Below are 1,110,450 nucleotides of genomic sequence, written 5' to 3'. Positions count from 1 at the left end.
GGATCACTGCTCCCAGGCGTGTAGCAAGGATCTTCCCCAGGACCTTCGTCTCATAGTTAAGGAGGTAGATAGGCCTGTATGAGCTGCATTCACCCTGTGGTTTCCCCGCTTTATGAATCACCACGATCGTGGCCAATCGCAGATCTCTCGGAAGTTGCCCCGTGTCTCGCGCCTCATGGAACATATTACACATATGCGGTGCGACGTGACTAGCCACACAACCGAATGCTTCTGCCGGAAACCCGTTGGGCCCGGGAGCCTTCCCTGTCTGCAGGTCCCCCATGGCGTCCTCCGCTTCCTTGACCGCAATGTCTGCCTCCAGCGGATCTCTATCCGTGGGCTCAAGCACCGGGAGCTGCAGGGGGGCCAGGAAGTCATGACATTCCTGGTCATCACGAGACGTATGCGATCTGTAGACCTCCTCATAATATCGCGCAAAGTCCTCCGCTATGGCCCTGCTCGTGGTACTCACCGACCTATCCGGGGGCTCTATGCTCGGCACCCAACTGCGGTCCCGATCTCTCCTCTCCAACCAGGCGATCATTTTGTTTGCCTTGTCACCCAGGTCATATACTCTGCGTTGAATGGCCAGCGCATGCGCCCGTGCTTGTTCCGTCTGGATATCCTGTATCTCTTTCCTGAGGAGGCGCGTCTTATGCAGTCTAACCCGGTCCTGTTCTGGGAGAAGCCCCGTCGCACTGTCTAGCGCCAGAAGTTCCACTTCCTGGCGCTCCACCTGTGCATGCTTCTCCTTACGCCTCCGCCCCACTTCAGCTTGTGCAAAATCCCTGGCCACAGTTTTATACGCCTCCCAGGGGAATCCACTGAGCCCACATTATCGCCAAAGTATTGACCAACTCTCTCTCCTTGAATCGCTTCTGAAAGTCCCTATCCTTAAAAAGAAAGGGGTCAAGTCGAGGGGGGACGCTCCAGTCCCGTGTGGGACCCAACAACTGGACCCCCACCGGCGCATGGTCCGAAATTCCTTTAGCCCTAATGTATCCACCTCGAAATAGATTCATGCAGTCTGTACGTGTAAGAATGTAGTTGATTCTCGAGGAGGAGCCATGGGCCGCTGAAAGGTGCGTGTACTGTCTGAGGTGTGGGTTGTGTGTCCTCCATAGATCAGGTAAACCCAGAGCCTGCGTAAAGTCCCTGAGGTGGTGTATCCCCTCCCCACCCAGTGGGGGCGACGACCTATCCAAGTCCCTGGCTATCACATCATTCATGTCCCCGCCCAAGACCAACGTCCCCGGAGGCAGTGCCAGTAACAACTTCCCCACATCTGGTAGGGTGGACGCGGGTAGCTTCGGAGGTATGTATAGTGAGCAGAAGTTCAGAGGGCGACCCTCCCACTGCGCAGACAGCGCCGTATAACGACCCAGGGGATCAGACCAGCTGCGCCCCAGAACCAGTGGCAATGAATTTTTAATAGGTATTCCCACACCCCTCGAGCCTGTCGTAAAGCCAGACTGTGCGCGCATTGTGTAGCCGAATCTATCTAGGGTCTTACAGTGATTCCCAAGCAGATGCGTCTCCTGTAGGAGGACGACATCTGGGGCATGTCTACGAAGGTATTGTAGAATGACCGTCAGCTTGATTTTATTTTGCAGGCCGTTCACATTCCAGGATAAGATGTCTATGTGTTGCGTCTTAGGTGAGTGTGTGTCTGCCATATCATCTGCCATAGCGTCATGAGGAAAAGCCGTCCCCTCCCTCCATCCCCCTCCCAGCCAACCCGTGATTGTGTCAATGGAATTAGAACCGTGATAGAATACAAAAACCAAAAACAGGCAACATAACCGAACCCCCCGTTCCCCCCCTTAACAGCCCCCCACCCTGCTACCCTGCCACTCCGGCTAACCGCGCCGGACATCCCCAATAAGCAGAGCGCCTGTAGCCCTAGTAACAATAACCTTAGGGGCGAGTGGTGCAACCAAGTCCACCCTCCGGGGTTTTCCCCTCCAACCCCCCCATAACATACAATAAATGGTGCAACGAACGTCATCGCCAGAGTCAATGGTCCAGAATGGGTGAGCAGCCCCACCGTAATATGGGCAATGTCCCCCGCAATGGCGAGAGCGAGCAGCCGTCCCAGGTGCACCAGTCCAGTCGTTATCGATCCGCACAGGACCCCTGCTCAGATCAATTCCTCCCCTCCCCAAATCAGTATATCAGTAAGAGGAACACCCATAATCTCAACAAACATTACAGTGGTTTCATACATTACATGCCCATAAGATCCTGCCAGTCCGAGTTGACATAGTCCGTCCCCTCACTCCAGGTCCGGTGATGCCGAGAGGCTGCGGGACCTTCTCTGAGCGCGTGGAGATGGATTCTCCCGGCGCTGCCGCGCTCCCCCCAACAATTCCACTGATGAGGCCAGAGATCGAGGGGCCGCGCTCCTCCAGCTACCCTCACCATCTGGGCCCCTCCGCCGCTGTCCGCGCTCTTCCAGCCAGGTATGCGCCTACTCCGGGGTGGTGAAGAAGAAGGATTTTCCCTCCGCCAAAACCTTGAGCCGTGCCGGGAAGAACATCATGTAGCGGAGGTCGCACTCCCGTAGTTTCCTCTTGACTGCGTCAAACGATCTGCGCTCCTGCTGGACCTTGAGCGTAAAGTCAGGGAAAAAACGTATTGTGGCATCCTCCACTCGCAAGTCTCCATGCCATCGTGCTGCCTGTAGGATTGCATCACGGTCACGGTACTGGAGTACTTGTGCGATGATGGTGCGCGGTGGGAGCCCCGGGCGCGGCGGGGGGACTGGCGCCCTGTGTGCTCGTTCAATAACGAAAAACTTAGATAGCCTTTTGGGTTTCAGAGTGTTCATGATGAGGTTCTCCAGGAATAGCTCCACGCTGGCACCTTCCATTTTTTCTGGCACGCCTACCACTCGGAAGTTGTTCCTTCGGGCCCTCCCTTCCTGATCCTCCAGCCGTGCCGCCATCTGCTTTTGCTGTTGCTTGAGCTGTTGAACCTGCTGTCGCAACGACTTAGTGGCCCCTTGTAAGTCCGTAATAGCAGCAGCGTTCTGAGTGGCCGTTTCTGATTTTTTATTCAAATCCGCCCGCTGGAGCGTCAACTCGATGGACATTTTGTCTATTTTAGACTCCAACGTTGTGCCCAGGGATTGAATGGCCTGCATAATGGAGGAAAGGGATGGCTCCCGGGGCTCCTCAGACGGACCAGGGTGGGGCAGATCATCACCTGCTGGGCCCGCCGTGTAGTTATCCATCGTGTTGGCTTGAGTCGCCGTGGTCTTTTTGTTCCGCATCCTCACAGAAGACGTAAGGCGGCCACTCCTAGGCCCTCCGCAAGGTCGTCATCCAAAGGTAGCCAAAGCAGTTCTCGTGCTCCAATCACCAATCACCAGTCTCTTAGGATTGAAAGGGCCTTCCCACTCGTGGAGCAGGCCCTGCCGCCGGCCAGTCAGAATATCAAAACGTGAGGATTATTGGAGGCTCTGGGCCTCAGTTAAGGAGTCTGGCTGTGGAACGGGTGGTCAGCCCGAGTCATAGGCCCCTGTAGCGGTCAACCCCCGCGTGGCCAACCTCACGTTCAGGGACTCTACCCCCAGATGTCCAGCGCCGTCTAGGCGAGTTGTGTCTGCCAGGCCAAACGGTGCCGATTAAGGCCAGTGTCTTTCTATACCTCCGTCCCACTCCCCACTAGTGCCAGGCCCACCGCGGGTGCAGTTACTCTCCACCTCCAGCCCACGTGCAGAGTTCTCCTTCTCCTGGGGCGAGACGATCCTAGGGCCTCTTTGCTGGTGCTTCCGCGGGAGTTCCTAGGTCTTCACACTCCTCCAATGGGGGTCGGGGGCTCCACCCTAAGGCACAGGCAGACCCCCGGCGCATTCAGGTCCCCAGGCAGTGCACCCAGATCCTATGCCGCGTTCACCGCTCCCCCATCGATGAGCCACGGAGCGGCTTCAAAAGGAGTGCAGTCCAGGTCCCCCGGGGGCTCCGCCGGGAGGCGGGGGCTGCAGAGTCCTCCAACCGGCCGCCGCAGGCGCTCACGGGGACGCAGGCAATCCAAACCGGCCGCCGGGGGCCCAGGCAGGTTCCTCGGCACACCACCTCTTGCCGTCCGGCAGCCGTCTTAATGCAGGGTCGGGAGGCGAGAGGCGAGGGGCACTTCGGGCCAAGTCCCAGATTCCCGCGGCACCATGCGCCGCCTCTAGAAGAAAGAGTGTAAGGAAGAGGAGAAAGAGTGCAAGACAAAATGTAGAATAATAGCAAGTACAGATGAGAATCGTGCAAGGTAGAGATGAGAAGGATGCAAGGTAGAGAGGAGATGGGTACAAGTGAAAGAGAAGAAAGGTACAAGGCAGAGGGGAGAAGAGTACATGGTAGAGGAGAGAAGGATAGAAGGTAAAAAGAATGGAAGGAAAACGTGGAGTAGGGTAGAAGAGAGAACGGTAGAAGGGGGAGGGGAAAAATGGTACCAGGGAGAAGGCAAGAAGGGTGGAAGGCAGAGAAGAGAAGGGTGCAAGTGTAATGGTGATAAAATGAAACATTTGGCACACTATGAAAACATTTCTGTAGATGGGCATGGTAATTATATTTACTTAACTTGTAGTTTTGTAATAATGCTTTGCAATGTAAGACATATTGATTTTCAAAGGTAGATATTTTCAAAAACATAAAAAAAATAAAGATTGCATGGTGTCATTATTGGATAGATGTTATATGGAAAGACAAAATCAGAAATATACACCTATATATGTACACACAGTCATGCATGGACAAATGCATTTTAAAAATGCATAGACAGAGATGCACTTATATAGATGCATATAAAATGACAGAAACACTAGAGCAAATTTTAAGTAAGGCATTTTAAAAAAATGTATAAGACACGTTTCATTTTGTATATATTTGATTGTTACTAATGGATATATATCACATTTTGATAATCTTTAAATATATTTTGTTTAGGGATGATACTTATTTATGTAGGTGCTGCAGTCTATATATTTTATTTTACTTGTTTAGTACGTAGCAATAGTGTATGTATTAGCATTTCGACAAGAAATCGGGTACAAATGGGTTAATCACTAACACTTTATGACCCTATGGAAGGAAACACAGTTCATGACACTGGAGGAAGGAAACTTTAAAACCCTGTTGCAAATATAAAGGTAACAAGTAATAATGGACCAGCAAAGTAGAAAAAACCCAGTAATTACACTTGTCGCAATGTAATACATTACAAGAAGAAAGAACATTAGAAAAAGAAACAAATAATAATGGAGGGGCTAAGTAACAGAATGGTAATCAAAGACATCCGGATCACAGAAGAGGTTAGAAAAGTAAAAGTGAAACTAATAGCATTATTATTTTCATAATGAATAAATAAAAGCCTTTTGCACAAGTTGTTTGTGATCATGATTGTGTATGTTTAGCATTTTATATTTAAATTTTCATTCCTATTGTGTGGAAAACAGCTTAAGGTAATGAATGTAGGTGATGCTAAGGAGATAAATAATATTACAGATGGTATGTCTGAGGTATAGCACAATTGCTGCATAATAGACCATTACCCTTAGACGTGGCATGTATGTGACATAGAAAAGATGTAACCAAGTATAGCATTCAATTTAGAGGTGACATATATGAAGCATAGTAAAGTTACTGCAGAATAGAAAATGACTAGCAGATATGGCATGTATGCTATTGCTGGAGGTAGTGCTAAGTACACTATTAATGTGAGAAATAGTTTGTATGGACTATTACACAAGTATTACTAAGTGTACAATTACCCTTAGAGGTAACATGTATAGTATATAGCAGGGATGGTGCAGTTAGAGCATTTGTTTTAGAGATGGGATGTATGAGGCATTGCAGAGCTGCTGCTAAGGAGAGCATTATATTTAGAGGACACATGTATGTGGCATAGCTAATGTACTGCCGAATACAACATGACCCTTAGAGATACCATGTATGGACCATAGCAGAGATATTAGCAAGTACACTATTACCCTCAGAGATGGCATGTATGAAAAAAAGCAGAGGTAGTGGCAATTAGACTATTACTATTACAGATGACAGATATGGGATATAGCAGAGGTAGTGTTCACAACATTCATCCTTAGAAATAGCATGTATGGCGCATAGCAGAGATGGTGGCGAGTAGACCATTATCCTTACAGGTGGCATGTGTGGAACATAGCCCAGTGAATTGTTGAGTTGCCTGTGAGTGTGTACATGTCTGCCTCTGTGTATGTTTGTTTGTCAAAGCCTGTGTCTCTGTCTTTGTGCCTGGTTGTTTGTACCTGCCCCTGTATATGTCAGTACATTTTTTAGCGACTATACGTCCTTCTTTAGACTAGGGCATATACTCAGAAGAACATGCAAATACAGACCTAATGTAGACATTAGAACGAATCTTATGAAAAGTAACCTCTGAATGCTTATATCGCACTCACATAGGCCCCCACAGCAACAATCTTTTCACACTGCAGTAATAACAAATGCAGAACACATAGTATTTCTCATAAAAAGTGCTCCCATGTCTCAGTGAGTCGCAGCACGCCCCATCCTGTAGCTAGAACGGGAAGACCCCAATGATAAAGCATGACATCAAATGAATACTTGGTGTGTGAGGGGTATCCAACAAACAATCTGTGTCTTTTTGAACATTGTACTTGTGTGCCGGCCTCTGGGTACATTTATATATATTTCAGAGTCTGTGTTGGTGCTTGTGTTCCTTGGTTTGTAGCTGAACATTGTATATGCAAGTACGCTGGGGGCTTCAGTATACCTTCCTGTTTGTGAGTGTGTCTTTGTACATACATTCGTGTCAGTGTCTGCATCACTGCGAGTTCATCTATTTCTTCCAGTATACATCACAGGGCAGTGAATAGTGCACCGATAGGAAGAGGGCATTTAAAATACTGAGCACAAGCACAGCTGAAGGTAACGACTGCAGGTAGTGCCAAGTAGACAATTCCACTTGCAAATAGCAGGTATGGAGCATAGCAGAGATGGTGGCGAGTAGACCATTACCCTTACAGGTGGCATGTGTGGAACATAGCCCAGTGAATTGTTGAGTTGCCTGTGAGTGTGTGCATGTCTGCCTATGTGTATGTTTGTTTGTCAAAGCCTGTGTCTCTGTCTTTGTGCCTGTGTTACTACTTCTAGCTTTGTGCTTCTCTGTATATGCATGTTTGCATACCTTCGTTTCACTATTTTACATTTTTTTTATCTTACTATATCTATATATGCATCTTTGTATGTCCATGTCTCGATGTTCTTCTGGGTATGCACATCTCTATTGCTTTGTTTCTTTCAATGCATCATTATCAATGCATCATTCTTCCTGCATGTCTATTACTGCTTCTAGCTTTCTGATTCTGTCTATGCAAGTTTGCATACCTTCGTTTCACACTTTATTTCGACTTCTAATGTCTATTATATTTGTATTACATTACTTAAATAATAATGGCGAGCAAATACAACGTGTAAATAACATTCCATTGCTGTTGCTTAAAGCATGCCTTTATTTAACTTTCAATTGTTCAGAAATGAAATCGATAGCAATTGGAGAAAAAAAAATGAACCCGTGATTGGTAAACGCGCGCATTCTTCCTGCATGTATATGTTACTGCTCCTACCTTTGTAGTTCTCTGTGCAGGCAGGCAACTAGAGCCGAATTTCGGGGGAGGAGGGAATTTTTTCGGGGGGGGGGGGGGGGGGGAGCTAATTCTAACAACCATAGACAGATGCCTGTGAGAAGGAGTGAAAACATAAGAAAAGCCTAATTTACAAGTAAATGGTGGTTTAAAGATCTGTTAAGTACTCCTGTACGGCTGCAAGTACGTAATTGGTAAACACGCACATTATTCCTGCATGTATGCCACTGCTCCTACCTTTGTAGTTCTCTGTGCAGAAAGACAACTAGAGCCAAATTTCGAGGGGGGGATGGCATTCCTTTACTGGTGCTTAAAGCACGCCATTCAGAAAAAAAAGCCTGTAATTGGTAAACGCGCGTGCGCGCCACAGCATGACGTGTCATTTCTATTACCATGCCCGTAGCTGTGTTGCTCCTCCCACAGCCTATTGGTGTGTGTTACGAGCTTCATGCGCATAATATACACCAATAGGCCATGGGAGGAGCAATGCTCCAGCCAAAAGCCAATAGTGTGCAGTCTTTTATTATCGAAAGAACACCAAGGCCAATGAGGTAACACTAAAGAAAAAAGCACACGCACGAGCGTCTGCGAGTTCAAGGTGACTGCTGAAACCCCGTTTTTCGATTACAAAATGCCTTACGCTGCGCGAAGCACTGCTATATAGTACAACGCTAGGCGCGAGACCTAAAAATTGATATTTTGAAGGTAAAAATATTTTTTTCTGAAATAAATTTTCTTCTGGAAAACTGGGTTTCTTTTCCCAAAATGGAAACTGGTATTTGATAGAAAAATATGTATATTTTCATGAACTGATATTCAGAGGGAGACAAACATTTACAATTCCAAAATAAACTTAAAGTTGATATTTGAATGATATTTCAAGGTGAATTGAGGAGACATATTGGTATGGTTAAGTCCTTTGTGTCTTAGGGCACCTGATGCTTTGGCTGTAATTCCATAAGACAGTTGGTGGATAAACTTTCCTGGCATTTTGACTAGTTAACCTTTCTTGAAAGGCTTAGGCGGGCATTATTGATAATTCTGCTTATAGTGGTCACAGTCAAATGTTAATATATGGAGTCACTATTTTACTGTAAATAAATTTGCTAGTAGCTTAGGAGGACGTTTCTTAAGCAGAAGCAACTCTCATCACAGAAAAGGTTGGAGGCCCTTCATGTAGATAGATTGTGTTGCAATTATCTCGCCCAGTATAAATCAATAGATGGAGAATCCGCACCTTATGTGGAAAAGCAATATTCATCACTGGAACATACATTAATTTACCATAGACTTAATCTGTTCCAAAAGTAAACCTTATTTCACAGACTTTTTACACATAAAACTGGTGCTGGTTAAGGGCCAATTGAAACAGGCGAAATGAACAGATTCCAAAAAGAGATTCAATCAATCAATCAATCAATCAATCAATCAATCAATCATTGCATTTATATAGCGCACTACTTACCCAGAGGGTCTCAAGGTGCTGGGGGGGGGGGGGGGGGGGGGGGGATCTGCTACTGCTTGAACAGCCAGGTCTTGAGTTGCTTCCTTCCTGAAGGCGAGGTGGTCCTGGGTCAGGCGGAGGTGGGTGGGGAGGGAGTTCCAAGTCTTGGCGGCGAGGTAGGAGAAGGACCGTCCCCCTGTGGTGGCTCTACGGATGCGGGGGACGGCGGCGAGGGCGTGGCTGGTCGATCGAAGCTGGCGTTTGGGAGCGTAGAAGTTGAGGCGGCTGTTGAGGTATCCTGGGCCTTGGCTGTGTAGGGCTTTATGTGCGTGGGTGAGGAGACGGAAGGTGATTCTCTTGTTGACCGGGAGCCAATGCAGATCTCTCAGGTGTCCGGAGATGTGGCTGCGACGGGGGATGTCCAGGATGAGTCGTGCTGAGGCGTTCTGGATCCGCTGGAGTCTCTTCTGGAGTTTGGCGGTGGTTCCGGCATAGAGGGTGTTGCTGTAGTCCAGACGGCTGGTGACGAGGGCCTGGGTGACCGTCTTCCTGGTCTTGGTGGGGATCCACCGGAAGATCTTACGTAGCATGCGCAGGATGTTGAAGCACGACGAGGAGGCGGCGTTGACTTGTCTGGTCATGGAGAGGGAGGAGTCCAGGATGAAGCCCAGGTTGCGTGCGTGGTCTGTTGGTTTGGGTGCGCTGCCTAGGGCGGGGGGCCACCAGGAGTCGTCCCAAGCGGCGGGTGAGGATCCCAGGATGAGGACTTCCGTCTTATCTGAGTTCAGTTTCAGGCGGCTGTTCTTCATCCATTCGGCTACCTCTTTCATCCCTTCAGGAAGGTTGGCTCTGGCGGTGGCGGGGTCGTTGGTAAGGGAGAGGATCAGCTGGATGTCGTCGGCGTAGGAGATGATGTTGAGGTTGTGCTGGCGTGCGATGTTTGCGAGGGGGCTCATGTAGATGTTGAAGAGGGTTGGACTGAGCGAGGAGCCTTGAGGGACGCCTCAGATGACTTCGGTGGCTTCAGATCTGAACGGAGAGAGGCGGACTCTCTGTGTCCTTCCGGCGAGGAAGGAGATGATCCACTCCAGTGCCTTCTCCTGGACTCCGACGTTGCTGAGGCGTTGTACTAGGGTACGATGGCAGACAGTGTCGAAGGCCGCGGAGAGGTCGAGGAGGATGAGGGCCGCTGTATCTCCGTTGTTGAGCAGCGCTCGGATGTCATCGGTGACTGCGATCAGGGCGGTCTCGGTGCTGTGGTTGGCCCGAAAGCCAGACTGCGAGGGGTCGAGGGATCCGTTCGTCCCGAGGATTGGCAGCAAAGGACAGAAGATCCAGGTTTATCCCCATTGACATTCAAATGATGGTACTGCATCTTTTTATTTGCCTGGGCCAAAGAGTTGGAAAATTGGATTGCCCTGACATCGGGCTTCTTTGAGATTACTAGTACAATTTGTGTCACCCACGTATATATACAGAGCCAGGCATAGGAGCAAATCAACTCAGCCAAAGGGCCCATGTATAGGTTAAATACAAGTGGGAATAATAATGATCCCTTGGGGACTCCGCAATATATTGGCAGAGCGGAAGAGAAAACTCTCCCATGTTTAGTGGAAAGGACTTCTAATGAAACATCCTAGCTCCAGGCCCCTATCAATCATTTGATACCAATAATCCTTATTTAGTCCAATAGAACCTGAGGATTTCATTACAAGACCTGAGGCTACCATTATGCATATTTCCTTTAAGGCAGTCCAAGCAGCCGCATACATCATAAAGTAAAAAGGTTTCAGAAAGAACTTTAAGAACATACAAAAGGCCTGAGCCGATAACAATCTGCCTCATTTAAATGCAGCTCCAAGCAGATAAGTTCAATTATTTTTTACTATTCTTCTTGTACTATTTATTTACTTCCTTACTTCAACTATCCTTTAAAGATTTACTATCGTTTTGGGACTACCCCCCTCCCTTCTCACCCTTTTGTCGACACCTGATCTCCAATTTACAGAGATCAGCTCCTCATTCTCGTTCTTCTGCTCATTTCAACTTTCTTTTCAGAGTATAACAATATTTGCAACAAGGTTCTCCCTGAGCTCTACAACAATATACATTTTACATGCATCTACTCAAGTAATTCAAGGATAATGTATAAGTGCAGAAGTAATCCTGATATTCTTTTCCTCTAATACAAAATCGCGAAGGTCATGAAAATAAATTGTCAATTGTAGAACACAAAATCCAAATATCCAGCTTGAGGAGTAAATCCAAAGTATTTTAATAGTTGTCCTCCAACCTACTTCTTTGGCAGCCAACACGTGTTTCGTCATATGCTATATACATGCATCAATGACTTCATCAGGGGCTGCAACCCAGAAAAATAAAATACACAGTATCAGCAGGTTTCTCATATAATTGTCTAAATATATCACCTCCACCACTAAAGTTAAACAAATTAGAGAGAGCTGAGAAAGGGTTCAGAGTCACCCTCAGTGTATTTTAGTCAAAGAAATCGGTAGAGTTAATGGATTTTTATTCATTCAACAGCGGAAAAGAAAGTATAAACTGTGTATCAGAAAGCCCAAAATGCCAATCAAAGAAAAAATATATACATCTTATGAGTTACCTCTAATGAAATTTTATCATATCCTTCAATAATAAATATAATCAATTCAAATCCGAGTCTGTAACAAAAGGATACCGGTTTGATCAACATTGCCACAGTTAGTTACTGTCAGTATGTAGCATCACACAAAAATATCTTCATCATTTCCAAAATAATTATTTATTACCATTATACCACAAGGAAACTGTTAAGCTGTTCCAACAGCCCCTGTCTCTGTTAATATACCCATTTCATAAATGTAATACAATAAGTACTTACATCATATAGTGTACTCTGTATTACATCACCATCCTCATTCAAAGAGGGAAGGGCTCAATATATATATATATATCTTGCACCTCGAAATATGTAGAGTTCAATGTCTGCAAAAGGTACACACCGGCTTGATCAACATTACCACAATTGGCTACTGTCTGTATGTAGCATTGCACAAAAATATCTTCCTCATTTCCAAAATAATTATTTATTACCATTGTACCACAGAAAAACTGTTAAACTGTTCCAACTGCCCCTGTCTCTGTTAATATACCCAATTCATAAATTTAATACACTAAGTACTCACACCATATAGTATACTCTGTATTACATCACCATCCTCATTCATAGAGGGAAGGGCTCAATATATATATCTTTCACCTCGAGGTATGTAGGGTTGAATGTCTGCAAAAGGTAAATCGTGACCTTGTTTAAATCAATGTAACCCCATTGTGACGTTAGCTTACCAAACGCTTAAAACTATTCAGTAAGATAAATCTCACCTCATGCGTTTCATGAAATCGGCTCGCCCCACTGGTCGAGTCCCCGGTATTTTCACTCATAAAAGTAAAGATTCTGCATAAATGGAGGCTGCTCAGTCACACCTTGCGATAACACGACTACGTGTATCTACAACAGAAACACAGCGCTAGAGTAATAGTCCACATCCATCTCATATAAGTAAATCTATTCTCGCAGTTACCGATCTCAAAACTCACTGACCTGTCTCAAAGCACGCCATATCCCGCGATCTCGAACTGGCGTTTCACGCTGGCGCCATTTTTTTATTTTGACAGCAATTTCCAGGTATAAACGAGCGCCATCTTGTAAGGTGTTCATAAGGCATTTTAAATGAGTTATTCTTAACTGTACCAACTAGAGATCGTTGTGAGACCCATAAACGATATCACTGATAATTGTTTCCGTGAGCTATACTTTCACCAGTTGTCTCTTTTAACGCGAAATAGATAATAAACTTAAACTCGCGTTTTTAATCAGGTATTCATTGCATAATATCAATATTACTGATATTAACAGTAATGTTAATATAATTCACGACAAATGAAATGTGTGTTACATAAACTCAACGCACAAAAAACAAATGAAATCAAAATTAGCTCTAGCGTAATTCTCTCTCATATCAGATTCGAATCGGCAACCTCAAAGTTCATAGGCAGACACGAAACCAATGTCCTACATCTAATTCCAACTCATTCATGCGATTTTTGGGTAGATAATCTCTATAATTAGGATAAAAGTAAACGTTGCTCCGATTGTGATCAAAACCAAAAATACATAAGTACTTATTGCAATCAATACCAGCATCCTAATGCCAGAGCTTGAATTCCACAATCAATTAATATAGCCCTATTCAGTAACTGGTAAGAGGGTGAGATCAAGATAAAGGGCATAGATAGGAAATAAGAAACATACAAAATTAGAAATACAGTACTGTACTGTTACCCACGAATAGAACATCGTAGGAAAATAAAATAAGGTACATCAGTAAACAGAAATGCATTATTGTACAATTATCACTATATCGGTTGAAATCCTAACAGCAACCAATGTCATGCATAAAGTAATGCCTTAAAAAATCAGTTTCAAAAAACAGTACTATATACAGAAAGATCAGTACTTAACGGTTGCCATTCAGGTATACAGATTCAGAAGAGGTTAACTATACATTAAAATTTCATGTAATCACATTTGTCAAAGAATGCATATATTGCCATTATTATTATGTGAAACCCCATTATTTCGAAAGGATGTCGATTAATACAACAGATTACCATCAATAACCCAAAAAATATTGAAGCTCTGAATCTAAATTCAAACCATCTTCCACTGCTTTTAGTTTCATGATCCATTTAGCCTCGGTAAGTCTTAACTTAAGTACCCTATTACTGCCCCTTCTATCCATCACAATAAGTTAGTATCAACTTTCTTTTCACCCTCCCCTCAACCGGAACACAACTGCGGTGTTTTACCCTTCCTTCGGTACATTCTGGTAGTTTCCAATAGCTCTTTCCCCTCCTTTTAGCGGGCGTGTGCTACACAGCCGGCACTCACCTCACAACCCACTATGCGAAGTCTGCTTCTGGTGTTCAACAGGGGAGAGCTCTGCCGTCTGTAGGTGCCTCTCCCCCGTACCAATCCCGTTTTCTATGGGTAAGCGTGCTCTTTCAACGCATGAGCTCTCTCTGCTCAATTGGCTTCTTCTCCGTCCCTGGAGCAAACAAAGCCATTAGAGGAAAGTACCCTGGCAATGCGGACGTCGCGTCCTCCCTTTACCAAGGTGCTTTCCTCATATCTCACACGCAACAAGGCTTGTCTTCTCTGCCTCTTAGCAACCGGCTACAGCTGATCAGGCTCGCGAGCAAACTGACAGTTGCTCTCCCTTCCCAATCAGCTGCCGGTGGATTTGTGAATACTCGTGAGTACATTTTAAGAATTTTTTATGCCCTTCTTGCCAAATTGCTCAATTTAGCATTGATTTCTTTCTGGCTGATAACAGGCTAAGACTGTCTCTTCTCAGAATAAGACACCTTTGAACCCTACTATTTTGCTTGTCCCCACTCCCATTTCAATAGCTTGCATAAAAAAAGGGTATCTAACCCCTAAAAAAAAAAGAGGGTTCCAACCAATTATTTCAGCCTTTACTATTTATACTTTTGTTTCCAAGCCACTTATCAATTAAATAGGTACAATGTCTGATATTTACTCAGATGACGCTAGTGCCCACAACCCTAGCATGGACAATGAAGCCTTTAAGAGAATAATTCATAAAGAGATGAGATCATGCATGCTAGAAACCTTAACTTAAGTCATGGCTTCAAAGAGGTCCCTCCCTACCGAGGAGAACGATATTACAGAGAACCAGTGCTCCCAAACCTCTGACGATCTCATCGAAATAAGGGGCAAAAGACTAAAAAATAATAAAAATATTGAGCAACTAGCCCTCAAGTAATTCTGGAGGTCACAGCACCTCTACTATTAATGGAGGTAACTGCACCTCAAATCCCTTGGGTGTCCTTAGCGGCACAACCTATACCGGTGTCCTCAGTGGCACAAAACATCTAGGTGTCCCTAGTAGCACAAAACATCTAAGTGCTCAGTATACTCAATACGAAATGGGAGATAATGACTTTCAAGAGGACGAGACTTCCGACATTTTTGACAAATATGTCTTAGATTTGGACAAGGATGACCAACAGTTTTACACCCAACCGTCTGAGGACAAACTCCCTTCCTCGTCAAAAGACAACATCGTCAATCCTCTAGGCGAGGAAATGTTCTCCCCTCTCAATTTAAAGCATCCGAGAAGCTCAGAATGGTGTCCTCAAGATCATGTTGCCAAATTCATTAAAAAATGGCTTAGAAACCTCCTGGTAAAAGATACACGCAACTTACTCAGAGCTGAATGCTCAAGATCCTCCATACAGGACAAGACCTGTGCAACCCCTAACCTTGAGCTAATCAAATACCTCTTTAAGCTCGGCAGAGACCCGAGAAAAGGGATGGAAAGATCCCTCAAGGGGTGCCAAGATCTCTGGCCAGGATCATTGATACTGCCGAAGAGAGCCACGTTAATGGCACACCCCTGGATACTGAACTCATTAGGGGATGAGCCAAAGAGCCTTAATTCTACCGGGCAACGGCAACGCCAGCCTCAACTCCAAAAGGAGAAGAGTTGTTCTGACCAAAATTAGTCCTAAGCTGAGTGACATGGCAGACAGAGAACCCTCTCTGAACCCAAAGGGTTACTCTTCGGCGAAGACCTAATTATATCATTAGGAAAATATGTCTCAATCTTCAAGGCCTTGGGTAAGGCCCAACAGAATATGAAGCGAGTATTCAACTCTAATCTTTTTGGCCCGGGCCGGAAGAAGGGGCCTCTCTTCTGGACGCTTCAACCATTGGCCCTACTTAAGATTCTGAGGCTACGGAAGGGGTTACCATTCTACAAATCCCCCTCCACTTCTACCCCCAAAGAGGGAGAGGCCCTCGCTCCAGAGGCTTCAGTTCACGAGGAACCTCCAGAAACAGCAACTCTCAAAGTGAGTACTCTAACTCTCCTTCCTTACCCTTCTTTTTCCCCAAAGGTGGGAGGCAGACTCAAATTCTTCTATCAGAATTGGAAATTAATTACTCAAGACCCATGGGTACTAAACACTGTAAAGGGGTCCATGATAGATTTTATAGAAATTCCTACTCAAACTTCTTTCCCGAGAGAGACATCTCGCTCACTCTAGATCAACAAAAAATAGTAGAGGAGGAAATATCCTCTATGCTTCAGAAAGTAGCAATAATACAGTCCCACTGGAAATGCTAAGATTTATAAGTACACTCTTCCTCATCGAGAAAAAGGACAAGGGCTGAAGGCCCGTTATAAACTTAAGGGAACTCAAAAAATATCTTTTTTACAGACACTTCAAGATAGAAGGCATCCATCTCCTGAGGGATTTGTTATTAGAGGAGGACCGGTTAGTCACATTGGGGTTCATTGTAAAAAAAAAAAAATCAATATTGTCTCCCTCCAGAATCCTCAAATTCTTGGGTTTCACCGTAGATACAATGAAATGTCTCCTTTTACTCCCATCAAAGAAAATAACCAAGATCAGGAAAGAGATAAGACACGTCCTGAAACAAGAGAACGTATCCCTGAGAAAATTACTAGCCAGGCTGTTAGGTCTTCTCTCCTCCTCCATTCAATCCACCTTCCTGGGTCCCCTAATTTATTGAGCTCTTCAAAGGGTAAAAGCGAGAGCTCTAAGGTCTGGCCTCTGGTACGGGGATCGCAATTCCTTAGATCCGGAGGCCACATTAGAACTGACCTGGTGGCTAGAGAACTTAGATGCATGGAATGGCAAAGCAATTTTTGGTTCAGCACCAGAATTTGTTTTAGAGTCAGTTGCAAGCCTTCATGGCTGGGGAGCCTACCTCCTCGATCAGAACACGGGCGGTGTCTTGTCGCAAGAGGAATCCTTTCACCACATAAACTACCTAGAACTGACTGCTGGTCTTTATGCATTAATGAGCTTTTGACACTCTCTCCAGGGCAGGTCAGCCATTCTAAAGATGGACAACATGTCAGCTGTAGCCTATATAAATCGTCTGTGGGGTACCAAATCTGTGGATCTCTCGAATTTAGCCAAAAAACTTTGAATGTTCTGTCTGAAACACAAGATCGCTCTCAGAGCGGAATACCTCCCAGGGAAAACAAACATATCTGTGGGTTGGAACTCGATGTTCCTTTTAGATCCCAGTGATTGGAAACTCAACGTTTCCGTTTTCAAGTCTCAACAAAATATGGGGTCCTCTGGAAATAGATCCCTTTGCGAGCAGACTAACCTTCCACTTGAAGAAATATTTCAACTGGATGCCCGACCCGGGTCCTCTGGCAGTGAACGCATTTCTCCAGTGTTGAAAAGGAGACAATGCATACGCATTTCCCCCCTTTGCCATGATCCAGAGAGTTCTTCAGAAAGTGAGACACGACCAATGCTCCATTGTTCTAGTAAAACCCTTCTAGCCATCCCACGCCTGGTTCCCCACTACGATGAAGCTAGCATGCAACATCCCCTTCCTAATTTCATCCCAAGTGGATCTTCTTAAAAACGCAGATGGAGGAGGTCACCTCCGAGTACAGGCAGGGAATTTGAACCTTCTTGCCTGGAGAGTGTCACGAAATCAAATGAACTCGCAGGACTTTCGTCAATTGCTGCAGTTCTCCTCAGAGAGTCTTGGGCCCCAGGCACTCACACAGGTATAACAAAATATGAAGATGCTGGGTACGTTGGTGCGTGGAGAGGAACCTGGATTCCGTGGAGACACCTACCTATCGTTGACATAGTAAACTTCCTTGTAGAACAATTTGAAAGGGGTCTCAGCTATAGATCTATCGATTGTTATAGATCAGCTATCTCTGCAGGATAGCTCTTGTCAACGGTAAAACGGTAAGGAAGAACATCATAGTTTGTAGAGTCCTCAAAAGTATTCGACTCAGGAGACCTCCTAAACCCAAATATCAGTCTCTCTTAGATGTTAAGTTAATTCTAGATCTTTTCACAAATTGTCATGATAACACTCACTTTAATAGAAAAAACCCTATCTATCGAGCTCACTACACTGTTATGCTTAGTCTCTTGCAGAAGGGTCTCTGATGTCAAAGCTCTTGAAATCACCAATAGATCCTATAACATGTTTGGAGTCAAATTTGAGTTATTTAGAAGAACCAAGACCATGTCTGATTCAATCTTCTATCTACGTTTTGATCTGTGCAAAAACATTGTGTGGTAGACTGTATGAGAGAGTACAACTGCAGAATGAATGGTCTTTGTGTTCAGGGTGTGAATCAGTTACTTATATCCTTTGTTAAACCTCACAAAGCTATAACTTCAGCCTCAATTGCCAGATGGGTTAAAATTGTTATGAATTTAGCATGTATTGATTTAAAGAAGTTCCAAGCTCATTCACTTAGAGTTGCTATGGCCAGTAAATCCTTCTGGTCTGGTGGTAAGTTGCATGACATTCTTAAAGCTGCCGACTGGTCTAATGTTTGAACTTTCGCACAGCATTACTGTAAACCAATCGATCACATGTCTGATGCAGTCTTACAAGGCTACCAACATGCATAATGGTAGCCTCTGGTCTTGTAATGAAATTGCAATTCTCCTATTACCATGACTAGAGATTTTGGATTTCATTAAAGACATGGAGGCTAACATTATCCCACCCACCCTTTCCCATTGAAAAGTAAAGCTTACAGTATATTTATTCTCATGCAGATGCCCTTTAATGGAATCGTATCATTTATTAACTTGAAGTATATTTAATAATTAGTTGATTCTATTACAACATACTATTGTTTAATTACATTGCTTGTCTTTATTTCCATTACTTGAAGTACTTATCTCTCTCTCTTTTTTTCAGGTAATCTCTCATAACTTCATGATTTTCACCTTTGGATCCTTCATCATTCTTCCTTTTCCTTTGTTTTGTGATGGTTTAAAGAAGTGTTTGGAAACTTACAATTTTTTGGACTCATTCTCTTCTACTTCCTTTTGCATGTTCCTAATGTTCTGTTCTGGAACCTTTTTACTTTATGATGTATGCAGCTGCTTGGTCTGCAATAAAATAAATATGCATAACGTTAGCCTCCGTGTCTTTAATGAAATGCAGTTTCACTAGTCATGGTAATAGGAGAATCACAATTCACTGTACTTAAAGCTGTGGAGCGCTCCAAAGGAATTAAGCCACAGGCATGTTATCATCTGCTCATCTTCACAAGCCACCCAAGACAGCCGCCAACACTGTCTATGTGCCACCACCTTATTTAAGACCTACCTGTAACAGTAGAAAAACTGATATTCTAGCAGTTTTGTAATAAAAGAAAATAGAGAGGTGGACCAAACGTTAGGTACACCCTCAAGGTCCAGTGATGGATTCTTTAATAAAAAGGTTTGACAAGTGCGCATTTGAAATCCTTTGGTACTATTCCTGTCTGCAGTGTAGTGTTTATAATATTCACAGGGATTAAAGAGTCCCTCAGTACTGCTTTCACAGCAGGGAATGTTTAGACGACCATGTCGTTTTTTTCAAAGTCACATTAACAAATTCAGATTCAGATAAAGGGTCAAACTGACAAGCTTGTAGTTTTAATTCCCCTTACCCTATATCATTGGATACCTTTACACATGGCTTTCATAGGTGTGAGGATTGTGGTGTATTATATGGTCTGGATGTGCAACCTTACCGTGTAATAGACTCACAAAACTGTCTTAGGTCTAGCCAGGCTTGTTTGCAATAACGTTTATCTTAACCCTGGGTAGCTGTGGCTTTGAGCAGAATGGCTTAAACCAAGGAACTAGTGTATAGCATTTAGAAGCACCAAACAACGAAATAAGAAAGTCACACAACACAAAAGAAACCTGATACATATTTAATAAAATAGATAATATTTTTATGAATTTATAGACACCAAGATTAGCAAAATCCACTGAAGGGTTCTGGAGATATAGGTTTTAAAGCAAATCGTAAATCTCAGCTTTTAATTCCAAAGCGCAAACAAGCATTCGTAACTGTAAAGTTTGGAAACTATTGAAAAGTTTAAAAGAGTTTTGTTCAACTACTCCAGCCCGACTGGGGTGACTAAATCTACCAGGGAGAAAGTCAGGAAGGCCACCAAGGAGTATTTGCACAGTAACCTGGTCACCGGGGGAGCGTGGCCAAGCAGCATGGCCGACAGGACGTGAGCTCCTTCGGCTCCCGGCAGGCCGCCACTTTAATCCTGAAAATAAGATCCTCACAGAACTCGTTGGCGAAAAAATAAGGTGTCCACGAGATCGGACTACCCTGGGCTATATCCTGACCCACTTGGAGGCTGATTACAGGCGGGACAGCGGAGGAAACTGCCCAGACTGTCCGGGGGCGGGGCAGCGAGTACTCAAGGCCGGGGACTGAGGCCTACACTGCAGGCACGAAGGTATCCTGAAGCAGGAAGACCCACTGCCATCGGGGCCCCCCGCAGGGAGTGGTGTGCTAGAGGCGGTTCGGGCCCGCTGATAACCGGGGCCCCGTGTTGGAGCTTGTGACCGAAGATTGCCGGGTCGGCGGAGGCGGAGCGGCCCGGCCGGTCTGGACGACGGGGCCGCCTCAAATCGAGGCTGGGGTCTGAGGCCTGCAACTGCGGGACTGGAGTGGCCAGGAGGCCCTCTGCCATTGGGGCCTCCCGCGGTGAGTGTGGCGGCAGCTGCGAAACAGGGCCCACTACGGATTGGAGCCAGCTGTGGAGAGAGCGGTCCACCCTGCCGAGTGACGGCGAGAGACTGTGGCCTGCATTTGTGAGGAGGAGCCGGCCGCGAGACGGAGGGCCTGCTGCCATCGGGGCCGTGAGTACTCTAGGCCGGGGACTGAGGCCTACACCTAGGGCGACAGAGTTATCCTGACGCGGGTGGACCCACTGCCATTGGGGCCTCCCGCAGTGAGTGGTGTGCCAGTGGCGGATCAGGCCCGCTGACAATCAGACCCTGAGTTGGTGCCTGTGACCGCGGATTGCCGGGTCGGTAGAGGTGGAGAAGCCCGGCTGGTCTGGAGATGGGGCCTCTGCCGCAAATCGAGGCCAGGGTCTGAGCTCTGCAGCTGCGGGACGGGAGCAGCCGGGAGGCCTCCCGTGGTGAGTGAAGCGGCAGCCGCGAAAGGGGGCTCATTGCTGATTGGGGCCAGCTGCTGAGAAAGCGGTCCGCCCTGCCAAGAGACGGTGAGAGACTGTGGCCTGCATCTGTGAGGGGGACACAGCCGCGAGACGGAGGGCCCGCTGCGATCTTGGCCCTCCGTGGAAAAGAGTGTAACTGCGGGGGACCTGGGCCCTGCAGGTTCGGGCCCTGTAGTTGAGGGATTGATTGGTGGATGCCCCTAAGAAGACGAAGGGGCCTGCTTTGAGCGACAGCACAGTCGTTTTGCGCGGTGCTGAGGCCGCTGGCTCCTGAGCGACGGAGATAGCTGGGCACGGGAGCCCATTGACATCGGAGCCCCCGGGAGCGGACGTGCAGAGAAGACCCAGGGCCGCTGTTGCCTGGGGTCCCCAGCCTGGTGGAAACCCCCTGAAGCTGCAAGGCTCCAGAGGAGGGAGCTGGGCCCCTTGTGAAGTGGAGGGGCCAGGGACAGGGACGGGAGCCACGTGGCCCTAAGGTGCCTGCATTCTAAACGGTGAGGCTGTAAACTGGTGGGCAGTGACGCCCCGTGGGGCCTGCCATACAGCTGCTGCTGGTGTGGATACGGCGGGGGAGTTCCTGAGAGCTGGCATATCGTAGGTAGAGGCCGGGTGGACTGCAGAGAGAGCGCAAGGGCCCCAGCGGATAACGTAGGGTTGCCAGGAGATTCGCTGGCCAGCTTGTTGATCGTCGCCTGAGTGGAGAGTGCCGGCCTGGACTGGGCATAGCCGTGGCCCCCCCCGTCACTGTGGACATCCCAAGATTGGCCTAGGTGACCGAGTTGTTGTGAGGGGCTTGTGGGACTTCCTGTCACCAAGGGAAACTTAGAGGGATTTTTCTTCCTGATGTCCACGATGCGTAAAGATAGAACTCTCCGGGCTACGCAGCCCAACACCATTACGCAGCATACTACGCAGCGGCTCCCCTAGCAGAGGATCACTCGCCAGTCGGGTCAGCATGAGGGGGACCCGGCCCCTGGGGAGCCCTCCCGGGCAGAACTGCTACAGGCAATACAGGGGTCCCATTCGGCCCTGGAGCGTCAAATTGTGACGGTGTCCATTGATGTGAATCTCTTACGGACAGACCTGCGCAAAGTGGCCGATAAGGTGACAGATTCGGAGGGGAATATCACACAATTGCAAGGGGAGGTGGCATCCCTCAAAAAACAATAGCGAAGCTTACGACCACGACGGAGGCCTTAGAGCAGAGAGCAGAGGGTGCGGAAGGGAGAGCGCGCCGCAGTAACATTCGAGTACTGGGTACTCCCAAACGAGCGAAGGCAGGCAACCCAGAACGTTTTCTGGAGCACTGGATTCGTACTGTACTGTGTCCTGCAGGACTGTCAAACGTATTCATGATTGAACGTGCCCATAGGGCGTTGGTGCCGCCGCCGAAGCCCGGATCCCCGCCAAGGGCCCTCATAGCCAAGATCCTTCATTATCGGGATAGAGACTGCATCCTTAGAGCGGCGAGGGAGGCTACGGATCTTACGTTTCAAAATGCCAAGGTCTCCATTTTCCCGGACTATACCTAATTGGTCCAAGAGCAGCGGAAGTCCTTCCTGGCGGTTAAACAAAAACTCCGGGAGTTGCACCTACAGTATATGTTGCTCTACCCGGATAAACTTAAGGTTATTTCCCAGGGGAAGGTGCACTCCTTCGAAGCCCCAGAGGAAGTCTGGGAGTGTCTTGAGATCAGGGGGGATGCCCTGCCGCCAGGAGAGCGAGGTGGGAACCACAGCACATGGGGGACAAGACCGCGGAAGAGACGTATCAACAGGCGAAGAAGATGCTCCCGTACAGATAAAGGAGAGGAGGGAAGGCGAGTCACGGTGGGGGAGGACGGAGCCCTCCGCCTGGATTTGATGGAGTTTGACCACCTGCCAACGGCATCAAAATCTCCTATTCTGGGAGGCGTACTCTTTCCGGATACGCTGCAGCCCACCATGGATGTTGTTTCACCTACTAGTACCACGATACCAGAGACGGCTGGCGTGCATGGGCCGCCTTCGGAAGTTCTATCGTGAGGAGCGGGACTGGTACTGTATGGCTTGTTTGACTTTGGGACTGATGGCTGGCTAATCGGGGGGGCTACTATTTAACGGGAGGCTATTGTTTGTCTACTGGTTCTGAGGCTGGGGCAGATGGTTCGAGTGTGGAGGGGTGGACGCACAGTGGAATTCATCACCGTAATGGCCCGAGTCCTGCCTTCCTGATCTGATGGTGGCCTTGCTGGGAGCTGAGTTGGGGGGGAGTTGTTTCTTTATTTGACGGGAGATTATGCCAGTTAGGCAGATGGGGTGACTGTGCACGTCCTTGCACCAGAATGGGAAAGGTAAATATCGGCTGATTCTGTTGTTGCTAGTATATTGCTCGTGGGCGGGGGAGGGGTTGGGCGGGGGTTGTTGAACGGGATTGTTGTAGGCATCGCATGTATGACACTTCGGGCACGGGACTGGAGGGACACTGAGAGTAGCAGTCTGTGGGGCAGCGGGACACTTAGTTGACAATGGGGTACAAATTTATGTGTTGGAACGTGAGAGGACTAGGCACATGCGCTAAAAGATACAGAGTCCTTTCGTTGCTTAGGCGGCACGGGGTCTCCATTGCATGTCTCCAAGAGACCCATCTTACTGACGCAGGGGCCCTGAAGTTGAGTAAAAAGTGGCAGGCCAGATATTCCACTCCTCTTATTCTACTTATGCTAGGGGGGGTGTTGGTTTGAGTGGCACCTGGGGTCCCATTCGCAGTTCAGTATGCAGAAGCAGACGTTCAAGGCAGATACCTGCTTCTCAGGGAAAAATTAGATGGTAGGACCATTGTCATTTTGAATACGTACGCACCTAACGTAGACTATCCGGGCTTTTTCAGGGCTCTCCAGGACGTCCTGATTTATGATTTGGAGGCTCCAATACTTTGGATGGGGGACTTTAACTGTGTTTTGGACTCTGTCCTGGATAGGTCCCCGCCACGAGAGGGCACAAAACCCCGAATGACAGCGCAGCTTCAGGAGGTCATGGAGAATTTAGGAGCCGTGGATGTTTGGCGTCAGGCAAACCCGACACTGCAAGTTTACACCTGTTTTCCCCCACGCATAATACATACAGTCACCTTGATAGGGTGTTAGTTGCTAACCCGGAGATTAACATGTCCATAGAGGTGACACATCAGGCGTGCTTTTTATCCAATCACTCCCCGGTGGCATGCTTGGTGCGGTGGGGAGATCCTGTTTCCCGCCCGCGCACTTGGAGGTTTCCGGTGGATATCCTCCGTGATCAGGTGGGCAAGGCACATGTGGAGACAGCCCTCGTGACTATGTAGATCTTAACTGGGAGGAAGGGGGCCTATCGCTGGCTACCAAATGGGAGGCTGTCACAACGTCATGCAGATTGACTAACCTTAAGCATCAGGTACAGCAGGAGCGATGTAGTTGCTAATTTCTCTCCTCCCTGGGAACGGCACCTCAAGTGAGTCTTATATATAAACACTCCCCTATGAGGACCTCACCCAGGGAAGGGGAAAAGTGGATAAATAAAACATAAAGGACTGGCAGCCATAAACCATCTACAGGGCTCGACAACTGGAGAGACACCATACATTGGATCTGTATTCTGGTTCCTGCATAGAGACACAAGGACACGAATAATTGCGCTCCTCCCTGGATTACAAAATCAAGTATACATGAATATGTAGAAACTCACTTACTTAATAAGGCTGCCACAATCATCCAATCAGAAAAGGGCAAAACAGGAAAAAATAAAGTAAATTGCAAACGAAACAGGGAACTGCCCAAGAACCCCAGTTCTGGAAAGATTAAGGTTCTTTATCAGTAATGAAGCTCAGTCATATGTGAAAAGCTACTTATCTTCTTCAATGTAGTCTCTGCCTGTTCAGCTGAGTGGAACACGAAAGGCAATGACTCTTGCTCCCGGTGTTCTCCAAGAAACAAATCCGAGCTTCTCAACAGCTCTGGGGAATCCAAAATGTTCAGCCGAATGCCAAGCCCCAAAAACAAGGATACATAAATAAACAAAAATAGAGGAGCAGAAGGTATGCTCTTTATGCTAGCACTCCGTTAGTCAAAGTCCGAATACGTCTGGAATATCGCGGCAAATGATCCAAGATCAGAGTCTATGTATCCACGATAATAAAGAGCCTCTGACTCAGCTCTCACAGCGCGGCTCCCCGAGGGGGTTAAAGGTCACCAAACACCGCGGAAACAGGAAACAAAGGAGCAACCAGTTGACAAAAATATCCAAAGAACAGAGTAACGCTGTACTCCGTAAACAAGGGTCCAGGTCAGATAAGCACAAGTGAAAGGCAACACCACAGGTGACAAGCACCGAGGGCTTACTGAGGGATAGAGATATAGAAAGCAGGAAGGGGAAAGTAAAAAGAAAGCAAGAACAGACTACATAGCAAGCATTTTGGGAGATGTAGTCTCTCTTGAAGCGCCTAAAACGCGACAGAGGCCCTGAAGGCGGTGGTGAGGGGAGCCTGCATGGGACTCACGTATGGGGTCCAGAAGCAGCTTCTACGGGAGCTACAGGCGGCGGAAGAAACACTATCATCTCTCCAAACCGCGGCATCTCCTGACGACCTGCAGAGGGAGGAAGAGCACACGGCCCTTGGTAAGGTCCATGATATTCTGGACCGCCTTGATAAGTATACTCTGGGCCAGTATAGGCAGCGTCTCCATAGGGAAGGGGACAAGTCGGGCGGCTCCTGGCCTGGATCCTTCGAAAAGAGCAGATCCCGGAACATATTGTGGATCTCCGGAGCTCTGGTGGGGTTGTGGTACATTTGGAGGGCTCCATCCTTGAGGCCCTCAGATTCCATCTCCAGCAGGTGTACACTGCGGACCTAGGCATCTCTGCTGCTTCCTATTTGCCTTACCTGCAGGACCTGGCCCTGCCATCCCTCTCCACAGAGGACCAGGAGGACCTGGATTTGGCACTGACGTTGAGTGAGGCGCAGGCAGCTTTGGTTCGCCTGCCGCACGCAAAGTCAACGGGGAGTGATGGATTCCCACAGGAGTTTTATCATGAATTCGGTGACACATTGTCACGGCTCCTTGTACAGGTCTTTGCGGAGGCCTTTGAGAACGGTTCTCTCCCACGGAGCATGTCCACTGGGGAGATTTGTATGATCCTTAAGCCGGGGGGGGGGACAAACTCGACCCTTCCGTGTATCGCCCGATCACCATGATCAATACGGATGTAAAAATCTTGACTAAATTATTGGCCACCCGTCTGGCACCTCATATGGCAGACTTGGTCCACCCGGACCAATGCAGCTTTATTTTGGGGCGTAACACCGCCATGAATCTACGTCGCTTAAATCACATCACACACGAGGTCCGGGGTTGGAAGAGCAGATGATACTCGTGTCCGTTGATCTTGCCAAGGCGTTTGATACAGTGGACTGGGGTTACCTGCAAGAGGTCCTCCAAGTGATGGGTCTGGGCCCCAATTTTGGCCGATGGATTCAAATCCTGTATCAGTCCCCCCCGGGCGAGGGTGCGACTGGGAACTGCACGTTCGGAGGAGTGGCAATTGGGACGGGGCATGCGACAGGGGTGTCCCCTCTCACCGCTGCTCTTCGCCCTGGAATAGAGCCTTTGTCCGTTCGGATCCGCTCGGAGATGAGGCAATGGGGCAAACGAGTGGGAGACACATGTAATATCATTTCCCTGTATGCAGATGATGCCTTGTTTTACCTAAGGGCCCCAAGAAAGGCGCTCCCAGTGTTGCTTCATCAGCTGGATAGGTTTGGCGATGCGTCGGGACTAAGACTCAATAGATATAAGTCCCTGATTTATCCGTTGTCGGGGCTGGATTCGGTGCCCCAGGAGGATTTGCCGGAGCTCGGGCTACGCTGGGAAAGAGATAGCTTTCGCTATTAGGGTATTTCATGTGGCCTCGACGGAGGCGCAATCCCTGGCCTGCAATATTGATAGGGTGTTTAGGGCCTGCAGTGCTCTGTGTCCTTCTGGAACACTTTGCCGTTATCACTCATGGGTCGGTTGGCCGTCGCTTAGATGGTGATGTTGCCTAGGACACTTTCCATACTTCAGAACAACCTGTGTCCTCTTCCCCCTAGAGTCTTCCGGACTCTGAATATGCTCCTTACATCTCTACTCTGGGCGGGAGACACAACTGTTGGTAGGTAGAGCAACGGTACTGGAGCTACGGGAGGCTTTGATGCGGGCAGAGGGGCAAGTGAGACTTTGCCCTACGTAGTGGGGCACACGGCGAGCATTTGGCACAGATTCGTAGGGAGGGTGTTGAAGACAGCACCCTTCCACAGGGACTTACCGATTTGGATCCTGGAGCCCATGGTGACAATGAAACAAGATATGTCCTTCCGGGCCTGGCGGGAGGGGGGGCTTTGAAACTTTGGCCGACCTGTACCCTACTGAGACCTTTCTGACCTACGAACAAGCGGAGGAGGCCTTCGGTCTTCGAAGAGGGCAGTATCTGCATTATCAGGGGCTACGCGATGTACTGCGGTCACTTTGGACTCAATATCCAGAGGCGCCCCCCTATGACTCACACCGTAAATATCCTGCTGTCATGTGGTAGGGGCCGTAGACTTATTTCCCTACTATATGATGCCATGCGCCGGGACTCATCCCCGCAGGTGCCACCGACGTGGGTGGCCTGGGAGGCGGACTTAGGTACTCCACTCGACCAGGGGCAAAGCAAGCGAATAGGTGCTCTCACTCATTTATCTTATAATGCATGCTTTAAATTAATACATTTTAATTTCATGCACCGCACCTACCTCACTCCAATCTTATTGAAGCGCTATTCCCCGGATAGAGATGATGCTTGTCCCAGATGTGGCAAGGGAAGGGCAGGGTTTCTGCACTTGGCTTGGAACTGCCCGGTAATTCAGAGTTTTTGGGCGAGCGTACTAGAACATATAGAGGCCACAACGGGATTACGTATCACACTGACTACTTTGCACTGCCTGTTGGCACTGGTCCCGAGGCCAAAGAAACGAAAGCTGTCCTATAGATTAATGCAATTGATGTTGGTCCTAGCTAGACGCAGGGTGGCTATCACCTGGATGGGTCAGAGGGCCCCGGAGATACACATGTGGCTCAGGGATGTGAGGGAATGGTCCCTAGCTGAGGAAACACACATGCAGAGCAGCAGGAGGGATGAAAAATTACAGGAGGACCTACTGACCTGGCGGGTTATGTGCGCTACAGGCTTGGGGGGCCGGGGACAAACTTCCCACAGCGATTCTGAAGGGGTGAGTGATGAGCTATTCTCGCGGGGATTGGGTTCTGAGGAGGAGGCCGAATGTATCCCCTAGAGGGAAACTAGGTTAATGCGTAGTGTGTGGACTAGTTATGTACTCACGGAAATGCAACTCTTGTATGTTATTCTGCTATGCCTTTGGAGAGATTGTGTGGTCCGGTGGAGCCTCTAGCCAACAAACGTGCCTTAGTGAGTTAGACGATGTGAATACGTGCTGTTTTGATGCCATGGGGGGGGTGGGGGTGGGGGGAAGTGTTGCATGTTTGTACAAAATAAAACTGAAAAATAAAGTTTTTTTTTTTTTAAAAACCTGGCCACCGATGTAGTCTCAAGTTCAGTTCCATACTTTTCATCAAAACTGCCATTTATTTTAATGGAGTGGTCCTGGTGCTGGGGGTGCAGGAAGCTGAGGATGCTCTGGGTGCTGTGCGGTCGATGGGTGTGTCCTTGTAGTTATTCCTCGGTCGACATATGAGGTGGGGTGACTTTAGTCACAGAGGTCGGAGTACCTCAAAGTCCTCTTTGACCCAGTAGATGACCAACTGCTGCTGTACTACCAGTCTCCCTATACAGCGGGTCTAGTGGTATCCTTTGGTGGAGGCATATGTCACTGGAGGGGGACCAACTCTGACTCAGATGACACTCCCAGGTCCAGCAGACTTGTGTGCAACTTTTGGCCATCAAGGATCAGTCTTTTGGGATGCCCAGCAGTAGTTTGCAACAATTCCAGGAATGTGGCTACCAACTAGCTAGATGGAGCTTCTTCAGCTTTGATGGCCCTGGTGCTGGTTGCTGGGGGTCAGCTGTCTGACCTTTGGAGTCACTTCTTTGGTTTTGGACTCAAGAGTGACTTTCTCTCAAGCCAGGAGTACAGGCACTGTCCTCTTTTCCCCAGCCCAAGATGTGGCAGGTGCAGCCTCTCTTGCCAGGTCCAGGGTTTATCAGAGCAGTCCTTCTTTGGTCCTTGCTATAGTTTTGGCATGATCTGAGGTTCAGGGTGCCATTTTTAAGCCCAGAAATTGCCCTGGGGGGATGATGCACTCACTAGCCAATGAGCTCTCAGGATCCCTCCCGCCGACTGCCAGCTATGTACGGCATCTTGCAATCCCAGAGTGCACTATTCTACCCACTCCCAAGATGTCTGAAACCTTCCTTGGATATTTTGAGTTTGGTAGCACACACTAGATGTGTGACTATCTGTGTGTTACACATCCACAGGAAAACCGGTTTTGACACTGGTTACTTTAACAAAGGGCCAATCCGCGAGAAGTGTAATTGCATTTGCCTGCCAAAGGCAGCTTCCCCTTTGCAGCTTGCCTTTTAGGCCAGCACCCTCAGTGCTTCCTGAAAAGGGGGTGGAACAACTCACTTTGTAGCAGGCTGCTATTGTTCCTGAACCTGAGAGTAATTCACACTACTCCCCAAGAGGGCAGAAGGCTATCTGGGCTACAGAGCGGCAATGTTCTAAAAGTTGCTCTTCCATAAAGTGACATTAAATTCGACTTGAGCATCAAGTCGGGCTTCATGCCATAATTAATTTCATACCTCGAAGTACTCTGTTTTAGTAGTCCCATTCAGGGATTAGCCGGGCTGAGTGGTCAGCTGGTAACTCAGAGTTAGCCAATGCACAGTTTCCACAGCAAAAATGACAATTTAAAGTTTTTGCTGTCAGGAAACATAAAAAAATATATGTCCTACTTAATAATATATAGCTGTCTGCCTCAGGGTTCCATAGGCCTTCATTAGGGTGGACTTACATATATTAGTAAGGGAAGTGGGGGCTCTGCCATTAGTTTTAATTGCAAAGTCGAACTAGCAGTTTAAAACTGCCCTTCCAAGCTGTAGTAGCAGGCTGGGAGCCATTTTGTACTTGGTCACACACAGGGTGGCATAAAGAGTGCTGAGCACTGGAGGGACACTCTGTCTTACATGCCCAGAGTACCCTTGGTTCTCTATATTAGGGACTTATAAGAATTTAAGCTTATGCCAATTGGGGTAGCCAATTCGAAATACACCTTTATAAGGAGTTAGAACTCTGGCACTGAGGTCTAATTAGCAGGCCTCAGTGCACTTTCAGAGTCAAATAACCAGCAGCACCAATACAAAACTTTGGGGTTGATCATGCAAATAGAGGCATTTCCTTACAATAGGGTGACACAATCTACTTAATACTAGGGATCTTCTTAACAAAATATTTAACTATTTAATTATGCTTCACCTATGAGACATCAAAAATTCACTGAAGGAGGACCTCTAAAATCCTTTATAGGGGGCGTGGCCAAGATGGCGACCAGAGCAGACGTGCGTCTGTGAGGCTCCCGACGCTAGCCCTAGTTACCGTCCCAAATAAGCACAAATCCCCTCCCCTGCAACGGCCTTTCGGGGCCCTGACTCCGGGGGCTGCGGCAATCGCCTTGATAACGCAGAGAGACTGGCAGCTACCTCCCGGCAGAGCATACCCCCCCCACGACGGCCATACTCCCGGCGGCGCCAACGGTCGCCGAGCACCACATCCTTGGAGGGGGAGCACCCGGCCCGGGGAGTGAATGAGTCAGGGGAAAGAGTGGCGGCGAGTTTCCGGAACCTCGGAGACAGCGGGAGGCTGCATCAGTGGCACAGCAGACGGAGGTGAGTGAGGGGAGCGCGCTGCCGATCAAGAGTGAAGCAGCTGGCCAAGCTGGCGACCACGATGGCTGCTTAGGCTCTCAGCTCCGCCATCTTCCCTGATTTGCGTACACATCCTGAAACTAATCCTGACCCCGAGCCGCATTTTCGTGAAGGGGAAGTGTTGCAGCTTTCGGTGACGTGCTCCCGAGACTTCCACCAGCGGTAGAACCGGAGAAATGTTCCCACTCTATATCCGGCCCTCAACAGCCGTGAAACCGGGGCTTTGTGTGCGAGGGCTGGCCAGCCCCTGATGCAACAACAACGGCCGCCTGCGACGGGGAGGAGTCGGCCGACCGGTGTGATTCACCCGCACTGCTTAACCTTTGATGCAATTCTCCTGCCCACCAAGCGGGTCGAGTGCCGGCGGAGCATCAAAGAACCGGGGGTTTACACTCTATTTGGGTTTTTCCGCCCGTGCACTGCTCGGATATTCCTTCCATCTCTCCCGACGTAAATGTGGGCTCCATTTTGTGCAACTCGGGATCTGTGCTTGGGCTCTGAGGGCTCTAGCGTGCGATAGAGATCCTGTCGCCTGCTGAGGCTGCCTCTGTAATATTTTCTGAGACGCCATGGAGTTCGCCACCCCTGCAACCGTGACTCGATTGTGCTCCGATGGGGGGCGAGAAGGCGCCCGATCGGATGCATGGGACAGCGACATCCTGACTAATGTGGCAAGGCCTGCTGAGGAGCCTTTGGTGAGGACGAGTGCCATGGATTGTGCTCATGGAACGAAGCCAGGGATCGGGGATGTTATGGCTGCTCTCGGTGCCCTTCGCGTTGCCCTGGACTGCGGTGCCCGCGACCTGGGTAGAAAACTAGATGCCATTATTCCCGCTGTGGGATACGCTCTACGGGACTGTTCGTGCGTCCAGGACACTGTGCCACACCCTACACTTGAGCAAAGTGTCATGATTCTCCCGGTGGGTATGGTGATGTTGGAGGGCCAGGATCCTATAACGACTACGGGACTGCTTTACTGCCGTTGGGGATTGGGGCCTAATGCTGCGCATGGAACTCTCTCACGGTGCCCTTGACTGCAAACTGTTGATTATGGCTGGCTTTGGTGGGCAGCCCACCGAATTCTCCTGGTCACCTTTGTCGCCCACGTCGATTAACATGGCGGGCCGGCTGTACTCCGTTGGTGCACTCGATCGCACAGGACAGGGCTGAGATTGCTTCCTTGATTACTTGTGTTTGATAACCTGGTGACTATGTGGGGCACGCACTGTATTGACTGAAACCGATTTTGCTTCTGTGTTGATTTGATGGTCCGGGGCTCGGGAGGTGGGTGGCTGGGAGCTGGTATACTGATTTCTCTCCTCCTCCGCTTTCTTTCTTTCTTGTCTTACTACATTTCGGGTTTCTCATTTAGGGCGACAGGCACACTGCTGGGGGGGGGAGGTGGGGGTGGGGGTAGGCCGTGGCCTTCTGCAAGGGTGCGGGGTGGGGGGTTGGGGGGGGGGGGATTTTTCTTTCTAGTTCCTTGCTTCCTCTTCGGTTCTATGGCCCTCTTTTCTTTTTCTTTTTCAGCATTACCGTTTCCTATGGTTCCTGTAGTATTTTCAGTTTTTGAGGAGTGGGGCGCTGGTTTATTATGAAACGTGACTGTGCTGGAGATCATCCTGATTCGTATACGTAGCCTTTCTCCCCTACTGCAATGTGTTGCTCGTTGACCTTTCACTTTATGCTGGCTAACTGCAGGACCTGGAATGATTGTTGGGTATTGATCCTGTGATTTACAGATTGAAAAACGAACCTTCATTAATCCTGACTGCCTACATACATATTTGCATATATGTTATGTCCTGACCTTGCTGGAACAACTGACCATGTGCTGCTATGTTTTCTTAATATTGATCTGCTATCTTCATGACTTGCTTAGTGGCCGGCCAGGGTGGTTGTAGGCCTCTGCCTGTACTTGCTTGTACGAATAATAAAGGTTCTCCCCCCAATTTTTTTTTAAAAAAGAGTGAAGCAGCTGCCGGGAGGGCCAAAATCGAGGCCCAGGCTTCGGGGCCTACCCCCTGAGCAGTGCGGCCGGAAAAGCAGCCGATCGGCGGGAACCCCCTGGGAGGCGGACGTGGGACCCTTAAAGCGAGCAGTGGTGTACGGAAGGCCTGAAGGACAGGCCAGGAGGTGGTGCAAGGAGCCGAAGATGAGCCAGTGACGGTTGGCCCTCACAAAAATCGAGGCCCGGCCCTGCGGCCCTCACCTGCTGAGGGTGCGATCAGAGCGGCGTGTTTGGTGTTCACGCATAGTCGAGAACGGCCTAGGGAGCCGGCATAGGGAACACGGTTCCAACCCCCGAGACACGGCCAGGGCCCACAGGACACACCACCCCGAGCCTGGGCCACACCGCGGAAGGGCCTCACAGCGCCCGTGCCTGAAAGCGCGGGAGGCCTGCTGCGACCTGGAAGACGGCCCGCTGCAGCATCAAGGCCTTAGCCCCTAGAGGAGAGACCCTGGGCTCTGGGGGTCAGCGGCGGTGGAGAGGATCGCAGAAGAGCAGCGGCGGCCTAGAGGTGACTGCATAGCCCTGAGGGCCCCCAGTCTGGAGGCGACGGTCCGGAGGGACCGGACACCTGCCCCCTCGGACATCGTGAATCCAGGGGTGCGGAAACATAGAGGAGCGAACAGCCGGGGAACTCCGGCAGAACGGAACACGACCCTCCGGCGGGACCCAACGCAGACCGGAGTGGTCCCGAGAGGGGGCAGGGGTCTGCGGCCTCTTGGTGCACCCAATGCTGAAGCTGGTGAGGAAACCTCATTCATTCCAAGGGACTGCCACACAACTGCATACCCAGACCCGCTATTTTGCACCTAGCCATGTCGGGATCCCAGAGGCGGGGTGGCCGCACCATCCCGGAGATGCTGGCAAAGGGGCCCGCCAAGGGGGAGAGGAGCCCGTCGGGAACAGCAGCAGCCAAGGGCCCCACAGAGCGCGAGGACGAAAGTACACCAGTCACCAAAGCCTTCATGGAGGCCCTCTTCAACTCGCTGCGAGAGGACATCCAGACTCTGAAGCAGGACATGGCGGGTGAACACCGAGAACTGCGGCGAGATGTGGACGGCCTGGGGGAAAGAGTAGCAGCGGTCGAGGAGGCAGGGCAATCGCGTAGTGAAGAGGTGGAACATTTGCAGCAGGAGGTGCTCCGACTCCAGGAACAACAACTGGACTTACAGGCCCATGCGGAAGAACTTGAAAACCGCGCCCGGCGCAATAACATAAGGGTCCGAGGAGTGCCGTCCAAAACGGAGGGGGAAGACATTACTGGATACCTACAAGGCCTCTTCAGGGATGTTTTGGGGGAAAGTGAGGACTTCGCCATTCGCATTGATAGAGCACACAGAGTGGGCCTTGCTCGCAGGGCACCTGACCCCCACCCCCCAGACATTTTGGCGTTTCTCCCCGACTTCCCGCTGAAGGAACGCATCATGAAGGAGGCGCGCCAGAAGCAGCCGCTCCGCTACCAAGGACAACCGGTGGCATTGTTTCAAGACCTCTTGGCGATCACCCTACAGAAAAGGAGAACCTTCAAGACCGTCACAGCTTTCTTACAGGACAAGGGGATTCCGTACTCTTGGGGCCATCCCTTTCGCCTTGTCTTCAAGTGGAATGGTGTTTTACAGCAGCTCCGATCCCTGAAAGACATGTGTGCTCTTCTAGGAATTGACCTGGAGGAGGACTCTGCAAGCAGTGCCGGCCTGAATGACCCATCGCAAGACAGATCCTCCCACTCCACAGGGGACAGATGACAACGTATACGACGCAGGCGATCGTCAAGAGCGGCCCCGAAGCGGGACCCAGCCACGGTAGCACAGGAGCAAGCGGCTGCCATTCAAGAAGTATCCAGAGACACTGCAGCTTCAGAGTGAGACTTATCAGCAAACTACATACAAGGGGAGGGGATTTCCCTTTTATAGCTCTACTTTTTCACCTGGTCTGCCAGGGGCTGGTTGGGGGCTGCGAGGGTTGCCGGTGCCATGTTTCCCACTACTGACTTCTCCCATGGGCCTGAACTAGGCTGTGACTGGCCCAGGACATTTTTGTTCATTGCAGGGTTTCAAGTTGGGGTTAGGGAGGGATCCGGGTGGGACAGTTGGGGAGGCGGAGGGGGCGAGGGGGGAGTTGCAGTTCGGGGGGGGGAGTTGTTCAGGGAGGGTTCCCTCTGTCCACACGGGGTTTTGTTTTGTTTTTCTTTCATTGCATGCCAGCCCTCACGAGCGCGCTTCAGAGCCTGGAAACACACCCTGTTGATCGATGACACACACTAAACTCACAGTACTTTCCTTAAATGTGCAGGGACTGAACAACCCCATCAAGCGCAGGGCAGTCCTGTCCCAGCTGGAACACTCCGCGGCTGACATCTGCCTTCTCAAAGAGACACACCTCCTACCCAGGGACCACCACAGGTTGAAATCTCGGGCCTTCCCTATACAGCTTTTCTCCTCTGCATCTATTCAGCGGGAGACGGAACTGAAGGGGCGACTGTTAGTGTACCGCTTCCTGATAGCAGGCATGACATTACTGATAGGCTCAGTCTACTCCCCCAATGAGAAACAAGGAACATTCCTTCGCACAGCACTAGCAGCAGAGACAGCCAACACAGACCGACACCTGCTGATTGGAGGTGACCTCAATTTAGTTTTCCACAATACAGCAGACCGCTCGACTCAACGCACGGGACACGTGGGAGCCCTTTCCGAGTCGGGACACGCATACCTGCGGGAACTCGGTTTCACTGATCTATGGTGGCACTTTCACCCACGGGACACGGCAGACACCTACCATTCCGGGGCCCATAGAACCTATGCTAGGCTGGAGTACTTTCTCGGCGCATCCCCCATGGTCGCGTTGGCGCAAGAGGTTGAGATACTCCCGGCCTCGCTATCCGATCATTCACCGGTGGTGGCCACCTTCCTCCTGCAGGCAACGCCGGCCCTACCTTGGCACTGGCGCCTCCGAGAGTCCCTTCTTCAAACTCCCGCGATGGTGGAATGGATCAAAAACGCCATCACGCAATTTTTGATCCACAATGATAATACAGATACCACACGAGCGACTCAGTGGTCGGCCCTGAAGGAGGTCCTACAAGGTGAGTTCATCTCTGTGGCCACAGCCAACAATAAGGAGAGGGAACAGAAACGAGCTGAGCTCACCCAGCGAGTGGCGGAACTGGAGCAACTGCACCAGCACACCGGGGCACGAAGAGCCTGGCGTCAGCTTTGCGCTGAACGGAAAATGCTGGCCGCTCTCGACCAAGATGTGGCGGAATATATAGCACTCCGCCTCTGGCACGCATATTACACCGGGGGATCGCGGTGGGCGGCTCCTAGCGTCCAAACTACGGGGGCAACGCGTGAGACAGGGAGTACAGGCTCTGCAATCAGAAAGGGGTGAGTTGGTCACTGAGGACGCCGACGTAGCGGAGACCTTCGGGGCATTTTATCAATCCCTTTATGCGGCAGACACCCTCGATCTCCAGATGGGTCAGGCATACCTGGGTGAAGCGCAGTTACCATCCCTAAACATAGCCCAAGCAGAGTTCCTAGATAGGCCTATCGCTCTGGAGGAGGTTATCTCGGCAATTTCCCGCCTGAAGTTGGGGAAATCCCCTGGCCCGGACGGGTACCCAGCCATTTTTTACGTTTTGCCAACAACTAGCCCCCCTCCTCCGGGACCTATTCAATTCCTTTGACCAACCAGGCGCGATCCCCGCGGATCTTCTGGAGGCGTCGATCTCGGTGATCCCCAAGCCGGGCAAAGATAGAACCCGCTGTGGCTCATACCGGCCGATTTCCTTATTGAATATTGACTTTAAGCTTTATACAGGTATCCTAGCCAGTCGGCTCGCGCCGTACATGCAGCAACTAGTGGAACCGGACCAGGCGGGGTTTATTCCTCAGCGACAGATTAGCGACAACACCAAATGCGTTCCACATCTCATCGAAGCGGTGGTCGCGGACGCGACCAGGCTGCATGCTGCTTACCATCGATGCGGAGAAAGCATTCGATAGAGTGCACTGGCCGTACCTAGAGCAGGTATTATAACACTTTGGCTTGGGAGCCACTCTTTGCACCCGCATCTTAAACTGCTATAAGCAACCCAATGCTACGGTGCGCGTTAATGGTCACACCTCCTCCCGCTTCCAGATCGGTAGAGGGACCAGGCAGGGATGCCCTCTCTCCCCAATCCTGTTCGCCCTCTACATGGAACCTCTGGTGCAGAGAATTAGACAGCAGGCTCTCATTAAAGGCATTAAATTTGGGGCCGATATTCATAAGATCAGCCTATACGCTGACGACATCCTGCTCTCTATTCCAGATCCGGTCCCCTCCCTATGTGCACTCTTCATAGAGCTCCATAGCTTTGCGCTTGCTTCAGGATTCAAAGTTAATACGGACAAATCAATCGCTCTCAACATCTGTTTGACGCCTGAGATCCTGTCGGAGATGTAAGAAGAACATGATATACAGTGGTCGGAGACCATGGTGCCGTGCCTAGGAGTCCTGCTGGGCCCCACGATCCCTGCTACGGCAGAGGGGAACTACAATAGACTCCGTACACAGCTACGTGAGGAGCTGAGAAGGTGGAAGCGTCACTCCCTCTCTTGGCTTGGGAGAATAGCAGCCACCAAGATGACGCTCCTGCCACAAATCCTTTACCTGTTTCAGACCCTTCCCCTGCGCCCACCTCAAGGTTGGATACAGCAGATGCAGTCTGACCTGACCCGCTACATTTGGCAGGGTCGCTGCCCGAGGTTCAAACATGACATCGCCATCCTCCCACCTGCTCACGGTGGAGTGGCGGTCCCAGACCTCCAGCTCTACTTTTATGTGGCGCAACTGCAGAGCCTAGTGGAGTGGTACCAACTGGAATCAAGCAAGAACTGGCTCTTCCAGGATCAGGCGGTAGCAGGGATGCCCCTACAGGGCGTTCCTTTCCTCCCGCGGCAACACAGGCCGCCTAACCTCTACGCATCCCAGATCACTGGCACAGTCATGGAGGTATGGGATAAAGTAGCTATCAAGCATGAATTAACGACCTTCCCTTCCCCCTTGATGCCCCTATTCGCCAATCCGGATTTTACTCCAGGTCTCGACCCGACAGCCTTTGCGAGTTGGCGATGTTCTCCCTGCAAAGCACTTGGCCATCTTTTTGACCTGGAAGGCATCCTTTCCTTCCGGCGGCTGAGAGAGGACTACGCCATCGCAGAGAAGGATAGGTTAGCGTATCTGCAAGTGCGACACTGGGCCCTTCACCCTGATGTGAAACCCGGAGCACAGCGCCTCCTCACCGCATATGAGAAGTGGCTGGTCACCCGCACATCAGAGAAAAAGCTAATTTCAGACCTGTATCAACATTTGCTTCTTACGAACATGCACACATACAATGCAGGTAGATGCCGATGGAAACGGGACCTGGGAAGGGCGCACACACACAAAGAGTGGAGGGGAATCTACCACAGGGCACGGCACTCCGCATACCACTCTGGGCTCACTGAAACACTGACCAAAGTAGCTACATACTGGTATTATACTCCTGAGCGACTACACCGAGCAGACCCCCACGTCAGTGACCGCTGTTGGAGGGGGTGTGGGGAACTAGGCACACTAGAACATCTACTCTGGAGTTGCAAACACATACGAGAATACTGGGACACAATTATAGATGAGGTAGACTCTCACTTGGATACACAACTGCCCTGGTTCCCTGCTTACATTCTTCTAGGCCTCCCCAACGCCCTAATGTACCCACTGAAGTCCCGAAGGGAACGTCTCATCGCTATAGCCCTAGGGGGGGCCACCCAAAATATCGTAGCACACTGGAGATCACCGCATAGCCCCCCCGCACCCCCACGTGGGTTGGTTGCACAGGTTGTGGATGGTGCTTGGAATGGAAAAGCTACTGCTGGTGCAGGCCGGGAGGGGGGAAGAATTCCCGGAGCTGTGGCGCCCCTTTTTGACACTACTCACTGGGGAATTCCACGAATTAAGTTGCCCTAGATATCTCCGCCTTTTACGGTTGGCTGATACACCGCTACCAGACCCACAGGCACCCAAGAGAGTGCGGACACACAAGCCCAAATGAATGTTTTCTTACCCCTTCCTATAGATTATGCTGGAGCTGACGGTTTTCCTGGTGGACAGAGGGGGAGGGAGGAGGGAGGGATTTTTTGTATTGTTTTAAGGCTTTTCAAGCGCTTTCTGAGGTTAAGCAGCCCTGACCGGCGCTCCTCAGATGTATCGATTGCACATTATCTTTGGGTATGCTACGGAGGTGGGATAAAGCAAAGCCTTCATGTTTTTATTTCGTGTGAAAATTCAATAAAAGATTTAAACCATAAAATCCTTGATTGAAAAAAACATTGGTCCTGACACATTGGGTGCCAATAAAATTAAATGAGAGCAGTACTTTACCTTGACTTTGTGAATTAACCATTTATAAACATAGTTCATTCTCTGCCAATTTATTTTACTGGCTGGGTCGCAAATATGCCATCAATTGTGCTCCTAGGAATGTATGATTTTGTTTAGGGTTCTTAGTTGTTTTGTAAACCAACTACAAGAAGTTCAAACTTGTTTGGTTCTGATAGCACTGCCTGGAGCTAAAGTATCTAACATTTTAGTAAATTGATCATAATATCTATTTACATTTACCTGTGAATTATCAACCAGCTTGTAGCTATTCTTGAGGAGCATACCAGTTCTCTCTTCCACTGAGATTGCTTTCCAGTTGCAATTCTTTATTTGCAGCATATGATGCATAATACTACATTTTGCAAAACCATCAAAGGAAAGGAATCAAAAATGGTCTGTCCAAGGCAAAGGGAATGGTTTATAGGAAATACCTAATGAACAATCAGTGCAATTTTTTTACCTTCTTTTTATTGCAATGTGCTCAGAACACAGTACATCAATGATTCAATGGTTTACGTATCTTAATCCACGCATTAAAGTTTACAGTCATCATTTCATCCATCACTGATCAAGTCATCAACACAGTGTGGTAACAGTCTCTGTGTATTCCTACTATTCCCTCCCTACAGTTCCCGTAAATCTGCCAGTTCCCCCAAATCTTTTCCCATTTCCTTGGACACCCTCTGCTCACCAGTCCAAATCCGTTTTCCAGTCCACCACTTTCGGTAGGCGGGGAGCCCCCCAGCTCTTTGCGATTTTACAGTTTACCACCACCATGGCTAAAGTCAGCCACAGTTTTGTATATTTAGACCCGGCCTCATCCCCTGGGATCAGCAACAAGAACCACTTCAGCTCAACTGGACTGTCGCCACCGCAACCACAATCCTCCCAATTTCGCACCAGTATGGCTGTGTCACTGGGCATTCTTACAGCAGATGGTAGTAGATTCCCTCTAGCCCACACCCACTATGACATACAGTCTTCTCCGCATGTCCCAGTCGATGAAAAAGTGAAAATGTAATCCAGAGCATGACCTTTAATATGTGATGGATGAAGAAGGTTCATACTTAATTTAGAAGAGTCCCACAGATCGATAAAAAAAATTGGGAAGGGGGTGTACAGCATTTTCAAAAAAAGCAATAAAAATCCCCTAACACAATTACTTTAGATTATTCAATCTCAATATTTTATGCAATGTATGACCCTTCCATATCTCATCTACCAAGAGCTTTCCTCATATTTTACACCAAGTATAGGAACATGATAATGAAAGGAGGATATTTGCTGTCTTTAACAACACACTTGGGTAAACATTGTGTAGAAATGAGGCCCACGCAGGTAGGGTGTAGTTTAAGTAGATTTATTGAAGTAGGTTACATGTAGAGGAGTTGTAGTGAAGCAGCCCCACCAGAAGCAGCCTGCCTGCTGTCACACTTCACCTCACAGGCACCCAACATTCCAATACGCATCATCACTCCAACATTCCATGCAGCACTCAGCACACTCACACTGGCTGAGCAGGAGGAGGGATAATGGCAGAACATTAACATGAACAGCATACTACAAATTGGCATTGGTATTCTTCCCACACTCCTTCCACTGATACAAAATTAGCACTCCTACTGTCCTTGCAATTAGTCCAAAATGACAGTTTGCCTTACATTTCAAGGAAAGGTTCTGTAAGGTGGGTTAACCCTTGAAATTTTCCACATGTGATGTGCTCCAGCATCGGTAACATTGAATATTCATCTTCTTCCTGCGCATTTATTTGTTCTGTTTACCAACACCCTCTTTTATTTCTCTCACTCTTATATTTTTTGTTTATAATATTAACGCCAGGGTTACTATCACCCTTAATTTCCTGCACAATATTTTCTGCCTATTCAACTCCCTCTGCAATATCAATTGTAGCATTTAGCCGAAGCTCTGAACCAACCCACAGTTGCTTTTCAGCCTGTTTACTCTTATGAGTATTTGGCCTCAAAGGACCTGGTCATAGTTTATTTGGTGAAATTGTAGTTTGCAGCTCAGGATCTAAATGCTGCCATATTGTCCATAGGTACTTTTATCATCACCTTGCTTTCTAGTATAAAATGTAAATCTTTCCATGACTGTATTAACTTCATTTTCATACCTTAATTTAATTTGCCTGACAGTATAAGTGAATACTATTACAGAGAACAACGGTCCTCAGGAAGTTCGATAATTCAGCAAATAAACGTATAGACCACAATCAGTACTATAGTCCAGTTTCCAGACCCAGCCGGGCGAAGAATGTTTAATTTTGGAATACAAAAGGGGAGGGGGGGGAAAGGGGTGTTTTTTATTGACCTAGAGAGGGTCAAAAACATTCAGGATAGGGCACAATCCTGTACCTAACCCAAGAGTAGGAAAAACCATAGAATAAGAGAAGTAGAAAAGTCAAGAGAAGAATTTTTACAGGCAAAGAAAATTGTGGAGCCAACTGTCGCTTGCAAATTAATAATCAATTACAGCAAGTATCGATATGCAGTGTCTACAGAATAATATAAATGAAATTCCTGTATCACTGTTTAAAGCGTCAACGTTTCGATCCCCTGGCTCCTAATGAACCGGGATCATCATCAGGACTGTATTAATCACTGCCTGTTTACATTACGAACGCCTTCCAAGTATGTGGAATGGTCTTGGTCAGGCGCTGTTGGGCGTCGGCGGTTCTATCAGGTACCCCGGATATGAGGGTGCCTTTGTTGCCTTGGATATAGACAAGGAAAAAGTAATAGAGCAGCGGATTCGCGCTGCCGGTGATGAGGAGAGAGACCACTGTGTCTCCACCATCCACCCAGCACTGAGCAAACCGCGCGGTAAGCACCCAGGTCGTTTTTATCGGAACGGATTCATAACCTAAGGAGCAATGCACTCCCAATCCCGGTCACAACCTTAAAGGAAGACCCGCTGGCGAGATTACTTTTTCCACGTCTATATCCAAGGCAACAAAGGCACCCCCATATCCGGGGTACCTGACAGAACAGCCGACGCCCAACAGCGCCTGACCAAGACCATTCCACATACTTGGAAGGCCTTCGTAATGTAAACAGGCAGTGATTAACCCCTTCCATGCTGATGACGAACCCCAGCCGTCATGCACTACGGTGCTCGTGTGCTGATGACGGCTGGGGTTCGTCACGGCCCGCCCCTGTTCGTGCTGTTTACAGCACACCAGGGGAATTGCGGCCGCATGGAAAGGGTTAATACAGTCCTGATGATGATCCCGGTTCATTAGGAGCCAGGGGATCGAAACGTTGACGCTTTAAACAGTGATGCAGGAATTTCATTTATATTATTCTGTAGACACTGCATGTCGATACTTGCTGTAATTGATTATTAATTTGCAAGCAACAGTTGGCTTCACAATTTTCTTTGCCTGTAAAAATTCTTCTCTTGACTTTTCTACTTCTCTTAATCTATGGTTTTTCCTACTCTTGGGTTAGGTGCAGGATTTTGCCCTATCTTGAATGTTTTTGACCCTCTCTAGGTCAATAAAAAACACCCCCTTCCCCCCCCCTCCCCTTTTGTATTCCAAAATTAAACATTCTTCGCCCGGCTGGGTCTGGAAACTGGACTATAGTACTGATTGTGGTCTATAAGTTTATTTGTTGAATTATCGAACTTTCTGAGGACCGTTGTTCTCTGTAATAGTTGATTACCCATGGTCCAAAGGTATTCATTGGGTTCCCTTGTTTACATGTAGTATAAGTGAATACAACAATATTGCCAGGTTTCACCAAGACAGGCAACATTTAGAATTCCTTAAGGCCATGACCGCCATAAGCAGTTTTTTAACAGTAATAATATAATTTGCGGAAAACATGTATTCTCTTCCTGCATTTCAACATAGGCTAGGAAAACATTATACCAAGTATCCCAATCCATAGGCGGATCAGCCTCCATGTGTAGAAGTTGGATGAGGGTGTACAATGCTTGACATGCTGCATAACAATGTAAGGACAATAACATTAAAGTTAGCCAAAAGAATCAACAGGACTTTAAAATAATAGTGAAGCCTCACTCACAAAATTTCCAAAAGTACGTATAATACAAATAACTAAAGTAATAGAGTTTGAAGTTTTGACAAAAAGGGGTCTGAGACTAATGATTATCGGCGAGATTAAGACCCTCTATACTTCCTTATTTGCCTGCATTGTTAGCAGAATATAGCACATTACAACACCTGCTTTTTCTATGCAGTATTTCACAATGTGGTTGTTACAACAACTGCGTTGTAACAACCAAGTCATTACATCGACTTGCAGTAGATGGCATCGTAACAGTAGAAATTTATAATTTACTATTCCACCTCCAGGCTACGTAACAGTAGGGAAGGTGTTGGATAGTAAACTATACTATTCCTTATGTTAGAGCGCCATTTACTGCAAGTCGATTTAATGACTTGCGTTGTAATGGCAAGGCGTGGTAACAACGCGGTTGATGGAACAACTGCGTTGTGATTGCATTGCGGTGTAAAATCTGCGATGTAAAGGTTGTTTCCCTTGTTAGCATGGGACAAATATCAAATAGTATTGCGCTTCAGCGGGGTACCTGGAAGGGTTGGCCCTTATCCCAGTTATTGTTTGTGCTATACTTACGCTTATTAAAACCATACCTCAATTGCACCCAGGGCTTTAAGTGGGCCGGGTCTCCAGGGGTCTGAGCACCGGCAGTTTTTTAAACGGGACCTCGAAACGAGTCTCTATCAGGCTCTGTTTTGAGCCCTGGCACAGGTGGTCCGTTTTTTTTCCGGACTGCAGTGACAGTAGTTTGCTGTCACTGTAGTCTGGAAAAAAGTGCCAGGGCGCAAAACAGCCAGATAGAGACCCGTTTCGAGACAGCAAGCACATCGATGTTGCCTGCTCTCACTCAGTGGTGTCACTACGGGGGTGCGGGGGGTGCGGACCGCACCGGGTGTCACCCCATCGGGGGTGACACCAATCTAGTAAGTTAGCTGCCTGCCTGGCCGCCACTACTGCTTTAATTAGTGCAAAGTGCAAGCGCACCGCGCACGCCACCCCGCACCAAACGCAACGCACGACGCACCGCACCAGAGATGTACTATGTGTGTGATGATCACTGGTCACTGGTGGTGCGATGCGATGCGGATGCGTGCAGGCCGGCGCGGCGTACGCCGCGTATCCAGCAGTTTGAGTCCCAGGGCCGTCAATCTAATGAGCACTGCCAATGATGACGGCCCTGGCCTGGGCCAGCCCCTGCGCCGCGCGCTGTGCGCAGTGCGAACCTGCTGCTGACGCGTCACGGCGGTCACACGCCCGCCAGAGGTTGGAGACGAGAGTACATGCACAGTGGTGCGTCGTCGTGAGAATAAACAATTAATACCGACGACGATATCACCAGAGACCACCATCATTCTGTTCTTCTGACTTTTGATGATATCGTGATTGGATTTGCGAGCGCCGTCGTGTTCTCTCCAGTCTCCCCTTCAAATTTGGGACGGTGAGGGAGAGAGAAATAATATTTATTTATTAGAATACTGCATGAACTTACTAAGTTAAAAATGTGGCAGTGCAGTGGCACACAAATGAACTGATCATAATTCCGTTAGCACATGCTTTTTTTACTGGCACAAACGAACGAAAACACGGCCCTCTTCCGGCGGGTGCACCACCAGGCTAAAGCTTTCTTCCTTCCTTAGTTGGGCAGTCACGATAGGCCTGGGCCCGGCCCCCCCCCACCACACCTCATGTCATGTGCCCCCTGCTAAGTGCAACTTGTGAACGCTGATTATTTGAAAACACGGTGTAGACAGTCACAAAACAAGCTCTCATCACCACCTAGTAACCAGCGCAGGGCTCTGAAAGAGATGATCCTTTTAAATCAGCACCCTCGATGTGGACATGAAATCTTAGACCGCCAAGATGCAGCCAGGCTGGCATGTGGGAGAACTGACAAAATAAGGACTTTCTTAGCATTCAGCTAGGCCTTCTGTGCTGCGCACTTCCTCCCAACAAATGCAGCCATGTCGAGACTGTTGTTCTAAAGGAAAAGGGTGCAACTCATGTATAGGAAGTGCTTTCCTGCTGTACTGTACCCTGCCAGCCGGTCAGAGGGAGCCTGTTTATACCAAACATCAGGAGCGGGGCCTGCGCACTGCATGCTAATTCTAAAGGTCTCCCCAGTCCCCACCCTTTCTTAAGTCGTTATAGGGGTGGGGGGTTCAGACATTTAGTATCACAGGCACCACCCTATGACACGCTAAAGTGGGGTACCTTACCATCCCAGCCCCCACAAGGTCTTGAGTCGGGGCCACTCGAAAAGCAGTAACCATTGAAGCCCACCTTTCAGCCACCATCAAGCGCCACTGCCGGACACCTGTCTGCTTCACGCTGCCCTGTAGGGCGGCAGACCCTGAAGCCGGAGAGCTGGGTTGCTGTCTCAGCAGGGAGGCCCAACACACGGAGCTTCTTTCGGGCCAAATCGCACATCTCCCTCCCTGTGCCTAAACATGAAGGAGCCCCCCTGTAATATCTAGGTGAAGAAACAACTCTCTCCCCCCATCTGTACTTGATCGATCCCTTCAATCGTTGTGAACACAATGTTGTGCAGATTCAATACAACCGGTATTCGCACATTCTATGGGTTTATAATGCTAAACGGAGGGTGTTGTTTCCGCAGTGTTCATCGTGTCTCTTTTGTAAAGCTGTACGGATGTCTAAGGTGGTTATTTAGACAGACCATGTTCTGTCTGGATGTACAGTGGGCGTTTTGTTTCACAAAAGGTGTAACCCATGCTCCTTCTAGCACAATAGGAATGCAGGCACTGAGGCACATCTCATGGTGTGCCCAATGGGGGTGATGCTCTACAGAAAGACTATCAGATTTTGTGCACCTGATCCTCTTCAGATTAACACAGTGGGTGTGTGGACAAATCTACCTTCATTCCCTCATCTCTTTCTCTATCACCACTGGCTCCCCTCACAAGCCCCTTCGCCCCAAGAATGTTTTCTCCCGTAGCTGGAATCGTGTTGACTTGGCCTCCCTCTCTCACTCCCTTGCTTCTTCTTCCCCAGACCTCACTGGTATTCCCCTTGACTCACAGGCCGCTGCAGTTGGTAACTGGCTCTCTTCTGCATGTGATTTAGTAGCCCCCCTCAAGCTAGTCAAATCCATCCGCCCTCACGAGGCTCACCGCTGGTTTAGCCCGGAGCTCAAGACTCTTAAACTGGAGCTTAGACGCTCAGAGCGCCTTTGGCGCCGTAGCTACTGCCCTGACCATAAGGCCAAATACAAAACCCTTCTTAAGGAGTACAAGCAGGCCATTTTGGCCACTAAGACCAAGTACTTCTCTGAACAAGTGGCGCTCTCGGCCAACAAAGCTAAAGAAATTTTCTCTTTGGTAAACAACTTGGCCACCTCTGATCGTGCTTGCCCTCACTTCACTCCCTCCCAGGCCCTCTGCTCTTCTCTTAACAACTTCTTTATCGAGAAGATTGTAAAAATTAAATCTAACATCTTGGTCACTCCTTTTACTCCTCCTCACTCTGTTCCCCCTGCGCCTAAATCCTCTTTCTCCTCTTTTCCCCCCCTCCCCTTGGACTCTTTCCTAGCTCTGCTCACCAAAATCAAGTCTGGTTCCCCCACTGACTGTGCCCCTGCCCGTATTCTTAAAACCCTTTTTTCTTCCTGTCCTGATACCCCTCTCTCCTTTCTTAATGCCTCTCTTTCCACTGGCTTGGTCCCTTCTTCATTCAAATCTGCTATTGTCTCCCCCATTCTTAAAAAGCCTGGTCTCGACTCTTCTCTTCCCTCTAACTTCAGACCTATCTCTCTTCTCCCTTATCTTGCTAAAATTCTTGAATCTTACGTTACTTCCTGTCTTTCTGTTTATGTTGAACAGAACCAGCTTCTGGCTTCTCACCAAGCTGGTTTCCGTTCGGGTCATTCGACCGAAACCGTGGTGTTAGCCGTCCTCGACGAGCTTAAGGCCAAGGCCGACGTCAACTCCCCCCAAGCTTTGATCCTCCTCGACTTGTCCGCTGCGTTTGACACGGTCGACCATAACATTCTTCTGGACCGTGTCAGCGCAGCGGGCATACGAGGTTCTGCCTTCTCCTGGATCACCTCCTTCCTGACAGGGCGTTCTCAAGCCGTTCACCTTCCCGGCTTCTCTGCTTCTCCCCTCCCGGTGCCCTGTGGGGTCCCCCAAGGTTCCTCTCTCTCCCCTTCTTTTCAATCTCTATATCCACCCTCTTATCTCTTCCCTTCTTGAGCTGGGGGTCTCTGTGTATAACTACGCTGACGACCTCCAGCTCGTCTTTGATCTTTCCTCTTCTTCTCACTCTCTATCCTTTTTTCACTCCACCATGGTCTTTATCTCTGGGTGGATGAGCGCCAATCACCTCAAGCTCAACCCAGATAAGACTGAGCTTGTCCTGATTGGCGGCTCATCCAGTCCCTGGTCCCCTGCTTTCTGGCCTCCCATCCTTGGCCCCCCTCCTACCCCTGTTCCCTCTGTTAAAACTTTGGGCATCAAGGTCAGACAGGACCTGTCCATGCATGGCCAGGTCAGTGCCGTGGTGTCCTCCTGTTTTCTTTCCCTCCGAATGATCCGGAAAATTTCTCGTTTCTTTTCTCTTGACTCCCTTAAAATCATTATTTCTGCCCTTATCACTTCCCGCCTTGATTATGGCAATAGCTTGTTCGCTGGCATCCCTGCCTATGAAACCCGCCGCTTACAAGCTATCCAGAATCAGGCCGCCCGTCTTATCTTTCACTTGCCCAAAACCCATCACATCACTCCCGTCCTCAAATCCCTTCACTGGTTGCCCATTTTGCAGAGATCTCTGTTTAAACTAGGGTGCCTTGTTTATCGGGCCCTTGATCACTCTGCACCGGCTTTTATCAATTCTTTGATTTCCCGTCACACCCCTGCCCGCACTCTCCGTTCATCATCTTCTGCCCTCCTCACTGTTCCCCGCTTTCACAAATCTCGCACTGGTGGAACCCGTTTTTCTGTTCTTGCTCCCCGGTTCTGGAACTCCCTTCCTCTTTCTATGCGTTCGATCCCTATTTTTTCTCATTTCCGTAAAGCGCTGAAAACCTTTCTGTTTGCCCTGGCCTACCCCTGCTAACCTCCTGGCCCTGTCTGTTCGGTTCTTCAGAGCTCCCAGCGCCAGGAAGCCGTTTTGGCCATCGTGCGCTCTACAAATACTTTTCATTCATTCATTCATTCATTCATTCATTCATTCATACCTGGGTGGGAATATAACGATACTCTCTCCAGTTGACAAAAAGGGCACCTTGGCAGATCTTTTGAGTGAGTGTTGCCGGGGACTGCGCTGTAATGGCATTTGGTTTGCTTTGATACTTGCACAAGTGCCACCATTGCCTACAAACGTAACGTTTGTTCTTGTGCTTGAGTGTCTACCATATATTGCAGTATTATACCTCTTCTAATTGTACTTTGTTTTCTCTCGAGCAGACTTCACTTTAAAATAGTTTATTGGGATTAGACTGTAGACAGCTGTAAGATAACTCTTTGGTAGTGAATACACTTGCTGGCGAGATCTGTGTGCAGTCTAGTTACAGGCCGGCCTGACTCATACAAAGTATAAAGAGACAGAGTTAATGTGATGTCATGATGTCCCAGCTGCAAAGTGAAGAATGCACCATGCAGGTCACAGATTTGTATTTTACGTAGAAAGCTCAGCGAGTTACTGCTTTCATTGCAGACATTCTTGAGTGAGATAGGTCTCAGGTTACCATCCTTGTAATATACCTGCTTAATGAATTATGAACCATCTTTAAGGAATTGCATGCTAACGGCAAGGTATACGTTTAGAAACCGTGCTTTTTGCTCAGTATTTCATTATTCAAACTTTTCACAAAAGTGTTCCTTTAGTAATAAAGGTGCATTAGTAATTACTTTTATACACTGTTATTAGTTTAATTACTTGTGTAAATAATGCATCTGGCATTGAAACAGTGGATGTGAAGCTCTTACATTCAGGGATTGGAAAATTCAAAACCTTCCTTCAGTCATAATTTATCTTTTAAGCACTTGTAACCTGCACACATGTCACTTTTTCCTCCTGTAATGCACCGTTTGCAACCTCATGTATTTTGTTTGCTCACAATTATCACTTTTGCCTCTTGTAACTTAACGTTTGCTTTTGTAATTTGTTCACTTGTAATTTTCTCCTCATGTTTCATTACTGTTCTTATTGTGAAGCGCTCTGACACCTTTGGGTAAAGTCCGCGCTATATAAAAACGCATAAATAAATAGAAGAGCCTGTCCGGCCACGCCCTTCCAGCCTCCTAGGCTAGTCCTGACCCGGGCGGTGCACTATGGCCTTTGTAAATATACGAACTTAATTCACAAGCGTTACTAATGATTCTGTATGGTCCCGTTATTTGCCGTCTGTGTCCACTGGCGGAGGAGGTCCATGCGGTAAGTCGTGAGGGGGTGACACCATGAGTTACCCGCACCGGGTGACACCAACCCTAGTGATGCCACTGCTCTCACTTCTCACTAGCGGAGAAGTTACGGCATGACGTCATGCCAGGTGAGCGTTTTGGGGAAGGGAAATCCTTTAAAGAGTCATTTTCTTTATGGATTTCCTGTCTCTTTTTGAAAGAGCAGCAACATTGTGGTAGGGTCAGCAGGGCTTTAATTGGAAGCTTTTTCAATATTATATGTAACAAGCCATAGTTGCAGCTTATTTATCTTACCTTACCTGGATGCAATGACAGAAACAGCAAAATACAAGTCGGGCGGCACACTATGCTAAACAGATTTTTTGCATAAGTGTTTTAAAGCCAGGCCCCTAATTACACTGGCCACGCCGCTTTGATCGACCCCCCAGTTTTTTCATCCCACTTAAAGCCCTGATTGCACCTGAATCAGTTTATCGGCAAGGTAATGGCTTATGCAGATGAAATTGCCATATTTTCGTTATCCCTAACAAAGCATAGTCAGTATTGAGGCTGCCGCTGCGGACTTTGGTTCAGTCTCTAGCTATAAATGTAACACTGGAAAACCCAAATAGTAACCAGTCCTGCTGTAGTAGTCCCTGCTGACCCCTGTAATGTTAAGGAAGCCACTTACTTAGGGGTCTGCATTTCGTCATGCATAGAGCGTGTGGTTGAGCGTGGGGCTATCCTAAGAATAAATGAAGCTCGTTCGGAAATGGGATACGCTTTGGTTAGGGCTCATCGGCCACTGCAACCCCATCAAAATGGCTATTCTGCCATGGTTTTTTATACCTTTTTCGGTCCATACCATTACATCTTCTCAAGAAATTCTTTAAAATGGTAGAGACTAATTGGCAGCCATTCATATTGGGGTACATGAAACCCCGCTGTGCTATATGGTATTTTCAGTTGGTCTTTGACTCGGGGCAGTCATGGGGAGTACAGATCTATTTCTAGAGTACCGGCCTTTTAACCATGCACCACCATTAACGTCGGGTTTGATTGATACAGTCTGTTTTAGATACACAAGGTTTAAGGCATAAGGTTTGGGATGCAATTAAGATATACGGTGGAGTTTCAGCCTTTAATCAGCTCACTTCCCTTGAGAGCAACCCCATCTTACCTGTATCCTTGCAAGAAGGTTACTCACAATGTTGGTATCAGATCGATATTAAGCAGACCCTCCAGCTTATCGCGATTTCGCGATTTGCAAAAAAATCGCGAAATCGGCAGATCCCTGCAAATGCCGCGATATTTACATAAACGGCCGCGAAATCCGCCGTTTCCCGCTTCTTAAATGCCCAATCACAACCAGCAGGTCAGCGGAGAGCAGGAAGGAGACCAGGCACGACGACTCTTCTCCAGCCCAGGAACACGGAAGCGGGAGCGGCAATACCTTTGCTTCGGGTATGTTGGTATTGTGAAAATTAGCATTGGGCAAAATCTCTAAATAAATCAACACGAAGGCACTGCCAGGGATAAGGGTCACAGGAAAGTAAACGAAATAAGGCATCACATCAGAGCCGACTCTGATTTCGCCATTGTGTGAAAGTTTCAGCCCGGACACATATTTGTTTATAGGAAGGAAGATTGCCTCGGCAGAGTCGCGCTGCAGGGGCTCTTAAAAGGGGCGAAGCCACAACAAAGCACAGGCAGAGTGGCGCTGCAGGGGCCACAATATGAATAATGGTCTTTGAATGACCTGTGAACTGCTTGGATGCGGCTGTGTGTGTGCCCCCGGAAAACGTGCCACAATTCAATTAGGCAGAGATAAACAGGGCATACTACGTGCAGTACTAACTACGCCAGATGTTTTTTTAATTAAGTAGCCCATGTGTGGATTCTATCCTGGAACTGTTCAGAGCAAAATTCTTTACAGCTATTCGATATTGCTTCTTTTCATACGGCTCTAAATTGTAACTATACTTGTGAATCCTTCCCTCTTAAACTGTGTCTCCTCTTATTAGGGCTCAGAATTAGTTTATTAAAGCCCTGTTTCTTAAAATTGGGGATACACACTATTAATGAGGCGACTGCATTGTGTGTGCTGGGTCAAGATGTACAGCAATTCTGCAGATTGGTGAAATATTGTGACCTTGCTATCAGAAAACTTGAAAGGTAAAGGATAGAACCCATGCTGAATTGTAAATAAACAGAATGTACATAGCTCCATGTTGGCAAATAACTCAAACAGTAAGATATCTGTGTTTGTTGGCGAAAAAAAACCCAAATAAAATGCCGCTAAATGCCGCTAAATTTTCATTTTTGTGCCGCTAAATTTTCATTTTTGTGCCGCTAAATTTGCCAATTCATGCCGCTATATCCTGGGGGGTCTGATTAAGCAACTTGGCCAACTGTTCACTAACTGCATTTTTCGCTCTTTTGAGGAGATCCAGGGTCAGTATGGAGCACATCAACAGGGCTTTTTTAGATACCTCCAACTCAGGGATTTAATTACTCACTAGCCCGCTAAGGATTTTTCTATGCACCATAATCAATTTCTGGAGCAGCTCTGTTGCTTGCCCAAACCTCGGTCCATTGGAACTCTGTACAATTCTTTAATCTCCTTTGGCTCCAATACACATCACTTACACAGTTGGCACATAAGTGGACTAAGAATTTAGGTTCGCTGGTGACCGAAGGGGACATCCGTTTTAGTGTTCAGCTGGCTCAAGGAATACTTAATGTGTCTTTATTGAAGGCCCATTTTTAAGACGTTATTTGATACGTATTATAAACCTTCTAGATTCTTCAAAATGGGCCTTCGGACATGTTCTGTTTTAGGTGTTCGAAGCCAGGGGCAGATGCCACCCATATCTTTGCAACTGGCCCTTCCCTGAGTTCATTTTGGGCCTGGGTATTTTATAGGCTAAATAACCTACTACGAGGGGGAGTTTATTATGATTACAGGCTTATTATGCTTTGCCATTTGTCCTCTAGTCTTTACAATCTGACGCTGATCTACTTCTGCATGATCACAGAGTCCCGATTCTGGGTTACGAGAGCATGTCTGCAGCACGAACCGCCTGATCTCAGGGCTTGCTGGAATGAGTTTTGTTTTCTTGTGGTTTGGAATTCACAATTGTCTTTTGTGTTAACTGTTTTTTACCTTTTTGATACTTTCCCAAAAGTAATTATTATTATTTTTAAACCAAAGAGATTTTACAAGCACAGCGCAAGCGTAGTGCAGGCGAATCCTAAAAATTGCACGTTTTGGACTGTCTTGAACTCCATTTATCATAATGTACTTGGGGACTGGAGCAGACCTGTGACCAGTATGCGACTCCACCTCTTAGCAATGCTTTTAAATTGACCTTTATAAAATTTCCTGTTATGCTATTAAGTGAATGGGTTTATTCAAAGTTTTGGAAGCGACTGTTCAATAGTGCAGTTGCTATATATTCTTGCCCACTTGATGGCACTATTGAGCTTCTTTTTATTCACTGGGAATGCCGTCACTTAGATTGTAAAAGGTCATTCAATGACTTTTCTAGCAAAACTTTGAGGGGGAGATTTACAAAATCTCCACGCGAGGCTTCGCTGTGTTGCGCGACAGGGAAGGAGCAGGAGAGTGCCATATTTTTTTTTAAGATATGGCTCTCTCCTCCCCTTTCCCTTGCGCCAGCGCTAATTTCAGTAACCATTATGCGCACACCTTAGTTCCGTAGCGCCAGGGTGTGTACATGAGTGTTGCATAGGTTTTGTACAGGAAGGGTACCCTTCTTGTACAAAATACTGTAACGTTGCTCAATGATGACTCGGAGGCAGTGGTTGCAGTGCTGTGTACGTTTATTATATATTTAAATAAACTCGTCCGAGGAGCGCCGGCCGGCGCTCTGCTCCGGTGAGTGCCAGGCGCGTTAATGATGCGCGCGCATACCCGGCGCCAACATGGCCGCCGTGCGTCACGTCAACGTGACGTGTAACAACTAGAACGCTACATATCTCCCCCTTTTACCAAACCCATGATCAGTCACTCACAGTTCGCAGTCTAGCTCAAAGTCTCGAAATCGGGCAGGCCTTACAATTTGTCTGCCTCTCCTGGTCACCTTGCCAATGTTCTCTCGGGCACCTTGCCCCTGCGTTTCTGTATCTTCTGCTCCTCCGCTCATTGCTCCCTCATCATTAGTATTATCACCCAACACGTCCATCTCTGCTCTCTGAGTCTCGCTTCCTTCCTCACCTTCTTGCTCTCCTCTTGCACTTGCTCCATCTTCTTGCTCATTTCCACTGGGCTCCTCTTCTCCGATCACGTCATCCATATCCGCACCTTCTGAGGACCGTCGTCCCCACCTCACTATCTTGTTGCACCTGGCCATGCGGTCCTGCGACCACACATTCCCATCGCTGAGCAGAGCCGCTCGATCATATACTTCCTTGACTTGCAAGGGTTTGCTATACTTGCTTTCTCCTTTTCTTTGTAAGGTGGCTAGCCTTACTCTTACCCATTCTCCTTTTTCCAATTGAGTGTCCTTTACATTTCTGCGTTTGTTGTAGTTGTTGGTGTATATGGCTTGTGCTCTTTCAAGATTGGCCCTCACTACGGCCGGAGACCACTCGCTGGTTACCACCTTCTCCTTCCAGACCCTGTTGTCATGCGTGAAGGGCTCACGTCCTCTCAATATTTGAAACGGGCTGTAGCCCGTACCTGTGGGGGTTATTCTGTAGGCCCATACCATATTCTCCAACGCTCTCTTCCAGTCTTTGTTGCTAGAAATAGCCGCTTGTATGGCTCCCATCACTACTCTGTTAAATCTTTCGACTAAACCATTTCCCGCTGGATGGTAGATGGCTGTGTGTTTTATGGAGATTCCATTCCTTTCCATGAATTGTTTCCATCTTTCCGACGTGAACTGAGGTCCATTGTCACTTAGGATGGACTTGGGAATTCCTTCTCGGGTGAACGTTTCGGACAGAAACTCTAGAATGTTCTCCGTGTCCATGGATTCACTCACTTTGATCTCTGGCCACTTGGAATAACGGTCTATGATGACGCATACATAGTTCTGTGTGCTCTGGTCATCCAGCACCGGTCCTAGGATGTCTATAGACAACTCTTCCCATGGATTTAAGGGATTGTCAAATTTTCCTAGAGCTGGACGTAGTGGTCTCAACGTTTTGTCGGCCCCTTGGCATTGGGAACACTCTCTGACATGCCTCTCTGCTCTTACGTCCATTTCTGGCCACCAGTAATTTTGCTTCGCTCGGGCCTTGAGCTTTCCTATTCCAAGATGGCCTTCGTGTAGTAAATCAAGCAATTTGTTGATGAGATTTCTTGGGGGAACTACCTTGTCTCCCCGGTAGATGAAGATGCCCTTGTCTCCTACTGACAATTCTTCTTTCACCTCATAAAATGGTTTGAGGTTTGTCCTCACTTTTCTCTTCTCTGGCCAACCTTGTATGATGTGCGCCCTTACATCTTTGATGTCGGTATCTTCCTCGTACGCCTCCATCCATTCTTGTATGCTAATTACCTTCTCTTGATCTTCTATGAGCGCCACCAATTCCCCTCCATCTGCTGGATCTTCCTCCCCAGGCTCCATGGCTGCTGCTCGGCTCAGGTAGTCTGCCACTCGATTCTTGTTCCCTGGGATGTACTCTACATCATATCTGAATTCCAGAAGTTTTAAGGACATTTTCGATATCCTGGGTGTGGCGCTGGCATGTCCACACGATGTTAGTACCTTCACTAACGGCTTGTGGTCTGTCTTAAGCAGGAATCGGGTGCCCCATAAGAATTGCCGGAACCTCGTCGTGGCCCACACTACCGCTAGCATCTCTTTTTCGATGACGCTGTATTTGCTTTCGGTCTCTGTCACCGCTCTGGAGGCGAAGCTGATTGTCTCCATGTCTCCTCTTCCTCGGTCTTGCATGAGGACTGCGCCTAGGCCCTTGTCGCTGGCGTCGGTGATGAGCACAGTGGTGCCTTGTGGATCATACCCCTTGAGCGGTATGGCTCCTGAGATCTCCTTTTTGATGACTTCAAACTCTGCTTGGGCTTCCGGTGTCCACTGGAACGCCGTGCTTTCTCGGGTCAGCAGTCTCATGTTGTACGTTTTGGAGGCGAAGTGTATCACAAATTTGCTATAGTACTCCGCCATTCCCAGGAACGACCTGACTTCCTCCTTGTTCTTGGGGGGCGGTGCCTCTGCAATGGCCTTCACGTTCTCCGCCTTAGGCGTGATCCCCTGTTGTCCTATTTCGTGGCCTAAGTATGTCACCGATTGTAGGCCCAACCGACACTTCGACCACTCTGCCGTGAGACCTTTGGCTTCCAAAGTTTGCAGTACCTTCTCTAGTTTTCGGTCATGATCTCTTCTGTCTCTTCCCATCACTAGGATATCATCCTGGAAGTACTGGACGTCTTCACAGCCTCTGAATAGGTGGTGCATCATTTTTTGAAAGACGGCTGCCGCCGAGGCCAGCCCAAACGGCATGCGACAAAATCTGTAGCATCCAAACGGGGTAATGAACGACGTTAGGCTTTTGCTGTCCGGGTGCAGTGCTACCTGGTGGTAGGCTGACGTAAGGTCGATGGTGGAGTACCACTGAACCCCTCTGGTTTTGGCCAACATCTCCTCTATCCTGGGAAGGGGAAATTTCTCCACTACTATGTTTTTATTGAGTTCTCTCAGGTCTACACAGAGCCTGACCTTCCCGTTGGGTTTCATTACAACTACCAAGGGCGCTAGCCATTCGGCGCAGGTAATTGGCTCTATGATGCCCTTCCTTTCTAGGTCTTGGAGTTCTGTCTGGACCGCTTCTCTCACTGCAATGGGCACATTCCTCGCCTTGTGTGCCACTGGAATGGCTCCTTCCTTAAGCACTATTCTATGTTGGAATTTCTCCATTCTTCCTACCGTGCCCCCGAACACCTTCGGGTAGTTCCTCTTCCATCTGTTCAAGTCTGGCCATTCCTCCTGTTCTGTGAGGAGAATTTGTTCCTTTCCTCCGGGGTCGAGTTTTATGCCGAGATCACCCTGGTCTAGCCATCCTAGGACGGAGGGTCCTTTCTCTGCAACATATAGCTTGCACCACGCCGATCGGCCTCTGAACTCGAATAGTAGATGTCGGAAGCCTAACATGGGAATGCGATCTCCATTGTAGGTGACTGGCCGTATGTCTAGTTTCTCCAGTTCTGGGCCTAACTTGGGTTGGAATTCTTCTTCCCACACTGCTCTCTGCACGATGGTGAACGGAGATCCCGTGTCTGCCACAACTGTGATGGTGATGCCGCCTATGGACAAGTCTAGGACTGGTTTGGTAGATCTCTTGCTGTCCACGCTCAACACTTGATCGTATATGCATAGGACGGTGACCACTTCTTCCTCCGTGACTTCCTCGGGGTCTTCTTCACTTTGGTCAACGTATCTCACCATTCCCTTCTGCTGTTTCTTTCGACATACCTTCTCGTAGTGACCCACGATGCCGCAGTGTAGGCATTTGGCCCGGAAAGCCGGACATTTTCTGTCATGGGCTTCATGGGACCAGCTTCCGCACCTGTAGCACGTTTTCTTGTTCTCACTGCTCGCCGGTTTCCCTTGCCATCTGCTGCTTCCTTTGGTTAGCGGTTGTTTGTTTCTTTGGTCTTTACGGTGATCTTCCTCCTGTATTCTGTTCACCATGGTGGGAGTAGCTACCTCTTTCTTGGTTGCGTTGGCGCATCTCTTTGCGAGTTCTGCTCTCTTCACTATCACCAACACATCTTTAAGCGTGGTATCACCGCTCGCCCACAATTTGTCCTGTACATTTGCACTCGTGGTATGCATGACCACCTGGTCTTTTATGAATTCATCTTCCCACAGTGCGTATTTACACGTGGCTGCCAGTTTTCTCAATGCTGCTACATACTCTTCGATAGTTTCTCCCGCCTTTTGTTTCCTTTGTTGGAAGTTATATCTATCTACTGACACACAGATGGTGGGGCGATACCTTTCGTCCAGGTCCTCCACCGCGTGTGCATATACATCGTTGTCTGTGTCTTCTCTCTTTTTCGGTACTAGACTCTTGTATATTCTCAGTCCTTCTGGTCCTAGATTCAATAATAGTATTCGTTTCTTTCTCTGGGGAGTGAATTTTTTTTCATTTTCATCTTCTAGGACCCCTATGAAGTTATCTATATACTCCTTCCAGTCCTCCCACTTCATTAGAGGCTCTCCAGGCTTCGGTAGGAATTGTACCGGTGCAATTGCGTATCCCGCCGGGGTACTCATCTTCACTTCCTTACCGCCTGTCCCGTCGGTGGTTTTTCCTGGGGGGCTGCCTGGGGTGCTGTTTTCGTCTCCTGTGTGCTTGTTCCTCTGGGGGCTCTTGTCGCTAGACCCCCCTTCCTCCTCTTTAGTAGCCAGTGCAGCGCTCCCTGTGCGTGGTTATGCCGGAAGGTGGCTAATGTGCTATGGCTGCTGTGTGGACTTGCTGTGACTCTGGCCTTTATGCCGCTTTAATGCTGTGCTGTGGCTCTGCCACGCTCCTCGGGTTCCTCACTGCCTCTGTGCGTTCACTGGGGTCGTTTGCGGAGTGTCTCCCCCCTTGCTGCTCCAGGTGTACCTTGCTGGTGCTTGGATGGCCTGGTGTCCCTGTGCCTCGTGGGAGCCACGTGGTTGGTGCTCCCTTATGTGCTCCCAGCGTCGGTCTGGTCGTCATCCCACCCTCGTCGCCACTGTAACGTTGCTCAATGATGACTCGGAGGCAGTGGTTGCAGTGCTGTGTACGTTTATTATATATTTAAATAAACTCGTCCGAGGAGCGCCGGCCGGCGCTCTGCTCCGGTGAGTGCCAGGCGCGTTAATGATGCGCGCGCATACCCGGCGCCAACATGGCCGCCGTGCGTCACGTCAACGTGACGTGTAACAACTAGAACGCTACAAATACTATGCTAGGCACAATGCAAAGCTTTTCCCACTTTGCATACGTGCTGCACAGAGCAGCAATCATGCAAAGTCGGAAAAGGAAGGAGAAATGAAAGCATTTCTCCTTCCTTGCACCTAGTTGAAAATGAAAAGGGCGCAGTTTTCTCACGCTAAACCCAATCTACTGTTTTTAGTAAAATGGGTTTAGCGTGAGAAACCTTAGGTGGTTGCATGGGAACGCCCATGCACCACCCTTGATACGCTTCCACGCAAAGTAAAGCAAAGCTTTCGCATTACTTTTACATTATTTCCAGTGCTAAACAAGTTTAGCGCTGGAAAGTTAATTAGGAAAAAATGATTTAGCACAGATTTGCGTCACTTTTGTGACGCAAACACAGCGCAAAATCTTAGTGAATCTCCCCTTCAGTTTTCCAACCGTGTGTATCGCTTGATAATTTTGATAAGCAACCAATTACGCATACTGTAGACATGCCATAGTATCAATTATTTGAGAGTTTAATAAAGTGCTGCTGTCACTGAGTTACTTCAGAGCAATCACATTAAAAGATCTCCATACATGACAGCATGAAAGCACGCAGAGTAAAAATATTGATTTAGTTTGGAAAAAAGATTTTTTAGCTTTCGCTCCCTTCAAACTAACTTAATCCAATGCCAGTTAAAAATCTCCTTGAGCGAATCAGACCTTAGCGTACATTTAGAGTTAGAAAATGTGCATAGGCTGAACAGATTGAAGAGTCCTTTCTACATTAGTAGGTAACTTATTGCCTTTTTGAAAAGTCCTATTTTTATGTGTTTCCAGAACTGAAGGTAACAAACGGGCATGGTGCTGGAGCTAAATTTGTTATATAGTTTCATGCCCTGGAATCACAGATATCTTCACCTAAGCTTTAGTCTCAGAAACTGAGCGGCTTGACCAGATGAGCTGATGAGGAATACAGATTTCAGGCTGGAACGTGGTAGCGTGAAAATTCTTGAAAGCAGAGTGAATATTTGCCCAAGTAAGACCTGGCACACATAGGGGCCGACCTACTCCGGCGGGAACAGGAGGCAATAGGGGCGCAGATGGACCACTGCTTACAGCACGCACAGAACATGCACGACTACTGGAACGGCTATGCCATGTCAATTATGCGGCCCACCCGACGCGCACACACCATCTCAGTGATAAGCCCAGAAAATGATTGGCTTGGCTTATCAAGCAGGAAGACCGCTCGGCGTATATATCTGCGATATGTACTGACGGAGGTGAGGTGGTATATACACAGGCTCAAATACACATGGCCTTCATGGGCCACTATCAGGCTTTATATCGCTCCCAACTCCGGGTTTCCGCCGCGGATATCGCGGACTATCTCTCGGCCATACAGCTACCGGAGCTGACCGCTGCGCAGCGGGATGACCTAGGGGCGCCACTTAAACCCGAGGAGCTCCGTACCGTTATCTTTGCCAAGTCGAATGGTAAATCCCCAGGCCCTGATGGGTTACCGGCTGAATACTACAAAGCCTATTCAGATACTCTAATCCCTGAACTGTTAAAAATGTAGTCAGCTGCAGCTGAGGACTATGCTCTTCCCCCCACGCTGAATGAGGCCACTCTCATCTCTCTCCTAAAACTCGGCAGCGATGGCACACAAATGGGCTCTTACAGGCCGCTGGCTCTATTGAATACCGATTACAAAATACTCGCCTCTGCCTTAGCCCAGCGCCTGGCCCCACTGGTTCCAACCCTTGTGCACTACGACCAGAACGGTTTTGTACCCACGCGTAGTACATCCCGCAACGACCTCGGGGACGACTACATCGACATGGTGAGACTGCTTTATCAAAGGCCGACCGTGCGTGTGCGCACAGGCAGGCTGTTGTCGGACGCAATCCGGGTGCGGAGAGGGACCAGACAAGGCTGCCCCCTGTCCCCGTTGCTATTCTCGATGGCCATGGAACCCCTTGCAGCACTGTTGAGGGCGCAGGGAGAGGAATGGGGGATCCCGCTGGCGGATGGCCTGCACATGGTCTAGCTCTACGCGGACGATTTACTCCTATACATCAGAGACCTGACCCTTATACCACAATCCCTATCGGATATCTTTCGGACCTTTGAGTCAATGTCGGGACTCAAAGTCAACTGGGCCAAATCAGGAGTGTTCTCCTTCAGCCCAGAAACACGGGAATGCGACATTAACATCAATGGCGAGAGACTCACCTGGTACCCTACAAAGTTCAGGTACCTCGGAATACACATTTACAGAGACCCGCTAGACATACTGGAAATGAACCTGGTCAGGGCTATCTCCTCCCTACAAGCGCAAATAAAGTTTTGGAAGACCCTCCCTCTGAACGTGCCTAGCCGCATTGCGCTCACAAAAATAATAGTCTTGCCAAGACTATTATATTATTATGCCAATATCCCAACATATGTTCCAACTCGGTTATTCCGGGAGCTAGAGAAACTACTCCGGAACCTCATCTGGAACACCGGCAGACCTTGACAAAGCTATATGCCCCCACGGAGGCCGGGGGCCTCGCGGTCCCCAACCTGGAACTGTATTACCTGGCAGCCCAGATGCAGTGGGTGACGGGATGGCTAAGCGGCAGGAACCTAGACGATACCGCTACGGACGCCACGGTCTGGACCCATGCGCAAGCGTGCGCGCTGTTTCACCCCCTGAACAGAGCCCCCTGCCCAACACAGCTACATGTGGCTGTAGCCCGCAGATGCTTCCTACGCACCTTAACATTAACACGCGAGGCGAAGCCCTATGCCCCGGCACTCCCGCTATTGGGCACCCCCAGAGACGGCAGAGAGGTGACAGAGGCAATGCTGGACAGATAGGTGCAGGCTGGGGTGGAGACACTGGGCGACTTATACGCGGACGGCGCATTGCTTCCCTTTGAGGCACTGGCGAGAGACACAGGCCTACCAGCTGTACAATTCCTCCTACATGCGTCCATAACACGCACACTTGCGCGCCCTTGGGGAGACATAACTGAAGAACCGCCGACACATCACTTCATACAATATCGCCATGTTATGGGCAATGGCACACACGTAGTCCACTGGCTGACACAAGCTCTTCTGATACACACACAACACCCTACCCAACAATTACGGGATAAATGGGCGGTGGATAGAGAGAGGGCATGGACAGACAAAGAATGGGCAGTGGTGCTGGCCAGCCCAATCAACATCCCACGCAACTCCCGATTCAAGACAATACAATTTTACATACAACACCATGCTTACCTGTCACCAGACAAGATTAACACATACTTCCCGGCCACTAATACCGAGTGCCCCAGATGCTTCCTGGTCGATGCAGACCTCCTACACATGCTCTGGGCCTGTCCCATCATATCAACATATTGGAACACAGTGACCACCCTGCTGAAGCAGAGCACCGGCGATGACTATACAAGAGGACCAGATTAAACAGGGTACCGTCCAGGTTCCGGGACCTGGGACTAATCACAGCCAAGCGCTTGCTCACCAAGCGGTGGAAAAAGAACGAACCCCCCATACGCCAAACATTGGTACGCTTCCTTTGATAACTGGGCGAGAGCAGAGGGTATCGTGCTGCGCAGGGAGGAGACGGCAGGACTGAGGAAATTCCCCATTGCACAGCTTTGGGACGAAACCCTGAAATCCTTTCAGCAGGCGAGCCTAGAACAGGGGATCACTTGAGTGGCACCCATCTCTAGGCAGGACCTGTACAATGGCAGAGACAGAATACATCATACCCCCTCTGACGCGCCACCGGCCCAACCTGGTGAAGTACACAACTCGCACCTGCATGACGAGACGGTGTTGCAGAGACTTGACATGACACCTGTCCAGGACCCCCACCACCATGATACTGACCCCCCGGTATCCATCGGACTCTACTGGACCGCTTACCCCCCCCCCCCCCCCACCCCCCCTTCGCCTTCATGGAAGGGACCTACCCCACAAGTGACCCTACCACCACGCGCCCTTGCCCCGGAACTGGAAGTTTACCTCTGCGGACACACATGGACATTCTTCTCGACACACCAACCCTTTACCCTCACATTTTTCTTTTTAAGCCATCTTTCTTTCCTTGTTCTCTCTCTTTTGGTTAAGTTCGGGTGTCAAAACAGTTCCCCCCTTTGACACGTTCGTTATGAAACTGTGAATATAATATTAGTTATAACTAACTGTCTAATCAGGATCACTTCACACTGCAACTTAACGCTGGGGGAGACACCACAAACTGGCTAGCAGATGAGATCAGGGGTATGCGCACAAACGAGAGAACACGCCGCCCCACATCATATCTCATCCCCATGTCTCAAACCACAATGCACAAGACACCATACGACGTCACGTTTGCGGATACTAATGGTCACCATCTTGTTCTATATTCTCCATCAATCCCGTCATAGCAATGTGATGTGTGTTCAACAATTACCAATGTATTGCATAGTCGTTATGATGATGTGCAGATTATGTCTATCATTTCCTCTTGTTCAATAACTAAGGGGCTGATTATGATGGAGGATTTTCCCCATCCGCCGGGCCCGCGGAAGCCACCGCCGGGCCGGAGGATGCAGAAAATCCTCTGTGGACCCACCAAAGACCCACCGCCACATTAGGATGGCTGGTGGGTCCTGGTTTCAGTCCGCCGCTTTTCCGCCGCGGTTGGTTTACAACCGCGGCGGAAAAGGCCTAATATGGTGGCGGTGTCTCTCAGACACCGCCAGACATATTAGGATGGCTGAGTAAACATGCTTTTCCGCGGCGGCTTCTCCGCCGAGGAAAAGCATGTGGATCTTCACCTCGGGTGCCCGTAGCGGCCCCCCTGGGTGAAGGGGGGTGCACATGGGGGGTACCTATGTTACAAATGGAGGATGTGACCCCCAGGGTGGCAGTCACATACTAATTGGACAGGAGGGAACTCCACATGCCCATGCGGAGGGACCCTCCGTCCGCGATCATAATGGGCCCCTAAGTGTGTAATGTCTTAAACCCTGGAAAACTAATAAAATATATTCAAACAAAAATTGAAATCCTCTAACAGTGGCCTTTATATTTTTATTATGGGTCTTATTTAGAGTTCAGCGGGTGGATTACGCTATCACACATGTGACAGATATGCTGCCCGCTGGATTACAAGTGCCATAGGATATAATGCAAGTGCAATTGCGACGGCGTAACCCGTACACCAAACTCTACATCAGGCCTTATTGTTTTTGGAAAACATGAGGTTGGAAAAAAAAAGCTAAATCTGTCAAGGCCAGATCTAAAATAGGATGTTAAAACCATTCTCTCACATGTCAGTCCCTGGCCAATGAACACTGACTCCATGACCTGATCATTGAGCAAAACTAAACAACCGAACCGTTAAATGGTGATAAAAACCTTTCATCTACCGCTTTGATAAGCCGGATTTCTTTCAATTCTCAAAAAAGCGACCTTTTGTGTGCAGACACTCTTCCTGATCGTACCCTCTTCAATATATGCTGGGCATTACATGGAGTGACTGAATATTTCTTTTGGATGTAATTACAAGTGGAATGCCACTGACAACAATATCAATTCAATGGGGGCATTGTGCCACAATTGTGGGCACTGAAGAACTCTTACATAGAAAAGTGTTTGAAGTGCCGCTGTTTATACACACCTTCAGCAATCCCGCATTCAAGTGTGGTACTCAAAATTCAGAGGCTCAAACATCTGATTCACCACAGAATAAAGCTCATATTGTTTGATACTACAGCTCTGAATATGTGTGCACGTACGGTAGGACGCTCAGGTAGCAGCCATGAAATTATGGAACAGTTTGCCACACTCCCTTAGACAAGAATGTGATCTCATCTTTAGGCAAACCTTATAAATCTGACTCTTCCAACAGTAGACGAGCTGTCTTGCTGCTAGGTCTCTCATATGCTCTGTCTTGGGGTCAAGACAGCGCCGGGACACTCCCTGGAGTAGCCGTGCGCTCTACAAATACCCCATAAAATAACATAACATGGAAATGCAAAACACATTTGGGCTGTTTTTTAAGGGAACCATACTGACAGGCTTGTGCCATATAAAAATAACTATGGCATACATTCCGAGTAGTATCACTAAATCTTCCTAGTGGATTTATTTTGCTAGTACGGATGGTACTGTGAAGAATGGGATGTGATTTACTCCCTGTTTGTGTAAGGACTAATCTCAGGTTGTTTCTTGAAGGCCCACATACCATTTCAGCACACATTAGTACGAAGTAAATGTACAGATTAGCAGCAAAGATTAATAGGATTCAGACAACACAGAAAGTTGCAGAAACAAATATATATTTACCCACTGGAGAACCTCCTTCCTGAACACAATCAACTTTGGGGATATTCCTTCACCATCCCATCCTAGAAAGGAGTTTACACCTCCTCTTGTCTGTCAAGAGTGAATTTCCAACCCCCCTGTCTGTAGATTCAGCCACACAAACATCTTTGTGAGTGTAAATCCATTTAGGGGTGCAAAACCAGCTTTTCCAAATTAGAAAACAGTTTGGCACTCATAAATAAGGCTATTTGCATTTGCAAGTGAGACTTACTTTTACATATGGCTTTAAGAAGCAGTCTGATTTAGTGTGTTGTGCACTGGGGTGCTTATAGGGTTTTGAGCTTAGTGCCTGCAGCAGACTATGCACAGATACACTCAAGGTTTACTTAGATTCACAAAACTAGGGGACAGGAAAAGATCACCTGCCTCACGTAGTCTGCCCACTTCCATACCGACTGAAGGACTCGCTGTGTCTTAACTATGCTGTTTGGTCATTATAGGCCCTTTACATGTTGTTTGCTGCCCAGCACTGTCAATAATTTCACATTCTTGCACTTAATGTATTGGATACCTGTTTTCTACTTCTCACACCATACCTGGAGACAGCTTCAGAACGTGGGCTTATTTACTTGGTCGATTAATCCTGTAAAAAGAAACAATATCCTGGAACTTCAATAAATAGGCTATGAGAGGCACTAAAAATAGTAACTTCCCAGTTGTTTCCATTTATCAATGACAATTGTTTACTTTTTATTTGTTTTGAAAGAAAGTATGGTTCCATTAAAAACAGCCAAAATGTGTTTTGCAATTCTATGGCATATTCAGAGCTGTAGTATCAAACAATATGAGCTTTATTCTATGGTGAATCGGGGGTGTGTACAGATGTTTCAGCCTCTGGATGTTGAGTGCCACCCTTGATTGCGGGATTGCTGAAGGTGTGTATAAACAGCGGCACTTCAAACACTTTTCTATTTGAGAGTTCTTCGGTGCCCACAAATGTGGCACAATGCCCCCATTCACTTGATATTGTTGTCAGTGGCATTCCACTTGTAAGTACATCCAAAAGAAATAGTCGGTTACTCCGTGTAATGCGTGGCATATACTGAAGAGGAAGATTGTCTGCACACAAAGGGTAGCTTTTTTTGTGAATTGAAAGAAATCAAATTTATCAAAGCTGTAGATAAAAGGTGTTATCACCATTTACGAGTTCAGTTGTCTAGTTTTGTTCCATGATGCTAACACTGTTCCTCTTCGTGGTTCTTGTTATCTTCTTGCGTCGGGTGACCTGGCGATTAACTTCGGCAGCGTCTCAATAACGTGTGAATGCCAGCATCATCTTTTTTTTAATTTGATAACTATGTACTTTATTAGCTCCACATTGTCCCATATTTTCTTTTTACCGTGTGTACGTAGAAGATACATTATTCCATTTTTATGCAGATTACCTTTTAAAACAAGTAATTATGAGTTTAAGAAGATGCTAAGCGTATCATTGTCTGGGGTGCTGTGCCATCTGTATCAAAACACGAGGCGAAAAGTTCTGAATACCAAAGAGCTTATTTGCAGTTTGAACAATAAGGAAAACTACCCTAGTGGAGACATTTGAAAATGTTTTCTTAGGTGGCAATTGCGCCAGTTAACTTTAGGTTTACAAGTAATTTTCAATAAAAAGGCTAATAATTTTGGACCTCAATCAATACCGTCATAACAATTGTTGGTGCCCAGGGCAAGAAGTATTTTGGGGGCCCCATGTACTGACCAACTTTGAATTTTTGACCCATTTCCCGCTAATTCAAGCAGTTGAGATGCCAAACAATACTGAATTATATGTTAAGTTTTCTGAAATAGGAGCACGACTGAAAGCTCAAACAGCCCAGCCTCCATTAGTTAAATAGTATAAGTGAAAGGTTGAAAAAGCACTGATAAAGCCATTTCTTTGCGCTTGGATTGAGATTTTTTGTCTTTCAACAAGAAGATTTTGTTTCTAACCAGCCTGTTTTCCTTTGCACAGTAAATTGGCAGATGTTTAGTATAATAGTGCATAATCTTGAAATATGACGCGCATACGGTGCTTTAAATTGTAGCTGTAATTCCTGGATACTCAAAATCACAAATTAATTCTCCTTCACAACTTGTAATCTCGCTACAACAGAGAAAATCAAAGCACTGCTCCAATGATTTTCATAATTCCATCAGGTGAAATCTGGTAATTTCTTCTTGAATTCCATTCACCTGCCTGTCTCCTCTCCTCTTTTCTCGTACATTCTTACGTTCTTCTCTGACTGGACAGTGATTGTACTCATCCCTTGGCTAGATAGTTCTCTGGTTGGACATTCTGCTGAGTTAGAGAAACAGGATCTTATGAGAGACAGAAGTAAGAGAAGTAAAGAGAACGGTCCTAGAGGCACAAGAGAGAAGTAGCAATAGAGTTGAGATGGATAGACAGGCGAAGTTTGGAGAAATGTTAGATAAACAGAGAAATGAGAGGTAGCGAGAAAGAAAGGGTAGAAAGAAACAGAAATGAGGTGCTGAGAAAAGAGGTTAAGTAGCAAGCTAGAAGTAAGGTTGAGAAGAGAGATGAGGTTGATACAGAGATGGAGAGAAAGTTATGAGTTGGGGTGACAGGTAGAGACAAAACGGCGAGGAAGAGAGATGTATACAGAGAAAGAAGGGTGCGGTAGAGACGGTGAGTTGAAATAGAGAAAGAGGAACAGAGAGCAATTAAATTGAGTGAGGAGTTAATGTTAGATATACAGATATAGAAAAAGAGAGGTAGCAAGGAAGGAGCTGACTAGTGAAAAGTGAGGTAGAGGGAACAGAGGTAGAAATAGTAAGACATTCTGGGGCAGATTTATGATAACTGGCGCATCCCCAGGGATGCGCCAGTTATTTTGCGCCGCTGCTCCGCCACCCATGGTGCGCCGCATTTACAATGCGGCGCACCATGGGGCAAAAACGGCACAGATGAGTCACGCATCTGTGCCGTAAAGGTGGCGCATTGCTGTAGTTGCGTCGCAAGCGCGACGCAGCTCCAGCAAGGCTCGGGGGTGCCCTATCTGTCCAATGCTTCGTCAAGCCTTACGCCTGCTTCAAGCAGGCGCAGGGTTTTGACGCAGCATTGGTCTGAAAGTGACTGAGTGAAATCTTATAGATTTCACTCAGCCACTTTTGCGAGGCGCACCTGCCCCGGAACGCCCACACGTGGCGCAGGGCTTTACAACGTGACGCATCTGCCTAGATGCGTCACATTGTAAATGGGTCGTAGGGATGCGCCACATTTACGCCGCAGTTGCGTGACGCAAACGTGGCGCATTACCAACATAAATCTGCCCCGAAGTGTAGAAGTAAACTTTATATCAAGTGGATCATTCCGGGCTTTGGGAGTACAACTACGATCGTTTCCTTAGTTGGGACCATACACATAGTTACTGTGGACCATCCCTTTCGTTCTTATGGCTCTTTTCTGTGTACATGTCATATATCTTTTGAGCCAGAATCCGTCTTATCCCAGGGGTTTCTCCTAAGATACATCAAATGTTGCCATCTTGAGCTCTTTGATAGTTATGGAGTCTATTCCAGTTGGACGGGTGCATTTTGTAAACAGCTCAGCTATTCTGTGTAGTTAACCAAGTCCCCATTTTGTATTTTAGTGAGTATTGCATACATTTGAAACTAATACTCCTCCACTCTAGCGTTGATCTGGTCCTGTGCACGAACAATCCTCCCATCTTTCTCTTGTGTACCTGTGATTGTGGATCTGTGTAACTCGTGCCTTGCCAGCAAGCCATGCAGTTTACTGGTCTTGTCTAACCCTTTGTATTGTGTTACTATGCAATCTCTGTAATCCTAGCTTCACAGCCTCTCCATAACTCACGTTTTCCTCACTGTTTGGAGTATTATTGCTTGTGCTGTTAGTTGTGTCAGGGCCTATCTCTTCAAGTCTTGTAGCCCTGTAGTCTGGTTGCCTCCTGCGTAAGCATCGATTAGATCCCATGTGATGTTTGAATGACGAACCCATGGGTGACTACTTTAATGGTCTCCCATTCAATGAGTATATTTCTCACCAACTCAGTATAATCGGTAAAAAAAGGCATACCTTTGCTGGTGATCCCTCTAAAAGCTGCATCTTCAAGTGCTGATGCTTGCAGTAGTGACAGGGGTTTGTTTGTGAGTAACTTCCCCATCCCAGTGGGTTGTGATCGGATAGTGTTTTGTCCAAGTTTCAGTAGTGTGTACTATATATGGCAACGGACCCTCTCTAGTCCCAATTGGAGATCATATACAGGTGCATAGAATGAGTATTCCCTTTTGTGGTGCTTGTTTTCTTACTATGTCTATGCCTGTCTTTGGTACTCCATCCATTTCCTGTGGCCTTTCACTTTCCGGTCATAGGCGGCTAAGGAGGAGGCAGTTCTGATCTATCTAAAGATGCGCAAACCATGCAATTTTCGATCTTCCTTAGAGGGGTCCTGCTGCTCCCAACCTCTCGATATTGTTCTACTCATCCCTCTTCAACCAGATAGGAAAATAAACAATTCAAAACAACAGTAGTTAAACATGCAGCTGTTTCCAGAGTCTATCAGTTTCCAGGAGGCAGTGGGAGCTGGCCTCACCTCAGATGATGCTGTAACCCTTGTCTGCGGGTACCAGAGTTGCATGGAGTTACTCCCATCACTATAGCTCATGCACCTGTAGAAGCAGAGGCACTGGCTCTTGGAACACTGTCCGGGTCAGGATATGTTCTCCACTTGGGTCACTCCCACACCCGCACGGTCTTCCATCATGCTGCCTCTGTCTGATAGCAGCATGTCTTCAGAGGAGTGAAATAACCTCCCCTTGGAATGTCTTGAAGAGTCCCATGTCCGCGATGCTGATGTCATTTCCGTTGGCAGTTACATTGCTCCAGTCACCGCTGCATCTCTCACTAGGTATAGTTCAAATGACATTTGAAATGTCCAGTCTGATTGGCAGCGTTTGGTTAACACTGCCTCTTGAATGCTTGGAGACTAGGAAACTCTTCCCCAGGTCATAAGGTCATCGCCCTTTTTCTGAGTCTTTGGGGGTGAAGCCAGCAAGGAGTGACTGAGAATGACTCCCAAGTGCAAGTTCCTGCCCTGCCAACTGTTGGACATGGAAAGAATCTCTGATCCATATGAGAAGTCTCCCTGCGGCTCAGGAGTGTATAATGACGTCATTATTTGTATGTTTTATAGCGCTGGGTTTCAGTTTTAATTTGAGGACTGCATGCGAGCCTGCCAGTGCGGTGCAGGCCCAGCCTCCATAATCCCAGCTAGCCACCGCCCACCACACTACAGAACCCAGCCGGCTTGCAGTGATCTTTTTGGCAAAAGCGCCTCTGCTGACCATCACAAAAGTAATGTCTGGCGAGCCATCAAAGAGGGGGTTTGTGTCTGTAAAAAAACAACAAATAATGTCCCTGATGCACAGTCTGTGTTTTTTATCCCTGAAAGTGTGTGTCAATACCAGGAAAGGGGTCACAGGCACGGTGCGTCCATTGGGGCGTAGGGGCGTAGCCCCACTAAGCCTGGACGCACCGTGGCAACTGGCAAGCTATAATTCATTCACATACATTATAAAATTCACAATAATGCGCCAGCGCCACAGCGCAGCGCTTCTATTAGTACCGGGACACGGGGACATGCAATGGTATGCGGTGCGGAGTGCACAGGGGGTGATGGCGGGGCTGCTGGTCTGCTGAAGCTTGAGTGACAGTCTGCAGCAGGCCAGCAGCACTGTGCGCATGAGAATGTTAGGGCTGTGACTTGCCCGAGCATGCGCAACAAACACCCAAAAAGTTTCGCAGTGAGAGAGGGTCCGAAGGGGTGCTGCTACAGCCGGGCCCCGGGGTTTACATAGGGCTTCAGGGTGAGTACTCAGTGTGACCCCCCAGCCAATCCTGGCGCTGCATGCAGTGCCAGGATTGGCTGGTCCACCGCGCAAAATCCACTATTGGATACCACGCATGGGTGGAGGCACACTGCTCAGCACTGCATAATCATGGCCAATCACTGTGTGACTTCAGCATGAAGCCATGCAGTGATTGGCCAAATTCAGGAGTACGCGTGTGCCGTGACGTCGTTCTTTGTAGTAGTAGTTTGTTCTGTGTCATCGTCGCCACGGCCCACGTGCAGAGCCAGCAGCAGCCCAGACAGCCCAGCAGATGTCCGACGGTCCACACCACAACAGTCATGTCACAGTGACAGACACAGTATTGAGGTGCGTGCTGCATATAATGTTTTCAATTCGGCTGCGGTCCGGATTTATTTCTGTTGCATGTCGCAGCCTGTAATATTAATAACTTAATACGGGCCAGCCATTTTACATTCAGACATGCTGCTGTATGGGTATTTTGCAAGGCGTGGGACTCGGGAGACAACACACACTTAAAAAATGTGTTACTTTACAATTCCCTAAATTGTGCTCATTTCGGTCCCACTCAAAGAAAGTACAATGAATTCATGATAACAGCAACTTTCCCAATAGCATTTTGATTTAAATCAGTACACGTTACAGGATAGCGCAGTGCCTCAAATTATCTCAGGATGAAAATTAAAACTTTTCAAATTAACTCAGATATTACTTTCAATGAACTTGTGTGATTTTCTGTGAAGGATTCAGGTAACAGAAAACCTGACACCTGTAAAAAGCATCGTTGCGACTGAAATGAAACCTAACTTTTAAGAGAACGCTGAGATCAAAAGCGATAATTAACAGACCCTGTCTCTGCCACAACGTGTGTTGTGCCACAGAATATGTGCCCGGGAGCCTAGAGTATGTCTCGCTTGTCACTGGTTACCAGATTGGGCACCCCATCATTGCCCGCGAAGCTCAAATACACCCTTGGCTATCCAGATAACACTTCCTGGAGCCATGCTTGTATTTGAGGGATGAACAGTAGATGCGTGGTCTCATATTGAAGTTGAGTGAATGTGTTTCATGTCATATTCTCTGGCTTGAATGTGTGATCTAGGTATTGAATGCACTGTGTGGTGCCCAACCCTCCCTCACATGCCCTGCAGTTGTAAACTCTCTCCACCACCAAGACCACCACCTCCCTCCCCTTCGAGAAAAACTAAAATGCTTCACAAACTCAAGGGGAAAAGGGGTCAATACTGGACATTCCACATTTACATCCAGGGGCATCATCAACTACCAATTTAGCAGCTTAAAGGGTGGGTGACACTGAGCAGTTCTGAGTAATATGAAACATGTAATTGTTTGTTTATAGCTGATCTTAGTTTGATCAAAGACCGCTAGTTTCCAAAATGATGCTTATAAATACCACTGTAGGAGAGCAGTATAAAGACTTTATGAAGCGATGGAACAAATGGCACAAGACAGCCTCAAAGGAAGAAAGATAAGTGGGGATGAGAGATGGGTAGATGGGAAAAGGGGTGGACTGGTGGATGGATGATTGGTTGGATGGGCAGAACAATAGACGATGGATGGAGAGAATAAGTGGATGGATGAAGAGAAGGATGCCTCAATAAAGAGACTAATAGTTGGAAGGATTTAAAAAAGGAAGTATGGGTGAAGATAGAGATGCACAGGCAACAGCATGAATGTATTGGTGAAGAAAGGAAGAATGACAGCTGCAGAGAAGGAAGGATGGGTGAACGAAGGGCAGCAAGAATAGGGAACTATTAGAAAAATTACAAAGGTTATCAAAGGAGGAGGGAAACCGATAGAAAAAGAAATATGTGTCGAAGGACTGAAAGGACTAAAAAGACTGAAAGGGTGCTGGGGCAGGAAATATGTTTTAGAACTCCCTCAGGGGGAGCTCTCCCTCTAAGCCTGTCTGGGGCATATTTTCTTTTTCTGGCTACTCCCTTGTTTACATCAAATATTTTTACTCTGTAATAATATCCCTGTACGTGCTTAATGTACTTAAAAAGGCAGCCTAGTGCATGACTGGTAACATTTTAGAATGCATCATGTGTGATGTTTCAGAGGATTTGCTATGCCTTTAGAGAGGCAAGCTGCCGCGCATAACTATTAGAAGATATCCATGAGCTGAATAATGGTGTTTAAATTACCATCAATGTCCATGAAGTCTTCCTACACACTCCTTTCACATTTCCGTTTTATATTTAAAATGCATTACCTTAAACAGTCCAGTTTTCGCCTTAGGCAAGACATCATGGCTCACATTAGAGGCTTTTACAAGTGTGAATGTATGAAGCTCTGTGGTTATACTGAATAAGCAGCTACCTATGTTATGCCATCTATTAATGTAATAACTGCACTTTCACAATTGCTTTATTAACCATCCTGCTTTCTTAAATTTGCTTGAAAATGCACGATTTTTCTTCTTTTTTTCAAAATTTTCTTGGGGGGGTAACCCCCCCAAACACCTCTTTTTGGGGTTCAGGCTCGCTCGCTGCGCTCGCTCGCTACGGTGCTGTATGCAAATCACTTTGCACCCCACCACTTTCAAATGTCACCCACCGCCCCTGAAAGGGGAGACCATTAGGATGGGAGTGGGAGCAGGAGTAGGGCATGCCTTCTGATGTTCCTTACCCAGTGAACCTGTGGTGAATGGGCCGCCAGTTATAGGCGTACATTTTGGGAGGAGCAGGAAAAGATGGAACAAGAAAGACAGAAATAAATATAGATCAAACAGAAGGATAAAGAGGTGCATTGGGATGTGGATGAGTAAGGAGTAAGGAGTTGAGAAAGAGAGAGAGGGAAAGACAAGATGTAGATGTGAAACAGAGAGGGGCGGAGAGTAAAGAGAGGACTAGGCTTGAGGGGATGAATGGGAGAAATAATGGTATGATGTAAAAGAGAAAAGGCAAGGATGTGGAGACGTAGGGGACAGGGAAATTGGGGAGAGATATGTGAGAAAAGTGATAAAGAGATGCAAAGAATGAATGGGGATTGAGAGAAGAGAGAATGAATGATATGGATGAGAGAAAGGAAAAACAGGAAGACTGATTATCTCATTTCCTATTTCATTTTAGCTTGCACCAACTGCTCATTGTAGCAGCAACCTGCTATAATTCCTGAAACCACTGTCCATACTACTTTAATTAATTAACTGGTTGAATGTATGTTTGCATTTCTGCTTCTGATTAATTCGGCTTAATGGTAGCATTGTTGGTTTTAAGAACAGAAGGTAATTAATAAGGGTTCTAATGGTTGAGTAAATGTTATTTTGGCCGTTTTTTAGTTGATGTAATGTTGTGATGTGTGTAGTGATGGTTTTATTAATACACATTTTAATGATTTTAGTAATTAATCAATAAACTTTTGCTTACTGATTATCTCAGAGATGCGTGGGTGTACCCAGAGCCCTTTGAACTCCAATACGCCTATCTTTTAATAAAGACTTATGGCAAAAGGGCCCTTTTTCCTGCACGCATTAGGGCACATGACCCCTTTGCTACACCACTGAGCTTGTTCATCATCAAGTCTTGTTTTTACTTTGCGTTTTGGCATGGGGCTGAAAATGCAATATTTTTCAATATTTAAAAATAATGTGTTCCCATGTCTGGGCTGTACTCCTGGTTTCTCTCTAGTGTGGTAAACTTCTTGCTCGTTCTGGTCTGAACCTGAGCCTTCCTCCCACAGATACTTTAAAATGGCCCTCTTCAATGGCACCATATTTGACTGGGAACCTCGACCCATCTTGTACCCTACCTTACATAACATTTTCATCCATGCCATGGCATCCAGGTGGGGAAGGCAGACACCTTCCACAATACCCCTCCTATCAATGCTGCTAATCCCAGGAATGCCAAATAACCTAATAGTGCTGCCACCAGCACCCCACATAGCAACAACCATGACTTTGGACTGCAAAAAGACTTATCATAACCCCACTAGGAGGAAGAGAGGAACACGCCAGACTGCAGAAGTGGCTTGCAGCTTGCCGTAGGGAGTAGCCCCTCTGGTCATTACTGTTTACTACTGCTGGCCACCATTTGCCCTCCCTATTCCTGCAGGCCCCTTTACGCTATGGTCAAAAAGACACCGCAGTTCTTGGTGGCTTACAATACCCTGGGGGGACCCTTCACTGATGCCTTGGGCGGTGGGGAATTGTACAATCCCAGATCTATACTACTGTGTCCCTCTTCCTTGATGTGCCCGACAAGGACTAAAGATAAACCCTCAGGCTCTATCACTAAACAGAACACAATGGATTTCTTAAGTGGCGCTGGTGCCGCAGGGGCTGATACAGGGGGTGCTCAAGGCAATTTACCTGACAATGCGGCGCTGCTGGCCGTCATCACCCAGTCCTGCAACATGTTAAATGAGAAGATCGGGCAGTTGGATCTGAAGTAATGCTGCTGAGTCAAGATCTTCGAAAAGCTGTGGAGCATATCATGGAGGTCTAGACTGGCGTCTCCAATGTTGAAGACACAGTGACCACGTTGTAGTACAAAATCAGTACCCTCATGACGGTACCAAAGAGCTTGCAGGATGAGTGGAGGATGCCGAAGGGTGGGCCTGCCGCAATAACTTCTGCTTTGTGGGCTTTCCAGAGAAGTACGAGGGTGAGGAAATGGGCAAGCCACGTGTCCATTGGATTACTCAGTGGGTCCCAGTGGATTCCCTCTCCTCGTGTTTTCATTATCGAGTGGGCCCACACAGCATTAGTAAAGAACCCCCCACCAGCTCTACACCACGGCCTCTCATTACCAGGATCCTTAATTTCCATGAGTGGAACACCATCCTTAAATTGGCTAGAACCAAAGACTCACTGCCATTTGACTCACATCGCATCATGATTTTTCCTGATTATAAAAAAATGGTCCAACATCAGCCTCAATCTTTCAAAGCGGCGAAACAGCACCTCTGTAATCTTAAAATCCAGTACATGCTCCTATATCCCACCCAGATGTGAGTGGTATATAATTCCTGATACTCCTAAGGAGGTGTTCACGTGGACAGATGAAGATGTCACGGTCAAACCTCATACCCCACTGTGCCTTGACTCTGACTCATCCTCCAGCTATCGATGACGGCCAGCATTCCAACCCTAAAGAGAAGCGCTGCAATAGATCCCGCTCTTCATGGGGCTCGAGGCTCCACAAGGAACTTGACGACTCTCACTGGACTTAGGAGATGATTGGCTGAGCCCAATAGGCCTCTATAGCAGTCGCCACCGGGGAAGGTAGCTACATTTGAAAACTTGCATTTGTAAGTGTGATGTTGGCATACTTCAAGCAGCTGCATCTCTAGCTGGGGTCATGTCTGGTCCCTCCAGAGAGACTACTTGTTGATGGGGTCCAGGGGGGTCTATTGGACGGGCCTAGCAGCCAGCTCTTGTTGAGGTTTGTCCAGGGCTCCTTCCGCAACAGGTGCTTCAATGTTATTGAGGTATTGGGAGGAGGGGGTTAAGTTGTAAAGTTGTGATTACCGTGTTTATGCTCAAGTCTGTTGCTCTCCTAACAAATGTCCTGTTCATAGATTATTCGCCTCCACTTACCTTGTACCCAAATGGCGGACGCAATCACTGCAGCATCCACTGGGAGGATTCATATTGTCATGTGTAATGTCCGCAGTACCATAGATAAGGTGAAGCAGGTGGCAGTGCTTCGGTAAGCTAAGTGACTACAGGTAGATATCCTCTTGATGCAGGAGACGCAGCTCATTGAGTCTAAGGTCCCCAGATTGGCTCGATTTGGGTTTACACAGACATTTCACTTGTGCTTTATAAGAGCCTCATAGGATGTGGCCATATTTATACACCTCAGAGTGCCCTTCCAGGTTCTGAAGACATGATTGAATACACAGGGGAGATTTGTCTTTTTCCCTGGAACTCTATATGGGGAGTCCATTCTTATAGGCTGTTTTTACGCCCCTCAACCACGCAGCCAAACTATTGTGGATCATATTGTGAGTTTCTGGGGATTCCTACCGGGAGGCTTGCCTGTTATTGGCGGTGATTAGAATCGTCTCGAGTAGCACTACATACCTACTTCCAATCCTCATATTGCAGAGGCATTGCAGCCGCATATATACCATCCTACCAATCGGCTTTGCACTTGCAGGTAAATAATAACTGGTGGTATTGTCCAGTCTATGCTCTGAAGCGATTGGTGAACCATCAATGATTAAGTTCCTATACAGTAATACATCTATGAGATGAAGGTTCCCCCTATTTCTTTGAGGTCCAAGAGGAGGGGAAATAGAAGCAAAAACTGTGAGACCTCTTGTCAGACCTATCTAGTTTGTCAAAAATGGCATTTACTCAATTAACAATTTACAAATATACAACACGGGTACAGAATTTCACATACAAGTTGAAATCTTATTCGTTTCTGTTTTATTGTTCAAAGTGCATATTTTTTCCTTTCTATTTTCTTCTGTCTTACTTATTTTTCTTTTTTTATTTTTTTATTTTTTGATATAAAGACAATTTAGAAAAGTTTTCTTAACACAATTATAAACAAAGAAGTCAAAGGCATCAGTCAAATATTTCTCACAATGTTATAAATTTTTCTTTCAGAAAACCCCCACAAAAAACTCAATTGAAAACCGACTCATACTGTCATTCTTCTTTCTCACAATTCATTCTGCGAGGTGAGTCTGAGGATGGTACATTCTTGCATACTGTATGGAGCTGTAGGGTTCTGACCCATTTTTGGAGAGGGATTGTGTCTTGTTTGGCTGAAGTTCTTGTGGGAAAGATTCTGCTGACCCTAAAACTACTCCTATTACATAGCTCTGAGGGGATAGGTGGTAGCAGATACAAGTGCCACTTATTATTTTTCTTGGTCTTACCCTTGCAAAACGGGATATCGCCTGACAGTGGAAAGCCACAGAACCGCCTTTGTTGAGTGTCTGGAAGAAGGGTATGGACCTCTATGTATGGGCCTCAAGTTCAAAGTGTTTCAGGCATGAGGTTGTCCACAGAAACATCCCGAAATATGGCAGCGCTGGGCAGACTATCATGGATTGATCCTTGAGCCTATAAGCTCTTCAGACTTACAACTAGAAGCTGAAATTTGACATTATGGTAGTGACAATAGCACAAACACTCATGCTTTATAAACCATGCATATGTCGGGATATGGGCTGTGGGTTGGGTGGGCAGGGGGATGCACCATAGGGTCAATATGCACATGTTTATGTTTCATTGCTGTATTTTCTTTTTTCTTATTGATTTGTGGTCTTCTCACCAGCAATAATGTTGTGCTATTTCCTAAGTAATTTAATGTATCCATATCTTGTCCTACGGACCTGTTTTCCTTGGCAAAAATTCAATAAAGTCTGTTTTGAAACAAAACCACACATAACTTAGGTACATCAGGAAATGCTGGGTACAACAGAATCCGAGGATTGCATTTCATGCATCATGAAACATGAAAAACCATCCCTTCTGGGGCAAATAATCTACCTGTCAAGTCCAGTACTCTGACGTCCGATTCCCAACGGCAAGAAATCAAACACAGTAAGGTGGAAAATTTTGCTGACATCTGCTTTGTCGAGAGATATTTATTGGACGGCCAAGACTTGAATAACTATAGGACTTTGTTAATGTCCCACAATTTAGAATATCTGGGTTCTGGGCAACCTAATAGCCTGGAGAAGTTTACAAATGAGAGGGTGTTTCCCCACAGGGTGCTCATCCATGATGACATGTCCAGTGGAGATAGCTGATCTAAATGTGTTTATTGACCAATTGGCTAAACCCCGTCTATCTCCACAGGGAAATTGAAAATACATACATCTGCCCCCATGGGATCAATCTGCAAATGCTGACACCAACGATTCCATCGTGACCAAGCCGATCTATATAGTCTGTGTTTGCTATCCACCAAGGCTCTGGCAAGTAGGGCGCAGCCGCTGGAGAAATTATCGGGACTTTCCAATGTTCCCTGTAATCCGCTATGCCATCATGAGGCGGAGAGTCTGCGAGAGCACCAGATGGTTTGGAGTCCCTTGAAGATCTTGGAGAAGTTCCTAAAATGGGGTAGAGGGATTGGACAATCCCAAGAAAGCTCCATCAGAATTAGAAGCCAAGCTTGAGACCTTCATATCGGGGTAAGCAACACTAGGTCTGCTTTCTGTTGTTGTACCTGAGTGGACAGCCACATAATCATCGCAAATGGAGGGAAGGCATAGAACCCTCTCCGTGCTCCAAAACTATAGAAAGGGATCAGTCACCATCGCCTCTGGATCTGGTCTCCAACTGCAGTACCTATCCAACCAGTGATCCAGAAATGAGGCGAAGAGGTCTATCGTGAATGGATCCCATTCGTGCTGTAGAACTCCAAACACCATTGGGTGAAGTTTCCAAAGACTGGTGTCCTGCCAGTGGTGAGAATACCAATCTGCTACCTGATTGGATCGACCCGGAGGGTTTTCAGCTGAAAGGGATGTGTGATTTTCCAGGCAGTAGGTCCACAAGGCTGGGTAGATTGTGAGGGGGTCAAGGATGACTTGTCCTTATTGATCACGAAACCCAGAGACTCTAAAAGATCTATCGACATCTGGAGTTGCTGTGAAAGATGAGTGGGGCACTAGTTGCATGATTAACATATTGTCTAGATAGGGTATTAGCCTGATCCTCTGGGCACACAGGTGCTCGATCACTTTGGTGAAACACCACAGAGCGGATGACAGGCGAAAAGGGAGGGATGTGAATTCTAATATCTGTGAGCCCCATTTAAACTGGAGAAACCGTCTGTGGGGAGGATAGATTGTAAGGTAGGCACCCTTGAGGTCCAAACAGACCATTCAATCTTGTACTTGTAAGAAATCCCGTAGATGATGGATACCCTCCATCTTGAAATGATAGTATATCAACCACTCGATGAACTACCTTTGGTTGATCACTGGACGTAATCCCCTGTCCTTCTTCTCGACTAGAAAGAGGTTGCTGAGAAAACCCTGGGGTGGGCGAGTGGTGCAGACAACGAACCCTTGGTCCAACAGGTGGAGGATTTCCGCATACACTAACGCTAACTGGTCTGGAGAAAAAGTCAATGATACAGGACAAACTGCTAGGCAAGGTGAACGGGAAAATTCTATCTGGAATCCCTGGACCATTTGGAGTAACCAGGCTTCTGAGGTCAGGCACCGCCAGTTGTGGAAGAAAGTCTCCAACCTGCTCCCCAAACGAATACCCCTGGATGCTTGTACACTAACCTTGTTGGGCACTGTGTGCCCTGTTGCCTCTTCCTCTCGCCCCCTGTGATGTGGATAGGTTATGGTTGTGCAGAAGAAACCAAATGTTGCCAGGTCCTGCCACTGTCCTCGGCGATAGTCACCACCTCTGGCGGAGGGCTGATGAGAAGCGTGCTGGTCAAGCACCCTCTTCCATGACCAGCTCTGGCAAAAACACACAGCATGAAGATACGCCAAACTGAGGTCTATGCTTTCTCCAAAGACATGAAAGTATCCACACATTTTCCTAATTCCTTTATGAAAGGATCCCCAGATAGTTTTCCTTCAGTAATAGCTCCTGCCGCTGACGTTGAAAGCTCCCCCAGCTTTGAATCGATTTTGATGAGTAGGGATCTATGTTGCTCTTTGGAGATTGCACAATTGGTGTTCCTCAACATAATAATGGCCTTTTGAGCCCAATTGGATAGCGCCTCCAGAGCAATGAGAGACTTGGATGCTTTTGCATCCTGGGCCATGTCAAGGATCTTGTACAGAGTGCCGAGCACATCAGAAGCTTGTCTTGGTAAGATCCCCAAGACCAGTGTATACCCTTCTTGGGCTCCCTTACAAATTTGGTTAAGAAGGTCACCATCTTAGGATCTATTTTTGGGGTGCAGGCTACCCTACCTTCCAAAGAGGGCCTGCGACATTCCACCTGGAGACAGTTAGGGACCTCTTTGTCTAACAGTTTATGTAACCGTCCCGCCAGGTACGAGGCCACTTTAGGGGCTGTGGACAACTCCCCGGAGTGCGGGTGCAATAGGTCCTCCGGGTCTAGCATATCTGAAATTTCCCACCAAGGCCTCTCCCAAATTGGCATCTGTCATGGGGGGAAGGCCACCAAACGGTCTCCAGGGCCAACCAGAGTCCCCGTCCGATGTATTGGGTGAATCCTCCCAGACCCCTGACTTAGGAGGCGTGGCAGCGGAAAAGTAATCCCCAAACATGTCCAGTTGGGTAGAGGAGGAGGGCTGGGACTCCATGAACGCCTTCTTGAAGCGAGTAAAAGTGTCCTTGTCAACGCCAGTATCCTCAGAGAACTTGCGCATGGTATCAGGATTCGCGTGAGCTGATATGGAGGTATGGGGGCCTGAGGCTGAGCACATTCTTCCCTTTGATCAAGGGGTTCTGGGGCACTGTGCCTGAAATTCTTGTATTCTCTTCTCCTGGGGCACCACAACCTTGGTTTCTGCTCAGAATATAGAAACATCCACGATTTTACAGAACTCGTCATCAATAGGAAAGTAGGACACCTCCTCTTCCTCAAAATAGTCCCCATAGTCCTCCATTATGCTGATGAGGGAGGGTGGGTGATCTTATGATGCAGGTTTACCCCTCAATGAAGCACTAAACACTTTTGGGGATAAAGTGAAGATTTACAACAGGAGAGCGCCGGGAAAAGCATCCGTTGCGCTCCGATTCCGGCACTCAGTGCGCCTCCAAAATGGCGGCCGCGCTCTACGTCATCACGCAGGTGCGTACTGACTAGAGTGGGACACTACATATCTCCCTTCTTTATATAAACAATAATATATCGAAAAGTCTCAATGTCTATAAGGCCGCAGTTACTTCACTTCTCCCAGTTCATAGACTCTGTATTTCGCTGGCCATACCACGGTGCTCCCTGCCCTCGTACGTCTTACCGGAGTGGAGGTGGGACTCTCCACGCTGTCTTCCGCCATGCTTGCCAGTCTCCTTCCAGTCCCCCTATGGCTCTCTCTCTCTGGAGTCTTGCTATTATTCTCCTGATGTTTTTCTGCAATCGGATTGTCTTCCCCTTCCTGCTCGACTCCTCTTCCTTCTGCTCCTAAGTTCTTCTCTCTTTCACTTGGTAAGACACCGTCCATGGGCGACTCTTGGTTCTTTTGTGTCCTTGATCCTTCCTCTCTGGCCCACTGCAATATCTTATTGCACTTGGACATGCGATCCTGAGACCAGACGTTTCCATCGCTAAGCAATGCCGCACTGCCATACACCTCTTTCACTTGCATGGGTACGCTGTATTTGCTGTCTCCTTTCCTTCTTAACTGGGCAAGTTTGAGTCTGACCCACTCTCCTCTTTCTAAAAATGTCTCTTTTACGTTGCGTCTCTTATTGTAGTGCTCCGTGTATATTCTCTGTGCTCTCTCCAGGTTATGGTCAACTACAGCTGGTGACCATTTACTCGTGACCGTCCTGTCCTTCCACGCCAAATTGTCCTTGATGAAAGGATCACGTCCTCAGTATTTGGAATGGGCTGTAGCCAGTGCCTGTGGGTGTAATTCGGTAGGCCCACAGCATACTCCTCACTTCCTTCTCCCAGTCTTTCCCTACTCCAATAGCTGATTGTATGGAACCCATTATGACTCGGTTAAACCTTTCGGCCTGACCATTTCCTGCCGGGTGGTAAACAGCTGTGTGTTTGACTTTGATGCCATTCGCTCCATATATTTGTTCCACTTTTCAGATGTGAATTGGGGTCCATTGTCGCTCAGGATGGAGCGGGGAATGCCTTACCTGAGGAAAGTGGCTGTAAGAAACTTGAGAACTGTCTCCGTGTCCATCTCCTCTTGTATGTCTATTTCAGGCCACTTTGAATACCGATCTATGAGAACTACTACATATTTCGGGATTCCCTGTGCGTCCAGTACAGGGCCAAGAATGTCTACTGACAATTCCTCCCATGGGTTGGCAGGGTTGTCGAACTGTCCCAATGACGGGTGTAGTAAGGTTTGCGATTTGTCCGCCCTTTGGCACTGGTTACATCCCCTAACATGTCTCTCGATCAGGTTGTCCATTGCCGGCCCCCAGTACATCTGCTTGGCTCTCATGTTTGTTTTTCACAATGCCCAAGTGCCCTTCATGCAACACGGCCAGCAAGTGTGGTATTAATGACATTGGGGGGACTACTTTATCCCCTCTACATATGAATCTCCCTTGGTCTCCTATGGACAACTCCTCACGCACTTCAAAGAATTTTCTGTGCTCCGCTTTCAGGTGTCTTTTCTCTGGCCATCCTTGTAGTATGAAGCTCTTGACTTCTTTGAGGTCTGGGTCTTCCTCGTAGGCTTGCTTCCACTCTTGTCCACTTATTACTTTCTCGTGATCTTCCGCAAATGCCACCCGGACATCGTCCTCGTCAGCATATGTCGGGGCCTCCTCCATGGCTGAAGCTCAGCTGAGATAATCCACAACTTTATTCTTAGATCCTGGGATGTACTCGACATCAGATCTGTAGTCTAGTAATTTCAGAGTTATTTTGGCGATGCGTGGGGTAGCGCTTGCATGACCACTGGACTTGAGAACCTTGACCAGTGGTTTGTGGTCTGTCTTAAGCTGGAACCTCGTGCCCCAAATGAATTGGTGGAATTTTCCCATGGCCCACACTGCAGCCAGCATCTCTTTTTCTATCACACTGAATTTCTGTTCTGTTGGTGATAGTGACCTGGACGCAAAGCTGATGGTCGCCATCTCACCATTCTTCCTCTCCTGCATAAGGACTGCTCCCAGTCCTTTTTCGCTTGCATCAGTGGTCAATATGGATTTTCCTTGCAGATCACACCCCTGTAGCAGAACTGCTTTGCTTATGTCCTCTTTGATCCTTTGAAACTCTCCTTGTGCCTCTTCTGTCCACCCAAAGGTTGTTTTGTCTCATATGAGTAGTCTCAGATGATGTGTCTTGCTGCACAAACTTACTATAATATTCGGCCATCCCTAAGAATGATCTTACTTCTTGCTTGCTCTTCGGTGCGGGTGCCTCGCATATCGCTTTGACGTTGGCGTGTTTGGGCGTGATGCCTTGATCACTGATCTCATGACCTAAGTAGGTTACTGATGCCATTCAGAATCAGTACTTTTCCCATTCCGCTGTCAGACCATTTCTTTCCAAGACTTGTAACACTATCGCCAGCTTTTTGTCATGGTCAGCTTGATCCTTGCCCATAACCAGGATGTCGTCCTGGAAGTATTGTACTCCCTCTACATCTTTGAACAGCCTGTGCATCAGTTTTTGGAATACTGCTGCTGCAGATGCCAGTCCGAATGCCATCCGGCGGAACTGGAAGCATCCGAAAGGCATTATGAAGGATGTCAGTTTGCGGCTCCTGTGATGCAGGGCTATCTCTGATGGTAGGCCGAGGCGAGATCGTTGGTGGAGAACCATTTTATCCCCTTCGATTTTGCTAGCATTTCATCTATCCTCGGTAGTGGGAATTTCTCCACTATTATGCACTTGTTCAGTTCCCGCAGGTCCACGCAAAACCGTACCTTCCCATTGGGTTTCATCGCCAAAACCAACGGGGCCAGCCATTCTGAACTGTTTATCGGTTCAATGATCCTGTTGTCTTCTAATCTCTGCGCATGCGCTAGAGATTAGTGCCTGTGGAGACGCCGGTGACTCTTCCCCGATCAACTCTGCCTCTGGACTGAGGCCACAATCCATCCTTTAGCAAATAAATACTCCGCGATCCGTGTGCTTGGACGCGACCATCGTTTGATCTTCCGGCAACCCGGCATTTCCCACTAAAGCCTGACAATAACGGGTCCTTTTTCCTGAAAGGTGATCTATTCTTTGGATTCTCTCCATAGTGAGCAACCTGGCCCTGAGGAGAATCCCCTTCTACCTGTAGGGATTCAAAACGCGTAGGCCCCTTCATGTCTTGTGTCTGCTCCTTAGTTTTTCCCTTAGTGTGACGACATAGTCACACTACTGGTTCATGATTGTTTTGTATATATATTGTTTGATCGTGTCATTTGACTCTGATAAATTATACTGACTCAAACTGAAATTTATGAATTCACTGTATAAATTTAATGTATATAATTGTATATAGTTGTAGCAGACCTATTACTCTACCCTTTTGTTTATTCGTATCCAAAGGGGTACAGTAATTGTATGCACTTGTATGTATTTTGTGTATGAATGGAAGGTATGAGTGAGATATGATTGAGTATGTAATGCTTGTTTAGATTTTAATGCTTCACTGTTTTTTTGTCCAAAAAATTGTTATTGTGGTTTCAAAAAAGTCTAATAGTATATGACTTAACAAATATACTTTCTGGAAAATATAGCTCTAAATAATAAAAAGCTATTTAATAGCATATCCCAGCTTTGATGGATGGTCTTTGTTCTGATTGTTTGAATACCCTCTAAATAATACGTTCAGTACTGGCATTTGTTCTTGTTTATCCTTGTCTTCTAATCTCAGCAGCTCTTGTTGGACTGCGTTTCTGACTGCTAGCGGTACGTTTCTCACGTTATGGGACACTGGTTTGGCGTCCTCCTTGAGGTCGATTCTATGTGTGAATTTCGTTAATTTTCCCACTCTTCCTCCAAACACTGTAGGGAATTCATCCTTCATCCTAGTGAAGTCTGGCTGATGTTCTGTGCTGGTCATCAGGACCTGTGTGTCCCCTCCTGGGTTCAGTTGTATGCCCAGGTTGCCTTGGTCCATCCATCCCAGAACAGAGGGACCCTTTTATGGCACATATAGTTTGCACTCCACGCTGCGATCCTTGAATTCGAACCTCAGGACACGATATCCAACCATTGGGATGGGTTCTCCCGTGAATGTGACCGGACGTATGTCTGGAGTTTCGAGGTGTGATCCTATGCTGGGTTTGAAGTTTTCGTTCCACACCGTCCGTTGTATGATGGTGTACGGAGATGTCTGCCACCATTTTGATCGGTACTCCTCCCACTACCATGTCGCATTGTGGTTTCCTGGAGCGTTTGCAGTCAATGCTGAGTACTTGTTCTTCGATGCACAGTACATTGTCTTCCTCATCTACTCCTCCTTCTTCTTCAGTTCCTATCTCCTGTGCTGCGTACTTGACTGTTGGTCTCTTCAGCTTGCGGCGGCACACTTTTTCAAAGTACCCTACGACTTCACAGTACATACATTTGGGCCGGAAGGCCGGGCAACGTTTGTCGTATGCCGCATGGGATGGGCTGCCGCACCTGTAGCACATGTTCGTGCCCTCCTTGTTTGGTTTCTTCACTTGTGCTGATCATGGAGTCCATTTGGTTTGCACTTTCCCTTCCGTCGCCGTCGTCTTGCCCCTCTCTGGCGGTTCCGCTTCGGTGACTCTGTTGACCATGGGCCTCGTGGTAGTTTCTCTTTTTGCTGCGTCTGCGCATCTTTTGGATAGTACTGCCTTTTTTACCATGGCTATGACTTCCTTCAGGGTGGCATCCCCGTTTACCCATAGTTTGCCTTGAATCGCTGTGTTTGTAGTAAGCATGACTATTTGATCTTTGAGAAATTCATCATGCAAGGCACCAAATTTACATGTGATCACTAATTTCTTTAACGCCGCAACATAGTCATCTATGGATGGACTCACCCACTGCTTGTTTCCTCTGTTGAAAGTTGTATCTGTCTATGGACGTGCACACCGCCGGTCTATAATGGTTGTTCAGGTCCTCAATTGCGTGTCGGAACGGGAAACAACCTTTAAACTTTTACAACACACTACCATTACAACGAAACTTTTACAACGCAACATCCATTACAACGCATGCATTTACAACGCAACCATTACAACGCATGACACTACAACGCACACCACTACAACGCATGCCATTACAACGCAGTCATTACAACGCATACCATTACAACGCATAGTATTACAACACATAGTACCCTTACACTATCCAACACTTACCCTACTGTTGCACCCCCTGGAGTTAGAATAGTAATTTTTACCCCTAGACTATCCAACACTTACCCTACTGTTGCACCCCCTGGAGTTAGAATAGTAATTTTAACCCCTACACTATCCAACACTTACCCTACTGTTGCACCCCCTGGAGTTAGAATAGTAATTTTAACCCCTACACTATCCAACACCTACCCTACTGTTGCACCCCCTGGGGTTAGAATAGTAATTTTAACCCCTACACTATCCAACACTTACCTTACATGCAATGTAATGTTATGCGTTGTATGGTATGCGTTGTAAAGGTAGTATGCGTTGTAGTGGAATGCGTTGTAAAGGTAGTTTCAAAGAATTTGTTGTAATGGCATGCGTTGTAAAGGTATGCGTTGTAATGGATGTTGCGGTGTAAAAATTGTGTTGCAAAGGTAGGTGTTGTTAAAGTATGCGTTGTAACGTCATACATCCGTCGGAACATGTCGTCATCAGCGGCCTGTCGTTGTATGGGGACCAAATTCTGGAAGACCCTGATTCCTTCCGGGCCTAAGTTGTGGAGTAATATTCTCTTCCTTTTCTTGCTGGGGAATGCTTCCCCACTTTCATCTTCTAGGGCTTCAAAGCTCATTTGTTTACTAAATCTTTTAATTAGTTCATTAGCAGTTTTGTTTCCTTTTAACTCAGCTTTGGCTTCCCTCGCCCAGATATCTGTTAGTTGCAGCGCCATGAAACCGCTGGTGAACGTGCGCTTTATAAATAATTTTAAATTCAAATTCAAATTCTAGGTAGTTCATGAAGTTTTCTCTCCAGTCCTCCCATTTCAACAAGGGATCACCCGGTTTGGGTAGGAATGGAATTGGTGTTGTAAGTGAAGACGCTCGTGCGCACATTATGGCTCGTCTTTCTGGTATTGCCTCTTCCCCTCTGGGACTGCCCTAGCACTTATGCTTGTGGAGGGTTGCTTCCCTTTTTGCGTGCTTTTGTAGTTCTTGGGTGTACCAGTTTGGCCCCTCCCGTTAAGCTCTGGCTCTGCCCTCAACGTGGGGTTTGTGTGTCCCCTTCTGCCTTTGTTCTAGGCAATTTATGCCCCACTAGTTATGGCTTCTGTTTTCTGGGGGTGCTTGCCTGCCGTGGTGCTGTCCACTATCACGCTCTCCTGCTGTGTAGTCTGCTCAAGGCCAGGCCAGTGTTCCTCGTGGCCTCCTTAGCAGTGAAGTCTGATGGGCCACGTGTTACTCCTTTTTTTTTTTTTTTGTCCCAGCCTCGTCGCCACTGTTATGATGCAGGTTTACCCCTCAATGAAGCACTAGACACTTTTGGGGATAAAGTGAAGCTTTATTCTTATAACAGGAGAGCGCCAGGAAAAGCATCCTTTGTGCTCCGATTCCGGCGCTTAGTGCGCCTCCAAAATGGCAGCAGTGCTCTACGTCATCACGCGGGTGTGTAATGACTAGAGAGCGGCACTACAGGTGACTGTAAGGGGTTAATAGGCTGGGTGACCCAGGTAAGTACAAAAAAGAATTGGACCCAGAGATAAGTAATTTGAAGACCACGGCCTGGGGACGGCACTCCCTTACAGATCTGAAGGGGAAAGTACAAATTTACTGCCTGGGCCAGTCCCTGTATGTAATACTTCTCCTACCCGCAAAGTGGGTGTCAGGCTCCAGGTGGCGGCTCTCTGAACAAAGCCCAGACTCTATGCAACATAAATCTTTCCCCCTTTATTGCTGCTGCAGCCGGAAGCGCTTTGCCACAATGCAGATAGGAACTGAGAGCAGAGAATTTGACGCACCACCTGCCGGGAATGGGCGATCGAATGAGAAACGTTACCTCCTACTGGTCGGGTGACCACACTGTGCAAAGAGTCTGTAGCCAGTGTGACCGTAAAGGGAGCGTAAATCGTTCCTGTGGTTGTCAAGTAAACTAGATCTGGGCTTGAGATGCCGGAAGACAAGCGGGACACAATAGCAAGCCATAAATTACAGAGCATGTAAAGAAAAACAAGTCATTCCCCAGCAGAAATATCGGAACAAGAGAGACACTTATTTGTGGCTGCTGGAGCAGCAGAAGAAAGATGAAGATAAAGCATTGACATGGACAGTTAAGGAGACAATGCTGCCCTGATTGGAGAACTTGTTTATTTTTTATTCCCATGGACTTGTGGGAAGTGTAGTTTGTTATGGTTATGTTCTTTGAAGGTTTCTTGAAAATAAAGCAAAGGAAGAAAAGCCTAATCCTTGCCTCCGTTCCTGGCATAGAATTCTAACTTGAGTTAGAGTTAGATGGGAAAAAAAATCTTGTGTGAAGTCTATGTAGCCAAACAAGGATCTAACCGCCCAGGTTGGTATGACGAAGGAGATTTGGACATGCTTCTCGATCCCAACCATCCTGATTGCACGATGTCCGAATCTAAATTGGTGTGCACGAATGCTATGGTTGAGAACCTATGGGTGAAGAAGTTCCCTGAAGTCTTTGCTGAGTGCCTTGGAAGGTTGGTCGGTTTTCAACACCAAGTGGTTTTGAAAACAGGGTCCTTGCCAGTTGTTCACAAGGCTCATAAAGTACCTCTGTCTTTGAGAGCTGATTTGCATAGAGTTGGACAAACTATGTGAGCTGGGGATGATTAAACAGATAGAAGGATCTGAATAGTAGGCTCCCATTGTTTTAGAAAGCAAAAAGGACAACTCCATTCATCTGTGAGTAGAGCTTTGTGATTTAATTCAAAATATTTGGGTTGACAGACAACTCCTACCCAATACAAATGAAATGTTATGTACACTTGACAATGCTTCTGTGTTCACCACACTTGACATGCCTGCTGCGTATCATCAGGTGGTGGTGGGCCCTGATTCTAGACATCTAACATCTTTTGTTACTCCTGATGGAGCTTTCCATTTCAAATGTATGCCTTTTGGATTAGCATTGATGTCTTCTGTTTTCCAGATACTCATGAATGAGATATCTAGAGATTGTGAGGGTGTGAGGCATTTTCAGGATGATGTACTCGTGTTTAGCAATTCTGTGACACAGCATAATGCAAGATTATACAAGGTACTTTACATTGCATGACACTAAGGGACGATAAGTGCACGTTTGAACATAATTGGGTTGATTATTTGGGTTATCATACATCCATGGCTGGAGTAACACCCAAAGTAAAAAAATGTAAAGCACTTGAAGCTGCCCCTGCACCACTCAACTAAGATCAATTGCGATCTTTCTTGGAGAAAGTGAAATTTTATTCCAAATGTGTTCCACATTTTGCCAGCAAAACCAATTTGTTGCATAGGTTATTGAGAAAAGGCACAAAGTATGTGGGGTTTGATGAGTGCTAAATAGCTTTTCATGGTATTCCTCAAGACATCACTTCCACTGATCCGTTAAAATTATATGCTACCAGGGACAATACCATCATAGTCACAGATGCCAGCAATTTTGGTTTGGGTGCTGGTCTCATGCAAAAGCAAAAAAATATTAAAGAGGGCATTTTAGCTTTTGCATCAAGAGCATTGAGAGGGGCGGAGTATACGTACTCCACCATAGAGAAGGAGGCTTTAGCTTTGTGGTGGGGTACCCAGTACTTCCTCACATGTGTTTAGGGAGTATCCTTTACCTTACGAACAAATCACAAACCCTTGGTCGACCTATTTAGTACAAAGGGAGCTGCCAGGGCCACTCCCAGAATTGCCAAGTGGAAGTATCAACTACATACAAGAATTTACTTACAGCATTGAATGCATGCCTGGCAAAATGAATGTAATCGCGGATTTCTTATCCAAACTGTTGTTACAAGAAGATGGAGAGTGATGTTGATGACAGAGCTAGCGTTTGCGTGACCAGCCAGGTGCATGAGGTGTTGAGTGGTGTTTTGTGTGAGGATGAATGGAGAACTGAGTGTGATGCAGATGTTATACTCAAGAATCTTGTGAAATGGGTGATGCAGGGTTGGCCCGAAGCCAAGCAGCTAGAACAACAGGTAAAACCTTACCAACAAGTAGCGAATGAACTCACATGCCACAATGGTTTGTTATCCAGAAATGGTTGTTTAGTTGTGCTGCTTTCTTTAACGAAAAAGGTTTTGGAGTTAGTGCATGAGGGCCACATTGGGATTAGGGCCATGAAGCACAGAGCGCAAGAGGATTTTTGGTGGCCTGGTGTGGATAAATAAATTGAATGTTTTGTGAGAGACTGTGACCCATATATTTTGAGTGATAAGACTCAAGTAACTCAGCCATCTCCCATCAGTCCTGTAGAATTTCCACCTATGCTCTGGTCCAAATTAGCTTTGGATGTGGCTTGACCCATAAGAGTCTTAGGGGAAAATTTTAAGTTTGCCGTTGAGTGATAGACTACATGTCAAAAGTGTCCCAAAGTCACTTTCGTGAATTGTGTGAACAAGGGCACAGTGATCCAATTCCTTGAAAGCTTGTTCATGCGGGAGGGGTACCCCTGATGAGATAGTGACAGACAATGATACTCAGCTAGTGTCAGATGATATTAAATCATTCTTTCGCTCCAATGGAATCAAGCATACCTGGACTTCCTTATACCATGCCAGGAGCAATGGTCGTTTTGAAGGCTTCAATCGCACCATAAAAGACCAGTTAAAACGTGCCATGACTAACAAGCAAATTAATACCTGGTGTTGGGGGAGGATGAAGAAAAATTGTCATGTACCATAAGGTGAATCCAGGTTTTCTGTACCTGTGCAAGTTGTGCAGGTTTTTGCCAAGTGTGGTACATACAGGTGATGGCAGGGTTTGGAATAAAGACCTAATTGCTGTTGCTCCCAGTGAAAAGGAGGAGTAAATGATGCTAGTGTGATTCAGAACTGCAATGATTATATGCCATATTATGCTTGTCCGCACAGGGTTAGACCTGTACCTGTGCATTACAGAGATTATATTCCACCCTCCCAGCGGCTCACCACCTGGGACCAGCTAACCACTCAAGACACCACCAGCATTATGAACCCTGCCCACTCTGGAGCACCCTTGGAGACTTGTCCCCACCACATCTTCAAACTCAGGAGCAAGATAATCAGCAATGAGTTCACTACCATCTTCAACGCATCAATCTCCACAGCCATCTTCCCCGAAGAATGGAAACACGCAGAAGTCAAGCCCCTTCTCAAGAAACCATCCGCTGAACCCAACGACCTCAATAACTACCGTCCCATTTCTCTGCTCTCCTTTCCAGCCAAGGTCCTCGAAAAGGCCATCAACCGCCAACTCACAGAACACCTGGAGAACAACAGTCTTCTGGAAACCTCCCAATCTGGATTCTGAACCAACCACAGCACCGAAACCGCCCTAATCACTGAAACTGACAACATCAGAACCCTCCTGGACTGGGAAGAAACAGCGGCCCTGATCCTCCTTGACCGCGAAGCTGCGTTCAACACAATATCCCACCATACCCTCATCAAGAGACTCCATCACATTGAAATCCATGGAAACACCCTCAAATGGATCACCTCCTTCCTCATTGAAAGAACGCAGAGAGTCTGCCTACCTCCTTTTACCTCAGAACCCAAGAACATCATCTTTGGCATCCCTCAAGGCCCATTCCTCAGCCTTACACTGTTCAACATCTACATGACTACATTGGCCAACATCGTTAAAACCCACGGACTAAAGTTCATATCCTATGCCGGTGACACCCAGCTCATCCTCACGCTAGCAGAAGACCCGTCCACCACCATGGCCAACTTCCGCAGATGCATGACAAGCTTTGCCAACTGGATGAAAGACAAGTGCCCAAAAATGCATCACAGAAAAAATAGAAGTGCTGATCTTCGGGAACAACACCTTGTCATTGATGAACTACTGATGGTCTTCCGAACTTGGACCCTCACCTACTCTAATTGACTATACCTGCAACCTAGGCATCATCCTGGACAGCAAGCTCACAATGAAAACCAGATCAACGCACTCTAATCCGCCTGCTTCCTCACCCTTCGTATGCGCCGTAAGAACTTCAAATGGATTCCCATCAAAATGAGAAGAACCGCCTCTCAAGACCTACTCTTCAGCTACTCATCCGCTACAGCAACGCCCTGTATGCAGGAATTACCATACACCTCCTGAAAAGACTGCAGACCATACAGAATTTAGCTGCTAGACTCATCCTCGACCTCATCACCCTGTCCTCAGGAAGCTTCACTGGCTGCCCATTCAGAAGAGATGCCAATTTAAGATGCTGATCCACACTTACAAAGCCCTGCTCAACCAAGGACCAGCAAACATCAACCACCGCTTGAACTTCCACCAACCCACCAGACACCTGCACTCCACCTCCCTCTTCCTCGCTCACACCCCAGCATTCGCTGAAGCAACACTGGAGGCCGCTCCTTCTCCTACCTCGCTGCCAAGTCCTGAAACACTGCCCCCTTCACCTCCGAACCTCATCTTCATGGCTGGGTTTCAAGAAAGGATTCAAGACCTGGCTGTTAAACTGAACCCCCTCCTCTGTGGAATTCACAGCACCTGGAGACCCTTACTAGCTGTGCTTTACAAATCCTGTTTAAATCGAATATGCACGCCAGTTCTTCAGTAGTATTTTAATATACGCCATTTTACCCTGTATTTTTTCCATTTTCTTATGGTACTCATGTTTGGCATTATTCTATTCCTCTGGTATTGCATTTCTTGCATTTGTGTAATGTTTTTTATGGTAGAATTTTCCTTGTTGGCGTTTTTGTATTCCTCTTATATTGCATCTCCTGCATATGTATAATGTATTTTATGGCAGATTTTTTTCCTTACTATTTGACTCTGCATTTCACGTTGCATATTTCATCCCTTGTATCCTTTTTATCACTTTCCCTTCAATCATTGACTTTTCCTTTCTTAAGTTTATTGTTTTGTTTTAAGGGGGAAGATGAGTTGGGTCCTGTCCTGATAAGGTGGATGTGGAATGGCAGGGTGGGGGCGTGTTGTAAATTCCGACACAGAGGCAGATAACATTTGTCAATTGCAGGTTTATTCTTTGAGAAGCTCAGAGGGAAAAACCCGACCAACAGCGCCGGGATTCAAATCGTATCTAACTGCCCAGTGTTAGAATCCCCAGCTCGTGACAGAGAACAAGTGACCACGAGCTCAGTGCGAGTACATAAGATAAACACAACAGTGCGCAGGTAGAATGGTGGGATGTGGAGGGCTCAGCAGAAGGTGGTTGGAGAGGGCAGGCAAAGGCGATGTGCTGTTGGTCTTTGTACCCATGTACTCTTTAAACATTAAATACCTTACCTACTTTGTGGTGTCTGAGCCTCTTAACAGAGACAACATTTAAAACAGGAAAGTGGAAGATTAATATATATATATATATATATATATATATATATATATATATATATATATATATATATATATATATATATATATATATATATATATATATATACATATATATATATATACATATATATATATATATCAGGTGGGAGACAGTTAAAATAAAGAAATTTTCAGCTTTAAAAATTGTGAGTCTAAATTTGTTTATAAAAAAAAATTGTGTGTCTGTATATTAATAGAATCAAAACTACCAATGCGTTAGCTGTGAATTTTTACATGCTCTTGACAGTTCTCTAAGCTAGCACACATTTTAATTTTTAACAGCTTGCTACAGACTAGTGACAAAGTGTCAGATGTACGGTGACCAGGTGACTCCATTTCACTAGAGCGCCACTTGTCCATTCCTGGACAAGTGGTAAATCTTCCACTTGCCTCCTCTGAAATGTTGCCATATTTGCCTCTGTTTCAATATTGAACCACAAAGAAACTGGAGTGAATGTATGGAATGGGCATGCAAAACTAACCCCAATAACTAACGGACAAACCGCCAACTTTGGCCTCTGGTGTAGTGTCCTACTTGCTGTAAAGCACTTCAATGCCTCGTCAGGGGTACATAGCTGCCAGGTGTTAGACTGCTTTTGCGTTGTATCTCCGTGTTTATATTGTGCTTATGTGTGAGATTTTATTGCTCACGTGTGACACCTTACCATATATGAGTATGAGTATACCAAAGCAGTTATCACCATGTTGTGAAATAAATTGACAATTTTAACCCTTTTTGTGCAATCCGAGGATCTAGAAATCAGTTGCAAGGCATGCAGATTATATTGTCTTGCAGTGCCCTGTAAGGAGTTAGCATCTGCCTTTTAACTATATCACATCATGGCAAGGACTTTCTTGGGGTGTGATAATCAGCTGACCCTGGACAAGTAAGGCCCATTTCCCATCGTGAAGAACGATACTTTTAACCGTTACTGGATTTTGTACATAATATCAGTTGCATTCTGAGATTTGTAGTTGCTTATAATATCAGTTGTTGGCTACAAAGCCAGAACTGCTGAAAATGTGTTGCAGGTCAGCAGCCTCATTGCCCCCAGGTCCTCGTCCCATTCCTAAACATAGTGGACTTCACTATCTCCACGACAGAAAAAAGAACAGGAGCATGCTGGGATACCTAACCCACTCCCTCCCGCTGGGAGTGCATAAGCGGTACCAACTCAGCATGCAGCCTGTTCTTTTTTTTCTGTCTTCCGACAGAATGGGACGTGTTTGCTGCTTACCTGTATCATTCCTCCATGGATGTCTCGTTGGGCTGCTGGGCTGTCCTCAAAATCCTGTTCCGCGTCTCCTGGCCTGCCAGGCTTGCTGGGAGTTGCGTTGATGGGCGCCCGGCCCTTTGCAGCTGGAGCGGCGCACCTCAGGATTCCTTCCAGGTTACAGCGCGTGTCTTCCTAAGGCTTGGCCGGACTGGAAGACCCGCAGATGAGGCTGTTTTGGGGGCCCAGGGGCTAGGCTGGGCGGTGCTCCTGGTCCCCCTACCTGGTTTGTTGGGGTGCTGATGGCCTTCTTTCCTCTCTGTCGCCCCTGCTGTTCATGGTGTCGGTGCAGGGGCGGGCCTTGCTGAGGATCGGTGTCAGACTGGTGGCTGCAGTCATCTTCCCTGCCCAGCGCTGGTGTCCTGGAGGGCGCCTGAGCTGGCTCTTGGGGGCAGGGCGGTTGTGGTGAGTCCTTTCTGCCCCCGTGGTGAGTACCGCATAGCGGTTCCGCTTTTTCTCCCCAGTTGCCTCTCACTTGCATATTCCTCTGGCTTGGTGTTCGGTGCTTTGCCTGGTTGGGTCTGGCTGTGCGCAGTATGGCTGCTTCGGCGGTGTTGACTGGGAGACCTGCTTGGCCACTTCAGTGGTTTTTCTCGCCTTGTTTCCTCGTGGGTTTGTTGGGTTGTTGCTGGTGCTCTGGGGCCTGGAGTTCTCTGGTCTCTCCATTTGATGGTTGGTTCCTGTTGGGACCTTTTTTCTGTGCTGGCTTGTGGCGCTCCCTGTCCCTGCGTACTGGGTTGGGGTTTTGCGTGGCTTTTTGCACTGTGTCTCTTCCTTGCTTCCCAGTGCTGCGAGGAGCTTCCTCCACAGGTTTTGGATTCCCAGGTCTCCATGTCGTTCCGCTTGTTGCTGGTTGGCGTCTGAACGAGGGGGTTGGGGGACGGTCTATGTCTGTGTTGGCCTGTCGCCCTAGTGCGTAGCGCGTTGCGGGTTTCTTCTTCCCTGTGCTGTGCTCTTCTGCTGTGCTGGCCTTCGGCCTTGGCTCCCTGTTTTCCTCTACTTGGTGTGTGCCGGGGCTGGCGGGTCCTGTGGGCTTTTGCCCGTTCCCCTGTGCCCGCGTCTACTGGTGGACTTTTCATTTTGGGCGGGGTTCAGCCTGGTTCGTTTCTCTGGCCTCTGGGCTTCCTGCTCTGCGTGCTTCTGTTCCCCCTGGGCGGGCTGGGTTGGTGCCCGGTGAGGTGTCCACCTTGGTTGCCTGTTTCCCGGCTTCATCGGCCTCCTACTTGTCCGCCCTGTTGGTTCCTGCCTGTTCTGATGGGTTTGGGCCTGGTGCGTACCTGTCTGGGTGCCTGCCTGTGGCTCCTAGTGCTGGGCGCTCCTTACGTCCTTCCAGGGGTGTTGGCTTGGCCCGTGCTCGGGGTGCCTTGTGTCTTCCTGTCCCCTGGTGCATGGCCGGTGCTCTGAGCTTCGCTGTGTGGGTTTTCCGGGCCTGTGGCCTTTTTCTCCCTGCTGGCGCCTGGTGGTGCTTGGGTGTGATGGCTGGGCCCGCCGGTGCCCGTGCGTTTGCTCCTCTCCTCTCCTGCAGCGTGCTCTCCTGCCCGGCTGGTGGGCTCCTTCCCCCAGCGGGTTCCCTGTGAGTGGGTTCGTGTTGGTTGCGGGTCTTGGAGGTGGGCGTGTGGCCACCGTTCCTCTGCGGGTGCGGCGCATCTGCTGTTGAGCTTGGCTCCTGCTGGGTCGCTTCTTGCGTCCTGCGTCAGGGTCCTTGGTGCTTCCGGACTCCCTCTTTCCTGGTGTGCCTTGGTTGGCTGTTGGTCCTGGCTGTCCTGCTGGAGACCCTGGTGGGCTCCATGGCTATGGTTGCGGCTTGCCGCTTGCTTGGTGCTGTGTTGTGTTGCACTTGGTTGGCTGGTGGGGTTTGGTTTCCTGTTGTGGTTTCCCTTTCCCCTCTTGTGGCTCTTTTTTATGGCTTGGTGCGCTTTGGGGTCCTTTACCTTTCGCTGCTGCTCTCTTTGCTGCCTGTGGTGGCCGGGTGTTGTGGGTCTTTCTTGGCTTCTGCCTGGTTGACTCCTTGGTTACTTGGGTGCGCTGCTTCTGTTCCCCTGCTGTCTTAGGGTTTGGGCTGCCCTGTGCCCTTCTTTCCTGCTTTGTGGGTGCCGTTCCCGGTGTCCTCATCCCCGTGCCTTCTCTTGGTCTTGGCTGGTGGGTTGGTTGGTGGGGTTGCCGGTTGTGGTCTGGTGTCGGACTCTCCTGGTGTGTGGGACGCGTTGCTGCTTCCCCTCCCCCCTTTTTTCAGCCATGCCAGGACCCTGATGCTGTGGCGTTCCCCTTGTGGGCCTGTCCTTGGGATTGTGCACAGACCCTACTGTGCGGACTGCTTTCGGCCTGTGGTGTCTCTGGCCGTTGCTCTTGCTGTCTCTACTGGGTTTGTTCTTCCCCTTTTAGGTCTGTTCCAGTGACCCCGGGGAGTTGTATGCCTTTTGGTCTCTCCTGACTCCTCTCCTTTGGTTTGGGGTTGCCTGGGGTGTTCGGGGGTACTATGGCGCCTCGGCTCTGCCTCTGTTGGGTTTGTTCCCTTGCGATCCCTCTTTTGGGCCTCCCTTTGCTGGATCCCTGCCTGGGTCCTTCTCTGGCCGCTCCTTTTCTGGTGCTTTTGGGCCGCTTTTGGGGCCTCTTGGTGGTCGGTGGTTCTGGCCCTGTTCGTCTGGGTATTGGGTTGGGCCTGTGTCCTTTCCTGTGCCGCTACTTTGCACCTGGCTGGTGCGCTGGGCCCTTTGTGTTGGTTGTTGGGTGTGGCTTGCCAGTCTCCCTCTCTGTCTTCCTGCTGCTTCTCCTATCTTAAAAAACCAAGGCAGCAGACCAGGTCAAGCACTCCAGATCCTATAGTTCTGAATTTAGGGTGGTGCAAACTACTTCCTACACCTGCTACCAATAGGTGTATAAATCAGAAATATGCAAACAAAAAATGGAAGGTGCACACAATTAGAGTCAAAAAGGCAGTAATGTATTAAATATCTTCTTCTTTATTTAGTAGTATTCATTAGACATAGGCACAGCCAACGCGTTTCGTTCCATTTGCCTTTAAGGAACTTCGTCAGGGCAAAAAAAAGTATAGTTCAGTGCTGTCACCAATATTGGACAAAGATATGAGGATCAAATAAGCAGCTACCAATTATGGGTCAAAGTCCTATGACTCCGGGACACCACAAAAAACAGGATTACGGGATACAAGCACCTTATCATAGGTGCTCGGTGGTTATTGCCACGAACACCGTACTACTTTACAGATTGGTGGCGGTAACGCCTCTACATTTGGCCCTTCCCGGAGAACAAAGTCAAGAGGAATATAGAAATATTCCCCACGGGAACCACTAGACCTCCCGTGGAGCTATAATTCAACTGTACACACCATCTGATCCTATACTCAACACCAGTCAGCCTTGGCGAACTTGGAAGACAACTTTAGGATTCCAACTGGACTTATCTCACCTAGTGAGGACACCGTCTCTACAGGTCATAGGACTTTGACCCATAATTGGTAGCTGCTTATTTGATCCTCATATCTTTGTCCAATATTGGTGACAGCACTGAACTATCCTTTTTTTTGCCCTGACGAAGTTCCTTAAAGGCAAATGGAACGAAACGCGTTGGCTGTGCCTATGTCTAATGAATACTACTAAATAAAGAAGAAGATATTTAATACATTACTGCCTTTTTGACTCTAATTGTGTGCACCTTCCATTTTTTGTTTGCTTCTCCTATCTTGATGGCTTGGCAGTGGCGGGCTTTGTTGCAGTTCCCTTGGCCCCTTCTTGTTTGGGGGTTTTTGGGGTTGGGTCGGTTGGCACTTTGCCTCTCCTTTCGGGTTCTCCCGGCTCCGTGTTGGGGTCCTCCTGGGTGGCTGGCCTCGGTTGTCCGGTTGGCTTCATGGGTCTTTCTGGGCTGCCTGCGTTGTTGGGCTCTTGGCCTCCTTGTTGGTCCTTCCTGTTTTTCCCTTCTTGGGGTGCGCCTTGGGTGGTTCTTTGGTGTCCTCCTGGCCTGTGGGTTGGCCCTTGGTTGCTGGTGGTTCCTCCTTCCCGTTTCTGGGGTTGGTTTCCCGGGTTACGTGTTTGGCCCTTGGTTTTTCTCTCTTGGCTGTGCCCTGGTCGGATGTGGATTCTGCTTTGGGTGGCGATTTTTGCTCTCCCTTGGGTGGATTGACTGAGTTAGTTTACCTGTGTCTCCGTGTCACGAAGCCGAGCTCCCTGACTTGGATGAGCTCCCTGACTCGGACGGACGAGATGTACCTGCTAATGTTTCTTCCTTTCCACCCCGTCCGCAGGATCCTTTGGACGTTTCCTGGGTTTCCCCGGCTCTGCCTTCAGTACATCCGTCACTGCATCCACCTTCTGTGACGCTGGGGGCGTGTTCTCCGGCATCTCCATCAGTCAACCAATCAGGTGACCGGACGTCATCTGCAACTATCCAATCGGACAAGCTGGGGGCGTTTAAGGAAGCCCCGTCTTGGATTGTCGGCGCGGAACCTCTGGGACGCCAGCTGACACACGAGGAGGACGCCAAGCACGAGGAGGATGCCAAGGACGAAGAAGGAGTAAGTACCGTGGAACCGCTTCTGGGACCCCTGGAGCAGAGACTCGACAAGCCAGGAGGCCAACGTTACCACGAGCCGCCCGCCACACTTCAAGGAGAGAAGTGTGGCTCCACAAGGTACGAGGGCGTTTTCAGGGATTGTTTAAATCACGGGGTGGGACGGGGTAGCCTGAGGGTGGTCACTGTCGCCGTACCCTGCCGTCCGTCTACACTTACAGACTGCTATAGATGGTGGTAGCACCCTGGTGATCCCTCACTACCCTACCCTCCTCTCATCTGTTGTACATATCGACCCCAGCCCCTAACGTGGCTGCTTTTCTTTTCCTTTTCCCGAGCTTATCTCCGGACCAGCGACCATCTCTGGTTAAGTCAAGACAGGAACCAAAGACCCCGGAAGTCCCCCAACGGAGAGATTCCAAGCTTGTGTTGTGTACCCTACTGGACATTGTGTTCTTGAACCCCCCCTTGAGACTACCCCGATATTGTCAAACCGAATAAAAACGGTTAAAGATAGACTCCAATTCGTAGCGACTCTCATTCTCCCGACCCCACTCCCCACAAGTGGTGCCGTGACTCGGATCAACCAGTGAAACACGCCATCCGATACAGAATGGAAAACATATTAACCTAAATGGAAGCAGACAGGACTGCGTTTTCCCAAGCCATCCAGACCCAGTCAGATAACATACTAAAATTGGCAGAGGGTCAAACACAACTAATGACTGTGTTAGGACAAGGAAGGGCTACAGCCCCACCCCCAGGCACTGTTGTTCCGCTACAGAAATTTAGTCCAGGAGAGGACCCCCTTGCTTTCTTTTTGAACTTTGAGAGAGCTGCAAGAGCCAGTTCCTGGCCTGGGGATAGGTGGCCTTTCTATTTGGCACCTTTGTTAGTTGGTGAGGCCCAGGCAGCGTATCAGACAGTGAACCGGGATGGAACCACTGCTTATGCGGTCGTGAAACAGTATATCCTCGATAGGATGGGGGTAGACGAGGAAACACATCGACTTCGGTTTCGTCAAGAAAAAGGGTCTCCCGGGGATTTACCCAAAACCTTGTTTTTCAAGTTAAAGGAGTCTGCGGACTTATGGCTAAAGCCCCATGAAGGAAACATCGATGCCATTATGAACAAAGTGTATCTTGAACAGTTCATCGAGGACCTTCCCTATAGCACTCAGAGGTGGCTTAAATAACATGCAGGTTTAACGTTGGAGCATGCCATAGAAATGGCGACTTGTTACGCCCGGGCTCAGGGTAAGCCTTACATGAGGGAACCTGAGAAACCCACTGAGATCTTGCCACCTGTCAAACCTGAAAAAAAGTTCCAAAAACCAATACCAGAACCACCAAAGGTGCGGTTCCAACGACCTGAACTTCCAAACTCAGGACCTCAATGTTATGACTGCGGAGAGTGGGGTCATATTGCTCGATTCTGTAGGAAAAAGAAAGAAAGAGAAGACAAACCCATGGACGTGAGCTATGCCCCGAGGTCCATCCTGTATGCTCAAGAAATGGGAACCACTTTCTATGTACGGGTCTCTCTGAACGGTACCAGTATTAAAGCATTGTTAGATTCCGGCTGTAAACACTCAGTTATAAGAGAAGAGCTGGTAGACCAAAGCTCTCTCATTGCGGGGAGACGGGTCAGCATCCGTTGTGTCCATGGGGACGTTAAGGAGTATCCTGTAGCCAAAGTCACGTTGTACACACCCTCAGAGAAATGCATGGATGTTGTCGTAGGGGTTATGGCTGGACTACCCGAACCCATAATCATAGGGACAGATAACCCTTCCTTTAACACTTTGTTGTTAGATACACTTCACCACTTATCCCTTCCCCGTGACACCTTGTTAGCCGCAGAACCCTGGGCCAGGGACACCCATTTCAGGACTGCCCAATTGAACGATGCAAGTCTCACAAACGCATGGCAGGTTGCACGAAACGGACAAGATCCATCCACCAGAAGTTATCCCACTTTTATTGAGAAGAATGGCCTACTTTATAGACTCGCCAAAGCTGACGCTGAACCTCAACTGCTGGTCCCGAATGATTTTCGTGATCAGATATTGTTTTTTGGTCATGCTCATCTGTTAGCTGGCCACTCTGGAGTGGAAAAAACGGGTCAGTCCATATTGCGACATTTCTTTTGGCCAGGTATTTATGCCCAAGTCCAAAAATATTGTCAGGAGTGTAGAATATGCCAGAAACGGAACCCCTACACTCCTCCTCCTGTCCCTTTGGTACCCATGCCTATTATAGGGGTCCCATTTGATCGTATAGGCATGGACTTAATCGGCCCTTTGCCGAAATCCTCACGAGGACACCAGTACGCTCTGGTCTTGGTTGATTACGCCACGAGATATCCAGAGGCTTTTCCTCTTAAAGCAGCTACTTCAGCAGCGATAGCCCAGAGGTTAGTTGAGGTATTCTCTTGTATGGGTTTTCCAAGGGAGATTGTTACCGATCAGGGCACCCCTTTTGTTTCCCGTTTGATGCAACAGGTATGCGTACAATTAAACATCAAACACATTAAGACATCTGTATATCACCCCCAAACAGACGGCTTGGTTGAGCGATACAACGGCTCCCTTAAGCTAACGTTAAAGAAATTGTTGTCTGGTGATGGGAAGAACTGGGACCAGTTACTGCCTCTGGCCCTCTTTGTACTCCGTAGTCAGAAACAGTCTAGTCTAGGGACCTCTCCATTTGAATTGTTGTTTGGGAGACCCCCTAGAACGCTTCTTGAAATCACTAAAGATAGTTGGGAGACTGAGGGAGCACAGGAAGCTGAGGCCCTATTGGATTACCCCAGGCAACTACAGAGCAGGTTACACAAACTTAGGACGCTTGCTCACGAGCATTTAGCAGTGGCTCAAACCAAACAGAAAACCCTTTATGATCGTGGTACGAAGTGGAGGGTATTGGATGTAGGCGATTGGGTTTTGATTCTATTACCCTCCTCTACACATAAAATGAGGAAGGAGTGGCAGGGACCCTTCAAAATTTTGAGGAAAATAGGACGCACTACCTACTTGGTACAGTTAGGAAGAGGCAAAACCCAAATGTATCATGTCAACATACTTAAAAAATGGTTAGGGAAACCCCCCCAGACAGTCAATGTAGCGTCTGCTGTACCCGATACAAACCATACAGTCAGTGCTGCTCCTATCAATCCTGATCTGTCTGCTACACAGCAACAAGAAGTTAAAGACCTACTTTTGTCTCATAAAGAAGTCTTCTCAGATCAACCGGGCCGTACACACTTGGCAGAACACAGTATTCCTACTCTCCCCAATACAGTTGTAAAACAAAAGCCCTACCGAATCCCAGAGGCAAGACGCTTAGCATTCCAGGCCGAGGTAGACAGTATGCTGAAATCCGGGATCATAGTTCCTTCCCACAGTAACTGGTGCTCACCGGTGGTCTTGGTACCGAAGCCTGATGGTAGTATCCGCTTTTGTATAGACTTCAGGGCCGTTAACCGGGTGTCTAAACAAGACGCATACCCCTTACCTAGGGTCGATGAACTACTGGAACGCCTTGGAGAGGCTCGGTACATCACCACCATAGACCTCACCAAGGGATATTGGCAGATACCCCTTGCACCTAAAGACATGGAAAAGACGGCCTTCTCAATCCCTTCTGGTGATTACCACTTCACGGTACTTCCCTTTGGGTTGCATGGGGCGCCAGCAACGTTTCAGAGGGTCATGGATACACTACTGGCACCTCACTTACACTATGCGTCGGCCTATCTAGACGACATTGTAGTATTTAGCAAGACATGGGATGACCATTTGAAACACCTTGGGAATATACTGACAAGTCTAAAGGATGCCAATCTACACATTAATACAAAAAAATCCTGATTTGCTTTCCAGCAGGTCAAGTATCTCGGGTACCTTTTAGTGGACGGTCAGATTAAACCCCAGACCGAGAAACTAGAAGCCATCAAAGCATTACCCTACCCCTCTACAAAAAAAGAACCCAGGGCCTTCTTGGGGTTGGTGGGTTACTACCGCCGATTCATTGCTCAGTTTGCTAGTCTGGCCGGTCCTCTCACTGACCTCCTCAGGAAGAACATTAAGTCTGCTTCACTTCCCACTCCCTCTGTTGTGCAGACTTCGGCCTTCAATGCTTTGAAGGACACTTTGACTTCTTCCTCTGTTCTCATTTCCCCTGATTTCCTCAAACCGTTCATCCTCCAGACGGACGCATCTGGGGTTGGTATTGGAGCGGTTCTTTCCCAGGAGGATGACAAAGGGGCTGAAAGACCTGTGCTCTTTATCAGTCGCAAGCTGTTTCCTAGGGAGCAGGCGTATTCTACGATTGAAAAGGAATGCCTGGCTGTCCGTTGGGGAGTGGAAAAGTTGAGATACTATTTCGAAGGGAAGCCGTTTGTGTTGTATACGGATCATGCTCCCTTGACCTGGCTCCAACGTAACAGAGGGAACAATGATCGCATCCCGCGTTGGTTCTTGGCCCTGCAGCCTTTCCAGATTGAGGTCCGTCACCGAAAGGGTTCTTTGCAGGGGAATGTTGACTTTCTGTCCCGTTATCCGATTCCCCCCGATCGGGTCAATCCTGGGGGTGGGATGTGTCACGAAGCCGAGCTCCCTGACTTGGATGAGCTCCCTGACTCGGACGGACGGGGTGTACCTGCTAACGTTTCTTCCTTTCCACCCCGTCCGCAGGATCCTTTGGACGTTTCCTGGGTTTCCCCGGCTCTGCTTCAGTACATCCGTCACTGCATCCACCTTCTGTGACGCTGGGGGCGTGTTCTCCGGCATCTCCAGCAGTCGACCAATCAGGTGACCGGACGTCATCTGCAACTATCCAATCGGACGAGCTGGGGGCGTTTAAGGAAGCCCCGTCTTGGATTGTCGGCGCGGAACCTCTGGGACGCCAGCCGACGCACGAGGAGGACGCCAAGCACGAGGAGGACGCCAAGGACGAAGAAGGAGGAAGTACCGTGGAACCGCTTCTGGAACCCCTGGAGCAGAGACTCGACAAGCCAGGAGGCCAACGTTACCACGAGCCGCCCGCCACACTTCCAGGGGAGAAGTGTGGCTCCAGAAGGTACGAGGGCGTTTTCAGGGATTGTTTAAATCATGGGGTGGGACGGGGTAGCCTGAGGGTGGTCACTGTCGCCGTACCCTGCCGTCCGTCTACACTTACAGACTGATATAGATGGTGGTCGCACCCTGGTGATCCCTCACTACCCTACCCTCCTCTCATCTGTTGTACATATCGACCCCAGCCCCTAACGTGGCTGCTTTTCTTTTCCTTTTCCCGAGCTTATCTCCGGACCAGCGACCATCTCTGGTTAAGTCAAGATAGGAACCGAAGACCCCAGAAGTCCCCCAACGGAGAGATTCCAAGCTTGTGTTGTGTACCCTACTGGACATTGTGTTCTTGAACCCCCCCTTGAGACTACCCCGATATTGTCAAACCGAATAAAAACGGTTAAAGATAGACTTCAATTCGTGGCGACTCTCATTCTCCCGACCCCACTCCCCACACTCCCGCTTTTGGTTGCCTCGGGCCTGGCCGCTGGCTGGTTCCTGTTTCCCGGGTTTTCTTCTCCCGGTGTGGTGGCCTTCGCTGCGGCCATCCTGTGTTTCTGCTGGGCTTGGCTGCTTGTCTTTCCTGCTTTTGGCCTGGGCCTTCTGTGGAATTTCTGTGCCTCCGGTTCCCTATTGCCACAGATGTCGGCTGTTAGGGGGGGAGCCTTGCCTGGGTTCCTTGGCCCCTTTCCTCCTGGTTGTTGCTCTGGGTCGGTGCCTGTTTTCTTGTCTGGTTCCTCCCTCTTCCATCTTGGTGGCTCTGCTAGTGGCTTCCCCTGGTGTGTTGGGGTTGGTCCTGTGGTTGATCACGTTCTTTGTTCTCTTACTTTCGCGTGCCTCTTCGGTGTCATCTTCCTCCCCTCGCCTTTTGGTGAGGTCATTTGTGGGTTGCTCCGGCTATGCTTCTCTGCTTTGGGGGGGATCACTCTCCGTCTTGCCCTTGCTGGATTCCTACTTAGGCCTGAGCGGTGTCCTCCTGTTCAGCTTGCTCTTGTGCTCTCACGGGCTCTTTGCCAGGTTGGCCTGCGTTGTTGTCTCTGTTGGGGTGACTGCTTGGCGGTGCCTGGGGCTGTGGATTTCTCCCTTGGTGGTTTTCTCCCTGGTCTTTTGCCCTTCCTGGCAGGTTCACTTCGTTGTGGCACATCCGCTTCTCTGGGGCTCCCTTGCCCTGGTTGTTCGAGGGGGTTCTTTCTGCCCAACTGGGTGTTTCCTTGGGGCTTGGCTCTGGGTGCTCGGCCTTCTTTGGGCTTGCCTTGGGGGTACTTGTACTTGTTTGCGGTCCTTTCTGGGTCGCCCCCCACTTGTTTTGGGGACTCGGCTCTGTAGGCTTGGTTGGGGGCGTGGCTGGTTGTGCTCCTGCCTGCGTGTTCTTGTGGGCTCCCTTCTGCTTTGGTTGGGTGCCGTTTTGTTTCTCGGTCTGATGGCCCTGGCATTGGTGGGTGTCCGGAAGGCCGGGTTGTTTGCTTTGGTATTCTCCACTATGTTTAGGAATGGGACGAGGACAGGAGGGACCTGGGAGTAATTCCTATTACTTACCGGTAATCTTCATTACTCCTGGTCTCGTTGTCCTCGTCCCATTCCTAACACCCCTTCCTCTCTCCCTGCCGGCCGGCCTTGCGGTTATTGGCTTGGTATTTTCAGGCTGCATGCTGGGTTGATACCGCCTATGTACTCCCAGCGGGAGGGAGCGGGTTAGGTATCCCAGCATGCTCTTGTTCTTTTTTTCTGTTGCGGAGATAGTGATCTCCACTATGTTTAGGAATGGGACGAGGACAACGGGATCAGGGGTAATGAAGATTACCGGTAAGTAATAGGACATTCATAGCTGCCAGGATTCCCAGGTCCATACCTGGCTAGTTAATTCAGCCTGTTTTTTCTAAGAATTCTGGGGCGTATAATCCTTTTTGTATACTGGATTGAATAACACCACAAGAATTCTAAGAAAGAACAGGACTTGACTAACTAGTCCTGCATGGACCTGGAAAACTTGGCAGCTTTGTGACAATTTAAGGATAGCTGAACAAAGCAGTTATGTCCATGTAATGAGATCAATTACACACAATGTTATGCGTTTGAAGGTGCTTTAAAATGCTTGCAACCTTTCTGCAGGGTGATTCGTTTATCCAAGTAGTTCTTTCCTCGGAGGAGCATTTCCTACACCTGCTTTCCCTATCCTCACTCATTTATGGTTCTGAGTGGATATTTGTAAGAGTGCTTTTTCACTTTTGTTAAGCAGTACTTTGTCTGTAAAGAACTCTAATGCCTTTAGGCCACCTTTATGCTATATACAGGACCACTGGAATTATGCATTATGGGAGGGCCGTGTTTTAATCCGCAAGTATTGATGTGCACCTACAGATAACACGGCCGGCCCCCGGTGTTGTAGGCCTTCTGCTGTATTTTTGTTTCTGAAGAGTGTACAATAAAGGTCTTTAAAAAATTAAAAATTAATTTAAAAAAAGCAAAATCGTTTGTGCAGAGATCCTACTGTGCCATCTGTGTAGAAAATATGATCTGTTTATCCTGCTCCCATGTGCCAAAATTCTTAACACAGGTAAACTTAAACCCTTCCATCTTCAGACGCCTGGCACACCCATTACCCTCTCTTTCGCTGCACCGATCAACACCACTTACTTATCTGTATAGAGCCCCATGGCGCACATTCTCCACTCTCTCTACATCTGAAAACCCCTTTCACGCACTTTTCTGCACTTCATTCATCTGCTCCCCATATGCCCTGCCTTCATCTCCAAAGACTAATTACAAACTCTCTGTTTTTGATCTAGGAATACTTTTATCATAAAGAGCACTTCCATGAAACACCATGGTCCGTTGGTTCAGGAAGTGAATACCTCCCTCTCTGCTAAGACCACCTCCTACACCAGCAACAACCTCTTTCACCCACAGCACTCCAAACTGTCCTTAGGGATGTGTGTAAGAAAGCAGCGAATCTTCTTGTTCCAGGAAAACGATGACTCTTCTGAGGGCTCAGTACAGGCCAGCAGCTCTTGTTATGGGTTCAGACAGAACAGATATGTCGAGGACCTGCTCTTCCGCATGTCTAATCTCTGGCTGCAGGATGACTGCTGCTCTTCTTAAGGCCCCATGTAGGGGTACAATGGATTATCCCAGGGATCGACACAAGAGATCAAGGGCTCTTCTGAGGGAGAGCTACAGGAAAACAGTGGCTCTTCTTTAGGGATCTCTTCTGCTGTAGCTCAGCTAATCTCACCTCATCCAGACAGTGGTGGGATCCATGCAGAACAGAAGCTCTTCTCAGGATCTCTCCACTGCAGGAACAGCATGTCTTCTTGGTGATACATGTAGAAGTAAAGTGACTCTTTTGAGGACTCCCGTACAGCACTTTTATATAGGCTTCATGCAAGGAGAAAACATGTTATCCCTAGAGCTCAGCGCAGCAAATACTGTGTTTGATGTGTATCTCTTTTTATTCGAAGGGGACTCTGTGCAATATTACACCCAAGTGCGATGTGTCATGTGTCCCGGTAAGGCCTAGTAGGAAACTTTGCCATTTCTACATGTATGCGGATCTTTCCTAGAGTTGCCTTCACTTTTTCACATCAACCTTTGACACACATTCGCATTTGTGACACTTGGGTTAGTTTCTTGGAAACACTGACCTTGCTTACATGAATAAACTTTGCGAAAACACTATCAAACTGCCTTGGTGTTGTGTACAATGCCACATCACAAAATAAAATGATGGACAGGGTGTTGAAACTTTTCAAATACTCACCCGCAGTCACAGATCTTGGTTTAATCCATTGTTATTTTGCTCGCCACGTCACTCCAGTTTGGACCCAGGCATATCAAAATCAGTCTTGACCCTGCTCCCCATAGGAACAGTCCAGCCCAAACTGCTCGGCCAGGTCCTTTCTGGGCCGGAAACAAGCATCCTAGGATCGGTTTCCGGGTATAGTGATTTTACCAGCCTTTTCTGACCTCTTTCCAGAATCAGTTAAACATTCATACACCAAGGAGTGGGCTCTAGCATTAGCTTCTGTGTTATACTGCAATCATGTGGGGTGGGATGACAGTTCCCCTTATCATGACATTCTTCTGAGCACCACCCCCACAACCTCAAAGACAATGCCCCCAAAAAAACAAAGCCAAACTATAAGTTAGCAAAATCCTAGAACAACTTGATCACAGACTGGGATTAATTGTAGCTGTCTACACACACATAACCCTAGAGTTAGCTAGGGGTGGAATTAGAGGCTATGGGATGTTCAGGGTGAGCTGGCCTCCAAGTTCAATATGTACACACAAAAGAAGCTACCCTGAATAAATCTCTGATTCTATATGTGAAGATAGGCACACTACACTTGATTAAGTGGGGTGCAGAGCATCTAAAAAAAAGTGAAGGAGTGTCTTCAAACACCACCAGGTGTCATGCTTCATCATTGGCAGTCCTCGATCTCTAGAAACTGTGTTTGGTAGAGAGCAGGCCTTCACCTGGAGAAAGGGAGGCACTTCTAAGAACTAAGTGGGGGCCCGTGATAAAGTGAGAGGTTAAAAATCAATGCAAACACCAAATACACTTTATTTGTTAGGTGTTTGCTTGATATCAAAAATAAAGCGTGCAGATCTGGGAGGTTAGTGCCCCATCTCCATCAGTGTTCTCAACATTTTTCTGCTACGTAGGCCCTGAGGGTCTGTGGTATTCATCAGGACGTGGTATTAGGGCTCCTATCTAATTTCCTCAGATGTATTTATTTATTTATTTGAAAAGTTTTATAAAGAGCGAACATGACCCTTGCGGGTATCAGAGCACTGTACACAGAGGCAGAAGCAAGCATGAACTCAGAACTATTGTGTTTTTATCTAGGAACCTAATTCGATATTCCAGATTCATGCCCTTGTGTGGTTATAATAAATAGTATCCTCATAAAGGCATCAGAATCAGATCCATATTTAGTAAATAGCCCTTGCAGTCCAAAGCACGGCAAAGCTACTTCCTTAGATTCCTAGAGAGCACAACGAGTTCTTTCGACACACCAAACCTAAAGCAACCTGGAAATTCCCCATTTCCTTTTGTTTTGATTTGTCATTGAACTCCTGCGAACACTAAAGGAACAGTCAGTTCTTAGTGACATCTTTTATTGACGTCTTATGTCCAACCTTATGTCAAACCCGACACCTTTGAGGTATAAATATACCCACGTTGTCTTAAGCAAACACACGGTGGTGGTTTTGGAGCCGAGCAGCTATCTACTTGCCCGAGAGCCCAGCTGATGCGAGAGCCCACGGACGCTGCCCCTCCCTGTTGACGCACTGAGAGAGACGCTGTCTTTTCTCCTGCCAAGAAATCCAGCTCCGGTGTTCTCAGCCACCTTCGCGGGCTGCTGGGATATCGAGTCCCGAAAGAGAGATACCAGACCTCCTGCATTCTATTACCCAGGTACGGAGCTGACTAAACCCTTAAAGAGAATTCTTGAGTCAGATTCTTGGCAAAACCAACTTAACTTAAACTGCTACTTACTTACTCCTTCCCACGTATTAGACGTAGGTCAGGTACACCGGGGTAGGCGTATTTAGAAGTACCAGTTGAGTTCGTTAGTCAATGTATATATGTATGTATATATTTGATCCATTTTAAAGTATCTTATGGCTAAGAAACCATATCAATGCTTTTACAGTATTATTTTATAATACTCTTTTTACTGTACGCACTTTACATTAAGTATTGCAATTATAGCAATTGATTTCTCTTGCATGAGAAAGAAGACTGCTCAATAAATACACCTTTTTATTGAAAACGCCTGTCTCTCTTTTCTCTGCACTCTGGTGAAACTAAGTACGCACAATTGACTGAGTGAAATAGCTGTCTATTGTTTTCACACGACTCTAGAGATACACTCTTATTCTGAGGGAGCAACGTTGTCATGTTATATGGTTGTCAGAAGCTAATCCCTTCTTGTCTATACAGGGAGGTTAAACTCCTCCTCGTTTATTCGAGAAAGTTTCTAGTGACCTCTGAGCTAGCTGGCAAACCTTAAGTCTAATATAGTCAGTAGAGACCTAGTCGACCTCCCTCCTACGTCTACACTGCTGAATATATTATTCCAATGAGCAGAGCCTATTGGGAATATAGGAACTACACTACATTGCGCCCAACGTTTGGTAAGGCGATAAATCTAACGCAAGACGTTAGAGTAACTCAGTCATGCGTTTTCACACAGACCCTTTTTCCCGTAAATACTCCAAAAGACGTCTGGAGTGGGTAAAAGGTTAAGATCCGCCGGAACGTAGTAGGAAGAGATTCCTATGTATAGTTTTTGGTTTAGTCAACGTTGAAGGATACAGTGTTCCAAAATATTGTGCACCTAATCTTTGTTTCCTTGGAAACCTGTTCTGCAAACTTTCATTAAAACAATGTCAACTAACGGCGACAGCAACGAAACTGGTGAAGCTGCAGTAGATGGCAATCAACGGGGTTTTGATGTTACAGGGTTTAATGAAAATGAACCGGGTGCAATTATCATCTTGGCAAATATAAGAAGAACTATAATTCTTAAACTTATGGAAAACGGACTGACATCACGAGGTGGTACAGTCATATTCGTGGTAGAGGCCCATGAATATCGGCAGACAGAGGTATTCTATTCATGGATAAACTTTCCAGCAGCAAACGCTGTAACACACGAATTCCACTATTACAAAATAGAGGAACCCCCGGATGAATACACTCCTTTCGAGGAGGTTGAAATCCCATTGAAATACCAAGAGCACCTGCTCTGGTTTAAAGGCGCCCTAAAACATAATAATCACATCACCAGGCTCGGTCAACTAGGTAGACCAGGAGCAACGTGGCCGTTTCTAGCCAGCTACACACCACATCCAGACATTGATAAAATGTCAAGCGAAGAACTCTTAGTTCAAATAAAAGAATTAACAAAGGCATATAGAGAGTTAGTTCAATTGGCAATGGAGGATATAACTTGCCTCCAGAAATTGAAAGAAACAGATATAGCAGACCAACCAATTGAACTTGCCAGAACCATAGAAAAATCCTATGAAGAACTAGGTAGAGATAGTTTGGGTGGGAAACCGGTAAAACCCCAACTAACTGAAAATCATGAAAAGATATTTATTAAAAATAATCTAAACACGCCAAAAAAGAGCTGGGATGGAAATAAACAATCCACTCCCAAAGAAAAAAGATTCCAGTCCAGAGGAAGGTCTCCTCGGCGGAGAGAAAGATCTCCGGACCAAGGACATAAGTCTCCCCAGAGGGAGCCCTCGGAGAAAAGATACAACCTTATAGGGATAATTTGAAAAAGCCTGATAGATATCAAGATATTGATACACGTCCCTCTCGATCTTTTCAGACTTCCTCGCAGAAATCGGAAAGAAGAGGACGGTCAGAACACAGGGAAGAGCACGTCAAGTCCAAAGACAAGGAACCTGCTCAAAGTAAAAAATTACAATTTCCGGGAAAGAAGGTAGCCAGTATTAAAATAATCAACCATCGCAAGGATACTGAGGACACAGCTGAAAAACGGAGAGTGGGCCCAGACAATGCTAGACAGCGCAGCAGAAGTGACAATAGCTCGCAAGATCCTGATGAATCATCTGGAGACAGTGGACACGAATGAATACATTCAGGTGGAAACTGCAGATACCAGAGTTAGCAAACCTCATAAAATATACGAAATAACATTGCGTATAGAGGGAGATAAGACTAGGAAAGTAAGGGGTCTGTTTTGGGACAACCTTTCAAAAGGCTATGACATCCTATTAGCTGAGAAAGACTGGCCCCAGAGTTTGTCAGGCAGTGCCCTCATGGCGAAGAAATGATTATGCCTGCCTTCTCAAATCATATTCCAATTCATAGAAAATACACATATGCAAGAAAATGGGCAGTAGCTCATGCTCCTGCATTATATAAAAATCATGTAGGATGGGATGAGGACTCCCCTCCTCACAAAATCCAGTTAAAATGTCAACCCACTGCACAAAGGCAGTACCCAATTAAGCAAGAAGCTAAAAAACAAGTCAGGGAGATCTTAGATCAACTTGCATACCAAGGGGTGATCAAAACATGCACCTCTCAAATGAACAATCCTTTGTTTCCTGTCTCCAAGCCAGACGATGCATATCGTCAGTCTTGGACTACAGACACCTTAACTCATGTTGCAAGACATTTTGTAGTATTCTCGGTTTAGTATTTATGTTCCTGTACTTCTCTGCATCTAGCTGCTCAGCCAGTGTGAGTGTTCCAGGTTAGAATGTGAGTGTGAATGACATGGATAGAATGCTTGGGTGACTGGTATGAGGGTTGGGAGTTGAGAATGGGCTGAGTAGCTAAGAGGCTGCTCCTGGTGGGGCTGCTTGTTCCAGAGTTATACTTCCTGTTATCCTACCTATGGCTGAATAAACCTTCTACATAACTCAACTACATCTGCCTCGGCTACATCATTATATGTATGTATGGACTTAGATACTACATATTTTATGGCGACGATCTGGAGGAGACTTTCCTGCGCATAACATGCCATTTAACAAGAGTTGGGAGTATCCTGTAATGAAAGTGGAACAAGCATCTTACAGCTAAGAAGAAGGAACCTCTACAAGCACGAAAAGTAGCCCCACCAGTGCCGAACACACCAGGCAGCCCTAGTCTAGTCGTGCTGTCAAGTCATCTCAAATCAAGGTTTCTGCGTCGAAAATCATCATTGAAGTTGCCTATGTGACGCAGAAGAAACGTCTATTTTAATGTCTAAAAGCAACAACCTACATCTACTGCCTTTGGAAGCAAGCAGTGTCAGCACAGAACTTATTTTGCTCGACTGGTGAGAGTTTACTTAATTAGTCATCTTATGTTGGTGTATGGCTTTTCTACGTGTACCAGATGGAAGTGAAATGGATTTGATTTACAAACTTCCTTTCCACATGAGGATGCCATCGGAGTGAGCAATGTTCCGTTTTTAATCTGTTTTTCGTGTCAGTGGTTTTCTCTACAGTAAAGCTGGTAAAAACTGCAGCTCTGCCTTTAAAACTTTAAAGGTTGCACGCGCTTTTCTTTTGTTCAGTATTAAAGGAGGAGGATGATGTCAGTGTTAGTGTTTACTGTCTCTTTCTTCCTTCTTTCTTGACTTTTGTCTGTTTTCCCTCTCGTGATGTGATCTCCTTCTCATCCCTGAGTTTACGGATTATTATTACGATTGTATATTTTAATTGTGTTTAGTTTTCTTCTTCGCTGACTGTTTCTCTTTTGTTTTCCATTTTGAGAGGGAGAGGATAGTGTAGTATTCTCGGTTTAGTATTTATGTTCCTGTACTTCTCTGCATCTAGCTGCTCAGCCAGTGTGAGTGTTCCAGGTTAGAATGTGAGTGTGATTGACATGGATGGAATGCTTGGGTGACTGGTATGAGGGTTGGCAGTTGAGAATGGGCTGAGTAGCTAAGAGGCTGCTCCTGGTGGGGCTGCTTGTTCCAGAGTTATACTTCCTGTTATCCTACCTATGGCTGAATAAACCTTCTACATAACTCAACTACATCTGCTTCGCTACATCATTATATGTATGTATGGACTTAGATACTACACATTTGCAGTACAAAACTCACACAGTGCAGCACTAATGAATAACATTGTTCGCAAAAAATGCAAAACAACATTAGACATCTCTAATGGATTCTTTTGTCAAAACATTGCACCTGAAAGCAGGTATTTAACCGCTTTCTCAATAATGGGGTCACAGAAAATTTCTGTCGACTCCCACAGGGATTCAAGAATAGCCCAGGATTATTCTCAGCAAGGGTAACAGAGTTACTACAAATATATGATGATGAGGCATTATCTTATGTCGATGACTTCTATCTCACAGATGATGACCTGGATACTCACTTGAAAAGAGTGAACACCATAATACTTGGGTTCGCAGCAGAGGGTTACAAATTCAACTTTAAAAAGTCACGAATTGCCCACCTAACTGTCCTGTTTTTAGGATATGAATTATCAAGTGAAGGCAAAAGCCTAGCAGACAACTTCTTAGAGACAGGGGCGTAGCTAGAGCTTGTGGCGCCCGGGGCTATCCCTCAGATTGCCGCCCCCTGTATGTGCGCTGGAGGTTGACATTGCCTAGGAGAGACTGCCTGACTTTCAGATGACCGGCCTGTCGCGGTGCGCACACCACACCACCATGCGTGCAATATGCGCATAGCTGCCAAGGTATCAGACTGGTTAGGTGTGACATTTTCTGAATTTCTCTGTAATTATGAGTGACATTCAATGACTATGAGTGACACTGCGAGAAAAATCAAGCAATGAAGATGAGAAAAAAATATAAATACCAGAAATTACACCCAGCTGTCAAGTTTTCAGATTGATAAATGTGACATTTCTATGGAATAATTGCTTTCATGAGTGACATTGGTAGTTCCAAATTTGTGACACCTTGAGTAACAGTTTCTCACAAATGTAACTGAGGAATAAAGTCCATGTGAAGAAATACATATCGGAAACTACCACTTCTGAGCCGTGAGAAGGCTTACAAAAGACTCATAGCTGCTAAGATTTCAGATAGCTATGAGTGACATTTTCATAATTTCAGTGTAAATATGAGTGACATTTCAATTACCATGAGTGACACTTTCTCCCGAACAAAATCAAGCATTAAAGACGAGGGAAACATATATAAGTATCAGAAATTACACCAATCTAAGCAACAAGAAACTCTAAGAAGAGTCACATCATAGGCCACAGGCTGTATTTAAAAAATAAATAGGGTCATCAATAAAAATGATTAGGTGACTGTGTGGTCCGCCCTGGTCTGCGGCGCCGCCTGCTCCCTCCCCAGCCCCACTTGCGGCACATTCACACCAGCTGCAGCCTGTCACACAGAGCTACATTACATACAGGCTCTGCCTTGGCCTAAAGCCTGATGCCCGATACTTGGGAGGGCTGTTAAATGAGGGGGAAGCATGCGCTCAATATTTTTCTCATTCTAAAAAAAACTCTTATTGCTATAGTAGTGCCTGCCACTGAAAGGGGGTGATTTCTGTGTTGAGGCATTCCTTGTGAAAGGGCAGAATTCTGTCCCTCATAGTGAAGTTAGCAGTAGCTGAAATGGGCTTACCCACTCACTACCCCAGGCTCGTAGCTGTCAATTTCTCAGTTGTATATGTGACATTTCTATGCTGGCAGTATGGTTATGTGTGACATTTGAATACTTCTAATGTAACACTATTCTGGGCTGACAGAAGCGGCCACGTTACCGTAATGTGATCAATTAAAGAAATTATTTCCACTTCTTGCACCATATTAGGGTCTATAGAAGACAGAACCAGTGGAAATGCGCCTGAAGTTCTTAAACACGGGTATACAACATAAGCATTCCTTTTACATGCTGGGACTTTTGAGCCTGTTATGTAATAAAATGGGAGAAGTCTGAGGTGGTTTAAAATTATAAACACAATTAGCGCTAGTAAAAGGCAAGGGTAGCCAAAGTTGTCAGACACATACAATCTGATGCAGGCTGCACAACCATGCGAGTAAACTAAATATTTCATAATACAACAGTAATGGTTAATTTTAAAAGCATGCAGGCAGCTTGATGTCCGAATTCGGCAGTTTTGTGTAGACGTTAAAATGTGTGAGCACTCAGTGTCTCTCCCCCACCAGCTCCTCTCGCGCCAGCTCCAGGCTTCTAGTCCCATTGAACAGAACAGGTCCTATTTTGCTTCTGTTTGCAGGCTCCACGGCAATAGTTAAGAGCAAACAAAGAAGTGTGAAAAAGCACCGCAGCGGCTGAGGAGTGTTTCAGTCTGACCAGCAGGCACCATTGCCAAGGGGTGTGTGTGCATGCTCCAAGGAAAGCTCGGAGCTCTCTGTCTCGGAAGTTAGTCCCTACTCCCTTGCACCTGGTGGAGGGGGCTTTGTCAGCTGGCAGATTCAATCTAACATTACGTCTTCTGGACAATCTAACCACCGGGTAGATCTGCGCATCTCCTTCTTATAAGAGGCACCAAGTGAAATAACTGACATACACTGTAATTAAACCGCGTTAACGGCCTTTCATGGTATGCGTGCACACTTTTAATCCTGCACAGATTACACACAAAGTTTTCTTTCAGTACAAACTTTAGCCAGAGCTGAAACTGCACATCAAATGTGATATTCGGGTGAGCCCTCTTACCTGATCTGTTGGTTGCCCTCGATCATCAGCAGAGACTAGTGCTGCTGCTGCTGCCATGATCATGCCCTCCAAATATTTAACTTGAACAGTCATACGTCCTCCATGGCCACTCTCTGCTGCTGGCAACTCTGACACCACCACCCGGTGTCTACGGGGTCTCACGCAACAATCATTTGTGCTGCTGCATGGACCAAGACAGACAATTCTTATTTTTTAAACTCCAAGGTAGCCGATGAAGTCCCACATCACGTGACTCCCAGAACGCTCCCGGGGCCACACTTAGCAAGTTATTTTTCCAGTGCGCAGAGGTCGATACAATGTATAACTCTTAGACTACGCGGCGCCAGCCAGCCTAACCCGGATCACAATAGCAACAACTGAGTGCCCCCAGCCCCAGCCAACATGCCAGCTAGGTGTTAATTGTCTCGGCAGGCAGAGCACAAAAGCAGGGAAATAAAGCACTGCTCACTGGCTGCTTTTATGAAACGAGACCCTCATTGCTCCCCTCAGTGAGGCCGGGGACACGGACTGGCAAAGTGTCAGACAACCCCAAATAAATCATGAAGGCTGCCACAACGGGCCACAAGTGCCGCTCTTGCCGCCTCCAAAACAGTGCCACCTGGGGCGGTCCGCCCCCCCGGCCCCCCCCTAGCTACGCGGCTGCTTAGAGAAGTGCGCTGTACTCCAAGCACCAAAAACGCTGAAGAACTTACAATAAATACTAGGTTTCCTGAATTTCGGAAGAACTTACATTCTAAATTACACAGAGAGGGTTAAACCTCTCTATGAATTAATAAAACCTGATTTTAAACCAATCAATTGGACTCAGAAACACACAGAAATTTTGAGATCATTGCATACAGACATGTTAGCTAAAACAAAATTACAAACTCGCGACAACACACGCAACCTTGTAAACCGAGTCATCCCAGGAAGATGCGGATTCACGTACCTGACCTCTAATGAGGGAGAAACGGTACCAATAGCTTACAAATCACATTTGTACACACAAGCTGAAAAAACATTCAGTCTTACAGAAAATATTGTAAATGCGGTTCAAATTGCTGTAGCAAAAGAAAGAGCCCAAGGCAAAAGAATAACTGTTTATACAGCAGAATCAGCCCTTGAGGCGTTATTAAGCCCAGTTAATCTAAAAACTGTGGCATTAGATCCAAAATGGATACAGTGGGAAAATTCTCTTGCTGCAGAAGACGTGAAATACTATTTTGACCCGAATATGAAAAAACGGAAAGATCTAAAATATGAAGAAGAATATCCTCTGCCAATCGAAATTCTGCCTCTCCAACAGTACTCTTGTGTAATCTATATGGACAGATTTGCACAACATTACGATGTGGATAATAAATCCTACAATGCTGCGTGCGCGATTGTTAAAGGTCGCTGGCGCTGTGGTAAATTCAGACATTCAAAAATAACAAAAACTGAATCACTGAGAAACTGTTTGGCTTAGCGAGCTGAAATCAGATCTTTAAAGATGGCGCTTGAAAATGCCGATCATGAATTCCCGACACTAATAGTAAGCGATTCACATTTCTGCGTCAAATCTTACAATAATGACTTGCAGAACTGGGTTCAAAACTATTACAAAGATGACACAGGTGCCACAATAAAGCATAAGAAGCTTTGGGAACAGGTAGTTCTTTTGCAGAAAGAACTACGAAAGACTCACGTGATACATGCACTGAGTCATCAACGTGATGGCGTTCACGTTGCAGGGAATTCATTGGCTAATACAGCCTATGCGGAAGCAGCTAAACCGGCTTCCGTAGCCACAAAAAAGCGTTCAGAAAAAATACATAGACGGGGAAACCATGCTGGCGGTAAAAACGTCTTCAAAAGGCGACTGTGCAGCACTACCCGTGAACTATCCACTCAATTATATATACATAATTGATGCAAACTCCGTTCCTTTTGCTCGAATCCCTGGAGTGGGGGGATAGAGTAATTCCAAACACGAACAGGAGAATCTTCTTAATAGCGGACGCACACATGGGATTGGGTCTAAGGCACCAAGAGATCAAAGAATCTCTGAAAGAATTACAATCAGAACACTAGTGGCCGGGGATGAGCCTGCAACATTACAAATTTGCAAAAAGCTGTCCAAACTGCAACAGAGATCGCAGTAGCGAACCAACCGGAGTATTGCCATGGCCCTTCTTGTAGTTAGCATAAGGCTATCTATATGTAAAATCCAGCGTCCCTTTTAATTTATTTTTAAGACTAGATTCACTTAAAAATACAGACACCAGCGCTCGGCTGACACCAGAACTGTTATAAAAGATTTGCGAGGCTTTATCGGCATATACGCAATTGGCATGCTACATTCTGACCAGGGTCCTGCTTTTAGCTCTCGAGCGTATAAGGAGGCCATGACCAGCATGGGCATTGCATTGCGGTACTCTTGTCCCTTCCATCCTGAGGGAAATGGGTGTCAAGGTCCGGCACACCTCTCCTCGGGGCTGCGTTGAAAGTCCCAAACACGCGATCACGCAACCCACCCGTGACCCAGTACTGATCACAGACCAACAGGAGGGTTCCGAAACCGCGGGAAAGGAAGGGGACAGCGGGGAGGGAGATCTGAAATGACAAAGAACAAGGGATTTTAGTTTCACTCCCCTCCCTAACTTTTCCACTACAAACAGGGCACTCTATGAGAGAAAAGTCTCCTATTCCCCCCACTAACCGTTAGCCTACCTGTAAAGGAAAATTCTAAGGCTTTATATGCAGGAGGGAGATGAAGGGTCCTAGCAGTGGTTATAATCTGGTAAAGAAAGAAACATAAATGTACATGTACATAACACAATCATACCATATACTCTAGATAGTTTCTTTCACCTCACATACCAATGCTTGATCATAAAGTATCTTGTTCCACTCTTTCTTACTAGGGACCCCCTTGTTTTCCTCTCCTGCAGTTCAAAAGAAAACACAAACAAGTTGTCGCAAACAAACATAAAAAGAAACTGATATTAAGTTAAAGGTTATTTGCACCTTTTCTTATCCAGGACTGTTTGTTTTGTTGTTTAGTACACACAAAATGTCACTATGTCAATGCCAGTAACATGCTAAACTTTCGGTTGTTACCACACAGTCTTGTGCCACACAGGGACACTTTACGAAACTCAGCTCAGTTCGTCACTTTTCTGATACTGAAGGTGTTCCTGTTATATCTCCAACACAAAAACATCTGAAAGAATAAACGCCGCCGCGTCTATCCACAGTTTGGAGGAATAACTCTTCTCCTCCGGAAAACAGTCTTACTGGAAGGGAAACGCTACGTACACAGCCGTGTCCGTCTCTCCCGAAATAATACCACAAGGATCAAAACAGCCGTTTTGAATCTTCCGCCTAGAATGCCTCCAGCCGGAAACACCCTAGCGAAAACTACTCACAGTTTCTCCAAGAAATACCACAGCTCAAGACAAACGCCAGCAAACCAGAATTATCGGCTCCGAGTGTCCAGTGCGTTTGCCTTATATTTCCGGGTTTGTGTCTTGACGTCTCGCGCTACGTCACCCATTGCACCATGGGGATTGTAGTCTGTAGCGTAGCAGTCTTCGGGACCCCACGCATTGCGCGGACAGCGTCCCGAACGGTCCGATCCTGACAGTACACCCCCCTTTTACAAGGGACGCTGGCCCGTGGCAGGCTTATCCGGGTGACTGCGATGAAAAGAAGACACCAACCTCGGAGCATGTACCGCCCTGGCAGGCTCCCAAGAATTTTCTTCAGGCCCGTAGCCCTTCCAGGACAACAAGTATTGAAGCCTCCCCCGCACCCACCTGGAGTCCAACACACGTGACACCTCATACTCAGAGTCATTCTGCACCCACACAGGCACAGGAGGGCGATGAACAGGACTACGAGAAGGCTTCAACAGGGACACATGAAACACAGGGTGAATGTGCAAATGGGCAGGCAATCGCAATCTCACCGCCACCGGATTCACCATTCTCACCACCTTATAAGGCCCGATGAACTTAGGGTTAAATACGCTAAATCTACGGAACTTGATGTGTCTAGTGGATAACCACACCCGATCTCCGCACTTGTATACCGGGCTCGGCCTACGATGCTTATCAGCCTGAGCCTTGTACCTCCCCTTGGCCTGGATCAGATTGTTACGTGTCGCCAAAAGAACACAGCGAATGCGCAACAAACGAGCCTTAACCTCCGGTAATCGAATGTTGGGTTTAGGGAGGATCAACGGAGTAACCCTAGGATGGTGACCATAATTGCTGAAGAAAGGGGAATGACCCGTAGAGGAGTGCATAGTGCTATTATAGGCCACTTCCGCCACCCACAACCAATCCACCCAAGAGTCTGTGTCTGCAAGAACATAACAACGAAGATACTGCTTAAGGGACTGGTTCAGTCTCTCCGTTTGACCATCTGACTGTGGATGGAAACTGGTAGATAAAGAGGAGGAAATCCCCAACTCCGCACACCACACTTTCCAAAATCCCGCAGTGAATTGGGCCCCCCTGTCAGACACTATTACTGTAGGAAGCCCATGCAACCTAACTATGTGGGTTAACAGGAGATGAGCTAGTTGACCTGCAGTGGGTACCTTATTGCAAGCGATGAAATGGCCCATCTTGGTAAGGAAGTCCACTACAACAATGATGGCTGTCTTTCCTTGATCTTTCGGCAAACCTACAATGAAATCCACAGAAATGCTTTCCCAGGGTGTTTCAGGGGTTGGCAAAGGCATTAAGAGACCTTGAGGTTGTTGTCTATCCGATTTCATTCGGGCACAAGTCACACATTGTTCACTCCATCGTTTCAAGTCCATCCGAATGGAGGGCCACCAGAATTGTCTCAACGCCTTTTCCAAGGTCTTTATATAACCCATGTGTCCTGCACTTGGAATGTCATGGCACCATTTAAACACCTGGAGTTGCAATGTCTTTGTGGGCACCAGCACCTGTTTCCCTTTCATCGCCCCACCTTGTCTCAACCTCCATTCGGGGTGATGTCTAAGCCAGGTCCTCCACGGACATGATTGGATCCCTGAACGTACGGACTGCACAAAATCACTGGACTGAGTCACACACACCACTTTGGATGGATCAAGAATGGATCTTTTCTGAGTCTGCAAGTGTAACGCCGGATGTTCTTGCCTGGTTAGAGCATCTGCCTTTTTATTCATGCTTCCGGGTCTAAAGGTGACAATGAAACGATATTCTTCAAAAAAGAGCATCCAGCGCAACTGTCGAGGTGTCAAGTGATGAGCCGACCTCATGAATTGCAGGTTGCGATGATCTGTGTAGACAGTCACCTGATGAACTGCCCCTAATAGCCAATGTCTCCATTCCACAAATGCGTCCTTTATTGCCAGTAGCTCTTTTTCGGCTATTGTATAGTTGGTTTCTGCAGGGTTGAGTTTCCTTGACATATAGGCAATTGGGTGTAACATGCCTGATTCTTCCTGCCTTTGTGACAGAATCGCTCCCTAAGCGACCTCAGATGCATCCGCTTCAACGATAAAGGGCAAGGAGGGATTGGCATGTCGTAGAACGGGAGCTCTGATGAAGGCCTCTTTCAACCCATCAAACGCTTGTTGTGCATCTGAATCCCACAGAAATGGTACCGTCTTCCTAGTCAAACGAGTCAATGGGGATACTAACGCAGAAAATCCACAGATAAACCTCCTATAGAAGTTCGCAAACCCCAATAGACATTGGATGTCCTTTACATTCCGCGGGCACGGCCATTCTTTGATCGCTTGAACCTTTCTTTCCGCCATGACCTGTCCGGAAGGAGTAAGCATCACTCCCAGAAACTCGACGGTAGTAACGTGGAATTCACATTTTGTAATCTTGCAATAGAGATGGTGTTTCATCAGGGCACACAGTACCTGTTTCACATGGGATTGGTGTTCACTCGTCCTGGTGGAATAGACGAGGATATCGTCAATATAGACGACCACGAAGAGATCCAGGTATTCTCTCAATACTTCGTTTAGAAAGTATTGAAACGCGGCAGGGGCGTTACACAAGCCGAAAGGCATCACGAGATACTCAAACAGCCCATACCGCGTCTTAAAGGCTGTCTTCCATTCGTCGCCTTTCCTTATGCGGACCAGATGGTAGGCTCCTCGCAGATCTAGCTTTGTATAGATGTTGGCTGTTCGGACCTGTTCAAGTAGGACAGGGATTAATGGTAGAGGGTACTGGTTCTTTACCGTGACGGTGTTTAATGCGCGATAGTCAATGCAACACCTCTTGTCCCCGTTGGCTTTTGGGACGAAGAATAAAGGCGATGATGCCGGTGATCGAGAGGGGCGTATATACCCCAAAGCCAGGTATTTGTCAAGGTACTTCCTCAAATATTCATTTTCTGGAATGGTAAGAGCGTAGAGCCTGCCGTTAGGAATCACCGCTCCAGGGACAAGGTCAATGCGGCAATCAAATGTTCTGTGAGGGGGAAGGGTCTCTGCTCGCTCTTCACTGAACACCTCAGCGTATTCAGCATAGCACGACGGAAGCTGCACCTCTTTCTCAGCGGCGGTGGCGATGTTAAAAACCCTTGCCAAGGTCTGAGAAGGACTAGCCGTGGAGATCAAACAGTGCTCCTTGCAATACTCAGAGCTGAAGTCGATGGTTTTCGAGGTCCAATGAATGGAGGGTTCATGAGTTTGAAGCCAGGGAAGGCCTAGTATTATCCCATACTGGGGTGCCTGGATGATATTAAAGGAGATGTCTTCCTGATGTAAATCATTGCTTATACACCGATATTCCGGAGTGTGAAATTTTATGGGTCCGGCAATTAACTCACTGCCATCCACAGCATATACTGGTTCCGGGTGTTTCTTCTCAATGAGCGGGATGCCCAGCCTATCTGCTTCAGCATAATCCATAAAACACCCCGTAGCGCCGGAATCCACCATCGCTTTTACTTCTTGTTCTCCATTGTCCATTACCAGGTGCATAGATAGATATACATGGTTTTCGTCTTGTTCACAACAGGCCGTGATTGAAGGGATGAGGATTCGGCTTGAAGATTCCCCTTCATGTATCCTCAAGCTTTGGAGTTTCCCGATTTCTCTTCCACTGTGCTTGCTGCGGTCTGGTTTGTCCTAAACCTTCCGGGTTTCGGCTTCACCGGACATTCCCTTAGGTAGTGCCCCTTTTTTCCGCAATATAAACACAAACCATTCTTCCTACGATATTCCTTTTCGCCGAAAGACAAAGCCGCTCTGACCGCTCCTATTTCCATTGCCTCTTGAGTGGATGGGGATTTTTCACCGCTCCCCCCTCCTCGCTCAGGTACCATCACCACCGGCTCTTTCTTCCGTAGTTCCCCTTTACGTTCTCGGATACGGTGATCCAAGCGAAGTGCGAGTTCAATGAGAGCCGTACAAGTACGGGGTTGGGGGTCAATGTGTGCCAGCACATCCTTCATTTCGTCATTCAATCCTTGATAAAATAGAGCGGATTGTTTAGCCTCGGGCCAATCGGTTTCTGCCACCAGGCGACGGAAGTTGTTCAAATATGTGACTAGATCAGATGTGCCTTGCTTCAATGCCAACAGTTCACGATCTGCGGAAAATGTTTCTGCCCTGCGGTCAAAGGTTTTCTCGAACTCCTGTCTGAATTCCTCCCAATCATGTAAGAGGGGATCATCCCTTCTGACTATGGGGACTGCCCACTGAGCTGCTTCCCCACCCAAATAGGAAATTAAAAAGGCCACTCGAGCTTGATTGGTGGTAAACATCTTTGGTTTGCACATAAAGTGTAGGCGTACTTGAGTCATAAACACCTGGACCTTTTTGTTATCCCCAAAAAACCTCTCGGGGGGAGCTAACGGAATCTGTGTGGGAATTTCTACTACCACGGACGAAGGACTAGAAGTACTAGCCCCTGCACTGAATGGGTTTGCCTGTAAGCTATCTAGCCGGGCTTTGATCTGGACGTTCTCAGCACGGGAAGCAGCGACCTCTCGATTGGAGGCAGCCAGTTCCGTTTGGACTAATGCAAGGGCAGCCAATACATCATCCATAGTGGCCATTATCTTTCAACACAGCCAAGAGGAGGACCGTTTCCTTGGGCCGATAATTCTGTCAAGGTCCGGCACACCTCTCCTCGGGGCTGCGTTGAAAGTCCCAAACACGCGATCACGCAACCCACCCGTGACCCAGTACTGATCACAGACCAACAGGAGGGTTCCGAAACCGCGGGAAAGGAAGGGGACAGCGGGGAGGGAGATCTGAAATGACAAAGAACAAGGGATTTTAGTTTCACTCCCCTCCCTAACTTTTCCACTACAAACAGGGCACTCTATGAGAGAAAAGTCTCCTATTCCCCCCACTAACCGTTAGCCTACCTGTAAAGGAAAATTCTAAGGCTTTATATGCAGGAGGGAGATGAAGGGTCCTAGCAGTGGTTATAATCTGGTAAAGAAAGAAACATAAATGTACATGTACATAACACAATCATACCATATACTCTAGATAGTTTCTTTCACCTCACATACCAATGCTTGATCATAAAGTATCTTGTTCCACTCTTTCTTACTAGGGACCCCCTTGTTTTCCTCTCCTGCAGTTCAAAAGAAAACACAAACAAGTTGTCGCAAACAAACATAAAAAGAAACTGATATTAAGTTAAAGGTTATTTGCACCTTTTCTTATCCAGGACTGTTTGTTTTGTTGTTTAGTACACACAAAATGTCACTATGTCAATGCCAGTAACATGCTAAACTTTCGGTTGTTACCACACAGTCTTGTGCCACACAGGGACACTTTACGAAACTCAGCTCAGTTCGTCACTTTTCTGATACTGAAGGTGTTCCTGTTATATCTCCAACACAAAAACATCTGAAAGAATAAACGCCGCCGCGTCTATCCACAGTTTGGAGGAATAACTCTTCTCCTCCGGAAAACAGTCTTACTGGAAGGGAAACGCTACGTACACAGCCGTGTCCGTCTCTCCCGAAATAATACCACAAGGATCAAAACAGCCGTTTTGAATCTTCCGCCTAGAATGCCTCCAGCCGGAAACACCCTAGCGAAAACTACTCACAGTTTCTCCAAGAAATACCACAGCTCAAGACAAACGCCAGCAAACCAGAATTATCGGCTCCGAGTGTCCAGTGCGTTTGCCTTATATTTCCGGGTTTGTGTCTTGACGTCTCGCGCTACGTCACCCATTGCACCATGGGGATTGTAGTCTGTAGCGTAGCAGTCTTCGGGACCCCACGCATTGCGCGGACAGCGTCCCGAACGGTCCGATCCTGACAATGGGATTGTGGAAAGAAAAAACCGGAACATAAAGCAATCTATAACGGCGAGGGTATTAGGTTTGGGTGATGGGTGGGTCCAACATTTAACAAGTGTCCAACGTAGTCTTAATAATCTGCCAAGAAATTCTCTAAAAGGTTTCAGTCCGTACGAACTATTGTTCGGTACTAGAATGCATATTCAGGACTTAGATAGTCAGACTTCAGTGGTAGAAAAAGAAAAATGCTTTGATATCAAAGATCGTTTGTCTGTTTTACAGGACTTAAATGAAACAAGAAAAGCCCTGAGCAACATAAAGTTAAAACAGCAGCCAACAGCCACTGAAGATAAACCACCTGTCCCAGCAAGGCCTGTCTGGATTCCAAAGATTGGGGATCTGGTCAGAGAGAAGATCGCGGTGAAGAAGGAATTTGGGCCTTCTTACAGAAAAGCAGTACCTGTCTTAGCTGTCAGCGGAACAAGATCAGTTGTACTACCGCCCTTTGCTGGTAAAAAGGAGAACCGAGTTGTATCCATCGACCTGGTAAAACCACAATCATGTGGCCAATAATAAGTAGTAGGCCCAGTGGACTCCCAAGAAATAGCAGAATACCAAAATTTGCTACAATCCAAGAGGTTCAAACTGAGAGACTAATCACATTTGATAAACCTGCAGTGAATAAAAAAGGACTATGCAACAATGCCATGGAACTTGCGCCTCTTGAAACCCAAATTGCAACAGTTCATCAAGAAACACCTGTCTACAACGATGTAGCCTCAGACTATGCTAATGAAAGAAAAAAATGCAAAAGTAAAGGAAAATTCGGAAGCAATTCCAACAATTGACAGAACTGCATCTGGCTACTTCATCAATTTCGATAACTTTTCTGAAGATCCAAGCGAACCTGAAGAAATGCTAACAACAAAAACTTTCAAAGACAAATTAACTAAACTCTTTCATCAACTCAAAGAAACCTATCTGATTTCTCCATGGATTGAATTTTGGATTGTGTTAGGTGTACTTTTCCTCCAGCTTTGGCTCATCATGGTACTTTGTTTGGGAAAATTCATTGAGGGAAAATACAGTACAATGGACACAGCAAGTCAGAACATCAACTTGGTCCTAAAGCCACACATGTCATCTCACATCGAGAAAAGAGAACTATCATCAGTGAATGTCACAGCCATTCCAATACCCGGTGGGGTAGCTTGGGACAAAACGCATTACGAAATCTATGGCCCGGTTGAACTCTTGAAATATCCACATCAGTTCAAGGTTTCATTAAGTGACTTTGTAAAACCAAGTACATTCTCTGATGATTGGGACTTTGAAAGCATAAATAATATGATGTCAGATTTAGTAATGTCAGCAAAATTTACAGAACATGATTACATACTGGGTTCATCGAATTATGAACAAATGTACAGTTACAATCACTTTGCACATCACTATTTACATAAATCTGCTCAACCTAGAAATGTTTTTAAATATAATCAATGGGAACATTGTGCAACTCCGCCGAAAAGCAGTTCGAAAACATTTTATGAGAAATTCCCATACTTCTCAGGGTTTAACACAAGTGATGCATAAACGTTTTTTTTAAAACTGTTAAATAAGACAGGGATAAAAACAATGTTGAAAAATACTAAATTGATTTATTCTGAAACATTTTATGAAAAAATGATTACATTTGGTTTTGAATTCTGGAAACACAATATTGAAACGAAAACCATCTGGGGTACAAAAAATTGGCAGGTCCAAGGTTTAGAAGCATTATTTAGAGCCTGCATGATCCCAGAAAAAATAATATTTTTGAATGACACCATTCAACAGACTACTTGTCTTGGCCTAGCTAAGATTAAAGACTTAAACAAACCGTCTATTCCAAAGCCAATACCTGATAGTAATACTGTGATGGTGGGTGTGCGGCAGGCCGGAAAAGCAGGCAAGGAGGCCGTATATAATGGGCTATGTTGTTCGTTTATTATACAAAAGAGGCAGGAAGGATTGTCACACGAGAAACAAAGGAAGGTTTCCAGGGGATGAAGTCTGCTTCTGGTCTTCGGTTCGGGTCCAGGTCTTCAGGAAGTCCGATGGCGGTTCCGATATAGGGGAGTATCCACGGAGGGCAGTAAGAGAAGAAAAAACAAAGGACCGTTAGTCCTATCCTGGTCTTCAGGTACAATATACCGATCACCGTCACCTGGGCAGTGAGGGGGGGGAGAAAAGAGACAGTGAGGAAAGTGAGGTATCGGGAGGGAGGAACACAGGCCGGTAGATAGAAGAGTGTCGAATCGGGACATGTGGGGGATCGTTGGTTACGCTGTGAGGGTGCTATACAGGTATGGCACAGTGCACGGAACGTGGTTCTACAGAGATGGGGGATATTTACAGGGCCTTTACAGCGAGCTCCTAGCGAGCACGGAAAAGGAATTCGTAAGGTACTCACGTGGTCCGCCGTAACTCTCCAGTGAGTCACGCCGCTCTTCAGCCACCTCCTGAGGACTCCACCACTCTTCGGTCCACACGTCTTCGTCGTACACCTGCTCTCCTTCTTCACCACCAGTCCGAGTGTCCTGCCACGATGCTCCGACGGCGTTGTGCTCCCGAGTCTCGGCTTTTCCCTGTTCTGGCACTGCCACTGTGGCGGGACTTCCGGGGCCAAAAGGATGTGCTTCCTCCGGACTCAGTGCTTTGGTTGGTACCTGCGGGAGAGAGAAGGGCAGGGATCCGGGGGTTATGGCTGCTGCTCTGTGTCGCGTTTCCGACACGGGGATATGTTTGCAGGGTTGCAGCCCCGGCGGAAAGGAAGGAGGTACGTGTGGGGGAGGGCGGCTTCCATGAGGGGGGCCCCGGGGCACCGTCTCACAAATACCACTACAGATGTTGAGATAGACGTATCCAATATTTTACACCAAAACAAAACACATCCTGATTGGAAAAAGTGATTGATCTGGCCAACAGACACAAATAACTGTCAAGATAGATTCCTGAACAAAATACAGGGGTTCAAAATGACCCAACCAGACCCTAGATACTCCCAGAGACAACATCCAGGGATAGTAACAACATACAGTGTAGGGAAACTATGCCTTGAGTGGCTACAGAAATCCACACTGGCTGAAATTAAGCAACACTTGACTTTACTTAAAGACGGTGCTGTCTTGCGTGATTTCATAATGGGACCACGCAAACAGCGTCAAAAACGTTTCATAGCGGCCAGTATATACGCTGCATGCAACGAAGCTTGGAAAGTAACTCAAATTGAGACAGCAGAAAAAATACGAGAAATTGATTGTATCAATTTGGAAAAATCACTTCCTGTTGTGGACAATGGGTTAATGACTCTGTCCTCCAGAATATATTCACTGGACAGTATTGTATCATCTGCTATCGATATAATAGATCAGGACTTACTAATGTTACAAAACGGTCAGTCCCAATTATGTTCTATTGTACAGCTCGGCTGGACGTTGCAAAATCTGCGTTCAGGCTACGTGCCATGGCGTTTGATAAACACAGCGTCATTATTCTCTATCTTTAACCTTACTGATAAACACATCAGTTTGGCCCAAAAAGGAGCAGACTATACGATTCTGAGCATTGAAAAACTGGAGAGATTACCATTGACAATGTCAGAAAGACCTGCATTGAATGGATAATACACTGAATAATTACAATTCCGATAACAACTTTCCAATTTAAATACTGTCAAGAGTATATACCAGCGGGCCAGTATGAAAGGTTGGGTAAAGGGTACATTAAGTCATCATGGAAATTGCCTTACACACACACATGTTATAGTGAAAAGAAACAGAATGTATTTCTTAGTGGTAACAATTGTAAACAATCACTAAGCGGTATACTTCTGTGCCAAGGTATTAATTTGCATGGGGCCTGTGAGGGGACTTCAAATAACCTTTCATATCACCAGCACGGCACACCTGCAACACAAATAGAGCCATTCTTTAGACGGCTTTCTAACGGGAGCTATATTCTAATAATGGACCACAGCTGTTGTGGCATGGTGCCAGGGAAAGCCTATCTCGTAAGCGTTAGTTCCATGGTCACTTGCTGTATGCAAGTATTGTATCCAAACAGCACTCCAGATACGGAGGCAACGATTTGGCCTTCGTTGAATATCTCTTCTATTCGAATTGATACTTTAAGCAGAATGAAGCCTGTTCTTTTACAGACAACCGTGCCTTTAACGTCATCAAAAGAAACGTATGATCTTCTGGTTGCAAGGACAACGGCAGAGATACATACCCTTTTATCAACAAATTGCCCTGTGCATTTCGTAGAAATGCTAAGCCAAACCCTAAATATGTCTGATACCAGTGGTATCCCACATATATTTAAGACAATTTTTTCGGGACTGTTAACACCCTTCGAAACAGTTCTGGGCATTTTTCCTACTTTTGTCCATTCTGTCTTTGGCGTCCTACCACTACTTTTGGGACTCGTAGCAGGAATTTTATTTTTGATCCTTCTGCTCTGATATGGCAAGCCAAGTCACAGACAAGACTTCAGCAACGATGGAAGAAACGATCCTAGCTAAACGCTATCGGGACCGCATAACTAAAGTCCTTGGATTAGCCCGGCTAAGAGATCTGAATATGACCTGGTTTCTTTCATTCAGACCAATCTGGCAAAATTGCATCCTACCTGTGCTTCGATGTATGCTATGCGGAGAAGAATGCGTGTTGGACGTCTGTCTTACACTACCATCAGCAGTACCATTGGATACAGATACTTTGCTAAGTCCTGTAACCGCTCATGCATCGTGTTGTCCCCAGCGGCTACCCATTCTGATGATGGATTTGGGCCCAGATCTTTTGACTGGGGGAGTGTGTGACATTGATCCACATTCAGTCCATCACTTGTTGTTTTTGCAATTGCCGCCCTAAGTGCGCTGGGGATGCCCAGACGTGGGTCCCAGGCACTCCACAACACTTGGAGTCAAGCTAGCCGGGCTGATGAGAGGTGTTACCTCGAAACCGGTCCGGTCCTCGGATGCTTGATTCCGTTCTGGGAAGGACATGGCTTTTGTAGTTCGGACTGGACTGTTCCCATGGGGCAACAGTGTCAGAGCTGATTTGCATATCGCCATTGTCTAACCCAGGGTGGTGTGGAGTGCAAAAAAACGATGGATTTGGGCCCAGATCTTTTGACTGGGGGAGTGTGTGACATTGATCCACATTCAGTCCATCACTTGTTGTTTTTGCAATTGCCGCCCTAAGTGCCCTGGGGATGCCCAGACGTGGGTCCCAGGGACTCCACACCACTTGGAGTCAAGCTAGCCGGGCTGATGAGAGGTGTTACCTCGAAACCGGTCCGGTCCTCGGATGCATGATTCCGTTCTGGGAAGGACATGGCTTTTGTAGTTCGGACTGGACTGTTCCCATGGGGCAACAGTGTCAGAGCTGATTTGCATATCGCCATTGTCTAACCCAGGGTGGTGTGGAGTGCAAAAAAACGATGGATTTGGGCCCAGATCTTTTGACTGGGGGAGTGTGTGACATTGATCCACATTCAGTCCATCACTTGTTGTTTTTGCAATTACCGCCCTAAGTGCGCTGGGGATGCCCAGACGTGGGTCCCAGGCACTCCACACCACTTGGAGTCAAGCTAGCCGGGCTGATGAGAGGTGTTACCTCGAAACCGGTCCGGTCCTCGGATGCTTGATTCCGTTCTGGGAAGGACATGGCTTTTGTAGTTCGGACTGGACTGTTCCCATGGGGCAACAGTGTCAGAGCTGATTTGCATATCGCCATTGTCTAACCCAGGGTGGTGTGGAGTGCAAAAAAACGATGGATTTGGGCCCAGATCTTTTGACTGGGGGAGTGTGTGACATTGATCCACATTCAGTCCATCACTTGTTGTTTTTGCAATTGCCGCCCTAAGTGCGCTGGGGATGCCCAGACGTGGGTCCCAGGCACTCCACACCACTTGGAGTCAAGCTAGCCGGGCTGATGAGAGGTGTTACCTCGAAACCGGTCTGGTCCTCGGATGCTTGATTCCGTTCTGGGAAGGACATGGCTTTTGTAGTTCGGACTGGACTGTTCCCATGGGGCAACAGTGTCAGAGCTGATTTGCATATCGCCATTGTCTAACCCAGGGTGGTGTGGAGTGCAAAAAAACGATGGATTTGGGCCCAGGTCTTTTGACTGGGGGAGTGTGTGACATTGATCCACATTCAGTCCATCACTTGTTGTTTTTGCAATTGCCGCCCTAAGTGCGCTGGGGATGCCCAGACGTGGGTCCCAGGCACTCCACACCACTTGGAGTCAAGCTAGCCGGGCTGATGAGAGGTGTTACCTCGAAACCGGTCCGGTCCTCGGATGCTTGATTCCGTTCTGGGAAGGACATGGCTTTTGTAGTTCGGACTGGACTGTTCCCATGGGGCAACAGTGTCAGAGCTGATTTGCATATCGCCATTGTCTAACCCAGGGTGGTGTGGAGTGCAAAAAAACGATGGATTTGGGCCCAGATCTTTTGACTGGGGGAGTGTGTGACATTGATCCACATTCAGTCCATCACTTGTTGTTTTTGCAATTGCCGCCCTAAGTGCGCTGGGGATGCCCAGACGTGGGTCCCAGGCACTCCACACCACTTGGAGTCAAGCTAGCCGGGCTGATGAGAGGTGTTACCTCGAAACCGGTCCGGTCCTCGGATGCTTGATTCCGTTCTGGGAAGGACATGGCTTTTGTAGTTCGGACTGGACTGTTCCCATGGGGCAACAGTGTCAGAGCTGATTTGCATATCGCCATTGTCTAACCCAGGGTGGTGTGGAGTGCAAAAAAACGATGGATTTGGGCCCAGATCTTTTGACTGGGGGAGTGTGTGACATTGATCCACATTCAGTCCATCACTTGTTGTTTTTGCAATTGCCGCCCTAAGTGCGCTGGGGATGCCCAGACGTGGGTCCCAGGCACTCCACACCACTTGGAGTCAAGCTAGCCGGGCTGATGAGAGGTGTTACCTCGAAACCGGTCCGGTCCTCGGATGCTTGATTCCGTTCTGGGAAGGACATGGCTTTTGTAGTTCGGACTGGACTGTTCCCATGGGGCAACAGTGTCAGAGCTGATTTGCATATCACCATTGTCTAACCCAGGGTGGTGTGGAGTGCAAAAAAACGATGGATTTGGGCCCAGATCTTTTGACTGGGGGAGTGTGTGACATTGATCCACATTCAGTCCATCACTTGTTGTTTTTGCAATTGCCGCCCTAAGTGCGCTGGGGATGCCCAGACGTGGGTCCCAGGCACTCCACACCACTTGGAGTCAAGCTAGCCGGGCTGATGAGAGGTGTTACCTCGAAACCGGTCTGGTCCTCGGATGCTTGATTCCGTTCTGGGAAGGACATGGCTTTTGTAGTTCGGACTGGACTGTTCCCATGGGGCAACAGTGTCAGAGCTGATTTGCATATCGCCATTGTCTAACCCAGGGTGGTGTGGAGTGCAAAAAAACGATGGATTTGGGCCCAGGTCTTTTGACTGGGGGAGTGTGTGACATTGATCCACATTCAGTCCATCACTTGTTGTTTTTGCAATTGCCGCCCTAAGTGCGCTGGGGATGCCCAGACGTGGGTCCCAGGCACTCCACACCACTTGGAGTCAAGCTAGCCGGGCTGATGAGAGGTGTTACCTCGAAACCGGTCCGGTCCTCGGATGCTTGATTCCGTTCTGGGAAGGACATGGCTTTTGAAATGAAATGAAATGAAATGAAATGAATGAAACTTATATAGCGCACGACTTACCCTGGGGCATCTCAGCGCTTGCTTAGGGAACCCGTCCTGGTATTCCCCTGTGAGATAACCCTGGCAGGGTATCCACAAGGTGAAAGCCAGGCATCCCACCGCGAGGGGCCGTTGTGGAGATTAAGCAAGCTATTGCCCAGAGTCGCAGAGTGTGAACCCGTGAGTTGAGAAGGCACCGGAGCGAGAATTAACGAGTCCGTGGAATTTTTTAGCCCAAGACCCGCCGAGGCGGGGAATTGAACCCTGGTCCCGGGCCGAACTCAAGCTCCAGGTCTGCCGCCTCTAACCCCTGAGCCACACTTCTCCACTGGGGCAACAGTGTCAGAGCTTTTGTAGTTCGGACTGGACTGTTCCCATGGGGCAACAGTGTCAGAGCTGATTTGCATATCGCCATTGTCTAACCCAGGGTGGTGTGGAGTGCAAAAAAACGATGGATTTGGGCCCAGATCTTTTGACTGGGGGAGTGTGTGACATTGATCCACATTCAGTCCATCACTTGTTGTTTTTGCAATTGCCGCCCTAAGTGCGCTGGGGATGCCCAGACGTGGGTCCCAGGCACTCCACACCACTTGGAGTCAAGCTAGCCGGGCTGATGAGAGGTGTTACCTCGAAACCGGTCCGGTCCTCGGATGCTTGATTCCGTTCTGGGAAGGACATGGCTTTTGTAGTTCGGACTGGACTGTTCCCATGGGGCAACAGTGTCAGAGCTGATTTGCATATCGCCATTGTCTAACCCAGGGTGGTGTGGAGTGCAAAAAAACGATGGATTTGGGCCCAGATCTTTTGACTGGGGGAGTGTGTGACATTGATCCACATTCAGTCCATCACTTGTTGTTTTTGCAATTGCCGCCCTAAGTGCGCTGGGGATGCCCAGACGTGGGTCCCAGGCACTCCACACCACTTGGAGTCAAGCTAGCCGGGCTGATGAGAGGTGTTACCTCGAAACCGGTCCGGTCCTCGGATGCTTGATTCCGTTCTGGGAAGGACATGGCTTTTGTAGTTCGGACTGGACTGTTCCCATGGGGCAACAGTGTTAGAGCTGATTTGCATATCGCCATTGTCTAACCCAGGGTGGTGTGGAGTGCAAAAAAACGATGGATTTGGGCCCAGATCTTTTGACTGGGGGAGTGTGTGACATTGATCCACATTCAGTCCATCACTTGTTGTTTTTGCAATTGCCGCCCTAAGTGCGCTGGGGATGCCCAGACGTGGGTCCCAGGCACTCCACACCACTTGGAGTCAAGCTAGCCGGGCTGATGAGAGGTGTTACCTCGAAACCGGTCCGGTCCTCGGATGCTTGATTCCGTTCTGGGAAGGACATGGCTTTTGTAGTTCGGACTGGACTGTTCCCATGGGGCAACAGTGTCAGAGCTGATTTGCATATCGCCATTGTCTAACCCAGGGTGGTGTGGAGTGCAAAAAAACGATGGATTTGGGCCCAGATCTTTTGACTGGGGGAGTGTGTGACATTGATCCACATTCAGTCCATCACTTGTTGTTTTTGCAATTGCCACCCATTCTGATGACGGCATTCGTTGAGACTTCACCACTACGATTAGGTGGCAGTGAAGTACGAGATGAGAGCAGCATCACCCAGGTACGACCTTCTGTGAGCATTGCTGATCCTGACATCGATGATAGCAATCATTCTCACGACTGCACTGTTGCGGCATTCTCAAACTTGGTCGAACTTTCACCTGATGTCGTAGACCAATTTTTTGCGAGTCTGTCTTAAATAAGGGGCCCGATTCACAGAAATAACTTAAGACAAAATCCTAAATTTACTACTTTTGGTATTCACAGAAGTTAGGATTTTGTCCTAAGTTTGTCTTAAGTCTGTCTTAAAACAAACTTAAGATAAAATCCTAACTTCTGTGAATACCAAAAGTAGTAAGTTTAGGATTTTGTCTTAAGTTTGTTCTGTGAATCGGGCCCGATGTTCTCCCCTGAACAGAAAGAATAACTTTTTAAGCAACGAGCACACAGCGTTCCCCTGAACTCTGAATTCCGCCTTCAGCTTTGATAAACAAAAGCTACTGAAAACATTTGGAACTATTTTTTCCCCTGAAAGCAAAATTATTTTTTTTCAAATTTCCAAAATATTTACCTTTTTCTGGCACATGTACTCTGCTTAAAGTAGAACTATTCTTAAAGAACAGAGCTTCTATTTTTAGGAACTCTAGAGACAATATATTACCTCAGCCTCTAGCACATTTACAGCAACTGTATTCATATGTAATGGAATGGTCTCGACTTTCTTTTCTGTATTAAGAGCCATTTCATGTGTAATTTTCGCAAATCGTTCAGCTAATATATATAAGCATGTTTAACTGAATGATTACACTGCTTGAAAAGCTTACAATTCCAATAATCATTTTCGTGTATTTCGCATACACCATTTCAAATGCAAAAAATGTATTTAGGGGTGGGTTGGAATACACGTGCACCTTTAAATGTTTACTATTGCTTAGTTTTACTAATGATGGACATTAGATCGTGGAGTGGGTATTGTGTTTTTATCTAGGAACCTAATTCGATATTCCCGATTCATGCCCTTGTGTGGTTATAATAAATAGTATCCTCATAAAGGCATCAGAATCAGATCCATATTTAGTAAATAGCCCTTGCAGTCCAAAGCACGGCAAAGCTACTTCCTTAGATTCCTAGAGAGCACAACGAGTTCTTTCGACACACCAAACCTCCAGCAACCTGGGAAATCCCCATTTGCTTTTGTTTTGATTTGTCATTGAACTCCTGCGAACACTAAAGGAACAGTCAGTTCTTAGTGACATCTTTTATTGACGTCTTATGTTCAACCTTACGTCAAACCTGGCACCTTTCAGGTATAAATATACCCACGTTGCCTTAAGCAAACACACGGTGGTGGTTTTGGAGCCGAGCAGCTATCTACTTTCCCGAGAGCCCAGCTGATGCGAGAGCCCACAGACGGTGCCCCTTCCTTTTGACGCACTGAGAGAGACGCTGTCTTTTCTCCTGCCGAGAAATCCAGCTCCGGTGTTCTCAGCCGCCTTCGCAGGCTTCTGGGATATCGAGTCCCGAAAGAGAGATACCAGACCTCCTGCATTCTATTACCCAGGTACGGAGCTGACTAAACCCTTAAAGAGAATTCTTGAGTCAGATTCTTGGCAAAACCAACTTAACTTAAACTGCTACTTACTTTCTCCTTCCCACGTATTAGGCTTAGGTCAGGTACACCGGGGTAGGCGTATTTAGAAGCACCAGTTGAGTACGTTAGTCAATGTATATATGTATGTATATATTTAATCCATTTTAAAGTATCTTATGGCTAAGAAACCATATCAATGTTTTTACAGTATTATTTCATTATACTCCTTTTACTGTACTCACTTTACTTTACATTAAGTATTGCAATTATGGCAATTAATTTCTCTTGCATGAGAAAGAAGACTGCTCAATAAATTACACCTTTTTATTGAAAACGCCCGTCTCTCTTTTCCCTGCACTCTGGTGAAACTAAGTACGCACAATTGCCTGAGTGAAATAGCTGTCTATTGTTTTCACACGACTCTAGAGATACACTCTTATTCTGAGGGAGCAAAGTTGTCATGTTATATGGTTGTCAGAAGCTAATCCCTTCTTGTCTATCCAGGGAGGTTAAACTCCTCCTCGTTTATTCGAGAAAGTTTCTAGTGACCTCTGAGCTAGCTGGCAAACCTTAAGTCAAATATAGTCAGTAGAGACCTAGTCGACCTCAGTCCTACGTCTACACTGCTGAATATATTATTCCAATGCGCAGAGCCTATTGGGACTATATAGGAACTACACTACAGAACAGTTGTGGTCAGCATTGTAAAACAACAAGGAGTAAACAATCAAAGTCTGACACCAGGTAGAAGGCCCTACTAGTTCAGTTCCTCATATAGTGCAATATATTTCCCGTAACATTCAGTAAAACAATCATAGAGTGGCTCTACACAGCATAGTAGGGTAAATGACAAATCTGTAATCGGCCCAAGAAGTATTCTTCTATTATAGTTCCATAAGGGCCCTAGAGTAAAACAACAGTTTAACATCCAATCAGAAATCCATAGCGAAAGATACGTTGGGATAAATGTCAAATCTGTCAACAAGGGGACTAGAGAAAGAGTACATGATGATGCAGTTCATGTCCACTCAGGAATAGCCATTTGACCTGTTTCTTGAAATAGACAGTGGAGGGATTGGTTCTCATCTCCGTAGGAAGAGCGTTCCAAATTCTAGGTGCAAGGCCGGAGAAAGCACGTTTGTACGTACTTTTCTTTTTGAATTTAGGAGGTTAGATGTATCCACCATATAGTATGATCTTTGTCAAGCTCTACCTAAAGATTGCTATTTTCTTGAAACCCCAAGTCAGGTGCTGGAATGCCCCATGAGAAGAGGGGCTGAGGGACCCCTGTAGTTACACTTGTCTCAAGGTGCTTCCCTCGATGATATTCTAACAACGTCCTCTCCTCTTCCCCTAGCTGCACATGAGGGTCTGGCTTTGGCACACGCTGGCGAGGCTGCTACAATTTTAATATTACAGCAACACTATTGGGGGCCTGGTCTTTACAAACAATGCAAAGACTTTGTCCTCATATGGGACATCTGCCAACAGATGAAGGGTTCAACTAAGGTCACGTCCACCACAGACACCTCTACTGATCTCAAATAAGCCATTGACTTGTATTTATTCGGACCATTGCGGGCCCCTATCATCAGACGGTGCTTATAAGTATATCTTGGTGGCAGTAGATTTGTGTTCTCAATTCCTTTGGTCCTGGCCACAGTGATCGCCTGACCCCCAAACTGTTATAAAGGATCTGTGAGTCGTCATCGTGACATAGGCAGTTGGCATATTACATTCCGACCGGGGTCCGGCGTTAAGCTCTCTAGCTTACAAAGAGGCCATGGGAAGTTTGGGTGTGCGTTTTTCTTCTCCTTACCATCCCGAGAAAAACGTGGTAGTGAAGAGAAAAAAACGTGACTTAAAGCAGTATTTAACAGCGAGGGTCTAGGCTCTGGTCGCGGTTAGGTCCATCACCTATATGGGGTTCAGAGGGCTTTAAACAATATGCCAAGAAAATCCTGGGTGGTTTTACTCCCTATGAGATCCTGTTTTGGGTTAAGAAATGGGTCCCAGACCGCAACAATGCCAGCAGAGTGGCAGAGGAAACACCATTTGACATCAATGAACATTTGGCTGTTTTACAGGAACTGAATGACTTCCGGGACAAACAAAGCAACATCCAAGAAAAACACACCGCCACTGGAGAACGGAAAGTAGTTCCAGCAAGGTCAGAGATAAGATTGTGGATAAAAAAGGAGTTTGGGCCATCATATAGTGCGTCTGTGCCTGTCCTGGATGTTGAAGGTACACAAACTATACTTCTTCCGCCCCTTGTCGGCTGTCGAGACAAATGGTTTGTCTCCATCGATCTGATCATACCACACTATATGTATCAAGCTAATTTTTAGTCGCAAGCGTTGAGAATTGCAAAAAACAGTGTTTGCGACAACAAATTAAAATAGCGATTCCTTGCATTGCGAGGCCCTGAATTCTGCGATTTCCCTAGCGATTACTTATTTGGCGATTACCTTAGTTAGTGAAAATCGCAAATGTGGTAATTGCAAAACAAGGAATCGCTATGGAATGTATGAAAAAATCGCAATTAGCGATTTCACGATATTCGCATTTTAGAGAAACGCAATTAACACCAAGTAGGAGCAGGAAACCAGGTGCAAACGATTTAAGGAGTCCCACAATGCAACAGAGTTTTTTCCACAATGGTTGGGCTTTACGTGATAGCCAGGAGGCTCCATCCCCACCTACATCCAGGTCCTGTGCTCACTCCACCACTTGGCATCTGGTAGTTTCCAGGGGGTGATTGCCTCTGTTGGAGGGGTGTCACAGAGTGCACTTTCGCGTTTTTTTCATGCATTCCTTGATGCCATGGTAATCAATCAATCAATCACGTCATTTGTATAGCACACTACTCACCCGGGAGGGTCTCAAGGCGCTGGGGGAGGGGAAAGTTACTGCTCGAACAGCCAGGTCTTGAGCTGCTTCCTGAAGGCGAGATGGTCTTGGGTTCGCCGGAGGTGGGTGGGGAGGGAGTTCCACGTCTTGGCTGCCATGTAGGAGAAGGTTCTTCCTCCGGCGGTGGCTCTGCGGATGCGTGGTACGGTGGCGAGTGCGTGGCCGGTCGATCGTAGCTGGCGGGTGGGCGTGTAGAAGGTCATGCGGTCGTTGAGGTACTTGGGGCCCAGGTCGTGGAGAGCCTTGTGTGTGTGGGTGAGGAGTCTGAACGTGATTCTCTTGCTGACGGGGAGCCAGTGCAGATCTCTCAGGTGTCCGGTGATGTGGCTGTGTCAGGGGATGTCGAGGATGAGTCGGGCGGAGGCGTTCTGGATGCGCTGGAGTCTTTTTTGAAGTTTCGCTGTGGTTCCAGCGTAGAGGGTGTTCCCGTAGTCAAGTCGGCTGGTGACAAGTGCCTGGGTGACGGTCTTCCTGGTTTCCGTGGGGTTCCATCTGAAGATCTTGCGGAGCATGCGCAGGGTGTTGAAGCACGAGGATGAGACGGCGTTGACTTGTCTGGTCATTGACAGTGAGGAGTCCAGGATGAAGCCCAGGTTGCGTGCGTGGTCCGTCGGTTTAGGAGCGGTGCCCAGGGCCGGGGGCCACCAGGAGTCGTCCCAGGCGGAGGGTGATGATCCCAGGATGAGGACTTCCGTCTTGTCCGAGTTTAGTTTAAGGCGGCTGTTCCTCATCCAGTCGGCGACGTTTTTCATCCCTCCGTGTAGGTTGGCTCTGGCGGTGGTGGGGTCGCTGGTGAGGGAGAGGATGAGCTGGGTGTCGTCAGCGTAGGAGATGATGTTGAGGTTGTGCTGGCGTGTGATGGCTGTGAGGGGGCTCATGTAGATGTTGAAGAGGGTTGGGCTGAGTGAGGATCCTTGTGGTACGCCGCAGATGACTTCGGTGGCCTCGGATCTGAACGGAGGGAGGCGGACTCTCTGGGTTCTTCCGGTGAGGAACGAGATGATCCATTCCAGCGCTTTTTCTCAAATTCCGATGTTGCTGAGGCGCTTCACTAGAGTTCGGTGGCAGACGGTGTTGAATGCCGTAAAGAGGTCCAGGAGGATGAGGGCCGCTGTTTCCCCGTTGTCATTCAGGGTTCTTATGTCGTCGGTGGCTGCCATCAAGGCGGTCTCGATGCTGTGATTGGCTCGAAACCCGGACTGCGAGGGGTCGAGGGATCCGTTCGTCTCGAGGAAGGCGGCCAGCTGTTTGTTGACGGTCTTCTCGATGACTTTGGCCGGAAAAGGAAGGAGCGAGATGGGACGGTAGTTCTTGAGGTCGGTGGGGTCCGCCGTTGGTTTCTTCAGGAGGGCGGTCAGCTCGGCGTGCTTCCAGCTCTCCGGGAAGATGGCGGTGTGGAAGGAGGAGTTGATGTTGTCTCGGAGATGGGGTGCGATGGTGGCGTCGGCTTTGTTGAAGACGTGGTGTGGGCACGGGTCGGTTGGTGATCCGGAGTGGATGGAGTTCATAGTGCGGGTGGTGTCTTCGGTGCTGATCGGGGTCCAGTTTCAGAGGGTGGTGGTGGCGGGCGTTGGTTCGGTGGTGGGGTGCGTGGTTTGTGCGTCGAAGCTGTTGTGTATGTCGGCGATCTTGCGGTGGAAGAACGAGGCGAGTGAGTTGCAGAGGTCTTGCGAGGGAGTGATGTCGTTGTTTCCAGCGCTGGGGTTGGAGAACTCTTTGGCGATGCTGAAGAGTTCCTTGCTGTCGTGGGTGTTGTTGTCCAGTCGTTCTTTGAGTGCCGTCTTCTTGGTGGCGCGGATCAGCTGATGGTGTTTGCGGGTGGTGGGCTTGAGGGCGGTCCTGTTGTCTGTGGTGTGGTCGAGCCGTCAGGCTTTCTCGAGGGTGCGGCAGTTCTTCTTGGATTCCTTGAGTTCATCAGTGAACCAGGGGGTTTTCTTGCTGCCGGGTCTGCTGGGAGGGTTCTTTAGTGGTGCTTGGTCATCGGCGCAGGCGGTCAGCCACTTGGTGAGGTTGCTGGTTGCTTCGTTGGGGTCCGTTGTGCTGGTGGGAGTGTTCTGGCTTAGGGAGGCGGTGAGCTGCTCGGCGGTGATCTTGCTCCAGCATCGGCGGGGGACCTGTTGCGGGTGGTGGTGGGTCGTAGTTTTTTTGAAGCTGAAGTGGACGCAGCTGTGGTCGGTCCAGTGTAGTCTGGTGGCGTGGCTGAAGGAGATGTGCTTGCTGGATGAGAAGATTGGGTCAAGCGTGTGGCCGGCGTAGTGGGTGGGGGTGTTCACCAGTTGCTTGAGTCCGAGGTTGGCGAGGTTGTCCAGCAGGGCGGTGGTGTTTCTGTCGTTGTTGTTCTCCAGGTGAAAGTTGAGGTCTCCTAGGAGGATGTAGTCGGCGGAGGGAAGGGCGTGCGAACTGATGAAGTATGCGATGTCTCCGCTGAATTGTGTGCGTGGTCCCGGTGATCTGTAGATGAGGGTGCCGCGGAGGGTGGTCTTGGGGTCAGTGTATATCTGGAAGTGCAGGTGTTCGGCGGCGGTGAAGGTTTCGTCGGAGTTAGTTGAGATGCGGATGGTGTTCTTGTGTACGATGGCGATGCCTCCTCCCGTCTGGTCGACGCGGTCCTTCCGGGTGATCTTGTATCTGTCCGGGATGGCTATGGTGATGTCGGGCTCTGAGGAGGCGTTCATCCAGGTTTCGGTGAGGAAGGCAACGTCCGGTGCTGTCGTGTCGAGCAGGTTCCAGAGTTCCACGGAGTGCCTGTGGATGGAGCGGGTGTTGAGCAGGATGCACTTCAGGTGGTTTCTGCTGGTGCAGGGTTTGGCGGGGGCCGTACAGGTCCGGTAGCAGGAGAAACGGCAGGCTTGGCAGGCGAAGGGTCCGTGGGTGCGTCTTGGGGTGGCTCGGTAGCAGGCAGGGTTCCGTCCGGTGTTGAGTGCGTTGAGTGTTGCGGCGTCGTAGGTCCGTCGGGGTGTCTTGCTTTGGCGGGGGCCAGGGGTCCTGGCACTGGGCGCGGTCCAGGCTCGGACGGGCGCAGACGGGCTTGCCTTTGGCGCGCCTTCGGCGCACAATCGGCGTGCCCGCTGCGCGTGACCGCTGCTCGTCCGTGTGGTCGCCATTTAAGGTTAAGTAGGGAGAGCGGATCAGCTGGGAGGCGGGAGCGGGGAGGGCACAGACCACCAGGGGGCGTGGCCGGCGGCGGGAAGCGGGGAGCGGGCGGGAGGGCACAGGGGGGGAAAAACAATCATGGGTACAGAAAGGTACAATAGTAACAAACACAGGCAATCCAAAATCACAGGCAATGACAAATCCTTTAAAGAAAAACCGGCGGAGCTGCAGGGGCAACGGGCAGCGCGGCAGGCACACGGAGCAGGGAGGCTGCGAGCAGCAGCGGGGGCACACACACAAAGCTGGTGGCCGTGCGGCGCGGGGGTGTCCTGGGACATGGTACAGAGGGTACATCACCACATTCACTTCCCAAGCACCCCACAGGCACTAGACCAGACCAAACAGGACTTCTATCAAATAGCCCAATTTTCCCACATCATCAGATGCATAGATGGGACACACGTTGCAATATCCCCCCTCCCAGAATGAGTACGTGTTCAGGAATCACAAATCCTACCATTCCCTGAACATACAGGTGGTATCACATCATCACGGAAATTTTTGCCACATACCCTGGCAGCACGCACGACTCTTTCATCTTCTGTCACAGTGGGATACACCGTAGACTCACAAGTGGGGAGTTTGGCGAGGGCTATCTACTAGGTAAATGCATTTGAACAGAGGCCACACTTGTTAAGGATAGCATGTGCAGGACAGTGTTTAACCATATTCCTCCCAACCCACAGGTGACAGTGCTTATGCAGTCCGTGACTTCATACTGACACCCTACCTGAATCCAGCCAACGCAGCGTAGCAGCGGTACAACAGCGCCCACATAGCAACTAGATGCACCATCGAGAGGACGTTTGGGATACTCAAGAGCAGATTCATATGCCTACATAAGAGTGGAGGGGTACTACAATACAGGCCACAGACCTGTTGCAAGATAGTGGTAGCATGTGCCATGCTGCACAACATCGCCACCAGGAAAGGCACACGGGTAGAGCTCAGTGAATCAGACTTATCAGATGTGGAGGGGCCAGCTCCAGGACGCATGCCAGCCGGTGTAGTTGGTGCAGCTGCTGGGCGCCAGAGGCGAGATGAGATTACACGCAACTATTTCTAGGTAAGAGAAAATTACACAATGCTAGATATCAATAATCAGACTGTGTTTTACTCCTTAACATCAGGATTATTAACGTCACACAGGCTGAGTGACACACAATGTCCTTCCAAATGTCCAGCACATGATCCTGCACAGTGCAAGTCTCCCATAAGGGGCAAGTGTCCATGTGAAGTGGGTAACTGCACCCATCCTGTGGTCCCATGTACTACTCCTCGCAAGCAGCGCTGTCGGGAGGAAGCCCCTGTTTGGGGATGCACAGTGCCCCCTTACTTGGGCCACTAGGCCTACTGTTACGGCCACTACCGTGCCTATCCATGGTGGGTGGAGGGGTGACGCTGCTCCTTCCTGATAGGGCGTCCTCATCAGTGGGAGTCAGGACTCCTAACCCAGTAGTGCGGAATGCCCGCAGCTCATCTACCGCCATACTAATTTGGAGCAGGGCCCTTGCCACGTCCTGGCTGTTGTGCACCACCTCGCGCTGCATGCAGATGCTGCGCCTTGATAAAACATTGGTGGCAGAGGACAGGCGGTTCAGCGCCCGTGTGTACAAGTCCAGGCGCTGCATCTCCCTGCGCCTAGCTGCACGGTCGGCCTTGAGTTCAGCACAGAGTGCCTCCATGGCACCTGTCATGCCCCTGAAGCCTGCCCTGACTTCCCTTTGTAGTGACTTTATATTTTTTGCTTGCAGGCGCTGTACCTGCAACATGTGCAGCTCAAGTCCGCCAAACACAGACCCATCCCCTGGATCTGCAGCACTGCTGGGAGTATGGGACCTCCGCCTGGTTGGGACTACTGGTAATGGATCTACACGTGGGTGGTGTTGTGGTTCTGGATGTGTAGTGTCAGTTTGGACATCGCCATCAGTGTCCTGGCCCTCATCCTCGAATGGGGGTAGTGGTAGCACAACATTCCTCCTCCGGCGCTTGAGAGGGTTCATTGGGCTAACTTCCTCCTCTGTTTCATCCTCCTGCCCTGCCGCTGGTCTGGTAGGAGAATCGCCCTGTCTCCCACTGCCTGTTGCCTGTATTGCAGTTGGTGCTGTGGACGTAAAAGCACACATTAATTTACTGTTCTGACTTGCACTTGACAATTAATAAATATCACTTGTTGGGATTACACGTATCTTGTTTTTTTTCTTTCCTGATGTGCACATGCATTTGGGGATTGGCTTGGTGTAAATGCACCACTGTAATGTGCATGCGACTACATCTCCCATAATGCATTGCTGTGTGTGCTTGTGTACCTACACTGGACTTCTAGTTTTGTCCTGCCCCTGGGTTGCTGCTGGGTGTGTGGGGCTACTTTGGGGGGGGGGGGGGGGGGGGAGGGGTGTGATGGCATGCTTCTTACCTTGTCCTTGTCCCGGGGGGTCGGAGCTGTCCAGGACGGCCACGCCCATGACGTTTTCAGGAAGTAGGGTTCCCTCCACCAGTTCCTTCAAAGGTGTTGAGTCAGTGGCAGTGGAGGTCCCTCCACCAGTCTTCCTGGCTTGCTCCAACCTGGCAGCCACCTTCTCCTTGGAGCGCTGGCGCATGTCATACCAGCGCTTCCTTAAGTCTTCCACGCTCCTGTGTGTTACCCCAACAGCATTCACCTTCTGCTGGATGTCTGCCCATATGTGCCACCGCTTCCGTGTCTCAGGCACCCTGAGTGATTTCTTTCCAAAAAGGTGCTCATGGCTTGTAACCATTTCTTGAATGAGCACCTCCAGCTCAGCTTCTGAAAACCTTTGCTTCCTCTTCCTCTGGTTTTCACCCTGCTGCTGCTGGGGGGTGTCCTGGCTGGGCATGTCTCCTGTGTCCTGCATTATTTTCTCCACTGCAGAGTTCCTTCTCCACCACTCCTTCTCTCTGTCTGTGATTCAGAAACTCAGGTGCAGCATGGGTAGTCACACTTCCTAGTTGTGATGTCATCAAGCTGCACCTGAGTTTCCGATTCTCAGATTTGCGGAATTCGCTAATTTGCTAATTTTTCCGTTAATGAATCGCTATTTCAGATATCGCAATGAAAATAGCGATTTTTTGGGGAATCGCTATTTTTTTACGATTTCTTACATGCATACCGTTTTGCGATTCTGATTGTGCGATTCGCGAAAAATCGCTAATTCACAATCGCAATACGGGACCTTGATACATATGGCCCTTAGTGTCTGATTCTCAACAGTAAGCCGTGTGGGCTTCTGGGTTGCGACCAGTCTCCTCTCGCTACCATACAGGAGGTTAAGATGGAAGCTTTAATTACAAATGAAGCCTGCTCCCATCAACATGGGACAACACTGAACAACAACAAAGTATGTCTTCTTCCTGTTGCCAAAACTACAACAACTGTACAGTCAACACATACAGAAACACACATTTCAATTTGAAATCCTGAAAAGAACAAGGTCTAAGTCAATGTACCACAGATTGAGTCTTCATCAAGTTAAACACAACCTGCCTGAGCTGCCAAGGATAGACTGGATGGCTTCTGGTTACTTCATCGACTTTGATGACTTCTTCTCCAACAAATCAGAGCAACTTCCGCCCCCCACCACCCCTCCATTTTGAGCTAAAGGTGCATGCCTTCTGTCTGTGGCTGAAAAGAACATACTTTGTTTCTCAATGGGTACACCTTTGGAATACAATTTAATTATGTAGGAAGCTGGCTCTGTATATACTATACCAAAGTAAGGTATAGTGTGCACAGAGTCTAATGGATCCCCAAAGGTATAGTAGAGGCTAAAGTAGATAATACCTTACTCTCTTTTGTGGTAGGTTGGTTGAGCAGTCAAGCTTATCAGAGTGTAGTGTTAAGCATTTGCTGTACACACTCAGGCAAGAAATAATTTCACACACTCAAAGGCTAAATCCAGACCAATTGTTTGTATAAACAGTTATTTTGTTGTTTTATTTCTAGGACCAATGTGTGCTTAGTAGCAGGTATGTTATACTTTTCATACAATGTTACATTTCCAAATACAGTGAGCACTGGTTTTGTAGGAACAGTCAGATTACTTTTGCAGTTGAGAAAACAGTTTGCAAGCTGTTCTAAAACACTTGAAATTACCTTCAGATTACTTTGTAGTTACTTTTCTAGTTTGGCATGAAACAAACTATTAACACAGTTTAAGCAACACAGGACATAAGTAAACAGGTTACCTATTTTAAATGCACTTTGTTACTTTTGTTTCAGTAAAAAACAGTTCAACACTTAGAAGATTTTTCTGAGAGAACCCACCGTACAATCCTATGCAGAAATACAAAGTGTTAGGTGTTCAGGTTAGTAAACGGTTTTGGATAAGGAGTTTTGGTGGTAGAACCAAGGTTCAGGTTGGCACTCAAGTGGCACCACAAGTGGCACTAGGGCAGTCGGTGCAGAGTGCCAATTTTAGCCAATGGGGCAAGCGGGCACCTCAGTTGGGACTGCTCATGAGCAGGCCACAAGCTTCTGGGTTTAAGGTAAGGGCAAAGGGAGTCCCAGGTTAGCACTAAGTCCACACCACCAGCAGCACAGGGGCGGACGGTTGCAGGGTGCTCAGGAGGTGCTGGAAGCCTAATCCTTTCCTATGGAGATTGTCGGTCGCTGATAAGGACTGCAGGCTGGAATCAGAAGACTGGATGAGAGTACCAGCGACTGAAGGATGAAATTGAAGAATTGCTGGACACCAGGACACCTGCGGTCGGGCACCTCAAGACTCATGGGCTTTGGGTGCTGGGGTATCTTTTCGTGTCGGGTTCTTCTCAGTGGTTCCGGTCGCTATTGGGGGGACACCTCAGAATGAGGCTGCAGGCGTCGAGGAGAAGGTCGGTGGAGGTTGTCCAATGCTGGAACAAAGGTCAGGATCACCGGGAGACTTTGCTGGGTTGTTGGGCCACTCGAACTCAGGAGTGGTGAGGACTCGCAGATCCAGCTGGATTTAGAGTCCTGACTTGGGTTGGTGTTGGACAAATCTGGAGTTCATGGCAGATCTGAGTTCTCTGAGAAGGCAGGGCAGGTCTCCGGGGTTCTTGGAGGCTGCTGGCTGCAGGACATGCCTGATTCGTCTTGCATGGGTTTCGGAGCAGGAGACAGGCCGGTAGGGCTGGGGCCAAAGCAGTTGTCGTTGTCCTCCTCTTCTGCAGCATATCTCTTCTGTCCTTCTTCTTCTTATCACGTTGAATCTGAAGAGGCAAGGTTCAGGGGTGCCCCAATTACTAGATTTAGGTACGTTACAGGGGTGTGCTGGTTGGGAACAATGGGTCCCTTCCCTGGGGTGTCTACACCTCCTAGTATGCCACCTTCCGGTGTGCCACCCTCCAGTGGAAGGGGGCATAGGCCTTTTCCTGTTTGGAGAGGTCCCCCCATCTTCAAGAATACGGGGACTGAGAGGTGGCCTTCACTTTGCCTCCCCCACCTGAGGAGTGGGGTTGGCATAGGTTTCCCCTCTGGTTTTCGCACCTCCAGTTGGAGTCAGAAACAGTGGGAGCCAGTTGTTGATAGCAGCAAAAGGCTGAGGCAGCTATCAAAGGCGGCAGGCCTTCGAAGCTCCCTCTTCGAGGACCCTGCCCATCCTAGGGGAGGATGCATAACAGCTCTGCCCAGGATGTGCTTTGTTTCCAGACCCAGAGAGCGAAGGGCTTTCTACCCAGGGGTCCAGAAATCTGTCTGTTGGTGGCAGATGGCTGGGAGACAGTCAGACACCACACCAGAGTTTGTCATTTTTCAGGGTGCATCTCTAAGATGCCCTCTGAGTGCATCCATTAAATCCCTCACTGGCATCAATATGGGTTTAATGTGCTGGGAAGTTTAATACAAACTTCCCAGACTTCAGTAAAGCCATCATGGAGCTGTGGAGTTTGTGTTCACAAACTCCCAGCCCATGCACTCAAAATGGCTCCACTGCACTTACAATATCTGTGAATGGCACAGACACTGTAGGGGCATTCTGCTCATGGAGCTATGCCTTCACTTGGGTATGGTGCACCCTGCCTTGAGGGATGTAAGGCCTGCTAGAGGGGTGACTTACCCATGCCACAGGCAGTGTTGGTGGGCATGGCACACAGGGATGTGTTGTTAGAGTGCAATCTTGCTCCAACCTTTGTTTTGTCGACATGCGCGTGGACTTGGGAAGACCATGGTTTCCGGGCTGCACATTATAAATTAAATAACAATGAAAAATAGTACATTGAAAATAAATTGGAAGTAACAGGTGTGCACTTGGCTACCCCAGTTAATTGAATTCAGGGATGTGTGCCATGATGACTCTTCAGTTTGGTCTGCATCAAAACGGGCAGCATGCATTGGCAGGGTGGGAGTGTTAAGGTGAGGGGTCTCTGAGGGTGGCACAATATATGCTACAGCCATCAGAGGCCCTCTCTGGTCACAAGACCCTTGGTACCAGGGGTAACTTTTACAAGAGTCTCAGATTTGGCCAAGATGTGTACCAAATGTGGATACAAAGGTACAGTTTTGGGAAAGAATACAGGTGCTGGGGCCTGGTTAGCAGGACCCTGGCACATTGAGACCATTACGGGTGAGTAGTCATGCTTTACAAGCCATTGATAGATTGATTGATTCCAGCACACACCCAGTCAAGATGGCATGAGGTATTGTAGTGTAGTTCCTATATTCCCAATAGGCTCTGCGCATTGGAAAAATATATTCAGCAGTGTAGACGTAGGACTGAGGTCGACTAGGTCTCTACTGACTATATTAGACTTAAAGTTTGCCAGCTAGCTCAGAGGTCACTAGAAACTTTCTCGAATAAAAGAGGAGGAGTTTAACCTCCCTGGATAGACAAGAAGGGATTAGCTTCTGACAGCCATATAACATGACAACTTTGCTCCCTCAGAATAAGAGTGTATCTCTAGAGTCGTGTGAAAACAATAGACAGCTATTTCACTCAGTCAATTGTGCGTACTTAGTTTCACCAGAGTGCAGAGAAAAGAGAGACGGGCGTTTTCAATAAAAGGTGTAATTTATTGAGCAGTCTTCTTTCTCATGCAAGAGAAATGAATTGCCATAATTGCAATACTTAATGTAAAGTAAAGTATATACAGTAAAAGGAGTATTATGAAATAATACTGTAAAAGCATTGATATGGTTTCTTAGCCATAAGATACTTTAAAATGGATAAAATATATACATACATATATACATTGACTAACGTACTCAACTGGTGCTTCTAAATACGCCTACCCCGGTGTACCTGACCTAAGCCTAATACGTGGGAAGGAGTAAGTAAGTAGCAGTTTAAGTTAAGTTGGTTTAGCCAAGAATCTGACTCAAGAATTCTCTTTAAGGGTTTAGTCAGCTCCGTATCTGGGTAATAGAATGCAGGAGGTCTGGTATCTCTCTTTCAGGACTCGATATCCCAGCAGCCCGCGAAGGCAGCTGAGAACACTAGAGCTGGATTTCTCGGCAGGAGAAAAGACAGCGTCTCTCTCAGTGCGTCAAAAGGGAAGGGCAGCGTCCGTGGGCTCTCGCATCAGCTGAGCTCTCGGGCAAGTAGAAAGATGTCACTAAGAACAGGCCGTTCTTACAGTGCTTCACAAGAGTTCTAGGACGAAATCAAAACAAAAGCAAATGGGGATTTCCCAGGTTGCTGGATGTTTGGTTTGTTTAGAGAACTCGTTGTGCTTTCTAGGAGTCCGGGGAAGTAGCCTTGCTTAATGTGACTGCATGGGCTACAACTAAATATGGATATGATTCCTATGCCATTATAGGGATATTATCGATTATAACCGTACAAGGGCATAAAATAGAAATATTGATTTAGGTTCCTAGATAAAAACACAATACCCACTCCACAATCTAATGTCCATCATTACTAAAACTAAGCAATAGTAAACATTTAAAGGTGCATGTGTATTCCAACCCACCCCAAAATACATTTTTTGCATTCGAAATGGTGTATGCGAAATACACAAAAATTATTATTGGTACTGTACGCTTTTCAAGCAGTGTAATCATTCAGTTAAACATGCTTATATATATTAGCTGAACGATTTGCGAAAATTACACATGAAATGGCTCTTAATACAGAAAAGAAGGTCGAGACCATTCCATCACATATGAATACAGTTGCTGTAAATGTGCTAGAGGCTGAGGTAATATATTGTCTCTAGAGTTCCTAAAAATAGAAGCTCTGTTCTTTAAGAATAGTTCTACTTTAAGCAGAGTACATGTGCCAGAAAAAGGTAAATATTTTGGAAGTTTGAAAAAAATAATTTTGCTTTCAGGGGAGAAAATAGTTCCAAATGTTTTCAGTAGCTTTTGTTTATCAAACCTGAAGGCCGAATTCAGGTTTCAGGGGACCGCTGTGTGCTCGTTGCTTAAAAAGTTATTCTTTCTGTTCAGGGGAGAACATAATTTCAGACAGACTCGCAAAATATTGGTCTACGACATCAGGTGAAAGTTCGACCAAGTTTGAGAATGCCGCAACAGTGCAGTTGTGAGAATGATTGCTATCATCGATGTCAGGATCAGCAATGCTCACAGAAGGTCGTACCTGGGTGATGCTGCTCTCATCTCGTACTTCACTGCCACCTAATCGTAGTGGTGAAGTCTCAACGAATGCAGTCATCAGAATGGGTAGCCGCTGGGGACAACACGATGCATGAGCCGTTACAGGACTTAGCAAAGTATCTGTATCCAATGGTACTGCTGATGGTAGTGCAAGACAGACGTCCAACACGCATTCTTCTCCGCATAGCATACATCGAAGCACAGGTAAAATGCAATTTTGCCAGATTGGTCTGAATGAAAGAAACCAGGTCATAATTAGATCTCTTAGCCCGGCTAATCCATGGACTTTAGTTATGCAGTCCCGATAGCGTATAGCTAGGATCGTTTCTTCCATCGTTGCTGGAGTCTTGTCTGCGACTTGGCTTGCCATATCGGAGCAGAAGGATCAAAAATAAAATTCCTGCTACGAGTCCCAAAAGTAGTGGTAGGCTGCCAAAGACAGAATGGACAAAATTGGGGAAAATGCCCAGAACTGTTTTGAAGGGTGTTAACAGTCCCGAAAAAAATTGTCTTAAATATATGTGGGATACCACTGGTATCAGACATATTTAGGATTTGGCTTAGCATTTCTACGAAATGCACGGGGCAATTTGTTGATAAGAGGGTATGTATCTCTGCCGTTGTCCTTGCAACCAGAAGATCATACGTTTCTTTTGATGACGTTAAAGGCACGGTTGTCTGTAAAAGAACAGACTTCATTCTGCTTAAAGTATCAATTCGAATAGAAGAGATATTCAAAGAAGGCAAAATCGTCGCCTCCGTATCTGGAGTGCTGTTTGGATACAATACTTGCATACAGCAAGTGACCATGGAACTAACGCTTACGAGATAGGCTTTCCCTGGCACCATGCCACACCAGCTGTGGTCTACTATTAGAATATAGCTCCCGTTAGAAAGCCGTCTAAAGAATGGCTCTATTTGTGTTGCAGGTGTGCCATGCTGGTGACATGAAAGGTTATTTGAAGTCCCCTCACAGGCCCCATGCAAATTAATACCTTTGCACAGATGTATACTGCTTAGTGATTGTTTACAATTGTTACCACTAAGAAATACATTCTGTTTCTTTTCACTATAACATGTGTGTGTGTAAGGCAATTTCCATGATGACTTAATGTACCCTTTACCCCACCTTTCATACTGGCCCGCTGGTATATGCTCTTGGCAGTATTTAAATTGGAAAGTTGATATTGGAATTGTAATTATTCTGTGTATTATCCATTCAATGACAGGGCTTTCTGACATTGTCAATGGTAATCTCTCAAGTTTTTCAATGCTCAGAATCGTATAGTCTGCTCCTTTTTGTGCCAAACTGATTTGTTTATCAGTAAGGTTAAAGATAGAGAATAATGACGTTGTGTTTATCAAACGCCATGGCACGTAGCCTGAACGCAGATTTTGCAACGCCCAGCCTAGCTGTACAATAGAACGTAATTGGGACTGACCGTGTTGTAACATTAGTAAGTCCTGATCTATTATATCGATAGCAGATGATACAATACTGTCTAGTGAATATATTCTGGAGGACAGAGTCATTAACCCATTGTCCACAACAGAAAGTGATTTTTCCAAATGAATACGATCAATTTCTCGTATTTTTTCTGCTGTCTCAATTTGAGTTACTTTCCAAGCTTCGTTGTATGCAGCGTATTTACCGGCCGCTATGAAACGTTTTTGACGCTGTTTGTGTGGTCCCATTATGAAATCACGCAAGTCAGCACCGTCTTTAAGTAAAGTCAAGTGTTGCTAAATTTCAGCCAGTATGGATTTGTGTAGCCACTCAAGGCATAGTTTCCCTACACTGTATGTTGTTACTATCCCTGGATGTTGTCTCTGGGAGTATCTAGGGTCTGGTCTGGTCATTTTGAACCCCTGTATTTTGTTCAGGAATCTATCTAGACAGTTATTTGTGTCTGTTGGCCAGATCACCACTTTTTCCAATCAGGATGTGTTCTGTTTTGGTGTAAAATATTGGATACGTCTATCTCAACATCTGTAGTGGTATTACTATCAGGTATTGGCTTTGGAATAGACGGTTTGTTTAAGTCTTTAATCTTAGCTAGGCCAAGACAAGTAGTCTGTTGAATGGTGTCATTCAAGAATATTATTTGTTCTGGGATCATGCAGGCTCTAAATAATGCTTCTAAACCTTGGACCTGCCAATTTTTTGCACCCCAGATGGTTTTCGTTTCAATGTTGTGTTTCCAGAATTCAAAACCAAATGTAATCATTTTCTCATAAAATGTTTCAGAATAAATCAATTTAGTATTTGTCAACATTGTTTTTATCCTGTCTTATTTAACAGTTTAAAATAAAACGTTTCTGCATCACTTGTGTTAAACCCTGAGAAGTATGGGAATTTCTCAAAAAATGTTTTCGAACTGCTTTTAGGCGGAGTTGCACAATGTTCCTATTGATTATATTTAAAAACATTTCTAGGTTGAGCAGATTTATGTAAATAGTGATGTGCAAAATGATTGCAACAGTACATTTGTTCATAATTCGACGAACCCTGTAAGTAATCATGTTCTGTAAATTTTAACTGACATTACTAAATCTGACATCATATTATTTATGCTTTCAAAGTCCCAATCATCAGAGAATGTACTTGGTTTTACAAAGTCACTTAATGAAACCTTGAACTGATGTGGATATTTCAAGAGTTCAACCGGGCTATAGATTTCGTAATCCGTTATGTCCCAAGCTACCCCACCGGGTATTGGAATGGCTGTGACATTCACTGATGATAGTTCTATTTTCTCGATGTGAGATGACTTGTGTGGCTTTAGGACCAAGTTGATGTTTTGACTTGCTGTGTCCATTGTACTGTATTTTCCCTCAATTAATTTTCCCAAACAAAGTACCGTGATGAGCCAAAGCAGAAGGAAAAGTACACCTAACACAATCCAAAATTCAATCCATGGAGAAATCAGATAGGTTTCTTTGAGTTGATGAAAGAGTTTAGTTAATTTGTCTTTGAAAGTTTTTGTTGTTGGCGTTTCTTCAGGTTCGCTTGGATCTTCAGAAAAGTTATCGAAATTGATGAAGTAGCCAGATGCAGTTCTGTCAATTGTTGGAATTGCTTCCGAATTTTCCTTTGCTTTTTCATTTTTTCTTTCATTAGCATAGTCTGAGGCTACATCGTTGTAGACAGGTGTTTCTTAACGAGCTGTTGCAATTTGGGTTTCAAGAGGCACAAGTTCCATGGCATTGTCACATAGTCCTTTTTTATTCACTGCAGGTTTATCAAATGTGATAAGTCTCTCAGTTTGAACCTCTTGGATTGTAGCAAATTTTGGTATTCTGCTATTTCTTGGGAGTCCACTGGGCCTACTACTTATTATTGGCCACATGATTGTGGTTTTACCAGGTCGATGGATACAACTCGGTTCTCCTTTTTACCAGCAAGGGGCGGTAGTACAACTGATCTTGTTCCGCTGACAGCTAAGACAGGTACTGCTTTTCTGTAAGAAGGCCCAAATTCCTTCTTCACCGCGATCTTCTCTCTGACCAGATCCCCAATCTTTGGAATCCAGACAGGCCTTGCTGGGACAGGTGGTTTATCTTCAGTGGCTGTTGGCTGCTGTTTTAACTTTATGTTGCTCAGGGCTTTTCTTGTTTCATTTAAGTCCTGTAAAACAGCCAAACGATCTTTGATATCAAAGCATTTTTTTTCTACCACTGAAGTCTGACTATCTAAGTCCTGAATATGCATTCTAGTACCAAACAATAGTTCGTACGGACTGAAAAGTTTTAGAGAATTTCTTGGCAGATTATTAAGACTACGTTGGACCCACCCATCACCCGAACCTAATACCCTCGCTGTTATAGATTGCTTTATGTCCCGGTTTTTTCTTTCCACAATCCCATTTCCCTCAGGATGGAAGGAACAAGAGTACCCAAATGCAATGCCCATGCTGGTCATGGCCTCCTTATAAGCTCGAGAGCTAAAAGCAGGACCCTGGTCAGAATGTAGCATGCCAATTGCGTATGTGCCGATAAAGACTCGCAAATCTTTTATAACAGTTCTGGCGTCAGCCGAGCGCTGGGGCCACATCCAAATGAATCTCGTGCAGGAATCCACTGCGACCATGATATATTTATAGTTACCATCCCTTTGTAAGGGACCACAGTGGTCCAGGTAAACACAAGCTAAAGGTCTATCTGAAATTAGAAGGGGCGTCTGTGCTGGTCGTTTCACTGTTGATACTTTCATTCTTTGGCATATTTCGCATTCTAGAACATATTTCTTAGTTTGTATTCTCATGCGTCGCCACCAATATCTCTGTTTTAATAATGGTATTGTGGCGGAAACACCAGCATGTGCAGAAGCGAGCCCTTCGTGTGCCGCTGTAATTAGTCCTAACCTGTGTTCCATGTTTGGAATTGCCCTATCCGCCACTCCAGGGATTCGAGCAAAAGGAACATTATTCGCATCAGTTATGTATGAGTACTTTACTGGAAAGCCTTTTGGGAGTGTTTTTCTGTCCTGTTTTACTGACGCACTGACAGCTTGCATTATATCGCTGTCTATTTTTGTTTTTGACTGGGGGATAGCAGCTACGGAAGCCGTTTGCACAGCTGCCTTCGCGGCTTCATCAGCCAATTAATTCCCCGCAACGTGAATGCCATCACGTTGATGACTCAGTGTATGTATCACGTGAGTCTTCTGTAGTTCTTTCTGTAAAATAACTACTTGTTCCCAAAGCGTTTTATGCTTGATTGTGCCACCTTTTGCATCTTTGAAACCGTTTTGAACCAAGTTCTGCAAGTATTCATTATAAGACTGAACGCAGTAATATGAATCGCACACTATTAGTGTGGGGAATTCGCGATCGGTATTTTCAAGCGCCATCTTAAATGCTAGTAGTTCAGCTCGCTGAGCTGTACAATCTCCTAGAGATTGCGTTTTAGTGACCAGTGGTCTAAATTTTCCTTTGTGCCAACAACCTTTAACAATCGCGCACGCAGCACTGTAAGCTTGTTTACCCCCAACTGCGGGTTGTGCTGATCCGTCTGTATACATTATACAGCCGTAGTGTTCTAGAGGCAGGATTTCAGTTGGCAGAGGACATTCATATTCATATTGTAGAAATTCTTGTGTTTTTAAATTAGGATCAAATTCATATACTACATCTGTTGCAGCAAGAGAATTAACCCATTGGATCCATCTCGGATGTAGTGCTTTAGCATTTGGAATGCTTGCTTTTGCTACCGCTTCTAGGGCTGGTACCGGTGTAACGATTATTATTCGTTTACCTTGTGCTAGGGCTCTTTCTTTTGCTATGGCAGTCTGAACCGCAGTTAGAATTTTTTCAGTTGAACTGAATTTCATTTCAGCTTTTGTGTACAAATGTGATTTGTAAGCTATTGGTACCGTTTCTCCCTCATTAGAGGTCAGGTACGTGAATCTGCATCTTCCTGGGATGACTCGGATTACAAGGTTGCGTGTGTTGTCGCGAGTTTGTAATTTTGTTTTAGCTAACATGTCTGTTTGCAATGATCTCAAAATTTCTGTGTGTTTCTGAGTCCAATTGATTGGTTTAAAATCAGGTTTTATTAATTCATAGAGAGGTTTAACCCTCTCTGCGTAATTTAGAATGTAAGTTCTTCCGAAATTCAGGAAACCTAATATTGATTGTAAGTTCTTCAGCGTTTTTGGTGCTTGAAGTACAGCGCACTTCTCTTACAAGTTGTCTGCTAGGCTTTTGCCTTCACTTGATAATTCATATCCTAAAAACAGGACAGTTAGGTGGGCAATTCGTAACTTTTTAAAGTTGAATTTGTAACCCTCTGCTGCGAACCCAAGTATTATGGTGTTCACTCTTTTCAAGTGAGTATCCAGGTCATCATCTGTGAGATAGATGTCATCGACATAAGATAATGCCTCCTCATCACATATTTGTAGTAACTCTGTTACCCTTGCTGAGAATAATCCTGGGCTGTTCTTGAATCCCTGTGGGAGTCGACTGAAATTTTTCTGTGACCCCATTATTGAGAAAGCGGTTAAATACCTGCTTTCAGGTGCAATGTTTTGACAAAAGAATCCATTAGAGATGTCTAATGTTGTTTTGTATGTTTTGTGAACGATGTTATTCATTAGTGCTGCACTGTGTGAGTTTGGTACTGCAAATGTCTTGCAACATGAGTTAAGGTGTCTGTAGTCCAAGACTAGACGATATGAATCGTCTGGCTTGGAGACCGGAAACAAAGGATTGTTCATTTGAGAGGTGCATGTTTCGATCACCCCTTGGTATTCAAGTTGATCTAAGATCTCCCTGACTTGATTTTTAGCTTCTTGCTTAATTGGGTACTGCCTTTGTGCAGTGGGTTGACATTTTAACTGGATTTTGTGAGGAGGGGAGTCCTCATCCCATCCTACATGATTTTTATATAATGCAGGAGCTTGAGCTACTGCCCATTTTCTTGCAAGTGTGTATTTTCTATGAATTGGAATATGATTTGAGAAGGCAGGCATAATCATTTCTTCGCCATGAGGGCACTCCCTGATAAACTCTGGTGGCCAGTCTTTCTCAGCTAATACGATGTCATAGCCTTTTGAAAGGTTATCCCAAAACAGACCCCTTACTCTCCTAGTCTTATCTCCCTATATAAGCAATGTTATTTCGTATATTTTATGAGGTTTGCTAACTCTGGTATCTGCAGTTTCCACCTGAATGTATTCATTCGTGTCCACTGTCTCCAGATGATTCATCAGGATCTTGCGAGTTATTGTCACTTCTGCTGCACTGTCTAGCATTGTCTGGGCCCACTCTCCGTTTTTCAGCTATGTCCTCAGTATCCTCGGCATGTTTGATTATTTTAATACTGGCTACCTTCTTTCTCGGAAATTGTAATGTTTTACTTGAGCAGGTTCCTTGTCTTTGGACTTGACGTGCTCTTCCCTGTGTTCTGACCGTCCTCTTCTTTCCGATTTCTGCGAGGAAGTCTGAAAAGATCGAGAGGGACGTGTATCAATATCTTGATAACTATCAGGCTTTTTCAAATTATCCCTATTTCTAAGGTTGTATCTTTTCTCAGAGGGCTTCCTCTGGGGATACTTATGTCCTTGGTCCGGAGATCTTTCTCTCTGCCGAGGAGACCTTCCTCTGGACTCGAATCTTTTTTCTATGGGAGTGGATTGTTTATTTCCATCCCAGCTCTTTTTTGGAGTGTTTAGATTATTTTTAACAAATATCTTTTCAGGATTTTCAGTTAGTTGGGGTTTTACCAGTTTCCCACCCAAACTATCTCTATCTAGTTCTTCATAGGATTTTTCTATGATTCTGGCAAGTTCAATTGGTTGGTCTGCTATATCTGTTTTTTTTCAATTTCTGGCGGATCGCCACAGATGCTGCTTCTCCTTTTATGTTTGCTAATAATATAGCCGAGACCTGCTAGAAGTCTTTCAGTAATTTCATACCCAGAGTTAAAGCAGGTTCTGGACCGTATTCATTTTGAATCTGTCTTAGTACATCTGGTATTACCGCCATGGACGGAACACCATGTGTTTTTGTGTAAATGGAAGCAAAGACTGTGCCCCAAGTGTCACAATCCTCCACATGTGGTGCGATCCCCATTGTGGTACTGAAAATTCTGGACCCTGCTATTGTGTGGTACCGAAGCTCTGCACTCGTGTCATAAATATCATCGTATCATGACGATTTTGATATTGGCAGACCGGTAATGATTGGGATACTATACATACGCATTTGCGTCACGATCGATTGACGCAATCACCCTGAAATCGTAGTTTTCGTCTTGAACCCTCGGGTTCCATTTTGTGAGCGCCAGCCATTTTATAATTGACCTTACATAGTCAAATGACTAAGGCCGAATTCGATCTGAAAGGACACGTACACCTCTGCTGACTCCCCTGTGACCTGGGCGAGCTGACTCCACTGCCTCAAGCCAAACCTGTTCGGGCAGTTCCTTTCCCAGTGGCCGAGCGAGATTAGTATCAAGGCACAACATGTCATAAACCGTACATCGCACACAAGCAATGCTTAATCACACACACACCTGTCCCTGTTTCTTCTTTATGACCTATTTTACAAGGAGGAGGTGCCCGATTTTATTAGGGGTCTGTCGATATCTGATGAAAGTTCTGGGCATTGCCGGGTAATCTATCATGAACTGGACAAACTGAAATGTGGGCTTGTCATCATGACTCTGCTTTTTCTTTGTAGTAGAAATATTTGTATGAACAACTGTAAAACAAGGAATTCTTGCCTGAAGCTTATTATTTAGTATAAAAAGAGAAGGCTGGTTCTGTAAAAACGAGCAGTCTCCTGAGAACATACATGCCGTTGTACTTCTAGGATATCTGTTACTGGTTGCAGCCAATAAATACGATCTTTGACTTCACCTAGAAGACTCTGTGTTTCTGTAGTCTGAAACAGGAAGGACTCGAGGTCTTTGGGTGTTCTCCCTGGCACCGCCGGGTCCATAAAAACCTGGTACCTCAGTTGGCGCCCAACGTGGGGCGGTATCAGCGGTACCAGTCCAAGCCAGAGGTTCGTGAGGAGCTTTGTGTGAAAATTCCGGAGGACGGCTAGCCACTTCAGCGACCCCTGTATGTCGACGTGGTTCCGAAGGTCTTTGCTGCGAGGTTCCCCGCATCCCGATGGCTACGAAGGACTGCTGCCCTGACTATCGCCCTGTTTTGGACCCTTGATGATTGGTAGAGCGAAACAATAGACGAGTCTTCTGGTGACGTCATCGATACTTCAGTTAAGTATAAGTGGATCGTCTCCCAGTCCTTAGTTTGGTTCTTAGTTTGGTATCCTTCGGGAACGCTTTGATTTGGAGCTTGCAAGTGCCAAAGCCGAAGGACTCGTGTATTAACGAGACTATCGTATTTGATAATCCTTTGAAGTTTGAAGGTAGACTAGAGAGCAAAGATGCCTGGTCTTAGCAGACTTGGGAATTTGTTTTGTCTTGGTTGTAATAGGGACTCCCAGTTGGAGGACTCGTGTCCGGTTCCTCCGATTGGAACTCCAACATATGAGCTCTATGTGAAGCATGGCGTAGGCCCTATCACATATAACGAAGTATGGGTCCGATACACCAGGAAGGATGGTGTTTTAAAATGGCCCCAATATGGTTAAACTTTTTAAGAAGAAAGCCCGGTCGGCGATGTTTGACTCTTTTCACCTATGGCGCAAAGAAGCTAAACAGAAAGAAATGAAATTAGCGAAGAGAAATAAACGAGAACGAGGTATGTCAATGGTACAAGTTGCTGTTGCATTTAGGGATAATGAAGAAGACCAAGAAAGCGAACAGATGAAACGAGTAAAGAAGTTAGCGGTAGATAGATGCTACCCAGCCTTGCCAACTAAAGAACAGGAAGCAAGGAACGATCTTGAGAAAGATCCGTTAATGTCACATCTCCTGAGTTCACAACCCCTTATGCACAGAATGCTACGGCACCACCGCCACCAGTTGTGGCTGTACAACCCCCGATTATCGTGCCTCCTGTGATTCCTCCACAACCAGCTCCTCTTCCGTTGGCTACTGTTCCTTTGGCGCAGCCTCCTCAGGGGCCGCCAACTTTGCCTTTGCCTGCTACTTCTACGTCTGTTCCTAATGCTCCTCTTGTTTCCACTCTGGATTCTTCTCCGTCTTCCTTTATTCTCTCCCCTTCTCCTTCTGCTAGACAGCGAATGACTGCTGCCGTTTCTGGTTTCTTTTCTCCTTGGTTGGGACAACTGAGTATGTCCCCTGCTACAGAGCGTAGACAGTCACGCAGTCAATTGCCTGACTCTAGAGAGAAAGAGATATTGGATCGTTTGGCACATAAATGGGTTACAGACCCGGTGCGATATGATTTAGATTCTATTCTGGATGTCTTCCATCAGTGGGAAGCATCGAAGCAGAGATACGTTTTTGAGAAAATGTGTGTCTTTCTTTGTGAGGAACTGGAGGAAGAAAATTCAGAACGCAATATGTCTGAGCTATATCGTGTGCGTTTCGAGTTTGCGAAGGGCACAATTGTGGGTTCTGATGTTGAAAAAGCAGTTGCAACATTGTTGTCGTTTAGGAGTGAGAGTGTTTCCCAGTTGTTGTTTGACTCTGAGGTTAAGAAAAAGGCAAGACAATATCCCATGAGAGAGGTCCCCCCAGTTTGGAGGGAAGGGGACGCTAATGCTGTTCCAGCCATTCTGCCACATTTTCAGCGTGTGTGGGTCCATGTCCCATGGAAGCGAGCTGAAGTTCTGGCTCTTAAGCAGACATTGCCCGATCCCCGTAAAAATCCTGCAGGATATTATAAAGAATTATCACAGACTGCAGGCTCCTGTATCATGAATTTAGCCGAAGACATGTTGTTTGGAAATGCTGTTCCACAGCCTTTATGGGGAAAGATTCGTCATACGGATCATGATCAAGAGTTAGGCGACACATGGGCAAATATTGCCGCTGCTGATGCTAGACAAGTTGGTGGTGCTAAACCTGAGCCCTTAGTAGCAGAACTTCCTGGTAGGATTATTACGTATATGAAGACTCTGATGCCCGAATTGCGTGTTAATTGGGACAAGCTGTCAGCATGCAAACAGTAGAAAGATGAGACTGTGTCTGACTTCTTCACGAGGTTCGAGGAGACTTTTGTAGATCATAGTGGTCAGGATATGACTATGGAGGGTGGCCAGAGATTGTTTGTTGACGAATTTGTACATAATTTGCTTCCCGAATTATGTAATAAGTTGAAGGATTCTGAGAGTGCTTGGGCTGTTTCCACGTCCGCGCAGATTTTAGCCACGGCCCAGTACTATGAGAATAGGCGTAAAGATGAGTTAGAGAAAGCGGATAAAAAGACTAAAGAATTGAAAACTAAAGTTCTTCTACAGCAAGCTTATCCACCTCGTAATAATAGTCAGCGCGACTATCAGCAACCTCAGCAATATTTGAGGAACTCGCAAAGAAATGAGTCTTCTCAGCAACGTTTACCGTATGGTCCCAATCAGTGTGCGTATTGTAGGGAAGAGGGTCATTTCAAGAATAGTTGTCCGGTTTTGTTACAGCGTACGAATGGTGCTTCTGGTGTGCGAGGTCGAGGCGTTCAACACGCTCCTAGAGGTAGGGGACGTGGAAATTTCCCCCAGAACGCTTGTTCCTTCCCGTCTCAGAATTCCATGAATAGTTTCGACCAGCAGAATAATGCGTTTGCTAGGACGGCTCAGTACTATGCTGATGACTACTATGCAGAAGATGGGTATATGGAAGGTGATGATTGCTAGGACAGCCATGGACAAAGAGAGGGAGTTGTTTCAGTTCCAGTAGACCAGAGTGGGCCTTATGTTGAGGTGATTACATCAGGTGTGTCAGAGCCTTTTCTGTTAGATACTGGTGCTACAAAGAGTTCTATTATGCACTCAAAACTCCCTGGCGCACCTTTGTCTGGCGAGATGAATGTTTCAGTAGGGTTTTCTGGCGCCCCGGTTAGGAACCCGATTTCTAGTCCTATGTCTCTTTCGGTTGGACCTTGTGAATTTGAAGTACCACTCTTTCTTACAACAGGTTGTGGTGAAAACTTGTTGGGATTAGATTTGTTGAAAAGACTATATTTGTACTGTTCTCCTTCGGGAGTACAACTTACACTGGGTAGGAAAGTGGTTTCTCCAATGTATTTGTCGAAGGATAAAGTTCCGACAGAATTGTCTTCTCTTCCGGATATTCTTTGGGCTACTGGATCTAATGATGTGGGTCTCTTGGAAATAGCGCCATATGTTGTAACGCTGAAAACCAATGTTAGAATGCCACGCATTCCCCAATACAAGACTTCTAGTGAAGGTGAAAAGGCGTTGTTAGCGATCATTTATGATTTGATTGAGAAAGATGTAATTGAAGAGACGAGAGGCAACATCTGTAATAGTCCTGTTCTGCCGGTTTTGAAGAGTACTGATCCTTCCCAGCCACTGGTGTACAGATTTGTGATTGATCTTAGGGAGGTCAATAAGATTGTTGTGCCACAGTTTCCCGTTGTCCCTGATATCACTGCCCTATTGACTATGATTCCAGCTTCAGCCAGTTGGTTCTCAGTGATTGACTTGAAGAATGGTTTCCTCAGCATCCCAATTGCTGAGGAGAGCAGGGATATTTTTGGCTTCAATTTAGGAGGCCGAAGTTTCCGCTTCAAACGCGCTCCTCAGGGCTACTGTGAAAGTCCATGAATATTCAGTCAGGCTCTAAAATCACAGCTCGTCACGATTGTTTTACCTGACGGCGCTACCCTTATTCAGTACGTCGATGATTTGCTGATAGCTGCAGATACTGAGGATATTTGTAAAGAAGCCAAATTGTCATTGTTGCGTCATTTGTGTGATTTGCGCCACAAAGTCTCTCTTTCAAAGTTACAATATTGTCGACAAGAAGTGACCTATTTAGGTCACCTCTTATCGAAGGAGGGAAAGAAACTGACCTCAGAAAGAATTCAGGCAATTGCAAAATTGAGTGTCCCAAGGACACAGAGAGAAGTGCGTGCTTTCTTGAGCATTACATCATATTGCAGACAATGGATACCGAATTTTTCCTTATTGGCCAAACCTTTGGTGGCACTAACTTGTAAAGATACACCGAAACCCATTCCGTGGTCTGAAGAGTGTCAGAAAAGTTTTTCCGAATTGCATGATGCATTGTGTTCGGCTCCTGTGTTGGGTACCCCCGATTACAGTAAGCCCTTTACATTGTATGTCCATGAGAAAGAAGGTTGCGCATTGTCAGTTCTGACACAGTCTTTTGGGGACAAACAGTGTCCATGCGCGTATTTTTCGGCGACTTTAGATCCGGTAGCTAAGGCGTTGCCAAGTTGTTTGAGAGCTACTGCGGCAGCAGCTGTCTCTATTCGACAGTCTGCTGGATTAGTAATGAATAATATGCTGATTGTAATGGTCCCGCATGCAGTGGACATTCTGTTGAATAAAACAAAGACACAGCACTTAACTAGTGCTCGATTGTCAGGGTATGAGCTGACACTATTGGCAAGCCATGTGCACATAAAGAGGTGTAATACACTAAACCCAGCCACATTGTTGCCGATTTTAGCTGAGACAGATGATGATAGTGAAGATCAGCATGACTGTTTTCTGAGAACAGAGGAAGAGACGAAAGGGAGGATAGACCTTAGAGACACTCCTCTTCCAGAGTGTGATGGTACTTTGTGGGTTGATGGTTCGTGTTTCAAGTTGCCGAATGGTGATACGACTGCAGCGTATGCTGTGACGACTTTGCATACTATTGTCGAAGCTGCACATATCCCCCATAATTCAGCGCAAGCAGCAGAGTTGATTGCACTTACAAGAGCATGTGTGTTGGCGAAAGGAAAACAAGTGAATGTGTACACGGACAGCCAATACGCATTTGGTGTGGCTCACAGTTTTGGACGATTGTGGAAAGAACGTGGGTTCCTGTCTTCGCATGGTGCTAAGATCCAGCATGGTCAGTTGGTAAATGAGCTTCTCGAGTCACTGACCTTGCCGTTACAGGTTGCAATTGTAAAATGCAGTGCGCATAAAAAGGTTACGGATGATGTTGGTCGTGGAAATGCGTTTGCGGATGAAGTTGCGAAAGAAACTGCTAGGAATGTAATGAGCCGAATGTATGTTGCAGGCCCTGCGAGATGGATTGGTGACATTGGTATGTGTGAAGATACGATTGAGAGCGTGAAGTCCGTTCAAGCTGAAGCCACGGAGAAAGAGATGAATGAATAGAGGGAAAGTAAGGGTAAATTGGATGTGAACGGTTGTTGGATTGAATTGTCAGAGCATCCGAGATAGTTGTTACCCGGTGCGTATGTGCTTGCAGTGGTGACAATGGCTCATGGAATGGCTCATATCAGCGTGAAAGGGATTTGTAAGTTGTTGGCTCCGGTATGGCAAAATGGTGGAATCCCTAAGTGTGCAGAGAATGTGGTCAAGAATTGTATGGTATGTCTGAAATACAATCCTGGTAGGGGAACTCCAACTCCAGCTGGTCATTTTGCGCCTCCAACGTATCCGTTTGAGGTTTTGCAGCTAGATTTCATCCACATGGAAAGGTGCAACAATTTAAAATATGTACTCGTTATTGTTTGGGCCTTCTCAAGATGGGTCGAAGCATACCCCCTCAAGGACAATACTGCTTTGTCCACAGCCAAAGCCCTTGTCAAAGAATTCTTCCCTAGATTCGGAATGCCTAGAATGGTTTGGAGTGATAATGGGAGTGAATTTGTGGGTCAAGTGATGAAGAGAGTGTGTGAAGGGCTAGGCATTCAGCAAAAGTTCCACTCTGCAAATCACCCCCAATCAGCTGGACTAGTAGAGTGCTATAATGGCACGTTAAAACTGAAACTGGCCAAGATTCAAGCAAGCACAGGTCTTAAATGGCCTGACGCTCTGCCCTTGGCACTCCTATTAACGAGAATGACTGTTCACTCTAGAGTGGGACTTAGTCCCTATGAAATTGTGTTCGGCCGCCCGGCCAACATATGGGGAGTGCCAAGGCCCACCAGGTTTAGCAAATAGAACACCCTGTACTGCTTGATTATCTGTATGAATTGACGGCTAAATTGAGTGTTTTACACCAACAGGTCCACAACACTCTACCACAGGCCTCTGAAGCTCCAGGGCATCCGATCGATCCTGGATCCTGGGTGCTGGTTAAGAATTTCCAGCGAACAAAGAATGACCAGCCCCGGTGGACCGGCCCTCATCTAGTTCTTCTCTCGACAAGATCTGCCGTTCGAGTAGAAGGAAAGAAACATTGGGTTCACGGCAATCATTGTAAGAGGGTCCCACTGCCTCTTCCGTATGACCGGTGGGTCCAGGAGGGAATCGCTGACTCTGAATCTGAGACCGTGCCTCGTTTCCTACCCTTTAGCGATGCACGTATAAAAGGAACAACTTCTAAAAAGGAGAGCGACAACATTTTGCAAGAAGCTGTGCCTTCGTCAATTCGATTGAACACTATAGAGCCTGAACTCTTATTTCAAGACCAGACAGCACCTGGCAGAAATCGTTATAATTTGAGGCTGAGACCTATGACTATGGACAAATAAATTTCTTTTTACTTTTTCTTGTGCAGCTCTCTCATCCAAGAAACTTGCTCATTTTTGTTTTTCGAACCGCCATCCGGTTCTGCTGCTAGGGTCGCGGTTGCCAAAGTCTTTGGAGTGCAGCTGGAGACGGTTATGTCGACAGTTCTGGCCGGTTAAAGGGAGTTACCCTGGACTGACAGAAGCACTCTTCAGCAGAAACAACCTACCACCGCGGGCAGCAAATTAGAGAGGATGGAGTTTTCTGAGATGGAGAGACCTGCCAAACGAATGAACTTTAAAGATTAAATGTGTATATTAATGTCAAAGAAGAGATCGTTAATATGTTGTATCTTTATGTTGCTTGGTGTCATGATGTTTTTAATAGGATATGTTTTATACACTTTTCAAGTTTCTTTTACGCCCACTACTCAGCCCATACCTCCTCTTACTGTTTCCTTGCATTCTTTTCACCCCCTGCCTGAACATGAGTCCTCAAGAAGATTAGAGTTTATTAATAACTCTTTCATTCAGCTCTTACACCAACACCAATTAGTAGTGAATACAACTAACTGTTGGGTGTGTGGTCTTATGCCGCATACGACAGGCAAGGGTATCCCGTACCTGGTCTTACCATTTAGCTATAATGGTTCGTTATGGGCGTTCCAAACAATGTTCATATTCGCCATCGAACCGTATTCCCCACATTCCATGAAGGGTAACTCAAGCAACAAAGCATTAGTAGTAGGAATTGCGAATATGAGCAGAACAATTGACTCGTATAGAACGATTCCTAAAGATGAGTTACAAGCTTATGTTAGATGGAATATGACGAAATATGGAATTGCTTTGAGTGAGAACCAGCGAGCGAAGAGATCCTCCTCTATTTGGATTGTACCCCATCAGGGTCACCTATGTCTGCAAGGTAATGGCAAGAATCCCAGAGCTCAGTTGGGGAATAGCGTTTGCACGGAAACATATGTGTTTGCATCTCGGAATTCCCCTTCGTTCTTAGCAGCTAAGGGTACTTATTTCATCTGCCATGATAGAGCCTATACATGGTTGCCCCCTGACTTCTCGGGCACATGTTTTGTCTTGTTCCTGTTGCCTCCCACCTACACGGCCGAGGCAGATTACCATTGGATAAGGATAGTTAGAGGTGTCATCAGTAAAGAAGACACTGCAGGACAAGAATTTGGAGATTTTGCAAAGGGTTTTCTGCCGTTTTGGGGTCCTACGGTGAACAGCAGTAACATAAGGCAATTGACAAGGGTGGTTGAATCCACTGTAGTTGAAACTGCCGGTGCCCTTAGTAATTTGACTGCTGAGCTCCAGTCGGATCCCCTTATGACTCTTCAAAACAGGGTCGCGTTAGAAGTCATACTTACAGACCGTGGTGGGGTATGTAAAGTGATCCAATCGAGTTGCTGCATTTTCATCCCCGATAACGCTCCGACAGTATACCAGACCATCTCCAAACTGCATAAGATCTCTGAGTCCATTCACGTGGATGAAGGAGACTGGTCCTTGATGGGGTGGTTCTGGGAACTGATATCTGCCTGGGGATGGAAGATTCTGATAGTCATTGGGATGATCCTAGCCATCCTTTTCCTGTTCTGTCTGTGTGTGCAGTGTGCTCCTGCAATTTGTGGCCTCTGTGCTACATCATGTGTGAGGAAACCTGCATCAAGAGATGAACTAAGTAATAGGATGATGTTACAGCAACATCTCAATGACTTTATGAATACAGACCTGGACTCAGATTAGCATGAGTATGTGTTATTGCCTATATAAGGGCAAAAGGAGGGCCTGTGGTACTGAAAATTCTGGACCCTGCTATTGTGTGGTACCGAAGCTCTGCACTCGTGTCATAAATATCATCGTATCATGACGATTTTGATATTGGCAGACTGGTAATGATTTGGATACTATACATAAGCATTTGCGTCACGATCGAGTGACGCAATCACCCTGAAATCGTAGTTTTTGTCTTGAACGCTCGGGTTCCATTTTGTGAGCGGCAGCCCTTTTGTGATTGCCCTTACATAGTCAAATGACTAAGGCCGAATTCGATCTGAAAGGACACGTACACCTCTGCTGACTCCCCTGTGACCCGGGCGAGCTGACTCCACTGCCTCAAGCCAAACCTGTTTGGGCAGTTCCATTCCCAGTGGCCGAGCGAGATTAGTATCAAGGCACAACATGTCATAAACCAAACATCGCACACAAGCTATGCTTAATCACACACACACCTGTCCCTGTTTCTTCTTTATGACCTGTTTTACAAGGAGGAGGTGCCCGATTTTATTAGGGGTCTGTCGATATCTGATGAAAGTTCTGGGCCTTGCCGGGTAATCTATCATGAACTGGACAAACTGAAATGTGGGCTTGTCATCATGACTCTGCTTTTTCTTTGTAGTAGAAATATTTGTTTGACCAACTGTAAAACAAGGAATTCTTGCCTGAAGCTTATTATTTAGTATAAAAAGAGAAGGCTGGTTCTGTAAAAACGAGCAGTCTCCTGAGAACATACATGCTGTTGTACTTCTAGGATATCTGTTACTGGTTGCAGCCAATAAATACGATCTTTGACTTAACCTAGAAGACTCTGTGTTTCTGAGTCTGAAACAGGAAGGACTCGAGGTCTTTGGGTGTTCTCCCTGGCACCGCCGGGTCCATAAAAACCCGGTACCTCACCATTGGAAGGCAGATAGTCAGAATTCTGTGTTTCTCACTAGGGGTAGTATCCGGAAATACTGCCTCTATTTGAGTTATCTTTTGTGCTAGCCCGAATGGAATTTGTTCCCGTTTTGCGGGTGTTTTACCAAGACATGATTGTATGTTCTGTGGTGTAATTTTGTTTGTGTTTCCCTGATGAGGGGTCAGCTGTGGAATGTTAATAGCTGGTTGGACTGTTGAAGTCCGCATTACATATTGGACTAATTATCTATGTATTTTAATTAGTACTTTTAGCTGGGCTAAAAGTTCCTGGTCTGACATTTTTTCGATGTCTGGATGTGGTGTGTAGCTGGCTAGAACCGGCCACGTTGCTCCTGGTCTACCTAGTGGACCGAGCCTGGTGATGTGATTATTATGTTTTAGGGCGACTTTAAACCAGAGCAGGTGCTCTTGGTAATTTAGTGGGATTTCAACGTCCTCGAAACGAGTGTATTCATCCGGAGCTTCCTCTATTTTGTAATAGTGGAATTCGTGTGTTACAGTGTTTGCTGCTGGAAAGTTTATCCATGAATAGAATACCTCTGTCTGCCGATATTCATGGGCCTCTACCACGAATATGACTGTACCACCTCGTGATGTCACTCCGTTTTCTATAAGTTTAAGAGTTATAGTTTTTCTTATGTTGACCGGAATGAGTATAGCATTCGGGTCATTCTGTAGGAGACTCGTGTCATCCTCTAGGAGTCGAGCTGCTATTCTAGCTGCCTCCCTCTCATCTTCACTTTCCCCCATTTTACTGGCAGAAAAGTTTTTGTTGCAGATCAAGTTTCAAGGAAACAAAGATTAGGTGCACAATATTTTGGAACACTGTATCCTTCAACATTGACTAAACCAAACAAGCATTGGAAATGCAATAGGTCTCGCATTAGAAAAGTGGGAGCTATTGGTATTGTCATTTTTTTTTTGTGTGTAGTTTTTCAAAATAGCTACATTGATAGATTAGTCATTTACAATGCCAATAGTTTTAATTTTTTTGAATGTGACACCTATAGCATTTGGAATGCCACATGATTTGTATTGACGTGACTTTGATGGCAGCTTATGTTGTTATGCCACATTTCTAGAGAGCAGGAGAGTGCAGCAGGGGATAGAAGCACAGCCCTGCAAGCTGAGCGTCCTCCCATTGCACACCCATCTGTGGCTTGAGTGGTGTGAGGGTGAGGGGTGTGAGAGTGAGGAATGTGAGTGTGAGGGGTGTGAGCATGAGTGTTGTGAGTGTGAGGGAGTGTGAGTGTGAGGGGGTGTGAGTGTGTGTGATGGTGAAATTGAGTGAGTGTTTGTGAGGGTGAGTGTATGTGACGGTGTGTGTTGGTGAGGGTGTGTGAGGGTGAGTGAGGGTGTTTGATGTTTAGTGAGGGTGTGTGACGGTGTGAGGCTGAGGGTGTGTGAGGGTGAGTTAGGGAGTGTGATTGTGTGTGAGTGGGTGAGTCTGAGAGTTAGGTGTTGTGATGTTGATTGAATGTGAATGAGGCTGAGGGGGTGATGGTAAGGGTGTGTGAGTGTGAGGCGTGTTTATTGTGACAAGTTGCAAGGCTGAGTGTGGGTGAGTGTGTGGGAGGGTGTTTGATGGTGAGTGTGCGAGGTGTAGTGAGTGTGAGAGTGTTGTGACGGGTGTCAGGGGAGGGTGTGTGTGTGAATGTCATGTGTTTGAGGGTGAGGGGGTGTGTGTGTGAGTGTGAGGGTGAGTGAGGGGGTGTGAGGCTTCGGGTGTGTGATGGTGCGTGAGTGTGTGTGAGGGTGAGTGAGGGTGTGAGAGGTGTTGTTACGCAGAGGGTGTGTGACGGTGTGTGAGGGTGAGGGTGTGTGAGGGTGAGTGTGAGTCATTGTGAGAGAGTGTGAGTGAGTGTGAGTGAGGGGGTGTGAGGGTGTTGTTGTGAGGGTGAGGGGAGTGAGCGTGTGTGAGTGTGATGGGGTGTGAGGGTGAGGGGGTGTGAGTGTGTGTGAGGGTGAGGATGAGTGAGGTTGTTTGCGGCTGAGAGTGTGTGAGGTGTAGTGAGTGTGAGAGTGTTGTGATGGGTTTTAGGGGAGCGTGTGTGTGTGTTAGTGTAAGGTGTTTGAGGGTGAGGGGGTGTGTGTGTGAGTGTGAGGGTGAGTGAGGGGTGTGAGGTTTCGGGTGTGTGACGGTGTGTGAGTGTGAGTGTGTGTGAGGGTGAGAGAGGTGTTGTTAGGCAGAGGGTGTGTGATGGTGTGTGAGCGTGAGGGTGTGTGAGGCTGAGTGTGAGTGATTGTGAGTGAGTGTGAGTGAGTGTGAGTGAGGGGGTGTGAGGGTTTTTGAGGGTGAGTGTGTGAGGTGTAGTGAGTGTGAGAGTGTTGTGAGGGGTGTGATGTTGTGATGGGAGTGAGGGTGTGTGAGGGTGATGGGGTGTGAGGGTGAGGGGGTGTGAGTGTGTGTGAGGGTGAGGGTGAGCGAGGGAGTGTGAGTGTGTGTGAGTTGTTGAGGGTGAGAGTTAGGGTGTGTGAGGGTGATGGTGTGAGGGTGATTGAGGGTGTGTGAGGGTGAGGGGATGAGGGTAAGGCTGTGTGAGGCTGAGGGGTGTTGATGGTGAGAGATTGTGAGGGGTGTGAGTGGGTGCAGCTGTCCGGTGTAGTGAGTGTGAGCTTGTTGTGAGGGGTGTTATTTTTTGAGGGGAGTGAGGGTGTGTGAGTGTGTGTGAGTGTGAGGGGGTGTGAGTGTGTGGGAGGGTGAGTGTGAGTGAGTGGGTGTGAGGCTGAAGGTGTGTGATGGTGTGTGAGGGTGATGTTGTGTCAGGGTGATTGAGGGTGTGTGAAGGAGTGTGAGAGTTTTGGTGTGTGAGGGTGATGTTTTGAGTGTGTGTATGTTAATATTAATTATTTAATATGTGTCGTGTAAAAAAAACGTGATAGATCTTCCCTTTGTAATTGTCCTGCCTTATGTGTATTTTTGTATGTAATAGAACTGTGTATGTTTTTTAATTACTGTGTGGTGTTATGTGTGTTTTAGGTGTCTGTGGAGTCCCGTATTAATTTTATTATTTTAAAAATGGCTGACGCAATGCGTCACCTTGACGTTCCCTACGTTAGCGTTCTAGTTTATTTTTGTGTTGTGAGTGTTTACGTTTCCTTGACGTTTATTTCTAGCCAATCGGAGCGCGACGTTTTTGATGTTGCGTTCCGATTTGCTTACGTCAACGGTGGAATTCCCCAGAAGATCGAGAATGTTGGTGCGCGGAAGGCGTGTTCTTGTTCCTGTGCTGTTGCTGCATCGTTTGACAGGTAAGAATGTATTCCAAAGTGGTTTTTTTATGTAATGTAATGTAGTATCTATACTATCTTTAAGTTAACGACTGAATAGGAGTGTGTTTTTATAACTGTTGACAAATTTTTTTTTCGATCGTAATATTTGTAAATGTTTGTAATGTAATGTAAATTAAAGTCTTGTTTTCAATTGTCGATATGTAATGAATATGTTTTCTAAAACTGTAATGTAATGTATTTTTTGCTGGTGTTTGTTATTTGACGTACAAGAGCTGTTATTTGAACTTTGAAGTGCTATTTAGTTTGTAATATATTTATGTATGTTGTGTTTGCATTGTTTTTTTCCTGTGATGCTGAAGTAGCCGGATTATATGTTATTGAGGTACTCGATGTATTAAAGGAAACTTTGTGTATTTGCTGAATTTATTTTCCCTAGCAATGTATTAAGAGGATGTACAGTGATGTAATGTGTGTATTTTATGCGTTTTGTGAAAGAATTGTTTTATTTTCCAATCCCTGTTTGCATATTTGTGTATTAATAGCTGCACCCTCCTTGCGTTGCTTTAAGTTTGCATTTTGGACTAGCTGCAAGTGTGTAATCCTCTTTTTAAGTATAATTCAAATAGTTGCTTAACGATATTTATGTGTACAGTTGGAGGCTGGAGTTGTATTTGGAGTGTAGAGTTGTAGAGTGGTATTGTAGTTATAGGGTGTAGTTGGAGGCTGGACTTTGACGGTGTGAGTGTGAGGGTGAGTGCATGTGAGCCTTTTGGAGTTTGCCACAGTATGTGTAAATTTGTAGTACTGTATGCAGTCTATTTTCTTGCCCAAACGTGTTTTGTGTTTTGTAGCTTAGTATGTGTTAGATCAGAATGTGTATGTGAACTATCTTTGATGTATGCAACAGTGAGAATAAGGGTGTTGCTTTTAATTTATGGGCATAAGGGTAGACGTCTTAGGATGTTTTTGTATTTTCTGTACTTCCCTAATTTTTTGTGAACAGCTGCGTGGGCAAGGGGCGTTGGCTGTTGTGTTGTTGAGTAGTGCTCTTTTGATGTTGTTTGATGCTGTTTTGGTGTACGGTGTTCCTGTGGTTGTGCACTTAGCACCACCAAAACACTTTGTGCAACAGCAGCATCAGTCAGAGCAACACCAGAGTCTTGTGCTTTTGTGATGACGCATTTTGTTTGTGTTTTTGATTATTTCTGGCATTGTTTACTTGTTTATTTTCCCTTACTTTAGTAAGTGCTTTCTGTTGTGATTTTTTTTCCTTTAGCTCACTTTGTCCACTTAAAAATTGTTGTATTTTTTGCTGTGTATTCATATGTTTGTCTATTTTGTGTGCATTTATGATCTTTGTGAAAGAACTGTTTTATTTTACAATCCCATTCTTTATTTTTGTGTATTAATTGCTGCACTGTCCTTGCGTTGCATTAAGTTTGAATGTTTTAATAGCTACAAGTGTGTAATCCGAATTTTACGTATTAAAATAAATGTTGCCTTACGTTATTTATGTGTGGATTTGGAGAGTAGAGTTGTAGTTGGAGTGTAGAGTTGTAGGGTGGTATTGTAGGTATAGGGTGTAGTTGGAGGGTGGACTTGGACTGTGTGAGTGTGAGTGGATGTGAGTCTTTGGGTGTTTGAGGGTGCGTGATGGTGTGTGAGAGTGATTGAGGGTGACTGTTTTAGTATGAGTGAGGGTGTGAGTGTTGTGAGTGTGTGTGTGAGGATGAGGGGGTGAGTGTAAATGTTGACTAACGTTATTTTTGTGTGGAGTTTGAGGGTGGAGTTGTAGTTGGAGTGTAGAGTTGTAGTGTGGTATTGTACTTTTATGGTGTAGTTGGAGTGTTGTCTTTGACGGTGTGAGTGTGAGGGTGAGTGGATGTGAGGGTCAGGGGGTGTGAGTGTGTGTGATGGTGTGTGAGGGTGAGTGAGGGTGACGATGTGAGTATGAGTGAGGGTTTGAGGGTTGTGAGGGTGGACTTGGACGGTGTGAGGGTGATTGGATGTGATTTTGAGGGGGTGTGAGGGTGTGTGATGTTGTGTGAGGGTGAGTGAGGGTGACGGTGTGAGTATGAGTGTGGGTGTGAGGGTGATGGTGTGAGGGTGTGTGAAGGTGAGGGTAATGGGATGTGATAGTGTGTGATGATAGGTGTGGGTGAGTGAAGGTGATAGTTTGAGCGTGAGTGAGGCTGAGTGTTGTAAATGTTTGTAATGTAATGTAAATTAAAGTCTTGTTTTCAATTGTCGATATGTAATGCATATGTTTTCTAAAACTGTAATGTAATGTATTTTTTGCTGGTGTTTGTTATTTGACGTACAAGAGCTGTTAATTGAACTTTGAAGTGCTATTTAGTTTATAATATGTTTATGTATGTTGTGTTTGCATTGTTTTTTTCCTGTGATGCTGAAGTAGCCGGATTATATGTTATTGAGGTACTCGATGTATTAAAGGAAACTTTGTGTATTTGCTGAATTTGTTTTCCCTAGCAATGTATTAAGAGGATGTACAGTGATGTAATGTGTGTATTTTATACTTTTTGTGAAAGAATTGTTTTATTTTCCAATCCCTGTTTGCATATTTGTGTATTAATAGCTGCACCCTCCTTGCGTTGCTTTAAGTTTGCATTTTGGACTAGCTGCAAGTGTGTAATCCTCTTTTTACGTATAATTCAAATAGTTGCTTAACGATATTTATGTGTACAGTTGGAGGCTGGAGTTGTATTTGGAGTGTAGAGTTGTAGACTTGTATTGTAGTTATAGGGTGTAGTTGGAGGCTGGACTTTGACGGTGTGAGTGTGAGGGTGAGTGCATGTGAGCCTTTTGGAGTTTGCCACAGTATGTGTAAATTTGTAGTACTGTATGCAGTCTATTTTCTTCCCCAAACGTGTTTTGTGTTTTTTAGCTTAGTATGTGTTAGATCAGAATGTGTATGTGAACTATCTTTGATGTATGCAACAGTGAGAATAAGGGTGTTGCTTTTAATTTATGGGCATAAGGGTAGACGTCTTAGGATGTTTTTGTATTTTCTGTACTTCCCTACTTTTTTGTGAACAGCTGCGTGGGCAAGGGGCGTTGGCTGTTGTGTTGTTGAGTAGTGCTCTTTTGATGTTGTTTGATGCTGATTTGGTGTACGGTGTTCCTGTGGTTGTGCACTTAGCACCACCAAAACACTTTGTGCAACAGCAGCATCAGTCAGAGCAACACCAGAGTCTTGTGCTTTTGTGATGACGCATTTTGTTTGTGTTTTTGATTATTTCTGGCATTGTTTACTTGTGTATTTTCCCTTACTTTAGTAAGTGCTTTCTGTTGTGAATTTTTTTCCTTTAGCTCACTTTGTCCACTTAAAAATTCTTGTATTTTTTGCTGTGTATTCATATGTTTGTCTATTTTGTGTGCATTTATGATCTTTGTGAAAGAACTGTTTTATTTTACAATCCCTTTCTTTATTTTTGTGTATTAATTGCTGCACTGTCCTTGCGTTGCATTAAGTTTGAATGTTTTAATAGCTACAAGTGTGTAATCCGAATTTTACGTATTAAAATAAATGTTGCCTTACGTTATTTATGTGTGGATTTGGAGAGTAGAGTTGTAGTTGGAGTGTAGAGTTGTAGGGTGGTATTGTAGGTATAGGGTGTAGTTGGAGGGTGGACTTGGACTGTGTGAGTGTGAGGGTGAGTGGATGTGAGTCTTTGGGTGTTTGAGGGTGCGTGATGGTGTGTGAGAGTGATTGAGGGTGACTGTTTTAGTATGAGTGAGGGTGTGAGTGTTGTGAGTGTGTGTGTGAGGATGAGGGGGTGAGTGTAATTGTTGACTAACGTTATTTTTGTGTGGAGTTTGAGGGTGGAGTTGTAGTTGGAGTGTAGCGTTGTAGTGTGGTATTGTACTTTTATGGTGTAGTTGGAGTGTTGTCTTTGACGGTGTGAGGGTGAGTGGATGTGAGGGTCAGGGAGTGTGAGTGTGTGTGATGGTGTGTGAGGGTGAGTGAGGGTGACGATGTGAGTATGAGTGAGGGTTTGAGGGTTGTGAGGGTGGACTTGGACGGTGTGAGGGTGATTGGATGTGATTTTTAGGGGGTGTGAGGGTGTGTGATGTTGTGTGAGGGTGAGTGAGGGTTACGGTGTGAGTATGAGTGTGAGGGTGATGGTGTGAGGGTGTGTGAAGGTGAGGGTAATGGGATGTGATAGTGTGTGATGATAGGTGTGGGTGAGTGAAGGTGATAGTTTGAGCGTGAGTGAAGCGGAGTGTTGTGAGGGTGTCAAGGTGAGTGAGGGTGTGCGAGTTTGAAGGTTGAGTGTGTGACTGTGGGTGAGGGTGAGTGTTTGTGAGGGTGAGGGGTGTGAGGGGTGGGAGGGTTTGGGGGTGTTGTTGAGTGATGGTGTGTGATGGTGAGTGGGTGAGGGTGATTGAGTGTGTGTGAGGGTGAGGCTGTTGAGGTTGTGTGTGAGGGTGTGTTGCTGAGTGATGGTGCGTGATAGAGGTTGTGGGAGTGTGATCGTATCACGCTGTAGAGGGATGTGGGGAAATAGTAGGCCAGCTGAATGGGGTGTTTTTTTATTTTTTTTTCGTTTTGACAAAAGTCTTTTGAAAGTAAAGCTAGCCATCCCTCCTGTGCCTCGAACTTGCTGTCATTTTTCTTTTTTGGGTGTGCGTGTAATTTAGTATGTGTTGTGTGTTGTGTGTGCGTCAAAATGCAACCCAAGGAGACGTAATAGAGTGTGTGTTTGAAAGTCCCCTTGATCCGTGAATGTGTGTATGAAAACTTTGTTGTGGTGTGGCGAAGTGGTGTGAACGGAGTGTGTGTTGTAAGAAAGGATCCGTTGTTAAACGAGCAACATTTGTAGCGAGTCTGGATGTATACTGATCAGCAGTAAAGTATTGCCTGTGAGTTGTGTTTTCCTGTGTGTATGTGTGCAAGATGCAGAGTGGTTGCAAGCTGCAGAGTGGGTGCAAGCTGCAGAGTGGGTGCAAGCTGCCGAGTGGGTGCAAGCTGCCGAGTGGGTGCAAGCTGCAGAGTGGGTGCAAGGTGCAGAGTGGGTGCAAGGTGCAGAGTGGGTTCAAGGTGCAGAGTGGGTGCAAGCTGCAGAGTGGGTGCAAGCTGCAGAGTGGGTGCAAGCTGCAGAGTGGGTGCAAGCTGAAGAGTGGGTGCAAGCTTCAGAGTGCGTGAAAGCTGCAGAGGTGATCGATGCAGAGTGGGTGATAGATGCCGAGTGGGTGAGGAGGTACGCCTGGTGTATAGGGATGTCTGTTACTATGCATATGAATCCGAGATTGTGTGCCCGATTTGTGTCCCAAGTGTAATTAGAAGCTGTGGCCACTGTCTAGCAGGTTGGTAGTGTTAAGTAAGCCTAAACTGTGTTAGCAATCCATAAGTTCTGCGTGTAATGTAGTATGTGTTGTTAGTTGTGGGTGCGTAAAAATGCAACTGAAGGAGACGTAATAGATGGTGTGTGTGAAAGTCCCCTCGATCCGTGAATGTGTGTATGTAAATTTTGTTGTGGTTTGGCGAAGTGGTCTGAACGTAGTGTGTGTAGTAAGAAAGGATCCGTTGCTAAAGGAGCAACATTTCTAGCGAGTCTGGATGTATACTGATCATCGGTAAAGTATTGTCTGTGAGTTGTGTTATCTGATCAGCAGTCAAGTATTGTCTGTGAGTTGTGTTTTCCTGTGTGTATGTGTGCAAGGTGCAGAGTGGTTGCAAGCTGCCGTGAAAGTGTTTTTTAAAAGTTATTTGTGGTGTGGCGAAGTGGTCTGAACGGAGTGTGTGTTGTACGAAAGGATCCGTTGCTAAACGAGCAACATTTCTAGCGAGTCTGATAATGAACAATAAATTACAATGCCAATAGCCTGCGTTCAAATGCTGGTGAGCCCACCCAAATAAAAAAAAAACAATGGCAGCCCTCTATGTCTTTCGTGTGGCTTGATGGGGTGGGTGGCTGAGGGTGCTTTTAATGCGGCTTCCCTTTGCAGGCTCAGTTTGAAGGCCTGGTCTTAAGTATGCAGGCTCGGCACTCGATACAAACTAAGTATCAGCAGAAAGGAACGGGCTGGAACTTGGGAATGTGTGTATGAAAACTTTGTTGTGGTGTGGCGAAGTGGTCTGAACGGAGTGTGTGTTGTAATAAAGGATCCGTTGGTAAACGAGCAACATTAGTAGCGAGTCTGGATGTATAGTGATCAGCAGTAAAGTATTGTCTGGGAGTTGTGTTTTCCTGTGTGTATGTGTGCAAGCTTCAGAGTGTTTGCAAGCTGCAGAGTGGGTGCAAACTGCACAGTGGTTGGAAGCTGCAGAGTGGGTGCAAGCTGAAGAGTGGGTGCAAGCTGAAGAGTGGGTGCAAGCTGAAGAGTGGGTGCAAGCTTCAGAGTGCGTGAAAGCTGCAGAGGTGATAGATGCAGAGTGGGTGATAGATGCCGAGTGGGTGAGGAGGTACGCCTGGTATATAGGGATGTCTGTTACTATGCATATGAATCAGAGATTGTGTGCCAGATTTGTGTCCCAAGTGTAATTAGAATCTGTGGCCACTGTCTAGCAGGTTGGTAGTGTTAAGTAAGCATAAGCTGTGTTAGCCATCCATAAGTTGTGCGTGTAATGTAGTATGTGTTGTGTGTTGTGTGTGCGTATAAATGTAACCCAAGGAGACGTAATAGAGGGTGTGTGTGAAAGTTCCCTTGATCCGGGTATGTGTGTATGAAAATTTTGTTGTGGTGTGGCGAAGTGGTGTGAACGGAGTGTGTGTTGTACGAAAGGATCCGTTGCTAAACGAGCACCATTTCTAGCGAGTCTGATAATGAACAATAAATTACAATGCCAATAGCCAGCGTTCAAATGCTGTTGAGCCCACCCAAATCAAAAACAATGGCAGCCCTCTATCTGTTTCGTGTGGGTTGATGGGGTGGGTGGCTGAGGGGGCTTTCAATGGGGCTTCCCTTTGCTGGCTCAGTTTGAAGCCCTGGTTTTAAGTATGAAGGCTCGGCACTCGATACAAAGTAAGTATCAGCAGAAAGGAACGGGCTGCAACTTGCAACCAGCATTTGAACGCTGCCGTTCACTCCCACACATGTACATGTTTTAATACTCAATGCGAAGCTGTGAAATGCGTGTTTAAAACGAGACACGTTCGTGATACTGCAGGGAGAGAGAGGGGAGGTGCTGGCGGATGGTGAGGGGGAGGAGAATTGCGAGCGTGGCTGTGTCCGGGGAGAGAGAGGGGGAGGGGGAGGAGAATTGCGAGCCTGGCTGTGTCCGGGGAGAGAGAGGGGAGGTTCTGGCGGCTGGGGAACAGATGTCGAAGGCTGGCGAATTTTGTTTTAAAAATAGTGTGTTTCAGTGTGTGAGTTGTGCATGGTTAAGGGAGACGAGATAGAGGAGCTGGTGGCTGGGGAGGGGGATGAGAAATGGCAGCTGTCTGTGGAGGAATGCGACCCTGTCTGTGTGCGGGGAGAGAGAGGGGAGGTGCTGGCGGCTGGGGGTGGGTGCGAGAGAGAGGGGAGGTGCTGGTGGATGGGGTTGGGGATTGCCGTGGGAGGGAGCCTTGAGGGGGAGGAGAATTGCGATCCTGGCTGTGTCCGGGGAGAGAGAGGGGAGGTTCTGGCGGCTGGGGGCTGGGGAACAGATGTCAAAGGCTGGCGAATTTTGTTTTAAAAATAGTGTGTTTCAGTGTGTGAGTTGTGCATGGTTAAGGGAGACGAGACAGAGGAGCTGGTGGCTGGGGAGGTGGATGAGAAATGGCAGCCTCTCTGTGGAGGAATGCGACCCTGTCTGTGTGCGGGGAGAGAGAGGGGAGGTGCTGGCGGCTGGGGGTGGGTGCGAGAGAGAGGGGAGGTGCTGGCGGATGGGGTTGGGGATTGCCGTGGGAGGGAGCCTTGTCGCTTTCATGTGCACGCGCTTTTAATGTCAATGCGCATGCGCATTGAGCTTGAATTTCACGGGCACTGCAAGGAATCGCCACGATTCCTTGCAAGTTGGTTAAAGTCTGTTTAAGCCCCCATAGTCTCGCAAGCTCAATGCGCATGCACATTGACAGGCGAGACCTAAAACTATACATAGGAATCTCTTCCTACTACGTTCCGGCGGATTTTAACCTCTTACCCACTCCAGACGTCTTTTGGAGTATTTACGGGAAAAAGGGTCTGTGTGAAAAAGCACGACTGAGTTACTCCAACGTCTTGCGTTAGATTTATCGCCTTACCAAACGTTGGGCGCCATGTAGTGTACTTCCTAAATTCCCAACAGGCTCTGCTCATTGGAATAATATATTCAGCAGTGTAGACGTAGGACTGAGGTCGACTAGGTCTCTACTGACTATATTAGACTTAAGGTTTGCCAGCTACCTCAGAGGTAACTAGAAACGTTCTCGAATAAACGAGGAGGAGTTTAACCTCCCTGGATAGACAAGAAGGGATTAACTACTGACAACCATATAACATGACAACTTTGCTCCCTCAGAATAAGAGTGTATTTTTAGAGTTGTGTGAAAACAATAGACAGCTATTTCACTCAGTCAATTGTGCGTACTTAGTTTCACCAGAGTGCAGAGAAAAGAGAGACGGGCGTTTTCAATAAAAGGTGTAATTTATTGAGCAGTCTTCTTTCTCATGCAAGAGAAATGAATTGCCATAATTGCAATACTTAATGTAAAGTAAAGTGCGTACAGTAAAAGGAGTATTATGAAATAATACTGTAAAAGCATTGATATGGTTTCTTAGCCATAAGATACTTTAAAATGGATAAAATATATACATACATATATACATTGACTAACGTGCTCAACTGGTGCTTCTAAATACGCCTACCCCGGTGTACCTGACCTAAGCCTAATACGTGGGAAGGAGTAAGTAAGTAGTAGTTTAAGTTAGGCTGGTTTTGCCAAGAATCTGACTCAAGAAATCTCTTTAAGGGTTTAGTCAGCTCCGTACCTGGGTAATAGAATGCAGGAGGTCTGGTATCTCTCTTTCAGGACTCGATATCCCAGCAGCCCGCTGAGGCGGCTGAGAACACCGGAGCTGGATTTCTCGGCAGGAGAAAAGACAGCATCTCTCTCAGTGCGTCAAAAGGGAGGGGCAGCATCCATGGGCTCTCGCATCAGCTGGGCTCTCGGGCAAGTAGATAGCTGCTCGGCTCCAAAACCACCACTGTGTGTTTGCTTAAGGCAACGTTGGTATATTTATACCGGGTCTGGGTTTGACGTAAGGTTTGGACATAAGACGTCAATAAAGATGTCACTAAGAACAGGCCGTTCTTACAGTGCTTCACAGGAGTTCTAGGACGAAATCAAAACAAAAGCAAATGGGGATTTCCCAGGTTGCTGGAGGTTTGGTTCGTTTAGAGAACTCGTTGTGCTTTCTAGGAGTCCGGGGAAGTAGCCTTGCTTAATGTGACTGCATGGGCTACAACTAAATACGGATATGATTCCTATGCCATTATAGGGATATTATTGATTATAACCGTACAAGGGCATAAAATAGAAATATCGATTTAGGTTCCTAGATAAAAACACAATAGTATCTGGCAAAAGGTTAGTGGGTAACCATGCAAAAAGGTGCACTTTCCTACACATTCCTTTTCCTGATCTTTTGAATTGGTTTTGCGACATGGTTCTTTCTACTTCTGAACTGACATTTTATTCCAGAACACTCTGCAGTACACAAGGGAAACTTGATTCTGAAACCACATGCATCATCACACCGTGAGCAAAGAGACTTGTCTCTCGTGAACATTTGAGCTGTTCCAGTTAGGGGTGGGAATGTACAGGGTAAGGTATCATTTGATGTGTATGATCCCACTGAAATTTTACAGGTTCCACATTTGTTTAAAATTTCCTTAAATTACATTATAACCCCTAGTACTATTTCTGATGATGGTGACATTGATACAGTGTATGAAATGTTAGAGGATCTAGAACATTCAACTGTGTTTTTCTTCTAATGAGTTATATGATGGTACAGCTAACTTTGATGAGATGTTTGGTTTTCAACATTACGGACATCATTTTCTACACAAAGCTTGAATTCCTTGGGAAGTTTTTAACTTTCACAATGGGAACATTACCTTACAGCTCCAAGGGGTAGTTCAAAAGTTTGAATATTTTTCTGGGTAGGACACACACATGGTCCGGCCTCTTTTTATTATAGACTTGCACTGCCACCTGCAAAGAAAAATATGTTAACAGACACAAAACTGATTTACTATGCTTCTTTACTTTCTCAGCTCTCTGAACAAGGTTTCGACTTTTGGAGGGTCACAATAGATGTGAAGTCTATCTAGGGGACAAAAGACTGGCAGATTAAGGGAACTGAGGCTTATTTTAGGGCCTGTTTAATACCACAACAAATGATGTTCCTGAACGAAACGGTGTAACAGACTTGTTTTTGCCTTGCCAAGATAATAGATTTGAACACACCATGGGTTCCCACTCTTACACTATTAAAGAACTGGCAGCAGTTGACACCATACACTGAGGATACCATAAAAAGCATAAGCATAACTCATCAGACCCCAACTGAAAAGAATGACTAGTCTGCCCAGTAGATCCAAACAAATGTTAGACTCGATTCATAGGTAAAAGCAAGGGATTTACAGCAAATTAGCCCAACATGCGAAATGTGCAGACTGAACGTTCAAGGGTAGTAACAACTTACAGTGTTGGGAAGTTGTGCCTTGATTTGCTAAAGACCTCAACACTGTCTTAGGTACAATAGCACTTGTCCCATTTATCTGATAACCTGGATCTCCGGGACTTTTAATTGGGTCCTCAAAAACCAAGTCAAAAACGCTTTCTTTATGCTGTCTTTAATGAGACACGGAAAATATCCCTCCAGGAGGCTGCTGAGAGACTGCATGAAATGGATAGGGCCAACTTAAAAAAGGCTCTTGCAGTAGTGGACACAGTATGACTACCTTATCCCCAGAATATATCCCTTGGGTAACATTTTATCATCCACAATAGACATCATACGGCAATACATGACTATAATACAACACGGACAATCCCACCTTAGGTCTATTGTATTATTGAGCTGGACTTACAGACAATATGTTTTGGTCATGTGCTGTGGCAACATATTAACATCACAAATCTGTTTTCACCTTACCACCTTACAGACCAACAGATAGCTATGGCACAAAAGGGTGCTAAATACACTATATTACATATTGAACGACTAGAGACATTACCGTTTACAGTTGCTGAGGTAGCATCCTCGGATTAGATAATCCTTTGGTGCATTACACTGCCAATACCGACTTTCCACTTTCAGTACTGTCTACAACACCATCAAGTGGGCTGATATGAAGCATAAGGTGAAGGGTTTATACATGAAAATTGGGAGCATCCTTTCCAATATTTCGGTTTTTCTCAGTTGTTCCGTATGTGAGAATACCTTGAGTGGGCCCATATTGTGCAAAGATGTTTCATTGCATGGATCATGTAATGCCTAAGTGGCGAACTTGTCTTGCTGCTTGAAAGGTTCTCTGGCCGCCATGATATGTCCGACTTTCAGATTACTCTCGAATGGGAGTTACCTGATGTTGAACAGTCAAGGTTGCTATGGGATGAAACCTGGAGTTGCCAATATGGCGACCGTGTCTTCCATTGTTACTTGTTGTACACAATTTGTTTTTCCACCTGCCAGTACAGTTAGGGAGGATACGCTATGGCTTTCAATTAATCCTACCAATGAGCATTTTGATGCCCTCAACAAACTGAAAGCCTTATTATTTCAAAAGATGTGGCCTTAACTTCGGCCAAGGAGGCGTTTGATCTTCAGGTGGCTCGTTCTTCTTCTGAGATACAGGCGCCACTTTGCATCAACTTCCCACAACATTTTTGGAAACATGTCTAGTACCACTGGACTAGTAGGGGTTTTCAGAAGCATAGGCTTGAGACCCTACGGGTAAGTAGTGCGCTCTATAAGTGTCTTTGATTGATTGATTGATTGATTGATAGGCTCCAAGCTGGTCACTACCTTCCAGATGGTGTTTGGAGTTATTTCATGTTTTACCCACTCTATCCTTAAAAGTATCTTTGGAGGTCTTCCCTTGGTCCTGCTCTTAATTGCAGGGATATTGCTTTTAATATTTTTGCTCCACAATAGATGTCCCATTTCGACATCAAATGGAGCTGGCACCGCCTCACTTCCTGTCCTGCCATCAATGCATGGTGTATTGCTTAGGCACACACTCGTTTCAAGAACTGGGTGAGCATTGGTTCCTGTCATTCCCGCATATATGGCATCACTGCGTGCAGCCCTTGTCCTGTTGTCTCCTTTGCACTTATGAATGTGTCCTAAACTTGTGCTAGGGGTCACAATTGATTGAACCTTCTGACATACATGTTCTGATGTACCAGCTCAAGGCCCATTTGTATAGCTGTCCCTTGAGGATTCCATTGCTCCTAGCTGTGTTCTATGAGCCTCCCTGGGTTTCCTCCGCGCCTTGTGGTTTGGATTTTGTCTCTGTCTGGATGGAAAACCAACTGGCTGTCTTCACTCCCACAGCGGCTGCTGTAGGGGGTGGATAGAAACATACTTGCTCTATCAACTTGCTCTGAGGTGTGTCCCTGGGATCATCGTCTGTGGATGCTGGCAACAGAAATGTTTCGTCTACCACTCGGAAACACATATACATCTGGCTTTTCCGTGAGGTGGGAACTTTTTATTCCGCCTGGTTTTAACTGTCAAATTTCTTTTAAATTGCCCTACATTTTATAGCTTTTATATTTTTAAGACATTTAGGTGTTCTGTATGCTTTGGGTTTCCAAATAGAATGAGTTCCTGTTTTTAGCGTTTTTTATAATTATTTTAACGTTATAGTTCTTGCAATTTCCTTTACATACGCTGTTGCATTTTTTAGTACTAGAACTCTTTAGCTTTAGATAGCTTCCTAGCCAACTTATGTCCTAGGAGTGGGTTTCATGTGTCCCAGTAAGGCCAAGTAAGCCTAGAGTCGCCTTCACTTTTTCACATCAACTTTTGACACACATCTGCATTCGTGACAATTGGGTTAACATCGACCTTGCTTACACGAATAAACTTTGCGAGAACAATATCATACTGTGGCACTGTGGCCTACATGTACGTTATGCAAATGTGTTTATTATTTACTTCCATATGGAAACCCAGTCATTTGTAGAATACTATCAATGGCTGTCTGATCACAATCTCTGCACAAGGCAAGAATGGCTTTTTTATATACAAACATTTGTTTCCGGGTATAGTCAGAGAAGTCACTTCTGCTGACTTCGAGAAGTCTCTACATGCTGAAGATTTCGCCCAGCAGCTGACTGACATGTTTGTGAGGGGTGTCCAGTTCGTGACCAAGACGTCCTATATTCTTACCAACCAGGTAATGGGGTTGGATCATCCAATAGGGGTTTTTGTGGCATAACAAACACATACACACGTAGGTTACGTTTTTGTATAGTAAGAGTACGCCACATTGTCATATTATTTCATATGCTTGCATATATACATTTGTTCAGCATAATGGTGGAAATTTTCATTCTGTTCACTGCCCTGACTCTTATTATGACTTTCATCTTCTGTTTATTGATCATTCCAGCACATATTTTTATACAAGAATCACTTTGGTTCATTAAACATTGAAACGGTCCCTTTGTGTATTCTTTGTGTATTTCTCTGAGCAAACGAGAGCACAAGTGTATGAGTGAAAGGCTCTAGGTCTGTCACCATGGTTCCTGAGGGATCAAGGTTGTCATGTTCAGTGGTTGCCAAAACGGTTTTCTCCCTGTCTAGGTTAGGGGGGCTTATGGTGGCATTGTGAGGTAGCTGGTCCAAGGGACAATATACTCTGCAGGGGTGCATGGAATAAGTCTGGCACATCTCAAAGTTTAGGGCTTTGTTTGCCCTAAGTTGGCAGGGTATGCCCAGACGTGGGTCCCTTTCTCACTTTGTCACTGGATTCAAGCTAGGCTGGCTGATGAGGGGTGTTACAACGTAAACGGTCCCAGGATGCTTGTTTCCAGTTCAGGGAAGACCTGGCTTGGCAGTTCGGGTTGGAATCTTCCCATGAGGCACAGGGTCAAGACTGATTTGCATATAGCTGGGTCTGAACTGAGGTGGCGAAGTGAGCTAAAGACACACACAGCAACCTGTGTTATGGGGCGCACTATCCACTCACTCACAATTACGTGATTTGATTTTTCTTATTTTTTATACATAATTTTAATCTAACTAAATCATGATAGATTTGTCAAACTTGTTGTTCATCACGATTCCAACTAGGATGCTCACAAAATATATACACAGTCTTAATATTCAGACTGAGAACATAAACAAACAAGCAAAGTAAATTCTCATCAGACGGTGATTATATTTTCTTCCTTCAAAGTTGTTTTTATTCTTCTTATGCATCAATCAATGTGATAGTTTGAGTTCTTCAAACAACTCTCCATCATTCAACAAATGAAGACATATCCCAATGCATTTCGGTGTGCACCTTCGTCAGGGGAATATTCTACAAATAACATAAAAGTCTATCACATATATATCAAAACAGGCTACAATATTTACAATTCCAAATCTGTAGATATCATTATTTAGTACATTACTCTTAAACAGCAACCAGAAGATCTCATAGTGTATTGTGCACATTACGTGTGAAATCGAAAGTCATGCTCATAAAAGTTCACCTACCACCGTATAAACCAAAACCGAAAAAAGGTGAACAACCCAACTAAACAAACTTCAACGTGAGTAACCAAGTAAATCACCAAATATTCTAGAATTCGAAAAGTGCCATTTCTCTGCACTCTTACCTTCACTAACAACAATACAGCCAGCAAAGATAAACAAGTCCGTGTTTCCCTTTTCTAAAAAACAATGATGGAATCCTTAATATGTTGCCTGCATAGTTTTAAGATGAGTTTATGCACTGCGGACAAAGCCGGTACTTACTCAGTCTTCCCGACCACCCTGTCGGATCTTAATGACGCTATTCTGGTTAAGAAGTATCTTCCGTCTGTAACACAATTAAAAGGAAGTCTCCTTAGGACTTAAAAGGTTCGTGTTGCAATCTAACATTCTTACGAATCTATGTTATATCGTCTTACCTCTATCTTCTAAATCATGCTCATCTAGTAACTCCGGGGTTCTCTCGCTCTGTGGCTTTCTCGCTAGATTGAACAGTGCTCACGACGCCAGTATATGTCGTCTGACGTCAAGCTTCTAAGGACACAGTTCCAATCATCCACCGGACGAACAAGCACAACATACACAAAGCAAAACAAACGAACAAGGAGGGGAAAAGGCAAAAAAACAAGATGCAGTAAGACGCAACCCAAAGAGGAATTGATCATGAACATCTCTGACACTGTACTAACTCCTACACAAATAGCAGTATTGAGTAAGGGCATGTCTTTTGTGCCGACGTACCAAAGCAATGATCTTGAGACTGAAGTCTCTTTTTTTAAATTTATGAGGAAGTTGAGACTCAGGTGGTTCTTTCATCAAATAGCCACTGAGAATCCTGAACCCATGGCAGACACTCCAGAAACGAGAATATTTAAACCGAAAAGCACTTTCATGCCACCAATGACGCATAAAGCTCTAAATCTTTTTGAAACGTTGATAAAAAAAGACTTTGCTGAATTAAAACATCATGGAAAAACAAAAAGAAATTTGACTAGACAGGAGACCATAGCATTAAATGAATTGGCCCCCAATGAGACACTGACTATAGTATCCGCAGACAAAGGCGGAGCACTAGTGGTGCTCAACTCCGCCTATTACCATCAGAAGGTAGATCAACATGTGCAGGACACCAACACCTATATACAGTTAGAAACAGACCCCACAATGGAGTTCCAGAGAATTTTATCCGAAATTCTAAAAAAAGCCATTGGCCTGGGTAGGATTGATCAACAAACAAGAAGGTACCTGATTACAGAACATCCCAATAGGCCACATATATATATGTTGCCTAAGATGCACAAAGACCCGGAAGACCCACCATTCCGACCCATTGTGGCGGGATGTGGGTCACTACACGAACCACTAGGGAGATATTTAGACCATTTTATGCAACCTTTGGTGCAGCAATGGTCAACTTTTGTACAAGATACCACAGATTGTTTACGCAAATTGCAGAAAGTACTTATTTCTGAGAATGAGGAACTGTGGTTGTGCACGGTTGACGTTTCAGCCCTGTACACCTCGATCCCACATATGGAAGGTCTGGAAGCAGCAGAATGGATGCTTTTGAGACACGATTATGATGAGAGTCACAACATTTTTCTTCTTGAATTACTGCAATTCTGTTTATACCATGGATACTTTCAGTGGCAGAACAGTTTGCAATTCTGTTTATACCATGGATACTTTCAGTGGCAGAACAGTTTTTTTCTCCAAAAGACGGGTACCTCTATGGGGTTTACCGGGGCACCCACATACGCCAATATGTTCATGTCCAAATTTGAAGATCAGCACATATTAAAGGAAGAAAAATGGCATAAACATCTAGCACTATACCTAAGGTATATCGATGATATACTGATAGTGTGGAAAGGACCAGTAGAAAAATTACGAGCACAACTGTCATGCCTTTATTAAATTTACACATACCATCAGTTCAGAACAATTAAGTTATCTTGACATCATGATCACAAGAAAAGGGAACACACTATTGACAAGTGTATTCAAGAAGGCAACAGATAGAAACAATGCCTTACATTATGATAGTTTTCATTCCGAATCTTTAAAAAGACACCTACCACTATCACAATTTATCAGGGCAAGAAGGATTTGTTCAGATGAGGATCAAGGATTTGAGACCATCACAAGAATGCGAATAGAATACAAAACAAGGGGGTACCCGGACACAGTTCTTGACCAAGCTGAGAATAGAGTGAGGACCATGCCTAGATCTACTATGTTGGAAACAAGTGAAAGAGTCAAAACCAGGAGGGAGGTCTATGTACTAAAATTTTCCACAGCGGCTATAAAAAGATGTATCAGGAAACGATGGGAAATCATTGAGCAAGAACCTTATTTTAGGCAGGTATTTTCAGACAAACCTTTGTTTGCACACTCCAGGTCAAGGAACATTAAAGAAATTTTGAAAGGTCACAAGCATGTAAGTGTGGATTTGGGTCAGAAAGGAATGATGAAATGTCAAAACTGTGGCCATTGTGGTAACGTACTGGTAGGCAACTCATTTGCTCACCCCCAAACAGGTAAAAGGATAACCTTGAGACACACATCTGATTGTAATTCTAGCGTTCTAATATACGCGATCAAATGTCCATGTGGACTGGTTTATGTTGGACGCACCACAAGGAAGGTGAAGGTTCGGATGACCGAACATAAAAGTATGATACGTACAAAAAATATGAAATCATGTTTGGCTGTACATTGGCATGAGAGGGGTCACACAATACCTCAACTAAAATTTACTGTGTTAGAAAGAATGGTGGAAAAACCACATGTTGACACAACTAGACTGTTGGCACAAAGAGAAACCTACTGGATAAAGTCCCTTAGGACTTTGATTCCCTATGGACTCAATGATAAGATTGAGATGATATGTTTTCTGTAAACTTGTGCTTTAATATACATGCTTGGTATCTGTGTTTGATATGCTTTTATTTATATCACATACAGAGTGTCATTGACATTCATGCTCAAAAAATCTCACATGTTTTTCAAACACGAAGCGGTAGTAAATGTCACATTTATTATTTATTTTTTTAGCGTAATACATGTAAGGTTTCGTTTTTTGGTCTCTTGGAATGGGATCAGGTAATTTTCAATTCGTATGTTACCGAGTACAAAGTAAACAATCGCCATTTTGGAAGAGGATAGTATAGGCGGGTAGTCCGTTTTCCATGTCCTTAGAAGCTTGACGTCAGACGCCATATACTGGCGTCGTGAGCACTGTTCAATCTAGCGAGAAAGCCACAGAGCGAGAGAACCCCGGAGTTACTAGATGAGCATGATTTAGAAGATAGAGGTAAGACGATATAACATAGATACGTAAGAATGTTAGATTGCAACACGAACCTTTTAAGTCCTAAAGAGACTTCCTTTTAATTGTGTTACAGACGAAAGATACTTCTTAAGCAGAATAGCGTCATTAAGATCCGACAGGGTGGTCGGAAAGACTGAGTAAGTACCGGCTTTGTCCGCAGTGCATAAACTCATCTTAAAACTATGCAGGGAACGTATTAAGGATTCCATCATTGTTTTTTAGAAAAGGGAAACACGGACTTGTTTATCTTTGCTGGCTGTATTGTTGTTAGTGAAGGTAAGAGTGCCGAGAAATGGCACTTTTCGAATTCTAGAATATTTGGTGATTTACTTGGTTACTCACGTTGAAGTTTGTTTACTTGGGTTGTTCACCTTTTTTCGGTTTTGGTTTATACGGTGGTAGGTGAACTTTTATGAGCATGACTTTCGATTTCACACGTAATGTGCACAATACACTATGAGATCTTCTGGTTGCTGTTTAAGAGTAATGTACTAAAAAATGATATCTACAGATTTGTAATTGTAAATATTGTAGCCTGTTTTGATATATATGTGATAGACTTTTATGTTATTTGTAGAATATTCCCCTGACGAAGGTGCACACCGAAATGCATTGGGATATGTCTTCATTTGTTGAATGATGGAGAGTTGTTTGAAGAACTCAAACTATCACATTGATTGATGCATAAGAAGAATAAAAACAACTTTGAAGGAAGAAAATATAATCACCGTCTGATGAGAATTTACTTTGCTTGTTTGTTTATGTTCTCAGTCTGATTATTAAGACTGTGTATATATTTTGTGAGCATCCTAGTTGGAATCGTGATGAACAACAAGTTTGACAAATCTATCATGATTTAGTTAGATTAAAATTATGTATGAAAAATAAGAAAAATCAAATCACGTAATTGTGAGTGAGTGGATAGTGCGCCCCATAACACAGGTTGCTGTGTGTGTTTTCAGTTGTAGTAACTTGACTAGGGGCTAGTCAAGATATGGGTCAGCACCAGATATAATTGATGAAATTGAAGTTAAATTGATAATAATTAGGAGTGCATATCGCATAACATTGTTTGAATATTGAAGTGAGCTAAAGAACAATGATGGATTCAACCCAGCTCTGTAACTGGGGGTGAGTGTCTGAAAGGTTTTAGCGCTCCGGCCATCATCTCCTTGTGTTTGCTTTGTTCGCCCTAAGTTGACAGGGGTATGCCCACAAGTGCGTCTGTCACTGAGGGACATGGTGCATTGCCTCGGTCTCTGGGAAATGTTGTTTGTACATTTTAAAGCTCCTGCTTAGTACTTAAAGTGGAAATGGGTTTATAAACATTTAATCCAAGTGGCCCTGTTGCACCTACCTTGAAAGAATACACATTTAAAATAGCAAAATAACAAGCGCAGAATGACAAGCGCAGTTGTCCAGAACCCTTCACACTGCTCCAATACTGGCAACTAGAGGCTAGCTTGCCCAACCCTCAACTGTCAGGGGAGCTGCTGACCCTACCTGCGCTATGGAAATGAATTGCAACTGATGGAACAAGGTATTCGCGAAATAAAACTGCTCGGACTCCTCAACGTGTAACTCATTAACCAAATGTCGTAAAAACTAACAGTGCAAGACTAAAAATGGAAAGATGAAAACTGCGCAAGCGCACACTGGGAGTGGTAGAGTAGGCTGCAAATGCATATTACTAATGTAGAAAAGAAGTCAAAAGTCAAGAGTTTATTTTCCACTAACAGTTAGAAAATAATAAGCAGCACGTAAGAAAAGAAAGAGCAAGTGAAAGCATTCAAAGAGCGTTTAATAGTGGAGTTTTATAAAATGATAAATAAAACTTGCATTTGTTTTCTCTAGAAGTGTACTTACTGCCCTGTAGAAAAGGCCTAAGAGTCTTTTTAGAATTAACATGGCATATTAGAAATGTAGAAGGGAGAGAAAGAAACTGTGATCTGTCCTTCACAAGTTCCTGATGATGGCCAAGGTTGTGCAGAGAGGAGAAAGATAACAAAATGGAACTTCCTTGCCGAGCTAAACAAGAGGACATTTGTACTACAAGTTGATACATGAGTGAGATGGAGAGACATACAAAACACAGAAGCCTGATACTAGAGTTTCCTCTGTTGGAAGTGATTACAGTATGCAAAATTATTATTATTATTATTATTATGTTTCTTATATAGCGCCTGAATCGACCCCCGAAGGGGTATCTCCGCGCTTGCTTTGGGAACCCGTCCTCGCTTTTCCCTGTGAGATAGCCCCTACAGGGCATCCCCAAGGTGAAAGCCAGGCATCCCGCCGCGGGGGGGCAGTTGTGGAGATTAAGCAAGCTTAATGCCCAGAGTTGCAGAGTGTGAACCCATGATCAGGCACCGAAGCGAGAATTATCGAGTCCATGGACATTTGAGCTCAAGACCCTGCGAACAATGGGACATTTGAAAGTTAGGCACATTGAGTGGTGAGATTGAACACCCCTTGTTTTGGACCAATCAAAATGCATGAATCCACGTCAGATGATATAATGCAGGAGTGTAGGAGACAGTACATTTCTAGGGGGGACAGGGATAACTTTTTATACTTTCCAGTGTGACCCTATACATTTTGCCTGTGGCGTGAGACCGTACGCACGTTAAACTAATACAATCACATAGTTTTGAAGTGAAATACTGTGAAAGACAGGCATGTAGTCACAGTTTGAAAGTATGCTTTATTTGTTTTTACATTCACAAAGTAATTAGACCAAATTTGAAAAATCATATAGATTTTTTTACAGCGCTACTCATAGTTCACTCACACTCAGTTCTGTGATCTGCATGGTACACTTTCCTTGTAGCTTCCTTGCAGCAAGCACATTAACTCTCCGCACTATTTTACAATGAGCTAAAACTTCCACTAGACACAACGCTAGACAAAACTCTCACTAGTAGTAACATTAATCACCAGAGTTATCTTGACATTTGTATTGTTGCCTGAAATCTGCCAGATGCACAAGGAAGTTCATGTGTGATCACTGTGAGTATAGGGTGAGCAGTGAAAGTAACAAGTGAGTGGAGTGTCATGTGCTTGAAGGGTGAGCGTGTGCAGGGTAGGAGGAGGGTGCATGGTGAGCAGTGTGATCACTGTGAGTGCAGGGTGAGCGTGAAAGTGAAGGGTGAATAATGAGAATGAGGATTGAGTTGTCTGAATTCAGGATGTATACCCAGAGTAACACAGAATTGTACTGACAGCTGGCATAGAGCTTCCGATATGTTAAACTATTGGTATTATGTCATCAATCAGGAAAGGAAGGTGGAGGAAATAAATAATGTGCTGCTCCTGCAACAAACTTTCACTATCCTGATTAGGGTTGCCAGCTGATCGGATTACTAATGTTACCACTGGTATTTTGATGTCCCAGTCAGTAAAAAATTAAGCTAAATCACCTAAAGCAGGCATTTTTAGGACTTATCTGTGCGTACTTCAAACAGCAAATACAAATAGAAAGCACTTTTAAATGTGTTCTCGGGCTGCATTAATGATCCATGACTAATAATTACAGTTTAGGTTTCATTAAACAAAAGGAAACAAAGACCGAAAAGTCATGTTACAAATGAACACATACCGTTTTATTTACAGGCCAGTATTTTTCTTTTGGAAAGGCAGTATCCCTACTCGTGAGATACCTTTTCACTAAATGCATTCTCCCACTGTGGCAGGAAATACATATGTGAGGAATAGGCAGAGTGTGGATCATAGGGGGTACTGGAACCAGTGAACGTAACAAACAAATCCTCCTTAACCAGTTCCAAAGGGATGTAAAAACCCTTTCAAAGACCTGAGAAAACCTTGGGTGTTGCAGAGATACGACTCCAGGCATGGCCCAGCTGAGATTCACAGTAGCTCAAGCTGCAGCAGCCCGGACTGAGACACACAAGGTGGGAGGGCGGAAAGGAGGTTGGGCTAAAGCCGATTTAGCCCTATGGGTGTTGTACCTCTGATCACAGGTACTTGGAGGCATGTCACAGGTCAAGTTCAGGGCCATTATATGTAGCATTTCCGCGCAAATGGCCCTGCAAATCACAGAACGGAGAGGTGAAATTATTTTGTCCCCTCGTCCCCCCACCCTTGTCCCCCGTGCCCCCCACTCCAATATCTGGGGGGGATATATCACCCCACACTTCCTATGCCCATGAATGACAGCAGTTACATTTTAAAAGCTCTTGTCAGTAGATTGTACATTACAGAACATACGTAATGAAATTGAAACGGGCTATTACAGACCATGTCCATTAGTTGCATGTTCACATTCCGTATATTTTGGGAGTTCCAGTGTTTCGGTCCCCAGATGCAGTACTGATCTTCTGTGACACGCATCCGGTTCGACCATGGCTGTCGCCCTCATGTGTATCTCTATTAACTTATTTAATGGGGCTCTTAAAACCTTGGTTGCAAAGCTGTTATTTTTCTCTGCTCCTTTGTTTTTCACTGTTAGACCTGGCACCTTGGCGTGAGTCTCCCTTCCACTTTTTGCTGATGTGCCTCCGATGTTTTGCTGGTTTTCCGATACTCAGGGCACTGCGCCATGGCTGATCCGTGCCGCAGTGCAAGTGCTCCCTACTGTAAATTGTACATACGATTGGTATCCATGATTGGTTCTTTGGATTTACTGTTAGTCCCTCGTAACGTGCACTAGAGAGTGCCGGGGCTTGTAGATGCCAATACTGCTGGTGGGCCTGCAGCGCTGGTTGCGCCACCCACCGAAGCAGCCGTAAAGATGTGTCTGGGAACTGCGACCGCAGAACCCGCGTGCGTTCTCGTACTGTCACGCTAGCTGGGCAAGTGCCCTCACTTGCCAGCACCGACCCTTCCCTTGACTACATATTAGTCCCCCCTATGGTAGGCCTGCGGGCAGGGTGCGTTGTAGGTGTAAGGTAGGACAAGCCCTGATGTGCGTGGCATGTCCTAGTAGTGACTTACAACCAAGACCGTATTTCACTATTGAAGGCTACCTGCTCCATTAGGCCAGACTGAGCTGCGAGGATTATTACACCCTATAATCCCCGCAGGCTCAAGGAGCATGGTAGCGAGTCATGTTTAGTATGCCTGAACTCAGGATGATAAAATATTTCTTGTAGTCAAGTTTATTTTAGTATCCTGGGTTTGCAAATGCTACTTTTAGAAAGTTAGCATTTGCTTGCTTAACCATTTCAGCCCGCCTCTGCTGGTATGTGTATCTGACTGTCTGGGATGTGTGAGTGACAGGGCTGGAGGGATGACAGGTGGTGAATGCGCAGATTACACCTTAGTGGGAGGTAGGAGTGCCTCTTGACTCGAACTGTAGCTGTGCTCGACCACCACAATGCTGGCTCCACCCTCCTGGGGAGCGGCGGATGACTCTGCCGACGCCTGGCCCAGGAAGGGCGAAGCCCCCATCAACAAGGTACTCTGGCCGCCCCTGTCCGCACAATGCTGGCTCCACCCCCTGTGGGGCGTCTGATGCGCCTGCCCCTCACACTGAAAGCAGAAGCCGGAGTACACCCGCCGGGGTACTCAAGGACTGAGAGTGGCTATGCAAAGGCCCCCCTGGCCTGCGAGAACAAAAGAATTGGCCTATAAAAGAAGGAGCTCTGCTCCTTGAGAATTAGATCCTGTTTGGGCCACAGAAGGACTCTGCCCTACGAGAAGGACCGTGAGAGACAAGGAAGGGTGCTGACTTTTGCCTGTGTCTGGTGCCTTGCTGCTGAAGGAGAGGAAGGAGAAAAGACTACGAAAAGACTTTTGCTTCACTTTGTGCCAAACTCTGCTAAAGAGATCTCCAAGGGCTTGCAACTGAACTTGCCCCCTGACCAGCGTCCCAGGACCAGTGGACGCTACCCCCTTGGAAGAAAGCGACTGCGGGTGCTGACCATCGCCGCAGCACCGACGGAGGAATCTCCTCCAAGGCAACAACATCCACCTGACCACCGTGACCGGGGCCCAACGCAACAGCGAGAGCAAAGTAAGGACCAGCCGCCGCTGGCCCGAACACCGTGACCGCAACTGCACCGGGAGCCCGAGAGCAAAGTGAAGGAGGACCCGTCCGGTCCGAGCTCTCGAGGTGACTGCATAACGAGCAGCCACTCACCTGCGAAGACGGACAGTTGCCCTGTGAGAATCCGCAAGGTCGGTAGCCTGCCCGACAGCCCAGCTGTGAGCCCACAGCTGCACCGGCACTTGGCTGGGTACGTCCTGCACTTGGGGACCGTACTGCCACTTGCCACCGCCGCACAGCCGCCGCCTCCAGGGTCGGAGCGGACGACGAGGAGAGGACTCTGCCGCCACAGACCACCGCTGCCCCGGATGACCAGTGACCTGCTCGGCTGAAGAGCTGCAACGATCAGCGACCCCGGGAAGGCAACGCGACGTGGGACAGATCCCCTGGAAGCCGCCGGCTCCACAAGAACTTTGGTTAACACCGGCCTACGGGCCTCAAGAGAACTGCATAAGAACTGTGGTAACCTGAACTGAGTAAACTTGCAACCGTTATCATAAAGTACGTTGACTGTATTCATAAGCCTGCTTAAAATCTATATAAAGATATATATTTTTACAGAATACAGTCTGGTCTCGTTGTGTGGTGGGTTGGTTGTAAAGGTGTACTATTGCAAGTGTTTAACCCTATGTGCCCCAAAGATTAGCCTACGACTGCTTAAGCCACACTACCTAGAGGGTAAGCAGAGGTTGTCTGGAAGGTAACCCTCAGCCCTGACGAGGAAGAGAGAGTCCCTGCTTGTCGCTAGTGTTGCACTGCGCCAACTAGAGCCTCCCCCTTCCTACATTGGACGCAGCGGTGAGGATTTCGAATTTACACTTGCGATATCTATACCTGAGCTTCTGACCACTACACAAGGATTACGGTCCAGTTACTTAGCCACAGACTTTGCTTTTTGAATTTTGCCGAAAGAAGATTCCGAGTGCAGAAGCCATGCCGGGCACAAAGAGCCTGGATGGAGCGGAGTCCACGACCTCCGAGGTGTTGGAGGTAGAGTGGGACGCCGCAAAGCTGGACAAATACTCAAAGACGGAGCTGAAGTTTTTCTGTAGGAAACTCAAGGTTCCGCACGCTGGCTGCAAAAACAAACCGGAGCTCTACAAGGCCCTGAAAGCCTGGGTGGAGTCCAGAAAAACCCCGGAGGAGCAAGATGTCCTCGCCGAGCAGAATGCGACGGAGGAGCAGAATGCACTTGGGGATCTGATCGATCTCGAGAGGCAAGACAGCGAGCACAGCTTTGGTAAAGGCCTGTCGCCAGAGGAGCTGGCGGACAGGAAGGAAACAAGGAATCACGAAAGAAAGTTGGCAGAATTGAAAATCCAGCTGGAGCTTGAAACAAAAAGAATGGCGCTGGAAGAGCGAAAGCACCAGATGGATTATGAAGTGAAAATGAGGGAGATAAGTCTCAAGGAGAGAGACTTGGATCGTCCTCCCTCTGGTGGCAGCACATCGCCAGTGCAGGTAGAGTCAAGAGTGCACATCCCGAAGGACGTAGTTAAAGAGTTCTTTAAGGGGGATGACATAGGACAGTGGTTTAGGGCATACGAGGTAGCCATGTCCTCCCACCGGGTCCCTGACAAGGATTGGGGAGCGGGGTTGTGGGGAAGGTTCCTTAGCGAAGGGAGAGATACCTTGCTAGATTTGCCCTTTGAAAATCAGAGATCCTATGCCCACATGAAAGAAGCTTTAATGAACAGGTACGGGCTTACCCCTGAAATGTATAGACAGAAGTTTAGGGGATGTACTAAGCGGCCTGGGAATACGTATGTGGAGTATGTGACTTACTTTTGCAGAGCACTGGATGGTTGGGTGAAAGGTAACAAAGTTAATGATTTTCAAGGTCTCTTTGATTTAATTGCATGGGAGCACTTGTCTGATCACTGTTTTCCTGAGTTACGCCAACACCTGATCGATAGCAAGCTGTCCAACCCGAGGAAGCTTGCTGAGGAGGCGGACCGCTGGCTCAGCACCAGGGTCCACAAGGGTCCCGTGGGAGACTCCGCCAAGAGTGGGCAGGGTCCCCAGCAGAAGAGTGGGGGGGACAAAGGGGGAAAACAGAAAGGGTTCCAAAAAGGCCCCCAAAGTAGTTCCCAAGGGAGCCCGCAGCCGGGTTCTCAGCCTCCCCCACCTCCGAAGCAGAATGGGGCCCCGACAGGTAAACCTGTTCCAAAGGGGCCCTTCAATTGTTTCAAATGTGGCGAGCCTGGGCACATATCCAGTGACCCCAAGTGTCGCCTGTTTAGAAAACCCGCACCCACTGGTGCTCCGCCCCGACAAGTGACTAGCGTTCACCTGGGAGAAGAAATGATGGTCCCGGGGGGTGGAGATCCCGTTCACATGACCCTAGTCTCGCTAGGAGACAGTGAGATGATCCCTACGAACTACCTGCCCTCTAACACTAAGAAATATGGGCAGGTGGTGATCATCAATGGTAAGGAAGCTGAGGCTCTTAGAGACACAGGAGCCAGTGTGACTGCAGTGAGGCAGCACCTGGTGTCTCAAGAGCAGGTTGTACCCCATGCCTACTGTAGGGTTATCAACGCTGATAATTCGGAGAGTCAGTGTCCGATGGCTCAAGTTCCCTTCGAGTGGGGGGGGTCTCTGGTACTCTGCAGGTCTGTGTAAGAAAAACCATGCCTGTTGACTGTTTGCTAGGGAATGACTTGGAGCACTCCCCTTGGGAAAAGGTGGAGAAGACGACTCACCTGCGGATGGTGGGTCTGCCTGACTGGGCGTGCGTGACCACCCAGTCAATGGCAGCCAGTAGGGGTGATCGAGAGGTCCTGGGGCCTGAAGGAGAGGCCCAGGAACCGGCCTTAGGGAGAAGGCGCAGGGGGCGCGGGAAACCGGCTCCTGAAGTTCCCACGGTCCAGGAGGAAGCAGACCTTGAGGGGGATGCCCTGGAGCCTACAGGGGAACAGATCGCCGAACTGGGGGACCTGCCTGAGCTGACCCATTGGCAGCAAGAAGGAGGACCCTCCAGGGAGGAATTCTGCAAGGAGCAGAAAGAATGCCCTTCTCTCATGGGGATGCGGCAGCAGGCTGCAGACCAGGCCAATGGTGTTCAGGCCAAAACACATTACGTGTACTGGGAGAACGACCTCCTGTATTCGGAGCCTAAGGCTGCTGAACCTGGGTCAGCCCGTGTGCTGGTGGTACCCCAGAAGTTCAGAGCCTTCCTACTGGGTCTGGCTCATGATGTGCCTTTAGCAGGACATTTGGGGATGGACAAGACCTATGACAGGCTTGTCACCCACTTTTACTGGCCCCAAATGCATAAGAGTTCAGATGCGTATTGCAGAACCTGTCCGACTTGCCAGGCAAGTGGGAAGGCGGGAGGGAAGAACAAGGCTCCCCTCCAACCCTTCCCTGTGGTCGGTACGCCATTCCAGCGAGTGGGTATTGACATCGTTGGGCCTCTGGACCCCAAGACAGCCATGGGCAACAGGTTCATCCTGGTCTTGGTGGACCATGCCACCCGGTACCCTGAAGCCATCCCTCTGAGGACAGTGACGGCTCCCGTGGTGGGGCGTGCACTGATGGGAATTTTCTCTCGAGTAGGATTCCCTCTAGAGGTGGTGAGCGACAGGGGGACCAATTTCATATCGAAGTATATGAAGTCCCTTTGGCAGGAGTGTGGCGTAACGTATAAGTTCACCACACCCTACCATCCCCAAGGTAACGGGTTGGTTGAAAGATTCAACCGAACCCTAAAAGGCATGATCATGGGCCTGGAAGGTCCGATGAGGCGTAAGTGGGACGTCCTCTTACCATGCCTGCTCTTTGCCTATCGCGAGGTGCCACAGAAGTCCCTAGGGTTCAGCCCCTTTGAACTGCTGTACGGTCACCCCGTGAGAGGACCACTGAGTTTGGTAAAGGAAGGCTGGGAGCAATCTCCCAGGAAACCTCCCCAGAATGTATATAGCTACATGCTGGCCTTCAGAAACCAGACCAGACGCTTCAGACAACTTGCCGAGGCAAATCTGGAAGCGAGCCAGGAGGAAATGAAGCGGTGGTACGATCAGAATGCCACTCTGGTCGAGCTTCAGCCTGGACAAGAGGTGTATGTCCTGGCCCCAGTGGAGCCCTGTGCCCTTCAAGATAAGTGGACGGGTCCATTTGAGGTTGTGGAGCGCAAGAGCCCCGTGACATACTTGGTGGACATGAAGACGCCCAGGAACCCTTTGCGGGTCCTACATGTCAACCGCCTCAAGCCCCACTTGCGAAGGTCCGAAGTGGGCATGTTGTTGGCAACCGATGACGGAATGAAGGAGGAGTCGGAACCTCTTCCTGACCTCTTGGTGGCCAGTGAGAAAGACGGGTCAGTGGATGGAGTTAACCTCTCACCCACCCTGACCGCCGAGCAACAGGAGGACTGCCGCCAGTTGCTGGGGCAGTTTCCAGACCTGTTTTCCCTGGTTCCGAGTGTCACAGATTGGTGCGTCCATGATGTGGACACTGGAGACAGCTTACCTGTGAAGCACAAGGCTTACAGGGTGACTGACAGGGTCCGGGCCTGCATCAAGGAGGAGGTCTCCAAGATGCTTGCCCTCGGGGTGGTTGAGTCTTCCAGCAGTCCTTGGTCCAGCCCCGTGGTCTTGGTTCCGAAGGCTGCTGCGCCGGGAGCCACACCCGAACTCCGGTTCTGTGTGGACTACAGAGGACTCAATTCAGTCACGAAGACTGACGCGCACCCCATCCCCAGAGCTGACGAGCTCATTGATCGGCTAGGGGCTGCCCGGTTCCTCAGCACGTTTGATTTAACGTCTGGGTACTGGCAGATCGCCTTGACCGATGGGGCAAAGGAGAGGTCGGAATTCTCTACACCAGATGGGCATTTCCAGTTCCGGGTTATGCCATTTGGAATGAAGAATGCCCCTGCCACCTTTCAGAGATTGGTCAACCAGGTGTTGGCTGGACTGGACGAGTTCAGTGCCGCCTACCTGGATGACATCGCGGTGTTCAGCGGCACCTGGCCCGAAACACCTGCGACACCTCTGGGAAGTGTTGATGGCCCTGCGCAGAGCAGGCCTCACAATCAAGGCAAGCAAGTGCCAGATTGGGCAGGGTTCAGTGGTGTACTTGGGACACCAAGTTGGGAGTGGCAAGGTAGCACCCTTGCAGCCCAAGATCGAAACCATCCTGGCTTGGGAACCCCCCAAGACCCAGACTGCAGTGAGAGCCTTCCTGGGGCTCACTGGGTATTACAGGAGGTTTGTCAAGGGCTATGGCACGATCGTGACCCCCTTGACAGAACTGACTTCGAAGAAGCAGCCCAGGAATGTGATTTGGACTGACACCTGTCAGAAGGCTTTTGACACCCTGAAGACTACCATGTGCACGGCGCCCGTGCTCCTGGCTCCTGATTTCTCCAAGGAATTCATAGTGCAAACAGACGCTTCAGAGCATGGTGTAGGGGCTGTTCTTTCACAGATGACTGAGGAGGGCTTTGACCAACCCGTAGCCTTCATAAGTAGGAGGTTACTTCCACAGGAAAGTAGGTGGAGTGCAATAGAGCGTGAAGCATTTGCTGTGGTCTGGGCGCTGAAGAAGCTAAGACCCTACTTGTTTGGGTCTCACTTCCGAGTTCAGACGGACCACAGGCCCCTCAGATGGTTGATGCAAATGAGGGGTGAGAACCCGAAACTGTTGAGGTGGTCCATTTCTCTACAGAGTATGGACTTTACGGTGGAACACCGCCCTGGCACCGATCACGCCAACGCTGACGGTCTGTCCAGATTTTTCTGCCTTAGTGATGTGGAACTCCCTGGGGAAGGGTAGTTCCCCCCACATTTCAGCTGGAGGGGACACATGTTAGACCTGGCACCTTGGCGTGAGTCTCCCTTCCACTTTTTGCTGATGTGCCTCCGATGTTTTGCTGGTTTTCCGATACTCAGGGCACTGCGCCACGGCTGATCCGTGCCGCAGTGCAAGTGCTCCCTACTGTAAATTGTACATACGATTGGTATCCATGATTGGTTCTTTGGATTTACTGTTAGTCCCTCGTAACGTGCACTAGAGAGTGCCGGGGCTTGTAGATGCCAATACTGCTGGTGGGCCTGCAGCGCTGGTTGCGCCACCCACCGAAGCAGCCGTAAAGATGTGTCTGGGAACTGCGACCGCAGAACCCGCGTGCGGTCTCGTACTGTCACGCTAGCTGGGCAAGTGCCCCCACTTGCCAGCACCGACCCTTCCCTTGACTACATATTAGTCACCCCTATGATAGGCCTGCGGGCAGGGTGCGTTGTAGGTGTAACGTAGGACAAGCCCTGATGTGCGTGGCATGTCCTAGTAGTGACTTACAACCAAGACCGTATTTCACTATTGAAGGCTACCTGCTCCATTAGGCCAGACTGAGCTGCGAGGATTATTACACCCTATAATCCCCGCAGGCTCAAGGAGCATGGTAGCGAGTCATGTTTAGTATGCCTGAACTCAGGATGATAAAATATTTCTTGTAGTCAAGTTTATTTTAGTATCCTGGGTTTGCAAATGCTACTTTTAGAAAGTTAGCATTTGCTTGCTTAACCATTTCAGCCCGCCTCTGCTGGTATGTGTATCTGACTGTCTGGGATGTGTGAGTGACAGGGCTGGAGGGATGACAGGTGGTGAATGCGCAGATTACACCTTAGTGGGAGGTAGGAGTGCCTCTTGACTCGAACTGTAGCTGTGCTCGACCACCACAATGCTGGCTCCACCCTCCTGGGGAGCGGCGGATGACTCTGCCGACGCCTGGCCCAGGAAGGGCGAAGCCCCCATCAACAAGGTACTCTGGCCGCCCCTGTCCGCACAATGCTGGCTCCACCCCCTGTGGGGCGTCTGATGCGCCTGCCCCTCACACTGAAAGCAGAAGCCGGAGTACACCCGCCGGGGTACTCAAGGACTGAGAGTGGCTATGCAAAGGCCCCCCTGGCCTGCGAGAACAAAAGAATTGGCCTATAAAAGAAGGAGCTCTGCTCCTTGAGAATTAGATCCTGTTTGGGCCACAGAAGGACTCTGCCCTACGAGAAGGACCGTGAGAGACAAGGAAGGGTGCTGACTCTTGCCTGTGTCTGGTGCCTTGCTGCTGAAGGAGAGGAAGGAGAAAAGACTACAAAAAGACTTTTGCTTCACTTTGTGCCAAACTCTGCTAAAGAGATCTCCAAGGGCTTGCAACTGAACTTGCCCCCTGACCAGCGTCCCAGGACCAGTGGACGCTACCCCCTTGGAAGAAAGCGACTGCGGGTGCTGACCATCGCCGCAGCACCGACGGAGGAATCTCCTCCAAGGCAACGACATCCACCTGACCACCGTGACCGGGGCCCAACGCAACAGCGAGAGCAAAGTAAGGACCAGCCGCCGCTGGCCCGAACACCGTGACCGCAACTGCACCGGGAGCCCGAGAGCAAAGTGAAGGAGGACCCGTCCGGTCCGAGCTCTCGAGGTGACTGCATAACGAGCAGCCACTCACCTGCGAAGACGGACAGTTGCCCTGTGAGAATCCGCAAGGTCGGTAGCCTGCCCGACAGCCCAGCTGTGAGCCCACAGCTGCACCGGCACTTGGCTGGGTACGTCCTGCACTTGGGGACCGTACTGCCACTTGCCACCGCCGCACAGCCGCCGCCTCCAGGGTCGGAGCGGACGACGAGGAGAGGACTCTGCCGCCACAGACCACCGCTGCCCTGGATGACCAGTGACCTGCTCGGCTGAAGAGCCGCAACGATCAGCGACCCCGGGAAGGCAACGCGACGTGGGACAGATCCCCTGGAAGCCGCCGGCTCCACAAGAACTTTGGTTAACACCGGCCTACGGGCCTCAAGAGAACTGCATAAGAACTGTGGTAACCTGAACTGAGTAAACTTGCAACCGTTATCATAAAGTACGTTGACTGTATTCATAAGCCTGCTTAAAATCTATATAAAGATATATATTTTTACAGAATACAGTCTGGTCTCGTTGTGTGGTGGGTTGGTTGTAAAGGTGTACTATTGCAAGTGTTTAACCCTATGTGCCCCAAAGATTAGCCTACGACTGCTTAAGCCACACTACCTAGAGGGTAAGCAGAGGTTGTCTGGAAGGTAACCCTCAGCCCTGACGAGGAAGAGAGAGTCCCTGCTTGTCGCTAGTGTTGCACTGCGCCAACTAGAGCCTCCCCCTTCCTACATTCACCAAGAGTGCACAGTTCGAGCCGGGACCAGGCTGGCCTGTAGGGAAGTCAGGGGCTGGTTTTTTAGGTCTCGCTGAGCCAACGCGCATGCCTTGCTCTGCGAGAGTTAAGTAGAGACTTTAAAAAATACTCCCAAAGTCTGATCGCGGATGGGGCAGGCGGATCGGGTACAGTGTATGTGCGCCGGGCGCGCGCACCATTTGTTCGCCTGCAGCCTTTGGGTGGACTTTTGCGGCCGCTTTGATGTTCTCAGTGAGCCGGGCGGCCACTGAGAACATCAAAGCGGCCGCGAAAGTGCTCACACACACCCTGTACTTCTTCCTTCCCAAGTGTTGCTTTCCACTACTTGTTACTCTCCCGTTTTCTCTCCGCTTGTTGTCTAGTCTCTTAATCAGCAAGTGCCCCTTTGCTCTCGATTTTTTTTATTCCTCGAGAACCCCGTCCTGCTGTTATTTTTAGATGCATTTTTTACTTTTCACCTTTTCATTGTGATATTAAATTCCGCGCTCTCTCGCCGCATTTTCCAAACCATAGACAAGTTCACAACCTTTCTATAATTCGTTCAACACACACCTCCATCCCCCCCCCCTGCAGCTCTTTGCTCCAAGCCCCAGTTAGGATCCTCCCCGTACTTCTCCCAACCTCTCTGTTCTTCCCCGTCACTTTTGATCCGTTACCATCCCTGTTTATTTACTTTGCCCCATGTTTCTCTTTCCTACATCCCTTCCTTTTATTTCCCGTTTTTCGCGCCTGCCTCGTCCGTCCTATTTCCCAAATTCCACTCACTCTGATAAGTTAATTCTTGCGCGGAAACATTTGTAAAAACGAAACATCAACTAGTTTAATTTTTACTGAAACGCAATACATTTTCCTGCTTTATACGTCAGTTTCATAAAACGTAGAACGCAACATATAATTTACAGTTCCCGAATTAATGGCTGAAAAACGGTATGTTTCGTAAATGTTATTACGGAATGTTTAATTTATCCTCAAAATGTTTTTTATGTCTGGTTGACGATGCCTGAAAAACAAAATATCCAATGAAATCGCAATTTTCTTGTCAAAATCGAACTATTATTCACACCCATGGGTTTACAACTTTAAAGGGACGGAGGGGGGTTAACTATTCGTGCAGAATTGCACATTTCGTGTAGCTCTTTCTACGTAATAATACCAGTTTAGATTAATATTTTTCACTACTGCAAGCTAATTCACAAGCCAACAAAGTGTAACAAAATCTACTTTCGTTGCACTTTGAAAACACGCTCTGGCTCAAAGTGTATACATTTCCACTGATTTCCATAGCTCAAAATACTTTGCTTTCCTCAACTGAAAGACTTTTGTTGCGTTCAATTTAAAATATGCACAATCAAATATGTATCGCCTTGGCGATATTGAAACTAGAATATTTAAAAATTTTAATTGAACACTAAACCCCCGTGAGCCCATCTGCGCTGCCTTTCAACTTTTCTTATTATTCATGTATATTATATATTTTGCTGAAAGGAATGTAACTATCATTGAAAGCGGGCACGATTCCAACTGTAACATTTTATTGGTCCGGTTTTACATACGCCTCGTCAGGGGTAGTAAGCACTATATAAGTATAATGTTATACGTCGATCTTCTTAATTCCTTAGTTTAACATGGGTCTTGTGCATGGATTGAGGAAAATAGAACAGAAGCGACGCAAGACGTGGCCAGATAGTGCAGAACACAACATGAGTTCACATCTTATGGAGGTGTCCATATCCCTCCTCCCAAAGTTTACTGTTTCTCCCTCCAGGGGCGAGCTGCAGCCTGCCTGCTAGGAGTACCCGGGCAGCCCATTGGCAGTCGTAAGCTCTGCGTGTTCCTGTCATGTCACGTCACTGGCCATGCTAGGACGTATACACCTGGTAGACATCATTTAGGGTCGCCACTTTCCTTGTTTTCAGTCATTTTTTTATTGTAGTACAATTATCTGTAATATGACCCTATCTGACAGCTGAGGTAAGAAAAAATGCTTTTAAAAATATGTTCTGCGCGTGCTTGCGGGTGAGTGTGTTTGTGTGAGAGAGACTGTGTGTTTGAGTGAATGTGTGTGTGTATGTATGAGTGCGAGTGAAAGTAACAGTCAGATGACATGTGATGTCACTTCCACTACCCCTGGCATTTCGGTGAGTTGACACACATGTTACTCTTGCTGTAATACTGGCAATATTTAAGCCTACAAGTACCATAGGGCAATGCGATCTAAGATTAAGGTTGTCAGATTCGAACTCCCATGGACTTCAATCCTAAATCAGACTCATGTCACTGACAACCAATAGGAAGCTTGCAAACAAGGATCACCCTGGAAGGCTCCGCCCTTCTCACGTGTTCAATAGTGTGCCAAAGCTGTCCCGGGGGAAAGCCTGAGTTTGGCCTGGATGTCTAATTACCAAATCTACCCATTTGTGGTACATGTAGTGTTTTTTAGCAATGGGACAGTAAAACTGGAAGGAACAGAGGTAAAGTGGTCGCGGTAAAACCCTGAAACCTGGCAGGGGAGGGGCACCTTAGATTTTTTATAAAACGCAGCAGAGTCTGGACATTGCCCAGCCCTGCCATATTTCCCAAGTCAGTGGCTGATATGCTGCTCGACTCCAGGGTTTTACTTTGAATTATGGGACTTGTTATTTAAACCGACCCTCTCCATTTACCTTTTAAACTTTTTTGCAAAACTTTTTCTCTCATTCTAGAGTCCCCTCCTCCTACCACTAAAGATACCCCTTGGACATTTTAAAACAACTGGTGAGCGCACTTTATGTTCATTTTTTTCTCGGCGTAATCTCTATTTTTTTTTTTTATAAACCGTTTTTATCGCAGAACCAAGTTATACAGTATACATTTATAAACACCTTGCACTACCAGCACTAATGAGTATTTCTTGTGCACATGGTTTTCATACACGGCCCATAAGCCCACAACCGGAGGTCGGGCGGCGTCAAGCGATGGATCTCTATTCACAGCAACCTCTGAACAGTAGTATTTCCCCATGCAAGGATATCTTCAGTCTGCTTTTACATTTTTCATCCCCCACCTCCCAAACCCCTCCTCCCCCCAACTTCCTAACTCCCTAAACCCCACCCCCACCCACCTCCGAGTGCCCCTACCTACGCCTAAACTTGCTGTTAGTGTATGTGTATGAGTGCTATCAGGAGTGATTAATGATCTACAAGGCGTAATCTCTATTTTCATTCATGCTTGTTTTTTTGGGTGCAAATTCTCTGTATGAGTAATTGCAGCCATCCGTTTGTGTGTCCAAAACCTAAACTAAACTTTAATGAAAATGACAACTCTTTAAAAACGTGTTGCTTCACTAGCACAGGGCAGCCATGCTTTGACTGTACGGGCTCTGATGTTTGACCTGGGCTCCCTAAGTGCGAATCGCAGTCTTTAAACAACCACACACACACACACACACACACACACAACCACACACACACAACCACAACCACAACCACACACATACACAACCACACACATGCACAACCACACACATACAAAGCCACACACATACCCACAACCACACACACAACCACACTCACAGCCACACACACACAACAACCACACACACACACACACACACACACAACCACACACCCAATCACAACCCCACACACACACACACACACACAACCACACACACACACACACAACTCCCACACAACCACACCATCAGTGCACACTTTCACCAGGCACAGACACCATCAGCCGTCAGTGCACGCTTTCACCGGGCACAAACACCACCAGCCGTCAGTGCACACTTTCACCGGGCACAAACACCACCAGCCGTCAGTGCACGCTTCCACCAGGAACACACCACCAGCCGTCGTGCATGCTTTCACCAAGCACACACACACCACCAGCCGTCAGTGCACGCTTTCACCAGGCACACACACCACCAGCCATCACTGCACGCTTTCACCAGGCACACACACTACCAGCCGTCCGTGCACGCTTTCATCAGGCACACACACACCACCAGCCATCAATGCACGCTTTCACCAGGCACACACACCACCAGCCATCAGTGCACGCTTTCACCAGGCACACACACCACCAGCCATCAGTGCATGCTTCCACCAGGCACACACACCACCAGCCGGCAGTGCACACTTCCACCAGGCACACACACCACCAGCCATCATTGTATAAATTTTTACAGGCACACACACCACCAGCCATCAGTGTACACATCAATTGTTAATGCATCCACAATTAACTATTGTAGCAATCGCAGTATGGCGTACTTTACTTTTACACATATTCATCTAAAGTGCAGCATGCCACCATTGCTACAAAAATAAATTCACATTTTTTTGGCCTGCAATTTATAGACTTTTGTTGCAATTGGTGTTGCAATATTTAGCAATGTCAATAGCTCAAACTTAATTAATGTAAGACCTATTGCATTGCACATGCTTGTTTCCGTTTGACACTGCTCTTTGACATCAGTCTGGACTTGCTGCCTATTATTTCATGAAGTGCACTTTTATATATAGCTTTAGCGCTCACTGTAAATCCATGTGCTTAAGGTCAGAGGTCAAGGGTCCATTACCTGTTGATGCACTGGGTTGAGTGGTACACTGCCAGTGGCGCTAGAGCTTCCGCTGACACTACGCACTACTTTTTAGGTCTGACACCATCAAGGCCTTTCTATCTGAAAACAATACATACAGAGAGGGTGTAACTCCACAAAAACGTATTGTAGTGCATTTAATGGGTGCCATTGTATGGAGTATTAAGATGGGATTTAGGGTTCACGGATGGGTGGTGCATAGGAGTAGTAAATTGGTTCAGCCTGGTTGGTTGGTTGGCATAACGGCTAAGGCGCTCGACCTCGGACCTGGGGATCTGGGTTTGAGTCTTGGAAACGACGCCAAACATCCTGTGATTCTGGGCAAATCACTTAATCTCCCCGTGCCTAACAAAAATGAATGTGTGTCCTTATGTAACGTAACTGGTGCTATGTAAAGCGCTCTGATACCTGATTCAGTTCGGGTCAAGTTCGCGCTATATAAAACTCTGCAAAAAAAAAGGGGGCAAGAATGGGTGGTATATGCAGGTAGTAACATGCTTTTAGGGTTCAGAGATGGAAAGTGCTGAGGCATAGTTGAAGTTTGTTTTGGGAAGTTTAATGTTTGGGTAATAAAGGGATTTTAGAATTTGGAGAAGTGCAACATTGAGTAGATTGAATTTATTTCTATATATGTACTTGTATGTAATATTTTGTGTTGTAATGTAATGTGTAGTCATGGTTTGCTTTACATTGTCAATTTTAATTGCGGCGCCATGTAGCAGAGTTAGCATTGAACCCACAATCCTTTGATAAAACAACATTACCTTTACAAGCTAAAAAGCATATAACCAGTTCACAAAAGTGAGCTTTAAAATATATATCAGGCAAGGAGAGAGGTGATGATTTTAGGGTCCCACCAAACCTAGTGGGAGGACCAAGCAGATGCCATGAATAGAAAGAGCATATCATGCGGAATGATTCGGTGGTGGTCCCATCCTAGGACCACCCCAAGCAAATTTATGGGCATAAAATAGAAAGGTAACCAAAGGCCCAGCAAAGCATTATTGGGTGAGATTCTAGAGTGCAGTGAATATTATAGTATTAGCTCTCAACTGAGCTGGGAGAGCTGCTGCCGCTTGAGGAATGTTTTGATATTGGATACTATAATATATTCACTGTATTCTAGAATCCGGTCCCATATTGCTTTGTAGGGCCTTTGGTTGGGATTATATTTTTGCCCATAACTGTGCTTGGGGTAGTACTGGGAGGATGGGACCAACACCGAATCATTTCAGCATGATGTGCTCTTTGTGTTCAAGGAATCTGCTTGGTTCTCTCCCTAGGTTAGGGAGTACCCCAAAATCATCACCTCTCTCATTGATTCCTATATTTTCTTTTTCCCTTTTGTGAGATGACTATATGCATTTTAGCATGTAAAGACAGAGTTACTTGTTGTTTTACCGTATTTTATTAATCGGAATGAGATTGTTCAAATCTACAGAATTTACTCCGCCAACCTTAGTTTGGTGATGATGTTTGTTGTAGTTACCTATATTCCAGAGAGAGGTCTGGGTGAGAATATTTCAGCCAATGCTTCATCTGGGACAGTAGCAAAAGGAACAACTGATGGATCTGGGTTTAATCCATTGTTCTTTTACTCACCACCCCAGTTTAGACCCAGCCATATGCACATCAGTCTTGATCCTGCTCCTCCTGGGAACAGTCCATCTGTTCTGCCAAGCCAGGTCCTCCCTGGACCGGAAACAAGCATCCTGGTACCGGTTTTAGTGCATCACCACTCATCAGCCAGGCTCGCTTGAATCCAGTGGGGCAGTGAGCACAGGACCCATGTCCGGACATACCTGGCGCACTTAGGGCGAGAAATCAAAATGAACAAATGATGGACCGAAGGCTGAACAATGGGGCAGTGCCAATCACATCATAGATTAACCCAGGTGTGTATTTCCCTTTGAGCATCATGCTATTGGCTATTGGATGTATTATTCTTCCTCATAGGAAGGTCTTGCATTGCAATGTTTCAGGAGCAGCAGCAGCTGGCAGTGATTGTTTGGTGAATGTAAAAGTCATGCTATAAAGAAATATTTTCCCTCCTAAAAGCAAAACCTTCCAGGCCATAAAAAGTATTTCTTAAAGAATAATCTAATAGGTATAAATGCACTTTAATATGTGTGATGTTTTCAAGAAAATAATTTTTAGTGGACGAAAGAAGGTGAAACAAAAAATAAAATGTATTATTAAAAAAATGACCGCATGGCAATTATCATGTGCATTTGCATGAAAGGCCATTGTTGTTATTAATGATGTTTGGGCCAAAGCATGCAAGTAATGCTGCACACCATCGGAGTCTCTCTCAACTCATAGCCTAGCCAGTACTTGCCTGGGGAATCAAAGCAGCCCTGGCAAAAGTGCTTGAGCCAGCCTCGCTTTCGTTGACCTCGGGGAGCAGGTGAAAGTGACAGAGGCACCAGAGCAACCCTAAGGGGTGATTACGATACGATCGGAGCCTTTAGGGCCGCATCGTGATGAGCTGGTCGATTTCCTTTAGGACTGCCTTGTTATGTTTGAGGCGGTCGAAAAGGAACCGGCCGGTCATTTGGCTGGCTTCTGATGGGCTCTGAGAGCCTGTCCACCAGTCGGAAGCTGGCAAGTAATCTCAAGGGGGGTATTTCCACCCTTGAAATTACGATCAAGGTTTCCGACATGGTTTCCATGCCGGTCTATCTGACATGGAAACCATGTCAGACAGTGTGTTTGGGGGCCCCCATCAGGGCCCCCTTTGGAGCATGGAGGCCAAGGGGGCACCTATGGTGCCTGCCTGTTGATCCCTGCACCTTTTGGTGGGCACCTTGCATTTCACTATGGGAGCATGTATTACAGCTGGTTTACAGCTGTAATGCTGCTCCCATAGAGAAATATAGGAATGCGAGGAAAACAGTGTTTAGTCGCATCCTAATGAGGTGATCAGGACCGCCGACTTGGTGTTGGTCAGCCCCATGACTGACTCAGTGTCGGGCAGAAGTGATTCCGCCAGACATCATGATGAGCTCCTTAGCTTTCAAAACCAGCCTCCAAGGGCTCCAGCCTGATGTGAAAATGCTCGGTGGAATAAAAGCCCTGTCTGTACCTGAGCCCAGCTAGGCAGGAGGGATGATTGCTAGGCCGCCCTCTTCCATAGAGGCATGCTATTAATTGGAGGACGTTTTGCACCCCTATTACTACTTTGATAGTCCCCCTCTCCCTGCCAGAACCTGACCTTGTACTCCACTGATCAGGTGCCTGCATTGGACTGTAGAGGTGTGTAAACCACTGAAGGCTTGAGGCAGGTGCCTGGCTCTACTCAAATTATTCTTGAACTCTTGCGCTCAAAAAGAGCTAGGCTTACAAATGGCTTCCTCTTGCCACCCAAGCACTAACCTCATGCGTCAAGAAAGTCAGAAAGTTTGATGTAAAATAGGAGATGAAAAAATATACCCTTCTAGTGGCTGAATTGCGCAAAGTGAAACCAGAACACCTGGGATCAATCCTGACTTCTCCACTTGACCAAACATTGTGTGATTTTAGGCATATATTTTGTTTTTCTGTGCCTCCTTTTTAGGACTCGTGCCTAGCGTTGCAGTGCGCAGCACTGCACGCGCAGCAAGAGACTTCTTGTAGGGGGTGGTGAAACGGACCTAGGAATCACACAAGCTTGTGTGTGTGCTTTTCCTTTTGGCCCAGGCTATTGGCCTTTGTGTGCGTCTTTTTATAAAAGACAGCACGCAATTGGCCAAAGGCGGGCGCATTGCTCCGCCCATGGTTTATTGGTGTCTGTTACGAGCACTGCTGCCATGCAGTTTCAATTATCGTGCCCAGACACGGGCGTGATAATTGAAAGCACATGTCTGTTTTGGATCAATTTCATTTTTTTACATTTCGGCGTCAAGCTGGAGGCCTCTGGTGCCTTCTACTTGGTGCATTGGTGTCCCGAAACCCTGCCATTTCTTACGAGAAATCCTGGTTCCATTGTGTTCTCAGTCCAGTGCCTTGTGTTTCGCACCCTGTCTTCTCACGTGCCCCCACGATCTTGCTCAGTGTGTGCCCCGTTCTGCTCCCTCTTCATCCTGTGACCTGTCTGCCCTCTGTTTAGTGTCCTCTTCTGCCCTGGTAATTACCTGCACAACCCGGGTGCATCCATTACCGTGCATCCTTTGTTCTGCTCTTACAAACACCATGCTGTACCCGAGATTTCCCTCTAAGGTATGTTCTAGCACGTACCCTGCCTTTGCATGATACACGTTACTGTCCATGTGAATGCTTATCCAGTTCTGTCCCTTTTACACCTTGCCCTTTACCGTATCCGTGTGTCTCTTTGTAACCTTGCTGCTCTACCTGGCTTATGCGTTATGCTTAGAACTGCTGCTTCACCTTTTTGACCCCTAAACCCCACTTGTCCCCTTCAGCACCCAATTATGTACAGTTCTGTTCCCAGAGATAGCTTTGCCACCCTCCAGTTCTGTGTCCCATTCTTTCTCGGATTCTGCTTGCCTCATTCTGCCAAGTCTTGTCGCCCACCCCGACAGCTCGTGCCCGGCACCCTGTCACCAGTCACAGTTTGTTTATTCGGCCTAGCCCCCGACCGTCGATTTGTCTCCTTCGACATTGCCTCCTCCTGTAGGTACGGGGCCTGTGGCTCCATTCATGCTTGCACTGCTGAAACCAATGTTTTTATCTGTTCTCTGAGTGTCGCGTCGCTAATGTCCCTTTTTGTGAGGGAAGCTTTCCCAGTTAATGTCCAGTGTCCGCTTGTTTTGTATGTATGGAAAGGAAGCTTGCACTACTGATCACCACGATGTTCTTGTTCTGTGAGTATGAGTGAATGTAAACCTACGAGAATGGCTAAGAATGGGCAAATGCAATTCGGTCAAGAAAGGGGAATGGCAAACGTCTTTGAGGCGGGGAGAATGTGATGCCTATCAAGATGGTGACTGTCAGTCTGTAATGTTGTAATAACTTTATGCTGTGGGCCACGATGGGAGCTACTACTGAACAATGGGGAGGAGTGGTGAAAACAAGCACATCTGGTTACTCACAGTTCAAGTTTGTGTGAATGATATTAAAAGATGCAGGTCCATACCCCTGCAGTTCGGGTGCCGCCCCCCTCCTTCTTATCGCAGGATAAATGGGAGCGTGAGTGTCGCGACACAAGACAGGATTATTTTGCACATGAATTCCGGCCTCATTTGTGTATAACAGATGGTCCCATTAAAACCTCTTCAAACCATGTGATGCGTTGTTTCTTGTTCAGTGAATCCATTCAGTGCACTCCCAGGTTTCCACCCTTTATGCAAATGAGACAAAGGTAAAAAACATCTGCTGCTCAGGATCACACAGAGTACTGAAGTGGGACTCTGAGAACTTGCATTGAGAGGTCTGCACGCGGCCACTACATCACCGCAGCTGACTCAGGGCCGCACAATCTTGAATTGTCACTACAGTGGTGAAATCAGACTGGACACGCAGAGTTTGGGAATATGTGTTATATTTTATTGTCTTGTTTACCACCTTCTCCTTAAAGGCAGACACTCTGGGACTGCTCACTTTTCAGGGCTCATTTTGAGTTTGTAGCACCTGCGCTTGTGTGATTTCTCATGATCATTAAAGACCCGCAGCATTTTGCTGAAAATTAGTGTATTGTATTGCAGCAATTATATAGCGCTTACTACATGTTTGTGGGGCACAAAAGCACTTGGCTACTTTGTCAGCAAGCCACACTGTGTAAGGTGTGTGGTTGTCATTGTTTTGTACTATGTGGGAGCGGAACAATATTGAGAGGGAGGTAAAGGGGGCTGCAATCAATGTTCCTTCTATAAAGTCCTATGGATTGTGAAAAATCCAAGCACCGCACAAAGAAAGAACATTACAATTCGCAATCACATACATCGTCCACTACAATACAAGCAACTATTTATATTTACATAAATTCACTTCACTGCAAACACAACCATAGAGCGGACAATATATTTACAATGTCAATAATTCAAACTCTAACAAATGCGAGACCTATTGCATTGCAAATGCTTGTTTAGCACTTTGTGGGCCTATATTATGGTTTTCTGGGCCGGTTTATACTGTTGATTTCCTTGAAATTAAAACAAACATTGCCTGCAGCAAGTGCAAATTTACGTATTCGTCCAAACCTTGCAAAACACTTATACAGCATGTCTTTAGGAGTTCAGAACTGCCTCAATTTGTAAATGTGAGTCACTAATTCACTAGTAGAGGCCACGTTTATTTTGGTATCTGGGACTATTTTCTGTCCCATTCCAACTCTGGACTGAAGCATCTGCAGGTTTATGGTGTAAAATATTACCGAGCTTAGGATGTGGAGGACCATAGGTCTACTGGATGTAAGGTCACCTGTGTGTGGGGTGAGCAGGAGTTTGAGCTCTGGGCATACAATACTTCTTGGCTGAGTGCATGTTGAAAGACACTCATTTATGTTGTTGTCCTGGAAGTTCCAACTTTATGGTGACAAGATGACTTATAGAGTGAGCATGGGTACAAAATGAGCCATTTCTGGTAGTGCACAACATACTGTTTCGTTGGGTATCTTTGTTATTCTCTATATATTAGATACCCTTGTTTGTCACCAGTGTTTGCAGGATATAATTTGAGTCAGAGTACGATGCTGTTCAGTATGTAATCCAGTGGATTACTCCAGTAGTTTGCTCCGAAGGGCTGGTACATGTTGCTAGTAGATGATTGGATATGCGCTAAATTGTCCAGGGTACTACCCTGTAGGTCACTTTTCATCATAGTGTTTTGTTTTGTCTAGTGTATTGATGGATAGTTTCCATTATGGGTGATGTACATGTCTGCAGGTTCCTTGGCGATTCTTAACTTATACATCTTTGAATGGGTGCTTGCTTTGCACAGGTATGGGCATATTTTAGGGTCTTTGGGCCAGATGCATCAAGCATCCATTTTGCGATTCCTTATTAGCGAAAAATAAGGAATCGCTAATAAGGAATAGCAAAATGGAATGCATCAAGCAATCTCACAAAAAATAGCGATTCCTTAATTGCGACTCGCAAATTGCGAGTCGCAATTAATGAATACCTCCCCATTCATTCCTATGGGCCTAGAGGCCCATAGGAATGAATGGGAAGACAATCTCAATTTGCGAATCGCAATTAGCGATTCGCAAATTGAGATTGCGAGTTCAAGGGTGCAGGGGTGTCCAAAGGACACCCTGTTACACCCCTGAATGTGATCTGTGCACATATGTTGTGCACACACATGCCCTTAGGGCATGTGTGTGCGCAACATGAAACTTTGAAAAATGCACGAAAGTGCATTTTTCAAAGTTTTTGCAAATTACCATGAAGTTGTACTTCATGGTAATTTGCGTGCCCTATTAGCGAATTCGCTATTTTTGATACTTTCATGCATTGCATTTAAGGAATCTCAATTAGAGATTCCTTAAATACAAACAATCGCATTTTAGCGAATTCTCTATTTGCGATTTTTGCATTTGGGATGATGCATCCCAAATGCAAAAATTGCACTCGCAAAGGGCCAGATTATGAGAATATGGCCCTTTTGCGAGCGCATTTCGCTTGATGCATCTGGCCCATTGTGATTAGAATTAGCATATTTTCCTTTGCAGAAATTGTGCGAAATGTCCAGAAAATCACTAAAATTATGCAAAATCCCAACTTTATCCTTTTGCATTCTTTTTTAGAACAAAATGTGTCTTTGGATTTGTTTTTGGCACGAGAACACATATCACACTAAAAAAAGCTAAATTGCTCCTGACACCAGCAACAGTAGCTCACATAGGTACATTCTCTCTCTTCCTGTCCTCCTGTCATAGGATTTTTACCCAAACAAAATGTCAGTTATGCTAGGTGGTGTAATCTCAGGCCTTTTCGTTTAACAATCGTAATGGAAAATGACAGAGATCACTTGAGAATATGCTAGTGTAAATGAAATTCCACCCTTGCCTAATTGAGATCCAATCGTGGTGCTATTCTAAATATTCTGATTTCTGTTATGTTTTTATGTTGTAGGTATATATGTTTTGTAGTTTACATAACACTTTGGTGGTCTTTCTGTTGTGTGGCACTGTAGTGTTTAGATTGTCAGATTACATTATTGCTCTTGTCTTTTAGTTTCTTTTTATGAATGGGCAGGTGGGGGTGTCTTGGATTATCATGCTGTTTGTGATGCAAGTGTCTATGACAGAATAAAAGTAATTGCCCACCTAAGTTTTATTAGTTCAGTTAGGACAGATTCAAATAGTGTGGCGGAAGGAATTTCTGGCTTTACGATTAATGTAAATAAACTACTTGGGAATTGTTCCTGGCTCTGGCATCTCACAAGTGAAACGTGCAGCCTGGTCAGTTCACTAGCCAACAATTAAGGCTTGGATGGCAACAGGGGCTAAACTGCACTGTAGAGTTATGACCCAGGGGGGTATGGAACCCAGTGAACAAAACAAACAAAGCATACTTAACCAGTTTCAAAGGGAAGTAAATGGTCTTTTAAAGACCTGTGAAAAAAATCCCCCAGCGGAGACCACAGCATCTCAAGCTGCAGCACCTCTGGCTGAGACACACTGGCTGAGTGTGGAATGGAAACGTCCCCTACCTCCCTTGGGCGATGGCTCAGCACGAACTCTCAGGTCTCCGAACCCGACCATACCGTGTCCCTGGCAACACGGACTCCTCCCCTTTCTCTTCCCTTGCAGGAACCTATCACGACAGACCGGAGACCGGAAGCACCCTGTTCTGACCCCGGAAGTCCCTCCCTCGACCCCGACCCGGAACCCGGAAAAGCCGGCAGAAGCGAGGAGAGAGCGTTCAAGGCGGCGGACTCGTGGCAGGAGACAGCGTGCGGAGAACCTGAGTTGGAGAACGGAGGTAGCGGGTGCGATGGAGAAGAGAAGACCGGAGGCGAGGACGAGGACGTTTGGACCGAGACTGGTGGAGTCGCCAGGAGGTGGCTGGAGAGCGGCCGCAACTCGCGGGAGAGTTGCGGCGGGGCATGCGAGTACCCTGTCTCCTGGCCCCCAGGTGGACTTGTATATAGGTGTAGATAGTGTCCCCTCACCTTGTTGAACACTATTTGCACTGTATATATATATTATAGACCACGTCACGAGCCCGGTAGTTTAGAGAACCCCTCACTTGAACCCTCACCACTTCCACATTCTTCCTTCCCGTTCTTCCGTATTCCTATCCCTAAACCCTACCGTCCTGTTCCTCACGCTCGCTTTCTCCTCCACACAACCCTGGTGTCGGTGACAGTACTCAGACAGTCCTGCATTCGAGGACTAATCGTCCTGTTCTCTCTCTATCCCATATACCTCCGAGGAACACCGGAACCGACGTGGAGAAGAAGGATCTACTCCAGAGACGTCCAAGCCTACCGAACCCTCCCCGGACCTTCCCTCTCCTGACGACTCTACATCCAGGAACATTTCCGCATCCTTACCCTCTGCTTCTTTACCTCCCACACCCCTGACTTTATGTACAACAATAAAACAAGCTACGAGATAGCTCACTATATCCGGCCTCCACGCCTGTTATTCCGGTCCGCCCGAACCCCTAGACCACACTGAGACACACGGGGCTCGGAATGAGGAGCTATGGGCGTAACGTTTCATGCATGATCACAGGTAACTGGAGGCAGGTCACAAGTGCAGGGCCATTATACACAGCGCTTTCGAAGTTAATGGCCCTGCGAATCACACAAGGGAGAGGGGACATTTCTTTTGTCCCCTCGTCTCCACACCCTTGTCCCCCATGTCCCCCCACTCCAAAATCTGGGGGGATATATCCCCCGCATCCCCCACACTTCCTACGCCCATGATACAATGAAGGTTGGACCTTTAGTGAATTTAGAGTATAACTAGTAGTGGTAAGAGGGTGGGGTTAGGAGCGTGTTTTTTCTTGCTTTGCGAGAGGAGATAGCTGTGTTGCTGTTTCCTAAATTCTATAAGCTGGCTGTTGTTCTGCTGATCCTGACTCTTTGACTTTGCTCCTCAACTCTTCTTGAGGTGCCTAGCTTACTCTCATGGTCAGAGGGTAGCTTTTCTGATTTCTAAAATCCTTGTAAGATTGGTTAGTATGATATTCTGAATTTGCATAAAATCTATATGCAAATGTCTTTATTCTTTTGTTTGCACACCTATCCACTCACTCATTGCGCTGACATTTGAGATGTACAATTTGTGTTTATTTGCTAATGTTTCTCTTGTGTGTTGACTTATGATTCGGGCTGTATCGTACTTGATGACCAATTCACATTTATTTAGATAAAGCATTTCTAACTCTCAAAAGGAGTTTGTCATTATTAATGTCATTGATTTAACTATATGAAGTGTCTATTTTATGGTGATTTTTTAGAAATGCTGATATTATTTTGCCACATCCCTGACTAACTAAATAGATTCAAAGCCTAGAAAAGGATTAACAGGATGCACACATTGGTCATTTTGGTTTAAACTCAACCATCGTGAAAGGGACTCTAGGGTATTGAATTGGGTCCAAATGATGACAGTTGCCAGTTCCTCAACGCTGGATCCCAACGAATCAGGGAACCCTTATCACCTCAGGGATTCGTTATCAAGAGGTACTGAAGCGAGTGGGAAATGCCTAAATCCAGTGCTTTAAATGGGCCGGTACTCAGCGGTACTGAGTACCAGCACTTTTTCCTAGAACTAATAGAGTACCGATACTCATGAGACCTGACTTCAGCCCATGCAGCGCTTCCTTTATCACCTCCACTACCTCTGCAGCTCCTTTAACAAGCACTGCAGGGAATTAATCACGGGAGTGCTGGTCACCTTTGGAAGTTTTGAAATCTTCAGAGTGGGGAGGGAGGGGGTCTGCAGAGTGCTTATCGGATCCATTGTTCTTTCGCAGTGGGGCCGAGAGGGGGCTGTAAAATCTAATGGGTGGCGGCGGGACGCACTGAACAGAACAGATTTAAAAGTGGGTTTATGGCTGTGAGAGTGATGTCCACTGAGTGTTAACTAACGGCGGACCATTAAGCGCACCTGGGGACAGGCGCCAGCTGGCCTGCCCCTGTCGGCCTCGGACCCCTTCCGACTACAGGTCTCACTGGCCTGCCCTGGGGGTAGGATGGGGGCACCGTTCTTCAGCACTTATTAACCACTTTGGCTGCCAATACAACTTGGTCCATATTTCATAAAACTCTATCTTGTTTTGAAACGTGTTTCTTTATAATGGATAAGTGCCAAGTGTTTGTGTACGTGGTTGAGAAAACAAGATGGAGGAAGGCACTGAACTCTGGCTGATGTTTCAGGATGAGTCACAGGAATGAACGCAGCTCATTCGGAAGAACACACTCTTCGATACCTTTCAATTTTACTAACATTTTTTTTTTAAACAAATGTTCATGAAATGCTTGATTTCACTGTTGCCCAAATAAAACACACACTCCACAAATAGACAAGCACCGTAGGCAAATGTACACAACACATTAACGGATACATGCACACAAACCATAATGCACAGACACGGATGAGTACATACTGCACAGATGTACATGCACCAAAGATACATGCCCAAGGCAGCTTGCACATGCAAACACTTGCGAAAACCACAAGCACGGACACACAGCACACACATTCCATCGGTAGACACACACACAACATGCACACATACAATCAAACACATACCAAACGCATCCGAACTCACAAAAGAAACTATGGAGCTTCTACTGGTCAGCTTACAGTATCTTGCTGCGCCTTTCTTCACAGTATACGTCACATTTCCTTTATGGTTATCTTGACAAATAACTACCACCTATAGTGTGTGCTGTACAAACTGAGCAAAATACACACAATTGATGGACGGAATGCAGAACAAATCTAAATATTACAGTTTTTGTTGCAAAGAGCCTTGCGTTACCTGCAGGTCCTTGTAAAATAGCTTAGTGAGTTATGACCCTGCGGCAAGGACCTGCCTGCAAACAAGAAGGCATATATTTAGAACCTCGCTGTTATTTCCTCAATCTTTTCTTATTTTAAGGATGCTAAAAAAGGCCTACTTTGGGTAGTAATAAACACTTAAAAGTAAGTGCTGTATATATAATTATTAGTAAGATGACTAATGGACAGATGGATCCGACATTCTAACAATGCATGAAGATTTTGTGCATTCAACCTTGGCAAAGTCAGAAAGCTAGCTCCGCCCCTTGTCCCACCTTAGCACTGCCCTTAACTCCGCCCACTGCTTCTTTTGGTGAGTACCTGCACTTATTTTTAGGTCGAGCGACCTATCTCAATGCGCATGCGCATTGAGCGGGAGCAAAGATATATAGGGGCTTAAATAAGCTTTACCTAGACTGGGCGATTTGGTGCTGTGCCCGTGGCTATTAGGTCAATGCGCAAGCGCATTGACCTAAAATGCGCGTGCACATCATCAAATCGCCGTCTGTTCCCTCAGCCGCACTCCTCCCACACCTTTGAAGTGAAGCTTAGCTTCACTTCAAAGGCCCCTGCTGCTTATCACCCTCTCCCCACTCCGCCCCCTCCCCTGCCCGCCGTGTCGCATTTCTCCTCCCCCTCATTCTCTGCCTTCAATCCGTCTTGTTTCTCATTGTAATTCCGCACGGCTTGCCCAACTCTGTTAACATCTCTTTTTATTTTTGGCAACTCTGGCGCCGCACTTAGGGTGCACCACTGCGCTCGCTTTTCCACTATTTGCTCCTCGTTGTCCTGCATTGTAACTTTAAGTATAAACTACATGGGCGCCGCGCTTAATATTTTAGCAGGCGCCTGGTTGTACATATTTTATTTGCTGCTTAACACCCTCTCCCCACTCCGCCCCCTCCCCTGCCCGTGTCGTGAAGTCTGCACCAATGGCTAGCACTAGGAGCCTCACCTACTCCTGCGCTCTTCCTGCTAGGGGTTTGCCAACCTAGGCGTCCGCAGGCTACAGCACCAATGCCCCGTTGGGCGCTTGGCCTGCCTTCTCAGCCTTCCATGGAGCGTGACGTCCAGGCCACCCCTGGAGCACGGTCCTCAATGGCCTCTAACTCACAGCAGGATGCTTGGTTTTTTTCGGGATGGCTTCCACCGTTGGTTGTGTAATGTACTCTTTGTTCTAAATTCCGGAAGAATTGAATCTGTCTTAGACACAAATACAGACACAAATTTAAATGTTATTGAAATAAGATCATCTTTTCTCTGTCACAAACACTTATGGAACCCACAGGACCACCACACCCACCACTACTACATCCACCACCACATCCACCACAACCACCACCCCATCCACCACCACCGCATCCACCATCACCACATCCACCGCATCCACCACCACCGCATCCACCGCATCCACCACCACATGCACCATCAACAACACATCCACCATCACATCCACCACCACCACCACCACCACCACATCCACCATCACCTCCACATCCACCATGACATCCACCGCCACATCCACCACCACATCCACCACCACCACATCCACCACCACCGTATCCACCACCACCACCACACCCACCATCACATCCACCACAACCACCACCCCATCCACCACCACCACCACCGCATCCACCATCACCACATCCACCGCATCCACCACCACATCCACCATCAACACCACATCCATCATCACATCCACCATCACATCCACCACCACATCCACCATCACATCCACCATCACCTCCACATCCACCATGACATCCACCATGACATCCACCGCCACAACCACATCCACCACCACCACATCCACCACCACCGCATCCACCACCACCACCACACCCACCACCACATCCACTACAACCACCATCCCATCCACCACTACTGCATCCACCACCACCACCACATCCACCGCATCCACCACCACCAGATCCACCGCATCCACCAACACATCCACCATCACCACCACATCCACCATCACATCCACCACCACATCCACCACCACATCCACCACCACATCCACCACCACTTCACCACCGCAACCACCACCACCACATCCACCATCACATCCACATCCACCATGACATCCACCGCCACATCCACCACCGCATCCACCACCACATCCACCACCACCACATCCACCACCGCCACATCCACCACCGCCACATCCACCACCGCCACATCCACCACCACATCCACCACCACCACATCCACCACCACCACATCCACCACCACCACCACATCCACCACAACATCCACCACCACATCCACCACTTCCACCGCATCCACCACCACCACATCCACCACCACCACATCCACCACCGCATCCACCACCACCACATCCACCACCACATCCACCACCTCATCCACCACCTCATCAACCACCACATCCACAACCACCACATCCACCACCACCACATCCACCACATCACCACCACATCCACCATCACCACCACATCCACCATCACATCCACCACCCCCACCACCACCACATCCACCATCACATCCACCATCACCTCCACATCCACCATGACATCCACCGCCACATCCACCACCACATCCACCACATCCACCACCACCACATCCACCACCACCGCATCCACCACCACCGCATGCACCACCACCACCACACCCACCACCACTACATCCACCACCACATCCACTACAACCACCACCACCACCGCATCCACCGCATCCACCACCACATCCACCACCACATCCACCACCACATCAACCATCACCACCACATCCACCATCACATCCACCATCACATCCACCACCACATCCACCGCATCCACCACCACATCCACCACCACATCCACCACTTCCACCGCATCCACCACCACCACATCCACCATCACCTCCACATCCACCATGTCATCCACCGCCACATCCACCACCACATCCACCACCACTACATCCACCACATCCATCACCATGGTATCCACCACCACACCCACCACCACTACATCCACCACCACATCCACTACAACCACCACCCCATCCACCACCACCACTAACCACCACATCCACCGCATCCACCATCACATCCACCATCACATCCACCATCACATCCACCACCACATCCACCACCACATCCACCATCACATCCACCATCACCTCCACATCCACCATGACATCCACCGCCACATCCACAACCACATCCACCACCACCACCGCATCCACCACCACCACCACACCCACCACCACATCCACTACAACCACCACCCCATCCACCACCACCGCATCCACCGCATTCACCACCACCACATCCACCGCATCGACCACCACATCCACCACCACATCCACCATCACCACCACATCCACCATCACATCCACCACCACATCCACCACCACATCCACCACCACATCCACCACCACCACATCCACCACCACCACATCCACCACCACTTCACCACCGCATCCACCACCACCACATCCACCATCACATCCACATCCACCATGACATCCACCGCCACATCCACCACCGCATCCACCACTACATCCACCACCACCACATCCACCACCGCCACATCCACCACCACCACATCCACCAACGCCACATCCACCACCACCACCACATCCACCGCATCCACCACCACCACATCCACCACCACATCCACCACCACATCCACCACCTCATCCACCACCTCATCCACCACCGCATCCACCACCACCACATCCACCACCACCGCATCCACCACCACCACCACACCCACCACCACATCCACTACAACCACCACCCCATCCACCACCACCGCATCCACCACCACCACCGCATCCACCACATCCACCGCATCCACCACCACCACATACACCACCACATCCACCATCACCACCACATCCACCATCACATCCACCACCACATCCACCATGACATCCACCGCCACATCCACCCCCGCATCCATCACCACCACATCCACCACTGCCACATCCACCACCACCACATCCACCACCGCCACATCCTCCACCACCACCACATCCACTGCATCCACCACCACCACCACATCCACCACTTCCACCGCATCCACCACCACCACATCCACCACCGCATCCACCACCACCACATCCACCACCTCATCCACCACCGCATCCACCACCACCTCATCCACCATCACATCCACCACCACCACATCCACCACACCCACCACCATCACTTCCACCACCAATTTCACCACATCCACAACCACCACATCCACCACCACCACATCCACCACATCACCACCCCATCCACCATCACCGCCACATCCACCATCACATCCACCACCCCCACCACATCCACCATCACATCCACCATCCCCTCCACATCCACCATGACATCCACAGCCACATCCACCACCACCACATCCACCACCACCGCATCCACCACCACCACATGCACCACCACCACCACTACATCCACCACCACATCCACTACAACCACCACCACCGCATCCACCATCACCACCGCATCCACCACCAAATCCTCCAAAACATCCACCACCACTTCACCACTGCATCCACCACCACCACATCCACCATCACATCCCCCATGACATCCACCGCCACATCCACCACCACATTCACCACCACCACATCCACCACTGCCACATCCACCACCACCACATCCACCACCGCATCCACCACCACCACATCCACCACCACCACCACATCTTCCACCGCATCCACCACCACCACATCCACCACCTCATCCACCACCGCATCCACCACCTCATCCACCACCGCATCCACCACCACCACATCCACCACACCCACCACCATCACTTCCACCACCACTTTCACCACATCCACAACCACCACATCCACCACATCACCACCACATCCACCATCACCACAACATCCACCATCACATCCACCACCCCCACCACATCCACCATCACATCCACCATCCCCTCCACATCCACCATGACATCCACAGCCACATCCACCACCACCACCACATCCACCACCACCGCATCCACCACCACCACATGCACCACCACCACCACTACATCCACCAACACATCCACTACAACCACCACCACCGCATCCACCACCACATCCACCACCACCATCACATCCACCACTTCCACCGCATCCACCACCACCGCATCCACCACCACCACATCCACCAGCACATCCACCACCTCATCCGCCACCTCATCCACCACCGCATCCACCACCACCACACCCACCACCATCACTTCCACCACCACATCCACCACCACTTTCACCACCACCACATCCACCACCACTTTCACCACCACCACATCCACCACCACCACATCCACCACATCCACCACCACCACCACATCCACCCCCACATCCACCACCATCACCACCATCACCACCACATCCACCATCACCACCACCACCACATCCACCAGCACCATATCCCCCAGATCCACCACCACCACATCTATATGTGTGTGGCTCTGTGTGTGTGTAGGTCAGAGGTCTTCAAACTTTTTGATGCCGGGACCCCCCTGTCAAAAAATGTTAGGCGTAAGGACCCCCTCCGACAAAAAATTATAGAACTTGGTACTCATCATCATCGACAACCAAAAGCGCCCCCAATTGCCATGGCAAATCATTTTACAGTGGAGAAATAGTATTAAACAGTGTTTAGGAAATCAAAGGTTTGTGGGCGACTGTGGTTCTTCACAGGGTGAGGGTCAGAAGAGAGGTTGTGAAAGGTAGCAAAACACACTTGTCTAGAGACGGAAGCCAAAAGACAACAGTTGTTTCTTTTTTGTGGGTGAAGTTCATTGTACCCAGAGTCCAGTAATCTAACAGACAGGTAAACTAGATCATTCAAGATCACACAGGCAGTCGGCGAGGAGCTGAATCGCCTCCAAATTAGCACACACAGAGAATCTGTCAGAGCATGGCCTTGAAATGAGACAGACAGCTGTTTACCGCACGCCATTGTCTCCTCCTTCTCCCTTCCCTGGTACCAGGGTGATTTATGACTATTTATTGCTGACAAACTTATAGGCCAGTCATGGAAAATGATGCCACGAGAGAATAGTTTTGGCACACATCGCTATTCAAAACCACAATGACAACAGTCACATGTACTTAGTTTTAGACACAAAATCTCATTGCAAACAAAATGGCGGATGTGTTCTATATGAACTGATGATCCACAAAGCATTCACTGCTGCAGTGTGTCAAAGATGTTGTATTGTATTGTAAGTGCATTTATATAGTGCTTATTACCACCGACGAAGTGTCGAAGCACTTTTTCAGGGAGTAGCACGCTTCACCAGAACCCTTAACGGATTAGTAGTGAATTAGTATAGCGAAAAAGGAAAGTAATTTGAGTGGTGGATATGGTATTATGTTATTTGGATTGAGAAGGGTAGTGGAGGGATGTTTTGGAACTCATAGCAGTAGTAGGAGGCTTGGGATAAGTAAAAGGGAGACGGAGAGGGAAGGGTTTAGAAAGGCTTGTTTTGGGGGGGGTCAGAATAGTAAAAGAGGTATGAACAAGTTAAGAATGAACTAAATGGATATTTCTAGAGTTAGTGCTTTGCCACGTTTGCTGACTAATGCTATGATTTTACTCATGAGAAGATACTTATGCATTGAAACTGTAGTTGTATCTACATGGTTGACTAAATTTTTTGACATATTTTTATGTTTTGCTGTATTACCGCAAATAGTACTTCCATTGCTTGTCATTTATAGACGCTTTCTTAATATATTTGAACTACACAGTTTAAAATACTCCATGTTTTTGAATCTTGTTTCTTTGCAAAACACATGAATAAAACGTAATTTTGTAATTGCAAATGTCGTCATTTTTCTAATGTGTATTGCACCAATATCTTTAAAATACATTTCTTTGCAGGACATAATTATCTGTTTCTAACCAGAGCTGAAATTCAGAAGGCCATTAAGGTTTCCATGAGCCCATACTCACCAATCTAGTGATTAGCGAAGTTATAAACACAACCAATGCCCTCCTTTAGGTGGAATCTATAAGTGGGTGGAACACCCTATGAATATTGAGACTGCCTCAGGTGTTAGATCGAAACCTAGACAGTTGGCCCAGTATATATAAGAACCTGCTGCTAATAGATGAGAACTGGGAAAGTACATATAATGTGGATCCAGTCTACATAGCCTTGACATCAGGGACATGAATTTGTGATCTCCTGTTTACATTTATGAAGATATACATGGATATTATAGATCAGTCATTGGCTGCAGGTTTCTGCAATTTGCATCACGCACTATTTTAAGAGTGTGATTACAAGCTTCATTCCAAATTGCAGAGTTAATTTCAAGGACTGCTTCCTTTTCCCGTGCCTTTAGAATTCTCTCTTTTCTCTGCAACATCTGCACTAATATTTCATTGCACCTCCTAGTGAATTTAATAAACGTTATTTTACCTATTTAAAAAATACTACTACATGTAATAAAAGACATGAGACGGTATTGAGGCCACCAGTCTTATATATTGCGAATATTTACTATTTAGAACTTTTTGACAATAAAAAAAAAAGGTTGTCCTCAGATGAACTCTCCCAGACAGTTTTTAAATGATTCCTCCACGTGATAACGTTTTTGGTACTTCAAAAACCACCACATCAAGAAAGTTGCAATCATGGATGCTTTACTCATAAACAAGTAATCATCGCTTTTTTTTGGAAAGTGTGGCAACTGTAGTTGGTCAAAGGCATCATATTAATCTGCTGCTACAAGAATAAAAACGGAAAGAACACGGAAAATAAACATTTCAACGTCAAACAAATGAATATGAAGCTGCTGTTACAAAAACAGAAAGTACACCGAAAATAAACACCATTCCACAGTCATGAAAATGAACCGGAGACTTTTTCCTGTCCCCCCACCCCCACCCCTACCCACATGGCTTAATCAATGAAACGGATCAGAATCTGTGTGTGTGTTTTTGCGTGCAAGATAGATTCAGTGCATGTCATCTGCAGCTGAAAAGCCAGGGCATCGGGGATGAGGAGGGGGCTTACTTAATTATTCCTGGAAGCTTTGGGTTACCTTGGAAACCAGCCCGGAGGCAGCAATGAGCCACGAAGAGGAGTTTTAAAAAAGAACACGAGGTGAAAGCTGCCAGGGTCAAGAAAGACAACTGGATCCAGTGACGGCGCAGAACTCAGTGGAAATACAGCCTGCATTGCGAAGGTGCTGGTTCATCTTTATGTACAAAGTTCGCGGGCATTTCCTGATGTGTATGCTGCAGTCTCTCTGATTGGAGGACAGGTATTGGTGACGTCTCCACATTTTGATTGGCTTATTTTTCCCTGTCCTGCAATCAGAGAGGCTCCAGAGATGTAATTCGTTCGAATCCAAAACGAAACGTAAACGTTTTGGATTCGAGGCAGCAGTGAGGCAGGTGGATGCGCGACCCCCTTCCAATGACCCCACGCCCCCCCTGGGGGTCGCGCCCCATAGATTGAAGACCTATGGTGTAGGTGCAAATGCAATGTTCTTGGATTTTCGTCACAATAAAATACACTGAACATAATCTTCACAAGTTATTTACAAACGTTTAAGCTATTGCCATTATAAATTACAATAACTTTTATTTAAGTATTAATTATTTACAAAATTAAAAGCCATTGTTATTTGTAATATCAAGACATCTAAGTCACGTAAATACAACACACATTGCATTACAAATGCTATAGGTGTCACATTTGCAAAAGTTAAAACTATTGACATTGTAACTGACAAAGCTATTAATTTTGCTACTTTCAAAACCAACACATAAATAAAGTGTCATTTACAATACCAATAGCTCAAACTTTCCTAATGCGAGACCTATTGCATTTCCAATGCTTGTTTTCCATGTAAAGCACTGCCTAAATCTGTGGACAACTGACTGATTGAGCGTGAACATGTGTGCTACACACATCACAGCTTGCCACCGGCTAGGGTCCCAGAACCAAGTCTTGAGCCTTTCAGTGTGATGAGTAGCTCTACTACTACACGAGGCTTCGGAGGCAGACAGCCAAAGAAGATGGCACCAATCAGAGTGCAGGGGGTGAAGTCAAGCCTCCAGCGATCCAATTAGAATCTCAGGCACGGACTCGGGAGGTGGGCCACGACGTGCCCAAAAATAACACTCCCCATTGGTTGCTGAGAAGTAGCAGGCGGAGCCACACCTGGCCCCAGTCTGTGGCACAAACTTTCATTCTGCAATCGGAACGGCGGATTAGAAATACATGCTATCAACTGAATTATATGATTTGCGTGAGCATTCTGGGACATTGTGTTAATGGTGGAAATAATCACAGAAAGTGTTATTCCAGCCCCTGATGCGTAACAAACACTTGGCAGGGCTGGGGTAGTAAGCGCTATGTACATTCAATCAATATTAACAATTCTTGCGATTCTTAGATTTCACTACACATGGGAACACATTTCCACTGGTGAATTATTTTCTTTTTAATATGGCGGTTTCGTTTTTTTGTGTATAAGAAATTGGACACAAGAGGTCGTCCACGTAGTCCTTCTTTCGTTTTGACGCCTGAAACGGTCATTGGAAAGGGCGGGAGGTTAGGCGGGGTTTAGGTGACGTCACATGCTAGGCCTCCTGCCGGAAGCGGCAGACAGCACACTTTGGTCTGCAGTGATGGCAGAAACGTACCTGGTGTGGAGTTTCGAGGAACTAACCCAGACAGCCTGTCGGCCCCGCGCAGCACATTGAGGAGCGGAGGCTGTAGCAATGGAGGGAGTGTTGCGCCTCCAGAGGCTTATACTGGGCTGCCTGCTGATACTGTTGTGGGTGAGTGCTGCTAATGATCCAGTGAGAGTGTCTTGGTTGCGTGGGGCAGTGATAGCTTGGTTCCCTGGGCTCAAGTGACTGTCCGGTAAAGTAGGTACTATGGACGCAATATGACTGAGAATTTTACTACTGTGTTCCTCTTTCCCAATATTTCTTTTTGTGTCCTGATGTATTAAGGCAGTCTTTTTGTATTGACCAGTTGACTGATACATTTTCTGCGCAGGCACTGACGACGACATCTACTACACGAGTGCCCGATTGTAAAATATTAATACATGCTTTCTTGATGATTGCTATTCAAATTTTCATTTTTACAATGCAGGCTATACAAACAAACCAAGATCTTAAATGACCGTATGTTCGTACTAGAGGCACTATTTGAAAGTAATCTAACTATACAAACGAAAGTTGAGACAGCATGGTGTGTTGTAAATGTTATCCGAAACTCTTATGTGAAATGATATTCCTTTTGTAAATGAAATTTGTGGCAGACCAATAATCACTGCCTACATTTAAATCTCTTGTGCCTCTGCATCACTTTTTGTTCACGGACTTGGGTGCTTTAACTTAAGAAGATGCTCCATTTTTTAAAATTGTATTTACAGTTTTGGGGTATGCCAGTTGAACACTCTCTCTTTCTTTCCTTTTCATTTTTTAATTTATTTCTATTTTGTAAATAAATGTGTGTCATTGCATAAGTAAAAATTTGATTTCGATGCACATGTATCCTGTTTTAGTTTTCTATATTTAATTGTCTCATGCAAAGAATTTTGAAAACTGATCCTGGGTGTCTGTCCTCAGTAGGTTTTCCTTTCGCATATCCATTTCTTACTATATTGTAGTGTCAGGACACTGCAATGGTTGCTGACCTAATTGAGTCGGTGCTGACCTTTCATGATGTTCCTGTTAACCAAATACAATGGGTTTTGTATTCTTTGTGTTCCTTCATTGAAATTAGTTTCCTTCATTGATTCTTGGTTTAGAATAAACAAGCATTTTAAAGCAACACTTGTACACGACTAACTCCAAAATTAAGATCTGTATTTGCTTACAGAAATCATTTTGGTAGTAAAGCTTGCCCAGCTGTCTGTACTTATAATTTTTATATGCAACCCTAAAATGACTAATTTTGCTACTCATAAGTTTGATTTGTCTAAAGACATTCGATTTTTAGACCTACAGGTTGAAATTAAAGTACAGATGGTCTGCAACTCAAAATACACTTCAATAGTGAATTTGTTCATGCTTCCGATTTCGTTATCTGCTGGTGCTGAACACCAGAACGTTCCGTTGCCTTCTGCTGGCCTGATGTAACTGAAAGCATGCCACATGGAAATGAGGTTTGTTGTTTAATCAACTAGCAGTGTAATCATTTATAACATTACCAGCCATTCTGAACAGTTTGTGTACGAGACATTCAAGGTGGAACCAGCATTATGATTACCTAATGCCTGGTGGTTTTTTGGGAGTAGGAAGGCATGAGGTGAACTCCATGAGACCTGTCTGATGCATCTCAATGACCTCTGGACAGGGTTCTTGGATGCTTACTTTCGTGGGAAGTTTTGTAGAAGGGTGTGGATTACAGTCAAACCACCCTTAAAGCAATGTGAGTGAATCATCCCGTCTGTGATCCTGTAGACTTTCAAATACAATAATTTTTTTAAAATGAGAGAAATTGAAAGTGTAGAAAAATGCTCTGCAAAAAATGTTCATAATATGGAAACATTGTCTGCACCTTAAATATGTTCCACTTCTAAAAATGGCTGTATTTTTCAGTAATATATGTGACACTGTCTCCCAGCCACTGCGAGCAAGATTCTTGCTGTGTGTAAATGCAACGCTTCGAAATGGGAGAAAATTGAACTGAAAAGTTAACTTTCTTTGTATGGATTCCATAAAACTCATCATTTACATTATCTCCCATACAAGTGTTGCATCTACAAATAGCAGGCATCTTGCACCCAGTGGCCGGTAGACAATGTGCCATATTTATAACAGAAAACACAGCCAATTGTTTAAATGTGAGGAATTTTTAAGTGAAGAAACATGCTTCAAAAAATGGTAAGATGTAAAATGGCTTAATTGACAGTTGAGAAAAAAAATGACTGGATGTCTATAGAAATATTTTCTTCACTTTACATTTCTCCCATTTTAAAAAAAAGACTAGTTGTATGACAGTGTCTCTGGCATTGGCAACAAGAGTTTGCTGTTTCTAAATGGGAAACTTTGAAATGGGAGTAAATTAAAATGAAGCGTTAACTTAGTCTTTGGGGTAACTCTTCATTTTAATTTTCTTCCCTTTAAAAGCACTCAGAAGCATCATTTTGTTCTCAACCAATATCGAGTTGACAAGGGCATTTATTTAAAAGTCAGTGTTTCAGTTTTTCACGTCTGTGCCCTGAGCCATAAATGTGACTTAAGCACTCTTCATTATTGGACCTGATGTCTTAAGCCTGAATATAATAATGTAAAGTAAACATAGCCTTCCCTTAACTTTAAAGGGAAAATATGACCCTCTGCTTATATATAATAAACTCGAGGCTGTGAGCTGCTCTGAGAGTGTCTGTGAGCGACTGGTCGGAGAAACCTGGTCTAGAATTAAAATGATTGAAATGTTGAGAATGGATGAATTCTACGGCCTTGAGATCCTCCAGAAATGCTAAGGATACTTCCTAGATAAACATGTTTGTAAAGGTGTAGGGCTGTTAGATGTGGCAGGCAACTGTTAACGTAATTCTGTCTCCTGTAGAAAACATTGTTGACCATTAAGACTGCAATGATGTAAAAGTTTCTGGTCCCAAAAGTGAGGACTGCTTCTAGGTGAAGCACCACTTTCAAAGACATCAGAGAAATGTAGGTCGGTCTTGAAAGAATGACATTTTCAAAGAGAGTTTGATATATGAGTAAGACCTATAAGCCAATCAAAATCCTTGTTGAAAGGAGGGGTTTTAATTGTTTCAGTTGGTGGAGCCAGTGGCATAACGCACAATGATAGTGCCCCTTGCAGAACGTGACCAGGGCCCTCTAAGTCTCCCATGTGTTAGAGCTATTCCTTGGGCTCAATTGCCCTCCCCCTTGAAGTGTTGTCCCCCCCCTTGCAATGCCTGTGAAACTGACTGCTGGAGATCTGGCAAGGGTATTTGGTAAGAGACTGTCCTGCTGATAGATCAGTCCAGATCTGTAAAAAGGGCTATGACAGATATGAAGTGATTTAAAATAATCTCCTTGGCTATTGGAAGCCAGTGGTGATAATTCAGATGAAGAATCAGGACCATCTTGATCCACGGTCAAGGTAAGATTGTTTGTCTGTAAATAGTGGTAAGGCTGTTTCTTTCCCATGAAGGGGACTATACCCAGATTGAACCAGGTCAAGAAGCTTATTGTTCTTCATAAAACGTATGTGCTGAACTTCATGTTACAAAATTATAGCAGGGTAAAGTAAGAAGGATATTGCTTAGGATAGAGATCAGCAATAGGATTTTTCAGAAGGGGGATAACTAAAGCACTTTTCCACTTTGCCATGCACACTGTGGAACTGAGCAATGAAATATGGAAATCCGTGAGGACCAGTGCAGTAGTGTCAAACATTTTAGGCAAAATGCATGCATACAGGACAAGGAGCAATAACAGAATATGAGAAAATAGTTACAGTTCGAGTATAGAGACCATATAAATAGAAAAAGTAATTAATCTGCCTTAAGTAAATTCCAAATTACTGATAGAGTAATGGGATGCTGCTGCCAGTGTATAAATAGCAGATGTTTTCTCAAACAAATAAAGTAGAGGAAAAATATATAGGTGGAGTGTGTGTTCTCGATGTAGGAGTTGCACAGGTACAGCATGTGCATGCTTGTGAAGGTTGGCATCTGACCTTATCTCGATCCCTAGAAGCTTCATGTAAGGATTGAGAATATGGAACCATGTACAGCACCAAATAACATTTTGTAACATTCTGAGTTTACCTATCAAAGTCTGACCACTTCTCTCTATTTTTAATGTTTTGAGAAGTAAGCAAACCACCTTGAACCTGAAAGGACATACATTTCTATGGCATGGGGCTTGGCTCCTCCTGGTACTGTATATCAAAAGCTGCTGAACGGCCAATAGCAATTACGAGGCTCTTGGATTAATGCCTCTGTACCTAGAGGGGCAGTATTAACTGCAGCACTGGTAGTTGTCAAGAGAAGAAAGAAGCAATAGATCATGCCTTTGGGATCTATTAGCGTTGACAGTGCCTTGTGGTAATGGTATACAACATTGAAAACAATGCTTTGAAGCATGGTAAAAATAACTAAAAAATAAAAGCGAAATAAAAGGCGTGGTGACGCTTTTGTGTTATTTTGTTGGCATTTGAATGCCTGATGATGGATGCACGCGCATCTGCCATCACGTAAAATAGTGCATGCGTCGCAATGACACAACACTTTATATATTCATACAGGGTGATGTTGTGATATGTGTGTGTATATATAGTTAGAGCCCACTACCCTGCACTCAGCACTTTGGGGACTCCATCCAGCAGCGCCAGGAGGCGCAGACGCCTTGTCTTGCTCCAGGAAACACATAAGAGCTGCTCCGGGCTCCTGCGGTGCCGGACGCGCTCTGACAAAGCCCGGGCGAAGGGTGTGCCCGTAGCAGGCCAGAGGAGAGTGGACTGGGCCCTTTGGATTTGCCTCCCGGACCATACTCTGCTATTGTTCAGGATAATTTTCTTTGCGCTTATATTTTACCAAGCAGCGCAACCATGCCTCTTGGGCCGAGCCTTCTACAATCCCCTAGAGGACGACATTAAGGTGACCTGTAAGTGCTATTTTTGCTGTTCTGACTGTGTATAAAAAGTCAGCATGTTATAGAAATACTTTTTAAGCCACTTTGAGTCCCGCTTGACTATCCAGCGTACTGTACCACTGCATGGTCGTGGTGGTATTTGAATGGACCGGGGTGTCTCTGCAACTTTCATAGCAAACTTTAACACCATCGATGCTGATGCTATTCTCCTCCGGTGCTGTAGAATTGGAAATCCCATTGTTCATGACGAGCTCAGCTCGTCATGAGCATCGATGGGGTTAAATAATGGGGTCTTACTTGATCGCCTGCAGACCTGGTTGGAGGAAGTCAAGGTTATGAGCCCCCTACAAGCTGGCTTAAGGCAAAAAACCTCCATTATTGACTAGATTTTTAGGCTCTAACTCCTCTATTGGATATCCGTGCATGTGGAAGGTGGTAGTCTTTACCTGGTCTTTGTGGATCTCAAAAGTGCCTGTGATTTGGTTCCTGAAGATACATTATGGGTGGTATTGAGTGATCTGGACGTCCCCCCACTGTCTTTTGAAGATGCTGAAAAGACTGCATGATGGCAGCTATGTCCAAATTACGTACGGGAGGAAGGTGGAACTTGCGTCACCCATTTTAATCAATAAGGGAGCCAGACAAGGCTGTGTGCTCGCCCCTACCCTGTTTTGTATTTACATCAACTTACTGGTAGGTGCTCTGAGTTGACTGAAGGAAATAGATGCCCCCAAGCTAGCACACAAGTCAATTCCATCAATGATGTTTGCAGATGACACCCTCGTGCTATCCAAATCTCCTATGGGCTTTCAGAGAACTCTTTTACAGGTTTTGCAAGTTTTGTAGACCCACGGGGCAGGAGATCAATATACAAAAAACAAAACACATGGTCTTCAACCCGGTTAGCTCAACTCGTCCCAACCCGCTTATGAATGGTATCCAATTGAAGCTGGTATCTGTTTTTGACTACTTAGGTCTTACTCTAACTGTAAAAATGTACTGGGGGGCCCTAAACCGATAAGTCAAACCTCAGGTTGGCTAAGACCACTGGAGGCCTGGCCAAGTTTTATAGGAACTCTATTCATGAGCCTGTAGGCCCAGTTATAGAGATTTACAAAACCCAACTAAGGAGTGCTGCTTTGTACGGGGCCGAACTTTGGGGACATTGTCTCCTAAAGTACATCATCAAAATCGAGAACCGCTTCTTTAGACAGCTGTTCGGTTTACCGTTGAGCGGCGCTTATGGGTGACCCCTGAACTGGCCGAAAATAGGTCTGAGCTACAAGAAATACTGAGTCTCCCGGGTATAGCCACACTGGCTGGGTTCGTACCTATCAGGGAAGGTTCTGTACTATAGGCAGAGACAATCTATGGAACGGGCCTCCGGAGGACTTATCATGCTCCAGACGGAATTTTCCCAGATGTTATCCAGAGAGCAGTTATACTAAGACTGGTTCTTAAATAAAATACAGATCCTACTTGTGCTTGGAGAAATACCACTTGTTACAATATCTTCAAAGCTTCATTAACGACCAAGGACATGAACTAAATTTTAAAGAGACCACTATATTGTGATTTTCACCTTGTGACTGGTGATATAAGTTAGCCTGTGACCGCCTCTCAAGCCAAGAAAACGCCCCGATTAGGAGTTAAGGCTATACATACATACAAACTTTAAGATACTACTTGACAACTGAGGCCTTATGCATACCGCTATATAGAACACTGGTCACATCCATCGTGAGGTCAACTTTAATTATAACAAGCCCTGAAGAAGTCCCCTGCGTGGGACGAAACGCGTTGGCTGTGTGGTACTCCATTTTTGCTGAATAAAGATTGAAAGATTGAAAGATTTTTTTCTTTACAGATTCAAGATGGAAATGAATTCAAATAAAGTAGTGTGAAAGCACTGTTTTTAGGGTAGGTAGGCTGGAGCAATTACAAAAAGAAAATTCAAAAAGGCCCGTTGTAGTGTTTGGGGAAAAAAGGAGCGGGTAGGAAAGCAAAACAAAGAAGGGAGAGAGCAATACAGATGGCAGAGGAGAATAATGCGAGGGGGTGAGCAAAATGGGCACGAGGGGAGAAGAACATGAGGGAGAGAACAACATAGCGCAGTGGTTGGCAGAAGCACATGAGAGACAGCAGTAGTGTGTGGGGGGAGAAGCGCACAATAGAGAAAACTGGAAACCTAGTTGTCTTGGAGTGCTTAACTAAAAAGAAAAAAATAGTTCCCTAAAAGTGAGCAGTGGAAGGCTACGGTTTAGCTAAATAGGATTGTTAAGATTCTTCGATGTGGGAGAGGGACAAACGCAAGAGGGAAGGCAAGCCATTAATTAAGAAGCAACAAATGAGTAGCAGTTAAGCCAGCCAATAGTAAGCAGTGGATGGGCTCTGAGCCCACTAAGTTCCCAATAGGTCTTTCATTCCAGCCAGCTTACACCCGTAGTTTTATTAGGGTACAAGCATTGGCAAATTCAATAGGTCTCACATTTAGAATGTAAGTTCCAAGCTGTTGGCTTTGCCAATGTTTATCTCTAAATATTTCCTTAAAAAAAGTAAAAGAATAAAAACATTTAAAAATACTTGAGGAAAAACAAGCACCTATCTTAAGGAATCTCAAAAATCTACAATGAATTCAATGTTTAGTCTTTATAAATAGCATGGTTTATTTTTCAAATTTCACTCTTGAAACTCTAAACAGAATTTAAAAAGAATGAGGAGGTGTCCGAATGTAAAGGGAACACTTGCCAAGACCAAATATACTTTTCAAAGGACTTCATCCGTTTAGTCCTCCATAGTAGTCCAGGGAGTAGTTTTATGGGCCTCAAGGAGAAGTGTCATGCTAAGTACACCCTCTGCTTCAGACATCAGCTGAGTGAGTGCATCAGAGGATCCTTCCCTCCGTGCCAAATTAGCCTTTGTCTGCCAAAGCTTGTGCTTTAATGTAATATGTGGAATGCTTTATAAAACAACACTTAAAGTCGGCTCTTCAGCCATACCCCAACAACAGTATCCCTGTTGATGTTCTTTTACAGATACGCTTGGAGTGGTGGGGCAGAGCAGCAATTCATGCGGAGGTGGGTATTTGAGGGGCAGAGTTAGAAAACACATGCACCCTCACGGAGTGCTGAATGCAAAGGAAGAAAGTAGTTCCCTAACTGTGAGTGGAGGAAGGTTACAAGTCAGCCAGTTAAAAAGATTTTAAAGTGCATTTGCTCTAGGGGAGGGACAAACACTAGGAGAGGAAGGCAAACTATTGAATAAGAAGCAATCACATGAAAGTGATAAAGCCAACCAATTGCAAGCAACGGACCGGCTGTAAACGCTAATTTCACAATAGGTCTTCTACAACCAGACAACTTGTGCTCTCTGATATGTAAGACCTAAAACTGGAGCATTTCGAATTGCAGCACAGTTCATGGCAGAGGGTATGTGGACCAGGTATAATTGCGGGACACTTGGACACGGTATGAGCATAGAGCACTGGTAACGCAGTACAGGTCACAATAAGGGTAAAAGTTTGCCAGGAGTAACCACTGGAGGGGTATCTGCGGATGAAATTGAGAATTTAGGGGGCTGGAAGGCAGGTAGTCACTAGCTACAGAGAATGGGGTACTGATAACCACAGCACAGGTCATGCTAACTCTCCTCCCTCTTTGACCCCAGTAAGCAGACTGTGAAAGAGGAGTAACGATCCCGAAGGGGCATCAAATGGGACACAATCTGTATGTCTTGGGTGCATTACACTAGATCTTGAGAGCAACTGGAGCTGAGAAGAATTGAAAGAAAATCCAAAGATGCAAATGGAAACTAAGCATTTCTCAGCAGTTTAGTAACTTCAACAGCCCTGATTCAATGCATATTCCCACCACACGCATAAACTTTACTCTGTAAGAACGGTAACTTACTGTTACAACGCAACTTTTACGTCGTAATGCTGTTACAACGCAGCTTTTACAACGCTGGTTCCATTACATCGGATGCTATTACAACGCAGGATTTTACATAGCAGATGCTATTACAACGCATACCATTACATCGTAAGTATTGGTAAGTATATAATTTTTTATTTTATTTTATTTAATATTATTTAATTAATTTAATTAATATTAATTATAAATTAATATATGTATTTGTTTTTTAATATTATAAATTAAATATATTAATTTAAGTAATTTTTAAAATAAGTATGAGTATAGGAGTATATGTTTTGGGGTACTGAGGTATATGTTTTTGGGTATAGGGGTATTTTTAGGTTTTAGGGCTGGGTTTGGGTTTTGGGGTACAGGGGTATTTTTAGGGCAGGGTTTGGGTTTTGGGGTACAGGGGTGTTAGGTTTTAGGGCAGGGTTTGGGTTTTGGGGTACAGGGGTGTTTTTAGGTTTCAGGGCAGGGTTTGGGTTTTGGGGTACAGGGGTGTTTTTAGGTTTTAGGGCAGGGTTTGGGTTTTGGGGTACAGGGGTGTTTTTAGGTTTCAGGGCAGGGTTTGGGGTACAGGGGTGTTTTTAGGTTTTAGGGCAGGGTTTGGGTTTTGGGGTACAGGGGTGTTTTTAGGTTTTAGGGCAGGGTTTGAGTTTTGGGGTACAGGGGTGTTTTTAGGTTTTAGGGCAGGGTTTGGGTTTTGGGGTACAGGGGTGTTTTTAGGTTTCAGGGCAGGGTTTGGGTTTTGGGGTACAGGGGTGTTTTTAGGTTTTAGGGCAGGGTTTGGGTTTTGGGGTACAGGGGTGTTTTTAGGTTTCAGGGCAGGGTTTGGGTTTTGGGATACAGGGGTGTTTTTAGGTTTCAGGGCAGGGTTTGGGTTTTGGGGTACAGGGGTGTTTTTAGGTTTTAGGGCAGGGTTTGGGTTTTGGGGTACAGGGGTGTTTTTAGGTTTCAGGGCAGGGTTTGAGTTTTGGGGTACAGGGGTGTTTTTAGGTTTCAGGGCAGGGTTTGGGTTTTGGGGTACAGTGGTGTTTTTAGGTTTTAGGGCTGGGTTTAGGTTTTGGGGTACAGGGGTGTGTCTAGGTTTTAGGGCTGGGTTTGGGTTTTGGGGTTCAGGTTTTTTTTTTAGGGTTTATTTTTTTTAAAGTACGACTTTAATTAAATTAATTAAATAAATTATAACTAATTAAATGTATTAAATCAAATTAATTACAATTTTAAGATTAATTCAATTATATTATTTAAATTAATTAAATTTAAATAATTACTATTATAAAATTTATTAAATTAAATTAATAAAATTATATTAATTTAATTAAATTACATTAATTCCTATTTAAAATTAAACTTATTTAAATTATATTAATTACATTTTTACAATTATTTTAATTATATTAGTAAAATAAAATTAATTAAATTAACCTAATTACATTTTTAAAAAAAAGTTATACTTACCTATACTTACGATGTAATGGTATGCGTTGTAATAGCATCTGCTATGTAATATCCTGCGTTGTAATGGCATCCGATGTAATGGAACCTGCGTTGTAAAAGTTGCGATGTTACAGCATGCGTTGTAAAATAACGCGTTGTAACATCATAGATCCGTAAGAACGTATCTGACAAGAAAAAGCTTTGCCCATCCACCATTGCACGCATAAACTAACACCTCCATCATTTGCATCATTGTCTGTATTGACTATTTGCCACCCAAGTGCTGCTTTATGTGCTGGATATCAGCTAATTCCACACCCTCTCTTCATCCCTCTCTTTCAACCATTTCTTAATAATGTGTTCCGCACTTTAGGTGTATGTTGGTTGTGCCCTTTATTTAAAACCTTCAGTGAAGTGAAGTTCCACCCTGCACCTGTAAAGTTCACCTTTTGGTTATGAACGTTTCTCCCTCCGGCTCTCACCTGCGGGCTTGAGGCCTGCTCGCTCCAATGCATCTGCTCTTTGGCAGCGCTTACCACTACTGTACCTACATGGCAAATGTTTAACAATTGATAAATTCACCTGTAGCCCAAAATACAAATAGAAAAATAACCTCGTGTCCCCAAAGCGTCTCGGCTGTGTGCCTTCTGAAGAGGTTCTACAGAAATGTGAACATGCAGTTATGCAGATATTTTGAGTCATTCCTGCAGTGCAAAGCAACAATTACCTAAATGCTCCCACATGTCGAGAGTTAGTCAGTTTTCTTTGTGACCGCAGTCGAAGTTCTTCAGCAGTTGAGTAAACCAGCCAGTGTGCTCTTAGGAATTCTGACTGTATTCCTCCGGTCACAAGTTAACTTGCGAAGTTTCTCTTCTGGCACTCGAATCTGTTCGTACAAAAATAGTATTGAATGTATGTGTACCCAATGTTATGTTTGTTTTATTATTGCACAGCGCAAAACGGTGCCGAACAAGTTCAACAGGCAAGCAATAGAGAGCAGCCATAAAACCAAAAACCTAAAAGTATCCTTTTGATCCACATGAGAACCCTGTGTAATTTATAAAGAAACATCTAGTATATATACAGACAACCCGCTGTCAATATACAGAAGAGTGCAAAATAAACATATGAAATCTGCAGTATATAAGACCCTTAAAAAAAAAAAACTGCCATCATAACCCAAGCAGGCAGTCACGTAACAATGTTAAATATTGCATTGCAACCAATTACTAAAGCCGGAGTGTTAATTATAAAGAAAAAAATCCGTAATTGGTGATTACCATGTTTACATTTAGTTACATCTAATGCTTCTGTCAGTTTCATGGAGGTCACCGATGGGCAGGATGGTGGTCATCTACCTGCAACACAGTCCACTTAAACAAGTTTGCTTTTCAAGACCGTGCATTGACTGTTCCCACGTGCCAACTGTATGTGCCAACTGTATGTACTACCTGACATTGAAATCTAGCCACCACCTTTTCTCTATGCCAAATCTCCCTTGTACATCTTTCTTTTTCCACTCATTCTACTCTGGGTCCTCTGTTCTGGAATTGTGCCCCAGGTCCCATCTGCTTCCATCCAGGTTCCGTCTGCCAATGAGTTTTCCCTAAAATTCTCTGTACGCATGTATCTGTACAATGATGCTCCACTTAACAGACAAGTCAGCTCTCCTATTTATTTATTTATTTATTTATTTATTTATTTATTCATTTAATTTATATAGCGGAAACATGACCCTATCGGATGTCCGAGCACTGTACATCAGGGAGGAAAATAAACAATGGTTTGCAAATGACCCTTTCAGGAATCGGAACGATGTACATCTGGAATGGTGAAGAGATAAGAGTATACAAGTGTAGGAGAATAACAAAGTTAGTATAAAGGCATAGGTTGACCATTGTAGAGACTGGGTTCGGAACAGTCATTAAATAATATGTGGAGAGTCATCCTAGAAAATAACCGAAGGAAGGTAAATGTCTGGGAATGATTGCACCTGTCTTGGGGAAGGAATATGTTCATTAATAGGTGTTTTACTCTTCGTTTGAAGATAGCAGATGAGGGGTTGGATCTGATCTCAGAAGGAAGTGAGTTCGAAAATTTGGGGGCAATTCGGCAGAAGGAACGCTTTTGTGTTCTTTTTTTTTTTTTTTAAATTTGTGGAGCTTTAGTAGAAGAGAGCTTGTGCTTCTCAAAGTTCTATTCTCGTCTGATAGGACTAGTTTCCTTGTCAGGTAGGTTGGAGTGGTGTAATCAAGAGTTTTAAGAGTCAAGCAAGTCATTTTTTGATGTATCTTTGGATAGGATAGCCAGTTCAGCGCTTCGAGGTCTGGGGTGATGCGATCAACACTTTTTTTTGAGCCTGCGATGAGTCTCGCTGCTTCGTTAAAGGTTAACTTCAGAGCTGCCTCTTTTGCTTTTGGTAGACCCACGAGGGTAGCACTACTGTAATCTAGTTTGGAGATCATGAGCGCTTGAACCGCTGTCTTCAGAGCCACAGATTGAATTAAGGGCAGAGAATGTAGCCTTCCGGCTAGAGCTGTCGCCTTCGAAGCTGGGGAACCGGGTTCGAGTCTCGGCAACGAAGCTCAACATCCTGTGATTCTGGGCAAATCACTTAATCTCCCCGTGCCCAACAAAAATGAATGAAATCCTTTTGTAACGAAACTGGTTCTGTGTAAAGTGCTCTGATATGTTATGTTATGTTAATTAAAATTTATAAAGCGCGCATACGCCCATGGGTTTCTAGGCGCTGGGAAAGAGATTAATAACACAACAAGGAAAATACCAATAACAATCACTACTCGAGGGATGCCTGTGTGAAAAGCAGGGTTTTGTAGGCCCGTCGGAAAGTAAGGAGGTCCCTACTCTGTCTAAGAGTCAGAGGCAAAGAATTCCACAAGGAGGCTGCCAAGAAGTGGAAACAACTGCCTCCCTGTCGCTTTCTCCTAAACCCGGGTACCTCCAGTAAATCTTTATGGGCTGATCGCAAACTACGCGAGGGGGGTGTTTCTCCCTATCAGCTGCCTTATAAACAGCGGGTCCTTGCCTTGTAAGGCCTTGAAAATAATGCACCCTGCTTTAAAAGCTGTCTCTGGGCCACAGGTAGCCAGTGTAGTTTCTCAAGTCCTGTTTTGATAGATTCCCATTTGGGTACCTTACAGATCAGCCTGGCAGCTTGATTCTGAAGATATTGCAATCTTCTAAGTTGACCTGCAGGCAAGCCCAGATATAGGCTGTTGGAAAAGTCAATATGGGAGAGGACTAGGGCAGTGATTACTTGGATCAAAGCTGAATGAGTAAGGAGGTGTGCGATTTTTTTTTTTTATTTTTCTTAATTGAAAAAAACCTGAGGAGACCACTGTTCCGATCTGTGATTTTAGGGAAAGATCCTCATTGATGGTCACTCCCAAACTCTTTACCGAGTGCGACTTTTTGGGAGGGAGGCCCATGTCTAAAGGCCAGAAATGAGGGCCCCAACTGATCTCGCTTTTCCCAGGCAAGATCAGCTCGGTCTTTCCTGGGTTCAGTTTAAGATGGTTTGAGGACATCCACCTCTGAATGTGGGACATAGTTGCCTGAAAATACTCAACAGCATTGGGCGAGTTTAATGTAAAGACTAACTGTAAGTCATCTGCATAGTTGTATGTGGTTACTTTGTAATTTCTCAGTGAAAACAATAAAGGCCTCATGTACAAATTAAAAAATAAAATAGACAAAGAGGAGCCCTGGGGGACCCCGCAGAAGGAATTGATTTTAGAAGCTGTGAATGACCCTAGCCGAACAGACTGAGTGCCTTCCGATATAAAAGAATGCGGCCAGGCCAAGGCAGAATCTCTGAGGCCGGCCTGTTCGACACGGTTGACCAGAATGGAGTAGTCAACCGTGTCGAACGCTGCAGACAGGTCAAGAAGCACTAAAGCCTGATGGAGGTTATTATCGGCGTTGGACCTCAGTGTTCTGAACGGCCAGTATCACTCCCTCTGTAGAGTGGCAGGGCCGAAAGCCTGCCTGATTAGGTTGCAAATATTCAGAATCCTCTATGAATTTCGATAGGCAGTTGGTGACATGAGCCTCCAGGATCTTTGAGAGGTAGGGCAGGAGAGAAATTGGCAGATAGTTTGTGAGGTCAAGGGGGTCTTTACCGGGTTTTTTTGTCAGAGGGATCAGTAGGGCCTGTTTAAAGCTGCGGGGGACCATTCCAGACAGGAGGGATTCGTTAAGCAATGGTAACATGCCATTGGGAATAGCATGTCCGATCTCCCTCATAATGTGCGGAGGGCACATGTCCTCAGGGGATCCTGACTTTACTCTGTTTAATAGAGCTGAGAAGGTTTTTAAGTCCATGAGAGGGAAGGAGTGAAGTGTTAATGGATTATAAAAACAATCATCCAAGGTGGTGCACACAGGAAGTTTGGATATATCTTGTTTGATAGTGAGTATCTTTTCACTGAAAAAATTATTTAAAGAGTCGCAGAGTGCTTGTGTAGGGACTACAGGAGGGGAGGTTCTATCGTCCTTGCATAAGTCGTTCACAATTCTGAAAATTTCCTTCGACTTGTTGGTAGATGTTAGTATTTTAGTCGAGAAATATTCAGTCTTGTGTTTAAGAAGGAGTTTTTGGTACCCTTTCCTAGCTAGACAGTAAGCTGCCCTAGCTTGTGGGCAATATTTTAATCGCCATGCTCTTTCTTGCTGACGGACTTCCAGCTTTAGTTTTTTTAGGTCAGGTGTAAACCTATGGGCATCCGCGTTTCTTGAACTGCCAAAGCTGATCAGGGGAGCATGATCATTAGTGGCTGTGTTTATCCATTCTCTGAGCCTAGAGTCCGCTTCCTCTACGTCAGTGCTCAATGAGGGGAGGGAAGTAGTTAGTGAGTTTAAAAATGCTGGCATGTCCACTGAATTCCATTTCCTAGTGGTCCTGCTGGCTTGTAGCCTAAATTGAGTGATTTTATCTATAAAAAAATGAGAACCCTATAGTGTAATGGTCAGACCAACTGCAAGGTTTTATATCGATGGAGTGAATTGATAAGTTTGAAGTCCAAATTTGGTCGAGGCTGTGGCCCTTCTGATGGGTCGAGGTGTTAATATATTGGGTCAAGTTAATATCATTTAAAAGATCTTTCATCTCTGCTGCTTGCGGATCTAATAATAGGTTGTCGAACCAATAGTTTAAATCTCCAATCAGGAGTAATTTGGAATGGTTCGTAACTAAGAGGGCCAGCTGCTCTGCTAGAATGGCAGAAAATGTGGTCATTGTTTGTGGCGGACGGTACAGGAGAACCACTACCAGTGTTCCGTTGATGGTATCTCGTTTGGCCACTATGTTGTCTGAATTGGGCAGAGGTAGAGATGGTAATTGCCTGAGTTGATATTTTTTATTAATGATAATGGCCACTCCTCCCCCAACCTTCCCTGAGGGACGGATTGCTGATATGATATAATAATCAGCTGGTAAAGCAGCTAAAATGTCCGGTAGAGAATCTGGGGTAAGCCATGTTTCTGTTAATAACAGCATATCCGGTTTCATGTCTGTTAATAACAAAAATATATCCGTCTGTCTAGTCATTGAGCGGGTGTTTAAATAAATGCAGCTGAAATTGCATGTTGCGCCCGATGTGGTCGCATGCACTGAGTACTTAGGTATAGACTCAGCTGCCAAGGTACCAGAGTTACTGATACCAAGACGAGATGTTCGTTTCATCGTGTTGGGCGGCACTGGGGGGCACATCATAGGGTTAGGTTTTAAAGCCAGTAGCTCTGCAGATGAATAGGTAAAAAGACGGGCAGAGTCCTTGGCCACTGGCCCCGGACGCTCGCGGACGAGCGCAGACTAGCTTAACTCTAGCGCAACTCCGGCGCGCCTCCGTCGTGCCCGCTGCGCTCGTCCGCTGCGCTCCCTCCAACACATCGCGTTTAATGTGAGTGAGCCTCGAGCAACTGGACCGCTGCCTCAGGGTCCCAGTGCTCTCTGGCTCCTCCCAATATGGCGCCCGTTCTCGCCACCAGACCGGCAATGAAAGCCGCGGTAGGCGAGCCGCCCTCCACTCGATCGGCAGAGGAGGACCGGGGCAGAGGGGCCGCTAGCTGCAGGTAAGAATAGCAGTGTAACTTGCGCTAAATACGTTTTAAGCAGGCGTGTTAGTCAACATGAAGCCGCCTAAATAAACAGGGTTTAAAGTGCTACAATCATGCACAAAAACACTCCAAAGGTGCAGCGTTTACAAGAGAATGCAATTATTAAAATAACCACTATTAGCTCAGTGATTCAGGTATCGCATTTAAAATAATACAAGCAGGTTGAGGTTAAAAAGATTCTCAATGGTCTGCCCTTGTGTAGGCTCTCTCTCCAATGGCGCCGGGAAGCTGCCACCTACTCGGAATCCACGAAGGAATGAGCGTCTCCCTGTCGTTTTATGTGAGTGAGCCTCGAGCAACTGGACCGCTGCCTCAGGTCCCAGTGCTCTCTGGCTCCTCCCAATATGGCGCCCGTTCTCGCCACCAGACCGGCAATGAAAGCCGCGGTAGGCGAGCAGCCCTCCACTCGATCGGCAGAGGAGCTGCGGTGGACCGGGGCAGAGGGGCCGCTAGCTGCAGGTAAGAATAGCAGTGTAACTTGCGCTAAATACGTTTTAAGCAGGCGTGTTAGTCAACATGAAGCCGCCTAAATAAACAGGGTTTAAAGTGCTACAATCGTGCACAAAAACACTCCAAAGGTGCAGCGTTTACAAGAGAATGCAATTATTAAAATAACCACTATTAGCTCAGTGATTCAGGTATCTCATTTAAAATAATACAAGCAGGTTGAGGTTAAAAAGATTCTCAATGGTCTGCCCTTGTGTAGGCTCTCTCTCCAATGGCGCCGGGAAGCTGCCACCTACCCGGAATCCACCCGGAGTTAATGGCCCGATGTCTTGGGTCTATTTCGCTCTAAATGAAACTCTAAAAAAAATTGGCAGTGCTGACGTGATCCTGCATAGAAAGGTGGACCAGAATTGTTACTAGTGAATTTGCTGAGGTTATGACGTGTGGGGTACAGTTCAATACTGTTGGATGTGGCAGCCATTCTTTGATGTTAGTAGTGTGGATTGGTGGAAAGATTAAGAGGACTTCAGTTTTGAGGGCATTAAGTTTGAGGTGGTTAAGAGTCAGCCAGATTGGAGATTTTGTCAGTGTTGTTGAGGAAGCTGATTAGTTCTGGAGAGGCAATTTCCAGATAGAGTTGAGTCCCTCTACAACAACTTCAACAAAGGAACCCTGGACTCCGAAACCCTCCCCCCCCCCCAACATGGCCCACCAACCCACCATCTCCACCTGGACCTCCACCACCACCGAAGACACTGAATCAACCATGAAAGCCATCCTGGCAGGAGCACCCACGGACCACTGCCCTCTGCATATCTTCCACAGCGCCGCTGCCGCCTTCGCACTGGAACTACGACGCACTATCAACACCACCTTTGAAACTGGCACCTTCCCCCTATGACTGGAAACGCTCAGAAGTCAAGCCCCTGCTCAAGAAGCCCTCTGCAAACCCTTCGGACCTCAAGAACTACCGACCCATCTCCCTCCTTCCCTTCGCAGCCAAAGTCCCTGATCCTACTCGACCTATCGACAGCCTTCAACACCGTCTCCCACCGCACACTCGCCACCAGATTCTACGATGCCGGCAAATGAGGAACCGCCCTCGAATGGCTCCGCTCCTTCCTCACCGACAGGACCCAAAGAATCATACTGCCACCCTTCCTCTCAGAACCCACAGAGATCAACTGTGGAGTGCCCCAAGGATCCTCGCTCAGCCCAATGCTCTTCAACATCTACATGGGCCCCCTCGCCGCCATCGTCGGACAGCATGGACTCAACATAGTCTCCTACGCCGACAACACCCAGCTCATCCTCTCCATCACCAAAGAACCCTTCACCACCAGACTGCTATCAGGAATGTATGAAGGATGTCACATCCTGGATGTGCAGCACCTGCCTGAAGCTCAACTCTGAGAAGATAGAGGTCCTCGTCCTCGGACCCTCCCCCACAGACTGGGACCGACCCTTGTGGCCCACTACCCTTGGCAGCCCGCACACCCCCGCCTGCTACGACCGGAACCTCTGCATCGTACTCTACTCCTCCCTCTCCATGACCTGACAGGTCAACGCCGTTGCCTCCACCTGCTTCAACACGCTCCGCATCCTTCACAAGACCTACAAATGGGTCCCCCCCCATCAAGAAAAACTGTCACCCACGCACTTGTAACCAGCAGACTAGACTACGGAAACGCCCTCTACGCCAGATTCAACAAGTCTCTACTCAGCAAACTACAGACCATAAAGAACACTGCAGCCAGACTCGTCAGCATCCCTCGACAAGAGCACATCATCCAACACCTGCGAGACCTCCACTGGCTCCCTGTCGAGGAGAATACACTTCAAGATACTTTCCCACGCCTACAAATGCCTCCACAGCACCGGACCCCAATACCTCCACAAGAGAATCTCTTTCCACGTACCCAAGAGAAACCTTTGATCTGCCGATTTCGCCAAAACCCCGCACATCAGCAGAGCCAGAACAGGTGGAAGGGCCTTCTCCTACATCGGGGTCAAGACCTGGAATGAGCTCCCTGTCGACATCAGACGTACCCCCTCCCATAACATCTTCATGAAGACACTCAAGACCTGGTTCTTCGACTGAAAGGAGCTGCTCCCCCTGCAGCACCTTGAGACCGCCACAGGTTAGTAGTGCGCTTACAATTCCCTGATTGATTGTGATTGCAAAGTTGCCTGTGCACACATTTTTCCAGGAGCTTGGCCAGAGTTGAGATGTTGGAGATAGGGGCGTAGTTGTTATGATGTGACTGGTTGGATTTAGTAATGTTCCTTAAGATGGGATGGGGTGGGGATTCCTATGTGGGTGAGTGATGATTGTCTGGATTTTCCCAATGAGCATAGGGTGCTTGATAGGTGCCAGGTAGTTACAGGATGCAAGAAGGGAGAGGATATAGTTATTAGGTAAGTGACTAACCAATCTATTGGGTCGGGAGGAGAGGTCTAGATTTAGTTTATAGCTCCATTTAGGTGTAAGAGTCCAGGTGTTGGCACAGCTATTGGTAATGAGGATGATTGTGCTGGGCACTGAAATGCTTTTTTTGATTCGTACTATTGTGTTCCTTTTTAGAGGTAATCTGTACTAGGTTCTGGATGTCTACCCACATCAGGTGTTTTTCTGTTTTTAGGTTGTAGCTTGTTGACCAGAGAGTATAACTACCATGGAACTGATTTGTAGGAGTTGTGTGAAGGGTTTTGGTGGAGAGTGGTGATATTAGCGATTGACCATGCAATTCTGCATGGTTTGGCGGTAAGGTGAAAGGAGGATTTAGGGATTGGAGGAGGTGTGGTGAATCCGACTAACACCCTGTTAGGGGAGAGTATCGTAGAGGACAGAGCTTGTATTGTCTAAAGGGGGTGGGGGGATTTCTGATTGTTGACACAGCTTCAGAGTGTCAGGTAATTGATCGTGCAAGAAGTTGTTGCTGTCACTCCAGGGCTCTGCTTTGATATTCTGTTCGCTTTTAGATTGAGGAGGGGAGTTGGTAAGGGGATGATGGTTTGCTGGTGGGACAGACCTCTCCGGTGAGGAGGTAGTATTTTGTACTGTAGTGATGAGGCAACTTGGTTAAGGGTCATCGTTCTTTGGGGTGGGGGGAAGGGGATAGGTAGTAGTGAAGCCGTGGTTGGGAGATAGGGTGTAAGGCAGAAAAAACAGGTGTGTAAAAAGGTGAAGGAAGGAGCGTATGGGATACAGGGATCACTCTTTAGGATGGTAGGGGGTAGCAAGGGCAAAAAGGTTGGGGGCCTACATAGTTGACTATCTTTAAGGTAGGGGAAGAAATCTTTGATGAGCTTTAGGTTGCCCTTGGAAGATTGAATGAATACAGTGCCTCTGTTGTAAATGGTAATGGTGTTTCAGCATTGTACACAGATGAGGATATGATAGGAAGTTTGAGGCCTTGTGGAATCTTCTTGGTGGAGGTGACCTTGAGTGCGGTGGAGTAGACTTTCTGTTCTCCATTGAGCAAGACTGTTGGTGAAAATTTTTAGATCATTCAATCTCGAGCCCCCAATGCAGTAGAAGTAGGAGTCTAGGAAGAGTGTTTCAATGTTCAATTTGAGCTCTTTGTTTTTGAGATTATTTTTGCGGCAGTTTTGGTTCAGTTTGGTGGATACTTGATTTTGAACAAATTGTGTCCGGCTGGGGATCATTGGGGAAGGGGTTGGTGCCTTGATGTGGGATGGATCCTTGATTGGCAGGGAGGAGCTAGTATGATGAGGAGAGTAGATGTAAGACACTAGTGGAACGAAGTTGTTCAAAGATGTCTGCCCCTTCCGAGATTACTGAGTGAGACCTGCTTCTGTGGTTATAATTGGATGGGTAGTTCTATGTCTCTTTCTATTTGTGCTGAAGGGAGAGTGCCTCATGGGCTCAACGTGCACAGGAAGAAATCCTCAGGGCGGAATATGGTGACTGTGTGCTTGTAGCACTTAAAGTAGTAGGGTCGGGTACATTTCCTAGGCTCTCTTTGTTAGCATGCGTGTACAGTCCTTCAAACTACAGTTGATTCTGCTGTAAGAAATGGGGTAAGCTCTCCCCTAATGTGTAGTGAGTAATTTGTTTAGGGAGGTGCAGCTCAGAGAAGTGTATTTGGGCTCTGTTGGTCTGGAGATAGTCCATTCCAATGTGACCACCAATCGGGTGGTGAGGGAGGAGCTTGGGTTCTGGTAGCCCTCTTTCTATTTCTGGTAACTTATCTACTTTGGCTGCCACTGTGCTCTTCTAGAACACCTTCCCTTACCAGCGTCCTATTTTGAGAACCACCCACCTTGTTTTATTGTTAATTTGCAGTGCAGGGCCCTCCTTTAATATCACTTTGCTTTCTAGCCCCACCGTCATGCACAACACTGGTTGCCTGGCCCGAGATCGCTGCGCCATATCCTCTCCCTAGCCATGTTGCAGGGTGCAGCACCATATGCGGCCAAAAGCGGTCCCAAAGGGCACCTAGTGATAGCCAGTGGTACTACGCCCTTGCAAGACTGCATGTTTTAACGTGGAATTGGATGGTAATGTTCACATTGACAGTAAAAGACACTCCATGGAGAATTTTATTTTAATAAGATGGGAGGGCATACCTATTGCACACGTAAACAAATGTGAGACCTATTGCATTTCCAATGCTTGTTTGTATGGTCTGCAAAAGACTTAATTTCACAAACTGCTAAAAGCTGTCTGGTACTCATAACAAATACTAAGTCGAGCGATCCTATAGTACTCTTTGGGCTATTGTAATTGTCAAATGTTTTGGGGGTGTATTTATTTTTTATATCCCCTTTCACTGTGACACTCTACTTGGTTAACTTGTGAAGGGGAGCGAATGTGAGGACTTCTTTACTCAGTTGCTGAATTGAATCCTGGTGCCCATTCTTTTTGGTTCAGACTGGATGCATAACACAGTTTCGTGCAGCTATGAGCAGATGTGAAATGTCTCCCTCAGCTGCACTGGAATTACAGAGACTAGCACCTCACTCGAATTGTTCAATCTCTATAGTTCAGAAATATGGATATGCATGTAGTTGAATTTTTTTTTTTTTATCCATCTCATTGCAGCTAAAAACATTCCTATAGTTTAACGGGCTGACCCTGTAATATGTGACCATGCCCCCACTGGCTTAGTATCCTCCCACAATGCCCTAAAACAATATTGCACCAGCCAACCTGATCAGACAATAGGAAAAAAAGCCCAAATATTGTTTTGTCTTTTTTTCCATTATTTATATATATTTTGAAGGGATTGAGCTGAACATCATTGAAATAGAAGAAATTTTAGACTATTTTTTATGGATTTACTTGAACAGAAAGGTCGTCGGGCACTTCCTGGTTTTGTTGGGAAAAAACCAAGCAGTCTTGGTGCTGTGTCACCACTAAGAGCGACCCTTGACCCTGCTTCAGGCAGGTCGCTCCCTGCTCTGCTGATGCTGTATTGTTCATATTTCTTTGCTTGTACTGTTTTTGCCTCTGTGTTACTGCATAACCTGTTTTGTTTTCTCTCCTCCTTCCTCTTTTATTATTCAGTTGTTCTGTTTCTCCTCCTCGCATTCTGTGCCCTCTTTTTCCGTCTGTTCCCTCGCCGTTCCCTGCTTTCCCGCCATTGCATCCCCTGCTCCCCCACCCCCCACTTGCCCATTCATCCGCTCCCTCCTCCCAGCTGCTCCTCCCTCCCACCTCCCCGCTGCTCCTCCCTCCCACCTCCCCTTCATATGACGGCCGCTGAGCGGTGAGGAGAGCAACCCTTGACCCTTCTTCAGGCAGGTCGTTCCCCATGCCGCAACAGCACCGCCTGTTGTGCCAGTGTTCCCTGTCACTGCTGCTGCCTCTGCCGCGAGTTTGAGGCAGTGGTTCATTATAGGTTTGCTCTGCTGATACTGTATTGCTCATATTGCTTTTCTCTCCTCTTCCTCTTTCATTATTCAGTTGGTCCGTTTCTCCTCCTTGCATCCTATGCCCTCTTTTTCCTTCTGTTCCCTCGCTGTTCCCCGCTTTCCCGCTCGCCCATTCGTCCGCTCCTTCCTCCCAGCTGCTCCTCCCTCCCACCTCTCCTTCTTGGTGCGACAATGGCGCCCCTAAGGCAAGCCTGTCTGCGCCCGTCCGAGCCTGGACCGCGCCCAGCGCCAGAACCACTGGCCCCGTAACCGCCACTGCGCCCGGCTCCGCTACAATGCCAGCACCCTCCACGCACTCAACGCCGGATTACCACACACCTGCAGCTTCACCAGCATCCGAATCGCCAACTCAACGACCAGGAGAGAACCCAACTTACTCAGATGCATTCTTCTCAACACTCTGACCGCACGCAAACACACAGTTGAATTCTGGGACCTACTCGACTCAACCTCCTCAGACGTCGCCTTCCTGATGGAGACCTAGCTGAACCCCTCCCCGGCACCCGACCTCGCCATAGCCATCCCCCGGAAGGCTACAAGATCACCTGCAGGGACCGCACCAACGGTGTAGGAGGGGGAATCGCCATCGTCCACAGGAACACTGAGTCTCAACCAACATAGACGACAAGCTCAACTCCGCCGAACACCTGCACTTCCAGATTTACACCGACCCCAACACCACCCTCCGAGGAACCCTCGTCTACACACCCCCCCGGACCCTGAACGCAGTTCAGCTACTCCATTGCTGACTTCGTCAGCACGCACGCTCTTTCCTCCACAGACTACATCCTCCTCGGAGACCTGAACTTCCACCTTGAGAACAACGACGACACCAACTCCACCACCCTGATCAACAACCTCACCAACCTTGGACGCGGACAACTCGACACAACGCCCACCCACTCCGCCAGCCACACGCTGGACCCTGTCTTCTCTGCTAGCTCCCACGTCTCCTTTAACCACATCACCGAACTCCACTGGACTGACCATCGCTGCATCCACTTCACCTTCCGGAAACCTACCACGCACCACCACACCTAACCGGTCCCTTGCCGCTACTTGAGCAAAGTCACCGGAGACCAGTTAACCACCACCCTTGCCCGGAGCCCACCCGCTGACCCCACCGACCCGAACACCGCCGCCCGCAGCCTCAGGCAGTGGATTGACGACTGAGCCAACACCTCGCCCCGTTCGAGACCCTCCAAAGGCAACACCAGCTGGTTCAATGAAGATCTCCAGGCCTCCAAGCAAATCTGCCGAAAGCTAGAGAAGAAATGGCACCGTGAACCCCACCGGACAGCTACGCCGCCCACAAGAACGCTACCCGCAGACACCATCACCTCATCAGATCCGCCAGAAGGGCCCCATTCAAAGACAGCCTAGACCACAACGCACACAACAGCAAAGAGCTCTTGAACATTGTGAAGGAACTCTCCAACCCCAGCTCCAACACCAACAACATCCCACCTTCACAAGACCTATGCGACTCCCTTGCCACCTTCTTCCATCGCAAGATCTAAGACATCCCAGACAGCTTCAACGCCACGACCACCCTGACAACCACTGAGACCTCCGCCCTCACGACCACCATCCGCACCGACCCGCTGCTCTCTTTGACCAACATAGACGACGACACCATCAAAATCATGAACACCATCCACTCCGGATCTCCATCAAACCCATGCCCACACCATCTTCAACAAAGCCAGTACCAGCATCGCACTCCATCTCCGGAAAGCCATCAACATCTCCTTTGAAACAGCAACATTCCCGGAGAGCTGGAAGCACGCAGAGATCAACTCCTTACTCAAGAAACCCAAGGCGGACCCCAAGGACCTCAAGAACTTCCGGCCCATCTCCCTGCTCCCATTCCTGGCGAAGGTCATCGAGAAGAACGTCCACGAACAACTGACCAACTACCTCGAGGAAAACCGCATCCTGGACCCGTCCCAGTCCGGGTTCTGCAGCAACCCCAGCACCAAAACTGCCCTCATCGCCGCCACTGATGACATCGGGGCCCTGATCGACAACGGAGAAACCACGGCCCTTATCCTCCTGGACCTGCCAGCCGCCTTCGGCACGATCTGCCACCGCATGCTACGCACACGCTTCCACGACGCCGGGATCCAAGAGAAGGCCCTGGACTGGACCACCTCCTTCCTCTCCGGAAGAACACAGAGCGTCCACCTCCCCCTTTCTGCTCCGAAGCCACCAAGCTCATCTGTGGCGTACCCCAAGACTCATCCCTCAGTCCAGCGCTGTTAACATCTACGTGGCACCGCTCGCCCATGTCGCCCGACTGCACGACCTCAACATCATCTCCTACGCCTATTTACTAAATGCCTTATGAACACACTAATACGTTATACAGTCGTGTTTATGTAACAACACAAGTATAAACCACCAAAGCAAACAGAAACGCAAGGAATTCTTCTGCACAGTATCTTTTGCAGTTCAAAATATTTAATTGTTCCAGAGCCGGCCAGCCGACACGTGTTTCGACGTGTATGGAAAAATGTTCCCGCGACTCCTCAGGGTTGTAGTTAAGGTTGCGTGAACAGAAAGGTCGCTCCACCGGTGATAATTCCGATCCGGCAGGGCCCGTGACCTACTATAAAAGTCGTTGACTGTACGGAGCATAAAGGAAGTGTGCTCCGGGTATTGTATATTCAATGACAAGCGAGGTCGTTGTGTTAATTCATATACCCTCTGGTATTCTCGTAAAATAAGAGAGGGTCAGGATGTCTCGTTATAAGCATTCTCCTCGAGGCGGTGTGCACGGGAAGTAGTTGGCGTGTTGCTAAGGAGCGGATGACTCCTAGTCAATGCGTATTTTAGTGGCAGTGGTAGGTTGCTGATTACTTTCCTCCCGGGTCGCCGTGTTCCAAGGTGTGGATGTCATCTCCTACGCCGATGACACCCAACTGATCCTCTCCCTCACCAAGGACCCCACACCGCCAAAACCAACCTCCACGAAAGAATGAAAGCCGTCGCCGAGTGGATGAAAAACAGCCGACTAAAGATAAACTCAGACAAGACTGAAGTCCTCATCCTCTGCCCCATCCCCTCGGCCTGGGAAGCCTCCTGGTGGCTGACCGCGCTGGGAATAGCTCCAACACCCACCGACCACGCACGCAACCTAGGGTTCATCCTCGAATTTACTCTCTCCATGACAAAACAGGTCAACGCCGTCTCGTCCTCCTGCTTAAACACCCTTTGCATGCTCTGCAAGAGGATCCCCACCGAAACGAGAAGAACGGTCATCGAGGCCCTCGTCAGCAGCAGGTTGGACTACGGAAAAGCCCTCTACGGAGGAGCCTCGGCCAAACTCCTGAAACGACTTCAGCGCATTCAGAATGCCTCTGCACGCCTTATCGTTGACAACACTCGCCTCAGCCTCATCACACCCCACCTCCAGAGTCCTATTCAAGCTCCCCGTCAACAAGAGGACAAACTTCAAGCTCCTCATCCACGCACACAAGGCACTCCACAACACCGGACCAGCGTACCTCAACAGACAACTGAGCTTCCACACCCCACACCCACCTGCTTCGCTCCGTCGACTTTGCCTTCGCCACGCCCCCCGCATCCAAAGAGCGACCTCCTGCAGCAGATCATTAGCCCACCTTGCCGCCAAGACCTGGAACTCACTCCCCACCCACCTACGGCAAACCCAAGACCCGCTAACCTTCAGAAGATTCCTCAAGACCTGTCTCTTAGAGCAGTAGCAGCACTCCCTCAGCGCCCCCACCCCCCTCAGCGCCTTCAGACCCTCACTGGTAAGTAGTGCGCTTCACAAATGTTTTGATTGATACGATAGATTAATGGCATTATAGGTTCATTGTTGCTTATGTTTAAGACATTGAATAAACTTAACTGTGGTGGTATGGCCTGGTTCTTTGTTGCTCGAGGGAAAATGGCTGCACCACAACTTTTTTTTGAGTCTGTGGTTTTATCTGGAGAAAAATACTTCTTTGCTGGTTAACACCTAAGTTAGCATGGACTTCTGTAAGGCCAGCATAAGGGTTCTTTTGGCTATCCATTATACTAATATCTCTCTGTACCGCCAAATCTTAAGAAGTGTGTTGGAACATTTCAGCTCTCCATATTCATAGACCACAACAGCATTATTTTGTGTACTGCTTGGAAAAAAAACTACTCGTTTCAAATTTAATAAGTGGTTGACTGTCCTTAAAAAAAAAAATGCTCTGCCATGTTGCTTGATCCTGTTTATATAACTTTCTGTCTTTCGTGGTTAAGCCCCGTTTTATGCTCTATAGACTAGCATTGACACCGGTTTCCAACATTGAAGGTACATAGATCAGGTTAGCAGGGATTTGCGTGAAAACAAGTTGTCATAATAACATTAAATATACAAATCATGTAATGCTGTGATATCCTTTTTAAGGACTACTGTAAGGAGAAATATTTCCTACATACTAATTTTGAAGAGGCTAGGAGGTTCATATAGGCCCACGATATGTTTGCCCTTTACCTTTTCCTGGTATTGATAGAATGTCAAATCCCCCTGTTGGACCTGGGGTCACCAGACCACATAGGGTAGCTTGGCACGAAGAGGGTAGGTCAATCCCAAAGGCAATAGATGTTAAGCTTGCGTAGTACCCTTATAGTAACACAGTGATCATCCACTCAAAAATGACAATACACCACTTTTTAGAAAAATACGTTTCACTTTTATAAAAGCTCTTTTGTGTTCTCTTATTCCATCAGTCTGCTTTGTTACTATTTACATCAAGTACTTCTCCAACTGTTTCTTTGCATTAATTAAAAGCCCAACGTTACCCTGCATATGGCACTTCAATTATTCTCCAGAAAGATAAAAACTCAGCAACAACTGCACAGTGTATATTTAAATAAGCGACGATAATGGTGCTTCCTTATGGAGTAAACAGAATGCACATTACATTTAATACCTCTTTGTCTCTTAAACTAGGGAATTCTATGGATTCAGCAGACAGTTCCACAGTGGTTACTCTTGGTTATAAGGATTCGTGCCGCTATAAAGTTTAAATTGAAACAAGCAGGTTAATCAATTACTGTAAGAAGCGTTTTGATTCACTCTACAACCCCATTGGTTTTGACAAGATACTCAATGGGTCCACTAGGCTCTGGATAATCTACACAACATCTCTCCCCTCAGGTAGCCAGTAAACCATTCATGAACCAGCTTTGTTACCCCGCCTTTCATTAGCTGGAAACTCCCCTCGCTAATTCTTGAAGACTCGTGGTCTGAAAGAGGGTGGTAGTCTGGTCTCACAGCAAGTCCGTTAATCAGAAGGTTCTGACTGGGGCGTAGTTCAACTACTTTGATCACCCCAAGCCTGCAGGGTTTACCCTTAGTCTGGCTGAACTCGCTGCCAATGGGGAGGAACTCTCTACTACCTTACCTCCCCTCCAATTCACTCCCCCAGCTTACTTCCTTCTGTTGACTTGCCAGGCCCTCCGGATTCGGACTCTCTCGTCTGGCCCCGCCCGCAGTTACTGCGGAGTTCTCTGGGAGGCAGACCCGCCCCGAAGCCGGTTCCCACCTGACTACCTGGCAAGGTCTATGTTACTTTCGCCTCAGTGATACCACAGCCGTCTTCCTCTTTCTGGCTCCAGAAGCTTACTTGGGCCCTTCCGTGTTCCTCCCACGATTCAGCTTCACTCGGGAAGGATCCCAAACAAGTCCAGCCTCCGCGACTTCGCTCCTCCTCTTCCGACGCCGCGATGCTCACTCCGGGCGGCGTCTCACTCCCTCTTCCTCCGGCGGCTCACCCAGCAGCCACCACTTCACCCCCTGCAAGCTCAGCAACAAGGTGCAGACAGCACCGCGAACACAGCGCCGCGTCCCTCTCCTCACGAGCAGCCACAGGTCCACCACATGGAGTCGCGCAAGCACGAGGAACCCAGGATCAGCTGTCAGCTATCCTAAACAAGTACGTTCCCGGCCCAGGGGAGAGTTCAATAAGCTCAGGCAGTTCACGAAGCTGCAGGTCGTGCCGGGGGATGGGATGACAGCTAGGATTTGCCTTCGCTGAGAGAGGGGGGAAGTTCAGGCCTCGAAAGCAGTTGTCAGTCACAGCTGCCCTCACCCGGCCTTCTTCAGTCTCTGTCCCAATTTGCTCCTAAGGGTTGACAATCCCTTTCCGAGATCGGGGTTAAGAGAAGTAGTTAGGCTCGCTGGGCCAGGTCCATAAGCGAGGGATAGCGTCAGCCAGTAGAAAGAGTAGCCCCGTGAGGCAATCAACTCTCCACTCTGCGCCAACCTCCTCCCCTCACAGCCTGTACTCCAACTAACTACACTCCTCTCCTTACTACACCAAATGGCTGCCCAACATTCCGCCTTATAAAGGCTGACCCCGGAATGTCCAGAGGAGTCCAGAAGGTTCTGGAAACCCTCATACTATCCTATGGACCTGAATCCTGAGGTAGCCAGATAGGTGGCAGTTGGAAGCCACCATTTTGTGGGGCCTGGAGTTTGTCAGAAAAGGCATCTAAGGCAGGGGAAAAAAAACTACGGGGCAAGGAGCACCTAACCCCCCTAGGTCAACACCTGAAAAATGCCAGTGGACATCAAAAATAAAAAGATTGAGGGGCAAAAAGGGGACAAAGATAAATAAATAAATAAATAGGAGGGACCACCCAAAGGGCTGACAGGTCTAACACGCGTCCCCCACAGCTGAAAGTGGGGAGAGCTACCCAACCCCTTGGGAGTCCTCATCACGAAGGCCGAAATACCTAGAGAGACCGTCTGCATTGGCGTGGTCCACTCCAGGCCGATGTTCCACCCGGAAGTCCATTCCCTGTAGGGAGATGGACCATCTCAACAACTTGGGATTCTCCCCCTTCATTTGCATCAGCCAACGAAGGGGTCGATGGTCGGTCTGAACCAGGAAGTGCGAGCCAAACAGGTATGGCCGCAACTTCTTCAGAGCCCATACCAACGCAAAGGCTTCCCTTCCCGCTCAATTGCACTCCACTTTTGTTCCCGGGGAAGCAGTCTCCTAGACAGGAAGACTACAGGCTGATCCAGACCCTCTTCATTGAGTTGCGATAACACATCCCCAATGCCATGCTCTGATGCGTCTGTCTGGACAATGAACTCCTTGGAAAAATCCGGGGCCCTCGGGACCGGTGCTGCACACATTGCTTGTTTCAGCTTCACAAAGGCTTGCTGACAAGCCTCCGTCCAGACTACCCGTCGAGGTTGTTTCTTGGATGTGAGCTCAGTGAGGGGCGCTACAATAGTGCCATACCCCTTCACACAGCGACGGTAGTAACCTGTGAGGCCCAGGAAAGCTCGGACCTCAGTTTGGTTCTTGGGGGGCTCCCAGGCCATGATTGCCTCAATCTTGCCTGGAGGGGCTGCACTGTTCCCCTACCCACCAAGTGGCCTAGGTACACAACCGACCCCTGCCCGATCTGACATTTACTGGCCTTGATTGTCAAGCCAGCCTGTTTCAGGGCCTGGAGAACAGCTTGCAAGTGACACAAATGGTCCTCCCAACTGCTGCTGAAGACCGCAATGTCATCCAGATAAGCAGCGGAGAAAGCCTCCATTCCAGAGAGGACCTGGTTCACCAGCCGCTGAAAAGTGGCAGGGGAGTTCTTGAGCCTAAAGGGCCTTACACAGAACTGGTAGTGGCCCTCCGGCTGACCTTTCCTTGGCCCCATCTGTAAGGGAGATCTGCCAGTACCCTGAAGTAAGGTCAAAGGTACTTGGGTATTGGGCAGCTCCCAGCCGGTCAATCAGTTCATCCGCCCTAGGGATCGGATGTGCATCAGTCTTGGTCACTGAGTTCAGTCCCCGGTAATCCACACAGAACCTTAGTTCTGGAGTGGTGCCCGGTGGGGCAGCTTTTGGTACCAGAACCACCGGACTGGACCAGGGGCTTCTAGAAGGTTCAATGACTCCTAGCTCCAGCATCTTGGTAACTTCACCGTGGATGCTGGCCTTCACCTTGTCTGACAGCCGGTAGGTCTTAGACTTCTTCTGGTGGGCTGTCTCCTGTGTCCACATCATGGGTACACAGGTGGGTCCTTCCCGGGACAAGGAGAACAACGAGGAGTACTGCTCCAATACCTGGCGGCAGTCCTCTCGCTGCTCAGGAGTTAGGGATGGGGAGAGAATCACTCCCTCCACCGACCCATCCTTTTCTTGAGACCAAAAGAGATCAGGAAAAGGCTTGCTTTCAGCTTTCTATGCACCATCAGTCACCATCATCAAGATGACCTCAGGCCTCTCATGGTGGGGTTTGAGGCGATTGGCATGCAGCACCCGTAGGGGCTGTCGAGGGGTCTTAAGATCCACCAGGTAGGTGGCCTTACCCTTCTTCTCCAACACCTCAACGGGGCCTGTCCAGCGATCCTGGAGGGCACTTAGCTCCCCAGGTTCCATCACCCATACTTTCTAGCCAGGCTCCAACTCCACCGGGTGAGCGTTGTGGTCATACCTCTCTTTCATCACTGCTTGGCTGGCTTCCAAGTTGTTAGAAGCTTGCTTCCACAACTTTGCCATTTGGCTCCGGAAGGCCAGCATGTAGCTCACCACATCCTGGGGAAGCTTCCTGGGAGACTTTTCCCATCCATCCTTCACTAGGCTGAGAGGTCCACGCACAGGGTGCCCATACAGAAGCTCGAAGGGGCTGAAGCCCACTCCTTTCTGTGGCACTTCCCTGTAGGAGAACAGGAAACAGGGTAGGAGGACGTCCCATTTCCTCTGCAGGCTCTCAGGCAGACTTCTTATCATGCCTTTCAAGGTCTTGTTGAACCTTTCCACCAGACCATTGGTCTGTGGGTGATAAGGAGTGGTAAACCGGTAGGTAACTCCACACTCCTTCCACATAGCCCGCATGTACGCTGACATGAAGTTGGTCCCGCTGTCGGACACAACCTCCTTGGGGAAACCCACTCTGGTAAAGATCCCCATCAGGGCCCTAGCCACTACAGGTGCAGTGACAGTCCTCAGAGGAATTGCCTCTGGGTACCGCGTGGCGTGATCCACCAGAACCAGGATAAACCTGTGACCAGCTGTAGTTGGTGGATCCAATGGCCCCACAATGTCGATGCCCACCCTTTCAAAAGGGGTGCTAACGACAGGAAGTGGTTCTAGGGGAGCTTTCAGCTTCACCTCTGTCTTCCCACTGGCTTGGCAGGATACACACGTCCGACAGTATTTGTCGGATGCCACTTTCATCTGAGGTCAGTAAAAGTGGGGGACAAGCCGGGCAAAGGTCTTGTCCTGTCCTAAGTGTCCTGCCAAGGGAATTTCATGAGCCAGTTCCAAAAGAAAGGCTCGGTGACGTTGAGGGACTACCAAGGCCCGTGATGAACCGGGCAAAGGTGCCTTAGGTTCATTGTGGAGGAGTCCGTCCTCCCAGTAAATATGGTAGTTCCCAGCAACGTTCCCTGCTGCCTGGGCTTCGGCCTGTCGCCTCAGTCCCTCAAGGGTAGGGCACTCTTTCTGGCCCTTACAAAACTCCTCCCTGGTAGGCCCTCCTTCCACATGCCACTCAGCAGGGATAGGTAAGTCCTCCAGGGAGACTATTTCCCCCTCCACGGACTCCTGGTCCACCACCGCAGGTGGCCGATCTGTCTCGGGGGGCGTGGAAGCCGAAGCAGGCTTCTCCTGTCCTCGGTTCTTTCCCTTTTTGGCCGCGGGCTGGGCCATTGTTTCAGGCTCCAGCCCAGGCGAACTCCCCCTCTGGGTAGTCACGGACCTTGTGCTAGCACAGGCCCAGTCAGGTGTACCCAGCATCTCCGAATGAGTCCGGTATTCCACCTCCTTCCAAGCATTGTGCTCCATGTCATTTCCCAACCAACAATCGACTGGCACGGCAGGGCTTGCGGCAACTCGAAGTGAACCTGCAACCCCTTCCCACTCAAAGGGCACCTCGGCCACAGGGTAGTGGCCCAATCTGCCGTCAGCCATCGCGGCGGGGTGGAGTACATGTGGAATCACCTGCTCTGGAGACACCAGTTGACTCCTTACCATAATCATACTGGCTCCTGTGTCTCTCAGAGCCTCCCCTCTTTGGCCATTGATGGTGACCCATTGCCCATACTTTGTAGTATTTGAGGGCACCTGGATCTTAGGAACCATCTCCCGATCTCCCAGGGTCACTAAGGTGACACCCGCCCACTCACCCCCCTTATCTAAGGGCAACTCCTCCCTGAGCACTACACTAGCTACTCCCGGGGCTTTTCCTCCAGTGGGAGGGGGTGGTCTCTTCGGGCACATGACATCTCCCTTATAATGTCCAACACCACCACACTCAAAGCAGTGGACAACCCTTGGCTGCTGACTTTGGCCAGGATGAGGGTTTCCAGGTGGGTTAGCCTTAGGGGTGAATCATGTTCCCTTTCCCTGGAAACTGTTTTGGGGGCCTTTGGAGAACTCCCTCTTTTTTTTATCTCCCCCCCCCTCTTTCTTCTGGGGGGGCGCCCTGTCTGGGCCTTTGAGAGTCCCCTTTGAGGACACCCGGGTACTTGCCCGGATGTCCGCCTCCTCTGCAAGCTTCCGGGGGTTGGTCAGCTTGCTGTCCACCAGGTGTTGACGCAGCTCGGGAAAACATTTCTCGAGTAGGTGCTCCTTGAGGATAAGGTCGTACAACCCCTCATAGTCCCCCACTTCGCTGCCTTGCACCCAACCCTCTAATGCCTTCTTTGCGTAGTCCAAGAAATCCACCCAATTCTGTGTGCCTAGTTTGTGACTACCCCTGAACTTCTGACGGTATTTTTCTGGAGTCAGTCCAAACTTTCTTATTAGCGCCACTTTCATGGTGGGGTGGTGGGTCTTCTCTCCCTGCTCTAGGGCCAAGAGTGTATCCCTCCCTGCAAGAGGCATGTACTTTTACAAGCCACCCCCCCAGTGTTTCTCCAGTATCCCATGGGCTCTTAAGGAGACCTCATAGGCAGCCAGCCACTTGGCGATGTCATCCCCTGTACTGTAGCTGGCGACTACGTCCTTTGGTAAATAGGGTCTGGGTTCCCTGGTCACATCCTTTGGTTCGCTTCCACCATTTTGAGAATTGGAAGTCCCTACTTGCAGGGCCATAAAGTCTAATTCTCTGAGGCTCAACTCGTGAGCTAGCCTACTCTATTCTCTTGCCTTCTCCAATTTTGCCAACTCCCATCTTAACTGTCTCTCCTCCCTCCTATCCGCTAGTTCGGCTTCAGTCAAGCTTCTCGCGGAGACACTGCTGCCCATTCCTGAGAGGGTTCCGGGACCTGTCGGTAAGTTCTGCCTCTCAGATTGGTACAAAACATCTACCCCAATGACAGTATACCTGTCTGCCTCCTCCCCCTCTTTCCCATCTGGGTGAGCTGCCACCCACGCCCTCAAGCTGGTTTGAAGTTCCCCCTTCTTAGCACCACGCTTGAAGAACACCCCCATATTTTGACAAAATTCTCGGAGTTGAGCCACAGTATAGGTTTCTAACTCCTCCAGTGCGAATTCCATTTTGCCAATGAGAGTTCGGGACAGCCACTTGGAAGGAATTAATTCAGAGGGTATTTAGAAGCTACCTCCACCCACCACCAGGAGTAAATTTGGAAAAACAAAAATGTAATTAGGGAGTCCGCAAGGAGAAAACTCCAGGTGTAGGCCTGTGGAGTACACTTTGTTACTATAGAGTGGACGCAAGCACAGTTCTCATCCCACCGCTAGACACCAATTATGTTGGACCCGGGGTCACCAGACCACATAGGGTAGCTTGGCGCGAAGAGGGTAGGTCAATCCCAAAGGCAATAGGTGTTAAGCTTGCGTAGTACCCTTATAGTAACACCGTGATCATCCACTCAAAAATGACAATACACCACTTTGTAGAAAAATACTGTTCACTTTTATAAAAGCTCTTTTGTGTTCTCTTATTCCATCAGTCTGCTTCGTTACTATTTACATCAAGTACTTCTCCAACTGTTTCTTTGCATTAAATAAAATCCCAACGTTACCCTGCATATGGCACTTCAATTATTCTCCAGAAAGATAAAAACTCCGCAACAACTGCACAGTGTATATTAAATAAGCGTCGATAACGGTGCTTTCTTATGGAGTAAACAGAATGCACATTACATTTAATACCGCTTTGTCTCTTAAACTAGGGAATTCTATGGATCCAGCAGACAGTTCCACAGTGGTTACTCTTGGTTATGAGGATTCGTGCCGCTGTAAAGTTTAAATTGAAACAAGCAGGTTAAGCAATTACTGTAAGAAGCATTTTGATTCACTCTACAACCCCATTGGTTTTGGCAAGATACTCAATGGGTACACTAGGCTCTGGATAATCTACACAACATCTCTCCCCTCAGGTAGTCAGTAAACTATTCATGAACCAGATTTGTTACCCCGCCTTTCATTAGCTGGAAACTCCCCTTGCTAATTCCTGAAGACTCGTGGTCTGAAAGAGGGTGGTAGTCTGGTCTCACAGCAAGTCCGTTAATCAGAAGGTTCTGACTGGGGCGTAGTTCAACTACTTTGATCACCCCAAGCCTGCAGGGTTTACCCTTAGCCTGGCTGAACTCGCTGTCAATGGGGAGGAACTCTCTACTACCTTCCCTCCAATTCACTCCCCCAGCTTACTTCCTTCTTTTGACTTGCCAGGCCCTCCGGATTCGGTCTCTCTCGTCTGGCCCCGCCCGCAGTTACTGCGGAGTTCTCTGGGAGGCAGACCCGCCCCGAAGCCGGTTCCCGCCTGACTACCTGGCAAGGTCTACGTTACTTTCGCCTCAGCGCTACCACAGCCGTCTTCCTCTTTCCGGCTCCAGAAGCTTACTTGGGCCCTTCCGTGTTCCTCCCACGATTCAGCTTCACTCGGGAAGGATCCCGAACAAGTCCAGCCTCCGCCGACTTCGCTCCTCCCCTTCCGACGCTGCGATGCTCACTCCGGGTGGCCTCTCACTCCCTCTCCCTCCGACGTCTCACCCAGCAGCCACCGCTTCACCCCCTGCAAGCTCCGCAACAAGGTGCAGACAGCACCGCGAACACAGCGCCGCGTCCCTCTCCTCAGGAGCAGCCACAGGTCCACCACATGGAGTCGCGCAAGCACGAGGAACCCAGGATCAGCGGTCAGCTATCCTAAACAAGTACGTTCCCGGCCCAGGGGAGAGTTCAATAAGCTCAGGCAGTTCACGAAGCTTCAGGTCGCGCCGGGGGATGGGATGACAGCTAGGATTTGCCTTCGCTGAGAGAGGGGGGAAGTTCAGGTCTCGAAAGCAGTTGTCAGTCACAGCTGCCCTCAGCTGGCCTTCTTCAGTCTCTGTCCCAATTTGCTCCTAAGGGTTGACACTCCCTTTCCGAGATCAGGGTTAAGAGAAGTAGTTAGGCTCGCTGGGTCAGGTCCATAAGCGAGGGATAGCGTCAGCCAGTAGAAAGAGTAGCCCAGTGAGGCAATCAACTCTCCACTCTGCGCCAACCTCCTCCCCTCACAGCCTGCACTCCAACTAACTGCACTCCTCTCCTTACTACACAAAATGGCTGCCCAACATTCCGCCTTATATAGGCTGACCCCGGAATGTCCAGAGGAATCCAGAAGGTTCTGGAAACCCTCATACTATCCTATGGACCTGAATCCTGAGGTAGCCAGATAGGTGGCAGTTGGAAGCCACCATTTTGTGGGGCCTGGAGTTGTCAGAAAAGGCATCTAAGGCAGGGGGGAAAAAACCTACAGGGGCAAGGAGCACCTAACGCCCCTAGGTCAACACCTGAAAAATGCCAGTGGACATCAAAAATAAAAAGATTGAGGGGCAAAAAGGGGACAAAAATAAATAAATAAATAGGAGGGACCACCCAAAGGGCTGACAGGTCTAACACCCCCCCAAAAAAAATTTCAGCTGTTTGTGTAAATCTTTTTTTGTAATCTATCTTGTTAGTTGATATTACTTCAGTTTACCTCTGCCTTATTTGTTTACGCCCTATATGTCCTTGGTATAAAATAATTTGGTTGGACTTCTTACTGCTTCCCCTAATTGAAATAATGAGAGCCTGTTTTATTAAATAGTTCTAGTTGTTCGAGCCGATCGCATACAAGTACTTGTTAGGAAGGTGTTTGTTCTAATTCTATTTTGCATCTGGTTCCCTGTACACAAATCACTTTTTTAGATTTATATCTTCTTGGTTGGTTGAACACACAGCCGCGCAAGGTAAGATTATGCAATTATTTATTCATTTTGACATTTTCTTGTGAAAACAATAGTCTATGGCACCTTTTTCAAATTATTTTAAATGCATGTATTAATCCAAAAGTCTCTGATATTATGATATTGCAAGCTAGTTTTATAGTGCAACTAAATACCCTTGTGGTTTTTTTAAAAAAATACTTTTCATTTGCATTTATGGAAATGGAACAATTTTAGCTTCAGTAAGGTGGTAAAAGCATTTTGTATTTGATTTATGGAACTTATCATCAAGCAGGGTTACTGAAGGCGGGGGCGTTGGTATGGAAGCTCCTTATATTGGGAATGCCAAAGTTTTCTCACCATGGACCTCAAATACTATTGTGTTGTACTTGGACAATTCAAAATATAAAATTTTGGCATAACAATCTGTGACCAACTGCTAAATTCCCCCTTGGCCATTCTTCTTTGTGTGAAACAGTTGTGGGTTTCCAGTATTGGCCGAGATTTTTTTTGGCTAGGGGGACACACAAGTTAATCTATATCCGTGTATCTGTGGGAAAATCTAGGTCTTTGACCAAACCCAGCAGAGCTTCTTAGGGGGCTTATTTTATTTTGCTAACCACCAGCGGTGACCAGTCTCTTCCTAATTTATTTAAGTCGTCACTGGGCATGCCCACACTGTATGGAGGAAATCACCTACAGTGTGGTAACATAACCAGCAGCTCCGATTAGGGAGAGTTCTTCCATGCATGTGTCATAGGCGTTTAGGTGCATGGTACAAATTATGTCGGGGAATTAAACTGGATCAGATGGAGCTTTGCTGAGCACGCCACTTTTCAGCATGTTGTATTGGTTTCGGTACATCCATTCTCAGCTAGGGGTCTGACATCCTGTTCCCATTTTACATTCAGTGGTACAAAGTGTGCTGGGACATTAATGATTCGAGCTCTGTCCACCTGTGATATTCCATTGGTTTTAAAGCTTTCTATCGTCTGTTTTGATCAAGTGGGCTAAAATCCGCGATTCTGCCTGTGTTTGGATCGTGTGACCTTAGTGCATGTCGAACTTGCAGGAATTTGTAGACTAGTTTTTGCATCTTAATTTGACCGCCTCAAAAGACAAGTTGAAATGATTGTTCTCTCAAATATCCTCCTCTCTGAAAATGCCTATTCAATCCTAGGAGCTGTAGGCCAGCAGGGTGGCCATTTGAACTCAGTCTTAAGGGTGGAAGGCCAGTTTGCCCTAGGGTCCATGATAATCCAATTCTGAGACGTCTAATTTTTTTAACTGCACCTATAATTGGTTTAGCTGCAGCTCCTGGAATACCAGGCGGTCAGTGTACTTACAAACACATTTATTTTGTTCCTAGTATTGGTAAACCAAATTTTGTACCGTTGAAATACAATATTTTCCCCTGTATGCTTATCTGCAGTCTTTGGGTTTATGTTCAGATTTGGCCTGGTTTGTAGTCCCTGGATGATTTTTCCTCAAGTAATGGCCCTCTACCTTATCTTACTGATCTCCCCAAATTGATGTGTAGGAAGGTTGGGGCGCCTGCCACTCATTTTAACTACTTAATTTAAATTTAGCGTGTAGAAACCCGTGGCCTTTGGTGATTTAATAGGATTGCTTAATTAATCTTCAACTGTTGGCAAACCGGTCCTGGTATAATAGATGGAATATTTGTACCTGGGTGTGTACAGCGTGGTTAAAAACCAGCATGTAGCCAGGCACAGGTTGTTCTCAACTTTCAGTAGAGTCCCGGACTGGTAGAACGTACAGTGACTCTGCTGCGAGACTTATGCATTTCTAATTAACCTTCCCTCCTAAGTAAGTACACTTCTGCACCTGTACTACCCAGACACCCCAGTGTGACTTTGGCTGATATACCATGTGAGGCACAGGCGTTATGAATGAATTGTTAAATGAAGGCATAATTCCACAGTTGAGGCTCAGAAGGGGCAAGTGATCTGCTTCATGTCAAGACCTACGGTGTGAACTTGAGCTCCACAAACCTCATCCTTTTATATCCTATTCTGGCATCTCCTGCCTTAAGGTGCTTTTCGAAAATAAATTCCTAATCCTGCTTCAAAGAATCTGGATTTATAAAATGTGCATGTGAATAGTGCAGCTGGGACATCGTAAATTCTACGACTATATGGTGTTTTCTGAACATTCAGAATTGTTTTGCCACAAAAAGTAGGTGAACATCTATAAAGTTATGGGCTTGTGGATATTAATGTGTCTTTTGCAGGAAGCTTCCCTCCCTAGAAATGAATGTATATTTACTCTTGTCAAGGGGAGGTGTTTGTGCATTTTTAGGGAAGCATATATTTAATGTGGTTGTACAGGAGGCGGTACCTCTAAGGGGCAAACTGTCTTACCCGAGGAGACACAAAAAAACTGTTAAATATGTATTTCCTTCACATGTATATTTGCATGTATATTGTCTTCCAGGTTAAAATCTGGAGTTCTGAATTTAACGCTTGAGAATAAATACCTGTCATATATTTTGAAACTGTTTAACTTTGTTCCGTTGTCGTTTGTGAATTAGTTGGATGCACAGACAATACATTGGTGACGTAGAACTTTATTCTGACCATTCCCTCTCTTGAATTAACCGTGTAGTGGCCATGTTAGTTATGTAGGAAGAGTTCTATGTGGACCGAAGATTTACTTTTACAAACCTACATAAAACAAATACATCATTGTTCACAGTAATCCATAGTTTAGTTTAACTCTATGAAATAGGTAAGTGCCAGTAAACCAATGCAAGGGAAAAGAAATCACTAACAAAACTTTTTTTTAAATCAGAGGAACATTCACTGGTGTTACATCAGAAGAATAGGATGCGCATGCAACGCTCCAAACCTCAGATGTTTGCCAAAAACCTTGTTACACCTTTGTCCTAGGAAAACACGTCCTTAGTGTTTGTTTATTTTTAATTCCAATTTTACACCTGAAATTTGTAAGTACTGGGCCTTTGAAAACTGTTACATTGTGTTACAAAAAAAAATACAGTATACGATGTGTGACGCGATCATATAGTAAAATATGTAGATAGCATGCTAATAAAGTATCCTCTTCATGGGCCATGCCTTCTTTCACTGTGAGAACACTGAATGCCAGATGAAGCCTCTGACTTGATAAGCCACAAGAGAGCATTTTCTCTTGCAGTTGTCATTACAGGATGTGGTGCTTTGTCACCTTGGTCAGAAAAGTAGTTAACGGCCATAACTAATCATGGGTAGCACACCCTCAGTCCCAGACTTGAGGGACGCCCGTGATTTAAATAAAGTGTTTGTTTAGAGTTTGGTTCTTTAACCCAGAGTCCTCAAACTGTCCTCTAACCCAAGTCAGTTCAAGGGCCCAAATTCAAAAAGAACCCGTGGCCCTCGGGCTGCCATAAGCATGAGCTCAAGGACTCAAATTAAAAAATAAATACCAATTAATGGAGGCCCTTTTTCTCCTTTCTACTTCAAGTCCATAGACCAGTCTAGCAACTGCCATTAAAGGACATTGGGCTCTGTCACAAAGTAGAAAATCAAAAAAATAATATATATGAGAGTAGGGGAAGCATCTTCTGATCCGAGGCTAATGTTGATAAGTTGGAGAGAGTGGTGTCCAAATGGAGCCACTCGGATTTAGAGTTTAAAATTAAAAAATATTGTGGGGTTTACACACTCTGACTGGATTCTCAAACTCGCAAATACTTTAGGGTCCACAAACCTGGCCGCAGGATCCACAAACCCCAAACCATAACTGTAAAATATGTCTGAGGCCCTTCATTTATGGAGAGCTGGGTATGGCCAAAGGGCAGATTCTGATAACGGCTACAGAAGTGCATGGCCAAAGTCTATGCAGCGGGGTAAGTTGTCTGTGGGCTTGGGCACAGAGCCAGCCCCTGAGACAAACCTGCCACTGCTGCTCACTGCATTACGTAGTGGTGGTTGGCTGCAGTGCTTGCCTTTGGCCTGGCCCGATGCCGATAGTGCCACGGGTAGGAAACTCCATTGCAGCTTCAACCAGTTGTGATCATTTATTTATCCAGCTGCTTCAACCAGACTATTTATTAAGCAAAAATATTGGTTCACCTTTTGGTCACACACATGCCACTGTGATGGATAGGAGCTTGACTGTTATGGTCACACGGATGTAAATGTAAAATGTAAATGTATTTGAGCTTATATAGCGCACAGCTACCCACAAAGGGTTTCCCGGCGCTTGCTTAGGGAACCCGTCCTGGTATTCCCCTGTGAGATAACCCCAGCAGGGTATCCACAAGGTGAAAGCCAGGCATCCCGCCGCGAGGGGCCGTTGTGGAGATTAAGCAAGCTATTGCCCAGAGTCGCAGAGTGTGAACCCGTGAGTTGAGAAGGCACCGGAGCGAGAATTATCGTGTCTGTGGAATTTTTGAGCCCAAGACCCGCCGAGGCGGGGAATTGAACCCTGGTCCAGGGCCGATCTCAGCTTCCGGGTCTGCCGCCTCTAACCCCTGAGCCACACTTCTCCACTGCACCGGATGCAACTATGATTTATATTAAACAACTTCTCCTTAATAAACAGATAATTATGGTGTTTGTTCTTCTCTGGTTACCATGTGTGAAAGCTTATACTCCGTGCAACAGAGCTTTGTTGGTTATGGTGGCAATCCAGAGACCAGGACTAGAAGGTAGGTCTGTTTATTATGACCTGTCTTATTTATTGTAAGAACATAATAAAGTCAAAAGGCATTTAAGGGTGTATTGTTTGCAAAGTGGATTGTTATTACTCTATTAAATCTTTCAGAGAGATATTTGTATTTTGTAACATGGAATCTCAGTTTACCGTAGTAGGAATGGGTCTTGGTTACCCCCTCTGACAAATCATGGGGATTGAAGATTTGCACTGTGATAATCCTTGTTGGGCCCTCCTAAGAGATCTAGTATTTTGCTGTATCCGCTGTAATGTTGCTTATATTTCTAATTTTGGGACTTTGTTGCCGTTTTGGAAAGCTTAGCTCAACACTGTAGACCTGAGTTGGTTATGGTGAAGGACCAGTAATAAAGGGCACAGGCCTGATTAGTTCACTGGGAAAAGGTATGTCAGAAGCCATAGGACTGAGCTCTTTATTATAAAACGTTATGACAGTAGGATTGCCTTATTTATTATGAAAAGCATTTATTAATTTCACTATTCCGTAAATGGTAGATTGTTATAACGCTGTGTTACAGACTGTAGACCAATATTTTGTTACAGTAAATCTCACAGATTACCATAGTAGGCTAGAGTTTTGGTGTTGTCATCTCCTATGGCAAACCGTGGGTGTACAAGATTTTTAGGTCTCGCCTGTCGATGCGCATGCGCATCGAGCAAGGCGAGAGTATTGGGACTTATCCACTCTTTATCCACACTGCAAGGAATCGTGGCGATTCCTTGCAGTGCCCGTGACTTTTAAGCTCAATGCGCATGCGCATTGAGCTTAAAAGCGCGTGCACGTCAGTCTTTGTTTACCCGCTCCGCCCCCTCCCCTTCCCGCCGTCTCGCATTTCCCCTGCCGCATCAAAGGCTTTCACGGCCAGTTGCTACCATCAGGTTTTAAAGGTTTTTCATTCACAGTATTTGTGTACTTTCTCACAGCCTAGCCCATTACTGTTTTTTCATTTATTTCTGTATCCTATTTCTATTTATTTACTCATTCACATCATTTATTTTTGTTCCCACTTGATTGCACGCTGTTAGTATTTTCCTTCTCTTCTCGTTCGTATATTTTCTCTTCCAGACCCGTCAGTCCTGTTTCTATGATCATGACTTTTTCTTTTTTACTGGGCGCCTTTGCGCATACTCGGCGTCTTCCGATTGAGATTTTCCTTATCCTCGTTAGCCCGGTGCTGTAATTGCCACGCTCCCCCTTAGCCCGGTGCTGGATCGCCCTTCTCTTATTTACTTCGCTGTTGGATTCACCACTCTTCGTCAGCTCAGTGCCGGGTTTTCGTTCGCCTAGTTAGCACGGTGCTAGTTCGCCCATGTTTCTCCGTCGGGCGCTGGATCGCCCCTTTTCTCTCTGTGCTGGATCTCCTCGCTTCGGTTTCGCTCGCCCTCCCTTCCCCCTTCCTGTGGCTGCTTTGTCTGCTCTCCAGCTCTGCGGGCTCGCTGCTCCCCCGGGCGTGGACTGGCTCCAGTCCCCGCAGAGAGCGGCTCTTCCCCCGCCCCTCCATCCCGCTCTTTCTGCTCTGCCTCCCCCTCTCTTCCAATCAGCCAGCGGGCTCCAGCCTGCGCCGACCCCACAGCAGAGCAGCGGAGCCAGGCGGACGGAGAGGGAGGGCTGTGCTGTTGCCTGCCACAGAGCAGGGGGCACTGCTGTCTGTGCCTGCTCCTCGCGATCTGGAGAGGAGACAAGCACAAAGGGTTTACTGTTCGGATCGGGCAGCCAAAGACGGCGAAATCTTTTGGGGTTCATCATCGCTACCTACCACACGCCTGGTGGCTTACTGCAGTCCAGTCTCCAGCTTGGGACGACATTGGCTGCCGTCATCGAAAAGCATTCTAAAGGCTGCCTACTCCTATTTTCTGTAGTCCGAGCCAACAGGCACACCTAAACTTTCTGGTGGTTGTCCTGGAATAGAGCGCCAGGCACAAGAAGTTTGTGAACATCGCTGATGTTATGTGATTTTTTAGAGCGTGGGATAGATTAGTTGATTGTAACACTTGCTGCTGGGGTGAGTAACCTGCAGGGCACAGGTTCAACCACGTCAGAATTCACGTTTCCGCGTAGCAGGTACAATGTGACCCTCACCCACCCTCAACCCCTCACCCTCACTCACCCTCAACCCCTCACCCTCACTCACCCTCAACCCCTCACCCTCACCCTCACTCACCCTCAACCCCTCTCCCTCACTCACCCTCAACCACTCACCCTCACCCACCCTCACCCACCCTCACCCACCCTCACCCACCCTCACCCACCCTCACCCACCCTCACCCACCCTCACTCACCCTCACTCACCCTCACTCACCCTCACTCACCCTCACTCACCCTCACTCACCCTCACTCACCCTCACTCACCCTCACTCACCCTCACTCACCCTCACTCACCCTCACTCACCCTCACTCACTCACCCTCACTCACCCTCACTCACCCTCACTCACCCTCAACCCCTCACCCTCACACAGTGCAATAGGTCTCGGAGCATTTGAGTTAGAGCTTTTAGAAATGTTTATGGCTTTTTTTTTTTTTTTTAATTCTTTAGCATTGGCTACAGGAAACAAAAATGCTAAAGATTTACAAAAAAAACCATAAACAATTCTAAAAGCACTAACTCTAATGCTGCGAGACCTATTGCATTTCCAATGCTTGTTATTGTGATTATCCTTGTTAGGCCCTTGGAGAGGGGTGAATGTTTTGCCAACTATTATTGTGTACACATTTGTATTTTTTAAAACTGTATGCATGTTGGTTGCTGGCATATGTGCAATTTACTAGACTTGTGTTGGTTATGGTTGGGGCACTGGAATCGAAAGATACTGCAGCTTTTGTCACTTCATTATAGATTTTCCCTATTTGCCTCTCAATTCATCATCTACAGCATCATCTGCTGAAATTAACAAAAAAAAATTGATTGTAGCTCAAATGGACCAACAATTTATAAAAACTCAGCAACACTTGTGCTGTGCAGCGTAAAACTGGTCAGCGTTCAGTAGCTTATTACTGTATTGGGATGTTAAACTACTAATAATGAGGTGAAACCATTGCCTTGACAGAATGAACGTACCGACTTTGCAGAATAATGACCTACCAGCGCAAAATGCGTCGCATAACTTGCTTTTTCTTGCTGCATTATTAAGTGAACCCTGCTGTATAATTTGTCTCTACCCTGCAGCGTAATTCCAGTGGGCCTGAGTATGGTGTCCAGTCAGGACCAAATTATGCAACCATTAAAGAACTTCAAAACAAGGGAACACCATGTTCAGTACCACTGCAAGATGACCACTTGCTACTACGTTTAATTTGTTATTGCAGGCATATGCATGCCATGTTTATGTGGCAGTATGTTTTCTTTTTCTACTTGTATTCTTATTTATCTTGTTTGTGTGTGTTTATTGTAGTTGTGTACGTAGATAAATACAAGAATGAGTCAGTGGGTTGATGAATGGATGCATGAGTGCTTAGATGGGTGACCTAGTGTATGTATGTATGTTTTCGAATGGCTAAACCCATCATTGTTTGGGGAGGAACTCCCATTTAACCCTTTAAGTGATGCCGTTGGCCAACGGTCGTCACAAGCACTACCTTGCCAGTGCTGCGCACGACCGTTGGCCGACGGGTCAGCATTCGTTATGCGAACGTTCAGCACGGGGCGCTGAACGTTCGACACTCGGAAGGTGTTAAAAGCCAGGCCTGTTGACATTGCCAATGCTTGCTTTGTGGACTAATAACATTGGCTTTATTTGATGACTATGGATGAAATGTAGCAGGTATTTAACATATCGGCTAAGTTTCTGTATGTCAACATTCATGCTGATCCATCCACAGAGGAATCATTTTAATTTGAGTTTTTTGTTTTAAATAAAGCTTTTCCTATTTAATGTCCGTTCTGAATTGTTGTTCTCCATTGAAGCAAAACCTGCTCAACAGATTTACTTTAAACATGGTATGAAATTAGAATTCTACTGTTATTAGAACCTTTTGTAGAATTTTGTTAATAATTTTACTATTTTGTTTATTTATTTTTGCTAGAAAAAAAGTATAAACAAGACTTTAAAGTTTTACATTACAGCGATATCTTGGTTGTTAACATACAGATTCCCAGCAGACCTCGACATGCATAGCATTCACAAGTCCATATTTGAAAAATAATCGAATGTAATTGGATGATGGGGCACTTGTCCATTCGTCCAGTTCAGGATCCACAGATTCCTTGAGCATTAGAAAATCCGGGCATCTAGTTTACTGGCAGCAGCTGCAAGGTTTTGCTTAGGTTGACTATAAATGATACCAGACAGCATAACCAGCATCCTACAAAGTATTGGGGTTGTAAGAGGGGCAGGAGGCTTCCCTTAGCACTGGGAAGCATGTGGACCCATCCCAGTGGGGAAGGTATTGCCCCTCCCAAAACAGCTAATTTTAATTATGAAATTTGGAGACCTGTGCTTGGACTCATAACCTCCTGTGCACAGCCAAAGGCTTTGTTCAGCTGGTTTTATGGGATTGGGCTGTCTGAGGGAGCACACTGTGGACTGCTAAAGGCCATACCCAACTGACAGTGGCAAAGTGGCAAGTGCATGTCCTGCCACCATCCTTCTTCCAGATGCTTGAAGGCTATATGCAGTACATTGTGTGAACATTGAAGCTAGAGGCAGTAGTTCATTAGAAAAACAAATGCAATAGGTCTCGCATTTGCAAGAGTTTAAGCTATTGGCATTGTAAATGACTATGCCTCTTATGTATCTGTTTTGATAATTAACGCATAAATAAAAGGCATTTTCATTTCATCATCAAATATCTTTATTTCAGTTAAAACAAAACCATAAAAGATGCACAAACATTTTTTAAAATCAGGGACCAAAATTCCAATGCCACGCCCATTTTTCCACAATTCATTGTTCCTAATTGAGAATCCATCAGCGGCAATTGCGGTATTAAAACAATAAATAAATTTTTTCGATTTTAAAGAAGGCATATACCATTCATTAAGGTTAATACAGTCAAATATCTTACAATTGGTATACATTTAAAACGTACTTAATATAAGTGGTATTACTTCCATTTCCTAGCGGAAGAGAGAGGAGCTAAATATGCAAATTGTAAACAATACTGACACCAACTCTTGATCCCCCAAACCCAGCTCCAGCAGCTATATTATATCCGGTCAACTAAAATGTATCCCTATATTATTAGAGTCTGAGATCCCGTCTCCTTCGTACTATCTCCACAGAGAAAAGGTATCTGCTTACACTAAAAACAATGGATTGAGTTGTTTCACTTCTGAGGACTATCAGCCTCACTGAGGTGTCTAAATCCCAGGAGGCGACAAATAGGTTTTATCCACTTCTTCCTTAAATGTGTATATGCAGGACAAAGAAATAACAAATGTGCCTCATCCTTTCTTGTGCCCACGGTACACAGTTAACCCTTTACCAGGGCTTCTTTCCCTGCGTTATCCTCATTGCGCACCCATTTCGCAGTATTAGCTTTAATTTGTAATATGCCATAGCGAAATTTTAAATGCAGTGATTTTGGTACAGTTGGTAAAATCTCGTCCATGAAGCATTCATATCTACTGACTGTTTTCATATTAAGAAACTTGAGGGTTAAAGCACCCAGCCAATAGCTGAAACTCTTGTAAATGTGAGACCTATTTCATTTTAAAGAAGCGGCCGGCATTGTCCCAGGCTGCTGTGAAAGCGCACGTTGAAAGTTGCAGGAAAGCATGTTGTGCCTGCAGTAGTAGAAACTCATTAAAGAAAATAGTGCTATAAGACATACGGTGTAAGAACAGATTAAAAGGGCCCGTCCTCATGAGGTTACAAATGAAGACCAGGTGGTACTAAGGAGGGACGAACAAGCCTATTAACGAATCAAAAGGCAGCATTTACAAAGGGCAATGACACATGCCATTGAAATATATGGGTGGAGAGTGGGCGGAGCTTCAAGTCCTTACTCTAATACTGGATGCCTTGCAGAGCATGCGCTGCCCAGTCTCGACCTAACAATAAATCACAGGAAAATGTTAATTATCTGTTATGATTACCTTTTTCTTATAAGCCGAACATTTTGTTTTTTAAACTGACTTTAGTTTGTAAGATTTTTCAGTTGAGGAAAAAACACTAATTTGCCAGCAATGGTTAGCAATGTACTTAACTTACTCCCAAAGCCCTGCCCATTACCTTGGGCATGATGGCACAGATAACATCACCAGCGACCTCTGACAGAAATGTTGACCTCTCATAGTTCATCATTCACAGAAATAATCATATTAAAATGGACAACTCAGTCAGTGAAAGTCATTACCTGCAAAAGAAAAATGTTTCTTTCAAAGCACAGCATCTCTAGACATGGCAATTTACATTTACCAGGCAGTACATCTAGGTGAAACTATTAGGAAACTCCGCCTTATTATTTGTGTATTGAATGGTCTAAGAATACAAAGTCAACCTTTGATCGTGCTGATCACCACAGTGAACATTATGCTTTTTTTGTCAATGAGAATAAGGCCTGACTTAAGGCCAGAAGCTGTCCCTCTCCCTTTTTGCTTCTCGCTAAAAGCTGAACTCGAGCATTCATACCTACAGTAGATCTGGGTGCAGAGACTGTGCAAAGGTCAGACCCTGCCCTCAACCCTACAATTGGTTGAATGCAGAGGATAGTGGGTTATGTTCATGTGTTGTCTTTAAAGAAAAAAGAAATAAAAAAAAAATATCTATCTAAATCTTTTTTTGGGGTGTGTGAATATCCCCCTCAAGGAATATTCAGAACCTTTTGTCAGGGTGAATACCAGTCACTTAATTAACCTGAGCTCACTCACTTGGTAGCTATGACACAAAGCAGACCGGCGTAATGCGTAATGTATTTATGCAGTGCCAAAACAGTAATGCAAACCAATAAAAACCCTAAACCACATTAGAAAAATCAAGTAAATTTAATAAACCTAATTACTCCAAACTTCATAAAAATCCAATAAGGAGAAACATAGTTAAGAATGGTTTAAGTAGAGATGGCACCAAAAGGCACAAAGTGCCAATGATAGTCCATAGTCGTGGTTTACCGGCACCAAGATGTAATTTGAGGCTTAGCATGGCTCTGATACACCAAGAAGGTTGTCCCAGGCAAGGATTTTACCTTCTGGCCCAATTTATATATTGCGAAGGTCAGTCAGCACTCTGCCAGAGCGCCGGAGTATTTTGCTCCATTGCCCTGGCAGAAATCCTGACAACCAATTTAGAAATTGCCAATATTTGTATGTTTTTGCTGCCCCTTACAGCCAGTGTTTCCTTGGCATTGATATGCAGAAAGAAATGGCTATATGACTGACCATATAAATTGGTCAGAAGGGCATTTAGCCAATTCTCCGATGGTTGGATCGTCTGATTAGTCTTCACTGTTGCCAAACTGTGATCACAGGGTGTCCGGCAGATGCCAAACGCAGAGTACAGTTCAGGTCCAGTAGAAACTGGTCAGCTGGTCTCTTCCAGATAAAACCTCTTGTACCTTGGTGTATTCCTGTGACTTGAGCAGGCTGTCAACCTTAATACCCTTGGAGTCTGCTTCTTCTTCCTAGATAGAAGAGGGGGAAAGGCCAGTCCTTTGGGTGACATATAGCAGGTCCAGTCCTCTTTTGATCTTTTGCTGGTCCAGAAAGGGTTCTGAAGTGGGTACCTGGAATTCCCAGATGTATGCTTTGCACAAGTTTGTGGGTTGGAATGACTCCTGGCAATGCCCTAACCAAGAAGGTAACCCTACCCACTTTGAGCATTTCAAAATGGTGACTAAACTTGGAGTTTGAGATCTAGGGGTGTGTGTAGGAAATGTTTTATGATGATCCTAATGTCCTCCCATATCGAACACTAAAATCCAGTTTGATGTAGGCACTGTAACCACAATAAACCCAAAGACCGACAGTCTGGTAGGACACAACAGAGTCCTTCAGTAACCAGACAGCACATCCTCAAGAATTGTCTTGGCATACTTTTCGGTTCCCATTCAAGTGTCCCCCATGGGTCATATGTAAACCTAGCAGACCTATCCAGCAGAATTTGAAACTGAAGCGGGATTGGTCACTGTGGTGTTAAAAAGGATGCCCACAGCCCCCACCCCACATAATCTGTGAGTTCACCATTCAGGTCAGCCTTTTTGCACCTGGGAGGCACTTCAAACCGATTGAAGGCTAGTCACTGCACTGGAAGCTGGCAGGTGCTCATGTTAAATTTTTTTAAACTTCAAGCACGTAAGGGTAATTGTCTAAAAGTTACTTTTCCCTTAATATTTATTAAAAATCTAACTTAACCATTTTTTAAATAGCTAATAAAAAGAGTGATTTAGTTATTTCTCTAGCTCATCTCATTCCTGAGATACAGTATTAGTATTTAAATCTGTACTCTGGTTTTCTATACCTTTGTGAACGTTTGTGTTCTAGTCACTGAAAAGACATGTGAACATTACATTTCTACATGCCATGCTTTTGAATACCATGCACCCTGCCTTGTGGGCTATAAGGCCTACATAGAGATGACTTGTTAATGTTTAAAAGCGAGATTTTTACCTGCCAATATGGCCTTTTTTGACAGGTCGATTTGCAGGTTTTACAACACTCAAGTCAGGCTACAACAGTAGGCCTGACACCTTGTTTGCACTACCACTGTAGTGAATGGCACAATAGGTTTTGGAGTCTACTAGTGGCATTTAACTTTCAGGCCCCGGGTACACTTTGTACTATATAACCATATACTAGGGACCTGTCAGCAAGTTACATTTGTCAGTTGGAGATATGACAATTCAACAATGTTTGAAGGGAGAGTATAGCCACTTTACTTCTGATTATGGGGTAAAGACCACAGAGTTCTAAAGCCAGAAAATATAAAGGGTCCAGCAAAAGGTGGAGAAAAGTACAGGGTGGCCACACAGAAAAGGTTGGTTTCCTACATTGTCTTGGCACCATGGCTGGCTGACGCCCTAACCCTTCGCATACACAGAACACCAAGGCAGTGCCATGAGTAGTGGGTTATGCAGGCACACATGATCGATGAGGAGATAGTTGATAATCAAAATAGCACATATCACAGCTTCAATGATGTCAGTGTGTGAGCTCATGAGCAGTGCATTGGGAGCGTGTTATGGTTCCATTGCTAACCATAACTGGCAAAACTCCGTGGATTTTGACTGAAAATGCTAAATTCAACTTATATTGAACTGTTGTTTTCTGCTAAATGTGTCTATACATATATACGTTTTCTGTAATACAGTGACATGTCCTGCAACTTTAGTTAGCAGTGCTTCAGAATGTCTTTGATACCCCAATTTATGTACCTCTGCAGCCAGTGACTTTTTTTGTGTGTACATGTGCCATTTTTATTGAATTTCCATGAACTCACCGAAAACAGCAGAAACCAATACAGCAACATAAATTAACTTTATTTAGAAACTGCTTTGGCCGGTGTTTTAAAGGTAACTTCTGAAGAGGTCTCCATTCATTGTCCGTCAGAGCAACTAAAAGCTATAAAATTAAAAGGGAGGGCAAGGTTAACTGACTTCCTTGATGGTGGCATGTTGATCAACTTCTGGATCTGGCTCGTGCCGAGGTGACCATAGCTGATGTTCTAACTGGTCTGCATGGGGCTGTCCTAGGAGTGGGGCAGTCATTTATCCGACAGTTGAGGTGAGCGTGGGCAATACCTAAGCAGAGACTTGGACTGAGGAGTATAGTATTCCTTTGCCCACAGCCGTTGGGCATGGTCAGTTATTAATCAACCACCAAAAGTCAAAACGTTCTTGTGGGTGGTAGGTCCACCCAAGCAAGTGTGTTAATGTCTTTATTAGGAGAGCTATGGGAAAGCTAGTTAGTAGGAAATGTTGTTGAGCCCCACAGATGCCATGAGTTTCCTCACAGAAATGTGATGAAATCCTTTATTTTAGCCAAAGTTTGATGTTTGCAGGGAATTCTGGCAGGAAACGCAAGTCCCCACCCTGGAATGCCATAAGTGTCTAAGATAAAGACCTGAAAAGAATAAACAATGGTTATCAAAAGAATATGGTCTACACTCATAAATTCTCACTTGGTGTATTCTTTTTACCTCCACACTCACAGGACTTCATCAAATCCACATATTTCCATGTATGATATTGGAACTATAAGTAAGGCCTTTATAATCCTGCATATACCTATAGATAGAGACATGGTAGCATGCTTTCACAACAATCAACTAGATACCATCCAGTACTCTCAAGAACATTCGTATATACACAAAAACATAATATTATGGGGAAAAAATCAAATAACTAGAACCAGGTTTTGTTAATAGAAAACTGCTTCTTGGCTCCTGAAGAATTGCCACATAGTACTTTCTTCAGAACACGAGTCTTTCCGAGGCTCGGCCATGATATATTTGTAACTCTGCATATAGTTTTGATTTTTATTTGTTTTAGTTTTATTCCAAATAAGAACGTATTTCTGAACATGAAGTTTGTACTAACACAAAAGAAACCAATCACAGAAGCAAAGAAGGTTCCATCCACACCTTCTTCGTGAAAACAAAGTGTTAGTTAATCTCGAGAGAAATCAAAATCTGAAAGAAAAAAATATAAGTGCGAAAAGATTTTCTAGCTATCGCAACAAGAATTTTAGATTCTAATAAGGACACAGAGGCGAGGATTATGCTTTCTCATTTCTTTACTGCAAAACACAGCAGCCAATGAAATTAAAACTATAGTATTGAAAAACTACAATACCCATGAGGCTTTGAACCACGCTGTAGTGTCCTCTTGTGAATGAAGAAGAGACAAGTTGAGGTTGTAACAGATAGCAGTTTAATGCAGGTTGTAATCAAAGGACCTCATCCTCCAGAGTCCAGCTAGCAAATGGCTGGTAACCAAGATACAGGATTCTGACCAACACCATTCTATGCTGGAACACAGGGTAAGAGGCAAGCAAGGAGGATAGTTGCAGTAGAGGATACCACAGCACCTCCCTCCTATTAACAAAGTTACTAAGACATATAAATATAGGATGGGCAGGGAGGAGAAGGAAGGAGGAGGGTATAAGGGATGAGACAAGCCACTCAAATCAGGAAGTTACAAATCCTTCTAAGCGTGAAGAGCTAAGTCTCTTCCTCGTGGACTTCCTCACAGCACCTCTGGAGGAGGGTAATGAGGGAGAAGGATTGGCTTCTTGAATGGGACCAACAGAGCGACAGACAACAACTCTGCCGAGATTCCATACTTTATGGTCTTGAGTTCTGATGGCATTACCTAAAACCTTTATTACTTTTATAGGTTTGCTAAATTTTGAGACCCCAAATTTCCTCTCGGGTAGTTTGATCCTCACTACATCCCCTACACACACAACAGTCTTCTTTACAGCTTTTCTCTCATCATACTGACACTTCCTTTTGATCATCTTGTCCAACTCTCTCTCTTTCCAAGAGATAGAATCAGATGCGTCACCAGCTTGACCAAGTTTACCTAAAACCCAAGAAGGTTTGAGAGGGGTGCAGGCAGGTCTACCTTTGAACAGGATGAATGGAGTTACACCAGTGGAAGAGTGAGCAGTGAATCTGTACTCGCTAACTTTCTTTTCTAAAGCTTCCTCCCAACAACTTTTAGAAACGAGAGCCAACTGCATCGCTTCCTTAAGAACTTTAATGAATCTTTCGACTACGCCGTTGCTTTCTGGATGATAAACGGCGGCGCGCTTGTGTACAATGCTCCTTTCACTTAAGAACTTTTCTACAAGAGCAGAGGTGAACTGTACCCCATTGTCAGTGAGAACTGAGCTTGGTAGACCTTCTTGAGCAAATAAGTTATCTAGAAATGAGATGACTGAGTTAGAGTCAACTCTAGAAACAATTTTTATGAAGGGCCATCTGGAAAACATGTCTACACACACAAGAACATACTTATCTTGACTATTCACTTTGACAGGACCTAGAATGTCTAAGGAGATATCAACCCACGGACCCTCAGATTGCTTCCTGACAGTCATGGGTTGTGTTCTGCATTTCAAAATCTTATCACTAGAAGAACACTGTACGCAATCACGAACTGATCTTTCAATTTCTGTGTCCATGGCCGGCCACCAATAAGTGTCTCTAACCCTCGCCTTGGTCTTGGCTATACCCATGTGACTAGAGTGAGCAGACTCAATTATCTTAGGTCTAAGTTTTACTGGGGGTACTAGTCTGGTACCTCTAACTAACAAGCCATTTAGCAAGGAAAGTTGGTCCTTTACACCCCAGAACCCTTTAATTTCATCACAACAGTCTTTCTTCTGGCACCAACCATTACTTAGAAACCCGACTACAAGTTGAAGAGTAGTATCTGATAGCATTTCAGACGTCCACTCACCCTCCGTAATCACACCTTCGGTGACAACACACACTTTGAGATTATCAAAAGCATCTTCACTACTCTCAGAGGCATTAACCAGGTGATCAGTCGCACACTCCCCAGTAAGTCTCGATAAGCAGTCAGCAAGAATATTATTGGCCCCAGGCAAATAATTGACAACAAAATCAAAATCTTGTAGGGCTACTACCCATTTCCTTATTCTGTGAGAGATGCAATCCAGTCCCTTTTTCCCAAAGACCTCTTTAAGGGGCTTATGATCAGAAATCACAGAGAAATGTTTACCCCAAACAAACTTCTTAAGTTTATGAACAGCCCAATACACAGCCAAGGCTTCTTTTTCTATGACCGAGTAGTTGCACTCGGCCCCTCTTAAAGGCCTCGAAATGAAAAGAATGGTGTTATCAGTTTTTTTACCTTTCTGCAGAAGGACTGCACCTATACCTTTGCAACTCGCATCGGTCATGATGAAGGACTCTTTAGAGGGTTCAAAGCTAGCCAAGTCTTGGGCATTGTTTAGACAGCTTTTGATGTGATCATATTCAGATGAACAATCATTGTCCCAGAGAAATTCCTGACCTTTCTTCAACAAGTTTCTCATTCTCTCTGTTTTTTGAGCAAACCCAGGAACAAACTTGTTATAAAATTCAGACATGCCTAGAAACTTTACTAATTCATCTTTGCAGCAGGGGTACTTAAGATTGGAAATGGCTTCTACTAATGAGGGTTTGGGTTTGATGCCTGAACCAGTAACTAAGTGTCCTAAATATTCGATGGTTTCCACACCTAGCTTGCACTTGTCAAGCCTAAGAGTGAGGCCGGCGATTTCTAGTTTCTCCAAGACCCTTGACACTCTCACATCATGTTCATCACGATCTATACCATGTACTAAAATGTCATCTTGGTAGACTTTAACACCTTCAATGCCATGTAGGATGCCCTCCATCACCCTTTGAAATACAGAGGCTGCTGATATCAAGCCGAAGGGCATCCTGAGAAATTTAAAGGTGCCAAAGGGAGTGATAAACGTGGTAAACTCCTGACAAGAAGGATGCAACTTAACCTGGTGGTAAGCGGAAGAGAGATCTAAGGTGGAGAAAAAGGTGGCCCCACCCAAGGAAGACATCATTTCAGTTATGTTGGGCAGAGGGTAGTGGTCAACTATGACTGCTTTGTTCAATTCTCTCATATCAATGCACAATCTTGCCTCGCCATTGGCCTTCTGAGCCATAACCACTGGCGAAACCCATTCAGTACCCTCTACTTCTTCAATCACACCATTGTTTATCAGTTTGTCTAATTCAGCTTTCATCTTGTCTCGTACCAAGAGCGGAACATTCCTGACCTTTGCAACAACAGGGACAGAGTCCTTTTTCAGCTTGATGAGGTGGAGATACTTTTTTAAGCATCCTAGTTTTTTACTGAACACGCCAGGAAACCTTTGGGCCCAATGACTGTTGTCAGAAACCACCTCTACCTTGGGAGAAATGTCTCTTAGACACACGGAGGGGTTTTGATTGGGGTCAAGATAGACTCCAAGATCTTTTTGATGAGCCCAACTAATGAGAGAATCACCCTTCATGGAAATGTAAATCTTCCCTGCAGTAACTCTCCCCTTAAAGTCAATGGTCCCCATAAAGTATCCTAAGAGGTTTATGATTTGACCCCCATAACCTTTAGGAATAATGTCAGGCTTAAGTAACTTCACCTTCCCAAGTAGATATTTCTCAAAGAATAGTTTTGGTATCAAGGTGATCTTTGCCCCGGAATCAAACAACATTTCTACTGGGCATTCATCAATTAATACCTTTTCCATAGGACCATCCAAATCTACTACGTTGATTTGTGAGACAACATATTCATCTTGAGTTTGATCAAAGCTATCAATTTCTCTTACTTTCTTTTGCCCCTTCCCCGACCTACAACACTTCGAAGAATGGCCTTTCCTCTTGCACAATGAACATATCATTTTTAACCCTGGACAATCTCTGGCATTGGCCAGATGGCCCATGTTGCCACAGCGATAACCTTTCACATTAGATAATTTTGAATTTGAACTACCCTTGTTATCCGTTGAATTTCCTGCATCGTGGGAGGATGACTTTTGTGAGTTAGAACTCGGGGAAGTCTTTATCTCTTTGACTTCAGAGGAACCCTTCTTTTCTTCCGAAGTGTTTTTCCGAATCACTTCAGAGCAGGTATTTGAATGTTCATGTAACTTAAGTGCCACGATCACCTCTTGAAGAGTGGGATCGTCTTTTTGCCACAAACTGTCTTTAGCTTTTTCCAGAGAAGAGCCAAGCATTAGTTGATCTCTGAGGCGTTCATCCAAAGTTCCAGCAAAAGAGCAGGTAGAGGCAAGTTTACGAAGAGCTGTGACATATTGCTCAACTGTCTCGTCTTGCCTCTGCATTCTTTTCCCAAAGTGAAAGCGTTCTAACACCATGCTCAATTTAGGAAGATAGTGTAAATCCATCTTCTTTATGCACACATCATACTCATTGAGAGAACTGGCATCAGTCAAGTCTGGCAAATTTTCGAAAACATCTTGTCCTTCTGAGCCTAGACAGTGCATGAAAAGGGAAGACTTCCTCTCAGCGCTGAGTGAGGTACCACACACCCTCGCATAATGAGTGAAGACTTTTTTCCACTTGAGCCAAGGAATGGGGGGATCACCCGGCTCTGCGAGGAAGAAAGGAGGAGCAGTGACATTTTGCATGGTGGTAAGCAGGTAGGTAAATAAATAAAGTGAAGAAGCTTCTATGGGTGTATAAAGTACCAATGTGGGATGTTAACAATATAACAAGTTAATTTTCCTGTAGGTTAAACACTTTATGTAAACTCTGTAAATATGAGAATTACACTTTATCTAAATACTTTAAATTCTATAAATATGACGATTTTTACTCCTTTTTTTAAGCGCTAGTAAGCAATGACAGAGCAACACTATCACGTTATGTGAATACTGTAAATATGAGACTTACACGTTATGTAAATATTGTAAATACTGTAAGTTTGAGGATTGTTGCTTCGTTTGTATGCGCTAGTAAGCAATAACTGAATAACACTGTGTCAAGGGTGTACAGTGCACCGTTATTGAAAGCAAATATGATCGGCTTGAGCTGTGCCGATCAGCGTGATAATTTGAAAGGCTGTGCCGACCAGCGAGGAGACAGTTAGTGAGTCGGCCTTGAAGAATGAGGACAATGAGAAGTTCACTTGCCTGGCAGTAGCAGCAGGGGAAAGTTCAGCAGGTGTCCTGTGCCGGCGCAAACAATAAAGTTCTTCACCTTTTTTTTTTAAAATATGGCCGACTGCACGATGACGTCCGTGCGCGACGCGGAGCGCGCGTTGCATAGGAAAGACGTCGCTCATCTGACGGAGCAAACAGCAGGTGAGACACGTTGCTAGGCGCGGTTTGAATGTCAACAGAGCGCGCTGGCTGTCTCGTTGAAGGATGACATTATTTTTTTTTAAATTGACAAAGTTATCCACTATTCAAATTTTTAGTCTAAATTACCCTCGGTTTTGAAAGGTGAGGGAGCCGTCACAAGTCTTCTGACAGAGTGGTAGACGGCAGTACACTAGTCACACAGTCAAATTGCCTCAACTATTGTGAGGGGAGCAGGAAGCCAATTTTAAAGTACTCACAGTGGTCGCTTTCCTCATTTGAGTATTAACATAAAGTTGTCGCTCCCTGCAGGGGGATGTAGATGTTAGACGTTGCTAGGGACTCCATGATGATAAAGTTGTAGGAATTAAATCTTGGAAGTGGTTGTAGAGCCGAGTTGAGTTGAGGTCCTTAGATGTGGGTAAGTCCAATCGTCGCCAAAATGTAGTGTCCTCTTGTGAATGAAGAAGAGACAAGTTGAGGTTGTAACAGATAGCAGTTTAATGCAGGTTGTAATCAAAGGACCTCATCCTCCAGAGTCCAGCTAGCAAATGGCTGGTAACCAAGATACAGGATTCTGACCAACACCATTCTATGCTGGAACACAGGGTAAGAGGCAAGCAAGGAGGATAGTTGCAGTAGAGGATACCACACACGCCTCTATCATAACAACCAATCACAGTGTACATTAAGCATACAAAGCAGGGAGACACTAATCTGGCCTCCTCTTTCTTTGCGCGAATCCGTCCAAGAATAAAGTCTTAAACTCTCAACGGTGAGATAAACCGTTCCAGAAGTAAGTTCTCCACGGAGAACAATCCCAAACCTGCGAAGGCGTCCTTTCCCGTTGTGAAGGCACAGCATCTCCATCCGGAGAAGATTTGTTGGAATCATTTCCTACAACAGAAAAATAAATTTGAGAAAGGGAGCCCACAACTGCATTTCTCATCGGGTGGGCATCAAAGTTGTTAAACAACATAACATCAAACAACTTCACAGTTGCACAACTGTCCCAACGGGTGGGTCCTCACATCCGTGTCCTTAATAGAATCTAAAATTCTTGTCACAATAGCTAGAAAATGCTGTATTCTATGGCAGGACCGGAGGCTTCTGATTATGCTGGTTCAAAGCTCATCAATCACAGCATCAGAAACCGGAGGAATAGGTTTGTAATAAAAAACTTTAAACATTGAATCTGAAGACCAGTCTGCTGCTCTAAGAATGTCTTCCAAACGGGACCCTAATAAGTAGGCTTTAGAAGCCATAGCTCCCCTAGTAGAGTGAGCTCCATACACTGAGAAATCCATGCCAGCTTCTGACATAATCCATCGAACCCATCTAGCTAAAGTAGCAGCAGCAACCGGCTTGAAAGGTTTTTGCACAGTAATCAACAATTGACCTAAAGGATCAGTCCTGTGTGAAACAGTACGTTCTTCATAAAATTGTAAACACTGCAAAACGTGTAATTTGTTATGTGGAAAGGCAGGATACTCTACTGACCGAGACATGGTCTCAGTCCGCCTAGGGATTACGAAAGAAACCCCCTGCGGAGAAAACATCCTTCCAGACAGGTCTAAAGCTCTAACATCAGAAACTCTACGACATGATATGAGACAGAGCAACATTGTAAGCGTAGCAGAAAGCTGCTTCAAGGAAAGATCATTGTTCTGGGGCCAGGATTCCTAAAGATTAAGAACCTTCGTAACATCCCATAAGGTGGAATACCTGGGCCGAGGGAGATTAACCACACAAACTCCTTTCAACAATTTGCAGACCAGGGGATGCATCCCCACAGGCTTACCATCGACGTGAACATGACCAGCAGAAATAGCAGACCTGAAATTATTTACCGACCTGTAGGCAAGGCCTGACTCTGCACATTCTGACAAGAAATTCAACACATCAGTTATAGCTAATCCCACGGGATCCATCTGTTTCGAAAGGCACCAACCCACCCATCTCTCCCAGGAAGCAGAATATTGGTTCCAGGTGGAAGGAGCCCACGCTTGGTGCATAAAGCTGGCAGCAGTTGTGAAAGTCCTGCAATGCTCATGTCTTCTGGGAGCATCCACACCATCAAGGTTAGCTGGTTCTGCAGGACCAGTGGGTGGCACGACCCCACTGGGTCCTGGAGAAGCGTCGGGAAAGTTGGAAGCAGAAAGGGGAGGTTGACAGACCACTCCAATAGAGTGGGAAACCATGACTGAGTTGACCAAAACGAGGTCACTAACACTAGTGAAGCCCTCTGGCACCGAACAAAGGCCGCCACCCTCGGGATCAATGCAAACGGAGGAAAAGCATAATTACTCTGCAAGCCCCAATGTTGTAGGAACGCATCCGTCCCCTTCGCCATCGGGTCTGGTCTCCAGTTGAAGAACAGGGGAAGCTGGGCATTGAGGCGAGAAGCGAACAGATCTATCTGACATGGGCCTCGCATAGTCATGATCTGAGCAAACGGCGAGGGATGAAGTCTCCAGTCGCTGAAGTCCCGAAGGAAGCGGGAGTTCTAATCCGCTACTGGATTGAACTTCCCCGGGAGATATTCTGCCACTACAGAGATCTTGAGATCAAGGCAGAAGTGCCAAAACTCCTTTACAATTAGAACTAACATGCAAAGTCCCCATAGCTTTAGAGTGGGACACACTGTTACATGAGCTATGGGTACTCTGAGGAGTCCTGATGTTTTTAAGAGATTGGGGGAGCTGCAGCGCCTGATGCCCCGTCCAAGCATCTTAGGGTCACCTCCTATTTACCTTTATGCTATAATTTCTATTTGTAGGCTGATTCTGCTGTACCTGCACACACATGCGGATTAGATTTTATATTGTGGATGAAGTGATCTTGAACATTTGTAACTGCTGTGGCCTGCCAGTTTATTAACTTGTACTTTACCAGTTTGTTACTGTTAGAAATATTTTTTGAACCGCTGACTCCTATATTGTCTGATGCTATTGCCAAAGATATATCTGGACCCTTTGGGAACTGGTAATGTGATGTAGTCTACGACTACCTACTGAAACAGGTGTACAATTGTCTGCACTAATTGAAAGCAATAAAAATTGTTCCAAAAAAAACAAAAAGGGGCGCTGTTAATTGCCAACTTGATGGTGTTAGAAGAACTGTCTTGGTCTCAAGTTTAAGAAGACTTGGAGTGGTAGTCACTGAATCTGTGAGTAGAGTATTCTTATGGATTGCATTTCTTCGGTAATAGTGACTTGCTCTCCAGTTGCCACTAATAAAGGAAAACTATAGCATCCCATCTTTGTCTTGTCTGCAACAGCACATGCGCGGCATGCTCTCTCGTTTAGGAGAAATATTGTATACTATAAGTGACTTGCAGCTCGCCCATTGCTTACCATTCCTTGGCTTCATTGTCACTCTAATTTACTGCCTTCCAACTGCCCGGCTCCACTTCCTCTTATTTTGGCTGGAGCATGGACTAAGTGCTTACTGATTGCTGTCCTTCCGCTGATCACGCTGTGACTGAGGTACTATTTGTATTTATTTTTATTCCTCACCTGTTGTCCTTGCCTCCCTCCCACCTTCTCGTTGCCTAAGTTGCTTTTTCCCTTCCAGTCCCTATCCTCCCGCTGTCTTCTGACTTTTTCCCTCTCATTCCCACACTCCCACTATCAGTGTTGGCGTAAATAAATCTAGGCACATTGGTCCCCGTTAATTAAGAACCATTGTTTATAGCACGCATTCATATCATAATGAAAGCTCTTATTTATGCGATCAGGAGTTATTTGGTTGTGCTAATTGTTTGAAATGGGTGTTTTTTTCGAATGGCCTAATGAGCGCTGCCTTTAGCTGCACTAACGGTACTTTCATTATTACATGAGTGCAAGCGGCGCATAGAAGCTGCAGTTGGATCAGCTCGTTTCCTGTCCTAGAGAACTACGAAGCGAAAGTAAATAACTTTTGCACTGGAAATAAGACCAGGGCTTTAAGTGGGCCGGGTCTTGCCGGTGTTCCGCCATGGCAGTTCCTAAAAACAGGTGCTGATATGGGCCCCTATCGGGCTCTCCATTTTTGCCCTCTTCCTCAGGGAAAAAAAAATCTCAACTCTGCAGCCGTACCACTGTCCAAAGCCTTTGATGTAACTTCAAAGAGACTCGTTTTAGTTCTTCAAAGTCTCATCTCAGAACTGAAACATTTTCAGTATGATATACAACAAAACCATAGCTGTTTCTTAATTATCTTATGCAACTAACAACCATTGATAAAGCCAATAGTCCCGGCTTGTTGTAGTTATAATGTTGCTTGCATCCTATAACTTGATGCAATAAACGAAACCGCAAAATGCCAGTCAGGTGGCACACTATGCTAAGCACGCAATTTTGGTATACGTGTTTTTAGGTTTCGCCTGGGGCACGGAGCTCCTAGCTCCGCCCCCAGGAGAAATCTTATGTCTCTACAGTGTACTGCTTAGTCCCGCCCTCTGTTCCATTGGCTAGCTCCATAAATGGAGGCTAGCCATTGGAACAGAGATCTGTCAGTCATGGCCGGACCAGATTTGTGGGCGTTCCTGCATTTTTTTCCCTCTCCACCCTTTTTGCATCGTCATTGGGCGGTGGGCGGAGTTTCGTTTTTTTTGTGTGTTTGTTTTCGTCATTATGCCGACCACGGCCGCCGGAAGAAGTCCAGGTGAGTGCGTTCCTTTCCCACCCCCCCTCCCGCTGTCCGTTCCTTTCCCGCCCCCCCTCCTCCCGCTGTCCATGCGCCCTTCCCGCCCCCCCCTCCCGCTGTTCGTGCGCCGTTCCCGCCCCCCCACCCCACTTTCCCGCTGTCCTCCCTCTGTCCGTGTGCTCGTGGTGCTTGTTGGCATTCCTGGAGGCTGAGCAGGACATCCGGGAAGGAGGAGAAGAAGGGGGACAGTTCAGGAAACGGGGGCAAGAGGAAGAAGTGGCGAAGCCGGGATAAGGGTCAGGAAGAGGAAAAGCAGGGTTAAAGGGGAGAGGACAAGCCAGGACTCGGAGACAGGAAGAAGGAAAACAACGAATGGGAAAGGGGCAGAAGAGGAACAGTTGAGTATTAGGGTAGAGGGGGGAATATGGTGGGATAGCCGAGGTGGGGGAGGGTGTCACAGGAAAGGACCAGGATTGACAGGTAAAGTCCAGGTAGGAGAGGAAAACCCTAGACGTGAAAGGGGCTAACTACTGCAGAGAGGGCAGCTGCTGCGTGGGGAGTGGGTACCCCAGAGGGTAGCTGGTGCAGGGGCCTGGCTAGCGTAGACTGGATTATCTGGTGCACAGAGGGGAGGGGGGCCATGCAGAGGTGCCCGCAGCCGTTCATTTAAGAGTGTAGTCGGTGCGTGCAGAAGTGGCGGCAGCTGGTGAAGGGGGTGCCTGTGAGTGTGGTGAGGCACTGGGGTCCCGGCACAATGACAGGCCCAGGCAAAATGCTCACCAGATAGAGGAAGCCTTGGCGCACGGGCTTCCTTTCTGTCCGAATCCCTGAAATTGAGGAAGTGCCGAAAATCAAGCCTCGGTTCGGAGAGGACCGGAAGAAATCCCCCTCAGCCCCCCTCAACCTCGGACCCGTGATGGACGACGACGCCCCTGAGGAAGACTTGTGCACCGTGGAGCTGGAGCTGACTAACTGTACTGAGGGGGCGGGTGTCCCACCTGGCCGAGGCACGAAGCACGGGACAAGATGCTTTTTTTGGGGGGGGGGGGGGGCAACTTAGTTGGTGGCGTCGGGAGAGTGATTCGTGCACCTAGTTATGAAATGGCTTCTTGTCATAGGGGTTACTTTAAGCCAGCTTGGATTCAGTTGCCAGCCCATGTGCATGCTGGGACTTGTAGGCTACAAGTACCAGCATGACAGGTGCAAATCAGTGAAAAACCGTGGATGGCTGAAGTCTTCTCTCCTGCCCCCCCCCTCCTCCCCCCTCGACAGCTGCGCCATTACAAGAGTTTTAACTCTAAAAAGCCCTCTGTGGTAAGCAGGCGGTGTAAATCACAGCTGACACTATTACTCAACTGTTCATTTTCATTTTATCCACCTCTTGAGTCAGCCAGTCACGATTTAATAGCGCGCAGGAGGGAGGCGTGTGCTGGTAACACACTTCCAGGCGCCCACACAGCACGTGGTGGGATGTCATTACAGCGACCCTACTCGGCAGAATCGCTCCAAATGTAAAGTTACCAGATACCCCATGTCACCAGGGCAGCATTTCGAGCCCTTAGATTAACCGGATGCATTTTAGGATGTGTAGTGTCTCTCGGTTCATGTAATGCTGAATCGAGAGAACATGCATGAAAACATGATATGCAAAATGAAATCCCAGGGCTAGAACATGTTGTCCCTGATGACAGTCTCTTGGTAACCTAAATTAAATTAAATCGCTGCCCTTTTCGCCACTCCGTCTCTATGCTACTTTGACAATATTTTACATGGGATTCATGGGATTCAATGTCTAGAACAGAAGATACATGTTTGCAAACCAACTCCGTCAGGGTGACAGAGTGCCAGAAAGAGAGGTACACAGCTCTGTGTCGGTCGTTCTCTGTAGTGGTGTGCCTGACTGCGCCTGCAAAGCCTGTCAGATGTCAGACCGTGAAGTACAGTTTCCAGGAAAGCTTTTCCAAAATTGCCTTTCCCCAGAAAGCCATCGCCCATACAAGAACACAGGGCCTTGCCAATGCGAAAGATATACTTTAGCGTGCCCATTGTAACCTGCTTTTATATAGCCCTTACCACCTCTGACCAGGTGTTGAAGCGCTTTGTGAAAAGTAGCACCCTACTTCGGAACCCAAGATTAGTGTTAAATAGTTAGTTGATCAGTAATAGGCGCTTACTTTTTTCCTTGTGGATTGGTTGTGGTAGGTTTGTGTCTCATGCGTTTAGTGGTGTTTTGAGTAGAGATTGAGGAAGGGAAGTGGATTAGAAAAGGAAAGTTGTGAATTGTTATTGGGAGTACGGGAGACGTGCATCTGCTAGCTGTGTGAATTGGATAAAATGGGGGTGGATGTTTGAGAAGGATGATTGGTACTTCAAAGTAATCCGAAAGGTTTGGTAGGAGTCGGAGACGGGAGGGATGGGACAAAGGTAGAAGGGATTTTATTTTTTTCTCAATAAAGATCTAAAATTAACATATACGAGAGACACGCCTACACATATAAATATGTAGTGGTATGCATGTACAGACATACATATTACATGACATCTAGTAAAGTTCTATTACCAGGTGTAAGTTCCTCTATATATTTACCTAGAAGCAACAATATTTACATGGTCTGGTATGTTCATGTACGTTTTTGTTAAATGTGCAATTCCTCATAGAATTTTATGAGATCATAAAGGGAAGCGTATTTCCATGTACCAGACACATGTATGACGACAACCTCTTCTCCATACTTTGACATCCATATTGTTTGATATATATCTCCATCTCCTACTGGCAGTCACCAGTAGGTAGTTGTAGTTAGCAGCTAGTTCTATAGGAAAAGTGTTTTTTTTGCGAAAAACACTGGTGCCTTTTGACGAATCTTAACTACATTTTTAAGACAGTTTGCCACTCACTTCAGCTGCTGTCTGTAATATTTTGGGGTAATTTATCAAGCTAGGCCTGAGAAAAAAGTTGGGGTCCCAAAACCTATTTCCCCATGGCATTTTAGACACAACTAATATTTAGGTGTACACTTGCACCGCCAGTTTGATACCAGTTTTGTGTTTGTTGCGTGCTCCTTGGGTGTGCACTCTGTCGTGCACTTAATTATATTATTGAAAAGCGTACCCCTGGATTGGGGAACGTACCCCGGTCACTGCTGAGTCCCCAGTTGGCGTTCTTTAGTTCAATCCTTAGTTTCTACTAGAAAAATTAAGATAGTCACCAGCTATTTCATTGCTTTAAATCAGTGGTTTTATTAACTTGTTTTCATAATTCGAGTTGACATTCACTCCAATTCTAAATTATTTCATTATCCAAATACATGTTGTTACTTGGTCCAATGCATTTCGGCTATTTAAAGCCTTCATCAGGGAACATGTGTTTAGAAAAGTTTTCTGTTTCAGGTCCCATTCACCATGTGCGTGAAGGAGAATACTCTATTTTAGACACAACTACAATACGGACCGCTTAATGGAATTACACCAAATTTGGCAGATAGGTAGATCTTGGTCCAGAAAGAGAGCTTTTTAGGTTTCGGCTACCGTCTCACTGCGTAAGCAGTGGGCGGAGCCGAAATCTTGTGTGTGTAGTATGGGGGCCTGAACACGCCCCTCTTCTCCATTGGCTGGCCTCGTAAATGCTGGCCAGCCATTGGAGGAGAGGAGCGTCACTCAGTTCAGGGCCCGCCTTGACGCGATTCGGGGGCGTTTCTGGGTCTTCTTTTAAGTCCCGCCCTCTCCTCTTCCCATTGGCTGGAATTTTACCTTCCAGCCAATTGGAAGGGGAGAGGGCGAAGAACACGCCCCGAATCTCAAATTGACCTTATTTCTTAATGTACCGCGCAAAAAATCTGTAAACCCAACGATTGTATTCTAAAAAAATCCTCGGATGTTTTAAATTATCACTCATGAAAAAGCCTATGTGTGCCTCAATTCGGTCAAAATTTGTTTGCGGAATTCTTTGTACCACTATAAAACATTTTTAGAAGTGGGTGTCATTTTTATAAACAGGTGCGCTATAACCATGGACGTGAGGAGCACACACTTAAGGAAAAGAGTTTCCCGCCAAGACGCAGGCTGAGGATCTGTACCCCTGCAACCAGCTACATGCATTGAAAGTGAAAAAGTACCAGTGTAGTAAGCGTCAGAGGCGCTAGGTGGCACTACTCTTCCGCACTTGCAGGCCGTGGGAATGAGTGCACCACTCCTCTTTTCCTGGCAGGGACAAAAGCATTGGAGCTGTTGCCGGGAGAACCTGGCCATGCGGTCGCCGGCTCGGTAGGGAGCAGCGGCAGGGAGCGGGCCCTTTGCAGGTAAGCGCTTCCCACGTTTCACGTGTGTCTGAATTATGTCCGTTTTGGGTAGGCGTCGTTGGTGACTTCTGTCCGCCGTGGCTCCCGAGTCTGATTCATCCAGCAGCATTTCCAAGTGCCCTATCAGCAGCCGGCCGCGGTTTTTGATTTTTCACATCATGTTTATGTAGGCGCAAGACGAAAATTGCTGCAGTTTTTCACGAAGCCTCAGACTATAGAAACACCTCGGTGCATGGGCTCTTGCCTGCGCACCCGGGAAGCCCGGCTCCCCTTTCTGTTTTCATCGCCCTGGCTCACAGCTATGCTGCTCATATGGGATTATGCACTGATGTAATCACGTTGGCGAAGCAAGTGTCCGCCATGGGGGATGCGCTTAAATTTGGAGTGGAAAAGTTGGGTCGTTTCAGGGAATAGGGCATGTGAAGAGTGTCCTGTGTATGTGTTGAGAAGTTTGGGTTCAGGGAAGTGAGCAGCGTGTGGTAACAGTTTCTATGCCTCTGCTGGTAAAAGCTCCAATTGACCAGTTACAAAGAGGCTCTTTGTGATCACGGTGGCATTTGCTGTTTGAGCGTGTAATTAACTGTTTGTTATTCAGTGCTCTGTGATCGTGGTGGCTCTGGGTGTGTGTGTGTGTGGCTCTGGGTGTGTGTGTGTGTGGCTCTGGGTGTGTGTGTGTGGCTCTGGGTGTGTGTGTGTGTGTGGCTCTGGGTGTGTGTGTGTGTGGCTCTGGGTGTGTGTGTGTGTGGCTCTGGGTGTGTGTATGTGTGTGTGGCTGGGTGTGTGTGTGTGTGGCTCTGGGTGTGTGTATGTGTGTGTGGCTGGGTCTGTGTGTGTGTGGCTCTGGGTGTGTGTGTGTGTGTGTGTGTGTGTGTGTGTGTGTGGCTGTGTGTGTGTGTGGCTCTGTGTGTGTGTGTGTGGCTCTGGGTGTGTGTGTGGGGGGCTCTGTTGGTGTGTGTGGGTCTGTGTATGTGTGTGGGTCTGTGTGTGTTTGTGTGGCATTTGCCAGAGATTAAACTATTGGCATTGTAAATGACAATGCCATTTATTTATCTGTTTTCAAAACCAACACATAAATACAAATGTTGTCATTTACAATGCCAATAGCTCAAACTTTTCAAAAGCGAAACCATTGCATTGTAGATGCTTGTTAAGCCATGTCGCCATGTCCTTAATTTCTGCAACCACGCCCCTTTGAGAGCCCCCCGCAGTTTTTTCCTTCCACTTAAATCCCCGCATAGCACCAAAGACTTGACTTTAAGAATGCGCCCAAGTGTATTAATTTACAGTCCAACGTATGGACGATTGTCTGTTTTCTTTGTGTATACATGGGAATTGTAAAGTAGTTTTCTGGCTCCTAAACGTTTAGTACTATTCTTCTGAACAGTTAAGAAATAAAATGATCATGGTGCAATGCTCATACAGTGCTCCGTATATGATGGTGCTTTAAATTAAACGCTTGCTGTTAAAATATGCAGTGATCCTTAAGTTACGAGTGAAAGTCTAGCAAGTTCTACTTGTTTTTCCATCTAGGTGATGTTTTTTGCAACGCACAGAGATAAAGAAGTTTCAAATTAAACTGTGCAAAAGCAAGTTATGTCTTAAGTATGAATTGCGTTTAAGATACATTACCGCAGAAGGCGTAAAAACAAGCCCAGTACAATTTCTTCCAAAACTCCTTAAAACCAAAAACTTTAAAGAAGTCAGCAGTACTGAAATATTTTCGAAGGGTAAGAATATGTATGACTCGACAATAGCTGACAAATTGGATTTGCCTGTGGCCTCGGATTGCGGGAATGAAACATTAAATGCAGAAAAACATTGAAACTCAACTATCTCAATCATTTAACTGAGGGGAACGGAAAAGGCTTCTGCGCATGGTCAAAATAAGAACCCTAAATGACGCATTTCTGTTTGTCGACCGCTCCCCCATGCCTTTTGACTGCATAGCTGGGTAAAGCGACGCCTCGACATTTTAGAGGTAGATAAAAGCACCAGCATATGCCATTCTCTAGCTTATAATGAGAAGATGAGGTAAGTTTTGAGAAGCAGAGTAACATGATGCACTTTTGTGTATGTTGCAGACAGATAGAAGAGAGAATCAGCCTTGTAAGAATACAACATTATTATATTGCACTTTCTTTTTTTGCTCACTGTGCTGTTTAGATTATTAACATCGCCTAAGGATTTATATCATTGCTTGGGCTCCCTGTGGAGACACTGTTGTATTTGTCATCCTAATATTCTAGCTCTGGGCCCAGCACAAGAACAATTGCATTAGGTTTGCGGCTTATACCATCCTAGGCCACCAGCCTATTGTCTTGACGAAAGGAAATGCCGTAACCACCGCGCTCATCACAGGCTTCAGAGGGATCTCGTGTAAGAGCCCACACCTGAGTTTAGGTGGAGCATCAGGAGACCTGCTCATGCACCCTAGTCTCAGCAGGGTCAGGGGTGGTCTATATGTTCCTTAACTGAGATATTGAGCAGCCCCATCTATTCCTTAGTAAAGACCTATCTTAAGTAAACTGTTTGAGGGTTTTTTTCCCTTTCTCTGTTCTCCTATTATGCATTATACGTTTGACCATCATGCCCTCTTGCATATATGACCAAGTGAGCGTTTTCTATAATTTTGTTGTGATGGTTGGTGCATGTGAGTTCATAGGGGCCTTTTGCGAAGTACGGTGGATTATTCAGAGATTAATGGTAGAAGGACTCACCAGGTACCTGTTAAACCATTTTAATGTGTATTGGGCCATTTCTAGCATCCCCTCTGTTACTAAAAACCTGCCCAAATCATCCGTATGGACCCTCGAAACCACTGAAGGGAATGACTTGTGCAGTAGGATCGCTGCCCCTCTGGAACTCTTGGTTACACCCTGCATGGTGCACTCTGGTATATCTGTCTCCTCAAGAAGCGCACTTGGAACACAAAAAAGTGTTTCTTACAACACAAGGCCCTCCAGGTATCCCTTTTTTAGGTTTAAAGTATTTTATTCATTCAGTGTGACACATCCAAACTTATATACAGCAATATAAGATCAGCAAATGAAAAGGAGCAAAAGTCCGGCATGTCACAACATTTTAGCCCAAACATTCCCCACCACCCCAACGTCCCAATGCCCCCCCCAACTCCCCCCCCCCCCCCCCCACTGTCCAGTGCGCTACTAACATGCAGCCTATCTCCCGAGGCTATAGGCAATTGGGGAGGAGTGTCTCATCCCTCTCACTGATCTGGCACTGGTGGGCTCGTAAGCCGTAGGAGGCGGAGGTAACTCGGGCAAGTGAGCTCCCTAAATTCGGTGAGCAGCAAAGAGTGAAATGGTTGCCACAGTTCATTCAATTGCGTTACATCCCCAGCCACCACCAAAGACAGTTTCTCCATCCCCAGCACATGCCAAAGTCTGTGGAGCCAGCCCGTTATCGTGGGTACTGTGTCTGTACGCCAATGTATCAAGATATTCTGAACAGCAGAGCCAAGTGCAATGGCGATCTGTCTGCCTCTTCTGGACTTGAGAGGATACATTAGAGCATTTGGGAGTCCTAGCAAGGTATATGCCGGGAAGCGCGGGAGCTCTATGTCGAAATGAGTCAATTTCATCCAGCACTTCCTTCCAGTAATCAGTTAAGAGAGGACAGGCCCAGAGAATGTGCGTGAGCGTGCCCCGATGTCCGCACCCCCGCCAGCACGTGTCCGTCTTACTATGGTCGAACTCATGAATCGACTCAGGCGTATAATACCAGTAAGTGGACACTTTGGTAAAAGTATCTGTGAGGCCCATATGATAGGCTGAGTGACGCGCTCTATAAGATATGTGGTCCCACTCCTTGAGGCTAAGTGTCCTCCCAAGCTCCCGTTCCCATCTAACCTTCCCTGGATTGTGGCAGTGTGTAGAGGGTAGTTGCAAAAACTTATACAGGTCCGAGATTAGTTTTGAGTCCGATGTACGGGACACCAGCCATCTCTCACACGGTGAGAGCATCCTATCCGCCACCTCCTGCACCTGTGGCTGAAGGGCCCAATGCCGAACCTGCATGTAACGGTGTCTTTCCGTTTAAGGGAGTGAGAATTCCTGCCGAAATTGTGTGAACGGGATGATCCCCTCAGGGCCATACAGATGACATAAAGCTAAACATCCTGCCTGCCGCCAATGTGTGAAAGCTCCTTTCTCTATCCCGGGGGTGAAGGCAGGATTATCCACTAGCGGCGAAAGGGGCGAAGGGAACGTGGTGAGGTCATACCTAAGGTAGGTCGCATCCCAAACCCGCAAAGGTACTCTAGTAATGAAGGATGCGTAAAGATTCTTAGGCCGATGAGTCCGGTGCAGGAACGGTATCTCCTGCAGAGGCCGCCCCGCCACCGCTTGGTCTTGGAAAAGCCAATGCTTATCCGACTCCCACCTGCACCATTCGACCAAGTACCTTAATTGCGTCGCCTGAAAGTATTTCCGGAAGTTCGGGAATGCCCAGGCCTCCAGCGTCAGGAGACAAAAGAGAAAGGGTCCTGCGTAGCCTAGGTTTTTTCCCCTGCCAAATGAAACGGGCTACATCCGACTGCAATTGCTGTAACCACCCCTTCGGCGGCAGCAGCGGCAGGGCCCTGAATAAGTAGAGCACTTGTGGCAAGATCGTCATCCTGACGGCAGCAATCCTACCCAACCAGGAAAGGATGCCGCGATTCCAGCGGCCTAGCTCGGCCTTGATCTTGGCACCCAAGGCCAAGTAGTTGGCTGAGACCATGGCTGGCAACGTAGGGGCAATCTGAATCCCTAAATACGGTATCGCCTCCGAGGACCAAAGTAACGGGAACCTGTTCTGCAAGTACGCCTTGGTATCGGGCGCCAGGGATATATCCAAAGCCACCGACTTCCCCATATTTACTTTAAAGCCCGAGACCGTGCCGAATGCCGCCAGTTCTTCCATACAGGCCTGAAGTGATGTCCGGGGTGTAGCCAATGTGAAGATGACATCATCAGCGTAGAGACTAACCGCATGGGTAAAACTACCCATCCGTATCCCCTCCACCGCCGGTCGAGTCCGCACCCGCTGAGCGAGCGGCTCCATGTAGAGAGCAAAGAGCAAGGGTGAGAGTGGACAGCCCTGCCTTGTGCCGCTCTCAATGGGGAAGGCTGCGGAGGTATGGCCGTTAACCCGGACCACCGCTGAGGGCTCCTTATAGCAGTTGAGGATCATAGAGCGAAACCGTTCTCCAATACCCGCCTTCACCAGCACTTGTTCAAAGAAGGGCCAGTGCACGAGGTCGAACGCTTTTTCTGCGTCGACCGTGAGCATCATCCTCTCACCCGGAATCCGGGATGCCTTCTCCAGCAGGTGGACCACCCGTTTTGTATTATCCACAGTCTGCCGTCCCGGAACAAAACCCGCCTGATCCGGATCAACAAGGCCGGGCAGATGAAGCGCCAGGCGGCTTGCCAAGATCCCAGTACAAAGTTTCAGGTCGACATTTAGAAGAGATATCGGCCTATAAGATCCACAGTGTTTGGGATCTTTCCCCGGTTTGGGGATGACCATGACGGAAGCCCTCAAGAGATCAGGCGGGATGCCTCCAGGTTCCGCGAAGGAATTGAAAAGGCGGGCGAGGATGGGGGCTAACGATCCACAGAACGTCTTATAGAAGAGGGCCGAGTAGCCATCCGGGCCTGATGCTTTGCCGTGCTTAAGTCTGGCAATGGCCCTCACTACTTCCTCTATGCTAATGTCCCTGTCTAGGTGGTCCGCCTGTAGTGGGTCCAAGGAGGGCAAAGTGATCGAATCTAGGTAGGAGGTCATAGCCGGCACATCCGGCGGGTCACCCGCATAGAGGTTGCCGTAGAACTCTCGGAACGTGGCCGAAATGCAGACGTCATCCGTCACTATGCCACCCATGGGGTCAGAGAGTTCTTTCACCAACTGGCTCTGCCTAGTGGCCCGGAGTCCATTGGCCAAAAGTTTGCCACAGCGATCCCCCCAGTATGAAAAGCATGGCGTAGTCGAAGGGCCGCATATTCCGCCCGGTCCACATCCAAGGCGGCACGAAGCTTCCTTGCTTCTTTAAGCTGCCGCCAAATCCTCGGGCCCCAGTTCTGCGGTGAATCAGCTCCAATTCCCGGACCCTGTCAGTGAGCTCATCCCTCTTTATCTTGCGTTCCCTATTTTCGGCCGCAGAGATCGATAAGAACTCTCCTCGGAGAACTGCCTTCAAAGCTGCCCACTGGGTGGCTCTGGTAGTATCGGTGTTGTCATTGTGCGCTAAATATTCACGAAGTACCTGCTCAATACGGTCCGTCACCGTTTTCCTGTGGAGCAGAGTATCCCGGAGGCGCCTGACCCTCGCTGGGGCGGCAGACGGTGGCAAGCAGAAGGATGCCTCAACAGGGGCGTGATCCGATAGGGAAATAACCCCCATGTCCACGGTAGACGCAAGGGCCTGCACCGGGGAGGTGACCAGGAGGTGATCAAGCCTCGCATAGGTCTTGTGCGCGTGGGAGTAGTACGAGTAATCCCTGTCCACGGGGTGCTTATGACGCCAGAGGTCCTGGAGGTCCACCTCCGCAAGTCGCGCCTTGCAACCAGCTGAGAATTCCCCGACTTGCGGGGAGCGCTGAGCCGACCTGTCAACTACCGAATCAAAGACCATGTTAAGGTCGCCCCCCGAGGATAACATGCCTATCCGGCGAGGCTGAAATCTCTTCCACCGCAGACTGCAAGAACCGCTCCTGTTTGTCATTAGGACTATAAAGAGAGCCTATCGTGAATATCAAGTCCCCCACCCGAAACCTATGTGCCAACATCCTCCCTTTAATTTCTGCGAATTTATGGATGCGCTCCCCCCTGAAGTGTCGAGCCACTAGAATCGCCACCCCGGCTGTCTTGGTAGTACCTGAAGAAAAGAACTGCGTCGGAAATTTACAAGAGCGTATTCTATGCGTGTCCTGTGGCAATAGGTGGGTTTCCTGAAGGAGGCAAATGTCCGCTTGGGTGTTCTCCAACAGGGAAAGCACCGCTCGCCGCTTACGGGATTGTTCAGGCCCCTGACATTCAGGGTCACGATTTTAAAGGAATGAGGAGGCATAGGAAGAAATGTGTGTAAAGGCGCAAGTGTCCTGCGTGGTGAATACCGTGGGTGAGCATACTCCCTCAAACAGCAAGTCGGTCACCAACCAACAGTATGCAACACCTCTCCCCCTTGCGCAGCGCGGCCCAGTACCAACCCCCAGCCCCAGTGCGACCAAATCACCCGCCACATACGCGCCAACCTCACAGACCCCCTTCCCATGTTCCAACCTATCGTCACAAAGCAAAGTGGAGAAACTCAGGCAAAGCAACATTTCCTAGCACAGCGCACTGGACAACTTCTTTCCCCACACCCAACTCCCACGAACCCTCCCGGTACCCCAACACCCCAAAACAAACCCCAAACACTGTCCCCGTCCCTCCAAAAAAAGAGTCGGGGAAACCATTGTCCAAGGCCGGCCCAAAAAGGCAAGTCTATGGGAAAGTCTCGAAAGCGGACGTCCAGCCACAACACCACCCCCGCTCCCCTCCCTCCTCCCCCAGGCCCCCAAACCTGCAGCTCAAAAAAAGAAGAAGCGATGTCGATCTCCCCCCGGAGAATTCTTAGGCGGTCAAAGCAACCTCCTCTGTCGCCGTTTCTCTAGCGACCTCCCGCACAGCATTATCCATCTCAGCCCAGATAGTAGGCGAGTCCGGTCTCACCGAGGAAGTCGAAGACCTGCGGCCAGGGATCGATTGCCAGCCATCCCTTGTGATCCGGCGACGACGTGGAGTGGGGCCATCTTAGTCAGTCGCCGTGATGCCCAATACAGTACAGGTGTCCTGAAGGGAGCGCAGCTGATGCAATATTCCGTTCCAGCGGAAGATAATACGGAAAGGGTGGCCCCAAGAATATTGAACGTCATGCTCCCGCAAGAAATCAGTCACAATCTTAAAAGACTTGCGTTTCTGTAGGGTGACCACTGAAAGATCTTGAAAGAGGGCCACCCTATGGCCTCTGAACTCCAAGGAGGGCTTAGTGCGAGCTACTCTCACATTAACTGTTACCCAGCTACCTGCTCCCCATAATCCCTAACCTGAAGCATCTTTGCCCTACCTTAAATAAACTCACGAACTGCATACGTGCAAGACACTGAAGGCCTCTATCCGGCCCAATCTTACTCTAACAGGTAAGCGCCCATTACACATGGTTATTGTGCCATCCTTTTCTTAATTAAACTCCGCCGTTCACCTCTTGGTTGAGCATTACTGATCTCTTTCTGCCCTGTCTGCGCTTAGCCTTTATTGCAACCTATTGTTATCTGTGTTTTTTGCACTTTTTCTTCTTCAGTTCTTGCGTCCCCTTCTCTCTAAGCTCTCTTCCCCCCCCCTCCCCCCCCCCCCACCCTCCATCGTTTCAGGCCTCTTCCAGCTGATGGTGGGGAATGCTCTTCCACGCATTCTCAAACCCGGTCTTGGTGCTTGAACACTAGACTTCCATCTTAAAAAGTGACCAGCAGATTAGCAGGGTACCACAGCATTCGTTTTATCTCCATTGAATGAAGCTTTTGTTTTCCTCTGCTTCAGCATTAATTTAGTATAGCTTGCAAACTTTAGGATCTTGTGGGACCCATGCTGCACCTCGCTCAAATTTCTTCTTCTACGGAGGATGAGGTCGTCCTGAGTGTCGGCGAGTTACATGTTTACCAGCTGGTCGTTGACCGGCTGGACGGTGTTCCATGCCCCAACAAATTTCAATGTTCCTTGGAAGGTTTACTATTATCATTCAGTTATTTCAGGACTTTTTCCTAGGCTGGTTGACTGATAAAATCCATAATACTTTTAAAAGGTTTTTCTTTGTGATTAGCAATCTTCACCTAATCTGAAACGTAAATAACTTGAACAAAGTGAAATTCAACTTTGTTCCCTATCGAGTGAAGTACAATTCGTTCTTTGTGGTTTGATATCAAAATGTCACCCGGTCACAATCTGAGCTTTTTTAAGAGCACACAGTAAGGCAGACTTCTTTTTTTAAAGTTATTTCAAGATGGCAAATTGCCTCTTCGAAGATGGCCGCATGGTGTAAATCCAAGGGAAATTTGAATTCTGATTACGTAAAAAAAAAAAAAAAGTCCAGTTATTTTGTTACTTGCTTTAACCACCAAGTATATGCTTAGAGGTGTGTACGGATGTTTATTTAGCATCAAATTTGGTTTTGTATGCAGTAAGTTGAGTCTGAAGTGGTGGTGTGGCAGTTTGCATGTGCCGAGTCCGTCCTAGCTTGGGTAGAGGGGAGTGGGGGGGGTTGTTGTGTTATACTTTCCCTATAAATGTATTTTGTAGTAAATAGTTGGGTACAGGTGCTTTCAGTCAGATCTGGTGAGGTGTCTGTTGGATTTCACCCTGGATTTTTACATGCACACACAGAGACAAACACACAACATAACATACCTATTATTATGAGGACCGGCCGCTGACCATAATGTAGTGTATATTTACTGTTCTAACCACGCGCGCTTTGATAGTAGGGTAGGTTATAAAGCGGAGCGATGCAAATTTAACTGCACTTTTTTGGTGCACATGCTCGAAAGTACCTAAACACACTATGGGGACTGGTCGTACTAACACAATGGTCCTCACAAATATAGTGTGTGTATGTATATATATGTGTATATATATGTATATGTATATGTATATGTATATATATATATATATATATATATAATATATATATATATATTGTATGTATGTATGTATATATATGTATGTGTATTTATATATGTATGTGTGTATATATATGTATGTGTGTGTATGTGTATATATATATATATATCTATATAGGTGTATGTATGTGTATTACTGACCAAGCTACGCCCCGCCAGGTTTTCTCCATGATGTTGTGTTTGGTGGCAGTATGCGATTTCGCAAAGTTATCTAGAGTTTCTGGCATTGCTCCTAAGCTCTTCCGTGTGGCAGCTGAGAGGGAGCTCCAGAGTTTCTGGCATCGGGCAGCTGAGAGGGAGCTCCAGAGTTTCTGGCATCGCTTCTAAGCTCTTCCGCGTGGCAGCTGAGAGGAAGTGGAGTGCAGAGTGAAGTTTTAACTTCAGGTACAGAGGAGAAAACTCGCTCTCCTAACTCACAATTACTTCTGCCCAGGAAAGCACCTTGCTTCAGTGGTAAAGTCTGTTTTTGGCCACGTGAGCTACCAACCTAGACATATTGGGACTTTGGGTAAATGCTTTTAGCTGCTAGCTACCAAGGCTCATTCTAAAGCGCTCCGCGGTACCAAATGTCACTGTTGAGTGATGAGACGTTAGTGGGGGGCATTTATTGTAGTGGGCAAAAGAAGGGAAACCTTATTAGTGACCTGCATGGAACACCGCATTGTTTAGCCTTTGCACGCTCTTCTTTTAAACTTTAATAATTTCAAGCAAAACAGGTTCAGAATTGGAAGACCTTTCTGAAAGATGTTGCAAGGGTTTCTTGCATCTAGTATGGACCTTGCCTTTGGCTTGAGAGTAGAGTTAATACCAACCAATATATTAAATTGCTTCGGTATTATGTCATACATAACATGGCAGTTATTTGGGATGATAATTCACATAAAAGAGGAGGGGTGAGGGTAACTGACTCACCTACTCCGGACCCCCAGACAATACTTTTATACACCTGAAGGAGTAGGGAGTGATAAAAGTGTCTCTAATTCTGTGGTGGCGCGTGCTGTGTGTCTTAATACTGCCCTCACTCACAAAGTTGTGTGACATGCTTCATCATAGGGCTGCTACAAAACACCCCTGAGCAGCCAACGCCTGGGATGGAGCAGTAGGGTAGGGGAAGACAAACCTAACACAAAAGAGGGTTCACCGAAAGTGATAGTGCAGTGTAAATTAAAGCTAGCTCGGAGGTGTTGCTGTGCCTATACTTTATTCCTGGACTCTCCGGGTAGGATTAAAAATGTGAAGGATGGTGGTGATTGGGAGATGTTATGTGCTCCTTACACCCCTGCTTGCTGTCAAACCATCGACCTGTTTCGGCCGTATGTTTGTGTCCCTCATTCAGGGTCACGCCGGCCTTCTTCAGGACTCTACTGGTCCCAGAATGTATGTGTATATCTCTCACCTAGTTTCTCAAAGAGGGGGTGTCAGAACCACTTGTTCTGGCCCGAGGTATCCCCTAGACCACGGGTACTCATAGTACGGCCCGCGGCCCAGCAAGCCTTTTGTGGCAGCCGGCGGACCATGAGACATCATCGTACCCGTGTTTAAAAAAACATTTTCAAAGAGTGTCTGCAAACACTGCCGGTTGCAGGGACACTCTGAGAAAATGTTCTGCTCTGTGGGGGCCGGGCGACTCATTCCAGCGAGGCCAGAGTGGAGCTGCAGGGGCGCTAAGCGGAGGTGAAATACAGCAAAGCCCCATTCACATGCAAATGGTCTTTTTAAAGACCTGTGAAGTGTTCAGGTGGGGCTGTGTCTGTGCGTGCTGGGGAAGCTGGCTGGGGAAGATGTCTCAGCCCGGGTGACACACAGGCAGGGTGAGATGACAGAGGGTGACAGAGGGAGGTAGAGGGACAGAGACAGAGGGAGAGAGGGAAAGGGAGACCGAGACATGGAGACAGAGAAAGGGAGACAGACCGAGGGAGGAGGGCGGCGGAGGGAGGAGGAGGAGGAGGGAGGAGGAGGGCGGCGGAGTGAGGTAAGGCGGAGTGAGGTAAGGCGGAGTGAGGTAAGGCGGAGTGAGGTAAGGCGGAGTGAGGTAAGGCGGAGTGAGGTAAGGCGGAGTGAGGTAAGGCGGAGTGAGGTAAGGCGACAGTCGGAGTGAGAGGGGGGGAGGCAGATATATATAGATCTCCAACACATTCGTTAGCGTCAACGAAAGTAGACTGCACTCGTGAGCTGTGGTTAAAAAGTGATTTTAATGGCAGACCCCCTGCCCCCAAGACAACAGGCGCGTTTCACCAGTAAGGCTTCTTCAGTGTCAACCCGTGAATTCGAAAAAACACCGTTCTATCCCCACCTCTATACGAACATAGACAGAGGACTGGAGCGCCAAGTTCATAGTGGCGGCCATCTTTCAATGTACAAACATTGCCAAAGGTAAACTTACAACTTCTTATACATGGGGAATGGTGTCAAAGTGCATGTGCAATTAAAAACATTTTTGTACAACCATGAATATACGGTATATTATATACAGAACGCATGTCAACCCATTGTTGATATAAAAAAGGTAGTTAAAAAGGTGATCGTTTTTTTAAAATCGTAACATTAGTGTCCACCTCAGTATATTCAATTCGTGAGCCGTGTATTTTACAAAGCGCAGTTAGCGTGATTGAAGTCATGATTGAAGACTATGACAATTTTATCACATTCTCACTCTTACTGCAAGAGCCCAATTAATCATTGTTCGACCTCCAAGTAGAGGCGCTACCTCTATTTTAAACAATGTCTTGATAGGTGGCATGCCGTCATTACTATGCACTGTATGCGCAATAATGGTAGTACAAATCATTATATGTAGCTATTGTTTTGTTAAACATTTTCATCACATCCCTTTTGTTTCTTTTGTTTATTCTTTTTGTTGTCTCGCCCTGTATGGGCAAGGATGTTACTATAACCTTATTATACGGTCCCACACTGCTGAGTAACGGAGAGGCTCATGGATGTTAATGATCTCTCTCTTTCTATATTTCAGTAATTATTTCTCCTAAATTGTTCTTGATGTTATAAGCTGTCACTAGAGGACCTTATTTTTTCAGTATTTGGACCATGTTGTTATTCGAGGTGTACCCACCGTTCTTCATCGTTATTTAATCCCCTCGGCTGCATGGTCTGGAGATCGATAATGTACTTGGACTCCAATGCCCTTAGGGATCTGATTTTGTCACCACCTCATTCCTTGTTCTCAAGTTGGTCAATGAGAAAAAAAGTTAATAGATCCCTATTACTTTTATGGTGGATTTCGAAGTGGCGTGCCACAGGATAATTTTTATCTTTATTTGTTATGGCACGCATGTGCTCCAGGATACGCTTTTTTGCTGGGTTGATGGTACTCCCTATGTATCTCTTGGAGCAGGGGCAGACCAGGCAATAAATTACAAATTCTGAATTGCAATTTAGAAATTTCCTGATCGCCCTAGTGGGCTGTGGGTCATTGGGCCTTCCCTCGTATTTGGTCCGCTTTTTGCTGTGTTTGCAAGCTTTACAGTGCATACACGGGGGAAAAAGCCAGGGATAGGTTTCATTTTAGATGTTCTCGGGGGTCCTCAAAGTGACTGCTGGTCAGATGGTCGCTGAGGGACTGGCAACGTCTATAGGTTACGGATGGTTTCGATGGTAACCTATTCTTTAAGACTGTATCTGTTTGGAGGATGTGCCAGTTTTTGTTTAGAATTTGGACCAGTTCGTTTGATCTCATGTTGTAAGTGGTGATCATTCTAGACACTGGTTCCGGATCTGTCGTCTTCGTTTTGTTTTTTAGGAGATCCCTCCTGTTTATGCGATCTACTCTACTCAAAGCATCTAACAGAGACGCTGTTGAGTACCCTCTAGATCGGAAACGTGCTATGGCAGCTTCTTTTGCTTCTGAAAAGTCAATTGTATCAGAGCAATTTCTCTTCAGGCGGAGCAATTCACCGAAAGGAATGTTAACTTTTATGCTACTAGGGTGGTGACTGGCCGCATGCAGAAGGGTATTACCCACTGTGGGTTTCCGGTAGAGTTTTGCGTTTAGGGATTGACCTAGCGTGAAGACCTCTAGATCCAGATAGTGCACGGACTTGTCACTGACGGTACTGGTGAATCTTAAATTGAGACTGTTGTCATTCAGTGTTGCAACGAATTCCTCAGCCGAGGTTCGATCGCCGCGCCAAATGACAAACAAGTCATCAATGTATCTAGTCCAGATCATTATATTGTCCAACCACTTTTCATTGGTCCCTCCCCAGGCCACGTGCTTCTCCCACCAGCCCACAAATAAATTCGCGTAACTGGGGGCGAAGCACGTTCCCATGGCAGTCCCTCTGATTTGGCGGTACATCATCCCTGCAAATAAAAAGATGTTATTGTATAGGCAGAATTCGGTCATGTGGATGAGCATGCGGTTATGCTGATGGTATTGCATATTTTTCTTCCCAAGGAACCATTTGACTGCAGACAGTCCTTGTTGATGTCCAATACAGGTGTATAGGTTGGCGACATCGAGGGTAATCAGCAGCATGTCTGGTTCCCATATGATGCCGTCTATTAACCTTAGGAAGTCTTGGGTATCCCTGATGTACGAGGGTAAGTCTCTCACAAAGGGGGACAGGTAGTTGTCGATCAACCTAGATGTCGCTTCCAGGAGGCTTCTTATTGAGGAGACAATGGGTCTCCCCGGTGTGTGTGTGTGTGTGTGTGTGTGTGTGCGTGTGTGTGTGTGTGTGTTAGCAGCTCAGTGGACGAAGGCATGGACCTGTGTTCAACCTAATGGTCAAAGTTTTTTTGTTGCTCTAGCCCTGACCCCGCTCCAACCGGTGCGGCCCTCGGACATAGACCACACTGTAAAGGTGGCCCCTGAGAAAGTTTGTGAGTACCAATGCCCTAGACAGTACTCTGTTGATGTACTAAATAGGAACAAGGGGACAAAAGAATAAAGGGCTCATTAAACATCGGTTCCCCTTAATGGTTCTATGTATTACAATGATATATTAAAAATCAAATCCACCACAGACTAGGGTCGATTACGCTAATTGTACTCCTATATCTACAAATCAAGCTATGTTGCTCATAAAAAACAAATTGATTATCCTGCCCAAAGAGTAGGTGTAGATAAAAGCGACGTATGCTCCATTGTACGCATTTATACATTCAAACATTAGGACTCATAGTGTCTGTTCACTTACAGAGTTTACTGGCGAGAGACAAGGAGAGAACCCCTGTAGTCACACTCTGGGGGAGAAAGTTAAAAGAAGACCACCAGCATTGTTGTAGTAAATGGTAATCCTATCAGTGTCAAGTTCAATGGTTGTATTCACCTATATAGTTATCAAAGGCGTAAGTGTAATTTAGGCTATAGTTATGACCACAGTGATCGATTCTGTGCGGTAAGCGTGGCCATGATAATGTGTGCTGAGCGTAATTGCACTGAGAGACAAATATTACAGCAAGGTAATTATTTGCGGCATGTGGGAGCTCAAAGTTTTCCTAAAATGCCCCCATGTACCAAACCAGGAGAGAACACGGCTCTCTGGCCCCTCGGAGGGAAATGTCCCCTTCACCGCTTAAGCGCCAGGGGCTAAGCCCGTAGCATGTGCTCAGCTACCCTCAACTCCTTACTACATCAAGGTGGGTGCTCCGCCTCCTGACTGCTTGTCTGCTCTCGCTGTGTAGATTTGTGGGAGAGCGGCGAGAGAGTCCTGATATACTCTGTGAATCCCGACCAGTCTGCTGCATTTCCGGTCACATGGACTTTGTGAAGACATGCACGTTGCCCGTGGCTCAGGTGGACGGCCCTGCACGTCCTGTTGCCAGGGAGACCCATCCTGGTCACATGTCTTGCTACGAATACCCTTTCAATGCTGGCGAGAGGGGGTGCATAGCGAGCAAATGAATCATCCAATGAAGTTCCAACAATGGTTTCCTTTTTAGGTCTCGCCTACGCAGCGCGCAAACGTTGCTTAGGAGTGACCTCTTGGAATCACTCCGGACTTTTTTGGAAACTCGTGCATGTACTGCACTGTTTCAAATGAGCATTTGTGCATATATGGCGTTTACCTTGCGGGAGTGAGCAGCGGCGCCATCTGTTTGCAATTATCGCGTCTGCGCTTTAGAAACAGATGGGGCCACTGCTCTCTCCCGCAAGGTAAATGCTGTACTGTTTACCGCCCGCCACCCCAAGCCAAAGAGACGGAAGATTTGCACTGTACCTCTGCCGGCTGCTTTCATCCTTCGTCGCCCACGCTCTGCCCATTCTTAAAAACAAAGAAAGGAGAAGTGATGAAGATTGAAAACAGACTGCTCAATCTAACCAGCCTGTCTTCACCGCCGACGTATGCGCGCACTTACACTAAAACGTTGGCTGTGGGGCTCTGCGCCGGTACCCCAGTGTAACACTCCATGGCTGCACCAGTGTGCATTCGGGGTGTTTTGTGTTCGTGCTGGTACAAAGGCCCAGGTCCCCCGCTACAGCACCAGTGATGCGTGCACAGGTCATGGTGGAAGGGGTACCGCTCACCGTCAAACCTTACCCAACGGGGCGCTGCTGCATCACCTGACTTACAATTCTATTGTCTCCAACAACTGCTCCCACCCTACCATAAAAATATAAAGTGGCATAAAATGGCGACAATGAGTTTTTGACCTAGATCATGATTCGAGCACCACAGATTAGTGGCAAAAGATGCCCATGTGCTCTTCGAGAAAACACACACACTTCTTGGGTCCCAAGTGACACCAAAGGGTGCCGTGCACTGCTCGAATCCGGCACTGAACCTCAGAACTGAACTTCTGAACTTAATGTGAAGAGCCATACCTCACACATGCACTTCTACTCATTTCCACAAACGCTGTACACTGGCACTGTAACCCAGCATGTACATTATGACACAACTAGCTGCGTTGTTATATAAAGCCATGACGAGAAGGGACGCGACGATGATAATTTATAATATTAACACCAGGCATCAATAGTTAATACAGAGGGGGGACTACTTCTCTAGTCAGGCACGCAACTACCGTTGGGCCAAGAGTGATTTAGCTCTTCCCCTACGCACCTCCCCCTCACCGCCAGGTTGTTGAGGCCAGACTGGCTGGGCGGGAAAGCTGGCCTGATCGTCAGCCACAAAAAAGTATTCAAACGAGGACAGTGCAGCCCTGACAGTCCTCTGTGTTCTGTAAAACAAATCTGAAATTTGCTGCAGTGAAAATGTAGGTGCATGCTTATTGTGTCGGTAAATCCCCAAATCCTCATGCCTCAGAATAATCATCATTTTAAATTCGTGGGGCACTTCACTGTATGACTTTCATTAATATTAATCGAATATTTGGGTGCATTCAGTGCTATTGAATGACCTCTACAACATGAATACACTTGCACAAATGTGCCAATGGGTGTGTTAAAATGGGCCCGCCCCCCCAACTCTCTTGGTGGGGGTGTCCGTGTAAAATTACTTTTACTCCTCTTCCATGCACCAGCATTCGCACTCCCTTCTTGCCCCCCACTAGCTTATTTGAGTGACTGCTGGTAGCGCCTTCCAGTGCCTTGCTGTCAGCCCCCTAGGAGGGGGTCAGAGGAGAATCTGTGGTTTACTCAGTTCAAGTTTTACTGGCAGGAGGAGGGTGCGGGGTAGTTCACACATGTTCTAGTGATTGGGCTGCACACATGGTCCAAGTTGTTTTAGGGCTGGGGGAGGGCGCAGGAGTTTACACGTGTTTGTGCCAGCACTGGACTGGACCACCTCCTTCCTCTACGGTAGAACCCAGAGCGTCCACCTCACCCCTTTTCGATCCGAAGCCACCAAGATCATCTGCGAAGTACTCCAAGGATCATCCCTCAGCCCGACATTGTTCAACATCTACATGGCACCACTCGCTCACGTCGCCCGACTGCACGACCTCAACATCCTCTCCTACGCCGACAACAGCCAGCTGATCCGCTCCCTCACTGCCAAAACCAACCTCCAAGAAGGAATGAAAGCCGTAGCCGAGTGGATAAAGAACAGCCGTCTGAAGCTGAACTTGGACAAGACGGAAGTCCTCATCCTCTGCTCCAGCCCCTCGACTTGGGACAACTTCTGGTGGCCGACCGCACTGGGAGCAGCACCAACACCCACCCACAGACCACGCACGCAACCTAGGTTTCATCCTCGACTCAACACTCTCCATGACAAAGCAAGTCAACGCCGTCTCGTCCTCCTGCTTCAACACCCTCCACATGCTCCGAAAGATCTATAGGTGGATCACCACTGAAATAAGAAAAACGGTCACCCATGCCTTTATCCGGTCACCCATGCCTTTATCCGCAGCAGGTTAGACTACGGAAACGCCCTCTACGCAGGAGCCTCAGACAAACTCCTGAAACGACGACAACACATACAGAACGCCTCTGCACGCTTGATCCTCTACATCCCGCATCTCACCCACATCACACCCCACCTAAGAGACCTGCACTGGCTTCCCGTCAACAAGAGGATCACCTTCAAGCTCCTCACCCAACACCGGACCGGCATACCTCAACAGACGACTCACCTTCTACACCCGAACCGCCAGCTCAGCTCCGCCGCCCTCGCCACCGTCCCCCGCATCCGAAGAGCAACCACTGGCGGCAGAACATTCTCCCGCCTCGCCGCCAAAACCTGGAACACCCTCCTCTCCTCCTACGGCAGACCCAGGACCTACTTACCTTCAGGAGGCTACTCAAGACTTGGCTATGCTAGCAGTAGCAGCACCCCTCCCCCAGCGCCTTGAGACCCCCACGGGTGAGTAGCCCGCTTTACAAATGTTATGATTGCTTGAATGCCAGCGATCACACCTGCTTGAAATTGAGACCGGGATGGGGGTGTTTGAGTTGACGCCAATAAATTGAGTAAAATTGAATAAATGGAAGTATCTCGCCCATGGTTACGTACCCTGCGATCTGTGCTTTTCCGTATGGTAATTCGTCTGTTGGCCGTTTGTAATGCTGTGCTCCGACATAACTAAACAAAAGCGTTTTCCGTAAGCATTTCTTACTGATGAAAAATCACGAGCAAGTTACAGCCGAGTAAAACCACTCCTAGGTATGAATCTCGGGCAGAATGAAAAAATATCTGAGCTGGCATCGATCTCTTTCCAGTGTAACCACATACCTCTCACTTAGACATCTGAATTTTTATTTATTTGCTTTTCAAGCTTAGTTGATGCATATTTATTTTGTTGGTTTTTATACAGCGCAACAAAGACATCTCTCAGCGACAAAGCGCTGTACACTGTGTATAGATACTTTAATAACAAGCATTTGCAATGCAATAGGTCTCGCATTTACGTTAGTTTAAACAGTTAGCATTGTAAATGACAATGCCTTTTATTTATGTTTCAAAAAAAGGAAACAAAAATAAAAGGCATTGCTATTAGTAATGTAAAAAATGCATGGCTAAACTTATAAGGTCCCAAATGCGAGACCTATTGGCTAAGCCAATGCTTATTGGTATTAGTTATCCTTTTGTCTTTATTACTGTAAGAGCACACCAGCCACATCAAATCGACGGGACGCTCAGAGTAAAATATGTTTGATTAAGAGGTTTCACTTTTAGGCTGGGTCCAAGTTTGGGTGACGTGCTGAGCAAAAAAACATTGGATTAAAACCGGAACTGTGACTTGATTTATTCAGCACTCTGTCCATCATTTGTCGCCCTAAGTGGGAAGGGTATGCCCAGACGTTGTTCCCGTTCTCACTCCGCTACTGGATTCAAGCTAGCCTGGCTCATGGTGGGGTATACCCCAAAACCAGTCTGAGGAAACTAGATTCCGGTCCAGGTAGGACATGGCCTGGCACTTTGGACTGGACTGTCCCTGTGTGGAGCAAGGTTTGCATAAGGGGTTGTGAGAGGAAGGGGGGGATGGAGAGGGGCGGAATGAGTCTTTTATTAGATAAACCGGAGAAGGATGAAGGGGGCCTGCAGTGCCGGAAGATGGGGATGAGACTAGAGATATGAGATCCATGATGGCTGGGTGAGCCGGAAACCTGTTCAATACATGCTGATTACGGTATTATTGGATGACAATAGAAGACAAAGTTTGTTTATAATAAAAAAAACTGATATGCATATGGTGGATTTCAAACTTGGGCGGCATGGTGAGCAAAAAAATGATGGATTAAACCTAGATCTGTGACTGGGGGTGAGTGATTTAGTCAGCATTCTGTCCATCATTTGATCTTTTTGCTCAATTCTCGGGTGACCACGTGTGATAAATCTGATATCGGGTTTGTGTGGGGTGCAGATATGCTGGAGGGAATAAAGGAGTTTGAAGGCTTTCCATCTTGGTGTTTGTTAGGTAAAAAAGAGCATATTCACCCATTTTATGGGAGAGCAGGCAGTAGTATTTTGTAATGACACTGTCCGACTTTGGAGTTACAAGTCCTATTTAGATTTTTTTTTTCTTTTTTTAGCTGCACACAGGGTTTTGCAGAGGGCTAGTGGGACTGCATGGGGATGCAGCTGGCACAGCTGCAAAGTAGATGCGATTCGAGGTCTACAATTGGAAGGCATGTTATAAAAGTGTATCCTTTACCAAGAAGGGCATGCGTAAAGGTAAACAGAAGGTCAGATTGGTTAAGGTTCAGGATGCGATGCAGAGTCTACTATAAAATAGTACTTAACAGAAAGTAGTAAGGCCTTGGTCACAGATACAGAGCCAGTACAAAGGCGGTCCGAACTGAGACATCCGATCAGGCAGCAATGTATCGTATTGAGGCTCTTGGCGTGATTGTGCACCAGTAAGATAAAAGCTTTTCATAAGGAATTTGGTGTTTGGATTATCATTAGGCCGCCCTTCCTTCTCGGGAACCAGGCTGAAAAGTGGCTAAAGCGAGTTCAGTGTTAATTTGTTTGATGCATTCTTTGTCTGAGCTTCTACCCCCTGCAATTTCTTGATATTTTGAAGCCACCTAGGGGCATATGTACCAAAATCAGTTTTTGCGATTCTCAAATAGCGATTTTTTTTTTTTGTGAATCGCTATTTGAGAATCGCAAAGCCGGATATATTTAAAAAAATCTCAAATTTGCGATTTCTTGGTATTCCTTAATTGCGATTAGCAAATTGCGAAATCGCAATTAAGGAATACCTTCCCATTCATTCCTATGGGCCAGGAGGCCCATAGGAATGAATGGGATGTCATTCTCAATTTGCGATTCGCAATTTGAGAATCGCAAATTGAGAATAATTTCAAGGGTGTCATAAGGACACCCTGATGCACCCCTGAAATGAGCATGTGTGCGGATATGGTGCACATACATGCCCTAAGGGCATGTATGTGCGCCACATGGCACCTTGAAAAATGCCAAAATGTGCATTTTTGAAAAATTGCAAATTACCACCAACGTGAAGTTGGTGATAATTTGCGATTTCTGAAGGAGAAATCGCGCAACTTGGGTGCTTGTTACATAGCATTTAAGGAATCGCAATTTGTGATTCCTTAAATGCTTAGGCATAATTTAGAATCGCAAAATCAGCGATTCCTTAAAAATGCGATGAGAAAATGTCTCATACATCGCATTTTGCGTTTTTTTTAGCTCACAAACGCTGTTTTTTTGCGAATCGAAGCATTTGCGAGTAAAAAATCGTTTCATATATATGCCCCCTAGTTTCCTCTCCTGTTCCTGTCCTTCTCTCTATGAAGTAAGTCGGGCTGCGCTACATTGCCTTCACTCTCTCCCCCTGCAACTCAGAACCTCAGGATGCCCATGTTGGGCTGGTTTGCTTTATACAAGCAAAACATATGTCCTCTTTTGGTCTGGTCACTGGAGCAAGAAATAACCCTGCTATCTGTATCGATTCACGGGGCATCCAAACTTTTTTTTTTTCTTTTTCTTGAATATTGATTAGCCACCCATGCCTTCTGTATTTGGATCCTTATTTACTAACAAGGCTTGAAGATGATATTATATAAGTTAGTGCAACCTTAGCTCACAGGAATTAACGGATCTTTGCGAATTCAGCATGAGAAACTGATGGATTCTTCTGATGCTGTGTCGTTCCTTTACTGAATTCATATTAAAGCATCACTTATAATTTAATTTCTTGGACGGGGTAGCCCCGTGAGTCCCTACACCTGTCGAACTGTTCAGGGGTGTCAGTCCTTTTCACTACGTACCTTTTTTGAAGCTACATCAGGCAGCTGGCTCACCACCGTTGTGTGTGAAACACTAACTTCTGAATCACTGACCGGTTTTCTCCTTTGGGTACATTATTTCTGAAGGCCAGCTTCCTCTCTGAATTCTACTAGTCAGCGCTACCCTCTATCTCGTATTCCGCCACACCACAACCCTCTTGTTGTTTTTTACCACCTTGGGTGCTAAGGGGTTTTCCCGCTGGGTGCTGCTATTTTCATTTTCCCATTGTTTGTGACAAGGTCAACTCGTCATAAGAGCAGGGCAGGTAAAACCCATGACGAGTTGACCTTGTCATTAGCATGGAAGGTGTTTATTCAGGTTTAGCGTGCTGTATTGGTGCTATGACTCTATTCATTATTCGTTTTACTTAGCTTGCTACATAAAGGGCACCACCACTGTCCTATCTGAAAGCAGTTCTCCATGCAGGGGAGGTGTGGACGCTACAATAACGGCAGTGGGTTCCACCACACAGAATGGCCACAGTAAATTGGCTGCATATGGAAACGAATTTGAGTTCTGCAGTACATGGTATGAACAGCACCATACTGTGTGCATCGATTTGCTTTGTTTTATATTGAAGTATTCAGCATCCTGCCCTCGGAAAGAATATCCTTCTCCTTTTAAGTAACGACTGACGAGTTTATTATCATGCCTCTCAATTCCCACGAGATTACTGGTGTTTGTCTGTGTGGTGGTGCAGGAGCTACTGTGCATTGCGGATATGTAACATTGACCTATTCTGACATGAAGAATGACTGACTTGTCTGGAAAAGGTTCCCAGAAGAAGCTGTGGAGACAGAAACACTAACTGAAAAACAGACATTTATGTAGTTTAATAGTTGATCTATGGAGTCAGCAGACCACAGTTCTAATACAAGGTTTCCTATTTGAAAAATTATGCAATCCTGAAAAATCCCTTTACCTCTTTGTGCCTTTATGCTCGAGTCCCTCATTTGCAAACATTGTGGTGCCTATTAAACGCGAATATCCCATGGGCTTCTCCATCACACAAGCTCACCCAGTTTCATCGTTGAGTAAAATGAGACTTTTCCATGTAAGAAAAGATTGAAGCCGACACTACAGACCACGGAGTAAGGTTGCTAATGTGAATCTGGTGACTCTTTAGGTTAGTGGAGCCTAGGACAGTCAGGCCGCTCAGTAGAAGGTCTTAAAATTGTTTCTTTAAGAGGTAATTTTTGCTTTTGGAAAAAGTCAGAAATTCTTTTTTGTCTTGCGGGAGAGAACCCAAGCCCGGTGTATTCCTGGGATACAGTGCACATTATGCTTTTCAAATCAATTTACCTTCTCGTTTATAAACGGGAGATTTTCCAGTGTGAATGCTTGCCAGGTGAGGCATTGGATTGGCTGGCCTTAAGTTGGTACAGTCCCAACTGTAGAAGACTGAGGAATCCGTGTCCTGTTTGGCACACACTCAGTGTCTAGTATAACCCCTGATTATATATAACCGCAGCTTTCATCACTTGGGTTTATCAACAATAAGGCCTCAGTGTAGACATCTGATGCATGTGGCTGGAAGTACGGGGCTGCACAGCATCAATGAAATATGAACACGTTATGAAGTAGCTGGTTTTACAGGTATACAACGGTGGGAGGGGAATAAATATTATTAGAGGGACGGCTAAACTGGAACTGGCCCAGTTAAGCTCTTATCTGAAATATAGAGAGAATCCAAACTAAATGGCCTTATTGTCATATGCCATATTCTCTTACACAACTGATCCTTAACTCCCTGATTGCACAGGAAACCTTATTTCATGAGCAGAAATGAAGGTCCGGGTTGGCGCGGGATTTGGTGTCCGCTGTGCATTTATTTCAGGCACTACTTTTAAATTTTTTTGTGTAAATGATCTACGAGAGTGCTTTCATTTGTCTCCTTGTATACTTCTCCTCACTTATTGTTTCTGCCTAGTTCCTCGCACCCACCAACTCGCCATTATGTGTCTGCTTGCCCCAGCCTCCCCCGCACAACCTCTGTGATCCATGAGCCACCTATCCGATTTCCTTGCCTCCCTCCCTCTCTCTGTATTGCCTTCCTCCATCCCTCCCTCCGTGTTACCTTTCTCTATCTCTCTCTGTGCTCCCTCCTTCCCTCTGTGCTCCCTCCCTCCTTCCCTCTGTGCTCCCTCCCTTCTTCCCTCTGTGCTCCCTCCCTTCTTCCCTCTGTGCTCCCTCCCTTCTTCCCTCTGTGCTCCCTCCCTCCTTCACTCTGTGCTCCCTCCCTTCTTCCCCCTGTGCTCCCTCCCTTCTTCCCTCTGTGCTCCCTCCCTTCTTCCCTCTGTGCTCCCTCCCTCCCTCCCTCTGTGCTCCCTCCCTCCCTCTGTGCTCCCTTCCTCCCTCCCTCTGTGCTCCCTCCCTCCCTCCCTCTGTGCTCCCTCCCTCCCTCCCTCTGTGCTCCCTCCCTCTGTGCTCCCTCCTTCCCTCTGTGCTCCCTCCCTTCTTCCCTCTGTGCTCCCTCCCTCCCTCCCTCCCTCTGTGCTCCCTCCCTCCCTCTGTGCTCCCTCCCTCCCTCCCTCCCTCCCTCTGTGCTCCCCCTCCCTCCCTCCCTCTGTGCTCCCCCCTCCCTCCCTCCCTCTGTGCTCCCCCTCCCTCTGTGCTCCCCCTCCCTCTGTGCTCCCCCCTCCCTCTGTGCTCCCCCCTCCCTCTGTGCCCCCCCCTCCCTCTGTGCTCCCCCCTCCCTCTGTGCTCCCTCTGTGCTCCCCCCTCCCTCTGTGCTCCCTCTGTGCTCCCCCCTCCCTCTGTGCTCCCCCTCCCTCTGTGCTCCCCCTCCCTCTGTGCTCCCTCTCCCTCTGTGCTCCCCCTCCCTCTGTGCTCCCCCTCCCTCTGTGCTCCCCCTCCCTCTGTGCTCCCCCCTCCCTCTGTGCTCCCCCCTCCCTCTGTGCTCCCCCCTCCCTCTGTGCTCCCCCTCCCTCTGTGCTCCCCCCTCCCTCTGTGCTCCCCCTCCCTCTCTGTTGCCTCTCTCCCTCCCTGTTGTTGCCTCCCTCCCTCTCTCTGTGTTGCCTCCCTCCCTCTCTCTGTGTTGCCTCCCTCCCTCTCTCTGTGTTGCCTCCCTCCCTCTCTCTGTGTTGCCTCCCTCCCTCTCTCTGTGTTGCCTCCCTCCCTACCTCTGTGTTGCCTCCCTCCCTCTGTGTTGCCTCCCTCCCTCCCTCTGTGTTGCCTCCCTCCCTCCCTCTGTGTTGCCTCCCTCCCTCCCTCTGTGTTGCCTCCCTCCCTCCCTCTGTGTTGCCTCCCTCCCTCCCTCCCTCCCTTGCCTGCCTCCCTCTGTTGGATCCCTCCCTTGCCCCCCTCCCTCCCTTGCCTCCCTCCCTCCCTTCCCTCCCTCCCTCCCTCGCCTCCCTCCCTCCCTTGCCTCCCTCCCTCCCTCCCTTGCCTCCCTCCCTCTGTTGCCTCCCTCCCTCTGTTGCCTCCCTCCCTTCTCTGTTGCCTCCTTCCCTTCTCTGTTGCCTCCTTCCCTTCTCTGTTGACTCCCTCCCTTCTCTGTTGACTCCCTCCCTTCTCTGTTGACTCCCTCCCTTCTCTGTTGACTCCCTCCCTTCTCTGTTGACTCCTTCCCTTCTCTGTTGACTCCCTCCCTTCTCTGTTGACTCCTTCCCTTCTCTGTTGACTCCTTCCCTTCTCTGTTGACTCCATCCCTTCTCTGTTGACTCCCTCCCTTCTCTGTTGACCCCCTCCCTTCTCTGTTGACCCCCTCCCTCCCTCTCTGATGCCTCCCTCCCTCCCTCTCTCCCCTCTGATGCCTCCCTCCCTCTCTCCCTCTCTGATGCCTCCCTCCCTCTCTCCCTCTCTGATGCCTCTCTTCCTCTCTCCCTAAGTGTGTTCCCTTCCTCTCTCCTCTGTGCTCCCTCCCTTCTTCCCTCTGTGCTCCCTCCCTTCTTCCTCTGTGCTCCCTCCCTCCCTCCCTCCCTCTGTGCTCCCCCTCCCTCTGTGCTCCCCCTCCCTCCCTCTCTCTGTTGCCTCCCTTCCTCTCTGTTGCCTCCCTTCCTCTCTCTGTTGCCTCCCTTCCTCTCTCTCTGTTGCCTCCCTTCCTCTCTCTCTGTTGCCTCCCTTCCTCTCTCTCTGTTGCCTCCCTTCCTCTCTCTCTGTTGCCTCCCTTCCTCTCTCTCTGTTGCCTCCCTTCCTTTTTCTGTTGCCTCCCTTCCTCTCTCTCTGTTGCCTCCCTTCCTTTTTCTGTTGCCTCCCTCCCTCCCTCTGTTGCCTCCCTCCCTCCCTCTGTTGCCTCCCTCCCTCCCTCTGTTGCCTCCCTCCCTCCCTCTGTGTTGCCTCCCTCCCTCCCTCTGTGTTGCCTCCCTCCCTCCCTCTGTGTTGCCTCCCTCCCTCCCTCTGTGTTGCCTCCCTCCCTCCCTCTGTGTTGCCTCCCTCCCTCTGTGTTGCCTGCCTCCCTCTGTTGCCTGCCTCCCTTGCCTCCCTCCCTCTGTTGCCTGCCTCCCTTGCCTCCCTCCCTCCCTCCCTTGCCTCCCTCCCTCCCTTGCCTCCCTCCCTCTGTTGCCTCCCTCTGTTGCCTCCCTCTGTTGCCTCCCTCCCTTGCCTCCCTCCCTTGCCTCCCTCCCTCCCTCTGTTGCCTCCCTGCCTCCCTCCCTTGCCTCCCTCCCTCCCTCTGTTGCCTCCCTCCCTCCCTCCCTCTGTTGCCTCCCTCCCTCCCTCCCTCTGTTGCCTCCCCCCCTCCCTCTGTTGCCTCCCCCCCCTCCCTCTGTTGCCTCCCTCCCTTCTCTGTTGCCTCCCTCCCTTCTCTGTTGACTCCCTTCCTTCTCTGTTGCCTCCCTCCCTCCCTCCCTCTCTGTTGCCTCCCTCCCTCCCTCTCTGTTGCCTCCCTCCCTCTCTCTGTTGCCTCCCTCCCTCCCTCTCTGTTGCCTCCCTCCCTCCCTCTGTTGCCTCCCTCCCTCCCTCTCTGTTGCCTCCCTCCCTCCCTCTCTGTTGCCTCCCTCCCTCCCTCTCTGTTGCCTCCCTCCCTCCCTCTCTGTTGCCTCCCTCCCTCCCTCTCTGTTGCCTCCCTCCCTCCCTCTCTGTTGCCTCCCTCCCTCCCTCTCTGTTGCCTCCCTCCCTCCCTCTCTGTTGCCTCCCTCCCTCTCTGATGCCTCCCTCCCTCTCTCCCTCTCTGATGCCTCCCTCCCTCCCTCGCCTCCCTCTCTGATGCCTCCCTCCCTCGCCTCCCTCTCTGATGCCTCCCTCCCTCCCTCGCCTCCCTCTCTGATGCCTCCCTCCCTCGCCTCCCTCTCTGTTGCCTCCCTCCCTCCCTTCTCTGTTGCCTCCCTCCCTCCCTCCCTCCCTCTCTGTTGCCTCCCTCCCTCCCTCTGTTGCCTCCCTCCCTCCCTCTGTGTTGCCTCCCTCCCTCCCTCTGTGTTGCCTCCCTCCCTCCCTCTGTGTTGCCCCCCTCCCTCTGTGTTGCCTGCCTCCCTCTGTTGCCTGCCTCCCTTGCCTCCCTCCCTCTGTTGCATCCCTCCCTTGCCACCCTCCCTTGCCTCCCTCCCTCCCTTGCCTCCCTCCCTCTGTTGCCTCCCTCCCTTGCCTCCCTCCCTCCCTCTGTTGCCTCCCTCCCTCCCTCCCTCTGTTGCCTCCCTCCCTCCCTCCCTCCCTCTGTTGCCTCCCTCCCTCCCTCTGTTGCCTCCCCCCCCTCCCTCTGTTGCCTCCCTCCCTTCTCTGTTGCCTCCCTCCCTTCTCTGTTGCCTCCCTCCCTTCTCTGTTGACTCCCTTCCTTCTCTGTTGACTCCCTTCCTTCTCTGTTGCCTCCCTCCCTTCTCTGTTGACTCCCTTCCTTCTCTGTTGCCTCCCTCCCTTCTCTGTTGCCTCCCTCCCTTCTCTGTTGCCTCCCTCCCTTCTCTGTTGCCTCCCTCCCTTCTCTGTTGACTCCCTTCCTTCTCTGTTGCCTCCCTCCCTCCCTCCCTCTCTGTTGCCTCCCTCCCTCCCTCCCTCTCTGTTGCCTCCCTCCCTCCCTCTCTGTTGCCTCCCTCCCTCCCTCTCTGTTGCCTCCCTCCCTCCCTCCCTCTCTGTTGCCTCCCTCCCTCCCTCCCTGTTGCCTCCCTCCCTCCCTCCCTGTTGCCTCCCTCCCTCTCTGTTGCCTCCCTCCCTCTCTGTTGCCTCCCTCCCTCTCTCTGTTGCCTCCCTCCCTCCCTCTCTGTTGCCTCCCTCCCTCCCTCTCTGTTGCCTCCCTCCCTCCCTCTCTGTTGCCTCCCTCCCTCCCTCTCTGTTGCCTCCCTCCCTCTCTGATGCCTCCCTCCCTCTCTCCCTCCCTCTCTGATGCCTCCCTCCCTCGCCTCCCTCTCTGATGCCTCCCTCCCTCGCCTCCCTCTCTGATGCCTCCCTCCCTCCCTCGCCTCCCTCTCTGATGCCTCCCTCCCTCGCCTCCCTCTCTGTTGCCTCCCTCCCTTCTCTGTTGCCTCCCTCCCTCCCTTCTCTGTTGCCTCCCTCCCTCCCTCTCTGTTGCCTCCCTCCCTCCCTCTCTGTTGCCTCCCTCCCTCCCTCTCTGTTGCCTCCCTCCCTCCCTCTCTGTTGCCTGCCTCCCTCCCTCCCTCTCTGTTGCCTCCCTCCCTCCCTCTCTCTCTGTTGCCTCCCTCCCTCTCTCTGTTGCCTCCCTCCCTCTCTCTGTTGCCTCCCTCCCTCTCTCTCTGTTGCCTCCCTCCCTCTCTCTCTGTTGCCTCCCTCCCTCTCTCTCTGTTGCCTCCCTCCCTCTCTCTCTGTTGCCTCCCTCCCTCTCTCTCTGTTGCCTCCCTCCCTCCCTCTCTGTTGCCACCCTCCCTCCCTCTCTGTTGCCTCCCTCCCTCCCTCTCTGTTGCCTCCCTCCCTCCCTCTCTGTTGCCTCCCTCTCTGTTGCCTCCCTCCCTCCCTCTCTGTTGCCTCCCTCCCTCTCTCTCTGATGCCTCCCTCCCTCCCTCGCCTCCCTCTCTGATGCCTCCCTCTCTGATGCCTCCCTCCCTCGCCTCCCTCTCTGATGCCTCCCTCCCTCCCTCGCCTCCCTCTCTGATGCCTCCCTCCCTCCCTCTGTTGCCTCCCTCCCTCCCTCTGTTGCCTCCCTCCCTCCTTCTGTTGCCTCCCTCCCTCCTTCTGTTGCCTCCCTCCCTCCCTCTGTTGCCTCCCTCCCTCCCTCTGTTGCCTCCCTCCCTTCTCTGTTGCCTCCCTTCCTTCTCTGTTGCCTCCCTCCCTCCCTCTGTTGCCTCCCTCCCTCCCTCTCTGTTGCCTCCCTCCCTCCCTCCCTCTCTGTTGCCTCCCTCCCTCTCTGTTGCCTCCCTCCCTCCCTCTGTTGCCTCCCTCCCTCCCTCTGTTGCCTCCCTCCCTTCTCTGTTGCCTCCCTTCCTTCTCTGTTGCCTCCCTCCCTCCCTCTGTTGCCTCCCTCCCTCCCTCTCTGTTGCCTCCCTCCCTCCCTCCCTCTCTGTTGCCTCCCTCCCTCTCTGTTGCCTCCCTCCCTCTCTCTGTTGCCTCCCTCCCTCTCTCTGTTGCCTCCCTCCCTCCCTCTCTGTTGCCTCCCTCCCTCCCTCCCTCTCTGTTGCCTCCCTCCCTCCCTCTCTGTTGCCTCCCTCCCTCCCTCTCTGTTGCCTCCCTCCCTCCCTCTCTGTTGCCTCCCTCCCTCCCTCCCTGTTGCCTCCCTCCCTCCCTCTCTGTTGCCTCCCTCCCTCCCTCCCTCTCTGTTGCCTCCCTCCCTCCCTCTCTGTTGCCTCCCTCCCTCCCTCTCTGTTGCCTCCCTCCCTCTCTCCCTCCCTCTCTGATGCCTCCCTCCCTCGCCTCCCTCTCTGATGCATCCCTCCCTCCCTCGCCTCCCTCTCTGATGCATCCCTCCCTCCCTCGCCTCCCTCTCTGATGCATCCCTCCCTCCCTCGCCTCCCTCTCTGATGCATCCCTCCCTCCCTCGCCTCCCTCTCTGATGCCTCCCTCCCTCGCCTCCCTCTCTGATGCCTCCCTCCCTCCCTCGCCTCCCTCTCTGATGCCTCCCTCCCTCCCTCGCCTCCCTCTCTGATGCCTCCCTCCCTCCCTCGCCTCCCTCTCTGATGCCTCCCTCCCTCCCTCGCCTCCCTCTCTGATGCCTCCCTCCCTCGCCTCCCTCTCTGATGCCTCCCTCCCTCCCTCGCCTCCCTCTCTGATGCCTCCCTCCCTCCCTCGCCTCCCTCTCTGATGCCTCCCTCCCTTCCTCGCCTCCCTCTCTGATGCCTCCCTCCCTCCCTCCCTCGCCTCCCTCTCTGATGCCTCCCTCCCTCCCTCCCTCGCCTCCCTCTCTGATGCCTCCCTCCCTCGCCTCCCTCCGTGTTGCCTCCCTCCCTCTGTTGCCTCCCTCCCTCGCCTCCCTCTCTGATGCCTCCCTCCCTCGCCTCCCTCCGTGTTGCCTCCCTCCCTCTGTTGCCTCTCTCTCTTCCTCTGTGTTGTCTATTTACACTCTATAGGAAAGAGGGTTTCTGCTTCTTATGGTAACCCCCACTTTTTACTAAATGTAATAACGTTTTTGACTAGTCTGACTGGGATCCTGCTAATTAGGCTTTCCCCTTCAACTGTTATGCTATGTTTTTAGGTACACTCCAAATTGGATTTGGGGGTACTCTTGTCTGTCCCTAGTATATGGTGCACATGTACCCAGGGCAAAGGTACTCCAGAGGCCTCTCGTCAGCTGAAGCATGTATTATGGCACCCATGAGAGGTCATGCACAATGGAACTACAGGCCTGCCATTGCAGCCTATGTAAGATGGTGCATGCACCACTTCCTGTAGATATAGGTTCACTATATCTAAAGGGTCACTGCACTTAAAACCTATAAGTCACCCCTATAGCAGGCCTTCCAAATTCTGAAGGCAGGTTGCTTGGTTCTAAGTGAGAGGGTGTCCCAGCACAAACACTGCAGCCTACAAAGTCTATTCTCCCAGGTGGTCAGTAATACAGCCATGTACAACATATAGAATGCATTATGTGACCGCGTACTGACTAACTCTAAAGTAGCTGAATCCAACCCTATTGTGTTTGGTATCAAACATGTTGGAATCATATCCCCACACCGGTGACCGGTGTGGGAGGTATGACTCTACCCCTCCGAAGCGAGCTTTGTGGGTTCCCTGATGTTCCTGATACCAGCCTTCAAGTCCCGGACAGCACAAAAGGGTTGCCGCCGACAAGCGACACATTTCCGCTATCCTGATGGTGAGCCAAGCTTGAGCAGGGGAAGGCAGAACGATTGGCATCTTAGTCACAGGGATGTGTGACCACCCCAGGCAGGATTTAGTGTATTAGGCCTAAGTTGTGGTGTGCTTGCCAGCGACTGAAAGTCTGCATGAGGGGCACATTTGGTGTCTGTGCATAGTCAAGTTCAAACTAGTCCTGGGAGCCGTTGGCTCCCACTCTGGCGCGAAACTGGGCAAAGGACATGGGAGTACCCTCCCTTGGGAGGGTCCCCTGGATCTGTCCAACCCTCTCCCGTGGGTACAAAAGGGCTTACCTTGCTGTAGGATCCTAGATTCAACGTGGACAATATTCTGAACCAGAAAACACTGACCGTCAACCGTCTGGATACTCTGGACTTTGCTGGACTTCGTTCGGGCCCACCTTCGTCTCCCTCCAGGTCCAAAGCATCGTCTGTGCACCATACAGGTTCCGTGTAGGACCTGTGGAGCATCAAGGACAACCGAAGATATCTCTCTTGGGGTGAAGGAGTCACTCCCCTGCATCCACGGGCACCAAATCACGACTGACCGATCTGCTGCTGCTGCTGCTCCTACGGACTCCGAAGGCTCCAACAACACAGGAGGTGGGTCACTACGTCCCTCGAAGTCCGAGCTGCCCTCTTACCAAGTTTGAGGTCAGAATCCCTCTTGTGGGCTGCAATACCCATACCCTGTGCATCGCGTTCATTTGCAAGTGCATATGCTTGTTGGTGTTTCCTGAGCAAGTGCATTGGGCTCCAAGTAGCCCCAACCTCTGGCACCATTTCCCACCAAGAACTCCGGCCTCCTTGCACCGAGTGCTGCTGTTTGGTGAAATCGTTCGAGATCCTCTAGCGACTCCTGTGCCTCCGGCTTGTGAGTCCACTTGAGGGTGAACTTGGCTTTTCTTTGACTCCCCTGGTTGCTCCAGGCTTGCCCTGACTCCCCTTGCTTTTGAGAGTCTCCTGGACCTTGCTGGTCCGAACTGTAACCATCTTTGACATTCTGCATGGGTTGCTGTTGTCAAGGCTTGTTGGTGCTCCCGCCAGGCACCGACCCTTCAGCACTCGATAGCCATCGTGGGATAGCTCGTATCCAGCTCCTGGTCGTCCTCGACGTCTCCTGGCCCCCGTGGTTGCAGAATCAAGAACCCCCTCAATGCACCTGAACATCCAACATCGGTGGGCATTCATCTACCGAGACCCTGGTCACTCCTGAGTGACCCAGACTCTATCCCCTCTGCTTTCAGGTACTCTTCGACCAGAATCCACCTTTGGATTCCAACGGACACTTTTCTTCTTTCCAGGAGTGGCTCATCTTCGAACTCCTCCATTGAGACCGACTGCCGTTTCTAACGCCACTTCAGGCCTACACACCCGGCTCCCCTGGGATAGGTAACTTGAGTACTACGGTATCCACGGGTGGGGTGGCTCTCCAACCTGCTAACTTCCACAGGGTTTCTTCGAAATCCACTGGGAAGGGTCCTTAAACTTTAAAACTTTAACCTCGTCTTTCCCATAGAATTGTAAGGAGCTCTCAGTGATGTTCCCACACTGCACCCGTCCTCCGTGGGGTCCCTACTTGCTCACCATGGGTGGTTCCTTGGGGTCCCAGGAATTCTATGTCCTCTACACACTGTTTTGACTCGCATCATGGTTCTTATACCAGTATTTTAGTATATGGTTTGCCCCTCCTACCCACCTGGGGCCATTGTGTATTTGTGCTATTTACTATTATTTCTGTGCTACAGTATTGTGTGCTTTGTGAGTATCTTCATGTAGATGATACTGTGTCGTAGTAGAGTGTTATTACATTAATAAATACATATTTTTATAGCTACTGTGTGGTTCTCCTTTCATTTAACAAATATCATTAGGTTGCATTCTGGTAAAACAAGCTGCTTAACATTCCTTCAAGACTAAGCCTGAAGGCTGCTCTCCACATCTACCACTTGGATAGTTTTCTAAGGATATCTTTGACCTCTTAAATCACCATAAGGGTTGTTTGGACTGGGTCATGGTGCCCCCTTTACTTACTGGACAGCATATACCATGCCAACTTCTCACACACTCTGTGTTACCTCAGAGGATCAGTCGTCATAGCGCTTTTAAAAAGAACATTGGTGTTAGCCCTGCTACCCAGCAGACGCTGCTGTACAAGATAAAAATAAATCATTGACCAACCCAATAGCTCTTGTAGGCAAGACCTGTTGGCTTTTTAAAAAACAAATACATGTCCGTGGAATAACGGTAAATAAACATTTGTATTTGATCACAGATGCTGCTGTCTCAAGTTTCATAACCTAACATTGTTGCATTCAACTCAAAATACATTTTGGACACTTTTTGGGATGCACAAGAAAGACCAGAAGATTGAGGACATTCCTTTGCATTCTGAGATGTTTGTTATAAAGTCTCTGTAGGTAAAATCGAAAACCATACCAAATGCCTTTTGGTTCAGGAGCAGCATAAACATTCTATAAATATGTTTACATTCACTATGTACAGTGAGGTAGTTACAAGGGTGGCATTACCATCTCTGGTCCAGGCAATTCTGTATCTAGCAAGAACCAGAGTCCTCCTCCCAATGAAAGATACTACAAGTCTTGGCACTGTTGTGTAGTAAAACTGGCATGTGTGGCACCAGGAAATGGAGAAGCTCAATCATTCTCTTGATTGATGGTGCACAACAGAGCCACCCAAAACTTGATATATTCTTATGCCAGGATAAAAAAAAGCAAAAACGACTGTCGATGGCCAGAATGCAGAACAATGTCATACATTCAACAAAATAGAAGGGGGTTCCCATAAGGGTTTTAGGATAAAGGCAGGTCAAAACGGGGTAAAGCGGCAAAAAAGAATCAACAACAACTCTGCCACAGATATATACTGAGGTCCTACCAGAGGACCCCTAAATATACAAGCGGGTGACACCAAGTAGTATCAGAGCCAGATACACATAAGGACTATTTTATAGTTTCTTTATCATTTATCAATTTATTGCAGATTTTTTTGCTTTTCAACATTATGCCCCTCACGCTGTGGTACTCCCTCACCCTGACGAAGGTGCCCCCCCCGGGCCTTACACCGAAACGTGCGTTGGCATAGTTCCTGCTGGTGGCAGAATCCCATCTGTTTTTGATGACCTTTTCCATCTTTGTTCTGCCTCACTCTGTCCCTTTGTCAGTGCAATAGTGTCCATCCTGATTGCACTGATGTACTTTTTGTAAATGTGATATATGAATGCGAGTAGATATTTTTAATGTGAAACAGTGGGAAGCGAATGTTGTTGTGAGTGGTGTGTGCGGGACGTCTTATCTTTTTGAAAGTGTATATATTTTAAACCTATGTAATGTTTTTTCACCCTAAATGCATAATGTTGAAATGCAAAGAAAATCTGCAATAAATTGATAAATGATAAATAAAGAAACTCTAAAATAGTCCTTATGTGTATCTGGCTCTGATCTGGCTCTGATACTACTTGGTGTCACCTGCTTGTATATTTAGGGATCCTCTGGTAGGAACTCAGTATGTATCTGTGGCAGGGTTTTTTCTGATTCTTTTTTGCCAATGTTATACATTCAACGCAGTACAGAGATGCAGAGAGCACCCTCAGCACAATACTCATGCCTGAGAGCTCCGGATTAAATCCGCAGCGGGGTCCCCTCCATGTACCTTGCAGGGAGGCCTCCTCAACTTTCGTTGCAACACTGCTATGCCACTGTTGATTTCACGCAAGGCTGGCCTTTAGCAGGGGCTAGCTGGGCCCAGGCCGCCAATATTGTGAGGGGCGCATGTAGCTGTGTGTATTAAGGTAATGCCAACAGCAGCAACCTTGTCATCTTGCTCCATCCTTGTCCATGCCCCTGCGTACTAGTTTTTGTCTTATTTGCCAGTTTAAAGTGGTTTTAATCATTCACTATCACATCGTGGGCACTGTTTTAAACAAACACGTTGCCCCCCCGCCCCACCCTCGGTTGTACTTCTTTACCGTCTCACCCCTGCTGATACCAACAAACCCACCATCCGCTGCAGGCAGCTAAGCTATCGGTGATTAACCCCTCCCATGCTCGTGACGGAACCGTTCCGTCATGAGCCTCGGGTGGGCTGTGCTGGTGACGGAACAGTTCCGTCACGGCCCACTCGCCGTGCCTGCGCGGCGCGAATTCTGCGCCTGCGCTGCGCGTTCTATTGAGCAGGCGGGGCCGTGACAGAACCGTTCTGTCACAAGCACAGCTCACCCGCGTGCCGTGACGGAGCGGTTCCGTCACGAGCACAGTTCCGCCGCGCGGCCCCCCCCCACCCCCTTAGCACTGCGGCGGAATAGCCACCGCAGTGAAGGGGTTAAGGTGCACTGGGGAGGTCCGGAGATGTTTGTGTTCAGGGTTCAGTCACAGCTCTGCCAGGGCCTGACCCGTGAGAGGGCCTCCTACTGCCTCACTTAATACGCGGTAAGGGTGCTATCCTAGCAAATGTCAGCTCTGCTTCCACAACAATGCTGTAGTTTGGGCTGACCGAGCGCTGGCGCATTCCCCCTTTCTAGTCCTCCTTCGCGTCTGTTTATCGCAGGAGCTGTGAAAGCCCTGTAGCTGGCATCGTTGTGCTAGCAGAGGACAGCTCTCTGACAGGCTACCGGTGTATGAGCAAGGCTGTGTGCACAAACTCGTTTGCCAAGATAAATCTGGCTTCTGCACGGGTCTGTCCTTTGTGCCCGACTGACCAAGAACATGACGTTTTTTTATGGTGATCACTCGCTTCTACATGTGATCTTTGTTGCAGCTTGTGTGGCACTCATGTCCCAACCCCTTTAACTTTACTACTCTTACCGGACCTGCCAAGGTAAAATACAGTTTCACCATGTGAAGCAGGGGTGTGGCCTGGAGAGGCATTGCTTTGTGCCGAAAACTACCCAAGAGGCCCTACTGCACCCTCCCCCTTACTTAACCTCCCCCCACCCCCCAAAAAAAAGCATGGTGAAGCTTGTGCTGCTGTCCTGGGTGTATTCACATCCTTAGCTGCTTACAGTCTCCAAGTCCATGTAGGAAATCCACTTGGCAGAGGTTTCATGCGCACTTTCACTGCCAGTGTGATATCTACTCCTACTGTGTGAAGGGAGCCGCGTGACACTCCGTGGCACTGTGTAAGTTGGCAGGACTGTCTTTTGCCTACACACTGCAGCCTCTTAAGGGGCTGCCAAGTGGGAATTACTAGACATCCTGGAGTGAGCAAATTGACTTATAGCAGGCCTCTTGCTACTGCTGGCAATGAGCACTCCCACCCCAGATCTAATTACTTCCTCAGGTGCATCTATTGTTAACATTTTATCTTTTTTTCTAATACCTCCATATTTGGTGAAAGAATGTTCAAAACAAATCTGTCACCCAGTTACTACATAAAATGTATTGTTTTCCTTGTACAGCAAGATACTACCTCTGAGTCTTCGTACTATCGTTGAACATATGAACTTTCGAAAAAAAATTAAAACCTGGCTTTTCTGCTAAATCTATTTTACGGCTCATCTCCTGCTCAGGACTGTCTGCATGCGCCATGAGACTCCTTTGGACGTGATATGTGCGCAATACAAATGTCTAGACTAGACTAGTAAGTAGACTATTTCATGTTTTCATCAATTACATTTCAATGTTTTTGATTTAGAATTTGTCCCTGTTAGACCACGCTGTTGCATCTTCCAGTAACTTTCGAGCACTTGTTTGTATCTGTGTGTAAGCCTAGCCTATCTAATGTTCATGCATAGTTATCAATACTGCAGCAGCTACAGTGGCACAGGGGTCGCTGAAGGTGTGGGAGCCACTGCATCCTAATTATGGCTGTGTTACTATGTATCCGCAGTACCATTGCCGTGCCGCTTTGTGGCATGGGGCGGGAACACATACTCTACAGTACATTCTGTAAAGTACAAAGGAAGCAAACCATTCCCTTAAGTATACACACACGCAGTATAGTACTTTCCGTACAATTTGCAGACTACCTCCTTTAAAGTACATATGTACCAAACAGTGCCCTTCAGTATGCAGTGTTCTATGATGGTGCACTATCTCCTTTAAAGCACACAGATGCACTCCGTGCGTTCGATATACGAATGCAGTACTCTATATATTTTTTTTTTTTAGGGAATCTTATACCGCGCAACTTAGCCCAAGGGCATCAAGGTGCCAAACAGGTCATCCAATCTGTAATTCTCCATGTGTGACATTACGATTTGCCTCCGTGAAAAAACAAGTTTTTAATGCTTTACGAAACCGCGCAAGGGAGGGTTGCCCTGCAAGTTCAGGGGGACGTGAGTTCCATAGCCTGGGTGCCAACGTGGAGAAAGCTCTACCTCCCCATGTCGCTTTTATAAATCTAGGAACCATGAGGAGATTTTATTGGGGGAGTAGGAGTGAATGAGGGACCTAATACCCTCTGAGCCAGTGCCGTAAAGAGCCCCATGAGCAAGACAAAGGATCTTAAAAGAGATCCTGGACTGGATGGGCAACCAATGCAGGTTTCTTCTGGCCAGCGAGGCCGAGGAGAGCCTGGGGAGATTAAGGTCCATCTTTGCCGCCGCATTCTGGACGATCTGCAAGCGATGGATAAGACTTTTATTAATACCCGCATAGAGGGCGTTGCAGTAGTCCAGTCTTGAGGAAACTAATGCCATAGTGGCTTGCTTCCGAGCATCGAGGGAAAGATAGAGAGCGATCTTTCTGAGGACCCTGATGATACCGCAGCAGGTAGAAACAGTCCTGCTGACCTGACGGTCAAAAGAAAGCGAGGTATCTATGAGCACCCCTAGGTTCCCTGGCAAATTGACAAGGAGGTCAACAGTCCCCAAGTGAGGCTGGCCACCAGTCATTTGACCAGATGTCCTGATTGCCCCCGAAGATCAAGGCCTCCGTCTTCTCCCCATTTAACTTCAGGAAGTTCTGGATCATCCATTGTGATAGCGCCTCCATACAGTTCATGAAGTTCAGGGCTGGATCCCTCACAGGCTGTGAGAGAGACAATAATTTGGGTGTCTTCAGCGTACGACAACACCTCGAGCCCAAAAGATCTGACTACCCTGGCAAGTGGGGCCACATAGATGTTAAACAATGTGGGGATTAGTGAGGAGCCCTGAGGGACCCCACACTGCACAGGTTTCGGGGGAGAAAGAAACTCGCCCAACTTCACCCTTTGTTCTCTTTGGTTGAGAAAGGAGGCCAAAAGGCTCAAAGCTGGACCTCCGACCCCTATTTCCCTGAGACGAGTAACCAGGATAGAGGGAGACAGGGTATCGAAGGCCGCCGTAAGGTCAAGCAGGACCAAGAGGGTAGTATAGCCCTTATCGACCTTAGAGCGGATGTTGTTAATGACCACGGTAAGGGCAGATTCGGTACTGTGAAATCTCCTAAAGCCATGTTGTGACGTGTCTAGGAGGATGGAATCATCAAGAAAGGTACTGAGGTGACGGTTAAGATGTGATTCCAATATTTTTGCAGGAGCAGGTAAAAGTGAAATCGGCCGGAAATTTTTCAAAACCCCTGGATCCAGAGTGGACTTCTTTAGGAGGGGTTTGACGACCGCAATCTTCCATGAGAGAGGTAAGATTCCCTCCGTGATTGCAGTATTCATAACCTCCATAAGGAGAGGAACAACCACTTCCCTACAGGCCTTCAAGACCGTAAGCGGACATGGGTCTAGAGGGGAGCCAGATTTAGTGTTCTCAAGAAGCTGATTGAACCGTTCCAGGGTGAGGAGAGGGAAATGCAGGAGGCTAGTAGGCGGTCCTTCCGACAGACACCCCACTGTAGGAAGGGCGGGGTGGAAGGAGATCCCAACTCAAGGTTAAGGGATTCAAGGGTGTCCTAGATATCCACAATTTTAGAATGGAAAAAGATCGAGGTTTTATCACACAACTCCTGGGTTTCCACTGTAGGGTTGACTGCCTGAGGGGAGGAGAGGGAATCTATAATCTTAAAAAGGTCTCTGGGGGAATTAAGGGAAGCAGTCAAGTTACCAAAATGGACCCTCTTTTCCTCCATAATAGCTCGTTTATATTCTTTTAGGAGAAGTTTGTGTTCCTTCTCCGAAGGATCGAGTCGAACACGCCAAAGCCTCTCCTTTTTTCGGCATCCCTGCCTCAGCAGCCTAAGTCTATCCGAAAACCAGGGGGCCGAAGGTCTTTTTCTAGCAAAATAATGCTGTTTAACGGGGGCCAGAATGTCCAAAGCCCGAGAAATGGTACTTGAAAATTCAAGAGCAGCAGAGTTATCCTGCATTTCAGTGGACCTTAGTTTATTCATAAATGGGGAAAGTGCTTAGTTATTAATCGCCTTAAGGTGCCTTCTAAGTTCCCTTTTCCTAGCATCCAAAAGGGGAGGGGCAGCCTGTTGATATTTTAACTCCAAAGGGACGGCCATATGATCCGACTAGGCAAGCAGAATTGGGGTACCTGCCTTCAATCTGGAATAATTATAGAAAACTCCGTCAAGGGTGTGGCCAGCCAGATGGGTGGGGCTAGTCACCAGCTGTGTCAAGCCGCAGGAATCCAGAGTTTCCACCAAAGAGACAGTATCTCTGGAGCTCATGTTTTCCAGGTGAAAATTAAAGTCACCCAGACGAGTGATGTTGGGCCTGTCAATAAATGGTTCTAATACCTTGATGACATCTTGGCTAAAGGCGGATCTGGGACCTGGCGGCCTATAAAACAGGAGGCCGGAAAAGGAAACGGAGGGAGTACAGTTAATGGAAAAATACATGGCCTGAAAGGAGTTTGAAGGGATAGAAAGACATTCAGTACGGCAGATAGGAGTTTTTATGTAGTATTCCTAGCCTTCCTCCTCTGCGACCAATTCTATCCATCCTTGTCAGGACATAGCCATTAGGGATTGCATCTACAAGTTCAGGTCCTGAGGTTTCCGAAGCCCAGGTTTCATTAATGAGCACCCAGGAAGGCTTTCTCAATGAGACAAAGTTCCCAAAGGTAATATTATTTTTGATTAGAGACCTTGCATTAATGAGAAAGCCCTCTTCTATTATAAAACATAATTGTAGCAGACTATGTTCCATAAACACTTGAAGCGTTAAGTACCTTAACATAGATGAAAGCAACATTCACCCTCCTCCAGTCATGTTACATTCTAATTCCTTCCATATTCACATCCTATACACGTCTTCCTTACATCCAGAAGAGCATGTGCGGGTCTACGATGCATCAATTCATTGCACTCCCGCCTTCTTTATAACCATTTAGCACATAGCCCCTTTCTGAACACATGCTTTTTTTATGCATTCAAACGAAACACAGCCACCTATTATACACATTTTATGCATACATGCTTTCATGCAAACATGCATGAAAGCAGCTCCTTCCATGTTTCAGAGCAACTTTTAGCACACATTCTTCTTCCATTACACATTTGCAACGTGCACTCCAATTCCATACACTTCTGCCTCCTACAGCCTCCAGCATGATCCCACATGGTGGACAAAACCTGCTTCATATACACAAGGAGCACGAAGTAACCTACCACATGAGAGCTTCTGTATGCCAAGGGCACGTTCAGTTGCAACTGGTCCGCTTCAGGTTAAAGGGGCTTCTAGCAATTGTTGTGTTTATCAGGAGATCAACCCACTGACCCTTGGAACCCACTTTTTTACTCTGGGTACACGTGGGAGCAGGTACATCCTTTCAGATTACCCCCACAGGTTTCAACAACAGGTGCAGACCTTCTGCCTTCCACAGGTCCAGTTGTGTTTTGAAGAGGGTGCCCAGGGGTCCCTCATTTATGGCCGACTCCTGATCCCTCCCTAACCAATAGGGAAAAGGTGCCCTGGGGTAACTCTCCCCTTTTGAAGCTGGTCTTGTGTGCCGTACTGCAGACAATCCCATAGCACCCCTCCCTAAATGAAAGCAAGAGGGCAAAATATTTCTTTCCCTGTGCAGAGCCCCTGTGCCCACCCCAGAGATGTGTCCAGGGAAATGAGCAACCCCTCCTCTATGCTCACTTCAAACCGTTTCTGCTCTCTTACAGGTATTGGTGCCTGTCTGATGGGAGAACAGTGTATTTAACAGTGTATTTAACACAGCACTGGAACCGCTTTTACTGTACACATGAACTACAATGATCCGTTCCTAATCAAATGCAGTACAGTTCTTCCTTTCATATACAACTATAGCGCTCATTCCTGTATTCTCACAAATGCAGCTCAGTATTTCTCCACTACCATCCCACATACAACCACAGTACCTTTTTATATCCATCTCCAGACCGCTGTCTCTTTTCAATTGCAGAGGAAGTGCAGCGTCTTATACACTCATATGTGGCACCACCCTATCCTGTGCACAAATGTAGCACAGTATTCTATCCGTGTTGTACACCTTCTCATAACACCTTAGTCTTCCACATGCAGGCAGCCATCTTGGAATGGATTTTGTCAAACGGTAATAAAAATTAATGCGAAATGGCAACCAGTGCAAACGCTTGCGTGATCAACACTGGGGGCATTTTACAGCTATCATTTTAGAAAGAGTTCTAAATGTGCGTCGGACATAATCACATGTAAGGATGTCCGTTTTGGAATTCTGTAATGTTGAGACAGAAAAGTCCTCTGCATGGTAATGGACGTGTACCCCAGCCCTGAGTTCCCAGCGGCTCTGTTGTCTGAAACCCGAATGTTGATTTTTGTTCTCGTAGGCAAAACTGGATCTTGTGTGTGACATGACCTAGGCCTGTTGCACAGATTGTGGTCTTATTGGACTGGGTGTGGGGAACCAAAAGCGCTACCCTCATGGTGGTGGAAGCCTCCTGCCTTCACCAGGAGCTAAGCAGCATGGTGGTGGCAGCATACCGTGTAGTGATCAGTGGGTGTGAACGTGTCCTTTTTAGGTCTCTCTAGCGAAGACCTATTGCTGCCGCTTTGGTGGTGGAAGGGAGACAGAAGGTGGCATGCGCGGACAGGAGATGTGCACTCTACTCGTGCACATCTCCTGTCCCCGGAGGCTAGCAGCGCGCGCATCGCACACTTTCACTTTCCCTCCCCCGTCGGCTCCACGGAGCCAGCTTGTTTTTTTTTTTAAACTTGGAAAGAAATGCTTGTTCTTTTTCTCTACCCAACGTTCCTCCATGCGAGCCCGCCACCCTCGTATTTTTTCTCTTGTACTATAAAGGCACCACAGCACTTAGTGGCGAAGTAGCAACACATTCTTCCTCATGCTACAGCACCACGTCAGAAAGGAAATGGGTGACCCACGGGAATGTGACGCAGCCCTGCACAATATTATGCTGCAGATCTTCAGATTTATGTGGATATTTAACAGAAGAATTATGTTGTTCCTTTCATGGCGCGAGTAGGAGGTGATATGTGTGCAGAGGTGTCCTGGACTAGATGGCACTCAGAGCGACAGCGCTGCCCGAGCCACTAGGGGGAAGCACAGGGACTAGAAAAGATACATTGGAGGGGAGAAGTGCAGCGAGGGGTGAAATTAGATTCTGCGACTACTTTTTTAATGTTGGACAGTGTGTGCTTCGTCAACCTCCTTAAATAAACATTTATACTTAGCAGTCCCTGTGTTTCAACCCAAACTTTCACAGGGCAGGTGCCTCTGTGTTTTGAACAATTTACTTCCTCCCAAAAATCGTTTGCACATACAGGGGAAGCAACCTAAAGCAGTCGCGCCTTTCAGTTGCGCTGCTTAAATGCTCTTTCCTAGGGCTTAATTTGAGATAAATGATGTACTGTGGCCCTTATAACACGCAACATTATTTATAGTATCAGTTTGTTATATGTGGAAGTTCAGGACCAAGGAAGCACGCCAGTAAACCTTCACATGAACTTCACATGCAGATAACGATTATTACTCCATGCATTTCTAAAACACCACAGCCCATCATCCTTTTATTGCTAGCTTTTATGACCTGTTCCTCTACTTAAGCACACACAAGCAAGCATTTGCAAACATTTGTTCCAATGTAGACCCTTCGGTAAATAGGAAAGCTGAAAGCCTTGCTATATTTAGTACGTAAATATACGGTACGGTACTTTTAATATTATAATTTAAGAACGCATTCTTGTTACAGTACTTGGCTGCAACCCTCCAAATAGAGGTGTCCTCCAGGCAGTTAAATACAGCATTGTTATTGTGCCCATTCAAATAGTGGCCTCTCAGCTGATGCTCCTATTCTGCGGGAGTCCAGCAGAACAGAATGTGTAAATTCGCCCCTAATGCATCTGGACTAGCTTGCATCCTCAGTCAGATGTACACCGTGTCTTAGCGCTATCATGAACCATTGACTTGCTTTAACATCTCTCACTCTTTCAAGATGGAACTTTTTGTACTTCGCATGAAAGCGCCTCAAGGTCATCGTGACTCGTGTGTGCTCTATAGCCCAGCTGGCCCTTCGTAAGGTCTGCCAGAGTGCATGATGGTGGTAGGAGGTAACTCGGCGGGTTTACACATCTGCTGGAGAAATGTCCACGCAGGCTGCAGAGTGTGAGTTTGTACCCTAGCAGGGCTGGCTGCGTGCTGTCCTCCCACCGTCAGGAAAATGACTATCATGGAGATGCAGGAATTGTTCCAGTACTTAGCCGCAACCCTCCAAATAGAGGTGTCCTCAAGGCAGTTAAATACAGCTTTGTTATTGTGCCCATTCAAATAGTGGCCTCTCAGCGGATGCTCCTATTCTGCGGGAGTCAAGCAGCAAGAAATGTGTAAATTCGCCTCTAATGCAATGTTAGAACATAGTGCTACATAAAACTATAATAAATAATGCACCACAGATGCTTTTAAAAAAAAAAAGATTAAAAAAAAGCCATTTACAATACCAACAACTTCAAACTTTGCTAATGTGAGACCAGTTGCATTGCAAATGCTTGTTAGCCTGTGTCACTGGAGTGAGGCCTACCGGCTCACTCACCGTTTTAAAGTTCTGCTGCTGTGAGCTTAGCTCAACCCTTGGCCTTCATTGGTTGGTTATGAAATGCTGTGCAGCGCAAGAGCAGGTATTGAGCTGCATGGCCCTGGGAAGCAGGCAGTACAGTGATGGAGCAGTGCTGTGCAGTGCAAGAATAGTGACTGTGCTGGATGTACGTGTGAGGTAGAGCAGTGCTGTACAGTATATGCATGCTTAGGGAGTGTGCTGGGTAGATGTATACTCGCGAAGTGTACATTCTATGAAAATGTTGTGCTGTGCAGTACATGAGAGCTGAAAGCATGTGCTGATGTAAGTGCGCTTGTGCAAAGTACACTGCATGAAGGGTGAAGTCTTGTGTAGTGCGTGCATGCTGAATGTGCATGCTGGCAATGTGTGTGTGTTTGCAAGTAGCACACCATGGCATGATACAGAAAGGCTACAGTACTGAGCAGTGTGGACAGAGTGAATGTGTGGGCTTAATGTATGTATGTCTGGTGTGGCACTATACAAGGAGGTAACCATACTGGACAGGATGTGTGCTATGTATATACACTGAGTGAAAATGTGCCTGCAATGGTACATTGTATGGAGGACCCTAGGTTCCATTTTGGGAAGATGAGGCCTGTTTGGTGCAAACATGAGGAGTAGAGGAATTCCCACAGACAGATTTGTGTATTGCTGCGTTCCTGTGAGCTAGGTGGGACACACTGGGGAAAGGGAGCGAGAGACTCCCTTTGTGTACTTAAAAGGTTGCTCTTTGATTCAGTGGAGATCACCAGGAAGGGGCCTGGACACTTTCCCTTATCAGCCCTATCTCCTTCCAGGTAATCATAAAGAGTGGGGCTTAGGGCCCCAGTATTAACCTTGTGATGCACATATCACTGTGGCTGACATTCAGGTGTGAACTCTAGTCACTTCCATTACCTATGTTGTGGAACTATAAGCTTCGGAGTCTCTCCTGCTGTTACACACAGCCTTTCAAGCGGAAGAGAGAGCAAGGAAGGGTACACTTCAAAATAAGCCGAACCCCAACGTAAAACTTCAAATACCCAGACCCTAAATCACAATCGATGTCTAGAAATAGACTATAAGAAGGGGAGGTTGAGACCCCAAAAATAGTCATCCTGTCACACAGTCAGATGAGCAGTCTGAGGCGAAGCTCTACAGTCTAGACTTCTGCCAGTGACCAGGACTGAGGGCCATGGCCCGCAAGTCTTCCTGCTGGGCGAGGGGACATCACCCAGGGAAACCAAGACCACCTGCTCTGGAGCACCAGCGCTAGCCTGCTTGCAAATACCAGTGTGCACTGTGAGGGACAGGCAGTGTGTTGGAGGGAGCGATGTCCAGTGGGGAAGCCCTGTAATGAGGATTCCCAGTGCGACGCATGAGGATACGGGTGCTGCACTGAACGGGTCGTTGCTTGTGTGCAGATTCAGGCTGGCGACCACCACGTGTCAGGAGAGGGTGTCCATGAAAATGGCTGTGAGCGAAGTGCTGTGTGGGGAGCATGAAGCTCATACCGGACGATTGCAGTGACCCTGTTTGCCATGCATGCAGGAAGGGCTGACGCCTTCTTTGTGGTACTACGGCAACCCTGTATGCCAGGAGGGGCTGCCAGTACTAATTAACTTTTGGAGTTCGGACCGCCACCTGTGAACTGAAGTGTGACCTGTGGGTCGATCAATCACTGACTAACTTGCCTCATGTGAGTGCATTGTATGCACTGGGACCAGATAGGGAGTGACAGGATGAAGACACTTCCCCCCTTGGGAAGTGCTGAACCTACCTTGGAGGAGGTATTGGTCGAGAGCCTCTAGGAGAGTCCACACCTGCCATGTGCTGCTGCGCCTTCCTCATGCAGTCCGACTCAACAGAGCTGGACGTGAGCAACACAAGTGAACATCTTTGGGGTACCCGCTGAGACGATGAACGCTTCTTCGCTGCTGGAATGGGTAAGACTTAATGTGGGGCTACAGGCCCCCGGGAAACTCGCTGCTGTAATTGCTGGGGCGCCACAGCTGCTTTTGACTACTTCCTAAGAGTCAAGGTGGACTCTTGAGTAAGGACTAGTAGTGAGCATTCACTTATATGGCCACCACAGAATGGGAAATAACCCAGAACAAGTTACAAAGATCGGGTGGGACAGGGAGAAGCCAGTGACACACCAGAGCCGTGACCTCAAAGGGATTGTGTTATTGCTTATGAATGTCATTTTACTACTTTAATAACCCATGCTCAACCTTGTGGGGACGTAGCACAAGCAGACAGGCTTATCTCAGAGGCAGTGTGTGAAGCATTTATGACAATACGCAGTAACACAGTAAAGAACACTACAAAGGGACACCACACAAGTAGGTATAAAAAAAATAAGTCTCTTTATATAGACTTATCACAAGACCCATAATGACAAAAAGCCACAATAAAATGGAAATACTCTTAGAATGCTGCAAAAGTAGTTCAAAGTGTGCAAAAAGAGTTCAGTTCAAAGCAGTGGTCTCTGTGACCCTTTCACGCACAAGGTACCTGGAATGGCAGTGCAAATAAGCAAATTGTCGCAATGAAGCTGTAGCGTCGATTCTTTGCATGCGAGGCCGGTGATGCGTCCATTCCTTGCCGTGAGGGAGGAGACGATGTGCCGATCTGCTGATGCCAGGGAAGGTGATGCGATGAACTTCTGCACGCGAGGCCGTTGATGCGATGAATCCTTGCCGCTCGGGAGTAGACGGTGCGACGGCCAGCTGATTCGTGCTGCAAGCAGGTTGCGATGCGAAGAAATGGCACTCCTCTCTGGAGCGACGATCCTGGTGCGATGCGATGAAAATGGCGTCCGCTCGCTGGGATGCGACGCTCTTGAGACGATGCGATGATCTTGATGTTGCGAGCACTCCGCGGCAGCAACGCGATGATTCTCGATGGCGCTCTCAGCGGCCCGCAAACGCGCGGTGTTATGATTTCAGGTTGCAAGCACTGGGCGGCAGAGGCGCGATTCCCAAAATGGCGCTTTCGGCTGCAGCGGCTCGCAAATGTGCGTTAGCAGTGATTTCAGCCCGCGTTCTCTGCAGTAGAACTACAGGCCCTGGAATTCTCAACAGGAGCCTCACCTGCAAATAAGTCCTCGCTGGGAGGATTCAGAAGGCTGATGGTGAAGTCTAATGTGCCTGAGACTTCAGCAGGAGGCAAGCTCAACTCAAGCCCTTTGGTGATCGCTCCAGCATGATCTTTGAAAGTTCTCTCCTAGTAATTTTCCCTCTTCTTCCAAGTCCATTAATAACCACTGCAGACCAACCCCAGAAACAGCACACTGGCACAGGGGCAGTCCAACTTCTGAAGATTCCTTGGTTACACGGACAGAGGCTCGTCTTGACATCCAGTAGTAATACCAATTGTAGGGGTTTCAGCACAGATAATTATACCCCAAAAGACTTTGTTCTAAACAGTCACAAGTCACTGAACCCAGTCACAACCGGTTCTGCTCCGGCCTGGAGCACTTTGTTTACAAGGCTGCATACTTCTTTTCAGAAAGAGGGGGTCTGCTATCAGATGCACAGTGGGATGTGGAGCCGGCATTCACCTTGCCAAGCACAGCCCTGCTCAGATCAAAAGGTCACACCTCCCCTACTCCAAATGCTGATGTCTCTATTCAATCAAAGTCTGACTCAGCTTGCCCTGTCCTTCCAAAACCAGACAGCCAATACACATAACAGCAGAGCACACTGGAAGGCTTAGGCAAGAAAAGACCTACTTTCTAAAAGTGGTATTTTCAAACACAGAATATAAAAATAAACTTCACTAAAAGATGTATTTCAATATTCTGAGCTCAGGCATACTAAATTCAAATTTCCTATCATGTTCCTTTGGTCAGTTAGGATTATAGGATGTAATAATCAAACTGCCCATCCTATCCTAGGGGAACAGATAGCCTTGCCATAGTGAAAAACGAAATGGGGTGTAATTCACTATCAGGACATGCTACACATACCAAGGCATGTCCTACCTTTCACATACAACACACTTTGCCATAGAGGTGACTTACATGATGCCAAGGGAAGGTTTAGGGCCTGGGAAGTGGGTTCCCTTAAGTCAACATGGCAGTCCTGGACTGCACGCAGACTCTGCACTGGCAAGTCTGAGACACACTTTACAAGCTGCTTCTGTGGGTGACGCAATCAGCGCTGCAGGCCCACCACCACCATTTGCTCTACCAGCCCTGGGCACGCACAGTGCACTGTACTAGGGACAAACTTGTACATCAAATGAGCCAATTATGGGAATACCAATTCATATAGTCAATTTACAGTAGGGAGCATTCGGGATGTGCCACTGGATGGCAGTGGCACAGCGCCCAGAACGTCGAATACCAGCAAAAACAGAGGCGTCAACAGCGAAAAATGGAAGGGAGACCCACACCAATGGTGCCAGGTCTTACAGACATTGATTCATTGTCACTACTGTGTGCTTTTTGAGTAACGATTTGTGTTCACCAACCTATATCCTCTGTTTTCCCTGACTGAGCCTTCGGCTGCTCTTCCAGAAAGTCAAATGCGGAAGGAGGAATTGGCCGTTGCTCAGGATCGATAGAGGGTCTGGCCCTGGGACATCATGAGTAAAGCCTCATCCGCCATGGTTGGGCTCACTAACCCCGCGTGCCCAGTTTCCCTCTGAAAGTGGTTCTAACATTTGGCTATACAGAATGCCAAATCAACCAAGCACTGGCAAAGGCAGTTAGGTCTGTGTCTGCATTCTAGAGCTGACACTGGCTTTGAGAATGCTTTTCATTCTCAGGTGGCATTTTAGAATTTGACTTTCTCCAGTATAGCTGTTGTGCATATTCTTCATGTCGATGGGGTGGTGTTTGAATTAAAAAAATAAATAAATAAATAAATAAATACTGCCTGTTGATTCTTGGTTCATGACACTTCTCCATTTATATAGTTGAGTGATCTGCCCATGATTTGAGGAGGACTGTCTTTTTCTGTTGACTGGACAGCTCTTCTACTTTTAAAATATTCAAACCTCCCATATAAGGGCATACCTAGATCCTTAGTTTGAATGGCTGGCTTATGGTCTCTCTGAAAGATCTTTTGGGACTACCTGCCAGATTTTAGAAAGTAATGGGCAGCAAGAAAAGCGTAACCTTTCCCAACAGCCCAACTTCTCTCTGTAGTCATAATGATTGGAATTACCCTTTGGACAAACCAAGCAGCCTTATTAAGGCGGTTCTGGTGTTTTTCAGACCATTTAATAACCTAGAAGCTTCACGTTTAGTAATTGCATTCAGTGTCCGTTTAGTATTGATTATTTATTTTCATGTTAGTCATTGCTGTCTACACTGGCTACTGAAGTCCTGCTCTGTTATGAGTGAGTGTCTTGAACTACATCTTTGTACCATTGACCACTCCCTGTATAGTATTGGCCTGGATTTGTAGTGATTGTGCCTGGTGAGGTCACTGTATTTTAGTTTTGTTTACCTAGCATGATAATAATTCTTGTTCAAATAATATCTGAAAGAAGCAGGTTGGTGTTAGATTCCTTACCTTAGAATATCCCCAGGCGTCAAGACTGTATCCAGAAAGTTTTGCTTAGCAGTACCCCTGCGCATCGGTAAGCGTCGTCTGTGGCTCTGTCGTTGGCGTGGTGCTCGCCGGGATGCCATCGTCGGAGCACTTAGACGCCGCCCTCGCGCGCTGACATCAGTTCTTCTTTTTTCCACACCAGCAAGCGCAGATCAGGGAAGAGCAGTTTTCTTAGTCATTTTTTGACTAACTTTTTGATCTATTTTGGATCACTTCTCGAGTCGATCTTCGACTCGCGGTGCCGGTACGGATGTCCGGGTTTAAACCTTGCGAGGATTCACTGCTTGATGTCGGTGACAGACCCCCATCGTCAGTGCCTTTACTGTCTTGGGCCGACCACGATAAGTCGTGCTGCGACTGGTGGGCCTTGACCTCGAAGGCTAGGTGGGAGCCGTCCCGTAAACGACTCGAGCTCCGGCAGTCGGCCCGCACTGGTCGAGGTCCAGAAGGAGGTCGAGGGACTGGTCGCGGGGCCACAGTCATCGCCGCTTGACGAGTCACCACCACTCGTCTGGCTGCAAGTCCTCGGGTAAATCGAGGCACTCAAAAAAGGAGTCGTAGAAGCGTCATCGCTCTTCCGACTCCCCCCGACGCGACTCGGGGACACCGCCCACGCAGCTCAGCCAGAGCCGCAAGCGCCGCGTCCAGCTCCATACCCGCCGGTCCCTGGGCTGCACGCGATGCAAGATAAGATTAGTGCTTTCCTCACAGCCATGAGGTCTCACTCCCTCCGTCGGAACCCGCCGAGGCGCCTTTGGGCCCCACAGGTTTGTCTGAGAGCCCTAGCGGGCCGGCGGCTCCGGCACAGTCAGGTGCCTCTGCCCCGGCGCCATCGACGACTCCAGTCCCGACGCCGCAGGCTCCTCAGGATCCAGGCCTGGATCCGTGACGTCGCCAGTTGACCTTACTACCCCAACGCTGTCGCCGTTACCAAGGGTGAGCCCTTCACCAACGACCCGGCTGCATCATTTTTCCCTGACTATCGGGAGATGGATGACTAGGAGAACGGGGAGGGGTCTGAGGACCATCTGACACTGCAGTGCCAGTTGAGCTAGGACTGGGCAGATGAGCTGGGGGAGGCCAGTGGTCTGGACACTTTGCCCAACACTGGATTTGTCTTCCCTCCCATCGTGGCTAAGGAGGAGGGGGCTGCTTACAGCGTGGTGTTGACTAGGGCAGCCAAGACCTTGGCTCTTGAGCTCCCTGTCGCGGCCGTGAGGACTAACCTCACTGAGGTGCTCAAATCTTCTGAGCCTCTCCTGCAGTTTAACGAAGCCCTCACTGATGTTCTGGTGGGCACCTGGTCCAAGCCCTCTACGGGCCTTCCCGTAGATCGGAACGTTGCCCGACGCCACAGCCCGGCTCCGGGCGACCCCAGCTTCCTGTCCGTTCACCCCACCCCGAGAGCCTGGTGATCCAGGCCTCTACATCCCAGACCGCATTCCCGACCGCTCCTCCGGATCGGGAATCCAAAAGGTATGATCAGTTTGTGAAGAAAATGTTCTCCTCCCTGAGTTTGGGGTTGCGGTCTGTTAACACCGCCTGCCTTTTGGGCTGTTACACCCACTCTCTGTGAGATACGTTTACGGAAGTGCTGCAGCAGTGCCCGGTGGAGGTCCAAGCAAAGCTTACCCAAGCCCTAGCTGAGGGACGGGATGCAGCACGCTATTCGATACGGTGTGGACTTGATACTACAGACTCGCTGGGTAGGGCGATTGCAACGACAGTGGCGGTTCGCCGCCACGCCTGACTGAGGTCCGCTGGAGTGTTTCAAGGACTCCAGGGCTACGGCCAAGTCCTTGGGCCTCGGCCAACGCCCTCAAACTTCCGCCTTTAGCCCCTTTTGTGGCCAAGGAAGGGGCACCCCCACACGTCCAGCTAGCCACAGGCCGCAGAACCAACCTCAACGCGGACGTGGTAACTGCCGTGGCGGTGCCGGGGTACAACGGCAAGGTCAGTCCACATCCACCCCCGCAGCATCTGCCTCAAAGCCCTCCTAGTCAGAGCTTTCAGGCCCATTCAACGCCAGTGGGGGGCAGGGTTCGCCATCACCTCCTCCACTGGCGTACCATCACATCGGACAGGTGGGTGCTGCAAATCGTCCGAAGGGGCTCCTCCCTCCCCTTCGAGGCGACTCCTCCCTCCCCTTCGAGGCGACTCCTCCAGCCATGCCACCGCAGTACCACCGCATGTCGAGGGATCACTTGCAACTTTTGCAGGAGGGAGTTACGGCCCTCTTGGCCAAGGGGGCCGTCTAGCGCATCCAAGGACCAGAAGTAGACGATTTCAGCTGTTTCCTGAAACGGAGATAGTTCGGTTCAAGACGAATAGTCGGGGAGCTGGTTCCAGAATTTTGCTGCATGAAGTGAAAAAAGTCGGCCAACCATCCGTGCCCGTTTAATCCTAGGGACTGTCAGAAGTTTTTTATTGTTAGATCTAATAGTCTGGGAGATCTGATATAATTGCAACATAGGCTGAATCAGAGGGGGTCCGTTGTCTGTAATGGACTTATGAACAGTGCACATGGCCTTAAACCAGATCCTTTGCTGCACTGGCAGCCAGTGCAACTGACAGAGTGCTGACTTAGCAGAATTCCGCTTTGGTACATCCATAAAAGTCGGGCGGCATAGTTCTGGACAATCTGCAAAGTCTTAATAGTTCCCTGAGGTGCGCCCAGGTAAACCGCATTGGCGTAATCTAGCCGTGATAAAATAAGGACTTGAACCAAAAGACGTCTAGCTTCAAAAGGTAGGAGAGGCAGAATCTTCTTTATCAATCTGATCAGACCATAACTGGTAGCAGCAACTTTACGCAATTGTGCTAAGCAGCTAAAATTAGGGTCCAACCATACGCCTAGACTCTTAATTTATTTCTTAGGTAAAGTGGGAGGGCCAAGACAGCTTGGCCACCAGGGATCTAAATTCATAGGAGCCGCGTGTCCTAGCTTCATCATTTCTGTCTTGGAGCCATTGAGTCTAAGAAAAGACAAATCCATCCACTCGGATACTTTGCTTAGACAAAAAGTAAGGTTCTTGTCACAAGTATCATGTCCGCTGAGGGACACCACCAGCTAGGTGTCATCAGCGTAGGTGACCAGCTGGACCCACCAGGGAAGCACAACGTCCGCAAGGGACCTCATGTATATATTGAACATGGTAGGGCTTAATGAAGATCCCTGGGGGACGCCATACTGCAGAGGAATCTGTTTCGAAAGAACATCCTCGTCAAACAACGCCAAAGATCTGTCAGAAAGGACTGCAACCACTTAAGGGCAGTCCCTGCTACACCCACCTCCCTCAGTCCTTGAATCATAATACAATGATTTATCGGGTCAAAGGCTGCGCTGAGATCTAACAAAATGGCAGTGCAGCCTCGAGTATCCACGATTTTCATGGCTTGTTCAACCACGGCAAGAATGGCAGTCTCTGTGCCTTGCTTGTTTCTAAAGCCAGTCTGGGTGGGGTGTAGGCCTTTGTCATTCTCCACAAACGCTGCTAGTATGGAATTAACATGTTTTTCAGCAAGTTTGCTCATACCTGGTAATAAAGAAATGGGGCGATAGTTAGCCCAGTCCTCAGGGTCTAAATAGTTTTTTTTCAGTAGAGCTTTAATTCTTGCTTATTTCCATAAAGACGGGACCAGTCCGGTTGCAAGGGAGGAATTAATTACAACCCCAATAACTGGAGAGACAATCTCCGAGACCAACTTCAGAATGGGGGGAGTCGCTGCGTCGGCCAAAGATCCCGACTTAGGATTCCCCAAGAGTCGCTGCAGATTGGATAGGGTAAGCGGAGCAAATTCCTCCAACCTAGCTTGTTGAGCGGGTGGAGAAAGCTGTACTTCAGAATCCGTTTGCTGGAACAGTGAGTAGATGTTAAAAACATTAGTGGCAAAGAAATTTCCTAGTTCATCACAGCGTTTTTGAGCATTCACCGGTTCAGTAAGAGGACCGGGAGGAGTAATCGGAGATTTGAAAATTTAAAAAATGTCCCTAGGGGAATTGGAAACGGACAATCTTCTCCTGATAGTAGCTGGCTTGGGCAACTTTTATTTCACTTTTATAGAGCCTAAGTGCAGTTCTGTAATTGCACTTACTGGCCTCAGAAAAATCCTTCCTCCATTTCCGTTCCGACTGCTTACATGATTGTTTAAGCAGTCTGAGTTTGAGTCAATAACATGCTTGTTCGAGGCATATGGGCTGCAGATGGTACATTATGAATAGATCGCCATCTGGTGTTGGGCTCGGATGATTGCACTTTGTTTTTCTCTTGGAGAGTCTTTTGTATCTTGGTGACTCCTCCCTTAGTTGGTATTGCGCATGGGCATCTGCTCCATCCTTAGATTGTTTTTTTCCGCCATCGGGTTCGGATGAGGATCGAGACGCTCCAGATCAACTTCAGAAAAAAGTGATTTATCGGCGCGTATTCCCTTTCCAATTCGACGGTATTGTTATCGAACGCGTTTCATTTCCATTCCGACGCGTTGTAAATTCAAAATCGAAGAGAAAAACTTGCATCTACGTCGAAGAACAGGAGGCCTTTCTCGACGCAGTCAAGCCCGGAGCCCATGGAAAGGACTCCATTCAAAAAATGTCCAACGTGTGGTGCTAAGTTCCCACACAAGGACCTACACGAGGTGTGCAACCTCTGTCTATCGCCTGAACACAAATCCAGGGACTGCGAAGCCTGTGCAGCATTCTCCTCCAAGCTAACGATTAGAAATCGTCGAGCTCGAAGACACGAGGTTTCCAGAATGCAGGCGGAAGCGATCCCGGAGCTGTTCGGAGACGAGCAAATCGAGGAAGAAGAGGACCAGTCGGGGTCGGAAGGGGACCAGTCGGAGGTTGAAGAACTCATCGAGCAACAAACCGTGAGTGACGACGTCCCCTTACCGAAAAACCGACCCCGTGCGGTAACGACCCCGCCCTCGGGCCCGGTCAAACCGCAGAAAAAAGTTTCCGACGCCCCGCCCTCGGGCCCGGCAACTAAACTGAAAGTGAAACCGAAACACTCGGACCCCCACCATGTCGGATCCGAGAAAAGGGCGACATCGACTTCGGCACCGAGGCTACATACAAGGGAAAGCTCGGTATCGAAACATTCCATGTCGAAACATAAATATGATTTATCGTCCAAGATACACTCGATACCCAGAAAGTCGGAATCGAGCAGACATTCGGTGTCTAAAACAACAAGATCTGACGATCGAAAACAAAAGCAACTCTCGGAACCAGGATCTTCGGTGCCGATTCAGGAGCAACAGACAGATCCCAAACAAAAGATCTTGTTTATTGATCCACAAACTGGGAAAGTGGTCACGAAGAAGAGAAAGAGTGAACAGTCAGAAGATAAACCTCTTCCTTCAAAAAAGAGAACAATGGAGACAAATATAACTCCTCCTGCTTCTCCTCGACATAAAGTCACACCCTCTTCTCCTATTCCTCACAATAGGCCAAATATTCCTACACCTTCCACACCAAGACCAGCTACACCTCAGTCAGATGTAGACAGTGATCTAGGGGAGGGAGAACCTCAAGGGGATGACGAAACTATCCCAGATGAGGAGGACCCATGGGAAAATTATGATGTAGGGTCAGATGAGGACAACGACCCAGAGCTATATCCCTCAAAGCCTTCACCACCTGATGATAACACAGGTTTTGTGCAGCTCATTAATAGGGCAGCAAAATATCACAAACTAGATATGCATACAGAACCTCAAATAGAGGATTTCTTGTTAGAGACTCTACCTAATGCACAGAGAACATCCGGTACTCTTCCTATGTTGAAGGGTCTTCTTAGTCACACAGAGGAAATATTCGAAAACCCAGTGAGAGCCAGGGTGTTAAACCCAAGAATTGATAAAAAATATAAAGCGGCTCCAAAGGACCCAATATTTATTAAAGGGCATGTACCTCTAGACTCGCTGGTGGTCTCAAACGCTCGTAAAAGAGCAAACTCATTATCTACAGGAGAGGCTCCTCCACCAGATAAAGAATCAAAGTTAATAGATGCATCCGGCAAAAGAGTAGCATCACAGGCAGCGAATAGCTGGCGTATAGCCAATACACAAGCACTACTCGCACGTTATGACAGGGCACATTATGATGAGTTAGAGAAACTTATCACACATCTCCCAAAGGAACATCAGAAAAAGGCAGATCAATTAATACAGGAAGGTAAAATAATAACCAATACTTCCATTAAGTGCGCATTAGACGCAGCAGACACTGCAGCAAGATCTATTAACACCAGTGTCATGCTAAGAAGGCATGCATGGCTTAGAATCTCAGGATTCAAACAAGAAGTACAAACAGCCCTACTGAACAAACCTTTTGATCAGAAGACACTGTTTGGTTCAAGCACAGACGAGACCTTAGAAAAAATGAAGAAAGATACAGAAACGGCTAAGTCAATGGGAGCATTGCAACAGCCAACACACAGAGGTTCCTTTCGTAGATCCACCTATAGAGGGGGCTCAAAATACAGGAACGAATCAGCAATCCACCTCTTTCACACCAACATCACCCAGAGGTAATTCAAGAGGCAGTTACAGAGGTAACAACAACAAGGGTAGAGGCGGCGGAAATAATAACAACCGCAACGCCTCAACACCAAAACAGTGACTTCATAGAACTCCCCCCAGACCACATAACAACGGTCGGGGGACGTCTATCACAGTTCCTACCTGTCTGGGAAAACATCACATCAGACAAGTGGGTGAGACAAATTATCCAACATGGTTATTGCCTAGAACTCACAGCTACCCCACCAAACATCCCCCCCAAACAGCGTCCAATGAGTCAAGATCATCTGACATTGTTAAGAGAAGAAGTTCTAGCACTTCTACAAAAGCATGCAATAGAGAAGGTCCCAAAAGATCAACAAGGAACAGGAGTATACTCTCTATACTTCCTGATCCCCAAAAAGGACGGGTCCCTAAGACCCATATTAGACCTCAGACCTCTCAATGCTTACATAAATTCGGAGCATTTCCACATGGTCACGCTCCAACAAGTACTCCCTTTACTGAAGAAAGGGGACTTTCTTTCTACACTGGATCTAAAAGACGCTTACTTTCATATCCCAATTCACAAAGCCCACAGAAAATACCTAAGGTTTGTGTTGGAAGGACAACACTATCAGTTCAAAGTCCTTCCGTTCGGTGTCACAACAGCACCAAGAGTTTTCACAAAATGTCTAGCGGTGGTGGCAGCACACCTAAGAAGACAACAAATACATGTCTTCCCATACTTGGACGATTGGCTAATAAAGGCCAAGTCAAAATAAGAATGTCTTGCCCGAGCGGTTATCCTGCCGAATTTTATAAAAAGTTCCATATCCAGCTGGGACCCCACTTTCGCAACGCCCTGGAGGCAGCGCGGACTAGAGGCGAGCTGCCACCTGACTGGCGCCATGCTGAGATTGTGGTCTTTTTGAAGCCAGGCAGGGCGCCGGACCGGCACGACTCTTACAGGCCGATCTCCCTCCTCAACATCGAGGCCAAGATTTTGGCGAAAGCCCTGGCGAACCGCCTTCTGCCCCACATCGCCGACCTGGTCCACCCTGACCAGGCCGGGTTCATGCCGCACAGGGCCACCCGGCATAATATCCGGCGGGCGCAGGCAGCGATCGATGCCATGGGTGCTAGGGATGAACAGGCCGCACTCCTCCTTGCGGACATGGACCGGGCCTTTGATTCAGTGAGCTGGGCGTACTTGTTCACCTTGTTGGCCCGCCTCAATCTGGGGCCTGTCTTCCTGTCCTATATCCGTCTCCTATACACCAATGTTACGGCGTCGGTCCGTGTAGCCGGGTCGGTCTCAGGGCGCTTCCAAATCGGACGTGGTACTCGGCAGGGTTGCCCACTGTCCCCCTATCTGTTTGCCCTGGCCATGGAGCCCCTGGCGTCGTGGATACGAATGGATGCCCATCTACGTGGCTTTATCTGGAACGACACCCTAACGGATAGGATTGCACTTTACGCAGACGACGTCCTCCTGTTCCTTACCGACCTGCGGCGCTCGGGCCCTCGAGTTTTGGTGATCATGCGGGGGTTTGGCGAAGTCTCAGGGCTCCACCTTAATCTGTCTAAATCGACCCTGTGGATTTTACATGGCGGAGTGGTTGCCGACCCTTGGGCCGCCGACCTGCGCGTGGCGACGGACGGCCTGAAATATCTGGGTGTCTTCCTCTCGACTTCGCGAGCCGTGGCCTGGACACGCAGTGTCTTGCCGGTGTGGGAACGGGTCCAGGCTGATGTCAAAACATGGTCCAGGATGCCCCTTACAATCTTTGGGAGGTCGGCCATCTTTAAGATGGTGGCGCTGCCGAGGCTGTTGTACCAACTCCAACACTTTCCGCACCCTATTGGCATGGAGTGGTTCCGCCAGGTGAACTCTGTGCTGAGCCGCTTCCTGTGGGATGGCGGTGCAGCCAGGGTGGCCCTGAGGACGTGCTTTCTATCCACATACTGTGGTGGTTTGGCCACGTCCGACCTCCTCTCCTACTACCAGGCGTCACATCTACTTGTCCTCAATGACTGGTGGTACGGGGATAGGAGTGACCCGGCCTATGCCCTGGAGAGACATCTCATGGGAGATCGTACGCTCCACACCATTCTTTATTCGGCCCGTATACGCCGTGGGTTGCCGTCGGTAACTAAAGTGGTCTTTGCAGTGTGGCGGCAGTCTCTGCGCCGCATGGGTTGGTGGGGCAAATTAACGGCTGAAACGCCGCTGTGGCACAACGGTTTGCTCCCGGAACTGGCGGCCCTGGCCGGGTTCGAGGGTTGGGAGGCTATTGGAATTACACAACTGGGCCAGGTCGTGTCGGGCGCCACCCTCAAGTCCTTTGAGGAACTCCGTGAGGAGTTCCAGATGCCTCAGTCCCAGTTCTTCCGTTACCTACAGCTGAGGCATGCCCTCGCCCGAGCATTGCCGGCCTCGACTCCCTGCCGGAGTTCAGTCCGATTGAGGCGAAAGTGTTTATGGGAGACTTGGGAGACAAGAAGGTCTCTAGGATCTATCAGTCACTTGTTACTCACTGCTCATCCACTCTCAGCTCCCTTCGGGAGGCGTGGGAGGTTGACGTGGGCGCCTTGGATGAGGACGATTGGAGGGAGGCGCTGGAGTCCCCGCGCGGCACCGCTATTGCGGTTCGGCTCCGCCTGATACAATTCAAATACCTGCATCGTGCCTATTATACACGTGAACGTCTGTGGAAGGCTGGTTTGATTGCGTCATCGGAGTGCCTGCGCTGTGGGGAAGTGCCTGGCTCCCTGCTGCATACGGTGTGGTCGTGTGGTCGCCTGGCTGGATTCTGGAGGGGCGTATGGAGCTGCCTGGCTGAGGTCCTGGGCTGGGATCTTCCTCGAACCCACCGGCTAGGCCTGCTGCACATTATGGAAGGGGTTGGGGGCAACATATATAAGCGTCATCTGTTGCTCCTGGGCCTGGTGGTTGCTAAGCATGACTTGGCTCGGGCCTGGAAATCTGTGAGGGCCCCCCCCCTGTCTGCGTGGAAGGCTGGGCTGGACTACTTTATGGGTCTTGAAAAACCGGTCTTTGAGGCGCGGGGCTGCCCACGCAAACACTTCAAGATATGGAAGCGGTGGGCCGACTACCGTGGCCTGTCCTTGGAACCCCCGGCGGAGCAGGAGGAGGACATTTGATCGCAGTGACTCTTCTGGCCCGAATGGCAAAACCCTGGTAGCATTATACCTGCTTCTTCTATGTGTATCGTCTTTGTGTTGCTTCTGTACATGTGTGGCGGGGGGGGGGGGGTGTTGGGTACGGGTGGGGGTGTAGTCGGGTTGGGATGGGTTGTTAGGGCATTTTAAAGCTGGGCTTTATTGACATTTGCTTCATGGACTACTATGTATGTCACCATTGCATTGATACTGTTGTGGGGATCTTGGTGTATGAAGATACCACATTCTTGATACTCTTTTGCTCAATAAAATTGGTTGTGAAAAAATAAGAATGTCTTCACAACACACAGAAGACAATTCAATTGCTGCACCACCTAGGGTTCACGGTGAACTACAAAAAATCGCACCTGCAACCAAACCAGATTCAGCAATACCTGGGGGCTACAGTAGACACAGAAAAGGCAATAGCATACCCCAACCCAGTCAGGATACAAACAATGGTCGGGTTAATACAAAGATTTCAACCACAACACTCACTACCAGCACGAGTGTTTATGCAATTATTAGGCATGATGTCCTCATGCATACTGCTAATACCACATGCCAGACTTCAAATGCGTCCACTACAGGAGTGTCTGGCGACACAGTGGAATCAGGCTCAAGGTCAGATTACAGATCTGGTGTTGGTAAACGACCGGACGTACCGCTCTCTGAAGTGGTGGAACACAGAAAACATTTCCAAGGGACGGTCGTTCCTAGAGCCAGTTCCACAAGTAATAATAACAGCGGACGCATCGCTCTCAGGATGGGGAGCGCATATGGACAAATACACAGTGCAGGGGAAGTGGAGTGTGCAGCAAAAGAAACTGCACATCAACTACCTGGAACTATTAGCAGTGTTTCTAGCACTAAAAGCTTTCCAAATGCAAATAACAGGCAAGGCAGTCCTGATCAGAACAGACAACATGACTGCAATGTATTATATTCAAAAACAGGGGGGGACACACTCTCTCCAACTATCCAAACTAGCACAGGACATTTGGAGATGGGCCATTCCTCAGAAGATCTATCTGTTAGCAGAACACCTACCAGGAGTTCAAAATCAGATAGCAGACATCCTAAGCAGACAGTCAGAGCAAGTAAACGAATGGGAGCTGCACGACCAAATACTGCAGCCATTCTTCCAAAAATGGGGGCAACCAGAGATAGATCTGTTTGCCAATCATCAAAACGCAAAATGCAAAAACTTCGCATCCAGGTACCCACACCAACGGTCCCAGGGCAATGCACTATGGATAAATTGGTTCAACAAATTTGCTTACGCGTTCCCTCCTCTACCACTAATTCCGTTACTGGTTCGGAAACTGCAGCAACACTCAATGACAATGATACTAGTGGCACCCACGTGGGCAAGACAGCCGTGGTTCACCACACTGCTACAACTCTCACAAGTACCACATCAAAAGCTAAGATTATTACCCATGCATCTTACACAGAACCATGGAGAAATAATGCACCCAGATCCCAAACAACTGAACCTAGCGATCTGGCTCCTGAGGTCATAGAGTTTGGATATTTAGATCTACCACCAGAATGTATGGAAATCATTAAACAAGCAAGACGTCCTACCACCAGAGCATGCTACGCAGCAAAATGGAAAAGGTTTGCTATACACTGTAACAGTAAGCAAATCAACCCTCTGGACGCATCCACTAAACAAATCATTTGCTATTTACTACACTTACAGCAATGTAACTTAGCATATACCTCTATAAGAGTTCACCTCGCAGCTATAGCAGCGTACCTACAAAACAGGCAACATCTTTCCCTGTTTAAAGTACCAGCAATTAAAGCTTTCATGGAAGGACTCAAAAGAGTCATTCCACCAAGAAGGCCACCTTCCCCAGTCTGGAATCTCAACATCGTACTTACCAGACTAATGGGGCCACCCTTTGAACCTATGCATAGGTGTGAAATACAATTCCTCACATGGAAGGTGGCCTTCCTCATAGCTATCACGTCACTTAGAAGAGTAAGTGAGCTGCAGGCTTTTACAATTCAAGAACCATTTATGCAGTTACACCAAAATAAAGTGGTTCTTAGAACAAACCCAAAATTCTTACCAAAAGTCATTTCAGCATTCCACATCAATCAGTCAGTGGAATTACCGGTTTTCTTTCCAAAACCACAAACAGTAGCAGAAAGAGCCTTACATACATTAGATGTTAGAAGGGCCATATTGTACTATATAGAAAGAACACAAACTTTCAGAAAGACAAAACAGCTATTTGTTGCGTTTTCTCCAACACACAAAGGCAATCCCATCTCTAAGGCGGGCATTGCAAGATGGATTGTAAAATGCATTCAAATATGCTACTTAAAAGCAAAGAGAACATTAACTGTTCCTCCTAGAGCTCACTCTACACGTAAACTAGGAGCATCTATGGCATTTTTGGGAAACATCCCACTAGATGACATATGCAAAGCAGCTACCTGGGTTACACCACACACCTTCACAAAACACTATTGTGTAGATGTGCACACAACACAACAAGCTAGAGTGGGACAAGCAGTATTAAAAACTTTATTTCAAACAGTTGCAACAGACACTGGCGACCACCGCTAGGGAGAGAACTGCTGTATAGTCTATTCATAATGTACCATCTGCAGCCCATATGCCTCGAACGGAATATGCTACTTACCAGTATGCATCGGTTCTTGGCATAGAGGGCTGCAGAGTGGTACATGCCCTCCCAGCCTCCCCGGAAACCTGTGTCTGTTCCAACATTATTCTTATTTAGATACACTTACATGGGCATTCTTGTCTGTATTCTACTACACTACTCCATCTAACCCTACTATGGCAAAACAATCTAAGGATGGAGCAGATGCCCATGCGCACTACCAACTAAGGGAGGAGTCACCAAGATACGAAAGACTCTCCAAGAGAAAAACAAAGTGCAATCATCCGAGCCCAACACCAGATGGCGATCTATTCATAATGTACCACTCTGCAGCCCTCTATGCCAAGAACAGATGCATACTGGTAAGTAGCATATTCCTTTTATAGAGCCAACTCAATGGCAGATTTCTTTCTTAGGGAGGGTGAGGTCCAAGGAGGACTCTAGCCAACTATTGAAATACTCATTCGCCCTAGTAGGATTAGAGCAGAATGCTTATAGAATGTTGTGACAAATCTCGGGGGGGGGGGGTCCAAACAAAGGATAACAAAATATGGTACGACAAGGGTACTATAGTCTCAGCCAAAATAATATTGTCAAGATTAGTAAAAAAAATGGTCGAGCAAATGGCCTAATTTGTGGGTAGGGCCAGTCACAATTTGCTTAATTTGAAAAGCTTCAAGGCCTGCCATGAGATCATATGAAGGAGAGGTGTCTGGTTCATCAAGGTGAATGTTAAAATCACGCAGAATAGAAAATTTGGGGGTGAGACTAGCACAATTTATGGCAATATCTGGAAGATAATTGCAGAAATTGACATGTGTTCCTGGTGGGCGATATAAAAGGATTCCTGAAAAAGTACAGGTAGGATAGAAGCCAATAGCAAAGGTAACGCTTTCACAGTCCGATATAAGACACCTAGTTGATCTACAACTATAAGTATTTTTGTATATAATGGTGATTCCCCCACCCCAATCTTGTCTGACAATAGTGTATGTAGTTAGGTGGGAGAGCCCAGACCACATCGGCATCCGAGGCTGTATTTGTCCATGTTTCCGTAAGAAAGAGTGACAGGGCTCCTCTCTTCTAAAAGCAGGCAGATTTCACTCGCATGCTTGGGGAGGGATAGACAATTAAGAAGTTCGAAATACAGGATTTTACTTTCCCTGCTTCTGAGGGAGGGGACTCAAAAGGCTTAAATTTAAAGTTGCAGGGAGGGCAATAGTTATGTTCCTTCTCCAAAGACATAATATGCACACATATATTTGTCCTCTCACCTCTAACCCTCAAAAGCTGCTCCATGTTGTAGCAGAAATTACCGGGGGGAATTTGACCAGGGCTTCCTCCCAAACAGCGGGTTTGGGATATTTAGGCTCTGATTCGGATGTTTCAGCCTTTATCCCGAGTCTCAGTCAGGTTGACGCTGTGGCTTCTGGGGCTAAAGGCCTCCTGCATCCTTCTGGTGCATCACACCAGGTGGCGGATGCAGGCTCTGCAGTGGGACCTGAAGTTTCAGTGGGCCCAGCATCAGGGCAACCTGTCCGACCACGTCCGGATCTCGGAGGGCACTGCGAGACAGTTGCAGTGGTGGCTCACGGACTGCGAGTGGGTCAGCGGCAGATCCCTCTCCCTACCCCAACCGGAGCACGTAGTTGTAGTTGTGATGCATGCGTCCCTCCAGGGCTGGGGGGGCCACATGGGAGAGGCGGAGATCAGAGGCCTCTGGTCTCCAGGGGAGTCCCGGCTCCACATCAACCTCCTGGAGCTGCGGGCGAACCGGCTTGCACTGAAAGCATTCCTTCCCTCTCTCCGGGGAAGTGTAGTGCAGGTGTTCACGGACAACACCACCGCCATGTGGTACTGCAACAAACAGGGCGGGGTGGGGTCGTGGACCCTTTGTCAGGAGGCTCTGCGTCTCTGCAATGGCTGGAACACCAGGGCATCACCCTGGTGGTTTAACACCTGGCAGGTTCCCTGAACGCCAGGGCGGAAGAACTCAGCCGCCGGTGTATGATGGATCAGGAATGGCGTCTGAACTCTGACGTGGCGCAAGGCCTCTTTCAGCAGTGGGGAGAGCCTTGGTTAGATCTATTCGCCACAGAAGAGAACGCGCAATGTCATCAGTTCTGCGCATTGGAATTTCCAAGGCGGCACTCGCTTGGAGGCGCTTTTCGTCACGAGTGGAACTGCGGTCTGTTGTACGCCTTTCCGCCTATGCTACTTCTGCCCAGAGTGCTGAAGATGATCCGGCGTGACCGGGCCCAAGTCATCCTTGTGGCTCCGGACTGGGCACGAAGATACTGGTATCCCGAGCTACTCAGCATGTCAGTCGATCCCCTGATTCGTCTGCCTCTTCAGGAGGACCTTCTGTCGCAGCAGCAGGGGTTGGTCCTCAACCCGAACCTGTCCAGCCTCCACCTCCATGCGTGGAGATTGAGCGGCGACAGTTGAGGCCATTTGACTTGCCTCCTGAAGTCTGTGATGTGATTCTGGCATCCAGGCGTCCCTCCACAAAATCGGTATACGCCTGCAGGTGGAACTAATTTGTGGCATGGTGCACAGCAAAGGCTGTGGATCCACTTTCTGCCCCCATTTCAGAGGTTCTCCTCTTTCTTCTTTCTCTTGCCAAGCAGGGCTCTGCTCTGGGCACTCTCAAAGACTACCACTCTGCCATTTCAGGCTTCTTGAGTCTTCCTGATCAGCCTTCTCTTTTCAAGTCCCCTGTTGTACATAGATTCTTGAAAGGCATCACACACATGTTTCCTCCTTTTCCTTTGGTGATGCCTCAGTGGGACTTGAACCTTGTTTTGCCCTATTTGATGTGCGCTCCTTTCGAGACACTTCACAATTGCCCTCTTCGTCTTCTGACTCTTAAGACTGCATCCTTGGTTGCCATCACCTTTGCCAGGAGAGTGAGTGAGCTCCAGGCTCTATCTTCTAAACCTCCTTTCCTCTCTGTCCATCCGGACAAAGTTGTCTTGAGAACTCGTCCTTCTTTCCTGCCCAAGGTGGTTGCAGCCTTTCATATCGGGCAGCCCATCACCTTGCCCACCTTCTTTCCGCCTCCGCATCCCTTGAAAGAGGAAGAGAGGCTCCACCGTCTGGACCCAAAATGTGCGCTCTCCTTTTATCTAGACCACACACGCCAGTTCTGGGTGGACGACCAGCTCTTTGTTGGTTACGTGGGCGCTAAGAAGGGACGCGTGGTGCACAAGCGGACCATCTCTCGGTGGGTCGTGTTGTGCATCAAGGTCTGTTACTCCTTGACGAAAAAGGAGCCTCCTGTTGGGCTGAGGGCCCATTCAACTCGGGCCACGGCGGTTACTACTGCTCTGGGTCGGGGAGTCCCCTTGCAGGACATCGGTCAGGCAGCTACGTGGGCTTCGCTGCACACGTTTGGTAGACACTACTGCCTGGACAGCCAAGTCCGGAGAGATGGCTTTTTCGGCCGTTCCGTTCTCCAGGTCTTTCTGGTGTGATCTTGGTTTGCAGACCCACCACCGGGGTTGGTATTGCTGGGGTATCTATTCTAAGGTAAGGAATCGAACACTAACCTGTTTCTTTCAGATGCTCAAGTTACTTACCTTCGGTAATGATATGTCTATAAGAAACAGGAGTTAGTGTTAGATTCCTTTAGCACCCCACCTATCCTCCCTGTTCTGCGAACCGATATCTAGGGTTAAGGTATCTCCCTTTGAGGGCCCTAGTTTCATGGCACCATTGTCGGACTCTGGCATGGCTCTGCGTTCCTGGTGCGGAAAGCTATGTACAAGAACTGACGTCGTCATCCCGGCGATGCTGACGACGGACGGGGAGCCGCAGACGACACCTACCGACGCGCAGGGGTACTGCTACGCAAAACTTTCCGGATCCAGTCTGACGCTTGGGGATATTCTAAGGTAAGGAATGTAACACAAACTACTGTTTCTTACAGATATATTGTTACCAAAGGTAAGTAACTTGTGCATCTATCCTTGTTTCAGACTGGAGTCAATAGCGTTTAAGAGTTGTTGGGAGACCACTAGATCTCCCTTAACTCTGCTCATAAGGCTCTGTTAACGAGAGCTGTGCATCTTCGGAAACTTTGCTTACAACACCATGGCTTACTTTGTGGGGTATGAAAATGGGTGTCACGAGCCATGTTTTCCCCATATGTCTTAATTCTGTCATTGCTGATGTTTCCCATCGACGCATCTTTTGCTGCCAGTACCACCCATGCTGACCTGTGATTAGTGGTGGTGGTGGTACCGGTGTGCAGTGTGCTTTGGGGCGTAATTTAGAGTCTTATAATTTAAGCATTGAGTCCCATGTGAGACACATGAATGTAAATGTTACAAAACCCAAACGTGTCATATATTTGGAGTGAAACCAGATGCACCTGCAAGAAACTCTTGTCAGTAGGATTTGCGCTTCTGCTCGGCTTACCCTCTCAAAAATTCATTTTAGAGTTTTAATGAACCTTGCCTTTGGCCCTTGCTTCTTCCCTAACAGCCGAATTGGCACTTTCGTAATATTATAATTGAAGCAGGAAAGTAAATGAGCAACTTAACCTGCTTTTAAAAATCTCAAAACAGAATACCACAGTGGCGTAAAATAAAAAGAAGTTTTCGACGTTAACGTATCAGTTGGCTGACTAGCCAAATTGGACTTGCCGTATCCAATACGTTCCCCTTATACATTTAAAAAAAACGGCATTGAAGGTAATAAAACTACATTTAAGTTACCTGGGGAGAGAGCTAAACGATCAGAATTCAATGTTGAGGAACTTGATTTGCTAGAGTGGTTAGTCGCCTGCCAAGGAACAACTTAAACTTATGTTTATGTTGGCCCATGTCCTAATGTATGATGTCATATAAACCATACTACTTAGAGCACCACATTCACTGCACTAAACACCCATCTCGCTGCTGTTTTGATTTAAAATTTCTTACATAAGTCTTTACAGCTAGACCAATGTCACCTGAGATTATATATCATTGCTAAGTTAAGTCAAGTTATAGTTTATTGCACGATTATTTAAAATGTTTGCACATACCCAGGTTCTGCAGTAGTACCTGCTCCAAAATACACAGAATGTCAGTTAATCACGGTATGTAGCTATGACGAAGCATATCGGCTCAGATTTAAAACATTACATGAAGTTAAAATCCATAAAAGGTAGCTGACACCATTTATTGTATTATCGTTCTCTCTCTTTCAAAGTTTAGAATTTAAAAAATATATATTTTACAAGCCTTTAAAGGACTAGTTGAGTTTCACTGTTGCATCTCAAGCTAATAGTTACTTGTCGGGTTCTTGTCCCATTTTGTTCAAGTAGAGGCCTGAGCCAAACTCTTAAGTGCAGTTTCAAGTGGCTTGCAGGTGCATACAATGTGTGTGAGATCTTCCCACTGGTTGCAACATAATTCACATGTAGCTACTTTTCCATTATGTTCCGATATGTGTTCCTTAAATTAATTGACTGTAAGTACTAAAGCACACGGACAAACTATCTTTACTGTTAATGCATAGTTCAAGTTGATGTCTAAATAACCTTGTTGCAGCCTAACACCATACTACATGGCTGCTTTTTCCCTGTGCAAATTCTGTGTAGACTTTTAATCGTGGGTGGATTAATAATGGATTCTTTAGACAATTTGTTAAATTGCATATGACTAGTATTAGCACCCCAGACCCCTTGAAACTCCAGGTGTACTGGTGCTGTTACTTAATATTTGGCCCACCAGTTTAGTGCAACAGAATTATCTTGCTGAATAGATCTCCAATTTTAGGTCCCTTCGAGACCCAACAGCCGCCCTCTGTAGGCATAAATTTGCAAGATTTTCAAAAGGCCAAATTCCAAACTTATTTGCAACATACTTGTTCTTTTGGGGAGAAGTTTTTATTTTAATCTATATTCCTCTGAGGTGTTTCTACTCAGTTATCAAATTTCCAATTGGCTGTATGTGAAATTGGGTATAAATTTACCTTCAATGGCTTCCAAAATGCGCTGTTTCTGGCTGCTGTGTGCTGGGGTTTCCTGTCTCGCTGCAAGAACTACTCTGGTGGGACCGTCGTCCCAGAGAAGGGGAAACCACTGCTGGTGCCTGCCCTCATCCCTGCGCATTTCACCTGCAGCAATACCCGTGGAAGGACCACAAGTCCCAGGGTGCATCAATTCATTTCCCTGCCACCGCTAACGAGAGGAGGCGTCACCAACCTCGCATAAAGTGCTGCCTCTCCGCCTGCAGCGTGGGACGCGCCCGGGCCAAGCCCAGGCCAAGGGTGGGTTTTCTTTGACCGCAAGAGGCTGGGCTGGGCCATACCACTAATTATTAAAGCCCTGTATCTTGGTTAGCAGCTTTGAGGTACAGTCTGTTTTCTTTTCTTGTTACTTTTTTTTTGTTTTTCTCCTTTTATTATGTGTTTGCCCCTGCTGACTTAGTTCCTTGCACCCTTCAACTTTGGCAAATTGCTGCTTTATTGGCAGTTATTTGCCTGGATATTTGCGCAGCTATCATTTTCTATTACACTACTGTTTTGTGCTCTATGGTGTTGTTCTGAGATGCTCTGGGTGTCCTCTATAATGTCTAAATGCAAGGGAGTGGTAGGCACGCTGGATGCCTTCATCGTTAGACGGAATCTATGCTCACCCATGAAATTGAAGTAACGGAGAGGTGCCTATCGATAGATCCCGCTTCTTTGCCAAGGCTGTCTATCTCTGGGCTCTTCCGTTATGGGTGATGCTGTTTTAATCCATTCGCCCCCTACGACCAATAATCAGACGCAGCCTCTGCTGGAATCTGGTATATCTGCCACGGATTTGCCATCAGGATCAACGATGGCAACCAGGTCACGGACCATTACTCTTATCAATAAGGATTCTGTGGCCATTGAGGATAAGCCGCAAGAACTTGCAGGGAAGCGAAAGAGAGGGGCGAGTATTCTAAAAACTAAACCACAGAAGCAGACTTGCCGAAATAACCCTGAAACGCCACAAACTCGTTCTATTAGTACACAAACTGACGTTGCCTATCCTGCATGTACCATCCCTGGGATGGTCCCGGCGGGGGTGGCTATTTTGGATCTTGCCTGCTCACAATTGAAAGATCTAATATATAATTGCCTTGCTTCTTTTAGGTGTTGCCTAGACCATCTGGACTCTACTTTAAGTAAATTGACTAGCTTAAATGGACCTTTACAGTCTGCTGGGGAAAGCATGGTCCCTGTAGCTCCTTATACACAAGCCATAGTCCCCTTAGAACAAGTACTAGTTAGGATTACAGCCATTGAAGACCTGCTAAACAGATATGGAGCATGTGCCACTGGCCCTTTGCCCACTTCCCTAAGTAACGAATGGCAGTACAGCCGTCTTAGTTCCCCAGATTAAGCCCCCTCACGTATTAGAAAAAGTGTCTATAAGACCTAACAGCTGTATTGGCTTAACTCATAATCCTGCCCCCGCTCATGCTGAGCGATGAACAACCGGTTTGACATCCACCTTGTCTATAGCTACTAGGGACAGGGACAGAGCGGAGGAGAGGCTAAGTTTGCCTCCTGAAGCCACCCCATTATCAACAATTTTTGGCTAACTTTCCGCTCCTTTCCCCTCTAGTAAACAAATCATTTGAGGCTTTCAGAGACTATGCCCTCTGTTGGCTCGGGACTAACAGAGACTTTGTTTAATTAGTTTAAAATGGTGAGAAGGGTAGGCTGGGTAGGGAGAAGGGAATAAATACTTCTTGGTGACTGTATTGTTCTTACTTTTAAATCTTCAACCTTGGTTCGCGAGATCTTACACAGACTAGGTAGCGAGCAGTTATTACAAAGAGGAATACAAGTTTTGCCTTTAGGTTTTTTTTATCCGCCCCCCCGGACCCTACCCCACCCGCCTTTACAGCAGAGGTCTGTTACTACTAATATCCAACAACAGTTCAGTCTACCCTTATACAACAGATATGATGCCCTCCCACCCCTGGATGATGTAGATTGACTCCCCTTTGACGAGGGTCCTGTGGCACAATGCAGGATAAGAGAAACCAATGAGCCTAGTTTAAAATGGGAATTTATGGATTCAAAACAGCCCAAAAATAGTGTTACAAGTGGCACTGAAGTTCTAGGGGAGACTTCTATTCTTCAACACTTGGTCACCTGGTGCGCAGACAGGGGTCGGTAATCAATTAGTAATTGGCCCCTGCATACAACCAAATTACTCCCTCCGCATTATGTCATGGAACGTGGCAGGGATTAAAAACAAAATTATTGACTAGGAATGGATAAAAACAATAGAGGGATGTGCTCTAATTTTAATACAGGAAACCTACTGATCCTTTATATATAAATGGTTATCAAATTGTATGTACTAATGCTAGTCCTTCCAGATGGGTAGGGCCAAAGAAGGATTAGTGGCCTTAATCGCTGCTCGCCGCTAATACTAAGGAAGGCTAACACTGTCACAGTTTTATCAACTTCTGTATTTCTCTACAGAGGGGAAACTGTCTATTATTGTAGTTAATTTTTACAAGAACATTTTTGATAGTACAAGAGGTAGGGTCATCAAGTCATTAGAAGAGGACCTGGATCACTTCTTGGAGGGTTTAGGGAGGGTATCATGTATTGTTTTGGGGAGGCGATTTTAATTGCAATAAATTTGATAGCGAAGCAGGAGAGCACTGTGGTTATTAAGACTATTTTGGTGACTGTATCCCCCACTTTGTTCATGATCCTTACGGAGAGCAATTAATTATACAGTTCGTAAATACAATTTAGTACTTCTGGATCCTACTACACCTGCTGGGGTAATACCCCCACATACGTATGAGGGGGCTAGGTCATCTTCAAATGATGATCATTTTAAAGTCTCGGCAAATTGTAGAGATCTAGTGGAAAAATGTTTAATCCGCGTGAGTCTTCTTAGTGATCATCACCTGTTAATTATGTCCTTGAGGCTTAGCTTGATACCCAAAGTAAGAGGGAAGGTAGCGGCTACAAACATTGGGACTCAGGGTAACAATGGAGTTTCCATACGGTGGTCAGGAGTCGACCCCACCTCTTTTATGGAACATCTTAGGGGGAAAACACAGAGAGAATTAGATATACAACAAATATAGTATGATGACCAGGTAACAGACAGGCGCTCTACAAAGTAATGGCAACAGTAATACTGAAAAGTACAAGTTCTGCTACAAAGCTTAGAAAGGAAGGTAACCAATCTTCCTTACACACACCAAGGAATCCCTGGCTAAATTGCTAATATATTTCTTAGCTGAGCAGAAAATAATCACTAAGTCAAGTCCAAGTTGTATCTCGTTACACAACAGGTAACAATAATGAATGTCCATTTATCAATTTCGCAACTTTGTATCCAAAGTGAAGTGCTCTTCTTATTAACAACACCAAGGTCTGTTGTCATAGGATCATATTCCTTTATATGAGGTGTCATCTCTCGTTTTTTAGGGTGTAACTCATGGCTATACCAGTGGAGGTTGAATTAAAAGAAAACATTGACTTTATTTTGGTAAAGTTACTTTTACTTTTTATTTCTTTCAACTTTGGGACTTTTGGGTCTCTTCTTGTATATCTAGACACCAGGGTGTGCACCTTTATTTCAGGTGAATCTTTTTTATTGTTATAATTTAAGTCACAAGGTATTTTCTGACAGTGTATTCACAACTGGTTTCTGTACTTTTATTGTTCTACCTTAGTGTGATGTTGCACTATATTCAGAATTCAATGGTCATAAAAGTAAAAAGGTATTATTGTTTTCTTGGCCTGCAGCCCTGAAGAAGTCGTATGGCTTATTGTTTTTTGCCCGACGAAACACGTGTTGGCTGTGCTTTGGTGTGATGATAACTAACGGAAATAAAGGAATATGATCCTATGACAACAGACCTTGGTGTTGTTAATAAGAAGAGCACTTCACTTTGGATACAAAGTTGCGAAATTGATAAATGGACATTCATTATTGTTACCTGTTGTGTAACGAGATACAACTTGGACTTGACTTATTGATTATTTTCTGCTCAGCTAAGAAATATATTGAGAATTAGATATATGTTCAGATAGTTCCTCTTCAAATTCAGCCGTTATTACAACTTTTTGTAATATAACTACTGAAATAGTAGTGATTTAACTACTAAAAAGAGAAAGAATGTTTCTGATTTCAACCCTAGATGGTTCAATCGGGTGTGCTCAAGGCGAAATTGGTACCTAAAAAAGGCTTTGAAAGTAAGACCTAGGGATAGCGGAAGGATTACCTCCTTGCGGAAATCCTATAAAAATGCTTTGAAAGAAAGGAAAATGGGGATCCGCGAGGTGGCCTGGAAGAAATGAACTCAGGCCGCTGAAACTCATAATGCAGTCCTCTTCTGGAAAACAATTAATTATCCATTTTTTATGAGCGTGCTGCAGGAAAAATTGATACTGTTATCCCTCCGGAGGACTGGATATCGCATTTTGAGAGTATTTTTAATCCTGATACTGTGAAAGTAAATTAGCATAATAATGGCAGTATTTTAGTGGAGCCTGTAGAATCGTCCCCAATAACCCCAGAGGAAATCACATCCGCCTTACAAAATAGCGCTAATGGAAAAGCTGCTGGCCTGGATGGGGTCCCAATTGATGTTTTTAAACATAGTGATTTTTGGATCCTAATTTTATTAAGTTTTTACTGCTACATTAGGGGTATTATTGCCTGCATCCTGGGTGGAAAGTGTTATTGTACCATTTAAAAAAAAAAAAAAAAGGAGATAGAGGAAAGGCCAATTGCTACCGCCCCATATCCCTTCTGGATTCCACTTCCAAACTAATGGGAAGAACAATGTTGGGGAGGTTGTGAAAATGGGCCAACGGAAATAACATCTTAACAGAGGACCAGTATGGATTCAGAAGGGTTATTGGGACAGTGGAACAATGTGTGAACCTGGAGCTATTGATGAGTAAATACACCTTAGCTAAGGAAGGGCTCTTGCATCTCTGTTTTGTCGATCTTACCAGCGCCTTCAATCTTGTTAATTATGCCAAATTATGGCAGGCTTTGAGGGTGCTAGGGGCTCCCCGATGACCTAATTGTTTACCTATCCTAGATGTATACCTTCTTAACCTCCAGAGTTCGATTTGGTCCATCTGGGAAATGCACCTCAGTTTTTAAAGTAATGCGCGGAATCAGACAAGGATGCGTATTAGCACCTCCTTTATTTTCATTATATATTAATAATTTAGATGCCTTTTTGCAAAGCCAAATTGGAGATGCAACAAAATTCGAGGCGCGTCTGATCCCTGTACCCTTATATGCATACTACGCTGTCCTGATATCAAGGACAGCGAATGGTCTGCAAAACCTAATTGACAACTTTGCACTGTATATGTCTGACTTAGAGATACATTTAAAAAAAACCTTTGTTATGACTTGCGGGAGCATTAGGTCTAAGAACTGACATCATGTGGAAGGGGTAGTTATAAACATAGTTGCAACTTTTTCTTACCTGGGTCTGCTATTTAATAGGAGTGGTACCTGGAACACCCATATAGAACTGTGTAACCTGAAATGTTTAAGAACTATTGAGGGGATTTTTAGATTTGCAAAAAAATAGGTAATAAACCTATACTGGAAATTCTAACTTTATAGCAAAGTAAGTGTGTTACAGGAGTTTGTTATGGGGCCGCAGTATGGGGGAGAGCTAACATCGCCTCCCTTTAAATACAAGAAAATAAATTCCCGAAAAGATTGTTGGCAGTGCCTAGTTCTACCACGAATTACATGGTACATAGAGCATTATCTGTACCTTTTCTTAGTGACCTAATAAATAGGCCAGCTCTCACCATCTGTCAAGGGATATGGAGCAAAGACAAGACCACATTTACTAAGGATTTAATTATGGACTGTCTGGATCTTGACTATAGTAAAAACATTCCCTGGTTGGAGCATATTTATACTGTTTTAAATTTTGTAAGATAGATATTGATAGAGCCCTGTAGCTATCCAGTATTTTAGCAAAGGAGACCTAACGTTAAGATACATGAACACTAAGGAATGTGTAAGGGAGGTTGAAGTTACAAATGCATAGTGTTATTTATTACTGTGAAACTACACCTGCAAGGGGTACACAAATGTATTTAATACAGGTCAGAAATATACAACACAGATTCTAACTGACACGACTTAGATTAGGCACTATTTAACCGCTTTTTCCAAAGTGGTGCCATAAACTCCCGAATTGCCCATGTGATGGTTAAACACCCCAATTTATGTTGCATTTTATTCTTTTTGTAGTTTTGTATGGACATACGAAAATTAATCTTAATACCTCTGTTCTTATCTAATCTGCTTTTCCATTACAAACATGCTTTTTACTTTATATGCAGCTTGGGCAATGAAAAAGTTATTAATACTTTTATCTTGTTTGTACAATTGGCAATAAGGAGAAGAACGGCTTATGCACTCCTGGATGCTCTGCTGTATATTTAAACCCTGATGATTAAATGTAGCTTGTTATATACTTTGCTCATTTATGTTCAATAGCTCTATGCACTTTATTTATTTGTATGAAACAGGTTTCGTTTTTATCCTGTCAGGATTCCACACTTTGCACTTTAACATTTATCTGATATATTAGTGTTTTGCATTTTCTGCATCCATTGGTCATTTTGTTTTGCATTATATAAAAGTGTGTGTTATATTGAATGTTCATGAAATATGTTTTTAACTTTTTATTGTTTAATCTTGATAAATAACTACAGTTTGTATCCCGTCCCCTCTGATTAGAATGCTTTTATGGTGATACATTCTCAACGAATAAAGTTGTTTTTGACTTTGGCTGCCAAAATAAGGGGAAACGGGAGATGTCAAATTTATTTGGAATTAAGCACAGATCAATATGGAGTTCTTTAACTTCAATGTTTCAGTCTTTGCTTTTGCCACGGGTAAGTGAATTATTAGTTGGGGTGAATAGTAGTCCACCACAAGTAACAAGTCACTAATCGTGTTGGGTCGAACTCAGGAAACCTTTCCATGACCTAACGGTAGATATGGAACAGAGCAAATAAGCAAAAAAAATGTGTAAAACATTTAGAAGTACCAGAATTGCCAAAAACACAACACAATAAAAATTCAACTCCAATAATGAAATAGAAAATATTTTAATGAAGAAAATTTTACTAAAGTGACAAAAATCCAATGAGGCAAATCAGAGATGTGAATTGTTTAGGTAATAAATAAAAATAATGCCAAAAGCTTAATCACCAACCTTGGACATCTGGTTGCGGTTGTCCAGTACTTAGACTCGATTTGAATCTGACCGCGATGGAGCGGGGGTTGGATACAGAAACCAGATTCTACCAGGTCGGAGATTTTCCCTTCTGATTTAGTCTCTGAATTGGAAGTCAAAAATCCTCAGCTTGGTAAGGTAGCAGGCTGTGTCCGAGAAGGGCTTCATGAGGCTTTATACCCATCGGACGAGGTGCTGGTGAAGACGTTGACATTTGGCAGGGAGAGTACAGTGCAGAAATTCAAAATTCTCTCCCAAGAAAGGTCCTTCACTTGCCAGATACTTTTGTTGCCTTCACCCGGTGAAGAGTTCTTTGTTTGGAATTAGTCACTTTTTTGAGTTTGTATTCTCCAGTGGGGCAAGGCTGCAAGATGTAGCCAGGCTGGATAAACTCTTTGCAGATTTCCACAGAAACAGTTACTTTCTGGAAAAGCTCTGAGCAGGAGCAACCTTAAACTTTGGACCACTGGCCACAAATCTTTATCTTATTGACTTGGCAGATTTGTCCCATTCCTCCAGAGGTCTTTGGAGCCAAAAGGTTTCTAGGTCCCAGGTTTTTGCAGAAAGTTCAGAGGAGTGCACTTTGACACAGCTACATGTATCAGGACCTTAGAAACAGCACTTGCAGGTTAACACTCTCCAGCAGAAGCCTCCAGCAGGCCCCAGGGCAGGTCCAGTTAGAACCCCTTTAACCTGAAGCTGATCAGTTCCATCAGCTCATTGTGTTGTAACAGGAGATCAGCCCACTGATCCTTGCACCCAGGGTAAAGAATTCGGTTCCAAGTGGGAGCAGGTCCATTCTTTCAGATCCCCCCCCCCAGGCTCAAAAGCAGGTGCAAACCTTATGACTTCCAGATGTCAAGTAGTGTTTTGAAGAGGATGCACAAGGTTGCCACGTTTATGCCTGGTGTCTGGACCCTACCTAACCAATAGGGAAGAGTTCCTAGGGGTGGATCTATCCGGCAGCAGGTCCTGTCTTACTACAGACAATCCCATAGTACCCCTTCCAAAAATTAAGAGGACAACACCTTTCTTTCCCTATGGTGAGCCCCTCTACCCACCCCAGAGGTGTGGCTGGGCAAATGAGCAACCCCTCTTCTGTGGTCACTTCAAACCAGTTCTGCGGGCAGCTCCTCTCTTATTGGTATTAGTGCCTGTCTGATTAGGTGGACAAAAGAGGGCCTTGCCCATGTGTCAGCTAACATTTGCCTGTGACTGGGAAGGCAGTGGCGGCTCCTCCAAAGGGGCGTTGGGGCGTCACCCAACTGCTTTCTCACAGTGCGAGAAGCAGAAACATGAAATGGTAAAAACTACAATTTTGTTTCTGCTTCGCGCACTGCGAGAAAGCAGAAGTGCCTGGTTGGGGGCGGGAGCGTGGGTGGTCGTGCTCGAGGGCGGGGGATAGTGGCTTACCCACTGTTGTGGGTACTGACTGTTAGGTCGGCCCCTGGAGCCGACCAAACAGTCAGTACCCACAACAGTGGGTAAGCCACTCCCTCCTGCCCTCAAGCACGACCGCCTACTTTACCCTTTTCTCTATCTAGGAGAAGATGGTGCGGCTGGGGCGCTCTCCCATGCGCTTAACCAATCACAAGGGTAGGGAGAATGCTGCCTTTCCAGATGACGAGGAGAGCTGCAGTAGTTGGCGCAGGACGGCGGGAGTCGGGAGTTGGACCATCCAGAAGCTGAGTAAGTTAAAATTTATATTTTTATTTAATTAAACCCCTCCCGCCACATTTCCAACCCCCCCCCCCCACACACACCCCACCCCCCCACCCCCCACCCCCACCCACCGTAATGCCGGCCGAAATGTCCCAACTTAAAAATCTTAATAGTGTGGGTGTGCGTGTGTGTGCGTGCATGATGCGTGCATGATTGCGTGTGTGTGTGTGCATGGCTGTGAGTATGTCTTTGTATTGCATGACTGTGTGCATGTGTGCATGAGCCTCCGCACAGATTTACACTCGGAGGAAACTTCTTTTTTTCAGCAGCAGTCTCTAAAGAAACATTCCTTTATACAGGGTCATGTCAAGTAAAGTAATGCCCTTCAATAAGCATTTCACCTGGTCTCGTCAAGACAGCCAAGCAGAATTATGCGCTTACAACAGAGTGTTGGTGGGAGAGGGGGAGATTAGAGAAAGGCACCCGCAGGTCACTTGTTATCCCACCAAGACCCTTCAGCTGGTAATATGTCATCTGCGGATGTCTTTGTAGACTCCGTTCAGACTCAAATTTCAAAAAAATATTTTAGCTGGTTAATGTGTTTGCTGTTGAAATCCGTGTATTCTCTAGTCGTTACAAGGGCAACTCCGTGTGTCCCCATACTTAAGGTGGGGCTTTAAATCCTCCCCAAGTCATCACTATTTTGTTCTGCATGTGTTGGCACTGCAAGACCTCGCCAAAGCACTGGGAAGCAGCAGGGAAATTATCAGACTCGACTGGTTGGATTGTGGGACATCTGAGCAGGGCTGCTTGTCACCGATCGCCGAGGGGGAGGGACTGTGACGTGAACAAAAGGAATACTTAGGCGCATTCAAATTAGGTTTTGAGGCTGTGGAGAGTGTTTCTGTCGGAGATATGGAGCTATTTTTAAATCGAGTGTGAAAGCAAATCACTCTAATTTTGAGACTTTTCTGCTCCTGGCCCAGCGCCTGGAAGATGCTTTACCAGAGCCCGGGGGTTGTTTCACCAATCGGACTATGGCAGCCTGGTAGAAGAGGCAGGCCTGTCGTCAGTGGAAGTAGGAAATCTTTGTTCCAATATATTCTTTCTCACTGATGATGCTGATTAAATGCTTTATGGAAAGGGCAATAAATGCCCAGCTGGCTGTCATGATGCTACGCCAGGAGCTGCGGGACAGATTAGAGCTGAGGATGCGGAGTTGAATTTCTTTCTACACATTAACAGATTTGCTGCCCAGTTCTGGGCCCGTTGTAGTCTGGACAGTCTTTTGGGTTAGCCCTAGGTATAATGCATTATTTCTGTCAGTCGAGGTAGAACAAGGGGCTGCACCACTGGGGTGTGAGTTTACTTAGGGAGAAGGTGGAGAACTTTCAAAAGCTGCCGCAGCTGCTCAGAATCATGCTCTCCGGGCTACACGAGGAGCATTTGAGAGCGGTGAGTGTTGAAGTCTCTTGAGTTTCTCACAGAGTTTGTCAGGGGATCAAAAAGGTGTTCAAAATACATGGCCATCCAATCATTGGCCTCTCCACAGAACGCACAGGACAGTGGTCAAGTATGTCAGTTGTAATTGTGATTCTAAGCAAAATGGGTGCAGTGGGGCCCCCATCATGGGGATACAGAGTTTTCAAAATTATGACAAGGCGAAAGTAAATGGAAATGCAGTGGTTGGCCGCTACTTAAAACTCATCCCCAACTTTTACGCCTCACCTCTTTAAAAAGTCACCAGCCACCACTGAGGGAAGGTCTCTTTGAAGTTACTAAGTTCCCTCGTACGGCCAGGATGGTCCTCCCATAGTAACAAAACACCTCCCTACATGTCTCTGCTCTGGGAGCACGTCCACGCCTCATTAAGGGGGCTATTCAGCTCCTGGATGACGGGAGAAAGCTCATGTAAATGGGCAGCTAGAGGCTATAGGTAGGGAAAAGGTAGCGTTCTAAAAGTACTTTTTTTTACCATCTGTTACAAATCCAACTTAACCAGTGAATTGGGCTATTAATAAATATTTTGAAAAGTCCAAGAATTAACTTTATAGTTGTTTGCGGGGAAAAGATACAATTCTTTAATTTAATATTGCATCCCAATGCTTACCTATGGAACAGGTAACCATGGTTCTGTGAGAAAAAAAAGCGCTTTTGGGGCTGTATCACTGTACGGTCATGATTAACATTAAACTTTGACATGTTCCACTTTTAAATACCATATTTAAAAGGATAGTTTAGGCCTATCAAAAGGGGTTATTTTGCCAGGTCCAATTTGCAGTTTTAAAAACTGCACAGACAGGCTACAGTGATAGGCCGGCAGTCAATTTTACCCTGTCACTGTAGTTGGTGGCACAATGGGTGCTGCAATCCGCAAGGGACATTTTAACAGACCCTGGGTAATGAAATAAAATAGGTTTGTAGAAGTGCACCTTTACCTGAAGGAGTCAAGGCACTGAGACCATACTCGACCTGGATCACAGTGACAAACTATTACCCTGGGCTCCCTTCCTAAATGCCAAAAATCTTATAAAGTGAAAAGTCAGGTTTTAAGTGCTTTCTTGAAGGTCATATGGTTTTTCAGGCTAGTAAGGTAATAGCTTGGCAGTAGCAAATTGAAAAATCTACCTCCCCATCTTGCTTTATGAAATTTGGGGATCACCACCAGGTTATGATTAGCTGAGCTGAGAGACCTGGTCGGCACATACCAGTGAAACATTGCCCTGATGGCTTTAGGCCTTGAGATACGTAAAGCCTTGAGCGCTATACACAAAGCCTTGAACATGATTCGCTTCCTAACTGGAATCCAGTGATTCTCAATCTGCTTCACTGAGATTTGACTGAAATTTGGGGATATCCAGTATCCGCCTTGCTGCTGCATTCTGGACAGTTTGCAGCTTGTTAAGACATAATTTATTGATGTTTAGGGCAAGCGTATTGAAGTAATCAAGTTGTGTTGAAATCGGGGCCAGAGGAACTGATTTTTCAAGCTGGCACCGGAATGTAAGAAAATACTTTCCGGAATATCCTGATATTAAAGCAAGTAGATACAGTTCGGTTAACTTGCAGTTCAAAAGCAAGATGCTGATCCACAAGGACACCCAGATTTTTTTGCTGAATTAGTAGGTAAAGGCATGGTTCCCGGTGCATCTAGCCACCAAATTGAAGGTTGACCTAAAAAAAATAATGGCCCCTGTCTTGTCTGCATTTAATTTCAGACAATTAACCTTCTTAAAATTGGCAACTGCCTTCATGCTGTTATTGAAATTGACAGCTATCGAATGTTGTCTTCCATGATGGACACAATTTTCTGTGTGTCATCCTCCTATGAAAGAGCCTGTAGGCCTAAGGACCCAATCAGCTCGGCCAGCGGGGATCCATATAGATTAAACCGAGTTGGGCTTAGGGAAGATGCCTAAGGTACCCAATATTGCAGAGCAAAAAAATTTGTTGTAAATTGACTGCAAGTTACTATTTGTGATTTCTTGGTAGGAAAAATTTCATAAGCTGCAGAGCTGAGTCTTTAATGCCTAAATGTGCTAAGCGTGCTATCGATAGTCTTGGAGCTCGTATCAAAGGCTGCGGACGGAACAAATAGGATCAGTGTCGCAGCTCTACTCTAATTAACCAGCATCCTGATACCATCCACTGCTGACGCCAAGGCGGTTTCTGTGCCATGGCAGCTCCTGAAGCCAAATTGGGAGGTAACCAATAGCTCATGTTCCTCAATAAAGGACATGAGCTTACCATTCAGGTGTTTTTTTTAGGAATTTCGCAGGAGACTGGAGGAAAGATATGGGACGATAATTTTTTTTAAGCGTTGCAGTCAAGATGTGCTTTTTTTTTTCTTTTTAGCATAGGCCATACTGCTGCTACTTTTCACTGTCGTGGGTACCAGCTTGTGGCGATAGCTCTATTCATGATTGAGGCCAGAGGGACAGCAATCATATTTGTTATTATAATAGCTTTAGGTGGACAGGGTTCAAAAGGGGACCCTGACTTGACATTAAGAAGATAGATTTCTGTTTGATCATCCAATATATGTGCGAAGGAGGTAAGTAATGATTCCTTCTCTGCAATTCCCTCTCTACCTTTTGTGTGGTCTGGATTGGTTAGTGAGTCCGGGTCTACAGGATTCTGTGTCACTTTACTTGTGGAGTCAAATTTTGAATAAATGGTTCATGTTTTTGATTGAAATAGTGAGCCTATATATCACAGAACTCCGGAGATCCATTCACGTTATTAACGTTTTTTGGGGAGGACATAAGATTTAGCACTTTGTTGGTACAAAAAATAGATTTTTCTTCTCCAATTGCTAATTTGCTAATTGCTCATTTGTACTCCCTAATCAAAGCTCAATATATTCTTTTTTCCTGGGAATCCTATTTTTTTGGTAATCAAAAAGAGAATGGACACTAGTTTCTGCAAAAAACCAAATAGTTTTTTATCGAGAACCCTCATAGACTTCCTGGAATTGTATCGTAGCGGTATATCTTTTTTCCGCCCCGTCAGGAGTCATGGCATAGTCATAGGGTCAACGATTAACGTGCAGGATGCCTGCCTCACCAGAGGCTACTTCTGGTATTTACAGAAGTGTCCAGAAATAAAAAGTGGGTTTGAAAAATTTAAAAATAATGACTAGGTCAAAAATATAAACTTTAATTTCAAAACAGGAGACTAATCACTATACTTAAAACCGTTGTGATATACAGGTAGTCGAGTTATTGAACTACCATATCGTTTAATCGTTGACCCTATGACTATGCCATGACTCCTGACGGGGCGGAAAAAAGATATACCGCTACGATACAATTCCAGGAAGTCTATGAGGGTTCTCGATAAAAAACGATTTGTTTTTTTGCAGAAACTAGTGTCCATTCTCTTTTTGATTACCAGTTACTCATACAGGGGAACCGAATGGACTCCGTATCCTCTTCCCTCCCTTTTGATATCTAATCCTATTTTTTTGCCAGACTCATTCTTGCCAAGGACATGCTAGTCTAAGTCCGTCAGTGAACTACAGGGCTGTTGGTAGCTCCCTCTGTCTACAAAGCTCCTTAAAAGCAAGCCAGGATGAGAACTATACTGCGGCCTGATTAACATCACCAGGGTCAGTCCTGTTACAAATTCTAAGAGCAGTGGAAAAGTAGTCCTCTGATAGACCCTTCCAATCTCATTTGACCACTCTATTAGCCTTGTGAGAGTCTTCCTATGAGGATTTCCAGGAGAGCATGAAACCATCTGCATAGTGGCACAACCAGCTACATCGAACTTCACTGTTTTGCAGCATTGGATCATTGGTGAACATTCCATCCAGTATGTGCCCCATGCTATGTGTAAGAGCAGTAACCAGCTGCAAGAGACCAAAACAAGACATGTCAATAAATTACACCTATTCTCTTCATGTGACATGCTCTAAATGAAAATTGAAATGCCCCGGTATGGTGAATTTTTTTTCTTTGTTCTTTTTATTAGCATTTAATAATAACCTATTACAAGCATAGATATTGATCAATGGTACATTTCAGTACAAGACATTTCCTATACCACCCTCCCTTCCCACCCACATTCCGGCCCATGATCTAAAGCTGATTGGGAGGTGCAAGTATTGCCACGGTATGCATTCCATTTCCCCAACACCTTGTCCCACTTCTTAGGGCCTCCTCTATTTGTGTAGACTGCATGTTCAGCCACCATTCACCAATCGCCGTCCCCATTCAACTATAGTTGGTAGCTCGGAAACCCCCATCTGCGAACGATATTACGCTTCGCTAGCATGAAGCCAGTGGCCGCCCATGTTTGGTCCATTTGATTGAGGTCTGTAGCGTCCCATATATTCAGCAGACCTATCTTGGGGGATAATTCTAGGGCTGTCCCACACACCTCCAACAACCTGTTGACTGCCCCCAAAATTACTGAATCCAGGGACATTCCCAAACTATATGATGGAACGTGCCTATCTCCCCACACCTTCACCTGCAGTCTGTGGAGCTACTTCGGCCCATCTTAACAAATACAGTGCATGTAATGTATTTGCTGTGCAAAATTTTAAATTGGACCAGCCGCAGTCGTGATGGTATGGCCTCCTCACGCGGGGAGGATAGCGCATCACGCCAATCTTCTTCCTCCATGTCCCCAACATCGTCCTGCCAGCGCATATATAGTGGTTGCAACGGGTCTGGTAAATTAATTTCTGGTAGGTGAGTGACATAGCTTTGCTATCCATGGGATCTGCTAGCAGTCTATCCTCATGCTGGCTGGCGTCCGGAATCTCGGCCGTGTCTCTGGTTGCATCCAGTAAGGTATGTCTGATTTGTGTGTAGCGGAATGTTTCCCCTATGGCCAATTTATATTCTTTTTGCAAGTCCGCATTTGTCACTATTTTACCCTTCTTAACCAAGTCTCCGGCTTGCGATATACCAATGATATCCCATTTGTCGAATCCGCTGTATTTATTTAAATTGCCCAGTACCGCAGCATGCCAAAGGAGTCCTTTCTGTGAATTTATTTCTCCAACCAAGTTTCGTGGTGGCAGTGTACCATATGGCAACCGTGAGAGTGGTGGGACTAGTAAGTTGTTGTCTACACAGTTTTGTGTGCAGTGCCTCTCTGTACCCTCCCCGACCCATCCTGCATCTGTCACGTCAGGTCCTGCTGCTCTCCATACACCCAATTATTATTAATTGAAAGGTGGGCAGCCCAGTAAAAGCCACGGATCTCTGACAGGGCAATGCCACCGTCATACCACCCACGGACTAATGTAGGTCCTGCATTCAGTATGGTGAAATTTGATTTCTCAAGAGGAGGTATAATCAATTGGCCAATTTCTAGGGTAAAAGCCAACCTCGGACCTCGAGGTTTGTAGGCCAGAATGCCCGTGAAGGATTTTGTTTGCTGGATTTTTGATGTGAAGAAGCGTAAAGCCTCGCAGGGAATTGTGCACAATATGGGTTTCATTGAACAATTAAACCTATCTTTATGAATAATTGCAAGACTGCCTTCTAGTCTATTTTCTGTTGTGCTGAAGTATCATGAACCCCGGGGGAATGGTGTCCACCAGATCGGAACCTGAAGAATCTCAGGCCCACGTCTCCGCAACTAACAATCTGGAGCGTGTGCCATGACAAATTCTGCAAAATCTATTTTGTTTTAATTAGGGACCTAGCATTAATCGGAAAACTCCCAAACCTCTCTTCTTTAGGACTGCTAGCCTTCTTCCACTCCCTACTCTCCAGTCCAGTATGAGGCTTATTAAGCAAGTCTGATAATGGGAGGACAGCTTAGTTGCAAACCCACCTGATATGCAGGTCAATCCCCCTTTTTGACAGATCCCGCTGATATTAAATGGAGATCAGCTAGATAACTTATTCTCTGGCTCTACTCTGGAGCCTGAGGAATTCTGGCAAGTAATCTGTGGAGCCTCTTCTGGTGCTAAAGGGCCAGGTGTTCTGAAGCATGGCAAAGATAGGCTTGCCTTTGGCGCACCAACTGCGCGGATGCACGTCTGCTACGCAAATGCGCTCCTGAGTAACCGTGTTCTGTGCGACAATCCCATCATCTTTTTTTATGACTTCTACTAATGCATTATATCTAGACACTGCAAGTGAGGAGATTAATCAAACATTGTTGGAGTGCAGAAAGTCTTGAAAGAACTCAGCAGGTAAAGCATGAAGGAGTGGTTAAAAACTATGCATGTGTAAATGCGATCCCATGTGTTGCAAGTACTACACATTCTAAAAGGCCCTTGTTGCTTAATAGCCCAGAAATGAAAACCTGCTTGTAACCATCCTTTCGCCCCATTCACTGGAAATTTCAAATATGAATATTCTACACCAGTGGTTTTTAAACTTTTGAGTTCTGTAGATCCCAACGAATCACGACTGGAAGCCAAGAACCCCCGAGGCATGTCTATAATTTGTACCTCAACAATAATACACAAAACATACTCAAATAAGTACACACTATTTGAACTCAGCACAACTGTTATGTTATGTTATGTTTTACGTTATTTCTATAGCGCATGGCTACTCAGAAGAGTGTCCCGGCGCTTTATTTAGGCCGCACAGTGTGACAACATAACACCATAAAAACAGAGACAAAAAGGGAAAAGAAAAACAACCTAACGGTTAAAAAGCCAGGTCTTAAGGCTCTTCCTGAACAGGAGCAAATTGGGGGTACGCCGCAAGGCCAGAGGCAAGGTGTTCCACAACTGAGGGGCCCTTAAACCAAAAGAGCGACCCCCAATGCGGGCCATCTTCACTCGAGGAACCACGGCCTTAAACAAAGATTCCGACCTCAAAGATCGCACCGGGCGATGAAAGACGAGCCTGCACTGTAGGTACCTTGCTCCCGCGCCAAAAAGCGCTTTGTGAGCTAGGGTCAATGCTTTAAACATAATCCGCTTCCGGATGGGCAGCCAATGAAGCGACTGCACCAACCCAGATACTCTAGCTCGCTTACGGAGGCCGAAAATGGCGCGGGCCGTAGAGTTCTGCACAACCTGCAGCCGCTGAACAAGATAGTCCGGGAGACCTAAATAAAGGACGTTGGCATAGTCCAATCTGGAGCCAATTAAGGCTTGCACAGTAATCTTTCTATGCTCCTCTGTGAGCAAAGGTAGGAACTTCCGGAGCATCTTCAGAATGCCAAAACAAGTGCCCGTCAGACCAAGAATATGTGCTCTCAACGTCAGTTTATTATCGAACTTAACTCCCAGATTTTTTGCCACCTAGGATGCCTGATCAGGAGGACACATATCCATTGGCCACCAGGCACGCCAGTCCGGGTCCGAGGCACAGCCAAAGAACAAAACCTCCGACTTGTTGGAGTTAGCTTTGAGGCTGTTCAGCTGAAACCAATTAAAGACCAACCCAAGACAGCCCCGAATGCTGTCTCCATCAAAAGCCTGATCTTTCCTACACGTGAAGAGCAATTGAGTGTCATCCACGTAGGACACGATCTGGGCCCCATAAGACTCCACCAGTGCCGCCAAGGGTGTCATAAAGATGTTAAAAAGAGTCGGGCTCAACACAGAACCCTGCGGAACTCCGACTCCCAAAGGCGGCATCTCAGCGGAGCTCGGGGAGGCCCAGACCGTTGGTCGGCGGCCCTCAAGAAAAGATGTAAACCAGTTGAGCACCGTCCCCCTCAGACCGATGTCAAAAAGCCTGGCGAGAAGCGCCTCATGGGGAACGGTGTCAAAGGCCGCCGACAGATCAAGCATGACAAGCATGGCCTTGCCTCCAGAATCCAGTGTCTCCCTAATAACCTCTGACACCTCCAGGAGTGCCGTCTCCGTGCTTAAATTAGGACGGAAACCGGATTGCGAGGAGTGCAGAAGGTCATTTGATTCGAGAAAACTAGAGAGAACGCCATGCACATGCTTTTCCGTGATTTTTGCCAGAGCCGGGAGAAGGGAGATCGGCCTGTAATTAGCCAGCACTTCTGCGTCTAACCCAGGCTTCTTGAGGAGGGGAATCACCATTGCCCTTTTCCAGGACCACGGGACCCTCCCCTCACGCAAAGATAGATTCAAGAGAGGGTTGACCAGTGGGTTCATCACCGCCGCTATCCTGGCCAAAAATCTAGCCGGGCAAGGGTCTAATGGCGAGCCCGATTTAAGATTGGCCAGGAGTGCGAGGGAAGCATCGATGGAGATGGAGGGAAAGTCCGCCAGAACAGCGTCCCGAATGGACAGTGGAACTGATCCAACCCCCGTGCAAGAAAGCACTTCAGCAGGCCTCTCTATGAAGGAGTCCTGGATCAATTTGATTTTGTCAGTAAAAAACTTGGCAATATCACAGACCCACGACTAGGGTGGCGCTATTTGAGGCAAATTGGACCTAGGGGCCGTAAACTCCCTCACCACGGTGAAGATCTCTTTACAAGAATTCGAGGCAGCCTCTATCCTCCTGGCAAGATAATCCTTTTTCTCACGGAGAATGTCGTGATGGTAGGCTTTGACCGCTGTCCTATAAGCAAGTTTTGCCTCCCCATCATACTGAAGGTGCCTATCAGGCGTGTTTAAATCGGAGAGTGACTATTTACCTGTATAATAATCTGCTGTGTTCACTTTGCAGAGGTGATGGTTCAGAATAAATAAATGGATTGACATTGACCTCAGAAGACACAGGGCATCAATCCAGCTCGGTTAAGACGAAGCTGGAGACCATGCAGGACCATTGTTGTAAAAGGTTACAAAGATTGTGATTGAACAAAGCCAGAAGAGCAGACGTGCACTATGCCGGAGTACGTTCTGCTTACTTAGGAGTGGTACTCTTCAATAGAGCTGAAATACTTTCACAGGCAAAGTGCATGGATGCCCCGGTCCAATCGAAGAAGTGTAGTTGCTTGGAGCCTATATCACACATCAGAATAAAGTCTATAGTTTACTTTCATAAGACATTGGTGTAGTGAAATTGTTGCACAGACTTGCATATACATCCACAAATGTGTAGCCATTTGTAATTCTCCCAGAAAATCCATGCAGTAGAATGGAAGCAAGATTTGTGACTTCTTTCAAAATAAAATGTAACCAGATATTTCCACATCGAAGCAAAGATAGTTAAAAAGGCCGTTTCCTTAAACCGTGGTGCATTCTTTAAGGGTGAATTTAAATAGCATTTCTCTAAAGGGTCAGTCAGTATACTTTATTCGGCTAGCATACCCATAAAAGATGACCACACAGTAAGAACGTGCAGTTAAAATGGGGGTAGTACAAACAGTGTGTCAATAAGATTAAACAAAGGCACAATAAAAACAGGTAAACCGCGGTGGCTCCTCCGTTGGGGAGTAGCGTTACCCCGTCTGCTGCCAGCGCAGTAGGCACACACACATTCATTAAATGGTAAAAAATACCATTTTATGATGGGTGGCAGGCTCGTGCTGCTACAGCGCGAGGTCAGGGCTGATTAGTGCAATTGCACTGTTATGTCTTCCCCCTGCCAGTGCGCATGAAACATTGTCTGACTGTCTACAGCTGACCAATCTGGCCTGTGCACTTCAGAGCCTGCAATTCCAAGGCTGGGAAACATCTGAGGAATTGCAGCCGCATGCCCCCACACACAAAATGAGCACTGGGTTAGCCTGTGCCAACCAGTCTTGAAGCTGCGCTGCAGCTCCAGGATTGGTTAGAATCGCATAGCTCAAGGGAGGAAGTCTCTCCTTTTCTGCCCAAGAGTGCCAGAAGAAGAGAGACGGCGACCGGACCCTGTGGCCAGCAGCATACGTTTGGTGAGATTTTTGCATCACACCTCATCAGATGTTAATGTTGCCGGCCGCTACTGCAGATAAAAACATATAATTCAAATACGAGCAGTGCGGCTATACATCAATGGTGCAAAAAAACAGGACGGCCCTGACCATTTATCAAGACCCTTAAGTCTCTTCTAATCCTAAGGGATATGTAACTAATTACAGCATGACAAATAAAGTCGGTGTTCAAACGCTGTAGAAATTTGAGGCTCAGACTAGCCGATCTGGATTTATTGATGTGTAAAAATTGAACTCTGAAGATAATGTAAAAACTATAAAAATATAAAATGGATTAGTGATTGGTGACTGGTGGTATCGCGAAGACAACCGGGAAAGGAAGAGAACCATTAAGGACAGTGGGGCAGGGAAGAGAACCAAGTGCCATGTTGAGGGGAAAGCGGCCAAAAAAGTAAACTGCCCTTAACCCTAAACGAGTTAAGTGAAATCTGTGCTCTTTATTGAGGATCCAGACTAAATATGATTCAAGACTTTTGGTGGATGTAATTTCTATATGGTGGCCTGCAGTGTGCATAATCTGGGACTTATTAGCCCATTTTAAATTCTAGTTGGTTAGAAAAAGGGAGCTTATGAGGGTCCTCGGGTTACCGTCCATTTCAAGAGGTGAGTGGAATAAATGTGGAACTGCAAAGGATTTTCTAATGTGAGATAGCCAGACAATCTTGTCTCTGTGATCTAATTTAATGCAGTCAGCGAGGACTTTGCGAGAACATTTTGTCAAAAAGGAACTCCAGATTTTTCCCCACAAGAAGAGTGGTGCCTTTACGGATCACATCCTCAGTGTAAGGAAAACCAACCTCAGTGTGGGTGATAATGTTGTCAATCTTTTGAGTGACTGACAACACTGTGGCGAGAGTTATTTTCAGTGGTTTTTAAATGGCCTCAGTCCACATATCCCCAGACTTCAGGCAAGTAAGTGTCCAGTGTTAACCATTTAGATTTATAGAGTGAAATCAGCTCTTTAATGAGTTTTTTTTTTCTTGTGTTTCTTAGACAATTTGAAAATGGCGTCCACTGCGTTTTCCATTTTAAGCCATCTCTGGGTCAGAACCTTATCCCATTAATGACAATCTAGCATGATCCCAAGATAACAAACCTGTGTAACTTTGGCAATGGGAATCTCATTGATAGTAAACCTGTGAGAGCGAGTATTTCTAGGGCCATAGGTCATAATTAATTACTTTTTCTGATTAACCCTTAGCTTCAAGTCCCCCATAAACTTGTTAAGAGAGTCCCGAAGAAGCTGCAGCCCGTTTGCAGAACATGACAATAAAAACAGCATGGTCAGCGTAAGGGAGTACAGGTACTGGCCTCTCCCCTATCCTAGGCAGGCCCCTCCCTTTGGTCAGTAGAACTTGGTCCAAAGCGTTAATGTAAAAGAGGAATAAAAAGGGAGCTAAAATGCACCCCAGTCTGTCCTCCTAATGGGCCTTTGAAATGGGATATTTATTGTTCTTTGGCACCACATCGATCCTGGGTCATTGTGTCCCAATATAGGTGCTTCAGGAGATCAATCCGGGAGGTATCAACCCCAGCACCAATCAGTAAGCCCCACAACCTGCCCCTTTCCACAAGGTTGAACGCACTGGAAAGGTCAATGAAAGTGAGATGTAATGAGCCTCCCTTAACCTACTACCCTGTGAGCAGGAGCAGATTAAGAGACTGCCCCATTGTGCCCAGGCCCGGTCAAAAACCGAACTGCACATCAGACCGGAAACCTCTGATATCTAAAGCACCATTTAATCAAACATTTTTAATTCATGCTAGCATTTTAAAACAAATAATATTGGTGAATCAGTGTGAAATCCTTCAGGGCATAATTATGGGCAACATATAAAAACATATAAACACGCATATAAAATAGGCATTGGGATTGCCAATTGGCTTAGCTTATAACTAGAAGTGCCTCTTCAGTCACTGAAGAGTCTAGGCACTCAAAGCATCATACTTACACGTTGTCACTAATCCTTGTGTTCATGCTTCCATTCATTCATACATTTTCATTCTTGTATTCTCCCACTTACTTCCACTGTGAAATAGGCACAGAAAGTCGACTAGTGTATGTAAGATGAACAACAAAGAATTAAAGTTTTTTAAAAAAATGCTGGCACCTAATTTAGTACACTAAAACAAAATTAAACATAGCAACGGATGGCATCTTGCAATGCTATTGTACATTGTTTGTCATTGTTTGGAAGTGTGAACATAGCTGCGGCATTTAGAAGCAATGTGCTGCCATGTTAGAGCAGTAAAAGCTATGGAACACTATGCACAGTACTATTCCAAGATTGCTGCCCACTTTAGAAATACTGGGTGGAGCACACTTCTGAAGAAACAATTGACTAGTGAGCCGCCGGTAACACCGCTCAAGGAGCTGTATGGCACTCATTTAATGAAAAAAAAAATCAGAACCTATAAAAGGAAAACACTGGAAAATAAACGACGAGTTCCCAAGCCAGACACTGACCTGGTCTCCTTTTCGGGCAGGTTTGCACGTGCAATAAGAACAAAAATGCCTTTTATCCTAAGGCATTAGAGCCAGGGAACAAATGGACCAAGTGATCGCTTAATACAGTATGCTGTGCAGGGGAGAAGCAGAATGTGAATGACATTACAACAGAATAGGACTCACCCACAGGCCTCTATGGACCTATGTGTGTGTCAAGAGATGTATTTATTTTTTACAATTTTATTTTAACTGGGCCTGGCAGGCAACTACACGTGCATAGCCCTCCTAAGAGGGTCTAGCAAAGATTATCACAGATGATCTAGAGGGAACAAATCAAATCCTATCTTACTATAGTAATCTGGGATTCCATGTAATACACCTATGTACAGATATTAATACACTGTAATATCAATCCACTCTTAAAAGCATGTAACGCATGAGTTTCACAAAAAAATAAGTTATGTCTACTGCCTTTGCAATATTTCATAATAAACAGATCAAACCTGTGGTATTTGGCATAATATTTCCTAATTAACCAATTAGGTCTACACCCTCTAACATTGTTTCATTACCATAACCAACCCAGGCTTCCAATATTACGTATAAGCTTTACCCTTAGGGCAACTATCAAGTTTACAGTCCACAATTTGAAATAAAAAATGAGTTTGCAAAACGATATACAAATCCTTTGAAGAACTTATAAACGGATTAGCACAGGGCAAAACTTCTACCCCAGGGGGTTACAGGAGAGGTAACCAATAGCTTAAAATAAAAACATCTTAAAAGCCTTTTGCCATTAATATATGCACAGTATTTATGTCTGGCCTACTGCTCTTACCTCAACTTTTCAAAATAAACCGTTCAAACCCATCAACCAATCAGGCCTGTAGCATTTATCAGTGTCTTGTCACCATCAAAATGATTCAGACCAACTCTTTGGAGCACACCCTTTGCCTCAAGGCAACCATCAACAAAGTCTCAAATTTAGAAATATGTATACAATTACATCAGACAGGAGAAAATATGGTTTCTCGTAAAATGGCATAATAAGTATTCTAAAGTGCAAAACTACTTGGAGGGGGGGGGGGGTTCACACCAAAGTCCAGGCCTATTAGGGTAATGTCTGAGATTCGATGTAACAAATACTGGTCTACAGTCTTGCAGTCTGTGCAATTCCCCCTTCAAGTACTATTGGCATTAATTAAATCAGGCCCACTTTTATTGTCCCAACTTGTCATTATAACCAGATCAGTCCAATGGCATTCGATATAGCTTTCCAAAATTAACCAATCATGCCTATAACCTTTATTGCTGGTTTGTCACAATCACCAACTCAGACTAATATATCAAAAGGCAGCTATCCAACAAATAGCAACATTTCAAACACATGTATTATAACTTTAGGGACACCAATATTCAACCACTCTTAATACTGTTTAAAAGGGATTTTCACAGGGCTGGTCTTTAGCCCTAAGGGTTTATTAAAGGGTTTAACCAAAACCATTACTAACTCGGCTTTTTTTACAACTTTTTACAGAGTTTTTTATATAGCGCGAACTTGACCCGAATCGGGTATCAGAGCGCTTTACATAGCACCAGTTGCATTACATGAGGACACATTCATTTTTATTAGGCAAGGGGAGATTAAGTGATTTGCCCAGAATCACAGGATGTTCAGCGTCATTGCTGAGACTCAAACCCAGTTCCCCAGATTCGAGGTCGACCGCCCTAGCCATTAGGCCAACTCCTTGCATATTAGGTGAATGCCTAATACAAAGTATAACAACAATCCACCCTTAGCTGCTTTAATAAATGCAATTCACAATAGGTAAGTCCTACCTTTTTCATAACTTTTCATAATAAACAGATTGGACCTATAAACTATTTCTGATAGAGACTTCTAACTGCAGATTTCTACCTTTTGAATGCTCCACCAGGCGTCCAACTGGATCTGAAAAATCTTCAGTATTACCCTTCTGCGTTGGCGGCCCCATGTCTACATCATTCCACGCTGGATGGGACGTGCGCAGCTCCGGCACCACCCATGCGTGTTCACATCAGTTCCTTTCTTTCTTTCCGTGCCAACAGATGCTGATCCGGAACTAGTCCTCGTCTAATTGAGACACTTCTATAAAAGTCTATTAAAAAACTGTGTGCAAGTGAAATATGTCGTCTACCAAATCTCCAGAGTTTGAACTCTGTGGGGAATGTTGCGAACAAATGTCAATGACTTACCCACATGTGGTTTGCCTGTGGTGCCTCAGGTCGGACCACAAACCCAACGCCTACAGTGACTGTCTTGAGGTGTCTCAAAGCCATTAAAGACCAGGAAGCAAAGCTCTTCATGGAGGAGCGTCGCAAGACCATGCACTGGAATCAGTCATGGTTTAAAGGTAGGCCCCAGTCTTGCTCCTGAGGTTGCTTCCTTGATAGTGCGTTTTCACAATCTAAGCCCTTCGGCAAATCCGAGGAGAATCACAAGAGGTCCAAGCACAACTCAACCCTGTTCCCTCTACTTTCAATCTATGGAGCACGTGGGTGTTATTGTGCCTTTTAAGTTGCACTCCAAAAGTCGCTTTACTTTGGAGTTGATTCTGACCCTTTCTCTTTGGCAACCAGAATTTTCAGGGATGTCTACAATGCTGCAGAAAATTGAGAACTTCCACAAAGCCATGCTGCAGCTTTTTTGCATGTTACCGGCACCATCTGGCATGCATGCCGGCCCCAGGAAGCACCGAGCCCCCTGACCTGGGCTTCACCTTCTTGTCTGCCTGTGCCACCAGTTGGGCCCTCTGAATGCTCTACGGGCTCCAGACAAACTTCTGAATCGGTTCCTCCCTGTGCCTTTAACACACATGACCCGCTGATGCCAGTGCAGGCGCCATGGACTCTGGACAATAGCTGCAAACTCATAGTGCTGACTGACAGAGATGGCAAAACCTCAACCGAGGCTGCAACCTCTTTACCACCCTTCTGATTTTAACACAGTGCCTCTGCCTTCTGGAAGGGCTCATATCCTTCATAAGTTATTCGGCACATACTCCGATAATGGGGACTATGATGCTGTGTATGAGATTGCCCAGCCTTACCTAGAGGACAATTAGTATGAGGACCTCCGAGTTGACATTGGACTAGTAGCCCCTCCATCTCCTCTTTCCAATATCCCCTGAACCCCACCCAGGGCCTATCACGGAAAACATTAACTCCTTAGCTATGGATGTGCAGAGGGCGACGGAGGTTCTTGATCTTTGATATCACACTCAGGAAGTTAAAACACATTTTCTCATGGGGTGTTACTGCCTAGTAGTCCAACTCTGAGCCTCTATTCCGATTCATTGAGGCTCTTACTAATATGCTCTTCGTTACCTGGGCCAAACACTGGTCGTGCCCACCTGTAAATTGCCAGACGCCAAAGCATGTTCTAGGCGTCCCAGCGGTCCTCACCTAACCGCCCACTCCATAGAGCCTTGTGATATAGGCTTCAGCCATTAGAGTAAACTCAGTCTGGTTTCCCACAACATCACCTGACCGGGGATCGTAGAGGAAGAGACTTTTGATGAACAGGGTTTTTCCTCTTCAGGTTTGGTGCTCACTCATTGAATGCTAACTGCCTCCTAATCGCACATTGTGGGACTTTATGGCTCCAGTATTGCCCATAGTTCTAGAAGATGCTGGACCATACTTTCCCAGATCATGCAAGATGGCTGTGATGCAGCCAAGTTCACCATCTGCTGCAGATACCACTGACTCCTTCGGCAGGGCTTTTGGCACCAGTGTGGCCATTCGTAGGCATGCTTGGATGCGGTCCACTGGCTTTTCTCGTGACCAGATTTCAGGCTGTGCAGCATTGGTCTTGTGATAAGGTAGGCTTGAATTAAATGGTTGGTGGTTTCTAAGTTCTACAGAGATTAGTTTTCGCACGTACATTAACTTCGTACTCTATTTTTGCACTATGAAAGTGTTTATGTACCCCTCAAGTCGTGAAGTTGCTGAAGGTACTGTGTGGTAAAGTTCATTGCAGGTCAAAGGTGGTAGTAAGACAAAGCAATGATCTAATTAATAGTGTAGCACCCACTGAACACGCGCCTGTGACAATCATCGTGCATTATCCTGAGGGGGGCGTTGATCCGAGCAGGGATAGCAGGAAGATGACTTATTATGGACTGATACTTAACTGCGGTCCCTTTATTAAAGACTTATGTTGAATCTTTCACGACAAGTAGAAAATACTGCGTCACATGCGCCGCACAAGGTCGAGCTATCGCGAAGGTGCTAGGGAAAGTTTCCAGAAAGAAATGCTGCTGACTTTGTAAAGCTTCAGGTGATGACCAGCGTCGTTTCGCTCGTCACTAGTGGTAACAGGGTCTGCGTGTTCTTTTCCTCGGGCTTTCCGCTTCTTGTCATGTTTTTCATTTGGTGATCATGAATATGTGCCCGACAGAATCAGAAAAACAAGGTGTTTAAAAATAGCAAATCCTGTTTGCTCGGGTCACGTCACTGCGTCAGCTCTGGCATTCTGGGAAAGATTATGCCGCTGCCCACCTGGAAACGTGTTTTGGTGAATGAGTTCAGGTCCAGACCCCTGTGTGCTGTGCTGGGTGGTGGCGCTTCACTCAAATGTTGGCATGCCATTTCCTGCCTGTTGGTGCGGTGTTTGCAGAGGAGTTGACTCCGGATTAGCTTCTTGGAAAAGGACGGGAATTAAAAGTCCATGATTAAAATTATGAATTTGGAATTAAATGTGAGTCAGGTTGTTAAATCCTGCTTCACGAAGTGTTTGTTTTCAGTACATTTCCTGTAGTGTGTTTATCCCCCAGTTTGCTCTACACATTGGGCAAAGGGTACCCTGGCATAGTATTTTGGCTCATGGCTGTGTTAATTTGTGTGCCATGTTCTGAGGGTCTTCTCCCCCCCCCCTCCTTTTGTTTGAATAGGGCCCGGTTTTCAAAAATGCATTGGGAATTGGAGGTTTGATAGGAGGGGTGGGGCGGAAGGTGGTTTGGTAGTTCTAAATCGGAGAAAAAGAAACTGCAAACCATTCAACTCAGCCGATTCTCATACCATGAAGCGGAAAGTAGGTGTGTGCCATGAAGTGTTATAGATCATCCTTTCTGAGATGACCAATTATCAGTATTCCCGATTCCTAACTTTGCTGCAGCATCCTAGACCAGATTTTTTTAGACGGACCATTTTATGCCTCCTCTGCTTTAAAGTCTCCTCTGTCCTAGACAGCCAACACTTCAAACAAATCTTGCAAGTCAACAAGAAGCAACAAGCTTTACAAACTTGGCTCAGTAGCATCAACTTGGATGGATTTGAAATCCAACTTTTATGCCAAGTCACCTGGATTTACACTAGACAGCCATCGCGCGCAAATTACCTAGAAAATCAAGACTGCTTGATAGTGAGGGAAGGCTATTCATGAATCTGCATTCCTAGTCATTCCTCAACAAAATCCGGATGTTTAATCTCCAAATGTATATACAAAGGCTAATGGGTTAACAGATTCTGGCCCTGCTCAGCTCAACTCACCATTATCAGTAACCCTCCTTATTTATTTACAAAACAAACCACACATTCTTTATATGTTGAAGTTCTCATGTAAAGAATGTGGTGTGCTGCTGTCTGCAAACTTACTGTCTTGTAAGTTGAATTCATCTGCTCTGTCTCCATTTTGGTTTTTTAAGCGTTTGGTAGCTAAATTTTAAATGTATTAGCCACAAACCATAAATGATTCTTGTAATATTGACTTGTCTTGTTTTTTATCCGAACTTCATTTGGGTCTTCTACTACCAGCACACTGTAATCAAGATTGCCATAAGCATCTTATGTACAAGTCCGGTTTTGTAAAGGCCACAGGGCCTATTGTATTCCATGTTTTTTCCTGCTTCCTGCTCTGTCTACCCACGGCTTCGTGAACTCTCTTGTAGGATCTTGTGCACAAAGGACTGTGAGTGATTACCAGCAGCTTTCCTTGTTGGGGAAAAAAAATCCAGTAACCAGTGGGGCCTGCAGCTGGGTTTCAACAGGCTAATCTCTGTTATCGGTCTCTGGTTGTGGACCAAAACTACAGGTTACTTGCTCTGAATAGTACTGTCATTTTTATCGGATTTTCTCTGTTGAGAGACTAAAATTGAAGTACATTAAAGCCTTCCTTTTAAATAAAAAATGTTCGTACTCCTTTAACCCCATCGTTCTTCTTTATTAAATTTTATTTTAGCCACATTGTGTGTCATGCTGTGTGGTGTTGACCCTTGAGATCACCCAAAGGGGATGTGGTTGATCCCAGGGTTGGGCGATGTACACCGCTTCCAAGAAATGCAGCACCTGATACAGAGCTTTTACAAAATGTTTTGGTAACTATCACTGGGATAAAAAAAACTAAAAACTCTAAAGAGCTCCAAGGGGCTTAAGAGATGGATTGCCATATGGACAATTTTTACGTATCCGACGTAATTGTAAGTGGAGGAAGGATTATTTCCACGAAGCCGACATTCTTGTGAACAAATTAATGCACAGAAGCTACCCCCGACGATTGGTCACCAGAGCTAAGAAGCGCGCCTGGTACAATCACCCGAGAAAATCTACTGATCCCTAACATCAAGAAGACGACGACTAGGATCCCGTTCGTCTCTACCTTCGGTCCAGATAGTAACAAAATAAGTGCAATCATCAAAAATAACTGGGGGGGTGCTACGCTCTGAGAAGCAATTCCAGGATCCTTCCCTGTTCTCCTACCAGCGTGGAAACAACATCGCCAATCACCTGGTACATGCCATTACATAGCCAGATACCGCGAAAGATAAACATACCATTACATCAGCTTGGGGCCTTGCACCTATTTTAGGACATTACAAATGCCAAAGCTGTAGTGCCTGCGAACTTACTTCTAACACCAAAGAATTTCTGTACAATGGAAAGAGTCACAAACTAAATTGTCACACCAACTGTAAATCATCCAATGTGATCTACGCCATTCGCTGCCCCTGCGATCTTCTTTACATCGGACAAACCACCCAAATGGTGAAACATCGCATTATCCCACATAAAAGTACGATAAATTGCCAGGTCCTTACAGCACCCCTTGTACCTCATTTCATTGAACACAGACATCGAGACATTGACCTGCGGTGGCAGGTGATTGAACATCTCAAACTCCCTATCAGAGGTGGCAGTATAACAATGCTACTAAACCGAGCTGAATGTAAATGGATTTCATTGGCAGACTCTGTAAACCGGGGTTTGAACACTCTGGATGAGTGGAACAGTACTGTTACCTCGTGAATGTCCGTCTCTGTACATTCACCCTTCTCTGACCACATTGAGCCTAATTATTGTATATATTAATGCATCATGTTGTATGAACCAAATGTTTTATTGGATCCTTAATCACAGCTCATGTACCAACGTCTGTGTTTCCTAAACCTAACAATGTTGCGATCGATATGCCATGCATTATTTCTTTATTGAACCTAGTCACGTTCAGCAATGCGCAGTCACCTCTTCGCCTTCCATGCCCCCTCTACATTCCCACACCCCCTCTCACACGTCATCCGCCCACTGCCTCCCTCACCAGTTACTTCCAGGCTAGCTCCAGCAGTTCCGGGTTTACGTCAACCTCCTTGCAGGTCGGAACCCGTATTCCTGATTCATTCACTCACAGCGCCAGATTGTTTCAGGTAATTCGTTTTCTGATACTCAGAGCAGCCCGCAAGTATATGTCCCGATGCTCTAATTACGCACGGATTTTCTGCGTCTTTGACACACTGTTTCCTCTTACAGACGCTGTCCCGGCATCAACTAGAGAAACCTTACCGATATATTCTCCAACCCAGACGGTCCCAGTCTCATACTTATGATGATCCTTCCGTAAGTCTTTCATCCCCCTTCCTTAGCGTTTCACCCGCCTTCACCAACTCCATATCCTGAACCTTGTCCTTCACTCCTTAGGATCGCCTGAATTCATTGCTCTTTGACGACTGGCAACTACTTAGAACCAGCGCTTACTTTAAACTCGGGTATACCGCTCGAATTGTCTGCGTCTGCTTAACCCTGTGTAAACCTTCCTCTTCAATCTTGGCCCCCCTTTCCTTAGCTCACGCGCTGTGTAATGCATGACTCCAATCACTACCATCACGATTACTACATAGGTTTTGTTCCTTACTAATTTGGCTTAAACAACTGTGCTTGATAGTTCTCTCACTCGGCTCACTTCCCCGTAGTAAGTCCTTTCAGTCTCGTCGCCCGATTCCTTAAATTGAAATTTTGTCCCCCTGCAGCACTACAACTATCTGTCAATCCTGTCCTGAAGAGGATCCCTAATAACTGTGGATCGAAACGCCGTCGACACTGCAGCGCAATTCTTTGGCGCACAACTTTTGGCTCATAACTGTGTCCTACTTGTAATTTGAAACGATTTCAATTTATTCTTGAGCCAACACTGTATATATTTTTGTCACTTTGCGCCGCCTTCGCTGTTCACCCCGTTCACTTGCGTAGTCACTTTCACTTGTACTTATCACCTTGTCACCAAGTGCCATTTGGGTTGTCACATGAATGCTTTCATGTACAGTGCTGCTTTATATCTGTATTTCCATGCGCATTTATCCCAAAAATCGGTGAATAACAAGCCATACACTAAAGAATTGAGCCTCCTTGTTTTCCTTCGTTTGTAATGCGTTCTGCATGCACAATTTAAATTGCCTTCTCTACTGGTACCTATTGGGACATTGTGTTCTATATATACAGCCTGTAATAATAGCACAGAAGATATCGTGCATGTCCTGTTCTTCTGCCCGGCGTACAGCAAAATACGGAAATGTTGGTTGGCTCCACTGTGTAGAAACTTGGGACTTAGACAATGTGTACAGGCTTGCAGAATTTTAACATCTAATACCTCCCCTCCTATTGTGTTTGCTGTTTCCCGCTTCCTACATGGTATGTGGCGTAGAAGGACCACATTTCTGATAAGGACCTAACTGGAGCAAACCCCCTCTATTATTCTTTTTTCCTTTTTACTCCCCTTTTGATAACTTTTGATAACTTGCTGTTTAATTACTTTTTAAGTGCTTGTATTTATGGATTTTATTACTCTGCTTGTATGTATTTTATCTGCACTTTTATGGTCAATGATCGAAAGAAAGTTATCAAATGAAATGATTGGAATGGAGCCGGTGGTGCTGGGATGTGTGTATGCCCCCCCCCCCCCCCCTCCTTTGCAATGGTTCCTGGTGGAGCGGTTGTTGGCGCTGTGGTCTGATATGCCGGAGATAGTTTCTGTAGTGGGAGGTGATTGGAATGATGTTATAGACCCCAGTAGGGATAGTTCCAGAACGGGAGGGGTCCGGGGGGGGCTCTCAACCATCAAAGTTACACGCACTGGTGTCTAGTCTGGATTGGGTGGACACGTGGCGACTTCACCATGGCACAAGGAGGGAGTATACATTTTTGTCGGCAGTGCATGCTTCCTTCTCAAGGATTGACTATGTGTTTGTTCCTAAGGGGGTGGTCTCGAGGGTGGTGTCAGCTGGTATTCACCACAGAGGGTTATCGGACCATTCCTCAGTGTGTATCGACTTGCAGCTGGGCGGGGCGTGGCCTCAGTTCCTATGGCGCCTCTCGCTGTGGCATTTACAAAATGCGGAATATGACACGCATGTGAGGGAGGCGATCGCGGATTATTTAACCGCGAACTTGGGCTTGGTCTCGGACGCGGCGACCTTATGGGAGGCGATGAAGCCTACCCTTCGAGGGGCGGACATCGCCAGGTGCGCGGCTGCGCGTAAACGGCGCAGAGAGGCTTTGGTTGAGGCAGAAGCGAAGGTGGAGAAACAGGAGCGTCAAAGTAGGGAGGACAGTTGGGGGCATGGGGGTGCGACGCCTGTTGCAGGCTCAGCAGTCGTATGCCTCTCTTCTGATGAGGCGAGACAGGCGTGGTTGCCAACGCGTAGCAGTCTGTCAATGGGGAGATAAATCTAGCAAACTGCTGCACAGGCTCTGTCAGGGGACCCTTCGCTCCCAGGCCCTTCCAGGAATACTGGACGGGAACGGTTCACCGCTGGTAGGCCCCCAGCCAATAGCTTATAGTTTCGCAGAGTACTATGCTGACCTCTATGCCCCGCGGGAGTGCCTGGCAGAGGAGTGGGTACAGAGATTCATTGGGGATTCCCCGCCGAAGGCTGTGTCTGAGACGCAGCGGCAATTGGACCTACCACTGTCTGATGAAGAACTGGCAGGGGCTCTAGCGGGGCTCAATTCTGGGAAGATGCCGGGCACTAACGGGTTTCCGAGCGATTTATTATTATTTTTTTTTTCAAGCGATACCATCTCCAGCTGGCCTCGCATTATCGTGCGGTAGTAGAGGAATCCAGGGAGGCCGGAAAGCTTCCCCTGGACTGGCGGCATGCGGAGTTGGTGGTGTTTCTGACCACCCCCCGGAGCAGCATGCCTCCTACCGTCCGATCTCGCTCCTAAATGTGGAGGTCAAGGTGTTGGACAAGGCGCTGGCTAACCGTCTCATGCCGCATATATCTGCCCTACTACACCCAGACCAGGCGGGCTTTATGCCTCAACAGACGACGTGCCACAACATCAGGAGGGCGCATGTGGTACTGGCGGCGATTCGGCCGTCCGGGACTCCGGCTGACCTTCTTTTAGCGGGCATACATAGAGCATTTGATTCCCTCAGCTGGGTCTACCTCTTCGCCCTTTTGAGCAGACTCAATTTTGGCCCACGTTTCTTGTCATATATTCGCCTCCTGTATACCGAGCTGCCAGCGTCAATGAAGGTATCCGGGGCAGTGTCCTCCCGCTTCTTGGTGCAGCGTGGCACGTGGCAGGGCTGCCCCTTGTCCCCGTATCTATTTGCCCTGGCAATGGAGCCGCTGGCGGCATGGGTTCGCATGGATGCGCAGTTGAAGGGAATTGAGTGGGCTCTGGGGGCCTCTGATAGAATTGCGTTGTACGTTGATGACGTCTCCTTCTTTCTAACGGACTTGAACAGATCGGGGTACGCGAATACTGGAAGTCATGAGAATCTTTGGCGAGTCCTCCGGACTGTACATGAACCCCCGGAAGTCCACGATATGGATACGTGGAAATCCCGAAGCGGTGGGGCCCTGGGCTGATGCGCTCCGATATTCTCTCCTATTATCAGGCCTCCCATATCCTGATCATGAATGAGAAGGTGGTATGGGGACAGAGGAGACCCGGCGTACGCACTGGAGTGGGTCCTGATGGAGCCACACACCCTGCACACGGTACTGAATTCGGCGCCGCTGCGGAGGGATCTGCCGCCGGCTACGAAGCTGGTCTTTTGTGTCTGGCGACACTCCTTGAAGCGCATGGGATGGTGGAACAAGTTGACAGATGAGACCCCACTGTGGCATAACGGGCGATTGCCGGAGCTCGCAACCTTACAGGGCTTTCGGGATTGGGATGCCATAGGGATCTCGACCCTGGGGGATGTGGTGCGGAATGGGACTCTTGAGTCCTTTACGGACCTGCAGAAAGAATTCCACATGCCTCACTCTCAATTCTTCCGCTACCTGCAGCTCCGCCATGCCCTTTACCCTAGCTTGGTGGGCATTGAGGCGCTCCCGGAGTTTAGCCCCCTGGAGGCAAAGGTCTTTATGGGAGATCTGGAGATTAAAAAGATTTCGAGCATCTACCAGTCCCTGGTCACTCATAGTGCCCAGACGACGGACAAATTGCGAGGAGTGTGGGAGGAGGACGTCGGCGCTCTTGAGGAAGAGGATTGGAGGGAGGCCATGGCGGCCCCTCGGGGGGCCGCGATAGCCATGCGTCTGCGGCTCATTAAATTTAAATTTCTGCAACGCGTCTATTTCACCCGGGCCCGGTTGTGGCGGGCGGGTCTGATCGCCTCCCCGGAGTGTCTTCGATGCGGCCGGGAGGAGGGCACCTTTTTCCATACGGTGTGGTCATGCACTGCACTGGACCGCTTTTGGTGAGAGGTTTTCGCATGCTTGTCAGAGGTGTTGGGGTGGATGTTCCCGTGCACCCCGCGGTTGGCTCTTCACGTGATGGATGGGATTGGTGGCAATGCTTATAAACTGCATCTGCTGCTCCTGGGGCTCACCCTGGCAAAACGGGACATCGCCAGCGGCTGGAAGAATGATCGGGGGGCCCCCGCTCTCTGCATGGAGGAATGGTCTGGATTTTAACATGGGCCTCGAACAACCCATCTTCGTTGCCCGTGGCTGTCCGCAGAAGCACTATAAAATATGGAAGAGGTGGGCGGATTATAGAGGATTGTGGCTGGATCCCCCGGGTGAGTCGGATGATCCCTCTGGTGATTGATGTGAGAGGGGCTGACTGGAGAGATAGGTCCTTTTTAGCAAGGGTGCTCCCGAGGGGTGCGGGGCCAGGGGGGGAACTCTGTTGCGGGTACCACTCTGTGTATGTGTAGCTTTCAACGGGTGATTCATTGGTAGTTTATGCTTTGAGCTCGGTGGCCGGTAGCGCAATCTGTGGTGGGGTGGCGGGGGGTAGGTTAATTGGCTCATTTGACTCAGTTCTCTGGTGGCGGGATCTGTTTCTCTGTTAATCTCAATGCCTGCCTGCGCTTCATATATTGCTGTGGCAGTGGTCTCTGGAGTACAGAGCCATGCGCCTTTGGATGGGCACTGTAAACAAGACACTTTATTGGCCAGGAATGTATTCCACTTATTTTGGTTCCTAAAGCAGATGCGCACTGAGAAATAATGTTGAATCTACTACATGCTGTGCATTTATATGTTGAATGAGCCAGGGGGGGGAGAGGGTGGGGGGTGGTTGCTGGGTCTTGTTCCCTTTTAGGTTTCTTAAAATGTAATTGGGAAGTGATGTATAGTCGGAGTACTATTGGACTGGATGTTTGATTTATGCATGACGTGTTGCCCTCAAAAGCGAGGTATGAAGATGTAATCCATGGCCAGGTCTCCTTGCAGATGTGCGTCCTATCTTGTCACAATCCGTCGTGGGTGATGCACTGTCTGATTATGTACTGTAATGCTTTTGTTCAATAAAATGTTTTATAAAATATATTAAAATATGCAAAGTTCGTTGTCTGTTTTATCACTTTAGACACTGTTACTAAAGAATAGTCAGAAGAAATATACGATTGCCCGTACAGGAAGATTGGACTTCTAAACGAGGCCAGAGAGCGGAATGGGGCGGTTGAGATATTTGGCATCTTTTAAGACGCAGTCTACAACATTTTTCTGCTTCTACACACACCCATTTACTTATTTTTTTCATCAGACGCTATTCTTTCTGTTTCACTTGGGAAGTGAAATGAATTGTTTTCACTCTAATGACTTTACCAGTATGTTTAAAATGTGTAGTATTTCAGATTGAGTGATTTGTTTTTTTTGTGGTATTTCTCACTGTATCTGCTCCATGCTTAACTTCTGTTTGATTCTCTGTTCAGTAAGGAGAACCTCCATTAAGTTGAGTAAAGGTCCAAAAGTTTGTAAATGTCATGTCCAGCTTGTTCATACAGCACTTACTGGCAAAACATTTTTAAGTGATTTTGGTGCATAAGGGAGCTCCGATGCAGTGAGTTAATGGTGACTTTTTTTAAAAACACTTTTAATCAGGAACCCTCCTACATTAACTCAAATGTTAACATAAGTAACAATGCAGCTGACTCCGCTCAAGAATTCCGTTAATATGAATCCGTGACGAGTCTGAAAACTGTATATTGCATTTATTTTCTCTGATAATTATTGTAGAATCACTACTAAAGTACACACCTGAAAACTTAAATTTCGTGCTCCGCCATAAGGTAGACATGTGTTATTAATACTATGACCTGATTGAAAGAATTCTCTGGCTCTGACCTTGTTCTTGCAGTCCCTAGGGGGCCTACATGATTCTTTATCATTCGCATTTATAAGACAGGTGGTGATTTTGCAATTCATAACCTCTTATTTCCATCGCTATGAACACTGATGATTTTGTAAATGGCATCCATTTCATTTCTCTCTTACCTTAATACTACTTACACTTGTTTTTTATTATATCGTCCTTCTCAACCAGTCTCTGATTGTAACCATTTGTTAGCTGAATTTCTCTTGTTTTTCTTCAGACAGCTAATTTAATTATATTAGGAGACTTTACCAATCATTTGGGCAGTCCTATTTTATCTACTGCCAAAGGACTGCTTGACCTTTGTGCCCCAATGGGCCTCTATCTGTCCCATATTAACCGTACTTATAATGTAGGGCATAATATTGATTTGATTTTCACATCCAATTTACTTGCCCCCCAACACGTTGGTCTGGCCATTGGTCGCTTTTATTTTCTTTTTAGTGTACCTTGCATAAGCATTTGCCTATATTCAAGGGTTTACGCTTGTAAACGTAGCCTTACTAAAGTTGCAGCTGCAACTTTGCTGCTTTCAAATATAAACATGATTTTGAACTCGGTTTGAGAAGTAGCTTCTAAGTATCTTAAAAGGTAGATCACCAATGGCCTGCAAAAAGTTTGTTTTCTATTGTAGTAAAGCTTCTGTCGCATGGTACTCGAGGCTCTTATCAGCTCCATTATTCTGGCCAAGCTAGTAATTATAAATATACTGTAGCCTTAAATATAAAAACGTAGCCAGGCTTGCACAGTCTGTGTTTTACTCTTAATGTTCGCACACAGACCGACTAAGGAGCTATTCAAGTTTGTTAATGACTTCTCCATAGCCACCACATATCAAACTACATTGCCTACTCTAGAGCTCTATAAATCATTAGCTTCTTTTTCATATACAAAATTCAAATAATATAATCCATTTTTACTTCCACTATTAACAAGTTGAATTCAAATGCTGGGACTTTTTTCATGAATTTATACCAGTATCATTTACCAGGCCATAATCTCCTTTCCACCCCATTCTTTGCATTCACAACTGTTGGGCCTCTAGTATCACTGACAGTGATAGTGAAACATATGTTATCCTTAAATGGAAAATCTGGCCACTCTCTCACATACCTTTCCTAATGTTTTAAGGTCTTAGAATCTATAATCGCCATCTGTAAGAAAGAAATTATCAACACCCCCCCAACCTTTCACTTGACGGTACAGGACGATCACGCTCACCGCAGGAACTAAAGCTTCCTTTCATTCAGCCAAGGTATGCAACTTTGAATTTCATAATGAGCCCACACTTGTGATCCACCCAGCATACAGCACTTCAGAAATCTGACTGGATCCGGTCTGTAAAATAAGATTGGGACACTGAATGTGTACTCCTTGTCAAGGGATATGTGGAAAAAAGTTTGTTGTACTTAATCTCTCTCCATTTTTAAATAAAACCAGATAGGTCCCCAATGATTGCCCCTAGAATGCATTGTTTTTGATTCACATATTTTCTACTTTTTTATGGATTAACACTACTCCAGGTATTATCCTAAGCTGAAAAACAAGATTCAGTGAAGCAGGTGGCTTCTTCTGAATGTGGTGTTTCTTTATAAACCTTTCTGAAGTTTGTCCGGCCCACTTGAATGAAAAAAAAATCGGCACCACAGGCAATGATATCAATTACATTTTGTTGTATTGCCCTTAACCACATTTAGATAAGGTAAGATAGAAAAGAAGGTTATTTAGACAATTCCCCATAAAACATTCTAAAAAGCACCGTTGACAATTAAAATCAATAAAAAGGTCCCGCCTCACTACCAGACAACTCTCACATTATAATTCATCATAAAATTCTGTTTGACTGACCCTAAAAAACGAACAATTCCAACTGCCATATCTAAATAGCGCATTTCTGATACCAACTCCCTAGCTTTATCCTTATCGAGAGTATCATAGTACCATATTTAAAAAACAGGTCTTAAAAGCTTAATTCGATTTGCAGAGTAAAAAACACAGTCCATTTATGTATGCAGCAAGGAACATTTTACATTCAAGGGGCAAAGGCAGAGGCAACTATTGTCCTGGACTATGGCCCGGTTTGGGCAGGATGAGTAAATTGGATTGCATCCCACCCTGACGTAATATTTAATTTTGCAGCCCTGGTTCAGGTAGCTGTAAGAAATAGGGAAAGACAGTGACCTGAGCTAGAGTAGAGAGTGAGAAGCTAATAGATTATTTCTTGCTCAAGTAAGATAAATCGTTGGATTCGGACACCAAGGCAACAGATTCTTTTTAATACCTGCTTGCCTAGAAAGGGATCCCAGGATGTAATTGTACCACTATCAGTAATGCCCAATATCTGCATTTATTATTCTTGAAATGTAAAGCTTATTTTTTTTAATAATCCTTTGAAAGGTTGGTGCACCATTTCAGAAAAGCATTGATTTCAAAGAAGGTGACCATTTTATTACTGATGTTATTGTAGTTAGTTCTGCAGAGTGCTTGTTTACCTAAAAGGCCACTTGGCCCTTGAGAGTTGCTTAGACAGTTAGCATTTGAAAAATCGGATTACATGTAGATTGAAGGGGATTTTGCAGTCGTTTTTTTATATTGCAAGTCATTTTACAACAATGGGGAACGATGTAAAAAAGGACTACTGTCTTGATGGATTTAGGAGGTTTTTTTTAAATCACACATCACATGATACTGATGCACAAATTAGATCAAATCCCGTCCTATCTGAGGGTCTTGGATATCTGCGCACATAAACAGTTTAACACTGTAAAAACCGTAGTATGGGGGACTAATTGCTGTACTCATTTTGGCTCTAGTTGATTAGAGTTTGTGTTCATTCTGCAGTCTATAAATGTTGTTGTGGCCATTCTGATTCCTTGATATCTTCTTTTATTGTTCTTCACTCAGTTTTTCTCGTCTTTCTGTTCTCTGTGAATGACCTTCACAATCATGCTTTTGCGCACCTGACCCCCCTGTGAACATCAAAAACAGCACAGGTGCACCAAGTTTGGCTCTTTCCTTTTAGCAGCTGGCTGTGCGCCACGCTGAGGGTTCACAGTACCTTGACTACTCCTGGGAAGCAAACATCTGCTGTGACGTGCAGTTGTAGTTTATTTGTCTATTCTCAAGAGAAACTAGAAATATGGGCCGCTGTAGCAGTAAGTGTGTCCTGATAGTCAGTCTGACAGAAAGTTTGAGCAAGCATTTGCAATGTAATAGGTCTCGCATTTGCGAAAGTTTAAGCTATTGGCGTTGTAAATGACAATGCCTTTTATTTATCTGTTTTGATAACTCCTAAATAAAAGGCATTGTCGTTTACAATGCCATTAGGTCAAACTTTTGTAAATGCAAGACCTAGTTCATTTCAAAGAAGCGGCCACCATTGTCCCGGCCTGCTTGGAAAGTGAAAGCGTGCATGGCGCGCTGAATGTTGCTGGAGAGCATGTCATGACTGCAGTAGGAGAAACTCATTAAAGAAAATAGTGCTTACAGACAAGACATACAGTGTAACAACAGAAGTAAAAGGGCCAGTCCTCATGGGAAGTTACAGATGAAGACCGGGACTAACAAGCCTATCCACTAATCCGAAGCCAGCATTTACAAAGGACAATGACACAAGCCAATGAAAAATATGGGCGGAGAGTGTGTGGAGCTTACAGTCCATATTCGAATAATGCATGTCTCGCAGAGCAGTGCATGTGCTGCCCAGACTCGACCTCAAAAATAAACATGTCGGTGCCAATAGACGTGCATCCTGAGCAGTGACGGGCAGTTATCTCCAGCCTGTTTATCTGATGCTTGCTGGAGCCTCTGCTTGGCTTGCACAATTTTAAGCAAGATGACATCAAACCGCACCAAGGGCCAGCATATTTTCTTCAGAGGCAGTGCGAGGTTGCATATTGGGTTTTCAACATACCTACATGTTGGTTATTGAGAAAGCAGTACCAACAAAGTGAATGTTGCTGCAAATGCTTGATGTGGCGTCTCTGGAGCTAGAGTGATAATTCTATTTTTAAAGTGCTTGCTGCAGTGTTTTCTGTGTCATGATGCTGTAAATAACCAGGGCAGCGATGTTGAGGGCATAGAGCACTGGTCAATCTGATGAATTTACACAGAAGAGCGGGTGGGATTACGTTCATTCTTGCTGTCACATATGCACTAACTGCTGTTGGTGTGTACTCCGTATTTACTCTTCCTTTCTACACACTCACTGTTGCAGAACATGGAACACATTTGAAAATACATAACTGCCCTGACCCGTGCCATCTTAGGCTCCGCTGTGATTAATTTCCTTTCAATTCTAATGTAGACTCCAGATGGAATATTTAATACCACTTTCTGCTAAATAGCCGTATAATATGCGTGTGCTGGCCTGAGTTTGGAATGGCTCTGAATTCGTCGTGCATGCAGTGTTCAGATTAACACCTCTGGACGCTCTGGGTGCGCCTCGGTAGTTGTAGCCTGGCGGCCCACGTGGCTCAGACATCGTCTGACACCCAGAACACGAGCGAATGCCGGAAACAAGTAATGTGTGGTAAATAAGGATTGTAGATCCAAGCAGATAGAGACTTGTTAAATACAAGTTTATTCGCAGTACAGAGTAATACAGCAGATCACCATCTGGCCAGACTGCAACTGACACAGCTGGAATTCTTAGGTGGAATCATAACATTAAGAACATGCTAAAGCTCCATGTAGGAAACAGTGAAAACAGACTAAACACAAAAGAGCTATTTACAACAGAATGCCTAACCCCGTATACATCGAACTGCTTACGTTTACGCCTGCAAATGTGTAAAAAGTCCACTTTCTCGTCATATAGTTGGGTAGTTCATTTTGAGCTACTGTTAATGACAACTGACCAGTAAGACTGTTATCTACGGCATGCATTGCTTTTAGACTGTAGCTCGCCTGGCTCTCAATTTTCAACCACGAGATGCTATTTTTTTGGCTGCTGCGATTTGATACAAATGTCAACATATCTCTTTAATTATGTGTTTATCAGGAGGCCAAAAAAATAAGTTTTGGAGAGAGATCATCCAAGCAACAGTTTTTAAAATGCACATCTCTGCCTCAATCATAACCTTTTCAGTTTACCACAGTTTGACCACCTCACCAATGGGCGATATTGATTTTCAGCATGCATACTTTAAAGATTATAGTCAAATTGTGCATTTTTTTGTAATTACACCTGCCTTCTTGTTGCGGCCATATGCACAGACAGACTCAAACACTGAACCTGATCCCTCTATGGTCTGCATGCTTGGGTCCCATGCAGAAGTCGGGGTGGAAATTGTCGCTGTGTTCTCCTGGCTACACCATATTGGAAAATATCTCTCCTAAAGAGTGGAGAAACATCGGCCCGCCCCTTGCTGCCTGAAGTATCCCAAGGTGTAGGACAGGATACAGCCAAGAGAATGAGTGTTTCTGGTCTGTAGTGTGCCAATGATTTCCACACTAAAAAAGCTTTACATTAAATTCATGTACATTCAGGCCCATTTTAAACTTACAGCCTTTTTCTTATAACGGGACAAGGGAAAAAGCTTACAAACTTGTCTCCAGTGCATAGTAACCGCAGGCTGAAACTCAAAGAGGAGTGGTTTCTCTATTCTCTCATTTTCCCGGCACTTTAAAAAAAAACATCAATGTATTATTATTTTGAAATGCAAACAGTAAAGACGATTAATTTACATGGGTCTCCGCACACCTTCTGGCATAACATGATGGTCGTGGGTTTTGGAGTCTTTTACCCTCCACACAGGGGGTTCCTCAAGGCTCCGCATTATTCAACAATTATATGGCACCACTGAGAAGGCTGTTGAACAATGGGTCTCCAACCTCATCCCGTATTCAGACAATACCTGTTATTATCATTTCAACAAATTGACAGCTCAGTTAAGAATGTCATGGCTGTTTGACTACAGTTGCTAACTGGATGAAATGCAGCTGATTGAAGTTCAATTCAGATAAATCTGAAAGGGTGATTTTTTTTTTTTGGGTGATACCTTCTTCCTAGTTAAAACCTTGTGGACGAAAGATTTTGGGGATCCTGCAATTCCCTAACTTGGAGCAAACAATATTGATGTACAATTTGACATCAATCTTCCCTTTAAGCCTCAAATAAGGGCAATCACAGACTCCAGTTTCGCATTGTAAAAAAATACTGACTTTTCCTTCCTTGGTGCATGCAACTGTCCCTGCTCGGTTGGACTATGCAAATGTGCCGTACTTGGGACTCCTGGTGAGGCTCCTGACTAAGCTACAGCTGGTTCAAAACACAGCTGCTCGCCAGATTTTGAACTGCCCCAAAAGACAAGCTTCCAAGGAGAGCCTTAAGCAGTTGCATTGGCTTCCAGTCAATCAATATATTGGATACAAGGCTGTGCTAATTTTCATTAAAGCATTGCACCAAAAAGTACTGTTGTACTTCGAGAAGATTCAGGGTGTATGCTCCAGTTAAGAAAGGCACTTCGCTCCTCAAATCAAGATTTGGTCTGCATCCCAAGGATTCATTAACTAAGGTCGAGTGGACAATGTTTCTCGTAGCAAAATAATGGAACTGTCTGCCAAACTGTTTGAGAGACCTTGATTCAGAGAAGGTTTTTAAATCTGGTCCGAAAACTCAGATGTTTAGGGAATTCTAGCAAATCTATATTCCACTAGCCTACTGGTTTGAACTCTGGGATGCTTCCTTCCGAAGCAGCTATGCGCTCTACAAATGGCTCTTCATTCATTCATAGGTGAGGATTATGCATTTCTCTCTTGGATTTATCTCTGTGTGACTTTTGAGGGTCTAATTTCCTTTTTGCTCTTAGGTGGATTGTCAATACCCTTTCAAGAGAGCCCAGTGCTGGGTGATTCACAACCACATTCCTATAGTGCAGCAGCATTTTTAGGTCGAGGCTAGCACAGCGCGCATGCACAGCTCCAGGAGATGACCTCTTGGAATCGGTCTGTACTTTTCTGGAACTTGTGCGTGTGGTGGCCTCCAGCTTGCGTGAGCGAGCAAGGGGGCCTCACTCCCATCTGTTCCTTATCATGTTTCCAAGGGTCGCTTTCACTTTCGCCGCCACACCCATCCCAAGTGCCTGCATTACAGCTAGGGAGATGCAAATCATAATGTATGCAGCCAAAATTGAATGTCCCTTTCTCATTGAGCATTTCCATATGTAATGCGATGTTTTCATCTACTTTTACAGCCAATTATGAAGGAACAAAAGCTATTCGGTTGGTTCACACATTTCCAACACAATGCATTAAAACTGTTCTGTTAGCATATTCCATTGAGGTCTGCGTTCGGTGTAAAAAATACTTTTCAACCCAATCACATTTATCAAAACATAAAGCCACTTTAAAACCCAGCTCTGCTTGTTCAGCTGTGCTTAGACAAATAATGGCTTATTCAGAACTAAATAAGTGGCTGGGGAAATAGCACAGCGCCCTGATCAATGGGAAGTGCCACACGACCAGCGCTGCTGTTCATGCAAATATTTGAGTGAGGAGGAGATGGTAACCAAAATAGAAAAGTCTTTTTTATGTTCCCGGGAAAACCTTTCACGATCACATGTGTTAGAAACTGAAATATTATTACTATCACATTATTGTCATCGATAGCAGTAGTATTGTCATTATTTTGTCATCATCCTCTTTAGCGGTTTGTAATGCACTTGTGACAACACATTAAAAAAAATGTTTTTGTTTTATATAGCAAAAACTTGACCCAAAGGTATCTGAGCGCTTTACATGAGCGTCAGTTACCAACAGAGGGGGGAAAGTATGCGAAAATGCATTAGGGGGCGGTGGCGTTTAATGTGTGGCTTGAGAAGTGGACACTTAATTATAACTTTTCAACATGATGCACAGCAGCCACACTGCTCTACAACATAACTTGAAGACATTGCATGTGTGGTAAAGGCATCTACGTGGAAAAGGCATGCTCTGGCTAAACACTTATAAAGTCCCAAAGGCGAGACTTATTGGCTATGCCAATTCTTATTATAATTTACTGTGCCGCTAGCGGGCAAAGTTCCTTATAGCACAGGAGTCTGTCCTCACTGGAGGTGCCTGCACTATGTCATTGTAGCAATACACACACTATTGCTAATGTGGTCCTTTAGAAAGACCTATTTCACCATAAAACACTTACTGTCAAGTTTTTACGTCCTCTTGACTGCCCCATAATTTGATGCCCTAAAGGGTTTGTATTTGAGAAACGTGGAGATTGTACCTGGAGACTTAAACCATGAAAGTTGTGTGGACATGAAGGGGCAGTTAATTCAATGTAACAAGGGTTATAGGGTCCTCGGGCACAAGGAGGAGGGTATGTTAATAAACTCCTATTTTCCATAGAAGGGTGTACTTTGTTTTCAGTGCTTTTAGATAAAGATCGCTAAACCACCAAGCAGGGCCTCAATCCCCTACGAAGAGGAGGTGGTGGAGGATTTTCATTCCTGGGTCACAAGATTGTCAAGTGCAGATTTCTCATTAAAGCGGTCTGATAGTGAAGCGTTGAAACCTTTCGGGAGGTAAATAAGTTTGCTGGCAGCTAACCAGCCTGAACCGCCCCACTGGGATAAAGAGGATGTGGTCATTGGAACCCTCTTCAGATGGTAAAGCGTGTGCACCTGCTAAAACCAAGCAAAAGAGACCAACCAGGTACTAAGGATGTTGTTGATGAAAATCAGTTTGGCCACATGAATGCCTTTGGCAGACTTGGGAAAGGCATTTCTGCTAAGGGCAAGATACCATGAACATCTTTTCTCTGAGGTGTGGTGCGGGGAATACATGGGAAGGTAGTAATGATGCCTGGAGGTTCTTGTTGTAACCCAGTTGCCCTACTAATGGTACTACATACTAGGAAGGTTCTGTTACAGTATGAGGGAATAGATGGTGGTAATTCCCTGCATGATTCAGTGACTGAATAGCTGCAGGACAGTTTTGGCTCCCATTACCAGTTCAAAAGAGCAACAGTTTGAAAAAAAACAAGGGCAGCAGAGGGGTCCCGACTTGAAATGTGCTGGACCCAGAAGGAAAGTATCACCCCTGTTCAGCAGAGTGGACCCAGAGAGAGAATGACATGTGTAGGGCAGATCCTGAAATACGCTTGATACAGAGGTACGACACTGCCTTAGAGTGGAGTATACCAGACTTGCACTTGAGGGCATGGTTTCTTGACCCCTAGAGTTGATCACTGATTGGCAACATTCCTGGTTAAGTTCTGAAAAGACCCAAAGAAAAGAATTGACCGGTCTGGGCAATCCTACCATAGCAAACATTTGGATATTTCAAGCCTATTACAGAGATCTTGTACATTACTTAGGAGGCAAAGTGGTTGAGCAGCCTGATGTCTCTGGATATTCTGCCTGGGTTGGTACAGCGAGCAAACTGGATGTGTATTTCAGATAGATTTATGGTTCACTTCAGTAGTGGAAGCAGCCAGACTCTTTTGGTCTTCAGGAAAGGACTCTTAAAGTCCAGGAGCTTTGATCTCTGAAGTGCAAGGGCCATAGTTCAGTCAGCCTTGCAACAGAGGGGGTTCTTAAGCAATTTGTTCCTAATGAAGGAAAAGACAAGGTCCACTGATTCAACATCAGATAATTTAGTGCGTATCGGATGTACCGCCACTTCAAGGAGAGGAATCTTCTCCACAGAGATCCTCTCACCAGGGTACTCGATGGTCCACCTAAACTTGAAGAATGCTTGCCTAACAAAGTTCATTTTCCCTCCATTCGACCAGTTTCTACAATTCATCTGGAGTGGGTAAGTCTTCAGATTTGTAACTCTGTCATCTAGCCTATCATTGGCTCTATGGTGCATTATAAAACCCCTCTGGTCAGCAATAAAGGACTTCAAGGCAGAGGAGTGAGGATGATAACTATACTTGGGATGTTTCAAATGTATTGGTCAATACTCCGATCACATTCTGAGCCTTCTGGAGATAGCAATCACTTGAAGACATCATGGACTTCATCATGAACTAGAAAAGTGGTATATGGTTCTAGAACAGAGGATGACCTCAGTTTTCCTAATAGTCACTGAAAACAATGATTAATCTCTCAAACCAAAGTGATAAACATTCAACAGGAACTGAGGAGGTCGCTGGCAAGGAACTAGATCTTCTTCTGGCAAGTTGTGGAACTGTTCGCATCATCTTTTAAGGCTATATGTCACATTATGCTTAATTATTATAAGGCCCTTCAGAGACTCAAACATCTTTCTCCAGTACTCAGTCACTGGAGTTGTCCACTGAATGGAGATTCGGAGATACAGTGGTGGATGGATCTTAAGAATATGTGGAATGAAAAAGTGATATTCAGGGTGATCCCAGTTCTAGTGATTGAGCCATAGTCCAGCAAACTGGGCTGTAGGGCAGGAGAACACGTACAGGGTTTCCTACACCCGTGGAAAGTGTTCCGATTTTATATAAAAAAGTGTTTGTTTAACAAAAAGATGATTTTCTTTTGTAAAAGCCCCCATGCTGCGGTTTCGCTTTAATATCTGTTTTTTTAAAAGAAAGGGGCCCGGCCCTCATGCTCGTGAAAGTGCAACAGAGGGGCTTTGGCAATAAAAAAAAGTATTTGCAATGCAATAGATCTCTCATTTGCGAGAGTTTGAGCTATTGGCATTTACAATGCCAATAGCTCAAACCCTGGTAAATGAGAGACCTATTGCATTGTAAATGCTTGTTAGAACTGGACTTTTGATCAGATGATGACTCCGAGTATGATTTTGTGTGGGCTGTCACTTTGGGCCATTCAGAGTGCATGGCTTCCAGTGCCCTCTGAACACGACTTCTTAGCTTAGCATCTTAGAGAGAAAATGTACACCTACAGGACTAAAAAACACATCTTTGTTCTCCAAGGGAAAGCGTGGGTTGATATTCATGGACAAAAAAAGATTCGATTTTCTAGCTTAGTAGCGCCACTTTATGAGGTGTGGACGTGGGATGGCCTACAAAAGATTCATCCCTCTGATAAAGATCTAACTGGAGCTCATAGTGCTAATGTGGATGGCCTCTGTTTGTACCATTGCTTCATCAGGACTCTGGAGCAGGGAAAAGGTTTCTAGTGATGAAACCACGCTCTCCACCCTTTCATCCTGCTCTTCAGTGACGCCCTGATAATGTAATGCTTTTTCTACCACAGGCCTCAGTCTTTGTCACTTGAATTCAGTGGCCCTAAACTTGTGTCTCTCTGAATCAATGACTCGGTGAAGCATCAAGTACTCCAGTGAGCAAACTCCAAGAATGATTCATCTGACAAGCCTCCATTGTAAGCTCCCCTCTTTTATCCCAAATAATTCCCATTATTAAACATAATTGAGCTTTAAGAAAAATAAATGGTAGGTGCATCTATAGAACTTTTTTTTTTAATTTATAATGATTTTTCCACTTTTTCTATGCTATCAGTCCGTCATGCATATGGCGGTTTGAGCCTCTCCTCCTGTGGAATGAGCTTTCTCTTCAAGGGTAGCGCGTATGTGGGTGCTGCACAGTGGATGCGATTTCAATACAAAGTATCTAACCTGTTTGGAATTGATCAGCAGAGCTGCTCTGCTTAGGAAGTACATGGCACTTAGTAAGTAGGATTAAATGATCTATATGTCTCTCAAACAGGGAAGTCTCCCGGTGGCTCTAATCACTGAAAGGTGCCCCAGCTGCAGGTAGTAGACCCATAGCCTGATAAAACGTATGGTGAATAAAAACTAGGCAGAGATCAAAGAGGCCCTTCCTCGGATCCTTCTCCCTAATGGGAATGAAAATTAAATCGCAGCAGGTGCTCTAATGGAGGATGGATAAAAAGCCATTAGACTGTTCCCTTTTACATGACCTGAAGTACCAAATGACGCATGCAGAAGCTCTTGTCATTATCTTTGGATTAGAGCTTTGTCCTTACTTATAAAAGGAAATAATTTGTTTCATCCTGCTTAAATTCGACACTTCTTTTTTTGCATTGGTTCAAAAGATAAATACGTGCAGAAGTACTGAAAGTTGATTCATATAATCTGCGATTTACGCTTAGTCATTGACATTCTTGTGTACTCTAGACTAATGCAAGATGTGCTGTTGCCTTTAGTTGTGCTTAAAAATAGATCTAGCATTGCTCCAAAAGAACATTAATCAGTAATCGTACAAAGGGAGAAGTGTGGCTCACTCGTTAGATGAGGCAGACCTGGAAGCAGAGGTCAGCCCGGGACCAGGGTTCAATTCCCGGCTCGGCGGGTCTTGAGTCCGAAAAAATGTCCACGGACTCGACAATTCTTGCTCCGGTGCCTACTCGATTCATGGGTTCATACTCTGCGACTCTGGGCAATAGCTTGCTTAATCTCCACAACGGTCCCTCGCGGTGGGATGCCTGGCTTTCACCTTGTGGATACCATGCCAGGGTATCTCACAGGGGAATACCAGGACGGGTTCCCTAAGCAAGCGCTTAGATACCGGGTCAGTGATTTGCGCTATATAAATACATGTACATTTACATTTACAGGGTTGTGTTGATGCTGTTGTAATTATATTGGCACAGAGGGTGGCATATCACTTGCTTGCCTTCGTAGGTGGTAATTTGTAATCGTATTATCAGGTGGTTGTCAGTCTGACAAAATGAAGAGACACTAATTTGACAACATACTCTTGCATCAAACATGAAGTGGTATTGAGGACAGCCTCCATGGAAAGAATTCGTTTGTTCAGATTGAATAGCGCAAGAAAACTTTTAAACAAAAAGAAGCCTCCATAGTTGATGCATGGTCTGCTTTTTTCATAGCTGCCCCTGTACTTTGGAATTACATGTTCCTACTCTGTCTAAAAGACTATCCAATTCTCCTGCTGCAGTCCCTTTAATCTAGGTTTTCCAATGTTGAAAACCGTTGCCCCTTCCAGTCCGTAGTCATATGGCTACACTTGGTTTGCTACTTGAGGCCATAGCCCAGAACCTGCCACTGTTTGCTCACTGTCAGAAGTTCCTAACTATTGGGATAAGCTAGTTTATTCCCTCTCCTTCATCAGATACTGCTTTAGTAATATCTGTCATTCCTTTGCTCATGGAGCACCATCGCTACAAAAGCCTTCTGAAGTCATTATTTTGTGTTCTTTACATTCTTTTTGGAGTAATCTGAGTTATATTGGGTACGTTGTTCCTTCCCATCGCAGCCTCTTTTGGAAAGATACTAATAACTTTACCGTGGGTGTTTTCCTCCATGAGTTCTCAGAGTTTATCTGCTGTTCTCGCTTGCTCAAGACAGTGGTTCTTTCATAGAGCCTAAGGTGCCCGGGACCCTTCTTAGCTTTACTCTTACAGAGGTGCAGCTACTTTCTGAACAGATATGATCGTAATGAGACGGATGCCTTCGCTTACCTGGGTAATTCCAGCGTCAGAGTGTACAGGTGGCAGATGAACTATTTCAAGTTACTCTGCTTCGTTCAGAGAAGACCTGCGCTTTAGTGACCAAATGAGCCACACCATTTTAACTATTTTTCAATTTTTTAATTGGAGAAAATGTCACAACAATCAACAGAAGAAAAAGAAACATTGCAAATTCGTTATGTCTATATGTTCAGTCCTCACAAAGTAAGTGCAATGTGAAGAAAACTCCCTCATTTTTCGTAACTTGTTATTGATTGTACGTGGTCTTTCCCCCATATAATTTTACATTTCTTGGTGTGTAATTTGTAGCCTGTGATTGGGTTTCGCTTGTGAAAGTCAATCGATCAACGCTGCGCTCATAATAGTACTATTGGTCCATGGGTTGGGTAAAGTATCTGTGTATCCTGTGTGCTAGTTCAAGGTAAAGTTTACAGATCACAAAATGTTAGGAAAGCCCTCACACGTCTACCCAGGTGTCATGCTTCATTATTGGGCTTCTCCATTCACCAAAAATGGTTCCAATGGCAAATACAACATTCAGAGGACACACTTTTCAGTAGATACAAGGTGGAGATCCCACTTTGATAAATGTGGTGCTGTGAGGGGGTGGGGGTGGGATGGGGGGGCTCTGGCACTGCTTTTATGCGGCATTCTATTCCCTGAGTTAGGTTTCGCCCATCAAAGCGAAAGCATTATTATTTAAGAAGTATTCTTTGATTGGGCTGTAGGATGCATGCATGAATTGATGCATAAATGTGCATGTAGGGATCCGGGTCCTATTAAATGCCACAGACCCATTTGGTGCCACTTGGCAGAACCGTGTTGACCACTGTAGTGCAGGAGCACTATTCCTCCTTGATATTCCTACACAATGCTCTTCAAAGTATTTTTCAAAGAGTACCTTATTTTCAGAGATATCTGAAGATTTTTAAATTGCACTTTTTAGTATCCAGGATTTTTTTCTATCCACAGGAGAGCCCTAAAGTGCTTTCTTTAACTGCCTAAAGTGCTTTCTTTAACTGAGGAAGCCTAATCTGATAGAGACGTCTAGCCGCAGATTCCTTAACTTAGAATATTCCCAGGCGTCAGACTGGTCCGGAAAATCTTGCGCAGCAGCACCTCTGCGTGCCGGGGGGCGGCGCCATACGGTTCTGCCCTGACGTCGTCCATGAACCTGACGTCAGCTGAGCCATATATGCCCAGCGCACCAACATCAGTTTTCTTCTTTTCCGCGTCACGACGCGTATCCTGGAAACCAGCAGTTCCTGGCCTTGTTTTGGGCCCTCTCGGCACCGTTGGTGTCGTACCGGAACAGTGTGCAATGCCCTCCGGGTTCAAAGCTTGTGAGGCCTGTGCACATCTGATGTCTGTCACTGACCCGCACCTTATTTGCATGTGGTGCCTTGGTGTGCACCACGATTCTGAACAATGCGGCGACTGTCAGCAGATAAAGCCGAAGTCCCTACGGGAACGCCGTATGAAGTTGCACGCAAGGCTGTCCGGCCCAGCTCTCCAGAGGGAGCTCGTTCCTGAGGCCTTTCCCTCGACTGGCGCCCTAAAAAAGGTAAGCCTAGCCATAAGCGTCCACTGAGGTCTACCTCTCGTAGGTGTGCCGCTGGTGCCCATTCCTCTTGTAAGGGGTCAGCTACCGGCGCCCGGAGTTCACCTCCTCCATACCCTCCTTTTCCAGGATTTGGAGCGAAGCGCGCCCAAATGGTGGCCTACTCTCGATCTTCAGGCCTACTTTGAGTCCCTTTCACTCACTCCCTGGTGCGCCTTCGGGCCCCACAGAGGCGGAGGGTACTCAGACCGGGCCCTAGGTGGATCCTTCCCTGACCAGGGTTGTGTGCTCCGACTCCGGAGCCGAGGCGACGACGTTGGGCCATGGCCCAGACTGTCCTGGTCGCTCTAGCACACTCCGCAAGTCAGCGCATAGCCCTGGGCGGCTTCTGCGCGGACGGCTGAAGTGGCGTCGGCAGGCTCGACGCCAGGCTCACATCGCCAGTCAACGCATAGCCCTGTGCGGCTTGCTGCGAGGACGGTGGAAGCGGCGTCTGCGACGCTGTGCTCGGAGCCGGGCACTACGTCGGTACTAATGACGGGCTCAACGCCCAAATCCACACCCAGCTCTAAGCCTGATCCCACATCTGGGGCAATGCATCATCCGACATCGAGGTGGCATCTCTTGTGGAGGCCGTCTGTGTCCAGTCGACTCCGACATGGCGTCTGTCGACGCCGCTGTCTAGGCATCCATCGCTGCAGGTGTCTGTCCGTTCATCGACACCGGCGTCCATGCCTTGGGTTGACATCCCTCCGGATTCCTCGTTTCTGTCTCCTCAGTGGGGTCGGGCGACTCCGGTATCCGCTACGGTCTATTCAGAGGCTGCTGCTGCTTCTCCTGGTCGGGAGCCATTGGTGCTGGTCCCTATTGTGACATGGCCTTCGGGTCGTTCCCTAGCCCCGCTTTTTAAGGCAACTGGGAGAATAAGACTCCAACAGTCTCCTACAGACGGCCTCTTGTCCCCTCCTAAGGTGACTACTGAGCTAGGGGCCGCCTATGCGCGGACTATCAACTGGGCAGCTGCTATCCTCTGCTTTCAGCCTCATCTGGTACCCCTCATCCCCGATCCCTTAATGGATCTCCTCCATCTCAAGCCCTTTACAGTGGAGCCCTTGCTACCCCTTGGTGATGCTTTATTAGAAGCTGTGCGTGGCGCATGGGCACGGCCCTCTTCCAGAGCCCCGGTTGATCGGGCCATTGCTGGTGGGCACCGTCCCGCCTCGGGGATCCACTTTGCCTGTCCCTCCACCCTACTGCTCAGGCACTGGTAATTCAGGTGGCTTTTGGGTTGCAACACTCTTCCACTTTGCCCTTGTTTCCTCCCACCCAGGAATCCAGGTGGCTGGATGCATGTGTAAGACCGCTGTTTGCTTCTTCTAGCGCAGCTATCCATGCCTTAAACACTACATGCGTGTTTGCACGTGCATCCTCTGTACTCTGGGACTCCGTGGCTAACCTTCTTCCTTCCCTTCCGGAGGAATTGCGCCCTGAGTTACTCAATCTTGTCCTTCACGGAAAGGAAGTCGCTCATTTTGCAATACGCTGCCCCCTGGGTACTACAGACTCTGTGGGCCGTGCTCTTGCACGGTCGGTGGCTTTGCGCCGTCATGCCTGGATGCGTAACAGTAACTACCCTGATAATATTCGGGAGAACCTCCAAGACATGCCGTTTAATGGAATAGACCTATTTGGGTCCCAGGCTGACTCGCCGATCTCCAGGCTTCTGTCAGGGCTACCGTAATTCTGCCATGCCACTGACTGATTGACTTTTCTTCTTAGTTGCGGTCTTCCTTTACTGACTCTGACAGTCTGTTTTACCAAGAGGAATCCTCCTTACCAGGGGTTGACCCTTGCCCTATGTGGGGTTTTGGCTTGTAGCAGGTGTTTGCCATTGCCTTCGTACGCTCCTATGGAGTTTTCACTATGGGTATCCCTCTGGGACTCGTATACCTCCTTTTACTGAATTCCGCAGGGTCTCATCGCTCTGTTGTCTGTAGTGCTTAGACTCTGGGTCTATGCTGTGTGGTATCTACCTCACATGGCTTGGCATCCTGTTATGTTATGTTATGTTATGTTATGTTATGTTATGTTATGTTATCTGCGCCGGGATGCTCCTTCGCTGGAGTCGCTGTGCGCATAATAAATTGTTATAACATAACATAACATAACATAACAAGGATTTCTACGTTCCAGACTCGTGGCGATTGTTCTCCTTGAACCCCGCTCTTCCTGGCATCTAGGACGTGTGAGTTGGTCCGAAGTACTCCCTTGTTTGGCTAGTCTTTACTTTTAAATTGTCCTGCGAGGGGACTGTTCTCTCTCTTTTCCGGACTGATGGCAAACGTTGCTTATTGCCTGGACTTGTTCCACTTTCTGTATAATTGCGGGTACTTTGAGTGCACCCTAGTGCCTGGGTTTGGCCGGGTTTCAGCATCTCTTGGGGCTGTTTCTTCTTCATGGCTTGGGCGGCCTGTTGCCTTTCTTGCTATTGGGCGCATCTCAGCTTTTTCTGCTGTCTTGCTTCCTGGTGTTCCTCTGGCCTCGTATGAGCGTCTTTCGGGCTGTGTATGGACATCCTTTCAATGCACTTCACATGTCTGACTGGCAAGGGTCTCGCGCAGTACTCTTCCTCGGTGGTACATGTGGGGAGCGGTACGCGTTCCCTCCCCCATACCCCTTAACCAGTCCTTTGGGTTGGCTTTGTCGACTTTTGCATCCTGCTGTTCTTTCACTTCGGTATGGATGGAATGATTCACCTTCCATTGCTGAAGTTGGATGACTGGGTAGTGCATGCTGCCCTGCTGGAATTATGGTCCCCTACTGTGTGATGCTGGGTCTATTAGTAGTAGCTTGTATCTTTTGAAAATGTTCCAGACAACCAGCATATCTCTGGTCTTCTTACCCTCCCTCCTCGAGAAATGGAAAACTACCAGTGCTTGACCCTACATCATACCCCTCACTGAACACACACTTGTTCTGTGTTAGTAGATCACACAGGTACTCCGAAACAATCATACTGCATGCCAGATTGCCACATTCAGACTTTCACCTGCCACAAATCAGACTTTCACGTGCCTTTCAGAATATAGTAGTGTCTCTTTAAGAGCAGGTTTTTCCCTTCCCACCTCAACCACAACCTCTCCGAAACATATTAACCTCCCATGAGGTGATGTGGACGAGTAACCAACCCACCTAACCACCACCGTTTCTTTTAACACTATCCCTCTCCTAACCAATAAACCATTTATACATGATCACAGATATATTTTATCACTTTTCTCGACTGCCACTACCCAGACAGTCTCACTCCTGGTGGAGGATGGTTAATCACCTGGAGAACCGAACCCTCAAGTGATGATAGCCCAATGATAATACTAGCCACCTTACCACACTAGTGGAGAAAAAATATATACCGCGTACTGTGAATGTCTGGTTGAGGGTCTCCGATACAATTTTCTCGAGACTCTGGCTTGTTGACACAAGTGATTCATTCTGCTTTGATTATAAGAATGTTACTTTGGAGGCTGAATACATCTGTTTCTAACTCCCTCTTATCTTTTTTAGCACTGAATTAATACATAATTTGCTCACTTCACCAAAAACTGAGTTAACTGGACAATCTGTTTTTTATGTGAAATTGCTTATTCTTTTTTTTTAAATTATTTATTTATTTATTTATTTATGGTATTTGTACATATACATACAATACAAAAGGCAGTTGTTATATGGGTTGCCAGCCTGTGAGAATAGAGGGTAAGTGGTACATGATAAGCAGTTCGGTTGGCAGCCCCTCCGTTCGTTATACAGTGGTGGTAGGAGAAGGATAGAGTATCAGAAGAGAAAGTGAGAATAAGTGTAGGAGAAAGGTAGTACAGAAGCAAGACCGATACTATCTGGCAAACATTACGGAGGTTGCGCATAGTTCAATGGTTCATAGTTCGTTCAGTCCTTATGGTTTTATTGTGGGTCATCTGGGGCCAGGGCCTTGTCCAGGGTTTCCCATAGGTTCCTGGAGGAGGCTTTCCAGGGAGAGTAGCTTAATGCCAGGGTGTCCGCCCCTCTTAGGTAGGTGATCCAACTGAGCCACCCTCTGTTTGACGTTTTAGTGGCATCCTTCCAGTTCGTAAGTACTAGCTTGACTGTAGCAGTTAGTAGTAGGCCCATTAGCTCTCTTACTCCCTCTGAGGGGAGGTCGGTTCAGATGAACGCCGTAGTGAGCGAGGCGAAATCTTATTATTTTACAGTTGAGTGATTTGTCTATAAAGTCAAATCCCTCCCCCCAAAACTTTTTGAGTATTGGGCACAGAAAGAAAAGGTGTTCTAGATCTCCCTTGCCTGTGTTGCAGTTCCAGCATGTAGGGCTGTCTGAGGCCCAGTTTGTGTAGTCTGTCTGGGGTCCAGAATGTTTTGTGTAGTAGCCAAAGTTTAGTCTGAGCCAGTACTGGGGTGATCTTATTGCGGGTGGCTGAGGCCCATATTGTGTTCCACTCCCGATCGCTTAACGGGGGGCTGTGTGCGGCTGTCCCAGTATTCTTTCGTTTTGTTGTTAATTTTTAATTTTTGTGGGCTGAGGGTTTTATATAGCAGTGAAGCTTGGTGTCCCAGTTTGTTTATACTGGTTACGTATTGGAAGATTGATGGGAGGGTGTTTGGTATTTTGGCCTTTGTTATGGCTGTTTTAATCTTTAGGAATCTGTAAAGACCAATGTCTTCCAGTTGGTGAACAGCTTTCAGTTCTGCTAACGTCAATGGTGAGGAGCCAGTTTCTAGCTGAGATGGGTGCGAGATGCCCTTTTCTATCCAGGTGTTGCAATTGAGACTTTTCCCCTTGTACTTTATGGTGCTATTGGCCAATAGAGATTCCGATTTGGATCCCTTGATGCTGACCTCCATTTTTTTGGTCTAGCTTTAGAAGGGCTATCTTGGTGTTTTTCAGTATTGTGGTGTTTGCGAGTGAGTGTGCATTGGCCGGGAGTAGGGCTATTTGGTCTAGGTTGTCCAGTATCGCCTTTTCTAGTTGTAGCCACACTGGTGAGTATCCTGGTGTTTGCTCGATCCATTGTGTGCCTTGTTTGGCCAGAAAAGCCAGTTGAGAGACTTTAAAGTCAGCTAAGTTCACCCCCCCCTTGAATTCTAGGTCTTCTAAGTTTCTTCAGGCTTATCCTTGCTTTTTTATCTTGCCAGAGGAATTTGGTGCACATTTTATCTAATTTCTGATGGAACTCGTCTGTTAAGAAGATTGGTAGCATGCTTGTAAGGTAGTTTACTAGGGGAGTGATCAACATTTTTATTGTTTCTATTCTTCCCCACCAGGTCATAAACTTAGGTTACCAGGCTCCCAGCTGTTTCCTGATTTTGTCTAGTAGGAGTTTCTTGTTGTGATCTAGTTGAGATCTAGTTTTGGTACATGCAAGGATTTAGTGCACTTTTCTATGGTGGCACAACAAGGACTTGTCTCTGGTTTGTATTTCCTAGAATCCATATCTCCTCTTGGATTGATCGTGCACCCAAATAACACATTTTCGCTCTGGGTCCAGCAGTTTCACGTTTCGATGGTCAGCACTGGTTACTGCTAAGACTACTGCTGGTACTTTTCTTTCATGGTGCATCGTTTAGGCACAGAGTTGCCTGATAGAACAGGGCCTACAACATGGCACATCTCTTTGTGACTTTACTAGTTTCAGCATGGAGACAGATGGTCATGTGACAAACCCCATAAGCTGACACAGTGTGTGGTGTTTGTGCGCTGTCATGAGGCCTGTCATTGGTTTGTCTGGCTTCCAGTAGAATGATCTTGAGATAAGTATTGATGCCTTCTTTACCATGCACAAATCCCCTGATTAAGTTACTGGGTTTGTCACATCTGATAGCTGCTTCTTGGGTGCTGGTTGCTCACAGCACCATCCCTGGGTTGCGTCCCCCACCCACCTATTCGCCCCTTCCCTTGGTTGCGTTCCTCTTACCCATCTGCCCCTTCCCTGGGTTGCGTCCCCCTGACCCATCAGCCCCTTCCCTGGGTTGCGTCCCCCTGACCCATCAGCTCTTCCCTGGGTTGCGTCCCCCTGACCCATCAGCTCTTCCCTGGGTTGCGTCCCCCTGACCCATCAGCTCTTCCCTGGGTTGCGTCCCCCTGACCCATCAGCTCTTCCCTGGGTTGCGTCCCCCTGACCCATCAGCCCCTTCCCTGGGTTGCGTCCCCCTGACCCATCCGCCCCTTCCCTGGGTTGCGTCCCCCTGACCCATCCGCCCCTTCCCTGGGTTGCGTCCCCCTGACCCATCCGCCCCTTCCCTGGGTTGCGTCCCCCTGACCCATCCGCCCCTTCCCTGGGTTGCGTCCCCCTGACCCATCCGCCCCTTCCCTGGGTTGCGTCCCCCTGACCCATCCGCCCCTTCCCTGGGTTTGCGTCCCCCTGACCCATCCGCCCCTTCCCTGGGTTTGCGTCCCCCTGACCCATCCGCCCCTTCCCTGGGTTTGCGTCCCCCTGACCCATCTGCCCCTTCCCTGGGTTTGCGTCCCCCTGACCCATCCGCCCCTTCCCTGGGTTTGCGTCCCCCTGACCCATCCGCCCCTTCCCTGGGTTTGCGTCCCCCTGACCCATCCGCCCCTTCCCTGGGTTTGCGTCCCCCTGACCCATCCGCCCCTTCCCTGGGTTTGCGTCCCCCTGACCCATCCGCCCCTTCCCTGGGTTTGCGTCCCCCTGACCCATCCGCCCCTTCCCTGGGTTGCCTCCCCCTGACCCATCCGCCCCTTCCCTGGGTTGCCTCCCCCTGACCCATCCGCCCCTTTCCTGGGTTGCCTCCCCCTGACCCATCCGCCCCTTCCCTGGGTTGCCTCCCCTTGACCCATCCGCCCCTTCCCTGGGTTGCCTCCCCCGGACCCATCCGCCCCTTCCCTGGGTTGCATCCCCCTCACCCATCCGCCCCTTCCCTGGGTTGCCTCCCTCTCACCCACCCGTCCTTTCCCTGGGTCGCTTCTTGACCCCCACCCCCCACTCACCCCTTCTGTGTTGCTTCTCTTGACTCCAGAAATCCACTGTATGCCACACATTTCACTCCACTGGACTTCACGTCACTGCATGCCTCACAATTCCATACCACTCCAAGATACACAATGCCATGCACACCATCCATGCCATTAACTGCTACTCCAACAAAGCCAATAAGTCTCATATACAGATAAGACCTATTGGTTTTCCCAATGCTTCTTTTTTATGCAGTTATGAATTTTCCTTACTTTCCACTTAATCTACCATCTACTGCTTAAAATAAAGTAAAAAAATGCACATAAGGTGGCTTCTTGCAAGGTGAGACGCTTTAAGAAAGATAACTAGTAATTCAGCTGTTGATTACTGATTTCAGTCAGACATGAAAGATGTGATCATTTTTTTACCAGTTGTGTTAATATTCCGAAAAAATTGACTAATGTATGGGCTTTTGTGTACAGAAGAAAACAAACACCTTTCATATTTAAATGTACTTCAAAGAGGACACAAGGAATGTCAACTTCCTTAACGAGAAATTCTTCCTCTCGCTATTCATGCAAATTCATGCTTCCGTAAGCTACAGTTCTGATAGCATCTATTTTTTCAGGGAGGACTTGGAGCCTCAAAAAATCCCAAATGTTTAACTAGGCAAAGGTCGGACTGCAAATTTCTCTGTTTTGCACAAGTAATTTTACTCTGGAACCTACAACGAACATAGCTAATAAAATGGCGTACCTTTGCAGCCATGAAAGAGAAAATCGTTGTTGGTAAACCTTTCAAAAAGGATCTGTTGTAAATGCATGGTTGCCTTTCTTACGAACCCTACATATGTTCTTTGATGTTTGGGTCACTTTTATATTAAAGTGTAGTAAAATGTAAAAGTAGCAAGATGTCCGTGACACAAAATGCGCTAGATAATTTATTTTCCATTTTCTGAAACATTTACCAGCCGTTTGGTGTATAATTTAATCTGCTCTGCTGCATAATTTGTGCATAATTTAAATTTTTTTGCCTTATAATTCCATTGGCTCCCATGATCCTGCACTGTGCTGTCGACCCTCCGGAGAATCATTGTAAATGCTGAATTGTGGTCGTTATTTTATAATTGCGAACCCCATGTCAAAGCTTCTTCCGTGGCCGCCGAGTAGGAGCCTCCGTAGGAGCTCCCTGTTTGGGGATTACCTTTAGGTAGTTATCTCTGTTTAAACCGCCCCACAGTGGCGCCACCTAGATCCCACTGCACAACGCTACTATGGCACACCTATGAATGATGCATTGGATCCTCTTCTCACCTGATGAGCTGATCTCCATGATTACCTAGGCACCCAGCTACCCTGCATGGACTGCCAGGAAAACGTCCTGTCCATCAATACGCACCTGGGACTCCTACATCCACTGATGTCGGAGCGTGCTGGGGACGTGATGCTGTGATCCAGTGCGGAAAGTGTAGGTGATCACCTGGGGGCATGGTGATACGGACTGTTTAGCGCCAGCAGCCCTGGTCAGCAAAAATGGTGGTCACTCGCCCGGGCAGTGCAATGGTAGCGGACCCGGCGGTCAATCCTTCACTCTCCTTGGACTACAAAGCTGCCATCCCCGAAGTCCATCCTCGGTGCAGGCTAGTACACCGCGCACACAGCAGGCTAGACTGGGAGGTCCGCTGCGCATCTCCCCGCATGTGCATCATATCCCAGCGGTGAGTCCGAAAATAACCGAAGCGGTTCGCGCCCACTGCCCGCCTACTCCCGAATTCCGACCACGGAAAAAAGAAGAGACCCAATATTAACACTCATTAGAAGAGGCGACAAAGAGCTCCTGAAGTCGGGTGCCTGACTTTAAAATGGTGCCCGGCGGTGACGAGGACTGCCTGAACCAGGAAGCTTCCCAACACGCCCCGGGCTCCGAATGCCACAAAGGCTGAAAAAAAGAGAAGATACTGAGCCACATCTGAAGTGCCCTGTCTCCGCAACCACTGGGTGAGTCATGAAGTGATTTGCTGCGCAGGACTGAAACCTGAGGGAGCTGTGCCTGCATTTCACATTCTTTCAAATGTCCACGATGTCCCACACACACATATATTGGGATCGACCAGAGAGTGAAGCCTCTACTGACTCTCTCAGCATATGGGAGCCTCCTATGAGGAGTATACATAATAGGTGGCCATTCTCCTTTGCCTCTCCCTGCCCTGCTCAACTGCATGCAAAAACAGAAAGAGGACTGATCGAAGAGCCTCAAAATAATAATAAAGAGGACTGACCGAACCCCAGCAGTGGCCATCTTGGCATGGGCATTCAACCAAATTTCCCTCCCATTCTGTTCTGCTGAAATAGATCCAATAACCCCCACTGCGCACTAGGATGGCACAATATCTACTGGAAATATTTTTCAATCTTCTATGGCCATACTGCTTAGCAATTCTAGAAAGGCAAGGCATCATCAGTTCTAATGACGCCAATCAACTCTTCACACCCCTAGGTACAACAACAACGGCGCTATAGTGCATGATAGTGCCCCCTCACACCACCCACAGCAGCAGTAATTAGGCCACCCTGCGAATAACTCCTAACTTTACCCTCATTTGAGTCTCTGTAGGCTGCTTCCGGGTGCTCCCCTTCCTGCCCACAGTCATCTGGCACTTCTCTTCATCATATCTAGTAGGAATCTCCAAGCCTGCTCCTTCCCTAATCGATCTCCACACGGCTCCCACCCCCCACCGGCACATACCTCTCCAGACAATGCAGAGCGCAACAAGGTACAGCTTACCATGACATACCGATCCCACTAGACCACCGCACCAACCCCCACCCCGACCTCTCTCCAACCTGAAACCCCACGGCCTCCACTCCTTCTCCATCATCTACCCTCCCAACATCACAGCTAACTCCTCCAAAATCTTCAAACATAATCTACTCAAGTGACACCCTGAAACACTCATAGCCAACCTCTACCACAACTCCTCCAAAGGCAAGACTAAAACAGACCTTATCTTCTACACCACCCACCAAGCCAAATGGAGAAATAACCTAGCTAACCACCTGCGAGTTACCAAAACCACCAACATCCCCCACGGCCAAAGACTTAAGTATCGCCAAATCTCCCCCATTCTCAATTAAAGTCACCATAACTCTATACAGAAATGGCAAAGTCATGGTCCAAGCCAACGACTTCAACCTACACCAGTTTGAACTCGCCTTTCCCAAGCTGCAGAAACATCCTGACCCCACCCAACCGCCCCACCCCTCCCAAACTCAACCCCCAGACCCCTACCCAAGAAAGATCGGACACAACCCCCCCCCCCACGCCCTCAACTACCTAACTCTGCAGACTCGCCCCCCGTCCTCCAGGCCAGATTGCCCTCTACCTCCACTCTCATCCCCCCCAACCACACCTCCCACCCTAAAAACCAGCACCTTGCCCCACCCCCCTAAGCCCTCTCAAAGCACCATCCCCAGTCCCCCTACCCACACTATCTCGAGCACCCGCCTAACCTACACCCAACCCTCAGACAAAACCACACCAGCTCTCTCGAGATACACCCTACACAACCCCCCCCACCACCACCTATCGGTAGACACATGCCTCTCCACTTCTCCCAACCCCAGACCCCCCTGTCTCAGCCTTACACGCTCAACCTAACCCGCCACCTAAACCCCTCCCCCCTACCACAACAACCCTCAAAGCCCCTGTGGCAACCAACAGCCCCAATCTGATATGCTTCCCAAACCCACTCCTCCCCATATCCTGGAGACAATGGAGGTAATAAATGAGCGCCTCACACGCATAGAAAAACAACTCAATTCCCTCTTACCTCTGACCCCCGACTCACCTCTCAACCATAACTGAAAACCTTTCCCTATTACACAGCCAATTCAACACCATCACCAAGGCCATCAACAAAATCCTTAACACCATTACGCCCTCCTTCCCCTCCAAACATTTAATACTCCCCTCCCTCTTAAACATCAGTGAGCCACCTCAACAGCCTAATCTCCAGACGTCCAGCTGGAGCTCCTTTCCTCGTAACACCCAATCCTTCAGACCAAAAAGAACGAGCCCCGATATGTCTCAGAGAGAGGCTACGACACTAGCTAAAACCTATGACCCCAGAGAAACCCAAACCCCCCCTTCCAACATCCAAGTAATCACCGGTATAGGTAGCGACAAAAACCAACCTAGGCCCACTAAACGTCCCTCCCAACGCACAACCTTCCCCCAAAATCCCCCCTCTTCCCAAACCCATTCCAACAGTGACATGGTAAACTGCATGCTTATAAACTGCAGATCCGCAGCTAAGCACGCAATAGAGCTGGCTGATGCCATACTGAGTAACAACACTGACATTGCGTTCCTTACCAAAACCTGGCTCAATGAAACATCTAACCCGCTCCTTGACCTCCTAGTCCCCCCTGGCTTCTCCATCATTAAAGACAGAATAGACCAACGCGGTGGCAGCATTGCCATCATCCATAAGAACAACATCAATATAGTTGAACTCAAAACACACTCCTTCTCAACCTTCGAATACCTAACCACCATCATAACACGCCCAAACAACAAAGTAACAATGTGCCAACTCATCTACCACCCCCTTGAAATTATCCGGCTTTCAGTGATCCAATATCGGACCTACTAACTCAGTGCTCTGTAGCAGACTCCGACAACATCATCCTGGGTGACTTCAACCTCCCTTGGAAAAATGAAAATGACAGTTATACAGTCCCTAAATTAACTCCTTCTCACGAATTAGCTCACTCAACACTGCAAGGGTCAAACCCACAACAAGGGCTCTACCTTAGATGCTATCATAACCAAAAGCGAAACTATAACCATAAATAAGATTCTCCCTATCGACTGGTCAGACCGCCACATCATCCTATTCAGTATCAACCAAACAGTAGCTCCACCAATCAAAACTCAAATCACCCACCAATGGACCAGAAATTTCAAAGATATCCCCCTCTCTGCCCTTCAAGAAACCATAACATCACTACTCCCAACTGGTGCAGACAACCTCAATACGGTTGAGCTCACTACACTGTACAACAGAACAATGACAACTGCACTGCCCTTGACCTTCTAGCCCCCCATAAACCTAAAAGAGTCAGAGACATTCCCTCCCGAGCCTGGTTCAATAATGACCTCAACTCCGAACAAAGAAAAGTAAGAGCCGCTGAAAGACTCTGGAGAGGGAACCCATCCACAATCAACCTCTCCCAACTCAGGAAAGAACGCAGTAACTCTCAAACACATAATCGGGGAGAAAGCCTCCTTCTTCTGGAACGCACTAGACCAAGCCAAAAACCGCCCAAAGAACTTTTCAACATCATCCAGAAAAAGACCTTCAAGCCCACCAAAGCTAACCCCCCTGCCTCCAAACTTCAGTGTAACAACCTGGCCAAATTCTTCGATTACAAAATCTCCAATATTGAGCTCTCCCTAGACCACCACCCTCAATCCCAACTCGGCAAATCCTCACCACCCCAGAAAAAGACCTTCAAGCCCACCAAAGCTAACCCCCCTGCCTCCAAACTTCAGTGTAACAACCTGGCCAAATTCTTCGATTACAAAATCTCCAATATTGAGCTCTCCCTAGACCACCACCCTCAATCCCAACTCGGCAAATCCTCACCACTTATGAAACCTCACCCATCCCCAGCTCACAACATGCTCACGGAAGCCGAGACCACTCCTCTTTCGACCCCCAAAATCACCCCTCACCTTAGTCCCCCATCCCTTCCCAAGCGGTGGAAAGACTTCAATCCTCTCTCGGAAGAGGACATTTCTAATGTGATTGCCTACTCCAAACCCTCCAACTATTACGCAGACCCTATACCCGCCTCCTTAGCTAAGAACCTCAACCTTACCCTAACCCCACTGTGGTCAAAGATTATCAACAGCTCACTAAACAACGGTCTGATGCCTGACTGCCTCAAACATGGCCAAGTCACCCCTTCTAAAAACAAAAAAACGGATTCTGACCAAAATGACCTCAAATTTTAGGCCCATCACCAACCTCGCTTTCCTAGCCAAAATCCTGAAGAAATGTGTTCTCTCCCAACTGAACCAACACCTGGAATCTAACAACCTCCTCGACTCACACCAATCCGGGTTCAGGAAGGGATGCAGCACAGAAACCGCTATACTGAGCATTACGGACGACATTTACAACTCCCTTGACTCCAACAGATGCTGCCTACTTGTCCTCCACGACACATCAGCTGCTTTTGACACGGTTGATCACAACCTACTCTCAGATGCCCTACATAAACGTGTTTGAGCTGATGGCAATGTCCTAAAGTGGTTCTCCTCTTTTCTACATAACCACTGCCAACTCATAAAAATCAAAAACTCAATGTCCGACACCTCCCCCTCAACTCGAGGTGTCCCTCAAGTCTCAGTCCTCTCCCCCACACTCTTTAACCCCTTCGCTGCGGCGGCTATTCCGCCGCAGCGCTAAAGGGGCGGGGCGGCCGCGCGGCGGCCGCATGCTGGTGACGGAGCCGCTCCGTCACCAGCCGCGGTTGAGCTATGCTGGTGACGGAGCGGTTCCGTCATGACCCGCCCCGCTCATTAGAACGCCCGCGCAGGCGCGAAATCAGCACCGCGCAGGCGCGGCGGCCGGGCCATGACGGAACCGCTCCGTCATCAGCACAGCTCAACTGTAGCTGATGACGGAGCGGTTCCGTCATCAGCATGGAAGGGGTTAACATTTACATGGAACCGCTCACTGCCATTCTAAAACAAGCAATCATCGCCTACCACCTCTATGCTGACAACACCCAGCTGTACCTAGAGATCTCCCTCAATGTCATCCTCCGCCTCAACGCCTCTTTCAAAAGTAGTAAATTGGCTAACTCTCAACCACCTCAAACTCAACCAAGAAAAAAACGAAATCCTTGTCTTCTCCAATCACGAGCAACCCCCTCAGATCCAAGAATGGTTAAACAACCTTGACTCCCTAAACCTCAAACTCACTCCAGCAAACTCGGTCAAACACTAGGGATCTCTCTAGACCCAAGCCTCAACATGAGCTCCCACATCAAATCCACAGCAAAAGGCGCCCTCTACAACCTAAAACTCCTCAACAAAATCAAACCTTTCATACCCCCCAACGGCCTAAAAACTGCAACCCAATCACTAGTTCGGTTCAGACTTGACTATGGCAATGCCACTCTAACGGAACAGCAAGAACACACACAGCCCCCATGAGAGCCACCCTAAACGCAGCAGCGAGAATGGTCTCTGGTACCAAGAAATACGACCACATCACCCCTGCATTACAGGCCCTAAAATGGCTACCCATCGAAGCACGCTGCACCATCTAAACGGCCTGTCTCACTTATAAAGCCTTTCACACAGGCAAACCGGAATACCTCGCTGCCAAACTCACAAGAGCTCGACAATCCAGAAACCTAAGAAGCTCCAACTCGCTCCTTTTAACCCCCCCCCAAAAGACATAAACAAAAAAGCCCTCTCCCGCTCCTTCTCTGGGAATGCCCCAAAAATCTGGAACTCTCTCCCTACCTACATCGGGACTAATCCCTCCTTCACGATCTTCAAGAGACAATTAAAAGAACTTCTCTTCAATCGCCATCTCTATGCATCTGGCCAATGACCTCGCTCTTTTGGCCTCCAATATCCCTGATGTTACTCATTGTACTAGATTGCTTATGTTTCTATTCATGTATGTTGTAAAGCGCTCTGATACCTCTGGGTCTTGTAAGCGCTATATAAAACTCCGAAATAAATAAATTATTTTAAGGGCCTTTAGGCTTTTAGTGGGCTGTTGGGAAAATGGTGCCTACCCCGTTGTGCCACTCAGGCCAGGCTGTTGTTCCCAGTGTGGCTAGTAATGATGATACACACCCAATGTGAACGGTAAGGTCCACTGAAATCTTTGGGGGAAACTGCAGGGGAAAATTGTTGGCAGAATCAGTCCTGAATTTACTGACCTTTTCTGTCATTCTTCGGTGAATTGTCTGGGTTCAACCTGGAATCCCCATTAATTAAGCATGCCAAGATTTAACCAGACCCCTTATATTAACTACAAGGATCCAGAATTAACACCCTCAATTAACACCCATTCATATGGGACCTTGCCTCCTTAGTGCACTTTTACTATGAGGGGAGAGAAGTTGAGAGAATTCTTTTTCAAAATGTTTCTTTAAATGGTGTAACGTATGGAATATCTGTAAAATCTAGAAATTACCTGTGTTGATTTGCTCTAAGGATTCTGGTTTTGACATCCATAGTCTGCAGTAATAAAATAATGCAGCAATGCTGGACCTTGATTACCCGCTACATGTTGGGTTTTCTTCATGGAACCTTCTGTGGTCATTGTAGAATTGGAATGTGGGCGTGGGAAGAATGTTACTTCTTGAATGTAGGCAGTTGCTGTGTTCCTGCTTTTGCTGCTGTTTGTGTACTTAAATCCTCAAATAAGCTTGGTCTGATTTCATCTTACCTGACCTACAGCATCTTTTCATTGGTGGTGAGACAACCGTTGGTGGCCTGGTGTGCATCATTGAATCACTGCAGTAATTTAGCCATTGATTGGAAAGACATAAAGGGTAGTTGAATTGCAGGGACTACATTGCGCTGTACTATAACAATAAAAGTGGCTGCAAATTGACTGTGGAAATTATTTGTGGCATTTTTCTGCACGTTTGCAGTTTTTCCTGCCCACCATTGGTATGCATTTGTGTGTCAAGGAGTGATGACACACACACACGCACACCTTTGTGACCTCAGTGTGTCAAGGAGTTGTGACACACATCTTGTGCTTTATATATCTATATACCTTATGTCACTGGTGTCAACTTTTGGTTTCCCGTATTAGGAATTTTGGATATTATTTATAGGCATCAATTTGTTTATAATTTTTTAGAAGTTGTAAGTAGGGCCACATCGAGTATCTATATATAGTGCAACATGCATCAAAGCATAGTACCTCAACCATCCCTTGCCCCAAGCTCTGGTCATCCCACTGTGATTAGGAACAGTGGAAACCAGGTTTTGAGGCGTATCTAGATGCTATAGATGGTGAAGCTTTTACTCACAAGAAAATGTCTGTGTTAAGACAATGTTGGGTTATGAAAGGAGGAACATTTTAAAACATCTACCTCAACAGTCTATCTTAAGTGAAGGTGATGTAGTGGATGAGTATGCGTCTGCATTAAAGATGTTGGCTATGAGGTTCAAGCCACACAAAATGTCATATTGGAAAGACATATATATATATATGTATATATATTTTATAGACCTCAACTCCCTAGAGAACCTATAGAAAGTTCTGTGAGTACATTAAAAACATTAGCTTTCATGTGTAAATATAAATAAGAATGAGTTGATAAAAGACCAAATTGTGCCAACAGTAAGAAGATTCAAGAGGTATCACTGACTACAACTAATCTTACATTGTTCAAAGCTGCAGGCATTAAAAATTACTGCTTCCTTTATGGCTCAAATGTCCATTGTTTGAGAATCCACACCAGCTAAAGAATTGATAGCTGATATGTGCACCAGTGATAAAAAGAAGAGTTGCATATAGTGTTAACACAAAAACGCTGTTTGCAAAAAGTAATCTAATCTAATGATGAAAGTGTTGTTTTGTGTGTTGCGGTTCCACAAGATTTACTGATTGGTAAAAATGAAGTAATGCAAGTGGGCTTTACTACTGTCAAAAGACCATACAGTCAGATATCTGCTGGCAATGTTGTATGATGGCGGATTCTGGATGTCCCTTCACTCTGGGGTGGATGATTGGAAAATGTTTTGTAATATCGAGTTGAGGAAATCAGTAATTAGAGCTGCAGTGTATGGAGGGAAACCTATTGAGGTGCTCGGGCAATTTAATATCATTGTGTTTTAATGGTAATTCTACGCCAGATGTTGTGGATGTTGTTAAGCATTGTTCATCATTGTTGGAATGGTTGGGACAATGGAATCTGGAGATTATCTTGTATCCGAATAATTCCAAACAGGTTTTGCTCGAGAAAGCATGCTTCAATGTATGGGTGATGTAACTTGTGGAGTTGGAGGTGAAATTTCCAAGAGTTTTTCCAGATAAGCTTGGGAAACTGAAAGGATTTAAGCACAAAATTCAACTAAAGTCTGGGACAGAACCTGTGGTCCAAAAAGTAAAAAGAACCACTGAAAGTGAGAGCAGAGTTACGGGAAGGCATTAGACAAATTACAACAAGACATAATTGAACCAATAAAGAGCTCTCAATGGTTGTCTCCAATTGTTTTGGCACCCAAACCTAATGGTGTTCTTAGGATGTGCCCTCAGGGATCCAAATTCTAGAATTTGGGTGGACCGTCACCCACTTCCTAATATAATAGAAATGTCTTTGATTAAAGGTGCCAAGTTGTTTTTCACACTCAATATGGCTTCTGCATATCACCAAATAAATAGTTCTGCTTGAAGATTCCCACCATTTGACTTCCTTTGACACCCTGGAAGGAGCTTTTAATTTTAAAATGAAATCCTTTGTATACGCTTCTGCATCTACTGTGTTTCAATAGTTCATAGATTTGTTGTTCAAGGATGTGGATGTGGATGTGGATGTGGATGGAGGGTGTCATTTGTTTTCAGGATGTTGTGTATGGGGATGACAAAACTAGCCATGACAGGAGATTAGCACTGTTGTAGGGATTCTGCACATATACAGAACTATGCACAGGAAAACAGGACCTCCATGAATAGGTAGTGTACCGACCTACCACATTCGTACCCAAACTTCCAAACCGACTAGCTATAGTGTCTCATTCGTTCTCCGTCTACAGCGGAGCTACCAATGATTAGACAACCCAGAAAGTCCACTCTATCTCGGGGAAATCGCAGGAGCCAGACACTCTTTTCCTTAGCTACTCATACTTGTCCACAATGTGAGTAATCAGAGACTCAGTATAGTTTAAAATGTTTATTTCAACTAACACGCTCTTTGGTGTAGTACACAAGCCAATACTAGGAGCAGAATGCATAAAAACAATATAGTCAGCATTGTTACAATACCATAGATAATGAACGGGGATGTCATGTCATAAAAAAACAGTGGGAAAGGACTAAACGACCGAACTACCCTCCCTGTGACCAGAGATAGTTTATTATTAAACAGAAGACCTCTGGGCTTTGTCAGCAGACCCCCATACCTCAAGGCCTAGATGCAATGTTCACATTGCAGGACACACCTAGGTCTTCTCTCTGGAAAGGTGTATCTCGGAGTGTGCAAAACAGGTTGCGGTTGCAATATTAAAGTACACGATTTCCAGAAGTGCAGCTGTGTGTAGCATGTTATGTCTAAGTGCGAGGGACTGATCAGAACAGAATAACAACGGGCATTGTTGTTTAACCGTGAACATAGTGTGCAGACTAAACCTCAGAGCACAGCAAAGAACTGGCAAGGGAGACAGTTCTCATGTGAAAGGAGCAAAAACAGAGTCTTGCTAAATATATGCATTCAGTGTTGTTTGCAAAAGCAGCTTCATAGCAGCGAAGCTCATGCTAACTTAGCAATTGTCGACAATGGACCTATAAGCCTTACTACAACACATGTATTAACTTTTGTAGAACAAAAAATGGGTTACCCGTAAGGTGGATAAACACATATTTGGAGTGACTACAGTGGAATATTTGGGTCATAGACTGTCTGCGTGTGGTGTAGAACCAAAGGAAAGTTTGGTCAAGCCATTGCTGAAGCTCCTCTTCAAGGGAAAGATCAGTTACGATCATTCATGGGATTGATGGAGTTTTACTCCTGTTTAATGCAAAGGTATGGTTAAAGAGCTCACTATGGTCCAGTTACGAAAGAAAAAATGATAAGTTTGTATGGAGTAATGCATGTGAAGAAGAGTTCGATAACATAAAAAAGTGTATAGCCAACGTGATTCCCCTAAAACCTTTTGATACTAGGGATCAGAATATTGTGATTGCGGATGCTAGTCAGTATGGCTTGGGTGCTTTGTTTTTGCAGAAGAGGAATGGGAGAGAAGAGGTGGTAGCATTTGCCAGCCGTATTCTAAAAGGAGTAGAGGCATCCAATACGGTTGCAGAACGTGAAGCTTTGAATTGCTGGTGTGATGTCAATCAGTTTCGGCATCTGACTGACACAGAGTTTGCAGTGAGAGTGAATCATAAGCCTCTGATTGACATGTTTATCACCAAAGGTGCTGGAAAAGGTATCCCTAGAAGAGCCAAGTGGCAAAATAGGATGCAGGAGTTTTGCTACCATATTGAGTATATTCCTGGTATAAATTAAGGCTGATTGCTTATTGAGGTTGCCTTTAGTTCCCAGTGAAGAATCATGTAGTCAGTATTAAGTAAGAGGAAGATATTGTAGTCAGCAAGTTGTCTAGTGTCACAATGCCATTTCGGAGTCAGAATGGTTAGTGGCTCTGAGTCAAGATCTTACTTTGGCAGAGGTAATGGAATATGGTAATAATGGTCGGCCGAAAGACAAGTTTAATGATTCTTTGGATGCTTTTCTGCATATTGAATCTGAATTGTCTGTTGATGGTTTGCTTTGGAGGTTTAATCTTTTGGTTCCTCCTCTCTCTTTGAGATCAAAAGTAGTGGAGTTTTCTCTGCATGGTTTGCATGACAATATGCCCTTTATGAGCAGAGTAAGATGTTGTGGTGGTCAACGATGGACCAAGATGTTGAACAGTTTTGCGACAGCGTAGGTTTTGTTGTGCAAATGACAAAACTTGGGTGGGTCACAGTGCCTAGTCCGGTGATAGCTTTTCCTGTTCCTGAGAAGGCGTGATTGAAGTTGGCCATGGACATTATTGTTCCTGTGGGTGGAACCAGTGGTATGGCGTTCTAGCTGTTTATTTTTCTAGGTGGATGGAAGTGGCATTGTGAATAATATCGCCATTGCCATGGTTCAATCAATCAGGGCTGGTGAGGCGCAGCTACTCACCCTCGAGGGTCTCAAGGTGCTAGGGGTCATCTGAAGAGCCAGTTTTTGAGATCCCTCCTGAACTGGAGCTGTGTAGGGATTTGGTGCAGGGGTAGGTCGTTCCAAGCCTTCGCTGCATGGTAGGAGAAGGGCTTTCCTCCCGTTCTGGTTTTATAGATACATGGGACAGTGGCGAGGGAGAGGTCAGCTGATCAGAGATGTCTCTTGGGTGCGTGAAAGGAGAGGCGGCTATTCAGGAATGCGGATCCGATGTTGTGGAGGGCCTTGTATGCGTGAGTGAGGAGCTTGAAGGTAATTCTTCTTTCAACGGGGAGCCAGTAGAGATCGCGTGGGTGTTGGCTGACAGGATGTCTAGGATCAGTCTGGCTGCAGCGTTCTGGATGGTCTGGAGTTGCAAAGCAGTTTCTTGTTGATTTCGGCATAGGGAGCATTTCTGTAGTCCAGTCTGCTACAGATGAGGGTGCGCGTGACTGTTTTTCTGGATTCGGAGGGATCCATCTGAACGTATGTTTGAGTATGCTTAGGGTGATTAAGCAGGCTGAGGATACGGTGTTGATCTGGTGGTTCATCGTGAGCTATGAGTCTAGGTTTCTTGCGTGGTCTGTCTGGATTGGGGGGTCTGAGGGCAGTGGGCCACAAGGTGTTGTCCCATGCGGAGGGGGTGGAGCCATTGAAGAGGACTTCAGTTTTCTCAGAGTTGAGTTTCAGGCAGCTCTTCTTCTTCCAGGTGGTGACTGCTTTCATCTCTTCTTGGAAGTTGTGTTTGGTGATGTTGGGCTCTTTGGCGAGGATGAGCTGTGTGCTGTCGGCGTACGAGACTATTTTGAGCCCGTGGTTTCTGATGATCGTTGATCGTTGATAAGGGCGCCATGTAGATGTTGAAGGGGGGGCTGAGGGAGGAAGGACGGGAGTCTGACTCGATTTGTTCTGCCTGCGAGAAATGAGCATATCTAGTCAAGGGCCTTTCCGCGGATTCCGTCGTCGTGAATTCTGGTGGCTAGTGTGCGGTGGGAGACGGTTTTGAAGGGCGCTTAGAGGTTCAGGAGGATGAGGGCTGCCGTCGGTCCCTGGTCGAGGAGGGAGCGGATATCGTTGGTGGCAGGGAGTAGTGCGGTCTCTGTGTTGTGGTTGCTGCAGAATCCGGATTGGGAGATGTCCAGGACATTATTGGCTTCGGTGAAGTTTGCTAGCTGGGTGTTGACGGCCTTTTCTATGAATTTGGCCACGAATGGAAGCAGGAAGATGGCCCTGAAGTTCTCGACTTCTGTTGGGTCTGTGGATGGTTAAGGATATTTTGGATACATTGTTTTCTAGAGAAGGGATTCTGTATGATATTGTTACTGATAATGGTAAACCATTTATATCCTAAGCATTTGAAGCTTTTATGGAAGATTTTGGTATTGAGCAAATCACCACTTCCCTGTAATATCCCAGGAGCAATGGTTTGGTAAAATGCTGTAATAGTGATTAAGGCAAACATACAATTGTCTCTAGTGAATGGATTATATTGAATGCAAGAAGTATAAAACTTAGTGTGGGCTCCTGAATCAAAAATTAACTGATTATGGATGAAGAGAAAAATGATTTATGATGTGTTGTTGGAGCGTGTGAGTGAGAAACCGAGAGAGGCTCACAGTCCATACACTACGGTTAAGAACAGCGTTCTGGATGTTAAGGAGAGCGATTGCATGAGAGTCAAAGTACCTTTGAGGGGAGGGAATCGTTCATCTTGTTTTTCTAAGCCGAAAGCAGTTGGTTGTTCATGTAAGCAAACGTACTGTAATTTTTGATGATGGAAAGTGCTGAAACAAAGAAATTGTGGAATTTAAGCGGAAGGCTACCATGGAGCATGGTGTTTGCTTGAGAAGGGCATGCAGAACACCACGTATTCCACTTAAGTTACAGGACTATGTGCTAAATTGATAATGGATGCTTCACCTGCATGTCAGAAATGCACATTTTTATTATTGATTAATGTTTTGGAATTAAGTTTGTTTCACGTCCTTTTTTAGGTCTCGCCCTGCAAGACAGGGTGAAAGCCCTGTCGCAGCGAGACCTATAGCTGTCAGCTCTGCTTACAAGGAGTTAAAAGGGAGACAAGAGATGGGCACGCGCAGCCTGCCGGAATCGGATCAGGTCGCGCGCGCGTTCACCATCTCCTGTCTCCTTTTTATTAGCTCCTTGTAAGCAGTCGCACACGAGCGCGCACACACACACACGAGCGCACATACACCCAAGCACACAGAGACACACACACCACCGCCGCGCACATACATACACACACACACACGAGCACAGAGACACCCCCCCCACAACTAAGCCCCACTCACCACTTCTGCAGCCTCCGCGGGGCTCTCCCTCAGGCATGGGAGCCCCGCGTCACCACTGCTTCTCTGGCCAGCCACTCTGTGGGCTTCTCGCAGAAGACGGAAGTCCCGCCCCACGACCGGTTTCGTTTTCAGCAGTGCACGCGCACGTCTTGTTTGTATAGCGGTGACGTTTACCTAAGGTGAATGCTGCTGCGCTGTCTAAGCGTTTCGGAGCACGCGAGTCTCACAGTACGGAGATAGGGAACGAGCTTTGTTCCCAGAATGTGCCAGGCATTTTCATACCAGATACAACGTAAGTGTTTTGCGATAAGACACAGTATGCAAATGTGGGCGACTACATTTATTCGGGGGTCGGGCATGGGTAGAGAGGTACCAACACATTGTATTGACTCTGCCACAGAACAAGAAGCACAACGAAACAAGTGCTAAAAAGAATTTCAGCCGTTAATTCACAAACCAAGACATTCTCAGCCATGTCATTAAACTTTAGAATCAAGCACAGTATATGACTGCCTGCACTTTTAATGATACTGGTCGTATATGCAGTGCCCGCCACAGCTGCATTGTTTGCATTTACTTATTAAAAACAGCTGTTGTTGCTCAACACTACTTTCTCTGTAGGCCACAGAATAACGACTTAAAGGTGGTTCTGTTAAGATTCCCAAACAATGAGCTGTAGGGTGTGCAGCACTCTCTGCAGTAATCATCCTACTCACCAAGTTATTACAAGAGTTAACAATGAACTTGCTCCAAGTTTTAAAAAATCTGGGGTCGTAACGTGGGACCCTGCAGCGCGTGGGAGGGGGCATTCAGCCCAAGTTCTAGTATCTGTCTGAGCAATATGCACAACTTGGGTCCCCTCCACATTCTGCAGGGCCCCCAATCATCTTGTGTTACGCCACTGTTTAGAATCGGTGGCACGTCACCCAGCTCCAAAATCTCGAATAGGAAATGTGCTTTGTAAATAGCTGATGCGAATTGGATGGAAAACAGGTTTTGACCAATTCGTGTTTCTCTTGTACCACGAGGGATGAGCAGTAGCTCTGCTGTAATTAAGATTGGCCCAAGGTAGGGCATGTGAACCCTTGGTAAGTAGGACTCAAAAGTAATGCTTTTAGCCCGAAGACATTTAAAATGTTTACCAGTGGATGACGGTACAATATCCTCTCTCTGTATAATAGGCACAGCGATGGGAGGGCCAGTTTCACAATGCTGAACTCTAACAGCCACAGCGTAACTACCGCACATCCCTGTTCCAGTTTCCTAGATGTCTTGGTGTCAAGAGGCGCAGACATATTTCCTTGAGTGCGGTGGCTGGGTGCCACCCCCCTCCCACTGTTTGCTAATCTGACAGTGTGCTCAGTGGTGACTTCTGTGCTGTCTGGTACCCAGGCCCCAGAAGTGTGCATGCAGCCCCAAGATTGCTTTCTTGCATGAAAATAAACGAGCCCCTTAGAGTCAAATATGTTTGCAAAGGACTGCTAATCTTCAGTTGACTTGTCTCCCATACAGACTCACCCCCACCCCCCACCCCTTGCCACCAGTCCTCCAGACACCGCACACCCAGGTCTGTTATGTTATGTAACGTCTCTTTTATAGCGCACGGCTACCCCGAGGGGTGTCCCGGCGCTTTGGCAAAGAGACCTGAGGCAGAAGAACACAACACAGCTACTCGCAGGGGTCAAAAAGAATCAAACGGAAAAGAGCCATGTCTTCAGCTCCTTTCTGAAAGAAAGGAGACTGTTGGCTTTCCTAAGGGCAACAGGGAGCTCATTCCAACAGCGTGCAGCCAGATAACGGAAGGATCGACCTCCGATTCGGGCAAATCTAATAGGAGGAACCTCAGCTCTGGCCAGCAAGGCCGATCGCAGGGTCCTCCTTGGCGCGTAAAAAGCCATGCGCTTCCTGATGTACATCGGGCCAATAGAGTGAAGGGCCTTAAACGCCAGGGTTAAGATCTTAAATGTGATTCTTTTAGAGATAGGCAACCAGTGCAATCTCTTGAGCAATTCAGAAGCTTTTGCTCTGCGTGGAAGGCCAAAGATGGCTCTTGCCGCTGAGTTCTGCACAATTTGCAGGCGAGCCAGCAAATATTTAGGTAGCCCTAAGTAAAGGGCATTGGCGTAATCCAGTCGTGATCCTATTAGCGCCTGAACGACAGTTTTTTTGTGTTGCATGAACAGCAGCGAAAGAAACTTTCGGAGCATCTTCAGAATGCCGAAACATTTCCCAGCCAGCCCGATAATCTGGGGTCTGAAAGAGAGGCCGTCATCACACAGTACCCCAAGATTTTTAGCTTGGGTAGAGACCGTATCAGGAGGAAACATGTCCTGAGGCCACCAAGTTTTCCAGCTAGGATCAGGTGGACATCCGAAAAAAAGCAGCTCCGACTTATCGGAGTTGCATTTCAGGCTATGCCGCTGGAACCAGGCGAAGACCGCACTAAGGCAGTCTTTGATCCTGTCACCATCAAGTCACCAAGTCTGTGATCGTGATAGCACCAGGGCATAACATTAAACAAGCATTTGCAATGGAATAAGTCTTGCATTTACTCGAGTTTGAGCTATTGGCATTGTAAATGACAATGCCTTTTATATATCTTTTAAAAACCAAAACATAAATAAAAGGCAATGTCATTTACAATGCTAATAGCTCAAACATGTGTAAATGCGAGACCTATTGCATTGCAAATGCTTGTTTTTAATTAGGCGTTGCAATTTGCTTGTTTTGGGTTTTGCAATTTTGTGTCAGTGTTTTATTTGGTAAGTTTTAGATGAGTGGTTTTTACAATTGTATTTTGTATAGCGGATGATGCGTTTGGTTTTCTTTATGGAACTTTTTTGTTCATTGTAGAATTAGAATGTGGGAGTGGGAAGAATGTTTCTGCTTGAATGTAGGCAGTTGCTGTGTTCCTGCTTTTGCTGCTGGTCGTCTACTTGGATCCTCCAAAAAACGTAGTCTGATTTAATCTGAACTGACCTCTGGCATCTTTTCACTGCAGTTTAGACGATGTTGGGGCCAAGTCAATCCAAAGTGTTAAACAAGAGCTCTCGGGACAAAAAGTTAATACTGGTTTTTTTCCCTCTAGTCCATTGATGTTAACTTTCTTTGACAGTTCAGGGACTTTGGCTGATAAGGAAACTTATCTAGTCTTCTGTTTATTTACTGCACTGCTGGACGTCAAGATAGGAGAGCAGAAGTTAGTGTATCAATATCTTAAAACACACAGCCAGCTTTACTAGTCACTCACCTTTAACTGCTAAACATACATTTTTTAATCCGTGATTGTGTTCTGAATTGTGGGTATTTTATTGTAAGAGTTTGAGGATTGCTTGTTTATCTATTTGTGCATATAATGTCTTTTGGAAAAGATGGAGTTTGACACAAGTATTGATTGAGAGCATAGAGCGAGGAGTGTGCATCATAAATGATACCCAATACTACGCTGTGCACAAGGTAAATCACATATCTCCGAGTTCCATTAATATATAACAGATGGTTGCTGTCTGCCTCTTTCCTTTGTCCTGTCTCGGAACTTCTTGGTGACTTGAGGTATCCTTATGACAGGTTGTTATTCCGCATGGCCTTTCACTGCTGGTGCCAATGTATAGTCCCATCAGTGGAGTAACGCAAAATGATGGGGTTCCCTGCAGTTTGTGGTGAAGGGTCCCTGGAAACGCCTTAATCTCACAGATATCCATAGGTTTCACACGGAAGTGTGGGCCCCCTAATGGGGTGCCCCCATCTCCAAGAGGTGGGGGCCGCTTCGAGTCATATCTGTCAAGTTGAGAGGTTTTAAGGCAAGTGCACGGGCCTACACCTTCCAACGTGAACTTTTTTTTTGTCTCGCCTCAGTCTATTTCGGTATGTCCGCCTCGCTCATTCTGTCTCGCTCTTTGCTGAGGGTCATTTGAAGGATTTTTGGGTTACAAGGCAAGACATATTTCCTATTTATCAACACTTATTGCTTTTCATTTTTGGGCACTACAAACATTAAACATTTTCATCCTTAAGCGGACAACGCACATTTCTAATCTTCTGTTTGGCATCATGTTCGCTTGAATTAGCAGAAAACTCTAAATTCTGATGTGCCCCCAAATTGCATCTTGTCTGGGGTCCCAAAAATTCTTAAAACTACTGTTGTCAAGTGGCACTATGCTGATATAAAACTACTTCTGTTTTTCCAGACAACAGCACGCCTCGACTTGAAGGCCTTTACTCCTAACGGGGAAGAATAACGAGAATTTCCTTCATGCCTGTACTATTAGTTCACAAGCCATGGCCATTTAAGTCACATGCCGCCATTTGCCAACAAAGCTCCAGAGGGATGGCTTTAAGGAGCCCGCATGGCAGAAATTGGGACGAAAAACAACATGAAGGGTGGGAGCAAACATCCGAGCCATGCCACACGCAGATATAAGACTTCCAACATTTGAAGCATAGTTTTGCATTTTACAGTAGGAATTTGAAGCTGTCTAACTACTATACTGACTGTCAACATTCTCACAGACTGCCTTCGAAATGAAGTAAAACAGTGTGTCCTCTTAAGTGTAAAGTGGACTCTGTCCCTCAAGGACTTCGCTTTTTTTGAGGCAGAGAAAATGTAATGAAAGGTACATTTTGCACAAAACTTGCTTCAAAGAACGTGTAATGGGCCCTAGGCTCTTCAACGGCAGGTCGGTGTTCATTCTGTAATATGGCTACACAGTAGTAACTATAGATTAGAGCAGTTTGATTTATTGTGTTCCTATTAACACTAGGATTCGGGGCTGCAGCTGGCAAAGGTTCTGCTGTGCGATAACTGCAGCTTCGCTTCCGTTTTGAAAAGCTCGTGGCAGGCTGACTGTTTCACTTGCGCAGGCTGTGGCTATTTATTATCGCCCTGAAACTGTCCTGAAACTCGCAGCAGAGCAGATGTTATGCATGCCAGGCTAATTGAGTGAGCAAGTCCTAAACACACACCTCTAGTTATTTTGTTGTGTTCTGGGGTTCTATTTTGTGGTTACTTTTGCTTTGTCAGACTACGTGGGGCAGTTCTATATAGAATGTGGAACTTCAGTGGGGCAGCTTTGAAGCTGTTGCACTGTGGGGTTCAGTCATATATAAGGTCCTGTTCTCATCTAATAAAACCTAAAAAAAAAAAACAATCTGGCTGCAGAGAAGCTTCTTCCTATTTCATTGCCCAGTGTACTTCACGTCTCTTTTAGTGCATGCGCGGTTTGACACTTCTGCCACAAAGTTGCTTTTTGAATCATGCAAGTTATGGGGCAACATTATAGCAGTAATCTACCTCGAAGTCTTTCAGGTTACAGCCCCTTAGGATGGTTTCAATACAAAAAAGCCTCTATACAACCTCAAATATTTACAAAGATGTCAATTTCAAACAACTGTTTTATTTTTCTCATATAATGCAGTGACCTGGGGTGTGACCAGGTAACATGGCGGAGTAGATGTGCTCCCGAGAGCTCCCGTTAACTCCAACTATCCGACAATATCCTGGGGCTGAAAAAATAGCACAAAATCAATGCCGGAGTAGTAAAGGAAGGGCCCTACCTCTGTTGAAGCGGCCAATAGTCTGGACACAGCCGCAATGCAATATTTTAAACTAGCGGGAGAAGGCAGACGTGCTCCGGTGGCCATTTTGCAGCAGAGACGGAAACCTGTGCGGGCCTGTGAAGGACGCGAGACCCCGGAGGCAGCTGCAGAGCTGACCGGGGGAGGCATCCATATGAGGGCCGGTAGACCGAGATAAGTATCTGCTCCTGGTCCTGGTAGGGACAACGCTGAAGAAATGAGGCCTGGTATGGGAGGGCCAGAGAACATGCATGCCAACATTTTAGGACCAGGACGTGGGAGATTTACAATAAAAAATCGGGCGAATGAAAATTCCCCATTGACTTCTATTGTAGAAAATTCTATTTCAGGCGGGAGACAGCTCACATAAAGCCATTTTTGGCTTGAAAAATCGGTAGTCTCCCGCCTCAATCGGGTCTATTTGCATTTATGCGAGAAGCGGTACCCTGGAATCCTGTGGTGTGGGAGAGATACGAGGGACCAAGCAGGGGGCCGCGATTACAAGCGGCAGCTGGACGCAGTCAGAGTGGGACCCTGTCTGCCACCGAGGTGTCCCTGTGTGGTTGAGACTCATTGTGTCGGAGGACTTGTGGGGCTGGCCGGAGATCAGTGCCAGTACAGGCGAGGAGCATCAGTAACAGAGACCAGCGGACGCTGAGCCTGGACCTTGGGAGATATCTGGTAGTGCTGGATGGGTCAGGACTGGTGCGGCATGGGCGCAGAGTGGTTGGGTTAGCAGATGCACAGGAGAAGAGGCCTGGAGGTGTGCGGCCAAACTTAAATGAAATCAGATAGTGGGCTGTGAGTGATGATGGGAGCAGAATAAGGCGGATTTGGGGCATTCTCTGCTCGCGAAGGATCCCTGGGGTTCTGAGGTCCATCCCGGGTCAGTGAAGCAGCGAGGTAGAACAGGGTCGCTGGGCCCCACGGGCCAGAGTGACAGTACAGCAAAGGGTCGGGGCAGCCCAAATTGCAGCTGCGGGTGCCCTGGCACTGGTAAGACATTAAGGAGGCCATCCCGGTGGACAAGCACATGGTCGTCTGGGCTGAATGTAGACCGACTGAAGGCTGCTGGCCCCCTGTGGACCCATAATTAGGACTGGGAATGTGCTGAGGATTTGCTTCAGAGCAGGGCACTAAAATAGTCAAGGGAAGGTAGCCTACTATACTGGAGGTATGCAGTAGCGCGAACGTGGGTGGCTCCAGCGCAGTGAATCGGACCTACCTGACTAAGTCCTGTTATTACATGTGCTGGTTAAGAGGTGGCTTGCTCAAGAGATGATGAAAGCCTGGGCATAGACCTACAGGGATTGGGAGCTGGGATCCACTGTGACAGACACTGAACGTCACAAAATATTTGCGCACTGTGCGGTGCTGACCTCAACCAGTATCTCGGACTTACTCCCCAGAGTAGAAAGTGGTAGAAGTTTCCGAAAGGTGGGCAGCCGGACTGTCAACAGGAGTGCTGGCCCGACCCAGAGGCTAGAACCTGAGCGAACATAAGAGGGATTTTTCCCCCTCGTGGAGCTGGAAAGGGACCATGGCCAAGCAAAATAACTGGGTAGAGGGAGGGCTCCCTGAAAGAGTAGACAGGAGAAGACACAAGAATGGTGAAGGAAAAGGGTGGCAAATCGGTGCAGGCCTATACAATTTCTAACTACACACACCAGCTCCCCCTGGACCAGGAGGCACGTACCACGGCTCTGACATCCAGAGAGGGTGAGATGGTGCACAGTGTCGATGGAGCTCCCTTTATTGCAGACTTGCTGGAAGCTATCCGTTCTACAAGGGATGAGATGATCCACAAAATAGACTTGGTTGCAATAGATGTGACCTTTTTCCGGTGCAATCTGAGGAAAGTGTTGGAGAGGGTAACCACCACTGAACAAATGGTGAGCACTATGCAGACAGAACTCCATTCCCAACGAGAGACGGTCATAGATCCCCAGAAGCAAGTAGTCTGCCTTAATGATCGTGCCGAGGATTTAGAGGAGAAGTCCCGCAGGAACAATCTCTGGTTTCTGGGGTCTCCGGAGAAAGCAGAAGGACCCTCGGCAGAGCTCTTTCTGGAGGACTAGCTGGTCTCTACTCTGACCCCAGAAAGCTCTCAAAGTTATTAACTATTTGAGAGAGCACCTAGAGCACTGGTCCCTTCTCCGAAGCCGTGAGCTCCACCCTGAGCCATCATCGGTTGGTTCCTTAATTTTGGGAAGCGGGAAACTATTCTGCAGCTAACCCGGACCAAGGGACCGATGACATATGAGGGAGACACCAGATCTCCATCTTACCAGGTTAAACGCAACGGGTACAGGGCCAGAGGCGCTCACTCTTGGCAGTAAAGAGGCGAATGCGGGACCTGAATATCAAATATAGCCTCCTCTTCCTTGTAAAATTGAGAGTTGAGAGCAAGGAAAAGGGGCTGTTTTTCTTCTCCGCAGCGGAGGCATGCGATTGGCTGGATGCCAGTGGCTCTCCGGGTGCCTTATTTTGCCCCCTCAACGCAGACGCCTCAGGGGGCGGGGTTGAGCAGGCTGCCCCGGAGAGACGCAGGCAACACTCTTCGGTGGGTAGGGACCGGAACCCGACCCCTGCCTGCATTACGGGTGGGCCAGATGGAACACTTCATGCCGCGTACGTGGTCCCAGACTCACAAACTTGTCGCCTGGCAGGTTCACGATCAGTAACCCCAGTGTGGACACAGATAATTAGACCAGGCAAACGGCTGAGCAACAGGGCATAACTTCCTAGACTGAACAATTGTAAAACTAAAGTGTCGGGCAAGTACTAAATATTGATTGAATGACAGCGAGTTCCAGAGGCTAAGGTCAGCAGATGGCCCTATATATGTACTGGAGGTAGTTAACAGGTGCAGGTACCCGGATGGGGAGCTGGAGGCTAGACCTTGCACCCTGCCAATGGGCCAGCCACTTCTGTTGGGAGGATGAGAGGGGGTTTATCCACAGAGGGTGGGATTTGTTTTTTTTAGAAGTTTGTGTTATGGGGTTTCACTTGAGGGAAATGGGGCGACATCTACATGCCTTCACCTTACTATGTTTCAAGGGGGAGGGAAATGTGATATTGCCCAAGGGGAGGGGGGGGAGTGGGAGTTATTAGGGAACAGTTTTATGGAACAATTCCACACGTGTAAGTTAACTCACTATGTTGTGGGGTGTGCAGGGTTGTGGTTACCTACATGGTCTATGGTGGCTGAGATATATGAGGGCACGAATATGGTTAAATTTACTCAATGGCGACTACTGATCTTAAGTTAATCACGTGTAATGTCTGTGGAATTGCGGCCATTTGAGAAGCGCAGGCGAGTGTTTGCATACCTGAAGAGGTATAAGGTAGCAGTAGCCTGTCTGCAGGAGACACACATCTGGGGGGGACACTATTCCGTGCCTGTGGAAGTGCTGAAGGGGGCGATTGTTCACCACATCTTACTCCAGGTTTTCCAGAAGGGCCCTTATCTGGGTGGCGCCGGAAGTCCCTTTTCAGCATTTACATCATTTGGTAGATCTGGAGCGGCGGTACATTATCCTACATGGGAGATTAGACGGTATGGAGATGTGCATGATGTGTATGCCCGAATGAGTACAGCGCGTCCTTCTTCCCCGCTCTCATGGCGTCGCCCTACCTGGGGGCACCGAAGATACTGGCCGGGGACATTAACTGTGTACTAGATGGCTTTCTCGACCATGAACCCCCTCATCCCCATACTAAACGTAGAATGTCCACCGAAATACAGGATATGCAGGAAGGCGTGCAACTTCAAGATATATGGTGCACGTGCAATCCTGTTGCCAGTCAGTTCTCTTGTTCTACCCCTGCTACGGAGACCTCCAGTAGGTTGGATTATTGGTTAGTCTCCACCAATCTGGGGTGGAATTTGGATGGGACAACTTATCTACCTAGGTATATATCGGATCACTACCCGGTCTTGATGGACTGTAGGAGAGAGACACCAGATTTGAAATCCCCCTATGGCGTTAATACTGATGCTCTGTTAGACCCCCCAATTTGTAGCAGTAATCTCGGAGGAGCTAAAGCGATACTTTGATCAGAACTGGGAGTCTGCCTCCTGTCGTGCATCCGAGTGGGAAGCTATGAAAGTGGTCATGAGGGGAATTTGCATAAAAACAACCTATGGGGTACGGAGGCAGCTGGAGCAAGATGTGGCTGTACACGAGGCAGACCTGGGCAGACTGGAGGCCAAGATTGCCATGGCCCCACAGACGTTGGGGGAGTGGGAAACGACCAGAGAGGTGCTGTTGACAGATCTTTGTAGACTGGAAAAACATGTGCATACGGTCTACAGTCAACAACTGTATAGAGAAGGGGATAGAATGGGAGCATTGTTGGCACGATTAGTGCAGCAGGAACCCCAATAATGCAGATCAGGGATGCTGTAAGAACATTAGTGTTCACACAACGAGCGATTGTTGAAACTCTGGTGACTCACCTACAAGCGGTGTACACGGTTCGACCTGCCCCAGGTTTGGAGGCGGTGCAGGCGTATCTGAATATGGTTGAACTTCCACAGCTTGGGTTTGAGGAGACTGAAGTACTAGACGCCCCCGATCACCAAGGAGGAATTGAGTCAGGCTATATTTCGGCTCGGACCTACCAAGTGTCCGGAGTCTGATGGACTCCCGGTGGAGTTTTAGAGACAATTTGCCCCAATACTGGTGGATAGACTGCTGGAAGTCTACAACAAAGCGCTGGAGCTGGAAATTCCGCTGCCCACCATGAGGTAGTCGTTGGTAGCCATGATCCTTTAAAGTGATAAAGACCCTAATCTACCCGGTTCCCACAGGCCAGTCTAGCTACTAAATATTGATGGTAAACTACTCGGTGGGATTCTGGCGGAACGTCTCCTCTCTGGGATACCCCGATTGGTGCATGTAGATCAGGTGGGGTTTATTCTGCGACAGAGTACCGCATTAAATCGGAGATGATTGGTGCATGTATGGCACGCCCCAGACCTGTCCGAAATGGACTGTGCAATCGCATTGTTGGATATCGAACAAGCGTTCGTTTCGGTTGAATGGCCATATATTAGGCAGGTCCTTCAGCGATTCGGGGTGGGTGCAGTTGATTTATGTGGCCCCTAGAGCCAGAGTTTGAGTGGGGAAGACGGTGTCCAGAGGGTTCACACGGAGTCGCGGTACCAGACAGGGATGCCCGGTATCCCCTCTCTTATTCGCGATGGTAATGGATCCCCAAGCGGCGCGTTTGAGGAATGTGATGGCCCTCTGGGGTATTACGCTTGGGGAGACTAATCATATAGTTTTGCTATATGCGGACGGTGTATTTGACACATCCAGAGCACTCTATCCCCGTGCTTCTCCAGCAACTACAGGACTTTAAGGGTATTTCTGGTATTCACATCAATCCCGGGAAGTCCAGGGTGGTCCCAATCAGCAGACTGGCCATCCTCCCTGAGGTGGAGCAACCAAACATTGAACTACCGTGGGTGAGGGAGGGAGCACAGTGTTTGGGCATCCGCCTGGCCATCACATCATGGCCTCAGACTATCTTGAGCAGAACATGGGTTGGATCATAACGCGGCTGCGGAGCTCGATTCGCTTCTGGACGGAACTACCATTGTCGCTTATGGGGCGTATCGCAATAATCAAGATGATTGTCCTGCCCCGCTGCTTGTATGCAATGCAACACTTACTCTATATCACCCACAGCATTATTTCCAGACATTGGAGACCCAGTTGGTGGATCTCCTATGGGGAAAGAAAGGCAGAGGGGTGCGCTTAGCAATGCTTCAGAGGATGTTGGAGGGAGGCAGGCTGGAGGTGCCTCGACTGGAGTTTATTATATGGCCTCGCAGTTGCAGCACACAGTCCACTGGCTGGATGGCGAAGACAACTGGGACAAGCGGTTGCTAGTGGGAACTTATGCTGCCAGTACACTGCCAGAACTATTGATGCTGGGTGGTGGGGTCGCGAAGGATTGCCCGTACAATGTTCGCCATGTAGCCATAGTGTGGAAAAAATGTAGTAAGGAGAGTGGTGCGAAGGGCTCAGTTTGCTCCAGATATGCCCCTCTGGGCATTGCACCAGTTTGCCATGTCGGAGGCGGGAGGGAGGCTCCCAGAAGCTTGGGGACCTTTACATCGATGGGAAATTCGTGACACCAGTGGAGTCACAGGAAACCTTTAATTTAGGGACGGGTCAATTTCTACAGTATGGGAAAATATCCAGTGTCATCCGGGAGCTCTCGCCGGGGTTCCCTGCGGTGCATCCCACAACTAAGATCCTGGAAGTAATGTTATACATGACGCGGGGTAGGCGCCTCGTTTCGCATCTCTACAGAGCATTGAGGGAGGATCTTCCAGGAGAGACTGAGCATCCAATCGAAATGGGACTCCTACATGATGAAGCCCCTGACAGAGCGCGATTGGCAGAAGGTGCACATGGGAGTGCAGAGGTAGTGCAAATCCGCGGTTTAAGCTCTTCCAATACAATTTATTACACCAGGTGTACCTCACACCGCATACGTTGCACGTAATCTATCCGGCCCTAAGCGATGAGTGTCCCTGATGCCATGGGAGGGGCCAGACTTTGCATATGGTCTCGTCCTGCCCACTTCTGCTTTCCTATTGGGAGAATATACTTACACGCCTACGAGAGGCTTCGGGTTGGACCATACCTAGGGAAATTTGGGCAAGTACTAATAGGTGTGCTTCCCACACCAAAGAATACAAAATTAAGCAGGCGTTTTGTCAACTTGGGGCTTATGCTGGCTAGGAGATGGATAGTCATAGCATGGATATCTCCCAGGATTCCCCGTGTTACGGATTGGCGTAGGGATGTGTGTGAGTGGGCGATAGCGGAGTCAGTACACAGGAAGTTTGTGCGAAGAATGAGAAAGTACAAGGTGATTTACAGGCATGGCGCTGATATTTTGGCGAACTATGATGATACATCTAAATCTCAAGGACTCTCTGGGGGAGGTGAGTCCCCATCAAGGGGGTAATAGTGGAACATCGTCCAGACCATGTTTATGATTATAGCTGGTGGAAATACTGTGGCAATGTGCAGTAACCAGAGCACCTGACACTGAAAGTTGTGAGGGGGAGGGAAGGAGGGTACCGGGTGGTGTTTGATACAGGAAGCAAAAGACAAACTTGTTTACATAAATTTGTTAAGACTGACTGCGTAAGGCAGTAACTATTGGTATGTGGTAATCCGAGATGAGGAATGCCTACGCATTCAGATGTAATGTCATGTGTTATAAATGCCAATAAAACTTTATTAATAAAAAAATAAGTAGTGCAGTGACCTTCAAGAAGCATGTTTTAATAACCACAAATCCGATATTTAGCCACTCAAAATCTAAAAATCGTGTCAGTTTTCCATTAATCCTCCACGTTGTACAAGTACTCTTTAGGCATGCCACTGCTGTTATGGCCACGTATTTCATGTCGGAAGCGACACTTCATGAATGCTAGACATTCTTAAGGTACTTGTCTAAACCATGCATTGTAAGGGGCCAAATTAGTTGTTTAAGATGTTTTTTATTTTTTACTTTGGAGGGTTTGTTCTAAAAACGAATTTCAGCCCCTCATACTGGAAAATTCCCCTCCTTGTGTAAATCTCTGGTAGGCCTAAACTCTTTTTAAAGTCCTACAATTTACTAAGTTGAACTCAAAGATATGAGTATATTAAAGTTTATAATATTCTACTTTCAGAACTATGGAAGCTGCAGCAGTGTTACCTTACCAGAGACTCTGCTTTTTGTTTCAACCCTTGATGGAAGCCTGCATGCGGTCAGCAAGAGGACGGGTTCTATCAAGTGGACATTGAATGAAGGTACAGTAGAGCATGTCTTCTTAAATGCCAGTATTACATTGTATTTTCTTGCTAAATGCACATCATTGTAATTGCCTTGCTACTTTAATTAGGAATATGCTTGTATACTTAATGTAAAGCTGCAATCACAAATGTGAGTAGAGAGATGGTGATTATAATGGCAATACGTGGCATTAGTTTTGTGTTAAAATAAATGTACAATGCTGTAAAAGATACCAACATTGGCAGAGCCAATAGGTCTCACCTTTGGAGCCTATCACATTTAGCAATGCTCATTGTCAATGCTGAGCAGCATAAGTAAAAGGAAAAGAGGGTGCGTTGATGTGCCCACTATTGGTTGTCGTGTCATTCTAGAAGCATGTGCATGGGTGTGCCGACAAAATTACCCAGGCGCTATTTAAAAAAATAAACAATTTATTGACCAATCTGAGATTAGGAAATAGAAAACAAATCTCAAACATTTTTGTCGCGGGCCTGCAGCAATTTGCTACATGTCCCGTCAAAATGATGTATAGTTAAAAAAAAAACTGCTTAGTTGGGGGCGCAACGGAGAAGCACATTTGGGGTAATCAATGGGTAGTGGGCAAGAGACATGAGGGACAGAGCAACACAGGTGAAGTGGTGGGGGAGGACACAGGAGAGCGAATAAAAGCCACGAGGAAAAGAGCAATTGGAGCATCAGGGACTGGAGCGGAATTTCGGGAGGGTGCAGAAGGAGAGAGATACAAAAGAGGGAGCTGTAAAACACATGCACTCTAATGGAGGGCTTACCCCAAAAAATAGTAGTTATCTAAAAGTTAGCTGTGGCTGGACACAAGTCACCCAGTCAAGATTAATTTCATTGTAAAATGTATTTATATAGTGCTTACTACCCCTGAAGAGGCATTGAAAGGCTTTTGTGGTGAGTAGCACACTACACCGCAACTTGAGTTTACTTCCTTCCTTTCTTCCTGTGATAGCCAGTAGATTGTTATAGTTAGAACCAACTTTTCCCATAGACAATGCTTTTTTTATATTGCCAATAACTTTGGCGCCATTTGACATATCTTAACGAACTTTTTCAAACAGTGTCTTATTTTGCCTAGTTCTGCATGGAAGTGGAGTGATCGGTCAAGCGGGGGCCGAGAAATGGGGGTGGAGACCCAAAACTCATTTTCTCCATGCAATGTCAATAGGAATTTTGCATTTTTTTTAATAAGAGTACAGGCTCAACCGTTGAACGGATTTACACCAAAGTTTGCAGAAAACTAGATCTTAGTCCAGAAAGATCTCTTTGTAATTTGGTGTAACTCTGTAAAGCAGTTTTGGAGTAATTACAGAACAAAATATAGATATCTGGGCAGAGCCTCCACACGAGTCTCATGGTGAGATCTAATTGGTTGCTTTTGTTTTACTGAAAACTTTGGTGGCGAATCTTCACAATTTTTTTAAAACTAGTATGTCAATCACTTCAGCTGTTGCCTGGAAAGTTTAGGGTGATTTGTCAAGCGGGGGCTAAGAAAGGGGGGGGGTCCTCAAAGTTTTTTCCCCATGTAATGTTTGTGAGGGTTTTGTAGGTTTTGAACAGGACTACAGCCCAAACTGCGGACCGGATTTACACCCAATATGGCTGCTGGGCTGGTTGTATTAACGTTTGGTAATTGGATATTATTATTTTATGATAATAGGCCATAGAAACTGTGAGTTATCGTCTCTTAACATAAGTATAACTATAACTGATGCATTTCTGTGGTTTTGTGTGGATAAACCATCAACCTAACTAGGACGTCCCTGTAAAAAGTTTTTTTTTTCCAGTGAGAAATCCATCTCTTTCCTCTCTCTCCTCTCTCCCTCTCCCTTTCGTTACTTTTCTCCCTCCATCCTGCCCTCATTCCATTCCGAAAATGGCACCATGCCCTTAATTTCCTCCCCACTTCAATGCGCAAACAAGGCCGTTGCTAAAGGCTGAGCACCTGTCCTTGTTCATGTGCAGGGAAAGACAAACTTGGAAGCATCAGACGCTTTATGTATGCTAAACATGCCTTCAGGGAATAACAGCACTCCTTAGTAGAGGGAGCAATTCATTGTCTTAAAATATATCATGGAAATGTTAAGTGTCAGCAGCCCTTTTGTCACATAGTCTATTTATTACTTTGATCCACTATGTGTTTAAGTCACAAAAAGTATCTGTAAATGAGAATTAGATTTTAACTATCTTGAGGACTTGTGATCATTAAAACGGCGAGCAAGACCATTTGTACACTTTGTGCAGGGGACATAACTTTTTTAATGTTTCTCTTTGCTTGGTGGATAGCCAACGCAGTGCTCTATGGCGCCTTTAATATGGTCATGTCTGTAAGCCACAATTGGCACGAACCCCACATTTTTGTGTTCTCTAAAGTGGACACAGTCTGGCAGTCCTAGGTGGACAATGCTACAGTAATCCAGTCTGGATAAGAAGCACCCTTCTACTGCCTGCAAGTGATATTGAATGGGACAGTCCTAAATTTGTAAACGAATGAGTGCCCGTGCTCCAGTCTCTGCTCCGGTGCTGCTATCAAAAATCAGTGTGCCGAATGATAAGGCTGCATAGTACTGAATTTATCTCAGGCCTCTTTAATGGACTACCAGCCTATGCTGCCCCTTTATTTCACTCTTGCCGGTCCCTACTTTCTCCCTTTGTGCCTTTTTTTTTTTTTAGTCTTTCTCATCCTTCTTCATTCACGTTTCTGTTTTTAGCTCTGTTGTTCACAGCCAATATCTGATGGGGAAAAAGAAGTGCAGTTCCCCAAAAATGAGTGTCAGTGGGCCCCACCAGCCCAAATTAAGTACTAAAATGTCCAGGTAAGACAGTGTCTTACTCAAAATTATCTAATAAAAAGCAAGCAGTTGCAACTTATGCTCATAAATGAGCATTCTCCCATATGCCTAGCAAATTCAAGTTGGCGGTGGAGGATGGAGCGTTACCTACAGATCTAGGCCAGTAACTGCTGCAATCACTCAATATTACTTCCAACCAGTTGGATGTAACTTTTATTTACATTTAGCTGAAGTAAGTCCTTCCAGCCCTAAATCCTTAAGATGCATGAATAGAATATTATCGTCCACGTTGTCAAAAGCTGCTGTCGGACCTAGCTATAGGAGGAGTGCGACCGAGTCACTGTTCCCCAATACGTTTTAATGTTTGCCAACAGCCCGCTCTAGGATTTTTAGCAGAGCAGTGACGAGCGTAATTGGTCTATAATTTTCTAGCATGTTAGGATTTATTTATGTTTAACAATGGCTTCGCAATGCTGCTTTTTCACTCTTTCAGGACAGTGCAATGTCCTGTGACAGACAAATAATCTTAAATAGAGATGCTAACAATGGCCTGGAACATACCTGCAGAAAGAATCCAGGGCAGACATCACCTCCTGAGCCTGATTTTAGGTGCTCAAGTTTTGCTACCATCGCTTCCTGACTAACGAGAGCAAATCAAGAAGAGTTCACCGCTTGACCCCTAATGGGTACCGGGTGATATTGTCATGGAAACCAGTGCATTTCAGATGCTCTAGTGTATTGTTTTTTTGATCTTATTAATGATTGGAAATATCATGCGTGGCCCGTTTAGAAGGGGAACACCAATGGGCAGAAAAAATCTCATTGTAGAAAAGGTTCTCTGATAGAATTTTTGTAATAAACAAGACGACTTAGTAGGAATAGTTCCATTTTACGTTTTCATGTATTTCCTTTTGCGTTCAAATAATCTTTGATTCCTTTTGATGACGCGTATGTAACCCAAAGGTGCTTTAAGTGAATGATTTCCATGACTACCAACCAAGGAAGAGGTCATAGTGGCCTTCACATCAAGAGGCATGCTGGGTCATTTTCTGAACCCAACATATGCAAACCCGACTTGAACCCACCCCAAAAGGGGTATTCCTGTCCAAGCACCTAGGCCGCGTCCCCCGCCATAGAGGAAGCAAGAACCCCTGTCGTGTTTCATCCATGTGAGACCATTCATTGAGGTGCACCTTCGGTGCTTTGGAACTGAGAGACACCTGATTACTCACTGAGAGGAGTATAAAGTGTGGAAAGGAATGCTTTAATTCATCTTCGCCAATGGTAGTTATGCTAGGCCCCACACACCGTCATTTTTGCTCAGTGTGTTACAGGCAAGGACCAAACACATACAGTCATTCTTGGGCTCAGCAGAAAAAGCAGATCTCAGCCTGATCAACTTTACCATAAGTAGAGCTAAGTGTACTCCAGTATCTCAGAGCAATGTCCTGTTGCCATCATAAACGACTTTTATCGCCTGCTGTACAACAGCCAACCGAGTCTCTGAAACATACTTAAACCTTATTTGCACAGTTGTGCACAAGAAGATACACAAACCGAGGATGCGGTTAGTGTGAAATTTTACCATCACGCACTTCACAGGCATTATTAGTAGTGTGTGTGCGTGTGGAGTGTTTCCAGGTATAGGGGTATCAAACTTGTGGGTGAAGTATTCCGACCATGTGTTTGGAATTCCGGGGTGAACTTGGATCCTAGGTTGAACATGGAGTCCATAGTGCTGATGTGCTTTGTTCTTATGTGCTCTGCCAAGAATGCCACCCTTGGTTAAACTTTGATACTCTACTAAAATTCCAAACACTGCCATCATTTACTCGAACAGCATTTCTGAATACCTCATTCACTTCCACAGGATCAGACCATTTGGATAACCCCTTATGCACATAAGTGCCCTTTTCAACCTCACTAAATCTCCAACCTGAACGGAAACATCACTTACACTTGTATTCTTCAACAAATCATTCTTCATTTTTATTTTGTATGCTTCAACTTTCCTACGAATTTCTTTAAAAACAATCTCAGCAAAATCAGCCCGTGTCTTGTCCTTTTTTTTTTTTTAACCACCACGGTACTAGTTCCGTGCTCTGCTTGCGCCCCTTAAGTAGCTCAAAAGGAGACAATTGTGTTACAGCATTAGGAGCTGTTCTGTAAGAGAGTAACATTGACTGAAGAGCCTTATCCCCACACAATCCACCTTTAACAGCTAGCTGAAGTGCTTCTTTAACAACCCTATTAAATCTCTCAATTTGGCCATCGGCCTCTGGATGAAACACTGCAATTCTTATGTGAGTTATACCACATCTTAAGTAATTCTCCATTTGTTTACTAATAAACTGCGGACCATTGTCTGTGACAATCTCTTAAGGAATCCCCTCTCTACAAAAGATTTCATCCAAAAATTGTATTATGATATCAGATGTTACTTCCTTGACCATCTTGATCTCTGGCCATTTCGAAAAGTAATCTATAAGTACAATGCCAAATGAATACTGCTGCGGCAATATACTAAACGGACCAATAATATCAATTCCAAGTTTGTTCCACTGTGAAACGGGTAAGCTCACCGGTTGTGGAGTAGCTGACAAGGCTTTGGCCGACTTATCACTATTGTTACACAATTTGCAAAGGCGCACTTGATGCTCCACATATGAATCAATTCCAGGCCACTAAAAACTATCTTTTAAACGTCTCCTAGGGACTGAAATGCCAAAATGTCCCTCATGGGCAAAATCCACAAACAATTTCCTAAGGCCAAAAGGTGGGACAAATTTGTCACCCCTTAAAATAATTCCATTCTCTATGGCTAACTCATCTTTAACCTAATGATAACTCCTCAAATTCTTTCGGAGTTCTTTCTCATCTGGCCATCCATGCAATATAAATTTCTTTATCATTTTGAGTTCCAGATTTTTATACATTTCATCATTCCATGTCTGCTCGTGCACCACAGATTTCTCTCCAAAAATCAAGTTCACATCACATACTACATGTGCATTTTCACACTCATCAGTGTCAATTTTGTCTGTCCTTACACTGTAGAGGGAGTCTTGACATACAATCAGCATGGACATTGGATTTCCCAGGGACATATTCTAATGTATATTGAAAGTCTGGTAATCTGGAGGACAGTGTACGTCCGCCACCAGGTGATAAGATGTGTACAAGAGGTTTATGATCCGATTGGATAGTGAATTTTGTACCCCATAAAAACTGTCTAAAATGCTCGACACCCCAAACACAAGCCAGAAGCTCTCCCTCAATCACAGAATAATGACCTACAGATTCTCTTAACGTTCTTAAGGCATAAGCCACAATCCATTCTTTACCCGATTCGTCTTGAATAAGTACCGCACCTAGCCCACAATTGCTCGCATCCACCATCACAATACAGCGTTTACTAATAACAAAAGGCTTAAGGCATGAAGCTTTGATTGTCATATCCTTGACAGTGGTAAAAGTTGTAGTCCTAGTGTCAGTCCAAACATATTTAGCATTCTTTTTCAAAAGCCCCCTTAACGGTTCAATCACAGTAGCATAGTTTGGAATAAATTTTGCATAGAATTCCACTAAGCCTAAAAAAGCCACCAATTGCTCTTTGTTTACAGGAATTGGAGCTTTGCTGATATTTTCCATATGTGATGCTTTAGGTTTGATACCATCTGCACTAATGCAATGTCCCAGGTATTCTACGTCCTTCCTTTTTGGGTCTCCGCTAGAAGCGCGCGAAACGCGTTCTCGCTAGAGAACCATAGTCGGCTCAGCCGACAAGACCGGACAACGAGTGGAGACGAGAGCTGGCCACGCACGCAGCATTGTCTATGGCAGAGGCGGATTCAGATGCACGCCTTGGGTCGCGCGCGCGTGAGCTTGTAACGTAGACAGCTCACGCGCGCGACCCAATTCCAAGGCACGCATCTGAATCTTCCTCTGGGGCTCGATTTTGTCGCGACACGCGTGGTGCTAGCGTTTCACTGCTTTCCCCTGCCCCACGCTGTCCCTGGGGAGGTTATCATGTGCAGGCATTGCCCCTTTCCACCGCGTGTGGAGGCCCGCATGGCGACCCCCCCACCTCTTTCATATGGAGCATGGCAGCGAGCGCCTCGAGCGAGCTGGGGCAACCCAGCGCTGGGACACTAGCTGCGGTATGGCCGTGCGTGCTACAATCGTGAATCAATTTTCAGCAGCTTGTGTGGGCGCTGAGAGGGCCGCCGTTGTTTGCCCCCAGGTCCCTGCCCAGGCTGGGAAGGAAGGCGGTTTTCGTAGTGTTTAATGCTTCATAGTTTGTTTAGCTCCGGACTCCTTCCCATCGGCCCGGGAGGCTTGCGTCCTCAACACAGAAGGCCAGACAGAGTTAGTTCTTTACACTTACAAACCCCTCTTACGACCTCTCTCGTGTGTAGCATAGGTGGAAGGGGTTGCGCGTTGTCAATAAAAATCCACAGACCACGGTATCGAAGTGGTTGGATCAAACAGCACTCGCACTGGGCTATTGCTGGGCTGACCGTTATTATTCACACAGCTCTGATGATGCACCTCAGGCAGGGGCTCACAGCTGTTATTATTCACACAGCTCTGATTATGCACCTCAGGCACGGGCTGATGCAGTTATTAATGACACAGCTCTGATGATGCACCTCGGACAGGGGTTGCCTGCTGCTATTATTCACACAGCTCTGATGATGCGCCTCAGGCACGGGCTCACATCTGTTATTATTCACACAGCTCTAATGATGCACCTCAGGCAGGGGCTCACAGCTGTTATTATTCACACAGCTCTGATGATGCACCTCCGGCACGGGGCTGACGCAGTTATTATTCACACAGCTCTGATGATGCACCTCAGGCACGGGCTCACAGCTGTTATTATTCACACAGCTCTGATGATGCACCTCCGGCAGGGGCTCACAGCTGTTATTATTCACACAGCTCTGATGCGCTCTCTATTACTCTTTACTAATAACTCTCTCTTACTCACTATCAACTTCTTACTCTACTACTTACTCTGTGTGTGGGTACTAATGCAATAGGTCTCGCATATGCAAACGATGAAGCTATTGGCAATGTAAATGACAATGCCATTTATTTATTATTTAAAAACAAAATCATGAGCAATGCCAATAGCTCTACCTTTAATGCTGCCGAGACCATTGCATTGTAAATGCTTGTTGAATTTGCATTTATCTGCACAAAAGTGTTAGACCTTTGTTTGATAATGCATTTAGCACTTCCATTAGATTGTTGTCATGTTCCATTTCATTTTTGCCAAAAACCAAAATGTCATCTTGGAATGCTATTGCTCCAGTAAGACCGGTCAAGGGTTCTCTTCATTAGCCTTTGAAATACAGCTGCGGCACTAGCCAAACCAAAAGGCATCCTACAGAACCTGTATAATCCCTCTGGAGTTATGAATGCAGTCAAGTCCCTTGATTCCTCATGGAGGACGACTTGGTGATAAGCACTTGCATGGTCCAAACACGAAAATACTTGTGCATCAGCTATAGTTGAGACCATCTCATGTAAATTTGGAAGAGGTTGAGAATCTACACAAATAGCGTTATTCAAACTGCGCAAGTCTATGCATAAACGAAGATCTCCCCCAGATTTAACTCCAATCACCACAGGAGAAACCCAAGGAGATGACTCTATAGATTCAATTATCTTTTTGTCACACATGTCATTGAGCATATCTTTCAGCTTGTTTCGATAGGAAAAGGTAACATTCCTGACTCTATGCCTGACAGGTAAAGCATTAGCATGTACTTTTATGCGATGCTCGAAACTCTTATACTGACCAAGTTTGTCACTAAACAACATAGGATATTTCCTTTTAATTTCACAAGCAAATGAAACATCAGCAGTTTTAGTAGAGACAGAGTTTGTAGAGTTTGCTGCAATAGAGAACACAGGAGGATCAGCATTAGGATCTAGTTTTATGCCAAGTTTCTCTTGATGAGGCCAACCTAATAACGCTTCTCCTACTTTAGTAACATATATTTTCCCTCGTGTGCTACGTTCATGAAAGATCATTTCTGCTATAAATGCCCATCCAGTTGTAACTTGTGTCCGGTGTATCCACTTGGTGAAATATCAGGTTGTGTAAGTTCAATATCTGGCCAATTAGCCTTGACCAAAGTATGCGGTAAAATGGTGTACCACGAACAAGAATCCACTAAAACCTTAGTAGAAATCCCATTAATTTCAATGTAGCAAGAAGGAAATTTCTTAGTATTGAAGTCCTTGTTTACACAAAGTATGGTATTAACATCATAGTCATGGTCATTTAGTTCTTCACGTTCTTGAATTACATTAACTCTCCTAGCAGCTGATCTACACACTGGGGAAATGTCCTTTCTTGTTGCATCTAGCACAAACTTTATCTAAAGCAGGGCATGATTTTGAGTTGCCCAAATGATAATTACTACCACATCTAAAACAATACATAGTGTTCAGTCTTGGATCATGCTTTTGCCATATATATCTGTTTTTAGGTCTGTAATAATTTTCATTTCTTTGGTTAGTGAACTTTTTCTGTTTATCAAAATCTTTTTGCTTAACATTCTCTTTATTAACAACATGCACATCAGACTTTTCGAAGACCTGATCTCCTCTACAAACTTTTCTGAATGTTCAATAGATTTCGCTATCTCTATAGCTGCATTGAGAGACATATCTGATGTAGTCCAAAGTCTGTTGTATCTTTTTATTATTTGTACGCATGAGAATCTGATCTCTTGGTCATAGTTAATGTGTTCAAAGTCACAAGTGGCTGCTAGAGCTCTCAAGGCAGATACATAGTCATCAATGGATTTGTCACTTTTTTGTTTCCTGGAATAAAATTTAAATCGTTCCATAACCATATTTATTTTCTTTCCATATCTAATAGAAAGTTGTTTTGAAGCAATTTGATACACATTTAAGTTTGAACTATCACTTAGAGGCGGTAAGTTTTTGTATTCGTTAAGAGCTATGCCTCCAAGACAGTGTTTAAGTAGTGCTAATTGCTTGTCTGGTTCACATTCTTCTCCCTCAAGCACTTCCACATATGCTAGAAACATTGCCTCCCAAATATTCCATTCAATCTGGGGTTCTCCTGGTAAAGTGAGGAATGAAGGTGGAGGTTGAGTGCCTGCCATGTTTGTACTAGATAATAAGATGTACTTTTATAAATTGTAGAATGTGTGCGTATCACAGATGATTTAAAATAATTAGAAAATAAAGTTGTGACATGCAAGATAAATGTGTGCGTATCACAGAAGCATACTCACAACTGACTCTGAATTAGTTAATTCCGCGCTGCCAAAATTAGATCGCGTAGGAACCAAGCAAACCCAGCCGATGCCAGTATTGTTCGTTGCTTTGTGAAAGCAAATGGCTCCAACAGCCAATCACGATAAAGCGCTATTTGAAAGGTAATCCAGGAGTGGTTGTTGATTACCCAATGATGTTAAGTGCTGCGCAGGAAGAGGTTTGCCGAAATAGTAAGCAGCCAATTATATATAGAGTGACATATTCTTTGTTAAACGAAGTATCCCCAAATAATTCCAAAATAATATCCTTCCTCCGTGAGGGTGCTTTCCTGATCGATGTTAACAACATCTTCTCTTGAGTAAATGCGTCGAATAAATCAGGAACAGCAGGTAACAGTAGAAACTTTTATTGCATCCAGTTATTAGCTCCGGTACCAACGAATCCCGACAACAGTTCCTCCCCTTCTATGTATATCTTCCACACACATTCAAACCCATACATACCTCGCGGCAGCCAGCTGTGTCATAGCTCACACATGCAACCACATTCAAACACACACATCACACACACAGCAGCCAGCATGTCGCTAGACCACACACGTGACCACATTCAAACGAAAACATACCACCGAATGTTATTCCAAGTTGACATGCGCGCGTGTGCGCCCATGCCAACTTCGAATAATAACATACCACAGGTATTCTTCCAACTTTTGTTTTTATTTTGTTAGTAATATGTCAATACAGTTAAAACATGGTGTGCTGACAAAGTCAGCTCTTTTCTGTATTCTTCCATTCCTAAGAATCTTTATCAAACCACGAGTGGTTACTTTTCATTTGCATCAACCTTGTTTAGCATTTTCGAATAGTTGCTGTGTTGTACTTGGACAATGTGCTTTTGAATGCGGTGCTAGACCTGGGGCCAGATATACAACTGCTTTTTTACATGCGCTAACAGGTTTGCAACCAGTTTGAGCATGCAAAAAACAAATGGCCCATTTACTGACCCTATATAGCAAGCAGCAAATTATTTGCGACTCGCAAAATAGTGTTTAGCAACTCTCTCACTATTAGGAAGGGGCGTTCCCTTCCTAATATCGACCCCAACAGCTATGTAAGAATGTTTAGCGACCGCAATTGAGGTCTCAAAACACTTGCAGTTTGCCACCCTTCTCAGAAGGGTGGTAAAGCGCTCGCTAACTGGGAGGGGTCCCCAGGGGACCCCTTCCTCTTTGTAAATGCATTAGAAAATATTTTGTTAGGGGCAGGCAGTGGTCCCAGGGACCACTAGCTGCCGTTAAAAAATGAAACAAAAAAGTTACATTTTTCTTTTCTTAAAAGCGTTCCGTATTCCTTTGAGGAAAACAGGGTGCTTAAAAAACAGCTTTATTTAAAAGCAGTCCCAGACATGGAGGTCTGCTGAGCCCAGCAGGCCAAGATACCTGGGAGGGCCAGCCATTGCCAATGGGGTCGCAAATTGCGAGTGCCTCGTTAATATTCATGAGGCATGCAATTTGCTAATCCGTTGGGAAACGCAAACAGTGTCTTAGACATTGTGATTTGCGACCCCAAAAATTGCGATTTGCAATTTGTCACAATTTGCGAGTTGCAAATCACAATGGTTGTACAGCTGGCCCTTAGTTCTTGCAAAGCGCACTGGATTCTAACTAACGATTGGGTAAAACTGAGAACAAGCCCTTTATTAGGTTTAAACATGCCTTGTCTAGTGAATTTTGTTAGCAAATCTGACTTCAGTAGATGTTGCCATTTTTTGTTCTAGTCCGTACAAGTGTGGCACTCAATTCTTCTTTTATGTTACTGACTTTTAATTGTTTATATTTTGTTATTTGACTGGCATTACATCCATTGAGCGCTTATCAATAACTGCAAAATTAGTCTTGTTTCAAGCCAGCACAAAAATTAACACTGCATGGTGAGTTCCTGTTGTAAATCCCGATTTTGTCCAGAACCAAGGGAGCACCAGCCAAGTTTGCGTCCCTTGTGACTTACCAAGATCATGCTGAGAGTTTGCTAGGGTTTAGCTAGGTAGAATAAGGGAATAAGTTGAGGAATGCGTTTGGAATAAGTTGAGAGCTCCGAGAGCAAAGTTTAGGGACTGGGTTGGTCGAGTTGCTTTAATTGTTTGGACCTGCCATACTTCTGCTCGCAGTGTTCGTCTGCAAATGTTTTAAATGTATTATTAAGTTAGACTTCCAGCTGTGGATTCCTTACCTTATGATTATTCCCTGGCGTCAGACTTGATCTGGAAACATTTCGATAGTATCTCTACATGCTGGCACCATTTGGTTCTGCACTGATGCTGCTCTGCTCTATATATACGCCACTTCCACTTGCTTGTAGCTCCACCAGACCCGTATCTGTAGCTTCTTGTCTCAGAGCCCCGTACCTCGACCTCTTTTCTCCACATTAATTGTTACGTTTGCAAGGGATTTCACCCCGTAAGAGGACCGGTTTCAAACTCTGGATGGACTGTTACAAGCAGATATCTGTGACCGATACCCACCAGGTATTCCTCTGGTGTCGAAGCATGACTCTAAGACCTACAGAAACTGTGCGATGATTACCCTTAAGGCCATAAAGCAACGCAAGTTGAAACTTTGTCCCACGCACAAGTCACAGCATTGGGAGTGCTCCAAGTCCCGCCCAAAGTTAAAAGCTTGATCCCATTCCCAGAGTTGACTGAACCTTTTGCAAGTACTGTTTTCTGCGCACTCCAAATCCTCCACAAAAAAACACAAGAAGTCAAAGTGTAGTTCCACTCCTTTGTGCCTTTCCCTCCCTCTTGACAAAGTGCGTGGGCGGCCCAACCATCTAGCTCCCTAGCTCAAAGTCAGCCGACTTTAGAACAGTTTCCACAGCTGGTTAGGGCACAACCAGAGATTCCAGGGCCTTCAGCCATGCTATGAAAGATCCAAGAGTTCTACTCTGCTATGCTCCATCTCTTTGGATCTTTACCGACACTCTCTGACGTGCCTTTCGTGGCCACACACGCTGAGAGGCCTTCCACCTGGACTACTGCCAGTGGGTTTGTCCTCTGCACATGCTGGACCCTCAGACGTTTCTGCCCTCCGCTCCTGTGCCCTCCGCTCCAGTCCCCCACCCAGGCACTCAAGCATGGCCTGACATGTCACCTTACCCCCTGCTCACCCCTCCCCCATTCGCCCACACCACCCTCCACACACCCATCCTGGTATTCTCCTTTTCCTTGTCCTCTCTGACGCTGGCCTGAATTCGACCAACACCTGTGTCCGAATCCATCCGAGGCGCCAGTGCCTGCAGTTGAACTTCCACAAGGCAGGCAACATTTATTGCATTCCCTCTTCGGCAATGACTCTGACAATGACTACGACCAGGGTAATGTGTTCTCTCAGCCCTATACCGAGGACAAATGTTGTGAAGACTTGCAGAAGGCTACTGGGCTAGATCCCTCCCCAGAGACTGCTCTATTCTCTCCTTCCAGTCCAGCCATGGAAGAATCTGCCTCTTACACTATCGTTATGTGTAGGGCAGCTGAAGCCTTTGATCTCTAGCTCCCCACTATAGAGGTCAAAACAAACCTGCTAACAGAGGTCCTACAACCGGGCCACACTATTTTGAGCCCATCCTCCAATTCAAAAAGGCACAGACAGATAACCTCTTGGGGGCTTTGGCCAAGGCTTGTACTTGCCCCGTAGTTAACAGGCAATTCACCAGATGCCATTTCTCTGCTCCAGGCAACCCGTCATTTCTGTTGCCTCAATTTAATCCGGAGAGCCTCGTGGTGCAAGGCCCGAACAGCTGGACCAACCCCAGCAATTTTCCTACCACTCGCCCCTGACAGGGAATCCAAGTGAGTGTACATTCGGCTAAGTTTGATCAGTGGCTCCTGTTTGTTGGTATGTTAAACACATGCCCTATGGGACTCATTGGCACATGTCCTCACTGGTGTACCGGAACACATTTGCTCTGGCCTTTCACATTCAATTCAGGATGGTGAGGTTCACAGTTCGTTGTGACTCCTCCACTGGTAGGCACCAGCTGGCTTCTTGGATGGTTTCAGTCCTCCTGGATGGATATGCAATTCGATGTGACTCACCTGTTCGGAGACAAGGCGGCTAAGCTCTTGAACATTTTAAGGAGTAGAGCTACCACCCACTCTCTGGGACTCTTTGCCCAGCCCCACCAGCTGCAATTGTACCACTGTTCCTTTCATTGTGAAGGCTGAGGTGTCATTTACCATCCGCCTGTACTGCTCCAGCTGGAAACCCAGCAGTTTTGCAGGAGAGGTGAAGTGCCCACCACCCCCACGCCTAGCTCCACATGCTGCTCAGTCTTCTGTCCCAGCACCACGTTTCCACCCGCCCTATAATTCCCCCCCCACCAGCAGTCCCACCTGATAAACCTTTTAAGTGTCTTTGCATGGCCACAGCCACCAGCTGGGAGTTGGAGTCCACCGATTCCATCTGGTTTGGCAAGAGCTCACGTCGAAAAGTTGGGTCCTGCAGATTATCTACCCTTCTTCTCGTCCCCTCTGCACTTTCCAACGTCCACCCAGCAACTTGCGGAGGACCATCTCTATATTTTACAGCAGCAAGTGCAAGCCCTTTTGGCCAAAGGGTCTATCGAGAGGGTGCCAGTGGCAGCTGTTGGACGTGGTTGTTAATCCTGCTATTTTCTGGTTCCAAAAAGGACACAAATCTTCAGTCTATTCCAAATCTGCACCCTCGCAATGCCTTCCTCCGGACTGAGAAATTAAAAATGCTCACCCACACACAGGTCTTGCCTGCCTCAGACCCTTGAGACTGGATGGTGGCGTTAGACCTGCAGCATGCCTATTTCCACAAACCTGCCCTGCCGGCCCAACAGTGCTACTAGCAGTTTGTAGTGGGTGAGGAGTATTTTCAGTTCTCTCTGCTCCCGTTTGGGCTCACCAGAGCCCCTTGGGTGGTCACGAAAGTGATGGCAGTGGTGGCAGCACACCTTCGGGCGTCAGGGGTTCCAGTCTTCCTACATTGACGACTGGCTGTTTACGGCCGGTTCACCCCAGTCAGTTGTTAACCACCTCGACACTGCAGCAAATCTCCCATCATCCTTGGAATTCACTGTCAATATTCTGAACTCTCACCTTCTTAGATGCTCCCCTTCATTGGAGCCGTTCTGGATACAGCTCGGTTTCGTACATTTCCCTGGGAATGAGGGCCCAAAGACATTCAGGCTATGATCCCGATCTTTGAGTCTCTGTCCTGTATTTCAGTGAGGTTGACTAACGCTGCTGGAACTGATAGCCTTCTGCATACTGCTGGTCGAGCGTGTCAGGCGGCATATGCAGGCTCTGTAGTGGGATCTGAAGTGCCAGTAGGCCCAACATCAAGGGGACCGGTCTGACCATGTTCAGATTTTGGAAGAGACTACGAAAGATCTGCAGTGGTAGTTACTGGACTGCGATTGGTTCCTGGGCAGACACCTTCCTTTTCCCTACCCAGAGCTGACATTAGTGACCAGTGTGTCACTTCTGGGTTGTGAAGGCCACCTGTGAGAGATGTAGATCAGTAGCTTCTGGTCTCGTTTAGAGTCCTGCCTCTATCAACCTTCTGGACAATTGCTTGGTGCTGAAAGCCTTCCAGACATCCATCAAGGGGACTCTGGTACAGGTGCTTACGGACAGTGCTTCCGGGCACCACCATTTCGATGTGGTACTGTAACAAACAGGGCGGGGTGGGATCACAGAGCCTGTGCCAAGAGGCATTGCACCTCAGAAATGGCTTGACCTCCAGGGAATCTTCCTGATGGTGACCACCTAGCAGGTTCATTGAACGCCAGTGGGTACTAACTCAGCTGTTGGCCCCTGGCGGATCACGAGTAACCATTACACCCGGAGGTAGTGCAATGCCTCTTCTGCTGTCACAGCAGAAAGGTCAGGTACTCCACCCCAGTCTTCACAATCTCCACCTTCAAAAATGGAGGTGGAGCAGCGCTAGCTCATTGCCTTTGAACTTGCCTCTGCCAGTAGCGGATGTCATCTTGGCAGCCAGGTGTCCCCCGACAGACTGTAAATGCTTGTCACAGGGACAATTTTGTACTTTGGTGCGGCGCACGCCAAATTAACCCCCCTCCACGCCCAATTGTCTGATGTCCTGTCTGTTCTCTCCCATGCCCAGTAAAGTCTTGCCTTGGACACTCTTAAAGCTATCTTTTGGCCTTCTTGCGACTGACTGATCAACCTTCCTTATTTAAATCACCTGTTGTGATGATGTTTTTGAGATGGCTAAAACGTATGCTTGCCTCTTTTCCTTTTGTTATTCCCAATGGGACTTCAACTCGTTCTTACTTATGTAATATGTAAATAGCTAAATATATCCTGAGCTCAAAAACAAGAGACAATAGAGTTCTTCAAATGAGTCTTGAGAAATAAGTAGTTTGTCTTCCTTTATTCAGATGTAAATCTTCTTAAACAAACAAGCCGCCAACACGTGTTTCGTCTTGGTAAAATAGACCATAGACTTCTTCAGGGCTAATAATAAGGTAAATTAATATTAATAAACTTATAACATCAAGAAGTGAACTGCGTCGAAGTAATTGTAGTCTGGAGACTCCGGAGATAATCAAATTTATAGTGGCAGTGTACATCCAAAGTAACAAGCGAGCCCCAGAGGTACCTACAGATACGAAGAAATCCGTCCAAAACATGCACAGGAAAGCGGCTACACGCCGCTTTCCTGTGCATGCTTTGAAACTACAAGTACTTCGACGCAGTTCACTTCTTGATGTTGTAATTTTAATAATATTAATTTACCTTATTATTAGCCCTGAAGAAGTCTATGGTCTATTTTACCAAGAGGAAACACGTGTTGGCGGCTGGTTTGTTTAAGAAGATTTACATCTGAATAAAGGAAGACATGAAGACTACTTATTTCTCAAGACTCATTTGAAGAACTCTATTGTCTCTTGTTTTTGAGCTCAGGATATATTTTGCTATGTGTAACTTATGTGGGTTTGGTTCTACATTTCCCATTATTGATTGTTGGTGGATGGCCATCATCTTATCCTTGGAGCTTAACAGATTGGGATTTTGATTTTATCGCAGCCCAGCGCAACTTCACTCAGCCATCCTTCTTTTCTTGTCTTATTTAATATATACTCCATTCGAGCCACTCTACAGCTATCTCCTCGTCTCTTCATCGTGAAACCCATCTTCCTACTGGCGATACCCTCAGCGAAGCAGTTGAGTAAGCTTTAAGCTCTGTATGTTCATCCACCATACCCTACCTTCTACCCCTATAAGCTAGTTCTGCGAACTAGGGCTTTGTTTCTACTAAAAGTTGTAATACCGTTCCACGTCACTGAAACCATCACCCTGCTGGTATTCTATGCTCCACCTCACTCTTCAAAGGAGAGACTCTTGGACCCCAAAAGAGCACTCAGCTTATACATCGATCTCACTAAAGACCACTGTGTGGAAGATCAGCTCTATGGGGTTTGCAAGGTCGAAAAAAAAAGGCAGGGCTGTGCAGAACCTTACCATCTCATGCTGGATTGTGTTCTACATTAAGATCTGCTACGCATTGTCAATGATATGTACAACAGGTGGTCAAACTGACCAATATTTTTCTCTAAGAGAACAAAACCTAGAAAAACACCCACAAATATTAAATTTAAACAATACCAAGGTTATCTTAGTTTTCAAGAAGTTTATAGTATGAATATATCCATGATTCGCAATATAAATGGTTGCTCCAATGTTTAAAAGTGGATACAGTGCTCCGGGTAGGTAAGGGATGGGAATGTGAAAGTTATGGTGAAAATAATTACAATATTTAAAATGATGAAATAGACTTGTCTAACTATGTATCAGTTGACTAACTAAACAACCCAAGTAGCGAGACGTTATGAATACGTATCTAGTTCTCCACTTCTGGGCATAAATAATAGGTGCAGGTCAAGTCAACGTTTCGACCCCAGAAGTTGACGGAAGGCAAAGGATTATACTTTAAGTTGTTCTTACAGACAACTTTGCTGCCTGATTGCAAAAGAGCTCTTGTGAAAACCAAAAAATTGCAATTGGCTTAGAGCCTGCCATTACTTACCATTAGTTGTTTTTCTTGTCACTCATTTGCACGCTTCTTATTCAGTGTCTCTCCTTTGTCTTCTTGTATTTGCCCCTGATCTGGAACATTATCATAGTATATTTATAATTTTTTTGGATGACTTGTATCCATCTACTGCTCACATTCAATTCAGCAAAGTACTTTCTTTTTTTGTTCTCAGCACTCCATGAGAGTGTATGTGTTTTTATTTTTTTTGCTTACTCCCTCGTGACCTGCTCCACCCACAATTCCTGACCTGCGCACACAGTGTAGCTCCTGCTTCCTCTGCTTCTTGTTCTCTCTTGTGTGCTGCTTAACTAATTAATACCCAACACCAACCCATGCGCTCTGTCCCTTCTTCCACCCCACCTTTTTAGGTCTCAGCTCTAGACTGCACATTCGCGTACTCGAAAGAACTTGTATATATTTTGTGGGCTTCAGCCCGCCTATAGGCTTCCCATTTTCTAGCCCCATCGTCGTTCTTCTAATCTTTCTCCCCATTTGTCTTTGGCATGCATGTGTCATGCCTCTTCCCGTGTTTAGCCCTCCTCAAGAGCACGGTCCAGTTCCTACTATCCATTCACTCCTCCCATTTATTGTTCATTTTGGGAACTTCTTTTTACTTTAAGAGACCACCACAGGAGTGGTCATGTTTTTACTCGCTCAGAGCACTGTGTCGTTTCTGTAAACAGGCCTGTAAATCTTGTGAACAAAATAAGTAATGATTTTACCACGTAATTTTGGTAGCACTTGTTAAAGGGAATTGCCACATTTCATATTGCGTTTTGCTCTCTAACAAATGGTTAATTTAATTTGGGGTGCCTTGTTCATTTATGCCCATGGTTACACAAAGGAGTAACGGCGCATCTGCTGCAGGCGCTAGGGTGCTGCATTTGCCTGGGTAACCCTTGCCATCTGGCCATGCATGCTGAAACACAATGACAAAGCCAATAGCTCCCAAATTGCCAAGACAGATTGATTGGCTTTGCCAATTTTTGTTTATATTTTTTGTCTATTTATTTAGCCCACCCACTTTTCTTTGCTTCCCCACCCCACTCATCCATTTCACCCCTACCCTCTCACAGTGTATACAACTTAAATGTTATGTTTTCGTTTTTTGTAGGGCCTGATAGCTACCATTTGCTGACTGGCTGTTACACTTTTAAAATTTTGCTTTTGTGCAGTAAAACTTCATTTTTTTAAAAATTTAGCGTTCCAAGTGTGTTTCGTCATTTTGGATCAGTAAATAAAAAAGAAATAAAAAGATGCTTGCATCATTCCGTATGGCTGTGCATGCGCGATGACTTACACATGTGCTTGAAAGCATCATCATGCATGCATGTGTTTAGGGAATGACACGGCTGTGCTCATGAGTGAGTTGTACCCTCAGTTTTTTGTTTGCATGCTGCACAACATGGGCAAAACGCGTTGACAAAGCGGCCTAATGGCTTTGCCACTGCATGTGTCTAATTGAAGGGCCAACAGTGGAAGCCTGCTTGCTAATTGCAGTTTTCTGGTCTGCCTATGCACTTTTTGTTTGTGGACTGAAATGGAGGCACACACTGGTGGACGACACAAAGGTGTTTTAAGTTGATGCTGTCCGAAACTGTGAAATTGGGAAGAGACATAAGAACCAGCACATCAAAAAGCATGCAGCAACATCTTCCTGCCCCATCCGCTAGTTCATTCTCCTTCTGTGCTAGAAAGCAAGCAACCCCAGGCTAGTTTCAACATTGATGGGACTCTACACGAGGTGTAGCTCGACTCCTATTTGAGCTATGAGATTCAAGTCTGGGCATACCTACTGCGCTTAGGCTTTTTGTTTGCACACTTATTTAATACAAGGGGATTCCTTAAGTAGGGAACACAGCAATCTCCTCACCCCAAAACAAAATTGGACAAAAGTGCACTAGGTATGTGGTCCTTGGGTTCATTTGGTGAATCTTACTGTTTTTGTTCATGTTTGTTCAGCATCTAGAGCTAAAATGCAGAAATGTAGCTGTACAGTATGCATGTGTGAGTTACCGATATATCAGTTATGCTACTTATGAAAATCCTGAATTATTTCAATAAGAGACAGGCTGAAAATGATTGGCTAACATGTATTTAAATAAATAAACAAAATGCCATAGTTGGTAGGAAGTCTGAGAAAAAAAGTTGTCAGCCATCTTGTATTTAATTTAAAAAAAAAGAAAATGTTGATAATTAAAGGAGAGAAGCAAAGAAGGGTATGTTTTCCAGTCAGTAAAAACATGGTACTCGTAAAAAAAATGGTCAGGGAGATGCTGTGGGAGACACCCCTAAATTCTTCCTCACTCAGTTCTCCCACAGTAAACTGGGTCTGAAACTGTGTTAATCCTCTGTTTCTTGGGGCAGTGTGTCTCCATGTTAAGGCACCTCCCGAACAACAAATTAGCAGGGTAATACAGCTCATTAAGTAATGTACCTCACTCAATAATTAAGTTCTACAACAATAAAAAGTAAAAACGTTTTATTTCAAACATTTCAAAATAAGTACAGAATAAAAATGGCCTGAAGGCTCCCAAGCACAAAGTTAAACAGAGTAATCAGAAAATAGTCCAATTCCCAATGGGCAGCAAAATCATCAAGGAAACGGAAATTCTATCTCAACCCAAAAATCAAGGGGTCTTACACACCGTTATTGCACAGAAAAGTAGCATTAATGCAATGTCATTGTGGTATGAGCAAATGTATAATTTCTTTAGCAAATTAGAGCACAAGCACAATAAATGTCTTTACATTAATATCAACCCATTTCTTGAAACATTTTTCTGCATCTTCTATGCAAATGTAATCCAGAAATGTTCGAACAAATATGAAACATTTAACAATAAGAGATTCTCCAAGTTAATAAACCCAGTGAATGACCAGAAAACATTAATAATGTTACACATTTACATCTGTACCATGGGATATTCGAAGTAAGCAAGATTAGAACAGCAGTGGAAATAAACTATTATGACACCAGTATGCTATGTGGAGCGAGGATGCGCGCAGGGGGGAAAGCATGAATGAGTGACAGAGGTTACTTCCATCTTGTTCAAAATGAAGTTTTACACAGAAATATTGCCGTACAAAAACAAATTATTAAACACACTGCTATTTGCCCAAGAACATTTATTTCAATTGTAATTATGTTAATTCAGTCGATATCAGTAGAATCATGTGTAAAATAGCTTACAAAATCATTCATATTGATGCACAGAAAATAAACCCCCAAAAAACTTTTCCACAATGTTAAAGTTAAAAAAGCGAAATTAAAACCCAGTAAAATTAGCCAGCTATTGTCATTTGCACTGCCTCCCTCATTGGCTATGTCAAACCCATGCCTTGTTTGGGTCTAGGTCATTATTGTGCATTAATGAGTTTTTGTCTCTGAATGTCTTTATTGAAATGCAGAGTTTCGTTCAGGAAACTTGCTGATTCCGTAAACAACCAAGAATTCATGAACAGAGTTCAAGTTGTGACGACCTTCCTCTGTTTTCGGTAGTTTTGACTTGGAGATGAAGGAATTTTCTTCCCCTTTGATTTGTATCCTCATTCCTTTTCGGCACACCTGCGATCAGGTTGCCACAACATGAGCGCTCCAGAAAGATTTTGCAGAGCAAGTTTCCTTGACTACAGGTTAAGGACACAAACCGAATAATGGAATAGAGGGGAAAAATCTCAATCCTTCTCATGTGGGTTCACAATCCAAAAGTGATCACAGCCAATCGATGTTTTAAATAATGTTTCTCAACTATATTGTTATGGATTGGTATGCAAATTTCTGTAATTGTCAAAAACCACTACCTAATTTAAAGCAAGCCACAACTAATATTAGGTTGTGCCCTGTGCAGGCCCTGGTAGCTAAAGTGTTTCACTTTGATAAAGCTGCTTCTCTTAGCGAGATATGGCTGTCACTAGACAACTACTTGTCCTCTCATAAGCCACCCTAAACACCCAGACCAGGCAACACTGCATAATCAAACAAGCATCCTACTCAACAACATAATGCGCCTATGTCTCTCTCTACTCCTACACCTCTCTTCTTTTGATCCTCTATCTCCTCACACCACCAGGGGGGCGGAAAGATAACCAGACAGGTTGCAAAGGGGCAAGGGGGCAAATGGAAACGTGCAAGCCGGGCGAGAAGAAGACGTAACAAACTGGAGAATGGACTATCAAGAGCCAAACTAATGCAAGCCAATCTGGACAATGCTTGATTACCCCCCGTGCTTCTTTCTTTACTTTTTCCCCATGTGATTCACCCTGTACCATGTGAATATGCTTTTTATTTTCAATAAAAATTACTGAAATATAAAGCTGCTTCTCTTATATCCAGAAGTAGGTGTGCCCCAAACAATGTGTCATCTTACCCTGATTTTCTAGGCACTTCTCGTTTTGCGGTGGGATTCCAATGTGTACTTCGTAATCACTTACTCCATATTTGCTGACCATCAGTGGCAGGACAAAAGAGCTTTGGAAGACCATGCAGGTGACGTTTCCTTAAGGAGCCTCTGTGCCTATTCTGATGTTTTGTCCCATGGTGGAAATGAACGGCTGGAACAAACACAGGCTTTTGCCTTTAACGCCCCCCAATCCACTTTTAAAGGCTGGCCATAAAATCTTATAGTTGATGGGTCGTATGGTGCCTAGAGGTCGAGCAGGATTAAGGTCCCGCTGGGCAGTGTCCAGAATAGAGAAGTGGTCTTGGCAGTGTCTCAGTTCATGCATCAGTTGCGACTTGTTAAAAGTGAAGTCCGGGATACTGTTCTGCTCTCTGAGAGGCTGATGCTCTTTAAACTTCTGAACTTTTGGTTGATTTTCTAAATGTCCTACTAAACTCTAGTAACTTGCACAGGACGATTTGTACCTTTTTGTTCCCTCAAATGCCATATGCTGTTTTGGGCTACTTTTAAGCTATACCAACACCCCACTAACAGGCATTGGCAAAGCCAATAGGTCTCGCCTATGCAGGAGCTACTAGCTGTACCAATATGCTTTAGCCATGTTGTACATTGGCGTGTCTGCTGTTGAGCATGGCTAAAAGTTAGTGGGGAAAAAGAGAGTGGAGTGAAGTGGCATAGAACAAGTTGCATACATCATAGAGGGGAGTAGAGCTTAATTGAGTAGAGGTCTAAGATTGGAGTATTGTAGAGTGGCCTTGATTAAAGTAGCATAAAGTACAGGGGTGCAGAGTAGATTGGTGTAGAGTTCATAGGTTTTGAGTAAAGTAGTGTAGAGGGAATTGGCATAGAGTGGAGTGGTGCAGGGTAGAGTGCTCGGGTGTAGAGTTGAATGGCATGGGATGCAGTGATGTACAGTACAGTGGTGTAGAATGCAGTGGCACAGAGTAGATTAGAGAGGTGTGTAGTAGCGCTGAGTGCATTGGGATAAAGTTGAGTAGTGTAGAGTAGATAGTTGTGGTGCGGAGTGGCACAGGGTAGAGTAGTGCAGAAAGCTGTGGTGTCTAGTCCAGTGGTGCAGAGTACAATGGAGTGGTGCATAGTGCAGTGGTGTAGAGTGGCATAGCATGCAGTGGCGTAAAGTTGCGATGAGTTCACTGACAGAGTGCAGTCTTGCAGAGTAGAGTGTTGTATAGTTCAGTGGCATAGAGTGGTGCAGAGAGCAGTGGCCTAGGGTAGTACAGAGTTCAAATGGTGCAGAGTAGAAAAGAGTGGCAGTCAAGTCAAGTTAAAGTAAAGTGCATCACAGCCGCTATGTATGGGGCAGGGGTGTGGCGCTTCGCTAATACCCTCCTGCTGCAGCAGGTAGAACATTCTTTCTTGCAGTACATTTTGTCTGCTCCTCCGAGCACACCCTCCTTTGTTTGTCACAAGGAGCTGGGTCTTCCTTTTATTGCTGACCTTATCAGTACTCCTGTTGCATAGGATTGGGACCAAGGAGCAGACAAAGTTAAATATAGACATTATGAAGGATAGTCTGCGTCTGGATGGGGCCTTAACGATCCTGTGTATCAATTTCATATCTAATTTCATTAAGGACCTAGGTCACCAGGGATACTTTACGAATCCCACCACTATGTTAGCCATGTTGAGAAAGGCTTTGAGAATGGAGGGTTTACAATTATTGGGCTCCTTGAGAATGGCAGGGGAAATGGTGAAACCTAGCGTTATGCATTATCAGTTAATGCTCTCTTGCATTCAAATGGAGCCCTACCTATTATTTGTACCAGGACCCTATGATAGGATGCTTTTGACAAGATTTAGATTGGGTAATGTCCACAGAATAACAACACCACCATCTATGAACGACTAGTCACGTAACCTGTCACTTTGCCTCTTTGACAGACATTCAGAGCAGTCCACGATTCATTTAATGTTCTTTTGTCAATTTTATGAATAGTTGAGGAAAGTGTGGACACTTCCACTTTTAAAACATCAAGGTGTAAGGCAATGCCATCCAGCTTTTATTTGGCTGCAGTTCTTGGAAGATGAACACAGTGCATGGAGAGTACCATTTTTAAAGAAGGCTATCCTGCAGCGAAAACACATGAGATTTGATGCCCAGTAAACCCTGGGCATTTCCCGTGCAGTAAATAGCAGGTTTGAAAAAAAACAGAAAACATTTGCACTCGTATGGTTTTATGATATATTAAACATATTGTATATTTTTAGATATTATCTTGGGTAATTTCTATTGCAATTTTATGTTTTTTTCTGATGTATTTGTGCTTTTATGATTGGTACAATAACAATCGAATAAAGCTTTCCTTGACTTGACTGCATTGGTTTTGAGTGCAGTGGCGTAGAGTGGCATGGAATAGTGTAGAGTGGAGGGACGTAGAGTGACCGAGTGCAATGGCGTTGAGGTGAAATAGCTTAGTGTGGTGCAAGGAAGAGGGCAATGGCATAGAGTAGTGGTGTAGTGTGCAGTGGCACAGAGTACAGTGTTGGAGAGTGGAGTGGTGCAGAGTAGAGTGCAGTGGAGTAGTGCAGAGTGGTGTGGTGTAAAGTGATACATGCATGGAATGGTAGCATACTGCCATTACAGACAACATATCTTCGATTGAAATGACTAACATTTGCACAGACGTACTGTTTTACTGATGAAAGTATACAGCACAAAAATGAAAATGTGTGGAAATGTCCTCACCTAGTGTATTGATTTTCTTTGATCGTAATAAAATATGATCCACCATACTTCAGAATTGCCAAAAAATGGGCTTCATTTGTACTTTTCTAAATCTGATACATTTTGAAGTATACGCACAGTTCATTTGCAGACATTTAAATTTTGTTGTCTGCTAGAAAAAAATATCCTACAGCCTTCCTCGAACACATCCCTTATAGACAGCATGAATGTCACATAAATCCTCTCACTTTGAAGTAATTGAAAGAAAAGTGAGCACCAAGTACCTTGGGAGACAGAGCCTGGCGTTTCACCTATGTCTTTGAATGCACCGCAGATGTGGCCAGATAAGAGCAAGATTTAAAGTCCTGTTAACAAAAATCCAGCACTGGTGCAAGAATACAGTAAAGGGGGTTTTTGTAGGGGAAGGAATGAACTCAAGCTGGACAGGCTAAACCAAATTGAGCCAGCAAATAGAAAGCAAGCAATTGTAAGTTACAAATCACAAAGTCAATGGTAAGCAGTGGGAGAAATGCATTCCCAGGGAAGCTTTCCAAGATGTCTTTAGCAGTCTGGTTGGCTTAAACCTGTAAACTAAGTGTTTTCAGGTCGCTGATTTAAAAAAAAAAAAAAAAAAAAACTACTGTGGACCAGGGTTGGATTTCAGGTTTGTTTCCTCTGTTTTTGCAAACGTGTTAGCCCCATCTTTGACAGTAGTTTGTGTGGTCCTCTTTTTTGTGCAAAGTACCCTCCCCTTCTAAAGAGACTGGCCCCTTTTAAGCCAAGGCCATCATCAGGAGACGACCATTAATAGGGCCAGACACAGGGGCCCGGAGTTACTGTTACAGACCGGTTCAATCACTCTGAGGACCAGATGAAACCGTGCCATTACCAGCCGACACGGACAGTCCAGGTGGAACTGGGGAATAACCGGGAACGGGGTTTACTGCAACCATTCGTCTGGAGATTGCGGCTCCTTTCAGCAGCAGGGTCCGAGGGCTCTGGCCTGTGCGTTTACTACATTGCTTGTAGTTCCATGGGCAAGGGAGCCGAGTTTGCGGGGGCATCCGAGATTACTTGCTCCTCGGAGTGCTGCCCTTGAAGTGTTTGCTTCAGAAATGGTTTCAGTGCCCTAAGAAGACTTCCTTCAGTCCCCACCCCGGGCTGCCTCTGAGCCGCTTCTGACCCAGGCTTTGCTTTATTTATCCGCAGTGTGAGGTGCAGCTCTGCCGAGCCAGTGTTTACCTGCTGCGAGATTTCCCCCCTCTTGCATCATGTAGAGTCTGTTGGAACTCGCGGCAGCTGTGGAAGACAAACGAGCAGCTTATGTCGAGACTTCTTTTTCTCCTTTCTTCCCCGCTGAATGAAGTGTTTATTTCAGCTGGAGGCATTTTTGAATTGTTACCGCTGCTAGGCTGTGTGTGCCCTTCCGTGTTGTCTCTTTGGGCTGCGTTAGTGCGCTTCTTGGCATGTAAGCAAGCAGTGGGCGCATTCTTCATGCTGTGCTGGCCATGGGCATTGCGGTTTTGTGACTGCAGTCACCTGTCCACCGCTGCACCTTGTATCCGTCCCCTTCTGTTGGAGTCCTTGCGTATGCTGCCATGTTACCGAATCGGCGTGTGCGTACTGACGCCGACAATGTTACTATTTCGTTTCATTTCATTGTATTTATTGAACACTTGAGTCTTAAACACTGCTTAGAGAACAGTGGCGAGCATTATCAAAACCGTAGTTAACATGGCCTGAGAACGGTGTGCAGAGGGTTCAAGAAACTAGTTAAAACAAGAGATTTCAGAGTTCCAGAACCTGTGTGTGAGGATTTGGATGTATTCTATGGTATTGCGAGACCTTACTGTGTAATACACTCGCTCATACTGTCTTGGGTCCAGTCAGGTTTTTTTAAAAAAAAAACCTTCGCTCAACCCTGTGGCTTCTCGCAGTAAGGCTTAATTAAGCAAAGGAACCAGGGTAAAGCACTAGAAGCACCAGAAACAAAATAAGAAAATCACACAGCACAAAAGAAACTGAAAACCAATTTTTAAAAATAGATAATATTTTTATGAATTTGTTGAGACCAAGATGCAGATATAGATCATTAAGGTAAACCTAAAATCTCAGTTCTTTTAGTTACAACTGCATACAAGCACTGGTAACAGTAAAGTTGGGAAACTTTTGAAAAGTTTGAAAGAATTGTGTTTGGCTACTCCAACCCGACTATGGCGACCAAATCCAGCACAGGGAAGGTCAGTGTGGGAGTGCACTACTGAGCATTTGGGTAGTTACCTGGTCGCCGAAGAGTTCTCCATTCCAGTTCTTAACTTTACACCACAAACACCATAGACTTTAACGGAGTAGTCATGATGTTGGGTGCAGGTGATGGAGGATGCTCTGGGTACTGTGAGGTCGATTGGGGTGTCCTGCTGGTTACTCCTCGGTCCATGGGTCGGGACAGGTGACTGTGGTTATGGAGGTCGGGGTCTCTCGAAGTCCTCTTTGAGTTGAGGACTTCGAGAGAAGGCCAGCTGCTGCTGGGCTACTGATTTTTCTCCGCAGCAGGTCCAGAAGTACTCATAGGTGTCCTTGGGCAACCAGTCTGGACTCAGATGACAAGCTCGGGTACAGTTTTTGACCACAGTTTTTGACCATCGAGGATCGATCTCTTGTGGTGCCCAGGGGCAATCAGCAATGATTCTCCAGAAGTGGCTGCTGACCTGTCCAGTTGGTTTACTTCAGCTTTGATGGCCCTGCTGCTGCTTCCAGGGGGTCAGCCGACTGACCATTGGAGTCACTTCTTTGGGGCTTCTTTTCTTTGAGCCAGAAGCCACAGGCACAGTCATCTCTTCTCTAGCCCAAGGTGTGGTAGGTGCAGTCCAGCAGATGGTGCTCTCTCTTGCCTGGTCTAGGAATCTTCTGGGCAGTCCTTCTTCGGTCTTTTCTACTGTACCAGCCTGATCTGAAGTTCAGGGTGCCATCGTTATATGCAGAAAGTGCCCTGGGGTGTGATCAGAGCCAGACTGGGACCCAAAACCAGCCCTGGCAAAGTGCTTGGCCGGTAACCGGGGGGAGGTAGGGGGTGCGACCAAGTTCTTTGCCAGGGCGGGTTTTCGGCCGATTTTGTTACAGGGCTGATTTTGCAGGTATGCTGCAATAACAGCCCTGTAACAACCAGCATTTGCAATGCAATAGGTCTCGCATTAAAGAATGGATACCTGACAAGCCAGCAATAACCTACAGAAAAGGACAAACACTAAGGAATAAGCTCAGTCCCACTGTTCCCCTGAACACTACTGCCCAAAACTGGTTGACCAAACGGAGCACAGGCTTCTATACATGTGGTTTCTGTTCGATGTGCAGATGGGGAAAACATGGAACTAGAACCTTTATAGGATTTGACAAAACTGTGTACAACATCAAACAGAACATCACATGTCTGACAAAGTTTGTTGTTTACATCATAGAATGCCCATGTGGCAAATATTATGTAGGCAGCACCATCAGGGCTCTTAAGGACAGACTGGCGGAACATATGAGAGCAATACAAAAAAAGACCCTAAATATCCAGTGGCTTTACACGTTGCAGAATGCCAACCCATGGAGGATGAAATCAAAGTGTGTTTCTATGGCATTGATGTGATTCCACTGAATGTTAGAGGTGGAAACCGTGAACTTACTCTGAGACGAAAGGAAGCCATGTGGATCATGCGCTTACAGTGCGTGGAACACGGGCTTAATTTCGACCCAGAATTACAATTCTTCTTGGGAGACTGAAAATGAACAGTCCATAACAGAGAGGGTCCATGAAATACCATATAGATTTTAAAAGAAGCAATGCAGCCAACATACTAAATCTAATATGTGTAATCTTCTGATCCATGGACAATACATGTAACTATACTGTTGTAATTTATGTCCTATTTTATTGTGTAAATTTGTACCTATCATATAACAACATCACGTTATATATTAGAAAATGTATCAAGTCACAAAATCCACTTGGGGGTGGGTTAATTTCGCTTCACAAAAGATCTTTTTCTGGATAGGCAACGAAAACGTCGACTCACTCGACCCTATACTGTCTGTAATATCCTTTAATAGACGAGACTCACACACACCATCAAGTCGATTTCGACATCTAAGTACTTCCGCTTATTTAACTCGTAGTTTGATAAGAAACAACTCTCAACACTTAATTACGATCGGAATATTGTGGACGTTAGACACACGTCTTCATTATGCGCACACAATCGCACATCACTTCTTCTATTTACAACAATATACGATGTCTCAAATAGAAAATCTTACGTTCCCTTTCAATTAAATTTCAAGTCATCTCGTCTTTGGATATGATGATGTCGAACTAAGATTCCCAACATGGCGGCAAACTTATCGAGGTATTCGGTCTAGTGTTTCTCAGGCGTACTCCTTAAAGTTGCTTCCTCCTTCCGGTCACGTGTCCGTTGTTGGAAAACGGCGACCGGGAACCAAAGGAGGAGGGATGCCACATAGTTGGTGAGTACGGCACTTAAAAACGCGAAAGGTTTTTCTAAAGGAAATAGAATCCTATACATATTATGATCTACTCGAGCCATAGGCAGCACTAACCGTGGCTGCTATTGCTTCCCTTTTTTCTGTCCGATAACTCCAAGATTCCTGCCACACATAAGTGGATCCCCTCCCGGTTACAGTCTTAATATGCACACGTATTAGGGTACATTTTGACTAAATTTATGAGAGGGCGATAGTCTCACTGCACTATACTTTTATTTGATTAATCACTTTAAACATTCCAAAACTCGTTTTTTTTCTTTTACTTTTAGCGTGAACAATCAGCATTCTTTGTTCCTATGTGCTCGCAAATGCCAGATACATATACTATTCTTTGCGAATACTCAACCACAAAAACGAACAACCAAACCGGTGTCAATATATCGAGGGTAAGTTGTGATCAAGGATAGGATAGGATAGGATGTGAATTTATAGAGCGCGAATTGCTGCCCGGAGGCGTCCAAGCGCTAGGAATACCGGGTCCAACCATGGGGAACACAGGGGGGAAGGTGAGGAAGTTTAGACTGGGTGAAATAGGAAGGTTTTTAATTGTTTACGGAAGGCCGTAAGGTTGGGGTTGGATCTTAAGTGCAATGGAAGGGCATTCCAAGCCCTAGCAGCATTGTGGGAGAACGACCTACCTCCAGATCTGGATCTTCTTACTCTCGGGGTAACTGCTAGGAAGGTCTGGTTAGATCTTAGGTTCCTGTTGGGCCTGTAATGATGGATTAGGTCCTGTGTGATCCTGGGGCCAGAGTTCCAGAAGGACTGGTGGGCTATGCACATGGCTTTGAACATAACTCTTTGGCGCACCGGTAGCCAGTGGAGAGTGACTAGCCCGGACCTTACTGACTGTTTGCGGGGGAGGTCGAGTAACATACGTGCGGCGCAGTTCTGCACAGTCTGCAGCCTTCAAAAGTATACAAGGATAATAGATATACTTGCCCAATAGTCATCAGTGATACACTCTGTTACACTGTTTGACACGAACATAGACGTCATGAAACGTCTAATAATACTCGCACTAATCTACATGAAATCTCAGGAACTTGCGGGTGTATTATCTCTTCTCTCTGCCGCAATGGCTTTTCGGCCAATAATTGCCCCCTTTTTATGTTTCTTTTCCCCGATCGCAGATTCCGATTCCCTGTGAATAATTTCAACCTGATCTACAAGACTGTAGATCGTGCCACAAGGTAGGCACTTTCGTTTTCTCAGGCACCTAATATTTCCTTTAGTAATTCACTCACCTGGGGCCTGCATGTAGTCACTCGAATAATGAACTCGTAGGACTAAACACTCTATCAATCACATTCTCACATGAGACCTTCTGAGCGATGGATTTGTTTGAACACAGCACAATAATATGACCTTGATGACAATTTAATTCCTTCTTTCCCACAACAATATGTTTGACTATCATGTCGCATAGGAGAAATAACATGTTTGAAATACACACTGTCACAATCGGTTTTCTTTTCTCCTGAACCACCATTTTGATCACATGAACCACATCATTTCACTTACGGTTCGTGGGAATAGGCGGTACACTAGTGGTCAATGAAGAAATCACCTTGAGTCACCAGTGCATGATATAGAGTAGACTACTTGTCTTTCTTAAATGCGCTGTATGTAAAGAAACTCTATACACATTCCCTTATGTTGTTTTTTTTTGCCAGCCCTGGAGAGTCATTGTGAATTGTTCCCACACGACGAAACACGTGTCGGCTGGTTGTGGACTCATTAAACTACCCATCCTTAAACTGAGTAATTATGTGACATCCTCAGTGCCACATAATTACACTCCACATAATTACACTGCCCTCAATGCAATATACACTCCAAATCCTACTCAGTGAAGTGTGGCTCAATGGTTAGAGCGGCAGACCCTGATGCAGAGGTCTAGCCCGGGACCAGGGTTCAATTCCCCGCCTCGGCGGGTCTTGGGCTCAAAATTCCACAGACCTGATAAATCTTGCCTCGGTGCCTATTCCAATCATGAAGTCCCACTCTGCAACTCTGGGCAATAGCTTGTGTGAGAAGTTGGCCTGATATGCAGTGCTCACTATTCTAGTGATCACTATGTATCAGTCCAAACAACCCTTATTGATGATTGGTTGTAAGTCAACCTTATAGACCAGCTATCCTAGTAGCGTGGATACGAGCAGTCTAAGGCTAAAGACTCGAGAGGGCGTGTTAAGCCAGCTGTTTACCACACATATATACCCCTTGAACACCAAGTGAAAGGACACCACACAAGTGTTATGAAAATAAACAAGATATTTATTAAGAATCACAACAGCCCTGTACTCTTTATGAGGACAGGGTACTAAGCACAAAACAAAACTCTTACGAAAATACTTAAGTTAGCACAGTATACACAAATGCCCGAGGGGCACGGAAAACCATATACTCTGAAAGTGGAATGCGAAATTACTAGCAGGTAAGTACAGTACTAATAGGTTTTGGAATCGCTAGGTCTTGACTATAGAACCTTCAGATTACTTACAGGAGGCCTAGGGGACTCGGGTGCAGAGTGTGCACTCTCACGCGTGATGCGGGACAAAGTCTATGGTAGCTAGAAATTGCAAAGTTAGTGTTCTCGGGCGAACCCGACCTGGTGGGAGGAAAACGAAAGTGGATTCTGACCCTTGGATAGTGAGGCTATGCTGGGGCACCGAAATGCCGAAGTTACCTAGCCCAGGGGCTGCAGCTGCATAGGTCTCAAAAGACGTCGGGAATCCTCGTAGACGGACCAGGAGCCTGGAAGAAAGAAGTTGCTGGCAGGCGACCAGTGGAGAAAGTTCGATGGATCCAAGCCTGGATCGAAGGAAGATGACACCTGAAAGCAGAGGGGACCAAGTTCGAGACTACTAGCCAGTAGTCAGGTGGCACCAGGAGGGCACCGGATGGTAGTCACCTCGACTAGGTGAGTGGGTGACGCTGTGCTCGCAGATCTCACGGACCAGGAGGCGTTGTCGGCGACCAGGATGGAGGAGCGAGCTGTCCCACGAAGATTGAAGCTGTCGGCGTCGCTGGACCCAGGATTGGGCAACAAAGCCTTGGCAAATTCAAGCCCACGTGGTGGACTCAAAATGGCGTCTGGAGTGGACCAGGAGGGTCCGGGGTGCCTCTCTTGAAGAAGGAAGCAAGGGCCAGTCTGGAGCAACCAGACCAGCAGCAGTGATGTCGTCGGGCGTCGTGTAGAAGGCCACAAGCCAGCCGGCTAGTAGCCACACAGCGCGGTGAGCACGCAAGAGCAGAAGGGCCCCACGCAGATCGTGGAGATGCTGGAGGGCTGATCTTCGGTGCTGGAGCTGCTCAGGGTTGGGGCTTCTCGGACCCCAAAGCACTCACCAGTGGAGCACACGGTGGGCTTGTTGCAAAGAAGTTGTGCAGTCTTGGCGATCGTCGGTCCCTCGAGGTCTCGTCGCACTCACAGTTCTCAGGTTTGCTGTAGAGGTGAGTAGAGGTCAGAGGTGCCAGGGAAGACGGGTCTCGTCGAGCTGGGTCGTCGGATTCGTGAAGAAGGACTTGCAGCAGACTGCAGTGTTCTTAGGATGGTGCCCGCTTGATGCAGGGTGACTACTCCTTAGCCACAAGGGAGAATCTTGAAGAAGAAATCTTTGTCCTTTCGCAGAAAGTCGTGTCTTGATTCCAAAGATGATCTAATTTTAACAGGGGGCCCGCTCCTATCTTTATACTAAAAAAGGGGGCTGACCCGGTGACTAGGCCCTGCCTATGGGTGGGACTAGGAGGGGGGTGGTTACACCCCTCTGCCATGCCGGACTTTCCCCAGGCCAGGGGCTGGTGTGCCCCTGGAACTGGTTCTGACCGGCCTATGCGTAGTGAGCACCGGGGTGCCACTCAGCAGTCACCTTCCTGTAAAGCCCTGCCTACCCAGGATAGACAAAACCATGTCTGGGATGGTGCTAGCACTGCCCCGGACAGGAAACCCTTTGTCCAGGCTCCCCTCGCTGGAAGGACTCCCAGCTGCAGGGGGTCAGACTCGTGTCTGTTGTGGCAGCAGTCATTTCGTGGAGCTGAGGCTTCGTTTAACTTTAACCGGGGTTCACAGTTACATACATGTCGTGTCCCTCTAGAAGGGTGGAATGCTAACCCCGTCGCCAGAATTGGCGAGGGGTTAGTATTCCAATTCGTATGACACCTTACTCGACATGTTTTGATAAAGCAATACCAAAGTTAGCATTTAACCGCAAGGATTATAATGCACTTAAGAGTATATGGTATGCGATATCATGGAACAGCTATTAGGACTTGGTTCCGCAAGCTGCAGACAGGCTCAGCTCATGCCAGAGCACCATCTCACACGATTCCAAGCACTCTGCCTTCAGGATTGTTAAGGCCTGCCATAGGAGTGACTGATAGGAATCTGTGTGTCCATTTTAGGGTTAGATATAGGTATACTATATCTACAGCAAAGGGTGATTACACGACTTTGCCCCAGCTGTCATGCAGCCAGTTGTGTCAAATTTAGGAGGCCAGCCAGGGTGGCATAATACATGCTGCAGCCCCTGGCAGCCCTGGGTACACCCATGCCCTGAGTTAAGGGTCTGATAGGGTGGCCCAGTACCAATTGGAAATGCACCTAGGGTACATGGAATCCATTTTACAGAGAGAGCAGTAGGCCTGGGGTCCTGATTGGCAGAGCCCCAGGTCCACTATGTCAAAAACCAGCTAAAACACAGGGCAAAAAGTTGGGGGCAACCATAGTCAGGAGGTACCTTCCTACAGCTTGCTTAATCTCCACAAACGCCCCCCACAAAGCTAATGATGCCTGGCCTCCACCTTGGGGGTGCCCAGGAGTTGACGCCTCACAGGAAAGCCAGGATGGGTTCCACAGCTGTATTCGTACAAGCGCCTTGAGACCCTTGCGGGTGTGTAGTGCGCTATACAAGTATCAATTTACATTTACATAATTACACTCCACATAATTACACAGCACTCAATGCAACATACACTCCGAATACCACACAGTGCCACATAATTACACGCCACATAATTACACAGCACTCAATGCAACATACACTCCAAATACCACACAGTGCCACATATTTACATGCCGCATGATTACACAGCACTCAATGCAACATATACTCCAAATACCACTCAGTGCCACATAATTACATGACACATAATTACACAGCACACAATGCAACATGCACCACTCAGTGCCACATAATTACACGACCACATAATTACACTGCACTCAATGCAACATACACGCCAAATCCCACTCAGTGCCACATAAGTTCATGCCACATAATTACACTGCACTCAATGCAACATACACTCCAAATCCCACTCAGTGCCACATAATTACACGCCACATAATTACACAGCACTCAATGCAACATACACTCCAAATAACACTCCGTGCCACACAATTACACTCCACATAATTACACAGCACTCAATGCAACATACACTACAAATCACACTCGGTGCCGCATAACACACCACATAATTACATTGAACTCAATGCAACATACCCTCCAAATACCACACAGTGCCACATAATTTCACGCCACATAATTACACTGTACTCAATGCAACATACACTCCAAATACCACACAGTGCCACATAGTTATATGCAACATAATTACATTGCACTCAATGCAACATACACTCCAAATACCACTCAGTGCCACATAATTACACACCACATAATTACTCTACTGAATGCAACACACACTCCACACAATACCACTCTATCTATCGCCCTCACTTTATCTATCTATCGCCCTCACTCTATCTATCTATCGCCCTCACTCTATCTATCTATCGCCCTCACTCTATCTATCTATCGCCCTCACTCTATCTATCTATCTATCGCCCTCACTCTTATCTATCGGCCTCACTCTTATCTATCCATCGGCCTCACTCTTATCTATCTATCTATCTATCTATGTATCGCACTCCCTCCATCTATCGCACTCACTCAGCACCGGGCACCACAACATCACTATGCGTTACTACATCACCACTCGTCGCCGCCACAGCATCACTCGTCGCCGCCACAGCATCACTCGTCGCCGCCACAGCATCACTCGTCGCCGCCACAGCATCACTCGTCGCCGCCACAGCATCACTCGTCGCCGCCACAGCATCACTCGTCGCCGCCACCGCATCACTCGTCGCCGCCACCGCATCACTCGTTGTTGCCGCCACCGCATCACTCGTTGTTGCCGCCACCGCATCACTCGTTGTTGCCGCCACCGCATCACTCGTTGTTGCCGCCACCGCATCACTCGTTGCCGCCACCGCATCACTCGTTGTTGCCGCCACCGCATCACTCGTTGTTGCCGCCACCGCATCACTCGTTGTTGCCGCCACCGCATCACTCGTTGTTGCCGCCACCGCATCACTCGTTGTTGCCGCCACCGCATCACTCGTTGTTGCCGCCACCGCATCACTCGTTGTTGCCGCCACCGCATCACTCGTTGTTGCCGCCACCGCATCACTCGTTGTTGCCGCCACCGCATCACTCGTTGTTGCCGCCACCGCATCACTCGTTGTTGCCGCCACCGCATCACTCGTTGTTGCCGCCACCGCATCACTCGTTGTTGCCGCCACCGCATCACTCGTTGTTGCCGCCACCGCATCACTCGTTGTTGCCGCCACCGCATCACTCGTTGTTGCCGCCACCGCATCACTCGTTGTTGCCGCCACCGCATCACTCGTTGTTGCCGCCACCGCATCACTCGTTGTTGCCGCCACCGCATCACTCGTTGTTGCCGCCACCGCAGCACTCGTTGTTGCCGCCACCGCAGCACTCGTTGTTGCCGCCACCGCAGCACTCGTTGTTGCCGCCACCGCAGCACTCGTTGTTGCCGCCACCGCAGCACTCGTTGTTGCCGCCACCGCAGCACTCGTTGTTGCCGCCACCGCAGCACTCGTTGTTGCCGCCACCGCAGCACTCGTTGTTGCCGCCACCGCAGCACTCGTTGTTGCCGCCACCGCAGCACTCGTTGTTGCCGCCACCGCAGCACTCGTTGTTGCCGCCACCGCAGCACTCGTTGTTGCCGCCACCGCAGCACTCGTTGTTGCCGCCACCGCATCACTCGTTGTTGCCGCCACAGCATCAATCTGTGCAATCATGCACCAACTGGTTCAAATATGTTCTCTCAATGTTTCAAGCTTTCTTAAAAATGTCATAAAATGTTAATATTTCACTTCTGTTCTTGGATTTTCGTCATAATAAAATACATTGAACATAATCTTCACAAAAGTTATTTACAAAATTTTTAGCTACTGCCATTATAAATTAAAATAACTTTTTAAAAGTATTAATTATATAAAAAATTACAAACCACTGTTAGTTGTAATATCAATACTTCTAAGTCATGTAAATACAACACGTGGAGTGGTGTGGCTCACTGGTTAGAGGCGGCAGACCCGGAAGCAGAGAACAGCCAGGGTTCGATTCCCGACGCGGCAGGGTCGTGGACCAGGGTCAACTGACTCGATAATTCTCGCCTCGGTGCCTACTCTAACCAGGGATCACACTCGGCAACTCTGGGCATTAAGCTTGCCTCATCTCTACAACGGCCCCCCACAGACGCCGGGGATGCCTGGTTTCACCTTGGAGATACCCAGAAGGGACCATCTCATAGGGAAAGCCAGGACGGGTTCCCCAGCGGTCTTCAGCGCCAGGACACCCCGAGATGGGGTAACAGTGCGCTTTACTAGTATCATCATTACATTACATTTACATTTACATTACATTACATTACATATTGCTTTACAAATGCTATAGGTGTCACATTTGCGAAAGTTAAAACTATTGGCATTGTAAATGACAAAGCTATTAATTTCGCTATTTTCAAAACCAACACAAATAAAAAATTGGTAATTTACAATGCCAATAGCTCAAACTTTCCTAATGCGAGACCTATTGCATTGCAAATGCTTGTTGTAATTGGTCACCCATAGGGTGGCGCAACCAGTGTTACCGCATGGGGTGGGGGCGGGGGGGGGAGAATTAAAGCACAGCCTTGCCTGCCCTGGGTACTTTTGGTATCCTATATTAGGGACTTATAAGTAATTCAGCTTGTAGCCTATTCAATATATACTTCATAAGTGGTTAGAACCGCGAGGTCTGGTTAGCAGTCCTCCGGCATCAGCAGGCTCTGAGTAAAAAAATACAGCAATATCAAGTCAACACTTTTGGGGGAGGAGGGGTGATCATGCAAAAAGAGCACATTTCCTTTCACTATGCAAGGAGGAACGTCCATAGAGGGAAGGATTTCACCAGCACAGGGGCCAAAACAGCAAAAGATTTGAATCTAGAGAGGGCACGTAGCAGGGAGACAGTAGAGACCAGCCCAAGCTGTGTGATAGAACATAGGAAGCAAGAAGAAATATAGTCTCAATCATGAGAAAAATGAGGTAAGGAGGGACCAGACCACAAATATGAAGATATTAAGGTGTTTGTTACGTCGTTCCATTAACCTGCTATGAAGTAGTGGTAGTCAGTAGGCTTTTACTCACCTATATACCATTTGAGGTCCCTTTTCCATCTGCACTAAACCCAAATGAGCAGATAGAAACTTAACTCGAAGGTGAGACATAATGTGACGATAAATCAGGTGCCAGCTGGTTCTGCTTGATGGTCCCCTTTGTCCCATTTCCAGACTTCTGTTCTCTTAAGTGTAGTCCTGCTGACACTTTGCCATCGACTCTGGCTATGCTTCCTTGGTGCTCTAGGACTGACTGCCTTAGCATGGGCGTGGCACTAGCTTGCGTACTGCTACTGGTAGTGTCCAAGAGCTGGCACTAAGCACTGCTCGGGCTCCCCTTTGACATGAAGGTGACTGGGAGATGCACTCTTCTAGTAAGGTAACCATCAGTTATCATTTTCATGCCCCTCTTCTCTTTCTCATAATTCCGTTTTGGCGTCCCTATATCCTAAATTCTTTTGCCCCTCTTCTTTTAGCTCTCCGAATGGCTACCTGTTGGCTATAAATACCCTTTAAATTGAAATGCACCAATAATATTCCCTCGGTAGCTTTCCCTGTGGCCACCCTCGCCTAAAACAAACTGGACCCCTGCACTGCATTCACCAACAAGACACAGACGTTTTCATGCCTTAATTCTTCATATGTCCTGAACGGCCTTCATGCACACGCCCCCTAGGCTTTGGTGGTCGAGCAGCCACCTAAGCAAACGCTAGTCTTTAGGAGAGAAATATTGCTGTGAAAATTACCTGATTGAACTAGAGGTGAAGTTCAGTCTGGACTGAGTTTGGGTATTGGACTGTAATCTGCAAATGAAGAATGACTGTAGGTCCTGTAGTGATGGCACAGTTACTATTTTATTCTTGAATCGCAGGGTTTTGAAGTGTTAATAGCGTGAATTTTTGCAATGATTGTGGTTCTGCATCCTTTTCAAAGAGATCATAATTTCATTTTGAGCATTGAAACAGAGTTGAGTGAATGTCTTTCACTTCTCAGTGATAGGACCCAGAAGTGTGATCATTGGTGTAAAATATGGGACCGTGTTCCACAGGAGCCATGCCCCTCATGTTGGTACACATCTCTGCAAATATATTGCAGTCCAGATTTGTAAAAATGCACAGAAAAATAAAGGAACCCGCTCCTTGCAAGCAATGCGGCGTCTTGAAATCCATGATGCTGTTGAGGAGACTTATCCTTGGTGCAAATTCAATGTTTCTGTCTAAGTCTCGTAGTCCTTAAGGTCCAATAGGCAAACACAAGGGATCTTGAGTTAAAGAGTGAAGAAGGCCTCACTATTTGGTTGGTAGCTGACTGGGCGAACTGCTACACACCTAAAGGCATCAGCAACGGTGACCATGCTCTGCTAAGGCGAGATCCTCCTATTCGCCTCAGGACGCAAGGTTTCAGACTTGCCCTTGTGTGTGGTGCAGGAGTGAAAAAGGCTTGAAGGCGTAATGAAGGCTTAACTATTTGGTAGGTAGCTTCTTGTGCGCCCACTACACTCCCGGAGGCTTCAGCAGGCCCCATTGCTGACACTACTCGGCTAATGACCAGATCCTCGTACCCTCCTCCTCACGACCCATTGGTACGTACCTTGTGTGTGGTGAACTGTTCCTTGATGTAACTGAGCCATTGGGGGTGAAAGTGAGAAAAGGTGTGTGTGCTTATCGGGTTGTTGCCCACGGGCTCACACGTGTTTACATTCTGCATTGTTTTCAGCACTTTTATTGTATGAATCAAAAAGGACGTTTTGATCTGGAGCACATTCAATGAATCTGCTCCAATACTTAGGGTTGATATCCTGAATTCCGACTGGAAAAGGAACACTGGTATAGAGACAATTTATCAGTGCGCCCAGGTCTTTAGTTTGCAATGAGCATTTCCTTCTAAATACAGTGTACTTCTCAAAAAGGTTTTCTCAGGAATGGCACCCAGGATCTGGAATGCACTCCCTCCTGAAACCAGGCTTATCTCCTCCACTGCATTTTTTAAGAAAGAGGTAAAAGCCATCCTTATGGCCAAGTTCACCTGAACTCTATTGTTGCTGGATCAGAGACTTTTGCACCGTTTTTGTATTATTGGTTACCTGATTGTCTATAGGTATTATATTTGTACATGACTGCTATCCTATTATGCTATTCACTTACTACCGACTACTATATTGTGCTCAATAGTTTGTTTAACCACCCTCTTGTTGCCCCTACCCCTTGTTCCGTAATTTTTAAGAAAGAGGTAAAAGCCATCCTTATGGCCTAAGTTCACCTGACCTCTATTGTTGCTGGATCAAAGACTTTGCACCGTTTTTGTATTATTAGTTACCTGATCGTTTATTGGTATTATATCTGTACATGATTGCTATCCTATTATGCTACTATATTGTACCCAATAGTTTGTTTATTCACCCTCCTGTTGACCCTACCCCTTGTTTCTGTAAAGCGCTCTGATATCTGCAAAGATCTTGTTCGCGCTATATAAAACTTTGAATAAATAAAATAAATAAATATTCCTGCACACTGCATGGTACTCTGCACCGAGAAGGTGTGTCAGTTAATTGTAAAGGTGTCTCAACTCTGGCCTTTGGCTTATTTGTGTAACTTTCTTTTCTCTCCCTGATTTTTTTCAGATCCAGTACTTCAAGTTCCTACTCATGTTGAAGAGTGAGTTTTTTTGTTTACCTGCCATAATCTTTTCTGTTGTTAATTGCTAATTTTAACTGTTGAAATTCTATTGAAAAGCTTACATCTATATAGCTCACGTGATTTTAATGTTATTTATGAATTTCATGTACACCGTAGGTTTCAAGGCACCGGTTAACACTCACAGGAAAATGCTCATAGAGGTGGTGGTTCTGAGATCATGCTTCTCCTCCATCTGACTATTGAATCCATTAATTGCAAGCAATTTAGACGGAGAAGAGTGCAAAACTCTCAAATGATGGTGAAGCATTAGTCGTGTCTTGGTGAACCCAGAGGTCCAAACAGTGCTGTGTGGTGATAAATTTAGCCTTATGTGCTTTTGCTTTTATATTAAAAATTCTCTAAGGCATTATCCCGTGCCTAGCCTGCAAGGTGATCTGCTGTTTCACTCTTGTACTGCTTTGTTACTCTATATATTCCTGTTCTATTTAAAACTTTCTGTTGCTTCTGGGCTTTTGTGCGCTATATAAAATTAGCCAATAAACAAACAAATGAGTACATAATAAACGAATGGTAATGCTTGCAGTAGTGCTGCTTTTTGCATACAGTGAACAGTAGGTTAAGGATAGGGGACAGCAATTTTTTAAGCTGTGTAAATGTCTTTTTGAGAATTGTTTGAAGGAAGGAGATAGCCCAGATTTAGTTGGAAGAGTTTCCACAGAGGAGGTCCAACTAGCTGAAAGGATTCGAACCTTGAGGGAGCGTATTTCTGGGTGTGTGTGGGGGTGTTGGTGGAGGGGTTACCTTTGCATTGTGAAGAGTTATTGCTTGAAGGAGATTAGCAGTGGTGATATGTGAACCCCAATTGAGTGAGTAGCAAGTTGGAACTGAGCTGTGGTTGGCAAACCTGCCTACTTTCAGTAAAGATCCAAAGTCACACCTGGAGGTTGAAGAATAAAAGCATCATTCCCATAGACCTCTTTGATCCTATTCGTACACCATGAACTCAGACGGCTCCATGATGAAGGGTAGAAACATGCTTGAAGTGTTTCTACTTGAACAGAATGCCCAAGAATGTCTACTCCGACACTGGAATTCTTATTTGATCCCTCAAAGGATAAAATTGTTCACCAGGGCAAATCAAGACCCTTCATGGATAAATCACTGAGTTTCAACCAAATGTTACTGATGAGATCTTGCTCTGGCTTTTAGTTGACACATGTGTGTTACTCTTTTCGGGCTTGGATACCTTTCCTCCCAAGCCCATGCCTATATCATCCAATGATAACCTTTTTGCTCATGCCAAGATCAAGTACTATAGAGGAAAGCCTAAACTTGCTGCACCAACTTCAGCACAGGCTTAGAGGCCAGGTCTTAGGAGGTGTCCACCAGGTAGTAAGAGAAAGTTAATCTCTCAAGTGCAGTCATTGGTCGTCGATCATCAGAGACTCAGTTGTTTCTTAAACATCTGCTATGCTTTACAACTTACAGCCGTCTAAGCTGGGATTAATTAGATTTTCAGTCATTTTCATATTCTCTGACTTGATCAGAATATTCAGGCTCCAAAAGCCACTGTGGAAACCAATCTTGAGGCTGCCTTCCCTCCGTGGAGGATCATCCCCAGAGTTGAAGATCCTTCCCACTAGAAGTTGCAAAGACTCTCTCTTTGAAAACACCATGCTGACGTCTCCGGTTTTGGATGTTTGGGTATTGAACTCAGAGCAGTCCCTCATACCAGGCTTCAACACCACTGAGCCCAAACTGTTGGAAGTCTGCTTCTTTCATCTTTTAAAGCTAAAGCACCACGTCCTAGTAATAGACTCTTGACTTTGTGGAACTAATCAGTCTTGCTTCTCTTTGTGAACATGTTGGCTTTAAAAACCTTTGTTCACGTGGAAGATAAAAGGTATGAGCCGTACACACAAGTATATGGAGACCGCCTGCAGCCCTTTATTTCATTGGGTTATCCTTTCTGGTGCCTCACATCATAGGTTGTGCCACTAACTTGTTATAGTTCTGGAGATCCCTTAACTTTCAATGAGTGTGAACTAAAAGAGATTTTGCAACTTCATCTTTGAGGTGTGGAGTTACCTAGAGATAGACGTTTACACAACCTATCGGAATGCATCCACTTAGCTTCAAGAATGATAAGGGCTCCTACTTAAAGGGAAAGAGTCACTCCATAGACTCTATTAGTTCTGACAGAAAATTAAAGGACCACAGCAACTGCTGTGCCATTTTCAAATTGATGTCCCATGCTGTGATTTTTGGAACTCCTGTATCTACAGCTTAAGAATGCTATTTACATCCCTCATAAAATGGCTCTTCTGTGCTTTTAGTTCATGAGGAGCTGACATTTGCTAGCCTAAGTCGTTCTCCATTACACTTGTGTATATATTTACTCATGTCTGCTACAGAGTCCTCTCGAGACCCTGGTTCAGGAGTAAGTGTTTGAGGTTTTGCCACTAGGCCTTAAACATAAACATGAATACCCCTCCCTTGCTGATGAGCACATTATTGCTGTTTGAGTTGCATTACTAAGCCACAGTTTGCAATTGACCTATTTCTAAGCCTCCATTTGGGATGTTTCCAGCTGTGGATTTGAATTTGGGTATCCGTTCCCATATATAAACCATTTGAGTCAACGGGTTCTAAATAGGGTGACCAGATGTACCTGATTTCTCAGAATTGTTTCTGATTCTCGAGGACTGTCCTGATATCGCAACATGTTTCTGTTGCTGAATGAGGTTCTGGTGAGCGCATACATGACGGTGTAGTGCATGCTCATGCTTTTACCAGACCTTTTCTCACACCAGAACAGATATTCTACGCTTGAATTATTAGTTTTCTGTCCTGCCTCATTCACACAACACAGTGGGTTTTAATGAGGTGTAAGTCCGCATCCTGTGGAACTGCTCCTGGGACTCATCGAAACATGGGGGAAATGATACCTTATTTGGCAGGGTTTGGCCAACTCCGAACGCCTCTGGGCTGCAAGCAATGGAAAGAGTCATCTTAGTCTGTCCATGGTCATCTAGGGTGAAGGGCTGATCTCTGTAGCTCCCCCTTTACAGAAACACAAAATTAAGCTTATCCAGACTTGTTTTTCTTTTCTTTTTAATTTGATTCATGGTACTTGTAGTCTTGTTTTCCTATGACAAATACAGGACCACACTTGTCATAATGCAAATGAAACTGGACTAATTGTGGACTAGTGCGAGAAAGTGGATTATTATTTGAAGTGTGTGGTAGTCCTATTCAAGTAATACTTGCACTGTTCCTTACTAGGTCCAGTTAGATCTCAATAACTTGAGCTGAGTACTTAATCGCTGTAGCAGAGAGGAGGCATGATTAACCTAGGAGAAATGTTTAAAGCATTTATCAGTAGCAAAACACTTAAGAGAAAACACAATAAAAATCCTGCTTCTGTTTATTAAAATGGAGAACATTTTAATGAACGAATATATACCAAAACGACAAATCTGATGTAGGGAAGCGGAGGTACATTTTGTGCCACTACCGGTATGTGGTCACCCAATACTATGTCAAAGTTCAAAAGTTGAGGCCGACTATGGTGGAGCACAGGTAGGATACATGGACCATGTTCAGTCCAATGGAAAGTTTACCTTCTGACTTCGTCTTTTTCTTGATGAAAAATCCTTTCATGTTAGTCAGTGGGTTGGGCTGAATGCTGGCTCCAAAGAATGGTTTATTGATGGTGAGCTGATGAAGTCCTAGTCCCCCGGCCTGAACTTTACGTTGGCTGGAAATCTGGGGTGGTTGTTGATGCAAAGAGCTCCATGCAGGCGAAGTCCAGAGTCTGTATCCAGGCAGGTCTTAGCGGCAGTCTGATGCAGTTTCTGGTTTGGCCTCAGTGAAGTTTGTTCATGAGAACTCTGTGGTTGTTTTTGTCGACATGGGGAACTCTGTCTGGGATGTCCAGCCAAATGAATACGACCAGTGACTCGTCAACGGCAGCTGAGGTTTCAGCTGTGTCCCGTTATGAGCCTCTTTTTCTTTTTAGAGAAAAGCTGGAACCAAGTTCACAGAGTCCAGTTCTTGCAACTTTGAAGTTGGGAGGAGTACACTTTAACACCAGCCAATGGTCCAGGACCGTTGGGCGCCACTTGAGAGTTGAAACCTTCTCTTGCAGAATCCACAATCAGGGAAAATCCATTTGGAGCTGGTCAACTGGGCTTTGCAGATTCTTGGGCTTCTTGCAGTTTTGTGTTCTGGAGGTGAACAGGAGGCCAGCTAACTAGCCTTTCGCGTCACTCCTCTGTCCTGGGTTCTAGTGGGAGCAGGCCCAGCCCTTTGGGTTCCTCTCCACAGGTACAGTTCTCCTTCCGAAGTAAGGACTCCACATGTACAGTCCCTCTATCTTCCTTAGGTCCAGCAGTGTTCTGAAGAAGGTATTGGAGAGTGCCAATTTTACACCTGGCACTGGCTTGTTGGAGGAAGGGTTTCCCTAACCAGTAGGTAAAATGTTTCCAGGGGCAACCCTACTCACGTTGACATGTTTTTCTGGGGTTTTGGCCTTAAACAATCCCAAAATGGCTCGGTCAGCCAAAATCCAAACATGGCAAGATTTATCATTCCTTGGTCGGAGCTCTGGGCAAGGAGTATAGTAAAATGAGCCCACCACTCCCCCAAACCTAGTACTGGTACAGGTTTTCTATGGGAGGGTAGCATTCCCACTTTGTAAAACTGCCAGGACATGTAAAACTTAAGTATTTATATCTTACGGATATATATCCTGCATTTTTAAATACCACGCAGGCTGTTCTAAGGGCATTTTGGCCCTACCTTAGGGGTGACGTATAAGTATAGTAAGGCTATTTGAAAGAGGCCACTCATTTTGGATTCCTTACCTTAGAATTACCCCCAGTCGTCAGACTGGATCCAGAGACTTTTTTTCTCAGCAGTACCCCTGCACGTCGGTAAGTGGCATCGGTTGACTCTGCGTTCGTCATTAAGATCGCCGGAATGACATCATGGGATCTACTTGGACGCCGCCCATGTGCACTGAGATCAGTTCTTTCTTTTTCCACGCCAGCCAGCACAGATCCGGAGAATGCGGTACCTCTAGTCACTTTGTGACTGTCATTTTTCGACTTTTGTCGACATCTTTATCAAGTCATTCGACTCCTGGTGCACACGGATGTCACATCAGCGGACAGGCTTCAAACCTTCTGGCTCTTGTCACAAGTTGATGCCAGTTGCGGATCCGCACCTTGTGTGCCTGGGGTGCTTGAGCGCGACCCGAAGCCGTGCTCCGATGGTTGGGCCATGAATCCCAAGTCTTTGCGGGAGTGGTCCCGAAAGCTTCTGGAGGCCCTGCAGTCTGCTCCGTGCCGCTTGAGGTTCCATTCGAGGGGGAGATCGCAGGACCAGTCGCGTAGTTACCACCATCAATCCTCGTCGAAGTCTTCGGGTAAGTTGCGGACGCATGATACTGAAGGTTGTCGTCCGGCTACACCTGCGGAGCCTGTTGGGTCGGCTTTGAGCTTCCCTCTCTTCCCGGGAGCCAGAGCGACCCCTGCCCAACTTCATCTTTTTTTACGAAGCCCTACACTCCATCTTTGGGCAGCCCATCTCTTTGGGCAGCCCATCTTTTCTGGCGTGTCTTCGGGCCCTGCAGACTCGGCTGGGGGCTCTAGGCTGTTGATACCGGCGATGTTGGTTGACCTTCCAACACCCTCTCTGACACAAAATCAATTGGCGACACGTCCGCCCCCTCCGACGCCACTTGGGTCGACCCCCAGCCTCCCCCTCGACATGGATACAATCCCAGACCAGCGTCGACCTGTACTTTTTTACCTCTGTTCTAACACTGGTGTTCCCTATCGGTCTGAGTGGCAACCAGAGGAGGGTGAGGAGGACTGGGAGGGGTCTGTGGACTCTCTGGCAGACCAGTTGGAACAACAGGACTGGAGAGAGGAGTTGGGTGAGGTCAGTGGTCTGGACACTTCTCCAGACCTTGGCATGCTTTTTCCCCCCCTACCTTGGCTATGGAGGAGGGAGCCTCTTACGCTGTGGTGTTGCGTAGGGTGGCCGCGGCCATTAACTTTGAGCTGCCTTGGGTGGCGGTCCGGACTAACCTCCAGACCTAGGTGCTTCAACCGACAGTGGCCTCTTCAGAGCCCCTGCTGCCGTTCACGTTCACTAAGCATTACTGACTGGACAGCCAAGTCTGGAGAGACCGCTTCTTTGGTCGTTCAGTTCTCCAAGACTTTCTGGTGAGAACTTAATTTGCAGACCCACCTCTGGGGTTGGTATTGCTGGGGTATCTATAACTGATGGTTTCTTTCAGATGAACAAGTTACTTACCTTTGGTAATGATATACCTGTAAGAGACATATATTAGTTATGGATTCCTTACCGCCCCACCCATTCTCCCCATTCTGCGAACTGACTTCTAGGGTAAGGGACTCCGTTTTAGGGCTCTAGTTTTATGCACCAGTGGTCAGTGCCTTGCATGGCTCTGCGCTTCTGGCGTAGAATGTTGTGTAAAGAACTGACGTCAGCATGCAGGGACGCCATCTAAGTAGATACCGCAACATCATTCCGCCGATCACGATGCCAATGACTAACGCTAAGTCGACCGATGCCACCTACCGACGCGCAGGGGTACTGCGGAGGAAAAAAATTCTCTGGATCCAGTCTGACGCCTGGGGTAATTGTACAGTAAGGAATCCATAAAGAATATATGTCTCTTACAGATATAACGTTACCAAAGGTAAGTAACTTGTTCATCTGAAAGAAACCATCAGTTATGGATTCCTGCATTTGAAGCTTTAAAACTGGCCATGAAGACATGCTTTGCCATCACTTTAGTGGTACAGCAATAGGTGCTGCAGTCCAATAGTGACATTTAGCTTGCAGGCCCTGGATACACAGAGAACCATATACTAGGGACTTTTAGGAAAGTTAAATATGTCAATCAGGGAATTACCCCATTCTCCATGATTTAGGGGGTCAGAGCACATACACCGGGTGCTGGATGACTGTGATCCAGTGTTTCAAAAATCCTTACACCAACATCAATCCAAAAATTAGTGAGCAAACAAAGAAATAACCTTTCCTTACAGCTAGTCTTAACTTTTCAAAATGGAACGAGGTGCACAACCTCTATAACACTTTTTTTTATATGTAGCCTTTAAAAAAAATATATATATATATTTTTTAAAGGCTACATATAAAAAAAAGTGTTATAGAGGTTGTGCACCTCGTTCCAATTTAAAAAAGTTAAGACAATGTGGGCCCATCCAGGGCATTATTGCAACGTATTGTAACATTGTGATGATTTCGCATAATGTTTACCAATCAGTAGGATGAACTATAATGTCTTGTTCCTCTGTAATAATGCAATGGCGGATAGCCGGCTGTAAATCATGTACATGACCATGCCAAGATGGCGCTCATACTTCCTGCAGTTTCGTCCTCTTATCTATGTTGAATACCACCACGTGTGTATGCAAAATAAAAATGGTTGCCTCAGACACGCACTTTACCATAGAAAAAGGCAAAACGCCAAAACGCGTCTGGTCGCTGTGGGTTTTTGAAATAAAACTGTGAACCCGCTCCTGAGAGTGCTTTCTCTTTTCTTTGAAATACGAGGATAGTCAGAGCTTCAATTTACTGCGGGAGGCACCGCCGGCGAGAGCACCCGTCCTTTGAGTGCGCCAAGTATGTGCAAACCGAGGTAGCTTTTTTATATATATATATATATATATATATATATATATATATATATATATATATATATATATATATATATATAAACAACTCCTGGAACAGAAAAAGCGAACTCCTCCACCAGGAACGGACCACCACACAGGTTTTCGAAAATTACAGTGCTTTTTATTCAGCCTCTCACAACATGACTCGTTTCAACCGGGTTGCCCCGGCCTTGATCACATGACGTGTCAGGAAAAACTCCACCCTTAAGTACTATGAATCAATGTAAAACCCTCCCATTCTTTTCATGAACAGGGTAAACAGACTATAAAAGTACATAGTGCTAATGTGCAAAAACATTTCTTGTTGCTGAAGTTCAACCATTTAGTTTTATATATTATTCGACATAATTTAAATGTCAAAAATTAATAAAGGTCAATGAACTTCAATAATTTAGAAAAATCCGGGGCAAGTGCCCGATACTATTCTATGAAATGTAATATTCATCTTGTACAAATCTGAAAACCATTGATCATAGTAAAACCCATTAGTGCAAATAAAACATGTGGTTGAACACAACCTTTCATGATTGATAAGTTAAAAATTAATTAGAGAATGAACGGATGCATTTTATCAAGCAATCATGCATACAACCACCCAGAGATACATTTCTTATTAAATATACTGATGGTATTATAACTTGAAACTAGAAAAGTTGATATATTCTATTAAAAAGGATCAATTCACAGCAAATAAATATATATATATATATATATAAATATGTATAAAATTGTATATAAAATTAGAAAATAGATTAGATATTTCCGTGGATTCTTAATAAAGTGCTAATCAACATTGACGAATTCATAATAGATTGATAACCCTCTCTTTAGAAAACCCTATAGTCAAACCAGAACATACTGGAAGACCAACTAGGTAATATACAATAAAAGGTTCCATTTAAAATCCATTATATCCTACAAATTCATAATATGTTTTACACATCTATATAAAATCTAAATTCATATATATACACATCTATAGCATATCTGTATCAGAGGAGCATAAACCAACATGAAGTAAACATATTCTTCTAAATTCATTAATCTGATATTGAGCCCAATATCAGATATACATATAAAGCTATTATTAGTCCCAACTAAATGTTATAAATTGTATTCATAGAAAATTAACCATATCCTCTCCTGTGTTCAAACCGTTAGGTATCTTGGTGTTTAGTCTTACAATGTATTTACTCTCTAACTGACGGAGTTTCTTCTCCCTATCTCCGCCACGTATTGATTTTGGAACAGAGTCGATTACATAGTATTTTAGGTCATCCAATTTATTTTGATGTACAAGTTTAAAATGCCGAGCTACCGGATAAGATGGATCCGAATTCACAATTGCTCGCAAATGTTGGAGGATCCTATTAAACACAGGGAGTTTAGTACTACAGATATAAGATAATTGGCATGTACATTCTAGGACATATACCGCACTATCGGTTTTACAGGTATAATAACCATTAATCTTATTAGGAGTTCCTGAAAAGGGGTCAGTAAAAAATTGTTTATTTACACCAAATTTGCAAGCCCGACAAGAGAAGCATTTAACAAAGCCTCTCTTGTCAGTCAGCCAGTTCTTCATTTCTGTTACCTCAGGACTGGTTTTAACTAGAGCATCTCGCATAGATGGAGCTCTTCTGAAAGTGACAGTAGGCTGGTTCAGTAATTCAGGCGACAAAATAATGTCAGTGTGGAGAATAGGCCAATGTCTATTGACAATTCTCCTAATATCATGTTCCTGACTACTATAGGTGGTGATTAGTCTTACTGGTATAGGAGCAGTTGTTATGACCTGACTATCATTAGACACCTCCCTGACCTCTATTGTGCTGGATGTATTTAATTTGTCTAGAGCCAACTGGAGATCTTTTAGACTATAGCCTCTCTTCAGGAATCTTTCCTTAGCTTCATGTAGACAAATGTCCAAATCTTCCTTTCTGTTACAGATCCTTTTTATACGTAAAAACTCACCATAGGGAATACTTTTTATGAGGTGCCTAGGGTGAGCACTGCTGGCATGAAGAATAGAATTACCAGCTGTAACTTTGCGGTGTAATTTAGTGCAAATGTTACCTTGGTCAATAAATACCTCAACATCTAAAAATTCTACCTTAGAATCACTGACCTGTGCCGTAAATTCCAGATTGAGGGAATTAGTATTGATCTGCCTGACAAAATCAATGGCTGATTCTTTTGTACTATATATATATATATATATATATATATATATATATATATATATATATATATATATATATATATATCCTACTGGCAATCGCCAGTAGGTAGTTATAGTTAGGATTTTTTTCAATGTTAAATCTCAAAATTCTATTTGGAATAACTTTGGCGCTGGTTGTCGAATCTGACTGAAAATTTCCTCAAAATGGCCTTGCGGCGTTCCGCCCCTTCCCTGAAAGTTTGGGGGGGATTCGTCAAGCGGGGGCCCGAGATAAAAGGGGGGTCCCAAAATGCGTTTTCCCCATGTTAATTTCCATAGGGCGGTCGATTTCACTTTTAGCCCGAACGGCTGAATGGATTTCGACCAAATTTGGCAAAATTGTAGGGACTGGTAGCCCGATGTGCCTTTGCTATGTCTCAAGATATGTGCTCCAGTGGATTTTGAGTAATTTAGGTTCAAAAAAATATATATATCTATGGCAGCGCCCCGGTACGTGCCCCGGGGAGCGCACCGGGCGTGCTTAGCGACTTGCGCATGGAAAGCTGATTGGCTCTCAAGTGTCTGTAAACATTCGAAAGTCCGGAGCGGCCGCCATCTTGTGTCTCGGTAAAATCGAGACACAAGAGGTGGCTAAAACAAAGGGGGAAATGACAATAAGGGGGCAGGGATAGACCCCCCCCCCCCCCTGACCCCCTAGGTTTGATGTTTGTGCCAAAAAAGGGCCCTGCGGGGCAAAAGATTATTTTTTTTTGTTGATTTGCGCGGGGGCAGCGCCCAGTACGCGCACCGGGGAGCGTACCGGGGAGCTTACCATGACAGTTTTTAAAAAGTAGCCTTTTATTAGAAATTGGAGGTAGTTCTAAAAACTGTCTTTTTCTTCTTTTTGTTGTTTTTATATTTTTTTATGTTTTATGAACATTTTGAACTTTTTTTGGCTTTTCAGAACACTTTTATAATTTTTTTGTATTTTTCATGGGGAGAAACGAAAAAATAGGGAATTGGAAATGGCTCAACTGGAGCGAAAAAAAAGAAAATAAATAATTAGGGTCGATTGGGGCATTTGTGGTTGTCCCCAGCAAGGACGATGAGCTTTACGCTCTGTTCTCCGTAGGAGATGGTCTTCCCACAATATTTGCATGTGATTCTGAAATCTGCAAATCGTGGCTGAACGCAACGCATCGTTTCATTTTCTTCTGGTGTTGAGGGAGTGGGTTGCTTTCTTTTTGAGCTGGTTCTTGTTGATGGGGAAGGATTACTGGCCAGTTCCTTCATCTCTGCAGCAGAATAGTTTATAGGATGCTTGCGCTGCATGTGGCGGATCATTGTGTGATTTCCAAAGGAATATTTTTTAAGAGGGTTCCCTCTGGAAAGTTCCATGCCACAGATTAGGCAAGCCACCTTGGCTGCATTTACCTTTTTCTTCCCCTGTGGAAGAGAAAAAAACTCCCAAATAATGTGTGGTCTAGGCTGGTATGGGGTATTGTGTTCTTGGAGAAATGTTCTCGTCCTTTCTTCCTCCTCTTCCTCCTCCTCCTCCTCCTCTTCCTCCTCTTCTTGACCATCAATGAACACTTGTGGTGGTCCTTTTGGTTGTTGTGGTGGTGGTGCAGATGCACCAGCTGCTGCTGCTACTGAAGCCATTATGAAGATGAAAATTGTACAGAGAGGTACAAGCAGGTCTTCCTCAGTCAAAGGACAAAGTCAGAAGAAAGGAAAAAGGTGGGGTCTTTCATCAGAAGGAAAAAAAAAAGTTAGATCCAATGAAAAGTGTTATTTTCAGGTCACATGACCAGGGGCTTCATCATTATGAAACCAAAACTGTTATGAACCAATGAAAAGTGTTATTTTCAGGTCACATGACCCGACGCGCTTACGCTATGTGCCCCGGGGCGTGCCCGGGGGAGCGCCCCGGGTCGCGTCGCGTAAGCGCGTCGGAAGTTTACATTGCGCGATCGTATTCGCACGAGTGCTTCCGGGTGCGCTTATGCCGTGCGTTTCACGCAGACGCGGCTACGCGATACGTCACTATCATGTTTAAGAAAACGATAATGGCACTTACGGGACGCTCCCCGGTGCGCTCCCCGGGGCGCTTCACATAATTACGCTTTCTGGGGCGCACCCCGGGGCGTGCTCCGGGAGCGCACCAAGGCAAAAAAAAATAATAATAATAATATATTTATATATATATTTTTTTTAAATATGCAAAATTGTAGGGACTGGTAGCCCGATGTGCCTTTGCTATGTCTCAAGATATATGCTCACGTCGTTTTTACGAAAATGAACTTTGAAAAATATATATTGGGCTACATTGGGCTATATATATATATTAGAGCCAAAATGTAGCCCAATGTAGCCCAAAGATGGCCACCAGAGACAAAAAACAAAAAAAAGTAGCTAAAAAAACAGCCAAAAAAAAGTCAAAATATAGCCCAATAACAGAATGTCCCAGAGAACAACTAGTGCGCTAACAGTCTTACTTATAAACTGAGATTTATAGTTAGGAATTAGCATTTAAAAAACCTTTGAAATTCACGGAAAAACCATAGGTTTCACACCAGTTATAGTTAGGAATTAGCATTTAAAAAACCTATGAAATTCACTGAAAAAACCATAGGTTTCACACCAGTTATAGTTAGGAATTTGCATTTAAAAAACCTATTAAATTCACATAAAAAACCATAGGTGTCACACCAGTTATAGTTAGCTGGAAATTTTACTGACATAAAACCATTGAAATTCCCACGTTATAGTTAGTTGGACTCACTATAACTTGCGCGTGCAATGCACTGCTGATGACGTCAGATATTACATCACTCATGACATGGTCAGTGACATCACTCATGACATCACTGATGACACCATCCAGTGAATGTGTGACTTTATGAAAAATAAATATGTTTTATATATGTATTTGGAAAGGTCGATGGAACAATACATTTTTAAAAAAGTGTCTTAAAGGATGTTTTTTAAAAAAAAATATGATTGGTTAACTGGCTTATTAAGTGTATTTTAGTGAATACATATATTAGGGAGTAATGTTTAAAAATTAAAAAATATGTATCAGTGTTTCACTTTGTGCATGAGTGGCTGCATGGGTTGGTGAGTAACTACATGTGTGTGTGTATGGGTTATTAGATTTTTTTTAGTATCAGTATGAGTGACTGTTTTGTTTAGTGTGGGAATTACTTACTACACTGACTCTTTTTTTGTATGATTTTAAAGACTGCATATGTGCAGGACTGCATGGTTGAATAGTGTGGATAAGTGTATGTTACTGAGTAAATGACTGTCTCACTAGTGTTTTTAACAGTAACTACATATGTTTTAATATAGAATATGTGAATATTGATGCATATCAGTGAGTATATGTGAGAGTAAGAGATTGTAAGAGTTCCTGTTTAAATAAGTATGTGTTTCGAAAAGTGATTGTTTAAGAGAATAAATATTTGTAATTTTCATTAGAAGTAAGGTGGTAGTGTGTGTATTGCTCTATATGCAAATAAATGGATGATCAATAGTTTATTTGCATGTGTGAGTATGTGTGTGAGTAACTTTTGGATGACTGTCGGTGTGTAACAGGATGTATAGGTGTATCACTTCATATGATGGGTGAGTATATGTATGAGTGACTACAGAGAACTGTTGGTGAATGAGTGGATGTGTATATAGATGGTGGAATTACTGAATTGGTTGTTGTAACTGAAATGGGTAAAATTACAGTGAAAGGAGATCTGTCACTAAGTCACAAAAATGGTATCATCAGTGATGTCATGAGTGAGGTCACTGACCATGTCATGAGTGATGTAATATGTGACGTCATCAGCAGTGCATTGCACGCGCAAGTTATAGTGAGTCCAACTAACTATAACGTGGGAATTTCAATGGTTTTATGTCAGTAAAATTTCCAGCTAACTATAACTGGTGTGAAACCTATGGTTTTTTATGTGAATATATATATATATATATATATATATATATATATATATATATATATATTCGGCTCCACGTACTTTGCAGTACCACGCACTCCGCACAGAAAATGAAGAGGTAACTCCGTCTGTGTAGTCAAATTCGTAGTTTATTATCAAACCATTAGCCTACAGAAAACCCTACGCGTTTCGGCGGGTAACCGCCTTGCTCACGGGTAAAGTGTTAGTCAACGGCCATAGATTATATGCAGTGCACGTGATCTCCAAACATAAACAAACAACATGAAAAACGGACTTTCACAATTTTTTTGGGTTCAGCCATCTTGCAATGGGTTTTGGGTCACAGTTGGTAATAATATTCTAGATCAAATTTGATTTTGTGACATTGGGAGACAAAATAAATCATTCACTAAATTTGGCTATCAGATGAAAACATATTGTAGACCAATTGAGTATCTCATGATACAATTCTTCACAATCTATAAACAACTCGAAAATTATAGTTTCGACCTGAGCATAATCGACAGTTAGCGAAGAGTGTAATGCTTATTATTGTTTTTTGTTTTTCTAAACATGCAAGTGCATAATTCTATATAAACAGTCCTTCAACTGAAAAATAAAATTGACATCATCGCTATATCCAAAGAAACATGTATATGTGACATGCCCGATGCAGTGTTATTGTAGATCACCCGACACCCAAATGCGTTAGTCAAGTAGTTCTAAGGTATAGCCACATTCACAAAGTTCATGATAAGCCTCCCTATTCTGAATTCAGGGGTGTAATACATGTGGAGGTTCAAGTTAATCAACAGAGAGGTAGAACCCTAATACTGAGTTCTTAATGCCAAGTGGCAGGGTTTTGAAGAACATTGAGGAATTATTTAATATACATTACATTGGGCAGCTTCGACCTGTCTAAACCATATTCACCTAAATAAGTACTGAGTCGTATGTGAACAAACCGTTCCATTACCAGTATCTAGAAGGACCATGGTATGTGGTGCACTTGCCTAGTGGCTTTTCCAACTAAAGAGAAGAAACCCAATCATAAACACAGAATTCATCATAAAGCTTAGTCTATATACACAATGCCCAAGTGGGTAAATAATGGTTCTTCACAAATTCTATGGTTCCTATGCATCACTCCGGTTAATTTTGTATACAGTCCATACAATTCATTCTTCCAATTCTAGTCCAATAAGGTCTGATCCCTTTTCTATGTCCAAGTCCTCTTGAGGTAAGTTGTCCCAATCTAAAAGGAAACACCCATAGCTTATTAATAACCAAACAGAAAATGAACCTCAACCCAAATTTAGATGTGACTCCATTTCTAGTTACATTAAAACAAGTGCATCAAGTGAACATTAAAAGCATTGCGGAAGATATTTAGACTCAGTATAATTCATAATCATCTCAAAATTGGAACAAAACAACCAAATCAGTAAAGGCTCAACGTCGTGAGTCCCCCACAGGGATAAAGATATTTGTCATAATAATGAACAAAATACCAGTTATCTAAGGAGGATTAGTCTGGAATTTCACTGGTGAACTATTATTCCCCCAAAAACCAAGCCATTTCTTCCTCAGAATTGAGCCCTTTTGGGATCTTGGAATCTAGATTGAGAATATATTGTGATTCCAATTGTCGTAGTTTGCGAATTCTATCACCCCCCTGTTTGGTGGTATTCTGTCAACAACAAAGAAACGTAACAAGTCACGATTACTGTGATGGAATTCTTCGAAGTGACGAGCAAGGGGTGACTGTTTATCCCTGTTTTGAATCGCTCTCATGTGTTCTAACACTCGTTTTTTGGCAGCAAACATCGTGCTGCCCACATATTTCTTGGGACACGGACATGTTAGAACATACACAAAATGGTCAGAAAGACAGGTCAAATGTTTATCAATCATCTTTTCCACATTTTCAATGGGATGAAAAACTTTCTTAACATTAGAGCTAAATCTGCAGGCTTTGCAGGTCATGCAAGTATAGAACCCCTTAATGTCTAATGCGGAATCTCTTTATCACAGTATCATTGCTACACAGCTTATCTTTGAGGGATTATATATACCTTTTTGAATAGATTATAAGGTTACACCTGTGTAGGCCTATCAAAGGTGTTGTCGTGATTGTTCCAACAGCCATGATAGTTGCCAATCTGGTTAACCTTGTTCTTGAGCACTCTGGCATTGTTCATGGATGACCGCTCTCTAGTTCATTAGTGAGCCTTAGTCCCTTGCGCCCGTGAACTGTAAATGCACTCTTTTTAATAAATGTGATCCAATATATCCATCCTCAACGTGCCAAGAGGACGTTGAGCAAATTTTTTCTCAGTGTGGATATTATGCCGCATATTGGTGTTTGTTTTCCCCTCCTTTACACTGATCTGACAAAACAATTTCATTACACCAGGTTGAACAGACACATGAAATATGCCTCAGAAGCAGGCATGTTGGATGTTTTTGCAGGGGCACGAGTCAAAAAGTTGTTGAGGTGGCTCACATAACGCAAACATTTTATTCCTAATTTCTAAAAAATATATTCGTTGGGGAAAGAAAAAACATGCCGCTGTCCGCATCTGGCACAAGCTAACGGTACAGCTGTGTTACTTCCATTTTCAGCCTTGGAAATAGTACCTACCCAGAACCTCCTTCTGATGGCCCTTCGAGGCCACAGTTGTGCAGGTAGAGTACCTCATGTTTTCAGATCTCCTGCATTTTCCGTGGTTCGTCTCCTTCCGCCAGTTATCTGTGGACACATTATCCACACCAATATGGTTTCTTTTTCCTCCTCCAGATGTAAACTCCTCCATTGTCTCTATTTTTTTTTTTTTTTTAAACCTTTATTAGTTGCGAACAGTACAGAAGTGACAAAAAACAAGAGAAAAAGAAACATGACGGCGGCAGCATCTGCTATACAGTAAAGCAAGTCACATGGTACATTCAATAGAGAGGTAACAGCTGCACACAGTTCATTGCAATACAGGCATTGTTTCATGTGTACATCAATGGGCTGCCAGAGCGCCAGCATCTTCCCTGCTAGGTATTGCAGCTATTCTCCAGTGAAGGGATATGCGGGGCGAATCACAGCGCTAGGCCGTGCCCAACGTCCCCCTGCTCCAGCACCGATTGCAGCTCTGGGTGTATGTGGCTATCTGTGTGTGCGTCCACCCCTCCTATCCCGGGATCAGGATGGGCGCGGGAGGTCCCTCCCTACCCCATTGTCTCAAGGTCTTCAGGTATCCCCAGTCCCTCACTATCAATGTTTAATCATCCGTCATGGCCACCCATTGCATGTTAGGCGGTGTGAGTACCCCCCATCATGTATGAAGTAATATGGTGAATGCAATGCACATTGTCTATATGCTCACAGGCCCGGGGTCAGCTCGTCATCTCCAGAGGATTCGCTCAGTGTCGCCTGGGACAGCCAGTATACCTGCAAGGGAGACCAGAAGTCGCTAGGCGTGCAGCGGGTCGGCAACAGTTCCGCATATACACCATGTTGGTCCTGGCAGTATGTGAGGTCGTCAAGCCAGTCCTTAAATTTTGGCGCTCTCCCCCTTCCCCACCTGCAAGCTATCCTCCGCTTAGCAAGGAGCAGCGCAATGTCGACAAATTTGCGATCCGGTTTGGGCACGTGTTTGGTGTAACCCAAAAGCATCACTAGTGGCTCCATGGGCAATGAGCTAGCAATCATTATCTGGAGTGCGGCATGTACCTGTTCCCAATACGCGTGTATGGCTCCACATTCCCAAGCCAAGTGGAGGAAATCCGCGCCGCTCGCTCGGCATCTCACACATCTATCATCTTCCGAGAGACGGAACCTGAGTTTCCTGACTGGAGTATAATAATAGCGTTGCACAAACTTGTAATGAATTATTTTCAGCCGGCAGCTGGAGGAGACTCTCGCAGTGCCCGAGCAGCAGTAGTTCCACTGCTCATCTGTGAGCGCAGAGGGCAGTTCGGAGTCCCAGTTAGCACGAGCCTTTGACGACATCGACGGGCGTTGCCCACGTATAGCGGCATACAGTTTGGACACTAAGTGCTTGCCATCCGATACGAGCATGGTATGCAATGGCAGCACCGTCCCAGGTTCTTCCGGGAAGTTGGGGAGTATGTCTCGCATGCCCTGCCTGAGTCTGATATAGTAAAACACCTCCATGGGCGTCGGGGGGGGGTAGCCTGGAACATCTGATCTTTTGTACGGAACGTCCCTTCTAGAAATAGGTCACCCCAAGTATTGAGGTGTATGCGTTTGCACATGGACCGAAATCCGGTTTCCGTTAGAAGTGAAAGTTTCGGATGGTACGCAAGGGGCAGTGCCGGGGAATAAAGTAAGGGGGCGTCCAGCAGTTCAGTTACTCTCCGCCAGGCATCAATAGTGCAGGTAACAGTAGTAGCAGGCGTCTCGACATCCCCAGTTAGTCCCATCAGCATGCCCTTAAGCGGGAGCGGATGAACGATCCAGTCCTCGGCAGCGATCTGTGGCATGAAGGGAGCGGGATTAACCCAATGATAGGAGTGTTGAGTCTGAGCGCTGAGATAGTATAATTCCATATCGGGCACATCGAATCCGCCCCTATCGTATGGCTGCGTCAGGACCCTCCAGCTAATGCGTGGTTGCCTTCCGCCCCAAAAGAGGCGCAGGAGCTCAGAACGAAGCCGTTTAAAAAAATAGGCCCCTGGGTAGTAGGGAATGTTTTGGAATAGATAGAGGAACCGGGGGAGGACGACCATCTTAATCAGGGAAGCTCTCCCTGCCATTGAGATTGGTAGGGCCCGCCAGCGGGATACATTGTCAGTCAGCTGCGAGATAGCCACCCCATAGTTTGACCGAATAGTGTCGTCCTTAACGAGCGACACCTCTATGCCCAGGTACCGCAATTCGGAATCACACCACTCCAGGGGGTAATCCAACGGGAACCGAGCTACTGAAGGTGTGAGGGGGAAGAATTGCGACTTCTTCCAGTTTATATGAACCCCTGATATGCCGCCAAACGCCACGAACTCCCTCAGCAGCGAGTTAAGGTGGTCTTGTGGGTTACGCACGTATAACGTGACATCATCCGCATAGAGCGAAATACTTATCTGCCGCTGATGGCAGTTAAAAGCACTAGCCTTGTGCAACTGTCGCACTCTACAAGCCAACGGTTCTATCGCCAAGGCGAAAAGCAGGGGCGATAGGGGGCAGCCCTGCCTAGTTCCTCTCGTGATTGGCATATGTGCCGAAAGCACCCCATTGACGACGACCCTGGCGACAGGTGAGGTGTAGAGCAGCTTCACCCAGGCTATAAAGATACGGGGGAACCCCATTCTGCCAAGTATAGCAAGCAGGTAACCCCATTCCACCGAGTCGAACGCCTTGGTGGCGTCCAGGAATATGGCCGCGATCGGCAAGTCGGGTGATATGGTGGGTATAAGGGAGAACAATGTGCGCAAGTTGTGGGACGTAGCTCTTCCCGGGACAAAGCCAGATTGATCAGGTAACACCAAGGTGTTCATAAGCAGGGACAGCCTCGTCGCCAGTACTTTTGCGAGGATCTTCGCGTCGCAGTTTAGCAGCGAAAGGGGGCGATAGGAATCCGTGTCTTTCGGATCCTTCCCCGGCTTCAACAGCGACGTTATCGCCACCTCTCTCATGGATCCCGGCAGTATCCCAACCTCGAGAGAGTCCTCGAAGACTTCCTTCAGTACCGGCGCCATGATGTCGATATAACATTTATAAAATTCGGCCGGTAGGCCGTCCAACCCCGCCGCCTTGCCATTGCTAAGGGACATAATCGCCTCCCTGATTTCGTCCAGTTCGAACGGGCACCCCAAGAACGCCCTATCGCTATCCCCAAGCCAACAGAGTGCGATATCGTCCAGGAAGTTCCCGAACTCCACCTCCCCCACCTGCTGCGTGGAGTATAAACGCTGGTAGTGCTGTAGGAAGGCGTTATGAATTCCCTGGGAATCTTGGTGAGTCCTACCCTCCCTATCAGAAATTTCCAGGATATGGGTGGCGAAGCGCTGGTGCCTCGTGAGAGCTGCCAGCACCTTACCCGGTCGGTCCCCTTCGCAGTAGCGCCTAGCCGTCCAATATTTGCCCCGGAACTTCGTTTCCCTGGCCGCTTCTTCCTCATAGGTCGACAGCAGTGCCCTGAATTGCCCGGCGAGGTCAGGACAGGGGTCCCTAACCATCTGTGCCTCCAGCGCTTTAAGCTCTGCTTCAATTTTAAGTAATGTGCGCACAATGTCCCTTAGTATCCCGCAACTTTTAGAGATCGTGATCCCCCTCACTGTCACCTTAAAGGCTTCCCAGATCGTTTCAACCTTATCGACCGACCCTTTGTTCCTCGGAAAGAAGGCTTCAATCTCCTCCCCTAGTTCATGTCTAAAAACAGGGTCCAGCAAGGCTGAGGGGAAGAGCCGCCACGGCGGGCGCACCCTAGCGTACCCCGGCATCTCCAGGACCGTCAGAACAGGGCAATGGTCCGAGTAGGTACGAGGCAGATGTTTCACCCGAACAACTCCTCCAGCGAGGCCTCGTGAGAGAAAGCAGTAATCGATCCGTGCCCATGAGCGCGCATGTGCCGTAAAATGTGTACCCTCCCTAACTGTCGGGTGTGTGTGTCTCCAGCCGTCCACTAGTCCAGCCTCTGTCAGTATGCCCTGAAGTGTATCCCTGGCGTTCGTGTTGTATTGTGTGCTGCCGTCCGATCTATCCGCCATAGGGCATAACGACAGGTTGAAGTCCCCCCCCCAGAGGATGTGAGTGGCTTCAATGTCCAGTACATGGCCCCACAGCGACAAAAAATAATCCAGGAGTGTCAACATTAGGGGCATAGCAATTCACAAGTATTATCACATCAGTGCCCAATCTTCCCCAAAGAATGACATATCTCCCCTCGTTATCCACCCGCACCCCCAGCTTTTGAAACGGTAATCGTTTGTTGACCAGGATAACAGTCCCCCTAGAGTAGGTGGAATAGGAGGAAAACTCTCGCACACTCGCCCATCTGCACGCAAACTTAGGGATACCATTCGGGTTAAGGTGGGTTTCCTGGAGCATTGCTATCTGCACATGGTGCCGATCTAAATAAGCAAGCACATTCCTGCATTTGCGGGGGTTGTTAAGGCCACGGACGTTCCAGGACATTATGGAAACAGTATTCGGCGTGTCATCACCTGTATTTGCCACCGTATCCCTGTAGGGAGCTTTCAGCCATCACTGCAGCTCTCGACCGAAATGCACCTGACGCAGATCTTTCCGCTGTCCAGAACATTCTCGCCATGCAAACATCCGAGCGTTCACACACACGGAATCCAGTACCTACGCTCTCGTCACTCATTCCATACGCAACAGTAATTCTACGTTCAACAACAACTCTCACCCCAACATCAAAGTCCCGCATCCCCCCCCACGCACAACAGTTCAGCCCCCAACCCCCAGCTCCCCCCTCCACCCACTGAAGCAACCCAATCTTGCCAGTATCGCATCCCATCCCCCCTCCCCGACCCCAACAATCGAGAGCATTTGAACAACCGTTTGGGGAATCCCCTTCTGAGGACACCAGAGGAACACACTCCAACACCCCAACACTCCTCCCTCGACCCGCATGCACCATACGGAGAAGATAGAGAAGGTGGGGTGATGCCTGGCATATGTTACCCCTGCAGGTTAGTACCCATATGACAAGACATTTTCACATATCCCCTCCCCTCATGCCTGAGAAAATACCAAAAGATTCAGGAGGTCTATCACAGGAGCAATCGCTACCCAGTTCAGTGTAAATTCCGCCTCCAGTGTGGACAACTCTAGAACAACTTCAGCAGAGGGGCGGGTATATACCAAAGCAGTCGTCGCTCACCAGTGACCCGCAGAACAGCAGGCCTACCAGAAGAGCCATCACTGGCAGTTCTTGATCCCCACACCGGCAGCAGGCATCTCCAATCTGAGTCCAATCTCTAATCCATAGTTCAGAGCCAGCAAACCATCGTCCAGAAGGACGCAGTTAAGGATCCACGTGGTCAGCCGGGTTAACGTCTGCCTCTTCGTCACCCTCGTTTCGCCTGTCCCTCCTGGCGGCGCGCAGCTTACGGACATAGTCCTCGGCCTGCTGTGGGTTTGTAAAAAAATGCTGTTTACCCTGGTGGGTCACCCTGAGCCGCGCCGGGTATAGTAGTGCATAGTCCACTTGCATGTCCCTCAGTTTTTTCTTCACGTCTAGGAATTTCCTCCTCTGGTCCTGCACCATCGGTGTAAAATCCGGATACAGGGAAAACTGCACTCCGTCACAAGCTAGATTCCGAGCCGTGCGGGCTGCCCGCAATGCCGTGTCGCGGTCCCGGTAGTTAAGTAACCGGGCAATGATGGGACGCGGCTGCATCCCCGGCTTCGGGACCGGGCCCAGGGAGCGATGCGCCCGCTCGACGATAAATTGGCTGGAAAAGGCCTCCTTTCCCACTGCCGTGAGGAGGATGTGCTCCACATAGTCCTCCATGCGTCCAGTGTTGGTGGATTCCGGAACCCCCGTGACGCGTATGTTGTTGCGTCTGCTCCTCGCCTCCAACTCCTCGTTCTTTGCTGCTATCACTCTTAGGATGTTATCCATTCTGGTGAGGCGCGTGTCGTGGGACGCGGCAGTGTCCTCAGAGGAAGAAATGCGTCTCTCCGCCTCCCCCAGGCGCTCCTCATGGACCTCCAGTTTCTGTGCAACCCCATCCATTCTGGAGGACAGGCGGTCGACCTTGTCGACTATCGTAGCGAAGCCCTGCCGCATTTCCTCCATCATCAGCTTAAGTTCTGGGGCCATGGGGGCAGTGGGGGGCTCAGCGTTCGACGGCCCTGGGGCTCCGCCGGTCCCCGTCGTGCTGCGCAGCGGTTTCTTGGCAGTCGCCGGCTCGAAAGATAGCTTGGGCTGCTTGTTGTCGTTCTTGCCCATAGTGCCGCGAAAGGAGGCACCCACCCGGGCACCACAACTGGCTGTTCAGCACGTGTCCGTAGCCCCCAGAGAGTGCGCGTCGATGGCCCCCTCGAGCGGCAGCCCCGTAAAGAGGGGTGTCCCTTCCTCGGTGCACCGATTGACCCAGGTAGCCCCTCGTCACAAGAATCTCCGCACTGGCGTATCCGCTATGGGAGGTGGGCGGCCGCGGCCGACACCGCGGTCCGGAGCCCAGGGAGAGTCAACAAGGGGTGGCGGCAGGCCGTTGGGGCTAGGAGGAGGTCAACGCGCTACATGCGCGGAGCAGGATTCGCAGTCCGGGCAGCCACTATGCCCTCTGAGTGTCCGCTGGTGCTTAGCAGGACCCCGCTCCCGGGAGGCGGCAGTGATCGGTGTCAGTAGCGGGGATGCGGGGAGATGGCCGTCCCTCACGGCGGCTGCAGGCGCGTCCCGCGATGGTCTCCCGGTCTCTGTGAAGGGCGCCGGAGCAGCACAGAGCCCCCACACGTATTGCAGCGGCTCCGCAGGGGGAGAGACTCACCTCCGCAATCCCTCGAGGGTCGCCAGCCTCGCCCTCCGTCCAGGATACAGGCCTCTCAGTCCCAAGGCCTAGCCGCCTCGTGGAGAGCCGCGGCCTTGCGTGGGCCGATGTCCGGGCGCCACCGCAGTGCACAGCAACAGCGCCCACCGGTCCGGACGCTCAACCCCGTATCTCAGGCTTCCGAGGGCGGATCGCTCCCAAAGTTGGACCGGAGCAGCAGCACAGGCTGGGCCACCAGTGCAGCGATTTCTGGGCGTCTATTCGCAGGGGAACAGGATAAATGCAGGATCTTTCTGGCCAGGCTGCCAGAGCCACGCTAGAGCACGCGGCCATTAGCTAGTGCGCCCTCTAGCGCCATTCCTCCATTGTCTCTATGGCTATCCCATACACATTCTGCCACCGCTGTGCTTCTGACGCTTCCCGTAGGAATTTGACCATGAAGTCATAAATAACTAGTTTGCTTAGCAGTTTCTGGCTGCCCAGTGGTGCCTTTTGGCCTCTTTTCTCCGAGCTTGATTTTTTTGCTCGGAAATCCACTCCTGGTGAATCGAATCGTGAGTGAACCAGGAAGTCACGGTAGAATAAACCTAACAGTATTCGTGTCTAACGTTCTCTCCTGTCTAAAACATTTCAGTCGATCCCTCTGTCGTTTAACAATAAATTTGCTTTATTTGTATTATACCAGTTCTAACGCAAAGTGTCATTTTGCTTTACAAAGCCTCTCAATAAATAAGTATGAAGGGGCTGGTGCGGTTCTCACTCACTCAAGGGAATGGGGTTTGGCTGCCTTAGGCTTACAGATGCAAGGGAGACTACTCTTGACTTAATCATCTGCTTGTCACCCTTTGCTCTTGCCACTTGGTGTGAAAGACATCCTTTGGGAATAGGATCTATACTGCCACTAGAGGAGTTACTTTAAAGGTACGCTTATCCTTTATTTTGCTTTCTGTTTTATTTTACGATTCAATTCTCTTTTATGAAAAACAAGGAGTGCCACCATTTTTTAGCTGCTATATTTTCAAAATCAAAAAAACCTGAAGGGAATCTGCAGCTATCATTCACTCTGGTCCTGAAACTTCGATTCAAATGAATCATAAAAGTTTGCAGAGAATCATACATTTGTTTTAAAATTCATAGCATTTAAAAAGCAGTACACCAAAATTAATTCCAGGTTAAGCAAATTCGATAAAATTGTTCACAATCCACAAAAGGTTCATTCATTCATTCATTTTAAAATGCATAGATACGCAAAAGTTAATTTCCAGGTTAAGCAGATTCAATGGAACTGTTCACGATTCATAGCGTTTCCTAATTTAAAAAACAGTTTTAATGAAACTAAGCACAGAGCTACATATAATAGCAGTTGATAGCGACCTCAAATAGTTAAAACCATCTTTATAAGAACAGGGACGAATACCCCTTCAAAATGGGCCTAATAAAACAAGCTCTTGGGTCTTTATAAAGTGTGCAAAAGAGCATAAGGTGCATTGTGCTTTGCTGGGCTACATTATTACATCATTTCCTTTGGTTTTTCTACATTATTACATGGACAGGGAGTTTGGCTCTCACACCATCCCCCCTGTTTCTGAAAAGCCAGAAGATAGTGCAGTATATTTAAACTGAATCTGGTCATTAAATAACGTGAGTAAACCTGGGTGGTAAAAGACAAATACAATTGTTGCTGATTTAGTAAGACACGATCCACTGTGTTACTGTCCTGATTAGACAAGCTTAAAACTTATAATACGCGTTTGTAATAACCATCTTCACATTAGGATGAATGGATTCCGGGTTTTTATAAGTCTTCAAGGCCTATCTTATAAAAAGTATCCTTGACATAGCAGAGCCAAGGGACCGCCATTGCATTGTCAAGATTCATAAAATCCCTTAGAACGCCTCTTGAGAATAGTAAGTCTTCTGAGGTCCAGATTTCCCCCCATAGAAGCAAAGGGGCAATGTGGATTCTGTCCGTTACATATTCTAGGCCCATTTCAGAATGAAGTAGAGGATCTACTGGGGATCATTAAGAGTTGTTTTAAAAATGTGTTCTCTAGTATTTAAATCTGTGTACTTTTGTGATATCCCCATACTCCCGCCCCATAAGTGGCCACTTACAGGCATTTAGATTTGTAGAGTGTTTTCAATTCAGCTACCGGCTTGTGTCCCAGTTTGCTAGCGAAGCGAAAAAGCCCCTCTATAGTTCTACTAGTTTGTTGGACCCTCGTTGTAATCAAGTGATCCCAGCTCAATTTATTGTTAAAAAGATTCCCCAAGTAGGTAAAGTTTGGCACTTTGTCAATAACTGTGTCATTTACTATATATTTGCGTCTTTAGTTTTAGTTGGGCCACAGGTCATAATAAGATTTACTAAAATTAACTTTAAGCTCCAACACTGTCATAAAATCTTTAAATGCATTAAGACATTTTTGTAAGCTGTTAGCCGTTAAGGTCATCAGGACTGTATCGTCTGCATAGGACAGTAAGAGTACCAGTTTACCTTCTATTCAGGGGAAATCCAATTGCTGTTGCAACAAGAAATGCTCTAGACCATTTGTATGTACTAAAAAAAAAGGGGGCCAACCTACAACCTTGGCCCACTCCCTCATTTGATGCGATTGAATTGGTCTTTTCTCCTCCTGGGCCGTACCGGATAGCTACAGCAGTGGATGTATGAAGCCTCTGCAATAGTTTAACAAGCGGTTCCTTAAATCCCATGTTATTCATTTGCGACCACAGTTTACCACGGCAGACGGTATCGAAGGCACTGGACAAATCCATGAAGGCCGAGTGAATCGAGGTGCCTCTGGCCTTCATGTACTCGCCCTTAATCATAGCCGGGTTAATACATTGCTCTGTCGTTCCCCTTCCCTTCCTGAAGCCAAATTGGGTATTCACTATAAGGCCGGAGGTATTGGCCCATGACTCCAGGCTTGCAAGGATTACCTGCCCCAGAAGCTTGCATGAGGCATCTATTAATGAAATCGGTCTGTAACATGTTGGGTTATTTCTATTTCCCTTCTTAAAAATTGGCGCCACCACTGCTTTTTTCCATGATGATGGAATACGTCCCATGATTACTGCTTTAAAAACGTTAAGTAAGAGTGGGGCCGTATTCGAGATCTGTGTCCATATCAGTCCAGACCAATATGAACACCGATATCTAATAATAAGACTTTGGAGTTATATACTGCAGCTGGTACCACACAGATTGATGCTATAACAAATAAGTATTGTATTTTCTTATCTAGTAATTTTGTTTACACTTTAAAGTGATGAATGCCATTTAATCAACAGGTCGCCCAAGGCAGAAATATGTTGACCTTACTTTAATAGGGAACATCCTTACCCCTATTCACTTTGCTTTTTTTAGTACTAATCATTGGGGACTACCAATTAAACTATTTTGTCACTCTTGAGTTAGTTTTAATTCGCTTTTTCACTTTATTTGCACTCTGCCCCGATCTCCAAACTTCCATTGGATGATTTATGAACAAAACACTGCACGCTCCTCTTCTTATAGAAAAGTTGTAACCCACACTGTGAACCTTGCGGTCACAGTGTGCATGAGGGAACCCAACGATGAAGCATGTCACTTTGGGTGAGTGAGGGTTCTAATTTTTAAAAGACTAATGCCCTACCCCTTCCTTGCATAGACACCTAGGCCAGTTATTGAAATAACAGAACCATCCCGATATTTTTTGTGAGTATAGTGTATATGGAGTGGTAGCGTGGATGTACATTACTCCGCAATTGAATCTTTTTGTGAGATTGAAGTAGTGTGGAACTGCCAGTTACTTGGGTACAGTCCTGGCCGGTATCCAGTTCCGAGAACACCCTACCCTGAGTAAATAGAACACTGTTTGATTAATTTATTGTGTCTATATTTAACTTTTAGGCCTGCCTTTCTTCCGGATCCAAATGATGGCAGTCTTTATACACTTGGTGGCAAAAAGAATGAAGGCTTGACAGTAAGTGCATCAGATTTAGAACTCTATCTTGGTAACGCCTTTGACTTGGTTAGTCTGTTCTTTCCTAGTCTTTTTCTGTTTATACATTTGACATTCTTTGCATTCTGCTCGATTACATTCCACTGTATTTTCCAGGTTTTATTTAACACCATCCCAGCCTTTCCTTATTTGCTCACTTTTCCAGATGAGTGCCTTCTAACAGCGTCATGTGCTTCTTTTCAGCTGTGGGTTTTTCTTTAAGTCATATGTGTAGGAATGTGCAGTTTGGGAGGGCACACACTGAGGTAAACCTTGAGGTTTTTGTATGCTATCACATGCTGAGCTTGGTTGCGAAGTGTGGATCTTTTATAGTACAGACTTTCACAAAGGTGAGAAACAAAAGTGCTGCAGTGCATGCTTACTGCCTCCTTACCAAGGTATTAATGAGCACCCTGCAGAAAGGGACAGTTGATTTAGTGATAGCTCAGGGCATAAAAGTAATTTGAGATTTCTGGTGATATACCCATGCAGATTTTTCTTATTGAAATTGTTTCCATTATTACAACTAAAGGCAATATTTTTCCTGCTACTACTACTAGATGCCACATAGCATTGACACCACTCCACTGGAGTAGTGTGGCTCACTGGTTAGAGGTGGCAGACCCAGAAGCAGAGGTCGGCCCGGGACCAGGGTTCAATTCCAGACGATGCAGGATGTTGGGCCAATGTCAGCGGGTTCGATAAATCTCGCCTTCGGTGCCACTCTAACCATGGGTTCCACTCAGCAACTCTGGGCAATAGCTTGCTTAATCTCCACAAAACGGCCCCATCAACGCCGGGGATGCCTGGCTTCACCTTGGGGGTGCCCAATAGGGACCATCTCACAGGGAAAGCCAGGACGGGTTCCCCAGTGTTATACAGCGCCAGGAAACCTACGGGTAGCAGTGCGCTTTACAAGCTCAAATACATTTACATTTAGCCAGTACAGAAAAACTCCGTACATTCCTTTCTCATGTATAGGCTTTCTATGCCTGGTGTGTGGCCTTTCCTCGTCCAGTAGAACTACTGATGGATTCTGTCTTGTTCTGTGCACTTAAGGCAGCTGCCAGAGTGTAAAACGTTTATGTATGGTGTAAGGTGGCTAACCAGCCAAATTCCTTTATAATTGGGACACGGTTAAAGATTGAGAGTTTGTGTTCTGTACGTTGGAAGTTGAAATGCTTAGTAAACGATAAGTTAAAATGGTTTCAGATCGCCAGATGTGGAGGCGAGTTAACTAAATGATACCATCAGTGTATCCACAGCCTTGATCCTTCTTCACCTTTGTAGTTATCGGTCAGGTAAGGAGGAAAGTGAACATTATTGGCTTCTATTGTCCGCCATGAACCCCCCAGCCTGATATATCCTTTTGAATAATAATTCTTCTCTAGTAGGACCATTTACCGACATTTGCATAAATAGGCTGGGCACATCTGCGAGGTGGTCTATGAGATGTTGGCTCATCTCTCTCGGTTCCTTCCCAGAGTAGAAGTTGCACAAAGGAATGAGGCCTTGAGCCTGCTTGCCTGTCAACCAGCTCAGAACCTAGCCGTTGACAGGCCTACCTACAGAGGCAGCTTTTTCATCATCAACTTAAAAGGAAGTCCAAGGACAACCTGAAGTAGAAATCATTCACAGGGAGTACTCATTTGGACTATCCTGGTTCCACTTATTATTCTCAACTTGCTTTAAGTTTCCTTTTCCGTCTACCGTTTGTTTTAAGCGTTGATGTATGTATATCTCTTACCTCTAAATGTGTAACAAATAGCAAGCCATTTAACTACGAATATTTTGACCTTTTGTATCAATCTGAGGCATATAACCTGTTCTGATGTTTGGAATGGGGCCCGCATTCGACTCCCTGAAGAGCACACATGCCATTTCCCAGTTAAATAATGCTTTAGTCAAGACTCATAATTGTACTGAAACGAATGCAAACATGATGGATTTAGGTAAGTAAAAATGCCATCATCCCAGCTATATTATTAGCATTGAATTACTTGTTTAAGAGTCTAGTCTTTTTTAAACATTACTTCCCTGCCCTCTGGTGATTTATTCACCATCATCTTTTTACCTCGGAACCAAGTCCATTCTCCATCGAAATTAATGTCTTGATCATTCTACACACACAGACCTATAGCATAGGTGAGCCACACAGTAACCTGTCCAGAGGCCCTCTCCCCAACCCCCTGAAAAAAACCTTTGCTCACTCACTAGAAAAAGACCAGGTACATCTCCAGCACATCTGAGAAGGTGTCTCAAAGATCTTTAAGATTTGTGGTTTTCCACTTAAGGAGGAGGTAGATCGGAGCAGAGATTCCCACCCTGTTTCCATGTGCGGGCACCCACCCTTATCTGCTGTCTTTACCACTTGTAGCTTTGGGCTGCAAATCCAGCCTCTGTACCATGGGCAGATTTGAGTCCTCCAATTGGTGAGCAGTTTGTGACCAGTCATTTCAGTTCCTCTATTCCTGTTCGGTTGGTGATGGCTGGTACATTTTTGGGCGACGGGCAAGGCCCGTAGCAGACATGTCTTGTGTGGTTGTGAGAGGATTATGCTAAAGTTGGCTGTCTACCTCTGAATGTTCTGGTATTAGTATTATTGTGGATAAATGAAGAACGATTCCCTTTCTGGTGTTAGTCACATGTTGCATAATCAGTTAATTGCTTAAATAAATATATATGTAAAATATATATATGTTATATGCATGTAGAGCATGACTATCCTTTTCACCTTGGAATACATTTTCAGGCGGCGGTGAGGTAAGAATGAAAGTTTAGAAATCACACCTATTACCAAGCTTTTCTTTATGCAGAGAGAAAGCAAGGATCCAATATACCGGTGTCGAGGCCACCCTCTCTGAGCAACCCCCAGAAGCATGTAAACACAAGATGACGCAAACTTCTTTTCTGCAGTAATTGGTTTAATTTTTCAATGAGCATTAGGTGCCCAGATCTGGATTGCTCTTCTGTTCAAACCTTCATTTACTCTGGCGACTTTGTTGCAACATCGAATCTGACACACTTTATGGATGTAGAGGTAGAGAGGTGTGGCACAGCAGCCAGAGCGGCGGACATCAGCGCACGAGGGCCATGGTTCGATCCCCGGTTACTGCAGCAGCTAAGCTTAGCATTATGTGACTGGGCAATGGCTCACTTAATCTTCCAGACTGCCTCCAGCACCTTGAGACCCTAGGAGATGATATGTTCACGCTTTAAAAGTATGGATTATTATGTAAGCTTTTTCTATTGTGTGATCAAAATAGTCTCTCCAGCTGGGCACAGAGGGGAGCAAGTCTCATGGCATATTTCGGAGAAATACCAAATCACACCACACTCCAGTGGCCCAGAAGGCGGCACTGGAGTGGCAAGCTAGCATGCTGTTTCTTTGGCACTCTTCAAACCAGTACCAGCCTCTTGAGGCCCTTCCTGCTCTAGAATTAGTCTTCAGGCGTTTGAGGTAGTTGAAGAGGACAGGGCCCCCTCTGCAACAGAAAGGGAGGAAGTTTGGGTCCCTCCGTGGGTGAAGTGGTGCCTCACAAATCACTAGTATGCAAGAGCTGGAGTAGGCACGCCCAACGCTGGAGCTAGGCGGCAGGCGGAGCAGTATTTAGATGGCAAACTGAGAGCGCGCAGCCTAGTGTGAGTGCTGCTAGCGCGAACGTTGTGTATTTTAAAATGTACCTGTCTGGAACTGTTGCATGTTTTTAAAAATCACGCTGCCTATATTGCATTGATTTTGGCACTAGGCACAGGCTTCAGGCTCGTGTGCTTCGACCCCGGTCCACCACAGCTGATGCTGTTTGAGTGGGGGGGCGGACACACACTGCCTGACATTCCCCCTGGCACGCCCGACGCTGGAGCGAGGCGGCAGGCGGAGCAGTATTTAGACGCCTTGAATCGACCGCGCCGCTCGCGCGCCAGAGGTGCGCCAGAGGTAAGCCAGTCTCCGCCCGACCGGACCCAGGGCACAGCACTATATCCTCTAACCCTCAGATCCCTTTAGTGTATTCTAGGGACCCTTGCTTCAAATAAGACAGCTTCCCCTGCCTCCCTGCGCCCACTCAATTACAATTGGGGACCCTCGCAGCTACTGCCTCCATTGTTCATATGCGCTATCTATTGATAAGCCATCTTACACTTCTGACATTATTATTAACATGGCCCTGTTAAATTGCAGGTCCCTGCCTAAACATGCTCTGGAAATCTCCATACTTCTAGAAGACCACCAGCTTGAGGTTCTGTTTTTAACGGAAACGTGGTTATCCCCAGACTCTGACCCTGATATCGCCCAGGCTTCCTCATCCAACATCTTGATCGATCTAAGGGAAAGGGAGGGGGGATAGCAATAATATATAAAGATCATCTTTTCTGCCGCCTTCGCGGCAGCCCCATATCAGACTGCGAAAATGCCCATTTTGTCATCCAAGTCTCCCCTTGTAATTCTCTCTCGGGGATCCTTATCTATCGCCCCCCAGGTTCTATTGGACAATTCTGTAATCCCCTTCTGGAAACGTCGCTTGCTTTGTCTAGTACACTCCCTAACTTTATGATCCTAGGAGACTTAAACATCCATTTTGATAATGCTGGAGACAATTTAGTAGCCGAACTGGCACTGGACTTAGCGGCCTATCAGCTCCACCTGGGAAATTGACAACCCACCCATACATTAGGGCATCTTTTAGATCCTATTTTTTCCAATCTTGCTGATCTCAAAGTGCTCGCACCCCTCCCTGTACCCTGGTCAGACCATTTCCTGATACCGTTCAGCTGGCGGATTCCTGCTATTCCTCGCCCTAGATCTGTCCCCAGCACGCTCGCACGCCCTTGGGCAAAACTGGAATCGGAAAAATGGAGACACATCTTGGAGCTCTCCCCTCCTACTTGTGACTCCGACCCTGTATCAGCAGACACCAAGTTTTCCATGTGGATTGAAAACTCACTGGACGTAGTTCTCCTGAAAAAACCTGCCCTTAAACCACGGGGAAAGACCACCTCCCCCTGGTTCACTAAGGAGGTACGTCTCCTAAAAAAACTCTGCAAAAAACCAGAAAGGGAATGGAGGAAAAATTTTGATCCCCAAAAAAAGCAGGATTACAAATTTACGATTTAAATGATAAAAAGGCCCTTAAATCTGCATAGGCTGCATTTTTTGAAGGAAAAATTAGATCCTCTTCAAACTCGTCAAGAGAAACCTTTCGTATAGTGAAAAAGCTCCTCAAAACCCCAGACCCCCCTGTCCCTTGGACTCTTCTAATCACCTCTGCAACGAGCTAGCCGAGTTTTTTGACCACAAGATTCAAAACATTTTGAAACCTCTCCCTTTGCATAAGCCTGACGACCTATTAGAACTGCTCCCTTCAGTATTACGATTTACAAAAGGGGGTGGTGATGAACAGAGTGTCTGAATTGAGCAGACCACTCTTACCCAGTCCAAAGATCAGGGCTTGATCCATCACCGTTATTTATCTCACTGCCCCATCCCAGCTCAGAACCTGGCTATATGCAAATCAGTCTGTCCCTGGCCCAGTGCATCATGGGAACAGGGCAGACTAAACTACAAAGCCAATTCTTTACCAGAAAGGAGACAAGCTACCGGGGACCGGTTTCTGGCATTTCAGCCTCTTCGGCCCGGCTTGCTTGAATCCTGATGGAGCAGTGAGAAAGGGACTCATGTCTGAGTATACCCTGCCACACCTATAGTGGCCAAAATCGATTTACAAAAGGGGGTGGTGATGAACAGAGTGTCTGAATTGAGCAGACCACTCTTACCCAGTCCAAAGATCAGGGCTTGATCCATCACCGTTATTTATCTCACTGCCCCATCCCAGCTCAGAACCTGGCTATATGCAAATCAGTCTGTCCCTGGCCCAGTGCATCATGGGAACAGGGCAGACTAAACTACAAAGCCAATTCTTTACCAGAAAGGAGATAAGCTACCGGGGACCGGTTTCTGGCATTTCAGCCTCTTCGGCCCGGCTTGCTTGAATCCTGATGGAGCAGTGAGAAAGGGACTCATGTCTGAGTATACCCTGCCACACCTATAGTGGCCAAAATCGATTTACAAAAGGGGGTGGTGATGAACAGAGTGTCTGAATTGAGCAGACCACTCTTACCCAGTCCAAAGATCAGGGCTTGATCCATCACCGTTATTTATCTCACTGCCCCATCCCAGCTCAGAACCTGGCTATATGCAAATCAGTCTGTCCCTGGCCCAGTGCATCATGGGAACAGGGCAGACTAAACTACAAAGCCAATTCTTTACCAGAAAGGAGACAAGCTACCGGGGACCGGTTTCTGGCATTTCAGCCTCTTCGGCCCGGCTTGCTTGAATCCTGATGGAGCAGTGAGAAAGGGACTCATGTCTGAGTATACCCTGCCACACCTATAGTGGCCAAAATCGATTTACAAAAGGGGGTGGTGATGAACAGAGTGTCTGAATTGAGCAGACCACTCTTACCCAGTCCAAAGATCAGGGCTTGATCCATCACCGTTATTTATCTCACTGCCCCATCCCAGCTCAGAACCTGGCTATATGCAAATCAGTCTGTCCCTGGCCCAGTGCATCATGGGAACAGGGCAGACTAAACTACAAAGCCAATTCTTTACCAGAAAGGAGACAAGCTACCGGGGACCGGTTTCTGGCATTTCAGCCTCTTCGGCCCGGCTTGCTTGAATCCTGATGGAGCAGTGAGAAAGGGACTCATGTCTGAGTATACCCTGCCACACCTATAGTGGCCAAAATCGATTTACAAAAGGGGGTGGTGATGAACAGAGTGTCTGAATTGAGCAGACCACTCTTACCCAGTCCAAAGATCAGGGCTTGATCCATCACCGTTATTTATCTCACTGCCCCATCCCAGCTCAGAACCTGGCTATATGCAAATCAGTCTGTCCCTGGCCCAGTGCATCATGGGAACAGGGCAGACTAAACTACAAAGCCAATTCTTTACCAGAAAGGAGACAAGCTACCGGGGACTCTGTCCCTCACCACCCCTTGTTGTAAATATTTTTGTCCACCCTAAGCGTGGAAGGGTATACTCAGATGTGAGTCCCTTGCTCATTGCACCATCAGGATTCAAGCAAGCCGGGCCGAAGAGGCTGAAATGCCAGAAACCGGTCCCCGGTAGCTTGTTTCCTTCCCAGTGTAAGAATTGGCTTTTGTAGTTTGGTTTGCCCTGTTCCCATCATGCACTGGGACAGGAACAGACTAATTTGCATACAGCCAGGTTCTGAAACTGGGATGGTGCAGTGAGATAAAAAACGGTGTTGGATCTAGCCCTGATCTCTTGACTGGGTGAGAGTATTCTGTTTAATTCAGAGACTCTGTCCCTCACCACCCCTTGTTGTAAATATTTTTGTCCACCCTAAGCGTGGAAGGGTATACTCAGATGTGAGTCCCTTGCTCATTGCACCATCAGGATTCAAGCAAGCCGGGCCGAAGAGGCTGAAATGCCAGAAACCGGTCCCCGGTAGCTTGTTTCCTTCCCAGTGTAAGAATTGGCTTTTGTAGTTTGGTTTGCCCTGTTCCCATCATGCACTGGGACAGGAACAGACTAATTTGCATACAGCCAGGTTCTGAAACTGGGATGGTGCAGTGAGCTAAAAAACGGTGTTGGATCTAGCCCTGATCTCTTGACTGGGTGAGAGTATTCTGTTTAATTCAGAGACTCTGTCCCTCACCACCCCTTGTTGTAAATATTTTTGTCCACCCTAAGCGTGGAAGGGTATACTCAGATGTGAGTCCCTTGCTCATTGCACCATCAGGATTCAAGCAAGCCGGGCCGAAGAGGCTGAAATGCCAGAAACCGGTCCCCGGTAGCTTGTTTCCTTCCCAGTGTAAGAATTGGCTTTTGTAGTTTGGTTTGCCCTGTTCCCATCATGTACTGGGACAGGAACAGACTAATTTGCATACAGCCAGGTTCTGAAACTGGGATGGTGCAGTGAGCTAAAAAACGGTGTTGGATCTAGCCCTGATCTCTTGACTGGGTGAGAGTATTCTGTTTAATTCAGAGACTCTGTCCCTCACCACCCCTTGTTGTAAATATTTTTGTCCACCCTAAGCGTGGAAGGGTATACTCAGATGTGAGTCCCTTGCTCATTGCACCATCAGGATTCAAGCAAGCCGGGCCGAAGAGGCTGAAATGCCAGAAACCGGTCCCCGGTAGCTTGTTTCCTTCCCAGTGTAAGAATTGGCTTTTGTAGTTTGGTTTGCCCTGTTCCCATCATGCACTGGGACAGGAACAGACTAATTTGCATACAGCCAGGTTCTGAAACTGGGATGGTGCAGTGAGATAAAAAACGGTGTTGGATCTAGCCCTGATCTCTTGACTGGGTGAGAGTATTCTGTTTAATTCAGAGACTCTGTCCCTCACCACCCCTTGTTGTAAATATTTTTGTCCACCCTAAGCGTGGAAGGGTATACTCAGATGTGAGTCCCTTGCTCATTGCACCATCAGGATTCAAGCAAGCCGGGCCGAAGAGGCTGAAATGCCAGAAACCGGTCCCCGGTAGCTTGTTTCCTTCCCAGTGTAAGAATTGGCTTTTGTAGTTTGGTTTGCCCTGTTCCCATCATGCACTGGGACAGGAACAGACTAATTTGCATACAGCCAGGTTCTGAAACTGGGATGGTGCAGTGAGCTAAAAAACGGTGTTGGATCTAGCCCTGATCTCTTGACTGGGTGAGAGTATTCTGTTTAATTCAGAGACTCTGTCCCTCACCACCCCTTGTTGTAAATATTTTTGTCCACCCTAAGCGTGGAAGGGTATACTCAGATGTGAGTCCCTTGCTCATTGCACCATCAGGATTCAAGCAAGCCGGGCCGAAGAGGCTGAAATGCCAGAAACCGGTCCCCGGTAGCTTGTTTCCTTCCCAGTGTAAGAATTGGCTTTTGTAGTTTGGTTTGCCCTGTTCCCATCATGCACTGGGACAGGAACAGACTAATTTGCATACAGCCAGGTTCTGAAACTGGGATGGTGCAGTGAGCTAAAAAACGGTGTTGGATCTAGCCCTGATCTCTTGACTGGGTGAGAGTATTCTGTTTAATTCAGAGACTCTGTCCCTCACCACCCCTTGTTGTAAATATTTTTGTCCACCCTAAGCGTGGAAGGGTATACTCAGATGTGAGTCCCTTGCTCATTGCACCATCAGGATTCAAGCAAGCCGGGCCGAAGAGGCTGAAATGCCAGAAACCGGTCCCCGGTAGCTTGTTTCCTTCCCAGTGTAAGAATTGGCTTTTGTAGTTTGGTTTGCCCTGTTCCCATCATGCACTGGGACAGGAACAGACTAATTTGCATACAGCCAGGTTCTGAAACTGGGATGGTGCAGTGAGCTAAAAAACGGTGTTGGATCTAGCCCTGATCTCTTGACTGGGTGAGAGTATTCTGTTTAATTCAGAGACTCTGTCCCTCACCACCCCTTGTTGTAAATACCCTTCAGTATTACAGCAAACTGATTTTAGGTTAGAAACATTCTCGCCCATCACAGAAGACCTACTCTCTCCCATTCTCCAATCAATTAAAAGCGGCTCCCCGCGAGATCCAGCCCCATTCAACATCTTAGTCAGTCGCACCTACCATCCTTGCGCCTATGACTAATTTGATCAACACCTCCCTCTCACAGGGCATTGTCCCTCCGAGCTGGAAGAGAGCCATAGTAAAAGCCCTGCTCAAAAAAACCAACCTTGATCCCTAGGAGCTGAGCAACTATCAGCCCATTTCCCTTCTGCCAGGTATTAGCAAGGTGGCAGAAAAATTCGTCAACCTCCAGCTATCCGACTACCTTGAATCAAGGGACTTACTCCAGCCCTCCCAGACAGGCTTTCGCCCGGGGCCAGGGTACGGAAACTGCTATGATTGCAGTGGTAGAAGAGGCTAGAAAGATCCTAGATTCAGGAGGATCAATGGCAGTGATCCTCCTGGATCTGAGTGCAGCCTTTGACATTGTGAATCATCTTACCCTGGTCCATCGGCTTAAGGGTTTGGGGGTCACTGGGCTTGCCCTGTCCTGGATGAAATCCTTTCTCCATAGCCGTTCTTTCCAGGTGGCGGAGGGCAATTCCATCTCCAACATAACCCCGGTACACTGTGGCGTTCCCCAGGGCTCATCTTTGAGCCCTACGCTTTTCAATGTGTACATGTCTCCCCTTGAGAAAATTGTTACCCCACATGGTGTCAAACTTTTGACCTACGCCGACGACACCCAACTCATTGCATCACTGAGCCAGCTCGATCGTCCCTCCACCGACCTTTACTCCTGTCTCAAAGACATAACTAGCTGGATGGATAGGTCCCATCTCAAGTTAAATAGTGACAAAACGGAGATTCTGGTTATAGGTAACCAATCTCATTTTAGTCCAGAGACTACGTGGCCTCCCTGCATGGGTCCGCCTCTGATCCCGAAGCCAGACATCAAAAGCTTGGGAATCTGGCTGGACCAAGGCCTCACGTTTAACACTCAAGCCAGGAAAACCGCTGGAACCTGTTACGGCCTCCTTCGCACTTCCCGTAAAAATCTACTTCTGCTCCCCCTCCAGTCTAGGAAGCTTCTGATCCAGGGCCTTATATTGTCCAGGTTGGACTATGGTAATGCTCTTTACCTCTGGGCCCCTAAGAAAGCCACTGCCAAACTGCAGGTCGTGCAAAACACAGCCGCCAGGCTCCTTACTGGCACTAATAATCGGTGCTCAGCGAAATCGGCCCTTAGCTCACTTCACTGGCTACCGATACTGGAAAGAGTTCATTTTAAAACTCTTTGTACCACCCATAAAATTCTCCATGGCAATGGCCCCCTGTTCTAAAAGATCTCATTGTCCCTTACTAAACTAACAGAACCCTTCGCTCCACTCACCTTCACCTGGCTTCTACGCCCAGGATCAAGAAGGCTAGATCTGGGGGACGCCTTTTTGCATTTAATGCCTCCAAACTGTGGAATTCACTTCCAATTGACATCCGTGCCCAACCCAATCTTCTTTCTTTTCGTAAACTACCGAAAACTTGGCTTTTCCCTTAATCTCTTTCCGTTTTTTGCACTAGCTCAATAACTAGCGCTGGGACGCTCACGGGCAGCCATGCGCTCTATAAATTTTATAAATAAAAATAGGAAAAGCTACTAGTACTGGTCACCAGCGGGGCTCACCATGCTGACTGTGTACTGCTCAGTCCTAATGTGCGCAGATACCCGTCTTTGACTCATTTTGGAAAAGCCTCTTTTTAAATCTCGCAGTTTAACATGAAGTTCAGGATCTGGTGTTTGGAAAAGACTAGTGTCATGGTGCAAGGGCACATGCTGAGGTGATAATAGACTTACTTATTTACAGGCATGTTTTGGTCTCTGTCCTAAGAGGACGGAATAAGATGGCATTTCTCTGTTGACACAGCCATTTAGACCACTACTGCTACAGATGGACTAAAGAGGATTCTTTAAACTCCCTTCAGTTAAATAGTATAGAATTAGTTGGTTTCAAGGTTTCCTTTTTATTACACCTCTTTAAAAGATGTGTACTTAAGCCTCTGAACATACTGCTAACTAGAAAACAGACTATTTGGCATATATTGTTTCTTTAAAATCGCTAACCTTTATGACCAGTTTGAATCCCGATAACTAAATTTAGGTTGCACTGGGGAAGAGCTCTGGAACATCCTTCAACACAAAGTGCAATAGAATTCTGAGGTGTGAAGACCGCTAGGAGGCGTGATGCAGGCAGCGCACTCACCTCATTGGCTTAGGTTTGGGTCCTTTAGAATGCAGTGAATGTGCTAACAGTGGGCACTGCCTGGGCCTTTCCAATCAGTCAGTGCCTTGTACTACTATGATAAAGTTACTGTGGGACTCACTCTTTGACGGGAGGTATTCAAGCATGTGAATCTGTGAAAGATACCAGCGCTGAATGGCCACATTTACAGGGTAATACCTCATTTGCTATTTATTGTGATGTGGAAAACGTGTCTGTTCCCCAATATGACAAAAACCCCACTGTATAAGGTGACTTGATGAATGCATTACTCTGTAAACCTCTTATTTGCTTTAGTGCTCATGTCATGGCAGAGATACAATACTGAGTTGAAATAGGCTGTTGAAAGAATTCCCCCGCATTGCTGCGCCAGGGAATCCCCAAACCCTTCAGGCATAGTCCAGTGTGTTGTTGTGCCATTTCAATTAATACTGCTAACTAGTGCCAGTTACTATCAGATGGGATGGTTCTGCATTGTAATTTAGTATTTTGTTGACCCTGTATCAATGTAAGACAATAGTTGCAATATTGGAACCTCATTTGCCAAAGTCTTTATTTCCCATTTTACTGCTTGATTTTAGTCCTGGAATCTGCCTTTTTATTTTGGGGACAACAGGCCTGGTTCATACTTTTGGGTGCTGGGTGCACAAATGTGATCCACAGATGTAAATTAGAAGGTTCTTATTCATTGAATGTGTACACTTATTCCTCCAGATGAGTAGAAGCGGCTGCTGCCAATCTGACTTTGAGGGGCAGCATGGGGAAATATAATACCCAAAAAATTGTTTACCCACTTGTCCTTCGCTGCCGACTGCCGCAGTCTTCTGCTCCCTCGCCATGCCGTGTTGCTCCTGGCACCACAATACCCATGAGCACAGGCTCCCAGACTCCCCACGCAATACCATTGCTTCTCTCATGCAGTTACTCCCAGCATGAGAGAAGCAATGGTTTTGGGTGGAGCAGACCAGCTTCACGCTCCAGCAGGGACTGGAGAGCCTGTGCCCCTGAGCGCTGCTGATATCTCAGAGGAACAGCCTGTTTGGCCGTTCGTGGATGGCGGGCCAAATCGAAATGCACACTTTCATTGCCTACCACCAATACCCCAACCCTTGCTGCTGATTCTGAGACCTGGCCGCCCCCTGACTCACGGACTGGAAGTGAAAAATAAAATGACAATAAAATAGTTTTACTGTCATTTTATTTTTCTTCTGTCTGATGGCATCTCACCAGTGGGGAGCAGCTCCTCTGCCATAGTGGAGGAGCCACCCCTGCAGATGAAGCTTGACACTGAAGGATGTCTGAAGTAATTCATTTGGGTAAGGGGCACTAATGAGACTAACCGTTTTGATGCATAAGAACGTCCACAAATTCATGTTTATGTGCAGTCGCAAACATTTTGGGGTTGTTTCCTACCACACAATTATATTGGAAGGTCTTCCCTACTCGATACGTGCAGTGCCTGAAACACTGTTTGCACCTCATCGAGACCTGGATATCCACCACCTACATGACGTTTAACCCCTACAAAACTGATTTGCTGCTATTCACCTAAACGATGTAACACTTAGCCCAAGCCTCCATTAACTGGATGAACCTGGATGGATTAGAAACCAAACTGTCTCTCTGTGCGAAGTCCTCGAATTGACCCTGAACACGTATATTGGTCTGGAGGAACATATTATCTGAAAGAAACAGGTTAGTATTAGATTCCTTACCTTAGAATATCCCCAGGCGTCAGATTGGATCCAGAAACTTTTGCGTAGCAGTACCCTTGCGCGTCGGTATGCGTCGTCTGCGGCTCCGCCTCCGTCGTCGGCGTCGTTAGCGCCGGGATGACGTCGCCGGAGTACTTTGACACCGCCCTCGCGTGCTGACGTCCGTTCTTTTTTTCTGTGCCAGCAAGCGCAGATCCAGAAAAAGTTGTACCCTTAGTCCATTTTTGACTAACTTTTTCGATCGTTTTTGATCATCTTTAGAAGTTGCTCAACTCAGACGGTGCCGGTAGGGATGCCCGGGTTCAAACCATGCGTCAACTGCAACCGACTGATGTCGGTTACCGACCCCCATCGCCGGTGCCTTTACTGTCTGGGCCCCGACCACGACGACAAGTCCTGCTCCGACTGCAGGGCCCTGACGTCCAAAGCTAGACTGGAGCGGTCCGGCAAGCGACTCAAGCTCCGGCAGTCGGCCCGCGCCGCTCGATGTCCCGATCCGCGTGGAGGTCAAGGGATCGGTCACGGGGTCGGAGTCATCATAGCTCCGGGAGTCGTCACCAGTCTTCGGGCTCGAAGTCCTCTGGTAAGAGGCACAAGAGGTCGAAGAGGCGTCATCGCTCTTCTGACTCCCCCCGACGCTCGCGCGACGCGGCCGGGGATTCGGGCGACACCGCCCCCGCGGCTCCGCTGGAGCCACAGGAGTCGCGGCCTGCTCCATACCTGCCGGTCCCTGGGCAGAACGCGACGCTGGAGGAGATCGACGCCTTCCTCATGGCCATGAGGCCGTTCGCTCCTCCGTCTGGTTCTGCGGCACCTTCGGGCCAAGCGGCCCCGACTGGGTCCCCAAGTGGGCCGGGTGCTTCGGCCCCGGCGTCGTCGGGTGCTTCGGCCCCGGCGCTGTCGGCAACTATGGTCCCGACGCGGCAGGGCCCTGCTGGATCCGGTTCCGGATAGTCACCGGTCGACCTTACAACCTCGCCGGCGCCGGCCCCCAGGGTGTTGCCTCCGGCGCCGTCCCAGGACGTTCCCTGGTCCTACCCTCGATTCGGGTCCGGTGTCGGAGCGGCGCCGCTTTCGACGCCGATGGGAGATTTCTATTTCTATTACCCGGCCCCATCCTTTGACCCTGAGTATGAGGAGATGGGTGGCGAGGGGGATTGGGAGGGGTCCGAGGACCCTCTGGCACGTGAGTGCCAGTCTTCTCAGGACTGGACAGGTGAGCTTGGGGAGGCCAGTGGTCTGGACACTTCGCCCAACACTGGTTTTGTCTCCTCCTACCGTGGCTACGGAGGAGGGGGCTGCCTATAGTGTGGTGCTGACGCGGGCTGCCAAGGCCTTGGGCCTTGAGCTCCCTGTCGCGGCCGTGAGGACTAACCTCCTCACTGAGGTCCTTAAATTGCAGGCATTCTCGGCCGACCCTCTGCTGCCTTTTAATGAGGCCTTGTCAGACGTTCTTTTGGGCACTTGGTCCAAACCCGCTACAGGTCCGCCTGTAGATTGGAACGTGGCCGGGAGCCACCGCCACCCCAGAGAGCCTGGTCATCCAGGCCTTTAACTCCCAGACCACATTCCCGACTGCTCCCCCCCATCGGGAATCCAAGAGGTACGAGCAATACGGGAAAAAGGTATTCTCCTCCCTGAGTTTGGGGTTGCGGTCAGTCAACACCGCGTGCCTCTTGGGGCGCTACACTCACTCTGTGCGACATGGTCGTGCTGCCACAATGTCTGGAGGAGGTCTGGACTAAACTCACCCAAGCCCTTGCGGAGGGTCGAGATGCGGCATGGTATTCCATCCGTTGTGGGCTAGATACCCCGGACTCACTGGGCAGAGCGATGGCAACGATGGTGGCGATTCGTCGCCACGCCTGGTTGAGGTCCGCCAACTTTTCAACTGATGTCCAAAACACCCTTATGGACATGCCCTTTGATGGGCGTCGCCTCTTTGATGACAATGCAGACCAGGCGCTTGAGCGCTTTAAGGACTCCAGGGCTACGGCCAAGTCCTTGGGCCTCTCGGCCCCGTTCCAGCAAACGGCTGCCTTTCGTGGCCAAGGAAGGGGCGCCCCCACACGTCCTGCCAGCCACGGCCCGCAGACTACCATCCAGAGCGGTGGCGGATGTGGAAACTGCTGTTGCGGCGGTCGGGGACAACAGAGAGGCCAGTCCACACTTGCACCTGAAGCATCCGACGCAGAACTCTCCTAGTCTGAGCTTTCAGGCCCATGTGACGACACTGAGGGGCAGGGTTCGCCATCACCACCTCCACTGGCACACTGTCACATCGAACAGGTAGGTGCTGCAAATCATCCGAAGGGGCTACTCCCTCCCCTTCGAGGGGTCCCCTCAAGCCATGCCACAGCAGAACCACCGAGTGTCGGGGGTCACTTGAAACTTCTACAAGAGGAAGTTACGGCCTTCTTGGCCAAGGGGGCCATCGAGTGCGTTCCTGGGCCAGAAGTAGGGTGTGGTAGTTACTCCCACTACTTTCTGGTACCCAAGAAGGGCAAAGGGGGCCTACGCCCTATCTTGGACCTGCGGAACGTCAACGGCTTCCTCCGGAAGGAGAATTTCAAGATGCTGACACTGGCTCAGGTCTTAGCTGCCCTGAACCCGGGAGACTGGATGGTAGCGTTGGACTTGCAGGACTCTTATTTTCAAATCCCCGTCCTGCCGGCCCACCAGCGTTACCTGCGGTTCACGGTATGCCACGAGCACTTTCAGTTTACCGTGCTCCCCTTCGGCCTTACCAGCGCCCCACGGGTGTTCACGAAAGTGATGGCGGTGGTCGCAGCTCATCTGCACAGGTTAGGGGTTTCAGTCTTCACCTACCTCGATGACTGGTTGTTGAAGGGGGGCTTGCCCCAGACAGTCATCAGCCACCTCCAGACTACGGCCGACCTCCTGCACCTGCTGGGGTTCTCCATCAATGTGCCGAAGTCACACATGTGTCCCTCTCAGAAGCTCCTCTTCATTGGAGCGTTTCTAGACTCTGCGCAGTTTCGGGTTTATCCTCCCGAACAGCGGGTTCGGGATATTCAGGCTCTGATTCCGATCTTTCAGCCGTTATCCCGAATCTCGGTCAGGTTGACGCTGCAGCCTCTGGGGCTGATGGCCTCCTGCATCCTTCTGGTGCATCACGCCAGGTGGCGGATGCAGGCTCTGCAGTGGGACCTGAAGTTTCAGTGGGCCCAGCATCAGGGCAACTTATCCGACCATTTCTTGATCTCCTAGGGCACTGCAAGACAGTTGCAGTAGTGGCTCACGGACCGCGATTGGGTCAGCGGCAGATCCCGCTCCCAACCCCTACCGGAGCACGTAGTTGTGACGGACGCATCCCTCCAGGGCTGGGGGGGCCACATGGGAGAGGCGGAGATCAGAGGCCTCTGGTCTCCGGTGGAGTCCCGGCTCCACATCAACCTTCTGGAGCTGCAGGCGATCCGGCTTGCACTAAAGGGATTCCTCCCCTCTGTCCGGGGAAGTGTAGTGCAGGTGTTCACGGACTGCAAGAAACAGGGCGGGGTGGGTTGTAGACCCTATGCCAGGAGGGTCTGCGCCTCTGGCAGTGACTGAAACATCAGGGCGTGACCCTGGTGGTTCATCACCTGGCAGCTTCCCTGAACCCCAGGGTGGACGAACGCAACCATCGGTGCATGATTGATCACAAATGACGTCTGAACTCTGACGTGGCGCAAGGCCTCTTTCAGCAGTGGGGAGAGCCTTGGTTAGATCTATTCACCACAGAAGAGAATACGCGATGTCCTCAGTTCAGCGCGTTGGAATTTCCAAGGCGGCACTCGCTCGGAGTCGCTTTTCGTAGCGTGTGGAGCTGCGGTCTGTTGTACGCATTTCAGCCTATACCACTTCTGCCCAGAGTGCTGAAGAAGATCAGACGCGACCGGGCCCAAGTTATCCTTGTGGCTCTCGACTGGGCACAAAGATACTGGTATCCCGAGCTACTTAGCATGTCTGTCGATCCCCTGATTCGTCTGCCTCTTCGGGAGGACCTTCTGTCACAGCAACAGGGGACGGTCCTCCACCCGAACCTGTCCAGTCTCCACCTCCATGCTTGGAGATTGAGCGGCGACAGTTGAGGCCATTTGACTTGCCTCCTGAAGTTTGTAATGTGATTCTGGCAGCCAGGTGTCCCTCCACAAAGTTGGTATACGCCTGCAGGTGGAACAGAATTGTGGCATGGTGCACAGCAAAGGCTGTGGATCCACTCTCTGCCCCCCTTTGTGAGGTTCTCCTCTTCCTTCTTTCTCTTGCCCAGCAGGGCTCTACTCTGGGCACTATCAAGGGCTACCTTTCTGTCCTTTCCGCCTTCTTAAGGCTACCTGATCAGCCTTCTTTGTTCAAGTCCCCGATTATAAATAGGTTCTTGATGGGCATCACTCATATGTTCCCCCTGTTCCGTTGGTGATGCCCCAGTGGGTCTTGAACCTGTGCGCTCCTTTTGAGCCGCTTCAGAACTGTCCTCTCCGTCTTCTTACGCTTAAGACTGCTTTCCTGGTTGCCATCACCTCTGCCAGGAGAGTGAGTGAGCTCCAGGCTCTTTCCTCCAAGCCTCCTTTCCTTTCTGTCCATCCGGACAAGGTTGTGTTGCGGACAAGACCCTCTTTCCTGCCCAAGGTTGTCACAGCCTTCCACATCGGGCAGTCCATCACCTTGCCCACCTTCGTTCCGCCTCCGCATCCCTCAAAGGAGGAAGAGCGAAACCACCGTCTGGACCCAAAACGTGCGCTCTCATACTATCTGGTTTGCACACGCCAGTTCCGGGTGGATGACCAACTCTTTGTTGGTTATGTGGGCGCTAAGAAAGGACAGGCGGTGCACAAACGGTCCATCTCTCGGTGGGTCGTGTTGTGCATCAAGGAATGCTACTCTTTTGCTAAGAAGGAGCCTCCTGTTGGGCTGAGGGCCCATTCCACTCGGGCCACGGCGGCTACTACTGCCCTGGGCCGGGGAGTCCCCTTGCAGGACATCTGTTAGGCAGCTACGTGGGCTTCGCTGCACACGTTCGCAAGACACTACCGCCTGGACAGCCAAGTCTGGAGGTATGGCTTCTTTAGCCGTTCCGTCCTCCAGGACTTTCTGGTGTGATTATTGGTTCGCAGACCCACCACCGGGGTTGGTATTGCTGGGGTATCTATTCTATGGTAAGGAATCTAATACTAACCTGTTTCTTTCAGATGCACAAGTTACTTACCTTCGGTAACGATATATCTGTAAGAAACAGTAGTTAGTATTAGATTCCTTACCGCCCCACCCATCCTCCCCGTTCTGCAAAACAATATCTAGGGTTAAGGTCATCCTCTTTCAGGGCCCTAGTTTCATGGCACCAGTTTTGGTTTTTATCATGGCTCTGCATTTCTGGCGCGGAAAAGCTGTGTATAAGAACGGACGTCAGCGCGCGAGGGTGGCGTCTAAGTACTCCGGTGACGTCATCCCAGCGCTAACGACGCCGACGACTGACGCCAAGCTGCAGACGATGCCTACCGACGCGCAAAGGTACTGCTACGCAAAAGTTTCCATATCCAGTTTGACGCCTGGGGATATTCTAAAGTAAGGAATCTAATACCAACTATGTTTCTTACAGATGTATCGTTACCGAAGGTAAGTAACTTGTGCGATAAGACCTTTTACCAGCTCGTTCTACCTTTAAAAAAATGGAAGCCATTCCTCACAGAAAGGAGTGCCAGAACTCCAGTTCAGGCCCTCATGCTCTCGAAATGCATGGTATCAGTGCCTTGTCCCTTGGTCTCCCGGACGCCAAATACACTCATCTTAAAGGTAAGCTACATTGCACCGCACGCCTCATCAGGGCCTGAAGAAATATAACCAAATCAGACCCATACTGATGGAAAACCACTGGCTTGCTTTCCCAACCTGCGTTATCTACAAAGATATTAAGACGGCACCCCTGCCATCTAGCTGACACGCTGCCAACAGGAGAATGGAGATAAAGAAGGGCAAAACAGGATCAGACATTTTCTATCTGTGAGCCCAGGATCTAGAGCGACATCCCTATATCCATCAGGACTGCCCCAATCCTTCTCCAATTTAGGAATGATCTGAAACCACACCCCCTTAACAAACACTTGACAGTCCGCTTTCATTCTTAACCGCATGCGCGCTAGCGGGTTTTCGCGCTCTGCGCTGAAATTTGAAAATCGCGGCTTTTGTGACAAAGCCAGCTTGTCATGCGTGCAGCGCAGGTAACGCCCATGACGAGCTGGCTTTGTCATCCGCAGTGAAGGGGTTAAAAACATCTACTCTTTCCATCACAAGTTTTCTTTGACCATGACCCTGTTCAGAACTCCCCTGACTTTTAGGCTATCTTTGCACTATATAAAGAACATATACATGCATACTTGCTCAAACCCAGCACTGTTGCTGTAAAAGAAAAGTGTGTGTGTTGACTCAGTTTAAAAAGGAATGCAATGTCCCCATATTTGAAGCAGGTGTAGCAGGGCTTTTCGACAGGGAAAATATGTTCCTGAATGGAGAAAAATAAGGATTTGTACAAATCCACCAATGCTCTGAACTTCCTCCTGCAGATCTCCTGCTCTGAGAACAGCGGTCGGGAGTGCATTTAATGAAAAAGAATAATGCAAAGAAATTTCCAATGTCCTTATCTAATCTTGGGGATTTTCGTGATTTGCCTAAAAGTTAGAAACCCATGCGAATTGTAGGTGGAAATATACACAGATTTCAGTTGTTTTCCAAAACAATAGAGAATCGCGCATCTTTATTGATGGGGCCCTTGAATTATTTATGTTTGGTCCCATGCCGTGGCTATTCTGCTTTTCAATCCATACATGTGTTGTATGCTATGGGATTTTGATGCTGTCTAGAATGGCATGCATTCCATTGCATGGCATGTTCAGGGATGTGTTGCTATGGTGCTGGTGGTTGGCGTATTTGCTTGGCAAGGTGGATCACTGTCATTGGGTTTCTGGGGTCTATATTAGCACTCACTTGGTAATGGACGGTTGATTTTAAATGTTTTGATTTTGAAATATTTATTTTCCAGAAACTCCCATTTACCATCCCTGAGCTGGTGCAGGCAGCCCCGTGTCGAAGTTCGGATGGCATTCTTTACATGGGTGAGGATATGGTTTATTTCTGTGTCTACTTAAAACATTCGAAGGTTACATGATCCACATAAGATAGTTGAACTGATATCCCAGTTCAAAGTGTCATTTTGTTTCCGCAGCGCTTAGAAAGGACCGAAACTGCTTTATATCACACACATTGTAAGAAAAACACAAATATTATTGGTCAGACGCAGGTGGTTTGTAATACAATGTTTAGCTGTGTTTGAATAATGTTTGTCTATTTTATTGTATTGTTACCCAGAAAGAAAGCCAGGCTATGCACCATATGTGAAGTGGAATATAGTGGTGGGAAATAAGAAGCATCCGACTATTCTAGATTTTCACAGCGGGTTCTTGCAGCAAGGTACCAAATGGTACATGTGCACAGATAGTTTACATTCATGAGACTACGGAAGAATGGAAAAACACTTACAGAACAATGAATAACAAAATCATTTTAATAATATTGAGTATTGAGGGATTTTATGAAATATCTGCTTAATCATCGGACGGATTGGAAATGTACTTCTGGCAAAGGCAGAAGTAAAACTTTTCCCAGGGTCGGTGAAAAAGAGGTTGCAGGCAAAGACAGCTTGCAAACAGTCAGCAGATTTTCGCATTCGCAAACAAACACATGCATGTTTGCTTATGCTAAATTGCAGGGCACAAGTTTTTTTTAGCACTACGGTTTCCATGCCTACTTCTGTAAATTCTTGTAAATTCATTGAAGTCGTAAATCTGCACTTTTGTAGCTTTCTTTAATAAGTGGGCCTTTGATTATGCCTGGCGTTAGCCAAGACCTATTATTTTTATTTACACACACATTAGCTAGGATTTGCAAATATGTTGTATTTATATCTTACTTTACATTAAAACCTTAGAAACTCACTGGAAAAAACAAAAGGGTTAAAGCAAGGTTTATAGTTAGGCAAAAATGTCAGTTTAAGCATACCGTTTTAAACTCGCAAAACAACTGAAATCCACTAGTTATAGTTATCCTTCCCTTTCTTATTATGTCGGCTCTTGGAAATGAGGTCCCCGGGGCCTCGCAAAAGCTCGGAGAGGGGAGCCCCACGGTCCGCCTCTAAATATTTAATTGTGATGCTACCATTGACTCCCTCCCTCTCCCCTCCAGGATGTAGTGGTGATGGTTGCTATCGTTTGCTTTTACAGTGAGGCACCCTCTCGATCTTCACATCTGGAAGTGGTGGTAGTATTTTTTTTTTCAAAACCAATTTTATTGAGCAAAAGAGTGTCAAGAATGTGGTATCTTCACATACCAAGATCCCCACAACAATATCAATGCACAGTGATATACTCGTTAATCCATGAATCAAATGATGAAGCTCAGCTTTAAAGACGTCCTAACTGCCCACCCCTACCCCAACTACTCCCCCACCCCTACCCAACACCCCCCCCCACCACACATGTACAGAGGCAACATAAAGACGGTACACATAAAAGAATCGGGTACGATGCAACCAGGGCTTTGCCATTCGGGCCAGAAATGTCACTGCGATCAAATGTCCTCCTCCTGTTCCGCCGGGGGTTCCAAGGACAGGCCGCGGTAGTCGGCCCACCGCTTCCAGATTTTGAAATGTTTGCGCGGGCAACCTCGCGCCTCAAAGACTGGCTTCTCAAGACCCATGAAGTAGTCCAGCCCAGCCTTCCATGCAGACAGGGGGGGAGCCCTTACAGATTTCCAAGCCCGAGCCAGGTCACGCTTGGCCACGACCAGGCCCAGGAGCAACAGGTGGCGCTTATAGACGTTACCCCCTACCCCTTCCATAACGTGCAGCAGGCCTAAGCGGTGGGTACGAGGAAGATCCCATCCCAGGACCTCAGCCAGGCAACTCCATACTCCCCTCCAGAAGCCAGCCAGGCGACCACACGACCACACTGTATGCAGCAAAGAACCAGGCACCTCCCCACAACGCAGGCACTCCGAGGACGCAATCAAACCAGCCTTCCACAGGCGTTCACGTGTGTAGTAGGCACGATGCAAGTATTTGAATTGTATCAGGCGGAGCCGAACCGCAACAGCGGTGCCACGTGGGGACTCCAGTGCCTCCCTCCAATCATCCTCGTCCAGGGCGCCCACATCCACCTCCCACGCTTCCCGAAGGGAGCTGAGAGTGGAGGAGCAGTGTGTAACAAGGGACTGATAGATCCTAGAGACCTTCTTATCTCCCAAGTCACCCATAAACACTTTCGCCTCAATGGGGCTGAACTCGGGCAGGGAGTCGAGGCCGGCGATACTCGGGGCCAGGGCATGCCTCAGCTGGAGGTAACGGAAGAACTGGGAGTGAGACATCTGGAACTCCGCACGGAGGTCCTCAAAGGACTTGAGGGCGGTGCCCGACATGACCTGGCCCAATTGTGTAATTCCAATAGCCTCCCAGCCCTCAAACCCGGCTAAGGCCGCCAATTCCGGGAGCATGCCATTGTGCCACAGCGGCGTTTCGGCTGTCAGTTTGCCCCACCAACCCATACGGCGCAGAGACTGCCGCCACACGGCAAAGACCACTTTAGTGACCGACGGCAACCCACGGCGTATACGAGCTGAGTAAAGAATGGTGTGAAGTGTGCGGTCTCCCATTAGGTGTCTCTCTAGGGCATAGGCCGGATCCCCCCTGTCTCCATACCACCAATCATTGAGGACAAGGAGGTGCGACGCCTGATAGTAGGAGAGAAGGTCGGACGTGGCCAAGCCCCCACAGTATGTGGACAGAAAGCACGTTCTCAGGGCCACCCTGGCAGCCCCGCCATCCCACAGGAAGCGGCCCAGCACCGAGTTCACCTGACGGAACCACTCCATGCCAATAGGGTGTGGGAAGCTCTGGAGTTGGTACAGCAGCCTCGGCAGCGCCACCATCTTAAAGATGGCCGACCTCCCATAGATTGTAAGGGGCATCCTGGACCATGTTTTGACATCGGTTTGGACTCGGTCCCAGACCGGTAAGACACTACGTGTCCAGGCCACTGCCCGTGAAGTCGAGAGGAAGACGCCCAGATATTTCAGGCCGTCCGTCGCCACGCGCAAGTCGGCGGCCCAAGGATCGGCAACCACTCCGCCACGTAGAACCCACAGGGTTGATTTAGACAAGTTAAGATGAAGCCCCGAGACCTCGCCAAACCCACGCATGATCTCCAAGACCCGGGGACCCGAGCGCCGCAAATCAGTAAGGAACAGAAGGACGTCGTCAGCATAGAGTGCAATCCTATCAGTTAGATGGTCATTCCAGACAAAGCCACGTAGATGGGCATCCATTCGGACCCGCGCCGCCAGGGGCTCCATGGCCAGGGCAAACAAGTAGGGGGAGAGTGGACAGCCCTGTCGGGTACCACGGCCGATCCGGAAGCGCCCAGAGACCGCACCGGCGACACGGACCGAGGCCGTGACATTGGTGTACAGGAGGCGAATGTAGGACAGGAAGACCGGCCCTATATTGAGGCGGGCCAGCAAGGTGAACAAATATGCCCAACTCACCGAGTCGAAGGCCCGGTCCATGTCCGCAAGAAGGAGTGCGGCCTGTTCATCCCTGTCTCCCATAGCGTCGATCGCTGCCTGTGCCCGTCGGATATTATGCCGGGTAGCCCTGCGCGGCATGAACCCGGCCTGGTCAGGGTGGACCAGGTCAGCAATGTGGGGCAGCAATCGGTTCGCAAGGGCCTTCGCCAGAACCTTGGCCTCGATGTTGAGGAGAGAGATCGGCCTGTAGGAGTCGTGCCGATCCGGCGCCCTGCCCGGCTTCAAAAAGACCACAATCTCGGCGTGGCGCCAGTCAGGTGGCAGCTCGCCCCGAGACCTCGCCGCCTCCAGAGCGTTGCGGAAATGGGGTCCCAGTTGAACGTGGAACTTCTTGTAGAATTCGGCAGGATAACCGCTCGGGCCGGGCACCTTCCCGGTGTTCAGCTGGCCAAGGGCCTCTCCAAGTTCTTCGGAGGTGAGCGGGGCCTCCAGGGCCGCCCTAGTCTCATCCGGGACTGCCCGTGGGAGAAGGTCATCCAAATATGAGGCTATGTCGCTCTCCACCACTGGGTCTCGGGGAGCATATTGTGCCGCGTAATAGCGGGCAAAGCTCGCCGCCAGTAAATCCGGGTCGGACATGACCGACCCGTCCTCCGCCGCAAGGCCGGGCAGTTCTAGGGGTTGGAAGGTCGCCTGGCAAAGCCTATGTAACATGGTGCAGGACTTGTCGCCCCACTGGTACACCCTGCTACGCGTGGCGAGCCACGCCTGTCGGGCCTCCTCATATAGAACCGAGGCATGTGGTGGTAGTATTTTAGTGCTTTTCTTTTTGCTTACTTAATTTTTTCGAGAAGGTCGGAACATAACCTTTTTTTTTTTTTTTGGCCCGGCTTTCACTTTAGTGGAATGGAATGGAATGGAATAGGTTTTTATATAGCGCGATAGTTACCCGCAGGCGTCCCAGCGCTCAAGCTGAAGTACAGGAGAGTCGGGCAGGTCGAGGTTATCTGTTGAAGAGGAAGGTTTTTAACTTTTTCCGGAAAGGCAAGATGTTAGGTTCCGACCGGATGGAAAGAGGAAGGGAGTTCCAAAGCCTTGCTGCGTTTGTTGAGAACATTCTTCCTCCACTTCTTTCTCTTTTAAACCTGGGAATGGTGACTTGAAAGGCGAGAGTCGACCTTAGCTGTCTGTTGGGGTGGTAGGGGGTAATCCGAGTATGATTGAGGATTGCTCCCTTTCTCCAGTAAGCACGGTGGGCGACGAACATGCTTTTGAAGCTGACTCTGTCTTTTACAGGTAGCCAGTGCAGGGCTCTGAGTTCGGTTTTCACTGATTGCCGACGGGGAATGCGCAGAAGAGTCCGAGCAGCGCAATTTTGAATAACCTGCAGTTTTTTCAGGGTGTGTTCGGGGGCTCCTAAATATAGGGCGTTTCCGAAGTCCAGCCGGGAGAGGATTAGACCCTGTACCATGATTTGTCTGGCCTTGAAAGGAAGGAGTGGTAGGATCTTTCGTATGAGTCTAATTATGCTCATGCAGGTGGCTGCTAATTTGGTTGCCTGGTGGCCGAAGGTTAGTGCGTTATCCAGCCAGATGCCCAGGCTCTTGATGGTATCTCAGGCTACGGGAGCAGGGCCTAGTGCTGGCGGCCACAGTGAGTCAATAGATTTTTGAGGGGAGCTGCCCAGCACCATTAGCTCAGTTTTATCGCTGTTGAGCTTTAGGTAAGACTGGCTCATCCAGGAGCAGACTGCTTCCATACAGCCTCTGAGATCACTGGAGTAGGAGGAGGGATGGGTAAGGGTAACTATCAATTGCGTGTCGTCGGCGTAAGACACGACTTGAACGCCAAAAGGGCGTATTATTTCTGCAAGGGGGAGCATGTAAATATTAAACAGTGTGGGGCTCAGGGACGAGCCCTGAGGAACCCCACAACTGAGAGGTTTACTGGGCGATGTGATCCTGCCCTCACAGACTCGGAAGGAGCGGTCAGAGAGAAAGGACTGTAGCCAGGCTGCCGCAGTGGAGGTTATTCCTAGCTCTGACATTCTGTGACATAAGATGTCATGATTCACAGTGTCGAAGGTGGCACTGAGGTCCAGTAAAATAATGGCCGCAGTGCCACCCTCATCCACAATCCTTCTAGCTCCCTCTGTCACTGCTAGTAATGCAGTTTCAGTTCCATGCATGGGACGGAACCCAGTCTGTGAGATATCCAGGGAGTTGTTTGTTTCCAGGAATTCAGTGATGCATTTATTTACATGTTTTTCTGCAATTTTTGAAATCCATGGTAGCAGGGAGATCGGACGGTAATTTCCTGGATTCATCTAATCTAAGTTAGGTTTCTTCAGGAGGGCTTTGACTGTGGCCTGTTTCCACTTCGGGGGGGACAAGTCCTGTTGAGAGAGAGTTGTTAATCAGATTATGGATAGTAGGGAGAATGGTGGGCGTGATTGTTTTTAGGAAGCGAGCTGGGGCTGGGTCACTAGGGGATCCAGACTTTACCTGCAGCATTATAGTTTCTAAGCTGGTATGCTCCAGAGGTGTAAAGGATTCCAGGTAGGTAAGAGGGGTGGGTCTGGGGTGATGTTGTTCTGGAAGTGGATGATGAAGGGGGGGGGAAAGGAGGAGTAGATCGTTGCTATTTTATTGTAAAAATAGTCAGCCTGCTCATTGCAGCGGGTTTGTGCGGTCAGAGGGTCTGGTAGTTTGTCCAGGAGTTTGAGTAAGCTTTTGACGATCTGATAGATCTCCTTGGGTTTGCATGCTGCTTCGTTGATCTTATTTTCAAAGAAGGTGGCTTGAGCCTTTTTTATCTTGATTTTATGTTTTTATAGACGCTCGCTATTCAGTTTTGCTGGTATTTGAATAATCAAGGCGCCATTTACGTTCCAGTTTCTTACATTCTCTTTTTAGGGAACGTAATTCCTGTGAGTACCAAGGGGCATTTTTTGGTTTATGTTTGGATTTCATGATTTTGGGTGGAATGATGGAGTCTAGGGAAGAGGAGATCCAGTTGTTAAAGTTGTTATTGCTGACAATAGGATCAGGGTTATTCTCTGGAACAGAGGATTCCAGTGTGGAAGTCCACAAGTTGGTATTAAGTTGAGTCCACTTGCGGTCTCTGCTTGGGGCAGGAAGAGTTAAGAGGCAAGAACCTGGTGGAGTCCACAAGAATGGAGTCAGAAAGTGGTCCGTCCATGGAAGAGTAATGGGTGGACTAACTGTGGTGGGTGCAGCTACTGAAAATGGGATCCAAGAGATGCCCTTTTTCTTGAGTGGGTTGCAGTACTAGCTGGGAAAGGTCTAATGCCAGCAGACTGTTACGTAGTTCAATGGCAGCCGAGTCCGTGGGATCGTCCAAGTGCACATTTAAATCGCCTAATAGGGTGTAGTTAGATGAAGAGCAGATACCACTGGCTACCTCTGGGGCGAGCTGATTAATGAAGTTAGTCGAGGTGCCGGGTGGTCGATAAATAAGCGTCCCTGAGAATGTGCAGGTAGGGGAGAAATCCAGCGAAAAGGTGAGGTGTTCGCAGCTGGATATATTGGTTGGAGAGGAACGGCAGATGTAGCGTTTTTTATAAATAATTGCTAAGCCACCGCCTTTTCCTATGGAGCAGTCAGCTCGCAGTATTTGGTAATCTGCCGGGAGAGCTTGGATGATATCTGGGTCAGAGTCACTTTGAAGCCAAGTTTCCGTAAGGAATATGGCATCCGGGTCTTTGTCCATAATCAGCAGGGATATTTCAGTGGCATGTTTGGGAAGGGATCTGCAATTAAGCAGGAACATGCTGAACGAGGGGGGGGTGTAGAGGGGTGACTTTGAAATGGACAGTATGGACAGTTGAAGTGTTTTGATGTAGGGTCCCAAGATGTGAGACACCGATCATTAGTGAAGTGCCGAAGTTGGTGTAATGTTTTGGAGGAGTAGTGTATGGGAGAATTCTGGCCAGCGGTCATGGCCCCTGGGCACGGACGGGCGCAGACGGGCTTGCCTTCGGCGCCGCCGTTGCGCCCGTCCGCTGCGCCTCCTAGGAGGGGGAATCATTTTATAGTATCTGGTGCCTCGGGGTGGGAGGGGCCTGACAGAGGTGATTGGGTTCCTCACCCAAGATGGCGGGTCCGGGAGTTTGAATGGGGCAGGAGAGCCGAAGGCTCTGTTGAGTAGTCTGGGGAGCAGGATCCGCTCTAACTCAGCGGCGACCTGACAAGTAAGTTAAAAATACCGAAATTCGTATTTTTTAGCAAAGTGCAAATTTTAAAATACATTTCCTAAGTTTAGTGGAAATCTCCTTTTTGGGAGTCGCCCTCTTGTCATCTGCTTGCCATTTGGTTCTAAGGTTTTTGTCACTTCCATCTGGGTGAGTTCATAGTTTCTGCGATCATTTCTCTTTTATGATTGTCCACTAGTGTCTGAGTTATTCGGTGAATTACTTGTTAGCTTTCGCCCTGGTTAGATGCACCTGCCATTGGGTTTCAGGCCAGTTGCACTCTTCAAATTGTTCTTCATGTCCACCAGTACTCAGGTCTGTTGGATTTCATTTATTTGCTGGGATAACTGTTCGTTTGGCCTTTTGTCATTTGACTATCTTCCATGGAGGAGTACTGTGATAGACAAATTCATTAAAAGGAACAGCTAATTCTCTTTGGTGACTATATTTCTGGTGGATACTCTGTGTACCCTGCAGGTTCCCTACTGTACCCATGCACCGCTCCATTCTGAGGGGTTAAAGGTGCTCACAACTGAGAAAAGAGTTTGGTTTATGTGTCGCATTGCCTTCGATTTTGTCAGGATCACTTGCCTTCACTTAGTCAAGTTCATCATTCCCTCTGAGGGCAAGAGGTAAAAAAGGACAATAACCAATGTTAGAGTTCCTGGTGAGGTCATACATGGTTCTGTGGTGTCTTTTTGGGGTAAGTGTTTGAGTCCTCTGGGAGCCACGGTGCCACCCACTGGAGCAGAAGAGTTGTTTTCAAAATGTCTTGAGTCTGGTATGTGGGGGAGATTCATATGGTGAGGTATCTACAGGTAGGGTACCCATCAGAGAGATTGACACCAAACCTACGGAACTTTTTTTGATAATGCATTAGATTTGGTTTTCCTAAGCTGAACAAAATATCCGTCTGGTTTTTAAACGTATCCAGCATAATAACAATCATCAAAAAGAAATAATAAAAAAAAAAGATTCCCACCCCTTCCTCTCTGATAAATCCCTCCGAATCGTCTTGTAATTCCATGCCACCCTCTTTCCATCTTTCCAAGTTCATGGCTCCAATGTTGGTGTCTGTCAAACAATCTCACCGCCCTTAACTTAGGGGGACTCATTATTTCCCAATGAACTCCCTCCATATAGGACAACACTGGCTGTCATGTCTTTAAAAAACATGTCTCTGTCTTTGGCAACATGGGCTGCCAACTGTTACATTGTCATTTTTCCCAAGAATCTCTAGCACACATGTACTTGCTCGAAGCTGCTGTTTGTTTCCATTTTAATGGAGAATATCATGCGTACTAGTAGTTGATATGTTAGCTTCCAATTTCCCAGCAACCACACAATTTCCCAGCAGGCACCCCTCCATATCCTTCCCCCTCCGGAGGTCACATACTTATGTCAGTCTGGTATGGAAACCCACACCAAGTCCTTAAAGGCTGCGAGAACCTCCTTCAAGAAATATTTCAATTCTGGAACATGCCCACCAAGTATGTAATGGCATCCTGTCTCCCCGCACCTGCTCCATCAACTATTTGTGCTCTGTCAGTATATTCAGTGGTCCTTATCTGGTGTCGAGTACCGTCCCATGATCACTTTTAGGGCAGACTCTCAATGCTGAACAGAAAGGATGTATGTGTCTTTCACAGGGCTTCCCATTTTTACCTGATAAGCAACTTTTTTATCACGATGTTCTACTGACTCTTCAAATTGGATGAACAGTCAGTCTATAACTGGTGTAGCCTTGCACTAGCTGCTTGTTATACACACATAGTTTATTTAGCCTGGGGAAAATAATACCATGATGATTTGGTTCCAAAAGCAGGCATTATTTTTTCCTGTAGTAGACTCTGTTTTTAGCATAAGCAGAGTATTCCCCTTCCCCACAAAACATAAATAAATTATATTTCTAGACCATACGCTGGGAGTTTGTGACATGAAAAGCTTATCTGAAAGCAAAAGGATGTACAAATTCCCAAGTCATATTAAAAAAAAAAAAATAATCGCATGATAAATGACCACACCTCTTTGGTTTGAAATGACTCCATGAATGTGGGTTTACATAGGTCATGGAATAGGTGAAGACTTGAACGGAGGTCTTTTCCAATATGGTTTGCTAAAACTTTAGCAACATTTAAGAAGGGACTTGTTTGGTGAGCACTACACACCTAGTTAACGATAAACATCATATATGTCTGTAAGGTAGCAACAGCGTGGTGTATCCGGTGTGGGATGTCCTGTCATTGTCCCTCAAGGTTTTTTCAAATACGGGACTCTTCTAGTTGAAACAATATATGCAGTATAGGTAATGTATCTGATAAAAACATTCAATGGGCCCCAGTTAGCATCTTTCACATTCCTGCAATGTACTTAATAAAACTATCGGATAGGTATAGGTTTCCTTTCTGTATCAAATCTAAAATTACAGGAAAATGAAATCTGGAAACTAGTGTCCAACATGTATGTCATGGGGAAGTGAAGTAACCATTTTTATCAGAGTATACATTAAGAAAACTTACATTGATTAGACACATCCGCTCTAGGAGAAAGTACAACTAAAAGTTGTTGCATGAAGACCCAATCCAGACCAGTCAGGTGAGTCATAGGTGTGATCTTCCGCCTGTCCATCCGCTTTGCGGTCCGTACCGTTGCATTGCTTCTTAGCGCTTCGCGCTTTTCACGCTGAATAGCGTTTTAAACCCTTATTTTCCGTTTTTGTTAGTTGTTTGATGCTGATTGCATTGGGTTTTTAAAATTGCCCCTTACCTTGCACTCTAATCGGTTTCCACCGCTGCTCGAGCGGGTCCGGGTCTCGGGGTGGGTTCAATCTGTGGCAGACATCTTGGAGTGGGGTAGGAGTTTGGGCACCATATTTTAGCGAGCGCTCTAGTGCGCTGTAGCATAGGTGGGACGCCTATTTAAGGCGAGCTGCTTCAGGGTTCTGCCTGACAAGGACAAGGAACACCACTGCTTCTTAGCGCTTCGCGCTTTTCACGCTGAATAGCGTTTTAAACCCTTATTTTCCGTTTTTGTTAGTTGTTTGATGCTGATTACATTGGGTTTTTAAAATTGCCCCTTACCTTGCACTCTAATCGGTTTCCACTGCTGCTCGAGCGGGTCCGGGTCTCAGGGTGGGTTCAATCTGTGGCAGACATCTTGGAGTGGGGTAGGAGTTTGGGCGCCATATTTTAGCGAGCGCTCTAGTGCGCTGTAGCATAGGTGGGACGCCTATTTAAAGCTCCCTGCCAAGCGCAGCGGTATCGCGCAGCGGGAGCGCCTACGCTTAGCCGGAGTCGTGCCAGAGTCCTGCCCGTCTGCGCCCGTCCGCGCTAAGGCCGTGCGGGACGCTGCGGGTTGCCGGGCTGTGGCAGTTGTTTCATCATTCCGTGTCGCAATGCTGACATACTCTAGAGAGTCTGTATTCCATCGGTCAGGTGAGTCATAGGTGTGATCTTCCGCCTGTCCATCCGCTTTGCGGTCCGTACCGTTGCTCCTGCAACGGATGGGTGCTTGACCCCCCGGGGTCCATCCTCCGGAAAAACACCTCAGATACTTACCGCATCAGGAGTTCTCCCTCCTTTTTGCGGATCTTAAATATGAATGTTAGATCGGCTCTGAAACATCATCAAAACATCTACGATCTAATTGAGGAGGAAGCCCCTGACATTTTTGCCATTACTGAAACCTGGCTCCAGGACGCGGACGCTGCTATTTTCAACCTAGCATGCCCCCCTGGCTATTCTATGTTCACCTTGAATAGATCTTCTAGAGGTGGGGGTATAGCTCTCATAGTCAGGTCCAGTTTCACCTGTGTGTGGAGTGGCCTTAACATCGCCGGGTGTGAAAGTGCTTCTTTTAAGATCTCTGTTAGCCCTGAGTTTACGCTCTCTGGGATGGTTGTGTATCGCCCGCCGGGTAGCGATGTGGTGTTCAGAAATTCTTTCCCCGACGTTGTTGGCACTTTGGTCACTGACTGCGCTAACTGATCTGAACTTACATTTTGACACCCCTTCCAATCTGACGGTACGCAGCATTTCCTCAGACTTAGAAGCCTTTCAACTATCCCAGTTGGTTTCTCAGTCTACTCACATAGGGGGACATATCCTTGACCCCTTTTTTTACCAATATGCCGGAGACTAAAATTATATCTATTTCTCCGCTAGAGTGGACTGACCATTCCCTGGTGTCCATTCTTTGTCCTATATCTGTCACTCCCCCTACCCCTTCAGCTAGACGGGTACCTAGGAGGTTTTGGAACAAACTCAGGCTAGAAGACTTCCATCGTCTTCTGGTAGAGGAGCCGCTGGGTCCATTGAATGGCGTAGAAGAGGGGTATGACTTCTTTTGCTCTTGGCTCACCAGGGCTCTGGACACTCTGATACCCATTGTATCGAGTAAAATCAATACCAGAGTCGAGTCCCTGGTACAACGGCGCCTTACGTGCCCTGAAGGGAGCCTGTAGACGGGCGGAGAGGGCGTGGCGGAAGACGTATGGGGCTGATTTAAAAGCTGCATACGCCGCGTCCGTCAAGCTCTATCATCGAGCTATCTGTCGAGCTCGAGCGGCATTTTATGCCGCAGAATTTTGAAACAGCACCAACCCGTCGAAGGCTATCTTCAAGGCCGTGAAAGATCTCATGGCGAAGCGGACGACCCCTGTGGCCGTGAGCTCCATCTCCCATTGCGAATCCCTTGCTTCTTCTTGGGAAAAGTCCAAACCATCTATCGGACATTCCCTAGCATAGGGATCGACCTGGGAAGTTCCAATGGGACACCTCACCAGTTTACCCTGCTCTCTTTTCCCCCTCTTACCTCGGATGGGTTTGACAAGCTTGCGTTGCAAGTTAAATCTGGTTTTCCATCGGATCCAGTAAGACCTGCTCTCTTTAGAGATCAGGCCTTTATGGGACGCCCTGCTGTGTGTTCCCTTGTCAACCTCTCCCTGGAATCGGGTGTAGTTCCAACTAAGTGGGAGCAGGCGGTGGTATCCCCGATCATCAAAAAACCCTCCCTGGACCCGTCTAAGCCTGAAAGTTACCGTCCCATCTCGTTGCTACCCTGGCCGGCAAAGATAACAGAGGCTCATGTCAATCTGGCCCTGTCAGAACATCTAGCCCGGACCAACGCCCTCAACCCCACACAAAATGGCTTCCGTGCTGGGCACAGCACGGAGACCGCTCTTCTTGTGATGGTGGAACATCTCCGTGCGAGGTTGGATGCTGGTCAAACGGCGGCGCTGATATTATTAGATCTCAGCGCCGCCTTCGACACGGTATCTCACAGCATCCTCCTGCATCGGCTCGAGGAGATTGGCGTCGGTGGTCAGGCGCTGCAATGGTTCCGCTCCTTCCTCGGCAATCGTTCCTTCTGTGTTGCAATCCCTCCCTTCAAGTCCAACTTCCAGCCTCTGGCCATGGGGGTTCCGCAGGGGTCCTCGCTGAGCCCCACGTTGTTTAATCTTTACGTGAGACCGCTGGCTGATGTCGCTAGGCAGTGGGGCCTAACTTTGGTCTCATATGCCGACGACACACAGCTGGCGGTTACTCTCAGCGGGGACGCGGAACAAGATGCCCCCAAGTTTCAGGATGGACTGAAGGCGGTGGCTAGCTGGTTGACGGGAAACTGTCTCCAGCTCAATGCCACCAAAACGGAGGTAATGATTGTCGGAAGGGGAGTGGAGTTGTGGGGTGACCAATGGTGGCCACCAGAGCTGGGACCTACTCCTATCCCGGTGTCGGAGTTGAAAAATCTGGGGGTCTGGCTGGACGCTGGCCTTTCCTTTATAGGACATACCAAAAGAACAGCTGCTTGTTGCTTTGGCCTGTTGAGAGGCTTAAGACCTGTGCTCAAATTTTTCGATGCCCCAACCAGACAGCTGGTAATCCAGGCTACTATCAGCTCTCGCCTGGATTACGCTAGCTCTCTTCTGGTCGGGGCTAACCAGGCTGAGCTTACTCGCCTGCAACGGGTTCAAAATGCGGCGGCCAGAGCGATTGTTGGCCTGCCCAGATTTTGCCCGGTGACGAGTGTTCTTGGCTCCCTACACTGGCTTCCAGTGAGGAAGCATATTCTCTTTAAGGTCCTTTGTTTGACCTTTAAGATCTTGAGAGGTATAGGCCCCGAAATTTTATCCAGCTGTGTCTCCTATGTCCCCGCACGTGCCCTCCGTTCTCAAGGCCAGGCCTTTGCTGTAGTCCCTAGATTTAGGCTCAGCCGTATGGGAGGACGCTCCTTCAGCGTAAAAGCTGCACTTACCTGGAATTCTCTTCCGGTTGACATCCGTTTGCTGGAGGACCTTACGACCTTCCGGAAAGCAATAAAAACTTTTCTGTTTTAGCTGCTCTTTTTAGTCTTCTTTTTCCCTGTTGTGTTATGTTCCTCCTTGTCTATGCGCCAGGACGCTCCTTGGCTGGAGTAGCTGTGCGCACAATAAAAAACAATACCATAACATAACAATACATAAGAATGGAGATAAACCCATACATAACCTTTTGTAGTGATGCTTTGCATAAAATATTGCTGGATCCAGCTGGGAATCGACACCAAAATCTGGTCTGTGGTCCTTGAAACACTGTAAATATAGCCTTCCATGTTCAGAGAACTGAACCAAGTTTGTTTGATGGCAGTACTATGAGCCGCTTTTTTCCGTGTAGGCATTTAACGTAGTCAATGAAACTAAATTGATAACTGCATTGGCCACTTCTATTATAGTGGTTAAAATACATACACTGTGTATTGCTACAAAACATTTTTCTAAAATATGCTTTTGGCTTTGGATGTCTTCACAGTGAACTGTGATTGGAATAGAGATAGGAATTTAACCTGTTAACACCAGCATTTATTTAATGTTAAGATTCATGTTTTTTGACTTCTGAAGGAACTTCATCCGTAATGAAAGACCTAAAATAGCTGAAAACCAACACAGAGATGGAAGTGGATAGTGGATATGAAAGAGGATGTGCCCTCTCTCATTTCTAAAGTTAACCAGATATTATGGAATTCAAAGGTGTGTCTCTAAGTAGTACAGTGCCCAGCCGTTCACACAGGAAGCAGTCACCAAATGTGGTGGGAAGACTTGGTTTTGGCTTATATTTTAGCTATATTTGAATGCTAACATTGATATGAATCTAAGGTGTATATAGTGCACAGTTACTTCAGCTAGAGGACGTAGTAAACTGGTACTTGGTTTGTCTGGACCTCAGTATTAATGAGCAAGAGCTCTGGCTAAAACACTGGACCAACTATATGGTCTGATGCCCAGCTGCTGAGTGCCCATTAAAATAGTACAAACCCTTCTCATACTCACCATTCACACAATGAGAATCTAACCCAAGTTAGGTGAATAGAGGACTTCGGTGGTGTTTCTTTGCCCTGTTCAGTGAACTACCAGGAATATGGTAATACTTATTTCAAAGGAGTGCATGCTTGTCTCATTGTCTTAAACTGTAAGCCCCTGTGAGACCAACTTTAGTGGCTCGTATCTGAAGACGCTGTTGTGATGAAGCTTTTTTTGGTTCAGTGGCTCCCACAGGCCTGGGGGCACCACTAGCATCAATGTTTAATCTCATCCAGCTCAGAACTGGTCAAACCACGAATCCACTGGACCATAACTAGAGGCATTTATCTATTGTTTAGTATATATTAGTGATTTATAAGTTGTTACATTCTACAAACAGGTTACTTTGTGCTCCAAATGGTTTACAGAAAATGGGGCAGGTGGGTAATGAGACATCAAGAGTGAAAAGGAGCGAGCAAGAACTAGTGCTGCTGCTTCTGTGCAGTTCTGGTATAGCAATCAGTGGTCAACACGTGCTTTTCTTCAGGAAATTCTATGATTTTAATGGGAATGTTACAGGCCTCGTGTGCAGACCTACCATACATTAAATGGGACAACATGATCACTTCTATATAGGAAGCTGGCACAAAGTTGTTGCTGGTGTTCCTCACTTTTAGGTCTAGCCTGAGACAGTGCATGGGACAATCTTTTGTTTCCTTAAAAAAAAAAAGAAACTCAAACAAGGTGCTTTTAACCAGCTCATTGCTTGCCATTGGTTTGCCTCATTGTCACTCCTATTTTCTTTCTTTTCATTGGTGAGCACATGTCTGTGTATGTTGTCTTCATTTTGTATCTGTGTTTTGTTTTCTTCCCTAGAACATGGACCAAGTACTAATTGGCTTCTTGGTTAGTGGTCTTTCATTCTGCTTGTGCTTAGATTATGGTGCTTTTTATTGTTGATTTTGCTTGAGAGAGAACTTGAAACCATCAGAGTGGAACCTTGCACTTTTCAGTATTTCCAATAGCTGAACGGAAACAACAAGCAATAAATGAACATTGCACATGTGACCAATTCCCGAAACATACATTTTGGCTGTCTGTCACTTTAATTGATGATAACTGTAAATGTACTCCCGTCATTTAAGTCTGTTCCCATACTGTACATGCTTTTCTGAATTAATGGTTGCCACTAATATATTTTCTGGCTTGTTGGTTACTTTGAAGATGTTTTATACGTAATCAAAAATGTAGTGCTTGAAAAAGGGTTTTCACCTTTACCCTCTTTACCTGTACACACCTGTAGGAAGCTGGCTCTGTATAGGATATTGCCACTAGGTGGTTATACCGTACACAGTCCAGGGTTTCCCCAAAAGTGTAGAGGGCTCAATGTAAAACCAAAAGTGCTTTAATAATGGTAGTGTGGGCAAGCACAGAGGAGTGTAAAACATTTATTGAACAATGATCAGTAATTGATACACGACTCAAGAAGGAGATCCACACCAATTTTAGAAAAATAAGCTCTGTTTGTATTGTAAGACCAAGATCTTCACGTTAAGGTAAGTACGTTCTCCAATATAAAGACTTTTTATTTAAAAAAATCGGCACTTAAAACAATGTTTGCAAAGTCCTATGTTATCCTATGGAGAAAACAATATTGTGGTTAAACAGGCAAGTATCACAGTTCAAGTCTTCAGGACTACAGGTCAGCACAGGGCAAGGGTCGAGTGAGTACCAAAACTGCACAACCAGCGGTACAGGGATGGCTGGGTGCAGGGGTCAAGTTCAGAGTTTGGCCCAATGCGTTTCAGTGGAGACTAGAAGTGCTTGGTGCCACACTGCTAAAAGGTGAGTAGATCAGTTGCAGGGACCAAGTTTTTTTGGAGGGGTTAGGACCAGCACAAGTTTGGGAGCCACATAGCAGCACCAAACATAAATCGCTAGCGGCACAGGGGCGGCCGGGTGTCTGGTGCCAAATCAATGTCTTGAGCCCATTGCCTTTCAATAGAGTTTCTTCTTGTGACACATATGATGCAGGCGTTCCACCGGAAGTTGCAGGAGGGAGACCAATGATAGCAGAGGTAAGTAGAGATGTAGAGGGTCGTAGGGGCACCGTCTGTTCAGCTCATCAAGTCCCAGGGACTTTGGGGAGCAGGGGGTGCGTACCGACGTCGGAGTCTTACTGGAGCCGGTCGCAGTCAGGAGACCCTCTGGATTCACGCTGCAGGTGTTCTCATGCAGTCCGGGAAATGTCAGGCAACGCTGGATTGGGCGTCTGTGTCACTTGGGAAACTTCCCTGCACAGGTGGGCCACTCTGACTCGGGCCGTTTTCAAAGGCAGCAGTCCTCCCAAGGTATTCAGTGGTCGCTGACTGCAAGACAGGTTGTGGGGTCGTTGAAGCTGGAGGCAAGCCAGTAGGGCTGGGGCCAAGGCATGGATGTCTTCTTGCTTCTTAGGTCGTCTCAGATCTGCTTTCCAGATCTGGGGGAGCCACCTAAATACTAGATTTAGGGGAGTAGTAGGTAGGGCTAATGGGCACTTTACCTGGGGTGACTAAACCCTCAATTATGCACTCTTCTGTGGAAGGGGGCATAGACCTAGCCCTGATAGGAGGAGTATGCTCATCTTCAAGATGGCAGTGACTGAAAGATGTGCTCGACCTAGTCTCCCCCACCTTAGGGGTGGAATTGGCAGAGGTAGGCAGACCTCCTATTCTCCTAGGTTTTCCTGCCCTGAGTGGGGGTGTAAACCAGGGGTTGCCATCTGCTGCTAGCAGCAGAGGCTGGTTGTCACATTACAAAAGCGGCAGGCATTTGAAGCTGTCACTTCAAGCACTGGCCAATCCTGGGGGAGGAGGTGTGACACCTCTGCCCATGATGTGCATTGTTTCTGGTCCCAGAGAGCAGGGACTCTCTACCCAGGGGCCCATAAATATATCTGGTTGCAGCTGGCTGCCTGCAGCCGGTAAGAGACCTCACCAGGGTTGATAGGTTTTCAGGGGACACCTCTTAGGCGTCCTCGGAGTACATGGTGCAATACATCTCACACTGGCATCAGTGTGGATTTATTGAGAGGAGTAGTTTGGTACCAAACACTTCTGTGTTCAGTGAAGCCATCATAGTGCTGTGGAACTAGAGTTGTCAAGTTTTTCAGGCCTTGCACTCTCTATGGCTTCACTGGCACTTACATCATTAAGAAATGTAACATAATATTATAGGGGGGGGACATCTGCTCATGCTCATATGCCCTCACCTGTGGTATAGTGCACCCTGCTGTAGGGCTGTAAGGCCTGCTAGAGGGGTGACTAACCAATACCTTCAGTCAGTGCTGCTGGCATGGCACCCAGGCAGGATGCCATATCCACTTTGTTGTTTTCTCCCTTGCAGGGGCATACAAGCTGCAAGGGCAGTGGCATAGTCCCAGTGAGGGGGTGGGGGTCCCAGAGGAAACTTCAGCACGCAGGACCTAGATTCCCAGAATACCACTTACTAGGGACCTCTGCCAACTCCTCCTCTACAAAGAGAAAGGCGTAGAGCATACTAGCGGAGATGGGATTATGCAATATGGGGTACATGTTCAGGAATCAAGAGTTTATACAATCAACGGAGATGGGTATTTGAAATGCACAGACCCCATTAAATATTGTTACTTATATGAGACTTTGACAAGCCGCTAAAGCGATAAATGCATCCTTGCCACAAGAGTTGCATGCTTTTCAGGCACTACAAGTGCTTCTCACTGCTCCTACATGAGAAAGACTTACATCCAAGCTCTATAATGCAGCACAAAACAAAAAAGAAAAAACCCAGAGCGGGCATTAGAGAGATGGAAAGAAATCTTAAATACACCAATATCTGTGGCTCACTGGGGTACATGCTCCGCATTGACTGGGCTGCCTACACCAAACTGTAACCTATGCATTATTCATTTTAAATACATGCAACAGATGTACTGCACGCCAGTGCAACCACATAAATATGGGTTACAAAACAATGCTAATTGTAAACGATGTGGACTACCTGTTAGCGGGGCTTCGCCCCCCCAATCCCCCCAGTATCTAAGAGCATTGGAGGGAGGTGACCGAAACCTTGGGTAATATGTTGATGAAAGTGATGCCTAATACCCCACATATGTGAATGAATGAAAGGTAATTTTATAAAGCGCTCAATGCCCAAAGGTGTCGTTAGAGCGCTGTACGGATCAAAACCCAGGAGAGAGGCCTACCTTAAAACACAGCTGATGACCTATTGAGAGAACAGGCAGGTCTTTAGCTCTTTCCTAAACAGCTGCAAGCTGAGTTGCGAGCATAGGGCTAGAGGCATGGAGTTCAATCGTTTCCCTGCAGTACAAAAACATTATTCCACCCCACTGTGCTTTGCTTGTTCTTGGGACAGTGATCATGTGCACCAAGATCGATCTCCGGTTCCTACAAGGAGTATACCAGGGAAACCGATCCTGGAAAAAGGTTGGCCCGGCTCTGTGCAGGGCCCTGTGGATAATGCAGAGGGCCTTAAATGAAATCCTCTTTTCCACTGGTAACCAGTGGAGGCCATGCATGAAGTGTGAAATTGGTCCAAATTTGGGGACCTTCAGTAATGTTCTTGCTGCTGCATTTTGCAGAGACTGGAGTTTCTTTATCAAATATTTGAAAGTCCCTCCTAAATATAGGACATTACAGTAATCTATCTTCGAAACAATGAGTGTCCTCATCATCGCCTTTTGTACATCGAAAGGAATGAATGGGAGAATTTTCTTAAGTACTCTTAGCATAAAGAACCCTGCTGAGGTCACAGCATTGATTTGTTAAGAGAAGCATAATTTTGTATCAAAGAAGACACATACATTTCTTGCTTTCGGCACTGGTTTCGGTATGGCGCCCAGCTCAGAGGGCCTCCAGGATGCATCCCGGAGGAGATGTATCCTTTCCGTTTTATCAGAGTTCAGCCTGAGACAGTTTCTTTGCATCCAGTCCTTAACCTGTGCCATGCATCTGCAAAAGTTATCTGCATCCTTTTCCACCTTCGATGAGATTGATACCACAATCTGTGTATAGTCGGCGTAGGAAAATACCGCCAGGCCAAAGCTATGAATGAGATTGACTAGGGGGGAGACATATACAATAAATAAGGTAGGGCTGAGAGCAGATCCTTGAGGCACCCCACACAGGAGAGAGAAAGATCTGGAACTGGCATCTCCCATCTCTACCCACTATTGTCTATCATTGAAAAACAAGCTCAACAATGCTAGTGCAGTGTTCCTGAAGCCTACTGAATGCAGTTGTTTAATGAGAAGTATATGATGAACTGTATCAAAGGTGGGAGAGCGATCCAGCAAGATCTATGCTGCTCTTCCACCCTTGTCAACTAGTCCTTTTAGCTCCTCGGATGCTGCCACCAACGCTGATTCAGTACAATCGTTTGCTCTAAAACCGTATTGAGACGAATCAAGCAGCTGGTTGGTATCGAGGAAGGAAAGTATTTCTTCGTTCATTTCCTTCTCCAGAATCTTGCCTGGAATCCGAAGACAGGAGATGGGCCTAGAACTTTCCACCTGCTTAGGGTCCAAAGATGTTTTTTTCCCCAGAGGCAGTGTGGACGCTCTCTTCCAGATGATTGGTTATTGGTCGGAACTAAGAATCCCATTTGATAGATTCGTAAGTGGTCCAGCCACCGTACCAGCCACTGAATTAATCACCATAGGAGGTCATGGGTCCCACGGGGCCCAGATTTGATAGAATTTATAAGATTAGGTGTTTTTCCCCAGGAAAGGGGCGAGACGCTTACAAATCTGGGTATGACCAATGGCAGTTCACAAACTCGACTTGATCTTGAGCTGCAACTGCATGGACATATTCGAGACAGAGGAAAATGCCTGAAATGTAGAATTAACTTTAAGCTGAAAGAAATCTGCCAGCTGATTACAGGAGGAGACATCCGGGTCAAAGCTGTTACTATTATTCCATTTGGAGCGGGATTTGACTGTTTTAAAAAAGTTCCTTGGTAGAGTTTGTCGCGAATCTAATTTTACTGGCAAAATATTTTGTCTCTTTCGCTTTTATTAGCTCCTTATATTCCTTGTATAATTTTTTGTACTTAATTGTTTTTCTTCTGGGCAGTATTCTTTTCCCAATTATGCTCCTGAAGTCTGCATTTCAGTTGTGCAGTTTTTAATTCTTGCAAAAACCATGGCACTGATTGTTTTTTCCTGAAGCTCTTAAATGCTTTTTCTGGAACCACCTCTCGGCATGCTGCATCTCACCAGTGTGTATAGGTGATTGCTGCATTGTTGACATTGTCTGGAGCGGGGATTGACTTAGTGTCCCGCAGTACCTCCACATTGAGATTTTTCAATGACCTATATGTAACAGCTCTAGCGGTATTAGTCAATGAAACTCTATTACTGGGGGTCGTTAATAGAAAGAAGATTTCCTTATGGTCTGACCCAAGGAAGTGGCAGGATTTTTATCTATTTCCAGTTCTTGATTATTTGTAAATACTCCATCTAGCGTATGATTAGCCCAATGGGTAGGTTCTTCAATTAACTGGTGTAAGTTAAAACTTTTTAGAGTGTATCCACTAAGTGGCCAGTATCCATATTAGTGGAATGCTCAAGGTGGAATTTAAAGTCCCCAACTATGGTAAAGCTCGGATATTCGATACAAGATTCCATAAATGCCTGAATTTTATGGATATAACTGGCCCTTGGGCCAGGTGGTCGATACACTAATAGTCTCTGAAAGGTGTATGACTTATTTATTTTTATATTGAAGCTAAGTGCTTCACAGTCCAAATGAAGTATTGGCAGAAAGCTGGCCTCAATTGACCTACTGTACACAATCGCTATCCCTCTACCTTTCTTGTCTGCTCTATCCAGTCTTTCAATATTATAGCCATCAGGGATGGCAATGTTCATATCAGGATCAGGAGAGCTGTCAGCCCAGGTCTCAGTGAGGAAGGTGATATCTGGTTTGGGTTGGGAGCATAAAATCAGCATATTTGTATTATTTTTAAGGAGGGACCTTGAATTCAGCAACACACAGGTGTACATACCCCGCCGTGTACTTGTTTGTTATATTTTTGATAGACATTGCTGGGTTTGCCAAGCCTCTGATCATTGGTGTTTATCTGAAAAAAGAACTTAAATAATTGACATTCATACCAGTCAGTGCTGTAGCCCCAGTCCTGAGGGTGGCAATAGCTGTTTACTCTATTTTGGCGTAGCTGTATAAGCTTACTACTAGAAAACCTAAAGTTAAAAGAGAAAGGGTTCTGGTGCTTGGCGCAGACAGGCTTGCGTTTGGCGCGCCCGCTGTGCCCATATGCTGTGCACCTAATATCCTTCCTGCCATTTATTGGCTGGGAGTCAGAAGACTAGAGCGCTAACCTGCAAAAATGGCGGCCGCTCCTGAAGTGGGTCTGCCCCCAAAGTGGAACCTCCCCTTGGCTTTCTCCACTCATACGGAAAGTTCCGGCGGTGGACCAGAGAGCCAAGGGAGCCCCAGAGCAAGGTAGGATGCACTCGCTACCACCACACAAACCGGAAACTAAAGTCAAACCAATTCTTAAAACCGATATTAAAACATGCGTTGCCACAAAAATTTAAAAAGCTTTCAGAGCACATAGAAAGACAGTGCGAGAAAAGCAGCCTACTCCTCAGTTTTAAGTCCTTCTGGCCCTGGTAACGACTAAAAGCCCAGCTAATCGACAGTTAGCTGCAGTGACATTATTAGCTAAAAGGTGCATAGCAATCCACTGGGACAGCAGAAGATCTCCAAATATAAAAAGCTGGATTAAAGATATAGTAAGGAACAATTAGCAGTATATGCAAAGGAACTACCTGTAGCTTCCAGACCAGAGGATATATGGGGCCAGTACCTGCAAACAATGGAGACAGAGGACAGAGACAGGAATGCACAAGATGAGCAATGAAAATGGGATGGGCAGGGAAAGAGAATAAGTAACAATAAGGAACTGTCATACTGGTTAATGTTGTCGCATGATGCATGGTAATGCACTATCATTTATCAAACAAAAGAGATATGTCAATGTATGTGTTTAAGGGAGAATGAAAACAAAAAAAAACTCTAATCCGCCTAATATTTTACCGCTACCCAACTAAAACTCTAAGAACACTTTTTAAAATAACATTAAACTGTTATTTATGGTTTAACTCTTTTATTAAAGTTTCAGTGAAAACAAAACAAAAGGATCTCAGTTGTCCCAGCAGGCAAAGCAAGACAAAGTCCGATACATTAAGGTCATGCAAAACTCTAGCCAGAAAATGGAGGGCAAGATACGGATCACATAGAACTCCCACAAACAAGACAGCATGTCCCACCCCCACTCACTCCCCTCTGTCCCTAACTCAGTGGGGTGACCCTGCTAAAACAGATGGGAAGGTGAAAGAATCAACATTGTATGGCCTTTCGTTTCTGCATGGGTTCTCTCAGTTCGGGAATTGGAGTGTCTGCCAGCCCCAGAAGGCGGAGGTATCGTGGGCAGCTCGGTTCTCAAAACTCCCCGGTAAGTAGTGTCAAAAAGGGTCGCCACAGTTCTGGGAACTCGTCCCCCCTCCCTGCCTGCACAAGTGATAATTTCTCCATACCGAGCACCATCCACAGTCTATGGACCCAGCCTGTGTGTGGTGGGGCCTGTGTGCTAAAATGTTTTGTATAGCTGCCCCTAGTGCAATCTCAAGGAGACGACCCCTCCGTGATTTCAATGGGTACATCAAGGCGTTAGGTAGTCCCAATAAGATGTATGCAGGGAACCGAGGGAGTTGGGTATCAAGGTGGGAGTCTGTCATCTAAGATGGAGCTCCAGTATCCCTGTAGGCGATCACAACTCCACAGCAGATGCTCCAGTGTGCCACATTCCCCACACCCTCTCCAGCAGCAGTCGCTAATGCAGGGTTCGAAGTGATGCAGGCGCTCTGGGGTATGGTACCAGTAGGTAGCCACCTTGGTTAGGGTTTCGGTCAGGCCTGTGTGATATGCGGAGTGCCTAGCTCTGTGGTATATCCTGTGCCATTCCTTGTGTGTGAGTCTCCTTCCCAGCTCCCGTTCCCATCTATTCCTACCTGCATTGTAAGTGAAAATATTCGTGGTAAGGAGGTGTTGGTATAGGTCCGAGATCAATTTTTTATCAGACGTGCGAGTGACCAGCCACTTTTCATAGGGAGTGAGATGACGTTGCGCTCCCGGCTTAACCTGCGGCTGAAGAGCCCAGTGTCGGATTTGGAGATAGGGTAACCTATCGCTCTCTGGAAGGCCATAGTCCTCTCTCATTTGGTGGAAGGAAAGGATACCGTTCAGGTTAAAGAGATGTCCCAGGGCTTTGCAGGGGGAACTCCGCCATGACGTGAACTCATGTTTGGAGGCAACTCAATCCCACACCTCCATGACTATGCTAGTGATCTGGGAGGCTTAGAGGTTGGGCGGTCGATACTGTTTGGGGAGAAACGGGATCCCTTGCAGGGGCATGCCCGCTACCGCCTGGTCTTGGAAAAGCCAATGTTTGCTAGATTCCAGTTGATGCCATTCCACTAAGCTGCGGAGCTGTGCGGCGTAGAAATAGAGTTGTAGGTCTGGTACCCCCACGCCGCCGTGCTCAGGCGGTACGGTTGCAATGGCATGTTTAAAGCGTGGGCGTCGGCACTGCCAAATGAAGAGCGCCAGTTCAGACTGTGTCTGTTGGATCCACAGGGTCGGCGGATGAACGGGAAGTGTCTGAAACAGGTAAAGGATCTGCGGCAAGAGTGTCATTTTGGTGGCCGCTATCCTCCCTAACCAGGAGAGGGAGTGGCGTTTCCATCTCCGGAGCTCTCCTCGGAGCTGTGTGCGAAGTCTAGCGTAATTCGCTTCTATGGTGGCGGGGACAGAGGGGCCTAGGACGACCCCAAAGTATGGAACCGTGGAGCTGGACCACTATAGTGGGTGTTCCCCCTGTATCGCGGCCAGTGTCTCAGGGAACATGGAGATGTTTCGGGCGACCAACTTTTCGGCGTTTATCTTAAACGCAGAGGCGAGCGCGAATGTGTGTAATTCAACAAAAAGTGCACGGAGAGATTGGACGGGGTCGGTAAGGGAGAGTAAGATATCATGAGCGTATAGACTGATTTTGTGCATGTCTCCTCCAAATTTGATTCCCTTGATCAGGTCGTGGTGCCGGATTCTTTGCGCCAATGGCTCCATATAAAGGGCGAACAAGAGAGGGGAGAGCGGGCACCCCTGTCTAGTCCCTCTGCCGATCAGGAAGCGGGGGGGGGAGGGAGAGTATAACTGTGGACGCGCACTGTGGCATTAGGCAATCTATAGCAGTTCAGGATACCAGTGCAGAGAGCTTCGCCCAGACCGAAGGAGTGCAAGACCTGTTCCAGATAGGGTCAGTGCACCCTATCAAAGGCCTTTTCGGCGTATATGGCCAGTAGCATGCAATCTGGTTGTGTGCGCGATCCTGCCTCGATAAGGTGGAGAACGCCCTTTTGTTATCGCTGGTCTGGCGCTGAGGTATGAAGCCGGCTTGATCTGGCTCTATCAGCTGAGACATATAGGGTGCTAATCGGTTTGCCAGGATGCCTGTGTACAATTTAAAATCTATGTTCAAAAGCGAGATTGGCCTGTACGAGCTACAGCGGGTTGCTTCTCTGCCAGGTTTGGAAATGACCGAAATTGCGGCTTCCAGCAATTCTGCAGGGATCGCGCCAGTCTGGGTGAACGTGTTAAAAAGGTCTCGTAGCAGGGAGGCTACCTGCTGGCAGAATGTTTTGTAAAACGCTGCTGGATACCAGTCTGGGCCGGGCGATTTCCCCAGTTTCAGACGTGAGACTCCACCTCCTCGAGGCCGATGGGTCCGTCTAGAAAGTCCGCCTGCACCGAGGTCGGGGAGGGAAGGTGTGCCTCCTGCAGATATCTCTGACCTGCGTGGTTGTCGAGGGTATCCCCCGCGTAAAGGGACTCCTAGAAAAGCGCCAAAAGTCTTTGCTATCGTCGCTTCATCCGGCACCAAGTCCCCTTGGGCTGTTTGGATGGCCTGTACCCCTTGTCGCTGGCGCTGTTCCCACAGCTTGTTTGCCTGTAGGTGCCCGCATCGGTCTCTCCCGGTATAGTAGGCCTGCCGAAGGCGGAGGGCCGCATATTCCTCTTTGTCCTGGTCCAATGCTGCCAGCAGTTTCCTCTCTGCGCATAATTGATGCCAAGCCTGTGCCGCTCCTGTCCGCTGATGCATTTGTTCCAGCTCAGCCACTCGTTGCGCAATTTCGGCCCGTTTCTGCGCCCCCTCTTTGTTGTTAGCTGTGGTGATAGATATAAGTTCGCCTCGCACGACTGCTTTAAGAGCGGCCCACTGTGTCGCCCGCGTAGTGTCAGCGTTTGCATTGTGGGTCAGGTAGTGGGTAATGGTAGATTTGATCCGTTCTATTGTCGATGGGGTATGGAGAAGCGCCTCTCTAAGGCGCCAATGCCGCTGCGGCATCGGTACCGCCAGAAAAAGGAAGGCCGCCACCATTATTATTATTATTATTAAAAGGTTCTTTTATAGCGCATGGCCACTCGAGAGCATCCCAGCGCTTAAGGGAGTGATTGACAGGTAAGCCGGTAGGATGTCTACATCTTGGGTTCTTGGCACCAGCGTGGAGGCGCAGAGAAAATAGTTGAGCGTAGGATTTATGGGCCCCGAAGTGATAAATGTAGGAAGTGCTACGTGGGTGTATGTGTCAACAGGTCAATAAGGCCCAAATCCCTGAGGTGCGCCTGTCCTGACTAAGCATGGGCGAATTTTGCGAATTCGCAATCCGCGAATTTGCGGATTTGCGAATTCGCTATCCGCAAAATTCGCGAATTTGCGGATTTTTGTTTTTTTGCGTGTTCGCGGGGTTTTTTGCGTGTTCGTGGGGTTTTTTGCGTGTTCGCGGGGCTTTTTGCGTTTTTGCGAGCCGCTTGCATAGCGAAGTTACCCATGCAGTCGTTTATGGGAGAGGGAGAGAGAGATAGATAGATAGATAGATAGATAGATAGATAGATAGATAGATAGTGAGAGAGGGAGAGAGAGAACGAGAGAAAGAAAGAGAGGCCGGATCTCTGAAGGGCCAGATTCCTGAGTTGACCCTACAGAACATACAGCTTTTTATTTTTAGCAAAATGCATATGAAAATTGTGCTGTAAAGGTCTCTTTTACTTTAACCCCTCCTGACAACTCAAAATGGGTGTATTTGCCATCCTCTTCCTTCTTCCTGTTTTTTATATCTGTAAGTGCTTCCTGATGAGGTTTAATACCTTGGACAGGTGCCTCGTTGCCTACTTGTAACTATTCTCTGACCCTGCTTCAAGGGTCAGAGCAGGGTCAGAGAATAGTTGCAAGTAGGCAACGAGGCGCCAGGAAGCAATTAGCAGCAGGTGTCCAAGTTGAAGTTACTTTGTTTGTAACATTTTTGTAAAAGGTTACAAAGAAATTAGGTTCAACTTTTGCACCTGCTGCTGTAACCCTTGCTTGGCTGAAAATTCGTCCCCGCTGATTCGCGGATTTTACCGCGATTTCGCGAGATTCGCGGATCGCGAAATCGCGGAAAAAGCTGCAAATTCGCCCGCGAAACGGATTTTACGCCCACCCTTAGTCCTGACTTAGAAAGAGCCCCCACCTGCCCGGACCGTTGGCAGGAGCGATCAGCTATGTTATGGAAGACCAAGTTAAGATCGCCCCAATAGTAAAAATCTATCAGTGTTAGCTTTGGCAGCAGGTAGCGCTTGCTGGAGGGAGGCTTCCTGTCTCTGGCCTGCTATCAGGAAGCGGTATACTAGCAATCGCCCCTTTATCTCTGCCTCCCGCTGAAGCACCTTGCACGGGAATGATCTGGACACTAATATTGCTACCCCTGCCGCTTTCTTGGCGGAGGACGAGGAAAGTTGCGTGGGGAAGGCACGGGATTTAAGTCGATGTTGGTCTTTAGGCAATTAATGAGTCTCCTGTAGGAGGCAGATGTCCGCTGTGGAGTGTTCTAACATGGACAGGACCGCTAGTCTTTTAATGGACGTTAAGGGTGAGTATTCTAAGCCTAGTAGGAGTCATCGTCTCTCAATGTTGACGTAAAGGCTCTGGTTAGCCTATGGGACAAGGGACAAAAAAAAACTAAAAGGAAAGGACAGAGGGATGCCCACCCTGCAAACAAGTCCCCTTCAAAAGAACTGTCGGAACTACCCCCCTCCCACCCCCCACCCCCTCACTTCCCGGAGCCCACCCCCCTAACCCCAACCCTCCCACCTCTCCCTGCACCCCAACCCCCGCCACCCAAAATCCCTACCCCCAACCAGAAACTCTCAGAGAAATGTCAGTCCCAGGCCTATCCATACACAGTTCAGGCCTGCGGAATCGTTACATGGAGGTGTGTGTGGCAGTGGCGACCCCTTCAGCCCCCACCCGTGCCCCCCCGACCCGCTTATTCCAGGTGCGAATAAAACCCCCTTATGGTTGCTGCACTAGTCCATTGCGCTGTGTCTTGGTGCACTTCCTGAATGGCTAATCCGACGTTGCCGTGTTCATGGACACCTCCTGGATGGCTGCCGCCTATTCCTGTGCCATCGTTGTCGGGTCCGGTCTAAGGGACGCCTTGGGCGAGTGTCTGCGTCCCACCCGCTGCCATCCATCACCTGAGGTCCGCGGTGATCTCCCTTGTGAGGGTCGCACAGCTGCATCTTGTTTTTATGAGTCCTCATCTAGATCAATGCCCAACATTTCACACGTGTCCCGTAGTGACCTGAGCTCTTGTAGGGCTCCGATCCATTTGAAGATTAACCGAAAAGGGTGACCCCAGGAATAAGGAATTCCTTTATCGCGCAAGAACATGGTGGCTGTTTTGAAGGTCTTCCTCTTTTGCAGGGTGATGGCCGAGAGGTCTTGGTACAACGCCACTGGATAGTCCCGGTGGCAGGGGGGGCTGTTTTTGGCGCGCCATCTTAAGGGAAAGTCAGGTAGGAACGCTAGGATATCAGGGGGGGGGGGGAGAGCGGGTGCTCGGCGCGCCAGGCCTACCCTGTGCGCCCTGTCAATGCGGATTTCGAAATCCTCCCCTTCCCCTAGAATCTCCCGGAATAGTCTCTGCAAGAAGAGGGTGACATCATTCCCTTCTGCCTTAGATGGTACGCCTCGTACTCTAATGTTTCTTCGGGAGCGATTTTCAAGGTCCTCCGCCTGTGCCTGCAGGTCGACCTGCGGATCACGGAGGCGTACAACTTCTTGCTGTAATTGCTCTACCTCTTCGCTTCTAGTCTGGTCTGCTTCTTCCACCGCGTTCACTCGTACCCCCAATCCGTCCACATCGCGGCGCAGCTCGTGGAATTCCCCAGCCATGTCGTGCTTTAGGGTCTGGAAGTCCTTGCGCAAGGAGTTAAAGAGGGTTTCCAAACATGATTTAGCAATGGGGGGCCCTCCATCCTCCTGCCCCATCGTGTCCTATGCTGCCGCTGGGGTCGATAGGCTCTTCTCTCCTTTGGGGGCACCCTTTACCAACATGTCCGTTATCGTGGTCCACCTCTACGTTGCCCTGCCGCCATGCTGCCCTAGGCCTTTTGCCCCTGGAGGGCCTCAAAGCCCCGGCTGCTTAAAGGGGGTCCGCTCTGGGGAGGGCCTGCGCTCCTAATTACTGTGGCCTGGCCCACTGGACTGTCCACACTGCGCTTTGGTTTCATGGCTCTCCCGTCAAGGCGCCCCGGGAGTCATGGGGCAAGCGCCGCCAGTATCCACCGCAAGTACCCAGAGCAAGTTGTGGCGCTTCCTCGCCTATGCCTCCTGGTCCCGGTCAGCGCAGGCCCCTGTGCAGCTCACCGTCCCAATCCGCTCACCTGCTGAGCGTTATGTCCTCCCTGCAGCTTTACCGGTCCATCTGTTGCGGCCCCTATTCCCTGGGCAGCTACACTTCGTCGCCGGGTGCTCCCCAAAAGGGCTGCAGCTTCACTCTCCCGGCCGTGCCTGGCCGGTGACTGCGTGGAAGGCGGGCTTCTTCTGCTAGGCCTCAAGGCCTGGGGCTCGATTTTTCGCGCTGCCCCGCCATCGCCGGCTGACCTTTTTCCGCTCCTGCCACCTGCCTCTGCCAGCTGTCGGTCGTGTGGGCGGATCCCGGTGCCCACCGCGCCTGCTCTTGTTACGCGTGTGCAGTGTTGGCAGTCTGGGCCGGCGAGCGTCCTCCAGATGTAGGCCCCAAAGCCTGGGCCTAAAGTTTCGCGTCCCCAGGGGTGGCTCTGCCTCTGCCCACACGTGGGTGCCCTGCCGCACCCAGCGTTCTCTCGGGGCCGCCGGCGACGGCTCCTCTTCCGATGTGGTAGTGCAGCCCCGGGCATCCTCACTGCGTCTGTGTCTTCCGATTAAGTCTCACCGGCGGGGATCAGCGCCGATCACTCTGCGACCCTGGCCGCCATGACACTGTGGCGTCCGGCCGAATCCGGCTTTGTGGAAGGTAGGGCGCTGCACTGGCCCAACTGTGCGTTCTCTTGCCGCTAAAATGGACCGGAACAGGAAACCCTCACACTGCCCAGTCCCGAGGACCCCAGTTTGGAGGTTTTGGGTGCTATTGAAGGGTCATAACGGAGGCCTCGGCCGGGAGCTTCACAAACCCACGTCTGCCTCGGTCGCCATATTAGCTACGCCCCCAAACTATGTTATTTAAACAAAAACAAAAAAACAAATTGTTAAACTACTGTGTAGTAAAGGTACAAATACTTACCTGTTTCGTACTTAATTTTAAGAAAATGGATCATTGTTCTTAATCATCGCACTTTTTTTCTAACTTTCAGCCATAATGCAAACCAGCCTTAGTACAGTACAACTAAGCTAAAGGACATTGATAAAGCCAATAGCTATCGCATCGGTGAGACTTAATGGCCTTGCCAGTGTTTGTAAGGACTTGGAGTTATCTATAATTGACCAATATGACACATTGTTAATTATTTGTCACCATTTTAACATATGCAGAATGCAGTGTACATAATCTCTTTTCTAAATTCAAGCAGTTTATTTAATCCTGCTTGCTATGCTTTCCATGAAACGTAAGAGTGCAGAAGAGCCCACCCCGTGTGGATGAAAGCCATTTGTATTTCTCTGTGACAAAAGAGAAGCATGTTACTGTCTCATGGTCTCCCAATTCCCTGTATATTGGAGCAGAGCCCTGCCTAGACTGTGTCAGAGAAGACCCTTCTTCTGTTGCAGAAGGAGCGTCATTATAGTGAAGGGTTATCTGGGTCCATTTTCTTCTTTTCAGACTACAAACTAACCACATGCGCCAGGCGTCTCTGTGCATTGCTGTCCAATATTAGTGCTGCTGTGTTGACCGTCAGCCACCATCCAGGTGAGGAAGGCAGTTGTCAGAATCCACAAACTTGCAAATGTTCATCTACCGCATGGTGAAAGGGAGCGAAGGTCAAGTCTAAGTTCATGTATAACACGTTACAATCCAGGGCCATTTAGACGCGTCCATAAGTAGAAGTCCCACTGTCAATGATTACTGAAATGTTCCAGGTTACTGACCTCCCTCTACTCCCTTAGCAGCTCGTTTCACCATTGGCATCCAGTCTGTTCTGCCATATTCCCCCAAAGAGTTTTCTCTGTCATAGAGGAACTAAACCTCAACCAATTGTAGTGAGTGAGGATTGGTTATATGTGGGGAACAAGGCACTGCGGAGGATTGGACGCACTTTTGTGATGCCTGCAATTGAACACGTTCAGTGTGGATCAGACCTGCTTCTGAGTGGCACACTTTTGTGGAGGAGATCAGATTTGAAGACATGCAAGGAGGATCAGGAGGCTGGAGGATGGGTTGTGTTTGGGCATGCAGGCGGACCTAGACACACGGAAATATCAATGTGGTCGCTAAAGTTGAACAGTTGAGGGAGAAGGGTGATCGAATATGTGTCAAGTAGTGATGTCGAAGACTGGATACAGGAATATGAGATAGGGAGAGTAATTAATGTGGTTGAGTTGCCAGTGTTAACAAGTGTGGTGTTTTTGAATGACCCAGAACTTTTTTTTTTATTATTAATAGAAGCATCGTCGTAGGGAAACGGCTGCATGCTTCTATTAATAAAAAAAAAAGTCTGGGTCATTATAAAACACCACACTTGTTAACACTGGGTGAGACTTGAGAACCCTTTCCAGTAACTACCCGAGTGGCGAGTGCAGTGTTGATCAATAAATGTGGAGTCATTGGCATTTTCTGGGTTTGTCATCACACACTTTCCACATGTTAGCAGAAGTAAGCTTTAGCTGGGATTTTGAGACCGCATGCCTCGTGGAAGGAGATACCTCCATGGAACAGCTGCTGTAGTGGGTGTTGGCCTCTTCAACATGTCTCTGAGAGGAGTGGTCTGATGCCCGATTCAGTTGTCGAAGCCTCACCCACGGGATCACCCTTAGGCAGAGGTGGTCTGATGCCGGTCTCGGCTGTCATAGCCTCACCCAGGGGGATCACCCTTGGGGAGAGGTGGGCTCCAAAGACTTTCAGTCTTTTAAGCCTAATTGAGTGAGATATCTAATCCGTGCGGCTGAAGAACAGGTTAGACCACACTGGCGTCGAAGTACTTCGAGGCAACTATTGTAAAAGCATCGCAGGCTTGTTCCATTTAAATGTCATTGTCCAAGCTTGAAATTTGTAATTGTTCCGGTTTCTTCAGTTCACTGCTGAAGTATTATAGCACTATCCTTCCATGCGTGACTTCAAGCTGCATCCCCGTCTCCAATTTTAAATTTGCACAAATGGCTGTGAAACGCCCCTTTTACTTGGGTTAGGTGCTTCAGACAAACTTCGTGTCTGTAATTAAACACGAAATGCCAAAATAGCTTTTGCTGCAAATATTAAAAGATAAATCAATGCAGGAACGTTCTGGTGCAAAGCAGCGTCCCTTTGTGTTGTTACACCACAACTATACTTTTCAGTTAGACACGCCTATTCCAGACCCGAAGTAGTTAACTCAATTCACTAATTAAGAATCCACTGCAGCTCAGTAGATTTATTGTGCATTTACAACTCTTACCATAGAAGTATTTCCTTATGATACTCCTACTTTTAAGGCCTTGAAGTTCAGTGGGCTTCACTCTTTTTAATGCCACAACCATTTTACGTAAAATAATTTCCCTTTCCTCCAAGTCCAAAATAAGAAGTGTAAAGTTCTCGCATTTATTCCATAGCATATTAAATATGAGCTGAAGAATTTCAGCGTGGCCTTAGGGCACACAAACAAACATAAGAAAGGCTCATATGAAGCAGTTCTTTACAACTTTCCACAATATATATGAAGCGTTAAAGTAAGTAAGACCATCATCTGGGTAGAGGGGCATGTTACAGATTTCCAAAAGCATTGTTTATTTGTTTTCTTCTAATCGTACATCCCATATGTGAAATTAAAATGTGTTTTAAACTACTGAGCCTTAAAAGGGGTGCAAAGGCTCTCGCAACAGTACATTTAATTATTTCCTAACATTTAAACCATCATTAATGCGTATCAAAATAGAGAGTTATGTACCGGGCTGTTGTCATTCTCTGACACTGCCCTCCAGAGTATTAACTGTTCCCCTCAACAAAAATCAGGTGAGAGCAAGGGTAAAGTAGGGGGAAAAACATCCCAAGAGGCCACCCATAAAAATGCAATACAAACGAGATCTGAGATAGCTACCTCCACTATTTTCCTGTGGTTTCATTCACAGCCGATAGGAGTGATCTAAATCTTGTCCATGGAGCACGAGTGCTACAGCAAGTTACCTTAACCCGCATGGCCCTCAACCATTTGGCTCGGCCTCGATCGTGTCATTATCTGAAATGAACCCGTAGCCTCAACCAGGAGAAGATGTGTCCTATTCTCACAGGGAGAACAAACAATGCCTCCCAACTTTAGGGCCAACAAGTCTTTTAACCTCTGCAGCTTTTGTCCTCTCCTCCTAGTTAAGCAGCTGTAATCTGGAAAAAATATGATGTGCTTGCTCCACAGTTGTACCCTCCCTTGCTGTCGAACCGTTCGAAGTTCTCTTTCCACATAGGGTTGTTCATTTTGGCAAGCATTGTACCGCTTGCTCCACTTATACTACCACCTTTCTTCATTGGGAGCCTATATACCTTTCGTACGATTACACAGGTATGTGTATCAGACATTAGTAACTCCGCATTGCCATCAGGAGAAATGTATCCTTTTATAGTCAATGGCCCCTTAGAATCTGGACATTAGCTACTTGTGATGCTTCCTCAAGTCACTCCAGTTGGTCTTTCAGCTGCACCAAGGAAGCCACTGCAGTATTTGAAGTGTTGCTATTTTTACATGTCAGTCTGCAGGAGTGTTTACCATTATGTCCAAAGAGGTAGCTCTCTTGCTTATCTCCCCCACATGCATTGAGGACAGGATATCTTCAATCTTCCTGCCTTTTATCTATGGGTTTGATAGTGTGGTGGAGCCATTTTATCATCACCAGTGAAACACTTTCTCCCTATGATGGTTCGTTTATCCTAATAGCTCTCTGAGACTACTCTTGCCATCTCAAACCCTCCATTTACGAAGATTTAAGGCTGAAGGCTTGTTGCCACTTTGTGTTCCCTTGTCCTCTTTGGGTGGCATATTACTGTGGCACAGTCTATCAATTTTACTGCATATGCAAGGTAACTTTAGGCTGAACGGACTTTAAATACTCAGTCGGGGCCTCTTCTCTTGGCCTTTTCCAATGCACCCTTGAGGCTCATTCACCTCAGCACCAGACTCGCTGCCATGGACTTCCCCTCTGAGCGGCCTTCTACAGACAGCCCAAGGATCCAAGCAAGAGCGCTACACAGGCACCGCCTGATCACTGCCTGCACTCCAAGGTGTTTGTGCTTCTCTCGCAGGTGGTTCATCTGGTGCAGAAGCAACTATCCACCATCTCTGTGCCTCTTGCACGCTGCCTGGAGCTTTCACCCTGTTCAGTTGCGACATGGCTGGTGCCATCTTGGGAGTAAGGATGGCATTCCCTTGCTGTTGTCGTGCTGCAACGTTGAATCTGATAATGTGGGTTGAATTTACAAGTACAGTTTCTCTTCTGGCTCCCTGTGGGTCCCGAGGCCCAAGAAGAATTAGCCACAAAGGAGCTCCAAGACAGCACGTCTTCCTTAGAGCCCAGCTGACCCTTCTCCCACCGCAGTCCCCACCCCCGCTCACCACCCGTATCTTACTTTAAAAGGCATACAGGACATTTTTGACAAAAATGTATGACCACTTCATCCATTCTGGCCTTTTTGGGCAAGTCTTTTTTGCAGGCTCGGATTGTTATGCCAGTATTAACAATATTTTTATAGACCTCTTTTATTGTTTTCAATGTGCAAATAATACAAAAAGAAAAAAAATCAGCCATCCCCAACCAATTGACATAGAGAAGCAGGTCATCACAGTTCACGCCTCGCAAGATAACAGAAGCATCGTACCCAACCATTCTTCTCCCAAGGTACCACGGGTGATTAGGCATCTGAGGCGGGAGGGGAGTTCACCTTGTTGTCTGATGTAGTTACCTGTGAACCCCCGGATCTACGAACTTAGCATCTCCCCACAAACTTGCAGGTTCTCTTTAACCTTCTCATCCCGGTGACACTTTTGAGGCGTACTTCCAACGCAACCGCTCGCTCATTTACATCCCTCACCCATCTGTCGACACTGGGGATAACTTGCTCCTTCCATGTAATTTCAACTCTTCTCTTAGCCAACAACAGCTGATGCGGCAAACTTAAACTCCACTTTTTTACCCTTACGCTGTCGAACATTCTCCAGCAATCAAGGAGTATGGTTCATCTCTATGGAAATCATCACTATTGTAGCCACTCGTGCCACAACAGACATCCAGAAGGAGCACACCAGTGTGCAGTACCACGCAAGGAGCAACATTTGCTACTGAAGTCTGACGTCTGCGGCATCCACTGGGTTTACTTGGATCCATTCTGTTGAGCAGAACCAGGAACAGACGTGACTAGAGCACAGCACCTGCAACATTGTGCATCCTCCAGGGGAACCCACAACTCCTCCTCCCAAACTGCCCTTGCAGTCCGGGGTCTATCAGCTGTCTATAATATAAAAGATCCTCGCGGGGCTCTGTAGCACGAGAATTCCTAATGATGTGTTACACACTCGGAAGTGGAATGGTGCCTCTGAGATTGACCACAATGTTGGTTAGTTGCAGGTTGTTCCTCGCAGACACCAGGTGCTCCTGGTTGTGGGTGTATGTATACCCTGAAAAAAACCTGTTGAACTTAGCTGCTGTTCCTTGACCTCCATCACTACATATTGGTGACGAGTGGAACGTACCTGCACCTGCTGGCATACACCAACCAACCAACCAACCTTTACCCTTCTGACTCGATAATTCCGGTGGGATTTGTCGCAAAGTGCCTGGTGATGATTATGGGGACATTTCGCCTGTGGGGGAGCCTGGCTTGAGTAAACTTTAACATTTTATTGCTGTCTGACCTCAACAATTGTTGGACATCGGAGAGTCCACTGTTTTGCGGTGCTGCCGAGGTTTTGCACATGTGGCTGCGCGCGCACTTGACCTGTTCCGAGAAGGTTGTGATCTTCAGGGAAGTTCATCACGCAGCTGACATCTCAGCAGCCATCTTTGATCGAGTGGCTGATGAGGCCCATTTAGGCATCCTCTGTGTTACTGTTTTGTCGCGTTTCTTAAGAAACATAAAAGTGTCGGGGAGCAGTATGTTTGCCTGCACACACGGTGACAGGCACACCTTTTCTGTAGCTCTTCACAAGTAACACCCTTGTTGACAACCTGCAAATACGGTGACAGGCATACCTTGTAAAAAGTTTTGCCAAGCATCTCAACAGCCTGCACGCTTTGGGTTTGGTAAAGTTCTTCTTTGTGGTTAGCCTGCACATACTGTGACCGGCACACCTTAAGGAAAATAAAGAAAGAAGTTGGATAATAAATGCATTTCATAACTAAGTTTAGGTGGTTCTCTCATGTCCTTTAGGATAGTCCCATCATATACATACCTTTTGTCCCATCCACCTGACAGAATGGTCCTAACAGAGGTGACCTTTTACCTAGTAGTTTACTTCTGTCTCTCCGACATTAGGCTTTTGGTACCCTATCTTAATCCCTGTACCTGACATACATATACATGTCCCCAGGCACAGCAGATTTATTCTGTATAAGGGTCACCACTTTTTCCATCTATGGGCAACAGCCTGCTGTGCATGATCATGTTTTGTTTAGAAAAGGATCAGCAGAGGATTAGCGAATGTTTTCAAAACAAATCGGCACACCAAGCCCTTAATTTAGGGCAGGTCCTGGGGGGTTTTAGGAACTACACAACAGTTTTAGTGATTTTTGCAAATGGCCAACCACCTCCCTTTCTGCACCAACTACGCAAACCCAATATGAAATGGCGCCAATTGGTGAACGTTTTTGAGAACTATTTAGTGGCCTTTCATGCGGTTACATTTTCACCTGAATGGAAAGTAGCAATTTTATACATTTGCATATGTTTTGCGGCACAGCAGCTTTTTGAAAACCATCGACTGGTTCCTCCACCACAAGGAAGCTCTGGTGATGGGGAGGATAGAGATTGTTATAGAGCGGATTTGGCGTGCATGTGAAAGCAGTACAATGAGGAGCCATGGAGCGCCCTCCGACTCTTCAAAATTTGTTTCTTCCATCATGGTGGCAATGAAAAAATCTGGGGAATTCAGGCTTTGCGATGACTTGCGTTCCTTGAAGAAGAACATCTTCATTGATTGCCACCCTCTCCCCAAGATATGAGTTATTCCCTCTATTATTTTCCCTTATAGACCTGCCCTCGGCCTATCGCCAGATACTGCTCACGGCCTAGTCGCTAGAACTTACCACATCTCACCTCGTTTGGAGTATTTAAGAATCTTAAATTGCCCTTTGGCCTGGCCTCTGTGGCTAGCGTCTTAAAAAACGCTATTGGTCAATTTGTTGGAAGACATCCCAGGAGTCTAAGCCTACCAAGATGACGTATTGGTTTATGCTGGTGGTTTGGAAGCAATAACACAATTTTGTGCAAAATATTGTGTGTCAACCTAGGCAGGCATGACAATCAGAATAGACAAATGCAAATTTGGCACTCAACAACGTGAGCATTTAGGTTATGTGATCTCAGCGGATAGTATCAAATACAAGTCTTCCTTTATCAAGGCTATTCATGAAGCAGCTTCGCCCAAAGATAGAGATGCTTTGGGGTAATTTATAGGCTTAGTGGAGTATTATGCCTGGTTTGTGCATGGGTATGCACAAACTGTGGAGCCTTTACGTGCTTTATTGAGGATGGGTGAAAAGTTTGCATGCATTACCTCCATACCAGGATGGTTGTCAGTGTTTCATCAGTGTTGATGCAAGCCTAGCAGGGTTAGGAGCGGTCCTGTTGCAGTGGGTGTCGGGCAAGGAACAAACCTTACTTTGCGTCCAGAAGGGTGAGACTAGCCGAAGCACATTACATGCACAATAGAACGTGAGGCTCTCGCGTATGTGTGGGCTATCAGCAAGTTCCGAATTTATCTTATGTGGCCTGAGTTCGAGATTTTTGTTGATCATTAACCCCTGATGCACATGTTACGTGGAAGTGGTGCAGGAAAAGCATCAGCTAGACTGGTGCATCTGGTATCAAAACTATAAGAATATCACTTTAACATTAAACATTTACCAGGTGGGAAGAACTTCAGGGCGGATTGACTGTCACGTGTGGTCTTAAATGATGGCCAAGATCTGGATGAGCTAGAGGACAGACACAGAATGTGTGGTGGTTTCTTTGCATGTTGTTGAGGAATGTGCTACTGTCAGTAAACAGGCGTGGTCGGAAGCTTATTCCAAAGACTCTAAGCTTAGCCAAGTCAAGAGGTTCATAGCAGAGGGTTGGCCTGAAGGCAGAAAACTGTCTGGTGACTTAGACAACTCACCAGCCACCAGAAAAAAACTCTCTATTTTAACAACATGGTTATGCTTCATGATTTGTTCATTCCACCAGAAACTTTGAGGAAGGATATAATCATGGCTGCACACCATGGGCACGTAGGCATTACCAACATGTGCATACTCCTCAAACTATTCTATTGATGGTCTTTTGAGTCAAACCAAGTCGTTGGTTGATACATGTGCTGAGTGTCTGGTTTCTGACAAGAGGTGGAGGATGATGGACACTCCTCTCCATCCTGTTCCATTCCCGGAGAAACCGTTTGATAACATTGGAATGGACTTCCCTGGGCTGTATGAGGTTTTACCTAGTAACATCAGGTATTTGATTATGTTGATTGATTACCATTCTAAGCAGTTGTATCATATGTTCTGAGATATCCCAAGCACTGGAATGTCATAAGATTTTTGGAACTAATTTTTGCAGATGAGGGTTCACCTGGATTGATTGTTACGGACAATGGAACACACATTTTTGTCCCGCAAGATAGGCACATTTCTTGACCTTAGTGATGTACAGCATGTCAAAGTTGCTTTACTTTCCCCATCTTCAAGCAGTTTAGTTGGGGGGCATGTAAAGGTTAAAGATGGCCGCAAGTGACCCCAGGGCGGTACTTTGAGTATCACTGGTCGAACTGGTTGCAGGTCTCAATGAGTGCTCTTCTCTAAGTGAGCTGTCCGCAGAGGTTGATAAAACACATTGGCATCCAGTTGAAGCCAATGTGCAGGATGTTACTCCCAGAGAGGTGACAAGGGAGGTAAGGTGTCACCAAAGAAAGACCCTTGCAGATTTAACGATTGTGTTGTTCTAAGGTTTGCTTTGCTTGTTGCCAATGTAATGCCATGTATTTGTACAGTATGTGCTTGTGTTCTTCATTTATAAAGTTAATACTGTTTTTTTTAAAAATGAGGGAAATGTTGTAATATGAAAGATCCTCGTGTGGCTTTGTAGCACAAGTTTACCTTATTATATGAGATGTGTTCCACACTTGTTCCTCACAGACGCCTTGCGCTCCTGGTTGTGAGCACATTTAAACCAGTTACCTGCTGTTCCTCGGCCTCCTTCACTACACTGTTAAAAAGGGTTCCAAAGACAACCGGTAACCAAAGACCCTTTTATGTTGCCCGGCAGTATCGTCTCTATGACCCACCAATATTAATCAATGAAGAAGCAGGCGCTGGAGACTGGAAGGCGGGAAACGAGGATTTTATTCTCTCCGGAGGAGAACACATCAATTCAGACAGCAAGTATCGTCACGAGGTGCTCTAACCACATCTCTGAGGCCTGGCCTCTTATACTAGGTTTTACGACCTTTATTGCACATAACACATTCTCGCAATACTTTAGACCTTGAAAGAACATCCTCGGAATCTCCCCTTCAGATCCGTTCCCACATACATTTACAGTTGGATTCCCCACCCCGGTCACAACAGGTGTTGGTTGTCGCACAGCAGGGCATTCCGCCGATTCACGGAATGCATGGGGTTGATCGGATCTCATGGGGTGGGGGCTTTGACCGGTTCGGGGGTCTTTTGATGGGGAGGGGGAAGCTTCCTACTGTACGGGGTAATAAACAGTATCCGCAGAGCCAGGTGGCGGCCTGGGAACAGGGAAGACAAACGGGGACGCAGGAAAAAGGGGGTTTGCATCAAAAGGGTTTGAGGCCATGAAAGGAATGAGGGGAGGTGTCGCGCTGGGAACAGGATGGGATTCAGTGGTGGAGCTGCGCTGAAGAGGGGTTTATGACCCAAGGCATGAGAGAGCGGGGGGTTTGTCAGCGTGCGGGGGATGCTTGCGAGGTTAAAGGGAGAGAGAGACGCGCTGGCTATCAGCAAGGGGCAGGGAGGCCATGGCATTCAAAATGGCTGCCGCTTACGCGCATGAATGGGTTTGAAAAGGGGCAAGATGGCGCAGATAATGTTCACCAAGATCGTATTCATTTTTCACAGTCCTCCCTTTAACATTTCCAAGACATCTTGCTGGCCTATTTCCTATCTATACCTATATGCAGTGATCATAAGTAAGGGAGAAGGGGACTTAGGCAAAAGAACTGTACATAAACATCACACTATAAACATCATATTGAAAAATCTCTTCATCTAGTAGGCGGGTTCATCGTTAAGTTGGTTGCAGAAAAAGTCATCGTAATGCAATATCAGACTAGAATTACGTAGCGAGGGCGTTGGGTACAGATCATAGAATAAGAACTGGTAAGTTATCATATAAGTAAGTCCTTTTTGTAAACGGCGGGTGCATAGTCAGTCCAATGGTGATTGGGAGAGAAAGGAGATACAGTAAAAAATGTCAGAGTTCTCGTTGTCCTTTGTCGTCTTCTGTCAGCACTGTTGAGCACCTGGATTACCTATCAACAAAAAATGTTCATGTGGATTGAGTCGTTGGAGGTCTGCGGGCAGGGGTACTTTTTGCTTAGTTTCGCCAGACCCCATAGGAGCAATGCGTTATGGTTTTGGGAACAGGTGCACTTTCTTTTGTAGCGCAGAGCATTGATTTGCAATAAAAAAATGCGATTGTTCCAGAATTGTGAGATCTGTTCGTATCTTGAGTCTCTGTGGCGGGCATTTCCTGTTGCTTCCATCATCTTCAGGGTGTTTGGTAGCGGGCAGAACCACAGACTTTGTTTAGCTTTTCTTCGGGGGCGACCCTTGGTGGAGTTCTAGGTCACCGTTCTGGGGTTTAACATAGTTCGTGGTCTATTTAGTCGGAGCTCCCTCCCTTCTGACGCAGGGAGTACTTTTCTCTGGGTAGCTCAGTAGGATTTGGAGGAACTTGGGAGTTCGGATGGAAAGGTGTGGGTGTGAACAGTCCTTATGGTAGGTCGGAGGAGGAGGGGATGGAGCAAGGCCAAGTCGGGAGCAGATCAGGGGGAGGCGGAGAGTTTGCGACAGGCGAGTCCGTAACCATGTTCAGAGAGCGGGGACTCTTGGCACACGTTGATCATAGAGCAGGGGCTTCAGGTCAGCCCTTTCCTTAGCTTTGTTTGAAACAGTGCCCCGTCCTGCGACTCCTTACTGCTGTGGTCTCGCCTCGGCCTCCGTTGCTGATGTTCCACGATCCGTAGTCAGGCCGCGTGCTCCCACATCCGATCTCTTTCTCCTCCGACAGTGATACCCTTAAATGAGTTTGAAAAGACAGTCTTTAGAGATTTTGCAGAAGAAGGTAATTACATAAGTCTATTTCTCTCCCAACACCAAGCAACTGGGGTAAGCACTCGCTACATTAGAGATTCTTGCGGCTAACGTATAAACAATTGATGATGGGTTTGCTGGATTCCTTACAATTTCCTTTCGCTGGCTAATTCTTTGGCGCTTTGATGATTATTTCGTTCATTTGTCATATGTCTAGTATAGTAGATGTCAGTTCTTCTGGCAGAGACCCATTTCCCTAGTACAAGTCTTGAAAGGCTAGGCTGGTCTTCAGGGCCTTGTATTTTACAAAAAGTGCAACGTGCTATTCACCATAGTCTGATAGGCATCCTTCTGAGGGATGAACATAGGCTAAACAAGTCTGCATTGCATAAAAAACATCTTATTTCCAACCAGGCTTACTGCAACAAGTTCTTTCGATTTTCAATCTAATTTTCAACTTTGCACACATCCTTCTAACTTTCTATATAAATCCTCGCAACCTGGTTACTACAAAAACTCGGGAAGGGTGATTTGCAATAATTATTAAACTTATTCTCGGGGAAGGAGGGATCTTATGGATACCAAACTGGGGGCATTTTGGGTAGATGGGGGTGTCTCGATCATTTCTTACAGCTTGGGGTACGGAGACAATTTTCAATGGGGATGGTCGCATTACCACAGACACATTTCTATCATAGGAGCCACTGACAAATAGTTCCCTGAGAGTGGGTCAAATTTAGGGAACCTTAGTCGTCTTACCTGTCCCTTTCCTATCGGCCAATTTAAATTTCATCCATATTTTAGTAGAAAAGGAGAGGTAATAACGTGGTATCGATACAATTTTATTTAGGACAAATTTGTGCAAATACTTGTGGTATTTGGGGCCAATCAGGAGGTGCACCAGGTTCGCCAATTAGGTGCCAGTTGCTATGAAGAGGGAAAGTGAGGAGGGGTGGAAGAGTGAGTGAGAGAGAGAGAGAGAGAGAGAGAGAGAGAGAGAGAGAGAGAGAGAGAGGGTGAGAGAGAGAGTAAGAGAGAGAGAGAGAGAGAGAGAGAGAGAGAGACAATAGGCCAAACAGTACACGTGTGACATGGGGAATGACCGTGTATTGTTTGGGCTATTCAGTGCGTGACCTAACGTTAGACGTTTCGGGTCTGTGTTAGGAGGTAGGAAGCATGCAGTTTCGGGACAGAAAAGCGTTAGATTTGGTAAAAAGGTCGTGAGGGCGTCCTTGTTGTGCCATTTTGCAGCGTTAGTCCGTCTTCATGCATCGGGCGTGACGTGGTTCCAGATCCCTTATGATACTCTAATCGGGATTCTAATGTAACCTGCAGAGGGAAAAGGGGGAGAATAGGGGAGGTAGGGGGACAACATTCGAACACATCAAATGTAAGGGCACGAAAATCCTTTACTTACCACATACTCGTATTTGTCTCTTCGGGATATAATCCCTTAGGGTTCTGGTTTCTTAAAGTCATGGGGGCAGGCAATGTGATAGGTGGTTCATGGGGAGGTTCGAGGATGGCATTAAGGATCGTGTGTAGTGAAAAACGCTAAAAAGAGGAATCGGAGGTGCCTAGCGCGAGGTACCCGGTTTCGTAGATGTATCCGGTCATCGGGGTCCCTAAATCATTCCCAAAGCTGTGATGTTCTTAAGGCATACCAGTTCTTCGTTCAACCCTGTACCTTAGTACCTTCGACCACCATATCCTTATAACAATTTAACAATCACACCATTTTACTTTACCCATTCCCTGAAGTCGAGGTCCTTCTTCATACGTCAGTTCCTGAGCTTAGTCGCATATCTTGGAGGCAGCGTATCATACCTTCGATTTGACCATCAACCCAGGGCCGAACAACCATTTCTCGGATAACCTTAAAAAGAGAGCAGAACAGTTGCGCACAGAAAAACCCTCCCACCGATACCCGTATTTACAAGAGTACGCGATGCCTATCTATAGTTTTTAAGACTTTTATTTGTAGAATTATTCAGTACGTAAAATGTGAGAGCGCAATTCATATTTTGGCCTGACATGTCGTCGATGGAAGCACATACAGTAGGGGGTTATTTTGTAGTACAAGAACATGTAAAAAAGGTCTAATTAATTATTTGTAAGTAACCAAAAACATTTCATTGCGTGACGAAGGAATCAGGGGCATTTCAGTTCATAGATGGAAACACAGTCAAGCTCATCGTAATCACATTTCCTAAATGCAAAACCGCGGGCGTGCATCATGAGCGACGTTATGTATCAGTTACAACAAATATTAAAAATAAATTGTTCATTGAAATCAACATTTTTACGGAACCCTTCTTAAATGTTCGCCAAGTGAACCCTCCTCCCTTTAACATCGAGTGCGCAATGGTTCGTATATATATATATATATCTTAGTACACCCAGTTTCATTAGCTAAGGAATACCACGAGGCATCCGTTAGTTTCCATTGATGCCAGCGCCATTTTGGGCGAGGCCGGTTTAGTCCGGAAGTAGCATCAGGGGCAATATATCCCCGCCAATTGGCGGTTGGACCAGAGTCCCTTTCGGTAGTCCAAAAGAAAACTGTGCTAACAAAGGGGGCTGGTGGTGTGGACCGTCAATCAAGAGAGGGAGGGGGTAAAGTCTCTCTTACCGGGTCATGTTGATGTTCAACCGGAACTTGCTCGAGTTCGTTAGCCCATAATGTTCCTGGGTGGTTCAGACGGAAGCTGATGCAGACACGAGAGCACCGCCATCTTGTTGCTGTGCCGTGGTTATTTCATTTGAGATCAATGCAACTGTTCCTCACCGGAAGCCTGAAGGGGCCGAGGGCTCTTGGGACTTTGGTAGAATCTTCAAAGTCGAGGGGATGTTTGTCGATGGTGGGGGCTTGCGCCCAGGTGGGCAAGCGCCCGAGTTGCAATTTCGGACAAAGTTACTCCAGCGGCCTAGACCCGCCTTTTGAGGGCCCAGACGCCATTTTGAGGCCCTGCAGTAACCTTTGCCGTATCCATCAGGAGTGGAGGAAAACTTCTTGTGATGGCGAAAAACAGAGCATCATGCGGTTGGAGCAGGACATTTTGGTTCGGGGCGCCAGGGTGCAGCAGTGGAGCCTTCATCTGGGGAGGTGAGGGAGGCTCACCGTGCCGTCTTCCTCTCCCGGTGCATCCTACACCGTCTCTTGGAATCAGGGGCGCACATGATGACCACCCTACACCCCTGATTCCGACTCTTGGGGGACCACTGTACATCCGGTGCTCCGCAAATATGCCCGTCGGACATTGTATGTCCTGTGCTGCGTAAGTATACCAGCCGGGTCTTGTATGTCCTGTACTGAGAAAATATACCAGGCGGGCATTGTATGTCCTGTGTTATGGAAATATACCAGCCGGACATTATATTTCCTGTGCAGCGTAGGTATATGGCCGTCGCCCGGCTGGAGGACATCGGTGCCGGACCAGGGCAGGGGAGCCTCCTACCTGTGGAGGTGGAAGAGGCTCGTCCGCGTCGCCTCTTCCTCCCTGCCCACCCTGCATCCGTTCGATGGTGGAATTCGTGATGGCCGGACCAGAAGATACGAGGGAGGGGGTCTTTTGCAGCCGCCCCCTCCCTACCTGCGGCCCGGGGGACGCCATCCCTGGAAGGGCAGTATGGGAAGACCATTTCATTGCCTGCTTTGTGGAGTCTCCGGTACCTTCTCGCCGGCGATCTCTTTTTGGCCCATGGTTGCTGGCAGGCCCCGCCCCACACGTGCTAGGTGTTCCGGATGGGCGGGACCGTCGAACTGTTACATTGGAGGACTTCCGGAGTGAGCATAACACGTTTTGTATTTTTCCTATCAGTAAAGTTTGTTTTAGTGAGAGTTCTACTAGTTATTCTATTTACCGTTGGTTGTGTGTTTTCTTTACCGTAATTAAATCCTAAGTTTATATAATAGACGCTTGGCTTCCTTGAGTCTTTTCTTTAACGGGGGGTTGTTTACACTGACCTGCAGTTGTGTTTGTTTTTCAGAGTGGGGGAGCAACAGAGAGCAATCAGTCCCAGAACTCTAACATGTCGTTAAAATTGGCCTGACGAAATCTGTGCCACCGAGCATAATCAAACGGGGTGGTCCTGTCTGTTCTGTCTGCACTAGTCTGTTTGGTTTTTATCTCACGTCTTTTTCCTTTCTGTCGGTCCGTCCTTTCTGTCAACCTTCCATTCTTACCTATGCTTTGCAGAGTCGGGCATTGGGCTTTCCAGTGTCCAAGACATTTACAGAAAGCACATTGGTTTGGTTTTAAATCTGTCCGTCCTGTGCGTAATGTCGGGGGATTACCTTCGGGTCGTTGTGTTCCGGGGTTGGCTTGTCGGCACATCCCTTTACACCATTCGCTTTTCATGTCTACTCCTCGGGGCAGTGCCATCGCTGGTCCTTCCCTTTGCCTACTAGACGTTTGGAGGGTTGTCCGTCGTGTCCCTTCACCTTTTCTAAATTCGTCGTCTTCCCTTCGTTGCGTGGCTTCTTTGCGCCACATACCGAGACTATCGAGCATAATGGGTGTTGTTTCATTCCTACGAAGGGCTATTTCTACTGTTTCTATTTTGTCGAGATCAAAGGATCCTCTCAGTGGCCACTGTCTTTCTCGATCCCTTTTTGTATAATTATGCCACAGCTCACTATAGGCTATAGCAATTAATCCATGCTTCATGAACATGTCCTTATTAGGGGTGCCTTCCAGCGGAGCCGGATGGTTCATCTCTAATAAGCGGTCCGGGTTAAACAGGCTACTGACCAGTGGGGAGAAGACAGGCATGACGGATCACAATGGGATAATAGTCAGCACTACCTATCTTATCACTGCGCGCAAAGACTAGACAGAATATTTCTATTCTACGTTGTTTGCACGTAGTGAATACCTCATGAACCAATTCTGAGCAATCAATCAATGTTAGGTCAAAAATAAAAAATCAATATGGTCAATGGGGAGAATAAGTAGGCTCGCAAAGGTTCGCGTCACCTACCCTTTCACTATCTGTAAAGAGGGGACCTAATCTTCCCTGTTTTCAGACAGAGAATCTCCAGAAAACAATCTATAACAGTTAATCAATGTTAGGTCGAAAATAAAAAATCAATATGGTCACTGGGGAGAATAAGTAGGCTCGCAAAAGTTCGCGTCACCTACCCTTTCACTATCTGCAAAGAGGGGACCTAATCTTCCCTGTTTGTAGACAGAGAATCTCCAGAAAACAATCTATAACAGTTAATCAGTGGGGGGGGGGGGGGCAATTGTTCAATGGGGAGGGGGAAAATAGGTCCGACGGGTGCGTACCTATCCTTCGCTGTTTATAAAGGGAGAGCCTGTTTTCTCCGTTTGTAGACAGTGAATCTCCAATAAATTAACAAAGAGTAATACTAGTATTTTCTCAACAATTATCAATTACTTTCAATTATCTATCACTTTCGCAATTCGTCGTGTTTACACGACCTTACCCGGACCGCATGGACAGTTTCTCGTCTTCCGAATCCAGCGCCCGATCGTCCTCTTCTCTTCGTACTTCTCGTGGCACTCCTGATGGTTCCCAGTCAGGACCGCAGATCACTCGAGAGAGGTCTGTTCGGAGCCAGTGAAGTTCGGATGATCGGCTGTCAGACGAGGGTCTATCGGACAGGGTACCTTCCGATCGTTGCAGTCGTTCACTCTGTCGTCGGGACCTCTCCCACTGGATCCACGAGTCGCTGATGGGCCCCACGTTTGGGGCGCCAATTGTTAAAAAGGGTTCCAAAGACAACCGGTAACCAAAGACCCTTTTATGTTGCCCGGCAGTATCGTCTCTATGACCCACCAATATTAATCAATGAAGAAGCAGGCGCTGGAGACTGGAAGGCGGGAAACGAGGATTTTATTCTCTCCGGAGGAGAACACATCAATTCAGACAGCAAGTATCGTCACGAGGTGCTCTAACCACATCTCTGAGGCCTGGCCTCTTATACTAGGTTTTACGACCTTTATTGCACATAACACATTCTCGCAATACTTTAGACCTTGAAAGAACATCCTCGGAATCTCCCCTTCAGATCCGTTCCCACATACATTTACAGTTGGATTCCCCACCCCGGTCACAACAGGTGTTGGTTGTCGCACAGCAGGGCATTCCGCCGATTCACGGAATGCATGGGGTTGATCGGATCTCATGGGGTGGGGGCTTTGACCGGTTCGGGGGTCTTTTGATGGGGAGGGGGAAGCTTCCTACTGTACGGGGTAATAAACAGTATCCGCAGAGCCAGGTGGCGGCCTGGGAACAGGGAAGACAAACGGGGACGCAGGAAAAAGGGGGTTTGCATCAAAAGGGTTTGAGGCCATGAAAGGAATGAGGGGAGGTGTCGCGCTGGGAACAGGATGGGATTCAGTGGTGGAGCTGCGCTGAAGAGGGGTTTATGACCCAAGGCATGAGAGAGCGGGGGGTTTGTCAGCGTGCGGGGGATGCTTGCGAGGTTAAAGGGAGAGAGAGACGCGCTGGCTATCAGCAAGGGGCAGGGAGGCCATGGCATTCAAAATGGCTGCCGCTTACGCGCATGAATGGGTTTGAAAAGGGGCAAGATGGCGCAGATAATGTTCACCAAGATCGTATTCATTTTTCACAACACTGTCAGGACTTGATTGAATATTAACAATGTTAAACATGAAACTACAAGCCCCAAAATGCACCGTGCGGTTGGCAAAAATTTCTAGGACTGTCGTGTAAAAGCAACTCCTATATTTTATTGTATATGATGGCAGATATTTTGTCCTGAAACGTCTACTGCAGACTCCAATGAGTAGATCGCAAGCTATTGGTAGCACTTTAGCTACCTGCAAGTAGCTCCCCTGTGTGCTGCTCAGCTGATGTTTGGAGAAAAATTGCTGAATTGTCAAACATTTTTTTAAAGCTGATATTTAAGTGATAAACCATGTGGGCTTGGGGTAATTTTTACCTTGGTACTAGGGACATTGCAGCTATGGCTGCTATGTATTATCCATGTAGACATATTAACATGGCCTTTTTAAAATTATAAATTACTGCTTATTTTTGGTTTTTGGTTTTGGAAATATGTATGTCTATGGGCAATTGTGCAGCCCCAACATACGCAAATGTCTACATGAAAGACTTCGAGGAAACTCATATCTGAGAACCCTAATTGGTCCAACAACCTTAAATTATTTGTCAGGTATATTGACGATTTATTTTTCATATGGAAGGACACCAGAGAACACCTTGAACTTTTGCTGGCAGATCTCAACACTAAGGATGATAGAATCCAATTGACTTGGGAGATTGTAGTGTAGTTCCTATTTTCCCAATAGGCCCTGCGCATTGGAATAACCTAAACAGTAGTATGGACGTAGAAGTGCGGATCTTCCAGGTCTCCACTGACGATGCTAAACTTAATTGGGTTTGTTACCAACTAGCTCAGAGGTCACTGGAAACTTTCTTGACTGAATAGGAAGTGATCAGCTTCCCTGGTACAGACAAGAAGGGATTCCGTTTTCCAACAACCGCATAAACATGACAACTTTGCTCCTCAGATAAGAGTCAATCTCCAGAGTCGTGTGAAACAATAGACAGTTATTTTACTCACTTAGTTTTTGTGCAGATTACTTTCACCAATATGCAGAGAATAGAGAGACGGGTGTTTTCAATAAAAAGGTATTGTTTATTGAACAGTCTTTCTTCTCGTACAAGAGAAATGCATTGCCACAATTGCAAGACTAGTTATTATAAAAAGTGCGTACAGTAAGATGAGTATTGCGAAATAATACTGTAAAAGCATTGATATGGTTTCTTAGCCATACAATGGTTTAAAATGAGAAAAATATATATACATTCATATATACATTAGCTAACGTACTCAACTGGTGCTTCTAACTACGCCTACCCCAGTGTACCTGACCTAAGCCTAATACTTGGGAGGGAGTAAGTAAGTAGCTTTAAGTTAAGTTGGTTTTACCAAGGTTTGCTTCAAGAATTCTCTCTAAGGGTTTAGTCAACACCATACCTCTGCAATAGAATGTTGGAGGTCTTGTATCTCCTTCCAGGACTCGATATCCCAGTCACTCGCAAGAGTAGGCTGGAAACGCCGGAGCTGGATTTTCTCGGCAGGAGAAAAGACAGTGTCTCTCTCAGCGCGTCGAGGAAGAGGAGGAGGAGGGGCAGCATCCATGGGCAGCTTGTATCTGCTGGGCTTTGCAGGGGGACAGCTGTTCGGCTCCTATGTTCACCACACCATCGCTCGCTGATGTCGTTGAGGCAGCGATAGCATCAGTATCAGCGTGGCAGCTTCAGCTTCAGCGTTTGCTTAAGGCAACGTTGGTAATATTTATACCTGAAAGGTGCCTTGTTTGACTGAAGTTTTTGGACATAAGACGTCAATAAAGATGTCACTAGGAAGTGATCGTTTCTCAGTGCTCATTAGAGTTCTATTACTAATCAAAACATAGCAAGTGGGGCTTTCCCAGGTTGCTGAGTTTTTATCTTGTTGAAGAACTCTGAGTGTAATCTAGGATTCGTAGATAGTGGCTTCTGCTGTGTCATTTGCTCTAATGAGCTGCAGAGGAAGCTGCAGAGGAAGTGATTCTGAAATGTGGCTCTGATCGTGTGAGGCCAGAGACGAGTTTCCGAATATTGCATTTGATCGGTTATGCCAATATAGGGGTACAAAGGGATTATAGCCGTATAGGGGCATAAGGTCACAGTATTGATCGGGGTCCTAGATTAGAACGCGACAAGATTAATGAAAAATCCATCACATTTCTAGACGTACATATTTCCAAAACCACCACAGGTTTTGAAACAGACTTGTTCCGCAAAAAAACAGATCGCAATAACACACTGCATTATTCCAGTTTCCACCAGAGTTCCCTAAAACGACACCTACCTTACTCACAAATGTTACGGGCCAAGCGCATCACGTCAAACCCCGAACTCAGTGACAAAAGAATCAATGAAATGGGCAATAGATTCCTTGAAAGAGGCTATCCTAAGGAAATAATCAAACTAGCTGAAGGCAGTGTAGCCAAGAAATCAAGAGAAATGGCACTCACTAAATCATCAAATCCTAAAGATACCAGGATGGTTCTTGTTTCCAAGTTCTCTACATTGAGTGCAACATACAAAAAGATCATCTTAAGACACTGGCCTATTTTGACATTGGAACCTGGTTGTAAAGATTTTTTTATATCTCCACCCATCTTCGCATACACTCTCAATCAAAACATCAAAGAAATATTGTCAAAAGAACCACACAAACGGAAAGAATCAAAAGGAACACGTCCATGTATGAATTACAACAGTTGTAATAACATCATTAGAGGCAACACCATCACCCACCCCATAAAGGGTTTCAATATCAAACTTAATGTTGACGCTACATGCGACTCGTCTAACTTGATATATCTACTCAAGTGTCCATGTGGAATGATCTACATCGGCAAAACTGAATGAAAAATAAAGGTTAGTCTCAACGAACATAAATCCAACATTCGAACCAAAAATGAAAAGTCAAACATTGCTGTACATTTCAGTGAACAATCCCATAATGTGGCACAACTAAAATACATGGTACTGGAAATCATAGACAAAAAAGAGGGCAAAGACAATAACAAATGCTTGCTGCAACGAGAACTGGCATGGATCTATCGTCTTCAAGCCACCATTTGGGCTTAATGACCGGATCGAATTTAGCTGTTTTATTTAAATCACCACTTGGTGACTTTTAATGCTATACATCTTTTGTGAAGCCATTTTACATGTACTGTTACTAACATCGCACGTTTTAATGTTTTGCACACCTAAACCCACTATGACCCTGATTGCAACATGGCCGCCACCGTAGACGTCCACTTTTAGTCAGTTTTTTAGCTCGGTTAATCATGTGACCCGGTAAGGGCCAATCCACTTCGCTCACCTTTATTTCATGTTTCATTCGGGACTCCCGTTGCCGAACACATCGCCGTAACTAAGCACAGAAGCCGTCATCTATCAAGTAAGTCGGTGTTACACCGCCAAGTTATTTTCGCAGTCTCCCCTGTGTGAGACCCGTATGCCAAACGAATGCTTTGTTTATTCACGATGTTTCACCCTTTCCATTTTAGCTACATTTCGCATTGAACTTCCTTAAGTCATCTATGTAAGTTCACGCACTTGCATGGTGTTTCATTCACGATCCACTGTTCGTTCACTTTTCGATCACCCTGGTTTTTCACATTCGCGTATGCATGAATTCACGTGGCCCGCGCGCTTATGTTTGTCAAAATTGTGCTTTTGTACATGTTAGTGATTGGCTATATCTCACCTTTTTGATTTCGTAGAGCTCCTGGATAAAGGGATTGGTAGCCCGAAATGCATTGGAGCATGCATAAAAGGTTGATGGATTTCATTGCATGAATATACTGCGTTATGAACTTTGAACCCTGGTTGATATGACTTATAATATCCAATGAACGTAATTGAAAAATAAAAAGACAAGTACATAAAGAATTTGTTTTGGAGTCTTACACATAGAACCCAAGGAGTGCCCTAATCGCAGGGATGCATTCATAATCTATATATGCACGCACTTAGCAGCAAATCCTTAAACGTGACGGACGGACACGTGACCTGCAGGAGCACCCAACCCCACTCAACAAATACAAGTTGTGAGAAAGTTTTCAATCAAATCGCTGTGCACCTCGCCTACCCCTTTTGAATTTTCCTTTCCACCAGGATGATGTGTGGTCTGTCTCAATTGGTAGATGGCTCTACTCATGTAAGAGGCCATACTCTTGACAGAAGATTTTCCATCAATACTGCTATAGTCGATGCTTAAAAATCTCCTCTATCTTGGTCTGACCATAGGGCTGTCTTCTTTGAGATCCATTATGCACAAGGTGGTCAGGATACCCAGCCCGCTCAGTCTTGACAACATCTGTTGCATGGCACAAAATTTCACGCAGAAGAGATTACTTTGTGGCTAAATAGCTCTTGTCCTATTTTCTCTGACGATCAAGAGACCGCAACTTCGCAGTACACCCAGTGGCTAAATAATAATACCAGCATTTGTAAAGCGCACAGCTACCTCAAGTGAAATAACCTATACGCTTCTTGGTCCTTCCTGGACCCTAAAGCAAAACTGCAGAGGCAAGAAAAAAGATGGCGTTCTGCCTACTGTGAATCTGAAAAGGCCAATTATAAAAATTGTCTAGCTGCGTGCAAGGCTCTGATTCGTAAGGCAATAACCGCATACTTCACAGCGAAAATCGAAGCAGCTAGTAACTATTCCAAAGAACTGTTTTCAATCATGAAAAAATCAACTACTGTCACCTCTAATACTCTTAAGGATTGCTGTCCTTTTGTAATGCCCTGGCGAAGGCTTAGTGCCTCAAAGTGGAGAACGTTTTATTACAATTTGAAGAGCCTTACTGTAGTAGCTAGTCCAGCCACTGACCACACTCACCAAGTTTGAGAGATTTACTTCTCCTTCCAGAGATGTCACAAAATTGATTAAGTTATCAAAGTCCGGATTGCCCTGTGATCCATTCCCATTTAGGGTGACTAGCTTAGCAGCCGAAAACTTTGCAACTGTTTTGACAGATACTTTCCATCAGAAGTGTGTTTCGGCCTTCTTTCCCACTATGTGGAAGAATGCTTCAGTGCTACCCTTAATCAAAAAATCATCTCTGGACCTGCAGATTGCTAGCAATTATCGTTCGATCCCTTGTCTCCCCTTAACAGCTAAACTTATCGAAAATGATCTGAATAGGCAATTGGTCGAATACGTTCAGACCAACAACTGTTTGAACTCTACTCAGTTCGACTTCCATGCCGAGCACAGCACAAAGACTGCCCTTATTAAAGCCACGGAGGAGATTAGGACTACTCCGGACTGAGGAGGAAGAGTCGCCTTTGTCCTGCTCGATCTATCAGCATGCTTTGATACAGTCAACCATGGGCTGCTGGTGGATCATCTGAGCAGAATAGGGGTGTCAGGAACTGCCTGTAATTTGCTGAATTCTTTTCAATTGAACGTCAGCAGGCTGCCAATTTGAGTGATTTTACATCTCCCTCATACTCTCTTCCATGCGGGGTCCCACAGGGGATCTTAGCTCATCCCGACACTTTTTAATATATATGTTACACCTCTGGCTGAGCTTATAAGATCAAATGATTTCTCCATGACATCATACTCAGAAGACACATAAAAGGTTGTTTGTTTAGGTGCAGGGGGCCCAGGAAGCGACTTTAGATTTATCAATTGTATGCAAGCGGTCAATTGGATGGCCAGAAACTGCCTTAAACTTGACTAAGGTCCTGGCAGGTCTGTAAGAAATCTGACCGTTATGATTAATTATAAGCTGACCTTCTCTGATCAGGCCAAAGAAGTCACGTCAGCTGCCTTTTACACGCTTAGCCTGTTGAAGATTCTGCCATTTATTCCTGGCCATTTGCAAAAAATTAGCTGTCACTTCTTTGGTCATGGCAAAGATTGATTACTGCAGTGGCCTGTATCTTGATGCTCATCAGCATGTCCTTAATAAGTTACAAGTCCTTCTAAATGCAGCAGGTCGGCTTCTGTTTAAAATAACCAAATCTCAGTCCATTTCAAAGTTTGTTAGAGAACTACATTGGCTTCTTGTGAGATACAGAATTGTTTTCAAAGCACTTTGCATTCGGTTCAAATCTCTGAATGGCCAAGGTCCGGACTTTATTAGGAAAAGCTTCAGTTGGTACACGCCAGGCAGGTCGCTTCACTCCGCCTCTGCCGAACTGGCATTGCACAAGTTTTATTACATGTCATGGGGTGGCAGAGGCTTTGTGCTGGGAGTTGCCAAAGCATGGAATGCGCTTCCACTAGACATTAAATCTATGCCTAATCTGCTGGACTTCCGGAAGGCCTTAAACTTGATTCTTCTCTGTACAATAAACTTCGCGTATTGGTGTATCATGATCTCTGTATCTTGGCTAGCTCCAAGTCTCCTTTTATTAATCGAGCGATGTATAAAAAATAATAACACAACATACTCCCTGTGATAAACAAAACCTAATTATTTTCTTTTACTCGCTCCCATTGTTACATTTGTATTATCAAATAATGTCCCCTCAGGGTTCACAGATTCCTTGGTGAGATGGCTGAAAGAAGAGCTTGGAGTGTGCTCTTTTTTTGGTTTAAAATGAGTGGTTTCCAGCCTATATCTCCAAGATATGTTTCTTTCAGGGGAATCCATATGGATATTTAAATTCCACTTTCATTGTCCCCACGTTTCTCCTGTTGTGCTAACAGAAGAATAGGATGATGTGTGTGCTGGCTATTGAATCATTAACCACTAATCCTTAATCTTTTAAAATGCAAATGGACGTGCTCTAGCATTCAGATTTTAGTGGATACAGCGCTTACCACAGTTACCAGTAGTGAGTGAAATAACTGATAAAATGCACAGCAGAACAGCAGGCACCAAATACTGAAGTACAAGTTTTTTTGTAAAGAGGAGCACAAACCATTATTAGCATACCTGAGGTGCCAAGGGAAAGAATAATCATTGAAGCAGTGTAAATAAAGATAAGGACTGGGCAGGACAAAAGTAAAAAAGAAATACCAATAAAAGGGTTACAATACGTGGAACCCAAAACATTCTGGCATTTGAAAGTGGACTGTAGTTCATAGCAACTTGTGCTGTGCAGCATTGCAACATTAGGTAGGCATGTCCAGTTATGCTGACGTCAGACAAGGGTGAGCCCTTTCTGATCGATTAAAATACTAACTCCTCACACACCAATTTTGTTTTGCTGGGCTTTATTGCCAGAGTATCTGATAGACTTATAGCTTCAGATTCCTTACATTTGTATATCCACAGACTTCAGAGTGGATCCAGAAGATTTTCGAGCAGTATCACTTCATGTCGGTAGGTGGTGTAGTTTGGCTCCAAGACTGTGTCGTCCGTGTCAGAAGTGATGTGCACGGTACTGGTCTGCTGGCGTCCGTTCTTACCTTTCTGCGCTAAATAGTGCAGATCAGGATTGAGCTGTCCCTAAGTCCCTTTGTCAGGACTTTTTTACATTTTTGTCGACGTTGTATCTCTTGTTGCGAGCATGTCACCAAAGAAACTGGCTGGTTGCAAACCATGTTGGACTTGTCATAGGTAAATGTCAATGATAGACCCCACTTGGTGTGCTTGTAGTGCCAGGAACCTGGACACTACTCCAGGGTGTGTGAAGATTGCTGCGCCATGCACCGAAAGGCGGAGAAGGGTGATCCCTCAAGCTTCTTGCTGCCCGACATTGGTTGACTTTGTGACGCTTCAGGCCCTGTTCGCATGGGAGGTCCTGGGACCATTTGCACAGCCTTTTCCGGTGTTCATCTGACTAGTCAAGGGAGCATCTGCACTCCAGGCCCGTGAGTCAGCAGGGTCTGACCCCCAAGTCCGCAGGGCCTGACCCCCAGTCCGCTCCAGGCTTCCCTGATTTTTCCATAGCCGGAATGACCCCAGTCCAGCTGAAGGAATTTTATGAGGCAATGCGCCTCATCTTAGGGCGGCTCAGCCTGTCTGGAGCGCCTTCTGTCCCCATGGGTGTGGGAGGGGCCCCTAATGGGACCACACCAGCGGGTTTGCCCTCTGCTCGAGTCGAGCCTCAAGGATCCCTCTCTGGATCCGGAGCAGAGCCGCTGGTAAATCCTAGACCTTCGTAGGAGCCCACTCCAGTGCTGATTATGCTAATGCTCCTAGGCGTTACCATCCCCATCCTCATTTTCGACTCTGACAAGGAGCCAGATAGGAGTTGTCCAGGGCGTACCGAGTGTAATCTTCCCAAAGCGGAGCCAGTGCCTTATTTGGTGAATAGGCCTTGTGAGGGAGACGTTTGGGAGGGGGTATATTGACCCTTATGGAGATGACCCAGTTGAGGAGGACATCTGGTATTAAAAGTTGGGTGAGGTTGGACACCTAACCTGAAACTGGCCTGGTTTCCCCTGCTACTGTGGCTACCCAGGGGGAGCCTCTTTTTCAATGGTGGTGAGCAGGGTGGCTGATGTTCTGGACCTAAACCTACCTCAATTACAGTTAAGATTAATGTCTTGCCGGAGGTCCTTCAGCCGGGATTCACCCCTCCTTCAAAACTCTTACCCTCATTCAACGAAGCCCTTATGGACGTCCTACTTGCGCCCTGATTCAAGCCCTGCACAGGGACTCAAGTGTATAGAACGATTGCCTGCCACCATCCCCCTATCCTGGGGATACCAATTTCCTTACCCTGTGCCTCACCATGAAAAGCTTGGTGGTCCAAGTTTCATCCCACATTAACCATGGTGCGTTCTTTACTGCACCACAGGATAGGTAATCCAAATGCTGGACACCTTTGATAAGAGAATGTTCTTTTACACCAGCCTGCCACTGCTGTCAGTGAACACTGCATGCCTATTGGGCTGTTATTCCCATGCACTATGAGAATCGATTGTGCAAGTGCTGCCTTTGGTCCTAGAGGAGGCTGTGCCATACTCTCTCAAGTTGTTGCTGATCAGAGAGATGCGGCAAAGTTCACCTTCAGATGCGGACTTGACACAGCCGACTTGCTGGGTAGAATGATTTAGGCCTTGCTGCACCATGCCTGGCTGTGAACATCTATTTTTTGTCTGGGGATATATTTAGACTTCACTCATGGACTTGCCGTTTGACTCTCACCTTTTTGGAGACAAGGCAGATTCAGCACTGGAGCGCTTTAAGGGCAGCATAGCTACAGCCATGTCCTTGGCTTGTCTATGGCCCCTGCTCAACCCGCCTTCCACCCCTTTCATGACCACGGAAAGGGTCTCCAACCACACCGATTACCCTCCCAGCCACCACAGCCATCAGGCTTTCCAGCCTATTTGTGGCAGAGGGCAGAGGTCCCATATACCTCGTTGGACAGTCAGTCAGAGGTTAGGTTAGTCCACCAGCCCCCTGTCAGTCCCTGCCTCCAAACCTCTTAATTCTATCCTCAGACCATCATGGATGCCCAGTGGAAGGCAGGATACAGCATCACCTCCCCCACTCGTGTCTGTAACATCAGACCGATGAGTACTCCAGATAGTCCAAAGGGGCTGCTCCCTCCTCTTTGTGACACCGCCTGCTCCACTCCACCCATACCATCAACCTACGATCAGCTGATGGAGGACATCTCTCCTTGCTCCGTTAAGTAGTGCAGGCTCTTTTGGCCAAGGGAGCCATAGAAAGGGTGCCTACATCAGAAGTAGGGAGTGGTTGTTTTTCCTGCTACTCTCTGGTGTAAAAAAATGGAGGACTTTGTCCTTTCCTAGGTCTGCTCCTTCTTAACCTCTTCTTGAAAAAGAAGTTCAAAATGTGATTTTCGCCCAGGTTTTGTCTACTCTAGACTCGAGAGACCGAATAGTAGCGTTGGACTTGCAAGAGGCATATTTCCGCATTCTTGTCCTTTGATTTGATTATTGGACTTTTAGAGTGCTCGAATGCCTATGGGCGTCTTGGCGCTAAATGACTATGCTGCAGAAGTGGAAAGAGCCGTGCGACAGCCGGACAGGACTAAGCTGAAAAAAGCCAGGTCTTCAGATTCTTACGAAAATACAACAGAGAGGGGCTGTTTTTTAATTCTACAGGTAACTTGTTCCAAGTTTTTGCTGTGTTCAATAGGAAACTTCTACCCCCCCCATCTTAGTTGTTTATATCTGGGAGTTTTGAGAAGCTTAGCACTGCTTGACCTTAGAGTCCTAGGAGGTTCGTAATGTTGTAAATTTCTTTTTAGGAAGTGAGGGCCTGATCCATGCAGTGTTTTGTAAGCCAGGCAAGCTGACTTGAATTGAACTATTTTTCCTACGGGGAGCCAGTGGAGACCTGCTGGCCCATAGACACTATCTGCTGTTCAGGGTGGGCAAAGAGCACTTTAAGTTTGGTGTGCTACATTTTTGTCTTACCAGCTCCCCTCAGTGGTGGCTAACAAACCGCAAATAGGCCCTTGGCAGAATCCTCTCCCTTCCCCAACCAGATATAACAGTGGTGTCAGATGCGTCACTCCTGGGCTGGTGCGGCCATCTGGGAGAGGTGGTGATCAGAGTCAGGCTGCTTCCTTGTGAGGAACTACTGTGGCAGAAATTGGGCATGGTTCTGCACCAGAACATGCGCACCCTCCACCTGCATACGTGGAGATTGAGCTGCAACAGTTGGCAGCTTTCGACCTTTCTCTCAAAATCTGTGATGTTATTCTGGCAGTTAGATATCCCTCACACAAGTCTGTATACTCCTGCTATTGAGATACATTTGAGTCATGGTGTGCTTCCTACAAATTCGACAGCCCCCCCTACCCCCCCCCCCTTCTCCACCTGTAACCAAGGTTCTCTTTTTAGCTTCATCTTTGGCTCAGCAGAGCTCTGCTCTGGGCACAGTTAAAGGTTACCTCCTGTCACCTCTGCATTTTTGTAGCTGCCTGGCCAACCTTCTCTCTTTAAAGTTGCCTGTTGTGGCTAGGCTCCTTAAAGGCCTACATCATATGTTTCCCCCACACCATTCATCATACCTCAGTGGTACCTCAATCTGGTCATCACCTTTCTCATGTGTGCAGCATTTAAGCCTCTATATAATTGTACTCTTGGGCTCTTGACAATAAAATCTTCCTTCTTAACGGTCATAACTTCGGCCAGGAGGGTCAGTGAATTGCAGGCACTCTGAGTACCCTGCTTACACCACCATCTTCTCTGAAATGCTGGCTCTCTGGACACCTAATCCTTCCTCCAAAGGTTGTCACTCTTTTTCATGTAGCTAGTGCATTACCCTGCCGACCTTTTTTGCTCCACTTCATCCTTGCAAAAAAGAGGCGAGACTCCACCATATGGAGCCAAAAGAGTTCCGGGTAGATGATCAACTCTTTGTGGCTTATGTCGGAGCCAAAAAAAGGAAGGCTGTGCAGAAGTGGACCATCTAATAATGGATCGTACTGTGCATTAAGATCTGCTGCACATTCACCAAGAAACTGCTCCGAGGGCTTCCGGCTCACTCTACCAGAGCCATAGCTGTGACCACTGCTATATAGCATGGCGTTCCTCTCCTAGACACCTGCCAGCGGGCGACATGGAATAACTGCACACATTCACAAAACATTACTGCCTGGACAGTCTCGTCTGTCGTGACTGGCACTATGCCAGTTCGATCCTGTAGGACATTTTGGTTTAATCAGGTTCGCAGACCCACCTCCGTGGAGTTATTACTTGGGTAGCTATTCAAAGGTAAGTAATCTGTGACAAGTCACTTACCTTCAGTAACGCCTTATCTGTTAGAAACTATCTAGCTAAATGGGACCTTCAGTAATGCCTTGTCTGGTAGAGAGTATCTAGTCGCATTCCTTGCCAACTCTTGCATTCTCCATGATCTGCAAACCGGTTAAGGTGTAAGAGACACCCTTTCCTGGGTCCAGTCTTTCCTCACTGTGGCTCCGCACTCCTGGCTTGGAAAGTTGTGAAAGTAACTGGCGTCAGCATACTGAAGTGGCGCCTCTACCAGTACCACTCGTCATTTCCAGCGCAGATGATTCAGACATGGAGCCGTATTACTCTACCTACCGGCATGCAAAGGTACTGCTTGAAAATCTTCCGGATCCAGTCTGATGCCATGTGATATTCAAAGGTAAGGAACCTGCAGCTAGATAAACTCTACCAGATATGACTTTACGGAAGGAAAGAGACTTGTTCTTCTGTATCTGTGATGTGTCTTTGAGTGTGTGATTGGTGAAAGAAACAAAGCTGGTGTGCATTTGTTTGAATCAGTTCTGAAACTCGCAAGAGAACATTCCTTAACACCACTTGTGAATGTACTGAGACACAAACTAACTTTCATACGTGCATGCTATCATTTGCTGCCTGGATGGGATCTAACCATCTGCAATTCAGTGGAGACAGAACCGAGGTACATATGTTTGGCAAACTAGGCTACAGTTGGTCACCAAGGTGGTGAGCAGCAGAACTGGGTAAAGCCCCAAATGCCGCCAAGTCTTCCCGGAATCTTGACGTCCTTCTTGACAAAAATATTTTCATGGCTAATCAGACCAGTTAAGTCTCAGCATCTTGTTTTTTCATTTTAGCCTCACTTTACAAACTTTTTATCAGGTGCATCCCTAACCACGGTAGCTAAGGCCTTCACAACCTCATGGTTGACCTATCGGAATGCTGTCTATTTGTGTATTGCAGATTCTCTATTGCACCGGCTCCAGGTGAATCAAGCTCAGCTACCCATCTTATTTTAAATCTCCCTGTACGTTTACTGATCTCCCAGCATCTGAAGAATCTACAGTGGCTCCCAATTGAAAAATGTGCTCAGTTCAAAGTCTACTGCTTTACTCAGAAAGCACTTTATAAAACCGGCCCGGCCTTCCTTAATAAAAGGCTCAATGACTTCGTAGGCGCCGCATTTTCAGACCGTGAAGACGACACTGAGAAAACAGTGATCCTGCTCACAGTGTATGGCAGTCGACCGGCTCGTCTCCAGCTGTCACCGAACCAGTTTTGAGGCTGTTAATATTGTCGCCTGGTAAGGTTTCACCATTACCACCAGTACGCTTTATCGAATTGGGGGACACAGGGGAGGAAGACTAAAATTGTTTTTTTGGGGATGCCACCACCCCATCTCAACTACATGTGAAATGTTAAGATTCAGGTGAAGAGGGCAAGAATCGCAACACATTCAAGATGAGATCTCTTTTAAGGACAGACCAGAAAAGAAGAAAGGATTATAGCACCTCATGAAGTTTAAGGTTTATGATGATTCCTTTGAGACACAACAGTTATAGGACCCAACTATGAAAATACCCGTGGCTTTGGTGACAGGCCTTCGCATGATGTTGCATGACTATCATAGAAGGTTTCCTCCTAAGGCGGCCATGCCTTCAAAACCAGAGATGGCAAGGACACCCCAAAAACATCCTCTACTGCATCCGCCAAGTGCGAGGGTACCGCAGGTTTGGATACCCCAACCAACACAGTTAGAATCCATTGCCATACACGACTGTTGATCATGGGGAGGATGATGATGGGGCTGAAGAGAGGGGAAATATCGCAAGAGACCAGACGACGACGACTACTACTACTACTACTACTAGTACTAGTAGTAGTAGTAGTAGTACTACTACTACTACTTTTCACCCCCACCTCCCATATATGCACCACCAACACCTCCAGGCGCTAGTTAGTTTCTGATGACATCGGAGGGTTCCATGCACTTATTGAAAGGGCGACAAAGTACTTCAACTTATCAATGTTGACGAGCGCTTCTAAAATTATTTTAAGGAATCAAACAAGAAATTAATACGATCCATTCCAATTGTTGACCATATTTGGAACAAAGGACTGAAGGCTGTGAGAAACCCCGCCACAGTAGCCGCAATGATACCAAGAATGATCAAAAAGTCTCCAGACTGCTGGCTGCCTCCTGCTTTTTCCCTGGGGTTTCTGTCCCTGCCATGGAGCATGGACCTATCAATGCTTCCTGTTTGCAGCCAGTGTCCTGCCACTGACTGCGCTTTGCTCCTGGTCCTTTATTTTTAACGTTTATTTTTTTATTACCACCGTTTTCCATGCAGTGTATGGTCTGCCCCCACATCCTTTCCCTCTCCATTGTTGTTCTTCCCTCCCCCATAGTTCCCTTGTGTTGTTCCCTTCCATGCCCTCCTCTCATTGTCTGTTTCTGTTCCCTCCCTCCTCCCACGCACCTCCCTGGTGTTTCCTCTCTCCCACTGCCTGCTGTCCATTGTTTGTTCCCTCCCTCCACCCCTCCCCACAATTTTTTCAGACCTATTGGACAGCAGGCCTACTGTGTAACAAGGCTTAAAGAAAAATAAAAAGCACTGACTCAGTCAGTTACTTTAAGCCAAGTTGCACAGCAGCCCACATTGACGACAAATATTGCCAATGCTTGTTTAATTTATCATTGCCCCGTCTTGCTTCATCCCCTTCTTTCTTCTGTTGTTCCACCCTTCTCTCCTCTGCTCTTACACCTTCTTTTGTTTTACTCATTAATTGCTTTTCATTATCTCTGTCAGAATGTTATCTATGCCTCTCCCTCCAGATGTTCTTTCGGAAACATAATTGAATTTTTGGTGAAGTGCACACTGGAAAGCAAAGGCAGGCACAGGGACATTCAAGTAGCACATGCTTTCACGAGCTGTGATTCAAACCCACATCTTTCAGCTCTGATGTCTGCAACATAGCCTTTATGTCACATCTCTTCCCCAGATCTTCATTACCCTTAAGGGGGACTAATACAAACCAACAGCCTTCGCCTTCAATGAACCAGTTGTGAAACCTTTATAAATTCACAGTAAGCGACCCAGAAAGGATGAATCTTCTATTTGTTACAAGGGCCAGGTGTTTCTTTGTTGATAATTGGGTTCTGAAAAACCCTGCATTTCCACAAAGGCAGCTTAAGATAATTTCCCACCAAAGACATTTCCACAGTTCGAGCAAAGTAATGTTTTTTTTAATTTAATATTTGCTTCCGCATTGTGCTGTTTTAAAGAATTACAAAATGTTTAAGCAGCAAATGGTCACCTAACAGGATCGTTATTTATATTTTTACATAAGTGCTTCCTTGTTAGTTGAACAATTAATTAATTTCGTATTTTCGCCAGGACCGTCGGGGACTTTTTTCATAACTAGATTTAGTACTTATTTTGCCTGGTGGGTTTCAGCTTCTATCTACACAAGCTATTGGCAGACGCCTCCTTGACAACCAAAGTACCTGACTTTATTCAAAGGGACAACTAACAATAATCAATCAGGCCCTGCTTTGGCGCCCTTTTATTCTACTCGGGTGTTGCAGGCAGGCCAGGCCATAATAAACCAAGGGAAAGTGCACTGTCTTTGTAATCTGTGCCTTGTCCGGGAGCCCCAGACATGAACTATTGTTTTGGCCGACTTAGTCCCAGACCTTCATAGAAGCTGGCACTCATGCCCGGGCAGGTAACGAAGAAGCTGGTGCGCTTCCCCCGATGCTGTCCATAGTAGGTCAGGCCGATTGCTGCCAGCATAAGGGTTTGAGATGCCAGGCAGAGGCACACTGAAGCATGGAGGCATCACTAGTCTCTTGCAGTAGTTAATAACTGGCAGGCGACTCAGTATGTCATTTTGTTGTTACAGGCCCATTCTGATGCCAGAAGGTACCTCTAATACTAAAATAAAGAATCGGAGTTGATAAGCTACTTAAGCCCCCCCCCCCCCACATTATAATTGTAAAAACATTTTGCAGCAGAGCCCCAGGGCCTGAAAAGCGTATCGCCTATGAACAACTTGCTGTTTTTCCCTCCTCTGCTGGCTTTGCTTCAAATTCAACTCAGAGCCCTCTCAGTTTGCAAATTGTGGAGACTTTAGTTCATCCCGATGCCAGGACGCAAGCATTTGATTTTTGTTTTGAATTGCAGGCGGTTTTCATAATATCAAATTATGATGGAAAGAGTCCTAGAGCGTTGACGTTGAGTTGCAGGTCAGACGGTGTGGGAGCAGCTTGTGTGGTGTTCTCTTCTGTATTGGATAATTGGGGTGACGGACCGAACCATGGAGACTGTGGTGCAGAATATTAAGGGTGTGCCAATCCGCACTAAAGTGTAATTCCTTTTATTTATGGAGCGCATTGATTTTCAAGATGCTTTTGTTATTTAATTTTACAGTTGTATTTTGTACGCTTTTTGAGGTGCATGATAAGATTTTGAGGGAAGTTGAAGTATAGTAAGTTGGCCAGTCTAATATTTTGTTAATAATAGCTCCTAATGGTTGCCAATATGTTTCATCAGTTTATAGTATAAATGTTGATTTTTGCCGAATTAGAATTTTTAAAGGTACAATTCTTTAGGAAGTGTGGACTAGCCTAAACTGTGCACTTTGATGTGCATTTCGACCTTCCTACATCAAAGAACATGGCTTAATGACACCAAAAGCAAGAGGATCTTTGGCACAAGCCTTTGACCGGAAATTGGGATGAGAAAACTGGAAGCTATTTGAAAAGTCTGAAAGGCTGGAGATGTTCTCTCATTCTCCATACTTTGAAGCGAGCTGCAGCTTCGGATTTCCAGACATCATTGTGCTTGGAGTTGGTTCCCTGAAACTCGTGTGCATTTTATTTAATCCTAGTCTTTTTTCTTGTGTCTGGGTAAAGAGCCTAAGGCTATCTCCTCCATAGTGTACCTACATTGCCTGTTGCCTCTTCTAGCAGCTGCACAAACTGTAGGTCACAGTTGCATTCTGATACTGCTAAAGAATATCCCCTTTCCATTTTATGCCTCCAACAAGTGTATATTAATCTACACATGTTTGTTGTGTGTAGACACGAATGTAGCTGCAAGAGTATTGGTATTCAAATGGGGTTAAATAGTCTCCATAACAACCTTTCTCCCACAAATCCTTCCAGTCATAAGGGGGTTTGAACAGATGTAGAGTTTCGGTTCCGTCCCACCATCTCTAGAGGGAATAATACCTCCAAGACATCCCTTCCCCTCTCCCTTTGTCCCAAAACTGATCTAGAAGAAAGACCAGCAGCCACGTAATGCCCTTCATCCATGCTACAAACTAGAAAGTGGGATTAACTCCTGAAACCCTTATGGGATTGGGGCAGAAGCTCAACAAGCCTCTGCCTATGAAGTACTGCTTGTGCCAAATTTTCACATGCTGAGTGTACCGGAGCTGCAGCTTGCCATCGCTGTTTTTCACTTTGACAGATTGCAAGTACTGACCCTTGAGCGAAATCATTGTAACTCAACTAGTGATATTATCTAATGCTTTCCTGCAGTTGATGGTTTCACCAAAATATGTTTTGTATATAAAAGAATGTGTGGAGGATACATGTTCGGATACAATTGAATTTGCATTCCCATCTCTTCTGATAGGTAAAAAGCAGGATATATGGTATGTGGTCGATACTATGACTGGGGTAAAACAGCAGACCTTGACTTCCTCATCAGCGGAAAGCCTCTGTCCATCAACATCTCTCTTGTATCTTGGACGAACAGGTAAAGGCAGCTTGATGTTGTGACTTTTTCTGTATTATGATTGGTCTGATATCGCTCAGTATTACTAACCTTTTCTTTTAAAGTACTGTATATAAACTTAGATGCCCATAAAATGGGTCAGTGCTGAGAAAAGCATTATTTGTGAACTTTGAAGTCGTTTTATCTTGAAACTATTGAATTTGGCTCACACTAATACTGTATGGGATACATTTAAAGCTTGTTTTCGTGGGGAAGTTCTTAGTTATAATTTGTATCAACAAAAGAAACTAAGCAGGAATTATGTCAATATTATGAGGTGTTGCGACAGGCTGCAAGGGCACTAATGACCGGGATTATGATGCAGGAGGATGACATTTTAGCACTAGAAAACAGGGTAGCTAAAAACCATTTTTTAGGGTTTTAGAACTTGGAGAATACAAGGAAATACTAAGTATTCAATCAGCAAAATCATGAGTATGGGGAAACCATTGGCAGACGCTTGGCGATGCGGTTACACATGAAGGATTCTGCACAAAACATTCAAGCCCTAAAGGATCAGAATGGGTCCCTTCATCCACATAAGATACTTTCTATTTTCCATCAGTTCTATACTGATTTATACCAAGCAAGTCTGAGGAATATCCCTGGACTAACTTTAAGGCAACAAGTTATGTGGTAGTATCACTATGAACACAAGTTATCCATGCACGTGCTCTTAGGAAACAGGCCAAAACTAAAATATAATGTTTACACTGTTTTATTAGAATATATTCAAATTATTTCATATTAAAATTTCAGAAGAAACAAATATTCTGAAAACATACATTATGCAGACATCTTTTACATTCAAATAAAATACATTAAAATAAAATACATAAAGGTTTCTTATCAATACATAAAAAAACACCTAGTGCATTACATACATTTCACATAGCAGTAATTTTCAATTAAAAAAGTTGAATTTTATAAAAAAACAACCAGAACACCCCTTACACTGAAATGGTTCGAAGGATATTTCTATCAATTCATGAGATCCAATAGCCTTGAGCACTTTTTATATTTCTACCAGAGTTTATAGATCGACATATTACTGGTATCCTTTAGGCTTTACTTGGATTCTTTTGTTAATCAATGCGTCGACGCGTTTTGGTGTAGGTACCGTGGATAAGGTTACACCTTCCTCAGGACAAATTAAAAAAGGGGTCCTCAATTTCATATGTTAGGAATCCGTCTAAATGTTTTGGTAACTCCGGCGTGATCTTTTGTGTCTCACCCGATGCCATCTAATGTCTCACCATTGTATCAGGTATAGTTTCTGTTTCAATGTCTTGGTTCTTATCACAGGAGATATTCGTTACGGCGTCTCGTATGCCCAAGCTCCCCAGTTATAGGGTCTGGCGCCTCTTCATTCAAGTGTAGTTTCTTTTTTATCTCAAATATGCTTTTTCTTAAAGGGTCTTTAAATCTAATTTCCTCTTTGGTGTAGATTAGGTTTATGTTAACGATTCCCTCTCCTTTTCGGTATTCAAATCTTTTTTCTTTTTATTTAGATGTGCCGATATCTATTTCCTTCTATCGTCTGTGCCATTTGCTGTTTATAGAGGTTTCATCTGGAAACGGAGGTTGTATAGTACGTTCCTCAGCGCGGTTCTAGAACTGGATATGTTCTTCCAAACGGCCGCTGTTGTCTTAATTTCGTGTCCTTCTCGCCGGTTGATTTATATATACAGCAGGGTGGACTAGCTGGGGAAGAAAGTGTATTTTTACAGGAGCAAATTGCTTGCTTAGACCCGGTGATTTCGGAACAACTGGATACACAGATTACCATGGTGGAATTAGAAGAAGCTATACATACCTTAGCTTTAGGGAAAGCTGCGGGCTCTGATAGGATCCCTGGGGAAGTGTATAGACTTTTTTTTCATCAAATAAAGGATGAGATGTTGAAAGTGTGTTTGGCAGAACAAATAGGCCAGCCCCCGAAATCATGGGTAGAAGCCAGTTTTGTCGTTTTCTGTAAAAAAAGGTAAGGACCCGGAGTTAGTTGGTTCTTTTCAACCGATTTCGTTTTTAAATTGTGATAGGAAGATCTGCTAAAAAATTCTAGCAAATAGGTTATCTAAAGTAATCACGCCGTTAGTCTCCTTAAATCAACACAGGTTTATACCACAGCGTGGAACGACCACGCATGTATATAAAGTAATAACACTATTTGATGTGGCATGCTCAGAACAGAAGGGCTTAGGCTTGATCTTATTAGACGCCGAGAAAGCCTTTGACCGTGTTGAATTAGATTATCTTTGGAAATTAATGCATCAGTGTGAATTTGGTAGACGATTTATTACAGCTACTTTATATTACACCGACTGCAAAAATCTCAGCTATGGGTCTTTGCTCCGAGGCAATGCCAATTTTTTGGGGTACGAGACAAGGTTGCCCCTGCTTTCCCCTTTTATTTGCCCTTTATATAACAGCTGGCACGTAACTCTTGCATTCCTCCCTTTTTGGTACATAATTATCAATTCTCTGTATTCACTTATGCGGACGATATCGCTGTCACTACGACTGGTCCAGCTTTGGCAATAGTAGAGAGAGAACGCCTAGGGGCCGCTTTTGGACACATTTCTGGATGCAAGCTGAATGTAGCTAAAACTCAAATCTTGTGTTGAGATAAAATTGTGTGGACAGATATTTGAGTTCTGAAGGAGGTCACTTAAGTATTTTGATTTGCGCTTCCATGACTGAGGTGATGGATGTGAACTGGAAAACATTATGACAGAGTGTAAGGGAGTCATTGGATAAATGGGAGCGTCTGCATTTTACACTAATTGGGCGTAGTAATATTATAAAAATGAATATTTTACCCAAGGTCTTATATTTGTTTCGGTCGGTGCCACTGGAAGTAACAAATGTAAGGTTACAACCTCTTCAATCGATGTGTGGCAAGTTTATATGGAGTCCTGGCAGGCCTAGACGCGCTATGCGTTTTATGACGCTTCCACTTCATAGAGGGGGTTTAGCCATACCGGATTTTGCATTATATTTTTACACATGTTTTTTGCTGAAAATGCGAGTTATGCTAACAGGGGAGGGTGCTACAGATAATGCCTCTGCCCCACAATTTTTGAAATACTTTTGGGCCCAATAGCAAGACAAGTTTATTCAGTGAAATTGATGGTAGTTATTTCAAACGCACCCGGTTTAAGGTTTTACACAGTGCGTATAAAGTATGGAAATTTTTTTTAAAAAACTGGAATCTGTGGGAACAATTTCACATTATACCCCCTTAAATGTTGCTAAGATTTTACCTTCTATATTTGGTGATATTATAGTTGTTGCTTGGAGAATGAAAGGCATTGTTAAGCTAGGGGATTTTTACTCTTCTGGGGGGGTCTGTAATTTTTTTGATGAACTTGTTAAACAATTTGATCTACCTAAATTACAGTTTTTTAAATTCTTACAGATTTAGGATTTTTTTATCTTGTACAAGACCTAATATCGAACTTCATTCCATCACATAACTGGTTAGACGACAGGAGAGAATTGGTGTACTGTCTCAGTTATTATTGTCATTTAAACCAGATGATCTGGAAAAATATATGTCAAATGGTCCATGATATTGGGAGAACAAAGCATATTCATGGAGAACATTAAGTGTTCTAGGGATATATTAATGTCAGCCAACCTGAAGGTACAATGCTTTAAAACAATATTTGATTTATATTATACTCCCGCACAAATGTCTAAATGGGGAGCTGGGTTTGACGGTAAATGTTTTCAGTGTGTGGAGGATAATACAGATAGTTTGCTTATCTTTTTTAGTTCTAAATTATTTAGATTTATTTTGGACATAGAGACATTTTTGTCTTATGTTATGAACTGTCGGCTGACAATTACTCCTGTTACTATGTTACTGGGTATGCTTCCATCTAATAGCCAAGCTATTACATTACATAAGCATAGACAATTGATATTTTTTTCAATGACTGTAGCCCACCTTTGCATTGCTACTGAGTGGCTGCAGAAAGATCCTCCTGCATTTGAGTATTGGCGGGCAAGAATGTTTAATTTTTATAAATTAGAAAGGAGTTTATTTGCTGCAAAAGGAACTAAAAAACGACAGATTGGTATTAATATCTGGGGATCGTTCCGGGATTATTTTGAACTTTAAATATATTATATGTAATGTGAGCTTGGATTTTGATTGTTTTCTCCCAAAACATGTATATGTTTTCCTTTGCTGCTGTATAGATGATAATAATAAAAAAAAAGAAACTATTGTCTATGAAAGTGGACATTTGATCCTATGTTATAGTGGTCTTGAGTGATAGGGTTGAATCTTTTTCCGGAGAATTATTGTTAAAATACTCAAGCTCGTTGCTCCTGCTAGCCATTCTCTCCACGAATTTCCAAGGTAAAGAAGCGAACTCTCTCTTTGAAGAGATGCACACAGAATATTCAAGTTTTGATTTGCAGGAAATCTGTTTTTAAAGGTCTAGAGAATAGTAATATAAGTAGTTGCTCGTGGAGCTTGTGAGAAGAACACAACTAAACACTGGATAAAAAGTCCCTCTCTGCTGCTTTAGTTGAAAGGATAAAAGGGCTACTAAATAAAAGTTCATAATACCAATTGTGTTGAAAATCAATGGAAAATAGAAAAGTTGCTCAAATTGGTCAGTTTTCTTTGAGAGGCCCGACCAGGACCTAGGCAGTGGAGAAGTGTGGCTCAGGGGTTAGAGGCGGCAGACCTGGAGCTTGAGTTCGGCCCGGGACCAGGGTTCAATTCTCCGCCTCGGCGGGTCTTGGGCTCAAAAATTCCACGGACTCGTTAATTCTCGCTCCGGTGCCTTCTCGACTCACGGGTTCACACTCTGCGACTCTGGGCAATAGCTTGCTTAATCTCCACAACGGCCCCTCGCGGCGGGATGCCTGGCTTTCACCTTGTGGATACCCTGCCAGGGTATCTCACAGGGGAATACCAGGACGGGTTCCCTAAGCAAGCGCTGAGATGCCCCAGGGTAAGTCGTGCGCTATATAAAACTCATTCATTTCATCTCAAGTGGCTGATTTGTAACCGCACATTTTTGACTTAAAGTTGATTGGTCAGAAAAAACCTACCTGGTGGCTGTTTAAAACCAGAGCTCCAGTAGGGTTGTATTTCGAATTCATGTGCTCTTGGTGAATCTCAAACATTTATTTGCAAAAGGACTGATTTAGACAAGAAGACTAAATTAACACAGTTGATGAACTGGCTTATGGTCCAATGCAAAGGAGCAAACAAAGGATTTTCAATCAGATTTGCATTTTTTAGAGATTATTTTAATTCCAGTTCTTCACGGATGAGTACTGAGGCCTTAGTTTATTTTGGAGAACAGATCCATTCCCAACTTGTGGTGGTCTGAGATTTCTGGTACTGGAATATACTCTTTTGGCACAGGACATTTCTAGCCATCAGCACTACAGGCTCTCAGCAAGCAACATAAACAATAGGCAAAGATCTCAGTTGTTCTGTGGATCCGTTCAAGTAACTGTCTCTCCCATTACTTGAAAGCAAACCCTTTCGACCTGGGCTTAGGCCATAGTTAGGTCTGTACCTGCCAGTTCACATCCAGTAGGCAGCAGAGTTTCTTCTCGGTATAACATGCAGTCACTTCTTTCGACCTTAGTATGTTCTTGTTCCCAAGTTTGACGTGTGAAACATTAGCTGGTAATGTACAATCTAGTTTGGTTAATGTAATATCTAGTCTACAGTGCAAACTCCAAATGACATAATTCCAGAGTGTGACTTTTGGTAATGAACCTTTCCCAGAGTCTGTTGCAGGTAAGTATCCAGCATGGAGCTTTTTCTCATCGGGAAGGGGCTCTAGTCTGTGCACCAACTCAACACTTTTTAGATCCTCTCCGTTCAAAGCCATCATAATGCATTCTGGTAGTACTTTGGAAAAAGCTTCTATAAAGCTTATTAGCGTGACAGTAGTTAAGATGTGGGGATAGCAGTGCCGAAAGGCAACACATACTAGCCAGGCCACCTCGTCCCACTTATCTCCTGTTTTTCTTAATCCCTCTGAGGACTTTACCAAGGTAAAGGGTCATTTGGAGGTATGAAGCAGCCCTACTTTCCAACTTAAGAAAAGTAAATATTGGTTAAAAAGTTAATCCTTTTCTATTTCTGATATATCGAAAGGTAATACAAATAGCCAACATCTATCTTTACATTTGTGCTTTTCAAGCACCATTTCAAATGTTGGTACTCCTAACCTCCAACTCGACAAAATAGGAATGTGCTGCAAAATTAATAATTCAGAGAAATAAGAGCTAACAGGCCAGACTGCTTTGTCTGTGCAGTCCACAGAGCAAAATTCATTTGTTACGTAATATCTTATTTCACATCCCACAAAACGCACAAATCTATAATGTGTAAAGTAGCTATATAATCCAGGATTCATCTGCATTGAGAATGAAGAACCCTTGGGTCTGATGCCTGTTCACAAGACTCAGTCTGCAGAGTAAAATGAACTTAGATACAAACGAGAACTACGATCTATTGTACAGAGTGAATGTCACACAAAATTGCCACATTTTAAAACAAAAATGGGGCTATCATGTTTTTTCTGATGGATACTCTATCTACATGCAGTTTGCTCACTGTATGAATATCCCCCACTGGATCCAGAAACGTTGCATTCACTCACCTGTGTTGGTAGGTAGTACTGGCTCCATCCTGGCGCAGCAAGCAGCAATAGTTTGACGCCACTGGAGCCAAATAGTGCCAGCTCAGCACCTTGACATCGGTTTCCATTGAATGGCCTTTCAACATTGCTCCTGAGCCACTCTTCCTAAGACTTCGCACAGATACATTTCTATTTTTGCTGTGCTAGGAATGTCTCTCTCACATAAAAATCAGGTTGTAAGCTGTGCTGCTCCTGACATTAACAGATGTCAATTTGAGACCTCACAACTTCTGCTTTTGTTGGTTTTGGAGCCTAAGCATGACTCCAAGTGGTGCAACAAGTACTTCATTATGCACATCAAAGCGTTGAGGAGCGGGAAGCTTGGAACAGGTTTTTGGTCGCCTGGCTGCTTCCAGTGCCTACCACCTTCCCAGCCTCAAAGGAGTTTCCAGTGCCGGATGTTGATATGGAGCAGTTCCTACATTCCATTATGGCATTGTTTTGGATTGGTGCGGTTTCCTCTGGCGTGCATGCGACCCCGTTGGGGACCCCCTTGAGTTTAGCCTCTGGACTGGGACACCTGCAGTGGGATTTCACTCAGTGACTGTCTACCCCAGTTCTGTGTCACAAAGCACGCTGTGATACTGAAACGACCCCAACACCCCCCAGTACTCTGACAAAGGTTCCTGCTCCTCTATCCCGCCAGTACCAGTTCAGACATCGCCAGTGCAGATTTCTGTGCTTCCACCAAAGCCAGCTCCACCTTATGGCCATTGCTGCAGTCAAAATCCTTCCTCATGCGATTTAGAAGGGAGGGGCAGCACATTGTGGAAGATGCCAGGTATATGGAAAGTACCCAGTCTGGTCCTGCGTCGAAAACAAATTTGGCAAACACTGGTGGCCGGATTATACTCTTGTACAATCTGAATCCCCCAAATAACTTTCCATCGTGGTGGTGACATCGGTGGCACAGCCAACTTGCTCCCTGCTGCTGACTCAGTCACCTCAGAGTACTTGGCAAAGATGTCAGTGGTCTGGACACATCCCCAGAAGTATGGTTAGGGGCCACCACACCTGGAGGTAGCCTCATTCAATGTTGGTCTGAGGAAGATGGATAAAGTGTTGAAACTGCTGCTTCCAACAGTGGAGCACCGTCAAATTTTTGACGGAAATATTTCAGTCCTCTTCAGTGGCAGCCACCAGATGGAATCTAAAATGTTGAAAGCCATGAGCAAAAAGATGTTTTCAGCCAGTAGTGTAGACTAAGATCCATGAATACCACTAGGCACATGCACTATGGGTGGAACCAAATCTGACTCGTCCCCTAACAAACTCCCTTGCAGAGGTTGAGAAGGATTTAAAGGACGCTTCTCTCCCGATCTGAATACACGACTGCAAGCGATGGATTGAGTAGACAGGGCCCTGGTGTCGTGCAGAAGGCCTGTTTGGCTGCATTCTATGTTTTTTTCTCTCTCTGTATAAGCTGGCCTGATGAATATCGCTTTTCATAGTTTGCTCCTTTTTGGAGAAAATGCTGTTTTTGCCCTGGAACGCTTAAAGACCACAACAGCAACTGTAAGTCGACCTGGCATATCCAGGCCATGATTTTCACAGGCACACAAAGACGTTTTCGGAGGTACTTAAGGCTACTTCCTTTTCTTCAGCGCGAATGACTGCCCATCCAACTGCCTAACCATCTTAGCTTCCTTGGTGCTGATATTGGCACAATTCAATGTATCAATGTCCTGAACAAGGTGGCTGCACAGAAATATGAAGATTGATTAAAAGATGTTGCGACCTGCAACAAGCAGAGTTATGCTGCTTTTTATCAGCCAGGGCAACACCCAAGTAGCTAGAGCTCGCTGTGGACTTACTGGAGCACTATGGCAGCCTTATAGTAGACGGATTCATTCTATAGTTTCTGGGTGTTATCTTTAATTCTAGGTTTATATAATAGGTTCTGATGCTTTGCTCTGTATTTGACTGCTAATTAAAAAGTAGCAATATATTGGGGATGGGATTTTTCCTTTTCCCTTTTTGCACTAGGATGGTGCTAGAATTGGGCGAATAAGTAGCAGGGTGACCTTAATGCGAACACTGGCATGTTGAATTTTGATGAGACTGCCACAGTGTGTTTTAAAGTTATTTTATAAAGATAAAAAAATGTATCCATTCACTCTTCCCTAACATTGTTAGCTATCCAGGATAATAAACGACCCATTATCACTTTGCAGGACTCTTCTGGTTCTTCCCATAGTTCTACCCCCGTAGACATAAGGGAACAATGAAGACAATTAATGTCTATCCCTCCACCTTTTAACAAATGTAATATATTCTTCCCTGTTGGGGAGTATGAACATTCTGCCACTTGAAATACACCCTCAGTCTGCTTTTATTGGATGGATTATTGCAGAGTTCCTGATAACGCAATAAACATAATGCACATTCCCATCGTCCAGATGCGCACTAGGAAACGACCATCACTCTTATCACCAAGTGTATTTGATGTAGTTACCCAGCTTGTGGCACCTCAACATCACGAGCCTGACCCTTTGCCATAACTGAGGGTACAATTTGCTAGTATCTTGAACTACAAGCAAAAGTACTTTGAAATGTTGTGGGCCATAAACTTTTAATGAGTTGAGCGCTTCACGATAGTGGGCATTCATCTACCAAGGCGACTAGATTGAGGCCTCTGTTGTCCACACACATCGTGATTTCTGTAGTAGCTCTTGCCCTGAGTACCCCACCGATCATCCAAGTCTGCTTCCTCAACATGCTGCCCAAAACCTCTGCCCCTTTCAGCAACCGAGTACCTATAAAATCTCTGTTATGATGCCCAGGCAGCAAGATGAGGAAGAGCAGCTGCGTGAAGCTGGGGTCCTGACACTCTTTCCATTTCTCTATTCACATCTCACTTTCTGTCCATTCCCGTAGTTTATATAGAAACCCTGCCACCATTCAATAACTTCATCTTGGCTGTATTTCAAGCCCACCTGAGCTTCACCTCTTCATAATATGTGGAATTGAACGAGCTTCCCTTTTCTACATGAAATACAAGGCGCAAAAAATAAGTCTCCCTTGATTTTTAAAAACTTCATTTTATTATTTTTGTTTTGACATTTTTGGGATGAAATCTGTTCCCTTGCCTTATCATTCCAGGCTACCAATAGAACTGCATGGTTTGGATACCCAAAAGGCTTTTCCATGTAGACCCCTCTCCGCCCCCGTCAGTGACAGCATGCTTGTGAGCTAGACCCAGTTTTGAAACAATTACTTCTGCCCACCTTTGGTCTTTATAGATTACTTTGTCAAAGTCTGTATTCTTTGGTTAGTTGAAGACCACTTCAGTATGTAATGAGTAGGTTTAGCATGAAAGCAGTCCTACTTATGAGGCAAAGTTACAGTTTGTGCAATCGCAACAAACTCACACCGTTTTAAGACCCCGTTCCTCGCATAATGAAATAAGGAAAAGTCAGGTAGAAGCAAGTTTGGTATTTCTGCTTTGAAAGTCTATGATGTGAAACAGTAGGATTTCACAAATGTAGTACATAATCCATTGTGAGTTCCCATAACAGTAAAGCACACAAGTATTTTCTTTGAAGAATGGCAGGCCATAGGTGGATGGCAAGGTGAAGGGAGCCTTAAGCACTTTAGGTGGTATCTTAACCCCTTCCACGCTCATGACGAGCTGGGCTCGTCATGGCGTAGCCTCCTCGCACGCTGATGACGAGCCCAGCTCGTCATGTAAAGTGCGATTCCCAAAAATCTCAGCATACGAGCAGAATAATGGTAGCGCGCATGAGGTTAAGGAAGTACTTGCCCTCAGTAACCTTCTCTGGACTCCACATGGACTGCTTAAAGTATTTTGGTGGATCAGGCAGCCCAGATTACTGGAAAGGTCTGGCTGCTGCCAGCATAGCATATGTAGGCTTACGGAAGACTTCCACGTGAGATAGCTCCATGGGTTTTTATTGTTCAACCAGTAGTGGAGTCTGAATACTGTTCAGTTAACTGAGAATCTTTTCCCCCATTGTGCATCAGACTTTATTTGGAGACAACCTGGCTGAGTAGGATTTTTCTTCATTGGTGAAATAAATGTAGTAGTATGCGGATTTACCACGCTTGAAGTATTTCTTGTAAGCAGCAGCAAAGCCAAGAGGTTTGAGTTTTTTGCTTTAACAATGTCTTTTAGCCATGCTGTAGGGTAGGGTGGAGTTGCATGGTGTAGAATGGCGGAAAGTGGAGAGTAGCATGGATTGCTGCAGAGTGGAATGGCATAGAGTACAGTGGGGTGGAGTGGCATAGAGAAGACTGGAGTGGGGTAAACTGAAGTGGCGCAGATAGAGGGGGGTGGCCTTCAGAATAGAGGTGTAGAGTGGCGCACAGAGTAGCAAAGCGTAGAGTGGCATGGCGCAGAGTAAAGTAGCATGGAGTGGTGCAGAGTAGAGTGGGGTAGAGTAGAATGATGTTAAGTGGCATGTAGTGCAGTGGCCTAGAAGAATACAGTCAAAGATCTCCATCAGAGCCTCAGTTACACTTTATACAGGGTATCTTTATCTGAAGAGTTGCCACTCTCATGGGTTTTGTCAGTGTTTTGCAGAGGCATTGCAATGGAGAGCACTATATTTTGGACGAAGTGGAAGAATGAAGAATGCATCGGAAACAATGTTTTACTCAAATGATTTGAGGTGCAAGAAATGTTTACACAAGATAGTACAAGGGTATGTGTGTTTTGTGTCACAACAACGGACCTACTCACTGTCTAGATGAGCTGGTTATTGGGGAGGGTGTTGGGAGCGAAAATAAGCAACATGGAAGTGAGAAATATTATAACCTACATGGACGGGAAATGGGAGACGGAAAACATAAGCACTCGTATTCAGAGCATTAACACTCCCTCACACCTTCCCTCCAAAAAAGTAGCTCCTAAACAGGAGCCATTGGAAGGCAAAACACGAGACAAGAATATGAACAGCTTCTCATGTGTAAAAGGAGAGATCAGTTTGCAGATGTGGGCCTGTGGTAGAGATGCCACCTGCATCATGCAAAATAAAGTTCTATGCTTCGCAGGGTCCATATAAAAATAAAATACATATTGCACTATTAACATTCAAAAGCCAGATCGTATTAAAAAAACACAGCACCATGCTGACAGGATCTTAGGAACTGGCCAAAAAATCAAAAGAAAAGCAGTCTGTCAATTGAGTCCTTGCTGCAGGACAAGATAGGGTACATTTTTTTTTTTTTGGCGGGCCTTATATACCTTAGCGGTTTCAATGGCAAGCGTAAATAAGGTTAAACAATAACTTAGCGTGGTGATAAGGTGTAACTCATAAACTATAGATGATGGTCTCAGGAAAACCTAAACACAGCTTCTCCAAGTCAGATGTGGTGCCATTTTCGACTAGTCACTTTTTGACACTGTGCTTCAGTTCCCTGTGCTCAACAACTAATAGCACTTAAAGGAGGGCATTTTATAAAACTTCAAAAGCACAATTTTAGAGTGTGCAAGCTTTATGTATTTTAAAAACGTACTCGCCAGTCTGGGTACCTCAGTAGCCTCAGTGTCCCATCTACCACTGAGTTTAATTGGTTGTCCTCCCTCCAGCATTCTCCGGATTTCACTGCACTAACTGGCAGGCTGGCATTAGCACAAGTTGCCGGGTTGCTGAAGGGTAGCGGTGGTGACAGTGGTCTCCACAAGTCTGAATCAGGACACATGACAGACTTAACAGGAGAGGGAAGGTGAGTACGGACAGGGCAATACAATTGTCAAAGGACCGTCATTGGTGGCGCTTTTATGGTTGTCAGCCTTACCACGTTGGTGCTGGGCTGGGGACTGCACATGCTCAAATGTAAGACTAGCTGAGTGACACTGAATCCAGAAGTTTTACACACTGACAAATTAAAGCCCAAAAAAAGCCCTCAGGAGGAAGTCTCAAAGTTGTACACACCTGACAACGGCATGGCCACGCCAACCTGCCTCCCAAAAATCAAGACACCTAAGTCTCAGCTGTTGATTAGGCTGTGTGCGCTGCCTCTGTTTACAAAGTCTACGCACCCAATATGGCGGCCGGGAGTAGGAAGAGAGTTCCCAGGACCAGCGCCATCGCACGTTGAGGCAGTCATGCCTAAGAGTCCATCAGGGTGAGAGCTGCAAAAAAACTGCCAGTACCAACTGGACCCGAATGAAAATACAGACTACAGCCCACCTCATGCACAGAGAATGTACCATGGACAAGGCTAGAAAAATTCACTTGCCTGCCCGCTATGGCAAAGCACATTTAATCAGGATGAGCTATTTTTAGGGCCAACTCGCCCTTTCTGGTGAGTAGGAGGACAACCTGACTTTTGACCTCTGTTTCTGATAGAGGACAAGTTAACAAGATGTAACGGCATCTGTATTGCTCACAAAACGAGTGAGCATAAAGGTGGCTTTAAATCATGTTATCTTGTCACATTAGCTTGGCTTTCAGAGACCAAGGTTAAGCACATTACAGTTAGGTTGAGTGGGTTTTTCAAGTTACTAGACCTGCAGGTTAGTAACATTTTTATGATCTTTCGAGCCCTGACTGAGAAGGACACGTAGCATGCAGCTCACACAAAAATCAATATGGCCCCACTAATCGGGGCAAATGCACTGCCTTGCCCCTTGTCAAGCATGAAAAAGGACTAGAACTGTGCCTCACATGCATAAGGCGAGGGATGAGTATGGTCCTGACTCCAGGAATTTCAGTCCGCACTCGACGCTTGAGTTGACTTGCAGACCTGTGATCTTTTTACCCTACGAGTTAGCTGCCGCCATTTTGAGTATGTGCAGGCAGGAGAGAACAGATGAAGCAGCCAAAGAGCGCGAGTATGAACAAAGAGCAACATCTCCGTGTCCATGCACCTGCTTTGTAGCCAACCAGCAGGTAGCTGAGGGAAACCAGGATTACAGCCCTGTTTTGAAGACTGAGGTTAGATCTACTAAACATGTGTTTAATCTCTCATGCAGCACACCTGAGGAAAGTGTCCAATATTGAGTGGCTAGACGACCCAACATAATTTTCTTCTTTAAATCACGTAGGGGTAGGGAGACCCAGCAATGGTATATTGGGGGCATAGGTAGTTGTATGCACAGTATATTTCAGGGTTATTTTCCATTAGGTGAGAGCAACTTTAAGTAACAGTGGAGCTAACGAGGGGGGTTTGTTCCCCCGGGGAACAGTAATTTGGGTAGTAAGCCCTGGGTGATCATTCGAGGTGTGTAGGCTAGTTCTTGCAAAACACGGCCAGCTAATCAGTACAAAAGCCATTGTAGTTGGCGCGCCAGACAGTAAGTCTTCGTCTGGTGTCCCCATACCTCCATTGTCTGACAGTAGCAGTGATTTTGCTAAGCTAATACGCCTACGGCCATTGCCCTAGATTAAGTCTGTCAAGAATGTGTTCAACATTTTAAAATATTGCATTGAGACCACAACTTGCAAAGCAGTGAAATTATGTAGCAAGCGCGTGAGCATTACTATTTTGGATATAGCAATGTGCCCAGTGACGGAGAGGGGGGATGTCAAGAAAGATACCTGGGGGTGTAATGAGTATAGCGCTTTGTGTAGATTCCTGTCTGACAGATTTTTTGACATACTGTATACTTCAATCCCTAAGTATTTAAAAGTGTTCTATGGGTGTGCCATCTAAGTTGCCCTGGAGTAAAGTGTATCTGCCATTTATATTTATACGTGCCATCTGACATCAACCCATCTGTTGAGAGTGGGCCTGCCTCAAGAAGTGTAGTCGCTGCAACCTTAATTAACTTATCTCCAAATGTAATGGATGTGGTCTGGTGATTATCTCCAATTAAAATAGCATGGTATTTATCTACATTTACCGCGCCCCCAGAAATGTGTTCAAATAATGAGAAGGTTTGGGCTACTGTATGTAAATTGACCCGGAGGTTTTTTGGCAAAAAGAATTAGGTCATCCATGTAGCCTGACCGTGCATGGACTGTTGGGCCAATGGGGAAACCCTTATCTTGGGCGCTGAAGGGCAGACTTTGCCCCAAAGGTTGTAACGCTAATACGAACAGTATAGGGGATAGCAGACATATGTCTCCTGCTCCTGTGTATCGAGTAAGCTTTGGATATGTGGGCTCCAGTAAATGCCCTTGCAGTAGAGGAGGGGTATAGTAGAGTAGAGTAACCCATCGGAGAAAGTTGGGTGGAATACCAAATCGACGAAGAACATCTAGCATGTAATCCCAACTCTGTGTCAAAAGCTTGAGGAAGGCATCCTTTATCCCAGCCAGAGTGGTAACATGCATCATCGTTGGTATGTTAATCTCAAGAATAGGGACCAATGGGGGATGTCTTTGAGAACTGAGCGAGTAATTGCCTGACTTATCAGCTTCTGCATGCGATTTCTGAGTATAGGATTGATGGTCAATGAGAGGCAGTCAGTCTAATAGTTCTGCATACTCTCTCTGTGCTCTTTGGAGTTCTGGTCTCGTCCATTGCCGCAGACTGTTCCTGTGCACCCAATCCAGCTTCAACCTGCATCAGTTAATGACTCACCGTCTGTTATGTTTCCACTACTGTGCTGATCGATGTCCCCCTGACCACCACCTTGAATGCCTTCGTCTCGATCAGGGGTGAGGAGGCTGTTAGTGTTTATCTGTGAAGTAATTGTACATGCTGCTGGCAATAGTGTCTCAGAACACTCCATCCTTTAGGAGCATGGGGTCGAATCGACACATCCCCTCCTGTTGTATGTGGAATAGCTAAATTTTTAAAACAGTTTTGGCTTATTCGTTGCAAGAGACTGTCAGTAGCGGTTTAATCCTTTTTAGATAAATTATTACGGGCATTTTTTTGTCCCTTTTATTCTTTTTAATATGAATTTACACTGACTTCTTAAAATGATGTATTTTTGTACAATGCTAATGTTTGTATTATACATGTGCTTATAAGATATCTTGCATATCGAATAAAAGCTTATGACTGACACTGGTGCCAGAATCCGACCCCAGGTCAAGGTTACTTTCACCAGGTTATGATCCGAGAGTGTCTTTCCGAGGTAGGTGGTGTGAGTTAACTGGAGTAGGAGTGCATTGGTGCATAACACCTTTGGTGCTCATGATGGCTCCTGGCTGACAGCCCCCCTCCCCCAACCCGCACCGGTGAAGGGGATAATATTCGGTCAAGTCATGTATGCAGTTCATGTGGCGAGGAATAGTATGAATATTCGTGCATGCTTCTGTTCGACTTCACCAAGCATCTCAAAATGTCCATCCCTAGGTCCAGGCTGGAAGGGCCTTAGCCTATCGGACTGAGGCCATGCCCAGTAGTAGGGGAGTGAGTGAGTGAGGGGGAGGGGGGGGCCGGGGGGGGGGGGGTCCACCTCAACATCTTAACACAGCATTAAAGTCCCCTCCTAAAATCTATGGGCGCCTTTTCCAGTCAGCCAGTAATGTGTTAATTTGTGTTAGGAATACTTCTTGATCTGTATTTGGTGCGTAAATGCATCCCAGTACTATGGGTGTGCCATCTAAGTTGCCCTGGAGTAAAGTGTATCTGCCATTTATATTTATATGTGCCATCTGACATCAACCCATCTGTTGAGCGTGGACCTGCCTCAAGAAGTGTAGTCGCTGTTAGGATCCCTGCTCGTCGGCCCTCCAGTACTTGGTCCTGTGTCTGCGTCATTTCACTCTTGCCTTGATGTGGCATGGCCGGTCTCCTCCTCATGTTCTCTTCTCTTGGTGTGCATGGGGGGGCGTCGCTACACTGAGCGAAGGATAGGTTTGGGCAAGTGTCCCCTATCCATGCCTATGTAGTGTCTGGGGTTTCAAAGTAATTGCCTTCGTGAGCATGAATAATCTTAGGCAGGGCAGGGTATAACAAGGCATACTTGATGTTAAGTGTCCTTAGTTGTTTTTTTATTTCCTGGTATGAGGCCGCCGGCGTTGGGCCGTAAGTGTGTAGTCCAGAAACAGGGAGATGCAGGTATTTTCGTAGGTTAGAGGTAAATGTTCTTGGGGGAAGCTTAGAATTGTATCTCGATCTGTATAGTTGAGGATACGGGCCACCATTGGATGTGGTGCTGCACCCGGAATCGATTTACTGTTTGAGACTCTGTGTGCCCTCTCCATGCAGAACATCTCAGTAAAACCCTCCAGGGCCACCACCTCACTCATCCAGGTTTCGATAAATTGAGTGGCATTTGAGCCCTCGCTATTGTTTGGTAGACTGGCTCTCTGCACATTGTTGCTGCGGGAGTGCATTTCTGCATCCTCCACCCAGTTTTGTAGGATGGTCACCTGATGTTGGAGTTGTGCAACCATGTCGGTGTGTTTTTTCTGCCATGGTGTGATTTCGGCCAATGCGATTGAATTGTCTTTGACGGTGTCTGTGAGTTTCTTTGGTCCGCCTTGAGGAGACTGCGATCCATGGTGAGGGCCCCCAGTTGTTGCTCTAAGGCTGCTCGAGACCCCCGGATTTCCTTCAGTATTATATCAAGTTTGTCTAGTGGTGGATCCATCGCAGTGTTAGGCACATAGTCCTCTGCAAGTGTTGCAGATGAGCTCTCTGACCTGCTGGGCTGCAAACACTTAGGGTTAGTAGGATCAATCTCTATACCTCTTGTGCGGCCCCATTTCGACAACGCGCTTCTCATTCAGGTGACGGCAGTAAGTCCCAGATAATGCATCTGGATTCAACAATGTGCAGTATTTAGTCCACTTATCTAATATGTCTTCCCCTGATCAGTACCCCAGTCTCTGGATCCCAGTGAGCCGTGACTAGCCAGATAGTGCAGCACTGGGTCCCTGCCTTATCAAGTCACTCTGTCCGTAATGCTAATGTGTGGTGACTGTGTGGGCATCTAATCCTGGACTATGGGTTCTTCGACATGCCCCATGATGAGTCCATCTCAGGGGTCACCTGACGCTGCGTTAAGTTCAGCGCAGCTATCTGCCAAGAAGGTCACCTTTCCAGTGCCTTACTTCTGGTCAACAAGAAAGTTGAGGCAGGCTAGTGCGGGAGCATCATATGTTCCAGATGTTATCACGTCTTTTCTCGGATGCACTGGGGCACATGGGCACGTGTTTCAGTCTTGATTGGTGGTGAAGGACAGTGTCTCCCCGCCAGCTCACCTCTTCTGTTTATGTAAGGTATAGTGAGATCAGTTAAAAGGCGTCTCACCTCGTAGTTCCGTCGTGCAGCGTGTGCGGCAGTGTATAGTTTGAGGGCGATCAAAGCAGCAGCAACCATCAGTGTTGTATGTACCGCAGGCACCGGCCTAGAGGCGCAGGTGGTCACAGTCCGCAGAGGCCCAACCCGCTCTGCAAGGCGTTCAGTTACTACAGCACACTCCGATGCTGCCCGGGACAGGCCCCGGCCATGCACACCTGGCAGTGAATGGAAGGATCCAGCCCAGAGCCTGTCTATTGTGTCAAATCATTGGGCCCAGGCCAAGCGACACGGAGCCCTGTAAAGAAGGTAATTGTAATCCAAACAGATATCAGGCAGAAACAGGAGATTTTCCAAAGGAAGTTTTATTCCAGATTTGGTTGAGCATCAACACGGGAGTGCTACCGCCTTCCAGTAAGTTCAACAGCTTATACACATTTACAACAGCTGTGGCTCCAACTGGAAGATACCTCACGAGGGATGCATCTTCAAACATAAACATGTTTGAAGATACACTCCTCCTCGAGGAATCAGCTGGTGGAACATTAGAGCGTGCCAGCTGGTTGAATCATGTAGCGTGCTTCAGAATGTAAACAAATAATAAAACATAGAAGAAAGACTATACCTTACAAGCCCACTCCGTAGCCTCCGTCCAGTCACGAGCCCCAATCGCTGGCCTGTATCTGAATCCAGCTTCAGCCCCAACAGGGCCTGGCCGGTGTATAGGCAGACGGCTGCTGCTGCGCAGGCCGCCCTCCTGGCTGTCAGCTGTCAACACAGCGATCCGGCTCAGCAGGCTGCCTCCTGTTGCACCGTCCTCCACCCAGGCAGGGCACGGATATCCATACACCGTGTGAAGGAGGCACTGGCCACACCACGGAGACACTCGTTCCAAGGGCTATAATCGTATTGTGCCAATCATTGGGGCGAGGTGCTGCATCAGCATACACTCTGGGTGGATGGCCACTACACTCGAAGGATTCCTCAGGATTTTGAGGCCCAGGAGCTCTTTCTCAATGCTTCCGCCATCTTTGTCGGTAAGCCACGCCCCCTCCTCTGTTTGTTATTGTCATTCACATTTTTCATCCACCCACTTAAGCTTACAGCATGAGGTGTAGTGACGTAGTGAGTCTGTACAAATCAGCCATTGGCTAACTTCACTGTGAATGATTGTTAGGAGCACATCCACACACATTGGTTCCATCACATGGCAAGTAGTTCTATAACATGTGTGTTTCTTGAGACCTCAAAAATATTTTTGCTTTTAGCCAAAGTTTCCTCCTACCTTGATGAGGGCCCAACAGAATCCCCTGCAATAAAGTTTTGCAAAAACAATGACAAAATAAAAGAAGCGTACATTAGAAGCCTGGCTGCCACAGCCAGACTTATTTACTTTGCCCATGCTTGTTTTATGCTGGAAAGTAAATGTTGGGTGCCATTATGTAAATGTAAATGTATTTGAGCTTATATAGCGCACAGCTACCCGCAGTGGGTGTCCCGGCGCTTGCTTAGGGAACCCGTCCTGGTATTCCCCTGTGAGATAGCCCCGGCAGGGTATCCACAAGGTGAAAGCCAGGCATCCCGCCGCGAGGGGCCGTTGGGGAGATTAAGCAAGCTATTGCCCAGAGTCGCAGAGTGTGAACCCGTGAGTCGAGAAGGCACCGGAGCGAGAGTTATCGAGTCAGTGGAATTTTTAGCCCAAGACCCGCCGAGCCGGGAAATGAACCCTGGTCCAGGGCCGATCTCAGCTTCCGGGTCTGCCGCCTCTAACCCCTGAGCCACACTTCTCCACTATCCACTTATCCTCTGCTTTCAGCGTTAAGTCATTGGTAGCTGTGAGGTTGCTTTTGAGGTCGAGCCTGGGCAGTGCATGCGTTGCTCTGTGACGAATGCTGTATTGAGGTTGTGACTTGAGGCTCCGCCCACTCACGTTATTCATTGGCTCGTGTTTTTGTCCATTGTAAACTGCAGTAATCCCTCCTTAGTACTGCCTTGCCTTATTTTGTAACCTCCCATAGTGACCCCCCTGTTACGTGTGTTGTTGCTTGGTAGGCTTGTATTACAGCCTCCGATCACTAGTCTCTCAAACAGCTTTGGCTAATAATATTAGTTATATTTTTTTTCTGGTCTGCTGCTTGGTACTTTTCATAGATGTCTTTGGATACCACAACAGGTCGAGCAGCTTGGTTTTCTTCCACAGTCATAGGAGGTGCAGTGTAGTGGTACTAACCTACTTCTAGGCAGCGCCTGGCCTGTGACCGCTTCAGTGGCGCCTTGCTGCTAACCTTGTAATCCTTATTGTACTGGTACTGGCTTCTTCCCATGCAGGTGTCCTCTTGTGGGGGTTAGCCATGTTTGTCTTTTCCAGTGCGTCGGCCATGTTGCGGTCATCTTGCTCAGGGTGATATTTTCATGCTGACTGGAGCTCATGAAATGGTGCATGAATATGGACAATAATCATACAGTTTGATGAACGTTGTGGAAAAAGCTAACCTGTGAGATGTTGTTGTCCACAGAGTACACCATCACCATGTATGACACCAAGAACAAAGAGCTGCGCTGGAACGCCACCTACTTTGATTATGCGGCGACGCTGCCCGATGAGAGTACAGAATACAGTAAGTAAGACATGAGAATGTAGTGAAGGCTCTTACCCAGAGTGAGCAGCGTTAAATATGAAGGATTCAAGTAACATACATACATACATGCATCGCAGTACCTGCGAACAGTGCAGATTAAGTAACTATCCAGGCACTTGAATGGGTTGGAAGTCAAACAGGGGGTTGGGCAGTGTTCTGCTCAGCATTTCTGCTCAGATTTTTGTTTCTGATAAGGTGGTTGTCTAGACATGGACGGTTTCCTCATATAATGACCTTGTACCACACTCTACTACAGTTGTGGCTTCAGGCGTGCTCATTTTGTGGGCAGTGATCCTGCGATTTACTTTCAATGGTGAGATTCAATTTTTGTTTGAGGAACCATTGTCTTAATCAAATGATCCCTGTAAGAATCTGGCATTAAAATCATGTCTAATGCAAGTTAAATTAGCAGTACATGCTTATCACGATCTGTACCCTCATACACAGGGCATGGGAGTCATGTAGACCATCTGAATGGTCCTCCCTCAACGGCTGGGAGGGAAGCGCACTACTATATGTCAACATAGGAAATAGTTATCTTACGTTCTTAGAGTATGCAACCCTTTAAATCTCAACATTGAAGGGATATTATCTGAGCCCGGAAGGCGCTGTGTGGAATGTGTCCTGGTAATGCTAGGTTTTTGATCTGACGAGAATTAGCTCTACCTTAAGCCTTTTCTAATTAGAGGGTCAGTGATCTCGCAGCTCGTTAACTATAGGTATAATCTGAGCATGCAGTGCTACTGGAAAGGGCAGCACGCCTCCGCCATCCCTGTGTCATTACGAGACACACCCACAATCTTTGACATTAGGGGCCATCTTGAGAATGCAGTCTCTTCTGCTTCACTCCACTCATTGGCAGTTTGAGTTGGAGATGCATATGAAGTGGGTGTCTGCTTATTAGCAGCTTGTTCCTACATGCTCCCAAGCTTAGCCAATACATTAATGCATTAAATGAACCACTGCACCACAACTCCCTCTGAAGCCCCGTATTCTGCCCTGGGCTTGCATACATTGCTCCTCACTATAAATAGCATCCTTTGATTGCTCGTGGTCTCATGCTTTACTCTCAAACCAATCTCCGTGTGATTCTCCCAACTTGTATCTCCTCCAGACCGGCACCAACCTATCCTTGGTCTTCTGCAGCTGAACATGCATGACTTACTTTTTTCACAGTCTTGTTACAATCTGAAATGGAACCGGTTTGCAATGCAATGATACTTAATGCACTGAGCTCTGCAATGACCTACATTCACACCGAAATGTGGCACATTGAATGTAATGTCTCTGTTTGTGTCCTAGAAATGTCACACTTTGTGTCCAATGGTGATGGCCTGGTAGTGACCGTGGACAGCGAGTCCGGAGACGTCCTGTGGATTCAGAACTATGCTTCCCCGGTAGTTGCTTTGTACATCTGGCAGCGAGAAGGCTTGAGGAAAGTATTGCACACCAACGTCGCGGTTGAGACTCTTCGCTATCTAACCTTTATGTCTGGAGAAGTTGGCCGCATAACCAAGTGGAAATATCCCTTCCCGAAAGAGACCAAGGCTAAGAGCAAGTTAACGTGAGTATTGGCGCTGCATGATTCTGAGGGCCCTTGGCGCTCTGCTCACTGGCTGCCCTAGCACTGTTCTTTGAAATGCTTCAGAGTTATGCGAAAGTGTTAGCAAAGCCATTGGAGCACTCTGGGGGTCCACTGGATTAAAAGTGTGTTTAGGTTACATTTTCAATTCGGGCTGACTTTCTCGAAGTTTAAGTAGTTTAAAAGAATGCTTGAACACCTGTGAAAAAACCTGTTTGCAGTGACAGTAAACGTAGATTGATGGCATGAGGCTAAGTAGGGGTTGCCCAATTAATCCAATTGCTGGAAACAAAATCGGCCTTCATGTTAAACCTGAACGATTTTCAGTCAACATAACTTTAGTTCACGTCAGTGGAACAATGTTTTAGGTGCTATCCTCCCAAACCATATTTCTCCTTCCTCAGGCAGTGTTGAAAGTGATGAAAACTAAATGCATCAAAACTAGCATTTCCCAAACAGTGGGTTGTGATTAAGCCGATTTCTAGTGGCTTGTGAAAGAGCAATGAATAGGGATGCCTTTACATCTTTTATTTATCTTGTCATATTTGCTGTACGTCAGTGGAAGTGCAGAGGTCGAATGTCAGGCCATGTCTTCTGCCAAATTGCTGCTTATTCTTTTAACATGAGGAATGGGGTTTAGATTTCCTTCTCTGACTGCGAAATGAGAGGAGCCTTTAAAGTGAACTATGTGACAACCCTGCTGGGCTACAGGGAGTGACGGAAATGCTGTGGGATTCATTTTTTGTTAAAAATACAACAAGCATTTGCAATGCAATCGGTCTCGCAGCATTAAAGTTTGAGTTATTGGCATTGTGTATGACAATGCGTTGCATAAAGTTTTTAGCAAACTTTGAATTGGTGAGCAGTGAGTGTGTGCAAGAGTATGCTGTTGCTCACAGCCGTTATTATTCACATAGCTCTGATGATGCACCTCATGCACGGGGCTGACGCACTTATTATTCACACAGCTCTGATGATGCACCTCAGGCACAGGGCTCACAGCTGTTACTATTCACACAGCTCTGACACTGGGCTGACAGTTATTATTCACACAGCTCTGATGATGCACCTCAGCACGGGGCTGACGCCGTTATTATTCACACAGCTCTGATGTACCTCAGCTCGGGGCTGCCGGCAGTTATTATTCACACAGCTCTAATGATGCACGCACGGGCTCACAGCTGTTACTATTCACACAGCTCTGACACTGGGCTGACAGTTATTATTCACACAGCTCTAATGATGCACCTCAGGCACGGGCTCACAGCTGTTATTATTCATACAGCTCTGATGTACCTCATGCACGGGGCTGACGCAGTTATTATTCACACAGCTCTGATGAAGCACCTCAGCCACGGGCTCACAGATTTATTATTCACACAGCTCTGATGATGCACCTCAGCCACGGGCTCACAGCTGTTATTATTCACACAGCTCTGATGATGCACCTCAGCACGGGGATGACGCAGGTATTATCCACACAGCTCTGATGATGCACCTCAGCACGGAGCTGCCGGCAGTTATTATTCACACAGCTCTGATGATGCACCTCAGGCACGGTGCTCACAGCTGTTATTATTCACATAGCTCTAATGATGCACCTCACGCACGGGCTCACAGCTGTTTTTATTCACACAGCTCTGACACTGGGCTGACGCAGTTATTTACACAGCTCTGATGATGCACCTCAGGCATGGGCTCACAGCTGTTATTGTTCACACAGCTCTGATGATGCACCTCACGGCGCACTGTCCCTTTGTACAGAGTTGAAATACACCTCTCCTGCTCTACTAACAAAGGGCCCCAAATGACTCGTACGTCACCGCTTTCGGTATCTTATCGAGTTTATCAATCATGGATATATCGGCCCACCACTCCACATATGCATGTTACGAGCAGTCACTCCACGCTGATCTCCGTCTCATTCTGCGAGGGGCAGCAGTGCACACTGTTTCAGTAAGTGCGAAATGGAAGGATGCTGTTTGAAAGTGCGTGCACTGAATGTATTGTTTGGTACATACCTGTGTGCTGTCGAATCAGCCGTAAAATGTCACGTTGTGCGGGGGAGGGGGGGGGGGCTGCGTGCAGCTGTGCTACTATTGAGGCTTGCATAAAGATCGGGCCACTGGGAAATACTGGGGGGAGGAGGGTGCTGTGTGCGTTTGTTGCACAGGTTAGGGATGCTGCTGTAAACACGTGTACAATATTTGCCCTGTGGTGTTGCTTTTTTGCAGTAATAAAGAAAGACACTTTAGAATAACGTGGCTGTTGAAAACTTGAGACATGGCTGCTTGGTTTATTTTTTCACTCTCGTGCCATGCTCGTTTTCATTGTTGTCCTGAGAGGGGTGTGCAGCAGTGTTATCATGTATGCCGAAGTACTGTAGAATTGGCATCCCATGTATGAAGAGAACTCTAGGCAGCTTGGGGGACTCGGTCGAGGTCTTTCACCAAAACGCCATCTTTTAATACAAACAGTTGATTGTTGGACGCTGCATTTCTTGGAATCCAGTGGCCTTAAGAGTAGCCACGAGAAAGACTGTTGAAATGTATAAGGCTGTAGAAGCCTGGGCATGCGTTCCTTCTGCTATGCTACATTTACATCCATAGCATAGAGGCGATTGCTTGAATTAATACGGTCTCTCTGCGAATAATATATTCAGTCCAGACAGAGAAAGTAGAACTTTTCAACATTTTGACCCGAAACTGGGGGGAGGTGCCAATTAGAACCTTAGTATCGGGGCATAACCACCCCTCTGGGGTTGCACCTCTGTCTGTCCTGGTGGACTCTGCAAAGTATTTTCTGGTGGCTTTTTAGTACCTCCAGGAATTGGGCTTCTGCTGCTTCAGAGTGGACAACCACCTGCCCACACTCCTGGGAGCGCCTTCTCTCTATGTGAAGGTGCTCGCGGAGAGCATGCTCTCATTGGGGGCCACCTAGAGTTGGGATGGGCATTAGGACCGGCCTGTTTCCAGAATCAGGGACGTAGCTTCAGGGGGATGATTGGGGTGTTACAAACCCATAATTGATGTCCTTTCTGGTGAATAGTTTAGTACAGGTGCCTTCAGTCGGGTATGGTGAGGTGTCTGTCGGATTTCACAAGGAATTTGTGCATACACACAGACAAAAACGCACACACCCTCTCTGGTTTGAAAATCTTCGAAAATATTGGCAATTTAAAAAAAAATGTTTTTTTCTCATCTAGCACCCCCACCAATCTGTATTATTTTAGCTTAACACTGCTCCTAAAGCCCCTCTCATAAGCCCTGCTTGTTTGTATTATGTATTTTAACATTGCACCTGAAGTGAGTGTTGGAAAACCTGAACCTCACATCCCCCTCTCAAGCGATGCCCCTGATCAGAGCCGCCTGGCTCTAGGAATGCAAGTCATACTGTATATGGAGTGCGGAAAGGGGTCCCTCACTGCTGCTTGTGTTCTTCTGCTCTCATAACACGCTTTTGCATGACACGAAAATACTATGAAGATAAACAGATTTAATTCAAAACAGGCGAAGTGGAAATAATCTGCTCGGTGCCCAGGAGCGTCAGGGCATCAGTGTCTGTAGGGGGGTTGGCGAGAGAAGCATCGGTGTTTCATGAAGTAGGGCGGCATGGTGAGGCTTTCATCCGGCGAGTGTACTGACTGGTGGCAGGGTCACAGGTGACAGGGTGGTAGTCTGGGGAGTCTGACAGTGATAGGGAGGTGGGAAGGTGGGGTTTGTCGGTGTGCAGTGACAGGGTCTAGTGGCTCAGTGTGTGGAGAGTGCGAGGGGCAAGTGTGTTGCCTGGGCTGTCAGTGCTGGTTGGGTGAGGGATACTATGGCAATGGTATAGAAGTGTGGTCAGTCAGTGCATCAGTCTGTCAGTGCTACTCTGTGTGTAGGATGTTGTCAGGGGGCGCCAGCGTGCAGGTTGCGGTGCCTGAGTCGAAGGGGGAAAGGACCTTCCGTGTATGTCAAGGTTATCGTTGAGAGTTGTGTAGAAGTGTCTGTGTGAAGAGTGGCATGGTTTTAAAGACAGCGTGGGTGTCGGTGTGCGGGTTTGATGGCATCAGATTGTAACTGCAGACCGTGACAGCACTGTGGGTGCTCGTGTGTGCGGGGCTGGGGGGGGGGCTGCCAGTATTGTCAGGTATGTGGCTCCGCTCCCTCCTGCATCCACGGTTCAGAGGCCGCATTCCTTCCCTTGGCACCGGCGGCCCTGGGGGATGAGCGCGCACAGCAAGGTCTACCCCGGGGGCAGTACACAGGAGCCCCGCCCAGGGGCACGAACGAGAGATGGGGACTGGCGCATCCAGGGCCATTGAGAGGCGCAGCACTGAGGACCCCCACCCGGCACAGGACAGCAGCCAGAGCTACTGCAGAGAGGCAGCAGCCCAGAGGCGCTACATGCATTCATTCCAGCCACCGAGGGGGCGAACCAACGGTGCCAAGGAAAAGAAAGGTGCGGCTCGTAAAAAGAAAGGCGAAAACTATCGGCGAACAAGACGACAAGACAACTTATTAGAGGATTGTAGGTTTCTAAAAGTTTTCAAAAAATAATAAATAACCGGGTCGGACAACATTTCACCTTGCATACACCAGGCAGGTGGAGATGAGGGGTTTCTGAGACTAAAGTCCCAATGCAAAACCTCGGAGCGCAGGTGAAGTGTCGCATGCGCCCGCAGGTCTAACAAGCACTGAGGAAGTCGGCGCGCACCAGACGCCGTCGCAGCGTCGGATTCCGACGCGCGCCTTGAGTTTGGGCCGCGCGACGTCACGTGAGCTGTCTACGGTAGAAGCTCACGCGCGCGACCCGATCCGAAAGCGCGCGTCGGAATCGGACGCTGCCATAGGGAATGCTGGGCGCACGGCCAGCCTTGTAGCCACATTCCAGCTCGTTGTCGGCTGAGACGCCGGCTATAGTTCTCTGGCGAGAACGCGCTTCGCGCGTTACTAGCCGAGACCTAAAAGTAGGCACCTGTAAATGAGCTGTACATATACTTCAGAATATATGAGCCATTAGGAAAGCAAAAATGAGAAAGATATGTTGTATTTGTGACGTGAAGGAAGCTAAGATTTTAATAGGATCAAGACAAATCAAGATACTTTAACTTGCAACAAATTATAAATATTCAATGAAATCCGTTTTATACACAGTTATTTGTGTGCTATATGGTTTTATAAGTGAAACCGTATGTCCGTGCAAATTTAATGCCCATTTTAATGGAAAATGTGCGGTCTGTAAAAGACGGTCGTTACCGTGCAGTCATTAAGTAATAATTTTGCAACATTATGCCCAAAAGGCCTCACCAACTGCATAGTACACACTTATAACACTGAATACAGTTGCTACACTTTGTGTGCAGCTAGGATTTTTCACAATCCCTGGGATGACTTCTGTGATGTAACATCGATGTGTGCCCTCACGCTTAAAATTGTACCTGCACCACTTGTGCAAAGGTGCTCAACTATTTCCCCAAGTCAGGTTATAAAACAAACTCTTACAAGTATTCCAAAGAAGCCTTTGGGTGAGCCTTCCAGTACTTCACAAAGCCATTTCAATAGAGGATGTGCTCACTATACGTGATCATACACAATCACCCCACTCGTGTATTACTTTCCCACATAAATTGAGAAATTGGGATGTGGCCTAACGACCAGAGCTGCCAACTTTGGATCTGGGGAACCTGATTGGAGTCCCAGCATTGGCTCTGGGCAAATCACTTAATCTCCTGTACTTAAAAATAAATTAATCTGATTTTGTGTAATGTAATCTGCTGCTCATGTACAGCTCTCCAGTGCCGTTGTGCAGTGTTTGCACTATATAAAACTGCTATTTTATATTCTGCTGCAGAAGGGATGTTTCAGATTTCCTCTAATCACTTGTATCAACATCAAGAATTTTCAGATGCCTTGTGATTTTATTGAACAGATGCCACAGGCTATCGTCCCAATCTTAAACATTGTCCACCTCCAGTGCAGCTCACCATCTGCCTCTATTACGGCCAGATCGGTATCTTCACAACAGTTAGATAAAGACATATCGAAGGACATAGTCAAGGTTATGACATGTACAAAAAGTTGTTGTTCGAGAGGAACGCAAAAAATTGTAAAGGGTATGTTATTTTGATAATTGACAGCATTTTGAAATCGTGTCAAATATTACTTTAAAAAAATCACCTCTGTTTGTTGAAGCTAGGTGGGTCGGGAAGGTTTGTCATTCTGAAAATTGTGCATTTGTTCTAAAATGTTTGAGCAGCAGTGATCCAAGCCAACTAAAGCTAGAGTTCCTGTGCCTTGCCGTTTATTTACTTAAAAAAAAACAATATGAAATTCCATCAGCGGTAAATTCCCTCAGTATTGCGTTCTCGTTTCAGCTTCGCTTCTGTGGAAAAGATTAATCTGTGCCCCGTACTGAAAGCCTTACAACTCCTGGAATTCCATCGTAGGGCACCGTTTTTTCCGATCAATGATGGCAAGCGTAGGTGCTTACAATGTTGTAAGCCTGTCCTATGGTACCCGGGCGGGATCTTCTGTGCAAGATGAGTAGATTAATCTGTGTAACCATTTCAACGTCTTTTGTGTATTTCTTGGCCTGTATGGTAATGCATCTGAGCTAAAACCCAATCCAATGTTACTGTATATAAAAAACAATGCTGTAAGCCAAAGCCACTTGCACTTGAAGCAAGACGGGATAAACCTCTCGTTCAATGGTTCCAGTGAATGTGTGGTGTAAAGAGGATCCTGGGGATTCCCTCTTTCCTCTCACACGTTGCAGTAGTTTTGAGGGACAACTATATTCACAAATGTTAGACGCAGTATTTTTTTCTATTTGTTTGTTTTGTGTTTCAACCTTCACCGCACTGCTTCGTGCCTGCACGGTGGTAATTGTGGTCTTGGAAACTGACAGACTTGTCAGCTGGATTAAAGCCGCTCCCTCGTATAATCTTGGCATGGTGGGCTTCTGACCACTGCCAGTGTAGGGCTGATTACCAAAGCTGCAGGGTTGTGCCTTCCTTCGCACCATGGGAGTACAGAGAGCCTGCTTGGGATATCTGAGAAGGGGCCACGGGGAGTCCAGAGGAGAGCGTGAAGATAACTGGCATGTTATCCGCTTGCGGTTGATCCTAGTACAGAGGTCTTCAAACTTTTTGATGCCGAGACCCCCTTGTAAAACCTTTTTAGGCGTAAGGACCCCCTTCCGACAAACGTTTCTAGAAACTGGTACTCCTCATCACCAACTTTTGACAACCATAAATGCGCCTGTTAGACCTCATCACATCCATCCATCATTCATCCACCCACACTTTCACACATCAATCCATCCACCCTTTCATCCTTCCATCCATACATCCATCCTTCATCCATCCACCCTTTCATCCTTCCATCCATACATCCATCCTTTACCCATCCACCCTTCAATCCACCCATTCATCCACCCACCCTTTCATCCATCCATCCTTTCATCCATCCACCTTTTCACACATCCATCCATCCTTCAGCCTTACATCCATCCATCCACCCATCATTCATCCACCCACCTTTTCGGTGCCTCTCTCATGTGGGAGGGGATCAGTCTCTCTCTGCGTCTTCTTCCTTCTTCTTTCCCGCTCATGGGCGGGCATCTCTGTGCCTCCCTGCTGGGGGCGGGGAACGTGTGTCACGGGACCCACAGCTCCGGGCGCGCAACATCCATTTCCCCCCTCAGCTCGTGTATGTGAGCCCGTGTATGTGAGCCCAACTGAAACAGCTTCAGGGACACACACAGCCACACCCGTGTACTTGACAGGTATTTAAAAGACCTTTTACTTCTTGATGAGGCGTTGATGTTTTTCACATCTCGGTGTGAATTAGGCCTCCGCTGTGAGCACCCTCGATCAGCCCAATGCCAGGAACTGCACTCTGCAGAATCTGCGACCCCCTTCCCAGAACTCCACGACCCCCCTGGGGGTCGCGCCCCACAGATTGAAGACCTCTGTCCTAGTACAATTCCAGTTGCAGGGACCCAATGGAGAGAGATCTCGGGAACAAAATCTAGAGTCAACTCTAATGGAGAGTGGCCCTTGTTCAAAGTGCACTCTAAAGTCTCAAGGAGAAGCCTTTGCTCGCTATGGATGACAAATCCTAGTACACGATACTCCAGAAAACACAGGGTAAGCCTGCGAGTCCTCGGTTCAAATTCAGAATAAATACGCTTTTACGCTAAATCAGAGCAGATGTTTATGGATAGGCCTCTTACTGGATGAAGCCTAATGGAGAGTAATCTCGTCAACATATATGAAAAGCTGCAACGGGGAAACGTTGGGACAAAGTACTAGGTACATTTCAGAGTCTTTAACGGTCTGATTTTGTTGGCAACTTTATAGTCTGCATTAAACGCGGATAGGGAGAACAAGCTAGTTCTTTTACAGTGAGGGTGGTATTATTGCTTCTTACTTGCACATGTTAGCCTAGCCGTGAAGAGCCGGGATTTACGGTATTCAGAAGTCTGTCAGGCATCGAACATTTGTGTTGCTGTTGAAAAAGCCAGAAAAGTTGGCACAGACACAGACTGGTATGAAAAAGCCTGTGCGATTGGCTCCAAGAAACCAGCCCAAGGCAAAGGGAGCAAACAAACGGTAACTCAAGGAGGCGGAAGCATTGTTATGGGATGTCTTGTCCTTTTGCTAATGTCCGGTGTAGACTTTCCAAAAGGATTTACAATCTGTCATCCGGGCGGAGGGAGCTATTCTGCTGCCCATTTTGAAAGTAAATCAGTGAAAACACAGTAGATAAACAAAATGTGCTCCGTCTTGTTCATTTCCCCTAACAGTTGAGGACTATTTGCATTTGTTTTCCTTTATTCACCCGCTCCCTTGCTGACTAAATATGGTCCTACTGTGCGGCACCCCCTGTATCTGTTTTGTTCTGTCCGCCCATATTTCCCGCAACCAGATGTAATACGAACACTTTCCCTAAGCACACCTGTAAAAGAGACCCTATAGCGCCCCCTAGTGGGATCCTTCTGACCTTACCTTCTGAATTACCAGTAGCTGCCAACCGGAGGACAAGGCCGCACATGGTAACTGTAGCCAGAGAGGGATGTATGAAACGGGCGCTTCAGATTAGAGTGGATTGCCTTTATTGTTCCAGTGGTGGTATATTGGTGCGATAGCAGAGAACCGGTTGCCGAAGGGGGACAGACCGATGTGAGATGGGCTGTGTGGGGTGTACATCTGTTCTGCTTCGGACATTAGGGCAGCCATGCTTTAAAGAACTAGTGAGATGTCCGAGTGTCCTGCAGGGTCGCCGGCTGCACATCATTGGGTGGAAGAGGGAGCGTGGCTGTCTCTATTAACGTGCTTTCTTCTGCTTCCAGGCCCACGCTCTACGTTGGCAAGTATTCCACAAGCCTGTACGCTTCGTCATCGCTGGTGCACGAAGGAGTCGCCGTGGTGGTGAGTAGCTCAGCAGCCATGACCAGTCAGACATCCCATTCTGCGATCAGGGGCCTTTCACCCAGAGATCACTTTTCTAATTAAGTTGCTGGTGTTTGCCCCAAACGAGACGCCCTTTCTTTGTAAATAGATGGACTGTGACGGATCCTGTCATAACAATGGAGCTTATGGGGGGAGGAATGGAGTAGATTCCTTTGTTCTTTCTTAGGGATCTGTAACTAGTAAGGTTTGTTGGCCCTTCACCTACAGATAACTGCATATAAAATACAACGTACACACCTTAAATGAAAATTAAATGCAACGTAAATGTATGAGTAGGGAAAGCAATGTTCTGGTAGGAAAGCTCGGTTGGTTAATGCAGTCACTTCAGATGTCTGAGCGTAACCACAGTCACTCATTTGAATCCTGATCAATGCACTGGGCTAATAGTGACGTGTATTTGTGGTGCTCAGAAGTCAAATACTGTGACAAAAAGCACTGTGAACATGTAAATCATATAATTAAAAAATGTATTATACACACTATGAATAGCCTGTCGTGAAAAGTGCAAAAAGGATGTGTCTACATGTTTACAGTGTTTTCCAATGTTATGTTTTTAGTAATACGCTGACTGGACCCAGTACTTATCTTATTTATAGGTTTCCGTTAACGGGACAATTCCGGATTCTACCAATTAAAGCTTCTATTGACTTCCAAGCAATCTTAGAATTTAATGATTAACCAATTGAACACATTTACATTTCTATATAAAACAGAGACCCTGGAGAGAAAGTGTACCTCTATTTAGCTGCCTCATACTTCACGGTACAGAGCCCTTTTATTCTCTCCTTTCAACCTGTGGCAACTCAACTGTTAAGACATGGGTGTCTTTAGTAAGAAGTATGGGAACTATTTATATCAAATTATTAAAGCCTGGGAACGCCGTTCTCCCGACCACTTCGACCTCTGGTGCCCACCAATGCCCAGCTGTGGTTTTCAGGGAAATCAATGTACAATAGTGGCCCCACACCTCTTCAGATACACAGAAAAAATGCATGTGAAGGACGTATGGCGGGTCATTACTGATGTACAGCAGTCTTGATTCAGGAGTACTCTCCATGACTGTGTTCAAGTTACCTGCTCAGTACTCGAAGCAGAATCTCTGACCAAAATATTCTAGGTCTCTGGGTTGCATCATTAGCATGTACGTTTCATTCTACTCTTGTAGTTCTAATTTGGTACTTATTCAGCACCCACCGGACTGGAGTGGAGGGCCAGGGGTGGGAGTGTGTGTGTGTGTGTGTGTGTGTGGAGGGGGGGGGGGTGGGGGGGGGTGGAGGGTGTTGTGAGAGTAAAAAAAAAAAAAAAAGACTAACCTGTGCCAGCCGAAAGCCTCTCCGTCCTCTTCCTTCCAGTCCCAGCTGCTAGCAGGAAGCACCCAGGATCTCCTGAACCAATCACAACGCTGCATTGCAGTGTTGTGATTGGTCTGAGCGCCGTGGTTCGTCACTCAGACGGAGGGCTTGCATGTTCCTCATCAGGCTGTATAATGCAGCTTGGTGGGGAAGATACAAAGTGCGCATGACTGTTTGGCCGGCCCAAGAGGGCAGCCCAAACAGTCATGTGCACTTAGGGAGTGGAAACCACCACTCCTCCTCCTGCTCTTGCCAGCCTGCCTGCCACTGACTGCAATAGAAAAAATAAAATGATAATAACAATATGTTATCATTTTATTTTTCCTTTGAAGCTGTGGCTCAACGCTCCTCCACCTTAGCGGAGAAGCCGCCACTGCCTTCAGTATGACTTCACTTTCCTTTCGTTGTCCGAGGATGACTTTCCAGGCGGTCCAGAGGTTTCTAGCATAGACAAGAGCCTGTAGGTCCGTAAATGTGAAAGGAGTGTGCGTCTGTTAGGTACATTTGTCAACCTCAGCGAGGTTTCCACTTGGCAGAGTGATTCTGGAGTGCTGGGGCAGAGTTGCTTACATATAGTTAACTCCTGGGAATTTATGCAAAGTAACACACTGTACATCCTATGCTGCACCCACATTAGCTTCACTGGCTCCTCTTTCACAAGTGCAGCCAGACCAAACTTCTCCGGCACATATACAAAGCCCTGCACGACACCGGACCAGAATACCTGAACAGCCGCATACACTTACACACCAGACAACTTCTCTGCCTCACTCCCACTTGCACAACTCTCCGCGTCCGCAAAAGCAAAACCGGAGGTCGCTCATTCTCCTACATCGCACCCAAGACATGGAGCGACCTCATCAGAGCTTCCTCCTCATCCTCCTCCCTTCTTGAGTTGTGCAGGAAGCTGAAGACCTGGCTATGCATACAAGCACCTTTGGACCAGACACCTTGCCCACACTCCAGGAGGATGCCCCCACGGATGATTAGTGCGCCATGCAAATCAACATACCATACCATTACTTTAGTCATTTGCACTTTTGAGTAGTTGTAATTCACGGAGCACGTTTCTCAAATCCTCATGATCCGTTGCCTGGCTGGTTCCATTGTTTTTACATCCTTGTTGCACTTCTTACATGTAGTGAGGCTCAGTCATTTGATCCCGAGACCTGTCACTTCCAGTAGGTCTGTGTCTCCTATCATTCTGTGGAGCGGCCAAGCGCTGAAGGACTGCCGGAATCTCAATTTGGGTGTACAAAATAAACTCCCCTAGTGGTGTTCTGCAGGTTGACCCGCTTGTAAATATTTTAAGGAATATGCTTCTGAGACCGGGGTCAATGTTTGAGGAGACCCTCTGCAGCCAGGCTCCTGGTAATGACTTGATAAGAGCTGTACTGGGGTGTGGGAAGAGACAATCATATTGTGTTTCCAATGGAGAACGTTTCAAGCAGTCTCTTGTGTTACAGAATATGGTTTCTCTTCTAGCCACGAGGCAGAGCTATTCCGCTGCTCGAGGGTCCCAGTACGGACGGTGTCACCATCGAAGACAACGGGGAGTGTGTCATCACCCCTAGCACAGATATCAAGTTTTCTTCAGGGCTTAAAGAAAAGGACAAGTTTAATTTCTGGCGAAATCACTGGCTTCTGATCGGTTAGTATAATTTCTTCTTTTCTTGCATATAATGGACTGCAGCGCCATCTTGTGGATGTTGCAGGTTGTTGTTTTGATCACAAGATTGGCCACGTTCATCGTTAAAGGCTTTATTGAAAAGGCACAGAATTAATAACGTGTACTGTGAATATTTTGAATGCAGGGACACCGTAAGGATTCTGGGGCCCCTGGGCCAAACGTATTTTGGGGGCCAAACGTATTTTGTTGCCCCCGTTTGGACCACCTTTGAATATATGATCCAATTTCCGCTTTAGCCAAGTCACTGGTTCAAATTTTAAATGTGTTTACATATAACATTCAGTTATAGTGACGTGTGTATTCGATATTGTAACCCAGCAGCAGCTCACAAACGTTATTGCAAATACTCTGTTACCCCCCCCTTTGTCATATGTGAAGTTCTGTTTTGATCTAAAAAACTTTATGTATGTTGCATGAAAAATAAACACAACATATTTCTGCAAAATGTCTGTAAGGAGTCTCAAACATGACTCTCATAAAAAATAAATTCAAGGAAAATGGTATTTAAAATAGTCTGTTTAAGAACTGTTTAAGGTCACCAGGGCAAGACTCTCTGCAGAACAAAGCTGGCTCTCTTAAGGGGAGAGAGGGGGGAGCTGAAAAGCTGGACCCTGGGCCAGAGCCCAATTTGCCCATGCCTTAAACATGTCTGTTTGAATGTAGCTCTGAACATTTGTTCGCGCCAACAAAGGTAGCATTTGATCAAACTAATGTAGTAGTTACTTCAGTACTCCCACACTAAGAACTTTGTGTGTTAATACAACACAGTTCAATAAAAACACACACTTCAAGATTCTGGCAGAGCGAAAATTACAGATTGCCCCAACTTGCGCTCTCTTGAACAATGCAAACTGAAATGGGCATTATAGGAAGTTGGAGTCCTAAGAAGGGCATTGTAAAAGCAAAGTCTATAAGCAGGGATTTCATAGAAGCTTGGAATGATTGACGAGAACAGCATTATAGACCGATACCAAGTGCGATCACTGAGGCATTGTGGAAACTTGAAAAGTATTGTTTGCCCTACCAGACTACCATTTGCTTCCATAGTTACCCTGAATTCCTTATTTGAGAACCTCAACGCTCTCTGTAAAGTGATCTTCAAATTCTACCAAATTTTGACCACTGTTAATGTTACTAGTCATGTTCTAAAAAAGCACAACTGATCCCTAACGTCTTCAAATTTGAGTTGGTGAGGCTGGTGAGCAGTGCTTTAAATGGGGAAAAAATAATTGCAGGTACTCTTCAAATCGAACTGTGGACATGCGCGGCACTTTGGCTAAGGGCGAGGCTAAGGTGCTAGCATCCAATGAGATACATTTTTTTTAGAGTAAATGTTAAAGCGGACATAGATATTGCCTGTGTATTAATTCACCCACACTGGCATCGAAATCCCTTATAGGGGGAGATTACAGGCCGTGGTTGCAGAATCTGGAATGGACTTGCATCCCAGCTTTTCCAAGGACACGGGACGCAGCTTATACATTTTTATATCAGACATCCAAGTACCTTACGAGAACAAGCTAGAGGTCAGTTATTTGTCTTTTTTGGTGGAGACTGTCTTTTGAACCCTGACCACTACACTGACCCCTTGAATTGAGGTGCTCTTTCACACAGACTCCTCTCAAACATTTGTCAGTCTCAGACCTAAACTATGTATTTGCCATCACTTTAGTCAGTGCATTTATTATAACGTTCTTCTGTGGACACACATTAAATAGACACCTTTTCAGACTCACACCACTGGGGTGCCGTTTAAAAGCAGCACACTTATTAATGTTAATTTCCTGCAAAAGAAACAGATCCTATTGGCTTTATGTTCAAGGATGAGATGACTGGAACCAGACCAGTGGGAAGAGAAACACGGTGCAGCTTATAAGAAATTATACTCCTGCGCTTACAAACAGCTTTCAGTGAACAATAAACAGGTTATTAGCATCTGTGTGAAGCATTCTTATGAAGTACCGCCTTTAAATCAAAGTCATCCCTCCTGGGCTGGCTCGCATAGCTGCAATAATGCAAGCACCCTCATTGAGCGCCGGGGGCCTTTGGTAACGTAGGAAGTAGTTACATTGTTTTATTGAAGGGATATTTTGGTTGTGAGAATTAACATTTAAACTGTATAGTTAATATTGCATTGGCATGGTAAGTACCACCTATTTATTTATGTAGGAGGTTTATGTAGCGCTGTGCAGAGCCTCACTGTGACTTCACAGTGCTAATATGAAGTACTATCCATATTTCCGTTGTGCATGCCATATTCATTACATGTGTTGATGACAAGCCTCTGCTGTTCAGAATCATATTGCACTTAGAAGAAAAGTTATTAGCATAATCTGCTGAAATAGAATACGTTTTTTTCACAGGCAGTTCATAGTGACGACCCGGCCAACTACAGGCCCATCTCTTTACTGCCCGGCCCAGCCAAGATTCTTGAAAAGCAGGTGCATCAGCAACTAGCTGGCTTTATAGAAACCCATGGCTTATTCCATGACTCTCAACATGGATTTAGACCAGGTTACAGCACCGAGTCAGCCTTGATAGATATGGCTGACTCCGTACGATGGAAGTTGGACGGGGGCTCAAGAGCGGTGTTGGTGCTGCTGGATCTTTCTGCGGCATTCGACACCGTCTCTCACCCCGTCCTGCTGGATCGTCTTCGATCCATAGGCATTCAAGGTAGGGTCTTAGACTGGCTGTCCTCTTTTTTATCCAATCGGACTCAGGCTGTGTTTACTCCTCCTTACACCTCGGAGAGTCATCCACTCAACTGGGGAGTCCCCAAGGGCTCCTCATTGAGCCCCCTTCTGTTTAATGTTTATTTTTCCCCCCTGGCTGAGTTAATTTCCCAGACAGGAATTAAGGTTACCTCGTATGCTGTTTTCCTATGATGTCCCTACCCAGTCCACCTTTGACCCACTTAAAGACTGCCTCCGTAACATCGCCAGCTGGATGGACAATAATTTCCTTAGATTGAATGCAGGAAAAACTGAGGTCCTTTTTTTTCCACCAAGCTTCTCCCTTGGACTCGAACCTCTGGTGGCCACTAGATCGGAGTGCGGCCCCCTCTCCCAAAGAATCAATAAGAAACCTGGGGGTTAGATGGGATTCCAGTCTCTCCTTCGATAATCAAATTCAGACCGTTTCAGCTGCCTGTTTCTCTAAAATCAGGACGATTGAAAAATGTATCAAATTTCTTCCCAGCAACACCAGGAAAGTCATTGTTCAGGCATTAATAACATCTCATCTAGATTATGCAAACGGTCTTTACCTTGGACTTGCTTCTGGCCTTTGTCAGAGGCTACAGATAGTCCAAAATGCGGCAGTCCGGCTGGTCTGTGGCATTTCTCTTCAAGAGCACATCTCGCCACATTGCCGAAGGTTACATTGGTTACCAGTTCACAAGAGAGCAGAGTTTAAAGCACTCACCCTAGCCCATCGTGCAAGGGATCTGCTTATCTATCCTCCTGCCTCCGTCCATACAGCAACACCAGACATCTTCGATCCAACTCGAAATGCCTGCTGTCCACCCCTAGATTCAAAAAAGCCCGATCGGGGGGAAAAACTTTCCAGGTGTGCGCTTCTTCACAATGGAATAGACTTCCCATCTCCATCCGGATGATTCAGGAGTTGCCTTTTCGCAAAGCGCTGAAAACTTTTCTTTTCTGCTAAACTCCATTGGACAAGATTCAGCTTCAGTGCAGGAGCGCCGGGACACCCCATTGGGGTAGCTGTGCGCTATATAAAATACACTAAATAAATAATAAATAAATAGTGCACATCTGAGACACACACGTGTACTCGTGCAGACACTCACACATTCACATCATTCACTAAAACTATACAAATACATTATCCAGGTTGTACTTTAAATGCATGTATTTACTTTGATCTGTTGCATCCCCCTTCACTTGGCTCGGCTGCCAATGTCAGCATTTCCCATGTGCCTCACACAGCCACAGTATGATTGAAACAGAAGTGAGCACAGACTTCTCTCAAATTCATACTAATGTGGGATTTTGTGTATAGCTCTGCATTGGGATTTTGTGGGTAGCTCTACCTGCTGACTGACGAAAAGTAAAGGGAGTGCTGGCCAGAAAGTTCCTTGTGATATTATTTTGTTTCACTAGCAAAGGTTCTGAAGCTACTTTTACCATAATAAAAAAAAACTACTACAGGACGGCCATTTCACCTCGCGGTTCTGTGCTGTAACAATCACTCTGATCCCTAGGTGCCTCAGCAGAAGAGTGAGAGAAGCTAGATAAATAAAAAATGTCAGCAGGTTTTGTTTCAATTGGGACTTTATCTGTACTGAACGCCATATAGGATCATCTGTCCGTGCACACATTCATGGCTCCTATGGCAGTCCGTTTCATCAGAAAAAAAGCAACGCCTGTCCTACGTTGCTACACGTTTGTAACATGAGCCTGGCTACTGACCCCCAGAGTACAGACACTCTACCTGGCCAAGAAGTAGTTCCGGTACTAAAGAGGGAAACCTTTGGAAGTGCCTGTACTCCGTACCGGTGAGTACCGGCCCATTTGAAGCACTGCTGTTGAGAAACTAAATTGCATGGCAGTGGAAGGTGCTTTAACAAACAAAAGTGGAAGCCAGCCATTTGTCCAATTAATTAAGCAGTGGCATAACGCATACCACTGCAGCCCAGGGCCTCCCCCCCAACCCTTCAAGGGACTCCCAGTCTTATTTAGAGGGCCCATATTCAGCCAAGGGCCAATGGATATCTGAGATACGGGAAAATCTGGGGCCCTGGACACATTTTGCAGGGGGGCCCCCATCATTTGGCATTACGCCTCTGCAATAAAGCACTGACTCCATTACATTATTTACACATCTGCTGGAATGTATTTCATTGAAGTATGTGAAAAAGTAATGGGTGGAATGCTTGAATTAATCTCAGCCACTGGTAATTACTCGAGGCCGCATCCCAGCCCATCGTTATTTTTCTCATCATGCAACTTCAGTTTGGATCCAGCCATATGCAAATCAGTTTTCATCCTGCTCGAACTGCCAGGGCAGGTCCTTGTTAGTTCAATGACGGTCCATCCTGTGATAGTGTTTCGCAGTATGTGGGCACTATTGTCTGTTATTTCCAGCGATACTAATTGTGAATTTGTTAGAATATGCACGCTGTTAGAAACGGGGGTCTCTAGTTCGCAGTGGTTTGCACCCTATTCATGTAGGAACCCTTCCTTCTAGGCAGGATGAGAGAGTTACACACCTAGATAAACCCTGCTCACCCCCTTGGTAGCGTAGCATGAGCAGACAGGCTTATCTCAGAGGCAATGTGTAAAGCATTCATTACACACACAGTAACACAGTGAAAACACTTCAAATGGACACACACCAGTTTAGAAAATTAAAATATCTTTATCTAAATCAAGCAAGACCACCACTACAAAAATAAAACATACACTATCTAAAATATGACTTTTAAAAGGTTTCAAGTAATTCGGTCCATAGAAATTTATGAATGCCTGATTTTAAACAAAGTACCTCAAATGCCTCAAAATTCACAAGTCAAAACAGCCGCAGAGGAGGGAAGCTTTAGAAAACACAGCGATGTGTCTGTTCCTGATTCCTTGGGGGGGCAATGCGACTGTTTTGGTGTACGCAGGAGAAGTGATGTGTCGAATTAGGACTATTGGCGAAAGTAATGCACAGCGTTCCCATGTAATTCTGATCTGGGAGTGTTGCGTCAGAAAAACTTGTTGCACAGGTGCAATGCTTGAGAAAATTCAGGTGCTAAGGACGCTGCGTGGATATCTGTAACTGCTGACTGATGATGCATTGATTCTTTTAGCCGCACAGCGGGGCCTCCTTTGGAGTGTGTGATGGTTTCTTGGGCCGCGGACATGCGCTGCATCGATTTCTTCAGCTGCATGGGGCTGTGTGTCGGGGAATTTCCCCCTCACGGTGGTGCTGTGTCCAAAAATCCAGCCGCAAGAAGAGCGAAGCGTTGGATTTGTAGGTTTCTTCAGTTCTTAACAGCTTTCTGAAGCAGGAACTGGAATAGGCACCCCAGGCAGGTAAGAAATCCCAGTAGTGGAGTTCAAGAAGGGTGTAGGTTAAGTCTTTGTGTCCCTGAGACTTTAGAAAACTATGCAAGCACACACAAGCCCTTGGAGAGTCTTCTCAAGCAGGTTTCACAAAGTCCAGTCTTAGACCTCTCCTTGGCAAAAGCAGCAACTGCAGGCCAACCTAGCAAAGCAACACACAGTAAAGGGGCAGTCTCCTCCTCACAACTCTTCAGCTCATCTCCCTCACAGAGGTTCGGCTTGATTCCAGAAGAAAGGTTCTCGGGTTTTTAGGTCTAATATTTATACTCCTTTTTCCCTTTGAAGTCTTTGTTCAGAAAGTCTCTTGCTCATGTAAAACCAGTCCTGTCTTCCCATGTCCAGTTTCACTACAAGGGGGGTGGAGGCAGTGTTGTGTAGAGCAGCCACAGCCTATTCATGTGTCAGTGGCATCTTCTCCCACCACTCTTGCCCAGGATGGCCCATCAGTGTATGCAGGCAAACCTCTGCTTCCTTTGTGTGAGTGTGTGAATGCACAAGCAGCTCCAGTCAGCCTAAAACCAGACAGTGAATCCACAAGCCGGCAGAGGCACACAGGATTGTTAGACAAGAAAATGGCCCCTTTCAATAAGTGACAGTTCGAGGCATGTGGGCTGCTGAATTCATATCTGTGCATTGATCGCCGCCTAGTGTTGGGTCCGGATGATTGCACATTGTTGTCCTGGAAGAGTCTTCGAAGTATCACGAGATAGGTGGCTCCTCCCCCAGACTACAGTGCGCATGGGCATCCTCTCCATCCTCGGATTGTTTTTTTCTGCCATTGGGTTCGGATGTACTTTTCTTTACTCCAGTTCAGAAACTTTTCTAAAGGTCAAAAGGCCTTCGGGGCGTCGGTATTGTTTCGATCGGTGCCGAGATCATGTTCCAGTTATTCTTAAGCAAGACGTCGAAGAGAGCCGCGTGGCCTTTTCGACACCGGTGACGATCGTCGATGGAACGGAGCCCGTTCAAACGATGCCCCCTTTGCAACTCTAAATACCTGCACATCGATGTACACCCGGTGTGTAACAAGTGCTTATCACCGGAGCACAATGAAGACAGCTGTCTAGCTTGTGCTCGATTCAGGTTGAAGAAGACGCTTAGACTCCGACGTGCAGCGAGGCAAACTATGTCGAAGCCAGCGCCCGACCCGGTGAATATCTTCGACGCAGAAGACGATGAGGTCGTCTAGACTGAGGATCCGGAACAGCTGTCGGATCCCGGATCGGAGCATGATTCCAACTATTATGAGGACGACGAAGAGAACGTCGAAGATGAAAACGTCGTGGAGGTAAGGGACGACGTATCCCCCATCGGAGCCGTTGATGACGACTCAAGCGATGAACCAGGGCCTGAACCAGACACTCAAAGACTTCCAAGGGCTCAGGTCGAGGCATCGCCAGAAGGCCTTAGCCAAGATCTTCAGGAACATTCTATAGCCCCGCGTCAAGGCCCGGCTAAGAATCTATCACATGAGCCATCGGCCCAGTTGCTAAAAACGAAACTGAAAGCCCTCGAGTCAAAATCGAAACCGCCGAAATCAGTCTTCGGGTCGAAGAGCTCCAACACATCGGAGTCGACGAACAAAAGAGGTGTCGGCGACCCAGCGGGGTCGAAGTTGAAGAGTGTTGAGCCGAAGATCGGTGCGCTAAAGTCCACCATCAAATCCAAGCATGTCGAGCCGACGAAGTCAACGTCGACGGACAGCGACAAACAAAGGACTCGAGTCTCACAAGCTTCTCGATCCGAAGCATCTGGTCGACAGGCCCCAGCTCGTCGAAGGCCTCGAGTCAAAATCCAAAAGCGCTGCGAAGGACTACGTCGAGCCGAAACAAAAAAGCGCGCCTCCGACGCCACAGGCGCCTATGTCGACGCAAGGACAAACTTACTGGCAACAAGGCAAAATCGGTCGGGGCCTCCATCGACACCGGCCCCGAAGAAGGTCGGTCTGTCTAAAGACACGGTGCCGACAATAACATTCGGTCTGCCCCCGACTGCGCGCCCTAAAGCGCTCGATCCGAAGACTGGGGTTGACACAGCCAAGAAGGTGTCGTTGGGAAAAAAGGACACATCCTCTGGAGGAGGATGTTTTGTTTCAGGAGCCCTCGTATGATGACCAGTCAAAGCTTCATATCGACTCCGAATCTTGAGACCATAAGGTACCATGGCCAGGACACCTCTGCATACTTCAACACCCACTACTGAGGATATGGGGTATGACGATGATTAACAATATCATTACCCTGTGGACTCAGACCTGGACGGACCCTGCTGACCAGGGGGAGTCGCAGACTATTCCGGATACTCCCTCTTATCCTGTTAAAACTTCCCCAACGGAAGATACAGCTGCGTTCAATGCTTTAATTGAAAGGGCAGCGCTAAATCATGATGTGGACATGCACGCTGACCCAGTTGAGGAGGACTTCCTATTCGACACTTTCTCCACATCAGAGAAATCTGTTAAAACTTTACCAATGCTAAAAGGTGTCTGTAGGAGAGTAGGGTCTGCTATCCTATGGTCACCCCAAACTTTTGCTTTTTGCTTCACTGGTTTGACTTAATGTGTCTGTGGGCCTGCTAATCAGACCCACAGCCTGCTGTTCTCTCTCTAAATTGATGCCAATGCACTCTAGGTGCATTACGAATTGGAACTGGTTCACCTTATAGGCCCCTGTAACAGTGTACTCCAGGTACCCAGGACATAGGTGTATCCAAGGCCTACCAGGGGCTGCAGCATGTATTGTGCCACCCCTGGCCTGGCCTCCATATTTGACACAACTGGCTGATCACTCAGCTGGGGTAAGTTGGTGTAATCACCTCTTACTTAGATATAGTATCCCTATATCTAACCCTAACTGAACACATGTTAACCTATAAGCCACTCCTATGGAAGGCCTCAGCAATCCTGGAGGCAGAGTGCTTGGTTTCATGTGAGATGACGCTCTGGCACGAGCTGAGCCCGTCTGCAGCTGTCTGGAACAACTCCCTTAGCTGTTCCGGGATATTGCCATACATATACTCTTAAGTGCATTATAATCCTCGCGGTTATATGCTAACTTTGGTTTGGCTTTATGAAAACATGTCGAGTAAGGTGTCATACGATTTGGAATACTATCCCCTCGACAGTCCTGTCGACGGTGATAGCATTCCACCCTTCTAGAGGGACACGACATGTACATAACCTGAACCCCGGTTAAAGTTAAACTCGAGCCTCAGCATCACAAAATGGATGCTGCCACCACAGACACAAGTCTGACCTCCTGCTGCTGGGAGTCCTTCCAGCGAGGGAGGCTTGGACAAAGGGTCTCCTGCCTTGGGAGGTGCGAGCACCACCCCAGACAGGATTTTGTGTATTGGGTAAGACAAGGCTGAATAGATTGAGACATGCCTGGGGCACACAAGGTGTCCCTGTGCATAAACCAGTCCAAACCGGTGCTGGGGCTTTCCAGCCCCAGTCCTGGCACGGAGCTGGACAAAGGAAAGGGGGTGTAACCGCCCCCCTTCCTGGTCCCACCCAGAGGAGGGACCTACCAGGGGATCCACCCCTCAGATTGGGAAGAAGAGTGGGAGCAATGCCATAGCACCTCAGATCATCCTGAAATCAACTTGAAACAAAGAAGAAGACTGGACTTCGACATTCTGCTGCACAGAAGACTGAAGAGTATCTCCCTTGTGGCCTTGGAGTGGCCGCCCTGTGAACACAGGCACCATCCATTGTGGAGAAGTGTGGCTCAATGGTTAGAGGAGGCATACCCGGAAGCTGAGGTCAGACCTGGGACCAGGGTTCAATTCCCGACGCGGCAGGGTCTGAGCCCAAGTGTCCACGGACTCGATAATTCTCACTTCGGTGTCTACTCGAATCACGGGTTCACACTCTGCAACTATGGGCAATAGCTTGCTTAATCTCCACTACGGCCCCCCGTGGCGGGATGCCTGGCTTTCACCTTGGGGATGCCCAGTACGGGTTATCTCACAGGGAAAAGCCAGGACGGGTTCCCAATGCAAGCGCCGGGACACCCCGTTGGGGTAGCCGTGCGCTATATAAGATACACAAAAAAAAAAATCCAGCAACTCAACGTCTGCTTTGCCGCCGCCGCCTCCTGCCGGAGCCCGAGCCCAGAGCCTGACGAGACCCAGACTCCCAGACATCTCAGAGCCCGATCCACAGTCCCTGCAAAGAAGAGACCCGTGGAGGCACCGAGAGACGTGGGACCGGACATCTCGAAAGACCCCCGAGAAGCTGACTGCGCAGCACCCGAGGCACCCTCGACGCTGTGCTTTGGGGTTTGAGAAGCCCCACCACCGAGCAGCATTTGCACCAAAGATCAGCCCCCCAGCATCTCCACGATCTGCGTGGGGCCCTTTTGCACTTTGCCACTCAACATCCCGGCCACTTGCCATGTGGCTAGCGGCCATCTTGGCGACGAAACCTACAATCAACACTGCGGGTCTGGTTGCTCCAGACTTGCCCTCGCTCCCCTGAAAAGGAGCACCCGCTCTGACCTAGCTGGTCCGAGTGATAAGCTTTCTTCACTTCCTGCGTGGCTTGCATTAGCCAAGGCCTGTTTGCTCCAATCAAGTTGCAGACACCGCCATCAGCTAGAGCCTTCGTGGGACAGCTCGTGATCGACTCCTGGACGTCCTTGACCTCTTCGTGTCCACGTGGCTGCGGAGACAATCAATCAATCAATCAATCAGTGATACTTATAAAGCGCGCTACATACCCGTAGGGTCTCAAGGCGCTTGGGGGGGGGGGGGGGCGCTACTGCTCGAACAGCCAGGTCTTCAGCTTCTTCCTGAAGGAGAGGTGGTCTTGGGTCAGGCGCAGGTCGGTCGGGAGGGAGTTCCAGGTCTTGGCGGCCAGGTAGGAGAAGGACCTTCCTCCTGTAGTCGCTCTTCGGATGCGGGGGACGGCGGCGAGGGCGTGGTTGGCTGATCGGAGGTGGCGTTTGGGAGCGTATAAGTTGACTCGGCTGTTGAGGTAGCTCGGGCCTTGGTCGTGTAGGGCTTTGTGTGCGTGGGTGAGGAGGCGGAAGGTGATTCTTTTGTTGACGGGGAGCCAGTGAACGTCTCTCAGATGTCCGGAGATGTGGCTGGTTCGTGGGATGTCGAGGATGAGTCTGGCTGAGGCGTTCTGGATCCGCTGGAGTCTCTTCTGGAGCTTGGCGGTGGTACCGGCGTAGAGGGCGTTGCCGTAGTCCAGTCGGCTGGTGACGAGGGCCTGGGTGACGGTCTTCCTGGTCTCGGTGGGGATCCACCAGAAGATCTTCCGTAGCATGCGTAGGATGTTGAAGCACGCCGAGGAGACGTTGTTGACTTGCCTGGTCATGGAGAGGGAGGAGTCCAGGATGAAGCCCAGGTTGCGTGCATGGTCTGTCGGTTTGGGTGCGGTGCCCAGGGCGGGAGGCCACCAGGAGTCGTCCCGGGCGGAGGGTGAGGAGCCCAGGATGAGGACCTCCATCTTGTCCGAGTTCAGTTTCAGGCGGCTGGTCGTCATCCACTCGGCTACCTCTTTCATCCCTTCGTGCAGGTTGGCTCTGGCGGCGGCGGGGTCGTTGGTCAGGGAGAGGATCAGTTGGGTGTCGTCGGCGTAGGAGATTATGCTGAGGTTGTGTTTGCGTACGATGGCCGCGAGGGGGCTCATGTAGACGTTGAAGAGGGTGGGGCTCAGAGACGCCGCAGATGACTTCGGAGGCCTCTGACTTGTACGGTGGTAGGCGGACTCTCTGTGTTCTTCCGTCGAGGAAGGAGATGATCCATTCCAGCGCCTTGTCCTGGATTCCGATGTTGCTGAGGCGCCGTACTAGGGTGCGGTGGCAGACCGTGTCGAATGCCGCGGAGAGGTCTAGGAGGATGAGGGCCGCTGTTTCTCCATTGTCCATCAGGGCTCAGATGTCAACGGTGGCGGGGATGAGGGCGGTCTCGGTGCTGTGATTGGCTCGGAAGCCGGACTGTGAGGGGTCGAGGGATCCGTTCGTCTCGAGGAAGGCGGCCATCTGCTTGTTGACGGTCTTCTCGATGACTTTGGCTGGAAACGGGAGGAGCGAGATGGGGCGGTAATTCTTGAGGTCGGTGGGGTCCGCTGTTGGTTTCTTGAGTAGAGCGCTGAGTTCGGCGTGTTTCCAGCTCTCAGGGAAGATGGTGGTGTTGAAGGATGTGTTGATGATGTCTCGCAGGTGGGGTGCGATGACAGCGTCGGCCTTGTTGAAGACGTGGTGAGGGCAGGGGTCGGTCGGTGATCCGGAGTGGATGGAGTTCATCGTGCGGATGGTGTCTTCGGTGCTGATCGGGGTCCAGGCGTGGAGGGTGGTGGTGGGGGGTGGTTGTTCGGTCATGGTGTGCGTTGGTTGGTTGTTGAAGCTGTTGTGTATGTCCGCGATCTTGTTGTGGAAGTATGAAGCGAGGGAGTTGCAGAGGTCTTGCGATGGGGTGATGTCGTTGTTTCCTGCGCTGGGGTTGGAAAGCTCTTTCACGATGTTGAAGAGTTCCTTGCAGTTGTGTGCGTTGTTGTCCAACCGGTCCTTGAATGCTGTTTTCTTGGCGGCGCGGATCAGCTGGTGGTGTTTCCGGGTGGCAAGTTTGAAGGAGGTCCTGTTGTCCGGTGTCGGTTCCCTTCTCCAGACTTTCTCGAGGGCTCGGCAGTTCTTCTTGGAGCTCTTGAGTTCGTCGGTGAATCATGGGGCCTTCTTGCTGCCGGGTCTGCTAGGCGGGGTCCTCAGTGAGGCGAGTTCGTCCGCGCAGTTGCTGATCCACTTCGTGAGGTTGTCGGCGGCCTGGCTGGGGTTCGCTGAGCTGGCAGGAGGGTGCTGGCTCAGGGAGGTGGCGAGCTGGTCTGCTGTGATCTTGTTTCAGCTTTTGCGGGCGGCCTGTTGCTGGTGTTGGTGGGTCGTCGTTCTCTTGAAGGTGAAGTGGACGCAGCTGTGGTCCGTCCATTGAAGCTCTGTGGCGTGGCTGAAGTCGATGTCTGTGCTGGAAGAGAAGACAGCGTCAAGTGTGTGTCCGGCGAGGTGGGTGGGGGTGGACACCAGTTGCTTGAGTCCCAGGTTGGCGAGGTTGTCGAGCAGGGTGCTGGTGTTGCGGTCGTTGTTGTTCTCCAGGTGGAAGTTGAGGTCTCCCAGGAGGATGTAGTCAGCGGAGGGGAGGGCATGCGGGCTGACTAAGTCGGCGATGTCCTCGCTGAATTGTGTGCGTGGTCCAGGGGGTCGGTAGATCAGGGTGCCTCTGAGGGTGGTGTTCGGGTTGGTGTGGATCTGGAAATGCAGGTGTTCGGCGCTGGTCAGGGTGTTGTCGGTGCTGGTCGTGAGACGGATGGTGTTCCTGTGGATGATGGCGATGCCTCCTCCCATCTGGTTGGCGTTTCGGTCCCTCCGGACGATCTTGTAGCCCTCTGGGATAGCGATGGCGATGTCGGGAGCTGAAGAAGCGTTCATCCAGGTCTCCGTGAGGAAGGCAACGTCAGGGGCTGTGGCGTCTAGAAGGTTCCAGAGTTCGATGGCGTGTCTGTGGACGGAGCGGGTGTTGAGCAGGATGCACTTGAGGTGGGTGCAGCTACACCTCTTCGCCTGTTTGAACCCGACATCGCCTGGTTCCATCCTGGTTCCACAGTAGTCACTGGCTAGTGACTTTGAACATTGTCCCCTCTGCTTTCAGGCCTTCACCACTTCAGATCCACCCTTGGATCCACCGGAACTCTCCTCGACAACCCGCCTGCAGCATATTTATCTTCATCTTCAGGCACCATCGACCTGCGTGACGAAACCCGACACTACTTCGCACCTGTGGGTGAGGTAACTCAGCAACGCCGGTGTTCCTACACTGGTACACACCTCTAGTGTCTAGATCTTAAGTTTTGTCCTTCTAGGTCATTCGGAAGGTTCCTTAAACAGTAACTTTATAACTTTTACGCACCATTGACATTGCATTGGTGCATGCGTGTGCTTTAAGCGCTGCACCCGAGTCCTACGGGCCTTTCCAGACTTCTTCACTGTTAGTCCCGAACAGCTCCTGCGATTCCCCAGGCCCTAGGCCTACTTCCTTTCCTATAGGTGGTTCTTATACCACTATTTTAGTATATGGTTTAGGTGGCCCCTAGGGCTCATCCATATTGTGCAACATTTGTGTATTTAAACTGTGTTTTGTTTTAACGCATTTGCTTCTGTGCTCATAAAGAGTATAGGGGATATTTGTAGTAAATAAATATATATATATTTTCAATATAGATCTGTGTGGTGTCCTTTCATTTGGTATTCAAGGGGATTGTGTATGGTAAAACAGCTTGCTTCACATGCCTTTACAGAGTTTAGCCTAAGACTGCTTTGTCCACGCTACTAGGATAGCTTGTCTATAAGGTTTACTTAGAACCAATCATAATAAGCGTTGCTTGGCATGGTACAAGGTGATCACTAGAACTAGTGAGCATCATATACCAGGCCAACTTCTCACAGTGTCCTTAAACACGCTGGGGACATTTTCAAAGAAACCACTAGAGCGAGGAATATCAACCCCAGGATTGAAAGGAAATACAGGCCGGCGCCTGTGGACCCTACATATATTAGGGGACAGTTGCTGTTGGACTCTCTGGTGGTCTCAAATGTTCGTAAGCGGGCCAACTCGCAAACTACGGGTGATGCTCCTCCTCCAGACAAGGAATCGAAAGTATTGGAAGCTTCAGGGAAAAGGGTGGCTGCTCAAGCAGCTAATATCTGGAGAATTTCCAATACACAGGCCCTATTAGCCAGATACGATAGGGCGCATTATGACACTTTAGAGCAACTGCTTCAACATTTGCCAGAGGCCTTCAAAGAAGGTGCAGAAATGCTTATCCAAGAAGGGAAGCTCATAACAAACGCATCCATCAAATGCGCACTAGACGCAGCAGACACTGCAGCCAGGGCCATCAACACAAGTGTCATGCTCATAAGACATGCTTGGTTGCGAATCTCTGGATTCAAACCTGAAATTCAGACCACATTACTAAATCAACCTGTCAACCCTGAATTTTTTATTTGGTCCTGATGTGGACACAATCTTGGAAAAGATTAAAAAGGACACAGACACAGCCAAGTCCATGGGCGCTTTGCAGTCCCAACAGTTCAGGGGAGGTTCCTTTCGTCGCTCCAGTAACAGAGGACCCACGCGAGGCCAGATATCACAACAAAGTCCATACAATAAAGGAAGCACGCAGACCACCTATAATAAAAACAATAGAGGTGGATACCGTGGAAACCGCAGCAAAGGCAGAGGACGAGGGAACAACAACACCAGATCCTCCGCCAATAATAAACAGTGACGTCTTGTCACTGCCCCCGGACCATGTAACACCGGTCGGGGGAAGATTACAACAGTTCCTGCCAGTCTGGGAGAGCATCACCACTGACAGGTGGGTGAGGCAACTTATTCAGTACGGCTATTGTCTAGAGCTCACTTCCACTCCACCCAACATACCCCCAAGACACCGTCCTATGTCCGCAGAGCACATAGACTTATTGCAGCAGGAAGTTATCAGCATGCTGCAAAAGGGGGCCATAGAACTCGTCCCCTTACAAGAACAAGGCACAGGGGTATACTCGCTGTACTTCTTAATACCCAAAAAGGACTGGTCTCTCAGGCCAATACTGGACCTCAGGCCCCTAAACCAATACATCTTGTCAGAACATTTTCACATGCTCACCTTACAACAGGTTCTGCCGTTGCTCACTCAGGGAGACTTCCTGGCAAGACCTAAAGGACGCATACTTCCACATACCAATACATCCTGCACACAGGAAGTATCTCAGGTTTACCTTACAAAATCAACATTACCAGTTCAAGGTACTACCTTTCGGGGTGACAACGGCCCCCAGGGTGTTTACCAAGTGTCTAGCAACGGTAGCAGCGCACTTAGGAAGAAACCATGTCCACGTCTATCCATATCTGGACGACTGGCTTATCCAAGCAAAGTCAGTCCAGCAATGTGCCAGCCACATGTCTCGCACAATTCACCACCTCCACAGCCTCGGATTCTCATTGAACTACCCAAAGTCCCATCTCCAACTGTCCCACGTACAACAGTACCTAGGGGCAACGATAGACACTCTGGTAGCAAGGGCACAGCCAAACTCAGCAAGAATCAACAACATTCAATTACTGATTCAGAAATTCAGACCCCAGCCAGGGTGTTTATGCAGTTGATAGGCATGATGGCCTCCTGCATATTCATAGTCCCTCACGCGAGACTACACATGCGTCCGCTTCAGGAGTGCTTAGCACGGCAGTGGAACCAGGTTCAGGGATAATTAAAAGACCTAGTGTTGGTGACCGGTCGTGCACATCACTCTCTGCATTGGTGGAACCCACACAACCTTTGCAAGGGACGACCGTTCCAAGAGCCTGTGCCACAAATAGTGCTGACAACGGACGCATCTTTCCTGGGCTGGGGAGCGCATGTCCTCCATTACACAGAGCAGGGGCTGTGGACGACGCAGCAAAGGAAGATGCATATCAACCTATTGGAACTGATGGCAATCTTCATGGCAATGAAAGCGTTCAAAGTGCATTTGTGCAACAAAGTCGTGTTGATCCGAACGGACAACATGACTGCCATGTACTACATACAGAAGCAGGGAGTGACACACTCTCCACAGTTGTCACACCTAGCGCAAAGCATGTGGAAGTGGGCCATTCAAAGGAACATATTCCTCATGGCGGAACTCCTCCCAGCCAAAGACAACCAGATGGCGGATCTGCTCAGCAGACACAGCCACCAGATGCACGAGTGGGAGATACATCCCTCAGTGCTGCACCCGTACTTCCTATGTAACAAAAAGGAGTTTGGCCCATGCGGACAGAAGTGGGGTAAGGGCCCAATTAATTTTGCAACAAAGAAGGTAACCCACACTTCTAATTGTATTACACCATTCTGTTTTGGGTGAACAGATAAACAAAACTTAATGTTTATCAAGGCGATTGTTTGCGCCGTTTTTATTTTTCAAATTTTGTAGAATTTTTTTTTGTGTGTACAGAGAAATCACACTGCCATTTACGTAGTAACCAACCAAGTTTAGCTACACAAATCATAAATTTACAAACATAAACAATATGAAAACAGTGCGTGAAAAGTTTTTTGTATACAACAAAGTGAACATATATCATGAACGTGGGGAGGGAAAGATGTCAAATTGTTTTTTCAAAAACATCAACAAACGCAATTAAGCAAACATTTTTCAAACCATAAAGCAATTATTGCCCAAGGAGCAGCCTTTCAATGAATCTGCATGAAAACAAAATAACCTCTCGGAAACAATGTTTGTACGGTTATAGATTCCCAAGTATTTTAACGTATTTCCAAACTTAGGACGTAATCCTGTTCGCCTACGCGTTTCGAGTTTGCAGGGTATCTTCACAAACTCTCTTCAGGGCCAAATGAATTCTTTCCCCTGTTTCTCAACCTATTAGTGAAAACACAAATAATTGCGGACACTCATTATAAATTGCTCTCCTCTGCCCACTCGTACCTTCTCATATGTACAACTTAAAATTAGGGAAACGTACCTCAGGGGACTTGAGGTAAGATCGGTTTGTCCAGAGTATAAAAACAGGATTTTTCGAGTCTGTGCGTTTTCTAAAAAGACACAAGTGGTTGTGTCAGAAACTGTGCTATTTGAGATTATTAGCCAGCTCATTATGACAGTAGAAGTAACCAAACAATTCCTACCTGGATACGTGAGTCAGGAGGAATCAAGTGGATTCTTCAATTCTGTGGTCAGTGTTTGGCGTTAATTCACTTCGCAAACTTTTTTGTTGAGGGAGGGTCCCGCAGCGGACCGGTTTCCCTTTACTGATCTTTATCTTTATCTGCAAGTGAGAAAAGAAGGACCGGGCGCCCTTGTTTAGAAACGCACCCGTTTGGTAGTCTATGGGTTGCGCGGCTCGTCTTGTGACAGCACGTACCTGCTAGTGTGTCAGCATGTTCCACTTCCTCATTCCATCAGTTAGAGTGAACGGCATACAGCTCCAACAGTCTCTCTAAGAGGCTCGCTGTTATGTAGCCAATCACGGGAGGACAATTTTGAAAACCATTCGTGGTGCATTATGGGACCTGTAGTTGAATTGCCTGTGAGTGAACTTCAAAGTCTAGAAATTTCACTCATTGAGTTAAGGCCCGTGTTGATGGTGTCAAAGCGGAGTATCAGGTACGCCTCTTTGCGCAAAAGTGCCTGCTCTATATTGGGCGATCTATGTTGTGGATCTAATCCGGACAACACCGTCCATTTGAAGTCCGTTTCTTTGTGGCTGGCAGCTAGAAAGTGCTCCACCATTGGGGCGTTCTGCACTTTTTTCTTTAGTCTCGAGCGGTGTTGCGTTATTCTGACATTTACTTGTTGACAAGTTTTACCTATGTACAATTTATTGCACGCACACAAAATCCCGTAGATTACGTTTTTACTCTTACAGTTTGTATGTAGACTGTGTCTCTATTTGATGCCATTGTGGCAGAATTCATCTCCTTCTACAACATTATGGCACCCGTACTTCCAGCAGTGGAGTCACCCAGAGATAGACCTGTTCGCCACAAGGGAAAACGCAAAATGCCAAAACTTCGCCGCCAGGTTTCCACATCCGCAGTCTCAGGGCAATGCGATATGGATGAACTGGTCAGGCAAGTTTGCGTACGCTTTTCCCCCAGCCCCGCTCATACCACTAGTGGCACGCAAACTGCGACAACACTCCATGACACTCATCCTAGTTGCTCCAACGTGGGCAAGGCAACCATGGTACACCACGTTCCTAGAACTTTCTGTGGTGCCTCATCAAAGGCTGCGCCTAACTCCCAGTCTTTTAACGCAGAGCCATGGAGACATTCAGCACCCAGATCCGCAACCGTTGAACCTTGCGATCTGGCTCCTGAGGTCATAGTTTGGTTACCTTAACCTGCCTCCTGACTGTATGGATATTATCAAGGAGGCAAGGAGACCTACGACCAGAGCATGCAAAGCGTCGAAGTGGAAGTGATTTGTCATCTATTGTACCAATAACAACATAAATCCGCTAGATGCATCCACTCAAAACATCATATGTTACCTGTCACATTTACATAGATGCAATCTAGCCTACAGCTCCATACGCATACATTTAGCTGCAGTGGCGGTTTATCTTCAGAACAGGCAACACCTTTCACTCTTCACAGTACCTGCTATTAAAGCTTTTATGGAGGGACTCAAACGAGTGATTCCTCCAAGACACCCACCTTCGCCTGTCTGGAACCTCAACGTGGTTCTCACCAGACTAATGGGCCCACCCTTCGAACCTCTACACTCGTGTGAGATTAAATTCCTAACGTGGAAAGTGGCTTTCTTACTAGCGATTACATCACTTAGGAGAGTTAGTGAGCTACAGACCCTAACTATTCAGGAGCCATTCATACAAATTCATGCCAATAGGGTGGTGCTGCGTACAAACCCTAAATTTATCCCGAAGGTGGTCTCCCAGTTTCACATCAATCAGACTATTGAACTGTTAGTGTTCTTCCCAAATCCAGATTCGGTGGCAGAAAGAGCTCGACATACCCTGGATGTTAAGAGAGCTCTACTGTACTATATAGACAGAACGAAACCTTTCAGAAAGACTAAGTAACTGTTTGTTGCCTTTTCACCACAGCACAAAGGCAACCCATTTCAAAATCAGGTATAGCCAGATGGATTGTTAAGTGCATTCAAATTTGTTATCAGAAAGCTAAACGCACATTAACAGTTCCCCCAAGGGCGCATTCCACATGCAAGTTAGGGGCATCCATGGCTTTCCTGGGAAACATTCCTCTAGAGCAGCCGCATGTACTACCTTACAAACATTTACCAAACACTACTGCGTAGATGTACACTCCAAACAGCAAGCAGCTGTAGGACAGGCTGTACTCAAGACTCTTTTTCAGGCTGCTGCAGCTGGCACAGGCAACCACCGCTAAGAGGGAGACTGCTATATATTCTATGCACAGATATGAATTCAGCAGCCCACATGCCTCGAACAGAATATGCTACTTACCAGTATACATCTGTTCTTGGCATGTAGGGCTGCTGACATTCATATCGCCCTCCCTCCTCCCCGGTGCCTGTCGCAGCTGTAGCACTCAGAATTATTCTGTAGCATGGACATCACTTACTGTATCACACTCCATCCCTGCCACAATGGCGAAAAACAATCTGAGGATGGAGAGGATGCCCATGGGCACTGTAGTCCGGGAGAGGAGCCACCTATCTCGTGATACTTCGAAGACTCTTCCAGGACAACAATGTGCAATCATCCGGACCCAACACTAGGCGGCGATCTATGCACAGATATGAATGTCAGCAGCCCTACATGCCAAGAACAGATGCATACTGGTAAGTAGCATATTCCTTTTCAAACAAACAGTTTAAGAACCACCCTTACTAAAATGTGTGTTTTTGAATTCTGAGTTCCGAGAGCCTAAATCCCAAATCTGTAGCTGGTCCCAATTGAAAGTTACACTTGTAAATTTCACAAGGCAGCTCCAATGATAGCCTATGGGAGAGCTAGTCCTTGCAATAGTGAAAAACGAAATACATCGCATTTCACTATCAGGCCATGTAAAACACACTAGTACATGTCCTACCTTTAACATACACTGCACCCTGCCGAAGCTGGGACCTTGGTCCTACCTTAGGGGTGACTTGCATGTAAGAAAAGGGAAGGTTGGGGCCTGGCAAGTGGGTGCACCTGCCAGGTCGACATGGCAGTTCAAAACTGCACGTCCAGACACTGAAGTGGCAGGTCTGAGACTCATTTGAAGGGCTACTGGTGTGGGTGGCATAATCCGTGCTGCAGGCCCACTAGTAGTGTTTGGTTTACGGGCCTTGGGCACACACCATGCACTTTACTAGGGATTTACTAGTAAAACAAATATGACAATCTGATAGCCATCTAGCCGCAGATTCCTTAACTTAGAATTACGGCCCAGGCGCCAGTCTGGATCCGGAGATTTTTCAGCAGTACCTCTGCGCGCTGAGGGACGGCGCCACATGGCTCCACCCTGACGTCGACCTCGGATATGACGTCAGTGAAGCCAATAATTCCCTCCAGGCACGCTGATGTCAGTTTTGTTCTTTTCCGCGCTGCAGCACGTATCCACAAGAAGTGGTTCCTCTGGCCTCTTTTTGTCTTTGGCCTTATTGATGCCTTTTTGCATCTGTAACAGTGTGCCAGTGCCTTTGGGCTTTAAAGCGTGCAAGACTTGTTTGCGGCAGATGTCGGTGACGTATCCGCACGCTTTTTGTATGTGGTGCTTGGGTGAGCACCACAACTCCAAGGAGCGCGATGCCTGTAGGAAGCTGAGGCCGAAATCCTTGAGGGAATGACGGATGAAATTGTTGTCTTCCCAGGTGTCCCGTTCAGAGTCCAAGCGTGGTCGATCCCCATCTCGGGCTGGAGCTCCTGTTCAGGGCAGATCACGGAGTTGTTCCAGCGTAAGCCACTCGCCTTCCACGGGTAAGCACATTAAGTCGAGGACCGCAACTCTCTCTGTGGGAGGTACGCTTGACGATCGATTCTGAGAGACCTCTGAGAATCCTCTACTTGAGGATAGTATTCCGGGGGCCTCGGTAGCGGCAAGACACCGGGGGCGGCCCCGATTACAATCTGCCTTCCCACGCCTGCCTGACCTTAAAATGGCGGCCGGGTGGGACTTGTAACTATCGGACGGCGCCTCTACTTGACCATCGGGTCCCAGCGCTTACTGCCTCTCCCATAGGCGACCCCGCAAGCTCTCTTTGTGTTTCATACCTGCGGGGGTGAGCCCTCTTCAAGGATCCCTGGCAGTAACCCTCGCCTGCATCTACCTCTAGTGCGATCTACCTGACATTTGCAGTGCCTTATCGGGAGGTGCCCACCCGACGACAACAACCCGGGAGGTAGGGTCGCTGGCTGCTCGCTGATTCCTAGCGGAGTCTCCCGCTAATATATCTGGGCAGGGGGGTGCACAACTGGCCCCCAGTGCTCCCTGCAACTCGCCAATGGACCTAAGCTTTGGACCGCCAGTGACCGCAGAGCGAAGATAGGGCCTGCTCTTAACATGCCTGGGCAGCGCCCCATGGCCAACGCGTGACCACACCAACACCTCCACCACCTTGTGCACCCTCACACCCACCGAGCCGGTTGACCGCAGGCTCCCCAAGATGGCGACGTGTGGGTCCCCAAGTGGGCGACGCACCTGCGAAAACAACGAGGTTTCCTGAAGTCTGTCACATGACTTGACCAGTGCGAGCCGCCTAAATCCAAAATACTAGACTATCACCAAGCGCGGAGAGAAACTTGGAGACAGAGAGCTCACTTGATTGCTGCTGGGATTGAGATTTCCGTCATGACTTCAAACAAATTAGTTGTAAAGGGACAGCTGAAATTCCAGGAGCCTAGTCCCGACAGCTCGACGACTTCGGAGGGCTGGAAGAGGTCCCCCGCTACGCGGAGGAGGGCACTGGACATCGAATGCTGTCTTATGTAAAGCGCTTTGATAACCTAATCGGTTCAAGATCCTGAAATGTGCAACGTAACTGATTCTAAACTGCTGTGATAACATGTAACGGAACTGGTGCTATGTAAAGCGCTCTGATAACCTAATCGGTTCAAGTTCGCGCTATAGAAAACCCTATAAATAAATAAATAAATAAATAAAATAAATAAATAAATAAAAGTCACGGAGGCCGTTGGCCTCGCGTAACCGTGATTCTGGTGCCCATTCCTCATGGTCTTTATCGGAGAAGGCTCCACAACCGTCGACACCCACCGATCTACCATTTCCTGGTGAAGGGGCGACTAGAACCCAAATGGAGAAAATTACAAAAAACAATTTGATGGACAGAATGTAGATCAATGTCTTACATTCACCCCAGTACAAGGATCTGGGCCTAAATCCATCGTTTTTTGCACTCCACACCACCCTGGGTTAGATAATGGCTTTATGCAAATCAGCTCTGACCCTGTGCCCCATGGGAACCGTCCAGTCCGAACTACACAGCCATATCTTTCCCAGACCGGAATCAAGCATCCGAGGACCGGACCGGTTTCGAGGTAACACCTCATCAGCCCGGCTAGCTTGACTCCAGTGGTGTGGAGGCTCTGGGACCCACGTCTGAGCTACCCCAGTACACTCAGGGAGAAAATTACAAAAAACAATTTGATGGACAGAATGTAGATCAATGTCTTACATTCACCCCAGTACAAGGATCTGGGCCTAAATCCATCGTTTTTTGCACTCCACACCACCCTGGGTTAGATATTGGCTTTATGCAAATCAGCTCTGACCCTGTGCCCCATGGGAACAGTCCAGTCCGAACTACACAGCCATATCTTTCCCAGACCGGAATCAAGCATCCGAGGACCGAACCCAAATGGAAGCCTATTTTCGAGGTTTGCAGGCAGTCGTTTAGTCAACACCTCTCCCTGGTGCACCCTTTTGGGGCCCCACAAAGATGTTAGGGACTCTGATCGGGAGTCGCCTGCGGGTTCGCTCTCTGTGCCGATTGAGTGCCATGGCTCAGTTTCCAGACCCGTTGCCATGCCGGGACTCACTCTAGTTGGGCTTCCCATTGAGACGTCAGGCTGCAGTCCAGCTATGAAGTCAGGAAACAGTCTGGTGTGGCTTTCTGTAGTAACTTCTGTGGGGCTGAAGAATGGGACTTGTCTCTTACTCGACGTCATCCAATACCGCAATCTCCCCTCGCGGTGGGTGTCGATTCGAGGCAGTCACAACATCGCTTGGAGGAGCCACCATCGAAAATTGTCGCCGGCGCTACAGTGTTGTTCGACGCCGTAGATGTCCTTTACAATTCCTTTAAAAATGGAGGAGGCGGCCCCTGTGAATTCACACTCCCCAGTGTTGCTTGAACACTCTACACACCCTGGTGGAGTTGAGCAGTTGCAAGCCCTGGCAAAACATCTGGCAGAAGGTTTTTTGACCTTTGGACGGCACGTTACCCTGCAACCGTCCCCTACCTACAACTTGATGTCTCTCCCTAGAATGGCGTTGGAGGCTATTGCAGCGTATGAAAGGGCCATTCGCAAAGCTGCTGACATTTTGCAATTCCAGCCTCCTCCTGTGTCTCTGACCAACTAGAGAATCCCAGTGGTTGGAGTGTTTGAACGGGCTTCGTTTGCCCACTGGGAATCGGTTGAGCGTCTCCTTCCCTCTCTTCCGGAAGGTCCTCAAGCTGACCTCACTCAGCTACTTCAGGATGGTCGTAGGCTGGCCAAATTTTTAATACGGTCTGCCATGGACACCACAGACTCCGTGGGTAGAGCTATGGCCAGATCAGTTGATCTACAACACCATGCTTCTTGCATGATGGCAGTCTCCCTGACAATGTTTACGAAAGTCTTAAGGATATACCCTTTGACGGGGTCCATCTTTTTGTTAGCCACGCTGACTCGGCGGTCCAGCGCCTCGTGTCTGGTATTCAGTAATTGCCATTTTCTCTAGTCCTTTTTTTGCGGGCTTGGTGAGTTGTTAGTGGTTGCAGTGTTGTCACTGCTTTCTCTTCCTTATGTGATATCAGTCTCTGGGCTCAAGCTGGTATTTCCCAGATAGATTGTACAGCTAGACAGCTGTTTTTGCCCTTATTTTCGATTTCTCAGTTTAGGAGCTAGTCTCAAGATACCGTCCTTGCTTTTTATAGGGATGGGACATACCCTATGTGGGGTATTCGTTGGTTATTGTATAGCTGTTCTGCGATGCCACAGGCAGTGTTCTTCCTGGGTAGTGTATGTCATTACTGCGGATCCAGCTGGGTCCTCCTCGTATTTTGTCTTCCTGCACTAACCTCTAGGGGTCCCACTGTAGTTTACACTACAGACTTCTGGCTTTGTTTTTGGCTTCTTGGTGCTCCAAATGTTGTTGTAAAACTTCACAGCTGAGCAGCCCCGTAAGGTTAACGTGGCACTGTTTGAGAGTTTACATTTTTTGTATTCCTGGAATGCGTATTGTTTTACGGTGGATCCATAGTACTGTTTCTATCTGAGGATGCAGCCTCCTCCAGAGTATTGTACGAGTGGGTTTATGTCACGACTGTCTCGTCCCGTTCCCGTATTTTACCATTCCAGCTGTTCGCTGTAATTTCAACCATTTAGCTGTGATTCCAAGCATTTGGCTATGTATGCTGTCTTAACCATACAGCCAGTGCCCCTTGGGAGCATGTTTGCTTTCTTCCACTTGACAAACAGTTTCTGTTCAGGTTTCAGTGTGACACAGTACGTTCACAAACACTGGGTACGTTAACAGTCACTGAGTGCCTGCTGGCTCAATTTGCGCCACAGCTCTGACTTTGTTTGGTTTTTCGTGGTATGTTTACACCTCAATCTCTGGTGTGACGAAGTATAATGTCTTTATCTAATAGGTGTTGCCATAGTTCACACAGGTGCCGTTGGTACCTACTGTGCGTACTACTGTACTTGTGTTTGGTATACTCTTCAGGTATCCCTTTTCTTTCTTTAACCACATGCGTGCGAGCGGAATTCCGCTCGCATGCTCAGATTTAGTAAATCCCATTATTCATGACGAGCTGGGCTCGGCATCAGCGTGCGAGGAGGCTACGCCATGACGAGCCCAGCTCGTCATCAGCCCCGAAGGGGTTAAAAAAACAACACAATATAAATAGGGCAGAAACACTATCTTTTTCCTTGTTGCAGTCCCTGGGGTTTCTTACTCCAGATTGTGTTTCGCGCTCTCTCTCTCTCTCTCTCTCTCTCTCTCTCTCTCTCTCTCTCTCCCTTTCTTCTCCCTTCTCCTCTCTCTTCTCTCCTCTATTCTGTCCTCTATTCTCTCCTCTCCCCTCTCCCTCTTTCTCTCCCCCCTCTCTCTCTCCCCCCCTCTCTCTCTCCCCCCTCTCTCTCTCTCTCTCCCCTCTCTCTCCTGTCCTCTCCTCTCTCTCTCTCTCTCTCTCTCTCTCTCTCTCTCTCCCTCTCCCCCTCTCCCCCCCTCTCTATCTCCTCTCTCTCCCCTCTCTCCCACCGCTCTCTTTTCTCTCATATGAAAGCAAGCTTTCTGTTAGCTGTCCGGAATCTGCCATATTCTTGGACCAAAATGATTCTGTGACTGGTTTGCTCAGAATGACTATCTGATGATACATTTCTATATCTTTCTACCGAAGCAAGTGTACTGTCGATGCTATCCTACAAGTGCTCTTGAATGTGTGTAGTGTCGCTATGACAGCCCACACAGTCTGCATATGTGTTTACACATTCTACAGCTCGATATTTTCTATGTATCTATATCCTTGTATATGCATGCGTAGGTGACCTCTGTCTCTATATATGCCCACTGTTGTGGAGGCTCATTTTGTACGCTCTGAAGCTACCATGCTGTTTTCTTTCCCTTCCCTGGGAAATGCAGTTTACAGATTTTATTTCCATTGTGTGGTGGCCCTTTTTTGTTCTGATTTTCCTTCATCCCTTCCTTAAGGATGAAGGATTCAGCGCATCCTCTGACGGACTGTTTGCTTTTGTTTATTGATACTACTTTGTGCAGAGCTAATGTTCCTAGCGACAGCTATGATTGCATTTTGCTGTTACCCCACCTGTCTTGGTCAAACATTATTGATGACTAGTTCTCTTGTAGAAGTTGGTTGGGTTCAGTCGCATACCCTTCTCCATTGGGGTATAGCTATGGTATCTAATTCGAAGTTAAAGAATCTACGGCTAGATGTCTCTATCAGATGGACTAGTTACTTGCCTTTGGTTGCGGTACATCTGGTAGAAACAGTCTAGCCGCAGATTCCTTAGCGCCCACCCACCCATCCTCCCTGTTCTGCGAGGGTTTTTTCAAGTTGGATTCTTACCCACTGGTCTTTCTGCCAGTGATATGTCTCCATGAGTGTTGGTCGACTTAACATCCTTGACAAATCCGGAAGTCTTAGTCTGTGTTACCTATTACTTTCACCAACCACTCTCGTTTTTGGGTGGTGGATTCCAATGTACATGCACACTCCTGCAACCTGATTATGTTAGTGTGGGGGTTGGTCCTATTCCTCCCCCCCCCTCCCCCCCCCCCTCTTGAAGTTTGTCTCCTTGGTTTAGTGCCTCCTTGACTCTTACCGCCAATAGATCATATTTAGTGTGAATTGTCGACACACTCTGTTGTTGCAGGATTATAGACATTTACCATGCATTCATGTCCGTTATTGTTTACCTCCTAAGAGGGTATGGTTCTTCTCGTATGCGGGGCTTTTTTATGGGGCGAGTACTCTACTCACCCCCTTGTTTCTATTTTATTCTTGGCTATTTTACCCATACTCCAGTTCTAATGTTTCACATATTTTTTATCTTTTTTGGCATGCTGTTTCCACATCTAGTTTTACACGTGGCTCCGCGTTCTGGTGCAGAAACGTTTTAACAGTAGGAAACTGACGTCAGCTCGCCGGGAGGAACTTGTATGGTTCCACTGACATCAAATCCGCGGAAGACGTTAGGGCAGAGCCATGCAACACCGTACCCTGGCACAAAGAGGTACTACTGAAAAATTCTCGGATCTAGAAGGATGTCTGGGGGGAAATTCTCTTTTAGATACATTGTTACCGGAGGTAATTAACCTGTCCATCAAGGATAACCAATCATAATGACAATTTACATAGGGAGCACCTGCATTTTGGCACTGATCAGCAGTGCCACAGTGTCCAGAGTACCTACACCAGCAAAATCGAAATCCAGCACACTAGTCAAAAATACAGGAGGTAGAAGCAAGAAGTCTAGGGAAACCACACCAAGGATGCCAGGTCTAACACAAGTGTTAATATTTATAATTTATTGAAATTTTGCCAGAGTATTGTAGTGGTCTGGCAAGTCCATGATGCTTGTAAATAAAAAGAGTACACATTTATATTTGTTTGCAGTCCGCACACGCGCCCTCGCCTCCATGGACTACATCCTCCTCGGGGACCTGAACTTCCACCTCGAGAACAATGATGACACCAACTCCACCACCCTGATCGACAACCTAGCCAACCTCGGACTCTGACAACTCGTAACAACACCCACCCACTCTGCCGGTCACACGCTTGACCCCATCTTCTCCGCAAGCCCCCACGTATCCTTCAACCATACCACCGAACTCCACTGGACCGACCACCGCTGCATCCACTTCACCTTTAAGAAACCCACCACGCACCATCGCACCCAACAGATCCCTCACAGCTGCTGGAGCAAAGTCACCGAAGACCAGCTAACCACCACCCTCGCCCAGAGCCCACCCGTTGACCATACCAACCCAGACACCGCCGCTGGCAACCTCAGACAGTGGAGTAACGACTGTGCCAACACCCTCGCCCGATTAAGAAACCCTCCAACAATCATACCAACAATAAAGCCAGCTGGTTCACTGAAGACCTCCGGGCCTCCAAGCAAACCTGCCGAAAGCTGGAGAAGATCTGGCTCCGTGAACGAACACCAGACAACCACGCTGCCCACAAGAATGCCACCCGCAGACATCATCACCTCATCAGATCCGCAAAAAGGGCCTCCTTCAAAGACCGCCTAGACAACAACGCGCACAACAGCAAAGAGCTCTTCAACAACGTGAAGGAACTCTCCAACCCCAGCTCCAACACCAACGACGTCCCACCCTCGCAAGACCTTTGCGACTCGCTAGCCACCTTCTTCCACCGCAAGATCACAGACATCCACAACAGTTTCAACGCCACAACCACTGATACCTCTGCCCCCACGGCCACCATCTGCACCAACCGCCTGCTCTACTGGACCAACATCAACGACGATGACACCATCAATATCATGAACACCATCCACTCCGGATCTCGGTCAGATCCATGCCACACCACATCTTCAACAAAGCCAGCACATCCATCGCACCCCATCACCGGAAAATCATGAACACCTCCTTCGAGATAGCAACCTTCCCGGAGAGCTGGAAGCACGCCGAGATCAACGCCTTACTCAAGAAACCCAAGGCGGACCCCAAGGACCTGAAGAACTTCTGACCCATCTCCCTGCTCCCGTTCCCAGCAAAGGTCATTGAGAAGACCGTCAACGAACAACTGACCCGCTACCTCGAGAACAACATCCTGGACCCTTCCCAGTCCGGGTTCCGCAGCAACCACAGCACCGAGACTGCCCTCATCGCCGACACCGATGACATCAAGTCCCTGTTGGACAAATGAGAAACAGCGGCCCTCATCCTCCAGCCGCCTTCGACACGGTCTGTCACCACACACTACGAACACGCCTCCACAACACTGGGATCCAAGAGAAGGCCCTGGACTGGACCACCTCCTTCCTCAGCGGCAGAACGCAGAGCGTCCGCCTTCCGCTCCGAAGCCACCAAGATCATCTGCGGCGTATCCCAGGGCTCATCCCTCAGCCCAACTCTGTTTACCATCTACATGGCACCACTCGCCCACGTTACCTATCGGCACAACCTCAACATCCTCTCTTACACCGATGACACCCAGCTGATACTCTCCCTCACCAATGACCTCCAAAACCAACCTTCACAAAGGAATGAAGGCCGTTGCTGAATGGATGAGGAACAGCCAACTGAAGCTGAACTCTGACTAGACAGAGGTCCTCATCCTCGGATCCAGCCCTTCGGCCTGGGACGACTCCTGGAGGCCGACCACACTGGGAACCGCTCCAACATCCACCGACCACGCACACAACCTAGGGTTCATCTTCGACTCCACCCTCTCCATGACTAAACAGGTCAACGCCGTCTCCTCCTCCTCCTGCTTCAACACCCTCCGTATGCTCCGTAGGATCTACAAGTGGATCCCCACTGATACGAAAAGAACAGTCACCCAGGCCCTTGTCAGCAGTAGGTTGGACTATGGAAACTCCCTCGGCCAAACTCATGAGACGGCTCCAACGCATCCAGAACGCCTCTGTACGCCTGATCCTAGACATCCCTCATCGCAGCCACATCACACCCCACCTGAGACCTGCACTGGCTCCCGGTCAACAAGAGGATACCCTTCAAGCTCCTCACCCACGCACACAAGGCACTCCACAACACCGGACCAACGTACCTCAACAGACGACTCCGCTTCTACACACCCGCCAGCTCTGCTCCGCCGCCCTCGCCCTCGCTACAGTCCCCCGCTTCAGTCCCCCGCTTCAGTCCCCCGCTTCCAAAGAGCAACCTCAGGTGGCAGATCGTTCTCCCATCTCGCCGCAAAGACCTGGAACACCGTCCCCATCCACCTACGGCAGACCCAAGACCTGCTGACCTTCAGAAAACTCCTCAAGACCTGGCTTTTCGAGCAGTAGCAGCATTCCCCACCCCAGCGCCTTGAGACCCTCACGGGTGAGTTGTGCGCTTTACAAATGATATGATTGATTGATTGATTTGCACTGTTAGCTTCATCTTAAGACTGGATAGCGAGGCTGCAGATCCTTGTCTTTCTATTCCATTCTCACGAACAGGGCTCTGCTCATTTGCAACTATCTTTGCTGTTTGTAAATCATCTAATGCCCTAGACATATGTTACATTGATGGTGCTCTAAGAAAATAAGAAATGAGCAAATGTAATTGGTAATAAAGGTAAATCACGATTTCATATAAGCACCCCCCTTCCAGTAGCCATTAAAACTGAAAAAAGTAGAGCCAAGCTGATAACCTGTACAAAAATGCAAGGTAAATATTCGACTGGCCCATTTCCATGCACCATCCTCCTTTCACCCATTGAGGATGTCTTTTGAAGGTGGCATTTCAGCTGCTTACATGATAGATAGTAGCATCTTGTTGTGTACACTGTTATCATGATTCCACTGAGGATGCTGGATTTCAGCACAGTGTTCTATTTCTATACTCAACATGAGCATACAATTTTTTTTATCATGGATTTGTCTGTATCCATCAGATTTCTGCAAAAAGAGTGTTTAAAAGTAATATCCTCTGCTTGAAATCTATGCTCTTGTGTCTCTTGCAGAATCACATACCCTTCTCAGTAACATTCACAACTGTTGCTTAGAAGGTAATTTGCAGAATTCTTTCACATAGTGTGTAGGATTCTATTCCATAAAGCTTCATGAAATGGTTTGGAATCTAAGATTCATTCCCTCTGTCAACTCTTGTTGTAGCAGTAGAGAGGACATCATTTAAAAAACATCTTTCTCAGCCAATCAGTTTTCACTTCAGGATGATGTAGCTGTTTGGATTCGAGATAAACACATTTGTATTAACACAACCTTTCTTTTCTTTATTTCTACCCAGGGCATCATGAAATTCCCTTACCGGCACCAGCGAAAATCCTGGAGAAGTTTCCGCACAGTTTGCCAAAAAAACAAGAAAATGTGATCTCAGCCAGCTCAGAAAAGACGAGTTTCGAAGAGGTTGTAAATGATCATGACAATGTTGTACCTAGCATGATTGGGAATACCGAACAACTAATGAATAACCTTTTATCAAACCTTGTGTCTTTTTTAAACATATCTTAATGTGCTAAATATGTGTGTATAATATTAATTGGTTTCCTACTTTCTCTTCCTGGCTTATAACTCAGCAGTGAGCTTTCAGAAGGACATATGATTAGCCTGGAGTAGAATAATACATGAGAGAAAACTACTAATGTAGGGCTTTAACGCGACAGCCTACTGATAGTTCAAACATTACAAAAACACAGGTTTTTCTGCCCAAAACAAACAGTATTGTGGGCTGAGACCAATAAAATATAGAAATATTGAACCTGGCCATAGTATGAATTTAACATTAGGAGATTAGAGAGACAAAACCAAACAATTAGGGAAATATATATTCGAGGGATCAAGGAAAGCAAAGCAACATTTCTGTTCAAGCAAAAGATAAAATAATAGTTTTACATTATATGGGCAGAGGTATTACTGCCACACATTGGGCTTCCTTTTTTTACAGAGGAATAACTAAAGCATAAAAACTCAACCCTTCCGAATTCATACACCATGACCTAATCAAAACTAGAGTAGCTCAAAAATGTGAGGAATAATATTGTGAAAAAGAATGTAGATCGGTAAAAATGTGAGCAGCCCCGGCAACTCCAGAAAGAAAGTAACAACGTTTTGTCTTAACGAATATGACCATTTTTACTTCAGCTGTCCAGAAGATGTTATCAAGTGTGTATGATGTGGGGCTGGCATTAGAAGGGGTCTTTTTAAATGAAACCTATTGTCTGCAATTTCCAATTCACTAATTGCTAGGATGCTCTGTCAATGTGTTTTATGGGAATTATTGAATTACTTACCAGTTATTTACATTACTACATGTGCTTCTCTTCTCATCAGTGCTCAGATATGAGGTGTCTGTATCACCTGACTACCTAGCCTTTGGATTTTTACATGGGACTATACTTGCATGGCAAACATAAGGAGATAATGGACGGAGTGCTGAAACATTTCAGTCACTCACCCCTAGTCACAGATCTGGGTTGAATCCATCATCGTTCTTTAGCTCACTTCTCCACCTCAGTTCAGACCCAGCTATATGCACATCAGTCCTGTCCCTGTCCTTCATGGGAATAGTCCAGCCGAACTGCCAAGCCAGGTCTTCACTGGACTAGAAACAAGCATCCTGGGACCGGTTTTGGGGTAGCACCCCTTATCAGCCAGGCTAACTTGAATCCAGTGGCAAAGTGAGCCAGGGACCCATGTTTGGGTATACTCTGCCAACTTAGGGCGAACAATGCAAACAAACACACGAAGATAATGGACCTTCCCTGATTTATGGAAAAAGGCTTCAATTTTGCCACTCCTTAAGAAATCTAACCTAGAAGCTGATAATCCAGCTAACTAGCGTCCTATCTCCAGGTTACCATTCCCAGCTAAAATAGTAGAAAAATTAATTAATACACAACTGACACAGTTCATTCAGGAAAATCAACTGCTAGATCCCTCCCAATTCGGCTTTAGGGCAGAACATTGCACAGCCGGAAGTCACCATTTCTCAGTTTCCCAACTGTATGAGAGCTGTTAGCAACTCGTTGGGTATGCATTGCCTCAAACTAAACTCTGAGAAAACGGAGGTGATATTCGTCAGTAATAATCCACAGTTTTGGAGCCCAGTATGCTGGCCAACAGAATTAGGTACTCTCCCCATTCCAGTCCAAAAAATGTAGGTATAACTATTGATGACAAGCTGAACTTTAATAAGCATATTAGCTCAGCTGTCTCTTCCAGTTTCAATACTTTTATAATTATCAGGAAGATCCTTCCTTTCATTCCTTTTACTTTCAGAAAAACAGTAATCTTCTTCTTAATACTCACGAAGCTACTCTAATGGACTTTTTGTTAAGCTCCAAAAACAATGTGAAAAAACTCCAAAGCATGCAGAAGGCAGCTGCTAGGCTTATTCTTGATCTTCCCAAGTTCCATCCCATTTCAGCTTCCATTAAGGGACTCCACTGGCTTTCGGTGGGTACTCGCATCAAATTCAAGGCGCTATGCCTTACCTATTTGATTACCTCAAACAGCCCCTCTCCTGGTACATACCCAGCAGAGACCTACGATCTAAAAACTCCTTGACAGTCTGCTGCCCCATTTTTTAGAGACTCAAATGGGGGTGTAGTTGCTTCTCCTTTGACGCTCCGGCTTTCTGGAACAGCCTGCCTATAAATATCAAAGCAGCTCCCACATTACTGAGTTTTAAGAAATTGATATAACCTCCAGTCCTCTTCTGCACTCGCTTATACTGCTATTCCCAATCTGCGCCAAGACACCCATGGGTATTCGAGAGCTTTAGAAATATATTAACATAACATAACATAACATGGACGGAGTGCTGAAACTTTTCAGACTCTCACCCCCAGTCACAGATCTGGGTTGAATCCATCATCGTTCTTTAGCTCACTTCGCCACCCCAGTTCCAGACCCAACCATATGCAAATCAGTCTTGACCCTGACCCACATGGGAACAGTCCAGCCGGAACTGACAAACCAGGTCTTCACTGGACCGGAAACAAGCATCCTGGAAATTGTTTCGGGGTAACACCCTCATCGACCAGTATATTGAATCCAGTGGCAAAGTGAGCAAGTGAGTATACTTGCATCCCAGGTTATGCCATGAAATAGATCACCAGCAATTTCCTTTGTAATATGCTTTTTTCAGTAGTTCAAATTATTATCTTCATGGTTTGTTTTCTTAAATATGTACTGACAGACACTTCTGTTTGGGTAGACACTTTTAGAAGGTAGGGAGTGTGGTATTTATGGATCTGCGATAATGCTGTTGTGAAATATGTCTTTGCTTTATGCATTTTCCCCATGTTTGACCCAGGTAGGTTTTTGAAAGATTAAGCCCTGATTACTTACTTGTTTGCACTGACTGTTACTCGTAATGGTCCTCAACTAGGTGTGTGATCTGTACTCAAAGACTAACATCATGTTGCCTTTCGCCCAAAAAAGTTTCACTGCCTTAACTGTGGGGAGGATATGATGTGGGCACCCATGAGATGCATGCATGTGAATATTTCCTTGCAACACCAACAAGATAAAAAGGAAAATACCAGCACAATTAAATTATGTGGTTAGCTTGACTGTGATGAGGAAAAGTACCGCACAGTGTAATATGGATTACTGATAAAGGAATATGAACATTACATTTATCTCTTTGTATCATTGTAGTTTTCAAGCATAACATTTTGAGCAGTATTAACAGATTTCATCATATGCCACACGATTTCTACATAATTGTATACCTATGATATTTTTTCACTGCAGTTCTGAGGACTGTATTTATGAAAGACTTGGAGTCCCATCATTGAGCTTGCATTGTGTGATTAGGGTCTGGTGATGACCAAGTTGCTACCCAATAGTTGCTCATCAACTCTGCTCCTTTACAAGAGGTTAAGAGTCGCCCTTATATAGCTCACTGATCATCCATACTCCAAGGGAGTAAGAGCTAACTTAATTTTCTCAAACACCATTGAGATTGCTAAATGGATCCACCTGCTCAGCAAAAATACAAAGTGTGGGGCCCTTTTAGTTGGTCTAGAAGAAGGCTAGAGAATCAAGCACTAATTTCTGATGGATACATCTGCCTGTGGATTCCTCACCTTATGAATATCCCCTGCACCAGCATTCCTCAGACTTTTTTCCTAGCTCTCTACGCCGACGAGGACGTCACAATGCCACGGCTCTGCTCGCGACTCCGCATGACGTCACCGGAGCCATAAGAGAGCCTCGTTGGCGTGATGACGTCAGTTCCCTTTTTTCCACGCCGTCGACGCGTAACGTTTTCTGGCTCTCTTCATATTGTTGAAATACTTTGTAGCTGATTCTATCCTTAAACTGTTGCTGTTAGGATGTCTTCTTCGAGGAAGTATGGGTTCAAGCCCTGCTGAGAGTGTGGGGGTCACATGTCCATCACTGACCCCCATGAAGACTGCTTATGGTGTTTGTCGTCTGATCACGACGTGGAGACTGTTCCAGTTGCAGGAAGATTAACCCTAAGGCTCTTAAAGAACGGGAAGCTAAGCTCTTTATGGCTAAGGCAAAGAAGAAAGGAAGGGGCCGAAAAAGAGCTACGTAGAAGTTGTCTGCTTCGCATTCATCGAAGTAGAGAAAACACAAAAAGAAGAGAAGACATGGATCTTGGTGCCGTTCGTCGAAGGGTAAGGCTTCGAGATCTCCTTCGCCGGCCCCTCGACGTAGTCAAAAAGAACTTGTCTCTTTCGCCTTCTCCTCAAGTGACTCCGGAGAGATCTCTTTCTTCAAAAGGCACTCCGGCGCAGTCTCCGGCACCGAGGGGTTCGCCGGATTCGGAAGGGTTACTACTCCAGATTGTTTCTTCTCCTTCTCCTGTGCATGAGGTTGATCGTGTGGCGCCGGTGGATTCAGCTGTTCCAACTCTGGATGCTCCTCGTTTGGATTCTGGGTCAAATCCTTTTCCGCAGTTTCCAACTCCAGGATCAGATCCTACGCATTTATTGAATGCTATGTACGGAGTGTTTGCTAAGCCAGCCTTCCCCTCCGGAGCACCTTCAGCTCCCGTGGGTCCGCTGCCTTCAATTTGGGTGTGCCTCAGCACTATGCCCAGGCACCCTCTGTGCCTTTCATGCCGACGGCGCCGTCATGGCAGTTTCCGGCTCCAAGGGTTTCAACAGTGTTCATAGTGTCCCTGGTGCCGTCTGGTGGACCTTACTCTCGGCCTCGTGGGACGCCATTTCCGCCTTCGGATCCTCCTTCGACACTGGCTCCAGAGATGTTGGCGCCGCATGTGGTGCTGCAGATTCCTAGATTTCGATCAAGGATAGAGGCGCAGAGACTGCTGAGGGAAGAGCAGTATAAAAGGCAGGAGGTTGAAGAGAGTGAAATAGAAGAATCAGTGGATGATTTTGAAGGTATACAGGACACAAGTAGGCTGGACACTTCTCTTGAGTGGGAGCTTTCTTCCACAAGGGCTTCTCCACCTCAGAAGGTAGCCCATATTATACTGTTATTAGAAAGGTGGCAGAGCTTTTGGACTTTCAGTTACCAACTGCTGAGTATAGGCCAAATTTGCTCACTGAGGTTTTACATTCGCCTTCTTCAATAGTTGAGCCCTTGTTACCTTTTAATGGAGCCTTGACTGAGCCTGTTCTTGAGGTATGGCGGAAACCACTCTCTTCTCCTGCTGTCTAAATAAGTGGCAAGAAGGTATAGGTCTGCTCCAGGGGATCCTCTCTTTCTGTCTTCTCATCCATCTCCAGAAAGTTTGGTGGTACAGGCATCCTGCTCTAAACAGTCTTCGGTGCTTTTCCCCAGGCTCCTGCTGACAGAAACTCTAAAAAACTGGAGCAGTCTGCTAAGAAAGTCTTTTCATCTTCAGGCATGGCTCTTAAATCTACCATTGCAACCTGTTTGTTATGCTGTTATAGTCATGCCTCGATGGACTCAGCTACGCAGTTGGCACCCAAGTTACCCGATGAAGATTGGGGACATTTTATGGAGGTTCTGTCAGATGCTCGGGCTGCTGCTAGACAGGCTATTCAATCTGGCCTGGATACGGCTGATTCACTGGTCAGAGTTATGGGTCCCTCCATTGGTACCAGGAGGCAAGCTTGGCTTAGATCCTCTGGTTTTTCCCCGGATGTTCAAGCTACTCTGGTTGATATGCCTTTTGCTGGATCAAAGCTTTTCGGGGAGAAGGTGGATTCTGCCCTTCAAAGGTTTAAAGACAGTAGAGCTACAGAGAAGTCTTTGGGACTGTAAACCCAGTCAAGGGGGTTTGGATATAAAACATATCGTGGATTTGGAAGCTCTTCCTTTCGTAGCCTGAGACAACCTCAGCAGCAGCAAAATCCGCTCTATAAGTCCTATAGAGGAAGAACCAAGGGTCGCCAACGTGGGTCTACCCGCAATCTATCCTCCTCTTCTACCTCCCTGCTCCCCCTGGTAATGCAGGAAAGCAGCCCTAGATACCCCATCCTGGATCATGTAGGTCCTGTAGGGGGTTGGTTGTCTCATTTTCTACAGGGTTAGAAATCGGTCACGATAGACCTTTGGGTTTTAAACCTTGTAGAGAATGGGTATGCCCTTCACTTTCGGGAATTTCCTCCACCTTACCCTCCTTGCCAAGGTTTTTGTTCAGAGGACCATTTACTTCTCTTTCAGAAGGAAGTCCATGTGCTCTTACAGAAAGGTGTGATAGAGGTGGTCCCGGAGCAGGAGAGGGGTCAGGGATGCTACTCACGGTATTTCCTGATCCCCAAGAAGGATGGCAGATTACGTCCGATTCTGGCCTCAGGATCTTGAATTTTTTTACCTCACACAGGAGACATTCAAGATGCTGACCCTTGCGCAGGTTCTTTGGCGCTGCAGGAAGAGGAAGGGATGGTGTTGATCGATTTACAGGATGCGTATTTTCACATTCCCATCCTGAAGTCGCACAGGTGATATATCAGTTTTACGGTAGGGTCGCAGCACTACCAGTTTGCGGTCCTGCCGTTTGGTCTTACTACTGCACCTTGAGTCTTCTCAAAGGTGATGGCAGTGACAATGACACAGCAAAGGTAGCGGTGGTTTTGAAAATCGCATCTACAATTCAACAGAAGATTTCTAGATTGAATTTACAAACACATTCATTTTCTTGTAATTCTGGTGCCTCTCAAGGAAACATTAACATCCCAATACCACGGATGTTGGATTAGCGAGAGTTTCAAAGGAACTCGTTGTCAAGTACTTATAATACTAATTATACCTTGGCACTCTAATGTTTAATATCCAAAGCATATGCTTTTTAGGGGGGATTCCCAGTCCTGGCCCGGTTAGGACGCCCTTATTAATGTCTTACAATATGAACAATGTTTCTATATTTGCACAGAAAGAGAACATAAAAAGATTACATTTGTTTTGTGATTTTAATGTCTTTTTTTAGGTAGGTTTAATCCAAATACAATTCTTAACGGCAAAAAATAATACAATGTACATATTTTAATGGACCGCAATGATTTTGCATGTTTCTTTTTCTAAATCCTCCACTTTTGTCCTGAGGAATTGAAGCAGGCAGCCGACACATGTTTCGTTACTTGACGTAACTTTATCAAGGCTTAAGTGTCCTGTAACTTGGGAACATGAATAAGTTATTGTGCAGATTTCCGATTTTGAGCAAGTTCCCAGACCTGTTTTATGATAAAATTGTTTCTTCCTGGCCATATAAAAATGCCCTTACTAAGTTACTTACATTCGGTAACGCTTCTTCTGGTGGATACAGTATCTGCCTGTGAATTCCTCACTGACCCACCCTCCTCCCTAATGTCCACCCTTCTATACCTTAAAGGTGTTTTTGTTTAACATAATTGTTTAATATTTGATGTATCATTTTGCATTGTGTGGTGTATAGGAAATGCTGTTGCTCTTTGGCTTTCCTTTTGAACTTACACTATGTCTGGTTGTTGAATATTGTGTACTGTGTATACTTTGAATATGTTGTCGGTTCACCCTTTCGCCTCGGTGGCACGGAAAAAATAGGTAGAACTGACGTCCTCACGCCGACTAGGCTCTCTTACGGCTCCGGTGACGTCATTCGGAGTCTCGAGCGGAGCCGTGGCATTGTGACATCCTCGTCGGCGTAGAGAGCTAGGAAAAAATTCAACGGACTGCTGGCGCAGGGGATTTTCATAAGGTGAGGAATCCTCAGGCAGATCCTGTATCTATCAGAAAAAGCGTTACCTAAGATAAGTAACTTGTTCTTTATTGTCCAATGAAGATTAACACAAAACCTGCACCCATGTAGATACTGAAGCCGAGACCCATCCAAACAGCAACAGTGCCTTGGTTAAGATAAAAACTGCTCATAATTTGGGCGGGGGGACAATACAGGACGGTTGCCACTTCTTTCATTAGGAAAGAAGCGAAAGAAGGACTCTGTTAGCAGCAGGACCCACCGGGCCTCTGGCACAGTTATTAACCAGCGGGAACAATGCCTTCACTGATGATGCCTTAACAGCTCTTTCCCCATTTGTTCAAAATGGGTTGACTGCATTTCCTTTGGGAGCAAGTTAAGATACCACAAGGGGACTAGTTACCATGTCTTATTTTGAGTCATTTCAAATGAAATTGGAAGTCTGTAAAAGTGGATCGCTGCTTCTTCAATTCCAGGTCAGAGTACCCTGAACACTCTTCCCCTAATCCTGGACAACAACTTGCCTATGCCTCAATCAAGTCTAGTACCATGGATCAAAGTTATAGGGCAGCTGGTCAGTGGATTCACACCAATAATCGAAAACATTCAAGTGTCTTATATAGGATTTGAGAGTTGTCAGCCAGGTGAACATAGCAAGATAAGGGGGTACTACTGCAGACATCACTCTCCTTCTGACCATGCCATTCGCTAACAAAGCAGTGAGATGTAACCATAAGAGTGTCTGCAGTGGAATAGCTGGTTTCATCTATTGTGATAGTGATATTGGTAAGAGCCACTCCGGTTAAATCATCTACCATATTGGGGGTAAACAATAACCTCTGGACCCAAAAAGAACCTTCCAGGATAATCTGTGGTTTGGCAGAGTGAAATAGTGATTCTCCGTATTACTATGCCAAGAGAATCGGAAATTCATTAAAGACATAAAGTCTAACATTATGCATTAATCCTTTAATGCCAACTCCACACATCTACTTTAAAGTATTACATCACAATAAATATTGTTGTAGAACAGAATACAGCTAGAAAATAGTAGGCATGCACATAGTACAATCCGCCTCTTTCAAATGCGGAATAAACTATTCCATCACATATTATGAAAATCTTTGAAACGGTATGGTACAACAGGAAGAATGAAGATCCTTGGATGCGAAGAAAATGCATTGTAGGACCCAAAAAGCTAGGCACCCAGTTTGCGGCGTCTTCCCGATGATGTAAACAGAAAGGCCTGAACTACTGTGAATTATCTGAAAATATAGACAAATCTTAGAACATCCTCTACAGACATTAGCGTAAGAGGTTTCACACTAAAAGCACGTTACAAGGCATACTTGAGATCTTATTAAAACATTACATTCCATGAAGTTCCTTTGGATTTGTATTACATTTTTTTTCTTATTTTATAGAAACTCTTTATCCATTGCAGAGATGGGAGGGTGGGATAATGTTAGCCTCTGTGTCTTTAATGAAATTCAGGTCCTCCTGGCCAAATAATAATTAGAATCGCTAATTTGTTACAAGAGCGTAGGCTACCATTATGCATGTTGGTAGCTTTACAAAACCACATTCGACATGTCTTCAATCGGTTTGCAATAGTATTTGGTAAATGTAGAGTTTGACCAATCTGCGGCCCAAAGCATGTCCTCTAGTCTTCCACCTTTCCAGAAGGATTGACTTGCACCCCTCACAGAATGTGCTTGAACCAAGCCAATCACAGGGATTCTATGTATATTAAAGAAGGTAGCACTGCTCATTTCACTGCCCTTAAGAGTTCCAGACAGCCAAACTAATGGCAGAGCCTGTTGATAACAATCAAACACACACTGTGGTGGCCTATCAATCAATAAATCGGGGATTTATAGAGTGCACTACTCACCTGTGAGGGTCTCAAGGCACTGGGGGAGTGTGTGGGGGGATTTGGGCAGCTCAGGTCATTCGAAAAGCCAGGTCTTGAGGCTCTTCCTGAATACTTTCAGCGTGGGAATTCATCTGATGCTGAGGGGGAGTTTATTCCAGGTCTTGGCCATGATGTAGGAGAAGGGTGTGCCTCCTGTTCTAGTTCTGTGGATGCAGGGGATTTTGGCCAAGGCCTGGTCAGCGGAGCATAGGTTTCTTTTGGGGTTGTAGAAGGAGATTCTTTCGTTGAGGTATTGGGGTCCAGTGTTCTGGAAGTCTTTATAGGTGTGTGTGTGAGCAGCTTGAAGGTCACTCTTTTTTTGACTGGGAGCCAGTGGAGTGCTCGTATATGCTGGGTAATGTGGTCTTGTTGTGGGATGCGGAGGATGAGTCGGACTGCGGCGCTCTGGACAGTCTGACGTTTGTGAAGTAGAGATTTGTTGATTCCAGCATAAAGGGCGTTCGCGTAGTCCAGCCTGCTGGTAATGTGTGCGTGGGTGACGGTCTTCCTGGATTCGGGGGATGGGTCCATTTGAAGGTTTTGCTAAGTATGGGGAGGGTTTTAAAGCATGTGGAAGCTGCAGCGTTGGCCTATAGTTCGGCCACATGAACCATCTTTACCCACTTTAAATCTGCCTAAGAAGGAGATTGGCCATGTTGTCCGCCCTGCTCGATCAGTCGCACTGTGTGACATCAAAGAATAGTAGCAGCAGTAACCAGGGCTTACCCACCGAAGGGTGTGACTGCAAGAACTAGAGTGAAAATGAGTTAGTTGGGAGCATGTTCAACCAAAGAGCTGAGGAGAAGAGAGTATGCATCCAGGGCAGAGAAAATTAAAAGCATCACATTCATTTTTGTGTGGGTGTGTGACATAGTGTCCTTCCCAAATAAACCGTGTTAATTCCTTAAAGCTATTCCTAGCATCCAGGACTGACAAATATGTATGCTGGTCTCCATCATAAGAGTATTATCTCCGACACAATTTTGCCCATTCATGGTATAATTGTGCCATAGCCATAATATTTTTGTTCTTGACTATTTTGGGCTTACAAGTCTAGTAATTACATACTTGCTGCCATCACTGACATATTAAGAGCATGACTGGCCTGCTTTTAGCCATTCCTGACCGGGTGACAACAGCTTCTCCCATAACAATGGCCATAACTGATATATGTTGGGCATCCAGCTGTGGCACAGTGGTAGCCCTGGTTTAATAGTGGGCATTATTGGCATAACAGATTCATTCTTAGTGTTATGGTGAGGAAGCATGGCCTATGATTCCAATACCTGGGTATTTGAAGCATGAGAGGCATTTTTACATGGCGGTACTAAATGAAAACTAAAAGCTGATGTTTAGGGACTGTGTATTATCTAACTATGAAAACTGATTTGATTTTTAAAGGAAAAAATTATGCTTTTTCAGAAAAGGTTTTCTTCTGGAAAATTGAGTTTGATTGCTCAAAGTGGAAAGGGAGTTTGATAGAAAAATATGTGTTTTTTCAAAAAGGAATATGCTAAGGACGGCAAAATATTGCAATTCTAAAACACATTTAAAGTTGTTAGCTGAATGATAATTCCATTTGAGTTGGGGAGACTTACTGCTGTCGTAATACCCTTTTTGGCACACAGCATGTGATGATTTGAATTTTACTTGATTACAAGCATTTTAATATTGATCAACGTTTTCCTAGCATAATTCTGATAACTTCACCTGCAATATTTGGGAGGTTACTACTGATAATTTTGCTTAGGCTGGTCATGGTGTAATGTTAATACATATCATTAGCATTTTACCGTGATAAAATATGCTAGTAGCTCAGCAGAACTTTCCTTGAGCAGAATTAACTCTCACTACAGAAAAGGTTGGAGACCCCTGTGCTAGTTGCATAGTTCCTTTAACCCATCGAGCTATTGTTGCCCAAGTCACTGCTTTAAAAGGTTGTATAAAAGAAATGAGAAGCTGATTGACACAGTCCGAGCAATTTTTTTTCATTCTAGAGTCCTATTCTTGCAACAATCTACCACACACAAAATCTGAAAGAAACAGGTTAGTATTAGATTCCTTACCTTAGAATATCCCCAGGCGTCAGACTGGATCCAGAAACTTTTGCGTAGCAGTACACGTACGCGTCGGTAGGCATCGTCTGCGGCTCCGCGTCAGTCGTTGGAGCCGGGATGACGTCGCCGGAGTACTTAGACGCTGCCCCCGCGTGCGTTCTTCTTTTTTCCGCGCCAGCAAGCGCCGATCCGGAAAAAGTGTTACCCTTAGTCGATTTTTGACTAAACTTTTTTGATCATTTTTAATCCTTTTTCGAAGTCTATTGACTCAGACGGTGCCGGTAGGGATGCCAAGGTTGAAACCCTGCGCAGACTGCGAGCGACTGATGTCGGTTACCGACCCCCATCGCCAGTGTTTTCACTGTCTGGGCCTCGACCACGACGACAAGGCCTGCTCCAACTGCCGGGCCCTGACGTCCAAAGCTAGACGGGAGCGGTCCTGCAAGCGACTCGAGCTCCGGCAGTCGGCCCCGCACCGCTCAAGGTCCCGGTCCGCAAGGAGGTCGAGGGACCGGTCGCGGGGTCGGAGCCACCATAGGTCCAGGAGTCGTCATCGGGCTTTGGGCTCGAAGTCCTCAGGTAAGGGACACAAAAAGTCGAAGAGACTTCATCGCTCTTCCGACTCCCCCCGACGCTCGCGTGGCGCGGCCGGGGGTTCGGGCGACACCGCCCTCGCGCTCCGCTGGAGCCGCAGGCGTCGTGGCCTGCTTCATACCAGTCGGTCCCTGGGCTGAACGCGACGCCGGAGGAGATCGAGGCCTTCCTCACGGCCATGAAGTCGCTCACTCCTCCGTCTGGCTCCGCGCGTCTTCGGACCCAGCAGCCCCGTCTGGGGGCCCCAGCGGGTCGGGTGCTTCGGCCCTGACACCGTCGGGTGCTTCGATCCCGCCGCCAGCGACTTAGTTCCCGGCGCCGCAGGACCCGGTTACGGATCCGGGTCGTCGCCGGTCGACCTTACGACCTCACCGACGCCGGGCCCCAGGGTGTTGCCGGCGCCGTCCCCGATCCCTCCCTCGATTCGGGTCCGGCACCGGACCGGCGCCACTCGGCGCCGCTCTCGACGCCGATGGGAGATTTCTACTTCTATGACCCGGCCCCATCCTTTGGCCCTGAGTTTCAGGAGATGGGTGGCGAGGGGGATCGGGAGGGGTCTGAGGACCCTCTGGCACAGGAGTGCCAGTCTTATCAGGACTGGACAGGTGAGCTAGGGGAGGCCAGTGGTCTGGACAACACGCCAGACACTGGTTTTGTCTCTCCTCCTACCGTGGCTACGGAGGAGGAGGCTGCCTATAGTGTGGTGCTGATGCGGGCGGCTAAGGCCTTGGGCCTGGAGCTCCCCGTCGCGGCCGTGAGTCTAACCTCCTCACTGAGGTCCTTAAACCGCAGGCAAGCTCGGCCGAGCCTCTACTGCCGTTTAATGAGGCGTTGTCTGACGTTCTTCTGGGCACTTGGTCCAAGCCCGCTACAGGTCAGCCTGTAGATAGGAACGTGGCCAGACACCAACGCCTGGCTCTGAGCGACCCTTGCTTCCTGTCCACCCACCCCGTCCCCGAGAGCCTGGTCATCCAGGCCTCTAACTCCCAGACCGCATTCCCGACGGCTCCCCCCGATCGGGAATCCAAGAGGTATGAGCAATACGGGAAAAAGGTATTCTCCTGCCTGAGTTTGGGGTTGCGGTCAGTCAACACCGCGTGCCTCTTGGCCCGTTACACCCACTCTCTGTGGGACACGGTCGCGGACGTGCTGCCACAATGTCCGGAGGGGGTCCGGACTAAACTCGCCCAATCCCTTGCGGAGGGTCGAGATGCGGCACAGTATTCCATCCGGTGTGGGCTGGATACCACGGATTCGCCACACCTGGTTTAGGTCCGCCAACTTTTCGGCTGATGTCCTGAACACCCTTATGGACATGCCGTTTGATGCCCGTCGCCTCTTTGGCGACAAGGCAGACCATGCGCTTGAGTGCTTTAAGGACTCCAGGGCTACGGCCAAGTCCTTGGGCCTCTCTGCTCCGCGCCAGTAAACGGCTGCCTTTCGCTCCTTTCGGGCCAAGGAAGGGGCGCCCCCACATGTCCTGTCAGCCACGGGCCGCAGACTACCATCCAGCGCGTTGGCTGACGTGGTAACCGCCGTGGCTGCGGTCAGGGACAACGGCGAGGCCAGTCCACACCTGCCCTGCAGCATCTGCCTCAAAACCCTCCTAGTCCGAGCTTTCAGGCCCATGTGAAGCCAGTGGGGGGCAGGGTTCGCCATCACCACCTCCACTGGCGCACTGTCACATCGGACAAGTGGGTGCTGCAAATCGTCCGAAGGGGCTACTCTCTTCCCTTCAAGGCGACCCCTCCAGCCATGCCACTGCAGTACCACCGCGTGTCGGGGGATCACTTGCAACTTCTACAAGAGTAAGTTACGTCCCTCTTGGGCAAGGGGGCCATCGAGCGCGTTCCTGGGCCAGAAGTAGGGTGTGATTGTTACTCCCACTCTTTTCTGGTACCCAAGAAGGGCGAAGGGGGCCTACGCCCTATCTTGGACCTGCGGAATGTCAACGGCTTCCTCCGGAAGGAGAAGTTCAAGATGCTGCCCTGGACCCAGGAGACTGGATGGTAGCGTTGGACTTGCAGGATGCTTATTTTCATATCCCCGTCCTGCGGCTCACCGGCGTTACCTGCGGTTCACGGTAGGCCACAAGCACTTTCAGTTTACTGTGCTCCCCTTCGGCCTTCCAGCGCCCCACGGGTGTTCACGAAAGTGATGGCGGTGGTCGCAGCTCATCTGCGCAGGTTAGGGGTTTCAGTCTTCCCGTACCTCGACGACTGGTTGTTGAAGGCGGGCTCGCCCCACACTGTCGTCAGCCACCTCCAGACTACGGCCAACCTCCTGCACCTGCTAGGGTTCTCCATCAATGTGCCGAAGTCACACCTGTGTCCCTCTTAGAAGCTCCTCTTCATCGGAGCGGTTCTAGACTCAGCGAAGTTTCAGGTTTATCCTCCCGAACAACGGCTTCGGGATATTCAGGCTCTGATTCCGATCTTTCAGCCGTTATCCCGGGTCTCGGTCAGTTTGACGCTGCGGCTTCTGGGGCTGATGGCCTCCTGCATCCTTCTGGTGCATCACGCCAGGTAGCTGATGCGGGCTCTGCAGTGGGACCTGAAGTTTCAGTGGGCCAAGGATCAGGGCAACTTGTCCGACCATGTCTTGCTCTCGGAGGGCACTGCTAGACAGTTGCAGTGGTGACTCACGGACCGCGATTGGTCAGCGGCAGATCCCTCTCCCTACCCCAACCGGAGCACGTAGTTGTGACGGACGGGTCGCTCCAGGGCTGGGGGGGCCACATGGGAGAGGCGGAGATCAGAGGCCTCTGGTCTCCACATCAACCTTCTGGAGCTGTGGGCGATCCGGCTTGCACTGAAGGCATTCCTCCCCTCTGTCCGAGGGAGTGTAGTGCAGGTGTTCACGGACAACACCACCGCCATGTGGTACTGCAACAAACAGGGCGGGGTGGGGTCGTGTACCCTATGCCAGGAGGCTCTGCGCCTCTGGCAGTGGCTGGAACATCAGGGCGTGACCCTGGGGGTTCAACACCTGGCAGGTTCTCTGAACGCCAGGGCGGACGAACACAGCCGACGGTGCATGATGGATCACGAATGGCGTCTGAACTCGGACGTGGCGCAAGGCCTCTTTCAGCGATGGGGAGAGCCTTGGTTAGATCTATTCGCTACCGAAGAGAACGCGCAATTTCATCAGTTCTGCGCGTTGGAATTTCCAAGGCGGCACTCGCTCTGAGACGCTTTTCGTCGCGAGTGGAGTTGCGGTCTGTTGTACGCCTTTCCGCCTATACCACCTATACCACTTCTGAGTGTTAGAGATGATCAAGCGCGACCGGGCCCAAGTTATACTTGTGGCTCCGGACTGGGCACCAAGGTACTGGTATCCCGAGCTACTCAGCATGTCAGTCGATCTGCCTGCCTATTCAGGAGGACCTTCTGTCGCAGCAGCAGGGGACGGTCCTCCACCCAAACCAGTCCAGTCTCCACCTCCATGCTTGGAGATTGAATGGCGACAGTTGAGGCCATTTGACTTGCCTCCTGAAGTTTGTAATGTGATTCTGAAAGCCAGGCGTCCCTCCACAAAGTCTGTATACGCCTGCAGGTGGAACAAATTTGTGGCATGGTGCACAGCAAAGGCTGTGGATCCCCTTTCTGCCCCTCTTTCTGAGGTTCTCCTCTTCCTTCTTTCTCCTGCCCAGCAGGGCTCTGCTCTTGGCACTATCAAGGGCTACCTTTCTGCCCTTTCCGCCTTCTTAAGGCTACCTGATCAGCCTTCTTTGTTCAAGTCCCCGGTTGTTAATAGGTTCTTAAAGGGCATCACTCATATGTGTCGTCCCCCCCCCCCTGTTCCTTTTGTGATGCCTTAGTGGGACTTAAACCTTGTACTAACTTTTCTGATGTGCGCTCCCTTCGAGCCACTTCATAACTGTCCTCTCCGTCTTCTTACCCTTAAGACTGCTTTCCTGGTTGCCATCACTTCTGCCAGGAGAGTGAGTGAGCTCCAGGCTCTTTCATCCAAGCCTCCCTTCCTTTCTGTCCATCCGGACAAGGTTGAGTTGCGGACAAGACCCTCTTTCCTGCCCAAGGTAGTCGCAGCCTTCCACATGGGCAGTCCATCACCTTGCCCACCTTCTTTCTGCATCCCTCTAAAGAGGAAGAGCGGCTCCACCGTCTGGACCCAAAACGTGCGCTCTCTTTCTATTTGGATCTCAGTTCCGGGTGGATGACCAACTCTTTGTTTGTTACGTGGGCGCTAAGAAGGGACGAGCGGTGCACAAACGGACCATCTCTCGGTGGGTCGTCTTGTGTATCAAGGCATGCTACTCTTTAGCTAAGAAGGAGCCTCCTGTTGAGCTGAGGGCACATTCCACTCGGGCCACGGCGGCTACTTCTGCCCTGGGCCGTGGAGTCCCCTTGCAGGACATCTGTCAGGCAGCTACGTGGGCCTCGCTGCACACGTTCGCAAGACACTACTGCCTGGACAGCCATGTCCCTAGGGATGGCTTCTTTGGCCGTTCCGTCCTCCAGGACTTTCTGGTGTGATCATTGGTTCGAAGACCCACCACCGGGGTTGGTATTGCTGGGGTATCTATTCTAAGGTAAGGAATCTAATACTAACCTGTTTCTTTCAGATGCACAAGCTACTTACCTTCAGTAACGATATATCTGTAGGAAACAGTAGTTAGTATTAAATTCCTTGCTGTCCCACCCATCCTCCCCGTTCTGCGAACCGATATTTAGGGTTAAGGTCATCCCCTTTCAGGCCCCTAGTTTAATGGCACCAGTGTTTGCTTTTATCATGGCCATGCGTTTCTGGCGCGGAAGAGCTGTGTATAAGAACGGACATCAGCGCGCGAGGTCGGCGTCTAAGTACTCAGGCGACGTCATCCCAGCGCCAACGACCGACTCGGAGCCGCAGTCGACGCCTACCGACACGCAAGGGTTCTGCTACACAAGATTCCGGATCCAGTCTGACGCCTGGGGATATTCTAAGGTAAGGAATCTAATACTAACTACTGTTTACTCCAGTATTGGAACTTTCATAGATTCACATGCCTGAATCATTCCCCGTCGTCGAGACGGGAGTCTCCGGTATATAAAAAAGCAGTGCTTAGTAGTATAGCAAACTGAAAAGAGGCCTAGGCCCATTTCCCTTTTGCAACCCATAGCCTTTGTTATGTAAAAAAGACCCAAACTTTTCCCTGAACCAATCAGAGCTCCTCGCCCTCTAGAACACTCCTGAGAGAACCTTCTGCCCCTCAGATTTTTCTACCGCACGTTGTGCTAGGGAGTCTCCTTTGAGCTCTGCTCAAACTCTTTACTACTACAGTATTTTGTCTTCGATTTGTGGTTTTTTACATCAACCATGTCTGATGAGGAGAAAAAAGGATTATTTAGAGCTTGTTCCACCTGCTCTAAGAAGAGGCTGTACACAGATGCCTCACAAGGACTGTATCTACTGTCTTTATCCCGATCATAAGGCAGCAGATTGTAAGGTATGTCGTACCTTTTCGAATAAGACCTTGAGAGATCGTGAGGGAAGGCTACTGATCTGGCATCAGAAGGTCAAAGCCAGGAAAGAAATCCTCAAGTGAGAGTGAGGAGGAATCTGTGGCGTCTAAGAGATCGAAGAAGAGAGGTAGATCTCCTCAGACAAATTCCTCAGGGGAAAGACCTGGGAAGGCCCCAAAAAAGACCACCCCAGGGTCTTCAGGGCGCAGTCCCTCAAAATCCCCTTCAGTCTCATCTAAGGGGAAGAAGGGTTCTGCTGGTGAGGTGAAAGGAGCAAAATACACCTCAGATCCGCCACAATCACCTCAGAAGATCAAGATTACCATCAAACGGTCTTCTTCTACGCCTTCTGAGAAGGGGGCTGTTTCAGCTCCGTCGACGGGACCGTCCACAAAGAAAGGACAATCGACGACGACGAAAGCACCTCCGTCGTCGACGAAAAAGGATAATGCGAATGCTGGTGAGAAAACAGCGTCGACGACTTCACCGTCGACTGCGATATCACATCGTCAACGGCGGCGTCGACCAGGACTGTGTCAACGACGGCGTCGACGGCGGCACTGACGACGGCAGCGTTGACTAGGACTGTGTCGACGACGGCAGTGTCGACGGCAGCGTCGACGAAGACGACAACGTCGACGGTAACTACAACGGCGGTGTCGACGACTATGACTTGGTCGACAACGGTGATGGGAATCTCGTCGACGGGCTCGTCGACTAGGCAAAAAACACCATAAAAAAGGGTGGTGCCTTGGAAAAAACCTATAACACCGGAGGTTGCATCTCCAAGCAAGGTCTCCCCATTGCTGCCATCCCACCTGCTGGAGGAGGAAGATTCAGAAGAAGATGAGGAGTATGGAATTGCTAGTAGCCCTTCGCAATTACAGGTCAAGTACCAAGATGATGATTCTGAGGAGGAATATGGGGATTATCGAGAACCACCCCAGGAACAGCACCGATATCGCCAACCGCAACAGGAGATGACAAGTGTGCCATCCTCTTTGTTGAGGGATCTCCAGGGAATGTTGGAGGATTATAGATGGAGATACCCAGCGACTACAGTCGCTTAACAGGCTCTAGAGGCTACTCCACGTCAACGATCGGTTCCAGGGACGCCGATTCGTAGGAGAGAGCTTGTACCGTAACCTACTGCTAGGTCCCCACCGCCGACGACACACCACGATACCTCGGATGAGGATCCTGAGGATGGTGAGATTGCGGACACTAATGCAGAATGGCATGACTATATCGCCCCATCACCTTCGACTCCTCCGCGGAGACCAGTAGATTCTCCACCGGATGACATTGGTGGATTTCATAATTTGATGGAAAGAGCCACGAAGAGATTTGCACTGACCATGACAGAAGAGAAAACAGAATGTTTTCTATATGACTTCAAGGACTCAAATCGGAGATCCATAAGATCACTACCCATAGTGTCCCATATTTGGATGGAAGGATTGAAAGTCATGGAGACGCCAGCAACAGTAACACCGGTTCTGGCCCAGACTGGAGAAGAAGTATAAAGCACCAGCTGATGCTCCAGCTTGCCTTTTGGGTCATCCAAAACCGGATTCTGTTATCACTCAGGCGGCACAACAGAAATCCAGGAACCCTTCTGCTCCGATTGCAGCACCTCCAGACAAAGAAGGCAGAAGGTTGGATAACGCAGGAAAAAGGTTTTCATAAATGTCGGCTCTGCTTGTGAGAGCTGCTAATGCCCTCGCTATCTTGGGAAGGTATGACAGGCAGATGTGGTGTGACCTGTCCCCATTCGTTAATCTGGTGCCGGACCCAGAGAAGCAGGAGGCAAAGAAAATTCTCATGGAAGGGGAGAGTACTTCGGCTCAAGTCATAGACTGCGCTATGGACATAGCTACCACGGCATTTAGTTCATTGGGAGGAGCAGTGGTCCTGCGCAGGCAAGGATGGCTGCGAGCAACAGCTTTTAGACCGGAGGTGCAAAACAAGATTTTAGACCTCCTGTTCAATGGAGAAGAATTATTTGGAAAACATATTGATGATACTCTAGAGAGGATCAAGAAGGATACAGATACGGCGAAGGCTCTGGGAACACTGCTGTACAGTAAAACGCCTTTTCGTGGCTCCAGGGGTAGAGGACAATCCTCATATAGAGGAGGATACCAACAGGGAAGATATTCTTCTTCTTCCTATCAGTCCTCTTCGCATCTTTACCGTCAGCAATACAACCAGCGTCAATCAGGAGGATATACAAGGTCAACTCCAATAGTTCAATTCGGTCACACCCTAGAATTTCTTCAAGCGCCCCCGTGTACGCCACTGAGGCACCAGAAAGCCAACCATCTGCATCAACTCCGGCAGGAGATTCGGACAATGCTCTGAAAGGGAGCAATAGAACCGGTACCTAAATCCCAGGAAAACAAAGAGTTTTACTCTCGGTTTTTTCTTACAAAGAAAAACAAGCTCTGCGATCCACTCTGGATCTCAGATCCTTAAACACCTATCTCAAGAAACAATCTTTCAGGATGGTATCTCTGCAGGATATCCTTCCGTTATTAAACCCAGGGGATCATATGACCACATTGGATCTACAAGACTCGTATTTCCATGTGCCGATACATCCGGCACACAGACAGTACCTTCGGTTCTGGGTAGCCGGAAGACATTACCAATTCAGGGTGCTGCCATTTGGCTTAAAGTCAGCGCCAAGAGTGTTCACGAAATGCTGGCTCCAGTGGCGGCTGTGTTGAGGAAGCAAAAACATCAAATATTTCCTTACCTCGACGACTGGTTAGTCAAGGCACCATCAAAGGTACAGGCCAGGGCATCAACACAGGCCTGCATAGACTTATTCGCCGATCTAGGATTGACTATTCACGAGGGAAAGTCAAACCTCCACCCAACAGAAGTGATCACTTTTTTGGGGGCAATATTGGACACGGAATGCAACAAAGCGTTTCACGAGGAAAGACAACTGAGGATTGTGTCACTCTTCCAAGACTTGGTAAAAAGAAAGTCTATTTCAGTCCGCAGGTACAAATCCTAGCTGGGCACGATGTCCTCTTGTATTCCTCTGGTGCCTTGCTGCAGGCTAAGGATGAGACCATGGCAGGAACAGATCGATCTCCAATGGCGTCAGGCGGAGGTATCCTTCGACGACACCATAAGGGTGACACCAGTGATGAGACAGGCAGCAAAGTGGTGGACACAAAGAACAAATGTGTCTCAAGGACTGACGTTTCTGGCAAGAGCGGCTCCGCTAGTAGTAACGACGGATGCGTTGTTAGAAGGATGGGGAGCTTTCATTCAGGACCTTCAGGTCAGCGGTCGTGGAAGGCACAGGAGCAGCAATTACATATAAATCTGCTGGAGCTCAGAGCGATCCGCTTGGCATTACTCGCTTTTCTGCCAAGGATAGAAGGTTCGCCGGTGTTGGTAAGAACAGACAACACCACGACGATGCATTATGTGAACAAGCAAGGAGGGACGAGATCTCTCTCCCTGTCTCAGGAAGCCCAGGAGATATGGGAATGGGCTCTGCAGCAAGGAATATCATTGGCAGCAGAACACCTCCCGGGGGATCAGAACGTCAAGGCGGATACTCTCAGCAGGCTAAAATCCTCCTGCCACGAATGGGAGCTAGACCAAGGGACACCCTGGACAGCGTCTTTCGAAGATGGAGAACACCGATAGTGGACCACTTCGCTACAAGGGGAAACAGAAAATGCCAGTACTTCGCAAGCTGGCTTCCCCAGAAGGGATCTTGGGGGAATGCGTTTTCCATGGCATGGTCCGGCATCTTTGCCTACGGTTTTCCTCCAATTCCTCTTCTCCCCGCGTACTGGTGAAGATCAAGGAAGAGCCGTGCAGGCTGATCCTGGTAGCCCCGTGGTGGCCCAGACAACACTGGTTCACGGAACTGCTGCTGCTGTTGGAGGACCGTCCAATTCGGTAGCGTCCAATTCCATCGCTTCTGACAATGTCCATGGGGCAGGTGCTCCATCCGGACCCGAAATCCTTGCGATTATCAGCCTTTCTCCTGAACACTGTGAGTTTAACCATCTGAACATATCACACGAATGTAGGGAGATCCTGTCCAAGGCCAGAGCGGAGAGTACAAACAAAACCTACAGGATGAAGTGGAAGAGTTTTTGTCTGTAGTGTAAGAAGCATGATGTTCACCCCCTTACTGCTGCACCTCGTCAAATCATACCTTACATTCTGCTGTTAGCAAAGTCAGGATTAGCACACGCCTCCATCAAGGTGCATTTGGCTGCATTATCCCGCTATAGGGGGTCTTCGTCAGGCCCATCTTTATGGTCCTCCAGGATTATCAAACAATTTATGAAAGGGATATTCAGAGTCTTTCCACCAGTAAAGCCTCCACCACCATTATGGAATCTGAATATTGTACTCTCTCAATTGATGAAGCCACCATTTGAACCTATACACAGGGCAGACCTGAAGTTCTTGTCCTGGAAAGTGGCTCTTCTCATTGCATTGACTTCAGCGAGAAGAGTAGGTGAACTACAAGCGCTCACGATTCAGGAGCCTTTCTTGCAGTTCCAAGAGGACAGAATGATTCTCAGGACAAACCCTAAGTTCATTCCGAAGGTGCCAACTGATTTTCATTTGAACGAACCATTGGTGTTGAAACGTTTCTTTCCTCATCCATCAACAGCGGCAGAAAGAGTATTGCATTTGCTGGACGTTCAGAGATGTATGAAATTTTACTTGAAAGAAACTAAGGCATTTCGCAAAACATCTCAGTTATTAGTCGCCTTCAGCGCACCCAGGAAGGGGTTCCCACTGTCGAAGAGGGGAATTGCCAGATAGATTTCCAGCGCAATTGTCTACTGTCATCAAGCTGCTGGGAAACCTTTAAATGCACGAGTCCGTGCCCATTCCACGAGAGCGGTGGCCACATCCACTGCACTGTTTGGAGGAGTGCCAATCCAGGATATCTGCAGAGCAGCAACCTGGGCATCTACGCACACCTTCACCAGGCACTACTGCTTGGAGGCAGCCGCAGAATCTGATGCGGCGGTGGGAGAGGCGGTACTGCGGAATATCATCCAGTAACGGTGAGCCTTTCTTGCATCCCTCCATTCATAACTTCTCTTGTATACAAAGCCACATTTTATATAAGTGTGTATATATGTATATAAGATTATGCTCCGTTTCTAATGGTATTGCATAATTGCGTAATGTATCAGGAAAATGTGCTTTGTTTTTTCACTGCTCGCTATTCTGATTCAGGCATGTGAATCTATGAAAGTTTCAATCCTGGAGTAAGAAAACAAGTTACTTACCTGTAACTTTAGTTCTCCAGTATTGGAATCTTTCATAGATTCACATGCACCCACCCTTCTCCCCTGAGAGGCTCACCTCGGATGTAGCACAGTAAGTGTGTTATTTGCACATGTACGCGAAAAATCTGAGGGGCAGAAGGTTCTCTCAGGAGTGTTCTAGAGGGTGAGGAGCTCTGATTGGTTCAGGGAAAAGTTTGGGCCTTTTTTACATAACAAAGGCTATGGGTTGCAAAAGGGAAATGGGCCTAGGCCTCTTTTCAGTTTGCTATACTACTAAGCACTGCTTTTTTATATACTGGAGACTCCCGTCTCGACGACTGGGAATGATTCAGGCATGTGAATCTATGAAAGATTCCAATACTGGAGAACTAAAGTTACAGGTAAGTAACTTGTTTTCTTCTTACAGATATATCGTTACCGAAGGTAAGTAACTTGTGCTTTTTGCACACATCAAAATAGGGATAACAAAATTGATTGAGACATTGTTTTAGTTCTTCTAATGATCTCAAACTTCACTCCAAAGGCATCATAAACTCTGTTGCTTACCTCAAAACTTTCACATCTTACACACGTCGACAAATTGGGCACTGTGGAGGCTAGCTTCATAGAAAGCATTTTTTTACTCGGAAATCTTTACTTGGTCAAGAAGTGAATACACTTAGGACCAGATATACATCCCAGAGAGTCTTGTACTTCAGTTCATGTGGTCGCCTCAATCCAACACTTCTTCCATTTAACAAAGCATGAAACTGCAGACCTATAGCCAGTGCTTTTTTGATAAAGTACCCGGGCTCTAGTCAGCAGGCCAATTCCGCTTGCATTGCCCATTGCCACTGTCAATTACAGTAACAGCAAAACAATAAGTCACACTCCTATAAGTGTTACAATTCTGACAATTGCAGGACCCCAAAGTAAAAAGAATGGCTTTGGTAGCAGGTATTAGTCATTCTTAATGTAGATTGAATTGATAAACAGTTGTTGTGTTCATCTCTAAACTTTAAATAAACAACATTGCCACCATGTGGCAGACTGTCATAGGTACTGGTGCTTACAATTATGTGCCAGTGCAGAGCACCGGAAGCCACTGGCTCAAATTAAGAACTGCCTATAGCAGTAAGCACTCTGTAGCCAAGTCCATTATCAAACTGTTCCACTAGAAAGTTAGCTACTACAACTATGCTTGCTTCCACGGGATCCAGGTCCCTTTTCAGACACCAACATACCCTTTCCTTCCATAGTCCTCAGAGCTCCCCACCTCTTCCCGAAAGTTCTGACATCTCTTTAGATCTCCTGTTACCTTCCAGGCAAGAAGGTTTAAAGTCCTTGTCAAGATCTGAGGGTGTTCCCCTCTAGCAACGTTTTTCATAAGCGTGCTTTCTTTGCGTGTAGAAGAAAGGATATGTTGCAGATAAGTTCCAAAATCGTTAGAAACCATGATTGAGACTGCCAAAAGGGTATTATCCGAACTAGAAAGCAAAGTCTGACTTTCCGCAGAACTCTGGATTATTGCGAAAGGAGGGTAGGCGTAAGCTTGAGTTCCTTTCCAGGGCTGCAGGAAGACATTTACCGCTAAAATACCTGGGTCTGGCATACAGCTGAAATATCTCTTCAGCTGGAAGGTGAGTCTGCTTGCAAACAAATCCAGATGTGGGCCCCATCCAAGGCGGGTCGCATCAAATTCGAGAATGTAATCTGGAGAGAATCCAAAGATTGCATGTCCGTTTCAGGCATCCAGGTTGTCCAGCTGACAAGTCAACTCCGATTTGGCCTCCTGGTCCAAGAAAACCTTGTCCACATATCACAAACCTGCTCGTGGAGCTCTTGCTTTTAATCTCTGAAGAGCCAGATAGTGAAGAGGGCCCGAAATATAACCTTGATGGAAGAGGAAAGGAAGCCTAAGAGTCTGCCGAGTTCTCTCAGGGTTAGGAAATGTTATTTTAGCCCGAAGCTATTTTGTTTGTGAATTTGGAAACCTTCTTCAAAGGTAGAAGCTGAATTGCTTTCGCAGTATCTATAGTGAAGCCCAGAAATTCTAGGAATGGATCTCAAGGGTGTTGCAATAGATTTCTCTCTGTTTATAATTACACCCAAGCTCTCAAGGAGAGATGCAACTGTGACCAAGCCCCCAGAATTTGAGTCTGACTTTGAGACATTACGAGAATGTTGTCCAGATAGATAATGAGGTGTATTTCTCTCTCGCTGAGGAAAGGCATGACTGCTTTCGTGGAGAAGTGTGGCTCAGGGGTTAGAGGCGGCAGACCCGGAAGCTGAGATCGGCCCTGGACCAGGGTTCAATTCCCCGCCTCGGCGGGTCTTGGGCTCAAAAATTCCACGGACTCGATAATTCTCGCTCCGGTGCCTACTCGACTCACGGGTTCACACTCTGCGACTCTGGGCAATAGCTTGCTTAATCTCCACAAACGGCCCCTCCCGGTGGGATGCCTGGCTTTCACCTTGTGGATACCCTGCCGGTGCTATCTCACAGGGGAATACCAGGACGGGTTCCCTAAGCAAGCGCTTAGATACCAACCTCGGTCGGTGATTTGCGCTATATAAATACATGTACATTTACATTTACATTTCATCACCTCGGTAAAACAGGCAGGGTGCCGAAGCGAGTCCGAAGGGAAGTGCCTGGAACTCAAAAAGGTGGTTTTGCCTGAACAATTGGAGGTAACATTGGTACTCTTTGGCCATGGGAATGGTGAAATATGCATCTTCGAGGTCTAGTTTCACTAGCCAGTCTCTTTCCAATAAAATATCTCTTAAGAGATGGACACCTTCCATCTTGAAGTATCTGTATATTGGCAACCTATTCAGGTCTCCGAGATTTGGTACAGGTCTCCAACCTTTGTCTTTCTTTTCCAATAGAAAGCGTGTAATTACAAAAACCTTCTGACCCAGTGGAACTTCCACTACAGTGCCTTTTTTAACATGGGAGACACCTCCTCCTCTACTACTTTCTGCTGGTCCAGGGATACACTTAATAACTCCAGTATTGAAACTTTGCTTGAATCATTCTCCGTCGTCATGAAGGGAGTCCCCGGTACTTTAAAATAGTCGTGGTAGTAGTAGTAGTGTAGTAGTATACTGATAGGCAAAGCCTAAAAAAAGGCCTAGGCCACTTAGTTTATTAACCTATCATATTCATTATTAAAAAAGAGACCAAATGTTGCCTTAACCAATCGACATGAATCACCCTCTAGAACTCTCCAGAGAGAATCTCAGTACTTAAATTGTCTACTGCACGTTGTGCTAAGGAGTCTCCTCTGATCTCTGCTCAGCTTTCTCACATCTAAAGAAGATTTCTGGACTTCATCTTTCAGGAGAGTGACTTTATGGAAGGCAGGATGTCGGTGGCCAGGCCGAAGAAACAGTTTTATAAAGCCAGCCAGGTAAGGGATGGGGCAGAGGGGCGGGGGGGGGGGGGGTGCCAGCCCTGGAGCAGAGGGGCAGGCATGTGGGCCGTTGGGGAATGCTCACGAGCATGGGAGGCAGGCTGGGAGAGGGGGTGCCAACAGGGGAGCAGAATCACGGAGGGGACTGCCGTGATGGGGTACAGGAAGGGGCATCCCTAGGGACCGATGTTATGGAATTGCAAGTGGGTACCAGCCGAAAATGAGACTGGACATCATGAGGACTTATGGTGGGGCAAAGGGTGCCAGCATAAAATCAACGGCTGGGGCCAAAGCATGAGACAAAGGCTCGGGATGGGCAGGGCACCACCCTAGTGACAACATCTGGGGTCATGCCTAAATAAAGGCCTTAAGTCACTAAAGGTGGCAAGGCACTAATGGTATCTAGACAGCTGTGCCAGCAGCCTGATGTGGCCTTAAAAAGACAAGTGGGAATCGGGCCTTCAAATTAAGTTATCTATGAGTCGCACAACAGGTGGTGTATCAACTTATGACCACCTTTCTAGAAGCCGCTTCTTTAAAATTTGAGGACATGTTTTTTTAAATTTTTAATAAGAATTTGTAGAGCGCATATTAGCCCAGGGGCATCAAGGCGCTTAAAGATGTTATGGCTGCTAGTGATGTAAAAAGTGCACCGACTACAGGTAGGCTTCTGAGAAGAGCCAGGTTTGTAATGCTCTACGAAAAAGCGCAAGCGATGTCTGCCCTTTTATCTCAGCAGGGGGCGAGTTCCATAGTCTAGGGGCAAGGGAAGAAAAGGCCCTCCCTCCCCATCTTGCTTTGGAGAATCGGGGGACAGAAAGAAGTTTCCTATTGGAGGACCGTAGGGCCCTGCTGGGGGCATAGAAGGGCACAAGGGACCTAATATCTTTGGCTCCAGACCCATGCAGGGCGATGTAGGTGATACATAAGATCTTGAAGTTTATCCTGGACTGGATAGGGAGCCAGAGAAGATCTTTCCTAATGAGGGAGCCTGATGAGTCTTGGAGCGTCAACGACAAACCTGGCCGCAGCATTTTGCACTATTTGCAGGCATTGAATCAGCTTTTTATTTATGCCTAGGTATAGTGCGTTGCAGTAGTCCAGCCTTGAGGAGACGAGGGCCACGGTAACCCGCTTTCGGGCTTCAGGGGTGAGATAGTGGGTGATCTTTCTCAAGATTCTAATAACACCACAACAGGTTGAAACCGTCCTACTGACTTGCTTATCAAAGGAGAGATTGGTGTCCAGCATTACACCCAAGTTGCGAGCAGAAAGGGAGGGCAGAGGACAGACTCCCAAGGCAGAAGGCCACCAGTCGCTCGACCAAATCTCCTGTTTGCCCTCGAAGATAAGAACTTCGGTTTTCTCCCCATTTCATTTCAGGAAGTTCTGTACCATCCAACACGAGACGGCTTCCATCCAATTCCTGAAATTAAGGGCGGTAGTACTCACCGGTTGGGAAAGGGAGACCATAATCTGGGTGTCATCAGCATATGATAACACTTCCAGCCCGAATGATCTAACTAGCCTGGCGAGTGGGGCCACATAGATGTTAAAAAGTGTGGGGCTCAAGGACGAGCCTTGGGGGACCCCACACTGCACAGGCTTAGCGGGAGAAAGAAAGTCTCCTAGCTTGACAGTTTCACTTTCCTTGTATTTATAACATTAGACTTCGTAGGTGCAGTGAGTGACATTCTTAAACTTAGATTTGATAGAGGAATCTATGACAGCATTCGCATAATTGAGGCAATAAGTACATTTATTTTATTGTCTTCCTCCTAAATGCCAATAGTACTACAGTTAGATGCAAGCAAACATTCTAGTCCACAAATCTATATTTGTTGTTACTATAGTATGCATTCTGATCAGAATCACTTCAACCCGTTACTCGGTTCAGGTAAACGATCCACTTTAAGTTAAAGTGGTTTATCCAGAACGGCAGAGTTTGGTCAAGTGTGAAGCTGGTAGTTCAGTTCATGTTTCCAAGTTACAAAGCCAGCTATTAAGGCAGAATTAGTTTTTTCCTGTGTCTAGGTTTACTGGAAATATCAATGCTTTGTGGATAGTTTGTCCCCCGACGGCTTCCTTACTGCACTCTGGCAACAAAGCCGGTTGGCAGTGTATAGAAATCACTTCCTAAATCTACTTTAGTATGTGAAGGGGAATTTTGTCGAAATGAGTTAGCTAAACCTTATGTGAATCAATTGTGAAAAGGGGCAAAGCGGGCAGAAAAGAAAAGGAATATCTGTAAATTTAGTACACATCACACTACTTGGATTAAGCGGGCGTCACTGTCGTTATTCACAGTACAAACATGAGTCGAGAAGGCCCAAGTCGTGTCAGTAAAATAGAAAAGCCCGTGTATCGTAATTATGACACCGAAGTGCAGGTGCCCTGCTATTCCTCGACTCATTATCTCTTTATTAGGCTGTTGAATTTAAAAGCGTTATTTCAGTAGAAGCAATAAGACCCGTTTCGAGGTGATGTATGTCTGTAATGCATTCGAGGGTCTCTCTTTCGGTTAACAGGAGGTTGAATACGTATCATTGTTTACAAAGCTGCATTATGGTGGAGGGAGGGACGGAGAGAGAAAGTGGCTTGTGTGTGTGGCTCTGTGTGTGTGTGGCTGTGTGTGTGTGTGTGCGTGTGTGCGTGTGTGTGGCTCTGTGTGGCTCTGTGTGTGTGTGTGGCTCTGTGTGTGTGTGTGTGTGTGTGTGTGGCTCTGTGTGTGTGTGTGGCTCTGTGTGTGTGTGGCTCTGTGTGTGTGTGGCTCTGTGTGTGTGTGTGTGTGTGTGTGGCTCTGTGTGTGTGTGTGGCTCTGTGTGTGTGTGTGGCTCTGTGTGTGTGTGTGTGGCTCTGTGTGTGTGTGTGGCTCTGTGTGTGTGTGGCTCTGTGTGTGGCTTTGTGTTTGTGTGTGTGTGTGGCTCTGTGTGTGTGGTTCTGTGTGTCTGTGTGTGTGGGTGCAAAAGCAATAGGTCTCGCATTTGCGAGATATTAAGCTATTGGCATTGTAAATAACAATGCAATGTATTTATCTGTTTTCAAAACCAACACATAAATAAAAAAAATTGTCGCTGAGCTCTCTGCCATCTAAGTAGGGTTTGTCACCTCCCCAACGATGAGGGGATGCACCTCAGGAACGTCTATCAACCTCTTTCTCTATGGCCCTTTCACTGTCGACAACATCTGAATCCTCTGCCACTCACGCCCCGATTTCGTAGACTATCTCTTTGGCATTGTCGACGAAGATTTCATTGTTGTCTTTAAAGATGAGATGGTTGATGGAGAAGTTTCTGTTAATGAGAACGTCAACTGACAAATCAGAGCTGGCAAAGACACCGCTGTCGACTGGGAAATCGTCGTTGGGCAAGGCACCATCATCGACGAAGACAGCATCGCTGACAGACCGCGTCATAGACGGGACACCCTCCTCGACGGGGGCACCCTCCTAGACCGAGGCATCCTAGTCAATGAAGAACCCACCTTTATTGATGTCGATACAGCTGTCGACGGCAACTATCTCGTCGACAAAGACTCCTTCGCAACCAATATCACTGTTGGAGGCAGAATCATCATCGCCTTAGGTTACTGCGGTGCCTATGGGCTCCGAGATTACCCCAGAACATACTTCTTCTAGTAAGATTACACCTCTTCTGCCGACGCATCTTCTGGAAGAAGAAGATTCCTGAAGACGAGGGCCCATTTGGGATGCGTATAGTCCATTGGACTTGCATGTTAAGTGCCAAGACGAGGACATAGAGGAGAAACAGGAATATTATCGTAAAGCTTAATATACCCAACCTGAGATAGGCCATCAACAGCTTTTACATCGTTGATGTTTTTTTGCTCAGGTAGATGAGGGTTAGCTGGGCATGACCCCTGTTAGATATATTTACTTATCAGCAGTATCACCAGGACATGATCACAATGCCGTCTGCCTTGCTCTCAGATCTTCAGTTTAAGTTGGACGATTACCGCAGGCGATTCCCACCTGCAGAGCCTATGGCCGAAACTCTACCTCCAATGGGGTCACCAGTGCAACGCTCCACTCCTACAAGGTTGTAAGTTCCAAATACTCCACAGTCCATTCCTCGCCAGGAAGTAGTCTCTTCGGACGAAGAGCGGGAAGAAGGACACCTTCTTGACACAGGTACGGAGTGGGATACGTATTCGATTTCCTTACGTGCTTCATCAACACCTCCTCCAACAGAGGACATAGGAGAGTTTCATAATCTTTTTGAACCTGCAGCAAAACAATTTGCTTTGACAATGCCCTCAAAGCAGTTGGACTGTACCTTTATGACTTCAAAGAACCATATCGCAAGTCTGTCAGGGCTATACAAATTATCAATTACATCTGGTAAGAGGGTATTAGAATTATGAAGATCCCAGCAGACCTTCCACGCCTTGACAAAATAAGTAAAAGGCTATGGACAATGCACCAGCGTGTCTCACAGGACACCCAAAACCGGATTCCGTGGTCATGCAAGCTGCTCAGCGCCACTCGACCAATCCAGTAGCACCTCTTTCGGCTCATCCTTATAAGGATGGCAAACACCTAAATTCCATCAGCAAACATTTTTCTTCAATGTCAGCTTTGACAGTGAGCGCAGCAAATTCTCTGGTGATCTTAGGCCTTTGATTGCCAAATGTGGCTAGACATAGGCCCATACCGAGACCTACTACCAAAGGATGCTAAGGAAGAGACATAGAAGATCCTCCATAAGGGTTAAAGTGCGTCCAATGAAATTATAGATTCTGCCATGGAGGTCACCATCACAGGTTTCAAGCAGTTGGCAGGGGCAGCAGTTCTTAGACGACAAGGATGGCTCAAAGACACTTCATTCTGCCCAGAATAAGATCTTAGATCTTCCACATGATGGAGAAGATCTCTTTGGAAGTCAGGTGGAGGAAGCCCTTAAAACAATATAGGTGGGCATGGATATCGCCAAGTCTTTGGGGACGGTGTAGCTCAGGAAAGCTCCTTTTTGAGTATCCATAGGAAGAGGATAGCCCTCTAATGAGGGGGTTGGGAGATGGGGGGGGCGGGTTCAGCAGTACCGATACATGGCATACTCATCGAATATCAAAACCAACAAAGGACCCTGTTCCTAAACGCCGGGTGCAAATAGTCACGGCACCATCCGCACTAAGTGTTGTCGTGATTATGAATATTCAAAAGTGCTCATCTCACTTTGTTGAGGGGTATCTCCTCTGGCGAGAACACTGGACACCCGCACATTACTGGGCAAGAAAACACTAGAAAAGTAAATAGGGATATGTAGCAATAAAAAAACCCAGGCACAGATGTTTCTGAGCCGCGATGTCCAAATACCGTCTAAAGAGGCTTACGTTTGTCGCTGGGTGCTGCCTCCTGTACACCTACCCTGTCCGAGTGTCAGCCAGTAATGAACCAAAAGTGCCACGGACGTTGGTGCTCATTAAGTAATTAGGGCAGGCGCCTGGGTGTAAACCCTTTCCGGGAGCGCAAGTTCAATGCGCATGTGCATACGTCCGGGTAACTATTCCCCAGTGTATGCGCAATGGTTCAATGAATAACATTGTGCCTATATGGCCAAATCTCAAGCTCACCAATACGTTGCTAAAGCTGGCCACACAACTAACCAGCAAAATATCTTTGAATTCATTTGCGCACCAAAACTTGACTGCATACATGTGGGGTGCCCCGTAAGTGCAAATCATACTTTCTGTTCCTGGTCAGATCCCCATATGTATAGAAAGTCTATGCTGGTAAAAACCATATATAGTATAGACTGCTACATATAGACATACCCTGATGCTAAAAGGTAAATATGAGAAAAGGGTACAGTAAAATATCACTGGGGTTGCCACCTAAACAAACCCATGTGCCTCCTCTCTCATGAAGAAAGAAGTGGTGGACAGTTTCGGAGTCACACTAAAGCCTCCCAGTATCCTCCCCTCCCGCAAAATAAATGGGCTGTAACCGAAAATCACCTGGCATTTCAGATTTAATATTTTGATTCCTTTCAAACCTGATTCTAATTTGCTGCCTTTTGACACCAAGGGTTCCACTACTCCGAGATAATGTGCCTGGTGAGGTGACTCAACAGTTTTCAGTCTTTGAATGGCTGTCATCGTAATATCGATGCTAAATAGATCTGTGTTGACTCCAGGAGTTATTTTCTCTGACCCTGCAAGATCCATGGATACACCCTTGACATTGTCACCTCATCTACTATATCTGTTCACTGTCCTTCCTCCATAGCCCTCTCTTACCAGCTAACCCATATATAGGACTGATAATAGACCAAGAAATACAGAGATATTGTAGCATCTGATCTATCTTCTACAAGTGAGATCTCTTACCAGTAAAGAGTAACATGGAGAGACGCAAACATGCTTACTTTCTCAGTGAAAAATCACTGCTTGAGAAATCTTGTGTTTCTGTAAGTCAGAAGACTTGCAGCCAAAAAACTCTTCGGAAAACTACACTTATTTAGTGCCATGAAAAAGTCTATATACCAATGCACAAATTCAGGAACAAATATTCAGTATTTACATCACAATTAAGAATTTGCTACTTTTTCGGTTCTGATTAATAACATGTGTTTAATGTGTTGTGTTCTTGTTATTGTGCAGTTTGTTGGAACACAGAATTCTCTGTGTTAAACCTTTGTTTCCATAGTTCGCCAATTCTAATACGCCAAAATATGCTTTGATTTTTTTGCTAGGTGATTGACGTTGATAAACCCTCAGAAGATCTGTTCCCTTCAATGACAAATGAAATTAAAGAGAAGAACAGCCGTTTCCCACCAAAACCAGAAGCTCCTGTTGACACAATGCTGAAAGACATGGCCACCATCATATTCAGTACTTTCCTATTGGCGGGATGGGTAGCTTTTGTGATCACGTATCCAAAGGTAAACTAGACCATTCCATTATCTGATCTTAAAGCACATTTGTGTTGAAAATATGCAGTATGTTTGAAGAAAATAAAACCCAAATCTTTGCCTTAAAGACAAAAGTACTAAGACAGGCTTGTTTATCGAACAAGGTAAACCAGGAGCATGGTTAATAGTGGAGGCTAACAAATACTCTTTATCTGTACCGAACAAATTGAGTGCTTGTTGAAGTTTGGGCAAGATATCCCTAGCATTTTTCGTGGCCCTTATTCTTTCTTACACCTGCATAAGAGCATACGTATGTACGTTTGAAAGTGCTCACTGGGTCTATGGTACTCAAAGAAGAATATATGTTATTCTAAAATTCATGTCAATTTCATGTTCCCAGACTCGTTGAGTATAAGTGTATTATAATTTCTGGGAGCCTTCCTATTCTATGTTCTAGGAAGCCATCAGTAACTGCTCTCCTCTTCATGTATGTGTTCAGCTAATCCAACTCTGAAGGGTTGTTTATTCACAATATCTGCAAGGCATGAACCTATTGACCAGGGCACAAGGGAAGCATACATGAAGCAGTGCACGAGATGTTATCACATTGGATAAACTATAATACCAATTATTGGGTTAAGATTATGATAACTAGCAGCAAGAAATCTCATGAGGGGGAAACCAGGTGAAAGATGAGTGCACATGATACAGGATGTATTATCACATGCTGACGTGGTTATGAGGTAGCAGTTGAGGTTGTTTCAGAAGATGACCATGATGACAAAAAAGTAGACACCGCATGGCATGGTGTTCCAAATTTAGGTAATACGTAGCATGGTAGCAGACTTTCCCAGGCACATTTGTCTTTAGGAACAGACTTGCAGGCAGTGTTGAGATGGATCCACCAAAGTAGTTGACTCAATGCAGGTTAAGTAAATGGCTTACGCGGGATGCAAACATACTGGGACACCCCCCTTCAGGGAGAAGATGATGAGTGGTACATCATGATCAGATTTTTTTGCTCAAGCAGTGCAAGCATAGAAGTGAAAAACACTCTGTGCAAGAAAGGTGATTAATGAAAACCTACAAGGAGGATGTGTTTACTTTTCAATTTGACAAAGTACTGGGGACTAGAGTGCAGCTTGAAAACGATAGAGGAGGTGGAAAGCTATGATTTTAGGAATTACATTTGACTGATGGAAGTCATTCCTTGCAGTGTGGGCTTGTGTGTCGTTTACCATGCTTGCACTTTGAAAGGATTGATTCCAAGGGGAACCAATTGGCAAATTCAGGCCTAAACTATTAAACATAATTTCACCTTAAAAGAAGAGCAGGACCTTGTTTTTTATGAGGAGCTATGTTACAGGATGCAGTAGTACATACAGTGTTTAAAAAAACTTTGTGATTGATTCCCTGAAACAGAGGAGAATCGAGATGGAGCAATGGCCCCAAGTTCAAGGTGAATTTTGTATGCTTTAGATATTTCAAAACTTTAACCAGGTTCTTCAAAGTTGAACCTGCCATGTATGCACCTCTTTGAAGCATTCCCCTAAATCAAGCTGGAAATCATAGTTAACATAGCAGTAAACTGCATTGCTATGACCAAAGGCAAAAAAGTAGTTTTTGTTTAGAAGCACCTTCACTTCGTTTGATACTGCGCAACTTTTAGCCAGTCACTACCCTAGATGCCTCCAAATCTCAGATTTTTTTTTTGGCTGCGACCAATGAATACATACCCATGGGTCCATTTTCTTCATTATCTGCACCATGCATTCTCAGGCCAGGTGAAACAAATATTTTTATAGGATCAAAACAAATTAGAACACTTTACTTGGTGATGTGCAAATTTGAAATATTTTTGCCTAAGCCCAATTTCCAAACATTGTTTATGCGCTATTATCAGTAAAACTACATGTTAGTAGGAAAGTTTTGTGGTCATTTCAATGGAAAATGTCTGTCTGTGAATGACTACCACATCATGCTTTGGTAATATACTTATGAAAAGTGAGTTTTTAAACATGAACTGGGAATTATTACTCCTCCTGCCCAGATGACAATGCTATTAGCGAGCTAAGAGGCAAGCCAGGAATAATGTGCACCCTATATGTGGAGAAGTGTGGCTCACTGGTTAGAGGAGGCAGACCTGGAAGCAGAGGTCAGCCCGGGACCAGGGTTCAATTCCCGGCTCGGCGGGGTTTTGAGTCCTAAAATGTCCATGGACTCGACATTTCTCGCTCCGGTGCCTACTCGATTCACGGGTTCACACTCTGCGACTCTGGGCAATAGCTTGCTTAATCTCCACAACGGCCCCTCGCGGCGGGATGCCTGGCTTTCACCTTGCGGATACCCTGCCGGGGTTATCTCACAGGGGAATACCAGGACGGGTTCCCTAAGCAAACGCTTAGAAACCGCTCGGTGATTTGCGCTATATAAATTCCTGTAAATTTACATTTACATTTACTCGATTCTTGATAAACATACACCAAACATTTAGTCTAGTAAATAGAGTTTTTTTGCACAGCAAAAATAGTGAACCTGCATATTTGAAGGGGCTCTTATGTGATAATAAAGAAAAAGGCGGCTTCATATGGCAAAATAATTGCCTAGGATCACACAATTTGAGACCAGTTCACGGGTCAAGTACATTACAGTTAGGTTGAGTAGCTTATTTAAGTTATTAGACATGCAAGTCTAGATCATTTTAATGATTTTACGAGACTTACTTTAGAAATGCAGGGCGGCGGGGACCTCGTGATGAGCTCCGAAGAGCAGGTGTCTGTTCTGGTGGTCAATGCAGGAGTCGTCGGGCCCTTGAAGTCACACGCGTGCAGGTCGAACTCCCTTATTTCGAAGTCCGGTGTGCCGGCGTCAGCACGCGTCAAGACTGCAGTGTGAAGTGGAGCTGTGCAGCGTGCAGTGCCCTCAGGCCACGGTACAGGCAGGGGCTCAGTGGCTGTCGTCCAGCGGCGTCGGTGAGTCCAGTTCTGCAATGCGAAGTGGTGCGCTGCTTGTCCCGGTGCTGACAGGTCACAGTGCAAGCAGTGGCGTCTTCATTGCTGAATCGCTGTTGTCAGTAGACCAAGGGCTGTGATTCAAGACTGGGCAATGCAGTGTGCTGGCCCACAGGTCGCGTTCCAAGCAGCAGCGTCAGTCGATGGTGCTGGCATCGATGGACCAAGACTGTGGTGTGGAACGAGGCAATGTGTTGTGTTACTTAGGAGTAGAGCCCCCAAACCATGGTGCAGGCAGTGGTGTTGATGTCAGCTTGCAGTGGCGTCGTCAGTGAGACCAGGAAGGCGGTGTGAAGCAAGGCAGCGCACACAGGTTGTGGTGCCAGCAGCGGCTCGGTGGTGGGTTGCGGTGTGAAGTTGTTATGTTAGGCAGACTTATAAAGCGCATAGCTGCCCTAGCAACAGGGCATCCCAGCGCTAACGAAGAAGTGGCAATAGGGAAGGAATAACTAGAGGTTAGAAAAGAGCCAGGTTTGATCTTGTGTGTGCCGGACAGCAAGGAGGGCATAGTTTCCTAGGCCGGGGCCAATGCCCTAATGGCGTGCCCCCCCCCCCCCCCCCCCCCCCCCCCCTGCTCTTTGCCTATGCACTCGGGAGGTACAGGTGCATATCGGCGGAGCGCAGGGCTAGAGTCTGACTCCTTCTTCCGGAAGGAGAAGTTCTAAATGTTGACACTAGCTTAGGTCCTGTCTGCCCTCGACCCTACAGGTTGGATGGTAGCGTTGGACTTGCAAGATGCTTACTATCACATCCCCTTCCTGCCCGCCCACCGGCGTTACCTGCGGTTCACGGTAGGCCACAAGCAATTTCAGTTTACCGTGCTCCCCTTTGGCCTTACCTGTGCCCCTCGGGTGTTCACGAAAGTGATGGCCATGGCCGCAGCTCATCTGCGCAGATTAGGGATTCCAGTCTTCCCCCTATCTTGACGACTGGCTGTTGAAGGCGGGCCCGTCCCAGGCAGTCGTTTCCCACCTCCAGACGACGGCGGACCTCCTGCACTCATTGGGGTTCACTATAAACCTGATTCCCTTTCAGAAGCGCCTTTTCATCGGAGCAGTTCTGGACATGACGAAGTTTAAGGCTTATCCTCCCGAGCAGCGAGTCAGGGATATTCAGGCTATGATTCCGATCTTTCAGCCCCTATCCCGGGTTTCGGTGTGAATGACCCTGAGGTTGCTGGGCCTCAGGCCTCCTGCTAGTAGATCATGCCAGGTGGCATATGCGGGCTTTACAGTGGGACCTGAAGTTCCAGTGGGCACAGCATCAAGGGCATCTGTCCGATTGCGTTCAGATGTCGGAGGGCACTGCACGAACGAGGATTGGGTCAACGGCAGATTTCTCTCCCTTCCCCAGCCGGAGTTCACAGTGGTGACGGATGCATCCCTTCTGGGGTGGGGCAGCCACATGGGAGAGGCGGAGATCAGAAGCCTCTGCTCTCTTGCAGAGTCCGGGCTCCACATCAACCTTCTGGAGCTTCGGGCTATCAGTCTTGCACTAACAGCATGCCTTCCCTCTGTCTGAGGAAGAGTAGTGCTGGTGTTATAGGACAACACTACCACCTAGTGGTTCTGCAACAAACAGGGTGGGGTGGGGTCGTGGACCCGATTTCAAGAGGCTCTCCGACTCTGTACATGGCTGGAACATCCAGGCATATCTCTGGTAGTTCAACCCCTGGCAGGTTGACTGAACGCCAGGGCGGATTAACTCAGGCCCAGGTGCATGATGGATCACGAATGGCGTCTTCATTCGGAGGTGGTGCAAGGTCTGTTTCAGCAGTGGGGAGAGCCTTGGTTAGATCTATTCACCACCCAAGAGAACGTGCAAGTTCAGCACTTCTGCGTGTGGGAATTTCCAAGGTGGCACCGCTAGGCGACGCTTTTCGCCGAGAGTGGAGTTGCCGTCTTCTATACACCTTCCCGCCTATACCACTTCTGCCGAGAGTGCTGAGGAAGACCAAGCGTGGGCCCAAGTAATTCTTGTGGCTCCGGATTAAGCATGAAGAGTTTGGTATCCCGAGCTGCTGCACATGGCCATCGTTCCTCCGATCAGACTGCCTCTTCCAGAGGATCTTCTGTCGCAGTAGGGGATGGCCATCCACCCAAACCTGTCCAGGCTCCACCTCCTTGCGTGGAGATTGAGCGGCGGCAGTTGATGGTTTTTGACCTGCCTCCCGTAGTCTGTGATGTTTTTCTTGGCAGCCAGGCGTCCCTCCACTAAGACAGTCTATGCCTCTGGATGCAACAAATTTGTGGTATGGTGTGCAGCAAAGGGTATGGATCCCCTATCTGCCCCTTTTCTTAGGTTCTCTTGTTCCTTCTTTCTTTGGCCCAGCAAGGCTCTACTCTGGGCACTATTACGAGCTACCTCTCGGCCATTACAGCCTTTCTTAGGCTTCCTAATCGGCCTTCTCTTTTCCCAGTACCCTGTTGTAAATCGCTTTCTTAAGGGCATTACTCATCTTTTTCCTCCTGTTCCCTTCATAATGCCTGAGTGGGACTTGAACGTGGTTCTTACTTACCTTATGTGTGCTCCTTTTGAGCCGCTTCATAACTGTCCTCTCAGATTTCTTACTTTAAAGACTGCCTTTTTGTTTGCCATCACTTCTGCTCGCAGGGTGAGTGATCTCCAGGCTCTTTCTTCAAAACCTCCTTTTCCGGCGGTTCATCCGGACAAGGTCGTCCTAAGAACCAAATCTTCCTTTCTTCCCAAGGTGGTTTCTACTTTCCACATTGGTCAAAGCATAACTTTGCCCACCTTCTTTTCGCATCCTTCTAAGGAGGAAGATAGGCTCCACTGTCTAGATCCAAAACGTGTGCTTCCGTTTTATTTGGATCGCACCAAACAATTCCGCATGGCTGAGCAGCTCTTTGTCGGCTACGTGGGCGCATAAAAGTTCGGGCCATGCACAAACGGACCATCTCTAAGCGGGTCGTTTTGTGCATTAAAGCTTGCTATTCCTTGGCAAAGAAGGAGCCTCCATTGGGGCTGCGCGCCCATTCCACCATGGCAACAGCAGCTACTACTGCTTTGGGATGTGGTGTTCCTCTCAATGACATCTGTCAGGCAGCTTGGTGGGCATCTCTGCATACATTTACAAAGCACTACTGCCTGGACAGCACAGTCCGGAGGAACGGCTTCATTGGGCGTTTTGTTCTCCAGGACTTTTTGGTGTGAACCTGGTTCGCGGACCCGCGATACGGGGTTGGTATTGCTGGGGTATCTATTCTAGGGTAAGGAATCTATAACAAATTGTCTCTTTCAGATGAACAAGGTACTTGCCTTCGGTAACAATTTATCTGTAAGAGACATAGATTAGTTATGGATTCCTTACCTCCCCCCCGCCCATCCTCCCCGGTCTGCAAACTGACTCCTAGGGTTAAGGAATTCCTTTCAGGGCCCTAGTTTTGTGCAGCAGTGGTCAGTGTCTTGCATGGCTCTGCGCTTTTGGCGTGGAATGTCGTGTATAATAAATTACGTCCGCGCTCGAGGGCGGCATCTAAGTAGCTGCTGCGACGTCATCCCGTCGACCATGACGCCAATGACTAACATGAAGCCAACCGACACCACCTTTCAACGCGCAGAGGTACTGCTAACGAAACAATTCTCCAGATCCAGTCTGACGACTGGGGGTAATTGTAAGGTAACTAATCTATAACTAATCTGTCTCTTACAGATATATCATTACCAAAGTTAAGTAACTTGTTCATCAGGGCCTCCAACGCCATGACTATCCTCTAGAGATATGTCCTACAAATGTGGTTCGGCATCTCCCCCATGTTGGAATATCTTCCAGAGGATAGGAAGAAAGAGGCAAAGGATGTTCTGTTAGAAGGAGAGAGAGCCTCCTCTGAGATATTGATGTGGCGCTTGACATTTCATCTACTGCCTTTAGGCAAATGGTGGGATGCAGCATTGTTGAGGCAGCGGGATGGATTAGAGCAACAACATCCGCCACTGAGGTCCGGGGTAAGGTGCTGGATATGCTGTGTGACGGCACATACTTCTTTGGCAAGCACCTAGATGAAGCGCTGCAGGCGATAAAGCGCGATACGGACACGGCCAAATCCCTAATAAAATTACAACAAAATTAATTTCCTTCTTTCTGGGGAAGAGATGGAGGTCAGTTTCCCTCTCGACTTCCAGCTGCATTTTTAACCCTACTACCAGCAGGGATTTGAGCCCCAGTATTCTACACAGTCTTTTTGTCAAACCTCAACACCAGCGTATACTAGAGCATCAGCGCACAAACGCCACACGTCCGGAGGGAAATCTCATGACGCCAACAGAACACAATAAGGATTCACAGGCCCCTGTCACCGTAGTCACACTTCAATTGGCCTCAACTTGCTCCAAATTCTTCGCTCAATGGAATATCATTTCTTCCGACAAATGGGTGTTAGACGTATTCCATCACTGTCACACCCTGGAATTTCTTCAACCGCCTCCAAATTTCCCTCCACAAAAGACTGCACATGGTCATCATGCAGTTCTCAAAAGAGAAATCAGTTTCTTCCTCTCCAAACAAGCAATCGAAAAGGTGCTACGCATTCAATGCAATCTGGGCTTCTATTCTCATTTATTTTTAATCAAGTAAAAGACATGAAAATGGAGGAAAATTATGAATCTCAGGTTGTTGAACAAGTTCATCAAAAGTCAACCTTTCAGGATGTTGTCTCGTCCGGAGATTTTGCTACTCATGGATACAGGGAGATTATATGACCTCCCTCGACCTTCTGGATGCATACTTTCACATTCCAATACACCCGAAGCATCAACGCTTTCTCAGGTTCGAGGTGGCAGGGTGCCATTACCAATTCAAGGTGCTACCTCTCGGGCTAAAGTCAGCACCCAGAATTTTCACCAGATGCTTAGCACCAGCGATCCAGTCACCAGGTATTTTCCTACCTAGACGATCAGGGACAATCTCTCTCAAGGTCTATCCTTCCTCTCAGCGAAACTGGATATGGTGATGACGTTGGACGCTTCCATGGAGGGTTAGGGAGCTCACCTTCAGGAATTACAGGTCCAAGGGAAGTGGTCAGATCAAGAAGCATTGTGTCTCATAAATCTGTTGGAATTAAAAGCAGTATTTCTGGGCCTCCAATCTTTTCTTCCAAGGATCAGGGGGATCGTCAATACTTGTCTGCGCGGACAACACCACCATCATGTTATCCATGTTCTACTTACAGAAGCAAGGTAGGACAAAGCCTCCTGCCCTGTCAGCAGATCTGGGAATGGCTAATAGCCCACACCATATTTACGCAAGTACAACACATACCAGGATTCTAAAGCAAATGCAGCAGGGACACCAAGCAATATCACAAGTGGAAGTTAAGCGTTACTCCGCTATGGAGAATGTTTCAGTGTTGGAGGTTGCCAACCCTAGATCTATTCACTACACCACTCAACAAAAAATGCAAGTTTTACACCAGTAGATTTATCAACCAGGCTCTCTGGGGGAAACACCTTCCACTTTTCCTGGGAAGGAACATTTGCTTACGCATTCCCTCCATTTCCACTCACTCCAAGCGTTCTGCAGAAACTCAAGCAGGAGCCCTGCCACATTATCCTCATTGCCCCGGCGTGGGCAAGGCAGTACTGGTACAAAGAGCTGTATTGCCTATCAGAGTCTTCGCCAATCCATTTCCAGCCAACGGAGAATCTGCTTTTCATGAACCAAGGCCAAGTGGTTCATCCACAGATTCACACACTTCATTTGTCAGCTTGGCTCTTCATCACACATAACTTGTAGCTTCAGCACTCTGACCAATGCCAGTCCATACTTCATAGAGCCCGAGCTCCTTCCTCACTCAACTGCTACTCTGCTAAATGGAAGCCGTTCTGCTCATGGTATGTCGAACTCTTGTCATCCTCTCTCTTCACCTCCAGAGGACATTGTACTGTATCTTTTGTATCTTGCTAAGGCTGGTCTTTTCCATTCATCAATTAGGGTACACCTGGTGGCAATTTCCAGATACAGGAGACATTCTGGCCACTTCTCCTCGTGGTCCAACCGGCTGGTGAAGGAGTTTAGCAGGGCTCATTATGGTCAACCCACCAATAAGACCTCCTCCAGTTCCCTGGCAGCTGAACAGTGTCTTGTCACAACTTATGAGGTTGCCTTTTGAACCAATTCACAAATGCTATTTAAAGTACCTTTCATGGAAGGTTTTTTTTTTGGGCTATCACGTCTGCTAGATGCATTAGTGAGATCCAAGCCTTCACTGCGGCGAAGCCTTACATGCAGTTTCATTAGGACAGAGTGGTATTTGGCACAAATCCTTCTTTTATTCCCAACGTGCCTTCCACGTTTTATCTCAATGAGCCAGTGGTGTACCTTCCCTTTTTCCCCTCTCCATCTTCACCTTCAGAGAGGACCCTTCATTCTCTGGACATTAAACATTGTTTAAAATTGTACTCACAAAGAACAAATGCGTTCTGTAAATCATCCCAGCTGCTCATAGTCTTCTCTGCCCCTAGAAAGGGTCAGGCCTTGACACGAGCAGCTATTGCACGTTGGGTCATCTCGACTATAATCTTCTGCCATGAGCAAGTGGGACGCCTGCTTGCGGCCCAGGTCCTAGCTCATTCCACCCAGAAGGTGGCAGCGTCCTCGGCCCTGTTTGCCAGAGTGTCTTTACCCGACATCTGCATGGCAGCGCCATAGGCAAACATCCATACCTTCACAAGGCATATTGTCTGGATACATGGTGGAAGGCTGATATAGCGGTTGGACAAGCGGCCAAGCAATGACTATTTGCATAAGGTATGCCTTTTTTCGCGAAGGTTGCTCCTTTTCCTATAGTACTGTTTAGTGGTTGTCTCTTTTTCTGCATGTACATCGTCTGTCTTTGATTATTATTCTCAGTTTTGGGTCGCATGGTGTGATGGTTCACATTTTCACGCCCCCTTTGTTACTCGGAAACTGCTTACTATTCTGATTCAAGCATATGGATCTATAAAAGATACAATACTGGAGAAAAAACAAGTTACTTACCTGGACCATGTGGTTCTCCAGTATAAATATGTTTATAGATTCACATGCGGCCCTTCGTCCTCCCCTATTAGGTTCACCAATCAATACCTCTATTATTCCTCTATCTACTGGCGCTCAGGGGTACTGCTCACAAAAAAATTCCGGATCCAGTCTGACACCTGGGGATAGTTGTAAGGTAAGGAATCTGCGGCTAAATAGATTCTCTAGCAGATAAGGCGTTCGGTGTTGCCGAAGGGAAGTAACTTGTTCTTCATGGATACCTTTTTTTTAGTCCATCCAGATGTGGAGGTTATAGTAGCTTGAATGCATCTAGGGAAAAGAAAAGATGACATTGGTGCTTTATTTTCTATAAATGAAATATAAAGAGTATGGTGCCCCTTCAAAAAAAAAATTGTGGCAATAGACTTCTCCTCGTCCCCCGGTGCATTGCTCCAAAGCTCCCAGCATATGTCCTACACAGCCTCTGTATAGGTGTGTAAAGTGCTTCATGCAGCCTGCTATTTCTAAGCGCTCCAAATAACAGGTGTTTTAAAAAGCCACTGTGCCTCCCAACTTGCATTTCCGTTTAGACCCCTCGTAAGATGTCTTTCTATCCCTTCATAAAAACAATTGTGCCCACCCTCTCACTTCATGAGCCATCACTCGGTGGCCCCCAAAAGCTATCCCACAGCACATTTAGAATTATATACAATACAGTGCTACATGCGGAAGCACTGCATAAAAACATATGTAATGGTGTAGCAAGAGTGCCATGGGCCCTAATCCATGCAAGGAAAATTGCCCCTCTTCGCAAGCTGCTGGTTAAGAAGTTTTAAAAAAAATATTGCAATCTGGGTGCAGTGAACTCCATAATCCCATGCACCCCAGTTCTACGGCACCTGCTGAACTATTGAAATCTGCCCACCTGAAATTTCCCCTCTACCTTGGGTCATCGTTCTGAGCTTCCCAAAAGGCTCCATCTTTCCCTTTTATTATTGTGTTTTATGTAGTGGTGCATACTGCCTGAAATTTCTTATCACTATAAATACCAGGTGTTCAAAAAGCCCCACTGCATCTCAACCCTGTACCATTGCTCTGAGGCCCCCAGCAGGCTGTCATCCTGCCCATTTATGATATTGTTCTATATAGCACTGCACTCACCTGTCATTTGGAAGCACTGAATAATGGATACAAAAAATATATATAGGCTCCTGCCTACCCTTATTGCATTTTCTGCATTACACTGGGTGTGTTTCTTGATAACCAGTGGTTTATTGGTCCTTAGGTGAATAGTTTAAGGGGATATGGGATAGGGACAGGTACTACACCTGCCACGGAGATAGTGGCCTGTGGCTGGTAGGATGCCCCAGAGAGAGGTATTAGCTGTGAGGGCAATTTCTGGTGTACGAGGATGTGTATAAGCATGCTCCTGATGTATTGTCCTCTTTCAAAGGACAACAGTGGTAATTGCATTTAGAATTTTCCAATGCTTGGTAATGATCTTTTTCCCTTGATTGGACACAGATGAAAACATTGATGACATAAGTTAGTCTAACATTTCTGGTTCCACTGTAGGTTTCTCAAAGTGACTCTACAGTTGTTTAGTTCTCTTTTTTTCTTTTGGGCTTGTTTAATGAATTTGTTAAAGTTGTTGTGGTCTGTTAGTTTCTGTATCAGTTCCATGGCTTGTTCGTCATAGTGTTGCCTACTTGAGTAATTGCATCGAATGCTCAGGAACTGGCTGTAGGGTAAATTCTGTCTTAATGATTTTGGCTGATGACTATCAGATTGTAGTTACCCATTTGTGTGTGTCTGTTTATGATGCATTGTGGTTGCTAACTATTCCTCTATTCATGGCAGTGATTTTCAGATCATCGATAACCAGGAATTCTGGCTAAACATTTGTGTAAATTTGAGAAAAGGATCCTCTTTGAGCCAATGGTTGAAATCTAAAGATGGTGAAGTGCTTCTTGTAAATATAATCAATATGTCTGTGTAGCAACACCATAATTTAATGTGTGACATATAAGGGTCATCCTACTAAATGAAATTCTCTTTGAACTAGTGAACATTGAGACAGGCTACACTGGCAAAAGTACTCTCCATCAATGTCCTTTGGATTTGATGGTGTATAGTTACTTTGTATTGAAAGAAATTCTCTGTTGGTGTAAGTCTTGCACGTTCCACTGCGAACTGTATTGAGCTAATTCAGTTCCACCCCAACTGGGGCAGGACAGACTCTAGAACACCCAGTCTACACTTGTGCAATGCGGTCATATTAGAGCCTCAATATTTAAGCTCATCAACAGGTCAGTGTCTGGATTAAATGCTAAATCTTGTAATAGTAATCCTATAGTTTTGGTATATTTTAAGTACAAAGGGGGTTTGCTCACCATTGGTCTGAGGAACCAGTCGCAGAACCAGGAGAGAGGTTCTAAAATGGAGTCTATACAAGAAACTATTGGTCTGCTGGGAGATGATCTTTGCGGTTTCTGAATTTTGGGTAGTGTATAACAATATGGAGTGCGTACGTTTCTTGCAACTAAGTTGGTCTTCTGTTTAGTATTCCAACCCACATATACATCCTCCTCGACCTCATCATTGATGGTCTTAAGAACCCTGTTGGTCGAGTCAGTCTGTAGAACTTCAAAGCTGGTTCTGTCTGACAGTCTCATACATATCTTCGGTGAGAACCCCTATGGTGCTCCCACCCCCTGATCTGTATTATTGAGTAGGGCCTGAGGCTTTCACTTCAGATTTGGGTAGATTGTGGAAAACCTCCTGTAGTTTGTTTGGTCATAGATTCAACATCTGTTATCACTGCCTATTCAAAGGTTTATATATCTGCTTGTAGAGAGTGCGCACATGGTTAGAAGGTGGATTTGTTCTTGGCCAGTATTCACCAGTGTGTGTTCATAAGTTTCTCTATTACTATAGTATGATCTGAGTCTGATTTTGCGCAAGTAATTTGGGTAGTTTGCACCTCAAGTTCAACATGTCTAGTCTTGGCGTGGGGACAGAGCAGAGACCCTTGTTGAAGATCTTTTACTGCACAGTTGTCAGTGGATTGGTGATAGGATTTACAAGTAGGTCAGGGGTCTTGCTTGCTTCTTGTTGGTTCTCCTTTCCCTTGCTCCTTGTTAACGTCTGTGATTCCTCTATCCACTCTACTTTGTTGTCCTTCTAACTGCTGAAGCCTCGCGCCCTTTCTCCTCCAGAAAAGCAACCCTGCCTCTTGGGAATGGGAAGCACAGGGTAAGCAGGTGATAGGAGTTACATGTGGGATACAATATGTTAGGCCTACTGCCTCCTCCCCTGCCCCCCAGCCACTGACCCCTGTGGGTATTGGCCTAATCCCAGTCCTGCTTAAAACTGTGGACCTCTCATCTAAATGACTGGGATCATTGTGACCAGCTGTAGATGATTTTCAAGTGCTATATCCGCAGCTAGACTTAATTGCCACTTGACTGAGGTAGAAATTCTCATTCCTTCATCAGCAGGCACTGGAAACTAGGGCGATAAGTTTTCAATGAATTGGTGTAACATAGTATCTTGCCCTTTTAATCCACTTCCGTGTAACCAAGTCCTCATAAAGTCCATAAGGGATCCAAATGCCATGATTTGCATACCACCAACATGGCCAAGACCTTATTAGATCAGCGGTCTACTGCAGTTGTCTCATTGCCCACTTATCCCTCTCAATTCCGTCGAGCTCTTCAGTCAAGATAGTAAGGGCAAGATTTACACCAGCGCATTCAGTCCATGAACCTGATGACCAGGCTCCTCACCACACAGAATTCAAAAAATTTGAAAATTCTACAAAGTGCAGACACATCCTAACGAGGATCCACACCTCTTCCACCGACTAGGACTTATGGTGCTAAACAGAAACTTTTGCACTTGTATGGGCTTCCACCCACTCATGTTGCAGTCCTACTAACAAATTCTGCTTTATCTCCTGCATCTGGCCAGAGAAGGACTCTAATATGCATCAATTAAAGTGCACCGTACTGAGAGCGTTTTCTCGATCACCCTCCTTTTTCTTACAAAGGACCATCAAGGAATTCATGAAGGAAAATACAGTGTTCACTTGTCCACTGTAAGTTGAACATAGTCTTGAGCCAAGTCATGTCAACCCCATTTTAGGCCAATCGTGAGACAGCACTCGTCCATGGCCTTTGATATTTGCATGCCAAGTATATCTACATGACAAGTAGGTGAGGGGGTAGACGTTTGCAATTAAAAATCCATTCGTGCAGTTTTACAAAACAAAATTGAAATTGCAAATGAATTCTAAGGTTAAACTGAAGGTGCTTTATCTGAGAAACTGGTTGTTCTCTATTTCTTCTTTCCTAACGATGTGGAAAGGGTACTCAATTCTTGCAGATGCACACAATTCTAAATTGGTAAGTAGGACAAAAGACTCTCAAACCTCAGATTAACTCTTCATCTTATTTGAACTCCTGGCAAGTAGTCATTCACTCGCAAAGCTTGGCATATCAAGTTAAATCTCTGCCTGAATCACCCTTTGTCATGAGAAAGCAAACTGTTCCTTGGTTTGGAAAGTAATTGCGCACTCAACAAGAAGTTTTCCATCTAAAGTGGCGTTTTTACTCTGGGTACACCATGACATCTGCTGTGCTGCACCCTGGAAGAATAGACACCTGTTCACCAGACGCTATGGGGCCTGTTGATTTGAGCAATCTGGTTTACAGAAAGGGGGTCTGCTTCCCTCTTTCTGTAAGTTAATGTAATTGCTTGCTGCTGTGATTCAATTGGTGAATCTATGAACATTCCAGTGCTATAGATCTCCACCCTTGGTATCTTTTATAAATGTGCATACAACCCTCCTTCCTCCATGGTCAGAGTTTATTCTTCATGCTTTTGCCATGAAATCTGAGCTATAATGGACTCCAGTTGAAGTGCAGTGTGCAGCTCATTCACCTCCTTTGAAACTGCCCAAACCTCAGCCACAAAGGCGAATGTGCTACTGAACAAATGCTTTTGCTTTTGCTCTGGACATTCAAAGATGGTTTATTGCTGTCTTCTAATAATTGAGATCTCCAGCTTGAAAACCGAGAATGATTCAAGTATGTGAATCTTTGAAAGATACCAATTCCTGGAGAACTGTAGTCACTACTAAGCGACTACATTTTAATTTGGCCCAGTATTGGACTTTCATAGATTCCCATGCTTTGTATCATTCCCCTGTCGTCGGAATGGGAGCCTCGGTAAACAGAAAATACTATAGCAGTAGTTACAAAAGAGAAAGAAAGGCCTAGGCCTCATCTCATTTTGTTAGCATATCGCCCTCGTTTTGGAAAAGAGACCAAAAAATAGAAACATCCAATCAAATCATCCTCACCCCATAGAACCCTCCTGAGAGAGCCTTAGAGCCTCAGATTTTCTACCGCACGTTGTGCTAAGCGAGTCTTCACTGAGCTCTACTCAGATTTCTCTTCAGCTTTGGATTTTCTCTTCTTTTTTCTACTCTACAATGTCTGATAAGGAAAGAAGGCTTTATTTAAAGCCTGTGCTACTTGTTCGAAGAAAAGGCTGTACATTGAGGACAAGCATAAAGACTGTATATACTGCTTGTACCCTGATCATAAAGCCACGGATTGTAAGATCTGCAGGACCTTCTCCACTAAGACCTTGAGAGACCGGGAAGGCCGTTTATTAACCTGTTTGCAGAAGAGGAAGTCTCCTAAGGAGGTTCTATCATCTGACAGTGAGGATTCTTCTTCAGCTGCGTCCTCCTGAAGATCCAGGAAAAGGGGTAGGTCTTCCCCTTCAACTTCATCTGAACCCCCTGTAAGGCCTCACAAAAGACCTCCGATAGGTCTGAAAGGCCCAGTCCCAAAAAATCTCCTCGCCGAGGTGTAAAGGAGAGGCTGGGACAAATTGCTGAGGTACAACCATCAAAGAAGGTACATCAAACTCCTTCTATTGCTTATTCACCATCTGAAAAGGAGAAGATATTCAAGAAACCAGCTTCTGTCCCTCAGGAAGGAAAATCGGATAGACAAAAAAACGTCAGTCGCCGACGACAAACTTCAGGTATGTCAACGACGACATCTAAAGTGCACCTGGTTTCAGTTACAGCTCCGTCGACGGGAAAGTCGACGGTAGCTTCGTCGACGACGGCTGTGGTGTTATCCTAGTCGTCGTTTCAGGTACCTGGACCCTTGACGATGATGATGACATCTTCGACGACGATGACACCGACGATAATGTCGACGGCTACGACGAGGACGACGATGACGCGTGCAATGATAGTACGACTAGCTCGTCAATGATCAGGCCATCATCGATGACAGCCCTTTCTCCGTCGACGGTCCCGTCGACGACGAGCTCGTCGACAACGTCGACAATTCAAAAAGTCCAGGTTTCAATAAGAAGGCAGAAGATCACTCCTGAGATGACATCTCCTCACAGAGTGACACCCTTGCCTCCAACTTTACTCTTTTAGGAAGAACTTTCAGAGGAGGAGGATAGTCCTTACAGGAATGCTTATAGCCCATCCCAACTTCAGGTGAAATATCAGGATTCAGATTCGGACGATTACTATACAGAAGAACGCCATTATGTTCAACTAGATAGACCTCCACATCGGTCTCATCAGGATATGGTGGCAATGCCTTCCTCTGTTATAATGGACTTATAAATGATGCTACAGGACTACAAGAAAAGATTTCCGTCTCAAGCTTCTGAGCAGCAGACGCAACCGCCGCCTCCATCAATTCCTGCCACTTCTTCATTTACAGTGACTCCTCAGGTGTCTCGACCTTCGGAACCGGAGCCGAGAGTAAGCCACCAGGAAATTATAGCTATTCATGATGATGACTCATCTGACGAGGATCATGATGTACATCAAGTCCCGAACCCAGATAGAGAATGGGATGATTGTCATTCCAGATCCGGCCTCACAGTCGCAGGATCCCGTTGACTCTCCTCCAGCAGACATCGGAGTTTTCCATAACCTTATGGAAAGGGCGTCCAAGAGGTTTGGCCTTCCTATTACGAACGTTCAGTCGGAATGCTTCCTTTATGATTTTAAGGAACCTTACAGGAAGTCCATCCGTTCAATCCCAATTGTTGAGCATGTGTGGACTGAAGGGTCTAAGGTGACGCAAAATCCAGCTACAGTAATCCCTGTTCTTCCGCGGCTGGAGAAAAATATAAAGCTCCAGAAAACAGTCCCGCTTGCCTGACTGGTCAACCGAAGCCGGACTCCGTTATTTCCCAGGCAGCTCAAAGAAAGTCAAAAAATCCATTGGTGCCCCTTACAACACCACCAGATAAGGAGGGTAGAATCCTGGACAATGTGGGTAAACGATTCTCCTCAATGTCTAGTCTTGTATTTCGAGCTGCAAATGCTAATGCAATCCTGGGTAGATATGATCGCCAAATGTGGTGCGGTTTATCCCCGTTTGTTGATCAACTTCCAGATGGTGCCAAAGTAGAGGCTAAAAAGATCCTTGAGAAAGGAGAACGGTCCTCTTCGGAAGTGATAGATTTTGCTATGGATATAGCTACCACCGCTTTTAGACTTTGGCAGGATCAGCAATTTTAAGATGTCAGGGCTGGCTTCGGGCTACCTGGTTTTGCCAGGAAGTTCAGCAGAATAAGATCCTGGACTTACCTTATGATGGAGAAATGCTTTTTGGGAAACATATAGACAATGCCCTTCAAGACATCAAAAAGGACACAGACACGGCAAGGTCATTGGGGACATTGCAATACCGCAAGGTTTCTTTCAGGGGTGCGAAAGGGAGAGTTTTTCGTCGTACAGAGGTGGTAACCAACAACGCTACTCCTCTTATTCACAATCTTCTCAGTCGTACAAGCCCCAATACTCGCAACGCCATGGTCAATCGGCCTCTTTCTCTCGTCAACCATCAAGAGGATGACCGGGTCGTCAGGGAAGAGATGCTTCTAAACGACAATAGCGGCTTCCTGGCTCTGTCTGCTGTTCCTCCCCCTCCAATAACATCAGTGGGGGGCAGGATATCAGAATACCTCCACAACTGGCATATTATTACATCTGATCGGTGGGTCCTCATCATCATACAGTTTGGCCACACACTAGAGTTTCAAGATTTTCCACCATCCAGAGCCCCTCGCGCCACAGAATAAAAACATCTGAATCTTCTACGTCTCGAAGCAAAGCAGCTGCTCATCAAAGGATGGATAGAATCGGTTCCTCAGTCCCAACGAGGAAAAGGGTTCTATTCCAGGTTTTTCCTGGTTCGGAAAAAAGAAGACAAGTGGTGCCCAGTTCTAGACCTGAGGGAGCTCAACACCTATCTCATAAAACTCATTTCGTATGGGTTCTCTCCATGATATATTGAGTCTCCTAAATCCTGGCTATTATATGGCAGCGCTAGATCTCGAGGACGCATACTTTCATGTTCTCATTCATCCGGCCCACAGGAGGTATCTACGCTTCACAGTAGCCAAGAGCCACTTTAAGTTCAGGGTCCTACCTTTCGGACTAAGATCCGCTCCGCAAATATTTACAAAGGTATTGGCCCCAGTAACAGCATTTCTCAGTAGGCAGTCTCTGCAGGCGTTCCCCTACCTGGACGATTGGCTGAAAAAGGCTCATCCTCTCAAGGGCAGTCGAAGATTGCATTCAAATTTTCAATCACTTGGGTCTAGGTCTAAACAGAAGCAAGTTTGTCCTTCTACCATCCAGGTCGGCAAGGTTTCTGGGGGCCATTCTGGATATTTATTTATTTATTTAAGAAGCTTATAGAGCGCACGGCTACCTCCAGCGGGGGTGTCCCGGCGCTAAGACTACTTGTTTATCACAGAGAGGGTTGCCTAGTTCATGACTATCTGTCAGAAGAGCAGGTCGGCAAGGGATTTGCTGGCTAGTGCTTAGAAAACAGCCATGTTTTCAATTTGCGACGGAAGACTTGTTCAGATTCGGAGAACCTGAGATCTATGGGTAGGCTGTTCCAAAGCTTGGCGGCCGTAACGGTAAAAGTTCTGCCACCAGTACGGGTGAGTCTGAATCGAGGGACGATCTGCAGGCGTAGACTATTGGATCTCAAATGCCTTACTGAAGAGGATATCTTAAGCCTTTTGCTCAGGTAGCCAGGGCCAGTGCCATTAATTGCCCTGAAAGCAAGGATCAGAACCTTGAAGTCAATGCGACGGGCTATGGGAAGCCAATGTAGCTCCTCTCGGTATGCTCTGACCGAGTTGCGGGGGGGGATGTTACCAATGAGCCTTGCTGCCGCGTTTTGTATAGTTTGGAGTCGGTCAATGAGATATTGGGGGGCACCAGCATAAAGGCTGTTGGCATAATCAAGGTGTGCAGTGATGAGTGCCTGGACCACTGTTTTACGGGAAGACTGGGGGAGATAGGGAAAAATCTTCCTGATCATACGCAGTTTATTGAAACAAGCCGCCGCTACTTTATTGACCTGGGTTTTCCCGGACAAGGTGTTATCAAATATGAAGCCCAGGTTACGGGCTGATTGCACTGGTATAGGAGGTGGGTTAAGAACGGTGGGCCACCATAAAGTTGCAGGGGGAGTAGATTTCTGGCTGAAAAAGAGAACCTCAGTTTTTTCAGTGTTGGGGGCGAGATGGTTAGCAGCCATCCAGGTGCAAATGTTACCAAGGCAGTTTCGAAAGTTGGAAAAGAGGGAGTCAGAATGGTCTCTAAATGAAAAAACAAGCTGAGTATCATCAGCATAAGAGACCACCCTGACTCCCCAAGACTCAACTACCCTGGCCAGAGGGGCCAGATAAACATTGAACAATAAAGGGTTCAAGGCTGAACCCTGGGGCACACCACACAAGAGGGGTTTGTCTTCGGATTGAAATGGATGTAACAATACCCTTTGGGTCCGTCCGGACAGAAAGGATTTGATCCATACTAGGGCCGTACCATCGATCCCCAGCTGTTGTAGTCGAGATATAAGAATGACATGGGAAACCGTGTCAAATGCAGCGGATAGGTCGAGGAGGACCAACATGGCCTCCTCACCCCTATCCACTGATTCCCTGATTGTCTCGGAAACTTCCAGCAACGCTGTCTCAGTGCTGTAATCGGTTCGAAAGCCGGATTGAGAATCGTGTAACAGTTTGTTTGTTTCCAAAAACTGGGCCAGTTGTTTCTGAACCACTTTCTCCAGCACCTTAGCGGGCTTAGGCAGGAGCGAGATGGGTCGGTAACTGCAGAATAGAGAGGGATCAGCGTTGCGTTTCTTAAGGATGGGAAGTAGCCTAGCCTGTTTCCAAACCGAAGGAAAATGACCCTGGGTCAGGGAGGAGTTCCAGATGGAGAGGAGGGGATTAATTAAGACAGGGGCAAGATTGCCCATCACTTTAGCAGGTACTGGGTCTAAGGGTGAGCCAGACTTGACTTGATGAAGTAGTGATAGGGCAGAGTCAAAGGGTAATTCGCTAAAGGAATTAAAAGAGCAGTGTGTGGGGTGAGAAGGATCTGGAAGTGGGTTGGGAGAGGCAGAGACAAAAGAGGAGGCGAGTTTAGTAATTTTGTCCTGAAAAAAGTCAGAAAGTCCGTTGCATAGATCTTGGGTAGGAATGCATTGGGTTTTGACGGCCAAAGAGGTAACCAAATCCTTCACAATCGTGAAGAGGGTTTTGGACGAGTTCTGCGCCTGTTGAATGAGGTTTGAGAAATATGTTCTCATGGAGGAGCGTTTGAGCGTTTGGAATTTATTTAAAGCAGATTTATATGCCAGTTTGGCCACTGGATCATAATTCTGGCGCCATTTGCTTTCCATCCTTTTGCATTTACTTTTTTCTTCACGTAACAAAGGGGAGAACCAAGGGGCCGAAGGACGAGATCTGGCAGACGCCATGGGAGCGAGAGGAGCAATTGAATCCAGTGCAGAGGTGAGGGCAGAATTATATCTTGCCGTTTCCTTGTCCAGACCTTCCGTCTGATTAAAGTGGTACTGAAATCGGGAATCAATAGCCTCGCAGGTAACCTTGGTCCATTTACGACCACTGTCTCTGTTGAGGAAAGAGGGAGGGGGAAGGGGAGGCCTGGCGGTATGAAAGGGGATAAGGAAGTGGTCAGACCATGTAAGGGGAAGTGAAGGAAGGACAGTAATGCCAGGGTGGTTTGAAAAAATCAGATCAAGTGTATGACCAGCTTTATGCGTGGGGCCTTTAACTAATTGGGACAAGGTAAGTCCTTGTAGGGTTTCCAGAATTGAAGAGGCTTGAGCACAGGAAGGGTTATCAATATGAAGGTTAAAATCTCCCAACACTGTAAAGTGCGAGTGTTTGAGGGAAAAGTCCGCAATGGAGTGCATCAGGGCATTGAGAGAGGATGCAGTAACGGGAGGGGGGTTATATACCAGGATACCGGCAAAAATGGTACACGCGGCGTCCTTGATTGTAAAATACATGGCCTCGATAAGACCGAGGTTAGCAATTTTAGTAGTGCTCAGTGTAAGGTGGGATTTTGCAATTATCGCAAGACCCCCTCCAGGTTTGGTGTTATCTCGATTAATGCCTAATAATCGGAAACCAGGGGGAATGGCCAAGTTGATGTCTGGCATGAACGAGTCTTTAAGCCACGTTTCTGTGAGAAATAATATGTCCCACTTGTGCGTATCTAGCAGCAGCCAAATGTCCGAAGCGTGTGCAGGCAGAGACCGGCAGTTAATTAAGGCTGCATGTAAGGTAGGCAGTAAAGAGCAATGAGCGCCAGTGTTGGGTGGTGGAAACCGTTTTATAAAGGCGGGAATGTGATGGTTACAGCAAAGACACGAATAAGAGAAGGTGTCCAAGCTGTGGGGATTACAACATTTAGGCGGATTGCAAGTGTTGCGGCGTAGGAGTACAAGTTGCTCCGAGGACCAGGTGATCAAAGGGGTACGAGAGGCAGGGGGACTGGCGCTGGTCGCGGACGGGCGCAGACGGGCTTGCCTTAGGCGCGCCTTCGGCGCGCGCGCCCGCTGCGCCCGCCCGCTGCACTGACGGGAGAGACCCTTCCTTTTATCCATGTCCTGCTGGGGGTGGGAGGAGGGTGGGAGGCGTCCAGGAGCTGGAGCGCTACCCTGCCTCCCCCCAAGATGGCGGTACCGCGTTTCCCAGCCGGCGAGAGCGCTGTGCTCGGCTGCACCGGTGGAGGGATGAAGATCTGGACCCCTGTGACGAAGAAATCTCGTCAAAACAGGCAGGCGGTCAGTGTCCGATTTTTAAGAAGCCACTATTAAAATATATACAATTTTTAAAAGTGTCGGTCAGTGCGACTGTACACAAGTCTTGAATCACCACACATACAGTTTTAAAGTTTTAAATTCATACACTCTCACATAAGAGATCCGTTTTTAGAAATTAGAAATAAAGAAATGCCCCCGGCTTCCGCCTCAGGGGAAAACAAGTAATCTGCTTGAGCTATCGCCGAGACTCCTTATGTAGTGAGGGAGGGCGGGAGGCGTCCAGGAGCTGGAGCGCTACCATGCCTCCCCCCAAGATGGCGGTTCCGCGTTTCCCAGCCGGCGATAGAACTCAGTGCAAAGCTTTCCCTTCAGAGGAAAGACAGAACAGGCTGATTCTTTCTGCCAACCGATTGCAAAGGAAACCAACTCTTTCAGTCCGTTAATACAAATCCCTTCTAGGATCGATGTCATCTTGCATTGCCTTAATGAACCTATACAGAAAGCAGACATGTATATTTTGTCGTGGAAGGGGGCTTTTCTTCTGGCTATAACATCAGCCAGGAGGGTTGGAGAACTTCAAGCTCTCACAATTGTTGAACCTTTCTTACAGTTCAAAAAGGACTCTTTGATTTTGAGGACAAATCCAAAATTTATTCCAGAAGTCCCTTCGAATTTTCACCTGAATGAACCTGTTGTTCTAAGGTCTTTCTTTCCTCGACCTTCAACTCTGGCTGAAAGGTTTCTCCACACTTTGGCTGTCCAAAGATGCCTGAAGTTCTATCTCCAACGCACGAAAGATTTCAGGAAGACTTCACAATTTTTTGTCGCTTTTAGCCCTCCAAGGAAAGACTTGCCCTTATCAAAGCAGGGGATATCACGTTGGATTGCCAGCACAATTCCCTTCTGTCATCAGGCGGCAGGAAAGCCGCTGAAGGGACGAATCAAAGCTCATTCTATGAGATCAGTTTCATCATCTTCGGCTCTGTTCGCTGGTGTTCCTATCAAGGACATTTGTAGGGCGGCTACATGGAGCAGTGCCCATTCATTCACGAAGCACTATTGTTTGGACTCTTCCACAAGGAGTGAGGCAGCAGTTGGACAAGCAGTCCTGAGGAACCTCTTCCAATAAGCGGTGAGCTTTCCCTTCTATCCCTCCTTCCTATATTGCACATTTTGTATCTGATAATGTTTTCTATCTATGGTGGCAAGGTGTATTTACTGTCTGTTAATACTTATACTGTGATATGCTAATATGCATGTAACAAAATGTGCATTTATTGCTTACAGCTAGCTACTCTGTTACAAAGCATGGGAATCTATAAAGGTCCAATACTTGGGCAAGAAAACAAGTTACTTACCTGTAACTTTGGTTCCCCAGTATTGGTAACTTTCATAGATTCCCATGCGCCCACCCGCCTCCCCTGGGAAAGCTCAGCCTTCAGCAGAAGTGGTTAATGTTACACAACGGCTACGAAAATCTGAGGCTCTCTCGAGGATTCTATGGGGTGAGGCTGATCTGATTCGTTGTTTCTATTTTTTGGTCTCTTTTACAAAAAGAGGGCGATATGCTACAAAATGAGATGAGGCCTAGGCCTTTCTTTCTCGTTTGTAACTACTGCTATGGTATTTTCTGTTTACCGAGGCTCCCATTCCGACGACGGGGAATGATAAAAAGCATGGGAATCTATGAAAGTTACCAATACTGGAGAACCAAGGTTACAGTTAAGTAACTTGTTTTCTTATGATCCAACCTCAGGATATGAAACAACTTTGCATAACTGTGCATGTAAAAAAAGGCTAAGCAATATTTTCAGAAGCTCACTTAAAGCATTTCTGCAACTCCTATCTAGCTAGTGCTGAAGAATCATTGCTTTAAATCTGTTACGTCTTCCAAAGCTTCCATTCTGATTCCGAAAGGGGTCATTACTTTCAATAAGTAAAGTATATCCGCAAAGATATGGGACTATCAATTAATGATCCATACAAGCAACACTGTTTGTTTGAAGAGTACCATACCCAAATAGACATGTATGAGACAGGATGAAAAACACATCTTCTTTAGGGGTATATACTATATTTGGGCGCAAAACCAAATTTATGTGTATATATGTTAATTGTTGGTTACTGTCTTTTACTGGCTCTTGTCATAGCACCTGTGTTATTTATGAGGCATAGTCTTAACACATGTACAGATATGTCACAAACATCGTTCACAGTCTGTATTTAGTCTGCTTTTTGATGTACTAAGCACAGACGATATACGACTTTAAATATATCACTCATTCCTAACTGTTTTCAAACAAACAGTGTCGTTTTCATTTCTAATGTTTGTTAGTAGCCTGTTTGTATGTATCATTAATTGATAGTCCCTGTGGATATGCTTTCCTTATCGACAGTAAGTGCCATTTTGTGGCAGAACCTCTGCTTCTATACTGCTGTAATTCCCCAGGTTCTGCATGTTACTGGGACACCCTATTATTATTGATGATCCATTCTGATTCCAGCTTTTTGTTTAGCTGATGCCAGCCTTGCTCCAAAGTATCTACAGATCTGCAAAACGTTTTTTAGCATTTGAAATTGATATGTGCATCTTCTGTCGGAAATACAGCTGCTTGTTATCCATGTGCAAATAGAGCTTAAGGTCGAAAAGGAACCTGTAATGGTAAGTAACAGTTTAATGTAGCTTTCCAACATTCCTTGTGGCAGTGTATGTCAGTTTGTGATATTTCCTTTGTGCAAGATACTTTGGGCCCTAATTAGAGTTTGGTCGATAAGGATACTCTATCAAAATGTGGTGGATGTTCTGTCCGCCGTATTACAAGTTCACAATAGCCTATAGCAACTGGAATACAATGGACGCAAACTCCATCACATTTTGACAGGTTATATTATGTGCCAAACCCTAAATATAGACCTTTAGCCCCATCATTAGGCAAATATCTTAAGGGGAGTGTGATTATAGTCCTGTTGATCAGGGATGGGCTCAGGATTTTGTGTATTAACTTTGATTCTTAGAAGCTCAGTGTCCATTCCTAACGCATGACATTTAATGTGGGTTTCATCTTTGTCTCTTAACATTGCTTGAAGTTTAAAGCTGTTTGTTTGAATTTGAAGACTGTTCAGCAGCAGCATCAACTGCAGAACCAACAGTTCCAGAAGCAGTTGGAGGAGAAGATCCAACTGTTGCAGCAGCAAAATGTCCCTTTTATTCCCATCACTGATCTTGCGCACGATCCGGATTTCTTCGACACATATGGTGCTCGCACAGAAAGTTCAGCTACCAGCACTCCAAACATCTCTCCTCGAGCGTCCAACCACTCAGTGCCTTCAAATGTCTCTGCATCAGAAGTTGGCAGCACCATCTCGAGCGAACAAGAAGATGGAGGTAAAGTTAATCTGATTTTCTTGCTGTTTTATAGTAATTAGTACGTTTTGCAATACCAGAATTACTACATAATTGCTAGCAAGTGTGAGCATGTTGAATGTGATTATCCTTTATTGCTGTATAGCACCTTCTTTCTCAGTTAATTGTTTCATCATCATTCTCATACACTCTCAGCAGGTTTTCACATCACCTGCATTGCTATCCACCTATATGAGGAGGGCAGGCAGTAGGTGAGCCTGCTTTCTAGATGCCACTGCAGTCCATAGCCCACTGGAGTCCTGCTTCACTTAGCGTGGTTCATATAGCGGTATAATGGATGAGTTAACAGTAAAACGAGGACTCTAGGATGGTGGAGTTAACTTTGTATGGAACACTTGGATTCTTAATATCAAGTCTTGCTCAAGTATCTCCAAAGCATAAATTGTTTCCTTTTCTTGATCGTCTTGTGATAAGTAAATTAGAGGCCAGCTGTATGAATAACTGGTTGTAAAGTACTGGTTGCAAATTGCAATCAGTATTTTTTTTTGACTAGTAGAGAATTTTAAGAACCAATGTATGTACTAATATGCAGTTTCTTAAAATTCCGAATCATATTGGGTCGCAATTCGATCTACCTTATAAATATTATGAAGTAGGTTGCAAATTGGAGAGCACTACTATTGTAGGGCATCACAGGGATGTTGGCTGCCGGGGTCAGGAGACAGTCATTTCTGTAATTGCTTTTAAATGGAGCAGCATATTTTTATTTTTCAAATTTAGCCCCTTTTCCTTTAAGTTAAAAGGGACTACATTTAAAAAAAAAAGTTTATTTTTTCTTAAAGGTTAAGAATTACATTCACAAAGGGGGCAGGGTGTCAAGGGGACCTCTTTTGCAAATACATTCTCACCTTCATTGACACATAAGATACTGAATCGGTATTTGAAAGGGTCGTGTCCAACATACCCCTTGAAGATACAGTATCTTTATCCATTTGGAATCCTATTTTAGGTGAAGGAATTGTGTAGAATTGGTGTATATGTGACCGTTAACATTCTTAGATGTGTACAAAAAAATGATTGATGAAATGCTTTAATTAATATCAGCCACTGGTAATTACTCAGGGCCGCATCCTAACCCATAATTCTTTTGCCCTATGCAAATTCGGCTTCAGTGGGAATAGTCCTGCCCGAACTGCAATTATCAAATTTCTGGTATAGCTAACTTTAGCACTTGTAATGTTTGTGTAGTTTGTATAGAAAGAATAAGTGAAGTTTCCTTAAGTATAACAAAGGTTTAACCTTTAGTTTTTCAATACATTTTAATGTTTGTTTTGCTGTTTTTTGGGGGGCATGGCAGTGTTAGAAAAATGTGTTTAAAATTGTAGAGTCCAGTGTCGTTGTGTGGAGTGTTTTACAGTAGAGTGGAGGAGAGTGTTGTAGAGTGGAGTCTAGAGGAGTAGCATAGCGTAAAGTGGACTAAAGTGTCATAGAGTGCAGTGGTTTGTTGTATAGTGAAGTGGCATAGCGTGTACGAGAGTAGTCAAACGTAGAGTTGAGTAAACTAACACATTTGAGTGGCTTGTTGTACAGTGGAGAGGTGTGTCATAGAGTAAATGTAAATTGATACTTGTATAGCGCACTACTCACCCGCAAGGGTCTCAAGGCGCTTGTATGAATACCGCTGTGGAACCCATCCTGGCTTTCCCTGTGAGGCGTCCACTCCTGGGCACCCCCAAGGTGGAGGCCAGGCATCCTTAGCGTTGTTGGGGCCGTTGTGGAGATTAAGCAAGCTATTGGCCAGAGTTGCAGAGTGGGACTCCATGATTGGAATAGGCACCGAGGCGAGAATTATCAGGTCCGTGGAATTTTGAGCCCAAGACCCGCCGAGGCGGGAAATTGAACCCTGGTCCCGGGCTAGACCTCTGCATCAGGGTCTGCCGCTCTAACCATTGAGCCACACTTCTCCACTAGAGTGTTGGAAAATGTCAGAGTGGAGTGTTCTACAGTGGAGTGTAGGGGCATAGAGTGTAGTAGATGGTAGTACAGTGTTGTATAGTGGCATACAGTATAGTGCAGTGTGGTATAGTGATGCAGAGTGTAGTAGCGTTGTGTAGAGTGGAGTATTGTACAGGGTCATAGAGTGGGGAAAGGTATTGTGCATGGAGTAAAGTGGAATGGAGTCCAGTGGAGTGGCAAAGCAGAAAGTTGACTAGTGTGGTGCAGAGTGGACTGGCGTAGCATACAGTTGAGTTAAGTGTTGTAGAGTGGAGTGGATTGTAGCACACTGTAGTGAAGTGGCGTCTTGTCGAGTGTCAAAGTGACTTACAGTGGAGTACTGTTGAGTGCCACAGAGCGGATTACAGTGTTGACAGTGGAATGGCATACAGCAGCATGCGGTACAGTATGATAGAGTGGAGTGGAATTTACTGTTGTTGAGTTGCATAGAGTGGTGTACAGTGGTGTGGCGCAGAGTGCAGCAGTGGAGTACAGTGGAGTAATGTCTCATAGAGTAGAGTCTAGTGGCGTGGAGCAGTGTAGAGGGAGTTGTGTCTAGTGTCATAGAGTGTCATACGGTGTACAGAGTAGACTAGTGTGCTGTAGGCTGCCATTAAAAAAAGTACATTGTTGTACAGCCAAATTGGTTCGTAATAAAACTAATTCATGTTCGGTCTCGGCCTGTCTGAAAGAATTACATTGGCTGCCTATCAGACAAAGATCAAAGTGTAAGCTCCTATGCTATGCGCATAGAGCATTGCCCCAGAATACTGCTGGGCAAACTGGAATTTTATGTTCCCTCCCGTGACCTTAGGTCTGGCAGCCTCTCTCTAGCCAAAACTAAACACATCAAAAGTCAGAACAGGGGTTCGCTCCTTCACCGACTTGGCAGCTACTAATTGGAACAGCCTCCTGCTAGAGCTTAGTCTCATGGAAAATCACGTGAGTTTCAGAAAGAAACTGAAGACATTGTTCTTCGCAGGACTCAAGTAGTGATGTCCTCGGATCATGGGCTCTAAACCCGATGTACTTAGCACGCACCACATTCCACTCTAAACTGTTTTCCTGTCTATCCTAGTGTCATAAAATCCCTTGGGATGAATGTCACGCTTTATAAAATATATATTCAAAAAATATATAAATACAAATACAGTGGAGTGCTATATAGTGGAGTATAGTGTGGTAGACTGAAAGGGCGTAGACTTGTTGAGTGAAGTACAGTGCTGAATAGAGTACAGTGGAGTGGTGTGCAGTGGGGTACACTGGAATAGCTTGCAGTGACTTAGAGTGGTGTGCAGTGGAGTGGTTTAGAGTGGCTTGGCGTAGAATGGAGTGGCGTTCAGTAGAAAAGCATAGAGTGGAGTGTGGTAAAGTGGAGTGGAATGACATTCATTGGAGTGTACTACATTGGTGTGGCGTAGAATGGAATAGCGTGGAATACTATGGAGTGGCGAACAGTGGAGTAGTGTGGAATAGTGTGGAGTGGAGTGCGGTAGAGTGGAGTTACGCAGAGTGGACTGTCTTGGATTGGAATGCCATATAGTGGATTAGTGTAGAGTTGAGTACCTTCCATTGGTCTCCTACATTGGCGTGTCCTAGAGTGGAATAGTGTGGAGTGACATAGAATGGAGTAGTGCAGTAGTTGAGAACAGTGGAGTAATGTTTCATAGAGTAGAGTATTGTGGGTGGAGCAGTGTAGAAGGAGTTGCGTATAGTGTCTGTCTTACAGTGCTATAGAGTAAAGTAGTGTGCTGTAGACTGCCATTAATAGAAGTATATTGTTGTACAGCGGAGTGCTATAGAGTGGAGTATTGTGTGGTAGAGTGCAGGGCCGTAGACTTGTTGAGTGAAGTACAGTACTGAGCAGAGAACAGTGGAGTAGGATGGGTGGCATGGAGTGGCGTACACTGGAAACGCTTGGAGTGGCATTGAGTGGAGTTGTGTGGAGTGGTATGAGTGGATTGGTGCAGAGTGACATTCAGTGGAATAGCATAGAGTGGAGTGGAATGACCTTCATTGGAGTGTCCTACATTGGTGTGGAGTGGAATAATGTGGAGGGAAGTGGAGTGGAATGCCATATAATGGAATAGCATAGAGTGGAGTGCCCTACATTGGTCTCTTACAGAGTATCCTAGAGTGGAATTGTGTGGAGTTGCATAGTGTGGAATAGTGGTGGGTGGAATAGCTTACATGGGAGTGGTGCACTCTGTGGTGGAGTGGCACAGATTAGAATAGTGTAACATATAGTGGCGAAGAGGGAAGAGGCATAGAGTATACTAGCTTACAGTACAGTGGTGCATAGTGGAGTGGTGGTATACTTAAGTGAGTAGAGTGGCATAGACTGGAGTGACGTTGAGTGTGGTACTTGAAACAGATGTAGCGTGAAAGGGGTTAACGGATTTAAATGTAATGTGGCAGAAATATAGATTGAGGTTTAAATGCTAATTTTTGGCAGTAGGTGTAAGTAGTGTAAAAGTTCATAAGTGTTCACATACTTTGTTATATATATTGTACCACAGTATATAGCGGTACATGCCAACAAGAAGGCATTATCAGATTGACTGATGGCTGTCTTTACAAAACTTAAAAGGTCGCCATGTAGTTTTCAGTGCACATTCCCTGCGTTCTGGGTTAGGGCCTTACATATTTGAAAAAAAGTAGGTTTAATTGTTGTTCCCTACCTTTTATCACTTTACTACAGTGTTAGGTAGCGAAATGTATTTGTATTTTTCTGTATGTTTTACAGCACTTATGGAAAATTGCTCATTTAAAAAAAATGCTTGTGCGGTAATTTGTAGATGTTACCGCTGTAGGCAATTTTTGTAACTAATTAACTATGTAAAAAAATGAAAATATACCTTAATACACTATATTTATAAAATATGGTGTAGTAGAGTAGGATTACATTTTTTGCATGGTTTTTTTTCTAACTACTGCAATGCTTCCTTTAAAAAAAATATATAAAAACGTAAAATAATTTTTATAAAGTGGCAATGGGTAGGGAAAAAATATAAATATGGCCACTGATTTCTGGTCTTGGGCTATTATATGGGAGGTGACTTCAGTGTTACATTAAATGACCAGCTAAACCGGTTTGGAACATCCAGACATCCACATGCTGCACTGACGCTTAATACCATTATGCACGACAACTACTTGCAAGACATCTGGCTGCACATGCATGCTACACAAGCAGAAGGCACCTGTATTACGGCTCACTGTGCCTTTACTTGGCGCTTGCCCCCACGGGCGCTGCATGATTTTGCATTCCGTTAAGATATCCTCGACGATTCATCTTCCAGTCCCTGGGAAGCCTTTAAGGCAGTCATTTGCGCCAAGTGCATTGCAAAGCAATCTGGGGTCCTTAAAGCCATATGGGGGCGACTTGCCCTATTGGAACGAGAAATCCAGGCCTTAGAACTGGAATATCTTATACAGCGTGACCACGCCGAGATCCGGGACAAACTGGCTGACTTTTCTGAGAAGGCCACCCAAGAGACCCATTACCTGGGTAGAGAGGCACAGGCTTGCCAATAAAGAAGGGTGACTGCCCAGGTAGGACACTTGCTGGGCTACTATGCAAGCTGCATGCTTCTACATATGTGGTTGAACTGCTGGACGACCTGCAGGTTCTCCAGTCCACCCCAAAATCTCTATTAGACACCATGACCTCCTATTACGCTGTGCTGTACACTGCCATACCAGTCTGCTCACAGAGTGCCCTAACAGCATATGTTGACGCATTACTAATCCTCTGGCTGGATCATACCCACCTGTAGAACCTCGATTCACCTATGGTGACACCACAAATACCTTAGACTCCCTTGAGTGGCCTTACCTATTCGTTAGCGCAAACAGACCTAAGCTCCAAATTCCTTCGCCATATTCAGTTACTCTGCATCCCGCCCATTGCCATTCTGTGGCTCAACTGAATGTTGCCAGGCCCGTTCCCAGTAACCTGTGGAACACGACAGGGATACCCACTCTCGCCCATCCTTTTTGCCATACCGATTGAGCTACTGGCTGCCCAACATCATGCCCACTGTGGTCTCTGCTTTACCTCCAGGGGGCTGGTGATCTCCATGTATGCCAATGACATCACCCTCTACATTCATAACCCACAAGTGAACCTGGACCCACTGACTTGTGAGATAACGTGCTTTGGTGGATTCTCAGGTATTTTGATTAACTGGCCAAAATCTATATTATCCCCCTTTACTGATGGCACAAAGCACCTCCCTATGGAATGCCCGTTCAAGTCGGCATCTGAGCCAGTACGCTACTTAAGGATCTGGCTCAGTTGTGGACAATCCCTGGAAAGCGAACAATGACGTGAAGACCATTCCCATCTGCTTCCACTTGACACTATTGATTACCAGATGAATAGCTATAGCAAAGATTGTCATCCTACCATAGTTTTCGCCTCTTTCTCATCCTGCCCACTCGTCTAACAGCCCAATATTTGCGCCGCCTACACTCCCAACTTAATCGCACTCACCTGGGCAGGCAAACAGCCCCACATGAAATGGGAGATCCTAACACTACCGCTCACCCAGGGCAGCCTGGACGTGCCTGATATGACGCCTTATGCACTATGTGCTCAGGCACAATACTTGGAAGACTGTTCTACCCGGCTCCCTTCCAACCAAATGTGGCTATTGATGCCGCCCAGGCAGTGCCTTGGCCACTCACCACTGCCCTTTAATTACCTTACAGGGCTCTTAGAGTGGAGGTGCATACTGGTGGGTGCGTGAATTTGGCATTGGACGGTCTGCATAGACGAGCCAAATTAACTTATCTGTATGCTCTATATATTCCACTTGAGCGCAGCTGTCGACTACCACCCTTGATGAAAATGGGTGCCAGAATACAATTACGAGGGTACAGTCTCACAACCTTCTCTGATCTGTATCAGAACCAATTTCTGCCCCCATTTGAAACATTCGCTACCTCTCGTCCCATGGTCTTGGAAGTGCTTCTATATCACCAACTCTGAGCTACCTGCCGTGCTCTACACAATATGTTCCCAGCACCTCCCTCGACACTTCTGGCCTTGGAGCATATGCTAACAAAAACCCATCATCACGCAAACTAGTCACTAGATTATACTCCATCATGCAGACATCTGCCCCTATCACTGTGCCTTCAGCCTTCACCACATGGATGTCGGACAGACGGCAATACTATCTCCCAAGTACATGCTGCGCCTAATACATTTTAAGCGCCTACACGCACCCCAACACACCTTTTGAACATTGGGCTCATTGCTGTTTAAAATGTGCATCTCCACAGGCCACCTTCATACTCTTAACATGGGGATGCCCTGGTGTGGCCGAGTTCTGGGAAAAGGTATTTTTCTTTCTCTTCCAGGGGATCCTCATCAATAGTCATAAGCACATGAATATTTCCGCCCATGCGCGGGACCCCGGAAACACATATATGTAGCTTTACATATATGTATATATACATATATAAACACTCACAATACAGGTAGAGGCATCTGAGCAGGTGCTTTTCCCACCCGGCCGGTAGGTGGAGCGTCGAAAAGAGCTACAAGGGCTATGTGTCTGAAGTGCACCCATAGACTTGGCAGTCTCCGTATCCTTTTTCATTTTTTCGAGGGCCAGATCAACTTAGGGACCAAAAAGATGTTCTTTGTTGAAAGGGACATTCTGGCTTAAAGACGGATATGCTTAGCCAGGTCTGGCGCCAAAGCAAAACACTGGTATTGATTCCCCTGTGCAGGACAGGAGATAGCCTTCAGACTAAAGCTCCTGCCCCATTTTCTGGTGCTCCTCTGGGGGATGCTGGAGGAATTCCTTTATTACGTATCCGTGGTAGACCCTGGTGTTTGGAGTCCCAGAGACCCTGGACTGTAAGATTCCTAGTCCCCAACATCTTGATGTCAGAAGTGTCTTCAATATTGCTCTGCTGCTTTTACCGCCGACATGCCTTGCGGTCTCTAAGAGCCTTTTTGGAATGGAAAGATAGACAGGCCTTGCAACCCTCCCCCCTGTGTTTCGGTGACAAACACATGTTACAGAGCAGATGGAGTTTGGTCTGGGGGTATTTTGTGTGGCAATTTAGGCAGAAACAGAAAGGCGCCCTTTCCATCAAAAGCAGGGCCTACTCTGGTGAACCTGGTGTAGATTAAAATGGTTTCCCCCGCAGGGAGAGGAACTGGAGGGCTGCGGTTAAAACACGATTTGACTAGCGATAACGTTTTCTGAATCTCGATACACAAGATGGAATACTCGATCAAAACAAACCTGAGCATCAACAGAAACAGAGCACTGTAACTGTCTCAACCTGGAGCACAGGGACACACGTCGGAACCAGACAGTGGACAGAAAACGATCCAACAATAGACTCTATGCCCATGCGCATTATCACCAAGAGGAGGAGTCACTCTACGTTGTGATTCGAAATACCTCTTTGAAGAAAAACAACTTGCACACATCTGAATCAAACACAGATGGCAGGAGTATGCAAAGCATGTGCATCTACAGCCTCACTTCTCAAACTATTATTTACTTATCATATATAATCTGATTCATAATGGGGTTTTCAAAAATTATTTTTATTGGCATTTATAATGAAAAAAACATGACCAGAGTCACAACTGCAGAACGTGGGCACAGGAATTGGGGGGGTTTGGGGGGGGGGGGGATGGGAGGGAAATGGGCACAGTACCATTTGGTGTATAGCCATAGGCAGCATCAAAGCAGTTACTCTTTTACATGTGGCTCCAAGCAGAGTGAGCCCAGATCCCCAGTAATGCACTAGCATTCTTCAACCATAGACGTGGGATCAACAGTAATGAAGTACAGAGACTCAACTCAGTAGTTAAGTTAAAGTGTCTGAGGTCTTATACCGTATAGTGGGGGAGGTGTGGGGGTGCTGTGAGGCATGGGGCAGAGGGCAAGTCTCAGGTTCAGGTCCCTGTGGCGAGGTTGCAGGCAAGTTAATTGGGCGCATGTGTGCAAGAAACAGTTCTCGGATATCTTTGGGGCACGAGTGCAGAGGCATCAAATCCCAGAAGTTGGACACCACATTTCGTAGCCAGGTGGACAAAGTGGGGGCAGGTTGTTTGCTCCAGTGGATGGCAACTCTGCACTTAGGCAAGAGTAGCTGCACAACAATAAGGCAGCGGTGGCCCGCAGCGGCCTCTTTGATGGAACCCAGGAGGGCCGCCAGAAGAGTGGAAAGTAGAGCATGGCCTGTAGAAGCGCGGAGAAGGATTAGTTACTTACCTGTAATCCTAGTTCTCTTCCAGGGGTATCCTCATTAAAGTCAAAAGCACATGAATATTCCCACCCATGCGCGGGACCCCGGAAACATATATATATTTATTTATTTATTTATTTATTTATAGTGTTTTGTATAGCGCGAACAAGACCCGTGGGTATCAGAGCGCTTAACAAGGAAAGAATTACATATAGACATTATAAAAAGCAGTACTGACAACAAGAGAATAATGAGGTAGAAGGCAATATACTGTGTGGACGAGATTAAATATATATATTCAAAATGACTGTGCAATTAGCATTAAATGGCGAGCAAGGCTTGGCTTGTGTCATCGTAACAAACCATGCTCGTTGAGGTAGAGTTATGAGGCGTCCCAGTGCATATCAAGGATAATAAGTATAAATAAATCAGGTGGGGTAGAAGATATATAGTATGATTGTGACATATAGTTAAAGGTTCCACATATATGGATAAATAAATCAAGTGAGAAAGAAGTTCTATAGTATGACTGTGAGATATAGTTAAAGTTCACACATATATGAGGTAGCAGTAATGTGTCAAGTCTCGGCTTGCGCACGGCATCATTTCATTATCCGATGATGATCTTCCAATTTTCCATGAAGAGGGCGGCCCTTAGTTAGTTAAATTGATCATCCCAGTGATCGGTAGGTTTCTCTAAGTAGGGTATTTACTCATCAAGTGGCTCTTCAGTTCTCGTTTGAATGTTGCTGTATTTTGAATCTTCCTGATGTTTGGAGGGAGTGAATTCCAGATTCTGGGGGCAGCTCCGGAGAATGCTCGGTTGTAGGTCTTTCTCTTGTGGAAAAAGGCTGGTCGTAATAGCAAATCTTTTGCGCTTCTAGTTGTTCTGTTACCTCCTGAGAGCTTACGTTTCTTGGCTAGGTATCTAGGCGTGTTTTAGTGTACCGCTTTATGCGTAATACAGGCCATCTTCATTTGAATTCTAGCCTCGTAGGGTAGCCAGTTTAGTGCTTTCAGGTGAGGAGATATGTGATCGAATTTCTTCGTTCCCGTAATGAGTCTCACCGCTGCATTGAGGCAGGCTTTTAGTGGTGCTGTGGATGATTTTGGCAGGCCCGCTAATGTGGTGCAGCCGTATTCGATCCTCGAGATGACTAGTGATTGGATAGCCAGTTTTAGATCTGTCTCAGAGATAAAGGGTTTCAGTTTTCTTAAGTAATTCAAGTGGAAGCGGGCGCTCTTGGCCAACGAGTTAATATGGTTTTTCATGTCGAAGTTCTTATCTAGTGTAATTCCTAGTGATTTGGCTGAGTTAACTAGGGTCGGGGTGCAGTTTAGCGCTGTCACCAATTTAGTCCACTCTTTAACTTCAGATTGGCTCCTTGTTGGTGAGATTAGTAGGAATTCTGTTTTCTGGGCGTTTAGTTTCAGATGGTTCATTGTTAACCATCGCAAAGCACTCTTTAGTGTCTTGTTCATTAAGTCAATGTCCTCAAGGGAGGCGATCTTTATGAATAATTGCGTGTCGTCCGCATACATATGATAGGATACCTTTGATTTTTGAAGGATCTCCGTGAGAGGTTCTACATATAAGTTGAATAGATCTGGTGATAGCGTTGAGCCTTGTGGTACCCCGATTGCGTTGGGGCTCGGGGAAGAGATTGCTTGGTTAACCAGGAATCGCTGAGATCTGTTCTGTAGGAAAGAATTGAACCATTTCAGCACGTTTCCAGACAGACCCATCCTGTCTTGTAGTCTGGTCATTAGCACTTCGTGCTTTACCGTATCAAATGCTGATGATAGGTCTAGGAGGATCAGTAGGCAAGATTGATTTCGGTCTAGGGCTTGTAGGGCGTCATCGACAATGTGCAGGATCGCAGTTTCAGTACTGTGCCCTGTTCTGAAACCTGATTGGCAGTCATCCAGAAGCGAGAATTTAGCGATGTGTTGACTTAGTTGGCCCTGCACGCATTTCTCAATGAGTTTAGCCAGTAGAGGGATGTTGGTCACTGGTCGATAGTTGTTCGGGTCTGTAGCATCAGCTGTCGGTTTTTTGAGGATGGGCATCACCTGCCCTGTTTTTAGACAGTCTGGGAGGGTTCCTTGTGCCAGTGAGGTGTTTATTATCTCGGTCCAGATTGGAACTAGAGTGTGGCTGATTTCTCTTACACACTTTCCTGGTGAAGGGTCTTGAAAGTGGTTATTCGGTTTAAGTTCCGCCAGCGTTCTGGCGATCTTTTCCTGGTCGTATAGATCAAATGTGTCCCATTTTGCCTTATTTTTAGTTTGGAGACTCTCTGGAGAGATATTGGTCTCGTTACTAGGTGGAGGCAATGTCTTAAGGTTAGTTGCTGCAATTGTGAGATCATCTTCAAGCAATTTAGATTTTTCCGTGAAAAATGAGGAGAATTCCTCGCAGCTTATGGGAGTTTTTGTATTCTCTAACACCGTTTTGGCTAGTTTATTTGACTGTTGTTTTAAGATCTCGAAGAGTTTTCGTGGTCTGTTTATGGCACTGTCCAATTCATCTCTGATAAATTCTTTTTTGGAGTTGATTATTTTTTTGTTGTATTCTTTTCTTGTTTTTCTGAGTGCTTTCAGCTCGGGGGAGGAGGGATGTTGTCTCCACCTCCTTTCGGCCATTCTCAGTTTGCGCCTGTCCTCATTCAATGATTCATTAAACCAAGGATTTTTTGGTTTCTCTGATACCTTTTTCAGTTTTTGGGGCATGGTGTCATTGACGATGTTACCGATCGTGGTTATGTAGTGATCCGTCAACTCATTGACATTTTGCTTATTGTTGGGTGGCTTCAGGTCTTTCTCACACCTTTTCACCAGTAGATCAATGTTAGCCTCTTTTGTGTCTCGGATCAGTTTCTTGAGCTTGCGTGGTTGCACGGTCCTGCCCTTTGTCATTGTAGGTATCGTGAATGTTATGATGTGATGGTCAGACCAGTCACATGGGTCTATAGCAAGGATAGATGTCTCATCCTTTCTTGAGATAATCCAGTCTAAGGTCGCTCCTTGTGAATGAGTGGGTTGGTTGCAAGCTTGTACAAGTTTTAGCTCATTGAGGAAGTCTTTAAGCGAGTTGACCAGTTTATCACCGCCGTCATTCCAATGGAGGTTAAAGTCACCTAGGAATATGTTATTGGCGTCCGAGTTAGAGTTGGTCGTTATGATCTCCATCAGTTGTTCTGTGAACTTTGCGTTCTCTCCTGGTGGGTGGTAGAATATATGCAGTTTGCAGCTTTGATTCTTTGGTGTTCTCACATTAATACCAAGGTATTCACAGGATTCTAAGGGGTCAGATTGGAAATGGCAGACCTCGATCTCCGACCGGTGAATGCAAGCTATGCCTCCTCCCACATTCCTTGGTCTGTCTAGCCTGACGATGTTATATTGTGGCGGTATTAAGAGATCCATGGTAGGAGATGATGATTCATTGAGCCATGTTTCCGTGAGGATGGCCAGATCAATTTCCTTATTGATGATGTGGGCGGCTATGTCTGCTGCATGTTTAGTTGCCGAACGACAATTAAGTAGAAGGCAGTTCAGGGGTTTCTGTGATTTAACTAGTTTTCCATTATCCGATTCAGATGCAATAAGCTGAATATGTTGTAGATTTTGGTGAATTGCTTTCCTGTCATTCTTTCTGGCCCTTCTACTAGAGTCAATAGGTACTGTTTTGATATTCTCCTCCTTACTACGGGCAGGTTGTTCATAAGACCTGAGTAAGGCCCGAGTTTCTTCATTCGACAAGGGCTTGGTCCTGTTAGGTCCATTGTTTCTAAGTACCAGATTCTGGATGTGTGAAACCTTGGTGTGTGTGCTTAACATCGTCTCCCAGATTTTTCCAATTGTCTGTGAGATTTCCAACGAGTTTTGCGCCAGGTTACCAACGAGTTTCTGGAGCTCCTTGATTTCTTTCCGTGTTCGGGATGAGTTCTTGTGTGAGGTAGACCTGGCCGGATGAGCATTGCAGTTTGCTCTTCTCTGCAACTGATCTGATCTCATTCCCACAAATCTTTTCTTGGTAAGGGATGTTTTTGTGTGTAGGGATTTGTGGGATTCCGGTCTCGTATTCGAGGGAGGATAGGGAAGGTCGATATCATCTACCTTGCTCATATCATTGGCTTCATAGAGAGATTTGCTTGGAGCTGGGGTACACTCTTCCAGCACGGTGGAGTTGTGCGTTAGCGGCAACTGCTCTTTCCTTGGGACTTGATTCTTCATTTTGTTTCCAAGGTTGGTGGCCATCGCTATCCTTTCTCTCTGTCACTGGTGTTACCCTCGCATTTACGGTTAAATCTTCGGTATTAACGGTTTGGTTGTTCTGGCCATCTGATTGATTGGTGTCTCTAGTATTGGAGTCGATGTTTTCAAGTGTGATATCTGGTAGTGTCAGGTTTTGTTGTAGGTTTGGTCCTTCTGAGTATTCCTTTGTTTTGGATAGTTAGCTCAAAGTTCTCGGGTTCTCTGTTGGTAGCTTGAATCAGCTCTTCCTTTTGGGTCAGGCTCTGCTCTTCATTAGCCAGATTGGAAGACCTCCCTGTTCTTTCAGTCTTATTCTCTAAGGTAACCATCTCAGTTTCCGTTATATCTCCAAAGCTGGGAGTTTGAGAGTTATGGCCCCCTGGTTGGATGATGTCTCTAGTTGTATTGACACTGTTGTCCCGCGTGACTTCATGCTGGGTCATGGGTAGTTGGTATCCTGGTCTCTCCAGGGTTTCTTTTACTATTAGGAAAGTCTTCTCAAATTCCTCAAGGTCCCTATTGGCTGCTTGTATCAACACTATTCCCGTTTTATATAGAGTGATGCATAGTTCAGCATTGCAACTTCTTGATGGGGAAGTCATTATTTTTGTGCCATGAGGGATGTTTTTCATTTCTGTTATGACCAGCATTTCTGAGAGGGCATTGCGCCATTTCGCTGTTTTATTAGTGTGGAAAATCAAGTCATTCATTATGGTGCCTTTAACCATATCAAAGTATGGGTCGGCGAACAATATGTCCGGGTTTTTTCTCAATGTTTTATGTTTGAACTTTTTGGCAGCATTTTTGGATAGATTAGAAGGATATTTTATATTCTGTGTTTTAGGGCCTATCGTCACTCGGCCTCTTTCATCCATTTTCACTTTCCTGTTGTCAAATTATATGTAGCTCCACATATATGTATATATATATATACATATATAAACACTCACAATGCAGACCTCTCTGAGAAGAGCTGAACAATGCTGCAATAAAAACCATTGTATATACACCTTCCATTAATAAGCAGGCAGAAAGAAAACCTTTGAAAGCTGCTTTATTATACAGTAGAAAAGGTAATACTGCAAGGGAAATGAAAGCATTGTCAGCACAAAGGCTGCATTGTAAAACAACCGTAGAGTATAGAGCTGAAAAGCTAACTCATATAGACAGTACCAGAAAAACTGGCATCGTGCCTTTAAAGCAGCTATGACCTCTAGCTCCCATCATGCCTCAGGGGTGACAGTTAGGTCAGTTGTTCTTTCCGGCTCCTTCTGACAGGACCCTGGTCTCTACAGCTCTACTTCTTTTTGACTTTTTGTCAAAAATTACTTCTCTTTTTGAGGTTAAACCTCTTTACTTCGACATTTGTATTGGTGTTGAAGTGTTTTTCTTCTGTTTTGAAAGGGTTTTGGCATTGTTTTTCAGTTAGAAATGCCTTCCCTTTTTGATGCTTGCCCTTCCTGTGGTAAAAAGAAGGCAAAAACAGACTCACATTCAGTCTGTATTTTATGTTTGCCTTCAGATCATGATCCTCACACTTGCCAGCATTGTAAACTTCTGTCCAAAAGAACTTTAAAGGACCGAGAGAGGATTCGCCTCTATGGCCTTGCAGAGAGGAGAACATCAATCTATAGAGGCAGGTCACCGCTGAGGAAGAAGAAGAGAACATCAGCGTCGGGCTCGGTGCTTCAAAACCTTTCTTCAGCGCCGAAAACGGCGACAAAACGTCTATCGGCGGCGGGCTCGCTCTCGAGAGCAGACCGGTCGTCGTTGAGGATTACAGGTACGTCGAGAATTCCGCCGTTGTCAACCAGGCGACGATCGGCTTTGAGAGAACGATCTCCTTTGGTACAGGCTCGCACAACGTCGAAAGACCGGTCTCCGTCGAGGCGGCATTCGGCGTCAAGACAAGCTCCGTCGTCGCCTCGTCACCTGCGATCGACGTTGAAGCGTAAAACTCCGTCAACGTCAACCAGGCGATTGTCGACGTAGAGTCAGGCTCCGCCATCGCAGGACCATCAGCGACCGGCGTCCAAGCATACTTCTCTGTCGACATCGTCCAAAAGGCGTTCGACGTCAAGACGGGTTCCATCCCCTCCGTCGGCGTCCAGACGACGTTCGACGTCTAGGTCCAGATCCCCATTGAGGCAGCAGTCAGGGACGACTCAGAGGAAGTCTACGTCGAAGGATCGGTCGACGTCGAGAAGGGTTTCTCCGTCGAACAAGGCATCGGGGAGGCCGAGATCGCGCTCTCCACGTGGAGCAAGATCTAGATGTTCCAGCTATTCGACATCACGTCATGTGACCTCGAGGCATTAGAGATCGACGTCGAGGAGACGTTCAAGATCAAGAGTCTCCCCCATTATGGTGACGCAGAGCAGATCCACGTCAAGACAGACGTCTCCTCGCTCTCCGCGACGGCGGTCGCGCTCAAGGACACATGGGGTCTCTTCACATTCGGTATGAAGTTCCCCACAGACGATTGCTTCGTCTCACAGTGCATCTGTGTACTCTAGAAGTCCTGAAGGCTCTCCTTCCAGAAGCCCTCAAAGGAGACAGAAATCTGATTCGATTCACCTTTCTCCCAGGTGGCTGCAGCCACTACATGACTGGCAGTCGGCAACAGCGGGTGGAGCAAGAAGGGCGGCTGAATGCTCAAGCCCTTTGCATAGGTCTCTTTTACATCGCTTGCTGCGAGAAGCAGACAAATCTCCTACCACGCGCCCCAGAGAGCACAGGGGCAGTTCTCCGGACCAAAGACCTTCACATAGCCATCATAAATGACGGCGTACGCCATCTTGTTCGTCAACGTCAACCCACACATCTAAGAGGGATTATTCGCCAACTCGAACGGATAGTCCTCCCAGCAGAGTCACCAGTTGATGATGTGAACACTTTCCTTGATGTGTTGTCCAAAGGGTCTCAGAAGTTTTACATTACCATGGCCACAACTCAGACGACAACTTCAATCATCTTTGAAACGCTACACCAAAGATCGGTGTCGAGACCGTTGCTCCCCTTGGTACCGGGAGTCCTTGAACCGGTGAGGGATGTTTTCCTGGCTCCAGCATCAGCAAAAGCAGCTCCAGCATGGAACTTAAAGAAATATAAGCAGGCGTCTTCGGACCCTCTATTTTTAAGATCTGATCCTCCCCCTGACTCAGTGATCATCGCGGCAGCGAAGAAGACACACTCAGTGGCATCTTCAAGCGTCCCACCTGACGAGGACAGTAAAGCCCAAGACTCTTGGGGGAGAAAAGCCTGTGGATCTGTGGGGTCCACCCTACAGGTCTCAAATGTTGCATCCCTGTTAGGGCGATACTATAGATCCCTGTGGGACTCTTTGGATCGTTTTAAGGCAAAACTCCTGAAGGAGGACCAGCAGGACTTCGCGGAGATTATCCAAGAAGGTGCCTTGGTATCGAACCAAGTAATAAGCACGGCAGCTGATGGAGTATCCCTGGCGGCTCATTCCTATGCCCATGGTGTTTGCGCACGCCGGTCTTCTTGGTTGCGGCTCACTGTGTTGAAGCCTGATGCTCAACAGCGCGTTCTGAACTTGCCTTTCTCCGGTACCTCGCTGTTTGGTGCCCATGCAGACCAGGAGATGGGGAGGATGAAGACGGAGTTGGATACTTCGAAGGCAGTGGGCCTTGAGAAGAAGAGACTTCAAGAAGCGCTACAGGCACTACAATCGTAAAGGGGGCCAACAGAGGGTTCAAACCCCTCAATGGTCCCAAAACAAACAGGGGAAATCCCAATACCAGGGCCAGCGCTCATCCAGAGGAAGAGGAGGACGTCAACAGCAATCCTCCTGTACACCCAAAACAGGAGGGAAGCAATGAGTCCATGCTTACTCCAGCACCGTTGCGCACTTCAGTCGGAGGAAGTATAAAGCACTACGCTCAAGAGTGGCGCACAATCACAAAAGATCAGTGGGTGCACAATATACTACGTTTTTGCACGATCCCAAAAGACTGTCCTCCAATAAAATCCAGACAACATCATTTGGCCCTCTTGCGTCAAGAAGTGGCAACACTTCTAAAACAAAAAACAAGCAATAGAAGTGGTCCCATCACTGCAGAGGGGAAAAGGGATCTATTCCAGATACTTCCTGGTCCGGAAAAAAGACCAGCAAGACAAATTCAGACCCATCTTAGATCTACGGTTTCTGAACAGATGCATCAAAAAAGAGAAATTTCGGATGCTATCTCTCCATCAAATCTTCCCTCACCTGAAGAAAGGCGACTGGGTGTGCTCAGTGGATCTTCAGGATGCATACTTCCACATCCCGATCACGGCATCGCAAGTTCCTAGGTTTCACGGTAGGGAAGGAGCATTACCAGTTCAGTCTTGCCCTTCGGTCTCAAGTCAGCACCAAGGGTATTCACGAAATGCATGGCTGTAGTAGCGGCATACCTGCATCGTCAGGGTCGCCTCGTTTGGTACAGGAACATCTGCACTTGTATCTGGGCCTCCTTCATTGTTTAGGCCTTCATGTCAATCTGGCTAAGTCAGTCCTTCTACTGTCCCACTCGATACATTATCTGGGTTCCACTATCGACTCCGTCCAAGGAAAAGTGTTTCCTTCGGCAGAAAGACTATCATCAATGAAGATCAAAGGAAAGCTGCTTCTTCAAGTGCTGAAACCACCGGTAAGACAGGTGGCTTGGCTTCTCTGCTGGGCTCGAAGGCGTCCTGCATTTTTCTCATACCCAACGCCAGGTTGAGGATGAGACCGCTTCAGCAGGACCTGGAAGACAAATGGAGTCAGTCCTCAGGTCAGTGGAACGACCGGATTCTTCTATCCCCCCATGGTGGAGAAATCCATCCTCTGGTTGATGCAGTCACAGAATCTCATGGTGGGAGTTCAGTTTCATCAGCCTACGCCTGTGCAGTCACTGATAACAGACGCCTCCCTTCAAGGCTGGGATGCGCATCTGGATTCACTTCAAACGCAGGGAAAATGGACCCCCAACGAGCAGTCTTACCATATCAACATGCTCGAGTTGCGGGCAGTCCACTTGGCACTCAAGGCTTTCCAACCAGCCCTTCAGTCAGATTCAATACTGATTCAGACGGACAACACAATCACCATGTACTATTTAAACAGCAAGGTGGAACACGCTCTCGTCCTCTGTCTATCGAGGCTCAAGCGATTTGGCTCTGTCTGCTGGCCAGGAACCTGTCGATCACGGCAGTCCATCTGCCGGGAGAGCAGAATGTTCAGGCAGACGTCCTAAGTCGTCACTTCCAAGAGCAAGAAGACTGGGAGCGCAACGACGAAGTAGTAGACAACATTTTCCAGCAGTGGGGTCATCCCAACATCGACCTCTTCACAGACGAAGACAACAAGAAATGCCACGCCTTCGCATCCAGGTTCTTTCGGCCAGGAACGAGGGGGAATGCACTTTTGATAAACTGCTCAGGGTCGTTTGCATACGCCTTTCCACCCCTCCCTCTCATTCCAAAGGTAGTGACGAAGCTCCTGCGAACCAGGATGAAAATGATATTAATAGCACCAGATTGGCCTCGCCAGTGGGGGTACCCAGATTTCTTGCAATTGTCAATTCGTCCGCATCGGAGGCTTCCATGCAGGCCGGACCTTTTTTCCAAGATGGGGAGGGAGGGGGGAGATCTTCCATCCGAGCCTCCCCTTGCTCAGCCTGACAGCATGGCTCCTGAAGTCCTGCAGTATGGACACCTAAACCTTCCTGCAGACTTCATGGACATTCTAAGGGAGTCAAAGAGACCTTCCACAAGAACCTCATACTCTATGAAGTGGAAGAGGTTTTATCTGTGGTGTGTTTGAGAGTGTTGGAGTCCGACTACTGGTCTAGAGGAAGTCATTCTTCCATACTTAATCTATTTGGCAAGTCTGGTTTAAGATACTCTTCCATAAAGGTACATTTGGCAGCCGTTACGGCTTATCGTGTCGTCTCCTAACCAAACTTCATTTTTTCAGGTTCAGGTGGTTAAGGATTTCCTACAGGGCCTAAAGAAGGTTTACCCTCCTGTGAGACCTCCCTCTCCACCTTGGGAGTTGAATTTGGTGTTGTCTAAGCTAATGGCCCTCCTTTTGAGCCCATCCATAAAGCGTCTCTGCAGCACCTATCGTGGAAAGTGGTGTTCCTGGTGGCAATCGCCTCTGCACGCAGAGTTAGTGAAATTCAGGCTTTGTCATCTAAAGAACCCTATACAGTGTTCCACCATAATAGAGTGGTTATGCGAACCCACCCCTCTTTTCTGCCTAAAGTGGTGTCGGAGTTCCATGTAAATCAGTCAATCTCGTTGCCTTCTTTTTTTCCAAACCCTACGACGCCAGCGGAGAGAGCTCTGCATTCGCTGGACTTAAAGCGGGTTCTCAAATTTTACCTAGAAGCCACAAAATCTGTGAGGAAATCTGACCAGTTGTTTGTAAACTATGGTTCGGTCAGAACAGGTTTTGGTGCTTCTGAACGAACCATCGCAAGCTGGATAGTCTCTTGTATAAAGTTATCTTACCAGTTGACAAATAAACCTTTGCTCGCTACCCCTAAAGCTCACTCAACTAGGGGCAAGGCGGCAACAGTAGCTTTTCTAAATAATGTACCGATGGCCGAGATTTGCAAAGCGGCAACTTGGAAATCGGTTCACACATTTATCGAACATTGTCTGGATTCAGACTCCAGAACAGATACCTAAGTGGGCCAAACCTCCTTGAGGAATCTGTTTCAGTGTTGAAAGTTTGGAGTCTGTGTTCGCCTTAAGGCGAGGTTTTTTTCTGATGTCTGTATAGTTTCCTGTCTACTTGCCCGCAGGATGAGGGGTTGGCTTGCTATTCTATTCATGTGCTTATGACTATTGATGAGGATCCCTCGAAGAGAAGGATTAGTTACTTACCTGTAATCCTAGTTCTCTTCCAGGGAAATCCTCATCAAAGTCGTAAGCAACCCACCGGCCTCCCCGGGCAAGTAGTCATGTGAAAAGTATATATGATGTTAAACGAAATGGTCTGTGATTTTCCGCAAAGAACAACTAGCCTAACTGTCACCCCTGAGGCATGATGGGAGCTAGGGGTCATGGCTACCTTAAAGGCACGGTGCCAGTTTTTCTGGTACTGTCTATATGAGTTAGCTTTTCAGCTCTATACTCTATGGTTGTTTTACAATGCAGCCTTTGTGCTGACAATGCTTTCATTTTCCTTGCAGGATTACCTTTTCTACTGTATAATAAAGTAGTTTTCAAAGGTTTTCTTTCTGCCTGCTTTTTATTGGAAGGTGTATATACAATGGTTTTTATTGCAGCATTGTTCAGCTCTTCTCAGAGAGGTCTGCATTGTGAGTGTTTATATTTGTATATATACATATATGTAGAGCGTTATATATATATATATATGTTATATGTGTTTCCGGTGTCCTGCGCATGGGCGGGAATATTCATGTGCTTATGACTTTGATGAGGATACCCCTGGAAGAGAACTAGGATTACAGGTAAGTAACTAATCCTTCTCCGCGCTCCTACAGGCCATGCTCTACTTTCCACTCTCCTCTAACGGCCCTCCTGGGCTCCATCAAAGAGTTATTGTTGTGCAGCTACTCTTGCTGCACAACTCTTGCCTAAGTGCAGAGTGGCCATCCACTGGAGCCAACAACCTGCCCCCACTTTGTCCACCTGGCTACGAAATGTGGTGTCCAACTTCTGGGATTCGATGCCTCTGCACTCTCGCCCCAAAGATATCGGAGAACTGTTTCTTGCATACATGCGCCTAAGAGACTCGCCTGCAACCTCGCCACAGAGACCTGAACCTGAGGCTCGCCCTCTGCCCCATGCCTCACAGCACCCCCACCATATGGTATAAGACCTCAGATACTTTAACTTAACTACTGAGTTGAGTCTCTGTACTTTATTACTGTTGATCCCACGTCTATGGTTGAAGAATGCTAGTGCATTACTGGGGATCTGGGCTCACTCTGCTTGGAGCCACATGTAAAAGAGTAACTGCTTTGATGCTGCCTACGGCTATACACCAAATGGTACTGTGCCCATTCCCCTCCCATCCCCCCCCCCCCCCAATCCCTGTGCCCACGTTCTGCAGTTGTGACTCTGGTCATGTTTTTTTCATTATAAATGCCAATAAAAATAATTTTTGGAAACCCCATTGTGAATCAGTTTATATATGATAAGTAAATAATAGTTTGAGAAGTGAGGCTGTAGATGCACATGCTTTGCATACTCCTGCCATCTAGTGTTTGGTTCGGATGTGTGCAAGTTGTTTTTCTTCAAAGAGGTATCTCGAATCACAACGTAGAGTGACTCCTTTTCTTGGTGATAATGCGCATGGGCATAGAGTCTATTGTTGGATCGTTTTCTGTCCACTGTCTGGTTCCGACGTGTGTCCCTGTGCTCCAGGTTGAGACAGTTACGGTGCTCTGTTTCTGTTGATGCTCAGTTTTGTTAAGATAGAGTATTCCATGTTGTGTATCGAGATTCAGAAAACGTTATCGCTAGTCAAATCGATGCGTTTTAACTGCAGCCCTCCAGTTCCTCTCCCTGCGAGGGCACCATTTTAATCTACACCAGGTTCACCAGAGTAGGCCCTGCTTTTGATGGAAAGGGCACCTTTCTGTTTCTGCCTGAATTGCCACACAAAATACCCCCAGACCAAACTCCATCTGGTCTGTAACCTGTGTTTGTCACCGAAACACAGGGGGGAGAGTTGCAAGGCCTGTCTATCTTTCCATTTCAAAAAGACTTATAGAGACCGCCAGGCATGTCGGCAGTAAAAGCAGCAGAGCAATATTGAAGACACTTCTGACATCAAGATGTTGGGGACTAGGAATCTTACAGTCCAGGGTCTCTGGGACTCCAAACACCAGGGTCTACCGCTGGTACATAATGGAGAAATTCCTCCAGCATCCCCCAGAGGAGCACCAGAAAAGGGGCAGGAGCTTTAGTCTGAAGGCTATCTCCTGTCCTGCACAGGGGGGTCTATACTAGTGTTTTTCTTTGGCGCCAGACCTGGCTAAGCATATCCGTCTTTAAGCCAGAATGTCCCTTTCAACAAAGAACATCTTTTTGGTCCCTAAGTTGATCTGGCCCCCGAAAAAATGAAAAAGGATACAGAGACTGCCAAGTCTATGGGTGCACTTCAGACACATAGTCCTTGTAGCTCTTTTCGCCGCTCCACCTACCGGGCGGGTTAGAAAAGCACCTGCTCAGATGCCTCTACCTCGCACCAATGTGGCCAGGGTCACCACACCTCTCACAAGATTACCATAGAGTGTCCTATGGGGACAACAATGCCGATGGTAGAAGCAAAGGTGCTTTCCCACGTGGTTCCACATCTATGACAAAACAGTGACTTCTGATCCTCCAAACCCCCCCCCCTCCCTCTCCCCCCCCCCCCCTCCATCCCCCCCCCAACACTCAATACCTGTCTGTCGACGATTACAGGATTTTTTGCCCACATGGCAATCCTTAACATCAGACCAGTGGGTTTGGCCATTATCCAATATGGTTATTGTCTGGAGCTCAATACACACCCCCATACCCCCCCCCCCTTCTGCCCACCCCCCCGACATTCCTTTCACTCAAAGACTCTGGCAAGCTTATCTCACTCTCATACTAGTGGCTCCCACATGGGTTCGACTGCCCTGGTTCACAACACAACTAGAACTATCTGTAGTTCCAACAAGAGGCTTCCCCTCAACCCGAATCTTCTCCCTGAGAACCATGGAGAAATCGGGCACCCAAATCCCAAGGAACTCAACATAACCGAATTTGATGACCTCAGGATCCAAATTGCTATCTGTCTTCAACTTGAATGTATGACCATTCTCAAAGAAGCTCGCAAGCCCTAGAGCATGCTATGCAGCTTAATGGAAAAGATTTGTCTGTTACGGTCATAAGATTATTAATCCTTTTAATGCTACAATACAAAACATGTTTGTTACCAGCTGCATCTACAGCTCTATGGACTTGCATTCACATCCATACCCTTGTATCCGGCTGCAGTGGCTGCCTATCTGCAAAATAGAAAACAACTGTCTTTGTTCAAAGTACCAGTCATCAAAGACTTTATGGAACTGGGTAAGAGAGTAATCCCCCCCCCCCACCCCCCCACCCCCGGGTTCTACCTGCACCTACCTGGAATCTTAACATTGTTCTCACTAGACTTATAGGTCCACCATTGGAACCACTACACAATTTCTATCTCGGAAGGTCACTTTGTTAAATGCCATTACTTCACTCAGACATGTTAGTGAGCTCCAGGCACTAACCTTAGAAGAGCCTTTCTTCCAGCTTTGATACTTTACACCGACCCGAAAATTCCTTCAAAGGTGGTCTCTGATTTCCACCATAATCCATTGAGTTGCAGTGTTGTTTCCTCAGCCAGACTTGGTTGTGGAAAGGGATCTCCATACATTAGATGTTAAGAGAGCCCTTATGTACTACATTAACAGAATTAAAGACTGTCGCAAAACCAATCTGCTCTTTGTTGGCTTTTTGCCCGATCATAAAGGAAAGCCCATATCCAAATCAGGCATTGCCAGGTGGGCAGTTAAATGCATTCAGACATGGTATGTTATAACCAAAAGGACTTAACCCCCCACCCCTCCCAGCACACTCTACTTGCAAGATAGGGTTTTGTATGGCTTTCCTGGGCAAGATCCAACTAGCTAATATATGGAAAGCAGCTACATGGTCTACACCACACACTTTCTACAAACATAATTGTGTGCATAATCTAGCATGCCAAGAGACTCATGTCGGCCAGGCAGTGCTATGTGCACTCTTCTCTTTTTAGCACCTGCAACACCCACAGGTTAGCCACTGCTTTGGGGGGCAGTACTATACCTATGCCTGGAACAGATTATTTTACTTGCCCTGTAAGCATCTGCTGTAAATTACCATGCGCCAACCCTCCTCCTTGGACACCTGTGGTCGTTGCAGTTCCTTTACCTTTTCATATACATGCACATCTCTTTACTTACACTTATTTTACACTCCATTCTCACCCGCCTGCGGAAAAACAATCCAACAATGGAGTAGATGCCCATAAGCATTATCACCATGAGGAGGAGTCACTCTACCTTGTGACTCGAAAGACTTCTTCGAAGAAAAACAAATTGCACACATCCCAACCTAACGCTAGATGGCAGTAATATACAAAGCATGTGAATCTACAGCACCACATGCCAAGAACAGATGCTTACAGGGTAAGTAACAAAATCCATTGTATTAATTTGTTTTGGCGTACTTTCTATGTAGCGTTAATTGTTGTGTTTTTGTCTCCCTTTACAGAGGGTGTCATGGCAATGTGTCTTAGAAATGTATAGTTCTTAAGAATACAGGATTGTTCATTAAAATGTGTTTATATGCATTCCATGCAGATGGCCACTAGTCCCGGGAAACGACCCGTTAAGGATGTTAGAATATGTTGTAGCACTTGTAGTCTGGAAACCGCAGTCAGGACAATAGCTGCTAGTTCGAATCGAGAATAAATAAATGCTGTGGTAAACCATACCAGGTGTACTCCGAGAGCATTGAGTGGACGCTACAAAATATTTGTTTTCCATTTTCTGTATACGTTTTTACCGCTGTTAAAGACAAACTCTAAAATGTTAATCGCTGGCCCCTTCGAGCTGTGTGCCCATTTTATGGTCTCTTGTTATATTATTTCATTCAGACGAAGACCAGAATATTGTGAAAATTGGAAAGATTTCATTTAATCCCAGAGACATGATCGGACATGGAGCGGAGGGCACCATAGTATACAGGTAAGCTCATATTAGAATTGAGCGCCAGTCGTATAACCATTTACACTGGAATTAGCTGTTGAAATGTGCGTAATTCACACTATCCACCCTTGTTATGCATTGCTTCCACCAAACGCATCAGGGATTGTTATGACAATGCAACTATGCTCCGCATTGAGCCTAGAAATGTTGACTCATTTCATCCTGTTGTAGAACTAATCCTTGCACTATGTCAAACATGAACACCATTTGAAGCCTGTTAGTATAATAATAGCGTGTAGCATTCTAGATGTTTAAATAAATGTAAACCGATACACAAACATGGCCGAGATCAAATGCCACCCCCTCCCTTGATTTTGCCAAATTATTACTTTAGCCTGATGCTTCCCTGCACGTTCTGCTGCCCTTGCGCCTGCTGGCTTCATCTCCTAATTTCTGATAAGGAAGTGGTTGATGTCCACTTCCTGAACCTGTAGTATGCTCTGGGATATATTTCTGATGTATGGTGATTCAGCAACACTCCTTGTTTTTGTTTCCATTTCCTTAGGGGTCGTTTTGATAATCGAGATGTTGCCGTGAAAAGAATTCTCCCAGAATGCTTTAGTTTTGCAGATCGGGAAGTGCAGCTGCTCCGGGAGTCCGATGAATACCCAAATGTTATTCGGTATTTCTGTACCGAGAAAGACCGGCAGTTCCAGTATATTGCCATAGAGCTATGTGTTGCCACTTTGCAGGAGGTAGGAGCGAAAATAATGTGTTCCATCTTCCACAACCATCTTTTGTGTGCCTGTTGATTGACTCTGTTGAAGGTTGTTTTACTCCTGGACCGATCTCTGTATGCACCCAACCTCAAAAGATGCTGTATCTATTTAGCGATACTTAGCAATAAGTTAAATATGTGTTTCTTTCCTTGTGTTGTAGTATGTTGAACTTGAGAACTTTAATCGTCATGGGTTGGAACCCATAGAGTTATTGCAGCAGACGATGTCCGGACTTGCTTATTTGCATTCTCTGAATATAGGTGAGCATCTGCCTACAACATTCTTTTTTCCGTAGCCTCTGTTCATTATATAAGTCGTAAATCACTCTGCTTTGGTAGTCCACTTATTTCCTGATTTGCTGAGTGTGTGCAAGGGGGAGCTAGAATGTAAGTGTGGCACTAAGCTCCGTTCGTCAGTTTAAGAAAAAGGCGTAGCAAAAAGTTAATTTAGTTTGACATTGTAGAATGTACCATCTACTTGTCTCCTGAGGCTATTAGTATTCATATGCAGGTTCTCGCATTTTCTCGCATCATATTTTCATGAGTGTACTTGGATGGTTTGTCACAAGCTACAAGCCATGTATTAAATGCATATGTCTTGGTTCTGTTGCTGACAGTTTCAAGTTGCATGTTTCGGACACTTGGCCCTTTAATAACCATCTACGCTCCCTCTGCTGGATTAGTACTGCGCCCTCTGGCAGGTGCTTTCAGATGTAGTGCAAAAAAAGGTTATTTTGTGCATATGGCCATCGTCTTCCTCCTCATCGGCTACAGCTATGAATATGTTCTGAGGGGCACAACTGCATTGTTTGCTGAGCCTTCGCATTGATCTGTAGGTTGCACCTCATTTTGAGGTACCCTCATCAACATTTCAGAGAACTCTTCCTTCAGGCTTTCATGTATATTTTATAACCTCAAGGTACAGCGTCTAGCTTCAGTAATTCAGTATTTGAGACATTAACTATTTGCAAGCTGTCATAGAGCTTTGAAAGTACTCGAAAAACTTCGTAGAACTAATAGTGTTTGTATTAATCTGACTTCAAGTAAATACCCTGGAAAACCTTGCATGTCATCATGTCCATCTGTGCCTATTTAGTATTGGCTATTGTCTTTTCAGGGTTAGGGGGCGCTTGTTCCTCACTACTTCTATTGACTGAATATAAAGTCTTGCAGATTTCCTAGTCAAAAAGCCTAAACCCAGCTCCTGGAGGGAGAAAAAGAAGCTTTGTACCAGAGCCCAATGCTTGCCTGTCCACGTTCGAAAGTACTCACAAGAAGAAAGCGACATTACCCTGCTTACGTGGCAACTACAACGAACACTGGGTCCATACATTCACCTCATGTAGAAGTACCAGCACAATGCTATATTTGGTATAAGATCTTTCAGTAGTTGTAAAAAGTTGGATTATTATTTGTAGGGGTGACTACCCACCCTGGATAGGACTGGGGCAGTAAAAAATCATGGGCGCCTAATTATAAGTGGCCCCAATTAGTAAATTGGATAGCTAAATAAGTAGCCCATGTTTGCAAATTAGGACAGTTTAGAACTTGTAAAGACATGCTGTATAATGTGTTTGCACAGTATGCAAGACTGCATGGATTTGAGCTTGCTTCAGGCAATGTTTGTTGTAATATCAGGTAAAGCAATATTAAAAACTGGCCCAACATACTATAAAACAGGCTTATAAACAGCCAAACAAATGGCCCCGTCGCTGACCTGTCAGACTAGCCCACTGGACAGTGCCGGATTGCCCTATAGGCCTGTGTGACCGCGTACCCACCTCAAGGGAAATCACAACTTTTGTCAGGGTGAACCCTCAGTCACTAATTTAACCTGAGCTCTACTCCCTGGTAGTTATGGCACGGAGCAGGCAGGCTAGATTTAGGGCAATGTGTAAAGTATTTATGCAGTACCAAAGCAATAATACATTCGGAATGCAAAACAATAAAAATTCCAAACGAAATTAGAACAATAGAGTCAAATGTAATAAACTTACACCAAAATGACAAATGTCCAAAAAGGGGAACTGGAGATACAATTTTCTAAAGTTTTAGGTAGAAAGAACTCCAAAAAGCACAAAACAACGATGATCAGTGGTTGTAGACTGGTACCAAGGTGCAATTTGAGGCCAACAGTTATGGAGCACTGGTAGTACACCAACCAGGTTCGACCTTGTCAAAGATTTTACCTTTTGATTTAGTCTTTTAAATCCCAACTAACACAAAGGAGTACACTTCCAGGACCCCAGGGACAACTGGGGAGGCACTTAGAGGCTCACAAGCTATCGGGGAGAGATCAGCAGAAGGGACCAGTTCAGATCCAATTGACAGCACTACTTCCAGGAAACGGCCTCTTGCAGCTTGTTGTCTCCCTGTAGCATTCAGGAGGTAAGCCAGCTGAGCCTTGGAATCCACATCTTTGTCCTGGGAACAAGAGGGAGCAGATTCGCTCCACTAGTGGCACATTCAGCCAGTTGAGCGAGCTTCTGATCTTCTGCAGGTCCAGTGAGTGTTCTGAAGTGGATGCCTGGAGGTGCCACATTTTTGCCAGTCCTAGCTAATGGGTGTAAATCCCTCCTTGGGCATTCCCTATCCAATGGGTTAAAAGTTCCTCAGAGGTAATCCCACCCTCTTTTGCAGCTGTTCCTGTTTACCTTACTGCAGACAGTGCCAAAATGTCATGTGTTAGGACGTTTCGCGATGACAAAAGTATTCGACCAAACTAAACATGGTCTCTTAGGCATTAATCTAATCTCTGGTTTTCTACTTAGGACAGGTAGGCCTGCCTAGTGAAAATAGCTTTTAAGCCCCTGTCACTGTAGAAACATGCTAAAATTAATTTTCTACATGTGCCACTTTTACATACCATGCTCCCTAGCTGGTGGGTGATAGGATGACATAGGGGCAGTGCTTAATTTGAACCTGTCATTTCTGGTGCTTGACATCAGCACTTTGTCAGCACCTGCACCTGTGACAGTCCACCAGATGGTGGCACTGTCTGAGATGAGAACATATGTATTTATTAAGTGAAATGTCATTGAAAATGAATAATACCTGCCGCTTACAACATTATTATTGCTTTGTGTGGCCTGAAATTGTCTGCATTGTCACACTGATGGGAATGTGATGGTTAGGTGTTTTGTTGGTACTGTCATTGGCAGCACTGGCAGGGGCATTGTGTGGTGCAGGCTGCAGTGGTGTTCCGAAAAGGGCCCTGGCACTTCATTTTTTACAAATTAAGCACTGCATAGGGTGACTTACTAATATTTAATAAGGAGGTATTTACCTGTCCGTGTTTATTCTGACAGGACAGAGTGCATTTTTTACACTGTTACAGGCAGACTACAGTGGCACGCCTGATGCCACATTTTCACAGGCTCTATAGTGTATGGCCCAATATGTGCTGCAGTCCAGTAGTGGCATTTAACTTCCAGGCCCTGGGTACATTTTGTACCTTACATTAGGGACATATAGGCAAGATAAATATGCCAATTAGGAGCATGCTAATTTGACCGCGTTTAAAGGGGGAGTACAGGCACAGGACTGCTGGTTAGCAAGTGTAAATTCCACAGAGTTCTACAGCCAACAAAAATATAGGATACAGCAAAAGTCAAAAAGAAAACTGAGGTGACCACTTAGAAAAGGCGAATTTCATATGGTACTCGTTGTAATTTCAGACACTGGTGATGGTGTGGAAGCAGGCAAGGCATTTGATCCATGGTCAGGTTTTGGAGATTACATTTTTTGTAAACTGCATTTAGCATGTACATTTGGAGGGGAAAAACCGCTCAACAATGTCTTGATAAGTGTAACAAACATGTACAATACATTGAATACATTCGTGGGATAAAAAACAAGATTTTCACATAATTCACTTTAAAAAATCCTCAAGCTTTCCAGTAAGTGAGAGAATTGTAAACACTAGTCTTCATGTAACTGACCTTTATTAGAAGAGTAGATAGACATTCGACCTGTACCTTTGAACGCACAGCAAAAGGGACAAGACAAAAATTTTTTTTTTTAATTTGTCTTTAATACTCGGTTCACCTTCGGAATTAAAGCATTACTTATTGATTTGCCCTCTCGAGACTCACAGAGATGTTATATTTGAGCCTCCTCCTACCTCTGGGCCCCAGGTGGATTGCACTGGCTGCACTACTGGTATTAGCGCTCATTGGGCTTGCATTAGTAGGGGATGCTTCTGCGTGTCAAGAATGAGATGTTCTGCTGGAGCGGTGTGTGTGAATTCAGTGTTGCATTGGGGTTGCTGCTGCTTCTCATGACTGAGGTGCACTGCTGGATCGGTGTGTGAGTTTCAGTGTTGCATTGGTGGTGCTGCTGCAGGACTAAGGTGCGCTGGTTGAGCTGTGTGTGTCAGTGTTGCATTGGGGAGATGGTGCTGCTTGTCAGGACTGAGGTGCGCACTGGTGGAGCGGTGTGTGTTTCAGTGTTGCATTGGGGTGCTGCTGCTTGCCAGGACTGAGGTGCACTGGTGGAGCAGTGTGTGAGTTTCAGTGTTGCATTGGGGGGGTGCTGCTGCTTGTCGTGACTGAGGTGCACTGTGTGAGTTTGTGTTGTATTGGGGTGCTGCTGCTTGTTATGACTGAGGTGCACTGGTGGAGCGGTGTGTGAGTTTCAGTGTTGGATTAAGGGGGTGCTGCTGCTTGCAAGGACTGAGGTGCACTGGTTGAGACGTGTGTGAGATTCAGTGTTGCACTAAGGGGGTGCAGCTGCTTGCAAGGACAGGTGCACTGGTGGAGTGGTGTGTGTTTGTGTTGCATTGGGGTGCTGCTGCTTGTTATGACTGAGGTGCACTGGTGGAGCGGTGTGTGAGTTTGTGTTGCATTGGGGGGGTGCTGCTGCTTGTCGTGACTGAGGTGCTATCAGTGTTGCATTAAGGGGGTGCTGCTGCTTTCAAGGACTGAGATGCACTGCTGGAGCGGTGTGTGAGTTTCAGTGTTGCACGGGGCGCGCTGCTGCTTAGGAGGACTGAGGTGCGCTGGTGGAGCGGTGTGTGAGTTCAGTGTTTCATTAGGGGGTGCTGCTTGGGGTTCAGTCCCACACACCTGCGGTGCGCTGCAGCCAGTACCGAGGAGCACGGTCGGAGCTACCCCTCCCAGCTCTGTTAGGATCCCCTCACACCCCCTGCTCACACCCCCCCCCCTCCTCCTTCTCCTCCTCCATTGGTGACCTCACCCCATGTGACTGCTTAGTGGACAGGCACGTTGCCGCACTGTCCGTGTGTCTGTCTGCACAGATTTCCCCATTCAACGGAGCCGCAGTGCTGACCCGACAGCCTATCCGCGAATGGATGTCAGGGCTGAAAGAGGGCGAGTGAAGGATACCTCGGCGGGTTAACGTGCCTGCCGCAGCTGAGATGTGTAACCTGCAGGTTCTAGATTCTGGGCATGTAAGAACGCGTCCAGCTCACAGAGGCACCTCCGACGCTACACGCTCACTCTTCCTTTCATGTCAGGGTCCCTCGGGCATACACGCTCACTCTTCCTTTCATGTCAGGGCCCCTCGGGCAGTCTGCGTTCAGACTCGTCCTGAAGAGGCCTCAGAAACTCATGAACAATCCCTGTCCCTGGGCTCTAGGCCTTCTTCCGATAGGAGGAGGGTGGAGGGCCTGGTGAGACTGAGGGAACAGTAAGAGGAGGAGGAAGGGGCCGTGCCAGCTGTGGAGATCAAAGGAGTTGATACAGAACTTTATAAAACAAAATCTGCTTTACAAGTGCTAAACAAAAGTATTACTAGTTCCCATGTCATTATCTCCTGATCAATTTCACAATGCAAATCCCCCCTTCACTGCTTGTCCGGTCAGAATAGGACTGTCACTGGAACGCTTTTACATCCAATGCAAAATCTTGTGACAACTTGTAACTTTAATAAGTAATTCTTGATGGACGCCTTTTTTCAAAACACATAGCATGGTTCGTGGGCAGGCATTATTACAAAAGCAACTGTTAAAGAATATCTCAATGATGAAAAGACAGCGGTTGCGGTGTCTACGGCAGCCGGTGCAGCAATCCACTGAGCTATCTTACTGGGAGATGAGCGGGCGATCTGCAGGTTCAGTGCGTGCAGCAAGTGCATTAGCCCTATGGTCTCTTATAAAAGGGGTAGAGCTAGATAAGTAGATGACCTGCATATCTCAACAGCAGGTGCATTGCCCCCGGATCTGCCTCCGCAGCCCAGACTCACCCAGAGGAAGACGTTGAGGGCCTCCCAGCTGTACAGGCCGCTCCCAAGCGGGAGGATGAGGATGCTGTAGCCTGGCCGCATGGCCATGGGGGCGTCCGGGGGTGCAGCCGGCCCGGGGTGCCGTCCGCATGGCGCTGGGTGTCTGACTGTGAACGGGAGAGGGGACTGTGCGAGGGAGACACCTGCTTCTATGCAACCAATCAGCAGGGCCGAGGGTGGGTATGTGGAGGGGAGGGATGCGATGCACGTGCAGGGGAGGTGTGGTCAGAGGGCAGGCAGCTGCGTAGGAGGAGGGGGGGTCTCCCTAACCCCTGATTCTACTGTGTCCCCGGGCAGATTGTGCCCTGTATCTCCCTGCTAGATCGGATAATCAGAATGAATTCATGCATGTATGGGGGAGTTCTTTTATTTAATGATAGCGCACTGTTTCGCCATTGGGCACTAGGATTCCAAGGAGGCACCAAGACCTGTCACAGTCGACACCCTCCCAAGGTAAAACAAGCATTGGCCCATCGCTGACACCTCTGAAACTCTCGTGTTTCCATTGTGCCTGGCTGTGAGAGGAACATTAGTCAGGACCGCTCGAGGCTCCCAGTGCGGCCCCTGTGCTCTACATTTAAAGACTGCCCGGCTCGGACAGGAAGCCAAGCAACCTGTGTTGGGACGGTGGCGGGGCCGCAAGAAGACAGGAAGCAGACTGGAGCCTACCCCGCGCTTCTGTGCACGGTGAAGCCAGCCGGAAAAAGAGAGCGTGTGAGACAGCGGGGCTCGTGGAGAGCACGCCTGCTGCTGAGCCTGCCCAGCTGACGACCGAGAGAGCCCGGTGAGCAGGGACTCCTCGAGAGCAGCAGGGGAGTCCTGAGTCAGCCCGGTGAGTTGCTATTCCCTGGGTGCCTCCCCGCATCAAGGGGGACAGGAGATGTGCACAGCGCGTGACTGTGACTGTACGTGGTGAACGCGCACGTGTCCCAGTCCGGCCTGTGCGTGCCCATCTCCTGTCTCCCTGCAAGCCCTTAAAAGCAGAGTCGACGACAATAGGTCTCTCTGGCGACAGCACTTCGCGATGTGTCGCCAGGTGCGAGACCTAAAAAACCTCATACTGGAATAAATTAATGTATTCTCCAATTTAATAAATTATCTGCTTAGGCAGTGGGTAGGGGTAAATGGTAAAATGAACTCTAGAATGCAAAGTTTATGGAACTGTTCAGATACCTGATTTTTAGGTCTCGCATAGGAGACCTTTAGCCGTCGTCCAGCTCTTTTTCGAAGCACCTACTCGTGCTTGTGGCGGCATACACCTTAAGGGAGCGCGCAGGGGAGCGCCCCAAGCATGAGTGTCTGCTGCGAAAAAGAGCTGCTCTCCCAAGCGCGTGCGCCTTGCTACGCCTCTCCGTCACGGGTAATAATGGCTTGGCTCAAAGTAAGCATTTTCTGTTTGACATTTGTTCTTATTTAAGGCTATTTCCTTAACTTACCTATTTTGTTGACAGTCTTGAATATTAAATACAATTCGTTTTCATGTCTTGCCATTTTTTCTTTTGCTTTAATACCCAAACAGTTTTCGAGCACAGGGGGTGATTAAAACAATGTTTGTATTGATTACATACGCCACGCATGTGTCAATATAATTCTAAAATGTAACTATAAATTAACCTGACTAAGTGATCATCTTTGAGGTTCTATCTCTGCAATACTAAACCGTTGAAAATCATTTATTTATGCGCATTCCCACTTGATCAGTCCCTGAGAAAGAACCTGGCAATTATATTCGAGTGGCGGGAATTTGGCAGTGTTTTATGCGTCATTAAGCGGAACTGAGCGACAGAGAACTCCATAACAAAAAACGGAATTAAAGTTGCTGCGCGGAGACTCTCTCCCTTCCTCCCCCACCCATAGCCCCCTGCTCCCTTCATCACACTACATGCCCGAAGCTCCAAGCTGGCTTGACAGCGCGGTGGTGCCTGGAGACAGCCCTCCGAGGCCTCCCTCTTCAGATTTAGAATAAGTGGGTTACGCTGCTTGTCAGGCACTGGTAACAAGACCACCTCCTTCGCAATATAGATCTTCCTTCCCTTCATGGCAGAAATGACATACTGCACAAGGCTTGGTAAAGTAGGTGATTTCGAACCGAGCAATTGACCGCCACTGACCTTTCAAACCACGACGTGGTGCTCATCAGTAAATCTTGTTAGTAGAAGGGAAGGCCTGTTGTACTTTGGGAGAGGATGTTATCTTATTTCGTTTTTTTTTTTGTTGCTGTAAATATTTCCCTCCTTTAATCAATAATAAAGCAGAGAGAATTTGATGGAACGTGAGCAAAGTTCAAACCTTTACTGTGAAAAAATTATTTGAGCAAATCTCTCCTTTTTAGGTTTTGCCTGCACAGCCCTTGCACTGTGCTTGAGAAATCTATTGTTTTTAATATAAACTTAAGAGACTTACATCCCACCTCCTCTCCTTTCCTGGCTTCTTATTGGTTCCAGTGCATGCCACTTACTTTTCCTCCATTTCTTTTGACTGTAGCATATTTTCCTGCATTTACCAATGCTTCCCTTATCAGTTTACCACCGTAGAAATACTCTTTACATTGGCTTTGATGGAACTATATTTTCATAAAGTATTGCCTTTTACTCTTGGGGCATATTTATATCACAATGTATTGCCCAGAGAGATTAACTGATTTGCTTAGAATCACAAGATGTTTCTACGTGCTGCTGAGACTTGAGCAAGGATCCCCAGCTTTCGAGTCAGGAGCTCTGGCCGCTGCGCCACATCCTCTCCATTCCCGTGTTTTCTGTCAGAAAGCTCTTTATTTCTACCGGACGATGATTGATTAAAACAGCTCTTTATTCACTACCTAGGCAAAACTGATGCATTACCAATGCTTGTTTAAAATATCGGCCTTGTTATCAGCCCTCATTGGCCACCCCTGTGGGTTGTATATCACATATTGTAGACTTGTTCTACTACCCACAATTAGTTATGCTTTTGTTCGACACAGAAGCAGTAAGAAACAAGCATTGGCATAGCCAATAGGTCTCGCCTCTGGGACCTTAAAAGTATTTAGTTATGCAGCACAATATCCTTGGTGCAACAGCATTTACTGTTGCATGGCTAAATATTTATACGGTCCCAAAGGCGAGACCTATTAGCTATGCCTATGCTTGTTACAGTTTGTCATGTAGACTAACCTAATTTTCTATCTGAATCACCTGTGGATAGTGTACTTGGTTAATATTTATTTGTATCCATGGATAACTATCACTTTTTAGCCTTCATTGCTAAGCATCATAGGGGCTGTTTTTGCTTTGACTCGTCTTCCAAATACTGGTGTTTTGCTTGCATAGTTTCACAAAGTTGCAACCAGTTCTTGTTGAATTGCATCAGCTGCTTTGGGATGCAATTGGGTTGATGCTGAATAAGAGTTTTGACTTAAACATGTTTTTATGGTGAATACTAGTGCTTCATGTAAATGATTGTAATAATGTTGAATTCTTGACTGTACAGTATTCCAGGTTTGTTAACTGTAGCTCACATTTTAGAGAAGTTGCAAATAGGATACTGACTTCATTAGATTTTCAGGATACCTAATTTTATATATAGGCTACACTGTTTTAGGTTTAAGCCCATAATAACTGATAAAAAAACAACAAAAGGGAAACTGCCCTCTTAAGTGTAAACAGATAAACCGTGATGAACAGCTACGCACCACAAACTAAAATGCTGTTCAAAGAAAGAAAGGAGAATGAGTCATTTTGTTTTCTTTCTGTAGAGGCCAACACAATGCAGTTTTGTTATAGAAGGTAGCAGCAAGAAAGATTGCTCGTTCTGCTCGAGTTTTGTTGTTTAGGGATGTCACCAAAGTATTGTTTCTTCTCCTTATGTTTCTACCAGTTTTTGTGTGCTTTGATTAAAGCTGCAGGGTTTAGAAGTATGTAAGGCCAGGACTGACTTAAAGTGAAACATTTGCGCTAGGGACACTTGGCAGCTATGAATGTCCACAAAACAGCAGCACCACCTTAATGTAGTCAGGCAAAGGGTGTAGAAAATCAGTGCATGCATGCATGCTTAAAGCATCAAGTTTCTGATGCCTTAGAATACAGAGCCACAAACGAATCTGGTTTAATTAAAAATGTTAATGGTTTCCCAAGGTGCTATGCTGCTGGCCAGGTTGGCCACCCTCCCAGTATCATAATATTCAATGAGGAGTAAGCGAATGATGTCCTCAGCCAGATCCAAGAATTTGTTTATTAAAATATTTGAATATAGCACGCTTACTTTTTAATCCATTAATAGTACTATAAACCCGCCAGTGTCCTGACCGAATCGGTGTGAAAGGTAATGAGATGTGAGAAGGTTAAGAGGTGTGATTGAGAATGCAATACACAGACTTTCTATGCTTAAAACAGTCCAACATAAATCCATTGGACACACTGTTAGTACAAAGACACTAAATAGCCTGCATTACTTCTCCTTCAAATTAAATATGTGCTTTATAACAATGACTGCAAAAAATCAAAAATATCTCGTAAACCCCGTAAAACCCAATTGTCTATTTTGGTGGTTAGGCAGCTAAATAAACACTGATTAGCACTGATTTCAAATTGTTTGAAAAACTGATACAACACTGACATCCACAAACCATAGGCACCGAAAAGAGGCCCTCCTAGTTCTATACTACAATGAAGATTTCACATATTTTTGGGGCTCCGGCTAGGAACAGCTTTGAATTTTTGATCCAATTTCAGCTCGTTCATGTCCTCTATCCAATGGTGCACTCCTACAATTCTAAATGTGTTTGTGTATAATATTCATGGACAGTTACTTGTGTTTTCAATATTTTAACACAGCAGCAACTCACTAATAATAATCTCTGTGATACCCACCCATTTATCATAAGTCAGATTCTATTTTGATCTAAAATAAACTTTTTTTATGGATGCTGCATGAAACACAAACACATGTCTCTGCAAAATGTCTGCAATAGACTCACACATCACCTATATTAACAATAAATTAAAGGAAAACTGTGGTCGAGGCATACGAGCTGCAGAATACTCACTGTGCATAGATGACCACCTAGTGTTGGGCCCGGATGTTTGCAGTTTGTTTTTGTTCTAGAAAGTCTTTGGAAGTGACTCCTCCTTTGGATCATACTGCGCATGGGCATCGGCTCCATCCCCGGATTGTTTTTTCAGCCACCGGGCTGAGATGTGTTTCCAGCTCTCCATGTTGGAACCGATTTCCTTTGGTGCGCAATCCTCACCAGCTTCAACTGTATTGTTTCCAGTCGACGCTACTCTTTAACTCCGAAGTTTTCGATTCCTTTCGTCGACGAAGGCCTTCGGGCCTTCCTAGGCCTCAACTTCCAGCTCATGGAAAGGACGCCATTTAAAAGCGTCCTCTATGTAGGTCGAAGTTTCCCCACAAAGACCTACATGAGGTGTGTAACCTTTGCCTCTCACTGGAGCACGAGGCCAAAGACTGTTCCGCTTGTGCCTCTTTCCGCTCCAAGAAGACGATCCGGGACCTAAGAGCTAGGAGAACAATGACTAGTTCATCAGCTCTGATTCTAGACGACACCTTCCAAGAGGGCGTCTAAGTCCCAGAACAACAGCATGGAGTCGACAGCAACTCCGAGACTGAAGATTCTGAAGCCGAGGACATCACTCCGTCACAAAGGGTCGTAAGTAAGAACGTCGACCCTGACCCTTCCTCAACACATTCAAAAAAGGCTTCGGTCACACCCTCGGGCTCGGTTGCACACGAGACACTGCTTCCAATGCCCCGCCTTCGAGCTCGGCTAAGAAGCCCACTAAGCCTTCAGGCGACTCGCCGGAATCAGCCTGCTTACAGTGCCGGTGCACATCTACAGGCACCAAAAAAGATACCATTGTCTGCCTCCACGACGGCATCGAAACAATCAACACGAAACCTAGTTTTAGCTCCTCGGCACCGAAAGCACACTCGGACCGAAGCAAACCCACGTCTGAGTTGAAAAACGCATCGGATCCGAAAAACCCATCGGAGCCGAAAAAGGCACCTACTTCCCTGGCTAAAGACACTGCAAACAACAAGCTTCAAAGCCAAAAGAAGCTCACAGCTCTGTGCCAGAAACACCCTCCGCACCAAAGGATCTGCCTCCCGCAGAGGACTTATTTCATCCAGAACCTGCACAAAAGACTCTGGTTAAGGATCCAAACACTGGTCGACTAACTCTTAGTTTAAAAAAACGACCACTGGACACACCTACACCTGCTCCTCATCCAAAGAAGGACATTGCTACTTCTCCTCTAAGGATTCCTTCTCCTTCTCCTGCTCCTCCTCTCTCTCTCCTCCTCCACATATACCATCACCGCCTCCTCCCCTACCACAGCACTCACCTACACCTTCTCCCATACCAGATGATGACAACAGGGATGATAGCTCTGATGACACAGGGGGTGGTGCAGATAGTGAGCCTACAGATCAGTCTATTCCACCTGGCTCACCTGACCCTTGGAATGATTATAACACTCCAGACGTCCCTAACGTCCCTCATGACGACCTATATCCCTCTAGACCTTCTCCACCAGAAGACACTATGGGATTTAATCAGCTAGTACACAGGGCTGCACAATACCATGGGGTTGACCTACATACTGACCCTGTAGAAGAAGACTTCCTAATGGATACCTTTTACAACGCACAAAGGTCCGCGTCAATTTTGCCCATGCTTAAGGGAGTTATTAAGCATGCTCCAGAAGTCTTCAATGACCCAGTTAGAACTCGGGTCATCAACCCACGAATAGAGAAAAAATATAAAGCTGCCCCTTCAGATCCAGCATATATTAAAGGCCCAGTACCATTAGACTCTCTTGTGGTCTCTAATGCACGCAAAAGAGCAAATTCACAAACATCTGGTGAAGCTCCCCCACAAGATTAAGAGTCTAAGCTGCTTGACGCATCCGGTAAAAGAACTGCGTCTCAGGCAGCAAAATGTGGCGTATTGCCAATACACAGGCATTATTGGCAAGATGCGACGGGACACATTACGATGAATTAGAATCATTAATGCAGCACCTCTCCGATAAGTATGAAAACAGGGCAAATGAGCTTATACAAGAGGATAAAACATCACAAACACCTCTATTCGTTGTGCACTAGATGCAACAGACCCTGCCTCCAGAGCAATTAATACCAGTGTTCTGTTGCGTAGACACGCATGGCTACGCATTTCAGGGTTCAAACCTGAAGTCCAAAGTGCCATACTTAACCAGCCCTTTGAGCGACACTTATTCAGACCTAATGTAGACGTATCCCTTGAAAAGATGAAAAAGGATACCGATACAGCCAAATCTATGGCTCCCAGACGCTCATTTTGCTGTTAATCTTACAGGGGCGCCACCAGGGGATACTCTTCAGACACACCCTCTACTTCTTACAAAGCCCCCACACAATCCACCTATAGTAGGGGCTACCAAAGAGGCGGTTAGAGAGGTAACAACAATGAGGGCAGAGGTAAAAACAACAACTCCTGCTCTGCCTCCACCCCTGCCCAATAACTTCCCTCCCCTTCCCCCGCCGCATTCCACTCCTGTCGGGGGAAGGCTACAACAATACCTGCCAGCCTGGAAAAACATCACATCAGACAGGTGGGTGCTACAAATAATTCAGTCAGGTTACTGTCTCGAACTAACATCTACCCCCCAAAACATACCACCCAAACAGCATCCAATGTCACAAGAACTTTTGATACTGCTCAGACAAGAGGTTATATCCCTCCTGCAGAAAAATGCAATAGAAATAGTTCCACTGCATCAGCAAAACAAAGGAGTATACTCCCTGTATTTTTTAATTCCAAAGGACGGATCTCTGAGGCCTATTCTAGACCTCAGACCCCTAAACCTGTACATACAATCAGACCACTGTCATATGGTCACACTCCAGCAGGTCCTTCCACTCCTTTTACCAAATGACTTCCTTGCCACTATAGATCTCAATGACGCCTACTTCCACATTCCTATCCACAAAGCGCACAGAAAATATCTCAGATTTGTACTAGACGGTCAGCACTACCAATTCAAAGTACTTCCTTCGGAGTCACAGCAGCACCAAGGGTGTTTACCAAATGCCTAGCGGTAGTAGCAGTACACTTAAGAAGACAGCATATTCACGTCTTCCCATATCTAGACGACTGACTCCTAAAGGCCACCTCATCCAGTCAGTGTGTACAACACATTCACACCACAATTCAACTACTCCTCGACTTGGGATTCACAGTAAATCACACCAAGTCACATCTGCAACCGTCCCATGTACAACAATAAACACCAAATTAGCACTAGGCTATCCCTCTCCAGCCAGGATAACAAGTGTACAAACTCTCCTAACAAAATTCAAACCGCAACACTCTCTTCCAGCTCGAGTGTTCATGCAGCTCATAGGAATGATGTCATCTTGCACATTCATAGTACCTCACACAAGACTACAAATGCGTCCACTTCAAGAGTGCTTAACACGCCAATGGAACCAGGCTCACGGTCAATTAACAGATCTAGTGTTGATAGACTGTTGGACTCGTCGCTCTCTGCAATGGTGGAGCACCAAAAACCTTTCAAAAGGCCGACCGTTCCTAGAGCCAGTTCCTCAAATAGTCATAACAGCGGACGCATCGCTCTCCGGCTGAGGTTGTTGTGGTGTCCACCATGCAAGGCAGGTGGACACCACAATAAAAGTCACTCCACATCAACCACCTGGAGTTACCAGCTGTATTTCTAGCCCCAAAAGCATTCCAAAAGCAAGTATCAGGCAAAGCTGTCTTAGTTCACCAGACAATATGACAGCTATGTACTACATAAACAAACAAGGGGGAACACACTCTCTACAGCTCTCTGTTAGCACAGCAGATATGGAGATGGGCTATACCACTAAAGATCTTTCTCTTAGCCCGATATGTTCCAGGAGTACAAAGCACCATAGCAGATCTGCTAAGTTGACAAACACAGCAGATCCACGAATGGGAACTTCATCTACAAGTTCTCCAACCATTCTTTCAACTGTAGGGGCAACCTCAGATAGACCTCTTCCTCTTCCACGAAAACGCAAAATGCCCAAGCTTCGCCACCAGATATCCACACCCTCTGTCCAAAGGCAATGCGATATGGATGAACTGGTCTGGAAAATTAGCGTACGCTTTCCCGCCTCTCCCACTACTTCCGTTAGTGGTACGCAAACTACAGCAACATTCCCTAACACTCATTCTAGTTGCTCCAACTTGGGCCAGACAACCGTGGTACACCACACTGCTGCAATTTTCTGTGGTACCACACCAGAAACTATGCCTATCTCCACGCTTACTAATGCAGAACCATGGAGAGATCAGACACCCGGACCCAGCTCAGCTCAATCTAGCGATCTGGCTCCTGAAGTCAGAGTTTGGTTACCTTAACCTCCCTCCAGACTGTATGAACATCATTAAAGAAGCTAGACGTCCCACCACTAGAGCATGTTATGCAGCTAAGTGAAAAGGGTTTGTAATATACTGTCAAAACAACCACATCAATCCTTTAGAAGTGTCTTTTCAACACATCATAGAATACCTATTACACCTTCAAAAGTGTAATTTAGCGTACACGTCGATCAGACTGCACCTTGCTGCCATTGCAGCATACCTACAAAATAGCAACATCTATCTTTTTTTAGAGTGCCTGCCATAAAGGCTTTTATGGAAGGACTCAAAAGATTAATCCCTCCCAGAAAAGCACCTTCACCGGTGTGGAACTTAAACATTGTTCTCATACGGTTAATGGGACCTCCCTTTGAACCGTTACATAAATGTGAATTGCAATTCCTAACTTGGAAAGTAGCTTGCCTAGTAGCTATTACTTCTCTCAGAAGAATTAGTGAACTACAAGCATTGACCATTCAAGAAACCTTTCTGCAAATGCGCAATAATAAAGTGGTTCTCCGTACTAATCCTAAATTCCTTTCAAAAGTCATTTCACCCTTCCATCTAAATCAGTCTGTTGAGCTGCCCGGATTTTTCTTGCAGCCACAAACAGTCGCAGAAAGAGCTCGTCACATTTAGATGTCAAAAGAGCATTGCTTTACTACATTGAAAGGACACAAACTTTTCGTAAAACAAAATAACTTTTTGTGTCTTTTTTTTACCACCACACAAAGGTAACCCCAAATCAAAATCTGGGATAGCTAGGTGGATTTTCAAATGCATACAAATTTGTTACCACAAAGCTAAACGTACGTTATATATTCCTCCTAAAGCCCACTGTACGAGGAAAAAGGGGGCTTCAATGGCATTTTTAGGGAATATTCCCCTAGACTACATATGCAAAGCAGCTACATGGTCTACACCGCACACATTCACAAAACACTATTGTGTAGATGTGCAAACTAAACAACAAGCTACTGTGGGCCAAGCTGTACTAAAAACCCTGTTTCAAACCACTGCAACAGATACTGGTGGTCGCCTCTAAATGTGGGTACTGCTATACAATCTATACACAGTGTGTAATCTGCAGCTCATATGCCTCGAACGGAAAATGCTACTTACCAGTATGCATCTGTTCTTGGCATGTAGAGCTGCAGAGTTACACACATTCACCCGCGTCCCCGGCTACCTTTATCTGTTCCAGTATTATCTTAATTAGATACAAATTACATGGACATCCTTACTTTTCTTGTAAATTCCATCACTTCCCTAATGGCGAAAAAACAATCTGGGGATGGAGCCGATACCCATGCACAGTATGATCCAAAGGAGGAGTCACCTATCCTGTGACTTCCAAAGACTTTCTAGAACAAAAACTAACTGCAAACATCCGGGCCCAACACTAGATGGCCATCTATGCACAGTGTGTAGCTCTGCATGCCAAGAACAGATGCATACTGGTAAGTAGCATTTTCCTTAAAACAATCTGTTTAAGAATTATTTAATGTAATTAGGGCAAGACGCTGCAGAAAGGAGCTGGCTCTATCCCTGAAAGGCGGGGGCCCTAGGATTAGGTTATATCCACTCCTCCCTCAGTGCACAGCACTTTCATTCTGGGGTTTTTAGTAAGTCCTGTATGCCTTTTGTGCCCAGACTTTAGTTTATCACAGTAATTCTGAATACTTCTGGGTCTAGCCTTCTATCCTCCAGAAAGGAGTGTGACCATAGTGGAGATTAAAGAACTTTGTTGTGAGAAAACAGTTTGTAGCTCACTGGTTTCAGAGGATCTTGAATTTGATTGGCTGTCATATTAATTTGTTTTTTTTCATCATCTAAATATATTTGTCAAAATAACTTGCCATTCAGTGGGTTCAGGCAGTGTTTTTGGAAGTATCTCTGTTGGTTTATTCATCCTTAACTGTCCAAGGGGCTTGCCCCTTCTATGTAAATGTCCAAACCCCCTTGATTCTTTAGAGTAGTGATGAAATGTTCACTGCCTTTAACTTCTGACTTGTTGCCTCTTGTGGACAGATCTCTTCATATCCCGTGTTCTCGAGTTGAAAGCAATATTTCTGGCCATGAGGACATTCTTTCCCTCTCTCAAACGAAACATTGTGGAGATTAAATATGGACATCACTAACAATGTTTTATTTGTAGAATCTGAGTGGAACCTAGTAGCTGTGCACCACAGAGATGCTGGCAAACATCAAGCAAAGTAACGCCCTAGACTTTGCCACCTGTTCCATAATTTGGGATTGAATATGAGTAGTACACTAAATCACCAAGATCTGGTACTTCAATAGTTTACTGGTCTCACTGTTGATGCTCTGCTGCTCCATACCCTATTTGCAAGGACTTTTCTTCCTTCTCCTGCTGCTTGGTATTTCTTACCTGCTGCATTTCTTGCTTTGCTATAATACAGGTTCCTCCTTTAACATACTATTCTGCCCCATCATAACAGGGGCAACTGGTGTTAATGGGTGTAGGAAAGTGCCCTTCCTGCATGGTTGCCCCTTACTTTTTGCCAGATACCTGATGCAATTTGAATGAGTGTCCCCGGGGTCCCTGCCAATCAGGCTCTCAGGGCCTGTGTTCTTTCCCTAACCTGTACCATTGTTTCCACAATTGGCACAACTCTGACCTACCTGTAAGCACCTTGTGAAGGGTACCTGTGGTACCAAAGGTATGGTAGCCAGGGAAAGGCATCTGAGAGCTGCAGCATGTATTATGCCACCCTCGGAGACCTCTCACCACAAACCTGCATCCCTCCCATTGCAGCCTGCGTATTGCAGTGCAGCTAAAAGTAAATAGTCGACATAGCACACATCTCTGTGCGCCATGCCTGCTCAGCACTGCATGAGGCCTAGGTAAGTCACCCTTAAGGCAAGATGCCCCATACCTCATGTGAGGACCTATCTCCATGAGCAGACCTGCCCCTATAATACCGAAGTCCATTCTTGGATATTATAAGTGCCCAATAAAGCAATCCTCAGTATATGATCTGGAAACTGGTCATTACGAGTTTCCTAGCACCATAGTGGCTTTACTGAATCCTGGGATGTTTGGTACCCAACATCTCAGAATAATAAACCTGCACTGATTACAGTGTCAGATTTTTTATTCCATGCACTCGGGGGTAGCTTCTCGAGGGGACCCCTGAACCAAATCAACCACGGGTGGGTTCTTAACTGGTGAACACAAGGCTGCCGCCACAACCCACAATTCTGGACCTTTGGGGTGGAAGCCTTTGCTCCCTGGGCCCAGAAACAAAGCCTTTCCTGGGTGGAGGTGTTCACACCTCCCCAGGTCAGGAAGAGCCATCTGTGGCTGGGGGCTTCAAAGGCCTTGCTGCATTTACAACTGGACCCCCAGCCTTTCCTGCTATCAGGAGCAGGCCCCCTTCCTGTCTCAATCCCTTCTTGACAGGAAGACAGGTGAGAAAAAGGAGAACAGCCCAGAAAGCCTGCTCACTTCTGCCTCTCAGGTGAGGGTGGCGAGGTGAAGACCACTCTTCAGTGCCCGCCATCGTGCAGATGGCAGGCTTCCGCCCCAATCAGGGTGAGGCATTGTACCCACTCCCCCACATGGGGTGAGCACACTGAGGGTGTAGTCACCCTATGGTAGGTAGCCAATTGGCTACGACCTCGATACTCCTAAAATGTTCCCTAAATACAGTATTTACACAATTTTGGAAAATAGGGAAGCCTAGTTTGATTCCAGATAGGATGACTTAAATTCAAAAAAGTGTACTTCTGTAAAACGTGGATGTGGGTCACCTTAGTACATCAGATTATATCTGTGAATTAAGTAGCTGAGTCTCGACGTTGGCCTATGATTGTGATAAAATCATTTAATCTCCCCTTGTCTACACAATTAATATTATCTTATCTAGTGTAACTGGTGCTCATGTAAAGGGCTCAAATACCTTTGGGGTGAGTTTGCCCAGTGTAAAAATGCAAAAGATAATAAAAAAATTCCAGGAGTATCCAGGTGAAGAAAAAAGTTGGAACCAGTTGGATATGCTAGGCCTGAACAGTCTGTGTGTGGTGGTGTTAACATCAATGTTATTATTTGAGTTTAGTGGTGGGCCTGGACACTGGGACGAGTTGTTGGGAGGAAGGGTGTACGCAGATCGGCCATTATTTCTTATGTTCCAACAGCTTTTAATAGCCTTTGGTCTTTTTGAGCCACTGTTTCATGCATACCCTCAGTCATAAGGGTGTCTGATATGTGACTGACTGTACACCAGCCCTGTTGGCCTCACATATGCGATAACAAGGAGGAAGCCTGATGAAATACAACATTTGTCTAGGATCATACAATTTGGTTGAACATGAATGTCAGGATTGATTCCAGATATGGGGAGTTGGAAATGAAAGCAGTATATTTCTTGAATACGCTGATGAACGTCACCTTAGTGCATTGGATTACATCTGGATTACATCTGTGAATTAGTCTTTATTAAAAGTAGGAGTTTTTAAAGTGAACTCAGAAACAACTAAAAGGCATGTGCCTGCTTCCTTCCACATTAAAGACGCTGCATCGTTCGAGAGCAGTTACAAGGTATTTGGTATCCAAGGCACTGAGATATGATCTAGCGAAGTGGCATTGTGACTAGAGCTGGAGAGTTTAGTGATTCTGGGCAAACTCAGTGCCTACAAACTGCATATCACCTTATTTAATGTAACTGGTGAAAGAAAGAATGAATCTAGGAGCGTGCCCAATGCCCATCCACCCCCCACTTCCCTTTCTCTGTTCGAGCTTGCTCGCTGTGCTTGATCATTTTGTACTTGGGTCGAAAATATCGATCTACCTACCTACCTCTTGCAATTTTAAGAAGCATTTTAGAAAAAACAGTGAAAAGAATTATACCAAATCTGAAAAACTGTTAGAGATTCTTTACCTTAGAATTATCCCCAGGAGCCAGATTGGATCTACAAAGTTTTTCATCAGCTGTACCCCTGCGCGTCGAAAGGTGGCGTCGGTCAGCTCCACGTTCGTTGTTGGCGTCAGGGTCGCTGGGATGACATTGTGGTAGTTACTTAGATGCCGCCCTTGGCGCTGACGTCAGTTCTTTCTTTTTCCGCGCCAGCCAGCGCAGAGCTGGAGAGAGCGGTACCTCCAGTCACTTTTTGACTGACTTTTTGACCGACTTTTGTCAACACCGTTTTTCAGTCTTCGACTCCTGGTGCATGTCAGGGATGCCCGGCTTCAAGGCTTACGGTTCATGTAGCCGACTGATGTCGGTGACGGATCTGCACCGCGTGTGCCTGTTTAGCCTGGAGCATGACCACTACCCCCAGCCGTGCTCCGATTGCCAAACCATTAACCTGAAGTCTTTGCCGGAGCGGTCCCGGAAGCTTCTCGAGGCCCGGCAATCGGTGCTGCACCGTTTGAGGTCCCGGTCGCCTGGGAAATCGAGGGACCAGTCGTGGAGCAACCATCATCATTCTTCTTCCAAGTCTTCGCACTCTGGGACAGGTAAGACGAAGCACAAGAAGAATTCGAGGAAGTCGAAAAAGCATTGTTGCTCTTAGACTTCTCTGTCAGCCGACGCGATGAGGGATACGAGCGGTGCCCCTCCTGCAGCTCCGCGTGCGGAGCCTGAAGGGTCGACTCTAGCTTTCCCTCCCTTCCTGGGACCCGAAACGACCCCTGTCCAGCTGCATCAGTTTTACGAAGCGATGCATGCCGTCTTTGGGCAGCCCGACTCTGCCGACGCGTCTTTGGGCTCCGCGGACTCAGCTGGGGCCATGAGCCTTTAATGCCTGCGGCTCCGACCCGGCACCGCAGGGTCCCCTTGGATCCAGGCCTGTTGACCTTATATCACCTCCCTCAGCGCCAATTCCATCTGCACCACGTCCGCAGCTGGCGTCTGCTGTGTCCCCAGCCGACGTCAACCCCGGCCTCCATCTCGAAGTAGACACGGAGATGGACCGGCACCGACAGGTACTTTTATGCCCTTGTTCTACCCTGGCTCTTTTAGACCACATTGGCAGCCAGAAGAGGGTGAGGACTTAAAGGGGTCTGGAGACCCTCTAACTGACCAGTAGGCTATGAACCGGACTGGAGAGAGGAACGTGGGGAAGCCAGAGGTCTGGATAAGTCACCAGACTTTGGCATGTTGTCTCCTTCTACCCTAGCTACGGAGGAGGGAGCGTCTTACGCCGTGGTGATGCATAGTGCGACCAAGGCTCTTTATCTCAAGCTACCTACGGTGGCAGTCAGGACTAACCTCCTGACAGACAAACTTGCTTCAACCGGCAGCGAGCTCTTCAGAGCCTCTGCTACCGCTTAATGAAGCCCTCACTGACATCCTTTTGGGCACCTGGTCTGGGCCCAACACAGGGGCTCCTGTGGATAGGATGATTACCCGACGCCAACGCCCGGCTCCAGGCGACCCATCTTTCCTCTCCCAATACCCTACCCCTGAGAGCTTGGAGTTCCAAGCTTCTACCTCCAAAGGCTCATTCCCTAACATACTACCTGATAGGGGATCCAAAAAGCTGAACCATCTTGGAAAGATGTTTTTTTCCTCGAACTTGGGACTGCAGTCAGTAAATACCACATGTCTGTTGGGCCGTTATACCCACTCTGTGTGGGATACGGTGCAGGAGGCCCGTTTGCTCTCCTGTGCAGTTGCGGGCTGGATACCGCCGACTCACTAGGTAGGACGATTTCTACCTCGGAAGCCCTTCAACGGTACGCCTGGTTGAGTTTGACTGGTTTTTCAGGGGATGTCCAATCCACTCTTATGGACATGCCCTGTGATAGCCCTTGCCTTTTCGGCGACAAGGCAGGCAATGCGCTAGAGCGCTTTAAGGACTCTCTGGCTACGGCCAGGTCCTTGGGCCTCTCCACCACCTGTCCTGCGCAGTCTGCCTTTCGCCCCTTTCGTGGCTACGGAAGGGGTTACCCGCCCAGAGCCACAGGCCAGCGCAAGATGTTCAGTCGGGGACGTGGGAAACACTACCGTGGTTCTAGGGGCCAGCAGGCGGGCCAGTCCACTACAGCTCCCTCTACCGCAGCCTCCAATCCCTCCTAGTCCGACCTTTCAGGGCCACCAATTGCCAGTGGACAGCAGGATTCGCCATCACCTCTCCCACTGGTGCAACATCACATCTGACAGATGGGTTTTGCAAATAGTCTGAAGGGGCTACTCCCTACCCTTTGAGACCACCCCTCCATCCATGCCACCTCAATACCATCACATGTCGGAGGATCATCTGGCCCATCTTCAACAGGACGTAGGTCGTGGTTGTTATTCCCACTACTTTCTGGTATCCAAGAAGGACAACAGCCTACGTCCTATCTTCGATCTCCTGGAAGTCAATCACTTCCTCCGGAAGGAGAACTTCAAAATGTTGACGCTAGCTCACATCCTGTCTGCCCTCGACCCTGGAGACTGGATGGTAGCGTTGGTCTTGCAGGACTCTTACTTTCACATCCCCGTCCTGCCGGCCCACCAGTGTTACCTACGGTTCACAGTAGGTGCAGATGTGGACCCTATGTCAAGAGGCCCTCCGCCTCTGGACATGTCTTGAACATCATGGCAATTTCCGGGTGGTTCAAAACCTGGCAGGTTCCCTGAACGCCAGGGCGGACAAACTCGCCCGCAGTGCATGATGAATCACGAATGGCATCTTCACTCGCAGGTAGTGCAAGGTCTCTTTCAACAGTGGGGAGAGCCTTGGTTAGATCTATTAACCTCCGAAGAGAAAGTGCAATGTCAGCAATTCTGCACATTGGAATTTCCAAGGCGGCACAAGCTCGGCGCGCTTGTCGTCATGAGTGGAGTTGCGGTCTTCAATACACCTTTCCCCCTATACTACTTCTGCCCAGAGTGCTGAAGAAGATCAAGCGCAACCGGGCCCAAGTCATTCTTGTAGCTCCGGATTGGGCACGAAGAGTCTGGTATCCTGAGCTGCTACACATGACCATTGATTCTCCAATCAGATGCCTCTTCTGGAGGATCTTCTGTCTCAGCAGCAGGGGAAGATACTCAACCCGAACCTGTCCAGCCTCCACCTCCCTGCGTGGAGCTTGAGCGGCGGCAGTTGACGTAGTTTGATCTGCCTCCCGAAGTCTGTGATGTTATATAGTCAGCCAGGCGTCCCTCCACTAAGACAGTGTACGCCTGTAGATGGAACACATTTGTGGCATGGTGCGCAGCAACAGCTGTGGATCCCCTTTCTGACCCTCTTTCTGAGGTTCTCTTGTTCCTCTTTTCTTTGGCCCATCTGAGTGGATGACAATGCTCTTTGCTGGCTACGTGGCGCCAAAAATGGCAAGGCAGTGCACAAACGGGCCATCTCTAGATGGGTTGTTTTGTGCTTCAAGGCTTTCTATTCCTTGGCAAAGAAGGAACCTCCAGTGGGGCTATGCGCCCATTCCACCAGGGCGACAGCAGCTACCACTGCTTTGGGACGGGCATCCCCCTCAATGACATCTGTCAGGCAGCTATGTGGGCATCGCTGTACACCTTCACTAGACTAGCCTGGACAGCCAGGTCTGGAGAGAAGGCTTCTTTGGCTGTTCAGTCCTCCAGGTGTGAACTTGGTTCTCAGAACCACCTCCGGGGTTGGTATTGCTGGGGTATCTATTCTAAGGTAAGGAATCTATAGCTAACTGTTTCTTTCAGATGAACAAGTTACCTACCTTCGGTAACAATGTATCTGTAAGAAACATAGGTTTGTTATAGATTCCTTACCACTCCACCGATCCTCCCCGTTTCTGCGAACTGACTTCTAGGGTTAAGGATTTCCTTTCAGGGCCCTACTTTTGTGCCCCAGTGGTCAATGTCTTGCATGGCTCTGCGCTTCTGGCGTGGAAAGTCAAGGACAGAACTAACGTCAGCGTGCGAGTAGCTACCGCAACGTCATCACGACGCCAACGACGAACGCATACCCGACCAACGCCACCTTTTGCACGCAGGGTTACTGCTGACGAAAAACTTTCCGGATCCAGTCTGACGCCTGGGGGTAATTCTAAGGTAAAGAATCTATAACTAACCTATGTTTCTTACAGATATAGCGTTATCCGAAGGTAATTAACTTGGTCATTTGGTAGAAAGCTAGATCATTCCTCAGTGTGCTTTTTGTGGTTTGGTGTAAACTTGTTCAGCTGTTTTTGAGAAATTAACGTTCATAGGGGCAGGACGAGAGATCTGATTGATAGGCTGCAACAGCAACAGAAATTTTACACCGATCCGTTTGAGAACTCAGGAACTCTGTGTCCTGGTTCATAAATAAGGTTTAGGGGGGCATGGTAGGGGTACTTTAATGAGTTCACTCTATGCGGTACTGATGCAGCTGGGTGCAGAGGTGCAATACCGCGCCAGGTACCCAGTGTTAATCAATGGGTGTCAGTCCTGTCACAAAGTGGCTGCAGGTGGGGACTGAGAAGTCAGTTTGACTGAACCAACCAGGAGGTTCAAATCTTGCAATGTAAAGGAAGTAGGGACACCGGTGGTCCTCTTCGCCTCGGGCTAGGTGCAGAGGGTCTTTGAGGTGTCTGTTTCCTTCATCTGGTAACACTCGCGGTTAAGGGGTCCTGCACACAGAGGCTGAGGACCAATCTGACACCTTGGCCTACTTCTACTCTGGCCTGGGGGTTTTGGTGCAGTGGTGCTTGGCAGTGTCAGATTTTGTTGGTTCTGGAGTCCTTGCAGTTCTTCTTGGGATGCCTGCAGGATGCTCTGCTGCTCCACAGTAGTCCTTGTATCTTTATTGAAGGCAAAAAGTCCTCCCAGGCTTTGGAGGTACGACAGTGTCCAGGACAAGATGACTTTGGCGCAATTCGACAGGGAACGGCAGGCAGACCTGCAGGGCCGGTGTCAAGTCAGTTGCTCTTCTTCAGTCTTTGCTTTCACACCTCTTCAGTGTCCTTCTTATTAGGTCAGCAGGATCTACTTTTGTGGTGCCAGGGGCTCCCTTAAATACTGGATTTAGGGGAGTGTACATTAGAAGCCAATGGGTTACTGACCCCTGAAGTCACTATGCCCTCTCCCCTCTGTGACCACTTGCTGTGGGAATTAGGCATAACCCTGTCCAAGAGGTCCTAGGTTTGCCATCACCAATATGGACTCTGAAAAATCATATCTCCTTCAGGTAGGCCACCTTAAGGAGGGCAGTAGCCTGAAGGTGGACACGCCTACCAGACTTTCATTTTCCTGCCTGTCCAGGTGCCAAAGGGCTCTGGACAAAGGGGGCAATATAGTCTCCTGTGAGGGTAGCCAGATATGCATACCAAAGGCAGTGTGCTCTTTGAATCTCCCCTGCGATGGAATGCTAATCTGCAGGTCATCCTGTGGGAGGGCATGTAAACACCCTCTGCCCAAGCAGGCTTTGTTTTTGACCTCCTGAGAGCAAAAGCCCTCACCTTTGGGGTTCAGAAACTTGTCTTTGGGGGCCGGCTGGCAAAAACCAGTAAGTCAGCACAACAGTAGCTGGTAGGTTTTCAGGGGGCACCTTTATGGTGCCCTCAGGGTGCATGCATTAAAACATCTATTGTTGGAATCAGTGGGGTTCATTATTACAAGATATTTCATATCAAACATTCCTATTTTAAGTGAATCCATCATGTAACTGGGGAACTCATTTACACTGGCAGTAATGGAACTAACCAGCACAGGGGCATGTCTGCTCGTGCAGTTACGTACTACCTTGTAATATAAGGCACCCTGCCTTGGGGCTGTAAGGTCTGCTGTATAGGTACCTGGTTCCCATTTACTTGGGATCTTATAGAGGGTGCTAAAGGTATTGCGAATTGGGGAACCATTACCACAGTTTTGGGTTAGATATGGGACTAGGGACCTGGTTAGCAGGATCCTCGTGCACTTACAGTTGAAATCCCATCAAATACCAGGTAAAAATAGGGGGTGACCATGTCATAAAGGGCACTTTCGTACAAAATTCACCCCCAAAAAATTGTACTAGGATTTTAGCTTACATTAAAATAACAAGCCTAGAAATTCACTGAAATAAACAAAGATTAAAGTGACAGGAGGTGGCATCACTCTTCTCTCGTCCCTGGACCTAATTCATGGCTGCCACAGGATGTACTTGCTCCGCGTGCACTAAAAGCAAGCCTGCCTGAGTCTGTCCATGCCTGTACCACACCCAGTGCCAGTAAACCCATTCCTCCTCTGCCACTACCATACTGTGACCCTTCGTGCCCTAAACCCCGTCCGCTGCGCTACACATTTGCCTCGCCACATAACACCACTGGAACATTCTCATGCGCTTCTTTCAAGTTTTCATTTACTTACCCACACCCAACACTCACCACACCAACGGCACCTCAACACCCCACATTCTGCCACTCGCACATTACTGCAATCACACAACACTCTACATTTACATTCATTCTACTGAACACCCACCCACTCACTCACCAGACACGCCACAGAGATCTGAGACCTTCTGTACAACAATGCCCCTGACCCACTATTTCTTGCGGAAACCTGGCAGAACCCTGAAGCGCACTTGACATCGCCACAGCCAACGCCCTGGCTACAATATCACCAAGCAAGACAGACTTCACAAGCCCAGAGGTGGAATTGCGATGATCAACAAAAACACCATCAGCTGCTCAACATCCATGGACATATAATACTGCAGCCTGGAAAACCTGTAATTTAAGCTCCACGTCAAAGCCAGCTTCATCCTACGTGGCACTCTCATTGACAAACTACCACCACTGTGCACCAACAGTTACAACACCATCACGGACTTCGTTGTGCTGCTCACCCTCTAAGTTAGCAATTACGTTCTACTTTGAGACCTGAACTTCCACTTGGAAGACCACGCCAGCCCCAACTCAAGAGCCCTCATTGAAGACCTTGGAAGCCTGGGCCTCACCCAATGAGTAAAGGGACGTATCCTTCTTACAGGACAACTCCTGGACCCTATCTTCCCCAACTTCTGCAACATCTGAGTCTACATGAAAAAAATATATAGTGGCAGCTAGGTAAACTCAGTCACTCCACTTCCCATGTATTCACAACTGTGTGTCACAACACCAGCATTGCCCTCCTCAAATGAACTTGACTTTTCTTGCCCTGAAGAAGCCCTTGTTTGGGACGAAACACGTTGGCTGCATCTGCTTGTAACATTTTCCATAATGAGAGAAAAAAGAACATTCAAACAATATTGGACTTTATAAATATTTTTGGAAGGGACCGTTGTCAATTGACCCGATGCCTAATTAACTCTTTGTGTTTATGTGTTGCCTCTCAACCGTCCCAAAACCATCAAGAATTTCAGCAATTGGGTCACCTCTCTGGCCTTCCTCAAACACAATACGATCAAGATCGCAGACCAGTTGGTACGCGGAGGAGCTCCGAGTGATGAAACGCCACTGCAAACAACTGGAGCGCAAATGGAGAATGAGCCAGAACAATACAGACAGGAGCACTTTCATATCTGCCCTGAGACTCTACCACCAAATGATCCATACCACCAATTTGCTGCTCTGGCGGACAGCATTGATACCAGCACTAACAGAAGCAAAGAAATCTTCACCATTGTCAAAGATTTCACCACACCATTGGCCACTTCCAACTCGATCACTCTCTCGCGGGACCTCTGTAACAATCCCTCAATTCTTTAGCAACAAAATCACTGCTATTTACAGCAACTTCAGCTCACAGCCCATCAACACTATGCTCACACCCATTTTGAATGCCTCCACCTCTTCGGCAACCTTCACAATAGCTTGGAAATACACAACTGTCTTGTCTTTGCTGAAGAAACCGTCTGTGGACCCGTCAAAGGTCGCCAACTAAGGACTGATCTTCCTGCTAAAATTTGTGCCAAAGTTTTAGAGGAAAGTCATCAACATACACCTCACTGAATACCTCAGTGACTACTATCTCCTCAACACCATTCAGTCTAAATTGAGACCCATCCACAGCATGGAAACTGCCCTCGTTGTTGCCAGGAATGACATTCGCATGGCTCTGGAGAGAAAAGACCTCAAATTCTGCAGCATTTGATTCAATCTCCCATCCGATCCTCATCCAATGCCAACACAACATCGAAATCAAAGGACATGCAGTCCGTTGGATTTGCTCCTTCCTGACTGGAAGGACTCAGTCAGTTATTCTGGCACTGTACACCTCAGACCCAGGAATCTCATCTGCGGAGTTCTGCTAGGATCCTTCCTGAGCCTGACTCTCTTCAACGCATACATGATCCCTCTACCCAGCATCATCCGATCTTATAATATTAGCGTGCTCTACTACACCACCCAACTCATTCTCTCCCTCATAGACCAGATATGCAGCACCCAGATCATGTTCAATGCCTGCATGACGGAAATCACCCACTGGATGGAGAACAACTGTCTAATGCTGAAAACTGACAATACCGAAATTGTGATCTTACCAAAGAGCACATCACCATCAGACTCCAACTGGTGGCCAAGAGAACTCCAATCAACACTCACCCCCACCACCCATGCCAAGACCCTCAGGATCATCATCGAGAGCAAACTCAACATGACTAAAGGAAGGGCTGACAGCGGACGCTGTTCAGCAGTGGGAAGAGCTACGCTGCAGTGCCCCGTGTCAACCCTGGAAAACACTGACAGCTAGCCCTCAGGTAGAGTACTTGGGGCAAGAGTAGAACACTTGCCTTCGCTGGGAGTATTTAGAAGGATAGAACCGTGCCGTACTGAGCCAGCCCAGGAGGGCTTCGTGTGGGGCAATACCGAAGAGTGAAAGCCCGGGGCCGCGACAAGATGTCAAGCAGCACCAGCAGTCCCGAGGCCATCAAGAAGCTGATGGAGAACACGCAGAGCGACCTACGGAGCCTGTCACTGGAATGCAGGAAGAAGTTTCCCCCTGTCAAGGAGGTAAGGCTGGCGGAAGATCTTACACTTGAGGCTCGCCCGTACTAGTACATATACTGTTCCTCCTACAGTGACACCTTTATGTGTGTTCAAACATGCCACCTTGTAGCCTTATCACAGTGGTCTGTCAGCCCCCCACCCCCTGATGGCCCCCAGAAAAGTCCTCCTTGACATACCAGCACACACTATGACACATGCACATGGCACACTGTGACACCATAACACCGCCAGTAGTAATCACCATACTGATTTTCACACACCTTAGCTGACCACCTGGTCATGAGACTGACTTTCTGTAAGTTATGTTTTTTTCAGATTGCATTTATGTGTAATTGTGTCTGTCTATATTCAGAAACAAGAGCATTTCGACATGATGTACGTAATAACAGTTGTCGCAGCATCCAGTTAAGATAGTTTGTCAACATCAGGTGATTTAGAGATTCATAGCCAGTGTAATGGTTGCAGCTCACCCCTCAAATAATAGAACCTTTACCCATGCATTTCTCTATTCTGCCTTAGATACACTTTTCCACAACATTTTATTTAAAAAACTTGTATTAAAACAACGATGATTAAACATTTCTTCATTGCATCACCTATGTGTAAATCAAGTCATGTGCTCGCTCGACCCCAAGCAGTGGGAAATGGAACTCGAAGTTCAAATCTCGGTTAATGTGTACCTTTCTGTTAGAAATATACACACATGGATCAGTCCAAAAAGTAATGCAGTCCATACCTCTCTATAACAACAAGAAGGGGATGCCAGTACTGATACAAGTAACCATTTAGCAATTTAAGACACTCAACCTGAAGTAAAATTCAAGGCTTGGAGCTGATCAGTAGCTTTTATTATTTTGCTTAATGTTATCAAAGAACAATTGGTTCAAAATTAAACAGTATTACATGCTAGGTACAAAAAATGTGGGAAGGAAAAATCTATCATTCTATCAGGCATGTCACAAGCTTACAACAATCAATCATACAGGGACAGTGGGGGACATAGAAACTCATATATTACAGTGGACAGTATTTACAGTGAACAGACAAGCACAAGAATAGTGCAATAGGCCACAGTCTGCTAAATTTCTAAAAAGTTTAGTTATAGAATTATTTACATAAACTGTACATTCCTAACGCAAGTTTTAAATAATCACAATTTTTGATGCAGTCAACCAAAAAGATGAATAAGGTAATGTACAACTAAGGGTGAAAAAGTGGCAAAACAATTCAGGTCAACTTGTCACCCAGGCAGACTTAAAGGTGGTGGAAGGCCATACCTCTCAGCAGAAATCCGAGCCTCACCTCACGGTCTTAGTCTAACTAAGCCAACCTCAGCTTGCATTCATCCAGGTTTCGATCTCGATCAGCAAATCACATGGACTGTCATATCTTGACCAAGTTCCGTCCGCTTCTAAAAATAAAAATGTGTATCATTTGGATAACACTGAAAATGTAAATTCCCTTATCCAGTGATGAAGAATAATAGTTTCATGTATGTGTTCAAAAGACATGTAGACAATGGAAAGCCTGGAGAAACACCGGATTCTAAAGTTGTGGAATCACAATAAAGTTACACTAGTGATCTTGTGTACGGCCCAATAAAGAAAAGCTGATCTTCTGCCTCAGTGATATTGAGCCTGTTAAATATCACATGGTGGTCAACTGTGTCAAAAGCCACAGAGAGATCCAGGAGCACCAGAAAAGCTAAATGACCTCAGTCACATTAAGCTCAGTAGAATCTTGTGTGTCCAGTAGGACTATTTATAGTCGAAAACATATGTAAAACGATGGTAAAACAAGGTACTTCTTGCTGTTTGTTTTCCACATATGAATATGGCTCACAAATAGCAACCTTTTCTAAGAACTTGCTGGTAACCATGCAATAAGCACACAAATTCTGGGTTCCCGTAGTTTAGAACAAAGCTTTTTTTTTTTCAATAGTCAATTGATAGTTGACTCCTACAATGGTCAGGGACCTTAATAATTGATTCGGCACGTGGGTCAAATACTCGTCATTTCTTGCAATGACTATTAAGGCAAGTCATCATAAGTTAAGTCTGCTATATTGACCTATTTTTTGTTGTAGTAGTTTAATATAGGTTTCATATAACTATTTAAACAGGCACAATTAACATTAAAAGTGAACATTAGCACATGTAATCTAAAAACATAGATCAGCTTCTTCATGTGTACAAAAAAAGATATATTGCAACATAATATGCAAGAAGGATTCAAGGACTTCAGACTTGCAAAATCTACTTTTTTTTATTTTTCAAAAGCAGTAATTCTTAATTTATTCTGCATAATTTTAAAGAAAATCACAAGAATTGTTTACTTAATTTATATTTGTGTACTTGGAAAGTAGTAATCAGGAAATCCTTACCCTAGTTGCTTTATTCAAATTGCAAATAAAATAAGCAGTTTGTGACTGTAAACCATTTGAAACATCTGGTTTTCAAAGTATGAATCATAGTATTGCCCCCTTCCACACAGTGAACCAAAATCACCTGAAAGTGGTCTAAATGAGAATAGGAATCTAAAGAAATCTCAACTTAAAAAAAAAAATCTTTTTATTAGAACATAACAGCTCCATCACAATGCACATCAGATAGTAGTGGAGGTTCATTGGCAAATATCACAATACAATCACTTAAGACCCCTTGCTGCAAACCACACTGACCCACCCCCACAGTCCTCCCCCCACGGAACTTAGTAGTCAGTACCTAAGCGCCAACAACATCCCGAGTCAGGCCCCCTTCCCTCATTGTCGACCCCTCCCAGCCCCCTACTCCCCCTCCCCTCCTTGCATCCTGACCATTATCTCCCATCACTGCGAGTGGTCGATCCCTCAGTGAGCACGACCCACTAAAAGTGTACAAAGCATGCCAACCAGAGGGCGATCTCCCGTAGTGGACACCTCTCAACCCAATGCTGATCCATCCGGGATATCCAACCAGCCCCTCTGTATCTTCTCCATGCAAGCCATATCTTCTCTCATTTCTTGGGGCACCCCCGACTGCTATACATAACCTTCTCTGCCCTCTGGCACCAATCCAAGTCTTGTTCCCATTCCTCCACCGTTGGCAACAGGTCACTCCCCCAGAGCCGGGCTATGTTCCTCTTAGCCACCATACTGGCAAGGGCCAGCCACAACTGGTCCCACTTTGGCCAGGTAACATCACTCGTCACCCCTAGAACGTGCCATCGGGCCTCCAGCGGCACTTCCGCCCGATCACTTCTTCCATGATACCTTTCAGCCTGACCCAGTATGTGCGGATTTTGGTGTAGTCCCATAGAATGTGGAAGAAGGTGCCCTCCTCCCCACAACCCCTTAAGCAATATTGCGAAGCCGCAAATCCCATCCTATATTGCACCATCGAGGGTTGCAAAATCTACTTGTTTAATCCTCAAATAAAATTCCATTACATGCTCTTTTTACATTGTAAAGTTTTTCTTTTTTTTCCCCCCACACAAACCTGGAAATATCAGGTTTGAATTTGAGTTCTTGGCATACACGGATTAACTGGTTATTGCATTGTACAACACTTCTTACTGTCCATACTATAGGATTACTTGCTAGTCTTAGCAGTGGCATCAGCTGCACGTGTCAAACATAGTCAGCTGGTGTGTAATATTAGTTTTAAACGACTTCACATTTGCATTCGAATTACTACATAGATCTGCACAACGAATCATTGCTATACGGATGCCACATCTATCTTTTTTTGTCTCATTATATAGTTCATCAAATGTCAAGCCCAGCAATTTGGCACCCAGCACATTTGAAGCTTTGTAAAAAAAAAAGACAGTAACCTGTGAGTAGTTTTAACTCCGGTATCAAATCCTCAGTTGGAGTGGATTTATGGATGTGAAAATAAGTTTGTGACATTTTTGCCTCTACTAAATCTATTGCCAATTTTTTTTGTCCTGACCTTTGAGACCATTTTAACTTTTTCGCCTGACTTTTTTCAGAAAAATCATTCAAAATATAAATATACAGAGGACATTTTGGTCAGTGGGCTTTATCCATTGATCCGTTAAATCGTCATTCACATTTTGTTCCAAGTACAGCTTTATCATGGGGCAGTCAGTGGGTTAACCCACTTTTCCCATTGATCCATTCATTTTGAGAGACTGCACGAGGCTAATGAACATTGTTCACAACTCCTAAAATTAGTTATTTTCTCAAGGTGGTTCAAATTGTGGTTTTAATTGTATTTGTCTATTAACGTTAAATGCCAACAATGTATGTTGCCTGCAATGCAAGTGCCCAGTTAACTGGCCATTTAATTTCCGTCTCCTTTAAAAAAAAAAATATATCGTTTTTATCCAAGTTTAATCCTTGGTTATATGGTGCTTTATTCTTGTCCCCTTTACAAATAATAATACAATTCTTGGCGCAATTGAGAGACTTAATATTTGAAAACATGCCTAGTAAAATATGTGCATCAGTGTTATGTTTTTTTAGCCAACATTTTTATTGCAAGCACATGGAAGCCATAGTTGGTAGGTGCGTGCCTTCTTTTTTCCTTTTTATGTTCGTGGTACATGCTTGCAGTAAAGCCTAAAATAATATTTAATGTAGGAGCAACATTGTTTCTTCTCAAACTACTGAGTGGCACCCTTCATTTTATGAGCTTTCTCTTAGGGCATTGCAGTATAGTCACCACACTGCAACTTGAATTATTCAGGGTTCTTGCTACAGCTGTACTACTTTTTCCCCTCTTGATCTAATGCTAGTATAACCAATTTAGTTTCCATCACCTTTGGTTCCTAAGTATTTATAGCACTTCACCTATTCAAGAACACTTTCATATCAGTGGCAGATAAACTTTCTGGAAATTGTATTAAACACAATTATTTGTGTTTTATTTAAATATACTATCATCAAATTGCATTCTGCAGATTTAACGTTAATGCTTGTTTTTTGTTACCAGTGTGTTGCTTTTAATACATGTTTAGCGGTGTTACACATTCACAAGTTGGACAGCTGAGCTGTCCCTCAGTGTACATAGATGTTGAGACTTGAGCCAGGCTTTTGACAGCAGTGCTGTCCCTCTGCTCACACGGATCTAACCGCGCATGTACGCATTCCTCTACTGTACAGATACAACAGTCGAAACTCTTTCTCATGTCACACAGAGGCTGATCTTATACACTCGGCTCCTTATCCTCCTCCGCCGCAGAGATCTTAAGCGCTCCTGGCTTACTTACAGAGAGGCCACCTTAGGTTGCAAAGATCTTATGAGATAAGGCCTCAAAGAGCATCGTTAATCTCTGTGCATTTCAAATTCTCTCGGGCTCGAGTTCAGCTGGAACGGCCCTGCCTGATGAACACATCTGGCTCCGATCTCAGACAGAAGAACTATCTATCCCACAAGTTCGTTTACGCTCTGACCTTTACTGAGACCAGAATTTGCAATGCAGTAGGTCTCGCATTTACCCGACTTTAAGCTATTGGTATTGTATGAGACTATGCCTTTTATTTATTTATACTTCCTATAGAAAATTTTACCTGAAACCCATCTTTTTAAAATATAACATTCTTAGTACAAAGAAAGCGAAGCAACTGATGTTTAACTTAGAGAGTCCAGATATATGTTTTTATGTGGCTACTTATATTCTGAAATGCATTCTTTTACGTAAATTAATCATTGTATAAATCCAATACACAACCCTGATTTTTTAAACTTAATTATTGCCAGTTCTTCCAGCACCTATTGCACTTTATTGTTAGCTTGTGTACGAATATCGATTGATTGTATGTATTTATACGCACTTTAACTTTGCGAAATTTGTACATATGCCAGAAGATGAGTACTTCCAGCATTTTTTGCACTTACTGCTAATTTGCACATGTACTATTAGGCGAGAGTATCAATATGCACTTTAGATTGCTCATTTGCACAAATGTTATACGTATATTGTACATAGTACTGTCGGTGTTTGGTAAATCAAGGTCGATGCAAATTACAATGTATTGTAATTCATTTGTGGTTTGCTATGTATTGTAATTTATTTTTGACTTTTGCTACATGGTTGTATCTTTACAAACCGAATAAAGCATTTCGAAACGACGGCCTTTTATTTAGGTTTAAAAACTAAAACAAAAATAAAAAGCATTATCATTTGCAATGTCAATAGCTCAAACTCGAGTAAATGCGAAACCTATTGCATTGCAAATTCTTGTTTAGTAGTCTCACTAGGCCCTAACAGAACACAGGCATTGTACTGAGCTGACTATTATTTGCTCCCTGCCATGCACTGCTTATGACCTCACATATTTAATCACTCATGACATATTCAGTGTCATCATTGATGACATTTGAAATTACATCATTAATGATATCACTGATATCATCCAACTTAGTGCCTATCCATTTACTCTATAAACCTGTACAGCATTTCAGATATTAAAGTAAGTTCTAAATGGCGCTGAATCATGTAAAGTATAAATTACCCTTCAGAAACACAAGCCCCTTTAGCTGAACCAAGGCTCATCGCGCGCACAGCCTTCACCCTGTACTGAACACTTGGATAACCAAACTCATATGGGCTCTCAACCAGACATTAAAGTTACCTAAAATATACCTGGTTGGGTTAGATTAAAGTGCCACTAAATAAACACTGCTATATTTCCTTGCATTTATCTCACTTCTATTTGTAATATTACGTGTGACTCCCAGCCTGACCGAGGCAAATGATTCAGGCATTTGAATCTGTGATAGATTCCAACCCTGCAGAATCATAGTTATAATTAAGTATTTTTTCTTCTTCTCAATTGAAATATAAAAAAACTGTTGTGGGCTTTCAAGTTATAGGTCTGTAAGAATTTAATGGAGGGGATGTGTGAAGCGAATGTACTCCTTTCATGAACTAATGTAATACTCAGGCTAAATTCTTGTTTTCTTTATCAGTCCACAGAGATCTGAAGCCTCACAATATTCTTATCTCCATGCCTAATGCACATGGCAAGGTAAAAGCTATGATCTCTGATTTTGGCCTGTGCAAGAAACTCGCAGTGGGCAGACACAGCTTTAGCCGTCGGTCTGGCGTCCCTGGCACAGAAGGGTGGATTGCACAAGAAATATTGAGTGAAGATTGTAAAGATAATCCTGTAAGTGAGAAAATTAAAATAAGCGTTCCTTTGTACGAAAAAGTTTACAATGAAGCCTTCAAAAGACAGGTTTTTGGAAAGGCTACAATTAGAATTTGCTATAATGTATGCTAATCTCATTGAAAGATAGTCTTTTTAAGGGGGATTTTAGGCATGCCTGAAAATTTCATTTTTTTTAACATTTTAATGTAATCCATCAGAAAAAAAAGAATATAAACAAGCATTGGCATAGCCAATAGGTCTCGCTTTTGGGACCTTCTGAGTAAAGTGTTATGCAGCACAAGATCCTTGGTGCAACCACATCAACTGTTGCGTGGCTAAACACTTATAAGGTCCCAAAGGCGAGACCTATTGGCTATTGCACTACTTGGTGTGGTTGTTGGTGTGTGTGGTTGTTGGTGTGTGTGGTTGTTGGTGTGTGTGGTTGTTGGTGTGTGTGGTTGTTGGTGTGTGTGGTTGTGGTTGGGGTTGGGTGTGGTTGTGGTTGGGTGTGGTTGTGGGTGTGGTGGGGTGTGTATGGTTGGGTGTGTGTGTGTGGTTGGGTGGGTGGGAGGGGGGTTGTCTGTGGTTGGGTGTTTGTGGGTGGTTTGTGTGTGGCGGTGTGGGGGTGGTTGTGTGGGTGTGGTTGTGTGTGTGGGTGTGGTTGTGTGTGTGATTGCGTGGTTGTGTGTGGTTGTGTGTGTGGTTGCGTGGTTGTGTGTGTGATTGCGTGGTTGTGTGTGTGGTTGGGTGGTTGTGTGTGTGGTGTGGTTGTGTGTGGTTGTGTGTGTGGCTGGGTGGTTGTGTGTGTGGTGTGGTTGTGTGTGTGGTTGTGTGTGTGTGGTTGTATGTGGGGTTGTGGTTGTGTGTGGGTGCGATTGTGGGTGCGGTTGGGGGGGTGTGGGTGTGTGTGTGGTTGAGGAGAAGATTCTAAAATTGGTCCTTCAATGGGAAGCCTTTTTGATATTTCAGTATTGCGGAGCTATGATCGCATTTTCTCTTATAAGAAATTAGTCTTCCTGTGCATTTGAGCACAGCTTTGACTGTGGCTAGTGAGGCTTGCGGCACAACCACAAGAATAGTGTTGCTGAATTTCCATTGAGAAATAATCAGTGCATTGGCTGCTGTTTTCAGTTGTGCGGCTGCTACAAGAAAATTTGATTTTACTAAGGGTGAGCTAATGCCTTGATGTCAGTAATATTTACAACAAGGGGTGGTGAGGGACAGAGTCTCTGAATTAAACAGAATACTCTCACCCAGTCAAGAGATCAGGGCTAGATCCAACACCTTTTTTAGCTCACTGCACCATCCCAGTTTCAGAACCTGGCTGTATGCAAATTAGTCTGTTCCTGTCCCAGTGCATGATGGGAACAGGGCAAACCAAACTACAAAAGCCAATTCTTACACTGGGAAGGAAACAAGCTACCGGGGACCGGTTTCTGGCATTTCAGCCTCTTCGGCCCGGCTTGCTTGAATCCTGATGGTGCAATGAGCAAGGGACTCACATCTGAGTATACCCTTCCACGCTTAGGGTGGACAAAAATATTTACAACAAGGGGTGGTGAGGGACAGAGTCTCTGAATTAAACAGAATACTCTCACCCAGTCAAGAGATCAGGGCTAGATCCAACACCTTTTTTAGCTCACTGCACCATCCCAGTTTCAGAACCTGGCTGTATGCAAATTAGTCTGTTCCTGTCCCAGTGCATGATGGGAACAGGGCAAACCAAACTACAAAAGCCAATTCTTACACTGGGAAGGAAACAAGCTACCGGGGACCGGTTTCTGGCATTTCAGCCTCTTCGGCCCGGCTTGCTTGAATCCTGATGGTGCAATGAGCAAGGGACTCACATCTGAGTATACCCTTCCACGCTTAGGGTGGACAAAAATATTTACAACAAGGGGTGGTGAGGGACAGAGTCTCTGAATTAAACAGAATACTCTCACCCAGTCAAGAGATCAGGGCTAGATCCAACACCTTTTTTAGCTCACTGCACCATCCCAGTTTCAGAACCTGGCTGTATGCAAATTAGTCTGTTCCTGTCCCAGTGCATGATGGGAACAGGGCAAACCAAACTACAAAAGCCAATTCTTACACTGGGAAGGAAACAAGCTACCGGGGACTTGTCTCCTTTCTGGTGAAGAATTGGCTTGGTAGTTTAGTCTGCCCTGTTCCCATGATGCACTGGGCCAGGGACAGACTGATTTGCATATAGCCAGACACTCTGTTCATCACCACCCCCTTTTTGTAAATCGTTTTTGGCCACTATAGGTGTGGCAGGGTATACTCAGACATGAGTCCCTTTCTCACTGCTCCATCAGGATTCAAGCAAGCCGGGCCGAAGAAGGCTGAAATGCCAGAAACCGGTCCCCGGTAGCTTGTCTCCTTTCTGGTGAAGAATTGGCTTGGTAGTTTAGTCTGCCCTGTTCCCATGATGCACTGGGCCAGGGACAGACTGATTTGCATATAGCCAGGTTCTGAGCTGGGATGGGGCAGTGAGATAAATAACGGTGATGGATCAAGCCCTGATCTTTGGACTGGGTAAGAGTGGTCTGTTTAACTCAGACACTCTGTTCATCACCACCCCCTTTTTGTAAATCGTTTTTGGCCACTATAGGTGTGGCAGGGTATACTCAGACATGAGTCCCTTTCTCACTGCTCCATCAGGATTCAAGCAAGCCGGGCCGAAGAAGGCTGAAATGCCAGAAACCGGTCCCCGGTAGCTTGTCTCCTTTCTGGTGAAGAATTGGCTTGGTAGTTTAGTCTGCCCTGTTCCCATGATGCACTGGGCCAGGGACAGACTGATTTGCATATAGCCAGGTTCTGAGCTGGGATGGGGCAGTGAGATAAATAACGGTGATGGATCAAGCCCTGATCTTTGGACTGGGTAAGAGTGGTCTGTTTAACTCAGACACTCTGTTCATCACCACCCCCTTTTTGTAAATCGTTTTTGGCCACTATAGGTGTGGCAGGGTATACTCAGACATGAGTCCCTTTCTCACTGCTCCATCAGGATTCAAGCAAGCCGGGCCGAAGAAGGCTGAAATGCCAGAAACCGGTCCCCGGTAGCTTGTCTCCTTTCTGGTGAAGAATTGGCTTGGTAGTTTAGTCTGCCCTGTTCCCATGATGCACTGGGCCAGGGACAGACTGATTTGCATATAGCCAGGTTCTGAGCTGGGATGGGGCAGTGAGATAAATAACGGTGATGGATCAAGCCCTGATCTTTGGACTGGGTAAGAGTGGTCTGTTTAACTCAGACACTCTGTTCATCACCACCCCCTTTTTGTAAATCGTTGATGTCAGTAATGTCAGAAAGAGTGGCATCAATTGCAATGCCAAATGATTTGACTGGTGAAGTAATTGAGAAAAGGAGTATCAGCAGCCCTGAAATGCTGGGTTCAGGAAAAATTGTTTTGCTTTTCTTTAAAGCAATATACAGATCCTATATGAGCGTACATATAACATATTTTTCATTTGTATTTACAATGAATTTTGTGTGTGCATTCACACATCAGATATTAAAATGTGTATTCAAAATAAAGATGCTCATTTAAATGATCATTTCAGACTGTTTTCTTTCTTGTCTTGTTTGCAGACCTACACAGTTGACATTTTTTCAGCTGGCTGCGTGTTCTATTACGTGGTTTCAGAAGGCAGTCATCCATTTGGCAAGTCCCTGCAGCGGCAAGCCAACATTCTTCTAGGGGCTTACAGTCTAGACTGTTTGGACCTTGAAAAGCATGGTATGTAAGGTCACTGAAAATTGTATACACACTGATTGACTTCACTCCTTCACTTCATCACACGTAGGTGATATGTTATGTTGATTTGCATAGTACAGTAATCCCCCGAGAAGAGTATCCAGGTGCTTGGCAAGGTGTGTAGGTGAGTGGTCCCAAGGTGCTTATATGAAGAGCCATGCTCCGCTTCTTACAGAACTCAACAAGTGAGGAAGAGGCTCTGATGTGTTGAGGGAGGTCATTCCATGTCTTGGGTGCGATGTAGGAGAATGAGCGGCCTCCAGTTTTTCATTTGCAAATGCATTGCATGTGTGAGTGAGGCAGAGCGTAGTTGTCAGGTGAGTGAAAGTGTGTGTGGCTATGTAGGTATTCTGTTCCTGTGTTGGTTTGTGCTTTGAATGTGTGCGTCAGAAGTTTGAATTTGATGCGCTTATATAAATGGGGAGCCAGTGAAGCTTGCTGAGGTGCGGTGGGATGTGGGTGCAGCCTGGGAGGTCTAATATGAGCCTTGTGGCTGTGTTCTGGATGGTCTGGAGTCTGTGTAGAAGTTGTTTGAAGATTCTGGTGTAAAGGGTGTTGCCGTAGGTAGTCCTGCTTGCTGGTGATGAGTGCTTGTGTGACAATCCTTCTGGTGTTCTGAGGCAGCCGTTTGTGGATCTTTCGCAGCACATGTAGCAGGTGGAAGCCAGAGATGAACCTTCTTGTTGAGCTTGTCATCTCGGATGATCCCTAGATTTCTTGCGTGGTCTGTTGTTGTGAGTGTTGGTCCTAGCTCTGACAGTCACCAGGTGGAATCCCATAGGGAGGTCTTGTTGCCGAAGACCAGTGCTTTCATCTTTTCAGAGTTGAGCTTCAGGCATTTGGTTTGCAACCATTCTGATACCATGGTCATGAAGTTGGTTCTGGTGATGTTTGAGGATGAGTTGGGTTTCATCTGCGTAGGAGATGATGGTGATGTCTTGTGATTGGATGATGTTGGCAACAAAACTCATGATATTCCTTTTTTGTTTCCCCTATCCTTCTGCCCCCACCATTTTCTTTGGGTGGCAAGAAAACGAATGCAAGGAAAATAGAACTGTGTGAGTTGCTAGCCCTTGACGCAGTATCTTTGTATTGTAGCAATGTTCTTGTTAAACAGCTTGCAACGAAGAGTCACTCCGTGTTGAACATCAGCTCCTGCCTCTACCAGAGACACACTATGATGTTCAGTAATGCATTACCACTTTGTTCACTATTACTAATATGCTGCCTGCTCTACCACCACACTACTCCCTATAGAATTGTGCTGGTCTCTTATTCTGCATGACCATCCTGTTACTGCAGGACTAAGCAATTTTCACACCGGCCATCATAAGGTTACCACAATCAACTCTTTAATACCACCCTGAGCACTGCACTACCATCATCAACACACCATACAGCCACTCCAGCATCCAACTACCCACCATTGCACTATCTTCCCCTGCCTGACTGCTACCAACAAGTAGCAGTACATTATCTTAAGCTACTTATTTGGTTTGTTAACTGCATGTTTACTAATTAATCTGCCTCTGGTGATGTTTAGGCTGTGCTTGTGCACAATTATGAGTTTAATCACATAGTCAATGGGTTCGAGGCATGTGGGCTGCTGAATTCATATCTGTGCATAGATCGCCGCCTAGTGTTGGGTCTGGATGATTGCACATTGTTGTCCTGGAAGAGTCTTCGAAGTATCACAAGATAGGTGGCTCCTCCCCTGGACTACAGTGCGCATGGGCATCCTCTCCATCCCCAGATAGTTTTTTTCCGCCATTGGGTTCGGATACATTTTCCTGTACTCCAAGTTCGGAATCGAAATAAACTTCTCTAATAGGTCAAAAGGCCTTCGGATTCGTCTGTATATTTTTCGATCGGTACCGAAAAGCGTTCTTCACAATTTACGTGCACTCCGGTCGTCGAATCGGGCCCTTGGGCCTTCTCGACTCCACGTGGACCGACGGTCGATGGAGCGAAGTCCATTCAAATATTGCCCGCAGTGCAACTCAAAGTTCCCGCATACAGATAAGCATCCTGTATGCAACAAATGCTTATCACCAGATCATAATGAAGACGATTGCCTAGCTTGTGCCCAGTTCCGGTCCAAAAAGATGATCCGGAATCGGCGGGCGGCAAGGCAAGAGATGCAGAGGTCGGCACCGGAGCCCGAGAATATCTTCGACGACGAAGAACTAGTAGACGTCGAAGACTCGGATCAAGACTCCGACGCCGACTCTGAATATTATATCGACGAGGAAGAACACATTGTCGAGGTCGATGAATACAACCAAGACATCGTAGCTGTCGCGGACGACTCCGATGACAATGAGGGGCGAACCGTGAGTACAACGTCCCACACATACACTACACCTTGAACAGAGACTCAGGTCGAGGCATCCCCAACAGGCCTTAGCCAAGACCTAAACACTGATTCTATAGCCCCGCAATACAACCCGGCTAAGAATATACAAAAAGAGCCTTCTGAAACACGTAATCCAAGACCGGTTCAATCGAAACCGAAAGTCTTCGACACGACAGTCTTCGGACAGAACGTCGTCGAACCGAAGGGGATAACCACAAAGGGCGCCGAGCCGAAGGCCAGCGTTCCATATAAACCTTCGAAACCAAGGGCCGTCGACTCGAACAAATCCAGTTCGACAGCCGAAAAAGGGCAACATTTGGTCTACGAAAGCAAAGGGGCCACGCCCAAGGCGGTCGTCGACCCGAAAACGAAACCGTAAGTAGACCAACCAAGAACGGTCGAGCCGAAGTACATCGATCCGAAGAAGGGCGCCAAGCTGAAGCCCATCGATCAAAAGAAGGGCATCGAGCCGAAGCCACAGGCTCCAAGAACACCTGTACAACCGAACAAGCCAGGACTCCCGATAAAGGTTGTCGAGCTAATAAAGCCAATCGGCCCAAAAAAGGTGGTGCAACCGGTAAAAGACGTCGCACCGACAAAACCTGTTGGACAGACACTGCCCATAAAACCGCAAAAGCAGATCATGGCACCGAAAACGGTCGAACCGAAGAAGGTCGAACCTAAATCATTGGCACCTAGGCAAAAGACTGTGGAAGAGGAGATCATCCATCCAGACCCCTCTACAGAAGATCAGTCTAAACTATATACTGACCCAAATACTGGGAAAGTGACTGTTTACAAGAGGAAGAAAAGACCAGTGCCTGCTGAAGACTGTAGGAGAGTAGGGTCTGCTATCCTATGGTCACCCCAAATTTTTGCTTTTTGCTTCACTGGTTTATGACTTAATAAGGCTGTGGGCCTGCTAATCAGACCCACAGCCTGCTGTTCTCTCTAAATTACGGCCAATGCACCCTAGGTGCATTACGAATTGGAACTAGTTCGGTGCATTACGAATTGGAACTAGTTCACCTTATTGGCCTCTGCAACAGTGTACCCTAGGTACCCAGGGCATAGGTGTTTCCAAGGCCTACCAGGGGCTGCAGCATGTATTGTGCCACCCCTGGCCTGGCCTCCATATTTGACACAACTGGCTGATCACTCAGCTGGGGTAAGTTGGTGTAATCACCTCTAACTTAGATATAGTATCCCTATATCTAACCTTAAACTGGACACATATGTTCCTATCAGCCACTCCTATGGAAGGCCTCATCAATCCTGGAGGCAGAGTGCTTGGAAATATGTGAGATAGGGCTCTAGCATGAGCTGAGCCTGTCTGCAGCTGTCGGGAACCACTCCCTTAGCTGTTCCGGGATATTGCCATACCATATACACTTAAGTGCATTCTAATCCTCGCGGTTATTTGCTATCTTTGGTTTGTCTTTATCAAAACATGTCGAGTAAGGTGTCATACGAATTGGAATACTATCCCCTCGACAGTTCTGAAGACGGGGATAGCATTCCACCCTTCTAGAGGGACATGACATGTGTGTAGCCTTAACCCCGGTTAAAGTTAACCAGAGCCTCAGCATCACAAAATGGATGTTGCCACCACAGACACAAGTCTGACCTCCTGCTGCTGGGAATCCTTCCAGCGAGGGAGGCTTGGACAAAGGGTTTCCTGCCTTGGGAGGTGCGAGCACCACCCCAGACAGGGTTTTGTGTATTGGGTAGGACAGGGCTGAATAGATTGAGACATGCCCGGGGCACACAAGGTGTCCCCGTGCATAAGCCAGTCCAAACCGGTCCTGGGACTTTCCAGACCCAGGCCTGGCGAGGAGCTGGACAAAGGAAAGGGGGTGTAACCGCTCCCCTTCCTGGTCCCACCCAGAGGAGGGGCCTAGTAGGTGATCCACCCCTCAGATTGGGAATTAGAGTGGGAGCAGTGCCATTGCACAGCAGATCTTCCTGAAATCAACTTTACACGAAGAAGACGACTGGACTTCGACATTCTGCTGCACAGAAGACTGAAGAGAATCTCCCTTGTGGCCTAGGAGTGGCCACCCTGTGAAAGCAGGTCCCAACCAGCGAATCGACGTCTGCTTTGCCGCCGCCTCCCACCGGAGCCCGAGCCCAGAGCCTGACAAGACCCAGACTTCTCACAGCCCGATCCACAGTCCCTGCAAAGAAGGGACCCGTGGAGGCACCGAGAGACGTGGGACCGGACCTCTTGAAAGACCCCCCGAGAAGCTGACAGCGCAGCATCCGAGGCACCCTCGACGTTGTGCTTTGGGGACTGAGAACCCCCACCACCGAGCAGCCCTTGCACCGAAGATCAGCCCCCCAGCATCTCCACGATCTGCGTGGGGCCCTTTTGCATTGTGCCACTCGACGCGCCATCCCGGCCACTAGCCACGTGGTCAGCGGCCATCTTGGCGACGAAACCGAAGAACTACACTGCGGGTCTGGTTGCTCCAGACTTGCCCTAGCTCCTGTAAAAAGAAGCACCCGCTCTGACCTTGCTGGTCCGAGTAACAAGCCTTTTTCGATTCCTGCGTGGCTTGCATTAGCCAAGGCCTGTTTGCTTCAATCAAGTTGCCGACACTGCCAACAGCGAGAAGCCTGCGTGGGACAGCTTGTGACCGACTCCTGGACGTCCTCGACCCCCGGTGTCCACGTGGCTGCAGAGAGAAGCTACACCTCAACGCCTGTTTGCACCCGACATCGCCTGGTTCCGATCTGGTTCCACGGTAGTCACTGGCTAGTGACTTTGAACATTGTCCCCTCTGCTTTCAGGTCTTCACATCTTCAGATCCACCCTTGGATCCACCGGAACTCTTCACATCGAGCCGCCTGCAGCATCTTCAGCTCCAAGCACCATCGACCCGCGTGACGAAACCCGACACTACTTCGATCCTGTGCACCCGCTTCCTGTGGGTGAGGTAACTCAGCTCCGCCGGTGTTCCTACACTGGTACACATCTCTAGGGCCGTTGTCTCAAGTTTCAGCTTTCTAGGTCACTCGGAAGGTTCTGAACTAACTAACTTTGTACTTTTTACGCACCATAGACTTTACATTGGTGAGTGCGTGCACTTTAAACACTGCACCCGAGTCCCGCGGGCCTTTCCCGACTTAGTCACTGCTAGTCCCGAACAGCTCCAGCGATTCCCAAGGCCCTAGGCCTGTTTCCTTTTAGATTGGTATCTCTTATACCACTTTCTTAGTATATGGTTTAGGTGGCCCCTAGGGCTCATCCATATTGTGCAACTTTTGTGTATTTTAAACTGTCTTGTGTTTAACGCTTGTGCTTCTGTGCTCATAAAGAGTCCAGGGGATATTTGTAGTTAATAAATCTATATATATTTTCAATATATAACTGTGTGGTGTCCTTTCATTTGGTATTCAAGGGGGTTGTGTATGGTAATACAGCTGGCTTCACATGCCTTTCAGGGTTTAGCCTAAGACTGCTTTGTCCACGTTACCACTAGGATAACTGGTCTATAAGGTTGACTTACAACCAATCATCATAAGGGTTGTTTGGACTGATACAAGGTGGTTCCAGAATTGGAAACATCATATATCAGGCCAACTTCTCACATTGGTGAGCAGCGGATTGGTATCTGAGCTTGCTGTTGTTTTACCATTGCAATCTTTGAGATTATCATTTGAAAGATCATACAGGTACCTGCTAGGTACATATAAAACAAGACTAGTATTCTTAAGTTCTACTGAACTTAGTTGTTGTAGAGGATAGGGAGTAGCACACCCTGACTACAACTACTAGATAGGTTTAGTAGGTAAACACCAGTGTAGGTAGATTGCAACGTATCCACCCACACTAGAGCAATGTCTGGAGCAGAGGGTTCCACTGGGAACATCCCTGTTGAGAGTGACCCTCCAAGGGCACCATCCAAATTTGCTATTTTTTCCTTTAAGGAATTAAGACAGCTGTGTGTCTTAAGGGGTCTGAAGACGGGGCCTTCCCCTACTACAGACCACCTTAGAGAGATCTTAGACCAGTCTGAGACTCTAAAGACCTCCAAGGCAGACCCCACAGGGAATGCTGAAGGAGGCTCTCCTTCTGAGGTTGACACTGCAGAAGCCCCTGTCCCTATAGTCCTGGTAGATGAGGAAGCCCCCATCACTGGAGCTCCTCAGGTAGATGAGGAGGAGGAAGAGGAAAAAGAGACAGAAGGGGGGAGCAGTGAGTCTGATGATGACCGAAATAGTCAGGTACTGGTCAGTAGACGGAACCAGACTAACTTAAGCCTATTTGGGACTGAATCTGGAAACAACCCATTCAGACCCCAGGTGGACTTAACCAGAAGCCTAGGAGGAGAAGGACTCACTCAGGTGACTCTGACAACTCCCATGCTTCTAGAGGTTCTCATGGTCACTCCAGAAGGGAGATGACTAGCCCTCAGAGAAGGGAACATGAGGCCAAAATGAGAGAGGCTGAATTGGGGATCCAGAGAAAAGAGTTAGAGGTTGCCCTGGCCCAAGAGAAACTTGCTAGAGCAAGACAGCCTAGAGAGAGTGGGGTAATGGAACCCACTGGTTGCAGCAATATCCACAAGGATAAAGAAAGGTCTTTTGATAACAGAAACCTGAGTAAGATTGTGCCCCCGTACAAAGCTGGGGATGATATCCATAAATGGATGACTGCACTTGAGAGAGCCTGCAAGGTACAGCAGATCCCTCAGGAGCAGTGGGCGGCAATCTTGTGGCTCTCCTTTGAAGGTAGAGGCCGAGACAGACTCCTCACAGTTAGTGATGGGGATTCTAGAAACTACCTGGTCCTGAAGAGTGCTCTGATTGATGGGTTAGGCTTAACCACTGAACAGTACAGGTTAATGTTCAGAGATACCCAGAAGACACAGACTCAGGACTGGTCTGAATTTGTTGAGTGTGCCACTAAGGCTCTGGAGGGATGGTTGCTGGGAAGCAAGGTTACAAACTATGAAGGATTGTATAATTTGCTGATGAGAGAACAGATTTTAAATAATTGTCAGAACCAGCAGTTGCATCAACATTTGGTTGACTCAGATTTGACCTCTCCCAAGAATTGGGAAAGAGGGCAGATAAATGGGTTAGAACCAGTGTTAAGCAAAAGAACCAGAACCAGGGTGGTGACCAGAAGAAAACAGACCAGAAGGGTGGGGAGCAGAAAACTAAAGACCAGAAGTCTTCAACAAGGCCCCAAACTAATGCAGAGGGTGGGTCCCAAACTTCTAAGAAGAAGAAGAAAGAAGGTCAAAGAAAACCCTGGTGTAGTACTTGTAAAAACACCTCTCACTGGACAAGTGAGTGTAAAAAGGGTGGAGCCCCCAGCACTGCAGCCCCTAAGGCACCTGCACCCACTAGTACAGCTAGCAGTGCTGGTCCACAAACCAAGGGGGTAGTGGGTATCACCTTGGGAACTGAAGGAGATTCTGACCTAGTCAGAACCCTTACACAGGCTGTTCTGATTTGTGAAGGGGACATAGATTTGACCCCTGACAAAAGTCACAGTAACCTGGGCAAATACAGACAGACACCTTTGATTAATAACAAAGTGGCTCAAGCTTACAGGGACACATGTGCCAGTGTCACTATGGTGACACCTAACTTTGTGGACCCTGGACAATACATGCCAGGTGATAATTACCTGGTGACCAATGCCAGCAGTGTGGCAATTGTTAACTTTTCCTGGGGAGGGGTAACTGGCCTAAAAAGAGTTGTGGTTAGTGCTGATCTCCCAGTTGAATGTTTTTGGGCAATGACCTGGAGAGCTCTCTATGGTCAGAAGTTGAGTACAGGACTCGTGCAGAGATGTTAGGGATATCATCACATGTCCTTGCTGTGACCAGGTCACAGGCCAAAAAGTGCCTCTCTGAACCTCAGGTCTTGGATCCTGGAACAATGGACCAAGTACCTTCCAAGAAGAAGAACAGGAGGGTTAAGGCTGTGCCTTCCCAACTGCCTGCAAGTGAGGATCAAGCTTCACAGGAAGCTGGTCTTGAGACCCCTGAAGGAACTGTCTCTGAAGAACTTGAACCTGACCAGGTTGAGTTTCTGGGGACAGGGGGACCTTCTAGGGCAGACTTGGGGCAGGCTCAGTTAACCTGTCCTTCTCTTGAACCCCTCAGACAGCAGGCTGCTGCTGAGGCTGCTGGGAATGCTCAAGGTGCCCATAAAGTTTATTGGGATGAAGGACTCCTTTACACAGTGGGTAGAGACCCCAAGCCTGTTGCAACCAGGAGGTTGGTTATACCTCTGCAATTTAGGGGTTTCCTTCTCACCTTGGCCCATGATATTCCTTTAGCAGGACACTTAGGCCAGAATAAGACCTGGGACAGGCTTGTCCCTCACTTTCACTGGCCTCACATGTCTGAAGACACCAAGGAGTTTTGTCGCTCCTGTGAGACCTGCCAAGCCAGTGGTAAAGCGGGTAGCACCACAAAGGCCCCCCTGATACCACTACCTGTGGTGGGGGTTCCCTTTGAAAGAGTGGGGATTGATATTGTAGGTCCAATGGCTCCCCCTACAGCATCTGGGCACAGATTCATACTGGTGGTGGTGGACCATGCCACCAGGTACCCAGAGGCAATCCACTTAGGGCCACAACAGCTCCTGTTGTGGCCAGGGCCTTACTTGGAGTTTTCTCCAGAGTGGGGTTTCCTAAGGAGGTAATATCTGACAGAGGTGCCAACTTCATGTCAGGATATTTGACAGCTATGTGGAAGGAATGTGGTGTCAACTACAAGTTCACCACTCCTTACCATCCACAGTGTAATGGGCTTGTTGAAAGATTTAACAAGACCCTAAAGGGTATGATCAAAGGATTACCTGAAAAGCTCAGGCGAAGATGGGACATCCTTCTACCCTGCCTTTTGTATGCTTACAGAGAGGTTCCTCAAAAGGGGGTTGGCTTCAGCCCCTTTGAATTGTTATTTGGGCACCCTGTAAGAGGACCCCTATGTCTAGTGAAGGAAGGATGGGAGTTACCTCTCAAAAAGCCTAAACAGGACATAGTGGACTATGTACTTGGTCTCCGCTCCAGGATGGCTGAGTACATGGAAAAGGCATCCAAAAACCTGGAGGCTAGCCAAGAATTACAGAAAGCTTGGCATGACCAAAAGGCTGTCTTGGTTGAGTTTCAGCCAGGACAGAAGGTATGGGTGTTGGAGCCAGTGGCCCCAGCAGCACTCCAAGACAAATGGTCTGGACCCCATACAATTCTGGAGAAGAAGGGAGAGGTTACCTACTTGGTGGACCTAGGAACTCCCAGGAGCCCCCACAGGGTGCTCCATGTCAACAGACTAAAGGCATATGTCAACAGGGAAGACATGGGCTTGCTCATGGCTACAGACGAGGGGCAGGAGGAAGAGAGTGACCCTCTCCCAGACCTGCTCACTCAGAACCCTGAGGATGGCTAAGTTGATGGTGTGGTCTTAGATGGCAGCCTCACTGAACATCAACAAAATGACTGTAGACAAGTTCTGCAGGCATACAGGCATATGTTCTCATTGACACCCAGTCAGACTAACTGGTGTACCCATGTGGTGGACACTGGTGACAGTCTTCCTGTAAAGAGCAAGATTTACAGGCAACCTGATCATGTCAGGGACTGTATAAAGACTGAGGTGCAAAAGATGCTGGAATTAGGTGTCATTGAGCCTTCAGAGAGCCCCTGGGCTAGTCCAGTGGTTCTCGTCCCCAAACCTCGCACCAAAGATGGCAAGAGAGAGATGAGGTTCTGTGTGGATTACAGAGGACTCAATGCTGTCACCAGGACAGATGCACACCCTATTCCAAGGGCAGATGAGCTCATTGACTAGTTGGCTTCTGCCAAATATTTGAGCACATTTGACTTGACAGCTGGCTACTGGCAAATCAGGTTAGCTGAGGAGTCTAAAGCCAAGACAGCATTTTCTACCCCTAGTGGGCATTATCAATTTGTGGTGATGCCCTTTGGTTTGAAAAATGCACAGTGGGTAGAGACCCCAAGCCTGTTGCAACCAGGAGGTTGGTTATACCTCTGCAATTTAGGGGTTTCCTTCTCACCTTGGCCCATGATATTCCTTTAGCAGGACACTTAGGCCAGAATAAGACCTGGGACAGGCTTGTCCCTCACTTTCACTGGCCTCACATGTCTGAAGACACCAAGGAGTTTTGTCGCTCCTGTGAGACCTGCCAAGCCAGTGGTAAAGCGGGTAGCACCACAAAGGCCCCCCTGATACCACTACCTGTGGTGGGGGTTCCCTTTGAAAGAGTGGGGATTGATATTGTAGGTCCAATGGCTCCCCCTACAGCATCTGGGCACAGATTCATACTGGTGGTGGTGGACCATGCCACCAGGTACCCAGAGGCAATCCACTTAGGGCCACAACAGCTCCTGTTGTGGCCAGGGCCTTACTTGGAGTTTTCTCCAGAGTGGGGTTTCCTAAGGAGGTAATATCTGACAGAGGTGCCAACTTCATGTCAGGATATTTGACAGCTATGTGGAAGGAATGTGGTGTCAACTACAAGTTCACCACTCCTTACCATCCACAGTGTAATGGGCTTGTTGAAAGATTTAACAAGACCCTAAAGGGTATGATCAAAGGATTACCTGAAAAGCTCAGGCGAAGATGGGACATCCTTCTACCCTGCCTTTTGTATGCTTACAGAGAGGTTCCTCAAAAGGGGGTTGGCTTCAGCCCCTTTGAATTGTTATTTGGGCACCCTGTAAGAGGACCCCTATGTCTAGTGAAGGAAGGATGGGAGTTACCTCTCAAAAAGCCTAAACAGGACATAGTGGACTATGTACTTGGTCTCCGCTCCAGGATGGCTGAGTACATGGAAAAGGCATCCAAAAACCTGGAGGCTAGCCAAGAATTACAGAAAGCTTGGCATGACCAAAAGGCTGTCTTGGTTGAGTTTCAGCCAGGACAGAAGGTATGGGTGTTGGAGCCAGTGGCCCCAGCAGCACTCCAAGACAAATGGTCTGGACCCCATACAATTCTGGAGAAGAAGGGAGAGGTTACCTACTTGGTGGACCTAGGAACTCCCAGGAGCCCCCACAGGGTGCTCCATGTCAACAGACTAAAGGCATATGTCAACAGGGAAGACATGGGCTTGCTCATGGCTACAGACGAGGGGCAGGAGGAAGAGAGTGACCCTCTCCCAGACCTGCTCACTCAGAACCCTGAGGATGGCTAAGTTGATGGTGTGGTCTTAGATGGCAGCCTCACTGAACATCAACAAAATGACTGTAGACAAGTTCTGCAGGCATACAGGCATATGTTCTCATTGACACCCAGTCAGACTAACTGGTGTACCCATGTGGTGGACACTGGTGACAGTCTTCCTGTAAAGAGCAAGATTTACAGGCAACCTGATCATGTCAGGGACTGTATAAAGACTGAGGTGCAAAAGATGCTGGAATTAGGTGTCATTGAGCCTTCAGAGAGCCCCTGGGCTAGTCCAGTGGTTCTCGTCCCCAAACCTCGCACCAAAGATGGCAAGAGAGAGATGAGGTTCTGTGTGGATTACAGAGGACTCAATGCTGTCACCAGGACAGATGCACACCCTATTCCAAGGGCAGATGAGCTCATTGACTAGTTGGCTTCTGCCAAATATTTGAGCACATTTGACTTGACAGCTGGCTACTGGCAAATCAGGTTAGCTGAGGAGTCTAAAGCCAAGACAGCATTTTCTACCCCTAGTGGGCATTATCAATTTGTGGTGATGCCCTTTGGTTTGAAAAATGCACCTGCCACCTTCCAAAGGTTGGTGAATCAAGTCCTCACTGGGTTGAATGCCTTTTGCGCAGAATATCTGGATGATATTGCTGTCTTTAGCTCCACCTGGGAGGATCACCTGGTCCACCTGAAGGAAGTGATTGAGGCTCTGCAGAAGGCAGGCCTCACTATCAAGGCAACAAAGTGCCAGATAGGGCAGAGTAAGGTTGTATACCTGGGCCACCTTGTAGGTGGAGGCCAAGTTCAACCACTGGAGAGTAAGATCCAGACCATCAAGGACTGGTCCCCTCCAACTACCCAGACTCAGGTCAGAGCTTTCTTGGGCCTGACTGGGTACTACAGGAAGTTTAAGAACTATGGGTCCATTGTGACTCCTCTTAATGATCTGACATCCAAGAAGATGCCCAGAAAGGTTCGGTGGACAGAAAACTGTCAAAAGGCATTTGATTACCTGAAGAAGGCCATGTGCTCTGCACCTATCCTGAAGAGTCCTGACTACTCAAGAGAGTTCATTGTCCAAACAGATGCTTCTGAGTTGGGAGTGGGAGCAGTGCTTTCACAGCTTAATGTAGATGGCCAGGACCAGCCCATTGCTTTAATTAGCAGAAGGCTGACCCCCAGAGAAAAAAGTTGGTCAGCTATTGAGAGGGAGGCCTTTGCTGTGGTGTGGGCCCTGAAGAAGTTGAGGCCATACTTGTTTGGCACTCACTTCAAGATTCAGACCGCCATAAGCCCCTCTTATGGCTTAATCAGATGAAGGGTGAAAACCCCAAACTACTCAGGTGGTCCATTTCCCTTTAGGGGATGGACTTTACAGTGGAGCACCGCCCAGGGACTGACCATGGCAACGCAGATGGTCTCTCCAGGTACTTCCATTTAGAACATGAAGACACAACTGGTCAAGGTTAGTCTAATGTCCCTGTGTTTGGGGGGGGGGGTTGTGTAGGAGAGTAGGGTCTGCTATCCTATGGTCACCCCAAATTTTTGCTTTTTGCTTCACTGGTTTATGACTTAATGTGGCTGAGGGCCTGCTAATCAGACCCACAGCCTGCTGTTCTCTCTCTAAATTACAGCCAATGCACCCTAGGTGCCTTACGAATTGGAACTGATTCACCTTATTGGCCCCTGTAACAGTGTACCCTAGGTACCCAGGGCATAGGTGTTTCCAAGGCCTACCAGGGGCTGCAGCATGTATTGTGCCACCCCTGGCCTCCATATTTGACACAACTGGCTGATCAGTCAGCTGGGGTAGGTTGGTGTAATCTCCTCTTACTTAGATATAGTATCCCTATATCTAACCTTAAACTGGACACATATGTTCCTATCAGCCACTCCTATGGAAGACCTCATCAATCCTGGAGGCAGAGTGCTTGGAAACATGTGAGATGGGGCTCTAGCATGAGCTGAGCCTGTCTGCAGCTGTCGGGAACCACTCCCTTAGCTGTTCCGGGATATTGCCATACCATATACACTTAAGTGCATTATAATCCTCGTGGTTATTTGCTATCTTTGGTTTGGCTTTATCAAAACATGTCGAGTAAGGTGTCATACGAATTGGAATACTATCCCCTCGACAGTTCTGTCGACGGGGATTGCATTCCACCCTTCTAGAGGGACACGACATGTGTGTAGCCTTAACCCCGGTTAAAGTTAACCAGAGCCTCAGCATCACAAAATGGATGCTGCCACCACAGACCCAAGTCTGACCTCCTGCTGCTGGGAGTCCTTCCAGCGAGGGAGGCTTGGACAAAGGGTTTCCTGCCTTGGGAGGTGCGAGCACCACCCCAGACAGGATTTTATGTATTGGGTAGGACAGGGCTGAATAGATTGAGACATGCCCGGGGCACACAAGGTGTCCCCGTGCATAAGCCAGTCCAAACCGGTCCTGGGACTTTCCAGACCCTGGCCTGGCGAGGAGCTGGACAAAGGAAAGTGGGTGTAACTGCCCCCCTTCCTGGTCCCACCCAGAGGAGGGGCCTAGTAGGTGATCCACCCCTCAGATTGGGAATAAGAGTGGGAGCAGTGCCATTGCACAGCAGATCATCCTGAAATCAACTTTACACGAAGAAGACGACTGGACTTCAACATTCTTCTGCTCACCAGAAGACTGAAGAGAATCTCCCTTGTGGCCTAGGAGTGGCCACCCTGTGAAAACAGGTACCAACCAGCGAACCGACGTCTGCTTTGCCGCCGCCGCAGCCCGAGCCCAGAGCCTGACAAGACCCAGACTGCCAGACTTCTCACAGCCCGATCCACAGTCCCTGCAAAGAAGGGACCCGTGGAGGCACCGAGAGACGTGGGGCCGGACCTCTTGAAAGACCCCCGAGAAGCTGACAGCGCAGCATCCGAGGCACCCTCGACGTTGTGCTTTGGGGACTGAGAACCCCCACCACCGAGCAGCCCTTGCACCGAAGATCAGCCCCCCAGCATCTCCACGATCTGCGTGGGGCCCTTTTGCATTGTGCCACTCGACGCGCCATCCCGGCCACTAGCCACGTGGTCAGCGGCCATCTTGGCGACGAAACCGAAGAACTACACTGCGGGTCTGGTTGCTCCAGACTTGCCCTAGCTCCTGTAAAAAGGAGCACCCGCTCTGACCATGCTGGTCCGAGTAACAAGCCTTTTTCGATTCCTGCGTGGCTTGCATTAGCCAAGGCCTGTTTGCTGCAATCAAGTTGCCGACACCGCCAACAGCGAGAAGCCTGCGTGGGACAGCTCGTGACCGACTCCTGGATGTCCTCGACCCCCGGTGTCCACGTGGCTGCAGAGAGAAGCTACACCTCAACGCCTGTTTGCACCCGACATCGCCTGGTTCCGATCTGGTTCCACGGTAGTCACTGGCTAGTGACTTTGAACATTGTCCCCTCTGCTTTCAGGTCTTCACATCTTCAGATCCACCCTTGGATCCACCGGAACTCTTCACATCGAGCCGCCTGCAGCATCTTCAGCTCCAAGCACCATCGACCAGCGTGACGAAACCCGACATTACTTCGACCCTGTGCACCAGCTTCCTGTGGGTGAGGTAACTCCGCTCCGCCGGTGTTCCGACACTGGTACACATCTCTAGGGCCTGTGTCTTAAGTTTCAGCTTTCTAGGTCACTCGGAAGGTTCCGAACTAACTAACTTTGTACTTTTTACGCACCATAGACTTTACATTGGTGAGTGCGTGCACTTTAAACACTGCACCCGAGTCCCGCGGGCCTTTCCTGACTTAGTCACTGCTAGTCCCGAACAGTTCCAGCGATTCCCAAGGCCCTAGGCTTGTTTCCTTTTAGATTGGTATCTCTTGTACCACTTTCTTAGTACATGGTTTAGGTGGCCCCTAGGGCTCATCCATATTGTGCAACTTTTGTGTTTTTTAAACTGTCTTGTGTTTAATGCTTGTGCTTCTGTGCTCATAAAGAGTCCAGGGGATATTTGTAGTTAATAAATCTATATATATTTTCAATATATATCTGTGTGGTGTCCTTTCATTTGGTATTCAAGGGGGTTGTGTATGGTAATACAGCTGGCTTCACATGCCTTTCAGAGTTTAGCCTAAGACTGCTTTGTCCACGTTACCACTAGGATAACTGGTCTATAAGGTTGACTTACAACCAATCATCATAAGGGTTGTTTGGACTGATACAAGGTGGTTCCAGAATTGGAAACATCATATATCAGGCCAACTTCTCACAAAGACTTTTCTACTATTCCACTCAAAAAGAAAAGAGACTGTGCAACCTCTCCTATTCTTTTCGAGCCTATCGCTCCAGCTATGTCTACTACTCCATATGCACCATACTCACCTACACGCTCTGACTACAACCCAGATGTAGATCATGACACAGATGTTGGTTTTGGTTATCCACAAAACCCAAATGTAGACCCCAATTCACAACCATGGGGGGGTGACCCAGACCCTGATGAGGCTCAACCCATTATAGACGCACCTGCATACCCAGCTAAGCCATCACCTACAGAAGACACGGTGGCATTAATAGATAGAGCAGGGCTCTACCATAATATAGAAATGCATACAGATCCTATAGAGGAAGATTTTCTGTTTGATACTCTTGCAACATCAGAAAAGACTGTCAAAACACTTCCCATGTTAAAAGGGGTCCTAAAGCATGCAAATGGCATATTCAAAGACACTGCTAGGGCACGTGTCCTCCACCCTAGAATTAAAAAAAAGTATAGGGCTGCACCATTAGACCATACTTACATTGGGGGACAACTGCCTCTAGACTCACTGGTGGTCTCCAACGCACGAAAGCGTGCAAATTCTCAAACTACTGGAGAGGCTCCTCCTCCTGACAAGGAGTCAAAGGTTTAAGAGGCATCAGGCAAGAGAGTAGCTGCTCAAGCAGCAAACTCATGGAGAATTGCCAATACTCAAGCCTTGTTGGCTAGATATGATAGGGCGCACTATGACAGTTTAGAACCACTTCTCCAACACTTAACTGAGCCTTTTAAAGAACAGGCCAATGAACTTGTACAGGAGGGAAAGTACATTTCCAATGCCTCTATTAAGTGTTCTCTAGACGCGGCAGACACAGCTGCCAGATCTATCAACACAAGCGTACTGCTTCGCATATCTGGATTTAAGACTGAGGTCCAGAACACAATTCTTAATCAGCCAATCAATCCAGATTTTTTGTTTGGTCCAGCAGTTGACTCAATTCTGGACAAAATGAAAAAGGACACAGACTGCAAAGTCAAAGGGGGCTCTTCAGTCCCAACAACACAGAGGCTCCTTTCATCGCTCCAACTACAGAGGAGGAGCGCGAGGTAACACATCGCAGCAATGCTCCACATACAACAGTAATACGCAAACCACATACAATAAAAACACAAATCGTGGTGGATACGGAGGAAATAATAACAAGGGCAGAGGGCGTGGAGGCAATGCCAATAGATCCTCCACTAATACCAAACAGTGACTTCCTGGCACTACCCCCAGACCATACAACACCGGTCGGGGGAAGGCTACAACAGTTCCTACCAGTCTGGCTAAACATCACTACAGACAAGTGGGTCAGGCAAATTATCCAACATGGCTATTGCCTAGAACTCACAGCCACACCACCCAACATACCACCCGTACAGCGTCCAATGTCAAAGGAACATATAACATTATTGCAGCAAGAGGTCATCAATATGCTGCAAAAGGGGGCCATAGAACCAGTCCCATTAGAACATCAAGGAACAGGAGTTTACTCACTATACTTCCTCATTCCCAAAAGGGACGGGTCTCTCAGACCAATATTGGACCTCAGGCCCCTCAACCAGTACATTTTATCAGAACATTTTCACATGCTCACTCTGCAACAAGTCTTACCACTGCTGTGGCAGGGAGACTTCCTAGCAACTCTAGACCTCAAAGACGCATACTTTCATATACCAATACACCCTGCTCACAGAAAGTATCTCAGGTTTACAATTCAAGGACAACACTACCAGTTCAAAGTCCTGCCATTCGGTGTAACAGCTCCACGGGTGTTCACAAAATGCCTAGCAACAGTGGCAGCGCATCTCAGGAGACAACACATTCATGTGTACCCATACCTGGACGATTGGCTGATACAAACGCCATCGGCCCAGCAATGTGCCAGCCACATGTCAAAGACCATTCATCTCCTGCACAGTCTAGGTTTCTCGCTGAACTACCCAAAGTTACACCTACAACCCACAACAGTACCTGGGAGCTACAAAAGATACACTAGCAGCAAAGACATATCCGTACACAGCATGGATCAACGGAATGCAAACGTTAATACAAAGGTTCAAACCACAACACTCATTGCCAGCTCGAGTGTTTATGCAGCTAATAGGCATGATGGCCTCGTGCATATTCATAGTCCCTCATGCCAGACTACACATGCGTCCGCTACAGGAGTGACTAGCAAGGCAGTGGAACCAGGCTCGGGGACAATTAAAAGACCTAGTGTTGGTGACCAGTCGGGCATACAACTCTCTGCATTGGTGGAATCCACAAAACCTTTGCAAAGGGACGACTGTTCCAGGAGCCTGTCCCACAAATAGTGATAACAGCGGACGCATCCCTGCTAGGCTGGGGAGCCCATGTCCTGCACTGCACAGTCCAGGGTCTATGGACTGTACTACAGAAAAAGATGCACATCAACCTACTAGAGTTGACAGCGGTCTTTCTAGCACTAAAAGCGTTCAAGAAACACTTATGCAACAAGACTGTGTTGATCCGGACGGACAACATGACAGCTATATATTATATTCAAAAACAGGGAGGAACACATTCCCCACAACTATCGCATCTAGCTCAGAGTGTGTGGAAATGGGCCATTCAAAAGAACATGTTTCTCATGGCAGAACACCTCCCAGGCAAGGACAATCAGATAACCGACCTGCTCAGTAGGCACAGCCAACAGATGCACGAATGGGAGATTCACCCCAATGTCCTCCAACCATTCTTCCGCGATGGGGACAACCGGAGATAGATCTGTTCGCCACAAGCGAAAACGCAAAATGCCAGTACTTTGCCGCCAGGTTCCCACATCCGCAGTCGCAGGGCAATGCGATATGGATGAACTGGTCAGGCAAATTTGCGTACGCTTTTCCCCCATCTCCATTAATACCGCTAGTGGCACGCATAATGCGCCAACATTCACTGACGCTAATCCTAGTTGCTCCCACATGGGCAAGGCAACCATGGTACACAACGTTCCTAGAACTGTCAGTGGTGCCTCATCAAAGACTGAGATTCACTCCCACTCTTCTAACTCAGAGCCATGGAGAAATCCAACACCCAGATCCACAACAGCTGAACCTGGCGATCTGGCTCCTGAAATCCTAAAATTTGGATACCTCAACTTGCCTCCAGACTGTATGAATATTATCAAAGAGGCAAGAAAACCCACTACTAGGGCATGTTATGCAGCAAAGTGGAAACGTTTCGTCATTTACTGCAGTAACAACAATATAAACCCATTAGATGCTTCTACGCAAAACATCATTTGCTATCTCTTGCACCTATAACGTTGCAATTTAGCCTACTCATCCATCAGGATACATTTAGCTGCGTTAGCAGCATATCTCCAAAACAGGCAACAACTTTCACTATTTAGAGTGCCAGCAATTAAAGCATTTATGGAGGGACTTAAACGAGAAATTCCCCCAAGGCACCCACCTTCACCAGTCTGGAATCTAAACATCGTTTAACCAGACTTATGCGACCACCTTTTGAACCACTGCACTCATGCGTACTATAATTTCTTACTTGGAAGGTGGCTTTCCTTATTGCCATTATTTCACTTAGAAGAGTTAGTGAGCTGCAAGCCCTAACTATTCAAGAGCCATTCATTCAAATACATGCGAATAGAGTAGTTCTCAGAACAAACCCTAAATTCATGCCAAAAGTGGTATCCCATTTTCATATAAATCAAACAATAGACCTGCCAGTGTTCTTTCAAAATCCACAAACAGTTGCTGAAAGGGCCTTGCATACTCTGGATGTCAAAAGAGCTCTGCTATACTATATAGATAGAACTAAGGCATTTCGAAAGACAAAACAGTTGTTTGTTGCTTTCTCACCACAACACAAAGGCAACCCTATTTCTAAATCAGGTGTAGCCAGATGGATCGTTAAGTGTATTCAGATATGTTAAAGGCAAAACACACCTTAACAGTTCCCCCTAGGGCGCATTCTACACGCAAACTAGGGGCATCCATGCCTTTTCTAGGAAATATTCCTTTACACAAAATTTTTAGAGGAGCCACATGGTCAACCATACATACATTTACCAAACACTATTGTGTAGATGTACATTCCAAACAGCAAGCTGCTGTAGGACAGGCTGTTCTCAAAACTCTTTTTCAGACTGCTGCAGCTGGCACGGGCAACCACCGCTAAGGGAGATACTGCTATACATTCTATGCACAGATATGAATTCAGCAGCCCACATGCCTCGAACGGAATATGCTACTTACCAGTATGCATCTTTTCTTGGCATGTAGGGCTGCTGACATTCATATAGCCCACCCGCCTCCCTGGTGCCTGTCGCAGCTGTAGCATTCACTCTTTGCATGGCCATCTCTTACTATACTATACTCCATCTCTGCCACAATTGCGAAAAACAATCTGGGGGATAGAGAGGATGCCCATGCGCACTGTAGTCCAAGGGAGGAGCCACCTATCTCGTGTTACTTCGAAGACTCTTCCAGGACAACAATGTGCAATCATCCGGACCCAACACTAGGCGGCGATCTATGCACAGATATGAATGTCAGCAGTCCTACATGCCAAGAACAGATGCATACTGGTAAGTAGCATATTCCTTTCTATGAGGGGTGCCTGGCTCTATGACTGTGCTGTGGAATGAGTAGAGCTTTCCCTGAGGATGGTCTCTTGCAATCTGCTATCTAAACCTTGTGGAAATGGTGCAGCTCTTCCTGCTTTTTGTCTGCACCAAGCCATCTGCAGAGGTTTGATCTATCAATTGGGCTCTGAGTGGACCCCCCATACCACACTAGCTAGTTAATGTCCATGCAATGTGCTGGAGGGGGAGGGGTGACCTGTAAGGCATTACGTAGCCAATGCCAAGTCATTTGGCATTGGGTTCACATATTCGCATAGTGACATTTTCTTTTTCTTTTTTTTAGCTATGGTATTAATTTGTCTATCTCGTTTAGGATATTCTAGTCATTCCTTGGGTTCTACCTACCCCTTTTATCCCCCGTTTCTGTGCAATTCAGACCACCCCTCATTATACAATACACCTGCTGAACTGAAGCAGTCCCTCGAATCGCAGTACCTCAACAACTACTGAGCAGTTTGACATCCAGGAACTGGCATCTCCTCTCGCCATGGTTCATTTAAGACCAGGAAACCCAAAGATTGGGATCAGTCTGCTGGGTAGCTGTGTCTGAGACCCATGTCCTCTGTAGGTTCAGCGACAATGTAAAGCGGGCTGGGACTTTTCAGGGATGAATATCTGTAATGCATTGTATGGATACCTGGGCGAGGAAAGTCCCTACCTGCCTTGGACTACTTCCAAACATGCACAACTACTTAACAATTCACTTCCATCTGCTAACACACTGTTACCCACCGTTGCACTGCGACACCACACTTGCTAACTATTTTCATTCGACATTCAAAACATTGCCACTATACTTCCTCTCTCCTCTGACCACTTCAAGCTCAATGCACAAAATTCTTTCAGAATTTAACTTTTGGATTTGTCAACACTGTTTTCTCTTGCTACTGTTATTCTGCTTGTCTTGCTATTGTTTGCTTAAATGTGTGTGCTTAAGGGATATACTCATTCTCAAGTAGCCACAACAATGCTTTCTCCGTGCCCCCACATAGCTGTAGTAAAGCATGCTCCTAAACATGTAGCAGTTTGTTCTTCACCTTTCATTTTGAGTTCAGGCAAGTGCTTGAAGGTGTGTAAAGCTACCTCCGGGTGGTGGAAAAGTAACCAAACCCTGCTGCCCACCTACTTATTTGACCAACTCTAACTACATATGGCCTGTCATCAAGCCCTCTGCTGTCAACAGCCTGTGTGCAGTGGGCATTGACGGAAAGTCAGGTCTGTGGTCAGGCACTGCACCTACCCATCCATGCAGCTAACCCCCAGTTCACACAGTTGATGGCCCTTGCTCAGCACTGGTTTGCTGCATGGAGGGTTGGTTGTGGTAGAATATAACACACATTGGTAAATGCATTAGGTTTTGACTATGTGATTAATAATAAGCAGTTGCAAGTTGTAGCTTGTTGAGTAGTTGTACTATATAAGTTACAGAAAGTCTATGAAAGTGTTATCACTTGTTTATGTACAAAAATTAACATATTGTGCTGTTACTAGTGGTATAGTGTGGGTAAGTAATAGCAACATTTTGAAAAATGAAAAAGGGATATATTGGAATTAATTGATGTATTAGCAATATTATGTGTTTAGAGGAGTTCTTATAACTTTTTGGCCCGGTCCCACTGCTCCTGCTAAACCATTCTAATCATGCCCCTATTGCCTGCAAGATAACTACATTTGTGAGTGCCTGTTTAGTAGTAAAATACCGTAATATCTGGTGTTTAGAGGACTTATGTCAACTTTTGGCCCAGTGCCACTGCACCGTTCAAATCATGACCATATTGCCTGTAAGGTAACCACACTTGTGACTGTCTGTTTAGTAGTAAAATAGTATTGCAATGTTAGGTGTTTAGTGGGGTGCCTAGAGCTTTTGGTCCTGGTGCTACTGCATCTGCTGCTCCATTCAAATCATGGCCCTATTGCCTGCTAGATAAATGCACTTCTGACTGTCTTGTTTAGTAGTAAAATGTCACAATAATCTGGGTTTACTGGGGTCCCTAAAGCTTTTGGCCGCAGAGCCACTGCACCTGATAGGCCATTCATGACCCTGATATCTGCAAGATAACTGCACTTGTGGTTGCCTGTTTAGGAATAAAATATAGCAATAGTAGGTGTTTAGCAGGTTTGCCTGTTTAGGAATAAAATATAGCAATAGTAGGTGTTTAGCGGGGTGCCTGGAGCTTTTGGTCCTGGTACCACTGCACCTGCTGCACTATTGAAATCATGACCCTAGTGCTTGCCAGATGACAGCTGCACTTATGACTGCCTGTTTATTTGTAAAATATAGCAATTTAAGGTGTTAAAAGGAGTTCTGACAACTTTTGAACATGGTGTCACTGCACCTGCTGCACCATTCAAATAATGACCTGTTGCCTGCAAGATACCTGCACTTGTGAGTGCCTGTTTAGTAGTAAAATATAGCAATATTTGGTGTTTAGTGGAGTTAAGACAACTTTTGGCCCCGGCGCCACTGCACCTGCTTCATGATTTAAATCCAGACCCTTTCAATAGCAAGGTAACTGCAATTGTGACTGCCTGTTGAGTAGTCAAATATAGCAATTTTTTTTAAACATATTTTATTGGTTTACAACATAACAGTCAGGCAACTTATGCTAATTTCCCTCAAGACCCATTCAACCCCTTCATGATAACAAATAGGTCTTCATAGGAAACCAAGTACTCCGCCATGTTCCAGGTCTTGCTGCGATTAATGTCTTAACAGTTTGCTCACAGTTACCATATATTTCCTATTCAAGATCGCAATAAACAGTTCCAACCATCAATTGTGCTAACACCCTACCTAACCCCTCCCTCTCCCACCTACCGCCCCTTCCCATCCTTCCCCTCACCCGTCACCATTGTGTTCCATATATGTGCAGATGTGTTACGCATGGGGTGTGTTGATCTATAAGCTGGATTCCCCCATTGGGTATTTCAGTGTCCTGCCTGCGCTTGATCACTTCGTTCCCGGGCGTCTTTTAAATGTTGATCCGCCAGGGATTGAACTAGTTTTCCCCATGCCCTTGCTGTTTCTAATGCTTTCTCATTGTTCATGCGTCGCGCCTGCCTGAGCCGAATAGTGTCCTCTGCACCAGCCCACTTGAGAAGCTTTGCCCTCCACCTCTTACTGCTGGGACCCTCGCTGGATTTCCAGTGCATTGTTCTTTCTCTTTTTGCCAACACCAGTCCCATATATTCAAATGTGCTCGACACCTTAGTTTTGGGGGTATGTGGGAACCAATGTAGTATGCACATGGCCATGTCCGTCTTAATCGCGCTCCGTAACTTTAATCAAGAGATCTCCCACTTCGCTCCAATAGTCTCCCAACCTCGGGCACTCGCACAACATGTGCTCTAACTCCCCACCCCTCCCCCCCCCTACTCCAGCACACCTAGGACATACCGCATTATCAACGTTAAAGTATCTCATAATCTTACCAGGCGTCAAATATGCCCTATGTATTATGAAAAAATGTACCAGCTGAAATCGTGCGTTTCTGGTACTTGTCCACGCCCTGCTCAAAATTTGTCCCCATACATTTTCTGGAATGGGTTTACCAATGCCCTCTTCCCATTTTAGTCTTAATGTGTCCAGTGGAGCCAGTCCCTCATTCAACATTCTCGCATATAAGCACGTAACTGCCTTGAATGTGCCCGCCACCATCACCACATACTGACACACCATCGTTGTCGTAGGCTCCACCATTCCCCCCCTCCAATGCTTTTGCAACGCCCGCATCAGGGCAGCGTGCACCAAGAATCCTCCCCTAGGGAGATCATATCGCTCCTGCAGCGCCTGATAAAGGGGCAATGTGCCATCTTCCCCAAGCACTTGGATCCCCGCTTGTTCTCAGTCCTGCAAGGACGACCAGTCTCCACCATGGGGCAATGCTGTAACCATATCCAGCGGAATTTCAGGGGCATATGGGTGCGAGACACCTGCTCTCCGCTGACTCCGATTCCAGCACAACCTCAGCGTTTTCTCCTCCAAGGTGAGATCCCTGAGGTCCAACCGCTGCTGTAGAATACTGAAAGATAGGATATGCCTCTGTATGCCTCCGCCCCTCAGGTTCTCTGGTCCCCTAAACTCCTTTGCAACCGCTTGTGTGAGGACCTAGAGCTGCGCTGCTATGTAATAGAGTTCCAGATCAGGGACCGCCAGCCCGCCCTCTGCTTTCGGCCTCAGTAGTGTCTTTTGCGCTACTCTGAGTCTTCCCGATCCCCAGAGGAACCCCACCACCATGGACTTCAATAGCTTGAACAACAAGCATTGCACCCACACCGGTAACGTTCTAAACAAGTACAACGACCTAGGAAGTGCCACCATTTTCAGCAGGGCTATCCTCCCCATCACGGACAATGGCAGATTACTACAGAAAGCCATGTTTCCCTTCAGCGCTCGTATACACCTCCCTGTGTTTCCGTCCAGGAGAGCATTGGTCTCGTGATATATATGCACACCAAGATCGGTCAAACAAGACGGTTCCCACCGCATGGCCCGCGGGATCTCAGGCGCCGTTCTCCCTGGTCGTACTGGAAACACGCAAGTCTTAGTCCAATTCACTTTTAATCCGGAAATGCAACCAAAATCTACAAGCAACCGTGTCGCCCCCGCTAGCGCACTCCCAGCGTCCGCCAAGGACATCAACAAATCATCTGCATGTAGCAAATATATTGTTGCTCCCCTCTAATCATCAGGCCCTCGTACCATTGTCCTAGCCGGGCGCGCTGCAAGAAGTTCTATAGCCAAAGCAAATAGCAGCGGGGGCAGTGGACAGTCCTGCCGAGTCCCACGGGCCACTACATACCGGGGCGAGATCATTGTCCCCCAACTTCAATCTCGCCACCGCCCATGTATATAACACTGTTGTCCATCCCACGAAGGCGTCTCCTAATCCAAAACACCTCATTTTCTTTTAAAGAAAGGGCTATTCCAAGCTTTCAAAAGCCTTTTCTATATCTACTGACAGTATCATTGCCATGGGTGAATCAATGTGGGCCTCCCCCATAACCCTCGCCAACCTCCGTATATTCGTGGTGGTATTTCTAGATGGGATAAACCCGGCTTGATCCTCATGGATCAAGATGGTCATATGCTGCAGCAAGCGTGAAGCCAGGATTCGATTTATAATCTTATAATCCGTGGACAACATTGACAACGGGCGATATGCAGCCGTATCCGTACCCTCCCATTCCGGCTTTAGCAGTGGAACAATAAGTGCCTCTCGCATCGACATCAGCAGTTGGCCTAGCTCTCGGGCTTCACCATAGACCTCCAGCAGTTTTGGTGCCAGCAAGTCTATATACTGCGAGTAAAACTCTATTGACAGTCCGTCCACCCCTGGGGTCTTATTACGTGCCATATTCTTGACTGCACTCCGAACCTCCTTAACTGTTATATCTCTACCTAGGTGCTTCGCCTGTTCCTCCTCGAGCTGTGGCAACGGTAGACTCCCCAAAAGGGAATCAATATCCTCCTCTCCTGCCTCCAACTTACTCTCGTACAACATCTCATAGTACTCCTGAAACTGAGTCATAATCTCTCTCTGTGTATATACTGCACCCCGTCGCCAGTGCCAGTATCGGAGAACCCCGCGGAATCAGGTTAGCCAGCCATACCAACAACGAACCCACTTTATCCCCCTCTGGGTATTCTCAACATAACTCCTATAATCAAAACAGCGCAATCTTTCTACTTCCGTGGCCACTGCTTCCTTAGCTTCCTCCACTTCTGTTTGCACTTCAGGCCTCTCAGGTCTCGCTTGTTCTGCCAACCTCAATTTAAGTTCTGCTCTGTCTACGTCCTGCAACAGGGCCCTCTGCACTCCAGCATATTTGCTAATACAGAGTACCCTTACCACCACCTTAAATGCATCCCACGCGACTGCTCTGGTAGAAGCTGTGCCTGCATTTTCATCAAAGTAGTGCATTATCCCTTCCCCACTTCTCTCTGGAACACTGGGTCCTCTAATGTTTCGGGGCGCAATCTCCAAGTTGGGATGCGTAGGAAGGTGGATATCTGACTATGGTTAACCCCAACTTTTTGCCTAGTGTTTAGCTGGTTTTCGACTTAGTTGGCCTAGGATCCTGCTATTCAGGACTCCAGGCGTCCTGCTCTCTCTGGTAAAATGGACTCCATGTACCTTAGGTACATATCTAATTGGTATTGGGTCACTCTTGTAAGTCCTTGTACAGTGTACCATAAGTACCCAGGGCATAAGTGCACCCAGGGCCTACTAGGGGCTGCAGCATGCATTATGCCACCCCTGGCTGGCCATCCAAATGTGACACAACTGGCTGATCAATCAGCTGGGGCAAGGTGGTGTAATCACTCTTTGCTTTAGATATAGTATACCTATATCTAAACCTAAAATGGACACATATACTCCTATAAGTCACTCCTATGGCAGGCCTTAACAATCCTGGAGGCAGAGTGCTTGGAATTATGTGAGATGGTGCTCTAGCATGAGCTGAGCCTGTCTGCAGCTTTCGGAACCAAGTCCTTTAGCTGTTTCCATGATAACTCTATACCATATACTCTTAATTGCATTATAATCCTCGTGGTTATTGCTAACTTTGGCATAGCATTATCAAAACATGTCGAGTAAGGTGTCATACGAACTGTAATACTACCCCCTCGCCAGTTCTGGCGACGGGGGTAGCATTCCACCCTTTTAGAGGGACACGACATGTATGTAACTGTGAACTACGGTTAAAGTTAACTCGAGCCTCAGCATCACAAAATGGATGCTGCCACCACAGACACAAGTCTGACCTCCTGCTGCTGGGAGTCCTTCCAGCGAGGGAGGCTTGGACAAAGGGTTTCCTGCCTTGGGAGGTGCTAGCACCACCCCAGACAGGATTTTGTGTATTCGGTAGGACAGGCCTGAAAGGAATGAGACTTGCCTGGGGCACACAAGGTGCCCTGTGCATACACCAGTTCAAACCAGTTGCTGGGGCACTCCAGCCCCAGCTCTGGTGCGAAAGCGGACAAAGGATAGGGGGTGTAACCACCCCCCTTCCTGGTCCCACCCATAGGAGGGACCTAGTCATAGTACAGCCCCCTTTAGGCGAATAAAGGTAGGAGCTGGTCCCATTCCAGATTAGATTAATCCTGATTTGAAACTCTACAAGAAGAAACTCTGGACTTCGACGTTCTGCTCCACAGAAGACTGAAGAAATCTCCCTTGTGGCCAAGGAGTGACCACCCTGCACAAGCAGGCACCATCAAGCGTTCCAGCGGTTCACTTTGTCGTCTTCCCGAGTGGATCCAGACTTCAGAGCCCGACAAAACCCGGACTTCCAGACCTCTCCGACCTCTACCTACATCTGCAGCACAGCTGAGATCCGTGGGTGCAACGAGACATGTGTTACCGGCCATCGTGGAGAAACTCCACTTCGTTTCCAGCACGACTTTAGAGGCATCCTCGACAAAGTGCTTTGGGGATTGAGAAGCTCCAGCCCCGAGCAGCTCCTGTACAGAAGATCAGCCCTCCAGCATCCACGAGATCTGCGTGGGGCCCTTTTGCTAGATTGCTGCTCGACGCGTTGTCTGGTCACTTGCAGGCTAGCTAGTGACCTCCTAGACGACGATCCACGAAATCCACACCGCTGGTCTGGTTGCTCCAGACAGGCCCCTGCTTCCCTGCAAAGGAGAAGCACCAGGAACCCTCTTGGTCCGCACCAGACACCTTTTACACTCACCGCGTTGGTTGCCTTTGCCAAGGCCTGTTGACGCCGAATCCGGAACAAACACCGCCGACAGCGATAGCCTGCGTGGGACAGCTCATGCCTCCATCCTGGTCGTCCAAGACACCTCCTGGTCCACGTGGCTGCAGAGTCAAGCGTCCACTCTTCACCTGATCGCGACGACAGCATCTGGTTCCTTCCTGGCTCCACTCCAGTCACTGGCTAGTGACTGTGAACATTGTCCCCTCTGCTTTCAGGTCTTCATCTTCCTCGATCCACCCTTGGGTCGCTCCGGACATCTTCCTTCTGGCCGCCTGCAGCATCTATTCTTCCAGTCTCCATAGACTTCAACGCGGAAACCCGACACACTTTGACACCTATGCACCCGCAGCCCGTGGGTGAGGTAACAAGAGCATTTCGGTGCTCAAGGGTAGATTAACTCTCCAAGTGTCCAGATTTCCAGTCGTTTTAGTCCTAACTAGTCGGAACTGTCTAATACTTACCGTTTGGTAATTTGTACTGTCCATTGACTTTGTTACGCATCTCGCGTGTGAGTTCACACTCTGCACACGCGTTCCGTGGGCCTCCTATTACTTACCTCAGGTTAGGATAGTGTAGTCCCAGCGATCCTACAGCCTCTGGACAGCTCCTTTCCTTCCATAGATTTCCTTATACCACTTGTTTAGTATATGGTTTGTTGCCCCCCTAGGGCAACATTGTAACTTGTACAACTTAACGTATTTTTGCTTAAGAGTCTTGTCATGTTCTTTGCCCTCTGACCTCATAAAGAGTTCAGAGGTGTATGTTAGTTAATAAATATCTTGTTTATTTTCATAACTACCTGTGTGGTGTCCTTTCATTTGATATTCAAGGGATTATATGTGGTAAAACAGCTGACTTCACATGCCAAAAGAGTTTAGCCTAAGACTGCTTTGTCCATGCTACCATTAGGATAGCTGGTCTATAAGGTTGACTTACAGCCAATCACCATAAGGGTTGTTTGGACTGATCTATGATGCTCACTAGTCCTAGTGATCACCTTGTATCAGGCCAACTTCTCACAGGATGTCAGACCTCTCCCTCGCCCAGAGCATAGTGACCAACAACGGGTTGTGGTCAGACAGTGTCCTAGTAAGGTACTGTGAGTGGGTTATAGTGGACACTACCATTTTTTAGCATAATATCGCATCCAGCCAAACATGAAGTTCATGTAACGCTGAAAAATAAGAATAATCTCTGTCCTGTGGATGGTGCGACCTCCACACATCCACCAAGTTCCACCTGGTGTGCCAATCCAACCTGTATTTGTATAGCTTGTGGACAGGGGAATCCAGCAAGGGAGGGTGTGACTTATTCCGAAAGGGATCTGCTATTGAGTTAAAGTCTCCCCCCCCCAGCCACCCCCCCCCCCCCCCCCCACCCCCCCAACACTACCGGGCCTGCCAAATAATTCGCCAACACACAAGACAACCGATCCAGGAAGCGCGCCTGGTCCACATTTGGTGCATAAATACTACAGAATGCTACATCCCTGACATATAAACGCCCTTCAACCACCACAAATCTACCCTCAGAGTCTTTTGTTTGCCTCGTCAACTGAAAGGGAACCCCCACCCTGATCCAGACCAGTGCCCCCTCGCAAATGCTGAATATGAGGTACTGAAAACCTGCCCTCTCCACCCACGCTGCAATGCCAGTCCCTCCGCCTTAGTAAGGTGTGTTTCTTGAAGCAATGCTACGTGTATACCTCTCCTAACTAAATATGCATGAACCTTGTGGCGCCTTGTCATTGTGTGGAGTTCCCGTACATTCCATGTGATGCAACGCAAATTGGGTACTGCCCACATCGCCATACCACAATCGGTCCTCCCCTCCTTGCAAAAAGCTGAACACACTGGTGAACATCACGCCCCACCCCCACCCCCCCCCAAGAACAAGACCTAGAACAGAACTGCTAGTCCCCATCCAAACCATTCCAACTCTAAACCCACACCTAAGCCTATTAGTAGTCACTGTAGGCATGCCTTATGGGCTGTGGGAGGGGGGGGGCCAACGCGTGACCACCTGCGTCCAAATAGTAACCCCACCCCATCCCTCAAACAATCACAGCTAACCCTTTAGACCCTTTGCACCTTACCATGCATCCACTGGTTATTTCTTATAGTGGTGCTGTCCTAACCCAACTAAGATTCTTGAAAGACTCCACAGGCCCTCCTCCCAACAGCCTTCCTTACTTGACACAGGGTCTACAAGCAAGTCTCCATCTTCGACCCACAACTCCTCCCACCCTTTACTGTAAGGTGGACCATCATACATCCAGGAGTCCATCCGCCGTTGCCGGGGTAACCTGCGGCCTTTTAACACACTCCACCTTCGAAGCCTCTGCATCAGACTGCGCCTTGTGCTTTTCAGAGTCTGTACTCTCAGATGACTGCAGCACCGGTTCTCCTGACAATGCCATCACCGCGTCCAGCACCTCCTGTCTCTCCAGCTCAGTTTGTGCCTGCAATGGTTTCCGTCTATCCTGTCGCTTGCGTTGGAGGCGCTGTGATTGGCGGTGGGGGGGGCCCCATGGGACTCCCGGAGGTGCCGCTCCATGTGGTCCATCCCAGCTCTGTAAGTTTCCAGCCATGCCCAAGCGTCTTGCGGAGTGTCATGAAAATGCGTGCCACCATCCAGCATTATTTTTAACTTCGCTGGAAATAACAGTGCATACTGAATACCTCCCGACCGCAGTTCTTTTTTAATTGTCAGGAAGGATGCGCGTCGGCGCTGGATTTCCCATGTGTAATCCGGGAATATTGTCACTTTACTATTGTCAACTTGATAAGGCCCATCTGTTTGCGCTTTCTGGAGCAAGAGATCCCTGTCCTTCTAGTGTAGGAGCCTAGCTACAACCGAGCGGGGGGGACGTCCCGGAAGCGGCGGTTTAACCAGTACTCTGTGCGCACGTTCCAGTGTGTAGAAGGGTGATAGCCCCTCCGCCGCCACGACTGTGCTCAGCCAATTTTCCAGGTACCGCACCATGCCCGTCCCCTCCACTTTTTCAGGCAGACCCACTACTCGGATGTTATTCCTTCTATTTCGACTTTCCGCGTCCTCCGCCCGTTTCTCCAATGCCTGTATTCGTTCAAGTGCGTTCGTTACTTTGCCATCTAATACATTGTGGGCCGGCGCCACCTCCTGCAATGTAACCTCCACTTGTTTCACCCTGTCCACCAGTTTAGAGTGGTTCACTCTCAGAAGCCCCAGCCCTGTCGCCACCTGTGCAATGTCTTGTTGTAGGGCCGTGCACGAATCCGCTATCGCCGCGAGTAAGTTGTCAAATTGCTGCTGCATACAAGGATCATGAGAAGTGCTCGCTTCATCTAGTTCAGCCCGAGATCTCAGTTCGCCATCCGGTGGTTGGTTTCCCGCTCCGGACATTCCCTTTGGTTTCCCCATGTCCTGGGCCGCTGGAGCGTGATCAGGCGCGAGTGGGCTTGCCACAGTGCTCCGAATGCCGGGGAGATTATCAATAGTCCAGGTCCTCACGCACAAGTGCAGAAGTCCTGCTCCTCAGGGAGAACCCCCCTCACATTCACAAATGTCCAAATACACCGGACATCCGTCTCCGTTGATAGTACTGGCCAGAGACCCCGATCAGATTCGGGCCCAACGCTCCCTGGTCGCCACCAGCAGTATACCACAGGTCTACCAATGAGCCTCTTCCAGCGCAAGGGAGCTATGAGACTGATCACTGCAGGGAGTCATTACTCGACTTCTCTTAGTCAAATATAGCAATATTAGGTGTTCAGAAAAGTTCTGACATCTTTTTGCCCAGGTGCTACTGCACCTGCTGTACCATTCAAATCATGTTCCTAGTGCCTGAAAGAGAACTACACTTGTGACTGACTGTTTAGTTGTAAAATATAGAAATAATTTGTGTTTAGTTGGGTGCCTGGAACTGCACCTGCTGCACTATTGAAATCATGACTCGAACGCTTGCTAGATAACTGCACTTATGACAGCCTGTTTAGTAGTATAATACTCTCTCTGCACCCGGCTGCCCCTGTGCCGCTGACGGTGTAACTAATGTACCTTTCTGACCCTAGGAGACCCCTGAGTCTATGCCCAGAACCTTAACTCTACCAGTCGAGTACTTATCTAAAAGCCGATAACTAATTATCCTTCCATAGGTTAACATTGACTGGTTTCACTTGAAATTTCTTCTGTGGCGTTTTGAAACTCTAAAATATTCATCTAAAATCAGTCGAATAACGAATTCCGAATTACTCACCTGTGATCTGGAGAGAAGCCACTACTGTACCTTTTAGCCCAGTACTGAACCAAAAAAGTAATCATATGTGTACTTACCAGTAACCTGAATTTTCTTCCATAGGAGACCATTGACTGTTTTTCTGTGAAATTTCTTCAGTGTCGATTTTTGCAAACTACAAATATTCTTTAAAAATCGTACCAACTACCAAAACGTAATTACTTACCTGTCTTAGGTAGAGGTCCCAGTGTTACAGCTTATGTTCCGAGACTGAATCCAGGATCCAGTCCTAGAAAAGTAATCCATAAAGTAATCTGTTGCATTTATGTAGAAAAACCCATTGAGCTCAATGTTAAATTGTTTGAAATTATGTTGCCTGTTGCAACGACTGTAGCTATTGTACTTACAAAGTCTATTGCCTTTTTGCAAATTAATTACCTAAAGTCACTCATATTGAGAAAAGTATATTTTGATACTTTTTGGTTCTAAAATAAAACAATTATATCTTTTCATATAAAACAATTGGCCTAGAGTTCAGTTCTTGAGTGTGTGAGACCCTTTGCTGACTGAGGGTGTACAACAAGTGCTTTACACTGCCCTCTGATACTGCCTTACTGCTCGACCAAGCTACCACTTTAGAGTAAGTTTATATCTAACTTTAACCTCTGCCATACCTCTGGAGACTGGGGCCTCTATACACACTGTACCTTACTTTGGTCCAGTATATATAGAGCCACTTTCTTACAATAGCTCTGTATATTACCATTATTTTTAATACAGAATGTTTATTACATGATCCTAATTATCAAATAGATTACGTTGAAAAAATCAATCTGATAATGACTACAAAGTTCAAAGTAAGGTACTGAGGCATGAATAGGAAATGCCACACATGTTCAAAGGCTAAACCATCTGCTTTAGCCAGATAAGTAATAAAAAACCTGCATTCCAGCATACTGTTAGAAGCTATATGCCTTTTCCGTGGGAAGGGATCGTATCTTAATAGTAAATGGGGCTTAAACAATGTGAACCGCTTTAGTAGAAGTATCGGAAATGTTTGCAACCAGAGGAAGTTAACAAAAAAAAGTTCCACACAAAAGCGAATGAACACAGTAATTGGGCATTGGTAACTGATAAGAGCCCCATTTTTAGATATATTAAATCCAAGAGATTTCACAAGGACAGCGCAAGCGGGGGATTTGGATGTATGAATACATTTATTTTAAGTACACACTATCACTTCAAAATGTTTTCCGGTTCATTATTTGACAACTCCAGGCTGCCAGAAATTAATGTGAGTGAAAATCGTAATGGAAAAGATTAACCAAACAACTGGTTCTCTACAGCAATCAAGGTGATTAGAGTTGATAGAAATAGGAGTGTTTTAATATTTAGCAGCAAGGTGCGAGATAGATCTACCTCCTAATCTAGTCAGTTCGAATTTTGGCGAGGTCAGCAAACCAGAAGATGTAGATGAAATGGTTATGGTCATCCTGCACTCAATAGGGTGGGCCAACATTTGCTGTAAGCTGGTTTCCCTTTGACAGGTTTGCAGCCAAGTCACAGGTTTATACTGAGAGAGCTAGCTGAGTCTCTGGGGTGTAGGCCTGGTGGTGATGCGAACTCGCAATAGAGCATGGAAATTTCAGGTTTGGCAGAGGGAGCATCCTCCACTTTTTGTTAACGCCCCACATCCATAAAACTATAAATCAGCCAATAAGACTTTCTGTGGCGTAGTATTTTGCTACCTCTGGGATTTACCTTAATACTCAAATATATATAACATGGTAGACAGCAGGATACAGATAACATCAAAGAAAAAATCACGACTACCTATGTCCAGCAAATGGTGCAGAGTTGCTGACTGTTTTGAAGTCAGAAGCCAGTGATGCACAATTTTAAGGACTACTGATGAACTGGTAAATAGGTGCATTAAGTTGTCACTTAGCTGAAATCCATAGCAGAATTTGCTGAGAATGCTGCCTTAAGGCGTGCAACTGAACAATATGATTAACAGCGCTTTGACAGTCTCTGCAGCGGCGCTGTAGAAAACTGCACTGTACATAGTTTTATCTGAAAGAAACAGGTTAGTGTTAGATTCCTTACTTTAGAATATCCCCAGGCGTGAGACTGGATCCGGAAAGTTTTGCGTAGCCGTACCCCAGCGTGTCGGTAGGCGTTGTCTGCGACTCCGTGTGCGTCGTTGGCGCCGGGATGACGTCGTCGGAGTACTTAGACGCTGTCCTCGCGTGCTGACGTCAGTTCTTCTTTTTTCCGCGCCAGCATGCGCAGATCCGGAAAAGGCAGTACTCCTTAGTCACTTTTTGACTAACTCTTTGGATCTTTTTGATCCTGTTTCAAGTCATAAGACAATCGGTGCTGGTAGGGATGCCCGGGTTCAAACCCTGTGCCGATTGCAACCGACTGATGTTGGTTACCGACCAAACAAGTGGTCTCTGTTACCAGATTCCTAAGAGCCTTGCTAGTTTTTATAAACCATAAACACCACACAATGGGGTCGGTCGTGGAAAATCATATTATGTAAGAAAAACATTCGGACCGGAGGGACACAAGTAGGTGCCTATAAGAGGGAGGTATCCACTATACAAATCTGCTGGGATACTGAACCCCTCCGAATCCATGGGGCCCAGTTAGGTCTCATGACATGAACCACGTGTTTGGATTAAATACGTAGGTATTATCTGCATGCACTTATTATAGTTTACTGCAAATTCACCTTATTTTATTATTAAACCAAAATAACTCATTGGAGAGCTAAGGAGTGGCGAACACAGGGCTGGTCCCTGTGTAGTCCCGAAGAAGTGCTTGGGGTATGCACGAAACATGTCGACGATAGGAGTTGATAGGTACACCTTGACACATTACGTTTAGGGCGCCCTATCTATCCACCCCGTTTTTAATACTACCACCTAGAGGTAAAAATAAAGTTTGTCAACCTACTGGGCAGGTATTTTTAGATACATCACATAGTCCACTCCTCAAATACACATGCACCACACATAGTCTTTTGAAAAGTGCTCCTACGTAACTCGCAAGTCGTAGCACGCCCCAGCCCGTAGAGGACTGGGATGGCCCCAATGATGAAGCATGTCACCAAGGGGCAACCCTGGTGAGTGAGGGGACACCTAAAAAAGGAGCAATTTCTCCTTTTTTCTTACATAATATGATTTTTCCACGACCGACCCCCTTGTGTGTTGATTATGGTTTATAAAAACTAGCAAGGCTCTTAGGAATCTGGTAACAGAGACCACTTGTTTGGTCGGTAACCAACATCAGTCGGTTGCAATCGGCACAGGGTTTGGTACTGGTCGTGCGTCTGGTGCGTCGGCCCCGGCGCCGTCTGGTGCGTCGGCCCCGGCGCCGTCTGGTGCGTCGGCCCCGGCGCCGTCGGGTGCTTCGGCCCCGGCGCCGTCGGGTGCTTCGGCCCCGGCACCGCAGCGCCCCTCCGGGTCACCGCTGGTCAACCTTACGACCCCTCCGCCGGCGCCGTCCCCAGACGACGACATCCCATGTCCCTCCCTCGGTCCGGATCCGGCGTCGCTCGAAGCCACAGGATCGATGCCTTCCTCATGGCCATGAGGTTGCGCTCTCCTCAGTCTGGTCCCGCTTTGGCGCCTTCGGGCCACGCGACCCCAGCTGGGAGCCCAAGCGGGCCGGGGCGTCGGCCCCGGCGCCGTCGGGTGTGTCGGCCCCGGCGCCGTCGGGTGTGTCGGCCCCGGCGCCGTCGGGTGTGTCGGCCCCGGCGCCGTCGGGTGTGTCGGCCCCGGCGCCGTCGGGTGTGTCGGCCCCGGCGCCGTCGGGTGTGTCGGCCCCGGCGCCGTCGGGTGTGTCGGCCCCGGCGCCGTCGGGTGTGTCGGCTCCGGCGGTGTCTGGTGCTTCGGCGCCGGCACCGCAGTGCCCCTCCGGGTCGCCGCTGGTCGACCTTACGACCCCTCCGCCGGCGCCGACCCCAGACGACGACGTCCCCGGTCCCTCCCTCGGTCCGGATCCGGCGTCGCTCGAAGCCACATTCGACGCCGAGAGAAGAGCAATTCTTCTATGATCCGGGCCCGTCCTTTGCACCTGACTATCAGGAGATGGGAGACGAGGAGGATTGGGAGGGTTCCGAGGACCCTCTGGCACAAGAGTGCCAGTTGTATCCGCACTGGGCAGTGGATCTAGGGGAGGCCAGTGGTTTTGACACTTCGCCCGACACTGGCTTTGTCTCCCCTCCTACCGTGAAGGGGCTGCTTACAGCGTGGTGCTGACGAGGGCGGCCAAGGCCTTGGGTCTTGAGCTCCCCGTCGCGGCCTTGCGGACTAACCTCCTTCCCGAGGTCCTTAAACCGCAGGCAAGCTCTTCGGAACCTCTACTGCCGTTTAGTGAGACCCTTTCTGACATTCTGTTGGGCGCTTGGTCCAGGTCCGCCTATACATCGGAATGTGGCCAGGCGCCACCGCCCGGCCCCAGGCGAGCCTAGCTTCCTGTCCACTCACCCCACCCCCGAGAGCCTGGTTATCCAGGCCTCTAACTCCCAGACCGCATTCCTGAGTGCTCCACCTGATTGGGAAAGTATGAGCAGTTTGGTAAGAAGCCGTTCTCACTTAGTTTGGGGTTGCGGTCGGTTAACACCACTTGCCTTTTGGCCCGTTATACCCACTTTCTGTGAGACACGGTCGTGGACGTGCTGCCAGCTTGCCCGGAGGAGGCCCGAGTCAAACTCGCTCAAGCCCTTTCGGAAGGGCGGGATGCAGTACGGTACTCTATCCGATGTGGGCTGGATACCACGGACTCGCTGGGCAGGGCGATTTCCACGGCGGTGGTGGTTCGCCGCCATGCCTGGCTGAGGTCTGCCAATTTTTCGGCTGATGTCCAGAATTCCTTCATAGACATGCCATTTGATGGCCGTCGCCTCGTTGGCGGCAAGGCAGACAGTGCGCTTGAGCGTTTCAAGGACTCCAGGGCTACGGCCAAGTCCTTGGACCTGTCGGGCCAGCACCAGCAAACTTCTGCCTTTCGTGGCCAAGGAAGGGGGCGCCCCCTCACGTCCTGCCGGCCACGGGCCGCAGACTAACATCCAGCGCGGCGGCGGACGTGGTAACCGCCGTGGCGGTGCCAGGGGACAGCGGCAAGGCCAATCCACATCCACCCCGCAGCATCAGTCTCAAAGCTTTCCTAGTCCGAGCTTTCAGGCCCATTCAACGCCAGTGGGGGACAGGGTTGGCCATCTCCGCCTCCACTGGTGCCCCATCACTTCGGACAGGTGGGTGCTGCAAATCGCCCGAATGGGCTACTCCCTCCCCTTCGAGGCGACGCCTCCAGCCATGCCACTGCAGTACCACCGCGTGTCGGGGGATCACTTGCAACTTCTGCAAGAGGAAGTTACAGCCCTCTTGGCCAAGGGGGCCATCGAGCGCGTGTGCCAAAAGTAGGGTGTGGTTGTTACTCCCACTACTTTCTGGTTCCCAAGAAGGGACGTCAACGGCTTTCTCCGAAAGGAGAAGTTCAAGATGCTGACTTCAGCTCAGGTCTTAGCTGCCCTAGACCCAGAAGACTGGATGGTAGCGTTGAACTTGAAGGACACATATTTTCACATCCCCGTCCTGCCGGCCCACCGGCGTTACCTGCAGTTTACGGTAGGCTGCGAGCACTTCCAGTTTACCGTGCTCCCCTTCGGCCTTACCAACGCCCCTCGGGTGTTCACGAAAGTGTTGACAGTGGTCGCAGCTCATCTGCGCAGATTAGGGGTGTCAGTCTTCCCCTATCTCAACGACTGGTTGTTGAAGGCGGGCTCGCCTCAGACAGTAGTCAGCCACCTCAAGACTACGGCCGACCTCCTGCACCTGCTGGGGTTCTCCATCAGTGTGCCGAAGTCACACCTGTGTCCCTCTCAGAAGCTCCTCTTCATCGGAGCGGTTCTGGACTCTGCCCAGTTTCGGGTTTATCCTCCCGAGCAGCGGGTTCGGGATATTCAGGCTTTAATTCAGATCTTTCAGCCTTTATCCCGAGTCACGGTCAGGTTGACGCTGCGGCTTCTGGGGCTGATGGCCTCCTGCATCCTTCTGGTGCATCACGCCAGGTGGCAGATGCGGGCTCTGCAGTGGGACCTGAAGTTTCAGTGGGCCCAGCATCAGGGCAACCTATCCGACCACGTCCTTATCTCGGAGGGCACTGCGAGACAGTTGCAGTGGTGGCTCACGGACCTCGATTGGGTCAGCGGCAGATCCCTCTCCCTACCCCCAACCGGAGCACGTAGTAGTGACGGATGCGTCTCTCCTGGTCTGGCGAGGCCACATGGGAGAGGCGGATATCAGAGGCCTCTGGTCTCCGGTGGAGTCCCGGCTCCATATCAACCTTCTGGAGCTGCGGGCTATCCGGCTTGCACTGAAGGCATTCCTTCCCTCTGTCCGGGGAAGTGCAGTGCAGGTGTTCACGGACAACACCACCGCCATGTGGTACCGCAACAAACAAGGCGGGGTGGGGTCGTGGACCCTTTCTCAGGAGGCTCTGCGCCTCTGGCAATGGCTGGAACACCAGGGCTTCTCCCTGGTGGTTCAACACCTGGCAGATTCCCTGAGCGCCTGGGCAGACTAACTCAACCATCGGTGCATGATGGATCACGAGTGGCATCTGAACTCGGACGTGGCGCAAGGTCTCTTTCAGCAGTGGGGAGATCCTTGGTTAGATCTATTCGCCACAGAAGAGAATTTCCAAGGCGGCACTCGCTCGGAGACGCTTTTCATCGCGAGTGGAGCTGCGGTCTGTTGTACACCTTTCCGCCTATACCACTTCTGCCCAGAGTGCTGACGCAGATCGGGCGCGACCGGGCCCAAGTCATCCTTGTGGCTCCGGACTGGGCACGAAGATACTGGTATCCGGAGCTACTCAGCATGTCAGTCGATCCCCCCCCCCGATTCATCTGCCTCTTCAGTAGGACCTTCTGTCGCAGCAGCAGGGGACGGTCCTCCACCCGAACCTGTCCAGTCTCCACCTCCATGCATGGAGATTGAGCGGCGACAGTTGAGGCCATTTCACTTGCCTCCTGAAGTCTGTAACATCATTCTGGCAGCCAGGCGTCCCGCCACAAAATCGGTATACGCCTGCAGGTGGAACAAATTTGTGGCATGGTGCACTGCAAAGGCTGTAGTTCCCCTTTCTGCTCACCTTTCAGAGGTTCTCCTCTTTCTTCTTTCTCTTGCCCAGCAGGGCTCTGGTCTGGGCACTATCAAAGGCTACCTCTGTGCCATGTTAGCCTTCTTAAGGCTTCCTGATCAGCCTTCTCTTTTCAAGTCCCCTGTTGTAAATAGATTCTTGAAGGGCATCACTCACATGTTTCCTCCTGTCCCTTTCGTGATGCCTCAGTGGGACTTTAACCTTGTTCTGACTTATTTGATGTGCGCCCCTTTCGAGCAACTTCACAATTGCCCTCTTCGTCTTCTAATCTTAAGACTGCATTCCTGGTTGCCATCACCTCTGCCAGGAGAGTGAGTGAGCTCCAGGCTCTTTCTTCTAAACCTCCTTTCCTCTCTGTCCATCCGGACAAAGTTGTCTTGAGAACAGGTCCCTCTTTCCTGCCCAAAGTAGTCACAGCCTTCCACATTGGGCAGTCTATCACCTTACCCACCTTCTTTCCGCCTCCGCATCCCTCGAAAGAGGAAGAGAGGCTCCACCGTCTGGACCCAAAACGTGCGCTCTCATTCTATCTGGACCGCACACGCCAGCTCTTCGTTAGTTACGTGGGCGCTAAGAAGGGACGGGCGGTGCACAAACAAAACATTTCTCGATGGGCCGTTTTGCGCATGAAGGCTCGTTATTCACTAGCTAAAAAGGAACCTCCTGTGGGGCTGCGTGCCCATTCCACTCGGGCCACAGCGGCTACTACTGCCCTGGGTCGGGGAGTCCCCTTGCAGGACATCTGTCAGGCAGCTACGTGGGCCACGCTGCACATGTTCGCTAGACACTACTGCCTGGACAGCCAAGTCCGGAGAGATTGCTTTTTCAGCCATTCTGTTCTCCAGACCTTTCTGATGTGATCATTGGTTCCCAGACCCACCTCCGGGGTTGGTATTGCTGGGGTATCTATTCTAAGGTAAGGAATCTAACACTTACCTGTTTATTTTAGATGCACAAGTAACTTACCTTCGGTAACGATATATCTGTAAGAAACAGTAGTAAGTGTTAGATTCCTTACCGCCCCACCCATCCTCCCCTTTCTGGGAACCGATATCTAGGGTTAAGGTATTTCCTTTGAGGGCCCTAGTTTCTTGGCACCAGTGTTTGTTTATCATTGCTCTGCGTTTCTGGCGTGGAAAATCTGTGTATAAAAACTGACGTCAGCGCGCGAGGGCAGTGTCTAAGTACTCCGACGTCATCTCCGCGCCAATGACGACGGACGCGGAGCCGCAGACGACGCCTACCGACACGCAGGGGTACTGCTACGCAAAACTTTCCGGATCCATTCTGACGCCTGGGGATATTCTAAGGTAAGGAATCTAACACTAAGTACTGTTTCTTACATATCTATCGTTACTGAAGGTAAGTAACTTGTGCGACATCAGGCTTAAAAGGAGAGCATGTTCGAAACAACAAACCAACCAGGTTGCATTGACAAAACAGCTGACTTACAAGGGTGATCTGAAGGTCCATAGCCTGCCAAATCAATCAAGTACTGTAGTTCCCCTCTCATTCTTCTACAGTGCAAAATAGCCTTTATGTCCTACTTGAGGGAGTTTCTCAAGATTACAGGAGGCAGAGAAAAGGAATGTTATTTCAATGAGGGAACGTTTTTAAGAAGGGAAATGCAAGCTGCACTCTTCATTTAGTGGGAAGGGTAAGTTTCACAGCCAATGGTTTAAATAAATGAGATCATAGAGGCCTATGAACCGGGCATCAAACTTGACATGAAAGCCAGGAAGTTTCAGGTAGAGAGTAAAAAGTAAACCGAACCACCCACTTTGTAAGTAACTGCTTGCTGCCTGTGTATGTCTCTTTCTATTGTACTTTACCTGTAGTGAATTGTGGCATTACACTTTTAAGTATCTATTATAATGACTAAATCGGAGCTGAAGTAAATGGTGCATTTTGTTTGGAAACAGTTATTGGAAATATATTAGAATGAAAACCATATGTACTGCAAAATGGTGACATGGTAGGTCCAATGTCTTGGGTACTATTCCAGTTTTGATACTGGTCTATGACCAAAATACTTTTTATTACATAGATTTGTAGGATGGGAAGGGTATGCCATCATATTTACGGTGCTGCCCGTTACATCATCACACTTATATTGGAATGTTGGAATTAAGGTAAAAGTCAATTAAGGTAAGTATGAAGTGATGAGGTAGTGGTTAAGGATGTAAAAGTGCCAATTTAAATGTAGACATTGTAATGGCTGTAGACATAGTAATAGCTTAATGCATTGAATTAAATTGATGTTTGGTTGCTGTGAGTGATGCCGTGCTCTACCTCAATTTTTGAGTTTTCATTACGTTGAAAATTGTAAAGCTTAAAGTGTGTTTCTGTTTAATTTTGCAGAAGACATTGTAGCACATGATTTAATTGAGCGAATGATAAACATGGATCCACAGCAGCGCCCATCTGCTAAATGTGTGCTGAAGCACCCTTTCTTTTGGAATTTGGAAAAACAACTCCAATTTTTTCAGGTGAGTTACTTCATTTTGTTTTTCACTTTTTACTGAAATTCAAATCTATAACCAAGTCGCAAAAACTGTTTGTTACTGGTATCTTTGCATGTGAACAAATGATCACTCTACACAATGTTATTTATCCACATGTTATTCCCTCAGCCTTGGCAATGCACACTGCCTAGAATGCTAAAGCCAATGACATGGCCATTATTTTCAAGAGCAGCCTCATACACTCCATTCTTATATCTTGCTTTGAATAATCTCACAAGGCATAACACCAGCTACAATCAAATGGACAATGATGGAAAGCCAAAAATTGTCTCAAGAATTGTGCAGCATATTCCATAAAAGGAAGACAAACAAAAAATACAAGCTTGGCACCGTACCTCCTCCAGTATTGTATCCTTTATAAATTTACATGCTTGAATCTTCCCTGTCGTCATGGTGGGATTCCCACGGTAACCCGAAGAAATAGCAGTAATAAAACATTACTATAGACCTCCATAGAACAGAAAAACTCACTTAACCCCTTCCACGCTGATGACGAGTTGGGCTCGTCATGGCGTAGCCTCCTCGCACGCTGATGATGAGCCCAGCTCGTCACGTAACATGCGATTTACAAAATCTCAGCGTGCGAGCGGAATTCCGCTAGCGCGCATGAGGTTAAGTAACTTTTCAGCCTCATCCAAATTTCAGCCAGTCGCAGCAGAGACCTCATTGTTTCCTTCCCCACAGAGCCACCATACCTCAGATGTTTTACTGCACGTCTTGTGATGGGGAGTCTCCCTGAGCTTTGCTCAGTTACAGTATTTCTTCTTCAGCGTTTGACCTCCAGTCTCAGCTTTCTAATCTCAAGGTATTTGTTGGACTTTATACTTCTGCCCTTCCTTCAGTGTTGAGATGCCAGAGCCTAAAAAAGTGCCGTTTAGGCTCCGTAAGACCTGTGGGAAATGTACGCTATTTTCTGAAGACCCCCCACAAACAGTGCCTATATTGCCTCTGCCCTGACCACAAACCCAAGGAATGCAAGTATTGCCACACTTTTTCAGCTAAAACCCTCAAAGAAGGGGAGAGTAGGCTACTACTCTGACTGTAGAAGAGGAAGACTGCTTCAGACTCAGAATATGAACCTGAGGAAAAGGCACATTCTTCCTCAAGGAAAAGAAAGAAGGGCAGTCTATCCTCACATCATGGGGACTCTGTGATCTAAGTCCCAGGAACAAACTGAACCAAAACACCCTTGTAGAAAGCTCAGAAAGAGGCTTCAAAGCCACCATCAGCTTTTGCGTCTGCTTCCCAGACTCCTCTCAGAGAACAATCTTCTTGTCTGTCGACAGCGTTGACGTCGAAGATTTCAGTCTCCTCAAGAAAACCTTAGGTACCTGCACCATTGACTGCTTCTTCAGCGACAATGTCAAGACGTCGGCGGCAGCAACTGAGACGGGGGCTTTGATGATAATAACGACTTAGTCGTCGACGAGGCCTTCAAGAATTTCCCCATTGACGACTCCAACATCGACGGCCCCACAGAAGAAGACGTCGACGGTGCCACAGACTATCGTATTGGCGGTTTCCCAGTCATCTAGCACGTCGATGGGGCCATCGACGGAGGGAAAATCAGTCTCCTTCAGCCCAGGCAGATTCAGGATTTCTCCAGGCTATCTCCTTTACCTCCTGCTCGCTTTTTGGACTTCCAAGAGTCAGAGGATGAAAATATGTTTGGCCCTATGTACAGTCCATCTCAGTTAAGGGTCAAGTGCCAAGATTCTGATGAAGAGGACATTGAGGACAATGATCATTCTTCTTACCTGGCACAGGAATTTTCTTTTACGGAAAGAGACACGACTGTCATGTAGAGGCCGGAGTCCTTCCAGGAATGTTACCATCATGATGATAGGAAGGAGGAGCGTCATCAATTCATGGACCCCTTTAATGAATGTTCCAGAGTCTCTGGTATCTGATCTCCATCATATGATTGACGACTATTACAGGTGTTCTCCGGGCGCAAATGCTTCTCAGAGGCCTTTACCTCCCCAAGAGGTTCCAACTATCCTTCCGGGCCAAAGCACTTCCAAATCCACCAGGGAAAAGACCCTCCCTCCTCTTACAGTCATCACAGAGGATACTCGGGATGCTCAGATAGATGAAGGGGAAATACAAACTGACATCGAACCCCATGATGAATGGGATGACTACATAGCCCCAAAGCCACCATCTCCCATCCCTCCTGATGGGGATTTCCCGCCTGCAGATATTGGGGCATTTCATGATCTTCTAGAGCGTGCCTCCAAAGGTTTTGATTTACCAATGCCAGCTAAGCAAACTGAATGTTTTCTATATAATTTTAAGCCAGGCCCTCAATGTTCAATGAGAGCAATCCCTATGGTTGACTTTCTATGGCAAGAAGGGCTAAAGCTAATAAATACCTGCCTCCATCCCAGCTGTCGTCCTGAAACTCGACAAAAAATACAAGGCTCCTGACGATTTGCCTGCATGCCTCATTTGTCACCCAAGGCTGGACTCTGTCATCATTAAAGCAGCGCAGAGAAGAGCCAAGAATCCAGCATCCCAGTGCACAGCCCCACTGGACAAGGAGGGCCACCGCCTCGACAATATTGGCAAGAGGTTCTCTGCATTGGCGGCCACCTCCAGTAGAGCCTCTAATGCCATGGCCATTCTTGGGAGATATGACCAGCAGATGTGGTCAGACATCTCTACTCTTTTGGAGTATCGCCCAGATGATAAAAAGAAAGAGGCTAACGATATTTTATTAGAGGGGGAAAGCACTTCTTAGCAGCTCATTGAAATAGCCATGGGTATTTCATCCATTGCATTTCGCCAGATGCTAGGAGCGGTGGTTCTGGGTCGTCAGGGATGGCTAAAGGCAACCACCTTTTGTCCATAGGTCCAAGCCAAGGTCTTAGACATGCCTTTCAATGGAAAGTGCTTGTTTGGTAAGCACATAGACAAGGCATTACAATCTATACAGGCAGACAGACACGGCCAAAGCCTTGGGCAATCTCCAGCAGCACCGCTTTCTGTCCTTTCGGGGTAGAGTGCGGGGGCAATACTTATCCCGTCTGCAATTTCAACAGCGGTACCAGCCGAGTACCTACCATCCATACAACTGGTCTTTTCAATCCATCACCGCTCAGCCTTATTCGAGACCAGCAGGACGCAAGAGGCAGCAATCTGCTGGAAAGTCCCAAGACTCCAGAATGAGGCAATGAAGTTCATCAGGTCCCTGCTACCATAGTCCCACACCATGTTCACGTCTTCTCTGCATCCTTTTGGAAATGGAACTCCATTTATTCAGACAAATGAGTTCTAGATACCTTCCAGCATGGGCACACACTGGAATTCAATCAGCATCCTCCAAATGTTCCACTGTGGAAAGTTCTGCACCGTCACCTTCTGGATCCCAAAAGGAGATAAAGTCACTTCTTCTCAAACAGGCCATAGAGAATGTACCCCTTAACCAACAAAAGCAGGGATTTTACTTGCACTTTTTTCCTCATCAAAATGGAAAATGGAGGCAGGTCGTGGACCTCAGAATGCTGAACAAGTTCATAAAAAACAATCTTTCAGGATGCTCTCTTCAGAGATTCTACATCTCATGGAAAAGGGGGATTACCTGGCTTCTCTCAATCTCCTCAACACTTATTTTCATATTCCCATCCACCTTCAGCATAAAAAATTTCTAAGGTTCAAAGTAGCAGGGTTCCATTACCAATTCAAAGTGCTTCCATTCGGTTAGAAATCCACTCCCAAGGTGTTCACCAAGTGCATGGCACAGATATCAGCCTTTTTAAGACATTCAGGTCACCAGGTGTTCCCATACCTGGATAATTCAGCCCTATCAGGAGCGTCAAGACAACACTGCCGGAGAACGAGCCAATGTCAGATCCGCTCTCATCTCCGACCAGGACGTAAGAATCTACGCCTGACAAACGCCGTGCAAAACTCCTCCAGCGAGAGCCGAGAAAGAAGTAATACGCCAGAGGAAGGTAGCGCCGGTAATGCGATGTACCACTGCTCCCTCATCTTGCGGAGAATTCGTCCCGCAATAACGACGCTGTGGCGCTGAGAATTAACCCTTCAGACAACTGCAGGTACGAGATGCCTTAGTCCACTATTAACATAGCGAGGCAGAACTCCGCCCTCGAAACTAACTATCGAGTGCACAAGCCCCACGCCAGCCGCACTATAGACGAGGCTAACCAAAGCACTTGTTCCAATGCAGCTTAATCAAGGGGCCACATTTACATCTAATAGAAACCCACAAGACCCAGCTCTCCCACACGGAGGTCTGAACTCTTTCTCCCTGCTTCTCTCCACAGTAAAAAATAAACAAAAAAAGACTGCAGCCATACAGCTTCACCACACTGACGTGTGAGGAACCATCTTCTCGTCTTCTGTAAGCCAACTGTACTCATCGTATGCAGTATTGACTTTTCCCACCCTTGGGTACGTGAGTCTTTTTAAATTGAGATAACCACTATCTGTAAACCTTACTTATAAGCACTGTATTTGGTCCTATACACTTTATACCCAACCACTAAAACATGTTCCCAAAAACTTTTCCTATAGGTGCAACATGATGCTCCTCATCACCCACTAAGAGCCCTGATGAAGACCTTTTCAAAGTTCCCTTCCTGTCAAGATTTTCTCTAAGGTCGAAACGCGTAGGCTCAACTTTGGTGCCAGGAGGAATATATGCCATATGATCCAACCAAATCATTGGGACATATAGTGAGAGACGCATCTCACCATTAGGCATTTAATAACTTTTGGAATATATGACTTTCCCTGGCACGCCACAGGACAATTAACTTTTCCCACTGAGGGACAAACCAATAACATCCCCCTGGGATATTAATATAATCTCCTTTAGATTTACAGTAGGACCTTGTTATACCATTTGTAAATAAGATACTGTTGATATATGAACTCACCTTTCTTTTATTTGTGGATTGTTTATATTTGAATTTATTAAGTTTTCCACCAATTTTGTCACAGTGTTTGTTTCACGTTGATCAAATCTAATAGCCAGTAAGCTATTTTTGCCAATATCGAATGTATTCTTTGATGTAAGGAGACAATCAAAATTGAGTTGTTCACACCCAATGTGTACCCACTTGAACCTTTAAAAAATGTGCTAAAAAACAAGAGCATTCACTGTCAATAAATAGGACGTGAATAGAAAATAACTTGTGTGATCCATGGTGTCAGAGGCTTTGTTCATTTAACAATATTACATTGATTCCTGCCTCTGATTCCCTAAACAGAATCAACCCCCTGTTACCTTGCAAAACTTTGAATACCCCTGGCACCCTTGAAATCGCTATCTTATTTGCGATTAGCTAATTGCTAATCGCAAATAAGGAATACTCCCCATTCATTCCTATGGGCCTTTAGGCCCATAGGAATGAATGGGGAGTTATTCCTTATTTGCAATTAGCAATTTGCTAATCGCAAATAAGGAATGTGTAGGAATCGCATTTTATTTTGCGATTCCTACATGAATCCCATTTTGCGAGTCTGTAATAGCGATTCCTTATGAATCGCTATTAAAGACTCGCAAAACGGGTCTTTGATGAATCTGGCTGTCTGTGCTTGGTGTATCTCGCAACCATTACATCCGTTCTCTTCATCTCTGGAGCAGGTGCTGCCTTATCTCTTGCACTTAGCAAAATCTGGGCTTTATTACTCTTCTATAAGAGTTCACCTTGCTTCAATTTCTAGGTATATAAGACGCTCACATCAAACTTCCCTGTGATCCAATCGACTCATCAAAGAATTTATGAGGGGGCTTTTTTGAGATTTTCCGCCTGTTAATTCTCCTCCAGTTATGTGGCAATTAAACACTGTCCCATCACGACTGATGCGTCCACCCTTTGAGCCAGTACACAAATGCGCTTTGAAGTTCCTTTCTTGGAAAGTGGCTTTTCTCTTGGTCATTACATCCGCCAAAAGTATCCGTGAAATCCAAGCTTTCAATATAAAAGAAACTCATTGTCAATTTTTGCCAGATAGGGTTATCCTATGCACTAACCCTTCTTATATACCTACGGTGCCTTCAACCTACCACCTCAGTGAGCCGATTGTCTTACCAATGTTCTTTCCTAATCCATCCTCAGCAGCGGAAAGAGCATTACATCTACTGGACATTAAACGTTGTTTAAAATGTTATCTACAAAGAACGAAGATCTTCTAGAAATCCTCTCAGCTGCTGATCTTTCTCTGCACAGAGGAAAGGATAAGCCTTGACACGGGCCAGCATTGCTTGTTCGGTCACCTCAAAGAAAACTTCTGTCATGAGAAGGCTGGGCGCCCGCTTCCTGTGGAAACACAAGCTCACTCAACTAGGAAAGTGGCAGCTTCCTCTGCCCTGTTAGCTGGTGCATTCCTTCCTGACATATGCAGGGTGGCAACATGGGCAAACGCTCACACATTTACAAAGTATTACTGCCTTGATGGTTGGAAGAAGGAAGATATCGCTGTTGGACAAGCTACACTTCGACGTCTCATTGCCTAAAGTCGGTTCTTTACATACGGATTGCAAATTTGTATGCTTATTATTCTCTTCTTCTTGATTTCTGATGCTACAAGTTTACGTCATGATGGGATGGTTCATTTGCCAACCACCTTTTTCTTTCTCTCTTATTGTTTTTATACTGCTTACTAGTCTGATTCAAGCATGTGTATCTATAAAAGATACAATACTGGAGAAAAAAATAAGTAACTTACCTGTACACTTTGGTTCTCCAGTATTGATATATTTAATCGATTCACATGCGACCCTCCCTTCTCCCGATTAGCCTAACCAAATACCTCAGTTTTTTTATACCTATACACTTGTGCTCGGAATCTGAAGTATGGTGACTCTGCAGGGAAGAAAACCCTGAGGTCTCTGCTGTGATTGGCTGAAATTTGGATGTTATAAAATGAAGCTGAAAAGTTACTTAAGTGAGTTTTCTGTTCTATGGAGGTCTGTAGTGATGTTTTATTACTGCACTTTCTTCTTTTACCGTGGAACTCCCACCATGACTACAGGGAAGTTTCAAGCATGTGAATCTATAAAAGATATGAATACTGGAGAACCACAGTGTACAGGTAAGTAACTTGTTTTTATTGCTCTCCCCCAGACTAAAGCTTCTGATTCAATCAAAGGTTGAAGTTCAGAGTCACAGTTCATCTTAACTAACCTAGACTGCTGCAATAGCTTTCTTACTTACCTTCCCAAATGACCCATCTTTCATCTAATCTCAGCTGCCAAGTTTGTCAGTGTTCAAAGATTTCAAAAAACAGTAGTTACTTTCATAGTATTGTTGAGTGTCATGCATACATTTGATAAGTCAATTATGCACACAAGCCCATTGCCTAAAAGTCTGTGACTGAAAATTAGGTAACTGGGCCATCAGGAGATTCCGGTGCTCCATTCAACACCGATGACTGTATAAATCCTAGAACATTTAGCAGAGAATTTTCTCCCAAAGGGCCAATATTTTAGAATTCCATACTTTTGTTTCTTCATCTTAGAAAGAAACTTCAATATGTGGACGCTTCATCCTTGGTCATGTATGTACTTTGAGGATCCTTGTCCTCCTGCTTTTAATGCCAGGGTCATTTCCCTTTTGGTCTTTGACAGTAAACTTTAAAAATATTTTTCTTTACCACCATTCTCTTCCGTTTTTATACTGTTGACTTAGAAGCTAATAATAGTGCAGGCTACAGTTGCCTTTCAGCCCAGAGTGTCACCATTTCTCTTATTGACCTTCCTATACTATTTGGGGAGTTCGTACTTCACTGGCTGCTACTGCTCACGCTATCAGGCCCCATGCAGCATGTACATTGGACTGCGCGCAGCGCTCTGCAGACATGTGGAGCATAGAATTCCAGAGTTACTTATTTAGAGCCACCACATGACCGACCTGCAGTTAAAAAAGATATATACCTGTTGGTGTACTGTAGTTTTGTCTACATCCCATTTGTCCAACAATCTATCCCACCATCATATGGCATACCAGGGTTGTCAAGATATATTCAACTCTTGAGCAAGAAAAGCATATTACATATTGCCATACGGCTCATCAGTTCCTTTCTTTTAGAGGCTCTAGATGTGGATTCAGAGCTTCTCTTGTCTCTCAGACCGAGCACGGATGAACCTGAAGGCCATTAGGGTATGAGAGGCCAAACTCTACTCCACCTAGCATAGGAAGGCACAGCATCAGGACAACTCCAAATTTAAAGTTTCTTCCCGGGCCCACTCCCGGAGTTGACAAAGCTACTCTCCATGCCAGTTTTCATCGGGCTCCAAATTCTCATGAAAGCACAAAGTTCAAGAGAAGTTCCGCTCGTTTGCCCCATTCCTACCCCCCTGAGAAGCTCATGAGTGACAACAACGGACCTGTTCCTGCTCTTTAGGTCTACTGGCTTCAGAGCCGAAAGGAGAAGTTCAACATGCTCATTCTTGTCCAGGTCTTGTCTGCTCTGCAGGACGCCTATTTCTATATTCTCGTCCTGCTGGCCCATTGATGCAACCTGCGGTTTGTAGGGGAAGAGAAGCATTTTCAGCTTGATGTGCTCCCCTTTGGTCTCTCCCATGCCCCTCGGGTGCTCACGAAAGCTGTTGAAGGCTGGCTCATCCCAGGCAGCCAACAACCATTCGGACTATGGCGAACCTCTATCAACGTGTAAAAGTGACACCTGTGTCCTCAAATGCCCCCCTTCATCCCAATCTTTCAGACTCAGTTTTGGATTTCAGTGACTTGGACTCTGAAACTGCTGGGACTGATTGCCTCCTGCATCCTGCTGGTTGAGCACGCCAGGTGGCAACATATGCGGGCCCTGCAGCGGGATCTGAAGTGGGCCCAACATCAAGGGGGTCTCTCTGACCATGTTTAGATTTCAGAGGATACTGCAAATGATCTGCAGTGGTGGTTGCTGAACCATGATTGGGTAAGCGGCAGACCCCTCTCCCTTCCCCACCTAGAGACCTAATGGTGGTGACTGATTCATTGCATCTGGGAGGAGGCAGCCATTGGGGAGAGGTGGAGATCAGAGGCCTCTGGTCTCCGCCAGAGTCTTGTGTCCGTATCCAAGTTCTGGAAGTGAGGGCCATCTGCTTGGTGCTGAAAGCCTTCCTGCCGTCCATCAAGGGAATGCTGTTGCTGGTGCTCACAGACAACACCACCGCCATGTAGTACTGCAACAGACAGGGTGGGTGGGGTCGCAGACCCTGTGCCAGGAGGTCTTGCCACTCTGGGAATGGCTAGACCACCAAGTAATCTTCCTGGTGGTGAACCACCTGGCAGGATCTTTAAATGCCAGGGAGGAAGGGCTCAGCCATCGGCACCTAGTGGATCAAAAGTGGCAGTTGCACCCAGAGATGTTGCAATGTACCTTCCGTGAATGGAGAGAACCTTGGCTCGATCAGTTAGCCACCTCTGAGAATACGTAATGTCCGCACCTTTGAGTGTTGGAGTTTCCACGGCATCGCTCACTCAGACATGTCCCACCTCTAGTGGAACTCTGAACCCCTTTACGCCAATAGAGAAGATCAGGACAGACCTGGCCCTAGTCATCATAGTGGCTCCGGATTGGGCGTGGAGAGTTTGGGATCTAGAACTCATGGGCTGGGGGTATGTCCTATGATCAAAATACCCCTACCCCCCCCCCCCCCCCCCCCCCCCCCACACACACACACACACACACACCTCCGGGGGTACCAGCTGTCACAGCATCAAGACAGGGTTCTGAACCCAGGCCTTCACAGCTTTCACCGTCTTGCGTGGGAACAAACTGTGGCAGTTAAACACTTTTGACCTTTTCCCAGAGATGTTTGATGTCATCTTGGCAGCCAGGCATCTGCCTGATGTTTTATTATTTGTTCTGTCTCTCACCCTGCAAAGCCTTGACCTGAGCACAGTTGAAGGTTATCTTTTGGCCCTCTTGGCCTTCTCACAGTTGCCTGACCAGCCCTCATTGTTTAAATCACCAGTTGTTATGTAATTTCTGAAAGGTCTACAACATGTTTCCCCCATCCCCATTTGCAGTGCCCCATTGGGACCTCAATTTTGTTTTTACTGATTTAAAGTGTACTTCATTCTTGCTGCTCCACCTGTCCTTTGTGGCTTTTTACTGTTAAAATGTTGTTCCTGTTTGCCATTACTTCTGCATGGCGTGAGTGAGCTATAGGCTCTGTGTGTTCATCCCCTATACACCACCACCTTCCCTGATAAGCTGGTTCTGCAAAGTAAACTCATTTCTACCAAAAGTTGTCACCTTTCCACGTTGATTAAACCATCACCCTGCTTCATTCTGTGCTCTGCCTCACACCTCTAAGGAGTTGGAGCCTCCATCGCTTGGACTCCAAGTGAGCTCTCAGTTTCTACTTCATTTGTTCAAAAGACCACAAGGTGGACATTCAGCTCTTTGTGGGGTTCACCAGAGCCAAAAAGGTAAGACTGTGCAGAAGCGTACCATCTCATGGTGGATTGTGCTCTGCATTAAGATGTTCTACACATTGACAAAGAAGGAGCCTACAGACATCTTGCGTGCCCACTCCACCAGTGCTAGGGCTCTTACTACTGCATTAGTACAGAGAGTCCCTCTTCTGGGCATCTGCCAGGCAGCTACTTGAGCATCCTTTTATACGTTCATTAAGCTCTATTGTCTGGCAGTGGCGTAACAAAGCTTGAGGGGGGCCCCCTGCAACGTACTTGGTGGAGCCCCCGCTCCGGATTTAATCCGATGCTCTGAGGCCTGAGGTCTGTGCAGAGGGGCCCCTGTGTTACCCCACTGTTGTCTGAACAGTTAGGTTCACAGAGCGGGGCATTTTTCCTGCTTTGTCCTTCAGGACTTTCAGGTTTGAGCACATTCTGAGAACCACCTCCACATACGTACTGCTTTGGTATCTATTCAACAGGCTGTGGCTAGAAGCCTCTATCGGAAGAACAAATGACTTGATTTCAGTAACGCTCTTTCTGGTAGAGACTATCTAGCCACAGACTCCTCTCTGACCCTCCCATCCTCTCCACTTTTTGATTGGACTCTACCTCTTAAGATCCCAAGTCTAGCAACCTGCACACTGATCTTCCAATTTATTTTTGGAGGTTCAGGTCCGGAGGCGTGAACACTCTCAAAAGCAACTGATATCAGCGTGCAGGAGCGGCGCCTTTATGAGCCCTGCATGTCACTTCAGAGTGGAACAACGTACGTGAAAAGCCGCACAGCTGTGCTTTCCGCCATACAGAGGTACTTGGAGTTTGCAGATCCAGTCTGACTCCTAGGAATCATTCAACAGGTGAGGAATCTGCTGCTACATAGTCTTTTCCAGAAAAAGCGTTTCCAAAGGTAAGTAACTTGTCCATCAGGGTCTAAATTGATCTCTCAATATTTTTGGACTACTGCTTCAGAAGTTGAGAGCGTGTTTGGGTTATCCAAGTACAGTCCAATATCTTAGCCATAAAAAGATAAATTTATAACTATGAGGTTGTAGATGTATTTATTTGTTGTAGTGTTATATAGCACAAACTCAACCTGAAGGTATTGGAGCGCTTTACATGAGCACCAGTTACTAAACAAGGACACATTCATTTTGTTAGGCACAGGGAATTTATGTGGTTTGCCCAGAATGACAGGATGATGGTAATTAGGTAATTGAGTAATGTGGTGGAAAAATACACTCCATGATCAGGCAGTTTGTCACGTTTAAATTCTTTACCTCCTATATTCAATCTTTACTGAAAGCAATCCTTTTTTTGCTACTTTGTACCCAGCATAGGGAAAGAAATTAAAGCAGACTTAAATGTGGTGAATAGCATTTCTGCACACAAAGCACAAACAGAATTTGTGAGAATTTGTGAATGCCTGTATTTACATGCATTGACGCGTTTGAAGCCAAACCTATTTGTTTTAACAATGCTTGTTTTATGTCGGAAGCCAGTTAGACAGACACATTTTTGTTGTTCAGTAGGCCAGATTTCTTTTAGAAAGCCTGCAAACCGACGTTTATATTAGTTATGAATAATCTTTGTGTTTTGCCACTTGGTTGCCTCGCGTAATTGAGGTAATAGTAGTTTGACTTTGTCCAACATCTGTGGCTGCAACATCCACTACTCTGCTGAGAATGCAGTTTGAAGGCAGCAGGCTTTCGGAGAGGTGGCCATAGTGGGCAGTGAAGGGCTTAAGCAGCAGGAGCTCAATGGAGAGACAGTTTCTCTGGTCTCTAGCTTAGTCAAGCCCACAGTTTCTCTCATTGTGGTTGTATGTTGTGCACAAGATATTCTGTAAATTTTTAAATTCTAAATAATTTTCACTTTTCACTTTTTGCATGCGGTCATTGATGGACTCTTAATTTTCATGAATCTTGAAAAGTGGTCTGATAAACGCATCTGAACACAGAGGACCCCAAGAAAGTTTTCAGCTGGTAAAAGGCAACTATGTCAAGCCTGCAGGTTAAACATTTGAATCATAGCAGTGCCAGTCAAGCCTTTTATCTTTTTGTTGTCAATACAGTGAGAACATTGAATTGAGTAATTCAATAAAACGTCAAATCTATTCTAGTAGGCATTCTATAGGAAGCAAGCTGGAACTACCTGCGTTACAAAAATGGTTTGTTGCAAATAGCTGCACAAGACAGCACAGTAAATGATAATATTTTAGTGTTCATTTAAAAATTTGTTTGTGATAGTCTTGTAATTCTATTTTAATTCAGGATGTCAGCGATCGAATAGAAAAAGAATCACTTGATGGGACGATAGTAAGGCAGTTGGAGAAAGGTGGAAGACAGGTTGTGAAAATGGACTGGAGAGAACACATAACTGTTCCATTACAAACAGGTAATCATTGCATATACAAATGTAGCACATTGTTGGCCTCATGTGGCAGCATATCCTGCACAGTTGGTTCTTTTTCTACGTGTTCTCTGCATGAACAAAATTTGTAGTTGTGGGGGCGTGTAATAAAGTAGGCGAAGACCAACTCGAGGTAGGTATGGTTTCATTATTTTTAATATTCGCCTTTTGCGACTAGTTAGCCTCTCTTCCGCCTATCGGCTGGATCCGTGATGGAGGAAGGACTTCTAGATATGGTGGCAGCCGGGTCTTCTCTTCTTACTATCCCTCGGTTTTCTCATGGACGAGATGGGTTCCAAAGAGCGCAACAGAAAAACAGAAGAGAGGCTGTCAGTAAAAGCTGTTTTCTCTGGTTACCAATAATGGGGCCGGGGGTGTGGAAACACCTGTTTTACACGTGGACACTAGTGCACTCTAACTTTCTAGGGATCGTGAACAGTGCCGGTGTACAGGAAGAAAACAAAATGGGGTTAGGGGAGGAGGTATGCGGGTATCGGGCTAAAGAAAACAAAACTCTGTTCGGCACTCAAGGACCGCCCCCGCCTCCCTACACAGCCCGCGACCCGGTCCCGTACCTGATAAAGCCACGCGCTCCATGGAGCATGGCTCGAGGATGAGCGAGAACGTTGGCCTCCTGGCACAGCTTCCTCCGGACGCCCGTCTTCTTCGATCTGCCGCTTCTCGCTGTCTTCGGGTAGATTCAGTCTCCTCTCCGTTACCGCCTCTGCTCCTTCGGTCTTCACGTCGGTGACGTCTCACGCTACGCTGTGTTCTTTCTGGTTCTTATCCAGTGATCTTTCTATGTTTCTAGGGGGTGTGTCTTCAGCACAATAGAACGCTTGGTTAAAGGAACAGGACTCCGTCTCTTCAGCTGGATTCCGATCGGCTTCCCACGACCAATCCTCCTGTTTGGGACCAAAGAGAGAAGGTGACGGGGGTAGAACAGTCCACCAATCTTTAATGTCTTCAGGTGCCACTTCTTGCGGACCGGCCTGGTCACACACCATCCCCCCTGGACTCTCCCGTTCGAGGAGTGGAGGGACTCACGAGAGGTAATCTGCATTCCCGTTGTCCCATCCCTTTTTGTCTCTCACCCTAAAGGAGTAGGGCTAAAGTGATAGAAACCAGCGGAGTACCCTGGGGTTTTGGGCCTTATTCCTATACATCCATTGCAGTGGAGCGTGATCGGTGTAAAGAAGGAAGGGGCGCCCCTCTACGTAGAATCTCAATTTATCCACCGCCCACTTTATCGCTAGGCATTTTCGCTCAATGGTAGGGTATTTGCTCTCTCTGGGGAAGAGTTTCCTACTAATATATAGTATTGGGTGTTCTAGACCATCTTCCCCGACCTGTTAAAGGACAGCCCCTAACCCTTTGTTTGAAGCGTCTGTGGATAATATAAAAGGTTTGTTGAAGTCTGGTGAAATGAGTTCAGGGCCGGTTGTTATGATCTCTTTCAGTTTGTCAAATGCCCTTAGCATGTCGGGGGTGGGACGCATCAGCAGCTGCTGTTTCACGTCTTTTCTTTAAACGTCAGTTAAGGGGGAGGCTATCTCTGCAAATTGGGGTATGAACCTCCTGTAATAACCAATGAGGCAAAGAAATGCTCTTAACTCTCGTTTAGAGGAGGGAAATGGTGTTTTTGAGATGGCCTTGACTTTATCCGATTGGGGCGCTATCACTCCTTCTCCGAACACCTACCCTAGATATTTTACATGGGTATAGGCTGCTCTGGATTTTTTTACATTGATATGTAATCCTGCGTTTTTCAGGGCTTGTAGGAGTATTTTCAGGTGTCGTAGGTGTTCTGACCAGGATGGGCTAAAACTTACAATGTCATCTAGATAGGCCGAACAAAACGAGGTATATGGCTGGAGAATGGTGTTCATAAGACGTTGAAAAGTTGCTGGGGCCCCATGTAGTCCAAAAGGCAATACGTTGAATTCATATAATCCGTCTTCCGTAGTAAAGGCAGTCTTTTTCTTAACCCTTTGTTAAATCGAAGTTGGTGATTAACTTCGATTCCCCAAGTTTTTAGATTAACTCATCCACTCTCTGGATAGGATCGGCATCAAATGATGATATGGCATTTAAGGCTCGAAAGTCCATGCAGAAACGGGTGGATCCGACAGGTTTAGGTACCATAACAATTGGCGATGCCCAATTGCTTTTGGAGGGTCGGATCACTCCCAGTCTCAGCATCTCAGTATTTTCCTTTCTTACTGTTTCTCGTCAGGCTGCAGGAATATGATACGGCCTCTGCTTGACGTGTTTTCCCTCTTGGGTTTCAATGTGGCGTTCTATTAGATCTGTCGGGGAGAACAGGTCTGAAAATATGTCTGAAAGGTTTTAACGTATTTTGCAGTTCGAGTCTTTGTTCTGGCTTGAGTTCCTCATTCATCGGAAGTTGGTCAAGGGTTGATTCTGCGTTGGTGGATGGTAGTATCACATGATTGTTTTTAGGAGGTGTTCCCAACCATTTTTTAAGCATGTTAATGTGATAACATTGATTTCTGGACGGCAAGATCTGTACCCTGTAGGTTGTTTTTCCAATGGTTTCCACCACCGGGTAAGGGCCTAAGCATTTACTCCTGAATTTCTTCGTGGAGGAGGAAAGTAGGACAAAAACCCAGTCTCCGACTGTTAACGTCCTCCATGTCTTCCCCTTGTCATACTGCTTCTTTAGTTTTTCTTGACTTCTGTCCAGGTTGGTTAGGGCCAAATCACGTAGTTTCCCTATCTTGGACCTTAACTGTTGGGTGTGTTCTAGGAGTGATTTTTGTTAGTCTTCTACTCCCTTTTCCCATGCTTCTCGTGGGATGTCCAGTAGAGATCTGGGTTGCCTTCCGTACAGCATTTCGAATGCTGAACATCCCAAGCTACTCTGCACTTGGGCCCGTAAGACGTATAAAGCCAGGGGTAGCAGTCTGTCCCAGTCTTTTTCTTCTAGGGTAAGCATCTTTTTCAGGGTGGTCTTGAGGGTTCTGTTGTACCTCTCTACTAATCCATCTGTTTGGGGATGGTACACAGAGGTGCATAGATGGTGTAGATCGAGGGATTTGCATACCTCTCATCAGTCTGGAGACAAATGGCGTCCCTTGATCTGTTAAAATTTCCTTAGGGAAGCCAACCCTGGTTAAAAGTTCGATCAGGTTCTCGGATATGTTCTTGGTAGTGGGGGCTCTCAGGGGGAAAGCTTCAGGAAATCGCGTTGCATAGTCCACTATGACCAACGCATATAGATTCCCCTTGGAGGACTTGGGAAGTGGTCCTATTAAATCCATTCCTACCCTTTCAAAGGGCTTGCCTATGATTGGTAGTGGTTGTAGTGGTACTGCTGCTTGGCGTTGTAAGTTCTTTTTTTGGCATATTTCACAGCTTTGGCAGTATCTCTGTGTGTCTTTCTAAATTTCCGGCCAAAAAAACTGTCTCAGTAGGTTCTGCGTGGTTTTTTCTGCCCGGAGTGTCCTGCCGTGAGATGGGCGTGAGAGTAAAAGAGTATTTGTTCCCGAAATGTTACAGATACCAGCAATTGTAGGGCTTCTCCCGGGCTCCCCTCCCTATATAGAAGATAGTTTATAATAACAAAGCGGGGATATGTAAGAGAGAAAACATCTTTGTTGACGTGGGCGTTTTACCAGGCGTTAAAAAGGGTTGGGTCGTTGGCCTGAGCGAACCTTAAACGGTGATCCAGTACCCAGGGTTCTTTGGTGGTTAGAGCTGGATAGGATTGTATCTGATTTTTCGCCTGGTTATTTAGGTTGTTTTGAAACATGGCTAGGAACTTAGGATTATCCACCCCTATGATGAGATCCTCGAGGACAGTCCCCCACCCTTACCGTGCATGGGGTTTGGTTGTCGGAGACTAATGTGACTACAGCAACAGGGTATGGTTTTACGTCGCTGTGTACACAGCGTATATGAACCGTGGAGTCTGTTAAATATTGAGTAGGGAGTATCCATTCTTTCTGTATAACTGACTGCCTTCAGCCTGAGTCTAATAGTGCAGTAATAGTGTTACCATTAACTCCGACACGTACATGAAAGGATGGGCCCATTTCTGCAGAGTATAGGACGGCTTTAGGGATGTACCCCACCTCCATGGGCTCTTCCACTGGTTTTCTTCGGGGACAGAGGCGAGCAATGTGGCCTCACTCCCCACATTCAATGTATTTTGTGCCTCTGGGGTGTAAAGGCTCCATCTTTATGGGTCTATTGTTTTTAACGTCCACAAGTACTTTTGGTTTCTTTTCCCCTTTTTGCTGTATTCCGCTCTTGGAGGATTTTTCATTCTGCCATGATAAGGCTCGAGGTTGAGCCGTGGCGTAATTTGCAGCCATCTCTATGGCTTGTTCCGGTGGTAGATTAGAATGTTGTCGGAGCCACCTCTGTGACCCATAAGCGAGGGCCTCCATAAATTGTTCTAAATAGATCCTATTCATTATGTCCTCTTTAGTGCTACTATTCGGTCTCAGCCATTTGTCCACGGCCATCTTTAACCTGAAAAATAGAGTCTTTGGATTTCCCCAGGGATACCTCTCTCTTTGCGGAATCTAACCCTATAGGCCTCCACATCAAGTCCCAAATGGTCCAATATAATTTCCTTGATTTCTGCATAGGGGGTGACTCCATTAGCGTTCGGTACTTAATACGCTGCTTGGGCCTCCCCAGTTAAAAGCGGGGACAGGAAGAATGGCCACTTGTCCTCAGGCCAGCCACAGGCTCTGGCCGCTCTCTCAAAATTCGTGAGGAAGGAGTCCGGGTCTTCCCCTGACACATATTTTTGCAAGTGACACCCCGAGGGATGTGAAAAGGCGGGGCCCCGTTCTCCCTGTACTACCGCAGCGGGGTCTTGTATAGCCCTTTGGAGACCTTCTATTTGGGCGGCAATGGTGTTCTTGAATACCTCACGATCCTGTTGGGCTGAGACCATTTGACGTTCGACAGCCCATTCTAATTTCTCTTGGCCTTGAATCAGATGCTGAATGACATTTTCCATCATGGGATCTCTGATGGAAGTGGATCCCACTTCTGACACCAGTTGTGGGGGCATGGAATGAAGTAGGCGAAGACCAACTCGAGGTAGGTAAGGTTTTATTATTTTCAATATTCGCCTTTTGCTACTAGTTGGTCTCTCTTTTGCCAATCGGGCTGGATCCGTGATGGAGGAAGGACTTCTAGATATGGTGGCAGCCGGATCTTCTCTTCTTAGTATCCCTCGGATCCGAAGAGCGTAACAGAAAAACAGAAGAGAGGCTATCAGTGAAGCTGTTTTCCCTGGGTACCAATAATAGGGCCGGGGTGAGGAAACACCTGCTTCACACGTGGACACTAGTGCACTTTAACGTTCGAGGGATCGTGAACTGTGCCGGTGTACAGGAAGAAAAGAGAAGGAAATTGGGTCAGGGGAGGGGGTACGCGGGTATCGGGCTAAAGGACACAAAACTTGTTTCGGCACTCAAGGACGCCCCACCTCCCTACCCAGCCCGCGACCCGGTCCCGTACCCGATAAAGCCACGCTCTCCCAGGAGCGTGGCTCAAGATGAGCGGGAACGTTGGCCTCCTGGCACAGCTTCCTCCGGATGCTCGTCTTCTTCGGTCTGCCGCTTCCCGCTGCCGTCGGGTAGATTCAGTATCCTCTCCGTTACTGCCTCTGCTCCTTCGGTCTTCACACCAGTGACGTTGCACGTTACGCTGTGTTCTTCCTGGTTCTTAGCCAGTGATCTTCCTATGAGGTTTCTCGGGGGGTGGTGTATTTAGCACAGTAGAACGCCCAGTTAAAGGAACAGGACTCGTTCTCTTCAGCCTGATTCCGATCGGCTACCCACGACCAATCCTCCTGTTGGGGACCAAAGAGAGAAGGTGACAGGGGTAGAACAGTCCACCAGTTTTTAATGTCTTCAGGTGCCACTTCTTGTGGACCGGCCTGGTCACAGTAGGAAAACTAAATACTGTGCAGTTTTACTTGTGGTCCTTTTCAGAGTTGTCTCCGAAGTGTAAAACTCTGTTTTGGTTGAGAATTTATGAGGAACACACAAAGTGCATTCTAACTCCTGAGCATTATGTAGTAGCATGGAATAGAATTGTATTGGTCGGTGTAGTTATAGTGTACAGTATCTAGTACGATGCTGGGTACAAATCGACCATTGTTAATTATAATGCAACGCAAGAAAGTGTCTTGGAAGTTCCCAGTGCTCAACCACTGCTCTAAGTCCGATGATGGGCCAGTTAGGGTTCGAGATCAAACAAAATGGCTGGTTTCTTCCAAGAAGGTTTAGTGTGGGAAGAGAGTGCACTGAAACATACTTGTGTAGGCTGTACTAATCCATAGCTTCTATCTGGTAAAAGTAGATAATGACTTAACGAGCAGCCAAAGGGTCTTGCTGGGATACTTTGATTTGGATAATCCGAAATTCCAAGTCTGTAACTATCCTTAAAGTTTATTTGAGGATACTGGTGACTCCTGACCCGCTTGCAGGCCAGGTCACCTCCCCTGCCACCACTCAGCTCAACCTGCTATCGGCTCGCCGATAGCTCCACTGCGCGAGTTCGCGACCGCTGCTGACCACCGATTCTACTCCTCAGCTGCCTGCTAAGCTGAGCTTTCCCAGTCCGCTGCCTTGTGTGTAAATCTGCTTTGGGTATTCTTACCACTACTTTTGCTCTTTTGTGTTTTCTTCGCCAATTTAACACACCACCACACCCCCCCTTTCCTTCTGTATCCCCTGGCTGTTTTTCCGCCGCTGCTCTGCGGCCATGCCCCCTCGCCGCCCGCTCCCGCCTCCCAGCTGCCCCTCCCTCCCTGCCTTAAAAGGTGTCTGGTGCCTGACAACAGGGGTGACTCCTGACCCGCTTGCAGGCAAGGTCGCCTCCCCTGCCGCCACTCAGCTCAACCTGCTATCGACTTGCTGATAGCTTCACTGTGTGAGTTCGCGACCGCTGATGACCACCGATTCTACTCCTCAGCTGCCTGCTAAGCTGAGCTTTCTCAGTCTGCTGCCTTGTGTGTAATTCTGTTTTGGGTACCTTACCACTACTTTTGCTTTTTTGTGTTTTCTTCCCCTGCTCTCCCTTCGCCAGCTCGACACACAACCCCCCCCCCCCTCCTCCTTTCCTTCTATATCCCCTGGTTCTTTTCCCGCCGCTGCCCTGAGGCCACGCCCCCTCGCCTCCACGCTCCCGCCTCCCAGCTGCCCCTCCCTCCATCTCGGCCTTAAATGGCGACCGCCACTCGGACGCGTGCAGCGGGTGCGCCGATTGCGGGCCGAAGGCACGACAAAGGCAAGCCAGTCTGCGCCCGTCCGCGACCAGCGCCCAGACCCCTGGACCCCGCGCACTCCACAACGCCAGACTCCGATACGATGCCACCACCCTCCATGCTCTCAACACCGGCCGGGACCACCTCTGCTTCCAGGCTGCCCCAAAACGCACCCACGGACCCTTCTCCTGCCGCACCTGGAGCTTCTCCTGCGACAGAACCACCAAGCCCCCAAGGACCGGACCCAACCACCTCCGCTGCATACTCCTCAACACCCGCTCTGCGCGCAAACATGCCACCAAGCTTTGGGACCTGCTCTACACCACTGCACCCGACGTGGCATTCCTGACCAAGACTTGGTGGAACGACTCCTCGGCTCCGGACGTCGCCATAGCCATCCCGGACGGCTACAAGATCTCCCGCAGAGACCGCACCAATGGAATCTGAGGAGGAATAGCCATCGTCCACCCTACACGTCCATACGCTCGCAGACGACTCCCTCAACTCCGCTGAACTCCTCCACTTCAAGATCCACCAATCCCAACACCACCCTCAGAGGAACACTCCTCTACAGACCTCCCGGACCCCGGGCCCGGTTCAGCGACTCCATCGCCGACCTCACCAGCACCCACACACTCGCCTCCACGGACTACATCCTCCTCAGGGACCTGAATTTCCACCCTGAGAACAACGCCAACTCCGCCACCCTGATCGACAACCTCGCCAACCTCTGCCGCCGACAACTCGTCACCGAACCCACCCACGTCGCCGGCCACACGCTCGACCCCATCTTCTCCACATTCAAGAAAGCAACCATGCACCACCGCACCAAACAGCTACTCTGCCGCTGCTGGGGCAAAATCACTGAGGACCAGTTGACCACCACCCTCGCCCTGAACCCACCGACCGACCCAAACGCAGCCGCCCGTAACCTCAGACAGTGGATCGAAGACTGCGCCAACACTCTCGCCCCGCTAAAGAAACCCTCCATTAACTACCTTCAGCATCATGAAGGAACTCCCCAACCCCAGCGCTAACACCAACGACATCCCGCCCTCGCAAGGACTGTCCAACTCACTGGCCACCTTCTTTCACCGCAGGATCGTTGACATTCTTGACCGCTTCAACACCCCGTCCGCCCTGACCACGACAGACCCCACCCTGAACGCCACCTGCACCAACCAGCTGACCTCCTGGACCCACGTCAACGACGAGGAGACACGGAAGATCTTGAACTCCATCCGCTCGGGTTCTCCAGCAGACCCCTGCCCACACCACGTGTTGAACAAAGCAGGCGCTACCATCGCCCCACAACTACGGAAGGTCATAATCATCTCCTTCGACACAGCAACATTCCCGGAAAGCTGGAAGCACGCCGAAATCAAAGCCCTCATCAAGAAGCCCAAGGCGGACCCCAAGGACCTCAAGAACTTCCGGCCCATCTCCCTGCTCCCCTTTCTGGCGAAGGTCATCGAGAAAATCGCCAACATACAGCTGACCCGCCACCTCGAGGACAACAACATACTAAACCCGTCGCAATCCGGATTCAGACTGAACCACAGCACCGAGACAGCCCTCATTGCCGCCACAGACGACATCCGACGCCAACTAGACAACGGCGAAACCTGAGCCCTCATCCTCCTGGACCCGTCAGCCGCCTTCGACAAGGTCTGCCACCGCACACTAAGAACACGCCTCCAAGAAACCGGAATTCAGGAGAAAGCCCTGGACTGGACCACATCCTTCCTCTCTAACAGAACTCAGAGAGTCCGCCTCCCACCCTACCGATCCGAAGAAACCGACCTCATCTGCGGCGTACCCCAGGGCTCATCCCTCAGTCCGACCCTGTTCAACGTGTACATGGCCACACTGGCACAAGTGGCCCGCCAACACGACCTGAACATCATCTCCTACGCCGACGACACCCAGCTCATCCTCTCCCTCACAAAGGACTCGCACACCGCCAAAACCAACCTCCACGAGGGAATGAAGGCCGTCGCCGAGTGGATGAGGAGCAGCCGCCTGAAGCTGAACTCTGACAAGACGGAAGTCCTCATCCTCGGCCCCACCCCTTCTGCCTGGGACGACTCCTGGTGGCTGACCACACTAAGAACAGCACCGACGCCCACAGACCACGCACGCAACCTGGCATTCATCCTAGACTCCTCCCTCTCCTTGTCTAAGCAGGTCAAAGCAGTCTCCTCCTCCTGCTACAACACCCTCCGCCTGCTTCGCAGGATCTACAAGTGGATCCCAACCGAAACAAGAAGAACAGTGACCCAAGCCCTCGTCAGCAGCAGGCTGGACTACGGCAACGCACTCTAAGCAGGAATCCCGACGAAACACCTACAGCGACTGCAACGCATCCAGAACGCCTCTGCCTGCCTGATTTTCAACAACCCTCGACGCAGCAACATCACCCACCACCTAAGAGACCTGCACTGGCTCCCTGTCAACAAGAGGATCACCTTCAAGCTCCTCATCCACGCACACAAAGCCCTCTACAACACCGGACCAGCCTACCTGAACAACAGACTCAACTTCTACACCCCCGCCAGCTCCACTCCGCCATCCTCGCCCTTGCCGCCATCTCGCGAACCCAACGTACTACTTCCGGCGGCAGATCCTTCTCCTTCCTCGCTGCCAAGACCTGGAACACCCTCCCCATCTGCGGCAGACACAGAACCTGCTCACCTTCAGGAGGCTCCTCAAGACCTGGCTGTTCGAGCAATAGCAGTTTAATGAAAATATCATTAATTTGATGCAGCAAGTTACTAGTGGGTATTGGTCTAGGACACAAGGTAGAGAAACAGAGCAAGTTGGTTGTCTATAAGTAACGGGCCCGGAGCATAACGAATGAGTATAAGAAATTGTGAAGTGGGGAGATTAGCACTTCTAAATCTACAGGGGGCCAACCACCTAGGGCGAAGACTTGCTAGGAGAGACTATATTTCCAGCACTGCTAATGGGTATTTTTCCATTCAGGATAATGAAAATTATTGAATAATTAATGGTTCCCAAGAATACTTGAAACTGGAATTACTCCAATTCATTTAAACAGGATACAGCATTATAACAAAAAAGTTTTCATGTTGTTAATTTCAGCCAATCCCACAACAGTGGAGAGCTTTATATATTGAAATAGGGGATGTTAAAATGGAACCCAGGATAGGAGAGATAGTCCTGTATTTACACTGCAAAATACCATTGGCAAACGTTTAAAAAAAACTGATGAAAAAATAGCAAACCATCAAAAAAACACAGATACATAATTGTACACCTGATAATTGAAAGGATCCTCCGATCCAAATATTAGTAGCAAGAAGAGAAGAGGCCCAGAGCCTCGAGGCCACAATCAGGCAGCAATACCAATACCTAGCACACACTAGAGTGCCAGTGTCTGTTACACCAGCTCAGGTACTTGGACTATGGAATCTCATCTAGAACTCCTGCAAACCCACATGTCCTAGGAGTTAAAAACAATGACAAGCAAAGCATACCCAAACCAAGAGAGGGTAATGGCTTTCCATAGGTTGCTGCTCCTGTTTCAGACACCAAGACCCATCAATTTAAGGACTGTGATGAACCTTTATAGATAATGGCTAAATTCATATCAATTGTACCTCAGACAAGATTATACATGCACCCACTATAAGAATATCTAGTGAGGCAATGATCCCAAGCTGAGAGTCAATGGAGAGGATCTATTTTTGCGTGAACCCAGGGATCAAGTGAAACGAAAATAACTTCCTTTAGGTAGACCTTTCCGAGACCCTGTCCTGCAGGCGATCAATTCCACGGATACTTCACTCATGAGTGGGAGAACACACCTCAGCCATACGACTGTTCAGGATACTTGGTCACAGGAACGCATCAGTTGGCATATCAACTACCTATTCTAACAGCTATACAGTTTTCAGTCAGAATTTCTACATGCTCATTCAAAAGAAAACAGTGCTAATAAAGGCAGATCACATTACTGCCATATATTAGATCCAAAAGTTGGAGGGACTCAATTACCTTAGTTGTCCACACTAACTCAAACGATTTGGCATTAGACTATTTACTACTACACTCAGTTAATATCAGAACATCTTCCTGGGATGGGCAACAAGGTTGCAGACCTGCTAAGCAGAACACACAAAAAAGTCCACAAGTGGAAGGTGAATCCTCAAATACTTCAAACATAATCCCAACATCGAGCTGTTCGGTACAATAGTAAACTCAAAATGCTGAACCTTTGCTTATAGGTGCTCACACTAAATACCATGGGCAATCCACTATGGATGAATTGGTACGGGACCTTTGCCTATGCTTTTCCTCTACTTCCTCTGAACCCACAAGTAGTGAGGAAAATGATGCAGACATCCATGACTCTCATTCTGGTCGCACCAACTTGGTTGAGACAACCATGGTACTCAATGCTGCAGAAAATGCCAAAACAGCTGCATGAAAATCCTCCGATTAGACCAGACCTCCTAACTCCACATCCTGGGCAGCTCTATTATCCAAACTTCAGGGAAATTAACCTAGCAATATGGTAACTGAGATTTTAGAATTTGATTACCTTAAACTCTCACAGAAGTGTATGCAAATCAGGCATGAAACGCACAAATCGACCCCAAGCCTTCTATTCTGCACAGTACAAAAGGCTTGTCTATTACTCTTTAGGAAAACCTTTAGATCCTCTTAAGGCATCAACCTGGATATCATAGCCTACTTTCTACATTTTCAGAAGGTGTGGCTGCCTTGGTATACACCTCTATTCATTTACATTTAGTCGCAGTAACCGCTTACATGCATAATAGAGAACACTTGTCTCTCTTCAAAGTACTTGTTTCAAGGCTCTTGTGGAGAGCCTTAAAAATGATTACTCCAAGAACTCCACCACCACCTCCTGCCTGGAACCTGAATGTAATATTAACTAAACTTATAGAGCTTGCATTTGAGCCACTTCACTATTGTGAAATGCAATTTTTATCATGTTGCTGTTCCCTCACTAAGGAGAGCCTATAAAGTTGCAGGCATTCCCAATGGAGGAACCTTTTTCCCAAGTACACAATAATGGTTCAAGGGACAATTCTAAAATGTTATTCTATGTAAATCAGACATTTGAATTTCTAATTTTCTTCCCACGCCTAGAGACCGTGGCAGAGAAGGCATTACACACACGTAAGATGTCAAAAGGGCGCTATATTGACAGAACAAATACCATCTAAAAGCAAAACAGTTGTATGGTGCCTTTACAAAACCTTGGGTACAAAACCTGTTTCCCTTCGGGGGCACTGCCAAATGGAATAAAGTGAATGCAAATGTGGTAAAAGATGGCTAAGCATATACTACATTCAGTGCCTAGAACATTCTGCCAAACAGATGACTGCTACTATGGCCTTCTTAAGAAACTCTCCCTTAGCAGAAACATATAAAGCTACTAAATGGTAAATTCCATACACGTACAGCAAGCACTAATGTGTGAATATTTAAGCCTGTCAGGAGGCTTTGGTTGGCATAACTGTCTTAAGAACTTTGTTCTAAACATCTACATCATCTGCTCGCAACCACCACTTAGGGGAGATCTGCTTTACTGTCTCTGCAGAATATGTGTATCTTAAACAGCACAAGCTACAAAAGGAAATTATTACTTACCCTGTAACCATCTCTTTGTAGCTTGTATTGCTGTAAATTCACATGTGCATTCCCACCTACCTGGATTGAGCAATGATTCCAGATGTGTTCACCTTTTCCTTTGAAGCTGATGTGGCACAGTACACATATTATGTCTGTCTTTATGAACTCCACTGACACTACCTGCCTGCTAGGAAAAAACAACCTAAGGTGTAGTCTTTGTTCTGGTGTATTGTGAGTTAAGGAAGGAGTCACAAGATATGTTGAGATCAAAGGCTTCGTGGAAGAGAAACTACTTGCTACAATCTGCGCCCAATATTAGCTGGCAGAAATATGGAGAGCATGTGCATCTACAAGACTACAAATGGATGGTAAAGGACTAAGTAACACTTTCCTTTTTCATTTGAAATCGTGTTAGTGGCTAGTGATGCTCATAGTATTCTAAATGTCCACTTTACTTGAAATGGATGTATACGATGGAGCAGTTTCAGTTGTTAGTTTTGTGATCTTAACCCATGAATAAGTGACCCTTTGTGCAAACTGGCTTGCTAATTCTTGGTGCACATGTTGGTTTAAATCACTCATTCACCTAACACTTATGCTGATGAAGGAAAGATTAGGCTTTTGCCATTTGCCCATCACCCTGTCCTATTTTTATATCCTGGAAGATGTTGTACTTAAAGTTCCCAGGATTCACTCCTTACTTGTAAGTCCTCTACTTTTCAGCACAGTTTGTGAATGTGTACTTATTTTACTTGGATAGGCAAAACTATTGTTGAGAATAAATCCTCTAGCTTTTATGAAATTCGAGAAAGACAACAAGTGACCCTGAGCATTAATAAATTGCTTTGGATATTTGATGTACACCACCTTGAGAAATGGCACAAACAAGTAGCATCACTTTCAGGGCTTTGCCCAAATTTTCAGGAAACTCTGCTGTCTTGTTAAATAAATGGAGCGAGAGGAGATTGGTTTATTGGTGATAGCGCTGTTAATTTTTGAGACCTCATCTAGTGTAGGGTGTCTAACCCTCGTTGACCCTACTTTTTTGAGATTCCAGTTAATGAGTGGTACCAATTCATACAAAGGTTTATAGTGTCTTCACTATGAATATTAAGACCCTACAGCAAGACGATTATGACAAGCATACATATATACTTCCGAGGCGAGCAGAGCTGGGGTAGGTTCAAGGGAGGCTGCAACCCCACAAATAAGACTCTAATGTGCGTTCTTCTCTACTCCCAGCCTGAAGGGTCCATTAGGTACCATGTTTGGGATTAGTATCCAGGTTAAGGTACTATCAATAATTTACTCCGACCGGTTATTTGACTGATTATCCTGATATTACTAATAGGATCAAGAATCGAGTCAATTTGTAGTGTAGTTGTATTCTCGAAGTCCTGAAGAGTCATCACGAGATCCGGTTGGACTGATAAAGGCAAGAAACATGTTGACAAAATTCAAGATTAAACACTGATTATTCTTATTAGGACCATTGTATCCTGCGCCACATTTTTAATTAGGGTAGTTAGTTCTATCAATAAAAACTTTTGACTATGAACAACGCTACACCCATTTTAATTCACTTTCCTAAGAAATTCCTCCACACAGTACAAACATTTACCACCCTATTACCCCCACTTCAACATATGGTATACATAAAAGATCTCCGGTAAAGAGTCCCATCGGGGGTGCCCGTCGCGCATTGCAGTGCCGGCCCACCAAGGAGCTTGCCCAATGATGAAGCATGACCCCTTTAGGGGTGTGTGAGGGCACTTGCTCCTATTCGGAGTACCCCCACACTGGAACATTGGTTTTGTCTCATTCCCGCTGTCCCTTGTCTTTATAGGAACAGCACACACCGAACTTTTTTGACACAGTATATTAGGAGCAGGTGTGCTTGACCTCTAAAAAGCACCTGGTTCCTCTAGGTAGAGTAGTAAGCATACATATATGTCACATATGTTTCTTCACAGCTATTTGAGGTTTTCGGAAGAAAGGGCATGATAGATGTTTGAGGAGGCACGCAACATTTTGAAAGTGAAATTCTCTTTCATGGGGTCCTCATAAATAGTCATAAACACTGAATATTCCCGACCATGTGCCCGGACCCCGAAAATGAATAAAAAGTATATATGAAAACACATATATATATATATATATAATTTTTTTTCACCCCAATGCAGCCCCCATATAGGAGGCTAAACAATGCAATAACCAATAAACAAAAAACAGCCTTTGTAATCACATATTACTTATATACATAGACCACTGGAAGGCAAGTATAACTTGTACTCTTTTTAACGTGTAGACTCATGAAAACTGCAAAAGAGTAAGCATTGTTAGCCTACAGGCAAATTAAAGCAATTGTAACACAAAAAAACTGGCACTGTGCCTTTAAGGCAGCCATGACCCCTAGCTTCCCATCATGCCTCTGGTGACAGTTAGGTCAGTTGTTCTTTCTGGCTCCTTCAGTCAGGACCCTGGCATTCACAGCTCTGACTTTTTGACTTTTTTGTCAAATAATTTATTCTGTGGTTTTCTACCTTTCACTTAACGTCTTTCAGGCTCTAGAGTGAGGTACAACCATCTTTTTGACAGAAAGTGATTTATTTTCTGTCATAATGCCATCTCTTTTTGACTTTTGCCCCTCCTATGGCAAGAAGGCCAGGTCTGACACACATCCTGTGTGTATTCTCTGCCTCCCTGACTCTCATTCACCAGAGACCTGTCAGTATTGTAAGAAGCTGTCCAGGAGAACCCTCAAGGAGAGAGAAAAAATCAGTCTATATGGGCTCTCTGAAAGAGGTAGGTCTCTAGTGAGACAGAAGAAACAGAGAGCAAAATCGACGTCAAGAAGCAAGATTCCGATGTGTTCTCCATCGGCGTCGGGATTGGCGTTGAACTTACCAACAGCGAGGAAGACCGAAGACGACTGTTCCAACGTCGAGTCACCAGGTAACAGACCCTCCGTTAACGTCAACCCTGTGACGATCAACGTAGAGTAGCAGGTCTCCGTCAGCGTTGGGTGAACGTTAGATGTCGGGGCATGATACTCCGTCGGCGCTCTCTCGCAGGCAATCAACGTCGAGACACCAGTCTCGTCGACGTAGTCTCGGAGACGATCGATATTGAGTCATAAGACTCCGTTGGAGGCTTCACAGACCGGTTCAACATCGGAGCAAAAGTCTCCGTCGTCTACGTTGAAGCAAAAGACTCCGGCTTCGTCGTCTCAGAGGAGTTTGACGTCGAGGCACAAGACTCCGTCGCAGAGGCGCTCGAAACAAAGGACTCCATAGGCGTCAACAGAGAGACGTTTGATGTTGAGACAGACTCCTCCGTCGTTGACGACCAGGTGGCGTTCGACGTTGAGGCACTGATCTACCTTCAGAGAAGGATCTACGTCGAGGCATCGGTTTCGATCCAACTCACGTCCACTGAGGATTTCTCCGTCTCAATCACCGACGTCGGGGGCAGAATCTCCAGCGCCGGTTCACTCAGTGACTCCACGTTCGACTTCGAGACACTCTCACCAGTCCGTGTTGACCCATCGCACTGTTTCAAGACGCTCTTCGTCGTCATCCTCGAGATCACCGTAGTTGGTTATCTCGAAGTTGAGCAGTCCAGTGTCATCACCTGAACGCCCCCATTCATCTGAAGCTCCTGCACGGGAAGAGAGGCAGGAATCTCCATCTGTACACCTCTCTCCTAGATGGATGTTGCCTCTACATCACTGGAAAAAATCTGATACTGCACAAGCACGAGCTACTGAGAACTACTCCAGTCCTCTACGTAGGTCCCCTCTAACTCGACTGGTGCAAGCTGTAGATCTTTCTCCTACTACTCCATCGAGGGGTCAAGATCGTACGCATACTCCTGCACCCTCCTCAAGAAGACGATCCAGGTGTCGAGGTCAAAGGTGAAGACACGTTCACCCTCTTCCACCCATTCTTCAAAGACGGACTGCTCTCCTACTCTTACAGACAGCCCACCTTCGAGGGTCTCTCCGGTGGATGACGTCCGTACCTTTCAGGACGTTCTGGCTAGAGGGGCTAATAAATTGAACATCGTTTTGCCCACTCAGCAGAGTTCACCCTCAGTGATTTTTTTTTAAAACTTTGTATCAGAGGTCAGCTGCCAGAACGTTGTTACCATTGGTACCCGAGCTACTCCAACCAGTGATGGACACTTTTCTTGCGCTGGCGACACTCAAGACCGCGCCTGTGAGAATCTTAAAGAAATATAGACCTCCGGAAGAGGATCCATTATTTCTTAGATCTGATCCAACTCCGGACGTAGTAATTATTGCTGCTGCTAAAAAGACCCGTGCAGTGGCCTCCTCATCAACAGTTACTCCGAATAAGGAGAGCACAAGATTTGTGGGGGAGAAAGGTCTGTGGCACGTCCACCTCCATGCTGAAGGTCTCCAGCACCTCGGCTCTATTAGGGCGCTATGATAGATCCTTGTGGAACTCGGTTCAAAGATTCATAGAAAAGCTGCCCAGAGAAGACCGCAAGTATTTTGAGGAGATATTGCAGGAAGACAGCTTGAAGGCGAACCAAGTTATCAGTGCCCCAGCTGATGGAGCGAATCTGTCAGCACACTTCTATGCACACGGAATCGGTGCCAGGTCATCCTGGCTTTGACTAACTGAACTAAAACCCGAAGCGCAGTCTCAAAATCTTAACCTTCCTTTCTCAGGCTCATCCTTGTTTGGCATTCACACAGATAAGGAGATGTCGAGGATGAAGACTGAGCTTGATACCCTAAAGGTGGTCAGGCTTGAAAAAAGAAATGAGTTCAGGCCTCCGTTTCACACCATACAATCGGTGGCCCTTCCATCAGAGTGTTCAAATCCCTCACTGGCAGAGGCAACAACATCAGCAAAGACAATTGAGATCACATTACATGGGCCGTCGTACCCCCAGAGGAAGAGGAACCCCTCGTCGATCCACCGCCTCAACGAAAACACCATCTAAGCAATGAGTGTCTGCTTCCCCCATCGCTGTTTCCCTCTCCAGTGGGGCGGAAGTATTGCCAGCCATCTAAAAGAGTGGCTAGTGGCCTGGTATCACAACAGACCAATGGGTCTTAGCTACGCTGCAGAATGGGTACTCTGTGCGTTTTTGGCATCGGCCTCCTTTGATCCCTCCAGTAAAAACAATGTGCCTCCAGATGAAGATACTACAACAGGAAGTATCCATCCTCCTGCGAAAATAAGCCATTGGGAGGTTCTTGTATCGCAATGAGGTTGAGGGGTATATTCGAGGTACTTACGAGTGAGGGGGAAAAGTCGGAAATCAGAATACAGACCTATTCTGGATCTTCAGGCTTTCAACAAATCCATCAAAAAAGAAAGGTTTTGCATGTTTTTTCCATCCAATATATCCACATCTGCAGCCTGGAGATTGAATGTGTTTGCTGGACCTGCAAGATGCATACTTTCACGTCCCGGTCAGTCCACATCACAGGAAGTTCATGGGTGTTCTGGTGGAATCGACCCATTATCAGTTCAAGGTAGGTTCTGCCCTTCAGGTTGAAGTCAGCTCCTCAAGTGTTTACAAAGTTCATGGCAGTAGTGGCAGCCACTCTACGGCGCAGAGGCATCTTTGTGTACCCCTATCTCAACAACTGGCTTCTGAAAGGTCCCTCCCCCCAGAGTATGAGGAACCATATTCAGCAATGTGTAGACCTTTGCCGGCAGCTGGGTCTCCACGTCAACTTCGAAAAAATCAACTCAGCAGCCCACGCAAAGAATTCACTATCTGAGTGCAACAATAGACTCCGCAATAGGAAAAGTGTTTCGGAGGAGAGACTCATCTATCACACTGAAGGGCAAGCAGATTTTACACAGCAGCCTGCCTTTGGTCCGTCAGGTTGCCTCTCTCCTAGGGTCGATGGCATCCTGCATCTTTCTTGTCCCCAATGCCAGGCTGAGAAGGTGCCCTTTAGAGCAAGATCTGGTGTACAAGTGGGATCAACGAACGGCTCTGTGGAACGACAGGATACAGCTGTCGGAGCAGCCAGAGCATCTATTCCATGTTGGATGTGGCAGGAGAATCTGCTGGTAGGGGTTCCATTCCATCAGACACCTCCCTTTCAATCATTGGTCATGGATGCCTCCCTCCAGGGTTGGGGAGCTCACATGGGGTCCCTCCAGACTCAAGGTCGATGGTCAACAAAGGAACAGTTGTACCACATCCACATGCTGGTACTGAGAGCGGTACATCTAGCTCTCAAGGCTTTCCTCCCTTCGATTCAGAACAACTCCATTTTAGTACAGACGGACAATACAACCATCATGTACTGTCTGAACAAGCAGGGAGGAACTCGATCGAGGACCCTATCTCTGGAAGCCCAAGCTCTCTAGCATTGGCTCCCTGTGAGGAATCTATCGATAACAGCAATACACCTACCGTGAGAGCAGAATTCGCAAGCAGACACTCTGTCGTCACTTCGAGGACTAGCAGGACTGGGTTCTAAACGACAAAGTTGTCAAACATTTTCCAAGAATGGGGGTTGGCCAAGCATCGACCTGTTCGCTGACGACACTAACAAAAAATGCTGAGACTTCGCATCAAGATAATACCGACCAGGGTCGAAAGGGAATCAGCTGGTCAGGGGCATTTGTGTACGCCTTTCCTCCCCTTCCGCTGATACTGAAGGTCATAATGAAGCTCTCCCACTCAGAAACAAGGATGATACTATTTTCTCCGGACTGGCCAAGGCAGTGATGGTACCCGGACCTTCTGCACCTGTCAGAATGTCTACACAGAAGGCTGCAGTGCAGACTGGACCTGCTGTCCAAGATGAACGGGAGCATTCATCACCCCAACCTTCTATCACTGAACTGGCCAGCATGGCTTCTGAGGTCCTCCAGTATGGTCATTCAGGTCTTCCACAGGACTGCATAACCATCTTGAAAGAAGCTATAAGACCCTCTACAAGGCACTCCTATGCTTGTAAATGGAAACGTTTTTATTTATGGTGTGTGCAGAACAATTGTGATCCTACCAAGGGGCAGGAGGATATGGCGTTGCCTACCTACTTCACTTAGCTAAGGCAGACCTAAAATTCTCTTCCATTAAGGTACACCTAGCTGCCAGTATGGCATATAGGTGTTCTCCTTCTCAGCCTTCCCTTTTTCAACTGCAGGTAGTAAAGGACTTCTTGCAGGGCTTAAAGAAGGTTTATCCTCCTGTTCGACCTCCTTCACCTCCCTGGTAGCTGAACTTAGTTCTGTCTAAATTGATATATCCTCCGTTTGAGCCTATCCACAAAGCAACCTCAGAACACCTTACATGGAAGGTAGCTTTCCTAGTGGCGATTACTTCAGCTCGTAGGGTGAGCGAGATCCAAGCTCTCTGCTCAAAAGAACTATACTGTGTGTTCCATCTCAATAGCCTCTAAGCGTTCCATCTCAAGGTGGTTAGTTTCATTGTAGGTGAGTAGGGTCTGCAATCCTATGGTCACCCTAGATTTTTGCCTTTTGCTTCACTGGTTTAGGACTTTCCCTGGCTGTGGGCCTGCTAGTCAGACCCACAGCCTAGCTGTACTCTCTCTAAATTGAAATCCATGTACTTTAGGTGCATTTACCAATTGGTATTGGGTCACTCTTGTAAGTCCTTGTACAGTGTACCATAGGTACCCAGGGCATAAGTGCACCCAAGGCCTACCAGGGGCTGCAACATGTATTGTGCCAGCCTTGGCTGGCCATCTAAACACACAACTGGCTGGTAACACAGCTGGGGCAAGGTAGTGTAATCACCCTTTGCTTTAGATATAGTATACCTATATCTAACCCTAAAATGGGCACAAATACTCCTATAAGACACTCCTATGGCAGGCCTTATCAATCCTGAAGGCAGAGTGCTTGGAATTATGTGAGATGGTGCTCTAGCATGAGCTGAGCCTGTCTACAGCTTTTGGAACCATGTCCTTTAGCTGTTTCCATGATAACGCTATACCATATACTCTTAAGTGCATTATAATCCTCGCGGTTATTGCAAACTTTGGCATAGCATTATCAAAACATGTCGAGTAAGATGTCCTACGAATTGGAATACTACCCCCTCGCCCGTTCTTGCGACGGGGGAAGCATTCCACCCTTTTAGAGGGACACGACATGTATGGAACTGTGAATCCCGGTTAAAGTTAAACAGAGCCTCAGCATCACGAAATAGTCTGACCTCCTTTTGCTGGGAGTCCTTCCAGCGAGGGAGTCCTGGGCAAAGGGTTTCCTGCCTTGGGAGGTGCTAGCACCACCCCAGACAGGATTTTGTGTATTGAGGTAGGACAGGCTGAAAGGAATGAGACATTCCTGGGGCACACAAGGTGTCCCTGTGCATACCCCGGTTCAAACCAGTTGCTGGGGCACTCCAGCCCCATCTCTGGCGCGAAACCGGACAAAGGATAGGGGTGTAACCACCCCCCTTCCTGGTCCCACCCATAGGAGGGACCTAGTCACAGTACAGCCCCCTTTAGGAGAATAAAGGTAGGAGCTTGTCCCATTCCAAATTAGATTAATCCTGATTTGAAACTGCAAAGAAGAAACTCTGGACTTCGACATTCTGCTCCACAGAAGACTGAAGAAATCTCCCTTGTGGCCAAGGAGTGATCACCCTGCACAAGCAGGCACCATCAAGCGTCCTAGCAGTTCACTTTGTCGTCCTTCCGATGGAACCAGACTTCAGAGCCCGACGAGACCCGGACTTCCAGACCTCTCCGACCTCTACCTACATCTGCTGCCCAGCTGAGATCCCTGGGTGTGACGAGACACGTGCGACCGGCCTTCTTGGAGAAACTACACTTCGCTTCCAGGATGACTTCAGAGGCATCCTCGAGAAAGTGCTTTGGGGATTGGGAAGCCCCAGCCCCGGGCAGCTCCTCCAGCATCAGCGAGATCTGCGTGGGGCCCTTTTGCTTGATTGCTGCTCGACACGTTGTCTGGTCACTTGCCGGCTGGCTAGTGGCCTGCTAGACGACGATCCAAGAAATCTACACCGCTGGTCTGGTTGCTCCAGACTGGCCCTTGCTTCCTCCCAAAAGAGAAGCACCCCGAACCCTCCTGGTCCGCGCCAGACGCCATCTACACTCACCGCGTGGGTTGTCTTTGCCAAGGCCTGTTGACTCCGAATCCGGATCTGACACCGCCGACAGCGAGAGCCTCCGTGGCACAGCTCATGCCTCCATCCTGGTCGTCGAAGACACCTCCTGGTCCACGTGGCTGCAGAGTCAAGCATCCACTCTTCACCTGATCGCGACGACAGCATCTGGTTCCTTCCTGGTTCCACTCCGGTCACTGGCTAGTGACTGTGAACATTGTCCCCTCTGCTTTCAGGTCTCCATCTTCCTCGATCCACCCTTGGATCGCTCCGTACATCTTCCTCCTGGTCGCCTGCAGCATCTTTCTTCAAGGCTCCATAGACTTCGACGCGGAAACCCGACACACTTTCACACCTTTGCACCCGCAGCCCGTGGGTGAGGTAACGAGAGCATTTCGGTGCTCAAGGGTAGATTGACTCTCCTAGTGTCCAGGTATCCTGTAGTTTTAGTCTCAACCAGTCGAAACTGTCTTTTACTTACCTTTTCGTAATTTGTTCTGCCCATTGACTTTGTTGCGCATCTTGCGTGTGAGTTCACACTCTGCACACGCGTCCCGTGGGCCTTCTGCTCCTTACCTAAGGTTAGGGTAGTGTAGTCCCAGCGATCCTACAGCCTCTGGGCATCTTCATTTCCTCTATCGATTTCCTTATACCATTTACTTAGTATATGGTTTGTCGTGCCCCTAGGGCACCATTGTAATTTGTGCAACTTATCGTATTTTTCTGAAGAGTATTGTTATGTGCTTAGCCCTCTGATCTCATAAAGAGTTCAGAGGTGTTTGTTAGTAATAAATATATTGTTAATTTTCATAACAACATGTGTGGTGTCCTTTCATCTGGTATTCAAGGGTTATATGTGGTAAAACAGCTGGCTTCACATGCCAAAAGAGTTTAGCCTAAGACTGCTTTGTCCATGCTACCATTAGGATAGCTGGTCTATAAGGTTGACTTACAACCAACCAATCACCATAAGGGTTGTTTGGACTGATACAAGGTGATCACTAGAACTGGTGAGCATCATATATCAGGCCAACTTCTTACATTCATGTATCAAACTGGCTTATCAGTTGCACAAAAACCACTTTGGTCTAGGCCCAAAGCTCATTAAACTAGAGGAAAAGCGGCTACAACTACTTTCCTTAACAATGTACCGATTTCTGAGATCTGTAAAGCAGCCACTTTGAGATCTATACATACATTTACAAGACACTATAGTCTTGATTCAGATACTGGAACAGACACCCAAATGGGTCAGCCCTCCTTGAAAAGTCTGTTCCAACACTGATCAATTCTGTTTTCTCTTTGGGTCATTCCTTCTCATTTGTCCGCAGGCGGAGTATGGGCTTGCTGTTCTATTCAGTGCTTATGACTATTGATGAGGATCTCCTGGAAGACGTTACCTGTAATCCTAGTTCTCTTCCAGGGGTATCCACATCAAAGTCATAAGCAACCCACCCCCCCCCCCCCCAGCAAATTAGACTGTTTTTTTACTGTTAAGCTATATATTTGTGCCCTGACCTTTGGTTCGCCACAAAGAACAACTGACCTAACTGTCACCCCTGTGCCATGATGGGAAGCTAGGGGTCATGGCTGCCTTAAAGGCACGGTGCCAGTTTTTTTTGTGTTGCAATTGCTTTCATTTTCTATGCTATTGGTTTCGAATGCAGCCTGTAGGCTAATAGTGCTTACACTTTAGCAGTTTTTATGAGTCTACTCATTAACCCTTTCCATGCGGCCGCGATTCCCCTGGTGTGCTGTAAACAGCACGAACAGGGGCGGGCCGTGACGAACCCCAGCCGACATCAGCACACGAGCACCGTAGTGCATGACGGCTGGGGTTCGTCATCAGCATGGAATGGGTTAAAAAGAGTAAAAGTTATTCTTGCCTTTCTGTGGTCTATGTATATTAGTAATATGTGATTGCAAAGGCTGTTATTTGTTTATTGGTTATTGCATTGTTTAGCCTCTTATATGGGGCCTGTATTGGGATGAGAAAAAATCCTGTATGTGGGTGTGTGTGTGTGTGTGTGTGTGTGTATATATGTATATATATATATATATATATATATATATATATATATATATATATATATATATATATATATATATATATATATATATATATATATACTCTTATCGCACAGATCTACATAGATGGAAACGTGAAGGCCTTTTGAGTAAAGACTAGTTTAAATTTCTTCAAAAGGAGTTCCCTGTTTTGCCAAACATGTACTTCATACCTAAAGTGCATAAACAGCAGTCACCAGTGCCTGGCAGGCCAATTGTATCTGCGATAAATAGTGTGTTTGAAAACGCATCAAAGTACATTGATTTCTTTTTACAAGAATATGTGGTCTCTCTACCTGCCTACATCAAAGATACCATCGATTTTCTCTATCGATTGGGACAGTGCACTTGGTCAGATGAGTTTGTTAATAACAATGGATATAGCTACTCTATACACGAGCATAGTCCACAAGGACGGTCTACGTGCAATGAATATTTTTTGGATAGACGCCCTGTAGAACTATTTAATCACAGCACAATGTTATTACACATGACAGAGAAATGTTTAACCAACAATACTTTCCTGTTTAATAATGAAGTGTATAAACAGATAAGGGGTGTCGCCATGGGGTCGTGTTTCTCCCCCAGCTACGCGGGGTTCCACGTAGGCTGGTGGGAGGAGCATGTCCTCATGGTTGAACGCGAAGATCTATGGTCCAACAATGTGATTGAGTATTGGCGATATATCAACGATATTTGTATCATCTGGAGAGGGTCTGAGGCATTAGCTTGGCAGTTTGTGCAGGCAATCAATGTCAACCAACTAAACCTTCATTTCACAGCGAATATCAGCAGTACCACAGCTAGCTTCCTAGATGTGAAAATTGACATTATTGAAAATGAGATTGTCACCAGTCTATTCAGGAAGGAAACTTCTGGCAACTCAATTCTTCATGCGGCAAGTTTTCACCCGCAGCACACCATCAGGAGCATCCCCTATGGGGAGTTCCTGCGAATCCATAGGTCATGCAGCTGCCCAAAATTGAGAGAAAAATGTCAGCAGGAAGCTAAAGCAAGGCTAGTTAGCCGTGGTTACAAGCCAGCTTTGCTAGAATCAGCAATGAGGAAAGCAAATCAATTGTGTAGAAATGAGTTGTTGAATCCCAATAGGGAGAAAATCACTAATGCCACACAGACAGATGACAGCAGTACCCTTAGGCTCATTACCTGCTACAGTCGTCAGGCCAGACAAGTCACCAAGATCATTAAATAACAATGGCCTATCATTTTGACAGACCAAGTTCTCAGAGACATTATGCCTAAAACGCCAACCGTCACATTTAGACGTGCATATGCTATGAGAAATGATTTGGTGAAGAGTAGTCCTGAGACCATCAAGGCCAACAACTGGCTATCCCCCCGCAATGGGTTCTTCCGCGGCAGCTCGTGCAGAGCTTGTAAGTTTGGAGTTAACACCAGATCGTATGTGACTCCTTTTGAAGTTAACCCCATTCCTTTGCGTGACCATTACACTTGCCGCACTGAACTAGCAGTCTATGTCCTTACTTGTAGCTGCAATTTACAATATGTTGGCAGCACAAAGCTACTTGTGCACCAACGCATATTGCAGCACTTACGTGCGATTTTGCATGCAGATCAGAGCTACCCGGTAGCTCGGCATTTTCAAGCCACGCATAACAAAAATTTGTCGGACTTAAAATATTTTGTCATAGACGCGGTAGTCGCCAACAAAAGAGGCGGGGACTACGAGAAACCGTTGCGGCAACTTGAGTCACGCTACATAGTACTACTCAACAGCAAGAGTCCTGGAGGTCTCAATATGGGAGAAGACCTTCATAATTTTCTATGAGCTGAACCCTATAGAGATCGCTGTAGCATGAGATTGTATACCTACTCTATAAAACCCTGTTTATATTGGGCCATCACAGCAGCATCAGAACGTACATACATGATTATAACTGTGAGATAATCCGAGCTCCCCCATAGTTGAGACAGTGATATTTGTCACATCAGCTAGCACTAGCACTTTTGCACTTTTAATAATTTATATTAATTTTTTCCTCATTTATTCACTATTAGAGCACTCAGCTTTGCGAAACACACACGATGTAATTGTCACACACAAAGCCTAGAACGCAGACCAAACAAGATGAGAAGGCAGCATTATGATACCATGTAGTTTTCTAGCATGTTTACATATGGCCATCTAAAGGGAATCCATTTTAATAAGTCTTTGCTTTTATATTATCCATGGGACACAATGATTATTATAATCATTTTGATAAGCATGTATACAATGTGTCATGCAATATATTGATCCTGATTAATACATTGATAATTTTCCACATATGCGTATTTGCACACATTATAACTCATAGCATCGATGTTTTTAAAAGTTTCCCCTTCCCTTGATCAATTGCAATGCCATAGACAGTACAGTGACATGGGATCATGTTCCCGTGGTATACCATCATGACGAAACATCAATATTACATGGTAGTATATGCTGACATGTATTCTGTAGGGTCATTTGCGGGCAGAGTATTTTAATGGCATCACCGGATTGGTTACACCTCGATAATCACTGTATATCAACTAATATATGCATAGTTACGCATTTGTGCAAGATAAAAGTATGGCCTATTAGGTCACTTTATAATATCATACAATGTGCATAGTTTAAGTATGTGTACAGAAAAGAAAGATGATACGAGGTGTTGTGTTCATACTCCATGCTATGGTTTTTATATAAAATGCAATGTTACAAAATGGCGCCCGCAATTTCAGCCCGAAAACAGTGCATGCAGACTGTTAGTCCTTTCATCATGTCTAGCACTTCTGAGCTTTGGCGCGAAAACACGCAGTTGTTGTGATTTCAAAAGTGTGCTAACGCCGACTGTCGATTGTCAGTGAGCAAGGGCACGGGCACGGACGTGCCCGAAACGTGCCCGAAACGCGTCTGATGGCAGCTTTTTACCCACATGTTGCACAATAAAGTTTAGCAGTTGGATAACATACCTCGCCTTGGAGTGCTAATTGTGGGGTATCCTCATCAAAGTCATAAGCACTGAATATTCCCGCGGGAACCCGGAAATATTAACAAAATATATATATATTTTGTTAATATTTCCGGGTTCCCGCGGGAATATTCAGTGCTTATGACTTTGATGAGGATACCCCTGGAAGAGAACTAGGATTACAGTTAAGTAACTTATCCTTGCTGCTCAATGACTGAGTCCAATTTAGATCAAAGGCTTTGGTTCTTTGTCTCCAAGCTGAAAGCCACCATAGGATACAACTTGTAGATCAGTTATATTCTGTTGTTGGGTTTTTGAAGTCTCAGGATTGCTGATTCCTGGGTAGTGGAATAAACAATGTATCAGACAGAGTGAGAATAATATAAGTAGCCTGTTGGTGGATTTCCGGAGAAACAGCAGACATAAGCTCACCCACTGTATCCCAGAAATATCCACCACGGTCAGAGGTCTGACTTTCTTATTGACTAATTTCAGACTACATTCTGAGGTTCCTCAGAGCCTCCTATTTTGCTAGTACACAAGATTTGTAGGGTCCAGTGATTCAGCTGCTTCGTTTAATCTGACACGCAAAACCTGGGTATGCTGGTCCCCACTGTCCTTAGGCTATCTCATACTTTTCCATAAAAAAACATTAACTGGAGTTTGTTTTTACTGCTTGCCAGCCTGTCAGCACCAGTGTATCAGTATTCATGTATTTCATTACTTCTGCGAATAAAAAAGATATTTCAATTCAGCTTTGGTGAAACCTGTGTAACCAGTCGTCCCTGATGTACCCAGAAGCTTCTCTGAAGCAAAACTGGGAATCCTCGGTGTTTTGGTGAATTTACCAGAGAGAATGTGTAATCCAGTGTCTCACTGGGAAGGCTACTGTATTGTATTTGTTGCATTATATCTATTGTGCAAACTTTATATGTAAAATATATGTGCTTGCCCAATCCATATATGTTTGCATTGTTTTTCCCCACGAGATACAGCCTGGAATTTTCCAAACCCATAATCATTACTTCACTGCCTAGTTGAAGAAATAGCTCCAGTTCTGTGAGCATGCTACATGCCATTGTTATATTAGTAGTAGAACATTCTAGTATCTTTGGAAGAAACACAGTTGGATCCAGATTTGTCCTGAGCTCCCAACAGATTTTAATAGTGACAGCTCACTTTGATGAAAAGACACTAACATGAAGTTGACGTGCATGAGCTACCTATTCTGGCAAGTACACATTGTTACTTACACTTAACTGGTGAACAGGTGGTCCTTCATCCAAATGGAAACGGTGTACTCTATTCTGCAATCAGTTGAAATGAAGTACCCTTCCTCATTTTGCATGTTTTGCAGGTGATTAAACATGTATTTCAGAACCCATTATAAATGGCATTAGTGTAGCCAGTCATTCCTATCACCCCCTTAGTTCACTAAAGTAAAGTAAGTGATGACAGAAGACTTCTTTATCCGCTTAATTTGGAAGAGTTCTCTACTATTGCTGGTACTTACTTATTAGATCATCATCCCACATAATTCTCAAATGTTAACCTTTGTCCTCAGTTGATCACAGAATTCGAAATATGATAGAAGTACAGAGAGCAGTAGTTTCTCTGCAGGAAGAGGATGGCTACAATAGCATTCATACAGTTGTTCTGAGGCATTTGTGGAGCCACTATTTTTTCAGCACTGCATGCTTTCATAAAACATTATTGCCTTAAAAGTTATGCTTGTGCTAAGGCATCGTTAGAAGACTGGCTCGATCCATGTTTGTGTAGCAGAGTCTTTCACAAGATGAATTGGTAGAAGAACATTTTTCATTAGAAGAACAGATTCCTTACTACTGGTACCTTGGTTTTAATGTATACATTTTCCCTGTACAGATTATCAACTACCAGCCTGCCCTCTGTAGCTTGCACTGTTCCTGTTGCCTCTATTGCAGCTACAGTTGCAGCTAGTGTAGTTATGTAATCTACCTTTTGGTGTCACTATTGCCCGTGAGTACTCTAAAGGCAATGCAGTTCGTTTGTACTGCTGGCTCTACAAAAAGAACAATTTTTCAGAGCTCCTAACCCCTACCTTGGTGGTTTCACAAGTTACTCTACTGATTAAAAGGAGTAGGTTTCAGGGCAAGTATTGTCAAAGTTAAACAACTTAATGCTGTCCTAGAAAAAGGTGAGAATTTAACGAACGCCTAGTCCTAGGCATATAAAGTGAGGCATGGTACCAGAATATCGAGCCTTTAATATTGTGCTACCATTCTACCTTAACAAACCTGTTGACAAGGTAAGAATATATTGGTACTAATAGTTTTACCTCACTTAACACCCCATATATGTACCTTGATAAAATATATTTTGTCAAGTTACATTGATAAGTTAAAGAAAGTACATCTATACTAACCTATATGCAGTACTCTGTTTTCATGAACTCTGCCCTGCAATAAAAGAATACTGATGAAAAACAACGAGAGCAGGTTAAACAAGCATTTGCAATGCAATAGGTCTCGCATTAGGAAAGTTTGAGCTATTGGTATTGTAAATGACAATTTTTTTATGTATGTTAGTTTTGAAAATAGCGAAATTAAGAGCTTTGACATTTACAATGCCAATAGTTATAACTTTCGCAAATGTGACACCTATAGCATTTGTAATGCAATATGCGTTGTATTTAAGTGACTTACATGTATTGCTATTACAAATAACAATGGCTTTTAATTATTTTTAATATTTAATACTTAAATAAAAGTTATTGTAATCTATAATGGCAATAGCTTAAACTTTTGTAAATAACTTTTGTGAAGATTATGTTCAGTGTATTTTATTGTGACGAAAATCCAAGAACAGAAGTGAAATATTAACATCTTTTTGTGACATTTGTAATAAAGCTTGAAACATTGAGAGAACATATTTGAACCAGTGATGCTGTGGTTGCGCTGAATAATGCGGTGGTTGCGCTGAGTGATGCGGTGGTTGCGCTGAGTGATGCAGTGGTTGCGCTGAGTGATGCGGTGGTTGCGCTGAGTGATGCGGTGGTTGCGCTGAGTGATGCGGTGGTTGCGCTGAGTGATGCGGTGGTTGCGCTGAGTGATGCTGTGGTTGCGCTGAGTGATGCTGTGGTTGCGCTGAGTGATGCTGTGGTTGCGCTGAGGGATGCTGTGGTTCCGCTGAGGGATGCTGTGGTTGCGCTGAGGGATGCTGTGGTTGCGCTGAGGGATGCTGTGGTTGCGCTGAGTGATGCTGTGGTTGCGCTGAGTGATGCTGTGGTTGCGCTGAGGGATGCTGTGGTTGCGCTGAGGGATGCTGTGGTTGCGCTGAGGGATGCTGCGGTTGCGCTGAGGGATGCTGCGGTGGCGCTGAGGGATGCTGCGGTGGCGCTGAGGGATGCTGCGGTGGCGCTGAGGGATGCTGCGGTGGCGCTGAGGGATGCTGCGTTGGCGCTGAGGGATGCTGCGTTGGCGCTGAGGGATGCTGCGTTGGCGCTGAGGGATGCTGCGGTGGCGCTGAGGGATGCTGCGGTGGCGCTGAGGCTGCTGAGGGATGCTGCGGTGGCGCTGAGGCTGCTGAGTGATGCTGCGGTGGCGCTGCTGGGTGATGCTGCGGTGGCGCTGCTGAGTGATGCTGCGGTGGCGCTGCTGAGTGATGCTGCGGTGGCGCTGCTGAGTGATGCTGCGGTGGCGCTGCTGAGTGATGCTGCGGTGGCGCTGCTGAGTGATGCTGCGGTGGCGCTGCTGAGTGATGCTGCGGTGGCGCTGCTGAGTGATGCTGCGGTGGCGCTGCTGAGTGATGCTGCGGTGGCGCTGCTGAGTGATGCTGCGGTGGCGCTGCTGAGTGATGCTGCGGTGGCGTTGCTGAGGGATGCGGGAGTGTTGCTGAGTGTTGCTGTGGTGGCCCTGAGCGATATTGTTGTGGTGCTGTTTGGGCGTAGATATTGCCCAACCCCTCGTTGTTTAAGAAATATTCTGAGGTCAGACTGAATTTGTGGTAAGGGGCATATCTCATAAACAGTGTGGACAGAGTGCGAAATCAGTATAATGTATATATATAGAAGTACTGAGGTCAGAGATAAGAGAATGAAACTGCAAGGTAAGAGTGTCTGTGTAGGGGCAAATAAATAAATATGCGACAAAGGCAGAGCTAGTTAGTATTTGATTAGAGCAATGAAATAGAAAGTTACCCAGAAGGAGGAGAAATGTTGACAGAGAAAAGAGAAGAGAAAACGAGTGCTTGTACAGTGGTAGTACAGCACAAGGGTAGATTTCATGTACCAGGGCTTCCAGTTGTATGTTGCTGTGATGGAGTAAGGTTACCATGCACATAAATAATAAATGTATCTTCCCGTGCGCAGAGCAACCATTCAAGATAAATTAATGGTAGATTTCGACATAGGAGCCCAGACTCTCAGAAACATAGGCGGATGAAGAGCTGATGGTAGACGCAGGTCTGCTGATGCTGCATGGAGCACAGCCAGATGGAGGAGGACGGGCACACAACTGATAAGTTGTGGGGCTTTATTTTATGTTCAGAACTGTATAAATCGAGTAACCATGATTAAAGTTTTGCTTTAAAATTAACATTGTTTGTAAAAATGCATCCAACGTAGGCTGGAGAAGAAGCAATACAAACAAAAGCACGTCATTTAAAGCACCGTCTGCAAAGTATGCCCCAGGCGGAAACAAAGAAAACATTGTACTTTAACTCACACATTCTGCAAAGTATGCCCCAGGCGGAAACAAAGAAAACATTGTACTTTAACTCACACATTCCTGAAAACATTGAAGAACGGAAAGTATACATGCGTGGGGGGAGCAAAGGGAAGTAAACACAAAAAGAGCTGCTACCCTCACCACCTCACCTCTAATTCTAAGTGTGGCAGACTCCACTTCCTTCATATCCATGTCTGAGCAGTGGAGCAACGCTGGGAAACGGCGGTAGAGTAAAACTATTTTGTTTACTGTGTGCACGGAACCATAGGGCCCTGCTTTCAAACTTTTATCTACTGCAAGAAATAGCTGGCTGGAAGCCTGTGGTGCGGGGCGTAGTAAGGCCGCATACAGAGGAGCTTTATTTGGGGGAAGGGGGTGGGAGAGGGTAACACAGGCTGCGCAGGAACAGCAAGGAAAGTCCTGATAATTGATCAATGCTGCGGAGTCAATAAACAGTAATGAGGTGGGTTTAGCATCAGCAGACTTGCGAGTAGCGTCCCCGCTGAGGACAGAAACCACAGCAAACAATCATCACAATCAATGTGTGTGTGGCTGCCGTTGTGAAACTGCAAGCGAGCACTGTGTGCTGAAAATAAAATTCAAACAGCCACCATTGCTCAAGCAGTGTCCAAACAGTGGTGTGTGAGGCCACCACTATTGAAGCGTGGGGTGCCGGGCTGCTTGAAAAACAAGCTCTCTGCATTGCTGTATGGGTGGGCGGGGGAGCAGCAGCAGCCTTTGATGTGGTGTACGAGGCGGATGGGGTTGGGTGGGCGGCGGAGCAGGGGAGTGAGCCAGCATGGGGTGTGAGTGAGGCCAAGCGTGCGCCTGGCGAAGCGTCACGGTTCACTAGTTTGGTGACGCAAAGCGACGTGTATGATAACATTGATCCACTTTCATGCACAATTATTTTTTTACACAAAAGCCTTTGCGAGTACAGAACATAATGGCATTGTGTTGCATATTTGCAATTCCTTGGTGCAAAGGGGTGTTACAAAGTGGGAACTGACTCCATCGTAGAAGTGAACGCAATCCCGTAGCTGGAAAGGCCACAAAATGTTGCATAACCCCACAGTGGCTTGCTGTAGAAGAAAGTGTGTTCTCGGATTAACTGGTTAGTGAGGCAGTGCATTTCCTCATGTATATTGTTGTACACAGAGTAGCTCATGTTGGTAATTTGTTTACATGGTTTTATAAATAACGACCCATGGATAGTGAGAGGGTAAGCCGAGTGCTTGTACAGTGGTAGTACAGCACAAGGGTAGATTTCATGTACCAAGACTTCCAGTTGTATGTTGCTGTGATGGAGTAAGGTTACCATGCACATAAATAATAAATGTATCTTCCCGTGCGCTGAACAACCATTCAAGATAAATTAATGGTAGATTTCGACAGAGGAGCCCAGACTCTCAAACATAGGCTGGGGAGGAAGAGCTGATGGTAGACACAGGTCTACTGATGCTGCATGGAGCGCAGCCAGATGGAGGAGGACGGGCACACAACTGATAAGTTGTGGGGCTTTATTTTATGTTCAGAAATGTATAACATAACACGTTTATCTCCCCCACGCCCCCAAGTTTTTTTATTAAATAGAGTAACCATGATTAAAGTTTTGCTTTAAAATTAACATTGTTTGTAAAAATGCATCCAATGTTGGCTGGAGAAGAAGCAATACAAACAAAAGCACGTCATTTAAAGCACCATGTGCAAAGTATGCCCCAGGCGGAAACAAACAAAACACTGCACTTTAACTCGCACATTCCTGAAAACATTGAAGAACGGAAAGTATACATGCGTGGGACGAGCGAAGGGAAGTAAACAGAAGATAAATTTAAATCTGCAGCGGCGGTTTACGCTGCTGATCAGCTGCTGTAGGGGAGGAGGGAAGGGGGGCAAGTTGGAGGCCGGCACAGCGGCTCTTTACTGTAGCTGTTAGAGGCGCATCAAATGGGCAAGCTGTTTGCCGCGAAAGTGAAAATAATGCGGGCCGTGAAAGTCTGATGCGTGCAACAACTGGTAGTCTGGTGCGAGGCGTGGGGGGAGGGGGAGCAAGCGGGAGTGGGAGGGAATGAGCAGGCCAAGCGCGCACCTGGCGAAGCTTCACGCTTCAGTAGACAACATGCATTGGACGGAATCCGGCTTGGAATCCTCTTGGTCAGAGAGTTTGGTTTAACTCCATTACTCTCGTCTATTTATCCCTGCAGGATAGAATAGTCGAGACCTAAAAAGGAAGATAATTTTTGAATGCGTCTCTGGTGCCTAGAGGAGCATTGCTAGTTCTGGCTCAACATTGCAAAGACACAAATAAATGTGTGCTCGGGTGCTTGTGAGATGTAATGAGCATAAGAAGTCAACTTGCCCCTCTTCTAATTAACAGTGGCTTTTTTTCAGGTCATGCCACAATACCAAACCTATGTTCTTCATTGGATATTGTAGCTTACCTGTACCTTTCACCCTGTTGCATTTATCTCTGTACTCCATTTTAACATCTGCGTAGTTTCAATTCAAGTAGGGGAAGCTAATGTGAATATTAAAAAGTGCATTTCCAAACAACATGACGGACACTAAATAGGACTGCTTTAAAATTTCTTTAGAATATTTTAATTTGCCTCCATTATATTTGAAGTTGTGTAAATGTAGTTCCTCACATTTATGTTATCACTGTTATGGGAGGGCAGATAAATAAGCTATCACATTATTTAACCGCTTAAAGGAGTTAAATAATGTGATACCTTAAACCTAATTACCAGCCATAGTATTACTAGCATTGCTGTTAATTTAAACACTATTTCACAATTTTGCTTCATCTTGCTTCTGGACATTTGAAATAAGTTTTGTTTGGTTTTGTTTGCAGATCTCAGGAAATTCAGAAGTTACAAAGGAGGTTCAGTAAGAGACCTTCTACGTGCCTTGAGAAATAAGGTAATCGTATAAGTATCTAAGCAGACTCTTTTTTTTAATTGTGCTTAATCAAATACAAAAAACGGTTTTACTACTGTTAAATGTGAGTAGACATTCATAAATGTAAAATATAGCTCATTTAAGTAATGCATGTAAATATATACAGTGGTAACGGATGGCATTGTGTGCTCACTCGTTTTCAATAGGACAGCTGTAGTGCTACACCAGAGCATAAGTATTAATTCCTATTACGGACATAAACATCATAATTAATCTAAGAAAGCCCTCTCTAAAGTATGTGTGTTAAAGAACTCCTAAATTGCCTTTTAAATAATGAGTTCTGATTTGCTGTGGTGTGTCGATGGAGGAGTGGCTTTGTGATTATGTACTTTCTGCCAAATCCTAAATCAAAAGAAGTATGTAAAGCCTCAGTATTTCAATGAGGCTCTATCACTGATGGATAAGCAATGGGTGTCTCCGTCATTTGCATCTCGGAGTAGCACAGTTCAGCAGATCTAATCTGATCTATCTGATTGGCATTCCCATTCCTCGACCTTTTGGCAGGGGGAAGATACTATTGTTTCAGATTCTTCAGTGCTACATCCTGACAGAATTCTCTAGGTAGATATGAGACAAGCATCTAAATCTCCCTTTCTTCAACAATGAATCTCAAATAAATTCACATCCTTGAATTATTCACCATTGTAAGGCGAGGAACCCTTCGCAAACAATGTTGGCATAGGAGTGTTTGGACCTTTACACTCGATATCATTGGAAATTACATCCCATTCACGTGATTGTAAACAGCTCAAACTCCAGCCAATCAAAGGCCCAGCATCCTCAATTGCTTTCCCTTGTGAGGCTTACACCTGACAGTTTTTTGGACGTAAATCAGTGTGAGGAACCCTCAAGAGATCTTTCTCTCTTTGAAGAGAGATGTTTTCACTAAGGTGTCTGCAAAGTGAGCAATTCATGTGGGAAGATAAATATTTATATGGATGACCCACACACTATATGCCTTTGTTTTCATCCAGGTCATAGCCCAGCAAACTGACATTTGTCAAACTTTTTCTCTGAAGACTTATAAGGACAGACCGAGAAGGCTTGCTTTTGCAATTTGTGAAGCTAAAGCTGAACCTCTACTACACAGATCTGAAGTTAGCCATTGACTGCAGCTTCAGAGAAGTTAAAAAACTAAGGCTTCCTTGTGGGCAAGTAGACACTCTGACCCCATGTCTAAGGGCTAAACAGCTGGTCAACTGCTTGTTAAGGTGCCAAAAAAAAACAAAGGAGAAAAGGATGCCATGAAAAAGCACGGTGTGTTGCCTTCAGAGCATGTAGTGTCAGCAAAGAAAGCAAAAGTCTCTTCTTATCCTGTACATGGCATCAAGGAAGTTATGGCTTTACCGCTTAGGAGAAAAACGCAAGCATTCTTTAGTCCTTCAAAGACTGCTAATGTCATGTTATTGACTAAATCGTCATCAACGAAGGATTCACAGGCAAAGTTAAGGCAACCGTTGAGGACTATCAGAGTGGCGTTTGTTTTCCATTGTCTATTCGTGTCGCCTTGTGCGTAGAAAAAACTGGACTTATTGCACTACTGGTGCAAATTGGAAATTGACAATGCCACAACCGTATCTAGGCTCCTAAAAGTTAGGCCCCCCTTCCCCCCCACTTGCCGCCAATTGTCCGAAGCCCTTTTAGAGTGCTGCGGGGAATGCAGGGGCTACTGGACCCAACCGTGGGGGGGTGAGGCCTTTTCCTCCTGATGTCCCGGGTCCCAACCTGCAACAGATTCCGAGTATTTAGGCCAAATACCACTTCTGCACTTCACTCTTAGGATTGCATGGTCCCGGTGTCGTCGGGCCCAAAACTAGTTTTACTCGTTGTAAGAAAGTGGCCCTTTTTGTCATGGTCACCTTCACTTTTCCCACTGATACTGATGTACATTGGGTCTCCGCTAATAAGGTCCCAGTACCAGTGCTCTTTCCCTACAAACAAGGTAAAATAGTCTTATTGGAACACAGTTGGAACACATTTTAGCACCCCTGTAAATCCCTTGTAAGTGGTACCCCTGGTATCTAGGGCATGGGTGCTAAAGAGGGTGCCTCAGATCTGCAGCATGTTATGCCACCCTTCAGGCCCCCTACAATTTGCAGGAAGGCTGCCATTGCAGACTGCGAGTCATGGTGCAAACCAGGAGTGAAAACAGGACATGGCACCCTCACTGTGTGCCATGCCAAAGTCACTGCATGTACTATACACAAGTCACCCCCTATAGCAAGCCTTATATCCCTAAGGCAGGGTGCAGTATATTACATGTGAGGGCATAGTTGCATGAGAAGCTATGCCCCTGTGCTATCTAGTTCAATTACTAGATGGTATCAGTGAACAGGGACACCATCTTTAAGTATATGCACTGGGCACTGACATTAGGAGTTCCCCAGCTATATGACATGATGGCTTTACTGAAACCTGTGGTGTTTGGCGTCAAACACCTTGTCTCAATAAATCTGTACTGTTGCCAGTACAAGATTTATTATGATATGTAACCCCGGAAAAACTTTCAGTATCTGGTGCGCTGGCTCTGCTCTTGTACAACCTGCCACCACAGCCAGGTTTTCGGACCCCCTTCAGGCGAGAACCCATTCTCTCTAAGGGCAGAAACCATGCCAGTTCTGGAGGAAGGTGTTCACACCTCCAGGAGGATGACTAGTGATTTAGCCTATCTAAGCCAGGGGCTTCAAAGCCCTTGCTGCCCTTAATATGCAACCCCAGCTTCCCCCAGCCCTGGGAGATGCCACCCCTTGCCCTGAGGCCTAATTGGCACCAGAATAACCTACTAGCTATGCAAGTAGGAGTGTTGCACCTCCAGGCTAGTCACACCCCTAGGGTGGCCTACCTGATGTGCTCCACTAAAAAAGGGTTACACCATCTTGTTTTTGGTGGAATTAGAAACTTTGCGACAGGCTTATCACCACTCCCCACAGGAAGTCATTTAGGGGGTGTAGAGATCCCAAGGGTAAGTAGCCCATTGGCTACTACCCTTCACTCCCCTTAACACCCCTACATTTTATATTTAGGTGGCCGCTTAACAAATGGAACTCAGATTTATCTGCCTGAAAGAAGAAGACGGACAGAGAAGAGATGAAGATGTGAGAACTGTGGACCAGCATTAACTTTGACACTGACTCGTCCAGAAGAGGAAAAGCCTCCCCAAACCCTTGGAGGTCTACCTTGCACTTCCCCAACCCAGAAACATCTCCCTTAGAGTGGAGGTTCCACTCCCCTGCACCAGCAGGCACTGACTGCAGCTGCCCGGTAGACCGTTCTGTCGACCACCGACCCCACCAAGGGAGAAACACCCCAGCAAGTTGCCAAGTTTGGAAACGCCAGGACCCCCAGGAGCCACCCTGCACCAATACATGAGGTACCGGAGCAAGTTGCAAGCACTAAGGCTTGTTTGTGTTCAGTCTGAACACCACAGCCACCAAAACTTGCCTGCACGTCCGAGAGCCCCATACTTAGAATGACCCTAATGTGATTCTTTTCCCTCTTCTGCAGGAACACCGAGAACGGTGAGAGCCTCTAACTCACCGACCCTCTGGACAAAAAACCTCTGCATCTGGGTGCCACAGCCCGGCCTCATGTAAACTGATGAGGATCTGTGGTCCTGAGACCCTCTAAAGCCAAGCCCACAATGGGTTCTGCTGGAATGGTCCCCCAGTTTCACAGTGCAGCCTTTTTCTTACAAGTATTTTTCCCATTCACTGCAACAAGTAGCGTACAAGGCTTCCGTCATGTAAAGCACTCCTGCACCTGGCCACCCCAGGGCAGGTAAACTTGAACTCTTGGTACTTCCTTGGATCTCTGCCCCTATTTACCTTAGGCCCAGACAAATAGTCCTGTAAGTCATCTGTAAGTGTACCTATGCAGTGTATGTTTCTCCCATAGGATAACATTGCCACGTTCAAGGCTCATGCCTCAAATATGACTCTGTCATTTTCTACTATCAAATTTGATAGCGTCTATACTACTACCTGATTCCGATAAGCTTGGTGTCTAAAATGATATAAAAGCATGTTATTTTTCTAAATTGGTCTCAAGTTTCTTCTTGAGTGCATGTTTCACTTGTTGATTCTGTGTATTCAACAAATGCTTAAAAGCACTACCCTCTGATAAGCCTAAGCTGCTCACTCACACTACCACAAAGAGAGCATTTCTGATAATATTCATAAAAAGCCAGCTTCCTACATTCGCTCTGGCAAGAAGTGAAGCAATCCAAGTCGCTGGAGTGTCCCCATCTGCGGGTGCTCTCTGTAGTTCCAATCAAAGTCAAGCAAGTCGGTTACACGCAGACTGCTCACGCTTCTTCAGTGATCAAAGGTTTCCTGCGCTTTCTCCTGTGGGGTAAGTGCTCATATGCTCCCGATGGAGAGAGGATGGCTACAATGATCCTGTTCCTGGTCCCACACTCTGGTGATGATGCTCCCATGGCGTCCTCACTTATCCAAAAGGGTGGAACCAGTTGTAGTCCTTTTTGCTTTAGGTGACCTATGAATCACCACCACTCGCTGTCCACGGGCTCCGGCCCGGTCAACACAGCAAAGTTATCCACAGCAGTCCCTACTGACATATGAGGTTGCTGCACCGCTTACCGCACCAAGCTTTGGCCCTTGTCACACAGCAGTCTTTCACTACAGCTGTCCCTTCTGGAATATGGGGTTGATGCACCCTATCGCGCAAGACTATGCCCTTATCGCAAAGCAGTCTTTACCATGACTATCTTCAAGGTGGCCCTCCTTGGCATATGGGGTCCGCAACTCCTGCACACAAGTAACAACCTGATCAGTGCAGCAGCGATTTCCTCGCATAGGAACTCCACTCTGCAGGGCTCGCTTCTGGAACATGGTCCCTTACAGGGCACACTGGTCTTGGCAAGCAGATAGACGCTGGTGCTCCTGGTTCCAAGATAGGTTCCAAGGTAGGTGGTCTTGGATTCCCTGCACCTACAGCTAATCTCCCGGCAGGGGCAGGTAGACTAGCAGGCCTTGGCCCCAAGTCCTGGTCACAGACAGAAGTCTTACAGAGCTTCTCCTCCTCACATAGCCTGTCTGGCTGCTTGGCGGGTGTCCTTTTTTGGGGGCTCAACCTCTCCTTCTTATTGTCCATTTTCAGACACCAAATGTGACTTACGGTTAGAGTCTTTGACGTTTTATGTTGGGGTTCTGCTTCTGTCAAAGTGCATGCTCCTCTGCTTCCTCTTGAAAAGCAGTCTGTCACAGCAGGGATGCCTTTACGAAGCTGATAGCCCCACAAGACCAGAGTTCACACCTGGATGTCTCCTTCAGTGATAATGTGCATCAAAAGGTTCGCCCAGGGCCTCCCAGCCTACCCATGATTCTCTCATCAGCCCAATCACCTACCTGAAATGTGCCCAGGCCCCTTCCTTCTGACCTCTCTGAATCAAAGAGTACCCGCGGCATTCCACAAATCTGAGGGGTCTCGCTACCTCGACCCTCCAATTAGTCTACCATCCATAGGCACACACACAGACAGTATATGCATACATGCACTGCACAGTACTATATCCTCCATTTATTATACCATTCAGAGGCACACATACATCCAGCACTTGCATTCAACATAGGTGCACAGCCCAGCATTGTATTCTTTATGTATTGTACTACTCACAGGTACACATACATCCTGCCCGTACAGCACAGCATATATCCTTCACCTTCTGTACTACTCTGACATATGCACCTCCAGCACATGCATGCACCATACACTCACTACTCAATACTGCATTGTTCCGTTATGGCACCCACCCCAGGCACAGATCACAGATACACCACATCTACGCAGCACTTCACACCATTCTGATGTAGATAAGGGTAATTTAAGCACACAGCTGTGGAACTTTAAAAAGTGAGTAAGCGAGCCTCCATCCTCAGATTGTTTTTTTCCGCCATTGGGTTCGGATGTATATTGGTTCACTCTAGTCGGAATCAATATAAAAGTTTTCTTAAGGCCAAAAGGCATTTAGTTTTTCGTCGGTATAGTCTTGCGTACGGTGCCCAATTCTTCCAGCTCAGTTCTGAGCCGGATTTCCAGTAGAACCGCGTGCTTTTCGACGCTGAAGGCCCGGTCGATGCCAGAGGCCTTATCGACGAACCATCATGGAACGGAGCCCGCTCAAGAGATGTCCCGTGTACAACTCCAAGTATCCCCACATCGACATCAACACGGTGTGCAACAAGTCTGTCGCCGGATCATGATGAAGCCAGCTGCATGGCTTGTCCCCGTTTTCGATCCAAGAAGACTCTTTTGCATCGACGCGCTGCGCGCAAGGAAGCCCAGCAGACTGCACCGGCGCCTGTGGACATATTCGATGCCGGGGATGATGAAGGAGCAGACCGGGAGGTTAGTGAGAACCTGTCGAATCACGCGTCTGAGGTCGACTCCAACTACGACGCGGATGTTGAAATGCTCGAAGCGGAAGATAGCTCGAGCGAGGAGCTAACTCAAACTGACTTTGGGGCCGAAACGCTTCATAATGCTCAGGTCGAGGGAACGCTACTAGGCCTTACCCAAGATCTTCCAATAAGTTCTACGGCCCCGCCTTCGGGCTCGGCTTCGGACATTACTACGGAGCCGCAACCTGCGAAATCGAAACCGAAAGTAAAAGCTCCGGTCTCGACGCAAGTGAAAGCACTGCTGCCTACATCGAAAGTGCATATTGCTTTGGTCGGCTCGAAGTCCTCGGACCTGTCGGCACCAACGAAGCAGAAGAGCGTTATCGACCCGAAGAAACAGCTCAAGGGTGTCGAGACGAAGTCTAGCGCGCTGAAGGCAAAGGTCAAGGCAGTCGACCCGAACAAATCGGCGCCGAAGACGGTCGACACCGACAAAGGGCTCAGTGATCCGAAGGTTCTCGAGCCTCCGCGTCGACAGGACAAGGTCAAGAGCGGACTGACCCACGAGTCCACGTCTGGTGGTGCCTCGAAGGATTCCGTCGAGTCGGCGGAGCCGTCCGCCTCATTCTTGAAGCAGGTGGCAGACTCCCTAAAGCGCATCAAGGACAAGGCCTCAAGTGTCGGGCCTAAAGATCCTCCACCTTCGAAGCCTGCCGATAGACCTCAGAAGACGTCGACGCCCATCCACTTCACGCTGCAGCCGAAAGTTGTGCCGAAGGCTTTCGCCCCTAAAATGGCCACCGACGTGCCCGAGAAGGTGTCCTCGGTGCCGAAGTCAACAACAGTGGTCCCGGCCATAAAGCATCGACAGTCCTCGTTGGAAGAGCAACAGGAACAGTTTATCGATGCCGAGACAGGCAGACTTTCTCTTTATAAGCGGAAAATCGCCCCGGAACAGCCAATGGAGTCCTATAAAATTCCATTGAAGAAGAAAAAGGATTCTACTTTGACGCCTGTTCTTGTAGAACCAGTATCTCCACGTGGCCATGATGTCTCACCCACTTATTCAGATGTGGACATCGGGGAAGGTGATGATGATGAATATAGCTATCCTTTATACACTGATCCGGATGATACCAATGAACCCTGGGCAGCTGCTGCTGACCCAGGTGATCCTCACTCTACTCCAGACACTCAAATGTATGCTGTAAAAACGTTGCCTACTGAGGATTCGGCAGCGCTTAATGCCCTCATTGAAAGGACAGCTAAGAATCATGACGTCCAGCTCCATGCTGACCCCATTGAAGTAGATTTTCTTTTTGACACCTTTTTCCGTCTCAGAGAGGACTGTCAAGACTCTGCCTATGTTGAAGGGTGTCTTGAAGCATGCTGGGGAAATCTTTAAGGAGCCTACAAGAGCCAGGGTGATAAACCCCAGAAATGAAAAGAAGTACAAACCGGCACCTGGAGACCCTACTTACATCAAGGGACAGTTGCCGTTGGACTCTCTTGTTGTTTCTAATGCCCGGAAGAGGGCTAATTCACAAACAACGGGTGATGCTCCTCCCCCAGATAAAGAATCTAAGGTGTTTGAGGCATCAGGGAAAAGGGTGGCAGCTCAAGCGGCCAATATCTGGCGCATTTCAAACACTCAGGCACTTCTAGCCAGGTATGACAGGGCACATTACGACACACTTGAGACCATGTTACAGCACCTGCCAGATGAATACAAAGAGGCGGCTGAGATGCTCATCCAAGAAGGGAAGCTCATATCAAATGCTTCTATCAAATGTGCACTGGACGCAGCAGACACCGCGGCCAGAGCTGTTAACACTAGTGTCATGCGGAGACGACATGCCTGGCTCAGAATCTCCGGGTTCAAGCCAGAAATACAGACCACCATTCTCAATCAGACATTAAACCCTGATCATCTATTTGGCCCAGAGGTTCAGACCACCTTGGAGAAAATCAAAAAAGACACAAACTGCTAAGTCCATGGGGGCTCTACAGTTCCAGCAGTTCCGGGGTGGTTCTTTTCGTCGCTCAAGCAATAGAGGTGTTTCCAGAGGCCAGCTCTCCCAAACCACACAGTACTATAAAGGCGGCACGCAGACCTCATACACCAAACAAAGTTGAGGTGGATATCGTGGAAACAGCGCCAAAGGCAGAGGTCGTGGAAACAACAACTCCAGATCCTCCGCCACTAACAAACAGTGACGCCTTGTCACTGCCCCCCGACCACGCAACACCTGTCGGGGGGAGACTTCAACAGTTCCTGCCAGTCTGGAAGTCCATCACCACAGACAGGTGGGTCACACAGCTTATCCAGTACGGTTATTGTCTGGAGTTAATATCCACTCCACCCAACATACCCCCAAGACACCGTCCTCTGTCCGCCGAGCACTTGCACTTATTGCAGCAGGAGGTCCTCGTCATGCTGCAAAAAGGGGCAATCGAGCTCGTGCCTGTGACAGAAAAAGGCACAGGAGTTTACTCACTGTACTTTTTGATACCAAAAAAGGACGGGTCCCTCAGACCCATACTGGACCTCAGACCCCTCAATCAGTACATTCTATCAGAGCACTTTCACATGCTGACACTGCAGCAAGTCTTACCGTTGCTCAGTCAGGGGGATTTTCTCGCAACTTTAGATCTAAAAGATGCGTATTTTCATATTCCGCTGCACCCGTCACACAAAAAATACCTCAGGTTCACCATCCAAAACCAACATTACCAGTTCAAGGTTCTACCTTTCGGAGTCCCCACGGCACCCAGGGTGTTTACAAAGTGCCTGGCGACGGTGGCGGCACACCTAAGGAGACAAAACATTCACGTCTACCCTTATCTGGACGACTTGCTCATCCAGGCAAAGTCAGCCCAGCAGTGTGCCGCCCACATGTCCCACACCATTCACCTTCTTCACGATCTGGGATTCTCACTGAATTACCCAAAGTCCCACCTGCAACCCGCCCACATACGGCAGTATCTGGGTGCGACGATAAACACTCTGGCAGCCACAGCACAGCCAAATTCAGTGAGGGTCAGCAGCATTCAATCGCTGATACAGAAATTCAGACCTCAACACTCGCTTCCAGCACGAGTGTTCGTGCAGTTAATAGGCATGATGGCCTTCTGCATCTCCATAGTCCCGCACTCGAGACTACATATGCGTCCGCTTCAGGAGTGCTTGGCACGTCAGTGGACTCAGGCTCTCGGACAGTTGAAAGACCTAGTGTTGGTGACCGGTCGTGCATACAACTCTCTGCATTGGTGGAATCCACAAAACCTTTGCAAGGGCCGACTGTTCCAGGAGCCTGTGCCACAGATCATTCTGACGATGGACGCTTCTCTCCAGGGTTGGGGAGCTCATGTACTCCACTACACTGTGCAGGGACTATGGACACCACAGCAAAAGAAGATGCACATCAATGTTCTAGAACTGATGGCTATCTTCATGGCAATGAAAGCATTCAAGGTACATCTGTGCAACAAGGTCGTGTTGATCCGGAAGGACGACATGACGGCCATGTACTACATCCAGAAGCAGGGAGGTACACACTCTCCACAGTTGTCTCATCTGGCTCAGAGCATGTGGAAATGGGCCATTCAGAGGAACATCTTCCTCATGGCGGAACACCTCCCGGGCAAGGACAATCAGATGGCGGACCTGCTCAGCAGGTACAGCCACCAAATGCACGAGTGGGAGATACATCCATCAGTACTCCACCCGTACTTCCTAAGGTGGGGTCATCCAGAGATAGACCTGTTCGCCACAAAGGACAATGCAAAATGCCCAAGCTTTGCCACCAGGTTCCCACACCCACAGTCGCAGGGCAATGCGATATGGATGAACTGGTCAGGCAAATTTGCGTACGCTTTTCCCCCAGCACCTCTAATACCGCTGGTGGCACGCAAGCTGAAGCAGCACTCGATGACTCTCATCCTGGTTGCTCCAACGTGGGCTCGCCAACCATGGTACACCACGTTTCTGGAACTGTCCGTGGTACCGCATCAAAGGCTGCGCCTCACACCCAAGCTTTTGACGCAGAGCCATGGCACCATTCAGCATCCAGATCCGCAACAGCTCAACCTGGCGATCTGGCTCCTGTCTTAGAGTTTGGCTACCTCAACTTACCTCCTGACTGTATGGACATAATCAGGGAGGCAAGAAAGCCCACCACCAGAGCATGCTATGCGGCGAAATGGAAGCGGTTTGTCATTTATTGTGCAGACCACAACATTAACCCGCTGGATGCATCTATTCAGAACATCATTTGTTATCTCTTACATCTGTACAAATGTAATCTGGCCTATGCTTCCATTCGTATACATCTATCCGCAATGGCTGCTTATCTCCAAAACAGACAGCACCTCTCCCTTTTCAGAGTGCCTGCCATTAAAGCCTTTCTGGAAGGACTCAAACGAGTCATTCCTCCGCGGACACCACCAGCTCCCGAGTGGAACCTAAATGTGGTCCTCACCAGGCTGATGGGTCCCCCTTTCGAACCACTGCATTCCTGCGAGATTCAGTTCTTGACATGGAAAGTGGCTTTCCTTATAGCGATTACGTCGCAACGACGAGTTAGTGAACTCCAGGCACTAACTATCCAAGAGCCATTTATTCAAATTCATTCCAACAGGGTGGTGCTTCGCACTAACCCGAAGTTCCTTCCTAAGGTACTTTCTCAGTTCCATATCAACCAAACTATAGAACTACCTGTGTTCTTCCAAAATCCAGAGTCAGTTGTGGAGAGGATGCTCCACCCACTTGACGTCAAGAGGGCCTTAATGTACTACATTGATAGGACCAAAGATTTTCGGAAGACTAAACAACTATTTGTTGCCTTTTCGCCACAACACAAAGGCAACCCCATTTCCAAGGCTGGTATAGCCAGGTGAATCGTTAAGTGTATTTAGATCTGCTATCAGAAAGCCAAGCGCACTCTCACCATTCCACCGCGGGCCCACTCCACTCGGAAGTTGGGGGCCTCCGTGGCTTTCCTTGGAAATATTCCTTTGGAAGACATTTGTAGAGCTCTACCTCTGCAACTCGCTCGCCTTGTTCTTCCACAGCAAGATCGCAGATATACACAACAGTTTCAGCACACAGCCGACGCACCCGACGACCGTACCAACGCCCCCCACCACCACCCTCCGCGCCTGGACCCCGATCAACACCGAAGATACCATCCGCATGATGAACTCCATCCACGCCGGATCACCAACCGACCCCTGCCCTCACCACGTCTTCAACAAGGCCGACTCCATCATCGCACCCCATCTCCGGGACATCATCAACGCCTGCTTCGACACCGCCCCCTTCCCAGAGAGCTGGAAGCACGCCGAACTCAACGCCCTACTGAAGAAACCATCAGCGGACCCCACCGACCTCAAAAACTACCGCCCCATCTCGCTCCTTCCTTTTCCTGCCCAAAGTCATCGAATGCACTTAAATGCAACGCTTTTACGCTAGCATCGCGCAGGGAGTCGGGCTAAAAACAGGAGCAAGACTTTTTTATTTGGACACTCGTATGTATGTGCTCAGGGCTTAGGATTCTGCTCTGGGTGTGTACAATATGGCGGACAGACTAAGCAGATAATTGACATATTCTTTTAAATGGGATTTCTAGAAACCCAAGTAAAAACTTTTGTATTTCGAAAGGATAATCAAGAAGTTCTTGAGAGGCCCTTTCAAAGACTTCTCTTACAGTGGGACTTCCACCTGAATGGGAGCTCAGTCCATTCCTGACAGCAGTGATGCACGCTCCCTTCGAACCAATGAATAAGTCCGATATATTTAGCAAATTGCAGGCTCTTTCTTGTGAAGAACCCTTTTTTAGAGACAATCGCCGTAAACAACTAACTAACCCTGAGTTCATTCCGAAAGTATCTACTACATTTCATTTTAACACAAGCATTACGCCTTCAACATCTTTCCCAAATATAAGCACTTTGGCTGCTAGAACTTTACATTCATAAGATGCCTATATATGTTTTCCATTGTACGTACGGGTTCCTGTTAAACGGATCAATTGTTTGTGGCCTTTGGTCCCACTAATGAAGGCAAGGCAAGCCCACTACGAAGCAATCCTTGGCAAGATGGATTGTTGCATGCATTTCTTTGGCCCATTAGAAAGAAAAACCAGAGCGACTTACACCAGGGATATGGTGTCAATGCTAGCTCTGTTTGCAGGCACTTAAATACATCTGCAAAGCAGCTACATGGAGGACGACTCAAGCTTCCACCAAGCCCTTCTGCATCAACAGTGATACTGAAAAGAAGAAGGTGGTGGGGCAAGCAGTGCATTTCAAACCTTTTGCCCTACGTTAAGCCTCCTGTCCGCCACGCTCTGCTGTATTTGTCTTGGTTGAAATTGGTATTGTGCAGCTATGAAAGACCCAATGTTGGAGAAGGATAAACCGTTATCTGTCGCTCTGGTTTGCTCTGTTGTGGACAAAGAGTAAGACTAGGTTTTTAAATTCTAGTGTATATGTGATGGTGTGGCTGCGGTGGATGTAGTTTCTTAAAGTCAGATGTTATATGTGGTGTAGAAGTGCCCCAGATCCCTGAACTGTGGCCTTGCAGCCCATGACGATGGACAATGCAGGAATAAGAACAACCAATACAGCCACTGTTGTCAACAACTTGTTCTTCCTCTGAAGCTCACAAGGTGCCAAGATAGAACGGAATGCATCATCACTAATATGTGGTTTAGAGTAAGGTTGTTCGATCTCTGGGAGCATTGGTCTCATTTACAGTCACTGTCTAGGTGAATTTCCCCCGCCCCCACCCTTCGCTTTTAAATTCAGTAACCAGGTCGCTAATTGCCAATGGTAAATCATTCTTGCTGTGTATGACAAGGGAAAAGGACACACTTTACTGTACAGCTAATAAATTTAGCATCTGTCTTTATCAACAGCCCGCCTCTTTCTAGGTACCCGACCTCAGAAGCGAGTTGGTCAGAGGGATTTCACTAGCGACTTAGACTTTGGGGTGAAAGTCTTACAATCACAAGGCAACATTTGGCGTTGGCAACTTTTGAGCTTGGTGTACAGGGCCTATTTTCTGCAATCTATATACATTCAGCTTTACAATTCTGTAACCTCATTATATGTAGCCAGTGATTTCTTTCTAGTAACGGTTACCTAATTCTTTTCACAATTTTTATTTAAATAAGGTGTGGTTTTCCAGAGTTAATTTCCAAATCTGTTCCCACATCCTAGGTATGCACACAGATATAATTTGTAAATCACTCATAATTCTGCAGATAATTATTCACTCCTCTGCAGTGGCGTAATGAAACTTGAGGGGCCACCTGCAAAGTGCATGAAGGGAGCCCCTCAGACCACACTCAGGAGCTCTGTTGACAGGGTACTGGGCAGAAGGGACCCCCTGCACCGTGGGGGCCTTTGTTACGCCCTTGCTCCTCCGACACGGCGGAGGAGCTGCCCCTGTTTTGCTCTTCCTACATCACATAATTCGATGTATGTATAAACTTGAACTGTCATTTATTTCTCTCACATGAATCTAAAAATGTCATATGCCCTCAGTTTCTCTGTGTGATGTACAAATGCCTTTTCCATGTAAATGACATCAACTTTCTCTGGGTTAACGTCCATGCTGTGCACAAACCTGACTGAATAAAACAAGCACATATACTGGCAGTCTTTGTTACTAAACGTTAAAAGCAATTTATGGGTAACCATTATAAAAGGTTTGTTAATTTGCATTCTCTGGTATCTTTTTTCAGAAACATCACTACAGAGAATTGCCCCCAGAAGTGCAAGAGACATTGGGCTCAATCCCAGATGACTTTGTGTGCTACTTTACATCTCGTTTTCCCAAACTTTTGCTTCATACTTACCATGCCATGAAATCATGCTGCCACGAAAGACCATTTCAGCCTTACTATTTTCAGGAATCGTCTGAGAAGAGGATCTCCACAGTTCAAGCTACACACGATTGTGTTTGACAAAAGAGAAGTCCATACTCCAAGACCTACATTCCAGTCTCATGGCCTGAAACTCAGTCTAGTTTAACAGGAGTAGCATCATTGTATTTGAGGGCAAAAGGAACCGTCTCTCAGACAAATCAGTGCCTTGTACAGTCTGCTGCTAATTAGGATAATCCATCAGCCTTTGGAGGACCAATGGGCTGTCTTAAGTATTGAGAACAATCATCACGGACCTTACTGTGATGCTGCTGTGAAGCAAACCTTCTAAAACTGGAGCGCAAAGGAATGGAACTGACCGACCTACCTTTGATAAGATTAACCAATTTGAACTGTTCTTTTTATTTTTAAGTATGCATTGGTGAATTTGTTAGAGGAGCTCAGGACTGAAATTTGTTTTAATTCATGTATGCTTGTCCGGACCTAATATTGCACTACTGCCTTTTTGTGCGTTTTACAGTACTTGATAGTAAAACTGTAATCTTAAATGGAATGATGAAGAGAACTTCTTCAGAGAAGGAAGCCTACTCCTTAATGGGGCGTCCTAGTTCATTAACTCTGATAAGTTATGTCGTCAAGCGTGTGATTAAGTGATGTGGCTAAATGAATTTTCTGATTATTTCTTGTGTGTTAATAGTATGGTGCCAGAACATAACCAATATTAATTCCAAACCTTTTTAAGTAGATATCATAGGATATTGGATTCACCCTAGAGGTAAGTCGGGTTGAGATAAGAAGCAATCTGTGTATTCTGTGTTGAAATCAATTCCTTTTTTTTAACGTTATGATATTGGTAGCAGCCTCAGGGCACCATTCTGTTTAGGATAGCTGGTTTGTCTTGTGTTCGAAGGAATAGCATGTAAAAAAAAAAAAGGAATCTGTGTTATTCGGTTTGTACTCTTAATCGGTAATGCTGTGCCACATCGGTGAAAACTGTTTGATTTACTTGGAATCTAATCCTGCCAATGTATGTTTGGTGTGTGTCAGCTTTTATTGCACTGATCACCAGCACTACAAAATATGCAGAGTATGGTGAGCAGGAATAGTGGTGCACTATTTAGAGGGCAGGTTGTATTTTAATAATGACAGCCAACCTTAATATGACCTGAAATACAACTGGTACAGTGCTCCGCTGTCATCCGGCTATGTTTGTGTTATGTTAATACAACATACATATTATATACCGACTGGATAAACAGGACACCTTTATGTGCAATCAAACCTCTGTGGTTGGTGGATCATATTTGAGAGATGTACACTTGTGGTTGATAATTCTGGAAAAGTCAATCATCCTTTAGATTACAATTTCAATCTAAACCTTTGATTGGTATCAAAAACGCAGGTGTTTCCTAAAGTTAGTACACAACTTCTCCGTTTATTCGGAGGTTGGTTAAAGACTTGATTGTCTTGATTATATCTTGATTATGTCTAAAATCATATTTTATTTCTGTAACTCCTAGCGGATTGGCTGCTGTACATATTGGCAGCTAATGGCAAGTAAACAGGGCGGCTTATTTTGCTAATAGATTAACACAATCGGTCGTCCAGGATGCAGTATTGCTTCTCTGTATCTATTGAGGTGTAATGGGATTTCTTGTCTACATTTTTTACAGAATGAACAATATGTTCAGATAATGGCAGGATGGGTATAGGTGTAATAAGTAAAAAATATATGCATTATTGTTCTTTATTTGTCTTTTTTTTATTTATTTTGTATATTTATTGATATTTAATTTTTACTACAAGGTTTGTCAAATTTAAATTGTACATTTTTAAAAACACCAAAGTTTTCCAATCTGTTAATTTTTTTTAAAACGGTTATTACTGATAAGAGAGGTAATACTGTATCTTTAGTAGTCTAACGTGATTGGTGTTTATTGTTATTGTTAATCAATGTCATATTGTTCCTGGGAGAAGCCAATGCTTTTATGTAACTGCTCCACTATGTCTTAGTCTTGTCAGTTTTGAAAGGAAAGTGTCTACGGTTGATGAGTATTATGTTTTTAAGCAGACATTGGGATCGGAAAGTGAAGTTTTACATGGTATTGGAGCTATGAAAGCAAAATGCCAAAATATGTAGGTTAGAATCTTTTTTTTAATTGTTAACTTGAGGAATTGCAGGACTATGTCCTTTCCTTTGATGCGCCAGAGCATATTTCATATTTTTATATTGCTAATGTACTTTTTTAAAATAAAATTTCTCTTGAAAAGTGCTCAAAACAAAAGCATATATGAAAAAATAAAAATGTTTATTTTATCTCTTGTGGTCTTTAATTACAGTATAAGTGCAAACTGTCTCCTCAAAAATGGTATGTATTGTAGTTCTGTAATATTTTGTATGATAACAGACCGTATTCAAATAATTTTCCAACCTCTTCAAATAATTTACCTTTTTAAAAGCATCTGTTTTTCTGATGCTTTTGTGAGCACTCGAGCCTGCAGTTTCGAAGCCTGTATGCTGACTAATTTTGAATGGGGCAGCCATTTTAGAACGCTATTGCATATTGTATGTTATACATATTCTATCTTTATTTTACTGCACCAAGATGGCTGCCACGTTTAAAATCAAAGTGATAGTTATATATTTTCGTGCAAGTTAATTTTTCTCTGGGAGGGAAAGATAGAATCTGAATTTACAGCTGAGGATGGGTGCAAGCAGGTAGTGAGCAACCTTTGTGTGTACTTGTAATACTTGAGGCCATATGCTTACAGCAAATAAAGGAGGGAAGGAGAAACAGCTGTTTAGTCAAAGTTTACGCTTAGTGTTCTAATACAGCTGCCAGAGGTTGTTTGGCCTAATCAGTTGAAACATGGCTCACAAAATTTTCCCCAGTATGTATCATGATTAAGAAGTCCACATAAGCAACCACTAGAAAGTCTATATAGTTTTTATTGTTTAACTTGTGATTCAGAGCGCAACCATGTAATGTAGTGTCCTCATTTACCCACACCTTAAAGGGAGGGTCCCCTCACAGATCTGGGCCCCTATTGTGTTTTTCATGAACTAACTGTACCATGGCGTTCAACATTCTAAAGGGTAGAACTAAGAGCAGAGGGAAAAGTAGGCATATGCAGGATACAATTTATTACACATATAGATTAGATATGAAAAACCACCACATATCAAAATGACGTGATTACATATAATGAATGGTTATTAAATTCAACAATTATCTGCATTAAGTCTGTTGGTATACTGGAGAAATTTTTATATAATTTCAAACTATGATTGCAGCACGCATGCCATTCGCAAACGTCAAGGACTCCTAATCAATTCACTGACCAGACTGTCTATATACAGGTTTAGTGACACTCCTTGCAAGAGCTTCATATTGGCTGGGACCAAACCATATACTAAGTGGTATAAGAACCACGACTCGAGTCAAGACAGTGTTGGGAGGATGCAGAAGTGCCTGGGATCCAAGGAACCCCCCAAGGTGAGTAATTAGGAACCCCACGGAGAGCGTGTGCAGTGTGAGTACACAACCGCATGCTCCGTACAAGTCTACATGTAAGTCGCAGTTGGATTTTTAAGGATTAAGGACCCTTCCCAGTAGACGCTGAAGAAACCCTGTGGAAACAGAAGGTTTGAGACCCCCCCCAACCCATGGATACCCTAGTATCCATGTTGCCTACACCAGGGAAGCTGGGTGCATACGTGTGAAATGGTGTTGGAAACCGCGGACGTTTTCAGTGGAGTACTTCAGGAAAGTGCTGTTCCTGGAAGAGGAGAAACACAGGTGGATTCTAGACAAGAAGTACCTGAGAGCAGAGGGGACAGAGTCTGTCACTCAGGAGTGACCAGGAGACTTGGAAGATAAATGCCCTCCGATGTCGGGTGTTGCAGGAGAGTTGACGAGGACCTTGCAACTGTGAGGACCAGGAAACGCGGAGGAAGACCAGGAGCGGGCACGAGCTGACACACAAAGGATGTTGAGTGCTGAGGGGTTGGTGTCTGGCATGAGCACCAACAAGTCTTAAGAAATACAACCAACGCAGGAGCTGAAGGAGCAACGTCGGGACCAGCTAGGTCAGGGGACTCACCACAAGCAGGGGAGTCAGGGCAGGCCTAGAGCAGTCGGGGGAGCCCAAGATAAACAAAGGTGACCCTCAAATGGACCCACAGGCCGGAGGCACTGGAAATGTGCCAGGACCTCAAGCAGCTCACCAAAAGATGCAGGCCACTATGCACACAAGGCGGTGTGGCTGAAGATTCGGGTCACAGGAAATGCTTGAGGTTGGGGCTACTTATAGCCTGAAGATCTTCTTGGCGAGAAGTCAACAAGCCTTTACAACTGCAAGTTGAACGCGGTGCACAGGGATCCGGTTATTGCAACCCCCACAAGGAATACTGGCCTCAAACTAGGTGAGCGGGCAGACCAGACCTCGGTAGCTGGTTAAACCACCATCTGTGTTGCAGAGCCGTTCAGAGTCTGGAGGAGTTCAGGATCAGCAGACCGGTCGACTGAGTTGCAGTGTCTGTGAATGCAGGGAGTTACTTACTCCAAGGGAGATTCTGTAGTGTAGTTCCTATTTCCCTTATAGGTTCTGCGCATTGGAATAACATACACGATAGGCTTGGCATAGGACTGAGGTCAGCATGCCCCTATTATGTATATTAAACTTAATTACTGTGTACCAGCTAGCTCATAGGCCACTAGAAACTTCTTGAAGACAAGAAGGGAATAGCTTCTGGCAACCACATAACATAAAACCCTGATCCCTCAGGATCGTGGAAACAATATACTACTTTTCATTCAGTCACTCATCTCAGATGAGTTCATAGAAGAAACAGTCAGGTGTGTTTACAATAAAATTTATTGCACGGTTGTTATTCTAGTACTGGTTATGTGCTGCGACAGCTGTTGGACAGTAGCAGAAAATCGAAATTCGCCTAGCTTAGTAACGGTAAGTTTCAATTCTATTAAGGACACCGAGGCAAGGATTATGCTTTTCCTTTCTTTGCTCTTTATTTTCACAAATTTCACAGCAGCCCAGAAAAGCTCAATAAATGCTTATATGTACCAAAAACCAGGTAAAGAAAGCATTAAACAGTAAAACAAACAGATTTGTAGTGTCCAACAAACTACAACTCCCATCATTCCATGTGAGCAGAGTCCAATAATAGTCCTTCAACAGTGTCCATAACATGTAGATATGTCCTCCATTTTAAGTCCTCCTCCTATTTCTTCGCGCGAGTCACACTCCCATCCTATTGATCTTGCTTCGGACCATCATTCACTACCGGGAAAAAACAATAGCGTAAGCGTCTGAAAAAGTATATGCTGAAAGCACGTAATGCAGCATTACCAACCTCTGAGGTCAACAAAATAATAGATATCCAGTAATCAAGTTACTTACTGCAGTACGGGTGGGTAAAAATCTTCCGAAGGAAATTGGGTGGGATAATCCTCGCCTCCGCGTCCTTAATAGAATTGAAACTTACCGTTACTAAGCTAGGCAAATTTTGATTCTATGTCAGGACCGGAGGCTTCGGATTATGCTAGTTCAAAGCTTACTTACCACCAAATGTGCAATATCCACCACTGGTTTAAAGTAGAACCTTTTAAAGATTGAGTCCGAAGACCAATCTGCTGCACGCATCAAGTCCTCCAGACGTGCTCCCAGAGTAAATGCCTTAGACGCCATCGCTCCCCTATCTGAGTGTGCTCCAAACAGGCTATTTAGTGTCAATACCTGCTTCTTGCATGACCCATCTCACCCATCGAGCAATGGTGGGCGAAGAGACATCCTTGTGTGGCTTTCTTAAAGCAATAAGTAATTGTCGTTCTCCCAGAGGACGAATTTCCAAGGTCATATCTTCATACGCCTTCAGGCACTGAACCACACACAGCTTGGGAGGATCTACAAACGCTGGGTAAGAAATTGACCTTGATGCAGACTTTGTGCGACGTCCCACAGTAAACGTGACCCAATCCAGGGAGAAGACTCTTGCCGTAATGTCCAGGGCCCGAACATCCGACACCCTGCGGCAAGACACCAAACACAAAAGCATGGCCAGTTTGGCCGACAACTCCTTCAAAGAGAGATACTTATTAGGCTGCCAAGACAGAAATAAATTCAAAACAACATTAACGTCCCAAAGGACCGAGTAGCGTGGTTCCGGGGGCAAAGAGACCTATACCCCGTAGGAGCCGACAGGCAAAGGGGTGCTCACCAACTGGAGAACCCTCCACAGGGTAATGAACAGCCGAAATCGCCAAGCGCACTGCGTTAATTGTGTGATAAGCTAGCCCTTCCGAGGCTAATTCGGCCCAAAAATTCAAGATTGGAACAACGCCCGCGACCATGGGATCCAAATCCCGTCGAAGACACCATGTACCCACCTATTCCAGGCGGAACGGTAGCGCTTTGCGGTGCTTGCGGCCCAGGCCTTGGACATAAAGTTCTCAGCCTGTCCCGAAAGGCCTGGGAGCGACAAGCGTCGCCTGAAAGTCGCCAAGCCATGAGTTGAAGAGACCCCTGAATTATGAGGGGATGTGACTCCTCTTCTGGATTCAGAAGAAGGCGATGAAATCGGGGGAGTAGGATTTGAAAATCCCAAGAAATTTCCAGAAGAACTGGAAATCAGACTTGAGACCTCCAAACTGGCGTGATTACTGCCAGCTCTGCCTTCTGGTGGCGCAACTGGGCCGCCATCTGTACCACCATCGAAAAAGGAGGGAACACTTACGCTTTTTCCTGACTCCAATCTTGCAGAAAAGCGTCCTTGGCCTCCGCTAGAGGGACCGGCCTCCAGCTGAAGAACCGAGGAAGTTGGTGGTCCAGACGGGATGCAAACAGGTTCACTGAAAAAGGATCCCAGAGGCTGTTCAATCGCTCGAAACACCCTGACGTCCAGTTTCCACTGGCTGGAATCCAGTAGATGTGTGGAGTGCCAATCCGCTACTTGGTTGGCCCGGCCTGGCAGGTACTCTACTGTCACGGAGACGTGATGAGCCAGGCAGTAGTCCCAAAACTCCTTCGCCAAATTCGCTAGTGCTCGGGACCGAGGACCTTCAGGTGGTTGACGTATCGAACCGCCAAGATATTGTCCATTCGCAGGAGAACACACAAGCGTACTGAATCCCGGGTCCAGCAGCGCACTGCGAAAGACCCCGCCAATAGCTCCAGGCAATTGATATGCAAGGCCTGCTCCTCTGATGACCAAGCGCCGCCTGTGGAGAAGTCCCCGCTGCGTGCGCCCCAACCTGACCTGCTGGCGTCAGATTCTATTACTAGATCCGGGACGGGCCCAAAAATCGCCCGTCCATTCCAAGCCTCCATGTTAGTGAGCCACCAAGACATTTTGTCCTTCACTTCCGCGGATAGGGGAACCAACTGATCGTAAGACATACCCCTTCTTATGTGATACGCTTTGAGACGCTGGAGAGCTCTGTAATGGAGGGGCCCCGGAAAGATTGCCTGGATGGATGAGGAGAGAAGCCCTACCACCCTGGCAATCTGACGGAGGGAGGTGTGGGATTTCACAATCGTCTGGCGTAATACATGTCTGATCCTGGCCATCTTCCGAGATGGAAGGCTCAAGGAGGCCTGCAACAAGTCCACCACGAAGCCCAGAAAAACTACCTTCTGAGACGGAGAAAGGACAGACTTGTCCTTGTTGATGACGAAACCTAACCCTTGAAGCAGGGTAACCGTTTGATGTAGTTGAAGTCCCAGCTGCTCTGGACATTGGGCCATCAAGAGGATGTCGTCCAGGTAGACAATCATCCGAATACCCTGTCTCCTTAGGAATTCCACTGCCGGATGGAGTATCTTGGTGAAGCACCAAGGGGCAGAGGAAAGTCCGAACGGAAGGGCCGTGAACTCGAAGACCTGATCCCTCCAGATAAACTGGAGGAAACGACGGTGAGAGGGGTGGATGGGCACCACTAAGTACGCGTCCTTGAGATCTAGGCGCTCCATCCAATCGGGAGAAGAACGTCCGAAGGACGTCCCGAAGGAGATGGATCCCTTCCATCTTGAAGTGCCGGTAGACCAACCATCCATTGAAGTCTTTGAGGTTGATAACCGGCCTCTTGCCACCGTCTGTTTTTTCCACCAGGAAAAGATTGCTGCGGAAGCCTGCAGGATGTTGAACTGATCGACAGATGGCCTCTTTGCGCAGCAGCTCCGAGACCCCTCTGTCAATCAGTTGCGCATCCTCCTCTGAAAACACGAGAGGCCGTGGGGGCCTGGATTGATAGGGGCAATCGTAAAACTCTGTGGAAGCCGTGGATCGTTTGTAAGACCCACGCGTCTGCCGTAATGGCCGCCCAAGCGTCCGAAAAAGCTGCTAGCCGGCTGCCAATGCGCACCTGCTCTGCAGGGATAACACTTACCGCCGGAATTGTTGTTGCCGTAATTATTCCTAAAGCCTACCCGGCCTCGTAAACGTTGACCCCGGGTGGGGTAGAAGTTGTTATAGTTGGCTGAGGTGTTGTATTGCCCTCGCCCGGAGCCTTGACCCTTGTTAAATTTCAGACCGCCACGTCCGGTCGCGAGGCCCCTACCGCGCCCGGCCCCACGAGAGAAACGTTGTTGGAAGACTCTCTTAATTCTGGACTGGGCCTTGTCCAGAGAGGTGAAGGTCGATACAAATTTGCCTAATTCTTTGATGAATGGGTCTCCGAAGAGACCCCCTTGGGTTAAGGAGGAGGACTTAACCCCTTCCATGCTGATGACGGCCCCCATCCGTCATGCATCACGGTGCTCGTGTGGTCATGACTGCTGGGGGCCGTCTTAAAGCCATTCATTCTTTAAAAGCCTAGCACACGAGCAGAATCGGCCCAGCATGGAAGGGGTTAAGATGGAGGACCTATCTACATGTTATGGACACTGTTGAAGGACTATTATTAAACTCTGCTCACATGGAATGATGGGAGTTGTAGTTTGTTGTCAGAAAAGTTATGTGTTGGGAGCTACCCTTTCTGTCAGGAAAAGGACTGGGTCAATAACTAAGAAAAAAACAGGTTGCCTTTTCCTGAATGTTGTACCTTTCTAGGTGTGCCTCTTCCACTGGAGGTGGCCACCCCTGTATTAACCAGAATTGTGCACTCTTATCTAGGTTACCAAATTTACAGCATAGGTTATCAATCTTCCAATATCATATGGGACCATGTATGACGCTTAGATTTGTTAAAAAATATAATTCATTTATTCAAGATAAAGTTTTTGTTTAAAAAGTCATAATGTTACAAGGCTGTTGCAATTAAAAACCATTCCACGATATATGTTCAATGTATATAGACAATATTACTAGCACATTTAAAAGACAATACCTCATAAATTTTTAAAAAAATTTCTTATACAACATAATTTTTCAAAAACATATTCATAAAAAACACAAATGTTAGGAACAAAACTGTCGACGCGGCGTTTCGGTGCCCCTGATGTTCTTGCACCTTCTTCAGGACTTGTTCCCTGATTGGTCACATCTACAAAGACATATATCACAATATATTTCATTAGGTCCCTTCTTTTATTATCAGTTACATCTTCTATTGTCAGTTGTATTTATTCATTACATCATTCGGTAAATCTAACATTTGGTAACCTATATAATCCTTTCTGCACACCCCAACTTGAGAGATTTTTATACCTCTGTTGGTATACTTATTACATTTCTCTGTTAATTTAAAAACTTCTGGGGCTGTATTTTCTCGCCCCCTAGGACAGAAGACTTTCTAGGTCTTTTATTTACTCTACTGCCCATTCGTTATAGATGTACCTCACTGACGGTCAATTAATACCAGTCGTCCACTCTAATTTTGCTGGTCACTACTGTAGTTGTTGTTTACTTACCCAGGTTGTGTTCCCTGGGCTCTTTTGGTTATATGAGGCTGTTTAACATCTGCTCATATCCTCTTTCCCTTCTTTTAATCTGGGACTTCTTCTCAATCAATTTTGTTTGGATGTTCTGTAGAGACTATGGAAATTTAACCACTTCAGTACTGTCAAATAAAAAGAAAACTGTTATATATCTTCACTTCTTTGTGGCTAACTCCTATTTGATTTTAGAAGTAGGTCTAGATGATCCTCACCGGTTTTTATTTCCACTTGTTACTTTATGTTTCAGGAGGATGCCTCTGGGAGCTCCCTTTCTTATTGGTTGGGTGCTTCCTGCCCCTGCTCCGTCTAAGGATAGGATAATCTTTGTTAGTGTGTCTCTATCCTTCATACATTGCATCTAGAATTGTTCCTTTCCTATTATTTCTTACCTTATTAGATCTTTAGAGTGATTCTTAGTTTACTTCACTCAGGTGGCTGATGATCTTTGGATAGATGCCTTTTAACTTGGCTTGAGTTTCTAAAAAAGGGGGTTGAATATTAAGGCTAAGTCAGAAATTGTCTATTTCTTTTCAAAGAGACTTACATCTCCTAATAGCCTTCCCATAATCCTGTCTTAACTTACTTGCTGAAGGGAGCTGAACTGCGTGGCGTCCTCCTCTCGTGAGTGTTCTCGATCTAATGAGAGAGACTCCTGTCTGGTATATATACCCTCACTGATTGGTTAATTATCTATCTTATCCATCACACCTGGTTGTTGTTCGTGTGTGTTGAAGCAAGGTCACCTTATTATGGCCGCCATCTTGTAGTGGGATTTAATTCTGTTTGTTTATTCCTATTTTATACTACTCTCATTCCTGTTCGGTCTCACAGCGTTATTTGCTATTTTTCTTCATGTCTGCCTCATCCGTCCTATTACTGGGATCTTATTCGGTTCCTATGCTGTTTCTTTTTAATATTAATAAATTTCCGTCTATTATTTGTGGACATGCCGTTTTTATTTCCTCCTTGGTCGTCGCTAGTTCTTTTCCCTATTTAGGCGGACAGACTTCATACAAAAGTATTGTACTTCCCTCGGTGCCACCCGATCGAATCACGCTCCTTTCGCGAGCGCCATTTTGGATTGGGAAACCGTTTGTTCTTTAACCAACCCCATAGTGGTTTGGGTTCTAGGGTCTCTAATATTCTACAATACAGTTCGGGGTTTATATTTCCTAATAGGTCGTCGCTAGTTCTTTTTTCATTGTCGCGAGCACCCATTCTTAACCCTTTTATTACTCGCTAGATTTCATTAGATAAAGTTATTCTAATTACGCGAGCGCCATTTTGCGTCGGGAGACTTCTTTGAATGACCAAAATCTCTATTCTCAGCGCGCTCGAGTATATACTCTATCTTGCATTAGGTATTATTATTTTACACACATTTTTTCAATTGGAATGTTTTATGGCATCATTTACAAATTTTTAAGAAACTCTTATAAAAAACATATTATAACCAGTTAAATTACAGTATTATGATTTGGATATTCATCATTGCAACTATGGTGTTGGAGACTATTATCCCCTTTTGGCCCATGTTACAGAGGATTTTTAAGCTTTAGTATTTGCACTGAAGCTTTTGATTATCATGTCTGCCAGATCCCTCACCTGTTGCACCTACCTACTGGAATTTTTAGGTTCTCTTAATTTCTGGTTTTTGTATATGGTCTTTCTACAGTATTCTTTCCCAGTCTTCTTTGTTGTTTAGGCCTATTTTATGGGAGTTAAATTTGGACATATAGTATTGTTCTCTTTGTTTTCGTTTTTTGGTTAAGTCTCCTCCTCTCTTATTTATCCTGACTTGTTCTATCACACACCACCGTATGTCTATTTATGAGGTATTGTCTTTTAAATGTGCTAGTAATATTGTCTATATACATTGAACATATATCGTGGAATGGTTTTTAATTGCAACAGCCTTGTAACATTATGACTTTTTAAACAAAAACTTTATCTTGAATAAATGAATTATATTTTTTAACAAATCTAAGCGTCATACATGGTCCCATATGATATTGGAAGATTGATAACCTATGCTGTAAATTTGGTAACCTAGATAAGAGTGCACAATTCTGGTTAATACAGGGGTGGCCACCTCCAGTGGAAGAGGCACACCTAGAAAGGTACAACATTCAGGAAAAGGCAACCTGTTTTTTTCTTAGTTGTAGTTTGTTGGACACTACAAATCTGTTTGTTTTACTGTTTAATGCTTTCTTTGCCTGGTTTTTGGTACATATAAGCATTTATTGAGCTTTTCTGGGCTGCTGTGAAATTTGTGAAAATAAAGAGCGAAGAAAGAAAAAGCATAATCCGAAGCCTCCGGTCCTGACATAGAATTATGGCCAGCGGTGCAGTTAAATAAAAAAGCATTGTATAGTTCTACCATTTTGCAATAGTAATGAACACATACATGAAATACAGAATGCATTAAGATAAAGCCTATACCCCTATGATGCCTAATTAGAGGTACCTAAGTGTACCTAGCATGTGTGTAGGTCTTAGAGTCAAAAATCCCCCTAGGATTTAGTCCATCCCCATTACCTTAGTGGGACTTTATTGTGATTCTCGAGCTGGACCCTCCAGGGTTGGTGAGTGACTTCTGCCAGCTGGAGCTGTGGCATGACGCAGGTTGCAGCGTCTCAGATATCAGAGTGTCGGCATGGAAGTCTCGGTCTCCTCTCTCTTGCTTGGGCAAAGGAAGGTATATTTTTACCGGATAGGTGCCTTGGATTGACATAAAGTTGGTCAGAGGAAGATGAGTTCTTGGAGAAAGGGTCTGTTTCCAAGAATGGCTGTTCTTGGAGAAAGGGCCTGTTTCCAAGAATTTGTTGTGACGTAGGTTAGTCACTGTTGGACATGGAGATGACGTATTTAGGATGGACCGTCTTCTGCACCCACGTCAGATAAGGGACAGCCCACTGTTGCTCGTTATTGTAAAGGGAGGGCTAATCCAGGTGAAAGGGCCTTAACTGGGTGAAAGGGCCTGTATGTCTCTGTGGCACGAAGGATTTGTGCCCCTGAAACAGAGCACCTATGTTAGGGCCGCAATTTAGGATATAACACCCACTCCAATCTATGGACAATCGTGAATAACCCATTAAAAGCAAACCATGTGACTAAAATAGGCATTTGCATATAATTGGCAGGTAGTTACATGAGTTGTTTATGAGCTGAAAAAATAGCAGCTGTTAAAATATGTAAAATTACTGTAGACTGTTGGAGACAGGAAAAATCTATAGCGTCATTTAGAAATTAAAAATAAAAATACTCTTTGTAAATGTAAATGTATTTGAGCTTATATAGCGCACAGCTACCCACAAAGGGTTTCCTGGCGCTTGCTTAGGGAACCCGTCCTGGTATTCCCCTGTGAGATAACCCCGGCAGGGTATCTACAAGGTGAAAGCCAGGCATCCCGCCGCGAGGGGCCGTTGTGGAGATTAAGCAAGCTATTGCCCAGAGTCGCAGAGTGTGAACCCGTGAGTTGAGAAGGCACCGGAGCGAGAATTATCGAGTCCGTGAAATTTTTTAGCCCAAGACCCGCCAAGGCGGGGAATTGAACCCTGGTCCACGGCCGATCTCAGCTTCCGGGTCTGCCGCCTCTAACCCCTGAGCCACACCTCTCTTTAGAGTCAGTAGTTACTTTTAAAAGTTTCTGTTTATAAAATTGAAAACTCTTACATGCTGTTTCAGAAGTCCATGCTTTCTTTAGACAAAAAAAACAAAAGGTCTATTTAGAGGAAAAGCTCCAAGCACTCGATGAAAGTTGAAACAATAAGAGAAAAAATGTGTTTCAGGACTTGTTTTTCAAAAATAGAGATGAAAAAAATGCTGTCTGGGAGACACCACATTTTCGTTTCTAGTTGCTGCAGAGAACAGACCTTTTTAATACCTCGTATAATCGTTGTGGGAGCACAGAAAGAACAGTGCAGCCAGTCGCTGGCTCTGAGGCATCCGGTGCTGTAATCCATACCTTGGTGCTGCTAAAGGAAGCAAAAGGCACCCACGATTTGCAAGGAAATGCTTTGGTTTGATGGGAATACGCTTGGGACACAGCCAAGCATAGGACTTCAGCAGACCTAGCCTGGTGGTAATTGCCACTGGCGTTTTCCTTTGGAGGTGTCAGACAGATGATGACCACGCATTCTTCATTGCAAGAAACAGGCATCAGAGAACAGGTATGTTGTATTCTTTTAAGACTGGTCTTTGAAATATTAGAAACCATGAGAAGCATAGTTCCTGTTCGAGATATTCCCAAGGTGTATCACACTGCTTGTATGTGAAAGACAACATTTATCAAAAAGGTAAAAGAGGCAGCCTGTATTTAAGAGTGCTTTTTTGCAAAAAAGAAAAAATGTTTCTTTAGCTGATGTGAAATGAAAAATAAAAAGTGCTGCACAAGCATGGTTTTCAGATTGCCTTAAGCATTGAATTTTACAAAGGAAACCTTTGTTTCACTACTGTCAGTGGCACAACTTCCCTATACTGTAGAATTTTACTACCTCTGGATGTTATCTGTACATAACATACGTCTGGCCTATGTATACTGAGTCCCTTGGTTACATTCAGGAATCATTTTTGCGACAAGTATTTGTGTCAAAAGGCCAAACCACCCATTCTTTCCTAACTGGGTTCTGATGTTGTTTTGTAAGTAGCATCTAATTTTGCACCTGTTAATGTATGGGAACTATTCCACCCCCGTGCAATGGTGTTTGGTGGTGTTTGGCAACATTCCTACTGGTGTTTAAACAACCACATTTCTAGATGCATTTCAATTCTGTAGGAGTTGATAACCTTAACAAGGGTAACCGGTATAAAGCATTGCAATATGAATAAATCTCTAACATTTCAGGATCTGAAAATGTAGCAATTATTCCTAAAACAGACCGCATAATATTCACTGTATCAGTAACCCAATTTTCAGAAAAATGTACTGAAGGTAATGACATCACTGAATGAAAGATAAAATGAATGAAAAATGAATTAAACTTTTAAAATACATTCATCAGAATTAAAAACTGGATGATTAGGTACATCATTTAGAATATAATGGCTTGTTCAGGTCGAATACATTTATAAGTCTCTTTTGCATTTGAATTGAAAATGGACGTGGCTTCAGTTTTATGTTGATCCTGTGTTGTAGAAAGTGTCTACTAAGAGTCATACTAAAAGCTAGCTCTAAGCAAAGCCAGAACAGAAAAAGATTAACCCGGAAATACCCTATAGTTCTCCTCATGGTGAAGCCAGGTCTGTATCTTTTGGAAAGGAAAAGGTTCAAAAGTGTGTACTTGCATGTTTGTTGTTTGTTTTTGGGCTGGCTGTCGCTTCCTGTTCACGTGGAGCCATGGAAAACGTATCACAAATAGCCAGTAGCTGTAAGATCAATTTGTTGAAATTGCATCGTATTTAGTTGAAGTTTTTTTTGCTGTTTTTGTTGAAAAACTTTGAAATGTTTAAGTTAATAGTTGGTTTCTCTGCTGAAAAACGTTCAGATGTTGAAGTTATTATGTGATGTTTTTTTTTAAAAGCGTTGAGGCTTTTATTATTTGATGCTGTTGTTGAAAAACGTTGAAACATTTATTATTTGATGTTTTTGTTGAAAAAATGTTGAAGCTTTTATTAATCGATGCTTTTGTTGAAAAACGTTGAAGCATTTATTATTTGATGTTTTTGTTGAAAAAACGTTGGTGTGCACATTTGTTTTTGGCCAAATTGCAACTTGAGGGTTGTCTTGACTTTTATTTTCAATTTGAAAGTTTGGTTCAAGGAGAACTGGTTCCATTGCATTGTTGCATAGTCCCCCACTCCATGGATTTGATTTCTCAAACCTGATGAGCCTTTCAGTTTGAATTTCTTGAATAGTCGTGAGAGGGACGTCTACTACTGTGGAATTCACGAGGCCTACTGCTCAGTATTGGCCACATAGGTTTTGGTTGATTCTTTCATTTAAAATTAATCTGGTGCTTGTATCACTGCAGGATGCGGCAAAAGTACAGTTGTTGTTCCTTTCACTTTAAGGACTGGCTCATGTATTTCTGTATGAGGGCCCAAATTCCTTTGTGTCCGCGATCTTTTTCTTTCTCTGCTCAGATCCACGACTTTTGGGATTCAGACAGGACTTGCCGTGATTACCTCCAGTCCAATGCAATGAGCCACCGTATACTGGCTTATGAAAGCATCATCACTGAAGAGGTCAAGAAAATTTTGAGAGAGAAGACTTAAGTGAGATATAATATCCGTAAGAGCGAAAGAACAGCACTGATCACTCTTAGATCAAATCCCAGTGTTGTCGTGAAGCCAGCAGACAAGGGCGGGGCAATCATCATTCAAGATGTATCTAAGTATAAAGGAGAGATCTTGCGCCAACTAAATGATGGGATAAGTTACAGGAGACTGCCATCTGACCCCAAACGAGACCTGGCAACGGAAATTCAACGGGTGACGCAGGAAGGTGTCCAACAAGGTTTCCTCATGGATCAGGAATACCGTTATCTCAATCAAAGCCACCCACGCATACCGACTATCTATACCTTACCCAAGGTGCACAAAGACCTACACAATCCCCCGGGGCGACCCATCGTCTCCGGGTGTGGTTCCATTCTTGAGCCTCTATGCCGTTATATAGACTTTTTCTTAAAACCACTAGCCGAAGCTACTTCCACCTATTTGAGGGACACTACACATACGATCACTTTGGTTGATGGGAAAGCCTTTAATCCAGATGAACTACTGGTCACGTGCGACATTGTGTCGCTGTACACAAGCATCCCACAGGAGGAGGCCTTAATGGTGGCCACTGAAGCCCTTGACAGTCGTGATGCCCCAGTACAAGTACCAACCACATTCATAATTCTTCTACTAAAGATTGCTATGATGAGGAACTATTTCATGTTTCAGAATGTGTTTTATTTACAAACGAAGGGAGTAGCAATGGGGGCAGCCTTTGCCCCTGACCTGGCCATTTTGTTCATGGCCTTCTATGAAAAGACTTTTGTCATCTGTGACCAAAATCCATTTCACCATCATATACAACTTTGGGTACGGTACATTGATGATGTGCTGCTAATCTGGAAGGGCAATAACAATGAGCTTGAACTTTTCCATGAATGGCTAAATTCACGGTCTCCAGACATTCAATTTACGAAACAAACTAGCAACAAACAGATTGATTTCCTAGACATTACGCTAGTGGCAGAGGAAGGCACTCTACACACCACCTTATTCAGAAAACCTGCAGAACGGAATTCATTATTGCAGTATTCCAGCCACCACCCTAGGAGCCTTCGGGACAATTTACCCTACGGACAGTTCCTCCGTGTGCGTAGGAACTGCAGCAAAAAGGAGGACTATATGCTACAATCTGAGATTTTGATGGCACGCTTAATAGAGAGAGGCTACCCTAAGCGGCTCATCAAACGCTCTAGAAAAAGAGCTTGGTTCTGCCACCGTGAAACACTTCTCGAACCAACAGTACGCAACTGTCAATCAGAAGAACGCATGATTTGCGTGACCACCTTCTCGACCAAGAGCCATTCCATCAAAAAGGTTATAAATAAACACTGGAACCTTATTGCAAAGGATCTAGACATTACAAACGTGCCGATGCACGCCTTTAAAAAGGCCAGGAATGTCAAAGACCATGTAGTTTCATCGTTCTTAGAGTGCCCACCCAAACCCACTATAACCTCATGTTGGAACCAACCACGGGTAGTAGTACATTACAGATGTGGTAACTGCAAAGCTTGCCCGTCTACTATTCAATCTAAAGAATTTGTCTTCAAAGATCATCGACACATACATAAACACCACACGAACTGCAACACCAAAAATGTGATCTACGGAATTATCTGTCCATGTGACCTCATTTATGTTGGTCAGACTCAGCAGCGTGTAAAAGCACGGTTCCTTTCACATTGCAGCAGAATTAGATGCAAGATACCTGGGGCACCTCTAGTTGAACACTGTACAACACATAACCATCTGCCTGAATCACTAAAATGGGTAGTTTTGGAACACGTCACACTAGGCCCAAGGGGAGGAGACCTATCCAATATCCTAAATATCAGAGAGCTCAAGTGGATCTACATCTTTAATTCTGTAGTCGAGGGTCTCAATGAATCTGAAAATAGTTTTGCGCAATTGGCGATTCTTTAGGGTAACATGCTGAACCCTGTTTTCCAGTTGTACATCTGTGAGTACACGAACTGACTGTCCTTCTCAATATCACCACATGTAAAATGTTGGAGTCTACACTATCCTACGTGATTAGTGCACTCCCCTGTCCACAATAACCGTCACCTCAATGTACAGTACTATGTGAATACAATGTTGGTATATTCCTTTGTGATGGGAATGTGGATTCCGTTAATATTCATTTTTCATGTAATAATGCATATAAGAGTTTACACTATCCTATGAGATAAGTGCACTCAAGGTATAAAGGGATTGTTTAGAACCCGACTAGGTTTTTAAAAAAAACCCATAATGAACTAATTGATAGAATTACCGAATATTTGTTGAACAGTATTTTACTCTTTAATAGCATGTTTGGTTGCTGCAGACTAGGCTTGTTTGATAATAGGTGTTTGTTATTTTCCTTTGAACCACCAATGTGTCAGATGAGATATAACTTAGCCAAGAGAGACGCAGAGATATAATTTATTTTGAACCATAATAGGTCAGATGAAATATAACATTGCCAAGAAGGACACATTGATATAATTTAGATAAACCACGGAGTTCAAATAAGAATTTGTTTTTGAAATGGGTTGAGTTTTTCCTCCATCTTTGTAACTCGAGGCCCCGCCCTCTTTCGGATCGACCAGGAAGTGTTTAGCTCCTAAGCGGTGCTTAATATAGAGAGCGAACAGCCGTAGCGGGAACACATACCCTGTGCTAGTGTGCACGAACGCGGAGCATTTCTGACTCGTTATTTGGGCAGACTTACGGACGTCATAGAAGGTAATCACTGACAGCCCCTCGCCTGCCACTGTTTTTAACTGTGCGTCCTACTCACGGACATTTCCCTGAATTCTGTTTGTTCAACCTGCTGTAGGAGGCGGTGAACATTACGGAGGATTCGGTCCCCCTTCATTCTAAACCATCTCGTGGTGGAGGTAGGGAATGCGTGGACTAAGGTTCCTTATATCTAACGTTTACAAGCGTTTTGTGATTTATGCAAATCAGACTGCTTTCTTTTTTACTCGTTGTTTAGGCAGAATTTCGCACCCTCCCATGAGAAGTGGTATTCTATAACTGAAAATTCGACTGCTTTATAGGATAAATCTCCTGTAGCCTCTCCTGGTAATGTTACTTATTTGATTTTCTTAAAAAACAAGGTTCCTTACATCTAACGTTTACAAGCGTTTTGTGATTTATGCAACATAGACTGCTTTCTCTTTTACTCGTCCTTTAGGCAGAATTTCAAGCCTATTTCTCGACTAGGTTGACGTTCTATTATGCACCCTCCCAAGAGAAGTGGTAATCTATAACGGGAAAGTCGACTGCTTTATAGGATAAACCTCCTGCAGCCTTTCCTGGTAATGATACTTGTTTAAAAATAAAGGTATCCTTATAGCCCCTGCCTATGAAGTGCCAATACCAGTTCACTGTTCAATTTTCTCTTTACATGTAGGTTTTTCACTAGAAATCGTGGTTGACTCAAATGGAACAGTGTGACTGAGTGGATTTTTCCTATATGGTTACAGTTTACACGAGATCCACCTATTCTATCCATTAACCTGTTGATAGTGGTAAGCCTTTTTAGGGTGACTTTTTGAAACACCAAGAGTGGTTTCAAGTATGATATCTTTACTGCAAGAATATATTCCATTCTTTCATCCTGTAGGCCGAAAATCCATACCTACCGACAAGAAATCCTAGAATTACCGGCCAAGACGCAAACCTGTAGAGGTCAACAGGTAATAATACACTTAGGAATTCATGACCATGTATCCCTTTGAGCTTATAGCAATGTGTGCGGGTAAGTTCCTTTAAGCATAGATGTTTTTGCACATTTTTTTAAAGACCCAACCGGTATAATCTATTATATATGTTTTGTTTGTACTAGCTGACACCCCATAGACTTGTTAAAAACAACAGTCTTTTCCCTACCATCCACAGTTTCAAATCATCAGTCTGGACCAAGAGAAACCAACCTTTGACCCTACTCCTCTCGCCCCTTGCGAAAGGTGAGCGTCAGTCTGTATTTTTCAATCCAACTATGTGGGATTCAGACATAGATAGACAACACGGTTTTTTAACTGTTAACCATGTACCACCATCCTATGAATTTATAGACAAGAATGGTGTGTTTCTAATTCGTTTTTCTAATTGTCCCTTAGGAGGTTGCCCACCCACAACTTTCTTTGTCCTGATGAAGACCCTTTCGTAAGGAAAAGATTCCTACTGTTTATTTGGGTCGAAACGTAGACGACTACACAACCACTGACCAACTCCGGTCCCAATTTAGACACTTACGGCTCTAACGGAGTTAGGCCTGTTTTGCTAGTTATAACTTTGGACTCTATAGGAGCCTCAAGCTGTGGCCCTGATTTTAAGGGACCGCATGTACATTGTCTTTAAAACATGAATAAGACTTGTCACTGAATGATTCAGACCACGTCTATCCTATCCCCTACACTTCCCTCACGCCACCCCCCTCCCCGTTGTGAATGTGGGCACGTACACTGTATATAAACTTGTTGGTATCAAATAAATGTATAATGAGTACAAATCCATTAAATAGGATGTATGCAATTTTGAATTAAAATCTTTTTTGCATCTAAATGTTTTGCTTGTTTTGAATTAACTGAATACAAATGGTATGAATTTGTAATCTCTTTTCTCTAAGTCTCGGGACCCCGTCCTTTCATTCTAATTGCTACCCAGGTCCCTACTGACTTTATTGGGTTTAACCCTGTTTTTTCATAACGTGATTACCTCGACTTCCCAGTATCGACCTTTCCTGTAAGCGGTGACGTGTGAAGGATGATGACATTAATCTTAAAGGGATTATAAGCGCCACAATGATTGGTTGAGAAACCTGGAATAAATCCAAGTAAGACAGTGTTCATACTGAAGCAAATAATCATATGACGAACTGATAACGTATTTATAAGGTGGCCATCCCTGTATACTCTTGCATCTTTGAACTTTCACATCCATGACTGTATCCACTGAACGTCAAAATCAACAGTTGATGGGGGCGTGGCTTAGCGGGCGATCATGGCGGACGTGGCTTGTTAGAGCTCCCGCCGGCCCGGCGATTATCCTTTCAATTCTCCTGGCCCCCGGACCCGAAAAGCACATCACGGCTGAGGCAACAGTAGCAGACTCCTCTGGGTGGCATCCGGTGCCGGGACTGGCGCGCCGTGACCTTTCCGGGCGGTGTGGCGAGCTGGAGCAGCGGGCGGCCTAGTGCCGGACAGACAAGCCGGGGCCTCGATGTTGGCGCATTCGGACCGGCGAGCACGCCCTGAGGTCCGCGGCGCCGATTTCTTGCCGCGATCCGGCACTACCTGTGGCGGACGAGCCATCACGGACTCCCCTGCCTTTCCTCGTCGAGCAGGCGAGGAGGGTTGGTGCCTGGGAGCGCATCGGAGGAGCTGCGGCCTACCTGACCTTGGAGGAGCCGGGGCCTCGAGTTTGGCGGCCCCCGCCCGGAGCCACCTACGCTGATCCTTGACCCTGGGGTGCAGGCGCCTGGGAGCACAAGGAGCCGAGGGGCCAGGGGTGCGCCCTGCCTGGTCTGCTGTCTCGCCCAATCCGGGGGTCGCCGGAGCTGTGGCCGGAGGTCCTGTGGACTGGACTGGAGTGGCCCGTGCCGCATAGGAGGTGCCGGGCGACCCAGCGTGGACCTGGCGCCGACCCGCGGCGGGTCCCGACGAACAGTGAGTGTTGCCCCCCCCCCCACATACATAGTGCTGTGGTGACTGCTGAGGGACGCTGTTCTCAGGGGGGTCATTGGGGGCCCGGCCCAGACTGCCGGACCAGAGCAACCCCCTGGCTGCCGCTGGGACACGCGGGGTACACAGGAGCACGCTGACGTAAGGGAAGAGGTGCCCCGAGCGGAGCTTGCACACGCTAGGACTTGGCCTGCGAGGGTCAGCATAGACGAATCTGGGGACCCCCCCTATTTACCCCCTGGAGTGAACGGCGGCGGGGGGTGCGAGAAGACCATCGCCTGGGAGGGTACCTTACCCTTGGTGGCCGTTGGAGTAGGGGTTGCCCCGCCGCCGGGAGCCGCCGGCGCTTTGAAGACAATCTCGCCGGACTCAGCCCAGGCCATGACCAGAGGGGGGGGCGGACCCGCTAAACAAGGGCCCATCGACAAATTCACGGAGCCACATGGCGGCCCCGGAGCGCAGGGTGGCCAAGGACCGGAGCCTGACAACGCGGCGTTGATGGCAGCTATCACCCAATCGAGAGATATGTTGGATGCCAAGATTGGGGCGGTTGGGGCTGATGTGACACTCCTAAGGCAGGACCTGCGCAACGCAGTGACACGCATAACCGAGGCAGAGTCCAGGATCTCGGTAGTGGAGGATGATGTCGGGACCCTGAAAAAGAAAATGGCGGCGATGGAGAGTGTTCAGAAGGGTCTAGCACTTAGGGTGGAGGAGGCCGAAGGACGGGCGCGCAGGAATAACCTTCGCTTCGTGGGTTTTCCGGAGGATTGTGAGAAGGGGGACATGGGACGCTTCCTTTCTCGATGGCTAGAGAGCTGGCTTCCTCCGGACGCCCTGTCCCGATGTTTCGTGATCGAACGCGCGCACCGGTCCCTGACGCAGAAACCACCAGCAGGTGAACGACCCAGGCCGGTGATCGCCAGAATTCTAAACTTTCATGATCGAGACGTTATCCTGAGAGAGGCGAGGGCCAAAGACTCCCTTACATTCGAAAACCACAAGATCAAGATCACTACACCAAGATGGTACAGCAACAGAGACACTCCTTCCTAGCCGCCAAGGCTAAACTTCGGGGCCTGAAGATACAGTACTCCTTACTCTACCCGGCCCGCCTACGAGTGGTTTTTCAGTCTAGGACTCACTTCTTTGAGACGCCTGAAGACGTTTTCAGATGGACAGATGAGACAGTGAGGGTCAGGCCGCATCCTCAGCCGGGCCTTGATCCAGGTCACACGAGTGACTCATCGCAAACTCAGAGTGACCAACAAGCCCGGAGCCGAAAGAGTAGGAAGTGCAGGTCCAGGCGCCGTAACGCCTCCAACGCTGGGCACAATACCTCAGAGCCAGCTGATCCGGACAACTCAGGTGGGAGTGGCTGAGGGGCGATGGGTGGTCCTGCCCGCCTGCGGATACCGGCCGCTCCAATGGTGGAGATGGTTCCACCGGTGCCTTGCATAGCAAAAGACTGCGCTCTGTGTTAACTGTTAAATTAACTGCCTGCCTCACAACAGGTTCAGACAATGGGACGGGTTCGGGGTGCTCCGACACAGGGGCTACTAGCCTCCTGCATGGTTGGGAGTGGTTAGAGGGAGGGGGGAAGCTTTAGCGTAAGGGGGTGTTTGGGATCCATTGGTATGGTAGGCTTTGGGCACTCTGTTATGGGCCCGAAGCCGCCCATATCGCGACAGGTACGTCAATGTTCTCTGAGGTATGGGGGGGGGAGGGGGGTAGTTGGGGGGTCTGGTTGGGGGTCAGGTTGGGGCAGGGGTTGGGGTTGGCGGGGTGATTGGAATGGCGGGTTGGGGTTGGGGCCGGGGGTTGGGGGGGTGACGGTTGGGGGGGTAGGGGTGGGTGGCACAGTGTCTGCGTTACTTAGGCTACTTTCTTGTGTATGTGTGCGGCTCCAGGAGCCCAGGTCCTTACATCTTCTCCCCATTGACTATGGTTGATCCCCAACAATCTGGCCTACCAAGGGCAAAGTTACGAGTGGTGAGATGGAATGTCCGTGGGATGTTGGATAAAATTAAGCGAGGGGCGGTGCTGCAGCTGGGGAAGAGGGAAGGGGCGGATGTTCTCCTCCTCCAAGAGACGCACCTTCAGGGCACCAAGACCCTCAGTTTACAAAGATATGGCTATCAACAAGTGTTCCATTCTGGGTTTGCAAGAGGGTCCCGGGGGGTGGCGGTCCTGATACACCGTAGGCTCTCTTATGTACACGAGACACACTGGGTCGATGCTCATGGTAGATACGTGTTTGTTAAAGGAATGGTTGGAAATGAGCCAATGGTCTTTGGTAGTGTGTATGCTCCGCCCCCGTTGCAAGATGCCCTTATCGAGAAGTTGTTCGAAGTATGGGTCAATATCCCGGATGTACTGGCGATTGTGGGGGGGGACTGGAATGATGTGATGGATGGACGGATGGACCGCTACAGGCCCGGCAGGGAACCCCAGACCGTGGCGCCGACGAGGCTTCATGGCCTGGCGCAGGGCATGGGTTGGATCGATACATGGCGCTACCAGCAGCATGCCTTGAGCCGAGAATATTCTAATGTGTCGGCAGTGCACAAGTCCTTCTCTAGGCTGGACTACCTATTCATACCGTCTCCCTGGCTGGCGAGGGTCGCTACCACGGCCGTACTTCCCCGTGGCATCTCGGACCACTCCCCCGTGTCCCTTGATCTGCTGCTGGACAAGAGGCGACAGCCCTTTCGATGGCGCCAGTCCGCGTGGCACCTACAGCAGGATAGCTATCGTACGCGTTTACGCGAGTCTATTTCCAATTATTGGACGAGAACGACGGGCCAGAGGTCGACGCTGTCACCCAATGGGAGGCGATGAAGCCGGTGCTCAGGGGGGTGGACATTGCCTGGTGTGCGGAGGCCCGTAGGGCCCATCTGCGCGAGGTGGATGAGGCGGCGGGGCGGGTTCGAGATCTGGAGAGGGACTGTACCATGGGTGACACGGACGAGGCGGTGGGACAGCTCCTGCAGGCACAGCAGTCGTACTCCTCTCTGCTACACAACGAGGCGCGCCAGCTTTGGCTGGCCACCCAGAGCAGAATTTATCAATGGGGGGATAAATCCAGCACTATGCTGAATAGACTCTGCCAGCACACCTTCAGGCCTCAGGCTCTACTGGGCATTCGGGACGGCCAAGGTGTCCAGTTGGTGGCCCCTGAAGACATAGCTGCCAGCTTTGCACGGTATTATGCTGACCTCTATGCTCCCCGGGAGGTCCTCCCTGCGGAGGAAATAGAAAAATATTTGACGGACATCCCGCCGCGCGCGCTCCCAGAGGAGGCCAGGGATCAGTTGGACCTTCCCCTTTCATTGGAGGAACTAGGCACGGCACTTGGGGAATTGAACACTGGCAAAGCCCCGGGACCGAACGGGTTTCCGTGCGAATTCATGAAGACATTTCACCTCCAACTGGAAGGGCGCTATCGGTTGGCACTGGAGGCAGCCAGGGAGAGCGGTCGCCTACCGGCGGACTGGCGACATGCAGAAATTGTGATTTTCGGTAAGCCCGGGAGGCCCCCGGAACAGCATTCCTCGTACAGGCCGATTTCCCTTTTAAATTTTGAGGCGAAAATATTGGCTAAGGCCTTGGCAAACCGCCTTCTCCCGTATATAACCGACTTGGTGCACCCGGATCAGGCGGGCTTCATGCCCCATAGAGCAACTCGACACAACATTTGCCGGGCACAGGTGGTGGTGGAGACAGCCCGGGCCGCCGGGATCCCAACGGCGCTCCTCCTGGCCGATATCGACCGAGCATTTGACTCTCTCAGCTGGGTGTACCTTAGGGCACTACTGTCCCGACTCAACCTCGGGCCGGTCTTCCTCTCGTACCTGGGCCTGCTCTACACGGACCTGACCGCGTCGGTGCGGGTGGCGGGAGCGGCGTCCGAGTCCTTCCCCATCGGGCGGGGCACCAGGCAGGGATGCCCTCTCTTCCCCTATTTATTCGCCCTTGCCATGGAGCCTCTGGCAGCGTGGGTGAGGATGGATGCGCAACTCTGGGGGCTGGAATGGGATATGGGCCCCTCCGACCGTATTGCGCTCTACGCCGACGATGTCCTGTTCTTTCTTACGGCCCTCAATCGGTCCGGGCCCAGGTTTCTGGAGATAATGAAAATCTTCGGGGAAATTACAGGATTGCATCTGAATGCGCGGAAATCCAAGCTGTGGGTCCTAGGCGGCGGGGAGGAGCTGGGTGATTGGGCCTCGACGCTACAGAGCGCGGCGGGTGGCCTCAAGTACCTGGGCGTAGTTATCACGGATGCTCCGGAATTGGCATGGGAGCGCAATGTGGTGCCCGTGTGGGACAGGGTGCGATCGGACATCAAAACCTGGTCCAGAATGCCGCTCAACATATATGGCCGATCGGCGATCTTTAAAATGGTGGCTCTGCCGCGCCTTCTATACCAGTTGCAGACCCACCCATACCCTATAGCACCTCAGTGGTTTCGCCAGGTGAACACCGCACTAAGTCAGTTCATTTGGGCAGGGGGAGTGGCGAGAGTGGCTCTACGTACCTGCTTTCTCTCTACGTACTGCGGGGGCCTGGCCGCCTCAGACATTTTATCCTACTATCAGGCGGCACACCTGCTGGTGCTTAACGACTGGTGGTATGGGGATCGGGGTGACCCGACCTACGCCCTGGAGCGGTATCTGATGGACCCAGACACGGTCCACACCATTCTATATTCGGCGGCTATCAGGAAACGGCTTCCCATGGTCACTCAGGTGGTCTTCCGGATGTGGCGTGCTGCCTTGCGCCGCATGGGTTGGTGGAACAAATTGACGAGGGAGACCCCGTTGTGGCAGAACGGCCGTCTCCCGGCGCTGGCTTCCCTGCAGGGATTCGGGGGCTGGGATGATATCGGCATCTCCACGCTCGGCCACGTCATGAGGGGCACCACCCTTAAGTCCTTCCAGATGCTGAGGGAGGAGTATGACATGCCCAAAACCCAATTCTTTAAATATTTACAGCTGCGCCATGCGCTGTCTCCCTCTCTGGTGGGTTTGGAATCTCTGCCCGAGTTTAGCCCCCTGGAGGCCAAGGTGTTTATGGAGGAACTGGAGGAGAAGAAGATCTCCAATATATATCAAACTCTAGTCACACACTGCTCTTCCTCCCTCGATGGCTTGCGAACGGCATGGGAGAGGGATATTGGTGCATTCGAGGGGGAGGACTGGAGGGAGGCCCCTAAGGGGGCGGCCATTGCGATGCGCCTCCGCTTTATTCAGTTTAAGTACCTACATAGGGCCTACTTTACCAGAGAGCGGCTGTGGAAAGCAGGTTTGATTGCCTCCCCCGAATGCCTGAGATGTGGTCGGGAGGTTGGAACGTTTGTCCATACTGTGTGGTCATGTGCGGACTTGGCCAGGTACTGGGTGGGTGTCTGGGACTGTTTGGCAGAGGTTCTGGGCTGGGACCTTCCCCGGTCACCGCAACTCGGCTTGCTCCATGTTATGGAACAAGTAGGAGGTAACATATACAAGCGTCACCTACTGGTCCTAGGCCTTACTGTAGCCAAGCGGGATATAGCCAGGGCCTGGAAGGACCCCAGGGCCCCTTTGTTGGAAGTTTGGCGACGGGGATTGGACTTTTGTATGGGACTTGAGCGCCCGATCTTTGAGGCCAGGGGATGCCCCCGGAAGCATTTCAAGATATGGAAAAGATGGGCGGACTACAGGGGACTGTGGTTGGAACCACCGATGGCCCAGGACACTGGAGAGGATCTTTAACAGCTGTATCCTGGGTGGTAGAGAGTATACGCACTGGGTATTATCATGCTATATGCCTTGAGATTAGCAGACACTGTGTGGGGGTGTGGGGTGGGGCCGGGGGAGATAGGGAGTTGGGGGATGGGAGGGTTGGGTAATTAATGCAATACTGCTTGTACTGATGACATTCACTTTTTCATGCCTCTGTTCATTTGTCCTGCGATGTGCTGCGGGACGATGTCCCTCCATTCTGTGTTATGTCAGTACTTGAATAAAATTTTGTTCTGAAAAAAAAAAATCAACAGTTGACATCTTTTTCACTACTTTTACCCTGAAGAAGTCCTCTGGACGAAACGCATTGGCTACGCTTTGCATGAAGAAATAAGAATAAAATAATTTTTAAGCCCTACTGAGCGGATTCTTCAAAAGTTATTTGCTTATTATTACTTATTGTGGAGTGCTGAACCATTGTGTTTTGTTGTTGAATTTGGGGTGAATACCCTGGGATCCTAGGGGTATGTGGCTTCAGGTTCTTGGCACCCATATTCAGTGCACACAAGAGACCACATTGTAGATAGGTGCGGTCATATTGCCTTGTATCCTTGGAGCTTTTTTGTTGTTTATTCCCAGAGACGGCCTGTTTCACTTTGACGGAATCTTTGTTTGTTTCTTTGTTTCCTTTAGTTCCTGTAAAACAGCCAAATGAACATAGGTACAGAATGGATTTCATCCGCCACTGTGCCTGCACATGTATGATCAGGTTCCCACATTTGTAAATGGAGTGACACCTTCTTGGCTGAGTGTATTTTGCCCCCTGAATCCAGTGTTTGACCCCACTAATGCCCGCCTAATACCCTAGCTGTTAAGGATTGCTCTATGCCCCAGTCCTTCCTCTCCTCTACCTTAATTCCCTCAGGATGGCGTTGGAGAGGAGTACCGCAATACTACGTCCATCCCTTCCATGGCCTCTTAGTAGGCTCGAGGGCCAAGTGTGGGGCCACAGTCGGGGTGTAACGTTGATTGCGCATCTCCTGTTATGGACTCGCCAATCTTTTTATAACAGTTTTGAGCGTCAGCCAAGTGTTGAGACCATACTTATAGGAAACTTGAGCAAGGACCCACTGCCACCAAGATATATTTTTAAGCTAACTCAAAATTTTAGGGTCGCAGTGGTCCTTTACACGACACGATCAAGTGGACAGTCTGATGCTGTCTAGCAATGGGACCTGCGTGGGTCCTGTGATGGTGAGGCCTGACATTCGTTTGCAGATATTGCAGTTCAAGACAAAGCCAATAGTCTGACTTCTGATCCCAGGCCAACAATAGCACTGTTGCAATGAAGAAATAGTAGCTATTAGCTTCGAATGTGGGGAGCCCAAGCCCTTGTGTGCTTTAAATGATTAATTCCTGCCTAATATCCATATTTGGAAATACTCTATGCCCCACTCCAGGAATCTGAGCATATGGAATGTTGCTTGCACCTAACTTTTAGGAGTATGAGTGGAAATGTCTTAGGTACTGCTGTGCTGCCTTTGCGTGAAGCAAAACAGCCACCATATTCTAATAGTCTATTCTCATTGTTGGACGAGTGTGCGCAGCTATTGAAGCTGTGTGAACAGCTCCCCATGTGGCTTCAACAACCAATGAATTCCCTTCAATGTGCACGCCATCACGTTGATGACTCAGCGTGTTAATCACATGAGTTTTTGGTAGGTTGTTTTTTAACTCCACTACCTGTTCCCATAATTTTTGTATTTTAATTATGCCACCTTGTTTAATTTTTAAACCCATTTTGTTCCCAATGGTGTAAATATGTATCATATCATTGCACACAGTAAAAGGAATCACACACAATGAGTGTTGGGAATTCTCGATCCGTGTTTACAAGTGCAAGTATCAGGGCTTTTAAAGCTGCCAACCAAGCCGTGCTATTACCTAGAGGTAGTTTTTTGGTGCAATGAGGACGGAACTTGCCATGCAGCATCTGATCTTTCACAAAAGCGGCCGGTGGGGCAGACCCATCAGTGTAAAAAAAAATTAAATTCATACTGATCTAGAGGCAAGATTTCATTTGGTAGATGGTGTTCTTTTTCATATTGCAGGAATGCCTGTGTTTTTAAAACTTGGATCAAATCTGCATTCAAAGTCTGATGCAGCAAAAGAGATAGCCCTTTGTATCCATTCTGGATGTAAGGCTTTGGCATTAGGAATGCTAACCCCTTTACTGGGGTGACTTCAATAATGCCTCTTCCCCTGGAGGGGGGCGTGGCCAGCCAGTCAACATGGCGGGCGCGAGTTTCTAAAGCTCCGTCCGTAGGGCCCTGAATTCCCCTTAATTTATCCTGTGTCTGAGTTTACTTCTCTCCATACCGGGCGGAGCTGGTGTGGGAACGGCTGGGGAGCCCACTACGGCGAAATACGAGGCGGCGGGGATACAAGAGCGGTCATCGGCCTGAAGGGGAGCGGAGAGCCCGGAAAGGCATGAAGCTCGCCCAGGCTGTGACACGCAGGAAACACCCCGGCACTGGACAGGAGATGGGGCCGGAGAGCGCCAAATCCCGGACTGAGCCTCGGACAACTGCGACACTCCGAGAAGAGCAGCGGCGACCCCTGAGAGAGCGGGAAGTTGCCGGGTGGTGCCTGGGGAGGCCGAGAGAGGGGGCCCCGGAAAATAATCTGATGCGGCTGATGGCATGACGGCGGCCTCAGGGTGCCAGGACAAGACTGAGGGGAGCCGTGATAGACCCACGCTGCGGTGAGGTGAGGGGGGGCCCCCATTCAGCGCGCCTTCAGGACTACATCACTGGAAGCGAGGGAGGCAGAGGTGAGGACTCGGCAATCGGCTGGCCCCAACCCTGACGGCAGCGAGGAGGGAGGTTGGAACACAGACTGCAGTGCGTCCATCTTGGCGGCAATACGATCTGGGGCCGGAGACACGACCGGGAGCACAGTGGTGACCTGACAGACCCCCATGAAGCACTGCGACAATTCAAAAACGAGCTACTGGGGTAAGCCTCGACTCTGGTGAACGCCTATTGCTTGTCACGGAAAGCTGTGGTGTGGCGCTGCTGGTGCTGCTTGCCGCCACCGAGGGGGTCGCTGGAAAGGAAGTCACTACATATCCGCCGTCCACTAAGCTGTTCAAGGCTGCGGGGGTGCCAGACACTGGGCCTGGGTCTGAGAAGGAGCAGGAGGGCAACGGAGGCCGTGGTTTGAGAGACGAAGAGGGTGCAACAAAACACAGCATCCAACATGCGGACGCCATCTTGCCCAGGGTGCCATTTTGGTAGCCCCTGCACCGTGCGGCCTTCACTCCTGAGCCGTATTGATCGCTCCCCTCTCGGCTGACACTACAGAGCACCGGGGCCGCCCCACGAGAGAAGGGCCGAGAGAAGCGCCCCCTGTGCTGCTGGAACTGGGGTGCACCGAGGAGAGGGTGGCTGTCCATATCCGCACGTCCGAGTGGGAAGGTGCGACTAGGAGCCGATCTGGGTGACTGACTGCCCTTGAGCTTCTTGGCAGTGACATCTGGAGGTGGTCAGACACGGCTGTTATCCCCCATAGCCAGCGCACAACGTTGTCTACCGGGGCAGAAGGTCCTCCCTACAGCCACTAACAGGCATACAGTCAGACACATTGCCCACGGCGCAGCAGCTAGCCGTGGGCAGGCTTGTGGACAAAACTCAGACAAAACAGCAAGAAGCTAGGGGCCCTGACCCCACACAGGAGCAGAGAAGAGCAGCCATGGAACCCGCGGCTACCCTGGCGGCCAAAATGGACACGGTACTGGCGGCGGTGGAACGCATTGGAACAACCCTAGCGCAAACCAAGACCTCTCTGGAAGCACGGATAGATAAAGTCACATCTGACTTCAAGCTACTACATGCAGACCACCGTAAACAGTCAGTCACCGCGCAGTGCCAAACTGTCCAAGAACTGCAGCCTGTGGTGCACAGCCATGCCTCGGCTCTACAAGACCTGATTGACAGAGTCCACGCACTGGAGAACCAAGCAGAGAATGCGGAAGGGTGTTCTCTCCGCAACAATGTCCGTGTGATCGGCCTGCCGTAGGGGGAAGAAGGGAAGGACCCCCGAGCAGTACACGGAGACCTGGCTGCGGACGCTCCTGCCGGCTGGAACATTATCCCCACACTTCGTGGTGGAGAGGGCGCACAGAGTGCCGGCACAGACTCAGAGGCCCGGTACTCGGCCTCGCCCGTTTTTTTTCAAACTCCTCAACTATCGGGACCGGGACATGGTGGTCCGCGAGACTCGGAAGATGAGTGACCTCAAAGTGGGTAACAGCCATGTGATGTTTTTTCCGGACTACACAGCAACAGTCCAGCAGAGACGTGGCTCATATCTGGCAGTGAAGCAGCAGCTGCAGGAACTGGAACTGCCGTACTCGTTGTTGTTCCCCTCCCACCTGCGGGTGGTCACCAAGGAGGGCACTCGCTTTTTCAAGGATCCAGACTGGCTGGAAGAGACAGGGCAGTGGTCAGGGAAGCGGCCAGTGGACCTGGAGAAGGGCAGATGGCACGAACAGCGCTCCAGAAGGCGGCAGAGGAAGAAGGGGACCCGGCAGGCCGCGGGCCCGGGACAAGCTGCGCCCAGTCCAGAGAAGATGCGGCAAGAACGGCAGGAGGCACTCGAGGTGGTTGCGACATTGGGAGCGGTGAATGCTAGCGGCGGCCCAGGCTCCAGGTCGTAGAGTGAAATAGACGCAAGCGGATCGTCCTCACCATCCACCGTGATGTCGGACAACACTACTCTGCCTGTGGTGATGCCCCAGACAGCTGACTTTATAATGTGACCGGTGGCGGACTTGAGATAGACTGATGTAACCTCTGTGTGCAGCAAACTGCTACCTGTATCCTTTATGTGCCTGCTGCGGTGCACTGTTAAGATTTGTCGCTAGCTCTAGTGCCTTGCGTGGACTAAGCATTAGGCACTGCTGGCGAGACGCCGACACGCCACCGCACTTTAGTTTGGGGGAGGTTGGGCGCCCGACACACGGGGTGGCTTCCACGGACGGCCCACGTCAGTTCGGTGCGCTTCACTGCTCAGTTATTTCAAGCACCTCACAGAAGCCCTATGGGCCCTAGGTAAGGGAGCGCCCTGCCGTAACTGCTGGCTGCGCACTCCACCGCATACATTTGAGTTGCGGACACGTCACACTAAGAGGTAGACTCACCACCTAGTTTGGATGCATGCCCCCTTGGGAGCTCGCCCATAATGTAACACTGTTAGTTCTGGTTCACATATTTCAGAAGCGGCATTTAGAGCCCCTCACCAGAGAGCCCGCCCCTTGGCCCAGCATGGCACCCTCCCCTGGCCCCCAGGGTAGCTACACTACGACTCAGACTATGGCGTGCACCAACATTATGACCTGAAACATTCACAGCATGCACACCCCGTCGCGCCGATACTCTGTCTTCGCCTACATGCAGCGATACAAGGTGGGGATAGCGCTTCTACAAGAGACACACATGTCCCAAGTGGAACTGGATTGTCTCCGTAGACGCTGGAGAGGGCAGATGCATGGGACGACTTACTCAACACACACGCGTGCACCTTGATTTGGGTATGGGCAGGCGTCCCATTTCTATGCACTGACACTCAGGTAGACCCGGAGGGAAGGTACTCCCTTGCAAGGGGGAGACTTAATGGGCAGGAGATACTGTTAGGTTCCATTTATGTCCTTCAGCGGTATATGGGTCTCCCTTGGCTACTGGGCGGAGACTTAAACATGGTCCTTGACACACAATTAGACCGTTCCTTCCCGCCCCTCCGCGCAGTGGCAGCGACATCGACAGCGCAGTCTTTGCGGGACTGGTTATCGCACTGGGACATACATGATCTCTGGCGCACACAGCACCCTTCGGACAAAACATACTCATACTACTCGTCAGTACACGACCTTCATGTCCGTCTGGACCGAATAGTAGGCTTCCAGTACCTACTCCCGCTTCTGACTAAGTCGGAATACCTAGGCAGAACACACTCGGATCACAACCCCCTATGGTTCCAGCTTAGCTGGGAGGCGGACCGACCCCCGGTACCCATGTGGCGGCTGCAGCCGGCAGCGTTGGAGGATGCAGAGTTTAGATCCTCACTGGGCACAGCCATTCTAGCTTACTTTGAAGAGAACGAGGACTCGGCAGGCGACGCCATGGTGGAGTGGGATGCCCACAAGGCGACTATCCGTGGGCACTGCATAGGTGCAACATGGAACATCCGCTCGCAAGTGTCTGACTCTTTGGCACGCATAGTCTGAGCTCCTAAGATACGAGAGGGAAGGGGAGGGGACTGGCAGACATGTGAACAAACTCGTGGACCTCCCCGGAGAGCATGCGGTCCTTATCGAGCGCCTGAGGTGTCACAACTATGCAGGGCATACTGCCAAGACACATGCCAAGGCAGATAGAGCTGGCCGCCTATTGGCCTGGCTGGTGCAGAAAATAGAGCGTAATATCCCGATTGGCGCCATTCGCACAGGGGAAGGGACGGTGGTATACACGCAGCGCGAGATCCATCGGGCGATGACTGATGACTATCGAGACCTCAATAGAGCCAGAGGCACTGGCTATGTGCATATGCTGGCTGACTTCCTGCAGTTGGTTGTGCTACCCACAGTCACAGAGAGTCGGAAAGCAGACCTTGGTGCCCCGCTCACATTGGAAGAGGTGGGAGATGAGATCCAAGCACTGGCGACCGGGAAAACGCCGGGGCCTGACGGCCTGCCAGCCGAGTACTATAAGGCGAATAGGGACATCTTAGCGCCTCACCTCCTTCAGGTGTACAGGGTGTCGATTGACGCGGGTCAACTCCCACCGTCCACGCGGGAAGCGTTTCTAGTGTCCCTACCTAAGCCTGACAGAGACCCCATGTGCTTAGGATCCTACCGCCCGCTGGCAATGCTTAACACTGACTACAAGGTGCTCGCCAAAATCCTTGCGGAGCGTCTGGTGCCAGCGGTTCCGCACTTAGTCCACCCGGATCAGAACGGGTTCGTTCCGGCAAGGTTCACATCCCTTAAGCTCAGGAGGTATTTCAGTGTAGTGGCGGAAGCGACAAGGGCCTGGCCCAGGGCGGGGTGCCTGGTGCTGGACTTAGAAAAGGCCTTTGATTGCCTGGAGTGGGGTTACTTATCGGTGCTGGAGAAGTTTGAGCTGGAGGCAAACTTCCTGCAGATGGTGGGGCTCTTGTACAGGAACCCTGTGGTCTGCGTCAGACTGGGGCCATATATTTCGGAGGCAGTAGCGGTGGGCAGGGGCACCAGTCAGGGGTGTCCTCCGTCTCCACTGCTCTTGGCGCTGGCCATGGAGCCCTTAGCTGCGGCCATGAGGCAAACATTGGCTGACGGTATTCCACCTGGCGACGGCATTCATCAGGTGTCTTTATACGCCGACGACCTACTGGTCTTCGTCCGCAATGGCAGACGTATACCGGAGCTGCTGGCCCACCTGTTGAGCCGCTTTGCCAGCCTTTCGGGGCTCCGAGTAAACGCAGGCAAGTCATGCCGCTAAGCGTTTAGTGATTCAGAAAAGGGGGTGGTGATGAACAGAGTGTCTGAATTAAGCAGACCACTCTTACCCAGTCCAAAGATCAGGGCTTGATCCATCACCGTTTTTTAGCTCACTGCACCATTCCAGCTCAGAACCTGGCTACATGCAAATTAGTCTGTTCCTGTCCCAGTGCATGATGGGAACAGGGCAAACCAAACTACCAAGCCAATTCTTATACTGGGAAGGAAACAAGCTACCGGGGACCGGTTTCTGGCATTTCAGCCGTCGTCGGCCCGGCTTGCTTGAATCCTGACGGTGCAATGAGCAAGGGACTCACATCTGAGTATACCCTTCCACGCTTATGGTGGACAAAATGATTCAGAAAAGGGGGTGGTGATGAACAGAGTGTCTGAATTAAGCAGACCACTCTTACCCAGTCCAAAGATCAGGGCTTGATCCATCACCTTTTTTTAGCTCACTGCACCATCCCAGCTCAGAACCTGGCTACATGCAAATTAGTCTGTTCCTGTCCCAGTGCATGATGGGAACAGGGCAAACCAAACTACCAAGCCAATTCTTATACTGGGAAGGAAACAAGCCCTGATCTTTGGACTGGGTAAGAGTGGTCTGCTTAATTCAGACACTCTGTTCATCACCACCCCCTTTTCTGAATCGTTTTTGGCCACTATAGGTGTGGCAGGGTATACTCCGACATGAGTCCCTTGCTCACTGCACCATCAGGATTCAAGCAAGCCGGGCCGACGACGGCTGAAATGCCAGAAACCAGTACCCGGAAGCTTGTCTCCTTTTTGGTGAAGATTTGGCTTGGTAGTTTGGTCTGCCCTGTTCCCATGATGCACTGGGCCAGGGACAGACTAATTTGCATATAGCCAGGTTCTGAGCTGGGATGGTGCAGTGAGCTAAATAACGGTGATGGATCAAGCCCTGATCTTTGGACTGGGTAGGAGTGGTCTGCTTGATTCAGACACTCTGTTCATCACCACCCCCTTTTCTGAATCGTTTTTGGCCACTATAGGTGTGGCAGGGTATACTCAGACATGGCCTTGCTCACTGCACCATCAGGATTCAAGCAAGCCGGGCTGACGACGGTTGAAATGCCAGAAACCAGTCCCCGGAAGCTTGTCTCCTTTCTGGTGAAGAATTGGCTTGGTAGTTTGGTCTGCCCTGTTCCCATGATGCACTGGGCCAGGGACAGACTAATTTGCATATAGCCAGGTTCTGAGCTGGGATGGTGCAGTGAGCTAAATAACGGTGATGGATCAAGCCCTGATCTTTGGACTGGGTAAGAGTGGTCTGCTTAATTCAGACACTCTGTTCATCACCACCCCCTTTTCTGAATCGTTTTTGGCCACTATAGGTGTGGCAGGGTATACTCAGACATGAGTCCCTTGCTCACTGCACCATCAGGATTCAAGCAAGCCGGGCCGTCGACGGCTGAAATGCCAGAAACCGGTCCCCGGAAGCTTGTCTCCTTTCTGGTGAAGAATTGGCTTGGTAGTTTGGTCTGCCCTGTTCCCATGATGCACTGGGCCAGGGACAGACTAATTTGCATATAGCCAGGTTCTGAGCTGGGATGGTGCAGTGAGCTAAATAACGGTGATGGATCAAGCCCTAATCTTTGGACTGGGTAAGAGTGATCTGCTTAATTCAGACACTCTGTTCATCACCACCCCCTTTTCTACGCATTTAGTAGCGACGTAGCCGATCCGGAGTGTAGCCTTCATGGCACTCAGGTCCCATGGAGAGCAGACACATTTAAGTATCTGTGGATCCAGATCTACCGCCACGCGGCGGACCAGCTCGACGGAAATCTGGGAAGAGCGGTGATGGCACTCAAGGCTTAAATTGGCTTCTGGTCCACGCTCCCCCTGACGCCCGCAGGCGGAGTGGCCCTTGCCGAAATGGTGAAGCTTCCTCGCCTTCTGTACTATTTCGCAAATCTGCCCTTATTCGTACCTGCGTTCTTTTTCTCCAAACTTAACAAGGTCCTGCGTGACTTTATTTGGGGAGCGTCCCGGCACCGCCTGGCACTCGGGAAGCTATTCCTGCCCACAGACAAAAGCGGATTGGCCGCTCCCTGCTTTGAGCATTACTACCTGGCGGCCCAACTTCAGTGGATCGTCCGATGGTTAGTGGACAGGGGAAGAGAAGACACTGCCACGAATGAGCCGCCCTAAACCCTGGAGCGGATCACCGTACTGTTTCACCCGCTAGCGACTCCGGTGTGTCCCACCCCACTATTGCTGGCGGTGGCATTCCGATGCTTCCGCAGGGCACTGCATCCTCACGCGAACGGTCTCCCGTACGCACCTGGAGTGCCGCTGGAGGGCTCACCGGGGGATGAGGGGATCCTCATGCGCTGCATGCTGGAGCAGTGGCAGGAAGTGGACCTTCAGACGTTAGGCGACTTGTATCAGGATGGAGCACTGGTACCTTACGAGACGCTGGTCACGGACATTGGGCTCCCCCCTGGGGGATTCCTCTTGCATCGCTCACTCACGGCTCACATGGCAGCTAGGTGGGGTGATATTGCGGAGGAGCCAGCGCAGCACTTGACCGTGCAATATCTGCATGTCATGGGTAGAGGCAGGCATCTAATTAAGTGGTTTGCTGCATCCCTAAGAACGCACACAGAATTGGACCTGACCCCACTCTGCGGAAAGTAGGAGCGAGACCTAGGGCGAGCACTGGCGGACAAAGAATGGGAGAAGATTCTTAAAAGTCCGGTACGCATCCCCAGAAATATGTGATTCCACCAAATCTTGGTATACATAGTTCACAGGGCCTACCTCACCCCGACTTAATAAATAAATACTTTTACAGGACTGACGCGTCCTGCCCTATATGTGGTTAGGTGAACGCAGACCTTCATCTTTTGTGGCACTGCCCTGGGCTTGGCACTTACTGGAGGGACGTTAGTGTATTACTTGCACAGTGCACTGGCCGCGCCATCCCTTGTGACTGGGCTGAGTACCATTTGCATCACTTCAGGCGATCACCTAAGTACAAGGCATCGTCCCGCTTCCTAGATTTGGGGATCGTAACAGCAGCACGCCTCCTCACTAGGAGATGGAAGGAGAGTAACATGCCTAGTGTGCGGGCATGGGTTCTGTCCCTCCAGCCGTAGGCCTGTGCAGAATGGACTGCCATACGGAGAGAGGATACAGTGGGACTCCGCAGGGAACCTATGGTGGAACATTGGGAACGCATGCTCAACGCTCTACAGACAGCAGAAAATGCCACGGGCGAGGGGGGAACAGGGGACTAGGCAGGCACAGCGGATGACGGGCGGGGTGCGAAGCGGACAGCACACCTGACACATAGACCTGTGCACAACATGAAAATGCGTAGAGAAAGCAGCACAAACAGAGACACGTAAGGTAAGGGGGTGGGGGCAGGGGAGAGAGGAGGGGGGCGGGCTTGGGGGTGGGAATGGGGATGAACTGTAATGTACCTCTGTGACGGTGCCGCAGTTTGTTGTTCCTGTTCTGTTGCAAATTACTTTCTGCAGTTGTTATACATATATATGATTTGTCTCTCCAGGTAGGACTAGGGCGCATTGACTCCTTTACGCTATGGACCTGCCCAGGCGCCCAAGGTTATCGCGCCTGCTGCTTGTGTGTAATGTTATAACGCCTCACGGCTATGCCACATTGATTGTCTATTGTTAGCCGGACACGGCTGAAGAGTTGTACTATCTGCAATGGCGCACCTACTGCAATGTTGAATTATAAAAATAAAATGCCAATAAACCGAATTGACAAAAAAAATGCCTCTTACCCTGAGCCAGTTCTCTTTCTTTTGTTACAGCCTGAATGGTTGTCAGAATTTTTTCCTGTTGAATTAAAACTCATTTCTGTGTTTGTGTACAGATGAGAATCGTATGTGAATGGTACAGTTTCACCTTTATTAAAAGGTCAAATAAGTGTACCCACATTGACCCAAAATGATACTGAGTACCAAGTGGTGCAAGTTTACACGTGTGTGCATGTGTTTGGAAGCAATAATATCTTCCTGGACTGAAAAAAGAATATTGGTGTGTTCTTATGTCCAGTGTTTGACTGAAATGTCAGGTTTGAAAAACGTCGTAGAAAGGTTTTACTCTCTCTGTGAAATCAAAAATGTATGTTCTGCCCAAATCTAGGAATCCCAGTACTGATTTGAAGTTGTTTAATGTCTTTGGAGGCTGGAGCAGCGCACACTTTTCTAAAAAGTTAGCTGCCAGGCTTTTGTCTTCACTTGAAAGCTCATATCCCAAAAATAGAATACTGAGGTGGGCAATTTCTGATTTCTCAAAATTCACTTTGTAGCCTCCAGAGGCCAATCCCATAGTAAAGGTGCTCACCCTGGTCAAGTGTTTTCCCAAAAGGTTGTCCGTTAGATAAATATCACAAAATATAGGACAACACTTCTTCATCAAAGTGCTTTAGCAATTCAGTTATTCTTTCAGAAAATACCCTTGAGCTGTTCTTATACCCAAGGTGAAATTACATTAATTGTCGCTGGGACTCTAATATACTAAATGCTGTTAGGTACCTGTTTTCAGGTGCTATGCTTTTGACAGAAACATCCATTTGAGACAACAAGTGTTTTGCATTTTTCCCGCATAATGTTATACGTTAATGCGGCACTATCTGCATGCTGGACAGCATATGTCTTTGTGCAAGTGTTCAAGTGTCTGTAAAATGTATTATCAAGTTTTATTAAGTGATGCAAGGGATTGTTCATTTGTCAAGTGCATTTCAAATGATCTCCTGGTATTCAAGTTGATCTAAGATCTCCCTGACCTGTGTTTTTTAGTAGGTTGAGTCCTCATCCCATCCAGCGTGATTTTTATACAATGCTGGAGCTTGGGCTACTGCCCACTCCTGTGCATATGTATGTATAAGGTGAACGGGAACATGGTTGGAAAATGCAGGAAAAATCTACTTTCTCCCTTTGGGCGCTCCCTGACGAATGCTGGCGGCTAAGCTTATTCTGCTAACAGTATGTCAAAACCAGACTATAGGTTCTTTGCAAAGAGACCTTTTACTTTCCTGTGTTCGTCCTCCTCCATGCGGAGTGTTATTTCATATAACTTGTGTGGGACGCTCTCCCTTTTGTCTGGTGTTTCCACCGTGATGTAAATATTCAATTTTGCTGTCCAGAAATTCCTTCACGTTCTGATGAGCTATTGTTACTTCTGCCCCTCTGCCTTAGCATTGTCTGAGCCTAATCCCCGTTCAGAAGTTGAGTCCTTAGGATTCTGTGCACGTCTAACTTTGAGACCTGCAACTTTCTTCTTTTTTTTTAAATTTAAGTGTGGCTTATCTTCTGGTTTAGAAGAGTCCTGAGCGTGCTTGTCCCTGGACTGCCTGCGCTCTTCTTTGTGTTCTGACTTTCCTTCTCTCCCTATGTTGTTTATCGGGAGGAATGTGTATCAGTATCCTGATACCTTTCAGGTTTCCAGTGCTTAATTTGTGCCGGGGCTTATGACTGTCTGCCACATGGTAGTGATGTCTGCCAATTTAGGTATGAGCACAACACCTTCTGTTCATTATTTAAATTTACATTTCCAATTAGTAGTATTTGCCTCCAAAGCCATTCTTATAGCTTTGGTGGCCTGTAATAGTATGAATTGTCACACTTTTAAGAGTGTGATGATTAGTAGTGTGTAGGTGCTGTCATTGGCAGTGCTGCCAGGGGCAATAGATGGTGCAAGCTCTAATGTCCTCCTGTCGAGAGCCCCGGTACTACATTTTTTACAAATTAAGCACTGCAGGTTTCCTAATATTATCCCTATTCCAAAGGTTATACCTCTTTGCAGAGGGCTCCTGTTGAGGTGACCTACCTCGGGACTGAGAATCTTTTCTGAAAAATATTGTTTTTTTATTATTATCCCACTTCTTTTTAGAAGAAGTAGGTGTCTGCTTAGAAGTGCCCTTCTCAGGACTGCCCATTAGCTATGGCTTTTAAAAGCTTTCTCACCAAAACTGTCCCTTCCCAGTTCTGCATTTGCAGTTTTAATTATTTTGGGAAGTTCTTGTGGTTGGTCTATAAGACTGACCTCTCTTAGGTGTTGGTGGATCGCCACTGAAGCTGCTGCCCCTTTAATGTTAGCTAGTATTAATGTTGATACCTGGTCGTAATTACTTAGTAATTTCATACCTAAGGTCAGAGCTGGTTCAACTCCATACTTGTTCTGTATCTGTCATAAGACATCTGGAATTACTGCTAAGGAAGGAATACCATGAGTTCTGGTATATATGGCAGCAAAGACTGTACCCCAATTGGTGCAGTCCTCTAACTGTGGTGTGATCCCCATGGGCAAGCAGAGTGTTAGCATTATATGGTTTCAAATGGTGTGGTATTTTTAGAAATACTGCTTCTAACTGGGTGATTTTCTGAACTACCCAGAAAGGAATCTGTTCACGTTTCGTGGGCAGTTTACCCATTACTGTGTGTAAGTTTTGTGGAGTGATTTTAGTAGCGGTGCTCTGTGTAGGAGCTGTATTATTAGTAGCTACTGTGGGCTGGGCAGCAAGTGTCCTCATGACGAGTTGCGTCATGGCTCTGTAAGAGTTTTACCAACTCTTTGTGTTGTAAGAGCAGTGCATCTTGTGGCATTAAATCAATGTCAGGATGTGGTGTGTAGCCGGTTTATGTCGGCCATGTAGCTCCTTGTCCACCTAGTGGACCGAGCCCGGTTTTATTTATTTATTGTAGGGCGCCATTAAACCAGAAATTGTGGTCCTGTTTAGTGAGTGGAATCTTAATCTCCTCAAAAGGAGTGTTGACCGCTGGGACTTTTCATTTATGTAAGAAAGAAAAGACTGAGTTGTTGCATTTACTGCTGGGAATGTAACCCAAGAATAGAACACGTCAGTTTGATAATCTTCGTGTGCCTCTATAAATATTACTGTACCTCCTCGTTCTGTTAAACCATGTCTGAGGGTTTTTTGTGTGAGTGTATGCCTGATTTTGGGTGCAAAATGTATTGCATTTGCTTCCTCTTCGTCGTTTGAGACCTGTGTCCCAGTGACAGAAGCAGCTGCCTCGGCAGACATTTTGTTGTGAAAACAAAATGTCCTAAAAAAACAAAACTTTTAAGATAAGGTTTTAAAAAGGCACAATTGTTCGGGAACTTTTTCCTTCAAGCTTGATTAACCAACACCCAATACATAGGAAGTTTGCCTACTCAGCTGTGGCGGAATTTTGTGCCTACCCACTCCAGACGTCTCTGGCGTTTTGTGAGTAGGGGTCTCTGAGAATAAGCATGACTGAACTACTCAGATTCTACTGTTAAATTAGTGCCACAATCGTGGTTGGGCGCCATGTAGTGTAGTTCCTATTACCCTTATAGGTTATGCGCATTGGAATAACATACACAATGAGCTTGGCATAGGACTGAGGTCAGTATGCCCCTATTATGTATATTAAACTTAATTACTGTGTACCAGCTAGCTCAGAGAACGATATTGACATCCTGGCTCTCACAGAGACTTGGCTAGGGGGATTCCTCAGCCCCGGATATTATTGCGGCCCACCCAGGCGGCTATGAGGCGTTATGACATAATAGGCAGGGAAATGAAAGAGGAGGCTGTGTGGGCATTATTTTCAAGAAACATATTACGATCACTAAAACCCTTGCTGAACATCTTGAGGGGTCAGACCTACTAGGGGTAAAATCTTGTTTAAAAACTCCTGCCTCCTATTTATGGTAGTCTATCGCCCCCCGCAGTCCTCCCCTACTTTCACAGATCTCTTTATGGAAGTTGTCATGGACTTATGTACCCGCTTATCTACCCGCTATGAAAGACTTCTAATAGTAGATGATTTTTACTTTCATTGGGACAATGTTCCAAAGGATCCCGCAGCACGCTACTTTGACTCTGCTATGAAAGCACTTGATCTCCGTCAGTTAGTAGATAGTCCCACACACATTAAAGGCCATATTTTGGATCTTATTTGGTCATCACAGCCCTTGGCTACACAGTTAAAAATTAACCTGTGTGCCTGGTCCGATCACTTTTTAGTGAGCTGTTAGGTTCCAAGTGACAGCTAGCTATCATAGTCACCATCAGCCTGGAGACTAAAACGTGACTGGAAGAAGGTTGAAGCCAGCCATTTAGATTCCGCCCTTGATACAGTCATTGGTACTTACCCCCAGCCAAGTAATTTGGCACAGGAGAATGACCAACTTACGGCTACTGTCTGTTCTGCCCTTGATCTAATAGTACCAGTGAGAAAGGTAAAAATTAGAGACCAAGGATATGGCGCCCCTTGGTTCAATGATAAACTTAGGGATTTTTAAAAAATCTTCGCCGAGCTGAGAAGAGGTGGCGGATAAATTATAAGTTAGAGGACCTCAACTCATGTAAATCTATATTCTCCTCCTATATACATGCCATCACTGTGTTTTTTTGCAATTTTCACCCCGAGTGTGCTGTGTATACTCAGACGTGAGTCCCAGGCTCTCCACACCACTGGAGTCAAGCTATCCAGGCTGATGAAGGCTGATAGCCAGAAACCGGTCCTTGGATGCTTGATTCGGGTCAGGGAAAGACATGGCTTGGTAGCTCGGACTGGACTGTTCCCATGAGGCACAGGGTCAGAGCTGATTTGCATATAGCCAGTGTCTAACCCAGGGTGGTGTGGAGTGCAATAACACAATGGATTTAGGCCCAGATCCTTGAACTGGGGTGACTGTATGACATTGTTCTACATTCTGTCCATCAACTGTGTTTTTTGCAATTATCACAGAAAGGAAGGCAGAATACTACGAGGGCAGAATCCAGTTTGCTACAAATAAGCAAAAAGAAACATTTAAAATCTTGAAAGAACTTAGCCACAATATGGAGGCAAAGTCATCAGCTACTCCTATTGACTGTGATGCTTTCCAGGCTTTCTTCCATCAAAAAGTTGATGATATCCTCTTAGAAATAGAAAATTCCCCACTTAGCCGTGGCTTCCCCCTTCAATCTGTAGCCCCCCTCCCCCTGAAACTCGTCTTGCCAAATTTCCTTCCTTGGATGCTCAATCTCTTCTCCCCCTTGTAAACCGGGTGAAATCAGGCTCACCAGCAGATCCGTGCCCACCAAGAATTTTCCAACTGGATTTGCCTAGTTTACAAAGACCCTATTCTCAAATTACTGAACACCTCCTTGGAAACAGGTTCCCTCCCTCCTGCGCTGAAAGAGGCTAGAGTTATTCCCTTACTTAAAAAGTCAGGTGCGGATACCTTCATCCTCAAAAATTACAGGCCAATCTCCCAGCTCCCGTACTTAGCCAAAGTACTTGAACAACTTGTCCTCAAGATACTTTCCACCTTTTTTGAGGAACATAGATTGTTAAATCCTAGACAAGCTGGCTATAGAGCTCATCACAGTACGTAACTGGTGATGCTATCTGTTTTGGATGAGCTGAGGGTAATGGCTGACAAAGTATTGAGTGCCCTGATAGTATTAGATCTGTCAGCGGCATTCGATACGGTCAGCCATAAAACCCTCCTGTCCCCCCTTGCTAATGTGGGTGTAGAGGGACCTGCTTATCAATGGCTTGAATCCTTCTTGACTAATCGGACGCAGAGGGTTCAGTTAGGTGATCAGGTATTGACCACTGGCTCCCTGACATGTGGTGTCCCGCAGGGTTCGGCGCTGTCGCCCCTGCTCTTTAATCTATATCTTCAACCGCTGGTAGAGAGTCTGGCTCAATTGGATTGCCAGGTCTTCAATTATGCAGACGACACCCAGCTACTTGTACTGATTAACAACTCTAGTGCTAATCAGGAACACGTACAAGAGGTGCTGCGTTTTACAGCAAGCTGGATGACTGACAATTCACTCAAAATAAATCCAGATAAGACGGAAATCTTGGCTGTTCCACACACCAACAGCCCCTGGTGTGACCTGTTTTGGCCAAGGGAACTGGGAGTTATCGCTACCACAGTTCCAGTGGTTAGAAGTCTGGGCATCAAAATCGACGCCGACCTCTCTATGAACAATCAAGTGTCGGCAGTGGTTGGTACCTGTACAGGGATATTGAGGTGCTTGCGGAAACTTGTCCCTCTCCTCACTACTACCTCCCTCCAGGTCATTGTTTCTGCCACAATACTGTCCAGGTTGGACTACGGGAATGCCCTTTACATCTGCCTCCCCTGGAAATTAATATGAAGATTACAGGTTGTGCAGAATGATGCGGCGCGCCTCATTTTCGATTTACCTAGACGGACTCATGCCTCTCCACTGCTCTTTAAATTACATTGGCTACCTATCAGGCAGCGAGCATCTTTTAAGGGCCTCTGCATTGCCCACAAGGCCATCTATGGTCAGGCTCCAGCTTACATCAGGGATCGTCTGATGAGCTATATTCCTGCTCGGACTCTCCGTTCCTCTGCAGCCTGCCATTTAGGCACCCCCCGGTTTCACTCGGCCCGCAAAGGTGAGATAGCCTTTTCCACTTTGATCCCACAGCTTTGGAACAATTTACCCGGACATCTGTGCAAGGAACCTGTCCTCCTTTCGTTTAGGAAAAAACTTAAGACTATTTAGTTTTTGGAGGCATTGACCACGAAATAAGTGCCACACTAGCTCACACGCACTGTCTGTTGTAATTTTCTCCTCTAGAAGCGCGAAGAGACCTGATGGTGAACCAGCGCTATATAAGAACCAATTAACATAACATAACATAACAGAGGCCACTAGTAACTTCTTGAAGACAAGAAGGGAATAGCTTCTGGCAACCACATAACATAAAACCCTGATCCCTCAGGATCGTGGAAACAATATACTAGTTTTCATTCAGTCACTCATCTCAGAGGAGTACATAGAAAAAACAGTCAGGTGTGTTTACAATAAAATGTATTGCATAGTTGTTATTCTAGTACTGGTTATATGTGCTGCGACAACTGTTGGACAGTAGCAGAGAATTATGGCCAGCAGTGCAGTTAAATAAAAAGGCATTGTATAGCTCTACCATTTTGCAATAGTAATGAACACATACATGAATTACAGAATGCATTAAGATAATGCCTATACCCCTATGATGCCTAACTAGATGTACCTAAGTGTACCTAGCATGTGTGTAGGTCTTAGAGAGTCAAGAATCCCCCTAGGATTTAGTCTAACCCCATTACCTTAGTGGGACTTCATCCTGATTCTCGGGCTGGATCCTCCAGGGTGGGTGAGGGACTTCTGCTAGCTGGAGCTGTGGCATGATGCAGGTTGCAGCGTCTCAGATATCAGAGTGTCAACATTAAGCATGGGCAAATTTTGCGAATCTGGCGTTCGCGAATTTTGCGAATTTGCGAACTCGCAATCCGCAAAATCCGCGAATTCTCGCGAATTTGCGGATTTTTTTTGTGTTCGCAAGGATTTCTGCCAGTTCGCAAGGATTTCTGACAGTTCGCGAGGGTTTTGTAACAGTTCGCAATCGCAAACTTACATGTCGGCTCGCAACGGTCACGATTATGTTGTTTCTACGTCTGGTTCATCATCATAGGTTCCCAGCACCCTCTGTTTCACCCCTGCCACCCTCTGTTTTACCCATGCCACCCTCTGGTACATCAATGCCTTATGCCACCCTCTGGTTCATCATCACTGTAGATTATGGGGGGAAAAAGCAAGCACACCTGCCTGCTTCAACTGACATGAATTAATTTGGGGGTTGATTTATTAATGTGTCACTGTTTTAAAATTCCAGTCTGGCACCTGCATCCTTATCTGTAATTTGCTTTCTGTTGCAGTGCAATTTTTTTTCCAGGACCTTTGTGGCCTACTTCTAGCTATTCTATGAGCCTGCTGTGAGGGTCAGAGCAGGGTCATACAATTGTTGCAACTAGCAACTGAACTCTGGAGGGGCCCTTGTCAGGAAGCACTACAGGGAATGGTTACTAATGATGAGTTTGAACTTTTGAACATGCTGAATGCTTTTTTTGTGTTCGCAAGGAATTCTGCCAGTTCGCAAGGATTTCTGCCAGTTCGCGAGGGTTTTGTACCAGTTCGCAATTGCGAACTTACATGTCGGCTCGCAACGGTCACGATTATATTGTTTCTACGTCTGGTTCATCATCACAGGTTCCCAGCACCCTCTGTTTCACCCCTGCCACCCTCTGTTTTACCCATGCCACCCTCTGGTACATCAATGCCTTATGCCACCCTCTGGTTCATCATCACTGTAGATTATGGGGGGGGGAAAGCAAGCACACCTGCCTGCTTCAATGTGAGGAAGTAGCCGGTTTGGACGACAATCGTACCTTACCGTGGACTAACAATGGACTGCAACACCCACGATCCTTTACTGTTTCTTCTCAGGAAAGGGAGAACGCCGAGTACCGTAACCCGGAAGGGGAGGAGCATCAACCCGGAGGTGATACGGCAGAACGAATCACAGAACGCCATAAAAAGACACGGGTGGAAACAATCGGGGTCCACGTTGAAGACGGAGAAAGGAGTACCGAGGAGGAGACCGAAGACGCGGGACCCGAGGAGATCCAGTTCAGCCCCGAACAGGACGTCTAAGACGACAGCTGGTGCGAGGACTGGTGGTGTCCGGTGGATGCTGGAGAGCGGCCGTGACTCTAGGAAGAGTTACGGCAGGGTTGGTGAGTGATACCGACTCAAGGGAAATTGTATTGGGAAGCGGGTTGGAAGAAGACACGGGGAGGGAAATTGAGTGTTTATGACCGTTGCTAGTTAAGGGCACTGTTCAATTGGGTAAAGCCGAATCACGAGTATCCGTACGGGGTAGATTAAAGTTCTTGATAATACGGTTCATCCTGACAGCTCTACTTCTTTTTGACACGGTACACGTTTGTTCGAACTTTGCCATAAGCTCTGCAACTAATCGTATTTATGAGCACTCAGTACCTGCCTAGGCACAGTATAGCTTCCGCCAATATCCTGAACTTCCCTTATCACTATTTGTTCCCACTTTCCCTTTCCCCACACGTTACCTTATCCGGTTTCTTTTTGTCCCTAGTCACGAAAGGTGTGGTGACGGTATTACTACTGTCTCATAAACGTACTTTAGAGTTCTCACGATACCCTCCTTTATCTCCCTTCTCTTATGAGCCACCGGGGCAAACCGCCACGTCCTGAAGACCTGACGAAAACCGCCCGAGCCCTTTCATCGCCGGAGACCTCCCCGGGGACCTCAGAGGAAGAAGAAGACAACAAGTTCGAAGATTCCCTACCTACACCCGTCACCTCATCTGTTGTATTCAATAAACCTGTTTCCTTTAAACCACCACTACCGCCTCCACGCCTGTTTATCAGACCCGCCCTCTTACAAGTGGTGTCAGAAGTGGGATCTGAAGGCAAGATGGAGGCTGCCATGGCAAAGATGGCCGAAAATCAGGAACACCTGGGAAAAATCATGGAACGATTTCTCAATGTCGTTGAAGAGGACCGGGAAAAGATTCAAAAAGTTATTTCGGGTCAAGGACAAACCCATGAGGCTGCTATGGGTAAACTTACTGAAGTACTAGGACAACAAAAAGGCCCTACCACTCTACCTTCAGTTGTGCTACAGAGATATGTAGCGGGAGAAGACCCTGATTTTTTCTTTAATATTTTGAGAGAATGGCCACTGCTGCCTCGTGGCCGGCGGACAAGTGGGGCCAATATTTGGGACCTTTGTTATCAGGTGACTTACAAGCTGCGTATCAGGCAGCGACATTACAAGGTGCGGTCCCTTATGCTGATATTAAAAAGTGTATCCTGGAAAGATTAGGTATAGATGAAGAGACATACAGGGTGAAATTGAGACAAATGAAAGAAGGCCCTCAGGAAACCCCACGTGCTTTATATTTCCGAGTGAAAGATATGACGGATCGTTGGCTTAAACCTGCTACTACCAACAAGGACGGAATCATGGCCAAGATCTATCTAGAACAATATCTGACATTGCTCCACCCCCCAATTCAAAGATGGGTGCGACAACAGGCGAACCTTACACTAGAAACCGCTGTTGAAATAGCAAGCGCTTATCATAGAGCATTAGACTTTCAAAAAGGAAGAGACGAGACTATAGGGAAAACCGGAAACCATACTGGAAGTAGGCATCCCCGGCCTACTACACCCAAGAAACCTGATACCCTGACTTTCATTCCAAGCCCTCCCCCTTTGAGTGCTCCATTCCCTATAAGACCCCCACCTGCAGGTCCACAGTGTTTTCAGTGCGGAGGAATGGGCCATATAGCAAGATTTTGTCCACAGAAGGACGAACCTATGGAGATAGGAATGGTTCGAAATTACTACTGTTCCCCTAAAGAAAGAACAACACCCCCGTATAGATGTACAGTGTCAGTAAATGGACAACCTTTAACTGCTTTAGCGGACACGGGGTGTTTACAAAGCGTAGTGAGACCTCAGGATTTGGGAAATACGTTAGGACCCATAGAGGGAATGGTCGCTATTAAATGTGTTCACGGGGATATAAAACCCTACCCTACCGCTCAAGTACAAATTCAACATTCTCAGGATGAGGGTACTCCCATGACTGTGGGGCTTATACCACGTTTGCCGGAACAAATAATCCTAGGGAATGATTACCCCAAGTTGACGGAACTGCTACAAAGTTCTCCTAAGTCCGAAGAGAATTGGTTGTCAACTGCACCCTTCTCCACCGACCTCGGGAAGGAGTGGCCCCTGTCAAAAGAACGGAAAAGTAAAAGGCAAAGACGGGCAGAGAAAGGGAAGGGTCACATAGTCATGCCGGTAATCCCTGAAGAGAATCCCTGGGAGTCAGACAGGAATTTTCATGCGGCTCAGAGAGAGGATCCTATACTACAAGAAGCATGGAGTAAAGCCCATGACAGTGAAGAGCCACACCACGTATGTCCATACTTCTTTGTTAAAGGGGGTTTGCTATACAGAAAAGGGGGTCCCAGTCAAAAAGCACAGTTGTTAGTCCCCAAATTGTTTGAAGATAAAGTGTTGTATCTAGCACATAGCCATTTGTTGGGGGGGCATTTTGGTGCAGAGAAAACGGAGAAAACTATCCTAGAGCGGTTTTTTTGGCCAGGAATATATCAACAGGTGAAACGATATTGTAGGGAGTGCCCGATTTGTCAAAAACATAGTCGATACCAACCTCCCAGAGTTCCTTTACGTCCCCTTCCTGTTATTGATGAGCCATTTAGTAGAGTAGGCATGGACATAATAGGACCCCTGTTGCCTTCCCGTAGTGGTTGTCGTTATGTCTTAGTACTGGTGGATTATGCTACTCGATTTCCAGAAGCAGTTCCCCTTAGACGACCAGATACGACAAATATTTCAAAAGCAATGATTGGTATTTTTGCCAGGGTAGGATTCCCAAAAGAAATCCTAACAGATCAGGGAACTCCTTTTGTATCGAAAATGATGAAAGAAATTTGTGCTCAGTTGGGTGTGAAACAAATTAAAACAGCAGCCTACCACCCACAAACCGATGGCCTGGTAGAAAGATACAACTCCACCATTAAGACCACGCTAAAAAAATTATTGGCGCTAGAAGCCCGAAAGTGGGAAGACATGCTTCCCTTAGCACTCTTTGCCATTAGATGTAAGGAACAGAGAAGTACAGGATATTCTCCCTTTGAGCTATTGTACGGACACAAACCCCGTACTTTGCTTGATATGGCTGTAGAACAATGGGAAAAAGAGCCGGACAATACTAAACCTCTTCCAGAGTATGTCTCAAACTTAAAAACACATTTGAGACAGATCCGAGATATTGTCCGTACCAATTTGGAGAACGCCCAAACTGACCAAAAGTGGCAATACGATAAAGGGGCTAAGAATAGGTCCTTTCAGGTAGGGGATCTTGTATTGCTCATGATGGCTACATCAGATCAAAAGTTGTTAGGACAATGGCAGGGTCCTTATAAAGTCATTGCACAGGTTACTCCTGTTACTTATCGCATCGAAACAGATGCCAATAAACATGTAACCCAGATCTATCACATTAATTTGCTTAAAAAATGGGAAGGACCCGCCCCAACAACAGTGCATATGATAGAGTCCTCTACCCCCTTGTTTCAACAGAGTATTGATGCTGAATTATCAAACACTCAGAAAGAAGAGTTGACAAACAAATTGCAAACTCTGTCCCATGTCTTTTCCACTCAACCAGGGAGGGTTACTTTGATCGAACATGTCATAAAAACTCCACCGGGGAAAAGAGTTAAGTTGAGACCCTATCGTATACCTGAAGCACGTCGGCAGGTAATACGCGAAGAAATACAAAGCATGCTAGAAATGGACATTATTGAACCATCCAGGAGCGAATGGAATTCGCCCATAGTACTGGTGCCAAAACCCGATGGGTCAGTCAGATTTTGTATTGACTTCCGTGAAGTAAACAAAATTTCTGACTTTGATACATACCCCCTCCCTCGGGTGGACGAAATGGTAGAGAGGATAGGAAGAGCCAAGTATATTAGTACCTTAGATTTATGTAAGGGCTACTGGCAAATACCTCTCAGAAAAGAGGACAGAGAAAAAACTGCATTTTCCACCCCAGATGGATTATATCAGTTTAAGGTAATGCCTTTTGGATTACACGGGGCTCCAGCAACATTTCAAAGAGCCATGAATATTGTATTGAGGCCACATACCAACTATGCTGGGGCCTATATAGATGACATTGTGATATACAGTGATAGCTGGGAACAACATCTCTCGCATCTATCTCAAGTGGTCCAAACCCTGGGGTCATATGGGTTGAGAATAAACCCTGCCAAAAGCCATTTGACTGCCCAGACGGTAAAATATCTGGGTTATTTACTTGGAGAGGGAGTGATAAGACCACAGAAATCAAAACTGACAGCCATTTCACAAATACCTCTCCCCAGAACAAAGAAAGATTTGAGAGCCTTTTTAGGGCTGTTAGGGTATTATAGAAGATTCATCCCTAATTTCTCTCAGCTGGCTGCTCCTTTAACGGATCTGCTGCAGAAAAACAGTCAAACTGAAAAAATCCAAAAGTACCCCCGGTTGAGGTAGTAAGGGCATTCAACACTTTGAAACATTCACTAACCTCAGATACCGTGCTGATCAGTCCTGATTATTCTAGACCTTTTATTCTGCAGACCGATGCGTCTGACCAAGGCCTGGGAGCAGTCCTTTCACAGGAAACACAACAGGGGGAGAAACCGATTTTGTATATCAGCCGCAAATTATTCCCTCGTGAGAAAAACTATGCGACTATTGAAAAAGAGGCTCTAGCCATCAAATGGGCCATTGAATCCTTGAGGTATTATTTGGAAGGGAGGGAGTTTACGCTTTTTACTGATCATGCCCCTTTAGAGTGGCTAGCCAGAAATAAAGGCCATAACGAAAGGGTACTCAGATGGTTTCTCTCCTTACAACCATACCGATTCCAAACCAAACATCGAAAAGGAAAGGAACAAGGCAACGCGGACTACTTATCTCGGTATCCCCAATGTACAGACTCTAGTAGAAGGACAGCAAGGGAAAGGGGATGTGAGGAAGTAGCCGGTTTGGACGACAATCGGACCTTACCGTGGACTAACAATGGACTGCAACACCCACGATCCTTTACTGTTTCTTTTCAGGAAAGCGAGAACGCCGAGTACCGTAACCCGGAAGGGGAGGAGCATCAACCCGGAGGTGATACGGCAGAACGAATCACAGAACGCCATAAAAAGACACGGGTGGAAACAATCGGGGTCCACGTTGAAGACGGAGAAAGGAGTACCGAGGAGGAGACCGAAGACGCGGGACCCGAGGAGATCCAGTTCAGCCCCGAACAGGACGTCGAAGACGACAGCTGGTGCGAGGACTGGTGGTGTCCGGTGGATGCTGGAGAGCGGCCGTGACTCTAGGAAGAGTTACGGCCGGGTTGGTGAGTGATACCGACTCAAGGGAAATTGTATTGGGAAGCGGGTTGGAAGAAGACACGGGGAGGGAAATTGAGTGTTTATGACCGTTGCTAGTTAAGGGCACTGTATAATTGGGTAAAGCCGAATCACGAGTATCCGTACGGGGTAGATTAAAGTTCTTGATAATACGGTTCATCCTGACAGCTCTACTTCTTTTTGACACGGTACACGTTTGTTCGAACTTTGCCATAAGCTCTGCAACTAATCGTATTTATGAGCACTCAGTACCTGCCTAGGCACAGTATAGCTTCCGCCAATATCCTGAACTTCCCTTATCACTATTTGTTCCCACTTTTCCTTTCCCCACACGTTACCTTATCCGGTTTCTTTTTGTCCCTAGTCACGAAAGGTGTGGTGACGGTATTACAACTGTCTCATAAACGTACTTTAGAGTTCTCACGATACCCTCCTTTATCTCCCTTCTCTTATGAGCCACCGGGGCAAACCGCCACGTCCTGAAGACCTGACGAAAACCGCCCGAGCCCTTTCATCGCCGGAGACCTCCCCGGGGACCTCAGAGGAAGAAGAAGACAACAAGTTCGAAGATTCCCTACCTACACCCGTCACCTCATCTGTTGTATTCAATAAACCTGTTTCCTTTAAACCACCACTACCGCCTCCACGCCTGTTTATCAGACCCGCCCTCTTACATTCAACTTACATGAATTAATTTGGGGTTGATTTATTAATGTGTCACTGTTTTAAAATTCCAGTCTGGCACCTGCATCCTTATCTGTAATTTGCTTTCTGTTGCAGTGCAATTTTTTTTTCCAGGACCTTTGTGGCCTACTTGTAGCTATTCTATGAGCCTGCTGTGAGGGTCAGAGCAGGGTCATACAATTGTTGCAACTAGCAACTGAACTCTGGAGTGGCCCTTGTCAGGAAGCACTACAGGGAACGGTTACTAATGATGAGTTTGAACTTTTGAACCTGCTTTCACTTTTGCAAAACTCGTTTTTCTGCCGTGCAGCATTACAGCAACTTTAATGCCCCACCAAGCTTATATGAGAAAGTTGATTTCTAATCCAAAAGTTATCCAAAGAAAATCAAAAGGCCTCAAATCTAATAAAGTGGAGGCAAATGTCAACCTGAGGAGTTATTCTGATAAAAATAATCATTTTCAGAAGGTCTATGCTGCTTGCTAGTAGATTTCTTGTGCGGAATTGCAATTTTTGTAATTTCGCGAGTGCGAGATTGTTGCTGCCCGCCGCACCTTAATGTTCGCAATTGCGAACTTACACCGCTAAGAAAAAAAATCCGCTGAGTGCGAATTTGCGGATTTTGCGGGAAATTCGCTAATCTCGCGGATTGCGAATTTACCGAAAATCCGCGAGCGTAACGGATTTTCCGCCCATGCTTAGTCAACATGGAAGTCTCGGTCTCCTCTCTCTTGCTTGGCAAAAGAGAGGTATATTTATACCGGATAGGTACCTTGGATTGACGTAAAGTTGGTCAGAGGAAGATGAGTTCTTGGAGAAAGGATCTGTTTCGAAGAATGTGTGTTCTTGGAGAAAGGCCCTGTTTCCAAGAATTTGTTGTAATGTAGGTTAGTCACTGTTGAACATGGAGATGACGTATTTAGGATGGACCGTCTTCTGCACCCAGAGCACTCGTCAGATAAGGGACAGCCCACTGTTGATCGTTATTGTAAAAGGAGGGCTAATCTATGTGAAAGGGCCTTAACTGGGTGAAAGGGCCTGCCTGTCTCTGTGGCACGAAGGATGTGTGCCCCTGAAACAGAGCACCTATGTTAGGGCCGCAATTTAGTATATAACCATTCCTTCAGGTGTCTTTCATGCTCACAGGCCTTGGAAGGTTACTGTATGGTGCACAGGCACTGACGATGCAGCAGGCTGGAAGGGAGACTAAGTCAGGCCCAAGCAAAGTCCAGAGTGCCCAGACGGTAGAAGAAGTGGTATCTGCTCTGAATCTTATTCCATGACGAATCTAGGGACCTACACCCAGGTAGGGAAAGTGTTGGAAAGATTCAGGGCCCCTCCCAGGGGAGGGTCTGGACAGGGAGGAGGTTACTCCAATGTCCTTTGTCCATTTTCCTGCCAGAGCGAGAGCCAACGGCTCCCAGAACTGGTTTGAACTGGACTATACACAGGGACAACTATGCACAGGGACACCAAATGTGCCCCTCATGCAGACTGAGTGACATTGGCAAGCACACCCACCTCATCCCAATACACTAAATCCTGTCTGGAAGGTGGTCAGAATCGTGTCTAGGGTCTGCAGCAACCTTTTTTTTTCTTTCTGGGTCCAGAAGGCTGGTACCAGGAACACTGAGAGCCTAATGGAGGGCTCTTCCAGTGCTTGGAATCATACCTCCCACACCATTTATGGTGTGGGGGTATGATTCCAACATGTTCAATATCAAACATGATGGGATTCGTTGCTGCCAGTTTTGAGATGGTTATCCCGTAATTAAGCGGTCCCACTCTATATAGTATATGACTGCTTCACTGAAAATCCAGAGAATGGACTCCGTAGGCTCTAGAGGTGTCCTGCTCATGCAGGGACACCCTCTCACTTAGAACCAAACACCCTGCCTTCAGGATTGTAAAGGCCTGCTAAAGGGGTGACTTAATAGTAAGTGGTGCTAGCACCAACCAACACAGGTTGCAATGGCAAGCCTGTAGTTCCATTTTGAATGGTTTTCCTTGAGTAGCATAATGCATGCTTCAGCCCATGGGGGACCTCTGGGGTACCCTAGTAGCCAATCTGGGATGTAGCCAAGTACTCAACACAACAGTGTAGGGAGAAAGAAGATTGACTGGGGTCCTGAATAGCAGGATCCCAGTCAGACTATTCAATGCAACTTAGCACCAGGCAAAAAGTGGGGGTAACCATAGAAGCAGAGCCTACTTTCCTACAGTTATTGATAAAATGTGCTATTCATTTTGAGAAACCACCGCAACCAATGAGTGACTGTCTTCCATTGCAGCATTCAGCTACCCCACTAATGCAGCAGGTTTAAAGAGAACGCTGGCAGATTTGTGAGGGTAGTGGGTGACATAAATGGTAAACCTAACCACTGTTAAACTCCTATGCTCCAAACGCCAATGCAATAATGATCCTTCACTCTGTCTTAAAATAGCTGGAATATTTGGAGTACAAGATTGTCCCCGTTAAAGGTGGGTAGATATATCTTGGTCCAAGTTAGGGCTACTTCAGAGATAACTTCCAGGACTCTGCTGGAAACCAATCTATATTATAACCCATAAGAGAAAGTTTGGAGGTCCCATCACAGGGAGTACATGGTCTACTTCTATGTCCGAAAGACAAGTTCGAGAATTGACTTTCTATTGACCGCTGATGACCATTTTCATTTCTTCATATGTTCTGAGTAGCTCGATGGTCCCTTAAGCATAGGCGGGCCTGTGCACACGTCAATAGTGTATATGTCACAATTTTTCTGCGTCCGGGTTCGACAGGTAAGAAATACAGTATTCATACGATGCATTTAACATGTAGAAGAACACAATGAAGTAATGTTTGCTCTTTATTGCATGCGATTGCCCAGCCTAGCTTGATGGTCCCGTCTGACCACATATCACTTATTTCACAGATGTTGATGGACCAGTAGTGTACTTGTGTACCCTCATAGAGGTTGCAATACAGATGGCTAAGGAATCTTGTTTTGGGGGGAGCTCTGGAATGTGATAGATTGATTTTTGAAGACAATGTAAATACAGCTTTTGTTAGGGGTGTGAATTGGGGAGGCTTTCAAAGTTAGTGTGGATTCTATATAAGCGGTGCTGCTGTCCTTTAAGAAGACAACTGTCGGGGAACTCACTAGGAAGACAGTTGGGTGCTGCATAAGAATCAAGAACCCTCTTTCGCTTTTGCTTTCAAAATTGACCAAGCTGTCACCTATTCTACCAGTGCAGAAAAAACAGACCTCCTCGTTGTAAAGTACCAAACAGCCAGAACTGTTGGCACAATGGCAATAATTATTGATCAGTTCCTCTATTCTTCCATCTTTCAGAACCATACCTTCTTCAGACTCCCGGAGGCAAACCCAGAGAGACTAGAAACTGTTGTGTTTGTTGTTGCAGAGACATGCCTATGGACGTCCACGCACCAACAAGATGTAAACAAACCACTTCCTGCTTGGACTCCACTCTTGGGGTGTTGCTCATGTGATTCTCTGTTTTATTGTTGCTGTAACCTGCTGAATACATTTTTTTTAATGGTAAATTAGCGTCGCGGATGGTGCCTGTTTATGAGCTTTAGACGTTTAATCTTGGCACGCAAAACTTTGGACACAAGCTTGCTCAGGTGAAATGTGTAACTAATGTTTTATGTTAGAAGGTAATTTACTACTTCTCATGAGCTCAGCTGTCCACATGCTTTATTTATCAGATTTTAGCCATATGTTCAACACTAAGAACTATGACCCTGATTTAGAATTTGGTCGATAGGGTACTCCGTTGCAAATCTACCCAAATAACCTGCAGTGGCAGCCGGCACGGATTGGGGATGGTGGGGGTGAACGGGGAGAGGGAGGTACAGGAGGGAGGGCACGGGGGGGGACGGACGGAATGTAAACAATTTTTTTTTTTTTAAAAGCGTACCTTATCGCTGTCTCTCCGTCTCCCCTCCGCGTCGGACCCGTGTTACAGGAAGCAACCAGGAAACACCCAGGCAATGCAGCATGCGATTGATCTGAGGACCTTGGTTCGGCACTCAGACGGGGACTGGGGGCCTGGGCATGTTCTCCACCCAGGCTATAATGCAGCCTGCGTTGAGAACATGCAAAGTGCACAAAACTTTTCTGGCCCGAGAGGGCCGACCAAACATTCATGCACCCTAAGAGTGGGTGAACCATTCCCCCCCTGTTCTGCTTAGTCAGCAAGGCAGCCCGCACTCCCCGGCCGCAAAGCAGCAGGAACAAATAAATGATATAATTTAGTTATTATTCTTTTTTTCCTTTAGTTACACTGCTTAAAAGCAGTAGGGTGACACCCCGTCGCCTTACTGGAGGAGCCACCACTGGTACGCTGCCTGACAAACTTTCAATCATTTAGAGATCGGCAGATCTTAAGTATTCTGTCGCAGGAGCCCTGTTGGATTGACAGAATAGAACCTCCCACAGCCCAACAGTGTAGGGGTCATACGAGGGAGTGCATTACATCATCCGCCCTATTTAGGGTGGATGGTGGAATGCCTGTTTTTCCCCCATCTGTCTCCGCCATTAAAAACCTGGCATTGAGAGAAAGGAAAAAATCGACCCCCTTGCACCCCCAAAAGCTTGGGAGAAAACTCCCAGGGTGTGGGGTCATTATTTATGTAAAACAAAGCAGTGTCAAAAGTTTGGTGGTTGGCCATTAACCCGTTTCATGCTGCCGCGATTTTTTGGCAGTGTGGCACTTCCGCAAAACGGGCGGGGCCGCGTCGGCCATTGGCCGACTGCAGCACTGGGGAGGTAGTGCAACGGCAGCATGGAAGGGGTTAAAAACAACCAAACTTTTTGCATATTGAAACAAACTGCTGTGATAGCGTTTCACTTCAATATGCAGAGATAATTGCTAAGCGGGTGCTCATTCTAAATTTGTTGAGCAGAGTGCCATCAAGATGGCAGCAGTAGTAGCCCCTGCCATCCAAGTGGACTCTACTCTGCCCACCAAACTCAAAACCCAGCCTTAAGTGTGTCTTGTCTTGAGGAGCTTAGCTCCACAGCTGATATACGCAAGATCCCCTCTTCTATAAGCATTGCAATTTACAGACTATTGATGTTTACATTAAATCTTTTTACAGGCTCAATTGAAAGGTCATGAGGCAGTGCTTGTAGGGGCGTGGCTACGCACGCGACTGAAATGGACGCCTTCGGGTAGAGCTCCGCGCCGAGCTCCCCTTCCCGGCGAAATTATCCGGTGAACCGACACCCACAGCCGGCAGATAACCACCGGCGCTGCAGTGGGACACCATAACCGAGTGCCCCACCGATTCTGGAGGCTATCGGTACGACCGAACCGCACCGCGGTTTTCGTTGAGCAGCAGCCGCCCACGTCGCCTCCCGGCCCGGCGTGTGCTCAGGACAGCCCGTGGCTCCGGCGGGAGCGACAGGCCCGAAAGTGCGGCCTGCGACTAACATTATCGATGCGCACTGTCGTGCAAGGCGAGTGCCCAAGACCCGACCCTAGCCAGCTGAGGGTGCCGTTCCCTGCGTGCTGCCAGACTTGGCGCTTACCCGGCTGGGTGGCGACGGGTGGACGCGGCGCACCTACCGGAATGCTGCGGACTGGAGGCAAGGAGTGGGGGAACGACCCACTGAGCCCAGAGAACTGAAACAGGCCATCACAGCAGCCCGAAGCCGAACCCCAGAACGCGGAGACCGCGGAGCCAACGCTGCGGAGCAGGCAGAGGTGAGCAGAGGAGGCCTGGGTGACGGCGGCGGCTAAGGCTGAAGGCACAGACTGAGAGCAGGTGCTGGCGAGTATAACTGGGGATAGAGCACCCACCCACTGCTGGTGTGCGGCGAAAGGCACATTGGTACCCATGGCTGGGAGAAGACCGGGCGGGTCGGGAGAGCGGATTCGAGGTGCGCGACACCCCCATCACTGGCTGCGCCACGTGGAGCGCACAGAGGCCTGCAGGACACGACGACATACCCATACCCCCACTGGGGAGAGTGCTCCGAGGCTGCGCTGCATTCCCGCGACGACATGGAGGCCTGGCTGGCACTGGGCGCTGCCGATCACCAACACAGGGACAGAGGAGCAAGCAACTGACCCCCCACCGGCCACAAACACTGCACAGCCGACCCGGCCCCTACCACTCTGCAGATCCACGCTCTGACTCGTCCTCCGGCAGCCACGTAGTGGCAGTTCCCGCTGCTGCGGCTGAGCACGCGCCATGGCACTGATGTCTAACGGACCCAGAACTCGAACCGGAACCGGTGGCGCAAGCTCTAAGGGCAAGATGGACAAGCCCGGAAAGAACAACGACCCGGATCAAACAACGGCAAAGCTGGACACCATGCTAGCAGCCATGGAAAGGCTAGAAGAATCCATCCAGCTCACTCGCACCTCCCTAGCCACCAAAATCGACAGTGTAGTCATAGACCTGACACACCTGAGAGCGGACCATCAAAAATTGGCGGAACGCACCACGTCCCTGGAAAGCGACGTGAAGCGACTTCAGCCCCAAATCAGCCAATCGAACAAATAAATGCAGGACCTGCTGAATAGGGTGGAATTTCTGGAAGACAGAGCCGAGGATGCGGAAGGTAGGGCATGAAGGAACAACGTGCGACTAGTTGGGGTCCCGGAGAAATGGGAAGGAAGGAGTCCAGAGGAGCACATGGAACGGTGGCTGAAGGAAATACTACCGGAGGGGTCACTCTCGCCACACTTTGTGGTAGAACATTTTCTTGTTCCCCTCTGAGGCGGAAAGCCGGAGGTTTTGCTAAAGCTGTATTTTTTAAAAAAACTGTCACAAATCACCTGCTTTTAACCTCTAAATCGATCCTGCTCACCTGTTAGTGAAGCGCTGCTCCTCGCGCTCACTCAGACCCCCACCTCCAGGAACGACAACAGCGCCAGCGCGCCAAAAGGCGGAGCCACGCCCACTGCGAGGCCACGCCCACCGACTACCTTATAAAACGCTCAAAGCGCAACGACCCCATTTCTTGTTCCCCTCTGAGGCGGAAAGCCGGAGGTTTTGCTAAAGCTGTATTTTTTAAAAAAAACTGTCACAAATCACCTGCTTTTAACCTCTAAATCGATCCTGCTCACCTGTTAGTGAAGCGCTGCTCCTCGCGCTCACTCAGACCCCCACCTCCAGGAACGACAACAGCGCCAGCGCGCCAAAAGGCGGAGCCACGCCCACTGCGAGGCCACGCCCACCGACTACCTTATAAAACGCTCGAAAAGCGCAACGACCCCATTTCTTGTTCCCCTCTGAGGCGGAAAGCCGGAGGTTTTGCTAAAGCTGTATTTTTTAAAAAAACTGTCACAAATCACCTGCTTTTAACCTCTAAATCGATCCTGCTCACCTGTTAGTGAAGCGCTGCTCCTCGCGCTCACTCAGACCCCCACCTCCAGGAACGACAACAGCGCCAGCGCGCCAAAAGGCGGAGCCACGCCCACTGCGAGGCCACGCCCACCGACTACCTTATAAAACGCTCGAAAAGCGCAACGACCCCATTTCTTGTTCCCCTCTGAGGCGGAAAGCCGGAGGTTTTGCTAAAGCTGTATTTTTTAAAAAAACTGTCACAAATCACCTGCTTTTAACCTCTAAATCGATCCTGCTCACCTGTTAGTGAAGCGCTGCTCCTCGCGCTCACTCAGACCCCCACCTCCAGGAACGACAACAGCGCCAGCACGCCAAAAGGCGGAGCCACGCCCACTGCGAGGCCACGCCCACCGACTACCTTATAAAACGCTCGAAAAGCGCAACGACCCCATTTCTTGTTCCCCTCTGAGGCGGAAAGCCGGAGGTTTTGCTAAAGCTGTATTTTTGAAAAAAACTGTCACAAATCACCTGCTTTTAACCTCTAAATCGATCCTGCTCACCTGTTAGTGAAGCGCTGCTCCTCGCGCTCACTCAGACCCCCACCTCCAGGAACGACAACAGCGCCAGCGCGCCAAAAGGCGGAGCCACGCCCACTGCGAGGCCACGCCCACCGACTACCTTATAAAACGCTCAAAGCGCAACGACCCCATTTCTTGTTCCCCTCTGAGGCGGAAAGCCGGAGGTTTTGCTAAAGCTGTATTTTTTAAAAAAAACTGTCACAAATCACCTGCTTTTAACCTCTAAATCGATCCTGCTCACCTGTTAGTGAAGCGCTGCTCCTCGCGCTCACTCAGACCCCCACCTCCAGGAACGACAACAGCGCCAGCGCGCCAAAAGGCGGAGCCACGCCCACTGCGAGGCCACGCCCACCGACTACCTTATAAAACGCTCGAAAAGCGCAACGACCCCATTTCTTGTTCCCCTCTGAGGCGGAAAGCCGGAGGTTTTGCTAAAGCTGTATTTTTTAAAAAAACTGTCATAAATCACCTGCTTTTAACCTCTAAATCGATCCTGCTCACCTGTTAGTGAAGCGCTGCTCCTCGCGCTCACTCAGACCCCCACCTCCAGGAACGACAACAGCGCCAGCGCGCCAAAAGGCGGAGCCACGCCCACTGCGAGGCCACGCCCACCGACTACCTTATAAAACGCTCGAAAAGCGCAACGACCCCATTTCTTGTTCCCCTCTGAGGCGGAAAGCCGGAGGTTTTGCTAAAGCTGTATTTTTTAAAAAAACTGTCACAAATCACCTGCTTTTAACCTCTAAATCGATCCTGCTCACCTGTTAGTGAAGCGCTGCTCCTCGCGCTCACTCAGACCCCCACCTCCAGGAACGACAACAGCGCCAGCGCGCCAAAAGGCGGAGCCACGCCCACTGCGAGGCCACGCCCACCGACTACCTTATAAAACGCTCGAAAAGCGCAACGACCCCATTTCTTGTTCCCCTCTGAGGCGGAAAGCCGGAGGTTTTGCTAAAGCTGTATTTTTGAAAAAAACTGTCACAAATCACCTGCTTTTAACCTCTAAATCGATCCTGCTCACCTGTTAGTGAAGCGCTGCTCCTCGCGCTCACTCAGACCCCCACCTCCAGGAACGACAACAGCGCCAGCGCGCCAAAAGGCGGAGCCACGCCCACTGCGAGGCCACGCCCACCGACCATTATAAATGTGTCGACCTACCCAGCGCAGCGGACGAGCGCAGCGGGAGCGCCGTTTGCGCGCCGAAGGCGCGCCTAAGGCAAGCCCGTCTGCGCCCGTCCGCGCACGACCGGGCCTAGGGCCAGACCCCCTGGCACTCAGAGCCTCCGCCAAAACCACATATTCCCGTTGTGACCTCCTAAGCCTTAGACCTTCCATCGCCCCTTCTTGCAGATATATCCACGACATGGATGGACCCTTTGCTAGCTGCACAAACTGTCAGCCAGCCCAGCTTCAACTCTCCACACGAGTGCTGAAGCCTGCAACCCTCAAACTTGCCTCGCTGAACTGCCGATCTCTCCCTAAACATGCAACACCAATCCACCACTTAATAGAAGACTACGAGATTGACATTCTCTTCCTAACGGAAACGTGGCTCACCCCACACTCTGACTCGGACATAGTGTCAGCCACTCCAACGGGATTCCTCATCAAATCTCTCCCTCGACCACTAGGCAGAGGTGGAGGCCTTGCTATCATCTACCGAGACTCTTTCATCTGCAACGCCAGCGACGCACAAATCCCAGACTCTGAAAGTCTTCAATTCTCAATCAAACTTGACCCTACGAATTCCCTTTCAGGGATTCTAGTCTACCGTCCCCCCGGCCACCCCGGCCCCTTTCCCAATGCCCTCCTAGACACTGTAGCCACCCAGGCTCACTCCGTCACGAATTTTATTTTAGTGGGAGACCTGAACATCCACTTTGAAGACACTTCAGATCCTGGAGTAGTCGACCTGATCACTGAACTAGCGGCCTCGGACCTCCGTCTCCTTAACTCGGGAGCCACTCACATCAAAGGCCATCTGCTGGACCCAGTGTTCACTAACACCCCCGCGATGCAAGAAATAGACTCCATCCCCCTTCCTTGGACGGACCACTTCTTGGTCCTATTCCAACTTCCAGGACCCCTCAAGAAACCTCAGAAACTGCCCACCTTCACTAGAGGCAGGACCTGGTCCAAACTTCCCATCAAAGAATGGACCAACACCCTGATATCTACTACCCCGACTCACGACGACATCCCGGACAACGCCGATAGTAACTTCAGAAATTGGATTACGACCTCCCTTGACTCCGTGCTCCCACTCAGAATGCGCGAAGATAAAACCAACAACACCGGCTCTGCGCCGTGGTACACCCCAGAACTTCGTCAGCTCCACAAAAACTGTAAAAGAGCCGAACGGCTTTGGAGAAAAGACTGGCATAATGCCAGCAAAGAGGCCTACCACTCCTCAGTCAAAACCTATAAAACTGCAATTAAGCTCTCCAAAGCCTCCCATTATGATACCCGGATAAAGGAAGCCTCTAATTCCGCCAGGGAATCCTACCTCATTGTGAAGGAGCTATTGAAAGCTCCCATCTCTCCTTTGCCCACCACCCCTCAGGTAGACAGAAGCAATGACCTAGCCGCATACTTCAACAACAAAATCGCCCGTATCCTCACATCCCTCCCTCCCCCCAGCTCCCCCACCCGGAGAAACACTACTCAGCCCCCCGATCAGACGGGAACACGTCCCCAACTCGAGACATTCAGGCCAGTAACGTCTAACGAGGTGGAAGTTACCCTGAATAAAATCAAAAGCGGATCCCCTCTAGACCCTGCACCTTTGAGATTCCTCAAAAACGTGGCCCCCGCTATCACCCCCACTATCACAGAGCTTATCAACTGCTCACTCGCTCAAGGATCAGTCCCCGACAGCTGGAAAAAGGCAGTGGTAAAGGCACTCCTCAAAAAATCCCAGCTCGATCCAACTGATATGGCAAACTATCGGCCCATATCTCTCCTCCCGGGGATCAGCAAGATCACCGAGAAATTGGTGAATAGTCAACTCTCCCGATTTCTCGAGACTAATAACATCCTGCGGCAATCCCAAACCGGGTTCCGTCCTGGACACGGTACAGACACCGCCCTGCTCACCGTCATCGAGGAAGCAAGGTGCATTCTAGACTCAGGAGGATCAGTGGCAGTGATCCTTCTGGACCTGAGTGCCGCCTTTGACACGGTCAATCACCGTGTCCTCCTCCATCGATTGAAGACAGCAGGGCTCACCGGGATGGCACTCAGCTGGTTAGAGTCCTTTCTCACCGGACGCACGTTCCAGGTCTGGGACGGCGAATTCCGCTCATCCACACTTCCTCTCACCAGCGGGGTTCCTCAGGGCTCCTCCCTGAGCCCCACACTCTTTAATGTATACATGGCCCCCTTGGAAGACGTGGTATCACCATTCGGAATAAAAATCGTGAGTTACGCTGACGACACACAATTGGTCGTCTCCCTCTCCCAACTAGACGACCACCCAGACAAATTACCAAACTGTCTCACCGAAATTCACGGGTGGATGTGTGAATCGTCATTGAAACTCAACGGTTCCAAAACCGAGGTGATGCTCATGGGCAAACAATGGGCGACTATCCCCCCGTCGATCTGGCCAGACGTGTTCGGGGAAATCCCCTCCCCGAAACACGAAATCAAGACCCTCGGAGTCTGGCTAGAACCCGACCTCTCAATGAAGACCCAAGCGGCCAAAACCGCTGGGACCTGCCTTGGGCTTCTGCGGACTATCCGCAAAATTCTCCCCCTCCTACCGCCCGTATCCAGGAAACTACTAGTACAGGGCCTCATAATGTCGCGGTTAGACTACAGCAATTTGGTCTACCTAGGTGCGCCGGAAGCCACCTTAGCAAGACTGCAAAGAACCCAGAATGCTGCAGCTCGCTTAATCATGAGCGTACCCCTTAGAGTATCCGCCAAACCCGCCATCAAGGCTCTGCACTGGCTGCCAGTCCGCCAAAGGGTGGAGTTTAAGGCCATGTGCACGGCCCATAAACTAATCAATGGAGCGGGACCTGCGATCCTCAGCGGTTTGGTCACCCCCTACATTGCACCGAGGGCCCTACGGTCTGAGAACGAGCACCTGGCCAACATCCCCAAATTCAAGAGAACACGTACCGGAGGCCGACGTTTCTCTGTAAAAGCCTCTGCTGGTTGGAACTCTCTCCCACGCTCCCTCAGACTGGAGTCCAACCACCTGACGTTCAGGAAAAAACTTAAAACCCTTCTGTTTCCTAAATAAACCCTCCACCCCTTCCCCTCAGTAGGACTCAAGCTTAACAGCGCGGGGATGCCTTCGGGTCACCAGGCGCTATACAAGTTGCTAAATAAATAAATAATAAATAAATAACGTGCTCACAGAGTTCCTACAAGGCCCTTAACAACGGGCTCCAATCCGAGGCCCATGCTGCTCCGCATACTGAACTACAGAGACAGGGACTCCATCCTACGCGAAACACGCAAACTCCAAGAGATCCGGATTGAGAACACGTCAGTAATGTTCTTTCCGGACTACACTGTGCAGGTGCAGAGACAAAGACACTCCTTCCTACCGGTGAAAAGGCGCCTGAGGCAGCTAGGCCTGCAATACTCTCTGCTGTTTCCCGCGAAATTGAGAGTTATAGCTGGCGAGCGAACCCACTTCTTCACTGACCCATCCGAAGTAGAGGCATGGCTAGACAGCGGCACAGATACAGACCCCAGAGCTGCCGCAGGCCCCACTCCTCGACGACAGTCCGGAGGTAACCGGAGGAGGCGCAGACCCCGCCAGAGATCACAGACCAGCACGCGAGGAGCGGCGAGGACACCCCCTCCAGCAGACGCCACACAGCAGGAGAAACAAGACGCCCTTCGCCTGGTGATGGAACTCAGCCGATCCCCTGCGCAGAGCGAAATGGCGGGCGGCAGCCCACCGGACCTCCCCAGCGACGATGAAGCCATCTATGGCTTACCGGACTCCCAGGCCTCGGAGGAAAGACCAGATGTCACGCCTTAGACGGAGGATTACATAAGCTGATTGCACCATAGGATATGTCACTTCAGAGACACTTGCCGAGGAGTGCCACAGCGGACTCAGAGAGATGGACTGACAGGACCATCGCGAGCACAGGAGACGCTCATAGCAACAAGTGGCAATCTTGACCCTGAATACAATCTACGGAGCAAGCACGCTCCCGACACCTCTCCGGTGGGCGCGGGACTCCGGGACGGCCCAGAAACCTGCATGCGGCCGGCCCACGAGCCCAGAGACAACTCACCTGGCAGCCGACTGACTGGGACACGTAAAGTATGGTGTTTAATGCATGTGCGAATGGTTCCCTATATTGCGAGTGTGGTTTAGACTGGCATACACCTCCCGGGAAGGCGGAGGGCCTTCATGCAATGACTTTGTTGACTTAAAACCACTGTTACAGTGCGCACCGCACAGCAACCCCCCTTAGATATAGACCTTGTTGCTCTCCTCGAGAGCATGGACGGGAGCACATTTGGCATCCGACCTTTTGGTATTCTATATGTTCATCACGTTCAATGGCTCATTGTTCCATTAGCCATGTTTTTCACCCCCCCCCCCCCTATTTCGATGAAGTGGTGTAAAGCAATAGATGCACTTCCTATAAGTATTGAAGGGAACACTTGCTCTATGGGAACTGCTGGGCTCACGGGAGGATGGTGGGAGACCTGGAGGAAGGGAACTGCTAAAGAACTGTAAAGTCTGCCATTAAAATATGTACGTGGAATGTGAGGGGCATGCATACACCATCCCAACGCTACCAGATCTACTCATACCTCAAACGTCACCACATACAAATTGCCCTCTTACAGGAGACACACCTCAGTGAAACGGAAACTCGCACCCTACGACGCAGATGGCAGGGGCAACTATATGCCACACGCTACTCATCTTACGCTAAGGGGACATTGGTGTGGGTAAGGCCGGGCACCCCATGGACAACACTAGACATGTATGTAGACCCCGGAGGGAGATACGTTGTGGTCCAAGGCAGGTTAGACGGGAACCCATTGGTACTAGCCTCGGTGTATGCGCCCAACACGGGACTGGCGGATTTCCTTGCACAGTTATCAAACACATTGGCGCCCTGGCATGGTATCCCCTGGGTGCTGGGTGGAGACTACAACTGCACATTAGATTTGGCCTTAGACCGGTCCCACCCCCGCCACCTAACTCACAGGCACCGAATGCTGCAAACACTCTTCAGGCCTGGTCCACGCAATGGGGCTTACAAGATGCGTGGCGCAGCCGCAACCCTCACACCAGAGTCTACTCATACTATTCAGGGGCACATGCCCTACACGTGCACCTCGACAGGTACATGGTCACCAGCGAGATCCTACCATATGTCACGGACACCTGCTACATGGGCCGCACACACTCTGACCACAACCCACACCTCATAGATTTTGCATGGGAGCAACCGCGACCCCCGGTACCTACCTGGTGGCTACAGCCTGACCTACTACTAGATGGCCCATTTAGAAGCTCCATATGCACACAAACAGCGCAATATTTCAAAGACAACACTGGAACAGCATCGACTCCACAGATTGAATGGGACACATTCAAAGTAGGCCTCAGGGGGCAATGTCTGGGTATACAGGTCCATTCCCGACGACAGTTAGAGGCAGATCTGAGGCGCCTAGAGTCAGACCTGATGCAGGCGGAACAGTAAGCGACTGAGGGCGCAAACACCAGACTACTGGAAGCGCGGGCGGAACATGACAAACTGATTGATAGATTAAAACACGTTAATTATATAGCCCACTCGGCCCGCACACATCACACTGGGGATAAGCCCGGCAAACTGTTAGCTTGGCTGATACAGCGCGAGGAGCGAACGTCACCTGTGACGGCGATACAACCAACTGACGGCCCAGTAGTATGCACCCAGGCGAAAATCCACGAAGCCTTTGTGGCACACTACTGTGCACTGTATAGGTCACGTCTGCAGAATCCACAACCAAACATTGCTGCTTACCTGGATGAGGTCACACTGCCTGCCCTAACTGATGGCCAACGAGACGACCTTGGGTCACCAACAGCAGCTGATGAGCTGCGTGATGCCATCTTCGCCCTTTCAAATGGCAAGGCCCCTGGCCCGGATGGGCTACCGGCCGAATACTACAAAGCCTGCTCAGATATCCTGATCCCGGAGCTCCTCAGGGTATACTCAGCGGCGCTAGAAGACTCGTCCTTGCCCCAGTCGATGAACGAGGTGACATTAGTGTCTCTTCTTAAGCCAGGCAGGGATGACACACTCCTCGGATCGTATAGGCCTCTGGCACTCTTGAACACGGACTACAAGATCCTGGCGTCGACCCTAGCCCGACGACTGGCAACCCTGGTGCCCACCCTGGTACACAGTGACCAGAACGGCTTTGTGCCCACTAGATGCACCTCCCAGAACATAAGGAGACTGTTTCGGGTGCAGGAATATGCGGTGCAGGGGTGGCCGAGATCGGGCTGCTTCATTTTATACCTCGAAAAAGCGTTTGATTCGGTCGAATGGCCCTATTTGCTGGCAGTGTTGCATAAGTTCGACCTAGGAGACGAATATATCGAGTTGGTCGGATTGTTGTACAGGAACCCCGAGGTACGAGTCCGCACAGGTAAGCTGCTGTCCAACGCCATTAAAGTCCGACGGGGCACCAGGCAGGGCTGTCCGCTGTCCCCACTGCTCTTCTCGTTGGTGATAGAACCCCTCACCGAGATATTGCGCAGCAGAGGCGCACACTGGGGCATCCCACTAGCATACTGCACACACGTTGTCTCGCTATACGCAAATGATCTGCTCCTGTATATCGAAGATCTTACCCGCTTACCGCCGGAGTTATCGGACATCTTCCGATCCTTCGAGAAAATGTCGGGCCTAAAAGTAAACTGGGCCAAATCGGAGGCGTACTCGTTCGCTCCCGACGCTCCAGAACCCGAAATCAGAATCAATGGCGAGAGGCTACCATGGCACCACACCACGTTCAAATATCTAGGAATTTATATATATATAGGACGCCCCCGGATATCCTAGATGGCAACCTGACGCGCGCCATCACATCCATAAGGTCCCAGGTCGCCTTTTGGAAGAATCTCCCACTCAATGTGCCAAGCCAAGTGACATTAACGAAAATGATTGTTCTACCCAGACTCCTATATTACTATGCCAACGTTCCAGTGTACGTCCCGGTCCGCACTTTCAAGGAACTGGAAACCATGATCAGAGATCTGATCTGGAACACTGGAAGGCCCAGAGTGGCACTGAAAAAATGATATACACCCGTCGGTGAAGGTGGCCTCGCAGTACCAAATCTAGAGCTTTATTACCTGGCAGCGCAACTACAATGGGTAGCGGCCTGGCTCTCTGGCAAGAACCTGGAGGACACGGCCACAGCTGCGGACACGCTGTCCCTCCTGCAGATACACTCACTATTCCACCCACTGGCAAAAACGAGGAAACAGTCACAACTACATGTAGCAGTGGCCACAAAATGTTACACCAGGAGCCTACGACTCACAAAAACCATTAAGCCATACGCCCCAGCGCTCCCGCTCCTAGGCACCCCCAAGACCACAGCCATAGTCACGGAAGCCGCACTGGAACACTGGACTCGCTCGGGAGTAGACACCATGGCGGACTTATACGCCGATGGAGCCCTGATACCTTTTGTGACACTAGCTGGCGACACGGGAATACCAGCGGGACAGTTCTTACAACACGCTTCCATAATCATGACATACACACAACGATGGGGAAACATCACTGAGGAACTTCCCACACACCAGCTAATACAATGCCTGCACGTAATGGGAAATGGTTCACACGTGGTACACTGGCTGACTCAAGCGCTTTTGTCACACATTCAACATACTTTACAACCTTTGCGTGACAAATGGGCGGCTGACAGGGGGAGGGACTGGACGGACAAGGAATGGGCAATAGTACTAGCGGGTCCCAAAAACATCCCCCGCAATGCACGCTTTAAACTGATCCAGTTTTACATATTACACAGAGCATACCTCTCACCAGATAAAATCAACCAGTACTTTCCAGGCGCCGCGGCAGGTTGCCCGAGATGTACACTGGAGGGGGTGGACCTGCTACATATGCTGTGGAAGTGCCCACAGATTCAAGCATACTGGCGGTCAGTGCTGCCGTTACTCGAGCGGAGCACGGCCATGCCGATACCGCACACATGGGAGGCGTGCCTGCTGGGCCTCTACAAGAGGACCAAGCACAATAAAGTCCCTTCCCCTTTTTGGGACCTTGGCCTCCTTACAGCCAAGAGACTAATTACCAAACACTGGAAACGAGCAGACCCGCCCCTAACTGAACACTGGCGCGCCTCCCTAGACAACTGGGCAAGAGCAGAAAGCATCACCCTTCATAATGAGGAGACAGAATTACTGAGACAATTCCCAATCGCGACTCTATGGGACGAAGCGCTCAGCTCCTTCCATAGAGAATGCCAATCACCGGGAGACCCCTCGAACGCCCCCTCCCCCAGAAGAGACCAGGCTGCAATGAACGGAACAGACGCTATAGGCCACAGCCCCGACGTCCCCAATAGGGATGGACACGAACCACCAGATTGTGCCATTATTACACCTACTGATGACACCTCCACCTGATCGACAAGGCGACACCCTCCATACCTCGCCCACACCGTGCACCTCCCGCTGGCAATCCACCACCCTCCCAGGACCAGACGAGCAACCATAGACAAAATACGACGACGCCCCTGAGACCCCACTACATCAACACGGTCCCACCACGACACATGCTTCATACCTCCAAGTTTAATAACCACACCCCCCTTTTTACAGAGACAACACGGCTGGAATGAATGTGATGTGATCCTGCTATAATGCATAAAGTGATGTAACACTGTATAATGTGATCCGCCCCGTGACCATTGCACACATCTTCGAGATGTGAGAACATGTATGATGTACAAATCACATTTTCTTTCCTCCTGTGAAATCAATAAAAGATATTTAAAAAAAAAAAATGACGCAGTGCTTGTATTGAAACCCCAAGCGCAATTGCCGAAACCCCATCATCTCTGCCTTTTTGCGCAACTTCAGAAACGACGTTGCACCATTTTTTCGCATCATGCAAGGCTATGTTGTCTCTCAAATCCAGTTGTTTACCTCTGAAAGTTTAAAAAATAGTGACGCTAATGGAATTGGTATAACCATCATAACATTTATTTCTCCTGTGCTAGAAACTAGCAATGCATACGGATCTCTGAAGTGAACGCCCCATCTGCGGACATTTGCAAATGGTAATTTAAGACTCTGCATATTTTTTGTCTTTGATCCTCTTCCTAGAGTTTTTAATTATGTTATCAACTGAATGGTCAGTCTGCTTAGATAGTGTACCCACTCTGAAAAAATATCAACTTGAAAAGCCTATTTAGGCAGAAACCCCAGATTGTCATATTCTGGACCTTGCTCTATAGCATTAATGTTCATGTCTGTCAAATGCTCCTATAGACTATAGTCTCCTTCAGCCAAATTTGACACTGCCCTATTGTTTGAAGTCACAGTGGCAGATAAAAGTATCCTGGTTCTCAGAACAGAACATTACTTTTTCATGGGTTGCTACCTGTATCTGACACCGCTACAGAGTCCAGGTAAGTGTATACCTTCACCACCAGGCTACACCCTAATTGGTGAAAAGTGGCTTGCATTATTTAATCTCCACTGATAATTACTATGGATTGTAATTAAATCAAATTATTTGTGCATCATGTCATATCAGACAGGAACCTGCCATATGCAAATTAGCCTTGATCCTGCTCAAATGGGAACAATCCAGCCTTAACTGCCAGGCAAGCTCACCTCTAAACATGAACAAGAGCAACCCCAGACCAGTTTCCAACTATTTGGGCCTAATCTGTAGAGTGCAGCTTCAGCCCTATGTCACAGTAAACGCAGGTTCCACGTCTTTGCATACCCTTCACACTTCGGGTGTCGCACTTCGGAGAATAAAAGACGTGGCTGTATTATTTGAATTAATCTAAAGTCATAATTACTCTGGGCTGCAATCCAGTCCATTGTGTTTTGTCCACCATGCCATCTCACAGACGAACCAGCCATATGGAAATCAGTCTTGGCCCTGCTCCATTAGGAATGGTTTTGTCCAAATGCCAGCCCAGGTCTCTGAATGGGGCACAAGCAACCCCAGACTGACTTCAGCCTGTTTAGGCCTTGTCAGTAGGTTGCAGCTTGAATCCTATGGAATAGTGAGCGCAGGTGGGCAGAAAAGAATGGACTGGTTCATGGCCCAGAGTAATTATCACTGGTTGCGATTAATTCAAGCTCTCCACCTATTACTTTTTTTTTAATTCCTCTGATTGGTAGTCATCAAAATCAACAACTTGTTAAAAACTTTACTAATGGTAAAATGTTGAATTGACCAGTCACCATAACTCTTAAAATGCATGTTTTCTGGAATATAGGCCAAATGAAAATTAGCTCTGTCTTAAAATGTATGCATTGTCACCATGGAGAAGTGTGGCTCACTGGTTAGAGCAGGCAGACCCTGAAGCAGAGGTCAGACCCGGGACCAGGGTTCAATTCCCGACGCGGCAGGGTCTTGAGCTCAAATGTCCATGGACTCGATAATTCTTGCTTCGGTGCCTGACCTAATCATGGGTTCACACTCTGCAACTCTGGGCATTAAGCTTGCTTAATCTCCACAACGGCCCCCCGCGGCGGGATGCCTGGCTTTCACCTTGGGGATGCCCTGTAGGGGCTATCTCACAGGGAAAAGCCAGGACGGGTTCCCAAGGCAAGCGCGGAGATACCCCTTCGGGGGTCGATTCAGGCGCTATATAAGAAACATAATAATAATATTAATCTTCGATTTATCCTGTATATATGCTTATTTTTTGCATCTTTTTATTCAATCAGTTACTTCACAGTATTCACAAGGTGCCACTATATGCAGAAAATTAGGTTCCCATAGCTGAAAGCTAACACAGTAGGCGCATACAACATACATTAACAACTTTTAAAGACGATGTTTTTTAAAAACACCATGGGTGCAGGACCCAACTAATTAACGGAGTCCCACGGTGATGAGGGAGGGGAAAAATAGGGGCGAGGCAGGATGAGGAAAGAAAAACTTGAAGCTCAAAGAAATTAAATTGCCTCACACTAAGCACAGTCTCAGACCCCTTCCCATCTTATGGTGAACAAACATCAGGGTACCTTTGGTGCTGATGTACACCAGAAAAATCTAGGGTTCTCTGGTGCACCTTGTTAGATTCGGCATTGCCAGCAAGCCACCCAAAATCAATATGTCACACAAGAATCCACAAACACAAGTCTTTCTTTCCAGCATCAGCCTACCTAGATACCACACGTACATCTTATTACTGCATTTCCTGTCTCTAGACTGTGTCCTGCCTCAAGTCAAGAAATCACAACACTTCACTACCCTCCAGTAGATTGGATCCTATCACAACCCTTTGTATTTCTACAAGTAGAGTCCCTTCTTGCCTTCATCGCTTCGGACCTGGAACAGTCTCACTACTTTCACAACATAAAAGGCATCAGGAGGAATCACCACAAAGCAACTCAGTCTTGCAATTTCTGATGGATACTTCTACCTGAAGACTCCTCACCTCCAAATATCACAGGCACTAGACTGGCCTCTGATATAGCTCTCCTGCGCTGGTGGCTGATCAGTTTCTTGGAGATATCTAATCGCTCATAGTTTGCAGGCCCACTTAATCAGCTGCTTCAGAAGATGGAAGGGTGGGGGGAGGGGAGGTCGCCATTTCTGTACCCCTAGGTTCTGCAAGTACATGACCAAGTTTAGAATCTGACCCTTGTCCCGGAGAGCTGATGCATGGTGGTGTCCTAGTATCTTTGCAAGGGCTCCAGAACCTTCTTCTATACACTGCTCTTCTTCCAGCAAGCTGACATCTCTCTGAGACTTCCGATGCTAGAAGATAATCCTGAGCCGCTGGTGGTGGGGTGGGTAGTACCATTATCTGCACCAGAGCAGGCATAACTGGCTAGAGTCCTGAGTTGGAACAATGTCAGACTTCGTCAAGCTATAAAATTACAAAAGTGCAACCGGTTGTCATGCAGCTTGACTTACACCGCTTTGCAGCGATCTGCAAAGGGTCCATTATATTTTATGTTCCGACTCTTACTTTGCCCCGGAGTAGGGTGCACCACAGGATATTTACGAGGATGCTCATCATAATCATGATTTTGAAGGGAACCTCTTTCTCTCACCCATTGTACTGATGATGCCTTAATTTACAGACAGAACACCTGTGGGCTTCATATCTATCCTGAGACAGAGTTTGATTCACCTCAGGGGCCACTAATGAGAGAGGGTGCTTCATTTGGAGTGGTGGTTCAGAGGTCAGGCAGTGTACTAGAATTGCAGATGACCTCCATTGAGACTAAACTACAAAGAGACTATATATTCTACTCTTTTCCCCATAAATTATACTCTCGTATAGACTACATTTTGATTTCGGATAGCGCTTTATGTAAAATCGACCAAACTATAATAAACCCTAGAGTGATATCCGATCATTCCTGCATCACCCTATCCATTTCTGACCCCTCACTGAACAAAAAACAGCCACTCTGGCGGTTTATGACGAGACCCTATGCTCAAAGCAATGTTCAGGCAAATAAAGAAACTATCCATAACTTTCTCTCTAAAAATATAGAAAATGAGTCATCAGTACTTAAAAGGTGGGAAGCCTTGAGGAAATAGAAATTTTACGTGGCCAATGTGTCCCCTGCTTGTACCCCACGTTTAGTGTATGTGCATGTCACCCATGCATTTTCCCTCCATGGCCTGCAATTAATGATGCCTCTGCATTTCCGTCCCACATTAGAATGTCAGTTACCAAGTCCCCCATGAAAGAAACGTTAATTCTGCACTGAGGCCGATGTTGCCAATGTATTTGCATTGTGCACGTTTAACATCGAGATGAACCCGTTTTGTGGCTCAGCCTGAGCCAAGACCCGAATTAAGGTTTCTTGCCTCCAGACACTCCGAGGGCTGCAGCTACGTATCCCTGACCTCTCGCATACTTCTGGCTCAGCCGAGAGGGGCCCAGCCCGGGGTGCCAAGACAGTATTTTGCACACAGTTATCTGCTTGCTCCACAGAATCACATTCCTGCCTAGTGAAGAAGGTAAACAGAACCCGTCTGCAGAGATAGGGCCTAGCCTTTCTGTCTCCGTTTAAGTGATTTGCAGAGCTCGCATCCATAGAAAGCCCATGGCCCCCACACAATGAACGAAGAAATATATGCCCACACCGGCTCTTGGTGATGAGCAACCTTTGCTTGAGCGGCCTTTGCTTCAGACAATACATCCTCCAAACTTAAGATATCAGATAATACCAGACGTGCAGGTCGTCCTGACACTGAAGGCTTCTCTACTAGACCGAAAGTCAGCTCCCCCCAGCTTCCCCCAGTTACACGTTAATTGCACGTCATGACCAAGTTGCGTACACAAGTAGGGTAAAGGTTCCAGCTGACCATGCAGACCCCCTCCATGTATCCACCCACCTATGACTCACCTATGACTCCTCAAGTGAACGCCCACATGTACGCCCTCTTGCACGCCCACATGCTCTTATCTCTCTCTTTCTCTTGCTCTGCCTGGAGCGCTCCTCCTTCTCTATGTAATTCAATGTATAAATATTGTACTCTGTGAATAAAGTTCAGAAGACCCTTCCTGAACCTTAGTGGTGATGGAACCCGATTCTCCCTTAACTCGAGTTACTGAAATAAAGCCCTTTTGAATCGGACACCATGGACTCTGCCTCTCATTATATGCATGACCCTTTGTTTAAGTATAGAAATTATGACAGGGTAATATTTAATTTACCACATAATTCTGGCGCCCGAATAGGGACAAATCCCCTTCCCCACACGCCGGCGATGTAGGTCCAGCCCTTGCCCCCTTCTACAGCCGTGACGGACTTCAAAGTGTACACGCCAGCGGGACTTCCTGCTTACTCCCTCAGGCCCACGGAGGAGACGGACTGCGACCAGGCATCCACACGAGGCGGTGAGGATCGCGGATCATCCCAACCAGAGCCCAAGCCGTGAGAGAGCAAGGTCCGAGGTTTCTAGAGGCCCACCTGTTCCGAGGCGCATGCGCAGTATCAAGTTCACGCAGTATCAAGTTTCCGAGGCCTTCAAGTTCTGCTTCCCGGTGAGTACCGCTATTGAGAACGCATAAAGTTCAAGACGGGTTCATTTATATGAGCTCGGTATAGACGTGTCTCGTTCATACGGGCACGGTAAAGACGGGTCCATTTCGGTGGGCACGGTAAAGACGTATCCCTTTATGGGACCGGTATGGTTGTACTGTATTCCAGTGCATAAAGTTAACTGTTTTCAAGTACATGTTTTTCTCCATGTATCAGGTTACACTGTATCTGTTTTAGTGTTGTAACGTTTTAGTGTGAATGGTTGTTTCAGTCAGACTATTTTTGTGTGTATTGTGTTTTCGTTAAGTTGGTTGATAACGTTGAAACCAACGTTTTAACATGCCACTGTTTTCGAAATTACGTCAGATAGGGACCAGGAAAGGTATACTCGAAGAGCCAGTTAACATCCCGCCTAGAGACACACCTGGTCATTACATGTATAATAAACACGGGCTAGATGCCGTATTGTATTTAGAACTATGGGTAGATTACACAAAGGATTTAGAGGAGAAGTACAGATGGCCTATCTCGGGAACATGGGATTCTGAATGCATTATGAAAGTAGAGGAAGCACTATGGAAAAGGAAAGCAAGACCGTCTCAGAAAGATGCCATTGAGTTATGGCGTAAAGAAGCACATAGAAGGGCAGAGAAAGAATTCCACCAAGCAGAGAGAAGTAAACAAGCAGCGCAAAAAGCCAAAGAAAAAGAACTGCGGGAGGAGGGGGAATGGGTCAAGGCAGAACAGGCTGACAGAGTAAGAAATGCCCTCGTTGCTGGTATTTATCCCGTCGTCTCAGAAGAACTAGCTAGAGTGACCCCCTCAGAAATACCCCGTAGGTCGCGTACGCCACCACCTGTACCCTTTAGAGTACGTAGAACGAAGCCGACAGCATCTGAAGCTTTTATTTCCTCCTATCTAGAGGAGCCCGCACCGGACTATGTAAACACAGATTTTCCTCCGCCCCCAACAGCGGCTCAGCTCCAACAGCTCCAGCAGATCGTGAAAGACGATGTAGGGCCAGGGGCCGTAGGGGGAGGGGGGCCACCGCCAACGCCAACGCGAGTGCCAATGCCAACGTTAACGCCTACGTCAGCATCAACGCCATATAAGTTTACTGTAGATGTAACAATTTCACGTTGTATATACGATCCGGTACCAGGAAAGGGTTCAATGCTCGTGTTTTCACTAAGATTAAGAAAAGCCGTCGACTATTTGGTCACATTACCCGACATGAAGGAACACCTAGATAAAATATACCGTTTCATTAGAACGGGGGAGGGACCCGAGTGTATAGAAGAGGCCATGGAACATAGAAAGGTGGAGGTTAAGAACTACATTCTACGTTTTATGATTAACTGTCTGATCAGGGAACAAGACCAACCAGACGGAGATGTAAAGCGAGGTCTGACAGAATGGAGTGACAACATAGATGCTGGTCGGCATGATAAACAGGGACAGACAGATAGCATGACGATGAAAATACGAAAGGAAATATTAGCAATACACAGAGTAGGGTCTGACGAGAAGGGTGAGTCATCTTCGGAAGAGTCAGAAAATGAGGCAAAGGACAAAATGAATTATGTAGGCAAAGCACGACAGTTTGACAGGCCCAAGTGCCTCGACTACCGTAAACAGGGGCAGGCTATAAAAGAAAGATATTCCCTTGAAAATGTATTCCAAGCTACTGAAAAAGCCCTGAAACAACGGATAGAGAGCGAGCGATCCCACGCCCCACACGAAAAGGAATTGGTCCGGTCAGCCGTCCAGTGGGTGTCCAATTCTAACATATATAGCAATGATATAGTGGCTCAGACTTTCTTGAGCCTTCCGCCGAACGAACAGCGTTTGGCCGGTATTTACATGGTTCAACATTTGATAACGTTGTATGAAAGTCAATATTCTGATCCTGGTCACTTGTATAAATTACTGGACGATATACTTCTAGAGAGATAGACAGGCCTAGGTACTGATTTAATTAATGTCATTCTGGATCAACGACATAAGTACTTAAATTCTCTGACCACATGCATGCTTCCCGCCCCACACCACGACAGAAAGAACTTATACATAGACAGACAGAACCCCCTATATGTCAAAAAATGCAGCGGGTGAGCTTCAGCGAGTGTATGTTTACACCCCCTTGACGAAATTAGAAATATTGGAAATGAAAAAGATGCTGCCCTGCCATGATAAAGACCCGGGGGGGTTTCACCGTGAATTAAAAGACATTCTCCGCATAGGAGATTACACGTACGCTGACCTTCTGAAACTATTGAAAGTACTGTTGCCTGCTGGTATTTATGAAAAGCTTAAGGAAAAAGACTGGGAGGTAGGAGAGAAAAAGTTAAGTTGGGCAGAATTGGAAACAGAAGATAAAGGCAGGCACCCGGGTGTTGGTCTTGGGGACAAAGCTAAAGCACTACCTGAACTCCTGATACAGGTTTTGCCGAGACTATTGATTACTAAAAAGGAAGACTGGGATGCTATTTCAGCCTGTAAACAGAAACAAGACGAGGACACAAGCGATTTCTATTCTAGATTCGAGAAATGCTTTTCCATTAATAGTGGCCTTAACCACATCGATGCTAGTGTTATTTTCCTCCTGTGCTGAACATTATTTATTCCCATTGTTCATGACGAGCTCAGCTCGTCATGAGTGTATGGAGGTGTACATCATGACGAGCTGAGCTCGTCATGAGCGTCCAAGGAGTTAAGCCCAGTAGCGAATCATATCCTCATCTTTTCGTGAGCAAATTAGTAGAGAATTCCTTACCCCAGTTCAAGAATAGAGTACTGTAGGTTGAGAGTACTTGGCAAGCAAATAGCCCTTGACAAATGTTGCAAATGTTACAGTATCACCAGAACAGAATTAGAGAAGAGCAGGATCAGGAAAAGAGACGCATGAAAGAGATGAAAATGAAAGTGCTGGTTGCCCAATCGGTACCGGCAAATACGAACAAAAATGGCACGACACTTGTTAAGGGGAACTGTAATTATTGCAAACAGCCAGGTCACTTTGTAAAAGATTGTGCTGTCCTGAAACACAATATAGCTACAGGCAGAACCAAAGAACGACCACACGTTCCTAGGCAGAATAGCACCCCACAGAACACGCAACAGACAGTAGCGAATTTTCCACCCCCACCACCGCCTGTTAATGCCCCCACACAAATGTATCAGTACACGCAGTCAGACTATCCAGAATACCAACAGTTCTCATGAAACAGCCTAGAGAGGGAAGTTGGCTTGCCCCTTATTGAGGTTCCTGTAGATCAAGAGGGTCCCTATGTACATAGTCGTGTATTGGGAAAGGACAGAAAATTTCTGATTGACACAGGGGCGAGCAGAACTACCATCAGCCATGACGAGGTTCCAGGGGCACCCCTCTCAGGCTCACAGAATGTTTCCCTGGGATTTTCAGGAAAGCCTATTGTTAATGAAGTATCGAAACCAGTTTCCCTAGGAGTTGGTCCACTGTCACGTACCACAGACTTGCTACTTACTAAGTCATGTCCAGAAAATTTGCTTGGTATAAAGACATTAAAAGAACTAGGAACAGTTATCTGTTGTTCTCCGGAAGGAGTACGACTGTTCTTACGTGATTTTGAGGGACATTATGTGTTGAAAGATTTTGACCACAGACTCCAGAATGTACCACAGCACCTATGGGCACAAGGTCCGACTGACGTAGGTTACATGCACATTACACCACACCGTGTCACTCTTAAAACAGGAGTAGTACTACCACGTATACGACAATACAAGTTACCACCTGATGCCGTAGTAGCCTTATTGAAAATTGTTGACGTACTCATTGCACAAGGGGTGGTAGTGGAAACTGACTCGGATGTATGTAATTCACCTGTCATCCCTATTCTTAAACGAACAGACCCTAATGCACCTCCAGTTTACAGACTAGTTGTTGACCTTCGAGAATTGAATAAATGTGTAGTCCCTCAATACCCAGTGGTCCCAGACATTTCCTCATTACTGACTGCTATTGATTCTGAGGCAACGTTCTTTACTGTCATTGACTTGAAGAATGCTTTCTTTAGCGTTCCAATTCATCCAGATAGTCAGTATCTCTTCGGATTCAGTTTAAATGGACGCAGCTTTAAATTTACGAGAGCTCCCCAAGGTTTTACAGAGAGTCCTAGCATTTACAGCCAAGCATTAAAAAGACAGCTGGACAGTATTCATATGCCTACCAACACTGCACTGCTCCAGTATGTAGACGACGTCCTAATTACAGCACGATCATAACCAGACTGCGAAAATGCATCACTGACAGTTTTACACTTTCTGGCAGACAAGGGGCACAAAGTGTCCCCTTCGAAGTTGCAATTCTGTGCACAGCAAGTGGTGTCCCTTGGACACTTGCTGTCCAAGAGGGGTAGACAGCTGACACAAGAACGTATTCAGTTAATTGCTAGCCTTTCACAGCCCAAGACACAAAATGAAGTACGGGCCTTCATTGGCCTCACTTCATACTGCAGACAATGGATTCCCCAGTATGCCTATCTAGCCAAACCACTCATACAGTTGACAACACAGGAGGCAGCGTCTTCGACTGTCCTCCCTTGGACACAAGAACATACCTTGGCATTTAAAGAATTAAAAAGAGCCTTATGTCAAGCGCCAGTTTTAGCGACTCCTTGTTACAGCAAACCTTTTATGCTTTTCGTCACTGAACGAGATGGAACAGCATTATCTGTCCTCACGCAAGATCAAGCAGGAAAACACAAGCCTTGCGCTTATTTTTCTAGTACACTGGATCCAGTGGCACAGGCTCTGCCTGCGTGCCTGAAATCAGTTGCAGCAACAGCCCTAGCCATAAGACAAAGTGACTCCATAGTGCTGGGACACCCCCTGACAGTACAGGTACCACATGCAGTGGAAGTTCTCTTGAACAGGACACAGACACAGCACTTGACTGTAGCGAGACTGACAGGATATGAACTGACGTTATTTCAGCCACACATAGAGATCAGACGATGCAATATTCTCAACCCTGCTACACTTTTGCCCTCAAACATAGAAGACACTGCACCACATGACTGTGTGGAAGTAATGAATACAGTGACGAAACCAAGACAAGACCTGACGGATGTTGCACTGCCAGACCCTGACCTGACACTTTATGTAGATGGTTCATGCATGAGAACGAGTTCGGGAGAGTTAGTGGCCGCATATGCCGTGACCACTGATACTGAAGTCATAGAGACACAAAGAATAGACACACTGTCAGCACAAGCAGCAGAGCTCATCGCTCTGACACACGCCTGCAATTGGTGCGTGAATTCTTCCCCAGATATGGATTGCCCCGTGTCGTGTACTCAGACAATGGTCAGCCTTTTTCTTCTGAATTAATGAAACAAGTGTCCCTTCTGTTAGGATATCAGTGGAAGTTTCATTGTGTACGACACCCTGAAGCAGTAGGACTTGTAGAGCGCCATAATCAGACAATTAAGACGAATTTAGCAAAGATTTGTGCAGAAAAAGGCGTGGATTGGATGGTAGCCTTGCCGGTTGCCCTCTTTTACATGCGTATGGTAGCTCATTCCAGAACAGGCCTATCTCCTTATGAAGTGGTTTTCGGTAGACCACCGAATATGTGGGGTACGCCTATGCCTAAGAAAATAACTGATGTTGACAGTAACATGCTGACAGATTACCTGGCTTCCTTGATGTCTGCACTACTCTCTTGTCGTTCACAGGTTGCCGCCGCCTTCCCTGACAACACCCAGGTCAAGGAGCATGCCATAGTCCCTGGAGATTTTGTTTGTGTGCGGAACTTTGATCGATCAAGCCCCCTTGAGCCGCGCTGGAAGACACCGAAATTAGTATTGCTCACCACGAGGACAGCCGTCAAGGTCGAAGGAAGAAAAGGATGGCTTCATGCCCACCATTGTAAAAAGTACTTTGGAGATTCTGGAACTTTGATAAAGACAAAAGACAGTAAAGACAGTACAGACTTTAAGCCCCCTTTGCGATAAAAGACTCCGCAGCAAGAATACAGGTCCAAGTTACGATCTAGTAAGTCAGACAGCGTTTAATTGTTTAAGTCCACTAGGTGGTGAATCGGTTAGACAGGTTCCTGACATGTATAAGATCGTAGACCAGATTAGTAAAAAGAGAAAAATGAAAGAAAAATACTGCAAGATATTACGCAGTAGATGTATAGTAACTCTGATTTTTATGTCTCTTCTGTGCATCACTATAATATGTATCAGCTTGACACTACATGTTTTCTTTCCTCCTATTTCCTCACGTATACACATTTCCATTAATGACACCGCAGAGCATACATTCAGTGATCTGCCACCCCATGAACTGTCATATCGACTAGCCCTGCGCAACAATACTTTTATTCGAATGTTGCACCATTCTCATCAGACCAGCAATGTAACAGATTGCTGGGTATGTGGCCGACTCCCACCTTATCAGAAGACGAAGGGAGTTCTGCCCCTCTTCCCTTTTCCGTTCTCGCACAATGGTTCGTGCGGAGCATGGTTTGCTTTAATGTCATCACTAGACAGAAAGTCCGCAGTTTTCCAGGGCGACTGGATATGGGGAAACTTGAATACAGTAATGAATGAGGCATGTTTTCCAGACAAAGACGGTCTTCCCCAAAGGAAGGGGACCGATCTAGAACATGAAGTGTACGAGCAAGGAAATGCTTCCCTTAGCTTTATGATTCTGAATGTTCAGCCCGAGCAAAATACAGGTCCAACGTTTATATCAGTCCTACCAGTAAAAGGTGAATTGTGCGTTAGAAAGAAAGGATCGGTACATTTGGGACACAGCGAGTGTAATGCTGTAGTCGAGTTTAATGATAAAGGAAAGTCTTCTTTCAAAGCTTCCTGCCATTCCTATTTCATTTGCGGTCAGACAGCCCATGTACATCTGCCCTTAGACTGGGGTGGGACATGTTATATAGCGTTCCTGCTCCCACCTGTCTTTCTAGCCCCATCCCATTATCATCGAGATTCACGACTAGAGCATGTTAGACACAGGAGGGAGACCGATTCCCCAGTGGTTGATCAGACTGATACAGCTTGGGAGCAATATGCAGATTTCATTAGAGGATACTTTTTCTTCATAGGTCCCGTCCAAAACAGTAGACTCATACGCAGGTTAACAAGAACTCTGGAAGCAGTTGTGAATGAAACTGCATCTGCCCTGGCGAACTTGACCCAGGAGCAGTCTGCCATGCGACTTGTTGTTCTTCAGAATCGCCTTGTTCTTGACGTCATCCTGGCAGATTGGGGCGGGGCTTGTAGAGTGATCGGCTCCAGTTGTTGCGTGTTTATTCCAAATAACGCGCCATCTGTGTACGCAGCAATAACAAGGCTCCACAAGATAGCTCACGAGGTTAATCAAGACCTAGGCACCTGGACTTGGTCCGGTTGGCTCTGGGGTGTAATATCGGGATGGGGATGGACAGTGTTGTCGTTCCTAGGAATGATACTGCTTATGATATTCGGCTGCTGTCTCTGTCTGCAGTGTGGCCCGGCGATTTGCGGCCTGTGTGCCACTGCCTGTATTCCCCATCCACGTATACAAAAGAGAAAAGATGAACAAATGATGCTGTATGATCAGATATACGGTCTCATGAATATAGATGTGTCCTGAAGGGTACAGTAGGGGACAAGGAGGGAATGAGGAAATAGAAATTTTACGTGGCCAATGTGTCCCCTGCTTGTACCCCACGTTTAGTGTATGTGCATGTCACCCATGCATTTTCCCTCCATGGACTGCAATAATGATGCCTCTGCATTTCCGTCCCACATTAGAATGTCAGTTACCAAGTCCCCCATGAAAGAAACGTTAATTCTGCACTGAGGCCCATGTTGCCAATGTATTTGCATTGTGCACGTTTAACATCGAGATGAACCCGTTTTGTGGCTCAGCCTGAGCCAAGACCCGAATTAAGGTTTCTTGCCTCCAGACACTCCGAGGGCTGCAGCTACGTATCCCTGACCTCTCGCATACTTCTGGCTCAGCCGAGAGGGGCCCAGCCCGGGGTGCCAAGACAGTATTTTGCACACAGTTATCTGCTTGCTCCACAGAATCACATTCCTGCCTAGTGAAGAAGGTAAACAGAACCCGTCTGCAGAGATAGGGCCTAGCCTTTCTGTCTCCGTTTAAGTGATTTGCAGAGCTCGCATCCATAGAAAGCCCATGGCCCCCACACAATGAATGAAGAAATATATGAAATATATGCCCACACCGGCTCTTGGTGATGAGCAACCTTTGCTTGAGCGACCTTTGCTTCAGACAATACATCCTCCAAACTTAAGATATCAGATAATACCAGACGTGCAGGTCGTCCTGACACTGAAGGCTTCTCTACTAGACCGAAAGTCAGCTCCCCCCAGCTTCCCCCAGTTACACGTTAATTGCACGTCATGACCAAGTTGCGTACACAAGTAGGGTAAAGGTTCCAGCTGACCATGCAGACCCCCTCCATGTATCCACCCACCTATGACTCACCTATGACTCCTCAAGTGAACGCCCACATGTACGCCCTCTTGCACGCCCACATGCTCTTATCTCTCTCTTTCTCTTGCTCTGCCTGGAGCGCTCCTCCTTCTCTATGTAATTCAATGTATAAATATTGTACTCTGTGAATAAAGTTCAGAAGACCCTTCCTGAACCTTAGTGGTGATGGAACCCGATTCTCCCTTAACTCGAGTTACTGAAATAAAGCCCTTTTGAATCGGACACCACTGACTCTGCCTCTCATTATATGCATGACCCTTTGTTTAAGTATAGAAATTATGACAGGGTAATATTTAATTTACCACAGCCTAAAAAGCAATAATAAGGCGAGAGATTCTCAAAATAAGGGCAAAAATGAACAAGGAATCCAACTCTAAACTATCTGAGTTGGAAAAAGAAATCGCGGTTTTATAAAAAAATATACACCACTAACAAAGACAATAGTATCTTCATTAAAATCTTATATAGAAATAAGAGTATAACAAAATTATTAGTAATCGCGCAGGAATTTGGGTTAATAAACAGAAGAGCATTAACCTATGTGAATCAAATAAGGCTGGCAAAACCCTAGCTTCTTACCTAAAATTCAAACCCCAAAATACGCCATTAATTCTCTGAAAGACAAGGAAGGGAAGATAACCACTAAGCCGAATACAATAGCCGACAGGATGTCTACCAACACTTATAAGAAGAGAACACTGAATTAAAACACCCAAACTGCAAAAACGACTTAAATGGTATTCAACTACCCTCGCTCACAGAGGAAGAAAGACTCTCCATTAATGATCCAATCACAGAAGATGAAATAGCAGATGCAATCAAAAACCTAACAATTGGTAAGGCACCGGGCCCGACGGGTACAATGCCAAATAGTTCAAAACATTCTCCTCGTCCTTAATATCACCGCTCATGAGACTATAAACACTTTTCACTAAAACTGGCCAGGTTACAGACACCCTAGCCGAAGCAATCATAACAGTGTTACCTAACGATGGGAAAGACCCTCTCATACCGAAGAATTAAAGGCCGATCTTATTGATAAATCTTGATTGTAAGATCTATGCATCAATTCTCTATAAACGCTCACAACAGCATATATCCAACCTTGTACACCCTTGACAAGTAGGCTTCCTAAAACACAGATTATCCAGTTACAATACAAGACTACTATGCCACACTATAGAAAAAGCTAAATTAATAAATTCCCCTACGGTAGCGATCACATTAGATGGTGTAAAAGCAATCAACCTTGATAAGGTTGATTGGAGGTATCTACGCTCAGTCCTAGACCGGAGTCACAGCAGCCGCCATCCGCCTGAACCTCTGCTGCACTCACCATGATCTTGTACAGGATCCTCATCAGACACCTACCTGAGATTGGCATCCAAGGACTCGCTCTCTGCTGGATTTGCTGCTTTTTAACTGATTGTACACAAGCGGTCAGGCTGGCACCTTACTCCTTGGAAGCCCAGAAACTCATCTGTGGAGTGCCTCAGGGTTCATATCTCAGGCCCACCCTTATCAACACATACATGATCCCCAGGCTAACGTCTTCTGCATAAACAACATCTACATTCTGTCCTGCACTGCTGATACTCAACTCATACCCTCCCTTTAAGACAAATCCACCACATAAAATTGATGGTATTCCTATTTTCTGGCCTGAATGGGCGAATAGTGGCATAAACGTAATAAAAGACACCTACTGGCTTTGTTGGGATATGAGAAAGATATTCCCAAACCCAGTAGGAAGCTAGCTGCAATTGGCATTCTGTTGGCTAAATGGAGAATAGCCATGCGTTGGATGCAGGGACCAATACCTACTCTGCAGGACTGGCACACGGACCTGGCATATTGCTCCACACACTCCGGCAATTATAACGCTTTAAACCCAGTAAGATGTAGACCCAAGAATATATGGAGCCCACACCAGCAGTATTTACTACGGAAGACGGCAGATAGTGAGGGAAGCACAACACTGGAGGCTACTGTCTTAGGGTTGGCGCATACTCGATTGCTGCAATAAAGTACAGAGTGGGACAATATAGAGGTGGACTATATACGCGCTATAGCTGGGGAGGCCTGTCAGAGGAAAGACATGTGGATTAGTTGGGCCAAGTCGATTGCTATCACCAGGGTTCGGCTCAGATAGTGCACTGACTGTTTGTTGTCCGTATGCTAATGCTGTCCTGTAATGATGTCACTGTCTAAGGATGCAACCAGCCTGTATTTATAATATGCTATGCTACCTGTTTACTGTACAGCTCAGTATAAAACACGTCGTATTGCTGTAAGGAAAAAGATAAAGTTCTAAAAAAAATGTAAAAGACGTCTACGAAGGCACCTCACTACTGCCGTTCTCATCACTTCAGAATCGATTTAACCTAAAGAATCTAGATTTTTATAAACTTCTAAAGTTAAAAGTGCAGATTACAAAGAAATCCTTCACTGCAATGGCACCATCACTCCCTAGTTTATTGGGTCGCCTGCTCACAGCAGCCCATATGGTTTCAGGCACATACAAGCTCCTTCTGCCTAACCAAAATAAAAATCCCTCCAGTAATCAGCTAAAATGGGAATCAGTACTTAACACAAGTAACACTGCTTTCAATTGGGGATCCATCAACAAATCCCCTTGCTCAAATAAAATATCACCAGCTTTCTCCCAGACGAAATGCATTATTATTAATAGAGCGTACTAGACACCCTCTCTGCTAAAGTCGGTCTCACCCAAAATTCTAACTGTTAGAATTGCGAACAACATGAAGGCAATTTATCACACATGATATTCGAGTGCCCAAGCCTGCAAACTTTCTGGAGCAAAGTCCTTGTCTGCATTAAACAAACCTTTAACATTACCCCCACCAAAGAATTCTCGTACATCCTCCACGGTCCATTAGACGCTCAGCTGAATAATGACAATGATCGACAACTACTCGATCGTATGCTCACCCTGGCCTGTAAACTGATACTAAATAATTGGAAAAAGTAAGTCAATATCATTCCGAAAATGACAAGAATGGATCACCTCCCTCAGAGGAGCGGACAATGTAGCATTAGAACTCTTCCCACGGCGTTCCCCTCGCAGACCAATATGGGATTCGCTGGATACCAATTAGTTTGTCTAGGATCCCCCGTGAAATTAGTGACCGGGGAGAGGCTCAGTCCCTCGCTGAAAATTCCCAGATGGGTACTTAGTAATCCACTTAAACACAGAACCCACTCCTGCACTTCACATATTCCTTTCCTCTCAAGGACTACTGTAATTTTATTCCCCCTGTGCATGGTATCCAAATAAACCCTTATCCCACCAAAACCACTACAGGGTTATTTAGACGTCACAATCAATACGTCCACATCGCTTATCGTATATGTTTAAATGACTCATCTTTGTTTTTTTATGATGTTCTGAAGCTATGAATAAACTGCAAAACGGTGTCTGGTCAATCGACAATGTGATGTATTTGCTTGTAATCGATAACGGAGCGAAATGGGACTTCCGAATCATGACTTTTATCTCTTACACAATCACCCCCCCCCCCCATCCCCTACTCTGTATCCCAATTCCAGGAGCATTGCTATGCTCTGCCTGTATATTTGTTTCTTTTACCACTGTATTACTGTATGTGTGTTCTCTTATGTAGGAGAGTAGGGTCTGCAATCCTATGATCACCCAGATTTTTCGCTTTTGTTTCCCTGGTTTACGACTTTCTCTGGCTGTGGGCCTGCCAATCAGACCCACAGCCTGGCTGTTCTCTTTCTAAATTACGATATGTACCCTAGGTGCATTTACCAATTGGTACTGGGCCACCTTATCAGACCCTGTAACTCAGGGCATAGGTGTACCCAGGGCCGCCAGGGGCTGCAGCATGTATTATGCCACCCCTGGCTGGCCTCCTAGATTTGACACAACTGGCTGCATGACAGCTGGGGCGAAGTCGTGTAATCACCCTTTGCTTTAGGTATAGTAGCTCTATATCTAACCATACAATGGACACCCGAGTTCCTATCAGTCACTCCTATGGCAGGCCTTGACAATCCTGAAGGCAGAGTGCGTGGGCTCGTGTGAACTAGGTTCTGGCCCGAGCCGAGCCCGGTTGCAGCTTGCGGAATCAAGACCCAATGGCTGTTCCATGATAACGCGTACCACATCGGTAACTTCGGTGTCGCGTTATCAAGACATGTCGAGTAAGGTGTCATACGAATCGGGATGCTGCCCTCTCACCAATTCTGGCGACGAGGTTAGCATTCCGCCCTTCTAGAGGGACACAACATGTACGTAACTGTGAACCCCGGTTAAAGTTAACTAAAGCCTCAGCTCCACAAAATGGATGCTGCCACCACAGACACGAGTCTGACCTCCTGCTGCTGGGAGTCCTTCCAGCGAGGAGCGCTTGGACAAAGGGTTTCCTGTCGAGGGCGGTGTTCGCACCGTCCCAGACAGGGTTTGTGTATTCTGGGTAGGTAGGGCTTTTGCGAGAAGGTGACTGCGGAGTGGCACCCCGGTGCTCACTACGCATCTGCCGGTCAGAACCAGTTCCAGGGACGCCAGCCCTGGCCTGGGGAAAGTCCGGCAGGGGAGAGGGGTGTAACTACCCCCCTTTCTGGTCCCACCCTTAGGGCAGGACCTAGTCATGTACCCACCCCTTTCTTTAGAATAAAGGCCGGAGCGGGGACCCTTCCAAATTAGATCATCTTTGAATCAAGAACTACTTTCTACGAAAGGACATTCGAGACTCTTCTCAAGATTTCTCCCTTGTGACTAAGGAGTAGTCACCCTGCATCAGCGGGCACCATCTAAGAACTCTGCGGTTTGCTGCAAGTCCTTCCTCAAGGATCCGACGGCCCAGCTCGACGAGAACCGGCTTCCCTGGCACCTCCGACCTCTACCCACGTCATCAGCTCAGCTGTGATCTGTGGGTGCGACGAGACCTCGAGGGACCGGCCATCATCAAAACCTGCACGCTTTTCTTAACCAGCACGACCATCGAAGCAATTCTCTGGTGAGTGCTCTGGGGTCCGAGAAGCCCCGACCCTGAGCAGCTCCAGCACCGAAGTGCAGTCTCCCAGTATCTCCACGATCTGCGTGGGGCCCTTCTGCTCGCTGCTCAGCACGTTGTCTGGTCACTAGCCGCTGGCTTGTGCCCTTCCTTGACGACATCCGACAACCAACACTGCTGGTCTGGTTGCTCCAGACCGGCCCTTGCTCCCTTTTTCGAGAGGAGCACCCCGGACCCACCTGGTCCATCCAAAGACGCCATCTTAGGCCCACCACGTGGCCCGAGATCTGCCAAGGCTTGTTGCCCCAATCCTGGGCCCAGCGACGCCGACAGCATCATTCTTCGTGGGACAGCTCGCACCTCCATCCTGGTCGCCGAGAACGCCTCCTGGTCCGTGAGACTGCAGAGCCTAGCGTCGCCCACTCACCTGGTCGAGGTGACGGCCAACCGGTGCCCTCCTGGCACCCTCTGACTACTGGCTAGTAGTACGAACTTGGTCCCCTCTGCTTTCAGGTATCATCGAACTCTGATCCAGGCTTGGATCTCTACGAACTATTCATCACTGGTCGCCGGCCAGCAACTCCTTTTTCTTCCGGCTCCTGGCTCGTCAGCGAAGACCCCCGACGCCTGTAAGACTTGTGCAGCCGCAGCCCTCGTGGCTAGGTAACTTCGGCATTTCGGTGCCTGCATAGCCTCTTTACTCTAGGGTCCCGAGTCCCTCGCTTCCGACTTGCCTTATCGGGTCCGCCCGAGACCACTAAACTTTCCGTGTCCTCGGACACTTGTTTTAATCGTGCACTTGAAGTATTTTCCTAAGAGATTTGGTTTGTGCTTAGTACCCTGTCCTCTTAAAGAGTACAGGGCTGTTGTGATTCTTAATAAATATACTGTTTATTTTCATAACACTTGTGTGGTGTCCTTTCACTTGGTGTTCAAGGGGTATGTGATGGTATAACAGCTGGCTTAACACGCCCTCTCGAGTCTTTAGCCTTAGACTGCTCGTATCCACGCTACTAGGATAGCTGGTCTGTAGGTTGACTTACAACCAATCACCATAAGGGTCGTTTGGAACGATACATAGCGGTCGCTAGAATAGCGAACGCTGCATATCGGGCCAACTTCTCACATTGGTGAGCAGCGGGTGGGATTTGAGCTTGCTGTTGTTTTACCACACGTATCCTAAGAATATCTTGTTGAAAGATCACATAAGTACTGTTAGTACATATAACTGAAGCTTAGAATACTCTGAGTTCTACTGAACCAGCAGTTGTAGCTCCTCAAGGCTTAGCACACCTTGGCTGCAACTCTTAGCAAGGGATCAGTAGGTAAACACATAGTGTAGGTAGGTGCATCACTTGCACCACACTAGAAACAGTATGTCGGACAAAGGAGGAAACTCTGAGTCTCCCCTTGTGTCAGTTGACCCTCCACAGGTCATCCCTTCAAGATATACTGTGCTGAGCTTCAAGGAGTTAAGACAGGTGTGTCACTCCAGGAAGATCAAGCAGGGGTCTAACCCCACAACGTCCTTTCTGATTGGTCTCTTGGAGACTTATGATGCCAGAAAAGCTGAGACCCGTCTTAGCTCTTCTAATCCAGAAGGAGACATGCCTCCCCTCGAGGGAACCAGAGACGATCCTGACCTCATCCACCTCTCAACTGAGACTGAAGATGTAGAGGATGATGAGAATGAGGATCCCTCTGGGGATGAGGCAGATAAGGGACAGGTAGAAGTCGTCAGACTAAGCAGGTCCAACTTAAGCAAACATGACAGTGGTACTGGGGGACCCCCGGGGCCACTATCAGGTCAGCTTAACATTGGGAATGGACGAGCCAGATCTCTGTCAAGAGACTCTGGCAGATCCCTTCAAACCAATGGCTCTCACAACTCTTCTCAAAGAGGGATGACGTCCCCTCAGAGGAGAGTGTACGAAGCTAAAGAAAGGGCAGCTAATCTGAGGATTGAAAGGGAAGAACTTGCCCTGGCCAAAGAGAGGCTTGCCTTTGCTAGAGAGCAACAGTTAGGTGGGGCAGTCCCCACTGGTGGCAGCATTGTACCTAGCAATAGGGAAAGGAGTTTTGATACGAAACACCTTGGTAAGATAGTGCCCCCCTTTAAACAAGGGGACGACATCCACAAATGGATTACTGCTTTGGAGAGAGCCTGCACTGTGCAGGGTGTTCCCCAGAGTCAGTGGGCAGCTATCTTGTGGCTCTCCTTTGAAGGTAAAGGTAGAGACAAGCTCCTCACCACAAGGGTAGAGGATGCTAATAATTACCACGTCTTGAAGAGTACACTGGTTGAAGGGTTTGGCCTAACCACGGAGCAGTACAGGGTGCTGTTCCGGGATACCCAGAAAACGCAGTCTCAAGATTGGTCTGACTTTGTCGATTGTGCCACTAAGGCTTTTGAGGGCTGGTTGCTGGGCAGTAAGGTTACTGATTACGAAGGATTGTATAATTTGATGATGAGAGAACAAATTTTAAACAATTGTCAGAACCAGTTGTTGCATCAGCATCTTGTCGACTCGGATCTGACCTCTCCCCAAGAATTGGGAAAGAAGGCAGACAGATGGGTTCGAACAAGAGTTAAACAGAACCAGGGCCAGAATCAAGGTGGTCAGAAGAAAGCAGACCAGAAGGGTAAAGATTCTAAGGGGGAACAAAATGACCAGAAGTCTTCGACAGGTCCCCAACAACCCAAAGAGGGTGGGGGTCAGGCTCCCCAAAAGAAGAAAGAAGGCCAATCCAAAAGATGGTGCCAATACTGCAAAAGTAAATCTCACTGGTTTAGTGAGTGCACCAAGAAAGGAGGGCAGACTCCTGCCACTGCAGCCCCTAAGGCACCTGTGCCCCCTAGTACAGCCAGCAGTGGTAGTGCACCTCCCAAGGGTTTAGTAGGGTTAACCCTGGGTTCTGAGGGGCGTGACTACTTAGTTGGTACACTCACTCAGGCTGTCCTTGTCAGTACAGGGGATGTGGATATGTCCCCTGACGTAAGCCCCAATACTTTGGGCAAATACAGACAGACACCTTTCATAAACGGGAAAATGGCTCAGGCCTATAGGGACACTTGTGCCAGTGTCACCATGGTGACACCTAACTTTGTGGACCCTGGACAGATCATGCCAGGTACAGAATTCCTGGTGACCAATGCAAGCAATGTCACTACCAATCACAGTATGGCAATTGTAGCTTTCTCCTGGGGAGGGGTAACTGGCCAAAAGAAGGTTGTAGTTAGTTCAGACCTCCCAGTGGATTGTTTGTTGGGCAATGATTTGGAGTCATCACAATGGTCAGAAGTGGAGCACCGGACTCACATGGAAATGTTAGGCTTGCCAGCACATGTGTTCGCTGTGACCAGGTCACAGGTCAGGAAATGCCCCACTGAACAGGTGCTGGATCCTGGAACAACGGACCAGACACCTCCCAAGAAAAAGAGCGGTAGGGTTAAGGCTGCGCCTTCCCCCTTGCCCCAGGTCGTGGATCAAGTCTCAGAGGAGGCTGACCTACAGGAATTGAGGGAAACTGAGCCTAGAGAGTTCGAACTTGATCAAGTTGAATTCTTGGGTTCAGGGGGACCCTCAAGGGAAGACCTGGGGAAGGACCAGTTAGACTGCCCTTCTCTTGAACCCCTCAGACAGCAGGCTGCTGCTGAGGCTGCTGGGAACGCCACAGGTACCCACAAGGTATACTGGGAAGATGGACTCCTGTACACTGAGTCAAGAGACCCCAAGCCTGGCATGACCAGGAGGCTGGTTGTACCCTTGTCTCAGCGAGGTTTCCTACTTACCTTGGCCCACGAGATTCCCTTAGCAGGTCGCTTAGGCCAGACAAAGACGTGGGACAGGCTTGTCTCACACTTTCACTGGCCTCATATGAACGAAGATACCAAGGAGTTTTGCCGCTCCTGTGTCACTTGCCAAGCCAGTGGTAAGTCAGGTGGCACGACAAAGGCCCCCCTTATACCAATGCCAGTGGTGGGGGTGCCCTTTGAACGGGTGGGGATCGACATCGTCGGTCCCATGGAACCACCAACAGCATCAGGGCACAAATTTATACTGGTGGTAGTGGATCATGCCACCAGGTATCCTGAAGCTATTCCCCTTAGGACCACTACAGCGCCTGTTGTGGCAAGAGCCCTAGTTGGAGTATTCTCCAGAGTGGGCTTCCCTAAGGAGGTCGTCTCCGACAGAGGTGCAAACTTTATGTCGAGCTACTTAACTGCTATGTGGAAGGAATGTGGTGTCAACTACAAGTTCACTACACCCTATCATCCACAATGCAATGGGCTTGTTGAGAGATTCAACAGGACCCTAAAAGGGATGATTCATGGACTACCTGAAAAGCTTCGGCGTAGATGGGACGTCCTGATCCCCTGCCTTTTATTCGCTTACAGAGAAGTCCCGCAGAAGGGGGTTGGCTACAGCCCTTTTGAAGTTTTGTACGGGCATCCTGTGAGAGGACCCCTGTGTTTGGTGAAGGAAGGACGGGAGAGACCTCTCAAAAAGCCTGCAGCCAACATAGTGGACTATGTGCTTGGCCTCCGCTCGCGGATGGCTGAATACATGGAGAAGGCATCTGAAAACCTTAAGGCCAGCCAAGAACTCCAAAAAGCTTGGCATGACCAAAAGGCTGTCTTGACTGTTTACCAGCCCGGACAGAAGGTGTGGGTGTTGGAGCCAGTGGCCCCAGCAGCACTCAAGGACAAATGGTCCGGGCCCTACACCATCCTGGAGAAAAAGGGAGAGGTCACCTACCTGGTCGACCTGGGAACTCCCCGGAGCCCCCACAGGGTGCTTCATGTCAACAGGCTCAAGGCATATGTCGACAGGAAGGACATGAGTTTGCTCATGGCCCTAGATGAGGGACAGGAAGAGGAGAGTGACCCTCTCCCCGACCTGCTCACTCAGAATCCTGACAATGTATCGGTCGATGGTGTTGTCTTTTGTGGCAGCCTCTCCGAACATCAACAGAAAGACTGTAAACAGGTTCTTCAGTCTTTCAGACATATGTTCTCTCTAACACCCAGTCAGACCGATTGGTGCACCCATGAGGTTGACACTGGTGACAGCTTGCCCGTCAAGAGTAAAATCTACCGGCAGCCTGATCACGTTAGAGACTGCATCAAGAGTGAAGTGCAGAAAATGTTGGAGCTGGGAGTCATTGAACCCTCGGATAGCCCTTGGGCTAGTCCCGTAGTTCTAGTGCCGAAACCTCACACCCAGGGCGGTGAGAAAGAGATGAGGTTCTGCGTAGACTACAGGGGTCTCAATGCGGTCACTAAGACTGACGCCCACCCAATACCAAGGGCAGACGAGCTTATCGATAGATTGGCTTCGGCCAACTACCTAAGTACGTTTGACCTGACAGCTGGGTATTGGCAAATCAGGTTAGCTGAGGACGCCAAGCCTAAGACCGCATTTTCTACCCCTGGTGGGCATTATCAGTTCGTGGTGATGCCCTTTGGTCTGAAAAATGCACCTGCCACCTTCCAAAGGTTGGTGAATCAAGTCCTTACTGGGCTGGATGACTTCTGTGCGGCGTATCTAGACGATATTGCTGTCTTTAGCTCCACCTGGGAGGATCACCTGGTCCACCTGCGGAAAGCGTTAGAGGCTCTGCAAGCAGCAGGCCTCACTATCAAGGCCACCAAGTGCCAGATAGGGCACACACAGGTTGTATACCTGGGCCACCTTGTAGGTGGAGGCCAGGTTCAGCCACTGGAGAGCAAAATACAGTCAATCAGGGACTGGGCTCCTCCAACCACCCAGACTCAGGTTCGAGCTTTCTTGGGCCTGACTGGATACTACCGGAAGTTTGTCAGGAACTATGGTTCCATCGTGACACCATTAAACGAACTGACAAGCAAGAAAATGCCTAAAAAGGTTCAGTGGACAGCGAGCTGTCAAAAAGCATTCGATGACCTAAAGCAGGCCATGTGCACGGCGCCTATCCTTAAGAGTCCGGACTACTCCAAACCATTCATTGTCCAAACAGATGCTTCTGAGTTGGGTGTGGGAGCTGTTCTTTCTCAACTGAATTTTGATGGTCAAGACCAGCCCATTGCTTTTATAAGCAGAAGGCTGACCCCTAGAGAGAAGAATTGGTCAGCTATTGAGAGGGAGGCCTTTGCTGTGGTTTGGGCCCTGAAGAAGCTGAGGCCATACTTGTTTGGCACTCACTTCAAGATTCAGACCGACCATAAGCCCCTCTTATGGCTAAATCAGATGAAGGGTGAAAACCCCAAACTGCTTAGGTGGTCCATTTCCCTACAGGGGATGGACTTTACAGTGGAACATAGACCTGGTACTGATCATGGCAATGCCGATGGGCTCTCCAGATATTTCCACTTAGAGCAAGAAGACTCACCTGGTCAAGGTTAGCTTATTGTTCCGACGTTTGGGGGGGGGGTCATGTAGGAGAGTAGGGTCTGCAATCCTATGATCACCCAGATTTTTCGCTTTTGTTTCCCTGGTTTACGACTTTCTCTGGCTGTGGGCCTGCCAATCAGACCCACAGCCTGGCTGTTCTCTTTCTAAATTACGATATGTACCCTAGGTGCATTTACCAATTGGTACTGGGCCACCTTATCAGACCCTGTAACTCAGGGCATAGGTGTACCCAGGGCCGCCAGGGGCTGCAGCATGTATTATGCCACCCCTGGCCGGCCTCCTAGATTTGACACAACTGGCTGCATGCCAGCTGGGGCGAAGTCGTGTAATCACCCTTTGCTTTAGGTATAGTAGCTCTATATCTAACCATACAATGGACACCCGAGTTCCTATCAGTCACTCCTATGGCAGGCCTTGACAATCCTGAAGGCAGAGTGCGTGGGCTCGTGTGAACTAGGTTCTGGCCCGAGCCGAGCCCGGTTGCAGCTTGCGGAATCAAGACCCAATGGCTGTTCCATGATAACGCGTACCACATCGGTAACTTCGGTGTCGCGTTATCAAGACATGTCGAGTAAGGTGTCATACGAATCGGGATGCTGCCCTCTCACCAATTCTGGCGACGAGGTTAGCATTCCGCCCTTCTAGAGGGACACGACATGTACGTAACTGTGAACCCCGGTTAAAGTTAACTAAAGCCTCAGCTCCACAAAATGGATGCTGCCACCACAGACACGAGTCTGACCTCCTGCTGCTGGGAGTCCTTCCAGCGAGGAGCGCTTGGACAAAGGGTTTCCTGTCGAGGGCGGTGCTCGCACCGTCCCAGACAGGGTTTGTGTATTCTGGGTAGGTAGGGCTTTTGCGAGAAGGTGACTGCGGAGTGGCACCCCGGTGCTCACTACGCATCTGCCGGTCAGAACCAGTTCCAGGGACGCCAGCCCTGGCCTGGGGAAAGTCCGGCAGGGGAGAGGGGTGTAACTACCCCCCTTTCTGGTCCCACCCTTAGGGCAGGACCTAGTCATGTACCCACCCCTTTCTTTAGAATAAAGGCCGGAGCGGGGACCCTTCCAAATTAGATCATCTTTGAATCAAGAACTACTTTCTACGAAAGGACATTCGAGACTCTTCTCAAGATTTCTCCCTTGTGACTAAGGAGTAGTCACCCTGCATCAGCGGGCACCATCTAAGAACTCTGCGGTTTGCTGCAAGTCCTTCCTCAAGGATCCGACGGCCCAGCTCGATGAGAACCGGCTTCCCTGGCACCTCCGACCTCTACCCACGTCATCAGCTCAGCTGTGATCTGTGGGTGCGACGAGACCTCGAGGGACCGGCCATCATCAAAACCTGCACGCTTTTCTTAACCAGCACGACCATCGAAGCAATTCTCTGGTGAGTGCTCTGGGGTCCGAGAAGCCCCGACCCTGAGCAGCTCCAGCACCGAAGTGCAGTCTCCCAGTATCTCCACGATCTGCGTGGGGCCCTTCTGCTCGCTGCTCAGCACGTTGTCTGGTCACTAGCCGCTGGCTTGTGCCCTTCCTTGACGACATCCGACAACCAATACTGCTGGTCTGGTTGCTCCAGACCGGCCCTTGCTCCCTTTTTCGAGAGGAGCACCCCGGACCCACCTGGTCCATCCAAAGACGCCATCTTAGGCCCACCACGTGGCCCGAGATCTGCCAAGGCTTGTTGCCCCAATCCTGGGCCCAGCGACGCCGACAGCATCATTCTTCGTGGGACAGCTCGCACCTCCATCCTGGTCGCCGAGAACGCCTCCTGGTCCGTGAGACTGCAGAGCCTAGCGTCGCCCACTCACCTGGTCGAGGTGACGGCCAACCGGTGCCCTCCTGGCACCCTCTGACTACTGGCTAGTAGTACGAACTTGGTCCCCTCTGCTTTCAGGTATCATCGAACTCTGATCCAGGCTTGGATCTCTACGAACTATTCATCACTGGTCGCCGGCCAGCAACTCCTTTTTCTTCCGGCTCCTGGCTCGTCAGCGAAGACCCCCGACGCCTGTAAGACTTGTGCAGCCGCAGCCCTCGTGGCTAGGTAACTTCGGCATTTCGGTGCCTGCATAGCCTCTTTACTCTAGGGTCCCGAGTCCCTCGCTTCCGACTTGCCTTATCGGGTCCGCCCGAGACCACTAAACTTTCCGTGTCCTCGGACACTTGTTTTAATCGTGCACTTGAAGTATTTTCCTAAGAGATTTGGTTTGTGCTTAGTACCCTGTCCTCATAAAGAGTACAGGGCTGTTGTGATTCTTAATAAATATACTGTTTATTTTCATAACACTTGTGTGGTGTCCTTTCACTTGGTGTTCAAGGGGTATGTGATGGTATAACAGCTGGCTTAACACGCCCTCTCGAGTCTTTAGCCTTAGACTGCTCGTATCCACGCTACTAGGATAGCTGGTCTGTAGGTTGACTTACAACCAATCACCATAAGGGTCGTTTGGAACGATACATAGCGGTCGCTAGAATAGCGAACGCTGCATATCGGGCCAACTTCTCACACTCTTATTTTTGGAAAATTCTATAAAATTAGTTGAATTAAAAAAAAAACAATTTGACAGAAATTGTACAGCCTGGACCAGCGATTTCTGAGCCCTTATTTGCATTTAATGATTCATTCACATATGCTCTAGTGACCGCCTGATTGAAACCATGTGGGTGGCAGCCTATGAGCAGGCATGTGGCCAGACGTCCTAGACTGGTACCTGATGACCCGGATTTTCTGACCAAGCACTCACTCCAGTGATCCTTACCGTACAGCCCTCAACCAGTAAAGTGAAACTAATTCCGTCCCAGACACTCTACCAGATAGAGAATTCAAGAGGATTGACGCCTTTGGCAAAATTATAATTTCTTCCACCCCTCTGGCACTGGGATCTGTAAATGTGTGTATCGACCGGGCCAAGGCCAGCAAAACTTTGCCCGCAGTTCCAGAGAATCTCAGGCCCTCTTTGGCCCTAATGATACATGATAAGTGGACGAGGCAAAGTATGTTATCCGCACAAGCCTGGATACCACAGATTGACTTAGTGGGGTGGTTGGTACTAGTGTTGTGTTTTGCATGCATGCCTGGATGAGTTCCACTGGCTTCTCAGGAAATGTATTTGCTTTGCTAATGGACTTACCCTTTGTTGGGTCTCACCTCTTCGGAGAGAAGGTGTATTCCACTTTGGACAGTAGAGCTGCAGTACGTTCCTTGGTGGACCCCATGAAACAATTTCTGCACCAGTTTTGTAAACTTGGGTTCTTTCAGAGCTAGCTTGTAGGCAGAGGCAGCCTTCCCAGCCAGCGATGCAACAAACAACCAAGTTCTTTCATGGCCATGGATGATGATCTGGCAGGTAACGTTTGGGCCAGAAGAAGCACCAGTCTTTCAAGGTCTCCTCCTACTACAGGTGCCCCGAATCAACTTATGTTTGCCCTCAGATGTGCATGTCCAACCACTGGGAGGCTTTAATCAGCACTTCCTCCCAGGTTGGAGCTCCATCACGTCCAACAGATAAGTCTTGCAGATTGTGCGAAAGGATATGACCTGCCTTTTTTTTCTCCCTACCCAATATCCCTCTCACACAGAAAGAATTTCAAAAGACCATCTGTTCATCCTACTACAGGAAGTGCACCTGTGGCTCTTTAAAGGTGCCATAAAGGGGACTTTAAAGCGTATCCCGTCACCCTCACAACTCAACTTTTCATTATGACCAAAGAACAAACCATGACCATGTGGCATGCTGTCACCCCTGGCAAAACCATTGTCAGCATAAAATCCATCCACTCAGGAGCTCCATCTGCCCCCGCCCTCCCACCTCCTTCGCCAAAGGACTCGTACGGATCAGCGATGCCTTTACATCCATTTTCAACACCTCCATTGGCTCAGTCACTTTCCCAGACACCTGGAAACATGTCGTCGCTACCCCCCTGCTCAAGAAACCATGTGCTGACTGTTTCAACCACACTTACCAACAGACCATTCTCTCTCGCCTACTATACTCAGCCAAAGTCTTAGAGAAAAGCAACCGCCACCTTACTGACCACCTCAACAATCACCAACTGCTCTACTCTACATAGTCTGGTTTTAGGCCCAACCACAGCACAAACAGTGCTCATCGCTGTCACAGACACCATCTGCATTATCCTAGACAGAGGAGTCACAGCAGCCGTCATCCGCCATAGCATCTGCAACACTCAACATGATCTCGTACTGGATCTTCATCAGACACCTACCTAAGATTGGCATCCAAGGACTCGCTCTTTGCTGGATTTGCTGCTTTTTAACTGATTGTACACAAGCGGTCAGGCTGACACCTTACTCCTTGGAAGCCCAGAAACTCAACTGTGGAGTGCCTCAGGGTTCATATCTCAGGCCCACCTTTATCAAAGCATACATGATCCCCTGACTAACGTATTCTGCATAGAAGACATCTACATTCTGTCCTGCACTGCTGATACTCAACTCATACCCTCCCTCTAAGACAAATCCACCAACATCAAAATCAGGTACACCGCCTGCAAGACTGAAGTTGCTGACTGGATGAAAGCCAACTCCTCACCATGGGATACCAACTGGGGTTGACATCATCCACACCAAGAGCCCCGGGATCATCATTGACAGATAATTGGACATGACCATACAAATCAACGCTGTCACTGCATCTGCATTCCACACCCTGAAGGTGCTCAAAGATTTTCAATTTGCTCCCAAGCAACACCAGAAAAAAAACGTAATTTAAGCCCTTTTCACCAGCAAGTGGAAAATCTTCTGCGTCTATTGCTGGCTCTGCCCCTGGACGCCGAGGACACGTTTCCTGCTTACTTATCTAATCATAGTGATAGAGAGAGGACTTTGAGTGTTTCTCTTAAACATGAACTACTAGATTTATCTTCTTTGTATTATAAATATAGACATTAGTAGGTTTATATTTCTCGATGTTAGATTCTGTTTCTTTTAAGAAGAATGGCAAGTGACATTGTAAACGGAGTAATTAGTGTTTATCACAAAGCGGGTAGTGCTGTCCCAATTGTACAGGATGCTAGTTGTACAGCTTAGTGTGGTAAGTTATAAAAATAGGTAGCAATGTCACAGTTCAAGTTTTTTCAATGTTTTTAAGATATGTTTATTTTGTGTCGGGCTTCCAAATTCTCGTACAGTGTTGCTGTATTCATGTAGGTACACTTGTGATGGGCTAGACATTTTCCTCATATTTTTTCTGGCAATGTCTACTTCATGCAAATTGGTGCCATGGTATATTATCATTTAGTCCAGTAAGATGTTTTTGCAATCGATTCACCCATCTTTGCTCTCTATCACTATGATTAGATAAGTAAGCAGGAAACGTGTTCTCGGCGTCCAGGGGCAGAGCCAGCACTAGACGCAGAAGATTTTCAACTTGCGGGTGAGAATGGGCCCCCAGGGGCACTTGGCAAAGCCAATGTCCCCCTGGGGGATTTCGCGCGAGGGACGACCTCACGCGACCTGATTGGGTGGTGGGAGGGGTTAGGGTCAAATGAAGGGTGGGGAGGGAGGGGACGTCACTCTGAGCGAGTGAGAGGAACGGTGGAGTCGCTTTTTGACAGGATCAGCTGAGGTAATCCTGTCAGTGCTGGCATTCGTTTCTCTGGGCTTTTTTCGACGTTTTTTCTAGTCATTGTCGAAAGAATGGCGGCAGTTGAAATTGCAAGGGAGGCAATTAGAGCGCTTGTGGCGGTGAGACGTTGTGACTTGCTGAGGCCTGGCGCTGTGGTCGACACTTCGGTGGCAGTGAAGCGCCCCCGCCGCCTAGCGGCAGAAGGAGTCCTGCGAGCTGTGCTGCCTGCAGGTCGGTCCCGAGTGTGGTTTCTGAAGAGGCAGGAAGTGACAAGGTGCCGGCTGGGAGAGCCAGGAGAGCGCGTTCCGTGGGCAGAGGTGACCGGGGTAAGAAGCCCCCGCCCCTGCGCTCAGCATCGGCCCTGGGTGTGTTGCCAGCAAACTGAAGGTTAGTTACATCACACGACAGAAGACGTGCAGGCAGGCGCGGGGGCAGAGCTGGTGGCGTGTTTGACACGCGTGTGGCGCAGTTTGACATAGCGGAGAAGGATGCTGACAGGGTGTTCAATGAAGGCATGGAGGCTGCGCCGCAGGAGTCAAGAGTAGCAAAGATGCAGTCCAGTATGGCAGGGTCAGCAGATATGCCAATAAGGTCAGGAGTTTTAGCGCAGACTGGCGATAGAATTGAAATAGCGCCTGAAGTATCCTTTGCAGGGAACAAACAGCTGTTGGTGGACTATTCCAGTGCTAGTGAGACTGAAAACTTTGGACAGTCAGGAGCGGAGGAAGGAGAAGATGACAGGGGCTGTGAACAGGAGTTACAGGACCTACTACAGCATGAGGAGTTTATGGACTGCCAAGACGTTCTTGTTCCTCAGCCTATGGGCCCCCCAATGCAAGTTTGGGGTGAGGGATTAGATGAGGATGGAGCATACAATACATATTTTCAACAAGATAATCGAATGGTTGGGTGCGCGGGGGGGGAAGCATCGAGTTGGGCAGTACAGGGGTGGGAGGAGGGGGGTTAAGGGTGGTAGGGGTTGTGTGGGGCAAATAAGGGGAGAAGGTGCATTGTTTCCAGAGGCGAGGCCTCCACCTAGGCATCCTCAAGTGGTTTTGACTCGGGGCCCGAGTCTCAGCAGGGCCAATGGGCATGGGTGGAGCATGCGGATTTGCCAGTGAAGCACAGGTATGGTATGTCTGCTACACAGGTATCAGGTAAGTATGGAATGGGTCCTCGCTCGAGCGGCGAGTACCTTACGGAGGCCGCTGGTCTGGTAACGGATGAGCAGTTCTTTTTCTCTCAGACGGCGCCGCAGAGTGCGGTGACTGGGGGGGGGGTTAGTTCAAGAAGCTGATCTGGTGCGGATTTAGTACCTGCGACTGGGCGCTTTTCACGGAGGCCCGAGTCAGAGGTTCAAAGTAGGTTTCTTAACTTGGCGTCTGGCACTAGGCCAGGTACAAGTTTTGCTATGTCGGAAAATGAGAAACACTTTGAAGGTGATTATGGTGATTATGACAAAGAGAATGTTTATGAGACAAGAGGTGGTCTGTCTCATGGTGGTAGATTCGGGGCTGGGAGGGGGGAGAGGAGATTAACTTCTGCCAGTGTGTTACAGAGTTCTGGAGCGGTTCTCTCACCGGCACATGGGAATCAGAGTGGACATCATCGGCGTGATGGTCTTGAGGACTTTCGGCAACGGGCTGCGCAGTTACCAGCAGGTAAGACAGACTGGTGGGCTGCTTGGACACGGCCGTTGGCTGGTGTTTCAGGTGGAGCGCCTGCAGAGGGTGGTCAGGGGAGGGCGGAGGTTGGGGATGGAATGGGGTCAAACCAAGGTGAAAGTGTAAAGGCAGCGTCGGGGCATGGTGGGAGGCCGGGGAATGTCAGCCCAGGTTCATCGGCTACTAGTTCAGAACAGAGTGAGACGCATAGAGTGAGTGGTACGAGACTGCCTTACATGGGGGTATCAATGCCATTGGGCATGCATTTGTCACACAGAACTAGGCAGCGTATTTGGGACCATGAGTACGTAGACGTGTTTAGGCTCCTTCATAGGGAATTGCAGGCAAAGGAAGGTTCTAAAGAGGAGGAGGCTGAATTGTCCCGCCGTCCCAAAGTTCCTAAAGCAATAGAAAACTGGACAGCGGCCTTTTTGATATATGCCAGCGTATACAGTGAACGATACCCTGAGAGGGCGGTTTCGCTGTTCAAATATTTAGATGTCATAAGAAAGGCACATTTGCAGGCAGGGGGTTACGCTTGGCTGAACTACGATGAAGAATTTCGGGCGCGAATGAGTTTATTCCACGATAAGCCATGGGGGGAGGTTGATCAGGAGTTGTGGTTGCAGTGGATGTCAGGTCATTCTTCGGCCAACACGATCCACACAGCCAGTGGGTTGCCGATTCCTTACCGGCCCTTTTCTCAGCGTCCCGCCACACAAGGGGCAAATGGCGTTGGACGTGGACAGTTGCCCACAACTGGAGCATGTTGGAGCTTCAACAGAGGTTCCTGCGTGCGCCAGTATTGTAAATTTAAACATGAATGCTCCCAGTGTGGGGGCAGTCATGCTGTCTTCCAATGCTTCCCCAACCAACCCCCGGGAGATCACGGGAGGGGTCAGAGGGGGGGGAGAGGATCTGTGCCGCCTCTTATGCCAAAAGGCGCCTACTCTAATTAGGTTACAGGCCATGTTGAGCGCATTGGAAGCTTACCCTGATGTGGAAGGAGCGGCCACGTTGTTTTGGGGGTTTCGGCTCGGATTTAGGATTGGTTATCAAGGCCCCAGAGTTTCACGTTGGGCTGATAACTTGAAGTCAGCATAGGAGATGGCGTCGGTGGTAGAAGTGAAGTTGCTGAAGGAAGTGGAATTAGGCAGAGTCGTTGGCCCTTTCGAATTTTCCCCTTGCCAAATCTAATTGTGTCACCACTTGGTGTTATCCCGAAGAAGGCAAAGGGTGAGTTCCGCCTGATACATCATCTGTCTTGGCCAAGGGGCTTTCAGTTAACGACTTCATTTCCAATTCCGATTCGGGAGTGACATATGCGTCAGTGGATGACGCTTTGGAATTGGTGCGCAAGGCAGGGGTAGGAGCTGACCTTGCGAACTGTGACATACAGGCCGCTTTTCGCCTTTTGCCTATTCATCCAGCCGACTTTGGTTTGCTGGGTATGTACTTTGCAGGAGAATATTACGTGGACCGGGTATTACCCATGGGCTGTGCTATCTCTTGCTCACTTTTCGAAACTTTAGTACATTTTTGGAGTGGTGTGTAGTCCAGCGCTCAGATCACGCAGCTGTATGCCATTACCTGGAGGATTTTTTGTTTGTGGGCAAAGCGGATACGGATCAATGTACTAAAGTCTTGGCTTGTTTCAGGACTTGGCTAAAGTGTTTGGTGTGCCTTTGGCAGAGGACAAAACGGAAGGGCCAACGCATAGGTTGACCTTCCTGGGCATAGAAATAGACACAATAGAGATGGTGGCCCGTTTGCCCAGAACAAAAGTACAAGAGATCAGGTCTTGTTTGCAAGAAATCCTGGGAGCTAAAAGAGTGCAGCTGAGGCAAGTCCAGAGGCTTCTGGGCTATTTAAACTTTGCTTGGCGAGTTGTCAGGGCAGGCAGGACGTTCTGCAGGCGGCTGGGCTTTGCTATGGCTGGGGCGTACCTGCCACACCACCACATACGTTTGACAGCAAAAATCAAGGAGGATTTGAGCATTTGGCTGCGATTTTTGGACGATTTCAATGGCGTGTCCATCAATTTTGTGTCAGAGGACACGGTCTGGCCAGTGCAGATATTCTCGGACGCGGCCGGGGCCTTAGGTTTAGGCGGGTTCTGGGACGGAAGGTGGTGCGCAGAGCAGTGGCCGGCACAGTGGTTGCAGCAGGGCCGCAGCATTGCTTTTAGAATTCTTTCCCTTGTTGGTGGCGCTGCAGATTTGGGGTGAAGAGTTCAGGGACCGCTGCGTTGTGTTTCATATCGACAACATGGCGGTGGTTTTTTCTGGTGAACGGGCAGCGGGCAAAGGATTTAAAGGTGTTACAATTGTTGCGGGTTTTCATGTTGCGTGTTCTGCAGCTGAATATTGTGTTTTAAGCCCAACACATCCCTGGTGTCAACAATTCAATTGCCGACGCTTTGTCTCGTTGCCAGTGGCAGAGGTTTCGGGATTTGGCACCTGGAGCGGACCAATTCAGAACACCGATTCCGCCGAACATGTGGGACCTGGGGAATTGAGGATGGCAGAGTTTGCGGAGCAGTCATTATCAGAATCCACGCGACGCAGCTATCAGCTGGCATGGTCTGGTTTTTTGAGTTACGCTGCACAGCACGGCAGGGATGGTACGGCAGTGCGGGATGAAAAGTTTATGTGGTGTTTTGTTCTGACTTTACTAGACAACGGTTTGTCGCCTTCAACCATTTCAGGCAAGTTGGCAGGCATTTCATTTTATAGTCAACTAGAATTGGGGTGTGAGGTGCAGAAAGGCTTTCGTTTGCAGAAAATGCTGAAGGGTTTTGGGAGATCCTTTGGGCAGGTAAAGAAGTTGAGGGACCCCATTACGTTCGACTTGTTACAAAAATTGTTGGGTGTGTTGCCCTCCTGCTGTTATGATGAGTGGGAATGGTTTCGGTTCAAGTTATGCATGATATGGTTATTTTTCGGTGCATTTCGGATATCAGAATTATTGGGGTTACGAAATCAGGAAGGGATCCGTTCATCTGATATTGTTCTTTGGGCAAGGGTGTGTTGCAAATCACTTGAGAAGGTCAAAGACAGACCAGGCAGGAAAAGGGAGGTTGGTGCGCCTGGGCAGGAGTGGGGTGAAGGGTTGCTGCCCGGTTGGGGAATGGGAGGCATTTGTGGTTTCAGGGGTATTTTGAGAGGGTGGGATATTTTGCCATAAAAACAAAACACAGTTAACTTGTTTCCAATTCTTAGCGGTCTTACGGTAAGCATTGACTTTCGTGGGTGAACATGCGCACTGTTTGGGACGCATTCATTCAGAATAGGTGCGGTTACAGAAGCTGCGAAGTTGGGTTGGGGGGCAGAGGAGTTACAGCGAATTGGTCAGATAGCACGGGGCCAGGGTTGTGTGGACAGAATTTCTGTACAGGAGCCAGTGGAAGGGTGCTAGGGTTCAGGCAGCTGTTGAGAGGGCCCGCAAGAAAGTTAATAAAGCATTGAAGGCATACTGTATGGCAATGGGCATTACGGTCATTGCCCACAAGCATTTTAACGGCGAAATTCTGCACTTGTTAAGGGAGGATGGGGTTCATCTCTCACAAATGGGGCAGTCCTATTACTTGATGGAACTCCGAGATACTTGGGCCAATCTTTGGTGTCGATTTGTGGTGCTCCAAACCAAAGAAGTGAAGGGAAGAATTTGAGGATAAAAGTTTTCCTTCACAGACATTAGGTATCGTCTTGAGCGGACTATTTCTGCATTAGGGGAGGGTTTGTGTGGGTGGGGCAGGAAAACTCAAGGGTTTTCCTGGGTGGCGTGTGTGATGGGGATTGGATAATCTAGAGCGGATTCATCCTTTCTCTAAGGGGGAGGGCTTGGGAGGGTAGGTGGGGAAGAGATGGAAAAAGAAGAAGGAAAACTCAAGGATGGTATCAAAACAAGTTATGTTATCGGAAAAGAAAGAATTGGAAAAAGGAAATGGTTATATGGAAAAGGTTTGGAGAAAAAAGAAAGATAAAGTTTTGTTGGAAAAGTTATGTTGCGGGTCTGTCTTTGGCTGTCCTGGTAATAAAGGTGACCTTTTATACTATATTCAGAGTTGTGTGAGAGTCCTTATTTGCGCGATGGGCCCCCAGGGGCACTTGGCAAAGCCAATGTCCCCCTGGGGGATTTCGCGCGAGGGACGACCTCACGCGACCTGATTGGGTGGTGGGAGGGGTTAGGGTCAAATGAAGGGTGGGGAGGGAGGGGACGTCACTCTGAGCGAGTGAGAGGAACGGTGGAGTCGCTTTTTGACCCACCCACCCGCCCTGATTTCAACAAATCAAGGGTAGGTGTTTTGTTTGTGTTGTCTGTCGTGTCTTTGTGTTGTTCAGATAAAAAAATAAATAAATAAAAAAAAAAAATACATAACAAGCTGCAATGGAAGGTTTTCACAGCTTGATAATAAGTCAAGCATGCAGGTCTACCTCTTGATTCAGGTCAAAGTTCAAGATGTCACCTCAGGACACCTCGGGCAGATTCTTCTGTTGTCTTGTCGGCGTGTGTGATGGGGATTGGATAATCTAGAGCGGATTCATCCTTTCTCTAAGGGGGAGGGCTTGGGAGGGTAGGTGGGGAAGAGATGGAAAAAGAAGAAGGAAAACTCAAGGATGGTATCAAAACAAGTTATGTTATCGGAAAAGAAAGAATTGGAAAAAGGAAATGGTTATATGGAAAAGGTTTGGAGAAAAAAGAAAGATAAAGTTTTGTTGGAAAAGTTATGTTGCGGGTCTGTCTTTGGCTGTCCTGGTAATAAAGGTGACCTTTTATACTATATTCAGAGTTGTGTGAGAGTCCTTATTTGCGCGATGGAGGCGACAACAAGAGAACAGCAGTCTTGGCCTGATACACGGTAAAGTAAACACCCGCATGTTTATTTCTTTTTCCAGCTCAGGACCAGTGTGTCCTTTTTCCCTGTCGACGCACGACGGTAAAGCCTTTAAGGTAATTATCCGTACTTCTATAAGCTACCATATGTGATTAAGAGGATGCGAGTCAATAAACGGTAACATATAATAGCGAGAAACGCATGTATTCGCTGTTTATACAGAACGATAATTACGACCTAAAGAGAGCATTACAGTAATATCATACTTACCAAATCAAATCAAATCATCTTTATTCGGTTTTCGTTGTGAAAGCCATAAAAGTACAGAAATACACAATAAATATATTAAAAAACACTAAATTCATACTGTTAAAATTATTCTTTAAAAAACATTTTGCTAAAGTCCGTTTTAAAACAGGCGGCTCATTGTTATTTTATAAGTTCGTGCGGTGCCTGAGACATAATTTTAGATACTGTGCCACAGATTTTGTCATTAAGTTGTTTTCCAGGAATTGCAACGCCAGATAGGCAGGGCGGCATGGCATCTTCGAATTTTCATTGCTTTTAATAGTGGTAATATCCACCTCCTGCGAAGTGGCGTGCAAAATTTGCAAAAGAAAAGGACATGAATTGTGGACTGTGGGGACGTAAGGTCACAGGGACACGCTGAGATATTATGTGTCCAAACGTTCTGGATGGGAAATAAAACCATAAAGTGATAGAGGTTGAACCTGAAACGAGTGAGGAGAAGTTTTTCAAATTGTGACAGGTCGTACTGCAGATATGGTTGAATGGTTGGAACCAATTGCATTATTAGGCAGTGTTGAACTGATGTCTTTCCTATTTCGTTCAGCATCCGTAGTTGGGATAGATGCGACAGGGTATTTTTAGTTCTTTTTTTATTATGTCTGTTACTGACAGTGATTCATCAAAAAATCTCGGGAAACCAATATCTGAAAGAAAAGATTTTACATAGCATAGCCATTTTATCTTTTTCATGTACTCTAATTTCATGCAATCCTCGATTATTGCTCTTGTGAGCTGGCACTCGTCCATTGCCCATATTCTGCGCCATAACATGATAGGCTGGATCTTAATGATATCAGAGATATGATCCACTCCGAGTTCTAGATGGCATCCAAATGTGATTGTGCTCTTTGGGACAGCCAGTAGGAATTTTAGAAGGGAGTTTTCGACTTTCTGTATTTGTTCAACGTTTGTTATTCCCCAGACTCCTGCTCCGAAGATGGCTGTACTGATGCATTTAGCGTTATAGATCTTTATCATCTCAGTCGGAGGTCTTTTTCCCAGACGAAGAGAAAAAGCTTTTAGAGCGCCAACTGTTCTTATGAGAGATAACTTTCGAGAAGTGGTTGCTTCTTTCCAATTAAACGCCTCATCGATGGTGATGCCAAGATAGGGGTACGTTTTAGTTCTTTCAAGGGGCAGATTGTCCACATAAATTTTCTTCGCTTTTTTCCCCTTGGTGCCGGCATGCATCACGTAGGTTTTCTTTATGTTGATTTTTAAATTTAGACTAGTCATGAAGGTACAGTAGTTGTTTAGGGCCCGTTGAAGCTGGACCGGAGTCCGTGCAAGAATCACCGCATCGTCGGCGTATAGTAGTGCTGGAATCTGCCGACGGCCCGCTTCTGGGAGATCTTTTACGCCCTGTAACATTGCGGCTTTAAGTCCGTTAGTGTAGAGCGTAAATAAGAAAGGGGCCAGCACGCACCCTTTTCTGACCCCCTTCTGTATTGGAAAGCTGTTTGTTAGTTGACCTGCTGTCCCGAATTGTACCTTTCCCGTGGCTCCAGAGTATAATTCGCGCAGAAAGTCAACTATTGGTGGTTCAATCCCCATTTGCAGCATTATTAACCAGAGTTTTGAATGTTCCACACAGTCGAACGCTGCTGTGAGGTCGACGTAAACCATGTGTAGGCTGGATTTTTTTGCTGTTACGTATTTTCCGGCCAGTAATGTTAGGTTTAGAACTTGGTCCACAGTACTCAGACCGGCCCTGAACCGGTATTGAAGGTCTGAGAGTGCCCCGTATTCTTTTGACCACTCCTGGAGACGGTCAAGCAGTATCCTCCCTGCCATCTTTCCGACCGAGTCCAGGGGGGAAATGGGGCGGTAACAGGAGGGACTGTCTCTGTTGCCCTTCTTAAAAATAGGGACCAAAATCGATGTTGACCAAGAGTCAGGAAGATTGGTGTCCTTTGCTGCATTTAATACTTTGGTTAAGAGGGGAGACCAGAGATCTGGTAGAAATGTGTAAAGATCCATAGGGACAGAGTCTGGTCCTGGCGCTTTGCCAGTCTTTGCGGTCTTTATGGCTTTCGCTGTTTCATTGATAGTGAAATGTATTTCTATTGGATATTTCACCGGTAAGAGAGGGACCGGAGAAGTTGAGTCTCCGGGTTTGGCCTCTCCAAAGACCCCTGAGAAATGTTGCACCCAGTCCTCCGCGTTTATGGCGACGTCCAAGGAAGGACCTTCGTTGTTTTCTGTTAAGAAAGGGCTCTTAACTATTTTCCAGAAGGCTGCACTGTCTTTTAGAGTACTGCTGTTTAGCAGTTGAGTCCAGAGGTTCGCTTGTAGCTCCTTTTTTCTTTGTTTGATTGCATGCGTGTAAGACTTCCTTAATTGGATTATCTCCTCTCTGTTTCTTTCTTTTTTGCTAAGGCTTTCTTTAGATCAGAATAGGCTTTTGTGCAGTGCGTATTAAACCATCCTTTTCTTAATGTGTTGTTTTGTTTACTGGGTTTAGTTAGTTCGTTACTTATGGTTTTCACTATTATATTGTAGCTAGTCATGATCTCTGAAGCAGTTGCAGAAGGGTCTAGGCATTTGTCGATGTCGTTCCTGCATTTTTTAATTATTCTTGCACTGGTGGTTTCTTGATCTAATTTGCCCCATTTTAGGGTGTAACCATTTAATCTGTTCAGTGTTAGTGCATCCTGATGGAGCATGCCCAGATGGTCCTTAACTTTGTTCTTTCGATGGTCGGGTTCGAGATACGTTAGTCTAAGTGGGAAATGATCGCTAAGTGCGGTGTTATTCACTTCGAAGTACTTTATACGTGTGGCTTTATTGGTGGAAACTAGGATGTAGTCTATTAACGTTTCAACGCCTCTTCCATGGAAAGTTGATGTAAATTGGGTTGTGGGCGTCTTTATCATATTCGCGAACCCTATGTCTAATTCGAACATAATAGCCTGCATGTTGGTACCTTCCTCCGTGTGGGCGAAATGAGTCAGTGAGTTTTCTTGTTCATCTGTGATCCCACAGGTAGAGGTGTTACTTCTGTTGCATATATGAAGGTTAAAGTCTCCTCCCCAAATTATTGAATGTGTAACTTTGGCGTATTTGCTTTTCAGATCATTTGTCACGTCAGAAATTTCGCTTAGGGCTTTGGTCAGCTCTGTCGGGGTCATGTTGTTATAAAAGTTTATTATGGTGTAAACTTCTTGGTTGGTTACTTTAATGTTGATGATCTGATAGTTCTGATGGAGTAATGCAGGCGTTGTTTCCCGACATGGCCAGAGATTAGAGATGTATGTAGTTAGGCCTCCTTTGCTTCTCCCTGAGTTTGATTTTATTGCTTGGGAAAAGTATGTTCTATATCCCACAAGATGGATTGGGTCGTTTAGCCATGTCTCCTGAAGACAAATTAGGTCATTCGAGTGAACCAGATCTAAGAAACTTTTTTCGAGATGTTTGGTTGCTAGACCCGCCACGTTCCAAAATAACATATTCCTGTTGAGTTCTGTACTGATGTCGACAGGTGGCGTTAACTGGACGATGGTTTCTGCATCTGATGGTATAAGGGAAGGGTCCTGGATCAAGATTGGAGCGTTTGTTTGCTTGTTTGGGGCAGATTGTAACTAAGTCGAGGGTCTGATACAAAGCTTGGGACGGCGTGGACACTCTTTGGTCTGGTTTCCTGCAATTTGGGTTATAGTTTTTGGTATGTATTCATATGACCTAGTTTTTAATGTACTGTGAGCTTTGTTGGACATCCTTCTCTTTGGGTGGTTAGCTGGAGTAATTGGGTAAACCCTAGTATTAGGCAGAGAGGTCAAAGTGTGATTCTGTGATGATGGTCAATCGACCATGTCTAAACAGCTGTAGTTGTTGAATGTTGGTATTCCAGTCCAGGGTTCTCTATAAGGATGTTGGTGTGCCCTCCTGCCGTAGTTGTTCCAGTCACCCCGGTCTTTATAATCGTAGCCCCATTCCCCCTGGAAGCGGTACCTTTGATTGTTTCCTTGACCCCAGTCTCCCTGGTTCCAGTTTCTTGGTCCGTGGTCGGGTTGATTCCAGGACCAATTTGATGGCCAGTTAGGGTCCTCAAAACGATGGCTTTGTCGGGGATAGAAAAAGGATAAACATTTTACATCTATTCCTCCGTTATTTCCCGGTGAGTCCCATGAACATATATAGTCCACTGCACGGGGGTTTTCAAAGTTGACTATTATACAGTCACCGGGAATTGTTTTTGGTTGGTGGCCTATCCATGAGGCCCTTCTCACTGTAGTAATTCTGGTGATGTTGTTTGGATGGTTGGGCCTATTGATGTTCAGCCAATAGCGAGTTTTATTTAGTAAGGACCAGGTTGGTTCGTCTGTGTCTTTACTTAGTTCTGGAACCCCAGTTAATATGACTACGAAGGGTGCTGCTTCCGGTGGGAGGTTTACTAATTTTGGCCATCTTTTGTTTGGTCGTTCTGGTTTGTCTCTGTGGCTGATCGTGACAGGGGGTACTTGGTGCGGGTGGCATGGAGGGGGTGATTACAGGTAGAGCTTTTGCGGGGGTAAGGTTTGCTGGTGGTTTGTTTTGTACACCAGGAGCAGTTTTGACGGTATCTTGAGGAGTCTTGGTTTTCGATGGAAGAATTGGGTTGTTTTGATTTTTTTACTGGGTCTCCTGTTTTTGCAGTTATGATATTTGTGGTAGCCGTCTTGTTGGCTAATTGTTTTGGATTGTTTGTGGGCTTAGCGTTTCCTGAAGTGGCGCTGGTTCCAAGCGAAATTGAAAGATCTTTGTTTCTTGGATTGGGAATTGATTTTGAAGTGGCAATTAATATAGCTACTTGCTTTTCTATAATTTCTAGGCTCTTTTGGATAGGTTGTAACTGATATTTGACTATTTCCGTAATTTCTTTTAGCAAAGATGATTGTGCCTTGGCATTATTAGTGTTTCTTGTTGAGTGGGGAGCCATTGTTTCTTGTCGAATCTGCTTAGAATTAACTCTGTTGATGTGATCTTCGACTATGAGTACATCAGAATTGGTGTTGCTGTTAGATTCTGTAGCGGCGGTAGATTTGATATTATGTTGACTTTGATCATTACTTGAATCACACGATTTAAGAAGTGGATCAGAATCTGAATTTATTGCGGCGGTATGTATAGAGTTTTTTGAGAGTGTTTCTTTGTGATTCGGATGTTTGGGAATCGCTCCTTCCCTTATTCCTCTTGGTTCAGGCTGTGTGAGGTCGTTTGATGTTGGCTGTGGGCTAGCAAAAATATCAGGGGTCTGCTCGAGACCCTGGATCAATTTTGAGTCTGACAATTGTGAGGATACTGATAGGTCAACTGTGTTTGGTATTGCATGTATGTCGGTATTTGTTTCCGAATTGGTCTTATTTTGTGGTAAAGCGTTTGGGGTTTGTGCCTGTGCCAGCATGTCCATTGACAAGCGTCTTGCTTGGTCTAGTTCGTAGGAGACACGACGATCAATCAACAGTACTGTTTGATCAATGGTTTGGTTCACTTTGGTGATGAATTGGTCGATGGGGCCTACTGCGCTTGTCATGTTTTTAAGAGTTTTGCTTCTGGAGCCTCTTGTAGTCATTGTGTGTTTTAGGTCCAGGCGAGTGAGCGAGTGAGCGAGGGGGAATAGTGACGCCCTTTATGCGCCTCCTGGCGCGGCTTGATGGGGGTGTGGCTGGAGACCTCGAGGGCTGCCGGGAGTTGTAGGCAGCCCCTCGCCTCACTCCGCTCGGCGGCCCCGCTGTCAGATGACGTGAAATAGCAGGACGGCGGGAGGGTGGCGGTGGGGGGTCTCAACAGCCCGAGGGTGAGTTTGTTGGTGAAACCTTCCTCCTTTCGGCGCAGTGCAGGTCAAAGCAGAGTGTGAGTCAATTCTGACAAGACAGCGTGTCACTGCTCGCTGTAGCAGTGACACCCTTTATGCGCCTCCTGGCGCGGCTTGCTGGGGGTGTGGCTGGAGACCTCGAGGGCTGCCGGGAGTTGTAGGCAGCCCCTCGCCTCACTCCGCTCGGCGGCCCCGCTGTCAGATGACGCGAAACAACAGGACGGCGGGAGGGTGGCGGTGGGGGGTCTCAACAGCCCGAGGGTGAGTTTGTTGGTGAAACCTTCCTCCTTTCGGCGCAGTGCAGGTCAAAGCAGAGTGTGAGTCAATTCTGACAAGACAGCGTGTCACTGCTCGCTGTAGCAGTGACGCCCTTTATGCGCCTCCTGGCGCGGCTTGCTGGGGGTGTGGCTGGAGACCTCGAGGGCTGCCGGGAGTTGTAGGCAGCCCCTCGCCTCACTCCGCTTGGCGGCCCCGCTGTCAGATGACGCGAAACAGCAGGACGGCGGGAGGGTGGCGGTGGGGGGTCTCAACAGCCCGAGGGTGAGTTTGTTGGTGAAACCTTCCTCCTTTCGGCGCAGTGCAGGTCAAAGCAGAGTGTGAGTCAATTCTGACAAGACAGCGTGTCACTGCTCGCTGTAGCAGTGACGCCCTTTATGCGCCTCCTGGCGCCGCTTGCTGGGGGTGTGGCTGGAGACCTCGAGGGCTGCCGGGAGTTGTAGGCAGCCCCTCGCCTCACTCCGCTCGGCGGCCCCGCTGTCAGATGACGCGAAACAGCAGGACGGAGGGAGGGTGGCGGTGGGGGGTCTCAACAGCCCGAGGGTGAGTTTGTTGGTGAAACCTTCCTCCTTTCGGCGCAGTGCAGGTCAAAGCAGAGTGTGAGTCAATTCTGAGAAGACAACTTAAAAACATGTGCTAGACCAAGAGCAAACTAGCGATACATAGCCAATAGCGTAACGCAGTTCAGCCGACTCACATAATTAAACACCGAGGAGCCATACCGGACCTATCGTTGTAATAGACAGAAAACGGTAATAACCATATACTAAGGATTTTGAAAGTACTAACGGGGCGCCGTACGTGTGCTCATAGTAGACCCAATAGAGAACATGAACTTACAAACCATTTCTAACATCACGGAAAACTGGGGTAGTTCGATATCGACCACTACCCTGAATAGAAACAAAACAAAAATCTATCCACATTTTATTATATTCTTATCACCTCCAAACGTAGCGATACACGGTGGTCTCCATAAGGACTGCTTTTTTTTAATTTCCTTTAGTGTGCACAATATTAGCACCACATTGCTTTGAGTGTCTCAAATTGAGATTAATTTAGAGTGCTGAACATGTACCCCCATATCTGTATCTCTGTTTCTTTTATTACAGGTACAATTGATCTATCTAGAAACAGAGTGTTAACAAAAAAACACCACTGAGTACTACACAAATTGTGTAAGAAACAGATTTTAATTTTATACTGTTTGTCCTGACGAATGCCCCTTAGACCCGGCTGGGCGAGATGGGGCAGAAACATGTTGACGCTGTTTAAAGTGATATAAAGAGATCTAGTAACACGATCTGTAATTATACCCTTTGGTTTTAATAACAAAACTTCACCTTTTAGCAATTAAAGTTTTCAACCAGGTGGGGCTTTGCTATTACGTAAATAATTTTTACTTCCTGTTTGGGGGTGTCAATTTATCTCTGGACACAGCTACACTGCACCAGAGGTTGCCTCAGGCTTGAGGCAGGCATACAGCACGATTTTGGAACACCCAATGATAATGCCATAACGCATATGTGGGGCGGAAAAACGATATAAACCGCATAGAGAACATAGCGTTTATGAGGGTGATTCAATCTAACCTACGGTAACGTAGTTACAAGTGTCCATTCTCTCACTTGATTATGTGGAATATTGAATTGGGGAACTGAATGGACAAGAATTCCCCCTCCCTACCTGGTGATTATTGTGTCAGAGACTTAGCCACATCCTGTCCATTGTTGGTAACTTAGCCTGTCACGACCAACTCCTGTACCCTGTGACCACACCATCTGGTCAAGGAAGCAAGAGGCTGTGTCCCGTGACCACACAATCTGATCAAGGAAGCACGAGGCTGCACCCTGTGACCACACAATTGAGCAAGGAAGCACAAGGCTGTGTACATTGTCCAATCAGAGACAGATGTCCCCTGGCCACGATTGCACCACAAGACTGACGAAGAACTTGTCAGATAAGGGAACTTATCAAAATGTGGAACTATGTATTGTGCAAATGGGTGTGGCTAGTACTAGAAGTATGTGTGCGCTGCTGATTGAAGCAGCAGTCTCCGTAAAATTGTCTTTGTACCATTCTGGGACCCTGTCCTTAGCTTGAGCTAATAAATAACTTACTTCCCTCCACGGCTGGTTGTCCTGGTCTCTTTGGTAATGTATGATTTAAGCAAGAAGAACCCGTAGAGACTAGGTGTCCCCTGCACCGCTGGCTTTGACTCTCCTAGTGGGGGAGGGGGTCTCCAAAAAGTATGTTCTACAACATCAGTACCTCCACTCTTCTTGAGTTGCACAGGAAGTTGAAGATCTGGCTCTTCAACTAACAACCCTGTCGTAGGAAAGGCTAAACATGCACACCTGCTCAGCACCAGACATCCTCGTAGGTGTCCGTGCACTTTACAAATATCCATAACATAATTACTACCTTAACAACCAACTCCAGCAGGAAGGACACTTTGCCCGCTCGGTTCTGCAAGAATTTAAGGTTCTAGTCCACACTTTCTTTTGAATACTCTGTCTAACCACATATTCCTCACTGTCCTCCCTGTTCATTTGAGGTTTTTTTTTACATCTAAGAAGGTCCCATGTTAGTGAACTGTAACCAACAATTGCTCATGCTCTGCATCTGAGGATATTGAAAAGACAACAAACTAATGTCGGCCACTTCTATCTGGCTCCACTCTGTCACAACTGGGCTGGTAGGGAACCAGCGCGAAGCCCCATGAAACCACCTAGTGGCGTGCGGGAGCCATACTAGCACCTGGGGGATATTCGAAGGTAAGGAGTTGGAGGTTAGATGGAGTATCAACCTGATAAAGAATTAACAAAGGTAAGTAACTTGTTCTAATAAGTGATAATCTTTTTGCCTATTAATCTGCTAAAAAGAACCTCCCTGTTAAACTGTAATATATTTAGGAAACAACACAAAAGGCAAACTTGCTCATTCTCAAGTCTTCTGTTGTGCATTTAAAGTTTGGTAAGTCCCTGTGACTTTACAGATTTCTTGTGCGGTTTAAAATATGGTCTCTCAAACTCTAGTCCCCTTGCTGACTAATCTAGGCCCAGAAATACTTCATACTGTCATTAAACTTTAGGGTATTGCCTTCTATTGCGCTTTTTGCTCAGTTCAATATAGGACCTCACTAAAAATGATAGTCTATATCTCTCCATTAGGACCGGCTTTAAGATTCTGATATTCCTATATTAATGAGAATGGAAACTACTTTGCCAACACTCACGCCCTTCTCACAAATAGACTTAGGAATGGGTGGTTTCGTTATTCCTGTACAACATCTTTAGTTCACAATACTGAAGTGAAAAAATAAAATTATGCCCCTTTGTCTACATTCAATCTAGATGTGAGCTATCACAAAATGCGTATTTTAATTTAAAGAAGCTTCTACTAAAATAGGATGGCAGTAGGTGTATTGCAGGCTCATTTTAGACCTTTGGGATCGGGGAGAGCGGTGCGGGGGGTGGTTGGCTGGATATAGAAGACTGATATTCAAATATATGTATGATCTGGACACTTGTATACTTGCTCATGTTTATCATCACAACTCATCATGAAGGATCTTCACCTAGCTTATAAATTATTTTGCCAATTTCTGTGGTGGGTGTGATAGAAGCAGAAATGTAATAGATTAGTATTCCAGCAAGAAGCTCCTAAAGGGTGACTTCTTTTACAAAGCTTTCATTATACTTGAAAGCCTTCAAGTGCAATGAGTTGTCACTGTGGATGAATGCCAATCTGGCAGATAAACCTGTGTGAATGTTATGTTATAGGGGGGTTTTGTATAGCGCTCAGCTACTCCAAAGGAGTGTCCCGGCGCTTTCAGACCAACAGGTCAGCAGCTAGCACATAACACAACAGGAAAAAGGACCGGCAAAAAAAGAAAACAGAAAACTAAAGACAGAACAACCAGGTTTTAAGTCCCTTTCTAAAAGCAAGCAAATTGGCAGTGCTGCGGAGTGATAAGGAAAGAGTGTTCCAGAGCTGAGGAGCAAGCCGTTTGAAGGAACGTCCACCAGTACGGGCTTTCTTCACCGCTGGCACCACCGCAAGAGAGAGAGATTCTGATCTCAGGGCCCTAGTAGGTTTGTAAAAGGCTAGCCTTTTCCGAATATAGGTTGCTCCCGTAGAATAGAGCGCCTTGTGGGCCAAAGTAAGGGTCTTAAAGGCAATGCGCTTTCTGACAGGGAGCCAGTGCAAGGTGGATAAAAGGTCAGAGGCACTGGCACGGCGGGGAAGACCATAAATGGCGCGGGCCGCCGAGTTCTGGACTACCTGAAGACGCTGCAGCAGGTAGTCGGGCAAACCCAGGTAGAGAACATTGGAGTAGTCCAGCCTCGAGCCAATGAGGGCATGGACGGTAATTTTGCGATGGTCAATTGAGAGCAGAGGGAGAAACCTCCGAAGCATCCTAAGCAGGCCAAAGCAAACGCCCACAAGACCAAGAACTTGGGCTTTCATCGTCAGGCCGTTATCAATTTTGACCCCCAGATTTTTCACCACGGTGGAGGATGATACCGGTGGAAACATGTCATGCGGCCACCATTGCCGCCAACTCGGGTCAGATTGGCACCCAAAAAAGAGCACCTCAGATTTTCCAGGGTTACACTTAAGACTATTGCCCTGAAACCATTCAAATACCGCTCCCAGGCAACCACGAATACTCTCTCCATCGAACTCAGCCCCCTTTGCACACGTGAAAAGGAGCTGGGTGTCGGCGGCGTATGATATTATCTGGGCCCCAAAGGACTCAGCCAGCACCGCCAAAGGGGTCAGAAAGATATTAAAGTGTGGGGCTCAACACGGAGCCCTGCGGTACTCCAACCTCCAGCGGCGGCACTTCGGCTGAGTAAGGGGGGGCCCAGACCACCTGCCGGCGACCAGACAGGTAAGATTGAAACCACCTCAACACCGTCCCACGCAGACCAATCTCATACAGTCTGCGGAGGAGACCTTCATGAGGGACGGTGTCGAAGGCCGCCGACAGATCAAGCATGACCAACATGGCCCTACCCCCTGAATCCAGCACATCCTTAATAGCCTCACTGACTTCGAGAAGCGCAGTTTCAGTGCTAAAGTTGGTGCGGAAGCCAGACTGGGTAGCATGCAGCAGGCTATGTGACTCAAGAAAGGCAGAGAGGACCTTATGGACATGCTTCTCAACGATTTTGCAAAAGCAGGTAGGAGAGAGATCGGGCGATAGTTAAAATGAAGGTCAGGATCAAGGCCCGGTTTTTTGAGAAGCGGAACCACCCTCGCCTCTTTCCAAACACCAGGAACAACGCCACTGGTCAAGGAGCAATTCAGCACAGGATTCACAAGAGGATTGACCACCTCCGCCGTCCTTGCCAAAAACCTGGCAGGACACGGGTCAGCAGGTGAACCTGATTTAAGCTGAGAAAGCAAATCAAGCGACGCAGTGATCGATAAAGGTGGAAATTCGAATCTGTGGAAAAATGTGATTCCTAGAGAATTGATTCTCGCTATGAAACAAACTAGGGATATTTCCAATGTCTAAATCTGTCCAAATAATTATTGGGACTTAGCTTGATTACTCAAGAAATCAGTATCTCTTTAATATTCTGCACAACAACAAAAAATAGGCCGAAATTGCTATGAAAAAGCGAGGCAGAACCCATTATTTGACAGTCCGAATATCAGTTGGTTATACACGAAGGGTCAAATATGGAAGATTACTATGTTGACCCTTTGGCATGAAATATAATATCTTTGAAAAAGAACAAAATAGATATTTTACACTGGAGAGAAAATTATGTAACCCAAATGATAACCACGTTATCCAAAAAAAAAACCACCTTCAACTTTTAAGCTAATCACTTCAAGAGTCCTATCTGTTGTATTGTTCTAGAAAGAACTAAGATTCAAATGCAGTACAATTAGTGCAACCAGATCTGCCCCCCTTGGGGGATGTATTACATATTAACTTTTGGGTTTCCATTTTATCTAATTGTGGCAAAGTGGAATCTAAACTTTTCTCTCCAGTATCTTATCTCATAAATATGTTAGCCTGTTAATAATACATCATTGTTTCCTTTCTGACAGCGATGTACATTGGCTTTAAAAACAAAAAAGGGGGGTACATGTATGAATACGTTAAGGTCCTGTGGCTGTTTGGTACACTACTGGTCATATCTTCAACAGATTAATACTTATAATGGATTTACCATGTGAATCTTTCCATATCTGTAATATTTTACAGCACAATAAATCCGTTTGAAAGCTCTATAGGAAGTTGAGGAACTTTTTGATTTGGTACTGGTGAGGGACAAAAAGATAATCCTTAGGTTATGAAAGTTGCGCGTCAAAGAAAAAACCTGTAGCTGAGGATGTCCTACAGTCTGGCTTGAACATGGTTTATTCAGTGTCACGAGGTGTTGCAACTTCTTCAGCCATTGGAAGCATGAGTTGTGTATACCAGTTGTTTTCCCAGTGTTCATAGGAAATTGCCGTTAAAGAGAATGTAATTCGGGATCACGTTGATCTATATTTTATGCAATTATACACATTCAAGACAAAAGGCTATGGCCTCATTCACAGATTGGAGGGGATTGAAAACTGTCGAGTCTCTGGAGGAAACTTTTAACTACAGAATGCAATACACCATCTACATTTCCTGTATCACACTTACATTAATATAAAGGAATTTTAGCAAGTGGAAACTGCTCTGTGGTGATTGGCTATTAAACGCAGGTGTAAATCTGTTGTTCAATTGTGTGCAGGTAAATGTCCCAGCAGATATATTGCTAATAAAGGTTGTTGCATATACATACTGAACCCACAGATATTGTTAACCATGTTAAATCTAGTTTTTATACAATGTTATTTAGGATTATTGACAGAAGCCCTGTACTTTGGAACCGTACATTTGTGTATTATGGCCTAAAAGGCCAGTTAATTATGTGCACAAATATCAGTTTTTCAACCATTTTGTAGTAGGAGGGATGACGTGTGTTAATTTATTTCTCTTTAAAAATGTGTGAAGTGCACTCCAGATTCAATCAAACTTTTCCTATTGTAGCTGTGACTGGGATTGATATATTCTGCATAACATACACGTTCCAGACCTTGGCTCACCAAACTTACAAGGATAGAATTTCATAGGCCTTCACGCTTTGTGCTGTTGTGAATTGTGATGTTAGAAAAAGTGTGAGGTAAGCTTACATTTTATTGTAATCAATATAGTCCTTTTATTGGAATCCACAATAGTACTTCAGACTCCATTGGTGTTAAACTCGGACAATATCCTCTCACCTCTTGTCCACCATGTATGTGTCATTGGTTCTTGTTACTGGCGACCTCCCCAGCAGGTAGTGGAGTGCCCATATGTGCCCTAGTATCTCTGGCTTTGGGTACCAGTGGACTAAGACTTCATACAGACTCCTTATGTCGAAAAACAAAAAAGTGGTGATGTGGAATGGTTGACTTTATCCACGCCTCATGGTCATTTCTTGGGTCTCATTCCAGCTCATGTTCTGCCCACCGTCCACTCCAGGCAGAGAACAGCGAAACACAAATCAGACTTGGTCCTGCTTGGGGCAGGTAAAGCCCAGTCTGGACTGCTGGGCCAGGTTCCCTCTATACTGGACCACAATCAACCTCAGGCTGCTTTTAGCCTTCTGGGCTTCACCATGACAACTCCTCTATCTGTTTTTAGTGCCTCCATCTGGATTTTTGCAGAAGATCTGCCCCGTTCAATTATTTTTACGAATTCCCATCCAGAATTGTATCCTTAAGGAATATGCATTGATCCAATAATCTATGATACCTTTGCTATGTTTTGTCTTTTTCTATAAAGAAAACATTTGATTTACAATTTCACAATCAGTGCTTGGATTAGAAAGGAAAACTATGCATTTCTGGACTCAGCTGTTCCCTTCTTGAGAAGGATTATGCCAGTGTTCTGTGAATTAAATATTCAAAATATTTATTATCCCTTTTATTTTACAGAAAAATAACATAACTCGTATCCAAATATAATTCAAAACTGACCGCCCACTCTTTGTATCAAATTACATTCCACTTGTTGAAGTAAAAGTGTATCCTTCTTGGTCTTTGCACTGATGCCTAGACTGTGTCCTCTCATGTCTACAGGCGAATTGGAGACTTCCCTCCCTACTTTCACACCAAAGAGCATCCCGTTTCCCTAGGCAAAGTAATTCGTTTTGTATCTGCTTATACATGCTTATGAGTTTCTCTGTTTGTGATTTCGCTCTCCCGCCATGTAAAATTACACCATGTCAGAGTAATCACAAACCAGTCCCTGCGTGATTTCTGCTTTCTGCCGTATACATATTCATTCTGTAACTGTGTTCATATTTTTATTATTTCAATTGTAGTTGTAAGTACAGGGATATTTTATTGTGCCATATTCTGAGCCATTTAAGTCTTTTGTTGTGTCTTTTGTTGTTTCCAGACCATTTCAACTGTTCTCTCTCATGTCCGAAAACCACAATAGTCTTTTGTTTTTAGGTCGAGCCTGGGCAGCGCATGCGCTACTCTGTGAGGCATGATGTATTCGAGTATGGACGTGAAGCCCCGCCTATTTCCCCCGCTCATCATTTCAATTGGCTCCTGTTACTGTCATTTCGAAATCATTGCTTTTGATTCATGAATAGGCCTGTTTGTCCCTCCTTAGTAAGGCCTTGTCTGCATTGGTAACCTCCCATGAGGACTGGACTTTTTACTTGTGTTGTTACACGGTCTGCTTTATGTAGTCTGTGAGCAATATTTTCTTTAATGACGAAGCACTGCCTCTTTAAAGCAGGCTTTAGTGTGACAACCCCCACCACAGTTTTTTTTTTCATCGCAGCCCATGAGCACATTCAGTTTCATTTTTTTTTTCTTTCAGTGTGAGAAGCGCTTTCCAGTTTCCCCGGGACCTGCACACACCACTTCTGGGACACTGCCCTTGAGGACTAATGCTTGGCAATGCTCATTTGGTAAGTGTTATGTATATTTTGCTCTTCCGCCAATCTACCGCAAAAAGTTTGAAACTAATTCCACCTTAAACCAGATGAAGCTAGCATAACACCATTCCCAACAAGCGAAGTTACAGTTCATTTGTGCATGCTTTTCAGAAATATGCTGCTTTTGATACATATCAGCTTATTTATATTCATTAAAGAGCATGCTGAATTCTTATTTTACGCGTATACTTTTAAAACAGAAGACGTATCCAAGGCGATAAACCTTTCTGGTTTGGCAGATGTCCAATATGTCGGAAAATACTAGCCTTTCTGCTTATGTTTTTTGGTTAAAGCAATTTTTTTCAAGTACTTGAAAAGATGCCATGAATAAAAGGGGAAGTCATTGCTATGGGCGAGCAGTAAACATCTGGGTCATTTGCCACTGTGTTTTATAATAGTCTTGTTCAAGTTGCCGGTTTCACAATTGCTTCTAGGTGATAAGCGCTGCAAAAGCATTTCACTTCCTGAGTTTGTCAGTGTGAAAATATCACTTCCTGAGTTTGTCAGTGTGAAAATATCACTTCCTGAGTTCCTGAGTTTGTCAGTGTGAAAATATCACTTCCTGAGTTTGTCAGTGTGAAAATATTCGCTTGTACTTTGTCTCTTGTGCAGACGAAAGAACGAGCCCAAAGGGCAGGAATTGTATGATTATTACATTTTGCCAAACAGCTTTTGGTTATACGGGCATTAGTCTCTACGTAACAGAGTTTCGTTTAATTACGAAATATGAAGAGGTAGCAAATTAAGATCGCAATGCTTTACTTAGGTGTTAAAATTATACAGATAGACATAGTGAAGGAAAGGCGAGCCTAATGGATAAGTGTTAAAGTACTGTCGCGTTGACCACAGTGAACCTTGAGATTTATAAATCATGACTAATTCATGCTGGCGGTATGAGGACATAGCAAAGATAGCCCTCTCGCCTTATAAACAATTTTCTTTAAAAACATCTATAATCCTGTTTGGATGCTATAGATTACATTTTTTTCATTTCAACTTCAAAGCATCCACGCTTTGCAGTTGTCATTCTGCCTGTGCTGTGCAGCAACACTTGATTTATGCCCTTAAGTCTGGTGTTTTACTTCCCTGTGCTCATGGAAAGAGTAGGCCTATCTGGAAATGTGTGTGTACTGGAAGGAATGTGTACTGGAAGTACCTATGGTTCAAGTACACTTCAATACTTAATATCACAGTATGTTTGAGAGACAGGACACATTTACTCTCCTAAAACTTGCATTGGTGTAAAATGCATTTGGAAAAAAACTACACTGTCAACGAGTCTAACAAAATAAATCAGGCGTCTTCCGCTTACTTTGGGAGTGTTGAAACATGGGGATCCAGTGAAATATGGAGGTCATCTCCCTCGACATGCCATCAATTAAGCATTACGTTTCCAGTTTTATGCATGTCACTTACAAATCATCGACATCATGCGTTTAAGTCTAATTAGTTGAACGGATGCCAACAAACCCTTCAACATTAAATGCATTAAAGTGCTTGGTGCGCTGCTCCCCTGGCTAATTTGGACGGTGCATCAGGGAGCCATGGCGCACAGATTGGGAACCACTGCCTTAAGATAATCCATGAAGACAAATAGTTAATTTATTTAGCTCCTCCATGTTCCTTGGCATCTGCACACAGGACTAGCAAAAGTGTGGTGTTGTTTCAAAGCATTTGTGTCATGTTATTATTGCCTTAAATCAACAAGCTTTTGAAATGCAATAGATCTTGCATCGGCAAGAGTTAGAGCTATTTGCATTGTAAATTACAATGCCTGTGTTGGTTTTTAAACCGTAAATAAAAGGCATTGTCATTTACAATCCCAATAGCTTAAACTCTTACAAATGTGCAACCTATAGCAATTGAGAGAACTCGAGGTGCGAGGTGTGAAGAGACTCCTGCTGCACTGATCAATCAATCAATCACAGCATTTATATAGCGCGCTACTCACCCGGAGGGTCTCAAGGCGCTTGGGGAGGGGGGGTCCGCTACTGCTCGAACAGCCAGGCCTTGAGCTGCTTCCTGAAGGCGAGGTGGTCTTGGGTCAGGCGGAGGTGGGTCGGGAGGGAGTTCCACGTCTTGGCGGCCAGGTAGGAGAAGGACCTTCCTCCTGTGGTGGCTCTTCGGATGCGGGGGACGGCGGCAAGGGCGTGGTTGGTTGATCGAAGCTGGCGTGTGGGAGTGTAGAAGTTGAGGCGGTTGTTGAGGTAGTCAAAGTCAAAGTCAAAAGATTTATATAGCGCGCTACATACCCAGAGGGTCTCAAGGCGCTTGAAGATGGGTGGGGAATTACTTGTCAAATATCCAAGTTTTAAGTTGTTTTCTGAATGCTAGGTGGTTCTGAGTGAGGCGAAGGTGAGTGGGAAGTGAGTTCCAGGTTTTAGCTGCCAGGTAGGAGAAGGATCTACCTCCCATGGTGGTTTTGTTGATGCGAGGTACAGTAGCAAGGGCTTGGTTGGAGGATCGTAGCTGGCGAGAGGGGGTGTAGAAGGAAAGTCGTGCGTTGAGGCATTCGGGTCCCAGTTCGTAAAGTGCTTTGTGTGCGTGGGTTAGGAGGCGGAAAGTGATCCTCTTATTGACGGGGAGCCAGTGGAGGTTTTTCAGGTGACCAGAGATGTGGTCTTTACGCGGGATGTCTAGTATGAGTCTGGCTGAAGCGTTCTGGATGCGTTGGAGTTTTTTCTGGAGTTTTGCGGTGGTACCGGCGTATAGGGTGTTTCCGTAGTCCAGGCGGCTCGTGACCAGTGCGTGGGTGACTGTTTTTCTAGTTTCGGTGGGGATCCAACGAAATGTTTTTTTGAGCATGCGAAGAATGTTGAAGCAAGATGATGAAACGGCGTTGACTTGTCTGTTCATAGAGAGTGAGGAGTCCAGGATGACGCCCAGGTTCCGTGCGTGGTCCGTCGGGATGGGTGCTTTTCCAAGGGCCTCTGGCCACCAAGTGTCATCCCAGGCGGACGGGAAGGTACCTAAGATAAGGACTTCTGTTTTGTCTGAGTTCAGTTTCAGACGGCTGTGCTTCATCCACTCGGCTACTTTCATTCCTTCGTGTAGGTTGGTTTTGGCAGTGTTAGGGTCTCTGGTGAGTGATAGGATCAGTTGAGTGTCATCAGCGTAGGAGATGATGTTGAGGTTGTGTTGGCGTGCGATGGCCGCGAGGGGGCTCATGTATACGTTGAAGAGGGTGGGACTGAGTGAAGATCCTTGCGGAACACCGCAGATGACTTCAGTGGCCTCAGATTTGAATGGTGGGAGGCGGACTCTCTGGGTTCTTCCGGTGAGGAACGAGGTGATCCATTCCAGTACTTTTCCTTGGATTCCGATGTTTCTGAGGCGCTGTAGAAGGGTGTTATGACAGACTGTGTCGAAGGCTGCGGAGAGGTCGAGGAGGATGAGGGCGACTGTGTCTCCATTGTCCAGTAGAGTTCGAATGTCGTCTGTGGCTGCGATGAGGGCGGTCTCAGTGCTGTGTTTGGCTCGGAAGCCAGACTGTGAGGAGTCGAGGGATTTGTTGGTTTCGAGGAAGGCGGCGAGCTGGTTGTTGACAGCTTTCTCAATGACTTTGGCCGGGAATGGAAGGAGCGAGATGGGGCGGTAGTTTTTGAGTTTGTGGGGTCAGCTGTGGGTTTTTTCAGAAGGGCGCTGAGTTCTGCGTGTTTCCAGCTTTCCGGGAAGGGAGCAGTTGATGACGTCTCGGAGGTGTGGTGCTATGATGGAGTCTGCTTTGTTGAAGATGTAATGAGGGCATGGGTCTGTGGGGGATCCTGAGTGGATGGAGTTCATCAAGCGGATGGTGTTCTCAGTGGAGATTGGGTTCCAGTCATTAAGGATGTTCAAGGGGGGTGAAGGTCCTGCAGAAGGTTGGGTGGGTTGGTCTCCGGGTCGGTTGTCGAAGCTGTTGTGGATGTCTACGATTTTGTTGTGGAAGAATGAGGCTAGGGAGTTGCAGAGGGCTTGAGAGGGGGTGATGTCGTTGGAGTTGGCTGAAGGGTTGGTAAATTCTTTGACGATGTTGAATAATTCCTTGCTGTTGTGGGCGTTGTTATCTAGTCGGTCTTTGAAAGCGGCTTTCTTGGCAGACCGGATTAGTTGGTGGTGTATGCGGGTGGCGTTTTTGAAGGCGTCCCTGGTGCTGGTGTTTTGGTCTTTTTTCCAGGCCTTCTCGAGGGAGCGACACAGTTTCTTCGATTTCTTAAGATCATCGTTGAACCAGGAGGCGTTTTTGCTGCCTAGTTTGGTTTGACGTTTTTTCAGAGGTGCTAGGATGTCGGCGCTGTTGGATAGCCATTGGGTGAGGTTAATGGCTGCTTGGTCGGGGTTTGAGGGGTGGGCAGGGGGGTTTTGAAGAAGCGCTGAGGAGATCTGGTCGATGGTGATTTTGTTCCAGTTTCTTCGCAGAGTAGGTTGAGGATAGTTGTGGGTTGTGGTCTTATTGTAGATAAAGTGAACGCAGCTGTGATCCGTCCAATGGAGAGCTGTGGTGTGACTGAAGGAGACATGTTTGCTGGAAGTGAAGATAGGGTCGAGTGTGTGACCTGCAATGTGGGTGGGGGTAGTGACAAGTTGTTTGAGTCCGAGGTTGGCGAGATTGTCCAGAAGGGTGGTGGTGTTGCTGTCGTTGCTCTTTTCCAGGTGAAAGTTGAGGTCTCCCAATAGAATGTATTCCTCGGAGGGGAGGGCGTGTGGGGTGATAAAGTCAGTGATGTCGTCACTGAATTGTGCACGGGGTCCTGGTGGCCTGTAGAGGAGTGTGCCTCTGAGTGTGGTCTTGGGGTCGGTGTGGATCTGGAAGTGCAGGTGTTCGGCGCTGGCAAGGTTGACGTCTGAGCTGGTTGAGATGCGGATGGAATTCTTATGGACGATAGCGATGCCTCCTCCTGTTTGGTCGGTGCGGTCCTTACGGATGATCTTGTATCCTTCCGGGATGGCAATGTTGATGTCTGGGGCTGATGAGGCGTTCATCCATGTTTCTGTTAGGAAGGCGATGTCCGGGGAGATGGTGTCTAGTAGATTCCAGAGGTCGATGGCGTGTCTGTGGACCGAGCGGGTGTTGAGCAGGATGCATTGTAGGTGGTTGGTGTCAGATATCTGTTTGGTGTTAGTGGATGAGGAGTTGTTCTTGGTGCCGTCGAACTTGCAGGAGTTGCAAGAGAAGGGTCCATGGGTGTGTCCAGGAGCGGCTTGGACGCAGTTGGGGGGACGGCCGGGGTTTAGGGCTAAGAGGGTGGTGGCGTCGTATGTAATGCGGGTGGGGTGGGTGGTACGAGGGCCAGGGGGTCTGGCGCTGGGCGCGGGCCAGGCGCGGACGGGCGTAGACGGGCTTACCTTTGGCGCACCTTCGGCGCGACTGGGGCGCGATCGCTGCGCGTGAACGCTGCACGTAGGTCCTACTGACATAAGTTGGGAGGTGGAGGGGGGCGGAGCGTGGGAGGGGGAGCTAGGAGGCGTTAGCGAAGGGGGAGGGACGGGCTGCAGGCACAACAAAATGGTGGGCTCAAAAACAACAACAGGACGCTATGCGAGTTCAATGAAAATACAAATAAACAAATGCGAGGACTCAAACAGCAGCGCTATGCATACAGGTCGATTTAGAAAAGGGGGTGGTGATGAACAGAGTGTCTGAGTTAAACAGACCACTCTTACCCAGTCCAAAGATCAGGGCTTGATCCATCACCGTTATTTATCTCACTGCCCCATCCCAGCTCAGAACCTGGCTATATGCAAATCAGTCTGTCCCTGGCCCAGTGCATCATGGGAACAGGGCAGACTAAACTACCAAGCCAATTCTTCACCAGAAAGGAGACAAGCTACCGGGGACCGGTTTCTGGCATTTCAGCCTTCTTCGGCCCGGCTTGCTTGAATCCTGATGGAGCAGTGAGAAAGGGACTCATGTCTGAGTATACCCTGCCACACCTATAGTGGCCAAAAACGATTTAGAAAAGGGGGTGGTGATGAACAGAGTGTCTGAGTTAAACAGACCACTCTTACCCAGTCCAAAGATCAGGGCTTGATCCATCACCGTTATTTATCTCACTGCCCCATCCCAGCTCAGAACCTGGCTATATGCAAATCAGTCTGTCCCTGGCCCAGTGCATCATGGGAACAGGGCAGACTAAACTACCAAGCCAATTCTTCACCAGAAAGGAGACAAGCTACCGGGGACCGGTTTCTGGCATTTCAGCCTTCTTCAGCCCGGCTTGCTTGAATCCTGATGGAGCAGTGAGAAAGGGACTCATGTCTGAGTATACCCTGCCACACCTATAGTGGCCAAAAACGATTTAGAAAAGGGGGTGGTGATGAACAGAGTGTCTGAGTTAAACAGACCACTCTTACCCAGTCCAAAGATCAGGGCTTGATCCATCACCGTTATTTATCTCACTGCCCCATCCCAGCTCAGAACCTGGCTGTATGCAAATCAGTCTGTCCCTGGCCCAGTGCATCATGGGAACAGGGCAGACTAAACTACCAAGCCAATTCTTCACCAGAAAGGAGACAAGCTACCGGGGACCGGTTTCTGGCATTTCAGCCTTCTTCGGCCCGGCTTGCTTGAATCCTGATGGAGCAGTGAGACGGCTGAAATGCCAGAAACCGGTCCCCGGTAGCTTGTTTCCTTCCCAGTGTAAGAATTGGCTTTTGTAGTTTGGTTTGCCCTGTTCCCATCATGCACTGGGACAGGAACAGACTAATTTGCATACAGCCAGGTTCTGAAACTGGGATGGTGCAGTGAGCTAAAAAACGGTGTTGGATCTAGCCCTGATCTCTTGACTGGGTGAGAGTATTCTGTTTAATTCAGAGACTCTGTCCCTCACCACCCCTTGTTGTAAATATGCATACAGGTCAGCAATTAATATTGTAAAGCCCTGAAATGGTAAACGACAGTAAGCAGCGCAATGCACGTAGGACCAAATATAACTACACAAATGCGGAGCGCTACGCTGGAAACTGGGCGCTGAATCAGGACTGAAATTGCCAATTAGAAATGAAAATGCCAGTGGATAGGCAGTGCTAACGATACCACAGTGGCGCTTGTAGGTCGGGAGGTGGGCAGGAGCAACCGCTTCACGTGGAGTTTAGCTGGTCACAGGGGCTCCTCAGCCGAGTTGATCCTAGTACTTCGTGGGTGGGAGGGGGAGCTGGGAGGCCTTAGCGAAGGGGGAGGGACGGGCTGCAGGCACAACAAAATGGTGGGCTCAAAAACAACAACAGGACCCTATGCGAGTTCAATGAAAATACAAATAAACAAATGCGATGACTCAAACAGCAGCGCTATGCACACAGGTCAGCAATTAATATTGTAAAGCCCTGAAATGGTAAACGACAGTAAGCAGCGCAATGCCCGTAGGACCAAATATCACCAATTAACTACGCAAATGCGGAGCGCTACGCTGGAAACTGGGCGCTGAATCAGGACTGAAATTGCCAATTAGAAATGAAAATGCCAGTGGATAGGCAGCGCTAACGATACCACAGTGGCGCTTGTAGGTCGGAAGGTGGGCAGGAGCAACCGCTTCACGTGGAGTTTAGCTGGTCACAGGGGCTCCTCAGCCGAGTTGATCCTAGTACTTCGTGGGTGGGAGGGGGAGCTGGGAGGCGTTAGCGAAGGGGGAGGGACGGGCTGCAGGCACAACAAAATGGTGGGCTCAAAAACAACAACAGGACGCTATGCGAGTTCAATAAAAATACAAATAAACAAATGCGAGGACTCAAACAGCAGCGCTATGCACACAGGTCAGCAATTAATATTGTAAAGCCCTGAAATGGTAAACGACAGTAAGCAGCGCAATGCACGTAGGACCAAATATCACCAATTAACTACGCAAATGCGGAGCGCTACGCTGGAAACTGGGCGCTGAATCAGGACTGAAATTGCCAATTAGAAATGAAAATGCCAGTGGATAGGCAGCGCTAACGATACCACAGTGGCGCTTGTAGGTCGGAAGGTGGGCAGGAGCAACCGCTTCACGTGGAGTTTAGCTGGTCACAGGGGCTCCTCAGCCGAGTTGATCCTAGTACTTCGTGGGTGGGAGGGGGAGCTGGGAGGCGTTAGCGAAGGGGGAGGGACGGGCTGCAGGCACAACAAAATGGTGGGCTCAAAAACAACAACAGGACGCTATGCGAGTTCAATAAAAATACAAATAAACAAATGCGAGGACTCACACAGCAGCGCTATGCACACAGGTCAGCAATTAATATTGTAAAGCCCTGAAAAGGTAAACGACAGTAAGCAGCGCAATGCACGTAGGACCAAATATCACCAATTAACTACGCAAATGCGAAGCGCTACGCTGGAAACTGGGCGCTGAATCAGGACTGAAATTGCCAATTAGAAATGAAAATGCCAGTGGATAGGCAGCGCTAACGATACCACAGTGGCGCTTGTAGGTCGGGAGGTGGGCAGGAGCAACCGCTTCACGTGGAGTTTAGCTGGTCACAGGGGCTCCTCAGCCGAGTTGATCCTAGTACTTCGTGGGTGGGAGGGGGAGCTGGGAGGCGTTAGCGAAGGGGGAGGGACGGGCTGCAGGCACAACAAAATGGTGGGCTCAAAAACAACAACAGGACGCTATGCGAGTTCAATGAAAATACAAATAAACAAATGCGAGGACTCAAACAGCAGCGCTATGCACACAGGTCAGCAATTAATATTGTAAAGCCCTGAAATGGGAAACGACAGTAAGCAGCGCAATGCACGTAGGACCAAATATCACCAATTAACTACGCAAATGCGGAGCGCTACGCTGGAAACTGGGCGCTGAATCAGGACTGAAATTGCCAATTAGAAATGAAAATGCCAGTGGATAGGCAGCGCTAACGATATCACAGTGGCGCTTGTAGGTCGGGAGGTGGGCAGGAGCAACCGCTTCACGTGGCCTTGGTTGTGTAGGGCTTTGTGTGCATGGGTGAGGAGTCGGAACGTGATTCTCTTGTTGACCGGGAGCCAGTGCAGGTCTCTCAGGTGTCCGGAGATGTGGCTGTGTCGGGGATGTCCAGGATGAGTCTTGCTGAGGCGTTCTGGATTCGCTGGAGTCTCTTCTGGAGTTTGGCAGTGGTTCCGGCGTAGAGGGAGTTGCCGTAGTCCAGTTGGCTGGTGACGAGGGCCTGGGTGACCGTCTTTCTGGTCTCGGTGGGGATCCACCAGAAGATATTACGTAGCATGCGCAGGATGTTGAAGCATGACGAGGAGACGGCGTTGACTTGTCTGGTCATGGAGAGGGAGGAGTCCAGGACTAAGCCCAGGTTGCGTGCGTGGTCTGTTGGTTGGTAATTGCCTGATCGGGTAATTGCCAATGTGTAGATTCCAGTTGACTACTCCAAAAGGGCAGGAGGGGGGGCCACAGTGAAGATAGACATGAGCAGCGTGCCGTGGAATTAGTGAAGCCTGTTGCAGCAACTACATATGCCAGGAGAGGTCACAATGAAAGCTATTGTCAGATATGAAGGATCGAAACCTGTGCGGAGCCTAGCGGCGACCCCATATGCCTTGAGGGGCCGCCGTGGTACAGACTACCATGCAGTGACATCTTGGCCGTATATGAGGAGAGGCTGATGATACCTAACTGGTTTTGATATCTGAAAGAGTCCATTAGTTATGGATTCCTTACCTTAGAATTACCCCCAGGTGTCAGACTGGATCCGGAGAATTTTTCTGTATCAGTACCTCTGCGTGTCGGTAGGTGGTGCCGGTCGACTCCGCATCCTTTGTCTGCGTCGTGGTCGCCGGGATGATGTTGTGGTGTCAACTTAGACGCTGCTCTTGCATGCTGAATTTACTATTCTTTTTCGGCACCAGCCATGCAGATCCGGAGAGAGCTTGCCTCTAGTCATTTTTTGATTACACTTTTTTTTACTTTTGTGAACGTCTTTTTTGAGACTTCGACTCCTGGTAGCAGGAGGGATGTCCCATCGTCGGACTGGCTTCAAGCCTTTTGACTCCTGTCACACATTGATGTCCATCACAGATCTGACTGCCAGGCCATGAATCTAAAGTTTTTGCGGAAGTGGTCCAGAAAGCTCTTGGAGGCCCAGCAGTTCGCTCCGTGTCGTTCGAGGTCCCGGTCGACAGGAAGGTCTCGAGACCGGTCACGGAGCCACCACCACTTGTCATTGAAGTCTTCAAACTCCTTGAGTAAGTCGAAGCACAAAAAGAAGGCGAAGAAGCATTGTCTCTCTTTGCCTCCTCCCCATCTGTCGGACGACGCGACGCGGGACCTGGAGCGTCGTCGCTGTCCAGCTCCGTCTTCGGAGCCCGCTTCTGGGACGGCTCCGTGCTTCCCTCCCTTTCCCGGAGCGTCCCTGCCAGCTTTGAGCTTTTTACGAAGAGCTTCATAGCATCTTTGGGCATCCCGACTCAGCAGGCGTGCCTTCGGGCCCCGTGGACTCGGCTGGGGACACTGTACCTTTGATGCCGGTGGCTCTGGCGCCAGAGTACCCCAGAGGATCCAGGCCATGGACACTTTATGTCCAAAGGTCATTAACAGATCTTGGTTATAAATATCTATGGACTGACCCTGCCACAATTATCCCTGAATCTGTTGCCAAAGTCAAGGATTCATATTGGTCTGGCAAACTTCATTTACTCACTACGGACGAGGAAAGCCCAAAGTCGACTACCAGCTACCGCCATGTAAAATACTTGGTTGGGTCAGAGTTAGCGTGACCATATTCGTACTGAGTCACGCTGTACTCTGTACGTTAAATTCAAGTTGGGTGCTCTTCCTACTAGAGTGTATATGTCAAAGTCTAATAGCAAAGAAACACCCTGCAAGTTATGGGATTGTACCCTCGGGCCCTGACATAATGCAACACCTCTTGTTATTCTGGTCAAAATCCAAGGACCCACGTTATAAGTTGTTGGTGCCCTCATTCAAACTTTTTTAGTATCAGCTTGAACCAATGCACTTGCACTTTTTTACAGAAGTAAAATGAAAATGTAAATCCGTATTTGTAAAACGGGAACTACTCACCCTTATGGGTCTCAAGGCGCTAGGGGCCATCGTGGAAATTAAGTGAGCTATTGCCCAGAATCACATGGTGCTGAGCTGAGCTGCCGCCAGAGCCTGGGATCCAACCGTGAACCCTGTGCTCCGAAGTCTGCTGCCCTGGCTGCTGCACTACACCTCTCCAAGTGACAAACTGTTAATTTATATGACTACATTGAATTACATTTGTGCTGATGGATCTTGACAAGACAGACTACTCTGATTTCTGAACCTTGGCACTAAATGTTTGGGGTGTGCTATGAAACCTCATCTCCTTGGCACGTTGTGTAAAGTTCAAACACCATCCTTCCCTCTACTTTTTTTTTTATTATTTAGATTTTTATATAGCGTGTAGTAGACCCGAGACATCGGGTATCAGCGCGCTTTACATGAGCACCAGTTTCTTTACATGAGGACACATTAATTTTTTTGTTAGGCACTGGGAGATGACGTTATTTGTCCAAAATCACAGGATGTTAAGCGTCATTTGCCGAGACTCTAACCCGGTTCCCCAACTTCGAGGTCGACTGCTCTAGCCGTAAGGCTACATCCTCTCCCCAACCTCTCTACTTGTTCTCTTCTCCTATTTTGTACTAAAGCATTTATACTTTGCTACTGTTTTGGCCATCATGTGATATGGTCTGCATACTTGTTATTGTGTTGGATGTAGGCAGACCTTAAAAGTCCATTCCTGTGCTTCTGCTAAGGTTAGGGTTGCTAAGGTCATTATTGTTGCGATCCCTGTATTCCGGGGAGTGTGACACAATATTGCACTATTATTTTGCACAGTCCAAAGCCATGTGCTGTAAGTGAGAGTGCCCTTATTCAAGCCTTTCTTGCATGAATTTGCACTGATGCACTTTCACTTTCCTATAAAAGCGACTTTAATTATTTGATTGTATCAAATCACTCTTGGGTTGCATGGGTTATGACAAGAAGGTCAATTTTTGGACTTTGAACTGGGGCACTGAATGCCAGGGGGGTGTTATGAAACTTGGTCTCTTTGCTGTTTTGTGCGAAAACCAAAAACATTCCTCCTTCCCAACCCGCGCCTCGCTTTATTTCGCACCAAAGCATTTTCAGTTTGTTATTCCCAATAATTAAGTGAAGATTTGATCTGCACACTTATCACCAGTCAGGTTAGGCTGTGGAGCTGCTAGAAAGATTGTCTCTGCCTCTGTTTAGTTAGTCGGAGGTTTTAGGTTGCCAGTAGCCTCAGGATCATGGTGATCTCCTCATTGCGCCGAGCTGTCCCATTGAGTACTTGTAAGATCTCCACATTAGCAGCTAAAGGATGAAACTCAAGGCAAGAAGATGATAATAAATCCAGGTTTATTCCATAAGGCAAGGCATCCATCCAAGCCTCAACCAGAACAGGTGATTCTAACAGTGGTTTTCATACAAACACATTCCAATAACAAGTCAACTAGAATGCAGAACATCAATGCATAATTCTAGGTAACTAAGGTAACAGAAGTAAAGGCATGACATGAAATACAGGGGAATATCAAATATCTCCCCCCCCCCAAATAACAAACTAAGAAATCAAGATATATAATCATTTAAATAACTTGTTTTTTTAACAGTCCTAAACGATGAACGAGAATTACTTAAAGGAGTATTCTTAACCTTCATTGAACCAGTAGAGTACTCCAAGTCTAAAGGCCCAGAGAAAACAGAAACTCTGTTAATTCCAAATCCTATGATCTTGGGTTCACACAGCATTTTTAAACACTTTAATAACTTTTATAGGTTCCGAAAACTTGACTTTAGAACCCTGGAAGTTTGATAACAACAAAGTCCCCAATACTCACTACTGTATTCTTCGTTGTCTTTCTGCAAATCAAAAGATAATTTCCTACCTTCACACCCAAGTTTCTCTCTCAACCGCCAAGAGGGTTCCTCCGTAGAGAGAGACTCACCAAAATCTCTCACCCAAGAAGGTTCAACAAGGGTACACGGATCTCTTCCTTTGAAAAGAAGAAAGGGGGATTTTCCAGTAGATGTGTGGGGAGTAAGTCTATAAGTCTCAACTTTTTTGAGAACCTCTTGCTTCCAATTAAGACCAGAAGCCTTGTCCCAAGAGATGGTTTCTTTTAACACCCTGTTAAATCTTTCTATCATCCCATTTGTTTCTGGGTGATAAAGTGAGCACCTCTTATGTCTAATTCTTCTATTCTTCAAGAAAAACTCCATTTCTTTTGAGACCAGCTGTACCCCATTATCTGTGAGAATTGATTCTGGGTATCCCTCTCTAGCTATAAGAGACTCTAGGAATTTTATAACTTGAGAGGTTTCAATACTAGAGGTGAAGTGTATCTCAGGTCATCTGGAGTATAAATCCAAAAGAACAAATATAGTGTTTTGCTGACCTTCAGAGTGAATTGGGCCCACAATGTCAAACGCAATCTCTCTCCAAGGTCCCTTGGGAAGCTCTCTAATCACCATTGGCTGAACCCTCACAACATTTGACCTTTTGCTACGAGCACACACCACACACTCTCTTACAGCTTTCTCAACCTGTATGTCCATTCCAGGCCACCAGTAAGAACCACGTAGTCTCTCTTTAGTTTTAGACATCCCGAGTGTGATTTATGTGCAAAATCAATCAGCTTTCCATGAAGATCAGAGGGCGGTACTAGCTTAGTACCTCCTAAAAGTACATCATCACAAATTGCTAACTCATCTTTGACACCCCAAAACTTAGATGCCTCAATGGAACACTCTTTTTTTCATATGCCAACCTTTGTGAATAAGAGATTTAACTTCTGATAAAACAGGATCAGAAGCCAACAAGATCTGCCATTGCTCTTGGCTAATAATTTCTTCATCAACATGACAAACGTGAACATCAGGATCATCCCACTCATCCATGGGAACCTCAGCTTGACCAACCTCTACCAACCATGAAAGAGTGTCAGCAACATTGTTGTCAACCCCAGGAATTATACCTAATTTCAAAGTTGTACTCTTGTAAAGCAATGACCCATTTAGTGATTCTGCTTGAAATAAGATCAATACCGTTCTTGGAAAAGGTCCCGCACAAAGGTTTATGGTCAATTTTTACTAAGAATTTGGTGCCCCACAGAAAAAAGTTTCAACTTTCTAATGGCCCAAAAAACAGCCAGAGCCTCACGTTCGATGACAGAATAGCAAGACTCTGGGTCCCTTAGTCCACGTGATGCGAACATGATGATCGCCATACCACCCCTACTTTCCAGTTGGAGTACAGCACCTAATCCCTTGAGACTTGCATCAGTTGTAATGTCAGAGGTCCTGCCAGGATTGAAGCTTGTTAACTTGGGTGCAAGGCTAAGTTTCTCCTTAATAAAAAGACATTCCTGGTCACAATCAGCATTCCATTTGAACTCACAACCTTTTTTAGAAGTCCTCTCATATTGGAAGACAACTCAGCAAACCCTTCAACGAATTTGTTGTAGTATTCAACCATCCCAAAGAATTTTGTGAGTTCTTCTTTGCAAGTTGGAGGTGGCATGCAAGCTATTGTATCAACAAGACTTGATTTTGGGGGAATACCATACCCTGAAATAGTGTGACCTAAATAATGAATAGATGAGGTTCCAAAATTACATTTTTCAGACTTAATAGTAAGATTAGCTTTTCCTAAGTTACACAAGACATCGTCAAGATACTTCTCATGTTCTTCGTGGTTTTTACAAAACACAAGAATATCATCTTGGTAAACACAGCAGCCCTTGCAACCATCCAATGTCTTTTCCATTATTCGTTGAAACACAGATGCCACTGATACAAGACCGAACGCCATTCGAACAAACCTAAATGCCCCAAACGGAGTGATAAAGGAAGTGTAATCCCTACAAACCTCATCCACCTCAATGTGATGTTAGGCTGAGGTGAAGTCGATGGTACTGAATACCTTAGCCCCATCCAACAAGGTGAGTAGTTCAGATATGTTGGGTAATGGATAGCGATCTACCACCACACATTTATTTAGCTGCCTCAAGTCCACACAGAGGCGAAGAGAACCATAACCCTTGCGGGCAGCTACAACTGGAGAAAGCCAGCCAGTCACTGCAACTTCTTCAATGGTGCCTCCATCTTTAAGTTTCAACAATTCTTTTTTCATTTCTTCCCCTACTGCTAGAGGGACATTTCTGGCTTTGCAACAAAAAGGTTGTGAATTAGGGTGAAACGGTATCTTTACCTTAAAATTCTTGAGACAACCTAGATCACTTTTGAAAACATTAGGAAACTTCTCTTTAATCTTAAACTTTAGGGAACTGTTAGTATTCACCTGAACAGTTTGAACAGTTTCTTTCAATTTAATAGGACAGTCACTGCTAGGGTCTAACATTACCCCTAAATCACCCTGGTGAAACCAGCCTATTATGCTGTCACCTTTTAGAGAAACGTAGATCTTACCAGAAACATAGCATCTTTTATATTCAATGAGGCCAGTGAAATAACCATTTAGGGGAATGAGTCTTCATTTGAAGAGAAAGGCACCTGTGTTCTCCAGAGCTGGTGTTGTTGATTTTAACTAAAATAGCTGAAAGCAACACGAAGGATAAGGCGTGAGGAGATTCCTTCGCTTCTGTTAATTATCGAAATAAAGATGCTGAGCAAAACGAGGGCATGTTAAGTAGCACCAACAGAAATGAGGAGGGAGCTGTGAACTCAGGGAGAGAACGCCAATGGAATGAAGGTGCTCGGATTTGAAGAACCGGAATAACCCACTTACTGGGTTCCGCCGTTATGGGAACCGCCCAAGTCTTCCATACCCTTCATACGTAGTAAAAGGAGACACAGGAACCTTCGTCTGCAGGAGGAACCCAGATTTATTCAATGGCCCGAGCTATGGAACAGAGTCCCAAGCTAGTCAGAGACAAGACAGAGGAGGCTGCTACTTCACTCTGTAGCTTACAAGCCTTTTATACTTTTTCATCCCAGTCTGTTGGCTGTTAGTTCATTGTTTAATCAGGGCAGTATTCGCAGTTGATAACCAGATCCAGACGACGTTTGTAGATGGTGACCTGGTCAAGGCTTGGTACACAAATCATTGTTCACTCGGCTTTGATCACGGCTTAGTCTTTTCAGGTCATTGTTCAATTGCCTTGATCAAAGCCCGGTCTTTGAAGTCATTGTTTAATCACCCTGATGAAGGTCCAGCAGTCATACCATTGTCCAGATAACCTGATCACGGTGTCAAGGATGTTTACCAGGCTGGGAGCAGGAGATAGAGAATAAATCATTTACTCAGGGTGAGTGTCTCGTGGCTTTCTGGTGAACTGCAGAGAACAGGGGGGGTTGGGCGTGTGACAGTTCCTAGGCAGAAATGCAGGCTGCAAGATGGTTTTTGTCGTGTTAGTTAGTTTTTCCTCAGGCATCAGCAAAAACGACCAGGTGGGTCATGTGGAAGTGTTTGACACGAGATGGCAATGAAAAAGCAATGGAGTCCCAGTACAAATGATGCAGATCAGAAGAACACTTTTCCTCAGACCCTCCTTTTGCCATTGAGTGGCAAATACTTTAAGAAATGTCAATGTTCATAAGGCCATCAGTTTCTTGTTGGAGCATCAAAATCATATTGGTGTTGTGAATGTTAGAGGGTGGAGGCTTGATGGTCTGGATACACATTGTACAGAGCACTGGCTGACACTGGTTGGGGGATGCCACCAGCACCGGAGGAGATGTAGAGTTTAAAGTTTTTGTATCACATGTACTGGTACCAACTTTCTTAGTCCTTAGGTCATGAATGCAGACACAGCCTTGCACATTTATGACATTCACAGTGTCTCATTCATCAGGCAGTATACTTCTTGTACAGAATCTGGAAAATGTTCGTCGATTAGTTGAGTTTGAATACTACCATCTCACCGAGTTCCTCTGGTGGTAGTAGCATTGTGGATGAGCTGGTCGGGCAAAAAGGAACTTTAGCATGGCCGGATCCGTTCTGCCAGAAGTCATCCCGAGATGTTCCAAGGGCAGAATTGGCAGTACCATTGACAGTGTAGGCCTCCTGCATCAATATCCACCATGCAAGATGAGGTTCTGTAAAATTCTGCTTTGTCTCATGAGGTCATGGTTCCGTCAAGATTTTGGTGATGTTGTACCGTATTTAGTAAGTGCGGCTAATATGGAGTGAATTTGTCACGTTAACTAGCGAGTTCATTACGTATTCAGAGACTTTGCTTCGAATATGGGTTCCATTTTGTCTGTGCCTCCATTTTGTGTTGCCATCACGTAGGCCCGTGGGCCCGTGGAGGTAACCGAACGAACAAAGCTGCATGGGCTTCGTTGTTCATGCACTTATTAACTAGGCCTTTTCTTAACTCTAAGATGCATTGTAAGGAACTGTCCACTTCATCTGAAACCGACCTCGCTAAGCCAATTTCCTTGGTTGATCGTTGTCTAGGATTGCCAATCAATGTTCAGGACATCGTTAACTTTTAGGTTCTTTACACATGCTTTATCTTGCTCGCTATCTGTCTTTGTTTCTTTCCTATGCTCTTTCATTACATGCATTGTGCTTTCAATTATGGGTTTGTCCGGCTTGTGGAGATTGGATTTGGGACATTCCTAATAATTAACTTGTGGGTTGGGGCAATATAAACTGAGGGTTTTTGCTATGTGATACTTTGTTTGAGAATGTACCTTATTGGCTAGAATCTTGCGCAGTGGGTGTGCATTCGTAATGTCAATTTTGGCATAAAAAGGGATGTCTTGCCTTACAAAATTGAACAGTCTCCTGAGTTGTACACCGTGTTGTATTTCTAGGACTTCTGTTACTAGCTGCAGCTAATAAATTTGGTCTCTGACGCCACCCAGAAGTATTCCGTGTCTCTGTATACCAAGACAGGTGAATCCGAAGACTTAGGCGAGCCCCTGGCGCCGCTGGGTTTAAAAACCCGGTTCTTCAAAGACAAGACCCAGAGATTGAAAAGGGGTAGGGAAAGAATGGGCCAGGGTGCATCATGAAATGCAGCATCAGTCCACACACCCAGCAGTTGGAAGTGTTCATGATCAGCTGGTGATGATGCAACATTTGGATGAAGGTGTTGTTGAAGAATTCTGCACGGCGAGGTAATTCTTGGGCTGGTAACGTGTAATACTGGTGTTCTGCAGGAGTCGGGGTAGAAGTTAGAGAGGTAACAAGATGGTAGATTAGTAACAGCCAACCAAGGATAGACAGGATGATCGAGACAAGCAGCGTCACCACGGTGACCATGAAGCATTTACTATGTCAAAGGCTGACATCTTGTTTCTGGATTCGGGTGTTTTGGACGGCGGCCATTGTGCTAAGCCAGGGACCTCTAGTGGCTGTCTGTGATTGGTGGTTGCTTCACTGGGCGCAGGTGCCAAGGGCCCTTATGGTTTACCTCAGTCTGACACACCAGCACTACTCTCAGCCAGGGAAGATCACAGCCTTACAGCCTGTAGATACTTGGCGAAGTCAAGGGCAAGCCTTCCCTCGGTGGCGCAAAACAATTGTTCTTGGTGTTGAGCAGAGTTAAGGGAGGGTTCCACCCTTCCTTTCGGTATGCTGTCACTCTCTGCTTCCGTAGCTGTAGAATGCAGTCTGTTATCGCTGAATGGGACAGTACGAAAGGTATTAGTTAGACTGTACAGATAATCAGTTTTTATACCAAATGCTGTACAGACATAGTAGTATGGGACTGAATATCAATCACACTCTGTACTGTGTTTTCAACCATGCCCTTGTCTGCCACCCACCTAGCGGGACCTCCTACATACATTCCTTCCCTTTTTCCAAGAGCTGTTTGTCTGGCCGTCTGGTCAGCCAGGGCATTGCCTTTCCCAACAACATCTGTCACTTTCTTATGGGCTTTACATTTTATAATGGCCACCTTTCTGGGGAGTGTCAGGGAGTCTAACAGTCAGCGAATTAGGGGACCATGTTGAATCTTGGTCCCATGGGAAGTAAGGAAATTTCTTTCTTTCCACAACCTCCTGAGGTTCTGGGCCACCCCAGAGGAATATTGGCTGTCAGTATAAATATTTACCGTCATCCCTTTGCTTAACTCACAAGCTCTAGTGAGGGCCACTAATTCTGCTGCTTGAGCAGAGCACTGTGGAATCTGAGCTGTTTCTACTACTTGCCCTAATGTTGTGAGGGCGTAGGCTGCGGAGGTGTTACCATCTGAGACATGATCCATCTACATACAGTGTACCTTCTGGTTCTGCTATCGGGGTGTCCTGTAAGTCAAACCGTCCCTTCGTCTCCTCCTCTATCCTTAATATGCAGTCATGTGGGTCTAAGCGGGCATCCTGAGTATCCAGTGGGAGTAATGTGGCGGGGTTTAGTACAGTGCATCTTTTGATGTTAATGTGGCTGGCAAAGAGTGTCATTTCATATCCTGTGAGTCGTGCGCTAGTGAGGCACTGTGTCTTGGTGTTATTAAGGAGGGTATCTACAGAATGGGAGACCATCAGAGTCAGGGGGGGTTCATGACGATCCCCACACTCTGACGGACCATGAGGACGGCCGCCCGTAGGCATCCTGGAAGAGCCCTTGCAACAGGATCTAAGGTGGCTGAAAAATAAGCACATGGCCGATGGTGTCTTCCAAACATCTGGGTCAAGACAGCGCATGCACAGCCGTCTGTCTCATGTATAAAAAGAAAATGTTATAGTCTGAGGTGCCTAACACTGGAGCTGTACACAAGGCATTTTTGAGTGTCTGAAAGGCAGCCACATGCTCAGTTGTCTATGAAAAACCTCTCTCTGGCATATCTTTAGTAGTGAGAGTTAAAAGAGGTTAGACAATGGCCGAGAAGTTAGGGATCCATTGTCTGCAATAGGAAGTGAGGCCTATGAAGGCACGTACTTATTTCTGTGTCAAAGGGGGAGGCATGGAGGTAATTAGGGCCACTTGGTCAGCGGTGAGTTGTCTTCCCTCCTTCGAGAGGAGGTGGCCGAGGTAGGTCACTTTCTCTCGACTATTACAATTTGTTCAAGGAAACCTTATGAATGTGGGAGGCAAGGTGGTGAAGGAGTCCAACTGAACACCGAGAGCCTGACAGAGGGCTCTTCCAGTGCTTGGAATCATACTCCCACACCATTTATGTTTACACAAATCTGGTTTCTACATTTGTTTCAAGCACCCCTTTGCAAAAACCTTACTTGAACAACATGTTTAAGGGTTTCGTGAATGCTTTCTGTAAGAGATATAGGCAATGAGGCCACTAAAATGGCATATAGAACACAAGGCGTAATAGTGAATTCATATGTATTGTGTAGCATGCCATATCGCCTCACATCCCTGACATTGCCTCAAAGCATTTTTGAGAGAGTTTTGAAGTCATGCATATGGTTTGGAGGGTGCTACAAAAGGGTTGCAGCAGATGTGTAGCCCCACTTATGCATCAGCGAAAAGATGTAAGAGAGATATAGTGGCATTTTGCTTGTGCAGCTTTAACATTTAGGTATGAGCAGGTATCCTGGTATACTTTCCATTTTATGTCAGGTATGGTAGCACAGCTGCCTGCTAGACCTACTGTTACCAAATCTTTAAGATATTCATAGAATGGGCTTAGGCCCCACCTAGAGAACTACAGGTATCTCACCTTATGCTATTGGCTGTTTGGTGTATCATTCCTCCTTCTCTGCAGTGCATACATTGCAATGCCTGAGATACTATTGTACAACCTGAAAAGTACCTTAAACTACCACACATTAAATTCAAGTATCGATGTATTTTATACAGAAATCACTTTTTTTGTTTTGTTTCTATGCTACAGCAGAGTGTTTTTTAAAAGAAAAAAATATATATATATATATCTCACTCAGAAATCAAAATGCTAGCCACACCTATTGCCCTTAGCAATGCTTGAGGGCTATGATTTTAAAACGTATATTAGGTTGGATGGTCAAGTTGGTGTTTGTGATGGGTAGATAGTGGCCTGTAAGGCAAGCCGTTCTGGGTTGTGCGTGGGGCCCAGAGCGCTGCTTCACACGGTACGCGTCGGTGGCTCCCAGCCTAAAATTGTTTGGTGTCAATTATGCAGGATGCGCGGCGATGGCTCCCAGCCTATCCTCCACTAAACTCAGTGCCAGGTTACAATTAAATAAGGGCAAGCCCGCATCGAATTTAACCTGCGGTGAAAGCTCCAAGACAAATAGTCTAAAAGTTATGATACCAACTTAAAATTTAAATAAGGGCGAGCCCGCATCGAATTTAATCTGTGGCGATAGCTCCCAGCCCACACTACCCACACAAAATAATTGAAGTACAGTACCTCGTTTGTAGGCAGTGAAAAATGAAGAAAGTAGAGACAAGTTGGGTTCCTCTTAAATGGAGAGTTGACGACTATGCTAGTGTAAGATTCCCACATTAGCAGCTGAAGGATGAAACTCAAGGCAAGAAGATGATAATAAATCCAGGTTTATTCCATAAGACAAGGAACCCATCCAAGCCTCAGCCAGAACAGGTGAATCTAACAGTGGTTTTCAAACATACACATTCCAATAACAAGTCAACTAGAATGCAGCACATCAATGTACAATTCTAGGTAAGTAAGGTAACAGAAGTAAAGGCATGACATGAAATACAGGGGAATATCACAGTACTGTTCCTAAAGGAAAATGCGATCATAAAATGTGTAAACAGGCTCACTGTTTTGTCCATCTTTCCCTTTTTCTTTCCCCTTTGATGAAATCATTTTTAATTACTCTAGCTCTGTCTGTGAAATGTTGTCATTGTATGTCTTTATTTGTTACCCTTGTGTGTATGTTGTAATGGCTTATTGGAGAAATCAACAACGATGAGGATGATGTCAGGCTTCAGAGTTCTGATACTTGCCTTAACAACAAAATGGGTGGAGAGTTCCCATTGTGTCCATTGCCTCCTTGTTCTCTTTGCCGCGTCTATCAGCCACTACGGGTCCTGTACTTACAGAGGAGCACTTCTGAGAAGTGCTGATTCTATCCCATTATGAGCCTCATTAGAAGTTGGTTGCATTTAGGTGCGTGGGTGGTTAAGCCTATCAGCGGCGGATCCTCCGCGAAGGCATTGGAGCAATGCCCCACTGGTCTTTGAGCCGTGGAAAAAGTAAAAGTAAAATTATAATAAAACAATGTTATTATTTTATTTTTCCGAGGCAGTTTTGCGGGGCTGCACTGGACTTTCGTCACAACCAGCAGGGGGAGGAGTAGTTAGGGCACTTAAGTGTGCATGGCAGTTTGGCTGGCCTTCTTGGGCCGGCCAAACAGTCATGTGTACTAAGCATGTTCTCCATCGAGCTGTAATGCACAGCCTGGTGGAGAACATGCACAAGCTCCCACTCCCTGGAACGGGAAATACCTATGATGATACAGGAATACCAGATGAAAATCTGTAGGTTTCACACATTCCAACAGGCCCGATTTAGGCAGGACACCCCCAATTTGTAAGCCAAAAATGACATTATTTTTTAGCTGTCTCCCAACAATGAGTATGAATAACTTTTATTGTTTGGTTACTCAAAACCATTACATTAAAAAAAAGTATAAAAAAGGAGTTACAAAAGTTAAAACAGGGAATGTGTTAGCGAAATAGTCTATGCATTTACGGAGTCTCTATTCATTTAAGCCCTGAGTGGCCATCAACTTAGACTGTGTCTCTTGGATGAACTTCCCAAATGAGGCCATGTCTTTTACTGTAGACAGTGTATATAATTGATGGACCGCCTCCTTTACAGTGCGGGTCCCCGCTTGTCTTAGAATGGGCCTAAGGTAGAGACTGCGTGCTGCACGCAGGGCCGGGCAGCAAAATAGCAGATGAGCGTGGGACTCACGTTTGTAATTGCAGAGCCTGCATTCCAATACACCCAGTTCTGCCCGTTCAACAGCATATAGTTCTTTAAGGGGCAGAGGGTGTAGTCTGTAGGCTAGAATCTTATAGAGAGCTGTGCGGCCCACAGACTGCGTGAGATGGTGCTTGGGATTGTACACAATATGCGGCAGGCATAGGGTCTCGTGTAGGTCTCTTATCGCTAGTGACTCCAAGTCCAATTCGTGGGAGCGAACCTGAACTTGTTTCTTGATTGCGTTTTTGATCGCCATGTAGTTGACTAGTTCGGGGTCCCAAAGCTCAGTGGCCAGATTGAGGCGTACTTTTGCCGCGGTAAGGGTAGCTGACCAAGGATTCCCGGGTTCCATAAAGATATATTTCAAAACTGCCTTAAGTGTCTTATCTATTGCGGTTGAAGCAAGGTAGTAGTATTTACTTAAGGCCGCCATCTCTTCCAGAATTTGTTGGTTGAGCGAGAATTCTAAGCGGGTAAGGGTGTTTCTAGTACACTTCGGTAAATGAAATATTCTCTTGTATGCTCTGCAATGAATTTTTTCAAGTTCCTTGTTTAGTTTGCCCGGGAACGCCTGCTGAGCGTAGTTGGGGGCCGGCATTAGTTTAATTTTTAATACTCTTCGAATGGCCGTTGTAGTTGGGCTATGTAAGGAAGCTTGTAAGTCTCCCAACAATGAGGAAAATACATTCTCCCTATTTTAATTTAAACATCTCCCACTTGCGAGTTGTAAAATGTTTGCATGTATGTGTTTTTACCTGATTCTTGGGACTACGCTGTTTATATGTACCACCTGCTCTGAGCACGTGGTAAATGTCATTGAAGTACCTGACAGGTCCTGGGTAAGGGAAAGGGAGAGAATGGGCCGGGGATGCTCAAAGTACGGCCCTTGGGCTGCCTGTGGCCGTCCTGACCTTTAAATGCGGCCCTCCTGGTGAACAGCAGCACTGGGCTGCATCTTTACATGAAAGAGCACGAATATTCGGAAAGTGGGACAGCATTTATTTTATCCTAAACTAAAGGAATGGTAAAAAGCAAAGATAGTGTCCTGCACAACTTATCTTTAGGAGTACCTTCATTTTTAAAGACATCTTGCACTAATCAAGTGAAAATATGAGAAACTGAATACAAATGTCAAAAAAGTATATTTCATTAGCACCCTAGAATATAGCACTACATTATGAGGTATTTATTAGAAGTGATAATTTTCAAACATGAACTTTGTAACATTCATGCCACCCACTTCCTGACAACAATGTCATTAGTAATTCAAGAGGCATGTCATTTGTTAGGCGCTCCCTCTGTGGACTGAGTTGTTGTTATAACTGGAACAACATTATAGTTTATTAAATCACAGGCTAGAGAAGGTTTTTTATGACACACATCCTAAATTCAAGCAATCCACTGTGCTCTCGTATGAGGTAATTAAGGAAAGGAAGGTAAAGTGAAATAAAACAACTGCCGAGGATCATACAGTTTGGTCAAGCAAGCAAGGAAGCCAGGATTGATCCAAGGATTTCTGGTTTCACACTGTGGAATTCAGACTCTAGATAAGTATCTCACGTTTTACATCAAAAGGTAATGCTCTCTTTCATTGTTGGTGCATGAGGTTAGAGTGTGGGTGGCAGACAGAAAACCCTTGAAGGCTCAGTGTGTTGTCCACACCATGCACATGCTTTGCTTCCCCCAACATCCACCTCATCCCACCCGACCTTCACAATGCAGCCCTCGGGCATGCAACAGACCATACTTTCTGGCCCCTGGGGAAATGTTTGCAAGTATCCATGGTCTGGGCCAAGTGGAGGATGAGGCATGGGAGTGTTGTCTGCTCTCCCTCCAGCGCCAGTGATGGCTGCAGCCCTTGCCTCTCTTCCACCATGTTCTTATAGGGTACAGACCAGCACCTGGTAGAACCGAGCCTGGACTTTTCGCCCTCAGCCGTGCTTAGTTTGTAAAAAAAGAAGTAGTTGTGGGCCTTTCTTGGGAGGCCACTGCAGCTTGCACCACTCATTGCCCCCGTCAGTGCTGCCAACGCCAGTACTAATACAACTTCTAATAATCACACTGTTTCAAGCGTGAGAATTCAGACTTCCCCAGGCCACCCAAAGCTATAAGAATGGCGTGAGTGGCAGGTATTATTATTTTGTGGTATAGTTTCAATTATCAAACACTCAGGTGTTATGCTGATCTTAACAAGGGCAATGTTGGTGTTTATTGGAAATTTTTTATTGCGGGACACCATCTATGATCTAGCCCGCCCCACAAGTAAGAGGGAATTTAATGGCACCATATTCTTCGTTAGACCAGACTTTGCCCACGCAACCGTTGAAAGGAGGTGGAGGTTGAGGCAGCTATTTATTCCCTTCGAGAAGATTGGTGCTAAAGTATTCTTACAAAATCCTGCCCGATTGAAAATAGTTTTTAGGGGATCAACCCGCAGCTTCACCAGCGAAATACAGGCTGAACATTATCTCAAAGAAATCTCAGAAATTGCAAAAAAATAATATCGGAACATGATTAAGAACTAATTTTTTCCTTATGAAGTGGATCCGACCATATGTACTTTACTAAGAATGTTTTCTGTGAAAAATATGGGGAGATTAATACCAATCATGAATCAAATATGAAGTAATGTTTGATTATATTATTAACAGGAGTAAAACTCTTGTTTTCATAGATTATTTCCCTATGTAACTATAATGTTTAAGCAGGGCTGGGGAGGGAGTGCACTGAGGCGTACTGATCAACGGACACCCACACCTGGATCCGGCTGGACCAAGGATGCCTCAAGGGGAGGTAAGGGGGAGGGGAGGAGGGGGTGGAGGGGCAGGAGAGAGGGGGGCGACGAGGAGGGGGTGGAGGGGCAGGAGAGAGGGGGGCGACCAGTTCCAAGGGTGTTCATGGAGGGTTTCAGATACACGCAAAGAAACTTAAGGGAAGAAATTATCGGTGGCAGCTTTTTTTAGGGCACAATACATAAAACACCACAGTGTAATAGTGAACAATTGGTATGGCTAAATTAAAAATACTTTCAATGAACATATGTGGACTAAATGATAAAAAGAAAAGGCAGAAAGTGGCAGAGGGACTCAAGCTCTCAGCTGCCAATATATTTGTCTCCTACAGACACATATCGAAGGGGCGCAAAAGCATTTATTTCAAACACTTGGATACTCTACTTAGATTTCTGCTACTACACAAGGTTCACGTACCAAAGGGGTAGCTATTCTAGCAAAAGGGGCCGGGTGCAGTTTTCAAGATCTATTGCTGACAAATTTGGACGATATGCCATAGCAGAGTGCAGGTATAATAATGGGAGGAATAAACTAACACTATGTACCATTTATGGAAATATTAATGACGATCCCGATGTATTGATTACTATCTCTAAAGAACTTGTGCATTGGCCCCTCCCATTGATTGTGTGCGGGGATCTATATAGTCATCTGCCTAGCGATTGGTCTATGGGTCCAGAGTTTAAATTTCGTTGGAGGAAACAAAAAGTTTTTTTAGCGCTAAAAAATATGTGTGGGCTACATGGCTTGGTAGATGGATGGACAGCGAAACATCCAGGGGATCCTGGTTATACTTATTATTCAAAGCATGTAAGGCTGGATTATATGTTCATATCTAATACACTTAAATCAACGTGTCAAATAGATAAATTGTCAAGAATCCTTTCGGATCATAATCCACTAGTACTTAGCCTTACGTGTAGCGTTGATAAACCTTCATTTAACACCTGGACGTTTGAAAAGGCATTTTTGCATAATGAAGGATATTGTCAATATATGAGAACATGCATTCCAGCCTTCTTGTCTGAAAATATGGGGTCTGCAACAGTGGATGTAGTGTGGGATACCCTGAAGGCCTGCATTAGGGGCGAAACTATGCGATTTTCTTTTGAGCTTAATAAGGAAAGGAGGGTAAAAAGGACAGCTCTTGAACAGAGTTTATGTAATGCAGAGGAGGACCTGATTAAAGCTGTACACGAAGGCAGGGAAGTAGATCCTGTAGTAAGTAGGGTAGCAATCGCGAAGAATTACATCTCGGAAATTTTAATTGAAAAAGCGATTAGCAGGGCAAATTCTGACAAAGAGAAAATGTATGAGCTAAGCGAAAGGATAGGTCATGAATTAGCTGTTAGAACCCGAGAAGAGTCTTCGTTCTCGGCAATAAAAGAAATCATTGATCCGGCAATTGGCCTGAGGGTAGAATCCTCAGATATTAGAACAGCTTTCCAGAAGTTCTATCAGAACCTATATCATGAGGCTGATAATGAGTGCAGCAATCCAGATTCATATTTGGCTTTAACCACCATAGATCGATTGGATACAGACGATCAAGATCTACTAGATAGCCCCATACAATGGGAAGACATTTTATTATCGGTGAACTCTATGCCTAATGGCAAAGCCACGGGTATGGATAGAATACCCACAGAATTTTACCTAAAGTTTGCGCTACAAATTAGGGGGATTATTTTAGAACTTTTTCAATACATCGAACAAGGGGGGACCCCACCGAAATCATGGTCATTAGCTAAAATAATAGTCTTTCCAAAGAAAAAGAAAAATCCACAGGAAATGGGTTCTTACCGACCAATCACCCTGATAAATGGGGATTCAAAAATGTATGTTGTTAGCAGCACGGCTTGCACCCATGATTCATAAAATAGTTTCTGAGAGGCAACATGGGTTTGTGCCAGGAAGGTCAACGATCGATCATGTACAAAGAGTTATTTCTCTTTTCGATTACACGGGAACTACAGGAGACCCTATGGCGCTTATCCTGCTAGACGCAGAGAAGGCGTTTGATAGGGTCTCCTGGAAGTTCCTGTGGGAGTCAATGGCAAACTGTGGCATTGGTGAGAAATTCATAACTGCAATTCAACAGCTGTATATAAACCCCAGGGCTAGTGTCTTAATCAACTGGACTTTGTCTGAAAATGTCATTATTACAAGGGGGACAAGACAAGGGTGTCCTTGTTCGCCCCTCTTATTCGCTATTTACATAGATAAAAATTTTTTCGCAGGCTGGAAAATAATGTACTAATTTCACCCATTCAAGTGCGTGACATGGCTACAAAATGTTTAGGATATGCTGACGACATCGCCATTGTTACAGGGGACCCTCTAAATGCTATGATTGCGATAGAAGCAGAAGCACTACTTTTTGGTAAAGCTTCTGGGTACAAATTGAATGCGAGTAAGATGCAGATTGTGTTGAACAATAAGGTCATGATGAGCGACCCTAGAGTAACCGACAAGGCGACATACTTGGGGGTTAGCATCTGCGCTGGTATTGAGTTTATTGTCAGCAATAATATAGATCCGCTTATACAACGTACTAAGAAAGAACTTATTAGATTGAACAACCTACACCTAACTATTGGTGGCCGAACTAATGCAGTTAATATGTTGTTTCTACCAAAGTTTCTATATTTCTTTCAAGCCATTTGTTTAGAATTTTCTCCAAAAGTATTTAAAGAAATAGATATATTGTTCTCTAGATTTGTCTGGGGATATAATCGACCTCGCAGGGCATTGAGGTGGCTCACTAACCCAAGAGAACGTGGAGGCTGGGCTCTTCCCAACTTCAAGCTATATTACTGGGCCACAGTATTAAGATATAGCGTGAGTCTTATAACTGGTAACCCAGGAAGCGGCAATGTACCGACACCACAAGAACTTATTCCTGGAGATGGGGGCGCCAGATGTCTATGGCGACATGTTAATGATGGTTATTTTAAAACAGTTACATTTAAGACCATCAATAACGTTAGCAAAGTTTGGGGGAATGTCAAAAAGCTATTAGGGTTAGGTCACTATTCCCACTATACTCCCTTGATCCAGAACTCAGATCTCCCGGAGATATTTCATGATACTTGTATTAAGAAATGGAATAATTTAGGGATTACTCAGATTGGATGTTTTTTCTCGGCTAATGGATTTAAATCATTTGACGAATTAAAGCTAGAATTTAACATTACAAATAGGGATTTTTTTAAATTTCTTCAAGTGAGAGATTTTTTAATGAAGAAAGGGTGTGGCCGGATTCAATTTCAATTATGTTTATTTATTGAAAATCTACATAGAGAAGTACCCCTAAAAATAGGTACGATTTACGGGGCTATGAACGCATTGCTGCCATGATGACATGAACAAACATATAGAGGACTGACAGATCAAACTTGTGTTGTCTCCCCGAACTTTGGCATATTCATACAAAATGTCACTTTCTTGCTTTATGTCGATTAGGCTGCAAGCACAATATTATAAGACATATTTTTCGCTATATTACACCCCTTCCAAAATAGCTAAATGGGAAACTGGGAAAGGCACAACCTGCCCACGATGTGCTCTCCACGCAGCAGATATCGTCCACATGTTTGCTTCCTGTGACTCCCTAACTAATCTGCTCGCCGAAATATCAAGCTTTCTTACAGAGATTGCACACTTTAATGTAAGCATTACAACAGCAGAAGTCATGTTAGGTGTGTCAAACAATGATAGGCCAAAACAGATACAATGGTTAATATTTGTTGCGATGGGGGTGTTTCGGTTGTGTGTTGCTTCAGCTTGGCTCGATCCGATACCACCATCGTTTATACAATGGAGGGCCAGATTACTGGTGACATGTAGCCTGGAAGTTGCCATCTATAGGAATAAAGGGTATAACACTCGTAGAAGAGGAATGAAGATATGGGGTTCTCTGCTTGACTGGATGCAAAAGAATGATTAGGGGGGACAACTGGAGATATCTGACATGGGAATAAGCTGTTTTGTCTATGCGGATTGTCCCTTGGTTTTCTTGTTTGGTTTTGTTTTCTGTTTTTTTTTTCTTCCTTCTGGATCAAGGTGTAATGTATATCTACCTATGTTTGATTTCATATATAGGTTTCTGGTCTCGTGGGTGGGGGGGTGGTAGGTTGTAAAAGATATTAAAAATGTGCAATAAAGATTGTTAAAAAAAAAAAGAAGTGGACACCATGTTAGGAGGCTAATGACAAAGTACAATATGTATGGCTTTAAAGGGAAAAATGCTGGAAATTAGACACACCTAGCACATGAAACACACACACACACACATGAAACACACACACATCCCCTGCCCAACACTATCCAGACACATACATCGCACAGCAGGGCAGGCACTCACCCGAATGTTAATGCACAGCAGAATATGGTAAGGAACCTGGATCATTGCTACCTGCAGGTGATGATACCACTATATGTAATTTGGCTGCAAGAAATGTGCAAATCATGTAAGCATAAGCTATAAACTGATAGTTTAATAGAAGTCATGAAACATAACATTGGACATGCATAATAATAATAGCTTCTGCCCCTATTTCTCGCACCTCCTTCAACACCCACTAGGCACTGTGCTCAAGACAAGATAAGAGCACCTCTCTGGTCACTTACACACACTAAATGGCTTCCCACAATGGATTGCAACAAATACAATATCCTGCCAACCACGTAATCCCCACAAGTGTTGCAAGGTCCCCATCTGACAATCTGTTGTAGCTGCCCACAATTTTATATAAATGCTACAATACAATAGAGTACAATACTGAGTCTAATGTGTAAAGTTACTGGTTTTCATTGTAGTTCAGAGACCTTTCACTGATAGTATCATGTTTGCCTGCTACATTTGTGCCTTTTGGCAGACTCTTTTCAGTTGGGATAATCTTCTCCTCACTTCATGAGTTGTTTGTTGTGCCTAGTACATTTTGCATTTACATTTTACGCAATACACCACATTTTTAAGCAGATGTTCGGAAATGCAATTTTGCATTTCCTAAATAGCCACTTCATTGGAATCACGATTTAGGAAATGCAAAACGACGTGTATGAAATAACCGATTTTCTAATAGCGATTCCTCCAGAGTAGGAATTGCTATTAGGATATCCTAATTGGGAAATCCCATGCCATTTGTACCAATGGGATGGTCTTGCATTTCCTAAATAGCGATTTCCAATTCTGAAATTGTTATTTAGGAAATGCTAAAACAATGATGGCTATGTGCATAAAGCCCCCCGTAATGCACCCCAAAACTAGTGGTGCACTTGTAGAGCACACATATGCCTTAGGGGCATTTGTGGGATCTATTGCACTTTAAAACAAGCATTTGAAATGCAATAGGTCTCGCATTTATGCGAGTTTGACCTATTGGCATTGTAAATGACAATGTCTTTTATTTATGTTTCAAAAACCAAAACATCAATAAAAGGCAATATCATTTAAAATAAAAATAGCTCAAACTCTTGCAAATACGAGACCTATTGCATTACAAATGCTTGTTTTCGGTAGGCACGGGGAGATTAAGCGGTTGCCAGAATCACAGGATGTTAGCGTCCCTGCCGAGACCCAAACCTGGTTCCTCGCCAGCTTCGAAGTCGGCTGCTCTGGCCGTTAGGGCCATATTGCCACAAAAATCCTGAACTCCCACCTGGCAAGTTGCTGCTCGAGTTTGAGAGGCATGCATGAGCAGTGCGTCCATTGGGGTGTGGGGGCGTAGCCCCCCCGCCCGCAGCTCCCTCGGCGTTTCACAGACGCCGAGGCCGGAGGGAGAACAGACAATCATGTCAGTTAGCATGACGTCGGACCGCCCACCCCTGTCTGGCGTCATGTTGACTGACATGATTGTCAGACCAGTGGGGGGCAACAGGCAGCAGCACAACACAAGTGCGCATGAATGGGGACGGAGAGCGAATTTTCGCACCGTGCCCACTCATGCGCACTTGTGTTTGAACTGGATTGCGCATGCCCATTAGGAGCCCCTCGGTCTCCTAATGGGCGTCCTGCGGGCGAGTAGTAGTCATGCCCTAAGCTACTCCTGGCGCTGCTGGCAGTGCCAGGATTGGCTGAGAGGGCTGCCAGTCCGTTTCAGCCCCATTCATGAAGGCGGCAAGAGGAGCAGAGGTGGCGCGGACCGGCTGTGTGTGAGGTAAGTTTTATATTTCATTCTGAATTTCCCAGGCCCCCACCCCCGCGCAACAACCCCCTCCACCCCCAGTATTGCGATGCATGTGAGCCACGACTGTTTGGCAGTTGGTATTTGGGGAGACCCTATACACAATCTAATTCACCTCAACGACCGAGTATTTTTTACGTTTGTTACACGCTGACCCTCGTGGATGTATGACGTTACAACGCGTTATTTTACAACGCAGACCGTTACATCAAAATTTTTACAGCGCAGGATTCATTACAATGCATGCCTTTACAACGCATGTCATTACATAGCAGATACTATTACAACGCATGCAATTACAACGTAAATATAGGTAAGTATATCTTTATTTAAAAATATAATTAAGTTAATTTAATTAATGTAATTTAATTAATTTAATTTAATTAATTTAAAAAAAGTAATTAATTTAATTTAATAAATTTAATTCTAATAATTTAATATAATTAATTTAAAAATAGTAATTAATTTAATTTAATTAATTTAATTTACTTAATTTAATTTAATTATTTTTAAAATTGTAATTAATTTAATTTAATTAATTTAATTTAATTAATGTAATTTAATTAATGTATAAATTGTAAATAATATAAATTAATTAATTTTAGTTTAATAATTTAATTTAATTAATATTAAAAATGTAATTAATTTAGTTAATTTAACTTAATTAATTTAATTAATTTATAAATTGTAAATAATATAATTTAATTAATTTAATTTAATTAATTTAATTAATTTAAAGTCGTTTTTTTTAATAAACTGAACCCTAAAAATACCCCTGTACCCCAAAACCCAAACCCAGCCCTAAAACCTAAACATACCCCTGTACCCCAAAACCCAAACCCAGCCCTGAAACCTAAAAATACCCCTGTACCCCAAAACCCAAACCCAGCCCTGAAACCTAAAAATACCCCTGTACCTCAAAACCCAAACCCAGCCCTGAAACCTAAAAATACCCCTGTACCCCAAAACCCAAACCCAGCCCTGAAACCTAAAAATACCCCTGCACCCCAAAACCCAAACCCAGCCCTGAAACCTAAAAATACTGCTGTACCCCAAAACCCAAACCCAGCCCTGAAACCTAAAAATACCCCTGTACCCCAAACCCAAACCCAGCCCTGAAACCTAAAAATACCCCTGTACCCCAAAACCCAAACCCAACCCTGAAACCTAAAAATACCCCTGAACCCCAAAACCCAAACCCAGCCCTAATACCTAAAAATACCCCTGTACCCCAAAACCCAAACCCAGCCCTGAAACCTAAAAATACCCCTGTACCCCAAAACCCAAACCCAGCCCTGAAACCATAAAAATACCCCTGTACCCCAAAACCCAAACCCAGCCCTAATACCTAAAAATACCCCTGTACCCCAAAACCCAAACCCAGCCCTGAAACCTAAAAATACCCAAACACCCCAAAACATATACCTCAGTACCCCAAAACATATACTCCTATTCTCATACTTATTTTTAAAATTACTTAAATTAATATACTTAATTTATAATATAAAAAAATTAATAAATATATTTATTTATAATTAATAATAATTAAATTAATTAAATAATATTAAATAAATTTTTTTAAAAATTATATACTTACCTATACTTACATTTGTAATGGCATGCGTTGTAATAGCATCTGCTATGTAATGACATGCTTTGTAAAGGCATGCATTGTAATGGATCCTGCGTTGTAAAAGTTGCGTTGTAATAGACTCCCGTTGTAAACGTTGTGATGTAACGGTGCAATACCCATCCTTGTGTGTAATCAGCTCACAAGTACAGCTGATTACAGTGTATGAGGTGCTCACAAATTAGTCCATCATATGGGCGTGAGAGAAGTTAAAAGGCTGAGATGGTGAACAGAGTCCACGCACGCTTGTATTTTTGGAGTGGGTCCCGACACATCGAGACATGGCGCTGATCCCGGCTCGAGCCCTGGGAGTCGTCCACAGACCGGGGTTGACTGTGTGCCTGAGTGTGGGTGTGCCCGTTGGGGGCGGCTGGCGTTCTTGTATATCATCAAACAACAAGAGAGTGCACACGGCATCGAAAAACACTTAGCTGTGGGTAGCGATGTAGAAGGAAACTCACGCCCGCAACGCCTGGTACCCACTTGGTACCAGGGTTCTGCCTCTCAACCGGACCTCGTGCAGGTTGACCACTGAATAAAGTTTTTTTGTGTGGGATACAACCTTGACATTTTTATGTTTAAAGTATTTTATTAAGTACAGCGGTACAGCAGTGAAGGCATAAGCATAAAAGGCAATAAAAGATAATCACTAACAAAATAAATCAACGCTTCCTCCAGGGCTCGCTGCCACCTATAGAGTTCAATAGTCCCAGCTTCGTCAAAGCCGCCTCGGGTGGCGCGCTCGTGTATAGTGCCCAAGTGTCGGACTGTATGCGAAGAACATCCCCGCTGTACCTCTCTTTCAATGAAACAAACCATCCCAACAACCCCCTTACCCGCCCCACTCCCATCCCCACCCCCCCTCTGTCCGGTGCTGCATCAAGTAAAATGCAGAAACTCGCATCTCCCATCTGCATGCGCTCCCATTCCCGGTGTGTGGTCCTCGACCCTTCCTCCTGATCTCTCACTGTATGGGAGGTGTGAGCCTCAGTAGTCTCAAGTATCTTGGGCACGTAAGCTCCCTGAATTCGGCTGCCAGTAATATGTGGAAGGGTAGCCACAGCTCTTGGAATTGATCTATTTCCCCAGCTAGTGTAAGTGATATTTTTTCCATTCCCAGAACGTGCCACAGCCTGTGTAACCAACCCGTGATGGAGCAGACAGTGGGTGTACGCCAGTGTATCAAAATGTTCTGTATCTCTGAACCCAGCGCAATAGCAATGTGTCTCCCCTTTCGAGATTTCAGTGGATACATTAGATCATTGGGGAGTCCCAGCAGGATGTAGGCCGGGAAGCGGGGCAGTTCTATACCGAAACACGCATCTATCTCATTGACCACTTCCGTCCAATAATCCTGTAGCAGAGGGCAATCCCATAAAATATGTGTTAGTGTGCCAACGTGCCCGCAATTACGCCAACATGCAGTGTCTAGGAGCCGGTTAATTTCATGGAGGCGCTCCGGAGTGCGGTACCAATACGTAGAGACTTTGGTGAAGGTCTCAGTGAGCCCTACATGATATGCGGAATGCCGCGCCCTGTACGAGATTTGCTCCCACTCTTTGTGGCTAAGTGTTCTCCCCAGTTCTCTGTCCCACCTCTCTCTACCAGGGTTATAAAAATGGGAGGGCAGAGGTTGCAGCATTTTATACAAATCGGAGATCAGTTTAGCGTCCTTCGTACGCGTCGCAAGCCACCTTTCATAAGGCAACAGGTTCCTGTCCGCTGACTCCCTCACTTGTGGCTGCAGGGCCCAGTGTCGCACCTGCCAATACCTCATCCTGTCTGCCTCGGCCAACTGGTAGTTCTCTTTGAGAGCCACAAAGGGGAGGACCCCGTCTTTTCCATATATATGAAAGAGCGCCCTACAACCCCTCTCCCGCCAGTGTGTGTAGGCTCCCGGTTCTGTCCCTGGCGCAAAGTCAGGGTTGTCCACAATGGGCGTGAACGGGGAAGGGAATGTGGTGAGGCCAAAAGATGCGTTAGTGGCGTCCCAAATCTGCAGCGGCACCCTCGTGATATAGGATGCATAAAGGTTCGGGGGTCGGTGCGGTCTATGCAGGAACGGTAATTCCTGCAGGGGTCGGCCCGCCACCGCCTGGTCCTGGAAGAGCCAGTGCTTGTCCGACTCCCACTTGCTCCACTCCACCAGGTACCTAAGCTGCGACGCCTGGAAGTACTTTTGAAGATCAGGGACCCCCAGTCCACCCGCCTCCGGCGCTAAAGTCGTCAACGCCCTTCTCATTCGGGGCTTATGGCCCTGCCAAACAAAGCGGGACAGATCAGTCTGCATCCGCCGTATCCAGCCCCGAGGGGGTTATAGCGGAAGCGCACGAAATAAGTACAGAATCTGGGGTAAGACTGTCATCTTTATTGCTGCTATTCTACCTAGCCAGGATATCGTCCCCTTGCTCCACCTCCCTAGCTCACCCTTAACTTTCTTGTTCAGCTCCTCATAATTAGCCGCCACCATCGCCTGTAACGTGGGAGCTAGAAGGATACCCAGGTATGGCACGGGGTGCCGCGTCCACTGAAGCGGGTAACGCCTCTGCAGGTCTTGTCTTGTCGCGGGCGTCAGGGAGACGTCCAGTGCTATAGATTTCCCCACATTCATTCGGAACCCAGCTACTCCCGCGAAGGCATCGAGTTCCTCCATACATGCGGGTAAGGCCCGCTGCGGGTCCTCTAGTGTGAAGATCACGTCATCTGCATATAGGCTGATCGTGTGGGTGTATCCTCCCATCCGCACCCCGATCGCGTCCGGATTCTGCCGCACTCTCTGGGCAAAGGGCTCCATGTAAAGAGCAAAAAGAAGAGGGGACAAAGGGCACCCCTGCCTCGTGCCACGTTCAATTTGGAAACGCTTCGAACCGCAGCCGTTGACACGTACCGTAGCCGACGGGTACTTGTAACAGTTAAACACCATGTTCCTGAATTTCTCCCCTATGCGCATCCGTGCCATCACCCGTTCCAGATAAGGCCAGTGCACTCGATCGAACGCCTTCTCAGCGTCAACCGAAAGCAGCATCCTCTCCCCTGGGATCCGCGAGGCTTTTTCCAGTACATGCACCAATCTTTTAGTGTTATCCACCGTTTGCCTGCCAGGGACAAAGCCGGATTGGTCCGATTCAATCAACCCCGGGAGATACTGCGCTAACCTCGCAGCCAGGATCCCTGTATAAATTTTGAGATCGACATTTAGAAGGGAGATTGGCCTATATGAGCTACACTGAGTCCTGTCTTTCCCTGGTTTAGGTATAACTGATACAGTCGCCTGCAGGAGGTCTGGGGGGATAGCACCAGGGTGAGCAAAGGAATTAAACAGCTTGGTCAATATGGGCGCTAAAATCGTGCAAAATGTTCTATAGAAAAAGGGGGTATAGCCGTCGGGTCCCGGGGCTTTCCCGAGTTTCAGTCTGGAAATCGCCGTAACGACCTCCTCAATCCGGACCTCCCGTTCCAGGTAATCGGTCTGTACCGGAGCTAAGGACTGGAGAGCCACTGAATCCAAATATTCATCGGATCCACCTATCACCGAGTCGTCCCCGGTGTAAAGCTTAGCATAGAATTGGCGGAAACTCTCAGCTATGTCAATGTCTTCGGTGACTGACTGCCCCCCTGCCATCGCTATTTCCTTTACTCGACGGCTTTGGTGCGCGACTCTAAGCTTGGCCGCCAGCAATCGGCCACAGCGATCCCCCCCTGTGTAGTATGCGTGTTTCAGACGCAGTGCCGCGTACTCAGCCCTATCTAAGTCTAAAGCCGAAAGGAGTTTCCTCGCTGCTTTCAGCTGTTTCCAAATCCTGGGGGCCCCAGTGCGACGATGCACCTGCTCCAGTTCCCTGACCTTCTGCGTGAGTTCCTCCTGCTTAATCTTCCTCTCCTTATTTTCGGCTGACGAAATCGATATGAAGTCCACCCGCAAAACCGCTTTGAGTGCTCCCCACTGGGTCGCTAAATTGGTGTCAGAGTTGGAGTTATGCAGTTGAAATTCCTGCACAGATTCTGTTATGCGCTGCACCACAGTCTTTTTGTGTAGGAGAGTGTCCCGAAGTCGCCAGACCCCACGTTGTGCCGGGATCCGCGGGGGTAGGAAGTGTCCCGAGACCGGTGCGTGATCTGAAAGAGAGATGACCCCCACCTCGGAGGCGGTAGCCATGTCTCGAACCGGGCCAGAGACCAGCAGATAGTCTAACCGAGCGTAAGTCTTATGTGCGTGCGAGTAGTATGAGTAGTCCCTATCTAAGGGATGAAGCCCCCGCCAGAGGTCATGTAGATCCAAATCAACCAGTTGTGTTCTCACCGTATTCGACAACTCCCCAGTCTGTGGGTAACGCTGCGCCGACCTATCCAGGGAGGAATCGAACACCAAGTTTAGGTCCCCTCCCAAAATGATGTGCCTGTCAGGCGATGCTGTGACATCCACTAATGCAGTGTGAAGGAATCGGTCCTGGTGCACGTTTGGGCAGTAAACTGACCCTATGTTAAACTGCAGGGGACCCAATTTAAACCTATATGCTAGCAGCCTCCCTTTCTGTTCTACCAGTTTGTGCATGACTTCCCCTCTGAAGGTTCTAGACACCAGTATAGCTACCCCAGCTGTCTTCGTGGTATTGGAGGAAAAGAACTGTGTGGGGAAGGAGCGGGACCGCAACCTATGGCAGTCTCCGGCTAGCAGGTGCGTTTCCTGAAGTAGACAAATGTCTGCTTGGGAACCCTCTAACAGGGAGAGAATTGCTCTACGTTTCGTGGGATTGTTCAACCCTCTTACATTCAGGGTCACCACTTTCAACCCCGCCATACCAAGTCAGAGTCACCTCGCCCCAGCAGTTGATCTGTAACAGGGAGTATCAAACCAGCAATCTAATAGGCCCGCGAGTTCCGACAATCCAAAATGGACTCCCCTAAAGCACCGGACAGATTCGACCCCAACACCCCCCCCCCCCGGTTCCCCAGGTCCCCAAACCCCAACTCCCCAACACTTCCCCCTCCCGCACCCCAACTCGAACCTCAAACTTCCCCCACTCACCCATCTCACACCACCCTCCCGTGCCCCTCAGTCCTAATAGTCCCAGTCCTGCCCTTACCGGACAAGTCTGTGGTAAAGTACCTTAGTGGGCGACCTGCCACAAGCGCCCCTCCTCTGCCCCCGCATCCCCACCCCCCTCCCCGAGCCTGCTTCAACAGTAATGCGTAGTCATTCTCCCCCCGGAGCCGGATTATGCTGTCAACGCTACTTCTTCCTCGACCGCCGAAGTTCTGGAGACAGTCTGGATCGCACTTGCCATCTCCGCTCTAATGGTGGGCAAGCCTGGCCTCCGTGAAGCGGCAGACGACCTGCGTCCCCGGACTCTCCGCCAGCCGTTTGTGTTAGGACCTCCCCCTCTTGGAGTGGAGGATTCCTCCTCTTCCGCAGTGATCCCCAGCACTTCGCATACATCCTGGAGGGACCGTAGCTGGTGGGACTCTCCATTCCATCGGAAGATGAGGTGAAAAGGGTGCCCCCAGGAGTAGGGCGTGTCGTGTTGCCTCAGAAAATCCGTCGCGATCTTAAACGCCCTCCGTTTCTGGAGAGTGGTCGCTGACAGGTCTTGATACAGCGCCACTGGATGACCTTGGAAAGCAATTGTCTGCTTCCTCCTCGCCTCAGTCATGATCCGCTCCTTCAGTGGATAATCTGGAAGGAAAGCCAGAACGTCCGGAGGGGGCCCGGCTGCCCGTCGCTGCTGCCCCACTCTGTGGGCTCTATCTATCCTAATGGGGAAGTCCGCCGACTCGCCTAGGATGTCACGGAACAACCCCTGTAGGTAGTCCAGCATGCCAGTGTTCTCTTCCGAGGACGGCACTCCCCGGACCCTTATGTTGTTCCACCTGGATCTGTTCTCCAAGTCCTCATTATGCAGTTGTAGATCTATGTGCTGGTCTCTGAGGCGCAGCACCTCCTGCTGCAGGTGCGTGATCTCCTCGTCTTGCCTCTGCGTAGAGCCTTCCACTGTGGCCACTCTCTCTCCGAGTCCGTCCACTTCTCTACGTATTTCGCGCACTTCGCCAGCCACCTCCTGCTTTAGCGCCTGAAAGTCCTCCCTCAGCGTCCCAAAAAGTGACTCCAGGAATGATCTGGTGACCGGGGATTCCCCACCGCCCCCCATGTGAGAGCCACTTGCACCTCCTGGCGGCGTTGAGTTCTTGTCCCCTTTACCTTGGGATCTGTTAAGCATCTCCGGGAGTGTGCGACTACTCCCCTTGCCACCCTTCTGTCCGGCCATCGGCCCGCTCTCCAGCAGCTCACACGCTATGATCCGTAACACCAGCTAAGCCGACGTGCAGTTCCAGGCCTAGAGCCCCAGTGCAGTGGGCAGCAGCAAAGGCCCGGGCCCACAAACCGCCAGGCTGGTCAGCGAGGCAGGTGCCCCACTCCACCAGTAGAAGTCGCCGCCAATCCGCGCGTTTCGCGAGCGTTCCACCTCCACAAGATCGGGTGGCCCCCACCACAGCTGGTGCAGAGGTGTCGCAGCGGCCCAGGACCAGTGCGCTGCTGCCCCAAAGTCTATTGAGCCACCCGGTGGAGCCCGCTGCGCCTCCAACGTCCGTGCACTCACAGGGAGCCTTTCTCCGCTCAGTCACTGCTCCCAGGGGTCCCCTCTCCCTCCCGGTTTTATGTCCCGGGCCAGGGGTCGCCGTGGCCTCTAGTCCTTCCCAGCGTGGCGCTCTTCAGGCCCTGGCTCCAACAGGGCCGATCTGCAATATTACTGGGAACTCCGCTCTGCACTACGCCCCCCCTGCCAGCTCCTCACCTCCTTTGCCGACCTCAGGGGCGGGGGAAGGGGAAGGGACATCCAGGGCCCCGCTCGGTCTCAGTCCGGCCCCAATATTCTGGACCTGCACCGCTCCGGCCGCCAAGTGTTTTCCGCCGAGGAAACGCCCCTCTTCCAGTGTCGCCTCACCAGTGCTTCGGGCCTCCGCGTCTACCCGGCTAGGCCGCAGCCGCGGCCTCAAGTAGTCGCTGGGGCGGGTATAGGGCACACCGCTCCGCCGGTGGTTTGGTCAGCGTCTACCAGGCCCAGGCCGTCATCTCCGCTGGGCCGCTGAGGTGCTGTCGTGTACCGCTGTGTTTCCCAGGCGATTCGTCGCTCGGCCAATGCCGTTCCGTTGGCGCCTCGGTTTTCCGATCACCCCTGGCTAGGCCGCAGCCGCTGTGTCGATTAGTCCTCGGGGCGGATCCAGGGCCCACCGCACCGCCGGGGATCCGGCCAGCACACTCCGGTCTCAGGCTCTCAGCTCCGATGGGTCGCCGAAGAGCCCCGATGCCTCCCAGGGCCTCTCTCTATGACTCCCGGGGCTGCGCTACCTCCAGCTACCTCCAGTTGGGCTCCGGGTCCGGCCCGCTCCACCGCTGCTGCTCGGGTCTAGGCGGCCGGGCTCTCCGCATCTGATGTTGCGGCCGGCGGTGGAACCGGAGCTCTACTCAGCCGTGTGCAGAGGCTCTCCCCACCGTGCCCGGTCCTCCGGGCTAGCGAGGGGGGAGAAAAGCAATGTTGCAGGGCTCAGGGCCTAGACGGGTGCGGGAGCTCGGGAGGAACACGTCCGTTTACTCCGCCATCTTGGCCACGCCCCCCCTTGACATTTTTAACTCACCTTTTCATACTATTGTCACAAAAACCAGCTCTGCAGTATCCTGGCGTTGTAGCACACCAGGGAGGCATTTGCTTCTCCTGGTGGGCCCAATGATGAAGCATGTCACCAACCAGGGTGGTGAGTGAGGGCTTACTGTTAAATCCAATGAGATTTACTTTTCCAACCTTTCTCCTGTGATTGTGCTTACATACATAGAACGACTGACCCTCTTTTGTTGTTTGATATACATTTACCTGGGGGACTGAGAGTGCCTTTTCCTTCTCTCTTCTGTTGTTGAAAAGTTCTTGTATACCAGCCATGGCCCAAGTAATAAAAGTGGAGGGGGCGAGGCTCGGCTACAGTCAGTGTCCACCCTGTGATGCTGGATCTTATGCCATTTTATGAAACCAACAGATAGTAGACGGTAAGCATATTGTGCTTTCTATTCTGCGCCATATGCAATTCCGGAAGGTAACATGACTTCTCTTGCCAAGAACTAAATTTATGTTGTTAAAAGAAAACAGCAGAGTTTCCTGCGCTTCCGGGTCAAATAATCTGGAGTTTTAAATTCTGCTTCTTTCTTCCCAATCCCAGTTCTCAATGAATGTGTTCACTCGTTATGCGGCTGCACTCGGGCCTCTCATTCACAAAATAATTGCTCAGTTTAGGGACGCTGAAATCATTGCTAAACAAATGATGATTGACAGGTGATTGCTGAAAAACTTTCCACCAGCAGCAAGATCCACATCTTGCTGAATGGTAATCGTTTCCAGGTGCCGTTGGTTATCTCAGCAAGCTCCTGGCCTGTGAAGAGGCACGTAAGGCAGAGAAGGCACGGAGCGTAGAAGAGGCACTTCGAGCAGAGGAGGCTCGTTTAGTGCTGTAAGATATGGGGTATTTTGTAATGTATTTGCATATTTCAAGTCTACTACTTCAGAATTGCTTTATAAACATTCTTGCCCTCTCAAATTTGCTGTAAAATGCTCTATTTGCACACACTTGGCAACAGGCCCGGTTCTAGCGGGCCTGTAAAGAGGAGGGGCACTGTTGGAGGGAGGCAGTGAGGGAATCCGAGGAGGAGGTAGTGGGAGGGGCTAAGGAGCGATGAGGGGCACTGGTGGAGGGTGGTAGTGAGGGAGTTAGACGAGGAGGACTTGAGTGGGAGGGGCTACCAAGAGATAAGGGGTACTGGTCTCCAAGGAGGAGGTCATGAGGGGGAGGGGGTATGGGGATATGAGGGGCACTTGTGGTTTAGGCAGTTAGGAAATCTGAGGAGGAGGTCAATAGGGGGGGGTCATGGAGGGATGAGGGGCACTGTTGGAAGGTAGTTTTAAAGGTAGTTACAGAGAAAGAGGTTATTGGTGTGGCACCAAAAAAGACTTTTGCATCAGCGATAAAGCCGGCCCGGTCATGGCCTATCTGTTTTTGTTTATTTACTTAGCAGTCAGGTCATAAGGGCTACTGTGGAACATACTTTAAAGTGTGTGCTAATTACATTTACTGCTATATTCATTGTTTTAAGTTTGAAGGTGATTTTTCTTATGTTTTTAACGGGCAAAATGAAAGTGGAGCCCGATGGTGCCTGATATGGGGCTGGTGCCCAAGGTCAGCTGTGACATAAGGTGCACTGGAGAGGAGTAGTGGATATTCAAGCCTGTAAGGGAGTGTGTTGCAGAGTCCGGGGTCAGGTGGAGGTAGTAATGAAGAGGGATTCTCCCTGAAGGCTCGCACAGAGGGAGCCCGAAAAGTGTCATTTGCCTGATACCCCCACCTCCGAAACCTCCTCTTCCCAGCAAAGTAACATTACAAGGAAAAAGCACTTTTTTGAGAGTAATAACATTTAGAAAGAGATTTGGAAAAGAGTGCGTTTTACTGGGCCTTGCAAGAGTAAGAAGAGATAAAAGAGGGCCCTGAAGCAGGCCTGCCCAGAAATATATGCAACACATTGAGTCCCAGTGGCCCACCCAAATGCACCCTTGGCCCACCCAAATGAAAATTCCTGGAGCCGGGCCTGCTTGGCAAGTCCCTCTCCCCTCGAGTCCCTCCTATGATAGTCGGCTCGCTCGCTATCGACATAACACTTATCCTCAACTTTTACGCCCCACCAATTTCAAAATGTCACCAGCCGCCCCTGGAGGCATGCCACACACCACACCAGTGTCCACTTCTATGAAACATTTTCACAAAACGAAACGCACATGAACATTGTGTAATCAGTCACACACAAAGGGTTTTCGCTAGAAAAGAGAGAGAACGGGTAATGTTAAGGCTCGTTCTCTTACCCTTGCCTACCTGCCTCCTCTTCTTTCCTTCTCTACGTTTCCTGATCACATACACGGTCTATGGTCTCTAGGATAATCTGAGCTACACCTTAGAGGTCAGAGGTCGTAAAGCACTCTCTGCAGCTCCCAGGAAGAGGCTAGAAAATCACAATGCAAAGATGAAATCTATAAAACACATGCAATGGTAAACAAACGTCACAGTTCTAGACAAAAGCACAGGAAGGGGAAATAATCTTCGCTAGGTGAACCGATTGCCAGCTGATTACTCAGAGGATTCACCCCCCAAAGCACACGCACGCGCGCGCCTCCCTGCCGTTCCCTGTGTTCAAGCTTGTGAATGCGCGCCTTCGTCTGTGCTTGTTCATGGCATTTATTACCGCCTCACGCGGCTCCTTTAAAACTGCTGTTTTGACGAACTACACAAGCTGGCCGCCAGGCTCCCCCCTCATTCCGTAGCGACAGTTCTGATCGTGGGCGAGGAATGTTTAAGTTTCGTTTCTAGAGACAGATGGAGGGAAATGAAACTGCGGCAAGGGTGATGAGCGGCGACAACACCCCCGCACCTTCCACTTCCGCTCAGTCTACAGGGAGCTAAACAAGCATTTGCATTGCAATAGGTCTCACATGTGCGAGATTTAGAGCTATTGGCATCGAAAATGACAATGGATTTTATTTATGTTTGGAAAACCTGAAAGGAACGGCTATAAGTGCAAATTGCACATAAATAAAAGGCATTGTCATTTACAATGTTAATAGTCAAAGGTTTTGAAAAGACGACGTGTCATTGCAAATGCTTTTGTGCAAGGACAAAAGCAGCTAAATTGCAGTCAGGCGGCACACTATTGCAGAGGCCGCCGCACCCGCCCGAAGGGTGGGGGAGGCTCGAAGGCCGGCGCCATAACCCTCGTGGTGCCACCAGCGGGGGTAAACTGGTTCTGGGCGCTTCGATGCGCACAGGAACCAGCGGAAGCGTGGTGCGCACCAGCCACCCGACCGGAAGTGACCTGTTGACCTGAGCGCCCCCAAAGGGCGCCCAATGGTCAACCTGGCTTTGTTTGAACCCCCCAATCAGGGGGACTCACCTGAGACCTGCATGGAGGGCTCAAGAGGATTTAAGCGACGCCGCCCTCCCAGCAGAAGCACATCGCATTCGAGGAGCTGGGAGAACGGCGCGACAGCAACAACGACTGAAGAGGAGGAGAGGCGACGCGGCGGAGGACGAAGAGGAAGACGGCAAGGCTCCAGTCGAAGATCAAGGTCGGTATCACCGAAGACGCCTTACGGAGCGCGGCGCGCCGTGCCAGCTCCCTTGAAGCAGCAGCAGGTAAAAACCGCAGCAAGCTCAGAGCCCAGGTTAGGCACACGCAGCTAGCTGTGCCTTCAGCTGACGGCCTGACGCAGACGCGGGAAACCAAGAAGCCACGCACCAGTGCGCAGGGACTCACGACATGTCGGAAGGCCAGCCGGACGAGATGGCAGAGGTGCTTTTGAAGATCCGAGAGTTATCGGCCATCCACGGCGACGACTGGCTTCACCCCCACCTGGGCAAAGGGAAAGAGAACAGACCGGTAGAACAGGCGGATGAAGAGCCAGGGCCTTCTGCACCCAAGAAGTTGAAGAACACGCCGATGAAGAGAACATCGAAGAGGAACCCTCCGAGGAAAGTGCGGCAGAAACCCCTCCCGCCGAGACCAGAGGGCGGCGACCAGAGCGAGACCACCGACCAAAAGAAAAAGGGTGAGCATATTAGCAACATCGTAAGGGAATGTCTAAAATCGCTGGCGCCGGGGCTACTTAATGGCACAGGGCAGGGGGTACCAGGGCCTAGGGAGCAGCGCGCAGAGGAAGCGGCAGGTCTCACGTGGCATATGGTCGACCCGGGGTGGGCCCGTCAGACAAGAGTGCAAGAACAGGTAAACTTGTCCACCCAGGGGGAACAAATCTCCCCACTACCCGGTTGGGGCTACGGCCCCGTTTCGGGAAGCCCGCCTCCGAGTGGCGTAGTCAACGATCATTACATCAGGCCATCCCCTGGTCCGGCGTCCCTGACTACGAAAGCCACAGGCTTGGCTTGTCTCATCCCCCTAGCGGTGAAAGAGAGGATATGGCGCAAAGAATTCATTGACATATTTTCGCTGCTCGAAATACAGCTAGAGGGACTTGATCTAACCACGTGCGACAGGAAGGAAGAGGACAGGAGAGAAAGGCGTGGGGCCAGAAAGGAGCGCAGTTTCGACAATTGGTTAGACGCCTTTAGAATCATGGCGTGCATTATAGTGGAAAGGTTCCCCCATTGCGCGGCTGACTTGTGGCTTTACGAGGCCAATATCCACCTAGCACAGAGGCAGTTCCCGGGGGATGCCTGGTTAGAATACGACAAAGGGTTTAGATTAAAAATGCAGAGGCACCCTGAAATGGAGTGGAATGAGGAGGATGTCTCGGGTTTCATCCACAAGATGCTCACAGCCAAAGATGTTAGGGCCTGGGCGGGAAAAAGCGACCAGCCCTTTCGGAGCTCCTACCAAAAGGGGAAGAGCGGTTCTTATCAAAGGCGGTCGAACGGGAGATCGTACTCCCCAACCGCAACCAAGGCGATCTGTTGGAGATACGAGGCGGGGGACTGCTCATGGGGCTCGTCTTGTAAGTTTCAACACGCATGCGCTAGCTGCGGGGGCAAGCACGCCACCGTTGCGTGCAAAGGTTCCAAGCACGAAGCGAAAAGAGAGAAGAGAGAAAAGAGCAAGAAGCGGTAGCCCCAACGCAGGAGAGAGGGGGGGACTGGTGGACATTTGTAGGTGCCAGCTGGCCAGATCCCCCATTGTTACGCAACAGCTGCGCAGATTAACAAACAAATACCCAAACAAAGCGGAGGCCAGATCACTGGTAGAGGGCTTCGAGCAAGGCTTTGTTATTCCATTCCAGGGCCCGCTCCCCTCAGCGGGTGCGAGCAACCTGAAGTCGGCAAGCCAACACCCCGAAGTGGTTAGCGCCAAGATAGAGAAGGAGTTGAAACTGGGTAGAGTTGAGGGCCCCCTCCCAAAGGAATTGCATGAGGGCGTAGTCATCTCCCCGCTAGGCGTGGTCCCCAAGAAGGAACAAGGTCAATTTAGGCTGATACACCACCTATCGTTCCCGGAAGGTTCCTCTGTGAACGACGGTATCGACCCCGAAGCTTGCTCAGTGAGTTATGCGTCTGTCGACGACGCTATCGAGCTGGTTAAGGCGACAGGCAGAGGGGCCCTCATGGCGAAGGCCGATATTGAATCTGCGTTTCGACTATTGCCGGTCCACCCCTCCAGCTTCCATTTATTGGGTTTCCAATGGGGCGAGGACGTGTTTATTGACAAAGCAATGCCCATGGGATGCGCAATTTCATGCGCATACTTTGAGCAGTTCGCCACTTTTTTAGAATGGGCGCTGCATGACCGGCACCAGGAAGGTGGAAAACTGCACTACCTAGACGACTTCCTGTTCACAGGCCCGGCAGGGTCCTCAGTGTGCGCAAGCTCATTGGCAGCCTTCGAGGAGCTATCTAGGTCCCTAGGGGTCCCCCTCGCAAAAGAGAAAACTACAGGCCCGACCACAAGCCTCACGTTCCTGGGCTTAGAATTGGACTCTATAGCGGGAACGGCCAGGCTGCCTCCCGACAAGGTGAAAGAATTTCGCGAGGAAGTATCGAAGCTACGGGGTCGGAGCAAGGCCACCCTGAGGGAAATCCAACGAGTGATAGGGAGACTTAACTTCGCGGCTCGGGTGATCCCGCCCGCCAGGGTATTCTCAAGACGCCTAACAGGGCTAACGGCCGGCGTCACCCACAAGCACCACCACATCAGGCTGAGCGCAGGCGTGAAACAGGACCTGCAGGTGTGGGATGAGTTCCTACAAGATTTCAACGGGGTGCTGATTTGGAGGGCAGGTTGGGTAACGGCCGAACAGATAGCTCTTTACACAGATGCGGCCGGAAGCCTTGGCTTCGGCGCGGTCCTGGGAAACAGTTGGTGCGCCAGCCAGTGGCCGGATGAATGGCATGCGCAGGGGCGCACCAGGAACATCACGTTTCTTGAGCTGTTCCCGATCATTGTGGCTCTGACCATTTGGAGCGAGAAAATAAAAAACCTGAAACTCACGCTTTGGTCAGATAACATGGGAGTAGTACAGGCCATTAACAGAGGCGCAGCGAGATGCCCGGACATGCTGAGGCTAATGCGACGGTTAATTAAATTGCAGCTGGAAGGGAACCTGGAGCTGAAGGCACGCCACGTGCCAGGAGCGGAGAACTCAGCAGCAGACGCGCTCTCACGGGCCCAAATGAAACGTTTCAGAGAACTGGTGCCCAGGGCGGACAAGGAGATGACCCCCTTTCCATCGTCCCTTTGGGACCTGGGGGAGTAGACTTATCATGGCTAATAGGGCAATCACTTACCGCAGAGGCTAACAGAAGGTACAAGACATACGCGGGCACGGTAATGAGAGTGGGGGGCCTAAGATCGCTGGAAGACAGGGCAAAAACTCGCACAGCAGTCGAGAAATTCGTGCAATGGGCATTCGAGTCGAGAAAAACGAGATCGTGGGCCCAGGCGCATTTAGCCGCCATCGCCCATTTTGCCAGGCTTTACACAGGCGAGGACCCCACTAACTCGGCCTATCTAAAGACGGCCTTAAAAGGCTGGAGGAGGGTTGAAGGTAGAAAGAAGGACGTCAGGCGTCCCATTGATTTTGCCAAACTGGGCCAGCTCCTTGGAGCTCTCACGGGCTTAATATCGGATAAATACGAGCTGCTGCTGTTTAGGGCGGCTTTCACGACGGCCTTCTTCGGGGCATTCCGTATAAGCGAACTAGTAGCCCCCAGCAAATCGGGCCCAGCGCAGCAATGCTTGCAGGCAAGAGATATTAAACCAATGGAGAGGGCAGTCGAATTAACGCTGAGACGGTCCAAAACGGACAGGGCAAGGAGGGGGACGACGATACGTCTCCATTGCATCCCAGAGTCGGGGCTCTGTGCGGTATGCTGGTTATTTAAGTACATGGGGACTCGACCAGCTGGTTAGGGACCCTCTTCATACATAAGGACGGGAAGAACCTGAGTAAGTTCCAGTTCACAGCCATAATGCGCCAAGGCTTGGGTAAAGCCGGGTATTGCGCGGCATCATTTGCCTCTCACTCCTTCAGGATCGGCGCAGCGACCTCGGCAGCGCAGCATGGCATGCCAGAGGACAGGATCCAGGCAGTGGGCAGATGGCGCTCCAGGGCGTACAAGTCGTACATACGCCCTCACCTCATATAAAAAAAAAAAAAAAAAAAAAAAGAGAAAGCCAAGGGGGGGGGGGGGGAGGGAGGGAACGAGAGGGATTCGCCTTGGGATGCCGCACGGCAGGGTGACAGCACCCCCCCTCCTCCTCCCCCTCATAAATGCACACGGTGCGCAGATAAGCCACCTAACAGAATGCTTTCTCTCGACAGGGGGATGCCCGCAGCTGGTCTGGGTGGTGGGGCACTCATTCGTGTCCCGGATGGAGTCTTGGTGGCGGCAGGGGGGCCGCGGCATAAACAGGCCCAAAGCGACATACATCCGGTGGATAGGGCAGCCAGGGATGAGATGGGAGCAGCTACTGCCGACGCTGGACGGCCTCATGGCAGATTCGGCCTGGTTGCCCGACGTCCTGATCATCCACCTTGGGGGAAACGACCTGACCCGGCTAGGGCGAAAAGCAGTCGGGCAAGCCATCCAAAGGGATCTCACAAAGACAGCAGCGTGGCTGGGACCTACGACGGTAGTCTGGTCCGAAATGATCAGCAGGAAACATTGGAGAGGGGCCGATTTCAACAAGGCCGTCGACAACGCAAGAAGGAAACTAAATGTGGCGATGCACAAGTTCTGCCTCGCCAATGGCCTGGAATCAATTCGGCACGGCCTCATCCACCCGGGCCGCCCGGAGCTCTATGGGCAAGACGGGGTACACCTATCCGAGAAGGGGATGAAGGTGTTTTGGGATAACCTGTGGGGTGCAATGTCACTCGCAGGTTGCGTGTAAAAAAAAAAAAATAAAATAAAATAAAATAAAATAAGGGAAGAAATATGGTGAAAGGTGGGAGCCACGAACCAGGTGCAGGGGGGGGGAGCCACAGTGAGACGTGGGCCTCCCTGCGGCGTGGCGGAAATTCTACACTGGTTGGCTAAGAAAACACACCGGCGGGCGGTGTGTAAGAGGATGGCCACTCACTTTTGAATGCCGCACGGCAGGGTGACGTGGCGGCATAAAGGAGGGGAGTAACAGGAGGAGACGGCACTCGCGGCCCAGACCCGGCCGGACGGCAGGGCGCAATTTGGTAGCGAGCTGGGGACCTAACTCCCGACTGGAAATCTCCCCTCCGCAACACGCAAAGGGCGTGGTCAACCAACCACTGGAGCACCAATAGACTGGCAACAAACTGGTTTGGGTACAAGCCCCATTTTCGAACTAAGGAGGGCACAAAGAGACTGACACCCGCTATCACAAGAGGGTGTCATAATGTGTAATATGCCAATTATGATTGATAATTATGATTGATGAGTAATGTTCGCAAAATGGAAGATTGCTTGAAACCAGTTTGTGTTATTAATATGTCTTTGGTTATTAATAAACTGCGGCCAACAACGACCACGAATGATACCAGGTTTTGTTGGCTGACATTATTTCCCACCTTTGGCAACAGCAGAATGCGGGGGCCGGTAAGTATGGAGACTGGGGTCTCCGCGGAATAGGCACATGCGAGGGTTATTGCAGAGGCCGCCGCACCCGCCCGAAGGGTGGGGGAGGCTCGAAGGCCGGCGCCATAACCCTCGTGGTGCCACCAGCGGGGGTAAACTGGTTCTGGGCGCTTCGATGCGCACAGGAACCAGCGGAAGCAGGGTGCGCACCAGCCACCCGACCGGAAGTGACCTGTTGACCTGAGCGCCCCCAAAGGGCGCCCAATGATCAACCTGGCTTTGTTTGAACCCCCCAATCAGGGGGACTCACCTGAGACCTGCATGGAGGGCTCAAGAGGATTTAAGCGACGCTGCCCTCCCAGCAGAAGCACATCGCATCGAGGAGCTGGGAGAACGGCGCGACAGCAACAACGACTGAAGCCCACCCACCCACACCTAAGGAACAGCAAAAGTCGCAGTGCTGGATAAGGAAAGGGGTGTTAGCGGAAATTCTACACTGGTTGGCTAAGAAAACACACCGGCGGGCGGTGTGTAAGAGGATGGCCACTCACTTTTGAATGCCGCACGGCAGGGTGACGTGGCGGCATAAAGGAGGGGAGTAACAGGAGGAGACGGCACTCGCGGCCCAGACCCGGCCGGACGGCAGGGCGCAATTTGGTAGCGAGCTGGGGACCTAACTCCCGACTGGAAATCTCCCCTCCGCAACACGCAAAGGGCGTGGTCAACCAACCACTGGAGCACCAATAGACTGGCAACAAACTGGTTTGGGTACAAGCCCCATTTTCGAACTAAGGAGGGCACAAAGAGACTGACACCCGCTATCACAAGAGGGTGTCATAATGTGTAATATGCCAATTATGATTGATAATTATGATTGATGAGTAATGTTCGCAAAATGGAAGATTGCTTGAAACCAGTTTGTGTTATTAATATGTCTTTGGTTATTAATAAACTGCGGCCAACAACGACCACGAATGATACCAGGTTTTGTTGGCTGACATTATTTCCCGAAAAACACAAAATTGGGGAGGGTCAAGGGGACTATATTTATAGACTATCCAAACTCAATACCCCTAATCAAACTACAGTGAACAAAAAGAGTTGGAGGGTCTGTAAGCTAGGTCGCTGAGTCTAATAGGTCCTTATTCAAGCATCCCTTTTGGATTGCACTAAATCAGACCTAGTGGTCACATGACACGGGTATATAGTAGATATCCTATCAGCCCACCCATTTGGCGGAGCCTCGTCATGTAGGACGTCTGACCAGGGTGGTAAATCTAGGCCCAGGTGAATCGGCCAGATAGCACACACTACTGGTTATGTTTATACAGTGTCCATGCCACAGAGTGGTGCTGAAAAATTGCAGTGCAAAACAGGGAGTGAGAAAGAGTGAAGCTAAAATGACGGTCAAGGCAAAGAAAAATAATTTTATTGGAGATATTCACCAGGACGTCAGGTTAAAAAGAAGTGTAGAACAGTGTTGAAAAAATCACTGTGATACTTTGCTGTACTGTGGATTTGGCCAACATGTTTCTGCCTAAGGTGAACTACACCGGCATTCTTCAGGGCCAGCTACAAAGAGATCTTGCTACTGCAAAGATCATTCAGTTGTCGTTGGCACTCTCTATGATAGACGTCTATGTCCTGTATGACAATCGCGCCGAGAAGAACCCATTAGTCAGTGTAACGGAGGCTCACACATAAAAAACTAGCCCTCCCTATCTCTCGGATAGGTCTTAGTCCTGGTGAACAATGGTTGGCCACGAGTGAGGGAGATGCTAGCCTGTTGCATTGAACTCCCATGGACCCCAAGTCTTGTGCTGCCAGGGACTACAAAGCAAGGTGACACGAGTCTAGACTCGTACTGCTGATACCTTGAAATTGAACTGGCAGAATCATGACCCGTGCTACACTGTATATCATCACTGAAGTGAATGTGTTTCATGTGAAGTGTAACCAGGTGGTGGTGAGCTAGGTCATCCACTGATCAGCGAGGGTGTCCTTATTGGCTTCCAGGTGTTCAAATGGACACCCAAGGTATGTTGTCATTCAGCCCCGTTGTATCAGTTTTCAATTTAAAAATCCAGCGTTGTTCCTTAATGAAAAGAAACCTGGAGACATCTGATATGTGAGGTGGGATAAAAGGTTGCTCCAGAACAACCCACCTGAGGTCATCAGCTTTATGTTTTTTGATCAGAAAATGGTTCGTTAGACATGTGGACTGTTTGTTGCACCGTATCGTGCTCTTATGTTCGCTGATGCGAAGCTTAACTTTCCGGGTCGTGTGACCAATGTATGCCAGACCACATGGGCATGTGATCTTGTAGATCACTCTCTCCGAGTTGCAGTTGGTGTGGTTCAGCAACTTCCATGGTCTGTCAGTTCCAATGTCAATGGAGAGAGTTTTGCAGGTCTGTGGACACGACGTACAATTACCACATGGGTAATGCCCTTGAACCGGGGTGGTATTCCAAATGGTGTCAAGGGTGGTGGTGACTTCTTTCCTGTGTGTACGAGGTCTTGTATGGACCAGTGTATCCCTGATGCTGGACCCTCTTTTGAAGGCAAACAGGGGTCTCGGTATTACCCCAGAAGCCGTGTTCAGGATTTTCCAATGCTTCAGAACAGTTTTCTTTACCATGTTCGATCTGGTGCTGAAAGTATGTACCATCGTGATCCTTTCGGAGGGTGCCTTCATATGTCGATGTTCAATCAGTGCCTCTCGGTTATTGTTGAAGGCCCTCTTATTGGCCCGACGTATCAGTTGGTTGGGGTAGTGCCGCTCCTTCAAGTTACATGACAATTCTCTCGCATGTTGTTCATACAGCTGATTCGTTGAACAGTTGCGTCGGACCCTCAAAAATTGGCCCACAGGCAGGTTGTCACGTAGTGACTGCGGATGGAAGCTTCGGTAAGACAATAGGGAATTCCGAGCCATGGGTTTCTTGTACAGCCGGCTCTGCAACACTCCCCCTTCTGGAAAAATCAAAAGATCCAGGAATGGTAACCGCTCTTTGCTGTATTCCACGGTGAAGCGGAGATGTTGATTCCTGGTATTCAGCCACGTATGAAAATCGATAATCTCTGCACTGGTGCCCCTCCAGATAACGATGATATCATCTATATAACGGCGCCAAAGCAACACCTTACAGAAGTAAGGGTTGCTATTGTTCAGGATATGGTCTTGCTCAAACTGATGCATATATAGATTCGCCAGACTGGGGGCGAAGACACTCCCCATTGACGTCCCCGAGACTTGGAGATACAGAGCATCTTGATATTGGAAGTAATTCTCCATCATTGCCAGTCTGGCACACTCCATGATAAAAGGTATCGGAGTGATGGTTTCTGGTGGTCTGGATTCAAGTTGATGTCTTATGCAGTCCAGGGTCTCTTGTTGAGGAATGCATGTATAGAGCTCGTGATTGATTATTTTCTATGCCTTGAGCTACACCTTCCTATAGATCTCCATGGGTTAGCGACCAGATGGGGCAGTCAGACAACCAGTTTTATTCTGCACAGATTGTACTACCTGACTTTGACTACAGATTTCTGAGTCAACTCAGGATCAAATTCTAAATACTCCTTTTATGTTCTGTGCATAGAGCGGGGCCTCAATCTCCGAGCCGTTGCCGGGTGAGGTGAGGCTTGACCCCCACACATGGCTGGGTAAGTCTTTTACAAAGTGTTTGAAAATAATGTTCAGCAATGACTGATGGTTTACTCCTTAATGAAACCTTTACCATATAGCATTGTGGCTGTCCTAACAGGGACCAGCCTAGCTGAGTCTACACAATGGTCCTTTTTTATGTAATGAGTTTATTACGTTGTAAGAACATACAGTATTTGTTGTTTTTTTATTCACAGGATTACTTCCTCCAACAACCACTGATCAGGAGGATATGGTAGGATGGTCTACGTGACCTCTCCAGTAATCTGGACAACTCTTTAATTCTTTTGGTTTGTCCGTCTCACGTTTTCACATTGCACATCAAGTTTGAGTGTATCTTTGCAGTAGCAAGATCTCTTTGTAGCTGGCCCTGAAGAATGCCGGTGTAGTTCACCTTAGGCAGAAACATGTTGGCCAAATCCACAGTACAGCAAAGTATCACAGTGATTTTTTCAACACTGTTCTACACTTCTTTTTAACCTGACGTCCTGGTGAATATCTCCAATAAAATTATTTTTCTTTGCCTTGACCGTCATTTTAGCTTCACTCTTTCTCACTCCCTGTTTTGCACTGCAATTTTTCAGCACCACTCTGTGGCATGGACACTGTATAAACATAACCAGTAGTGTGTGCTATCTGGCCGATTCACCTGGGCCTAGATTTACCACCCTGGTCAGACGTCCTACATGACGAGGCTCCGCCAAATGGGTGGGCTGATAGGATATCTACTATATACCCGTGTCATGTGACCACTAGGTCTGATTTAGTGCAATCCAAAAGGGATGCTTGAATAAGGACCTATTAGACTCAGCGACCTAGCTTACAGACCCTCCAACTCTTTTTGTTCACTGACATTATTTCCCACCTTTGGCAACAGCAGAATGCGGGGGCCGGTAAGTATGGAGACTGGGGTCTCCGCGGAATAGGCACATGCGAGGGTTATGCTAAACACTGATTTTAAACGTACCTGCTTTTAAACCACGCCCTGAATTGCATTGGCCTCGCACCTTCGAGAGACCCCCTAAGTTATTTCACCCCACTTACAGCCTTGTTTAGACGTGTAGTAATGGTGACAATGAACAAACACTGAGCAGAATCATAACCAGAAAACACAGCGATGTGAGGGACTCAAAGTGTGGGAAGCCAACATTCTGCAGTTGGGGGAAAAGATGTGTGGAGTTGAAGGGAATGATATACTGGAGTGCAGTAAGGACTGAAACATAGGCCAGCTCTCTTTAACATGATGCTGTGTGCGGCTGAGGCTCGGGACTCAGAGGAGAAGCTGCTGATACAGCGCGTGCCAAGCTCTACCCTGCTTCCACCCTCAGCTTCAGCAGAGCGCTGGCCGTGAGGTCAGAAACAAGTTGCTTAAACAACTACAGGCTATTTATTTATTTAATGCTTTTTTATATAGCGCGGACTTTACCCGAAGGTGTCAGAGCGCTTCACAATAGGAACGTTAATGATGAGGAGAAAATTACAAGTGAACGAAGTACAAAAATAAACCATAAGTTACATGAGGCAAAAGTGACAATTGTGAGCAAACAAAATACAAGAGGTCGCAAAGGGTACATTACAGGAGGAAAAAAGTGACGTGTGCAAATTACAAAGTCATACAAAGTACAAGTAGACGTATAATACTGCAATAAATGGCAGACACTCAAACACAAGAACAAACGTTACGTAGGCAATGGTGGCAGTTGTGGAAGTATCTAAAGTAAACAAAATGTAAGAGGTAGCAAACAGTGGGTTACAAGAGAAAAGTGATGTGTGCATGTTACAAAAGAGTACCAGACACAGGTAGAAGGATAATACTTAAAAAAAATGGCAGACCACTCAACACCACTCAAACCACAAAAACACACTGGGAAGGCACTTCCATAGTCATGGAGCATAGAATTTCCTATAATGGAAGGTTTTCCTTCAGATAATAGAGAGGGCGAGAATTATATTTGGAGGTGTCTTTGAAGGAATAGAACTTTGAGGTCAGTTTTGAAGGCTTGGGAGGATGTGGTGGTCTGGAGCTGAGGCAGAAGTGAGTACCAGATTCTCATCTTGTTGCCTGAAAAGGATTGGACCATCGATCTTTCCTTCTTGAAAGTGGGAGGTTCAAGCAGTAATTTTTTCGCATTACGTGATGGTCTAGAGCCTCCAGAGAGTTTCAGTTTATTCACCAGGTAGCTGGGAGAGGGGAAGTGCAAGGCTTTGTGGGTGATACAGGCAGTCTTGTAGATAGATCTTGCCTCAATGGGAAGCCAGCGGAGGGTGGATAACATGGGTGTGATGTAGTCGCTTCTTTTAGCCCCATAAATGAAACGAGCTGCTGAATGGAGAACAGGTTTAAGGGGGGACAGGTGGTAATTGGGGAGGCCAGTAATAAGAGAGATACAGTAGTCCAGTCTGGAGAGGACCAGCGATTGGACTAGGGTTTTAAGTTCTTGCTCCGGGAAGAAGCGACGAATTCCCCAAAGAAGGCGCAGTTAAGTAGAGAAACATAAGGCGTGCTGGGAAGGCACAACAATAAAAGCAAAACAAGAATTGCGCTTGTGAAACGGGCACAGTGCTGATAAACCGTGTCCACAATTAATAATAAAAATAAAAAAACAGGATGGTGGGCAGAATGGAAGTGCATGAAACAGAACATGCTCCCTCCAAACTTCTCTAATAATAATTTAAAAAGAAAACAAAGGCTCTGTGTTTTAGCTGGGAAAGAAAAGCGTGCCTGCAACAGCAGGTACTAGAAAGTCATTTACAAAATAGTGCTGACAGACTTTAAATGAAGCATACTGAGTAACAACACATGTAAAAGGTCCAGTTCTGATGGGAAGTTACAACAGAAGACGGGGAGGTACTAAGGAGGGACTAATGAGCCAATTAACAAATCAAAAGCCAAAATTCACAAAGGACAGTCACAGCAGCCAATTGAAAAGATGGGTGGAGACTGGGCAGAGTTCCAAGTCCATTCCTGAATACAGCATGCTTCGCAGAGAAGCGTATGCGCTGCCCAGGCTAGTCCTAAAAATGGTGCAATAGTAGTCCAAGATGAAACCTTCCTCCACACAAGTGCCACAAGTAATTCCCTTTTTGAGAATATGTCCAATGGAATCATTTTCCCACATACATTTGATAAAGACAGTTCTGAACAGAAAATCATGAAACAATTCAATACGCTTATGTCTGACTGCACGGATAAAAGTGCTTGCACTGGTGCTGAGCATCCTAATGGCTATATGTAGTTCTTTAAAAAACTCCTAAAATATATCTTTTTTTTAAATTATGCTCTCTTATCAAGTGCCGAACTGTGCTAGACTGTGAACAGGCTAAAAATCAACCCCACCCATTAGTAGAGGATGGCTTTTAACTCCTCATTAGGCTGTGGCAAACTGGCATTAGTGAGGCAGCAAAATACTGTACAGCAGCGCAGATGCTTTGCAGTGTGACTAACACGAATTTTAAAAAGTGCTTTGATGCTGCCAGGGTTAATGCACTGTAAAAATAAAATAAAGTGCATTAGCACTGGATGCCTCATCGTACTTTTCTTTGTATTTTTTTTTTAGCGAGCCTGCACAGCAGTCATGCTGTCACACAGCATGACTACAAATCATTGCCAAAGTCAGCAAGGTCCATGCTGTTCATCATGAATGAAAGTCAATGGCAGAGCCAATCAGGAGCGTCATGAAACTGCTGCCCATCTACAGCAGGGGTGGGATATTTTATGGGCCTCTTCTGTCTGCAACTCTGCAGGCAAAAGTTAATAATTATCTAAACAGAGATGGGTTGATAGAAATAGGAAAGAAGGATAGAGTGTTAAAAGGAGGTAAGTGTGAAAGGATGTATGGGTGGGTGAAATGATGGGTGGATAACAGGATGCGTGGGTGGATGAAAGGGTGCATAGGTGTGAAAGTTGGGGTCTTGAAAAGATGGGTGAAAGTGTGGATGGGTGAAAGGATGCATAGGTGAATGGGCAAAAGGATGGGTGAAACGGTGTATGGGTGAAAGGGTGGATAGATCAATGGCTAGAATGGTGAAAGACTCAATGATGATTGAAATGATGACCAAATGTAAAGGTGAAATGGTTGATGGAAGGGTGAAAGGATGCGTGGATAGATGTTTGGATTGAAGAGACATGGCCACACTCACTAGCTTCACTTTCTTGGTACCACCAGAGCTCTGGTTCAAAGTGGGGGTATTTTAATTTTGTTGCTAGTCCCTTGGAGCCAACAGTATCAAAGGCGAGACCTATGGGCTTTACCTTAGGTCTCAGCACAACACCCCAGTGATTCTGAGCTTATCAGTAAATCTCCCCATGAGTGAAAATAGAAGAAAAAAAATATGACATTCGGCAAAAAATCCTATCACATAAAGAAACCAAATGCACCTATGACCATGTCTTAGCTAAAATACATTGGGAAGCAGATAACATTTGTTGTCAAAATAAACATCCATTTCAAAGGAGAAAAGGGCTTTTTTGAAATGTGTGTGGCATAATAAAACATAACTACTAATGGCAAGAGGTTCAGCAAGGACGACATGGAAGAGATAAGAGGAAAGGACAGCAATCGAGCTTGGTCCATGTTCCAGCTGAACGAAGAGGAAGTGAAGCCAACACGATCCGGCCAATTGGAAGGCAGCAATTAAGAGTCACATTAAAGCTAACACATTTTCAACAATGGGTGGGTTGCAAGCCCCTTGTTGTATACAATATCTCATGTGCTGTCGCAGGCAAAACCTAACAACGTAGCTTCCTACCTGTAGCCCCAGGAAAGATTCTGCTGACCTCAGGTAAAATCAGTTCAGTCTACAAAAACTGAGGTCACTTGCATCCGCCTAAATGCAGTGTAAGCGGGTTTGCTTTTGTGAACGCTTCGAAAGTCATTTAGTTGGGATTTTCACAGCCACACCAAGACTCATATGTACGAAGGCTGTATTGGTGAATTGAGTTGCAATGTTTTGTATCTTTATGGAGTCAAGAGCAGAATGTTTTTGTAAGTGCAGAGTTATTGCACCAAATGAACCTTTTACACAAGGAATCCTTTTACCATGGAAATCAAGAATACCTCACCCAATTACACTGGTAATCACATCGCTTCACCGCTAGAGCGCTCAAGGGAAAGAAGGAAACTGCTTCTTTCCATGGCAAATTTGGGAGACTAGAGCATTCTGTTTCGGGCACAATATCAAATTAGTTTACCCTCTGTTTGAGAATGGCTTTGTTCTTGAACAACCTTTTTGTGCTCATCTTCTTTCGCCAGGCAAGGTACATGGAGGACCTGGCCTGGCAGTTCGGGCTGGACTGTTTCCATGGGGAGCACGGTCAAGACTGATTTGCATAAGGCTGTGTCAGGAATGGCACCATAAGCAAACTGGAATGACATGGTGAACAAGCAAAACGGTCCGAGGATGCTTGTTTCTGGTCCAGGAAGGACCTGGCCTGGCAGTTCAGGTTGGACTGTTCACAGGGGGAGCAGGGTCAAGCCTGATTTACATATGGCTGAGCTTGGAATGGCATGGTGGGAAAACTCGAATGGCATAGTGAGCAAAAAACTGAAGGATATAGACCCAGATCTCTGTACTAGAGGTCAATGTTTAACATTGTTCAGCATTTCATCCATTAATTGTTCTTTTTGCATTTATCACTCCAAGTGGGATGGGTATGCCCAATCGTGGGTCACGTGGTCACCATGCCACTGGAGTCAAGCTTGCATGGCTTCTGAGGAGTGATAGCCGAAATCGGTCGCAGGATGCCTGGTTCCAGTCCAGGGAGGACCTGGCCTGGCAGTTCGGCCTGGACTGTTCCCATGTGGAGCAGGATCAAGACTGATTTTCATATGGCAGGGTCCAAACTGAAATGGTGAGCAAAAAAATGATAGATTTCGGCCAGGATCTCTGTATGGGGGTGAATGACATTGTTCAGCATTCCGTCCATCAATTGTTCTTTTTGCATTTGTCACCCTGAGTGGGACAGGAATGCCCAGATGTGGGTCCAGTTTTCACCATGCCAGTGAAGTCAAGCGAGTCTGGCTGATGAGGGGTGATACCCAAAAACTGGTCCCAGGATGCTTGTTTCCAGTCCAAGGAGGATCTGGCCTGGTAGTTCGGCCTGGACTGTTCCCACCCGCAGCAGGGTCAAGACTGATTTGCATATGACTGGGTCCAAACTGGAATGGCATGCATTAGCGGCTCATAGAGGGAGGGCCATGGCGTGGTGGGGCGGGGGAGGGGTAGGGGTAGGGTGGGGAGTAGTAAACTCCGGCTCACGGCCGACCGGAGTAATGTAAACAAATAAATACATAAAACGAATTTCATTGCGCACGCTGAAACTCCAAATGCGCATCAGCGCGCGCAATGAAATTTGTTTTCTTTATTTGTTTACATTACTCCGTTCGGCCGTGAGCCGGAGTTTACTACCCCCCACCCTGCCCCACCTCCCCGCGGCACTCCCTCCACAAGCCGCTACTGATGGCATGGTGAGCAAACTACAAAACGGATGGATTTAGACCCAAATCTCTGTACCAGCTGTGAACGTTTGACATTGTTCAGCATTCTGCCCATCAATTGATCTTTTTGCATCTTTTTCCTGGCACCAAGAAACACAACTTTCTTCCCTCGAATGTCATAAAAAATGTTTTTTATTTTGTTAGGCACTTTTGTACAGTTAATTTTCCCTCATTTCTTATTTTTGGTGTTTTTCGGAGTACAGCATGCATAGCAGGACGTGGGGAGGTATTTGACTGTAATGCTTAGTTATGTCATGAATTAGATGGATGAGACTTGTTTAGCAGTATTTTATTGTTTCATTGAGTGTACTTTTATGGAAGGTATAAATGGACTGACTGGCGCCATCGCACAGGGAGCCCATGCCTGGGAAATGACGGTGAGTAGGTTCTTAAGGATCAGTAGAAATGAATGGGTGGGCTGCCTGCACCAGTAGGTGCAGGATGAGGCAGACGGATTGGTAGAACCTGTAAGGAGTGAAGCATGATCAGGCAGAGGGGTTCAAAGGTTAGACCGGTAGGTACGGGAAGTAGAGGCATGCCAATAGTTTGCGAAAAGGAAGGTCAGGAGGGTAGGCCCATGAACAGGGCTGTAGCTCCAGGAGGCGGGACACAGGAAAGTTACGTCACAAGTTTTACAACAAGAAACAGTTAGGAGTGGTAGTTTTAAAGGGGGAGGGGAGGAGGATGTTATGCCAAAATAGATGGCGAGTTTAAGAGAAACCGGGAATGGGGGATATACGTTTTAATGTGATGTGTAGAATATGTTTGTAAGGAACTGGAGAGAAGTACAGGATGTTGACATTCAAGCCAAAAAAGTCTAAAATCTTACCTTCTCTAGTTGGTGGAAAATAGATGTGGCACAATATCCAGCGTGCACATAGAAGGTTCTGGCATTACTAAATGGTGGTGCCAAAATTCCACAAGATAGAAATGGGCAAGAACTGAAAGGAAGAGTTTCGTTTCCTGTTTCCATCTATCTTTTCCAGGCCATTATTTTTTTAACATTTTAATATTCGCAGTCCTTTGAATGCCATTGTAATACATGGGAACCTGCGTTTGCCTCTTATGTGCGTATTAAAGGTGCCTTGTGACTACTTTAGTCGCCCACTTGTGATAAAGAAGTGACATAGGCTCCTACATGTAATAACTTATTACAATTGGGTTCTAACGTCAAAATACCTGCTCACAGCAGCCAGGGTGAATGGCAGGGCGCAGAGCATAATTAAACCTGCAGTTTAAAACACGAAATCAAGAACAGAACCGTTTTTTTCATTTGGGGAGGATGATGGTATTACTATGTATTATATTTCAAACTCATTGCTCTATATATTCACGGAACTCCAGAGTGACTTGAAATATCCATACAGTAGGGGGTAATTTATCCCATATATAAATGGAGAGTTTCAAATACCAGAATGCATGAAAAAAGCATGGGCAAAGATGTGCTACTCCCACTGGGAGTTGGGTAACTTGAGAGCTTTTTAATATTACTTTTAAGTATGTTCCACATAAAACACATAGATCAATAGGTGTGCCTCACTGGTACTTGCAAAGAGAACATGCAAGCATATTGGATTCCAGTTCACATCTCTGATACAAAGGAAGAGCAGATGCTTTTATAGGTTTACTTGTCAATCGTCCTGAATGTGGCTGTCAGGAAAAAATCTAGCATTTTCACCTCCAGAATGTTTTTCAAATTACTGATGTTGTTTTTCTGAGGTTTTGGTTGAAGCTTGTGTTGTCGGATGGATTTTGAAGACATTTCTTTTCTGTGCAAAGTCCAGCACTTAGGAGCTCTCTAATTATTAGGCCACTGTTGGGGAAACACTTGATCATGATCAGACAGGTTGCATTAAAATGCCAGGCGGAAGTGAAATATCATTTAAATGGCAGCTTCTGGATGTGTGCCAGGCAGTGGCGGCATTAGTTGAAGGAGGTCATCTGGATGTGTATCGGGCATCTGTGAGATGTATATGAGAAGGGCATAATCTGGATGTGTGTGGGGCATCTGAGATGTATATGAGAAGGGCAGCATCTGGATGGGTGTCAGGCATCTGAGATGTGCATGGGAAGGGCAGCATCTGGATGTGTGTCAGGCATCTGTGAGATGTGTATGAGAAGGGCAGCATCTGGATGGGTGTCGGGCATCTGTGAAATGTGTATGAGAAGGGTAGCATCTGGATGTGTGTCAGGCATATGTGAGATGTGTAGGAGAAGGGCAGCATCTGGGTGTGTGTCAGGCATCTGTGAGATGTGTATGAGAAGGGCAGCATCTGCGTGTGTGTCAGGCATCTGTGAGATGTGTGTGAAGGGCAGCATCTGGAAGTGTGTGGGGTATCTGTGAGATGTGTATGAGAAGGGCAGAATCTGGGTGTGTCTCGGGTATCTGTGTGCTGTCTATGAGAAGGGCAGCATCTGGATGTGTGTCAGGCATCTGTGAGATGTGTATGAGAAGGGCAGCCTCTGGGTGTATTTTGGGCATCTGTGATATGTGTATGAGAAGGGCAGCATTTGGATGTGTGTCGAGCATCTGTGAGATGTGTATGAGAAGGGCAGCATCTGGAATCTCGGTGTGTCAGGCATCTGTGAGGTGTGTATGAGAAGAGTAGCATATGGATGTGTGTCAGACATCTGTGAGATGTGAGAAGGGCAGCATCTTGGTGTGTGTTGGGCATCTGTGAGATGTGTATGAGAAGGGCAGCATCTGGACGTGTGTCAGGCATCTGCAGGGCTTTAAGTGGGAAAAAAACTGGGGGTGCTCTAAAAGGGGCGTGGCAAATTTATTAAAGGGGTGTGGCCTATCCGAGTAGGGGCGTGGTCTAAATCAAGATAACTAGCATTGTGTGCTTAAGAAAATCATGAAGTTGCATCCAGTCACAGAATCACCCAAAGTAGCGTTTTCCAATATATCACAACTGTAAAACACCTTCTTATTACACTACAATGGATTAGTTGGGGCAACTAATGTGTAACTAGAGATGAGGTCAGCAGAACGCACTTAGGTCTCATCAGAGAGGTATAGCTTGGTTCCTATGACAATTGAGTGTGGTACCTAAGTATGGGCTTAAAATCCGTTTCGCTGGCGAATTTGCGGATTTTTGACGATTTCGCGATCCGCGAATCGCGCAAATTTACCCAATAATCCGCAAATTCGCAAGCTACAAATTATTTTGCTTGGTCGCGCTTGAAAAATACAATATCGCGCACGTAGCGTTGACTTACCGTGATTCTGAATCCGCCGAGTTGTTTTTCTCCCCGTTTTGCGTGTGCTGCGCCATTTTCGATCTTGCTGTGTGATCGCGCGAGAGTTTTTCGAACGCAATTACGTTATCGCGGCTTGCAATCTTGCACAGCGAGAGTTTGACAATGCGGGTACGTCATAAAGGCCCGCGATCACACATTGCTGGAGTAAACAATGCCGAACACGTAGATGCGGCGCGCAGCTGACTTCCGTCGGGAGATTTGAACAGCTCGCGTTCTTCTGCTGCTGATGAACAGTATGACGATGACCCAGTCATCACAGTCGTCACTCCAGCCCCAGCAGGCATGCAGCAGACAAACATTTTCACCCTATCCCGAATGGCTGCTGAGCGGGATATGAGCGGCGTGGCACTGGTACCACCACCGTTAACTACAACACCAACACGACCTACAGCTTCCATCTTTTTTAGTCAGAAGGGCTGGCATGGACCTCCATCCAGCTCGACCTCAAGTAGTGGTGCTGTAAGTGAACAACAGAAACGAATTCAGCCATGCCCATCCTCCACTTCATCTGGCATTGAAAGTCAAAGTAGCATCTCCACCTTCAGCAGACATCACCAGTCCCCAGTTTGGGACTTCTTTACTGTTAGCGCAAAGGCGGAAAACATGGTCGTTTGTTCGATTTGTAAAGCATGCGTTAGTCGGGGTAAGCTTGGTACCAACTATGGTACCGGAGGCCAGAGAGGTCATCTCAAGCAACACCACACTATCATTTGGGAAACACACATGAGGAAGATCGAGGAAGGCAAAAGAAAAACAAATCCAAATGTATCCATTGATATTGCATCTGATGATGACGAGAATCTGATTGTGCAGGGGGGAAGTGAAGAAGCGACAGACATTTTTTCTGGTACACCCAGTACCCCTGGCAGCAGCACTGCAGTGGTATTGCTCACACCCTCTACCCCTGCAACATCTATGAGGCACACTAAGAGTGTTGGAGAGACACCAATGCGAAAAACTACATCACTGGGCCTAACTGGTTTGAAGACCTCATCATCATCAGCATCACGTAAAATGATCCAGTCCACCATTCGCGGAATGTTCTGGTCGGAGGCGCCATTTGAACGCAACCACCCAACGGTATGTCTGTATAACGCAAAGCTGGCTAAAATGCAGGCGCTGGACCTTCTCCCTTTTTTTTTCGTGGAAGGGGTGGGGTTTCTAGAATTAGTGGAAACAGTCTGCCCTAAATGGAAGGTTCCTAGCCGGTCCTATTTTGCCAGAGCTGCGGTTCCAGCACTACATCAAGATGTGCCGGAGGTGATTGGGGCAGCTTTGCAGAAGAGTGCTGTTCACATTATCCACTTGACAACAGGCATGTGGACCAGTTGCCAAGCCCTTGATTACATGTGCATCACTGCACACTTGGTCTCTTTTGCAGGGTCTTTTGCAGGGGTTAGAGACAAGTCAAGTGCAGTTGTTGACCTGGACACAGTTTTTCAAGCTGCTCGGAAACATGCAACATTAGCCATGTTTGCCATGGAGAAAACTCATACTGCAAAAAACATTTTGGAGGAGTTTAACAGTAAGGTTTCTGAATGGCTGCAACCAAGAAATCGCATAGTTGGTTATGTTTCCACGGATAATGGCAGTAATATAGTTAAGGCCATGCATCAAGGTGAATATTTCAAAGTGCAGTGTTTGGCGCACTGTATAAACCTGGTTGTGCAAGATTTCTTGAAAACTGAAAATACAGTCAAGAAGTTACTGACCACCTGCCGAAGAATCTGCACACATTTCAGCCATTCTTTTAAGGCCCGTAATGAGCTGAGGAGCATTCAACATGAACGTAAAGTGCCAGTCAAACGACTCATCCAGGAGGTGGCAACACGTTGGAACTCAACCTTTTACATGCTTGAGCGTCTGTTTGAGCAGTTCCTGGTAATCAATGACTATATCTTTTCACTAGGTTCTACTATGAAAGACATGAGGCTAGAGTTGGAGGAATGGCAGCTAGTTAAAAGCCTGACAGACATGCTTCGTCCTTTTGAGGTCTTCACACGTGAAGTCAGCAGGTAGGACTGTTCTTTGAGCAAAGCTATCCCATTGTTGGTCATGCTAGAGCACCAGCTGAAGGCGGTGTCTTCAACATTCAGATATGATGTTGGAAAGCAAGAGGCATATCTGTTGGCGGAGAGGTTATTAAGCTGCCTAGTTGCCAATGAAAGGCTTAAAAACATACATACAGACCAACATTACATTTGTGCCACTATTCTGGATCCACGGTACAAAAAGGCATTGGCCAGCAAAGCATTCATTCCTTTTGATGAAGCAGATGTTTCAAAGTACAAACAATGGCTAGCAGTGTCAGCCAGTCGGTTCGAAAAAGATCGGCAGAAAATTCAAGGAGCCGTCAGAAGTCCAACTGAATCAGCAGGCCATCCAGCGTCAAGTTCCACTTCTGAATCTGTGGGCGAAGGGAGTCATTTCCCCTCACAGCCGTTAACGACACCAGCAGCAACCGTATCATCATCCTCACTTGCACCAGGCCCAGCCATAATATTGTCGGAAGAGGATTGGCTAACTCATCAAGGGTTTGCTCGTGCCAGTGCTGAGAAGGCCACAGATGGCACGCAAAGTAGAGCAACCGTGTAGAACCTTGAGTTGATGGTGCAGGCCTATCTGGATGACCCAACACAGGTCTTTGTTAATACGAACCCATTGCTGTATTGGTACAGGAAAATGTCTTTATGGCCACTGATCACCAACCTGGCTATAAATTATTTGTCTTGCCCACTCGCAAGCGTGTCTTCTGAAAGTGTTTTCAGTGCTGCTGGTGCCATTGTAACTTCAAAAAGGACCCGCCTCTCGGCCAAAAATGTGGAGAGGTTAACACTGATCAAGATGAATCAGCACTTGATACTACCAGATTACAAAGTACGTGACTGCACGCAGGAAGAAGAGGACACCGACTTGGGTGACAGAAGTTCTTCTCTGTTACCTGACCTAATCCTGTCTCAATTCATGGAGTTTGAGGACGAGCTCTACTTCCCTGACACCGAGCCCTGAAAATGACTTCCTTTTTTTCGTCCTTATTCACTTTTATTCCTGTGTGTCTTTCTTTGTTTTGCAACTTTTACCACAACAAAACTCTAATCACCTAATCACAACAAGTCCATCAGCAGCACTGTCTTCATCTTATATTCCTTATTGATTTGAAGGAGCCGCAGTCTGCATTCCTGAAGTTCACAAGTTCACAACTCAATCATGCTCCTTTATACTCCTCCTCCAGACTCCCGCTATCCATTTCCCTCAAGGCAGATGGATGGATTACGACGAGTCCCCTCAAGTGGGACTGAAATTACTGACTGACTACATGCTTGCTGATTGCTGACAGAGTTACTTGTGATATTGACAGGAGCGGCTGCCCTGTGGGCACTCACTTTCTGAAGAAGATGCAGACAAAAAGTAGAACAGGTAATGAACAATGGAGAAGATGGCATGCAGTGGACAGCAATGGCTGTCTGGCTCTGATGAAACCAATTGCTGTTTGTTTTTTGTGCATGAAATGATGATTCATATGTCTTGTCTTAGTTATTATTTAATCTTTCACACAGTAATTGTAACTTATGTCAACAACTCTGTTTTTTTTACCTTGTTTAATTAAAATTGTACTTCAAATTCAGGGGCCACTATATTGCATTTCACAAAATATGCAAAATGTCCTTGGAGCAGACTCACTTGCCAATATACCATGATGATTGATTAAATAATATATCTTTTTTCTTTACAGTCACTCACTGGGATGGATGGATCATCAGCGTCGGTTTACGGAAGAACTATGGCCAATTCGTGAGTGGCAAACAGGTAAACCAGTCTACAACAACTACAACAGCAGGACTACATGTCTGTCTATTCGTGGTATGTATTGGTCGAGGGCGAGGCAGTGTACTGTTGTTGTTATGCCAGGCAGAGTCCACTCCAGACAGCAGTTCGTGTAAAATTGGGGCTATGTGGCTTGCTGCATACAGTTAGATATGCTTTGTCAGTCTGACAAAGAGCCTAGGTATGCTACATCAAGTTGCTTCACTCAGTGGTGCCTGCCTTGACCCTCTGCATGGCACTGCCTCAAGCTTGGGCCAAACATCCGTTATGTTTGCAAAATTTGCTGTTTTTCGGTATTTCGCAAATCTCGCGAAAGTACCAAAAAATCGCAAATTCTTGAGCGGAACGGATTTTTGGCCCATGCTTGCGGCAGGGCCATGCAGACGGTCAAGGCAGGCACCACTGAGTGAAGCATCCTCCTGATGTAGCATACCTAGGCTCTTTGACACAGACAGACGAAGCATAGCTACGGTTTAGGGTTCAGTGCGATTTACTAGGGTTTTTGGGTTTAAGTTGGTATGGTTCACGCTGATTCTAGGGCTCGGGCCCAATGCAGGCTCGTTCATAATGATGTTGGCAATGTTTTAGGGGGGTTTGGTGTTCTTTGGTCCAGAATTGGCACTATTTTGGCCTTTTTGGGTGTTTTGCGGGCGCGTGTGTTTGGGTGAAAACTAAGTGAAAACTAGTCGTAGACCTTCTTCTTCTTCTTCTTCTTCTTCTTCTTCTTCAAAGAGCGCAGTGGTTCGATTTTGTTCTGCCTTGCTGAGATTCTTGTGAATTGCTGGAACAAGTGACTGTCCAGGTGAGTTTCAAGAGGACGAAAGTAGTGGAAGTGCTGAAAATAGCAATGTTTTGTGAACAGCGCAATTTGCCATGTTTTGAATATACCAGTATTGCATGTTTTTGGGGGGCTGTTTGGGGGTGTTCTAGATTTGTGGGGGGAGGGTGTGGGGGTCTGGGTGCACTTCTGGGATAGCATGATTTTTATTGGAAGTGATTTGAAGAAAATCCATGGAGGGAAAGAGGAGTTAGGGCCTAGCTGCAGAGCGCGTTCGGACCGATGTTGACTGGTTGGCTGAAAATTTTCTAAGTATGAGTTTTTGCATTTTTGCTTTTTGCCCGTTTAGAGGTCTTCTGCTTTTTTGCGGGTGGCTGCAGGGGTCTGGGGGCATAGCTCGGAAGGTCTAATATCGGAATCAAGTGTTTTGGACCAAATCCATGGTGAAAAAGTTTTTGCGTTTTTGCTCACTTGCCTGTCTTTGGGGTGCTGTTTGGGGGGCTTCTAGGTTTTTGTGGGTTGGTTTTGGGGTCTGGGAGCACTGCTGGCACAGTCTAATGTTGATTGCATTTGTTTTTAAGGGAATCCATGGTGGAAAAGAGGAGTTAGGGCCTAGCTGCACAGCACATTTGGACTGAATTCCAGGTAGGCCCGAAATTTGCTCTCTCACTTTTTGCGGTTTTGCTTTTTGCCTGTTTGGGGGTGTTAAACTTGTTTCCGCCTGGGTTGACGGGTCTGGGGTCATTGCTGTGAAGGTCTAATACCGGATAAAAGTGGTTTGGAGAAAATCGGAGGTGAAAACGTTTTTCCATTTTCAGGCATTTTGCTCACTTTAGCGTTTTCGGGGGGCTGTTTGGGGGGGTTCCTGGTGTTTGTGGGTGTGTTTTGGGGTCTTGGAGCAACGCTGGGCATGGATACTTTTGATTGCAAGAGGTTTGAAGAAAATCCATGGTGGCAAAGGGGAGTTAGGGTCTAGCTGCAGAGCGCGCACGGAGTGATCTGGGAAATATGCAGAAATTTGTCAAAGTGCCCATTTTTCCATTTTTGCTTTTTGCCTGTTTGGGGGGGTTAAACGTTTTTCCTCCTGGGTTGACGGGTCTGGGGGCATTGCTGTGAAGGTCTGATACCGGATAAAAATGGTTTGGAGAAAATCGGAGGTAAAAAAGTTTTTCCATTTTCAGGCATTTCGCTCACTTTAGCGTTTTTGGGTGGCTGTTTGGGGGGGTTCCTGGTGTTTGTGGGTGGGTTTTGGCGTCTTGGAGCAACACTGGGTATGGACACTTTTGATTGCAAGAGGTTTGAAGAAAATCCATGGTGGCAAAGGGGAGTTAGGGCCTAGTTGAAGAAAGCGTTTGACACTATTTTTAACTTAGGGCTCGTTAGGGTTAGCAGTATTGCATGTGTTTGGGGTTGTTGGAGATTTTGGCAACTGGGTTCTGGGGTCTACTCTTGGAGCACTTGCCGAGAAATGTCTAATTTTGGTTGCAAGTGGTTTGAAGAAAATCCGTGGTGGGAAAGGGGGGATTTGGACCTACTTTACTTTCAGCGTACGTACCTTATATTTTTTTCTCAGTGGTGTTTTAATATCACTTCCTGTTTCTGCATCAACATTTGCAGGGCGGCTTTCACCCTGTGCAATGGAAAAAAGGATGAAGTCAGGCTTTACATTAGCGACCCGCAATTCAGCATCCGCCAGGCAGGCAGTTTACAGGGTGTCTTCTGGTCACCAACATTGATCGACGGAGCGTCAGATGGAACGGAGGAGTACCGCAAATAAGAGGAATGGCTTGATGCATACAACTTCCCAAATTCAACAGGACAAGCACAACAACATACAGTAACAGTATCCATTCATTTCTACTTATCTTTTAAGTAATGTTATTGCTGTGAATTTCTATGAGTGTGACTCTGCATTTCTTTGCTCTCTGCTTCTAAATTTGCTATGTTTTTGCCATGTTTAACAGTAATGTAATGTTCTAAGTGTTTATTCTCTCTGAGGCCAGAGAGGCAAGTGAAATTGCGTAATGACTGCAGCCCTGTTCTCTCAACTTGTTTCTTTGTAGTTACTAGTAAGTTGCAGTAAGTAGTAGTGCTACATTGCAGTAACCTAACCATCCATTTAGTAAACAACTTCTAGCATGCAGTTGTGCACTTCCTTTATGTCCCTTTAAAGATGTATTAATATCTTCAAATACAAAGATTTGTTTCTCTTCATTTGTTGTTTGACTGTCCATGCTGTGTTTTTTTTCCTCTCTACCAAACTTTCCCAAAAAACCCCATTCCCATCCAATTTTCAAACCCTAACCCTCTTCCCACAGGCTGTGTGGTATTTCATTGTGGTGTGACTGACAACAACAATAAATTCCACACACTTGCTGGGGAGGATATGGTCAAAGCAGCCAAAATCAGTACAATCAGAAGTTCATGTGCGCCATCGTGGATTGATAAGAACATCCTCCTCCTACACGACGTGAACAATCAAATGCTTAATGCTTACGTTACGTTGATGACGTGTCCTTTGCCTTAATTTCTTATAGCAGTCCAACTCCACGCAACTACTTATATTTACATTAATTTAACACTGCTTAGGCTACAATTTAGGGCACTGTTCTCTACCGTACTATCTAATGTACTGTTTCTAATGCTACGCTCAGCCCACTCAATGTTTCCTTTCCTTTTTTTTCATATGGTGATACTGCCAGTGTGTACCACTACTGCTACCAGCACAACAATGATATTGCATCCGTCGAGGATTCAAGTCAACAACCAACCTTATTCACCAACTGATTCACAAAATCACAGGTAAGATAAGCATATTGGAGAGGTAGTAGAATAATGGGCTAGGACTAAGTTGGGAGGAGAGCAGAGAACTGACAGTACTACTAGTAAAGTACAGTAGTAGGGCTACGGAATTGACTAACTCGGTTACTTGCATTTTGGTACATTTCAGGACAAGATGTTTCATTCATGCTGGTAAGTTTGAAAAACCAAACGTCCAGTAACCACCGCCAACTCCCACACAAAATAATATGAGCAAGTATACTGTGTTTTGGTATGAAAAATATAATTATTAAGAAATATAAATTATGGATGTTGTCACAAAAATAAAATAAATTACCCCAACTCACCCCCCTCACTAACCAAACCAATGTCCAAAAATCAAGAAGTCCCCTTTCCTAAAAACCCAATCCCCCCCCCAACAGTCTTTAAAAAAGGGTCGAGGGACAGTCACTTCCTCTGGTGGCGTAGTGTGGACAGCTGGTGCTGCGCGTCCCGCAGCTCTTGGCGGAGGTCCCGGAACTGGCGCTGATGTTTTTCGCCCAACCGCTCCAGGTAGTCCACTCGCTTTCGGAGGCAGCGCACACGTGCCATCCAGGCTCGGGGGTGGGGGGGGCAGCTGTTGTTTCTGCTGCTGTGCGGAGGCGGTGGGAGGCTGTCGGGCCACGGCTCCGTTTGGCTGGAGGCTTCTGGCTGGTGGACCCGGGGGCAGGGGAGGAGGATGTACTGGTTGATGTGTCCTCATGCTCCTGGGCCCACAACTGCCGATACTCGGCACAAATAGCCTCCAGCTTACGGGCCCTGGCCCGGACAGCCATCTCCTTGCGGATGAGCTTTTTTGGAGTAGCATCTTTGAAGAAAGTAAGAAAAATACTGTAGCCAATAGTCTTTAACATAAAGTCAAAATAATTCAACGGAAAGTTGACACTCAGTAACACCAGTATCAGTAACACCAGCAAGTAGCAAACAAAGTATAACATTTTGAAGATAACGGACCAGGTTTTTTGATTGTCGATCTACAACTGGCGCCTCCCGTGTGTGACGTTATTTATAATTTCTAACCACTATTTTGACGGTGCCCCAGATAGGAGAAAGAACCTAAACCTCCAATTAGGACCAAGATCCAAACATAATTGATACAATAGGTATCTGTGCACACGTCGCCTTTTACAGAGTAAATGCTGTAGGTAATCAAACAACACAAGCAATAGACAAACAATGTGTTTCGTCAGGGCTAGTAGCCCACAACTTCATCAGGGCTCCCGCTGGCAGCGATTCCAAAGCTATTGCCACAATGGCTATGTGCTCTCAGCCGGTTCTAATTCCGACCCGGCTACCGGGTACTGTGGAGGTTCTCGCTGATTCGTCTCAGCCGTCCGCGTGATGGTTAATACCAAAGATGCGACACACCATAGGAGTATCCGTGTGCGCGGCAGGTTAAGCCGTACTGCTTTCCAGCGTCTCCGTGTGTAAATGAATGAATGAATGTGGGTTTTATAGAGCGCATAGTAACCCGGGAGCATCCCAGTGCTAAAAAACCAAAGACAGCAGATTCGGTGGGGTGACCAAGGAGAGAAGAGAAGAAGTGGATCAGGGGAAGAGGTGTGTTTTCAATAGTTTTCTGAAGCGGAGATGACTGGATTCACTTCTGAGTTTGAGAGGTAGGGCGTTCCACAGTTTAGCTGTGTTCACCGAGAATCGCCGGCCTCCTGTGCGTGCCTTTTTAACTCTGTGGACTGTGATAAGGTGTTCGTGATCCGAACGGAGGGGCCTTGTGGCTTTGTAGGGCGTAATAAGGTTTTTGAGGATGGGGGGGCCCTTGTCCTGTAGAAGTTTATGCGCCAGACAGAGGGCCTTGAATTTTACTCTTTCTCTTATTGGGAGCCAGTGCTGGAGTTTCAGAGCTGGCTTGGCCGAGGTTCTGGCCGGGGCGTTCGTGAGAAGCCAGGCAGCGGCGTTCTGAATTAGTTGTAATTTGTTGAGGGTGGCTTCGGGTGCTCCCAGGTAGATGGCGTTGCTATAATCCAACCTGGAAAGGATCAGGCCTTGGATGAGCAGTTTCCGGGAGGTTTGTGGGAGCAGGGGCAGAATTTTTCTGACTGATCTGAGAAGACCGAAGCAGATCCCAGCAGTTTTTTTTGCTTGGGTTTTGAAGGACAGGTCCTTCTCTATCCAGATCCCTAGGCTCTTAATCTCCTCTTTGGGAGTTTTGGACCCGTTGAGTTTAAGAGCTGATTCGTTCATCCACATAAAGATTTCAGAGAGGCAGGTGTGAAGGTTGGACGGTTCTTGGTTGGGATGGGATAGTGATATTACCAGTTGGGTATCATCGGCGTAGCTAATGATTTTTACTCCAAACGGGGTGACCACTTCCTCCAGTGGGGACATGTAGACATTAAATAATGTAGGGCTAAGGGAAGAGCCTTGTGGTACTCCGCACTGGAGGGGAATCGCTGTGGAGCGAGTGTTATTCTCCCAGACCTGGAATGAGCGGTTGTTTAGGAATGACGTGAGCCATGCCAGAGCGGTTCCTTCCACCCTGATGTCTTTGAGTTGTTGGATGAGGACCTGGTGGTTGACAGTGTCGAAGGCCGCACTGAGGTCCAGGAGGATCACTGCCACTGATCCTCCTGCATCCAAAATGCATCTGGTCTCCTCCACCACAGCCAGGTGGGCGGCGTCCGTGCCCTGACCAGGGCGGAATCCAGTCTGAGAGTTCCTGAGGAGGTTGTTAGACTCCAGGAAATGAGAAAGTTTTTTATTCACTATTTTTTCCGTAATTTTACTGATTCCGGGGAGGAGGGAGATTGGCCTGTAGTTGGCCAGGTCCGACAGGTCCAGGAGTGGTTTTTTGAGGAGGGCTTTGACGACGGCGGCCTTCCAGCTGGGAGGGACCGTTCCCTGACACAGCGAAGAGTTGATGAGGTCAGCTAGAGGGAGGGCGATTGTGGATGCCACTTTTTTGAGGATGCGAATGGGCACCGGGTCGCTGGAAGAACCACTTTTAATTGTGGCAAGCGTTGTAAGGACCTCTTCTTCCGATACCGGGCCGAGTGTGTTTAGGTAGGTGTCTAGGTTTCCCGGCTGCGGGTTGGAGTCTGGAACAGGTTTGGGGAGACCGTTTTTGTCTGCTCTGGGGTTGACTTGGGGCAGTGTGGCGAGGATCTTGTGGATTTTTTCGTCGAAGTATTTTGCCAGCTTGTGGCATTTGTCCTCGGAGGTGTTAGGAACTGGGGGAGGGTCAGGGACTTTGAGTAGTTATTTCATGATGATAAAAGTTTCTCTAGCAGAGCTGGAGGACTTTTTTATTCTATCATCAAAGAATTGGCTTTTGGTGTTGCGTAGGGCGGTTTTATAAGTTCTCATGGAGTAGCGGAAAGCGTATTTTGTGGATATGGATCTGTCTTTCCTCCAGGCGCGCTCTATCTTTTTACATTCTTTTCGTAGCAGTTTAAGCTCAGGGGTGTACCATGGGGCGGGGTTGACTCTTTTGGCTCGTTTCAGGGTGCTTATTTTGGGGAGAAAAGAATCGAGTGAGTGGGTGAGCCAGGAATTGAATTGCGCATCTGCGGTAGCTGGGTCTAGAGCTGGGGGGGGAGGAGACTCCGTGAGTCTGGTAGCCCATTCTTCAGACGAGAGTTTGGACCAGCGTCTATCAGTGACCCGGATTTTGGGGGGTTGAGGTGGCGGGACGTTGGGGTGCCAATCGATGGGGACCAAGAAGTGGTCTGTCCACGGCAGTGGGAGGGGGAGAGCGGTTTTGAGGTCGTTGATATTGGTAAAAATGGGGTTCAGGAGGTGACCTTTGTCATAAGTAGCCTCTGAATTCACTAGTCTTAGGTCGTAAGAGGTGAGGTCGAGAAGGAGGTCGGAGGCTGTCAGGTCCTTGGGGTCTAGAAAGTGGAGATTGAGGTCTCCCAGGATTATGAAGTTGGGGGATGACGTAGCCATTGAGGTGACAGTTTCAATGAGGGCGCTGGAGTACTTGGTAGGGGCACCCGGTGGGCGATATATGAGTAGCCCGGAGAGGGAGACTGTGGGTGAGATTTGTAAGGCGAAATGGCAGCTTTCGCAGTCTTCGATAGTGCCGTTGTTTGCTCTGCAAGCGAAGTGCTCCCTATATATTATTGCCAGGCCACCTCCTCTGCCGAGGGGTCTGTTCTGAGTGTGGATTTGATAGCCTTGAGGAAACGATATCGGATCCTGCATTGGGGGTGAGCCAAGTTTCCGTAAGGAACAGAATGTCGATTGTGAGATCCTGTATGAGGAGGTTTAACTCTAGGGAGTGTTTCGGAAGGGACCTACAGTTGAGGAGGCCGAGCTGCAGGCCGTGGCGTCCTACCGTGGTGTGGGCTGGATTGCAGAGATCGCAGTTGGTAAAGTGTTTCCCTCCTTTATAGGTATAGTTGCAGTTTTCGTTTTTCATGGGGTTGAGTGAGAGGAGGTTTCTTTGGGTGTAGGTGAGATGATTTTTGATGGATTTGGGCATAGAGACTGGGTCTAGGGCCGGCTGGGCCCGGACGGGCACAGACGGGCTTACCTTTGGCGCCCCTTCGGCGCGCTGACGGTGCGCCCGCTGGGCGCGTCCGCTGCGCGTCCGGTTGAGGCACATTATGAAGGAAGGTGGGCGTGGCCTCTGTAGGTGGGCGTGGCCTCGCTACCCTGTAATGGCGGCAATGTGATTCCCCAAAGCGCCGCAGCAGCGTTCAGATCGGCTGCGCGGAGAGGCTTTGGTGGTGAAGGAGGGGGGACAAGTGCTCAAGAGAGGTGAGAGTAACACAAGTTTAAAAGCAGTTTTTAAAAATATATTCAGTGCTCAATTACGGCGAAGTGTCTCCCGGCTTTCCGCCTCAGGAGCTGTCAGGCTAATGCGTGCAGAGGAGCGACGCAGCTTATATAGCGAGGAAGGGAGGTGGGCATGGCCTCTGTAGGTGGGCCTGGCCTCGCTACCCTGTAATGGCGGCAATGTGATTCCCCAAAGCGCCGCGGCAGCGTTCAGATCGGCTGCGCGGAGAGGCTTTGGTGGTGAAGAAGGGGGGACAAGTGCTCAAGAGAGGTGAGAGTAACATGCGGAAGTCATTAACACGCGGAGACGCTGGAAAGCTGAGACGGCTGAGACGAATCAGCGAGAACCTCCACAGTACCCGGTAGCCGGGTCGGAATTAGAACCGGCTGAGAGCACATAGCCATTGTGGCAATAGCTTTGGAACCGCTGCCCGCGGGAGCCCTGATGAAGTCGTGGGCTACAAGCCCTGACGAAATACGTGTTGGCTGGGCGTGGTGAATAAAATCTGAATTGAAGAAAAACTTCCATCAAGACTACTTCCACATTGTTTGTCTATTGCTTGTGTTGTTTGATTACCTACAGCATTTACTCTGTAAAAGGCGACATGTGCACAGATACCTGTTGTAACAGTATAACATTTTGGCATGTATCTTCCCGCCATCTTTGTAAGCCTGTTACATTACTGGGAGTTTCAGGAATTCCACTAGCAGCACTATGGGTGGACTCACTAATACATACATAGTCAGAGAGTACTAAAAAAAGGCTTTTTTAACTTTTTTTCTCTTGTGTTGCAAAAGAAATTACTGGTACGTGAATTTGTGGTAGCCGCCATAATGGCAGCTCACTCAGCTTTCACCCAAGAAATACAGACACAGGCCATGATGATGCAGACTCGCAGTACTTTAAGCAGTACATGCAGGTGGGGATAGGAATGTCTTACTTTTCTATAGGGGTGGCACTGCCACTGGCCATACTTTATCCACTCAGCGTCTGCTCTACTACATCATACATCTCTGCTATCGATGAGGATAAAGAAGATAGCATCCAGCCTTCCAAAGTACGTCTATGATTCTTCTTAATGTCTCAAATGTACCAAAATTTATTTTAGTCAACAGCCAACTAACACCCGTTTCATTATATTTTGGAAACCGCCGTCTTCTTATCTTGAATTGCATTCAACAAAACCATTCTTTACAGTCAGAAATATTAAGACTCGCTCGTCCTTCGTTTCACCCTTCTTTAACTTTTCGTTCTTCACATCCCTAAACTACATCTGATATGACTTGGCTTCACAATAAAAATTTGCCAGCTTAGTTGAAGTGAAATAGAGGGGGCCATTGGTTACCCGAGAAGTACTGCAGCTAATGCTATTACAAGTCAAGGTTGACTGTCTTCTCCGTGATAGTAGCCCAAAAAGTAGTGCTAAATTAGTAACTGTTCTTAACAGTACAGTCTACTTATACTAGTGTACTGTGTACTACTGTACAGTACATCATACACTCCTTTGCGAGCCTACTCAAAAACATTTCAATGAGTAAGGAGTATAGTAACTTACCACCGTCCGCCGCCGCTGAGTCTTCCCCTCCAGCTCCTCCTGTTGGCGCCGCTGCATCCAGAGTGGACCCCTCCGCACTGCTGGTCATCTGTGCCGCATCAGATGTTGTGACGTCTAGGACAAACATGTCATATTTTCAGATGCCATACACAACCCCCTATTTTATCTCGTAATTGAAGAAAATGTTACAGAACACATTTTTTATTACTGGGATTGAAAAAAAGTAACGGTTTTGGGGAGGAAGTGTTAACCTTTTATAGGCTTATTCCAATAAATGCTACACTTATTCTTATGACAACTGATGAATGCTTGCTTAACGTGCACCATTTTTCTCATTACAGAAAGAAGATTCCATTGCCCTTCTGCCAGACGATTCCCCAACTACTAGTAAGTCATCACCAGCAGTACTTTAAGTACTTTAAAGAAGGTGGGGGCTCCCGCAAAGTTATTCTAATAATTTCATGTGTTTGTTAACTATTATTAAGTTTGAGTCATAGTAATTTAATTCATGGGAATGTTGTTTAAACTTTTACGTCGTCTTCATCCATCACCATTACTCGCTCCGTATACTACGCTATTAAAAATAAAGAAATAATGTTTTCATTTCTTAATTGAAAATAAAACTTTAAAACTAACAAACACTGTGTGGTTTTTGTTCACGAGTGAGTGAGCAGAAGGGTTTGAACTACTGCACTTGGCAGTCATGTTTCAGTGACTCAGATAGGCCGGGACTCGGCGGTAGTCTTCTTCTGTTCTTCTGGGTCATAAATCATTGGTCAGACACACTAGATAGTCGGTCAGGGGATTGGGGGTTCAACTTCTGTTCGGACTGAGCTAAGTCGAACTGCACCTATCATCAACAATGTCCTATTTCTCTTGTCCACACTTTTTTGTGTGCAGAATAGTCCCTGCGGTATGGGATGTGCTCCTCTCAAATCAAAAAGGCAACTGCTACCTTTTACTTGGTGTAAACAATGACGTTTTGTTGTTGGAAATTGTCAAAGCACTTACATTAAGAAGACTGGAATAGACAGCAAGGGCAACCCAGAGGACTGGACTCAGTGCCTAGAGCTATTGCTGGATCAGCGTTTTGTTTCACATCGTTTGCCGACTGGGCAAGCTTAGCTACCTACACAGACCGACTCATAATCGTAAATAGTAGTAGCACAGAGAGTGATGGTAGAGGCAGGATAAGAATGTAGAAAGTAGTCTACATTAGAAGAAGATCAAAGACTATTTTGTAAAACATAGAATTATTAGGAAACAGTTTGTAATGAATAGGAGCTGTAAAAGTTAGGGAAGTATAAGTATTAATATAACAATAGAACAACTTACTGGGGCCAGCAGAAGAGCCTGCAAGGGACTGATCCTGTCCACCTTCTTCCACCGGAATCTCAGTCGCCGCCTTGCCCCTGGGCGCTTCTGGTGAACATGAAATAAAGAAACACAACATGGATGATTGTTTTTTGGGAAATATTAGATTTCTTTGAACACAATCTAAAATTATGTTGGGGAAACAAATTAACAACAATTGCATCTGATCTGGTCAACTAGGAGGATAGTAGTACAGTATTGCAGAATTCGCAGACCATCTAATAGGAAAGATATGTAATTCACTAACTACACCAACAACAAAAAGGTTCTAGTATGACTGCCATCACTCAGCAGCACGAGACGTCGTGTGACACACAGTCCGTCATCATGATTGCAGACCACTAACAAATGTCCTATAACAAGTAATAAACAATATACTCAAAGTATCAATCCACCACTATCTCTTCAAAGTGGCAGCAGCAGTACAAAGAAGGACTAGACTTGTCTACTGTCCCTACCATTACGCAGTAATGCTCTCAAATGAGTAAAAAGTTGCAAACAAGTAAGCATAGTAGCAACGCCAATAACCAGGCGAGCACCTGCAATGACAGAAGCTATTTAAAGATTAATTTACCTGCAATGTAATCAAATCAGCAGCATTCGTAATCTTCAGGAAAGAAATAGATTAGCAATATAACAGAGCAAAAGAAAAAAAAGTAGTTATTAAATAGCTACTTACCAAGGCCAGGGATCTCCAATCCTAGCAGGTCGAGCATGTCATGCTCCCGGTCTAGGATGTCAGTCCACCGGTGCCTCACTTGCTGGCAGGTGCGCCGGACTCCAGACTCCTTGCACACGCGCCGGCACACCTTCTCCCACAGCTGGCGACGCTCCCGGAGGCCGTAACCGGAAGCAATCCGCCCACCTGCTGCCACGGTCTTAGGGAGGTGGACTTGGACAAAAACCATCAAGGCGGCCACCTCCACCGCAGAGAAGATCTCCCTGGCCTGGACTAGCTCCCCCCTCAAACGCCCGCAAGGGAGCCGGGTACGGGGTGCTGAGCCCTTCCCCTTGCCCTTGTCGGCTCCCTTTGCCATGGTCTTGGGCACAAGAAAAAGGAAAGAGGAATAGGTGTGAAAAAAAATGAGAGAGAGCGAAAGAAATAAAGTAGGTAATAATGTAACAAAAAGTTTGAAAAAACACAAAATATAGATGTAGGAAATTGTAGAGATAGATAATAAGCAAAAAAAGCAAAACAAAGTTCAGAAAAACATAGGATTACAAAGATGTAAGATGGATAGAAAGGTAGCATGCCCAAAAACCATAGCAATGAATGAAAAACAAGAGGGCCGCGCCCATAGAGGACCGCGTGGGTAGGTTTGCGCGATATTTTCCCCGCGAGCACGCAAAAACACAGGCGAACTCGTAATAGCGCGCCGCACACAACGCGAGATTGTCAATAGCGCCCGGAACCGGAAATACGCAACGCGCACAAGATGGCCGCTCCCATGTACGACCGCATGGGTAACTTCGCAGTCGGTGCGCTGCAAGCGTCTTGCGAAGACGCAAAAAACCCCGCGAACACGCAAAAAAAACCAATCTGCTAATTTGCACAAATTCGCGGATTGCGAGTTCGATTTAGCACAAATTTGCGCCCTACGAATCTTGCGAAATTGCACAAAAACGAATTTTGCAAAACTGAAAGCACTGAGGTGCAAAAGTTCAAGGTAATTTGTAACCATTCCCTGTAGTGCTTCCTGAGGGGCCCCTCCAAAGTTCAGTTGCCTAATTGCAACTATTCTCTGACCCTGCTCTGACCCTCAAAGCAGGGTCAGAGAATAGTTACAAGTATGGCACAATGCTCCTGTAAAAAAAATTAAACTGCAACAGGAAGCACTTATAGGTAAGGAAGCAAGTGCCAGACTTGAAGCTCAAATTCAGTGACACATTAACTAGCCCCAAATGAATTCATCTCAGTTGAGGCTGGGCAGGTGTGCTTTCCCCCCATAATCTACAGTGGTGAACCAGAGGGTGGCAGTGATGAACCAGAGGGTGGCATGGATGAACCAGAGGGTGGCAGGGATGAACCAGAGGATGGCAGTGATCAACCAGAGGGTGGCAGCCTTGAACCAGAGGGTGGCAGCGATGAACCAGAGGGTGGCAGTGATGAACCAGAGGGTGGCACTGGTGAACCAGAGGGTGGCAGTGATGATCCAGAGGGTGGCAGTGGCAAACCAGAGGGTGGCAGTGATGATCCAGAGGGTGACAGTGGCGAACCAGAGGGTGGCAGTAATGAACCAGAGGGTGGCAGTGATGATCCAGAGGGTGGCAGTGGCGAACCAGAGGGTGCTGTGATGAACCAGAGGGTGGCAGTGATGAACTAGAGGGTGGCAGTGGTGAACCACAAGGTGATAAACCAGAGGATAGCTGTGATGAGCCAGTGGGTGGCAGTGGTGAACCAGAGGGTGGCAGTAATGAACCAGAAGGTGGCAGTGATGAACCAGAGGGTGGCAGGGATGAACCAGAGGATGGCAGTGATAAACCAGAGGGTGGCAGCCTTGAACCAAAGGGTGGCAGTGATCAACCAGAGGGTTGCAGTGATCAACCAGAGGGTGGCAGTGATCAACCAGAGGGTGGCAGTGATCAACCAGAGGGTGGCAGTGATGATCCAGAGGGTGGCAGTGGCGAACCAGAGGGTGGCAGTAATGAACCAGAGGGTGGCAGTGATGATCCAGAAGGTGGCAGTGGGGAACCAGAGGGTGGCACTAATAAACCAGATGGTGGCAGTGATAAACCAGAGGGTGGCAGGGATGAACCAGAGGATGGCAGTGATCAACCAGAGGGTGGCAGCCTTGAACCAGAGGGTGGCAGTGATCAACCAGAGGGTGGCAGTGATGAACCAGAGGGTGGCACTGGTGAACCAGAGAGTGGTAGTGGTGAACCAGAGGGTGACAGTGGTGAACCAGAGGGTGACAGTGGTGAACCAGAGAGTGACAGTGGTGAACCAGAGAGTGGCAGTGGTGAACCAGAGGGTGCTGTGATAAACCAGAGGGTGGCAGTGGTGAAACAGAGGGTGATAGTGATGAACCAGAGAGTGGCATTGGTGAACCGGAGGGTGGCAGTGGCGAACCAGAGGGTGGCAGTAATGAACCAGAGGGTGGCAGTGATGATCGAGAGGGTGGCAGTGGCGAACCAGAGGGTGGCTGTGATGAACCAGAGGGTGGCAGTGATGAACCAGAGGGTGGCAGTGGTGAACCACAAGGTGATGAACCAGAGGATAGCAGTGATGATCCAGAGGGTGACAGTGGCGAACCAGAGGGTGGCAGTGATGATCCAGAGTGTGGCAGTGGCAACCCAGAGGGTGGCAGTGATGAACCAGAGGGTGGCAGGGATGATCCAGAGGGTGGCAGTGGCGAACCAGAGGGTGCTGTGATGAACCAGAGGATGGCAGTGATCAACCAGACGGTGGCAGTCTTGAACCAGAGGGTGGTAGTGGTGAACCAGAGGGTGCTGTGATGAACCAGAGGGTGGCAGTGGTGAACCAGAGAGTGGTAGTGGTGAACCAGAGGGTGACAGTGGTGAACCAGAGGGTGACAGTGGTGAACCAGAGAGTGACAGTGGTGAACCAGAGAGTGGCAGTGGTGAACCAGAGGGTGCTGTGATGAACCAGAGGGTGATAGTGATGAACCAGAGGGTGGCATTGGTGAACCAGAGGGTGGCAGTGATGAACTGGAGGGTGGCCGCGATGAACCACAGGGTCGCAAACAGGCTGGACACGTAGAAACAATATGGTCGCGACCATTGCGACCACACAAGTAAGTTTGCGTTCCCGAACTTGTAAAAAACCCTCGCGAACTGGCAAAAACCCTTGGGAACGCGCGCAAAAAAAATTTGCAAATTTGCACGAATTCGCGGATTTTGCGAATTGCGAGTTCACTTTCGCACGAATTCGCGGACCGCAAATTTGCAAATTTCGCCCATACTTAGTGGTACCCACAACTGGTCGTAGCCACTGCATTTAGGGAGTGAGCCGCAACAACCAACAAGGTGATGGGAATAATTCTAACATGAATTGCTGTCAAGTTTCGGACTCATAAATCCACTGAAAGCCCGTGCCATCCCTCAATCTCTGCACTAATGCACAGGATGGACAGTGCCAACCGGTGCACAGGATGGAAAGTGCCAACAGGTCCAGAAATCAGGTGAGAAAGAGAATCCCTCTGTCTTTAGAGAACCAGGGAATGGGAGCAGAAGAGCAAGGGTGAACTGGAGCCCACCTCCTTTGCACAGCTCTGTTTCAAGAGACAGCATCCCCTGTCTTGGTGTTACAAGGGGAGGAACGCTGACTGGCTGTAGGACTGAGGGCATGTATTGTACAGATAATACTGGGCATATAACAAGGAATAGATTCCTTATGAAACAAGCCGTACTGGTTTTAGCAGTGAGTGGTACAATAGTGACCCGGGGGCTTGCCAGGAATCTGAATGAAGGACCCGGCGCCCTGCTGCAAACACACTTGTAAGACCCACCAAACAAGTAGGCAAGAAGCAGCAGTACAAAGGGGCATGGCAGGAGAGGTGCTAACGGTGACCCAAGAAATAGAGAGGGTGACAATGAGCAACTGCAAGGGCTGCCAACCAGATGTGAACTGAATTATAAACTGGAAAGCAAAGGCAGCTATTGGGCTAAAGTCCAGAAGTCTTGAATATGAATCTCCCCCCAGTGGTGTAACAATGGCACCCCCAGCCCCCACGATGCGGGGCTCCCCAAGCTCCTGAGTGTGGTCAGAGGGGGCCCCCTCCAGGTACTTTGCAGGGGGGGGCCTCAAATTTCATTACGGCACTGACACGTAAGTAGCAACAGGGTGAACTGTAAAGAGAAGGCAGGCCCGCAGGTAGCGTGTGTGATCATAATTCGCCGTGCAAACTCCGGTTACCTTAGGATGTGAAGGGGGCTCTGCGGTCCGCACTGATCTCCGGTGAAGCCGCTTTCGCCGGTGGGACGCACCTCGGCCTCAGGTTCAGGCAGCTCCTTTCCTCAATGACGACCGCGAGCAAACCACGGTTGCTAGGGGACACCTTGCGCCTCTCCAGACGCAACGTAGCTCCGCCTGATGAACCTCCGCGTTTTTGGGGGAAATCCTCGTTGCTGTGATCAATCCGAGCGCAGCCTGAAAATGACGATCCCGGGCCGGTGGTGGTGAATACTTGCAGGGTGTTTTCAAGGCTCCTTCTCAGAGCGGTGAACCCAGCCTCGGGCACACAACACAGCTCGAGGGGCGGCGGTGGAGTCAATGCGCACACAGCGCTCGGGGCAAAGCAGGTGCTCCAAAGTTTCTCAGCTGTGCGTTAATCCACACCCACAGAGCGCGAGGGACTCGATCCTGGGGCAGATCACGTTTGAGGCAGAGCAGGCCTCATGACCTTACGCCCCAGCTGTGTGCTGATGAACACACAGAGGCAGATTTCACAGGGGGCAGCTTCACGAAGGCACAGCGCAGAGACCCACACAGCAGCTGGAAGGGTGGGTGCTGGAGAACTTTTGTATCCCTGAGTTCCCAGCTCTTCTTAGGCCCTTGCAGACAGGCAGGCTTCAGAGGGGCAAAGCACACAGCACAGCTCCTCTTCGAGTTAGGGGGACACAGCACACAGCAGACAGTCCCTTCCTCAGCAATCTCAGCAACTGGAGGTAAACATGTCACAGCCTTTCAAAAGTGAAAAAACGAAATTGGCAGTATTTAACTATCAAGACATGTTACCGACACTAGTAACACCAAACAGAAACTGGGACGTCTGCTCATCCTACCTTTGACCTTTGAGGCCTGAAAATAGAGCCCCCTTTTGAGGCCCCCCCAAAAAACTGGGGGGGCTCAGCCACCCACAGCCCCCCCACTTAAAGCCCTGGGCATCTGTGAGATGTATATGAGAAGGGCAGCATCTGGGTGTGTGTCGGACATCTGTGAGATGTGTATGAGAAGGGCAGC

The 1,110,450-nt window shown here is 46.9% G+C and overlaps 1 protein-coding gene across 2 annotated transcripts; it reads left to right on the top strand.

The window, feature by feature from the left end:
* Nucleotides 1–231,198: 231,198 nt before the first annotated feature.
* ERN1 (endoplasmic reticulum to nucleus signaling 1) lies at nt 231,199–904,297 on the top strand. 2 transcript variants are annotated; one of them, XM_086930909.1, is made up of 22 exons: nt 231,199–231,397; nt 452,194–452,314; nt 493,207–493,240; nt 520,442–520,514; nt 541,013–541,085; nt 606,942–607,064; nt 627,397–627,498; nt 628,822–629,083; nt 638,441–638,519; nt 641,399–641,564; nt 672,876–672,994; nt 706,169–706,357; nt 731,590–731,860; nt 756,993–757,083; nt 757,610–757,799; nt 757,984–758,083; nt 794,229–794,428; nt 798,003–798,150; nt 840,059–840,186; nt 852,893–853,016; nt 887,625–887,692; nt 901,842–904,297. In XM_086930909.1, the coding sequence occupies exons 1-22, from the start codon at nt 231,338–231,340 to the stop codon at nt 902,061–902,063; spliced, it is 2,943 nt and encodes a 980-aa protein (XP_086787035.1). In that variant the 5' UTR covers nt 231,199–231,337; the 3' UTR covers nt 902,064–904,297. The 2 variants fall into 2 exon arrangements, with proteins under 2 accessions (XP_086787035.1, XP_086787034.1); XM_086930908.1 differs by having other exon boundaries at nt 731,563–731,860.
* The last annotated feature ends 206,153 nt before the right edge of the window (nt 904,298–1,110,450 follow it).

The sequence above is a fragment of the Lissotriton vulgaris genome, chromosome 7 (genome assembly GCF_964263255.1).
Source record: "Lissotriton vulgaris chromosome 7, aLisVul1.2, whole genome shotgun sequence".
Taxonomy (NCBI): Eukaryota; Metazoa; Chordata; class Amphibia; order Caudata; family Salamandridae; genus Lissotriton; species Lissotriton vulgaris.
This window is presented reverse-complemented; position numbering and strand designations above follow the sequence as displayed.

Excerpts from the sequence above, each read along its gene's own strand:
- ERN1 (XM_086930908.1), top strand. The coding sequence starts at position 231,338 with ATGGAGGGAGTGTTGCGCCTCCAGAGGCTTATACTGGGCTGCCTGCTG. Across the intron at positions 541,086-606,941 it reads GGATGGCATTCTTTACATGG|GTAAAAAGCAGGATATATGG; the intron begins GTGAGGATATGG and ends CTCTTCTGATAG. Across the intron at positions 638,520-641,398 it reads ACGAAGGAGTCGCCGTGGTG|CCACGAGGCAGAGCTATTCC; the intron begins GTGAGTAGCTCA and ends TTTCTCTTCTAG.